Source organism: Podarcis erhardii, assembly GCF_964252035.2.
Source record: "Podarcis erhardii genome assembly, chromosome: 8".
Lineage (NCBI taxonomy): Eukaryota > Metazoa > Chordata > Lepidosauria > Squamata > Lacertidae > Podarcis > Podarcis erhardii.
In genome coordinates this window covers 18,279,677-19,304,475 of record NC_138499.1, presented here as the reverse complement: position 1 = coordinate 19,304,475, position 1,024,799 = coordinate 18,279,677, and the positions used below count along the sequence as shown (strand labels likewise).

The 1,024,799-nt window shown below is 41.6% G+C and overlaps 2 protein-coding genes and 2 long non-coding RNA genes across 8 annotated transcripts; 1 reads left to right on the top strand and 3 right to left on the bottom strand.

Annotated features, from left to right (window-relative positions):
* Window positions 1–65,200: 65,200 nt before the first annotated feature.
* CSMD3 (CUB and Sushi multiple domains 3) lies at window positions 65,201–639,704 on the bottom strand. Of its 5 annotated transcripts, XM_081873886.1 has the most exons (71): window positions 638,951–639,704; window positions 531,296–531,518; window positions 494,808–494,920; window positions 463,837–464,031; window positions 438,803–439,010; window positions 396,827–396,939; window positions 371,515–371,832; window positions 357,184–357,261; window positions 348,824–348,911; window positions 343,834–343,958; window positions 325,351–325,472; window positions 302,485–302,588; window positions 293,853–293,965; window positions 278,202–278,384; window positions 276,452–276,778; window positions 271,928–272,122; window positions 269,260–269,398; window positions 257,891–258,078; window positions 256,359–256,547; window positions 250,401–250,517; window positions 244,581–244,796; window positions 243,728–243,916; window positions 239,796–239,965; window positions 236,976–237,132; window positions 236,263–236,454; window positions 234,816–234,942; window positions 232,787–232,989; window positions 223,397–223,588; window positions 215,955–216,093; window positions 212,980–213,167; window positions 212,386–212,580; window positions 201,349–201,465; window positions 178,329–178,442; window positions 177,698–177,793; window positions 176,329–176,532; window positions 172,138–172,262; window positions 169,652–169,748; window positions 167,127–167,231; window positions 157,957–158,075; window positions 157,335–157,404; window positions 156,591–156,707; window positions 154,953–155,162; window positions 152,956–153,144; window positions 152,540–152,717; window positions 150,518–150,663; window positions 149,209–149,289; window positions 146,508–146,621; window positions 144,243–144,431; window positions 143,808–143,954; window positions 141,912–142,100; window positions 139,060–139,245; window positions 137,827–138,021; window positions 137,198–137,371; window positions 131,034–131,207; window positions 128,526–128,699; window positions 125,354–125,539; window positions 120,637–120,810; window positions 117,928–118,110; window positions 114,966–115,142; window positions 110,356–110,535; window positions 109,116–109,289; window positions 101,689–101,862; window positions 101,203–101,276; window positions 91,012–91,123; window positions 89,593–89,772; window positions 85,935–86,000; window positions 78,050–78,208; window positions 74,958–75,070; window positions 72,761–72,848; window positions 69,085–69,220; window positions 65,201–67,443 (listed from the first exon to the last, which is right to left on the bottom strand). In XM_081873886.1, the coding sequence occupies exons 1-71, from the start codon at window positions 639,144–639,146 to the stop codon at window positions 67,284–67,286; spliced, it is 11,148 nt and encodes a 3,715-aa protein (XP_081730012.1). In that variant the 5' UTR covers window positions 639,147–639,704; the 3' UTR covers window positions 65,201–67,283. The 5 variants fall into 5 exon arrangements, with proteins under 5 accessions (XP_081730012.1, XP_081730013.1, XP_081730014.1 ...); XM_081873887.1 differs by lacking the exon at window positions 357,184–357,261; XM_081873888.1 differs by lacking the exon at window positions 371,515–371,832.
* LOC309349169 lies at window positions 567,216–573,582 on the bottom strand. The gene is made up of 3 exons (XR_014159792.1): window positions 573,494–573,582; window positions 567,509–567,672; window positions 567,216–567,233 (listed from the first exon to the last, which is right to left on the bottom strand). It is a non-coding gene; the product is annotated as an uncharacterized lncRNA (long non-coding RNA).
* Window positions 639,705–716,541: 76,837 nt separating the features above from the next.
* On the bottom strand, window positions 716,542–934,233 carry LOC309349151. Its single transcript, XR_014159772.1, has 2 exons — window positions 933,975–934,233; window positions 716,542–717,082 (listed from the first exon to the last, which is right to left on the bottom strand). It is a non-coding gene; the product is annotated as an uncharacterized lncRNA (long non-coding RNA).
* Window positions 934,234–989,709: 55,476 nt separating this feature from the next.
* LOC309348508 (integrase/recombinase xerD homolog) lies at window positions 989,710–994,131 on the top strand. The gene is made up of 2 exons (XM_081873749.1): window positions 989,710–989,915; window positions 992,295–994,131. Exons 1-2 carry the CDS (start codon window positions 989,720–989,722, stop codon window positions 993,266–993,268), a joined length of 1,170 nt encoding a protein of 389 aa, XP_081729875.1. The 5' UTR covers window positions 989,710–989,719; the 3' UTR covers window positions 993,269–994,131.
* The last annotated feature ends 30,668 nt before the right edge of the window (window positions 994,132–1,024,799 follow it).

The window sequence follows — 1,024,799 nt, the reverse complement described above, 5'->3', positions numbered from 1 at the left end:
AGATAGCTGCCGAAGCCATTCAAACAATGTTGTCCCTGATGAACCTGAAAGACAAAAATAGAGAAAGAGGGAAGCTGTAAGATATCAACGTCAAAGGATTCCTAAAGCAGGCAGAAAAGTAACCCAAAGCACTTATCTACCAATGTGGTGGATGCCTTGGGAAATGGAACAGACTGACTAACTCTCTGACAGATTTGTGGACTGGGATAAGTCTTAAGCACCATTCAAGTGTCGTCTTCTTACTGTGGAGTGCCGCAACCCCAGAGTCGCTCATGACTGGACTTAACTGTCAGGGGTCTCTTTACCTTTACCTTAATCTTCTCCTTCCTGCATGCTGAGAATTCATGGAATCCTTCACCCCATTCCTATATGCAGATTGTCATGTAGATAGGTTTACAATCCCGTTTGTGTGAAAGCTGCAGCAAATTCCTGGTTTAGGGAATAGATTTTAAGGGTTTAGGGGATGGATTTTAGGCATCTGTCCCCCCAAAAGTCAATAGTTTCAGACTGAGGTTACATAAAAATGCCCAACCATGTGGGAGTTTTCTCATATACCGGTACATCAATCATGATAGGGAGAAATAAAAGATAATCTAGACCAGGCAAATTTCCTAAAATGGGATAATTCATAAATGTGCATATTGGGTGTTAACCTTCATGTTTACCGTGAAGGAGATTTCATGGTCTCCTTGGGCAGTTAGTCTTAACTATGCTTCAATACCCTAACTTAAGAAACTTAAGGTTTTAGTTACAGTCCAGTTTTTACCGTTTGGCGAAATCTGGAATTTATTGCAAACCAGTATAGGGAGCTGCTTATACAAATTAATGATTACCTCTACTTGCACTTACTAAAGTGCCCTTGCATTTGGGAAGATGCATATATGATGCAAATCAACGATTTGACCAGCAGCAGCTTAGAACAAAGAAACAGCAGTTTTAAAAGCAGATCACATAACAGAAGAATGGGAGCTGTGGGACTGAACTCTCCACCCCACCGCTAGCTTCAATTTGTCCTGCCAGGTGAAAAACAGGTTATCCACTGTTAATATTGATTTGCTTCAGTGGGCACATCGATAGTGATCAAACAGCCAGAACCACACCAAAAAGAAAGTCATAGAAAACTTCAACAACGGTGAAACAAATGGAAACATTCATTTTTGTTGGAGCCAGCCAGTCAAGTGGTTTAGCATAGCATAGAAAGAAGACACAATGAGGCAGCGAGTATTTTCATAATACTGGAGTGCAGCTCCTTTCAGCCTTTCTCCTCCGGCAACTTTTTATTTTCTCCTTTGTTCTCCCAGCCGCATGGCCGTTTTCCAAAGTCTCATGTTACCTCATCCGGTCAAGGCTTGACACTCCCCTCTCCGTATAAGGTAATCATTGCCCAGAGGAATGTCAGGGGGGCCCTGCAGTATTTACAAGCCTCTGCCTTGGCTGGATGACTCCCACATGCCCTCTTTCTTTATTTTATTATATCGAGTGCGATAAGTGACTCTTGTAAGGGCGGGAGCGGGCCGCGGACTGGACAACCATGCAGTACACATAGAAATTAAGGAAGGAATACATTGAATACATCAACACAAAATAATGCAAATAACTACTATAATGATCACTAAAATTAATAAATGTCGAAGCCAACTTCCATCCGGAAGCCAAGAATATAAGAATTCTGATTCCAAGCTGCATGGTAGGCTTCCTTTGCTAGTTTTTAGCCATGCACTTGTGTCACTCCTACAGCACTGAGATTGGTCACTGTATGTTCCTGTAAAAGAACAAGAGCTATTAAACATGAATTTCAATGTATATTGACAGTTTGGATATATGCCCCATGATTCTTTCCCCTCTCTAATTTGAAAACAAATGAGGGCAGGCTCATGGAGGGTCAATTGTACTGGAGGCCAAAAAGTTTGGTTAGGTGATATAACATTTGTAAATTGAAAAGATCCATTAATAGGCACACCATGAAGCATTATGCCTGAGTGGCTGGCAAAAGGGGGCATATGCATATCAAATGCATACACGGCCAGCATCTAGAAACATGCAATAAACTGGTTAACATAATCATATCTTGTACAAAAGTATTATCCCTCCATATCTTATGATAATTTTCCCCCTAAAAGTCTTATTCAATAAAGCTGTTCTTATAGTTCGAGAGTGGCTGAGCCGTGGATGCTGCCAGCCAGAGTAGGATTCTGACAACTGCGGCTTGCCAGCTGATAAGGTGAAATATGGTGGTTTCAACTGGACTGGGTCGTCTGCTCCTCTTCCTTGTATAACGTTGCAGGAAAGGATGGCAAGGCAAATGGTGAGGAAGGCAAACACTGCCAGATGTAGTTCGTGTGCAGCACCTCTAGGTGGCGCATGTGGAAAGGTTTTGATGCTTCATCCACAAAATGCTGACAAAGTAGGGGAGTTCCGCATGCTGTGAGACAGGACAACCCACTGATATCGCTGGGTGGGCTGCAAATTGTTATATACTGGAAATGTACTGGCAATGTAAAAGCAACTGTTCCTGTCTGCTGGAGCCAGTGGAATGAAAGTGGTTCAATGTGGCCGAAAGTCAATTGTTCAGAAATAAGCTGTTCAGAAACGAGATGGTGCCATTGCTGTGGATTTTCCCTTTGGTGGAGGCCACTGTTCTACCCACACTGAGGTATCGCTTATCTTGGTTTGCCATGCTGGAAACGTTGTATCGGTGGCTACAGGCTGGTTTTTATTTAACGCTGCCGCCAGCAGATGAGCCTTGTGGGTGGCTGTACCTACAGACTGACAAATGCGAAGCATAGCTGCTGTGTCTGTGGTAGGATTGTGTATTATCGGGCGCAACGCAACCTTACAATCCTCATTTGCATTTTCAAAGGCCAATTGTTTGATAATTATTTGTTTGGCTTCAGGATTTTCAATTTGTCTACTCACTGCTGTAATCAGCCTGTTCATAAAGGAAGAATATGATTCTCTAGGTTCTTGTCTGATTGAACCCCACCTAGACTGAATACTGGAGGGTTCCGGGATTTTTCTCATTGCTTGTTGAGCAGCAAGAGCAGTATCCCTCAATAAGATCTGCAGCAGTGTGGCTTGCACTGAAGCCTGAGCAAAGGGCCCACGCCCCATCATAGTATCCATCACATCTGCGAGGGTAAGATTAGGATTATTCCCTCTTGCTTGTTGCAGTAAAGCAGGAGCATAAGCACGACAGGCAATTTCCCATTCATGGGCAAACAATACACCAGCTGATGGGGGTAAAACTGTACGTGCCAAAAGCTTGATGTCATCTGGAACCAATAGCTGGGCTAATGTGGCTTCCAAAAGAGCTTGTGTAAATGGGGCTTGCAGTCCATTTGTCCTAACTGACAATTGAAGCTCTTTCAAGATTTTAAAGTCAAAAGGTTGGTGCTGGGCTTGAGTTCCTGCTGGAGCACCAGCAGGGGGCACGATAACAGGGAATGCCATGGTATCCTGTGATAAGGAACAGGCAAGTACTGCACGTTGAAAGGGGGTAGCTTGTTCTGCCGCTGAAAGAGTAGGGTCATTTCCAGCCAGACCACTGTATTTTTGCAGGATTGAGTCCTCTGGTGAGGCACTGTAATCTGGAGGTTTGGGGTCTGGGGCTGCTGGCAAAACAAGTGCTGGAACACATGGCATAACAGCATGCTGAATTAAGGAAGTTGAAGGTTGTTTTGGCAATGCAGCCATGGAGATATTTGTTGGTGATAAAGAGCCCATAGCATAACGAATTTTACACCAAGCATTTAAAATTCGAACACCAAAACTGGGATGTCCATGAAAATGTGCTCCAATCTTATCCCATTGTGTTAGTTCCCATGTGCCCTCTGCTGGAAACCAAGGACAATGCTCATCAATGGCCAAAATGAGCTGTATCAAATCACCCTCAGGAACTTCCAATTTTTTGGAGGAGAGGAGAAATTGTAAGTCTTTTAAAAATTTCTGTTGCGGAGATGACAGGGAATTGCCCATATTTCTAAAATCAATATAATAGGGATCGACTCACCAGGGATCCGTAGATGAAATCAGCGCTGTGTAACCCTTTCCGGGCGCGATGAGTCGATGATCGAGAAGCCTCTTACAGTTTCCTTTGAAGTTTGAAGTCAGCCTCCCACTGCTTCCTTTAGCCTTTGAAGTCCGTCTCAACTGCTTTCTTTAGTCAGCCTCTTTTCTTTTAAGTTTTCCTCTTCTTTTAATTGAGCCTCACACGGGGCACCACTTGTTGGAGCCAGCCAGTCAAGTGGTTTAGCATAGCATAGAAAGAAGACACAATGAGGCAGCGAGTATTTTCATAATACTGGAGTGCAGCTCCTTTCAGCCTTTCTCCTCCGGCAACTTTTTATTTTCTCCTTTGTTCTCCCAGCCGCATGGCCGTTTTCCAAAGTCTCATGTTACCTCATCCGGTCAAGGCTTGACACTCCCCTCTCCGTATAAGGTAATCATTGCCCAGAGGAATGTCAGGGGGGCCCTGCAGTATTTACAAGCCTCTGCCTTGGCTGGATGACTCCCACACATTTTGAAAAATGAGAACTTGATACAAAATAAATAGAAATTATTTCAGTACGTGAAACATTACGACGGGACTATTACAAGCACTAAAAGAGAGATATAAAAATCTGTTTGCATTGGCTGCGAAGTGAAATATAAGAAAGCAATATTTCTAACACACTCTCTCTCTCCAGTCCAGCAAACTTCACAACAAAAGCAGTAAGACTGATTCACCAAATTATAGAGCCATAGATGCCATATACCAAAACAATAGAGAGAGGGAATTTTTCGCTCTATAAGACACACTTTTTCCCTCCTAAAAAGTAAGGGGAAATGTGTGTGCGTCTTATGGAGCGAATGCAGGCTGCGCAGCTATCTCTGAAGCCAGGAGAGCAAGAGGGATCGGTGCGCACCTATCCCTCTCACTCTCCTGGCTTCAGTGAAAGCAACACACAGTGCTGAAGAGGCGCTGCGCAGAGAGGGAAAGCTGTGCAGTGCCCCTTCAGCGCTGCTTTGCTGGAGAGGCGCTGTGCAGAGAGGGAGAGATTTTTTTTTTTCTGTTCTCCTCCTCTGAAACTTTGGTGCGTCTTATGGTCTGGTGTGTGTCTTATAGAGCAAAAAATATGGTACTTATGTTTGAGAGAGTAGATGAGGTGCAGGATATATATTTATATTCCTAATATTGTGAATGACTGACTTTGGGGGATAATGAGTAAATAAACAGGGCAGACCGACTCTCCATCTCTCAAAGCCCCCAGACCAGCATACTTTCATACAGTCATCCCTCGGGATGAATACACTTCAGCTTAAATATTTTTGGGTTGAGCTCCGCGGCGACCTGAAAGTAACAGAGCACGTTACTTCCAGGTTTCATCACTCGTGCATGCACAGACGTTCAAAATGATGTCACATGCATGCGCGGAAGCAGCAAAACGCGACTAGCACACACGCAGATGCGCAGTCACATCTTACTTTCTCTTCAGGATGCGAACAGGACTCCGGAACGGATCCCCTTTGCATCCAGAGGTACCACTATACTGGTCTGGGGCTGTTGAGAGAGGGAAGGCTATCTATCTATCGCCAGTCCCAATTCACATCCTTCTTTAGTGTTTTTTCCCTGATGAAAATGTATCCTTGAACTCAATGAAGTCACCCTTCATTGACTGGTGGGAAGTAAGGAAGAGATGTGTGAATGTACAGCCAAACTAGCCTGCTATACAAATATAACATTTGGATTCATTGCTCCACCCACTGTTGCTTCTAGTCCTGCGCAATACTGCCATGTGGCCCCCAGAAAACTGAATAGAAGAGAATGTGGCCCTTAGGCTGAAAAGGAACTCCCACCCTGCTGTAATGTAATAAACATACAGGTGCCAAGCTCAAAACAATAAAACTATCCAACAGGAATATCTACTTTATAAAACACCCAAAATGTTTCACCTGGACCAGTACTAGATTAGTAGCTGTATATTAATTAAAGGTGATCTGCTTTTTTCACAACCAACTATGGGCACTCTAAGAGATGGATATGTATCACTGAGTTTAACAGAAAGGAACACACTAGGATAATCAACTAGCAGAAGAAGACATCACTCACCTCAACCTTAAAGGTCCCAGGTCAAATTTAAGACCTCCCATTCACCCATCTTTTGTAGTTTATAATTGGGATGCTTTTCTATGAACAGCTAGTTCCCAGTTTACTGTATTTTTTGCTCTATAAGACTCACTTTTTCCCTCCTAAAAAGTAAGGGGAAATGTGTGTGCGTCTTATGGAGCGAATACAGGCTGCACAGCTATCCCAGAAGCCAGAACAGCAAGAGGGATTGCTGTTTTCGCTGCGCAGCGATCCCTCTTGTTGTTCTGGCTTCTGAGATTCAGAATATTTTCCCCCTTGTTTTCCTCCTCCAAAAACTAGGTGCGTCTTGTGGTCTGGTGCGTCTTATAGAGCGAAAAATACGGTAATCAAACAGAAACATCGGTAAACTCTGAACTCTCAACAGAAAATGTGTAGAATCAAAAGGTTCCCCAATATATCAATGAATCAAAGCAATAGGACATTTCACTTCCAATTTAAAAAAAAGTCTGTGTTGTTTCAGCACAGGCATGAATCAGTCACAAAGATAAATTCTCCCCCTTTTCATCTTTTTAATTAGAACAGAGAGTGGCCAGGATTCTCTCATCTAGAGGTCCTTCCGGTGCTACTATCAAAGAGCTGTCAACCAGCAAAGACACCCATCTTTAAAGGAAGATGCGAGATTCATCACTGTGTTCATCTCAAATATATTTTATGGTAGGAACAATGATCCATGTATTCATGGATGTTTGGCCAGTATCTTTCCCGCTCCTCCAGACTTTGGCCAAGCCATAAAGGTCATTGGGTCTTCCTGAAACCAACCTTTGGTTCAGGCAAAAATGGGACCTGCTCTTTCTGTTATGCCCTGTAGAAAAATAACTCCCCAAAGGACATAAGTAATACTCAGAATCCCTCTCAACCATGATTTGAAACCTGGATCTCAGGCTGCTACCATAGTTAAGAGGGAACCTCATGGCTTACAGCTGATGCTGATGCAATGCAAAACAGGGCACAGTAAGTGGAGAAGTTCTAATGAGGTGGAGTGCATGACCCTATAGTCCTCCTGAAATCATGTAACTATGGTTATGATACCTAGATTGCACCATCCCTACAGGTTCTCTGTGCCTTATCCCAGGCTTTGCTAATCTGGTGCCTCCTAGACCACAACTCCCATTGCCCTGTGAGGAAGCAGTAGTGCCACCACTCTGTACTTGACGAAATTTCAGACAGGAGGGATTTAACAACAACAACAGTAATTTATTTATACCCCGCCCATCTGGGTGGGTTTCCCCAGCTACTCTGGGCGGCTTCCAACAAAACACTAAGATACAATAGCCTATTAAACATTAAAAGCTTTCCTAAACAGGGCTGCCTTCAGATGTCTTCTAAAAGTTTGGTAGTTATTTTTCTCTTCAGGGTGGGTGCCACTACCGAGAAGGCCCTCTGCCTGGTTCCCTGTAACTTGGCTTCTCGCAGTGAGGGAACAACCAGAAGGCCCTCGGCGCTGGACCTCAGTGTCCGGGCAGAATGATGGAGGTGAAGACGCTCCTTCAGGTATACTGGACCAAGGCCGTTTAGGGCTTTAAAGGTCAACACCAACACTTTGAATTGTGCTCGGAAACGTACTGGGAGCCAGTGTAGGTCTTTCAAGACCGGTGTTATATGGTCTCGGCGGCTGCTCCCAGTCACCTGTCTAGCTGCTGCAAATAGGTGGGTTTTTGTTTGTTTTTGTTTTTGCATTGTCCCCAAAAGCCAGGCCTTGATAATTATCTGTTTACTACTCATCCAAAATAGCTGACCATGTGGCTCAGAAGTCAACGAGCCCCATCATTAAACTGATTAATGGAGTAGCTCCAAGGCTCACTAGCTCACTTGTGCCATTGCACTGTATTATCAAATAAGCAATGCTCAAGTTTATACGAGCAGGCAAAACACCAACAGTAATATTCAAGTCTTTATGTCTTCCCAGAAGCACAAGGACACTTCAGCATCCAATTTGGACCATGCCAGCATGAGGAACTTCTGGAGGTGACTATTGCCAGTTGACAGTGCTAGATTTTGAGACAAGCAATATTTCTCACTGAGCCGTAGACATGAATCATCTCTGGAATCTAATCTATCCAGTTTTAATTTTGAAGAGAGAGAGAGTAAAATAAGAACAAGACAAAAGGATTTAATTAGACTTTAATAATAGGATTCTGTAACTAACACGTTAGCATTTGACTAAATGCTGTTTTTGTTTGTTGTTTTCCACGTGCATTTCCTAACCAAACTGAAAGAAAGTTAGTTTTCATACATAACGTAATGATTTTCTCAGAGAATGGACAGAAGGAAATAGTCAACTAAGGCAAGAACTAGGTGATTTTGAGGGCTGCCTGCCTGACAGAGATCATTAATGGAGAGGAAGGTATAATCCAATTCTGTGAAGGCTTCCTCAGAAGTAAACCTTTCTAAACACAGTACAGTGGACTATGTCTATTCACATGTACATATTTATGCATCTAATGATTTCCAGGAACAGTCAGCACAATGGGGTGGTTCCACCTTTGGAACACCAGCATTCCTGCTGGATAATATTATTATTATTGCGTGGACAGGCGGAGTCCCCAGATCCCAAGCGGTCCCCCCCATTATGTGGAATAACGACTCAAGACAACGTGCTATGGGATTAAATTGGCCACAACTTTATTTAATTTCAAATGTGGGTAGACCTTGGCTCAGGCATTGGGCGTTCTCCCTCCCCAGTCCCCAGCCGGGGACCTAGGGAGCATCAGGGTTATTCAGTGGGGGGGGGATGGGCCGGCTCTGGAGAACATATGTTCAAGCAGAGATAGCCGCCCCTGTTATGCCGCCACCGCAGGGGAGAGCAATGACGACCTTTCAGCGTACGGTCAAAGCCTCCCTTCAGAAACCTTTTTAACGGGGAACCCTGGTATCGCCGCCGCAAAGAGGAAGATGGAATAAAGGATTCCGCCCAAGACCTGATACCGCCAAAGTTGTGACGTTTTGCTACGGGAAAGGCAAAACCTGCCAATGCAGGGAAATTCCTTTCCGGCCCTTTAACAGCGACCTTAACATAGCAGCGCCCGCATACCTGTGAATAAAAGTTAACCTGCAAAACCTATGAAGAAAAGTTAACCTGCAAAATAAGACATTAACTGAGGGTGGGTAGGGTGGGAGAAGCTCTGGAGCCAAGTGAGGATTCCCAGGTAAGATCCTGCCTCTATTGTGTGGGCAGGTAAGCCCTCCCCTACCTGGCCTGGTCTCCTTGGCAACGCTTCCCCCAGGTGGGATTGGACAACTGACTGAGGTAGGCAGAGACCTCCAGGTATCCCACCTGAGGGAAGGCAAAGGCAAGCCTATGCTGATGGAGCCGCTCCAGATCTAGGGGCTGTGTGCGTCCACACAAAGGGTGCCCCCGTTTTAAGCGGGGAGCGGTTATTATTATTATTATTATTATTTTATTTATACCCCGCCCATCTGGCTGGGTTTCCCTAGCCACTCTGGGCGGCTCCCAACAGAACACTAAAAACAGAACAAAATTTCAAACATTAAAAACTTCCCTAAACAGGGCTGCCTTCAGATGTCTTCTAAAAGTCAGATAGTTGTTTATTTCCTTGACATCTGATGGGAGGGCATTCCACAGGGCGGGCGCCACTACCGAGAAGGCCCTCTGCCTGGTTCCCTTCTCACAATGAGGGAACACAAGGCGGGCACCACTAATGAAAAGGCCCTCTGCCAGGTTCCCTATAACATCACTTCTTGCAGGGAGGGAACCGCCAGAAGACCCTTAGAGCTGGACCTCAGTGTCTGGGCTGAACGCTGGGCGTGGAGATGCTCCTTCAGGTATACTGGGCCGAGGCATCAAGAGCTGAGCTGGGCCAGCATGCTGACCAAGCCAATCCAGACCTCCCACCAGTGCACTTGTGCGCCGGCAAATCCCTGACCCTGCTGCCACACTGCCCTGTCCCTACACCTTCTGGGTAAGTGCCCTTGTGAGGAGTTTGGCTTTGCAGTACTGCCTCCACCATGTCAGTCACTCCTGATTACTTGCTCATATTCTGCTGGTTTTTTTTCTTTCCAGAATAATTCCGCAAACTGGAAGTACTGCATGCTTACACTATCAGTACTAAGCAAGCCAGCCACTGTTGTAAGCAAAAATCAGGTGTGGGGCAACTCACAGGTTCCTCTTGCAATACAGTAAGGATTTGTGTTCTTATTGCTGCATAAGGCATTGCTGCATTTTTATTGTTCCATAAAGCAGTAAAAAACCAAACAAAACACAGGAGAATCACAGAATTGTAGAGTTGGAGAGGATCCAGAGGGACATCTAGTCCAACTCCAAATGAGAAAGTGGGCCGTTTCTACTGTCTCTATCCTTCCCATCTGGATGTGGTCTTGAAAGGGCAAGGAATGGTGCAGGTGCCTAGAGAATAAGTTGTGAGTAAGCACAATTTGTGACATTGCACATTATTGCTTCTCATGGAGCATGTCTGTTAAGGGATGAACCTTAGGTTCCAGTTTCCTGACATTCTGGAGCTTGAGCAAATATGAAATAGTCTTATCTCTGATCTTAAAACTAGCTGTGTGCTTTTTTTTAACCCACTCAATATCCCTATTATTTCTGATGAATTAAATTCATCATCCCTTCATAACATTTATTGGTTATGGATTTCATTCCTGGAAACTAGTTTCTTGCAAAAGCCTGCAAGCCTGCTAGCAAGACAATATTTTATCTCTCTAGCAAGCACTTTAAAAAAAAAGGAAAAAGTTATGACAAAATGCAATTCTTTACTAGGAAAAAGCAAGACAGGAACCGTAAATCTATTTCCGTCAGACCACAAAATTTTAAGCAGTAGGACGACTGACAAATGGGACAATCTGCATTTATTGTAGGAACAGGACTTGAAGTGCAGGATTGATGCTCACACCTAAGAGAAATGTTTGCCATGGATTAATGATAGTTCAGGTTTCCTCTTATGTTTAAGTTGCCTGCTGAAAAATATATGCCTCGGAAGACCTGCTTTAAATTTGGAATTTTGTCACCCACAATATGTGAGAAATGAGTGCGCTTTCCATTCTGAGCTCAAAGAAATGTTACTTTTTTGTTTTGTATCCCCTTGCAATTTCTTCCCTTTATATTTTTTTTGCCCAAGTCCTAGGCTATGCGTGGGGAACCTGTAGCACTGCAGATGTTGCTGGACTACAACTCCCATCATTCCTGACCAGAGGCCCCCCTCCTCATCCTGCTACACAGCAGCAATTCACCTGCCTGGAGGTCAGGTAAGTGTCTCTGAACCACTACACCATTTGCTATGTTTTGAAATTGTTTCCTCTAACCAGATGGATTACATTCGGGTTGCAACAAAGCTTACGGTTACATTTTTCATGCTTCATATTTTATCGTATTTAAAGCACTGAACACCCAAGTCCAAAGTGCAGTTTCCTCCGTGCAGTTTTAATATTCTCCCATTGTACAAAACCTCTGTGAAATTCATTTTGCTGGTGCTATGCAATTTTCCTTTACGGCAACTACAACTATAGTTCTTCTAAGATATCTAGAAACTATTCCACTCCTTTTGTAGCACCCTGCTTGTGGTTAACGCTTAGCTGGAATGAAATATTCAACGCAGCAATAGAGAAATTAAAATAGTAATTTATTTGTCAGACAAATAAATAAGAGGCTCAGTGGTATGTGGTTACCAAGCTCTGGCCTGGCCTCCTGCCATTCTGGCCAGCACTTATATTCCCTTAATCCAGCCCCCTTTGCTCCTCCTGTGGCTGCCTCTGTCCAATCAGCCTGGTTGAAATTCCTATTGGCTGTTTGCTAGAACCAATCACAAAAGATACACCCACAAAAGATACACCCATTTCCTTGCCCTTATAAGGGAGACAAAGAGCTATATATATGACATATAAGTAATAATATATCTTACATGGAATCTTAATTACCAGCTCACCTCTTGCCCTCCTTGCCCTATTGCCTTCTAAAACAAATGTTTAATCTTACATTTTTATGTTCAACAGATGTCAAGGATCTTGAGTTTCACATCAACATTGAAAGATTTCCTTCATTTAATGTTTCTAAACAAAATGCCTGACAACTATATATCAAGACTGCTTGGATGGCGTCTTCTGTCTGGCAGGGGGGGGGGGGGCTAGGCTGGTGGCTGACTTAATTTCAGGATAAATACAACTCTTACAACCATATGAAATAAGAATCTAGCATTCCTTAAATCCTTTGCATAATTACATTTAAGCCAATATATTTAAGCTAATATATTTCATACATTTATCATAGGTAACCTCTTAAAAGAATAAAGCTTTTCAAAGTAAAAAGGAAGAAACTCAGTAAAACACAGCTTTTAAACAGAAACCTCTTCAGTGTACACCTCCCCCTTTCACCCCCCTTTCCAGCCTCAAAATAAAATAGGAAGAAGCTTCTTCTTCTGCCAAGCCAGTTGCCTTTCCAACATTTAACACATTTTAACCTTTTTAACTCTCTCAGTTTAAGAAACAGCTTTAGAAGAGACTTTTCAAAAATGTTCTCTTTTTCTGTCAGCTAAATGTTTTTCCCCTTTTGCTCCTGGCCTTTGAACCTTAGAAAGAAGATCTGGCTCATTTTACTGGGAGGCACATTGGTATTATCTTACCCATTCTTAATAGTGTTTTTTCAGCCTTGGGGCAGCATATGTAATTCTCCCTTTTTATGACTTTGAGAATTGTTTTTCTACTATAAATCAATGGGGCCCTCTTGTCTTAGGAGAATGGCCAAGGTTTTCTCTGCCTGGCATGAAACATTTGAAAATCCTTTTTAAGCTCATTTTTAAATACAAGCCTTGATTGAAATATATAGAAGCTTTGATAAAAATGCAGGCTTATGGTTAGGTGCCTCACTTTCAGAATAATAATAATAATAAAGCCTCATAAGAATATGGACTTATAATCTTTATGGTAAATTCTGTGAATGTTTCTTGTGTCTTGCCCCATCAGTCCCAGCCAGCACAGCCAATAGTCAGGAATGACCAGAGTTGCATTCCAGTAATATTGGGAGGAAAATGGTAGACCCGGTCTTGCATTTAAGAAGAACACCCGCTGGCTTACTCCAGGGGTAACGAAAGTGATAGCCTCCAGAAGCTGTTGGACTCTTTCCTCTCACCAAGGAATGTTCTCTGACATTGCAACTCATTGAAAAGATATTCTACAAAAGAATAATCCATCTTAAAGCAAGTGGAATCCTAACTCCATGTGTAGAACCAAGGCAACATTTTAACCTGAAATTTTCCTACTCAGGAGAACCTATAAATATGTGAAATTCAGACAACCCTATCCCAGTCTGCTATTGCTGGGTCTTCACTATTCTTTTAGGGTTGCATGCACTGACACAGGTTCTATATTAGTGTGTGTGTGTGTGTGTGTGTGTGTGTGTGAATGAATGAAAATGAACAAAAACCAATGGCTTGTACCAGTACCTCACCATAATGTGACATCACAGTTGGTGTGATTCATCTCTGAGTTGCAATATCGTCCAACCTGTGGGGCCAAAATGCACATGCTCAGGAACCTTCAAATGGAAAGAAAACCGGAAACTTAAAATAGGAAGAGCAAGTTCCTTAAAGAGGAGACTACCACAGCTGCCTGCCAACATACAGCGCTGAGATAATCAAAGCTCCAACAAGACATTATATAACACACATTTTCAATGTTTTGTTAGAAGAAAACCATACTAAAACTCTGAAAATTGCAAGTAGGTGTGCTGGCTTCATCTTAAATTTTCTTGCACAGGGGAAAAGATCGGGGGGTGATATTGATAGCTGTATAGTGAAGGCACCCCTCTGTTCTCTCAAAACAAACTTTCCACTCCACATCTCCAGGGCCAATTCACTTTTCAGGGCTGTATATCAGCTGGAAGCTATTGTCAAGAGGCACCAGGTGCTTTAAAGAATATCTCTGTGAAATAGAGGATTAGAGGACTGTCATATAGAGTTTGATAAATTGGTACTTTGCCAATAAGTCAAGGCACCTTGAAAAAGGCTTGGAAAGGTGCTAAGCAAAAGCAGGAAAGGCAAAACATAGATAGCATAAGAGGTAGAGAAAAGTGTGAAAATTTGGTTCTACAACAAACTGGAAGGGAGAAAAAGCATTGGCCAGATTGGTGACTACAATGTTTTTACTGCAGATGACCACAAATGAAAGGACCATCTCCATCAGCCCTGACTTGGATCTACCATGGTCCATCCAGAAGCAGTAGGAGTGAGTGGTGGTTTCTGCCTCAATCAATGCTTGATTGGGGATGATGAAATGTTTCAGTATCAACATCTCTCTGTTTCTCACTTTTCCGATCTCAAGCTCAGTTCTTCACATTTCTGTATCAGTTTGCATTTATTTATTTAGGAGGGGAAATAAGTTTTCATGAAAATTCACCAGCATTTTAATGTGAATTTCTCCAATCACATTAAATGGCATCTTACCTAACAAACACATTTCTTGAGCAATTTTCCCCAATATAATGCATTTTGTTATGTTGCATTCATTAATGTATGCAATTCGATGAACACTTCCATTTGTTGTTGTTATGTATTACTTGACCAGAAAACTGCATTGCAAAATTCAGAGAAATGTGAATTTTGAAAGGTGGCAGCATTTTCATTCATGTAATGTTTTTGGGGCTGCAAATGAGGTCAGATCACCTTTAAATGCAAAATTAACAGAATCTCCATTGCCCTTCATTTCTAGTCTTGGCTACCTCCATCTGTCCTTTCCTTAGGAAAAGGCTGAGAGCTATAGATGGAGTATAAAAGGGAGGCAACTGGGCTACCAAGGTGGGTCTGCTCTTACCAGTCACAAGTCCCACAGCTGCTAGAACAACCCAAGCTATGGAAGTACAGTGGTACCTTGGTTCTCGATTGTAATCCGTTCTAGAAGTCTGTCCAACTTCTAAAACATTTGGAAACCAAGGTGCAGCTTCCAATTGGCACAGGCGCACCAGAAACAACAGCCGACAGCTGTTCAAAAAACATTTGAAAACATTTGAAAACAAGGACACTTACTTCCGGGTTTTCGGCATTCGGCAGCAGAATGTTCATGTACCAAGGTGTTCGAGAACCAAGGTTCCACTGTCGTGACCTCCTTCCCAGCAAAGGGAATAACAGCAGCAGGAATAGTTGTTGGGATAGAGCTATAAATGGCATTTTGTTCCCTCAGGTTCTGGAGATAAAGAAGGCCTATGTATCAATTTATTTAAACATAAATCAAATTATTCAGGAATATAAAATTTGCCTTGCTTCCTCCATTGTATGTACATAGAAGCACACACAAGCTCTCTGAGAAGGCAAGCACGTTTTCCTTCAGACCTTTCTTTCAAAATGTCTCCCTTGTAAATAATATTTTTGTCCTGTATCATTTGTCCTCTTCAGTGAAATAAATAAATAAAATTATGGCTTGTAGAAGCCAGCTGTAAATCTATGTGACAATGTTGTGGAGGGTTTTAATTCCTCTGACTGCATTTTATTAGTCATCTAATCTTCTTGCATCTGGTAAAAGTGCGACATAAACTCATATTTTATATGGGTAGAATAGCCATGCCTACGTTAATGACCGAATAAATTGTCACTCTGATGTGTCTGATGTGCAACTCGCTCGCAGCTCTTCAGATAGTACTGCAATCCACTGTAGAGAACACTGCACTGAGGACTACCTCAATTTCTGTGATGGGTGTGGTTTTTGGGGTTGCTACAAATATCACTGATTTTCCAATATTCAGTACCAAAGCCACTTCTATGGTGTTATGGATAACTGTTCTGAACAGGCAGCAAGTCTGAGAAAATTGTTTTATGGACCACAAGGAGTGGGGTAGTCTTGCAAACTATTACACAATTAAGTCAAATGACACATGCCATTTTGTCCTGCATTATGCTGCTTAGACTAGGTACACACTATACATTTAAAGCACACAGGACCCTTCAAAGAATCCCAAGAACTGTAGATTGCAATGGGTGCTAGGAATTGTAACCCTAGGGTAAACTACATGTCCCTGAATTCTTTGGAGGGAATGTGCTTGAGATGCATGGTGTGTACACAGCCATATAGACACATCTGTGCTTTTAAAAAGGAACTATGATATGCAACATAGAATTCCCCCATTTGAGGAGGATGCTGGGCCAATCAAGATTCCCACTTGCATGACATTGGCCTACATGCATAAAGCAAGGTGTATAGCACCGCACTACATGGCTGTAATACGAAGCCAACAGAAGTGCAGTCACGTGAATGACACACAATTATGCAGATCCGCATCGTGAAAACAGCATGTCTGCTTTTATAGAAAATGGCCTTGAGCATGAATGAAGAAAGAAATCTTCACAGGACAAATGCCACAAATCCTTGCCAATTTTCAAAATGAATTGACATAAATAAATAAAATAAATAAATAAAATAAAATTATGGCTTGTAGAAGCCAGCTGCAAATCTATGTGATATTTTCTAATTGCTTACCCACTCATGAAGGCTGGAGCATAGCTACTGCATCAGCAATGAAGCAGCTCAGAATGGGAGCTTATGTAAGTGATGGAGGCTCCACCTCTTTCTGGTCCTCAGCTGGGCTGGGAAGCTGCTTCCATGCTCTTCCCTCTCTTCCCATGTAGCCTCATAATTTGACATGTGCCTGCCTGTGTTGCAAGTGGGAAGAGCCCTGCTGGATCAGCCCAATAGACCATCTAGTTCATCATCCACTTCTCACAGTGACCTGACATATGCCTATGGGAAACTCACAAGGAGGATCTGAGTGGAACCTCACACTCTCCATGTGTGATTCTTGGCAACTGGTATTCAAAGGCATACTGCCTCTGACTGTGGAGTGGGAGTATGGCTTTCATGGAAGATGCACGGAGAAAGGAACTAGCTTTTCTTTGCCACCAGGACTGAAAAAGTGGCCTTTTAAACACCTGACAATCCACAGTGTGTGGCTGAAGAGTCCATGCTAAGCTTGGTGGGTCACTAGGTTGCTACACTCCTCTAGTCCATCCACTCTGAATCTTGCAATTGAAATGCTATAGTAAATATAACTGTTAACAGAGAAGGAAAAGGAAGTGAGAAGAACAGAAGGTCACCCCCAGGAATCAAATTATTCTAAATTTAACTTCGCTGGACCTAAAAAGGACATGTAGCCAAGAGCTGCAATCTCCCCTGTTCTTCTTCTGACTTCCTTCTCTGTCATCCAGAAACTTCTGGCCAACCCACTCACACAAAGGACTGGTGGGGTGCCTTTGCAATGACAGTCTTCTAGAAACAGAAGGAAAATAATTTGTCAGCTTAACTTTTTAAATTATTCCCCTGCGGAGCTGAAAGAGACTCTTGTGTCTATTGCAGAACAAGCTCCATACAAATTGATAGTGTACTATTCATTCAACCATTTGTTTACTTGCATCTGTTTGGCATCCCCACCATCTCCTAGTCTGGTGAACTAATTAATTCAGAGAGCTTTAATTCTCTCCAATTACACATTTCCGTTTCATGCAAAGAGAGACATTTATCATTATTAATTTTAATGAATGTCATTTATATGTCTTTTGATTGCAATGTAAACACTCATTATGCTTCCCCCAAAACCCTTTTATACTATTTTTGTGGGGGGGAAGAGTGACAATTTTTAAACAAGTACCCTATTCCCTTCCACAATCTCACTAGTGCAGAGACCCAGTCATAATTTTCAACATATTGGCTCAAAAATTGTTTTTGGTTGTTACCAGTATTCACTTGATATATTGTCCTTGAATTCTTTGCGCCAATTATTCCAGAATCAATTACAGTGTTTTTGAGGTATCCGATTGGTGCTTTACAGTTTGTAATGAAACAGAGCGGCATTGTGTTCTAAGGAGACAGATCCTACTAGCAAGTGATATTTTTCTTCATAGAAACCTTGTCATTTGGGAAATTTCCTAGGCCCCAAGACGTTATTAGATGTTCAGTGTTGTAAGTTGATGGATTCCCTTCCAAGTCTTTACGTGCATTTGCCAAATCTCTAAGTGCCGCGCTGCTGTCATCACACAAGCAAAAAGTGGGTTGGATGAAATAACCTTAAGTTTATTAAACCATGAAGGATAGAGACGCTAAGATTGAGCTGGCTTATCCTTGAAATCCCTTGGTCCCTGAAAAAGAAAGCATGCCTTGTAAACATCTAAGATAGCTGAAAATCTTGTAACTCTGCAGCATAGTCTTTCTCATAGTCTATAAGCAATTTCTCGTATGTGTTGTGTTGTGTTGCTGTTTCTGCAGCAATGAAAAGAAGGAATGATGGGATTCCCTCAAATTTGTTCCTTTTTGCGCCATAGGTTCTACTCTTCCCCATGTTCCACTATGACGTACAGTGGTACCTTGGGTTAAGTACTTAATTCGTTCCGGAGGTCCGTACTTAACCTGAAACTGTTCTTAACCTGAAGCACCACTTTAGCTAATGGGGCCTCCTGCTGTTGCTGCGCCGCCGGAGCCCGATTTCTGTTCTCATCCTGAAGCAAAGTTCTTAACCTGAAGCACTATTTCTGGGTTAGCGGAGTCTGTAACCTGAAGCGTATGTAACCTGAAGCGTATGTAACCCGAGGTACCACTATTTCCACTTTAAAACAGAATTTCTACAGTTAATTATAAAAGCAGTACAGGGAACATTTGCTGCTGATTTCACTTAGTTTTGTTCATTCCACAATCTTTTCCTTTAGTCTAGGTTTCTGATGCACACAAGTGCCTGTGACCATTGATGAAACATACCACAAAAAGAATACTGGTGACCCCACTGAGATTTATTTTCTCTCTGTGTGTGTGCTTCATTGTCCATCAACAGCATGGTTTGAAGGGGACGATGAAAATGAATTGCAGGAACTTGGATCTCTCTATGCTGTGGTAAACTACACATGTGTGGTGGTCTCTACAAAGTTCAGAAATGGGAAGCTAACAAATTGCTAGCAAATTGCTAACACATTTGGAGCTATTCTAGAAATCCAGAACTCCAAAAAAGCTGGAAAGAAAGATGTGTTTCATGCACAAATGAAGATTTGACACATTTTGTTGCATGGCAGAACTTGTATGCTAGTACAAGGCAAATCTTTTTTTAAAAAATGTAGTACAAGAGAAATCTTTTAAAATGTAGAATAAACATTGAGAACTGGGAAACACTGGCCTGCAAGTGCTCCTATTGGAGAACAGCCTTCCAAAGGTGTCATGGGCTTTGAAGACCCTCAAACTCAGTATGAAAGGGAGAAAAGAGGAAGGCACGTTTGGCAAACCCTCACCATGATCAACTTCCACCCGGAAACCTAATGTCCCCAATGTGGAAGGACATGTGGCTTCAGAATTAGTGCCCACAGTCACTTACAGACTCACTGTTAAAACCATGTTCATGGAAGACAATCTTACTCAGCTCTGAGTGATCGCCAAAGTAGAAGACTAACTGTGCATGCACCAGACATTTAAAAAATATTTTTAGTTGCAGTGTGCAAGATAAAGTACCATTCCAGATTCATTTTCCACTGGAGCTCACTGTGGACCTATTGGTTGTACAATGTCTCCTCCCCACTAAGAACTTAGAGGCCCTGCTCTGTCCCTCCCCTGCAGCCTGATAGAATGGCTGCTGATAGTTGAGGGAGGAGCCTGATGGACATTATCTTTCAGCAGAGCAGATGGAACAGCCTTGCAATTCCATCACTCTTCCTCTTCCATATTTGTTCAATAAAGTCACTGGAAAAATAAAAATCCCTCACACCTACTATTCATAGCTGAGAGTCAACATCCCATTTGTTCACTACGTCCTTAAGGTAAATGTACCTTAACATCTCTGGGCAGCCACTTCAGGCAAAGAAACTTTTGTATGTAAGAAATCTATCCTGGTTAGAGAGCAAGCAACAGATTTTGTTCCAAACATTTCCTTCAGGCAATATCTGAAAAATAAGATCCAGGGATTCATTTCTGGGAAATATGAAACAAAACAGAACGCCCTCCACAGCTCCCCCCCCCCAAAGACATCATTTTATTTAATTCTTACTTTTACCCCTTGTGGTTATGGCCATTGTTTGTATTTTTTAAATAAAAAAAATATTTCTATACTTCCAAACATTATTTTTAACATGTATGTACAGTAGCAAGGTGCTGAAGAATATATATAAAAAAGTACATCACTGAAAATTAAATCACATCAATAAAACAGATAAATACTCAACTTAGAATAATAGAATTTTAGACTTGGAAGTGACCCTGAGGGTGAATCACAGGTCAAGAATATCTGACAGATGGCCATCCAGCCTCTATTTAAAAACCTTCAATGATGGAGAGTCCAACACCTTCCAAGGTAGTCTATTTCACTGTCAAACAGCTCCTACTTGACTGGATCACCACTCAGGAAATGATCGGTATGCAAATGTGTTTTAAGCAGGTGCATAAATGCCAACACAGGAGGACGGCACTGAAGTGCATTCCAAGGGGCAGGTGCCACCACACTAAAAGCCCTGTTTTTGTGGGTACTAGACAAGCCTTGGACACACGCAGCACTACTAAGCCTTCATTCAGACAGCACTTCATTTCATTTTCATGATGCTTCCTTAACTGATCATCTCCATCTTTTATGTGATCTTTCACACAGCATCAAAGCCGCTGCTGGAAATCAAATGGAAGATTAGTGGCTATTTCAGCTGCTGAAGAAATCCATTTGCAACCACTCCAAAAAAATCATGGGAGTTGTAATTTCATGTGGGGGGGGGGGGAATGCAATGGTACCCTGACATGCCGTTCTTTACCACCATGCAAAATTTAGCACATCGTGGTGGTGTATCGATCAAAAAGCCTCTGTTCCATAATGCAAAAGGAATGCTATAAATCAGGACAGAAGTGCTGTCATTCTAACCACTAAAACTAACACAGTAACCGGCATGTCTGAATCCAGCGTTTCTCCCAAGATGACTGGACAAGGGGTATGGGAGGTAAGGTGGTCCCAAAGGTAATCTTGAATCAGATAAACGTGCTATTATCAGGACCTTACACTTAGCTTTGTATGTTGGCAGCCAGTACAGTTGTCCCAGCTGTGGTGTTGCATGTTGTTGAAATGACACCCCCTTCAACAACTTCTCAACAGCATTCAACACCATCTTTGGGCAAGCCTTAAGTTTTACCCTACGCAAAGTACATTGCACTAATCCATTCCAGAAGTTACCGAAGGCTGTGCTACTAAACTGGGAGAAATACTGTGAAAATTTGTAGGCTAAGGAGCACAAAATGGAGAGCTGTAAACCAAATAAATGTGTGTTTTCCCCGCCCCCACGCAGAACCCTATCTGGGCTCGGTTGGAGGAAAGTTACTAATATCCTCATCTATCCTCAGAAATATATAGAAGGTTACTCCCAGCAATAAAAGGGAGAAACCTGCTGTTCCTTTTAAGGGATAAAATAGGGTATGATTTCATCCGTGACTGCCATTCATCTCAAGGATAATGAATACTCGTGACATTAGAAGCATTTACTCAAATGTGCATTTGTTACAGGCACTTGAAAACAGTTTTTTTCAAGAAGGCCTTTAATAGGGGCAATTGCGACTCGATGGAAATGCTCTACTGTCTTACCCCACCACAGAAGCATCCTCATTTCACAGCTCTGATTGCACTGGCTTGGGAGGAAGCCACATGCCATTCAGTTGGACCTGCTCCTGTGCAAACAGTTTTGAGATGGAGGTGCCAGACATTCTGCTCGTCAGTCAACTAATGCTAACCCAGATGCCAATCTGGGAAGGAGATTTTCCCCCTCCAGCAGCATCTGGTGGCTTGGCAAGTGGCTAGGGCAGCTCATTTGGCTTTTCCCAAAGTGCCCCTAGCTCCTCTCCTTCACACACACACACACACACACACACACACACACACACACACACACCATTATACTGGTGGCTTATCTGATGCTCCTGCTTAAACCGTTTTTGAGCACTTTGTTCCGAAGAGTTTTATTTGTGGCAATCAATGTCCTAACCAAACAACTGTTGTTTCACTTTAAAAGCCTAAAGAACCATTCATTGTAGGAATTAGTCATAGAATCATAGAATCTTACAGGTGGAAGGGATCCAAGGGTCATCTAGCCCAACCCCCTACAATTCAGGATTTGGAGGACAGCATAGACTCCAGCTGGTCCACATTTTCTTTCTTTTAAAAAATCAGGCATAAAGCTAGTAAATTTTAAATCGGGGCCATGGCCAAAAGTCAAGGAGATCAACTCAATTGGACACGATCCACACTCCGCTATTGCTGCTGTACAGTGCATCAAACATTGCTTTTAACAGGAAGCACAGTCATGAAGCGAGCAGAGACCTATAATGTAAGCCCCTTCTTGCATTATTTGCATAGGGTGAGAGTGCAGAAAGAAGCAGTGGGGTTATGCTTTTGACACAACAGCAATAATGCCTCTGATGCTGAAAACCACAGGAGGGGAGAGTGCTCTTGTGCTCAGGTTCTGCTTGTGGGTTTCCTACAGGCAAGGAATCTGGTTGGCCACTGTGAGAACAGCAGGCCAGGCTAGATAGACTCTTCATATGTTATGTTCTTATGCTGCAGCCCAGGGCTGGCCCAAGGCTTTCTGCACCTGAAGCAGACCCAAAAATAGTACCCCTTCCCCATCAGCAAAGAAGACGTGAGAGAAGAGATGCATCAGGAACAAGCAGGGGGGAAAGACTGACATCTTTACTGCCCTGGTGGATCCCATGCGGGGATTGAACCTGCAGCCTTGGCACTATCAGCACCATGCAGGCCTGGGAATGTCTTCTGTCTGAAACCCTGGGGAACTTCTGCCAGTCAGTGTAGACAATATTGAGCTAGATGGAGCAATAGCCTGATTTGCAGAAGGCAACTTATTGTGCTCTCATGTCGCTAATGTTTGTGGCCTTTTCAGGGAAAAGCTGCTGAAATGTCAAGTTGTCGCTGTCCAGATTTTCCAGGGTATAATAGCGTTCTCCAGAGCTGTTGTGCAAAAGCCTCTTGGCTGCTGGCGTTCAATCAGGATGACCTCCCCTGAATCAAATTCTGACTCCCCATCCCTCCGAGTCAATAGATGGTTCTTGCTTTGCTGGAGGCACTGCACTAAAGAGAAGCCACAGTCTGATCAAGCTGATATCTCAGCTTTTTAGCTTCTTCCTCCAAAACATGCCTAGCTATTACAAGCTGAAACTATTAAAAAAACCACATGGCTTATAATGTGAACAGTTTGGTCACTCAGGACCTAGTAGGATTCTTTTGCCTACCCACTTATTGTCACATGCCACTTGCATAGCTGTCAACTTTTCCCGTTTCTCGCGAGGAATCCTATTCGGAATAAGGGAATTTCCCTTAAAAAAAGGAAAATGTTGACAGCTATGCACTTGCAGATAGGGTTTTTTGACTACTCCACACTGTGTAGCAGGTGAATTATGCAGCTAGTTGGCCCACTGTGCTTCAATAGGTGTATTTGGTTACTTTGGTGGTAATGTGCGGGAAGAGGAACAATTAAGTTTAGCTAGGTGCACTGGCGAAGGAAGGCGAGTGCAGGGGGTGTGATGCGCACCGGGTGTCAGGCGTGAGGGCGGGTGACATCCCTGCGCCACCCACCCCTGCTCGCTGCATGGGCGGTGCCCCCAGATGCTTGCTGCATGGGCAGTGGGCCGCTAGGGACGATGCTGCCACAGGCGGCTAGCGATGCCCCCTCCCCAGATACTTGTCGCGCAGGCAGCAGTCGGCTAGGGACGTTCCCTGTGTGGGTGGCTAGCTGCCTGCAGCCCATGCAGCAAGCATGAGGAGGCACTGCTAGCCACCCACACAGGGAACGTCCCTAGCCGACTGCTGCCTGCGCGACAAGTATCTGGGGAGGGGGCATCGCTCCCCTGTTGGCTGGCTAGTCCTGCCCCCACCCCGCTCCAGGTGTCGGGGCAGGTAGCTCCGCCCCTGGCTAGGTGAACCCCTTCAGCACCTTCTAAGCCAGTGATGGGCTAATGCTGAGACTTGCCACTAAGGGCATGGGACCTGGTGATACCCATAGAATCACAGGATTGTAGTCGTGGAAGGAAGCACAAGAGTAAGCTAGTTGAACCCTCTGCAATGCAAGAATCCCTGACATATGACCATCCAACCTCTGCTTAAAAACTTCCAATGAAGGAGAGTCCACCACATTCCAAGGCGGTCTGTTCCATGTCAAGCAGCTCCTACCATCAGAAAGTTCTTCCTAATGTTTAGTCAGAATCAATTTTCTTGTAATTTGAATCCATTGGTTGAAGTCCTACAGTCGGGAACAGCAGAAAACAACCTTGCTCCATCTTCCATGTTTGAAGATGGCTATCATATCATCTCAGTTTTCTCTTCTCTCAGTCTTCCCCAGAAAGTGTGATCTATGTAGCTTTGCCTTTAATGTGAACTGATTCTAATTTATTTCCCCATCCCAAACTCCACAACAGGGTGTCAATCTGGATTGCACCTCATCACATGATGGCAATGAAATCACTTACACTCAAGGGCTTTCAAAAGGCAAAATAACTTGTGCATACTTTAAAACTCAGAAGTCCTCCTACACAGGGTGGGTATTTCAATAGATGACAAGTATCTAGCAGTATTTTTCCATCATCCAAGTCCTTACAATTATCTGAAGACACTTTCCTTAACATAATAGACATCACTGAGATTGTCAATTGCACTGGGCAAACAAAATGTGAATCGATATGAGAGCCATTATTGTAGAGTAATGCTAATTTATTTTCCTCCTGCCCCTGTTTCTCTTCAAAACATTTTATTTGTTTCTGGGTACACATGCAGCACAGACATTATGTTTGCATACAATTATAGTCAAGATACTTGCTTTTCAATTTCTTGTAAATGCTTCACTAATGCATGTACATCTGATAATTAAATTTTCATTTAATGCAGAGATTTGCAGATATCGATCCAAGTGTGGATTAGGCAACACTTTTGACATTTGTTTCTAAAAGAGCAGATGAAGCAAATAAGTAGATTGCCAAATATGCAAACTGCCCTGGGATCTCCTTGATGAAGGGTGGTTTAGAAATTTTAGATAGCTAGATAAGTAGAGATGTTCATTCCTAATTACTACAGTTTTATTTGACTTCACACTCTTTATTTATAGAGCTCCAACTCTATGTACACTTACATAGTAGACGTCCCACAGAATTCAATGACATTTATTTGTAAGTAGACATTGACAGGTTTCCACTTATATGTATTGTTGCACGCACGCACACACACACACACACCCTGCAACAAACTATGATTCCAGGAGTTCCAGATGCTTATGCAGGGTTCATGTTTCCTTGATTAAATTCCAAGACTTACTGGATCCAGGAATTTAGAGAGGCCTAGCACCCCCAAAGCCATAACAGTATTTTCTAAGAGAATTGCATGCCAAAACTAAATAAACAAACAAAAAATCCAAATATGACTTGGATATAAATTTTGGTGGTGGTGACTGTAGCCATAACTGTAGTTATCACCCAGAGCTTGCCAACATGGTGCCCACAAGGACACATATGCTCAGAGGTGCACAAAAGTGCACTTCCTTCTGCCCATAAGGTTCTCTCTCCTCTGACTGAAATCAGACTAGAAAGAAGCAGTGTATTTCTTCGGGATCCATTGCTGTCTCTTGAGGCTCAAGAGGCCTCAGTGGTGCAGAGTGCATTGCACCAGCTTTGGCTGGTGGTCCAGCTAGGCCCCTATCTGGACAGTAATAGCCTAACTTCTATTGTCTATGCTCTGGAAACCTATAGGTGAGATTACTGTAATGTATTATATGTGCAACAGTCATTGAATACAGTTCAGAAACTCCAGCTGGTGCAGAATTCAGCAGCCAGGTTGCAGAAGATAGCATGAGTCCACCACACTAATCTTGGCCCAGCTGCAATGGCTACTAATTAGTTTCTGGGCCCAATTCAAAATGCTGGTTTTAACCTTTAAAGCCTTATGCTGCTTAGGACTCCAAGACCTCAGAGGCTGCCTCTCCCCATATGAACCAACCCAGACCCAGCAATCGCCATCTGAAACCATTCTTCACGTGCCCTCTCCACAGAAGATCTGAAGGATGACAGCAGAAGAACGGGCCTTTTCTGTGGTGGCCCCCCATTTGCAGAATGCTCTGGCTGGCCTGGTGGCATTGTTATGTATCTTTAGGCACCAGGCAAAAACATTCCTTTCTATTAGGCCTTCAGATCTTAATTATCTATAGCCTTTTCATGGGGATGGAATGTTTTAATTTAGCTTTTTAAAAATATAAAAGTTTATAGAATTCTTTTTAGTGCTGGTTATAATGTATGCATGTGTTCGTTTGCTTAAAATATTGTAAGTCACTTTGAGTTGCCATGGCAAAAAGCGACCCATGAAATTAACAAACAATAGCCAATAGAGTGGTGCCCATGATAAGTTTCTTTCATTTCCAAATGTGCCCATGGGCATAGAAAGTCAGGTGACCCCTGCTCCAACCCAAGCTGATATCCTGAGTTAACAACATACCATTGCAATGAGTTTAACTTTTCAAAAGAAAGTGTGTAATATTGAACTGGGCATTAAATGTAGCAAATAGAAGTCCTCACACCCATATTAAATTTGCATCATCTAACTTATTGCTAATGTAACCTTTGCAGCTCGTATTATGTCTTCTGATACAGTGACTTGCTGTTATAATACCCAACAGAACATAACTATTGGCAGGGACTGCTCTGTCCTTTTAAACCTCTGGAAGCCCCACTTGTTGCCCCAGGCACAGGAGGAGGAAGAAGACGCAACACACTCCCTTGCTGTGTGTTCTAATTGGCACCAACCGACAGCCACAAATCTGGGGCAGACTTCTGTTCTGCAACACCATCTGTAACTCTCTGGGCTTTGTCACTGAAAGCAAATGCAGCTGATCTGGTCTCATTAGTCAGAGATGCCTGGCACCAATTAACCCTAACAAATCCAGAAAGTGGACCCAAATTTATTGGATTGCTTAGTTAAATGCATCAAACTTTACCCACCGAAAACATCCTAGTTAATTTATTCAGGGGACAATCGAAAAGGTCCATCTTGGTTTCCAATCAGGCAAAATATCTGTTAAGTCTGTTATGTTGTGATGCTGCAGATGTTGCAGAAAGGCAAGGGCTTTAATCAATGAAAAGCCAGGACTATAATTTGTGCACAGAACAACTCATGAAGTGATGCTTGGGGGAACCTGCAAGCAGGATTTGAGCTCAATAGCACTCTCCCTTCCTGTAGTTTCCAGCATCTGATCTGCACCTTGCAGGTTAACATGCAGATGAATTCCTTCCCAGAATTCTCATCCCCGAATGAAGTTGTAAAAGAATCTGAGCGGGGTGCCTTTTACATTTTTCTTTATTTTTCTTCAGCTTTAAGTTGATGGTTATTAAATCCACAACAAATACACAAAATCACTTTAAAAGTTCACTAGACATTATAATACTGAGAGTTCAAAACAAATTCAATTCCTTGAAATTCAGACTGTTTTCAAGCCATACTATATATTTGGGAGAAGGTTTTCGGGAATACTCCAGGAACAGGATTCAGTTTGCTGCACAAGCATTTTTGCTTTGTCCTGGTCCTTTTGACATGAAAAAGTTCCAACAGACATTAAAGCAAATTCCCAAATTTTATGTCTCTATTCATTAATACTTTCTAAAACCTGTAAGAGCTCATTGAATCGTTGTTGCCTGTGGGGAATCAAAGTGAAAAAGACAATAATTTCCCTCTTCCATCTCTGTAATCCTAAACACAGCAGACTTGTTTTGTTTTCTGAAACTGTGTACACCAAGTGGTTATGTGTGCACCGATCCCTCTTCCTCTCTTGGCTTCAGCGATAGCTGTGCAGCCTGCATTCGCTCAATAAGACGCACACACATTTCCCCTTACTTTTTAGGAGGGGAAAAGTGCGTCTTATAGAGCAGAAAATACGGTAGTTAGTTAGTTAGTTAGTTAGTTAGTTAGTTAGTTGATTTATCTTGCCCAAGACAACCCAAAGTGACTTACATCCAAAAATCCACAAATACTACTAAAAGAAAGAGAGGAAGAGAGCAGGGCTGCAGATTGCCCTATGTGTGATGGGATTGGATAATAGCCATCCAGAAATGTAGGGGGAATTTGATTCAGTTTCACATTTATAGGCCAATCTACCTTATTAGCACCTTCTGAAACAATATGTGAACAGCCATCCTTTGGAAATGTGCACTTCTCTGAATTTTGTGATGCAATTATTCAGACAAGCAACATGTACAAAAGACATATACTAGGGCAAACTGTGTATGCTAGTGAAAATAGCCTACAAAATGCATTATATGGAAAAAACACACACATTTACAGTCAAAACTTGGTTCCCGAAAGGCTTAGTTGACGAACAAATCGGCTCTTGAATGCTGAAAACCTGGAAGTAACTGTTGTGGTTTTCAAACGTTTTTCAGAAGCCGAACATCCGACATGGCTTCTGCTTGAGTACAGGAAGCTCCTGTAGCCAATCAGAAGCTGCACTTTGATTTTCAAATGGTTATGGAAGTCAAACAGACTTACAGAATGGATTAAGTTCAAGAACCAAGGTTTCACTGCATATCAAGCAAAATTGCATACAAACATAGATATATTATGATAAATTTGCACTGAAAATGCTACTGAATTTTTATGAGGACTTTTTTAATAGCAAACTGATGTGGAGAGCTGAACTTAAAAGTGAAAAAATGTGAAACTAAGAAAAAGTGAAATTGGGAGATTCACCCATCCCTAAGTACATCATTCCAGCAAGCAAAGACCAATACTGATCTAGATAGACCAATGGTCTGGCTTTGTATTTGTTCCTATGAATTTATCTTCTAATTAAAAAAAAAAGGCAATGGAAATGTCCTCACATTCATTGGCTTTCCCCCAAAGGAATGAATGCAACATTCAAACAGATAGAAGATACTGATTATGATGCTAATCCTGCATAGACATCCATATGCATTTAAGATTAAGAGCATGAGTGGTTCTCTGTAAGTGGCTGCACCATCAATATCTAGGTAATTGAGGAGACCAGAGTGTGATGAGACAAAACAGGAAAGAGGGAATATGTGTGATATTGAATGAAATTACTTCCCGAGAGAGAAAAGGATTAAAAAGCAAGCATATTTCACTGCAAAACCAAGACCACAAAGATTATCATAAATACTGAATAAGTCCCCAAACAACTGAACAGGCCTTGTAAATCTTTCCAAGAAGGAAGCGCAGGCATGGATTTCTCTCTCTCTCTCGTCTTAAATCCCCCCTCCCTTTTATTAAAAGCAAACTGAGACAGAACTGGAACAATCCACTCTACGGTATGTAAATCTACAAGACACCAGACATCTGCCGTATAACTCATGCATCTGGAAAAGCTTTCTGACTACCACTAGTATTAATCCATCCTGCATTAGAAATGCAAAAAAAAAAAAAAAAAAAAAAGAAGGAAAAAAATCATTTTAACTATAAAGCCAACATGACTCATTACATTATAATGGAGCTTAGTGGAATGAATTCCTTGTACTTGCAAGTACGTCTCTCTTTTTCCTACCCTGCCTTTCCATGTTGCTGTGGCTAATTTGAATGCTAAGTCTTTTTCGCAAAATGCAAAGTATAATATCAAATAGCTTATTTTAAACTGTGGCAACTTGAAATGTTTTAAATAAACAGCAGTTTATTATTAGCTTTGCCTCCCTATCATCTCCTTTCAGCATGTATTAATGTGCAGATAAGGAAAATAATGTTTAGATATTTTTTTTTTAAAAAAAAGATTAATTGGAAGCAATTTGCACATTTGCATTGTAATCTCCCAGTTTACCAAAAGGTGACACAAGCAGTGTTGACATTAATTTAAATGTGTCTTCTTCTTTTCAAATCATCAGGAATGTTATTTTAAGACTGTGAGATCCCCCTTGTCAAAAGGGGGATATTAGTGAAATCCTCCAGATCAGGAGTAAAGAACTTGCAGCCCTCCAGGTGCTGTTAGACTCCAGCTCCCTGTCAGGATCATCCTACACACGAGTAGGACTGTGGTAGAGACACATGCCTGACTGGCATGTTCGCTCCCTCCTGGTCGATCGTTCAGGAGCTTCAAAAGCTTTCTTCAGCCCGAACATCACAGTGACTGATGCCAACAGACATCAGCACACTTCCCTAAGTGCAGAGTTTGCGCACCCCGCGTAACAGAACTCAGTAGCTCAGCATTTGGCTAATCTATGTTTATTTACATATAAAATACTCGAAGCATTCTGACTTAGCTCCTTCCTCTTTCTCATCAGACAGCAAAGACAAAGAACCAAGGGCAATAGTCCCACTTCATGGAACACAGCAATACAAAACATCCTGTTTCCATCACTTCCCACTCTGTGGAGTCAAAACATACACCATCATGTGATAGACAACAATCCCATGACTGCAATCCTGGAGCAGGAATCTTAACACTCCCATCAAGCCCATAGAGCATGGCCAATGGTGAGGGATGATGGGAGTTGTAGGAGAATAACATCTGGAAGGCCACAGTTTCCCAACCCTTGCTCTAGAGCAAGGTTTCCCATCTTGGGTCTCCAGATGCTTTTGTACTACAACTCCCATCATCCCTATTTAGCAGCACCAGTGGTCAGGGATGATGGGAATTGTAGTTCAAAAATAGCTGGAGACCCAAATTTGGGAAACCCTACTCTAGAGTTTTAGAGTTTAGATTCTGGAGTTTCAAGCCCATTCTGAGCTCCAGAAGATATCATGCTACTTGGATGATGACATTGTTACAGCCCTCCCCACTCCTTTCATGAGCTTCCCATGCAGTCACCTTATTTTTTTGGCTGAACATGCACCTAGGAGTGTCAACAAGAAGACTTGCAGCTACAGTCTTGATTGGACCCTTTTAAAGAAACCCAAAAATTTCTTAGATGTGTAGTTCCCAGGTCTTTTAGGTCCTCAGTAAGATCCTAGCATGATCCAGAAGCCCTGGGAAAATACATTCACTGGGATTCTCAATACTGTATCTAGGTCCTAGTTCCCCCATGGCCATAACTACCACAAGGTAGACTTCAATGGGAAAGGGAAATAGGTAGCCATGTTTGGGGTGGGGGTACTGGGGCCAGACTAATTAAAAGTCCTGTCTGAATGTGAGAGATGTTTTTGGTCAGCTCCTAATTAGCTCAAATGTTCTAAATGTATACAAAGAAATACTGGGGAAAGACCAAAATAACCCTAATTGTAAATAGACGAGGTTGAATTCTGAGACTCAATACATTACTTTTCTCATTAACATTTACAAAAGACCTTATACATAAAGAGCAGGTTGTAGTCATATAAATCGTAGCTGCTACTATGGGCTAAGCTACCTAAACTATGTAACACAAAGGCGTGTACAGTGGTACCTCAGGTTAAGTACTTAATTCGTTCCGGAGGTCCGTACTTAACCTGAAACTGTTCTTAACCTGAAGCACCACTTTAGCTAATGGGGACTCCTGCTGCTGCCACGCTGCTGGAGCACAATTTCTGTTCTTATCCTGAAGCAAAGTTCTTAAGCTGAAGCACTATTTCTGGGTTAGCGGAGTCTGTAACCTGAAGCGTATGTAACCTGAAGCGTATGTAACCCGAGGTACCACTGTATAGTAAAGAGTGGGAATATATGTGCATCAATGGCTAATAGCACAATCCTCGCCATGTTTACTCAGAAGTACATCCTACTGAGTTCAGTGGGGCTTATTACCAGCTAAGTAGGGTTAGAATTGCAGTCTAAGTTATCATCCTGTATAAGAACAATGGAAAAATGGGACAATTTTCTGACTAATTGAGCACCATTTACAGAATTTTGCACACTCAATTTAATCATGTCTAGCTCACATCTTTGCCCTCAGATGAACCAATAACAAAGGAAGAGTACTTTCGATTATATTTTTGTGTACATCTTAGATTTGTGTGATTACTTGTCAGCACCTCTGTTTCTGTTTTTATTTTTTATTTTAAGGAATTCCAAACTCATTCATAACTTCAAATAGCAGCATTCACCCACCGCCACCCACTTGTTGGTATGTCTGTCTTTTTTCCTCCGTTTACTCTCATTCCAAGTTATTGACCAAGCATCCTGTTTGTCCTGTAAACACAATAGAAGGGCAGCATTGTCAAGCGATGAAATCACATGTGCGTGCCGGTGAAAAAGTAAAAATCTAGAAAGAAAAGTGGGGGGTTTGGGGATGGTTTTGAGCTATTTCTAAGGGAAATCAGCAAAAAACGACACTGCTGACACGGGCTGTCACGTGTCTGGATTTTCCCAGACGTTTATCCAATTTCCGCCTGGACACGGCTTGCAGCTGCAGTGTTCCGTACATGTCCAGGAAATTCCAGACGTATGGCAACCCTATTACGATTCCCTTTTCTAATAATGCTCAAATAGGTTTGGGGACAGGTTTGGCATCAGGGCTTGTGGAAGGTCTCATTTTATTTTTAAGAGGGCACATGTGGTGGTTCCTTAGACATCAGGGCTATATCTGAAGTGGAATATACCATGTCAAGAAGGTTTGACTGTGCTCAAAACAAAACTTTACCTGTTCTTTTCAAGCAACTTCTGTTGCGTGTCGAGGTCCCCAAGCCACCCCCCGATAACTCACACATCACACATCAATTTTGGTTTGGGTTTTTGGCACTATTTTGGCCACAACTTTATTTAAATACATCCAAGTGAGTGGTTGCTTAGGCATTGGTTCCGACTATCTGTCCTTGCCCAGGGGACAGAACTGACTTCCGGATTTCAGCTTAAGCCAGTCAGGGAAACAAATTTTGGGGAGAAAATGAAGCTGGGCCTCAGTCCCTCACTTCTCACCCTCATGCTCCTGGTGGTTTGCACGGCCCAAGTCCGATGCCAGGGACAAGGACGAAAAGAATGGCAAGCCCCTGGATTCCTTTAACGGAATTCCCTTTCCGCACCACCATTGGAGGGGTAGGCACTTACCCTCCACCAACCAATTTGAACCAATGCCTAACCACCAACCTTACAAGTTGTGACGATTTGCTACGCAGTAGGCAAAACCAAATGGCACCAGCCAATCAGCCAAATGGACAAATTCCTACCATGCCCCTGCCTCAAAGCAGACAACCCCATGACAGGCATAGCAAGGTCAAGCGAACAACACCCCCCCCCAATACAGGGAGGGTGGGCAGGTGATCCAGTGCAAGCAGCCAAGAGAACGCTCAAAGTTGGGTGACCAGTATTTAAAACCTCTGACCCCTCCTTCAAAACTGGCAACAAGCAGTTCTCCCCAGTGACCCGATTAACCAATTCACTCCCTGGGTCCCTCTACAAATCCGCCCAGCAACAATGGGGTGGCTTGTATCCCCCACCGCAACACGCGCTCTCTGCTAGGGAGAACACGTTTTCTTTGAAAACTGGTGCCCATCCATCTACCCTGAAGGATGTTTTTTTGTTGGAGAAATCAGAAATCACATTCAATATTTCTTTGCATCTAATGTGTAGGTTTATCTAAATGCAAACTGAATCAGCTGGAGAGGAGATGACAATTACTGGGATCAGAACAGGTGTGGAGAGCAAAATTAGCCCTGTTCTCTCCTGCTGCAGTCAACTGAAATCCTTTTACTGAAGCTGATGTTTCCCTGAGAGGAGCAGAGAACAGCAAAGGTACCAATGAGAGTTTTCATTCCATTGTAAACCTGCCCTTCAGAAAAGTGGATTTTCCCAAGACTGCAGCAAAGAAGGTAAGGATCCAAATTTCCTCCTTATGACTGCTGCAATCTGATGTTACTTGCTTTTTTTAAAAAAAAAAAAAAAACAGCAGCAGCACCCCTGCATGTTATATTAAAAACATGCATTTAAAGATAAAGGATAGATTGGCCTTTAGTATTATGGTAGTCTTATGGTAGTCTTATGGTGCCCCAAAGTTAGGGTTGAAAGGCAGGTTCCAGTTTAAGCCTCTTTAATAGGTTTCTATAAGTATTGAGATCATCCAGGGGAGCACTGTTAGGTCTTCCCCATGTTACAGAGGCCCAGCAGGCCTCAACTAAAACTCAGGTATTTAGTGTTGTTCATCCCACGCTGTGGAACACTCTTCCAGCAGATATTTGGTCGGAGTCCTTGCTTTTGACTTTGAGGCATCTTTGGAAGACTTTTTTTTTTTTTAATATACTGACAGGCCTTTGCAGCTATCTTTTTCTTTGACTCAGTCACCTTAACAATTATTTTTTTCGTGTATAAAAGTGGTAGTTTATGTTTTAACTTGATATTTTATGGCTATGGGTCATTTATTTGTTTATACTTTTATAAACAAATAAATGACTCCTAGTTGCACCACTTTTTAAAAAAACAACAACACACCTGATGATTTCCCTTTTTTTCCATCACAACTAATTTGTTTATATTACAAAGAAGGCAGAAAATAAATCTGTGCCAAAGATTGGCATTGCTACGCTAGCTGTTTTGCAAATAACAGACTCTTGGTGTAATCCTATATGAATCTACTTAGAAACAAGTCCCATTAAGTTCAATGGGTCTTACTATCTGGTTAAATGCACGTAGGACTGCACTCTGCGAATATTCCATTTTTATTTTTATTTTTGGAACCCCAGATGATTATGAATTAACCCTTTCTACCATACTGTCTTTCCCAATTAAAAACACCCCTCCACACTCAAGCTACCATGTAGATGGAAAAATAGCTGTCCAGTGCAACTGTGATGCATATCCTCACATGTAGGATAATAATTGTTCGTAGTGACCTCTTACTTAAATGGCTGTAATTCATTGCTCTATGGAAAAATAACGTTCTTTGGTTTGGAACCCCATTGTAATGAAAGCAACAAATCTGCCCCTTCACCCCACACCCTGTCTTTACTGAGCCGGACCAGCTCCTGAAGTCATTTCAATTTAAATCATGTTCAACTTCTAGGGAAGGCTTCTTGTCCATCCATCATTATTTTACATTCATAGCCCACATACACAGTCAGGACAGAACATTCTGCTTCTTACTTTTTCTCTCTTTTTAAAGATAATTCATTAAAGACCTGGTTCCTCATTTTTTACTTTAGCAGAAGTTTAACAGGAACATTAGGTCTTGTGAGACTGGGCCCACGAAGGAATGAAGGTCACCTTGAGATATTCTTTAAGCAATAAGAAAATGAGAAGTTCTATTTGAAATTACATTAAGAATAACACGATATAATTTCCCTCCATTACTTTAGGCATTCTTTATAGGATACTTTAGATTATATCCCGCAACGAAATAACTCCTTCTAGTAAATTAAATGAAATTAGGTCATATGAATGCGAGTTATTCCTCAATTCCCCCCTGCAAAAATAATAATTCTGGCCTTCTCCATAAGAATTTCAGTGCTGGTATTCAGTGATTTATTAAGAAGAGAGCTTCTAGATACACAATGCCATATTACTTCAAGTATAATTTATGAGCTGTAGTCTTTTTGAAACCTTTCTTGAGTTCTACACTCTTTATATCGATAACTGGCGTAAGAGATTTGCCACCTTTTTTGTGTACAGTAGAGGCAACGCACTATTACCACAAATGAGATTATGAACACCTTTTCATATAAAACTATGAATTTATGTTAATTTTAATCAACTGGAATAATGCTGATATGCTTTCAAATTAAATTGCTGGACAATATCCAGTATTAAAGAAAGAACACTTTAAAAGAATTTCCATGGAAACCTACAAAGGAAATGAAAAGGTGGGGTGGGGAGGGAAAGAGAAAACAGCAAAATGGATGAGTATTAGCAGTAGAAAGATCCCAGACTGCGCTAGGAAAGTCGTACCAATAATGTATCTACTTTGTTCAGCATATGGTACAGCTTCACATATTAAGCCAAACAGAGATTAATAATGTCAGTGGGTGAATTTCTGCTCCTATTGAAGTTAATGAGATTGGTTTTAATGGAGTGTAACCCATAGGTGTACATTACTTTGAATAATTCTGCACATGCTCAGAGTTGAAGCAGGGAGCAGCCACCATTACGGGCTGTTAACCTACATTACCTCAGTGCAATTTGGATTATGCTTGGCTATCTCTTCTCTTTAAGGCCTCAAACACTCAAGAAATGGTTAGTAGTGAGCTTTCCCTTAAAAACTTAAAATGTGTTACGAACTTCCACCAAATCTGTTAAGTTTCGTTCCTGTATATGTTGTTTTATGTTATAAAGGGCCTGCAAATTTCATTTTCCTGAGTTATGGGTATGGGCTACCATTTTGAAAAGGCTGCTGTGGAGCTGAAGCAAATAAACAAATACATTTATCCCTCCCCTCTGTGGCCGACAGCAAGACTTGGCTTCAGGAAGAGCAACTTGTGTTGATAGTGATCCAGCAGAGAGTTTCTGTGGTGACAACCAAAGAGACAGAACTTCAGACCCTCCAAGTGTCCCTACTTTCCTGGGACTGCCCTGGGTTTACAGAAACCATCCCAGTTTCTGATTTGATCCTGGAATGTCCCACTTTTCCTTAGTATGTCCCTATTTTCACTGGAGAAATGTTGAGGGGTATGGAGTCATGTGACCCCCGAGTCAAAGGAGATAAGTAACTATGCAACCTTCAGAAGACATCTGAAGGCAGCCCTGTATAGGATTTTTTAAAAAAAATGTTTAGTTTTATTATATTTTTATATATGTTGGAAGCCACCCAGAGTGGCTGGAACAACCCAGTGAGATGGGTGGGGTATGAATAATAAATACTATTATTATGGAATAGGAAGTCCCTATTTTCATCAGATAAATTTTGGAGGGTATGGAACTTCAGGAAGAAGGTGCTTTGTTTCATTGCTTCATGTTATATATGTACATCGCTTGGGAAGAAAGAAAAGAGGGTATAGAGATGAGAGAGACCCGTACAGAAATGCCTAATCAGTTGACCTGAATTGTATTTGTGTATTACTATTTAGGGCAATGTCATATGTTCACTCAAGAGCATGTTTAGCTCCACCCTTCAGGAATCACCTTATTCATGCAGTTGCTTTTGACATTTTCTATTCCACTCCCTACACCAGCAGTGTATGTTGCACCCAAAGCCCACATCCCCTATGGGGCAATCTTTCTAGGGTCACATGCTCATAAGTGGGCATGGACAGAGGCAAAAATAGGTGGAGCAATGAATGCAAATTTTACCTTTGCACAGTTGGCTGGTTTATACACACCCCACTCTATCCTCTATCCAGGGACGGATGTGACCCAGGGAGAACCCTGAGGACCATCTAGACAGGAGATGTCGAGAAGACATCTGAAGGCAGCCCTGATTAGGGAAGTTTTTAATGTTTGACAGGCTATTGTATTTTAATATTTTGTTGGAAGCCACCCAGAGTGGCTGTGGAAACCCAGCCAGATGGGCGGGGTAGAAATAATTTATTGTTGTTGTTGTTGTTGTTGTTGTTGTTGTTGTTGCTGTTATTATTATTTATGAGAAGATATTATCTGTATTGACTATATTGCTGGAAGCAATTTCATGGATTCCTAGTATTGAATGCTAAACACTGTCAACACCAGAACAGCCTATTAGCTGCTTCTTGTTTGGCCAGAACTTATTATATATACCATTCAACATGTCCAACAATTAGTAAAGTATTTACTATAAGAGAGTTCTCAAATGTGTGCCAGGCGGGGGGGGGGGGGGAGACATAATGTATCACATAGGTTTGAAATTGAAGCCAGCAAAGTTCAAACAGGGTTCATGTTTTAATGGACATGCTAATTAACCACAGACACTGATTCACAAGAGATGAAGTAAACTACCCACCGCTTTGAGTCTTTAAATCAAGAACTGAATTCCTGTAAGTGACATGCTCTGGTTAGGAACTTCTTTTCTCTGTCTTTCTACTTTGAAATAAAATCAAATTACTTAAGTGCAATGCATATTTATAAATGGTGAAGAAATAAAAGGCAGCAGTTGCACATATTTCTGTGCCTCGTCTTTTAGAGTAATATATAAAGTAGGCTATTACATTTCCCAAAACATTTTTAAGATGTGCATGTTCATGCATCTTTGTTGTTCTTCAAGGTGCATGTACTCGGACCCAAGATGCATTGTGTTCAATGGGGCTTCCCCCTAGCTAAGAATGTATAGCCACATGTACCCTTCAGCCTAATTTAATGCAGATGTTTAATGCAGAAAAGTAAATATAATCTCTCTCATTCCCACCCTCCTTTTCCCTTAAGATCATCACCACACCACACCATTTCTCCTATGGGTTTTTGCCTACTTCCCATACAAGCTGATGGAGCAAAGGAGTGCCATTAATTTGCACTTAGGTGGGCAAGATGAGCATAAGAGAGATGGATGATAGACCTTAATGGAGGTCAGGCACTCTCCATACCTACCCTCCCAGGCCATTTTACCCTATTTTTTCACAACTATGAGACCATAAGCAGAGCCTGCAGGGTTAGCCCAATGGTCTATCCAGTCCAACATCCTGTTCTCATAGTGGTGAACCAGATTCCTGTCAGAAACCCACAAGAAGGACCCAAGCGCAAGAGCACTCTCCCTTCCTGCAGTTTTCAGCAACTGGTATATAGAAGTTCACAGAGGCTTATGGGGGAAGAGGAATCCATCTTTGGGGAACAGGCTTTTAGCCCTCTATTTATCTCTGCAGCATTTCCCCCACCCCACAGATCCAATAATCCATATAGGGGCATGCAGCAGAAACATGTAAGGTGAAATCAGGAGTGAGGGATTTTGACACACACACCCCAGTCCCAGTATCACCCTGAAATGTTTTTCTCATGATTTCCGTTAGTTCCATTGGGGGTGTGGAGCAGGCACCTGACATGAGACCTCAGGTCGGCTGAGAACAAGGACTTGAGTGATTGTCCCTTTGCCCCAAGAGCTTTGGGAAATTCCAAATTAATTTGAGGAGAGCGTTTGGAAGCTTTCCCATCTCTAGAAATAGGTGACGTGTTCCAGGAACGTTGAACAAGGTCTTGAGAGCCAGGGTGGTGTAGTGGTTAAGAGCGGTAGTCTCGTAATCTGGGGAACCGGGTTCGCGTCTCTGCTCCTCCACATGCAGCTGCTGGGTGACCTTGGGCTAGTCACACTTCTCTGAAGTTTCTCAGCCTCACTCACCTCACAGAGTGTTTGTTGTGGGGGAGGAAGGGAAAGGAGAATGTTAGCCGCTTTGAGACTCCTTCGGGTAGTGATAAAGTGGGATATGAAATCCAAACTCCTCTTCTTCTTCGTTTTGGTGCTTTCAAAGGACAGTTAACAGGGCAGTTCTATGCATGCTTCCTCAGAAGTAAGTTCCATTGAATTAACCACCTCCACCCCCAAAAAGGTCAGCATAAGTACTGCAGTCTAATTCTTCCTTGGTCAAAATATTGTTACAAGCCTCCTTAAGCTTGCACATATGCAGAGACAACTGGGGACTTCCAATAAAAAGCGTGCCCTTTGTTTCCAGAAGTCAGAGAGGAACAAGACCATACAAGAAGTATATTGCAATAAGCTTGGCCAATTCATCCCGTTTGGAGGCTTTTAGTTCAATTACATTAGGTTGGCTCATGTTGGATTCCACATAATTGATGTGCTTCTGCTCAATGACTTCCCAGTCCCAGGAGTTAATCACCCTGCAAATTAGAGCTGTTAACTAACAGCACAAATTAAAAACATTATTGCATTTCCAGTGTATAGATGAAGCCCTCTATCCGCGCTCACATATTATTGTTACATTTTCATTATTCTAGCCCCTCAACTTTCCTGCCTTCTGGGAAATTTTAAAGGATTCCCCCCGCAGTAGATTTGGAGAAGAAAGTGCTCCTTATTCCAAACTGCTAACGGGTATGAACATTTTCTCTCACTGGATATTCCAAAACTGAATCTGAGCCTTCGTAAAGAAAATCACCAGCCTGCTCCAAAATCTGGATGAAATGAATTTGTTTGTGAGAGAGTGTATCCCACCTTCTCGCTGAAGAGCTCAAAAGGGCAGCGAACTACAGAGTGAAACCCTACAAAATAAGAGTTTTAAAACATACCTTACAACAGTGGCAGTCAAAATTGTTTTCTTCTGGACCACATTCTCTTAGGAATAACCTGTCAGGCGCCATGACTGCCAAGGGTATGGATGAGGGAGAAATTTGATCCAGTTCACATTTTTAAAGATGAACCTACCTATAATTTGCACTTTTCAAAACACTACATGGACCGAAAGACAGCCATCTTTAGAAATTCATATACTCCAAATCTTGCAGTGCAGTTCTCCAGACAAGTAATGTGTACAAGTATGCATACGCCAGGGGAAAATGTGCATATAAAATGCATATATTTGTGAAACTTATGTGCAAATTGCATTATATAAGGAGGAATTGCAGACAAAATATGTGTTTGTTAGGATAAAGTTGCACTAAAGTGATGATGAACTATCATGAGTACTTTAAAAAAAGCCCTGTGTAAATGTGGAGAACTGAAGAACAGAACTTAAGATTTGGGGAAGGGGGAATGAGAAACTGAGACCACATTCAAACAATTAATTTAAAGCAGTATTATACCACGTCATGGCTGTTCTGGGCACTGTTGTTTGTTAAGTGTGCCTGGGAGTTAGTTGTTAGGAGACCCCTTCACACAGCCACAATTTCCAAAATTCCCTGGGAATTAATTGTTAAACCACTCTGGTATTTCTCCCCCCCCCCCCCCTGTTCATACCACTTACATGAAATTAGTCTGAAGGCTGCATGTACAGGTTCCTTACCTCTTCCTTACAGTACACTAAAACAATTACTTCACAGAACTCGCTTGAGGATATTCACAGTAGCTTTCCCTCACCACTGAGTAATTGCAACCTCCAGGCTTGCCACACACTTAAAATTCAGGAGCAGACTGCCTCTGAGCACATGTGCTGAGGGGATTTTTCACTATGCAGGAATGTGGAACCTTTGGACCTCATTGTTGGATTAAAACTCCCACCATTTCTGGCATCATGTTGGCATGGAAGGGGGTGGGAGTTGGAGTTCAACAATATCTGGAGGGTCACACGTTTCACATTCCTGTTATTAGGGGATAACCCCACTGTTATATACTGAAATTCTCACCCTGGGCAAGCAGGGGGATACTGTAGATAGTTTTCACTCAGGAATTGAAAGTGACGTTCAGTGATTGGATATTTACAGAAAGTTGTTACTGTTGCGTTGTAGTGGAGCTCTATATAAGCAGGCTGGCTGAACCCTTCAGTTCAGTTCTGTTCTGGCCTGTGAATAAACAAGAGCTGTTTGAAGAATTGCTGTGTTGTCTGATATTTTCACCCACAACTTAACACCCACAATTCTTTAACGGCACACAAAAACCCATTCTTCCTTTCCTCTCTACCGCAGTTCCCTTAACTTATTCCAACAGACAAAATTATGCCTTTTAATAGGCCAGCTGAAGGTCTTTTTTTATTCGTTTTGCAAAATCTGCCTCTTGAAGTTTATCAGTACATTTGGGTATTAGCATGTGTGTTGAGGATGAAAGGAAACCTTCCCTTAGAAGAAGAAAATAGGGGAGGGGAAACCCTACTTCCGGTTTTCAAACATTCATGGCAATGGACCTGGGAGAAGCATAGATCATAGTAAAACAACTAATTTGCATTTAACTCTTAGGCTTTTTAGGCTTTCCCCAAATGTAAAGCTAATTATTTCAAAATAAGTTGAGATGTTTCTTTATTTGACTTTAATCATTTCGACAGGGCCTCTTTTGGCTTGCTCTGTGGGTGGGAAGGTGGCTGAAATCGGCCATTGCTAATAACAGCACTTGTATTAGATACTCTTCTGGCTAGACTTGATATCCCAATTGCCAAAGATACATCTGTTTCCTTGCCATGATATTTATCCAGTAATCTGGTTTATTTATTCTGATGGTGCATATGTACAAATAAGCAATCTTGCCAGTGGGCTGCTGAGATGGGTACTAAAATACAGGGACAAATTGCCTGCGAAGTTCCACGATATTATTGAAAGGTGGAATTTGCGCTGCCCAAGGAGACTCGCCATCATTTCAAAGGAAGGACAGTCTTATTATTTTTATATTTGGAAGCATAAAGGGCAGGCTCTAACGTTTAGGTCATGTTGGCTGCTTGGAAAGGCACTTAGTAGAGTAATAGCCTCTAGGGCTTGCTCCTTCCAGCTGAGAACAGATGTGCATCTTTGAAATGGTTCTGTGACAAACTAGCAGTTCGTTTTACTGAATAATGTCATTACCCTGTGTTTTGACACACAGTGAAATATTGCTTCACCCAGTAAAACCATAACAAGAAATAGGATATAGCTATTAATGATAAATTAACATGTGCTATTAAGGTAAGACAGGAAATATGCAGGATAAATGATTTTGAAGAGATACAGAAGGTATTTGTAGAAGTTGTACTGTTAAAACAGAAAGGAGTCAAACCATTGCAAGAGGTGTTGAAATTTTAGGAGGTTGGGTAGTTACAACGGAATGGTCTCAGGGATGGGGTGCACATTTTTTTATATATTTATATTGCTTTGTTAAAATAAAATAAAAATAACAAGAAAGAGACCAATTTTCAAAGTAGCACAGTGTGGGGGGTGAGGCTAAATCCATTATTGATTTTAATATGGCATATGCCCAAGATGAACTGTGCATTTAACGTGGCTGCTAGTTTATAATCCAGTCCTGTGCAGATCTCAGACTGGAAGCTAGGCAACCTGTTAGCACTTCCTACTACATCTTGATTTTTATGACATACTTACTCACTTCAGAAGTTGCGGGTAGATTGGCCACTGATTGCCTTATCTTCCTCTCATGTTTATTTAAAAGTGTACAAGGTTTGGTGAGGGGAAAGGAGGAAACCTTCCTGTGAGGAGCTTTGAATGATTGCCAAATTTCATACAGGATTAGCAAAACTGGTGGAAGAGAAATGTCATTCTCCTGCTCAAACGAGCTGTTTATTCATGGACCTGACTATCATGAAGGCTCATGGAACACAAGAGATCACGTCTCTCTTGTCACCAACTTCTACTTGCGCCAGTCTCCTTCAACATCCCTGGAGAGGTTTGTAGAAGCCACTGCAGACTGCACAGTCCATTTTTGAGCTTTCAATCCATGTCGCTTTCCAAACCTTTCTCAGTCGTATCCAATAGAACAGTGTATCCGGAACTAATGCTGTGCAGAAAATTTCTCCTGTATTTCACCCCCTGAACATTCTCCATCCATTAATGTGAAAAGAAATTCAAAATTATTAAAGGGGAGAGAAATCTTCCATGAAGCGTCCGTGGGTAGCATGCTAGGTTTTGTTAGACTTACCTTACTTTTAAGATACACGAGGGGAGGGGATTGTCCGGGAGATTGTCCTGTAGAAAGAGAGACTGGGGAGGGATATTGTGGGAGAAAAAGGACATTGTGGGATGTGTGAATAGTTGTTGGATGGATGAAGAAAAGGAGGTCTGTATGGGAGAAAATAGAATTATACATTCTTCATAGAATTTAGGGGCAATAGAGGTGGAATTGGTGTTTAACAACTAGAAAAGGTTTCAACCTATTGAAAGATCTATCTCTGTATCCCACTTCCTAATTTTTAGTGTGTGAGAGGTATCTGTGAGAGGTATCCTTAACGTTTGCTAAGGATAGTAGGAAAGAATATATTGAATAAGTATTATCCTTCCTTCACTCACGCTTGTAAGTGATGTAGCAGAGCAGCTTCCCCTCAATATAGCTGGAAGCTAGTTTGCAGATTCATTTGAATCTCTTGTTGTTGTTTAGTCATTTAGTCGTGTTCGACTCTTCGCGATCCCATGGACCAGAGCACGCCAGGCACTCCTGTCTTCCACTGCCTCCCGCAGTTTGGTCAAACTCATGCTGGTATCTTTGAGAACACTATCCAACCATCTCGTCCTCTGTCGTCCCCTTCTCCTTGTGCCCTCCATCTTTCCCAACATCAGGGTCTTTTCCAGGGAGTCTTCTCTTCTCATGAGGTGGCCAAAGTATTGGAGTCTAAGCTTCACGATCTGTCCTTCCAGTGAGCCCTCAGGGCTGATTTCCTTAGGAATGGATAGGTTTGATCTTCTTGCAGTCCATGGGACTCTCAAGAGTCTCCTCCAGCACCATAGTTCAAAAGCGTCAATTCTTCAGCGAACAGCCTTCTTCATGGTCCAGCTCTCACTTCCATACATCACTACTGGGAAAACCATGGCTTTAACTATACGGACCTTTGTTGGCAAGGTGATGTCTCTGCTTTTTAAGATGCTGTCTAGGTTTGCCATCGCCTTTTTCCCAAGGAGCAGGCATCTTTTAATTTCGTGACTGCTGTCACCATCTCTTAGTTAAGTTTATTTCCTGGTGTCCCCCTTAATCCCTCTTAAAAAAATAAAGACACAAGTGTCTTTTTGAGTAAAGTAACAAAAAGTTTACTCACATTTCAGTTCATGATATGATCCTTGAAAGGCAAGCTTTACTTTGTAGCTACATAATAAACTGTGAGTTCATCTCATAGAGAGACTGAACTCATCTGCTGCTGGCTGAGAGCCACCAGACAGCAACATTACATTAAAAGAACAAAATGGCTACAGGAAGGACTGGATGCCCTTTGCCTGTGCCCATTCTAGAGAAATCAGGAATATTGCATTTGACTGTAGCAATGGATTACATCCCACAGTATCAAGGTTGCAATTTCTCACTGGTGAAGGGAATGCACTTTGAATAGCTTAACCATTATTTCTACTTAAGAATTTGGGCTTTGAATTTGCTGGCTGGTTTTAGGCAATGCACTGATTGCTGTGTTTCAGTATTCCTTGGCTGTAAAATGGAGCTAATAATATGCATTCAATAATGCTTACATGCATTATATATATATACACACACACACACACACACACACACACACACCGTATTTTTTGCACCATAACACTCACTTTTTTCCTCCTAGAAAGTAAGGGGAAATGTCTGTGCGTGTTATGGAGCGAATGCCTGCGGGTGGTGGTGGGGATCTGCTGCAGTCGTGAGCAGAGGATCCATGGTTCCCCTTCCTTCCCTCCTCTGTGGTTACAAAGCATGGATCCACATGGATCCTCAGGATTTTTGCATTGGGCTACTCCAAACTCACTGTCAGATCACATGTCTGTGGCCACAGCATGAACCACAAAAATCATATATCCACTATTTCGTTTAGAATATTTTTTTCTTGTTTTCCTCCTCTAAAAACTACGTGCGTGTTATGGTCTGGTGCGTGTTATAGAGTGAAAAATACGATATATATATATATATATATATATATATATATATATATATAGGAACATAGGGAATTCAGGCTGGGTTGTACAAGACTCGCCCCTGCCCAGTAAGCCACTCTTTTGAGCTTGCTGCCCACAGTCTTGTTGGCCCCTTGCTGGCTTCTCTATCTTGGCACGAGCACTGCTTTGACTGCTGCCTGTGTCAGCAATATTGCTGAGTCCAGGCATCCTCCCTTATCAGTTTTATAGCATAGGTCACATTGCTGTTAGTGGTGCCCTGTGTTCACCCTGAAAAGGATTATCCAAGTGACTGTGTGCAAAGGATATCAGTCCTGAGCAATCCAAGCAAACACATACCAAACATTCACAGGTGCTTCAGCATCCTCTGTCTGTAGCCACGACCTTCTCCTTTCTGTTCCCTTGCTTTCCCCAAGGGCACTCTCACTACCTGTGATTAGGAATGGACAAATTTTTCAGTTATGCCAGCTTGGTTAAGTTTGTTTTGCAAACTTGAGTTCGGTTTGCAACCTCTCCGCATCAGTTAGTGATGATGACAATGATTAAAAATCTTCCAAAAAAATGTATTTTGGTGAACCCATATCCCAATATAAATATTTTTGTATGCACATATTTGCAAGCAATTTCTCATAAGATAATGCCATTTTGTATGGTATTTTTTTTTACAAATATATGCATTTATAAGCTGACTTTCTCTCCCAATATACACATTTTTGTATTTGTGTTGTGTCTGGAGAACTACATGACAACAGGAGTGTGAATTTCAAAGGATAGATGCATTTTTGTTTGCTAACTGATTTGGGAAATGCAAATCAGTTAGGTTCACATTAAAGTGTAAAGTAAACTGAATTTCTCCCCTGCCTAAACCTACATCACCTCAAATATCTAGTTTCCTATGAATCTGTCACTGCTGAAAGGGGGGGGGGTGGAGGTAGATGTAATTCAAATGCTCTTTTTGAGAAGTTGATCAATTTTTATGTATGACTTAAGAAAAAAAAATGCCATAGTAGTCACGGCAAGTGGGCAAATCTTTCTTTTTGCTCACCATACTGTCTGCAAAATGTTGCACCCAGCAGAATTATTCTGGGTTGTGAACAATGTAGTAAATCAGATCTATCTCCAGGTGCCTGGAGGCTGATTCATGTTCTGTCCACTGTGACAAATTTGCTACCTAGTTTGCTGTCCAAATCATTCACATTCAGTTTAACCAACACTTTTATTACAGCACTGGCTCGAGTATGTGGGGCTCTGTCTTGTTTTGCTTGTATGGATCAGATTTGAATGGCCACTCACCAAGGCCAGGGTACATATTTGTGATGGGGGGCATCAAAGCAACCTATTAAGAAGCCGAATACTAGTTGTGGGGAACACTGGAAGATGGAACACTAGGATACTCCTGAAAAATAAGGGCTATCAAATTCCCAGTGCATTTCAACAGAAGCCTTCCACAATGACAGAAGCTTCTCCTTGTTCTTTCAGATAACCCTTTTAATAATAACTTTTGTTTTAGAATTGTTTCCAGTACATTGGAAGCTTACCCTGACAGATAAGCTTTTAACCAAGTTATGACATCTGGAGATTGCTATGGGAAAGTGTACCCAATTAATGTTGACGGATATTTTAAAGAACCGTGTAACACCTGATTGGAAGATGGTGGTGATGCAGTTACTTGTGGGACTACCTTCAAAAGGTCCACAGATGTAGCTATTTATCATGTGATTGATTGATCAATCAGGAAATTAGCATAGGTGTCCATGAACAGCTAAGCATTTTTTTAAAGCCAGTTGGATAGAAGGTTAAATTCAGCCAAAAGTTGAAAATGGCAAGCCAATTCTGGTAAGCACAACAAAATTGTTGCATTCCCACATCTGAGGATTTTACCAAAATGTTATTCCCCTTTGAGAGTTTTCCAATTTCTTTTTTCTTCTCTCATTAAAGTTGGTCAGGGAAAATTTTCAGTGCAGCTCTAGTTTCAACTGCATGCTTGAAAGGACAAATGTTGTAGTAAGGCTACCGGCGGAGTATTTTAGAGCAGGGAAATGGTGGGTAAGGAGACAATGCCAATATTAACAAGGCAGGGGCTTTCTATTATCATTCTAGAATTAGTGTGTAGGCACTGAGCTATTGATGGACCCTTTATGAAAAGAACACTTCCCACACACTTTATTTGTCTCCATCTTTTATTCAGAATTTGTGAATGATGAGGATTAATTCCATGCATATTCATAGAGCAATAATAAAGCCTTATTTTCATGATGAATTCGTTTACTGCTTAGGCATGAATTGTTAACAAACCCTGGGTCTATAAATAACCATAAGATGGTGGACCTTTTAAAGTGAATTAGATACTTTTAAATTTAGTGGAGTATAAATATCCCTAAATATCAACTTAATAATATTGATTTCTGCAAAATTGGTAAATCACCAAGCAGTTGCTTGCTTCCCTTTTCTACTCTCCATTTTGGCTGCAGTCCCAAAGTATTTTAGTTGGATTTCAATTCACTTAAGGGCCCTATCCCAGCTAAATTTAGGTCATGTGCAACTTAGTATACATTGGTTTCAGTAGGTTTTGCGAAGACTGATGAACAGGAGTAGAATCATGACATTTCTCCAAACAGCATTTTTACTGCTGGACATTCTATTAGATTTCAACAATGAAACTGCATCTGTATTCATCAGAAGAAAAGCTGTTTCCTCTTTTGCAGGGTTGGTGGACCTTTTTCAGCTCGGGGGACATATTTTCTTGTGGCCAATGTTCCAGGGAGCCAGACACCAGGAGGGCAGAGATCAGAGCTAGTGAGTAATGTGGCTTGGGGAGGGGGCATGGCCTCAGTAGAATCCCAAGGGCTGGCTAGAGAGTGCATTTAGCACTCAGGCCTAAAGTCCCTCCCCATTCTCTAACATAATAAGAAGGCCATTCCATGGCAGTTATGGTCATCATACATGCATGTTTGTTTGTTTTCCCCCAGTGACCCAAAAGTCAGGCTCAGACAGAATCCATCATAAATGTCTGAACATATGAGGCTGCCTCATAGGAATCTGCCTTCTAAGATGCTTGATGGACTATTGGTCCATCAAAGATGAACTATTAACCCTTTTAGCCAGGTGATGCATAGTCCATAACTTGCAAGTGTCCTGGAAAAAAAACCAGGACATCCAATTTTTCCCCCATGAGAGCACAGTGGCCGCTTGGGGAACTGCGATCTTGTGTGATTTTGCACGAGATCTCACTTTAAAAAAGCACTTTTGGGGGGCTACGGTTTCGTGCAGCACTCCAAAACATGTATTTTTGGGTGCCATGAGAGCACAGCCCCGAAAAAGAGCATCTTTTGGGCTCCGTGATCTCATGTGGGTCATGTGATTCGCACAGAAGCACACAAGTCCTGGTTTGGGGACTGATCACGTTGAAAGGTATGATATTCTGACTAGCAGGCAGCAGTTCAGCACTTGTGCAGAGATTTTTCTGAGTCCTGCTTCCTCATATTTTTAACTGGAGGAACCAGATCTATAACTTGGTGGCTTCTGCATGCAGAACATGGGTTCTGCCATTCAGATGTGGATCCTTCCTAGTAAGCAGATGATTATCGTTGTTGTTGATTTTATAGTTTTAACTGATCTTTACTTTTTCGTGTTGTAGCCTTGTGAACTGCTTTTACAAGTCTGTTGTATTTAAGTGATAGGTAGTGGATAGAATAGGGGCATCTGAACCCACCACCCCTTTGCAGCCCCTCATGAACCCAAAGATCTCTTCTTTGAGTGGGCTCTGCTTAGTGGAGGAACGCTTGGGAGCCATTGCATCACTGGCCTGAGTCATCTCTGTATTCTGCTCCAGCCATGACAACCAGAAACTTCCCAAGGGACCTGGGGTGCAACAGATTCCATAATCTTCTGGTAGGCGGCTATTCTGTGTAGAGGGAAATGGCCATTGTTAAGTCTTATGCTCAACAGGAAATGATCTGATAAAGGCCTCACAGACTCAGGCCACCATCTCTGTTTCCGTCAAGAAGCAAAGTCAAAGGTATGGGCATTTTGAATAGTTGAAGTATAAGACATGAGGGTCTTACTATAAGAACATATGAATGTTCCAGCCTTACTGGAGACATTCAAGGGTGTTGAGGTGACTGGAGACATTAGTGACAAAAACCAAGCAAAAATCCAGGAAGGCATAAAACAAGCTGCAGTGTTAAATAACAGATGTTGCACAAGCCATATAGTTAATGCATGCCAAATCATCCACCACACTTTATCAATGTAAAAAGTGGCTCATGGCATGAGCCAAAGTGAGTGATGTTGACAAGTGTTCTTTTAGATAAAATATGAGTGATTAAAAAAATATGCTCTTCGTTGTTAACTTGCTCAACAGTTCCGGGTGTATTCCAGGCAGAAGCAGATTGCACCAATACAGTGGACAAATGTACTATTAGTAACCCTGTCTATAGCTATTCATCATTTTTACCCATCTGCCCACCAGTTAGCCATCTGTCTCTCCAACTTCAGGGATTTTAACTACTGAAATAAGCCAATATATAGCTTCAGTGATTGGGAATACCTCAAGGAAGAAGATGCATTACATATGGAATGCTTAATTTTTCATAACAGCCCATCATTTTGAAGGATGCATAGGTCTACATTCTCCTCCACGCTCCCTCCAGCCTGTTTTAGCAATGTGAGTCTCATGCTGCAACATCTAATGGCAACTCTAAACAGGTAGCCAACTTACTCAGAGTCGACCCATTGAAATCAAAGGACATGACAAAGTTAAGCACATTTACATTAAGCCAAGTTGGTCTATTCTGAGTATGGCTTAGTTGAATACAATGCGGAATGTGCCAAACTTCTGTCCTTGTTAGATGACCTTGCCCTATTCAGGCAGGTAGGCAAAAAACAGGCATCTGAATTGAAACAAGCAAATAGCAGACTGAAGGCTATTAGTCTGTTGGTTCAAGAAGAGAACTTAATGGCATACCTTAGTAACAACCTGCAGCAGATCTGGGAGTTTTATTTTAGATGCAGAGCTCACTGTTTCATTGTAAAAGCAACAAAAAAACAAGCAAAAAACAAACAAAGCAAAAGCAAAACACCTCAAAGCAGTTTTTTTTTTAAAAAAAGCAATCAAATTATCACCAAGAAAAATTAACAGCAATTACAGTATTTAATACATTTTAAAAGTTAACAATGGACTAAACACAAACTAAGGTTCTCATCAATTTTCTAAACATGTGGGTGGGCTCATCTAAATGTCTATATAGGCTTGTGTGCAAATCTCCTCAAGTCAGTTGTTTAGAAGGTAGCTATCGTAATGGATGGCTATCAGAAAACACCCTTATCCTTTATTATTGCATTTTTTGCAACAAGAGTTCTGGCAAAATGGACTCTGGGCTAACTACCCATGGTCTAGAGAAACACATCTGAGATACTGTTTCCTTACTTACAGATACTCTTGGGTGTTGAGATGAGTAGTAGGGGTCCCTTTTGGCAGTTCTGTCTCGCTCTGAACCTCAGAAGATGGTGGCCCAGAAGAGGGCATTCTGTGGCAGCCCCTAAGTTGTGGAATTCCCACCCCACAAAATAAATACAGTTTTTGGTAAATGCTGAAGATCTTTCCTCCAACCTTTGACATCTAAGGCCTTTGACACTTTTTCTACACCTACCGTATTCTTGTGAGACCTTGTCCCTATTTTTAATACTAAATTTTAAATCATTGCAACCTGCTGGCAAAGGGTGGGTAATGATGACAATGATTTGGCACAGCACTCCATCTGCACTCATTTCTGCTTGCTGGATTGTGGCACCTCTGCGCACCGTCAAACAGACAGTTAGCTCTGCTGCACAGACCACTGCTGTTCAATAACACTTTGGGATTAAATAGATGAAGATAGCAAAAGAAGCCGAGCTCATGCTAATAATAGCTTTATCGCCACCATCATCAGGGCGCCAACTACATAAAAGCTGCCTTCATCCCAGACACTTTATTCTCACATTCCCCACAACAGACTAGTTATTTGGTGTGTTAAGTTTAATAAGCTAATAATGCCCATATGATAGACTTTAATTAATTAATTACTTAACTCTCGTTATTTTAGCCTTTTAACTTGTTTAGTTTTTAAATGGTAGCTTCTGTCTTAGGGGTGTTAGGAAGGACTTTAATTGGCGCTAAATGGATTGCTTCAGAAGGGTGGCATTTGTGTTGGAAGGAGATGTGCTTCAAGGCAGAGCTAACTTGGTTGTCTTTTGGAGTGCCGTTTGATTTTGGTTGCACTAGGGAAAATCCCCTTTTAAACCCGTGAAACTGGCTAGTGCATGTCCTAGGTATAAGTGCATTTGCCTCCAAGCTGTGGCAGATGGCTCTTGCACTGACATCAAATTGCTTGTAACGTAGAGAGCAGTGGTTTTCTCTTGGGTTATATGTATTGAGGAGCTGCTATAATAATAATAATAATAATAATAATAATAATAATAATAATAATAATAATTTATACCCTGCCCATCTGGCTGTGTTTCCCCAGCCACTCTGGGCAGCTTCCAAAAAATATTAAAATACAGTAGTCCATCAAACATTAAAAGCTTCCCTAAACAGTGCTGCCTTCAGATGTCTTTTAAAAGTCTGGTAGTTGTTGTTCTCTTTGACATCTGGTGGGAGGATGTTGCACAGGACGGGTGGATGTACAGTCGCTGATCTCTCAGTTGAGCCAATGAATGGGTCCTTGGCTACAGGTTGGTGTAATGGAGGCTGCCAGGTGACAATTAGTAGATGGAGAGGCATGATACGGCTGGCTTATGAGCAAAGCCAATGATGATCCTCTCCAACCATTTCCAACGTCACCCTGCCTGGGCATTAATATCCAAGAAGTCTACTGCAGTAACTTTTATGCACCAGGCAAAAACTTTGGACCTTAGAGACCAGGGATTGAATCCCTACTCTGCCATGAAGCTCACTGGGTGGCCTTGAGCCACTCACCATCTCTCGGCTTAACCTACCTTACAGAATTTTTGCTGTGATGAAATGGAGAGGAGTAGCACCATGGACAGCATCTTGAGCTTCTTGGAAGAAAAGGTGGTATGTAAATGTAACACACACATATACATGTATATGGCGGCTGGTCTTTATCTGTGCAAGCAGCTGTGGAAGCCTTTTTGTGCTGAACAGGCTGGCAGTTAGTCTCATTGCACCCATATTCATTGGGTGTGCAAAACGTGGTATTTAATAAAAATAGAATCATAGAATTGTAGAGTTGGAAGGGACCTTGAGAGTCATCTAGTCCAACCCTCCTCCAGGCATGCTATAAATCCCAGTGCAACATAAACAGCTTTTTGTAATAATAACAATAACAATAACAATAACAACAACAACAACAACAACAACAACAACAACAACAATAATAATATTTATTTATACCCCACCCTCCTTGGCCAGAGCCAGGTTCAGGGCGGCTAACAACAGTAAAATTACAGTAAAAACAAAATAGGGGAAAAAAAACAATTTAAAATACAGGTTAAAATGCAATTTAAAATGTAGCCTCATCAAAACCATAAAGGGAGGTAAACATAAGGGTCAGACTGAGTCCAAACCAAAGGCTCTGTCTTGCAGGCCCTGCAGAAAGATGTCAAGTCCCGCAGGGCCCTAGTCTCTTGTGACAGAGTGTTCCACCAAGTCAGGGCCAGTACTGAAAAGGCCCTGGCCCTAGTTGCGACCAATCTAACCACTGTGTGACCTGGGACCTCCAAATTGTTATCATTTGTGGACCTCAAGGTCCTCCGCGGGGCATAGCAGGAGAGGCAATCATGTAGGTAGCTTCTTTGTGGGACACACTTGGAGCTTGCCCTTCTAGAACAACCCACTTGTGTCCTTATTCTTTTAAGAGGGATTAAGGAGTATACATGCGCGCACACACACAATCACTCATCTGGCAAATCCTGCACTCAGAGAGAGAGAGAGAGAGAGAGAGAGAGAGAGAGAGAGAGAGAGCAATTCCTTCTTTCCCTCCTTTGGGTTCCCTCCCTTCTACCACAAGCCTTGGAGTTTTGTTTTTCCCCTTTCTAAACCTTCCCCCTCCAAAACTGTGAGTTCCCAGGAAGCCTTTGGTGGTTAAATGTTTAATTGCTACCTTTAGTGGTTAAATGTTTGTATTTCCCCAACAAATACCTGAACTCTATTGTTCCATTGAGAACCTACCACATGAGGTCTTTTACATACTTGAAGCAATATAAACATTATCCACACCTGGTTCTTTCACTAGTGATCTAAACCAGGCGTCCTTGCTATATTGTTTTATATGCCTGCTGAAACCCCTTTTTCTTTCATCAAGCTTACCCAGACTTATAATTTAGTTGTGTGTGTTTTTTTTCAAAAGCTTTGCTGCTTTTGTCTGTATCTTATTGATGACTATTTTATTTATTGCGTACATTGCTTAGAGATTTCTCTGATTAAGTGGTCTTTGGTTTCCCCCCTAAATATTTGTGGATGGGGTACAGGTTTTGGGCCAGCTCAACCTGACCGACAGCAGTCTGTTTTTCAGTACAGAGTCAGCGTTGCAGTGGGAAGCGGTACCTCAGTACTACATTCAAGCTAAATTCCTGCCATCATTCATGTTCTGCTAGGGGTGCAGTGAATAGGCATGTTTAGATATGTATGCCCTGAGTACCTATGGTGATACATTATTCTGTCATGCCATGGGCCAGATAACCTTTGGTAGTTCCAATGGGAGGACCTTGGAAGTGTGTTTAAGGGGAGCACCACTGAGCTCTCCAAAGGTGCTCAGAAAGGTACCACATTGGGATTTTGGTAGCACTGATCATACGCAACTACATTTTATTTTAATGATACTTGAATAGGAGAGGCAGATTGGACCTTCAGCTATTTAGAATCCTGTGTAAACTCATTTAGGCAGTTGCCAAAACAGTTGCATTATGAAACTGCAACTTAGGGGAAGGTAGATGCCTTTGAGAGATACTCTTCAACCACTACCATGCTGAAGAACAGCTTTCATTTCTGGAAACATATGCATTTGAAGTAGACAGTTCAGCATATTTCTGGTAATTTATTGGGGTGAGGGGGTGAATAAATGCCTCACAAGCTGTTGGTAGCTTGGCTGGTCAAATGATTTGACCCCCATGCAGAGTCAGAGCTAAACAATTTCAGAATGTAAAGGCACCATCAAGGGAATCTTTGCTTGCTCTGAAAATGCTATAAAGAAACTTATTACTGAAACTTAACTGCATGTTCTTCTCCAGGAAGGTTTACAAGGGATGAGATAATTAAAGTCTTTTATTGCAAAGGCTTTTGAACATTTGTGGAACAAGTAAAAATATTCAGCAGGGGCTCATAAAATAAGGCATTTAAGGCTCACATTGGAAGAAGTATATAATATTTCTCCCCTAGTGTTGTATCAATTATGTAAATCAAAGAGTACCACATTTCTAAGCATTTTCTCCTGTATAATAAAAGACTACTTGCTGCCACTGGAAAGTGGTTCCCTGGAGAAAGCTGAGATTTTATTGTGTTTTACATCATACATATATGAAAGTTAATTATGTCACATCGCACTGATCCAGTCCTACTGAGATCTCTGTGTCAATCTCTGCAAGGCAACTAAATCTCTTGCTTTAAGATTTTGCAAGTGTTAACAGTAAGCTCTTCCTTATTCTCTGCAGCTGATTCCAGTTATTCTACTTATCTTGTAATGATGTGAGCATCTAGTTTGGCATAATTTTGGCAGATGAAACAGCCAGAAATCCAGTAGGTGCTAAGGAGAGGGGAGAATTATGGTTCAGTTCACATTCAGAAACAGACCTGCCCAATTTGCAGTTCCAAAAACAATTCACAAACCCAAAACACATAGCTATCTTTCAGAATTAGTCATGGTCCAACTTTTGCAATGTTGTTGTCCAACACAAAAAGGTATGCATAGAAATGTGTTGATGAATTAGGAGAAAGAGTGCACGTGTACATTGCTGAAAATACATTGCAAAATGTTAACACAAGGCAAATTTTCGTATGAAAGCACACTTGCTAGGACAAATGCTTTCCTCCCACCATAGGAAGGAAATGGCAGGGGCTGCTTTCTGAGGTGTCCTGGGCTCTGTGCCCACCCGATGTGATTCAGAGTGTGCCCTTTCACCACTGCAGTGGCCTCTGATTCCCACTTCAACCGTTGGGTAGAGTTGATTTCATTCATCCCTTTTTTACTAAAATAGATCTTCACTCACCCCTTCTTTCCTGGTGAGGCACTATTTTGTGGTTCGCCTCGGGTACCAAATGTCTTGAGCCAGCCCTGGTGGGACCCCTGTCCCTACCTACTGGCAAACCACAGTGGGTTTATCTGGATTGAGCAGTGCTGTGATTGGAGCTGTTTTAATTTCCCACAATGCCACCTATGTACTCCAATCATTGTTGAAAATTAAAATAGGAGCACACAGACCTAGCCACCTAGTGGGAGAGATCCAGGGAGTTATCTGCACAGCAATGGCTGCTACTGGGATGCTGGGGCCCTGACAGCTGCCCAGGGATGCTACTTGCTGGTGGCGACTAGGCCAAGAAGCACCATCCTGCTGACTTCTATAGTAGCAGCTAACTGAAGAGTCTGTAGGTTAGGGGCTGCTTTTGGAGAGAACCATATAAGAAGATGCAACTGTTGTGAGCCATTCCATCTTCCAATCATTAGCTGCTGAGGAGATAAATCACCTGAAACACATTGACGTCGGGGGCCACTAGGGGGCGCATTGGAAGATGGCCGACAATACCATCTCTCCGACCCACACGAGGTAATTAAGAGGCTGTTATGGGAGTAGGCAGCCTCCCTTGTTGCCCCAAGGAAATGGGGAACACTGCCCTTGCCTGCTGTGCCCATAAATCACCCCCTAATTCGAAAGAAGGGGGTGAGGGCCCTAGGCAGAATGCCCCCATGTGGACCTCGGCTCTCCTGGACGCTGTCTCTGATCACTCACTAGTTGCAGCAATTTGGAATAATTAATTACAAAAGAAGCAAATGCACATATTTCAAGTGAAGAAGGGGAGTGAAGTCTGCTAATTTAAGTGACCTCTGCGAAAGAAGACGACGGGCTGGAGAAACAGGAATATTTTACGATGAAGATACACCAAAGGCGGGGTATGTTGACAACGGGGCTGAATGGGGGGGGACCTTTTTTACTTTCCTTCTATGTGATTTACAAGAACGCCTCCTCATTAGAATTGTCGGTTGAACTGACCCAAGCAGGGTGATTAAGGTCTGTGTGGAGATAAACTTTAACCAAAAGTATGCTTTATGGAGACCGAGAAGCAGTAAGAGCTTTTGGGAATGGCGCAGCAATTAATTTGGAGTCACCATCTTGCCAAAGGATTTATAGCCGGGAGGAAGAATGGACTTGTTTTCAGACTGCATTCCTAGTGAATCTCCTCAGAGGTTTTGAGAAAGGAGGCAGATTGGTGAAGATTAATGACGCTAAGACTCTTTTGATGTATGGAAGTGATGTTACATGGAAAACGTCTGGATATGGCTATTGGATAATAAAAAAAATATCCACGCAGGATTACAAACTGTTCTAACCAGCTTGCGGAGACTATCAGAGGTCACAAAGAGAAAGGAAAAATATATGAAAATAACAACAAGAGATGTGGAAAAATAATAAGAAAGGACTGGATAGTACTGTGAACATCATAAGGTTAGATTTGTGGACATTAAAACAGCAGTACGAAGCAAGAAGTTGATTGGATCCCTTCGGAACTTGAAATATGGGTACCCCCAACAAAAATTTAAAATTCGGCTGTGTAATTTGGAATTTATGTAATTTGGTTTGATTTGATGTGATTGGTCGGTTAATAAAAAATTATTCTTAAGAAACACATTGACGTCTTATTTATTTATTTAGTAAAATTATATCTTTCTTTCCCTTTGTCAGAGTTTAAACCCAAAGTGGCTTATGAAAGAATTAGAACCAAGTAGTCATTTAGCAATAAATACAGCCAATCCATTTGTATCCTGCATTTGTTGGATTTCTGATGGTTTCTGCTTTGTGATGCTTCCCAATTTGGTGTTTTCATTTACTTTATCTTTATCTTTATCTTTATCTTTATACTTTATCTTTATACTTTATCTTGACCACTTAACCAGGAACGTCTTCGGCCGTACATTGATGCACATCTTCAGACTGGTCACATACACAGTGGACACATGCAAACCATGTAGAATGCATGCATGCACCCACATCCATCAGGTAGATGCTTCTTTACCTGGCCTGTGGTTATAAATGCCACTTGGTCAGGCCTGGAATTTTACCTGGGCAAGAGTCAGGCTCTGGTCTTACTCACAATGATCCCTAGTTTTGCTCTGATATCTGTTGGTCTGATGGTTCTTCCTGATCTACCGCCTTTGGTGTTTACCTGCTTGCCCTTTAGATTCTTACTTTCCTGGCCTGCAGTTGATTCTGGCTGGGAATCAATGCTTCTGTGGAACTGTCCCAGTTCTCCTTCCACCTCCTGTCCCAGATTTGCTCTCTGTGCATTCAGCTACATACAGCCCAGGCCGCTGCAAACCCACCAGTCTATCTGCTTATAAGATACTGAGGTGTCTCCTGTGGTTGAAAACAGCTGGTTAATGGCATGAATCACTTCCCAGTTTATAGAGGCTTTTGGGAAATATGTTCTGCCCAGAAAGTGCCCTGTTAATGGGCAACCTCCAAATAACCCTCGAAATTATTCCAGTGTTCATTCCTGAGCTATTTGAAACACCCTTTAAAATGTGTAACCAGGACCAGGCAAATCAATGCAAACAAATGAGAGAACACAGAATCCTTTTTCAAGACCTCATGGAAGTATAAAATGGAGGCTTATAATATCAGTTTCCAGCAGAGATATATAACCCCAACTATGCAAAGATTTCACCAGCATTATCAAAATTTGTTGCATGATAGTGTCTCTTTCCTATTTTGTCACTGCTTAGCTTTTAGTTTTGCCCTTGCATTGCGTAGGGTTGGGGTAGGACAGGCATTCATCATTCACTATGGAAATGTATAGCTCACCTGCCAACCATATTATCAGAAGGGATTACTATAAAATACAGTACGTGTGCTCAGCAGCATTACCACAAAAAGAAGGTTTGTTTGTCTGTTTAGTTACTGACAGACAGGGCCATCTTACCCATAGGTGCTAGGGGTGCGGGGCACCCGGGTGCCAGGCCGAGAGTCCAGGGCCCAAGAGTTGAGTCCAGGGAAGAGCCCGCCCGTCAGTTGGAGCACCATGGTGGGCTCTTCTGCTGCAGGGGGCTCTTTGCCGTGAGTTCAGGGGAGACCAAGCCAGCAAGACTCTGAGGCAACCGGCTGGCTCCGCCCTCCTGCACGCCTGGGACTGGGCAACCTGGGGGGGGGGTTACCGGGCAGATCTTTGCACCCCAGTGCCGCATATGCTTAAGACAGCCCTGCTGACAGCATGTACATTTATGTTGCATAACCTAAAGTTCCTCATGGCAATGTACAATAAATAGGGAATCTAGTAGGGGACAGTGTAGTGGTTAAACATAGACAAGCTTGGGAGACCTGGGTTCAATCCCCCAGTTATTTATGAAGCTCACTGAGTGACCTTGCTTAAGTCACCTTTTCTCAGTCTAACCTACCTCACAGGGTTGTTGTAAGGACAAAATGGAGAGGAAAGAACCATGGTTCAGAGGTAGAGGATAAGGTTTCTACTTCTCCTTGGTCAGAGAGAGAGATTTTAAAAGAGGAGCAACGGCTTGGAAGGAAAGTAGTATAGCTAAGGGCTTCAGGGGTTAACAGTGAACTTCTCTTGACAAATACCCCCAACCCTGCCATTCTTTGGTACAAGCGCTGGTTGCAAGGGTCACTACAGAGCCACCTATGTTGCAAACCTGGGCCAAATATTTTAGCATTATTTTTTTGGCGAGTACATTTATAGTCTGCTTTTCAGAGCCAGATGGATGACCGAAGTGGCCTCCAGATAAAAATGCACAAGAAAATACAAGCCTGTTGTTGTTGTTTAAAACAAGCAATGTCAAACAGTAATTTGAGTTCCTGTCATTATCATCCTCCAGGCTGTAAATCAAGGCTCACAAATAATCACACTACTCTCACAGTCTTGGTCCTCAGGATGTGAGGACAACAGGTCTGTGATGAATGAAACCATTAAAGACTGAAGAAAGTTAAGAAAATGGCACTAAGTGGCCTTTAAAATATTTTCAGTTGCAGAGCTGGAATGTTCTAATAATTGGGATGTGTGGTTGCAATCCTCAGATCATTTCTCGAATGAAGTTTCAGCTCAGTTATTACTGAATGAAACTATTAAGATTGTTGATATTTACCAGTGAATAAAGGAAGCAGCAGCGTAAAAAGAGGACTGAATGGGTTAGGAGCAACATCTATTACTTCCATCAATGGTTTTAACATACTATTTAGCAGAAAAACCGGACCCACAGCCACACTCAACATTCCCTATGTGTGCTTGAGCTAGGGCAGGGCCAATTCAAAAATATTATTCTAGGGAGGAAATTCAAGGAGAGCCTCAAAAAGTCAGTTTGAAGAATGTTGACCAGCAAATGGTTTTTCTAGGGAATTTCAGCCCAGCTTTTAAACACACACACACACACACACACACACACACACACACACACACACACACACGCCAACACCAAAGTGTGCACAAAGGATTTTTTTTTTGGGGGGGGGGATCAATGATTATAGTAAAAGGCCTTTCAAGCAAGTAACATGTTACAGCACAACTTTCTCCTCAAGCAATTGATTCAAGTAGTACAGCATTTACTGGAGGTGCAGGATGTTGATTCTTATGAAATCTGCAAAAGGACAGTAGATCATAGAATCATAGAGTTGGAAGAGACCACAAGGGCCATCGAGTCCAACCCCCTGCCAAGCAGGAAACACCATCAGAGCACTCCTGACATATGGTTGTCAAGCCTCTGCTTAAAGACCTCCAAAGAAGGAGACTCAACCACACTGCTTGGCAGCAAATTCCACTGTCGAACAGCTCTTACTGTCAGGAAGTTCTTCCTAATGTTTAGGTGGAATCTTTTTTCTTGTAGTTTGGAACCATTGCCCCGTGTCCGCTTCTCTGGAGCAGCAGAAAACAACCTTTCTCCCTCCTCTATGTGACATCCTTTTATATATTTGAACATGGCTATCATATCACCCCTTAACCTCCTCTTCTCCAGGCTAAACATGCCCAGCTCCCTTAGCCGTTCCTCATGAGGCATCGTTTCCAGGCCTTTGACCATTTTGGTTGCCCTCCTCTGGACACATTCCAGTTTGTCAGTGTCCTTCTTGAACTGTGGTGCCCAGAACTGGACACAGTACTCCAGGTGAGGTCTGACCAGAGCAGAATACAGTGGCACTATTACTTCCCTTGATCTAGATGCTATACTCCTATTGATGCAGCCCAGAATTGCATTGGCTTTTTTAGCTGCCGCGTCACACTGTTGGCTCATGTCAAGTTTGTGGTCAACCAAGACTCCGAGATCCTTTTCACATGTACTGCTCTCAAACCAGGTGTCACCCATCTTGTATTTGTGCCTCTCATTTTTTTTTGCCCAAGTGCAATACTTTACATTTCTCCCTGTTAAAATTCATCTTGTTTGTTTTGGCCCAGTTCTCTAATCTGTCAAGGTCATTTTGAAGTGTGATCCTGTCCTCTGGGGTGTTAGCCACCCCTCCCAGTTTGGTGTCATCTGCAAATTTGATCAGGATGCCCTTGAGTCCATCATCCAAGTTGTTGATAAAGATGTTGAATAAGACCGGGCCCAAGATAGAACCCTGTGGCACCCCACTAGTCAGACTGACTGGGCGGTAATTATTTGGGTCCTCTCTTTTCCCCTTTTTGAAAATAGGGACAACATTTGCCCTCCTCCAGTCTGCCGGGACTTCGCCTGTTCTCCAGGAATTCTCAAAGATGACTGCCAGTGGTTCTGAGATCACATTTGCCAGTTCTTTTAATACTCTTGGATGCAGTTCATCTGGCCCTGGAGACTTGAATACATCTAAACTAGCCAAATATTCTTGTACTATCTCCTTAGTTATTCTGGGCTGTGTTTCCTCTGCTGAATCATTTGCTCCAAATTCTTCAGGTTGGGCATTGTTTTCTTTATCGGAGAAGACTGAGGCAAAGAAGGCATTGAGGAGTTCACCCCATTCTGTGTCCCCTGTTTGCATTTCACCATCTTCTCCTCTGAGTGACCCCACTGTTTCTTTGTTCTTCCTTTTGCTATGAACATACCCATAAAAGACTTTTTTATTGCTTTTAACTTCTCTAGCAAGCCTGAGTTCATTCTGTGCTTTAGCTTTTCTGACTTTGTGTCTACATGTGCTGGCTATTTGTTTGAATTCCTCTTTGGTGGTTTCCCCCCTTTTCCATTTTTTTGTACACATCCTTTTTAATCTTAACTCAGTTAAAAGTTCTTTAGATAGCCACCCTGGCTTCTTTAGGCACCTTCCATGTTTCCGTCTTATTGGTATTGCCTGAAGTTGTGCTTTTACTATCTCCCTCTTAACAAACTCCCAGCCATCATGAACTCCCTTTCCTTTTAGTATTACTGTCCATGGGATCTCACCCAGCACTTCCCTAAGTTTTATGAAGTCGGCTTTCTTAAAGTCAAGAAATTGAGTCCTAGTATGCTTGGCTGCTCCTTTCCGCTGTATAGTAAACTTCAGAAGAGCATGATCACTCGCACCTAATGATCCTTCCACTTCTACCCCACTAACCAGGTCATCAACATTGGTTAGGACCAGATCTAAAATGGCTGTTCCTCTTGTTGCTTCTCCCACTTTCTGGACAACAAAGTTGTCTGCAAGGCCAGTGAGGAATCTGTTTGACCTTATGCTCTTGGCTGAGTTTGACATCCAGCAAATATCCGGGTAATTGAAGTCCCCCATTACTACTATCTCCCTTCCTTTTTCCTGCATGTTCTTTTGAGCTGAGAAGAAAGAAGCAAACGTAGACAGAGGAGCAGGACGTCATGGGGGATGTGTTGCTTATTTTCTCCAAACTCCTTTCATTTCTTACGATTTTGTTGTGCTCCCTGCCACCCACTTCCAAACCTTTTTCATGAGACAACTGTGTGGCATAGGGGAGGGGAGGAGAATGGCTTGTAGAGCTCTTTTTTCCTGCACCTCCTCACATTCTGAGGCTCAAGACTGAGAGGCCCTATGCTATATCAAGTCTATATCATTACTAAAAACGAATTCAGCAAAACTTGGGTCCCTAAAATTTAGTTTATGTAAATCTGGTGTGGTTATTTCTTACCTACAGTGCAACCCACACTAGTTGGGTAACATTCCCCCCTGTGCCAACCATATCCACACACACACACACACACCCATGCTTGGACGTGTCAGCCACAGAATAGTGTTCTGTCCATTTCATTAACAAATCCACATTTAGCTTTTTGGACTGCAGCCTGGGAAAACAGTATAACAATTGTCAATAATCAATCTCGGCAGCAAAAAAAAGGTTAGAATGTTCATAGCAATTTATTGGGCTGTCTCGCTCAAATATTCTAGGAGAGAGAAAAATTGCCATTTTAAAGAAATACTGCTTAGCAGTTTTGATGGCTTCTTTCTCCCCTCCTCCCCTTGGGTGACCTTTACAATGTCTGCATTTTCTAGGCCTGATTTCTTCTTGGCTGTGCAATAAAAAAATACATTCTTTTTATGGACAACTATAGCTCATCCACAATGAACTTAATAGTACTTAAAATTCATCCTTCAGCTCCATAATCTTTTAGCGCTGAACACCGGGTGTTCTGACTCCCACAGATACATTCATTGCTAGAAACATTTGTGGGTTGCAGTTCTCTGCAAAAGGTATTGCCTCAATTATGGATCGATACACGCTAACGGTGGTGCAGTCTAAAACAATGAAATGTATAGTTCTAGGACCCATTTTTTGATGAAATGATATCAACTACTTCTACAATTATTCTTTTTGATAGTTAAAAGCAAAGCAACACCCCTCCCCCTTCAATCTGTGTTGAGTACTTACTGGCTAAAATATTACTACTTGCATCATAATCTGCGCAACCGCTGCCTGTTTTAAAGCATCACAACTATTCAAAACAAGTAGCTTTTGGGCGTCCAATTAAAACACAAGGGGCGGTATCCAACTAAGCATGGCTGAGTTAAGTCCACTGATTTCAGTGCGTTTACTTTGAATAAAACTTAGTAGAATCCCTCTCTCCTACCCTGTTACAGTTAAGCCAAGCTGCATAGTTGTTTATTAAACTTATTAGATGCTTGTCACCCAAAGAGTCTCCAAGCAACTTACACTGAAAAAATATAAATACATTATACCACTGCAACACAGTGGGGGACAGGTCTGTATCTGAAACACACTGAAAGATTTTGTTTCATGAGGTGACAGATGGCATTCAGCAGGTTATCACTTATGTAGGGCCTAGAATAGCTTAATAGCTAACATTAGAATCCTTTTGCTAACTGTGCATAGAAATGTATTAGTCGGGGCGGAGCTGAACACGCTCTTAAAACTGAGCCGCCACAGCCCATTAAAAAATACATTTAGGAGGCCAAAAGTGCCTAAGCTCCTAGCAGTCAATGTCTATGCCAGAAAGTTATGACACTGGACAGCTGCCACACAACTTAGCTCCATGAGGTTAGCATGGGAGCCATCTCCCTTGGCTCTTAGCCAATCCTTTGAAGTCATGTGCTGGCTTTCTAATCATCAGTCACAAAGAGGGAAAGTTTGGGGACATCATCTTAAGTCACTGTAAGGAGTGTCTCCATTGCCCAGGAGTGGATTTCCCAGCAACTCAAAAAAATGGGCCACAAGATTTCTAATTCTCTATTATGTGAGCTGTGTATTCTCATTTTAACAGATGAAGCCTGTTAAGGTGCATGTTTGACTTTTATTTTATTGCCAAGCTGAATTAAAAAAGAACCCCTTGGCAAGGCCAGGGCCATGGCACAGTGGGGAAACACTGCTTTAATTCCTGGCACTTCCAGGTAAGGTTGAGAGACTCTGACTGAACACTGGAGGGTTGTCAACAATACAAAGCAGGATGGACATGTTGGATTAGCCAGAGGCAAGATTGACCCTGAGGTTTTGTGAGTAAGGCTTTCAATTTGGTTCTGCTTTTCTGCTTTGAAAATAACCTATTCACTTTCTTGAATTAGGCATAGTGCTAGCTGAATGAGTGCTTGGGGTCGCCCCCCCCCCCGCCTCTGTTACTCCAGCAAAGCTGCAAAATTGTATGCACAAGCTTCCACTTTCAACTAAGAGTGGTTTGCTGTGTCCTCCTAACTAGGACAAAGTGGTTAGTTTAAATCAAAGGTGGATAACTGCATCATTCTAACTACTTTGAACTTACGTCTGTTATCTTTGCTTTCCTTCCATGCTTATGAACTGCACAGCTTGAGCCTTTGGGGGGGGGGAATGCAAAATTGTAAAATTTGCATGTGGAATTCCATTATTCTCCAAGCCTGCAAAGATTCCAAATCTTCTATTGTAAAGGATACTCAGTGTTACAAAAGCAATTATCCATTTTTATTTTGTTTACATTGCACTGAAAATTTACATCATACTTTTACAAATCCCCTTTTTTTCATAAAAATAGACTTCTTTACAAAAGTGTATGCATTAATATAAGAGGAGTAGCCAGTTGCAGAAGAAACAAGATTTTAAACAAGATCTCAAATGTATTAACCTTAACATTAATGAGTGAATCATCATTATTGCAATCATTTGAATAAACAAGAATAAATAACAAAGTGATGGTATAAAATATAAAAATGGCATTCTTTTAGTAGAAGACAGTTTCTGGACAAAACTGTATGAATTCTGAAAACAAAAAGGCTGTAAAATGGTTTATAAGAAATTCATCAAACACCATAGAAATTCAAGCAGCAATCCGGGGTACAATGATGGATTTGGGGCAGGAGGGGAGGGGAGATGGTTTGTTTGTTTTTGGTAGGCACTCTCTATAATGTTGATTTAAAAAAAAACAACACTTTGATTTTTCACAGAGTTATTCATGTCTGGGAAGAGACAATAGTACCAAATAATTAACACCAGCTAATGTACAGCATTGATGACTCCCAAATGGTTTCATGCTATAAAAGGAAGACAATGAACTATGACATGGGAATTACTCAGACTGTCATTTCATAATTCAGTTACAAAACTATAATCAAAACAAAAATCGCATTCCTTCTATGAGAGTGAAATAGGCCTGTGATGATTTAAACCCAACTTAGAAGGAAGTAGGATTTGAAGGAACTGATTATTTTGCTTCCTGTACCCTTATTTACATTGCACTGTTGCAACAGAACAAATCGTAACTGAATAGGATTTGTCTCTCAAACATGAATACTGATTTATATTCCAAAACAAACACAAACTTCCCAAATTAGAATGAGGCAGGTTTTGTTGGGACTTAAAACCAAAACCTGTTGAATTCAGTAGGAAACTTCTACCAGTGTGCTGCAAATTAATGGTCACAAGGAAATTGGAATCACACAAACGGAAATCTGAAGGGCCAATTTCAATACCAGTATTTTTGCTATGTGAATTGTTTTACATAATCTGTATTTAAAACATTTGTGCTGGCATAACCATTTGAAGACACAGAAATGCCTGGCACAGCTTTGGCAAAGCTTTTAGTATACACCCGCCCAAACACATTATTTATTGGCACAGCATACTACAATGAAACAAATAATGTACCGCAAAATAATCCCAATCAACAGAGTGGAGTGGAGCAGACATGTGGGTTCTGCTCTTGTAGGATATCCCTTTATTTTCAATGAGAGGACAGATCCATGCCCTCCTATGACAGATCATTGTGCCCTCCTATATTGGGAAGACCCAGAGAACAAGATTGCTCCTTTGGTGCATCAAAGCGATAAAGACATTAATGGATCAAAGTGCATCTTGTAGTCACTGCAGATTTACTGGCCTGTGTTTAGCATTTAACACAGAGTGGAAGCAGGACCTGTAACACTGCTGAAACTCACAATTTCAAAGGATCTGAATTTTAATGCTTAATATCCTTTATCATTTTGGTGTGCGGTGTTGTAGTCTGTTGTTCGTCTTGTGTGAAAATTTCAAAAAATGAGAAACTGGGATTGCTAGGGCAAAAAGCATGTTAATTGGATATTTTCACAAATTGTCCTCTGAAACGACGAGTACTGCAGCATTACGGATCCTAGATTGTTAAGTAGTACAGTGTGTCCCAACTGCTGTCGGATTGGTGGCTGCTGGGAAAGGAAATGCCAACCTGTGAAGAGGAAGAAAAATGCAGCAGCTCCTTGTAGCCCACTGTAGCAGGAGATGTTAGCATGAAGAACAATGAAGGCAAAAATGGAGCAAGGAATTTAAATTCATGAAACAAAAGAACCTGAGAACGTGACACTTAATTATCCCACCGTGGCACAGAAATAATAGGTTGCACTAGCAAGCTCAAGCCGATTAATGGCCATGACATAATCTTAGAAATTCAAAGGTACAGGGTGTGAGCCTTGTTCTTTAAAGGGAGGTACAATTGAGAGAATGGGACCCAATTCTAACTGTTGAGGGAATGATGTAGCTCATGACTCTTGCTCCTTCCTGTAAATATAACTCTTAATTTCTACCATATATCATTTGTTTTGTTCTTTTAAACCCAGTCCCTCTAGCATAGTTTATAAAGCACAGAAGTACTGATAGTGGATGCTCCTCCAATATATGCAAATATGTTTTATTTATTTTTTTATTTTTATTTTTTTTAGAATAATCTCCTTTTTTAAAAAAAGCAAATAAACTGTGAGTAAGCACTCCTAGAGTGCAGCACATTTTCTGTAAAACACTCCACGGTAACCATGAAGTCAATATAAGTTTTTTTTCCAGTTTATGAAAGAAAAAGGAAAAGGAAAAAAAAGAAATCCTCTCTTGTCTCTCTGTCTCGTCCTCAGGAGAAGGTGACCCCGGAAATCCTGAAAAGTGTGCTTTAATTTCATTTTTGTTTTTGTTTTACACCAGTGAACGATGTGTGCACTGTGGTGTTGTGTTTCAATTTTCACATCTCTGAAGTCAAGCCGTCGCAATGTTATACCATTGTGCAGACTGTGTTCAAGTTGGGATCAAATCGTACAGCCTTCCCCTCGACGGACTTTGCATTCGTGTCATACATGGGGTTTTCAAAAGCAGCTTGCCCATTGTTATTTTCATGTACAGAGCATCCTGTGTACTGTGTTTTAGGTGCAGTTCTGTTGAGGAAGGCAGACAATAAAGAAAACAAAATTATTTGTGTAATGAAATAATTTATAACTTTTTTCGAGGCAAGGTGTAAATTCAACAGAGGGCAACAGACTGGGTGTCTGAAAGAAGTGTACAATTGTCAGCATAACTTGATAATGAGTAAATTGTCAATGACAACTGTGGAGCAACTCTCCATAATAAAATGTAACGGGCATAGGACTTTTCTAAGCACTTACAAGCTGGTAAACTATGTGGGATGTAAGATAAATTATACAAGAAATATGAGTCACAATACTGTAAATGTCAAAAGCAAAATATAGGCAATATGTGAAGTACACAGCATCCCCTTTTTATTGCTCTGTCCTGAGTTGCCGAGAAATTTGAATAACCTTGTTCCTCTCTTCGAGAGAATAATTTACAACAACAATTTAAACAGAGCAAGTAAAGGTATAATGTAAGACAATAACCTTGCCTATCAAGCATCCCTGACAGTTCTTAAATGAGGTTAGTATATGCATGCACTAGACTGAATGTTTTTCAAGAGAGCTCTTAATTTATCTTGAATAGAATAATGGGGCCTACAGGCACTAAATAATTCAATTTAATGATAATAGTGAAGATGGGCCAAAGCCATTCAGGGCAAATATTGCTACTGCCTTTGATTTCCTCAAGGCCTCTTTTTTCTGGTTGGGTAGGAATACCAAGGTTTTGAAACTGGGTCTCATCACAAAGATTTGTGTCGTCAATACCATTAAAGGCCCTAGAACAGATAACTGAACAGTTGGTCTTTGAGCATTTAGAAAAGGATCCTGTGATAACTAAGAACCAGCATGGGTTTCTCAAGAACAAGGCATGCCAGATGAATCTCATTTCTTTTTTTAACAGTGTTACAAGCTTGGTGGGGAATGCTGTGGATGTAGTGTATCTTAGTAGACCACAAGCTTAAAATGAGTCAACAGTGATACATCAGCAAAAAAAATATCGAAAGCTATTCTAGGCTGTATTGTGTCACAATCAAGGAACGTAATAGAACCGCTCTATTCCACCTTGATCAGGCCAGTACTGTGTCCAATTCCAGGCACCAGAATTTAATGACACTGACAAGCTGGAATGTGTGCCATATGAGGAACAGTTGAGGGAGTTGGGTATGTTTAGCCTGAATAAGAGGAAACTGAGAGGAGATATGAGAGTCATCTTCAAATATCTAAAGGGCTGTCACATGGAAGATGGAGCAAGCTTGTTTTCTCCTGCTCTGGAAGGTAGGACTTGGACCAGTGGCTTCAAGTTACAAGAAAGGAGAGTCTGACTAAACATCAGGGAGTATTTACTGATGATAAGAGCTGTTAAACAGCTAAAGGGGGCAGCATTTTACTCTCCCCATTGGTATGTGTTAGAGAACAATAGACTGGGGGCAAGTCTTGAAATGGGAAGAAGATATAATGAACACCCAGCTTAGAACCATTAAACTAAAAGCATGTAGAGTGGAATTGCCCTATTAACACATCTCTTGTTCACCTTACCCTCTTACTCACCTTCCCTTCTTCCAGGTAAGCACTGATACCTACATAGTGGAATTTGCCTTAAACATCCAGCTCTAAACTTCATACAGCAAACACACACACAAAGAGAGAGTTTACATTCATACTCACCTTTGTTTATAAAGGTAAAACCCAAATCCTGCTAATATAAGGGCAAAGAAAGGCACAAGAATAGCAATAGCCACTGAACTGCTGTTTGTACCATGTGGTTGATTTGACGAATTTGAACCTTCAGACATGTTGAGTCCTGGAAGGAAACACAGAAGCACAATTATTTCTGTTACCCACTGTCATGCTTCTCATTCCAAAAATTCACTCTACCATGGAATAAAACAGTAAAAACAAGAGAAGCTGATGTTCGTGAGTTCTACAGCTATGGTCTGCTAATAACAACACCCCGAAGATCCCGGGCCCCAGGGAGGTCAGACTTGCCTCGACCAGAGCCCAGGGCCTTTTCAGTCGTGGCCCCGGCCTGGTGGAACACACTCTTACAAGAGACCAGGGCCCTGCGAGATTTGACATCTTTTTGCAGGGCCTGCCAGATGGAGCTGTTCCGCCAAGCCTTTGGCCAGGGTTCAGTCTGACTCATTTTCTCTTTGTATAAGAACAAGCATGAAGGAGGTTTCCCAGCCCACTCACAGGTCCTTATAATATCAGTGGAAACAGCTGTTCCTGGTGAGAATTAACCGCTTTCAATTTAACCTGAGGACTGCCATTTGTTTAGTTTATTTTTAATTATAAGTTATTCAAATTAATTTTGGGATGCTTGTTTTTATGTATATTGTGTTATTAATATGATGTTAGCCGCTCTGAGCCCAGCACTGGCAGGGGAGGGCAGGATACAAATAAATCATCATCATCATCATCATCATTACTACTATTATTATTTTTACAACAGCACATGAAATGTTGCTAGGCATAAACACCAGTTCCTGCTGTAAACACAGTGTTCCTCTTCCCAACAATGTGAAAGAAATACCTGTCCTTGTTATATAGGCTCCTTACAGTGACTGGCTCATGTGTTAACTCACTAGTGGAAGCAACCAGGAAGTTAAAAACAAATCTGAAATAAGGAAAGGAAGTGGGTAAGGAATGTCTCACTGTTTTTCCTCCTTCCTTTTTAAGGTTGGATAAGATACAAACAAGCTGGTGTAGAAATATCTTTAGGATAGAGAGCTGTCCAACCCAGTTCTTTAATATTTACAAGACTAAATAAATTGCCTCAGCTTATATTTGAGAAGTTATTCGTCCCCTTTATATTGACAATAAAAATGAGAAGTTGATTGTCCCTGGAAACTATAAGAACATATTTTCGCCTCCAGATAAAATTATAATAGTAGAAAGTGACCAAGCTACTTAAAAGAGATTACAGCAGCTAATTCCTCTTGTAAAACTGCACAGGTTGGTCTAAACGGAATTCTACTGCCCAAAAAGGGAAAACATTTAATGATATACCAGCTTCTGTCTAAGGGAAAAAACACCGCAGTACTCTAAAGATGGGCTGCAATAATTAACAGCTAAATATTTTCTCTTAGCTACCTAACATTTTTGTCTTTTTTTATATGATCGTGGATTCAATTATTAATATTTTGTTAGGGGCATGAAATTTGGAAGAAAAGATAGGCAAACAAAGCAACAGGCATAGAGCAAAAAGCAACATGTCTGAATTTCAAACTCCCCACCTCTCCAGTCTTCCTCAAAAGTGATACCAAGAAATCAGGATGTCTGCATGTTAAGCCACGATACTTTAAATTACAGTCATACCTCAGGTTAAATGTGCTTCAGGTTGAGCATTTACAGGTTACGCTCTGCGGCAACCTGGAAGTAACGGAGTGTGTTACTTCCGGGTTTTGTCACTTGCACATGCGCAGATGCTCAAAATGACATTACGCGCATGCGCGGAAGTGGCGAATCACAACCCGTGCATGCGCAGACGCGGGTTGCGTTCACTTCAGGATGTGAACGGGGCTCTGGAACGGATCCTGTTCTCATCCAGAGGTACCACTGTACACTAATTCAGAGGCTGTTTGTAGGAAATTGGCTAGTTGCAGTGTTACCTTCCCCTTTGCACCTCCAAAATTTAAAAAGAGCCATCAATCAATGCCAGGTTTCAAACGCAAACTTGGATTTCAGGTAAAAATGTTCTGTTAAGCAACTGTTGGAAACTGGATGCTGATCCAACCCAGCTAGATGTGACTTATATCCTGTGGTACCCTTTGATGAGAATACCATTTTTAAATATGAGAAATTTACTTATTTACAAATTTATATACTCTGTTGCAGCAAGAAGCCATTGATGTTCACATGGTTAAAACAGAACAAGCCACAGAAACACAACACCCTAAGGAAAATGAAATCAGGTCAACAAACTAAAGCAGTAAAACCACCAATGCAAACTCTAAAAACAACATCTATTTCATTAAATACAATGATGCTCTTCTGTAAATGACTGGGTTACACCTGAAGGCAGTGGTGGCCCAACTCGGCCCTCCAGATGTTTTGGGACTCCAGTTTCCATCATCCCTGACCACTGGTTCTGTTAGCTAGGGATGATGGGAGTTGTAATCTCAAAACATCTGGAGGGCCATGTTTGGTCACCACTGCCTTAAGGAAAGCCTTCCTAAACAAAATGTCTTCAGTGGGTGCATCATTACCCAAGGTGTCTGGCTGATTTTGGTTGGAAATTGATTCCAGAGAGCTGGAGGTGCAACACTAAAGGTCTAGTTTATTGTACAAGCTAGGCATACCTCTGGGGCATATGCTATTGTCAGAAGTGCCCCATCTGAGGATGTCAGGTAGGGAAGTCCCTTAGATATCCTAGTCCTAAATTAAAACAAAATAAAAAAAATTCCTTCCAGTAGCACCTTAAAGACCAACTAAGTTAGTTCTAGGTATGACCTTTCGTGTGCATGCACACTTCTTCAGATATCAGATATCTGAAGAAGTGTGCATGCACACGAAAAGCTCATACCTAGAACTAACTTAGTTGGTCTTTAAGGTGCTACTGGAAGGAATTTTTTTTATTTTGTTTTGACTATGGCAGACCAACACGGCTACCTATCTATAACTAGTCCTAAGTTGTTCAGGGCCCCCTCTCCCAACCAACTTAGTGCATAGAGACAATGTGGGATGAAGGGTGGGGAACAGTTTCTTTACTTTAGCTGCCCATAGCCTATGGTGAACCACTTATCTAGGATTTGGCTTTTGTTGGCATGCTATCTCTAACCAAAATTAGAATGATTTGTAAAGATGGTGCACCCAGGCCAGGACTAAAATCTGCACATTTACACACCAGAGGCTGGCAGCAGTTAAAATCAGCATAGTCCAAGCTTCCTGTGGCCATGTACTAAGGAGACTGTAGACATGCCCAGTATTAGCTATATTTAGAATGCTTCATTCACATAATTTAAAGTCATATTTCAGCACTCCAGCAGATGCAATAATTTTTTATCGAGAAACAACAGAACTAGAGCCATATTCAGACATTCGGAATCCCTGTGTAGTTGATGTGCAAAAGGGAGACCAGGATCTTGCCACCATTCCCCACCACCACCACCAGACTCCACATGTCGATAGGCTATGTGCGCATAGAATCTACAAACATGTAAATGCAGACATGCACATTCTCACCCTGAAATCAGGGAACATGGATTTTTATGGGGTTCTCAATCATGCAGCCTTATGCACACATAGCCAAATGATCCATGAAACCTGGGGTCCCGCTCCTCACTTCACACATGAATCCCAAATGATTGCCCAGGTTTTAATATTAATGCATACTGGTTACCTAGTCTTTGAAGTCCAAATTGCCCATAATCTTTACCCTGGATAAATCCTTGAAAAACATAGGTAGCACCATCAGGCTCGGCGGAAACCTAAAGGGATTTTTTAAAAAGAAGAGAAGTAAAGTGGATATACATACATTGGTTAAACATTAAGAAGGAGATTAGGTTTGGGCACTTAAACCATTCAGCTCCTTGGAAATAGATTTTCCAAGCAGGAGGTAGTTGAGCTAAGAGAATATGTGGGCCGTTATAAACCTTTGTGTCTGAATTGCCTTAAAATGTGTTGTTATTTTATTAAAATCTGAGATTACTATCAGTAAAAGAGACTAGGGGGAAAGTATTTATTTCAGTGTGTGGTTGCTATGTACATTTGTCACAAAGAACTACCACAAACAAGTTATAAATAAATTATCCAAAGCCCCCACAAAAAACTAGTCAATGTGTTATCTAAAATTGATTTTAGTACACACACACACAGAGGGACACACATGGTTATCTTTCAAAGCACCTAGTGCACAATTACTAAAAGGGATTTAAGTAGGTGTCAACAGGTGCTCGATGATGGAAAAGGACCTGGTGGTGCATAACTGCCATGGGCAATGACTTTTGCACCAGTTACAGCAGCAGACATAGGTTGGACTTCAGCATGCCACATTTATAAGCCATCATTGGCTTTTACATCCATTGCAATCCAGTAACTTCCATTGCAATCCACTGTGCACAGAGCAGTGCACAACAGCAGCTAAACAATCACTTTCAATGTACACTGTACACTGCTAGCATTGTAACTGCCTGCTTTTCAGTGACGGCTGCTCACTGATGTCTTCATGTGATCTGGTTTTTAGTCTCACCTACTCAGGCCATTCCTTAAAGCAGGGATGGAGAATGTGTGGCCCACCAGATATAGCTGAACTCTCCTAAGCCATGGCCATTGGCCATACTGGCTGCGTCTGATGGAGTCCAACAACATCTGGAGGGCCACATGTTCCCCATAATTGATAGGGAAGAACTGGTTCCATTTACCAAAGATTAAAGTTGGGGAATCAGTGCAGGTGCAAATGTATAGAGCCTCTCTGTCCCAGTGCCACTACTACAGTCCAAATTGTGCCCACCCCCCTTTGTAATATAAAAATATGTCAGAAGTTCCAGTCTGAGGGAGTCTGTTCCACTGTTGAACAGCTTTTACTGTCAGAAAGTTCTTCCCAATATTTAGTCGGAATCTCCCTTTTTTTGTGTTGTGTAACATGAATCCATTGTTTTGGGTCTACTAGAATAGGGGCAGGAAAACCATGATATCACACCTTTGCTTAGCTTAGCTACACTGCTGCTAAAAAAACCAAACTATGAATTTTCTTGTGCTAATGTATACCTAGAAATACCGCCATGTTGATTTCAGATTGAAAAAACTAGAAGATGCAGGTTTTTGCTTGCTGTCCATACTGAACCAGAGTGTTGCCATTGTAACAAATCTAGGTTTTGTCCTTATAGATAGAATATATTTCACCCATTGTAGAAGGAACAATTTGTGCTCCCAACAGCTGGAAAGTCACTGCCAGTTAGTGATGCCAATACTGAAGTAAATGGACCAATTATCTGACTTGATATAAGGCGGCTTCCTCAAGGGTCCCATGAAGCATCACTGCACGCCATACAACACTTCTGACATCTTCTGCCACCACAGACTGTGACGCTATTGCTGATTCTGGCCCATGGCGCACATGCAACACAATGCCTAATTCTGGGTTGTGCCTTATGCCCTTCCTGAAGTTAAGTTCCAGGCAACAGGATCGGTCTGTATTCCTACAAAACACTCCATTGGGCTGCTATGGATCAAGCAGCTTACTTTCAGCGTAAAAATGCAAAGCGAATGAATAGGAAAGCATCTCATGCTCTTACAATAAAGTGTTGATGCAGACGTGTTTTTCAAAGAAACGAACAAGTGCCTGCTCAAACTGTAAGTACTATTTAAGAATAATTCTACCTTTGAAACCAGTCAGTGGCATTTCCCCAGACCTTTCAGAATGCCACTACATTCTAGCACCAACGTTTGTTCTTGCCCTGTCAGCATCCGTCTGTATGATCCCATTTTTCAGCATTGCTAATTAAACTTTCATTTCTAAAATGTCTTTTTTCTGGTCTCATGCACAAGCCATCATTTTCTATTAAGAAAGTATTGGATTTTGCTGGAACTATACTCACAAAGCCATCCATAGCCCATTTTTCCTCCTTCAGTTTGTTCACAGAAGTATGGGATGGTGCTTTAATGAGATAGATATGGAGCATTAAACGGGCTTCTTGGCTTTTATACACCCCTGTAAAATATAAAAGTAGTTGATCTGTGCCACTTGTAAGTAATTTGAGCTAAGAAAAATACCTTCAAGTTTCCCACAGGAAGTCCTTACAATCACACAGGCAAGGTGTGAAGGTCAACGATTTACATTTTGCTCAGATAGTTAACAATGGACCAGAAGAAATATCTGTTAGAGTAATTACACATTCAGATTAGCAGTGTGGAATGTTGGCCATCTATCTATTCATCCCTGCCATGAGTCCTGAGGGATTGCTGGGCTCAGGAGAGGACAAGCAGGCCGAAATGCAGCGAGGAACAAGAAGATGGGGGAGGGGGCTGATATTAGGAAACTGAGGCTGTAGGTGTTCACTTCCCCCACTCAGGAGATGGCTCCTCTTTTTCTTGCCAGGGAAAGGAAGTCTGTTCACCAGTCAGCCAAACCTCAACAGTTTTCCGTATGCTACTTCCCTCCCCCAGCATCATGGCTGGCCGCGTCATCTGTGCTGGGGACAGCCCCAGCATATCTACTGCCAGGGTGTGTGTGGCCACAGGCCATTTCATCTCGGTGTAGTCGGCCAGCTCCTTCTTCCCTAAATGGCCTCAGTCCAGTATACCTGAAGGCGCATTTCCACCTCCATCGTTCTGCCCGGACACTGCGGTCCAGCGCCGAGGGCCTTCTGGCAGTTCCCTCACTGTGAGAAGCCAAGTTACAGGGAACCAGACAGAGGGCCTTCTCAGTAGTGGCACCCGCCCTGTGGAACGCCCTCCCACCAGATGTCAAAGAGAAAAATAACAACCAAACTTTTAGAAGACATCTGAAGGCAGCCCTGTTTAGGGAAGCTTTTAATGTTTAATAGGTTATTGTATTTTAGTGTTCTGTTGGAAGCCGCCCAGAGTGGCTGGGGAAACCCAGCCAAATGGGCGGGGTATAAATAAATTATTATTATTATTATTATTATTATTATTATTATTATTATTATTATTCCTTGCCTCTTTGTCGGATCCCCCTACCCACCCACCCTCTTCTCATGCTTTGCTCTGATACGACCTTGCTATGGCAGTTGTTGGTCACCATGTTGTTGGGATCAGGTGGGAATTGTTGTCCCTCGGCAAATTGGTACCGGTCATTGGGTTTTTGCCTATCTAGTAGCAATCATCACAACTTTTGTGAGGTTAGGCATTGGGTAAGCCTTCATTTGGTTGGAGGGGAGGTTGTTGTCTTCGCCTGCCCCTCCTCAATAAGGGTATCCTGTTAAAGGGATCCAGGGTGTGAATACTGTCCGAAGCCTGGGCATGGGCTAGGGCCATGTCACAGCCCCTCGGGGTGGTGCCATTATCTGATGTAAGTTATAGGGTACCCCCTATCTGTAGTTTACCCTTCCATGGACTCCCTGCAGGCAGGCAAGAGTCAAGAATGGCTTCACCCCAATACCTAAGCCAAGCCACTCCCATCTGTAACCAATAAAGTTGTGGCCTATTTGAACCCATAAACCAAAATACTCTGTATCAGTGTGATTTATTGTTCTCCTGGGAACAATACATCCCGGGTGCCATGGCATGCAACACAGCAATGGAATTTGGAGAGGGTACCAGCTCATTGCTGGTACTGGGGGAAGTGCACAGCCTGGTCACCAGAGGCACTCCTATCTCTGAGAGCAGACAGCTTCTCCCCAATGATTCTCCATCTATGATTATGGTCTGGGCAGAAACCAGGACAAACCTGCCCTGATTCCCCCTCTCCTCGTTGCTCTTTCCCTCTGCTCTATTATCCAAAGGCTAGCAAACGTTTGGGCAACGAGTGACAGAGAATACACTCTGGGCTGGATCCAGATTAAGTTAAGGTACATTTTATGTCCCACTGAAATCAATGTGAAAAGTTAGTCAGGCCTTAAGTCTACATTGTGTTCCGATGGTTTAAATTATTATCCGTGTCTAAGCCTGATCAGCCAAGAGGCAGCACACACCCAGCTATTGCCAGATGTCTCCTTTCGCTGCCAAAGAATTACTGGGCTCAGGAAAATATTAAAAGCTGAAGTTAAACTGACAGGTTTTAGCATGATGAATGAATTATCTTCTCTGATAAATTCCTTGGATTACTTTTCCTGGCAAATTATGATGGAGTGCCACTGCAGACTCGAGCAAGGATGGCTAGGAGTAAATGGACTCTTATAAGGAGCCAGCCACTGTTGCTCCCTACAAATTTACATTAATTTCAGCCCTATTCTGTCATTCTCCACATATAAGAGCAGGAGAGCAGGACAGCACCACTAGCACAAACCTTGCATCCTACATAGCACTGGATTGGCAGAGATGCCTGCGTAGTAAAAACCTATGTGCGAGCAGCTACCCACATATATTTATTGATTGACTGAAATGTTTATAGACTGTGCTTCATAAAAGTATATCTAGGTGGTATATACAACATACAAAAATCATGATAAAATTAAGAAAGCATCAATAAAAATATACTTTAAATAATTAATGTCAATACTAGCTAGTTTTTTTTTTTTTTTTAAAGCAAGCAATGCAGTTTTCAGAATACATCTGAATGAGGGCCGGGCAGTTCCTGCCGAAACGCTACTGGCATGGAGTTCCACAGGTCAGAGTTTGCCCCAATAATGGCTCAGTCCCTATTAACATCCAACGGACAGGGATGTGCCCCACAAGAGGATCTCTGTGATCAAGGTAGAGCCAAATCAGGCCATCCTAACTTCCATGTGACTGGAACATCTGTGTGTTCTATTATTGTTGCAAAAAAGCAAAATAGAATCTGAAGCAACTCATTGACTAATATAATTGTCTCTCTTCCTCTATATCACTCCATAAAGGACATTTTTTTTATTTATTTATTGCGATTTTGTTTTGAAAAATACTGGGTACGGTTCAGCCATACTCGATAGCACACTCCTGTATGCGCCTACTCAGAAGTAAGCTTCACTAAATTCGCAAGCGGGGACTGGATTGAGCAATATGAGGCCATCGGTTACTTCCATGACCTTACCTGAAAGTAGCAGCTCCATGTTGCTGTTGGTGAGTGTCGCGTTCACTCTCCCTGACGTTGCATTGAAATTTGTAACTGTCAAGGTCATGGGTTGCTTTTTGCCTTTGTAATTGTAGGAGCCTTTCCATATATAATTCTGGGCAAACACATCGTCAGGAACTGTAGCGGGGAAAACATCCAAAATGTTAATGAACATAGCCATATTTGGATTGCAATAGCTCAGGTTAAAATGAGAATAGATGCTCATTCTCTCCTCTTCAATTATTTTTTTGTTATTGGAAATTATATTTATGATCGTCACAGAATGTAGCCCATATATACATAATGCACAGCAATGGTGCTTGAGAAAGCATCTGTGAGCTAGCCTTAACTGCACCTGTCCTAATGGAAAAATAATAATGTTACGTGCATATTGAAATGATGCAGTCAAAAGACAAGATTTTAACCAACTTTTTATGCCTGCATGTAGACAAATTATATAGAGAGGATGAAATCCAGCGGGTGTCATTCTACTAACAGAATCTATTCATCAGAAATTGTTCTTCTCCCCAGCAGTGCCCCCACCCAAAATTTGCTCTAGGTAGTTTACAGACATATTCCATTTCTTAAACAGTGTGAAATCCCATTACCAAATGTAGCTGCAGAGACACCCCTGTCCTTGTAGGGTGCAAAAGTTGTGACATGTGCATGCTCAGGTCATATAGGGGACTTCACAGAAACCATAAAGAAGAAAAGAGCATTGTTTCTAAATTAATTATTCACAAATCACAGAATTATTAATATGTGGGAAGAAATTTAAGGAGAACTTTTAGAAGCCAAAATACGATTCTATGGGATTCCGTATGTCCAACATTCACAGAGAGATATTCTGAGTATTTATGCCTCACCTGAAAGGACATACTAAATACCACATTGATCACTAATCAGTAGCCACATTGACTGCTTAACTTATTTCCCTTTGCATGTATTACAAAAAACAACAAGAATGAGTATACGTGTGATGCTATACCTTTAAATAACATATATGTTTTTGGAAGATTGAGTGAGTATTAAACTCGTGGTAGAGTTGCTAAACATGTCAATTTCAGTTTCTCATTTTTCCAGTCTAACCAGTGATTCATTTTTTAAAGTCCTCATGAAAAACTTGTCACAATTTCAGTGCAGATTTTGTTGGGAATCTGTGGTAAGAAACCCATGCAGGGGAAGTTGCCCCCAGTTCCAGTCACCACACAGAGGCAGCTTAAGGTCCAAATAGTTTACTGTTGCAGAAGATAAAGGCTTCAGTAATACAGTTTTGGATGTTGATATATACTCACAGCTGTAAGCTATGCACATACAGATATACGAAGTATGAAGTATTTCTGTTGCCCCAGCAATTGAAGATGTAACACAGACTCCGACTCACTTCTCAAGACTCTAATGAGCTGACATGCTTCTCATTGGATCACCCTCCCACCCTCCCTTAGCTCATTGCTTGGTTCTTGACATTGCTATGGACCTGTCGTTGGTCACCTTGGTTGGCCAAGGGGCCTGGTAGGAATTTTTGTCCAACTGGCAAATTGGCACTGGCCACTTGGTTTTTCGCCTACCTCGTAGCAAATCATCACAACTTTTGGGTATTGGCGGTTAGGCATTGGAATATGGTTGTGTGTTGGAGGGCAGGGTGTGGCCATTGCCTACCCCTCCATTTTATAGGTGTTCTGGTAAAGGAATCTGGCAGTCGTGGATCCTGTCCGACGCCCTTGCTGGGGGCTAGGGCCATGGCATGACCCCTGGTGACATCAGGGGGAGCTTTCAGTTGTATTTGCATCAACAGGCTCCTCCCACTGGTGGTTAACCCTTGATAGACTCACCCCTCCCTGAGGGGGCGGAGTCACGCTCTGTTGTTTTATCCAATGCCTAAGCCAATACCTCTCACATGCTGTAATAATAAAGTTGTGGCCTTTTTTAGCCCATTAACCTAATATACCATGTCCATGTAACTTTCGTATCCTCAAGCGGGTGGCGGGTCCTCGAATCACAAATTTCTGTTGCCCCAGCAATTGAAGATGTAACACAGACTCTGACTCACTTCTCAAGACTCTAATGAGCTGACGTGCCTTAATCACTTATATAAATGGCACTGCGATGTTGCCATAGCAACGGTCTTGGCTGACTTTGCACCTGTTGGCTTATTCCAAGACCATGGGGTTATTTGTGCAAATGAAGAAAGCTGACCCCTTTCTCCATCTCCAGTTTGTCCCACACATTTCTCCTAAGTTTTACAAGCAATTTCCCCATATACGATGTTATTTTCACTAATATATGCATTGTTACACATATGTTCCTGTAATATACACATTCTTGTGCACCCTTTTGTGGGTTGGAGAACAGCACTGCAAAATTTGGAGAAGGGCCAGTTTTGAAGGGTTAGCTGTGTTTCAGTTCATGCATAGCTTAGGAAGTCTGAATAAGGTAGGTCTGCATTAAAATGTGGACTGAAGCAATCCCTAGTTCATGGAGCTTATTTCATAATCTCATATAGCATCCTGATCTCAGTGGTAGCTCATTACTTAGAATCATAGAGTTGGAAGGGACACTGAGGTCCAACTCCCTACAATGCAGAAATTGTCAGGAGTTCAGCCTACACTCGAGTAGGACCCTGGCAGAGACACATGCCCGACTGGCATGTTCTCTCCCTCCTGGTCAACCATTCGGGAGCTTCAAAAGCTTTCTTCAGCCCGAACATCATAGCGACCGATGCCAACCGACACTGGCACACTTAGGGATCCTCAGAGTTTGCCCAGCATGCATGTGACAGACTTCAGCAACTCAGCATTTTGGCTAATCTACTTTATTTACATATAAACACACAGAGAGCACTGCAACACGGCTCCCTCTCTCTCTCTAGCATCAGACAGCAAAGAGAAAAAAAGAACAAAGGACAATAGTCCCACTTCATGGAACACAGTAACACAAACATCCTGTCTTCATCACTTCCCACTCTGTGGAGTCAAAACATGCACCGTCATGTGATAGACAAAAATCCCATGACTGCAATCATAGATCAGGAATTCTAACAGAAATATGCAGGTCTCCCATACTGGGATCGAACCTGCAACCTTTGTCTTAACAGCAAATTGCTCTAACCAACTGAGCTTATGATCCTGTATTTTAAATCTTAAAAGCTAGTTTTATAAAATCAGGTGCAGCCCAACCTGTTCCTACTTTCCTTGAAGCAAGTCTTGCTGAATTCAGCTTTTACACAAGTTATGTTGCAGTCCTATACTTACTCACTTATTCACTTACTCACTTATTCATTTATACTTCACCTTCCTGCCAAGGCATACAATGTGGTTTACCATTTAAACACTACAACAAATACATTATGCAAAACAAAAACAGACAGAGTCTTCTCATGCCAACTGGGAGCGGATGGTATATGTGCTACCTGGCACAAGCTCAGGACACACAGGTTGTCAGCAGCCCCCAAGGAAAGTGGGGTTTTTGAATAGAAATCAGGCATAGCTCTGTCTCCCAGCTCCCTAGCCTACCAGCTTCCATCTTCACATCACTGAGCTCCCAACACTGCCTTTGTCTTTCTAACTACCAGCGAGTCCATTTTCTGTCTGGCACAGAGCCACTTCCTTTGTTATTTTAATGGCCCATACCTAGAGGACCATTACCTCACCAGGAAGCTAGCCTGGCCATTCCAAGAATTGAATCCTGTTACATCCAGGAATTAGAAGGGGCTCAGGCATACATATAGCCTAGCAGCACTACCACCACCACCCCAACTCATAACAATATGTATGCTTTCTGGCCTAGACTCTCTTGCTTCAGCCTACTTCAATGCAACTTATTCCAAGCATTCTAGGTGTCCATAGGTTTGCAACTTTGCTGTATTTAAAGTACGTGAATTATTTAGGACCACTTAGAACAGAGTTAAAACTTCATAATGGTTTTTAACTTACTCTTTGGGGTATACCACACACAAATGTTCCTTAAGTAAGGCTTTTTAAAGTGCATTCTAGTCATTTCTTAAAGCTTACCAAGGAATCCTTTTGGAATAAATGAATGTTGATTATTATAGATGGAGGTGCAGAATGTTGAGCTAAGCACTAATGCAAAGCAGAATCAATGGATTCACTCATTTCACTAAGGTAGGATTTTAAATTTCAACAGGAGAATATAATCTCACACCTGGATTTGAAGATGGGGAATCTCAGGACTGTGAAGCATTAAAAATCGTTGGGGGCACACCAATAACTATGCAGAATAAGAAAAATAAAAATCTAAAGAGATCCAGTAAAACAATGTTACATATTTTATGTTTGACTGCAGTGAGGGTACTTCACTTCATTTTTAAGTATGTATGTCCAAATTTAGTTGATTTGGGCTTTAAAAATCTGTAATGAAATCCAGAATGCCTCCCTCTGAGGAACAGCATTCTGTGGGAAGGGACCAGGGCTCTTTGGAATGGCAGAAAGGTATGGTAGATTAAAAATATATATGCCTAAGTAAATCATAAGTGGAAATAAAGAAGCATTTGTACAACACAACCAAACCACCATAGTACACCAGATGTTGCCAGAAAATGGCCTGCAAACTTAGCTGCCTCCTCTTCAGCGAACTCTGAGCTTTCCCTCCAGCTCACTCAAGTACAGTCATTTTCACAAGCACATACACATACACATACAAATGCCCCCTCAGCTGGAAAATTGTCACTTTCTTCAACATCTGGTGGCTCTTAAAGGCTATCAGGAATCCTGAATTCCTGTGTTGCAGCAGGTTGGATGATGATGGTAATGATGATGATTTCAGTTTACATACCACCCTTTATCCAAAGATCTCAGGGCAGTGTACAAAATTAGAAACACAATTTACTACTACTACTACTACTACTACTAATAAAACTATCACGGGGGGGGGGGGAGCTAGTCCCAAAAGAGGAGTACAGTTGTACCTCGGAAGTCGAATGGAATCCATTCCGGAAGTCCATTCCACTTCCGAAACATTCGGAAACTAAAGCGCAGCTTCTGATTTGCTGCAGGAAACTCCATTGGACATTCGGCTTCCAAAAATAGTTCGCAAACCAGAACACTCACTTCCGGGTTTGCGGCATTCAGGAGGCAAAACGTTTGAGAACTAAGCTGTTCAAAAACAAAGGTACGACTGTATTTTGACCTGGTGCCTAAAGACACATAATGAAAGCACCAGACGAGATTCTCTGGGGAGAGCATTCCACAAAGGGGGAGGAGCCATCGCAGACTAGATAACCCTTGAGAGTCCCTTCCAACACTACAATCCTATTATTCTGTGAATCAATTTCCTATCCATCAGTTTTTCAGCGATTCGTCTTTCTAAGATATATCCAGGAGGTGTTACAGGTTAACAGCACATTTTGTCCTCCCTACACCATCCCATTCCATTTACTCTATTTGCCATCCTCACACTTATGATTAATTTATAGTAGCAACACTAATGAAAGAACACTGTATCACAACTGGTGGCAATAAGCATTGCACTCCATATACGCAGGCAAGATAAATAAATGCACAGGTTTGTATGTGATGCCATACAACTGTTAGCAATGTCTAGCTCCCACCTGTCCCATCATTGTTTTGAGGGTCTGTCTTCCTTGATTTCTTCAATTGCTGTCTAATGCTTCTGATTGTCAATGCTTGGACCAAAAACACTAGCTAAATGACAGGTTATTGCATTATATGTTATATGTACATAATTCATCAAGCTGAGCAGTAGTGACCCTGCCAACTGCGCACTCAAAATGTATAATTAACCCTTCTCAATTTTGTAAAGACAATGTTAACTACTTTTAGTTTCCTCTGATTTCCGTAGCATGACTTGAGTTCATGCTTACATGGGATTTAAAGATGCTTGCTGTTGGCTAGGTCATATACACAAATGAAGATTTTGTGTGCATGCATGTGTGAGAGAGAATGAGATACAGATGCACTATTCATTGTGTAGACACATCTTATAATGTAATTGAGTCTAGGGTAACAATGAATGGTTACATATTTTGATGTAAAATTGATGGTCCAACCTCACTACCTCTGATAGTACCTGGGGGCATGTTGCAGGCACTGTCCCCTGCCCTGATCTGCTGCTCTTTGGGCACCAATTTCCCCTTATTAAGGCTTATTTGTCCTTCATTATGTGATTTGCATGAAAGGCATGTATTACCGGTACATGGATTCACCTTTATGGATCAGGCAATGTGAGAAGCAACCCTCAGACTCTGATCTCTGTAGCAGCAGTGGGGAAAGACAGCTCAACTTTCCTTGTGGCTTGGCTCAGCCCACTGCTAGGCTACTTATAGCCCTGTAATATACCACTCCTAAATGCTCAGTCACCCAAATGCAATCCTTGTCATAGCGTGTGCTGGGAATGCAACCAGGGATCATGCCAGAGGACAGTGCAGAGACACACGAGTGTGAGCACTGCCTCAGGCCTCATTCTTGCACCTCATGCAACAAGACATTCAAGGCTCCTAGAGCTCCCCATGTAAGGATGCCAATACCCTACAAATAACTCATTGTGTTCCTCAACCCCTATAGGTTAGGGGCCCTATAACATCTCCACCAACTATACCCTAGTCAATTAGCCTCCCACTACCTCTGGGTAGGTTTTGCCGTTGGATTCAGGATTCTCGTTTCAAGTAAACCCAGTTCTCAGGAGGCCTCTAATCAAAAGTCAGTATGTTTGTCCTGTGTTTTACTGCCTCTCTCATATCTGGGCCCCTGCCGCTGGTGGACTCACTGTTCCTGGGCCCATGGCTCCTGGGCACTTCTGGCATATGGGCCTAATTAGGCCTGTTGCATCTTCACATTTGGCCTGCAATACCATTTTGGCCAAACCCATGGCGACCTGCTCTTCATCTGGCATCATACATGACATCAGGTGTTGGGCAGGTAAGGACACAGCTGGGCTAGAAGGGGGTTTGCAGAAACTGCCATGCACTGATTTCTTCTTCTAATGTTCTGTTTTACTGAAAGCTTTGTAACAGTAGTTCAATAAAGCTTCAAAAATTGTCTTTATAATCCATATGCTATATATATTTTCCTTATGTTTTTTTTTTTTGTTTTTTTTTTTTACTATATCGAGAAAGCATACATCATGTCCTAGAAATTTGCAAAAATGCACATATGGAAAAACCCTGGAATAGATGAGTGGATTTTATTCCTTAACTTAATTGCCTTCAACACTACTAAAGTTTGCAAACATGTATTGCAGGATCACATTTGACAACAGTGGATAATGAGGCTGTTTTCCCAAAAGGAAGAAACAAGGAGACTTTTTATCTGAATTTAGGTTTAATGCAGTAATATTTGAATGGATTGAAGCGGGGGGGGGGGAGCGGGAGGAGACACTAAGCCTGATTCTTCCAAAATACCATCTTCCCTCTCCTTAATGTACAGACTGCGGCAGTGCGATATTGATACATACTATGGACAAATTCAGCTGCTGATTTATCAATGGAATAGTTTGAAAGTAGTACGAGTTCTGCTATCAACAGATCTTATGTATATCAGTTCTGAAGAGCACTGTTGTTTTGAGGCAGCTGAGAAATGACTTTGCAACCCATGCAGCACCACATCTTGGAAAAGATAGATGAATGGTAGCTGAACACATCCTATTAAACTGGGAGGCTGCCATTTATGTGAAGAGCAAAAACAGAATTATTCCGACACTGCATCATTCCTTTCTGACAAAATATCTCATGTTTTTGTCTCGTGCTTATTTGGCAATGAAATATCAACAGCAAGCTAACATCCTCGTAGGCTGCAATGCTAATATGTTGTGCAAATCTTTTCTGTTCTGTTTCTGAACTGCCTAGTCAGTAAGGATTTTTATAAATAAATAAATAAAGTAAGTTACTCACCATTTAATTTAGGACTTGGTGTCCCCAAAGCTGGCCTAGGGTCTTTCACCAATATTTTTGAACCAGCTGTTGATATAAGTAATAAAGAATAAGTTATTATTACATCTATGCTGGTTGTGATACATTAAATGTAGAAATAGACACAAATATATCAAAGATGAAATACCAATGTCATTAAATTGCAAATAAGCAAAGAGGCGAGACATTTCTCACGTATCTATTTTTTAAAAAAATAATATTTATTAAAGTTTTAAAGGTTACAAAAGGAAAAAAGAGGAAACACCAAATTAAGCAAACAAAAAACAAAAAAAACAAGACAATACACCACAATAAGTAAAAACAAACAAAGAAAAAACCAGAAAAATACAAACAATTAAAAAACGAATCAAACCTTCCCATAACTTATCTTTCATTTGCTTGTTTCCTTGACCTCCTCACACCTCCCTTTTTTGTATTCTAGTTCAGTTAGATATTTCAGCAAATCCTTTCCATCTTTGTTTTTATCCTAATAATTTATCTTAATATACTGTAATTTTACATTCTCTTCTTTCACCAATTAACAATCCATTTTTACTTAGTCCTTTATAACATTTCTGCTAAAACCACGTAACTTCATTCCAGCATCCTTCTAACATTCCTTAATTTTACAATATTTCTGTAAGTAAACTTTGAATTTCTTCCAATCTTCTTCCACCAACTCTTCTCCCTGGTCTCGGATTCTGCCAGTCATTTCCGCCAGTTCCATGTAGTCCATCACCTTCATCTGCCATTCTTCCCGGGTAGGTAGATCTTGTGTCTTCCAGTACTTTGCAATAAGTATTCTTGCTGCTGTTGTAGCATACATAAAGAAAGTTCTAACCTTCTTAGGCACCAGCTGGCCGACCATGCCCAGGAGAAAGGCCTCTGGTTTCTTCAGGAAGGTATATTTAAATACCTTTTTCATTTCATTATAAATCATTTCCCAGAAAGTCTTAATCCTTGGGCATGTCCACCAAAGATGAAAGAATGTACCTTCCGTCTCTTTACATTTCCAACATTTATTATCGGGCAAATGATAAATTTTTGCGAGCTTGACTGGTGTCATGTACCACCTGTATATCATTTTCATTATATTCTCTCTTAAGGCATTGCATGCTGTAAACTTCATACCTGTGGTCCATAACTGTTCCCAGTCAGCCATCATAATGTTATGTCCAACATCTTGTGCCCATTTAATCATAGCAGATTTCACTGTTTCATCCTGAGTGTTCCATTTCAACAGCAAGTTATACATTCTTGACAAGTTCTTGATTTTGGGATCTAACAGTTCTGTTTCCAATTTTGATTTTTCCACCTGGAAGCCAATTTTCTTGTCCAAATTGTAAGCCTCCATTATTTGGTAATAATGAAGCCAATCTCGCACTTTTTTTTTAGTTTTTCAAAACTCTGCAGTTTTAATCTATCTCCCTCTTGTTCCAAAATTTCCCAATATTTCGGCCATTTGGCCTCCATATTGAGCTTTTTCTGAGCCTTCGCTTCCATTGGTGACAGCCACCTTGGAGTTTTGTTTTCAAGCAAGTCCTTATATCTTATCCAGACATTAAACAGTGCTTTCCTGACAATATGGTTTTTAAACGCTTTATGTGCTTCATTTCTCACGTATCTATACTGGAAACCAACATAAATCCAAAAGACAAATCTGGTGGGAGCTCAGTTCAACTGACAACATCTTGCAACACAGATGCAGACTGTCTTGTTTTAGTACACCTTCTTCAGGTACATGCACACGAAAGCTTATACCAAAAACAAACTTAGTTGGTCTCTAAGGTGCTGCTGGACTATATATATATATATATATATATATATATATATATATATATATATATCGACTGCGTCAGACCAACACAGCTACTTACCTAAATAAGAATCAGATAAGCCAACAAATGAAAATCAAAGTATATTCTGTCTTTCTGTCTGTCTGAGGGGAGGGGAGTTGCCTAAGTCAATGGAACTTGTCACAAACCCATTGTCATCCCCATGCAGCTTGCAGGAAATCTTGTGGGGCTGCCAAGCATTTTAAAAGGTCCTAAGCACTAATCTATATTCTTAAAAGGGTTTGGAAAATGACACCAGTTTTATCTTCTCAAACCAAAGTCACACATTCCTTATAGGTCAGGGTTGCACAAAAATTACAAAGGATCTATGAAAGGAAGAGAAGTTTGGGTGATAAAGGCAGACCAACTTTGCAGCTGCCACATGTGTCCTTATTACTGTGATGTCTTCTGTAACTTGAATCGCTACGAGACAGATGAAAGCCACACAATTCTTTATTCCTTTAAAGTCACCAGTGCAGTCATTTTTGTGAAGACTATTTTCATCAGCAACAACAGAGGACAAGGGAACATCCTGCTTTTTCTCCTAATGACCTTCCCATTTGAAACAGGCTCCTTCAGGTTTTCTGCATGTATCAATAAGATCAAAAAGGCTCCACAAGTTTGTGTCAGAACACCCTTTTTGAAGCTGGCTGTCCTGTGGAATGACTTGCACTACTGAACGAAATGATACCAGGCTGGTCTTTTCATACTATTTGCACTCTAGTTAACTTATTTTATAAACATGAAACTTTATCCTTCCCCCCCCCCCCCAAGAAAATAATGAAACTCGGTGGAGAAGCAGCAGAGATGTAAAGGGAAAAGAGTATTTAAAGAAAGATGCCAACAGCTTATCTACCTACTCTTCATCTCTCTGTTCTTAAAGGATATGACACTTTTAGATGAACTTTTGTACACCTAGAAAATAATGCTGGACAAAATCTTGAACCCTCTGTTTGTGGGGGGGTGGGGATGGGGTTTGGGAGAGAATTTACAATAAGCCAGTGTTTTGTATAGAATGCTAAACCTGGAACCAAAAGTTTAAACTTCATCTCATCCACAATTATCACTAGGGTCAATTGCTTTTTCTGAACCTAACATTACACACTGCACCATACAATAATAAACTCTTAACAGGCAAATGTAATCATATAGACACATGCCTAAACCATGGTGGCCAGGTAACCAGGGGCGGAGGAAGGGGTGTGTGGTGGGTGCGGATTGCCCCGGGTGTCACCACTGAGGGGGGTGACAAAATGCTGGGCAGTACTCACCGCGGGGCATGCAGTGGGCCCAAGCCACATATCTCTCCTGGAAGAGATACAGTGACTTGGGCGCACGCAGGTTCCACGCTGCCCAAATGGTCTACCCGCTGCCTCCCGCCCCCCCAGCTGTAGGGTGGCTGAGTGGGAGGAAACAGGCAGACTTTGGGGGCCCCGCAGTGCCCCCCCACTCTCGCCCCGCCCTGCCGCCGCTGACCAGGGGTAGCCAGTGTGGTATCTTCTAGACGTTGCTGAACTACGATAGCTGGCTGATGAGAGCTGTAGTCAAATAACACTGGAGGCCATTAAACTGGCTACCTCAGTTAAAATGATTATCTAAACTGGTTCCATGTGTAATGTGACATAATCACTGTGTGCATCCTCTGACCCCTTTCTCACACCACAGGTTGGCTGGGATGAGAAGATACGTGGCATGGAATATCAAATTACAAGGACTATAAAGAGACAGAGAGTGAGGGCAGTCTTCTGTCTCCCATCCTATCGAGTTCTGCCCTGAATAACTAAACAGAAGATGCAAGAAATTACCTTCGCATACAGGCACTTTCCCTGTCCAAGTGCCATCAGATCTGCAGACTCTGTGTTCCGAACCTCCAGCGAGAAAGAACCCTGGTTGGCAGTTGTATATCAGGGTATAACCAAGTGAGGGAAGATCCATCCCTGCAACATTCGTGTGAGCTGGCGATTCTGGCTGTTTGCAGTTGTGAGCTAAAAAGGAAGTCATAACTCATCACATATGTGACAAAACACAAGACAAAATATAAATCATAGTTCCCCATGTATGGATCTCCCTCCCAGACAAAATTAGATGTCCCCCACACTGGCTATTTTTCGACAAAATGTCAAAACACACTCATTCCTCAAGGCTTGGGGGTGGGGGGTAAGAACTATGCTAAGCTGTTTACACTGCAGATATTAACTGATGCTTTAAAAAATAAAATAAAGATTATGGATTTTCTAAGTATTAAGATATATATTTTCTGCAGGGTTTTTTTTTTAATGTTTTAAGCTGCCCTGGGCTCCTTTTAGAGAGGAAGGTAAAAGAATAAATATGATAATATAAACTAACAGAAATAAACCATGGCATTGAAAGGCAGATATGATCAGTGCTTGAATTATACATGAAGAGGCAAGAGGACCCTTAACAAAAGCCACAAACTCCATCCTAAGACCCTCTAATGTAAACCAAATCGTGCCCACTCCTGTAGCTTTCTAAAAACAGAAGCGAAGGTAGTTGACACAAAAGGAAAAGGGGGCTTGAACCTTCCTGCCTCGTGCCCCCATATAATTAGCAAAGGCACACAGGTCTGGATGTGCTTCACCTTATTTTGAAATAGCCTGATTCATTATATTTAAATTGTTTACATCAGTGCTATATCATTAGGATATTGTGGAAAACAAACCTTGATGCAGATAATGAGCCAGCAAAAGTCACTAGCAAAACACCCACTGAGATCAAGGACCAGAAGTCTGTCCTTGTATTCTTTTTTAAATATGTTTATTACTTGTTTTTTTGCCACCCCGGGCTTCTTCTGGAGGCAGGGCAATATATAAAATGAATCAATCCATTTATTCCATGTACCACATTTAAACTAGAAATTACCAGGATGGCATCCAACATAACAATCCACTAACAGATAGGTAGCCGTGTTGGTCTGCCATGGTCAAAACAAAATAAAAAAATTCCTTCCAGTAGCACCTTAAAGACCAACTGAGTTAGTTCTAGGTATGAGCTTTCGTGTGCATGCACACTTCTTCAGATACACTGAAACAGAAGTCACCGGACCTTTCTATGAAAGGTCCACAATCCACTAAAACACACTGAATGTGAAACAATGTGAAACAATCACATTAAAACACTTTAGTGAAACAATCCACTAAACATTTAGTGAAACAATCCACTAAAACACACTGAATGCCACAAGAAGATATGTCTTATGGACTTACGTATGCATTCTGGCTGAATACCACTCCAGGTAAGATCAGGAAGACAGGTGCGTGTTGTAGAGCCTTGAATAAGGTAGCCTTTTCTGCAGTGAAACTGTACGACATTCCCCACCTATGAAAACATTATATTGATTTGGTCAAGACTAAATTAAATGGTGAATATGACACAAAATATCTCTACGACTTCCCCAGCTCTGATTTTAATAATACCTATTTCTTTTCAGATGTAACTGTGGGGGTTTTTTTTGCTACCTGCTGCACAAAGGGGTCAATGAACAATGGGGATATTGCAATAAGATGACAGACAAAGTCTATACAGTCAACAATTCTTGGCTATTAGCATCTGAAAAGCCAAGTTCATTCAATAATTATTGAAACCATTATTGCTATTTGTTGCAAGCATTTAAGTAGCACTATGAAAAACATTTTATTTCCTGGCCGCACCCAACAAACAATTCTTTGTTCCTTCTGCTGCCAGGGACAACAGTGGCTTCAAATGACCTGTTAATTAAAACTCATTCAACTGGGGATAGGTTTATCATATGGAAGCATTATTGCCCTTGAACGCAACAGGTACTAGAAAATTAAAAGCGATGAATAACCGTTATGAAAGCTTCAGATATTCAGGCTGCAAGGTGAGTGTTTCAGTGACAGCATGAATTAACAGTCTTCTGAAACGTCTCAAATGATACCTTTTCTCTAAACTGGTTCTAGAATAACCACACACGAGCGGCTAGGCATAATGCAGAAAAGGGAGTAAGGGAGTAAGGGAGTAAGGGTATGTTTGGGGCACAGGAGCTCATAAGCACACAAAATGGCAGCACAATGAATGCGAAGCTGCTGTTAACTTTCCAGTATTCATATTGCAATATTCACATTGCATTTGTTTCTTTTCAGAATAAACACACCACGTAGCCAATCAGACTTCAATTTGCTCAGTTAATTGCAAATAAGTTTACGGTCATTTCAAATACCAGTATTTCAACAATAGCCTAGAATAGGTTTCCCAGGGGAACTGAAGGAGGCAGTGGTGCACCCGCTCTTAAAGAAAACATCATTAGATCCCTTAGATCTATCCAATTACCGCCCAGTTTCGAATCTTCCATTCCTGGGTAAGGTGATTGAGAGAGCGGTTGCTGAACAGCTTGGTAGGTTTCTGGATGAAACATCGGCCCTGGATCCATTCCAGTCCGGCTATGGCGTGGGTCATGGGACTGAGACGGCTCTGGTCGCCCTAACAGATGATCTCCGCAGGCAGCTGGATCGAGGCGGGTCGGGGCTGCTGATTCTTCTAGACCTGTCAGCAGCCTTCGACATGGTCGATCACGAACTCCTGGACCACCGCCTTGCCGACGTTGGGATTCAGGGCACAGCCCTTCAATGGCTGCGCTCGTTTCTCTCTGGGCGGGGACAGAGGGTGGCGCTTGGGGGAGAATTGTCATCGCGCCACTCCTTGGTGTGTGGAGTGCCTCAGGGTGCGATTCTCTCCCCGATGCTTTTTAACATCTTTATGCGCCCCCTCGCCCAGCTAGTCCGGAGTTTTGGGCTGGGTTGCCATCAGTATGCCGATGACACCCAACTCTATCTGTTGATGGATGGCCATCCTGACTCGGCCCCAGACACACTGACCAGATGTCTGGAAGCTGTGGCTGGATGTTTACGTGGGAGCCGGTTGAAGTTAAATCCTTCGAAGACAGAGGTCCTCTGGCTGGGACAGGGCGATATGGGATTGAGGGGGCAACTCCCATCTCTTGCGGGGGTGCAATTAGTGCCAGCACCGTCTGTTAAGAGTTTGGGTGTAATCTTCGATACCTCCCTCTCTATGGAGGCACAGATTACAGCTATAACAAAGGCAGCATTTTTTCATCTCCGCCAAGCTAAGCAGTTGGCTCCTTATCTCTCTCGCCCTGACCTAGCCACTGTGATCCACGTGACGGTCACCTCCAGACTGGATTATTGTAACTCGCTCTACGTGGGGCTACCCTTGAGACTGACCCAGAAACTCCAGCGGGTGCAGAATGCCGCGGCGAGACTCCTTATGGGGTCTTCGCTGCGAGATCACATTCACCCGGTACTATACCAGCTGCACTGGCTCCCGGTGGAGTACAGGATCAGGTTTAAGGTGCTGGTTTTAACCTTTAAAGCCCTATACGGCCTAGGACCCTTGTACCTACGGGACCGCCTCTCCTGGTATGTCCCACAGAGGAACTTACGGTCTGCAAATAAAAACATCTTGAAGATCCCAGGCCACAGAGAGGTTAGGCTGGCCTCAACTAGAGCCAGGGCCTTTTCGGCTGCGGCTCCAATCTGGTGGAACGCTCTGTCACAAGAGACCAGGGCCCTGCGGGACTTGACATCTTTCCGCAGGGCCTGCAAAACAGAGCTGTTCCACCAGGCCTTTGGTCAGGGCGCAGCCTGACCCCCCTCCTCTGGCAATCTGCACAGAATTTTGCTTATTGGTTGCCATAAATTTGATTTTAATTAATTTTTATAATGAAATGTTTTTAGAATTGTTGGATTATTTTGATTGTTGTTAGCCGCCCTGAGCCCAGCTTCGGCTGGGGAGGGTGGGATATAAATAAAATTTATTATTATTATTATTATTATTATTATTATTATTATTATTATTATTATCTGTTTTCTCTCAGGGCAGTAAAATGACTTGTAAAAATAATTTTAAAAAGCAGTTCCAACCCTCTTTCTCTTTTAGGTATGCTAAAAGCTTTCCTTGCATGAGGGCCAGCTGAAGAATGCCCATAGTCTCTGTGCCTACTTGAATAAACACAATATTGTTTCCCCCTTTTTGATAAACCCATTTGACAGGAACCCAAAAGGAGTCCCACTAGGTACACCTCTCTTAACCCAGTTCCTATAAATATCAAGTGCTAATCCCCCATCTCCTTGGGATTCAGCCTATGTGCTGACACCTCCAGTGTCTCTTTTGACTGGATTGTTGCCCCACAACCATCTTTCAACGTGTTCCTGGCACACAACATAAAAGCATAATCCCCATCACTGCTTGGTTTTTTCAGGCTTTTGGGGAGTTCTGCTGAACTACATACACAGATGCCGCTCTTTGCATAAGCGCTGAACTTAAACCAGAAATTACATTCATGTAAGCATTCTTAAGGAAATCAGCCCTGAGTGCTCACTGGAAGGACAGATCTTGAAGCTGAGACTCCAATACTTTGGCCACCTCATGAGAAGAGAAGATTCCCTGGAAAAGACCCTGATGTTGGGAAAGATGGAGGGCACAAGGAGAAGGGGACGACAGAGGACGAGATGGTTGGACAGTGTTCTCAAGGCTACCAGCATGAGTTTGACCAAACTGCGGGAGGCAGTGGAAGACAGGAGTGACTGGCGTGCTCTGGTCCATGGGGTCACAAAGAGTCGGACATGACTAAACGACTAAACAACAACAACAAAGCCTTCTACCTTGTAAGATTTGTTAGACTTCATTGCTTGCTTTATTTTTAATGCAGTTTCTGATTCATTCTACTTCTGTAAGTTGACATAAAAGCCTGTTGTTGATCATTAACTATAGTTGCAACTGGTCTTTTCACATGAGCCTCAAGCTGCCTGCTCACTTAGAGGATGCTGGAAGGTCTGTTGCCCACTGCTTCAAGATCTGGACTCCAGATCTCCAGATTTTAAAAATAATTAATGTGGTGACAATTGTTGACTATTAAAGAGGTAAACAAATACCTATCAGCATGTTCTACCTTGAAAGAGAGGAAGCAAGTGAGCCCTTGTGACAGGACTCCTAGAACACTGAGCAAAACCCACTGCCATGACATCAGAATTCTTCATTTCCGAAGACCCCACACGCCCCCATTCTGCCAGAGAGTCATCCAGCAGAAGTTAATTGCCCGATTGCATGCCACCCAGTCACCCAATAAGACTCTAAGAGCTATACCAGATGGGGTGCTAATTGTCTTTACAATCATACAATGGGTTTTTTGGGGGTGTTGGGGGGTTAAATTAATAGAAGGGAATTGAATATTTTCCTTGCTCCTCATGAGCCTGAAAAAAAATGGCGCCCAGCTTCCAATAGCTCCAGGTGGAACATTCCCCTTGGTGACAATGGGCGTTTTCCTTCTGGGGCTATGAGCAGTTACAGAGTGAAGGATTTTCATCAGGACTGAGGCAGGTGAGGGGTAGATTAAAATTTCATGCCTTGCTTGCTCTTAATTTTTTTAGTTTTATGTTTTTTAAAATCTATCAAATCTGATTGCTAAAGGCAAGTTAAGCATCACATCTAGTTTTGCCCTAAAACTGATCCTAAAGCAAACCTATGTACATGTAACTGCCATTTAAAATATTCACAGAGGTTGCATTTACCTTTTGAAGAGTGGCAAACACAGGCAGTGAAGTTCATTTTGGTATTCTCAATGTCAGTTTCCTGATCTGATTTTCTCACATGTAATCAATATGTCTTGCACAAAATTGTTCTAACACAGTTCACTGTTGGCTAAATCTGAGACAAGTTTCTGTTTTATTAAAACTAGACATGAGAATTTGTTGGGGTTTTTTACTCATTGGTGAAACAAATGCTTTGTATACAAAAGGTCTCAGGTTCCAATCACTGCGTCTTCAATTAGGGCTGGGAAAACCTTAATGTTAAGGTGCCCATGTTCAATAATTTTATAGACCTGTAGCTCAGCAGTAGAGTACATGTTCTGCATGCTGAAGCTTTCAGCTTCAATTCCTGGTATCTCCAGTTAAAACAGGGTGATGAAAACCCACCTATTAACACACACACACACTTATCACATTTGTGTCTTTCCCCTTTCCCCACATTACTGAAGTTATAACTGATATAATACCACAAAACACACAATCTTGGACTGATGTTATGTATAAATGTCTCAATATTCCAGGTGTTTTATCAAAGCAAACATAGTCATTGGTTACACTTGGAAGGGGAAGATGCAAATACACTAAACAAACTGAAAGCTGCAGCAAACTGCATGCTTCACCTCTGGAATTCATTTTATATATACTTGTAAGTATATACATAGTGAGGGACGTGGGTGGCATTGTGGGTTAAACTTGCCGATCAGAAGGTTGGCGGTTCGAATCCCCGCAACGGGGTGAGCTCCCGCTGCTCGGTCCCTGCTCCTGCCAACCTAGCAGTTCGAAAGCACATCAAAGTGCAAGTAGATAAATAGGTACCGCTCTGGCGGGAAGGTAAACAGTGTTTCCATGTGCTGCTCTGGTTCGCCAGAAGCAGCTTAGTCATGCTGGCCACATGACCCGGAAGCTGTACACCGGCTCCCTCGGCCAGTAAAGCGAGATGAGCGCCGCAACCCCAGAGTCGGCCACGACTGGACCTAATGGTCAGGGGTCCCTTTACCTTTATGTATATACATAAGAAGGCTTTGCAGCACTGTTTACAGTCTGCTGCAGTTCATCTTCCACTAAAAACTGTGGTTTTCATTTCATTGGCTGTGGCAAAATAGCATAACTTACGTAATTTACAATATTTATTACGTATATTAAGTAAATTACATTGTCATTGTGTTATTCCACCTCATTTTGTTATTCCACCCCACAAGGGATCCCTTATGCTTCCCTGACTGCCCTTTGTAAGTTCAAACTGAATGTCTGAACTGAAGAGGGCTATTGTCAGACAGGAAATAGGAAGGAGAAGAATACAGGAAAAGTAGAAGCCACAGAACAAAACAAAACAAGTAAAAGAAATGGAGAAACCCTTTCATTTCTGTTTTGTATCTAACACTGCACTTTTCTGTTGCTAAACAAACTCATCTTCCTGTGCTATCACTTTCCTACATTTCATAAGCATTAAATTCACTGGAAAGAATGACTTTCTAAGTTGCTCCTTATCTCCATGCTGAGTTTCATACTGATATTCATAAAACTGACCCAAAAGCTAATAGAAGGCTACCACTAGCGTAATGGATCTATTTTTTCTTTCTAAATTCAGATTGTGCCTTGGATCCTTTCAGGTTTAATAAAAAGGAAGTTGCTGAATTTACACACACGTACAGACACGCACACAAAATAAACCGGGGGGGGGGGGGAGAGAGAATTGAGCTTAAAAGTATTGCATACGTGACAGATTTATCCAAATAAATCCAAGTTATTTCAGCTCAGTGCCGTGTTGTCCTGTAATGGCTTGTCGTCAGAGCGCTCTAAACAATTTCCTATGTTACCAGCAGTACCTCTACACAAATATTTCAAGCCCACAGTTCATTTCATGGAAGCAATTTGTTTTGGAAGCTTGCAGATGAAGTTGGTAAAATCTGACACCCAAAATATATTTTGCATTTGTACAATCTGTTCAGCTGTTCAGAAAATATCAACAGTACAAGGAAGTGCTGGGCAGGTTGGCACAGACACTAAATGCACAGAATTATTGTTCATGTTATGTTACAGGTTCATTTACATGCCTCAGATGAGATTCAAAGTAGGACTAAAGGGGCATACATCTGCATGCATATCAGCAATTTTATTAGTATCCACATTGGTGACAATGGACAGCTACAGAAACAAATATCAGATGCAAAAACTGTTCAGACATGTGGAGTCATCCTCACCCTCTCATCCCAGAGTTTTATTTTCCTTTTAAAAAATGTAGGCTGCAATTTCTAGCTGAAGACTGGTGTAGGACATCTTGGGGCTTGTACACCCTTTACACTGGATTTTGTTCTGTATAAAATCCCTTTGCAGTGGGAAAGTACATACAAACACACACAGAGAGATCTTTTCCCATTTGGGTGAAAAATTGCTTGGGGAAAAGTGTCGTCTAGTGGTGCCTTTACATACTTATGATCCTGTGGCTGTGTTTTATAAAAGAAAAGAAAAAAGGAGCAAGGAAAGAAACTAGGTGTTGTTACGAATGCTGGCCAGATATCACTGCCAAACCTATGTCAGCCAAGTTGTTTGCTAATGCCATAAAATGGCTGGTAGATTTCTTCCATGAGCTAATGGTAGAGAAACAGATGGAAAGGTTTCTTGAGGGTTTTCAATGGAAGAGACCACTGGAAGGCGACGCTCCCTCTCTCTGAGCTAAGGAGAGGAGGAGGATTTAAACTAAATGCCTGAATGGGGAAAACAACAGTCTGGGGAGGAGTACAGTGGGGGGAGACAGAAAGAGAGAAAAGAGGCAGCTGTGAGCTCTGAAAGCATCAGGGACAGTGTGTATCACTGCTTCCTGTACTTATGCTCTGTTTCAACCTTTCAAAAACTGGTATCCTCTAGATGTTGTTGGCCTTAAACTCCCATCAGTCCCAAACATCATGGCCAACAGCCAGCTCTAGCAACATCTGAAGGGTACCAGATTGGTGAAAGCTTTGTCTATTTATATATTTGCAAGTTAAACCAAATATTACAAAAAAATACCATGCCCCCAGTGAGCTCTTCTCGAAAACGAAGCCAAGCCCAGCAAGTGCACCTGTGAAATCATGGCAAAATCAGAACCATAGAGTATTAGAAATGAAATACATATATATATAGCATATGATTGGAAGTTTTGTAGGGTTTCACCCTAGGGACCTTATTCTGGAAATCGTCTAATACTAATCTTTGAAAGCAGAGAGGTGCTTGTTTATTTCAGATATGAGGTCAGTGTCATTTTTTTTGCAGAGGTCTGGAAGGCTTTGGAGCAGTTAAACTTGTGTATGAGTTTAACAAAAACATAGGGGTCAATGGTTTCCGGTGCTATTCATTACAACTGAGCAGGGATAAAAACATAATAAGAGCCCTGCTGGGTCTGGGCAATTGTTATAGATTTGTTCTATCGTTGTAGATTTGTGGGGGGGGGGACCCCTAAACCCTAGAAATTAATACATGTAGGATTTCGATTATTTGGGATGTGAAGTGAGGAATATCAGCTGCAGAATTATTCATGGGATAACCTTTGCAAAATGACCTGGCCAAGCTAGGGCCATTAAGAAACCATACAGGGCCATTGAGAGCTATCGGTAATGCAAGAGAACTGCCCCCCCCCCCTTGCCCTGAGGTGTGAACAGAGACTGGGGGGTTGGAAGGTTGCCAAGGTTGGAAGGGTTTGAGATGACAGGCAAAGTGAATCTTGAGCAAGGGTTGTTGGGAAGAAGAAGGGGAAAGACAGATTGGGATCCATCTTGGGCCGGATGGCTGAAGGCTGGCAGCACTGCTGTGGGGGACAAGCTCATCTTGAAATGATCATGCTGTAAGATCTGGATTCTCTCCATGCAGGCTGTAGGTGTAAATAGTTGAATAAACCATATTTCTTAAAGCTACAACATTTTCTGCCGTCTCTTGATTCTCCAAAGGAACATTGACCCTGGGGGAGTGCCTGCAACCCCATGGACTCTTGCTACCGTTTGGCATAGAGAGCACCCAACTTTTGTAACAGTATGTTTGCACAGTGGCAAACCAGATGCCTATGGGAAGCCCATGAGTAAGACCTGAGCGCAAGAGCACTCTCCCCTTTTGTGCTCTATAGAAGAAGAAGAGTTTGGATTTGATATCCCGCCTTTCACTCCCTTTAAGGAGTCTCAAAGCGGCTAACATTCTCATTTCCCTTCCTCCCCCACAACAAACACTCTGGGAGGTGAGTGGGGCCAAGAGACTTCAAAGAGGTGTGACTGGCCCAAGGTCACCCAGCAGATGCATGTGGAGGAGCGGAGACGCGAACCCGGTTCACCAGATTACAAGTCTGCCACTCTTAACCACTACACCACACTGGCTCCCTAGCAACTGGCATTCAGAAGCAGTGTGCCTTTGACCATGGAGGCAGAACATAGTATCTCACCCAGACCTGCTTCTTTAAAAATAGAAGCTCCTGATCCTTTGTGGCTGTGGAGAAAAGCTTGAAAATATATGGGTCATCCTTGCTCAATTCCCAAAGCTCTGAATCTCCTTTACTGCCTTGCAAAGCTCCTTTCTCTTCTCCCTTGGCTACTATATCTTTCCTACTGTATTTACTGAATATCTATCCCTACTATTCATCCCTTTCATTTCCTCCAGGCTCAGCACTACTGTCTTCTTCACTCTTTCAAGTTGCTTCCTACAAATTCTTCCAGAAGGCTTTTTTAAGTGGCAGATGCGCTTACAGTACAATTTCATGCATGTTTATTTGGAAAGTAAGTCATGAGTGTGTTCAGTGGGGCATAGTCCCTAGTAACTGTGCTTGGGATTGCAGCCTTAAACACTGAACTATCTTTAAAATTTGTGCCGAATATTTGCAAACACAGATGCTCACTGTGCTTTAGAAGCTCCCAAGGCATTACTGTCATTGCATCCAAGCCTTTATGAGCACTTTCTAATGCAGAATTTTATGCATTACAATATAGTACAAATCAATGCAAATTCTGCCAGAACCACGGGGCCTTGGATTTTTCTATACTTACTGATAACATGGCGACATGTTTGCATTATATCAGTTTAGCTCCAGAGCAATTAGAATCTCTCTTTATGAGATTTTATTTCTGTGAACAAATATGGAGGTCTTTTATGTTTAATGGGATTTTTTTTTTTTCATTTACACATCTAAAAAGAAAACTTCTACAGTATGTTTCCAAACAACATGAGACTGGCTACCGTATTTCTATTAAACAGGGGCAAAGTATTCTACTCTAAAAATCGGTCACAAACGTGTTATGAAAATATTTGTTTAAACTTAAAATTTGAAAAAGTATGGGTGACAGTAAAAGATCCTATAAACTGAAATTGCCATTCAGTCACATAGATTTGAGCATGATATATTGAAACACATAGCTCATCAGAAGTAATAACATACCAACATAATAAATCAAGGGGGGGGGGGCTCATATAAATTGTGATTTTCCACAGGGTTGGAGGATCCATAATCCCACTACTTCACTTTTGGGTTGTTAATAATGTCAATAAAATTTAGAGAGAAAATAAAATAAAAATTGAATGATATATAAAAATCACTAAAATGATAAAGCTCTGGGCTCAAAGATTTCCAGACTTTCACATAACTGATCAGTTTCAGACCACAGTAGAGCCATCCTTGCTCATTTTCCCAGACTCATTATGCTTATGTGGTGACAAAACAAAAATAAAGAAAATATTGTAGCATTTTAAGAAAGGGACGAGATTCAGCAAGGCACAACTAACAACTTCTCAGACATTGCTGACAAACGTTTGGTAAAGCAGGAGTGGTTCTCAACAGACCACAGTTGTTGAGTGAAATGTAAATTCAATGAGCACTCTTACCTGATAGCCAAATGTATTGTTTTGTGATCCATGACGGGGTACTCCAGGGTTATCACAGGCTGTACGGGTGGGTTCTAAGTCAATGAGAAAATTGTAAAAGTAAAGGACTTGTTAAATTCATAATGGTTTGCAACCAAATTCATGCAAACTATTTTCAAAACTGTCCACATTTAAACTGAGGTGCTCAAATACTATTATCAAACCTGATTAATGCAACTGAAATGGTAGTATACAGAGGCATATCCAAGCAAATATTTGGTACTCTACCCTTGGGAGCCAGTCTGCAGGAATCATAGAATCATAAAATCATAGAATCATAGAGTTGGAAGAGACCACAAAGGCCATCGAGTCCAACCCCCTGCCAAGCAACACCCTTTGCTACACAAGTAGATGTTGTGGATTGCGCCCGGTGAAAATAGGTCCATGAGTTAAAAGTGCAAAGAAAGGAGAAGAGCATGCAACAAATTTGGGCAGATCCCACTGTACCTATGCAACGAGGAGATGATCCACTCCATGTACCATCTGCTTGACATATCCGAGTACTAGAACCAACCAGCACAAATGGGAGATTACAGCTAAAAGAGACTTCTGACTGATAAATGAAACTCTTGCCTTCCCGTTTGCCTTGACCAGGTACTCCTGGGTCACCACAAAACTTTGCTGTGGAGAAGAAAAAAGAAATACATGGAAAATATGTTGATAGTTATTGCTTCCAAACCCATTAGATTAATTTGTTTGGAGATGTAGAATGGCAACACAAGGTTTCCTACTCTGTCTCCTTCGATGCTCCATTTATGTGATGTGGAATTTTAGAGAGCAGGATCATAGAACTGCAAAGTTGAAAATGACCCTAAGGGTTATTGAACCCAATCCCCTGTAATGAAGGAATGACAGCTATAGAATCACTGACAGCTATAAAATCCCCAACATCTGTTAAGACCCAGTTCTGCAAAATGTTAAGGTCATCTTCAATCCTCATTCTAATTTCTGAAGTATTAGCTACCCGTTCCAGCTTCCTGTCATATGCATACTTGATGAACATCCCCTAAATGCCTTTATCCAAGTCATAAATGTTGAACCCAGGTCATAACTTTGCAGCACTCCGCTTGTTACTGTTTCCTCAGGCTAATGAGGGACCATTGGTAAGCACAGTTAACTATCTACAAATCCCGGGGGTTTTTTCAGCTACAACTCACTGGATCTCATTTCTGGCACCTCTCAGTTGCACACCATTGTCCTTATAAAAGAACAAGGGAGGCGTTCATGGTGAGTTCCTGCACCGCTTTTTCTAGAAAAACAGCAAATCCACCTAACAATAACATATTTTAGCCCACTATTCATGTGCATGCATTTTATTATTTCGATCACAGACCAGTTCCAGCCCACATACAATATCAAGGAAGTCATAAAACATGACAGGGATACATTTGAATTTGCAATCAGGTATAACAGGGACAATGCAGATATAGCAACAGTTTAAAAATATATAAATTAAAACTTAGTCACTAACATATAACCTAAAATTATCATTTAAGGCCTTAATCATTATGATAGCACAGCTTGTTCCCTAAGTTTTATGGCAATCACACAGAATTTGGTTCCCCTTAACGTGATCTCAGGATCCTTGTCCTCTACCAGGGATTTTAGACATTGAAGTTCGGATACATTTGGAGATTTTTGCATAACAGGGGTAATAAATATAGAGCTTATATCCCTGCAGAAACAGCAGTGTAACAAGGCACAAGAGACAGTTTCTACCTCCATCAAACCACAGGGGCAGACTCGTTCCACATAAGGTTTACCCTCGAATCTGCCCTGCAATAAGGCAGATGGCAGCACGTTGAATCTAGCGAGGGTAAATGACCATCTGTATTTAGGTATTTGTGATTTTGACAAATAATTTCCTGGGGTAAATCCTCTCCCATCTATTCATGTGCATGTACACACGGAAAGCAAAGAGTTAGACTCATGTGCGCTTCATATCTGGATGTCAAGAGCTACTAAGTATGTGTAGTTATTATGCAGAGGGTTCAAAGTTGTTGTGCTTTTTATTTATTACTGCTCCTTTGTATTAATAAGAACCCAAACCTTCAAAAACAAATTTTGAAACATTCCTCACACAAATAAATAATCTAATTCATAACATTCTGGGAGTTGGGTTATTTTTTGTAGGAAGAATTTGTGGAGGAACATCATTCATCTTTCCTCTCTCTCCTTCAGCCTTTCCCCAGCTATATGCTATTGTTGGATGCTTAGTAACTCCCTGTCTGAATAGGTAACCATGGAAACTAGACACCATAGCAATTCACATCACTCTTATTTTTCCCTAGAATATGGAGGTATGCAAAAGAAACATTACCATTTGTAGCAGACCAAGTTCTGGGTTTTTTTCCTCTCTTTTCCCCAACAGAAGTTTGCACTTCACTAATTACCAAAGCAACCTGACCATGTGTGAAAGTGATAATTAATAACACTTCTATCTTATGCCGCAATTAACTGGGGAGGCAGTACGGAATGCAACCAAACCATGGTAGATATCCTCTCTGAGGCAGGGATATAGTTGAGCGACAGGAAATAATTCTTCAACCCAAAGGAAGCCAAGGATGCAAAAATAGGAGACTACTGAAAATACACTGGTTTGTTTCAGATTATTCCATGCAGAGTAGCCCCAGGGATGCAGCCACATGAATGACATAATGTCTAACATGGCATGCCCATGGATGCAGTCATTAAGTCACAGCAGCAATCTGCATGATGGGGAGGGCTGAAAAATATACCATCACATTCACATGAATCACCATAGGATGCCACTAGTATCTGTGGATTTGAAAGGTTAAGACATCACCTCTCTCCATAATGCTGGACACCCAGCTTGGCTATTGAGAACACAAATGCACCTTCACTTTTGACTTCTCACCCATAATACTATGCAGACAGACTTGGAAGAAAAGTTGAGGACTTTTATTTGTGTGCTTGAATGTACAGCTTTACCATAGCTGAAAGGCTGAGGATATGTAACAGTAGATTTATAGATAAATATAAATTGTTCCATTGGAATAAAACTGGGAACTAGAACAATAATTATAGCTGCTTGGTAGACCACATGCTTTACATGCAAAAGCTCCCAAATTCATCCCCCCCCCCCCATCTTGAGGTAGGACAGAGAAGACACCCATCTGAAACTCTGAAGCCTTGCTACCCGTCAGGGTAGTTCAATTCTGAACTAGACAGACCGATGGTCTGACTCAATACAGAACATAATCCGATAATAAGACAGTGAGCTGGGTAATTAGGAAGTGCTGAATTGTGTGACAAGTAGTCACAAGTTAGACAAGCTACTGTTTCCCACTTTGATTGATTCTTGAGCAATTGTGCCTGCTCCAAGCAAGCATCTCTGATATTGCTATATAATTAGGCAAATAAAAAGCAAGACATAGCCAGTGATTTTTTTTCTTAAAAAAGAATGTTTAGGGCTACTCTCATTTTCTTACTCATATTGAAATACTGTCCCTCAATGAGGCCAAACTTAGATTCATAAAATGTTTAGGGGTATGCGTACCCCTGCGTACCCCCAGAAAAAAGCACTGCATATAGAAGTAAGTTCTGAATAGATGCCTGCAAAATCTTTATTGAAGAGTAAAGTTACAAGCTAACCACTTGATACAACAATATAATGAACTGCATCCTTAGAGACTTCGTGTAACGCAAGATATCCTTCCCCAAAGATTCCTAAGTAAGTTTAAGAGTAATGTGATAAGAGGACCAGTCCCCTTGTGAATCAGTAACTAGTGAAAGAGAGGTTAGGAGTAAATTCACAGAGCTCCTATGAGAAGGCTTCCAGGCAATATTAGGACCACTTTCACATAAATGCATTGGCCTCATGTAGAGGTTTCCCCTGAACCTTCTAAGAAGGCAACTTGCATACTGGTTATTGTGGGAATATGTGCAAAAATTGATTAGGGATTCTAGCCTAAGATTGCAGTCTAAGAAGCACAGCAGTCCCATTTGCCCCTCTTCCTGCCCAACACACAGAGACAGAGGCTCTTATGTGTAAATAAGAAACAGATATTTATTCAAGCCAGTAACACTACAGAGGTGACCCTTTTGTGTGGGGGTTCCATTCCTGGCATAAGCCTGCCCCGTTCCACCCCTGTTCTCTTCTCCTCCAGGTCCCAAAGGTTCCGCAGGTTGGCGGTTGCACATCAATTGGACACAAACAAAATGGTCACTGTCTGTATTGCCTTGGCAGAAGACACAGAGTTTGGGAATCATAATTCAGGAGATCAGTATTCAGGCAAGACATTCAGAACTGGACAGAAGCGATAAAGATGTCTCAACACAAAGGCAGATTTAGTGGAACATGACCGATTTGGTCACACCAGGCATGGAGCCTTGGGGTTGCCACAACTATTATTTATAATTGAGAGAGAGATGCGGGGTGTGGGTGTCTGTTGCTGAATCTTGGCATCACATAGGGCACCCCATGTGAAGACCCCAAGATCTGCCACTGCTCAATAGTTTTTATGCTCTGCCTGTCAAACTTTGGAAGATGAGGAATGACACTCTTACTTGCTTGCTTTGTAAGAATGTTGGGGTTGTAACACCTCGGAGGTGTTTGAGTCTGTGGAGGCAGCACCTGGATCTAGGTGATAATACTTCACCCTCTTGTTCAGGCTCCTGTTCACTTGCTGCTGCCTCTAGAGCAGTGGTTCTCAACCTGTGGGTCCCCAGATGTTGTTGGACTACAAGTCCCATCATCCCTGACCACTGGTCATGCTGGATAGGAATGATGGGAGTTGTAGTCCAACAACTTCTGGGGACCCACAGGTTGAGAACCACTGCTCTAGAGTTTCCTTTCCACACCTTGGCTACCCCTAGCCCACCCCAGGCTCCACTGAGACTCTCTGCTCTGTTAGGAGATTGTGGGGGGGTGGGGTTTGGAGCCAGAATCTCTCCTCCACCTTTGGAACTGGCTGAAGTTGAGGCAGGAAGAGTCCCCACTCTGATTTCTCCAGCTCTGGTTCCCACCAATCAGCCTCCCCCCCATCTCTTCCTCCTCCTGCATCAAGGCCTGCCAGCACAAGCCCAGTCTTGACAGCAGTGTAGGGTTCATGATCTCACTTTTACCAGGAGACTACTTCTGGATTAAATAGCTTGGGATTCCAACATAACTTGCATGAATCATTGGGTGTAATGAATTCAGTAGGACTCCGCTTTTCAGGGAAGATGCATAGGATCCGTCAGTGCAGCACTCCAAATATGTACCAAATAGCCTCAAAGTCTTGGCTGAATCACATCAGGTTGCCCATATGGTCCTATTAGTACTTTCCCTGGCACAATACATAGAGAGCATTTGCAATGTTCCTTTGCTGGCACAATACATAGAGAGCTACATTTCTCAGGTAATCAAATCCACTGGAGTTATTTTGTTTGTTTTTTTTTAAAAAAAGGTTAGCGGTGTGTTGTTGTTTTTTTAAAAAAGAAGAAAAATCTATGCATGAAGCACAGTGTAAAGAGCCAGCATACATTTGTTATTGTAATGAAATCTGCAGCAGTGCAAAATCCATCAATGTCAGCAATTTTATGATAATAAAAATTTCTGTATAAAACAGGTAATTTAATATAATATTGGAACAAAAAGTCCAATTGTCAGAGACAAAGCCTGAAGTCTCTTCTGTACTCCTGGCAGGCCCAGTCCTTATTGATGTCAGCCAGAGTGTTGCCTGAGTAGAGTGCTGGTTCAAACTTGCTTCTGGTGGCACTTTTGTCATATTTGACAAGATTGCTTTACCAGTGCAAAATATGAGACAAAACACTGCCATTGATTCCTCTTCTGTGTCTATGTTCTCCTTGGAAACTGGAATACTCACTTGTTTACAGAAACAAGGACCGTAAGAGGTAAAGATGTTTTTGTCTCAAGCTAATGCACAAAAAACATCATTCTGAGTCAGCTCTGCCTTCCACCAGCCAGGGCCAGCTTCAGGTTATAGCCCTTGGCAAAGGTCCCAGCGGTGGACCACATATGATTCCATAGGTCACTCTGGCAAGCTTACAGTCACTGATGGAGACACCACTTAGACTTTATTCAATTACCCAACATAGAGCATTGTCCCAGAAATGATACAACATAAACGGTACCACTTAGTCACCTAGTGGAGTCCAATAAAAATATATACAGTGGTACCTTGGGTTAAGTACTTAATTCATCCCAGAGGTCGGTACTTAACTTGAAACTGTTCTTAACCTGAAGCACCACTTTAGCTAATGGGGCCCCCTGCTGCCGCCGCACTGCCAGAACACGATTTCTATTCTTATCCTGAAGCAAAGTTCTTAACCTGAAGCACTATTTCTGGGTTAGCATAGCCTGTAACCTGAAACGTCTGTAACCTGAAGCGTCTGTAACCCAAGGTACCACTGTATAAATAAAGACATGACCGAGGTAAAAGCAGTGAAATGGAAAAAAAGTAAAAAGAAAGGAAACCAGAGATCCCAAACAAACAACTTAAAAAACAGTCCTAAGTTTAGGAAGCCAGCAGAGTTGCCCCATCTCAAACTCTGAGCTGGCCTGGAGTTTGACATTGATTGGGACGTAGGTGGTACTGTGTTCCAAACCACCAAGCCTCTTGAGCTTGCAGATCATAAGGTTGAGGGTTCAAATCTGCCTGACAGGGTGAGCTCCCATTGCTCTGTCCCAGCTCCTGTCAGCCTAGCAGTTTGAAAGCATACCAGTGCAAGTAGATAAACAGGTACTGCTCCAGCGGGAAGGTAAATGGCATTTCCATGAGCTCTGGCACTCATCTCGGGATTCCGTGCACCAGAGCGGTTTAGTCATGCTGGCCACATGACCTGGAAAGGTGTCCATGCACAAATGCCAGCTCCCTTGGCCTGAAAGCAGAGATGAGTGCTGCACCCCATAGTCAAATTCAACTGGACTTAACCATCCAAGGATCCTTTACCTTTTACCTTTATCTGACATACCCCACACTTTGGGCTAGTACAAGTCCCACTGTGTTGCCAGATCACATGACTCAGCTGAAAGAGGGTTGAAATAGGTGGACATTTAGGTGGACTTTGTCCTGCTCTGTCCCCCAAATACCCCTTCTGGAATTTATGCCACTGTAAATTCTGTTGGTTCACATTCCAGTGGTTGAGTCAGCATAGCTCCAGCTCAGCACATGAGTCATCTATTCAAATTTCCTCATCTTGGAGGATACTGGGCTTTGAATGAGCTCAAAAACAGAAATGGGGGTAGAGGGGTGGGGACAATGGCAGAGCTTCATGCTCTGGCAATGAGGGGCAGAGAGCAGGCAGGGGCGAGGCTGGTGCATGTCCTGAGGCAGGGCATGCCGCATGCAGTGCAGGTGGGGGGCAGCAGTGATGGTACCCTACCAGCATCGTGCTGCCAGGGGTGGTGCACTGCCCCCGCACTCCTCTTCCTCCGCCAGTGGGTGGAGACAGTTTGCTGGAAGAGGTAAGCTTTAAACCACCAGTGAAACATGAATGAGAAAGGAGCTTATTGAAGCTCTCAGGGCAGTGAAGTCCACATATGTAATGCTTCCATGAGGGATGGGGGCTTTAGTATCAACCATTTCTCAGAAGGCAAGGGCATGAACAAAAGAGCTATGGACAGATTCATATGGCGGAAGAACACATTGTGGATCTGGGATGAGGGACCTCTGTTCCTCCAGATGTTTCTGAACTCCAATTCCTATCAGTTTCAGTCAGCACAGTCAAAGGCCAGAGGTCAAGGAGGTTGCAGTTCAACATCTGGAGGGCCGGAAGGTCCCCAACCCTTATCTATGCATTTACCTTCTGGCACATTATCAAAATGTGTTGGTTAAAAAAAAGAGAGAGAGATTTTTTAAATTGGCATAACTCTCACAATAAAATGTAATAATTAAAGAGCTACTTACGTAAGCACTGAGGTACTTCTCCACTCCATGTTCCGTTCCCAACACAGGTCAAAACAGCCGGAAAAGATAGTTCATAGCCAGGAGAGCAGACATAGCTAATACTAAATCCCCAGTCAAAATTTGTCCCTTCTTGCCTTCCATTAGAAATCTGGGGTGGAGTTGGACAGGTAACAGCTGTAAAAACATTTAGAGTCATTAGGAACAGCACCTGCAAATGTCCCCAGTGTCTTTAGTTAGTAGGAGAACCATATGTGCCAATTTAACATTTTTGGAGCACAGTATAATTTTTTTTGGTAGTATCACTACTGGAATAACCACATTTCCTTGCAAATTATTTCATGAAACACCTTGCTTACTCCTTCTCATAGCTTAATATATGTGATGCTGAGTGATGAATCTTGACAACAAAAGGTAATTTGGAAAGGTGTTAAAGAAACGAAATTACGGATCTGTCACACACACATACAAAACTCCACACATTTGAATTCACTGCATAACTCAGTGCTGCATTTCATAAATCTCTTCTTTGCTTTCTTTCTTTAAAAGGAAATGACCTTTCAAAATTATTAAGTGTTTTTAGCTACCATGTCAGTAGAGGCTTAGATCCTAAGGTAAGTTAAGGGAGTTCACAGAAGGAAAGTGTTCCAGGGCCCCATGCAGCATCCTAGATCATTGATAAGCCTCTTTGGAGGGTAAGGATGTCCTCCTGAACAATATTGGTGTGGAGGGAGAAGGAGAACTGATGCAAATTGGGTGGAATTTCACCTTCATTGGGGTGATTCTGCCCACCTTCAATGTGTCATCAAACTTTGCTCAGGAGGGTCCCTTAATCTTTTGGAGAGGCATTTTGAGTAGCTGATGTAATCAAGTGCTTTACCAATAAGGAACTAAAATTCTGAATGCATGTCCTTGTTGTATAGGAACTAGATGTGCCCAGGACATAGAAATGGGTCCAGAACCTGCTAGAAAGTGGTGCGTCCAGTGGCTTCTTCAGAAACACTTCAACCCTATTGGAAACTATAACTCCAGTCCTGATTCCAACTGTCTCAAAATCCATCTCATGCCTACTCACCAGCAATTGATATTTTGTTTTGTACTTTTGGTTGATGCCTGGGACTGCAGAAAGGAGGAGACTGTGCAGATCGCAGTACACAGCCGGTTTATTGAACAAGTATGCTGTACCAAAACGAACCATTAGAGAAAATTGCACAAGAAACATTCTGCAAATAAAAAATGATACCTTTACATGCTGGGAGCATTCCACTCCATGTGCCATTAGTGGTGCAAGTACGAATCTGGGAACTGTTGGATTCCATGGTGTACCCAGGCTGGCACATATAGGTAACGTTTTGTCCAACAACGTTATCATCACCGTATCTCAGTCCATTGGCTGGTATACCTGGATCCCCACAACTGATTACTGTGATAAAACAAGTTAAAGAACAGATAATATAGGGGCAAGGAATGCAGATGGAAATATTTCTTTTTGGAGGGTGGTGGAATGGTAAAATCATTCATTTATTAAGGGAACAATCGAAACCCAAAGTCTGCTGGGTGTTAGGATCTGATGGATCCTTGGTTCAGTTGGCTGGTTCCTGATGCATCTGGGCTATACTGACACAAGACCCACATTCCAGCTCAGATGGTGATATGCCAGTAAAACCTCCTCATCCTGCCAGAGATAGGACACAGCCAGTTGAGCAAAGAGCAGTTGAGCTTACGGTGATGTAAGTATCCCCAAAAAATCAGCATTCTAGGGGAGTAGTGGTGGAGGGACTGGGCAGGGAGACTTGTGCCAGATTCTAACCACATTCAGCTCACTCACACGACCTGGCAACCTGGTAGAATTTATGTTGGCAAACAGAATAGTGCAAATAAGCTCTATATTAAAGGCTTATTCTCCCTCTGCTAGGCTTAGGCTGCCTCAGCTAGCAAGAACTGTGCTACTGAACTGACTGTGCAGTAGGGACCACTGTATAGCACGCAACACTGCAATATTTTGTTGTAGGTCTCATTTACTTGGGAGTAGGAAGCAAATATTCAATAACAATTCAGTATAAATTTATTGTTCTAGCCAAAGGCCATGACAAACCTGCAGCAACAGTACCAATAAAACAATACAGATCCTACATCCATAATATGAGCCAGCATCCATGAGGTTGCTAGAGACACCAACAAACTCAAAACTAGCTTAGTTGAACCTCTCAATCACAAAAACAATTTATAGTGATTTTATCTAACTCCTTATTCCTGATTTCCCCCCCACACCTCAAGCCAGTATATAAAGAGCCACTCTATGTGTTATGAAGTTATTATTGCCCCTGAAAAGAAATGAAACCATTTCTGTAGAGGAGTACCTGCTTGCTGGTGTGACGAAAGGTTTCAGAAAGCAATCTCTTGGGACTCTATTATAAGGGGCAGGCTAACAGATAATGAGTGATGTCTTCCACCTGAGATTGACCACAAATGCAAAGTCTGCCTGCGTACATGACCTTGTTGTATCAGCCATCCAAGACTGCAGTGGGCATCACTTGCAAAAGCAGCTCAATGAAAGCATTTCCTAAGGAAGCTGGGGAGAGTTTGGTCAGAAAACTAGCTCTAAAATGCTCTGTTCTCAAGAGTGGATACCAAAGGGAAAATTGGGTGTTTCTAATTAGTTGCAGGTCCCTTTTGGATTCTATCCAGAAGAGCTAATCCCTTATTCAAGGTCAAAGCAGAGCTCAGTTCTGGAAAATAGTAATATTGACAAGCTGTTTTCCAGAGTTGTTTATCACCCAATTCCATAGACCACAGAGCAAGAAAACGCTCAATAGGAATACTAGCAATTTAAAAAAATATACTTTAACTGAGCACAGTCTGTGCTTGCCTTAATTGTTGGCCACCTGGATTCTGTACGAAGAAGAGCTGCTGATGGTAAAAAGATGGTAAAGCTTCTGAAAAAAATTATTCTGCAGAGTTTCCAAAATTTTAATGGAGTTCAAATCAGAACTCCAGATTTCAATGCCATAGAGTATTTAAGTAAGCAATTTACTATCAAATATCTTTAGGGCAGGTTCAGTCAGCTGCCCACCCTCACTATGAAAGAAGTATTATAAAGATATCAGGTGGTATCCAAATAATGGATCCCATCAATACAAGGATGTCTGCTCTGCAACAGAACTCTCTATGTGTGTCCCCTCCCCCATTTATTTATTTATTTCAACAATTTAAATACCACTCAACTGCAATCATCTCTATGTGGCACACAAGAAATACTGTACCAAAAAAGAGAGATTGAAAAAATAAGTTAAAACTATAAAATGAGATTCAATTGAAATGCTGCTGGAATAATAATAATAAAAGTACCGTATTTTTTGCTCCATAAGACACACTTTTTTCTTCCTAAAAAGTAAGGGGAAATGTCTGTGCGTCTTATGGAGTGAATGTGTGGTCAATCGCTGGCTCCCTTTCTGGCCCCGCCCCCTTGCCCAGGCTTCCATTGTTGAATGTTCTGCAGACAGAGGCTGTTTGTTTCCCCAGCGACATGTGACTGGCTGATTAGATTATCTGTCTGGAAACTGTAGAAATGACTCCCTTTCCTTTCCTAGAGAAGCTGCAGAACTGTGAGTTGAAAACCATAAAAACAGAATTTCTTCCCACTGCAAAGTAAGCTCAACAACTCTGAGCTGATCCTTAAAAAATGGGGCTTTTCCCCTTTGCAAAAGAAGCTGCACAACTGTGAGCTGACCCCTCCAAAAACGGGGCTTTTCCCCTTTTCTCCTCTAAAAACTAGGTGTGTCTTATGGTCAGGTGCATCTTATGTAAGGTCTATAAATCTGTCTGAGGGGTTCCCCCAACCCTCCAGAACAGATCTGGGGAGAGCAAGGCAGAAGCGGTTCTCTTGTTCAATTGTAAAGTCTTGCACTGAGACATATTAGTTGGATACTACCCACCATCTCCAGTGTTATCATATGTAAATGGAAGTGAACCCTGTGAGCACTGCTCCTGAAAATTATTATGGCTCAGAAGTGGGGCGCATACAACACTATAGAAGCTCTGTTACGCAGGACACATCATAACCAGGGGTGTAGCTAGCTGCTCTGGGACATGGAGGGGTGGGGCAGGGCAACCCCCCCCCCATGTCACCCCCCTCTAGGATGACATCCGGGGCAGTCCACCCCCACTGCCCCCTTCCTACACCCCTGATAACAACACACCTTGTAATTCATTCTTCAATGTTTCAAAAAGCTACAATAAATAAGAATTATAATCCAGTTAAATTTTAAGGTAGCCTATCTGGAAAGAAAGTTTTGGGTTGACATGAATTTGGTGGCTGGAGAGTAACTAGTAACTGTTATTTTTTTTTTTTCCCTAGCTGCAGTAAAGGACTAGTCAGGGCATATCCTATTTCTAGCTCACTTCATTTTCCAACTCTTGCTGCATATAGTTTTCTTTGCAGTGCTGTCCCTAGAGGCTTCTATTGGCTGAAGTTCAACTTCAGGATTCTGCTACAGACATCTGAGAATAGATTTCAAATATTTTCATTGCACCTAGAGCTTGAGAACAATATGTCAAAAATGCAGAAAAAGCAAATAGTCTTCCAAACATCGAATTTCCAGATTTCTTATTAAATAATATGTATAATGCATATTATTACTTTTAGTAGTAGTATTTTGGTATATTTCAATGTTAAGACATATTTTGGTTGATGTTGTTCTTCAATATTTTATTAATTTATATATTATTAATACTGTTTTCCTGTGGTTGATATGACCATGATGGTCAAAACAGCAACAACGAACTAAACATATTAAAGAATATGATTTTGCCAAGAGGTGTTCTGTGATTTTCATTAAAGTTGTAAAATTTACATAAGGAAAACAAATGACATATGGGGAGAAATACTGGGTTACATTAATTGTTAAAATAAATATTGAAGGCAGCCCTTTACAACACTTATCAGGCAAATTGAATGAGGTGGCAACTAAAATTTGTCAGCATGCTTTTGCATATTTTTCTTAGTGCACACATATTTGCATGTGATTTTGTATACACACATACTTTTTGGCACAGGCCAATTTATCTATTCATACACATACTTTACTATATACATTTTTGTACATGGTACTTGGCTGGAGAGCTGCATTGCAAAATTCAGAGAAGTGTGAATTTTGAAGGATACCTATGTTTGGCTCACATATTCTTTGAGAAAGCAGGCCTTTAAATGCACCTGAATCAAATTGCCCCCCCCCATCCCTACCTATGGCAACAAAGGTTTGCATGGAGGCTGCTTCAAAGGTCTGCACTCTTGAAAAGCCCAACCCTTGTAGAGAAGGAACACTTTACCTTCCAGGGATGCAGCAGTTATGGTCCAGGAGAGCCCCTTGAGAGATGCCGGGGGGGGGGGCTTTTGTCCCTCACAGTTGGCCATTTGCTTCAGCCTCGGCCAGCCCCTGGGGGCAATGGGATACCCCCAAATTTTAAATTCAAACTGGCCTGTGGTGGACAGAGTGTGGGGCGGTGCTTCCATGGCAGACCTGAGGAACCAAGGCTTCACTCTGGTCCACCACCGGGGTATTTAAGCTGGCTGCAGCAGCTGCCGGTAGCACAGTCGCGCAGCTGAATATTGGACAGAGAGGAACGGCAAATAGGAGCCAGAAGCAGAGAACCACGCAAGACTAGTAGAACCCAGCTGGAGTAGGACCCAGAAGTGGAGAGAAGCATGAATGGAACCAGCGGCAGCAGAGGAAACAGCACAATTTGAAAAGCCCATCTTTTGCAGAGAACCCTCTTGCCCAGTCTACCACCACCCTGTTGTAACTTAGTTCGTTATAAACTTGCAGCATCTTAAATAATAAAAAGGGTACTTACTTGTGCAATTTGGCAAGGAGCCAGACCACGTTCCATTCGCAGTGCACTGTCTTACGGAAGGTCCAGACAATATATAGCCTTCCATGCAGGAATAAATTACAGAACTAGAGAATGTTGTGCCATCTATTCGAAACACCTTCCCATTAGCTGTTGTCCCAGGATTACCACATTGGACAGCTAGAAATTCAAATGTGGGAAATGCAGGGATAAGGTGCAAGATGGCAGCAATAACAAACACTGAAGATCTACACCAGGCATCCCCAAACTTGGCCCTCCAGCTGTTTTGGGACTACAACTCCCATCATTCCTAGCTAACAGGACCAGTGGTCAAGGATGATGGGAACTGTAGTCCCAAAGCAGCTGGAGGGCCGAGTTTGGGAATGCCTGATCTACACATTGTTCCAAATAATCAAATCAATCAATGAGCAATTAGAATAAACTGAACATAATTCAGTGCACATCCCCTGGCAATTAATCATCCTAGTCTTGCCTAGATATGCTTTGTTACACTCTCAAACCTTCGTAGGTTTCACTTGAGGAGAAACTGCTACATCTGCATTGAAATTAGTTTTATTTGGAACCTGCTGGCAACATCCCAAAATCTCTTCTGCTGTGAGATTTCACATATCCAACCAGGACTCTGTGACCTCCTTAGCAATTCCACAAGTGTTTCACCAGAGGAAGAGCTACCCCTTCACAAAATGCTGACACTTAAGCTTCAGATGAAATGTTGGTGAGAAGTGAGTGTTGGAGCACCTGCTTTGCAGGCCAAAGGTCTCATGTTCGCCCTCTGGCTATCGTTGTCAAGTAGGAAACTTAATTCCTGAAGCCCCGGAGAGCTCCTATTAATAAATGTAGACAACACTGAACTATAGGGGTCAGTGATATGACATGGTATAAGGCAGATTCTTATATTTCTAAGGGAACCATGCTATAATTATGTATTTGTGTAGCATGTTGAGAAAACCAAATATTTGAATTTTTATTAGTTTTATCATTGTATCCAATTTTGCCATAGAATGTGTTCTCTGATATTTTGCAGCTCCTGAGAAAAATACTACTCTCAATGGTAATTACTCAACACTGTAGCCTCTGGGCACAACAAAAGGCTATGAAAGATTAGGATGCATTATACTAAAGGATACCTACTTTCCAGTGCTCCTCTCCTGTAAATAATTCTATTTAAATGTAATTAACCCACTCACATTATTCAGTTTTGATCAATGTTATTGGGAAAAGGAAGGTCTCTTTCTTTTCTCTTTGCTTTTGTTGATAGAATTATTATATCACAGCCGTCTTGAAAGTTCAACGCACAGCATAAAATTTGTGTCATGGAAAAGCAGGTCTCTTCTAATTTGTTTTCTTCATGGCATTTCAGTATTTTGAAATCATTTGACGTGATCTAAGGTTATTGTCTTTTGTTTCTGCTAATGTTAATCTACAGCCCAGATGTAAATCAATATTGTATAGACAGTTCATTGATATGATTATGTTACTGTTGCAGACTAAAACCGTTAACACTGACTCTGTTTTTCAACTCAATTTTGCAATCACATTCATGTATAGACAACCCTTTATTACTCTTGTCCTTAAGATTTCCATTGCTTTATGTGCCTATGCAGCATCCTAGAATGACAGAACAGTACTATCTTCTTGTGTTATTATTTCAGATGGCATAAAAAAACGCATGGTATGAATAAAGTTTTTCCCTCCTTCCCTTTCTCATAATATTAGGGTTGTCATAGACCCAGAATTTCCCAGACACAGCCAGTATTCAGCCCTTGTAAACAGCATCCGAGCGAAATTCGCTGAAATGTCCGGGAAAATCCAAATTGTGGCAGCTCATGTCGGTAGTGTAGATTTTGGCAAATTTCATATAAAATAGCTCAAGAACTCATTTTTTGAAGATTTTTGTTGCTTTGATTTTCACTTTTTGAAATATGGCAACCCTACATAACATTAGAACTCAGGGGTATATCCAATGAGCAAAATGTTGGAAGGCAAATGAAACTAAACTATGGAATTTGTTCCCTCAAGATGTAATGATGGCTATCAATTTGGGTGGCTTTAAAAGAGGTCTAGACAAATTCATGGAGAATAAGGCTATCAAGGACCACTAGAAACCACAGCTTTGCTCTACCTCCACTGCCAGAAGCAGTTGAGAATCAAAAGTGGATAAAGTGCTGCTGCACTCAGGTTAAGCTTACAGGCCTCCCATAAGCATCTGGCTGACCACTGTAATAATAAGATGCTGGGACTGCATGAGGCATTGGCTTGACCCAGCAAGTTCTTGTCATGTTCATGCAGTGCAATGTTCATATGATGCTGCTCAGATGTGCAAGTCCTGTCCTTCAGATTCTGACCCTTCTTGCATTGAAGTGGGTTACTTCAGACAAATTCAGAGCTTGTCACCTAAAACATAATCTTCCCAAAGCACCCTGAACCAAACTTATTACAAGAGGAAAGCTGGCAGGAGCTCACACGAATCTGGCTCAAGATATATCAGCCCAATGGGATCAGGGTGAAAGTGCTTAAGATGGCCCAAATAGGGCAAGGGTACAGTGAGGCAGGGATAATACCCTGAGTGATAATGCATGACTACTGATACTACAAATTTCTATACCACCCTTCATTCAAGGACCACAGGGAGGTTTACAATAGAAAAACGTAAAAAATACATAACATAGTTACAAAAATCATTACTACCCCCATCAATGATTTATAAGGTCATGACTTATTTAATTAATGAAAGGCTTGGAAGAAGTGGAATGTTTTTTATCTGGCACCTAAAGTTATGTAATGAAGACATCAGATGAGCATTCCACAAATTAATTCAAAGTATCTGGGCTTATTTAAAACAAAATGATCACTTAAGCTCTTTGACTTTCAAGCACTGTTGTGCTGAACACTTTTTTTTACTAATACTGGGTTGTATTATATTCCAATCATCAATGAGATTTACCTTTACATTCCGGCTGCTTTCCTGTCCAACTTCCATTCGCCATACATGTTCTTTCCACCGATCCATGAAGGGTGTATCCGAGCTCACAAGAGAATTGCACAACACTTTTAATTCTAAAGTTGCTTTGTTCTCTAGAACCGTGACCTGGGATTCCAGGATCCCCACAAGATCCCGCATTGTCACCTAGAATTTGCGGTACAAAGATTATTTCAGAGGGAATACACAAAAAATTGATGTATTACACTGCTGCTGCTGTTTTCAGAGCTGATATAGTAACTGAAACGGATGGGGAACAGTACATAAGTATCCAAGTGGCATAACAATAGAAGGCAATTTATAATCAATGCAAATAGCAAAATACAGTTCACTTACATCTTACATGGGAACTACGTTTCAGGAATGGTGTGTAAAGCCATAATCATGTATAGTCAAAACTATTACCAGAACTGTCCCCACATGAGCAATATTACCTTCCAAAGCCAGTGTGCTGAATGGGCCTTACCCCAACCCTAAGCAAGGCAAACAACTTAAAAGCTTTCTCTTTTTTTGCACCGGGAAAGAGGTTTTAAGCTCTCCGCTTTCTGTGCATTTAATTTGTGCTATTTCAATGGCTGGCCGCCAAGTGCATAAAGTTGAAATCATGCACGTTAAATGTACATCGGTTGAGAGTCATCTGTATACTGAAACAGTATGCAGAACCCGTACCCATTTAATGTGTTGTGATCTTATTCAGGGATTCTTGACAGCACATAATCGAGTTTGATAGAAATTTCAAGTGATTCATGGCCAATAATTTACAGGACAGTCACTGTTCATCAATTTGTAATACATTAACATGCATCACTCAAGTAAAGTATGCTATGCAATAGTCTTAAAAGAAAGAGTAAAGTGAAAGTTATCAAGATGCTTCAGTCAGGTGATCCATTAAAAATATAATACAGGAAAGTGGAGAAATGGCTTTCTAAGCTCCAGTGAGATTCTGAGCATGAAGATATTGCAAACACTCATAGAAACCAAGAGGAAGAAGAAATTGTCAGCAAATATTCACACATTTGCCAACATTTCCAATGGTGCAGCAAAGGGTGCACTTCAGAGCTGAAGTCCAGGCTCCACAGCCAAGGTAATCCCCAAATGACCATCAAGAGAGGCAGGTTGCTGGTCATCAAAGGAACAAATGGTTCATTGCTGATCTTTTCACCATGTCAAAGGCATCAACAGTCTCATGTCTGCACTAGGTCAGGGTGAGCTCTACATTGTTTACAACTACTACTATTACTGATCTTCCCAAACAACTGAGCAACTGCTCGGAATGTGAATAGGCGAAGGTGGGATTTTCTACCTATATAATAATACTGTCCACACTGAAGCTATGGCAGCAGGAAAACTGGCTCAGTTACAGACCCAAAGGAAGTCTCCACGTAGTGGTCAGAAGGGTTATTGCCTGCCGTACAATCTCTGAAGTAATAATCATTTTACATTGCAAAACGTCTTCCTGCTAGTAATTTTTAATGAACAGATCTATGTCTTTTTACAGCTATGCTGTAGATCAAAGCACATAAAGGGAATATTTTGAAAGGACAACATAGGACTCTTGCTTTTCAGGGACACATATCCTATTATTTTGTTCATAAAACAGAAACTTGAATTTAATGTGCGAAACACTCCCATCAAAATTTAATTATGAGTTTGAAATTCAGAAATTTTGATCATGCAGAACATCAATTAAATTTAATATTCCTTGAGTTTGGAAAATTAGTGGATCAAAATTAGAGGATCAAGGCAGCATTTTGGAAGTAATTTTTTTTTAAAAAATAAAATAAAATATGTTAACAGAAATTACTGTGTCTTGCTTTTGTGATGTGATTAGTAGGGAAATGGCATGTCCAAATGAGCACATATAAGTCTGTGAAAATATGCTGAGTTCTAGAGGCTACTTTACAAGGTTAGATTCTCAGGAAGACAGGATGAAAGCATTACTGCCTTTAGAGCTTCCTTTCCATTTCAGTCTCTGGTGGGATGGTTGCTTGAGTGCCTTTGATGTTTTCTGCACCAAGTCTTTCCTATCCTGGATCAGATTCCTCCATCAGATTCCTCCTCCTGACAGTGGGGGGGGGGGGCTGGGTTCTTTGACATTGCAGGGGCCCTCCTGACTACACTACATATGTGCCATGCTCTACACATTGAGACACACTGCCCCTCTCTGCAGACCATCACCGTTCTCTACAGCAGTCTTTGCCAACCCAGTGCCCCCCAGATAATTTGGACTATCACTCCCAGCCATTTCAGCCAGCATGGCCAATGTCATTGCCGACATTGCTCTATTAAGTATTAGTGGCAACCATCCCCTTATGTAAGTGGTTTAAACTTGTCACCATATTAGTCAAAAGCAAATCAAGACATTGATGCAAAAACACTTGATATGGAATTCAACACCATTCTCAGTAATAGAATATAATTATTCATCACCAACTGGTCAACTGCCTTATTTCACTGACCATTTATTATTAAAGATAATTAGAAACTTTCCATTTCTCCTCTCAGTACTCATTATACTCATATGGTGGAACTTAGCTTTGGCTGCAGCTATATCTTGTGACTGACATTTGGCTTTGATTTTCAATTTCCTGAAAGGCAAACAAGTTCCAGCCAAAACTAATACAAGCATAGAATTGGTTGCAAAAGCACATTCACATACTTCAAAAGTGGTACCTGAGCAATGAGGCATAGATCCACTCCAATGTCCATTCAATTGACATGTCCGAGATGACTGGCCTATTAGTGACCGTCTTCCTGTACAAGAGTACCGAACAGTAGATCCAAATGTGTATTTCTCTCCAGATAGGATCGCATTTGGAGGAATACCAGGATGCCCACAGTCAATCACTATGATGCATAAATATTGGAGATAAAAATTACGTTATAATCACCAACCTATGCAGTTCAATTTGCCTTCACCACCATTACTATGTCTTGCAAGTTTGGGGCCATCATACAGCAAGATCCACGTGGATGAGCAGCTCAGGATCTCTGGCTCAGCTACCTGATTCCGGGCCTACCCAGGCTCAGCAGGAATCAAGTCCCTAATGTGTTCAGCTGAGGATACAACAATGTAATAATTTGCACATCCCAGTTCAGCCAGTGCTCAGTCAGCTTTGCCAAACCTGCCGTTAGTCCCCCAAAATGGGCATTATGGAGGTATGGCAGTGGCAGGACCAGAGAGGAGCACTCAAAAATACTTCTCCTTGAAAAAAGAGAAGAAAGTTTGCAGAACATTTGTCAGCCACTATGGAACTTATATGCAGACTTCATCATGCGAAAGGCTGGACTGCAAGAATCCCAAGACGGAATTAAGATTGCCAGAAGAAATATCAGATATGCAGATGACACAACCTTGATGGCAGAAAGTGAGGAGGAATTAAAGAACCTTTTAATGAGGGTCAATGAGGACAGCACAAAATATGGTCTGAAGCTCAACATCAAAAAAACACACACTAAGATTATGGCCACTGGGCTCATCACCTCCTGGCAAATAGAAGGGGAAGAAATGGAGGCAGGGAGAGATTTTACTTTCTTGGGTTCCATGATCACCGCAGATGGTGACAGCAGTCACGAAATTAAAAGACGCCTGCTTCTTGGGGGAAAAGCAATGACAAACCTAGACAGCATCTTAAAAAGCAGAGACATCACCTTGCCATCAAAGGTTCGTATAGTTAAAGCTATGTTTTTTTCAGTAGTGATGTATGGAAGTGAGAACTGAACCATAAAGAAGGCTGATCGCTGAAGAATTGATGCTTTTGAATTATGGTGCTGGAGGAGACTCTTGAGAGTCCCATGGACTGCAAGAAGATCAAACCTATCCATTCTTAAGGAAATCAGCCCTGAGTCCTCACTGGAAGGACAGATCCTGAAGCTGAGGCTCCAATACTTTGGCCACCTCATGAGAAGAGAAGACTCCCTGGAAAAGACTCTGATGTTGGGGAAGATTGAGGACACAAGGAGAAGGGGACGAAAGAGGACGAGATGGTTGGACAGTGTTCTCAAAGCTATGAACATGAGTTTGACCAAACTGCGGGAGGCAGTGGAAGACAGGATTGTCTGGCGTGCTCTAGTCCATGGGGTCATGAAGAGTCAGTCATGACTAAATGACTAAACAACAACAAACAATGGAATAATTATGATCAGCCACCAAACAAGGGCCTCTGTTAAACTATCTTTTCAGAAATGTACCAAAGTCACTTCAGTTATTCTAGAAAACTTGGGTTTGCCACCAAGTATAGTTTCAACAGGGAGACACATCCAGTCCTGCCTAATATTTGATACATCCTTGCAAACACATGCCGGTCTCATTTGCATATTACATTTTTAGTTGTACATTTGAATAAAACAAAAATGGACAATAAGGTCAGAATTGGCTCTAGGACTTTTCAACATGTTTCCTTCAAAACAGAGTTCACTTTTCTAATTTAGAAAAGGAAACCCAAAGGAAATCAGAATTTTCCGTCCTAGATTCCACCAATGTGTGGTTTTGTTTGCAATTTCACATGCAATCTGCTATCAACCTCTGGATGCAACCATGCAGAAAATTTAAAACTGATTTAAAAGAACATAATATAAAGGCAAGAAAGCAGTTTCCTGCATGTCATGCTGATTGATTATTCCTTTTCTTGGCTCTTAAATGCACCTGAATCCAATTCTGCTGGAGACGGAATATTATATATTTTGCAAAAGTGAGCAGGAATGGAAGTAACCTAGCTGTGCGTGGAAGAAATACATTGTAAAACTGGGCAGCGCTGCTTTTTTCTTTTTCTTTAGCATTCAAGGGCCTTTGGCAAAGTGCTTATATATACATATTGTAAGTAATGAGTGAGCCCTACAAAACTAATGACAATGCTTAACTGTTTAGGCCAACAGGCACCTATTCAATGAGAACAAAAGAAATAAGAGTACAGATCCCTTACTCCATTGTGTAGAACATTATCCACACTGATAATGGATGCCTTGGAAAAGAAATTGCTTCCTCCATCCGCCCACCCACCCATAGTACTGAAAAGGAGCAAAAAAAGGTTGTCAAGATAAGCTAGGAGACACAATTTTAAAGCAATATTTAATTGAATTTGACTTCGTGTGTCAGGCTACAAGCTTTTCACAGATTATCAGTAATATACAAGAGAAATTTTGCTGCCAGAAAGTAAAAAGTGTGTGTGTGGGGGGGACTAACGAAAGAGAGGGGCCATTAATTGTAGACCACTAACACACTTAAGGAAAACGTGAAACTTTGCCCTGGGGCAAATACATTCTTTTGAATACATTATATATGAATATGTTATATTATAAGAATTTGAATGCTGAAGCTTGTAATTAAGTATCTAGTAAAAGCAAAAGTCACTGAGCTGTTTTGATGTCCCCACTAACTTCTAGATCTCTAGTCTCACTAAATCTGAAAAAATGTTCAAGGGCTCCTTAGCATTTATAGCATTTAAAGAAAAAAGTGAAAGAAGGTCTAGTGACTAATAAATTGAAATTATAATATTTTAAATAAATTGATGATGATGATACCCTTTTATTTCCATGGGGTTTTTGTTTGTTTGTTTTTGCTAATTACTTGAGGAGGACTCAATAGGTAGCAGTTATAAAAGCAGCAGGAACCATTGGGCTATTGGTCCCAAGGAATGAGATATCCCCCAAAATTAAAATGGCTTTTAATATAAAACATTTTGAGTTACAATAAAACCTACTAACAAAAAAGGGCTTTCACATCTCATTCCGGCTTGATATATCATAGACTGCTTCATTAGATTCATGATCTTTGCACCATGGCGCCGGATATGCTTAAGACGGGCCTGACTTCACCCCAAAGTTCTGAACAACTACTCTGAATTTAAATGGCTAAATTTAGACAGTAAACAGTATTGGAGACAATACTATACCCTGTGGTACAGCACAGTATAATGGCTATGAAGCCAAAACAGTTCCCCAGTGCTCCTCTCTGTTTATGACTCTGTAAGTAGGAGTGGGACCAATACTCATCTCACAGAGCTGGATCAGGAGAATACCATGACCAATGACATCAAAAGCCACTGAGAATAATAATGTATAATCATGTTATTAGTTCCTTGAGGGGAGGGATGGTTTGACCACAGTGGTTCAGACAATGGTAACTTCAAGCTTGGATTACCACAAAACTGCCTATATGGGGCTTGTACTTGATGTTGTTGTTGTTTAGTCGTTTAGTCGTGTCCGACTCTTCGCGACCCCATGGAGCAGAGCACGCCAGGCACTCCTGTCTTCCACTGCCTCCCGCAGTTTGGTCAAACTCATGCTGGTAGCTTCGAGAACACTCTGCAACCATCTCGTCCTCTGTCGTCCCCTTCTCCTTGTCTCCTCAATCTTTCCCAACATCAGTGTCTTTTCCAGGGAGTCTTCTCTTCTCATGAGGTGGCCAAAGTATTGGAGCCTCAGCTTCAGGATCTGTCCTTCCAGCGAGCACTCAGGGCTGATTTCCTTCAGAATGGATAGGTTTGATCTTCTTGCAGTCCATAGGACTCTCAAGAACCCATGGGACTCTCAATAATTCAAAAGTATCAATTCTTCGGCTATCAGCCTTCTTTATGGTCCAGCTCTCACTTCCATATATCACTACTGGGAAAACCATAACTATATGGACCTTTGTTGGCAAGGTGATGTCTCTGCTTTTTAAGATGCTGCAATTACTTTGGAATGTTGCATCATAATTGCTAATAGGAAATGCTTTTACAAGTGCCACATAATATTCATTTTGCTTTTGCAAGGAATTGATCCTACCCATCATTATGTAGGGTCCTTCACTGTGTTATTTTTGGCTAAAAACTCTTCTCCTCCCTCCAGTAAAGCCTACCCAATAATGCAATTTTAAAATGTAATATTGGTATGTATAATTGTTTTAAAACCCATTTCTATTTTTATATTGATAAATTTTATGTCAATATGTTTTAATGCCTAATTCTATTCATATTTTAATGGCTATTTTATATTGTTTTATATAAACCACTCGGAGGTTTTTGTAGACTAAGTGGTAAATCTTGTCAAATAAAATAGAGTAAATAAAATAGATTTGAGAAGCAAAGATTGTATTGGATTGTGTAAACAGAGAATGGAAAATATAATCATTTAAGGAATGGATAAGAAAACTATGCAGTAATGTGAAATAAACAAACAACAAATTTCAAGAACACAGACAATAATTAGACACCTTTTATTCAAAACCGATGACCTTTCATGTTCACAGTAAAAGGAAATTGGCTGTGGATATGCTCAGAAGTAATGTGTATATACAATGAATTTGCAAACAAAACAATAATAAGCAAACAAACTTCAGAAAGGTAACTAAGGCTGCAGTCTACTAATAATAATCTACTATGAATAATGATATTTATTCTAAGATACTTACTAATGCATTCTGGCAAAGGTTTATCCCAATGACCATTTGGCTGGCAGACTAAAACTGAAGATCCAAATAAAAAATATCCAGGGTTACAATCATAAAAGACAACTGTGCCATAGGTGAAATTCCCATGTTCAATTTTACTTTCTCGTATGGAATTTGCAGGGATTCCCGGATCAGAACAGTTGACCACTAAACAGAAAACAGTAAACATTTCATTTATTTACTTCGTAAAATGGATATACTGCTTGATTATAAACAAAGAAGACCCCCCCCCCCCAAAAAAAACCTAATTATGTGTGAATTTTACATTTTTTAAATGTGCAAGTTTCCCACAGGTCTTCAAGTGAAAAATACTATGCAGAGAATAAAATGAATAACAGTGTAAGCAGCAATTTGCACAAAGCTATTTTTTAAACCTGTAAAAAAAGAGGCATAGGCATAGGCAGAATGCTGCCCTCACTTTATGGTAGCTATTCTTTGTATAGTTTGCCAACTCTCAATCCATGGTTAAAAAAATAATAACCACATACAAAGAATCACTGCCAAGCATAAACCAGCCAGAGGGCCTTCTCGGTAGTGGCGCCCGCCCTGTGGAACGCCCTCCCATCAGATGTCAAGGAAATAAGCAGCTATCTTATCTTTAAAAGACATCTGAAGGCAGCTCTGTTTAGGGAAGTTTTTAATATTTAATGCAGTATTGTTTTTAGCACTCGATTGGGAGCTGCCGAGAGTGGCTGGGGAAACTCAGCCAGATAGGCGGGGTATAAATAAATTATTATTAGTATTATAAACATGAAAGATACTCTCTTCAATTCTAGATCCCTATAGGGCTTATGTCCCACAGCTACTTGGGAGCCCAGTTCTATATCAGAACCTGTTCTCACTTCCAGGACAGAGGTTTTCAACCTTTTTGAGTCCATGGCTCCCTTGACGAACTACATGCTTTCTGCAGCACCCAGTTATGTCACCCCTTGCCTGTAGAGCTAGCAGCCTCTCATGCTTTTTCAAACACCCTCCCTTGTGGAGTGTTCCCTCAGCATCCTCTCCTCTCCCCTCTACTTGGGAGTCCTCTGGGCAGCCACTGCTGCCACCCCTAGTCTCTGAGCTGCCACCCCCCACCCCAAAGAGAAGTGCCTCCTCACACTGCCCCACAGAGGCCTGGGACTTGTCTGTCCATTCCCAACAGCAAGGGCTGGCAGACAGGCTGGCTGGGCTCCCTCTCCTGCTTGCTTGCTTGCTTGCTTGCTTGCTTGCTCCATTTCTGCCTCAGCTCCTGTCAACCAGCCCCCCTGACCACCTCCAGAGGCACCATTCACCTGCGGAGCTTCTTGGGAGGCAGAGACGCGAGAGGGCATCAGAGGAGAGAGGGGAGAAAGGAGGGAGAGAGGCCAGTGTTGCCCACGGCACCCCTGACCATCATTCAAGGCACCCCAGGGTGCCATGACACACTGGTTGAAAACCACTGCTCTAGAAGTTATGCTTCCATCCACACACTCCCAACACCATAATTGTAACATTCATGTTGCCGCACAACCTCAACTCCTAATAAATAACCAATCAGCACAGGTGGTAGACCCAAATATCCACCTCATATCCAAGTGGTCCTGAAGATCATCACAAACTCGTGACGGGCTCATTAGATCATTACAAACTCGTGACAGGAAGGCGGAAAATGAGGCAGAATGGCTGGCGCAGCAGTAAGTTAAACTGCAAACCACGCCCCTCCAGGCTGCCCGATTGGGCGCTTACCTGTGTGCGTGGTGCGCCAGCCAGGTGAGTGGGGGCGTAACACCCCCTGCATGAGGCAGAAATCGCGTCCCGCCCACAACACCTCCCCTCTTGCAGTAGGAGAGGCTTTGCCGCACAACCTCAACTCCTAATAAATAACCAATCAGCACAGGTGGTACACCCAAATATCCACCTCATATCCAAGTGGTCCTGAAGATCATCACAAACTCAAGTTGTGGCAGGATTTTCCTCTCCACCTCAGGAAATTATGGTAAAATATGTGTGTTTTGTGGGATGTTGTTTGGCTCTAAAACACAGCACTTAATCAGTGAGCTACCTCCAGTGAACTATCTATCAGTTCTTCAGATTGTGGGGTAGGGATATGATATTATTTATAAACTGAAAAGGGGGAGAAATGAGCAAATGAAAATCAAGAAGAATAAATATGTGTGTCAGAAACAACTAGAATGCTATAAAAGAGAAATGGAGCAAAATGGTGGGTTACACTACAGCCTTGAGCATGATTTTCTTTGGAGGGGGGGTGTAGTTCTATGAGTAATTTTTCTCATTACGAATGCTGCTATGTTTTTTTCCTGTCCCTGTGACAGAAGCTTACTAGAGGGGATATATTAGTTTAACTTGATATGAAACAACTTGCAAGCTTGCAGTTAGTTGAAAAGTTTACCAGTTTCTACCAGGCAACAGCAAGTCTTGATTAATTTTAACATTAATCGATGTAAATGTCATAGTCTTCAAAGTGAGAACACGGTTTTTGTTTTTTTCCCTTGGGGGAAAAACAACTCGAAAGGATATGGATTTGATGCTCATTATCAACTAGGTTGTCCAAACCTACTTTTAAAATATCACAAAAAATTTCAAGGCTATCTAAGCATTCCAAAAACATGTGCAGTCAAATCAGCACACATCTTGTGCCTCTGACCACTTAGGGCAAAAATGTTTATAATATTATATGCTATTGTCCACTGCACCAAAATAAGTAATCATTGCTAGGTAAACCAAAACCAAAACCCTATCAGTTAGATGAGGTCAAACAAATAAAGCAAATAAAGTAAGATAAACTTTCTGAAGGGCTTGGCATTTCAGCTATAGCTCCCAGCAGACAAGGTGAAACACAATCACCCTTCTTTTTGAGATAAAGTAAAATGAATGAAAATACCATTTAAATGGCTTTACAGTCTGAGCCGCCTTAAAACTCAGCTACAGGGCCTGTCTGATGGACAAAAATAGGATGTTTTGGAAATTATGTTATATTTGAAGCTGAGAAAAGTATTTTAAACCCTAAAAGGCTTTTTTCTGCCCATCTCAAATCACACCCCCCCCCCTCAAATGGTGCATAATACAGACGCAGACTTGGACATCATCCTTGTGTGCAAAACAAGCAAACATCCCTTCCCATTTTTACAACATTTTTTTTTTTCAGCCTTACCTTTGCAGATGGGTGGTGGGTGACTCCATTGTCTGTTTGCCTGACATTGGGCTTTTGTTGGTCCTTGCATAACATAACCAGTGTTACAGGAGAATGTCACAACATCATTGAAGTTGAAACCATTCCCACTTGTTCTTCCATAAATTGGACTACCAGGATGACCACAGCTAACAGCTAACATCAGAAGCGAGTGAAAGAGAAAGCATGCCGTTATCACTTTTCATTGTAACGTATAATGAAGACTTGAAAACAATTACAGTATAGTAGAGTTCGACGGAACGTCAACGGGCGTCTAGTCCAAACCCCATCCAATTTGAAACCTTACTGGACCCTGCTCAGCTTTGCAAATGTGCTAGTTTTACTGCTGCACCACCAAGCAGATACAATTATTTTGAATAGTTTCTTGCCTCCTTACATTTGAAATCTTTGGGACAGTGCAAACGACCACTTTCTGTAAGAGAAGGTATCCCAAAAGAAACCAATCACATACCAGTTGAGGAAGGAGGTTCCAAAGTGTCCTGATCTACAAAAAGCTTTTGCTGGCTTTCAGTGCAATCGTGTAAGTGCCTACTCACTCAGCATTGCTGAGATCCATGGGATTTTTACCCCAGGAAAGAAGGTATAGGACTGTACCTTAAGTATCTGCTATCACTTCACAATGTAGTGCTTAATGGATCTGAACACAATGTTATTATGAAAAGAAAAGAAAAACTATAATGAAATTGCACCTGGTACTTAAATATAGGTAAAAAACATAAAATCAGAAACTGCTACAGGGATCAGAATTTTTATTTCTGTTTTCATTGACATACTGCAATATACTGCAGAGCTTCCAGATATTTATTATAAGGCAATGAGTGGTGGTTACTATCTCTCCTGTGACATACCCCATTATTTTAACCTTTATTCCAACCATTTCCTGAAAAACCTGCATGGCAGAAAACTCTACTTTGTTCAGTCAAGCAGTCCTTCTGTTGTTGTTGAAGGAAGCCATCTCTGGTGCTGCTGCACATGACCTAGGGCTATTTATTGTGAGTTCTATCCTGGATGTAGACACAGCAATATATTTGCGTCTCATTCTAGAATATCGATGAAATAATTTCTGCCTGACGGTGAAGGCAGAAGTGCTAAACCATACTTTAACATGACATCCTAACCTGGACAGAACATGGCATTTACACACACTTCAGTATCATTCCATGCTGAGGATTTGGAAAATAAAAAAAAAAAAATGTTTCACAGAATTTGTTCCCATTCACTCTTTTCATCAGTTATTCTCCCTCCACATCTTCTGCTGTCTTCCCATTGCCAACTATAGATTGCAAGCTGTTTTGGGCCAGAGTCCTCTCTGCTTTTGCTTATGAAACCCTGTAAAGCACCATGTACATTGATGGCACTGTAATAATAACTATAACTATCACCACCTGCAGAAGTGTAGATTATGTTCCTTAACTTTTGACCAATATAAAAGAAATAGTTCAGCCTATTCTAAGTCTCGGGGGTGGGGGGGATAACAGGATTAGTTATTTATTGAAGGAAATGTTTTCAAAAGAATGCAGTTTTCTAAAATAACTGAGATGGGGAAATGGCTGTTTTCATCCCCACTACAATTTAGTTTACAGATGAAGAAGGAGTTCAGCCGTGGATGGAAATTGCAGGGAATATATTTCAGATAAAAACCAGGAGGAACATTTTCATTGTTAAGAGCTGTGGAGCAGACTGCCTCTGGAGGTGGTAGGCTTTCCTTTGCCTGTTTAAACTGGTCAGCCATTTCCCAAAGATTATGTACTTGCATCCTGCATTGAGCATGGGTTTGGGCTAGACCAGGGATGGCTAACTGCCATGCCAGGGCCTGACCTGTACCCCAGTAAAAATTCTCTCTCTCTCCCTGCCCCCTTCTCTCTCTCTCTCTCTCTCTCTCTAACACACACACACACACACACACACACACACACACTGCACAAGATTGTCTATTTTGGCAGCAGCAGCAAAAAAAGAAAAAGAGAAATACATCACTGGAGTGGAGGGAGAAGTTTGATAGGGATGCAAACTGCTAGTTCCCTGATTATCAGACTGAAAACTGGACAATTGCTGTGATAACAACCATCCTCAGATCATCTGCATGGATCAGCTGAATGTGTGTGAATGTCCCTTTGAATGTGTGTATGTTAGAAAGTGTGTATCCTGGGAGGGTGTGCGGCCTGCAAGAGTGTGGGGTGGCCTCACCTACTTTTAGCCACAGCCACTACTCGCATGAAATCTCTGGAGGGTTGACCACGAGCAATGGTAGACCTTAGCCCCAAAATGATGAGATATCTCTGGACCAGATGCTATGTGACATTTCCCTTCCAATGATATAATTCATTTATTCTTTATTAGAAACAACTTTGTGTTTCAATAGTCTCACAGGCAGTATGAAAGCTGCTCATTTTAGCCCCATCAAATGGGGGGGGGGGAGAGAGATGCTAATTATGCAAGCACACTATAACCTCTGCCATGCTTACTTACGCACACAGGATGGAAGCTGACCAGACCAGTTGTGATCCTGCTGGCATATTCGCACAGAAGAGCCGATGAGTCGAAAGCCAGGACTGCACTGATATACAACAGTGTCTCTGTAGCCATAATTCTCTCCAATTACTTGGCCATTGACTATAAGGTCTGGAATACCACAGTGTCCAGCTACAAAAAGATACAATTATGGTGGTTTACAAACAGGAACAACGCTTTTATTTCTCGTCTGCCATTATTGTTTGTATTTCACAGTGGTACCTCAGCTTAAGTACTTAATTCGTTCCGGAGGTCCGTTCTTAACCTGAAACTGTTCTTAACCTGAAGCACCATTTTAGCTAATGAGGCCTCCCGCTGCTGCCGCGCCGCCAGAGCATGATTTCTGTTCTTATCCTGAAGCAAAGTTCTTAACCTGAAGCACTATTTCTGGGTTAGCGGAGTCTGTAACCTGAAGCGTGTGTAACCTGAAGCATATGTAACCCGAGGTACCCCTGTATTTATATTTCACCATTGCATTTCCTTCATGCAATACATATATAAAACATATAACACTTCTGCCCATAAAACTTACCACAACCCTATTGGTAGGTTAGCCCAGGAAGTAGTGAATGCCCAGTGTCTTTAATGACTGAAGGGAGATTTGAAGCATGGTCTTGAATAAAAATAGCCACAGCCAACATAGTGCAGTGGCTAGAGTGCTTGATTTAAATAAATAGCTTCGAATCCCTGCTCAGCCATGAATAAGCCTGGGTAACCTTATGCCAGTCGCTCTGTCTCAGCCTGAAATGCTTCATAATGTCATTGTTAGGGCTAAATGGTGTAATTCTCATGCAGGTTGCCCAATAAGACACCAGGGATTCATGGGATATAAAACTGCTTAATAATAATAATAAAAATATCTAAGCAGTGTACATAAAACTGTAAAATAATTGGGGAATCTCCTCCCATTTCCTTCTGCTGGCAGGCTAAGAACTTCTTATTTAGATCGCCATTTGAAAACTAAGATGCAGATAACGCTGACCAGTGGGCTGCTATCGAGGCGAACTGTATTTTCGTTCTGGTTTTAAGTGTGTATTTTAACTATTGTTTTCAATTAGTCAGTTTTATTGCTCTGCATTTCATAATGATGATTTTAAATGTTGTAAGCCATCTTAAATCCCAATTTGAGAGAAAGGTGGGCTGTAAATACATTAAATTAATAATAACTAAATTGTAAATGGTATCCAAGTAAATAGGTCTGCTAGTGCAAGGATTTCCACTTGTCCAATGGAACGTCCCCTTCCTCTCCCTCTCCCTGTGTATCCTCCCCAAAGCTGTTCCAAAGGGATGGGGAAGCCAGAACAGATTTAGGAGGGCATGGGTAGAGAAGATGGAGGGGAAAATCCTTCCTACAGGCAAAAGACTTTACGATAGCGGGTCTGTTTAGTTGGATACCATCTTATTTGTCAAGATATAATGGATATATTTATTTTGCTGAAATAATGTTTACAAAGTTCTAAATAGAAGTTCAAGACCACCTGGGGGAGAATTAAATTCCCACTCCGCCCCCTCAGAGCATAGTGCAGGTGTTAATTGATAAATCAACCACACAATGCCAAATGATGGTTGGCTTTATTTAAATGCATACCTTGTATAATAATCACCTGTCATTTTGTGAAGTGCATACATTCCGTACATTCTTATATGAAAAAGTGGGTTCCATAGAAATTTATTTCTGTGCAAATTTGGGAACATATCTACTTATGTGTTACCTGCTGTACAAAACCAAAGTTCGTTAATGCTATTTCAGAGAGTTCCCAATTATACAGACTCAATCCGCCCTGAAGCATCAACAAACACACACACACACACACACACACACACACACTTATAGACTGTATATATTTCAAAAATGACATTCTCCTCATAATTAAACAGATGTGCAGTGGCAGTCAACTAAATTTTACCCAGAGTAGACCCACTTAAATTAATGACTATGATTAAGTTAGGTCCATTCATTTCAATAGGTCCACTGAATAAAACTTAGTTGCATATCACACATAAAAATGAATGGTGATGGAGGTAAATATTCTCCATCTGAAGACAGTAATATATGAACTGTGGAAGTGTGAAGGGATGCATTGCTGAAAGGGAAGGGATATTGTGAAAGCTCTCATTTATAGTCATTTCCATCACCAAGGAAACCACTCTTTTTTTGTCTGCACATCTTGGGGAATGGCTGTCTCGTTATGCCATGAAAAAGGAGATGCACAAGGGCTTCAAACAATGGCAATAGTGCTATTATTACAAATAATTGGTGAATGTTTACTGCATAGCCATTCCAGCATGGCTTGTTTAATTCCCCTTCAGTTTCAATGAGTTGGAGTAGATTCCCCCCTCCCTTTCCCTTTTTTGCTTCTAAAATGTCTGTGATGAAAAGAATTTCAAGAGTGCCTATTTGACACTGTCAAGAATGAGAGAACACCTGCCACTGTAAAAACCTTTCTGCACGCTATACATTTTACGGCTCCTTTTCTTGTTAATGGTCTTATGGTGCTTCCATTTTAAACCATTTCAGTGCTCTGGGCCAGATGAAGGAGAGGGAGCAAAAACATTCGCTTTTCCAAAGTTCGAAACCAATCTATCTGGCCATTTGGGAAAAAGAAAAAAAGTTATTCAACTTATTCAACTACGATCCAATTTAAAATATAATCACTCTTGATCATTTCTTTGTAGGACAGTAACTTTTTCCATGCTCCCCCCCCTCCCAGCTCTTACATTATGTTTCTGACTAAGTCCCCCTTCCCAATATTTCAGAGAAAAGAACAAATTGCTTCATTCAGTATTATCAAAACAAAATAAATGAATTAACTTTTTCTTTTTCTTTTGGTTATTTTGTTACAAACATGCCACTTCTGATAACACACAACATTCTGGAATGGGACCAATATGCCACTATATTCCTTCTGTTTAATCCATAATCAAGATTCCTTTCTATTAACTGATTTTTGGGGTAATAAACATGTCAGGTTGCTTAACAGCACTTAAGGGACAGTCCTAAACAAAGATCCCTCAAGATAAGTGAGTTAGAATATGGTGGAAATCCAGCACAGCTTGCTGGATCCCAACTCAAGTCCCCAATTAAGTTCTTCCAAAGATGTCAGTCTAACTTGCTCATTCCAGGCTCAGCTGGATGAGCCAAGGGCAGCATAATTCCCCCAAAAGGGAAATAACTGACATGGGGGTTGGATGCTAACCGTGTTGGTGAAAGCTTTCATCTTTGGCTGTAGAATGTGCTGCATGGTAAATTTTATATCTCAATAAATTAAATCATGAGAACCACCTAGGCTAGTCTGTTGCAGAAAACCAATTCAGATGATATGCTCTGGGACACCAAAGCTAATAATAATAATAATAATAATAATAATAATAATGATGATGATGATGTATTATTTATACCCCGCCCATCTGGCTGGGTTTCCCCAGCCACTCTGGGTGGCTTCCAACAGAATATTAAAATACAATAATCTATTAAACATTAAAAGCTTCCCTAAACAGGGCTGCCTTCAGGTGTCTTCTAAAAATCTGGTGGTTGTTTTTCTCTTTGACTTCTGGTGGGAGGGCGTTCCACAGGGTGGGTGCCACTACCGAGAAGGTCCTCTGCCTGTTTCCCTGTAACTTGGCTTCTTGCACTGGACCTCAGTGTCCAGGCAGAATGATGGGGATGGAGACGCTCACTATGCTACACTAAATATGTTATCATTTCAGGTAAATGACTATATGCTGTTTTGCATAATTTTATTGTTATACGAACATGTCTTCATTCTGTTGTCATGGGTCCATGCTGAAATGGATCTGCAATAAACAATTCTCCTGACTGATATGTTATGGAGAAACAGAGCTAAGTATCATCATCATCATCATGCTCCCAAACACCCAATGACCATTCTCATTTGCTTTGCGTAGATATTAAATAGCACTGGAAACAAAATAGTGCCCTGTGGCACCCTACTGCACAACCATGGCTTGAGAAGCACTCTCTCAATGCAACTCGATGCACTCTGTCCTGTAGGTAGGACAAGGACTATTGTAGCACAGTGCCCCCCAATTCCCACTGCACAAAGCCGGTCCAGGAAAATACCATGGCCAATGGTATTGAAAGCTGCAGAGAGACTGAGAAGGAGTGCAAAGGTCATACTCCCCTTGTCTCACTGTCTGTAAAGCTCATTCACCAGGGTGACTCAAGGTGACTCGGTCCTATGGCCAGGCCTGGATTCAGATTGGAATGGGTCTAAATAATCCATGTCACAATAATGTTTGCAGTTGCCCCACCTCAACTCTCTCCACCAACTTCCCCAATTGATTCCAGTCCAAAGGGTCCATGGATGGTTCTTTAGGAGTAATCACTCTATCACTCTTTCAAGGCAGCAGGGACCACCTCTTTATGCAATGAAATGTTAACCACACTCTGGACCCAACCAATCAACTCCCCTCTGCTAGATTTTATAAGCCAGGAGGGCTGCATATTAGCCACAATTTCTTTAATTTACTTAACGCCTACTAACTGTTAATATTTCCATGTTTTATTTCTAATCTCTAGGTTTTCCATGGGAAAAGTACAAAAATGGTACATTAAACAATAAATTGGAAATGCCACCTCCCTTGGCAAGCTTCTGTATCTTTTAAATGTCAAATAATTTGATTTGAGAACTGTGAGAAGGCAACAATCCAAGCTTTTTTACAAGTTTGTATTCCTTTATTTTTATCCTTTCAGACTAATGATTCCCCAGGAAGCGGAAACATTCAGTTCTGCACAGGCATCAAACAACTGTGACCTTATAGTGAGCAAGCCGGTAATTGTTTATGGTAAAAGTTCTGGAGAATTGGATTCTGCTCATGTAGTGGTTTCTTGCAGTTCTTAGTTTCTAATTGGTTTCCTTTACCATTTCTTTTAAGGTCTAAGGGGAAATAAATATAACTAGTTGTCAAACAGTCAGAGCCTCGCTTATTTCCCTATGACAAAGAATTCCCTTGGCAAGACAAAGAGGAGTAGTTAAGCTGTCCTCCATGGAACATCTGTTAAAACAATAGCCCTTTAACAATGTTCAGAATGTGGGTGGACTGGACACAATCTCCATTCTCTACTGACCCACTCCTGCTATTTTTCACAAGCTGATTTTTTCTGGGTACACAGGCCCCATATACTGTTTGTAATTGCGTAGACTCCAGGTACTTGTTAACACCTGGAGACTAGCAGTAGGGATGCTTGAAAAAAACTCATGCCCTTCCCCAGTTCCAGTGTGAGCTGACCTGATTCCTCTTGGGTTAATGTGCAAAGCAGAAGGCAGTTAACGTCCAGCTTTTGCACTGCTCTGAATTTTGTGTTACATTTTGGGGAGTTAGGAACTGCCAGATTGGTTTTTAAAACGTATATTTTGAGACAAAATATCTTTAGAGATGTATGAAATGTATGAAAATGCATTCAAAATACATATTATTGTGTGTGTGTGTGTGTGTGTGTGTGTGTGTGTGTGTGTGTGTGTTTAAATACACATTCTGATGGAGTTCCCACTTTAAACATTTCAGGTTACTGTTGTAATGGGATGAAACATATTTATCAACAAACACATGCAAAAGTGATATGGATGGACCCTAGTTGGAGAGGTAGCAGTGTTCCTGTGTCAACACTTCAGATCTACACACATGTAGAAAGCTAATCTCTGCCAAATACTTTTAGCTCAAGTGGCTCTGCCATTTTGTTTTTGGAAGGCTAACCATGGAAAAAAATTGGAACCACAGAACCATTACTAAATTACTAGTATAAATAAAAATGAAAACATACAGGTTGGGGCGGAAGGCTGAGCAAAGGAAGAATGAACATTACCCCTGCAGGTTGAAATCCTAAAAGTAAAGTTATATTACCATGTGCCATTTCATTGCATTGCCTTGCACTCTGCCATTGTGATGATAAATGATAATGGAACTATAATGGCAACTTCAGAATGCTATCACTGCCTTAAACTCAATTGGAAAGGATATTTCAGTAAGGAAAGTTTCTCTTGAATGCAACAGAAATAAATTTGTTGACAGGAAATGGATGCTCAAGTCAGCACATATGGTCACATGACCACACAGTAGGGCTGTAAATTTACAATTGGCACAAAGGGAAACTAATTCCTTACCTAAGCATCTTGTTTCCGTTCCACTCCATAGTCCGGAAGAGAGACATTCCCTTACAGCTGAGCCCACCAACATGAATCCTAAGTCACAAGTGAAGATAGCTGTTGAGCCATAGGTGATCTGAGTTCCAATCTTATTCCCATTTGGAGGTATAGGAAGCTCGCCGCAGGAAATAACTTTAAAAGTTAAAAGAAGGAGAAATATGTTGCACACACAAAATCCACATGTAAACATTCAGTGCTCGTTTTTCAGTGAAGGTGATTAAAATGCTACATCTTAGGGTGAATGTAGAGTGATAGATGACTGCAAATAACAAACCCGAAACATTATATTATAAAAAATGTTCATACTATCAAAAAAATTGTTAAATTATACTAATGTCATAGAAAAAATTAATGACTTTTATGGCTGTTTTATAAATAGTTACCAAAAAACCCCCCTCACTTTAATCTCACTCCTTGCTTTCTGAAATGTATGAAGCTGCCCCTGAATGTGATTAGTATAAGTCAGCATGAATATGAGTTGTTTCAGATGCAGACCTATCTTCTGAGTAAGCCATCATGATGGACTTGTCTGCAGAAATATTGAGAATTTAATAGGTTTGGGCCGGACAATTTTGGCCGGTACTCACTTTGGCAGTACGGTCTCTCATTCCTCCAACTCCAAGTTCCATTGGGAAGACATTCAATGGATTCTGGTCCCAATCCATGATATCCTGGATCACAGCTGAAAACAACTTTTGTTTTGTACTCATAGTGAGAACCATTCACTATACGCCACCTTCCATGTTCCAAGGTGAAAGAATTGATGCTTGGGCATGTAACAACTAGAGAGAGGAGGGAGGAAAATTTGTCTTGAAGTCCAATTAGTAAATTTGTGAATATGAAGTTATATACATTTACAACATCATCATCATCATCATTATGCCCCATCCATCTGGCCAGGTTGCCCCAGCCAATTTAAACAGCTGCACAATAATCTACAGCTAATTTGGGGAGTCAAGCTATATTCATTTTATGAATATGAATACCCTGTATTTCATTTTTTTTCCTCCTTAGATCTGGAGGGTGAGTATTATTTTACTGCTCAAACAAATTATTTAATGGATAGTGTATCACAGTTTTAAAGCACTTCCAGATTACGGGCATTCTCCCCCAACCCCCTTAGTCATCTTTAACTTTCGCTGACACAATGAGAATTCCTGCTTTCATTCCCCCTCTAGAAAAACTACCCCTGCTCCAGAAATGGATCATGTTATGGTTTACAAAAGTCATTTCCCTTGATATTATCATTTGGTTGCATGGGGGAGAGGGGAAACTCAAACTCTCAGCTTAGTAACAAAACTTTACAATCACAATACTATCTTACTTTTATAGTGTGTTTATCCTGAGTAAGTGCTATGCAAGATTTAAAATAACAACAAAGCTCTGCAGATCAAGATATATTTGCAAATAACCAGTGATTCACTTACAGCTATTTAAAAAATTGAGGTCCATGAGTCAATTCTTTTAACTCAACACAACATATCCTTCCTCCCTTGTGTTACTCCATACATGCCTTTAGGGAGATGTCCAACACTTGGAGAATTTCACAGCTTTTGATGCTTTTTCATGAACCTATGCCTGCAACTATGATCTAAATAACCCCATAATGTTTACCAAACCTTTCTGTTGCTCTGCTATTTTCATTAACCAAGTAGTTTCTTTGCTTCTTCTAGTTTGCATTCTAATCCCAACGGCAGATGCACTGGTTGTGGAATTATTGGGCAGCTTTGGGCTAGCAACTGTTCACTTAAATGAAAGCTGATGACAACAAAAATAGCAAAAGAAATTCAGCTGGAAAAGTACATCTAGATTGCCCTTACCTACGCAACGAGGTGTTTTATTATGGTTGCTCCACGTGCCATCTGGCTGACATGCTGCTGTAGTAAGTTCCTTGGATGATAGCCTGTACCCATCATTGCAAAAATAAGTAACCCGTGTGCCTACCAAATAATCTGTAGTTAATATCCCACCATTCACTGGGGCTTTGGGAATGCCACAAGAGATAGCTGCAGGTTTGAAACAAACACACAGTTAGACACAATATCATCATACTGCCTTGTCTTAATCTGCTTATCATATCTTTGAAGTTCAGAAACATATATGTGTATGTATCTATCTATATAGAGAGAAAGGAAGGAAGGAAGGAAGGAAGGATTAGGAAAACATATAAAATATTATCAAGGAAGATTTATTTTAAACCCCTTCTTAGGCTGGAACACAGCAAGCAACAGCACTCTCACTTGCTCTTTGTAATCGCTCATTCATTCCAGATGGTCTCCACTGTTTCAGTATTCAACTGTACAATGTATAGAACTGCTGTATTCAGGTCTTGTTTGCTGGCTTCCTATTGGCAACCGGTTGGCCACTCTGAGAACAGAATGCTGGACTAGATGAGCCTTTGACCTGACCCAACAGGGCTTTTCTACTATTTTTTATGTTCTTACTCGACCTTTCACAGGTTAACCATCAAGAATAAGTCCCAATGAATACAGCAGACTTACTTCAAAGTAAATAGGATCAAACCAAATTAACTCATGCACATATCTTGACTGTTGCTGCAATGGCCCTGAACTGCCATTCCAGACTAACAGGTGTATCTTAACTGAACACTGTTGATGGGGCAGAGGCTTCTTGTGCACCTGAAAGCAGCAGGTGACCTTAGGGGGATAGAGGGCAGGGCACATGACACACATCTGTATCATCCAAAATAGATGATTGGCTAGGAGACCTCCAGTGGAACAGTCTGAGCAGCTGCCACTGCTGTCCCCATCCCAGAGGATCTGCTACCTAAAGCAGCCGCCTCACACTGCAAAACAGTAGGAGCAGCCCAGATCATAGTGATGGTCATTACCTTCACTATTATCCTCACCATCATTGAGATACAGTGTGGTGAACTGGTTAGACCAGGCACGTCCAAAGTCTGTTTTAGGGGCTTAATCCAGCCCGTCAGTCGGTTTAATCCAGCCCCCACAGGCAATTCCTCCCCATGGTTCTAAAAAAAGGTCAACAACTTTGGTCAGCCCGCATGCTGCATGTTCACTTCATAAAATCTGGCCTTCTTCTTTGAAAAAGTTTTGGACACCTCTAGGTTAGACTAAAACTCGTCAAACACTGTATTTCAGCCTAACCTACCTCACAGGGATATTTTGAGGATAAAATGGGAAGGGGAAGAACCATCAGGTTTTGGGGGGAAATATGGGATGTAAATGTAACAGCAGCAGCAGAAACAACAACAACTAAATCAAAGTAGCAGCAGTGGCTCTAATGGAGGCAGATATAGTATATCAAAGGCTCTTCTGTGCTTCGACCTTTTGCACACAGTTTACTTTTGCTTGTTCTAATAAAGCCACTGTACCTTTTCTTTCCTCCAATAACCACATCACCTCCTATTTCCTTCCCTGGCTATCCTAGCAAACTAATATTTGCCAGATATTGTTTCCCTCTAGATATTTTTTCCATAAATATGAACTGATGCAGTAGACTACATGGAACAATGCAAACTGAAGGCTGAGGTCGGTGCGTTTGGGACATTCTTCTGCCTCTATTTTATGGTTCTAAATTTTTCACAGGCCCATCAATTGAATGTAGACCAGATAAAAATGATTTGATAACGCTGAAAGGAAAATAAAGGGATTGTTCTGGTTTGGATAAAGATAACGCAATGAAGGAAATTCTCACTTGTAGAGGCTATTGTGACACAGGATTTGCCTAGGAGGAAAAAACTATTAATAAAAAAGGCAAACCACAGTAAAATATTTTTGGGCTAAATTGAGTATATATATTACAGCTTAAGCATGGTGTCGGTTCCATACATTTTGGCACCATTACAAGTGCTACTGCCTGCCTGAGAACCCACAAACCTGGGGGAATCCTACTTGGGAAACAGATATTCAGCTCCACTTTCTAGCTCTTGATTCCCTGAATTTAAGGGCACTTAAGGTAAAGGTAAAGGGACCCCTGACCATTAGATCCAGTCATGGCCGACTCTGGGGTTGCGGCGCTCATCTCGCTTTATTGGCCGAGGGAGCCGGCATACAGCTTCCGGGTCATGTGGCCAGCATGACTAAGGCGCTTCTGGCGAACCAGAGCAGCACACGGAAACACCATTTACCTTCCCGCCAGAGTGGTACCTATTTATCTACTTGCACTTTGACGTGCTTTCGAACTGCTAGGTTGGCAGAAGCAGGGACCAAGCCCCCATTGCGGGGATTTGAACTGCCAACCTTCTGATCGGCAAGACCTAGGCTCTGTGGTTTAACCCACAGCACCACCCGCGTCCCTTAAGGGCACTTATGGGGGGCTATTCCAAACATATCATTTAAGTGACAACCGCATATGTCCCAATGACTGAATTGGCACCCCGGTGCTGAAAATGTGCACACTTTACCCTAACGTGTGCAATTCAATGCAGACTGCCGGCTATGCATATTATATTGCTTTACTGTTGAATGTTTTGCTTCATGCCACTTGGTTAATTGCATTATGCCCTGGAGCTTGTCGTGAATAATGGCTCAAAGATTCCCTAGCTTAAATAAGTCAAATAAAAATGGAGTTTTTCTCCTTTTTTGCATTAACTGGAGTTAGCAACGCTACTCGTGCACTAGAGCATCCATGGATATTTGGAATGGAATCAAAGTGGGCAAATCCAATTCTGTAAGGAAAAGCTGATTACCTTGACATGCCGGGACAGGTGCATCCCATGCATGATATCCATTGGGAGATTTCCGGCACAAAGCGTTGCTTTTTCCGACGAGGCGGAATCCGCGGTCGCAAGCCCAGCGAACCACACTGTTCAGCTGCCCACCTGTCTGACTAACAATGAACCCATGAGGAGGTGACTCTGGGGTGCTGCAGTAAAGGGCTTTGAAAACAAAAGAAAGAAGCAATCAGTGGGTGGATTTCTTCCCCACATATCACCTTATTTAACTGCAGGCATTTTCCTGTGGGGATTGCAAACTTTGTAGCCTTGACCCCTTTAGCAGCAGTGTTGAAGACCCCAAGGAAAGGAGGGATAATAAGGCTGTATTCTGACAGTGACCACATCTCAGCCCACTTTGGGGTGGGGGCAATAGCAAGCAGGGACAAAAAGGGCTTCATAATACTTTGAAAATGGGGCAGCCTGGTTGTCACCTATATGCCCCAGTGGGAAAAGTAGTGAAGGTCTGGCCTTAGGCTAATGATAACTGTGGTTGTTTCACCTGTTTACACTTGGCTTTTGGCTTGAGAAAAAACTGCACAAACATTTGGGTAAGGAAGATGGATCTCTGGGTTGCATAGATAAGCAGAATTCACAATCAACATATCCAAACTCATAATCTCTTGTAAAATATCTGTATTGCATATTTTTTAATAGGGCATAAACGACTTCACCAGTTAGGACATACATTATGATTCTTTTTCCTATGTACAAACCTTGTTTATTAATCTTATTTCTTCCCATCTGATCACATTTGCATGTGTTAATTACAAATGTAATCTACTTAGATTGTGTCAACATCCAAGTTCAAATTTTTATCTGAAGTTTCTGCATAATGTAATTGATACTTGTTTTAACATGTATCTAGGGTAATTAATATGGGTAGGAAGATCATGAAGGATGGCATCTGCAGCATGAAAAGAATATGGATACACCAGGCATGAGGTGGAGGACAGGGAGAACTTTGACACATTGAACAGATGGAAATGACTATTACTTTATTTTTTCTTTTCAAGAGAACTTCTGGTTCAAGATGGGTCTTGCATAGTGTACACCCCCACCCACCCCCATGCACCCTCCCCACACTTCTGTTTGAAATACTGTTGTCTGCTTCTTTGATATCTTTTTTCAGAGGCAAATTGGGTTTGTATTCTTTAAAAAGATCATTGAGGATAGTCCAGTCTGTAACTTCTGTCTGCAAATTAACTCAATGAACACCTCTAAAATTAGCTCTCTAGCAATGAATATTTTGTGCTTTCTTTCTTTTCTCTAGCATGACGTAGGTGAGATACACACACACACACACACACACACACACACACACACATACAAACACTTTTATTATTGTTTTGTCTTGGGATCCAGAAGTTGTCCTGTCCAGGGAGTTTCCTGACTTTCCAGCTCACATGGTTAATTATCAAAAGGCAATTAATTGGCTAAAGGGCACTAAAGAAGCTGGAGAGAAGCTTTTTTGACCATAGGATTAGGTCAGGCTTCCTCAACCTCGGCCCTCCAGATGTTTAGAGACTACAAGTCCCATCATCCCTGACCACTGGCCCTGCTAGCTAGGGATCATGGGAGTTGTAGGCCAAAAACATCTGGAGGACCAAGATTGAGGAAGTCTGCAAATGGGATTTCTCCTTCCTCTTCTATCCATGTGCCAGCACAATGTGCTCCAGGGGGTTGGGAAACCCTGTGGAGCAGATTGGGGGGAATGTGATGTGGGACAGGATAGAGAAGGAAGGGAAAATTCCATTACAGCATGATGCTGGCTGGATCTTTCCAACGCTGACTATGACAGCTGAAAGTTGAGCTTGCTGGTGTATTTGAAAGGTAGAAAAGATAGAAAAGAGAAAGATTTGATTGACTTACCTATATATCGTATCCTGAAACCTTTTTTGTTTGTGCCATGGTCTGCAGACCACCGGAGAAAAACTTCATGGCCACTGCTAGTTATGTTTAGAGATGAGGAATAATCTCCACTTAGGGAGATTAGTAACGGACTGTGACTATTTGATCCTTGGTGATGTTGGAAGAGGTAGCAAGGCAGAGAGAAGAAAAGAAAGGAAACTAAAATTAGAGATATACTAAAAGAGATTCCTAAACAAGTAGTAAGTAAATTAATGCAATACATTGTAGCCATATCATTAATGGCATATATAGGGAATTTTTAATAACAGGGTGCAATCTAAAATGAAAAGCAACAATAACACTGAAACCGCATGCATGATAAAATACACAACTTAAAAGTTACTGGCTAAAAACAATGTATACTAAATCATCCGAGGTTGTATGTCCTATAGTTACCATCAAACACCTCAAGTATATCAAATTCCTTTTCTGTCTGGAAGAATTCAAAGTAAAGGCTGATATTATAACCCTTTTCCACTGTAATGGTCCATGCACACATCTGGAGGTTTGGATAGCTATCTGGGTAGCCAGGGCTCAGTATCACTCCGGTTGAATCCAGACGCAATTCATTTGCAGGACAAAGAACTGCAAAAGAGAGGAATTGCTATAAATGTTTAGATAGCTGGAAAACTGCATGACAGAAGTCTTATTTTTTCTACATTTTAAACGTGTGCACCAATAATTTCATTTCTATTAACATAGAACAGATAAAAATCAGTACAGGTTTTTAAATTTTAAGAATAATGCTTTATAGTTTTTGCATTTGTTCTCCTCTCCCTTTTGTTAAGTGACCCAAATGTTCCTTTTCTGGTAAAAACATTTATGAATTAAATAATGAAAGATGCCAAGCTTTTCCTTACAGTTGCCTCTCTGACAAAGGGGTATTGGATCCAGGGGGCTCTGTCCAACCCTTGCCTCATAATGCCTCAGTTTGGGGCCTAATAATGGTTCCTGCCAGCAGGAAGTGCAATTTAAGCAGCAATCAGTTTCCTCCCTCATTCCTAGTAGGTACTTTTCGGATCTCTGGTCCCTAGCATGGTGGGAGGGTACCTCCCCCCCTTCCTATCACCACCAGTGGGGAACTTGAAAGCAAACACTTTACACCAGCACTGGAGTAGAGTCTATGGTCCTTGAGAGACATTTGGGACCATTTAAGCTTAATTAACTCATTTGGTTTCTTTTCATTCTTGTTGTTCCTCCACTGGCTTTCTGCAATGTGAAGGAACTGTGTTCCTCTGATTCTGTATTAGAGAAAAATTACATTGCTTCTGTTCCAGGCTATCACTTTAATCATTTGTTTCTGCTTTCTACAGACGCCAATTAACTGAAATTTGTGTGTATGTGTTTGTGTGTGCAGGCAAATAACCATTGACCCAGGAGCAGAGTGTTTATGCTACAACATGACTTCCACTAATTTAAAATGCCATGGGAGTTTCATTGGCATTATAAGAGTTTGAGCAGCTGCAACTGCTTGATGGGTTATTTACCAAGGTAGCCAAAAGAATTGCCCATAGGAAGCCAATACAGAAGGCCTTTCTGAACAGACTTTTCCTTCTGAATGGTGTTTACTGGAGGGTTAGATGGATTCTGTTCAGGGTGAAAGGGGTCCTGTGGCAGTAGGTAATCAATTTATGTCCCTTATCTGATATTTTATTTATTTATTTATTTCAAAACATTTATAGGCTGCTGAATCAGAAGAATCTCTAAAGGGTCATGTTACCAATTGTACACATGTATAATATGACTGGAACAACATATGTTGCCAGTATATTCTGCTCCGAATGCACAGAGGTTATGAATCTTTCTTGCCACTACAGTTTAGTGCAGTGGCAGGAGGTCCATTTTTCTGTATTAACACTTACCTCCCACCAGTACGCACCCTAGACATGGTGGTTAAGATTTGGACCGACCTAACAAGTCTTATAGAGCAGACAAATGTGAAAAGCCCAGCTGCTCAAATCCTATTATGTGGGGACTTTAATGCCTGCATCGGGGATGGCTCAGAAAGAAGACTAACGCCACGAGGGATAGATCTGGATGACAGTTTCCCCTTTACTTGCACTTCCATGGACAAGAAAGTTAACCCTCAAGGACTGAAACTTCTAGAATAGGTAGATATTTAATTTGGCACATTTTACTAGAGAATCCTCTGCTATTCTATTTTATGCAACAATCTTAGTAGTTGTGACCATGGTTTATACTGTATGTGTGGTGCCTGATGATTTTTATGGTTATTGCTGTTTTTCCTTTTGTTATTTTTCTGAATGATGCCATGACCTATAGCTAGTGCAATAAAAGTCTATGATGATGATGATGATGAATGCACAGAGGATCGGGGTAGGTGAGTTGCAGAGAACCTCGATAAATGAGGATCGACGTAGCTAGGAAACTGAAGTAGAAATCAGAAAATTCCTGATTTCAGTTTCACCTCTGCCATGAAGTCACTTTGTCTTTGGGAAGCCAACTTCCTCTCAATCTCAGCTCCCCCTTCACTCATTTGCAACATGGCAACAGAAATACAGGATTGCCAAAAGAGTTGCAACCAGTGCCCTTTGAGCACTCTAATGTTCAATGTGTCTGTTAGAAGGAAATCTCTGAAACCTCTGAAAACATATCACAATATGCAAACACATCTAAACAAAAGATATCGAAGCAGAAAACCTTGGCAAGTAGGTGGTGCTCCATCCATCTGTAGCCTCTCTCCAAGTCTACATGTCAGAATCTCATTACCAACTAATGTAAAGCCTGGTAGACACTGGTACCTTATTATGTCCCCTATTTGATAAAAAAAAGGAGAAAGCTGTGGTTAAACAACAATTAATGGGGACTTTTGGCACTGATAGTCACACTGAGTAATGAAGTACCTTTCCCAACATATATAGTTTGCAAATGACCACTGGCGCAAATAGCTTTGATTAGACACAGGAAATGTTGTGGCAAATGAGCAGACACATTTATCATTTCTTGCCAGCTCTACTATTAGTATGACTCACACATTTGGATGCTTATTACTCTGCGAAGCAATGCAGCAGAATGGTGGAGTTTTAAAAGCTTTGCATTTTTTTTTTTTAGTAGTCATGACAGTAATTAAGAGGAAGCCATCAAGTACCCTTATTCCTGCTGTCCCTCCTCAGACATAATATACATTGTGGTTAGTACATGGCTTTTTGAAATTAAAACTGCAAAGGAAAAGATTCAAAAACAACTTTTGAAAAAAACGTAACTATTATTTTTAACACTCTAGAGTCAGCACCCAATGGGTTTCATAACATTGTATTATTCATACTTGTTTATTTGTTAAATGGATTTCTAACCTGACCATGACTTCACAAGGTGGTTTACAAAACAAAACTAAAAAGGTTCAAAACACATGAAACATCATAAGTACAAGCCAATAAATAGAACAGATTTCAGTGACAAGTGCCAATCAATTTTAAAAGGACCAGTCAATATCTCCGTGTGACACTTTAATTTACCTTCACCATCCCCAGAAAAGACACAATGCTGAATAGTCATATATGTAGGCTCAGCACTTGCAGTTGGATGGGTTTTTTTTTTTAAAAAAAATGTTTTTTACAGCAGGTGATCATCCAGCTGAACAAGCAAACAGGTCTTAAAGATAAAAGGGTCTTGTCCATTCAGCCAGGTAATTGGCTGCAGTAAAGCCTCTCCAATTGCATCTGGCTGCATGCACCTTTCTCACAGATCTGCACATCTTGCTGTCTAGGATTGCAGCCAAACCCTGCTGGCCAGATGATTAGTGCCACAGAGTACAGAAGGCTTTACACCATAGTCAACTGAAAAGTCTCAGTGGGACCGTACCATTTCCCAGATTGTGCTAAGAAGTGTCACTATCTTGGAAATAGGGATACATATTGACATAGATGTCAAGTGTCCCTTATTTGAAGGGACAGTCCCTTATTCCAGCGCCATGTCCCGCTGCTGTCCCTTATTGATGGATGTCCCTTAAATGTCCCTTAAATTTCAAAGGATGCAGCTCCTCTCCCTCCCTCCCTCCCTCCCTCCCTCCCTCCCTCCCTCCCTGCCGGCCAGGGAAGAGGGAGGCTCCAACTGTGTTGCTTGGCTGTGTTGCTCACCCAATAAGAAGTCTAAGAACGACTGAGGGGTGGAGCCTGCATGCCTTGTGTGTGGCTAGTTAATGAAAGCTGGGAGGGTTTTGAATGCTGGACGCCATTTTGTTGCACGTACTGCTGCAAACTTTGCAGTACAAAGCCAGGCCGGGGAGCCATCTTAAGTTGAGGTTTCATAGGCCTTGTGGTGCATGTGATTCAGATTCTATTCAGTTGAACCTCTGGTTACAAAGTTGGTTGGACAGTGTTCTCGAAGCTACCAGCATGAGTTTGACCAGACTGCAGGACGACAGGAAGACTGGAGTGCCTGGAACAGGTGAGGCTGCAGGTCCCTTATTTTGGCTGCTGGTCCCTTATTTTCAAGGCTGCTGGTCCCTTATTTTCAAATCTGTAAGTTGACAGCTATGCATATTGAATACATGTGGATTGGCCACAAAACCACCGGGATTTGGCTGTTGGAGAATTGCTAATAGTCTGGGAAAATCTGGACGTATGGCAACCCATGTCAGAAACGTAGATGTCGGTAAATTTCCTTAAAAATAGCTCACAACTTCCTTCTCTTTTTTTGAGATTTCCAACAACTTTGGCCAAAAACTTCATGCTTCTTTAAATTTTACAAAAAAAGTTCAACAACTCTCCTATGAAATATGGCAACTCTGGGAAATAAGAATTGCTTCTGCCATTTGCTGGAGTGAGTGTCCCTCTGTCACCTGGGTTCTCCACAGATGTAAGTGGGATTTCTGTTATTCCCTCTCTGTAGTACCTGGGGCTACCTTCCACTGTTCTGAAGGGCACCCAGCCATCTTGGGCAGTTCTGTGAAGACACATAAGGCTGCTAGCAGAGGGGAAGCAAGCGTCAACTATTTCTGTACCTACCTATGGGAACAGCTAGATCCAATGCCATGGAGATAATTCTTGTTTTCATATTTAGATAATACAACGACAACAGAATCCAGAAAATGGGCTTTCACTGATCATGATCTCCTTATATTTTAATTGTCACCTTCCACCAAACTGCTGCTAGAAATCATAAGCCTATGTAGTTGCACCTTCCAGTTGTCTGAACCTCTGATTATCTAGATATTTTACAAATTCTCAAGGGTCTTTAGTTCAGTTAAATTGTAGGCTGTTCTAGCATGCAAAGCCAGATGAAATTTTTACGTTTGCCCATACTGATACGGAGCTTAAACACCACAGTGCTTGTCTGTGCACATTCAGCAGTTTTCTTTATGGGAGGAAATATATGTTATTTATGCTTAGATTGACTTTACCTATTTCAAATTCATCATCCTCAGTCAGAATTTCAGCATTCGGTATAGCAGGTGGAGGCTGGCACACTCGAAGCTGATATGCTATGGAATGCAAAAGCACAATGATTAATTTGTTGCTCTGTTTCATAGGAGAACAACTTTTATAGCCTTCTCTTGAAAGTATCAACATCTAAAAGCAAACTACCCTGATTCAACAGGACTTGGGATGTTAAGAAAATGCCTTACATTCATTCCCAATGGGGATTGTCCAATTATCACATATGTTGGGGAACCTGGTGAAGGCATTACTACAAGTTTGTGGGCAAAGAAGAAGAAGAAAGAAAGAATACTGTACCAACTCCTTTGCTCACTTTGAATAACAATCTTATAAATGACTAAATGACTATGGCATAACCATACAGCTTCCTCTAATGTCCAACTGATCAGAAGAAAATTTGATATAACACTACCCTTTGTTGTAACGCTCAGCGAAAACAGCAGCCCCTAGAAACAGTTCCTAACTTGTGGTAGCATTACTTTTGGCATGTATTCAACCACTCTTTGAGGATACTCAAGAAACCTTATGGTGGACTTGCTTCTTTTCTGCCCTTCGGACATTTCTTTCATCCCACCAAATCTGAGAGAGTGTTTTGTTTTTCCAGCAGCATCCCTGTTGAGATAAGGCACCCCCTATCTGCGCTGTCTCAAAAAATTGAAGACTTGATGAAAAGGTCTCTGCCTTAGGTGTTCATTTTGTACTGTGGATCTCTAGTTGGTTTTTGTTTTTAAAATGGTTTTTTTAAAGCAATTTTAAGCTGTTTTTATTGTATGCTTGTAAATTGCCCAGAGTCATCTGTAAAGTGAGATATAAGAATAATAATCCAACAAATGAGGACTAGGGGAATTTCTTGTCCCTTTCTCTTGAGTAATTCATTGCGGCTTGGTCCCTGTGTTTGTGCCACTGTTATGAGATCTGTTGTTGCTTTTTTAGTTTAAGAGGATGAATGGGCTTTCAGTATGCAAGGACAGGCCTTCCAATGAAGGACTGTGAGTCAGTGAAATGAAAACATCACTGTCTAGGATGGTCAGTAGTTCACAGATAATATGTTGGAGTAGTTTCAGCACCGATGTAATCCTATTACCCATGTCCTGCTCTTCTCTTTACAAATCCTATGGCCATCCATATTCCTATGCAATGCAGGCTACCAGTATTTCAATTTCCCTACAACCAGCCATATTACTGCTCTACAATGTGCAGTCAATCTGAAAGTGAACAGCTAAACAAAACACCAATTGGGAGACAATCAGTATAAAGATATGCAACACCAACCATGGTAACTAAGCACAAAGAAGCCACTCGTTGTGAAGTCGCTGTGGAATTTTATCAGTATCTGATTCGAAGTGCTATAGACCGATTCCAATGCAGTGTTGCCACTAAACTGTCCAATCTGAGGAGAACTTTGGTCAGGACCATCCCTAAAAGAAACATAGGCAAAAAACAACACTATAAATTAAATTTATGCCTTTGCCACACACTCTAGTAAAGAATGCAAAACGTGCCGAAAAGAAGTGCAAATGAGGAAGAGTGGGAAAATAGGCAATTATGTAAGCTATAATGAGCAAAGTTCAGAGAGCACCAGGTCCCAATTTCAGTGGAACTTCTGTTGAATATGTTTGTGTGCATTCTGAAAAATGAACAGAAATGCACATACATTCACACCCTTTCAAGCCCCCAATTCCACCATCCCTATTTTGTTTTATGAACCTTGACACACTTGGAGGAATTGGGATAATATCAGTATGTGTCATCCTCACCTTCAAGTCTCTAAACTTGAAGATAGGAAGGAGACTCTGCTGTTCCAAGAGTGGTGCTTATAGTATTTTGGACTGTTCCGATCCTTTACTATGGTGTGAAACAACCATGGAATATGTGCACACCACACTTTTAGTGTCCATAAGATTTCTGTCAAGTGTATTTTACAGGTATTTAATGTTCTGAAAACAATGTTTATGGAGCAAACTATATCTCCCCCTAATGTGCAGGTGAAATTCATTGTGGCTGCAGCTGTTAGCATTTGGTCACATTCATGTGATATGTGGTCATATTCAGACAATGAAACACTGACATTTGAAAGAATGTAAAAATAACAGGCCATTTAAAATTATGTGGCCCCTAACATTCTTGCAGATTTTTAACCAACGCAATACAGGGCAAAATGTCTGCATCTCATCCTGCTGCTCTTTTTCTTTATTCTGAATTTTTGTTTTAAAATGAAACGTATAGAGGTGCTCTTCAACTGTTGGTTGTTTTTCAACCTATTTCTTGATTTGTACCAAGTGTCTAGTTATTTCACAGGATGCTATCAACACTGCTTGAAATTTGAATTGGATAAATAGCATAAATGTAAAACATGCTGGATGGATTCAAAAGAACATGACAGCCTTCTTGGATAGAAACTTCAGTCCATCTACTCCAGCATCCTGCTGTTCACAGTGGTTAACGAGATGTCCCTGGGAAGCAGGACTAGCAGGACATGATGGGAATAGCCCACTTTCCCAGTCCACATCTGTATTGGAGTTGTTGCTGTTGTTGTTGTTTTAAAAAATATAAATACATTTTTACTAATTTTTTGTGTTGCCTCCTTGGACTCCTTGGGGAGGAAAGGTGGGATATAAATTGAAAAAGGAATTTTATTATTTCGGTCACAGACCAGTTCCAGCCACTTCCAAGGAAGTCATAAAACATGATAGGGATACATTTGAATTTGCTATTAGGTATAACAGGGACAATACAGATATAGCAACAGATAAATACATAAATAAATGCATTATTTCTCCTGTAGCTAGTATTTTGAGATGTACTGAGGTTAGATTACCACAATGTGTGTTATATGAGGGCAGACGCTGAAGACAGTTTGGGAAATTCACCAACCCTGGCCTTACTGAACTGGCTGACAATTAGTTTTAGGGCCCAATTCAAAGTGCTACTTTTGACCTATAAAGCTTAAATGGCTCAGGACTGCAATGCCTCAATGACGGCCTCTCCCCATATGAACCGACGCAGACCCTGCAATCATTATCTGAGGTCTGTCTTCATGTGCCTCCTCCTCCATGAGAGGTTCAAAGCATGGCAACACGAGAGCAGACCTTTTCTGCAGCAGTTCCCAGTTTGTGGAATGTTCTCCTCAGGAAAGCTTTCCTTTTACCTTTGTTACATATCTTTAGGCACCAGGCAAAAACACTACCTTGCCTCACCAAAGCAAGGCAAATCAAGAGGATGCATCTTTTAAACATTTGTGGTCCTAGGCATGCCAGATTATAAAATAAATGAATAATGTTAATTTCTGCTTACCAGACAGTTATGAAATCATATATTGGCTCCGTTTGAAGGACTGTAAAATTTATATAAATTCCATTCCCTGGTGGTACTCTTACAAGCCAAAAACAGTCTTGGAAGTTTGGGTATTCATCAGGATAGCTAGGAGAGTATATTGTGCCATTCATTGCTGTAATATTTCCTCCACAAAGAGCTATGAAAACAAACAAAACCAAACAGATCACCAATAAAAGTGATTATGTGCACAAATTCCATCGTTTCTCAATTCTCCAGCAGCCTTAACTACCATGTGATGTTGCAGCCCACTAACCATCCCACTCTCTCAAGAAGACCATTTCTGATTCAGCTCAAATTTGTCAACAGACTTAATTGGAATACAGTTAATAAAGAGAAAGTTTCCATGAACTAGTACTTTTCTACTGAAAACATACCTTCACACCTTGGCAGAGGATGGTTCCAATTACGACTTATCCCATGAAGGCATGTAAGTGCTGAATGGCCAATTAGAGTGTACCCAGCAAAACACTCAAATGAAACAGTCTGCCCAACAGTGAAGTCAGTTCCGATGACAAAACCATTGCGAAAGGGCCGTGGGTCAGGACAGCTTTGCAACTGATATGCTGAAATGAAATAGTAAGGATATTTTCTATGCACCAGAACAGAAAGTCTTTGTACAGATATTTTTCTTTTTAAAAATGTTTAAAATAAAAGACCTTATAAACTCTTCCAATATGTTATGATGCTGGGTATACTCTGATGAGTCACAACAATGAACCCAGTTTCCCTAACATTTTTGCACACACACTTGAAATATGCATACTATCACTGGTTCTTGTTGTTTTATTTACTAAAATAAAAAGCCACAGAAATGAAAGGATTATATACCCCCCTTCCCAGGAAAGTGTTGGGAGACCCTGTTCTGCTCAAAGGGAACTAAAAGCAATGCTGTGCTTCTGCCAGTACAACAGTTGCCTGTGTGTGCAACTGAACTTTCCCTTTCTCTCCTTTTCCCTCCAGTCCTCAAAATCAGCTCCAGAAGGTTGGGAGGTTCTCTGGAGCAGATGGGCAGAAGAGGATTCGAGAGGAAATGGAGTTGTCATTCTGTGAGTATATCTCTGCTTTTGCATCACTGGACAAAACCCAATATGTCTAATCTGCTACCATGTGCAAAAATATCTAAAGAGTACAGATGGCAGGCTTGAATACACAGAATTATGCTTTCAGAATTATTAAATTTATTATTTATATACAGCTTATCCATTCATATTTTTAGGGTTGCCATATTTTGAAGAGCAAAAAAGAGGATACATTTGCTGATTTCAACTTTTAACTATGGATCTCTATGGAGATTCTCATCATGAAAAAGAGGATGTGTCCTGGAAAAAGAGGGCATATGGCAGCCCTATATGTCAGCAATGTCCAACCGGTCGACTACGACCAAGAAGTGGATCATCATTGTGTTCCAGGTCGATCACAGGAGTTAAAAAACTGATTGCCCTGTTTCTCATTAGTGACCCCGGCGCTATTTCCCATCTCCGCTGCTGGTGCTGCTTTGAAAGGTTGTATTCGCTGCATTGGCGGCTGAGTGTGTGAAGGAGAGAGGTCAGCTGAGTGTTGAGTTATCGATTTTATGCAATAGTTCTCCCAAAAAGCTCAAAAACTCTGCTTATTCCCCCCTTTAAAAAGCTCCATAATTTTGGCAATGACAATGGGTAGATCTTGTATTATACTGGGAGTAGATCGCAGTCGCTAGAGAATCGGAAGTGCCTGCTATAATGTGGTCTACATAAAAACAAACCACAGAAAATGAAACAAAACAATAAAATTATCCTAAAACCAAGCACTGCTGGAACTGTAACGTCTTACCATTTTGTCCACACTTTGCTTGTCCTGCGGTTTTCCATTTGCCCTGTGGCCACTTTCCCTAGGAAAATATGCTCTTTACTGGTGAATCGGAGCAAAATCTGATTGACGTTTGTTCTGATTCAGAGATAAAGAGTGGGCTTTCCATGGGGAAAGTGGCAGGACAAGCGGAATTGTGGATGAACCCTAAGGCATACACTGTGCATCGAGATGCCTGTCTACTCTCAGTTCCACAGGCTTGGCTCCACTATCTGAGTGTATGGCTTCTTTTCACCAACTGCTCTTGCACCCAGGATGTGGCTCTTATCAAGCCACAAAGGCTCATGGTGCTCCTACTTCCTTAGGAAGCTGGTGGACGTTACAAATACTTCCAGTCATGCTAAAGCAATAACCTACAGGTGGACTTGGGTTTTCTTCACTGGTCTCTCCTTCTCCCAACAAACCTTGGTCATTGCCTCGTGCCCTTCATACTGACCCCTTTGCCTTCTGTTTGGCTTTTTCTCATCCTCTGGATAAAACCCACATATTTTACAAGTTTCTAAAATAAGTACTTGAAATCACTCACCTTGATATACAATATGAAACCCTTGTTTGTTCTGAGAATAGTCACTGTGAAAATATAAGCTAGTTTCATGGGTTGTACTGAAGAGAGAAGCTGGTATTTGAGGGCCACTGAGTCTCCCAATGACAGTACTAATATCTGTTGATCCACTTCTTACTTCCAAATAATCATGGATCGTCTCCGTTGAAAAATTGGCAAATTGCAGATGAACGCCTGAAAAGCAATTTTTGATAAACAAGTATGATGATATATACCAACATTTGGGGTAATAATAATGCATAGAAATATATCCAACAATAGTCATGCTCAGAGTAGACCTACTGAAATAAATGTATTTAAATGTAAGTCTATTGATTTTAATGGGCGTTCTCTGAGCATGACTTAGCTATCACCTATAAAATCTGTAAAACAACAACAGCAATCATGAGGATGTCATATTACTGGAATGACATGCAATCTGATTCTGATCAGATTCATTAGGTAACCACATTTTACTTAAGTCACTCAGGGAGCAATCCTATAGCATACCTTCCCCCATCCTAGGGACCCAGCTGGCTGGGCTGAGCTTGGCGGATCTTAAGCTGGTGTAAGCCCAGCAAAAAATTGGAATTCCGAGGGTGTGGCAGGGGAGGGACTTAGGTTGGATCCTGTCTCACTACCTGGCAACCCAGCAAAAGTTCAGATAGCAAAAAGGGTGGTGTAACTCAAAAACTATTTTAACAGCTAACTTTATGCCAGCTTCTTTTGTATAGCATTGCTCCCTCAATCTCTAAACACATTCATCATCACATAAGTTATATAAACAGAATTTAAAACATTCATTCTGTATTGAAAACAACTTCTAGATCAAGTTTTATCATTAACCTTTCCCCCTTTCTTTTTAAAATTGATATTCAGATTTCAGTTAAATTGGAAAGTAACATTCCGTTTGCTTCTTGCTGTGCAATTTTGCCTCCATACAATACTTACCCTACTGCATTTCCAAGGAAAGGTTTTATTTTAGCTCTAAATGTGTATATAATTCATCCCATTTGCTCTGAGTCTCTGGGGTAGAATCAGTTGAACGAATGTATGAAATAAAGATAATTATTTTGGGACCTTTTGAGGGACTATTCCATGTGGCAAGAAAATAGATTTACAAAATATTTTTACATCAATTAATAATTTTGATACCTCATAAGACAAATTTACTGCAAATTATTGTAAGAACCAAACAGTTTCCATTCATTGGATACAGACCTCAGAAAGCTGTGAACTTATATCTCATTTAAAATGATTAAATGAATGCATTCCACTAGCATTAAAAGTACATTATGTATCTTCAACTGAGCTGGAAATCCACTGCATCCTAACATACTCATTTTGGCTGATCTTGCATAGAATTGCCCCTCAGTTAGGACCATTGATTTCAAAGGGTCTACTCTAAGTAAAACTTAGGTGACTACCACCCAGTGTAAACAATAGTGGGCAAGTTGGACTAGTGATCTGACTCAATATAAACATAGCTTCCTCTCTTCTTAAAATAACAAACCCCAAAAGCTTATATGTTAATATAGGAGAGATATAATCAGAAAGTTAAAGCACTTACAAGAACAAGAGTACAGCAATAATAACAAAAAGTCATGCTGGATTAATACATACCAAAACCAATGGGAAGTTTTATAGTCCATGTACAGTCCAGACTGCTAGGATAGTTCCCAGGAAATCCTGGGCTAAGGATGACTCCGCTGAAGTCTGACATAGAACCACCACACTGTGCTACAAAAGGAGAGAGAAATATAAAGATATAACGCAAAACAAGATTAAAATAACATTAAAAAGTTAAGCTTGCCTTCTCGATTTGCTAAATATGCGACTTTTAAAAAAAATATCAATATGTGAATATTATTTTATGTGACGATGAACATGGCCTCTAACAGAACTCAGGGGGTTGCCAAAGGGGCACCCCAAGCCTAACGACAAGCATTGAGGTGTCGACATGCTGCCAGGTACCCCAAGATTAACAGGTGTGTGTGTGAGAGAGAGAGAGAGAGAGAGAGAGAGGGGGGGGAGAAATCTAAAGAGGTGAAACCCTTCCCCACCCCCAGCAAATAAAAACAAAAGCCAGTGGGAGAATAGAGGATGTTCAGTGGCCATAGAATGGTAGGCATCTGTTGGGAGGGGAGAGAAATGAAAAATGAGGGGAGGTGGGATTGCTTGACTGAATTCATTTCCATCCCTCCCTCCCTCCCTCCATTCCAAAGGAGCCCTGGGTGTCTAAAAACATTGTAATAAAAATGGTACAATGAAAATATTGTTGCAGGTTCCACTTGTGCTTTATCTTAAATGTTTCATTGTCTGCTGTTCTTTCACCTTTGGAATTAAAGTGTTGCACAAAAGACATACCTAAGCAAATTGGAATGGGATAATTCCATCTTCTTACTGGTCCAGGCATGCAGGTTATATGCGAATGCCCCTGTAATGACAAGATAAACGTTTTCAAATTTAGCAGTCTACCAATGCAGTTCTGTACTGCCACGACTGATCATTACAATGTTCCAGTTACAGATAGGTAGCCGTGTTGGTCTGCCATAGTCAAAACAAAATAAAAAAAATTCCTTCCAGTAGCACCTTAAAGACAAACTAAGTTAGTTCTAGGTATGAGCTTTCGTGTGCATGCACACTTCTTCAGATACCTTCAGATACAGGTATCTGAAGAAGTGTGCATGCACACGAAAGCTCATTACAATGTTGTTTCCCAGCTCACTTCCTACAAAAGGAAGTATTAGGGAGAAAGCATATCAGGTCCTGGACATTGGAATTGACTAATCAGGTTCATGGGCTTGGACATCTGAATAATAAACCACAATTACCTCATCTTTATCAAGCTCCACTGGAAATGGCAATTATATGGTTCAAATCACAACGCTGAAGCTCATTACTACACATTTTATATTGCAGAAGCATTATGTGAATGCTTACTTACAAACAAATCAAATTATACATATGCATGCTAAATAAAATCTACCTGGAGAGAATATCCTTGATCACACTGGAAAGAAACCACATCGCCAACCATGTATCTGTCTCCAACTTTAATTCCACTGTTGGGGGTCTGAGGTTCAGGGCAAGAGTCCAAACCTATAGCTGTGAAAAGTTAAAAAACTTAACAATGACAAAATAAATTTCCTCCATTATAGAAACAGAATCCCCAGACATATACAGCACACAGTTGCTCAATTTGTCAAGCAAGTACACACTGAGATTTATGACAGAAGAATTGCAGCTATTAAGTGGTGCATTTCAGAACCTCAAAGAATGCTTTCCACATCATACTGCATGGCAGGGGGCTCCTGAATATTTCAGAGGGTTCTGGGAAGTGTTTTAGGATAGCCCTGCTGGATCAAAATAGCTCCAGGTACAAAATGATGGCCAATTGCCAACTATATTCAGGAACCAGACTGCATATGCATATAAGTCTCCAGCATTCACGGTCTGGTACAGTGCTTCCATATCCTCCCTCTGCATCCAAGTGAACAGCATCTCAAACACAGACACCAGAAGCTATAGTAGGATTATGTGGCCAGTTCTTGGAGCTACTCAGCTAGAGCCTCAGAGCGATTCACAGTTGTAACTGGGGGGAGAGGGAGTGGAGCAGCTCATCTCCTGGGAAGTTAAACAGCATAGCCTCGCAGCAACAGGAAAGAGTCAGACTGAAGTAAATTGAAATTGAAATACTTTATTGTCACTTGTACAACTTGTATACAGTGAGATTACACGAGCACCCCCCACTCAGCTCTCTTAGTCTTAATTCCCCTCGTTTACTGACGCACACCCACCAAACCCGAAAGTCAGTTGCCCTGTTGTTATCTTTTCGTTCAGCAGCCTAACAGCCCACAGATAGAAGCTGTTCTTTGCCCTGTTGCTGCAACTAATCATGCTTCTATATCTTCTGCCTGAGGGCAGGAGATCAAGAAAGTGCCGGCTAAATGTGAATATAGACTAAGGACATAAGAAGATCCTGGTTGGATCAGTCCAAAGGCCCATCTAGTCCCGTGTCTTGTTCTCACCAGACGCCTATGAGAATCCTGCAAACATGAGAGAAGTGCAGAACTACTTTCCCCATTTGTGTTTCCAGCAACTGGTAAAGAAAAGGAGACCAGGAAGAAAAGAGAGACATGAGTGATGGGAAGATTTAGTGGCAAGCAAGGAGACAAAACATAGTGGAGCAAACATAATAAACAAAAAAGGAGTATAGACTGTTGGGGACTTGGATTCGGATATAGGGAGGTATAGAAATTTAATAATAATAATAATAATAATAATGTTCCTCTAACTCAGGCAGGGGGCCTTCTTGGTAGTGGCACCCACCCTATGGAATGCCCTCCCATCATATGTCAAAGAAATAAACAACTACCTGACGTTTAGAAGACATCTGAAGGCAGCCCTGTTTAGTGTAGTTTTTGATGACTGAAGTTTCAATGTACAGCGGTACCTCGGGTTACATACGCTTCAGGTTACAGACTCCGCTAACCCAGAAATAGTACCTTGGGTTAAGAACTTTGCTTCAGGATGAGAACAGAAATCGTGCTCCGGCAGCGCAGCAGCTGTAGGAGGCCCCATTAGCTAAGTGGGGCTTCAGGTTAAGAACAGTTTCAGGTTAATAGTGGACCTCCGGAATGAATTAAGTAGTTAACCCGAGGTACCACTGTACTTTTAATCTTTTGCTGAAAGCTGCCCAGAGTGGCTGGGGAAACCCAGCCAGATGGACAGGGTAAAAATAAATTATTATTATTAATTGTTATTGTTATTCAATAAAGCCAGATGAAATGAGAACATAGTCCAGAAGATTAAATACTTTTTTACAGTTACAAATTTCAGGGGATGAGTGGTGTGTAGTATGTATGTCTTTTAGGAAAGCATATCCACCATGATTCATCTTCTCATTGAGGAACATTTGGTATTTTTCTTTAGGAACCTCTGATTTCTAATAATTGTCTAGGTATAAATGGCAAGCAAACCAATTTGGGGAGGGTGATTTGAAAGAACTGAAAAGGCATTCTGCAGCATTTCCACAGCAATCCCTGTGAGCAGAAAGGAGAGTATGAGTTCCTTTCAGGAGACAAGATTCCAAAAGTGCTTCAGCCACAAGTTTAATAATCATAAAGATCTCAAGTGTTTAAAAATTAAGCATGATGTTTAAATATTCAACGTGAAGGACTTGCTTCTGGTTGTTAGGCCAGCATTAAAATTGGCTTAAAACTGAATAGGCATCACTTACAAAAGGGTTCCCATGTTGCCCATGTCTGAAAAGCTTGCTTGTAAAGTAACATTCAGCCAAGTCAGATATGCCAATTAAAAATAAAATAAAAAGCCTTTTCAAATTACAGCTCACATAGTGAAAATTACTTGTAACTATTTGAACTTCTGCGGCTCTGGACTAGGGAAATTGCTTGGGGGTTCTTTGAAACTATTTATCTTAAAGCTGTTTTGGAGACTTAGCACAGCTGTTAATGGAACCTAAACAACTCAAAGTAACAATCTACTGTGTTCACTTAATAAAAACCTTGTTTAGATGTATATTCAGCTTAATCGGAGGACCATTTGTGGCCTTGCGCAGAATAACAGTATGATAAATTCTGGTGAAACCATGCTATTTATTGTGCAGCACTAATTACTTAACCATTTAAACTTGCTGCTTGTTGAAATCACATAGGAATTTATCCCATGGCTCAACAAAGTTACAATCCATAACCCATCTGCAGCCTCTATAAGGTTAATCACTATGCGCAGGCACATGGGATGTGCATGTTTAAATCATTATTTGGCAAACGGCCTAGCACATTTCATTAAATCTTAGCCGAACCGATCTCGCAGCACAAGTGTGAAGATATAATTAAATAAATGTATAACTGCAAATCCTTGGAGTGTGATGGCCTTGGAATTGGATTCAGTGGCTGAACCTGAGGAATCCCAGCCTGCACAGGAGTCCCCGCCTCCAGGACCAGCTGAGCCGGGGCTGGAGCATGAGCCTGAAGGGTCCTCACCTGTGCCGGATCCTCAGGAGCAGACACCAGCCGAGTCTGCTCTGGCCCCTGAGGTGATGGAGGACCCATTGCCTGCAGGTGCTCCACTCTCAGCCCCGTCAGGTGAAGAGGAGACTGCCTCTGGGTCCGGTAACCCTCCAGCCTCTCCTGAGCTGCAGAGGCTCAGGGCAGAGAGGCAGAGGGAACTAAGTTCCCGCAGGAGGAGTGCTCACCTCCAGGCCAGGAGAGGCGAGTCACCTGTGGACCGGGACTGCCCTATGCTTTGGGGCAGATAAAAGCCAGTCAGCCCCAGTCCCAGGTTGTGGGAGCAACATTGTTGGTAACCTGTTCCTGCCGGCACCCTGTCTTGTTCTTCTGCCAGAGTTTCCTGACCTCACCCGACTCCTTGCCTTGGACCCCGCTTCAGCCTTGATGGACAGCCTTCATACCACACCCTCGACCTCGGACTGGACTCGGACCACACCGCATGGTAACCCCCCGGAACCAGCACGGGAGTAGGCAGAAAATAAATGTAACATGCATACCCACCCCTGACTGCAGTCACAAGGGACACCTACAAGGGCTTGGCTCTACATGGCAATTTTGAATCCCCTCTCTTTCCAAAATTATTGGAAATAAGCACCACCATCTCACTGTTGGGATTCACAGAATGCTGTGTAAGATAATAAGTCTGCAGGCTTGAGTTTGCTAGTTGATGCAACAGGCTGATGCAATACTTTCTATGGAGGTGCTGGGTCAGAATGACTCAGCTGTAAAGTGCTGACAGTTGATTGGCTGCCATCAGTTTAAAAGGGAAACCTGTCCAGCAGTAAGGTGGTGGTGTAGAGGAGTGTTGTCAGAGAGAAAGGGTCTTCCTATTTGCCTTAAGGTGCAGCCAGGTGCTCTGTCTGACTGTATGAACTGCTTCTGTAGATATTTGTATATATACAGTGGTATCTCAGGTTAAATACGCTTCAGGTTACATATGCTTCAGGTTACAGACTCCTCTAACCCAGAAATAGTGCTTCAGGTTAAGAACTTTGCTTCAGGATGAGAACAGAAATCGCATGGCAGCAGTGGGAGGCCCCATTAGCTAAAGTGGTGCTTCAGGTTAAGAACAGTTTCAAAGAACGGACCTCCAGAACGAATTAAGTTCTTAACCCGAGGTACCACTGTATAGCTCACAATAAATAATACTGCACTGAAGAACCTGGAACTCTGAGCATTTCTGCTAATGTGCCGCGAAGAATTCATGACACTCACCCACCCTCATCCTCCTCTGGTGAAGTATGGATCTCTCATAAAGTGAGTGGCAAAGTTTGGGCTCTCAAATTTCAGTGGCAACTTGTGCAACACTAAAATTTGGAGCCCCCCCCCCCGCAATCTCTCTAGCTCCATTCTACAGCATGGTTGTGCCACCCCAAGCTGGTCATGCTACCCTAAAGCCACCTCTGATAAGGACATCCAGTAACTGTACTCATCTCTGAATATCGAACAAAAGTCTCTTATTCTAGCTAGGGTCATGGTGATGTTCCATGTGTACACTACCCCACCTAACAATACTATGAAATGCAGCATGTACAAAACTGTGACATGTCAGCTTCCATTTAAAAAATGATTTCCCACCATGGCACAGAAACAGGGTTATACAAACCTGTTTTCATTGGTTATGGATACACTTCTCCAGCCATTCCTTTGAAGCCCAACTTTGAAATGTGACTGTCTCAACTGAGGAGGAAGGATGGCTATGACTCTGCACCCAAGATAAAAGAAAAACTCAAGCACCTCAGATCATAGCTGTCAACTCTCCCCTTTTCTTGCGAGGAATCCTATTCGGAATAAGGGAATTTCCCTTTAAAAAAGGGAAATGTTGACAGCTATGCCTCAGATTTTAGCAGGTATTCTCTGCTTCCCTTTCAAATAACTTCGGCCTCCAGATACTACACAGCAACATTTTAATGCATTTCAAAAATAATAATAATCTATATATCAATTTAAAGATCTACATATCAGTTTTCCCATACTCGATGCAGTCTGCATCCAAATGTAATTAAACACAATTCCACCTTTTAAGGACAATAATTAAACATGGAATACAAACAAAAAATCCTAAGGCAGCCACCGGAGAAAGTCTGAACAGCCTACAAATTGCTTCAACAGCTGAAAGCCTTCAAAAATGCACAGATCTCACAACATCCCTAGAAGATCACAAGAGGATAAACAGTCTTTAACTGTTATTAGGGGGCTGTTTCCAAAGCCTTGGAGGAATTACGTAAAAGCTTTGCTTCTTCCAGTGCAAAGCAGGGCCTGATCAACTACAAGTGTGGCAAGGACTCATACAATCTCTAAGGTACATTGCTCCCACGTCATGAAGGTTTTAAAACCCAGATGGGCAAGCTGTGGTCCAGGGTATTCATGGTTAGTTTACATAGAACACTTTGCCTCTGGCTCTGGCTACCTCATATGTACCCCATAGATTAGGTCTGGGAATATGAGGCCAGAGAGAGAGAAAGAGAGAGAGAGAACAAGAAGCTTCTTCTTCCCTGGTTTAAGGATAAGCACCAGCACTCCAATTTGCTCCAATGCAAGACTTGACATCTTTCCGCAGGGCCTGCAAGACAGAGCCGTTCCACCAGGCCTTTGGCCAGGGCACAGCCTGACTCCCTCCCTCGGCAATCTTCACGGAGCTCTGGCCCAGTGGTTGCCAGTGGCTTGTTTTGAATTAATTTTATAATGAATGATTTTAGAGTGTTGTGTTGTGTTGTACTTTTGTACTGTTTTATTGTTGTTAGCTGCCCTGAGCCCAGCTTTGGCTGGGGAGGGCAGGATATAAATAAAATTTATTATTATTATTATTATTATTATTTGTTGTTGTTGTTGTTTAGTTGTTTAGTCGTTTAGTCGTGTCCGATTCTTCGTGACTCCATGGACCAGAGCACGCCAGGCACTGCTATCTTCCACTACCTCCCGCGGTTTGGTCAGACTCATGTTTGTAGCTTCGAGAAATTATTATTTTACTGGCAAGCAAATTGCAGGTGTGGATTGGAAGTGAACTTGCAGGCCGTGTGTGTGTGAAGTCTAAAGGCCCTCAAACTTCTATTGCTCCATACCAGGGTACTGATCTTGATTGGGCCCCACAGCTGCTATTTCTGAAAAATAAAAATAAAATCTGTGTACTCAAGCAACATGTTCCATGCCACATATACCAAAGTATATGTGCATTTTACCAGCTTCTCCACAAGAATATCTTGGGGGACTTTGTCAAAAGCCTTACTATATGTGTGTGTGTGTGTGTGTGTGTGTGTGTGTGTGTGTGTATGATTCATCTGGCACGAGTTGTTTTTGAGAAACCCATGCTGGGGTCTTATTTTCCACAGCAACGTTTTCTAAGTGCTCATAGACTGACTGTTTAATTTTCAATTCTCGGACTTTTCCTGGTTCACTAGTCTGTAGTTGCCTGGGTCTCTCTCCCCCTCCCCTTTTTTGAAGATGAGGAACCATTTTCCCATCTCCAGTCTGCAGGAACATCACTATTTCTCCAAGAATTCTCAAAGTCTATAGACAAAGATTACATAGTGCTGAGTTATGGCTACTTTTTTCACCTGCTCTCCTTTTCTGAAGTTAATTGTTCACAAATACCCTTTTAATTATAAATATAGCCTTTTAAAATGAGTAATCCCAAATGAAACTGGAGGAAAGCATAGTTAGGCTACATATTTCTTTAAGCAATTGCTTACTCTTCCATTTTTTTAGTCATCATCTCTATTTATATGGATTTTTTTGTCAGTTACTGATTGTTAAAGTGACAGATATTATCCAGTTTGTAGCGCACACACAGAATTCATGTACATTTTTGTCTGAATAGATAACCAGAAGAGCACATAGTAGATACAGGGATATTAATATAATTGAGCACCCAATAAATCTCAGAATACTATCCTGCTATTCCAATTCTCCACCTGTAACCAATTAATTAAAAAGGAAAAAAGCTGCGGGCAGCTGACGAAGAAATAAATGTGTCAACCTCCCCCCACCCCACATGTTTCAGAGAAAAATCTATGGATCAGGTCATCTTGGACAGCAACATTTATGACATACCACAATGTGAGAGAGTTCCTTAAAATCTTCCTTGAATTTGCTTGTATAAAATTGACTCCATGTATTATAAGAAGACTCTTGCAATACCATAACGTGGGAGATTGTGGTTGTCATGATCAGGCTTAGTGCATGATTACATATATGTATATATGTTTACATACTTCCAAAAAAACCCCAAAAAACCCAACTGGTTTATCATTCTTCATTGTCTAAAGGTTTTTTTTATTGCCATTTACCATGACCACAGAGCTGTGGACTACCTCTGAAATCACCTGACACTAGCTAAATGTCTCTCGATATTATCCATCCCAGTCCCTGTAAAGGAGACTATATGGCCCTTGGAATGTTGAGAGACTGGAACTTCTATCAGTCTTTAGCATTTACCATGCTGGCTAGGGCTGATGGGAGTCTGGACTCCAGCAGCAACTTGAAGGGCAGGTTTCCCATCTCTGTTCCACTCCTTTACTTCCTAATCAGATCTCATGCATCAGCTGACTTCCCATGTCTTTCCTAAGGAGGTAGCCTTATACTAGATCTATCTAGCTCTACAGTGATCAAGGTGTTAGGCAGAGATCCTTCATTCACATTACTGGACATCTGATCTTTGTTTAACTGGAGATGCTATGGATTGAATATGCAACGCAACTGCTCTAGTGCTGAGCTGTGGTCTTCCACCATATTGTGTTCTAAAACAACAGTTTGGGCTTTGTCCACAGTTGTGACATAGATGGAATCAGTCTGTGAAATGTGCAGAGGAGTGAAATTGTTTCCATTCTATTTACTATCAGTTGTTCAGCTGTCAATCATAGGTATGCAAATGAGTACTCTAGGCACCTACAAGATATATTCCAGGTGCAGTGACTGGAACAGTTACTGAGATCAATACATAATGGTGACAACTCCCTGAAATCTCAGCACTCTTTTCCTCTCCTCCTAGCTTTAAAACAACCAATTACTCCGATATCTTTGGAAACACGACAGCAAGGCAGTAAAATGCAAGGTGGAAGAAGAGGATTACATGACAGCAGATGAAACAAATACAAATACACATCTCTATTATAACTACTGCTATCGAACATCCAAAATTCAACACTTTCTGGTCACATTGCAAAATGGCTGAGGACTGAACAGGCAGTAAACAAAAATCAGTCAGATATACTGATAACAACACTTCAGTTTGTGGCTCTGGTCTTCCTGAATTTATTTACTTATTTTTTAAAAGATACAAAAACTTTTACATCGACGTCCAAAGAACCTGAAACATGTCATCTAACACTTTCTCCCATCTATATTTTCCCACAACCATCCTTCTAAAAGCTGAGAAAGGTGGTAAGTCCTAACAGGACTGAGGTCAAAATGGTACTTCTGAGAAACAATAGGGAAGTGTCAGCATGCTTGAGGTAACCCTGAGGTTTGCAGTAGAAGAAATACTCTGTTAAAACCTAAGACAGCAACCCCACAAAAACGTCCCAATGAAGTTCCAGCACAGTGGTGAACCTTGGTGTTCAAATTTCAGTGGTGTCCTGGGTGATGCCAAAATCTGGCACCTCTTCACCTTCCATTGGTGGTGGAACTGCTCTGGTGCCCCAGAAGCTACACCAAGTGCACCCTCTAGAGCCACCTTTGTTCAGCATGTTCAGTAGAGACAAAATGAAGACTGACATTTGGAAAAGAAAGAAATGGAAACTGTGGTGGGTGAGGGGGTGCCCTTTTGGTTCTCCCATTTTGATCACTAATGCAGTTCAGTAGTTGCAATCTGTTATAGGACAATTCCAAAGTAACCACAGATCTACCATATTTTATAGGGGAACAATCTTTAAATTGTTGACAGAATTCTATTTGCAAGAGGTCATTCCACTTTAAAGACTGAATAACATTATGTGTGGCAGCAAGAGGAGCACAGGGTAAGCCAGAAATAATGACAATAATAATTTTTTAAAGGCAAATTGACACCCAATCCTGTTATGCTAACTCTGCCAACTAGATCAAGGCCTGAATGCTTTGAAGGCAATCCTTTGTGTGTCCAAAACTATCCTGGCTTACACAAGCGTAACATATATCATATGTACATTACCTGTATACTCCAAATGGAATCCAGCAGCTGACACACTAATATCTGACTGAAAGTTTAGGTACAAGTTGTTGGATGTACTGTTGAGAAGTGGAGGTATTGTAGTTCCTGGGGGAAATGAAAATAGAAAAAATCATGTTAGTACAGTGAGTATTTACGCTCCTTGGATTTTGTCTTTAAATGTATGAAATCTTGCACACACACACACAAATCAAACATTCTCCAGTTTGTAGAATGACTCCATCTTACCACTATAAGATAACAGTAAAATCACAGAATTATAGAATTGTGCAATCTCAAACCCACAACCCTGATATTAAGAGTCTCACGCTCCACCGACTGAGTTATCTCAACATGATTGGTTTAACTCTATTGTATCTTCTGATATTTTGCTATAATTACAAAAAAAATATAGCGGCAAGAGTGTTTGGCAATGGTTCAGGGCAAGCATCCAATTTCAGCAGCTCCTTTGCAAAAGGCTGCCAGTGGACCACTGGTACATATGCCATGCCCAACAATGCGACTGCCCAGCATTTTTCCTTTGCCTTCCACTGCTCCAGTTACAGCAGCAGCAACAACAACAGCACCACTCAGCACCCTCTCCACCAGACCCTATCAAATCGATAGCCCTACAGGCCAGGGCTTTGCATTTTCGGTACAGTAAGATACTGGATAACCACTACTGTTTGAAGCTGAACTTGGCTTCCATTCAAAAGTGGCACTCACCCACCATAGCTAGTATGAGCATATGAGATCCCAAGCACAGAGAGCCATGAGTGTTGGCACAGTCAGGTAAGAAAGTGAGGGGGGGAAGGAGAAATTTAGAGCCATAAATTATGTCTCTTGCATGGCACTGAGACTCAGCTTCAAGTCCTATTTCTACTTCACACTCACTTTAATATCTGCCTGTACTAGAGCAGGAAATATAGGTTGTGGTTAGGCTTGAGCAAGAATGGAAAAAGGGAACAAGCAGAACAAAGGTCAGAGGTACTCTGCACATGCCCACATTCTAGGGAAACACACATATATGAAAAATGGGAAGTTAACATCTAGGGATATGAGTCACAGACAGCAGATGTGGAGGACATTTGGGTGTACATATGGTCAAAGGCCATCATGAATGAAAGAGAAAGGAGTGAAGAGACAAACAATGGTATAAGAAGGAATAGAGACATGTCAAGACACAGCTGTGAATTCTCTTTGACTGTTCCTCTGCCTCTGAGTTATGAGCTGGAGAGTATGGGATCCTGGGCCGACCGATCATCATTGCCACCTTTAATCACTACTACCCTGAGAATGTAAGAAGTGTTTTCTCTTCTTTATATGCTCGTGTGAAATTTTGTGCATGTATCCTTCAAATAAAACTCTTGGTGATGGACGACAACCTCATTTGTTCTGTTTGCATCATAAGCCTAGCAGCTGACCAAAAGCTGCACAGACCAGGTAAAAAGCGACAGGGAAGTTATGTAGGAACCTCTAGGTTAAAAGTCTGGTACCAAATTTAAAAGTTTCTAAAATTAAATTCTTAGAGGGGCCTTTTTAGCTCCTGGGACTCTCCACCAGTGCCCACACTAGCTGACCACTGATGATGGGACTAAGTTAGCAGGAGAAAAACAAATAAGACTGGGTATTAGTAAAGCAGAAAAAGGCTAGAGTATTGAAAATTCAGAAAGGCTACATGTTCCAGAGGACAGTAAATACTGTTGAGAATTTAAACAGTACGCTATTTATTACTTATAGTATATCAAAGGAGTGGCCGAACCATGACTGGAACACTTCAGTAATCCAAGCTGTTCAACCAGGCATCACATTCAAACAGGCGGCAATTCAAATCAAGCAAGAGATATGATCTTATGCCTTCCATCTACACAAGAGGACTAAGGAAGCCCTGAAGGGAAAATAGATGATGAAACAGCAGCTTGATCAACTGAACAAGCCAAAAAAAAAAAAAAAAAAGGTTCCTAGGGTTCTTGGGCTAGTTTGGAAGAGGAAAGGAATGAGAATAATGATATAGCTAGTAATGGGGCAAGGAAGAAGAGGATGCATTGGTGACTGTGGTTCACAGGCACGTGAATGGTTTTGTATGCAGAAGAATCTTAGATTTAGACATTTCAGTGGATCCTGGATATTGTGTTATTTGTATTCAACTTCCATCCAGGTTGCATAGTACAAAATCCATTAAGAGCCAATTGTTTTTTGAAGTCTAGTATTGGTAAACAGGATCTGCTCTAGATGACAAATATTGGAAATATAATTCACACCACCCTGCACTCACAATATATGTGATGTGTAGCAGCAAATGGCAATACAATATGTTTTAAGGCAGACATCAATATATCGTAGCACTGGGTAATGAAACCCCAGAAATCTGGCATGCAGCTTTGACTCTCTAACTCGTTCCAGAAGATGTATTATGTATTACGTGAACCCAATTCCATATCTTTATAGCTGGCATCTTCAGAAGTGGCACAGGTTGATTGTTTATCATAAAAGGGAGTACCAGAAATGTAGTCATTCTTTCCATTCACCTGAATAGCTTCCAAGCCTCGGAGCATTATTATCAGCACCATCATAAAAATCCAAAGAGTCCCAGTTATGCTCAGTTGCAAAACTTATAACCTGTACCTATGAAGAAGAAAAAGTTAATGGCAAAATTATGAGAGAATTCAAAATTCTACAATTTCCCCAGATTCACAACTATCATAAAAAGTATATTTTCAGCAGCTATACTTTTTGCAAGTAGTGAAGGCTTGCAATGAAAACTGGGTTCAACTAGGCATGCAAGGTGAGTACCTCGTATAGCATCTAATACTGTCCTCAGTTATCTCCATTTCTTCTGACATTGTAACATCCACCTGTTCTACAAAGTACTGGTATTTGTGCTTGCTGACAGAAGTTAGCAATGCTTACCTAATAATGGTGGACACCCAAAAAGTTTTGCCCTGCATGAAAGGAGAGCTAGATGTATGGTAACAATGAGATTTCCAACCACATGTTCACTGCCAATAAATAAAGTTAGGACACGTGTATGGGTGAAGTAGTGGGAAGAAGGGGTACTTCAGTCATCCCTTGTTCAGATATTTTTCCAAATCAACCATTTTCCATGGACACTTTCACCACTAGACTAGATGACATGTCTGGAACCACCAGGAAAAGAAGAGTGGGGGGAAAAGGCAATGAGGAAGGTTAAACCATCCTCCTTTTGGTCTCCAAATGCTCTCCTATTACCAATTTGCACATCAATGGCAAACATGATTTGGAATCGTCTCTTCCTTGCTGAATGTCTGCTTCTACCCGGAGTAATGAAATTGGGCCAAGTCTCAGTAGGTAATAAACATAAAATAATAGAAACAACTTCAAATAATGGTTACACACACCCCTGGACTCTATCAGCTTTTTCTGTATAATTTTTGCATACAATTAGCCGGGCTTTTAAAAACGAAACAAAATGCAACAATGCACAAGCAACCAGGACATATGTGGTCATTCAACTCTTGAGGTGGTTCAGCATGGGCAAACTGGGCCTACACTACCAAATTATGTGTAGAAATCCATTTTGAAAAGATTCCTCCTCCATTCTTACAACTAACAGACACCATAAAGGCCAATGAAGTTCTCTAAACTATGCTTATTCCTATATCCTGAGTTCTGGGATAAGGGGGAAAAAATAGTGTTTCCAGTTAATTGGGTATTTCTCATTGTTAACAAACTGGGGGGAAAAAATGTTAGCTTTCTGAAAATAGAGTGGGTGGGAGGGTTTGTCAGGTCTTCAGATAACTTAATTACATAGAGATTCTGCTGTGTGAAATATACTGCATAAAGGAGCTCAGGATGGTCATCCCCAGTTTTAAATATGAAACTGCCTTATAATGAATCATACTATTGGCTCATCTGATCTGGTACTATAATGGCAGCAGCTCTCTGGCCAGGGTACTTCACAGTCTTGATACCTGACACTTTTTTCTTTCTTTTCAGAGAAAGAAGAGATCAAAACTGGGAACTTCTTACACCCTTGTGCAAATTCATTGAAACAAACAATGTAGTTTATTGTACAAAACTCACATATACTTACATTAGTAATGGATATGACCTCCACTATTTTTAAGCAGAATTTGAACATGGTTTGGCATGGAGTCTACTAGTTTCAAACAGTCACTGTTGATTTTCGGATCCCTGTACACACTTGAATCAGTGCCTGAATGAGCTTCCCCAGTCTATAGCACGGAGGCAACTTTCACATATAGCCCACAAATTCTCAATGGGATTTGCCTCTGGGGAATTCCCCGGCCAATCAAGTACTTGTATTTGTCTTGAATTTCTTCACCACTTTCAATGTGTGACAGAGGGCTAGGTCCTGCTGCAATATCCCAGTACCGTCAGGATACCTCTTTTCCAGCTCTGGAATAATTATCTTTCATAGAACTTCAATATATTGTGGCGAGCGCATCATTCCTTCTATTGGCTGCAGGATTCTGGCAGCATAATGATCAACTGACTTTTCATGTTTGTTTTGAGTACAGGATTACGAGTAAGATAGAAAACATGCTTTGTTTCAATTAATTTGCACAAGGGTGTAGGGTCACCAGGTGAAAAAGAGGTCAGAACTCCTGCAGCCTTGACAGTATTTGCAGAAGAGGTAATTTTACCACTTGTAGCTAGTAAACGAATGGAAGAGTTCAAAAGTGCTCCTCTGACCTCACCTCCATGCTGCCAGTTGGAGCCTGGCAGGGTTTTGGATCATGCAGATAAAATGTCATTAGTTCCAGCACCTTAAATTACCTTTCATATATTATAGTTATAAAAACTGTTAAAATTGTTAAAATTTTAATCTTGATATACTAAAAGTAATATTTCTCAACAGGAATGTCTCTCACAGTAAATTGCTCCAGGAAAAAGGTTATATCTATTGTGACAGTTGTTAATTGCCTGGTTTGGTTTGAACTCTTCATGCCCTCAGTTCTTCCAGAGATGAGAGCCTATACTGATATCAGAAAAAAATTCTATGTGTTCTTACTTGAATTCCAGCTCCTTCAGGCACTGTGATCTTCCAAATACAATTCAGATTGTTGTCATAAGGCTCAGGATAGCCAGGAGACAAAATGGTCCCTTTGCGTTTAGTTAAAATTCCTCCACAGGGCACTGGAAACAAAGGCATAAAATGTGGGAAGAGGTTCCCCTGTATTTCATTCATCACAGCAGGGGATAGGTTGTAACAAAACCTTACAGAATTACAAACATGATCTGAACAGTTTTACAGTATGATCCTATAGTTCAAGATGGCCTCAGGAAACGAAAACACAGCATTACACCCACCCATCCTGGCTTGGATGATATTGTAAGACTCTTAAACTGTTCTAACACATCTGATATATACACATAATGGCTGAATCTGGCATTTGCACTCAACAGGTATCATCCACTTCTGCTAAATAATACATTCTGTAGTCATTCAGGTTCTATATGTGGACTCAATGAGAATAGGATTAAGGAATGGTAAAATGTACTGTCTATTGCAAGGCAAGGCTCTCTCCAGAGTTAGCAATGCAAGCTTAACCAGAACTACTCAGAAATTAGTCCTATTCAATGCAACAGGGCTTATTCATGGGGTTAGGGTTGCAGTGGACACTCTTGGAATGGGGGACATCCCCAAGGATCTGATATTGCTTGCTAAGGAGAAGTAAGTATGTTTGAAAGATCAGCTGTTCATTATAGTCACCCTGCTACTTAGAAGGTGTACTGAATCCCTGAGACAACTCTCTGCCTTGGGAGAGTGTAGTCTACAGCCCTATAAAAGTTCAGTCTAAAGGATGAAGGAGCAAAAACACCAAGGGGAGCAGACTTGAAGAAGGGCTTGTCTCTTCCCCAAGCTGCCTCCCCATTTGCAACACCTAGCTGAGAGTAGCTAATCATGATCTGAGAGGAAATGAATCAATCAGTCCATATTTTATTTATTTACATAATCTATATGCCACATCGTCATTATAAATTTATGTTCTGAGGTTGTCTAAGCAGACTCCTAAGGAAAAAAGAAGTACAACTTTTATTGATCCACTAAAAAGCTGGTAATTGTGAGAAATAAGAATGGATGAACAAATAATGTTGTTGCTGATATTATTTTCTTTGTAAATAAAACCCATGACCCAGAAATCCTAGTGAATCATTAGTGTACTTCTCCAAGTCAACAACAACAATATCAATAATAACAACAATAATAATCCGGCATAGGCAAACTCAGCCCTCCAGATGTTTTGGGACTACAATTCCCATCATCCCTGACCACAGGTCCTGCTAGCTAGGGATCATGGGAGTTGTAGGCTAAAAAACATCTGGAAGGCTGAGTTTACCTATGCCTGAATACTACTACTACTACTACTACTAATAATAATAATAATGTATGACCATCTGCCAGGGATTCTTTAGCTGTAATTCCTGCATGGGGGCGGGTTGGACTAGATCCTTAGAATTCTATGAAAGCATATTAATTTCCCTTACGAAACCTGGAACCATTGTTTCCCCATCTGAGAGCTCCAAGTCCTAGCATCCTTTAATAAACTGCGTATTTATTTGGGGAGGGAAGTTCATTGGATATGCTTTAAAAGCACAGTGTGGATCTGCCCTCATTTAATATAGTTTAATACACAGACTTACAACACAGCCCTAAGCATGTCTACTCAGAAGTAAAGTCTGCTGAGTTCAATGTGACTTAGGCCCAGTTTTGCTTGTATAGGTTCACAGCCTTAATATGATCTACAGCATGGAATACAGAATAGCACTCTGATTAGCTAGGGCATTTTATTTTAACAGATTAGGCCTGGGGAATTTTAGCCTTTCTTGTTCAGCTTTGAACCCATTTATGATGCAGGTTTCAGTCTGAGAATTCAATCTGAGATTAAAAGGCAGTAGGGCCTGGATCTAGTGTCAAAAAGGGCTTCTTAGAGATGTAATGAGCCCTCAGGGCTTAAATAAAATATAGCCTATTTTTTTCTGTCGCAAAGCAGCTCCATTTTTTTAAAAAAGGAGACTTTGCTGGAGTCCAATGTTACTTTTGTCAAAACAGTAAAGCCCACATTTGTGTTACTCACAAAATAAATAATGACAGTAATAACAGACATAAACAGAAAGAACTCATAAGGGCACCACACTGATATTTGATGCTAAACATGAATGATACTTGCGGTCAAGAAACTAGACATTCTAATATAACCACATTAGACTGTCATCTAAATACAGATATTCTGCTGGTATTATAATGGCTTGGAGAAATGATTGATGAGAAGTTTTATCAGTACCATTAGCAGCCCATGCATCACTCCGGTGGAACAACATTATCAAGTCCTTGAGCTCATTTCATTAGATACAAAAATGAGGACTTGAAGAATATGTAGAAGAAGGAAACTTATCTGAGTAATGAATGTAGGAGCTACATTTTGTAGTGCATATAACTGATAGAATCTGTCAGGGACTACATGAATAAACTAAAGGTCAGTGTCACTTAAACAGTTTAAATAATTACTGGTAAAAGCAGGAGCAGACAGAATGACTGATAGCTGATATCTGTAAGGAAACATTGAAGCAGTTGCTACAGAGCTACGGCAATTTAAAATGGTCATGGCTAGCATTTCAATTATTAACCTGATTTTCTTCAGAGCAGTTTTAAGCTCATGCATATTTATGACCTAGATGAGAAGAGTGATGTGCACTAATGAAGAGCAACTACCTTCCTTGGGTCAAATTAACTTTTGTAATTTATTTTATTTATTCAATTTATAAGCCACCCTATAACAATCGTTCTGTGGGCAGCATGCAAGTAAAATTGGCTCCAAGATTAAAATCGCATAGTCATTTTTAAAAATTCTGCAAAAAACACAAACAAGACAAATGTCCTTAAAACAAAGATGAAGATATTAAACAGCACAGCCTGAAAGAATTAAAGCAAGGGAAAGAAATGCAAAAACAAAACAAAACTAACACCATAGAGCTAAAAATAATATCAGGGCACTGCATAATAAAGCTGATGCAGATGTTTTGGGACTACAACTCCCATCAGACCCATCAAGCAGGTTGGCTGAGGCTGATGGGAGTTGTGGTCCAAACATTTGGAGCGACCAAGTTGGTAAAGAGTAGCCTAGAACATCTGGAAAAATGAAATGGTGTTTGATGCGGAAAAGACATGTAAGTATTTAAATGACCTGATGGGCCTCCTTGAGGATGGACTTCCACAACAGAGATGCTATTGCTGGAAAGTCTCTTTCTTTTGTAGCCACCCATTGTGCTTAATTTGATTAAGGCACCTGAAGAGTACCTCAGCCAATGATATCAACACATGGGTAGGTACGGATACTAAGGTCTTATGGGATGAGTTTAAATTTTAAAAATACTAAAACCAGCCTTTGAGATCATAAAAACCCTTATATAAGACCCTCCCTCCTCCCTATTGATTATCTGGTTATTATTTAAATAAATAAATAAATCAGCTAAGAAGAATTGTCATCATGAAGAAACAAAGCAAACTTTCAAATGTTGCATACTCATAAAAAAGTAGAGTTTAAACAGGTCAAAGCAGCTTAAGGCAGAATACAAGATACCGAGAAACTATGAGCAATGGTACAGGAATGTAGAACGAATATGCTCTCCTATTCTTAGAAGTGATGATGGAATGAACACAGTAGCAGAGTTCAGCAGTCAATATCTTAGGTATGGTGTCTCTGAAGCAGAGTTTTGAGTATGCTGGGAGCTGCAGGATGAAATGGAAGTCCTGCTGTGTGCAGAGAAGCCCACTTCCCTTGTGCATTGACACCATTAGATGTAACCCAGCAAAATCTTAGAAAATGTAAGTGCCATAGACAGGAATAATAGAGAAAAGGGTAAGCAAGTGTGTGGGTTGAACGCACTATTTAGAGGAATTGCAACGTTTCCCTGGAAATGTGTAAAAATGAGGTGAAATTTTCAGAATCCTGTGAGTTTAGTGATTCTGTGTAAATGGTATTTTCTAATGTAAGGGAGAAAAATATTAACATCTACAGAAAAGAAAGGGTGGGATTCCTGGTTCTCTTTAGTGATAACTTTGTATAATTCTGCATATAACAGAAGGCCAGTAAGGCATGGGTGCTGGCAACAGTACAGGAACAAATGTGTCAGTACTTGATACAATACTTCATTAGACAGTAACTAGACCTTTACAAAAATACAACTTTTAACTACTCACCAACACATGTAGGAAGGGAATCATTCCACTGTGCCAACGCATTGGGCACTGTGTCACATCTAATTGCTATTGATCCATAGAGTATGTAACCTGGATTACACTCAAAAAGAACCAATGAACCAACCGCAAACTCATTTCCAATTCTTTTCCCAAATCGTGGCTCCGGCACTGAACTGCACTGGGTTGCACTTGTTCTTGGAACCGCTAGAAACCCACAAGAAATGGAATGTACTGATTCATAGTGCAAAAATATTTTTTTAGCCTGCACAAACATTTAAAATACATTTAAAATTAGGGCTTTTTAAAAAATCACTTTGATGCAGTTCCTGATTGAGTGTATATATCTATTTTATCTTATAAAACAAGGCCTATACTTATAAACGTTAAGTAAAACAACAGTTCTGATTAGATAAAAGAGCTGTCCCTATGAGCCCTTTGAAAAATGACGCTGGGACTGTACTGTACATTAGTTGGATAAAGAACAAACAAACTGTGATGCATTATTGAACTAATATATGAAGTTCATATTGTTGTGATGGATAGATATTTAAATCTATTGGCTATGGTTTTATGAATATATGATCTGTTTGTCAGATCAGTATTCAAATTTTATAAAAGACTGAATTACAGTAGCAAATGTTGACGTGCAGTCATTTTAAGTGCCTGAGCCATAACATGGTAAATAAAGTAAATGAAGTGAAATGACTTAATAATTAATAGCAAAATTATTGATTTAGCTCAGGGTAATACACTGTCTAAATTCACAATGATACTGAAATATGTATTTGAGTGGCAGGCAAGGTTGAATATGAATAGATCAGATTATAAGCAAAATGGAAAAGGGGAATTTCCCAGTCTCACTTCAAGTTTGCAAACCCTTCATAGCTTTTCTACAGATTTTCTACAGATTTAAGTTTCATGAATGGTTATGTCTTCTTAAACATGCTATAACCACAGGGATTCAAAATACATAAGGAAATATGATATATCCAGTGCTTTTTTCCTTAAAAAAAATGTTTATGGGTACTCTCATTTTGACCCAAGAAAATCACCATTTTATAGTTCAAATCGGGAAAAATAAATACAGTAAATGGACAAAAGTACAAAGATTCACAAAATGTTTAGGGGTATGCGTACCACTGCGCACCCCCAGAAAAAAGCACTGGATATATCAACCAGATAGTATTTTCTGTATCAATATTTTATACTTCTTAATCTCTGTTGTGTTGGATATAGTTTCAAACTGACTGGAGTTGGGGGTTTAAAAATGTGTGTGTGTTTTAAAGAAAGGTCTTAGAAATGAAAGGAAATGTGAAAGACTAGCACAAAGGTTTAAGTGAAGCATATTTGAAGCACTCATGTTTCATACCTTGATAAACAAAGTGAAATCCTTTAGCTGTTATGGGTCCAACTGAAGTAAACCGGATGGTAATCTGGTTCCCTGAGCTCAAGGGAAGGGATTCTCCTATTCAAGACAACAAGCATTGTATCTCAGCAACACGTTGGTGGGTTTTTTTTGCCAATAATCCTAAAATACTGTTTGCATTACATCTGGCAAACTTGTTATTTTAAATCCTAATCTCAGTGTTAGGGTCCTTTTGGTCTAACTTAATATTATGTCAGGTTCATATTGATTGACTTAGACATAAAGTATCACAGTTGATTAGTTACATTTTACAAGTGGTGTTTCGGAGAGGGGATATTTTGCTAACACAGGCCACTCCTCTATTCATCTTTTTAGCAAAGATATCAGTGGCTTAAGCATGTATATCCAATATTTTTCTCACTTCTGAGGAATGATTACATGTGGCTTGAATCATACAGAAACACCTCCAGTCAACTGATCTCATTGTAATTTATTTGTAAAAGAAAATACTTTGGAATTTTAACCCACCCACATTAAGAAGAAAAATCAATATCAACCATCTATCCACCAGAATATCTGGCACAAATCTTTATCCAACAAACAAGGAATGCATGGTTGTTCTATGGTGATATACCTGAATGAGATCCTGAAAGAGAAGATAATAAAGACGACTGTTGAGTTGGGCCATCATATACCTCAACCACGTCATGGAGTGATGTCTGGAAAAATACAAACTGGCCAAAAACCACTAAAGGAAAGATAAAAAGAAAAGTAGGAAATTAAATTGAAAGAAAGTTATTGTTCATTTTTAATACCATGCATACAGCTAAGTGATACTCTGATAGCAGTTACCATTTTCATACAGTAACCTAAGTGTAATGAACCATTTTTTCTTCTGATCCAGCTGTCATGTTGGTTCTGTTGGGCAGCTTCTTATATTGATAGAAGTCTGTGGATCCTATGGGAGCAGGCCAGCCAATCTGTGGGGAATGAGTCTTTTGGAAAAGACCACAGAAGTGCATGCAGAGAGAAGGAGGATGTCATCAAAGTACCGCTACTACAACAACTCTAACCATGACCACCAGATTCCTTTGGAGACAAAGATTCATTTGGAGGGCCTGACCTTTGCTGTTCTGCCCAACAAGAGCCAAATGTAAACAAGAAATTAAAAAAAAGTAAAGAAGAAGTAGTCTTTCATAGAAACATCTACCACCTCATGCCCTTAGCAAGTTGGATACAAAAGCATTAATTTATAGCTGATTAGTCTATTGGAAGTTTAATTAACTTCAGCATGATTAATGTTTTCATCAAGACTGTGCATTTGGACCCTGAATCAATTTCCAAGCCCTCTTTTATCTTAGAGTCTCATGATGAGAATGCAAGGGGTCAAACAGGAGGCGGCAGGAGAAGAAAAGAAAAATGTGAACCACTTTGCTAGCTGTGCTAGCTCTGACTGGTTGGGAGAAACCCCAGAACAGATTTAGGGAGAATGCAGGGATGCCAAAATTTCCATCAGCAAAAGGAAACGTCTTGCCCAATTGCACTTGAACTTGCGAGTTCAAGACAAAACTGTAGCTTCCCAGCTAGTGACAGTCACCCTTGGACTCTGTACAGAGCAGCAAAAATCTAGATAGAATGCTTGTGCATACTCTTCAATTCTCACATGTTCATTGAAGCCCCAATATGAAAGCTGAAAAGGACTATTGATATTGGGTTTCTTTTTCTCTCCATTCTGTACATCTTCCCGCCCTGAACATCTGTTATTAGTTATTTACATGCCCAGAATATCATTGCCTCAGGGGAAGCAAGCATCAAAGACCAGCTTTACTCACAAAGTAAATAAATGGTTGCTATGATTTTTCTACACCTGTTATAATGAAAGGTTGATAAACGTTCACCTGATGCTAGGTCCTATCCTGCAACAAGTGTTAATGCTTCCAAGCTACAACAAACAGCCTGAATTTCAAAAGTCTTTTGAACTTCATGGAGCTTTTGGTGGTGGGAGAGAAGTGTCAGTTCATGATCTTAGGACTCTGAAAGACATAGTTCTAAACTGGAAGCCGGTGTGAGCAGTTCACCATTTGGATAGACTTATTGGGAATGTTCCTACACTGAGCAGGAATGCCATCTCCCATGACTGGAAAATCTAGTAGACACCAGAAATTCAGGGACGCTGATTTAATTTAAAAAGTCAAAAGTTCAGATTTTACAAATGAAGTGTGGGGGGGGGTGGGGGTGGGAAAATAGTTATAGAAAGAGTAATAGCAAGAATGTTATTGGTCTTAGGACTCTTTTCTGTACTCTGAAGACATGTCAGGAGTTTGTCAAAGAAACACACACACACAGAGAGAGAACAGCCTGAGGATGATTTTATAGCTTTGTCATAGCACGCCATTTCATTCCTGAACACTTAATTAAATGCTACATATAAGAAGAGAATTCTCTTGCATTATCCATGCAAAGTCTATCCCACATGTTAATATTAATATTCAAGTGTAGCATATTAATTTCCATGTAGGTTCTACAGCTCTATATACTGGACTGTATTGAAGACAACATTTTTTTTGTCTAGGGTGAAGACGAGAATCTTTAGAGCACAACATATTCCCTTTTTTCTTAAAGGGTATCTTAAAGCTTGTAAGATTAATTATAGTGAATGATAGCTTTGGTAGGTCTCTAGTTGTTCCTTTTTTTACTACAAAGGCCCTTCTTCTTTGGTCTCCTATGAACCAACATAATTGTAGTCATACACATGCTTCTCCTTTTTTCTCCTTCCCTTTCAACAATATCTTGAATAACGAGAGCGGCATTATATTTACATTGCATTGTTTGATTCTCTGTTGGAATTGTCGTGGTTTCCAAGACAATTTCCTTTCCATTATTTCTCTATTTCATTCTTATAAATATTCTATTTTGCTTGATTGCTCTCAGCCACTCAGCAGATATTTTCATCAGTTGCTGTTACAAAGCTGAATGTGGGGGGAAATCAAATTGATGAGAATCTCCCTTCAGTTTCTAAAGAGAGTTACCCTTATAATTTGATAACCCTTTCTAGCTGTCATAAGGCTCTCACAAAATGGTCTCACTGGCATCATGAGAATGTGGTTCGGCTGCTCTAGATTTCAAAATACATCAGATATAAAGAAGAAATGAATGGTGAAAATCTTCCCGGTCCACAGTAGAATGCAAATGAAGAAATCAGAAGAAGCATATCACCTGATGATGCCTTCGGTTGTGGGTACAATGTTTTCTAGGAAATATGTTACTATATTATCATCAAGGGGGATTCTGATAGAGAATAGGATGATAGGATCATATCAATGGTGCACAGTGAATTTTTTTGCAGGGGAACAGTTAGGGCCAGAGGCGCCAGCCTGCAAGGGTGATGGGGTGTGTGTGACATTGTGCAAGGAACATTGTGATGTCCTGAAATCACACATGTGAGCATCGCGCCTCCCACCCTAAGTCAGGCAGAAGCTTCCCGGGCTTTGGGAAGGAGGAACCAGACTTAGTACCATAATGCACTGTGAACATTTAGGGGACTAACCTAGTCCACTGACCACACGCCACTGGATAATATAGCCACAACCACAATATATATTTAGAGCACTTGGGTACCCCAGATAATCCCTAGTCCAGCCTCATGGAAAGGATAATCCTCCCCCTCCTTTTTTCTTGTGACAGGTAGACAACGATGACGACGATGACGACGACGACGACGACGATGATAATAATAATAATAATAATAATAATAATAATAATAATAATAAATACCCCACCCATCTGGCTGGGTTTCCGCAGCCACTCTGGGTGGCTTCCAGCAAAATATTAAAATACAATAACAATAAAAAGGTCTGCCTGTTCCCATGTATACTCAAATGGGTCCTGCTCCTTACTTAGACCACTGCCTTGCCCTCTCCCAAGTATGTAGGTGATTATTGTATCACATATTCTAACCTATCAAACACCAACACATGAAATAATTGGGGGACGGCACCATATATAAAACCATCTCTGCACTATAGATCCTCCAGCCTCCCCATTTTTATTCATTTTAGGAGAGACGATGAAAAATACTTGTTAAGACTTCTTAACGAAGTAACTTAAGATGATTTTTAATTATCAGAAAGGATTAAGTTGGATCTTATATAATTGCAGCATCAATTATTTGTCTCCACCACAAATAAGGACTTCTATCTCCACACTTTAGTATCACCCCCGGTTGCTCAGGTTAGTCCTTCCCAATATATATGAAGCCATGAGGAATATATATCGTCACTACTGCATAGCCTGTTGATTGGTTACACTTTGCATACCAAATTCACTTCAAGGCCTCAATCTTCACAGGCTTGTATTGAATTGACCTGATGGATATGTTTGTTCATGAACACCCACAGAAACACCATTACTCTAGGAGAGATCTGTTGTTTTTCCCCCTAAGGTGAGCTTTATAAACTAAAGCAAACAACTTTGAATTCAATCTTTAGCTCAGCCTACAACCAGCACAAATCAAATATTTAAAATGCCCATGAACAATTCAAATTCATAAATGCCAGTGTGTGTGGAATTTATCTCAGAGCTTATTTATTTCGTTATTTAAATATTTATAAACCCACACTTCTGTAGGAAATATAGCAAACAGTTGTACCACATAAATACATAATACAATAATAATAACGTCAGTAAAAACAATGAAATGTCATTCTAAAGTGTTGGTGTTTTTTAAAAAATAAAAATAAAAAGGATGAATTCCAAAGGCCTATCTGAACAGCCCAGTTTTTAAAAGGCATATAAAAGAAAGCAGGGAAGACTCCCAAGGGACTTCTATTGGCAAGGAGTTCCACAGGGTAAGGCTTGCCTCACTACATGCGCAGTCTCTGGTATAGGGACATAGGGGACCACAAAAAGTGACCCGTCAGAAGATCTCAGATGTCATTTACTGTGCTGCAATAAAAACAACTTTTGTAATAGCATATGTTAAAAGTGGCACACAATATCAAAAGATCTTTTTACAATGCTTAAAGAACACTATATGAAGTCAACAGATGCCACTCAGACTGATGCTAGTGCAGATGTTCTCTAGAAAGAAGCATTAGGAGTATATATATAATTATATTCCACTCTAGTTTATTCCCACTTTCCCCTCACAGTCTTTTTTTTAAAAAAACCCCACAAAAAACACAACATTACTCTTTTAGACACATATTATGTATTTGCAGGAATCTGTGGAAACCGTAGAATGTGTGTGTGTGTGGGGATTTATCCAAGATCACCCCAAAGATGTTTAATGTCTATTCATATCTTCACTGACAACAACAGCAAAGCGCGTGCTCCTTCATGGAGAGCACGTGTTGTGGTGGGGGCCGCCAGGACACTCCAAAGTTGTGGGGCGGGCTAATTGATCATTGGCCACTGATGAGATTGGGCTTCCCTTGTTGTTGGGAAGAAGTTAATGTTGCCATTTGTTGATTGACAGCCAGAAATGCTAAAACTCCTTGCACGATGCTAGGGCTTCCTCTTTTCACCCCGTGCATAGGATTGCCCGTCCCCCCCCCCCCTATATTTAGGGTTGTTCGCTTTGACCTTGCTATGCCTGTCATGGGGTCGGTCTGCTCTTGGAGCAGGGGCCCGGTAGGAATTTTGTCCATCTGGCTGATTGGCTGGGGCCATTTGGATTTTGCCTACTGAGTAGCAAATCGTCACAACTTGTAAGGTTGCAGTTAGGCATTGGTTTATGGTTTGGTTGGTTGAGGGACATGGATTGGCTGTGCCTGCCCCTCTAATGCTGCTGCTGCAAGGGATTCCGTTAAAGGAATTGGGAGCTAACTATTGCTTGTCCACTCTGTCAAGGGGGCTCGGGCCATAGCAATGAGCTCCTGGTTGCATTTGGGGTGGGTCAAGGGCAGGTTCCCTGCTCCGCCGCTACCCCCAAATGTATTCCCCTTTTCTGACTTTCGCAGGTGTGCGGAATGCCAGTCTGTCCCCCACGGTGGGGGCAGATAGTCGCAACTAATTCCTAAGCAACCACTCACATTTTTGTATTTTAATAAAGTTATGGCCAAAATTATGCCAAAAACCTTAAACAAAAAATTTGGTGTGATGTGTGAGTTATTGGGGTGGCCCTGGGGACCTTGACACGCAACAAGAGAGTCGGGGGAAATTATGACTGCCATGATATTATTCTCCAAAGCTAAAATACACATTGAAATGAGCTCAAGTTTATTCACTGGGCATCCTTCTTTCCCTAGCAGGTTGAAAAAACTCAAGAACACTATTTAGAGACAAGCACCTAACTATACTATATTTGCCTTTTGTTGCGTGCTGGCATCTGCATGCTCAGTATGACAGAAATCGACTTGGCTGAGTGGGCTTTGATGTCTTCAACAATTGGTGATTTAGAAGTAATTTAAGGCTCTCATACACACCCTTTACCTTGGAAAAAACACAAGATAATGCAAAGCTCTTAAGCTGTCATCATTGCATACCTGTCTGAAAACAACATAGATGGGGAGGTAAATATTTTCTGAAATATATTTTTCTTTCCTCTTGGCTGGAATCCCAAAAACCTCTTCTCAGCCTATGAATTCCACTCAAGTAAATATTTATTGATTGTTCCCCATCAAGTCCTCAATGGGCAAGAAAAAAAAGTGGATTTTAGTCAGTGTGGCTGCCATTCAGCATTTGGAAATGCTCCTTCGGCTTCTCTAATAGGTAAGAAGGTTCAGGCATGTAGCACTTGCCTGAACTTAGTTTACTTAGGAAGCATGTCACAGGAGGATTTTCGTGCTTTAAAATATTCCACTTTAATTACAAAAATACAGCTGAGTCCAGAAGGAAACATAGCCTAAACATGCAAAGCCAAAGTCTACTCCTTCCATATCTGATATGAGAGAGGAACAACCAGCACACAAAAAATAATGTCAGCTAACACATCCCAAACTCAGTTCTATGTCTCTGGGAATTCCAAACTGATACAATTTTCTGGTGGGATTCAAATTCATAATTAAAGCTGATTCGGAGTTCTTGCACTAGAAACCCACTTCCTTTAAAGGTGGAGTATTTTGCAATAGGGAATAGGGAATAGGGAATAGGGAATAGGGAATAGGGAATAGGGAAAGAACCCTATCTCTTTATCAGACTTGCCTGGTCTATAACAGAACAATCCTCTCCCCCAGTCACTGTATTGCTCCCTTCATAGTTGAGTTGGGAACTAGTTGGAGTCTTAGTCTTGTCTGGGTAGCAAGTCCTAGCTGATGTGTTGAGTTGCTGTTTTGATATTCATAAATCAATAAAAAACATTAAAGTTATCCTGACCCCCGCTGCTTTCTGGGATTAGGTCAGACCCGCTGCAAGGTTTCTTCAAACAGTGAGTACCTTTCCCAAACCAGTGGGATAACACTCACTTTGCTGCACTGCTCGCCTAGCCTCCCTGCAAGCAAATAAAAAATGAATGCTTATTTATTTATTTAAATGCGGTCTAATCTCCTTGCAAACAAAACAGGATAAATGCTCAATAAACAGATCATCTAGAAGCCTTCTGTATCCCTAACCACTATATTGTTCTTTTCACACTTAGATTACAATATCTTTAGTTGAGGGGAAGTAGCAAAGGACTGCTACTGGCTGCCCTATTAAGGAAGTTGCAGCTATTTACAAAAAAGGACCAGATAATCAGTGACTAAATATTTGCATTCCATTCTGGATAGAGCTGAGTGGTTCTGCAGCCCACCTTTCTATCAGAGATTAATCTTCCGAAGGCATACTCTAATCCACAAACAAGTCTCTGTCGATAAAGCCTCATAAACTTCATTTCATAAGCGTGAGCTTTTCCAAAACACTGTACGCACTTTTTGTGTTGAATTTAAATCTGGGCCTCCAAAACAAAACAAGGTGAATTTACATGGCAGTACATCCCATTGAGTGTAGTGGGGCTTACTCTGCATAAATATGCTTAGTCTTGCAGTATATAGCTGTGTGTACACAATACATTTCTTTATATCATTTCTTTCTTTCTTTTAAAAGAATATTATAATGCAGACTAGCTGCTCATGTCTGAAAATATCAGCCAGGGATTTGTAAATGCAAACTTCTCCACTAATGCTCAAGGCAAAATGAGCCTGCTCTGTGATCAAAAGTTCTTTATTTTTTCCTGCAAGAAGCAGAACAAGCATTAATGGAAAGAGGGTATTTTGTATTACAGTGGATGGAGTCAAGCTCAGTGGTGGAGTGTGTGATTTGATGCAGTCTCAGATCCTCAGGCAAAGGATTTTTCAGGGCTGGAACAGAGTTCCCATTTTTGAGAGCTGCTGCCAGACAGATAGAATATAGTGGGCCTTATCTTTAACATATTGGAGAACAGTGAAGTAGGGAGGACTATTTAATCAAATTTATCCATGTAGAGGAGCAGAATGTTTCCATCTGTTCATCAGATGTAGGGTTCACAATTAGCAGTAACACCTTTTCTATTTTTCCCTAAGGTGGCGGCAGTTATTTTTGCTGGTGCTGCAAGTAGCAACTGCATTGGCAACCTGCCCACCATTTTGTATCTTTCACTGGCAGTGGTGGCCACCACTAACCCAACAAAATGGCGGGTAATGTAAAAGTGGTGTATTTCCATGGCAGTGAGGGGGGGGGGGGAATGTAACTTTTCTCAGAGAAAAATGCATTCTGAGAAATTTCAGCTCAGCTCTGCTCTGCTCTGTTGATCTCATGCTGTGCTGTTAATCTGCTGTTTTAGGAGTGCTATATTTTCTGCCACCACCTTTGTATGTTTGTAAATAAACCCAGTATTACAAAATGCCATAAAACCACAGAAATCTCTCTTTCCAAAGAAACTTCATTCCAAAGGAAACCTGGAATTACTCACTATTTTTGGAAATAAGGAACTCAAAATAATATAACTGAGCCTAAGAGAAGGGTAATATTTGTTTGTAACTTCTATTGTCAAAATTTCTTGATTGTGATACAGCAGTTAAAATAGGTAAATGTTACAAGACCAGACTGCTAGAGGGTATCTAAAATATACTAAAACAGGGGTAGGCAACCTAAGGCCCGTGAGCCGGATGCGGTCCAATCGCCTTCTCAATCCGGCCCGCGGATGGTCCGGGAATCAGCCTGTTTTTACATGAATAGAATGTGTCCTTTTATTTAAAATGCAACTCTGGGTTATTTGTGGGGCATAGGAATTTGTTCATTATTTTTTTCAAAATATAGTCTGGGCCCCCACATGGTCTGAGGTACGGTGGACCGGCCCACAGCTGAAAAAGGTTGCTGACCCCTGTACTAAAATAAAAGAGCTTGAAAAGCAGGGTATTTCAGTGAAGAACATTTTGAATTTGGCACCAGGAGTCATAGGTTGAAATTCCCTTCAGGTATGAAAACCACTAGGTAACGTTGGATTGTTATCTTTCAAGTTTAATTCACTTCTCAGAGTTCATATCAGAATCAAATGCAGACAGCTACAGTGTAAATATGCAACCTTTGATCCTTGAAACGTGGTGTGTGTGTGTGTATTCAAAATTTGGAGCACAATCCTGTAGACTCAGAAAGATGTCCCAGGGGCTATAGTATTTTGAAGAACTCCCTCTTTGCAGTTAAAAAATTAGTTCCATACATACATGGGATCTTTATTACAGCCATAGAAATCTCCATTGCCGTCCCTCTTCTGCTATAGAGGGTTGTGGTGTTCATGGTATCTTTAGAAAGGGAGAATTGTATCTCATATAACATTTATAAATCCTGAAATAACTACCAAACCGTCTATCTATAAAGGAAACATCATAGCCACACTAACAGCATGGTGGCAGATGGTGATATTATCATATTGAAAAGATATGTACTCATAAGCCCACCATTTATTTTATATTTCTGTTCCAAGGGGGCAAGGGTGATTATACAAAGAATTCCACAGGTCCTTGAAGAACCTGCCATCTAATCATCAGCTATATAAAAGAGCTAGACATGTTTTAGAATTTAAAAAAGAAGAGAAAAGGATAAACCTGAAAGGCTCACGTACAAGCAAGGTGCAAGAATCTTTGTAGGCAACCTAAATTGCTTCTGTGCCTCTATGAAATAGGAATGCATTACCACAAGAAACCCCTTGCTCTCTCTTTTTTCCCACCCCAGGGGGCCAAAATGTCTAATCACCAGGAGTAGAAGAAGCCAAGTCTGTCCACATGTGCTCTGACCATTGTAATAATAGAAACATATGGTCATTGTTTTGTTCTAATGAGAGAACATCTGGTCCAACATCAGGGAGCTTTTCTGTGCCATTTCATGCACATACACAGACAGCAGATTAACAAACCCTTCCTGGCAGGTTAATTTGGGCTGCAAAGATGCGTTCAAAATACTAGACTGCCACTGACACGTTCTACAAGCTTTGATTTTGCTGTTACCAGGATATCAAAACTCGGGGAGGAAAAACAGATCTGTGACAGGATTTCCTCTGTAGTTCAGCTCTGACAAGTTTTGTTATTTTATGATATTGTTTTATTTGCTGTATAATATTTTGGTGGGTTGGGAATAAACTTTTTTGGGTTATATTTGGGGATTTTCCCCTGCGAGTGAGGCTGGCAAGCAAACAAGAGTTTCTTTGACTTCGTTGCCATGATTTCTTTGATCATTATCATAGTAAGAAAACTTCCTGCTGTAGCTTGGGCTGAACTTTTATTGTTCAGTTGTTGCACCAACAAGGATGGGGGACCAGTTAGGATGCTCAACCCCAAGATACTAATGGATTCCTGAATACTCTGAGAGATTTTCCAGTGGATAGACCTGATGGTCCTGCTAAGGCCCTCATCTTGCTGTAGAATGATGAGATGTAGGGGGCCACTGATACAAATCATCCTAAACTGTGGCTGGCTCCCATTTTGGGAAAGTCAGCTGCTTGCCCTGGAAGGAATTATACTCTTTCCACTTCATTTCTGGAAGCAGTCTCAGAAATTTATATTGGGTGGAAAGATGGAATACAAATTTAACAAAGAATACATCAACACAATGGGGTGAGCCTCTTTGTGCACCTGTAATAAACAAGTAGTGTTTATATGGTTTATATATCACCCAGTAGTGATGTATGGAAGTGAGACCTGGACCATAAAGAAGGCTGATCTCCGAAGAATTGATGCTTTTGAATTATGGTGTTGGAGAAGACTCTTGAGAGTCCCATGGACTGCAAGAAGATCAAACCTCTCCATTCTTAAGGAAATCAGCCCTGAGTGCTCACTGGAAGGACAAATCATGAAGCTGAGGCTCCAATACTTTGGCCACCTCATGAGAAGAGAAGACTCCCTGGAAAAGACCCTGATGTTGGGAAAGATTGAGGGCACAAGGAGAAGGGGATGACAGAGGACGAGATGGTTGGACAGTGTTCTTGAAGCTACCAGCATGAGTTTGACCAAACTGCAGGAGGCAGTGGAAGATAGGAGTGCCTGGCGTGCTCTGGTCCATGGGGTCACGAAGAGTCAGACACGACTAAACGATTAAACAACAACAACAATAAACAAGGCTGAATCACAAATTACTTGTATGTATATCTCTATGGGTCATAGATCTCTGCATTCATTAGGTGTTGACCCTTGATGAAAATCTTTCATTATTGCAAACAGAGTAGGTTACAATAAAGTAGTCCCGCTTGGACTACTGCAATGCACTCTACGTGGGGCTACCTTTGAAGGTGACTCGGAAACTACAACTAATCCAGAATGCGGCAGCTAGACTGGTGACTGGGGGCGGCCGCCGAGACCATATAACACCGGTCTTGAAAGACCTACATTGGCTCCCAGTACGTTTCTGAGCACAATTCAAAGTGTTGGTGCTGACCTTTAAAGCCCTAAACGGCCTCGGTCCAGTATACCTGAAGGAGCGTCTCCACCCCCATCATTCTGCCCGGACGCTGAGGTCCAGCGCCGAGGGCCTTCTGGCGGTTCCCTCATTGCGAGAAGTAAAGCTACAGGGAACCAGGCAGAGGGCCTTCTCGGTAGTGGCGCCTGCCCTGTGGAACGCCCTTCCAGCAGATGTCAAAGCGATAAACAACTACCTGACATTCAGAAGACATCTTAAGGCAGCCCTGTTCAGGGAAGTTTTTAATGTGTGATATTTTATTGTATTTTTGCTTTCTATGGAAGCCGCCCAGAGTGGCTGGGGAGACCCAGCCAGATGGGCGGGGTATAAATAATAAATTATTATTAATTATTATAAAGCAATGGATTTCAAACTAAAAGTTGTGGACTATTAACAAGGCAAAATACACACACACACACACACACACACACACACACACACACACGTTTGATAGATTTGGATCTATATTCCAAGCCTTTACTCTAAATTTTATTTATAAAAATTGAATAATCTCTTCCAAAAGTCACCTCATGCTAACTTCTTCCTAAGCATCTGCTCACTTGGCAAGCACGCAAAGCACTGAACTGGTGAATGAACTACCTCCCAGCTGTGAGCTATGATCTGCTGGCATAACAATTGCCAACTCTTTCTCCTATAAACCTGAGATTTGAAGGTGATGCAAAAAGGACTTTGTATTAAGCACTCAGTATCGAAAAGATGCAATGTTGACATTGAACTTAAAGTGGGGGCAGGAGAGAATATATCACTGAAGTGTCTAATACAGATCTAACAGAAACATGTAACACGATCAACTAATAACTAATATCTAGGAAAAAATGGTATTCAAAGCTTTCTTTCGTTTTATTGCTGGGACAGACACAGTAATTTCATTAGAATTTGCCAAACTACAAACCATAACATTCAGCACACAACAACAACTACATAACACAAGGCATTATGGGTTTAAAGAAAGGGCGTTGGAGTTCATAAGTGTCATCTATCATCTCAAACCAAGCTTAACTTGTTGTGATATTGTCTATCTCTTATCTTTGCGTGGACAGGCGGAGTCCCCAGATCCCGAGCGGTCCCCCCCATCATGTGGAATAACGACTCAAGACAACGTGCTGTGGGATTAAATTGTTAAAGAAATTGGAGTTCTTGTTGGAAGTACACTGAAAAGGATATACCAAGAGCTCTGGCCAAAAGTTTCAATGCAAGGAATAATTCCTACTCGAGAGTTGAAAAGAAAAACGTGTATATTCTGCTAAGAATAGCAGTTTTAAACTAATAGTAAATTTAAACACAACGTATAAGTGCGACAGTTTTAAAATAATAGTAAATTTAAATACAACGTTTAAGTGCAGAAATAATGTAGTTTCAAATATGCAGTAATATAGTATAAAGGTACATAAAATATCAGTACACAACAATTGTTTTATACAAGTCTCAATGGCAGTCAAAAAGAGTCCATATTATATAAAGTCAGAATAAAGAATCAAATAGGGCCAAAAAGAAGTATCCAGAGTATGAATTAGATGTACGACTCAGTAGTGGTGACCAGGACAGGGCCCTGTTTTAGAGTAAATGCCTTCTTCAGCTGGTAATATCAAATAATATGTCAATGGGATTAAATTGGCCACAACTTTATTAAATTTCAAATGTGGGTAGACCTTGGCTCAGGCATTGGGTGTTCTCCCTCCCCAGTCCCCAGCCGGGGACCTAGGGAGCATCAGGGTTATCCAGTGGGGGGGGGGACGGGCCGGCTCTGGAGAACATATGTTCAAGCAGAGATAGCCGCCCCCATTATGCCACCGCCGCAGGGGAGAGCAATGACGACCTTTCGGTGTACGGTCAAAGCCTCCCTTCAGAAACCCCTTTAACGGGGGACCCTGGTATCGCCGCCGCAAACAGGAAGATGGACTAAAGGATTCTGCCCAAGGCCTGATAATGCCAAAGTTGTGACGTTTTGCTACGGGAAAGGCAAAACCTGCCAATGCAGGGAAATTCCTTTCCGACCCTTTGACAGCGACCTTAACGTAGCAGCGCCCGCATACCTGTGAAGAAAAGTTAACCTGCAAAATAAGACATTAACTGAGGGTGGGTAGGGTGGGAGAAGCTCTGGAGCCAAGTGAGGATTCCCAGGTAAGATCCTCCCTCTATTGTGTGGGCAGTTAATCCCTCCCCTACCTGGCCTGGTCTCCTTGGCAACGCTTCCCCAGGTGGGATTGGACAACTGACTTAGGTAGGCGGAGACCTCCAGGTATCCCACCTGAGGGAAGGCAAAGCCAAGCGTGTGCTGATGGAGCCGCTCCAGATCCAGGGCCTGCGTGCGTCCACACAAAGGGCGCCCCCCGTTTTAAGTGGGGAGCGGTCATTCTTGCAGCCAGGGCAAAAGGTGCTGCTTTAGGTGTAACAAATCTGTTTAGATTATAAACAATATTGTCTAGGGCAAAGACAACCCCCATTAAACCCTAGGTATGGAACATTGTAGCCCCTGAGTTGTATCCAAATCCAACAAAATAATTGTGTGAGCAGAATGACTTATGCTCACATGACAGAACTCCCCGCCCCTCTGGCAATGTCCTCCAACCTGCTCCAACCCTCTGGAGCAGATTTGGGAAGAGTGTGGGGATGTGCTTGGGATGAACAGGGAGAGGAAGTTCTGTCTCATGATTAGAAGTCATTAAACTTACAGTGACAGATGGATTCAACCCTCTGACTCTGGCTGCAAAATTGATATCAAATCACAGCATTCCATTCTTCAAATTACTCCAGTTAACAGGCAAACTGCTGGAAGTCAACTTAATGATCTGGCACCCTGCAACACACACACACACACACACACACACACACACACATTCACAACCCCATTGTTCAAATCCACAAACATCTGTCATATTTGGTTTGTCACATTAGCCATAGTTATCACCCCTTTTGGACTTCTGTGGCCTAATTCTCAGTGAGCTAGTGAATCAGAATCTATCAATAATAATAACATTTTTTTTTTTTTTATACCCCGCCCTCCCCGGCCAGAGCCAGGCTCAGGGCGGCTAACGCCAGTAAAATTACAATAAAACATAATTGGGGGGGGGGGGACAATTTAAAATACAGGCTAAAATACAATTTTAAAAGCAGCCTCATTTTTAATAATAGCCCATAGATCAAAACCATAAGGGGAGGGAAACATAAGGGTCAGACTGAGTCCAAACCAAAGGCCAGGCGGAACAGCTCTGTCTTGCAGTCCCTGCGAAAAGATGTTGGATGGCAGTAGAAGGTTCTCACGGGGGGGGGGGGGGGGATGATTTCAAAGGGAAGAGTTGCAACCTAGCTAGTCTTCTAGGTAGAGAAAATCTTTATGTATGGAGTTGTATTCAATCACGCAAGTCCCCCACCTGCAGCCTGATGTAGTAAGCCTCTCTCTTGGATTTAACACATTTGTGTGAGCTAGCCCTATACTGCCTCCTGTTTCATTATCTGCACATTCTTACCTCTCGTATAACACAGCGTTTTTATTCTAGTTCTCAACAGCAGCTTGATAGAATTCAGTGAAACAAATAGAAATGTAAACAGCCATGGACCACCATTCTGAAAAGATTTTCAGGCACACTGCCAGAAAAAAGCATTCTGCAGTTAATGAGCTTCATAAGATAATAAAAAAGAGATATCACTTCTTTATTGTTCAAACTAGTAACTTCTGCTGCTACTTTTAAGACCTACAAATGAGTTGTATGCATTGTGCTATGCTGTGGCAGACTATATCTTATTTTAATTAGATGGTGAGGTCTTTGGTAAAGTATAAGAACTGTACTCCCAGCACCCTTTCTTACTGAGTTTTTATTTATTTCCTATTAATATTAAACACTTTAGTGGAGCTCAGATAAATATATCTGAACAGTGAGGAGAGAGTGGGAAAAGTGTAAAAAATGAATGTAAGGTAAAAAGACATTTAAAAAAGGACAACTATGGACGTCAGTGATCGGCAATGAATTTGAAATAGCTACTTTAAAAGACAACCCAAATCTTGTATTCAAGGTAGGGCTGAAATTAAGAATGTGTATAGTGCTCTCACTTGAGAGTGGGCAGAATGAAAGTGTGAAAGGCTTAAGAGTGTGTGTAGATTCCACCACCTGAATTTTGAAGTGGTACAGTCCCAGGTGAGTTGCAAGATACATTTTGTGTGTGTGTGAAAGTTTGCTTCATCCTTTATTTACAACAGTCTCCAGCTGGATTTATGTTGGGTTTTATAGAATAGCAATAAGAGAATGAAGCAAAACTGAATTCTAAAAAACTCTAAGGGTATTCATATACAGGAGTTTCCAGTGCGCCAGTCAACACACTTTATAGCAAAAATGTCCTTGGTTTTCTCAGATAGGCTCCTGGATAAAAGTATAATGTGGCAAAGAATTGTTGTTTATCAACATAACTTATCCCCTCCTGTGGATTGCTTCCTTTTACATGGCCCACAAGTCCAGCAAATCTGCAGTCTGTGGAGAAAAGGTATATTTGCTTATTAAAAAGCAAAGGTTACTGATTTTTGTGTTCAAAAAATGGGGAACAGCTATCACATCTTTACCCTAGGTATGTAAACTGATATATGTAAGGCAACTTGCTTCTGGTGTTCAGAACATGAATAAATCTACTATAATATGTTGTGCAGAACAGAGTCTTTTCTACAATGAAAGGAAGGGATGGTGGTAGCCAAACCATATGAACCAAAGCCTAGATCCACTCCCCAACACACCTCCTTTTTACCCTCTCCATCTCAGAGCACCAGTGGTGGATTGGCCCTCCGTGACTGGGCCTCTTTTTCCAAGGGTGGACCTCCCACTTGATTTATGGAGAAGTAGATCCACACAATCCCATGACTCGTCTCAGAACCCTAAGGTTGCAGCCTTAAAGTGTTGTAATAAATAATTTTGTAATAAATAAACACTGTTTAGAAGGTGCCAAACAAAAACAAATGAACAACCCTGACTAAAATATTCCTTTATATGATGCATGGGGTTTTTAATCACCTGGATGCTTCCGAAATAGTCACAGCCCTTGATGGAAGTGCAACTCAGAAAGCTGGGAGGGAAACACAAAATACAAAATTCTCATTCCCTTCTCTGATCATGAGATATTCATTCAATTGTTTGCAATTAATTCTGCTATGCATCTTCACTAACTGATATGCTGAGGAGGAGCCTCCGTGGAGTTTGAAGAATCTAACTGAATATGTGGGTGGAAAAAACACCAATTTGTTTTGTGATCTGTCAGATACTTGCTTGCTGGGGATACTGTGATCTAGATACTGTTGCTTTCTTAGTCTCGGCGATGACAGTTTTTTCTCTTAGACTCAGCAATTATCCTGATGTTGCTTTTTGTCTCAGAATCACTACTGATGACCAGATGCATAAAGCCTTGCATGAGCTAGGGGAGAAATATTAGTGCTGCAGGGCCAAATTATATGACCCAGCCTTTTTCAGCATTTGTGTGTGAAAGAGTGTGAGTGAATATTGGTAATCATTTCAGAAAAAGGCACATATTGTCTATTTTCAGGGGTCATGAAATTATCTTTAGGACACAAAGCAGCATAAGGTTTTCTTTTCTTAAAAAACACAAAAGTTTTTCTACCACTTAAAGCTGCAGCAGAACTGCCGTGATCAGTGCCATACCAAGGCCCCATAAATAAGGACTGGAACTTACATCACGGTGGAGATATATTTCAGCATGGCATCCCATTGAAAACAATGGGAGAAAACTGTGTGGGGTTTTTTTGGTTTTTGTTTTTTTTAAGTAGATAGGGTAGACTCTCCTAGATACAGGCAACCCCTACATGTGTCGGCAGAGTGTGTATGTGCCCCCCTGTCCCCGTTCTGTCCAGTTCCATCCCCGTTCTGCTGTCTTCCGGGTCCCAAATTCCCTGTGCATCAACAAATATGTGTCAATTGGACATGCCTAAAATGGCTGCCGCCTATATTCAAATGAGCTTTGGAAGGTTCACAGCTTCAGACCCCTGGCCCAACAATACGCTTGCTTTGTAAGGCTGCAATCCTTTATACACACTTAGACACACTTAGATAACTTAGGTTATCCCCAGTAAACTCAATGGGACTGTTGAATCGTCCCCTAAAGTAACAAAAGGTCCAAGCACATAACAAGAGAATAGGTTAAAAATATATATATCAAAAGACCTAAGGAAATAGGCAGGTGCAGAAAGGCAGTAAAGTAGTTTCCAGGTAAGTCTCCCTGGGGGAGAACATTTCAAAGGCAAGACACCTCAGAAGGTGTGGCTATGCAGAGAATGCTTTCCCCAAATCACTTCAATGACTAGGCAGGCTCATGTGAAAAACAAAACAAAACATTTCTTTCTTCTACATCCCAAGTATCAGATCTTCCAACTTCACAGCTTCAAACATCAGGCATGATCTCCATTCCATTCCATTTTCACCACTTTTAAAATAAGTTCCTGTCCTCATACTTGAGACTTGGCTATCTGAGATGCAATAGGCTGCCGGCTGTCCAGGTCTCAAATGTCCCCCTGATGCTCCTCACATCCCTGACGTTGCTTTATTTTAGCATATCCTCCTTTCCCCTGTGATCTTACTGAACTGAAGAGGCACCTGGATACACAGCCTACTGGTAAAGTTCACCCCCCCCCCCAATATCATTCTGTTAGCATCCAGTTCAGTTGAGAGAACTTGTCTCTCATAATTTAAGCCTCTGAGATAACACCTTCCTGCCACTACAAAATAAATCTTCGTGATTTTTGAAATGCAAAATGCATTTTAAAGCAAAAGTGACATTGCCGAAGTAACTGTGGAATGACATGGCTTTTAAACTGTCTGTAGATTCCACACTCAGTGAACACTCTAAAAGAGATAATGTGTGTTGACAACATTGTTTGGTTGCTTTTGCTCAGCTGGCAGAACAGATTTTGTGTTTGCTTTTTTTTTCTTTTTTTTTTTTTTGAGGAGGGGGGGACTTTGCAATAGTCAATCTTTTATGGACCATTCACCAACAAATTGTTAGTGGCCTGTCAGTTTTACTCCTTTTATACAATTTTTTAAAATGTTACTTTCAAAATTGCTTAAAAATGCATGAGAAAATAGTTCAAATGTGAAAAAATGAGAGTGGCTGCAGATTTCATTATTATTATTATTATTATTATTATTATTATTATTATTATTATTATTAAAACAGTGGTTCCTATGGGAAATCTAAAATATGTCATGATCACATCATGTGTGGCTCTAGGAATAGGTACTGAAGACAATATGACACATGTAGGTGGAGTAAGAGATTGTCATGTTGAAATCAATCAGAAGTGAACATTGTCAACAAAACCAAATGGTTTAATGTCTAAAAATCATGCAAGAATACAAAAATAATTAAAAAAATTAAATTTTAAAAAAAGAATACCAAAATGGCATGGAGACAGAAACTTAAGACTTTTAATGGTTCATGCTCACCCTCCCACTGTACCATGCAACTCAGCATCCTAAAACAAATCACTATATCTATCTAAAACACCGCATACGATATCACATTCAACCAATAGCACCCATTTAAGCATGCTGTCCGTGTAACAAAGTAGAACGGGGATACCGAGGATCAAGAATCCTTCGAATGCTAGTCATCTTCCAAAGCAGCTTGTCAATCTGGCTTTGTGGGTTAGTATTGTAATCTAAATGTTGTGAAAGTTCTGCAACGGTAACATTTTGATAGTAACCGCAATAGGAGGGTAACCGCAATAATGATGACTATTGAGTCTTGAGTGTGTGTATGTGTGAATGGGTCATGCGGTCTGTGAATGAATAAGCATTATGTGTGGATGGGATAGGAGGTATAAATTGTGCTTGAAGGTGTCTATATGTGAGCATCTATGAGCAGACTTTATGCGTGAATGATGACAGTAACAGAATGGAGTAGGGATGGGAAATGGGGGCAGACATGGTATTGAAGGGAAAGAGAACACATGGATTGTTAAGGGTTTTTCCTGATATATACTGAACAATAAATTGCCATGTTGTTGTTGTTGGTTGTGTGTGTGTGTGTGTGTGTGTGTGTGTGCGCGCGCGCGCAATATAGAAAAAGTTTCATGGCTTAAATCAGGAGTCAGCAAACTTTTTCAGCAGGGGGCCAGTCCACTGCCCCTCAGACCTTGTGGAGGGCCGGACTATATTTTGGAAAAAAATATATGAACAAATTCTTATGTCCCACAAATAACCCAGAGATGCATTTTAAATAAAAGCACACATTCTACTCATGTAAAAACACCAGGCAGGCCCCACAAATAATCCAGAGATGCATTTTAAATAAAAGCACACATTCTACTCATGTAAAAACATGCTGAGTCCTGTACTGTCCGTGGGCCAGATTTAGAAGGCGATTGGGCCGGATCTGGCCCCTGGGCCTTAGTTTGCCTACCTATGGCTTAAATGAAATTGCACAACATACAGATGTATCACAGCACATGCATATGCAGACACATTAAATTCCCCAAATCCTACCCACCTACTGCATGGGTTCACAAAATATTAAATATCCCACAAGGGCAGCTAGAAGGCAGCTCTGTCTTCACTTTATTGCTCTGGGATTCATACTTAAAGCAGCATTTCAGAATTCCAAGGTGAGTAGGGCAGATAGAAAGGGGGGGGAGCTAAACCTGTCACGTTGGCTCCCAGCCATGCTCCAGTGGCATAAAAGATATAAGTAAACGGTGTGTTAAGAGGGTAAATACAAACACCTGTCAGAAACAAATTTCTAAATAATGCCAGGTGCCCATCTCTGTCAGTTCAGGAGTGAGTGTGCAAGTAGATAGGATTGAGGCCAAAATCAGCTGGTAAGTGGAAGACACAGGATCATTATTAAGCTACACCCCACCTCACAAAGGAGTGAGCTGAATACAGAGCCATGAAATCTTCTGCTAATTTCCATGGGTTTCCCATTGCATGTTGTATTGCTAAACATCAATTACAACTAGTGAATCAGCAAAAAAGAGAGCGAGAGAGAGATTAAAATTAAGCAACAGCATAGTAATTTTAATCAGTGGAGGACCACAGTGTTAAACAATTAGTGATCATTGCGCCCTTCTGCAGGATCAGTGGGAAAGTGTCAAAGATGATGAGTCTTCCATGTTTACAGAAGATTCTGCCTATAGCATGCTGTGTGCTTTTGTGAATCATTTATCTTCTAGCTTAAACCCGTCATAGCATGAAATATTGAAGCTGTGATTCTGCATGACAGAATAATGAAACATTGAAAAAGGGCTACAGTGCTGTGATTTTTTCGCAGAGTCAGCCATGAAAAGTTGAATACCTGAATGTAAAATTGCTTTTATTCCTACTCCATGAAATGTTCATTAGCCTAATAGTTAAATTATGATTATCTGTTTATGTTTTGTTTTGCATTTAATTTGTATATCATTGTTGCTGGTTTTTGAGTTGCGCTTTTACAAAACTGTAATTTATAAATGATGTTAGCCACCCTGAGTGGTACTTTGTATATAAATGCTTTAATAAACACACAGGTTGCTATTGATTAGGGTTGTGTCTTTGAGATACCCAAATTTGTTTGTTTTTCAACAACAAGCACACTTCACAACTTGAAGTGCTAACTTTTCATTTTTGGAGGCCATGTTAAATAGCTTGTGACCCCACACAGCTTTAGAAATACACACTTACAGTAAAGGCCACACTGGCTTGGAAAATAGAAATATAATACTAATTTACTGCATGACGGAGTCACATTTGAGTCCTTCTAGGTAGAAGCTAACTCAAGATTGTGAAATAAGCCACAAACATGAAAGTGAAAGAGCTGTACCATTTCAAAATTTTACAGAATTATGGAGTTGGAAGAGATTTCAAGGATCACCTCCTCCAACACTCTGCAGTAAGTCAGTTTTTGATTGGAACAAAATTTTATAATGCCAGATACATATAACAGGTAGAACAAGAACACAGAGAGACACTTTGTTAAAGTCATTCCAAATCAGATCCATATTATGGGCCTGTGATCATATTCAGTTGCTCCTTTAAAAAACAAGAACACCCAAAGATTTTAATTGATTGTTCTGTATATAACACAGGCTAATTTTCTTCTTCCCTCCCCACCCATTTTCTTGTGTCTTTTAAATTGGACTTCTCAGTTTATATTAATCTCATGTGAGCCTGGGAGAGTGGGGCAAAATGCTTCAAATAAATAAATTGGATCATATTTTTGCCTTACCTCTTCAAATGTGCATAGATAATCTAATAGCTTCAGGCCAAAGGATAATATCTAAATGGGAATATTTTCTACTGGCTAGCAGCAGCAAGAGTCCAATTCATAGCAACTCAGCAATGAGTGAAGTGGATCAGAAACCTTCAACAATTTAAGACCATCTTTAACTAACTTGGATCTTGTTGCACTTTCCAGATAACACCCAGGATATAGTTTTAGTCAAACCATGTAAGGCTGCCTAACCATAGTGTCAACACTGGTTTTGATATTAAAACATCTCCCCGCCCTTCCCTCTTGTACAGTCTTAACACCTTTCAGTTGCTATCTTCTGAATTTTGTGTCAAATCCTACTGCTGAATTTGCCTAGTGGTCCTGATTTCACAAGAATGGCCTGTAATCTTAAGCTTAGTTTTGCCAAGATTAATAATGTGACTTCTGAGTAATCAAATTACATTGATTCAAATGAACCTTACTCCCAGGAAAGCGGCTATAGGATTGTAGATTAAATATCATACAGTATACTCATTTGCACATCTGCTTAGATACAAGCCCACTATGTTCAGTGGCGCTCATTTTATGGCATTTCTGTACAGCATTGCAGTTGTTATTTCTTATAGACATGTGGGCAATCTCGGTAGTCTATGAAACAGAATAAAAAAATGCCAGGAAAACTATTATGTGCCATCCATGATAAATAGGCTAAAAACATCTGTTCAAGGAAGCATTAATTCCTGACCTTTAATACATTAGCATGGTGGGGAGCTATAAATTATTGAAATAAATGTAAACATCTGTGCAGGAAATCATCAATTCCAAAAGTTGTCTTAGGTACGTTAGCAATATCCAGAAATATAAATTATTGCAAGAAATATAAATGTTCTCTCAGTCCGTGGCAAAACACGGCGATACATTTTACATCAATTCTGTGGCCAATGAAGCAGACAGCAGTCTAAAACACAGCCATTTCAACCTATTTACAAACCTACTGCATGCCTGGCTGTAAGCCATAAACATCCTTATCATAAAATTAGATGGATCTTCCTGTTCCTCAGCAGATGATTTCCTTCAATATATGGAAAATGTATTTCACACACTCAATGAACTGTTCACCTAGCTGATGTCTTCCATACATTCCAATGTGCATGACATACAAGCACTGCTACACTTCTTCACCATTAGGAAATATATGATGATATTCAAAATCTTATCAGTGGTTCCCAACTGGCGCCCCTCTTAATGCCCCCTTATGTCCCTGTTACGGCCCCATTATTCCCTCTTCTGGGTCCAAAAGGACCTGCACACCAGCAATCACATGTCATATGGATGCGCCTAAAGTTGTGCCACCTGCTTGCAATAATAAAGTTTAAGCAACCAATATAACATTTCTGAGTGAGACACACACCCATCAAAACATTTGTAATTAAAATAATTGGATAAACAGATCACAGCATCTTTTATGAAAGGCATCCCCATATTTTTTACAATATGCAGTTATTGATGCTAAACTGAGATTGCCGGCTATAATAATTACAATGTCCGTGTAAAGCTAGGAGAGCAATAATTGTAAAACTAACAAGTAAAACACAAATTAAAGACATATTACTCACCGAATTCCTTTGGGACAGCAATGGAGTAAATGCAGTTATGTCCTATGCTGTAGTTTTTAGGGTAGTTTGGGGATAAAACTGTGCCTTCAGAGCCTGTAGAACGACTTCCACAAGGTGCTAGGAAGTAACGATGCAATGTATTTTAACAATATGGTACTGAAAAAATAAAATAGGCAATGCATACCCCCCAACATTTCTCTGATGGAAATAGGGATGTCCCATTCCATAATGATAATTTTACTATTTATACCCCACATATCTTACTGAGTTGCCCCAGCCACTCCGGGCAACTTCCAGCGCGTGTGTGTGCGCGCACACACACACAACATTAAATACCTCCAAATCCTCCAACATTTCTCCAATGAAAATAAGGACATCCTAAGGACAAGTGGGACATTCTGGGATCAAATCAGAAACCTGGGTGGCTTTTCTAAATCAGGGATGTTCCTGGAAAATAGGGACACTTGGAGGGTCTGGCAATGTAAATGTACTTTAGTCTGCATGTGTACTGAGATTGTTTTAAAATGTTGTTGTTTTATATTTTGTATGTTTGTCATCCTGGACTCCTTTGGGAGGAAGAGCAGAATATAAATTTATTAAATACAAATGCTTAATTTTATTGCACTCCCCCCCCCCACCACTTGCTTTCCAAATGAATAAAACTTTATAATTGTTGCAATTCCACTGGTGCTGCTTTGTGGCTAAAACATGTTAATGGGAAAGAAAAATGGGGGGGGGGGGATGACTCCAGATGCTTGGCCTAATATTTATTCCAGACCTGACAAAATATTTTTTTTAAATAATATTTATTACTTTTAAACCTTACAAACAAGAAGAAAAGGAAAAGGAGAAAAAAGAAGAAAACAAAATACAATACAATACAATACAATACAATACAATACAATACAATACAATACAATACAATACATAAACAATACACCACACAACATTAACGCATTAAACTAAACAAAACAGAACAAAAACAATTTAAAAACATACATCATACCATTTCAATGCCTTATCTTTCATTCCCTTGTTTCATCGACTTCCTCTCACCTCCCTTTTTGTATTCCACTTCTATTAATTGTTTCAGCAAATCCTTTCCATCTTTCACTATTTTCTGTCATATAAATATCTTAACTTATTTTAACCTTATTTCCATTATAATACTTATTTATGCTTAACTCCTTATAACACTTCTACTAAGGCCATATAATTTCATTCCAACATTTTTCTAACACTCATTAATTTTACCCTATTTCTATAAATAAACTTTAAAACTTTTTTCCAATCTTCTTCCACCGTCTCTTCTCCCTGGTCTTGGATTCTGCCAGTCATTTCCGTCAATTCCATATAGTCCATCAACCTGGTGATCTTCTGTCCGAGGCTCTTAACTCTTTTCCAGGTCCCTTCTGCAAATCTTCTTCGTATTTATACATACACTTTACTTTGTCTTCTGCTGATCTTGTTCTTAATTTCCTTTCTTTGATGCTGAAGAGTAGGTCTCGGGGGAGCTCCAACCTAACAATGTTTTTATTCCTTCTTGACATGTCATCCACATCTCCGTGGTTAAAACTAAAATCCAAAAGATATTTCAGGACGTGTTTCAAAGTCCCTCCAAATCTGCAGGTCCCCACAACTCCAATTTCCTCCTGACCCAGGTCCAGATCCCAAAGGTCAGTAAATCCCTGCATTAGGTGATCTATCCAACTTTCCTTCTCCAGTCCAAGCAGGGTTCCAATCTGACTTTCTCTGAATTCAATCATAGAGGGCAACAACTTGTAATCATCAAATTGCCTCTGTAAGGCTGGGGCTCTCTCCCTCTCCACTTGTATTACTTTAGGTTCAACAACCACAACTTTCTCCCTCGCTTTCTCCACCGTTTGGCATGTCAAAGTAGATTCCTGTATCGGTTCCTGTATAGTTTCTGTGTAGATGTTCACTTTTTGTCCCAAATTAGTCACTTTTTGTCCCAAAATATCAATTTTAATATTCATCACATCCGTCTTCTTGTGGAGCTGTTCCAATGACTCACTTATCTTGCATAGTGCAATCACTAAGGCTTCTTCTGTCGACATTCTCAAGCAATCCAAGGTCAATCTCACGGTTTTCTCTTACAGCTGGAGATTCCACCAGCCCAAATCTTGTAACAATTTCAAAAGCTCCCTCTAGAGGGAAACAATTTCTGTTTGTATCAATCCTTTTAAGCACAGTTCAATCAGTAAAATTAGTTTCAATTTTCAGCTACTTTTACTCCTTTTTAAACGCAGAAGGAGACAATGAAAGCAATGTATTTCTCTTATTTGACTAACTGTCACAGTCAATGAACTTTCCCAAAAACGTCAGTCTTACTAGCAGTCCATTTCCAGGTTCAGAGCGGTGGTGATCCAACTTTCTTCACTCTCTCCTGCAGGCTTACGCGATCCAAAATTTCCCCCCTCTTCTCCTGCCTCCAAGGGGGGTTTAATGATTTTAGCCAATGGAAGTTTAATCCTTTACATAGGACTTTCCAAGACTTTAGCTTGCAAATTCTTTGCTTCAATCTATTTACAAAAGGGGAAGGCAGACTTCCTGTTTGAAACCTCCCCGTTTCGGTGCCAAATTAAGACGTTTAAAAATCCAATTTTCCGTTCTACTTACAGGTAGTTGTTTAGAATCAAATTGTCCACAGGAAAAAGTCAGCGCTCTCTGGCAACAGCAATGCGGCTTCACTCTGTGAAAGAAGCAGTCAATTCGAAGCACTGCGCCGCTCACCCCACATTGCTCCGGATCCCCGAAACCAGGTCTCTCCGTGAGTAGGGGAGGCGCAAAAGGTGCCAGCCGAATCCCACATTCACAGGCTTCTCCCGCCTGCGATTTTTAGTGGGTCTCCACCTTCGCCGTGGTGGCCAGACCCTGAATTCCACGGAGCAAGTTCCTCCCGATCAGAGGAATTCCGCCATTGCCGGAGGCGCTAACCCGGAAGTCCCAGACCTGACAAAATAAATCCTCCCAAGGGGCATGTTTTAGCAGCAATTTTTACTAATTAATTATCCTAGTGGCTATAATGTCCCATAAAAATCAGTGAGAATTGGTGGTAAAACATGTCCCAATGGAATAATTTGTTCCCTAGAATAAAAAGATCTAGTCCAGCATCTTGTTCTCATTGTTCTCATAGTGACCAACCAACTGCCCATGGGAAACGTACAAGCAGGGCATGAGTACAAGACCATTCCCTCCTCCTGTGGTTTCCACCAACTTACACTCAGGAGCAGACTGCTTTCAACTATGGGTAGTGTCAGGTGCTGGTGGTGGTTGCTCGTGAGTAACTAGGCAGGACTCTGACCTGTCTTTTACAGGTTTTACTGGTGTAAACTATTTACAGTGCATAGCCACAAAGTTCATGTCCGTCTTAGTCACTTGCAGATTCCGAGAGTGGCCTCTTCCCGTTTCTCCCCCAACGTAAGAACTTAGACACCCCAAATCTCCACCTCCCCTCCTTATGTTTCACCCTTCTGCACAAGCTGGGTGACAGAAACAGCATGTGTGCCTCCTGGCCAGCCGGGCTAGGTGAGGCACTTGGGCTCTCAGGAGCATCTTCGAGCCCTCCCTTCGCTTGGCTGCCCCCTTCCCTCTCTTCTCCACTGGAGGCATGGCTTCCCTCAGCTGCTCCTCATAAGCGTTGGATGCTCTCTGTATCCCCCTGCTTTCCTCCCCTGTTCTGATGGCAGTCCCCTGACAGGTAGAGTTACCCAGGGGCAGAAGAAGGGGGGTGCGAGCCGCCCTGGGTGTCACCACTGAGGGGGGTGACAAAATGCCAGGCAGTACTCACCCGACCCACTCGTCTCTCCTGGGAGTGACACAGTGGCTTGGGCGCCCGCAGCCTCCATGCTGCCCCAAATGGTCCGCCCACTGCCTTCCCCCCCCCAGCTGTAGGGTGGCTGAGTGGGAGGAAGCAGGCAGACTCCTCGGAGGCCCCACGGAGCATCCTGCCCCGGCTGGCCCAGCCCCGCAGACAGCTGGCCCCGCCCCTGGGTGCAGGGCACAGGCGACGCCCCAGCGCCTGATCGGTTTGCTCTGCCGCTGGATTCACCCACCATGAATTTGCTTAATCCTTGTTTAAAGTCATTCAATGTTTGTGGCTATCAGAGCCATAGTTTAAGTAAGCACTAAAGAAGTATTTATTTTATCTGTCCTGAATCTTCCACGAGTTCTAGTGCTTTGAGAGAGGAAGAATAATCTTTATGTCCTTCTATTATGAATCTTATGTCAACCACCTGGATTTTCCCCTCCTCTTTAATAGGAAAAAAGTGACTGGCCTTTTGGGCCAATCTTTTTACTGTGCAAACTTAAGCATATCAAAAAATACCGATACTGTGCTCTCTCTCTCTCTCTGTATATATAAATATTTATATACTGCTATAAAATCAGAAACCATTAACTAGCTATTATGGAAAGATGTATTCTTAATTGCCTTCTGTGTCCCCCAAGACACTTTCAGAAGTGCAGCTGGCTCTACACAAGACAGTTGCAGGGCTTAGCTTATCAAATGCCCTCTAATTAATTGTACAAGATGCCAGCGAATTTATGTGTATTAAATTTTATTCCACTATCTGTAATGCAAAATCCATTCAAAACTGTGATAATAATTATGTTTTTGCCAGAGCAAGAAAATTTGACAAAGACTAGCAGTTCTGAGAAACTAATCTATACAACAATTAGCATATCTGGTTGAAATAATCCCTAATGCTCGCGAGTCATGCACTAAAACAAAAACCACAAATTAAAATAAAACGCCCAGCCAACAGGGGTGGCTGTGGGGTGTGAGCAGAATATCTGGACTGCGGAATGTAAACAGTCCTGTGACTGCAAGCAGCTGCTCAGTGAGGAAACAGAAACTAACATCAGATACCTACAGGAAACTCAAAAAGCAGGGCATTATATCAGTTGCCCACATGATCCATGCAGCAACTGGTCTTGAGAGGGAGAGCCATCCAAATCCATTGCCCTAAACTGGGGCACAACCTAAAGAGATGCTGTGGGTGTTGTGTGGCTGCTCATTTCTCAGTTGCTCAGCAGCCCAGTTTTTAACACAAATACGTGAGAGACAAAAATGTTTACAAAATTAAAATATTAAAAAGTTCTGCTGGTATAGTCCTATCCTCTTTCAGCATAAGTGGCAGCTGAAATCATGGTAACTGTTGGATTCTCACGGGAAAGGGAGACGGGATGTGACGTTTACTGGTTTCCTGTTTCCTTTGTTCTTTCGTTTCTTTGTTCAGTTGCTCTCTGCTTCTCATAGAGAGAACATGTATATTTCTTTGCTCTCCGCATAGCTTAGTAATAAAGCATAGCAATGTAGCACCATACCTGCCTCATCCTTCTGTTGTGGAAGGATGTTGTTTAATGCTCTGGTGGGCTCAAAGGAAGATGAGCCATATCAGCTCGGACGACCAGAGCTGAAATTTCTAATATCTGATTGATCCCTGAGAACTGAATACTAGATGAGTTAGGCCTTGGGGCTGATATACCAGGCTCTTTTTGTGTTCGTATGGGTGGCCTGTGCTATCATTTCCAAATCTGATGATTTAGTAGAACCATTTTTGGATATTTTATTGCTATACAACATTGGAACACTCAAGCATATTATACATGTAGCAGTGCAATGTATGATCACTTAAAAATCACAACAGAAGTCAATGGATTCACAGTTCAATTTCTGGTGTGTACAAGACTAAATATTGTATCTAATGCTAGTCATACTCAGAGCAGCAGACAATTAAAATTAGAGGAAATAATTAAGGTCCATTCATTTCAATGGTTCTCCTCTGAGTATGGCTAATCTTAGATACAGCCCTAAGCTCTTGTGTACCCCTCCCCCTTAAAACTAAACAAACATTGAATGAAAAGTTCTGGTTTAGCATTTAGTACATTCAAAGCACTTTTCTTTGGCATGTAAAATGAGGAAGAAAGTGTGGAAAGAAATATCTTTTCACAAAAGCATTAATTCTCAAATGAGGTAAATCTTATATGCAAATTCTGTTCTATTTCTTCAGCAAAACCTATCAGCAGTGAAACTAAGTGTCAAATTACATATGGAATTTGCAATAATGTTGAGCATTATTAAAGATTTAATTACATTATCTAGAGACTCAATCTCATCTGTAAGTATCCATTTCAAGTAAAATTGAACTCAGAGGTATTTTAGCATAATGCTTATTTCACACAAGCTTATGCTATATCTAAGTATCACAGGAAAGTTCTGCCAATGTTAATGAGTCACAACATGTATAATATTACATTCTGTTATGATCTAAAGATGCAAATCAAATAATTGCAGCAGAATAACTTCACTGGTCACCTAATAGCACTATTCAGTCAGTCTCAAAATGCAATATATACGGTCATTTCTGTTAAAGAAGCAAAGATTAAAGGCACACTTCAAGAGATGAGAAGGGCTTGAGAACCAGACACACCTAGGCATACCGCTAAAATGTGGTTTTGTACTACATGAATAAGCCTAGCCTTCTCCAATTTCCACTTTTAGTCGATCCTTGTCATTTCAACCAAACGAGGAATTGTGATTTAACACTAACTAGGGATACTTTCAAAACAAGCTGACTTCAAACCCAAAATGGCCAATGTAGATTGGGCTGAAAAGCCTACTAATGATTTAGTATGGGCACACTTGTCAATTCAACCTGTCACATATCTAAGGGAAGAGGTAAGATTTACATTTTACACAAGACTATGAAAGTGTGGAAATAGTTGCTTGACTCACTGGCTCGTTCTACACCCCTACCGTATTGGGACACGGGTGGCGCTGTGGTCTAAACCACTAAGCCTCTTGGGCTTGCTTGATCGGAAGGTCGGCGGTTCTAATCCACATGACGTTAGTGAGCTCCCATTGCTCTGTCCTAGCTTCTGCCAACCTAGCAGTTCAAAAGCACACTAGTGCAAGTAGATAAACAGGCACTGCTGTGGAGAGGAAGGTAAACAGTGTTTCCGTGCGCTCTGGCACTTGTCACAGTGTCCCATTGCACCAGAAGCAGTTTAGCATGAGGTCCATTATTTCACAACCAACAAACCTATAGAGATGGGTTTTTAAAAAGAAGAAAATGCCCCCCCCCCTTCTATGGCGGTTGGAGGATGGATGGCAGCTAACAGACTGAGATTGAATCCTGACAAGACAGAAGTACTGTTTCTGGGGGACAGGAGGCGGGCAGGTGTGGAGGATTCCCTGGTCCTGAATGGGGTAACTGTGCCCCTGAAGGACCAGGTGCGCAGCCTGGGAGTCATTTTGGACTCACAGCTGTCCATGGAGGCACAGGTTAAATCCGTGTCCAGGGCAGCTGTGTACCAGCTCCATCCAGTACACAGGCTGAGACCCTATCTGCCTGCGGACTGCCTCACCAGAGTGGTGCATGCTCTGGTTATCTCCAGCTTGGACTACTGCAATGCGCTCTACGTGGGGCTACCTTTGAAGGTGACCCAGAAACTACAACTAATCCAGAACACAGCAGCCAGACTGGTGACTGGGAGCGGCCGCCGAGACCATATAACACCAGTCTTGAAAGACCTACATTGGCTCCCAGTGCGTTTTCGAGCACAATTCAAAGTGTTGGTGCTGACCTTTAAAGCCCTAAATGGCCTCGGTCCAGTATACCTGAAGGAGCATCTCCACCCCCATCGTTCTAGCCGGACACTGAGGTCCAGCACCGAGGGCCTTCTAGCGGTTCCCTCACTGCGAGAAGCCAAGTTACAGGGAACCAGGCAGAGGGGCTTCTCAGTAGTGGCGCCCTCCCTGTGGAACGCCCTCCCACCAGATGTCAAAGAGAACAACAACTACCAGACTTTTAGAAGACATCTGAAGGCAGCCCTGTTTAGGGAAGCTTTTAATGTTTGATGTATCACAGTATTTTAATATTCTTTTGGAAGCCGCCCAGATGGGCGGGGTATAAATAAATTATTATTATTATTATTATTATTATTATTATTATTATTATTATTATTATTATTATTATTATTCTATGGTGTCACCAATATGCGGAAGACACCCAACTCTATCTCTCCATTCCATCTGAATCGGGTATGGATGTGTAGGCCAGTGTCTGGAATCAGTAATGCGTTGGATGAGTGTCAACAAGCTGAGACTGAATCCTGAAAAGACAAAGGCAGTGTTTGTAGATGGTTCACATCTTCTGGCAATGAGTGGACAGCCCGTTCCACTAGCGGGCATTGTTTTTTCCATGAAGGAGCGAATGCTTAGCCTGAGGGTATTCCTTGCCCCAACATTGACACTTTAGGCTCTGGGAAGCAAACTGAAAAGATATACTCTTTATGAATTTATTGTGGAATATATTGTGCTCGTGTGCTGTATGCATTTGTAAGTATAATGAATTACGAATTACCCTTCTGTGAGCATTAGTCTAACATGGGTGATCCCCCCCATGCAAGTAACACATAGTAGTTTCCTGTTTTGTTTTTAAGGAGGAAATGTAAAAAGCTTTTGCTCTTGGTCTCAGATAGGATGGTAATTATGATTTGGATCCTTCTCAGCATGAAATGGGGTTTTCCACAATACTGAGCAATAAAGTGCTATCTTGTAAACAATAGATATTTGTTACATGAAAGGTAAACCTTAGGTAGTATTGTTAGAAGGAAATGCACTTGTTGAAGTTGACAAAAATCATTACTTATTATCCGTTGTCATATGAAAAGTTTAATCTGCACACTTTAATTATATTCTGCTTTTAACAGCTATCATCAAATGCCAAATGGCTTAGTGTATTATCCTGGTTAATCTTTGCATTCATTCATATGAGAGTGAGATTGTGGACTTGGTTCACATCCTGCAATTATTAGAGAGGCTTCAAGGACATTTGAAATAAGGATATTAGCCAAAGGCAAGTCACACTTAATACAGAGAGGCATTGGAGAAATGTATATAGCTTTCTTTCCCTCTTCCATTAGCTTAATTAAAAAAGAAGAAAGTAAAATTTTATTGAATCTTGTTAAAAACTTATGTTAGGATATGAAAATGAAGTAAAGACTCTCTGGGGTTATTGTATAGACATTAAATCACACAAAGTTACAATGTATAGGAATGGGGAACCTGTTCTCCAGATACTGCTGAACAACAACTGGGGTTGTTGCTAATCTGGCCCATAGTACACCTTTCCTCCAGGCCAAACCCTCCTGCCCATTACCTGACATCTATTCTGCCTTCATCAGATTGCATTTGGAACAGCAATGACCAAAGAAAAGAAAGAAAGACTATGTCCAGTTTGGGCACAACAGTTTAAGAAGGCTATTGACAAGCTAGAACGTATGCAGAGGAGGTTGATCAAGATGATAAAGGTTCTGGAAACCATGACTTATAAGGATTGGTTCAAGGAGTGAGAATGTTTAGCTTGGAGAAAAGAAGACTGAGAGGTGATACGATAACCATCTTCAAATAACTGAACAGCTGTCTCATGTGAAATAGAGCAGACTTGTTTTCCACTGTTCCAGAGTGTAGCAGTCAAACCAATGTAGACTATAAAGGTATTCTTTCCCTCTCCCTTTCCAGGCTTTCTCTCCAGATTATGTTTTGGGGGGAGGAGTCTAGAGTCTGTGTTTCCTGACACTGTGCAATCAGGACAGATTAGGGATTCTGTTTACTGCCCACCTCGCTGCCCAGCAGTCTCTCTGACCGAGAAGACAGCGACAGAGCTGGTCTTGGAGGCCGTGTTAAGGACTCCCAAACTCTTGGTTCTGGGGTACTTCAACATCCATGCTGAGGTGAATGTTTCTGGGGTGGCTCAGAACTTCATGGCTGCCAATGTTGACCATGGGGATGTCCCAACAAGTCACTGGCCCAATACATGTGGAAGGCCACACTCTGGACCTTGTTTTCTCAACTAGGCAGGAAAAGGGCGAACTGAATGTGGGGGGTATTGACATCGGTCCCTTATGGCCAGGTCATTTTCTGTTGAGATTTAGGCTTTCAGCATCTTTTCTCCTCTGCAGTGGTGGGATGACCTATGAAGCTTCCAGACGTCTCTGGGGGATTTTCTGGCTGTTATGACTGGAGCTCCTGTTGAACATCTGAACGGCTCAAGCTGTTGAGACCATCGCCCTTGAGTGCTTTCTCCCACATCATGGAGCCTGCTCTGTGCCCTCATAAACCCAGAATGTAGGGTGAGGAAACAAACTGGGAGATGGCTCAAACGTGATTGTAGGAAATATATAGTCATATGCAATCACTGTGTGCCTCCTCCACAAGAGGTCTGGAGGATGGCAATACGAGAACAGGCCTTTTCAGCAGAGGCTTCCCATTTCTGGAATGTTTTCCCATGGAGGTTCAGCGGGCACCTTGAGGCACCAGACAAAAATGTTCCTCTTCAACCAGGCCTTTGGCTGATTAATACCCTATACCCTTTTAAATGTGTTTTTGGGGGAGAGTGAGGGTTATTGTTTTGTTCTTGTTCTTGTTTTTATTATGCCTTTTGTGTTCTTATCTTGTGAACCACCCAGAGAATAAAGGATGGTATACAAATTTTAAAAATAAAATAAACTATAGCCAGTCCAACATGAGTATGTAAAATAAATAAATAAAATTCTCGGCCTGAAAACAGCAACATACAACTGTCCATAGCAAAGCTGCTAGTGGAATTTCTGCAAGCAAGGAAATCCACTTCGACCAACACAAAGTACAGGAGTGGTTGGTTGGGTGGGTAAGCATTGACAATGAAAGGTGAGAGCAGGCACAGGCCTCCTTTTAAATCTTGGGATCAGACCCCAAAAATGAAGTACTCTGAAGCGCCAACCCCAGTTGGATCACAGGGTAGAGAGGACACCCAACCTACCCCTGCAGCTGTGCGATGCGTACCAAATACCCACTGCCATAGGGGTGACACCCTCTGTTGCTCCCCAGTGTTATGCAGCCCCACAGATTGAGATTCACCAGTAAGTCGGGGGAACCATAAGTTATGCAAATAAATATAAACATTAAATACTTCTTCCTCCAAATCAGGAATTAGATTGATCCCCCGAACTCCATGCCCCCAAACTCACCATGACAGCTTGGTAAGGCTCTGTTCCATCCAGGTCTCCCATCATCTCCCATAATACAAGTGAGTGTAGAGTATCCTTGAAGAACATAACCAGCATCACAATAATATGTGACTGTTGACCCCAGTTTATAATCCATTCCAAGCCTTGTGCCATTCATTATATTCCCAGGATCGAAGCAGGACTCACGTAGTTTGGCTGTAGTAAGATGAAGTAGGCAGTTTTAGTTACAAGAATTTCTCTACCTACAAATACAAATCTGTCTTAATGTGTCTTTTCCCCATACAATTGCACCCATGTGAGTTTCTCTAAACTAAATAACGCTTAGATAGTGATTTTGCTTGATGATCTTTGATAGTTTCACACAGTGCATTGCCAATATTGTCTGACTATATCAGTAGTCCAGTGAAACAGAACTAGATGTAATCTTTTTTGCTAAAGTACAAATTATGACATCAATAGGATATGTCAGTGACTAAATGAACAAACTGATACAAATCTTTTGTGTGTGTGTGTGTGTGTGTAGGAATATAAAAAAGCAGCACAATCTTGAGTAGTAGAGTGTCCAAAATTTGCAATACAGTTACATTCACTTACCTTTATACTCCAAGTGGAAACCCGTAAAACTAACTGATCCATCACTCCGAAAAGCCAAGTGCATGGAGTTGGAACTACTTTCGATCCTCTCAGGTAATTTGCTATCTTGAAAACTTCCAATTAGTGGACTATTGCTGTCTGGCCCATCATAGATATAAAGAAAGTCATAGTTTGGTTCTATACTGAAGCTGAAAAAGACAGATAGAGAAATATGATAGATGGAACATGCCTTTTCCAGTAATATTATCCTAATACGTCCTGCTAACTGGTAAAACCAGTGCATATAAGGAAGTGTTGCAATACTTTGGGGGTCAAATTTACTTCTTTTGGTGGAGGCGCTCTTCCAAGTTGAATCGTACCTTCTTGTATGATAAAAAGGTAAAGGGACCCCTGACCATTAGGTTCAGTCATGACCGACTCTGGGGTTGTGGAGCTCATCTTGCTTTATTGGCCAAAGGAGCTGGCGTACAGCTTCCGGGTCACGTGACCAGCATGACTAAGCCACTTCTGGCGAACCGGAGCTGTGCACAGAAACGCCATTTACCTTCCCGCCAGAGCAGTACCTATTTATCTACTTGCACTTTGACATGCTTTCAAACTGCTAGGTTGGCAGGAGCAGGGGCCAAGCAACGGGAGCTCACCCCGTCGTGGGGATTCAAACCGCCAACCTTCTGATCGGCAAGTCCTAGGCTCTGTGGTTTAACTCACAGCGCCACCCGCGTCCCTCTCTTGTAATATTTTAGGTAGTACATACACATGTAAAACATTTTCTTACGGATTACTATAATTCCATGCATCTTTTAAACATTGTGTTTGCCTATCTCCCGATATCTGATTCGCTCTGAACTTTTTGTTTGCATTTACTTTCACAAATACTCTTGTCCATGTTATTATCCTTTATAGGTCAGAAATGCGGCACTGACAATAGATTTGCTTTGTTTAATCTGTGACATCATTTTAGGTACTGAATTGTGGTAGAGAATTTGAACAAACATTATTTAATAACCAGGAGAGCATCTCTCACCTGAGCCTTATTATTATGTAAATATATGGCTTATAAAATGGGTCGTTAATATGGGTATGACATTTTCCTTTAATCTCCTATAAAAGCTGTAATGCATACATCTCCTACTAAAGCTGGAAAACTATTAGCCTGGATCACGAGTGTTTTAGTTTTGTGTCTACATATTGACAATGTTATCCATTAGAAAACTTTAATGGACATAAGAGCAGAAGAAGAGGCCTACTGAATCAGAACAAAGTCCAGTATTGGAACATTTAGTCCAGTATTGTGTTTTCAGCGGCTATCAAAATGTCTATGAGAAGAAGAACACTAACACAATAACACTCTGAGATGAGCTTGATTGTGTCACCTGCTTATCCCCAGTTTTCACATTAGCATTTTCAGTGATAAAAGTGCTCCAACGAATTATTCTCGTTACTACATTTGGTGCATATTTCTTGGGTCATGGGCCAACATAAATTTATTACAAGAGCCTCACAAACACAAATGAATTTTAAAACAAGTACAATGCTAAGTACTAACAGACATAAGAAATTTTCAGTACTATCCATTAAATTACTTAAAAGAAATCTTGAAAAACATAATATCACAGAAGTGTTTAGTATTGATTTATAATTGGATTTGTTTTCACAAACTATCGCTTATATTGTTAGTGCCCAGTCAAAGGAGATGATTGCTGCTGCTTCATGTTGTTCTACAATATTTGCCAGCTAGCATGCAAGTACTCTAATTTCTTCTTATCTTTTTTCTTTAACTTTCTATTTCAGTTTATGAAAACACTTATAACAAACAATATCAATATATCTCAATATATCCCCATTCCATGCATATGCAATGTAAATGATACAGTCAAACATGAAACAGCTATGTACAATACTTTGGAGTTGATTATAGCAGTGAAGGTTTCTAATTTCTTAGAATTGAAGACAACACAGATCTACCCAGAAATGACCAAGTAGCTCGTTTGCATCTTGGCAATATAACCTGCATTGTACATCTTGCAATATAACCTCATAACCTCTTTCTACCACTTGAGCCTGTCAATCAACTGAAAGCTTCCTTGGCTGCTCTTCTCTTAGTGTCCCATCTTCAGATGCTGAGCCAGTGGGTACATGTGGGAGGGCCTTTTTTTGCTGGATTATGGATCGCTTCTCTAAAGATAGTTGCTTGGAGTTACCTTATTATCTTTTAGGCACGAGGCAAATTCGATCACATTAGCCTAAGCCTTTGGTGGCTAGTAAATGAACAGTTGCCCAGATAAAGACTTTTTAAATTGCCCAGTAGTACAAACATCTCATAAGCATTGGTTTTATGGGTTCACCTGGCTTTTATTGATTAGCATTTTTGGTTCCTCTGGCTTTTATTGTTTTTTAAAAAATTGAATTTTATTGTATTGCTTCATTTATTTATCCATATGTTGCTGTGGGAGCTGATGATGATGATGATGATTATAGGCTAAAGGGCAACCAACCAACCAACCAACCTAATAAATAAACTCACAGATGTAACTTTTGTAAGTTTTTAAAAAATAAAATAAAAATATACTCTTTTTAGAGTAATCAGGCTGTTTTTGAAAACACATGGCCTTTTTATGTCTTTGCTTTCTGCTTCCTTATAGTTATTTAGGATATCCCCACTGAGGGGATCACAGAAATTGGCAGAAATTAAACAAGTGAAGAAAGCAAGTACACAACATTGCCCTGCTATTCAACCTAGTGATTCTTCTCTTATATGAGCTGCAAGCAAGCATCCATATGTTTTAATATCACGAGCAATGCTGAATGTAGTTGAGTAAGTTCCTGATTGCTCTACTCTAACACCCCTCTTCAAGCTCATTATTCTGTAAGCCAGATGTACTGGGCTTTGAAAAACAATACACTTGCCACGTTTAGCAGTTAATATTACCAGGGATTAGTTCATTGTTTCAGATTTGAGTCAACCAGTCACTTACCTGATAAATGCTAAGGATATGACATAGTCATTATTAACAGTGATAGTCCAGTCACAGTCTCTGCTATGAGGATAAGGATGAGGGAAATTTGGTGAAAGAATAAAACCCGATGAGCCTGTCAGGTTGCCTCCACAAGGTGCTGTGAATGAATCAAAGAAAAATGATATCAAGTGAATCCCAACACGATTCCATCACATTTTAACCGAGTATGAACCACAGGCAATAATCAAATTGTGGGGTGAATATTACCTCCAAGTTGCACCAGTGAACCCATCATTATTCTAATATATCCTCCAGGAACAGATTTTATTTAATGTGATTTTCAAGTAGGTCTGGACAAGAAAGTATTCTGGTGACAGAAATGGCTGGGAAAGGCTCTTAAAAACACATGCACACGTCTGAGCTATGCTAATGTTGGTTGAACTTTTCTTTGTTGGAAGTATGACTATGCATAAGATGTGTGGTATCTCCTGTAAAAAGGATTTTAATGATGGCTGTTATCAGAACAAGCTGACATGAGAGCATCTAATAGAAAATGTGCATGCCATTATCTTAAAAATAAAACCAAACAACAAAGCAGAACAAAAAAATTCCTTCCAGTAGCACCTTAAAGACCAACTAAGTCAGTTCTTGGTATGAGCTTTCGTGTGCATGCACACTTCTTCATCTGAAGGTGCTACTGGAAGGAATTTTTTTGTTTTGACTATGGCAGACCAACACGGCTACCTATCTGTAAACAAAGCAGAACATCGGTGAGCACAGCTAGGGTGTCCTGTCCTATTTTATACAAATTCTGCTGCAACTCATGTCAAGCCAATCGGTATTATTTTTTTGACTCAGCAAGAAACTAGCATGAGTTCCAGTTTTATAATAATGATAAAGGTTCTGAAACTGTGACTCTACTGAAGAGGATCCTATCAGATATAATTTTATTTGTGGAAATATTTATTTTTATCATTTCTTTTGCTCATGTCACCTAATAAGAATAATTTTTAAAAATTGAAGTTAAAATGCACACAGAGATCTCATGAAATCCTATTCATACCTAAGAACTATTTCTTACAGTGTAATCAGTGCTTGAACACATGCATGCAACCTTACAGAAGAATCCACTTCCGTGGGCAGGAATTCCAGACCCTTAGGGTCACCACTGGAAAGCCCATAATGAGCCAACTTCTTAACTGAATGTTAGTGTCATCAAGTGGTTCATGTTTGCATTACTTCCCATGTTTACATGATTTCCTTTTCATGGGGAGACAATGGACCCACAGACATGGGTAGGGTAGCAGGTTTTGTCGCAGTTACTTCTTCTGGAACAAGTTGAATCTAATATTATATCAATGACCGTATATTTCATTTATAGTTTTTCTCAAAGGTATCTCTGGGAAACGGGTTGTGAGTGTTAAGTACCAGTACTAGATAGGAAGAGTATGGAACTTGAAATGACTGTTGCACCAATGGTGAAAAGCAGAAAAAGGCCTAACAATTTCCTTCAAAGTTATGTGCCAGTTTATGCAAAAACAAATGTCAAAAGAAGAGGTAAACCCTATCCCACAGTGTTCCTTGGAAGCCCACTCAACCAAAATGAACAGAACGGGGTGTTTATATGTGTAGGCACACGAAAGATCTATTACTGGTGATTTGTGATCACAGTATTATTGTATAAAACAAACACAACAAATCTTTCACACAAGAAATGGCATATGCATGACAAGCAAGCTGCAAGTAAATCAATATAATTATAGCTGTGTATAAGACAATTGTAAGATTGATGCAAACTCATCAGAAACAAATATGTTATATTGGAATTAGCATAGTACTTGTTCATTTTTATAGACACTTTGTATAGAATATGAAGTATGGATATTTAACTAAGAACAAAAAGTCCTAATCTAGTGACCTGTGTGTGTGTGTGTGTGTGTGTGTGTGTGTGTGTGCGCGCGCGCGCGCGCAGACAGGTTTTGAACACCCAGTTTCTTTTACTAAACAGCATCTCCCCTACACAATGTCAGAACTCAAGGCTATATCATATCTTGAACAAGTAACCTGAAGCTTATCAGCCAGGATTTAGGCAGTGTGCCACCGTCAAACTCTGGGTAAAGGGGGGAGGGGACTACAATGAGACTAGTACCAGCCCAAGAATGCTAGGTCAATGACAGTCAAATAAGCTTCTTCTTTTACAGGTATATCTTTCTCTTTTTAAAAAAAATGAAGTATATTAAAAAATAATCAGTTACTAATAAAACATGTTATTAGCTACACATTGAAACACTGAAACCAATACCTATTTTAAAATGTTAAGGATTATATATTTGTTATACAGTGGTACCTTGGGTTACATACGCTTCAGGTTACAGACGCTTCAGGTTACAGACTCTGCTAACCCAGAAATAGTACCTCAGGTTAAGAACTTTGCTTCAGGATGAGAACAGAAATCATGCTCCGGGGGTGCGACAGGAGCAGGAGCCCCCATTAGCTAAAATGGTGCTTCTGGTTAAGAACAGTTTCAGGTTAAGAACGGACCTCCGGAACGAATTAAGTACTTAACCCGAGGTACCACTGTAATAATCATTTAAAGTGAAAATGGGGTAACCAATAGACAAACAAGAAATGAAAACAAACAAGCAAAATCTATTAGCAAAAAATATATCATTATATATATATGAGAGATAATGAATATATGGATCACTTGGTGAATTACAATAAAGGGGTAAGGTCAGCTAATATTTGGTGACCTGTATAAAAGCTACCGGTTCAGGTTTCATCACTAGCCTTTATATGCTAGGATGCCAGAAGGTAGCAGGAAAGATTTGTGAGTTCCCCTGTAGATATTAACTAGGCCTGCTCATTGATGGTCCTAATGCTTACTGCTAATTATAGTTATTTCAATAATGTTGTGCCCTTTGTCCCCCAAATCGAATGTCCACCTCTTATTACAATTCTGCAAAAGTATATTAAATACAGGTTTATAAAATAGCCTTAGAGAAAATGCATATATGACATTAGTTGTGTGACATTAGTTGTAAACCTGAACAGTTCCACAAAGTAAGTTTAACTCTTTCTGTCCCTAATATGGTTCCAAGAAAACGTGCTGAAGCTGCTGTTTATATCTCAATGGGCACCAGTTAACATAATTAATGCCACATGCCTCACCGAAGACTCTTAAGTAAGTTTAGAAGTCACAGAACAAGAAGAGATGTTATACTGTGGATCAGCAATTGGTTAAGTAGCAAGAAGTAGGAATAAATGAATAGTTCTCCCAATGGAGGGATGTAGAAAGAGTATCAGTATTGGGAACTGTGCTTTTAAAGCTGTTCATAAACAATCTAGAGTTAGGAGTGAGCAATGAGGTAGCCAAGTTTGCTGACAATACTGTACTAAATTGTTCAGGGTCATCAGAACAAAAAGGGATTGTGAAGAGCTCCAAAAGACCTGTCCAGGCTGAGTTAACGGGCATCAAAATAGCAAATGCAATTCAATGGAAACAAGTGTGAATTGATACCTGCAGAAAGAAAACAACAATAATAATTCTAATTTCACATATAAGATCATGGGGTCTGAACTCGAGGTGACTGACCAGGAATGAGACATCGGGGTCATAGTAGAGAGCTTTATAAAGATGTGGAGCTAGTGTGTGGCAACCTTGGAGAAGGCAAATTCAATGCTAGGGATCATTATGAAATGAATTAAAAAATAAAACTAATGATACCATAGTTCCAGTATACAAAGTGTGTTCTCCCTCATGGAGAGCATGTGTTGCGGTGGGGGCTGACGAGGCAAAAGGTCAGCCCCCATTGTTGCTAGGCAAAAGGTTTGGCCATCTTTTAAGCAGGGGCGGGCTGTTACTGGGGAAAGTTATATGTTGCCATTTAGTGATTGACAGCCCTATTTGTTAAATACATTGCACGCAGCGACGAACTTCCTCTTTTCGCTGCGTGCTTCGGATCACCCGCCCTCCCTTCCCTAATGTTAGGCTGTTTGCTTGACCTTGCTATGCCTGTCATGGGGTCGTCTGCTTTGGGGCAGGGGCCCGGTAGGAATTTTGTCCATTTGGCTGATTGGCTGATGCCACTTGGTTTTTGCCTACTGCGTAGCAAATCGTCACAACTTGTAAGGTTGCGGTAAGGCATTGGTTTGGGAATTGGTTGGTGGAGGGGTATGGATTTGGCTGTGCCTGCCCCTCCAAAATGCTGCTGCTGCTGCAAGGGTTTTCCGTTAAAGGAACCCAGGGGCTCCCCATGCTTTTGTCTGAAACCCCCTGGCAAGGGGCTAGGGCCACGCAAGCCCCTGGGAGCATTCTGGGGAGAGGTGAGGCATGGTTCCCAGTCCCGTCTTTCTCCCCAGGTGACTTACCCTTGCTGACTTCGCGGAGGGTGCGAATGTCAGAGCTGTCCCCGTGCGGGGTCAGTTAGTGCTACCAATGCCTAAGCAACCACTCACATTGCTGTAATTTGAATAAAGTTGTGGCCAAAATTATGCCAAAAACCTTAAACAAAAATTAAGTGTCATTGTGTTTTTATTTGGGGGGTGTCTTGGGGACCTCGATGCTCAAATAGATGGTGCAACTATATTTGGAACATTGTATACAGTTCTGATCACGTCACCTGAAAATGGATATTGTAGAGTTGGGAAAAGTTCCAGAAAAGGGCAACCAAAATGACGATGGGATGGAGGTGCTCCCCTAAGAAACAAGTTTACAGTATTTGGGGCTTTTAAGTTTACAGAAGATGGAATTAAGAGGAGCCACGAGTGAAGTGTATAAAATGACTCATGGTATGTAGAAAGTGGATAGAGAATTTCTTTTACTCCATCTCTCATAGAACTCATGGCCATTCAAGGAAACTGAATGTTGGGAGAATCAGGAAGTACTTCTTCACACAGCACATAGCTAAATTATACAAATTGCTGCCACCAGAGGCAATTGCTCCCCAACCCCCAGTCTGGGTGGCTGTGTGTGTGGTGTCTTATTTGTGTAACTGAGAATGAGGAATCTTGTGCCTGTGTGAGAGTGGGATCAGTGTGATTGGTGGTGGTGGACACCCCCCCCCCAAAAAAGCTCAACAACTTTTTAGTTTGGGGAATATGGCAAGACTATTTGCACCTACATTGCGTGTGGGAGCCATGCAGCTGATCAATTTGAAAGTATAATATAATAAAGTGGCATGCCTATGCTTCAGCAGCCTTTGATTTTCACAGGTGCATATTTTAAGTTGTACTATTGTAGGTTGAACATGTACTGAATAATTACCACCCACAAAATTCAAAAAAATACTTTTATATATTCAAAGGCTGTTTGCTTTTTTTTTAAGGATTTGACCAATCCTAAAGCTTCAATATTACCAAATAAATGTTTGGGATGAAGTGGCTAAAATACTGCGCCAACACACTGTTTCATAAAAACATGAATCTAAACAGATGCTGCAAATCCATTGTTCAAACGGATTAAAATGAGATAGCCTGGTGGAAATACATAGAATGGAGTAAAAGCACTCATGCATTTTAATTTAAACTGGCAGAACATGATGTGAATTTCTGGGTGTCTTTGATTTAATTATTTTTGTTTAATGTCTTTTTTTACGTACTAAAACCCAAAGAAAAAAAAGCAGAGTTCCATTAAAGTCTTTGTTGTGTGTTGGTGTTGTTTTTAAACACATCTGGGGGTAATCATATTTTCCAGATCTTCACAGAAAACAAAGCTGTTAGATGTTTTCCCATCCCAGAACAATCTGATCTCCCATATTAAATATTTACAAAAATGTCTCAATGAATTTCTCTCACAGAAATTCTAATAAGGCAAAATGATCAATTTTCACTAAAAAACATTTTTTATAAAGATCTGTATTTCAGCAACTAACAAACCAGCTCCTTTTGCAAATGATTCTCTGTATAATTCCATCAGTATGAAAACAACAACAACAACAACAAAGCTCTACAAGAAAGAGACTTTGCAGAAATATTTTAGTGGGTGAAAAAAACTGGTACTAAGAATGAACATCTTTAAAATACATTTTTCTCTGTTAAAAAAAACATTACAAGCTTCCATTGTTTTTAAGATCCAAAAAGATATGGGCATGAAAGCACATGCACCAGAGCTCTCAGGATGTCCCTTCCCAACTAGAAGACTTCATGCCGTTCCTAAAGCTGTTTTTGTCATGACCCCAGAGTGCAGCAGCAACCAAGATTTGAAGCTGCAGTCTCTCTAGCTAAGGAGTCAGTCCATTTCCAGGCCTCTAAGTCTGCTGCTGGAGGTCAGGAGACTAAAGCTGATGAACATGAGCAGGTGAGAACCTAGATCAGGGGTCAGCAACCTTTTTTAGCTGTGGGCTGGTCCACCGTCCCTCAGACCATGTGGCGGGCTGGACTATATTTTGAAAAATATATATGAACGAATTCCTATGCACCACAAATAACCCAGAGATGCATTTTAAATAAAAGGACACATTCTACTCATGAAAAACACGCTGATTGCCGGACAGTCCGCGGGCCAGATTGAGAAGGCGGTTGGGCTGGATCTGGCCCCTGGGCCTTAAGTTGTCTACCCCTGACCTAGATCCTCGCAGGAACCTTCTGTTGAGATTGAGGAACCATATGCCACCTTCAGGCTGTTGCAAGCCTAACAACACAAGAAATATGCCAGGCAGGGTCTCTAGAGGAGTCTGGGAGAGGTAGACTAGGGGCAGAAGTTGAAAAAGGTTTAGTTTGCTCTCAACCTTCATGGAGTAAGTTGCCAGCTTGAAACTATATGTGGGCCTGAAACTCCTGACCTGCCTTATTTGTGGGATCTGGCAATAGACCAAACTTTGTGAACTGCCTGTTAAGACTGTGAAAACATTCTGCCATTCTGTCACAAAAATGGGGATAGTCTCTCTTCCCCTCCGCCTCCTCAAAAAAAGTGTCAAAAGGTGAAAAAAATGTGGTTTTTTTAGTCCTTCATGAAAAATTATACAGCATCCTTCCATTGTAGAAACATTGCAGATTACTCCAACTGGAGTAATTGCTCCTAACACACTTCCAGTCTAGCCACTCTTCATTGGAATCAATAGCTCATTCTGTGTCTCCCAAAAGACAAAGAGACTCCTTAACTCAGGAGACAAAGAAGAAATTCTGCTTCTGATCAAGACTAGCTACACTGAAAACACATTAGGTGTAATGACTATAATTGGGAGTGCTTTTATGACAAACCTACAATTTTCTTCAGCACCTATTGAGATTCTCCTCTTTGGTCTCTTTGTGGTGCTGTCCTCTTTCCTTTCCTCCTACAAGAAATCTATCCTCTTTAAAAGGTAAAACACCATCCTATTGAGGACTACTGAGCTGCCCTGGTATCTGTGTTTAATTCAACATTAACAATAAGCTATTGACTTTTGGCTTTGTGGCTGTGTAACTATAACATGTTTCCAAAGTCAGAAAAGCAGTTGCGTCTTCCCTTGGTTTCTGCATACCTATACAGACTGGTGGGTTGGGCTGCCAGAAGTACCGATTTTCTACCTGAATGCAGGTTATTCTTTCATCTCCTTGCAACTCATAGCCAGGGTCACACTGAAAAATGACGGTGTCTCCAGGTTCTCTCCCATCCCCATTTCGGGTTCCATTCATGGGGACTCCAGGATCACGGCATGCTGTGGCTACAGAACCTAGGAGGAAGGCAAAAATATCACTTTTTGATTCATAACAAGTTGCAATGTACAGATGTTTTAAGAAAAGACTATTTAATGGCTCATGCAAGCCAATGAGATGTTTAGGCCTCTTTTCTTCGGGGAAATATATTGTCCACTAAAATGATTATTATATGCAATTATTTTTTTTATTTGCCATCTGTTTTGATTACTGACTGTAATCACGTTTCATCAGACTTAATGTAGCATTTCAATGCATAGAATGAAATATGCCAGTAAAAGAGATCTGCTGAACTAGTTACACTAACTTGTGTGCTTTTATTTTTTTAAAAAAAGATAAAAATCAAAGAAGGAACTGAAATAATGCAAGTTAAATTGATGACATTTTACTTAACCAGGTGTACCAAAAATTGCCACATGATAGCCCATGATGGGTGAAGTGGTTTACCTCCCTGCCCCTTTCATATAGCTTGGAACAAACTCATAGATAATTCATCATTTCAACAATGCCTATTCTGAATTAATGTGTTTTATCCAACAAGTTGTCAGTTAGTGCAATGACTTCTGCTTGTGAAAAATAACTTTTTTCTCCTCTCCCCATGCCTTTCCCACTCTGCTAATATTTTCTGAGGGTTTCCCAAACCTTCTAGAGCACATTTAGGGAGGGCATAGAGTGTGTGCAGGGACAAGACAGAAGAGGAAGTTCCATTACCAATGTGAAAGTTCTTGTGCTAGTGGGATGAGTTTGTTGAAAATAACTCAATGGGATTAAGAGCCATGCATCCCAGCAGCAAAAGAGACTTAGCAGTATTCAGCAGTAACTTTAACATTTTACTCTGAGCCAAAGCTTATGATTAAAATATTCTGTAAGCATTCAAATACAAAGATTTCTGCTTCCCTTGGAAGAAAACTTGACAGATTAAATTGCATTATACATTTTCTTTTAATTGAATCAGCATGCTTGCACTTTTCACTTAGAACCTGTCAATACTGACCAAAAAAAGGATTTAGCCATCAGCCACTTGTTTACTTGTTTGTTTCCCAGGAAAAAGCCAGAGCTGGCAAAAGAAAAGGCAAAACAGTAACTCAAACTGAATATGAGATCACAAAAAAAGAACTCAAACAAAGAATTAACTAAATTAGACTTTGGGCAACATCACTTGATAGGCAGTTTGGAAAATATTGTTTTCATTGTATTCAGGAGACTAGAATCCTAAACATAGTTCTTCCAAATACTGGTATTCATGGTCAGGCAAATGCCTGGGTGTTTACCCAGGCATTTGCCTGACCATGAATACAGTGGTACCTCGGGTTAAGTACTTAATTTGTTCCAGAGGTCCGCTCTTAACCTGAAACTGTTCTTAACCTGAAGCACCACTTTAGCTAATGGGGTCTCCCACTGCCACCGCACCGCCAGAGCACGATTTCTGTTCTCATCCTGAAGCAAAGTTCTTAACCCGAGGTACTATTTCTGGGTTAGCAGAGTCTGTAACCTGAAGCGTATGTGACCTAAAGCGTATGTAACTCAAGGTACCACTGTACCAGTATTTGGTACATTTGCAGTTGTCTGTGGAAACATTCCATAGTCTGAACCTACCCTCCACAAAATGTGCCTATATTGTGGAAATATCTCCTATAGAGATAAGGCAGACTCCAAATTTGGGATTTTTCAGTTGACAGCTGAAAATGTACTTGTTTTCCTGGGCATTAATTCCCAGAGTTCCTGATTAATATGATTAGTATATTTCTTTTATGGAACTGATTGTATTGTGACATTCTGGTTTTATTTGTTTATGAACTATTTTGCTATTTCTTTGCAAAATAAAGGTGGCTTCTACATTATTTTAAATAAGAAAAGGTAACATAAGTTTGGTTTCTTCTGTGTCATTGAACAAATGAGACAAGAGCAAAATGGCCTATAATCAAGAATACTTTCCATAAACACTTTTACCAAAAATTCTTTTACCAAGACAAAAGCCTTCTTTGTGGACTAGCCAAATATTATAGAGATCATACTGGTGCTAACTGAGCACATGGTGTTTCCAGGAGGACATGAGACTAATGTTAAAAACTAACAGATTATTGACACTACTGTACACAAGACTTAGAACAATTGTCTTCCCTGTTCAGTTGCTCAAAGCTGGTTTTCTACTATATTTAACTACATTTCCCCTCCTTTCAAAATTACTGTTCTCCAACAAAATATTAGATCTTGCTTTAATCTTCCCCTTCTCCTCATGTTTCATAGTTTTGCATTGTATTGTTCTCATTCTCTCTCCTATCTAGCCTTCCTAAGTACCTATTTTGTGTCCAGTACCCTAAATTCATACTGGAATGTGGGTTGCATCCCATTGTTTCTATTAGTTTCTATTAGTTATCTAAAACACCTCTTTCATTTCTTTCCATGAAAATTGGTAGAGTATGCACAAATTTCAACAGATAAAGTCTCTTATAACCTTGCAATGAGACCTGCAATGCAGTCTTGAAAGAAAGCTGCAAAGCTCAGAAAACACAACCCTTTACAAATTTGCATATGTGTACCTGATATTGTATTGCATTATAAGTTGTTGAAATGCTTAACCTATCATTCAGCTAACTTATTTGATGTATACTAGGGTGTCTATAAATTGACACAGAACTTGTTATCCAAACATGGTTATCTCAAAGATTATATTTGCTGCTCCCTTGCACTGAAGATCCTCTGCTCTCTGAATTATGGAATGCTTTCCATGAACAAACATCTTCTATTTTGAAATCTTTAAGATAACATTTGAGTTTCCTGTTAATTGTGTTGCTTCTCAGAGCAACTTGCTCAATGGAAGCTGTCCTCGCTGTCTTCTGCTTTGTGCTTCTCTACAAGATTAGAAGATAGGAGTCCTATTGTGTCTGATCTCGAGATGAAGTTCAAAGTACAGTATATGTGTGATTTCTCTTCAAGAGGCCAGTCCTGGAATCCTAGTTCTCTGGTTGTATTGCACAGATTATAGTCAAAATGGAAACACTTCCCAATCAAAGAAGTTGCCAAAATTAAGACAAATGCAAGTAGTAAAGACCCACTTGTAAATTTTGGAATGTAACCAGACTTTTCTGGATATCAGGCTCAACAACTTTTTGTGCCCGGATTTTTACCTCTTGAAATACAGCAACCCTATAAATGGGTGATATCTCTTGGACTAATGTGTGGGTCAGAGGATGCTGGACTAGCTGGCCTTAAGGCCTGATCCATCATGATTCCATCTAGGTTCTTACTGGAGAAATAAGCTTTCAAGGGAAACTCGGTCCCTACAGAATCATCAGGATTCACCTTGGCTAAAACCACTATTCCTGCCTTCTTACATGATTACCTATGTGTTAACAAGACTAACAATTAAAACATCAAGATTAAAATGGTGCACATCCACCAGAATAGTTCAAGTATTGTGGCAAGTTTAAAAATACACAATTCCTTTAAATTTAAAAGCTAAGCAAACTTGTCCTTTTTCTTTCCTAGTCTGTATCTAGTTTGCACTTCTAGTTTTGATTTGTTTACTTTCAGTCAGAATAACTGCAAAAGGTATTCAAAATGCTTTTCCACAGTGGAATTAATAATTCCCTGCATTTTCTGGGGTTGCCTCACCTAATACATCTTAGAAGCACATTTGCTTTCCTTGTAGCTATTTCACATTCATGATTCATCATCATTCTGTGATGAATAAATCCCCAGGTCCCTCTCTTCTACCATCTTCAAAATGTCTGTTTCAAGCAGACCGGCGGTGTTAGCTTCATATTAGTCTCCAAATGCATTTTCCCCTATACTTTGTACTATCTAGTTTCATTCCTTTTCAATTATTGCATTCCGTGAAGTTATATAGTACGGCTGAATCTTTCTATCCTCTCTGTTTCACCAATGCCTCCCAACTTTGTACCATTAGCAATTTTCATGAATTCATTCCTTTATCCATTGCCAAGGTCATTAAATGGAAATATTAAATTAAATGTTTCCCAAGACTAATTTACAATCATTCCACTTGTAAATGTTCTGCAGTTTGCTTCAGCACCATTTCTTGTTCTCAGTGAATTTTTCATTTTATGATCCCCACCCCCACCCCATTTTAATATTTTCTAGCTACTGCGGTTAAAATCCTCAACATGCTTGAGAGCTTATACTTGTACTGGTCCCAGTACCAATCTGGAAGGAACAGCGGCAGGAATATGGGAGACCTGACTGGGTCAACACTGAATCCCTATTAAGCACCCATGCAGTTAGAATGGTTGAGAGAAGAAATCTAAATCAGTCCTCCATTTCTTCTTACTAGTTTAACTTCTTCCTGAGCTCTGAAAAGAAGCAGCTCCAATTGGGTGGGAAATACTTTTTAAAAGTGATTTCAGGGGCAAAAGGGAGGGGAAAGTAATCATTTCTCTTATATCTACCCAGACTGCAATTTAACCCTCCCTTCCCTTATATTCTGAATAGCCCAGATTGGACCATACTATATAAAATCTCCTTTAATCCTCAAGGAAACTTCATTTTTAGATAGGTAGGCCATAATATTTATCCGTCACTCTCCCCTTTCTCACACTCATACTCACAAACACAGATGCACACATCTGCCTCTCTAGTTCATGTAAAGCCACTTGCTTTCCAGTTAAGTATGATGATAGAAACCCAGTTCAGTATACCGTATTTTTTGTTTTATAAGACGCACCAGACCACAAGACGCACCTAGTTTTTGGAGGAGGAAAACAAGAAAAAAAATATTCTGAATCTCAGAAGCCAGAACAGCAAGAGGGATCCCCTTGGATAGCTGCGCAGCCTGCATTCACTCCATAAGACGCACACACATTTCCCCTTACTTTTTAGGAGGGAAAAAGTGAGTCTCATAGAGCAAAAAATACGGTATATCTATCCATCTCCCTAGTTCACTTTGCACTACTAGCTAATGATGTACATCAGATCTCGATAAATCCTGAGCCAAAATGGGAGTGCCTCAGAGGGATTTGGGGCTTGTCAGAGGTCAAGCAAGACCTGCAAGGAGCAGCACAAGTCAAACTGGGGAGGTGGAATCTGTATGCAAGCATCTGTTAAAAGCAAAAGTAATGAATCTAATAAAGCCAAGTGAGCAGAACCTCAGTCTTCAGAAGCAACATGTCACTGAACTCAAGCTGCTGCAAAAGTAACTTCGATACTTCCCTGCTCATGGGTTTTCTAGAGGTATTTGCTTGACCACTCTGCAAAAACTGACTAGAAGAACATTCTGTCTGATTACCTGGGGCTTTTCTTAAGTTCTAAAAGGCTCAATCAGAAACGTGGTAAGGAATATAAAGACCATGGAGACTCTTTACTTGCTAAATGAAGTTCAAGTATTGACACATTTGCACAAGGTGTCTTTATTTGCCCAATGTGACCTGGGGTTTTGGTTAACCTATCAGGGAAAGGGACCCTTTGTTTACCTAGAAAGCCTGAAACCACTAAACAATTGGTACCATGAATCTGGGATCTGCTTTCCTGGTGAAAAACTGCTGTACAGCTAGGATCTCATGTGTAGATATATATACCAGCAAAGGGAAACTAGGATACATGCAGTAACCCAAATCTTCAAAGAAATTTGACTGTCAACAATTCAAAGCCATTGAATCTTACCAATGACTACGGTGACATTCTGACTATCTTGCATGCCATTTAGATCAGATGTCAACTTTAAAAGAATTTAATGAAAGAGAGAAGATTAACGAAAGAGAAAGGATTAATGAGAAAGATAAAGAGAATCTCTCAGAAATTGAGTGTACGAGTATTTCCACCCTTTGATATTGTGATTCTGCATTTGGGTCAGATAAAAAGCATTTTTTTGTGGTTTAATAAAATATAGTTTCGTGTCATCAAAAAGAAGTGTGAGGATCTGGAATGATTTCAATTTGATGGTATGAAAAGGCCAACTAATATATCAGACTAATTTTATCTTCACAGTGGAAAAAAGAATCTCAGAGATGTGGTATATATTTTTATATTTCTTTAATAAGACCACTAGCAAATTTATCTGACTCCGAGAACAGCTAGTTCATACACTCAGCATTAGGATTTGACTTTTAAAGCCACCACTCAGAAAATTGTCAAGGGAACAAAGACATTGTCAGTGCTGACCTTATATAGACCAATTGTTACATTCATTTTGATGTGAAACACTCACTATAAAGCAAAAGGACATTGCTTGGATTCGTTTGAAAAACTGGCACTGCCTGAATGCTCCAGTACTGTAGTAGCACAAATGGAACTTTTTATAGTAGGCATGGGGAACCTTCTTTTCAGTCAATGGCCACTTCTTCAAAGTAGTCTGTTGAGGTCCACATTCCAGCAGTGAATGGGGCTGATGCCAAAGGTCCATATCTTTTCTTTATATATCTCTGCATTACCCTTCTCCCTTTTGATATTTCTGCCACCCCCTTGTCTCTCATTTTGCCCACCTGAAATTAAGACAAATTTGGCATGAAATTTGGACATGGGATACACATGTGATTCTTGGGCCATCAATATGGAGTAGTCTGTCCAGTTCCAGGTGCCACAATTTAAAAAGGATATTGGCAAGCTGGAACATGTGCAGAGGGCAACTAAAATGGGTGAGCCTTCTGAGGAACTGCTGAGGGAGTATGTTTAGCCTGAATAAGAGGTGATATAATAACCCTCTTCAAAAATCTAAAGAATTGTCACATGGAAGATGGAGCAAGCTTGGTCTCTTCTGCTCCAGAGGGAAAGACTTGAATAATGGCTTCAAGTTACAAGAAGTTATTGTTGTTTAGTCGTTTAGTCATGTCCAACTCTTCGTGACCCCATGGACCAGAGCACGCCAGGCACTCCTGTCTTCCACTGCCTCCCGCAATTTGGTCAGACTCATGTTGGTAGCTTCGAAAACACTGTCCAACCATCTCATCCTCTGTTGTCCCCTTCTCCTTGTGCCCTCAATCTTTTCCAACATCAGGGTCTTTTCCAGGGAGTCTTCTCTTCTCATGAGGTGGCCAAAGTATTGGAGCCTCAGCTTCAGGATCTGTCCTTCCAGTGAGCACTCAGGGCTGATTTCCTTAAGAATGGGTAGGTTTGATCTTCTTGCAGTCCATAGGACTCTCAAGAGTCTCCTCCAGCACCATAATTCAAAAGCATCAATTCTTCGGCGATCAGCCTTCTTTATGGTTACAAGAAAGGACACTTCAAATAAACACCAGAAAGGACTTTATGATGGTAAGAGCTGTTAGAAAGTGGAGTGGACTCCCTTTGAAGGTGATGGACTCTCCTTCATTGGATGTTTAAAGCAGAAGTAGGATGGCGACCTGTCATGGATGCTTTAGTTGAGATTCCTGTATTGCAAGGCGTTGGACTAGGTGATCTTCAGGGTTCTTTCCAATGCTACAATTGTATGATCCTGTGACTGCCTTCCTCTGTTTTATAGCAACATATATAAACAAAAACCAAAAACATTTCACAAACAACAAACATTTTGGAGAAAGGAACTGGTCACTATGAGTGACAAAGGTATTACAACCAGGGCACTGCATTTTATACAGTAATCACAGCAGCAAGTCAACCAACTAGGCTGAGGAACAATTGTTCATTTAAAAAAAGAAGAAGAAAGAAAGAAGGCAAAATTCTAGTTTGAGAACCACTGTCTACATTAGTCTCACTCCTGCCATATACATTTATGAGGGAAATTGTGTGGGGAAGGAACAATACAATATTGTCTGTCTGGCAGAAGGTCATTTGTTTTGCATCTGAGAACATGGATATACCTTTTATTTAAAGGGCATGTTTTGTTTCTCTCCTCATTTAGAATTAAAATACTGAACAGAGAGTGCTGACAATTGTTGTGTGTCCTTGCCCTAGAGGAACCCAAACCTATTGGGTGTCATCCCCCACCCCCCGACACACCAAGATCTTCTTGGGCTCTCAGTAGCCCTTTTCTTCATGAGAAGCAGACATTTGAAAATAAAGGACTGCATTTCATATTTAAGAGAGAAGGCAGCTTGCAATTTAAAAATTGGCATTCACAGCAAGAGCGTTGCAAATATACAGATATCTCCACATCAGTAAAAACTATTAGGAATCTGCTCAGCTACCAGTCACAGATTAAAGATAACAGCACTCAAGATCTGTGGCAGCTAAAGCAGCCAAGAAAACCCACTATAAAATTATGTTGAGCTTTTACTGTTGTAGCAGTAGAGATCTCTAATTTATTTAAAATCACAAATCGGATTCTATGACATATTATATTTCAGGAAGCAGTGTACTCCTTGTGACATTCCGTGTGCGCACAAAGGATTTTCAGAGCAATCCTTTCCCTTGGGGAAAAAACCAGCAAAGATTTTAAAAGCACTATTAAAACGCATGGAGAAATAATAAATTTGTCAACTAGTACTTAAAAGACAACAGAAAGAACACCAAGTAAGCTTTGCTGGAGAGCAAATTCCTCAAGCAGGTAGCACAACTGAAAAAGTCCTCTCTCAAGTAGTTACCTGTCTCACCTTTGGTCTGTGTTTCTTAAACTTGGGTTCCGAGCTGTTGTTGGACTACAACTCCCATCATCCCTGACTACTGGTCCTGCTAGCTAGGGATGATGTGAGTTGTAGTCCAACAGCAGCTGGGTACCCAAGTTTGAGAAAAACTGCCTTAGGTAGTAGGTGTACCTGCAATACGGCCTTCAATGCAGATCTCAATATATGGTAATGTTGCTGTGAAATAACCTTAAATCCCAGATAAAGCTTCAGTCACTTATTTAAATACATATTATATGACAATAATATTTATATACATATTAATGTCCAAGAGACTACGCAGCAGAACTTTTCAATCTAATCACAAAGCCTTATGTAGGACAAAACAAAAAATTGTACAGACATTGAACTCAAGGCCTTATAGAATTGAGACATGTCCAGGTATCACTTAACATTGTTAAGTAATAATCAAAAATCTACAAATATATAGAGATATAAATAAAAAGAGAGGACAAACAATGACATGGGAGAGCATTGTTCTTTAGCTGTCCACCTCATCTTCTATTTTTTAAAAAAATATAAATGATTATGCATTTGTTCATAAATATGATTGCATCTGTCACAGTCCAAAAAAATGAAAGACAACATCTACTAACCTGTGGATTACTCTATATCAGCTTCTACCATCGACTTCAAAATGGGAAGAAACAAAATCTAGTCAAATGAGAACCATTCTACAGTAATATGCATATATGAACTTACTTGAAAACTGAATGGCAAATCCAGATTTGCTGATATAGAAGTCTGTGTCAAACTGGATTGTAACTATGTTGAGAGTGCTGTGGATGCCTTCTGGAATCAGAGAGCCACTAATTTCTTTTAACAGCATATCGTTTTCAGGTGGACCATCCCAGACACGTAGAATATCATGTGATGCTTCGGTATCAAATGCTAGAAACTGGAGGCTGTTAACAACATCAGTGGTTTAACAATCCGCATAACTTATAATTGCAAGAAAATCGCTGCAACAAATGGTGCACTTCTCTACATACCTACTTAAAATTTCCCAATGAGCTGAATAGGGCTCGTTTCCAGGTGAGCAGCTATAGGACTGCAGCCAAAATTTATGTTCCCAAAAGTTAAAGCTTAGGCAGTGTAACCTTTGACTGCAAATAAACCATTGATGTCAAGGTCTAATTGCACTTAATTTATTTTTTTAACACATATATGCAATAATTCAAAGCAAATTAATGAACAAAGATGTTAACTGTCCAAAGCCTTGCAACACAATGATTACAGAGGCTGCATTTGTAATGCCTTGCCAAATGTGTTTTGACTCTGAAGAATCTTTCTCAGTGCCATCTATTTTGAGAGCATGCATGATAATACACTATGTATGTAAAACCATACAAACCATAAAATGTTGTAAAACCATACAATGTTATTCAGCTATTACTGCACAGTCTATTGACTACCGGCTGGATATTGTATTTGAATATAGTTTCATATATGGGACGCGGGTGGTGCTGTGGGTTAAACCACTGTGTCGCTTGGGCTTGCCGATCGAACGGTTGGCAGTTCGAATCCCCGCAACGGGGTGAGCTCCCATTCTTCAGTCCCAGCTCCTGACAACCTAGCAGTTTGAAAGTACATAGTGCAAGTAGATAAATAGGTACTGCCCTGGTGGGAAGGTAAATGGCGTTTCCGTGTGCTGCTCTGGTTTCGCCAGAAGCAGTTTAGTCATGCTAGCCACATGACCCGGAAAAACTGTCTGCAGAAGCGGACAAACACCGGCTCCCTTGGCCTGTAAAGTGAGATGAGCGCCACAACCCCAGAGTCGTTCGCAACTGGACTTAATTGTAAGGGGTCCCTTTACCTTTTATAGTTTCATATTATTGCGTACATGCATTAAATAAATATGTTAAGTGCATTTAGACCTTGACTTCAGTTCTTCATTTTTATCATGGCGGTTATTCCTGGACAATGTGATAAATTGTTGGGATCTGCATGAGACATTACTATGCAATGGAAGGACAGCAGTCCAGACACACCGTCACATCACATGTCAAATGAAAGTGAGCTCTGATCCCCTCCCAGCAATATCCCACAGCAGCATCTTTTCCCACGATTCCCAAGGAGAGTTGACACTGTTACTGGAGCAGAGAGACATTCTACTTTCAGGGTGTGAAGATCTACTTCCCACCAGCACAGAGCTCAATAAAACCTATCAGACACCCCAGTTAACTCTTCTGTACTTCTTTAACATCAGGTTTTTAGAAGGTGACTGCCTGCAAACAATATTTTTTTGGAACTGCTCTTTGGACTCGTTAATTATAATGTGAAGTGTGTTTTGTTTTGCTTTGTTTAAAAATAGATCTACAATTACAAAGGTGTGTTGTTGTTGTTTTAAAGATGTTCTCCTTTAGCTTCCAAACTATTCAACTGCTTTAGCTTGGAAGTGCCTTGGAGACCGAATTATTAACACATAGAAAAATTGATGCAGGCTGCTCTGCTTACATGGGATAGTGTGGAATCTAAGTTAAACTGACTAATGGATACTACTGAATTATCTTTGCCCAGGACAAAGGCCCACTTGTCCAATGTACATCTAGGTCATCTTTATATGTTTGCTTCTGTAAGTGCATATAGCTGCTCTCAGAACTCAGGCTGTTACTTAAATACTGAGCAAAATTGAAAGTTAAAAAAGAAAAGAAAAGAAAAGAAAAGAAAAAAGCCCTTTGAATGCCAATGAAACTTTGGTTCTCCACAAAATAAGATCACATTGAAGTACCTGACAATGTTTCCTGGATCAACTTCAATCATCCACATACACCGCAGATTATTGTCATAAGGAAAAGGATAGCCTGGAGATAAGATTCTTCCTGAGGATTCTCCTTTAAAACGACCTCCACACTCAGCTAGTAAAAACAAATTAGAAAATTATTTCTGATAAAGTTTCTATTAATGTTTATGTTCTACCTTTCGTTTATGACAAATTATTTCTTATCTCACGTTCATTTATTTCACAGTTCATGACCAATTATATTATGTTAGAGAGCTGGATACTAGTCAAAAATACTCTTGTCCTAATGTTATGAGATCAAATGCGAGGTCAAATTCCTAATGGCATGATTTTTATTATTTTAAAAAATGATTATTATAATTCAACCATTATCTGCATAGAATCGGATACTTTCTCTTTGGCATTAGAAGGAAGAGAAAGGTTGTCTATCAGCCAAAATGTCTGTATAAGTGATGAGTCAAACATTCATTCCCATTAGTGTGGAAACATTTCCATTGTGTGAAAACGGAGAAGGGATTTCTGCTGTTTTCTTTGAGGGGATACAAAATTTCAGTGAAATTTCTTGAGGTTTAAGGGTTGGTTTGCCATACTCATGAACAAGTTGGTAGAGGGGCATCTCCCCTCGCCCCCATTTCTAAACCTTTAAAAAGTTTGTCATTTCTGTCCATTTTACACTATCCGTATCATAAACTGTGACCTGTCTTCCTGTCGCCCAGATCACCAGGTAAATCATGCTCATTGTGTCATCTGTTTATCTTAGATTCCCTGTCAGAGGAAGAGTAAAAACAGAGTAGGAATTCTATCTTTTAGTTGGCAACTTTAATCTGTGGCACAATTTAGGGAGGCGGAAACTGCTACTGGGAATGAAACTGTCACCAAAGAGATGAAGGATCTTAGTGACAGGAGCAATTTCCATTCCATTCGGGGGTGGGAAGGTAATAGGTAAACTTTCCCTCCCACAGGATGCATTTCTAGAAACAAACTTCCCTATTCAAGCCGGTAATAAAAATAGCTACTGCCCAGAAGCTACCCTGACCAAACTGGCTGAGTATGGTATTGGCGAACTCCAGGACAACCATTCTGGAGAATTTAGCATCTACACCATAGTGATCTATCTTTGGACTTCATGGCTTCCATGACAATTATGGGGCTCTCTTTACTTATTATTGACAGGGCAAAGTATTCCTCAATTTGGTCTTTGCCCCAGGGCTTAGGTAGGATAATTTGGAAATAGGGGGAGGTTGACATAACTCCTTTGTTATGGTCAGAGCACTTCCTTGTTAGGCTTGGTTTCATGTCCGCAGTTGTCCCTGAAGGACAGTCCTCTCCAGATATGGAGCAATCCAGGATCAAATCTCTGCTCAACCACAAAGCTTGCTTGGTGACACTGGACCAGGATAAAGGCAAATGTTAAAGCTAAAGAGAAATCTAGTACCGATACAAGATGGCAAAGGATAGTCCCATGCCCTTCTTTCTCCAGTCATGCACTTAAGAAGGCTGCTTCCATGGAGTGTGTAGCCAGGATTGCATCCATAAATGATGGTGCTGCCGGCAAAGTGGCCTTGATCACTTATCTTGTACCCAAATTGTGGCACACCTGGATCTTCACAATGAGAAAGTTCAAAACCTGTGAAAGAAGAGAAAATGGTAGTGTCACCAAACTAGGAAGTTTGCTGGAACATGATTCATCATTCATTTTAGAGGCATGGGTGGGTGTGTATTTAAACCTAAATTATTTAATTTCTGTGCCATGAACATGCCAAAAAAAGAACATTCAAAGTTGAAGTGCAAATTGTTCTGCATTCAGTCTGATCTTTTTGTGGGGGCATTAGGCAATGTTGTGTCCTGAAAATATTGTCTCACACTTTCAGTGCATCTTCCCATCACTTTCCTTATTGTCCCCCTATGCCCCCCCAAAAAACCCTGAGTTACAGATAAAGTGGGTTTGCTGCACATGCGCTCCAAATCAACCATCATGGTGCAATTTGTATTGGACAGTATATGACTGAATCCCGCCCCAAAACAACATTGTAGAAGTGTCTGTTATCCATTCAAAATGAGCTTGCATGCCCCATTCTCAGGATGAGGAACAGAGTGGTCATAGCTTTTCCGTAGCCTATCCCTTGTTCTACTTTCTGAAATACTTACTGGTATAAACAAGCTGAAAACCTTCATCTGTTCCCTCAGAATCTGAATTAAACTCAAGCCAAAGGTGATTTGAAGTACTGCTCAGTGTCAATCCTCGCAGGGAAGCACCAGTGAATGCACCTAGCAAGTGTGCTGTATTATCCCTCCCATCATATATCTGTAAAACAAATTGGCCTTGCATAATTTAAATAGGCATAACGGAGAAACAGCAAAGTAAGTCCCATATTTTAATTAGGAAACAGATCGAGGCTGTTGCATTTCCTTATTACATGTTGGGCACAAGATATTTTCTAAACATTGTCTTCTTTTTAAGCTAAGTCAATTCAAAGAAAAAGAACAACCCAAAACCTGCACAGGAGTAGCCAGGAACAGGGTTTCCATTTCAGGACAGAGTTTGCTTGTTTGTTTAATTCCTGCACTTTCTTTGCCACTGCCAATATTTTAATGTTAGCATCCATACACAATAAGTGATAACTTGGTATACTCATTTCCACACCATGCAATCAATCAATCAATCAATCAATCAATCAATCAACCAACCAATCAATCAATGAGATCTCTTTCCAGTTGTGATATGAAAGCAGCCACTGAAGAATTTCACTAAATAAGGAGTTTTGCAGATTGATATTGAAAGCAAACAAAAATATCACAATGGAACAATCAGATTAACTGTGGTTGAAAGGTGGAAGGACAACGTAATCTATATATAAATTGGAAGCCAAAAACATTCATTCATTGATTCATTTAACTTCCTATCCTGAGCAGGTTTATTCCACCTGCAGATACCCTTGAAACGGCACTTTGATGATGAAAACATTTCAAGACGCAATCTGTATTTAATAGCATTCAGCCAGTTACAAATGCAGGCTTCAGATCAGAAGTTGTCATGTTCCATTTTGAGTTTATGGAGAATTAAAACTTCAGTTGGATTATCTATAGATGCTATATTTACTGTAATGCTTAGAATCTTTAAGGAATACTTATATTTGCACTTGACTAAAATCTACATTTCATTTCTGACACAAAGTAAAACACAAAGGATTAAAAGTTTATCTTGTACTTAAAAAATACAAAACAAACATTTGGTATCAGCTTATATCAACATAAAAGTATTTTTCTCCTTATGGTTTGAACTGAAAACATTAAAAATTAATATGGTATGCTTCATATTTATGTTATTTTATATCAAATGATTTCTTAAATATTGGAATAAGAAAAGAAAAGAAAACACACATCTTAGGCTGCATTCCTATACTCATTTACCTGGAAGTAAGACCCACTGAACTCAATGGGAATTACTTCTGAGCAGATATGCATAGGACTGAATTATTAGCCTTGTTTTCACCTTTCCATTGAACATATGAGCACATGAAGCTGCCTAACACCAAATGAGACCATTAGTCTTCTTGCCTGCAGATGACACCAAATTATTCAGGTTGGTGAAAAACCAACTAGACCATGAAGAAATTCAAAGGAATTTCTCTATACTGGCTGAATGGGCAATACAATGGAAAATGAGATTCAGTGTTAGTAAGTGATGCACAAGGTGGAGATCTAAACCACACACAAACTGAAGGAATATCAATTGGCTGAAACAAATGATGCCACCAAACTTGCTATGGTTACCTAGCATGTAACAGAAACTAATTCGTCTTTATGTGCTCAGCTGAATTACAAAATAAGTGCAACTGCCCCCCTTCCTATTCTTGGCATGCATCTCAGATGCAATCACCCTCCATCAATCCCATTTCCTTCCCACTCACTTATCTAATGGTGCCTGTGGAGTCATTTCCCCAGGTAACCTACGAAAGTCATCATGCTCACCAAGAAGACTGGTTTCCTTTGAACAGGTGGAAAACCCTGGAGCTTTTGCTCTTGTTCCCTGCTCATGGGCTTTCTGTAAGTATCTATTTGGCCATATTTGGACCAGAATGATGGACCAGATGGTCTTTCAGCCTGACCCAACAGGGTTCTTACAGTGATTACTTAAATAATAATAATAATAATAATAAATTTTATTTATATCCCGCCCTCCCCAGCCGAAGCCGGGCTCAGGGCGGCTAACAACAATCAACAATCAAACAATCAAATATTCACACATTCTAAAAATATTACATTATAAAAATCAATTAAAATCAAATTAATGGCAACTAATTAAGCAAGATTCTAAGCAGGTTGCCAGAGGAGGGAGTCAGGCTGCGCCCTGACCAAAGGCCTGGTGGAACAACTCTGTCTTGCAGGCCCTGCGGAAGGATGTCAGGTCCCGCAGGGCCCTAGTCTCTTGTGACAGAGCGTTCCACCAGATTGGAGCCGCAGCCGAGAAGGCCCTGGCTCTAGTTGAGGCCAGCCTAACCTCTCTGGGGCCTGGGACCTTGAGGATGTTATTATTTGCAGACCGTAGGTTTCTCTGTGGGGCATACCAGGAGAGGCGGTCCCGTAGGTACGAGGGTCCTAGGCCGTATAGGCCGTATGACAGTGAACCTGTGACCCTCCTAATGTTATGGAACTCTGACTCCTATCAGCCCCAGCCAGCCTCTGTTCAGTTATGCAGATGTGGATTACTATTACTTGCCTACAAATATAACATTGTTTTCAAGATCCATACTGGCAATTTAATAAATCAATAAACCAATAAACTAATTCCTGTAAACATAAGGTTATAGAAAAGTACGTAATGGTCCATGTAATGATAATGGTGGTGATGTGAAGTTAGGTATCCACTCTAGTTAAATGTTGGGTTGCCTTTAATACAGTGGGATAACCAGATGAATTATATATGTTTTGAGATAACAAATACATCAGCCCACAATCACAATGTACCTTAAGAACATCTGCTTGTGCTAAATGGAATGTTCTGGCTGATATGTTGATTCCTTTTCCTGCTTGCACTTGAATGCTGTAGATACATTCGTGGTTGTTCTCATAGTTGAGTGGGTAATTGGGGGACAGCAAAATTCCTTCATTATTTGTGGCAGAGGCTCCACATTCAGCTGCAAGTAAAACAGAATTCGAGGTATAGCTCAACAGAGAACATCAAACGTTTCACTTATGTGGGAAGTGTAAATACTATCAAATAGCGTATCATATACATTTGCCACTATCTAAAGTTCTGTGACAAAAATAAATGTTTGATTCTGATCTATGAGACACATTTTCCTTGTCTCTATATGTTTATGTACTAATTGTTATATCTGTACTTTTTTAAAAAAAATGATATTTATTAAAGTTTCCTGTTAATACAAAAACATAAACATACACAGAAAAAAGAAGATAATAAAAACACAAAAATACAAAAGCAAAAAAGAACAGTTAAAACAAATGTAATTTCCATTACTCATTTCCATTAACTTATTTCCCAGACCTCCTCTCACCTCCCCCTTTTGTATTCCCGTTCAGTGTTATATCTGTACATTATTAGTCGCACTAATTATTTAAACTTTCTGTTCTGAAATCTTTATCTCTGATTTTGTTGCTCCACTTGTATCACCTCTATTCATTTTTCCAGACATTTCTGAAAACAGGGCAATAAACCTGAAACAATGCCTTGGGAAATATTTATACAATATTTGGAAGAATAAATCATCTCCAGTGTTGATACAATAAAATGAAGCACAGTCGTGGGTGGAATAAATAACGATGGAAAACCAAGAGTTATTCAAAAGTGATCAATGTAATCAAAGGGAGCAAAAATAATTCTACCAAATAAAATAACAGAGGGAAACAAGTTCCATACAGAAACTGCATTAAGATTGAATGAAAGTTGTGAATACTTTATTAAAAACAAAGAAATCACATTGCAAGTGTAGTGTAACTAAGTGATATGCATGGTCTAACCCACAATTAAAGAAAAGAGAGAGAGAAAGAGAAAGAGAAAGAGAAAGAGAGAGGAAGGAAGGAAGGAAAATGGCAAGTTTTATCACCTTTAATAATGTTATTATGATAAGAGGCAATAAAAAGTTGGAAAGAAAAAAGTCATTTCATCTACATTCATCAGAACGCCCAGGGTGACAATAGTACATCATGTTGTGGCAGAAACACCTAATCTACTCCAATCCTGGAACCCTATCCTAATCATATTTACATGGAAGTCACTTTGATTAAATAATGTTTTGACGATCCTAGAACAAGCAACTGCCCCTTGTACATGAAAACACACCACCACTATTTAAACCTGGATCCCTCTCTCATTTTTTCATCATGTACATATATGCAGACAGTAGAGCTAGGTCATAAATCAGCACAATCTCTGATTAACTGGAGTGTGAAACATTGTACCCCTTCTTCCTTACACTCTGTGGGCTGGTGCACAAAAGGAACTAGCCAGAACTGTAGAGTTGGAAGGGAGCATGAGGATCATCTAGTCCAACCTCCTGCAATGCTGGAATCTTTTTGCCCAATGTGGGGCTCAAACCCATGACCCCGAGATCAAGTTTCATGCTGTACTGACAGCACTATCCCAGATCTTCGTACAGTGGTGCCCCACAAGACGAACGCCTCGCAAGACGGAAAACCCGCTAGACGAAAGGGTTTTCCGTTTTGGAGGCGCTTCGCAAAATGAATTTCCCTATGGGCTTGCTTCGCAAGATGAAAATGTCTTGCGAGTTCCTGCGGGGTTTTTTCCCTTTTCCCCCCCTTTTCCTAAGCCCTAAGCCGCTTATCAGCTGATCCGCTAAAAGCCGCTAAACCGCTAATAGCACTAATCCGCTAAGCTGTCAATGGGCTTGCTTCGCAAGACGAAAAAACCGCTATACGAAGAGCCTCACGGAACGGATTAATTTCGTCTTGCGAGGCACCACTGTAGTTGGTAAGAGCTACAAAGAAGCACCATTTGCAACACCTTTGTACATCACCTTCGTACATGACTACAACAATGTGCAATATTGCAGAGTGTTCTATATTTTATTTTATTTGAATAATCCCAAGATACATAAATTGCAATGACAACAGTGGCGTAGCGTGGGGGGCAGGGGGGGCCGGCCGCACCGGGCGCAACATCTGGGGGTTAGGGTTAGGGGGCGCAAATCCATGGGTTAGGAGGCGCAAATTACTTGCCTTGCCCCGGGTGCTGACAACCCACGCTACGCCACTGAATGACAACTGCAATGGCAAACTGCATTTCCATTTGTGCCATGCCTGGGTTCTTTGGTGGCTTCCACATTATCTCAAGACTCAACGTGCTTGTATGTGAGTGTAAAACTGCCAATAGATTCCTTGAAACAAAGGTCCCAGTACTGAAACTGAGCCCTACATTTCAAATATCTTTGATTAGTTCTCATAATGGAAGAAGGGTGAAAATCCAAAGCACCCTCCCCACTTACATATCCTGCAGTCCTTAAAGTGCCGGACACTCATAGCTTGAAAGTCAATGGCTCCAAAAGAGCAGAAGCTGTTTGAGGAATACTTGACATCTGCCTGGGTTTCTCAGTTGGCCTAGCCCTTGGGTTTATTGATTGCAGAAGAAATGCCCTTCCACTCTTTCCAAAAAAACTTAGTGAGTGAGATGGTTGTTATTAGGTAAGACAGAAAGGAAGAGGAACACCTGTCCACCAATCACAGTGGCGGAAAGTTGGACAGGCGAGGTGACAGGGTATGTCTGCAAAAGTATCTCTTTCTTTTGCAATTTCTGCATAATAAATTGTTGTTCAAAACCCCCAAACATTTCTACTGTAAGAGAGATTCAGCAGTGCAAGGAGAGATGGCAGTATTTTGAACATGCACTATTTTTCATGGGGAAAAACTCAAATGAACATGTTATTTGGTTGACAGATCAACTTGAAATTTCAAAAAACTATTGAGAATCCTGACCCTGTTCCATATCACACATAGAAGAAGCTAAATGATGCAGGAAGGCTGCAGGAACATATGGGCATCTTAATGCTAGATAAAACTGCAGTACAAGGGTGACATTTCTCACACCTATGAAATTTGTTAGTAGAGCACAATCTCTTTTATCAAGTGCAATTCTCTATTCTGGAGCTTTAAATACATTTTAAATTAAGGAAGGATAAAATGTATCTGTGGGGCTTAGTTAGGAAAATGTATGGCAAAATTAAGATTTTACAATGTATAATGTTTTAATTTGCTTCTAAATTCTAAACCACTCAAAGAAAAAATCTTTATACAACACAACAATCCATTTCCTAAGAACCTCATTCATTATTCCAAACAAAGGGATGCTATTTTGAGAGATTAAGACAATTCCCCCTCTTCTTTTGAGAGTTTTAATGGTATAATCCCAATAAAGAAAGAATAGGTATGTTGTACTTTCAGTGCCAGAACAAATGGAAAAAAAAATGTGGATAACTTAGATTTGGGATTCATGTTTGCTAAAATTTAAAAACGAAGGGTAGGATTCAGTATTGCACAATGGCAAATGTTGCATCTGCTGAAGCATTACACTTTGCCAGATGAAATAATCCCCACACACTGTTATGGAGCTTCTACCCCCAGGCAAATCTCAAGGGTTGTGAAAGGTCTTTGTGATGGAGCTCTCCCAAAATACATTATTTGTAATGTGGGAAAATGATCAAAAGCATATATCTCCCTACTCTGAACACTGACTGCAGGTTCAACATTTGCCTGCGAATAGAACCAGGAAACCTGACAAATTAAGGTGAAAAGACATGGGAGATGCAAAGGCTATATTGTTTCAGAACTAATTGGAGTGGTATCATGCTTATCCATGTGGTATAGTTGCAACTCCATGGACAATGACTACACATACAAGCAAATGAAAGCAGCTGACCACGTACCCACACACCTGGGCAGAGGTGCACTCCACACTCTTCGGCCTCCACCGAGGCAGATAATCTCTGAAGCCCCTTCCAAGCGGTATCCAGAAGAACAGGAGAATGTTAGAGTGTCTCCAACTCCAAAGTTAAATCCTATTCTGCTTCCAAACTGAGGAGTCCCAGGATCCTCACAAGGTTCAAGATTATATTCTACAGAGGCAAAAAAATCAAATTATTGCTTCAAAAAAAATTAAAGGCTTCTTCATCACCCACCCTGTGCATTATAACAAGCACACATTTGTACCTGAGCCTCAGGTACAATTTAGCCTTCAGATACATTTTCAGAATAAATGATCATATAAGTAAATAGGCAATTCAGCTACAATTTAAAAAACCATGCCCATAAACACTCATAGCGTCTGAGAGATGCGTGCTTACCATTTCTATAAGAGCTATAAATGTCTCTGAGTCTGACACATAAAATGAACCAAAATAACTGTGCAGCATAAAAGCACGGCCAATTTCCTCATGGGCTCATTTGGAATCCCACTTCTTGAAATTAGACTTCAAATCACTCTGATACAGTGTGATTTTCCCAATGAATAATGTGCTTTACAGTTTATTATCATTTTCTTCGGCGTCCACTACTGAAAATGCCACAGCAGATGAACTGAGATTGTTAATACAGAAGCGACAACAAAAACAATTGTAAGGTCTATTTTTAAGAAGTGTAAGAAAAGTTACTCGTCATAACAAATATTTGGACTGTTGCTTTCTCCCAACACCACCACCACCTCTGCCTCTTTGAGATCAAGCCCAGTGAAATAGCAAATGTTCCTCCACTTTATACAAATAGCTCATTTTGCTGCCTTACCAGAGAAAGTAATATTAAATCCTTCATATGATATTGAAAAGTCAGAAATAAAGCGCAACTGAGCCCTGAAATTTCCATAGAGACCAGCGTTGATTGCTGACGGAAGTTCTGAGCCAGTCAGGCGTGCCAGAGGCTGAGTGAAGCTGCGATTCTCCGTGATTAGTAAGTAGTCGTGATGATCTTCCAAATGAAAGGTGTGAAAGGTGAACTGCACTCCTATTAGAAAAATAAAATTAGACTCACATATCACATAGTTAACATGAAAGCAATTATATCACTGATTAAACTCATACATTTCATTACAAATAGACTCAGAAAACTAAACACAACTTACATTACCCTTGTTCTCATTCCCCCAGGTTTTTTTTGTGTGAGGTAGGGGAAAAGGAAGATTATTATATATATATATATATATATAGCATTTCTATGGGTTAATCTGTATTTTGTGACTGGGTAGGAGGACGAAGATTGCTTACACTGAAGCCATTGCTCATCATTTACAGAAGCGATGAATGAGTTTTGTTTGCCTTTTTAAAGGCAATCAAATGTAAATTCCCAAACTAAAATTGCTTTTTGTAACAGTGTCATTTGAATTTGGTGAAACATGCAAGTTGAGGACAAGTTTGTTCTGAGATGTACTAAAGCAGGCATAGGCAAACTTGGCCCTCCAGATGTTTTGGGACTGAATCCTTCTGACTGCATTATATTGTCAAGTGTGAGTTACGTAGTTACCGAGTTGTATCTCTTTATAATGTATTTATCACCATCACCATTATACTGTGGGGGTTATTATTTTTGTTTGTTACTATGTTCTGTATCTTTATGTTTTTATATTGTAAACTGCCCTGTGATTCTTGGATGAAGGGTGTTATAGAAATTTAAGAAATAATAATAATTATCAGTGCTTTTTTGGGGGGGATGCAGGGGTACGCATACCCCTAAACATTTTGTGAATCTAAGTTTGGCCTCATTGAGGGGCAGGATTTCAATATGAGTAGGAAAATGAGAGTACCCCTAAACATTTTTTTTAGAAAAAAAAGCACTGATGATGGTGATGATTTATATTTGATGACATTATGTTATTATTAATTGGTTTACTTGTAGTTTTGTTTGAATTTGTTGGCAGGATTAACAATTAAGATCCACCCTCTATTGTGTGGGCAGGTAATCCCTCCCCTTACCTGGCCTGGTTTCCCTGGCAACACTTCCCCCAGGTGGGATTGGACAACTCGCTGGGGTAGGCGGGGACCTCCAGGTATCCCACCTGGGGGAAGGCAAAGCCTATGCTGATGGGGCCACTCCAGATCCAGGGCTGCACGCGTCCACGCAAAAGGCGCCCCCCGTTTTAAGTGGGGAGCGGTCATTATTAATTGGTTTACTTGTAGTTTTGTTTGAATTTGTTGGCATGTCTTATAATTGTCTCCAAAATACTGTGATATTTATTTAATGCTTATCGTGAGCTGCCGTGGACATGGTCACCAAAGGGAAAGGACATGTACGGTAACTAAAAACTAAACTAAAGGTAGACTATTACATTTCTACTTTGCCTATTCAGTGCGATAATATTAAAAAGTGCCCCTGTGTCATTAGGACCTTCTGGGTTCTATCCTTTTCATACCTAAGTATTTTCTTGACTCTGGCAGCAAATTATATCAGGTTGCTATGCTTAGCAATTTAAATTTATCGTGATTTACCTCCACTAGTATACCACTACATTGACTGGAATAGATCTGCAGTGGTCAGAGACACTGAAATGAATGGCTTATCTCTGTAGAATCATAGAATCATAGAGTTGGAAGAGACCACAAGGGCCATCGAGTCCAACCCCCTGCCAAGCAGGAAACACCATCAGAGCACTCCTGACATATGGTTGTCAAGCCTCTGCTTAAAGACCTCCAAAGAAGGAGACTCCACCACACTCCTTGGCAGCAAATTCCACTGTCGAACAGTTCTTACTGTCAGGAAGTTCTTCCTAATGTTTAGGTGGAATCTTCTTTCTTGTAGTTTGGAACCATTGCTCCGTGTCCGCTTCTCTGGAGCAGCAGAAAACAACCTTTCTCCCTCCTCTATGTGACATCCTTTTATATATTTGAACATGGCTATCATATCACCCCTTAACCTCTTCTCCAGGCTAAACATGCCCAGCTCCCTTAGCCGTTCTTCATAAGGCATCGTTTCCAGGCCTTTGACCATTTTGGTTGCCCTCCTCTGGACACGTTCCAGTTTGTCAGTGTCCTTCTTGAACTGTGGTGCCCAGAACTGGACACAGTACTCCAGGTGAGGTCTGACCAGAGCAGAATACAGTGGCACTATTACTTCCCTTGATCTAGATGCAATACTCCTATTGATGCAGCCCAGAATTGCATTGGCTTTTTTAGCTGCCGCTTCACACTGTTGGCTCATGTCAAGTTTGTGGTCAACCAAGACTCCTAGATCCTTTTCACATGTACTGCTCTCAAGCCAGGTGTCACCCATCCTGTATTTGTGCCTCTCATTTTTTTTGGCCAAGTGCAATACTTTACATTTCTCCCTATTAAAATTCATCTTGTTTGTTTTGGCCCAGTTCTCCAATCTGTCAAGGTCGTTTTGAAGTGTGATCCTGTCCTCTGGGGTGTTAGCCACCCCTCCCAGTTTGGTGTCATCTGCAAATTTGATCAGGATGCCCTTGAGTCCATCATCCAAGTCGTTGATAAAGATGTTGAATAAGACCGGACCCAAGACAGAACCCTGTGGCACCCCACTAGTCACTCTTCTCCAGGATGAAGAGGAACCATTGATGAGCACCCTTTGGGTTCGGTCAGTCAGCCAGTTACAAATCCACTGAGTGGTAGCATAGTCAAGACCGCATTTTACCAGCTTCTTTACAAGAATATCATGGGGCACCTTGTCAAATGCCTTGCTGAAATCAAGGTAGGCTACATCCACTGCGTTCCCTTCATCTACCAGGCTTGTAATTCTGTCAAAAAACGAGATCAGGTTAGTCTGACATGACTTATTTTTCAGAAATCCATGCTGACTATTGGTGATCACTGTATTTCTTTCTAGGTGCTCACAGACTGTTTGCTTAATGATCTGCTCCAGAATCTTCCCTGGTATTGATGTCAGACTGACTGGGCGGTAATTATTTGGGTCCTCTCTTTTCCCCTTTTTGAAAATAGGGACAACATTTGCCCTCCTCCAGTCTGCCGGGACTTCGCCTGTTCTCCAGGAATTCTCGAAGATGACTGCCAGTGGTTCTGAGATCACATCTGCCAGTTCTTTTAATACTCTTGGATGCAGTTCATCTGGCCCTGGAGACTTGAATACATCTAAACTAGCCAAGTATTCTTGTACTATCTCCTTAGTTATTCTGGGCTGTGTTTTCTCTGCTGAATCATTTGCTCCAAATTCTTCAGGTCGGGCATTGTTTTCTTTATTGGAGAAGACTGAGGCAAAGAAGGCATTGAGGAGTTCAGCCCTTTCTGTGTCCCCTGTTTGCATTACACCATCTTCTCCTCTGAGTGACCCCACTGTTTCTTTGTTCTTCCTTTTGCTACGAACATACCCATAAAAGCCTTTTTTGTTGCTTTTAACCTCTCTAGCAAGCCTGAGTTCATTCTGTGCTTTAGCTTTTCTGACTTTGTGTCTACACGTGCTGGCTATTTGTTTGAATTCCTCTTTGGTGGTTTCCCCCCTTTTCCATTTTTTGTACACATCCTTTTTTAATCTTAACAGTTAAAAGTTCTTTAGATAGCCACCCTGGCTTCTTTAGGCACCTTCCATGTTTCCGTCTCATTGGTATTGCCTGAAGTTGTGCTTTTACTATCTCCCTCTTAACAAACTCCCAGCCATCATGAACTCCCTTTCCTTTTAATATCACTGTCCATGGGATCTCACCCAGCACTTCCCTAAGTTTTATAAAGTCGGCTTTCCTAAAGTCAAGAAATTGAGTCCTAGTATGCTTGGCTGCTCCTTTCCGCTGTATAGTAAACTTCAGAAGATCATGATCACTCGTGCCTAATGGTCCTTCCACTTCTACCCCACTAACAAGGTCATCAACATTGGTTAGGACCAGATCTAAAATGGCTGTTCCTCTTGTTGCTTCTCCCACTTTCTGGACAATGAAGTTGTCTGCAAGGCCAGTGAGGAATCTGTTTGACCTTATGCTCTTGGCTGAGTTTGACATCCAGCAAATATCCGGGTAATTGAAGTCCCCCATTACTACTATCTCCCTTCCTTTTGCATGCTTGGCCATCTGTTCCAGGAAGGCATCATCTATGTCCTCCGTTTGGCTTGGGGATCTATAGTAAACTCCCACAATGAGGTCCCTGTTATTCTTCTCTCCCTTAATTTTGACCCAAATGCTCTCACTTTGGCTTTGAGGTTCTAAATCTTGGATCTCTTCACAGGTATACACATCCCTGACATATAACGCCACTCCTCCTCCTTTCTTGTCTGGTCTGTTTCTCTGAAATAGACTGTAACCCTCCATTATTACATTCCAGTCGTGGGACTTATCCCACCAGGTTTCAGTGATGCCTATTATGTCATATTTAGTTTGCTGTACCAAGAGCTCAAGCTCATCTTGTTTATTACCCATGCTTTGCGCATTAGTGTACAGACATTGAAGTCCATTAATCATTCCCCCGTGTCTCTTATTTAAGGATTTTTTCCTCCCACCACTAGGTCTGCGTGCTGTTTGCTCCATTTGGTCTATGACATTTGGATGATCATCTTCATCAATTGATAGACTCCTACCTTCAGGAGCACTGTCTTCCTCCCCCACATTAGTCAGTTTAAAGCCCTCCTGATGAGGTTAAGGACTTTTAAAATCATTCTGTGGGGAAGGACTTTTTAAATCATTCTGTCAGCTGCCATGCAGAAAGTGATCTTCAACTTCCAGCTGTTCAGAAGAGTGTGTAAGGTCCCTACATTATCAGTCACAGTGTTATTTATCTTAGGAATGCAGTGATGGATGAAGCTCACTACAAGACCACAAGGCAAGTATGAACAGTGCATTTTGGTAACCTTTGATTGAATTCCCCATGTATATAAACAAAAAGTGATTCTAGTTAACAACCCCAAATCCTTGATCTCAAATGTCCTTTTTGTGTCAGAGCAATTCCAGAATAAAGGTTGGCAGTCCACCTGCATGCTAGTTATATGCCAGCCCATCATCAAAAACTTCAAAAATAGCCTCCCTACATTCACAGTGTGAAAATGGGGCAGCAAAAGCGAGGAGGCTCTTTTGACTCAGCAATACAGTATGTTGAGGATAAACTGGGAATTACAGATACATAAAATTATTACACGAAGCTATAGAATCTAAGGAGGCTGAGTTAATTTATAAGGTCTCTTTATCCAACCCATGGGACTTTCTACAGGTCAAGCCCCTCACCTGTCCTGCTCTTTGCCCAGTGTGCTTTTGAGTAGCTGGAATGTATTCTCAATGTTGTTTTCCTTGATGGTGGATATACAGGGCGGTCTTTCAAAAGAGGCCCCATGGAACATGTGTACTCTGTATCCACAGGGCCTCTTTTAAAGGACTCACCCTGTAGAAGGTGTGTAGAAACACTTTGGCTTTTATGCAGCTTACATGTAGCCTATGGTGCAAAAGTATAAGTTGCATCTATTGTTCCTCTTCATTTTGGCTCTGGATCTACCTGCTATGAGGCCCTCAGGCTGAAAAATGGTTTCCTGCCCCATTTTAAGTCAACTTTTGCACTTGGTGTCATTTGTAGTCATCATCCTGCTGAAGAACTTTATGAGAAAATAGAAACTCAAAACTAGAACGAAAATTATGAAAAATGTGTTGTGGTTATGAAAAATGTAATTCTATACCTTTTCCATGAGTAACATCCACAGTCCATGTGCAATTCAGTGAATTGGGATACAATTCAGGATAGCCTGGAGATAAAATAGTCCCACTTGGTCCTCTAACATCTCCGCCGCACAAAGCTGAAAAGGGTGGGGAGAGAAATGTAGTAGGCACATAAACGCAGGCAGTCATATTAAAACTAAGCATGTGAAATAGCAAGTTGAAATTCTATTATCTCTGTTTAAACAATAGCCTATATGTGGGAGTGCCAACAGTTCCCTTGGGTGACAAATCTCTAATTGTAGCCAATATTTACACAAAGTGCTCTGAAAGGAAACATGATTAATTAATTGTTGAGAAGCTTTGGTAATAAGTATTAAGAAAATGAATTGCTAATTATACTGGTTGATTTGAGAAAATTCCTAGTTGGGGCGGGGGGATGTTTCCATAATAAGAATGGAAATTATTTATATTTCAGAATCACACTGAATACTAAATATAAGTCTATGCAACTGAGGGGTATGCAACTGAGGAAGATATATTAAAGAGAGCTGGGAATAGCTTGAGAGAGGGAGTACTTCTGCATGCTGTGCACATGTGGTTCTTTTGTCCCATATCACTAATCAGTTTTTAAAGTCTCTGAAACAAATTAAAAAGTATAGGTGTGTATCAAAACACACAGACAATGACTTACTTACTTGGAAGTAAACAATATACAGTGGTACCTCAGGTTAAGTACTTAATTCATTCCGGAGGTCCTGAAACTGTTCTTAACTTGAAGCACTACTTTAGCTAATGGGGCCTCCTGCTGCTGCCGTGCCGCTGGAGCCCGATTTCTGTTCTCATCCTGAAGCAAAGTTCTTTACCTGAAGCACTCTTTCTGGGTTAGCGGAGTCTTTAACCTGAAGCGTATGTAACCTGAAGCGTATGTAACTTGAGGTATCACTGTATCTTTATTCAGTTTAATAGCAGTGCAGGCTTCTGCAGCAAGCACAAAGCCATGAAGTCAAGATCCCAAGGTACATTAGCTAGGGAACCAGAGAACTGTAGAACTGGAAAGTACCCTAGTTCAAAGACCTCAAAGGAAGGAGAGTCCACCACTTTCTGAGGCAGTCCGTTCTACTGTTGAACAACTCTTACCATAAGAAAGTTCTTCCTGATGTTTAGTTGGAATCTCTTTCTTGTAACTTGAAGCCATTGGTTTGATCATTACCTTCCGGAGCAGGAGGAAACAAGTTTGCTCCATCCTCCATGTGATATTTGAAGATGGCTATCATATCTCCCATCAGTCTCCTCTTCTCAAGGATAAACATACCCAACTCCCTCAACCGTTCTGCATAAGGTCCTTAATCTTCTGAGTTGCTTTCCTCTGGTACACCTTTTAGCTGCAGTTTGTATCGTATTTTAATATTTGTGGGCTGGATTATGAACACTGGCTAGGATTAGAGGTTGGATCTGCATAGGTTTTTTATTTTATTTCGTAAGACTATTTGAGAGGGTTTTACCCTTAAAGGCAGCTGATAAGTATTTAAAAAAACAAAAACAAATAAATAGTCATCCCCACACAAGCATAAGTTTTATGTAACTCATTTCCTAAACTCTCTAATTCTTTCCATGTCAACTTTTCCCCGCTCATCTACATCCCCCATCTCACATCACATCTCTCATCCCATTCTCATGGATTAAAGAATTTCTAATACATCACATCTAACACAAAGCCTATGCAAATGCCCACGCTCCTGCCTTGGAGAATGGACTTTTTGAAAAAAATATCTTCTATGACAGCATTTACTGAAAATATAATTCCCTTTTGCCTTAATTGGAATTTGCTTCTCTTTTCCAATTTTTGATATAGATCGCTAGCTGGCTCCTAAATCCTAGCTCCATTTATTATTTTCAAATAAAGCACAGTAACTGTATTGGTCTATTATACCTAAATAGCAGAGACATTAAAATAATTCCATATGTTCGGACCAACCAGTATTCCATAGTGCAAAGGCTTCTGCAATACTGTTTAGAGTGCTTGAACTTTAGAGGTATTACTGCATCTTGTTTTAGACCAGCAACACTAATAGCATATGGTCATAATCTAATGACTATGAACTTTTATATAAAGACTGAGAATTTCACCTTGTTTTACAGTGATTTATATATATATATATAAACTTGCTAAGTTATGCAAAATGCCATACCCATTTTTCAAGCACATTGCCAGAATACCATCTGGATGCTCAGTGCACTTATAACTCAGATCATGTGCATTTTCCTACTAGTGCTACATTGCTGCAGCAAAATATGTTGCAAAATACTAGTGGGGCCAAATAATTTGTGCTTGTGTAGCAAATCTAAGGATCAGATTTCAACAACTCCTGTTCCAAAAACTCAATGTCTAAAGTTACATTCTAACTGATTCCAAATATAAAATCTATCTTATCATATAAAAAGGATGGTAAGTGAAATGTGTGTTGGAAATACAGCAAGAAAAGGATACAAATGAACAGAAGCAGGACACAAACAATTGTCAGCTGCTGTCCATTGAACCATGTGCCATTGCACAACTATACAACTTGCAAATGGGTTTAAGAACTTTACTGACTTATATTCATAAATGGCATAATCATTAACCATTTAACTGCAACCTTCACTAGCCTGAAGCCTTACTCCTCTGATGAGAGCTGGCTGATCATTGTTCTTCTCTTCACCTTGTTAAATTATCAAATTCTGAATGATTAGCAACACAATGTGTTCGTGCTTATCACAAGCATTCCTTGGGTCAAATGCGCTCAAGCCAGCAATCCATGAGAAGTTTGTTGTGGTAAACCTCCATTGAGTAACTTGATGCCATGTGATGCTCATCAGTGCATCAACATTACTCTCACCCATTCAAATCTACACTATACCCTCCCATTGTGACCTACTTAGCTGGTAGACACCTGTTATTGCTGCTTCAAGTTGAGTGAAAACCAAATCCCTGGACCCCTGCCCACCTTCTACCACCTCTACCACCACCACTTGGGGAGAAATTATTTTCTAAAAGTCACTGAGTTTACAAAACCCAGACATTTCCTTCTAAGACTGTCCTTGACTTGGCAATCCTCCATGCCTTATAGGAAAAGCTATACCGGTACTTGTTCTTAGCCAAAAGGCCGAGAAACATTCTCACTTTATGAAAACTAGTGTCTAACTAGTGTCTAACTAAAGGAAACAATTGAGTGGAATGGATCCAACTCTTGAGTTCATACAAGGGACAGACCTCTCTCCAGTGGTCAATTCCAAACTAGCTCCAAAACATTACTCTGGAAGAACCAATAGGGTAAGGGAATTAAAATGAATTCAGCCATGAATCCATAAATGGGCTAAAATAAACATACCCAATCTTGCCTTTAGAGGATATTTATTCAGTGGACAATTGCCATTTAGAAGGGGGGGAAATAATCTCATTTACTTAATGAATTGCACACTAGTTCAGCATCTCAAGGAAGAAATTTGTCACAATATGTAATGTTATTGCACAGCAGATAAAACTGTTCACAGAGAGCTCCTTAATAGTGTTTATTTTTAGACTATAAGCATGTGGTGAATAAGAAAACATTGCTTCTATTCTTCGGTAGTGTATTCTATTCAGTAAAGAGATCCTGATACATATCCTAACTACAGTAGCATCGCCATGGACGATTGCAAGTGAGGTATGGAGAATGGTTTTCTGCAGCTAGAGTAGCAAAGCTTTGAACAGCTGGCTTGACAACTATGTTGCTGAGTTCAACGCTCCCACAACGGTGATCTCTCCAAGGCAGCCTTCTAACTTACGGAAGAGTGTCAGGGAAGCTACATGTTACTTCTCTGGGATTACATGTAACAGGGGAAACAAATGCTGTTTCAGTGTTGTGTAAGGAATTTCCAAATCTGGTTTCCATGTTAGGATAAAACTGAAACAGCACAGAATGAGAAACAGGACCTTTGAAAAGCAAAAAGAGTCAAGTCAGGGGTAGAGCCATGCACTCTCAGCAGGCTGAAACATAGGGGAGACATTTTAAACTGAACTCAGCTTTTTTTTAAAATGTTACAAAGTTTGTAACATTGAAATAGAAATGGGGGGAGGGGAGGAATACAAAAATGAAGTGAAACAAGATTGGAAAAATGAGAAGATTGGGACTGGAAAACGAAGCAGCAAATGAAGCAGAGGATTTTGCAGTGAAGCCAGGAACATTCACATTGTTAAAGTCACTTTCTGCTTGCAGACCAGCTTTTAGATCATTGCTGCAACCTAATAAATTATGGCCACAGCACAGCCGTGCTAAAGTCTGAGTATCATATGAGGTATGAATCATTAAGAAACAAATATTGAAGACCTGATACCTCAGGGTTCAGGTCCAGTTTTTTTATGGGCAGAATAATTAGCCTTGTAGGAGTGTTGGAGTGGATTTTACTACCTGCTAGCCTATGAAGATCATTAATTTTATTATTACAAGAGAGCTGTTATCAGGACAGAGAAGGTGTCCTGATATTTGCTTCTTCAAGAAGAGCTAGGTTTTCTCTTGCCAAGCATTTCAGCAAAAGAAAAAGTGGAACATTTCATACTTTTACAGCAATTTTTAAAAGTCTATACTGCACTGGACATTTCTTAGAGCAGGCATAGGCAAACTCAGCCCTCCAGATGTTTTGGGACTACAACTCATCCCTGACCACCAGTCCTGTTAGCTAGGGATGATGGGAGTTGTAGTCCCAAAACATCTGGAGGGCCGAGTTTGCCTATGCCTGTCTTAGAGCATGGGGATCAGGAATCTGTAACTGTACCTGACTAGAGTAGATGGGGACTCAACATCAAAATTAGATTACTGCAACACATTGTACATAGGGCTGCCTCTGAAGACAGTTCAGAAACCTCAGCTGGTGCAGAATTCGGTGGCCAGGTTGCTCACTGGGGCAAGATGTTTGAGCATATTACACCAATCCTGGCCCAATTCAAAGTGTTGGTTTGACCTATAAAGCCTTAAATGGCTCAGGATTGCAATAACTCAAAACAAAATTAAAACAAAAAACACTTCTCTCCTCATATAAACATCCCAGGTCCTAGTCTGACACTCTAACCACTGCACCATGCTGGCTCTCTACCTCTTCCCATATAAACAGACCTGGACTCTGCATTTATCACCTGAGGCCCTTCTTTTCCATGAGAGGGTTGGTACCTCAAAAGAGGCCTTTTATGCAGTGGCTCCCTGTTTTTGGACTGTTCTCCCCAGGGCAGTTTGGCTTTCCTTATACACTTTTAGGCACCAGGAGTAAATGTTCCACTTCAATGAGGTCTTGGGCTGATTAATATTCTACAGCCTTTCAAATGTGCAGGGAGAGGCAGGCTCCTTCAGCAAAATTATTGAGCAAGATAACATATTTTCCTCCAGATGTTGTTGGCCTACAATATTCATCATCCTTTAGTTTATTAACAAGTAAACCTGGACTCTTTAGTTCATAAACAAGCAGAAGAATCAGGTTTGCAAAAGTAGGACCAGCCTCTCTCCTTCCTTATCACAAAGCTAGCACTGATAAATCTGAAAGCCAGTGTGATGGACACGCCATAGATGATATTTTTGTTGGGATATTGCCAGGGAGACGGAGGCATCAGGCAGGCCCCTAATCATCTCCGGATGATCACCGGTCTCCCATAGAGCAGCATCAGTCAATTAGCGACACGAGCCTCAGAGACATTCCAAGACCCGTGCACACCCTGTTAGCAGAGTCTCCACAACGAAAGGATGAACAGGACAGCATATTTACAGCTTTACTCAATGTAGATCAGACCCAAGGAAAAACATGACTGCTTGCCTCTGTGTCCAGGAAAACAGCCGGAACAAAAGCTATATGCAAAACGGAAGTTCCCAGTGAGCTAGAAGTAAACAGGCATGTGACACACAACAGTCTGTTCCCTTTTTAAGGTGGAACGGAAATATCCTAACAATTTTGTGCTAATTTGAACTGATTCTTACCATCACAGGTAGGGAGTGGATGGCTCCACCAGTGGTTCTTTTCACACAGCAAAGGTTCTTCATGGCTGAGCCTATATCCTGGGTCACACCCAAATGATACCGTTGAGCCAATAGAAAAGTCGTGCCCATAACGACGACCATGAACAGGTATGCCAGGATCCAAGCAAGAATAGGTGTTTACGGTTACACCTGGAGTGGAAGGGAACAAATGTTCCAAATATTAAATGAAGAAAAAAAGGACTGAGAAATATAGTCTAACACGGTTGATTAATATATCCATGCATAATGAAACTGGGAGGATATTGGTAGTGGGAAGCAGTAAGGAAAAAAGGGAAAGCTTCTCTAACACTGGTCAATTGTTCCACATGTGAATGGTGTTTGTGGAAGTACTATGTAAATGAGGCTATGCGAAATGCGCGTGTGTTGTGAACAGTGTGAGTGAGAGCATAAATCTGTTTATGAGATTTATGTGATATATATCATATATCATATGCTCAGTGGTGGAGCAAATGGCAAATGAGTGAGAGCATAAATTCAGTGTATCTGAAGAAGTGTGCATGCACACGAAAGCTCATACCTAGAACTAACTCAGTTGGTCTTTAAGGTGCTACTGGAAGGAATTTTTTTATTTTGTTTTGACCATGGCAGACCAACACGGCTACCTATCTGTAGCATAAATCTGGATATGAAGGGATGGCTAAGAGGGAGGGAGGGAGGGAGGGAGGGAGGGAGGGAGGGAGGGAGGGAGGGAGGGAGAAAGAAAGAAAGAAAGAAAGAAAGAAAGAAAGAAAGAAAGAAAGAAAGAAAAGAGCACTATGCTGACATAAAAAACCAACTCATGGAAGCACACAAAAGCCACAGACTGCACAAGTGAAGTAATTCAGTTCTGGGAACTGCTTCCTATAAATCTTGTCAATTAATCTCACACCTGTTGAGAATAAATCCAAATTAAATCAACAACTGTTTTCCATAAAACCTGGGCACTCTGTTTTGATGGGAAGCCCATCAGCTACCTAAAGAATTGCCCAAACTTCTAATTATGTGGGGCTGCTCAATAACTTAACTAGAATATGACATCAGTGAACCAAATCCAATGTCACACTGGTTTCTCAAGTTCTGAGCAACCCATGTTAACTTTCCCTTATAGCACTATTCATTTAAAAGTCTTAGCAAATTTGGGCCATTTGCAGGTGTTACAAAAGCTATTCCAGAATAATTTGCAATAAAATGCTGGTGAATTTTCATGAATAGTTTTTTTTAGAAATTCAAACTGATGCAGAAATGAATTTAAGACTGGGGAAAAAATGAGAAACTAAGAGAAACCAAAACTGATTGATGTGTTCTTTTTCATTAGCACCGATAAATGGGTGCTATGTTAATCCATACAGCTGTTGACACACAACAGATATACACATAGAGAAAGAAGAAAAATGTATGAAATGTGTGTTCGTGCAAGCATGCACATACACAAAATAAACAAGTCTGATGCTACAAAATAACCTTAGATACTAAGGAAAGCAAAAGCTACTTACTTTCATAGTGGATTTTGAATCCATTGTTAGAACGACTGTTGTCTGTTGTAAACAGAAGGTAAATGAAATTGGTACTACTGAACAGAAATTGGGGGACCTGTGTACCATTGTAAGATCCTAGAAGTGGTGAGAGAAGATTTGGTCCATCGTGCACTTCCAGAACATCGTAATTGAGTTCTGTCTGGAATCTATGTTGGAGAAACACACATAAGATAGACGTAAAATATACCCAAAGATCATACAAATGAAACACTGTTAAAATTGATAGGCTACATATAATATTTAGATGAAGCATGCATTTTGTAATCAAATCCTTATTCAAATTAAACTCCCTAAGTGCAAAGAATGTGTGAACCTTGTCCTTTTATTTCCATTGAATTTTATGATGTTCCATCACACTGTATCAGTTATCCACAGTAACTCTGGAGGTGACTCAGATATCAAAGATACCAACCGTTTTGCACATATGCATCCCTAAATGCCCCGACAAAGGGACTTCTCAGTTTAACTTCTATACTGACAGGGCTCAGTTGTCAGTTTTACCGCTGCTCTTTACAACTATCACAGCAGAGAATGAATAATGCACAAAGCCTTGGGGAGAGGGGAACTAACAATATTCCTCCCCAATTTATGAAACACCCCATCAGATGCTTTAGTTCAGCTCCTTGTCACTTTCACTTCTACTGTGAATGGGCTTTTCTGAACTTTTTTTTAGAGGGGTGTGTGTAGGAAAGGAACATATCAGTTCTACCACTGCTCTCTGAGCAAAGGGCTTTCTACATTTCCGAAGTTGTTCAAGATGTTAAACCGGGAAAAGGTTTATTTATGATTAGTTATTTATTTACAGATTAAACAGATATATCATATGCTCAGTGGTGGAGCAAATGGCCCCTCTTTAAATTGTATCTGAATATACAGATTGCTAATTTGCTATTTCTTACAGGTGTGTCCTCAATATTTGTGTCATTGTCTCTATCCATGATATTGCAAGGACATTAACTATGCAAAATCATATTTTATTACACTGATCTCCCATAGCTCATATAAGGTTTTGCAACCTGTGGTTCCTCTGCTAAGCCTGGTCCCCTGAAGAGCTTTTCTTGTACAGTTGCCAAAGCAGAAGCAAGCAGCATACAAAAGTTAGCCCTAAATTTTTAAAATGTGCACCAAATACTTGCATTTTTCAATCCATCCTCATTTAAGTGACAATAAAAACTCAGCACATCTTTAATGCTGCAATCCTTGCACTACTTGCTCACTTCTACTTCCATTAATACCACCAGAATTGGCATAAAATGATTTATTTATTTTTGTTATGAAGATATAGAGAAGCATCTTGGTAAATACCCATGTTTGAACAGTCATTGTTTCAGTCAAAGCACAATATACAGTAACCTTATGACTTTTGTACTGGATCACTTACAAAATAAACCTGAAAGAAATATTAATTTAAGTTCCTGAAGGAAGGGGGAAAGCGGCAAGGCATATATTCAAAGATGTCACTTCCATTAGAAATAATTTCTTTTAAAAAAGTCGTTCTATTCTTGGAAGTCCTTCTTATTTCCATATGTTTTAGATATTGGAAAACATCTGATTCATTATCAAAACCACTGATCATAATAATGTAGCCCAAAGCTCACAATTCTAAAAATTATGTATTAATTAACACTATAAAGTCTTGATAAAACAATCCCTTCTGACCACTCATTCATTGTGTTCAAAAGCAAGATTGAGTTTTACTTGGTTTCAAAAGCAAAAGATTGAACACTGATCATAAATTTACAGGAAACTAGAGCAGCTTGCAAGTCCTAATGCAATTGTGTCTTGAACAACAAAATGGCGGGCTATTTTCAGAATGGAAAATGCTTTTTCCAGTTTAGAAACAAAACTTGGAACACAATAGGCTAACAAAAAGAAAAATGCACTTTGTGATAAAAGTGCAAACTTGTTATTCACCAAGTGATAATAATAATAATTTGTTATTTATACCCCGCCTATCTGGCTGGGTTTCCCCAGCCACTCTGGTTTCCCCAGTCTGGGTTTCCCCAGCCATCACTGGTTTCCCCAGTGATGCCCAAGTTAACAATGGGAAGCTTCTGTAATATCTCCAAATTCAAAATGGTGGCTTATTTTGTAACTCTACATGTTGTGGAGTAGGAAAAAAATGCACCATCTTGAATCCCTTAAGTCCAACTCACTCATCTTACTTTTTAAAAAAGACATGTAAGGAACACTAACCAGGCAGTAGTTAAAATGGCTTGTTTTTCTTAAACATGATTAAGCATTACTTCTAATGATTAAGAAGTGACTACAAGTTATTTTGTGAAACCATTCTTTAAAATAGATTTGCAAGGCACGGTTTGAATTTATTATAATTACATGATTATCTGCATTAGGAAAATGCAGTTTCTGAGGGTACAAAATCAATAATATATAAAATCATCATCAACAGCATCATCCAAACTGTCAATTTCCAGGTGGAAGGCAGGTTTCTCCTAGTGTCACCACATACAGAGCCTCTAGTGCAGAGCTTAACCATGGTTTCACTGTATAACTGGAAACATGGTGAAACTGTACACCCGCATTGGACCCACCTAGACATTGCTTTGAAATAACACTAAACCATAGCTTAGCATTATATGCATGGTCTTCCTTCCCAAGCTTTCCTCTTGGTCCTCTTGTGTGACCAGAGGGGATAAAAAACACCCATTTCCATTTGAAACCAGCCACAGCTTTTAGTGGTTTACAACACAGCCATAGTGTCAACCATATATGCATGTTATTAAAAACTGTGCGGCAATATTTTAAGATGATGCTACATCTTTAGAAATCACCTGATTCCATCCATTTCCCACCTTCTCCCCAAACAAAGCAACATTTTAATTATTATTTTCCACCAAAGGCCACTATCATTGCCATCAAATCAGCAAGGTTTATCTATCTGAAAGCAAGCTCAGGAGTCTTCCCTCCCCAGTCCCCTGGGGTGGGAAAGACATAGGAATACTTGTGTTTGCTCAGTAAAAGGCATACCACTGTATATTTCTTCTTTCTGGAAGGAATACAACACTGCTACAGAAGAATAACATACTTTTCATGTTTTACTAATATTACCACTCTGAATTACAACTCTGCATATAAAAATATATGTCGTTCACATTAAATTAGTGGTCTAGTCAATGCAGTTGCTTTAGATGGGGGCAGCCTCCTTAACATATGTCAGATACTTTTTTTTACAAAAACAGAATGCACTTCCATTATACAAAATAAGCACATATTGATGCAGAAAAATCCCATCTGTTTGCACAAAAATGCAATATAAGAAGTGATCCTGAGATCAAGGGTTTGCACAAGTTTCATGTTCTGTACTTCAAGGAACAGTTCACATTCGATGCAGATTCAATCCTACTGTATAACACACAGTGTCATGCTGTTCTGAACTTCTTAAGCAGAAACCATTTATCAAAGGAAATAACTACATGAACAATGGGTGCTTCCCAAGCATATATACTCTCTCATATGTCCTAGCTGGACTGACAATTTGTTCCTTAGTCTTCTGATGAATGATTATCTTTGAGCAATCTTTATCATATACATTGGCTCCCAGTACGTTTCCGGGCACAGTTCAAATTGTTGGTGCTGACCTTTAAAGCCCAAACAGCCTTGGTCCAGTATACCTGAACGAGCATCTCCACCCCCATCGTTCTGCCCGGACACTGAGGTCCAGCACCAGGGGCCTTCTGGTGGTTCCCTTGCTGCAAGAAGCCAAGTTACAGGGAACCAGGCAGAGGGCCTTCTCAGTAGTGGCACCTGCCCTGTGGAATGCCCTCCCACCAGATGTCAAAGAGAGCAACTACCAGATTTTTAGAAGACATCTCTAGGCAGCTCTATTTAGAGAAGCTTTTGATGTTTAATAGACTGTTGTGTTTTAATATTTCATTGGAAGCCACCCAGAGTGGCTGGAGAAAGCCAGCCAGATGGGTGGGGTATAAATAATAAATTGTTGTTGTTGTTGTTGTTGTTGTTGTTGTTGTTGTTGTTGTTGTTGTTATCTTCAGGGCATTATGCTAAGTAAATGCCAGTGTGTCATAACAAACAAGCAAAGAACATAAGAAAAGCTTGGCTAGGTGAGACCAAAAGCTGATCTAGTTCAGTCTCCATAAGGGCAATAACCTTCTTCCCTCTGTTATTCCCCCATCAACTGACATTTGGAGTCATGCTATGGTCATGGCTTTGCACAATCCACTTTCAGAGCTGTTTAAGCTGATGATCATCACAACTTCTTGTGCAAGCGAAACCCACAGTTAAACTAAGTGCCCTGCAAAGAAGACCTTCCCTTTCTCTGTCCTGAATCTCCCACAATTAGGTTCACCAGATGATGCATGCTCGAGTATTATGAGAGAGAGAAAAGCTTAATTCTATCACTTTCGCCACATCATGCATAATATTATGTCTTATTTACTGTTTCCACCCTAAACACCTTTGAAGCGCAGCAACAAAAAAAACCAGATGAAAGCAAGTGTGGTTGCATCACTGTAGTGGTCCCTGCTAAGTGTGTGTAGAGGATTGAAGTCTGTACCTGGTTTACAGACCACTGAGAGAGAATGACTTGTTTTTGCCAAGCTAACTGTGGTAAATTACTAAATGGTTCAGGATTAAAGAGTGAACCCTTTCCTGGAAACAAGCAAATCAATGAACAACATAGCTAAAATGATAGGATCAGATTCAACTAATTAGTCTCACTAATGGAAGTCTCCACAGGGACTACCACTAATACCTGTACAAGGACTTCCACTAATACAGTTGGGCTTTCTGCACTCTTCTCTCCCATAGTGCTGTTGACAGAAACCCAAAGTGGCTCTGGTGCAGTCAGGAGAAGCCCCAGAACAACAAAAGGATAGGGAGGGTCATTCCATCTGGCAAGCTGAAATGCTTGAGTTGATGGAATGATTGGTCCAGCACTACATTGAATTCCTCCCAGAATAATCAATCAAGGGATGGGTAAAGACAAGAAGTTTACTACAGACATTACCACACATGTCCATCTGGTAAGATTATGCTTACTACTTGGCAGGACTACATAAATAACCCATTCATAAAGTGGTTACAACCAAATCGTTAACACCTGGTAATTGTTTGAGTGCAATTTGTGAAATTTGTGTGGGAGCTAACTATTCACTAATTATAGAGAAATATAAGGCCCATTTTATTTTCTTCCCATGAGTAGGCAATATTCAGTTTCCAAGCAACAGGGAAATATCTGAAGGAAGTCAAGCTATAAGCATATTTGAAATATAAACTGGGAAATAACTTAAATTAACGATATGATGTGCAAGGTCTAAGCTCATTAGTGTGGTGCAGTACTTAGCAACGAGATGATTAACTGCTTGCATTTATGCTGTAACAATTAGTCTTCAACATCACATTAAGATAAAAAGTGCTAATTCTTTTTTCTCTCACTTGCTATTGTTTCCAATCAGACTCAAAGAGGGTTTGCAGCATTCAACAGATCTAGTCATTGCTATTGCTGGCATACCAGAGGGAATAAGCATGACCTGGACCTGCAGAGTTTACAAATCTCATTGAGGTTTTGCTCCATGAGCCCTCATTTTGAATGATAGATCGGAAAGAGAATCAGAAGTGTGATTCATGCCACCCGAAAGGAGGTTCTGAAAACTAATGAAAATGCAAATCAGCCCTTACTTAGCAAGCTTTCAGAGCTCAGCTAATCTGGATAATTCAGCCAATTACTTAACATCAGAGACAGTGATAGGCCTACAATAGTTTAGAGCCACTTAATACTAAACAGATTAACAAAACAGCTGCCTTAACTGAGTTTCTGGCAGGAGTGGCAGTGTTTGAGAATGGAAGTCTCTAAAGGAAATGATTGGTGTGGAAGATTATTGAGAACAGGCTTCCCCAACCTAGTACCCTCCAGATGTCTTGGGCTATGACTCCTATCATCCCTGGGCACTGAAAATGTTGGCTGGGGCTGATGGAGTTGTATTTTGAAACATCTAGAGAGAACCAGGTTAAGGAAGGCTGATCAAGAAGGACCTGTGCCTGAGTAGCTAACCTGTACTGTCAGCTCTGTCTCTTTCCTGTAGAAGGCAAAACAAAGTGATGAGTTAAGAGCAACCAGGAACAAAAAAACTACCATTTAAAACCCTACATGTTAGACACACTATGGGACTCTATTCAAATCATAAAACTGAAGTTAGATGATGGGACCATTCGTAGGTAGTACAGAAATATTGTTGTTCAGATGTATAGGTCAGATTATATTGGGAGGTCCGAACACTGATTCAATAAGGGTCTCTTCATATACAATACTGACAAACCACAATTTGTGTGGATTTATTCATTCTGAGAGTTCTCTGTTGGACATATTGTGCTCTCCTCAAGGTTAGGGACTAGAACTTTATACCTGCATATTATTATTATTTACAGCATTTAAAGAAAATTAAGTAAATAAATAAATAAATAAATATAGAAGTTCCCTCAGTTAATTCCTGGAGGCTCACAAAGTATAGGCACTATGCAAGAGAAAAATGGGTACTAAGGACAGAAAGCTAGATTAGAATATAAAAAGTTGATGCATATTTTATAAAACATGGATTGGATCAAGACTTTGTTGATCTTTGTTTCCATTGAAAGAAATGAGACACGGCAAGTCTCACTGATAAAAGTCTGTTAACTTAGTCTCAGTCTCAATGTCAAGGTTCCTTCATAAAAGTTGGTCATTGTTTCTTTTTTAGAAATGTATCTTATTTCTGTCACTCTTCCCTTTTGGAGGAGTTGAGGGATGAAATCTAACGGGAGGAAATATAATTTCTTTTTTAAGGAGGAGAAAGAAATATGGCAGACAGGATGAGAAAGAGACTTCTAAGAGAACTGAAAAAGAACACAGATGAGAAATCTTAAGATGACAAAAACACATGGCTAAAGAGTCACAGCCAGTCAATAGACAGTATGGAATCAGGTGGTTCAGTTGCCTGACTTGGTATAAGGCTGCTTCCTTTGTTCCTAATAGCAGATACAGATAAACACACCCCAGTCTAAAGACGTCATCTATATAATCAGCCTTAGCTTCCATTAAGTAGAGTTCTGAAGATGAGAACAACAACAAAATGGGGGGCCCTTTGACACTGCTTTGCAACATACTATATTGCACTGGCAACTGATATAGTCCTACTTACAGATTCCTCCTTTTAGTTGAAGGTGACCAGTGTAGCTGCAGGTGGATTTAGGAGCTAGCTGATGACAGCTGCCAGCTAGACATCGCAACCAAGCAGTCTTTCAATTACACTAAAATGATTCTTGGGATGTTGCTGCCAAATTGGTTCCAGGCTCAATTTAAAGTGTTGGTTTAAGCGTCTAACACCTAAAAAGGCTTGGGGCTTGGTTATCTCACGAACCAGATGCTCACATACCAGCCTGCCTGCCATTTAAGGAAAATCAGCAACTAAGGCTCTGATTGTGGTCCTGCCCTTAACTGTGGCACTAAGATTCATTGATGACACTGAGATTATGACATTCCTTCCCCTTGGAGGCCTTGTGGGTTCCTTCTATTTTTAGCTTTTCAGTCATCTATTTAATGCTCTTTAGCAGGCCCGTGCAAAGCCTGTCTGAGGCCTGACTTGGGAGTCTCGTTAGAATAAAGTTATAAACAAAAAATAAAAAAGCAGCCGGTCTCTAGCAGGGACCTCTGGCCAGCTTTGCCTTCTGAGATCCAGGGCAACTACACCTGTCTGCCACACTTCCTACACATGCCTGCTCTTAAATATCAGGGTAGTTTTCTTTTTTGAAGTTGCTTCTACCCCACATTTGCTGTCACGTTCTGTGCTTGGCTTTTAACCTTACACTGCATTCTCTAAATCAGATCTGTGGAAATCCAGACTAGCAAATGGAACCATCTTCACTTGGAAATACATCCTTGGGCCTTTTCTGTGCTTTGATGTCCACAGGATTGTGTAACCCTGCTGTTTTGTCGAGGGGGGTGGAGTTTCAATGAGGTACATTACTAAAGAATTAATAAAGAAGAAGAAGCTGGTGTATTATTCAGAGACATATTGTTCCTCTTCCAGCTTGAAATATATTATTTTTAAAAACCACTGTTTTCTTCTTATGAAGTAATTATGCAAGCATGTCTTAAAAGTTAGGCAGATCAATAATTTACAAGTTTCACAATCTTGATTCCTTAATGCAGCTCTATTTATTCATTTCATTGCCCTGATTCTCCACAGCTGTGATCTCATTCTCAGAAATGAATGCCTATTGCCAAAGGGGCCCATAGATTACCAGCATTTTAGAATTAACATAATTAAAACCAACACATTTAAAAATGCTCAAGGAACCCTGCTCAAGGAACAATCAGAGCAGAGAGGCCACAGATTCATCCGGTGTCCTGTTGACTTTCTTCTGTTCATCTCAGAAGAGGTGGGGTGAGTTTGGGCGGGTGCATTTCTGGGAGCAGAGGGGCATGGATTAGGCTCCACATGTGGCACTGGGCCAACTTTGGATCCAGCAGATCCATTGCCGCCACTGCTCCACCACCTCAATATCCCATTTGGGAGAGTTTACATTGGCTACTGAGTTTACATTGGCTGCTAAGAAATACCATCAGCATCACGACTGCCCGTATCTTCAGCGGGCACAGTAAAGGCCCTATTGGTGGTCATCAGACATAATTCATTCATAACAGTGCTCAGCTATTAGCTGAGCTTTTAGTGCTCAGCTAAAAGTTCTCAAAGGAAAAATTATGATTGTTTTATCACCCCCCCCCCCAAAAAAAAATGGCTAAGTGAGGATATCCAGAGCTTACGGGATTGACAGCTTGGGAAGTTACGTCCTGTCACTGTTTTGCTTTCTGTTTTGCTGCAGCAGGAGAAGCATCATGCCCTCGCTCTCTCCTGGCTGATTTGTTTTGCTGCTGTACAATAAACACTTCTTAGAATAGAGAAGCTACTGTACATGTGTTTTACTGCATGGCTGAGATTCTTCCACAAAGGCACACACTGCACAAGTTACTCCGCTGTAGCCAGGAGAAGCAGGTTGATGCAGGGAAGAGGGCTGGACGCCACAACAGTCCCACTGGTTGCAGCCTTAACGGACGCTCAATGGAACAGGCTACTACACAGAATGGTCCCCAAATATTCCCTGGCAATTTTTGTATGTGGCAGCCACCATCTCACTACCCTCCCTCCCTTCCACCCCCCACATGCACACACATGTCCCTTCCACCCCCCACATGCACACACAATGCCCTGTAACTTACTAACTGCTTGGACGAGTGAAGCCAACCACCTGTCTCCTGGATCCTTGCCCATCCTGGCTTATAAAAGCTAGCTGGGAAGGACTGGGCGATGGGCTTCGTGGGGTGGTGAATGCTTCCCTCCGTGAGGGAGCCTTCCCAGACCCGCTGAAAGAGGCGGTTATTAAACCGCTTCTTAAAAAACCATCTTTAGATGCGGCCACGATGGCCAACTATCGCCCAGTTTCAAATCTTCCATTCTTGGGCAAGGTGATTGAGCGAGCGGTGGCCGAACAACTCCAGGCACGCCTGGAAAAGGCGGACCATTTGGATCCCTTCCAGTCGGGATTCAGGCCTCATCATGGGACTGAAACTGCCTTGGTCGCACTGGTTGATGATCTCCGGCGGGCTAGGGACAAAGGTGAGAGCTGTTTCCTAGTTCTGCTGGATCTCTCAGCGGCGTTTGATACCATCGACCATGACATCCTTCTGGACCGTCTTGAGGGGCTGGGAGCTAGGGGCACTGTCATACAGTGGTTCCGCTCCTTCCTCCTGGGCCGTGTTCAGAGAGTGGTGGTGGGGGATGAGTGTTCAGACCCCTGGGCTCTCACTTGTGGGGTGCCTCAGGGTTCTGTCCTCTCCCCCATGCTTTTCAACATTTACATGCAGCCTCTGGGAGAGATCGTCAGGAGGTTTGGGCTGGGTGTTCATCAGTATGCGGATGATACCCAGCTCTACCTCTCTTTTAAATCAGAACCAGTGAAGGCCGTGAAGGTCCTGTGTGAGTGTCTGGAGGCGGTTGGAGGATGGATGGTGGCTAACAGATTGAGGTTGAATCCTGACAAGACAGAAGTGCTGTTTTGGGGGGAGAGGAGGCGGGCAGGTGTGGAGGATTCCCTGGTCCTGAATGGGGTAACTGTGCCCCTGAAGGACCAGGTGCGCAGCCTTGGAGTCATTTTGGACTCACAGCTGTCCATAGAGGCACAGGTAAAATCTGTGTCCAGGGCAGCTGTTTACGTAGGCAGAGACCCTATCTGCCTGCGGACTATCTTGCCAGAGTGGTGCATGCTCTGGTTATCTCCCGCTTGGACTACTGCAATGCACTCTACGTGGGGCTACCTTTGAAGGTGACTCGGAAACTACAACTAATCCAGAATGTGGCAGCTAGACTGGTGACTGGGGGCGGCCGCCGAGACCATATAACACCGGTCTTGAAAGACCTACATTGGCTCCCAGTACATTTCCAAGCACAATTCAAAGTGTTGGTGCTGAATTTTAAAGCCCTAAACGGCCTCGGTCCAGTATACCTGAAGGAGCGTCTCCACCCCCATCATTCTGCCCGGACGCTGAGGTCCAGCGCCGAGGGCCTTCTGACGGTTCCCTCATTGCGAGAAGTAAAGCTACAGGGAACCAGGCAAAGGGCCTTCTCGGTAGTGGCGCCTGCCCTGTGGAACGCCCTTCCAGCAGATGTCAAAGCGATAAACAACTTCCTGACATTCAGAAGACATCTTAAGGCAGCCCTGTTCAGGGAAGTTTTTAACGTGTGATATTTTATTGTATTTTTGCTTTCTATGGAAGCCGCCCAGAGTGGCTGGGGAGGCCCACCCAGATGGGCGGGGTATAAATAATAAATTATTATTATTATTATTATTATTATTATTATTATTATTATTACTACTACTATGCTGGGTCCAGAACATTGCTGAGGATGCAAAAGGTGGCTAGAATGACAACACAGCTGCAACTGATGCCTCAGTAAGCATGGCAATTGGTCAGTGGCTATGGGAGTTGTAACCTGAAATATCTATGCTGGGGAAGGCTGCTCTACCACTATGGTTCTGGGACATATAGTAGTGGTGGGAAAACTGAAATCGAAAGCTGGTGAAACCTGCTGATAACACCAGTAAGACTCTACAACCAACTGAAGCAATGGCATGAAACAGGCTTACATTCCAATACCCCTCAAAGATTCAAGAGACTCTCAATTAAACAAAAGCAAGGGCGGAAATAGTGAGTGCCAAATGAAGGTTAGTTTTCTATTTATATGACAGTGGAAACAAAAATCTCCAGTTTATCAGTAAAAAGTGGAAATATAAGGAGAAAAAGCTTTTGTCAAGACCTTTCAAATGTAATTTTGATAGAGTGTCCTGGTTCAGCTTCAATCACCCACTCACAATTCAAGGAGTCTTTATAATACCCAGGCCAGCCTGGAGAAAGGATAACTCCACTGGGAGAAGAAAAATGCCCACCACAGGGAGCTGAAAAGAAGAAAACAAAGACTTGTATTTGCTGTCAGGCTGAAATTGCCGCAGTTTTCACACAGTTTTCAGAAATAAAGGATACAACAAATGTGTTTGCACGTCAGTGTATAAAATAGCCCTGTAGCTGTAGGAATATTGGTGGTCCATATCTGGAGCTTTCACAAGACACAGACTAAAACACTGAAATAACATATTTATTTGTGCAGCATACAGCCTTAGAGACTACCCTGCGGACCAATAAGTCCTCTGTTCAAATTTCACCTCTTCTGTTAACCCACTAGATACACTGAGGACCACACTACATCTTAGATAATGTATAACGGTGATTAAAAGCGACTTCAGGAGGAGGCAAATGAGAGAAATGAAATGGGGGGGGGGGAGGGGAGGAAGAGAGACTTAACCTTTTCCTAACCTGCTTCATCCAGTGTATAGGTAAGCTATGAAACGCACTTCCACAGTGATGGACACCAACCTGGATGACTTTAAAATAGAATTGGACAAATTCATAGAGAAGCTATCAATGGTTACTAGTCAAGATGGATATGCTCTGCCATTGTGGTCAGAAGCACCAATGCTTCTGAATGTCAGTGGCTGGAAGCTGCGGGAAGGGAGAATATTTTTGTACTCAAATCCTGCTTGCTGATTTCCCACAGGCATCTGTTTGTGCTTTATTATGTATTTTGTGTTGGCATTTTGTAGTTTTGTGTTGTGAATTGCCCTGTGATCTTTGGATATGCATTTAATTCTTCTTCATCATCATCATCATCATCATCATCATCATCATCATCATCATTGGCTACTGTGAAAACCGGATGCTGGATTAGAGGGGTCATGGAGTTTGATCCAGCAGCCTTTTCTTGTTTGCATACCATTTATCTGCTCTGAAATAGCCCTCTGTCGTAGCTTTTCCATTATGGGATTCAAACTGCATGTTTGTGAAAGCAAACACATTTTAAATGCTGCAGAGATAGGAAGCCATTTGTAAGTAGTGGTTTTGAAAAGGGAAGAATTAGTTCATGGGAAGGTTAATTCTTTCTCCTACTTACTCCATCCATGTTTTCAGTCTCCCCCTCCTGAAGTGGCTTTCATATTCCAAAAGGAGCAATGAGCTATCATTATACATAAGTAGCGTGCAGTTTGGCCCTCAGATAAACCATTATCTTCCAGCCTCAATGCCTTTCTTCAATACAGAGATTGTGATAATGATCTGCTTTGACAGGTCATTATAAAGACTGCTGAGATAATGTATCTAAACTATCTATGAAATGTGTTTCATGGCCCTAGCTTGTGTTAATGCCCCTGAAGTGCCATCAGAGACGTAGCAGTTAAAGCATAGGTGAAATTTGTGCCACATACATGGTAAATTTGGTCCATTTATGAACAAGTACAGGTAAATACGTATCCTTGTAGAAAGAACTCTGTAACACAGAGCTGAAGTTAAATGGATTATTTCCGCTGACTGCATCAGAAATTCTCAATATTCTCAAGGACTGTAATGTCCAGAAATGTCATAAAATAATTGGAAATCGCTCTATGTAGGATGGACACTTGTGCGACACCAAAAGAGAAGGAATGCATTACCCTAAAGAGAGAGAGGATTAAAGCTACTACTAAGAACACAGTCTGATTAATGACATGTCTTCTTAATCCAGATGATGCCTCAAAAGAGCATATTGAGGAGGGGGCTAAGCATGATTAGCTATTGATAATACTTGCCTTCAAAACTATATAAAATAAAATAAGGGGTACAATTACTGGCATGTTCCAACTATTGGAATCAATATTTTTGATGTTTGTTTAACTAGCACCACCACCCTAAAAAGTAAAATATCATGGTGGTAAAATATCAAGATGACATAGATGTTAAAATATCAATATGATATCACCAATATTTTAGATTTTTTTTCTGACAAAGCAAATGTAATGTTTTTCCACACATTTCTTTAAAAACCCTATAATAACATTTACCTGTTATGATAGACAACTGAAAGTCAATTCACTTGGAAAAATTTCCAACCCACAAGGAATGCTATCATATGAAAATGTCCATCATGCATTAAGCTTCTTGTACAATGAATGCCTGTAAGCCACACATACTATGATAGTAGCACTGAGTGGACTTGAAAAATGTTGCTACAATTGACAACAAAGTATTACATGACAAAAAACTCTTAGCATAAACATTAAATATCTATATACCTGAAGGATGCCATCTAATGATGTAAATCATATTTTCAATAAATAGGAGCAAGGGAGAAGCAAGTACAATAGACATAATTGAGACAAACACACATAACGTATAGACCAGGCATTCCCAAATTCGGCCCTCCAGATGTTTTGGGACTACAATTCCCATCATCCCTGACCACTGGTCCTGTTAGCTAGGGCTGATGGGAGTTGTAGTCCCAAAACATCTGGAGGGCCAAGTCTGGGGATGCCTGATATAGACCATCAACTCAACATATACATAATTAATTATAAATATATGATAAAACTAAATGGACTTAATCAAGATATCCATCCTACCTCCGCACTTAGGGATAGGTCCACTCCACATAACTTTCCCGTCCAGCAATACACAAGTGATTGTTTCCGTTCCTTGAGTTTTAATAAAGCCTTCTTCACAAATGACAGAAATTGAACTTCCCAATTGAAAGTTGTCACCAAAGCGCCGTGCATTGATTGGTATACCAGGATCCGGACACTCATTGTGTCCAAAGGCTTTAAATAGAAACAGAGAGGAAAGGGGTAACATATAAACCTTTCAGATTTCCAGATACATTAGGAAGCCCTATTCAGCTCAGACTTTACATGTTCCACTGAACTTTCCCCCCCGCCCCCAGTTCCCAGATTAAGGAAAGTCCTTGTCAGTATCTCTTTAGAATGATGATCATATATGCCTTTTATAGGTGTTTCAAAGGAATTTACAAATACAACGTAAGGACAGCTCAAAATGGTTTTCAAAACAGTACAAAATAACAACTAAAGATCAGTTTAAAAACAATTCAAAATGATAACCTTTTCATCCAGATGGAAATTGTCTTAACAAAAATGTTTCCAATTGCTTCTGGAAACTACCAATAGTGGGCACCTGTCATATCAAAAGTATGGAGTAACTGGAACATATGGAATACATACGAAGTTTAGACAAACCCTAAGCATGGCAACTATAGAAAGGAAGTATTTTGCATTTCTATATCATCAAATAAAAATGATATAGATTAAGTTTAGAATGATCCTGAGCATATCTAAGTCTCCCTCCTCGTTCTTTCCAGTGAGAGGGAAAATACAATTTTAAAAAAAGAAATGGAACACAAAAATTGTGTCTCCACCTTAACTTCTGCCCTGTTAGTTTTTGGATATGGCAGTAAAACTGAAGGCAGTTCAGATAGAAACATATATGCAGTGTATATATCATTAACTTAGTATGACTCATTATTCCTATAATTGTTTACAAGTAGGTTAGCATTTTGTGACAGTACATTGTGGTTCGAAACACATCCTTTTGATTATTGAAAGAGAGTTCAGTAAATGTCTTCTATTAACATTTTTTTCCTGCTCCTCTGTGCTCAGATTCATATGATGGAGCACATAATAGAGAAAGTCACTCGCTGATAAAGTCAAGAGGCTTGCAGGCAGTAACAAGCTGTTGAAAAAATCTGTCTTTGCTAGAGTTCATCCTTTTTTAAACTAGTGACTATTCCTGTTTCCCCCGAAAAATGCACCATCTTCACCTCTCTTGAGAAGGAAAGAAAGAAAACAATGGTAGGCAGCTTAAGAAAGCTTTTGCAATTGTCTTCAGCCTTCGACAATTCAAAGTGTCTCTTAGAAAAGTCAGACCACTAGCAAGATAAGGATTTTAATAGGAAATTTGCCATAGACAGAAGAGGCACATGGGAGAGACTGCATTGTATACCATCGTCCACATACTCTGATTCTTCTGGCGCCAAGGCAAAGAAATTAATAAGGTAATGTAAAGTTATTGTTGCATTGGAGTCTAGTCCAAGGAGAAACAATGTGAGAAAAGTAACCATCACCACACAAAAATGGCCACAATGTAGACTATGCAAAATGTACAAATAAATACATATTAATATATCAACTGACTACTGAGTAAAAAGTATGGTTAGATTTGTTTTTTTTTTTTATGTGGGTGCATAGGAGACTAGATTTGGGAAACAAAGAATTCAGAAAGCAAAGGTCCATGAGCTGAGTTTTGTTCACTGAATGGAATATTTAGTATTTATTTATAAGAGTTATATACCACCTAATAACCAAGACTCTCTAGGCTGTTTACAGTTAAAAAAAAATACAAAAGAAGAAAAATACAAATATGAAGTCTGAAACAGAATAAACCTAGCAATCACTGAAAACTGAAATAAAAATAATTACAGGGGACATCATTAATGGATAGACTTTTTAAAAAGCAGTAAAGTATTTTAAAATGGAAAAGCCTAGAAAATTCTTAAAAAGAAAAAAGTCTTGACCCAGTACCAAAACACCCACAATGTCAGACTGTCAGTTTGCATTTCTTAGTACAGAATGTATTGATCTGATGTGTAGAGATCTTTCCTAGTCTACTTAATTCAAGAGGGTTCTGGAAGCTTCTCTGTGTGAAAGAAACAAGCAGAAGGTTCATGATGTTTGGGTTATTCCTTCAGAGAAGTCAAGCACAGCTGGTTTAAACTAGTTCTGTTATCTCTTTCAGTCAAGGTCATGTTGACTAAAATAGTAGGACCAGAAGGAGCCTGGCCTTCACACTTTCTCTTTCTATCTCTTTTCTGTCTGGTGTAGTGTTCTGTACATAGTATGCTTAGTTTAAGGTTTTGACTTCTTATAAGTTATTGTAAGTTTAAGTTAAATCTGCTGCAACTGGATTTCTTATGGACAGTGCCAATCCTGAATGTATTGGATTTGTGACCATTATGCTCATTTGCCTTCAGTAGCAGTAAAGCTCTCCTGGATAAAATACAATTGCATCTGGTCTATTTTGGGGGGATCCTGAAACGTGTTTACGTTGCTACTCTGCTAACTATACATTGGAATCTACACTGGATCAATATTGAATAGACCAGGGGTAGGCAACCTAAGGCCCGGGGGCCGGATGCGGCCCAATCGCCTTCTCAATTTGGCCCATGGGCGGTCCAGGAATCAGCGTTTTTTTACATGAGTAGAATGTATGCTTTTATTTAAAATGCTCTGGGCTATTTGTGGGGCATAGGAATTTGTTCATTTTTTTTTCAAAATATAGTCCTGCCCACCACATGGTCTGAGGGATGGTGGACCGGCCCACAGCTGAAAAAGGTTGCTGACCCCTGGAGTAGACTTTCCGTGACACAGACAAGCCTATCTGGGGTGGGGTGTGTGTGGGGATTGCAATAAAAAGGATGCCACCACTGAAAAGGCCCCCTCCCTAACAGCCACTTGCTGCACCACATTTGACAAAGTGAGTTCTCTGGTCTCTCATCATCCTACAGCTCCCTCCATATACACACACAGATCTGCTCTGGAGCATGGGGGCATGAGAAGTAGTGTAAACCGCTGATGAGAAAGGTCTAACGGGCCAAAAAAAAAGAAAAAAAAGTTGCCTTGCCCAACTCCATTTGTGTAGGCTCCATAGGATTCAAGCTTTTCTGTGAACAGGAGGACACTGCTGAAATCAAGCCAGTGTATTTAAAGAAATATAAATTATTCTGGGTCAGTGTATGTGTTCACTGTTGGTTCCCTGCAAATTCAGCACAGAAATAAAGGTCATTATATAATCATATCATGTGTCTTCAACCAGGAGCACTGTTGCTTAGGATAAACCAATGTCACACTGTTCCTCATTGTGATCCAGTCACAGTACCATTGGTACATATATACTCCATTAACTAACATATAGACTGATACACCTTGTATTCTGCACTTTCTCTCTCTTTCATGAAAGCTGTGAATATAAATACAACTGAGTATGCAATCCTGCATAATGCTTACTTATACAAAAGAGGAGTCACAACTAGACAAAACTGCAAAGGACCAGTCTGTTAATCTTCTTTAAAAAAACATTTCAAATTCCAGAAGATTTTGCTGTATTTTTCAGAAGTAAAAAGATTCAAAACATATATAGATGCAAACTTCAATGAAACTTGAGAACAAAGATGGCCTACTGAAAATTAATTTATAAAGTGCCCTGGGAAGAGAAGAACTGTGTCTTAATTTGAGTCTACATTTAGAATCAGATAAACCTGGCAAAACGTGGGAAGCAAAAAGGAGGAGAATTACTAGCGGCAAACAAGCAGTTTTAAATTACAAGCTGCTATGACATACGTCACAGCTAATTTAACTTTAATGCTCTTCAATTACACTTTGACAACTTATTAGTGACAGTACTTGCCACCAGTGTCACTTCTGCAAAGGAGTAAACCTATATTATAATTAATTGCTTAAGCTCACTTAAAAAAAACAAAAAAACCACCACTCAGCAGTCATATATTCTTTCAGAAAGGCCAATATAAGCAGACAGCTACCCTGTTTGCCATATTTACAAGGCACTGAAACCTTAAAATACCAGCTTCATCAGGGACAGATGAAATATCATAACCCTGGAGCGGAAATAACACCCCAAACACTAAGCACTTAATAATCTTGCAGCAACTCTGTTTTGTACAATAATCACATTACAGAGAAACAGAGAAGAGCAAATTAAAATAATCAGGAAATATTCATTATATGCTTCACCCATAAACTTCATAAACTTATTCCTCTACAGAAAGATCTGGTTCAAGAGTGATGTGAGGCAAGATCCTTGAGCAAACCTCTCCTTTCAAAGCACAAAAAAAGCAAAATATGCAATCAGTTACTGGGTCGGAACACTGACAGAGTAGAAGAACAGGTTAAAAAATATTGGTCCAAGTATTTCTTTCCCCATACTCATGGAACTGTTTTTTGCATCTGACTAGTAACATTTGTGAAAAAAAGCATCTAAATTCTTTTTTTTTAAAAAAAAACCCATGTACCATAGAAATGGTTTGCATCCAAATTTTTATTGTGAATTAAAATGCTACTCACTGTTATATGTGATGTTGAATCCTCGACCTGACATGGAGTGGTCAGCTTGAAATTCCAGGCGCAAAATATGACTATTGCTAGTGAGATGGGATGGCACTTCGGCCCCAGTAAATGTGCCCAGTATTGGAGAATCAGGAGAGTCACCATCTTTAATTGCAAGGAAATCAAACTGAGATTCCAAGTCAAAGTCATTAAAGGAAAGATGAATTCGGCTCCCCGGGTCTGAGATGATTGTCCATATGCAGTTCAAATTATTTCCATATCCCTCTGGGTAGTCAGGAGAAAGGACAGTTCCCATTGGCGCCGTGAAATTAGAGAGGCAAGGAACTGTCAAAAGCCAGGAAAGAAATTAGAAAAAGATATATCAGAAGCTAGTTTAAACAGGCGGTTCCAAATCTACATACCAATCTCATCCTTAAATTTCTGTTATCTGTTCATTTTCTCACTGGAAGAACAAATGACCTTGATCATGAAAACAATAAAAAGTCCAGAAGGTTATGCGCTCACCGAGCCACACAGTTATTCCAAAGCCATTGAAGCTATAAAGGACAGTTTTCCCATAGCAGATCGATGCTACAGAAGCCTTTGCACTGAATGAGACCCATTCACGACTTCTGCTCATGTCTTGCTTAGCAAGTAATTCTTTAAAATGCCAAGATAAACTTTACTTGGGAAGAGACGCAACAAGGCAATTTTTCCTTTTGATAATTCTGATGGATGCACATTTGGATAGCTGTTCTCCCAACCCACCCTGGTACACAAGCCACACTATTTCTCCCGCATTGGAATACATTTTCAGGCACAAACCCCTTTCCACAGAAGGATAACTGTAGCAAATTGATTATTTTATTTTCTACTATTTTTTCAATTTGTGAGAATATCTCCCAACAGCAGACCCAAGAGGGAAATGGAACAGTTATATTATACTGAAATCACAGTAGGTCTCATGAGTTATCCATGTCCAGCAGGCCTTAATCATTTGGTACTACTTATTTTCCCCTTTAGAGAACTGTTCAAATGAACAATTCCACACTGAGCACATTAACAGTCAAAAGCTCAATGTTGCCATGATAATTTGTAGCTTACAAATAAGTATAGGAAATGAAGTAGGACCAAAATAGTTTTCAGCTTTCCTTGTTGGCTCAGACAATATTTCATACATAATACTGCTATTTTACTAACCCTAATGTAATTTATAATCATAGTTGAGTGATAATCTTGTGTTTATGTGTATTTTCTTACAGACACACAAATACAAACTATACACTATACAATATATTACATAAATGGTGAATTTAGCTCTGCGTAATATTAATACTTGACAGCCAAAATATCTCTCTCTATGATTATGTATGTATTAAAATATATTCATGTATAATTCATGGTGTGGGGGAAGGATCTGTAAATAATTTAAATGCCCTTGATTGCAATTCAGCCACTACTATCTTCGTGAAATGTAACAGGCTTCTAAAAATTCCTATAAAATAGAGCATAAGAAAGATAAAATGCAAATATAAAGTATGCTTCTTTTGTGTGAAATTACAAGATGGCACCATGAAGGCACCCAACAGCAGCCACCATTCTGGATGAAGACAGGCAACATTTACTTTTATTGGAACAAAACTTTGCACTTAGAAAATAAATTCTAATAGCATTGGAAAAGTGTACAGTATATCATAATTAAAAAGGGTTTTAAAAAAATTAATATGTGCTGTCCTCAAATATTTGGAATAAATATGTTTATACTCACAAATGCAGATGGGTATGTTTGCTGACCACTGGTTATTTTCTTGACAAACAATAGATTTTTCTCCAATAAGTTCAAATCCAAACTGGCACTCAAACCTTAACACATCACGATTGGAAAATCCATCCCCTTCTCTAATGCCATATAATGGAGTTCCAGGATCCCCACAGCTTTCTTTTTCAATCTCTGTGGAAATAGCAGATAAACAATTTACTGCCTAAGAAGCAAATTAAATAGTCAATAGTCATTCCTCCAAGACTAAAAGGGTGGTGGGAAGACTGTGAGGAAAGAAACTGAAAACTGATATATAAACTAAGAATTGCTAATGAAAGTTCTCTCATTTCTAAATGGTACACCATCAAATATGTGAGAAATAAGTTTCAGTCTTTTATACAAAAAGTAAGGTTTAGGCACTCCCAATTCCCAGTATATTTTTGTATATACAATTTTCAAACAATTGTTCATATGGAAAGTGCTGTTACATTAATTGAAGCATATTAAATCTATACATAGATAGATATCGGTTTGATTTGGTCAGGGTCAATTTCAAAAATCTCAAATTTTCAGTTCAAACGAGGTGCTAACACTGACTTCAAAATACGGTGTCAGGTTTCTCAAGACAAACCACATCACTATAGACTGTATCTGTCATGGGCTGTCTTTTCCCCCAAGCACATTCAATGAGTGAGTATGACTAGGCTATTAATAGTGATCTAAGAAAATATAAATTACCCTTGGCCAAAATATTGTTTAAAATATATTGCACTGTGACTTATTTATTACCCAGTTACTATTATGCACCATTGCTATACAACAGCCTTTGTAAACCTGGTGTTGTCCAAATGTTTTTGGACTGCAACTTCCATCAACTCAGATGGAAATTATACTCCGAAATATTTGGGGAGCACAGCGTTGTCAAAGGATGGCATAGAATATATGTCCAATGCATGACACCCCAATGTTTACTTCCTTGCAACAAACCAATGACTTTTGTTTGAGTGAGACTTGTTGAAGGATATTTAGTCAGCTTCATGTCTGAACAAAGAATTTAATCCCCTCCACCAAAAACAAGGTCACTGAAACACTAAAACCAAGTCCACATGATCATGTAAAGTTTATCAGATGAAAAAATGGTTACCAGGTATTGCTGCAGAATAAAGTTCTGTCTGTAAGTATGCATTAATATGGCCTGATAATAACCCAAACGGTTGTGATCCAATTTATGTTTAGAACAACAAAAACTAAATATATTCAGGGACCAGGGAGATTTCAAATAGTCACATTTCAAGCAGACAATGGGTTAAGCACTTTATCTGCCCTACGAAATCTCCTGGCAATTCTCTACTCCTAATACTCTCCTCCCAAAGCTGTTTTATCTTTAAATAAATTAATAAATAAATAAACCAAACAGCATCAGGAGCCTTTTGCATGCATTTGCATTTTAAACTTGTAGTTTGTGAGCCCCCTAAGCGTCTAAACTTCAATTATCGTTTGAAGCAGAAACCTTTGAATCAAAACAGTTTGAGATCTCACATTTTTCTCTTTCACTCCTCGTGATCTTCTTAAATCAAAGAACATTAAGTATTAGGAAATCTCTTCACATTACGCCATAAAGAAAAAAAGTTGTCAACTTTTCTTTTTTTCCCTCCGATAGAACCAGCTCCCTTTGAAACATTGGGAAATTGCCCCGCAGTAGGTCAGAGAATGACTGATGTCTAATGTAACTCTCTTTCAAATTATTTATATGGAAAGCTGCCTTATACTGAGCTGGACCACTGGCCCCAGGGCCAGATGAAGGGGGGTGCGCTGGGGGCGGACAGCCCAGGTGTCTTTGCTGAGGGGGGTGACATTTGGCTCGCCACCCGCCCGCAACCCCCAAGCCTACCCCGAGCCATCAGGGGAAGGGGGGAGATGCGCCGCTTTGCCGGCGGCATTCCCCCCTTCCCACTTCCTTTTGACAGCTGGGGGAGGCTTGGGAGTCACGGGAGGGCAGCACACTGAATGTCTGCTATCAGTGGCTCGCTCCTCCCCCATGGGCGGCTTGCTCCACCTCCAACTGCAGGGTGCATGCACCGCTCCATGCACCCGAGCAGCTATCCCACACCTTGGAGGGCACCCTCTGTGCCCTGCCCCCCTCGGGAGCATGCCCCACTCCCTTTGGGAGCATGCCCGTCCTGGGCAGCATGGGCATATGCCCCGCCACTGATTGGCCCATCTAGTTCACTACTGTCTACACTGACTGACAGCAAGTATCCAGGTATTTCAGGCAGGAGGCTATCTGAACCCTACCTGATGCCCTACCACTGAGTCAAGGCTCCTCCTGGGTTTAAGTAGCAGCGAAGGACCACAACTTTATTTTATGGCTAAAGTAATATGAAAAACACACTTTTATGAAAAGAGATAAATAGAAAACATTTTTTTTTATTATTCCATGGCACTGTATAAAAGCAGGAGTAAAAACTAAACATTTGGCTTTTTTTGAAAAGTCATGAAAATGTAGATACTGATCTATAATCTGGTATGCAGATTACAGTACAATCCCAACTATGTCTACTCAGATATGTCCTACTGAAGTCCCTTTAAAAACCATCAAATTGACTGGTTTTAATAGTATTCTTCTGCCGGTTATAAAACACAATAAATAATACTGTAATTATTTGTAACACTGCCATTCTACTAAACCTGTTGTTTGACTTGGAGGCAACTTTCTCCTACATTGGTAAGAAGTATTTGCATAACTGGAATAACATGTGACAAAACTTAGTTGTATGGTATAGATAGTTTATCCTTGATTCTGATCCATTCCGAAATAGACAATATTGGGATTGATGGAAACAGTGGCACTAATAAATGTTCTCAGTAAAAACAGAACTCTGTAAAAGGCAAATAACAGGGCAAGTTATATCAAAATATTTCAAAATTTAGTGGCATGGGGAAAATGGATTTTTATTTTGCCCTTCAACTACTTGTATTAATCTCAGAGGTCATGCATAGTGTGTAGGTGACACACTTAAGCTTCAGGGAAACAGGATGGTCATTTGCTATACAAATGCGTTTTGACATAATATCACTAGATTCAATCCCTCAAGAAGCAACTTGTCCATCTAGTTCCTTCTGTCTAAAGAAAACAGGTCAGACTGTGAACATCATTTGGCACTGGTTACAACAGCAATAAAAAGCTTGCTGCAAATCAAAGGGGTGTGGAGAATATGGGGAACTTCCCATCACCAGAATTATAACTAAATACCTGTAAATTACAGTTATTATAAAATTATATTTTAAAAGAAACCTCTGTATGTGTTTCAATAGCTGTTGAAGACAACCAGCCATCTGTATCAATTAGTAGCCAAAACATGCACCATCATTTGCATAAGAAGACACATCCAGTCACTTTAATGAGTTGGCTGAGCACCATGACATAGGTTGGATGATGTATATCCATGGGTATGGAAGACTGCTTACATGGGTAAATATTTCTTGATAGACCAATAATAAAATGTGGTTTTCAAAATCCTCTATTTCCATATGTTCCACAGGATGAAGAGAGTGAGATTTACATAAAGGAGTGTGTACAATAACTGAAATAAAGATATGAATTGTAGATTCATCTCTGTCTGCAGCCCAGTGGGTTACTTATTATTAGTTATGGGCAATCAGCCTACACAATACAAAATTAGGTAACTATTGGTCCTAGTCTGTGCCCTAAGGACTATTGATTGGTCAGTTGTTGCTAATCACAAGGAAAGTTGGACAAATAAATGGTTGTTGGTTTTGGCAAGCCTAACAGGCTGTTTTCAATGTGAATTGCTAAAGCCTCTCTCTATGAAGAAAGGAATCCCCACCCCACAAGACTGAGTAGGACCTGGCAACACACATCATGAAGTGATTGCTGATTGATTGATTGATTGATTGATTGATTGTATGCATGTGCAAGCTTGCAGCTCGTTTGCCAGCAGAGGGTGAAGATGGACTCCAGAGAAACTGGGCAATCTGTTTGTCATGACTGATTGGGAAGGTGGGGGCAGAGAGATTGAGAGAGAGAAGGGTTTTTTGGTTCCAGACTTTCTTTGGGGAGTGGGTGCAGCCCCATCTGCCCAAACTAAGAAACAATGCCTACAATCCACCAAACTAACACATGGCCTTCTGTAACCCACTTATCATCTGTCTTCTTATGTGTTGTCACTGGACATACTGGAAACCAAATTTGTAATTAAGCAGAGAATGAAAGATATGGATTCCAGGAGTTATATGGATCAGCTAATGAACCATATATAGCATGAGCTTGATGTCACAATTTTGTTGGCTCACTTTCTCTAACAACCTATATGGCAGTTTTGCCAAAGTTCCCTTAACAACAGTTACTGTAAAACATTAAAATAGGCCAACGAAACTGATCTTATTTACTTATGTATAGTAATTTATCCTAGTTTTCTATCTTACCATATTAATGTGTGAGGCAGGAGGTCTGTATGATGTTTCTAGCTATGAAGCTGTACCAGTGTGCTGCCTTCTGTTTTCTGTTCCAATATAACTATTTGATAGATATTTCCTCATGATTCTCAATTGAGTCTATTTCTGTGAAAGATAGCATTATCACCTAGCCATTTCTCCACAAGAAAAGGAATGAAATCCACTTGTGACTGTATCATTTTGATGGAACATCCTCAAGAGATTCCACAGCTAAGGAAGACTGTTTACAACCCTAACATGGAGACAGCCGCTTGATCTCGCTATGGCTAAGGGCACCTGAGCATCAACCCTATTTAGTTTACAAAGAGAAAGGACTGTTTCTAAAAAGACTAAAGACAAACTGGCTTTACAGAAACCCAGAGGAACATATGGAAGAAAAGGAATAAAATAAAAGGACTTTATAGCTGGCAGAGCAAACAAGAAAGTAAACAAAATAGCCCTTGAAGGGAAAAAACTTGGGAGTTATTTAGACAGCTACCAGACACATCTTGCAAAGGGGGCAGCTTTTGTTACAAGAAATGTTTACTGTGGCGAGGGAAAAGTATTTAACACAGACAAGGGGAAAAAGTCAGGCTGTTTATCAGGAGTCATTTAACCAAGGCCCAAGAACCTAGTTTATTTGATTTATGTTCTAATACAAACAAAAACCAAATTACGATATCAAAGTTGGGCTGACCATGGTCTCCATTTTTCAAGACTGTTCATCTTTAGATGAAACAGGGGAAGTGGGTGGTGAATCTAAGGCAGGTGAACAAATTCTAATATTTTTGTGTGGCAGGGTACCTTCATATACAAAGGTAAAGGTAAAGGGCCCCCTGACCATTAGGTCCAGTCGTGACCGACTCTGGGGTTGCGGCGCTCATCTCGCTTTATTGGCTGAGGGAGCTGGCGTACAGCTTCCAGGTCATGTGGCCAGCATGACTAAGCCGCTTCTGGCGAACCAGAGCAGCGCACAGAAACACCATTTAGCTTCCCGCCGGAGTGGTACCTATTTATCTACTTGCACTCTGACATCCAACTGCTAGGTTGGCAGGAGCAGGGACCGAGCAACGGGAGCTCACCCCGTCACGGGGATTCGAACTGCCGACCTTCTGATCAGCAAGTCCTAGGCTCTGTGGTTTAACCCACAGCGCTACCCTTTCATATACAAAGTAGCCAGGGTTTATTTGCTTGATTGAAAGCCTTGCCACTGCTTCAAGTGGCAGCTTGACTGGCACTACTCTACCTACCAATGCTGCAAATTGAACACTTGATGGACATACTGACATGACCATAGTTGGCCTGTATTCCAGACACCAGAGCAAGGGAAGGTCCATGTGTACAACATAGGAACAAGGGTAGAATGGGACACTCAATGGTTTCCCCCTCCCATTCAACAAATGCATGTCCAACAATGTTTCTATCCATCAGCCTCTTTTAAATGGCAATTACTGTTTGACACCCAACAACAACTGTAATCACAATGTCAAGGAAACCACCTACTCTGAGTTTTAATCTACATAAAGGAACCAAAGACACTTATTGGAATTTATTTGCTGTATGCACTTCATGCCTGCAGTAAAGATTCTAAAGACTGAGTAGGCAGATAGTCTCGCTGGAATCAGTAAAAATACATAGGTTTATGCTGCAAATCATACCACACTGCCATGTTGAATTTATAGATTTCATACAGTGAGTGGAAGTTATACTAAAAGGTAAATAAATAAATTCCAGCATTGCTAGTTCACAGTTTTTCTCAAGTACTGCTAGAAATAGGGAAGAACTCTGTTCAGTTTCCGTACGAATCCACATAATTTGCACTTCCTGAACAGATATGTGAAACACAGATAATCTTCAAAATGTGCACTTCTCTGAATTTTGTGACAGTGTCATCCAATAAAAAAGTGTACCCCCAAAAGTACACATATTAGAGAAACGTAAATGGACATAGCAGTGAAAATAATATAGAATACACTTCCAAAAATGTGTTTATGAATGTGTCTTAAGATAAATGAACACAGAAATATGTATAAATACTGATGAAGACTTTTGCTATGGTTATGACTTATAAACCCTATATGGCTTAGACTATCTGAAGGACCACATTCTCACATAGGAACCTGTCTGAGCGCTCAGTTCTTCTGTGGCGGCCCTTCTTTTAAGTCCTCCCACCTTCACAATCACTCTGTGTAAAATTAATACTTCTCAATTTAGCTGTATTCATTTTTATCCTCTGTACAATCTAGAGAACTCAGATAAAGTTAATAATGCTGATGATTTTGGTTTGATAGTCTGTAGTGAGCATCCATATATTCAGAAATTCCAGTGATAAAGCAACTGTTCATATGAACCTACATTCCTTCAGGTATTCCGTAACAGTATGCATACAGTATTTCTGCTGCTGAAAATAACATTTTAAGATCTAAAGATCAGAGAATCAGAGTTTCTGCACATCACTTCATGCAGTTTAATGTACAGTAGTAGAAACCATGGATTCATTGAAAAACTTCACAGGGGAAAATATTAACTTTAAATTTCACCTCACATCTGTTCGTAGGAACCAGAAGTGAAGAAAAATGGACTCAAAAGTGAAAAGGACACTTAAAACATATCCTAAATTCTTGAGTGGATATAACGCCCTATAGGTGTGATTCCTAAGAAAGTTCCAGATGAATAAAATTTCCTCCACCATCTGCCTCTTTTGAAAACAGTCAATTAGTGACTTAATTGACTTGGCACCTTGTACAGTGTAGTACACATATGCTATGCCTTATCAAGCGATTCGCTTTTCACTAAGTTGTACAAAAGCTGCCTCACAGCTTTGTGACTATTTCATTTTACAAACATGTTGCAGTTTGAGAAAAGAAATGATGCCCAAGGGTTAAAGTCTTCTCTGTGCTGGATTATGAACACATTACTTCGGTAGGCAACAATGCACCATACTGGCATACCAAATGTTATTTATTACTTATTGCTCTCCTTATTGTGGCTTTGTTTTGAAAGCCTGGGGGAGGACTGCAAAGACATCAGGTTGCCTTTAAGGGGAATGTGAGAAAGTTACTTGTGATGCGAAAGAAACATAATCTGCCACCCCAATTTGTCATCTTGTTCACTTTAAAACTTTTCTTTACTCTCTCCTTTTATATTCACAGGGTTCCTCTTATTCAAAAACAAATCTTACATGGCCCTAACCTGGAGCTTGAGTTACACTTACATTTCATTTATATCAATAGGATTTCAGTTGTAATATAGTTCCATTTTTTAAAATTGAGTGAAACTCTTCCAGAGTACACCAATGCATTTGTCACCAGGCCAGACACAATTGATATGGTTGTATAATTATTATTATTATTATTATTATTATTATTTCTACCCCACCCATTTGGCCGGGTTTTCCCAGCCACTCCAGATGGCTTTAAATATGTAGGTTTATTAATTGAAATGAAATATATGTTGTAGCTCATACTTAAGCCTTGACTAATTTTCCATATTTTACTTGTTTCACTTTGACCTGGTATCAGGCTTCGGGAAATCGACTTCCTCCCCTGTGGCCGTAAATAAGCAGATCAAACGAAAGGAAATGCTTACCAGTTAGTTACTTTAATAAACACAGTGAGGGACAAAAGAAAGTGTCTACCTAGAATGGTGGTGCTCCCAATTAAGGCTCACACCCCCTCCGCCCCTATTAATCTATGTCACTCCTACGTTTTGTAATCTGAGTTTGTACCCTCTGCATTTCAGTTCTGAGACTTTCTGAGCTCTTCTCAACCTGGGGGAGGGCGGTTGAGGAATGCTGTCCAAAGTCTGAATCTGTTAACCCTCTCTCTCCCAGTGTTTCTTCTCCTAGCTGTTCCCTATCCAGTATTTCCCAGATTCTGCCCTCTGAACTATGGAAACCACTATTCCAAATCTATACTGTCCTCCTGCTCCTGGGAAGATTCAGGATCAAGATCAGGGGGAGGGGGTGGCTCTCACCATTCTTCCTCAGTGCAGCCCTCCTCAGCATGGTCCCTGACAACTGGTCCTAGAACAAGGGTGCACATACTAGGCACATTCAAGTTCACCCAATCCAACCCCTTCACATGAACAGTACCACTTAAAATGTTTCCCAGCATGAACAGGGATTATTTTCAGAATGAGGGTCACATTCTCTTCTGTGCAAACTTACAAAGGCCACATGCTACTGAGAAGGAGGTATACATACAAATGGATGGAATAATAAATAGAACTTTTGCCTTTCTATTGTAGGCTACTTTCTAGATATGCTCACACATGCCTTTCTGCCTTTAACCCAGGTTACCAGGAAGCATGATCAGATTTCAACAACACATTCTTGCCAAGCCAAGGCTCCCAAGGATACACTGAATAAAAACTACAGCATTAAAAAACAATCTGCCCACATAACTGCCCATGTGCAAGGGCTTCCTATCTTTTCTACAAAGTCAACATTTAATAGTTCTCTATATCTATAAAGCATTTCCCTGCTTATAGAAAAGAACAAAGACTTGGGATTCCTCTGAATATGCAACAGATCAGCTGTAAAGGAGGGGGTGCCTTTTAAAATATTTTGAGGGATCTGAAGCAATATTTCTCATACTCTCTTGACACCGTTTTCTTCCTCATGAAAATGTGGGTTTTATTAGTAGCTATCTGTAGTTAAATGTAGTTATTTGTATGCAAAACTCTTTACAACTGCTTTCAAACTCTGTAAAGCATCATTTGCAATTATGATAATGATGATAAAAAAATAATAGACTAACTACAAAAAAAACTTGAAACCCACTGCTAGAGAAATATTCTCCATTATGAAATGATTTATCTGTTTGAGATTCCTTATATTTATAAAATAGAAAGTAACATTTAATGTGTGTAATCTATAACAAAACATTGCAAAGCCATCAAATATATGCAGAGTACTATTCCACAACAAAATAACCCCTCATTGTTCCCAGCTAAGAAAAAAAATATATTCATACATCAGGGTTCTACATTTAATTGACAGCTTTCAGAATGTATTTTCCATCTAAATTATTTTATAATCAGGTTAATGACTCCAGTACTACTGTTGTGATGTCCTTTGTCAGCATTTTGGCTAATCTGTTTTATTTACATATAAACACACACAGAGCACTGCAACATGGTTTCCTCTCTCGTTAGCATCAGACAGCAAAGAAAGAACAAAGGACAATAGTCCCACTTCACGGAACACAATAACACAAACATCCGAATCCATCACTTCCCACTCTGTGGAGTCAAAACATATACTGTCATGTGATAGACAACAATCCCATTACTGCAATCATGGAGCAGGAATTCTAACAGGGGGCAGAACAGGGTGGAATGGGATAATAATAATAATAATAATAATAATAATAGAAATGGGATGGAAGGAGGGAGCTTATACGTGCGGCACCATCGTGTGCAATGACCCGGAATGCAACCCCCACTCAAGTAGAGGGTTGCCTGTATTTCAAAATGGAGACAGCAATGGGGGGAGGAAAAAGCTCTAACATTTCAACACTGTTTTTTCATCATGAATGTGATAATTAAAATACCAATGGGTGACACCCAACATTAGTAATACTCAGAGCAGACACAATGAAATTAGTTGACTTCAGTCTATTTATTTCAGCAAGTCTACTTTGAGGCTGAATTCAGACAGCATTTTATTCCTTCTTCATGACATTGCTTTACCTGCTCATGTTAAAAAAATAATAATATCATGTGATCTTTCACACAGTGTAAAATAGATTTCTAGAAATATAAGTTTGCTCATTTCCATGTTAATCATTTCAAGAAGGAAAAAAAATCAAATTGCAACACCATTAACATAGAAAATCACAGGAGCCTGGTGTGGACGAAATTTGTGATGGTATACCAGCAGACATTTCTTTCACATCGTGTAAAATTTAGTGTGACGTGGCAGCATATTGATTCCATAATACAACCAAGTAGTGGGAGCCAGCATGGTGTAGTGGTTAAGAGCGGTGGACTCGTAATCTGGAGAACAGGGTTCACTTCCCTGCTCCTCCACATGCAGCTGCTGGGTGACCTTGGGCTAGTCACACTTCTCTAAAGTTCTCTCAGCCTTACTCACCTCACAGAGTGTTTGTTGTGGGGGAGGAAGGGAAAAGAGATTGTTAGCCACTTTGAGCTAACAAAGGGGAGTGAAAGGCTGGATATCAAGTCCAAACTCTTCTTCTCTTCTAGTGCAGTGTTAAATAGCTTGGGGGACAAGATGGAACCCTGCACCAAACAATGTGTCTTCTATTTTCTGGAACAACCCTGGATGTAGGAGTAGACGTACAGTGACTCCAATCCTCAGTTGCTCTATGAGGATACCATGGTAAATGGTATTGAAAGTAGCTGAGAGGTCAAGGAGCAATAGCAGGGCCACACTCCCATCATTCTCCTGACATATCCCAGGGTGATCAAGGTGACCTGGCCTGAAGCTGGACTGAAATGGATCCAGATTATCCATTTCCTCCAAACATAACTGAAGCTGGGCTATCACAGTCTCAAGCACCCTGGCCAAATAAAGGATATTTGACACAAGGGGATAGTTGCTTAACACTTCTGGGTCCATGGAGAGGAAGAGAGGATACACCATGGCATCCTTCAAGGCAGATAGTACCCTGCCTTCTAATGAAGCATTCATCACCCCTTGACCCCCTGAGTCAGTCCTCTTGGGCTAGCTCCAAGAAGCCAAGATGGGCAAGGATCAAGAGGATAGACAGTTGGCCACGCTTCTCCAAATTCAGCTGAACATGGTCAGTGCAAATGTTTTAGCATAATATTTCTTAAATGAATTTAACACTATAATTGCTAATTATGTTGTTTGTTGTAAGGAACATGGCATATCATTTTGCAACAGGGCTATTACGGATCATTAGACCAATTATCGATACTAACGACACACTCTGAATTTTATACCCCTTGCCATACACAAGCCTGAATTCTATAAGAAATAATGAAATTCATTTTGAAGTACCTCAAATAAAGTAGCTCCAGAAATCACATATTTTGCAGGTTTCTGTGATGTTTTAATAGCCTGTTAAGCCTACTTGTATTTAAGTTCAGCTCCTTAATATCATTTTCATTACCATGTAATATCATTTCATCATGTTTATTTCTCCTTTCCCTTGATATGTAAGAAAGCTGTCATACCTCCATGAGTACCCATTAAATCTTCTGGCTATCAAAAAATAAGTGAGAATTCTGCAATGACTATGATTAGCAATTAAGTAATGTTAAATAGTTTGCAGGTGCTAACTTGCTTATTCATGTTTCTTACAATGCTATATTTAAGATTCAGAACTGTTCAGTGAGAAGACCCAGAGCATGTCACACTTTGTTTTATGGCAAGTTATTTATTTTCAAACTGAAAATATTGTACCTGCTACATTGCTTTCTAACTGCATTAAATAGCTGTAGGATGAATAAAGGAACAAGTTATTCCAATTCAACTTTCTAGAACATTAATTAAATAATAAAATTTGTGAATCGTTAAACATCACAAGGAATTCTTTGCAACTGCTGCTGAACTGAGTCTCTCGTCCCTACTAGGAAGATATCCCCAGATTAAATTTGATTGCATCGTCAGGCAATTGGATATTTTCAATATCTGCAGCATCTGTTAATCAGCAATTCCGAAACATTTTCTACCACTGGGTTTCTGTTTTACCATTTGTGCTGTGAAATGAACAGTGTTAGAATCCAGATTACTCCAACATCTGAAACCAAAACTGGGAATGAAAAATGTTTGTGAGATGTATGTGAAGCTAGTGCAGAGGGAATCACTGATCTTACCACCTGGTGTATTTATGTTGTATTAGATTTGAATGTTCAGTGAAAATAAATAGTACTGCTATAATCTTCAACAATATTACAGAAGGACCGATTTACCCATTGGCAGGAATGGTGGATTTGTTCCACTGGTGTGTATGCACTGCACCCAAGTACCTGATGTGCAACTCCTCCCCCTCCCATTAAGCAACACTAACCCATTTGCTCAGAACCTAGCATAGCAGCTCTGTCCCACCGAGGGACAGGATTGTTGACCAAAAAAAAATGCACCCAGAAGTTAACTAGGAAAAATTATCAAAGTTGAAATTTAACCAGGTTCAGTCTATTTTCATCACATCAATTGCAGTGTATCAATGCAGCTAATGCTCTTGCAGCACTAACAAGTCTCTTTTCCCCTTGGAATTCTTTAAATAGGTTTTGGTCCACTGCTCTGCATTGTTGTTGTTGTTGTTGTTGTTGTTTACTCCTAGCAGTTTGATATATTTGACACCAGTCCCTTGCATAGGGGTAAAATAGCACATACAAATGATTTTAAATCCTGAAAGAGGTGTAACAAAACACTGTATAGACTAATTAATATTCCATTAATTTATCATGAAGAGTTTTTGGATCATGAATCGTATCTATGTCTTTGCAGAGAGAAAATAGGAGCTGAGAATCACAAGGCCAGGGCCTGCCAAATTCTGGTCTTAGTAAAGCAGTGGGAGTGAAGGAGTGTTCAAGCACATCTCTAGCAATCCCTTCTTTACAACTACAAAGAGCTTTCTTCTCTTAAGGAATGATGGAGTGGAGTGTATTTAATATTGTCCCCCTGATTCACCAACTTGTTTTCAAGACTGGCTGCTCTGAGAGTTGTGTTCCTGACTTAAATTTTGTCACCGGTCATCCATATGGCTTTTACACTTTGAGAAAGGATAAATTTCTATACCCATAACCTTCTAGCAACTGAGAGAGAAATATAACCAGGTAGACTGTACAGGATCAATAATTCACATAGCCGTTTACAAGGAAATCCCTGAAGTCCCTTTCCACTGTTCTCTCAGTGCCTTCACAGAAATGCCATGGAGAAGCAATAGTCTTATTTCAAATAATGTTTATCACACTGTTCATGGATCATTCTTTAGGAGAAAACAGTATATGTCATGGCCTGGTATGGAACTTACTTATCTCACAGCACAAAAGAAATGCTCTCTGAATTTCTGCACATGTCCTTTACACACCATTCCTTTTCACTCCATTATTAAACCCACAACAAAAAAGAAAGAAAGAGAAAGAATGAGGGTTGTATTCCATGTTATTCATTCAATGAGCAAGCCTACTGGAATTGATAGACCTAACAAACATTGGTCCATTAATTTCAGTGGGTCTACAACAAGTGGAAATTAGCTGGCTACAACCTTGAAAATACAATTTTATTAGCTAGGCACTGGTAACTTGCACAAGCATAAGCTAATATACAAAGGCCAAGTGTGGACAACTTCTGACTTGTGGAAACTATTGGGAAGAACCTTCTAGTTCTCAACACTGGATCTGCAACATGCTGATCTGCACCTTTCATCACCTTCCCAGTCGTAACATGACAGCTCAATTCCTTAGCCAGTGGGCCATTATTGAATAGGGTACATCCCCTTCAAGGTGGCCATGTTGGGTTAGTGGTCATCACCCTTCAGGTGTCTCAAGACCTGCTCAGTCTTGATAAAAATAAAATAAAATATGCAATTAGCCCAAGCATGAAACAGACTGGGTGCCGAAGGTGTCTTAAACAGCTATTCAGAGACCATTCAAAAATATCCTAATCATGCCCACAGTTGTAAAATAGATGATCTCTTACTGTTACACAGAAATAAGTGGATAGGTCTAAAAGGATTATGAAGGTGTCACACCACAGTAAGTCAGATATTATTTGGCAAAATGAATCTGATGATGCTGTGAATATGCTTGTGTATTCATCAACTTACCTTAAGTTCTCTATATTTATGCTTTTGTTAGCTTCAGTGCTTTTTTGTTGTTAAAAAAGATATGTTTAGGGGTGCTCTCATTTTCCTACTCATATTGAAATACTGCTCCTCAATGAGGCCAAACTTAGATTCACAAAATGTTTAGGGGTATGCATCTCCCTGCATCCCCCCAGAAAAAAAGCACTGGTTAGCTTTATATTATATTTTTAACACAATCAATTGTAAGCTGAATGATTAAGTGACTGGATCAATGCTAGCTCTGCTTAAACTGCTAAAAGCTATTGACACTATTGCAAACAATCTTTGCCTTTGAGAATTCAAGTGGTTAGCTACCTTTCTTGGAAGGTACATTAAAATACATTAATTGGCATAGTTAGGGCAGGGTCTTCTAGAAAAGGCAATAAATAACATCTTGATAAAGCTGGAGAGTCTTGTAATTATTATGTCAACTTGCCTTTTGTTTAATTTTGGGCAGGGGGGACAGAGAAAGAAGGTCAAAGGGTTGAACAACTACAGGCAAAAAAACAATATGAACTCTGAACAGATTGGAGAACTGGGCCAAAACTAACCAAATGAATTTAAATAGGAATAACCAGCAACACAAATATAAGATGAGAGATGCCTGGTTTTACAAGTAGTACAAGTGAAAAGCATTAGTAGAAAACAAGCTTAACAAAAGTCAACAGTGTGATTCAGCAGCAAAAAAAAAGAGAGAATTAATGCTATTCTAGGCTGCATCAACGGAAGTATAGTGTCCAGATCAAGAGAAGGTAATAGTCCCAGTCTATTCTGCCTTGGTCAGACCACACTGTGGTCAGGTCTGGGCACCACAATTTGAGAGGGATATTGGTAAACTGTAATGTGTGCAGAGGAGGGTGACCAAGATGATCAAGGGGCTGGAAATCAAGTCTTCTGTGGAACAGTTGGGGTGGTTGGTATGTTGGGTCTGGAAAGGAGGAGACTGAGAAGAGATATGATAGCCATCTTCAAATATCAAAAGGGCTGTCACACTGAAGATGTAGCAATAATGTTTTTTCCTGATCCAGATGTTGGAACCCTAACCAAGGAGAGTATGATTACACATTAGGAAGGAGCATTATTATTATTACTTTAGCCATTTGAGATCACCAGAGTAAAACCTTTTCAGACAAGTTTTCAGTTTCTGACCCATTTCTACGCCTTTCAGACAGAATAGTCAAATTAGAGAAAGCCACTCCCAACAACTTTTAATAAGATGCCCTTGAAAATTATGTACACATAATAAAGTACAATTCCACACAAAAAACAAAGCAAAATGGGCCTTCCCAAATTTTCTTTCTTTAATATACTCTGGTTTCACCTCAGACTGTAGAAATCTTTTCTTTAGTTTTCCTTTTGGAGACTGAAAGCCAAGGATTACACTCGGGTCCTTTTAGGAACATCTTTGATAGCTTATAGTTACCTTTGTAGTTAACTTTGAAGCCAATTGAGCCCACACTTTCATCAGTTTGAAGATGAAGCCACATCTGATTGTTCATGCTGACAATTAAATCTGGTACGAAGCTTCCCGTTAACCTAATCATAAACAAAATAAAAATCCCATTAGCTGGAAATAAAGAGATATTAAAAAGGCAAGAAAGAGATCTTGATTACAGCACGCTAAGGGACTAGAACATCACAGCATTTCAAAAAGTCATCAGGAGAGATGCTACCAATTGAAAATCTTTCAGCTCTGTACAGCTAAGTAACAGCATGATAATAATTTTTATCTAATTCTTGCAATTGACATTTAGGGTTAAAAAGAAAGCTGTTCCGTTTGAAAGGTAAAAGCTAGTTTTAATGATAAAATTGTAATGTCTGGATTTTTCTCACATTGTTATAATATTACCCAAGAGATTCTCATAATGCTAGAACATATGGACACCCAATGAAGCTGAACGTGGCAAGATTCAGCACAGATAAAAGAAAGTACTTTTCCCAAGGCAGCAGTGATGGCCACCAACTTGGATGGCTTTAAAAAGGATTGGATAAATTCACGGAGGACAAGGCTATTGATGCTGCTAGCCACAATGGCTACGTTCTAGCCCCACAATCAGAGGGTTCTCAAACAAGTTGCTGGAAACTGCACTTGTGTCCTGCTTGCAGGCTTCCACAGACATCTGGTTGGCCACTGTGAGAATGGGATGCTGGATTAGATGAGGCATTGGCCTGTTCCACCAGGTTCTTATGTTCTTATGAGACTGAACACTGAAGGATGGTGACAACCTTATGAGGGCTATCATCTTGAAGGTGGACAACATACTCAAGGGTAGAAGGTGGAACTGCCCCAGAATGTGGAACTGCCACCATCATGCCAAGTGTGCTCCTCTGGGCTCTGTCCCTACCCATTCCTACTAACCATCTTTGCTTGTTCTCACAAAGCCCTTTGATTCAACTCCACTTCTGAAGGCAGCTCACCAAGTCAAACTCTCTTTCCCTCCTCACTGCAGCTCTCACTATCCATGAAAACACTCCACTGAACTCCTGGACAATGGGGGTTATGTTATGAGATTGGAGGGGGGAAATTCACATAATCAGGCATCAGGATCTTACAATTGCCAAACAGGATTGCACCAAAGGTTTCATCAATAGGGCAAGGTTTGCAGAGATATATGAAGGAAATGATTTTGTAAAGCCCTTTGAGGGTTTTTTGTTTTGTTTTGTTTTGTTTTTTTACAATCAAGCTGTGTATGAAATAAATAAGGATGCTGTTCCACCCACAAGAAAGAGGGTAGTCTAGCTGAACAGCACAAGACAAATGATATGCAATTTGTTGTTTTGCTTAAACCTCAGATTGAATCCACGATTTTGTTTCTTTAAGAAGTCCTATAGTTAAAGGGTTGTTCTGTCAAGATAATGAACACATAGTCAAGCAGCAAACATGATGCCACTGAATCATCTGACTCATACAGGAACAGAATTCCTAATAGAGAAATGTTTATTGAACAGCGAATTTTATCTATGATCTGAAATGGGTCTGTGATTCAAACTTCCAGCAAAAACAGATGGGAGGTTTCCAAATGCATTCCACAGGGCAGGGATGAGGAATCACAGCAGTACCTGCTTTGTTATGGAAATGTGGCTTTTTGACCAATATACCCTCATAATTTTCATTCATACCAGTGGATGTGATGTGACACAACAATTAACATCATTTGGACAACATCGCTGCTGCCGCACCCTTACCACACATGCATACTTCTGTCCCTCCCACAATTACTCCATGAAAACAGCAGTTAGGAAAACTGGGGAATAGAATAAGCTGCCATGTCAAGGCTCCACATTGTTCCTTTGTAGCTGTGACTATGCCTTGCCCGCTCCTGTGACATCAGGCGGCTGTGGCTGCCTAAAACATCCTCACAAGTCAAATGCTTGTTCTGCACTACTACCAGAGGGCCAGGCCAACCACTGAACTGTAATGAAAGACAATGCATTCCTAGTGTAGTTAATATCTTAATTCAGACTTCTTTGGTACAATATAAGAAGGAAGAGTTCTGATGTGCCTCTGGGTTTCTTCCTATCATTATCATCATCATCATCATCATTGTCGTTGTTGTAGTAGTTTTCATAATGAATTATACCCCACCTTTCTTCAAAGCACAGGTGACTTACAACAATAGTAATGGAATACAAAATAAGGTAGTGCCCTGATCTATGGAAGACAGGGGGCTTTGTGACTGTACTGTGGACTTCATATATGCTCTCAGTACTATGAGCACAACAGAATTAACACAGCTGAAGACTTCCAGAGCTGCAGATAATTATTTGTCTCGACACACTTCCCTGATCATCTTAGATTCTCTTTCATATATTTCACATATTCTGTTTTCAAAATCTTGATACATATTCCCAGGTGGAAACAGTAAAAGCTTCCTGCTCTTATATATTCATAGTAGATCGGTGATTTTTCGTTTAATTAGAGCATCTATTGTGAATTTGCTATTCTGACAGTGCAGGAAACATTTCACAGGTGCAGCATGTTGTGGAGAGATTAAAACAGTGCTTCTAGCACCAGAGCACATGTTTGGAACATGAGAAGCTGCTTCATAGGGAGTCAGAATATTGATCCATCTAGCTCAGTATTGACATTGGCTTTCCAGTGGTCTCTCTCGGTCCAACTTCCAGGCAGGACTGTCCCAAGACATTTTGGCATGTGAGGCAAACCACAAAATGGTGCCTCCTGTACCAGGGAAGGAATGAGTGAAGATCTACATCAGGAAAAAGGCTTGGAGGAGACCAGCCGTGCCTCCTGTTTGTCCGTGGCCACTGTAGAGGCAACATGGGGGGGGGGCTGCTGAGGAGGCATCTGATCCGGCTTCTAAGGAGTGCGCCACAGCTGTTGCAGCGGACAGTGGACACAGCTACACAACTGCAAATAAAACCCTTTAAATGTGTTGTAAAGTGCAATATACAACTGTGACACTAGATGGCGACAGTGAGCTATGCAAAATTCAACGTATTTTTCAAAAAATTTTTTTTATAAAAAAAGCATTTTTACAGCATTTTTAATATGTGTGTAGGTTCCATCAGTGTATTTGTTGGGGGCTGGATCTCCTGCCCCTGTCGATCCTGTCACACTGATTGCTTCATGGGTGAGCCAGCCCTGCTTCCAAATAGGATCCTTTTCAAGGAGGGTCCTGCTTGCGCTCGGGACCTTGGGGCCCCATGGCATCCGGAGGCAGGGCCTAGCCTGGCATTGCTGGGGCAGTCTCTCTATCACCCCAGTTCCAGCACCCAATCAGGTTGTTTCGCAAGTTGGGGTAGGAGGAGGGTTTATAAATGGCAGTGAGATGCGTCAGAACCACTCGCTTTGTGCTGCCGAACACCTACCCACCCGCCCTCTTTGGTTTCTGTGCTTTGGCCTTGCTTGGGACTTCGGTTGGTCGCCTGCTTTGCGGCAGGGGCCTGGTAGGAATTTTGTCCACTTGGCAGATTGGCACTGGCCATTTGGTTTTCGCCTACCTCCCAGCAATCATCACAACTTTGTAAGGTTTCTCGGTTAGGCATTGACTTAGTTGTGGTTGGGGGAGGTGTGGTCATCACCTGCCTCTCCTTAAAAAAGGGTCTTCCGTTAATGGAATCTGGGGGTTCTGGATCTCATCCGAAGTCCACCTGAGGGGCTAGGGGCATGCCAGGACCACAGGAACTGAGCTATAGCTGATTTGCATCGATGTGGCTCCCTCGTTTGGTTTACCCTTCCAGACCTCCTGCAGGGCGGGCAGGGGTCAGTTTTAGTTTGTCAATGCCTAAGCCAATACCGCTCAGATTGTGTAATCAATAAAGTTGTGGCCTAAATTTTGCCCATTAATTTCAAACTAAAATTTGATTTCTGTCTGAATTTATTTCTGGGGGGTTACCTATGGTCCTCGAAGCACAAGGACTGAACAGGGGTGGGATGTTCTTCATGCAAAGCAGATGTTCCACCACTGAGCTATACTTATTAGCACACATCCGCATGACCAAAATTACCGTGCTGATAGCACCTAATTGCAATGACCAATTATACATAATTATTATAGACAATCTTTCTTGGCACAGGAAGGGTCCTTAAGCTTGGTGCTATAGCACAGTCTGTTTCCCAGACTGAAAACAGCTTAGATGCTGCAAGACAGGCAGTAATCCCCCTGGGCGAGTGCTTTTCTGACTTCCTTATCATACGAAACATTTATGAAAAGGACACTTTGGGAGGCATAACATTTGCTGTATGATTCTTGGCAGCGAAGCAACTTCGGAAGCATTCGATAAGAAAGTTGTTCTTTCTTTAAAGCTGGTTGTTCCATGTGTTTCGTTAATTACTAAAGGCAAATGGATCACGAAAGCAGTAACAATTAATGGAGACAGAGGTTTTCTTAAATTATCATCACTTAGCTGGTTGCTTATCACTCTGGTATGAAGTGTCTTGTCTGTCTGAAGAGACATCAAGTGTGAGAATCTCCCTGGAAGAGGGGGGATCATGGCTGTTTCCTGGATGATGACATATTAGCTTGCTTTCATTGCCATTTGGCAGATAGCTGGTGTATCAAATTGTATTTTTTTAAAGAACCACTGGCCTAGTCAATGCACTTGCCTGAATCCAAACACATATTAGACGGATATATATATATAAATGAATAAATATTGCAAAGCAGATTGAAGAAGCCAATTTGAAGAAGAAATAATTCTTGAGACAATCACGCTCAGGCTGACAGCTGTGTAAATTGGAAAAGATTTTCAGCAAATTATTAGCACATCTTCGCCCACTACATCGTCTTTATTATAATGTAGTAGTAACTTTACTCTGAAGCTCCTGACAACTTGAAGTAATGTGATGATAAGAGAAAATAATGGAGTGTTCATTTGCATTTGTAACAAAACACTGTAATTTCATCAGTCTTATTTAATGTTTGTCTTGCATCAGATGGGTCACTACAAAACATTAGAATCTTAAAGTAGACCAAACATGTGAGGAACGATTCATATTCGGGGGTGAGGGCTGGAGGGGAAATCAGTAAATAGGACAAAACTGATTCTGAAATGATCAAGTTTACACTATGATTATATATATAAGCTTAACTTGATGCATTTTGGGATATGAAATCATAAAAGCAGTTCCATTTGTTTTTATTATCTGTATTTTAATAATTTGTTTGGATAATGATTTAGTTCTATTACATTTAAATTGCTTTAAAAATCTTTTCTTTATGTGTTTTTAGCTTTTTGTATTTTATTGATGTTTAGTATTTTTTATGTGCCTTTAGACCCAGGACTCAGCTATACAGCTGCAAATATAACGTTTTAAGATCATTTTAAGTGCACTATACAAATGTGACACCAGATGGCAATGGTGAGCTTATGGTCAATTCAATATATTTTCCAAAACGTATTTTAAAAAAGCATTTTCTCAGATTCTCTAGATTCCACCCCAGTCTGGGAAAAAGGTGGGGTGATGGACAATATAATTAATGAGGCAATTCCTTTCCCCATTCAGAATCTGAACCCTTGCAGTGTTTATAAAGAGAACTGAAGAAGAAAAAGGGAAACCTTATACGTATACAGAAAACAAAGCCAGCATGGAAACAGAGTCATTGCTACAAGCATAATGCTAGAATTATATATACATATTGCTATATTTGTAATATAAATACCAGCAGCATAATATTCGACTTCCATTGTCTTCTTTTAAGAATTTTGATAGAAAATTAGAGGAACACTTATGTAATAAAGTTATGCTTGTCTGTGACTAAAATAAAGTTTGATAGTAATAAAGGAAGGAAGAGGAACAGCTTTAGCCAAATATGCATAGTCATGGTTTCCCATTTTAAGCCTTATTGTAAAAGAGGATAAATGCACAATAGACAGAACAGACAGACTAAGCCTTTGCAATAGAAGACTGACCAACTCTCACAACTACTTCAAGAAGAGGTCATACAATACATTGCTGTATTGATAATTGATTTTAGTGATCTAGATAGGGGCTGGGGAAGCTCCCAGTTCAAGGACGGCATTCCTTCTTGAGCATCCTTCCAGGAGCTACGTGCCAGTGATGGGCGAGGTCAGAGATAGAAAGTGGGAAGGGCCAGAGACAAAACTACATGGAGCAACCGTTGTGACTCTCACATTTGTACAGTAAGCTACATTTCAGACATGCACACACACAAAACCCTCTCCATTCTCCATTCAGGCAAGCAAGAGATGTTCTCATAGTTCAAGAACACATTTCAGCTAGACGAAAGCAGTATCAGTGAGGATTGTGGCTTGAGAAGAGGAAGGAAAGTTCTTTAGGGGAAGTTCTGAGGGATACATACAGAGGTCTGGAGGGCCACATTTTAACCCTGATCTAGACTTTTTCCAGAATATTAGCTAATACGTGCCCCACATGCATTTATCCCTTATGAAATTGTAAAAGATTTCAACAATATCTAGTTCATAAGCATTTGCACAATTTCCAGTTGGCATACAATGGGTGTATGTGGAAAGGTTAAGGAGGCACACACAGACAAATTTTCATTTGCATTTAGAACGGAACAGGACAGAATAAATATGAGTTTCAGCTGCACAAGAAATTCCAGAAATAAATAAACAGACAGACAAAATTCTCAAAACTGTAAGGCATGACTACAGGAATCAGCCTTTGAATATAATTTTTGTGTACCACACCCCCACTTTAAAGATAATATAGTTTAGGGAATTTCTTTATTTGAAAGTTATAATATAACCTACACTCAACTACAACAGTCAAAAACAAGCCATGCACATTACCAAGCTCATAAGAAGATTTCTTCAAAAAGCCATGGCGTAAATAACACTTCTAACAACTCCTCAATCCAGCCCTAGAACTAAACATAGCAAACACTTGGCATGCTGTGATCAATAGCTCATTTTTAGCAAGTCAGAATCCTTAAAGAAGAAAAAAAAAGTTCTGCATTGTAGCTTATCTTCCCATATCCACTAACAGTATCAAATCCCAAATGCTTAAATACAGAAGAGAAAGTTCTATTGGAGTTAGTGGAATTTAGGATTGTGGTTCGAAACTCTAATTCCATTGCCAAGTGAATGATATGTTTCAATACCACCTGTCATTCATTAACAACTTTATCCTGAAATCTTCTTTGCCTAAAGCCCAAGATATTAAGTACTGATGTCACAGATCAGCTAAATGAAATTCATGAGAACCTAAGAAGAGCCTTGTTAGATCCGACCAAATGTGCATTTGGTCCAGCATCCTGTTCCCATGGTTACCAACCAGGTATCTGATGGAAACCCACAAGCAGCACATGAGCAGAACAGCAGTCTCCTCAGCCATGCTCTCCAGCAACTGGTAGCAAAAAAAGGCATATACTACTGTATAGATGTAGTAAATGACCATTATGAGTAACAGTTATGGATAGCCTTATCTTCCATGAACTTGCTTAGTTCACTTTTAAAGCCACCCAAGTTGGTCATCATCAGTATAACTCAGTAGCCATCACTACAATCTGTGACATCAAATGCCATTGTTTAAGATTATGCTATGTAAGTACCGTATTTTCCCATGTATAAGATGCCTCCTATTTTGTGGAGACTCAAATTTAAGAAAATGGGTGATGGCACAGGGTTGATGTGCCTTTTTGCGGAGGATTGCCCAGGGTTGTTGAGCTTTTTTATGGGGATTGCATTGCAAAATCCACTTCTCATCTGTTCCCTCACCAGCAGAAGCTGCCAATTGCCCACCAAATTGCCACAGCGTCAGCCAATCAACACCCACCATTGAGGCAACCAATAGCACGCCCAATAGCCGCTAACAGCCACGGCAGCAACCAATCAAACTATCCATGTATAAGACAACCCCCACTTTTTAGCATAATTTTTAAAGAAAAAAACCTAGTCTTATAAATGGAAAAGTATGGTACTTCATTTTGCACTTTCTGGATCTCCTGAATAATCTGTTTCACTTGATGACCCTTGGTTCTCATATTTGGAGAGAGGGAGAAAAACTTCTATCTACTTTCTCCACACCATACAGAAATTTATTCACCTCTTTCATGCTCCCAGCCCACATCCAAAATCACTTGACTTTTTAAATATATGTGAAGCAGCAAACAGCATGCCAGAGACCGGGGCAGAATCAGTAAAGAAGGGAGATAAAGTATGCATTTTTCTTTAAGTCATATTATTTTTTAAAAGTATTGTCTCCAATTGTACCATATCACAATCCCACAGGAGAAAAAGCCCACCTGATTTTATTTATTTAAAGAAAGCAAAACAAAGCAACTAATATTTTAGAATTTTCTCTTTTTCAAAAAAATGTGATCTGGAAAAGGCGGTGCAGAAAAACTAACATGTTCTCCAGACTTTACTCAACATGAAATCCATCACTTTATTAATGCCCCTGGTCTGTGCCATCTTTGCTCCTTTTCTTCTTGCAATGCCCTACAAAAGACGTACCTTAAAATCCATGTGAAATGGCAGGAAGGTAAGTAGAGTAACTAACACTGGCTTTACAGAAATTAATTTGATATATTGCAACAAGTGACTCCCTTGTATATAAAAGATGAGCAAAATATTAAACCATTGGGTTGTAAATTAAGGCGACTTACACTTGAAGGACAGTTCTGGGATCACCCACTTCTCCTCCATCACCAATTGTTAGTGTGTCATAGCCAATCTCCAGATCAAATTCTTCAAAATTAATCTGGATAACCTAGCGGGAAAAATAAAACATGTACTTAAAGCATCTACATTTATATTACTTTATCAGCATGGAATCCACATGTTTTTCAGACTCTCATATTTTATTTATATAAACAAGTCATTTGTCCAAGAAAGAAAATAATGAAAGTATATGGGGCAATCATTTACCCCTTTCTTGCAATACAATGGAACCCCTAAGGCCAGTTTTCCAATTTAAATGCAGAAGTTTTACCTTTTTAATAACCTGAAGTTAAACAAAAGTGTCAGAGTCAAGAATTTTATTACACATCAGTAGTGGAAACTATAACATTTTTTGTTTTTAAGCATACTTTGTTTGCAGAAGCTCATGCACGTACAAACATATCGAGAATTCATACAGATAGATGCAAAAGGGGGGGGGAGATGTTTATTCTCACTTAAAAAAAATGAAATGCAGATATAACAGCTGCAATTATAACCTGTCATTATTCACAGTAAATCAAACAACTGACAGTACTGAATTCAATAGGGTTTACTTCTATGACAAGAGCCTGAGCTTCACTTCGAAGTTGCATATACTAGAGGGATAGCATGAGGAAGCCTCAGAGGCATGAGAATGCCAACTTAGAAACACTAGGATAGTTTTCTGGTTTTGTTCAGAGACCAGTATTCCTATGAGAGAACCTGGAACACACTTCTAAATTAGAAAGCAAGCTGAGAGACAAACACAAAGTGGGCAGGTGAGTGAGAATCCTACGAGGAAGAGGAATGAAATCCAAAGGTTTGTAAGTCTCAAAGGACTCCTAAGTAATGTGTAGTTTTAAGTCCATTTTATTCTCTGCTTTAGTAATAATTGATTTTTTAATACTTGTTTTTTTATTGTTGCAAACAGCTTTTTTTTGGGGGGGGGGGTTGTCCAGAAAAGTGGTATATAAATATTTTAATATTTTTTGTGTGCAGGTGTGTTCGTCTGTTTTAATTAACAGTGTTCTTCTAGTTCTCTTTTCCAGATTTCCCCTCCCATTTGTCCTAATGGGATTGCCATACTCGAGATCTCTTTTCTAAGGGCATGCTGAGGGAATATGAAGAATTTGGATCCAGTGGACTCAAAGGCTCCTCCATCCACCTGCAAAACTCATCTGGTACCACAATCAGAGCATTCTCCAAGGGCAGAGTCCTCAGGACCATAAGATTGGTATAATATACATGTCTAGCATCATGCTGCTTCATTACCCAGGCCAAATAATTCACAACACTAAATAGTGGCACAAGGAACTCTGGCAGCATTCCTAAAATGATTTTTGAAGTTACAAAACATAATTTTTAATTACCCCCTTGCCTGAAAATCTAAAAGTAGTCAGTTGTTGAACTGAAAATGAAATGGTTTGCCAACTGTTCAAGCCGTTGGAGGGTATCAATGTTAACTTAGAGACAACTGACTGTTACCTGATAATTCCTGTAACAATTTTGATATAATGCACACAATCGATCTCTGTATGTATGCATGTACAGTATGTATGTATGTATGTATGTATTCATATTTATGGACTAGGGCTTTTGTCCTTGTCAAGTTATGTTACCTACGTTGGGGGAAAGGAACCCACAGATCATTGCTGTAAGACTTTCCACATTGCACATTAATGGAAATCCTAGAGAATAATAATAAAAAAAAAATATCTACAGCAGGGATGGGAACCTGTGGCTCTTTATTTGTGCAGATCACACTGGCCATGCTGGCTGAAGCTGATGGGAGTTGGAGTCCACCAAAATCTGGAATGTCACAGTTTCCTGAGATACATATTACTACCACTCAATCTTTTCCTCATTATCTTCTGGTCTGGTAATGTAGGGGCATAAAAAGCACCTACATTAGATTTGAGCTTGGACAAAGCCCCAAACTGATATTAAGGGCAGAAAGGTCATTGTTTCACTCCATACAGAACATTGATGCAAATTGTACGCTGAAATGCGATGTCTGAAATAACTGAAAGCTATAAGGCAACCAGCGCCATGGGTTGCAACATACCAAACTAGAGTTTTAAATCATCACAGGGCTTTACAATTGAACCCAAATAAATAATTTTCAATCAGTATTCAGAAAACCAGTAACTTTTCATATTAAGGTTTATTGCGTATCATACACAATCCCAGTTACTTTCTACTCTATACATGCTTTCACAAAAGTGAGGTTGAGATATTAAATCAGTCTCAGTAGCCGTTTATGTACTCTCTAAACAATAAAACTTATGTAAATAAGCATCACTTTAAACAAACAAAAATTAATTAATCACTCAGATTAATTGAAAACCAAGATAGAATCCAAATTGGGAAATCAACAAAACAAAATGCAAATATATCACCCAACAAACAGAAAATATGCTCCCCTTTAGTTAAATAAACAAATTTGCATATATAATTTCTATAAAACCAAAGGAATCAATTACTTTTTGTTTTATGAAAGCTGAAATTATTGTTGGATATATTGCTTTTATTATTCAGGCTTTCATGGAATATGGTAGTTTGAGACTCTAAAAACTTTGCATATATTAACATTTTTAATGTGTCTTCTATAAGCCCGAGCCATGAAATTAGAACATTGTTGTTAAACATTTTAAGGCTATTTCTATCTATGCAGAATACAGCACAAAGCTTTTAACTCATCTGAAATGTCACATTTAAAGTTCATTTATGGGAGCTGCACATATACCTCAACACCCCTCATTATTTCCAATGACTTACAGTGGGGCATGTGAATGGTCTCCATTGGAAAGCAGTGTGTTGAATGTGATGTGACACTATTTAGAAGCCCTTATTATTTAATGTGCAGCCATTAGATGAGCTTGCAATGGAGAACTGAGCCTTAGGATCAATTGTCATTCACTTTTTGTATAGTCCTTTGTATAGCCTAGTTTGAGAGAGAACAGGGATTCAAGAACGCAAAGAAGGAAAATGTGTCCTGCTTGTTGTTGTTTAGTCGTTTAGTCGTGTCCGACTCTTCGTGACCCCATGGACCAGAGCACGCCAGGCACTTCTGTCTTCCACTGCCTCCCGCAGTTTGGTCAAACTCATGCTGGTAGCTGCGAGAACACTATCCAACCATCTCGTCCTCTGTCATCCCCTTCTCCTTGTGCCCTCTCTCTTTCCCAACATCAGGGACTTTTCCAGGGAGTCTTCTCTTCTCATGAGGTGGCCAAAGTATTGGAGCCTCAGCTTCACGATCTGTCCTTCCAGTGAACACTCAGGGCTGATTTCCTTCAGAATGGATAGGTTTGATCTTCTTGCAGTCCATGGGACTCTCAAGAGTCTCCTCCAGCACCATAATTTAAAAGCATCAATTCTTCGGCGATCAGCCTTCTTTATGGTCCAGCTCTCACTTCCATACATCACTACTGGGAAAATCATGGCTTTAACTATACGGACCTATGTCCTGCTTAGGTTGCTGATGTTAATATACTTCAACTGATTTGGGATCAGGATGACTGATTACTCCAAGGTAAGGAGACACGGAATATATTTATGACATAATACATTTTAATGAAATCCTATCGTTAGATTGACAGGTTACACTTCCATTACAATTTATTAGAAAGCAAATCCCACGAAGAAAATGGTTGTGCTTTATTATAGCCAATTACTCACCACAAGTATTATTTTAAAAAATGTTCTATGCTGGTGGTATACTGAATCTATTTATTAGAGGATTAGGTGGCAATTTAGAATTTGTGATTGGAATGACTGATTTCCTTAAAACTAAAACGTTTTATGTAGACAAGAGCCTTCTTTAAATAGCTTACCTGAAGTCAAGAAATACAGCTGTGACACCAAGCATTTGCAGAACATGCATTAGTTATTCCATTAATGCTATACAGACACAACATGGTGGAAAGGACATCACGATAAATTGTAGTGCAATCCTATACATGTATACTCTGAAATAAAACAAGACAAGTGCCTCCCCTCTCTATATGGAATTATAAATTATTTTTTTCCTGCCCTGAAATTTGCCTTCCATGTATGCTCTTATTTCCCCACCTGTAACCTACCATTTCAGTCTCCTGCCCTTTATTTCCTGCATCACTTCCTGCGTAACTTCACTTCTCTTTCCTTGCCCAAGTTTATTTTCACATAACTTCCATTCTGGGCTTACTTCCCATATTACTTTTTTCCAACCTATGTTGAAATTGGTTGGAAAAAGGACACACACACACACACACACACACACACACACACACACAAACAGAGATAACTAGAGAGCAACTTAACTTGTTTTCTTATCATCTCAGGGCACTTCCATGTGTGATTCAGTCACATGCTGGCAAATTCAGCTTGTGCAATTATAGTTGATTGAGAGGAAATACACAAAAATCCCATTTTAAACATGATACACACATATTTCTCAGCATTCTAGTCACCACAGCATGTTAGCTCTTTAAACACCAGCACCAATTTATCTGCCTGCCTTGAGGTATCAGTATCCATGTTATGCTTGTTCTGTGGTATTCACTTCCAGGCATGTGAGTTTAGGTTTGTAGCTTCACAGAGTTACTTATGGGACGCGGGTGGCGCTGTGGTCTAAACCACTGAGCCTCTTGGGCTTCCCGATCAGAAGGTCGGTGGTTCGAATCCCCGCAACTGGGTGAGCTCCTGTTGTCTGTCTCAGCTTCTGCCAACCTAGCAGTTCGAAAGCGCAGCAGTGTAAGTAGATCAATGGGTACCGCTGTGGCAGGAAGGTAAACAGCATTTCCGTGGGCTCTGTTCCATTGTGCCATAAGCTGTTTACTCATGCTGGCCACATGACCCAGAAAGCTGTCTGTGGACAAATGCCAGCTCCCTTACCCTGAAAGCGAGATGAGCCCTTCAACCCCATAGTTGCCTTTGACTGGACTTAACCGTCCAGGGGTCCTTACTTATGGTTACCACAAAAAAATCTTAAAATCAAATTGTAAAATGGGTAACAGCTTCTGAGCAGCTAAAATTACCTGGTAACTATCAAAGCAAGAACTAGCATCAGGACCAGACATATCCAGACGTATTCTGATAGCTATTGAGGATTCATGGGTGGTTACATCTAACCTAAATCATGCTCAACAGGCTACTCATTGTCAACTCAGATTCTACCTTGTGTTGCAGGTGTATCCAAGGCACCAGCTACTGATTCCCGCCCCACCCCCCAAAGACCTTATGTGATGTTTCATTTGGAGTACGGTGGCAAATTTAAAGTGGCAGGAACATCACAGACACCTCACTGCAGATTACAATACTGCTGTCCATCACGGGCAAGCACAATGAAGGCATCATTGATGTTGAATGAGATGGCACTTTGATGGAGACCCCATCAAATGTGCATCCAGCTCTGATCAGAGAGGTATGGCTCAGGGTTACTTTATACAATCATGTATGTACATCAGCCGATAGCATATATGTAAAAAGAAAATCATTATGCCTGACATGATATATCTGTAATGGCTCTTTCACACCTGCAAGTCATAACATTATGTCGCAATCACCAAATGATGAATATCTATGTCTGAAGTTTCCCTCCCACTGCAAGGCAGCTGAGCCATCAGACTTTGAAGCTTTATTAGGCTTTTATGAATCTAAAATACAATCATAACTACAAGTATTTCAAACTGTGAAGATTAGGCACTTCCTAATACTCAACAGTACCATTTCTGATTGTGGCTAAATTTATTCATAACAAAAAAATGATTTTTTTTGAAGAAAGCTTTGCAATTTATAATGTTGTAATGATGTGTACATAGTTTTAATGTAACACTGGTGAAATTACAAATTAATTATCCCTTCTCACAACCGTTTGACCTTCACTCGCTGGGGTCATGGAGTTTTCCCAATATTTGGGAAAATAAGTAAAACATGGCATTTTTGCATTCATCTTTCCTTCAAAATAGGGAATGTGCAATTTATGCATGATTGTAACTAAGGCACTACCAAAACTAAAATCTGGTACACACTCAATCCAATACATCCTAATGACTACCAGTACATGCTGGTTACTAAATTATGTTTGAAAACAGGCATTTTTTTGTAATTAATGGCCAGAACATGAACATGAATTCCTAACAGAAACTGAGATCACTACACATAGCAAACCAAGATACTGGGTTTCTGGGGACAGTCACTGTTTCAGGAAAAATCTATAGGCACTTATTATTATTATTATTATTATTATTATTATTAGTATACTGCCCTTCATCCAAAGATCACAGGGAGGTTCACAACATAAAAATACAAAATGAGAAAACAAAATCTTAAAGAAAAATTAACAGCTGAGTATTATCTAAGGCCGATTTCCTCCAAGCAGTTGTAGTATACAGTGGTACCTTGGGTTAAGTACTTAATTCGTTCCAGAGGTCTGTACTTAACCTGAAACTGTTCTTAACCTGAAGCAGCACTTTAGCTAATGGGGCCTCCTGCTGCCGCTGTGCCGCCGAAGCACGATTTCTGTTCTTATCCTGAAGCAAAGTTCTTAACCTGAAGCACTATTTCTGGGTTAGCGGAGTGTGTAACCTGAAGCGTATGTAACCTGAAGCGTACGTAACCCGAGGTACCACTGTATATATAATGCTATTTACCAAACATGCTACCAATATTCCTGAGGATTTTAATGGTTATACTGTATTACCATTCAGAAGAAGAATCTGTTTCCACAACAACAACAACAGTAAGGTAGGGCAGCATGGAACGACTAACAATATAGTTACAAGGTATTTTGATACACTGTCTTTTTAGGCAAAGATTTACCACTCTGCTCCCATTACACTTATAGCTCACATTAGCATCCCCACCACTTTTTCCCCGTCACAATGCAGCACAAGTGCAGTAATATTAAAAAAATCATATTTTAAATGTCAGTGCTGTGTTCTGCTAGAGTTCTGAATCATGGCAGCAGTGGGACTTTTTTCTGAAGAGCTGCAAATAGAAGTGAGCTATAAGTGTAATGGAGAAAGTGACATATAATAGTAAGTTAAGCAAATTGTACTTTGCCAGTCCACTCGTGATTGGCGCAGCATTTCTGTGCACGGCCAAAATATCACCTCCAAAATTAGGGAGTAAGAGGAGAAACAATGGACCGTAAGGCATTGAAGGGACACTGTCTTGATTCCTCACAATACTTCACAGCAACAACAAAATAGTGTGATTCCCAGAGAAAACAGGTTTGTGTAGAAGCAACCCATGTTCTAATATTTGTAATTTCAGCTACACCAAGCAGCAGTAGGCATTTATGGAAGCAATCAGCAGAGTGGGCCTATGTCATCAGAAAGCAACCTTATCAGATTTATAAGAGAGTGAAACACTTTCATGATGATAATTCCATAAACGGAAGTGGTGATAATTTAATTCCTATGAATGTGCTGCTGCAGATGTAATCAGCTTCAGTAAAAATTACTTTTTTGTGTGTGTTTCTTTGGATGTGCTGCTGCAGATGTAATCAGCTTCAGTAAAAATTACTTTCGTGTGATTGAGCTGCATTTATTCAGTGTTTACAATAAATACAAAATTGGCTGGCATGTTAACAATTGCTGCAGACTATTTGCTGGAATGAGTCCTACCCTCTATTATTATTAACTATCTTGCAGATTTGGACAGTAGCAATGGATATGTTACTTCTAGTTAACAAGGGGTCAGTATCTCCACCCAGCAATGGAGCTTCCCCAGACTTACCACGGTTATGGTGTCAGTATCACTTCTGCTCTCTTCAGTTACTGTACAGAATTATACCCGTTTAAACACAATGATATTCATTATCTAATCCAACTGAAAAGGTGAGATTGAGAAGCTTGACTTGACAGAAACACATTCAAATCTCTTGGCAGATACCTTCACAATGAAGGGGCTTCCTTTGACCCCAGATTAATTCTAGCAACTGTGCATTCATTCACAGTGACCATTTTTTTTCTTTTTAAATAGTCTGATTTCCCACCCATCAGAAAGAATATCAGGGCTGAGTTTGTACTGATGCAATGTATCACCCAAGGCAAGACAAAGAAACAAGCCATCAAACCTTACTGTATGAACCCATTTTCAAAGCACCAAAACTTATAAAGAATTTTAAAACAACAATCCAGCAGCACTCTGGTCCAGCACTTTTGTAACAGAATATCATATTGTGGTTCGAGGACCCGACCCCCGCAATGTGAAAAGAAGACACAAGGACACATGATGTAAGGTTAATGGGCAAGGAAAGGCCACAACTTTATTGATTACAGCAGTGAAAAGGTATTGGCTTAGGCATTGGATCTCTAAAACAAGTGGGTTTATTCAACAGTAGGTGGAGCCTGTTGATGCTAATCCAACTATAGGCTCTCCCCTGATGTCACCGAGGGTCATGCCATGGCCTCCCGCCAAGCAGGCATCGGACAGAATACACGACCGCCAGATTCCTTTAACGGAATACCCAAAAATTGAAGGCATAGGCGATGGCCACACCTAGCACTTTGACACACCACAACACATTATTCCAATGCCTAACCTACCCACCAATACCACAAAAGTTGTGACGATTGCTACGAGGTAGGCGAAAAAACCAAAAGGCCTAATGCCAAATGGAAAAACTCCTACCAGGCCCCTTGGGCAACCAGGGCGACCAACGTAAGGTCCATAGCAAGGCCAATGACCTAAGCCCTAACTCAAAGGGAGTGGAGGGTGGGTGACTCGCGATGAGACAACGGTGAAGAATGAGGCCGGGGAGAGGCTGGCACTGCAGCAAAAGGCTGCTGAACATGCCCCTTCCGAGGCACCTGGTTGGATGCTTACCAGGGGAGGGGGGGCGTGGGCGCCAGCCAGGTGAGGTGGAGGCAGGGGGCTAACGCCCCCTGCTAGGGGCGGTGCTCAGACTCCCGCCCACAACCACTCCCCTCTCTTCCAGGGAGGAGAGTCTCTGCAGCAGAGATGAGATGCATGTTACTTTGTTGTTGTTTAGTCGTTTAGTCGTGTCCGACTCTTTGTGACCCCATGGACCAGAGCACGCCAGGCACTCCTGTCTTCCATTGCCTGCAGCAGTTTGGTCAAACTCATGCTGGTAGCTTCAAGAATACTATCCAACCATCTCGTCCTCTGTCGTCCCCTTCTCCTTGTGCCCTCCATCTTTCCAAACATCAGGGACTTTTCCAGGGAGTCTTCTCTTCTCATGAGGTGGCCAAAGTATTGGAGCCTCAGCTTCAGGACCTGTCCTTCCAGTGAGCACTCAGGGCTGATTTCCTTCAGAAGGGATAGGTTTGATCTTCTTGCAGTCCATGGGACTCTCGAGAGTCTCCTCCAACAGCACAATTCAAAAGCATCAATTCTTCGGCGATCAGCCTTCTTTGTAATCCAGCTCTCACTTCCATCCATTACTACTGGGAAAATCATAGCTTTTACTATATGGACCTTTGTTGGCAAGGTGATATCTCTGCTTTTTAAGATGCTGTCTAGGTTTGTCATGTTTAAAACACACATTTAACAAGTAAACCGTGTTTAGATGTTTATAGCCATAATCTACTACCCTGACTAGTCACATTGGTTTGGAGAAATGCATGAGGAAAGGAGTGGGGAGAAGCCAATGCTTCCCACCCCCACCCCCCAAGAAAAAATCCAGTCCCCTGAGCCTCCTATAAACTCCTTCCCCCATTTCTCAGATATCAGCCCTTCCGCCTGTGCCACAGACTATCCCACTTGGAAAAATCTTTTCAGACAGCTCAGAGAACTGCCTTGGGAAGACCAGGCAGAAAAAGCAACTTTCACCACCCATACTCCATCCTCAGCATTTCTCTGGATCCAACTTACTGACGCAACAACCTTTTGTGAGTAATGCCTTTACAGAAATGATGTTTGTAAAATATTAAAGAGATTGTAATATTTCTTGGATGTTCTCTGCAACCACTGTTTTGAAATAAAGAAAGGAACTGAGAAGCTTGTTTTCTAGAAATATTTACTATCTAATTGATCCCTAAATAATTTATCTAAATTAAAGAGCAGGAGGATTTGCCCAAGGCCAGATGCTGAAGCACTACTCCTCCAACAGAGCTGAGTTTCAGCTCCACTGCTGTGAAAATGACTATTTTTGTTACTGCAAAGCAGTGTGGGTTCTTTCCAATGACAATTCCAGAAAGATGTTCTGTCATGGCACTACAACTGTACTATGAAATATTTGGCACTGCAAGGGATTGGTTCCCCCCCCCCCGCCGAAATGACACTTTATGCTGTCTTTTGAAACTCTTACTTATGACATCTCTGACCACCTTCCTGAGTCTCATATCAAAAACAGGCACTCTGCTGTTATGAACAGAATGGTAACAGTTATTTAACTATATGTCACAGACAGCTAGACAGCATATGAGGACAGTCTTTGGCAGCTCACTGAAGTTGGGTACTCCAGATCACAGTTTTCAGTGCCATGTTTGACTTGCATTGAATCCTGCCATTGTAGGACTGCGAGACTTATGCACTTCACATAGTCAGAGTTGATGTGTTGCTTTAACACTTGAAGAAATGCAGGGATGAGAAGTAAAGCATAATGGAAAGCCAGAGCTTAAATACAAGCAAAAATGTTAAGAAGAAAATTAATGTGCAGAAGACTTAGAAATTACAGGGTGTCACCGCAAATATTTTCAGCACTAAGAGCTTAACAAGTAGTTTGGCCACTTTGTGCTTCTTAACAGTGATTTATTGCCTTTGTGTTAATACATGAGGCTTGTCTCTCTTTTTTTGTCATGATAGTAATTATTAATAAATTATAGAAAATATTTATCTTTACTCAGCAGGATATTTTTCCCTGCATAAATAATTCCTTTGGTGTATTCTCAATTTGGTATAAAATATTATCAACAGTCTAAATTATGCATACTGAAAAAGTCACTGAAGATCTCTTCTGCGCTCACAAAATAACACAGCTTCTGCTAGAAATATTACTGTGGATTTGAGGAATAAAGTGTGTATTGGGTCGTTTCCCCATTTTAAAATAATTTTAAAAATTGGTGAATTGTTTCTCTCTTGTCTGTCTCTCTTTGAGCCACTGCAAGCAATGGCTCATTATAAAACATGGTGGGAAATGATTGCACTTTCCTTCTCCTTCCACTTCTTCCATTTATCTTACCAGCATGTCCCTTCTGCTTATCTTCTTAGCACTAATCACGACTTATTGTTACAGATATATGTAACTGTGGAAACCATGGTTAACATCAACCAGGATACCACTAGAGAATCAGCTGGAATGTTTTGTACTGCTTCCTTTTTTTGCAAGACTTCTGCAAACCTGCAAAGGTGAATCTGTTGAGAACATAAATATCTTCCGAAGTTCTGATGGCATTGCAGACATATGTTGTGCAAGGAAGACTATGGAAAGCAACTGGAATATATGAACTGGAATCTCAGAAACTCAGTGTGGATGCATGTCTGTGCACACAGCCAAAAGCAACCACCTGCCACCCCTTCCAGATATATGCCAAGCAGAGAAACCAATGCTCACACTTTCAAATTGCACTCTTCCCTTCTGTGGCTGGGGACTCTGGATGCCTTGTGTTATGTCAGTTCCTAATCTACATATGCATCTGAATGATTTATTTTTATTCATCATATGTTAGGAATCATTCAAAGTCTGTTTAAAAAAGTTAGCAGATCTAAATGGAGAGGGAGGAAAAAAAGTACTGAAAGGATAGCAATGTAGACTGTAAGGAAGGAATTCCAAGGGACCTCTGCATTGTTACCATTTCAATTATAGACTGGCAAATTAAAGTTGATTTGGAGCTCCCCCACCCCCCCCACCCAAAAAAACCCCACGAACTTTCTGTGATAAGGCAAAACTAACAGGAAAATGCATTGGAAAGTGTGGAATAGTACTTGGTTTATTTGACATTACAAACCTCCCTGCAAACAAATCAGGCTGAATGCTCTGTAAATAGCTGACATCATCTAAACTCCTCACAAACTTTCTGCAAAAAAAATTAAAATAAAAATCAGGATAAACGTTCAATAAAATGGGCATCTGAAGTGACCCAAAATGCTTTCTTCAAATCAATAGCATAAAATACGGTATACTAGTTTGGGGACAAAAAGTGTGCTGAAGCATCTTGCAGATATACACAGCCATAAACACCTGCAGAAATGGTGCAAGAGTCATTATTCTTCCTAACCAAAGATAAATTTTCCACTTCCCAAACAAGAGGGCTAATGTAAAGGTTCTGCAAAGCAACAGGGAAAAGATGCTGCTCTCATTGTTATCTGGTGCCTTTCTGCTTTGTAATCAATAAGAGTTAGCATTTGACTTCCACCCACATGATTCTTCCCCCACAATTAGCTTTTATTTAACTTCTTTGCTTCCCAACACTGGAAAATGATATGAAAGTCACTACAGTCACCCCAACCATTCTTTAAGCATTTGCCAAGGGATCGATAATGCCTTACACTGTTACTACCTCAGAATATTTCTTGAGAAATTGCCTTAGAAGAAGGCATTTGAAACACACTGCAAACAGGGAAAAATGGAACATAAAAACATGGCTCACAAGAAAATTGGAAGCAGCTCTCATAGCCTTTCATTTCCTTTCTGCATAAGTACATTTGCATTTCTCTTAGTTCCAAACTAGATGTTTGCAGTATGCAGATACATATCTTGTTTTTGCCTTATTTCTTGCCTTAAATAATTACTAGTGTTGCACTGAAATCTACCCTATTCATCTGGAGCTTTCTTTCCCTATGATAGAAAGAGATATTCCCCATTCCTGGGGCACTTTAGAATTCTGGTGGGTGCAGGGATTTGACCTTACTTCATCAGTGTGAGGTCGCTGAGGGTGGTTTGTGCATTTTTCTCTTTCCTGTGAATAATTTTTCCAGCAATCTGCAGCCTCCTTGGCTGCTTGCATTTCCTGATCTGAAAAAGCCCCATGGCAGGAATCACTTTACAATGTATTTCCTTGAGTTTTAACTGAGAATTTGAGAGTGTTGCAAAGTGCAGACCACTTGGGACATTATTTGTATAATAAAAAGGGAATTTATAAACACCCTTCAGCCACCTCAAAAGCAAGCAGCAACACAGCACCCTATTATTATTTTAAAAGGCAAAAAATGTTCACTGAAGCCATGTATCAAGGAAAGAGAATTTAAAACTTAGGGCCAGACAACATGTGACATGCTTATGCATTGATGTCCTCACCTCAGCCTACTATATTTTATGTAAGGTTTGAGGTATCCCATCCAATTCAACACAGAACAGATTAAAAATGCAGTCTTCTTATATGGGCAAGTGACTATTCAAGGAAGGGGTGTGATAGCATTTGTGAGGAAGCACAAAACATGTGTAAATGCCTGTGTCTCAAACCCATACTTTCTGGAATATGAACTGCTTTTTAGACAAAGGACAATTTTTAAAAAATGCAGCTGGAAGAAGATGAGCAAGACTGATAAATCAAAATGACAAAAAAATACTACACAGATGTGACTAGTAAAAGCAGGAGGCTTGAAACATTGCCTTTATGCTTTTTGCCTGACACAGAAGGCCTTTTCATGTATTTTCTTCTCATCTGAAAGGAATGACCATGGCCCCACCCCCTTTGCCAAGTTCCCATCACAGTCCCATAGCCCTCTACTGTCAGGGACTAGACTGCGGAGGAATGGTGGGAGCTGCTGCCCCCTTCTCCTGAACCTTTCCAAGGGCAGGAGGACAGTATTGATTTAGAACAGTGGTTTGCAGAGGGACATAGTCCAGAGGGGAAAAGCTGGGAAACACTGAGTGAGGAACAGCTAGAAGAGGGAACACCAGGAGAGAGACAGCATTCCAGACCCCTCCTTCGCCCAGGACTAGACGGGCTTTGAGAGTGATAAAACAGAAAGTGCAACAGCAACAAGCTCAGATTACCTGAAATAGTAGTGATGTAGGTTAATGGGGACAGAGGGGGTGAACATTTACTGGGAGCAACACCGCTTTTTAGAGAGATATGCATTCCTCTCTCACTGTGATTATTAAAGAATTTATCTGGTAAGAACGTTCCTTTCGTTTGATCTGCTTATTTACTGCCACCGGGGGAGGGATCTGTTTCCCCAAAGCCTGACATCCACCCACTGGAAGGGTAAGTTCTCTGCTCCTGTAGGCTGGTTGCACAATTTAAAACCCTTGAAGATCAGGGCAGGGAGCCTACATGAACACACTACTGACTTTTACCTTCCAATGTGTGGAGGGCTATGGGGTGGGCAACAAAGATGCAACAGAAACAGCAAGGCTAGCATATGCCTGCACATTGTCCTGTTCATCATGGAAGAGGCATAAGATGTGAAGGGGGTTGTGCATCTCTGCTGAGAGGCTAACCAGAGAGGCAGAAAGAGCACACTGCAGTTTCTCCCACAGCACAGAGCAGTAGTGATTGTCAGGGCATCACTGGCAGTGCTGTTGATGCTGACCTGGCATCCCAATGCCACACACTGTTGCCAAAAGAGAGAGGGACAGGGCAACAGGGAGTCTGCCTGAACAGGGAGTCTGCCTCCGTGTCTACTTAAACAGTAACAGCACAAAGTTGGAAAGTCAAGTGAGCAACACAGCCCTGCCAGAACTGCCAACACCAGTAGCTACTGCTATTAAGGATACTATTGTTTATTATATCTATCTATCTATCTATCTATCTATCTATCTATCTATCTTTCTATCTATCTATCTATCTATCTATCTATCTTGCTCAGTCCCTGCTCCTGCCAACCTAGCAATTCGAAAGCATGAAGTGTAAGTAGAAAAATAGGTACTGCTCTGGTGGGAAGGTAAACGGCGTTTCCGTGCACTGCTCTGGTTCGCCAGAAGCGGCTTAGTCATGCTGGCCACATGACCCGGAAGCTGTACGCTGGCTCCTTCGGCCAGTAAAGCAAGATGAGCGCCGCAACCCCAGAGTATTCTGCGACTGGAACTAATGGTCAGGGGTCCCTTTACTTTTTTTATCTATCTATCATATTTGAAGCTTTCTTCCAAATAGCTCATGGCACCATACTGAGACTTATCCTGCTTTGTCTTCAAAACAACCCTGTGAGGTAGGCAAATCTGAGCTATTGGGACTGGCTCAAGAACACCAAGTAAGCTTCATGGCTGAGTAAGCTTCAATAGCTTACTTGGCCAGAGTGGTGGCAAGTGGACGGCTCATCTGGTGCTCCTACCTGTGTACTTGTCATTGCATTCCCCCACCTGTGCTATCCAGGTAAGCTGTAGAGACACTGGGTATTGAGAAGGAAGCTCTGTGGCTTTCACCCCACCTCCCACTATTGGCCACATCTAATATACTAATCCCTGTTCTACGCAGGCTTTCGAAAGCTCAAACAGGAAAGGCACCTGCTACAACATTCTGGGTACCCATTTCACAGTTTCTTCTATTGCATATGCAATCATGACTATTCCAGCCTTCTTGTTTTGAGAATTTAAAAAAATACAGCTTAGAAATCAGTAATTCAAGTTGTAGCAATCTGGAAAAGAGAATATTGGTGTTTTCTTAAAAAAGCAATTTTATCAGTAATAGTAACTTGTAGTACCATATAGTAACATATAGTAACATTGATATTTCATGAACAGGCTTTCTGTGTAATGGCCGTAATTCCTTATATATTTCGTTTACAGTCTTTGTAGACAATGAAAAGGACCATGAAAAGAAATCTATACTTTATCACTGATTAAAATAATTCAAAACACTGAAGGGCACCCACATTCTACCACTGGCTTCTATGATGAGTGGTTCATTTTGCATTTTGTGTGTGTGTGTGTGCTCTGCCCAAGTCTATTAAGTATCAACTTCATTATGTTAAGGTCAGACAAAAGTGTGCCACAGAAACCACTAGCTGAAGATCCTGAAATTGGAGCAGATGGGATTAGGCCTTCCTTCTCCTTTAACTAGAGCAGGTGTCAGCAAGGTGTGGATCTGTATGAAGGAGGATAAATGACATCTTGGTCTTAAAAACTGGGCTAAGAAGGGACAGAGAGGCCTGCCTCACACACTGTGTTGAATCTTGCGTATTTGACATTAGGGAGGTCGTAGAAACCTAGATCATTATCTGTTGAAGAGTTATTGCTATGTACTTTCCATCTTATGATCAGTCTGTACATATGTGTAAATAAAACCATATATCACAAAGACACCGTAAGTCTCCAGCGACCTTCATTCCTAGGAAACCAAATAGTTATAAATTGAAACCCCCGAGAAATCCCTCTACTTGGATACTGGATAGTGAATAACAATATGTTTTCTCCCAGTACCTTGGCAGAACATGCATTTCCCCACAGAGGATAGCACATCTCCTTCCAGTGCCTGAAACAGTAACAGAGGCAGTAATATAACTGGGGGGGGGGGGGGGACGACAAAACTTTCACTTGTGGTGCTTTGTTAGAACATCTCAAGCAGCCTCCTGGGTAATATGTAGCTTTTCAAAAGATTGTGCATTATATGTGTCGCTGAATTGATAAATGTTTATTAGAACACAAGGTCCCTTTGAAGGTAACTACAAGCCTCACATGAGTGAAAGGCAAAGGTATTATCAACATTTTGCAATTTGAAATGTTTATTACACTTGTCGAAATCCAAGATGAGTTACCAAAGAATTACCCTACTTCCATTGTAGCATTGCTGAAGTCATCAAAAATGTCGTGCCATCCTGATACACCAACTGAGATGCTCTGAGAAGCCCCAGATAAATAAAACATCTAAACTCGTTCTTGAGACTTAAAAAAAACAACCCAAAACCTGCTGCCTCTGTAGAATTCTGTACCAAAATTAATATAAAAAGTTCTGAGAGTGTGTGTTAGTATCCATTTTATTGCCTGCCTTTAAACGAGAACTCATAAAAAGTAGTAGCACAACTGGGCAGTTCTGTCCTATCGACAATAAATCACAGATTAATATGGCTGGTGCCACTGTTTCATTTTCCAGCTCCTTGTTTTCACTATATGAGGAACTAGCCAGCTTAAAGCCCCCAATCTAATTTGCAGAACTTTACATGACATATGTGTAAGTGGGAGAGGGATTTTTTTGGGGGGGGGGTGGGCAAGGGAAACAAGCTGCAAAGAGTGAAATATTCTCACCTGCCTCCAAATGTATTTTCTCCTTAATGACATTTTACTGGGTTCCAATAAAGTGGTTTTCTTATAGGCTGTAGTACTAACTTATTTGTTATTTTAATTATATTTATAATACATCTTTCTTCCAAGAAGCTGAAGGTTCTCCCCGCTGCCTCATTTTATCCTCACAACTGGATAAGACTTGGTGATTGGTCCAAAGGCACCAAGTAACCTGGGCTGGGGTGGATCAATCCCAAACCGGAATTAAGATTGCCGGAAGAAATATCAACAACCTCAGATATGCAGATGACACAACCTTGATGGCAGAAAGTGAGGAGGAATTAAAGAACCTTTTAATGAGGGTGAAAGAGGAGAGCGCAAAATATGGTCTGAAGCTCAACATCAAAAAAACTAAGATCATGGCCACTGATCCCATCACCTCCTGGCAAATAGAAGGGGAAGAAATGGAGGCAGTGAGAGATTTTACTTTTTTGGGCTCAATGATCACTGCAGATGGTGACAGCAGTCATGAAATTAAAAGACGCCTGCTTCTTTGGAAAAAAGCAATGACAGCATATTAAAAAGCAGAGACATCACCTTGCCAACAAAGGTCCGTATAGTGAAAGCTATGGTTTTCCCAGTAGTGATGTATGGAAGTGAGAGCTGGACCATAAAGAAGGCTGATCGCCGAAGAATTGATGCTTTTGAATTATGGTGCTGGAGGAGACTCTAGAGAGTCCCATGGACTGCAAGAAGATCAAACCTATCCATTCTTAAGGAAATCAGCCCTGAGTGCTCACTGGAAGGACAGATCGTGAAGCTGAGGCTCCAATACTTTGGCCACCTCATGAGAAGAGAAGACTCCCTGGAAAAGACCCTGATGTTGGGAAAGATGGAGGGCACAAGGAGAAGGGGACGACAGAGGACGAGATGGTTGGACAGTGTTCTCAAAGCTGTCAGCATGAGTTTGACCAAACTGCGGGAGGCAGTGGAAGATAGGAGTGCCTGGCGTGCTCTGGTCCATGGGATCACAAAGAGTCAGACACGACTAAACGACTAAACAACAACAACAAGAAGCTTGGTGGGAGTGTAGGATTTTGAACCTGAGTCTTCCTAGTCCTAGTCTGACACTTGATAGACATAGAGGGATAAGCGTGTGGATTTTTGCATGAGTGGCTTCCATGTTAGTTATTAGGCCTGAAGCCATGGGAAATAAAAGATGGCTGAGTGCTTGAAGTCTTCAGCAGAGTGGAAGAATACCAGAAGCCATTATGAGAGCAAGGCAGTATGAACCACACTTATCAGGATGTTGCCCAAGGCCACCCAAGCAAGCCAGGAAAATGGACTGAGATAAGGGCAACTGGTTAGCCCAAAATCTGCTGACGCACTGTCAGTCATGTTCACAGTCTCTGGTGATATACTGCCAGACACATTTTCCATATGTTTTCGGACTCACAATAACCTATAAAACCAACCCGGAGGAAACTTGAGAGTTGGAGAATACAGCAGACCCCACTGAAGCAGTGAAGTTCTCCCACTAGGCCTCTGGCTTCTACCCTCGCCATGTCTAGCCTGGCTAACTGGATCATGTGTGTGCGTGTGCATGTAAGCATGAGTTTTCATTAGGATGCTTTAACCATAGACTGCTATTATGGGGACAAAAACAGTTTTCCTACCTGAAATGATCAATGTCTTTCTTGACTCTCACCTTCTAAGATCCCTGAGACTACAACAGACCCCAAATTTAGCCAGAAGTCCTTTTGTGACACAACACTGTCAAAAGTAAAAGTTGTTGTGTTCTTAGGATCATTTTGGATGACTTGTTTCAAAATATAAAGACAATAAGAAGATATGTCAAACCTTATTTAACCTTAAGTGTGAAGAGGCTGAAAAGGAAATGGGTGAACTATTTTTTTTTATTTAATACAACTGTGCTCTGGGGGTCATAGCACACAGTTACCAGAACAATCAATGAAACAGATACGGATGTCTGCAGAAGCAATTCCAACAGTATTTATGGAATGAACACTACAGTCAATAGAATACAGTAGTTAGTTATACAGCAGAAACTAAAATAATCAGATGTGTTTGTTTTCCTAGTAGTTTCTTTAAAACTAGTCCATCTTACTCCTGTAAATAATCCCGATACACAGATTTATTTTATTTGAAAAATAATAATCAAAGCTCTTCAGGCAAGCTCACTATTGCTGTAAGCAATGCTTGCCATAGCTGAATGATTGAAGCACTACTCTTTAGCCAAAGGCTATCATAAATATATTAAAATAAAAATCCATACAGATTGGCAATTATGCCAAATAACTGAGTGCCCTAAAAAGGATTCCAGTGCCAGGATATACTGGAGATCACCCCCTGTGTAAACAACAAAATTAATTGAAACACAGCTGTGTTCATTTTTTAAGGATATTAGCAAACAGTATTATTTTACAAATTGATCTAAACACTATTATTATTGTTGTTGTTGTTGTTACTGTTGTTACTGTTGTTGTTATTATTATTATTAAAGTTGATTCCAGATTCTGGTTTTGTTAAATGCATCCTTAGTTTGGAGCCACAGGCTCTAATCCAGAAGTTCTCCCTTCTTTCTTTTGAAACCAGAGAAGCAAAATATTAACTTGTTATTAACTTCAGAGAAACAGGAGATACAGAATACAGAAAACTGAGCAACACAATACTGATCATTTTGAGTTGGTATCCTATACAAAGGAGCCTACTTCTGAGTAGACATTACAGAATGGCACTGTAACTTTCTTCAGAATTAGGCATATTTGGTTTATGGATTTATTTATTTAGCATATACCACCTGTCCCCATTTTATTTGGTCACTCATGAAAATCCTATAATATATTTTAATGAACTTTTGCAAGACAATAAGGTGTGGGTTGGTTGACCGGATATTGAATTTTCTTCATCCCATGATGGAAGAATTAACCTGCTCAAGGCAGAAATCCTATGCACACTTACTAAGGAAAAAGACAAGCATGGAACTGGGCACGGTAAAATGCTTCACCTCGAGAAAAATCAAGCCAATGCTTCTGATAATTTCATTGTATTTTTAACGCAATATTGGCAGCCTGTTTCCCAGGCAGCCTGCATTGGTGAATACGCTTTTCCCACTTAGAACAGGAAGCCAGCACCTAATAGGTGCTGATAAATTGACAAAGATTTGCCCACCAGTAAGTAGGGGAGCCCGGCATCTCTAAAATGGTAAAAGTAACTTATTATGTAAGAACCACACACAGAAGCAAACAGATTCATGTTTCCGCTGTAAATGTATTTTGCTTGTGATTTTTCGCAGTAGCACATTTTAATAGGATATCTGCCTGCCTCTCTCTCTCTCTCTCTCTCTCTCTCTCTCTCTCTGTCTCTCTTTCTCCTGTGTTGTACTGAGGCAAGGAAAGAAGGGCTACCCTTATGCTATTCATATAATCAGTTATCAGTAATCAATATATTCATATATGCTCACACATAATCAGGGCTTACAGTATTTTTATAATCCATTTTGAATCAAAGGGAATCTGTGCCTTAGCTAACTGCAAACTGCTTGAAACAGCAAATTAGAAGCCGACCTTTCCCCTAGAAACATCCGTGTACCCTGAACAAAGGGGAAGACATGAATCAGAGACACTGGTACAAAATCCCCTCAAATACAGGCTAAATTAATCCACAGAAACAGGAAGAGCTAAACCACAAAAACTCCAAAACTCCCTGTCCTGTCATAACTAGGGGAGAGGTTAGACAGAGCGTCACTGCAGGCAATGGAAAGCAGAAGGAGAACTCTGTGCTTGACCAGTGCTTAACCAGGAGCTGGAAGCATGGGAAGAAGCTCGCTAATTGGTTAATTTTCGCTGTCGATATCGTGGCTGTCTCATGGTTGTCTCGTGATCTATGATTTGCTGTGATTTGCTCAGGTATAAAGACCTCAGGATTTCTGTCATTCGGGGTCCCAGTTCTTTGGAAGAGATTCCAACTGGGTCCTTATTGCTTGGCAATAAACTTCACCTTCTTTTTCTCCATTGCTGCGTCTGCCTGATCCTTATTAACGCTAAGTGGGTACCTGCTATACCTTCACGTGCTACAGTACAGTATCTCCTCCCCACCTTCCCTGTATTGTAAATGCTCTTTTTGGCGGTTTGAATCCCCACGATGGGGTGAGCTCCCATTGTTCGGTCCCAGCTCCTGCCCACCTAGCAGTTCGAAAGCACGTCAAAGTGCAAGTAGATAAATAGGTGCTGCTCCAGTGGGAAGGTAAACGGCGCTTCCGTGTACTGCTCTGGCTTAGTCATGCTGGCCACATGACCCAGAAGCTGTCTGTGGACAAATGCCAGCTCCCTTGGCCTGAAAGTGAAATGAGCACCGCAACCCCAAAGTCATTCACGACTGGACCTAACGGTCAGGGGTACCTTTACCTTTACCTTACCTTTACCTTTTATGGCATAATCTATGCAAAAGGAAGAAAAGTGAAATTGTGCTTCCGTAAAATTACAAGACAATTAAAATAAGAATAATTTCAGACAGCCAAACCAGGGTACCCTCTTATGATCCACTCATGCCATAAATAAACTATTATTTAAACATGAGAGGCAGACTATTTGGAAAGAAGGAGGATGAATGAAGTTGAATTTAAAAATGCCTTTGTATCAACCTTATTTGTACATTCAAATCTATTTCTATCCCCAAGGCCAAATATGTCACCTCTGGAACATGCCAAGCAGAACTAGTTAGTGAGTGATGGAAGACTACCCCTGAAGCAAAATCCATGATATCTCCCTTTGTCCTTGGAGATTTACTACCATGGTGATCTATGGATGGAACAGAGGCACATATTTAAGACTGACCTTAATTTAAATATTGTTATACGCCACCCTGATCTCTATGAGCAGTGTGAGATTCCAGGAGTGCAGGCACACTTTACCAAAGGTATGTTGTTTCCCTTTGAACAATGAGGCACAGTGGAGATTGTGGTGACTTTATGATATACAGCTTATTTACACATATATACAACCTTGAGCTTAGATGGAGGGAGTTCAGAGCCTTCACATCCTAAGGAGCCTCTGCTCCTTCCATTGCTACAGTATCAGATTCAAAGAGACTGATTGTGCCCAATCCTCTCTGTTGCATAAAACCAACTGCATTCTCCTCTGCCCCTGCTCACTTGTCACTGCTGATGCAAATAATTTCCTGGGCTTACATCATACAAAATGGAAATCCTAAAAGCTTTTGTCTCTGATCGCTAACACACAGCTGGAGGGGAAACACAATTGGAGGGAGGGCGCTCCCCTCCACTTGCTGTCTAACACTGAATGTCCTGATGGCTCCTCTTTTGTTAGGTTATCGCTCATTTTTGTCCCCCTAATACTAGTTATCACCAGGCTTGGCTTGTTAACATAAGCTTAACCCATGGGTTCAGTGTTTTACTCCATTTAACTCTCCAAACCTTGATGAAGTTTAACTTTTATTGGACCCAGGAATTTAAGGTGTCTCACCCCCACAAACTCCTAATATCCTAGTGATCAACAACATTGTTTGCTACTTTGAGACCATGAGGAGTGCAAAGAGACATGATTTCTTGCTCCATTCCTCATCTCCAACAGCAACAAACTCCATCCTTTCACCCATCACAATAACTCTGCAACCCTGCAGAAATTCGTTTAACATACACGTGTATACTATGCATGTACGTAATATATAAATAATAGAAAGTTGGCTAATCCTTCTGATCACATCTTTTAGGTCTTTACATTATTATCAAATTTGAACTTACCTTATTTGGATTGATTGCTGTGATAACCCAAACACACTGAGCGTTACTGTCATACTGAAATGGAAAGTTGGGGGACGTGAAGGTGCCACCAGGACCCTGAAGATTAGATCCACAAGTCTTGACTGTAAAAGAAGAAATGAACATTATAGTTCCCAAATAACATCACATTATATTCTAATTGCAGCTAATAGTCACTCCCAGTGTCTCCAAGGAAGTCCTCCATATGCTATAGAGTGGTCTGGTGAATTCCAAAATGAAGGAAGAAGAGATTCAGATACCAGATTTGAAAACGCATCCCTTGACTTCATTTAGATGATGGACTGATCCCAGGTACCCCTTTAGAAGTCCCCAAGTCCCAATTCATGCCAAGGATGGAACTCTTTATATTTTTAAAGTTGCTGCTAGACCAGGTTAGCCAGCATGCTACCCTCCCAGATGTTGTTGAACTACAAATCTCATCATCCCTATCATCGGCTGGTTCCGATGGGAACTGGAGTCTAACACCTGAAGGGCACCATGTTGCCAACCTCTGTTCTGGACTAATACAAAAATGGAATGGAAAATGAAGGAAAGAATGACTGCTTCACAAACTAACAGCTGTGCAGCCTTTTCCTGCTCCCCACTCCCTTTCTTCTTGCAATTAAAAGGCAGGAAGTCATCTACCAGAGGAGAAGGAAGTCTAATGGGAACAATAGATCTTGCATGTTCTTTACTTCTCTGCTTTAATGATGCATGCAATAAACACCTTTGGCCTAATCAGTTTGTTTGAACAGTAATATTGTTGTGATTTAGACAAAAAATACTTCTGAACAGATTCTGAACCACATTTCCATTTCTTCATATACAAATGAAAGAGCAAATGTTTCTTTTTAAAGATCTGCCTTTCCCCCATATTTATGTCTGACAGCTGCTGCTATTTATAAAGGATTTTAAGATATTATATGACTTAAATTAATATATTCAGAAGGCATGTCCCACAGTCACTTTTGCCATTGCCATCTGTTAAACTATGTAAAAACTGCAGTTTTCTAATAAAGAAAAAAATTCATCTTATAAATCCGGAGATTAGATTCCAAAAATATAATAATGAAATTTGTGTTAGGGTAAACAGCTCAAGATTTACGTATAAGCCTCTGCATAAATTATTCTAATGCTGCTGCATTATTAAATGTAAAGTAAATGTGTGGTTCCATTTAAAAAAAATGTGAGGTGAGAACAGGGAACTCAAGATAGCAAAGTGTGTAGCAAGTCCCTACCCTTGCTTCTCTGCTTAGCTACTGAGGTGAAATGAGATTCAGACAAACATGAGAATAATGACTGATTAACAGTGATTGCTTTTAGGGAAGCAAAGAACCGTTCTACACTAAGCTTATCCTGTGCAATGAACATCAGTGACTGTATACCCAAACTGTGTAATTTCATGAAAGAAGTCCACTGTTTTTATTGCATTAATTCAAGAAACAAACAGAGAAGAGTGGAATTGTTGTCAAAGACTCATTTGCCTGCTTTGCACAGCACAGCAAGTCAAACTACAGCTTATCAGAACCACACAAATGTGCAACTTCCAGAGTGGAGCTTGCAGTCGCTTTGCTACTCCCCAGACCTTTTTGATCCTGCACCATGCTGAGCTAAGCCAAGCTTTGGCTCTGGCAGCATAACATCCAACCCCAGACTCTTAGTTAAGCTCTCTTCTCACTAACCACAAGCTACAGTCAGCAATATATGCATAAATTTCTAGCTAACTTTTGAAGTCCTTCTGATCTATTTTGCACCATAGGATTACCTTCTTTTTAACAATCTCCTTTCTGCAGGGTCAATAATTTATTGTGATGCACACAATATTTCCTTTTATCTTACACTCCCCACCCACCCCACTTAAAAAATAAATAGTGTTATCTCAGTGAGGAAACACACTTCTCATATTCAGATCCAGGTGTTTGGTGAGCTTTAAACTTAACAGATTATATATTAATGTATAATCAATGTATGGACCCTTTTCTGCTGCACAAAAATTATTTGTCAACATAAAAAGGGCCTTTGAGAACTCAGGCAAAAGGCTTTTGGGTAAGCTGATCAGGATAGCTGAGTCAAGAGTTTAAGCAGATAGTCAAACAAGCTGAGCTGGAGATCAAGCTAACGGTTAAAAAGCTCAACATCAATGGACATAATACAACAATGCTACTCAAAGCAGGGAAGCTCAGTTGATTGGTGGTTAGTAGGAGGATGGAGAAAGTGAAAGGAAAAACAATGTCGCCAGCACTTTGGGCTGGAAAGTAACATTTAAGAAGTACTCATTGTGTCTTGCTGCCCAATAATACCATGTCTACAGTAGGATCACATCTTACAAGGATGTTACATCCCAGGGTAATAGCATGTGAAGGCAAAATCGTGTATAGTCAGAACAACCCTTTAAAAACCATAAAAACCTTAGCACAACACTTACCAGTGAATGGCAACTGTGTTGCTTAGTCTTCCTCTTCTGAGATGGATGTTGTTCCAGGGGGACAAGTGTGGGTGACTGACAGCCTGCTTCAAATGAAGTGCTTGGCTGTGGTTCAGCTTCAGAGGTTGATTGTGTTGGCTGGTGATATTTTTTTGTGAGAAGCACGGTAACTGCTGCTGTTGTCTCTTAGGCTAATCAAACATTTCTTGGTACAGTCTCACAGTGTCTGTAATCCTTCGTGCAATTTTGAGGCTTCATTCCATGGAGGGATCAAACTCAGCAATCAAATCACCGACATGCTTTATCGCTTGGAAGAGTTGAGCAAATTTATGCAGCTTCCAACTTGCTGTCGCCATCACCTCTTTGTCAGTTTTATCTTCTGCCAGTGGCAGACTTTGGGCTTTAAAATTTCAGCAGCACCCTGTACGATGCCTAAATTTGGTGTCCCCCACCTCTCACTTTCCGTTGTTTGTCACTGTTCCAGCACTCCCTGTATCACCCTCTTGGCTCAGAGCCCAGGGCAGAAACGCCCCCTAAATCCTCCTCTGCTTCTGTACAAAATAATACTAGTTCTTCCAGCTTTGGTCTATATTGTTCACTTTGTTTTCAGTGCTTGGAAAACCCTTAAAATCTCTCACACATTCCTTCCAAATGTTTTGCCAGCATGCATCACTGTTTCAGGCACAAATACCTCCATTGCCTGCTTGAGGTAAGTGATGCAACTGGCAATGTTGAAGGACTTCCAGCATTCCATGAGATTAAGATTGGAATCAGCATCCATAGCATTTAGTATCCATGAGAAAGTGAGCTTCCTGTAAATCACCTTGCAGCAGTGAATCACACCATGGTCCAGAGGTTGGATGAGGGAGGTCATATAGTGGGGAGAAGACTTCAACACTGTTATGTGCAAATAGGAGAGCCTCAAGGTGGCCAGGAGCATTGTCCACAATGAGAAGCAGTCCTTGTCGGGGACCATGCTGAGGAGGGCTGCACAGATGAGGAATGGTGGGAGCCTTCCCCCTCCCCCTGCTCCTGATCAGGATCCTTAAGCTTCCCAGGAGCAGTGGGACAGTATAGATTTAGAGCAGTGGTTTGCGGAGGGACATAGTTCAGAAGACAAAAGTTGGGAAGAACTGGGTGGTGAACAGATAGGAGGAGAAGAACCGGGAGAGGGAGAGAGAGTTAACAGACTCCGGTTCGCTGGAAAGTATCCAGCCAATCAGTCCAAGGTAAATGAGATTAGATAAGGTAGCTACACAGAAGGCACAGTCGTTGTCAGATCAGGTTGCAAGACGAGGAAGTGACTCGGGTGACTTGGGGGGAAGTGGGTGTTAACCTTAATTGGGAGCACCTTTACTCTGAGAATGGACTCTTTGTTCTTTCACTGTGGTCATTAAAATCTCTTTAAATGGTAAGAGACTATTTTTGCTCCCTCCCTTTATCCATGGGCCAAAGGGAAGGAAGCCACTTCCCCGAAGCCTGACAGTCCTCATGTTGAAGTCCTCGTGTTTCTCTTCAATGTAGCACTTCACCTCTGGAACAAAGCACTTGTGGAACTAATCCGGAAATGTTGCTGTAGTCACCCAAGCCTTTTCATTGGACTGCCAGAAAACAGGAATGAGATTCTTGTTCTTGCCTTTTAAGGTGTGGGCGTTTTCAAACATATACAGCAAGCCTGGCCACAGAACAACATAGTCTCATGGTGTTTAGCTGCTTTGAAGCCAGCGGCTTGTTTTTCAGTTTTTGAGCTGTAAATACGGTCTGGCATTTTCTTCCAGAAGAGCCTCATATTGTCAGCATTAAAAACTTGCCATGGACGATATCCCTTGTCATCTAACAACTTCTTTAACTGCTCCACATAGGCTTTTGACGCCACTTAGTCTGCAGCTGTAGATTGCTCAGTTACAGTATGTGCACATTTTTGAGCCTGAAGCAGTTCCAGGACTGGCTTTGAATTGCTTCACAGACTGCCCACCCTTGATGGAAGGTTTAGATTGTGCATAGAGTGTGAGAGCCTTTTGTCACAACGTGACACCCTCAATAGACACATGTTTGCAGTTCACATCTTCCAGCCATAAGTTTAATGCCTTCTCAGTCTTGACCAAAGCCTGGCTACACACCTGGTTCATCACATTCACAGTTTCTGGAGCACTTGCTGCCTTAGCCACATAGATTTCTTTCTCTTGAATCTTCATGACAACTGCTGTACATCTTTGTGTGTCACACTGCATACAAGACATGCCATCCCTCAAGTAGTCCTGCAAAGCCACTTTTTCTTCCAGTGTTGGAACCCATCTTTGCTTCTTAGGTTGTCCACCAGTTGAACAAGCTGCCTTGCATTTTAGGGCCATGCTTTGCAATCTCCATGTGTACTTCTATTGCTCTCCCTAGGCTGCTCCTTTGAGAACTTTTTTAGGCCACTCACACAATCTTTGTGCTCCTTCATTTGCTCTTGCGAGGGCACCTGCAAACTATGCTGGTGCCTCTGATCACTCTCGTAAGGTGAAGGAAATGGTGCATGTGATTATTGACTTTTCCCGCTTTCCTGCCCCTGGACAGTTTTCCCCACACTCTCGGCCTGCCTTTCACAATTTTTTTTAAATTTTTTTTTTGGACAAGCACATAAAACTATAATTATGTAAGTAAAATCTGTGTAAGTTGTGATCCTATTCTCAGAAGCAGGCCTTTTCAGAGGCAGTGCCAAAACTTTGGAATGCTTTTCTCACTGAGGCATCGCTCCCCTCGGCATTGTACCATTTTAGGAGGAACAAAAAGACGTACCTCTTCCACAAGACTTTGGGAAGTGAAGACGTATAATTTGTTGATTCTGAAGTAAAGACCATTAAGTCTATTAAGTGTATGGTTCCCCTTATCTTTGTTCTTTTAAATTATGCTGTTTATTTTGTGTGTGTGTTTTTATTGGTTTTAGAAATATGTATCGGTTTGTTTTAATATATTGCATGTGACCATATAGAAGTGTCTGGAAAAATAAATAAACAAGTCCTACTGAATTCGATGGGATTTACACCAAAGTCATTGGGCACAGAATCACATAAGCTGTAATGGGAATACAAAAAGCCCCAAGCCATATAGGACAAGGTCATGTTGTAGCTTCTTCCCAAACCAGCATTGACCCAGGGAACTAAGGAAGACACAGGGCTGGAGAGGGACTGCAGTTTGGGTTCTTCCCCTGCGTAGCCTGTTGCTAAAAAGCTACCTAAAATGGCTCCTTTTTCACAACAGTAACAAGAGAAGGGTCCACTGGAGAACGTGATGGGATATGGATCCGTTCCTGATCCATTCAGGACTATATAGATGAAACTCTGTGGAGGTCACTGATAAGCAACAAATCCGGAATCATTACCAAATCAATGTACACAAACATTTCACAACTGTTTTTTGTTTTTCTGCGCTAATCTCAATCAAACATGTAGCAGCAGTAACCATTCTTTAGCAACAGTTGCTTTACAGCAAATGTAAAGCATGGAGGATTTGAGGTGTGAAAAAGCAATATCCCATTGTCCTCCCAGCTCTCTGCAGTTTCATCAATTATCCATTTAGCAGTATCATTACAAAGAGGAATACATTTTCTCAGGTTTTACCCCATTAGCCTGCAACATTGCATGTTATTTAAACTATTACAATGTCGACCACTTTCCAAAGTTCTTTTGACTGCAGTCTAACATGGCTCCCTGACTTAGAACTTTCAGAGTGTAACAATCTGAAAGCTTCAAGGGCACCAGCCTCATCCATGTTTTAATTCTTGAGGACAGTCATTTTTGTTGGATGAGTTTAAATAAAATTCTCTTCCTATGCTTGAAGAGTTCAATTTCACTGCCAGTAGCATCATTATGTTTAGCTTGCTAATGGCACTGCAGTTTTGTTGGTTTTGCATTAATATTTTTTTTTCAAGTACATCACAGGCTCTGTGCTTTCAATATTCTTTTTTCATCATTGCTCTGGACTGAAATGAACTCTAATGATAAATAATGGGCAAACTCTGGCTCTTTGTTGCAAAAACTTTGAGCATTCTATCCTTCCGCTTTATGCTTGGGAAACATTAACACTACTTTACCCTATATTATTTATTTTAAGATGCATTTTACATAGAGCTCCTTTCCTCCAAAAGTGTTGGGGCAAATGTTCTTCTGCATTTCTAACCCTGCATACCAAAGCCTTATTCACTGTTTCGTTTCCATGGTTGATTACAATTGGTTATACCACCTACTCTCATAATATTTTCTCATTAATTAGATTCAACAGAATACAGCTATTTTAAAATCAAAGGTTTGCTACAATAATATTTCCCAACATCTGTAACATAATTCTGAAAACTATGGGGGTTTTTTATGTGCTCCCAGAAGCAAAATAAAGTTCTTTCAGAAAGATAATTCTGTGCATTTTAGAATCTATGTTTAATCTAACTCTCCTCCCCATAACCGAATTATCCCAAATTTTAACAGCCAGTTTTAGACATCTGGCACCTTAGGATCTTTCTAGAGATCCTAGAAAGGATATAATTTTTGCATCTACCAGTAAGGAATTAACCATAAGAACTAAGAAGAGCTCTGCATCCAGTATCCTGTTCTCTCAACTGCCAACCACATGCTCAAGGCAAACCCACAAGTAGGGCATGAACTCAGCAGTAATCTCGCCACTTGCGATTTCCAGCACCTGTTATTTAAAGGCACGTTGCCTCCGACAGTGGAGGGAAAACATAGCAATTGTGGCTACTAACAATGAATAGCCTTATCCACCTTGAATTCGTCCAATGCCCTTTTAAACCTATCCAAGTCGAGGGCCATTGATTTACTATGCCCTATGTAAAGGTAACTCACAATTTGTGCACATTTAACTTGTGCACATTCAGCTTCATGCGCTTGGTAAAAGAATTTTTAAAACTTAAGAAGGGAGCAGAAAGGGGGCAGGTGTCCAGGAAAAAAAGACTTGGGCAATCCAACCCACCATTGAGCCCAATGTGTTTTGATTATCCAGATTTTGGGCTCTAGGTGCTATCCCCAAAATGTAATCCCGGTGTAAGTTGAGAGTCGTCTGTACTTACTTTTGCTTCTCCTGAATCTTTCAACTAATCCTGGCTCAGACACTTCTACCATTGGTACAAAAACACCTGTACATGGTGTCTGATTGTAAATGACTTTCAAACGTGTGTTTTACTCTATAATGCTTTGGCCTCTTTGAAATGCTATTCTGTGCCCTTGCAATTTTAATATCTAGTTCTGTATTCCAATTCGGGTTCAAAGGGAGTCTCATCGTTTTGTGTTGGCTGAGTTTCTCCCGAAACATTCGCCTGTCTGTCTGATGTTATAGAGCCATATACATTGCTGTAACTGGAATTCATTATTTATGATTAAAGCTACTTTGTATTTTATTATTTAAGTCTTGATGTTACTGTACACCACTAAAAACATCAGTTTAAAGTGCTCATACATAATATTTTGCTATGCTAACAGGCTGTTCTCATGCATGTTTACTTGTAAGTATGTTTCTTTAAAGAGGATGTGTTCTTGAGGAAGTTTACATAGAAATTCAGCCTAGACATAACTATTATAGGTGAAAGTTTTGCTTATACAATCGTACCTTGGAAGTCGAACGAAATCCATTCTGGAAGTCCGTTAGACTTCCAAAATGTTCGAAAACCATCATACATTTTCTAGCAGCAGCTTCTGATTAGCTGCTTGGGATTATTTCTCAGCAGACATCCATAGGACTGCACAAGTAGTTTGTATATCTGAAAAGCAGTGTTAAGTTAAATTTCATTTAAAAAATAATAATCAGAGATCGAACTGTTTTACTGCATTGTATGAAATTACTGAAGAACTGGAAGGAACAGAAGCCAAGAAGTCCTTAAATGTGTCCTTTATGCTCAGTGCAGTTCTCCGAAGAATCAATATTTTTGAACTGATAAAGAAAACTGCATATATGACCTAGTTCTCTTTGACCCTCTGATTGCCCTTCAGTGTAGTCTCTTTTCAAAACCCAGCCAGCAATATCGAATGAGTTGTTAAACAACTTTGCTTATTATCCCTTTGATTATCTGAAGTGCTAATGAGAATTACTATATTGAAGAGAGTGCAAGCTCTAACCCACAACCTATTTCAGTCAATGGAAAAGCACACATTAGTTATAATGGCTCAGACTGTATCCAGACCCAAAATCAGAGTTCAGTTCCTTTCCTGCTGCTGCTACCAGCAGCCTCCTTGTCCCAGAGGAATGGCACCCCACACCTTTTTGTTCCAGTATGTTTTAAATTAGTGCTTGCTTGCTATTTCAGCCCTGTAAGACTTTCATAAGAAACCTGTACCATCTACCCTTTTGCACATTATTGTCCCTGTGCTCACAGTCTTTGTTCTCTTCTCTCCTGCTCCTTGGGAAAGGAAATAAGAACTTATTCCACGACACAGGGTGCTGAATTACTGTGTTGTATGGGCAAATTCATTGCCTTCCAGATCCTGAACTTACAGCTGTCATGCTGCGTCACATAACTGCTTTAAATATAACTAGGGCCCTCTCCAGTAAAGGTAAAGGGACCCCTGACCATTAGGTCCAGTTGTGACTGACTCTGGGGTTGCGGTGCTCATCTCACTTTATTGGCCGAGGGAGCCGGCATACAGCTTCCGGGTCATGTGGCCAGCATGACTAAGCTGCTTCTGGAAACGCCATTTACCTTCCCGCTAGAGCGGTATCTATTTCTCTACTTGCACTTTGACGTGCTTTCAAATTGCTAGGTTGGCAGGAGCAGGGACCGAGCAACGGGAGCTCACCCTGTCGCGGGGATTCGAACCGCCGACCTTCTGATTGGCAAGTCCCAAGCTCTGTGGTTTAACCCACAGCACCACCCACATCCCTCTCCAGATGGCCCTCTCCAGAGTGGTGTTTTATTATGGGTGTGGATTTCTAGAGGTAGGCTGAAGAACCCATTTCAACTGGTCCCATGGTACTGGAGTACTGTCTGCCCTGTTCCAGTTCTGTGCAGATATTTTAGAATGAATTCATGCATATTCAAAATAAACAAACCAACCCCAACAACAACAACACCTGCATATAATTTCTTGGCTGAAAAGAACAACAAGCTGATCTTGATGGCTGCCTTTCTGTCTTCTCTTGCTTGTTTTACAAACGTAACTGCAGCTGTTCACAAGTTGTTAGCTAGCCCATAGGGCTTCTCCCGGTATATCTATGGAAAACGCAGAAGCAAACATCCCTGGGAGCAACACAGTTTGATGGAGTGCCATCACTCTCAGGGGGAATTGTACTGGAAGAAGTATCTCTGCACCCACAATTCCTGTCTACTAGCTAGCCATTTGCAGGCAGCAGTACACTGTTGTTGTTTTTAAAGAAGCAAGCAAAAAAGGCCAGAGCGGCAGCCTACAGACCATATCCTATAAGATCGGCAAGGTAATTAGGAGATCAGGCAAGGTGCAGATTCTCAAGCAGACACATAATCCAATCTGCACAGTGCAAATGGATGTCTCTGCATTGGAATTCACTTTTGCCATATTTCTCTCCCATCCCTGGTTAAGTTGCTTGTGGTAAGAATCCTTCCTTTGACCAGGAACCCTGATTATGCAGGATACTGGATCACTAGGGGAGTTTTAACTGCATTTGACTGAACATGGTTAGAATCTGCCTTCACACAAGTCAGAAGTGGATCAAGCAGGCATGGGGGAGTCTGCTCTTCATTTTACACCCACATGCATTACTTTGATCCCTTTTTGAGTACTTAAGTATTTCATCAAAATAAATGCATTACAGATATGCAATCTCACTATTATATTATTATCTGCTCTTATTCTACATACACATTTTCTAGCTGTTTATGATGAATGCTCTCATGTCATTACATAGGAATCCAGGAGGGTAACATTTCTCCAATGTAAATAGGGACATCCCATTCCATAATGATATTTTTACTATGTATACCCCACACATCTTACTGAGTTGCCCCAGCCAATCTGGGCAGCTTCCAACATAAAAAAAACCCATAATAAAATATTAAACAACAACAACAACAAAACTTCCCTACACAGGATTGCCTTCAGGATTGGACAACTCCATACCTTCCAACATTTCTCCAATGAAAATAGGGACGTGCCAACCTAGCAGTTTGAAAGCACATCAAAGTGCAAGTAGATAAATAGGTACCACTCTGGTGGGAAGGTAAACGGCGTTTCCGTGCGCTGCTCTGGTTCACCAGAAGCGGCTTAGTCATGATGGCCACATGACCCAGAAGCTGTACGCCGGCTTCCTCAGCCAATAAAGCGAGATGAGCACCGCAACCCCAGAGTCAGCCACGAATGGACCTAACGGTCAGGGGTCCCTTTACCTTTACCTAAAGAAAAGTGGGACATTCCAAGATCAGGGAATGTCAGGGATGTCCCTGGAAATCAGGGACGTCCCTGGAAAATAGGGAAACTTGGAAGGTCTGGGGTAAATATTTAACAGAATTGCAAACAGTAACTCACTACCTCCACAGAATGTCATGTTTCTTGCAGGGGCACGGAAGAAAAAATGAATATCATAAAAAAGTGGTTTATGCTGGGGAGTTACTCAAGCTGTGTGGCAGTAACAGAAAATCTGAGGCTTATCTTATAGATCACAAACTACAACCTTCCAGCGGCACATAGCAAGCAATAGTAAATCAGGAGTTCCTACAGCTTTCTTTGCTAAATTGAAAGCAAACACTTAGATGGAATCCTCTCTATTTTTAATGAAAATCTTCTTTAGAATATTATCTGCTGTCATTGCTCAAAGAATGCTTTAATATCATTTAAAAGTAATTTATGAGCAATGCATTATATAGCAATAAGATTTTATTAGAACTATTTTTACTGAACAATAAAGTCAGCTTTAAATGAATTTGATCATGTCAGGAACACAGCATGTTTGTAATAAACCTGCATGCTGTTAACAAAGTAAATTATTTTTAAGCAAGATGAATCCTGATATAAAATGCAATATTTTAATAGAAAAACTGGAGTGTGTGCTTCAGTGAATAATATGTACATAAACAGATTGGAATTTCTTAGGTGTCTGGTTGGTCTTCATTTTTTAAAAAAATAATAATAATCTAATAGTTCTTTTATATATACTTCCAACCAAAAAAACAAATTAAAATATAATGTCCCTTGTTTCTTTGTTATAATTTATGTATAGATCTAGCCCAGTCATGTCCAACTCCCAAGACACTGCAATCTACTCCATATATATATATATATATATATGCTTTCGTAGATTTTCACGGGTACAGGAATGCAGGTTTTGGTGTCCTCGGGTGTCTTCCCGTGTAAAAGTTGGGGTGTCTAGGCGACGTTTCGACGAGGTCTCACTCGTCGACTAACAATTAATCCACACCTAATGACCCACCTAAGTGGTACTCAGGATATCACTCAAGAAATCACTCAAGATATCTCTCAAGTAATTAAGGAACAAAAGAAGAAAAGGCACACTAGCCTGGGAACTTCCTCTCTGCCCAGAACATTGGAGGCTATACACCACACCCCCTCTACAGTATTTATAGGAACTCAAACACTGAGATCCTGCTCTGTTCCAGTAACAAGAAGCCGAAAGCACCAGCCTGAAGATGACGAGTGAGACCTCGTCGAAACGTCGCCTAGACACCCCAACTTTTACACGGGAAGACACCCGAGGACACCAAAACCTGCATATATATATATATATATATATATAGGCAGTGATCTACCCATTGGATTGACCAAAGTTGTTGAGATTTTTTTTGGGGGGGGGAGCCATGGTTGTTCAGCTTTTTGGAGGAAGCCAAAGTTGTTGAGCTTGTTTTGGGGTTGTTGAGCTTTTTTGGGGGGGGCTATCGATCAGGATCATGTGATCTACCAGGCTCAACCAGAGATACCCCCCAATTGACCAGTAGATCACGATCAACCAGTTGGACATGCCTGATCTAGCTGCATGAATAAAGCATTGTATGGATGCTATAATAAAAAAGACAAGATATAGAAAAGAGAGGAAACAGAAATACAAATTAGAAAGCCCAATTCTTATAAGAATGGTAGTCACACTGTCCTGAAGATGTAACTTCCCCAAATGTATGTTTCTTTCAAGTCCGTTTTATTCAAAAATGAGTACAGTCCTGCACACACTTAAACTGCTAAAAGTTTCAATCACTTTCTATACACTTGCCTAGGAAGAAGCCCTGCAATGGGAAGCCTGCTCATGCCCTTCCTTGCACAACCGCTAGTCATATTGCCAACTATCTGGTAACTGCCCTCCCTCTCTTAAAAAGCCTACAGCCCCCAGATAGGGGTCAGAGTTCTGAGGTTCTCAAGAAAACTAAGTGTTTACTCAGGGACTGCAAGACACACACAGCTTATTTGACTCTCCCCAGGGAGAAAGCACTTCCACTCAGTTTAAACAGCCAAGCTGACTTCCAGGGACAAGGCATTCCACAGCTCTCTGGAATGGTGAGTGAGATGTGTCCTGCATCAAGGGAAGGGAACTGCTTTCAAATGAGAGCCTTGGAGCCAGTCCAGGGTGTGGCAATTTCCACACACATACCCAGATAAATTGGGCCCGGGAAAAACAACAACAGCTCTGTTCATACCTAGGGGGAAGAAGCTTTCCTTCAGACTGACCACTTCTCCCTCTGTTGGCTGCTAGGAGCACCCATCAGAAAGAGGCTCATGCACTGGAGCTTGGTCCTACAAGACTATGACTTCTGCATTAAGGGCCAGGACAATGTGGTTGAGGATGCTGTGTCTAGATAGCATTTTGAGTAAGCCACTTGAAGTAGACTGGCTGCTCCTTTCCTATGAGTCTCATTGAACACATACCCTCCAACATTTCTCTGATGAAAATAGGGGCATCCCATTCCATAATGATCATTTTACTATTTATATCCCACACATCTTATTGGGTTGCCCCAGCCATTTTGGGAAGCTTCCAACCAATGCCAGATTTACATATAAGCTAAACTAGCTTTGGCTTAGGGCCCCACTCTCTTGCGGCCCCAACAAAAAATTAAAGGGAAAAAACCTGGTTGTACATTTCCAAAATATAAGATAAAAAATGAATAAAATAAAATCTACATACAGCAACAGTGTTTTGTGTTGTGTAGGCTCCTATTTGTTATGTCCAAATGGACATAGATACCTATTAGGTCCATAAATCACCATATAGCATATATTCAACACAAAAAAAACAGCGACAATTTGTTGTTGACAAAGGACAGCTGGACATATAAAGGGCCCCCTTACCTTCAGTGGCTTAGGGCCTCATCAAACCTAAATCCGGCCCTGGTTCCAACATACAAAAAAAACATTTTATATCCTGATTTTATTTTGTGAACCTCCCTGAGACCCCCGGGTATAGGGTGGTAAACAACAACAACAACAAACTTCCCTATACAGAATTGCCTTCAGACAGCTCGGGGGCCAGATATTTTCACAGTGCCCCCCGGGGGCATGGCATACAGCCCATGTGAGCTTGTCATACATCCTGGGGGCGTGGAGAACATCCTGGGGGCATGGTATGACACCCGCGAGGGTGTGGCGCGCCGTCCACAGGAGCATGGCACACATTCTGGGGGCATGGTGCGCCGCCCGTGGGGGCATGGCACCCAGCGCATGGGGGTGGCGTGTGTCCGGGGGGCCCACCATGATGGCACCTCCCGGAATAGTGGTGCCAGGGGTGGTCTGCTCCCTCCACATTCCCATTCCTCCACCAGTGTATCTCCATACCCTCCAACATTTCTCCAATGAAAATAGGGACATCATAAGGAAAAGTGGGACATTCCAGGATCAAAACAGAACCCGGCATGCCTTCTTTAAATCAGGGATGTCCCTGGAAAACAGGGACACTTGGAGGGTCTGTGAACACAATGAGACTTACTTCTGAGTGACCACCCTTCTGCACTATGTTCAGAAAGTAGCAACAATCAAGAAAAGAATACAAGAGAAAAGAGAAATGAATGTTGTAATTGAGAGAGAAAGAAAGGACACAGTTCAATAGGAATAGGGTTCTTTTCAAAAGGGCAAGTCAGATAAAATTGGGAAAGGATTAGTAAAATAAACTGTAATACGATAAAATATAAAACTGGGGCCAAAGTATTCTGATGAGAAGGAACATAGAGATTAGAGGAAGAAGGAACTAAAGAAAGAAAAGATTAAATAAAAGATGTTAGAAGGTTGAATTCAATACAAGAAGAGATTTTTGGGGGGTTGGTAGCTGGTATAAAACATTTACCATATATTAATGTTTCCTCATGTTCAGACTGTATCTTTGAACAAATGTTCAGTACTGAAAATAACTCCAAAAACTACCAGGCCACAAATAATCAGTTGGCTTGCCTGCTGCTCACACAGCAGTGTGAACCAAAACACACACATACACATACCCCTTAACAAATCCTTTAATCTCACACTCCTGAAAGTAACAGTATTAATACAGCTGCTTGGCGCTTAGAGGATTAAGAAAGAAGGAAAAATCCAAGCTGGAGAAAACCATATTTAACATTTCCCTGAACTGACTTCAAAGAAGCGTTTCTCCAATAAGACAAAAGTCTAATTCAGATGCTGCTGCAAAGGTCTCTCCCCCCAACCCACCCACCCAAACATGGGCTGCAGAGATAGGGGGACAGAGTCAATTTTATTGTACATAGCCAAAGGCCTTTATAATAGACAACAGAGACTAAAAGGAAACTTTCATATAAAATCATACAATGTAACCTGTAGCAGTTTACAACATAAAAAGAAATTTACAACATTAACCTTGGAATCTTCGTTCTACAAAGACCCTGCATAGTTGTGGGGAGGTCTCAAGGTAACGGGGCCTTGAGTGATTGGTCTTAATTTGGGGGGGGGGGGCAAATAGAGTAATGGGCAGCAATGATGGATGCTCTGACTTGGTTGGCATTCTAATCAGAAATCCAATTTCTAAGGTCACATGAGCTAAGGGCTAAGTAGTTCTCCATTTGAAGATTATAAGCCCATAGCTTATCTTGGCACTTTTGTGCCCAGCCCCCTTGTCCCTGATTGCTCTAACCAACAGAGCTTAATTAGAGTATGATCCTCGAAGCCATTTAGCCTGTGCCAATATCTCAAATAAAAAGGTAAAGGGACCCCTGACCATTAGGTCCAGTCGTGACCGACTCTGGGGTTGCAGCGCTCATCTCGCTTTATTGGCCGAGGGAGCCGGCGTACAGCTTCCGGGTCATGTGGCCAGCATGACTAAGCCGTTCCTGGAGAACCAGAGCAGTGCACGGAAACACTGTTTACCTTCCTGCCGGAGCGGTACCTATTTAGCTACTTGCACTTTGACGTGCTTTCGAACTGCTAGGTGGGCAGGAGCAGGGACCGAGCAACGGGAGCTCACCCTGTTGTGGAGATTCGAACCGCTGACCTTCTGATTGGCAAGTCCTAGGCTCTGTGGTTTAACCCACAGCGCCACAGATTAGATCAATTCTGGTTGCTAGCAAGGGGAGGCCCAACTCAGCTCTGAGGCAGGCTGCCAGTCCACAGGAAGCCCCCAAATCTGCCTCATAAATCTGCAGCCCATATGACTAACCATGAGATTCTGGCCTATGCATGTAGGAGTTTCCACATACAAAATTTTATGTGTGTTCCACACGCAGCCCAACCCTATGAGTGTTAATTCTTAAGCAGCCCCCACAGTGTTTGGCTAGGCTTGCTCTCCTTTACCTGAACAACCTGCTTCAAAATAAACATGCATAGGATAGGAACTGAAATAATAAACTGCATCCCCAAAAGCATTTTTTCTGTCCGTTTGATCTCCATAGGGATATACAAAGAGTGAACAGATAACCAACTTGCCACTGCCCTGCCCCATCATAGTTCTGTCCAGGTAAGCTATAGTGATGCTGGAGTCAGGAGGATGCCACCACAGCTCTGCCCCCCACCCACACTGGTTCCTACTGCATAGCAGGCAACTGATTTAATAGCTGGCATGTAGGAGTCCTTAAGTAGTGCCTCTGCTTCTCCCTTTAACATCTGTGCTATTCTTCAGACAGTATATCCACTGCTTGGAAACACTTATCTGTGAGCAACTGCTGTGCACAATTGAGTTCACTAAAACTGCAGCTCAACTATGTGTTTGAGGAGATCGGATTTTGTAAAAAGACTCATTAACAGGACAGCAGTTAAAATGGAGAAAGAGAATCTTAGAATGATAGAATTGTAGAGTTGGATGCGACCCCAAAGGTCATCCGGTCCAACCCCTTGAAATGCAGGAATCTCAACTAGATCATGCATGAGAGATGGACATTCAACCTCTGTTTTAAAACTTACAGTGAAGGAGGGTTTACCACCTCTCGTGAAAGTCTGTTCCACTATAGAACAGCTCTTACGGTCATAAAAGTTCTTCCTGATGTTTAGTGGGAATCTGCTTTGAAGCCACTGGTTTGGTTCCTAACCTCTGAAGCAGGAGAAAACAAGTTCGCTCCATCCTCCATGGGACCGGCCTTTAGAAATCTGAAGATGGCTATCATATCTCCTCCCAGATTCCTCTTTTCTAGGCTAAACAGACCCAATTCTCTCAACCGTTCCTAATAAGGATAGGTTTCAAGATCTTTTATCATCTTGTATGTTTATTTAAAAAAAAAAAAACAACTCTTGCCAACATTGCTTAGAACAATAATGAGCCAGACTGGATCTACATCTAGGCTGAATCTACATTGATCTTTTAAACGTTATTAGAATGATCTATCTTTCTATCTATCACTCTATAACATTTAATATGCAGTTTCCCTATTGCGGGTGACACCCTCTGGTGTCACATTATAATAACACGTTCTTAACGTTATAATCCACGAGTGTAGATCCACCCTTACAGTGTATTGAAATGGTTATGGCTTTCAAAGAACTGCCAATGCTTGGCTAAAGTACAGTGGTACCTCTGGTTACGAACTTAATTCGCTCCAGAGGTCTGTTCTTAACCTGAAATCGTTCTTAACCTGAGGTACCACTTTAGCTAATGGGGCCTCCTACTGCCACCACACCGCTGGCATGCAATTTCTGTTCTCATCCTGAGGTAAAGTTCTTAACCCGAAGTACTAGTTCCAGGTTAGCAGAGTCTGTAACCTGGAGTGTTTGTAACCCGAGGTGTTTGTAACCCGAGGGATGAAGCTACGAAAGCATGCCGAAAACTGGCTCTGAGAATGGTGTGGGAAGAAAGGTTCACATTATTAGAAATAAATAGCAAGATTAAACAACAGAATTCCATGTTACCAAAGAATTTATTATCCTCTTTAATTGTAAGAATGTTTAATGCAAAAAGTGAAGGATATACAACTAAATTGACAAAGAATAGTGTCTAGTCCAACCTCTTTCAACACTGGCATGTCCTTAGCAATGAATGGTCAGTGGACAAATGAAGCTCCTCAGTTCAGGGGAACTGGGAAGAAGAAAGGGAGAAACATTGACTCCTGGTAAGGCAATTAGTTTCATTCTTTGTGGCACTAAACCAATCAGCACTTCCAAATGAGTTCCCGGGTCTACAAAATGCTTTCAATCAGCACTTCCACAACTTGAGACTTAGTAAACCAAACTGAACATATAAGCCAAATACTGTGGCCAGGCTGGAGCTTCACAGCACTTATCATTTTACTGTCCTGATCTACAGAGCCTCAGAGCCTCAGTAATAATAATGTGTGGCATGGCTCTAGCTAGAAAGGGAAAGTAGTTCAAGGCTTGCCTTTGGCATGTTAGGATTTGGGGACAGTGCTTTCTCTCTTTCTTTAATCTAGAGGGGAAGCAGCAAAAGGGATGACCTAAAGAAGCATATAAAGGCCTTACATTCTTTTAAAGTAATGTTTCTTGTAAAGTAAACCTGTTAGCACATTGTGGCGTGACAGTTAGAAGGAAATGCAGTGAACCAAATCTGTTAACAAGTAAACGTAAAGCAATTAGAAGGAAACAACAGAAATCACTAGTTTGCATTTCAACAATTTTTTGAGGTGATTGTTATTAGAAGTTCTTTTTTTTTTTTTTTAAGGAAACTGGCTAGTAGTACAAATTAATCATATTTTTTACCTTTGCATACTGGTCTGTGATCACTCCATGCAGCAAAAACCTCTGCTATTCTTTGACAAGTGATGCTTTTTGCCCCTTGTAGTACATAATCTTCATCGCAAGAAAACTGCACTGTCGCATCCAGGCTAAAATTGAGCGTGTCAATAAAAAGGGGGACACACAATTAATATTCACTATCATTTGCTAAGTTATACACATAATTCTGCCTTATTTCCATTGATTTTCTATTCCATGTTCTCAGATACTTTCAAAATTCCGCAGTGTTTGTCAAATATCCTCGCTTTAGGAACTGCAAGCCTAAATTGGATTTGCATTTGGATGTACATCCCCATTCTTAAATCCCTAATTAGCCAGCAGCAGGCCTCCCAGACTTTCCTGCAGCTGCACTCCAAAGCTGTGTACCTGCTCCTTCAGAGTAAGTGCAACGCTATCCAGAGCAGGAAATTGACTAATTTATTGGGCATAAGAATCACCCACCCATAGGACTCTACAGCTTTCAAGTTTGCTTTTTTTACTTTAACTTTTTATGAATCTCATGAATATCTGGGCACATCTCACAGTCCTATATCATGCATGGCTACTCACAAGTAAATTCTAATTTATTCTGTCGGTATTATTTCCAATTAAGGGTAGTTGGGATGAAGTTTTTGGTTTCATGCAAGGGTCAACTGCACTTGATTTTTACTGCACAGTTCTAAAAGGTAAAGGACCCCTGGATGGTTAAGTCCAGTCAAAGGCAATAATGGGGTTGTGGTGCTCATCTTTCAGGCCAAGGGAGCCGGCGTTTGTCCACAGACAGCTTTCCAGGTCATTTGGCCTGCATGATTAACTGCTTCTGGTGCAACGGGACACTGTGATGGAAACCAGAGTGCACAGAAACACCATTTACCTTCCCGCCACAGCAGTGCCTATTTATCTACTTGCACTGGCGTGCTTTCAAACTGCTAGATTGGCAGGAGCTGGGACAGAGCAACAGAAGCCCCATCTGCAGATTCAAACCTCCAACCTTCCGATGAGCAAGCCCAAGAGGCTCAGTGGTTTAGACCACAGCGCCACCCGCGTCCCTTGCACAGTTCTACCCTCAGGTGGGATCCAGGGGATGCTTTACCAGTTATGGCCAAACTTGGCCCTCCAGCTGTTTTGGGCTACAGTTCCCATCATCCCTGACCACTCATCCTGTTAGCTAGGGATCATGGGAGTTTGGCCATGCCTGCAATACCTCACTGCTTGGATTCTGATCCATATCAGGGTCCTAGTGCCTGCAATTTCCAATGTAAAAGGAAGTCCCATGGAAATGAATGGGACCTTTTTTTGCACTTCAAGTTGAAGGTGCAGGGGATAGGGATATCAATTAAATTTTCCCCTCCCTTCTTCTGGGTGATTAAATCTTGATTTAAGTAGATTTGATTTCAGTAGATGAAGTGCAGGCTGTTTAAATCACTGGTCTACCCAGCAGCTATGCATAAGACTGGTTGCACTGAGATTTGAAGTGATACTCAAGGTCAGCAGTACACCTACTGAAATATACCTGCTTGCCTTACTGTTTCACAGGCAAGTCTAAAATCATTATGGAAATGCAGTTAAACACATGAAGCCTTTCCACTCCAGTATGTATATATAATATTTACATGTATATGATAACTAGCTGCAGAGACTTGGGGCAACTAACTGTGGAATAGAAATGCAAATAAAATGAAAGAAGCTCCAGTGAGTAATGAAATCCTTATGTTTCTGCAAAAACTTCCTATATATATGAAATAGCATACACATATGTATATATTCAAAATCTAAAGCACTGTAGGGTAGTTTTAACCTATAAATAAATTATTATGTTTATGTTACCAATATATGTGTTTGTATTTTTCAATTATTTAAAAGTCCTTCAGAAACATCTTCTTATGTTTACTATATTCACAGATTTATTTATTTATTAGTATGTTTCCTCTGGGTGATTTCCAGATTTCAAGAACTCGGTGTTTATGAACACTTCATTTTGAGGACCTTAAAATTGTAGCTTAAACTTCAAAATAAAACAGTCGTACAAATTTGGAAGTGAGCATCATAAAAGTGAATTTGGCTTTTAATTAAAAGGGTCAAAAGGTTGCTAGAAACATGAAAGATGAAGTAATGTTAATCTGTTTTAGTATTTTAACTTTTTCATGTTTTAAAGTATGGCTGTAATTTTTTTATTCATTTTAACTTTTTGTAAACTGCTATGAGGTTGGGTTTTTTTACAATTTATTTCATAAATTTTAGGAAAGAAATAAAATACATCAATCAGAGAACTGCCATTCGGCTGCTAAACTGTTGCGGAGAGGGGTGTGCTGTGGGTTCAGATAATTCTCGAATTCTAAGCAAAGTTGGTCACTTGCTGTTTCGTAGGTGTGCACATTTAAAAAATGAAACACTTCACCTAGTGTGTCTACAAAAATTGAAATGTTTCTTCCAAAGTTTGTCATGTAAGGAAAATGTCAAAATAAGAAGAATTGAGAAGCAGACTTCTTTTGTGACTGATAGGCCTAGCTTCATATCAGAGGGAAAGTTTTTACCGGGGATTTCCCGTCCCTGGAGAAGGCATGTTGAAGTAATGCAACACCTGGTTACTGTTTGTTCTGCATTCTTTGCTAGTTTGGCTAGTGATGGTCGCTTGGAAAATGATGAACATTCAGGTCCTTCTGCCTCTGTGTCACATAACCACACATGCACACCTGTAGAAATCAGCTTTGCACGTAGTTTCTATAACTTTTAGCGTCAATTGGTCAGAATATAAAACTGAAACTGTTTGAAATTATTTTATTTTCTTATTATTAATCGTATTTCCCTAGTTCCTGCACCCACTCTTCTCAAATGTTGCAGGTCGCTTTGCTAGGGTCACCTCTACAAATGATGACACTCCATAATAAAGCTGTTTTCCCCAGCTATGGGAACCTGACATTTAGAATCTTGTTTTATAAAGCAATTTAATTCTTTGTGCTAGCTGATGATCTTATTTCCTAATACTAGTTGACCAGTAATCAAATTATTGCTATTAAAAAAATAAAACAAAATTCACAGCGCAATCCTATGCATGTCTATTAAGAAACCAGCTCCAGTGAGGTTAAAAGTGCTTACTTCCAGGTTAAGTGCATGCTTGCAGCCTTACAGTGCAATCATGCATGTTGAGCCAGATGTAAGTCATACAGTGACTTCCAAAGCAACCACTCTATTCCAAACTTAAAAATGGAAAGCATAATGCTGGTGGTCAACAAAAAGGGTTTAAAGGCTGTCTCAAGGCAAATCTTAAAAAAATGTAGTATAAACACTGACAACTGGGAAACACTGGCCTGCGAGTACTCCAGCCTTTACCAAAGGTGTCATGGGCTTTGAAGACACTCAAACTCAGGACGCAAGGAAGAATCGTGCTAAGAGGAAGGCACGCTTGGCAAATCCACACCATGAACAACTCCTGCCCGGAAACCAATGTCCCCACTGTGGAAGGACGTGTGGATCCAGAATTGGCCTCCACAGTCACTTACAGACTCATTGTTAAAACCCTGTTTATGGAAGACAATCTTACTCGGCTACAAGTGATCGCCAAAGAAGAAGAAGAAGACTCCCAAGTACACAAAACTGTATTAAACCTGATCATGGGTCAGAAATTGGGCCATTTAACTTTGGACCTTGGTAACAGAGCTATTCTAATGGGGTCACACAAAGGTTATGTTGCTGTTTTTCAAGAGCAGAAGCTGGTGCTCAGGCAACTGTGCACCATCTACTCCTATCTCTTCAGACTTCCAAACTGTGCTAAACAGAACAAAGGCAATTTAGTCTGGGTCATCAAACTGCTTGGTGCCAAAAGCTAGAGCAGATGCTACACTCATATGGCTTCCATGTGAATTACTTTGTATTAGGTTGTCATCTGCCAAGCTGGATTGTCCACAGACACACAAAAACGCACTTAGGAAAGCCTATATCCAGCATGCCTTGTATCTGTGTCCAATATTATAATGGTATCTTGGCATATCATTTAACTATGGCTTCAAAATATCTTTAATTGATATGACCAATCTAATTGAGAGCTTCAACACGGCTTAGATTTCAGCAACTGCCCCCTAAAGTCTTAGATAGGACTAGGAGACATCAAAACATTACATATGATGATTGGTTACTGTAAATACTGAGATGAAATAGGAAATCACACACCCTCATTTTGGTTTCCCTTGCCAGTGACTTAAAGCATAGGTGGTAAATTCATGTTCCAAAGGCTGCATCCCCCCAGTAATTTATAGTGTCCCCTGAAATCCCTCCCCAACAATTTTTTCTATTATTAGTAGAAGAAGAAGAGTTTGGATTTGATATCCCGCTTTATCACTACCCGAAGGAGTCTCAAAGCGGCTAACAATCTCCTTTCCCTTCCTCCCCCACAACAAACATTCTGTGAGGTGAGTGGGGCGGAGAGACTTCAAAGAAGTGTGACTGGCCCAAGGTCACCCAGCAGCTGCATGTGGAGGAGCGGGGAAGCGAACCTGGTTCACCAGATTATGAGTCGACCGCTCTTAACCACTACACCATGCTAGTATTAGTAGTATTAGTATTATTTCATTACTGAATTGCTTCCCATGAGGCACCCTAAAGCAATTTACAACTGTACCTGCCATGTTATCAAGCTAATAATTGTACTCTAATGGGAGATTTAAATTGTCTAGCCTTGAATACAGGAACGTCCACCTTTTAATACTGGAGTCCATCTTTTAATGATGGGTGACATTTAAAATAGGAAAGGTATTAAAATATGTTCCCAGCTACTTAAACATCTAAATGAAATTCAATACCAATAAAAAGTATATAGATTAGAACTGTTTAATTAATTCTATAAGAGTCTGTGGCTATGCATGTTGGGTATCAGTGATAGACAGATACATAGATTTATAGTTGTGTGTCTATATATCATTAATTTAGGCCAAAAAGCGGTAGTTGTCTTCCCCCCCACCCCCTGAACTGCAAATGTTACCTAAAATCTGAGCCTATTCGTTTTCCGTTCTCAGGTTCTCCAGGATCTGGACACAAATTGGATGCCTGTTTAATACCGCCTTCATTTACTGCAGAAGAAAAACAAAACAATGTGAGCTGGAGATACATATTTTCAACATCTAGAAAATACCATAAAATATAAAACAGATAATAGACTGTTCCGTGGAACATGAATAAGGACACATTCCTATACCACTTACCTTTAAGTAAGCCCCATTGAACTCTATGGTGCTTACATGTGAATAGACATGGGTAGGATTGGAAGATATATATATAAAATTACAGGCCATCATTATAAACAGTACCAAACAAATGTATGCACAACCCCATTGTAAGCAAATTATAGGTAATTATATATTGAAAGTTTAAAGTCATGTGGCCTTTGAAATACCAAATTGAATCACAAACATAATTTCTGTCTGTGGTCTGGAAAGTAAATGTTTCCAGAACTTAAGACTCAGTGAGAAAACTGATTTAAAGTACTCCTAAACCATTATGATATACCATGCAAATCAAGGATAATGATGTTTAAGGATCACAAACAGACCAGATGAAAAAAATAATAAGCCTGATAATCAACTTCTTACTCATAGATTCGTTTACTGTTAATAACACATTAGAAAGTGATGCATTCTGTTTTATGTTCATCAGTTGCAGTGCACAACAGCTTCATTTATGCAGTTGTGTTGCTCACAGTGGTGGTGTAGCAATGCAGTCCTGTAACCTCCCCAGCTCTTCAGCTCTGAGCATGCAGCTTACCTGCTGCTAGTGCCACATGGCAGGAAGGACGCTTCAGCAGGGAACAGGCTCAGTGAATTGTAAAAATGCACAACCCATTTATTTGATTACTACAAGTTAAGTACTCAACATTGCTAGCCAATGTTTTCTAGAAGAAATGCATGCAAGTATTTGGTGTACCGACTTACATAGGAGCAAATTCCATTGAATTCAGTGAAATCTACTTCTGAGTAGGCATGTACAGTGGTACCTCGGGTTAAGTACTTAATTCGTTCCGGAGGTCCGTACTTAACCTGAAACTGTTCTTAACCTGAAGCACCACTTTAGCTAATGGGGCCTCCTGCTGCCGCTGCACCGCCAGAGCATGATTTCTGTTTTCATCCTGAAGCAAAGTTCTTAACCTGAAGCACTACTTCTGGGTTAGCGCAGTCTGTAACCTGAAGCTTATGTAACCTGAAGCGTATGTAACCTGAGGTACCACTGTATAGAATTGTTTCATGAACCACTAGATTATACATTGTGGGAAACTAAGGGAGAAGGGATGGGGAGTTGGGAATGTCTGAACATAACCCTTGTTCTCTTTCCAGTATAAAACATGTTTTATTGTGAACTTAACCCGCCATTGTGATAATTACAATCCCATGCAGCAATTCCTTTGGTTCATTTCCCCTTCATCTTCTAAGCTGGTATACAGCCTATCTTGCATGCCTAAGATAAAATAAGTATCTCCATTGCATAAGGAGCAAGCAGGGTTTGTCTCCTGAGCCCTAATGCCTTTGTCACTTGAGGAATGTGGGAACTTGGATGAGAAGGAAGTTGTTTCTTATCCGGCCTCACCTTTCAATAAAAGCACACTTTCATCAGTCTCATGTAGTTTAGCTGTTACTGTATTGGATAATACCACTTTGAACTGCAGTACTTATCCACACTGCTCAAAAGCTCCACCGTGCAAAATATTTCTCTTTCCTGAACATGCAAAGCTCAAATGTGAACAGTGAAGGAGATGGTTGAGTTAGGTTTTGGATCTGCAGGGAGGTTTCCTAACAAACATTTATACATCTGATTTCCCACCATCAGTTTGAAGAGACATTTTACAGAAGCCCTATACATTCAGCCCTTATGTACGTGTTTCCTTGCCTATGATCTGACTTCATTCTTCCTTAGGAGGCATGGGCCATTCCAAGGCTATGATATATGTGCTGAGGGGGGTGTCCATTTAGTTGTCATTTACAGTGCACTGAACACATTTATTCAGAAGTAAGCACTAGAATGTCCTATGGAACTTACTCCCAGCTAAACATCCATAGCATTGCAGGTTTACAAATAAATAAACACTTTCTGTCAGTAGCTGATCCTTCACAGAGAGTGTAATGTGGTCATTCTTGTTTTCTCAGCCACTTTTTTATATATACTATTGACGTATCCATTCTCTAATATGGCTGGGCACGACTCACATTAAGTTTTTATGTCTCCATGTTTGACATCTATCTGTAGTTGAAGTGGAGGTGAAATTAAAGTTAGATTCCTTCAGATTGCATCAGTAATAGAGGTTATTTTCAAGTGACAAAAACTGAATTACTGTATCTCAACATTTGATTTCTTTTTAAAAAATAAAAAATAAATAGTTGGGGCAAATGTAGTTGATAAATGTTCAGTACTCCTATGTATCTCGAGATGGAAGAGTATGTATGAAACATTCTTAACTTGTCCATTCGTATATTGGTGATATATCCAAATCAAAAGTAGGATGAAATATATGACGAGGATAGAAAACAATAATACATAATTTATGTTGCTATTTATACTAGCATAAGCATTATATAATATATTTATTATATAACCATGGTATGAACTAGCACATTTAAATCACACTAATTTCAATCGGAGTGAATTTAGCACATGTTTAATTTCTTACTGAAATCAGTGTGACATAAATGAACAGATTGGATGTTCATTCTCTTAGTCTTCCCTCGCTTAAAGATTTCTTGTACTTCTACAAACTTCAGAGTTCAAGGAGAATCTTGACTGACTCATATATGCTACAGGTTAACACCACTAAGAGCTAATTGATGTATTGCAGAAGATTTGCTAGTGGGAAGACAGAAACACAGGAAGCTGACCTATACTGAGTCAAACCATTGGCTCAACCAGCTCAGTATTGACTACACTGACTGCCAGCGCCTCCACCCTTCCAGTCAAGGGACCTTTTTCATGCAAGCCATATGCTCTACCACTCATTCCAAACATCTGTTCCAAAGTTGAATGGCATGGAAAATGTTGTTGCTGCTGGATGTTGTGCTGCCTCTTGGAGTACATACTCTCCAAAGGCAGGTTACAGCAATTCTATAACTTATATTAAGGCTACAATCCTAACTCAGAATCCATACTGTTGGAGGTGGTTAGGATCCAGCAGATATCCCTGTCTGCTGTCCACCACCAGTGAGCAGCTTCCACTGCCTTGGCCACAGAAAGTGCAGCTTGGTCATTATACTGCTGATGGAAGGCCAAAAAATGAGACAGGGGTGGAAGTGGGGTGTTCAAGATCCTCTGGATTCTGAGGTAGTCCAGTTCCTGGAAAGGGGGCAAATCTTAAGGTTTGCTAGCCTAATGTGTCCAGTTCTGGCCACCACAATTTAAGGAGATGATCAGGGGTCTGGAAACCAAGCCATGTGAGCAACAGCTGAGTGAGTTGAGTTCCAGGCTTAGCCTAGAAAAGAGGAGACTGAGATATGGTAGTCATCTTCAGATATCTCAAGGGCTGTCACATGGAAGATGGAGCAAACTAGTTTTATCTTGCTCCAGAGGCTAGGACCCAAACCAATGATTTCAAGCTACAAGAAAGGAGATTCAGACTAAACATCAGGAAAAACTTTCTTATAGCAAGAGCTCTAAGACAGTGGAATGGATTCCCTCAGAAGGTGGTGGATTTTCCTTCCCTGAAGGTTTTTAAGCAGAGATTGGCTGGCCATATGCCATGGATGCTTTAGCTGAGAGTCCTGCAGGGGGTTAGACTAGATGACCCTTGGGATTCCTTCCAGCTCTACCATTCTAGGATTATATGGTGCACCTAAAATTTGGATCTAAATAGCTGCCCCATCTTTTCCACAAGCAGCAGAATTCTACAATTAAGATTATTGTATCCAATTTGAATATTAAAAATAATAGTAAAAACAACTAACATTAAAGAAGTAACAGGAGAACTAATTCTTTAAAACAAGCAAACCATAAAACCACTCAAATGCAGACAGGAAAAATGTATTTAGGGATTTTCGACAAGAAAACAGAGAGAGGACCATAGGAACTTCTTGGACAGGTCATCCCAGATATGAGGCCACCACCTAGAAGGCTCTGTCCCTGGTACTCACCAACCTAACTGCTTTCATGAGTATTCCAATTCCTGAGGGCTCTGGCCTTCCAACAGTATTAAACTTCAAGAAGAATTATTGAGAAGGTAAAATAGCCAATCACCCAGACCTTTGAAAGAAAACTAGTGTCTAATTAGTTGAGCTTCTCAAGTGTATGACTCCCATGTTTTCTGTCAGACATATTTTTAATGTTGTTTTTATTTATTTTGAAATTGAATTTTTTTTTTTTACATTTCATTTTATTCTTTTTTTGTGATCTGGCCAGAGAACATATACTTTTGGTCACATGTTCAGCCATAGAAATATAAAGTGATATTGAAGTGAGTCATACTCACGAGTTAGTCATGCCCATTGATTTCAGTGGGCCTATGCTGTGTATGATCTGGTTACGTACAATTCATAGTAAATAAATAAAATCACTAAGTGGCACGGGGCTTGAAGGTATCTGGATGGGATAAGAAATTGCTGTCCCATTGCTGTTCTGTTCTTCTTGGACAGAAAGTAAAAACAAAATGACAATGTAAAAATATGATCCTGAGACAGGCAGGAAAACAGCTCTTCTTTCCCATGGGTTGAAAGACTGCCTACAAATGTGAGGCAAAGATTCGGCACAGTGCTAGTGTTTGCTAGTAAAGAACATGTCAAGGCAAACACAGAATGGTTAATTGGGGTAGAGATTCCAACACCTTTCTGTACTTTAGCTTAATGCTAGGGACAGGAGATAGGGGGAGCCCTTAGTTAAAGAAACAGCAACAGCATGTAGATAAAGCAAAGATAATATCTCTGGGCTTTATTTTTCTTCCCTTTCACATTTTAGCTAGCTATTCTGGATTATGCTTCAGTGTGGATAGGATACACAGTCCCTGAAATACAGATTCTTGATGACCTCGTCAAATTCCAAGGCTTTCAGTAGCCCCTATATGTGGATGTCACTATGCTATGCCCTTTTCCTCATGGATCTCTCTCTTTCTGACCAGCCCAACATCCATATTATTTGCTTATATTATTGCCACATAAGGGTGCTCTACAAATTAACAAACATATATCGCACAAGTGTTTATTACAACCAGTATAGCACAAGTTCTGAATAATGGGCTGCCCATAGGTTTGCAGACAACAATAATTACATCCGTTTGGAATCCTAGTATTCTGAATGACCCTTACAAAATGGTATGGCTGACTGGACAAAATGTTGAATTAGAGCTAAAATTAACGTTTCATTGGTCTTTGCAATTGTAAGTACATAGACGTTTCAAACTAATCCCCCCCCTTTTTTAAAAAAAGCATGGTTAATGCCCATTTATCTTATGTGGCGCTGAATAGCTAACTAATCACTGTTTACAAAGTATTAAATGGTACAGCATTTTACTAAAATAAATTTTCTGCATGAAGGTTTATATATGTTTCTAATTTGCTGGTAAAATTAGAACTGCCTGCCTATAGTTATTTCTGGCTTAAAATGCAAGCAGAATGGGCCATCTCACTGTTACATTCTAACCAGTACCTAGCAATCTATTGGCACCAAGTAAACGCTTAGCATTAAAGGCAGAAGGAGGTACCTAATCACAGTAGCAGTAACAGTAGTTATGAATGACCTTATCCAGTTCAGCACATCAAGGATGGATGTTAGTAGCAATGGCATCAGGTGAAAGTGTTAAATGTTGCATTAACATGACTTTAGTTTTAGTAGCAAAATAAACATTACGCAAGTTGATCAAGCCCATTCTCAGTTCATTTGCTGTTTCCTCGTGAAAAAGAAATGATTTGTTTATATTATCCTATTTCATGTTTCAAAATTGTTTCAGCCAACTCTTTTGGTTATGCAGAACCTTGAAAGTCAGTATCTATTTGTACCTTCCTGCATCCATGTACCAAAAGGAAGGACATAGTAGCAAAGAGTGAAACTACCATTCTGCAATTTGTACATCTTTCTTCTTTTGCTCCCCCAGTTTATTGTGTTCCCCCAAATAGAGAACCAGCCTGCCCAATGGTCGTTTAGACAACTGTATTTTATAGATTAAATAACCAGTACTACAAATTGATTTGAAAAGAACCTATGGCTCCACTGGAGTGCAAGGTCTGAAATTAATATTGGGAAAATTGGGAAAGGCGACATTACAAAAAGTTCCAACCAGTCAGGGCAGAAAATAATGAACTATGTGGAGCATTGATCTGATTCATTCTAAATAATTCCAGGTGTTCATAGTAAAAAAAATAGGCCTACTTTATTTTTCCTTTATAACAAAAAGTTGAATGGGCTTGGCTATGTAGAATACCTGATGCAGAAATTCCCCTGAATGTTCTCCCCCTACTAAGTACGTGGAACCGATTCCAACATAGTTTTGCATATGACCAACACAAACAAAATCTGCCCAAGGTGCACACAAAATTCAACAAACGCTAATTTATCGATGAAGAACACTTGACCTTAGTCAAAAGCCTGAGAAGTGAAGAAGAAACTCAGTGTACACATTTTATGCATATAGATCATACTTAAATGTTTCAAAAGTGGTTCTACTCTGAAAAGTGACTTAAAATGGCATACAGTTGATATTATGCTTTCCCCAAGTAATCCCTGCTGGCTTTAGGTGCTAAAATTAAATATATTGATAAATATTTCCTTTCACCTTCAGAATTTTGAGCACATTTGACACAGAATGTTTACCTGCTAATGTTATGTCTACTTTTACTCTTGGTAAGGGTAGAAGTAGAGCCATGGTTTATCCCTAATTTGCAGGTATCTGTGCTTACAGAAACTCATTGTTTAAGGCCAGCAGACTGGCTAAGTCACTTCATCATAATCAAACCTGAATCTTCGCATGGCACTTCCTTAATAGGGACTGATCAGTCATGTGGCTCAGAGAATGGTCTGGAAATATTTGAATGCAATTCTGTCACTGAAGCTAAACAGATCTAGCCCTGTAAAACACGCGGTGACTAAAAATGGCAGATTGTGATCACACCATTTGCCACCAGCAATGAATCATATTCACCAGGTTGCTTGTGGATCCCCTACTATCATCGCTGTTGATTGTCGCAGATTAGGAAAGACCTGGAAGCAACCTGAAGACAGATTGTCTGTGGGCCTGGTGAAACATTGCAATAAATTCCCGCACTACATTTTTGTACATTGGTAGAAATCAATTTTTAAAAATCCAAGAATAAATAGTTCAGCTTGAAACGAGGGTTCAAGAGGCCTCCTTTGCTAGCTCAATGCTGGTTACTGAATACCAGTTGTTGTTGTTGTTGTTTCTTCTTCAGGCACACGAGATGCTGGACTTAGGGCATCTTGCAACCATTTTGATTTGCCTCCAGTCACCATCACTTAGTCTAATCTCTTGCTATATGGCATAAGCGCAAAGGCAAATCAGAGTGAGGAAGGCTAGTGGGAAAGAAATACTTCCTTGTTTGCAGCCCATCCCCATTGCTGAAATTTCTTCTAACTCTGCAGCCTACAGATAGAATGATGAAGTTGAGGTGGGGGGTCACAATTTGGGTCAACTTTTTAATGTGTAGTTCATCGTGTTTTGTTGAAAGTATAAAGGACTCTGGCACTATGAGTAGGGGGGGAATCAGTTTAGGAAGGTATAAAGTTTATTTTATAATATTTTACCATTTTCTTCTTCAGGCTAGAAAATAAGCAGCTGTTTCTGACTAGTTGTCATACCCAGTTCATTCTCTAATCCAGAACCCCCACAATCCTCCCCCCATGGAACATAAATGGTTATTATATCTAGTTTAGTATAGCTTTTGTGCATTAATCTGCATTAATATTATATTAGTAAAAAATTTCATTATCCCTTTTTAATCAACTCTAAAAGGCCATTGTCCTAAGCACTCATTAGGGAATCAGTCGCTACAAATTTAGTTGAGGTTACTACTGATAATACATGTTTATCTGAGAAGACATGTTTAGGGATTGCATGGATGAGTGCACATATTAATTTAACTTCAAGTAAAAGCCTACTGCTAGAAAAAGGGGGGACATTTGTAGAACTTCAAAATTTAAATTTGGAATATTCACAAAGAAAATTCACTGCAGTGATGCCATATTTGCATAAAGTCACTTCAGAGTACAATTACACTTTCACGTTCACCATGCAGACTATAGAATACATATTTAATACAGTTAAGTGCTTAGATATATGTGAACAATATTGAAAACACACACAAACAACACAGACAGCACAAACTTCACTCTTGCACTAGAAAAAGTAACAAAAAGGAGTACACTCACAGATAGAAAACTTGTTGCTGTTGTCTTTCCCTGGAAACAATTTAAATCCTCTAGATTTAAAATCTATGGCCTTTTTCACTAGTTAAGAAAACAAACAAAAACACATATCAGATAATACAGTCTAACAAGAGTTCATTTCAATTGACAGTTCTTTTTATCATGGAGGTGCAAATTAAGCATAATTGCCTTCAACAATATTGTGTACCCATAGAGAAAGAGAAAGAACAGAGTTCATTTTTTTTTTTTTTACACAAAAGGCAGTATTTATATTATATAAAAGTATACAGGAACAAACAAATAGGCATAACAATTTTTTTTTTCCTGTAGTGAGTGTATGATGCCTCTTATGCAAAATTCTAAAACAAATTTAAATATTCCAGTTTCCATGTTCCACAACTGTTTTTGTGTAACTTTATTATAGCATTATGGAACCTGGAAAGCCAAGAATTTAATAGAGGTTCACAATAGTGTTTCCAAATCCCTGTCTCATTTAATGAGTATTTATTTCCCTTATTAAGTATCTGCTGCGATATTTTCTACGCTTTTAAAACGCAAAATTGGAACACCTCCCATCCTGGAGCAGTTTTGTATGGGATCAAAATACATTCAGGAGGACATACAAGAAAGCCATGATCATTCTCCAAAATATTTTCTGACAGTGGTGTGAGTAAAGCAATGACAATATTGAATGAATCAATATGAGGTTAGTTAATCTACCTCTCTCTCTCTCCTCCCCGCCCTCCACCAATCTGTCTATTTCTGCACATTTAAGTTTAAGATCTGTAAAGCAACTTTGTGGCCAGAAAAAGAAAACTGCATCATCAGCAATATGGTCACAAAGTTAGATCATGTAAGGATGGAAAGATAACCTATTTCCAACCTATCTGTATGGCAATCAGTTTCAGTATATTAAACACTGAAAAGCCTATCACAGTAGACCAAAAAACCAAGGAGACTGTATCTGATTTTTTACATTGTAACTTGTAACAGAATGAACTATCTGAATGGTCCCTGTATGTTACCAGATTTCAGATTAGCACATCCTTGCAAATTTGCCCCCAGGAACGATGATACAGTAAGATGTGGTCTAAGATATGTCAGAACAAGTGATGTTTCATTAGGTGGTGAAGTCAACCTCAGCTGATATCAGCTCAGATGGGATGGTCTTTCTGTTCACCTATTGGCGTGTAAGACTGCAGTCCTAACTGCAGTTTCTTCCTTAATATGCTTGCACTGTATATTAACTAGGTGTAACTGTCTTTTCTATTAAAATTGCAGGGCTCCTATACTATACTAGGTCTAGTTACTCTGCCTAAGAAACCACTGGCTGCTATTTTGTGAGGAAAGCTTCAAACAGGCATGACATTTAGTGATGACACAACATAGCAGCCGGCAGATAGTCTTGCGTACATATGGGGATCTTGAGTTTTAGGTCACTGTGTGGAAATATTGGCATAAAATCACCCTATGGTTATCTTTCTAGAAGAGTTTTCTCTAAGTATAGGACATGTCCCACTATTTTGTAAATGCTGGGAGAGAGAGAGAGAGAGAGAGAGAGAGAGAGAGAGAGAGAGAGAGAGAGAGAAACTACAACGCACTTCAAATTATTTTTCAAACAGCCCAATCCTACTGAGTTTAATGGGGCATGCTTCCACATACGAATACACTGGATTCCCAAAACACCAGAAATAGCCATGGCGCTGTCATAAAGGCAGCCTATGTTTAATGCTAACTCACAGTCTATCATTCATTAGAACAGACTTCCCAGGTGCCATTTGTCATCTGATAAGCATCATTATGACATCAGTAACTAATAACATTAAAAATGTGACTCTCCACTGCTTCTAATTGCATTTTATTTACCTGTTTAGAAATATAGCTAGTTTTAGTTTCTAAACTCTCCTCAAAACATTCCTGCTTTTACTATATTTTTTGCATATATTTATTTTATCAATTTTTCTTTTTCTTTTTTTAAGTATATCATTGTGCAGCTGCTATGAAATAGCAGTGATGTAAAGAATATGAAATAAAGAGATGAAATGATCACAGGAAGGGAAGAAAAGGATAAAAATGACAGAAGAAAAATAGTAGAGATGATTGCTTATTAATATAAATGGACATAAACCTGCCAAGTTGATTTCGATTGGCGAGTTAAGTATGTGCCCAAAATGAAATTCTATGTACATTTACTTTGGAGCAAATCCCAATGAGCACAGGGAAATTTACTTCCAACCAATTAGATATGTAGGATTCCGCAGCACACTTGAAATCAATGTGGTTCAATAAATGCTTGACATTGGTTGGATCATGCCCCAAGTTTAGATTACACAATAATATGTAAATAGTTGGAATTCAACAATGCAAACAAAAAGAGAATTACATATTGAACATAGCTGTATGAAACCACTGTATGATTAAAATAGTAGAGTAAGGGTTGGTTTTGAAGTAAATGGGAGAAAGAAAAAGAATAGATTGTAGCAGGAAGCCCAGAGAATGCATAAAACCCCAAGCATAGTTCAATGAGTATTATTTTCCAGTCTCTTGAGGTGGGGGGGGGGGAAACCTTTTTCTATGTTTCAGTTGTGTTTAATATATAATAATAACTAATTGAAGAAAGACCTCACATTTTAAGAAACAGAACCATTTGAGTAATTTCACAGTTTAAGGTGATCATGTTAATTAGTTTTCAAAGGCAAAACACTTCAAAAGCTCCCTGTCCTATGAAAATGGACAGTTCATAACTGTTATAAAAGAAAGCCAAATAATAAAATTTCACTCCCCACCCTGCAATTCCAGAGTATAATGATGCTAATTATGTGGCTTTATGTAGAGATAGCATGGGCAGAATAATGAAGTATGGAAGTGGATGAAGGCTTTGATTGAAAATATTAAGTGACATTAATGGTTTTGTATAGTAGTCCATAAAAAAAAGGCTTGGGGTTTGCTGGATTTAACACGTGCGCGCACACACACACACACACACACACTCTGACAGGAGCAGGTGTTTGGAGCGGGTCAGCAATAAATCACACAGAGTAAGTGATGTTAACTCTTTATTAGATGAAACAAAGTCCACTCAGAAGTTCCAGGTCTAATGAGCACAGCAGCTTTACCCAGGAGATTTTGCCCCTGTGAGGAAGTTGTGGAGTCTGAAGGTCTGCCTTCCCACAGCTGCCTAAGTCTCCACCTCCCCCCAGGTCTTTCCTAAGCAATCTAATTTGCCTGTCTTTGCTGCTCTCTCTTCATACCTCTTCTGGTTCTGGGGAACTTGTCACGACAGGAGTGGGAGACTCCCTGGCTTCTTCACCAGCCTTACTCCTTTCTGCTTCTTGGACTCCCTCATCTCCTGCTTCCACTGCTGCTGCTGATTTTGGATTCTGCTCTGCCACAGACTCTCCCTGCTCACTAGGCCCTGTTACTTATTCAGCTTCTGACGCCTCCTCCCAGGCTTCTCCCTCTTCTGCCTCTGATTGTCATTCCACCACCAATCCCCAGGCTCTGAGTTCTCCAGCTTGTTCCTTCCACCATTCCTCTGTGTCCAGCCAATCCACCACACACACACACATTTTATGTAGACTAAATTACAAAGGAAGCTGTGCTACACTGTCTCAAACCATTAGCTTATCTAACCTCATAGAATCCACAAGGACTGGCAGCTGCTCTTCAGGGTTTCAGACAGTAGCTCATTTCCAGGCCTAACTGGAGATGCCTGGGATTGAAACTGGGGACACTGGTATGCTAAGCATGTGCTCTACCACAGACAGTACCGGAATCATTCCCACTAGTACTGTGGAACCTTGGTTCCCAAACTTAATCCATTCCAGAAGTCTGTTCCAAAACCAAGGTGCTCTTTCCCATAGAAAGTCACGCAAAATGGATTAATCCATTCCAGACTTTTAAAAACAACCCCTAAAGCAGCAATTTAACATGAATTTTACTATCTAACAAGACCATTGATCCATAAAATGAAAGCAACAAACAATGTATTGCAGTCACACAATCAGTCAATCAGTAGCTGAACTGGGTTCTACACAGTCACAAATAAAGAGCTGCAAAAACGCAAGATAAATAGCAAAAACAGACAGACCTCAGTGTGACACTCAAAATGGAAGTGTGGCACTCAAATCGGAAGCGAAACACTCAAAATAGAGCACATTCAGCTTCCTTTTTTTTTCTTTTTTGCAAACTGGAACACTTACTTCTGGGTTTGCAGTGTTTGGGTTCCAAGTTGTTTGAGTGCCAAGGCGTTTGAGAACCAAGGTACCACTGTATGTGTGTGCAATATAAGAAGGAAAAGAAGATATGATTTGCTGCGCATCATACAGTATATGTTCTGCACTTTTTCCAACCAAAATTGCTTCATTACATGGCAATATGTTTAACATAACTTTTTGCTTGAGCTCTATTGGCTGCTTGAATAAATATATTTTCCGTCTGGCTTACAATGTGCACACGATATGATCTATCTCCCAATGTAAATGGACACTAGATGGTCATGTTCTAGAACAGATTAGTATTTTTCAAAACACCTAGGGCTGACATTCTATCGTACAATGTCATGGACCACTCATAGATCTGCTGCCTTTCAGGTAGCACAAGTAAGTCTGTCTGCCATTCTCTGTTACATCTTCACCAAAGGGGGGCAGTGCGTTCCACCTGCCATTAAAGTATTTAATGCCAAGACAGTTGCCCAATTCCTGTATGCCTCTGCTATCTGGAGTGGAGGACTAACATCTGAGCTAGGCTAATTTTTTCAGGGCCTTTCTCCAAATCCCCAGATGTTCCACATTCAGTCATACTGTTAGAAACTAGGAAATGCCCTCTACTGACAAGGACTTAAGGTCAGTGTTTTTTAAACTGAGCACAGGATTACGCCTACACTCGTCTCAGGATGAGTACTTCAGCTGCTGTCCAAGCTTAATGCCCCAAAAGCTGCTTCAATTGGTTTTTCCTGAGCCCTTCTCCCACATATGGGTTATGACACTGCTCTTAAATCAGTAAAACAAAGACTGTGTGATATTGCCTTCTGCGATCTGCAGGCCTGCTTATACCTGTTCACCAAGTGCCATGAGTATAGAGTATGTCAGGTTATTTTACACAGCTGAATATTTAAGCAATTTGGCAGTTGCCAATTATTGTAGACTTTTTACTAAGGCTAGACATAATGTGTTTCCCTCTGAAATGCTCCAAGGTAGATTTGCTGGGGTCCTTTATTTCACAAGATTATGTCCTTGTACCAAACAGGAAGTATAAGGCACAAAGCACATTCTCCTGTCCTGTAGACTATATAAGCAGGGCCAACAACATTTGAATAATTCACTGTTGACAAATCTTCCAGGTAAATCTGCCCAATTCTATGCCAAGCTCCTACTAGATGATAAGATTCCCTGTGTGACTGCGAGTTGCCAAGTTTGTCTGAGGTGGTCAGGATAAGAGATAAATCTGTATTAGATACAAGTCAGAAACAAACATGGTCTTATGATATGTTCTAGCAGTCTGTGAGCTTTTAATGGATTTCACATGCACTGAATTTTGTCTTGCGAGTCTTTGGACTGCAATAAAGAACTTATTGATTTAGGCAGGTTTTAACTCCGCCACTGAAATCAATGGGATTTTATTTGTGGCCAAGCATGCACTGTGACACAATGGGTCTGGCTGTTAACCAGAAGGTTGTCCACGCAGAGATGGCTGTGGGCAAGATTTCTTATGTGGCAGGTTCCCTTCCAACTCTACAGTTCTATGAGTCTATGATTCTATGAAAGCATATATAACACAAACAGAAACACATAAAGCTACTTCAGAAAATATAGTGCAAGAGGTACAGAGGGATGGAAATGAAAACTACAGAATTTGGCTGCAAGCTTATTTTTGCCCTGATCATGTTCTGCTGCACTATGAAAAAAATATTTGCTCATGTTCATTAATAGTTTATTAATCTTTTTTTAAATAACAAACAAGAAATCTAACAATATTGCAGTGCTACCTTGGGTTAAGTACTTAATTTGTTCTGGTGGTCCATTCTTAACCTGAAACTGTTCTTAACCTGAAGCGCCACTTTAGCTAACGGGGCCTCCTGCTGCTGCCGCGCCGCCGGAGCACGATTTCTGTTCTCATCCTGAAGCAAAGTTCTTAACCCGAGGTAATATTTCTGGGTTAGCGGAGTCTGTAACCTGAAGCGTATGTAACCTGAAGTGTATGTAACCCGAAGTACCACTGTATATCATTACTAACCCGATTCCTTTCCACCCCACCAAATGTAACCCCCATACTCAAAGAAACAAAAACTGAAATGGATTTTTAAAACAACAACAACAAAGGAAACTGAAAGTATGTCCGACTATAGGAACGGATAATTTAAGTAGAGCTATGCTGACTTAGACAATACAAAGTTAGATCTTTAAGACAATACTGTTTCCCCGCTGTGCATGGTCTGTTATACCAAAAGTTTAACAAGGTTGTGGACTCTCCTTCATTGGAGGTTTTTAAGTAGAGGTTGGGTGGCCATCTGTCATGGATGCTTTAGCTGAGACTCCTGCATTGCAGGGGGTTGGACTAGATGACCGTTGGGTCCCTTCCAAAATGTGATTCTACAATTCTAATATCAAGGATCATATCCAATGTTGCACAAGCAGACTTGTTCTTGTGCAATGGAATTCCACCTTCTCTCCCCCCCCCCAACCAGCTCCCCATATTGTACCAAAATCTGCTTTGAAGGGATGGAACTCCTAGGAAGCACCTTATTCCTTGGATATTAGATTGTTTTCTTCTTCTGTTGTACTAAGGTCCTGAACTGCCATCATTGTGTGGGGAATTACTGGATCTTATCTCTGATGCTTGTAAAACAGATGATTATAACATGCTTGGAAAATGATTATAACATTTTCATTAACAACAACAAGGTATCCTTGAATATCACACTAGAAGCAACACTCCAATAACTGATTGCTCTTGTTTGGCAAATAAATAGTTTGGCCAGTCAAAGCAGAGATGCACATCAAAGAAATGAGCAAACCCCTTTGTATCAACTGTCTACCTTGAAGCAACCCCTTTCTCATATGCAAATAGCCCATTGAACCTCTGTTGCCAGTTCCATCTGTAAATATTACAATAAGCTTCATACTGGGTTATTCATTTATTTTGTTTTAAAATATTTATACTTTACGTTTTGAGGGGGGAAATGTTTAAAATATTCATTTAAATAGATTTCTAAATGCAGGATTTTGTGCTGATTTTTTTAAAAAATCCAAGGCAGACTTAACATAATGAGAGAATGGATTTTCTGAAATCTCCATGTCAAGTTTACCTGAACAGATTTTTTTTCCTAATTCCCATCTCTCTCCTTGGTATCAACAATACTTGCATTTGACTTATTTTAATTTTGGTTAATTTAACTTCTTTATTTTTTAGATTTCATAGAGATTTTATTTGCACTTAAGATGTATAAAAATGGTTATAAATTGTTATATAAACAAGAAAACTAGGATTTATACCAGTTCCACTAAAATGATGGACAATTCTCACATATTTTATCCATTATTATACACATTACTATATGCATAATATTATGCAAATATACAGGATATGTAAAGTAATGAGCACATAATGATATACATAGAACAACTGTTTAAAAATAGTTATCTGTTAATACTGCAGATATATAGCACCTGCTGAGGCTTGACTCTAATGTGTGTTATACGTATAATATATGTATTATACGTATAATATATGTGTTTAATTTTGCATACAGTTAGGCTTTTCCCCCCAAAAAACAAAATGAAAACACCCCGACAATGGCTTCAATGTAAGTGGCCACTTGATGCAAGAGGCATTTTGAGACAGGCAAAGCTGGATTAGGTCAGAGCCACAAAAATCCATATGCACAACTTATTAAAATAGATCTCCCCCCCCCGTGTGTGTGTGTGTGTGTGTGTAAGTAAGTAAGTAAGTAAGTAAGTAAGTAACACAAAATATCAAGCCATGCACCCCACATGATAACATCCCTGAAATTATCATATTGTTACAATCCGTAATTTATTTTCACGGGGCAGTCTATTACAATGCTCGACCATGTATTGATCCAATTATATCTCTACCATTACTTTTTTTAAAAAAAAAATAATAGCAAATAAATAAATAAATAAACATTCTAAATATAATGCACAAAATATTCAGTAACATGGCTCAGATGAAAACTAATCCAAATCTGTTTAATACAGCTAGAATCATGCTACAAATTATTTTTTTTCTCCCTATACTGATTTGGCTAATACTCAGCTCTTCTTATGAATCAAGCATATTTAAATTTGATATAGAACTTTGTAATATACGTTTCCTCTTTCTTTTCTTCTTTATTCCCTTCCTTTCCTTATATTTTCTTATTATCTTTTAGATTAGTGAAATTTTTATTGAATCTTATGCAGAAAATGTTCGATAAAAACTGGTTATTAAAAATGCACCTCTTTACTCAGGATATTTGTTTTAAATTCAAATTAAGATTGCTATTTTTGAGGTCTTTTTGGATTGTAGACCTTCCCTCCACCAGGACCAAGTGGTGAAGGGCAGTCTATAAGTAAAACAACAACAACACACAGTAAACAGATGGAGAAAACATGATGGTCCCCATGCCCCCCCCCCACGTAATTACTTTTGTAGAAATCTGAATGTCAAAATAGTTGTGTGGGCAAATGAGGCTAAGGAAAGTTAGGACTGAGAAGAAGCAAAATGGTTCAAGAACAGTAGCAGCCAAGGAAATAAAAGGCACCAAAAATGAACATATTTCAGCAAGTAGATCTCCTGTATCATTTTTATTTATTTTTCAAAGTGATATATTTGGAAAAACTTTATAATGCCCACCTATAAATCCTGGTACAGCATCCAACTTTTTGAAAACAAAATAGCTGATGCTTCTTTCTCTGCTGGCTAGGGTAAGTAGCATTTAAGGAGCATTTCATTCTCTGCCTTGTACAGTAAGTAGTATTCATTCCTTTCTTGATTCCATACAGAAAGAAAATGATCAATGACTAGCAATAAAACAGACCAAAAAGAGGGAAGAAAGAGAACTCTTGCTTAGCTTGTCATCTTTCTTTAAGAAATGGAAGGGCATCACATTTGTCATGCCGCACCAGTTCATCAGTCCATTTAATCCTATTTTGTCTCTGCGCAAGGTTATACACATGTAATTATCAAGAATTCTGCACACAAGAATTCTCTTCCTAATCCTATCAGCGTGTGGTTGATTTCTTGCTCAGAGCATGAATGTTTTCTCTGTGTTTGTTTCTATAATTTTATCTATTTCTAGAGGGAGAGAAAAAGAACTACAGTTGAATACAGCTGCAGTTTCATATTTAAGACTTACAAAACACCAGAGGCATTGTGGGCGGGGGGAATAATAATAATAAATAAATAAATTAATAATAATAATAATAATAATAATATTTATTTATACCCCACCCTCTCTTGCCAGAGCCTGGCTCAGGGCTGCTAACACCATTAAAATTACAGTAAAAACATTAAAAAATAAAATAAAATAAAATACAGGTTAAAAGGGAAGCTTTTAATGTTTGATGTATTACAGTATTTTAAATTTTTTTTGGAAGCCTCCCAGAGTGGCTGGGGAGGCCCAGCCAGATGGGCGGGGTATAAATAAATTATTATTATTATTATTATTATTATTATTATTATTATTATTATTATTATTATTATTAAATGCAATTTAAAATTTAAAATGCAGCCTCATTTTAAAAGTAACCCATAGATCAAAACCATAAGGGGAGGGAAACATAAGGGTCAGACTGAGTCCAAACCAAAGGCCAGGCAGAACAGCTCCATCTTGCAGGCCCTGCGGAAAGATGTCAAATCCCGCAGGGCCCTAGTCTCTTGTGACAGAGCGTTCCACCAAGTTGGAGCCAGTACTGAAAAGGCCCTGGTCCTAGTTGAGACCAATCTAACCACCTTGCGACCTGGGACCTCCAAAATGTTGTCATTTGTGGACCTTAAGGTCCTCCACGGGGCATACCAGAGTAGGGAGACCATTGCCCTGGGCACAGTTTTTTTTTGGGGGGGGAGGGTACACATCCCTCACAACACCCTGCCCTGTGAGCTGTTGCATCCTTCTTGTGGTGCTCTGTAGCTGGAGGACACACCAGATCTCGGCACCCAGCAAGCCCAGCACTGCTTTGAGCCCTGCCCTGTTGTGTCCTTCTCACACCACCCTCCAGCTGGAATGCACCGTAAAATGGATGCAACAATTCGCGGTGCCCTGTGAGCCCAGCACCATTTTTGCAAGTCTCACAAAGTGATGCTAGGCTCACAGGGTGCTGTGAGTGTGTGCTGGGATTTCTGACTACGCGCTATTTGATGCAGCTTCCGACAAAATAATTAAGAAGTTGGCCGAAGGCCAAGAAGACTGAGCAGAGGGAGTTATTCTGCCTAGAGATATGGAGCCTTGGATACAACTCTGCTATTGGTCGAGGTCCTCACTTAGGCATGACGACTCATGACCTTCTTTGCTGGATAATTGGTTGGTCAGTGTGATGTTCTGAGAGTCGTTTGGAGTTTGTTCAGTGAGAGAGTTAAGATCCGTGTCTGTATCCTGTATAGAGTAACTTGTAGAGACTTCTGTAAATAATAAACACCTATAAGTAACCAAGTTACTAGTGGCAGCGTCTTGTTCCTGCTTCATCCTTCCTGTCTGCAACTGATTGATTCTGGAAGTCTGCGTATGCTCTACTATATTCAACTGGGTTTGGCTAAGATCCTGCAACAGGTTATAGTTGCGAAACTTCAATAGTGTGCCCCTCAAAGCAGTCAGCTGACTGTGGTCCCCACTGCACGGATGGCCAGTTGGTGGAGTGTGATCCCGCATTGCTCCAGTGGCTTGGGGTCATTCAGACAGTGCGCTGCATCCAGCCGCCCAAGCACTAGCGGGGAACGCTCCATCACTGCTTAACACATGCATGTTATCCCTAGAAATCCCTTTACTTCTTAATGACACGTGTGTAAAATGCTGTGGCAATGCTCTATGTAGTTCTAACCAACAGTCACTAGTTTCTGATCGCTTGTTTATGCACCAGGTGCCAATATGATAAAGTGATGGACCAAGGAAACTCAAGCTTGAATCCCTGTTTTGCCAATCACTCTCCTGCGAGCTAACCTGCTTCACAGGATTGGTGTGAGGCTAAAAATGGAATAATTTCAATCTATACCATCTTTCAGAATGGAAAGGATGCAAACGAAACAATCTGATCTAAATGCCCACAGTATTTGTATGTGAGTTTGCCTCACAGCCTGTATCAGCACAACCAACATACAACACAAATGTGTTCTGAGGCTACATTATAATTTTATATGATAAAAACATTAAATAAATAATTTGGGTTGTACCCAGGGGTGTCCATGCGTAAGCAGAATGCACAGCAGGACTCACCCTTCATCTCCTCCCCATCTTTAGCATCTTAATAATCATATAAATAATTACCCTACTTTCTTCAGGGTCCAACTATGCTGCATTTGTAAGTCTACAGATTATGGCCCAGAGCAGGGAGAGCCAATTTGGTGTCCTTCGGATGTCATTGGATTATAACTCCCATCATTCCTGACCACTGAAAATGCTGGCTGAGGCTGATGCGAGACAGAGTCCAACAACATTTGGAGGGCACCTCAAAATTCCCAATACTGAAGAGAATGGGGAAAATACAATCCTGCAGAGCTATATTAACGTTGTACACTGCCCTGGGATATTTTTATAAAGGACCAGGGCTTTTTTCCCCCCCAGCCAGAACTCACCATTACACATTATAAGAGAACAAGGGAGGCATTCATGGTGAGTTCCGGCACCTCCTTTTCTAGAAAAATAGCATTGTAAAGGGCAGTGTATAAATTGAATAAATAATAATAATGATACAAAATAGCCCTTCAGAAGTTTGTGAATTGTCATTGAGTGTTTTGTTCTGTTTTTCATTTGGCTGCATGTATTATTATTTTTTAAAATGGCACCCAACATTGGACTGAAAAATGTGTGTGCGTGTTACATTTAAACTTGAATGCGGTATAATGAAACAAAATCTTTGATATTGTTTGGAAGGTGCCTACATTGCCAGGAAAGACAACTGTGAAAGTCCTCTGTGCGGGGATCAACAGTCAGGACCCACCATATGCTTACACAGAGAGAACGTTCCAGCTATCATTGACATGCATCCACTGGGATGGAAACCCCTCTGGCAAAAATCTGTTAAGGAATTAAGCTAACAGAGAAGTTAAGGGAGGGGGGGGGGACAGAACATTAAAGGTGGAATTTAGCAGAACCAGTGTAACAGAATTATTAACTCATCAGCCAAAAAAAAAACCAGACGCAAAAATGTGTCTGCATATTGTACTATAAGAGAATGAACATAGAGTTGTGGGCATGACACAATCAATGTCTCCCACTCAAAGTCCAGCAGCCAGGTCCCTAAATACATGTATGCTAACATTTTCAGATTATAAATCTGCATACTTTTCTTTTATAAAACAACACCATGCTAAATACTTTAAATCAGTAAAATCAGCACACAAGATGCAGCAGCTAAAACAAGAATCTTGAAAAGAAAAGAGAGCAAGAATGTAGAGATTCCACAGAAGATAAAGGAAAAGTTGCAAATATATGGTATCACCAAAGCCAAATGTCTAGACAGAGGTGACAGGAAGCCATAAACTTCTTAAAATTAAAGGCACAGAAATGGCAGTAGTTAATGGTCAGAAAAAAGGCACATTGCACAAGCATTTTTCCTTGGTATGATTTGCTATTGAAGAACTCTATCCTCTAGAACTGTTCTCTATCTGGTCCTTGAATACTACACTATTTACCATATTTGGGATTATTACATATATACATACATACATACATACATACATACATACCCATCCCACTTTGATAGAGTTGGATCCAGAGTTAAGCATGAGTAATGGGGTTGAAGGAAGCTGATTTGCCTGCTACTAAGTCCCATGGCAGACCTCCAGACTCCAAACTGTTATTCAAGAGGGCTGAGGCCCATTTGTGGTTTGTGCAACTGGAAGAATGGAGTTCCCCCAAGAATCAGGCAAAGGCAACTTCTACAAGTTGGAATTCTACTAGTGGAAAGTGCATCTGCATGATTTGGGGCCATCCCCTTTCCCTATATGCCGTCTGGTCCACAGCCCACCCCATCCAGCAGGGTGCCCTGAACCCAGTGAGCATTTTTGGTTGGCTAGGAGGGGCTGTTGTAGGGAAAAGAGAGTGGCAAAGTCAACTTCCATTACCCATGTTTAACTTGGGATCCAACCCATTCAAATATGCATTATTCTACTGGGGAAAGGGACTTCTCAGTAGTAGTGCCATGACTATAGTATGTATTTCCCAGGAAAGCGTGTTGGGTTCAATTTCAGCGCCTGCCAAATGGTTTTTGTTTTAAATTTCTCAGGACTTTTAATTTGACCTGTTTATATCTCTGCTAATGACTTCATGCTGCTTGTAAACTGTTCTTTTAGAATGTTCCTCAATTGTTGCATTTTTACTTTCTTTATTTTGAAAAACAAGGTAAAAATACGTACAAAAGATTTCAAATTATGGGACCATTCCCATAAAACCTATTTTTAGATCAGGCTGTACCATTTCCTTTAGTTAAAAATTAAATATTTTACCTTTGTTATTTTATATATTAAGTAATGCATATTTAACTTAAATGGTGCTGCACTTCCATAGTATTTTTAATATTGTGATTCTTGAAATAATCTTAAGAATAAGGAAGCATTTTCTGAAGATGTTCAGTTCTGAGGCTGTATTAATTAATGGTCTGTTCTTTGCTTTCTTCATTAAGGAGCATAACGGGGCAAGTTAAAACTGACAAACTGAACATCACTATGTTATTGCCATTTATATTTCAGTATCTCTCTTACTCTGCCAAATTTACAAAAGTGTTATATAATTTGAAATCGACCCTATTTGCTTGAACAGAGTCAGTTCCCCCAATATGGCTGTCATATGGCATCCACTTTGTGGCAGTGGCTTATCTGTACAATAAGCTAATTTTCTGTGGCCTTGATGTGGAAGCTGTCTTCCTCCAATATGAGCATCTCTCCTACTTTTTAGAAGGACACCTGGATTTCTAGAGACAGATCCAGAGTCCCAGTAGCATTTAGTACTCTACTTCCTAGACCCCAAATGCTGATCTCATCACTTCCAATTTTTATCTCATAACCTACCCTTTCCTACCCTTTCATTTAGGGAATCGGGGGACAGGAGTGGGGGAGAATTAGTGTAGGCAACACATCTATGGCTGTAAACTAAATGGGCACAAGAAAAATAACATCCAATACCTCTATGTGTAACAACTGCAAGCTCTTTAGGTCTTTCTATCTGCTCAGCATTTCTTGGTCGTCTTCTTGTACTTTGGGTAATTGCTGGTTGAAGGGAGAGCGACTCCTTGGAAGTGGTGAGTTCCAGATCGGATTTTCTGAGATTCACAGCTTGGACTCGCTGCTCTTCGGAAACTCTAGGGCTGGTGACAGTAGTAACACTGGATACAGTAACATCATCAGATGTGCTAGCAACCGTAATATCACCAGCAGTTGCCGCAATATCCTCCTCTAACTCACCAGTGCAGGCAGTTTGGGTCAAAGTGGAAGAAGAAGAACCTGTGGGACACACAGTAGCACTGGATGCTAACTTTTTTCTTTGGAATTGTGTATTCTTTTCTTTTCTTTCTTTTTTTTTGCTCAGTTTAATCAGATAAAACGTCCCTCTGTTTGCCACATTAAAGACACTGGCAAGAGGCAACTCAATTGCTGTTTATTTAAAATAAGATCTGCTGTACTCAAGAGAACATATTTGCACATCGGTAAGCAGAGTGTACCTACAACCATAGCACTCACAAAGCACAGTTTAATGGAAAAGGTGACCAGAAAAGAACACAATGCAGCATTTATTAGTGGTACCAGGAGGTCGGCAACAGGTTGGCCTTTTATCACTCACTGTCAAATTCATCTGAAAACAGTATTATACATATATATATATTTAAGTACACATGGATAAACCAACATAACACATAAAAGCCAGTGGGGTCTAAAAAATAATGAACAACAGTACTCATATTTTAACTGAACTGGTATCTGCTACTTTAAAAATAATTAATTGAATGCAAACTTATCTGTCCCCCTTTTAGAATTGCATACCTAAAGCTTTTTTGTACTTAAAACGATGCATATAAAACTATGGGTATAATCCTTCGCTGTGAGCCAAGGCATGAAAGGATCCACATAGGGCTCAACCAACTCATATTAATTCCTTCCACTCTTCTCAGCATATATACAAAGGGCGCTTGCCTAGGGAGTGCCTAAGGGCAGTGGGGCAAATGAGAGGGCTGGACTAAAGCAAGCAGGCAATGTCAAGAGCTTGCAGCCATGCTATGACCGAGGGGTAAACAGCTCTGGAAATGCTACAGGAGTCACTTCATGAGGATTATGCACCATGCATCCCCATCTTCTGACAAAACTCTTTAAGCTGCTCAGCAGAAAATAGAAATGAGGACTGATCTGTAGTCTAAAGACAAAAGAGTCCTCTTATGTAAGTAGATCTGGTATACAAAGTGTATAGTCTGCATGTGATACATAATCTTCACCTCACCCTCAAATTATTTTTCAGAGCATATAATAACTTATTTTTTTGGGGGGGAAGCATTGAGCTAGTGAAGCATGCTGGAGCTTTTCCTCCTTACTGGGGTCAGTTTGGAGGAATCTGTCACATCAATGCTCTATTCTAGTTTTGCAGTTCAAGGTGTTGATTTTGCTGAATTGGATTCTTAAGAGTCATTCATTGTATGCATTTGTAAAAATAATAATAATAAAGAAATCACCAAAAAGCTTGAACGGAAAGCAACATTTGGTTCAACAATTGAATGTTTAGAAAATTAGCTCTAGAAACCTTTTGGAGAACATGATATTCCGTATGTGTTTAAAACAAAATTAGATGTTCCGCAGAGACTTCAGACTGTCAAATTTTGCCTCTGTTGGCTGTATTGCCATCACCAGTCACAACAAACAGGAGTTCCAAAAATTGCTGAGTGAGCCAAGTATAGGGAAGAAATGTGAGATGCGGAAATACAGTACTCTGCAAATCTATGTTCTCCCATTTGAGTCTATCCCATACTTTTTATATATCCAGATGTGAATCCTGTGCCAAGGAAGACATAATTTCTGTGGACTTGATGGCAACTCATAATGTCAGACATTTCCCCATCTCCCACTAAAATGTCTTGTCTACTTTGAAAAATTGGAGGCTTGGTTAATATCATTCCACTTATTTAAGTTGTTGTTGTACGCTTCTTATGCTTCCAGTAACCTGATATATATTTATAAATTGCATAATTTATACACAATTTTGCACAAGTCTTTTGGACACTCTTCCCTGTCCGGGAACTATAGCAGAGGTACACCATGTGGTGTCCTCAAAATGTTGTTGGGACTTCCAACTTCATTAGCCTCAGCCTGCATGGCCAGTGATCAGAGATGATAGGAGTTGTAGTCCAACAACATTTGAAGGGTTGCCATGTTGGCTACCTAGGCTGTATGGAGATTAGAGGTCCAGCTCATTTACTCCCATATTCCAAAACATATCTGAAGTACTGCCTCACATCAATCCAGAGTTTTTACCATCCCATTTTCACTGTGCTCATTGCCCATCCCTCCTGCAGCCATCAGATAGCTGTTGACTTATCTTGTCTTTACACAGGGAATTCTACCAGTAACTCTAAGATTTATTCAGTGAGCATGTCATGTGTCATCTCTCCCTGCGTCTCCAGCTATGCAGGACTTCTCATGCCATTGGTTAGGGAACTGCAGTTAGTGCAGGAGATTATATTAATCCTCTGCTCAGAGATCTACATTAGCTGCTGATTTGTACCAGGTCAAATTCAAAGTGTTACTATTGGTATATAAAACTCTTAATAGCTTGGGGCTATTCTCTCTACTTAAAGAATCACTTTAACCCACATATGCCGACTTGACTGTTTTACACATGCTACAAAATGTTTGCCCCACACTCGCACTGAATCAATTCTTTTTGGCAGCACTGATTCTCTGGAACTCCCTACTCATTGATATTAAGCTGGAACCTTCCCTGTTTTGTTTTTGGCAGCTTCTAAATACTTTTTTAAAAATAGGCAAGCCTTCTCAGACATGCAGTTTTAATGTGCAATTTAATTTGTTTCTCTGTGTGTGTGTGTGTGATTTTAACAGATGCTGGATTGACTTATATTTAGATACTTTGTTTTAGGTGAACTTGCTTTTAATGTTTAATGTTCTCAATATTTTTATTGGAACATTTCATATTTTGGGTAAACCACTCATGGATGATTAAACAATATATATATATATATATATATATGCAGGTTTTGGTGTCCTCGGGTGTCTTCCCGTGTAAAAGTTGGGGTGTCTAGGCGACGTTTCGACGAGGTCTCACTCGTCATCTTCAGGCTGGTGCTTTCGGCTTCTTGTTACTGGAACAGAGCAGGATCTCAGTGTTTGAGTTCCTATAAATACTGTAGAGGGGGTGTGGTGTATAGCCTCCAATGTTCTGGGCAGAGAGGAAGTTCCCAGGCTAGTGTGCCTTTTCTTCTTTTGTTCCTTAATTACTTGAGAGATATCTTGAGTGATTTCTTGAGTGATATCCTGAGTACCACTTAGGTGGGTCATTAGGTGTGGATTAGTTGTTAAAGTCTTTGTGTCTTGACCTCTTGAACTTTGTGAAGAGTTTTCCTGAGAAGATGGCTGTACTGTACTTAGTTGTGCTCTGGCTTGGCTTCGTGTATAGGGGCGAGCTGTGGTTTTGTGGCTTGTGTCAGCCAGATCTGTGTAGGGATTGCAGGGGGGTGCAGCATCCGGAGGTGCCACCATGGATTGGCTACTGGATGGTGTCTGTAATTCATCTGTGGAGAGGGTCTGGGTTTGGGTCTGGTGTGGTTGATTGGTGTTGGCGTTCTGTGTGCCTCTGGATCTGGTGTCAGTTTTTGTGGGGAGGGCTAATTTCCAGATGTCTGGCAAGCGGGATGTGTCGTCACGCTTGTTCATGTTGTGAGGGTGTTTCTCTATCTCGATGGCTTCCATGATTATTCTCTTGTGGTGATGTTCCGTGTTAAAGAGCAATTTGGAATCTGCAAAATTAATTTCGTGTCCTGTTTCTTTCATGTGTTGGAAAAGAGAGGAAGTTTTTTCTTCTTTTTTGACGGCATTCTTGTGTTCTGCGATACGTGCATTTATTCGTCTGTTTGTTTGTCCAATGTACGTGGCTGGGCAGACTTTGCAGGGTATTTCATAGATCCCTTGGTTTTCCAACTGGATTTTATCCTTGGGGTTTCTGAGGATATTGGCTATTTTTTGGTTGGTGCAAAAGGCTGTTTTGATATTGTGTTTACGACACATCCCGCTTGCCAGACATCTGGAAATTAGCCCTCCCCACAAAAACTGACACCAGATCCAGAGGCACACAGAACGCCAACACCAATCAACCACACCAGACCCAAACCCAGACCCTCTCCACAGATGAATTACAGACACCATCCAGTAGCCAATCCATGGTGGCACCTCCGGATGCTGCACCCCCCTGCAATCCCTACACAGATCTGGCTGACACAAGCCACAAAACCACAGCTCGCCCCTATACACGAAGCCAAGCCAGAGCACAACTAAGTACAGTACAGCCATCTTCTCAGGAAAACTCTTCACAAAGTTCAAGAGGTCAAGACACAAAGACTTTAACAACTAATCCACACCTAATGACCCACCTAAGTGGTACTCAGGATATCACTCAAGAAATCACTCAAGATATCTCTCAAGTAATTAAGGAACAAAAGAAGAAAAGGCACACTAGCCTGGGAACTTCCTCTCTGCCCAGAACATTGGAGGCTATACACCACACCCCCTCTACAGTATTTATAGGAACTCAAACACTGAGATCCTGCTCTGTTCCAGTAACAAGAAGCCGAAAGCACCAGCCTGAAGATGACGAGTGAGACCTCGTCGAAACGTCGCCTAGACACCCCAACTTTTACACGGGAAGACACCCGAGGACACCAAAACCTGCATTCCTGTACCCGTGAAAATCTACGAAAGCATATATATATATATATATATATATATATATATATATATATATGTGCTGTTGAATAAGTAGAACAAACAAACTGCAAGTCCCAGAGTTTAATGCTAAGACTCTTTCTGTTTTATGAATGTTGTTTGTTCCAGTGTTGTCTAGCATTTCTTCTAATTGGCTCCAGAAAATCTGGTCATCCATATTGATACATAGAAATAATTTTCTATAAATATTTTCTATAAATATAAATATTCTCAGGCATGTACTACAATTTAACTTTTCTTCATAATGGCAACAGGCTTGTTTGTAATACAAGTCAACACCTACACACAGCTAACTAGAGCTCCTGCTTCAGACAAAGTCAGTCCTTTTCAATTTCATTGACCTGCACAGGACAATGACAATAAAGATATTGTATCGTATCGTATCTCTACAATGCTTGGTCCTAATCTGCTATCCTCATATGCTGCTGAATGTGTAGCTTTCTCCTAAAGTCTAAGAAAACACTGAAAATAGAATCAAGACAAAGTGCTTTACGAAGAGTGCAACTAAATTAATATTATATAAACTTGAAAACAAAGAAGGGAAACTGCAGAATGCACTGTTTGGGAACTTCAGAAATGTCCATTTTATTTCCAAGTTATATAATTTGCTATGTTGTTGTTGTTTAGTTGTTTAGTTGTGTTATCTTTACAGGCAAATGTTGGACTCAAGATCTGCTTTGGTCCCACCAAAGAAATCGTCTAATACCTGCTGGTGAAAGGTGAAACTGGTGAGCGGTATGTAAAACTTCTCATTTGAAAGTCTCAACTTTGCAGCAACCATGCTTGATTAACATGTTTGCCAAAACACAAACGTAAGCCTCTTCAGCTTCTAACCTACAAAGCTGAGCATAGTCCATCAACCATGAATGGTGTCATACCAGTAACTAGATGAGCATTCCACAACCTGGCATCCTCCAAGGTTTTTGGACTACTGTACAATTTTCATAATCCTCAGCTAGCACAACCATACTGACTGAGGCTGGCAAGTGGCAGTGTCATAGCCATTGAGGTCAATCCAAAGTGTGATTAATGTTTATTATTGCTTATTGCTTATTGAAAGGTACCAGGTTGGGGAAGGCTGGATTAGATAAACTTATTGTACTATCTTCTTGTGCAAGTTGTATTAAATTGTTTTTTAGTACTGTGGTTTAATGCTGCAACTCACCCCAAGGCCTTAGTGTGAATGATGGGCATTAAACAAATAATTCGCCAGGAACAGCAAAAATGGGTAGCTTATCTAGCACTTGGCAGGTGATAACAGGAAGATCTTTGGCAGTTCTAGTCTAAAACATCTAAAGGGTACCAGGTTAAGGAAGGATGGACTAGATAATCTTCCTTCATATCCTGTCTTCTGGGAACTTCAAAAACAGGCAGATTTTCCAGCAGCTTGCAGCCCATATTAGGAACATCAGAAGCTGTTTTCTACTAGGTCAGACATTCCCCCCCCCCAGCTCTGTATTAGCTGCAGTTTTCCAGAGTCTTGACAGAGAGAGTATCTGTATTATTCAATGTCTGATTCTTTTAACTGGAGATGCTGGGGATTGGACCAAGAACCTTCTGGATGTATATCATGTGCCCTTCATAGTTGATGGTCTGCACTCAATTTGGTTAATCTTATTTTGTGTAGGACAGAGCTAATCATGAAGTTTGGTGCATGTTAGATTGAATTAAGTGATCCTAAATTAATGACTGTATATGATTGAAATGGGGGGACAGAAAAGAAACACAGGGTGACTGAAAAAGAAGATCATTTTGGGTTACAAAAATGGGTTGAAACCCTCCATAATAGAACATCCACTGTATGGTAAGGAACTCAAGAAGGCTCTAACATCTGGTTTATTCACCAAGGAACAATTGGCCAGAAGCCTGAATATTCTTCTGTCTTGTTCTGAACAATGTCAAAGTGCAGTATAATTAATTACACAACATGGATAATGACTAAGGTCACTATAGATAGACTTGGAATGTTGATAATGAACTGTGGGGACCTTGGCTTTACCACTGCTCCCAACTGCAGCACTTCTAAACTTCACAACGGCATTTTGCCCTGACCTTGTCAAACAGAACCCAGTACAAGCACTGAACAGCACCACCTTCATGGCAAATCCCCTTATTATAAATTAAGCCATTCTATTGGCAGTGTTTGCAAAAAATACACAGAATGCACACAGAACTTACTAATCTTTTACCCCAAAGAGCAGGGCAAATTAATTATGAATGTGTATGATTTAGAAGAATTGCAGTAGACATATTTCATAATGTGATAGGTCTTTTCATAGTATGACCAGCATGTTTCCCAAAGGGATGCTTATTGCTATGAAATGGTTTTCAAGCAATAAGCCCCTATAGGAAAAGTCATGTTGCACTACTGAATCTAACTTTATTGATATAAAACAGTGGCAAATAATGGCAATTGTGGAAACACAGTGCTGTCCCAAAATTTACTAAGTGAAATGCAAATTATAGTCAAGATATCACATGATACTGAATATAGACATAGATTATATGTGAACATATGAACACTATTCTGAGCTAGACAATTAGTCAATTTAGCTTAATGTTCTCTAAACTGACTGACAGTGGTTCTCCAATGTTTATTTCCACACCCGACCTGGAGATGCTGGGGTTTGCATGCAAAAATTGTGTTCTGCTATGGAGCTATGGCACACCCTAATTTGCTGACTAGGATTGGCAGGCTTTTTTTACAGGTAAAACAAACTGAAATTGCAGTAGGAAGGCCTGGAAGCGAAGTTGTTTTTCCACAGAAGCCGAACCTGTGTTTCTGCTCTTCAGAAACATCACAATCTTCAAGTGAAATTCTAAGCCGATAGTGTGTTTACATGCACAGCTGAGGATCTATTTTGCATGAAATGTGAAATGAAATGAATGTTCTTGTACCATCAACAGGAAGGCAACAGACAAAAAACAAAAAAAATGACCAGAAGAATTATTTCCTGGAGGGAAAAAACCTAACAATGGAACATTTGCTGGAATACCAAATGACCCTGCTATTCATTTTTACATTGCTAAAGTGCAATCAATGCTATCATAGCATGGGGGAGAAAGCCCTTATTTGCAAAATCCTATCCCCAAACACACAGAGCGTGGCATATTGAATATTGTTACGCAGAACTGAGAACTAACTTCCAATACAAAAAAGTATTGATGGTTTAGGACAGGTGAGAGGAATCAAGGCATACAGTACAAAGCAGTTTTCTTCCCATTTTCAAGTGTATTCTATATAACAGATTTTCCACTTTGTACCATAGGCCTCCATAGGAATGCTGAGATACCAAGCCCATCCTATTTTCAAAACCTTGCCCCTTCCTCTGAACCAATAGTATGGCTCCCTAAATAACTGATAGAAAACCAACTATTGATTGCAAAGTCCCTGAAACATCATATTTTCCCTAGTGTCTTTGATTATCAGCTTTATCACGTGAAGAAGGATTACCAACATTTGCGCAAGCATCTTACTATGCACCGAAGTTTGGACATTCAATTCTGTAAAATTCTGTCCAGGTACTTTCGTATTTATATTTTGTTGGATGGGGAATGTATTTCATGTAAGCTGTGCATAGAAGTTAAGTGAGCATAAATTACAAAGAATTTTTATAGTTGAATGTATCCAATTATTGTTATTTAGAAAAATGCAGAAACCAGTAGGGATATCAGATAACTCAGACACAAAATGGAGCAGAAATTGTCATTTGCTTATGCATCCAGTGCCCATAATGGAAATCAAACCAGCAAATACGATTGGCATTTACTGCTGCTGTCAGTCCACAATATGTAATCAGTCCATGATATGTAACTGATGATGTGTTTTCCTCACCCCATTTCATTGTGTTTCATTTGCATTGAAATGAATGGCCTTCACATTGACATGAGCGGTGTGGGATAACATAATAATGTTGCCAATTAATAGCACAATTAATTAAAAATTCCCTCACGGCAGACAACAAGATGAATAACATAATTGTTGTCAGAAGCCAAAGTTTAATGGAACGGAAACAGCACTGCATGCAACCAACATGGGTCAAAATGGAATCCGATGCCTTCTTGCCACCCTAGAAACTGGTATATTTTAGTTAATTGTCATCCCCACTAACTTTGAGACTTCCAATGGCATGTCAAAATGTTTGTTCTCCTTCTTGAGGTATCTTCTTCCTCCTTGTGTCACTGCTGATTATTCCTTCCTTCTTCACTCTAGTGGCGTTGAAAGTTTTCATGAGATTCATGTATTCCTTTGCTAAAACGGTTGTTCCACAGTATGCGCTGAACAATTCTACCCACCCCCTTTTTCCATTTTGCTTGATTGATCCTCTAAGGTGTTATTTCTTCAAAGAAGTTTGGAAGGGAAGTGTCTTCCTATTGCTCAGACAACCAGGCCAGTGTTCTCTGACTACTGCACTTGCCAATCTGCCAGTTTATTTGGCTATCAGCAAACCCTAACCCTCCCCCCCCAAAAAAAAATCTACCCTAACCTCCATTTTGGTTCAGAACTACCTGACTCCTCACTGCATGAACAAAATTAAGTCTTCTCTTGGTTCTTGCTATATGGGGGTGGGCAGGGAATCATCTTCATTTCCCTTTCCTTGCTCTCTTTGTACTCTCATTCATGAGTGCAGTTTCCACTATCACCTGTTCAGCAACTGATCTCTCATGTCTCTCTCCCTGTCCTCCCACACGTTTAGCATTCTTGCTTCTATATCCTGTAAATTCTTGATTATATTCAACACGTTTACATACGGCAAAATAACTTAAATTTGTTTTTAATAGAATTCCTGGGTGGAATCAACACACATATAAAAAAAACGATGTGAAAATGCTTTTTTAAAAAACGTTTTGAAAAACACATTGAATTTTGCATAGCTCACTGTCACCATCCAGTGTCACAGTTGTATATTTCACTTTACAATACATTTAAAACATTTTATTTGCAGCTGTGTAGCTGAATCCCTGTGTAGCAATGTGTAGCTGAGCTGTATAGCAATGATCCATTGGTCCCTGTGCAACATGTCCTCCCTGCTCTGCATTTACTACGAAAGCAATAACTAATGCTTGACATGCTGCCTGCTCACCCTGAGGCATCTCTGATTCAGTTAACTTGGCTAACCTACTACAAGGGGGACTTGAAAGTGAAAAATGTTGACCATTTGGAATCCTCAGATCTGTCCAATAAAATTCTCAAGTGCCTATTGTATAGTTTTTGTTCTGTTTGTTATCTATCATCACCCTGTATTAAAAGAGGTATATTTTAATCCTGCAACCTTTCCATATCCACAGAAAGGAAGATGGCAGGATATGCCTCGCCCCACCCTCTGGCTCTAGGAGTCCTCATAAGGGAGCTGTTCCTGGAGGAAGAACTGTGAGGGGAGAGACTCCATCAGGCAAGGCCTCTTTCCACCTGCCTTGCTCTACCCTCTGCTTCTCAATGTGTATTGTATTGTTTTATGTACTATGGCTTGCCGTTGTCTTATTGATTATAGTTTAGATATTATTGTAACTGTTGAGTGGATTTCTGTTTAACTTTTATATGTTGATATTATTAGTTTATACTATTCTAATGATTGTTGAATGTTACTTTTTTGATGGAGGTTGCCTATTTTAAAGTTATGTTTTATTACCACATTTTTGTATTGCATTAGATTGTTATAAGATGTACATTTTTTTGTTTCTTCAGCTTGTAAACCGCCTTGAGTATTGTAAGAAAGAAAGGCGGTGTACAAATTAAAAATGATGATGATGATGATCTAAGGACATGCTCTACAAGGACCTGGCTTCCGGCACCAGGCCTGTTGGCAGACTAAATCTGTGTTACAAAGATGTCTGAAAACGTGGCATGAAGGCTGGGCTACATTAATCCAGCCATATGTGAATTCCTGCAGATGATCACAGTGCCTGGAGACAGACAGTCAGGTCATGTATCCAGAGCAGGGACCAGAAGAGGAATGACTGCTGGGAAGAGTGAAGAGAGAAGAAACATCATGGTGCATTTGCAGCAGCACAATGGGACATCTTAATTTGCCCCAGTTGCAACAAAACATATCTCCCATGGTCTCTACAGCCACAGCAGGAACAGTAACTCTCCAATGGGTTGACTTTACCTCTGAAGGCATACCCTTCCATTGTCTCCCAGGACAAATGGATGCCAACATCCAGATGTCCCGAAGGACTTGGCATGCCAGCGAAATTCTAGCATCCCTGCCCCCTTTCACCAGCAGCATTTCCTGTGCAATATGATAAAACTTCCCCATGCATCTTTAATCCATAGAGAACTACTGTTTGATCAACATATGCTGAAAGTCCTTGTGGATACACAAAAGTAGACACATGACTTTAAGGATTGGGGAAATAATACTGCTATCATTATGGGCTGCTTTTTATTTATTCTTGTTTTTAATAATATTTATTGATTTGTTAGATACTCTCCTGCGGAGTTTATTTTCTCTTTAGTTTATGAATACATGTTAAACGTTGGAATGTTCAGTGCATCAAATTGTTTATTGTGAATATTGGTGTGTATAAAAAGGATGGTTGTAAAATATAAGTGAAAAACCAATAAAGTTGTTAGTAAAATAACAATGATGATTTCCCCCTGATCTGCACTTCCCCTGCTTGCCCATACACACTTGCATCCTTAACAAATGTGTATGGGCAGAACAAATATTATGTGCATTCAAACACGTATTGCACATACAACCCTGCCATTAGATTGGAGTGCCCATATTTACAGATAGCACTTGGGAACCACTGAAGTTTTATGCATGTGGTTCATACAGTGAAGTTTTGATTTTAAAATAGAGATTGCTTCTGTAAACGTATCCAAGAAATCCCTTTCTTAACAGAGGCAACTGCGTATACATTTATCTTCAGAGGATTGTAGTAAGTGGAAAGATAAATGCATAACTTTTTAAGGGTAACAGGCAAATGTTTATGCCTAGAGTGCCACTGGTAGATTGAGTGTGTATGTGTGGCTGTGCACATGCATGCATGCAAAATTAGTGCACTCCATAGGTATGTAAAATTATGAGAAGATTTAACTAAACTGAGCAGTTTCTAAAGAGGATGGTAAATAATCTGGCATTGTAAACTGGAACACTGCAGAATCCCAAAGAAGTTGAAGTGGAAAACCCAGAATCTTCTAAGAACAAAAAATAGCATCTCCAAAGAATAAATTATAAATTTTTACTGTAGTTTCTTCCCATGCCTTCTCAGCTAACTTTCTTCCTCCACCTCAAGTCATTTGCTAACTAAAACACACAACATTTGCCAGAAAGTTCAGCAGCAAGTAATAACATGCAAATAGTTGAAATATAAGGAAACAGCTGGAACTCCCTATCAGATATAAATTATTTTTGCTTATTTTTATTTTGGAAGCTGGATTGTTTATAGAAAGTAACAAGCAGAGAGCTGATAGCCAAGATATCCTGCTCCTGGTGGCTTATTGCTGACATATGTTATTTCCTAGTCCAAAAAAAACCTGCAGGAAGAGACATTGTTCTGCCCTCACAGGGTTCATTTAATTAGTGATAGAAAATCAGTGTATTAGGATTAGGTAGAAGGAATATTAATGTCGCCCCTTTAAGAAAAGGTAGCGCCTTTTCCCTTTCCAGATCTCAAGACAGGCTGGGATATGGAGGCACAGTAATATTTTAGTTTCTATTGGCTCTGCCCAGAGCAGGGAAAACCTTCCTCTCCTTTGCAACCTAGTTCAGTTTAGAGTTCTTGCAAGTTGGAAGAACAACTTACTTGTTCTTACAAAAACTCCATAGAGAACTTTATTATAAAGAGCTTCCTAACCACATTTATTCAGAGCCAAAAGGACAGTCTACTGGAATGTGAGTCCATGTGCCTTGTGAACTTCAATAAAATACATGTTTAAGATCTTTTGTGGAGTTTTGTTGAATACTATCCAGATTGAGAGAGAAGTCTCAGGACGGAAGAGGCATCGATCTGTTAGAAATGACGCACACTCAAAAAAGAAAAAGGAAGATAAACTAAAACGCACAAAGAGGTAATCAAGCCTTTGAAGTTCATCAAAACCCGTTATGAGACTGGAAGTTAATTAGCAAACAAAACCCAAAATGTGGAAGAAGGGCAAAAGGGGTGTTAGTAGGCAAAAGGAAAAGGCCTTAATTTAAAGCAGCTAACTCAGTTGGTCTTTAAGGTGCTACTGGAAGGAATTTTTTTTATTTTGTTTTGACCATGGCAGACCAACACGGCTACCTATCTGTAATAGGAGCAAGCTGTTTGTAATAATTATTCAATAGGGGAAAGATGCAGTTATTTCTGTGTCTATTCAGGAGTGCATCATAGTGTTCAGTGGCACTATACCTGAAAGTAAATCCCAGCGGTATTTAGCAAGGCAAGCATAGTTGAGCTGGAGAAGGGATGAGGGCTCATGGATACTTTGGGGGAGACATGGGGGTTCACAGCAAATTAGAGGCGGGGATTCATGAAAGCTGCAATTGGTTAAAGGCTACAGGCTTTGAAAGGGCCTAGAATTGGGATTGGAAATGAAAATAACTGAGCTATTTTCTGACATTTTAGATTAGAAACACTTTGGTTAACTGAAGCCTGGGAAAGTGATTCACTCATCTCTAAGGGCAAGCAGTTGTGAGCTTGGCCATTTATTTATTTCACAAAATTTATATACCATTTGATTATAATAAAACCTCAAAGCAATTTACAAAAAGAGTAATAGAATATAATTATCAGTGGAAAAAGTTAACTTTTTAAAACATAAAATAATAAACTAAAAACCAGATTAAAACACATGCCCGAACAGTCATATCACAGTCTTTTATTTTGATGTATTGCACAGATTCTGTGTGTGTGTGTGTGTGTGTGTGTGTGTGTGTGTGTTTGAGTTCCTAGGAAGAAAAGCAGGATGGAAATAAAAAAATACAAAACAAATTAAGAAATATTCAAATTAAGATATAACAGCAAAGCACTCCTATCTGACAACATGAAAGAAGTCAAATAATGTTTTTACTCTGTAGTTTCCAGGGCAATTATTTTTAACAACCTCCATTACATTTCATTTTCCTTTTAATGTTTGGGGATAACAGTGAAATTGACTGTAAATTCAGTTTGGCACTTAACTATACACCCTTTGAACATCGCTATACACATTAGAATGTAGTATGGGGATATGATTGATTTTCATAACAATTTCTCAGATACTGGCTGTTATTGTGAACACAGTAAAAGAAATAGATTATGGTATAATGCTGTAGAGCAATTTCGTGCCACATCTAATGTGCAAGTCCCATTTCTTAGTAATGTTCAACGAGATAAATTTGCACAACTATTTCAAGTTGACTTCCTGGAATTGAAATACAGCTTGGTTCAGTTTTCTTTTCCTTCTGCTTTGATTAAAAATCAAGCAGAACAGATATAAGTAAAAGATTAATGTGACTGAATAGTTGATTTAAAAAGTCAAGCAGTACAAAGAGTGAAAAAAGCAAATTTCCAAATTTCCATTAATCCTTCTTTACTAATTGAATATGTGTTGTGTATCTAGAGAAATCGTGTCCTCCCTAAAAGAGGGCACATGTTGAGGTGAGACCTGGAGACTGACCTCCTGTGTTGTGGGTGGGTGAGATTGGATAGCCACAACACCCGATTGTTAGGTCCCTCATTTTTTGGTTCAATCTGGCCAATGGGAGGCATTCCAAATGGATCGAGGGACCTATTTATACCCATACACGTGACCCAGAGCTTCCTTTTCCAGCTCATGCATTCAGAACAAGCTAACAGCGTGCACTTTGTGCAGTCAAAAGACTTACCTTCGACGAATCGTCTTGGTGATTTCTTTCCGTTTTTTATTCCCCCTTTTCATTATTGCCTTTGATTGTTCCTTTTTGAGTTGTCCTCTACTCCTTCCCTTCCCTTTCCCTTCCCTTTCCATTTCTTCTAGTGTGGCTTTGCCCCTCTGGGGCTCCAGCCCCCCCGGGCACTCCTGTTGTGGAGCTTGCTGCTGCCTGTTTATTGCCATCTCACATTGCAGCGGCTGGTGTTCCAGCTCCAGCAGCAGCCTTGTGCTTAATACACAACTTTGGGCAATTGTAATTGTCGCTCTATTAGTGCTTGTTAGGTCCTTTATTGGTTTCATTGCAGTGAGAGTACCCTCTCCTTGCCTTGATTGTGCCCCTTTTGTTTTAGCTTTGTCGGGTATTTGTTAAGGGTGGGGGGAAAACCCTGTTTCATTCCGGCCGCCATTTTAGGTCACAGGGATAGGTTAGTTCCTGACTAGTTTTTGGCAGGAGCACCATTTTGCCTTGGCAGGAGCGCCATCTTGTTGAGGTGGGAGCGCCATTTCAAGGCCTAGGTCCTTTTGTGTGATTGTAATTAGTACTCCTATGCAAGAAGAAAGGATCGTGATGCCTATTAAAAGTAACCCCAGTCCTGCTTTCTCTTCTAAGAGGGTCATTAGAGGTCCCTCTCAGTCACTGCTTTCTGTGCCACCTCCTGTGGTTCATCAGCTTACGCAGGAGCAGAAAGGAGCCTCTCCTCAAGCAGCCTGGGATGTTACATGATGGCTTATTGATCCTAGCTCGCACTCCCATTAAGTTTCCTGCCTTGAGGGCGTGGCTGCACATCTACCCCGATTGGGAAGCTGCTTCATATTTGTGGCTGGGATTTTCAGAGGGCTTTCGTATTCCAGTGGTGTTCCTGCCCAAGGCCACAAAAGTTGAAAATCAAAAATCAGTGAGATAGATGCCTGATATAGCCAGGAAAAGGATCAGGAAGGAATTAGCATTGGGAAGGATGGCTGGGCCATTTGAGTGTCTTCCTTACCCGGATTTGCACCTTTCCCCTCTGGGTGTGGTGTCTAAAAAGGCCCCTGGGGAATTTCGCTTAATTCACAATTTATCTTACCCACAGCGTTCATCAGTAAATGATGCTATCCCTCCTGGGTTGTGTTCTGTCAAGGACGCCAGCTTTGACCAAGTGGCTGCTCTATATCTTGTGCAGCTTTTGAAGCCTTCAGTATATTTTTGGACTGGGCCTTATGTATCAAGACAGCTTTAAGGGGCGTCACCCATTACCTCGATTTTACTAAGTTCTGCAGCCAATTCAGACAAATGCTTGCTATTACTGCATGCATTTAACAACCTAATTAGGGAGTTGGATGTTCCCTTGGCGGCTGATAAAACTGAAGGTTGTCTTATCTTAGAATCCAGTTGGATACTGTGGCACAAACTTCCTCTTTGCCTGAAGGAAAACTGGTGGCCCTGTGTGACATCATTATGGGATTTTTGCCAAGGAAAAGGTTACCTTGAGGCAGATTCAGTCCCTCTTGGGCCATTTCAATTTTGCATGCAGTGTGGTTGCCCCTGGTCACCCTTTTTACGCACCTTAACAAGACTCTCTGCAGGCCTGTGGTCACCCCATCATCGGGTGTGCACCCAGTAAGGTCAGAGAAGACCTCAAGATGTGTCTTGAATTCCTGAGGGAGTTCAATGGTGTGTCCTTGTGGCAGGATACTTTGAATCTGCAATTTGATTTCCAGATCCATTCAGAAGCTGCTGGATCCTTGGGTTTTGGGCTTTATTTCCGTGGCCGTTGGTGCGCTCAGCGGTGGCCTGAGCACTGGCAGGGTACAGCCATTACCCGTGATTTAACGTTTATTGAGTTTTTCCCCATTGTTGTAGCAGTGCACAACTGGACCATGGAGTTGAAGGACTGGAGGGTCTGTTTCTGGTCCAATAATCAGGCCGTGGTGAGCGTTTTGGCAAGGCAGTCATCAAGCTCCAGCAGAGTCTCTGCCCTATTGCACATGTTTGTGCTGCGGTGCCTCAGGTTTAATATTGTGTTTTCTGCCCGTTTTATTGCTGGCGCTAATAATGATATTGCTGATGCCCCATCCCGTTTTCAGATGGAGCGCTTCAGATCCCTGGCTCCGGATGCCCAGAAGCTTTGGGAATATTCCCCAGTTCAGCATTGGAACCTTGGCAGCAGCTAGTCCTTCAGGGAGTAGTAGCTTCTGTTTCTCCTTCCACATTGAGGTCTTATAAGAAGGCATGGATGGACTTTTTAGCTTTCAGAGCACAGCATTGGACAATCGACAGTACAGTGTCGCCACCCACAAATCAGGTGTTGCAATATTTGGCTCACCTGCAGTATATGGGTCGTGCTGTGAAGTCCATCAGAATTCAGTCTTCTGCCATTTCATTTTTCTGTAAATCCCTTTATTCTAGAGTTCCTTGTGCAAAGTTGGTAGTGCGCAAGGCTCTTGTGGGTTTGGCCAGGTTGCAGCCACCAAAGTCGCCAGATAGGAGGCCGGTCACATTTGACATTTTTACTCTTGGTGCACAGCAAGTTAAGACTTGTCTGCTGGTCTACTTATGAGGTGAGACTCTTTGCAACAGGTTTTCAATAGCATTTTTTGGTGCACTGCGTGTGGGCGAAACAGTGCTGGAGTCAGCACAGGGAAGGGCTCCCAGGGGCTTGCATTTGCAGGACGTTCAGCTTTCTGATGCTGAGCTGGGGCTCACTATTTGAAATTCCATAATGGGCCAGTTGGGCCTTGATGCAGCTGCCTGCCACTGGTAAGCCCGGTCCTTGTCCAGAGAAAGATGCCAAGAGATATTTGTCACTTCACCTGCCTGGAGATGGTCCCTTCCTGGTTCACGAAGATAGGTCCTGCTAAAGAGGCATCATTTGCTGCAGTAATGCGTAAGGTGCTTGCAGCGTGTGGCCTGCTGGCCAGTGAGTTTGCACCTCATTCTTTCTGCATTGGGCAGCTACTACCACTGTGCACTAGGGCCTGTCCGTTGACAGGATTAAGGATCTGGGCTGCTTGAAATCTGATGCATACAGGGGTTATGTTCAGATGCGGTGCTGAGATGAAGTTATTAATGTTGTTTTGTTCATTCCTAGGTCTGCCTGCCCTGCACGTCTGGATAGGCACAGCATTGTCCACTGGGCCAGCAGGAGGGCAGCGGAATCTGGATTTGGACGCAGGCTTGGACTTCCCAACCATGTGCGCATCTCCTGGGTGTCCAGACGAGGAATGCCTTGGGAGGAGCTTCTCCCAAGCGGTACGCAGGTTAAGAATGGACCTCCAGAATGAATTAAGTTCTTAATCCGAGGTACCACTGTATATATATTTACAGTGGTACCTCTGGTTACAAACTTAATTCATTCTGGAGGTCCGTTCTTAACCTGGAACCGTTCTTAACCTGAAGTACCACTTTAGCTAATGGGGCCTCCTGCTGCCACACAATTTCTGTTCTCATCCTGAGGTAAAGTTCTTAACCCGAGGTACTACTTCTGGGTTAGCAGAATCTGTAACCCAAAGTGTTTGTAACCTGAGGTGTTTGTAACCCGAGGTACCACTGTAGTAAATGTGCAATTTAAAAAAGAGGAAGGGGGCATAAAGAAAACCACAACAGAAAAGGTGAAGTGAAACAAGTGAGTTCAGACTTTATAACAACATTATATTGGGGAAAAACCCCTATTGTGTTAGTGCCAAACGGAGTGCTTGTTTTCCCACCTAGCCCATTTAGACTCCAAAGCCTTTGCACCTGCCCCTCACCTGACCCCACCCAAGCCCGACTAATCAAGCCGACTAATAAGTAGCGGTCGGCAAACATTTCTACTGATGCATTTTATTTTCCATAAATACTTATAATAACGAGTTGCTGGGGTTCATGAGCAGTAGAGAGCTAATGTGTTCCTGTTCTGCTTATGTTCCATAGACATTTGGTCAACACTGCGATCCAGAAGCTAGGCCAGATAGGCTCTGTTCCAGCAGCTCTGTTCTTATGTTCTTAATCATGCATAAGTATTATTTGAGTGTGTTTTGAGATGCATGTGTTTACATACAACAAAAATTGTTTGAAATGTCATGCCCTTTCAAATGCTGTACCTTAATTACACTAACATTAGCTAGGCGGCAGATTTTCACTTTGGTAGGGTTGAACGTGTTCCAGTCTTGTACTGATTTCTTCCAGAAAACAGAAAGCTGTCATTTATATAGACAATGGTTTTCTGTAGCTAAATATGTCCCATTGAAAAGCTAAATTACATTACTGATCCAGTATTATTCAAAATAACTTTCGGTCATCATTGCCTGGTAAAAGGTAAAGGTAAAGGTACCCCTGCCCGTACGGGCCAGTCGTGTCCGACTCTAGGGTTGTGCGCCCATCTCACTTAAGAGGCCGGGGGCCAGCGCTGTCCGGAGACACTTCCGGGTCACATGGCCAGCGTGATGAAGCTGCTCTGGCGAGCCAGCACCAGCACAGCACACGGAAACGCCGTTTACCTTCCCGCTATAAAGCGGTACCTATTTATCTACTTGCACTTAGGGGTGCTTTCGAACTGCTAGGTGAGCAGGAGCTGGGACCGAAAGACGGGAGCTCACCCCGCCGTGGGGTTTCAAACCACTGACCATACGATCGGCAAGTCCTAGGCGCTGAGGTTTTACCCACAGCGCCACCCGCGTCCCCTCATTGCCTGGTAGTTTTGTCATTAATTTGATTGTCCATTCAAACTTTTCCACAGTTAGCTCAAAATATTATTTTCACTTTTAATCTGTTTGTATTAACCCACTTAATTTACGAGTTTCAACCTGACAAATAGCCATTCCACTCTGTTTCGTGGAAGTTTCTGAACAAGCACTACAATCTTATAATGCCTCCCAGTAGGGTTTACAAAGTGAAGTAACCCATTATTAAACTGGGTTACGCTTTTGAAGTCCTATATACATCTCCTCAGAAAATCTTTCAGTATGCATTTAGTACTGTCGATATTAAGTTGATATGTTGCTGATATTACATTTCAAAACATTTTTTTTTAATTCCTATGATGTAAGCCTTCCACCCTTTTGAATGATTTCTCTTTTCAAAGTATTCAGATTCTGAAGGTTAAGAACATAAGAAGAGCCTGCTGGATTAAGCCAATGGTCCTTCTAGTCCAGCATTCTGTTCTTGCAATGGGCAATCAGGTGTCTATGGAAAGCCAACAAGGACCTAAGCAACACAGCACTCTCCCATTTTTTTTTTTATTCCCAGCAACTAGTAGTATTCAGAGGTTTGTTGCCTCTGACAGTAGAGGCAGAACAAAGGTGTTTTGGGCAGTAGCTTCTGCTCGCTTTCTCCTCCAAGAATTTGTCTAATCCCCCTTTAAAACTGTCCAAATTGGTGGCCACCACTACATCTTGTGAGAGAGAATTGCATAGCTTAACTATGCCATTAGGCCATTGTTTTACTTGTGCTGAATGTTTCGAGATCCAGCTTCACTGGAAGTTCCTGGGTTCTGGTGTTATGGGAGAAACTATCCACTTTCTGAGAGCCAGTGTGGTGTAGTGGTTAAAAGCAGTGGACTCGTAATCTGGTGAACCGGGTTTGATTCCCCGCTCCTCCACATGCAGCTGCTGGGTGACCTTGGGCTAGTCACTTGGGTGACACTTTTCTCAGACCTTGGACTAGTCTCTCAGCCTCACTCACCTCACAGAGTGTTTGTTGTGGGGGAGGAAGGCTGCTTTAAGACTCCTTAGGGTAGTGCTAAAGTGGGATATCAAATCCAAACTCCTCCTTCTCCTCCTCTTCTTCTTTCTCCACAACAATGCATAATTGTATGCTCCTCTTTCATGTCTACTCTTATTTACCTTTCCTCTAAACTAAGAAGCCCCAGATGTTGTAACTTTTCCTCATAGGGGCGGTTCCTTCATCCCCAAATCATTTGGGTTGCCTTTTTGTTAACGTCTTCCAGATCTACAGTTTCCTTTTTGAGGTGAGGCAACAATTACTGTACAAAGCATTCCAAGGGTGGTTGCACCATAGATTTCTATAATGGCATTACTATATTGACACTTTTATTTTCAATTCTTTTCTTAGTGATCCATAGCACAGAATTATCCCTTTTAACGGCTGTCACACACTAGGTTTACACTTCTGGTCAGTGCATTACTTGACACTTGTTTACATCAAATTGTATTTCCCATTTTACTGCCCATTCACTCAGTTTGGAGAGATGCTTTTGGAGCTTTTCACAGTCCCTTTTTTTAACCACCCTAAACAAGTTGGTATCATCAGCAAACTTGGCTACCACACTGCTCACCCACTGTCCCTTGTTAATTTATGTACAAGTGAAAAAGTACAGGTCCCAATGCTAATTCATGGGGGCTCCACTGTCTACATCCCTCCATTGTGAGGAACAATTACTCATGCACAAGGGTACTGCTTCTCTTTTCCCATGACTGCTATGTTTACTTAGGAGTCTTTGGTGAGGTACTTTGTCAAAAGTTTTTTCAAAGCCAAGTACACAATGTCAGTTGGATCACCTTTATCTATGTGCTTGGTGACACTCTCAAAGAACTCTTAACAGGTCAGTGAGACAGGGAAGTCATACCGCTTTTGCTTCAGCAAGACTTGTTCTTCCATATGCTTGGCAATTCTATATTTTACAATACTTCCCACCAGTTTTCCCAGAAGAGATGTTAATCTGTCATCATACAAAGATTCATCTGCCTCCCTAGCCAGTCTCCTGCTATTATTTTATTTATTTATTGGTCACTATGCATTTAGCAACGTGCTCTTTTTTATCATCCTTTGTTGACTGCTTGCATCTGTTTTTATTTTCCAGAGTATGTGTTCCTTTTGCTCTAATTTGGACAACACTTCCATTTCCTAAAGGAAGACTTTTTGCCTCTGATAGCTTCTAACAGCATTGTGTGAATGTTTTGCTTAGAAAAGAATACTCTGGTTGCATACACACCATACATTCAGGGCACTCTCCCCCTTCCAAGAATCTTGGGAACTTTAGTTTACCCTTCAAAGAGCTACAATTCCCAGTACCCTTAACAAATTAGTTTCCAGGATTCTGGGAGGGATGTGTATGCTTTGAATCTATGGTTTGCATGCATCCTCTTTTACCAGAAAGTTGCAACAAGCAAGGTGATGTTATTTTCCTTACAGAAGTGGCATTTCACAAGCGTCTGTATATACTATGCAGAAATATTAGCTCTAAATGCTGCCAAGCAAAACTGGCCAAAGACAATCACACACTTCAAATGCCGGCATGCCTGTTTTCTGGAAGCATACCCTTGTCCCCCGGGGGAGATGGTTTAAGGAAGTGAATGAGGCTAAAGGATCAAGGACACAGATGGGGGAAAGATATGGCATGGCAGGTGAATGCAATCTGCATGTATGCCCTAGAATTCAGGAAGAACTTCAGCCAGCTCTTTTCCAGACTTGGAGAGGCGTTCAAAGGGGAGGTCATAGGTTTGTGGGATAAGAATGAGTCATGACAGGCATGGCCAAAGGCTTGGACTGACATATCCCTACCATTCCTATTTATATAATGTTCTGAGAGTGAATCAGCTGCTAATAATTAATTTTATCAATAACCTACCTTTTAAAACAATTAATTGTAAATATATTTGTATATTACCAAAACCCCAATACATGCATTTTAGCGGTCTTGTATGAATTATGAAATAGCTCAGCTTATTATGAACCCAAACTACTTCCTGTTATTGAATAGGCAGATCCCTTTTAGTTCAGTGTAACGATAAAATGAAAGAAGTCCCTACATCAAATAAACAAGTACATTTTACCTTTAAACCCTAAAGATAAAAATTAGCCTACTAATCAATCAAGTAAAGTCAATCTACCAATTAATCTAACAATTGAAATAATTATTTCTTGTAGCTCTGTTTGTAGGCTACAGTCCAGTGAGAGTTGAAAGTACTTAAGCTCATTGAAATCAGTGGGCATAAACTCAAATAAGTCTGCAGCTGATTATGTCCATAATGTACTGTATTTCCTTTGAGGTTGAGGAATTGAATTTCTCAAGAGACTCATCACTGAAAGAATCCCTCAATTGTCTTGTAGTTTGATATATTATGAGCCTTATGGGCACCACTGCTCACACTGTCCATAGCATTCATGTAAAATAATGTAATGGGCTATTGGTCTGATTCTGTAGTCCACTCACTTCTTATTAGGCCTATCATGGAAGCCACATTTCGGACAGATAAAATACTTTCATAAGAACAGCTCTGCTCTGGAAAAAGGAAAGGGAACATCTACAGCACTCATTCCTCCCCCTAAACTCTTATCACCTAACAGGTTTCAGAAAACGCATCAGTAACTTTTTTTCACCATAATACGTGAACTTATCTGTAGCAGTCTAATATATGCTCTTAAATAAACTTGAATTTGTAAATATTTTGTGAAATTTGCTTCATGTGGGTTGACAAATTAAGGAAAACATTCAAAAGAAGCATAGAGTTTGTACAGGTAACATTTTCCAAAGCAGTAGCCATGCTACTCTCTGGCAACAAATACAGAGAGTCTTGTGGCACCTTACAGATTTAGTCTTGTGACTAACAAATTTATTATAGCATAGCTTTTGTGGAATACAATCCACTTCATCAAATAAATGAACTGTTATCCTGAGTTGTAGACATAGATAAAGAGGATATTAATCTACATATTGGGGAATGCTAAATAGTGAGGTCAAAGGGAATGGAAATGCAGAAAAATACAGGTTGTGATAATTACATTTCAAACATTATTAATGATATTTTTTATGAATATTAGGATATAAATATTCTTATAAATTAATAAATAGTGGCCATTCACAAAAAATGTTTATGTATGTAACACAGAAATCCTGGCATTGGTAAATGAATTAATGCATTTAATGCAATTTAATGTAATGGATAAAAATCCACCTTGTTGATTCAACACATATGTAATAGCATTGAACCATTTAATGAATTGTAATTCAGTAGTTTCAAACTACATTCTCCCTTTGAAGTTTCTCTGTTTCAGTATGATTATCTTAGTCAGATACAGAATGTCCTGGGAATTTGCAATATTCTTCCACACATGTTTCAATCCTGCCATTTCTGATGTCAAATATTTGTTTATTTTTTGCATAGAAATTAGCCTGTTTGTACTGTGCAGAATACAAAAGGGCACTGTAGGTGGATGATGGCATAAGCAGGTAAATGAACAAAAGGCAAGATATATGGACAAAGGCAAAGAACCCTGTGGAAGACCCAAATGCCAACCTGGTGACAACACTATTACAGGATCTAATAACGTCATACACCATATCAGGGGTTCAGAAAACAGAAAATTGAAAGATGGAATACATCCCTGCATAACACTTCAAGCATATGATTATCATGGCATGAAAGTTTATGCTATAATAAATTTATTCAACTTTCAAGTGTGACAAGACTCTTCCTTTGTTCTCCCAGTAAAAAACTGAAGCTTATACATATTTTGATTGATACATGTTTTCCACTCTATTTTAGCTTTATTCATCACTAATGAATACGACACCCTTTCTAGTCAGTCAAGTGCTATGATTTACAGTGGGCTTGATTCCCAAGTTCATTCCACAGCTTAGAGGAAATCAATGTGCACGACTATAGAAATATACCGGTAGTAAACTAAAAAACAAACTCATACATGTCTTCATCCCAACTTGAAAATACTATCAAGGGACGTACTTGCTTGCCTAAAAAGGCTTATAATTACTTCTCTGGATTTGTATCATTCTAAAATTACTGTATTTACTGTATTTTATACAAACAGAATAGATCCCTTTTTAAATTGCTTTTGAAGAATGGGCGGGAGTAGAGTTAATATCCATAGACAGTCTAGTATGCAACATGCTAATGATTATTCTGCAACACAGTTGTCCACATATGTGGTATCCATGAAGAGCAGGTGCTGTTTCTATCATCAAGTCCTACTGATATGAAAACATGCCTCAAAAAAAGGTCCTTGAACTAGATATTATGGGAACATGGTGTGCAAAGATAAACAAAATTTATTTTGTGTCAGGAAGCGTTAACAGTTCCCTGGATATTATCCATTAAAGACAAAAATGTATTTACAAAAATGAGGGGTTTTGAAAAAAGCATCATATTGCTAGAGCATATATTAATATTTTCCCTGGCTTTTTATTTATTTATTAAGCAAACCTATTCTAGCAATGCAGCCTCAAATTAATATGCCTCAGATTCTCAGGTTTTATTTTATTTCTCTCTCAACAGCTGTCTATTCATTTACAAAAGTAGATAAGAAGCCTAACTAGTAACATAAGAAGAAAGTACTGCATGCAATGAAATGAACCCTACTTGACAAAGATTCTCTTTAGTAATGCCACCATCATGTGCTGGTTTTGCAAACATACACTTGCTCTCAAGTTTCTGATAATCAGTGAGGCACTTCAGCAATATTCAGAAGCACTTCAGCAAGTTACTCTTTTTAAAATCCAAATTCTTCATAAATGTTCGAAATCTGTGTAACAAGAATATGTTTTAATCTACACTGTAATTTGACAACTATTTTGTGGCTTTTGTAGCAGGAGAATGGATGTTTATTCATGCTTGAACTGTTCAACTGTAGTGGAATCAGAATGCTCTCTTTTTATTTCTTTTTAGTGAAAAGTACTGTTATACCTGTAAAACCGCTTTCTTAATCTGAAAAGAAAAAAACATGATTTCCATTAAATATACCTTGATAGGGAGCACTAAATCCACGATATCGGTGGTTGCTGTCTGTTACAAAATGGAGTCTTAACCAGTTTTTGTTGCTGATAATTGGGGGTGGTATATTCATTCCAGATAACCTGAGAGAGAAAATAAAAATAAGACAAAAACATTTGATGGGTCAGAAACCTCAGTCATTCACCAAGACCATCACACCTTTCTAAAGGTTTTCTACTCCCTACTTGTGAACATTTAAAACATGCATATTTGTTAATTGCATTCATTTAGTGTTAGATAGATAAACAGATAATTTATTACGGTCAGAGGCCAGCTTATAAAACACACTTGGGGGTACAATCCCAGAAGGAAAACAAACATGTAAAACAATGTACAACAATAAATTTAAAATTTATAAATGTGATAAGTGTATAGACACGTAAAACTTTAAGATAAGCTGCCACAGTGCGATGACCCAGAGTCACCCATGGAACTGTGTTTGGGGATTTTCTTAACAAACTAGTTTGGGTCAGGGGATGGTCTGCGCCTACAGATCTGTATATAGAATCTGGCGACCATCCGGGTCATCGTATAATCTTTGCCCAACAGGAAAAGGTCAAATTTTTGCTTTTCCGGGAGGTCAGCGGGCCTCACCAGCAAGGGGTCAATCATCTCACTATGTGCCTCTTCATAAAAGGGACATCTAAATCATTTAGTGTTATTTATAAATCCACTTTTCATAATGCAGATCACAGGGAAAGCTACAACTAATACATATACATTTTAACACCAACTACAATAGACATTTAAAATAATTCATAGGGCTGCTTAGAAACTCTTACAGTGAGTGACTAAGTCAAATAAATAAATGAATAAATCATATGCAAGAATAATAACACAGACACACAACAGCAGCTTAACCTCCTACAAATGTCTGGATAAAATTATGTGCTTTTAATTGGTGCCAGCATTTGAGTAAGTTCAGGGCTACACACATCTCTGAGTGTAGGACATTGAAGAGACAAGGTGTCACAATATGCACTTTTGGCAATGCAGTCACAAGAATGGGCCTCCCCCACTGATCTTACTCATGGGCAGATTGGTAGAGAAAAAGCTGTCCCTTCAGACATCTTGGCCCCAAACTGTTAAGGCCTTTCTATTGTTATAAAGCTGAATTTGAGCCTACTTGAAACTTGGGGTTGTCTAACGCTTGATCCAAATTGGCAGTCACATTGCCCATAATGAAAATGCACAACATATCAGGACAAACTTTGCATAGCATATTAAAAACATATCCAAAATATTGTTATGCAACTGCTAGAGACAAGGATCATGAAGAACATACAGAGGAAAGGAGTCGCTGTTGTCTATGGATACCAAGTGGAAAAAATTTTATTACACATCTCTGAAGTAAATTTTCGCTTTTCCTAAATTACCCGTGAGTCAAATTAATTTGGATAGCATTTATTTATTTATTTATTTAAGCTTAGATGCTTAGAAAGTCCTAATTTCATCCATTTTCTTTTCCACAAGTCTAGCTTCAGTTCTGCAGAAAGCAGAGATGCTGCAAAGTGGTAGATGTCACCTTACTTAAAATGAATAAAGAGCAACGTCCCAATATTGTGATTGTATTGTTTCATCAGTAGCCTGGAACAGTTGCCATTAAATTCTGTTCATTCAGCTGTGAAACCTGACATATGTGGGTGGTTCTGATTTATGAAGGACTAACTTTTGCCTTTAAAGAGAAGCTACACCCTGAACAAGGTTAAGGCTCATAAGCATCTACCATCCTGCCTTTTAGTTGTGGAAACAGCACCTCTTGGTGGTCAATTTATTAGTTCCAAGAAGCAGATGAGAAAACATATTATTTTAAAGGGAATGGAACGTGGGGAATCATCTAAACCTATGTCAGAGGCAGAAAGTCATGGTGGAAGAGCAAAACGGTAATGGATTTGAACATGACCTCTCATCCTAATTGCTAAATATTGTTTATTCATGTTCCTGTTGTAATGATACTGCATAGACTCTTGAATAAAATAAAAATTGTGCAGCATTTCCCACTATTCAATTACTAAATGCATAAGGCCAAGAAAATACTTAATTGAAACTTAAGACCTTTATGCCCAGAAAGATGCATTAGACTACAATCCTATATACATTTACTTGGGAATAAGCCCCATTGAACTTATAGCACCAAATGTTTATTTAGCAAAAGGCCTCCATTTGTACAAAAGCAAAACACAGAGAACATGATCAAAACAAAACAGAACATCTCACCTCCCATATTGCTGCGGTACCAATAACAAGTAACACGTTGTCAAAGAAGTGAAATGCTACAATTTATTATTTTACTCGATACTGTAAACGAAGGTTAGTGAGCCTCTGTTCTCTGACTCCCCTTCCCCTGACTTTCAGGAGTGCTGGCAGTCAACTGCATTGCATTCATCCCACTCCTCTTTATTAGACAGAACTGCAGCTAGGAATGCAGCTAAGGATCTGGTTTGCGTGTTGAGTCCCACCAGGCCACCCTCACCAAGAAATACACACATCACACATTAATTTTGTTTAAGGTTTTTTGCATCAATTTTGGCCACAACTTTATTTAAATACATAATTGTGAGTGGTTGCTTAGGCATTGGTTATGACTATCTGTCCATGCCCAGGGACAGAGCTGACTTCCGGATTCCAGCGGAAGCCAGCGTGGGAAACAAGTATTGGGTGAGAAAGTGAGGCTGGGCCCCAAACCATCACTTCTCACCCTCATGTTCCGGTGGGGCTTGCATGGCCCAGGTCCGATTCTAGGGACAAGGACGAAAGAATGGCAAGCCCCTGGATTCCTTTAATGGAATTCCCTTTTTCCGCATCACCATTGGAGGGGTAGGCACTTACCCCTCCTCCAACCAAATTTTAACCAATGCCTAACCGCCAACCTTACAAGTTGTGACGATTTGCTACGCAGTAGGCAAAACCAAATGGCACCAGCCAATCAGCCAAATGGGAAAGTTCCTACCAGGCCCCTGCACGAAGGCAGGCGACCCCATGACAGGCATAGCAAGGTCAAGCAAACGAAAACCCCCCCTTAAAAGGGAGGGTGGGCGGGTGATCCGGTGTGAAAGCCAAGAGGACGCCCAGTAATGGCGACCTGTATTTAAAGGCTCTAACCCCACCCCCAAATTGGCTACATACAGAACTCCCCAGTAACCCAATTAACCACTTAGAGACCTGGGTTATCCAAACTGCACAGTCATACCAGGGTGGCCTGCATTCCCCAACCGCAACACATGCTCTCATTTAGGGAGAACACGTTTTGTCAACAGAAAGACCAGTATGTTTTCTCTGCCCCAAACCCCTTTGCCCAGCAACCACGTTGCTAAGAATTTCTGTCTTGTGCAACTGCACAGGCTACACTGCAGCAGTATTCCTCCACCTGATTGTCAATACAGATACCAGTGCTCCTCCAAGAGTATCTTTCTGAACCATCCTACCCTAACTATAGAAGAAAAGCTATTTGTTCTATATAGCCTCTCCTCCTCCCAGGAGGGGAGGAGTTGTGATCGGGAGATGATTCCCGCGTCATGCAGGGGGCGCTCTGCCCCTGCTTCAACTCCAGGGCTGGCGCCACGCCCCTCCCCAGTTGGGCACCCAATAGGGAAGCTCGACGAGGGTGTGGCTTGCTGCTCAAACGCAGCCGCGCCAGCGATCCCCACCATTGTACACACATTTTCTTCGAGTCACCCACCCTCCACTCCCTTTAGATTAGCTGTTCCTGAGACTTTGCTATGGACCTCTGGTTGGTCGCCCTGTTTAACCAGGGGGCCTGGTAGGAGTTTTTTCCAATTGGCTAAATTGGCCCGGCCTCTTGGTTTTTTTCGCCTATCTCGTAGCAACCGTCACAACTTTCGTGGTATTTGGCAGTTAGGCATTGGAATGTGTTGTTGGTGTTTCGGGTGGCAAGGTGTGGCCATCGCCTTCCCTGACAATTTTGGGTATTCCACTAAAGGAATCTGGCGGTCGTGGATCCTGTCCAATGCCCATGTGGCGGGGGGCCATGGCACGACCCTCGGTGACATCAGGAAGAGAGCCTATAGTTGGATTAGCATCAACAGGCTTCCCCTACTGGTGGTTAACCCCTCCTCAGACTCACCCCTCTACGAGTGGGTGGAGTCTAATGTTCCGTCGTCCAATGCCTAAGCCAATACCTTCTCACACACTGTAACCAATAAAGTTGTGGCCTTTACCTTACCCATTCACCTTACATTCTGTGACCACAAGTCTTTATTCCCCAAGCGGGGATCGGATCCTCGAATCACAAATAACACTTTTTGTTATATATGGTGAGAGGGAGCTCCTAACATCCAAGTAGAAGGCAGGTGTTCTTTGAACACCAATCTCTTCCAACAATTCATGGAAATGCAAGTCCTTAATAAGTTGCCTCACCAAATCCAACATCACACTGAACTCAGTGAGGCTTACTTCCCAGCAGATGAGGTTTGCTTGAAATTCAATGACAGTCTTCAGCTCAAAAGGACAGATACAGAAAAGATTTAAGCCACAAATTCTCATGCTGAAGTTTGAGGTACCTATTCTCCATCAAAAGATGCAGTGTAAAGATTAAATTACAAATGCATTTTACAGAAAACATCTTTAGCACTTAAATGATGGCTTCCTGCTAATACAAATGGAGAAAAAGGAGCAGCTTCATTTCTTTACACTGCTAATATCTAGTTAAGTCTGCCAATCAAGGCAGTTATTCATTATCACTTTTTAGACATGACAGCTTTGGGCTAAGGTGAAGATTGTTCTAATTAAGCACATGCTGATATCTGCAATTTTTTAATTAAAATCATTGTGAGTGTGTGTGTGTTTTAAATCTGACTATGATTTCTGTGGGATTATTTTACTGTAAGTAGTTCTGCAAACTGACAGGATTTGCAATGGCTACTGGTGTGAAATCTTTGCTTATTCTAATCGTATAGCTACCCTTTCTTCCCATGTCAATTTCTCTTCCACACAAATTATAAAGCTGTTCGCTATTATCATAATGCAGAGGCAGTCCGTTCTTAGCTGCATGACAAGTGCTCTTTGAAGCATGGCAATGGTTTACATTCTGGATTCTTAAATAAAATAATACTAAAGGTTATTTATAAATCATATACAACACCAAGGCAAATTCCACGTTATGAGTGAACATGTTTGCCTTACAATGCCAATGCTGGGGGTAAAGAGATTTGGTGAGGAGAATCAATGGATGGGAGTGACTGCAGGGGCATACCTAGGAATTGACCAGATTGGCTGCTGCATGGCATGCAGGCCCAGGGATACACAAAAACCATGCCTCTCCACTCTCGCTTGGAGTGGCTAAGAGCCAGCCAGCCACCCACAGTGGGTGTATACAAGCCAGAGGGAGTGAGCTGTGCATTTTGACTAGATAAACTGGTAAACTATTCAGAGAGAGACATATCTAAGGAAGATGAGTGCACTGATCTGCAAAATCCAGGAAGCACAACGCATACAGTGCAGTTCATTGAGCTGGTCTCTCTTGTCTTCTTCCAGTTTGCATATTTGTTACTAGGTTATTGCATTATCGAGGGATGATTATCTGTGATCAGTGCCAGATTTATGTATAAGCTAAACAAGCTATAGCTTAGGGCCCCACTCTCTTGGGGCCCCCCAAAAAAATTAAAGGGAAAAAAGTGGATGTACATTTCCAAAATATAAGATAAAAAACAAATAAAATAAAACCTACATACAGCAACAGTTTTTTGTGTTGTGTAGGCTCCTATGATGTAAGTAATGGGCCCCGCCTGCTAGCCTGCTCCCCATATATTACCATATAGCATATATTCAACACAAAAAAACAGCAACAATTTGTTGTTGACAAAGGACAGCTGGACATGTAAAGGGCCCCATTACCTTCAGTAGCTTAGGGCCTCATCAAACCTAAATCTGGCCCTGTCTGTGATATAGCACCAAAAGCTGATGTAGCACCAAAGACAAAACCTTCATATTGTTTTATATCAGTGTAGCTCAGAAATAAATGCAGATGACCCTCAGGGTCCCATCCAACTTTATGATTCTATGATTTCAGCACACATGCTATGCTGCATGGCTTTAATATTGTTGTCATTTGCGGTTCTGCAGAATGGAGGCTCAAATATTTGGGAATTAGCCCTACAGTGGGCTCGAACCCACAACTTTGAGTCTCATGCTCTTACCAACTGAAATGTATCCAACAGTATTGCAGTACAGTGGTGCCTCGCAAGACGAAATTAATTCATTCCGCAAGTCTCTTCGTCTTGCGAGTTTTTCGTCTTGCGATGCACGGTTTTCCATAGGAATGCATTGAAAATCAATTAATGCGTTCCTATGGAAACCGCCTTCCCCCGACCTCTTCTGGCGGGCGGCATTTTAAAATCGCCCGGGACAGCGGAGGACTTCTCCGCTGTCCGGGCGATTTAAAAGCCCCTGGGAAGGCAAGCAGGGGGGACAAAGACTTTTGCCCCCCGCCTGCCTTCAGAAGAGGTCCAGGACAGGCTTTGCGGACCTCTCCGCAAGCAGCGGGAGCGCTCCTTGCGGAGAGTTGCCAGCGTGCCCAGGCTTCGCGGCCCCGCCGCCCGGCTTCGGGACATCGTTCCGATGCCAGGCGGCGGGGGGAGGCTTTCTCGCCCCGCCGCCTGGCATCGGGATGATGCCCCGAAGCCAGGCGGCGGGGGGAGGCTTTCCCGCCCCGAAGCCGGGCGGCGGGGGGAGGCTTTCCCGCCCCGAAGCCGGGCGGCGGGGGGAGGCTTTCCCACCCCGAAGCCGGGCGGCGGGGGGAGGCTTTCCCGCCCCGAAGCCGGGCGGCGGGGGGAGGCTTTCCCGCCCCGAAGCCGGGCGGCGGGGGGAGGCTTTCCCGCCCCGCCGCTCGGCTTCGGGACATCGTTCCGATGCCGGGCGGCGGGGGGAGGCGTTCCCGCCTCGCCGCCCGGCATCGGGGCATCCTTCCGAAGCCCGGCGGCGGGAGGAGGTGTCCCCGCCCCGCCGCCAGGCTTCGGAGGAGGTCCGAGGACAGCGGGGAAGACGAGCTGCGCTTCCCCACTGTCCCGGAGATTTCCCTATGGGCTGTCGTCTTGCGAAGCAAGCCCATAGGGAAATTCGTCTTGCGAAGCGCCTCCAAAATGGAAAACCCTTTCGTCTAGCGGGTTTTCCGTCTTGCGAGGCGTTCGTCTTGCGGGGCACCACTGTATTGGAGAATGAAGAGTTTATAACTGAAGGGAGATGTGATCTGCCTTTCAGAAGCAACCTAGGAAGAAGAATTCCTTGTTGCTTATGTTATTGATGATATGCCTAACTGTAGTTAGACCGTGCTCTAGGCCTCCATTGTGTTTTGTGTTAAAAGAATCAGATAAGTTCAATTAGTAAGTAGCAATGTCAGTTCTTACTTGAAGCCTGAGGACACCTCTGACTCTCTACTACAGAGAGGTGATACATGATAATGTTGCCTACAGTGCTCTGCTGGTAAATGTTACAGATAGGTAGCCGTGTTGGTCTGCCATAGTCAAAACAAAACAAATTCCTTCCAGTAGCACCTTAAAGACCAACTAAGTCAGTTCTTGGTATGAGCTTTCGTGTGCATGCACACTTCTTCAGATACACTGAGTGTATCTGAAGAAGTGTGCATGCACACGAAAGCTCATACCAAGAACTGACTTAGTTGGTCTTTAAGGTGCTACTGGAAGGAATTTGTTTTGTTTTGACTGCTGGTAAATGACCAAACCATTTGTGGCTTCCCAGCCAAGAAGTAAGTAAAGTTGCAAGCTATATTTTATATGACTTATTTCCAGCAGGCATTGTAAGGTTGAATTCCATTTTACGATCTTTTTTGTCTGTTTTATTGTTCATTTGCTGTGGCTTGTTTTTATGTACACTGCTTAGAGATGTGAATAATTAAGATGTCTATAAATGTCTTAAATAAGTAAGTATGTAAGTCATTCATATGGCAGAGTAAGGATGTATTTTGTGTAATGTCAGGGAGAGAATCCAGTTCTCATCATAGCGTTATGGTCTGCAAGACAAGATGTGAATTGTCTGCATGATATTAAACAAATGCATTCAGAAAAACATTTTTTAGTCCTCTGTGACTACCTTACCTACCAATATTTCTTTATTTAAAATAGCAACAACATTCTGTATCTGATCAAAACCCTAAAATGTATTTTATATAATTGACTTTATGTCTATTCTTTGTATATCGTACTGTTGTTTTGTTGTTATGGCCAATGGCTGTCGCAAATAAAGATTCATTAAATTCTGTATCTGATGGTTAACTGCCTTTATTTTTTAAAAGAAGTTTTTGGAGTCCTGTGTACATTATAGCAAAGGCCCCCAATCCTATCATGTACATAAAAACACTGATAATCCCAGACAAATGTTGTGAAAGCACCAACATACACTGGCAACTGTAAACAGCTATTTCAATATTGTTATGGGCTGTGAGTGGTGAGCCTTGGGGATTCTCTCAACTAATAGTAATATATCTAATAGTAAAATATCCAGGATGTATGTATGTATGTTTGTTTGTTTGTGGTGCTGTGGTCTAAACCACTGAGCTTTGGGCTTGCTGATCAGAAGGTCAGGGGTTTGAATCCCTGGAATGGGGTGAGGTCCAGTTGCTCGGTCCCAGCTCCTGCCAACCTAGCAGTTCGAAAGCACGCAGTGCAAGTAGATAAATAGGTACTGCTCTGGCGAGAAGGTAAATGGCATTTCCATGCGCTGCTCTGGTTCGCCAGAAGTGGCTTAGTCATGTTGGCCACATGACCCGGAAGCTGTACGCCAGCTCCCTTAGCCATTAAAGCAAGATGAGCACCACAACCCCAGAGTTGTCCGTGACTGGACCTAACGGTCAGGTATCCCTTTACCTTTTTAAACTGCTTAAGATTTCAAAAATTGCTAGCAGGGTCTGGAAAGATATATTCTCTCAGAGCAGTGTTAACTGCTGGTTATCAACTCAACTGTTATATTTATAACAAGGCAAGGAAAGTAAGGGTATGACTCATTCTATTGTCTTCTGCTTGGCCAGGATAAGGGGTCAAACTAGCCTGCATTTTGGGGACAGTCATACAACTGGAGCAGAAAGAGAGACTGAGAAGTTTGTCTTGTTCTAAGTGCAGAATCCAAAGTTGTGGCTCTATTACCCTTCAGATTTAGGGTGGCGCAGGCGGTTTCCCTGCACGGGTTGCCAAGATGACAGGGCACACAATTATAATAATAATAATTGGTGGTGGTGGTGGTGATGTAGCCTATATTTATACTGGTGCCTACTCAATATTGGGGGGGGCATCAAATTTTCTCTTTGCTCAGGCTGCCATATTGCCAAAGTCCACATCTATCCCATGGCAAGAAATTTAAGAAAGTAGCAGAATCTGCTGGAGTCTTAGCACCATGAACCCATTCATCCACCTGCATTTATAGCCTTTTATCACATAAAATGGCACAAGTCTCCAGCGATCCTCATTCCAAGGGAGCCCAAGCAATATGATGGTCAATATTCACCGGTAGATTGCAGTGCAATCCTATACATGTCTACTGAGTCCGGCTTCGGCTGGGGAGGGCGGGATATATATAAAATTTATTATTATTATTATTATTATTACTACTACTACTCAGAAGTCAGTCCTATTGAGTTCAGTGGGGCTTACTCCCAAGTAAGAGTGTTGATGATTATAGCCCTAACATCATTATTGCCAGCAACAATTTCAAGGCAGTGCATTCACATCTACTGCCAAACTTCCATCCCCTGCCATTTCATACAGCCTATGCCTGCATGTGCAGTCTGTACATTTTTATTATGGGAATCTACAGCACAGCCGACTGGACAGACGGATATAGAGTGAAGAAAATGCTTCAGACACTGGGTAAGTTTAAAACCTGGTCAAGTATGCAGTGTGCAGAACAGCGTTCAAAACATATTTGTATTCTGTGCTGCGCAGCCAGTTACCTACTGAAATAAATTATGTATGGTTGGTGATCTGATTTATCAGCCTGCCAGTGTAGTTCAGAAGCAATATACCAGAAACAAAAAAAACTGCCACTGTTTTAAATAGGAAAACAGCATTAAAGAATAAACTTCCTCTTCTAATAACTGTAGAACACCACACACAAATGCTGGAGTCAGTCCGTCTTGGGCACACATATAAAAAAGGCCTGCGTGCCGTCTCTGCTCAGTTATTATTCCGAGCACATTCTCTCCTCTACTTGCTGAAGCTCAGGCTTCACTTTCATGTCATAAGCATGTGTCTAATAGAGATCAATCTTAGGATGAGTTAATCTCTCTAGAGAAAGTTTTATTTAAATTAAATCAGCATTGAATAGCTTAGATTAAATCCAAAGCATCTGATCTGCAAATTAATCTATTTAAATGCACTCTGGGGATCAAAAATAGGCTGGGTGCTTTGTTTGTGTTTCACTCGTATCTGTCTCTGCTGTAATCTTGGAGTGAACATATATCTGCTTTTAGTTAACTAAATTATCCAATCCACTCAAAAGTTTCATTTGTTGCGGTGAAGTTCAGAGAGCTTTTTATTCAATTATACAACCATCGGAAGGAGAGAAGAAATGATATGTCTCTCCCCCAGTAGGTTATTTGCTGACCTTATATGCCTTAATTCTAAAGAAAATATATTTTAGCACATCTGTAGTCTAGAATTGCAGTGGAAAAAACAGCTGTGGCACAGGGCCCATTTTTGGAGTTCTCTTTCAAATCATATAGTTCTTCCCTTGATCACACTACTTTGTTTTTGTGGTTAGTGCCTGGGCATATGACTGAGGTCAGGTCACAATGCACCCAGATCTCAGTATGCTTCACAATGGCCCTGTTCAGACATAGCATATTGATGCTTATTAAGCCAAGATAGGAATAAGCATTGTGCTCACACATCCCTATGCCACCCCTTCCATCCTCCCTTCTCCAGTATCGCAACAGAAGACTTCCTGGCTGAATTGATAATAATTTCTCATTCTATCCAGTGCAGGAAATTCCGGTTCCACAGATCTGAGTGAACCAGAATCTGAAGTCACAGGATTCGTAACTGCTATGGACATGAGAAGGAACTGTGATTGAACCCAGGATTTCTTGAATTGTGGCATGGAAAGGATGGTGCGAGGATGGTGAATCTCTCAGCCTAATAAACCAAGACATGTTATCCCAGGCTGCGTGTTGTTCTTCCTATGTGACAGGTACATGACAAGCTCTCTCATTCATAACCATGCAAATTTAGACAAGGCTGACAAAATAAAGCCAACCAGGTTGTTGTTGTTTTTTAAAGGCCTGAAATAGGTTGTATGGAAACATTGGTTTTCATTTGTGCTACTTTCAAGAAACTCTGCACTGAGTTGTAGAAGGTTATGAGGCATGGCATAAAGATGCAGTTCATGCAGAGCATGATTCTCTGTGAGATCAGAGAGCACCTGGATCCCATAACTGTGCATTGTAGGGAAGATCAGTAGCGGTGGGGAAGCTTGTTTGATCTCCTCATGATGCAGAGGACCAGTTGAAAAGCTTCCAATGTACCCTAAAGGTAAAGGGAACCCTGACCATTAGGTCCAGTCTCAGTTGACTCTGGGGTTGTGGCGCTCATCTTGCTTTATTGGCCGAGGGAGCTGGCGTACAGCTTCTGGGTCATGTGGCCAGCATGACTTAGCCACTTCTGGAGAACCAGAGCAGCGCACAGAAATGCCATTTACCTTCCTGCCAGAGTGGTACCTATTTATCTACTTGTATTTTGACGTGCTTTCGAACTGCTTGGTGGGCAGGAGCAGGAACCGAGCAATGGGAGCTCACCCCCTTGTGGGGATTCGAACTGCCAACCTTCTGATCGGCAAGTCCTAGGCTCTGTGGTTTAACCCACAGCGCCACCTGCGTTCCCCCAATGTACCCTAACATTCCACAAAGCACAATTTGAAACCTACACCATTCAAACAAGAGAGAAGAACACAAAAGATTTGGGTACAGTAATGTATTAGAACAAGCTGCTATCTTAAATATAATATAATGTAATGTAATGTGTAATATAATATAATTTGTTATTTATACCCCACCCATCTGGCTGGCTTTCCCCAACCACTCTGGGCGGTTCCCCCCAAAAAATATTAAATAGAATAAAACTTCAGACATTAAAAACTTCCCTAAACAGGGCTGCCTTCAGGTGTCTTCTAAAAATAAGATAGTTGTTTATTTCCTTGACATCTGGTGGGAGGGCCTTCCACAGGACGGGCGCCACTACCGAGAAGGCCCTCTGCCTGGCTCCCTGCAACCTCACTTCTCGCAGTGAGGGAACCGCCAGAACGCCCTCGGCGCTGAACCTCAGTGTCCATCTTACTGTAATGTTAATAGTGAAATGGAAAAGAATTTTGTGTGGAAGGCGTTGGATCAACTCACTTTCTTGGCAAGTTTGCCACAGGAAGAGCCCAAACATCTTCTCGTATTTATTAAGTTTTCAAAGTTTCTCTGTTTTAACAACATGATGTGGTTCTCTTAGGTTAGAATTATAAGAGAGAAATGTAGATTTTAAAACTTCGTAGTCATTAAAAAGTTTCCCACTCTAATCTGAGCCTCAGATATGTGGCAGGGTTGGAATAAAAAAGGAAAGACAAATAAATAATGCAGCTTTTCCAGTGCTGTGTGACAAAGATTTGTGGTTTTGGGTGCTTTTAACAAGGAGGAGAAACAATATAAAATAATAGAAAGGAGCCCTTAAAAAAAACACCACACACATTCCTATCAAGGTTACACAAGCAATGCGCATGGTGTAAAAGAAAAAGGTAAAGTTTCAATTATAAGAAACAAACTTATCTATAGGTAATTGAGGATCTCTCTGTATTTTGTAAATACTGTATGCACATTATGCTTATGCTCTTGGAGTCAGATAGGTCAGGGCAGTGCCAAAATTTAATTCATGCAGACTACACTCACTCTGAGCTAGTTTGAATGACCTTGCTAAGCTGTAAATGTAGCAAAACAGCTTCTACCTGCTCACAGAACATGCCTATAACACATCCAGGAAAACTAGCAACCCATGGGTACACATTATCTTTGCATAAGGCCTATAAACATATCATCTAATACATCACATGATCAAACCATTAACGGTCGTATTTTTCCGTCTATAAGACGTCCCCATGTATAAGACGCCCTATTTTGGGGGACTCAGATTTAAGAAAATGGAGGGAGCTGTATCCATGTATAAGATGCCCCCTAATTTTTGACATTCTTTTTAAGGGAAAAACCTTGTCTTATACATGGCAAAATGCAGTATATGTGGGATATCAATTGTGTGGTTCAAGACCACACATTGTTTCCTGAAAAAACAGCTGGTTCCTGGGGGGGCTTTCTGGCTGGCTTAGCTCTTTGAAGTCTGGGGCAAGTGTACCTGGCTGCTCCCCTCTCTATACGGGTCTGGAAGAAACAGATGAGATATGTATGTTCAATGTGTTATAGGTAGGGCTGCCTCTGAAGACAGTTCAGAAACTTCAACTGGTACAGAATTTGGTGACCATGGACTCAGCTAGATTGGTACAGCAAAAGCATTTTATATGTGATATAACGCTGTGACACCAGATGGTGCTGTGGAGTTCCATTTTTGCCAATACGATTTCTCATTATAAAGGTTACAATGCATTTTTTCTTAAGTGCTTCTTTGATGTGTCAAATCCAGCCCATGTTGCTCACTGCAGCAGGATGCTTTGAGCATATTACACCAATCCTAGCACAACTGCACTGGCTGCCAATTAGTTTCTGGGCCAAATTCAGAGTGCTGGCTTTGACCTTTAAAATGCCTTAAATAGCTTAGGACTGCAATACCTCAAGGACCGTCTCTCCCCATAAGAACTGACCCAGATCCTGCAATCACCATCTGAGGCCATTCTTTGTGTGCCTCCTCCACTGCCATTATGTGTTCTTGTAGTTATTCTGCTGTTTCGATATTTTAGTACAGGCATAGGCAAACTCGGCCCTCCAGATGTTTTGGGACTACAATTCCCATCATCCCTGACCACTCGTCTTGTTAGCTAGGGATCATGGGAGTTGTAGTCCCAAAATATCTGGAGGGCCGAGTTTGCCTATGCCTGTTTTAGTACCAAACTATCTGCATTACAGTTCATCGATTGCACCAACCTCTCTCCCTTGCAATGAGTTGCATCCAAATTTAGTCACACTCAAAGTAGACTCATTGAAATGAATGCACATGCCTAAGGGGCCAATCCTATGTCAAGTTCTGCTGGGGTGAGGAACTCAGGATGCAGTGGATCTCAAGCTGAGCAGGGAGGTTCATGGCTCAGCAGGGCTCAGTTAGCCAAAGATATGCTGGCATAATTTACTTAACCTGGCTGAGCCAAAGGGGCTTAGCAAAGGTCGGTGTAAGGTCCCCCAAAGGCACTGTGAGGAGGCTGGGACTGGGCAGGGAGTACTTAAGCTGGGTCCTAACTATGTTCAGCTCAGTCACATAGTGGCAAAAAGTTTAGCATAAGTCAACCTCTATTTTCAAGGCTTGTTTTCCCTCTGACAGGTTGGGGGCAGCTCAGCTGGAAGTAGCCTTGCTGTGGAATGTGGAGTGGATCTGGTGTAACTTTACACCAGCTTGGTTTACAACAGCTTCTTGTGTATAGGATTGTTGCGTATGAAGACCCCCAAGACCTCCCAAAGGTTGACACCAATATTAGTTTAAGGTTATTGGCATAATTTTGGCCACAAGTTTATTGATTACAGGATGTGAGTGGTTTGCTTAGGCATTGGTTCGACTAGCTGCACCTACACCTCTGGCAGAGCAGCACTGACAACCGGCAGAAGTCAATAAGGGTAAACATACTGGGGGAGCATTGGTCCTACCACAGACACAGCCTCACTCCAAAATGCTCCCAGGTGCTCTGGCGTGGCCTTAAACCCTGGAAGGGGATTGAACAAAAGCATAGCGAGCACCTGGATTCCTTTAACTGAATTCCCTTTCATGCACTGAAAGGGCAGGTGTGACAACCTCCCCTCACCACACCTTGAACCAATGCCTAACCACCAAACCTTACAAAGTTGTGACAATGTGCTACGTGGCAGGCGAAACCCAAGTGGCACCAGCCAATGAGCCAAATGGGAAAATTCCTACCGGGCCCCTGTCCCAAAAACAGACGACCCACGGCGGCATGGAAAGGTCATGGCAAAACCCTAAATATAGGGAGGGTGGGAGGGTGATCCGGTGCACAAGGCGCTAAGAGGAAGCTCAACGCAACGTGCAGCAGTATAAATAGGTCCCCTGACACAAATTCTCTTAACCCCATTGGCCAGAATTGCCCCAGCAACTGAGGGACCCAATTGGGTTGTTGTGGCTATCCAAACACTCCCACCCACACAAATGGTGAGGTCAGTCTTGGTGATCTCACCGCAATGCGTGCCCTCCATGATGAGGACACAATTTATTTAACCCAGGGGCATTAATTTCATTTGGGTCTACCTTAATTTAATTGGATGCAACTCTACATGTTGGTTACTGTAGCCTCACAGCTTCTACGGCGGTTACATTCTGAGGGGTTGTGCATAACTCACAAATCACAAATAAACAGGACAACCCCAGAACCACCTGCACACATCAAACAGGCCTTGCTGCTTCTCACACAAGGTGGAGAGCTTTTAAACTCTCTGCCTAGCTTACTAGGTTCTGGGAGGCTCCCACAAGAAGTTGGGTGGCCCTGCAAGACCTTGTGAAGGCCTCTAGAGCCCAAGCGAGACCTTCCCAGGGTCCAGTAAGCAAGGCAGGGAGCTTAAAAGCTCCACGCCAGGAAAATCTGGCACATAAGGAGCTTTTAAGCTCTCCACCTTGCATGAGTTTAATTCGTGTGATGTAAACTGGCCAGTTGCCAAGTGTGTAGAGCTGTGATTGTACAAGCACACAACCTGCTAGTCTGCTGTATTATATTTACAGTATTTATAGCAGTTTTCTGGGTGAATCCCAAAGATAAAATGATAAAATACAATATTTAACATATCATTAACACAACTGGAGCATTAAAAATCCCCAGAAGAGAGAGTCCTAAAACCAAAATACCAAAATACCTAACAACAAAAAGAACAAAAAGAAGGCACCAGATGAACTTTTCTAGGGAGGCTGTTCCAAAGCAGAATTCTATCACTAGAAAGCTCTGACTCCAATAGTCACACACATCGTTTCATCAAACATACCCCTCAGAAATGAACTTCCTCTTATATATATTTTTCAGGGGAAGGGCAAAAGAGGGAACATGTTCATACAGACCACAGTGGTAGTTTTGCATTCATAAGATTCCAACTCCAGTCTCTGGTCTGCAGCATCCTAATGTTCTCTCACCTGCTCACCCAGGGAGTATGTAATATTTACATACTACAAAAATGCAAGATGGACAAAGATTTTGCTGATAAAGATGTTTGCTGAGAAAGATAAGGAAACTAAACTGAAAACTGTAGCTTTTTCTAGCAGGATTTTCACATGCTAATCAGGGTTTCTGCAAGTATCAGAAACAGCACCAAAGAACACAAACTAGAGATCAATGGTAAGTGAAATCTAAACTCCCCACCTCTGGGACTCTGGAGTATCATACCTATCGCCACACCTACTAATGGCTGCAGAAGTTGGGGGGGGGAGTTTTGGCCTGATTCCATTGAATGGCAGCTGTGGGACCAGATCAGGATACAGTGAATAAATCACCAGCAGGTGGTTCCTGCCCAGCTAAACACTCAGAGGGTTGAAGTGGGAAGCTGTTGCCCACAAAGTGAAATTCCACTTCACCAATGGCAGACAGCAGGAGAGCAACTCTGCCGACAGAGCTAAGTGAAGGGAGAGACCACTGCTCAGCACAAACACAGCATAAGGGGAATTTAGATTGCCCTGTAAAATGTGTCTTTGTATATTTGTATTTTATGACTCTCATATTTGTGTTATATAGAAAAGCATATTTTGATAGGAAATATATCTGGCAATTGCAGTGCAAAGCCTGGTACAGACACATTCTATATACAATTTCAGTTCCACTGATGTCACATCAAAATTATTCACCCCTGTGTATAATTAGAAAAATTCTTATAAGGATACAGAATTTCCTATGGCATGTAATCTATTCTCTCTATTCCTATTTAAATACAGCAGACCAAATCAAAAGAGTATCATTCTCCAAAGAAGAGGAAGGAAGGAAGGAAGGAAGGAAGGAAGGAAGGAAGGAAGAAGGAAGGAAGGAAGGAGAGAGAAATGGGTTTTTTTTATTATGCCTGAAAATGTTGTTTGTTCTCCCTTCATTTTGTTTGGGGCTTAATCCACAATGTTATTTAAAATGACTATCTGAATATTCAGATACAAGAATGCTTTCAAAATTACCACCGGAAAAAGGTAATGACTGAAGAAGGTCGCATTAAAACTGGGATAAATTACTACTATTGTGTGCAAGTTTGCTTTCCTCGGCAGTATAGCTCTTTAACAAACACAAATTCAAGTACCCTGGAGCATGAATAGATCTTTGGCTTTGGCCTTGTATTGTTCTGTAATCTATATTTTTTGTTTTATAAAGGTTGTTACGCAGCTAGAGTCTTTAACAACTGAAATATTGTAAGTCCAATAAATAATGTATTAAACATTTTGTTTTTGTTTTAGTTGACTCAGCAGGTTGGTTTTCCAGGTAAATCATATGCAAAAGCGTTGAATTAGAAGGACAGGTGTTCTTTATTTTTAGTTTCTGCAGGGCAATGTACTGTTAGAGCACAGGGACATAGCTTGTCATCAAATAATGTATCACCATCTATTCAATGTCTTTTTGAATAAATATGATTGCACATGTAAAGATGCAACTCATCCCATTTCCATGGGCTTCAGAAATTATTTATGCCTTGCTTCAAATGAAATAAATTGTAGCTTTCAAGAAGTACAACTGGTGTAGCTCTGTGTTTCAGAGATGGTAAATACTGTGAAAATCTATAACAACATTTTCACATCAATGAAAGTTCTGTGTATATTTTTATTTATTTATTCTAAAATGGTTTGGCTATCTCTGTTATCCCCTCCGCAGTTTCTGCACATTTCCACATCATTTTGCTTTTTTTTTTTTTTTTTAAGTCCTCATTAAAAATTGTCAGCATTTTACTGAACATTTCTCCTAATATATACATTTCTATATACATTTGGTAAGCAACTGTCCGTAATGGATTTTTGTGTTATATTCGCCAATACATTCACCCTTGATATGGCATATATTTCCATACAATTTTTGTTGCATCACAAAATACGAAGAAATAGAAATTTCAAAGGATAGTTGTTTTCTTGTTGCCCAGCAGGGCTGTCTTTCTTAGAAAGAAACTCCAGGCACTTCAGATAAACTTAAACAGGAACAGCAGAGCAAAGCAAGCCATGCTGACTCCTAAGCCTTTAGGCTGACAATGGCTTCCTCCTTCTACTCACATCTATAGGAAGTTTTTCTAACAAATTCTTCCTCTAGCCCTATGAACTATCTATATACAGGTCTTGCTTTCTGAACGCTCCCTGTGTGAAAATTCATTTTTTACTTCCTTGTTTTCTTTTGCTGGTTGGCTGAGGAACTGTAGTGATCTGTACTTTAGCAAGGTTTCCCTGGGGTTTCTTTTTGCTTGGTGGGTGGGTCAAAATTCTGTAGAACGCATTGAAATTTGCCTATGGGACTCAATGGAAATCGCCAGCTTGTTATTTGTATGCTCGCCTAACAAACCATTTCCAGGGAACAGAAAGTATGTATACATAGTTACATTTTTGTTTGCATATTGTTCCGGAAACTGTGAATTAGGTACGTTTTGAACCAAATTTTCCCTCTATCCCTCAAAGGGAGATATCAGGATCCGGTCTGTGACATGTGGGCTAGCCCTTTTCTGCCCTGCAACATGTATCAATATGTGTGAAACCAGGTATGAAGGTTAGAACAGCAGTCAGTGAGAGAAACTTAAGTGACACAGATGGAAGCCAGGTTAAGGGAACATCTACCAGAAAGTGACTCAACACAAAATGGAGAGGGAGAGAGCGAGAGCAGAAGGGAGTTGAAAGAATGCTTGTTTAAATCAAGTTAGTTGTTTTCATAGAATTGTAGAGTTGGAAGGAACCATGAGGAACTAGTCCAACTGCTCCTACTTGATTCTTAATGATAATTAACATCACTTGAAACACCACAGTAATCAGAGCCAGACCAATACATTTCAGCACCTGAAGTGGACCCCAAAATGTCCTCTCTCTGCACCAGGGAAGAAGGGGGTCAGGGTAGATATACATCAGGAACAAGGTGGGGATATGGGGAGAAAGAAAGATCAACATTTGGATCCGTTGCCCCAGGTGGAGCCTGACTTGGTCACCCCACCTCTCCTCATAGGCAGGCCACCGCTTACAGTAGTAATTAAAATCTCAAGTCACTCAAAACTACTACTAGCCTAAACTCTCATTGGTGCCATGCCTAGCCAATTCATAAGATTTATGCTGCCAGATGCTGCAAAGGCCAATGTTACACACTCCTATCCGCTTCTGTGCCCGAAGGTGGCCTTGAGATGTGAGTTCACATTTTCTAGAAAGGAATGTGCAGGCTAAATCTGAGCCTTAGTTCATAAGGTTCCAAGTTCAATTCCTGAAGTTTCTGTGGGCAGTTACATATAGGTTTATCAAATATTATTGCAATATTGTAATTATGTAGGTTCTAAACAGACTCCATCTTACGGAGGGCATAGAGCTTAAATCTAAATATCTTTCTCCATACATTCATGTAGTAGATGTTCATGTGTGTATCCAGACAATGGAAACAAAAAGAACTGAAAGTGCACTGCTTATTCCCCATCAATCATTCCATGCCCCCAAAGCCATCCATAAAACATTAGCTTTTCTTGACCAAATTACATCCTTTTCAGTTATTCGTTTGACATATTGACAGTAAAATGAATCAGAACAAGCACTAGGCTTTCATGTTTAAAGTTATGCTACAATAAGAGTGTGTTTTTCAGTCGAAACCTAGCACATTCCTTTCAATTAACCAAATTTATGATGCATTAGATTTCTGGGAGAAATCTAAATGATGGGAGAGGGGCCAGGAAAAAAAAACAGAGCAAAATAGGCTTTGTGCTTAGTGCATCCTTTGTTGCCAGCAGCTTCCATTTTCCTTTCTATATTCAAATCCCACATTATGCTCAATAATTTACATAACAAGGAGAAACAAACAGGTTGCTTGCCAGCCACAGGTATGCACAGGTCCTGTCCTCTGAGATAATGTACACGATGTGCTTTGAACATGTTCAATGCACCATATAAATGAGAAGAAGTATAACAACATCAACAACAACCCGACCAGCATATGTTCACTGCAGGAAAGAGCCAACTAATCCCAGCTTCTCCCAATGCATGCCAAATCAGCATGCCATTGCATGACACTCTGCCTGTACCAAAAGCTGCGGGCAGTAACACAACAGCTGTTGGCAGTTGACACAGATTGGCTTATTCCTACAGCTGCTGTGTATTCAAGTGCTTATGAGGATAGTCCTAATTCTCAGGACAAATATTGTAACATGGGAAGGTTTATATATGCACCAACTTGTGGAAGAACTCACAGCTAACTCATGAACTATAATAGGTAACCATGGAAGTCTCACTTCAAATGGCAGACTCCAAGGGAATAAACACAACTTTTTCTGGCAAGGAGGGCATGCAGAAGAACCATGTCTTCATGGCATAGGCTTTACGGTGAAGACCTCTTTTCTGTCTGCGATAGAACCACTGATTGAGAGCTCAGAATGCTTGCTTTTCCCCACCTCTCAATCACCTCTAGGCCAGGGTGATGTATTAATACATTGCCCAGGACTGGTATGAGGGCCAGACCACAATGGCGGCTTCACCTGTTGATATATCACAAGTGAAACCACTTAGGGAGAAACAAACTGCAGCCGGACACTGGTGGCAGAGGGACTCGGGAGCAGTGGCAGTTTTAGTAACAATATACCGCCAGGTGAAACTGCCACCAGGCTGAGGGAGGAACAAGCTACATTGGCCAGGGCTGATGTAACTTGTTCCTTCCCCAGCTGCCTGCGCAGACAGATGGCTCATTTAAACTTCTCTGTTGAGGGGCACGCGGCTGGCTGCCCCTCAGAGGAGAAGTCCAACGGAGCCCCTGCCTCCAGATCTTTTATTATTATTATTATTATTTTATTATTTTTTTATTTTTTTATTATTATTTTGGTGCTATTATTTATTATTTATTTATAATTATTTTTATTATTTTTATTTTTTATTATTTATTTATTATTATTTATTTTATAATTATTTATAATTATTTATTATTATTTTGGTGCTAGCTTCTTTAAGGGCCTCTTTGACTGAAAAGCAGGGTTGAAAGTATCTCAAATAAAACCTTTCCCTGGTGAGGGTTTTGTCAAAATAAGATGATGGAAGGATTGGAGCGTAGCAAGGGTGTGCTAGTTGACTTAGTGACCAGTCCTTCAAAGTTGCCAAAGCTATTAGGTAGCCTATTGTGTATTAAGTTCAAGGCCATATACAATACCTTGCAAGATGACACTGCCAATTTAAGTTGATCCAGACCTCACACACTTAGCATAATGCATATAATCATCCTGCAAGCTTTGTGCAAACTAATCACGAGGAATTTACCAGAAGGAGCATCCTCACCCTTGTCGTTCAGCCTGGACATTGAGATTCGGCTCTGAGGGCCTTCTGGTGGTTCTCTCATTGAGAGAAGTGAGGTTACAGGGAACCAGGAAGAGGGCCTCCTTGACAGTGGCACCCACCCTGTGGAACGCCCTCCCATCATCTATCTGACTTTTAGAATACATTTGAAGGCAGCCCTGTACAGGGAGGTTTTTAATGTTTAAGGTTTTTGTGCTTTAATACTTTGTTAGAAGCCACCCAGTGTGGCAAGGGCAATGCAGTCAGATGGGTGGGAAACAACAACAGCAACAACAGCAACAACAACTCAATACACACAGGCATTCTGGAAGTGACCTTTGTTAGCGAAGGTCCTCTGGACAATGTTGGACTAGTAATAGTTGGATCCTATTGATGTCTGCTTCTCTTCCTCTTTCTGCAACTGCTAAACACCTGACAGCTGGCAAGTTACAACTGACTTCCAGGATCAAAGGTCTTACAGGCTTGCTCTGCTAAAGTATTTAAATTGGGGAAGGAATAAGTTAACATCTGTAAAAATTTGTGTCTAATTGCAATTTTGGCTTATTAGTGAGCTTCATAATTTGATGATTAATTTAATCTAAAATGTGGAACAAAGGATGGCTCTTTCTAGGTAGGAAGGGTATAGGAAAAAGAAAATAGCACTACCATTTCCAGGATACCATTGCTGTTTTCTAAAGTTAACATTTTGGTGAGCATAAGCAACCAGACAGTCAGGAGGAAGCTGCCTCCAGCTTTTTATGACCCAGTTTATGAAGAAATTGAAGTCAGAGCTACAGAAATAACTCAAGCAAGAGATACTTTTTAAAACCCACTGGTTGATGCTATTTTATTTTATTTATTTTTATTTTTATTTATTTACTTGCTGAGCTGTTAGCTTGGAAGTTGAATTCAGCATTCATACTCATTGCTACACCTTTTTTCTTTGTACTTGCTAACTTGTTTGTAGTAGAAATTAACCTAGCAGCCTCATTCCAGTTTGTACTTTCTAAAAAAATAAGTGGGGACTTCAGAAGCTTAAGGGAATTTTGTTTCTACATCCCATCCAATGTAAAATCTGAAGCAGTGATTCACTGTAGTAAGAACTGTGTGCTCTAAAAGGCACCTGGAATTTCTACACTCCCAGATATTGCACTTAGAAGTTACAACTGCTCTCCATCTCTCCAGAAGATGCCTCCACAATCTGTATTTTGCAAATGGTGCACCTTCAAAAATGAAACGACATAGTGTAGATGTTTCACCCCAAATGCTCTATATACTTAAGTAGATTAAACTGTATGTCACTGGGGCTTCTCCAAAAGGTATACCTGTGACTTGAAGGGTCAAAACATCCATCTCTCCACAGTGACATCACCTGTTTCCCCAGAGATTCTGTGTCAAAATCACTGAGCCATTTGGGTTTGCCGATTGGAAGGGTAGCAGTTCGAATCCATGCGATGGGGGGAGCTTCTGTTGCTCTGTCCCAGCTTCTGCCAACTCAGCAGTTCAAAAGCATACCAGCGCAAGTATATAAATAGGTACTGCTGTGACGGGAAGGTAAGCAGTGTTTCCGTGCGCTCTGGCACTTGTCACAGCGTCCCATCGTGCCAGAAGCGATTTAGTCCTGCTGGCCACATGACCCAGAAAGCTGTCTGCAGACAAACACTGGCTCTCTCGGCCTGAAGCGAGATGAGTGCCGCAACCTCATAGTCGCCTTTGACTGGACTTAACCATCCAGGGGTCCTTTACCTTTTTACCTTTACTTGTGTCAAAACTTTTTAAATTTAAATTTTATTTATTTAATCTGTATGCTGCCTAAACCCCAGTTGAAATGGATCTAGAAAATCAGTTTTGTCTAAGAGTGCTTGGACCTGGCCTGCAACCACACATACAAGGACCTTGCTCAAGAAGGGGAGATTGGATACTAGCCAGTAGTTTCTTAGATTTTCAAATTCAGGCAGAGTTTCTTGAGGAGTGGTTTTATGACTGCCTCCTTCAAGCAGGAAGGGACTACCCACGCTCACAGGGAAGCATTAATCACCTCTCTGGCCCAGGCTGTCATCCCCTTCCTGCTAGTTGTTGTTTTCATTTTAGCCAAGAGAGGCAGGGTCCAGAGCTCAAGTGGTCACTCTGGCCGATCCACCTTCCCCACATCCTTGAGCCTTACTGACTAAAACCTATGCAACACAACAGGGATAGGCAGTGCTCTGGATGCCCTTTGAGATTCATCTGCTGTAACAGCAGAGTCAAGTTCCTCGTGGATGAAAGCAATTTTATCCTCAAAATGCTTTGCAAACAAGTCACAGCCAGCTATTGTCTGTTCTGCCACATCCAAGTACACAGATGGTCGCAGCTAGGGGAGATCAATTCCACCCTGCTCACACACACCCAGGTCTCAGTGATGGCAGATTGGCCTCCTTATCCATAATCAGATCGTGTATGAGGGAGGTCTTACGCAGAATCAACTTGGCATTCAGCAACAGCAGTCGCAGACACAAGGGCTGGCTGATAGGACAACCACAATTCCCCAGGTTGGAGGTGGGGCTGGCACAAAGCACAGTTACTAAATGCCTGGGTCATGAGCATGCTACATAGGCTTCCTGCACTATACCTCCTCCTACCCTGAACAGCTCCAATTGTGTCCATCCCAAGCTCCCCTCTTGCCGGACACACCCTACATCCGTTAATTTAATAGACAATGAAACCCACAGATTTAAAAGCACACAAAAGCAGTTTAAAACAATTTCAAACATTTTAAATAGGGCAATAAAAACAGCAACAGAAACTCCCAACAAAAACTCTTAAGCAATATCCCACCCCAGGAATCTGTTCGGTCACCTCAATGTGCCTGGCACCAGGTCTCACAGGAGGGTGATCTCTGGCCACCTCAGCTTCTGTAGCTGGAGCCACCCAAGGCTCTGCCCTCCCAGGCCAGGTAGAAAAGGCTTCCAAGGCAGGGAGCAGGTCTTCCAGGAATTCAAAGTTCCAAATCTCAGGGACATGCATGTATCCATGCAAGTAAACAGACTGATCGCTCCCCACATCACGAAATTAAAAGATGCCTTTTTCTTGGGAGAAAAGCAATGACAAACCTAGACAGCATCTTAAAAAGCAGAGACATCACCTTACCAACAAAGGTCTGTATAGTTAAAGCTATGGTTTTCCCAGTAGCGACGTATGGAAGTGAGAACTGGACCATAAAGAAGGCTGATCACCAAAGAATTGATGCTTATGAATTATGGTGCTGGAGGAGACTCTTGAGAGTCCCATGGACTGCAAGAAGATCAAACCTATCCATTCTGAAGGAAATCAACCCTGAGTGCTCACTGGAAGGACAGATCCTGAAGCTGAGGCTCCAGTACTTTGGTTACCTCATGAGAAGAGAAGACTCCCTAGAAAAGACCCTGATGCTGGGAAAGATTGAGGGCACAAGGGGACAAAGAGAATGAGATGGTTGGACAGTGTTCTTGAAGCTACCAGCATGAGTTTGACCAAAGTGCAGGAGGCAGTGGAAGACAGGAGTGCCTGGCATGCTCTGGTCCATGGGGTCACGAAGAGTTGGACACGACTAAATGACTAAACAACAACAACAACAATGTGAGAATGAAAATTTGTGCTTGTGTACTTCCATCCATGTTTGTGTGAAATATAACCTAAAATGTATATGTCAATTCCTACAATTCCTCATGAATTCCTTTTTGCAGTGCAAATAATTATGGAGTTGCATAATAAAGATTTAGCGAATGTGTGGGTTTATTTCTTATATGCTTTTTTCATTAGAGAATCCATTTTGTGTTGGCCTCGGAACTGCTCCCTTTATGGGACAGATGTTGCATTTGTCCTAGGCATGGATCCAGAAGAGGAAATGTAGGATCTCTGCCCACAAACTATCTGCAGAGAATGAAATGACTAAGCTAACAGCAAAAGAATATGTAGACAAGAATTTAATTAGATATTACAGGCGTAATACAAATAGCAGTGAAATGAAATCACATAAAAAATCTCAGCATAAAACATTGCAGCATTTGATAAACAGGGGGGAAATGCTTCCCATTTGCATGCAGGCAAAACATTGCCCATTAAACATTCCTCAAGTAGCAGTAGGGCAATGTAAAGATCTTACATACTCTGTAACCATCATCATACCAACTAGGTAAATTTAATCCAAGCCAAAGAAGTGTTTCAGCTCAATCCCTGACCTATCCTGGTAGGGCTGAGGAATACTGGAACCCTGAAGCCCTGGAGAACTGCTGTCAGACAGCGTACAATACTGAACTAAACAGACCAATGACCTGACTCAACACTAAGCGGCTTCCTATGTAACAGCAGTGTCAGCAAGATGGAAGGGAGTGAGCAGCAGAGCCTAGGGGAGTCTCTTCTCCCAACATTCCCCAATGCAATGTTCCAAGTCCCTAGACAGGTTTCGCCCTCATCCTCTCACCCTATTCTAGTACATTATTGTCCTTGTCCCTAATGCAACAACCTAACTAGAAAGCACAAGCTGACCTGCATTCTGAAGATAGTTGTCTATAATTTTTAACATCAGATGATTAAATATTATTCTAAGTCTGTTCAGCACACACTAGACATGTGCAAACATTATTATTTTTTACCAATGGAAATTTTATTCTTAGACATGCATCTCTTTGTAGTTTATTCATTTGGTTTCCTTTGAAAATGAAAGAGCTGCCCTTGAAAACAAGGAAACAGTTCAGGGATATTACCATGAGATGTTGATGGTTAGCCAATAAATCAGATTGCAATGTAGTGATCCATGTTGCTGGATTTTAACCTCTCCATGCATTGGAACAGAGTGTCTCTAAGCCTATCATGTAGAGTTTAATTCTCCAAAAAAGGAAATAAAATCCCTACTCCTTGTTAGTAGATGTGCTATTGAAAATTAAACCAAATGCTTAAAAAAACACACACCTGAGACATTATTAACTAGGCAGAAAAATACCTGCAGCTCATATTATCTATCTATCTATCTATCTATCTATCTATCTATCTATTCAAAATTTGAAATAGCTCCAACAGCAAGCAGTGATTAGAAATAAATAATGTGATTGCTAGTATCATCCATTATAGTGCTATATGTTGTATCCACCTGGACTTAGGAGATGGCAGGTCAGATATATGACCAGTAAATGTAGCTGGCTAGTCAACTTACTCTAAATCCAAATACCTTATCTGTGAAATGGCAGTGGTGTTGAGACAATGAAATATTACTGATTTGAAGTCTGGATTCCATAAAACTGTTTCTCCAACTTCTCCTAATAGCTGCATTTTTAAATTTCCAGATTAAGTTTTCTGTGACAAGCTTCACTCTTGCACACCAAAAGGTTTACCACGTGAGAGTAAAAAATACTTGCCTCAGAGCATCCCACCCCATGTTTCTGAATGATGGCACTAGTCTGAATATGCATCCTGATGTGAATGAGAGAAGCCCAGAGCAAATTTGCAAAGAACAGACTCAGCTGAGGCTGGAATAATTCTGCTGTAGGTTTGCAGTCTAAGTGCTTGAACGATTCAGTTATCCCTAGGATAGGATCATTGGAAGGAGGCAAGCAGGACTATAACCAGCCTCTCTTGTTAATTTATGCTGCCACATTTCTAGACAAAGTTTCAAAGAAATGAACAGGAATCAGGGATTCCTTTTCCCTCAATAACAAACAAAAATCTCTGTAACCAGATTGCTGACCATATGTGTTTGTTTCTGTTTAGTATTTATGAACTCTTTGTGCTTGAAACGATTCTGTTGAATGATAGTCCGTTTTAAATAATAATGCTTTTGACTACTAATCATGAATATCAGGAAATTTAGGTTTTTGCAATTAGAGTGAATTAAAGTGCTCTGTCACCCCAGCACAACAAATTCCCTTCAAATAATTTTTTATTTTTTATTTTTGTATTTAGGAAAGCGGCTTGGAAATGCATTGGAAAGTGTGGAATGAATAATTATTAACAGTAAGATGCACAAATACCCCACCAAACAAATCTGAATGAATTTTTACTGTCATATAACCTCCCTGCAAAATAAGTAAGAAAACCTGGTGCTGAATGAAGACCATATATAATCTAACCATGGCATAACCTTTAAGCAAGTAAATCAGGACAAATGCTCAATAAACAGGGCATCTGAAGGAGCCCTAAATCCTTTAAGCTTCCTGACCTTGGATTTGTATATGAAAAGCTGAATTCCTTCCCCCCACCCATTATATTTAAACTTTGTACTGTAGCTGTTGTGATCATTCCTTGTCATGCTTCTGTAGGGGTTGACGTTTGTTTTTATTCTCATGCCTGCATCAGAACTATAATTCTATCATCTTATTAAGAAAGTTGCCCTTAATTATAATTATCTCTCTGTAGGGAAAAAAAAATGCAACAGCTGCATCTATTCTGGGAACGGCTCCCCAGACAATGTAATTAAGTTAGATTGGTCGGGAGCTGTCTGTCTAGTTTTGCAAGACGCTAAACATTACTAGTATCTTAATTTCATATGTTTATAATGGGATTGGATCAACTACTGTTGGGTGCACCAGCAAGTAAGCAATCAAAGCTGCAGCTGCCCTAAGCCACACTTTGGAACTTAGTGGAATATGCCAAGGACAACACAAAAAACCACAAAATATATGCCAGCTGGAACTGTGACCAAGCAATATTTGCATTTGGGCAGAGAGAGAAACGCTCTGTGATTCCTTCAAAGTGCACTTCCAGTGGAAATCTGGCACACATATAGCCCAATAAATGCAGATTTCAAGTGAGAGGTGGTATTTTGGCCCAGTGTGGCACCGGGCAATGCAGGAGGTGGATGCTGTCACCTGGCCGACGAATGAAGAGGCTCCTCCATCTGCTGTGTGGGATGATGGGGAAAGCCTGCAAAATTTAAGTTCAATCTACCTTATAAAGGGCACGATTGGGGCATATATACTGGCTGGATGTTGACTATTATAATAATAATAATAATAATAATAATAAATTTTATTTATATCCCGCCCTCCCCAGCCGAAGCCGGGCTCAGGGCGGCTAACAACAATCAACAATCAAACAATCAAATATTCACACATTCTAAAAATATTACATTATAAAAATCAATTAAAATCAAATTAATGGCAACTAATTAAGCAAGATTCTAAGCAGGTTGCCAGAGGAGGGAGTCAGGCTGCGCCCTGACCAAAGGCCTGGTGGAACAACTCTGTCTTGCAGGCCCTGCGGAAGGATGTCAGGTCCCGCAGGGCCCTAGTCTCTTGTGACAGAGCGTTCCACCAGATTGGAGCCGCAGCCGAGAAGGCCCTGGCTCTAGTTGAGGCCAGCCTAACGTCTCTGAGGCCTGGGACCTTGAGGATGTTATTATTTGCAGACCGTAGGTTTCTCTGTGGGGCATACCAGGAGAGGCGGTCCCGTAGGTACGAGGGTCCTAGGCCGTATAGGGCTTTAAAGGTTAAAACCAGCACCTTAAACCTGATCCTGTACTCCACCGGGAGCCAGTGTAGCTGGTATAGTACCGGTTGAATGTGATCTCGCAGCGAAGACCCCATAAGGAGTCTCGCCGCGGCATTCTGCACCCGCTGGAGTTTCTGGGTCAGTCTTAAGGGCAGCCCCACGTAGAGCGAGTTACAATAATCCAATCTGGAGGTGACCGTCGCATGGATCACAGTGGCTAGGTCAGGGCGAGAGAGATAAGGGGCCAACTGCTTAGCTTGGCGGAGATGAAAAAATGCCGCCTTTGTTATAGCTGTAATCTGCGCCTCCATAGAGAGGGAGGTATCGAAGATTACACCCAAACTCTTAACGGACGGTGCTGGCACTAGTTGCACCCCCGCAAGAGATGGGAGTTGCCCCCTCAATCCCATATCATCCCGCCCCAGCCAGAGGACCTCTGTCTTCGAAGGATTTAACTTCAACCGGCTCCCACGTAACCATCCAGCCACAGCTTCCAGACATCTCGCCAGTGTATTGGGGGCCGAGTCAGGATGGCCATCCATCAACAGATAGAGTTGGGTGTCATCGGCATACTGATGGCAACCCAGCCCAAAACTCCGGACAAGCTGGGCGAGGGGGCGCATAAAGATGTTAAAAAGCATCGGGGAGAGAATCGCACCCTGAGGCACTCCACACACCAAGGAGTGGCGCGATGACAATTCCCCCCCGAGCGCCACCCTCTGTCCCCGACCAGAGAGAAACGAGCGCAGCCATTGAAGGACTGTGCCCTGGATCCCCACGTCGGCAAGGCGGTGGTCCAGGAGTTCGTGATCGACCATGTCGAAGGCTGCTGACAGATCTAGAAGAATCAGCAGCCCCGACCCGCCTCGATCCAACTGCCTACGGAGATCATCTGTTAGGGCGACCAGAGCCGTCTCGGTCCCATGACCAGCACGGAAGCCGGACTGGAATGGATCCAGAGCAGATGTTTCATCCAGAAACCTACCAAGCTGTTCAGCAACCGCTCTCTCAATCACCTTACCCAGGAATGGAAGATTCGAAACCGGGCGGTAATTGGATAGATCTAAGGGATCTAATGATGTTTTCTTTAAGAGCGGACGCACCACTGCCTCCTTCAGTTCCCCTGGGAATATCCCGGTGCCAAGGGACAAATTGATGATATCCCCCAGGGGGGCCCGCACCTCGTCTGGACACGCTCTAATCAGCCATGACGGGCACGGGTCAAGAGGACAGGTGGTGGGCTTTCCAGCTTGGAGGAGTCTGTCCACATCGGCTGGAGATATCCGGTCAAAATGGTCCAATACTGAACCCGAGGACAGTCGAGGGGCCTCCAGTTCCTTTATTGTATCCAAATTGGCAGGGAGGTCATGGCGGAGCAACAGGACCTTCTCCGCAAAAAAGCTCGCAAATGCCTCACAGCTGTGTGTCAGATTGTTATTTAAATTTGGCTGTCCTTCAAGGGACGTTAAAGACCGAATTATACTAAATAATTGCGCCGGGCGAGAGCTAGCGGATGCAATGGAGGCCGAGAAGTAAGACTTCTTAGCGGCCTTCACAGCCATCTCATAGGTTTTCATAAAAACCCTATAAGATGTTCTTGAGGCTCCGTCACGGGCACCCCGCCATACTCGCTCTAGCCGTCTGAGGTCCCGCTTCATTTTCCGAAGCTCCTCGGTAAACCAGGGAGCCCGGTTTCTGCGGGGTCGCAGAGGGCGCTTAGGTGCGATCTCATCGATGGCTGCCAGGAGCTGGGTATTCCAGCCCTCAACAAGCTCAGTCAATGAGTCGCCAGGGAGAGCAAGGTCCCGCAAGGCTTGACGGAATCTAGCAGGGTCCATCAGCCTCTGCGGGCGAGCCCAAATCGGCTCGCCACCTAAGCGGGGTGGGGGTGGAAAGTCAATCCTGGCTTTCAGAGCATAGTGATCAGACCATGGCACCTTCATCGAAGGAGACATGATCACATCTATACCGGCACCAAAGATCAAATCCAGCGTGTGGCCTGCTTGATGTGTGGGGCCCGAAACAAACTGGGAGAGCCCTAGTGTCGCCATGGAAGACACCAGGTCCAGAGCCTGTGAGGAGGGAGCGGCATCAGCATGGAAGTTGAAGTCTCCCAATACCAATAGGTTAGGGAACTCCAAGGCCCAGCCGGCCACCGCCTCCAGCAGGCCTGACAGGGTGGCTGCTGGTGCGCTAGGTGGCCGGTACACCAGCCAGACAGCCAAGCTCTCCTCGGAGCCCCACACTAGGCCAACACATTCAATGCCGGGGATCGATGGCGATGGTAGAGCCCTGAAAGAACAATCTTCCCGGATTAATAATGCCACCCCTCCCCCCCGGCCCACAGTCCGTGACTGGTGGAGGACAGAGAAACCCGGGGGCGCCATCTCTCGTAAGGTAACAGTTACCCCTTCGCGCACCCAGGTCTCCGTCACACAAGCCAGGTCGACCCCCTGCGAGGTAAAGAAATCTCGCAGAGTGGCGGTTTTGTTGCCTATAGACCTGGCATTGCACAACACCAGTGAAGGAGGTGAGTAGTCCTTGCTCACCCTACCCTCGTCTCTCGGGATGGGGCGCAGATTGGAAGGGGTACGAGCATATCCGTATCTCGATCCCCTTCGCTTATAACATCTGCCCCCACCGCCATACCTCCCTCGCCCCTCCACGGTAGCAATCCCAAGCCTCATAGTAACCTCCATTTACAAAATAGAAAAACTATTGCTATTGCTAATTATTATAAGATTGTTGATATTGATTACTGTAATCAATAAAGTTGCAATCATTCAATCCCCATGCCATCTGTCTTGACATTATTTCTCCATTGCACACCTCATCCCCAAATGGCTAGGGCTCTGAGGGCATGGTCTCGCAACTGCTGCCAGTGTGGTGTAGTGGTTAAGAGCGGTGGACTCATAATCTGGTGAACCGGGTTCGCTTCCCCGCTCCTCCACATGCAGCTGCTGGGTGACCTTGGGCCAGTCACACTTCTTTGAAGACTCTCAGCCTCACTCGTCTCACAGAGTGTTTGTTGTGGGGGAGGAAGGGAAAGGAGATTGTTAGCAGCTTTGAGACTCCTTCAGGTAGTGATAAAGCAGGATATCAAATCCAAACTCCTCTTCTTCTGCCCCCAATGGCTAAGTTAGTTTCGACTGAAAACTGAAAATTATAATAAATTTCTACAAGATATGGAACTGGGGCCAACAGGAGACTTCTTCCTAATGCTAACAGCAATTTCAGAGGAAGATTTTATTATTGTTATTGTTATTGTTATTGTTATTGTTATTGTTATTGTTATTGTTATTTAGGCCAAAGAGTAAAAAGTTAAAGTCCCCCCCCCTTTGTGTCTGCTATGTGGAAAAACCAGGAATTGAACTTGAAGTCTTGTGCATGCAAAGCAGAAGCTCTACCAGTGAACTTAGCTCCTTCCATCTACCCCAGCTTATAAGCCAAGCACAAATGACATACAAGAACAGCATAGCATCTTCATGTTCAATTAATTGAACACACTTTCTAATAGTGAGCGCAAGCTGGAGAGTGCCAGTAGGATTGCAGTCAAAATAGGGCCACTGAAAAAAACCAAAAGTGACATTATCAGCATGCTCAAAGGAAATCTTGTGCATGGGGGCTGCCTAAGGGTGTGTGAGGAACCGAGACAGGACCTTAAGGGTTCTAGGCAGGGCCTAGCAGAATCTTGAGGTTTTTTTTTTTTAAAAAAAATATTTATTAAAATTTTCCAGAATAAAAAGGAAAGATAGAAAGGAAAGACAAATATAGTTTACACTTAGTTTCAATGACATCTTTCCTGGACTTCCCCCCCCTCCCCCTGTTGTATTCCATTTCCCTTGAATTGATTCCACAAATTCTTACCCCAAGTTTTAAAGCCTTATTTGTAGTTTTAAATAACCCATTTATTCCAAATTAATTTATCTTATTTATCTTAATTAACCATTTCTCCTTATATTTTATATAGTTCCCTAAGATCGACCCCATTTCCCTTCCACGAATTCCCCTATTTTCAAACAACAGACAAGAAAAAAAGAAAAGAAAGAAAAAAAATGTAATTTTACAGCCTTTGGGTTCCAAATCCCCCCCCCCCATTCCCTGGTTCCGATCCCCAAAGTTCATCCATTGTCTACTGCTGGCCTGGTGCATCCACGTCTATATCTCAGCTCCACTTTGCCGTCTTTTGGTAGCTTTTAATTTCAGAAAGTCCAATCTCGGAGAGACTCTCAGAAAAGATCATTCTTCTTCCATCCAGACCTCTATGTTTAAGAGTCTAACTCAAATTCTGTTTCTTGATCCTTTTAAAGTCTGGATGTTCCAAATGCTCCAACTTCAAGTTTAGTCCAGCTCTTATTCCTCAGGTTGCTTTTTCCTGTTCTGCTGCAGAAACCTTCTAATTCATAAACTTCTTGTTCTCCACAGAGGCTTTTGTTATTCAGGAACATAACTTACGTCAAGTCCCTTCCTTTCTTCAATAGATAAATCCATTGTCTCCTTTAGTATAGAAACCTCTGTAGACAAAATAATGCTTCGTTTTTGCAGCTTTCCCAAGAGATAACGAATCCTGTTCAAATTCATAGTATTTTTCCACTTGCTGCTACTGTTGCAATGTCCCAGCCTCCCTCTAGAGGGAATATGGTAACTTAATTTCTTTCAAGATCAAACCCAAAAGTCAAACAACTTGTTGCCTTTATTTCCAGTAATTTATGTCCAAATTGTAACAAATCTAATCAGCAAAGCCATCGTAACAAAGTTCTCTTTTATTTTCCTGCTTTGACAGCTACTTTGACAGCTGTCAAAGTTTCTGTGTCTCTTCGCCAGTCTCTCATAGCGGATCGTTGCCGGTTCCCGGGGGGGTTGCACTTTAGTTCCCACAAACCAATATTCTCCTCCAGCACAATTATTGTAATTTCCCTTCATGAAGTTAATTTTTTTTTCAAATAATCTCTCGATCTTAGTTGTCAAATCCTTGCGTTAAGCCATCTACAACCGGGGGGGGGGGACTTCCTTTTTGCACCCCCCCGCTCGCTCCAAATTCGTAGATCAAATTTCCCTTTTAAAGTCCAATAAATTTACTCACGGGTTGTTCTTTTTAGACCAAATCCGAAATTTCCAAAGAAGAAGTCGTTGCTCTCCGCCGAATGGCATGCGGCTTCGCTAGGCAGGGGAAGCAGTGGACTCATAGCACCACACCCCCCCCCCCGTCACCCGCTCCGCAGCCTTTAAAAAGGCTCCTTCGCGGGTCGGGGGGCGCAAACGGTGCCCGCCGAGTCACCAAGTCCATGGGCATCTCCGCCCATGGTTTTTGAGGGTCCCCGCGTCGCCGGCACGGCAGGACCCGACCCCTACCCAGCAGACTCCCTCCGGAGCTCGGAGGGAGTCCGCCATTTGGCGATGGCGCCGACCCGGAAGTGCAGAATCTTGAGTTTAATGGCTTTTCAGGCCGGCTAATTGACAAAAACGTTTCAGCTGGTCAGGTCAGTAAAATAATGGTGGGCTAATCCTACTTTGGGACGCGGGTGGTGCTGTGGGTAAAACCTCAGTGCCTAGGACTTGCCGATCATATGGTCGGCGGTTCGAATCCCCGCAGCGGGGTGAGCTCCCGTCTTTCGGTCCCAGCTCCTGCCCACCTAGCAGTTCGAAAGCACCCCTAAGTGCAAGTAGATAAATAGGTACCGCTGTATAGCGGGAAGGTAAACGGCGTTTCCGTGTGCTGCGCTGGTGCTGGCCACGTGACCCGGAAGTGTCTCCGGACAGCGCTGGCTCCCGGCCTCTTAAGTGAGATGAGCGCACAACCCTAGAGTCGGACACGACTGGCCCATACGGGCAGGGGTACCTTTACCTTTTTAATCCTACTTTAAGGCATTTTCACATGCAGTTTGTTATGCTGGTGAGCTCATTTATTTATTTTATATTGGCTCAAAAGACAAGCATGGTGATACAATTGTAAGAGTGGTTTCTCATGATGATGTTGAAAACACTTCATGAAACCCATGAAGTGGGTTCAATTATGCTGTGCAAAAATCGTATTGTTCATTTTCAACAACTTGTCACGTGACCAGCTCCCCATGATAATATTCTGAACGTAATTCAAAAAAAAAAAGAAAAAGAAAAAGAAAAAGAAAAAAAAAAAAGAAAAGAAGAAAAAGGTTTGCCAGGAGAATAGTCACGAATGCTGACAATGAATGTGCAAATATTTAAGCATGGCTGGCATTATGCTGGATTTAGTATTGTCTTTGATCTCTATTATTCAAGAAATTTCTTCCTTAGTTGACTATATATATATATTCAACTAACACCATTCTTTTAAGTCAGAATATGCAATATGTAAATGAAGTTTAAGACAGAAGCTCAAAGCTATTATTGTCTGGACAAAACTCCATAACCTTATTATTTGTTTTTTAATTGGACCAGTCTCCTAAAGTGAAATAACATGTGAGAATATTGGCTTTAGCCTTTGATATAGAGTATCCTGTGCATATATAATCACCATAGCTATTAGGAGATGAACCTCCATACTATTATAAAGGGATAAAAAATATTAACATGGTGAATCTAATTAACAAATCTCTGCTAATTAAGTTTTGTCGATCTATTTTTCCCTGGCATATGGAGAGGTGCTTTGGCATAACCAAGCACATCAGTCTAATTCCACAATATGAGTGACAAGCTTGGAAAAGAATGTTTCTTCAATCTGCTCTTTGAAATTAGCAATTATTAAATTAGCATTTTAATTCTTTACTTTTATATTATAGTTTGCACTTTGGTAACAGAAGCATTTCCATCTTTGTATGTTTATTCTGTTCAGTTATTTAAACATAAATCTTCTTCCATCTGAGGGTGGGGAGGGGGGAAATGAGCAAAACAAAGAGTAGGTTTTTATTTCCAAATGTGAGATTAACTATACAGAATTGTTGTAGGAAAGGCAAATGAAGATTTAGTAATCTGACTGATTAATATTGTTTTTATGTTATTTGTGTTATCCCATTAATGGCAGGAATGGATTCGAGTATTAAAAGAATTAAACTACTGATAGGTATAAGCAATTTAGCAGCATGAACAACCACTGATAAATCTGAATCTTTTCATTGCTGCTAATTAACTCACTTAAGTGGTAGCAGAAATTATTATTGATGTACACACTCATTAAAACTGAAACAGTTTAAAATACCTTGAGCTGTACAATGGCTGTAACATCTATGATCTATATCTACATTGGAACGATTCCAGTGAATTTACTCGCTCTTACAGTGTGGGTCTTCAGGTTACTTATTAGAGAAAAAATGTCAAGCCAATTCACAAGGGGAGGTTCACTGCTAAATGACTGAAAATTCAAGTGATGTCTTGCAATGAGTGGCACAGTTATAGATCAAGCACTGCAGATAGAGTGTTGATATCACCTCAAAATATAACACTTTCCAGTAGGAAAAATTCACCTGAAAGTCATTGAGAGGTGTGATAGGTAAGAACAAAAAAAGTGGAACTGTTAGTTTATTGGCCCAGCCCACACACTGACGATGGCTCTCCAAGGACTCAGTCAACAGCCTTTCCCAGCCTTTCTAGTTCAGAATCTTTTGAAACTAGAGATGCAATAGGTTTAACCTGGGACCAAATGTATGTCAGGAGTTCAGCCTACACTCATGTAGGACCCTGGCAGAGACACATGCCCGACTGGCATGTTCTCTCCCTTCTGGTCTATCGTCCAAGAGCTTCAAAAGCTTTCTTCTGCCCGAACATCACAGCGACCAATGCCAACCAACACCGGCACACTTAGGGATCCGCAGAGTTTGACCTCAGCAACTCAGCATTTTGGCTAATCTACTTTATTTACATATAAACACACACGGAGCACTGCAACATGGCTCCCTCTCTCTCTAGCATCAGACAGCAAAGAGAAAAAAGAACAAAGGATAATAGTCCCACTTCATGGAACACAGTAACACAAACATCCTGTCTCTGTCACTTCCCACTCTGTGAAGTCAAAACACATACCGTCATGTGAAAGACAAAAATTCCATGACTGCAATCATGATGCAGGAATTCTAACATCGTATGGGCTATACCACTGAACTACAGGTCTGCCCCTTTCTGGCATAAATTCTGTGTTGTAATTTGAAAAGTTCAGGAAATGTGTTTTGATGCAGAGCTGTGTGCAGATGGCCTCTCAACATTCTGCATCACATTTCTGGAAAGAGAAGGAGGGACTATTACACTAAATTTCACCTGAGGGCAAAAAAAACCCTCCTCTACAACAGTTTCTTGGGAGTGGGGCTAAATATTAGCAGAGGCTGTAGCAAGACTTCTTCCACACACACACACACACACACACACACACACACATTATGTTTTGCCGCTATTGGAAGTTAACAGCAGAAACCCTGTGCCACCATCTTCCACACTGCATATGAACAAGAGAAGAGTCTCTTGGATCAGACGAATGGCCCATCTAGTCACAGCAGCCAACCTGACACCTGTGAAAAGCCTGCAAGCAGGATATGAATGCAATATCACTCTCTGCACTTGTGATTTCCAACAACAGTTATTCAGAGGCTCACAGCTTCTCTCAGTGGAGATAGAACACAGCCATCATGGCAAGGATTCAACCATGCTTTATTCAGAGCTGACCCACTGAAATTAATGAACATAACTAAGTTAGGTCCGTTATTTTCTGTACATCTACTCTTAACATAGTTGAATAATGCCCAGGCTGGATCTAGACACACCAATGAAGCGTTTCAGTTAACTGCATTGTAAACTCATACAAGGAAATCCAGTAGGGAAAGACAGGACTCTACAGCACCATCTGGTGTCACAGTGTTGTATCGCACATACAACACATATAAAATGCTTTTTCTTAACCAATCTAGCTGAGTCCCCAGTGTCATTTCAGGGCACTGGGCAGAGGGTGACTGCCACAAAAGAATGTTGGATCATTTTTGAAGAAAATTCTACAAAGTGGCCTTTTTATGTATGGGGAAAAGAAATAAAAAAAAAATCAGAAAAAGTTATATTTTAAAGTGGCTGTGCTGTAAGTAACTGTCTTAGCACCAATGACAATAGCAACTCTAACTAGTGAGCATAACACATAGTGTAGCCAAGGACATTTTTTCCTACTAAAACTAACATGAATTTTCATTATTCCTGGAGGTTTTTGTAGCAGAGATATGGAACTATTTTTATATTACTATTGTCATTAGGAATAACTAAATGTGCTGGATTGGCTACTTATGACATGTTTTTAAAAAATGCACTCAGCCATTGAGACAATGGACTCACTTTTTAACCCATGTTTCCCTCTGAATTATTTTTCAACTGTATTATTTATTAAAATCCCACTCTGTATGTAGCACCCTAAAAAACTAGTGGTACATTGAAACCCCTCTGCAACTCCTGGAGGCAATCCAGCAGAAGATTGATAAACACAGCACAGGTGAGTAATCAATCATAATTGATATTCCCTGTTTGAGAAGTGAAACCAATGTTTACCACAGCTGGGTAATATATGTGGCACAGAGTGTAAGATATAATTATTTCATCTTAAAAATAAATCCCTTAAAAAAACAACACAGAAGTCTTGCATAGCCTTTGTCAACCATCTCACATGGAGCAAGTTAGAGAAGACGTTCAACACAGATCTGAGACAATCTAATTGTGCTTTTAGAGTTAATGACATAATTAAGATCTGTCCTAAGTACTTAGCACTGCAAGGGAAAGAAAAGGAATCCAACCTTGAACTATACAATAGCCAAGTACAAATTGTACATTTTCAGTGTAGGAGCATCTGCCATGTTGAGTGGCCTCCTTTTAGAAATACGGTACATTGCCCTCTGCTTTGTGTTTTTGGCATATGCTAAAGACTTTCCTGTTCACCCAAGCATTCCCCGGATTGCTGACATTGTTTAGTGCACTTGCTTTCTCACTGTGGAGATTAGACAGTGTGCAGTACGACTGCATTTTATTGTATTGCTTTCTGTTTTTATTATTCATCGTACGGTATTATCATTTGCATACTGTTTCGGTAATCTAAACTGATCAGCAATACATACATGTTTCTAAATATAGGCAAATATCTTTCTGAACTTGTAGGTGTCTAATTTTATCTCCTGTCTTTAAAATGTGCCTCGGATGCAAACAGTAAAGGCTCCGATAGCAGCATTTTAAGAAACTGCTCACATGAATTTTGGGAATTACAAAACAATTCTCATTCTGAGAAACCCTCAGACCATGAACACACAAAGTAAGCTGTACACCAAGGATGGGAAAACTCAAGGGTCCCATTTTTTTCCTGGACATCCTTTTTTGGGGCCACATCATGCTGTGGTGGGCAAGACCAGAATCAACAGATGTGACTCTTTTTACAGCAATTACATTCTAGCCATAAAAAGGATATGCACACACCTCCACCATCCTCTGTCCTTGCTAACAAGAGGCTCCATCATAAATCAGTGACACATTCTAGCCAGGCAAAAGCACTTAGAGTGTGGAGCAGGGACAGTAAGATTTGTGTGGGCTGGGAGACACATATCCTGAGGAAAATACCATGGTACCCCCCAACTACATAGGCCGGGGGGGGTCACCTTTAGCCTGAAGGCCTGAGGTTCCCCATCCCTTCTTTAAAATGTGACTGGCTATTTGGGTGGTTGAGGAAGATACCAGATTCTGCCCCACCATTCCCCTTTGGTGTCCAAAAAGCTAGTCTTAGCATCTTTTATTTTAAGTGATTCTTGTTTGCTCCATTGGATCAGCATAAGAGAGTACTGAGAAAGTCAATCTCATTAGCAGTTGTCTGATAATTAAGTTTTAGAAATCTGTTGAGGTGTTGCTTTGTTTTTGTTTTGTTATTTTGCCAAGCATATGGAGGTGTTTTGCATCCTGTAATACATTAGATTGATGGTAATAAAAACAGTTCACCCCAAACACCACAACTCAGGATTGCTGAACACACACGTACAGAAAATGTGCACTGAGTTGTATTTGAGTAACTGACCATTTTTAGGGTCAAATAAGATGTGATAGAGGAGGTATGTGATCAAATCAACACAAGTATTTTTCTTTAGTTAAAAGCACCCCAGAAAACTTTAGCTTGGATCAAGACCATGTTGCAGTTCTGCATGATGAGAGGTGGGCTGAAATTTGGCAGATACCTGTTTCAGATCTGTTTCAGGAGTCACGATTCGACCCACCAAACCACTCGGGAAATGAAGGGGCTTACAATTGCAGTATGTGTGTGCCTTTACTGGCAACTTCTGTAATACAGCAGCAGCAGAGTTGGCTGCTGGCAGCTTTATTTGTTGTTATGAGATTTCTTACTCACCCTTCACCATAAGGTTCCAGAGTAGGTTGCAACAATGTAAAAATACAATATTGAGATCACTAAAAAAAACCTAGAGTCGGACATGACTGGCCCATATGGGCAGGGGTACCTTTACCTTTTAAAAATACCATATTTTCCCATGTATAAGACTATATTTTTCCCTAATTTTTCAAAGGCTAAAATTAGGGGTCGTCTTATACACAGAATGTTTAAAATTTCATTTCTTAATTTTGGACTCAAAAAATAGGGGTCATCTTATACATGGGGGTGTCTTATGGACAGAAAAATACGGTAAGTTGCAATGTGAAAAATGGGATGTCTCTATCCTAAAGTGTCCCTATCAGGTAGGAATAACGGCAGCCAGAGTTCTTGTGTTGCAACTGCAACACCAAAGCAAATGTTGCTGTTTTTTTTTTGTTTTTTTGTTTTTTTTTTTTTTTTGCTTTGTTAATGCAAGAAAGAAGAAGAAAGAGGGCAAGGTAAGAATCTTCCCTGCAACAAATAATTTCACACACCCTTAATTATTTTTGCCCCTCTGCTTTAACTTCGTTTGGGTGATTTGAGCAAAATGCTCCATATGCACACAAATAGGACAAGCTGCTGAAGGAAAACAAAAGGATACCAGCCTAGACAGGGCTGGCTCACCCATAAGGCAACATGATGTTACCACCTCAAATGGTAGGATGCACAGGGGAAGCCAATATGATCTCCAAGGAATGCATCACCTGCTGTAGCTGCCATGGAAATCAAACACTGTGCTCTGCCTCTCTGACTTTCTAGCTTGATATTTTACTTCTAGATAACACCACAGCCAAATTCAATTCTAAAACTCTGGCTTTTGTCCTTCTTGAGACCCACCCATTTGCCGTCTTGCACAGAGCCCCCTTAATCCTCAATTCTCTTAATGGCACATCACCAAGGCAACTCCTGGACTCAGGGTTCAGGAAGCTAGCCTGGCTTGATTAGCTTTTAACAATAGCTGGATCCAGAGATTATAGAAGTCTGACACCCACAAACTCATAACACAATGTTGAAGGAGCGTCTCCACCCCCATCATTCTACCCAGACACTGAGGTCCAGCACTGAGGGCCTTCTGGCGGTTCCCTCACTGCGAGAAGCCAAGTTACAGGGAACCAGGCAGAGGGCCTTCTAGGTAGTGGCACCCGCCCTGTGTAATGGCCTCCCACCAGATGTCAAAGAGAACAACAACTACCAGACTTTTAGAAGACATCTGAAGGCAGCCCTGTTTAGGGAAGCATTTAATGTTTGATAGATTACTGTATTTTAGTATTTTGTTGGAAGCCGCCCAGAGTGGCTGGGGAAGCCCAGCCAGATGGGCAGTATAAATAATAAATTATTATTATTATTATTAGGAATATTTAGCTAATTTGAATAAGCGTAACCAAATTTCTCCGAGTGGCATTGATCACACAGTTCCAATTTACACAACAAATCGGCATTCAAGGCAATAGTTCTGCACAAATGAAACACCATTAGGGGTTTCAAGGGAAGTTAGAGGCATTTCAGTAAGATCTGTAGCATTTTCTTAGAGGCAATTTTGCAGAAGTTAATATACAACAATGAATCGCTCACCATATTGTTGGTGGCTCAGAACCTTCTATTTCCAGGTAATCGTATTTCTCTTCCATCTGAAAATCTGTAAAAATGAGTGAAATGGTGTCCCCAGGCTCGGCCACAATGGTCCACGTGCACTCTGCATTATTGTGGTATTCATTAGGGAAATTTGGGCTAGAAACGATGCCACTGGATCCTCTCATTGTCCCTCCACATGCATCCTCCGCTGTTGAAAAGAACAAAAAGGAGGCACAAGTTAGAAGACAGTAATTCATAGCAGGTGTTTCATGTTAAACTAAATGCATGGGTAAGATAGATATCAATCATTTTGCAGAATTTGGCAGTATAGGAGTGTTGGGGCAGAGTATCAACTTGCCAGCGCAAAGGATTTCAGAGTTTTGTTGGTATTTTTTTTGTGAATAGGGCAGTAACTTGCTGCAACCTACCCAAATTGCCATCAATTTCATTCTGAAAACAGCCACTCAGCAACTGACCAAGGGTATCAAGTTCAGCTCTTGATTTTCTCCATTACTAAGACTGACAAAACATTCCCTCACCCTTTTAGGCTCTCAGGTGGTTTGGCTTTTGTCAGGCATTTGGCTTATTGGGAACCCAAGTTGCAATGGCCTGCTCTTGTAATTTTTATTACAATAGAAATTAGGTCAGCCTTCATTTGCCGGCTCCCATCCTCACCTGAGAAATATTATACTCTGATCTACTAGCGTTCTGATGAATAGTTTACGGTTATTATCTTGAATGTCATGTCCCTTGCACTCCTGTACTCATGCTTTTTACTACGGAGCCATTTTAATAAAGGAGACGTTTTTTCAACACGGCACATATTTCAAAGGATGGCTCTATAAAGTGCTTCTTTCTGAGAAACATGTTCTGCATTATAATGCATTCAAGGATGAGACTCCAGACTACACTCAGCTCTTTATTGTATGATCCTTGGGGTCCCAGTTCTGAAAAGTAAATCTAGGAAAAGATTTAAAATATGAAAATAATTGCATTGCTGTTGTTGGGCCCGGGTGATTTATATCCACAGTGTGAGATGCTGGGAGCGCAAGCCTCTCTAAATGTCATGTTTTCTGCACATCGGAACTCCAAATCCCAAGCCACGTGTGCCTTGATGGGGAGAGGAGGAGTTGCATAAGGAAATTTCTGAATGAGGATTTAGACAAATTCATGGAGGTGAAGGCTATCAATGGCTATGCTCTGCCACCACAGTTGGAGGCAGGAATGCTTCTGAATACCAGTTGCTGGAAACCACCAGACGGGAGAGTGTTCCTCTGCTCAATTCCTGCTTGCTGGTTTCCCACAGACTTCTGGCTGGCCACTGCGAGGAAAAAATGGTGGACTAGATGAGCCATTGGCCTGATCCAACAAGCTCTTCTGATATTCTCATGTTGTTATGATATCTGAGCACTCTTATTTATCCATTACATTTCTAGTCTCACCACTCCCAAAGGCCCGTGGTAAATTTTGAAGTGCAGGAGATCATCATAATACCCCCATAGTCATGCCAGGTAGGGGAATCCATAGCCTCACATAGCAGCAGCAGTACATAGTCTAATACCCGATTTATTAGGACCAAGATATCAGGAATCCTGGCTTGGGGTTTTGTAATAGTAACTTGAGAGATAATGACTACACTAAGGTAATCTAATTTAAATCCAGGTCTCTTCATCTAGTTCAAAACAATGGCTCTAAGAACAGCAAACACAGTAAACTAAACTATTAATGCCAGTTTTAAAATTGGAAAAAAAATACGTGAGCAAAGAACATTGTAAAATCTAGTATTTGATGTGGTTCATGCTGTATTAGTTCATCTCATAAGAGACTTTGCACATGACACAAATGCAAAAAGAAAGAGGACAGCAAAATTTCAGCAGCACACTGCTTGTCTTCTTAATCCCATAATGGTTAGGCATTACTGTTAAAGAAGCCCTCGCTTTTATCTTAAGATAAAGTGTCTCTTATGACAAAATACTTTCAAGATTCCAGTCTCCTTTCACTTCTGTGTGAGCGTAATTAGTCAGAGAATTTAAAATTCCGCCTTCCAGAATGTGATTTCCGATTATCACTTTCTCCCAGAAGCTACAAATATGACTTGACCTATTCAGGATAGACTTTCAGCCAAATTACAGTGATTGCTTGGTCAGCTCTTTATTTTTCCTCTTCTGCCAAAAATGTATCTGCCAAAGTCCCACTTTATAGAATCATAGAATTGTAGAGTTGGAAGAGACCCTGAGGAACATCTACTCCATCCCCCGGCAACGCAGGAATCTCAACTAAAGCATCCATGACAGATGGCCATCCAACCTCTGCTTGAAAACCTCCAAAGAAGGTTCACTGCCTTCTGAGGCCATCTGTTCCACTGTTGAACAACTCTTACCACCTTACCATCTCCTGATGTTTAGTCAGAATCACCTTTATTATAACTAGAAACAATTGGTTCAGGTCCTACTCTGTGGAGGAGAAGAAAACAAGCTTGGTCCATCATCCATGTGACAGCCCTTTAGATATTTGAAGATGGCTATCATATATCCACTCAGTCTCCTCTTTCCTGTACTAAACATACTCAACTCCCTCAACTGTTCCTCATAAGGCTTGGTTTCCAGACCCTTGATCGTCATAGTTGCTCTCCTCTGCACACATCCCAGCTTGTCAATAGTCTTAATTTGTGTAACTGAGTCCCTCCTGCAAGCCCCTCTACCCTCTTGCCTGTCCTGTCCATTGATGAAAGTCTACTTACTTCTTCAGGTTTCCCAACACGCAGAAGAATGTAAATATATGTGTTCCCTCTTTAAGACAGAGCAGTGCAAATTACCCCTTAGTTTACTTTAGTCTGATGGTGAACAGTTTAATTTATGATTTCTAATTTGCAATCAGCACACTAAACTTTGGCCTGGTTAATTTAAAAGGTGAACACAAGAGCACCACCTTTAAATTATTGTATATAAAAATCACATTTGCTTTCTTTAAAATATAGATTGATTAAGTCATGTATGCCCTCTGCTTAACCGTTGTAATGATTTATCACTACAAATTGGTTTTGGTGAGTAATGATAAACTATAATTTATTGCACCGGTTGTAAAGGGCACATAAAGCAATTTGGGTCGGGTAAAACATTTCTCAAAAATGAAAACAGTCCCCCCCCCAAAAAAATCACAAATTCCTACCCTTTGTGAGTTAACTTACCCTTCACATTCCCTTCATGCCGGCTACTAACAATAACTCTGTACAAAGCTCTCTGCATACAAAATGGTGGTATTCTTTACCATACTGACAGTATGGAAATGAGTGCAATACATCAGGTTTTGGAATGGGAAGAGACCCCATTACCTGAATGAAAGAATGAGGGCAACTGAAGATTGGATGGCTAGGACACTAATCAGAAACACAAGGATGGGGGAATGGGTGTCCCACCAACTAGTCTAGGGAATGGAATATATTCATACTATGTCCAGAAACTGCTGGTAGAAACATCTTGTTTTCATTTTGCCTTTGTGCTGACCTTAACAGCCCAGTGGTGTACAGCCCAGTGAACATAGATTCGCTATAAGCAGCACAACAGCACCCATTTAGTACTTACTATCAGGGTTGTTTATGAATGATAAGAATGTGGATTTACCCACCCTTTCTGCATATGACTAAGTGAGAAGTTACTGATCCATATTAACAATTCTAAGCAAAAAGAAGAGAAGAAGAAGAGTTTGGATTTGATATCCACTTTATCACTACCCGAAGGAGTCTCAAAGCAGCTAACATTCTCCTTTCCCTTCCTCCCCCACAACAAACTCTCTGTGAGGTGAGTGGGGCTGAGAGACTCCAAAGACGTGTGACTAGCCCAAGGTCACCCAGCAGCTGCATGTGGAGGAGTGGAGATGCGAACCCGGTTCCCCAGATTACGAGACTCTTAACCACTACACCACACTGGCTCTCAAAGTGGGAAGTGGTGGTTCTTCTGGATAAAAGTAGCAGTTATTTCAGGCTAACCAAGGCAAAGTATGGTCCTCTGCACATTACATAGAGGACTGTCATATTTTCTTCAGCAATCAGGTGAAGAAGAACCTAAGACCACATTCCAAATAATACCCTTGTTCACAGTTCCTGTCAACTAATCGGCAAGCATCAGACCCCAGTAGATAATTACTTTCCATCCTCCAATGTGTTCTCCCAGTGCCAGGTACTTAACTGTTGACTTGAGAAGTTAGCACATGCAGTATGACAACCTGGTAGTCTCCCTTTAGTGACAGAGACTGCAGCAGTGAAGTAATCTAACCATGGTGGGGTTAGATTATGATGATTCCCAGGTTGCCATTCCCTGCTTTGTCCAGTGGTTAAGAAGGCAATAGGAAATCTGTGCCCTGGGCCCTGAATGGAGCTGTTTGGCATTTCTCAGCCAGATCCTCTATTTCATCAATCTGGTAGCTTCACAGAAAGGCTTTATCGATCCTATTTCTCACAACATGCCAGCTGCTTATGTGGATCTTCTCTTCCCAGCACCCCTGAATGAACGCACCCTTAGCTCTTCATACATCTCATTATGGCAAAATCCACAGATCCAAACCCAGACTAAATGAAGGTGAACATCACACTTGCAGAAGAAAGGCCGGCATTTTCACTCTTGCTTTTGGAGTTTGTTTCCTTGTGTTCCTTTTCTCCCCCCAGGTGAAGTCATTTCATATTGATAAATGCAAAGCCTCAAAACTGCAATGCAGCAGGTTTACATGCCTATTTTAGTACCTTGAAAAAATGGATTAAAAATGGATCCTCTGGTTGCTGTGAAAAGGCTTTAATTACACCTATCATGATTGATCGTCTTTTCCGTTTTCAAAATGCCACACACAAACAGGGTAATCATCTGTTTACAAAAAAAATAATAATTCTGAAAAATGCATTTTGTTAAATAGTGCAAGTAATACCTGAACATTTTAAGATATGGGCCTTATGCTATCCGTGAGAGAGAGGGTGGGATGGGAGTAGGGGAAGGTGATGAAGAGAGAAGGAAGGAAGAAGGGCAAATGTTCAGGTACACTAAGAATTGCATTTATGTAACTGTTTTGTGCAACAAAGGTTGATTGCATAACTTGGATATATAAATCCAGAAAAATAAAATGTATGACCAACCAATTAGGCTTCACCTATATGCTGCTGACCTGGTCACTCAGTGCCTTGGACACTGTTATCTGGCTCTCACTGATAAACGTTCTTTTCCCTTCCCACTTGCTTGTCCAGCACCCATATACTATCAACTCACTGGCTATTGTTTAAAGTTACTTTTCAATTGGAAATCTGTACTCAAGGCAACTTGGAACAATATTTAAAAACACATTAGCACAATTCAACACATGGTGCTTTGAACTGATCTAAGACTTATAAAGGGATACCCTTTTAAGTTTGTTGAAGCTCAAGCAATGAAGAGTCTTGAAGTAATTTGAAGTGAGAAAGGGGGTGAAAGAAAGAGGGGGAGAGAAGGGTTAGCAGAGAGCAGGGCAGAGGAAATAAAAGTTGGTGGCAAAGAGAAAGGGGGTGCCCCCAACAATCAGCCTCACCTCATGTGGCCCCTAACATATAAAGCCTGACAAAATGTGGCCCTCAGCAGATTTCCCACCTTGGCTAAGAGAATGAGGAAAATATGGATGAGATGATACCCCTCAAGATATATAGGAATATAGGTAAAGGTAAAGGGACCCCTGGCCATTAGGTCCAGTCGCGAATGACTCTGGGGTTGCGGTGCTCATCTCGCTTTACTGGCCGAGGGAGCCGGTGTACAGCTTCCGGGTCATGTGGCCAGCATGGCTATGCCGCTTCTGCCAAACCAGAGCAGCGCACAAAAACACCGTTTACCTTCCTGCCAGAGCAGTACCTATTTATCTACTTGCACTGCATGCTTTCGAACTGCTAGGTTGGTAGGAGCAGGAACCGAGCAACGGGAGCTCACCCGGTCGCAGTGATTCTAACCACTGACCTTCTGATCAGCAAGCCCTAGGCTGTGTGGTTTAACCCACAGCACCACCCGTGTCCCAATACAGTATATAGGAATATAACCAGCAGCAATAGAGAAATGATGCAGGACATTTCCCCAAAGAAACTGTAGTTAAAAACAATGCCCAGGTGAATAAAGCCATTTTTGCAGCATGGCTAAAATGGAGATACAGAAGCCTATCAGGGTCCTTTGAATAATCTATTCCAGGTCCATTACATGGAAAATGTGTAATGGTATTAAATGGGAAAGTAGCTCCCCCCCCCCTAAATGATTAGCTGTAGTAAAACCTATCAACACATTTCACAGTGTAGCAGTGCTTATATCCTGGCTTGCAGTATAGCTGCCCAGGCTGCAGCACTGCCTTATAGGAAAGGCACATGGTAACCAATGGCTACTGGCTTTAACTGAAAGCAGTCTAGGATAAGTAACCCAAGTTCAAGAAGTTTGCTATAATTTTTGTTATCAGATCATCCATACTTTGTAGTCAACATCAGACTTTGGCTTTCAGTGTTACAGATTTATAGAATTTCAGCAGAAGAGTTGTTTCAGTGCCTGAGAACTTGCAATATCAATACTGACCTAGAATCATCTATCATATGCACAGGGGTGATCTGTGGTTCTGTAAATTTCCAGCACATGAAAATAAGCAGAAGGCATGCAAAAAGACATCCAAAAGAAATCATATTATTTTGGTTGTCAACCGAGGTCACGTTGCATGAAATGGCAATTTCTGTGGGATGCAGTACTGATTGCACAATGGAGAAACAGAACAAGGAGGCTGGCTGCCACCTGGACTATTGTTACCACAACTAGGGAATAAAAGCTTTAGGAACATAATGCTGAGTCTTTAAATCTCATAGAAGAATAGAGCATGGAGAAGTGTTCTTGGCGTAATGACACAGAACGATTAAGAATGAAGAAATTCACGAGCTAGCAAGCTAGAAAGATTAACTGACAGTCAAATTAAGCGTCTTGCATCTGGAATGGCAAGCGGCTTCACAGGAAGTTGTTACATTAGAGACTTAAGGGTTTTAATAAGAAAACTCATTGCCCAATTGAGGTTGGGACTTAGCCTAGTGATCTGCTGAGGACTGTGCAATCTCAGAACCCTTTTCAGCACTGAAGGAAATTCAAACAGATCCTGTAATTGGCAGGCAGTGAAAATCCTTTGGAATAACCAGACCTTGTATGAATATAACTCATTGAAGTTCCCCACTCAGTTGTGGACCAAACTCCTTTTACAGATGAATCAGAGAAAGATATTGTTATATTCTATAGACTTATCTGCAACTCCAGTAATACAATTTTTGTCTTCAGGAATGAAATTCATGTATATTTTCTGCATTGCTTTATCGAAAACATCAGTGGGGAACCATAAACTCAGTGGTAGAGAAAAAGCTTTGCATGCAAAAATTCCAAGGTTCACTTTACAGCATCTCCAGCTAAGGCAAGAGTGGAGAACCTACAGACATCCTGATGTTGCTGGACTACAAATTCAGTCATCCCTGACCAATTGGCTGATCTGAGCTGGAGTCCAAGAATACCTGGAGGTCCACAGTAGTGATGGGTGAATCTATCAATTTCAGTTTCTCTCAATTCCTAATTTTTCCAAATCTTAAACCTGGTTTTCCGCATTTACACATCAGTTTTCATTTTTTTTTTAAGTCATCATGGAAATTCATTAGCATTTTAGTGCAAACGTATCTCAGTACACACATTTTTGTATGCATCTTTTCCCAATATACACATTTTTGCAAATATAATGCATTTTTGGTAGATTATTTTCAATAATATGTGGATTAATATTTGCATGTTGCCGAAGTATATGCATTCTTGTACCTGGCTGGAGAATTGCATTGCAAAAGTCAGATTATTATTATTTTTTACAAGAGTCAGCTAAGTACAAATTTTGAAGGATTTGTGTGCTGTTTTGCTAAGTGCAAATTCACTAAGTTTGCTTTCAAATGGAAACTGAATTGGATTCCCCCCCCCCATACCTAGTTTACAGATTCTTCACACCTGGGCTAAGAGATCAGGTATCAGGTGATGAAACAGCTGGCTGCAGCAAGTAAGAACAGATAGTAATGGGATAGGTATTTCAATAGCCTAAATTAGTATGGGATAGGTATTTCAATAGCCTAAATTGGTATATGTTGCCTCCATAACCTTTTCTCCCTTACCTGATGTCAGTGGGTTGCATGCATGATCCTGTTTTTTGTTAATATTTTGTCAGTAAGGTTAAAACATCTTCTGGGGTGGGTGGGAATGCTGAATGTGCCAAACCTGGAATTTCTGTACCTGTTATAATCTTGGTTTAAATGTCAAAAATTGGAAATTTGATATAGTAACCAACTTGAAACATTGGGAATACTGAATCAATGTGCATTGTATAGCTCATTTTGTATCTTTAAAAAGTGATTTTAAAATAAATGTCACAATCAGAGAAGCTCTAAAGTAGTATCTTTTGAAATGGCAGGATAATATTTGCCTGTTTTCTTACCTACTGGAGGCAGCTGTGACTTTAATCAGTTCATTTGTCTTCATCTGTTGTGTTAGTTTTTCATTCTGTGAGCTGAAATGTTAACTCTGCAACGTAAAATCTTTGTAGGCAGCAGAGACAACTATTTTAATGTAGACACAAGCAGTTTATCACCAGCATTCCATTATTCAATGTGTTGTTGTGTAGCATATATTTATGTCTCCACAGGAATCTCTTCCTTTCCAAGAAATCAACTTTATACAATAATCTAGTCTCATCACTCCTTTAGTACTTACATTTTCAATGCATTTGGATGAATGGGTGTGCCTTTTCCCCATATTTTAAAAGGGCATCTTCACTGCAGATGGCATGTAAACACCATTGCAAATACAATCATAAAACGAACTATCATATTGCAGGTTCATTGGAATTGAACAGATAATTTGTATGCTTTTTTTTTAACTGACCATACAATGTAAGCCTACCTTTTCTCTGGGCTTTCGTTTACCTAATACCTAAAGAAGTTATTAAATCCACAGTGTTATCAGGACGAAATTATTCTTTAAATTATCACTGATATTGCTTTATAGCTGGGATGTTCTGGGTATTTCATAACCCTGTTTGGAACACTTAGTAGTTGTAACCAGCCTAGAAAAATGACTGGAGCATGGAACAAAAATACTTGTAATACGAAAAGATACATAATCAAACTGTTTTAGGGACCCATTGGTCATCTGCATTTTGCTGGTGGGTAGTGGTAGCTTCGAGAACACTATCCAACCATCTTGTCCTCTGTCGTCCCCTTCTCCTTGTGCACTCCATCTTTCCCAACATCAGGGTCTTTTCCAGGGAGTCTTCTCTTCGCATGAGGTGGCCAAAGTATTGGAGTCTCAGCTTCAGGATCTGTCCTTCCAGTGAGCACTCAGGGCTGATTTCCTTCAGAATGGATAGGTTTGATCTTCTTGCAGTCCATGGGACTCTCAAGAGTCTCCTCCAGCACCATAATTCAAAAGCATCAATTCTTCGGCAATCAGCCTTCTTTATAGTCCAGCTCTCACTTCCATACATCACTAATGGGAAAAATATCCTGACCACCCACCAGCAACCAGCATGAGTTTGACCAAACTGCGGGAGGCAGTGGAAGACAAGGAGTGCCTGGCGTGCTCTGATCCATGGGGTCACAAAGAGTCGGACACGACTAAACGACTAAAATAACAACAAAGAAGTCAGGATATTACTACTCCTCACATGCAGGTGTGTATTACAACGTGTGCTAAAATTGTCCCCTTTATCTACTCATACTATTTCCCTTGCCTTCTTTCTGTACCAGACCAAGACTTTGCTGCCTGCAATGGAGACCAAATGGTGCTCCCACTACACACACTGGGCTTAGCACTTCAGAACACAGCTGATGTTTCCATGTTCAGCAGCTAACCAGACTTGCAGTTGAGTTGTATGCCAACACTTATGCCAGGTGTGATATCCTCCACCAACCTTGAAGGCAGCAGGGTAGCTGAGGAAGTGCAGGGTTGGCTGTATGGCAAACACCTGTCACCCTCCAGCAACTTGCCTCTGCTGTGCAACCCCCGTCACTGTTGCTTGAGGCAGCTGCCTCATTCTGCCTAATGGTTGGGCTCTTCCAATCAATTTTTGCTTTGAACGGTTAATTGAATTCAGAAGAGTTTGCACATCACATCTCTGAATGAGTCCCTGTTCTGGGCTTGTTCCCTCATTAAGAAAATGTCAACAAAAATATTCAAGGAGGAGGTGTTTCATGAGCTTCACATTCTTTCTGAGGATAAAAGGTTTGGTGTCTACCCAGCAGGGGCTTTATTTTAAGAAACAATTCTACAGCAGATGGTCGATTGGCTCAACTCATGAAGGAACATTACAAGGACAAAATGTACACTACCTCAAGAAGTAACTTAATGTCCAAGCTCTTTGATGTGGATACAAATTACACTTGGAGAAGCCAATCCAATTCTGGGACACTGTGAATTGATACAGATTGCTACCTGGAGCTGTGTTTTCTCCCTCCCTCTGATCACATCTGTTGAAATAAATTATCATTCTACAACTGATTTTCAGGCTCAATACCTCAAAACACTTCAGATTGCTCAGGAATAATTCCTGTAAGGTTGGAAGGGCCTCATCCCAAGGAATCAAGCAGCAGGCACTAGGGTCCTTATTCTGCGCTATGGCAGGGCAGCAGCCAGGCAGAGGGAAATAACCTCTGCTGTTCTGCAGAAGCACCCAGATAATTGCCTGGGGAAATGTACTGTATCTTATTAGCACAGCTGGGATGACTACAATCTCTGGAGAGCCATTATGACACACTTACATAATTGCTATGTCAGACTTACAACTATAGAGCAACCTTTGGCAATCTGGTGCCCTCCAGATGTTGCTGGCTAGAGCGGATGTGAGTTTTAGTCCAAAACATCTGGCAGGGCACCTGGCTGGTGAAAGCTACTCTAGAGAATCATGTATGGTATTTTGCTTCTGGACTGCTACCTTCTGGAACCATTTTGCCTTGCCTCCTAGTTTTTAGATTACCTAATCTAAAACCCTGTCTTGTGGAACACACTGCCCATTGAAGCTAGACAGGCACTGATATTGTACATGTTTTGTCAGGTGCTAAAATTATCCTATTTCTACAGATCTTCAGAGAAAGATGAGTGAACCTATAGGCAGTATAACTTTTCTTTTGGAAATTTTGTTTTCATTTGTTTTATTTTTTGTATTTTTGTTGTTGTACACTGCTATGATATAGTCTCTAAGTCCCCCAGTCCCCCAATAAATAAATTAGAAATATATTTCTTCTGTCTCTGGCACTTTGGACTTAACAGCTGCTAACTTTGGATTTGAACTCTTGCCTGCTGGGGAGTGTCAGCTTTGAACGTAGGAGACCAAGGTTGTAGATTCCACCCAGTCATGAAACTCACTGCATGACCCTGGGCCAGCCACAGTCTCTCAGATCAACCTACCTCACAGGCTTGTTTTGATGATAAAATGGAGGGAAATACTATGCACACTACCTTGAGCTCCTTGGAGGAATGCTGGGGTATAAATGGAATAATTCATACAATTCAATATAATAAGCAGTGTGTAAGCAGTCAGAAAATTCTATAACATTATGTATAAATAAATAACCGGCTGCATCCAAATAACTCTTGCTCCTTTTTATAATATTTATTACTTTTAAAAGAAGAGAAAGCAGAAGCAAAGAAAAAAAAAAACACAAAAGAAGAAAGAACAGAAAAATATATATATACAATAGAGTACAACATAAAAACAGTACAAAACACAACCTAATCACCATAAACTAAACTAAAAAAAACCCCACTCCCTAACCCTAACCCTAAATAAAACAAATCAAAAACAATTAAAAAAAATTACATCCCTCCTTTTCGAAACTCTTTCTTTCATTCCCTTGTTTCCTCGACCTCCTCTCACCTCCTTTTTTGTTTTCCACTTCTACTAGTTGTTTCAGCAAATCCTTTCCATCTTTCTCTATTCTCTATCATATTATACATAACGTATTTTTTAAACCTTATTTTAACGTTAAAACTAAAATACTTAACTCCTTATAACATTTCTGCTAAATCCATAAAATATCAATCCACCAATTTTCTATCACTCACTAATTTTGCAATATTTCTATATATAAACTTTACATTTTTCAATCTTCTTCCATCAACTCCTCTCCCTGGTTTCGGATTCTGCCAATCCTTTCCATCAATTCCTTATAGTCCATCAACTTGGAGATCTTATGTCCGAGGCTCTTAACTCTTTTCCAGGTCCCTTCTGCCGATCTTGTTCATATTCTTTAATGCTAGAGAGCAAATCTCGAGAAAACTCCATCATAACAATATTTTTATTCCTTCTGGACAGTTCAGCCAGATTTCCATAGTTAAGGCTAGGGTCTATAAAGTGTTTCAGGTTGTATTTCCAGATTCTTCCAAATCCAAAGGCCCCCAAAACTTCAGTCTCCTTCAAATCCAAGTCCACGTCCCAAAAGTCAATTAATCCCTGGATAGAGGGATCATTCTGACTTTCCTTCTTCAGTCCAAACTGGGAACCAATCCTCGAAATCTGACTTTTTCTATATTCAATCATAGAAGGCCTCAATTTATAGTCCTCAATTTGCTTCTCCAAATAACTCTTGCTCAGAGCAGACCCACTGGAATTAATTTATGGGTGTGTCTACTCTGAGTAGAGAGTGGGCCTTAGCTGCTACAACCAAAACAATTCAATAATCTGTACTTAGCTGTTAGAAGGTGAGATTTATCTACCTACATGCAGGTATTGATTAGGATTGGCAGTCTGGTTTGAGGTGTAGCTGTGCAAGACGGAAAGCCAGCTCACGCAGGGGTCAATGTGGCTCAAAAGTGAATGGAAAAGAAATAGATCAGATACCTTTCAAAGAGGAGGGTTGGCAGGTTGTATTTACCTTGACAGTGATGCTTATTCTGTGGACAAGAGGTGTAGGAGCAGATGAGGAGTTGATACAGCTGGAAAATGAAATGGCACTAACTTGACAAATGCCAGTCTAAAGGGCAAGCATTGCTTGAGGATCAGCTCATCTTGCTCAGCAGCTCCAGAAGAGTGTGGGCCAACTGGAATATTAGTTCTTTCTCTAGAGACAAAATTGGAGATGGCAGCTAGCCTGCATGTTGGCTTCCTTTTGTCGAATTATGGGAAATGCTTTGCTTGTTAAAACAGGATTGTCTCAATGGCCAGGGCACTCCCCTTGATGTACAGCCAACCAACAAAATCACAGAATACTGTTTTTTATTGCTATGGACATAATTAGAGAAAGAAATCTCTCTGATAGCTCGATGTCACATAAGAACACTGGGTTTTTGTCTATGTTCACCACTTTTGGCTGTAAAAGAAACAGTGACCTGGTGAGGCAGGGAAAGGGCTACTGGGAAACAGTATGTTTAACCATTTGGGAAGGGGAAAACAAGGAAATGGTTGTGTCTGCACCATACATATGCTGCTTTCACAACCATGGCATCCCACAAAGAATCCTGGGATCTGTAGGCTTTTGGGGGTGCTGAGGATTGATAGGAGACCCCCTCATAGAGTTACAGTTCACAGCACCCTTAACAAGCTGTAGTTCCCAGAATTCTCTGATTGTTGAAGTGCTGTAAGAGTGCTTTAAATGCATGATGTGGGTGTGACAAGCTATATTTGACTTTTAAGGCAAGTTCCAATCACACTGAAGTGCAGAAGTACCCAGAAGGATATAAGAAGAGTCTCAAGAGATCAGATAAATGCACATTCCCTTTTTGGTGAACCAGATGCCTCTAGGAAGCACAGAAGCAGTGCTGTGTCTGTTCCTTCTCAGCAGGTGGCATTTTGCTATTAGAGTTTTTCCTATTGAAATTTGACACAATAGTCCTTCTACCTGTCATCTATTTCTCATCAGGTTTCTGAAGCCCAGTAACCAACCAGCTTGGGACTACAAGGATGCACGGAAAAGCAAATTTCAAACTCTCTGTAGAGAGCTGCCCAAACCTGTGCCTCTAAAGCAGTGTTAAGATGCATTCAGTTTATTAGCTGGACCACCAGTTAACCAGGCCGGAAAATAATTTTAACTCCCAACCTCAATTGGCTCTGAGTTGGGAGGTTCCCCACCCACCCTTTTCCCTCAATGAGTGTATCACTCTGTTAAGCGAGCTTAATATTTTGTCACAATACTGTGTGGAAATGGCATTGAGCAGTAGGGGAGTGAAATATACTCGGAGTCAAGAGTGGATTTCATGCTCTTTATTCAGCTCATAGTGGTGAGGAGGAATGAAAGTTCCCCCAAAATATCTGCTTTATATACACTATTTACACAATGGGCCCCATGTGATTGGCTAATTCCGGGATTCTCCTGTAGGACAATCAGGTTGTGGATTCAATTCCACCTGGAGCTGGATTGGGTGGCTCCTGCGGACCAATCATATTGCTGCATTGTTCTAGGACCAATCAGACTGCTGCATTTTGGATCCTATTCAACTCAGTACATAACAGGGAGGCTTAAGTTTTCTGAGGGAGGATAAGGTCAAGGCACAACCCTAACCGGATGGGGCCTAGCCTTGCCTAAACACCTCTCATGGTTGCACAGGGTGGTCGTGGATGTTTGATCTGCACCACTCATTGGTCTGACACAGATCAGTTCCCCAAGCACCTTGGGTGTTTTCCAACCTTCAGGCAGAATTCCATTTCAACAGCAAGCACTGAGTGGAATGATGATCTCTTCCTTGCCCGACTGCTATGCTAACCCTGCTTACCTGCACTATAATAAAAGTTGTGGTTTGTTTTCACCCAAGATCATTGTTTAAATGTGTATTATTCCTGCTGTGCCCACAACCTGCCACACAGATTTTAACCTGCTGCCAATAATATGTTCATGAGGGCACCAAACGGATCTTGTTAGGGAAAAAATTCTACATATGGAGTGTCACAGCTAAAAAGGCTTGCCACCCTCCATAGTTTCCTCAGAGTGGGCACCTTGAGGGTCCAGATCCATTGGGAGATGTCTTTATTTGAAGCTGATATGGTAGCATAAACATATGGTAGCCTAGAATGCTATTATCAACCTCAAGCCTTTACAATACAGTGTCCTGCAAGCCTTTCTATTATTATTATTATTATTATTATTATTAAATTTTGACAGTGGCCTGCAAGCCTTTCTATTTTTTTTTATTATTTTTTTAATTAAATTTTGACATAAATATATTTCACAAACGTACAAAAGACAAAATGAAAAAGAAAAAAACAGAAAAAGAGAAGAAAAAAAAAGAAAAGAAAAAGAGAAAAAAAGAGAAAAACACAAAATACATACAACTTTAAATAACATTGATCGACTTCCCTTTATCTCGATTTCGGAAAATATTGCCTTGTTTATCTATCTGCTGTGTCTATTCCTTAATAAAACTTTTTACGTAGTAAGCGTTATCTCATGCCTACTGTGATTTCTGTAAGTACATATGTGTTTCTGATCAACATTTTGATTTTCCCCTTGTCTCTATTTCCATATATATCCTAAATTTATTCCATTCATTGTTAAATTTTGCACTTCTTTGATTTCTTATTTTCTGTGTCAATTTAGCCAACTCCAAATAATCGGATAGTTTAAGTTGCCACTCCTTTAGTGTTGGGATTTTTGGTGTTTTCCAGTACTGTGCTATGAGGGTTCTGGCGGCCACCGTTGCATATTGAAAAAAGGTTCTATCTTCTTCTTTGATATCCTTACCAATTATCCCCAGCAAGAAGGCTTCGGGTTTTTTAACAAACGTATATTTAAGAATTTTTTTTAATTCATTATAGATGGATTCCCAAAATTTTTTGAGAATCTCGCACGTCCACCACGTATGGATGAAATCGCCCTCCTTGCTCTTACATTTCCAACACAGTTTATCGCCCGTTCTATACATTTTATGTAGTTTTACTGGCGTTATGTACCACCTGTACATCATCTTATACATGTTTTCCTTTAGTGTCGTACATGCTGAGAAATTCATATCTTTACACCACAATGCCTTCCATTTGTCAAACTCTATGTTGTACCCTAGGTCTACCGCCCACTTCACCATCACTTCCTTTACTTCCTCGTCCTTGGTGTCCCACTCAAGCAACTGGTTGTACATTTTTGATAATAATTTTGTTTTACTTTCTATTATTTCAATCTGAAATCTAGATTTCTTGTCATTTATTCCGATCTTATTATCTTCCCTCCACATTGAATTAATTTGATGGTATTGAATCCAGCCAGTCAGCTTGCTTTTTATTTCTTCATAAGGTCTAATCCTCCACCCGGATTCTGTTTTGGTTAGTAAATCTTCATATGTCCATCTTTCCCCCTCGATGTTTGATTTTTTAATTGTTAAAATGTCTATTGGTGATAACCACCAGGGCGTTTTCTGCTCCAACAATTTTTTATTCCTTTCCCACACTTCCAGCAGTGACCCTCTGAGAATGTGATTAGAAAAACCTTTATGAACCCTTCCTTTATCTCGCCATAAATAGGCATGCCAACCGAGTCTTAGATTAAACCCCTCTAGATCTAACAAATTTTTGTTTTTGATGACAATCCAGTCTTTTACCCAACAAAGACATGCTGCTTCGTAATATAACCTCAAATTTGGAACCGCAAGACCACCCCTATCTCTTTGGTCTGTCAGCAATTTAAATCTAATTCTTGGTCTCTTTCCCTGCCAAATGAATTTAGAAAGTAAGCAATACAGTGGCCTGCAAGCCTTTCTAACTGACAAGCTACATACTCCAAATAAATAAGCTAACTAGATGCTCCAAGAAAGTATATGCTTAGTTCTGGGGCTTTAAATACTAAAGTGGGTTAAAATGACAACTAGGGCAGAGTTAATCATAAACTAAAAATATGACAACTAGGGCAGAGTTAATCTTAAACTAAAAATATTTTAAAGTAGATTATTCTTTGCAGCAAAGACAAGAAAATAACTAGTCTGGAAGATTGCTACTTCCAAAATACAACAGGCAAACACATAAGAAACCCTAACTGAGCAGCTTCTGCAAATTCCAAAGCCTTTAAAGTCAATAAATAGTTAAAATGACAGAACTATGCTAAAATTCAACCTTGCCAAAATAATTTGTGCCCCCTTGGCCTTCTTAAGCTTAAAGGAGCCTGTAATCCACTGGAATTCTTTAAACAACAGCTGAGAAAAAGTCAAAATTAAGATATGGAGGAAGGAACACCCATGGTTATCAGGGCTTATAGGATTAATGGGAAAGGTTCTATCGCTAATGGGGGAGGAGGAAAAGAGGAAACTGTAAAGCTCACTAACTCCCTCGCCAAAGAACAAAGTGTAACATCGGGTCAGAAAATTAGAAGCATCTGTATAAAAGGAACATTTTAAAAACGACATATAGTTTTCCAAGTTGCAGACAATTATCGCACATTCAGAAGTCAATTCTACATACAGTAAATTGGTTCCCAAATAGAACAAATGTATAAAGTACATGCTCCTTAACTGCCCTGATTAAATGGGGACATCCCATTTTGGGGGCTGTGCTCTCGAGAGCACAGTATCCCAAAACATGTATTTTTGGTGCCATGGCAGGTGTCCTTTTGGCTATGATCTTGCATGGGTCATGTGACTCACACAGGAGCACATCCCAGAAAATGCAAATCCTGGTTTTCTGTGGTGACATATTGTAAGGTATGAAGTCGCTCTTTGCTCCAAAGACTTTTGATGTGGTGTGCAATTTAAAATATTTCTTATCAAGGAAGTCAAATCTAAACATCATTTTTAAAAAAAAAAAAAAAAAGAGGTTTCCACTCATGTAAAACATGACAAATTTAATGAGAAACAGAAACAGTTTATTTAAGAGTAGCAAAACTTTCCTGAAGGGTTTTGTACATGTTGAACCCATTCTTTTCTTTATTAATAATAAAAAATTACAATTTCTAACTACAGAAGTATTCTGTCTTGAGAGACAATGGAGCGCACCTCTGGGGGTGAAGCTAAACCGATGCGTTAGCAGCACCTAAGTGACCTTTCAAGGTGTGCAAGCCTGGGCAGTGTGGATGGAGGTCCTGGGCTGCCCAGATGACAAGACCTTTCTCTCTGCCTCACTGATGTAGAGCAAAGGAAAGCAGAACAATATGTTTGGCACCAGCTTGGCTGCAGGAGTTGCCAGAAGGAGGTGTACAAGACTACAAAAGACTAAAACAATAAACAAGAACTGGTGGTTATTAACCAGAGATGGACAATCTCAGACCCAGGGGCCAAATGCAGCCCTCCTGGTCTCTCCATGAGAGAGACCATTTGGTCCATCCTTACTTATGATGGCATCAATATTCATTTTTGTGCTGTACTGTACCAGTATACATGGGAAATGGCCTATAGAAGACTATAAATGGGCTATAAAAGAACTGTAGGAACCCAAAGATGTGGTAAACAACAGAGAATTCCTAATGCTCTGCTTTCATTTTGCAAGCATAGTTCCAGGTGATTTGGAACTCTAGAATCCAGAGACTAATTCATGGAAAGAGAGTTTTGGCCAAAGCTTTGAAGTATAAGATCTTTGGAAGAGTATGAGTTTAAGGTCCAACTTGACTTCAGTTTCAATTGGTTAATGGAAGGGAAGTGTCACATTGCTCCAAATTAACAGCTCAGTGTTGGGATTCAAAGTGGCATTTCTCTGCATTCTTTATGATAAACTAGCTGGCCCAAACCAGACAACATTTTGAAATTAAAGCTTTTGCTCTGCTTTCCCCATATTTGAAAAGTTTCTGGAAGAAGAAAAAGAACAAGAGAGTGCATTTTGTGTTTGTCAATATGCTACCATTGTAGAACGAATTTAAATTTCATTTTATTACAGCTATAAAATGTCTGCCACATAAAGAGCAAGCGAATAAAGTGTGTGTAGTGCCACAAAATATAAAACAATCCCTAGATACTAAATAACATACTGCTATGAAATGCAAGTCATAAAACAGAAATCATTTCTCACCTTGCACTGATAGAAGCAGAGAAACAAAGTGGGTAGCATTTTTTGAGAGTACTAGCAACCAATAAGGGAAAGGACTTTAAACTATTTGCATATCAACCAGATTCTCAAGCTGCTCAATGGATTATATGTGCACCATTTGGGAAACACCCAAGAAGTCCTTGCCAAAGTGTTTCGGGTCTTAAAACAGTTTCAATATTGTTCTAACCATTCCTCCCAGTTTTTCTGTTTTCTCAACCTTAGGTTTGCCACATTTATTCACCAGTTCGTGATTTTTTAAAATAAAAAGTCCACTCCTTTTTTTAAAAAAAAGGTGTGCATTTTCCATAATATAAACAATTTGTATGCAATACTGCATACTATTCACCTTTTTTTTGCAAGCAATTTCCCCTAAACTGCTTGCCTTTTTATATGTTATAGACATTTATTCCAACTCTTACAATACTAGCACCTGGGGCCGTCCAATGAAGCCAAATCTTGGAAAGTTCAAGGCAGACATTTTTATTATTATTCACATGGTGCATAATTAAACTATGGAATTTGCTACCACAAGATACAGTAATGGCTTTAATAATAATAATAATAATAATTTATTATTTATACCCCGCCCATCTGGCTTCAGAAGAGGATCAATCAAATTCATGGAGGAGAAGGCTATCAATGTCTACTTGTCATGATGGCTGTGTATTATGTCTAGAATCAGAAACAGTATGCTTCTGAATACCAGCTGACTGCAAGGGTGCTTCTGACTTTCTGTCCTACGTGTGGGCTTATCTGAGGAATCTGGTTGGCATCTGCAAGAATGTAACACTGGGCTTGATAGCATAGCTGTCAACCGTCCCTTATTTGGTGGGAAAGTCCCTTATCCCAGCACTGTGTCCCGCTGCTGTCCCTTATTGATGATGTCCCTTAAATTTCCCGGGTTTCAAAGGAAGCAGCTCCTCTCCCTCCCTCCCTGCCAGCCAGGGAGGAGGGAGGCTCCAACTGTGTTGCTTGGCTGCATTGCTCACCCAATAAGGAGTCTAAGAATGACTGGGGGGTGGAGCTTGCATGCCTTGTGCCAATCAAATCGGACTCGCCTTTGCTCAGCGCTTCCCAGCGGAGAGGTGATGGTGGTTTTCCTTGCTGCATCCCCTTTGCCGGGTTGCTGCGCTGTGGGAACCACCACTTGAGGCTTTGTTTGGCTGCTGGCTGGGCTTTCTGCCTTTGGCTTGAAGGGGCTCAGAAGTTGAACATACCTTGGAAAATCCCTTAGTTTAGCTGCTGATCCCTTATTTCTGAGGCTGCTGGTCCCTTATTTTCAAATCTGTAAGTTGACAGCTATACTTGATAGGCCTTTGGACTGATCTAACAGGGCTCTTCTTTCAGTATTATGAACACAATTTAGTTGAAGCTAAGCACCTTAAAAATCCCAATGAAAGACCTAAACACTGAGACAAATAGCTGGATCATGCCCACTGTCTTTTAGTGAAAGAAGCAGGGCCAAACTGCTTTTTGACAATGAATCAAAATTAAAATGCATCTTCAAAATGAAGGTAATACTATATTATTTGATGAGCTAGCTGCTGCTTTTGTCTATAAATAGAGCAACCTTTTAAAAAATAAAAGTCAGAATATTATCCCTGATTATCAAACCATCTAATTAATATAACCTTTGCAGAGTGACAATATTATATATAACTATGACCTTATTTATTAGCCTTCCGTGAATCATTTCCACCACTCTGCAGCACGTTGCAGCCTGCAATTTCTACACTATCTCAAAAGTAAAAGGTGATATGATGAAGCTGCTGTCATGTTTCACTGTTAAAAATGCCCCAATCAAAATTAATATGTCAGGAGAGAAAAATGTATTTAAAAACTGGTCATGGGCAATGCACAATGTAATTGACCACTTCACAACACAATAAATCTAAATCGTTCTACCTTCAATTAAACCTCTCTCCTTTTTTTGCATTTCTAATAAACCCAATAAAATTACATTATTTTAATGAACACTGGCAGTTCTAGTAGATCTGGTAAGAAGTGGAAGTTTTTAAAGTTATTACCGTTCTTGCATGACAAGAATATTGAGAGTTAATGAATTTGTTTGCTACTATTGGTTGTTTGGATATTGAACTGAAAGCAAGCAGCAACAGGACAGAATAAATTCCAACTCCTTATTCATCATTCACATTTGTATCCCACCCTTTCTCCAAGGGCAGGATCTCAGGGAAGGATCAGGCTATCCTGATTTTATCTTGCAAGAACTCTCTGTGTAGTAGGTTAGGCTCGCCCCACACTGCCCCAAAGTCACTCTGATGGCAGCAGTGGGTGTTGACAGTGCTGGGTGGGTTTAGCCCAAGAGATCTCTTCACCCCCTCTCCACATACATTGATCAGCAGCAGTAGTCTATGGGCAGTGGAAATCTGATATTTTGATCCCCTGTGCAGATTCAGCCTCAAGAGCCCATTGTAACATTGCCGGTTATACAGTACTGTTCACCCGGCTTCCCAATGACTGCTTACTGAGAGTGAGCAGTGATTATTTATTGGAGTCAGGAAGTTTACAGGATGGGATAGTCTATTCTTTTAGTACTGTGGCTGGTTCTGTTGAGGTTATTTCAGTGTTAGATTTTGTTGGTTGAATGCTGCTTCTTTTATAACTTACCTTATATATTTTATTGGAAGGTTTCAACCCTTAAGGACAGCCTATGAATGTTTTTAATAAATAAGGCAAAGCCAAAGGATAATGAGCATGTTGCATTTCACAGCCAACATGCATATGGATACCCACCAGACCAAAGTACTTTTTTTAAAAGAAGCAGTACACCATTTTCAGTAGGTAATCTCTAAACCTATTAATCAGGGGTAGAGAACATGTGGTCTGCTAGATGTTGCTGAAGTGCCACTCTCATCATACTTGATCATTGACCATGTTGGCTTGGTCTGATGGGAGCTGGTGGCCAACAACCTCTGGAAGTTCACATGTTCCCCCACCTACCCACTCTAAACATGTATTTAGCAACAGTTCACATATTAATACAACAACATAATATCTTACATTCAGGTAGATAGCCGTGTTGGTCTGACGCAGTCAAAATAAATAAATAAAAATTGTCCAGTAGCATCTTAGAGACCAACTAAGTTTGTTCTGCGTATAAGCTTTCCTGTGTATCTGAAGAAGTGTGCATGCACACAAAAGCTTATACACAGAACAAACTTAGTTGGTCTTTAAGGTGCTACTGGACAATTATACGTACTATCTTACAGTTTATTTTACAGAATAAGTCATGCAAAGTGCTTGGAGCATTGAGTTCACTCCGACAACATGGTAAATTTATGTAATGTATGGAGCCGAGAATGATATCTTCTTCATCCTCCTTCACAAACCATAAGCAAGGGGTGGACAGTGTTTACCAGAAGGAGAGATTGCCAATCACCTGCAATTATTTAATCAACTTTTCCTTGAACTCAGAACTACCAACACTTGGCTCAAGTAGACACACAGGTTTGTAGATTATGAAAAAGCAAAGATGTTCCTTCCTTAATTAAAAGTTCATTCATAGGGAGTTTTAGGACATTGACAAATGAAACTCCCTATGGATGATAATTTAATCAAGGAGGATCTTCACCAGAAACTGGAGGAAAGTAATAAGGAGCTCATTACAGAGTAATCACCCTCAATAACCTCCAGCAAAGCCACACATTGTATAAATAAAGCAGTGTGCTATTAAGTGGCAAGAGGCCTGATAAAATTGATTCTGTTTAAGGGTATATGCAGATGTAGCTTGCCTAGTGAGCCTATTGCAAGGGTGCGTTCCTTGTTTCTGTCATGTGAGTATCTCATTTTTGATAGGTGGTATATATGCAGATAGATGTTAAGTGTCATAAAAGGATAAACTGGTTCTGTGAGTAAGTTTTCTCAAATTTCCAAGGGCAACCACTTTTTCACAAGTATGTAAAATAAATGTGCTCAGCCACAGATAAGCCTTTTGCAGCTGTTCCAGTAGAAACAGTTTTAGTCAGAGCACTGTAGGTCTAGAACAAATAGTATTACAGTGGTACCTCAGGTTACATACGCTTCAGGTTACATACGCTTCAGGTTACAGACTCTGCTAACCCAGAAATAGTACCACGGGTTAAGAACTTTGCTTCAGGATGAGAACAGAAATCATGCTCCAGCGGCGCGACGGCAGCAGGAGGCCCCATTAGCTAAAGTGGTGCTTCAGGTTAAGAACAGTTTCAGGTTAAGAACAGACCTCCGGAATGAATTAAGTACTTAACCCGAGGTACCACTGTAGTTCTATTTTGTGACTGGGAGCGGTCACCGGGATTATATAACACCAGTCCTAAAGGATCCACACTGGCTCCCAGGTTTGAGAATTGGGGGACGCGAGTGGCACTGTGGTCTAAACCACTGAGCGTAGGGCTTCCTGACCAGAAGGTCGGCGGTTCAAATCCCCACGACGGGGTGAGCTCCCGTTGCTTGGTCCCAGCTCCTGCCAACCTAGCAGTTAAAAAGCATGTCAAAGTGCTTCCAGTGGGAAGGTAAACAGCATTTCCGTGCGCTCCTCTGGTTTCGCCAGCAGTGGCTTAGTCATGCTGGCCACTCTATCTGAAAAAACTGTCCGCGGACAAATGTCGGCTCTCTTGGCCAGCAAAGCGAGATGAGCACCGCAACCCCAGAGTTATTTGCAACATAACTTAACTGTCACGGGTCCTTTACCTTTTTATCCATAAATATCTTGTACTAATACTGAGTATTTCTCAAATGACTTCCACACAATTTTGCTTTGTTTCTAGGCTCTTACTCATCAATATCTATCCGCTGTTTCTGCTAGATCTTTACCATACCACCTCCCAGTGTTGCAGCTATTTGCATCCTGAAACTGAATTTCTTGTTCCCATCCAGCAAATGAAGCACAATTCAACACAGGAGTGGCTAACTTTTTCAGTATGAAGGCTGCATTCACCCTTGGTGAGCCCTCCAGTGTCTGCATGCCAGTCTGTGTAAATCAGCTGAGGAAGAGGATTCTTGCTGCTTCTCCTTGATCGATCAATCAAATGACTGGGGACTGGCGAGTGGGAATTTGCATCCCTATCAGGATGCTGAACTGAGCAGAATTTTTATAATATACACTTGGAGGCAGGGGTGGATCAGCTCCCAGGACAGAGATTACCCACCCCTGCTGTAGGACATACATGGTTAACCCCCTTACTAATTTAGGCCTATCAGTATAGAGCTTCACTCATTAAACAGTCATTAAAAGCTGGAATCTGATGAGTATTGGATTCAGATCTAAAACCCATGTGGCTGGGCTTGAGCTTATTTAAGTCTTATTGGAAGTCAGGTGTGCAGCCCTAATTTCAAATATATTAGCTTAAAAGAGGTAGGAGGTCATATGATTGAAACACATATGCAAATCACTTCAGCAGTCACTTTTTATTGTTATCTTTTGCATACATAGCTGGTAAAAACCCAGGAACAGATAGTGAAAGTGAGCTTGGTTGCAAATGAAGCTTTTAAATATTTTTATGTGCGTTTTTGTTCAGAGTGTAAGAGACTTTATGGCTTTGTTTTATAATAGCTATTTACTTTGATGGGTTTTAACCACCACAAATGATTTTTATTGGCCTAACTGTTGGCAAAAACTGGCGCATTGTTATGTTTTATGCATCTCTTAAGTAATATTCTTTAAATGCATTGGCCTGTGAGGGACCTATTTTAATATGATGATTGACTGATTTTGTCAAATCAAACATGGCAGTGAATGTTTCCCTTTTTTTAGTTAGAATAAATAAATGCTGGCATTATAGTTCAGAGGAGTGTACGAAAATACTGGAATCTGATCAGAAATACTAACAAACACAATTTTTCATTCGCGGCAAATTTTCCCCAGTTGTGTTCTAGAAGCAGCTATTTCTGCTCGTGAGATGGTAACCAAAAGTAAGTACATTGTATGAAAAAAATAAGGGATACAATCCAACCAAGGTCAATCACTTTCTTGTTATTAGTGGTTCCAGTGGAGTTAATCATGTCTCCTTCCACTGAAGTCAGTGGTACTTTGAAATGCTTCCCTTTGAATAGAAATTGTTGTTTAATCTTACCTCTGCAGATAGGAACTGGAAAATCCCAGGATGCTGTGTTGACTGAGTTAGCTATACAGGTGAGCTGGGGGTGTCCATCCAAGATGTATCCTGTCACACAGCTGTAGCGGATTTTGTCACCAACATCAAACCTTGTACCATACAAGACACCTTTAGGTGGGACTCCAGGATTTCCACAAGAACTGCTCTGTAATTCTGTAAAAGAAGAAATGGATCATCATTACTACAAGAGAACATAAGTGAAATAACATATATTTGAAACACCATTGAAAAAGCCTGCAAACACCTGTCACTTTTTGTGATGTTTCCGGGTCACTTTCAAGTTCGGCACAATGCATATATGCGCGGTCGCAGACATGTTGGACATGCCTAAAATGGTCGCTGCCTGGACTACGTGACAAACTGTTCTTAGGGGGAAAGGTCTCTGATATGAGGCATAATGTCACAGTATAGACAGTGGTAAAAAAAAAAAAAAAATGGGTAAAGCCAACTCAATAAACCAAAACAAGTAATTTAAACAATTCCTTTATAGCTTTCATAAAAGAGTTCAGGGCAACAATCAAGTAGAGTCAATTTCTACTAGCTAAAGAAATTATGATGCATTTTAGGGAGTAATATTGCAGCTCTACAGAAGCCCCACAGGAGATAAATCAGGACCTTGAGTACTGAAGATAGATAAAAGAAGTGGACTGAGAATAATTAACCTTTTGAACTATTTTCCCTTTTTTTCCCTGCAGCCAGAAAAATAAGGGTCAGAGATACAAGTAATTAGCAAGTAATGAAAACTGAGACACCAACACTTTGTTTTTTAGTCTGCAGTGACCAACAAGCCAATTACACCAAGAAGAAAAAGCAACCACACAAGTTTAACGATAAACCACATAACACCAGTGGCTGCTTTTTGTCCAATGATGGCCATACATTTAAACAGCAAGATTTTAACACCTTTTAATCCTTTTGTTTTTTTGTACTTGGCTGGGAACTCACAAAGTGTATAAATTATAATCTGAGGTATTACACTGAAGGAAAACCTATTTCCATATCAACCTGCCCAAAAGCTAAGGTCATCCGAAAATGTCCTTCTCCAAATGCTTCAGCAAGGCTGATGTCACCAATGGATAGAGTTATGGAATTATCTCCCAAAAGAATCAAAGCTGTTATCATTTAGATGTCAGGCTATAACCTTGCTATTCACTCAGCCATGCACCTGATTTTTCCACCTGCTGCTTTTATTTATGGCCTGTTTTAGTATATTGTATTTAAAATTTAGTTTTCATTCTTCTGTTGTTGAAAACAACCTTGGAAGCAATCATGATAAAGTGCAGTATAAAAAAACCACCCTTGTAACTTTCAAAACACAATTGTAAATAAGAAAGGTCCCACTCCTATGCCCACCCGCTGCGTCGCTGAGTTCAATAGTACTTTATTCTGAATAGATACATATAGAATTGTGCTGTAAAGGTGCAATCCTGTACCCACTGGGCTGGGAATGCACCCTGGTTCAATGAGGATTACATCTTGGACATAGAGAATTTAATCAGTTTAGTAATGATATTGACTAGGAGTATAAAGGTGAAAATTCATTGTTGTGCTATGACAAACGCTCCTGCAGCTTGCTAGATGGAATGGTTTTCCCTCTGCTCCTCCCGACTGTTCTTGGGGTTCTCCCACCCACCAAGTCATATTTTGGGGGCACCATGGGGCATGGAGGAAGGAGAGCAGGAAGCCCCACTGCCCAAGGGCTTGCACTAGGAGTATAAAGGAGTATTAGTGTAAATGACTCATTAGATGAATCCTGTCATTTATAACTAGTTCTGCCTGCTAGAAGGGGATTTTGGAGGTGCATTTCTAAAACACAAGCAGGCCATGGAGCAAAGTTCTTCTCCTTAAAGTAAAAGAAAAAGGGGGGGGACTCACTCAGGGCAAGTGAAAACCCTCAAAGCACATCTAAAGTAGCTGCATTGATCTCAGCCACCATCAGCTGACAGCATTCTCCTTTCTTTCTCTCCCGACTGTGCTCTCCAAAATAATATGTGAGCACGTTAGAGGTTCTGCCACATCTGATTGCTTATTGCCAATGGATTGCTGGCTCTAATGGAAAAAAATGTGATGAAGTTGGTGGAATCATTTGGCCTAGCTCCACAGAAGTCAATGTAATAGACCAGATTCCATTATCTGAATTCTTGGCTCACAATATTTAATTTTCATTCATTCTCTGGTTCTTCCCTGTTTTATTACGGCTCTGTCAACATAATTGCCAATATATTTAAAAGAATTTACTCGTTAATTCAGAGAATATCAGATTGCATAATCATTCACTCCTGCTAGTAGGTAGCTCAGTATTCATTCCCCCCCATATACTCTGGACTCCACCTTTCGGTAAGAAATGCCAGTAACAATTTTATTTAACCTATAAAAGCAGGGAAAACTTCCTTTCCTGTAAGTACTACAGATATATAAATAAGGGGAAACAACTTCTATGGTTGAAGCCATTTCCTTCTTCTGGTCTATTGGGCATACAATGTTTCATTAGCGGGCATATCAGCTAAAAGTGGGTCATTCACTGGTTTTCTAAAAATTTCTTTTATCCTTAAGTAGCAGATATTTTATATATTTTGCTTGCTAGTGAGGCTCACCAATGCAGACTTCCAAGTGCATGGAATGTGAAAATTGTTTTAATTGCAAGAATATGTTATGTGGATTCCTTAGAGAAAAACCTATGGGTTTGGCATTATTTTGTCATTTCAGAGGTTTACTGGCCTCATATTCAAATAAATTAAAATGAGAGATTAGTAACTTCCCCCAAGTTCTCCTTGTTTTGACACCAGTTTTTGTTTTTAAACCTGGAAGACCTTGGATCATTCCAGAGAACTAGGTAGGAGCTTAGAAAAATCCCTGCCCTAATCCCTGCTACCCCCCACCCCTAAGATAAGTGGCATCCTTTTGCTTCCCTTCCAAGCCAGACAGTGGCAGGTTCAGATGCTCAGGTGTGCAGAGATCTTCAAAAGGAGACATTCTTCCTTCTCCCCATGATAAGCAGTACATTAGGAGGTACACCACAAAGGCTGTTGTGAAATGAGTTCTTTTGAGGGCTGCTGGAATTGCAACGGAGACAGAGAGAGAACCATGCCCCAGCAGCCACGGGGGTTTCATCCCCAATAAGCAGCATGTCAGGAAGTATACTGTGGTAATGTATCAAAAGCATTGGCTAAACAGAGCAATCAGCAAGATGCCAACCCTAACTCCTGATTTGGGTGGTAAACACACATCTGCAAGTGGGCCTACTGCAGTACCCTGCCTAGAGTATATGTGGAATAATTTTCGCTCATCACTATTTTTCACTAATGGTGGGGGGGGGGAGAGGAAAAACACAAATGGGGGAAAGAGAGGAGCACAAAGGTCTGCAGTGCGATGCTAATTGCCATATTATGCACTGGAGATTGGAAAGCAAGATATCAAAACTAGAATATTGTTGGAAAGACAGGCCAACTTCCATTTCATTCCCCCATTATAGTAATACTCAAATGCAGTTGATTAATGTACCAAGTAAACCAACTGAAGTTTTTACCCCTAATTCTGGAAGAGCAAAGGAAAAGAATTCCAAGCGCAGGGTCAGATTTGCTTGATTTCTGTCCAAGCAGGACCAGCAGAAGCAAGAGAAGTTGGTGCGATGTAATAAAGAACCTCTTAATGAGAGTGAAAGAGGAGAGCACAAAATATGGCCTGAAGCTCACTATTGAAAAAAACTAAGATCATAACCACTGGTCCCATCACCTCCTGGCAAATAGAAGGAGAAGAAATGGAGGCAGTGAGAGATTTTACTTTCTTGGGCTCCATGATCACTGCAGATGGTGACAGCGGTCATGAAATTAAAAGACGTCTGCTTCTTGGAAGAGAAGTGATGACAAATCTAGACAGCATCTTAAAAAGCAGAGACATCACCTTGCCAACAAAGGTCTGTATAGTTAAAGCTATGGTTTTCCCAGTAGTGATATATGGAAGTGACAGCTGGACCATAAAGAAGGCTGATCGCCAAAGAATTGATACTTTTGAATTATGGTGCTGGAGGAGACTCTTGAGAGTCCCATGGACTGCAAGAAGATCAAACCTCTCCATTCTGAAGGAAATCAGACCTGAGTGCTCACTGGAAGGACAGATGCTGAAGCTGAGGCTCCAATACTTTGGCCACCTCATGAGAAGAGAAGACTCCCTGGAAAAGACCCTGATGTTGGGAAAGATGGAGGGCACAAGGAGAAGGGGACGACAGAGGACAAGATGGTTGGACAGTGTTCTCTAAGCTGCGAGCATGAGTTTGACCAAGCTGCGAAAGGCAGTGGAAGACAGGAGTTGTCCATGAAGAGTCGGACACGACTAAATGACAACAACAATAATATTCCATAACTTTTGAAAAGCCGAAAGTAATATAATGCCAAATCTTGTCATTGTGGGTGGTACCACACCATTGAAGAGCTGCTGTGCATCACAACATAGACATAGCAAGCCTAATTCCATGATGTGCAATGAGCAGCGGCAACTATATAGAGCAGACATACTCAAAATCACATGCCACAAACACAAAAGCTTTCTCTGAATTGTGAAACTCTCTATTTGTTCTTAAAAATATTAATTCCCACAACTAATTAGAATGGAGAAAAGGAGACTAGCTTGTAGTCTTTTTTTCACCAATTACTTTTCACCTGAGAGACAATACTGAGCCCCAAGCACAAATAATTAGACTCAATCCATTAATTAAATGTGTTTGTACAGAGACTCTGAACGTACTGTAAATTCTAATTGCATCTAGCAGATGTAGTAATTTATCTCCCCAAACCTCATCAATCCATCCCCTTACTTCATTAGACACTATACACAGTTAAAGTATGACTAGTTCTGAAAGCATAATTTTTATCCCTTCCAGCCCATAAATTAAGTTTTAATAAGTGTTGATAGTGAACATTCCAAGAAATGTTTAGGAAAGTCAGCTGCCTATCTGTATTTCTTGTAAGAGTTTTATTTTTATCCTTTTTTTATTTGATTTATATCCTGCCTTTCCTCCTGAAAGACCCCAGCACAACAGACAGAGCAGTGATAAAACTTTTTTTTATGTTAAATGCAATTTGGAGTTGGATTCCAAAGAGCTATTTTGGACATGTCTTTAAAGTCTTTCACTTATGTTGGTGAAGGTTCTTTTTAAAATAAATAAAATAAAATAAGCAGCTGACCCCCATACCACTCACTATCACACTTTCTGCTTATGACATTCTCTTCTTCTTCAGAAGTAATTTTCCCTGACAAGAAAGAAAAGCTGCTGTTCAAGACACATGTGCCAACATAATTCTCCAGGGCATGTGAATTTCATATTGTGGTCCTCCAAATCCCCCCCCCCCAAATAAAAGTGCTCTAAAGGGTAGGAGGACTCTCCAGAACAGAATCAAAGATGGCATAAGAAGTTGCAGTATGAAGGGGGAAATGCTGCAAGCCCCTTCCACTCCTTTTATTGGCAGAGGTCTTCATTTGATCAAATACTCTTCTGTGGATGGAAGGGTAGAAATAGATGCAACCTACAGAGTCCAATTGAACCTCAAGTGTTTTGAAGAGCATAGACTCTCATTGAAGTGTAGGTGGGTTCCCATGAAGCAAGATGCAGTGATAACAGCAAGAACTTTTATTGAACAGAACTGGACAACAAGAGCAAAGCGACTGCTTATATACATTTATGAAGGCATGGGCCACTCCCACTCTCAACATGATTGGCTGTCTAAACTCCCAAGCTGTTCAGAGTTTAAGGGCTGTTGGCAGTGGTCGAAATCCTGAAATGCTCTGTGATTGGATATCATGTATTGAGGCAGAACACGGGGGCTCATAATCCTTAGTTCAGAGTCAAGCTCAGGAAAACACGGACCACTGAATACAAAACACCCATGATTCTCCCTTTCAACTTTAGTAAGAGCCTCTGATTTACAGCTGTAATTTTACAAAACCTTTGGTCAAATGAAAACATTCCCTAAGAGGCAATTTATGAAGTGAACCCAATGCCACTCCTTAGTGGATCCATAAATAACCTTCCTTCAACGGACATGGAAATATAGTTTTGCTATAATGAAAAAATTCTCAGTCTAATGAGTAAATGCATTCTATAACTTCTTTTTTGCAACAAAACAGTAGATAAAAATCTAGAGTCCCTTGGTACATTAGATAAGATTTGAACCATTGACTAATTAATCCATACTTCTAGCATCTGCCCAAAAAGCTCTCTAAATGTTTCAACTTATAAAATAATTTGGTACATAACTTATCTGAAACAAATTAAACCTAGCAGCTACTACAGGAAAAAGAACTACATGAACTGAACAGATTCAAAATTACTTAACCTGAAACCAGAGCACTTACTGACTTATGTATCAAATGTATTGTACTTTCTCACCAGGCACATGTAACAAATGTATTGGAGTGGTCTCATTAGAGCCAACAATGTCCATCCATCTTTGGAGGTTAATGATGTGGCATGAGAAACCTATAGTTTGGACCATAATGACCAACTCTGCGCATGGAAAACTGTGGTGAAAGGGGCTCTGGGGTTCTGCATTGAGTTCTACCTCCAAAGTCATGGGTCTCCTCCTGACCCCGTTGTTACCATACTGGGGCATAACTTGTTATGTTAATTATTATCATAATCATTATATTAGAAATGTGATTTTTTTTTGTAATCAGCCTAGAGGTTTTCTTCTTCATTAAATTTGCATTTTACCCTTTATCTATAGAGCTCGGGGCTGTTCACAGCTTTAAAACACAAAATGCATTAAAAAAACAAGAAAAACAAACCAGCAACCCCACCCCTAACCAAACAGTACATCAATTTTGTTAAATAACTAATTAAGAAACCAGCTTCTGAAGTGGGAGTCTGCTCTATGCATGATAGCTCTCTGTGCAACTTCATTTCTTAATTATGCATGCATTTATACCCTACTTTTTCTCCAAGGAGCTCAAGGTGGCAGACATGGTTCTTTCTCTTTTCCATTTTGTCCTCACAACAACCCTGTGAGGTGGGTTAGGCTGGGAGTTCGTGAGTGAAGGACACCCAGTGAGCTTCATGGTTGAGTGGCGAGCTAAACTCTGGTCTTCAACATGTTAGTTAACTGTGTGAGGAGCCTCCACATCTACAGCAAACTTCCTGCTTCCAATGTTGTAGTAAAGTAGAAATTTCAATAAGCTGTTCTTTGGTCAAGTAAAGAGCAAGGTCTTCTGGGAAGCCAGCAAGCCACAAGAATTATGGGAAAGAGGTCCTGTTGCTTTAACCTTGCAGACCAACAGGTTCCTCGGGTGTGAAAGGCTTATCTCAGGAAGGAACCTCTCCAGTTGATTTGAGAGCTTGACACCTGGGGTTTAAGTTATTCACACCCAACCAGCGGTGTTATCTATCTTTTAATTGCCTGGGAATGTGTATCTGCATAAGATCCATGGAAGGGAGGAAACTCTTTGATCCAAGTTCTGAGAACTTAATGAACTCAGCTGTCACAAGTTAAAATTATTAGCCCATAAGCTGGTCATTGGTGAATTTGAATGTAATCAAGAATTGTGATTGGGTCAGGGTTCTGGTTCCACGTGAGATTTGTGAATAAACATCCTAAGAATGGCTGAGAAAAGCGTGCTCTGCAACCTGCAAATCCGCCCGGCTGTTAGTATACCACCTTGCTAGCAGTCCTTCTGAGTGACTCTTTGTGATGGAGATTCCTGCTGACTTTGTAATGTGGATCTTCTGAAGGACTTTGAATTATCTTATCTCTATCTTTGTGTTTAGCAGTGAGTATCTTGGTTAGTTATACTAAGCAATGTCTTTATTTTTCTTGCATGTAATCCACAAAAGATGTGCCTGCTTTTTAAGCATGTTAACTTTGTTTTTTTAAAATAAATTTTAAAAAAGAAACTTTCTTTTGTCCTATGTGCCTATCTGAGGGAAAGGCTAAGTCCAACGCCTGACTAATTGGTTACACTATACCTGACAAATTTCTGCCTGCAAGTTTGTGGAAGCAACTTGTAGAGTGGGGCAACCGGTAACAAAGGAGCATAGTCTTTTCCCTTGGACTGTGTCTCCAGGTACCCCGAGAAGAGGGAGTGGTGGCAGCATTACCAGCTCTGTTGCATTTTGTTTTGTAAAAAAGTAAAAGGCTGCCGGCCTCCGTTCCAGAAACCTGACCCAGCCGGAGGGCAAAAGCAGGTGAGGGAGGGGCGAGTGGCTGGGACCTTTACTACAAATGTCATGCTCCAAAATGATGGTGCGGAACAAACATTATGTGGCAATTGTAAGAAAGATAATTCTGTGGATCAAACCAATCAAATGGGCACACATCTGCTCGACTAATCTGCATGTGGAAAGTGAACATATTGGGGAAAGGTTGCTATCCTTCCGTTTGTGAAAACAAAACCAAAAAGATTTTCCCCATTGTAGTATTAAAATTCTCCATCTCCACATGTCATATATACAACCTGAATAGATTGGGGGAATTAGCATATTCATTGTTTATTTTGGGCTGAAACAAAATATCTCCCCTAAACATTTCATATGGAAGTCAAAAATGTACAAGCTGCACTATCTCCCAGCATTCAGTAATAAAACTCCGAGGGCAAATTGCTGATATAAAATTTCTGCCATGCTTCTGCATTTCTTATTCCGTTCTCGTTCTGCATGGAGACTCTTGTTAATGTCAATGGGAGTTTTGAGCTAAAATCTAGTGTAAAAATATGCTCCAGAGAGTTCCCCTTAACGGAGATGGGCAAACGTTCTTAGAACATTTAATTAGCAAAAATTCCCCTATTTGTAAATATTAATTAAAGCCATTCAAATTAACTACCTCTCACAATTATACTTTTAGATGGAAACTATGAACAGAGGAAAGATTTTCTCTGGCTAGAATCAATGATACAAGGAGTACCAATTAACTGGGGGTTCACAATTCTGGCTTTCATTATGAACAGATATCCCTTTTGTCATGGGACTGCTTGAGCATGAGCAAAACAGTGTGGAACTATTGCAGAGTTGGTGCAGGAAATGGTACCATTTGAGGTGAGGCGCAGCCAGCGATCACCTTCCTTAACTTTGAAATGTTTTACTACTGCTAATGTGGCAGCGGCAAATCTTCACTCCCATGCTGCCTTGCTGTCAGGAGTGACATCCTTCCTCAAAGCAAGACATTCTGGATGATGTTGCTTGGGATAGTGCCTCCTCTTTTAGGATGGCTAAAAAAAATGTAATTTAATTTGAGCTACTTTAGGATCTTAAAGAAGGCTGATCTCGGAAGAACTGACGCTTTTGAATTATGGGCACAAGGAGAAGGGGACGACAGAGGACGAGATGGTTGGACAGTGTTTTCGAAGCTACCAGCATGAGTTTGACCAAACTGCAAGAGGCAGTGGAAGACAGGAGTGCCTGGCATGCTCTGGTCCATGGGGTCACGAAGAGACAGACACGACTAAATGACTAAACAACAACAAAAACACTTTAGGATCTTGGATCTTGGGGCAGACCTGTCTTCTTACCAATAAGATACGTTTCTTGAAGAAGGATGGCGGTAGATACCATACTCAACAGTGGGTAATGAACTTTGGTCCCTTTATAGGAATTGATGTTGATGCTCTAATTTTATCCTGTCTGTTCTTGCTTGTAAAGTGGAATTGAAAATCAGGCCGCATCTCTTTTAAATTTTCCTTAATTAGACTCTGAGTTTTTGCAGAGTTGTAGAGCTCCAAAAGCTTCAGAAAAGGGCAAGAAGAAAGCTCAGAGGTGATGAAGCATTTTCCCCTATGAGGAAAGGCATCTATGTAGGGTGGGGTGGGAAATTTATGGAAGTTTATAAATATACTAATAGTTGGGATATTCCTTCCCTTTTCATAATACCAGAGCTCATGGTCATCCACTGTAGTGGTCTTCAAACTTACATCCCCAGATGTTGTTGGACTACAACTCCCATCAACCCCAGCTAGCCAGTGAGCTCAGTTGGTTAGAGTGTGGTGCTGGTAATGCCAAGGTTGCAGGTTTGGTACTCCTATGGGACAGCTGCATATTCCTGCAATACAGGGGGTTAGATTAGATTATTTTCAGGGTCCATTCCAACTCTCTGATTCTATGAGGTTGAAGAGTATGGATCTAATGAGATTGGCAGGTGATCAAGGGCAGCCAAATGGGCATACTTCTTCACAGTGTTTAATTAAGGTATGGATTTTACTGTCACAAGATATCGCACACGCCACTAGTTCAGATAGCAGGTTAGATTAATTCATGGAGAATGGGAACTATCAATGACTGCTGGTCATGATGGTTGAATGCAGCTTCCTGGGATGCCTCAGTGGGTGTGGAAGGCTGCTGCGTTCATTTTTCTGTGAACCACCCTGAGATTCAATATAAATTAAATAAAATAATAAATAAAATAAACAGATGAACCTTTGGTCTGATCGAGCAGTATCATTCTTAAATTCTTATCTTTTTCTCTGAATCATCCACAAAAGATATACTATGAAATATCTAGTATCTCAGTTGTGTCTGTTAAGTGGTATTATTTTCTACTTATGTTGAAGGATAGCTCAGCTGGTTACAGTGTGGGGCTGATAAGACCAAGGGTGCAGGTTCAATCCCCATATGAGACATCTACATATTCCTGCATTGCAGAGGGTTGGAACTTGAGTACTTAGGGTCTCTTCCCATTCTACAATTCTATTATTCCACCCCCCCTCTCTCTCTGTGTGTGTGTGTGTGTGTGTGTGTGAGAGAGAGAGAGAGAGAGAGAGAGAGAGAGAGAGAACGAGAGAGATGAACAGGACCATAGCTCAGTGGTAGAGAATCTGAGGGACCCAGGTTCAATCTCCAAAATCTCCATGCAGGTCTAGGAGAGACTTTTGTTTGAAACCATGCAGAACCACTGCCAGCCAGTGTAGACAATATTGAGTGAGGTAGACCCATTGAGTGAGGTGTGGTATAAGGCAGCTTCCTATCTCCCCTGAAATTTAACTGCAATGTTTAGTTCCTACAGCGCTTTCAGTCCAAAATCTTTCAATAAAAACTTACAATAACAAACGAAAACAATGTGTTCTGGGTACGGGCCTCGGAATGTGAAAGGGCGAAGAAAGTGGTCTGAAGCAGAGAGAGAAAATCTATAGCACTTACTAAAACTGTGCAAGACAGTGTTTTGTTCCCTCTCCCTCTTGTCATTAATCACTGCTTCTATATTCAGCACCATTACTGCATTTAAATGGTCGTAGTTGCTTCACGGGGGCTCTCTACTGTTCAGTTAAGAAACTACATTTCATATTTTGCCAGGAATCCTAGGCTTTCCCTCTTTTGTGGTTTTAAAATTTCTCAGATGAAAATGGAGACATGTGCATAGTGACCCAGTCCTCATGCTTATCTAGGATGGTGTCTTGATTCTGGAATATCCTGCTCCCCCCCCCCCCGCCAAAAAAAAAGGCATGGTTGATTGGTGACATTAGAATATTTTCTGTGCCATGTTGAAACATGAAAAGCAAAAGAAAAATTGCCCAGGCATTGTAAATGGTTACGATTACTCTCCATTAATTATAGTGCTACCTCTTGGTTTGCTAACTCATTATAAATGCTGTTGCTTTATTGTTCTGTTGTATTTGTGTCCGGTACAAATAGTTTTAATCGTGCCCATTGTACACTGCCCTGAAATTCATTTCAATGAAGGGCAGTTGAGAAAGATTTATAAGTACATTTGTTTAAAGGCCCAAAGGGGCAGGGGATGGTGATTATAAAAGAAGAACAGGTAGGAGAATTCAGTCTCCTTCACATTTTTATGAAAAGCTACCTAATCCACATTTCTGAAAACAACAGGCAGGAGAAAATACAAATATCCTCAGAAATGTGCACTTCTCTTAATTTTGTGGGGCAGGTTTCCTACCCCCATGCAAACAAAAAAGTGGATGTTAGAGGAAATGTGGATAAAAATATGTGCAAATTTTCATGCTGACTTCTTTTTTTCACTGGGACAAACTGAATTTATGATTAAGAAAGTGAGAAGATGAGAGAAACCAAAACTGAAAGATTTCTCCATTCCTTTTAACATGTATCCACACACACACACACACACACACACACACCCCCATAGGGAAGAGTGCCTGGTAAACATGGATATATCCCCTTCCCTTGAAATTGTCAGTTTGATTAACTGAGGTGAGTGCCCTGGGATATTGGATTTGTGTCTCTGTGTGTTTTTGTGTCAGAGAGGAAGGAGTATTCTTTTAAAGTAGGTTCAGCCCATCAAAATACACCAGCAGGATTTCACCGCTGACACTTTATTTTGGAGGCAAGGAGACAAAAATAACTGTTGTACTTTCCTTCTGTGATTGCAACATGTGTGGCATCTTTATTTATAGAACTAAAATAATGCCTTATGCTCTGTGCTGAGATGCCAGCTTTGGATTAAATAAGTCTAATCTTCGCCCACGCCAAGTGTTCAGACTCTTCCTAAAGAACTGGAATGCTTAATGCCTGATTTCTATGTTATATCTTTACAGAGGTAGGTCTGCCTCACGAATGAGGCTGTGCCACATTTGGGATTTGTTTATAAAATTTTGCATTGCTTTTCTGTTGAAAATATTCCAAGTGTCGCATAAATTCTGAAAACAAAACAAAATGAAACAAAATGAAATGAGAAGGATGACTTAAGGATGCAAAGACTTTAGTTGTTTTTGAAGGATTTAAAATGTTTACTGAAATCATAAAGAGGGAGGCATGGGAGGAATCACCCAAAAATGACGGTAACTATTAAAACAAAACAAATGCAAATAGACGAAATGCAAAATGGACTCTGCTTTCAGTGACAGAAATTAATAGAATTCCAAAAGTGAAGAACAATTATACAAGAATGTATTATGATAGGATGTTCCTCTTAAAAATATTCACCCATTGTAGTCATTTAATATTATCTGTTAAAACTATGTCTGCTGTGGATTTTAATGACTAACAATTCTACAGTTTTAATAATACAGCCCTCTACATCTCTCTTCTGTGTGGTGAAATTTAAGTAATTTGCTCTTATCCCCCCACCCCAACTGCTCATACATCAACTGCTGAGACAGGCCAAGGGTAGTCAAGGAATGCAGATAGATAATAAGAAAGCAGATTGACAGAAAGGGACTAAGCAAACATTTATGGAGGCGATTACCTACCTGTGATATTTAATTTGTTGCAGCGGGCAAAAAGAGGGGCTTTCCACACTGGATCTATGCATTAAATTTACTATTGAAAGGTGATAACTGATTATTAAAAGAATAAGCATAATTGTCTAACTATTCAGTTACAACTTAAAGCTCATTTAAAAAAATAAAAATAAAATAAAATACACAAGCGCATTTAGGTGACATAGAGGGCAATCCCATGGCAAGATCTGGGATGAGCAACTCATGATGCAATAGATCTCCAGCTCAGCCGGGTGATTTCCAGCTCAGCCGGGATCAGCCAGGGTTCAGTCCCCAACCCTGGCTCAACTGAAGATATGCCGGTGTAATTTTCTCATCTCAGTTCATCTGAGGTTCAGCTGGCTGAAGCTGGCCCAAATGCAAAATGGGGGCATTCCATGGGTATGGCAGGACATTTCCAGAGAAGTGGGGACTTAGGCTGGATCCTAAACCCATTCAGCTCTGTCATGTGAAATGGCAACCTTGTGCAGAACACTATTTAAAAGCCCTGTTTTCCCTCTGCCAAGTTTAGACAGCTGCTCCACTGCCAAATGGGGTTCGGATCCTGTTGCTTTACACTAGCATAGGTTTGCTCCAATAATTCCTGTGTAGCACAATCCTATGCATGTCCATAGGAAATAGATATACTGTATATATTCTTCTTGTACTGCTAGCAGTCATGGAATAGTATACATATTTGACATAAAAGATCCCTATACAGTGGTACCTCGGGTTAAGTACTTAATTTGTTCCGGAGGTCCGTACTTAACCTGAAACTGTTCTTAACCTGAAGCACCACTTTAGCTAATGGGGTCTCCTGCTGCTGCGGCGCCGCCGGAGCCCGATTTCTGCACTTATCCTGAAGCAAAGTTTTTAACCTGAAGCACTATTTCTGGATTAGTGGAGTGTGTAACCTGAAGCGTATGTAACCTGAAGCGTATGCAACCCGAGGTACCACTGTAAAATGTATATTTTACTGGAGAACACATTGAAAATAATTGAGAAGTATATCTTTTACATAAGAAGTGCAGACCAAGTTCAAACAACAGGACAGAATTGCAACATGGCCGAATGGAATGAACCTATGATCGAATGTCAGCAAGAACAAAATGGGATAGAATTAGCTGCTCACCCCATTTTAATTCCCCTTGTATATTGTGAGCTGAATTAAGACTTGGGGGAATAGCCAAATTTCAAACTCATGTTTAGATTTCTACTTTCATTGCTATCTGTAATCGCAACATAAGGAGAATTACAGCAAGGGCTCAGGCCTATTCATGCTTACTTTACATCAAACCCTAAAGAATATGATTGGTCTTGTGAATAAATTTAGATAGGACTGGGCTGTATAAGTGTGTTTGTGTGTGTGTATATATAGAGAGAGGGGGGGGGAGCGGAAATATTAGTACAGTAATTGTAGTCACTATGGATCTCTCTTGTTCTTTGTCAAAACATTGATTTATGAAGTGATCTAACAGAGTAAGAACATTTGCTTTCAATTTCCAACAAATATTTCCTTCCGCGGAAGACGAACTAGAGACATTTTAGAATAATGACATTAGATGGCAAAGAAATGTCAAAGAAATGAAATCTTCTGTAGTGTTAATGGAAAGAGTGAAGAAAGTATTCTTCTAAAATATCAATAACCATGTTTATAGCTACATAACAAATGTGAACAGTGATGATAGTGTAATAAATCCTTTCAAGGCCAGCTATTCTTCAACTGCAGTATTAAATACAAAGAACTGAATTGACTGAACAAGTGATAAATTTATTCAATCTCAAAAGGAGAAAAATGCAACTATGGAAACATTTCAAAAGATAAAAAAAGATTAAAAAAATCCTCACCATCCGATGGGAAGAATATTGAGATTGCCTTTAAAATGGGCTGCATTAGATACAGGAATCAAATTTTGACAAAATCATTTGAATTATTAGTCTTATCTAAACAGACTGAGCAGGATTGTTGTGGTTATATATGCTTTCAGTCTGGTTCAGTAAGTCCAATCCCAGCTACAGCAAGATAGGTACTTTCAGTATTGAGCAACCACCCTGACTGGGCTCATCCTCACCACTGCCACTCATGTTTGTGACCTATCCCTGCAAGCTCAGTCCTTACCATCACTCAGAGGAATATAGGGCAAAGCAAGAAGAGACTCTTGCTATTTCATGCTGGAAAGAATAGCTATAAGTCTAGGGGAATCCCGGGTAGAGCATTGGGTCCCCTTGTTGGTGTGTGCAGACCCCTCACACCACTCCTGAATGAGACAGTTCCAAGGAAGTACATTGAATTGGGAAATGGTCTTCAGGATTTGAATCAGGAGCCTAGCCTGCTGAGTTACCATGGAATGTGCATGTACTCATTACATGCCAGTACTTCCAGCTACCAAACCAAACTGACTTTAACCATTATCACATACAGTACAAACATGGTATCCAGCTCATGCTTATATCAATGGTGACCATCTCTAAGGAAGCTTACAGGTGCCAGGAAAGATGTGACTATCTTGCTGTTTCGCTTCAGGTATGTGTCTTTACTGAACCAAAAAGTGTGTCAACTAACCCACCCTGGCACTTGCCATTTAAAAAAAGACGGGGGGGAGGGCTATTGGGCTATAATTTTCCTAATCGATCCTGGAATATTCATGAAGCTAGTATAGCTGTCTCCTGTACCCATGCAAACATTATTTCCCTGTTTGCATGTTATCAGTTTGTCCCCTGTCACTGCACAAGTCTCTGGATGCTCTCAGTCTGTCTTAAATTTTCTTAGGATCTTAAACTAATGCACTGCCACAATATTCTGTGGACATATTTGCTGTGATGCATTGAACTGGCATCTGGTTTTTGTTTTGGCTGAGTGCTTGAACATCATCTTGGGGGCAGAGTCAGCATGGGAGTGAGTCTCAAAAGCTTTAATGACCCTAAACACATATCTAACATAAATCCAATTATCCAGTCGTCCAACACACATCCAATTATCCAATGCACTTTTAGAAGACATAAATACATAACAGGGTTTTCTCTGCCTTCTCCCATCATCCTGATTATAACCAATAATCTTTTATGTGCTAGATGCTAACAGATCCTAGATGTTAACAGATGCCATTGTTTACTGAAATGTTTCTCAATGGATATAGTCATCTATTATACTGCTTTGGATGCAAATACTGAACGGCAAATATCTTCAATGTGCAAAAAAAATAAAATCTCACAGTTGGAAAATAACGTTTGAGGATTTTCAAGCACATATATATATATATATATATATATACACACACGAACTGGTTTTTGTAAATTCTATTTGTTTGCTCTAAGTAAAGATCCCTGTAATGAATGCAAACATCAGACTTAACAAAATCTTTGCATTCTGGGTTTTCATAGCCTAAAGAGATGAAATCCAGTCCTCATTAGCGTTTAACAAATGCAGGGCACACTTAACTGAATTGACATAGAATTAGTGCTAAGAAATTGTAAAGACTAGTCATGGCAAATAACCTGTTCAGAAACTTCTTTTTTTTTTTTTTAATGGATTGAGACAATCCATTTGTGACCATGGTGAAATGAAAACCTATCTCTGTGTTGATAGATATTGTTTGCATGTGTTTAAACACCTGTCGTGAATGTGGGCTAGAACATGATCATTTCATTTACCGCTTAAAACCAATTAATGTGAATTCAACATTTGACTAGCCTAACAAGAAGAGAACAATGTCTGGCAGAAGATCTTTCCACACATATTGGCAGACACTGGGATTTATATCAATATGCTTTCATGCTGCTGCAATAGTGGGACTTAATTTTACCAACACAGTGATTTTTCTTAAAAGCACCGAGGTAGCAAATCTCAGTACCACCCACTTTTTCCTTTTTATTTCATTATTTCCAATCATTTTGATATAATTCTCCCCCTTCTTTGTTGAACATCATTTAAATGACATCCTTGAGTAGAATGATAACCTACATGTTACAGTTTTCTGCAGAAAACTGTACTCACAGAAAGTATAACTCTCATTTACATTGTACTAAAAAGGGGGGGAAGAGAAAACCTCCACAACAGAGAAAGGCTAATACTAACACATTAAAAAAAATGTGGATGGAGAACCAAATTTCCCACCCAGGATCAGGGATGCCTCCAGATTTGTAAGAGCCCTTAACATATTGCTCTGGTAATTTCTTCCTACATTATTGCATTGCCTCCCTTAGTGAGTTTACCTAGAATTTATGCTGGCATTCCTCTCACTGGTGGTGACAAGCCATCATCATTTTAGTTTCGCACAGTATGAGGCCTCAGATGATGATCATATTATTATATCAGTTTAGTTTGTTTATATGGATTGTGTTTAATGGAAGCATGCCTGAGAGAAAACATTTAAGAGACACTCTGAATCATAAAGGAAAACAATAAATTACGTCTATACTTGTTGTGGCACAGATCTTAAACTCTAGTATAAAATGTAATTTATGTCATCCCTGACGTTACATAAATTGATATATTGGTTTCAGGAAGCAATTTAAACACCACCAAAATATTTCAGTTACCTGCCAGGTGAAGCAATGTATTGCTGAGCAATTTCACTCTTTTCCTAAATTGAGGCAACACTACTAGCTATATTCAATTCAATACCCTACTCCTAAGTTTAATTCTAGCAGAATTTAGATAAGGAGCAGGTGTTTGGACTGATATGGTCAATATTTACCCCTCTCCTCAAATCACAAATATTTCTACTGCTGTAAATAGGAACTTTGCATTTGAAATCAGGGCAGACTATGGCCTAGGCTACGGATGATTTGGGATTTTTGGAATGGCACCCAAACTACTGATATGTATTACAAAATAGAGATTTTGTAATACTAACTGGTTATCATTTTGGGAACATGATGACATGGCTTCTTATGCATGAAGCATGTTATATTATATCTGGGGACAGCAACAGAATCCGTGGCTTAGGGTTGACGACTCCTATGTTCACTGTAATTTGTGTCCAAACAAATGCAAAGCATGATTTCTAAGGGAAATTCTTGACAGTCCAAAGGCAACATTCCATCATGGGCAACCTACTGGTGGGCACATGGAGGGTGGGACCAGAGCAGAAATATGGACTCTTATCTTGGTATAATAGGCTGTATTCCCGCTATGCAAGTTTCTCTCTGTCTCTCGGCAGGCAAGAGACATTCTAACACATTTCAACTAAGAAAAAACTGTTTGAGGAGGTTTAGTGACGGTCATGAACTGGGGAGAGCAAGAGGCCAGACAAAGTGGGACGGGAGCTGTAATTGGTCCCCCAGACTTGGGGTTCCACCCACAGAAGGAAGGCAGAAAAATGCCCCAGACAAACTGTGCTGGATTTAAAGAGGTGGGTGGTGTGAGGAGGATGCTAGACCTTGTACTCTGCATTTCTGGCTACTTAATACATGTATCACAGATTCAGTATTAATATATTAGCTCCTGAACAACTGTCTCATGTATTTATCTAGGATGTAATACAAGTGCAACCTATGAGCCAAAGAGAGAGGCCTAATTATCACAAACGAAACAGATTCTGATCCCAGTTCTTCTGTGAGGTACATATAATGGAATGCTTGTCCATGGGAAGTAAAAATAATAATAGAAGCTAGGGATGAGAATTCTAGACTTGGCTTCTGCTTGACCTGACACCTTTTGCTTCTCTGCCTCCATGGAACAGTCAAAACAGAGGTTTACCACTTCATCTGCTGCTTGCGAGGCACATAGACAAATCTTCACATAGTTAGCAGCCACACAGTAGTGTGGTGGTTTTTATAAGGCCTTGCACACCATCTTTCTGTGTCTTTCCTCTCTCCTGCAAGTGAGGGGAGCACCCTGTTGCAACAGTTCAATAAAGGCAAAGCCTACAGGCTGCTGATTTGCTCCAATTTACTCTGGTTGGTGTCTTTACTTTTTGTCCAAGGGAGCCCTCGGATTTTTCCGGTAACAAGTTTTTGTCAAAGTAAATTCAGGTTGGCATAAGCTGAGGGGCCTAAGGATCAGGTCCCTCTCAGAGTCCAGTTGATGAAATGCCTCATTTTAAAGTCTGTTGTTGGTAGGAAAACCTGTTGACAGCTTCCCACTAGCTGGGCATAGCTTGGGACCTTCCCCACCAGCAATGCTGCTCTCCATCGGCAGAGACTAGCAAACAGATATATATGCAGCATTGTAACATCATCCAGCCATTGATATGGCAGGGAGTGGATTTAGGATTGCATGGTTACCATTTCCCTTGCAAACTTTGTCTTTGGATGAAATAATTCCCATGAAGGAACATCGCCATATTAGTAGAAACAACTTAAAACTGCAGTCATCATCAGAAATATGTGCTTTTGTTCCAGAAAAGACGAAGTCTTTACAAGTGTTCTAGTCTGAATTCATCCCCCAACACACAGGAAAAATATCAGAAAGCCTTGACTATGAAAAGGCTACAGAATGTACTTTTTTGGTAAACAACCATAAAATGATACATTGAGTGATTTTATAAGCATCTACCTGAAAGAGAGATGTGGATTTTTTGATAACATTGTAGGTATTTTCCTGCTTCCAGAAAAATGTAGTAAATATTTTCTCCTTTAAAAGTGGGCCTGTTTTCACACATCTATTTCTGTAGCATCCGTACTGTAATTGCTTAAGTATAACTTTCACTAAATCATAAAAGGTGGAAAATATATCCTAAGTGTCCTTATATCTCATTATATTGTCAACAAATATTATCTTCCTATATACATAAAAACGTAAGGCTGTCATTGTGCAGCCCCCACTGGAGGATCTGTAATGCCTCATCACAATCTGGGATTTGCAAAAAGTCAGGGTGGGGGAGGAAAGCAAACAGGAAAGAAGATTTTCACACAAACACTTGCATATGTGTAAAGAGTTTTTGCCTGTGGTCAGTGTGATGTGTGAACCACTCTCTAGTGATATGTTAGACAAAGGTAATCGAGGAAAAGAAAGAGCACTGTAATTCTCATGTGAACAGTGTAGGAATTTGGGTTTTACTCAAACTCAAAAGGGACGCGGGTGGCGCTGTGAGTTAAACCACAGAACCTAGGACTTGCCGATCAGAAGGTCGGCGGTTCAAATCCCTGCAATGGGGTGAGCTCCCGTTGCTCGGTCCCTGCTCCTGCCAACCTAGCAGTTCGAAAGCACATCAAAGTGCAAGTAGATAAATAGGTACTGCTCTTGCAGGAAGGTAAACGGCATTTCCGTGCGCTGCTCTGGTTTTCCAGAAGCGGCTTAGTCATGCTGGCCACATAACCTGGAAGCTGTACGCCGGCTCCCTCGGCCAATAAAGCGAGATGAGCGCCGCAACCCCAGAGTCGGTCACGACTGGACCTAATGGTCAGGGGTCCCTTTACCTTTACCTTTACCTTTACAGGGGCCTATTCAAAAGTTGACAATCCCCAGTCCATACATTCGCACCTTTAAATATTCTTGTGATAGTGTGAACAGTAACTTTTTAGAAGATCATTTATTTTAGACTGTTTGTATTCAGTGACCAGAGTTTTATCCAAGGCTGTGTGCATGACGTTCAGCTTTCACAATGGGACTCCTCTTTCTTCTCCTCCCCCTCTTTACCCCCTGCCCTCAATTGGCTCCAAAAGGTTCCCTAACATTCTGGAGCAGATTTTGAGGGTACGTGGGTAGGGCACTGCTAGGGAGGGAAGAGGATGGGCAAGTACAAGTGTGCAAGCAGAACAACAATGTTTGTCACCACCCACTATTTGCCATGGTCTAAGATATGGTTTTCTCACTCACCATGTGCTAAAGAGGAACAAAGGAAAACTGGTCTGGCTGGGAAGATAAGAACGTAAGAAGAGCCCTGCTGGACCAGGTCAAAGGCTTATTTTTGGGCAATATTCTGTGCCTACAGTAGCAAACCAGATGCCTATAGGAGGCTCACAAGCAAGACCAGAGTGTGACAGCAGTCTCCCCAGAATAGTGACTCTCAGCAAATGAGATACAGAGGCATGCTACCTCCATTAGTGGAGATTGAACAGAGCCAACAAAGCAAGTTGCCACTGGTAGCTTTTTCCTCCATGAATTTGTCTAACCCTCCTTCAAACCCATCCAACAGCTTACTGAGAATTCTGGTCTGTTGAAATCAAAGAAAGATGAGTGCTAACAGTTTGTAGGCAGGATACAAGAGATGTGTGATCTTGGGCAGATGACACTGATGACTGTTCTTTGGAATCATTCATGCCACAGATGATATTTTGGATGTTGTTTGCCTCAACTAGAGCCAGGGCCTTCTCGGCTGCGGCTCCAATCTGGTGGAACGCTCTGTCACAAGAGACTAGGGCCCTGCGGGACCTGACATCCTTCCGCAGGGCCTGCAAGACAGAGTTGTTCCACCAGGCCTTTGGTCAGGGCGCAGCCTGACTCCCTCCTCTGGCAACCTGCTTAGAATCTTGCTTAATTAGTTGCCATTAATTTGATTTTAATTGATTTTTATAATGTAATATTTTTAGAATGTGTGAATATCTGATTGTTTGATTGTTGATTGTTGTTAGCCGCCCTGAGCCCGGCTTCGGCTGGGGAGGGCGGGATATAAATAAAATTTATTATTATTATTATTATTACAACCTCCCATGGATGTTGGCCATATTGGAGGGCTAGAGACTAGCCACCCCTGCTTCACTTTGTCAGTCATATTCAATTTATTCTACGTTGGTTGTTTGCCAGTGATCCTTTTGCTACTTCATTAATGTGGCTCAATCCAATTTTATCTACACCAGAAGGAACTCCTCAAAACCAAGGAGAGGGTTGTGTGTGTGTGGCATGGTTAAAAATGACCACACAGTAGGGTTGCTGCTTTAATGAATCAATTAACCATGTAGTTTGCATTCCCAGTACCAGCAGGATATAATATCTATTAGGCCAAGTGTTCCAAAACAGAAAATAAAAACTTTAAGAGAGAAAAGAACTCTGACATGATATATAAACTTATTTTCCCCATTTTCCTCACCTCTGATTCCCTGTGTAATGTTACAAACTGACTAGATCTATCATGTTGTCACTTATGAGCTAATGGCTTGGGAAAATATTATGCCTCAAGCCATGAAATAAACTCTTTGATTTGCTTCAGAATTCTGTCTAATGGCCTTGGCCTCTCAGGGTCATGCGTTATTTGCACATTTGGTTTTGGCAATGCAGGATATAACACTCTGAACTTAGTGTCACTGGCTAATGAGAAGATAGCTAACAGATTCACCATCAATCATGTAAAAGAAGTAATATCTGATACTAAAGATTATGGATGGGTACCCAAACTTGTCTGTCTAATTAGCTAAAGCACAATTTAATTTGGAAGGCAATACACCTTATTTTGTCTTCTTCTGAGGTTCCCAATGTTTAGAAGGTAAATAGCCTCCAATATCTTCCACATGCAATTTTCCTCAGAAGTGTCAGAGGTAGGTGTCTGGAAGTAGAGTAGCCCCCTTAAGATCCACCGCACTGTCCCATTGAGCACAAAGGCATGAAAGAACATTCTAAGCTCATTCTGCTGAACATGCTTTGAAGCCCCCCACCCCTTGATTGGAAGTGTCTTATTAAGTTTGCTGACTTCAAAATTATGTGCGAATTCAGCTAACTATGCTTAGAACTCCACCTCAGTGGTCAAAAGTCAGGAGCCAGTGCACAGGCATAAGTGCGCAAGGGCTTCTGTGCAAGTCTCAGTTTCCTTTCCCAGTTCAAGCTCTCATGTTAGGTATCATTCATCAAGAAACAAGAATAGGGTCAGATAACTTTAAGGACATTTTCTAAGAGTTATGGGTGTGGTTTTCCAGGCTAATTAGGCACAGCTGGTGATGTGTATAAAGAGAGAAGAAGTTGCAGTTTGCCTGCAGAAAGAAAACACCCACATGCTTTGTGTTTGTAGTGCCGTAATAAAACGCTTGTTTGAGTATTTTACACCAGTCTCGTGGTTCTGTCGTCTGCCACCAGGGAAAATTCGCCTCCAATATTTCACAACATGATTGAATAGTGGTTGTTGGCATCCATCTGTTTTGAGAGTGTGCCTCTGTAGAAGCGTGCCAAACTGCAGGGAAATCTCAGCGCCTGCTGTGGCTGAAGAGACCAGTAACTCATAACTCCTGCGTTGTTTTTGCTGTACTTTTTTTGAAGCACTGAAGTGACCTCTCCAACGTCCAAGCCAGGGCAGTGTGTGTGGAGGTCATGGACTGCCCAGATGACAATACCTCCCTCTTGGCCTTGCTGATGTGCTCCAAAGGAAAGCAGAGCAATACGTTTGGCACCAGCTTGGCTGCATGAGTTATTGGATGGAGGCACAAGGTGCCATCCAACCGTCTTAGGGACTCCAGATTTGAGTAGGGTTTACTCCTTAGCTTTTTCTCTTCCTAAAGATGTCTCACAAGGCAGTGGGTAGTATAGTGTACTTAGTTAAACAGGTCAGAGACTGAGCAGCTACTGTATGGGTAAAGTGAAAGTTAGGTTGAGCATTCCCAGAGATTTATTGTGGGACCAGAGATATAAATTATTCTTGAACCTGCCTAGCTCAACTATATACCCAAATTTAATAGACCTGGGGCACAGGATTGTAGGTGCTGTCAGTGAGGCAGTATCAATGAACCTCTATTATTCCACATGGCTCCCCCAATATTCAGGATTCTGGTAGCTACTACTGCTACAATTCCATCTTGCTGTCACCAGCTTATCTAGAATTGACTGCTAGTATCCCACTCGAGTTTAACACTTGCACCAATTACTTATTTGTATGACCCTGTTTCCCTGCTGTTACCACCACATATTTGAATTGCCAGTTAATAGTAAACCTCTATTCACCCACCAGCAGCTCTGACAAAGTGTGGTACAATATACAGTAGTTTCTGTACTTTTTGCCTCGTATCTCAGGTTCTATGGAAGCTAGAAATGTTTTTAAAACAAAACAAGGGGTGAGGAAATCTGGAGATTATGCTTTGTCTCTCCCCCTTGTGGATGCCCATGTACTCATCCTGGGAAAGGGAGAGCATTCACCTGTTAGCTGTAGTTCCCTTTTCCCAAGGATGGGGAAACTGTGGTCTTTCAGATGTTGCTGGACTACAACTTCCATCAGCCCCACCCATCATAATGGTCAGGGATTATGGGAATTGTAGTCCAACCAGATGCTGGAGGGCCACAAGTTCTTCATTTCTGCTTAATGCAGTTACAGATCACTTATAGATTGAAATATGTTGGCTTGTCTCTTTATACCCACAATTGGGAACAAATCACAATTAAAGACTTGTGCATGGCGATGTTAGAAATCTTGAAAAGCAACATCTGCTGCTAAGTCTTATGTCTTTGATATTACAATATTAGTCACGGCTGCATGTGGGATAGCAACACAGTCTGGATTTGCCATAGACACATTATTCAAAACGCACAGTGAGTATAAAACATTAAACAATGATGTTTAATATTCAGCACATTCGTATCATGGTCTCTTGAGTAAGCACTAATGAAATTGGCAACACCATGAGAAGTATCAGAAAAGAACACTCTATACTGAGCAACTGCAGGGAGAAAAAGAAAATACACCAAAGACCAAAGATTGGCTCAGTGCCAAGACTAAACAGAATTTACATGTACAGCAAAACATAGGGCATTTTGCCTACAGCGTTTGTTCTCAGTCTCCATTTGTCCCAGAACATGGCCCACTTTGCACATAAAGCTAAGTCAATCCTTAGCTAAGCATGAACACATAAGAATGTGGGGACAGTAAAAATTACAGCAGCTTTGCTCCTGGACATCCTTTTGAAACATTACTCAGCACTAAGCCATGGTTTAGTGTTATGTGCAAACCTGGGCCATAACAGAGTACAAGATGAAGGCTGCTCTGGATTGTATAGTCAGCAGATATGCCAGAACACCTGTCTTAGAATGAGATGTGACCTTTGCAATCTTGAAGCACCTATCTTAAAATGGGATGTGAGCTTTGTCAACCTTGAAATTCTTCACTTCCCCTTCTCTTAAATCAGGGGCAGAAGTTGAAATAGTAGTGAAGTCACACAAGGAAAAGAGAAGGGACAGGGTCCCACCACTTCATCATGCTGGATACCTGATAAATCCATTTCTTTCAGCTGATCTTGGGAGATAGAATGAAAGAAGAGGCCATTTTCCCCCAAAACTCTTGAATTGGCTCAGGAAATTCTCCCAAGTCTAAAATTATGGATCAGTCCAAGGAAAGCTGTGGAGAGCTCCCCATCTTTATTACTCTGTGTGTTTTCAAATATTCTGACCCACCATTCCTTCACAGATCAGATCAGGCTTATTTCTTCGGTTCTAGTCATGAGACCATTACATAACAAGGTTTAGCAATATAAAAGTAAGACAAGGTAGCAGAATGGAAGTTAACTAGGACACAAATAAATTGCAGCATGAACAAATGTAGATGCTGGGTTTTCCAAGAACATTGCATTCCTTAACTGATAGATTAAGGTCATACATTGCCCTGTTTGCTCCCTTTGAAAACTATTTTATATGAGAATTTTTGTTTCCATGTTTTATTTCTAAAAAGTAAAGCTACTTTCATAACGGGGGCAGGGGAGAGAAAACATTGGGAAATAAGATCAATAGTAGTTGGACAACTTCAGCCACTACGTGCACAGTGAGGATCTCAGATAAGCAGCTTAGCTGAATTAATTTTTTGGCTGCAGTGTGTCATATGAGGTATGTGGGATTTTTGTGGCCAGATGCCAAAATTACAGATGAATAGTGTTTCCTTCAAGACATGCCAATCAGGTAGAGAACCATGAATGGGAACTTTGCCTACAGCTGCTTCATAACAGCACCATTGATGCTTTCAGCCCCCATTAGTAATCTTAGCCCTCTGAAGTTGATCCTTTTTCATCTAGTTTCATCTCATTTGCTGTTCCCATTCTCCTTATGTTGCCAAAGCTAAATAATTATTTCCCTGAAGAAGCACTGAGGAATTATTTTGATTACATGACTGGTCTGTTAGCAATCTGCTAAAGCACAGACCTGGTACCAAACCTGGTATTGATTTTCTGAGGCACAACAACAGCAACAAAAAGTTCCCCATTGGGTGCAGAAAATTGGCTTTGGCATTGCAGATTTAGTTTCTTTTGAGTGACAGGGTGGACTTGATTTTCAGTTTCTTTCTCTCTCTGTGTGTAGATAGATAGATAGATAGGTAGGTACAGGGTCAGATTTAGGTTTGATGAGGCCCTAAGCTACTGAAGGTAATGGGTCCCTTTATATTTCCAGCTGTCCTTTGTCAACAACAAATTGTTTCTGCTTTTTGTGTTGAATATATGCTATATGGTAATTTATGGACCTAATAGGTATCTAAAGCCATTTGCACATGCAGAATGTAGACACCCTATATATAGAAATGAACAAACCAGTGATATTTTAGGGAGCAGGCTAGCAGGCGGGGTCCATTACTTACATCATAGGAGCCTACAAAACACAAAACACTGTTGCTCTTTGTAGGTTTTATTTTATTTGTTTTTTATCTTATATTTTGGAAATGTACATCTAGTTTCTTTTTTCCTTTAAATTTTTTTGGGGCCCCCAACAGAGTGGGGCCCCAAGCTATAGCTTGTTTATCTTATACGCAAATCCGGCACTGGATGGATAGATAGATAGATAGATAGATAGATAGATAGATGATAGATAGATAGATAGATAGATAGATAGATAGATAGATAGATAGATAGATATAGATAGATGATAGATGATAGATAGATAGATAGATAGATAGATAGATAGATAGATATAGATAGATAGATAGATAGATAGATAGATAGATGATAGATAGATAGATATAGCTGATACATGCAAGCATACATTTACAATATGCAGATTGCAAAAGGAATGCTAAAAAATGGCAACAAGTTTAGGCAAAGTCCCAAAGCCAATCAGTACAAACTACTCCACAGTGGAGCACACCTTTTCTGAGGAGACAAAGGATCTAAATTACTGTTTCCTATCCTCCATTCCATCCTCTAATTCAGAAAACAATTCCTATGCCATAAGAACATAGGAAGCTGTCTCAATCCGTTGGTCCATCTGAGGAACCCTTTAATTATTGAGCAACCCTTAAATTATTATTATTTTTTTTTAATTTTTGCCTGGGCATAAGGTCATCAGGTGCAATGAAATGGTAAAATTATTGTGTCTAACCACCATGGACAAGCTACATGTTCCGTTCTCTTCTTAATTGAAGAGTTGTCTTATACTATTGCTTTATTGCCATTTTAATGTTCTCTTATATCTCCCTCTGCGAATGCCAGTTGGCCATTGAAGAGTGGACTTAAAACACTATAAATGTTATTCATAAATAAATTCTGAACATGTGTATGGTGTGATCCCACTCTCTCATCTGGGCATGAATTGGAAATGATCCCACTCTTTCATCTATACACATCCATTGTAATTTGTGAAGCAGATTCGTTCTTGAATATTTACTAGGAACTACCTGCATTAGGTTACCACAATATATGAGTGCTCATTTTGTCCCACAAGGACTTTACTCAAAAAAATTAATTCACATTGCTACATTGCTCATGCATACATAGTCAAGCACAACTGGCTACTGTTCTAAGACTTGCCTTTTCTATTCTTGTTAGAATTCTGAACATTAATAGGCAGTCAAAACATAGTTCAGTGACTCTATTTGTTTGGATATTTAGTACCAACTTACAAATATCTAGCTGGGAAATGTATCCTGGTACATTTTAATTATATGAATAATGTTTGATCAACATGCTTCAGTAGTTCATTACAGCAGCTTCAGATCCTTCATAACATTACAGAATCAATGGCATTGCAGATTTCGGAGAGCATTATGGGAAACTTTTCCTGGTATTTTCTTAAGAAATTTCCAACAGATCTTAGACACCCTCTGCCTTCATTCTCCCCACCAAAAGCATATGGATATATGAAGCTGCATTAGATTAAGAACAGCCACTGGTCTACTTAGCAAAGGATTGGTTCTTCCTCACTAGATGACCAACAACTGAACCTGGCCACATCTGCATGCGAAGCTTGCTCTCTACCCCACACTGACGACCTCTTACTTCAAATTGTTGTAGCACTTTTATGACAAGAAGCTCTGGTTAAAACCTGAAGGAATGGGATATGTGAACCCCTGCCCCCCTTGAGAAAATTTGCTAGTCTTGTTGAACCTCATCTATTCATTTGTGCACACACTGTTTGATACAGAGACATTCGAAATGATCACTGCATTCTCTACAGCCTCATAAGCAGCTATGAACTTCCGTCAATGACCTAGAATTCTGACAGGCAGAGAAAGCATCACAAATCCTGCCGGCTCCATTTCAGGGCCTTCTAAGATCAATGAAATAACAAAAAGCCATTTACTACATATCCACTATATCTAAAAAGCACTATAAATAACAAATCAATGAGGTTTCTTCCCATCATTTTTTATTCCTTCTATGGCAATTTTGTGTTATATCTATAAAAAGTGATATAGAGAATATGAGAATTCACATTTTATATGAAAATTGGCTTCATAGATAAGACCAAGGGTCGATCTAGTACAGGCATAGGGGCCCCTTTAATGCCTGAGGGCCACATTACCTTCTGGGTAATCTTCCAGAGGCCATCTATCCATACCCTTGTACAGCCAGCAATTTCTCTCTCTCTCTCCCCGCCCCCCCCCCCCCAGCTTCATCCAGGCAAGGCAGAATTGAAGGATATATTCCAGCCAGGAAGATAAACAACTCATAGTGGTGGTGAGGGGGGTAGGAAGAGAATATTTGGCTGGGGATGGTGTGTTATGTATGGAAATCCCTGAAGGTCATATTTGGAGAGACACAATTGCCTCCTGGGCCAGAAGTTCCCTACCCTGAGGTTTAGCACAACCCTCTGTTCAGGGTGTCCAGCCAAATACATCTAAGAGGGCACGTAGTTGTTGCCCTGTTGTTTCCTCCCCAGTGTCCTGAGGTATTTTGCCTTTGCATAGTAGGTTCCTCCCTACTGTGTAGCTATTGGTAGACCTATATTCCATAAATTTTGAGTCTTATAGCCATATAAGCTAGCAACCTTCACTGTGGCACTGAACCCTAGCAAGGTGATGAAGTGACCCTTCAATTAGAACTACCCCTGCAAATTGCTCCTAATTAGAACTGCCAATGACATTTCACCTGAAGAGGAAATTCAAAGTGACATTGATGGTGGGATTTCAAGGGAGTTTTAAATGATGGGCGAAATTCTAAGGGGGAGTCCCTCACATCCCTGCTGCAGAACAATTACAGCAAACAAACAGATGGTGTCACTGGAATACCACAGTGTCCTTTGATGAGGTATATAAGTAAATGCGGTTTCTGAAAACAATGTCACATTAAAGCTGTGCTTTATGCCTTATCTCTTGCTTGAAGGAACAAGACCCAAAAACCTACAGCAGGACTGCTCTTTAACTCATTTCCTCTGCTTCTTGACAATGTTGAACAGTTGTTTACAAGTTAAATGGAAATCTATTCAGTACTTGCTACCTGTTTAATTACAATGAAAGAGACTCGCTAAGAACAAAGGAATATCATGCTATCCAAATAGAATGGCAATCACAGAGATTCCTGCTGTGTGTTATAAGCTGCTATTTTGCTCTCCTCCTGAGCAGTAATATCTCTCTTGAACACACATGTGCTGACTAAGCTGCATTGCATATCACTAGACTACTAGAAGTGGAAAAGATGGATCAAAGTGAAATTAATTTCACTCTATTACAGAACTAATCTAATTTGAAAGAGGCCTGTAAAGAACAGTGGATTATGTCTGACTAAATTCTCTTCTAGGGATAGGGTGGACAAGCTGCTATGTCTCATAGATGGATATGTGCAGTAATCACATGTTAGCTTAAAAGAATAAAATGATTTAAGCATGAGAGGCACTTGGCTTTCCAAAGAGCTCCTTTGTTTGTTTGTTTATTACATATATTATCCTGACTCTCTTCCAGTTTGGAATTCAAGCAGCATGTTGGACAGTTTCCCACCCCAGCAATGGCCAGATCTTGACCTTTGCTTCAGGAAGGGCATATACCCCAAGAGTCAATGGTTCTTCAGCAAACTAAATTAGGCCAATTAATGTCAATGGTCTGAGTATAACTTAAAGGTAAAGGTAAATGGACCCCTGACCGTTAGGTCCAGTCGTGGATGACTCTGGGGTTGCGGTGCTCATCTTGCTTTACTGGCCGAGGGATCCGGCATACAGCTTCCGGGTCATGTGGCCAGCATGACTAAGCCGCTTCTGGCGAGCCAGAGCAGCGCACGGAAACGCTGTTTACCTTCCTGCTGGAGCTGTACCTATTTATCTACTTGTACTTTGACGTGCTTTCGAACTGCTAGGTTGGCAGGAGAAGGGACCGAGCAATGGGAGCTCACCCCATCACAGGGAATCAAACCACCAACCTTCTGATCAGCAAGCCCTAGGCTTTGTAGTTTAGACCACAGTGCCACTTGCGTCGCTGAGTATAACTAAGTTAAATACTATCCCCTGTTTCATCAAAGTGTGTGTGTAGGCTTTCAAATTCTCTTCCCTGATTGTGAGCTTGTTAGCTGCATGGGGTGCAGTTATCCATATGACTGAGAAAGAAAATGTTGTCTTAAATTTGCCCTTACTGTCATTTGCCCTCATTTGCCCAAACAATTGCCCTTGCTTGTCTTCTGTTGAATCCGAGAGACAAAGCGCTGCACTAAAATTGCTAGTTGCTACATTACTCCCCCCCCCCTTTTTTTTTTACTGAAGGGTATCTGATGCAGTTCTAGCATGTGTATTGATTGTATTATCTTACCTTCATAATATACTTTAAATCCATGGGCACTCACTGCAAAGTCACTGGTCAATCGTAGCGAAAATACAGATTTTGTACTGGTAATAGGTGGAGGGAGGTGAAATCCCGTTAACCTAGGGGGAAAAAAACATTTATTAATTTTGCCACAAATAAATAAATAAACCAGATTATTTCATACTTCCTTATCTTGAGCTGTGTATAAAATATTACATTATACAGCTTAGATTTTAAAGAAGGATGTCCTGCTGGGAAGCCATGTAAACCTATGAATGTTTCCTTTGGAAAAGTCAGGTGAGACCTACTAACCAAGATAAATACAATTAAGCAGGAAGAAAATGTAGTTCTTTGTAAATATTTTAAGGAAAGCCTAGAAATTCATACTGGTTGTACAAATACCTCTTCTCTTGTTAGCTGTCCACATGGATGGTTTATGCATGGAGGGTAAGTGGTACCTAGGTGATACCTAAACATGAAAAATACTCTTTTATTTTAAAAGTTTGAAAGCCACGGGATATGTGAAGCAACCATATGCCTGTTTGTAAAGCACTGGGAGTTTTGAAACAGTTTGGGTGACTCATTCCCAGCCCAAACTGCAGAAGCAGCTAGGAGAGAATAGATGTATGTGTGGGGGAGAGAGAGAGAGAAACATTCCCAAACTCTAACCTGTTCATCTTTTTCTCAGTTATGTTTAATGGTGATTCTGCAGTTATCTCGGTTGGGCTTGCAGAGTCTGTTCTGCTGTGTTTGTTTTTTTCTGCATGATAATGATGATGACAATTTGTGTTTTAATGATTGTTATCATTTAGCCTGTTAGCTATCTTGGATGTTTTAAATGTAGAACAATGGGGCATGAATATTTAAAAATGAATGCATGGCTAAATAAATTGTCTGCTAAGCTTCCTCTGGATCACCAAGCCTACTTTTTTGGGGGTTCCTGAATAAAGAGAGGCTCATACAGTTGGAAATAATAATAATAATAATAATAATAATAATAATAATAATAATAATAATAATAATAATAATTCTTTATTTATACCCCACCATCCCCGGCCAGAGCCAGGCTCAGGGCGGCTAACACCAGTAAAATCACAATAAAAACATAATATGGGAGGGGGGGGGGACTATTTAAAATACGGGTTAAAATACAATTTAAAATACAGCCTCATTTTAATAGTAACCCATAGTTCATAAGGGGAGGGAAACATAAGGGTCAGACTGAGTCCAAACCAAAGGCCAGGCGGAACAGCTCTGTCTTGCAGGCCTTGTGGAAAGATGTCAAGTCCCACAGGGCCCTAGTCTCTTGTGACAGAGTGTTCTACCAAGTCGGGGCCAGTACTGAAAAGGCCCTGGCCCTAGTTGAGACATACTGGGGTACATCAGAATTAACAATGAAAGGGGTAAAGCCTTGCCTTCACTATGCCACCTCTCCTACCAGGAGGCATGTGCTATAATGCCCAAATGACCGTGATGACAGGAGCTGATAATAGAATCATAGAATTGTAGAGTCGGAAGTGGATCAACTAGTCCAACCCCCTGCACTGCAGGAATCTCAGCTAAAGCATCCATGACATATGACCATCCAACATCTGCTTAAAAACCTCCAAGGAAGGAGAACCCACCACCGCCACAGGGAGATTGTTGCACTGTCAAACACCTCTTACTGTCAGAAAGTTTTCCCTGATGTTTAGTTGGAATCTCCTTTCTAAACAACATATTGGGAGCAACATCTGCATTGCCACAATTTCCCAAATATAAAATATGAATATAAACTATGCATGCTAAGCTAGAAATATTCCATTCTTTCCTTACACACACACACACACACACACACACACACACACATATATATATCTGTTTTGACTTTCATTGTTAAATCACAGAAGTTACTTGGAAGTATTAAAAAGGAACTACAACAATACACAATTGTGGCATTTTAATCTTGAATATACCTAGAAGATTTATGTATAATCCTCTACCCCTCTCCAATACCTTGCTGCCCTGCCTAATAAAATCTGAAGGGGAAGAAAGGGAAGAGAGAGCACAAAGAAAGCTATTTTGCACTCTCACAGTTATATGAGCAAGTGACTTGTACCATAAAATTGTTCCAAATGATTTATTTAACGAGTTAAATACAATAAAAGTCAGGCATTTCCATCTGCTTCGTGCTTTAACCAATACCCCTGTGCTATTTTAATTTTAGCCTTGACTGAAGAAATGGCTCATATGGAGAGAGGGTTATTCTCTGAACTGGCTGCTGTTGCATCCTGCATGTAATGTAATGCCAGGAAAAAACAAAGGTCCCTGTAATAAGCAGCAAAACAACATTAACATGACAAGATTCATTGTATCCTAAAGCTAGAAATGTGAAAAAGCAACACCCTATCTTGAACATTTCTCCTTCAGGCCCAGAATATCATTGGAATTTTTTTTAATTCAAAGCCATTCTACAATTTGTCTAGGTGACAGTTCATATATTATATAAAAGCGTGGTGGGGATTGTGGATGATTTGTGGTTGTCTTCATTACCAACCTCTTCAGACAGCCACAATGAGATGCGAGTTCCCAAAACACAATCTATAGTTCACAAATCAAACATGTGGACTAATCTGGATTATCATCTCTTGGTTTAGTAAGTCAAACTATGAATGAGCCTTATGGGGGTGTATGCAAACCATTTGTGGTGACGTCAGACAAACTAAGATCTCTTCAGTTACCTATAGTTTCCTAAGATATGCTTGTCTGCCTGTAGCAAGTAGACGACTCTTGCAAGTGCTACACCACACAGTGCAGAAGTCGCATGGGAAGAAGAAGCTCAGGTTGCCAATGCTTCTTTTCTGGCTTTTCTGGCCAAATTTACAACAGCCATGATGCTAATCCTCTTCCAATGTTAATACTTGTGCAGCACGGACAATGGCTGGTGTTGATTCCAAATGTAGTCCAAAACTTCTGGAGGGCACCACATTGGGGAAGGCTGATGGTAGATTTCTGGACAGCACATCAGACTGGAGCAGGGATGCGGAACCTCTGGTCATTGTACCATATATAATGGCAAGTGTAGGGCAGGTAAATGTTGGGATCTCTGCTCGGCCAAGCTGATAAAGCTCATTTTCCTCTGGCCGAGTCCTTCAGAATCGTCTCCCGACGTGATTAACGGCTTGAGTCTTTGATGAGGCCTCAGGCACATTCCCATCCAGCAGAGAATCAAAGCAGCACACGGAAGTGATGAGATTTATGGCTACATGGCTAAAGAGTTTTATTTCTAACTACGCAGACAGCAAAGAAAAATACATCGTCTCTCTATGAAAGCAGAGAACAACTGAACAAACAAAGGAACAGGAAACCAGTAACGTCACATCCATCTCCCGTGAGACTTCCAAAAGTATGGAATGTGTCTGGAATGTAAACAGAGTCTTGTGACTCTAAGCAGCTGCACAGTGGCAAACAGAAACTAACAGTAGATACATAGCAGCCAATGAATCCACAACTGAGAGCCCTCCAACTGTGCATTAGCATGGAAGAGTTGAAGCCTGCCAAAATATACTTTATCGTTAACCTATAAGCACTTAGGGGTGTTGCTAAGTGAAAAGTGAGGCTCAAATTCATCAGTGTTATTATCGACGCTCATATGCAGTGATTCCTCCATGTTTTTACAAATTTCCATTTATTTTTTTTAATGCACTGGCGTGGAGAAAATTTTCCCGCATTATTGCTGCATAGTTTAAAATGGACTTTTCTCCATAAGAATGAAGTCTCATAATCATTGGTTCATCTACATATTAAGTAAATGAGTCAAGTGACACAATTCTGGATTGTACTTTCAGGGTACAGGTATGTGTAGTGGGGTTTTTCAAATACATCCTTGTGTGTTAAAAAACAGGCACACCTGCAGAAAGGGACTTAGTGTTTCCCTCTCCTTAATTTGCTAGTTTGTTCTGTGCAGGGAGATATTACATGGGGGTGGGGGGGCATTTGGAAACATGACCTCCTTGTCTGTTGTTTGAAGTGGTACACTCTAGAATTCTCAATCTACCACCTTGTTCTGAATAAGAGCAAAACCAATTTCAACCAAGAAATTCAATTTCATTCAGATTTGAAGCCTATAATACTGGGAGTTGTCAACTGCCATACTTAGAGGAAAATATGTGCCCACAGAGTCTCTAACCACAGCCGTTTTGACAGCTCCACAGACATTCTCTCTGCCTATCACCACCTGATGGGCAATTGGAACATTCACTAAGAGTCAGCATGAAAAACTGAATTGGCATGGTGAAAAAAGAGAAATTTCAGCAAGCATAAGCCGTCAGTGATTGTGTGTGTCTTCCATCATATCCCATGATTTCTCCTTTGACAAAAATCTCATCTCTGTCCTGGAAGACTTCCAGTTTTGCACCTGTTGAGATTTAAAAAGCCAAGCACCAAGAGATAACATAACTGGCACTCCATATGGTCCTCTGATACCATATTGCAAGCCCCTTGCAAACTGCTTTAAAAAAAGAGAGAGAAAAGAAATCCTCATCTATAACAAAAATATATAAGATGGCCTATTTTTTCATGATATATTTCTGTTCCTTTTTTAAATAAACAACAGTATGACAGGGTGCCCGTAGTCTTTCTGTCTCACCTGCACAGAGCTACTCGTGAAAGTCTGGTGGCACTGGTAGCAAAAGATGCCAGAAGTAATTGCCATGGCAACAAAGGAACCATGTGACACATGCAGCATATCATGGGAGAACTATCTTACATAATGGTTAGCAGATGCTTTGGTAGCCTGCCATAAGCCTTCCTCCTTTGCAGTTGGATTCTTCTGTTCCTCTGCCCTTTCATAAAGATGGTAAACAATAATGTGATCATAAGAACTCAGGGGCTTGCCTCATTGGATCACACAAGAGTTCCATCTAGTCCAGCCTTATGCTCCCACCAGTGACTACTGAGATGCCGCTGCAAGATCACAAACAGGGCATGAAGGCCATCCACTGTTGTTTTTCACCATATGATGCTCAGATGTTTCATTTACAAAGCATGGCTAACAGCCAATGATAAACGTAGCCTTCATAAATTTGTCTCTTCTTTTTTTATTTTATTTTAAAAATAATGGATATTATCACATCATGAGATTCTAAAAAATTACAGAATGAAATCATTCCAGATCATTTGTGTTTTGTTTCGGGACTGCAAAATGGTTGCTCCTTGTTTAAGAGGCTGTTCTGGCCAGGAGAGTAAAAACTACTACTACTACTCCTCCTCCTCCTCCTCCTCCTCCTCCTCCTCCTCCTCCTCCTCCTTCTTCAAATTTGTATACCATGCTTCATCCAACAATCACAGGGCGGTTCACAACATAAAAAAATACAACATGAGAACACAAAATACATAACAAAACAGCTGTTGAGTGGGTGGATATGGTTTGGGGAAAATGGCAAAGCAGTAAGATTTGCAACTGAGCAAAGATTTGAGGCTAAGTATCCTTGGTCAAAGTCTGGCACCAGCCAATATACCTTGCTGGCTCTCAAATATTCCTTGATTGCAGACTCACATTTGTTTTGCTCCTCCTGGAGTACAGCTGGGCTTTACTGATGAATGAATGCTTCCTATATGTTTATAATCACTTTCAAATGTTCTCATCATTCACAAAGTAACATTTAGTAAGCAGCACTTCTAAAAATACTGTTTCACAATCTCCAGAAAAACCTTAGCAGCAATTGGTTTTTCTGGGCATAGCCAATTATAAATGACTAGGCATGAGTCAGGTATTTTTATGTATCTACAATCACTGAAATCAAATAATGAGCTGGCTGAAATTGCTCTTCTACATTTATGCGATTCACTTTTGTCCAGAAAACATATTTTTCATCATGAGGAACTTTCAACTCTTAATTAAAGCACTGACCCATTTCCTCTAAGGAAGATGGTTATACATTGCATGTTTAAGGTCTTGTTTTTGTTTTTACAAAAAAATCAGCAGAATTTGGTGAAACTTTAGGAATTGCTGCGGTTCTGATAAATTTGGCTAGTGTCATCAAAACGCTTCTGGCTTTCTCTCAAAAAGCATCACCTGAGAAGAAATCCCCCAAGTCAGTTTGAACATCACCGACAGCCTAATTTCTGTGGCAACTCTACTTGCAATATTCCATCCACTTACTGCCAGAAATTTCAGCAAAGTGATTAAACTTAGACGTTGCAGAATTTCATCCTTAGGCTATGATCATAATATGCTTTTCAACCAAGAAACTGTATCGACGTCAGTAGACTTAGGTGCTAAATGCATCCTTCCATAACGTAGGAACTTTAAGTCAATATCCACTGAGACACCTTGAGTTCAATAGGACCCTCCAGTATAGATTATTTTTAAGCTCTAGGAGATGATTCACTGAAAATCAATTGCATGCAACATTATGTGGTCACTTTAACGAAATTAGAGCAGACCAAAGAAGTTGCTAGGACTAGTGGGGAAGGGAGGGAATTGTTTTTCTTGGACTGGTATAATTTTATGTAAAATATGCTATGTTCCCTCCCTTCCCTTATCCCCCCCCCCCTTCTGCTTAATTGGCAGGTCACCTTGGCCTGTAGGCTTCACATTTTCATCAATATTTATTTTCAAAGCTGCACTGAAGTTATAAGGATAAACATTTAATTGCATGTCAAATGAGCATTCTGCTTCCAAACTGGACTCTAAACTCATTAGCCCTTAAGGAAAGATGCACTTTCAATTGCAAGATCAAATTAGAGCAATAGCTTCAAAACTCCTAAGCCAAAATGACGGGAAACAGTCCTGATTTGTCACAGCAAAAGTGCTCCCAGAGAAATTGTTGACATTAGAGTGGAATGATGTACATAAGCTGACAGCCCCTAATGCAGCTGGTAATTGTGGACTCTGAAGTAAAGTACTGTATTTGTAAAATAGAAGCTTGATTACATAGGGTGAAGCCAGATCATTTTAAAGCAGCTTGCTAAACATATAACACTATTCATCTGCTGTAAGAAAAGGAACTTTCACTACTAGTAAAGCATCACATGTTGAACGTCAAATCACAATTTATTATTTTGGTCCTTTGAAACTGAGCACAGTGGGGTAGAGATGGGTTTTGCATTACAAAATATAGCCCTCCTTAACCATTCAAAATTCAGGTACGGTATATTGAATGTGTGAAGGTGGGGGAGGGGAAAGCATTATTACACCCACTGCCTGTACTCTCAACACCCATGCAATGATCTAACCTTCTGCACAGAACACAAGTGCATACAAGCTGTGTGCAAGCTGTATGAACAATCAGAGACCGGACTGCCCATAGACAGCAAATGCATCTACAAGTTGTTGTTTTTATAATGTTCTTCATTGTTTTTGCAGGTTCTTTCTGTGCAGCTCCAGAGAAGCACTTTGCTGAACTCTTCCTTGCTGCCCTGTTAGTTTCAATATCAATTTTCTGCTGAAGGGGTGAACAATACATCCAGGCTTCTCCTTAGCCTCTCCCATAGCCTGTTGCCAGTCCACCACCGGTCTCAGCTTCAACCTTCTCTCAAAGGTTAGTATCCTCAGACCCTTAACAGAAGTAGCTCAACTGGTGTATTGTATTCCAGCCAGATTACCCTTCAATCAGTTAGATTTGTGGCATATAATTCTCTCACCTCATCAGACCACTTCTCCTTTGCAATGAGTGATCAAGAATTGATGATGATGATGCTGTTCATCATAAGATCTCTGGGCAGTTCACAGATTTCTACCCAGCTAGCCCATCAGAAGTGAATTTTTTACAATCCTTTAACACGGTATAAAAGGAACCCAGCTTCTGAATCCAGTTTTTTGCAACTAAGTAACTGACACCTGACAGCTACCAACAGATGCTTAGTATTTCAAACTTAGCATTTCACATAACACCATATGCACAGTGAACTCTTAGATGCTCTATAGAAAACAAAACCTTCCACCGTGAGCACATTTTTAAATATGTGAAAGATTAAGATATTATTATTAATATTATTTGAATTTATATACCGCCCTATACCCAGAGGTCTCAGGGTGGTTCACATAAAATGATCACAGTATACAAAATAAAAATAAAAGCAAAAACTCAATAATACCTCACAAAAGAGCCATATTTTATAAGCAAATGTATAAATCTCCCTTGCCCATGCACTGCAATCATGCTAACAATCAGGCCTCTATGCACCTGTAATGAATATATGAAAATAAAGAGACATGCATTGTTTGACCTTTAGACTGTTTGGGGGACACAATATAGGAAAGGACAGAATAGAGTAGGACACAAACTGGGGGAAACGTATGTGTTATTGACTCTACTGGGGTTTAGACTGACCACCAAAATTATCTTCATTTGGGTACACAATGGCCTTTGTCTATGGATGAGGAATTCAATAAGGTCAGCATCTTGATTTCAGTAACTGAGGCGCCATCACATTTGACTGTGAGCAAGAAAATGAAGCTGGAATAGACTGCACAGATGAAATGGGTGGGGTTTTGCAAATGCGAATAGAGTTTCTTTTCAGTGGTTTCTGTAAAATTTGGTGGAAGTATATTCAACTAGGTGCATGGCTGAAGTAGGCAACATCAGCCTATTGCTCCAGAGACAGTCTCTGGTGCTAATTTCCAGCCTAAATGTGATATTGAGCATGCCTTTAAATTTTCCCCACATGTGTATAGTTGCTATTATGTGGGCAGGATGGTCTTGGGATCGTATTGAAAACAACATTTCCCTCCACTTACAAAAGCTTTTCTATTAATAGAAACAAGATAAGAAGAGTGGTCACAACACAGGCAATTTATCAACTTACTGTATTTTAAGCTTTCATCTGCCACACAAATAACTTTAATTTGCTTCTCTGGTGTTCTTAAAAGAGACATATGCTAAGTCTGAACTGCTGAAAGCAAAATAGATAAATACTTGGAAAGAAAATGTTTGCATTTAAAGAGTTTTGCATAGGTTTTTCAGCTGTGGCAGTACTGTTGAGTTTCAAGCACTTAAGAAAACTGGACTTTGCTTTGGTGGTTCAAGGTAGGTTTTTTCGTGTTGTTTTTGTTTAGAATGAGTAACCAGTGAGGCATGAGCTCTGTTAAGTATAATTGTTTATTTGACGCTAAAATGGGGAATGCCTAAAGGTGTATTACAAAAGGCTTTAACATGGGGAAATTCCACTGAAGTATACGAAGTGAATTCCTTGATGGGTTGATAATTAACAACTGTTGTTTTCTGCTAGCTAACATGTGAGTGTTTAACCTTAGATCAGGTGACAAAGGTATTTGGTTGCAAATTTCCATTTTGAAATGTTCTCAAGCTCTGTGGAAGCATGGATGTGTAAATGGCTCTCCAGGAAAACAACTCCAGGCAAAATGGAAGATGTAAGGAGTGAGACCTTTGCTTGGAATTATCTTTTATTTCTAAGATGCTGAGCCAATGCTGGACAGCACAATAACTTATGTATGAACTTATTTGGATGTATCTTTGATGTTTTTTGTTTTGCTTAAAAGAAAGTTCTACAAGTAAAGTTTTGAATAATATCTAATGGGCCTTGACAATGTTTTATTTTCAAAAGGAGTTAGTTTTTATGCGCCCAGTCGCTTCAAGCTGTGCCATATAAATATCTGCAATAAGCACTCCCCTCTACCAACCAAACAATTCTGGGGGATGACACAACTCTCAAATAATTTTTCAGTCATTCAAGTGAAACTTGAAAAGCCCAAATGAGTGAAGTGTATAGTCTTTCTTCCCTGCCTTATCTTACCCCCATGCAGGAGAACTTCCAAGAGGATATTGTTGCCAGGAATCATGAAGTTTGTAGTTTGAAAACTGCAGCCCTGACAAGAAGGGCTCTGCAGCAGTAGTAATAGTAGTAAAATCCAATTTCAAGTTAGGCCTCACTCCAATCTGATGTAGCCAAACTTTTTGATAGCATGTACAGTCAGTATATCACTTGTCCCCGATAGCGCAATCTTAGATGGGCTGACTCTGGCCCTAACTGTGAAAACAGCGGCGGCCAATCCATCAAGCTGCAACAGAGGGAAAAAAGGGAATCAGGGCCAGTCCATTGGTTCTGCTTAAACATTAGCTATGGTTCATTTCCCTTATCTGTTATTTACCAGTAGCTATTCCATCAGGTTTGTGAACTGATTCCCTATCAGTTAGTCATTATTAGAACTTCGTAAGAACTGGCTGAGTTTGCTTCTGCCTGTCCAGCTTCTCCTCCCTCCCTCTCCCCCTTTCCTTTTCTACCATGTCCTTTAAATTATAAACCTGAATGCAGGGACACTAAGTGTTTTCAGCTGAATATCAGGTTTAAAAGGCTTTAAATAAATGAACGCATGTCTAGATGTAGAGCTGGAAAAGGTTCAGAAAAGGTCAACCAAAATTATTGATGGGATGGAGCAACTTAACTAAGAAGAAAGGTTAAAACATTTGGGGCTTTTTAGTTTAGATAAAATGTGAGTTAACAGGAGACATCATAGAAGTATATAAAATTATGCAAAGCCTAGAGAAAGTAGAGAAAAGCTTTCAACCTCTGTCATAACACTAGAATGTGTGGTCAACAAATGAAGCTGAATGTTGGAAGATTCAGGACAGACAGAAGAAAATACTGTATTTTTCCGTCTATATGACTATATTTCCCCCCCAAGTTTAGAATTGGAGGTCGTCTTACACACACAATGTTGCAATTATTTCTTTCTTAATTTTGGGCTCAAAAATTAGGGGTCATCTTATACATGGGGTCGTCTTATATGCTGGAAAATACGTTACTTCTTCATAGCGTGCATAGCTGAACTATGGAATCCGCTGCCACAAGAAGTAGTGATGTTCAACTTGGGTGGCTTCAGAAGAGGACTTAAACAATTTCATGGAGAATAATACTACCAATGTGTATGTTCTATCTCCACTGTGAGAGGCACTATATCTCTGAATGCTAGTTGTTGGGAATCACAAGTAGGGAGAGTGTTGTTGAGCACAGGTTCTGCTTCAAGGCTTCCCATAGGCTGGCCACTGTAAGAAAAGGATGCTGTTGGCATAATCCAGCAGGCTCTGATTATTTTCTTAGTCCAATGTGTGTATAGAATTGCAGACCAGATATAACTTTTTTTTGCAAATGTATAGTGACGTTATAGGTTTCAGAAGTTTAAATACAAATTAGATTAAACCAGAGCTTTTATTTAATCATTTTCTATTGAATACAATTTCTATTTCCCAAAGTTTAAATGTCTTTAGCACAGAGGGAACTGCTTCTCTTTATGACAGGAACAGCTGGGGCTCACTGCAAGCCTTGTTATTAGCTAATATTCCCTGCTATTCTATTCTAGATTTAAGTTGATTTTGGCCTTCTGATCTCTGTCAAATCTTTGTTCCACAATAGCTTCAATCCCTGGCACATACAAGACAATGGCATTTGCTTTTTCTTATGACTGAGGTATCAGGCAGGAGATATGATTGCTTAATAAAGTAAGCATTTTAAAAAGGTCAAGGACTGTATCTTGACATCCTCTGCCAAGGAAAAATTATACATTTGTGTGCGGTTCACGCTCATTGACAGTGAAAAGCCCAGCTTCTATTTTCAGTCAGTCCATTCTTGCTTATGCCTCCATTTCAGCTCATCTGCTGAAAAACAAACATTTCCACCCTGTCACTCTGGAACACCAGTAACTCCATACCAGAAATGGACAGTTCTGTGAGTGTCACTTGTCTCAGTAACTGAGAATTAATCAGTTGGGTGCTTTGCCTCTTCTTCTTCCTCTTTTTGCAGCTGCAGCCAGAGAAATTCAGTTCTCTTAGGTTCTCATTTTCCCTACCTTAAATTCAGTTCTCCACATTTCTGCAAGCCGTTGTTGTTGTTGTTGTTGTTGTTGTTGTTGTTGTTGTTGTTGTTGTTGTTGTTGTTGTTGTTATCCCATTACATTTTTGTCAGCATTTTAGTGTGACTTTCTCCCAATAACCCCATTTTGTATGTAATTTTGACTAATGTGCTTGTTTGCGAAAAACCATTTTCCGCAATACAATGTTGTGTTATCTTCACTAACACAATACTTTCTCCTAATATATTCATTTGTAACAAACATTGTTTAGTTCTCCAGAAACACAAAATCTACATCACAAAATCTACATAAGTGTGAATTTCAAAGGGCATCTATATTTTGGAATGATTATGGCTTGGGAAACCCAGTCAGGAGGGCAGGGTATAAGTGATAAAATGATTATTATAAATTCTTCTTCTTCTTCATTGAAGTACATATTAAGTAGTTTCTCATTAAAACAAAAGTGAATTTCTCCCCATCCCTACTTGGTACCTTCCAATATCTCACAAATTAAAGTGGAAACAATCTTCTGTTTGAGGTTTTTATATGCTGTTTGTCATAATAGCTATTATTTTGGGTGGGGGAAAGTGTTACTGAAAACACAGCCTACATACATGCTGCCATAACTTACCTCTACAGTAGAAGACAAACCCCCACACACATAAAAATCTTGCTTGTAGATTTCATTATTTTTGATTGCAATAGTTTTACAGGGGATTATGAGCTTTTCACTTACTTTTTGTCCAGCTCCAATTAAACTTTGGGGAGATTTTACTTCTCCCTTATCAGAGCTGAGCTGTTCCTTGTGATTTTTACCAGAGATAGCATTTTCTGTCTTTGACCTATGGACAGCTTTTAATAGATTTGATTTTTAATAGGTCACTTTCCTTCTCTGCTTCTTTATTCTTTAATTATCTTTAATTATCTTTATTCTTTAATTATTCTTGAATGAAGTTCGGACTTCACTATTTCATTTTTAAACGCACACCTGCTTTTCCTTTTCTTCTTCTTTTTACATGAACAAGTTTTCTATTGGAATTCTCCTGAATACTCTGTCTTGGATTTTAGACGGATCTCAACTAACCCACATCTAATATCATAGAAGCCTGTTTCCTGGAATTTAACTTTGGCGGCTCCTGTCATCTTAGATGTAGGTAATTTTAACATTGCTGGAACAGATCTGCATGGATACTCAGCCAACTGTGCCAGACTAATACAATACCATTGAAATAAACTGCATTTGAAAGGCATACAAGTGTATTTTAATTACATTTATTTGAATGAGATTTAGGTGTTTCTCTCTTTGTCTGAGTGTGCTCTTTAGGATTAACAATCAGGATATGATTTATGAACCAGTTTTGTTTTTTTGTATTTTGTGTGTGTTAAATTACCATCTTTCTCCTGTCAAGATATGAAGTCATTGAATCAATTAATGCATTATTTAAAAATAATGATCATAGGTCAAAGCAGAGCATTCTATAATTGAGTAGTAGCTTTGAACTAAACAAGTAATTACTTGTCAGCCCCTGGTACAATCATTTATATTCCTGATCAAACATAGGTTAAGAAAAAACAGCCTCTGCCTCATTATGATACTCAATTTTCATTATATAATGCTACATCTGTCAACTATGAATTTAATTGATTTACAGTGCTTTTGATTTTCTCCTTTTCTTCCTTTTAGCAAAAAACAAGTGTGCTATATATGGGTTAATAGAAGTTGAAAGGGGAATGTGCATACATTCTAGTGGATGTTCACAGAAAGTCATGGGGAATATGCACAACAAAAATAGGAGAAAGAGGGAATTTTGTGCAGTGCCCGATCAATACATAAGGTGGAAGTACAGTGGTACCTCAGGTTAAGTACTTAATTTGTTCTGGAGGTCTGTTCTTAACCTGAAACTGTTCTTAACCTGAAGCACCACTTTAGCTAATGGGGCCTCCCACTGCCGCCGTGCCGCCAGAACACGATTTCTGTTCTCATCCTGAAGCAAAGTTCTTAACCCGAGGTACTATTTCTGTAACCTGAAGCGTATGTAACCCGAGGTACCACTGTAACATTAAAATTGCAATGGCCATGAATTCTCATAAAGTACCAAGTTCCTCTCTCTCATCTGTAACACAACTTCTTGGCGGAAAGCAAGTGTTGTGTCACCGAACTATGGCACAACTTGCCTCATATTCTGACATTATTACACTATGCATTTCCTTATTTCCACTTGGCACCATTTGCATCTGGCAGTTGGAAATCTATAGCTGAATGATACCAGAACATGGGGTAAATTGTACTGTATGCTAAGGAGAGCAAGGCATATAATGAATGCAAGTTAACATAAACTGGAAACAACGAACGCAAGCATAACAATGGAGTAAGTCAAGAATCAGTAAGTGAAGTCATTGAATTACATCAAGTAATAAACTTATCTGGTAACGTCATGGCATGATCCACCAGGATAAGCAGCTGAGGATGGAGTGGACCTCTGGCTCAATTGGCTGATTCCCGCCTCTGCTGGCATTAAGTCTCCAGCTCTGGCTCAGCTGAAGATACACCAGCGTAACTTGCTAATCTTAGCTGAGCCAAAAATGGCTGAGCCGAGGCCGGTCCCCAGACATTTTTGCCAGACAAAAATGCTCCTCTTCAATCAGGCCTTTGGCTTATTAATATCTTATACCACTTTTTAAAGTGTTTGTGGGAGGCACTGTGGGGAGGGTGTTTTGGTTTGTTTGTTTGTTTGTTTGTGGTTTTTTTGTTCTTGCTTTTATCTTGCATTTTCTGCTTTTACATTGTATTTGTATGTTGGGAACTTCCCTAAGATCTGCAGATGAAGGGTGGTATACTAACTAACTAACTAACTAACTAACTAACTAACTAACTAACGTGGTACCTTGGGTTAAGAACTTAATTCGTTCTGGAGGTCCGTTCTTAACCTGAAACTGTTCTTAACCTGAAGCACCACTTTAGCTAATGGGGTCTCCCGCTGCCGCCGCGCGACTTCTGTTCTCATCCTGAAGCAAAGTTCTTAACCCGAGGTACTATTTCTGGGTTAGCGGAGTCTGTAACCTGAAGCGTCTGTAACCCGAAGTACCACTGTAACTAACTACTGAAGAATCTTGTACCACCAGAAAGATTTCATGTAGAAATCCAGTTCGACGCTTCTCTTTGATATAGCTTGGCAACTATTCATGTTGGATCTTCCTTGCAGAAATCGTGAAATCAAACAAGCTGAAAAGAATTGATAGGAATAAATTACAAATTGCAGTTTGAATTGGATTGAGATAAGTGGAATCATTTCCAGATAAAAAGGGAACAGTGATACCTAGAAGAGTGCCTGTAAATAGTACAAAATGAACTACTGGAGCCACGACCAGGCAGGGAGATGCAAGCTGTCTGTCAGGGAGGTCTAGTTCTGAGAGGACCAGATTGCCTCTGCCAGTGTGTCTAGATCATGTTCCCCTCCCCACTGCCTCTTCACTCTCCCATAGGTATCTGATTGGCAAGCCTAAGAACCAGATGCAGGACTAGATGGGCCATTGGCCTGATCCAGCAGGCTGTTCTTATATTCTTCCAGAAAGCATCCCCACTGCCAGGAGGTTTGAATTGCAGCTCTGCCGCACTGGGCAAGCCACTTACGTTTGTAGCATATATACATGCAAGACCATTATGATTTGCATTATTGCAGCAACCCTATTTAAACTCATTTTGCATAATTAGAAGTCCTTATTGCACAAGTTCCCTCTACGCATACACAAATGAGTAGAGGATGGAGAGAGGCCAGATCTCCTGGCAGCTGCCTTTTGAGAGAAAAAATGCCCATTCAATTAAATACAGATTTAAATGTGTATTTTGAGAGAAAAAACATGCATTTAAATAAAAATTTTAGAGGATGAAAAATCTCACATCAATGCAGAAATGGAACACAAACAGAGTTATAACTAAATAAAAAACATGAAAGTGACACAGACCAGGATTTGCCTATCCCTATATAATAGTATAGGCAATAGTATAGTATAGTGCCTAGGACTTGCTGATCGTAAGGTCGGCGGTTCGAATCCCCGTGGTGGGGTGAGCTCCCATTGTTCGGTCCCAGCTCCTGCCCACCTAGCAGTTCGAAAGCACCCCTAAGTGCAAGTAGATAAATAGGTACTGCTTTATAGCGGGAAGGTAACCAGCGTTTCCGTGTGCCGCACTGGTGCTGGCTCACCAGTTGCAGCTTCGTCACACTGGCCACGTGACCCGGAAGAGTCTTCGGACAGCGCTGGCTCCCGGCCTCTTGAGCGAGATGAGCTCGAAACCCTAGAGTTGGTCACGACTGGCCCGTACAGGCAGGGGTACCTTTACCTTTACCTATATAATAGCATATAATAGGGACGCGGTTGGTGTTGTGGTCTAAACCACTGAGCCTCTTGGGCTTGCTGATCAGAAGGTTGGCAGTTTGAATCCCTGCTCCCGTTGCTCTGTCCCAGCTCTTGCCAACCTGGCCATTCAAAAACACGTCCCAAAGTGCAAGTAGATAAGGTAAACGGTGTTTCTGTGCGCTGCTCTGGTTTTGGTGTTCCGTTGTGCCAGAAACGGCTTAGTCATGCTGGCCACATGACCTGGAAAAACTGTTTAGGGGAGTTTTTGATGTTTTATCGTGTTTTTACTATTCTGTTGGGAGCCGCACAGAGTGGCTGGGGAAACCTGGCCAGGTGGGCGGGGTATAAATAATAAAATTATTATTATTATGTATAGAAAAAGGATCAGGCCCAGCACCCTGCTTTCAAGGCTCTTTCATCATTAAGCCCTTCATGCAGTGTAATTCAGAACAATGTGAGTCTAACCATGTCAACGCTGCGCCTATAGGGACCGTATGGAAGGGAAAGGTGGCACGATCTTGCTGCCATCATGTGCAATTGCCAGAGGCCATTAGAGCAATATGAATCTCTGCCAAGCACTCTGTGAATTTATGAAGTGCATCCAGAGGCAAGCCGCCAATGGCATCATTCCTGCTGATCCAACTCTAAAGAAATTGGGGGAAAGAGTGTGATAGGACTGGGCAATTGGAGATATCACCAGATACAAAGGGTGGGTTAAAAAAAAAAAAAGACTCAAAGAACCTACAGCTTTTAGTGACATTTGGAAAGAAGGATGTGAAGAATTTTCTTTCTTCTAAAAGGAGAGCCGTGCTGCCTTGCAATTGCATAGAGCTGTAGTGGCCCTGCTGAGAAATATATGGACCGTGTTCCGCTCATTTTATTTTCTCATGTTGAAAACAGCTGATGAGTTCTCCAGCTGAGGCAGAACTTCTACAATTAGATTTCCTTCTGTTCGTTTGTTACGTTTCTATCCCACTCTTCCTTCAAGGAGCCAAGGTGGCAGACACAGGGATATCCCATTTTTAAGCAGCAGTAGCAAAAACAGCAACCATGTGAGACAGAGTATTCTGGGAGATAATGAATGGTCTTTGAAGAAGGGTGGGATACTCAGGGGGGAAGGTGGAAAGACTCTTGGAACTCTCCTCTGGCTATGCCCCTCTCCCAGTACCACACGCCTTCCTGTCCCACATCTAACCATGTGCTTCCCTAAAGGGTAAAGGTAAAGGGACCCCTGACCATTGGTCCAGTCGTGGCCGACTCTGGGGTTGCGGCGCTCATCTCTCTTTATTGGCCGAGGGAGCCGGTGTACAGCTTCTGGGTCATGTGGTCAGCATGACTAAGCCACTTCTGGCGAACCCAAGCAGTGCACAGAAACGCCATTTACCTTCCCACCGGAGTGGTACCTATTTATCTACTTGCACTTTGACATGCTTTCAAACTGCTAGGTTGGCAGGAGCAGGGACCGAGCAACGGGAGCTCACCCCATCACGGGGATTCAAACCGCTGACCTTCTGATTGGCAAGCCCTAGGCTCTGTTGCTTAACCCACAGCGCCACTCGCATCCCATGTGCTTCCCTGTTCCCCACTAAAATTTCTCATGGAACAGTGATAATGCCTCTTGCTGGGCCTGCATGAAGGGTGTGAGGGTATGTAGAAACTAGACTAATGTACAAAGGTAAAAATTGCATTTGTTGCTCTCCTAATTTTTGCCTTTGATCTCACCCGCCGCTGTCAGTTCCCCCCTGGATGGTTTGCATAGGTGGTAATGTGACCCTGGAACAGCAAAATGCTCCCCACTCATGTCCTGTCTCTAGAATATCCAGTGACGTTTTAAAGCCAAGCCTTAAATCAAACAGAATCAAACAGAGAGTCAATTTAAATCAAGAATTACCAACAAGCAACCCTCTAAAGCTCTAAATGGCCTGGGACCAAGACATCTCTGTGCTGCCTACTTTAATATGTGTGGCATGTGGTCTGATGAATATCCTTCTTCTTCTCAATTTCCTCAAGGGCCTAAAAGAGACAGGGTCTTTTAAACTAAAACAGCCTTATTGAATGTCCTCCCTGGGCCCCAATGACCCTCATATCGGAAAAACCTGGCTTCTTAAGAGAATCTTCAGAAATCATGTGGCATGAATTTGTTTCCAATGTTTATAGCATCATAGAATTGTAGAGCTGGAAAGGGACTACAAGGGCCATCTAGTCCAATCACCTGCAATTCAGGACTCTTTTGTCCAATGTGGGGCTCGGACCCATGGCCCTGAGGTTCAGAGTCTTGTGCTGTATTGTTGATTGTATAGTTTTCTGTGGGGTTTGCTGTGATGTGGTCCAAGCTATTTAGAGCTTTAAAGGGAAGAATCAGTACTTTGAATGAGCTGTGCTACTACATAATTCTTAGCCCCTTTCCCCCTTTAGATAGACATGTGTATTACTTCAGTTGTGAAGCGCAAAATTAACTCTTCTCTTCTGTCTACCACCACAACTCTTTGCTTCAAAACTCCTTCTACATTCCTGATGTGTTAGAGAGAGAAAACAACCTATCAAGCCAGCTAACAAAAAAACAACAACTCTGCAGACTCTGATTTAATTTTTCTCTCTCTGAAAATGTGCAGTACAGACAACTCCCATTTTGTGTGCGTTCGAGGCCCGAAGGACTGCTGATGCACACACCATTTTCAGCCCCAGAAGGTGGGGGGCAGTTTTTATACATGCCCCACCAACATGTTTGGTACCTTGGAATGCAACCCCTGCACAAATGGGGGAGTTGCCTGTAGCTGAATTTAAAAACTCACACAAATCATAGCACCATCATGACTGCAGGAATAGAATGGCAACTACTTCTGCTGCTCTGATATGAAACTTGGAAATAGAAAAGGGATAATTTAATAATAAAATAAGCCTTTGTAACCAAGTCTGAATTGAACCTGGAAACTGACAACCAAGGTAGGTGGGCCAGTACCAAGTAAATGCTCAATCCAACCAGAAGCATTTTGAATCAAGTGAAGTTTCCAGACACTGTTCCTAGACAGCTCATGCCTCTTATTAAAGCATGAATCCTTTTGGCCTATCCAGAAAAAAACCTTATAGATACTAGCAGTACCTGGGCGTTCAGATAATGCAGTGAGCAACTCTCTGTGTGTGAGTTTCAGACTAATACAATACTTTAATTGATTTGCTTCTTGTGCACACTTGTAAGTCTGGAAATCACTGAGCTAGAGCTATTTCATCAGGTGTATAAAGCAGTCTGGGAAGTTGGCAGGTATGTATAAATGAACACAATGGGGGACAAGGGAGAGACTCCAACAGTGGTGCTAAAGGCAAAGGAAATGCAGGCAGTACAACATATGATTGCTTCACTGTTAGATGAAGTGCAGATGGATGTGCAAACCATTGTTCCGGATCAATGTGGAAGCATTAGATAATTTCCTAATTTTAAACGATATTTTGGTCTTCTCAATATGCATATCAAAATACCTCACAAATGCCAAATGTATGGAACAAAGCCACTTGTCAGGTGCTGTTGCGGCTGCTCGAGAGTAAGCAGGCAGGACTCCGACCTGTGTTTAACAGGCTTTATTTTGGTGCAAACTATTTACAGTGAAGAGCCCCAAGGCTCATGGCTGGCTCAATCGCTAACAGAATCCGGGAGTGGCCTTTTTTTGTACCTCCCCCAACATAAAAGTTTCATTAACTCCAACCTTTTTCACCCCTCCTTGCACCTCAGACTACTGTGCATGATGGGCAATGGCAAGGGCGTGCTTCCCCCCTTTCCGGCTTGCTCAGGAGCGGCGTTAAGGCTCTCACTAGCATCCTCTGGTCCTTGCACCTCTTCCCCACTGGAGGTGGGGCTTTCCTCCTCTCCGGAAGAGGAACTGCTTCGCAAGATTTTTGGAGGCTCCCTGTAACAACTGCCCTTCTATTTCTCGCCTCTGAGCCGATGGAAGTTCCCTGACACCACTCATTCCCAAATTCCGCACAACCAGATAAAAGCAGGGCGGTTAGTAGTAGCGAATTGCAACCATCTAAGAAAACCAGAGAAATTCCCTGCTTTCATTTAATCAAAAATTGTGGTTTCAGACACCATTCTGGTTGACTTAAAGACAGTGACATGATTCATTGATAAATGCAGAGCGTCTGGTTGTTTCATCATATGTTAACAGGCCATCTGAATCCACCTAGGGATGCAGGGGCACAGAAAGAGAGTGGATGTTCTGGGTCTCCCAACCCCCTGAAATTGTATCTGGAAGTGGCCCATGGGCAGATACTTCAGTTCTGTCTCTTGTATTAGAACAAAGCCTGCCATACAGGGCTGATGTTAGGAAATGGTTGGTAGCCACTTGGCCTTGCTCAGTGCTGCACAAGAAATAAACAAATGAACAGGGTTGAGGTAGGTGTCAGAATTGTCCATGGATGCCAACCCCAAATAAAGACATTGAGAAGCACATTCATGATGCTAACGATTTCACCAAAATGATCAAGGGGATTGAGCAACTCTCCTATGAGGAAAGGTTTCAGCATTTGGTGTGTGTTTTTTTAGTTTAGAGATAAGGCAAATAATAACATAATGCATGGCACAGAGAAAGTGGATAGAGACTACTTTTTGTCCCTCTCTCGTGACACTGGAACTTGTGGACATGAAGCTTAAAGTTGGAAATTTCAGGATAGATAAAAGAAAGCACTTCTTCACACAGTGCATCTGTCCATCTCAAGAGACAATGGAGTGTGCCTCCGGGGGTGAAGTCAAATTGCTGGAGAATCACAGTGCCTGCTGTGGCTAGAGAGAGAAGTAACTCATAACTCCCGCCTCTCTGGAGCACAAGCAGAGTACTGAGCATGGAGGTCCTGGGCCACCCAAATGACCAAACCCACCACCTAGGCCTCACTGATGTGGTCCAAAGGAAAGCAGTGCAATACATTTGGTGCCAGCTTGGCTGTTGGAGTTGCCAGAAGGAAGCATACAAGGCGCCATCCAAACGTGTTAGGGACTCCACTCCTGATTTGTATAGGTTTTACTCCTTAGCCTTTTCTTCTCCTGAAGATGCCACACAAGGCAGTGGAGGTTTAGAATCAGAGTTTTCCTTGTCCTAGATGGACTACCTTCCCATGTTAACAAGCACCATCTGTCCTTTTGCCCATGCAGTAACTGTCTTCTTGACTGTTGGACCCACTATTGGTCCCGCCCACTAAATCTGCCAGAGCCTGTCTTCACATGCAGAGGAAGTCCCTAATTCACTGAGGGTTTGAGACCCATCAGCTACCCCCACCTGGTTTAGCTGGCCAGTCAAAGCCGTTTCCCTGGGAGTGGCCACTGTTGCATGCTGGCAGCCTCTAGGAGTGACAGGTGAGAGCTGAGTGCAGGGTGGGGACCAAAGGTGAACAAACTACCCTAGAAGGAGCACAATGTGCCCCTTACCAGAGGTATTACCCTTTATATGGAGTTTATGGAATTTCAAGGCGTAAAGTCCTTTAAACTCAATGCAGTTTGCTTCTGAGCAAGCATGCATAGGATTGGACTGACACATGTGTTGTGCATTTCTCTTTTAAATACAACAAAATACAGCCACCGTTATGTTTTTAACGTGGCATTGAAGACACAAAGATAATAGATTGTACAAGTAAAAGTGAACAAAGAGACAGCTTTTGGAACTCTAATAACCATCAGACACTAATGAAGCATTAGAATGCTGTTGTGATTACACGCTTACAAGCCATTTGCCGCCCTAAGTTCATAACATTGTACATGCTTCTAATGCTGGAGTGCCATGAGCTGCCTTTTCATTATATATTATTGTCTCATATTTATGATGTGACATTTTTGCTAAATACGGCTAAGGAAAAATCCATCATGAAAAGGTCTGTTAGATTATAGGCTCCAAGAAGCTGCCCTTTTAGCACAGACATAAATTTGCTTCAGCTAATAACATGGCCTGTTTGGAATGTAATCAGCACACTTACAGGTAAGAAACTTCCAGGGGAGGCCATTATAGCCTTTAAAGCTAGAACAAGTCACCTTGAATTGGGGGCGGGGGAGAAATATATACTTACATTTAACCTTAACTACGAAGTTTAGCTCAACCCCCACTATTTTGCAATGTGAGTTCAGGACTGTTCCTTCTGCAAGGTCTTCCGGAAGTGACACAAATGAAAGAACACATCAGGAGAAAGAGAATTTAATTTTCATTATGGAAGATAATAATACCCATAACGACACAAAAGGTACAGTCCATGATTTGCACTGTGAGGCTGTGCATCACCCCTCATTATTCAAAAGGTCAGTTCACAGGAGATTCCCTCCCAGCCATTATTTGACAAGCAAGCAGTACTTGCATAGAAATGGCAAATGATTTTATTGGTAATTTTAATGTACATTTAATAATAATAATAATAATAATAATAATAATAATAATAATTTATTATTTATACCCCGCCCATCTGGCTGGGTTTCTCCAGCCACTCTGGGCAGCTTCCAACAAAACACTAAAATACAATAACCTATTAAACATTAAAAGCTTCCCTAAACAGGGCTGCCTTCAGATGTCATCTAAAGGTCTGGTAGTTCTTCGTCTCTTTGACATCTGGTGGGAGGGCGTTCCACAGGGCGGGTGCCACTACTGAGAAGGCCCTCTATCTGGTTCCCTGTAACCTCATTTCTCATAGAAAGGGAACTGCCAGAAGGCCCTTGGCACTGGACCTCAGTGTCTGGGCAGAACGATGGAGGTGGAGACGTTCCTTCAGGTATATTGGACCGAGGCCGTTTAGGGCTTTAAAGGTCAGCACCAACACTGAATTGTGCTCAGAAACGTTTATGTAAACTACTTAGAGGTTTTGATGATTAAGAGACATATTCGAGTGGTATATAAATTCATGTTAAATAAATAAGCTAATGAGATCAAGGGGCTGGAAGCAGCTTCCCTCTGATGAAAGGTCATAGCATTTGTAGCTTTTTAATTTAGGGGGGAAACAGAATTGAGGTATGTAAGGTATATAAGATTTTAAATGGTCGTGGAGTGGGTAGGAAGAACTTTTTCTCCCTCTCTCATAATGTTAGAGCTTGGAGCCATCAAATGAACCTGTATGTTAGAAAATTACATACAGACAAAAGAAAGTGCTTCATCACGTAGTTAAACTATGGAACTTGCTATGACAGTATGTAGTAATGGTTGTTGGATAGCTTTAAAAGGGTTTAGATAAATTCACGAGGGAGAAAGTTATCAATTACTACTTATAATTCTTTGGTGATCATTCATAGCCAAGTAAGATTGTCTTCCCTAAACATGGTTTTAAAAGTGACTGTGGAGGCCAATTCTGGACCCACACATCCTTCTACAGTGCGGACATAGGTTTCTGGATGAAAGTTGATCATGGTGAGGGTTTGCCAAGCGTGCCTTCCTCTTAGCATGTTTCTCACTTTCGACCTGAGTTCAAGCGTCTTCAAAACTCATGACATCTTTAGTAAAGGCTGTTCTCCAATTGGAGCGCTCGCAGGCCAGTGTTTCCCAGTTGTCGGTGTTTATGCTACATTTTTTAAGATGTGTCTTGAGAAAGCCTTTGAACCTCTTTTGTTGACCACCAGCATTACACTTACCATTTTAAAGTTCACTTCCGGAGGCGGCGCGAAGGGCAATGGCTGCCCTTTCCTAACGGGAAGGGAAGCTCCGCTCGAGAAAGGGTCGTCCGCTACGGCGCAGCGGAGACCCGAAACGGAAACCCGCAGGCAGCAGAAGCCTGCGGTCCCGGGACCCGGCGGGCGCCAGCAGCGGCCACCGAAACGTTGAAGGAACCCCGTAAGGGGCTCCGGATCGCGGAGGAGGCTGCGGCGCTGAGGGTCGTTCCGCAATCGGCGGAGTGAAGCCGCGTAGCTGTTGCCAGTGAGCGCTGACCTTTCTTCCTGAAATTTATGCTCTGAAAACAACAACTCGTGAGTAAACAACTGACTGTATGCAATTTGGGACTCTAAAATATTAAATTTGGCTGAAAGCGGAGTGACGAAAAACAGGAAGTCCGTCTTCCGCTCCCATTGAACTTGAACGCAAAGAGCTGGAGGAGTGGAGGCAAAGAGAGATCTTTTAAATTACTTGATCTGAGCACCCATTGAACTTTATTCAAAGTGGAACAATAATTTTATGTGTTGGACTTTTATATTTTAATTTATACGGGGATATCTTTCTCCCTTTGGAGCTACATTTTAACTAAAAACCCCAGGCGCTGGAGCTGCCTGAGAAACTGAGCTGTCAGCTTGCAGTTTGCAGTTTGGATACTTTGAATTTGAACTTTGAAACAATCTGAGAGAATTTGAACTTGCTACTTTAAGGCATTTGTTACCAGCTTGCACCATCAGAAACACTGTTGCTGTATTAAACCTCAACTCTGCTGAAAAATCTCTTTATTGAAGGTTCTTGGACTTAGAAATCTGACTTTATTTTAACTGAAATTGATTTCTTTCCTGAAATATTTTAAACTCCCCCTAGAGGATTTGGGACCTATAACAGTGACTTTTATTTTACTTTCCCTTTCCCGGCCCTCTGCTGACTGTTACCATCTGGGCTGTGGCTTTCTCATGGGAACAACTCAGCTTGACCTTGACTTTTAGATAACTTTGGAATGAGTGGTACAAGAAGGAGAGGAAGAACTAAACAAACAACTTTGACAACTTTAACCGCAGCCTCACAGGCACGTAGATCATCTGTGCCTACTTTGCCTTCTGAGGTGGAAGCTGTCTCTCTGCCTGTTTCTCTGCCTCGGGCAGGGGAGGGAGAAACTGAGGAATTACAACTGGAAGATATGGCCTCAGGGGCAAGCACTGCTATTTTAGAGAAAATTTTTGAAAAATTGGAATCTTTGGACAAGAAAGTAGAATCTTTGGACAAGAAAGCCGATGAGCAAACATATAAAATTGAGCAGAACACAGAATGTTTAAATAAATTATCTGGACAAGTTGCACAGAATACTCAAGCAATTGCAGAATTGAAGGAGGCTGCAGGGGAAAATCGGAAATTGGCTGAAGATACCAGCCAAAAACTTGAAAATTTAGAACAAGAGGTAAGACCACTCTGCAAACAAGTAGGTGAACATCAGACCTATTTGTCCATGCTTGAACTGCGGAACAGGGAGAGCAATTTAAGGATAAGAGCAATACCAGAAGTGGAAGAAGGCAACCTAGCTGAGTTTTTGACTAAAGAATTTTCCAAATTTTGGAGTTTAGAGGAAAAGGATTTTAAAATTGTTTCGGCTTTTAGGCTCGGAAGACTTTTAAAGAAAGAGAAGCCCAGAGACTGTTTGATAATACTGAGGTCAAAGGAGGAAAGGGATAAGATTTTGGGCCTACACTACGGAAAGTCACTGGACATTTTGGACAAAAGAATTGAGATTTACAAGGATATTCCTAAACAACTGCTAGATCTTAGATCTAACTATTTGGAGTTGACAAGACTACTAAGGAAGAATTCAATCATCTTTAGGTGGGAATTTCCTCAAGGACTATCTTTTACTTTTAGAGGGAAGAAGATCAAAATCAGAACATCAGAAGATAGAGATAAATTTCTGAACATATACGGAGAGGACCTTCACAAAGGAATTGACCAACTTCCAGGGCCTGAAACACCAGAGGTACCTGCACCCTTGGACCCTGAAGATCTTCTGAATAAGATACCACCCCCTGAAAAATAACCAGATTTATTCAGGATGTCTCTGCAACTTTTGAGCTGGAACATTAATGGCTGCAACATCCCGGAAAAAAGGAGGAAAATTTTTCATATATTAAAAAAAGAACAATTGGATATTATCTGCTTACAAGAAACACATGTGGCTAGGCTCCATAGAAAGGTGTTAATAAACAAAAGACTTGGTCAAGAATTCATATCTTCGGACAGAGTAAAGAAGCGAGGAGTGGTGATATATGCAAAAGAGAGCCTGTCACCTAAATTCTTATTCAAAGACGAACATGGAAGAATATTAGGAATTGAGATACAATATCAAGGAGAAAAGATTTTGATATTAGGAATTTATGCACCAAATGACGGGAAATCGGAATTTTACAAGAAGTTGCATGAGATTATGCTGGACTATCTGGACTACAACAACATCATTATGATGGGAGATATGAATGGGGTCGTATCGACAAACATGGATAAGTCACAAAATCAAAATGTTACAAAAGACGGCAGACTGCCAAAGACCTTTTTTGAAATGGCAGACAATATGGACTGGATTGACATTTGGAGAACTAAGAACCCCCTGGGAAGAGAGGGAACATTCTTCTCTGAAGCCCAACTGACTTGGACAAGAATCGACCAAATATGGATATCTAGAGGTCTGGCACCCAAGGTCAGAAAAGTGGAAATCTGCCCAAAGACCTGCTCCGACCATAATGCGCTGAAGATGGATATGACATTTTTGCCAACCGGTTCCTTTAGATGGAAGATGAATGATAGCTTGTTTAGAGATCAGGAGATTGTCAAGAAGGCCCAAAAAACCTTGAAGGATTATTTTGAAATAAATATGAACACTACGGTGGAAAAAAGAACTATCTGGGACGCAAGCAAAGCTGTCATGAGGGGGTTCTTGATACAACAGAACACTGTAAAGAAAAGAACACAAAATGAAAGGAAGGATAAGATTTTGCAGAAAATCAAAGAATTGGAGAAGAAATTAAGATCAAATCCGAAGTCACAGCCGATTCTGAGAGAAATTAAACTGTATCAAGCTCAATATTCCAAATTGATAAACCAAGAAATAGAATGGAAGATTAAATTAATGAAACAAAAAACTTTTGAATCGGCAAACAAATGTGGGAAACTGCTAGCCTGGCAGTTGAAGAAGAGACAGAAACTAAATACAGTTACAAACCTAGAAATTGAAGGAAGAAATATCCAGAACCCCATGGAAATTAGAAAGTGCTTCCAGAGATACTTTAAAAAATTATACACTCAAGGGCCGCAAGATGAGGTTGAGATTAAACAATTTTTGGAAAGAAATGGTCTAACAAAGTTGTCACAAAAAAACAGATTAATCCTGAACAACAAAATAACACAGCAAGAGATTGAACAAGCTATCCAGAACATGCAATTGGGCAAATCTCCAGGGCCAGACGGTCTGACCTCCGAGTATTATAAGACACTAAAAGACTATCTGATCCAACCATTGATGGAGGTCTGTAATGAAATTATGGAAGGGAAGAAGGCGCCGGAATCGTGGAAGGAAGCTTTTATCACATTGATACCAAAATCTGAAGCTGAAAAGACACAACTTAAAAACTACCGTCCCATCTCCCTTCTGAATGTGGATTACAAAATATTTGCAGATATTTTGGCAAGTAGATTTAAAAGAGTTCTTAATGAAGTAATTCATAAAGACCAGGCAGGCTTTCTCCCAGGCAGACATATGTTTGCAAATACTAGGAACATTATTGACGTTTTGGAACTTTTGCAAACAGATATAAATACAAAAGCAGTGTTAATTTTCATAGACGCGGAGAAGGCCTTTGACAATATTTCTTGGAAATTTATGAAGGGAAATTTGAATGAAATGGGAGTGGGACGGGGGTTTGAGAATGGGATTGACGCAATATATTCAGAACAAAAGGCTAAACTAATAGTTAACAATGTGGTCACAGAAGAGTTCAAAATTGAAAAAGGAACACGACAAGGCTGCCCGATTTCCCCTTTGTTATTTATTTCGGTTCTGGAGGTGCTCTTGAACTTGATCAGAGGGGACCGGTTGGTGGAAGGGATTCAGGTCGGAGCGAAACAATACAAATTGAAAGCTTTTGCAGATGACCTAGTTTTGACTCTGCAGGAGCCAGAATCTAGTACGAAAAGAGTATTACAACTGATACAGGATTTTGGTCGGGTGGCAGGATTTAAATTAAATAAACAGAAAACTAAAGTGTTGGGAAAAAATTTGACAGATACAGAGTCGGAAAGGTTTCAGAGAGAAACAGAACTAACTATGGTTAAAAAAGTAAAATACCTAGGGGTAAACATAACAGCAAAAAACCTGAGTCTATTTAAGGATAATTATGAAAAATGTTGGTCTGAAATTAAGAGAGACTTGGACAGTTGGACAAAATTGAAGCTTTCTTTGTTAGGCCGAATTGCTGCTATCAAGATGAATGTATTGCCAAAAATGTTGTTTTTGTTTCAAACATTACAGATCGTGGACAAAACGGAGTGCTTCCGGAAGTGGCAGAAAGATATATCCAGATTTGTCTGGCAGGGCAAAAAGCCCAGAATTAAGTTTAAGATATTAACAGATGCGAAAGAAAGAGGGGGCTTTGCCCTGCCAGACTTAAAGTTGTATTATGAAGCCGCAGCTTTTTGCTGGCTAAAAGACTGGCTACTTCTCGAAGACACTGACGTGTTGGACTTGGAAGGTTTCAACAATGCTTTTGGTTGGCATGCATACCTATGGTATGACAAAGTTAAGATCAATAAGGCCTTTAAGAACCATATTGTCAGGAAAGCAGTGTTTAATGTCTGGACAAAATACAAAGACTTACTGGAAAATAAAACTCCAAGGTGGCTCTCACCTCTGGAGGCTAAGGCCCTAAAAAGACCCAATATGGAGGCTAAATGGCCAAAATATTGGGAAATATTAGAAAAAGATGGAGACAATTGGAAATTGCAGAGTTTAGAGAAAATGAAGGATAAGGTGCGAGACTGGTTACATTATGCTCAGATTAAAGAAGTTTTTAAAAATGATAAAAAGTTAGGGTTCCAGGTGGAGAAATCGAAGTTAGAAACTGAATTGTTAGAACCAAAGACTAAGGTATTATCTAGAATGTATAACTTGCTGTTAAAATGGAATACACAAGACGAAATGGTCAAATCGGTTATGATAAAATGGGCACAGGACATTGGGCATAACATTATGTTTGAGGACTGGGAAAGGTTGTGGACCACTGGGCTGAACTTCACCGCATGTAATGCTCTGAAGGAAAATGTAATGAAAATGATATATAGATGGTACATGACCCCAGTTAAACTTGCCAAAATATACCATTCGTCTGATAATAAATGTTGGAAATGTAAAGAAAACGAAGGAACATTCTTTCACCTCTGGTGGACATGCCCTAAGGTGAAGGTCTTCTGGGAAATGATATATAATGAGCTGAAAAAGGTATTTAAGTATACCTTCACTAAGAAACCAGAGGCCTTCCTTCTGGGTATTGTCGGCCAGAAGGTGTTAAAGAAGGACCGAACATTCTTTATGTATGCAACAACGGCAGCAAGGATACTCATCGCAAAAAACTGGAAAACTCAAGATCTACCCACACTGGAAGAGTGGCAGATGCAACTGATGGACTATATGCAACTGGCCGAGATGACAGGCAGAATCCGTAACCTGGGAGAAGAGAAGATGGAGGAAGACTGGGAGAAATTCAAGAAGTATCTACAAAAACATTGTAATTTGGTTGAATGCTAAGAAGGATGCTAGATTATAAAAAACTGGCCACCACTAAATTAGATTTGAAATTTGATGATAAGTGAGACTAAAGAAAATATAAAATTTTTTGGAAGAAATGCTAGATTATATTTGAATGAGTGGACATGAGATTGTAAACAAGTTGATAATTTGTTTGGAAAAAACTTTTAACGATGTAAATGGGAGCGGGAGACGTGAGGAAGTCCAAAGAAGTGATGAAATTATGTCTGTGATAGAAGTAAGACTGTTTATTATTTGTGCATTTATATTTAAAAACTTTAATAAATATTTATAAAAAAAAAAAATAAAGTTCGAAATAGAGTAGTTGCTTTGGAAGATGATAATCAGACATCCGCACAACATGACTAGTCCAACAAAGCTGATGTTGAAGAATCATTGCTTTGACACTGGTGATCTTTGCTTCTTCCAGTACACTGGCATTAGTTCGCCTGTCTTCCCAAGTGATTTGTAAAAAAATTCGGAGACACTGCTGACGGAATCTTTCAAGGAGTTAGAGGTGGTCTTTATATGTGGTCCATGTTTCATAAGCATACAGCAAGGTTGGTAGTACAATAGCTTTGTAAACAAGCGTTTTGGTTTCCCTGCAAATGTCCTGGTCCTCAAACACTCTGCACTTCAATTGGGAGGAAGCCGTCCTTGCAGAGCTCAGGCAATGATGGATTTCAGCATCAATGTCTGCCCTTGTGGAAAGATAACTGCCCAGGTAGCTGAAGTGACCAACATTTGTTGCACTGCAGATGCATTGTTTTGTGCTTGTTGGTGCAGCACTTTGGTTTTTTTGGATGTTGAGCAATAGGCCAAGTTTTTCGTAAGCTTCTGAGAAGATATTTAGGGTGGTTTGGAGGTCATCCTCTGAGTGTGCACACACTACGTTGTCATCAGTGTACTGAAGCTCCATGACGGAAGTTACAGTAATCTTACTCTCTGCTTTCAGCTTGCTTAGATTAAATTGCTTTCCATCTGTTCAATATATGATTTCTACTCCAGAGGAGAGTTTCCCTTTCATAAAGTGTACCAATGACTACTAGTCATGATGGCTGTGCCCTGCCTCTACTATTGTATGTGATACACCTCTGAATGCTAGCTACTGGGGAGGACATCTGTGGAAAATGTTGATGGGCTCATGTCCTACTCGCTGGCTTTTCTTAAGCATCTTGTTGGTCACTGTGAACAGGATCCTGGACCTGATCCAAAAGATTTCTTCTTAAATTGTTATTATTTATTTGATTTATTATCTGCTGTTCACCGGGGATGGTCACAGTAATTAAAAAAATACAATATCAAAAATAGTTTAAAACCACATTACAGACCTCCGAAGACTGCTTTGGAGCAACTAAGAATTGACTTGATGGGAGAACCACCATGTGTGTGGGTGATTAATTCTGGTTGCTTGCTGAAGAAAAAGACTTCAATACAGTGCCCTGTTCTTATGACAAGTAAAGGCCAGCTTGCAGCAGGCTGCAAACCATGCTGTGCTCACTCTATTCCTTATTGTAAGGTTTGGGAGGGGAATTCACCTGTGCAAGCACTTTTCCTCAAATGCTTGTAACATCCTTAACATATAGATTGCCCTTGACAGAAAGCAAGTAATACAGATACAATGAGAAGAATAGAACTTCAGAACAAGAGTGATATCACTATGAAAATTAATGATGTGGAAATCAAGGCACAGACAAAATGTAGAGCAATGATAAAAAGAAGAAATAAATTGCAACTTTCCATGCAAAAGAAGATAAAAGGAAACACACATAACATTAATAGAAATAAGAACTATAATTTATGCTGTTTACAAGGTAGCTGATAAAAGTTATCCCTGTCAGCTGAACTTGTTTTAAAATGGACCATTGTTTCTTTAGAAAATATTTAACATGTGTGAATAATTAACTTTCCCAACTATTGTGGTTTCTTTGTCATTTGAGGACAAACACAATTTCCCCTTAAAACATATTTTCTCTCCTCATGAATATTTGAGTTCCCTGCCTGACCTAAAAATAATGAATAGAAAATTGTAGACTATTAAGGCCATAAATCTGTCTCACACGATCTGCTAAAGCATTGAAGCTTTAGGACAGGAGATGCTGTCCAATGTCAAAGTAGACTTCACGATTTGGCACTTTGCTCTATATCTTGATTTTCAAAACAACCAAGTTTTTGCTATCTAGAATTTTGCTCTACAGGTCAGTGAAAACTAACTGATCCCACCTTCTAAAAGGCAATAAATAAAGCATGAATCAGATCCTTTATATATATATATAATATTTAGGTATATGTCTGTCACCTTTCAGGTGAATCCTGTTGGTCTATAACTTCCATCATCCCTAACCATTGTCATGTTACTTGAGCTTGATGGGAAGTCCAACAAAATTTGGAGGGTCATAGGTTTATCACCCCTGTTTTGAAGCACAGTCCTTCTAAGGTGTGTTCCATAAAGCATAAAAATGAAATATACCTACTCATTAAGAAAGCACTCATCCCACCCCCACCGCCGAATAAAACACCATCCACAGACAATTTGATCGAATAAAACTAAATAACAATAGCATTGCTAAGCACAGCAATATCAACTACAGCAGGCAAGTAATACACCATTAAAAACAGGCTAAAACAAATCCCAGCACCATTTTCACAGCAACAGCTACATAATTTATGATAAAGCAAGTTGAAAATGAATGGGTCTTCAAAACCCACTTATAAACCTGGAACAAACTGTGCTGCAGGCCTGAATTAAGAACTCTGCCTAGACTGGAGGGGGCGGCGGAGACCCTGCTAATAAACCATATAAGTTTCCAAACCTGTTGGGTGGGAGGAGGGCCTGGAAATAATAGTCAAGGTTCAAGAGACATAACTACCAGCTTTTAATTGCGGCAAAGCTTGGCATGCATTAACATCAGTTTGCTAATGTCTATGCTTAGCAACACACCATTTGTTGCTTGTTTTTTGCATTGAAGCATGCTGTGAAATTCTCCTCTTCATATTCAATGTTCTGTACCAGGGCTGGGAGACCTCGGGTCAAACAAAGGGGGCAAAACACAGCTCTCCAGACTTCTCCATTTGTCCCCCCAATAGCCTCCACCTGCTCTTCTTGAGTACATTTTCATGGCTTGAGGGGAAACGTCTCTGACTTTTGCATAGCTGGAAGAGTCACATCCATTGCTTTGTCCACTTTCGCATCTGACCCCAGCCACCAGTGGCATATAGGACCTGAGCATTTTCCCATGAGAAAATGTGGACCACTGGCTGAAAATGGTCTCCCCACCCTGCAGGGGTGAGGAGCATCAAGCAGAAAAAAGAGACCTGGCTGTATAAAACTCACCTCAATCTAATTACATTTGTTAACTTAACAACTGTAGTTTTCCTACAGACTGAAAAATAACAGTACAGCTCACATAAATATTATCAAACATACAGAACAAAGAGGATGAATTTGAATCTCAGTGCCTGACTTTTAGGTGCCGAACACATTTCCAGGACATTGTTTTACTCAGTGTGATAGAACTACTAGAGATCAGTGTGGAGCTCACAGGAAGTGTCAAAGGTTTTCTTGAGCTCCCCTCTCCTCGCTCCCCCCCACAAAAAAAATCCCCAGGAGCCAGCACTTCATTAACTCACCAAAGAAACTAAATAGAAATCAATATTTTTTGACTGTAGATTGAAGTGTTTTAGGTATTCTACCTCTGAATAAAATTGTGTAAATGGGTCATAAAGTATGGAGAGTCCAAGCAGTTTAATACTCTATAACACACAACCAACTTCAAATAATAATAATAATAATAATAATAATAATAATAATAATAATAATAGATTTATTTATACCCTGCCCATCTGGCTGGGTTTCCCCAGCCACTCTGGGCGGCTCCCAATCGAATATTAAAAACACAATAACATTAAACATTAAATATTTGAGTGATGCTGCTGGAAATTTCAACACATTTTTAACATATGCAAGTGCTGTACTCATCTCAGCTTCATTATGGGAACCGAGTATGGATTTAGGGAGGTTCAGCTCTTGTGGCTTTAACTGAGCAATTAATCAGTTAAAGGTTTGTTGTTTTTTGCATCACCCTACCATCATATTGCGAAGGCGGTTTGATAAAGGAATAAGGGAATAGAAATATAGGTGCAATTCAATAAACTAAATCTGGCATTATAAAAACAGGTTAAATTGGTCAGCAGGATTTAAATTGCTGAGCCATCCTCATCATTGTCCATTTGCCTTTTCCCGTTTTCTTCCTGCCATGCATATAGAGTGCTGGTCAATTAACTTTGATAATTCTACTTAACTGACATTATCTGATCTCCGAGAGCCACCTGCCACATTGCACCTGTATAAAGAGACTATGGGTGACATTTGGAGTCTCATTATTTCTTGTATTCCTCTTTGCTAACTCTGAATCCCCACAGTAAATCTTAGCTTTCTTCCGTGCCTCCTGGTTCTATCTAAGTGGTGGCCAAAGCTGCAGCACTGCATGAGGCTGTTTGAAGAAAATCAATGATCCTGTGCTCTGTAGTTCAAAGTTGTATCAAAAATGCTGAGCCCTTAATTTATGCCTAATCATTTCGGAACTGCTTTTGCTCAGCTGGTCAACTGAGACAGAGATGGAGCAGTGCAGAGCAAACTAAGTTTTTGGACAGAGCCCCCAAGGACCCTGAAAAACACAGGAGGTCTGTATTTATAAAGCAAACAGCACAAAGATCAACAAGCCCTCCAAAGAATAGGGAGACAACAGCTACTTCTCTGACCCTTGTTTTTCAAAGCATTCTTTCCAAGAGAGTACTGGTAATCAAGATGCTTCAGCTTTCAGCCACTGGAGGTGGCACATTATTTTTTTAATAAAAAAATAAAACTGAATTTTATTAAAGGTATTGCAAAAAATAATAATCTATTAACAATAAAAAGATAAACAACTTCTCCATAGTCATACATTATTGCAATACAACATGACAGTGGATTTTACTTTGGCAACCAAGTTGGCAGGAAAGTGTCCCTCCAGAAAGATAGTGGCATAATAAATTAATGGGTACTGAGTTTGAACAAATTTATCTGTCAGAGCCACTCCTCTGGCTTCCTTGAATACTCGGGTAAGAGTCTAATCAAGCGCCAATTGCCAGACTCTTTTCATACCAAGTTTTAACAGGAAGATTGTCCATTCCCCTCCAATACCATGCCACTAAAGTTTGGCAGTTAGTTATTAACTGTTAACAGAACCTAGGTACTGATGTCTACGAACAAAAAAACAGAAAGGAATGCAAAGAGTAGGATCAGGCATAATCATTTATCTAATAAGTTACCTAAGTATAGAGGAAGTTGCAGACCCCAAAGTCTTTGGCTGATAGGACCTCACATCATAAATGAAACAGTGCTCCACATGTCCCACATCTCCTCCAACCCCGAATGGGGAAGTAGGGGTTTGTGCAGCTAAGCTTGATGAGGTAACCAACAAATGAATCCAAAACCATACACCAGACCATTGAGTCTCTTCATTTTTCTTTTTAAAAAGTGTCAAGTTACACACAGGACATGTTAGTCACTTGTCCCAAGCTTCAGTGGGCAGGTTAGCATGACCACCCTAGTTTTCCCTCCCATACACCCAGTGATGGATGCATGTGTCAATTTCAGTTTTTCTCCATTTCTCAATTTCACAACCTTAACTTCAGTTCACCCCTTTGCAATATTTTAAAAGTCTGCAGTAAAATTAGTGTGCATTTATGTCCAAATATCTCCCAATATATGTATCTTTGTTACATTTTCTTTATCTAGTATAATAATTTCTACAAGCAATCTCCCCCACCCCCAAATAGCATGGATTTTGTATTTTCACTAATGCGCACTTTTTGTGTGTATGCACTCTTTGGTTGGGGAACTTTGTCTCAATGTATAGAATAGTGTGACTTTCAAAGAAGAGTTGTGTTTCAGTTGTTTGGGAAGTGCAAATTTGAGAAGTTTTCTTTAAAATGAAACTATATGGATTTCTCCCCCATGCCTACATACACTCCACATGGTTTTCAGTTCTGATTCTGTTGGCCAGTCAGACATTTAGGCTGATTATATCTGGCAGTAACTATATGATAGGCTAACAAACCATCTTCAGGTCAAGAGAGAGAAGAACATGGCAGGGTCATGTGAAAGAGAGACAAAATGTTGAAGATTAGTTATCTCTTGCTTTCTGATGGAATGAGCTGATCAGCAGAGGAACAAACCTTCTAAGGAGGGGCTGGATTCCCCACCTATCAGGGATGCAGTGAATTTTCTGCATTGGCCTCAGGCAGAATATATTGCTTTGAGACCCCTTCAAACTCTTTGCATATATGTACACAATCTAAGATTCATCACTCAAATGTAAAGATATGGGCAATTGGAGAATAAAGAATGTCCCTGGGGAAAAGGACAATTAGTGCATATGCAATATTGTCTATTGGGAATACTGTCAATGCTTCAGGCAGAAGTGTTTACCAGCCTTTCTGTATGAGATAATTAAAATGAAAACTAGTGGTGCTCACAAATTGATCCTGCAACCTTCTGCAAACCTTATGCTCATGTGCCACTGAGTTACCATGTGCTTCAGCAAGATCTACAATGTAACCCAAATAACAACTGCTTTCAGAAAAAAACACAATACAATGAGTTATAAGCTTTCCCATTACCTAAACTTATGGTTTGTACAAAAGCTAATGCATTTGTGTCAAGGGAATTGTCAACTGTCATCTGAAAATGAATGGGCAATGTTTTCTTTTGGTGAACCTCTTTCCGTAATTTGACTTTAGCATCTGCTATTGAAAAGAGGATGAGCAATATAGCTGAAAAAAATGTAACAACTTCAGTTCCAATATTGCCAGGAAATACATTTTGAGAAAATGTATTCATTTGTAGCAAACCATATTTTGATAGGATGTCAACAATATTTACCTTGTCCTGAAGTTTGTAGGATGTGGATGCCCATCATATAATGATAAATAATCGTATTCTTCTTCTAGAGCAAAAGACTGAAATACTATCTGTATTCTGTTTCTTTCTTCTGCAATTATTACCCACGTACAATTTGCGCCATTTGGATATCCATATGGGAAGCCGGGGCTTTCTATAGTACCATTAAGTCCTTTTAATGTTCCACCACATGTATAAATAAATCCTGCAAAAAAATGAATAAGAAAAAAAAAGAGTAAATTCATTATCACCACACATACCTTATTGAATGAAACAAATTCTTCCTCACCTTAATAGATCAGTTAAATATTCTGCTCCAACTCTGCCAGATATTTATCTAACTATAGTAAAACACATCTTTGGCATGTCAGTCCCCTATGGGTCTTGAAATCAAGTAGACTTTTCTGTGATAGCTCCTCGATTATGGAATTTACATTATGTCCAAGTTGATGAATTTAGGATCAAGATGTCATATTATTAGCTTGCCATTTGCTTGTGAAATTCATATTCCAAGTCATAGAACTGTAGACTTGGAAGGGACAAACAAGAGTCATCTTGTCCAAACCCTAATTTTGCGCAATGTGGTGCTCAAACCCATGACTTGGAAATTAAGAGTCTCAAGCTCTTATCAAATGAGCTATCCCTTGGTCTTCTCCATTCACATCTAGCAAGATGAATGTGCTGCTCCCTTTCTTTTACTAACATTATGAAAACTGTTACAGATAGGTAGCCGTGTTGGTCTGCCATAGTCAAAACAAAATAAAAAAAATCCTTCCAGTAGCACCTTAAAGACCAACTAAGTCAGTTCTTGGTATGAGCTTTCGTGTGCATGCACACTGAAGAAGTGTATCTGAAGAAGTGTGCATGCACACGAAAGCTCATACCAAGAACTAACTTAGTTGGTCTTTAAGGTGCTACTGGAAGGAATTTTTTTATTTTGTTTTGATTATGAAAACTATTTCCTTTAACCTTTATTTGTATGTGGAGTTCTGCTGGAGGTATTATATCTTAAGTCCATTCCAAAAACACAGGTTAGGGCTCTGGCCTAGTTGCTAAGTAGAGTTTTCCAGTTAGAAAGTGGAACACATTACACTAGTGACACTGGATGCTAATAGGTTTCTCAAAATGCTTCTATTAAGCCATAAAACCCCAAGAGTTTGAGACCTGATTGCCAAAGAGATTGCCCTTTTCCTCACACAGTGCTGCAGTCAAAATAAGTAATCATTAGCCCTTAACACAAGGAAACAATTGCACTCTTTTTCATGGAGAGTTCACAACTCAGTTCCTGCTTCCTTGTCCCACTGCCAGTGGAATGTACGAGCCTTCTCTCTGTGATACATCCATCATCTCCCTTAAAAATATTAAAATATGGTGGAATAGCAAACTTGTTAGCATATTGCGTGGATTAAGACAGAGCTTCAAATCACCTCACATTCTCTTGAGCACAATATTTTCAACAGCGGTTCACACATTCAACTGTGAGACAGAAAGCGCAAAAATATGTATCATAGAAAATTTTACTAACAGGTAATTCCACCTATGAATCAGAGGGAACCTTTGATGCTGAAAAATCCAAATTATCAGTATGCTGAAAGTGCACCTCTTTATGTTGGTCTTGACAACCGAAATGTGTGTTTTTTGGGATCCACTCTATTCCTGAGGGTATGATTTGTTTTAATTGTTTTAAATATTGAATATTTAAATTTTTGTAGCCTGATGGTGAATGCTGGGTGATTGAATTAATAAGAATTATACCCTAAGGCCTCCTGGGAACACAGCTGTAGGTTTCATTTCATTTTGTTTATTTATTTCATAAAATTTGTACACTGTTTATGTTCCATTGTTCATTTGATTTTAACCCTCAGAGCTGTTAACTTCCCAGTTTTGTTGGATTCCAGCACCTATCAGCCACAGCCAGCATGACCAAAGGACAGGAATTTATTTATTTTATTTTATTACATAAAACGTATACACTGCTTGATTGTAAAAAGCAACAACAACCAACTCTTAAAGTGGTTTTCAAAAAGATAAAACCATAAATTTGGGGGGAAATTTAAAATATATTAAAACATACACGAGGTTAAAATACTAAGAAGTTTAAATTTTCTAAGCATTTGAATAGGCTTTACAAAACCATGTTTTTAGCAGGCACGGAAAATAATTCAGAGAAGGTGTCTGCTTGATAGGCAAGGAGTTCCAAAGTACAGTATAGGGGAGGCCTTATTAAATGACAAAGTTCTTACAAATGAAGAATGGATATTATAAGGCACTTGTAATAGTGCCAGTTCCACTGATCAAGGAAATAATGGGAGATGGAGTCAATGAACTTCTGAAGCGCAACAGGTTCCCTGTTCCTACAATGTACCAATGGTCTAAGGCCAATAGGCTTGGTTCCTGCAAACTAGTTCAGAACAACCATTTCATAACCTTCTCAGTTTGGCCTGCACACTGTTATCTATTACCAAAATTCCATACCCAAAACATTTCTTATTTCCCCTCTTTGGTGCCTTCAGCAACTCATGATCTATTTTTAAATCCCATCTGAAAAATTATCTGTTGTTATTTATTATTTAACTCTGACTGCATTAGTTAACTTTGTAAAAGCCTTTGGGATACATTTAGTTCCGATATCACTTCTTCAGAATGAAACTTGAATTACTTATGAAGAGTTATGTTGAATTATTTACATGGGCTGTGCCTCGGGATCTTGGATGGAATTCTCTGTTTTTCAGAGACAAGTGGACTCCATGTTTTTGTCAGGAAGCTGAAGGACTCCACTCTGAGTGACCTTTCTCACAAGTGTTTGTTTCATATTTTCCGCTGGGGAATACAAGATGTGGGTCTACAAAACCACTCAGTTTAAAGCTAGTTAAAGTTTCTGAACACCCCCCCCCCAACACTACCCATTTTGAACATTACTGTCTTCAAAATCGAGGACATAAGACAAATAATTGTAGGGATATCTCTGTTCTGAGGTAAATCTTACAACCCCTGCACACCAGCCAAAGAACCCTGAAGACAAATATATAGTACTATTGTTTCTTCAGGGGAAAAAATTATCAGAAAATACTTGGAGCATAGAACACCAAAAGCAAGAAAACATGATAGTCTTTTTATCAGCAAAGCTGGAGGTTCATTTTATATGTTGTACTGCTCTTTGCCTTACAAGGGAAATCCTTTTTCCTGTCAGGACTAGAGACAGATCAAAGTAGGGCTGAGAGAAAATGGCCTCCCCAAATTCTCCGCCTTATTTGAAGGTGCTAAAAGAGGGAGATGGGTTCAGAATATTCTCAGGGAGAACAGAAGTAGAATTCTCCAACAGTCTGAAAAAGAAAATTTATCACGGCCATTGCTTCTTTAAGCAATATTAAAGTAATGTTAAACAATAATAAACTTGGGATGCAAAGGAGTGTATGATATTTGTTACCCTATTTATGAATGAAATGCGGAGGGGCATTTCACTTTATATTTAACAGAGGGTTGGAGCAGAAATTCTCAAATAATTTGTTACAAATTAATGTCTTTCCTTGAGAAAACAGAGACAGACTGTCCAGCAAATGTGTAAGGGAGAGAGAATTGCTCCCCACTGCAATTTTGTGTCTGACCCTGATTTTATGTATTAAGTTTCATTTATTTATTTAGCATAATTCATATAACCCTTAACAGAAAAATATGAATGTGCTTTACACGATAATACATAGTAGTCATTCAAATAGGCTAAAAACAGACTCCAGAAACTAGACACCCTAAAATTGTCAAAATATAGATAAAATCAACAGTTTTAAAAACAAATAAACACAATAAAATTACAGTACATGTCTGGAAAGGCTTGCTTTCAACAGCTGTCAAAAATAGTACCTAATATCAATAAGCAGAGAGTTCCAGAGAATAAGTGATACCACTAAAAGATTAAGTTCTTAGTAATAGCAGAATGGACATTATGTGACACTTCTAAGAGTACCAATTCCACTGATAAAATTAGTCAAGTGGTCATATATGGGGTGAGGTGATCCCAAACTGACTAGTTTATTGAGCAATTGGGAGATCGTACCACATTAGGGAAGAATTCTAGTCTAAACCACTTCTTTCTTTTCTAATGGAAGGAAGTTCCAACTTTTGGTTTTAATCCAGTTCATGAGAAAGCAAAAATAAAAATAAAATACGTAGAGCAAAAATATATTTTCAAAAAACACTGCCGAAGCAACCAGAACAGAGCAAGCAAGCTGAACAATGATATGCGAATGCATTTGATTTACATAATCCATTCTAAAAGCAGATTTAGCGTTTTCTATTTTTAAAATAATGCAGGGTGTTTTAGCACCGATTTCTAGGCTTTCCTTGCTTTATAAGTCTCAGATTCCTATGCATTGCCAATGAGAGAGAAATCATCCTGAGCACACATACTGGGAGTTCCATTTCAGGTTTCAGTGTCTCTGTCGGTGGCAGTTTGTATGTGGCTGGGGAGGGGCAGAGAGAAGAGTACAGGGCTGGGCCAACATATCTTACTTCCTGGAATAGAGTAGCAAATTGCACCCCACCCCTCCAAGGCGTGGAGTTTAGTACCAGCAAAGTTAGGTTGCCACCTGAAGCAGAAAATTCCACAAGCACCTCTCCCCAGACAGTAAAAAATAGCAACACTATTCCTGCCCTTTTCATAGCACCCCAAATCAGTGGCAATTTGGCTAACGTCTACCCAGATAGTGATTTCACTAGTGGGACAGGGGAATTTACAGCAAGGATCAAAAGCTTGTTCTTAAATATGTTTCCTGTTTCAGAAATAACAGTGCTTTCTTCTTTTGCTATTATAAAAATCTCATTGCAACCTGAAACATACCAAAAATATGTGGGCTGAAATATAAGGGTCATTGCCACCTCTTCCGCCTATCCAAAATTTTGCTTGTGACACATAGTCTTGGTATAAATATATTTTGTTCCCTGGAAGCCTCAATAAAAGTTCAAAACCCAACGCACAAGAAAGTATCATTTGGATGTGCTCTGTGATAATGAATGGAATTACAGGGCTTTCATCACCATATACTGTTCATCCAGAAAGGGTTTATGTAAACTTATGCAAGCTTGGAAACAGAATCATGCACACGTTTTTGTCAAAGCACATCAAGCCATAAATAAAGTATGAATACGTTCCTTAAAGATACCAGCATTTTAAGTTTGCATTTGCACTTTTGGCTGCTTATAATGATCTGCAAACATGACTCTGCCCTTGAGCAGTTAAGAGGATTTTCCCCGCTAAGCACAAATATTGATATTCCATGAACCCACTAATAAATAAAGCTACATCATAGAGAAGCTGATTACATGGCTGCAATTTGTTAATCACGGCTGGAAAAGTTGAGAGGTAGAGAAACAGCATGCAGAGTTCCAGCTTCAATTCCTAGCAATTTCCATTTAAAAGCATCAGATAGCAGATGATGCTTCTAATCCTAGACTAGATGGATGAATAGTCTAACCTGGAATAAGGTAGCATGTAAAAATCACATGATATACTGGTCCCTTTACATCATTGCTGCCGGCACACATTTTCACACAGCACTAAGCAGAAAGAAGACTCAACACACCATAGTGGAGGAAATATAACAGAGTGGAGGATGTGCAAATAAGCCAAATCAGTAAGTGCAGGCAGGGAGATGCAAATCCATGTGCATGAGGGAACTATTCTTATTTTGTGTAATATTTTGTTTCAGTTTCTCTGTTGTTGCTTCAGTTTTTTGTACACCGCTTAGAGAATTTTTTTACTGAATAATAATAATAATTTATCATTTATACCCCTCCCATCTGGCTGGGTTTCCCCAGCCACTCTGGGCGGCTCCCAACCGAATGATAAAACACAATATACCACAATACATACTGTATTAAGTGGTATAGAAATTAAATAATCAATATGGCCACCACCTTATCGACTCTATACAGCCAAGGACTGGGAAACGATTCTCCCTCCTTGCTGAGTGAGCCTTGTGTATGTGAACCAAGGTGCACATTCCAGCCCCTAAGGGCAACCCCAGGTACCTATAAGCTTCAGGCTGTGAGGCTCAAGAGCGTCCCCATACCCAATAATGACTCAGGATGGCAGTGACATTAAGTTTTCCCTTCCCTGTCCACACAGAATTCTGAACAGACAAAAATCAACGCCCTACGCAGTGTGAAGTAGGTGAAAAGGAGAATCAGTCAGAGGCTACCTAAAAAATCCTACTCAGCCCTATAAAAGCTGACTAGCTGTAGAGTTTTGTGATGACACATCCTAATGTTAAGGTGGGAAGATGTCCACAGATAAATAAAGCATCAGGGCTCTTTTTCAGGCAAAACTCAGTTCTGGCACCTCTCACGTGGGTGCCATTGCCATTGTAAGAGAACAAGGAAGGCTTTCATGGTGAGTTCTGGCACCTCTTTTTCTGAAGAAATAGCACCATAAAGCATTATTTTGATTTGCTCTGAAGATGCTACAAAAAGTTTAGCTGAAACCTAAGCAACTTGCATATAATTTATATGTTGATGTAAGCAGTAACTGTTAATAAACACTTTCATATGTACCTGTTGTTATGTAGGACCTGAGAAGGAAGTGCAATGCTGGATTTTATTCTTAAAGAAGTAAGTGACAATCTTGGCAATTCATTCACTTGTTATTATGTAACTTTTGCATAATACTTTGGCATGTAAATCTTTAATGAGATTTACAGAGAAGTTCAGTTACTAAAGCAACCACCAAATGCATCAAATCTGGTTCTTCGGAATCTGAAAGTAGTAATGTTCAGCTGCTAGGTGATAGGATTATGTAGAGCGGTAAATTTTGGTAGTAAATGGATGTATTTTAAAAGACAGAGGTTGTCCTTTAGAAAAAGGGGGGTGTATTTAATCCCCTCCATAGTGACATGGAGTTACATGATTTTGAAAAAGGCACTGAGATTAAACTAGGAGCAAAAGCAAAAGTAAGTTCCAGTAAATAGTAAAGTATAAGTTAGCTAAGATCAAACAAATAGTGTGGGTGGTTTCATGGAAGTTTCAGCAAGATTAGAAAGACCTTAAGTATCTTGGTACTCAACAGTTCAGGGAAACACTGTAAAGATACCACTTCAGATGTCATGCAGCAGTCATCATAACTGTGTAAAAAAGGAAGAGGTAGAATCTCAGTATGATTAACTCCTCTGTACCTTGCAGTTCATTTCATTGCACTCAGTTACCAAACTACCAACACTCCTAAAAAGAAGCACAGTTACCTGTAGGTCTAAGCAGGTCGGAGATCTAACGGGGGGCCATCAGTGATGTGTTTCTGCCAGAAATGAAAAGCATTCTCATTTGCTCAAGCATTTCTGCACTGGGTCACTTATTTTCTATAATTTCTATTATGTGCTTTTGTATTTTGTCTGTTTTGCTGCAGCTTTAGGAAATTGGTAAATTACCGTATTTTTTGCACCATAACACTCACTTTTTTCCTCCTAGAAAGTAAGGGGAAATGTCTGTGCGTGTTATGGAGCGAATGCCTGTGGGTGGCGGGGAGGGGGGGATCTGCTGCAGTCGTGAGCAGAGGATCAATGGTTCCCCTTCCTTCCCTCCTCCATGGTTACAAAGCATGGATCCTCATGGATCCTCAGGATTTTTGCATTGGGCTACTCCAAACTCACTGTCAGATCACATGTCTGTGGCCACAGCATGAACCACAAAAATCATATATCCACTATTTTGTTTAGAATATTTTTTTTCTTGTTTTCCTCCTCTAAAAACTATGTGCGTGTTATAGAGCGAAAAATACGGTACGCTGTTCATCACTTTGCCATGCTAAGTGAAAAGCAATATATAAATCCTTGAAACAAATAAGCAGTCAGAAAAAAAGTCTTGACAATGACCGCTCCCCGCCTAAAACGGGGGGCGCCCTTTGTGTGGATGCGCGCAGCCCTAGATCTGGAGCGGCCCCATCCAGCACAGGCTTGGCTTTGCCTTCCCTCAGGTGGGATACCTGGAGGTCTCCGCCTACCTCAGTCAGTTGTCCAATCCCACCTGGGGGAAGTGTTGCCAAGGAGACCAGGCCAGGTAGGGGAGGGATTACCTGCCCACACAATAGAGGGAGGATTTTACCTGGGAATTCTCACTTGGCTCCAGAGCTTCTCCCACCCTCAGTTAATGTCTTATTTTGCAGGTTAACTTTTCTTCACAGGTTTTGCAGGTTAACTTTTCTTCACAGGTATGCGGGCGCTGCTACGTTAAGGTCGCTGTTAAAGGGCCAGAAAGGAATTTCCCTGCATTGGCAGGTTTCGCCTTTCCCATAGCAAAACGTCACAACTTTGGCGGTATCAGGCCTTGGGCGGAATCCTTCCTCTTTGCGGCGGCGATACCAGGGTTCCCCATTAAAGGGGTTTCTGAAGGGAGGCTTTGACCGTACGCCGAAAGGTCGTCATTGCTCTCCCCTGCGGCAGCGGCGTAACGGGGGCGGCTATCTCTGCTTGAACATATGTTCTCCAGAGCCGGCCCATCCCCCCCACACACACTGGATAACCCTGATGCTCCCTAGGTCCCCGGCTGGGGACTAGGGAGGGAGAAAGCCCAATGCCTGAGCCAAGGTCTACCCACATTTGAAATTTAATAAAGTTGTGGCAAATTTAATCCCATAGCACGTTGTCTTGAGTCGTTATTCCAGATGACAGGGGGGACCGCGTGGGATCTGGGGACTCCGCCTGTCCACGCAATGAAAAGCAGCCATCTCAATCTCATATCCGGGGCTGGAAGGGCAGGAAGGAGAAATAAGCACCAGTCCAAATCAATGAAGGCTATTATGAGTTTAAAAAACAAATCCAACTTCAGGCTCCAGTCCTATTGGGTTTAGGGTCACCAGATGCAGAAGATGACAGCATGTACACACCTACAATAGTTTTGTAGAAGAGGGCATTTCAGCAAGTACCACACTTGCTCAATCCTCTTCTTCTACAAAACTATTAAAGATTCAGAAACCCAGTCCTCTTCTGCATCTGGCAACTTTAATTATGCTGCAATCTGATGCACACTAACTGGGAGTCTGTCCCACTGAACTCACTAGGATTTTCTTCAGAATAGACTTCTATAGGATTACACAACACATTGTTGTTGTGGTTTATAAATTAGATTATACACTCTGCTGTGCACTGCCTTGATATCCAAACAGAATGAAGGGGGGCATAGAAATACTTTAAATAAATGAATAAATGAAACTGTGCTGTTAGCTGATTAAGTGTATGAGTTTTACTCAATTCATGAATCGATTAAACTTGCAAATGGGTAAGATAATTGTTCAGAAGGTGAAAAAAAGCACCCACTCTTTGTCTGAAGAGGTTCCTCATATATGATGCCATTAGTGCAATCTTAGAAAAGGCAATCCCTCATGTGAGATGGAAAAGAAGGCCTTTTTTAATATGCTGCCCACTGCCTACATTTTTAAGTACTTCTGTTAATAACAGTGTTTTTGAAAATGTGCTGCCTGATTAATTGGGAGCATCTAGCTTGCCAGATGTTATCTCTTGATCATTTAATCATCTAGCAGGTTAGAGGACACTACCATCCATAGATTCACAGCTACATGGAAAACCATACTCTAGTACTCATATGAACATAAGAACCATAGGTAGTTGTCTTGCAGTGAGTTGGGTCATTGGTCCATCTAGCTCAGGATTGTGAAAATTGACTGGCAGCAGCTCTCTAGGGTTTCAGACAGCATTCTCTCCCAGAACTACCGGGGGATGCCGGGGATTGAATTTTGGACCTTCTACCTGCAAAGCAGCTGCTCAACCACTGACTTGTGGTCATTGCCCAATGGTTCCTTACAAAAACTGGAAGATGGCTTTAAGTGGGTGTTGTGGATTACACTCCAATGTGTGTTATTATTCCAGGAGATGCAAATTAGGTAATTTCACTTAAAAGTGCCAACGGAACAGAAATCTCTTCCGCCCTTACTTCCAAGTCAATATGGACATCATCATTCATGCAATAGTTACTTATATTAAAAGTCACATATGACAACAATGACATTTCCTGCTAGTTCAAAACTGCTTTTGAGAAAGCCTCTCCTCTTCCCTAAGGGGAGGGGTTGTGAGTGGGATGCACTTTCCCGCCCTTCGCAGGGGGCACAGTTATGCCCCCTGCGTCACAGGAGGTCCCAGTCCCGCGTCATGCACCAGCCACTTGTTTTTTCACCTACTTCGTAGCAAATCATCACAACTTTGTAAAGTTTGTGGTTAGGCATTGGAAAATGCATTGGAAAATGTGTTGTGTGTTGGAGGGAGGGTTGTGGCCATCACCTACCTCTCCCCTTGAAGGCACCACCGATGCCTAGGTGGTGTCTAGGGCCATGGCATGACCCTCTGGTGACTCTAAGGGAAAGCTTCCAGTTGGTTTGCATCAACAAGCTCCCCCTACAGGTTGTTAACTCTTGGGTGACTCCCTGCAGGGCAGGCAGGAATCAAGTATAGTCGGTTCAGATCCAGTACCTAAGCCAATACCACTCACATTCTGTAACCAATAAAGTTGTGGCCATTTTTAGCCCATTAACCTTAATTTCTGGTGTCCACATGTCTTATTTCATCTTGGGGCAGGGCCCCGACTCACAACTCCACATTCCACACACTATCCCTTTCCCAGGTCATTCCAACGGAACTCATACCATTAAGAATCTGTGTCCCAAAACTCATCTTCCTAAACATCACAACTGAAAATAGAATTATTATTTTTTTAAAAAAAGACAATAGGGAATACAACAAACGATGCAATAATTACAGGTAACCATCACAAGTAGCTGTAAGAAGCTGCTTTACACTGAATCAGGCATTTTGCCCACTAATTACTGTATGTACTGATCAGCAGAAATATTTCCTAGCTTGATGATAACTGGAGTTCTTCAACTGGAGACGCTAAGAATGGAATTTGAGACCTTATACATCGAAGCATGGCTACTTGCCATGGGCCCTGCTAAATGTTCCACAAGGAAGCACGATTCCAGAAATATCAGAATTAAAGGAGTACAAACTAGTTGGTGAAATATATCAGACTTCAAACAAGTTAAATGTGCAAGAAATAGTAAGCAGATATAGCCCTTGTAACATCTCTCAAGAAAATAATTTCACTTAATTCAACATCTTTGGAAATGTCAGACTCCTAGGATTGACAAGGCAGCTCATACCATGGCACCTTGTCATTCAGTTATGTATCCCAAAGGCAGTAAGCACCTTTAGAGTTGAGTTAAAGGACAAGGACGCATTGTACTGAATCACTTTCTGAGTTCCACATATCTTTGATCCTTAAGGGATCCTTAAGGGATCAAAGACTCTGCAGTCTATTGAGCACATTGGTTATTTTAGCCCTGGCAGCATATACTAAAACTATCACATCCCCAGACCACAGACACTGAATATGGAACGGTAGCTGATCTTCTTTAGCATTACAATTGGGCTTGGTAAGTAGAACTATCTAGGCCCCTCTGACTGGGAAATATCCCCCCCTCAAAAAAACCAGATTGGTATATGGTTGGGGGGTTTTCTGCCTTTCCCTCAGTGAAATTATGGTCTTCCTTTGTTAGGCAAACGAAAGTTGTTTGCATGAGGGTGGAAATGGCATTGGGCAGGATAAACATTGTATGGGGGGTTCCCAAAAGGGGCCTGAAGGGAAGATTGACCACAGCACTCCCAAACTTGTCTTGGGGTGTCTGCCTGATGGGAGCCTGCACTCACTCTGGTCACCCAGTGAGTCCTTGCTTGCTTGGCTTGCACCACAGCAAGGTTCAACACTGGCTGACTCCCATTGAACGGGTTTGGGGTGCTCCAAACCCAGCAGACCCATTCCATCAACATGGGGCTTGTGGAATGATGAACTGATCCTGGACCCAATGTCATGCCAACCCTTGCCCTGCCTGCTGCTTTCAATAAAGATTTGGCCTGATTTTGTCCCATGACCATTGTACGTTCTGCTTATTTTGCTGCTCTCATGGGTTATATAATGCGCCTGTTTGGGCAAACAAAGAGACATGTTTCCCTGAAATACATTCTCAGTAGTACCCTTATGACACCTACATTTGATTCATTAGCAGCAGATTTGCAGTTGACTTTTCCTACGCTTCCAGTAAAATTGTTTCATTGTCTACTCTTAACTATTTTGTGCCTTAACATTTACAGTACAATTGCTGCTGCAACATAAATCCTATCCTCTCTTGTTTGCCTACTTTTTATATAACACTTTCAGTTATTTAAAGCCAATTATTGTTTTTCTCCCCCTTTTTAAGCAAGTTATTTCAGATACCCCTTCTTAACATTGTTGCTGTGACTTAACATCCATGTTCTTGAAGTGTGGCGCGTAAAACTGGGCATCGTGTTCTGTGCTAGAGCATCACACTTTGCCTAGAGTAAGAGAGAAACTCTTGCTTGTTCTCCAATGCTCATCCCATTCATCTGTCAGATACGGCAGCCTACAATCACATGTCATGAGATATATAAAGACTATTCACACTTCCACCCTTGTACAGATGAATACATGAATAGGGCTGCATTAGAGGCAGCCAAACCATATCTACTTTACTTATTAGCTAAAGAAGAATATGTGTGATCGCACACTGAGACTAACTTTTAATGAGCTTTTTGTTACAAAAAGGCACTAGCTTTTGTCAGTGACAAGCTGCTTCTTCAGATGCTGAGTTGCAACTGGGTAGAGCAAGGTAGAAAAGTCATAATTATTTCTCTCACCATTCTTCCCAGGTGGCGCAGCATGGCACTCCTGATTCCTTCTTTCATCTTCACAACAAGTGTATGAAATGGGTTGGAGTAAGAAATTATTCCAAGATTACACAGTGAGTTTTATAACTGAGTAGAGATTTGAACCTAGCTCTTCTCAGTTCGAGTCCAGCATTTTACCTATGGCACCATGCTGGCCCTTCCAATTACCCTCTTCTTCTCCATAATGTGTAGTAATTAAACATGTCACAATTCTCTGTATTTCACAGCCTGTGCTCACAGCCCATGCTCATCAGGTGTAAGGTTGGTATATTCTTGGCATGATGACTTAGCATCATGCATTTCGTTACCTTTATGTTTCGATGGAGGAGACGAAGAAGAACTAGTCATGCATAGGACTAGTGGGTAATACCTAATTCCACTGGAAAATGAGCACAAGTGGTAATTCACAATGCCCCATTCTAAAATATTTTTGAGGCCGCACCATAAATTACAGCAGACCATCCATGAAACTGCTCCTCTGAAGTGGGCTACAGCTTTGTGCTAAACTGACTCACACATAAGCATTTCTTTTTAAGTGGATTTTGGACTGTGCTGTTTGATTGCTAATAGTAGGAGACTCTATTTCCCTTTTTAAAATTTATTATCTGCATAATTAAGAATATATGGTGTTGTTATTGGTGCTGTAAACTGAAAATGAAATCCACACCAAGGATGAATAAATTACCCTGTAGGGAAATAATAGAAAATTCAAATGAAAACAATTTTTTTTTTTAATTATGCTATTCTGTCTCTCACTTAATTACCTAGTGGTAATTTAAGGGACCTGACTTAAGTTATTAATGTAGTGTTCTAAACTGAAGCCAGTGCTCAGTGAGCCCAAGAAGTTTCAAGAAAACAACACTTTCATCACTGGTGTTTAGGATGTGTTGACTTTGTTGAATTACTGCAGTAAAGTGTGAATGATTTATGGAAGAAGGAGAAAAACATCATTGCGTGCTTTAAAACAAAAGTGTGATGCTGTAATTGGGTGTTAAAGAAACAACACATTACTTAAGATTGCAAAGGCAATTTGTCCTATAATATGAAGTGTGGTATAATAAAGGGGAGGCTTTATTAATATTACGGATGAATGACTTAGAATAGCTGCTGGAGCAGCTAATAAGTAGCTGGTGACGTTAATTTAGGCTACAATTCTATGCACGCTTGTGTGGGAGCAACCCCCATAAAACTCAGTTGGGCTTACTTCTGAACAGACATTAGGGTGGGGCCACCATCGGCATGCCCATTCACCCTACACTCACATTCTTTTGAGCACTTTTGTTGTTATTGTTTAGTCGTTTAGTCATGTCCGACTCTTCATGACCCCATGGACCAGAGCACGCCAGGCACTCCTGTCTTCCACTACCTCCCACAACATGGTCAAACTCATGCTGGTAGCTTCGAAAACACTGTCCAACCATCTCATCCTCTGTCGTCCCCTTCTCCTTGTGCCCTCAATCTTTCCCAACATCAGGGTCTTTTCCAGGGAGTCTTCTCTTCTCATGAGGTGGCCAAAGTATTGGAGCCTCAGCTTCAGGATCTATCCTTCCAGAGAGCACTCAGGGCTGATTTCCTTCAGAATGGATAGGTTTGATCTTCTTGCAGTCCATGGGACTCTCAAGAGTCTCCTCCAGCACCATAATTCAAAAGCATCAATTCTTCGGTGATCAGCCTTCTTTATGGTCCAGCTCTCACTTCCATACATCACTACTGGGAAAAACATAGCTTTAACTATACGGACCTTTGTTGGCAAGGTGATGTCTCTGCTTTTTAAGATGCTGTCAGGGAACTGCCATCGGAGGCAGAGGGAGAGGGAGGGCTCCAGAGGGATTCCGGAGAGCATACCGGGAGGGAGAGAAGCAGCCCATCTTCTGGGGAAGGAAATCAGCGTAACACTAGTGGAGAAGGGGGGCAGATGGGGGAATCGGCGAGGTGGCTCCATGACTCTTCGCCGGAGACCAGCAGGGAGAGCACGGGTCCTCCGCTGCCCACACCCTCCCTGCGCAGAAGGCTTCCATGCAGGGAGAGTAGGCGGAGACTAGGCGTCAAAGAGCTTCTTTGCTGGAAGAAGTTCAAGAAACGCCCACTGATGGATTCTGCCAGCGATTGAGACAGCAACGGGTGAGTGGTTGTCCGGACAGAAAGGGTTCACCCAGGTAACTCAGCCAAGCGTGGCGCCGATTTACGCACGAGCAACCCCTAGAACCATTACAGATGCTGTCTAGGTTTGTCATCACTTTTCTCCCAAGAAGCAGGCATATTTTAATTTAATTTTTAATTTGAGCACTATCATGGAGCTATATATGTACCAATAGGCCACTGACCAACATATTGATAAGGCTGCATGCGCCTGCTGAAATACTCCACACTGCCCCAATTGCACAGTGCCCTCTGTCCTTAGGCCTTGTGCACTGTTCCAAACTTTCAAGTTAGAATGTTCATAAACATTCCATGAGAACTCAGTAACTAAACCAATTACTAGGAAGGCCTCAATTCAGTCAACTGAAACCACTGTTCTCACAGCCAAATGCCACAAACATATGAGAGTCTTCACTCTAGGTTTATCTCAGTTTTCTGGTTGCTGTTTAGGTGATTTGGTCGTAATGGGCAAAAACAGTATATTTCTGCAAATTTACATCTTCTGTGCTTCATATGTAATATCTTGCAGTTCCTTTATGACCAAAAGTAAAGAGATTCTTGAAAGGTGGAACTAAGGTCACAAATAAACAGCACTTTGTATGTTTGGATTCACCTCTCTGACAGGTTTTCTTACAATAATCTCAGCGAACAGAACTGTGAAAGACTTCTTCCTGAGACCCTGGAGAATTTATGCCAGTCAGAGAGACATCACTAGAACAGAGGATGCATTTGGCTGATTCAGAACAAGGCAGCATTTCATATCCTTATGCTTTATTTATCTAGACCATGGGTTGTCAACCTGGTCCCTTTCAGGATTCTAGGTGGGTGGTAGGGGGTTCTACAGCACAAGCTCAATCCTCCTTCCATCGAGTACTGGTGGGCGGTAAAGAAATTTTACCATCAAGAAAGATGCATTAGTGGGCAATAGGTATAAAAAGGTTGACTACCCCTGATCTAGACAGATCCTTGCATCATAAAAGGACTTCTTTTAAACTTTGGAGAGGCAAGGTTCATTAGAAGCTCTTCGGACACACATTACCTCTTCCAGCATTTTCTATCATGACTACTACAGTCTAATGAGATTTGATATCTCATTAATTTCTTGACAACCACAGCAAGTATAAGTGTACTAAGAGAGTATACAAACACAAGGGGACATAAGAGTGTATTGTGGACCCAGGAGCAGTGAGACCATGGGCACTGAGGTTGACGATGCACAAAATAGTAATGACAGGACAAGAGACTTGGGTTAAAATTAGCCACAACTTTATTGATTACAGATATCAGGAGGTATTGGCTCTAGGCCTTGTATTTGTATCTTGAATCAACCAACCTGGTCTGCTGGTTGATTGTTACATTAGGGTCAATCTCAGATTATGGACCGCCCTATGATATGCATCAAATCAGGGTGGTCGTTTAGGACACCATTGGGGGGGGTCTGTGGCCTGTCTAGTCCCATCTGGATGTTTGGACAGAGCCCCCCTTCTGGACCCCTTTACCAGAGTACCCCACTCTTTGGATTGTGTAAGGGGAGGGGGAGGGCTCTCACCCACCCTCTCTGACTAGTTTACGAAGCCAGTCCCAAAGTATTATCTGCCAGAAAGTTGATACAGTTGCAATGAGGGAAACAAAAACCCCGGACAGGCCCAATATGTTGGCTGGATTTGTACTTCCAGTGCATTCTTTATCTGTGGAAGATTGCATCACAGGGAAAGAGCTCCTTTAGTACAATATATTAATTTTATTGAAACAAAATATTTTTTAAAAATTCCTTTCAGTAGCACCTTAGAGACCAACTAAGTTTGTTATTGGTATGAGCTTTCACTTTTAGATTTCATTGTCAGAAACCTTCATTACGAAAACCACTCACAGGAAGTGAAAAATACTGTCTAATGCCAATTTTCTATCATATGAGAAACATTATTTTCTGAAAACAGAAATCAAGGTACTAAGCATAATACAAGGTTCAGTATAAAAGCTCCAGTCTCTGTGGAATATGTGGCAGCATAGCCAGAACTGTTGAAATATTTAAGAAAAAACATTAGCTTATAAACTGCAACTGTTTTCTTTAGAGTGTATATATAATCTCAGCAGGTATCAGTAGAAAAGGTCACAGGTGTTGATCGCTTCCGAAAGCTACTGAAGTCACTGAGTTCCGAAGCTATGCAATGCCTTGTATGTCAATATCATTTGTACCACACCACAGAGATTATCACAATTTAAAAACAAAAACAAAACAAGTTTGGTTGTTAGCTCTCCCTCCTGCCTTCAAGCCACCTGTCATGCTCCACAGAGTGCCCTCAGGGGCTAAGGTCTCAACAAGCCAAAGTCAAGCATAGAGTGTCAGCCTAGGTTCAAAACATGAGCAAAGTCAAGAAAAAGTCCAAAGTGAATATACCAGGGAGTTCAGCGAGATGGGGAAACAAGGAACCAGAAACCTGTGTTGATTCCAGCCATGGGAAGGCTCAAAGGGAACTTTATATATTGAGACCTCCATACCCTAATTCCAAAAGTCTGCTGGAGTAAGAAAGTCTTCACCTGCTGCTGAAAGGACAACAAAGAGGATGTTAGTCCCCTTCCCACATATTTTTTCTGAAAAATGACAATCTGCAATGAAGTGCAGATTTAAATTTTTAAAAATTCCCCTAAAAATATACGTATCTCAAAAGACACATTTAAAGTGCATTTTGATAAATTTATTGTGTCAAGAGTGATGTTGGAATATCCAGGATGTGCAAATGCTGGTGGATCCATACATTAACATGGGAGGTGAAGATCAGTCAGGACTCAGCTACATTCATAAAGATAAAGCGCTTTCTATGTGTTATAACAATGTGACACCAGAAGGCGCTGTGGAGTCTCGTCTTTCACCAACGGGATTTCCCTGTATGAAGTTTACAACATGTTTAACTGAATTGCTTCTTTGATGTGTCTCGATCCAGCCCCAGTTTGCTTCGGAGTTCAGTTCACGAAGATTGATTTTCTGAAGCACCCCTGTGTCAAAGCAAGCACAGTAGTAGGCTGCTGATGGTTTGTCCTATACGGTGACTGTCATTTACAGTCACTGCTTGATTTACTGTCTATTAAAGTTACCAACCTCTTCTCAGATTTTCAGTAACTGCTACAGTTGATGAAGACGAAGACATTGAAATACTCTGGAATGTTCCATCTGGCTACCTGCAAAAATGCCTAAGGATTACTAGAAAGGGGGACACTTAACTATGACTGGCATTCCTACCAGTCCCAGGATGTCAGAAAAATTAAAGTGAAACTACAGGTAAATATGATCATACCCCTCTGAATCTTAAACACCACTGAGCAACTTAGCATAGAAAGCAGCATCAGTTAATGTACTAAAGAATCAGCGAGCAAGATTAATGTTTCTGACACATGACAAATTAGCAAATCCTTGGACGACATATGGAGAAACAGAAATGAACATCCAATCAGCAATGGCGTAGGCCCAATTTCCTTCCTCTTCTGTTTGTTCACTGTACAGGTCTGTCGATAACTTGTGTTAACACAGGAAGACAAATAAGGAACTAGAGGAGGGCAAGTTGGACTGCAACAAACTGTTGCAGTGTGTGATGATCCTGTTTAGTATCATAGTCACACCATCTTTCAGGATACGCCTTCCATTCTCCTCTTCCAGTTTTCTGTTTTTTGTAGTCACTGAGCATGCTAAGTCCTTATTGGACTTCTATTTTTGCCTGAGGGGAGGAGATGGAAAAAACTGTTTTCCCCACCCCGAAAAACATATTTTGGGTATTTCTGCAAACCTTGGGTTTCCTTTAAGTGTGTTAAATAAACCCCTCTTGTTTCACATAGGTCTGGTTTGGGCTACAATCCAGCTACAGTAACCCACTGAGTTTGAAATTACAGTGGTACCTCTGGTTGCGAACGGGATCTATTCTGGAGGCCCATTCGCAACATGAAAAGAGCGCAACCCACAGCGGCGTGTCTGTACACGCGCGGGTTGCAATTTGGCGCTTCTGCGCACGCACGTGACATCATTTTGCGTGTCTGCGCATGCGCAAGAGGCAAAACCCGGAAGTAACCCTTTCTGGTACTTCCGGGTCACTGCAGGACGTAACCTGAAAGAACGTAACATGAAGTATGACTGTAGTGTGATTTATATTTCCATAGCTTGTTGATACAACATTAGACAGTCATCACAGTAATATGAAGCATCCGGATGTATTTTTGAAGTTACAACCAAGGAAAATCACCTTGTGAAACTGCAACACCACTTTCCTGTTTTAAACCAACTAGCTTGTTCTGCCATGTGAACAGCTGCTGTTAAAAAACTTCCAAAACACCACCAGCTGTGTGCATTTCTCCTCCACCCACGCTACAGCTGTCTACAGCTAGAGTAAACACCAGTTCTAGTTCACACATCTGCAGAATCAGTGGTCACAAAGAACCCAATGCAAATTGCATCCATACTAATCTAAAAAGCATGCCAAATTGGAAATTTTGAGCAAATGTTCTTATCTAAGAATCTGCAAGTCAAGCTAAATCGTACATTGCTAATAACATACGAACAGTGCCAGATTTACGTATAAGCTAAACAAGCTATAGCTTAAGTCCCCACTCTCTTTTAAAGGGAAAAAAACCCCACTGAATGTACATTTCCAAAATATAAGATAAAAAACAAATAAAATAAAACCTACATACAGCAACAGTGTTTTGTGTTGTGTAAGCCCCTATGATGTAAGTAATGGGCCCTGCCTGCTATTTAAGGGCCCCATTACCTTCAGTAGCTTAGGGCCTCATCAACCTAAATTTGGCCCTGCCTATGAACAAGGAGTATATCTGGGATGGGGAACCTTTGGCTCCCCAGATGTTGCTGGCCTACAGATCCCATCATCGTTCACTATTAACCATGCTGGCTGGGGCTGATGGGAGCTGTAGCCATAGGTTGGCCATAGGTTCTGCCATCATTATATTGCTGTTTTGATTTACATCACTCTCCCTCAAGTCTGGATAGTAACACAGCATTTTTAGAGAATCCTAACCTAACAGAAAAGCAGTTATACCTAGTTCTTCAAAATCAGACAAAGATTCACCCTAAAATAGACAGTACTAGTGAATCATTTGTCAAAAAAGAGAATACTTCCCATTTTGTCCTGCTTGTGAGGTAGGTAAGGCTGAGAGACTGTGACTGGTCCAAGGTCAGCCAGTGAACTTCATCACTGAGCAGAGATCCTGTTCTCCCAGTTCCTAGGCCCAATCATCCTATTTATTATTGTAGCTGAGATGGTGAGGCAGTTTCTCCCATCAGTGTTATCTTATGAGTTCATGGGAAAGTGTAAGATTCAAATGGGGGGCTTTGTGCTTCACAGCTATAGTCACTCTGCTTCTCCACCACATATTTTTTTTCATCAAAAGCAAAACATCACAATGACATTTCCCACTTTTTAAAATGACATGCTGTGCTTAGGTGGGAGTTTGGCAGATAAAAGAAAAGAGGAGGTTAAAAAACCAAATGCACATGGATGGAATGTGCCATGACAATGTAGGTGAAGAAGTTTAGCTAATGAATTATGATGCTAAATATTGCTAGCCCAGGACATTCTGCCCCACACTAACCCAGGTGTGTTGTACCCAAGGCAGGTCAAGTTATTTGGCACCTGAGACTAAAAACCCCACAATCACCTCTCCCCACCCAGTTGCAAAAATAGAATAAGAGGTGAAATAGCTAGCTATTTGCTGCCCTTTCATGATATCCAAATCTGCTCCATAATGCAGCTGCCTGACTCTGACTACTGGTGGTGGATGAATTCTCCCTCTATAAGGAAACAAGGGTTGCTGGCAATACAATATAAAACTTGGAGAATAGTGGGCAGCATTTTTTAAAATACAACAAACACATACACACACATCAGTTAGCCATTCCTTTTTCTTGAGTCATGCTACCAACTTAACATTCCTTTCACATATAGGAGCCAACTTCTAAGGGCCAAGGTCCCTTCCCCCCCCCCCATAAAATATTTGAGGTGGCCTGCTCCTCTCCCAGTTAATGGGCACTGCCATTCATATGGTGTGTTGTACACGACGTCTTGTCATCAATTTCTGCGGGGTGGGGCTTACCTGCCTCCCCCCATATTTCATTCACATTGGCACCCCTGCTTTCAAATGACATTATGCCATGGCTTTAAGAAGCTCTGAGGACACTACAGAAGTGGTTTCCTTTTTTAAAAAATACCAGCCCCAGCCTACTCGTCACAAAATTATACACAGGAATTGCATTGCTTTGCACTGACCTTTTATTTATTCTTAATCATTTCCATTTCATTGTAGCCTAAAGATACTCCAGGCTCTGCATTTCTGAGAGTTATTGCATTTTGCCGCGTGGCTAGAGACAGTTTGCCTTTAGAAGTTGGGAGCTAAATCTGCCGACAGGCCCCTAATGAATCTTGGGTGCCTAACAATCCTGAAGACATGAGCTGCTTGTCATGTAATTCCTGCAACCTCCCCGTAATATTTACTTGCTTTAAACATGTTGAAATGCATCGAAATGGAAAAGAGCCGAGTGTACCCCTCGCTCTTCAAAGTGACAGGAAACTCCTCAGATTCTGAAAGACAGTACAGCAGCCTTTCCCAACTTGCTGCCCTGCAGATGTTTCAAGCTGCAACTTCCAACAGTCATAGCCAAAATATTAATTCATATCTGTAGAATAAGCTTCATCCCAACTCCCCACAAACATTTATCCTCCATCCAGACAAGCAAGGGGCATTATCACAGTTCAATGACACATTCCAGCCACCCAGAAGTTCTTAAGGAGTGTGCAAAACAGGGGTGGTGAGGGCCATGGCCTAGGCAGAAGTTTTGGAAGTTTTGGAAGGAGGCCTTGATTTGACAGAATCCTGACAATCAGATAGAACAAAGGCTGCATTTGGTCCCTGGGGCCTGATGTTTCCAACACTTACTGTAGCTACTAGTTCAGAAAGCTTTGAATATAATGGGGATATAATGGTTTAGTAAGTCTTGAGAAGGTTAATGTTGCAGAGCAATGCGATTCGAATCCAAACCTGTTCGGCTTCTCTTGAAATTCCTCAGACGTTTCAGCTGAGGAAAGTTTTCCCAATCCATGCTAAGTTTACATGCTGACACCAATAATTTTCAATGAATGTGTGAAACCATCAGGAGGAATTCTACTCTAAAGGCTGATAAAAAAGCTGAATTCTGGTTGGTTACATTTGCATGGACACTCTTCCTGTATTTTGAATATTGGCATAATTTTTACTCCCTTCACTCAGCACCATGGGCTTGCGAGGATTTTGCCTGCAGCATAAGAGTACAAAGTCCATGATGCCCTGTGAAATAAATGAATCTGCTGTTTATGCAGAAATTGTTTGCCCAAAGTTCCAAGAGGTGCAACACAGATTGCATAAAGCCTACCTGACATTCAGTGTTGCACTGGAAAACCACACATTTCACCCCAAATCTATTCTTAATCCACGTTTGGCATCAGTCGCCTTTACAAGTTCATTTCCAAGTGTCAAAATCACAAAATACATCACCTTGACTTCATCAGAAATGGGCATGAGAATCGGTAGCCTTTCTATTTGCCACCAAGATGCTATTCGAATTTCAACCCCAACCCACACCCTTGTGGTTCTGCTGCTTGCATAGCATAACATACTGAGTTAGAGGTAATGATAGAGAAGAAGCCCAGCTGCATGCAAAGAGATTTATTGTGTCTGTAAATTTCCAGCGCTGTCTAAAAGTAAATAGGAGCTAGCCAGATGGCAACAATGAATCTGATGCAAGCAAAAAAAAAACCAGCCATTAATTGGTTATGATGAATATATGTACAGTATGTATGTTCGCAAATGAAGCTTATATTCTGCAAACACCATTCTGTGTTTACACTGTAAGCTGCTCTGGAAATCCTTGGACTAATTTAAGTGCATCATTACAATTTATTTATTTTTAAATAAATAAATATTCCTGGCTGTAATAAGCGTACGCCTGTTCCTGGCTGCTACAATGATTCCCCCCCCCCAAAAAAAAAGATTATGTAGGTGTGTGAAGGGGAAACATAACTCCCAGAGCCCAACGGGTCATTCTCTTCCCTTTGCTGTGTTGTTTGCACTGTTTTACAGGACCATCCTTTGCTATGAACTTAATGTCACGTCTTGAGGTTTTATCATGGTGTTTCTTTAACTATTAGATGAAACAAAATGTTGCCCTTTCACGACTTTTGCAGTAAATGTTGCATCTGTGGCAAGTCTCTTAGCTCACCCTGTCCAGATGTGAGAAAATGAAACAAGGTGCCTCTATCTGCTTCTTCTGAAACTTGGCTTGACCAGGAATGCTTCTTCCTTTGAATACTGAATATATCCACCACTGGATGGCAGTATAAAGCCAGTTCTGAGCCTAGGAAGAGCAGCTAGTGCTGTTAAAAACACCAGGATCATCTTGCATCTACATTATTACTCAGTATTGACTTCTCAGACAATTTTAAATGTGACACTGAACCTCATTTAAATGTTTAATTTAAAACATGGCAGTGGAATTACTCTTCTTGAAGCAGTTGTATTGCTTGGCCATGGTTAGTTTGTGAAAATGAGTGAATGTATTTATTTGTTTTTAATAGCTAATCAATGCCAGGGGGAAATAAAGATACAATAGAACTGGATTAAAAACAATTTTGGTGCACAACCAAAGTTAAATTGAAATACTATAGTTTAGCAGAGTAAGGTTGCCTCATATGAATATGGGTGTAGAATGGAGAAAATATGTGCTTAACTTATGCATGCAATTAACGTTATAGAAATTAATGCGTGAATATGTTAGAAGAGATAGTATCCAATTTAGACTGCAAACCATACTCTTTCTGTGAGAGTAAATGCCACCAAACTCAGTAGAACAGATTTCCAAGTCAACAAGCATTGTTGCCACTAAAGGTTCATCTGAATACAGTGGTACCTTGGGTTAAGTACTTAATTCATTCCGGAGGTCCATTCTTAACCTGAAACTGTTCTTAACCTGAAGCACCACTTTAGCTAATGGGGCCTCCTACTGCCGCCGTGCCACCAGAGCACGATTTCTGTTCTCATCCTGAAGCAAAGTTCTTAACCCGAGGTACTATTTCTGGGTTAGTGGAGTCTGTAACCTGAATTGTATGTAACCTGAAGCATATGTAACCCGAGGTACCACTGTAAAAAGGTGACTGCATTTCTTCTGCAGAAAGGTTTTAGAGGAATTCTAGAGAAGCAACATCAGTCCTTTTTTAAATGAGATTTTATTAAAGCTTTTTCATAATTCAATAATATAAAGAAAGCTAACCTAAACAAAAACAGAGAAAGAAAAAGAAAAGAAAAGGCAGAGTCCTCTCTCAAAGGTACCTTTGTCTGTCACAGAAAGTGGTGGACCTTCCCAGCAATCACCTGGGAGCTTTCCTCCCCCACCCCCACCCCCAGTATCTCACCCTGGGAGGTCTTCCCTTCCTTAGAAACAATACAGTGGTACCTCTGGTTACAAAATTAACCTGAAACCATTCTTAACCTGAGGTACCACTAGCTAATGGGGCCTCCCGCTGCTGCCACACAATTTCTGTTCTCATCCTGAGGTAAAGCTCTTAACCCGAGGTACTACTTCTGGGTTAGCAGAGTCTGTAGCCTGAAGTGTTTGTAACCTGAGGTACCACTGTAATGGTTTTTACAAAAGTAGCAACAAAGTTAATGGGGGATTCTGCTCACCCTTAGGTAATTGCAACATGTAAACTTAGCATGGATTGGGAAAGCTTTCCTAAGCTGAAACGTCTGAGGAATTTCAAGAGAAGCCGAACAGGTTTGGATTCGAATTGCTGCTCAATCAGCTGAATTGCAAGATTATACTACCTTAAATATTCTCTAATAATATGTTCAATAATCTATATCAAATCGAGAAATGCTTTAAATAGATACATGTTGGTTTTGTGTGTGTCATTTAAATGGAAACTAAGCAAGAGTATTTCCCAGGGGATTGTGACCTTGGTGAGAATGGTTCGGCTAGCCTTTTAAGATCTGTTGCCCGTAATCTCCCAGTGGTGGTTTGCAACAGTACAAACACTGTACAAATATATATCAGCAAGCCAGTTTACAAAATCTGTTTATGTGATAGCAAACGTGTCTAATCCCCTCCTGGTTTACCTAACATTGTAAGGTTAACAGCAGCAGAGATGAGCAAATGATCTGTGATAAGCTGTTCCCATGAGGACAGCTTTATGCATTTAGAGCAATCAAACGAGGGCTGACGTTATCATGCGAAAAAGTGAAAATGGAGGAAACCACATACAGAAGGCCTTTTCCAGTAGTCGTCCATAACTATCTCCTACTATTTGCCACCCAGACCAATCAAAACCCTGCCACGATGTTTAGACCTTAACACACAGGGCTTTCGCTGCTCTTCCCCCAGCACAAATAAGGAGTTTGTTTTCCCCCTTCAGAAAAACAAATCTGCCAACTCTGTGTGTAGGTCTGCACACGGCCATGTAAATATCAGGGCTTCCGTCACATATCTTGGCATATCCAAAACTCATCCCACACTCTGAGACCATGTGGTGATGGGTGGGTAATAATTCCTTGAATAAACAGCTAAATAAATAAGATTAGTTTTGCCAGTGTTTCCCATCCGTCTGCCTTCCACTGCTGTCACATGACTCATCGAGGTCTCATGCAGGCCTGGTTTGCTTTCAGACTATGACCACATTCTTGAGGTTCCACGTGAAGCAGCATGAGACCTGGTGAACTACCTTCATGGGTGGAGGTAACCATGGATCATGATACCCTAGCCAATCTGTTCGCTTGTTTCCTGTGTATATTTCTCTCTCTCTCTCTCTCTCTCTCTCTCTCTCTCTCTCTCTCTCTGGCATATTGCTGCCCCAGGCTCTTGAACAGAGCTGAGCAATATAAGCTGGAGATCTGTCAAATGACATCAGGGAAAGCCTTGTTAGAGAGGATAAATCATTTGCCTAAGTAACCAATCTGTTCCCATTTCCAGCAATTTCCAGATTTTAAGCGTTCAAATCAAAAGCTGTTCCAAACACCAGACATGGATCTCCAATTGTGTTATTATCCAGGTTAAAACAAACAGGTGACATACTGGATGAGAGAGGTCTATTATCCCACTTCAACAGGGGACCAATAGAGTGTCAGTCTACTCTGAACACAGAGAGGTGGACATCTGATGAGAAAATTCTTATGCTCTGCATGTAACTGAACTGCAACTTGCTTGGGAATGAGGCACATATTCCATGTTAGTAACTTACTAAAACTTCTTTTGCCTCTAGTTTTTCCCCTCCAGTTCAGAGGAGGGAGCTGCTTTCATCAGCATTACTGGAGTATCTCTCTTGCCTTCTGCACTGCCTCCAGGCATTCACACCAAATAAGAAAGTATTCGAGTGCACTTTATTATATAATTTATGATTTATTCCACTTGATTCTGGTAAATGTTTTGCTTCCCTCAACAATTTTTTACCACTGCTCCAACATGCTTTTCAGCAAGGGTGAATTCAGCCTCTGGGCTAGGTTTCCTTATCTTTTTTCTCCACACTAACCCCTCCAAAACTTTTCCAGATGTTCACATGTCTCTAAAGACACCTCTATTTGAAATAGGGTCATTTGTATTATTATATGCACATTCAGAGTGCTCAGGTTTGAGCCCTAAGCAAGCACACTTGTTCATCCAAACACACACACAGTGACATCACCTGCTATGCCTATCCTATAAAGTAGAAGATGGGAGAAGAATAGATCTGGTACCATTCCCTATATTTCTAATTTTCAGGCTGTGACTGCTGTTGTTTACGCAGTGGGTGAGTGGATACACCTTGGCTCCTTTGGCAATTAGGCATAGAAGAGGAATTTGATTACCGTATTTTTTGCTCTATAGGACGCACCCCCCCAAAAAAAAAAAAAATTAAGGGGAAATGTGTGTGCATCTTTTGGAGCGAACGTAGGATCCTTGGCTTCAGCTATAGTAACACTCCGGAGGCTTCGCATTGCTTTCGCTGAAGCCTGGAGAGCGAGAGGGGTTAGTTCGCACCGACCCCTCTCACTCTCCAGGCTTTAGGGATACCCGCTGCGCTCTGGAGGCTTTGGGTTCCTTTTGCGGAAGCCGGGAGAGCAAGATTCTCCTGGCTTCAGCAGAGAGGGATAGCTGCACAGCACCCCTTCAGCGAAGCAGGAGGAGAAATGGAAGGGGCTCCGTTTCACCTGCTGCTTCACTGAAGGGGCGCTGAGCAGAGGGGGGGGGGAATTTTTTCCCCTTGTTCTCTCCCTCTAAAACAAGGTGCATCCTATGGTCGGGTGCATCCTATAGAGCGATGCGTCCTATAGAGCGAAAAATATCGTAACTGAGCTTCCTAAGTTGGTCTCACTTTATCCACTCTGCCCAGACCAATGTGTTCATCAGATGTGGATCCACTTGGGAATCTGAAGACCTGCTGGATTCCATCACAACATTCTCATGGGAGTACTTAAAAGAATTATGCCACTAAACAGAATCCTCTGCCAGCTCCTGCGGTTCCTCTGCACAGTGTAACACACTTGTGAACAGCATACCCCATTGTGCATCTGGATATATGAAGAACTTCTCCGACATGAGGCTGGAACAAAGCACTTGCTCTTTTAAATTCATGCAATTCTTTTCTTTTCTTTCTTTTTGCAAGCAAACCCTGTGTTGTTTCTCTCTCTGCTGGTTTGCTATTGATTTTGGCATGAAATCTTTTGCATGTAGCACTGCAATTGTGTATCACACCACCTTCGCATCTTCAGAATAATTTTATTCAAGACTCAGTCGGGGGCAACCCTTCAGATTTCACAGGAAAGATGCAAAGGTATTTCAGTGGGCTGATTCTCAGCTAGATGTAAATGTTTGCTTTTGCATGCATTAAATAATAAGTTGCAAAATAAATGCATTTTAAAAGCATGTGTTGCAGTTATTTTGCATACATTTCAGTATCTATGGTAATGTAATCAATAAGGAGAGGAAATAAGCTCTCGTTTATTTACTTGGGAGGGGGAAAATAGGCTGCTTTTTCAGGCAATGCCCATCCAACTGTTCTTACAGACTTAAACCAGGAGGAGGTGGAGGAGGAGGAGGAGGAAATAACACAAAAAATATAAACTTAAATACAAGAATGAAATGCATCAGCACCCAGCAGAATACATAACAACAGCAACCTAAGGCAATTTCTGGGGCCCAGGTCTTAACAGGGCCTATGGGTGCTAACGTTTGGCCCATGTTCTCCTAACTGTGGAAGAGTTAAACATTGCTGACACTTGGCCTCTCTGATCTATCTGTTTATCTGGGAGCAGTATCTGGGTCATGCAACATTTTAAATTTCCCACAACACCTTGGAATAACGCTATACTAGGACATTGTAGGTAACTAAAATAGTGAACAGTTCACAGATGCCTGCCACAGATCACAGTGCCAGTGTTGGTGCCTATGCCTACTTTTGATAAGGGTCAGGACCGCAATACCTCAGGGACTGCCTCTCCATATGAATTGACTTGGATCTTGCAATCATAATCTGAGGTTTTCTCCCCAAGAGGTCCTGAGGGTGGCGCCACAAGAATGGGACTTTTTTACAGTGGTTCCCTATTTGTGGAATGCTCTCCCAAGGGAGGCTTGCCTGGCACCTTCATTATATACCTTCAGGTTCTAGGCAACAAGGCTGTGCACTTCCTTCTGACACCTGTTCATCTACCCCCCAACAGCTGGCCAATGCCCCCAGCAACCAGTGAAGCTACCCTCTCCCCCTGGGCTGTCTTTCTCCGGGGGTGCAAGGGGTGCGGGGCAACCAGGGGCCAAATTCGGGGAGGGGCATGTGCCCGCCGCTGAAGCTGCCTAAACTCTTAACTATCTACCTGTTATGAAATAATAAATAATTTTGTTACGCTAGTAGGACTGCAAGAAGTTTTGTAAGGAGGATTATGTGAAATATTGCAGAGACGAATATGAAGAGAGTTATTAGTTAAGGACAATTAAAAGTAACAGGGAAATTAAGAAATATAAATTAAGTGATAAAGATTGAAAAATCTTCAGATGCAGTTGATGGAAGTCCAAAACATTGTAGAAGATAAGAAAATATGTTATATGATTGTTGGGAGTGATATACAATCTATCTATCTATCTATCATCTATCTATCTCTATCTATCATCATCTATGAAATAATAAATAATTTTGATCAAGCTAGAAAAACAATATATATATATATATATATATATATATACACACACACACACACACACACACACACACACACACACACACACATACACACACACACACACACACACACACACACACACACACCTAGGTATTACCAAAAATATATACCTACTGTTTCACTAAAGGACTTTCGACTCTGTGCACTCATTTACCACAACAGCAGCAGCGCTTGTCATTCACAACGGTGGTGCTTGTCATACGAGTCAATGATGGCGCTTGTCATTCTCAATGGCGCTGTCCAAGCAAAATTAACTCTTACAAAATATTATGTATTGTATTGTACTGAGCTGCTAGGTGGCAGCGGGGTGAGCCTCACCTTTGACACGACTGATCTCGCGCCGCCTGCCTGCAAGCCATGCGAAATTAGTCGTGTCAAAGGTGCCACTGACCCCGAGTGAAACATTGCAAATTGTGTTCTAATTTCATCACTAACAGTTCAAATTCATTTAGAGAAATCATTTTTAAAATGTGTGGTGTCTGACATAAACATAATAAAAGTTAATTTGGGGGCTAAACTAAATCTGAAGGCGCTGGGCGGATCTTTGCACCTCGGTGGGACATATGCTAAAGACGGCCCTGCTCTCCCCAAGGGGAGGAAGGGAGATATGGGATTCTTGCTTCTCCATCCAAAACTGCTGGATCTAGAGAACTTCCTTCCTCCAGCCTCAGCTCCAGCATCACAGCCACCTCAATTTCTTCATCCCCCTCAGTTACCTTAGCCTACCAATCCAAGCCTGAGCCCAATGGCGAATCAGGACATAGAGGTTTCCCCCCCCCCAGCCCTTCCTGGAAGGCCAGGGATCAAACCTAGGGCCTTCTGCATCACACAGAGCAGATATCTGCCCCTGCATTGCAGCCTTTCCCCACTCAGTGCCTCAGTTTGGGCTAGGAAGTAAATAGGCAGCCAATACGCCGGCTCCCTCGGCCAATAAAGCGAGATGAGCGCCACAACCCCAGAGTTGGCCACGACTGGACCTAATGGTCAGGGGTCCCTTTACCCTTTACCTTTACCTTATAATCCTTCTGGAATCAGTGCAATGTAATTCTGTCCAACTGTATGAAAACTGCATGCTAGTACTATTTTTATTAATATAAAATACGCTACTATTATTTTTATTAATACAGGAGTAATAAGTATGTGTGACAGCTGCATTATGTCATTATGCTAATCAATAATGTCATTATGTTCACTGATAAGATTAGCATGAACTGAATTTGCAGGAATACGTTTAGCCACAATATTACTTATGATGCACAGGGGGTTTTTTGCCAGTCTTTTGTGCAACAAAATACGCAACTGTCAGGGCTGCCTCTAGGTCCCAGCTCACAGAGGACCAACGCCAGGCTGATATTATGTACAAAAGTCTTTATTGAAGTATAGTTTCCATTTTAAAGCCAGAGCGTGCAACCCTACGTCTAGAGTCTAGATCGGCGAAGTCCTATCTGAATCACTTCCCCTTCCGCACCAGTTTAAGATCCTAGCCCTGCTCCACCTTCTGCGCTGCTCTCTCCTCCTCTGGGTCCTCCTGCCCTCTGGAGCATTGCCCTTCCTGGACTCTTCCGACGCTGAGTCACTTAGCTCCTCCCCTTGCCTCCGGCGTGCTTTAGGACCCGGTTCCCAATCCTCACTCTCTGCTGTCCCGCGCTCCTGTACATTTGAACCTGCTTCTCGCGCCAACCCAGTGACCTTTCTCCTAACCGTTACACTGCTTCTATCACTGCTTCCCTCTTCCGTGACACTGGCCGGATCTGACCTCCCCTCCGTTGTATGACTCTCCGAGGAAGGCGTGGTCAGCTCTGCCTCGTCTTCTCTCCCTGGTGGGGGAAGTACTGGTCACGATGCCTGGGACCCTTCCCCCCCCACTCTGCTCTGGTGGGGAAGCTGGTCCTGATCTCCAACTACTACTCTGGGAGTCCCAGCTCCACCCCTGCTCCTGGGGCGTTCCCCTTGGGACCCCCCTACCCCTGGCCACTGGCGCTCCCTTCTGTGAATCTTCCGATTCGCTGGAGAGGCTTATGGAATCCCTCGGACCACTGTCTCCTCCTACACTGCCCTCTGATTCCTCGCCCTCGCTCTCCATTTCCCATCTTCCCTGTGCCTCTGCTCCTGAGCCCCTGACAGCAGTGATCACTAGCAAGCGTCTCAAAAGCATGTCCTGAACTCTTTATACAGATTTGCTCGCACAGTGAAATGTTACACAATTAAGTAGAATACTCCCATAAATTTTGAAGCAGACAGTGTGCATAACTATCTCTTAGCAATTGGAAAGCTCCATCTGGTGGATTTCAGGTACACAGCAAAAGCACAGTTCTTGCTTAATATCTGCCCTAGCAGCCAAACCTCAAAATCCACTCATTATGCAACTGTACGACTAATGCCAGTAGATTTTTTAAAAGGCAAAAACTTAATAGGCTATTTTTCTTGAACTGGAGTCACAACAAAGTGTCAGCTTTTATCCTTAGTACCCTACACAACAATATGGGTGGCATAACAAATTGAATATATTTAGCAACGTGCTGAATTGTTGCAAGGCTTTAGCAAGCTATTGTTGCTGTATACAAACTCATCCTAGACCACATAAGGTCAGTACAGTACACAATAGCAATTCAAAAGCAGTGCTTCCATGCCGGTACTGCTTGCCTAGACCTGCCTTCAAGCTGAAAATCAAGAGCAATGAAGCTGCTTTTAGAAATATGATAAAATGGTTCAAACTCAAAAGGGCTGGGTCCTCCCTATCTGAGCCAAAGTTGTGTAATGGTTGCCTTTTCTGTGGGGTAAGGTGGTTGGGTGCTGCATACTGGCAATGGGCCAAAGCTGCCAATATCTGTAGAAACCAAATTTATAAATTGTATCATGGCCTGAGGTCATCAAAGCACTGTACACGGTAAAAATAAAAGAAAATATCAATTCAAAAAAACAATCAAAACAATTTCTATAAGCTTTAAAAACAATACAAACATAGGTGTTCAAGTTCCTATCTAGGGCAATGCTATGTTAAAGTCACTTAGAATCATAGAATTGTAGAGGTGGAAGGGACCCCAAGAGTCATCTATTTCAACCCCCTGCAATGCAGGAATCTCAACTGAAGCATCCATGGCAGATGGTCATCCAACCTCTGCTTAAAAGCCTTCTTACTGATATTTAGTCGGAGTCTCCTTTCTTGTAACTTGGACCCATTGGTTTGGGTCCTACCCTCCGGAGCAGGAGAAAACAAGCTTGCTCCATCCTCCATGTGACAGCCCTTGAGATATTTGGAGATGGCTATCACACCTCCTCTCAGTCTTCTCTTTTCACCTGCCTCCACTTTCTGCCGTTGCTGAAACCTTGCTTACCAGAGGGGCACAGCTGAGGCTTCTGGGTTCCAGCGAGATATTGCAAGAGCAGCACAAGATTGCATCAAGGTCTCCAGAGCCCTCATGTGACTTTTCTGATACCCCTGGTAAGAGAAGCACTTTGTCTCACTTATTGGGGTGGGGTCTTCAGAAGTTTGTATGAGGCATGCCTCTGTGTAATCTTGAGGGGATCTTGTGAGATTTTGTGGAGAATAAATATAATTTTGAGATTTTGTGGAGATTTTGTGGAGAATAAATATAATAAATAAAATATATTTAGCCATGGATATATAAGAATATACATATTTTTAAAAAAAAACAAGAAGAGAGACCTAGTTTTCTATCATTTAGCTAAAAGCACAGGTTCCTTGAGACACGTCTTATAGTCTCAGTGTATTTATTCTGAATGAAACTTCAGCCAAATCACAATATTTTCTCTGCTAACCCTACTTGAAAGAAAAAAATCTTAGATGTCAGATGTGAGGAAAGAAAGGTCACATTAATTAGACATAAGAGGTATATCTCTGTTTTGCCGAAGGTCTGTTGTTGATGCATTTTGTAAACCCAAATGTTTATTGTCTCCTGAGCGGTTTTGAGATTCCAACTAAAGTCTCTAATAATTGCTTATTACTAAAGCAGCTATGTAAATTCATATGGAACAATATAAACTTGCACCAGTTCACTCTAAGCCAGCAAGGATAAAAAGCTGAATAATGAAATTCACTGTAAACAAGAAGAGCCTGCTGGATCAGACCAAAGGCACGCCCAGTTCAGCATCATGTTTTCATAGTGGCCAACTAGAAGCCTGTGGGAAATCAGCAGGCCAAGTTCATATAGTGTAATACAGAAACGGGTGGCGCTGGGGTCTAAACCACTGAGCCTCTTGGGCTTGCCGATTTGAAGGTCGGCAGTTTGAATCCCCATGACAGAGTGAACTTCTGTTGCTCTGTCCCAGCTCCTGCCAACCTAGCAGTTCGAAAGCATGCCAGTGCAAGTAGATAAATAGGTACCACTGTGGTGGGAAGGTAAACAGCATTTCTGTGCGCTCTGGCTTCTGTCACGGTGTCCCGTTGCACCAGAAGCGGTTTAGTCATGCTGGCCACATGACCCAGAAAGCTGTCTGTGGACAAACGCCAGCTCCCTCGGCCTGAAAGCAAGATGAGTGCTGCAACCCCATAGTCACCTTTGACTGGACTTAACCGTCCAGGGGTCCTTTACCTTTTTTAGTGTAGGCTGAAGCAGAGGGAGGGAGTTATTCTAGACTACTAATATGGCAGGGGGTGTTGAAAGGGCAAAGTTCTGTTTACTATGCACCTCCTAAGATTAGAAGCTTGCTCTCCCTCTTCCATTAAACTAAAACTTGAGGTCATTCAAATAAGATAATAAGGATAGAGAAGGGGACACATTTCTTCATACAAGACTGTTGCATCCTTCAAAATTTGTTTCTCTACTGCTACATTTTTTAAAAATGCAGTTGTTGCTGTTGTGTAAAAATTGCAACTCTAAAGTGTTTGAGGTAAAGGGCAGCACCCTCCGTGCCCCAAGAAGCCTGCTGTTTATATGGGGAAATAATCTGTTGGTACGTATCTGGTTGTACACACTAGCCTTGGCAGATGAAAGGTCAGCATTTAGTCTGCAGTAATTATCATCCCATCATTACAGAATAATCATGCATAATTATTCCTGGCATCTGAAGTGCTGCGGAGGTCATGTGGCAATTAGTTGGACTCCGCTAAGTGTGTTTGAGAAAGTAGTCATGGCACAAGAGGAGTTTGAAGAACAGTGTTGTGCCAAAAAACTGTCCCTCAGTTTCTCGGGGGGCTTTCCTTCCTTTGTGAAAGAGGCCTCCATTTTTCTGCCTCGTGCTCAGGGCACCTGAGAATTCGTTAGGTATTTTAGGGAATGTGGGGTTCCGAGCTCACCTTATCATTGCAAGGTGGCAGCAAGGATTCTTTTAGCAAAGTATTGGAAGACACAAGAACTACCCACACTGGAAGAATGGCAGACGAAGGTGATTGACTACATGGGATTGGCGGAGATGACTGGCAGAATCCGTGACCAAGAAAAAGAGACGGTAGAAGAAGATTGGAAGAAATTTAAAGTATATCTTAAGAACTGTTGCAATATTGATGAGTGCTGAAATGTCATGGGAAAGGAAAATACAGAAATACAGCTGTAATTGATTGATTGGTTAATCATGAGAAGAAATTTAAAAAAGAAAATAAGTGATTAGTTAATTGGTCTGAAGGGTTGTTGAATAAATTTTAAAACAGGGATGCAGAGAAGGGGAGGTAAGGGGAAGTCTGAGAAGTAAGGTTTATGGAAAAAAGGTTATGAAATTATACATGTTTATATGTTTTTGTTTGTGTATGTGTTTATGTTGTGTTGTTTTTGATTTGTTTTGAGAAACTAATAATTTTTTTTTTAAAAAAAAATCATTGCAAGGTGGAAGAGACAGGGGCATGTTTTTTTCCTTCCACCCCTGTATACATTTCTCCAGCACTCCAGAGCCTCCTTGACTGCCCACACTTCTGGAACTAAAAAAGCTCTATGGGTGGAGTTGCCTCAATATGTCTCTCCTGAGCTTTAGTTGATTCATGTGTACCTGAGAAGGTGCATATGAAGGACAATCACATACACCCCTCAGCCACTTCAGAGTGAAGAGAACAAAAACCACTACCACAACAGCCCTGCACCTAGAGGTGTAAGAAGGCATTGTTTTGATTCTATGGTTCTATGGTTTTGCATTCTGCTCTGTATTCATTACTGTTTCCGTTCCACTGCAGTTTGTCTTACACCCAAAACTGTCTTATACATCCTACTGCTGGCTGTGGATAAAACACATAACTTAATTAATTTGCATAATTATGTAAATTACACTGTTATTATATTCTTCCACCCTATTCCTGTCAATGCAAAAGAAATACAATGCAGACTAGAGGAGGGATGCAATTGATTATGTATCATTTGCGTACTGAAAGCAGCAACGGCAGGGAACAACAATCGTATTCAGTGGATCGATTTCTGTTTCGGACATGGGCCGAATAAGTGATTTTTGCTCTCATTTCCAATTTAGTCAGAATTCTCTGACATCCCTACTTGCACCCCACACATAAGAAGCAACCTGGTTTCTCTCCCTCCCTTGATAATTTTCAAATGACGTATTGTTGTTTTCTCTTATTAATTGATAGAGACCGGTAAAAGGAAAGTCAGAGGAATTGTCAGCCTAGATAAGATTTTTTTTTTTATTTTTTAAGAAAGCAGGAGAAAAGAAAACAATGAAACAACAAGGTGGCAAAGGATAATAGGAATTGAGATTGAATAGTCAGCACAGCAAGACAGGACTGGTGGTAAGATGCCATTTAATCAAGCCTCAGCAATTTGCAGCAGACTCCTGACAGCTGTCCATTTGCTCCTCTGCAGGCCAGAATGGGCTGTGGAACAGAGCGCCATAACAAATTTTGTCGCTTGCCTTTGTTCGTCCTAAATAGATACAGGCACTTAACAGTGTTCCAACAATTGAGATGATACTAAATCCATCCCTTAAGTACCATGCATTGGGCCCACTTCATAAATTTTCTATTTACACCTGCAGTAGGCCTCTTCCTTCTTGACAGACATTTTCACCGGGAAGAGGAGGGGAAACATCACACGGACGCACACAATTATATTCAGCCAAAAAAATAAATAAATAGCCAACAGCTTTCTAAATTCACAGCATTACCTGGGGATATCTGGGGGTAGAGTAAGGGCCTGACCTGAGGGTCTTCATCCAAGATTACAGCTCTCACTGAATGTAAAGAAGGGGTTTTCTTCATTTCCTTAAGGGTGCCTTGGAGACTCTTTGCCTTAAGGCAGCTCTGAGTGTCTGGAACTATTTTTGCAGCTGTCTACTCACATGGTCCCTCTGCCTCATTTGCACCTGTGATTTTGAAGACCGAATGCAGCTTTGCCAGTGTTCCAGATGTTTTGGGCTACAGCTCCCATCAGCCCCAGCCAGCACACATGGAGGGCACCAGGTTGGCAAAGAAAAGTAACCTAATGTTTGTGCACTATCTTTAAGCAACTGTCATTGCTGACAGGCAGCTTCTTTGCACCTGGTCGCAGTTCTGCTCCTAGGTGCGCTTTGTGAGGGGAGCCACAGCGGGCTCCCTCCACGCTCAGTACCCCACCTCCCTTGGGGGCACACCTTGTGTGCCCACCCCAGGCTGCATTTACACACCTTTCTCCACTACATCCCGGTTTCTGACTTGATCCTGAAGTGTCCCGCTTTTCCTTAGGACAGAGCTTTCCAAACTGTGTGTTGCGACACGTTAGTGTGTTGGCTGCAGTGTGTAGGCGTGCTGCATAAATGCTCCCCACACTCCTCCAGGGGCTGGATAGGGGCTAGTTTAACCTCCAGTTTGCTAGTAAAACTGAATTAAAGGTAAAGGGACCCTGACCATTAGGTCCAGTTGTGACCGACTCTGGGGTTGCGGCGCTCATCTCTCTTTATTGGCCGAGGGAGCTATCATATAGCTTCTGGGTCATGTGGCCAGCATGACTAAGCCACTTCTGGCGAACCAAAACAGCGCACGGAAACGCCGTTTACCTTCCCGACGGAGTGGTACCTATTTATCTACTTGCACTTTGACGTGCTTTTGAACTGCTGGAGGAGCAGGAGCAGGGGCTGAGCAACGGAAGCTCATCCCATCGCGGGGATTCAAACCACCGACCTTCTGATCAGAAAGTTCTAGGCTCTGTGGTTTAACCCACAGCAACACCCACGTCCCATAAAACTGAATTAATGTGTCACAAAATGATGCATGTTTAAAAAGTGCGTCGCCAACATGGAAAGCTCTGCCTTAGGACGTCCCTATTTTCACTGGAGAAATGTTGGAGGGTATGAAACTTTAATGACTTCCCTCATGATTTCCCTATGGCAGGGACCAGGGCCAGACCTACTATGAGGTAGAGTGAGACAGCTGCCCCAGCAGCAAATGCTGAGGGCCAGGAGTGGAAAGAGATGTGTCTGCCACATGCCCTGCCCTCGGAGGCATTGACAGTCTCGGAGTAAGTTTTAACTTCCAACCTGCTCAGTTTTTGTGCATGGGATTGGAGGGAGACACCAACTTGTCCTTTGCCTTAGGTGGCAAAAGCTCCTAAGAACATAAGAAGAGCATGCTAGACCAGGTCAATGTTTCTCTGTCCTGTTCTCACAGCAGCCAATCAGATGCCCATGGGAAGTTTGGAAGCAGGATCTGAGTGCAACAGCTTTCTCTCCTCCTAGAGCAGGCATAGGTGAACTCGGCCCTCCAGATGTTTTGGGACTACAACTCCCATCATCCCTGACCACTGGTTCTGTTAACTAGGGATGGTGGAAGTTGTAGTCTCAAAACATCTGGAGGGCCGAGTTTGCCTGTCCTGGAGTTTCTAGAAAGCATCTGCTGCCTCCAGTGCTAGAGGTAGAAAACAAGCCGTCATGGTTAGCAGCCACATCATTTGTAACCACTAATGGCTTTATCCACAATGAATTTGTCTAATTGTATTTTAAAGCCATCACTATATCTTGTGGGAGCAAATTCTGTAGTTTAAACCATGTGCCATAGCCGTACAAATGGAAGTGCTGAAGATAATACAGCGCTGAGATACTTTAGTGCTACAATGAGAAAGTAGGCTGTGAGTTTAGTTTTTTTAAAAAATAAATAAGTACATGCAAATGCCTCCACAGCTATAACTATCTCTAATAGCACTCTGGGGTGTGGTGATGTTGGTGCTTCTGACAAGAGTTAGCAGCCATTAAAAATGCAATAAGGTTAAAACATAATCAAGGATATAAACATAAATGTTTATCTAATATTGCAATTGTTTGGAAAGTTTCAACAATATATTTGAAGCCCAACCACCATAATAACAACAGCTAGCATAAAAAAGCGAGTTCATAAATGGTCAAATCTGGATGCGTAAACATGTCACTGCTTAACTCAAAATGATTGATCTCTTTTGTGAGTGTTGCCTTTGAATACTTGCAAAACCTTGAGGGCTTCCGTGAGAACTTACAATATTAAAGTACTCTTCCACTCTGCTTTGCACTATGAGAATTTATTGACAGTTTTAATGTGTGTTTGATGTATGCAAACCATTTAGAGGTACTGACAATTAGGTACCTCTTAATTTTTGAAATAAATGAGCATTGGTTTGTATTCAGTACAAATAAATACTGCTTTTGACATGGGAACTCAACCTACAATCTACTAACTCTAAAGGACCCTTCAACAGTTAAGTCCAGTCAAAGGGCTGCAGCGCTCATCTCGCTTTCAGGCTGAGGGAGCCAGCATTTGTCTACAGACAGCTTTCCGGGTCATGTAGCCAGCATGACTAAACCGCTTCTGGTGCAACAGGACACTGTGACAGAAACCAGAGCATATGGAAACGCTGTTTACCTTCCCACCACAGTGGTACCTACTTATCTACTTGCACTGGCGTGCTTTCGAACTGCTAGGTAGGCAAGAGCTGGGACAGAACCATGGGAGCTCACTCTGTTGTGGGGATTTGCACCACCAGCCTTCTGATCGGTAAGCCCAAGAGGCTCAGCTGTAGTCCAAACACTTATACACTGTCCCTTGAGTGCTGCTTCGACTGAGATGGAACTAGAACTAATGAGTTGCAAGAAAGCAGGTTTGGGCTTAGGAGAACGTCCTGAATCATAATAACTTTTTGCCTGTGGAAAAGAGTTCCTTGGGAATTAAGTGTAGTGTAGTGGTTAGAGCACGGTGTAGTTATTAGGGTGAGGGCAGAACAGGTGCGGAATGTTGGTGGTCAGATGGATGTTGGTGGGCAGTGCCCTATTTTCCCTAACAGATCGGCCTCCCTGTGTACTGGAATACATGATTGACTGATATATATGCTGTTCTGCCTGTTGTCTTTGTCCATGGAGTTTGACCTGTTTTGTCCTCACCCTAATAACTACACCATGCTCTAACCACTACACTACACTTAATTCCAAAGGAACTCTTTTCCACATTGCCGAAAAATTGATGCTTTTGAATTACGGTGCTAGAGGAGACTCTTGAGAGTCCCATGGACTGCAAGAAGATCAAGCCTCTCCATTCTTAAGGAAATCAGCCCTGAGTGTTCACTGGAAGGATAGATCCTGAAGCTGAGGCTCCAATACTTTGGCCACCTCATGAGAAGAGAAGACTCCCTGGAAAAGACCCTGATGTTGGGAAAGATTGAGGGCACAAGGAGAAGGGGACGACAGAGGATGAGATGGTTGGACAGTGTTCTCGAAGCTACCAGCATGAGTTTGACCAAACTGTGAGAGGCAGTGGAAGACAGGAGTGCCTGGCGTGCTCTGGTCCATGCGGTCACGAAGTGTCAGACATGACTAAACAACAACAACATGTTGTTCTGCAAACTCAAAATAAATTTAGAGGAGGAAATGAAGAAATTAAAAGTGCACGACAGGTCTGTGCCCCAAGGGGTTTACAGTCCTAAATTTGACTGTAACAAAAGAGAATTGGGAGGAGGAGAGACTGAGGCAAATGTCAACACATAAAGAATATGTATTTATGTCAGTTACATGGAGCTAGGTTTACCTGTAGTGAGTTATAGTTTATATAATGAGTGAGAGAGACTTCATTGCCCAGACAAGGCACAAAGATACAAAATTCAGCTTCAAACAAATGTCATGTCCTCTAGTGCTCAAGGGAGAGAGGCATTTTTAAGTGTTTCTTTGATTGGGGAAAAATGCACATTCACCTGTTCCAGCTTTAGTGAAACCTTAAGGCCCAGCAGGATTCTTCCATTCTGCTCAAAAATCAGTTTGGCAAATGAAAGTTTTAAATGCCTGAAGCAGCTTGTGCTGCAAGTGTGGAATTGTTATTTTCCCCCTTTTATCCCAGGAGGATTTGGAGGTGTCAGCAAAGGAAACTGGGCTCCTGTTTTATTGGCAAAGTAATGAAAGACTCAGGCCTAAGCACATTCAGGACATGATCCAGTTAAAAGCAAGCACTTTTCCGTTCCACTGGGACTGGAGCTCAGGCCTAACTTCTTCACTGAAATCAACATCAGTAAAAACAGCAAGATCCACATGCTGTCATTCCACTGAGGATCTTAAGGAGATCTGAAGGTGTTCATCCCCACCACAACCCTGTGAGGTTGGTTAGACTGACCTGGATGATGTCTGAATAGTAAATTCATGCCTTAAGACTCTGGTCTCCTGACACCCTAACCTCTACACTGATTTTTGAAAGGGTTTGACAGGATTGTTTCTGTAGCTGCAAGGCTCTCAGGGGTCAGCAAACTTTTTCAGCCAGGGGTCAGTCCACTGTCCCTCAGACCTTGTGGCGGGGCAGGACTATATTTTGGAAAATAAAAATAAAAATGAACAAATTCCTATGCCCCACAAATAATCCAGAGATGTGTTTTAAATAAAAGCACACATTCTACTCATGTAAAAACACGCTGATTCCCAGACCATCCGTGAGCCGGATTCAGAAGGCGATTGGGCTGGATCCAGTGACCGGGCCTTAGTTTGCCTACCCATGCTCTACTCTTATGCACAGAAAAGTTCAACTGAACTCATTACGTCTGAGTAAAGATGCAAAAGTTTTGGATGGATGTTTAAAATGTAAGTCCTAGGGTGGATTTGGTCCGTGATTAACCCAGAGAATTGAGAGAATTGGTATGGATCAAGGAATGGATCTGCCATAAATATGACGTTAGGGTGTATGTGCTAACTCCTGCCTAGGTACTAGATTGTGTCAGTAGACTCACAGTAGGGGCCCCCTCTGCCATTAGATCTGTTCAGAATTGTTCTGCCAGATTCTCAATATTCCTGTCTTTACAGAGTCAACAAAAGAGGTTATGTCCCGAAACAAAAGAGGTTATGTCCCCAGCAGGCTTGAAAGAACAGCATGTTTATTCAACTCTCAGAACTCCCATGTTTTCCTTTATTTAATTTAAATGACATTTTCAAAAGAACGAAGACTGAGAAACCAAATCTGGATATATAACACTGTTTCTGCAACCCGATCTTCCTTCCAGAATGAAGTATAACACCTTACAATGTTTTATTAGTAGTAAAGAAACAGTTCCTGACTGCTTTACAGATACTGCATCACTCTGAGTGCCCATTTTAGCTATGTATTTTATAATAGGTTAGCAAATTAACCTGACACTCAGGTTAAATTTATTCTCTTCTGTCCCATATATCTTGCCAAAGCCATTTAGGTTGTGTGGCAAGATACAGTATTTGAATAACTATTCTGCTGGATATTAATTTTTAAAATTCAACAGAGGAGGGCTGGGTTGTTGTTTTTTTCCTGGAAGAGAGAGATTTGTTTAAATGGATTTGTGAATCACCTCCTGCACAATTGTCTCAAGGCAATGTACAATTAAAAACAACTGAAAGTTTTTTTAAAAAAACACACACACCAGCAGTTACAAAAAATAAAATATAAATAAAAATATAAAATAGACACTCATGGCCGAGACCCATTTATCCAGTTGGTGATTTTGGAAAAATAATGGAATCGACATAGGAAGTTGATTTGTCCATCTAGCTAGCCAGTATTCCCTACAGATCTGCCCTACCATTAGACAGAGTGAAGCAATCACCTCAGGTGGCAGGTACAGATGGTAGCAATGGCAGCCCCCTAGCTCTTCCTCATGAGCAGCCTGGTCATTCTCCACCACTGGAAATCAAAGCTATATGTTCCCCAGTCATGCTCCCCATAAACTTGCCTGCAGCCCTCAGTTACCTGGAAGATGCTATCCTTCGTCAGTACTGAAGTACGATTCAGCAGGCTGCCCAGTCAGCCTTTGTACATGGAATGGAGGGGGCACCAACTTCTGGGGCAGCAAAATGTTTTGGCTAGATTGTGACATTACTGAAGGCATTTGTGGCTAACTTTGACAGCAATGCTGAAATTAGTCACATGGGTGGCCTGGCCAATCAGGGATCCTATTATGAATTATCTGATGTAGTATCTGATTCCAGATATTGGTAATAACAACTCCCATCACTCCTGACTACTGACTGATGGGAGTTAGAGTTCAATAACATCTGGATGGCACCATGTTGGATACCTTTGGCCTAACCAATTAGATTTGGCTATCTGATTATCCATGGAGAACAAGTGAAGCAAATTGGAAGTAAGAATAAGCAAGAGCCATGAAATAGGAGAACAGGGCTACCCCAAAAAAACATGATTTTTTTTGACTGCTGTAAATATTCATGAAAAACTAAGCTGTTATCACCTCAGATCCATTTAAGATCTATATGCTCACGAAATATAGAACTGCACAACGCCCTTTGCTACCAAGCAGTTCCTTGATGATGATTTCAATGCATGTATTCTGAGAAAGCTAGTTTTCTAGACAGCTTATTCCAAGAGTGTAGATGCAATTACTTGCGCAATTGCACATGCTTATAGATAGCGTTCTCCAAAGTGCAATCTTCCAAGCGCTTAATGAAGTTGTAATAAAAGTCTGTGCTCCCTTCCCCATGCTTAGCTGAACATTCAGCAAGGCGTCCAACAACACATACCAAAAAACCACAGATTTTTAAAGAACTTGTCACAATTAAGTGCTCATCAATGCCTGCTATCACCACTTATCCCCCTATGATTTGCAGTACATAAACAAGGACTTTAAGAGCTCATTGTAACAATGGAAAATTGGTGCGCTGACAAAGAAAATCTGTGCCAGTAGAATTTGTTCAGGCCCAAGCACTATTGCAAGAAGAAGAAGAAGAAGAAGAAGAAGAAGAAGAAGAAGAAGAAGACGACGACCTGTCTGTTTCTAAATTCATCACATATATAAAGGTTTATCAAAACCTTTGCCACAGATGCTGACAAACCTAAGGTTTACTTTGCATGAAATAAGTTGATCTAAGTCAAGTTGAAATATGTCCAACTGGTTTGTATTTAAGATTACATCTTAAAATTGTTTAGCTGGACAGATTAATATAAAACTATTAATATGGCTCTGAACATCTTGATTTACAGATCCTCCAGCATTTCACAGTTATAAATAAGGATATTTTATAATACCCATATATGCATGCCAAGGAACACTGATTGAGTGCCCTGAGGAGGAGGAGGAGGAGGAGGAGGAGGAGTTTGGACTTGATATCCCACCTTGCACTCCCCTTAAGGAGTCTCAAAGTGGCTAACAATCTCCTTTCCCTTCCTCCCCCACAACAAACACTCTGTGAGGTGAGTGAGGCTGAGAGACTTCAGAGAAGTGTGACTAGCCCAAGGTCACCCAGCAGCTGCATGTGGAGGAGCGGGGAAGCAAACCAGGTTCACCAGATTACAAGTCCACTGCTCTTAAGCAGTACATCATGCTGGCTCTCCTTACTCCTCATTGCCCATTACTGAAAGCTCCACTCAAGCCTGTACAGTGGTACCTTGGGTTACAGACACTTCAGGTTACAGACACTTCAGGTTACAGACTCTGCTAACCCAGAAATAGTACCTCGGGTTAAGAACTTTGCTTCAGGATGAGAACAGAAATTGTGCGGCGGCGGCGGCAGCAGGGGGCCCCATTAGCAAAAGTGGTACCTCAGGTTAAGAACAGTTTCAGGTTAAGAACGGACCTCCAGAATGAATTAAGTTCTTAACCCGAGGTACCACTGTACATTGTTGCATCCGTTCATACATTCGGCAATAGCCTGTTCGTAATAGCTATGAAATGGTTTGCTTTTTTGGCTCAATATCCACTACACTAGGAAAACAGACTGCCCTACAGCCCATCAACAATCCAAGCCTTACTAGCTTGTGCACAACACTGTATTCTGCTTTTCATGTACATTTACATGTATGGCCATTAGAATCAAGATGCATTTCCATCAACCCCCTACCTCAACTCAGGGATTTAGCTTGTACAGGCCTAGGAGAGAGGAATGAACTCCAAACAATAGCAAACATGGCAACTAGCAAAACAAAATTTAAACCAAGGCACCCCACGAAGACAGTGATTTATCAGAAGCAGAAAACAGGGATTGTCTCTGAGAACAGAGGCCAGTTGGAGGCTATGAGTTCACACAATTGTGTTTCAGACCCTGCTTGCACTACAAATGAACCATTTTTATTGTCTTCCCTTTCATGGAACTACAGTTTCCATAATCTAGCTCCAAGGGCCTTCTGACGGTTACCTCACTACGGTTACAGGGGACCAGGCAGGGGGCCTTCTCGGTAGTCACACCCACCCTGTGGAACATCCCCCCATCAGATGTCAAGGAGATAACTAACTATACAACTTTTAGAAGACACCTGAAGGCAGCCCTGTATCTGGAAGTTTTTGATGCTTTATGTTTGATTAAGCTTTTGTATTTGTTGGAAGCCACGCAGAGTGGCTGTGTCTACCCAGCCAGATGGGCGGGGTAAAAATAATAAAATTATTTTTAAAAATTATTATTATTACAAGACATAAACAAATGGGAGAAATTCCTAACGAGATTAGACAGAAGGAAATGAGAGAGGTATTGAATTCTTTTAATAGTTGTGTAGGAGAGGTAATTTCAGCAGGTTCATCTTGTTATGCAGCTGTGAGGAATGTTGCGGCTACCAAAATTCTCTTTTGCATGGACAGGCGGAGTCCCCCAAACCCCGGGCGGCCCCCGTGTGGAATAACAACTCAGGACAACGTGCTATGGGATTAAAATTGGCCACAACTTTATTATGTTTCAGATGTGGGTAGACCTTGGCTCAGGCATTGGGCTTTTATCCCTCACAGTCCCCTGCCGGGGATCTGGGGTTATCCAGAGTGTGTGGGGGGATGGGCTGGATCTGGAGAACATATGTTCAAGCAGAGACAGCCTGCCTCCGTTATGCTGCTGTCGCAGGGGAGAGCAATGACAACCTCTAGGCGTATGGTCAAAGCCTCCCCTCAAAACAACCCCTTGAACAGGGAACCCTGGTATTGCCACCGCAAAGAGTAGGGGGCCGTGGGTCACCGCTACATGCACACCCCATTTAGGGAAGAAAGACTAAAGGATTCTGCCCAAGGCCTGAAACCGCCAAAGTTGTGATGTTTTGCTACAGGAAAGGCAAACCTTTCTGGCCCTTCAGCAGTGCCCGCGTACCTGTGGACAAAAGGTTAACCTGTAAAGGAAGTCTTAACTGAGGGTGGGTAGGGTGGGACAAGCTCTGGAGCCAACTGAGGATTCCCAGGTAAGATCCTCCCCCTATTGTGTGGGCAGGGTGGTCTCTCCCCCTACCTGGCCTGATCACCTTGGCAACGCCTCCCCAGGTGGGATTGGGCAACTGGCTGAGGTAGGCGGAGACCTCCAGATATCCCACCTGGGGAAGGCGAAGCCAAGCCCGTGCTAATGGTGCCGCATAGGGTCCAGGGGGCTGCTCGCGATCACGCAATGGGCGCCCCCATTTAATGTGGGGAGCAGTCATTCTGTTGCTAGAAGGCTTGAGTAGAGAGCTAATTCCATGAATCTCATGGGATTTATATCCAATTCAGTATGGTTTCTATTATACAGTATTTCCACTGGAGTGCAAAGCTGGGTATGCACACATGGGCGAAAGCACCAGCTGGACTTACTTCAAAGTAAACATGCATAGGCTCAGGCTGATATTGATGCCTTGAGTCAGGAGCTCTGCTGAAAACAGCCTTCTGCTCCAGCTACTTCTCATAAAGCTCTTCTCAAGGAGCCGGTAAGCCAAAGCTTAAAAGAATGGTACTTTCAAATAAGGCATAATTACTGTACTTATATATGCAAATACCTCAAAGTTAAGGCAGACATGCAATTAGGTATTTTTCTATGTTAAATATGCAGGTGTGGTGCTTAAAAATATCGGCGCAATTCATGCCTTCCATCTTTGTTCAAAAACATCTTCGTTTATTTTCCTGCTGTCATTGTTCCAGCTTCATCTGAGTTGTTTTGAACTGATTTTACAAATAGACAGAGATATTTTTCTTCAATTTTAAGCCAACCCAAAGCCACTCAATATTGGTGCTCAAAACACATTTATATTTAAATCCTAGGTTCTGGGTTGCTTCCCACAGGGAACCACAAGTAAGGAAAGTGCTGTTCTACTCTGGTCCTGCACAGATATCTGGTTGGTCAATGTGAGAACATGATGCAGAGCTAGATGTGCCTTTGATGTGTTCTAGAAGGACACTTTTTATGTTCTTATGAGACATGCCTTTAAAAAGATATAAATGCCTTTGTTCTACGTTGTCCAGCAATATATTCCTATGGATCAGCTATGTCACTTCAAGGAATGAGATTTTCAAATTTATTGTAGAATGTTCTTTCATTTGAAAAATAAATAATTTATGCAATTTTATAATAATAGTTATTATTATTATTATTAATAATAATAATGACAACAACAACACAATTATTAGCTTTGCTTAATTTAGATTACAGAGGGTAGCCATCTTTGTCTGTTGAAGCAAATATATTTTGTGCCGTAAGTCATAGACTTTCATGTCACACATGCAATAGCACAGGCAAGTCCAACTTCCGAGGGACTGCAATCTACTCCCAGTATAAAAATACTGGCCATGATCTACCCATGGAGGGGTGAGGGACAGCTGTCGATCCCGATCACTCAGTTGGGCATCTCTGCAATAGTATATAGGCAAATGAGAGAACAATTTATATCAAAAACTGAGAGCACAGCAAATCAAGAGCTGGGAATGTTATTATTATGCAGAAAACAAATCGAGTCAAAAGAGCAAAAGATTAATTCAGGTCAGGGGTCTTGACTGGGAGTCTCCGGGTCTTGATCAGAAAGAAAGTAAAAATAAACTGGGAAAGTAAGTTAAACAGTAGAAGACAACAACATTGTCGGCAAGGCAAAAACATAAGTGGTCACGATGTGTTGATAGAAGGGTGAAGGGAGGAACCCTATTTTTGTCTCCATAAGGAAGCTGTAGTGATTCTGCCGCCAGCAATGCCCAAGTGCATTGTTGGTGAGTGAATGGATGCCTTTGTATGGCTGTAGGTTTGCTGATGTCATCAGGACTGACCGCCAGCTGTGCCCTTAAACCAGGCTTTCTCAACCTCAGCCCTCCAGATGTTTTTGGCCTACAACTCCTATGATCCCTAGCTAGCAGGACCAGTGGTCAGGGATGATGGGAATTGTAGTCTCAAAACATCTGGAGGGCTGAGGTTGAGGACGCCTGCCTTAAACCTTCCCAAATCTGGCATCCTCCAGATGTTTTGGACCGCAACTCCCATCAGCTCTGGTCAGGAAAACCTCTGTAGGGCAGTAAATTGGAGAAGTGCTCACTATCGTGGTGGGTAGGAGAGCTGAGGGCGGGGGAGGGAATCATGTCTGGCAAACAATGGGCACCTTTAGTTTCAGATACTACATGGCTAGACAAGTCTAAAATGCCCAGGACACGAATTTTCACGGCCCCCTAGTGGCTATGGTGGCTCATTTGCCAGAGGTAATGTATTTAGCAATAACTCTGGAACTGACCAAAGCAATAACTCAGTCTATTCTGACCAAACTAAGCCTTCTAGAGCAAGATATACATTATATATATTTTTTAAAAAATAATTTTTATTCAATTTTTAAAACACATAATTAAAAGACAAACACATCACAAAACACAAACAAACATAAACAAATCAAACATAAATAAATTCATAATCTTCTTTTCTTGTAACTTCTTTCAATCGACTTCCCCATACCTCCCTTTCGCTGCATCCTTATTTTAAAAAGAATTTTTTTTTTTTAGCAACCCTTTAGTCAATTTATCCATTTAGTTCCCTTCATTAAATTCCCATAAATTTGTTGGTTACAGCTGTAATTCTCTGCTTCTTACCCCTTGACATCTTAAGACTCATCAATTTTACAACAGTTTTTAAGATGTATTTTAAATTTCTTCCAGTCTTCTTCCACTGCCTCTTTCCCCTGGTCACGAATTCTGCCGGTCATCTCTGCCAATCCCATGAAGTCAATCACCTTTGTCTGCCATTCTTCCAGAGTAGGTAGTTCTTGCATCTTCCAATACTTTGCCAGAAGAATTCTTGCTGCAGTAGTAGCATACATAAAGAAAATCCTATCCTTCTTTGGCACCAATTGGCCAACCATGCCCAGGAGAAAAGCCTCTGCTTTCTTAGTAAATGTCCATTTAAGGACTTTCTTAATTTCATTATAGATCATTTCCCAGAATGCTTTCACCCTCGGGCAGGTCCACCATAGGTGATAAAAGGTACCTTCATTCTCATTACATTTCCAACATTTATTACTGGGCAAATGATAAATTTTTGCAAGCTTGACTGGGGTCATGTACCACCTGTAGATCATTTTCATTATATTTTCTTTTAAGGCATTACATGCCGTGAACTTAACACCAGTGGTCCATAACTGTTCCCAGTCAGCAAACATAATGTCATGACCGATATCCTGTGCCCATTTAATCATAGCTGATTTCACCGTTTCCTCCTGTGTATTCCATTTAAGCAGCAAATTATACATTCTTGACAGGTTCTTAGTATTGGGTTCTAACAGTTCCGTTTCTAACTTTGACCTCTCCTTCTGAAATCCTATTTTCCTGTCCTCTTTAAATGTCTCATTTATCTGGTGGTAATGCAGCCAATCTCGAACTTTGGACTTTAGTTTTTCATAACTCTGAAGCTTAACCCTTTCACCTTCATATTCTAAGATTTCACAATATTTTGGCCATTTAGAATCCATATTAAGTTTTTTCACCCCCTTGGCTTCCATTGGTGACAACCACCTGGGAGTTTTAGTTTCCAATAGATCTTTGTATCTGCTCCAAACATTATATAATGCTTTTCTAACAATATGGTTTTTAAAACCTTTGTACACCATTGCCTTGTTATACCATAAGTATGCATGCCAACCAAAACAATTATCATATCCTTCCAAATCTAAGATGTCTGTGTTCTCAAGAAGTAGCCAGTCTTTCAGCCAGCAGAAAGCTGCTGCTTCGTAGTATAATCTTAAGTCCGGCAGGGCAAACCCCCCTCTATCTTTTGCATCAGTTAAAATCTTAAACTTAATTCTGGGCTTTTTGCCCTGCCAGACAAATTTTGATATGTCTTTCTGCCACCTCTTGAAACAATCCATCTTGTCCAGAATTTGTAAGTTCTGAAACAAAAATAGCATTCTAGGCAATACATTCATCTTAATAGTAGCAATTCGACCTAACAAGGACAGTTTCAACCTTGACCATGTTTCTAGATCTTTCTTTACTTCTGACCAACATTTTTCATAATTGTCTTTAAATAAATTCACATTCTTAGATGTTAAGTTTACCCCCAGGTATTTCACTTTTTTCGTTATTTCCAAACCTGTTTCACTCTGAAACCTCTCTCTTTCTTCCATTGTTAAATTTTTCTCCAAAACCTTTGTTTTCTGTTTATTCAATTTAAATCCTGCTACTTGACCAAATATTTCAATTAATTCTAACACTCTTTTAGTACTAGTGTCTGGCTGTTGCAAAGTCATAGAGCAAGATATACATTATATGGGGTCTTCGCTGCGAGATCACATTCATCCAGTACTATACCAGCTGCACTGGCTCCCGGTGGAGTACAGGATCAGGTTTAAGGTGCTGGTTTTAACCTTTAAAGCCCTATACGGCCTAGGACCCTTGTACCTACGGGACCGCCTCTCCTGGTATGCCCCACAGAGAAACCTACGGTCTGCAAATAATAACATCCTCAAGGTCCCAGGCCTCAGAGAGGTTAGGCTGGCCTCAACTAGAGCCAGGGCCTTCTCGGCTGCGGCTCCAATCTGGTGGAACGCTCTGTCACAAGAGACTAGGGCCCTGCGGGACCTGACATCCTTCCGCAGGGCCTGCAAGACAGAGTTGTTCCACCAGGCCTTTGGTCAGGGCGCAGCCTGACTCCCTCCTCTGGCAACCTGCATAGAATCTTGCTTAATTAGTTGCCATTAATTTGATTTTAATTGATTTTTATAATGAAATATTTTTAGAATGTGTGAATATCTGATTGTTTGATTGTTGATTGTTGTTAGCCGCCCTGAGCCCGGCTTCGGCTGGGGAGGGCGGGATATAAATAAAATTTATTATTATTATTATTATTATTATTATTATTATTATATCTATATCCATATATCTACATCTATCAATCTATATATCTACACACACACACACACACACACACACACAGAGCCTCTCATCCATGCCTTTGAAGTATATGGATGGGGAATGGTCGATTTTTGCTTTCCAGTTTGTAACTTTTAAGCAATTCTAGTGGCCGCCCACATGGCTTGGAATCCATCTGGCAGCCTTTCCTTCTGTGGAAGGCAGTACAAATTGTTTCAAGAACCACTTACACATTCTCTGTTTGGACTATGTTGAAAACATTCCGAGAAAAGCTTTTTTCTGAATTGATTTTGCTGACAACTGATTATAGCACCTGTGAACATTCCAAGGGGCAAAGAAAAAATTATGACAAATGCTTCTGTTCACATTAATAGTACTGTAGAAAGTGAGGGCTGGGGAAGAGAGTAGGCAGTTGCTACTCTCTGAATGTTTATCATTGGCATCACACACTACTAACTCCCTTTTGTGCTCAAATCTGGAAGAAACGTCTGGCTCCTCAGATCAAAAAAGAGAAAAGATTAACAGAGCTACGGTGGAATTTTACAGAAAGTAAAATATTGACAGCTGAAATTCCTATTCTAGAAAATCTGAGAATTCTTCCTGAAAATATATTTAAAAAGAAAAAAAGAAAAAAAGAGGAAGCATCTATTCTTTCTTTTTTCTACAATAAAGGTCTCAAAAATATATAAGTGCTATGCCAATCTATAAGTCATATGTGATGGTTTTATAAGGCAGAAACATTATAGGGGTTTCCAAAACCAGTTTTCTGTCAACCCTCATCACCAAAATTTGAAGATCACTTTTTGCACACTAAATATAGAACTAAAAGGCTCCGTTTTAAAACTGGGCATGTACATTCTGAGACTTGGGTCAAGATTTTAGAGTAAGTTTGCAGTGAAACCACAGTTTTCTGCTTCAAATGTCTTCGTTGAACTCCCAACCATACGACAGAGAAGGGAACAGGAATGAGAAGCATTCAAGCTTGTCACTTTTTGTTGTACTGGGTATGATTTGTTGGAATATTGTATCTCAGCCAAAACAAATAATTTATCATTACTAGCCCTCTTCAAAACAAAACAAATTCCTTCCAGTAGCACCTTAAAGACCAACTAAGTCCAACTAAGGACACTGTTGGCATTTTATGGCATACACAAGGTATCATCGTCTAACCTTGTGTATGCCATAAAATGCCAACAGTGTCCTTCAGCTCTCTATATTGGACAAACAGGCCAGACCTTACGCCAAAGAATAAACGGACATAAATCGGACATCAGGAATCACAAGACAGAGAAACCAGTAGGAGAACATTTCAATCTCCCAGGACATTCTATACAAGATCTCAAAGTAGCTGTTTTACTACAAAGGAATTTCAGAAATAGACTGGAAAGAGAAGCTGCTGAATTACAACTTATCACCAAACTCAAAACCATGGAGAAACCTGGTCTGAACAAAGACCTTGGATTCTTATCTCATTATACATGACAAAGCCATTTTTCACCTTTTCACCCCTTGCTTTTTCCTGTAAGACCTATTGCAGTCGTTAAGAGTCGTCAACAGGCTCATCACAGCTATCTGCCAATCACCCATTCCCACCACCCTTCTGAGTAATACCCCTCCCCACCTTCTCACTATATAGAAGGGTCTGGAAACTTCTGTTTCAGTGTATCTGAAGAAGTGTGCATGCACACGAAAGCTCATACCAAGAACTGACTTAGTTGGTCTTTAAGGTGCTACTGGAAGGAATTTGTTTTGTTTTGACTATGGCAGACCAACACGGCTACCTATCTGTAACTAGCCCTCTTCAGTTATTGCTCCTCTCACAATTACTATGAAGCAAGGGTGGGGGGAGTGTGAAAATTCTAATGAATCCACCACTCCATTGCCCATTTTGTTGCCTTTTGTGTACAGTGGTACCTCAGGTCAAGTACTTAATTCGTTCCAGAGGTCTGTTCTTAACCTGAAACTGTTCTTAACCTGAAGCACCACTTTAGCTAATGGAGCCTCCTGCTGCCACCGCCGTCGCATGATTTCTGTTCTCATCCTGAAGCAAAGTTCTTAACCCGAGGTACTATTTCTAGGTTAGCAGAGCCTGTAACCTGAAGCATATGTAACCCGAGGTACCACTGTATTAGGAAGGGAATTCTTCAATGGGGAGCCTACTGTACTCTTCTAGACTCCCTATACAATGATAATAATAATAGTAATATTTTTATTATACCACACCCATCTGACCGGGTTCCCTCAGCCACTCTGGGTGGCTTCCAACAAAAATACAGCATTAAACAGTAAAAGGTTCCTGATACAAGACTGCCTTCAGAAGTCTACAAAAAATCATATAGTTGCTTAACTCTTTGACATCTGCTGGGAGGGCATTCCTCAGGGTGGGTGCAACTACCAAAAAGGCCTACTGCCTGGTTCCCTGTATTTTTACATCTCACAGTGAGGGAACCACCAGAAGGCGTTTGGAGGCTGGACCTCAGTGTCTGGGCTGAATGATGTGGTTAGAGATGCCCCTTCAGGTACACAGGGCTGACATTGCGATCTCTCAGCCCTGCTCTCTTGTTTATTGTGCAAGTCTTGAATGCCTCAAGAGGGCTTTTGTTGTTTAGTCGTTTAGTCATGTCCGACTTCGTGACCCCATGAACCAGAGCACGCCAGGCACTCCTGTCTTCCACTGCCTCCCGCAGCTTGGTCAAACTTATGTTCTCAGCTTCGAGAACACTGTCCAACCATCTCGTCCTCTGTCATCCCCTTTTCCTTGTGCCCACCATCTTTCCCAACATCAGGGTCTTTTCCAGGGAGTCTTCTCTTCTCATGAGGTGGCCAAAGTATTGGAGCCTCAGCTTCACGATCTGTCCTTCCAGCAAGCACTCAGGGACTCAGCATTGAGGGCTGATTTCCTTCAGAATGGATAGATTTGATCTTCTTGCAGTCCATGGGACTCTCAAGAGTCTCCTCCAGTGCCATAATTCAAAAGCATCAATTCTTCGCCTATCAGCCTTCTTTATGGTCCAGCTCTCACTTCCATACATCACTACTGGGAAAATCATAGTTATGGTGTGGAACCGATCAAGAGAAGATTGAGGTGGACTTTACAATGTCTGGCAATACAAGCAAGAATGTGTCGGGGGGGGGGGTTGTGTAACATATTTATCCTGTCCATTTTCTGTGGAACCCAGAGTGAAAAGCATGGTTGTTCTATACACTTTCATTTACAACCATCCTGTGAGGTAGGTTGTGTTAAGTATAATTGTTTAATTGTACATTGAAATGGAAAATAACTCTGTATATGTTTGTATGTATACTTCTGAAAGTATCATATGGAAAGTTCCATTGAGCTTTTATTTAGCCTAGCAATTTAATGATTAGTTGAAAATGCATATCTGGTAGCTCTCACGAGGTGTTTTAACTTAGATCCCATGATCTATTCCATCACAGGTCTTCATTTTGAGTGCGTTAGTAGTCTTTATTTTCTGAAATACCAGAGAAGAGGGGACATCTACTTGATCTCTCTCTAGGAGAACACAGCCTCAGGCTAATGGTGTCTGTGTTTAGAATGGCAGAGCTTTGTCTTTAGCCCTGGATAGAATAAATTCACATTTCTATGATATTGTACTGCAACCAGCACAATGATAGTAGGCAACTATCTGAATGTAACTGAATTTTTTTTATATTTGTTTGGAAGCAAGTTCTGTTAGTAAAGCTTTAAAACCATATTTTTAGACTGGACATATTCATCCTATTGCTTCCAAAAGTGCAATATTAATAACCACAATAGGTTGCACTGAGAGATAGCTGCTGGCCCAAGGCTACCCAGGAAGCTCTGTGGCTTTGAAACAAACTCTTCCAGCTCAAAGCCCACCACACCATACTGACTCTTTCTTGTTCTCTGAGATTAACAAAAACTTTACTTGAGTTTCTCCATGATTAATTCTTCAAGTACCTGAGGTTGCAGTGTGATTTCTTCACTAAAAGAAAACAATGGCAGGTGTGGGGTTTTTGTCTGTACATTTTCTACAACAGGAGTGATCACCTGGGGTTTGTCTTCCTAGCTGGCTATGATGTTTTGGGCCATAAACTGTGATTACATGACGGAGCGAGCTGTATTGATTCTGTCCTGTTTACAATTTTATTCTACTCAAGAAAATGGCAAAGTACCATAGCAACCGAGACCCTTCCTTTCAACGGCCACCAAACAGAACATCTGTTTCTCTTAATGTTTTCTAACCAGTACCAAGAGCTCTGCAACCAAAAGCAGATGGATAAACACGGGTGAAATCTACACACACATTAAAAAACTTCTGAAAATGCCTTTTTTAAAAGTGTTTTTTTTAAAAAATACATTGAATTTTCCATAAGGGTCACCATTGCCATCTAGTGTCACATTTTATATTGCACTAAATACACACTCAATACATTTTATTTGCAGCTGTATAGCTGAGTCCAAAATCTGTCAAACTGAAAGAAACAAGCACTGCTTCTGTTTTGCTTTGTTTGGCAACTTTCAGTGGCATAAACCTATCTATTTTAAAGGATTCTATTCATGCTGACACACAAAGCTGGCCTAAAACAAAATTGGAGGCAAATTTGGAAGCTGCTGCATTCAAAAAAGAAAATAGCCCAACCTCTGAGAAATTTCGTGCAATGATAAAAGAGTTTTGATAAGATGCACAGAAGTCTTCAGCTAAAACATCCATTGATTACCACAGTATCATGCAGCAAATTGCCAAGAAATTTAGAAGCAATGTTCTAGAATTTCAATGAGCTTACTGATATTTTTCCATGGACTTTTGCACATATTTTTTATGTAAATCACTTTTCTATGTTGCTTCAAAAAATGTGGCCTTTTTTAGCCGTGAGACTTTTGGAGAAGTTATAGGACATCCCTGGACACCAGTGACCAGAACTTGTCGCACAGAAGCTCTTGACAAAGCACCTATCTTTCCCAAGATTTGGAAAACCATTAGGCAAAGTCTCTGTGGTATAACACACCAAAGGTGGTGGTGGGGAATGTTTTCAAAAATCTCCATGTTACTGTCTCATAGTGTAACTTGTAAAAGGCTTGTATCAAAACTTGTATCATACATTATCATTTAACATATGTAGACGTTTGTGCTTCTCTCATGGCTGCCCTGAGACATTTTGTTGCCTGAAATGAAAGGCAAGATGGCGCCCCCTCCAATCCACATACAGAAGCTAACCAGACTGGCAGCTGACTGCCACCCAGTATCTGTTGCCTGAAGGAGCTGACTCACTGTGTCTAATGGTAGGGCTGGCCTAGTAAAATCTCTCTTTATCTCATCATGGTCTGCACCATGCGTTTTTTACCTAGTAGATTCTCTATGCTCGTAGTCTTCTGACCTCCTCAGCCCCTGGAGTCAACCGTTTGTAAATTCAGCAAGAGAACTGAATGTCATACTGCATTTAATTTAAGGACCAGATTGTGGCGGTGAAGCCTATTGAAACCAATCTGGAGGAGTGCCTGAGTTCAATAATGTCACTTTCTTTTCTACTCATACAGGAACCTCCAAGCAACATTATTCTTTACCACCATCTCCAATGGATAGGCACTGGCCTTTGGTCTAAAATATGTCAAGTTGTGCCATGTATGAAAACAAGATGCAATTGCTGCAGCCACTGAACCAGCAATACAATCCACTGTACTAAATGATGCCATCTCAGGACTATATTACAGAATTCTAAAAGGCTGCATCACTTGCTATAGATCATTATAAGCTGCCAGAACTCTTTGGAAGGGTTCAGATGACATGGGGCGATAGAAGATCAGATCTTAATTTAGGACTGCATTTTTTTCATTCTGTCCATCTAATAGTCAACTTATGTGCACACACAATTCTCCTAATTCAGATAATTTCCCCCCAAAATCGAGTTTGGTCTACCTTCTGTACTGCTAGTCAGAACATTTTGTTGCTGTTGCAATAATACGGTAAAGGTAAAGGGACCCCTGACCATTAGGTCCAGTCGTGTTCGACTCTGGGCTTGCGGCGCTCATCTCGCTTTATTGGCCGAGGGAGCCAGTGTACAGCTTCCAGGTTATGTGGCCAGCATGACTAAGCCGCTTCTGGCGAACCAGAGCAGCACACGGAAATGTCGTTTACCTTCCCGCTGGAGTGGTACCTATTTATCTACTTGCACTTTGATGTGCTTTCGAACTGCTAGGTTGGCCGGAGCAGGGACTGAGCAACGGGAGCTCACCCCGTAGCAGGGTTTCAAACCGCCGACCTTCTGATCAGCAAGTACTAGGCTCTGTGGTTTAACCCACAGCGCCACCCGCGTTGCAATAATAGATTCATTTTAAGATATGCTCAGTCTATGGTTTACCTGCAAACTGTGAGTGGGCAAATTCAAAGTCCCTGCCCTCCTTTATCTTTACACTGGACTTGGACCAGACAGCTCTTCCAACAGAGGACTAATAAAGGATTGTCATCTCTCAAGCAGATCAAACAACCTCCCTATTTCTTGAGCTTTTTCAGACAAATTAAGGTGCAGGTTTTAATCTATAAAACACCACCCCGGGCTCCTTCAGAAGGAAGGGTGGGATATTATTATTATTATTATTATTACTACTACTACTCATATAGTCCAATAAACTGACAGGACTACTACTTCCCCATTACAGTAGTTCAATTAAGGTATTTGTTCTATCACGTGATATTAATCATATAAGTTGCATTCAAATGGCATTTTACTGCATCTTCACTTCATTCCCTCACCTGATCATTTTCTGTGATCTTTCTGCGACCACATTTTCTGCGATCTTCCACACAACATAAAAGCCACCTCTGCAAATCTAGTGAAATATAGCAGAAATTTAGCACTCATTTCTGTGCTATTTGTTTTCAGGAAGAAAAAAAAATCCATTTGCGACCATTGCAAAATCACTGGAGTTTTGCACTGGAGAAATTTGGAGTGGTACCGGTATATGGGTCTTTCCCACCATTTAAAATTTAGTGTGTAATTGCAGTATACTGATCCAAAAGCTACAGTTTCATAACACAACAAGGCACTGCAGTGTAAAAGGCGAGTAAGAAATTGGTACAGAAGCTTGTAATGAGTAAAATTAATGCAATAAACTTCATGTCTGAACACAGGCATAGAGATAGAAGCATGGTTTAAAATGCACAGGAACCCTAAATGAATATAACAGGTTCTCTGCTACAGATGGTTGCTCTCCAACTCACAGAGGACAATTGGAAACATGACAAAGCGGGTGGAGCAAATATGCTTGTTCCCATTTCCTCTTAACACTTACGCTTAAACAAATGCTTAAATAAAACTGATTTCTAATACAAGTCAAGAGCACCATCTCCATCTGTGAGTCATGGTCAAGTGGCCAAAGCATTCAGGTTAATTGTAGGTATTCTTTGATATGCTTTGTGTACAACATTGATTCCTTCTGCCACATTCCTCTTCAACCAGGCCTTTGGCAGATTAACATCTGATACCCTTTTAAATGTGTTGTGGGAGAGAGGAGTCTTGGTTTGTTTTTGTTCTTATTTTTATTATGTATTTTGTGATTTTTATATTGTAAACTGTCCTGAGATCTATGGATGAAGGGCGGTATACAAATTTAATAAGAAACATTAATAGCAGCAATTCAAATGTGAGTATGGCTTTGTGAATTGTCCTTTGAGTGTACAACTGGGACTGTGTAGGGTTGAGCTTGAGCTCCTCCTGGGAATAGTCTGCTCATGTCTGGAAAGTCCTGTCACTACATTAAGAACCATTTACTCTAAACAGAAAGTGGCACTGAATGTAATTACTTGCCCTGGAAGTAATGATTGTTGGCTGTGTCAACTCTTCGCATTGCTATCAAGGGAGAAGAGTTTCAATTATGTCAGTACTGCAAACATTCTAATTTCAATCATGCACTGAAGACAATCTTTTGGGGTATGCCCAATCAGAATCATGTGATTTCTTGAAAAAAATAAATATTTTCACACACTACCATAATAAGTCCCTTAATGGGGCTTATATGTCAAATACATAATGGAATGTAAGATCCCTTGTATGTGTCAAGGTGAGTGAGCTAGGATAGCTGCTACCTCTCCACACCTAAGGTTAAGGGAAGTTTCAAGCAAGTGTGACATGCTCTTGCTGAAAGCCAGAAATAGCAAAGGCAAAAGAGGTTAACCTGAGAACAAAAATGTCTGTCCATATAGACAGGTAACAGAAAATTAGGCATGCCCTAAAAGGGCTCATCCAATGCAAGCAACAGGGACCATTGGCCCCTTGATAGTATGGCATGTTACTCTTGAAAGACATTTCTCAAATGTTTTCAGCAATGAATATCTTCCCAACTATGGAGGCAGAGCTTATCTGCTGTGGCTAGTAGCCATCAATAGACAAAGCCATGGAGAAGAGGGCTACTTCTCTTTTAAAGCCATCTGGATTGGTGGAACATCACTTCATCCTATGGGAGAAAGTTCCATAGTTTATCTGTTTTCATTTATCTGTCCTAAATCTTCCAACATTCAGCACAACTGGATCACTACAAGTTACAGTGGTACCTCGGGTTAAGAACTTAATTCATTCTGGAGGTCTGTTCTTAACCTGAACCTGTTCTTAAGCTGAGTTACCACTTCAGTTAATGGGGCCTCCCACTGCTGCTGCACAATTTCTGTTCTCATCCTGAAGCAAAGTTCTTAACCCAAGGTACTATTTCTGGGTTAGTGGTGTCTGTAACCTGAAGCGTCTGTAACCTGAAGCGCCTGTAACCCAAGGTACCACTGTAAGTACATTTTGAACATGACATTTTAATCTCAAAATTCTATGGCTGTGATTCTATAAATTCTTACCATTGATTACAATAGGATAGGGTGGCCCACTCACAAGGCAAGGTGGGACAACCATCTCTTGCAGCTGGATCCACAGGGGCAGAGCCCAAGGCAGAGCTTTTGAGACCTATTTCTGCTTAGTTTCCTGCTTGGCAGGGGGTTGGACTCGATGGCCCTTGTGGTCTCTTCCAACTCTATGATTCTATGATTCTATGAAATGATGGCACTCCAAAAAGTGTTGCCATTTTTTAATTGCTTTGATTATAAGTGGGTTCATATATGAACTCCCATAAACTGTTAACTATCAATTCAAAATACCACTGCACAACAACATCTAATACTGTCAAAGGCCCTGTTTTAATGTGTTGAGACTTTGACATTTTTGTTGTTGTTTAATGACTTCCAAATGCCAATTTGGAAATATTTGTTTATTTAAAGGGGAGGGGCCATTAATAAGTACTATAGATAGCTAATAAATAAATATTCAATTACATGTCAGTTTTCAAATAGCATTGGATGTTAAATATAGATATAAAATGTTCACAGACTATTCAGCATCCACATTTGCAGAGGAAAGTGGGTTTGGGGAACAAATTACTTTCAGCTATAGAAGACATGCTTTATACATAAGGAAATTGCATGATGAATCTTGGATAGTTTTGAAAAGAAAAATGGAGATGGGTGGGGAATGTGCTTCTTCGAGTATAAAAACTTGCTATACCCATAGAAGCATGAAACTCATGAATCACTTTCCATCACTTAATTATATATAATGAATAGTGCAATATTGAATGTTGCTCACCTGATTTTCTTCTTGGCAGACTGCTATGGTTTCCAATTAGAATGGCTAATTGGTAAGCGTGTGATTTACTTTTTCACTTTTCCTTCAATTAGATTATATATTCCTAAACCACTCCCAATGCAAACTCAGTGCAATAATTAATAGCCGCAATCTCTGCAGTCTTTCTAAAGATGAGACTAGAATGATTGCATTCCAGGAGACGGTCAAACCAATGTATCTGCTGTTGCAACTACTGTAATGAAATACTAAATCAATACGCCTTACAAGAATAGTTGGAGAAGGTTATTTGGGCCGTGCCAAATGATTTATTAACATCATTTGCATTATGGTAATGTTCAAAGGCCCCAGACAATGCTAGATAAATATACAAGTAATAATGATCCTTGGCCAAAGAGTGAGCAGTTCTAAACATATTTACTCTAGAGTACAATTCCATTTTAAATCAAAAGGATGTATTCTCAAGTGCATTCAATGAGAAGCTGGCTGAGAAGGGGGGAATATTATGGGATGAGCTTTTCTTCTCTGGCCCCATGAAAGGATAAAGCACTGTACTTTTAAAGTAATTAATATAAAGGGAAGTTAGGTTTAGAATGGAAATAGTGGGTAAAATCCTATCTTTGTGCATTCATCAGAAGATGAATAGAGCATTTGCACATTTTGTTGTATGTAGCTATGCTCTCTATGCATGATTTGAAACCCTACAAAAGGTAGGGTCCCCAATCTCATCTCTAGCTGTATGTACACATTGCTGCCCTTTCTAACCTAAGCAAGCATAAAGACACACATTGTTAATGCACCTAGATAAAAGACTGCAAAAACAAACACATCTTAATGTGGTAATATTTTTGTATCTTGATGCTCTCTTTTTTTGGACTGTTACAGATATTTCTGCATGCATATAAAGCCCCAAACAAAAAAGAATTTTGAGACAATCATACATAAAAGTATATCAAGATGAATAAACTAATAAGTGTGCAGCATAAATTAGTAATGTGTGTTAGAGAGCAGGGAATGGGTGAAGTGGAGGAACTAAATGTGGCAGCAAACTGCCCATTCTTTGCATGCAAATGTACAAGCGGCTTCTGCTTGGGTTCATATATGCACAAATGCATCATGCGGACAGAAGTGAATTACTAAGCTGTGATGGCTGATGAAAAACAGTACTGCCTTCTTTCTTAACAAAAGGAAAAATCTGCATACAGTAGGGAAACTCTAATAAAATCTTGCTGCTAGCTCAAATGGTTGCTGAGATGAGTTTGATAATGAGATCTCCCGATCAATTTGTATATACCTCACTATGAATGCTGCAAATTTGCATTGCTGAAATACACTGGTTCACCATCCTTTCCTAATTAGGAGCATAAATAGCTCCTTGACTTGTTTAAAGAGTGCCTAAGCAGAATCCATGCTGAAGCTAAACAACGGCTGGTGTTATTCAAAGAGGGGGGGGAATATATAGGGCAGGATTCACCTAATCAGCCCTGCCGGAGGAAACCCCATGCAAAGACTTCCACTGAGAAATCACCTCTCTTCCCCATGCATGCCTACATGCTCCCCAAATTGGCTTGGGGGGCAGAGAACCCCCAGAATAGGGCACAGGGGAAGGAGAGTGGTGATCATTCGACCAGGCATGCTGCAGAGTGAGTGTGACGTTGAATTCCACCCACAGAACCTCATTATTTGGTGCATCTGTGAGCCAATCCCATTTTGTACAATCTACAGGACCGTGCAAGAAGAAGGAAGAGAAAAGAAAATAGGTTACAGGAGTCTTGGGTGGGGTGGAGGGAATACGTCAGTAAAAAGAAAAGGCATCAGTTACCAGTACAAAGCTAAATCATAAAATGTGGAATGGGAACTTAAGTCTTCCAGGATGGGCAGAAAGGACAATGCTGGCCGGACTCCACAAATGGGATTATCTCTAATGAGATTACTAATGCGTTTGTTCTAATCTTTTGTACTGTGTTTTTTGACCCATGCGGATTTGGAAAGCAATGCAGTTTGGAAAGGCTGTCCTTCAACGTATTTCGTTCGCAGCTCCTTATGTGGCAGTTTGGGAGCATCTGCTTTCTACCTTATCAGTGAAAGCATGAAGAGATCTCAATCTGGCATCTTGTTCACAAGGTTAAATTTCACTTCAGCTAAATTTGGTGTGCATCGATACAGAGCTAAATAAACTATCCCTATAAATGGAAGCACTGACAGCAGTATTAGATATCACTGGCACCTACAATGCATGACGTTCAGTCTTTCCATTTGTTTGTTTGTGGCATTAGGAGCCAGCCCTTCTGCCAAGGAGCTCAGGGAAGTGATTGAGCCTCCAAATCAGAATTTGCCAGTGTGGGGCCCATGGGGTGTCAGGATGTCCACAGTATTTCCTAAGGTACCCATAAAAGGACTCAGCATATATCCTAGTGTGTGTGTCACACACACACACACACACACACACACATGAATAAGGGAGTGTTCACCCTTGTAGCTCATTTCCTGTTTGCGCTGGCTCAGTCTCTCCTTCACTGAACATATCTCCTTAAAGAGGCCTACATTTCACTAGATGCCAGGATTGGACAGCAGTCCAAGATGGCTCCTTTCTGTTCCGAATAAAGGAGCTTCTCTCTGTGAGTGAGTGCAACAGTGGCTAATGCATATGTCTTTTCCCCATTGTGGGGTGGCTGATTAAGAGAAGGGATGCCCACACCATTTTGCGGACCTCTTTTTATGCTCTTTGATCTGCAACAGCCATTTTGTGTTAGGTCGTACTCCCACTGTGGCCATTTTGTTGTGCCATGTCGCTATAGCAGGCATCCCCAAACTCGGCCCTCCAGATGTTTTGGGACTACAGTTCCCATCATCCCTGACCACTGGTCCTGTTAGCTAGGGATGATGGGAACTGTAGTCCCAAAACATCTGGAGGGCTAAGTTTGGGGATGCCTGCTCTATAGCAACTATTTCTTGACGGATGGCCATGGGGAATTCTCACAAATTCCAAGTGAGCCCACTGAGCCCCCAGAAAGAGTGTTGACCCCTGCTCTAAATAAACTGAGACCAAGTAAAAATGCCCCCTACTTAATCTCAGTAATTTGTTCATAGGATTTAATTTAGTAATTTGTTCATAGGATGTGGACTTAAGGGGGTATTATGGAAACTTTGGAGAAGCATAAACAAGCTGTTGGCAGCTGCCCTTTTCCCCCACCCTGAAAGCTCCAGAGTGAGGAAAGGAAGCATCTCTTTCACCCTGATTACTCTATGATGATACCAAGTGGCATTGCCAGGCAGTCAAATAATTGTGTTTCCTATCCTATCATCCCTTGGGAGGATAGTGCTTACTAGCAACCAAGAACATGACTGCTGTCCCCACCAGGATCACAAAAAAGAGGTAGCAGGGATTGGGGGAAAAGTTTAATGAAAAGCTAGTGACACCACTTTTCATTAAAAAAAGAAAAAAGTTATTATTCAAAGTTCCAAAATATAGCTTATAACAAATACATAAGGCAACTGAGAGCAGAGCAGTAGCTACAGGGGGCTAGCTAGGGTTTTTTAACACAGGTCAAGACTCCAGAGGGACACAATTGAGGCTCCCAGCCTCTGTGTGTGTGTGTGTGTGTGTGTGTGTGTGTGAGAGAGAGAGAGAGAGAGAGAGAGAGAGAGAGAGAGAGAGAGAGAGAGAGAACAAGAGAAGATGAAGAGTTTGGATTTGATATCCCGCTTTATCACTACCTGAAGGAGTCTCAAAGCGACTAATGTTCTCCTTTCCCTTCCTCCCCCACAACAAACACTCTGTGAGGTGAGTGAGGCTGAGAGACTTCAAAGAAGTGTGACTGGCCCAAGGTTACCCAGCAGCTGCATGTGGAGGAGCGGGGAAGTGAACCCGGTTCACCAGATTACGAGTCTACCACTCTTAACCACTACACCACACTGTGTGTGTGTGTGTGTGTGTGTGTGTGTGTGTGTACGCAAATGCGTGTGTGGGAAGGGGGTTGCCAAACTGGGTCTTTGACCTGGGTGAAATAATGCCTAGCTTCACCCTTTACTGAGAGGCTGCCTCTCCCAACCCCCTGGCCACATCCATTGCTCAGAGAAGCAGCAGCTACAATGAGCTTGCTCCCTGTTTCCATGTGCTATAAAGAATGCTCTGTGACAATGGCCAGTTGGGACACTTTAGCCCATGCACATTCTAACCTAGTGCATACATTATTGTGCATATTACTTGGCTAGAGAACTGCACTGCAAAATTCAGAGAAGTACAAATTTCAAAAGCTAGTTGTGTTTCGGTTTGCAGGAAGAAGCAATGTTTAGGAAAGTCCTCTGTTTCTCCCTCACTTGCTACGCTAGCTAACGGGGAGAGAAGAGGGATGGAATGGGTTCATCTAGAAAAATTATTTTTGTATTTCCACTTTCTCACTAGCTGTGGCAATTATGGCATGGTTTCACAACAGGACACAAAAGAAAACTTATGCAAATGATAACTGAATATTTCCCAGTGAGAATTGTTTATGCACCCAAGGAAAAAGAGGTCTTCTTTGACTCAGTTGCCATGGATATCAAATTTCCTGATGCTCCACATTGCAAATTTATGGAATTAAAACTTGGTGGGGGGTTTTCCTCCTTTTTTAGAAAAAAGTTAGGGTCACTCTTTCAGCTCTGGGTCTGTATTAAAAGATTAAAGATCCTCATCTTCCTGAAGCCCTGGAGGGAGAAATCTCTAAAGAGGAAGGCAGCAAAATACTTTTAGGTTTCCTTTTATCTATTTCCAGACAAGTTAATTGTGATGACCCAGATAGTCACTGAGTATTATCCTCTTTTGTTATTTCATGGAGTAGCATTTAATGACAATTGCAAGGGGGGCAAACTGGAGCAGGGGGGTTAGTATTTGACAGCTCACAGGGGAACTGAGCCTTCAGTATTCCTTCAGAATCCTGTGAACATTAATGTGTGGAACAGAGGATAAAGGGAGAAATTCACACCTGCTATTGGCCCCTTGATCTAGTGCATCCATTTCAGTTAAATGTTGTTGTTTAGTGGTTTAGTCGTGTCTGACTCTTCGTGACCCCATGGACCAGAGCACGCCAGGCACTCCTATCTTCCACTGCCTCCTGCAGTTTAGTCAAACTCATGCTGGTAGCTTCGAGAACACTGTCCAACCATCTCGTCTTCTGTCGTCCCCTTCTCCTTGTGCCCTCAATCTTTTCCAACATCAGCGTCTTTTCCAGGGAGTCTTCTCTTCTCATGAGGTGGCCAAAGTATTGGAGACTCAGCTTCACAATCTGTCCTTCCAGTGAGCACTCAGGGCTGATTTCCTTAAGAACGTATAGATTTGATCTTCTTGCTGTCCATGGGACTCTCAAGAGTCTCCTCCAGCACCATAATTCAAAAGCATCAATTCTTCGGTGATCAGCCTTCTTTATGGTCCAGCTCTCACTTCCATACATCACTACTGGGTTAAATACCACTGCCCATATAGTGTGACCTTCTCACCCTCAGGTCCCTTGCCAATTCTTTACCAATAGTTTATAGACTGATTCAAAAACTAAATAAGATTTTATTTTTAGCTCTAGTCTATAATGCAGCAAAATGAGATTATAAAGACTAGCTATGTGCATTGGCTCTGTGTGAGAGCAAAATAATAAGGTGAGCTAGAGTCATCTGGGGATCTCCCTACCTTCCCAAGTAAAAGTGCGATGTCTCTACCTTCCTGAGTCAGATGCCACCTCCACCTGCCAAATTTTTGGGTTGCCTTGTGCTTTTCTGTGCCATAGACAGCTCTATATTTTACTCTAGGTTTCTTAAGGGCTATTATTAACTAAAACATAAATCAAAAAGCAGTGGAGCTGACCAAAATGCTGCTGAAGAACTCTGGATGTTATCCAGAAGTATCTGAAGAAGTGTGCATGTACACAGAAGCTCATACCAATAACAAACTTAGTTGGTCTCTAAGGTGTTACTGGAAGGAATTTTTATTATTATTATTCTGGATGTTATTGTCATTGTTTTTCATAGAATCATAGAGTTGGAAGGGACCCTAAGGGTAATCTAATTCAACTTCCCCTGCAATGCAGAAATCACAACTCAAGAATCATTGACAGATTGCTATCCCACCTGTTTAAAAACGTTCAATGAAGGTGAGTCCAACATCTTCCAAGGTAGTCCATTCTACTGATGAACAGTTCTTACTGCCAGTAAGTTCTTCCTAATGTTTAGTCAGAATCTCCTTTTGCGTAATTTGAATCCATTGGGCTGCGTCCTGCTCTCTGAAACAGTACGAAACAAGCTTCCTCCGTCTTCCATGTGGCAGCCCTTTAGATATTTTGTAAAAGCAGAAGTTCTTTAAAAAAAATTTAAAGGTTCAATTCTGTTTTTTAAAAGTCCCATGTTGTTCTGCTTTAACAAAAAGGGGGGGGGAATGCTACACCCCATAGCTCACCCCAATGTGTGCAGCAGTATTCACATAAAGCTTCTTCAAATGCTGATTTGTATGTTTTGGTGGTGGTGGTAGGTATGGCAGCTGTGAACATCAGTGACCAGATTGGTCACACTGTGAGTGGTGCTTCAGAGGCACCACAACTATGATGTTGAATGGAAAGTGAGAGGTAGGGTGTGCTAGATTCTGGCATCACACAGGGTGTGAAACCCTGAGATCTGCTACTGGTAGGAGTTTGAAGTCATCCTATTTCACTTTGGTCACTTCTACCCTTTACATTTTCTCCTGCCAACCTAGCAGTCCGAAAGCACGTCAAAGTGCAAGTAGAAGGTAAATGGCATTTCCATGCGCTGCTCTGGTTCGGCAGAAGCTGCTTAGTCATGCTGGCCACATGACCCGGAAGCTGTACGGCGTCTCCCTCGGCCAATAAAGCGAGATGAGCACCACAACCCCAGAGTCGGTCACGACTGGACCTAATGGTCAGGGGTCCCTTTAACTTTACCCTCTACATTTAAAGCACCCATATACCACTGTAAGCACTCATCACTTCCCCCAAAGAATCCTGGGAACTGTGGCTTGTTAAGGGTGCTGAGAGGTGCCAGGAAACCCTTAAGAAACAGCTCCCATTATTGTTTGGGCGAAGCCATGGCTGTTGAAAGTGGTGTAAGAGTGCTTTCAGGGAAGGGTGCAAATTTGATCCTTGAAAGAGAGGTGAGTTTGTCACCAGGGATGACAACTGCCCATTCAAAGTGAGAAAGTGGGCATGCATGATGTTTAGGTATTTATTTATCTTATAAATCGTAGTAATAATGTCTAAATAGATATTCTCCAATTTGGTTTGTTTTCTACAACATGATTTAGTGTTGCAGGGCAATCATGGTGTTTGGCAAATAATATAAGGATAATATCATGGTGTTTGGCAAATAATATAAGGATAATATCATGGTGTTTGGCAAATAATATAAGGGAAAAAGGGGGGGGTAGGGTTCCCTTTCAGCCAGCGGCTGAAATCTAAATCCTGACAGTAGAGCAAAAAAACAAACAAACAGGAGAGGGGAAGACAGAAAGGCAGAGGTCAAAACTGATGGATGACAGCAAAATAGACTTTACATAGCAAAGTCAATCCAAAGGGATTTTACCTGACATTGGCATTTGCTCAATATTTCTCCCTAGTAAGACCCTTTAGGACGACAACCATAGACTGGAGATTTCAAGAACACGGTAAATTCACAGGGAATGAGGAAGGAGCTGAAGACTGACACAGGTTGATTGCACTATCAATTTAAAGAATCAAATGTGTATGGTGTGTGTGTGTGTGGCAACCTTTGGACAGCTCAGTTGGTAGAGCATGAGACTCAATTTCAGGGTTGGGGGTTCCAAACCCACATTGGTCAAAAAGGCTTTTGCATTGCAGGGAACCTCATGGTCCATTTCAACTCTATGATTTATATATATATATATATATGTGTGTGTGTGTGTGGGTGGGTGTGGGTGTGTGGGTGTGGGTGTTTGGGTGTGGGTGTGGGTGTGTGTTACAAAGCTGTACATACATAAATCATAAAGCATGACAAGACTAACAAAAAAAAGGGTCACCAGTGGGGTAAAATACTAAATATATTATTTTACAGTACATAATAATGAGGTGCTTACCAGTAAGATGAATTATTCAATAAATCAACTTGAAAAACACAGAGTAATAAGAGTGAGCTAATGAGTGGTGCCTGCTTAGCTGTGCCATATTGCAATATATGTTGTAGGCGTTTCTTGCCCATGTGTTGTTTCATTTGTATATTTTAAATACATATATACAGAACCAAACTTTTATTGACGGAGTGTTTGCTTGTCACCCAATAACCTGGGTTCTGTGGACAGTGTGTAGTTGAATTAAATACAATTGAAACATTGACTCTGAAAAATATAAACACAAAATACACACTTAAAAACAATCAATCAAACAATACAGAAGCCAAAAACAGAACAGAAATATATTAACCATGGAGAATGAATATGAACTAAAAGGGCAAAACCATAACCTGACTACCAAATATTCTCCAAACACTGCTCTTCCCCTGGCTTGAGTTGCCAATCTTTACTGAATTGTGGCAAAGGCTTGTATGAGGCTTCTACTTGTGTGCCCTTGAATGCAAATCAATCAATCAATCAATCCTCTGCCTGACTGCAGATACTGTTAATCAGAATCTTCAATTGTGTGAAGGTTTCAACTCAATTTGCGTATAAACCCTCCTTCACACATCATAGGCATTTAGGGACCAGCCTGGCAGGGATTACTCACACAAGGATGCTGAGATTGGGGCTGGCATTTGTGCCTCTGTCTCCATCTACACTTTGAACAGTGACCAGAGGAGGAACAACCAGCTGCATCAAAACAAATATCTCCTGTATCAGTCTCTACAGCAGGAGCTCGAACCTTCCAACACTTTGACTTCACCACCGAAGGAAGATTCTTCCATTGTCTCCTGAGACAGATGGATGCCAACAACAACAACAGTGAAATGGAAAATAACTCTGTATTGTGTCTGCATGTATACTGTGAAACATGGCATGGAAATTTCCATTGAAGCTGAGGAAGAGCCTAATGTTAATCATTAAGTGGGGTTGTATCTTTGTAGCTCACTCACAATATGAGCAGCTCAGAATCACATGAAAAGGATTGTATTGCAAGTCTATGCATATGCTAATCTGTGGGCATCCACCTTGGGCGTGCAAGACTTTGTTCTCAAGCTACTGAAGAGAATGGACATGCTAATCTCCTTTCTTCTGAAAACAACCTCAGGCTAATGGAGGCTGGAAAGAAGAAGAGACCGAGCTTTGATTTTTAGCTCAAGATGCAATATATGTTGTAATTTAAGATATTTAATCAATGCTGCAATCAGTATAAGAAGTTATGCATCTAACTGAATGTAACGTTATTTGTTTCAAGTTGTTTTAGGGTCAGGTTCTGTAAGTGAAGCTTTTGAACCATATTTTTGGACTGGGTGATTTTTATTTCAAAGAAGAGATAAGTTTTCATTCATCCAACTGCTTCCATATGTGCAATATTAATAACTTCAATAAGAAGGCCTTGCTTTTCCCCCTCCCATTAATGCCACCAGCTTTCAAAGTCCCCATATTCTTCCAAGGCAGGAGCACAGAATCTGCCATAGCAGAATATATTTTTTTGGACTCCAATTCTCATCAGCTCCAGCCAGCATGGCAATTGTCAGGAATGATCAGAGTGGTAACCCAACAGCATCTAATGGATCACAAGTTCTTCATCGCTCAAGAGCCTCTCATGGAATCTCTCTTTGAAATAGGTCCCTCAAAGTTCTAACAGATGTTTCATTCGCCTGAATGTTATTTCAAATTTAGCAGTGTTAGTTCCATTTTTTACTCTCTTTCTTATCCTTCAAAAAAAAAAAAAAGCTATTTAATTTCACACCTTATTTCTCTTCCTTCCAAGTGCAAAACATATAACCCCAGGAAAACATAATGAACTAAATTATAGGTGCTGGTTTGTCAGCTGAAGTATTGCTCAAAGCTCTGCTTTGGATGATGCCAAAATTGAAGTTCTTTTTGCTCCCTAGAGACAATGCACTATGTCAAACCTCTCCTTTCCCCCTTCCATACAAGACTCAACTTATTTATTCTTTAGCTTTTGCGAATTTCAAGCTGCTCTACCATCTTTTCACTTTGGCAGGGATGCCTTAATCACTTGCATTTAGGCCAATCCCACATTACATGATTCTTTTGAATTCATCAGAAGCATTCTGTAAATCCGTCCACCTATTTTGCAGAGGACCCAAATAAATGGTCGGGGTGGAACAGTTCCAATGCACATTCTGGTTCATTTGAAATTATAAAGCAGTAAAAAGGAGAGGGATAGGCAAAGCAGAAGAGCAAGAAAGCTGCTCATCACAAAATGATCAAAGAATAATCAAAATGTCAAGATGAATGTCTAATGTTGTATCATTAATCACAGAAGCAAAGTTCTATAATAGTGCAATCTTTTCCATCTCATGGGAGGGCTGCTCCCCACCTTAAAATTTAGCCAACCTAAATGGCAACCTAGGACAGCACTTTGTGGAAGGCATTGCTTCTGCTACCATAGTGAATGGGACTTACAATTTTTGACTTGCCCTATTGTCTTTGGCTCTCCTTCAACTGACACCCAGTAGCAGCCATTTTCTCAGACTGCAGAGCACAGGGAAGCAATGTTGGAAGTGCAACAGCAGGGATCATTCAGTTTGTAACTTAAGGGTTAATTCTGTCAACAGTAAGTCAGGAAACCAGGTGTGGTGATGGAGGAGGAGGCATTGCTTAGGAACTAACCAGAGTGGCATGATCTCTAGTGAGGTAGCATATGCTCTGATTGGCTGTGCAGTTCTGAGGGAGTTTTATCTCTGTACTTGTTTGGTTCAATATTTCCCTGCTACACAGTGCTTTTATTTTATTTTTTAGGGAATACCTTTTTTGTTGTTAAAAAGTGTGGCACTTATAGTAACAACTTCAACACTGGCACCTATTTTTTCTAGAAAAAAAAGCCCTGCCAGGTCCTAAAGGAAGGAAGGAAGAAAAAACCTCTGTTCCTTCCTCCTCAAATTATATGTTGTTTTTGTTCCATTTCCTCATCAAAGTCTTAACAGGGTTTCTTTTCCCTCTGGACTTCCAACTCTACAGTTCTATGATTCTATGACATTTCCTCCTGGCAAATATTAAACTAGTATCACATAAAGCAAACCAAGAAGTAAAGGTGAGCAATGAATGCTTGGGAGGCCTTGCAACTTTACCTACCTATTCCAGACACAAACCGTTTTTATGTGGTTCATAAAAATCAGCTGAAGAAAGCAGCTGGCTTTGATTATATACTTGGGGTCTTGCTACCCATGATGCTCAGGGCATCAGTGCCAACACAAGGTGGCTTTTTAAAATACAGTGTTTATTTAGTAGTGAGCATTCCTTTGATTCTTGTCAGGACCACAGCACATTGGGAGGAGAGGTCTTGCCCTTTCCTCACCAGCTGTGATCTCCGTAAGAATAGCCCCTCCCCCCACTGGCATGCAATTAGCTATAGAAAAATGGGAGCTTTTTTTTACTATTGCTAATTGCATAGGGTGCCCACATGTCATACTTCACAGGGGAGAGTCATCTATTTGAAGGCATACGGTACTCTCTATGAAAGGTTAGCCAGGCCATGGCCAGTTTGAAGATAAAAGAACCATAAGAACGGAGAGAAGACCTTGAAGTTGTCCATCATCATTAACAGCCGGACAGCAAACTGAGTAAGCAAACGGGACACATGGCCACAGCCTTACCCACAATTGTATTCCTTTTTATATTATAGTAATTATTTCTAAATTTGATTCTATACATATGCAAATTAGTGTCTTCTTTTGCCCTCTTGATTTGGTTCTGCATTTCCTCTTTTTTGATGGCAACCAGTGGCGTAGCGTGGGTTGTCAGCACCTGGGGCAAGGCAAGGCAAGTAATTTGCGCCCCCTAACCCGTGGATTTGAGCCCCCTAACCCGTGGATTTGCACCCCCTAACCCTAACCCCCAGATGTTGCGCCCGGTGTGGCCAGCCCCCCTGCACCCCCCATGCTTCGCCACTGATGGCAACCCACTAGTTGCAGCATGAGAGTCAAGGCAATTTTTATGGTGTCGCAGCTAGGGAAAGAAGGATGAAACCTTTCCTTCCTATGGCATGTTGTTGGGCAGGGGGGCAGCAGGCTTAAAACTGAATGAGCAAGAAACTGAAGTGACAGGCAGAGATGCATAAATATTAAGGGAAATAGGTAAAGGTAAATGACTCCTAGACAGTTAAGTCCAGTTAAAAGTGAGTATGGGGTGTGGAAGTGAGAGCTGGACCATAAAGAAGGTTGATCGCTGAAGAATTGATGCTTTTGAATTATGGTGCTGGAGGAGACTCTTGAGAGTCCCATGGACTGCAAGAAGATCAAACCTATCCATTCTGAAGGAAATCAGCCCTGAGTGCTCACTGGAAGGACAGATTGTGAAGCTGAGGCTCCAATACTTTGGCCACCTCATGAGAAGAGAGACTCCCTGGAAAAGACCCTGATGTTGGGAAAGATTGAGGGCACAAGAAGAAGGGGACGACAGAGGACGAGATGGTTGGACAGTGTTCTCGAAGCTACCAGCATGAGTTTGACCAAACTGTGAGAGGCAGTGGAAGTGCCTGGCGTGCTCTGGTCCATGCGGTCACGAAGAGTCGGACATGACTAAACAACAACAACATGTTGTTCTGCAAACTCAAAATAAATTTAGAGGAGGAAATGAAGAAATTAAAAGTGCACGTCAGGTCTGTGCCCCAAGGGGTTTACAGTCCTAAATTTGACTGTAACAACAGAGAAGTGGGAGGAGGAGAGACTGAGGCAAATGTCAACACATAAAGAAAATGTATTTATGTCAGTTACATGGAGCTAGGTTTACCTGGAGCTAGGTTTACCTGTAAACCATGGGGTCACGAAGAGTCGGACATGACTAAACGACTAAACAACAACACATGGGGTGTGGCACTCATCTTGCTTCAGCCCAACGTAGCCAGTGTTTGTTCACAGACAGCTTTCTGGGTCATGTGGCCAGCATGACTAAACCACTTCTGGTGCAAGGAAGACTGATGCGTGCCAGAGCACATGGGAATGCTGTTTACCTTCCCGCCACAGTAGTACCTATTTGTCTCCTTGCACTTTCGAACTGCTAGGTTGGCAGAAGGTGGGACAGAGCAACAGCAGCTCAGCCCGTCACACAGATTTGAACTGCCCACCTTCTGATCAGCAAGCCCAAGAGGCTTTAGTGGTTTAGACCACAGCACCACCCACGTTCCTGCACATGTTCACATGTAGTTAAGCCCCCAGTTTCTGCTTCCATGTATTATATTTTTCAGTGTTAGAAGCATTGAACTGTAGACTTGAAAGGGACCCAAAATGCCATCTATCCACACACACACACCCAATGAAGGAATCACAGCTACAGAATCCCTGGTAGATAGTCATCCATCCCTTGGTCCCAGAACTGTCACCAAATCAACTTTGGAGGGTTGGGCAGGGGAGTCCCATACTGCAAGTGGAAGATGTTATGCTCAGCGAAGGTCCTGCTTAGTGCTACTTTAAATACAACCCATTATTTTCAGGTTTTTTTGCTTTGTGTAGCAAACTTCTTTCTTTCTAAGGGTGTGTTTTTAAGTCACTTTGAGTCATTTTTGTGAGCAAGTAAAGGTAAAGGTTAAGGGACCCCTGACCATTAGGTCCAGTCGTGACCGACTCTGTGGTCGCGGCGCTCATCTCGCTTTATTGGCCGAGGGAGCCGGCGTACAGCTTCCGGGTCATGTGGCCAGCATGACTAAGCCGTTTCTGGCGGACCAGAGCAGTCCACGGAAACACTGTTTTTACCTTCCCGCCAGAGCGGTACCTATTTATCTACTTGCACTTTGACATGCTTTCGAACTGCTAGGTGGGCAGGAGCAGGGACCGGGCAACGGGCGCTCACCCTGTTGCGGGGATTCAAACCGCCGACCTTCTGATTGGCAAGTCCTAGACTCTGTGGTTTAATCCACAGCAGTAACTAATAAATCTAAGTAATAGTGGTGGTGGTGGTGGTGGTGGTGGTGGTGATAATTTTGTGCAATCAGCTAAAAAAGGGCATTGCAACCCACACTACTTCCACTTGTGTTCCACATCCTGGTGGCAGCATGCTACCTTGCAGGGTTGGTGTTCAGCTCTGATCATGTGACTACTGCCCCCAGGGTTTGGGGGCAAATTACTTGTCAAAATGGCTTCTCAGAGTTTTGCAAGCGTAAAACCAATTATAGCCACAATAACTAAATCAAAAAATTAAGAACAAAAATTGCATCAAAATATTTAAACATTGACGATTAAAATGCAGAATAAAGGGAAAACGCATTAAAACAGCAGAACAACTAAGGCAGCAATTGAAATTATTAGATCAGATGTCCAGGTCCGGGGGTCAGGGGAATGCTTGTCCAAACAGGTGCATCTTCAAGAGCTGGTGGAATGCCAATACCAGTGGGACCTCTTGTATGTTATCATTCCCAAATACTTGTATTAACAGTGAAAAGGCCTGTCACTCTGTTAACACAAGCTGTTAATCATCAGACCACAAACCAGGTTCCATATATTTGATCTGGGAAGGGGAAGAGAAAGAAGATGGTATTTTCAGGTAACCTGGCTTGGAGTTATTCAGAGCTTTATATGCAAGCACTCCTTGATATCACTCACAGGGCTCCAAAATGCAATGCAGAGAAAAACTCCAGGCTCTTCTTGGAAGCCAGAGCAAAGTGATCCCTGGCTTCAGGTGCCACTGAGCCAAATTTATGACCTACAGACAGGTCTCTTGGTGGGAGTCAGACAATCCCTGAGGCCCAATCTTACTGCAAAGCACCAGGACTGGCTGTGTTCCTTCAAGTCTGGACTACTGTCACCAGGGCGTCCGTCTACACTTCTACGCTGCCAGGCAATAATCATTGCGTGGGAACTGTTACAACTTACAAACTGTTGCCTTGGTGCAGTGGCGTTTAGAATTGCATCTCAAAATATCCCAGGTGAAGGATGCTTTTAACATTCCAGTTTTTCAAGACAGGCATAGCCTGCCGCCTTTTAGAGGAATGTATCAGCCTGGTACTTGCTCACCCCAGTGACCTGATGGGTTTTTTTGTTGCTGTTGTTTTGTTCCTTGTTGGGGGTGCTTGTAGACCCACAATATAATGTGCCAAGGCAGTCCATTTTGTTACACAAGAGCAATGAACAACTTATGATTGCTGTGCCTTTATTTCCTTATCCCAGAGTGGCTTTCACATCTACTCAGTCTGATTGGAAAGTCTGGGAGGTGCTGAGATTCCATTGGTATGGATGCCAAGGGCACTTTTAATAAATAAATTGCCGTTCAGACAGGAAGGGGACACAAGAGGGATGAAAGAGCCAGAGCTATCGTGCTTGAAGAAGCACTGACTTTTACAGAACAAGCCGGTTCTGAATACAGATGAATGGCCCATGATAATTAAAACACTCCCTGGAATACAAGTCAGCCCCTTGAAAAGTTACACTGTTTCTTTCTGGGAATTAAATGGTTTATTAAAGAATCTGAAAATAACTGCCAGAGATCCTGAGTTATTTGTGCGGAGCTACAAATGATTAAACACAATCATTAGAGGAAGAATATTCAGTATCAGATTGAAGAGGAGAAAACTATTGTACAAAGGTGACATTTGAGATGAGAGCTCATTTCTGCAGTTTTTAACCTTGCTGGAGCTTCACTCCCCCCCCCCCCAAAAATGCCATGCCTTCAATTGTCCTTGCAATCAAGTTTCGTTCATTGAAAATTAGGTTTGCAAATGTAAGTTGTGTATTTTGTCTTCTTCCTCAGAGTGTAAAATTGCCCTTTAAAGCTCACTTAGCAAAAGAACATGAACTACAGAAGTGAAGAAGAAGAAGAAGAAGAAGAAGAAGAAGAAGAAGAAGAAGAAGAAGAAGAAGAAGAGTTTGTATTTGATATCCCGCCTTTCACTCCTTTTAAGGAGTCTCAAAGCGGCTAACATTCTCCTTTCCCTTCCTCCTCCACAACAAACACTCTGTGAGGTGAGTGAGGCTGAGAGACTTCAGAGAAGTGTGACTAGTCCAAGGTCACCCAGCAGCTGCATGTGGAGGAGCGGAGACGCGAACCCAGTTCCCCAGATTACGAGACTACTGCTCTTAACCACTACACCACGCTGAACACTAGGGCTAGAATAATATATATATATATATATATATATATATATATATATATATATATATATATATATATATGCATTGAAGTTCTAAGCATGCTTACCTGCAAGCTAGGAGGCCTAATAGCTCCACAAACTGATGGCCACATAGTAAACCTGTTTGTAAATAGTACAACAGAGTGCAGATGGACAATTTTATTTTATTTTTTAAACTCTATACATATTAATCATATGTTGTTGTGCACCACCCCAATCTCCCAAGCAGTGAGAGATTCTAGGGAGTTCCAGGCTTACTTAACCAGGGTTCGTGTTTCCTCTTGGAAAATGAGGCACAGCAGAGACTGTGGTGTCTTTATGATATATGGTTTATTTACACATATATACAACCTGACCCTACGATGGTGGGGGGTGGGGAGGTTTCACAGAATTAGGGTTTTGCTTCTCCTGTAGGCACAGCCTAGGATCCAAACAGACATCAAACAACATGCTGTCTGCTGCTTCGCGTCTCCTGGTCACATAACTCCTTTGTAGTTCGCAAGTTCACATCACAACAACTCTAATACAGTGATACCTCGGGTTAAGTACTTAATTCGTTCCGGAGGTCTGTTCTTAACCTGAAACTGTTCTTAACCTGAAGCACCACTTTAGCTAATGGGGCCTCCTGCTGCTGCTGCCACGCCGCCAGAGCAAGATTTCTGTTCTCATCCTGAAGCAAAGTTCTTAACCCGAAGCACTATTTCTGGGTTAGCGGAGTCTGTAACCTGAAGCGTATGTAACCTGAGGTACCACTGTATTTTGAAACTCTGGCTTTATCTGTTAAGGGAGGGAGAGATCCATCTATTTGTCTCTTGATCCTTTGTTCTTCTTAATGGCTCATCCCCTAGGCTAGCACCTTCACACAGCAAACTTAGCCTGGCTTAATTAGCTGTTGTCGCGGATTCCAGGGTATTATTCATGTCCAGTACACAACTTAATACACATCCTGCTCAGCCCAGCCTTCTGTCTGCACCTCAGAACTGTTGTGTCACACAGGGGTGGGCTTCAGTAGCGGCAGCCTCTCCCCCCCCCCCACGAGATGCCATGAAGAGGCAGCAAGATGCTCTCTTGCAGCCACCACTACTCTTCAGTGGCAGGGCTGGAGGGAAAAATAGGGACTTTCCAGGATCGAATCAGAAGCCAGCGTAGCTTTTGTAATTCTGGGAGTGTCTTTGGAAAATAGGATACTTGGAGGGTATGTGATAATACAAGATTTGAAAAGGCCTAAACGATCACTGAAAGCAACAGAATAATTTTTGTAAAAGCATTCATGGAGGTGGCAAATCAGGAAATCTCTTATCTCTTCCTCCGCCCTTCCAAATATAATTCTTCCAACATCCCTTAGGCCATTCTTTACATTTGGAGAAAATGATACACCTGCATTTTGCCTCTCCAGTAAACAGCCCAGTAATTTTGAACGTGCAAACGAGATTACATTGCACAGACACAAGGAAGCAAGCAAAGCAACGTAAGACTAATTGAGGTGGGTATAGCCACACTACACATGGTATGTTGAGGGGGAAGTGAGGGGGAAACACGTCAGACTTTATGCAACACCCAAATAAACACTTTCCGCAGGGCAGCACTTTTTATTGATGCAAAGTGTTTTTAAACATATGCTAAATATTGAGTCACAGTGCTCAACGGTAACACCTCGCTGGATCCGACTTCACACAAATTCCTAGCTGGCTTAGTTAATTTAAACATGTATCCCTTAAAGCACATAATATTTAGCGCAGTTGCCTTCACCATTTTCGGAACTACCCCTTCAAGCTGTCTAGCTGTTTCCTTTATTACAGGGGGTTTGGATTACATCCATACATGTTCAAAGAACATGTGGAGGGCAGTGGCAGAGGAACCCTCTCTGGCACCCAGGGTAGGACGCAGAGGGGCGGGGTGAACTGCCCAGTGGCGAACACATGACGTCCGTGCCGACTGCGCATGTGCAACATCCCATATGGAGTGCACTCACGTTCGGCGTCCATACGGGCTGCCGCTTGCATGGCAACTGTATGGGCTGCCGCGCAAACGGCATCCTGTACAGACTGCACATGTGCGGCATCCCATACAGTGTGCACATACAGAAGCCCGTATGGACAGCACGCGATTGGCGCCCATACTGACTGTGCATGCCCTCGGTCACTCTGCAGCTGGGGGGAGGCAGGGCCATCTTGTCACCCCCCAGAGTGACATCCGGCATGACCCATCCTCTCCGCCCCCACTTCGTACGACCCTGGTGGAGGGTTTGTGTGCCCACATGGTATAGTCCTCTCTTCTGCAATTCTGTGTATTGAGAAAGGTATGCCTGATTAAGTTCTGCCTGCGTTGCATCATGAACACACACACACACACACACACACACACACACACACACACACAGAAAGCAGGCAGTTCTAACACAGAAGTTTATAGGCAAAGCTTATGACCATATTTGTCTCTTTATACATAAGAAATAAAAGAGCAAAAGGAGTAAATAATTGGTGTCTGTGTCCTTATGATAGCTAATAAACATATTTTTAACCCCATGTTTTGCATTTCAGTAAATTCTGATAATTAAATTGAGGAGTTGGGGGGTTTTGGGGATAAAAAATACATTTCACTTCTGCAAGATGTGGAAAGGATTCCAATTTCACACGCTGCATCCATTTAATTGCTAGAATAACTAGCAATTTTATTAGTGTGGATAAAGGACTAATTAAAGACAAAGCATCAGTGTAAGGCATGGAACTATATGAAAACATAAGACAGTTGTAACTGAAGCATCATTACAGGTAGCCCATTGGTTTCTCTCTCCCTCCCCATCCCTGCTTTTTGTGAAATTTCATCTCAATGGAAACAGTGTTACATTTCAGGCAGGATGGCCATTCAACGTATCTGCTATTCAAACATAGGCACTTGCCAAATGAACAGCTTAGCCCCAGGAATAAATCCTGCCCAATATCTCCAGTGCCTGCCAGAAAGACCTAATTAAACAAACCACAAAAAGTTGCTATGGGGAAGGCCGGGACACCCCACACCCCCCAAACAAATTGATGAAGCCAATTGTGAAATGTGTGTACAATTCCTTCCCAGCCCCATCAAATCCATGGCTATGTTCTGTCATAGAAAAATGGAAATCTGACTTATAATTAGTCAGACCATTGAACCATCAAATCAGCGTTGGCTACATGAACTAAAACTGTGTCTCCAATGTTTCAGAAAGGGCCCATTCCCAGTCAGGGATCAGCCCTACCTGGAGATGCCAGGGACTGAACCTGAGACATCCTGCATGCAAAGCAGATGGTCTACCAAAGGCGGCTCTAAGCGTGGAGCCTCTAGGGCACTGCAGCAGCCATCACCGCTATTAAATCCAATGGAAAGCAAGAGGTGGGTTGGGCATTGGAATTTGGTTTTGCACAGGGTGCAACTGAAATTTGAGGCACCAAGGTCCACCATTGGGTATACTACTGAGCTATGGGCCTTGAGAGGGACACTGATGACATAAGGGAATGTGGGAGGGTAATAGGTGATGTTAATGCTGAGACCCAGGCCAGGACCCTAATTTATAGCCCAGGAATGGACCAGAGGGGAGTGGTTCTCCCTCCAATCCTCTAAAACACTGAGTCCCCGAGCAATCTGGCCCAGCCAATTGGCTCTTGGAGCTTGGGTCTAGCCTGCAGCATGACTGGATAATGGCCAAGCCAGACTATTGTCTGCCCCTGGCTGATATAATCTTTTCCTCCCACCACACTTCCAAGCACCAGGTGCAACTATGAGTTCCCTGGTAATCAGAGAACCAAAGCTCCTTCAGACCAGACACCTTGTCTCCAGTAGCTCCAGGAAACCTAGCCTGATCCAAGGTGATCCAGGGCTGTCTCCACCTAAATCAGCTGAAGCCCAAGTTCCCTGCCTTCAAAATTGGTGCAATTCATTTTAGGATTGGGCCGAATCTGTTGCACAACCCTAGTATATAACACACCAAGGTTGCTTTTGCTTGTGACAAACAAGATGGTTAAGAACATAAGAAGGGAATCTATGATTTATAATTTGTCCAGTTGATTTCAGTGGGACCTGTGTCCATTTAACTTAGTCTGGATCCAACCCAACCTGCCTATGCTCCTTTTCAATCACAATTGTTCTTGAAGTGCCTAGAAAAAAACCTCAATGGGAGATGAATTTTCTCATTATGTTTCTAGCTATGATATCCTCTAATAAAACTTTTCCCAGCCAGGTGCTCTCCAGAGGTTTTGGACTGGATGGAGCTGATGGGAATTGTACTTTGAAGGATCTGGAAGGCACAAAGTTCATAATGGCATGACTGCGGGAATAACAAAAGTACTGTTTGAGGCACAACCTCAAGTTCATCCTTCTCAATTGCTTCACCTCAGAAAATCACATATAGATCATTCATTCATTCATTTAGGGGCTTCATGCGCAGTGATTCAAGTAGAAAAAACAAATGTGGGGAAGAGAACAATGCATCAAGCTGAGTACTAGTGAATTGTGCATTTTAATCTATTGAGTTTTATTATGTTTCCATGTTCAAAAGAATTAGCAGTAAGGAAATGTATTGATGTTAGTGCCATGGGGAAACAAAACACGCCAATTTTGATGCAAGGGTTGCAAACATGTCTTTTTTTGAGAAAATGCAACTCCAGCTGTTTTAATTTCCAGCAGCATGATGCAATAAGGGAAGTTTTCTTTGCACTAGTATGGATGATCAAGAAGGCTCTTGTGGGAACACAAAGTTTTTCTGTACACAACGTTTCCCAAAACAGAACCCTTAATCCCTCATCACACAAAGGGTTTTCACTGGCAAGAACACAGTTAGGGAAAACAGAGTAGTTTCTGGTTTTATTATTATTTCTAAACACATAGAGGTTTCATGCACAGCCAATGAATTACTTATGAAACAAAGGGTTTTACAAACTGGAGAAAATAGAGGACCTGCCAGAAAGCTTGCTTTGGTGTTTTGTTCAAAAACATGCCACAGTCAGCTTGCTGAGTAATAACCATAGATAGCATTACAATGTTATGTAAACATTAGTCAGCCACAGGAGAAACTCTGAATTAAAATCTATGATTAGTATTTTTCCCCCCGGTAGCCAAAAATAAAAATAAATGCTTTAAGGATTCCTTTAAAAAAGGAAAATAAACACCATCACACAAGACCTTTAAATATATACACAAACATCTGTACATTGCTACCTCGGTTTACGAACTTAATCCGTTCCGGAAATCCATTCTTAAACCAAAGCATTTTTAAACCATGGTGTACTTTCACATAGAAAGTACAGTGGTACCTCAGGTTACATACGCTTCAGGTTACATACGCTTCAGGTTACATATGCTTCAGGTTACATATGTTTCAGGTTACAGACTCCGCTAACCCAGAAATAGTGCTTCAGGTTAAGAACTTTGCTCCAGGATGAGAACAGAAATCGTGCTCCGGAGGCGCAGCAGCAGCAGGAGGCCCCATTAGCTAATGTGGTGCTTCAGGTTAAGAACAGTTTCAAGTTAAGAACGGACCTCCGGAACGAATTAAGTACTTAACCCGAGGTACCACTGTAATGAGAAAATAGATTAATCCGTTCAAGACAATGAAAAACAACCCCTAAAACAGCAATTTAACATGAATTTTACTATCTAACAAGACTATTGATCCATAAAATAGAGGCAATAATCAATGTACTGTACTATAAAATAAATAAGACAGTATTGTAGATGATAAAAATTAAAATTATTATTATTTTCTTACGTGCACTGATGATAGTCATTGTTTGGATGGTGGGCTTTTATCCATTTCTGCAGTCACACAATCAGCCAGTAGCTGAACTGGGTTCCACACAGTCACAAAAATAAATCACAAAAACGAAGTCACAAGCCACAGTCAGAAGTCATTCCCATAAAACGAAGAACAAGTGACAGTCAAAAAAATAAAAAAGCCACACAAACAAAAACACAAATAATAGCAAAAACAAAAGCTCCAAATATCACCTCTGTGTTGTGTGGGCACTCAGGACTCAACAGCCAACAGACTCAACAGGAAGCCTCTGATTAGCAGCAGAGGACTCAATTTACAAACAGAACACAGTCAACAAGAAGCAGAACATGTTCTTATTCCAAGGCAAAGTTCACAAACCAAAAAACCTACTTCCGGGTTTGCAGCATTCTTGTTCCAAGTTGTTCATAAACTAAGCTGTTCTTAAACCAAGGTACCACTGTATTTATTTATGTTTGCACAGAATCTTAATATGAATAGTGGGGATGATCAAATGTTGGCCGAATGATCATCAACTTGGAGCTCTTCAAAAGGCAAATTCATGGAGGACGAAACTGTCAGTGGCCATTAGTGATTATGGTTATATACTACTACCACAGTTAGAGGCAGAGGTTCTGAATACCAGTTGGTAAGGATCAAGAGTGGGAGATTACTATTACATTCATAGCCTGCTTATGGGCTTCTCATAGACAACAGATTGGCTTTGTTGAGAACAGGATGTTACCCTTTTATATCATGAAAACATGATATAAAAGGGTGTCCACACCCCCTTATGTTAAAGCATCTAGATTGTATTTTCTTCGGTTCAAAATCATTCTACACACACACACACAAACACACACACACTCTTACTTAATAGTAAGTCACAATGAATTCAGCTGGGCATTCTTATGACTTAGCAAACATTCGTAAGTTTGTGTGCTTGGTCCCACCAAGGTCAAATTACATCACAAAGCATACAAAGCATACACATATTAGAAGCCTCCAGGCATGCAAAGTAGTCATCTCATTTGGCACAAGGGTGTCACCAGGCTGCACTAGACCCCAGCCTAGCAACCCCAGTCTAGCAACCATCCTCCTCTCCATCCTTGATGCCTTGACTCATGTACTACAGGGGCTGCACTGAGAAACTTGTGCAGAACTCACTGTAATAGATTCGACTCCATTCTGAAAACACTTCCAGTCTCATACGATATAGGATGAAGCTTCTGCAATCTATCCCTAGGTTTATTTATTTGGCTATATCTGCCACACAGGCGTGGGGGGGGGGATGAGAAAAGGCTCCAGGATGTGTATGGGTCTGAGAAGCCAAAACCAGGTAGAATATTCAGTTTTCATCATTATACCTGTTCCTGCTTAGTCTGCATCTGGCTTACTTAGCAAGCAACAGATGTACAGAGGTGTTGCAGCACCGATGATTGACCTGATCCAGATGCTTTTGCTATAAATCCTCTTTTGTCTTCTGTGAATTCCCCCAGCCAGATGTGTGAGCTTCTCATGAATGAATTTTCCATTCAACGTAAGTGACCCTTAAGTTACAGCTGCCACAGGTAGTTGTCTAATCTGACAGTATGCTTGAACTAGTTCTGCCTTTGTCACATTAAGTTTTAGCAACCACTTCCCCAAAGTCCTCTATGTAACTGCCATTCGGTAGTAATATTTCTATTTCAAACACAAAGTATATAATCAACAAGAGGATACATGTTTGCATGAAATTTGAATGTGATAATTTATATGTTGATACACATTTATATATTCTTTTATTTAATGAAATGTATCCTCAGCTGGATTGTAGTAAAACCTCTTAGGTTTACAATAAATAATTACAATAAGTTAAAAAGAAATATAACACATTCACCGTAGTGGAGAAGCCTATAACCCGATGCTCTGTGTGCCTCTACAATGTGGTCTCTAGGTGCTAAGTGCTGATGGGACACTTCAACGCCCCTGTTCTCCCTTCTTAAACTAGACATGAAAAGGATACCTTCAAATAGATGACTGTCCATGGCAAGGTAAGATACCACCCTTCAATGGATTGGGCCCACTGTTTGTTTTTCTGTTTTGTTTTTTTTAAGAATTAGAGGATTCAGAGGAACCTTTTTGGTTATCAAGTTTCAAGCAGAGGGAAGCCCCATCCCTGACAAGTTATTCTTCACCCTTCCCTTTCCAGAAAACGATATATATTTCAGCAGCAATTAGATACAAATAAGGAAGGGATGATCCTCCGACTTTCAGTAAGCCATAAAAGCTCACTAAGAGGTTAATCATTTGATTCCATTTATGATTCACTTCCCATAAAGTATCTCAAAGTGATTTCACACTAAAAACATCAGCAGTAAAAACAATTATCTTAATAGATATGATATGATAGATATGATATATGTGATATATGACAGGCTTCCTCAACCTCGGCCCTCCAGATGTTTTTGGCCTACAACTCCCATGATCCCTAGCTAGCAGGACCAGTGGTCAGGGATGATGGGAATTGTAGTCTCAAAACATCTGGAGGGCCAAGATTGAGGAAACCTGATATATGATATAGATACAGACTGGGATAAAACTCTGGACACTCGATGCAGCACTCCCAGACATGCCAGGGATTGAATGTGGGGTCTTTTGCATGCAAGGCACAGATTCTCCACCATTGAGCTACAGTCATTCCCTGATATCAAAGGCAACAACACGACTATGTGGAAAAACCTCCTGCTTCTGCCAAAGAATGCTCACCAGTCTGCAGAGCAGAAGACTGCACATTCTCACCCTGCCTGCAAAATTTCATGTTCTGCCTGCATTGGAGGGTGTATTTGATGTAATACTGCTAGATAGGAGACTTAGGCTAGGCAGACAAGGCTTCTGTTCATGGGGGAGGGGGAATAGGGAGTCTCTCTCTCTCTTTCTCTCTCTCTCTCTCTCAACTCAACTTGAATATATCCAAAAGAATGTCCCTGAACCTATGGATCTTGCCTCACACTGATATGCTGTCTGCACCCTCCCAAAACCTGAATTTGTGGGGCAGACATGCATTTGTCATTTATGTACTGATTTACTACATTTATATCTCGATCTACCTTAAAAAGGAGTCCAGGGTGGAAAACATCAAGCGATAAAAACAATAAAACCATCTAAAAGCAGACAATTCCAGTATAGATGCAGAAGCAAACAGAACAATCAGATTGTGAAAGGCACTGGAGCACAGAAACCTGCCAGCCCCAAAGCCCCACATTTGCAAAAGTCTTAAGCCACCTATGCCTATCTAAAGAGAAGGAAAAGCACAGAACATTAGTTTCCACAAGTGGAAATGGCTGCCAGTGCTTCCCCCCTTCCTTCCCTCTCTTTTTCTCTCTCTTCATCTTTTGTTCTCATCAATAATGCAGTGCTCTGTCGATGGCACTGATTGTGTCCTAACTAGATTGCCTGTGTTTGAACTAGATTGCAAGGCCCTCTGGGCAGTGGCAATGCTGTTTTATGTTTGTCATGGCAAGACTACACTTAGATACTGAAAAAGAAGCATTCCCTGAAAAAAATGAAACTAAGTATATGCTCTGACTGTCCCTGCATACTATTTGCAGTCCCTCTTTTCTTCAGCTTGTCCATGATAAATCAGTGTCCCACTTTCGCCTTCTGGAGATTGCATTAAAAATAAATAAAACTACAGGTAATGCAACACACTAGAATTCTCCCTGTGGAGAAGACCCACTATGCCATTCTTAGAATGATAGGACTGCTCTCTAATAATTCTACATGCAAGTACTAAAACACAATAATAAAACAAATTCAAATGCTGAAGAGAAAATGCAAGATGGCTACCCCAAATTGGACATCTTAATCCCAATCCTTTTTGGATAGGGGAAGCTCTTATTATAAGATGTGCTGCCCAATGGGTCACAGTTAACTTTATTAACCGGAGTCTCAGGAGGAACTGTATGCCAAAAAAAAAAAAGGAATTTGGATTTTTTTTCTGTCTTGGATAGCAAGTCAACTCTCAAGAAAAAATGAATGGCAGCACCTATTACATTAAACAAAATATCACCTGCTAATACAGCAGTGAATACAGTAGGTTGAGTGGACAACAGACCTTCATACTTGTTTCAGAAATCACCACAAAAAATAATTTGAGCCTTTTGTGACAAAATGATTCAATTTAGTACTGCACATCCCATGGGAATAAAATAAAATCTTGGGGCGCTAGAATAAACAAAAAACTCTTGGATATTGAGACTTACACCTGGAACACTTTTCTTCAAATTCTTTAAAGAACACATGCTACCTTCTATCTTCAGCTTTCTTACAACTGTCACCTCACTTTACAGTGCCTGGTCTGAAGCACAACTGACAGAGGCAGAAGCTGAAATGTCTCCCCAAAGAACGTTAAGCCTCTGTCAGTCACTTATTTTCATATACATTTTTCTGATTGACTGCTACCTGCTAGCATCCTGAGCCTACTCAAAGGCAGTTGTGTGGTTGTCTTCCAGATCATCCCTTCACATACTAAATCCCACAGTTATAGTAGACACCAGGATAATTTTTGACTCACTTGGTTTTGTACACAAACAACGGGGCTACCCCTACCATTAGGAAGAGTGAGGAAATTAACTCAATCAGCAAATGCTGGGGGGGGGGCAGCAGCCCCCTAGTTATTCCTCTTGAAGGCTCCCCTGATGAAGTATTTTGCTGGAGATCAAAGGTATATGTGCTGTGGGCCTGCTATACACCCAATAGCTACCTGCCCTCAGGTATACTGAATGATGTGCTCTCATTGCCAGTGTTGACACAAGAGTCAACTGCTAGTCTAGGCAATTTCTACACACAGAATGAGGGAGGATCTCCACCTTTTTCTTTGCTTTAGACAATGTAAGACATTGGGCTGGCCCTCACAGATACAGCAGGGGAAAGGATTTACACTGAGGGCACTGCATGGGAGTATACAAGACTAACCCTTTCCCCCAGTACTGCCGGGGCACTGCTCTGAGACCAACTAATATTTGGTTTGCTTTGGTGGGACAACTAACCATCATCCAGAATTCACATGGAAAAATCTTGTTGTGATTACTTTATCCAACAAAATATAATGGGTGGACCAGGCCTCTTAATAACATCACAGTGAAAGGATTAGCCCTGCCCAAGTCCCATTGCTGAGCAAGCAGGAGCTAGGAGTCTTCGGGGAACACTTGCCTGAGAGAAGAATCTACATATGAAGTCAGACAGTCCAGAGGTCTGGAAATCCAGTTGATCACAGAGCCAAGGGTCAAGTCTAGAAATCATAGAATCCAAAGGCAGACAAGGAAGCGGCAAGGTAGGACCAGGAACCACAGGTGTTGTCTGACTGCTGCTGAGAGCTCTGTTCAAGAAGCCAGGGGCTAGCTGGTTCTCATCAGTGCCTTCTGCTCTGTGACCTTGAAGGTTCATCAGGTGCAGGTGGAGCCACTTTGCCTTCTCCCCCTTCAGCAGGCAAAGCTGACTCCTGGCCCATGACAATTAACAGCTTGGATTTAAATTATTTCCTGACAATAACTGAAGGAACAAGCCACCTTTATGGGTTTGAAACTCAGTGTATGGGTTTCTATTTGCTCCACCTGATGCAAATGGTATAGTTTCCGCTCTGTTCCTGATGTTGAGGTGAGTATGGATCCACATTTAGTCAAAATAGCTAATTATTCATGCACAAGAAGTGAGTATTGGCAGGCCTGGTGGAACTCAAAGGTTTGAAGAACTGGTTCTCCACCCCACCCCCCTTTTTTAAAGACCCAAACTCCTAATAGGTTAAAACCCAAATCAGTTCAATAAACATGGAAAGTTTATTGTGGGGGTATAATTGAAAACTATGGGAGGGGGAGTGGAATGGAATATCACAGAAAAGGCATGGCTGGCTGGAGCCATGAATGAAAACTACACTGCAACATTTTGCTGAAGGGTTGCACTATGGGTTAAACCACAGAGTCTAGGGCTTGTCAGTCAGAAGGTTGGCGGTTCAAATCCCCATGATGGGGTGAGTTCCCGTTGCTCAGTCCCTGCTCCTGGCAACCTAGCAGTTCGAAAGCACAAAGTGCAAGTAGATAAATAGGTACCGCTCTGGTGGGAAGGTAAACGGTGTTTCCGTGCGCTGCTCTGGTTCGCCAGAAGCAGCTTAGTCATGCTGGCCACATGACCTGGAAGCTGTACGCCGGCTCCCTCGGCCAATAAAGCGAGATGAGCGCCACAACCCCAGAGTCGTCCTAATTTTAAGCTTGCATGATAGTTCCTGAATCATGGTCTTGAAATGCACTTTGATCACCTACCTACTAATCAATCATGGGCTTGGCCAGGTGAGTAAAAGTGTAATATTTGAAGTCTCTACCTGCACCCATTTGAATTAAGTGTCAATGCTTGCACTGAAACCAATCAGAACAGGATATAGTCCCAGATTTATAAACATCAAGACATGCATGATTTGGTTTTTGTGCTCTGTTAAACAGAAGTTATCTGGGTCTAGACAGCAGCACTTTGCACAGCCTAAAACAAGGAAATAAGGCCCCAGTGGTCCATTGTCTGAAAACACAGCAGACAATTGTGTAAGAGATACTATTTCCTTACAACTCTGGCACCTAGCTAGCACAAAACAGGTCTTCAAAACACAACTCCTAAATATGCTTGAGTGAGCTGCACTGGTTCCTTGAGTAAATTGGAGTTCCATCAAAGAGCCCCATAAATGTCATGCACAATACCTAAGGTGCAATGAAGTGACTTACTTCCTCCCATGCATCTTCCTCCTGGTCTTCAGAGTGGCTGGACTCACTGCTTAGTGACTGGCAATTACAATGTAAGGAGTCTCCTCTGAACAAATCTAAAGGTTGAGTCATATACCCAACTGTTCATGTGTAAATTGCTTTTGATTGATTCTGACTGTACTGGGTGGCATTAAGATGTTCTCATGGACCACTTTTGCCATGGCTATCATCATCTTGCTGGAATAAAGTCCACTGCACGTAATTCCTGCTAAGAATTAAAATCTGAACATTCACATAGCTAGGAGAATCCATTTGCCTTCTTTTCAGGCTATATGTATATGTATATGTATATGTATATGTATATGTATAGTATGCAGTGCTGGATTTACATATAAGCTAAGCAAGCTATAACTTAGGGCCCCACTCTCTTGGGGGGCCCCAAAAAAAATTAAAGGAAAAAAACTGGAAGTACATTTCCAAAATATAAGATAAAAAACAAATAAAATGGCTTTAGATACCTATTAGGTCCATAAATCACCATATAGCATATATTCAACACAATAAACAGTGACAACTTGTTGTTGACAAAGGACAGCTGGACATATAAAGGACCTTCAGTAGCTTAGGGCCTCATTAAACCTAAATCCGGCCCTGAGTGTATGCATCTGTGCATGTATAACCAGGGAAGTGGTGTTCAGACAACAGCTTGCTGATGCTCTATCCTGGAACCAAATAGAACGTTTCCACTCTTTGGTGCCCATGGCCAGAGCTCAGATGGATGTTCTGCCACTGTCACTCTGTGACCTTGGTGAGATGAAGTAGAAAAAACCATAAGCAGGTCATTGGCACCTAGCACACACCAGAGATATGCAAGATCAGGTAGGGAGTTATTGAGATTTTTTTACTTCATGGTGTGATGCTTAGTCTCTGAGCTAAGAGACCCTGGGGTGGGACTGCAGCCACCTTTGTGGCAAACCTGCACAATCTGCCTGGAGCTATGAGGACCCAAGGAGTGGTGATGCAGTAAGGCCTACCTACTCAATTTTATGGGGTTGCCTGGCAGTGCTGGATTTAGGGCAGTGTGGTGGTTGGTGCTTGTTGAGATTGATAGGGCACAAGGCAGGGCAACTCTGAGACGAAGGAGGAGGAATCTGACAGCCAGTGCCAGAGAGGACCTTGCCATTATGCCACTGTGCGAGGTCATTTGATGCCCCCCCCCAGCCATCACATGAGGCTTTCGCAGGGTCCTAGAGCCCTCCTACCACCTTCCCAAAGCGCGTTAAACCCTTGCCTAGCTTTGAGAAGGAGGCAAGAGGTCTCAAAGACCCTCTCAGAGCTCTAACACCTTCTACCCCAAGTCGGGCAAGCACTTGCCAAACTTTGAGAAGGCACCTTCCTTGACTGCACGCCTGGCACAACCACACTGCTCTCACTACCCTAAATCTGCCTCTGCCAGTGCCACCCCAAAGACTGGATGTTGGTGATAAAGCAAGCGGGTAGGTGCTGCGCCCATTTGCTCTCATAGATCAGCCTCCTATGGGTAGCATAGACTGCTCCTGCTCTGAATGTTGAATCAAGCAGATCCAGTTAGCTTGTTCTACCACCAGCTGTCTATGGGGAAGATTTTGATTACATTGGCTTGCTGCTTAGAATATTGTTACTTGCATATTCCACCTTGTTAGGATTTGTATCCTGAAAGGCAGGATCTAAACAATTGTGATTGATAAATAAATAAGCTTCAGGAAGGAGTTTGTATAAAGCAGTAACGCAGTAAGGAAAACTCCACCCCACATCACATGCAAGTGTGTTGTACAATATGGCGCAGAACATGTGGCAAAATGGTGCACTATAGCTCCTGTGCATGGATGAGTCTCCAACTAGAGTACAGAAACTTGACTATAGCAGAGGGGGGAAATGGCATGTTACATGAAACATTTCTACCAAGTAACATAAGAAAACAGCGATAAGGGGATAGGGACGACATGTTCAACTTTTAATAAGGCCGCAATAAACATGATCACTAAATATATGAAGCCTAACGATGACAATCTAAGTGGTGTGCCAGCAAATGAGATGTCTCTAATATCCCTGCATTTTGCAATGCGTCCTCTTAATTGGCCACGCGACAGTGACCGTAGGGAGACGCAGAGGGAGATGCTTGAACATTCAGAAAAGGGATGCTCTATCATTTGAGGTTCAACATTTGACTTACAGCAAGATCGTTATCATATTTCTGGGCAGGGGGGTGGAGGAAAGGAGGAAGGCTTCTGAGCAGAGGCTTTCGTTCAGAGGGTCTTTGACTCTGCGTGAAAGCTTTGTACTCTGTACTGTTGCAGCAAACATTCCCTGTGGATCTAACATGTTCTGCATTCATCAGAGGCCTTGCTTCCAGTTGCCTTCTATAAATTGGAAAGCCTCCTCACAGAGGTGAGGCCCATGTGATTTGTATAACTGCAAATGCAGTCAAAAGAAACACTCCATTTCATCTACCCATATTTGATGTGGTTTTTAAAGTGCTGGACTGCAACAAAAGGCTGTTTGGTCTATCTCTTTGTGGCAATTCAGGAATTATGGGGTTTTTTCCCTTTCAAAATACCCCTGAAGAGTAGGTGCTTTCCTTACCTCAGTTACATTTTCAAGATGGGCGAGGGGTGGTTGGAAGTGCAACACCAGGAATATTTCATCTTATAACTTGAGGGATAATTCTGTTAACAGTAAGTCATTGAACCAAGGGCACCAAGGTGGAGGCATTGCTTAGCAACCAAGCAGAATGGCACGAACTTCACTGAGGTAACCCATGTCATGATCGGCTGTGTAGTTTTGAGAGAGTTTACCTCTCGTTAGTTCAACATCTTCCTGCAATGCACACAGCCTGTTCCGTTTCCTCAGTAAAGTGTCACCAGAGTTCAATTTTCCTCTGGACTCTGTGTTACTTAAGTGATTTTGCTAACAAGGGGTCCCTTCTGTTGAGCACTTTAAAAAAATAAATTAGAGCCATGTCACTCCTTCATTTTCCATGACAGCCATCTCTTTTTTGAGAGCCTAACAGCTCTCTGTAGCTGTCAAGATGGTAGCATTTCCAAATAAGCACAGCTATGAGGCTCGTTTTATGGTGTGGGAAGTGGGCACACCTGGCAGGGCCAGGAAAGTGATGTACAATGAAAAAATAGCACCTTAGTTTTCTTACCTACCCAAGAATAGAATCAGCCCTAAAAGCATATATCTCAGGTGTCAAAAACCAGAATAAAGACTCTATACAATGAAGATGGGGAAAGGATTCCACAACTTTGGGAGATAATGTCCTCTCCTGGGCCACCACCCCCTGAACTTCTGAGGGCATTGGAAGTACCATGAATATATGTATGTAAGGAGGAGGCGGCCTTTCAGATATTTGAGGCCTAATTCTTTGGAACTTTAAATACCCTGAATTGGTCCCAGAAATGAACTGGCAACCAGTGCATTTGGTATGAGAGGTTTAAATTTGCCTTGTGTATCTCTATTCTACTCTTTTCCTGGTCTAGATGCTAGTTACACAGCCTTGGCACTCAACATTTTAAGCTCTGGTTCTTAGTGCAGGTTCTGAGCTGTGATATGGGGAAAACCCAATATCAGAATGCCCCATATTATTTGTCACCTGATTGCAGGGCAAATAGCTCGTGCTAATTCAAGCAAGTGAATCAAGCCACATTCTATCATCTCTTCCAGTTACCAGATAACCTCAACCAGGAGATGAAAAGAATCTTTCCCAACCCAACTCAAATGCTGCCATCTGCTAGAACCTGAAAACAGCACAAAAGCTACTTAAGAAGGCAAGCAACACCCCTCTGAAGATTACTACTGGAAGTAATGAATGTTCTTCAGCATATGCAGCTTATGGAATTTAGATAGGAAGAAATGCAATTTCCCAAGCTGGACTTTAGCCAGGAGAATGAGCCAGATAACAATAGCCATATGAGAAGTGCCAGTGAATCTCTCGTATCCGGACATGGTCAGCTACATCTCATCTGAAGCTTGACAACTGCAGCAGTGAGATACTCCACTTGAGGCAAGGTATTCTGTGGCTGGGGAAATGGGTTGGCTGTATGGCTGAATTTTGAAAGGAAATGATACTTCTCCACTCATGATTTCATGATCAGAAAACAATGTTTGCTAAATAAAGGGTGTGTGTGTGTGTGTGTGTGTGTGTGTGTGTGTGTGTATTGTGGTCATCCTTCTACTTTTTAAAAAAGGGATAAATATTTGTCACACCTACTTGGGAACTTGTATGAACATGGGTAGCATCAGGCTGCCCAGCAACTGTTCATTTTATTTATTCCATCATTTTCTATACTACCTTTCAAAAAAAAAAAAATCTTCCCAACATCTGTGTACAGGATATGGTTGAAAGCAGAAAATACTTCAGTGGTGTAGAAAATGAAGGGCTATTATATTGCACTGAAATCCAGGTATGACCTAGAACCTGGGAATGGATACAGTCCTTAACTACTTCTTCTGAAAACACAATGTGAGGTCATCTGGAGAAGCAGAGTGAAGTGCCATTTCTAAACTGATGGTAGCCACCTTTATTTTTTCCCTTTTCATCAAACTAAAGTAAGATGATAATGTTGACCAAAAGAAATAACAAAGACTATCCATGAATATAATAGTAATCTCCCACTCTTGATTCCCAGCAACTAGTATACAGAACCATACTGCCTTTAACTGTCGAAGTAGTATATAACGATAGTATAGAAAAACAGGTGCCGGAACTCACCATGAACTCCTCCTTTGTTCTCTTATAATGGCACCTGAGAGGTACCAGAACTGAGCTCCAGCTGAAAAAAAGCCCAAACACTTGTAACAGGGAACCTAGGGAATCATTACAGGGCTATTTCAAGACACGTCCAAAGAGGTTTGGTACTAGTGGAGACCAATATAGCTTGAATTGTGACTACTAAGTAAAAATGATTTCCCTCTTTTAAAAAAATATCCTACTCTCCAAGCAATTCCACTGACTCCACTCTATTAAATTCCACCGACTGGAAAGAAAACAACTTAGTTATCTTCATTCATCAGGAGAGGTGATGTTCCCATAAAAGCAAGCTGTCCCATAGCTAATACTATGAAATATGCGGATATGTTTCAGGACTATGCATTTCATTGTTGCTAACTGTCCACTTTGAACAAGACCTTTAGACCATTGCACTGCTATGATACATCGATATATAATGTTCCCACCATAAATTTTGCCCATACTAAGGATTTATATGTTGCACTTCAACATAAAAGATGAGATAGACAGAGAATCATTCAGCAGAATCACAATACAGGTAATTACGGTCTGTCAGCATTTCTATTATGAATTCCATTTAGCATTGGGGGCTTAGTATTTCCATCATTTCAGAAAATGTCAGACGGAAAGCTGGCACACAGATTACCAGCCTGGATGCAAATTTGTTTACACAAAATATTTAAATCTGTTCAGCTGCTTCTGATTTAGAGATGAGCCAGAAACCTTAAACTTCTAGGATCTCCCCCTCCCCCCGCCACCGCCGTTCCCCGCCATTGCCATGGGATTCTGCCAAATTCTCCATCAAGGTACAACTATCTGTAAGTGCTTAATAATAAAAACTGATCTCATTCCTTTTTATATTCCTCCTCCCACCACCATTACTGTCATAAATGCATCACGATGCAATTAGTCTGAATTTGTGTTAACAAAATAATGTGTAGCAATTACAGAGAGCTCATACTTTGTCGTTGAAATGGGGAGAAAAAGAATTTTTGAATAGCAGGGATGGCCTAAGACATTTTAGCCCCATCTGCACTATACATTTAAAGTATCTTCATACCATTTCAAAGAGTCACTGGGAATTGTAGAATCCTGGGAACTGTAGAATCCAAAGAATCCTGGGAATTGTAGTTGGTTAAGGGTACTGAGAGTTGTTCGGAGACCTCTGTTCCACTCAAAGAGCTACAATTCTCAAAGTGGGTTAACAATCAATCCCTTTCTCCAGAGAACTCTGGGAATTGTAGGTCCGTGAGGGGAATAGGCACCTCCTAACAACTGTTAGCAACCTTAATCATCAACAGTTCCCATGATTCTTTGGGGGATGTTGTGACTGTTAAAAGTGGTATGATGATGCTTGGAACCATATAGTGGAAATAGGGCTATTGGTGAACAGATGACAGTAGGGACTTACTTCAACACTGGTTGATGCAACAACATCCTGAGGGCAGCAGACTATGTGTGGCAGATTGAGCTCAGTGCTCCTTACGACCCACAAACATCTGCTGCCTTCCTCACTCTGTCTACTGGTAGGGCCAGCTCTGAGTTGGCTTAACCATTGCAGAATGCCTTTCAGCAGTTGTAGAGTAAAAGAAACCTGACATTGCCATGCAACTCCCATGTTCATATTGAGACCAGGCAAGGATTGAGCACCATAAATAACCCTGCTGCCCTAACTGAAGGGTTGTGTTGGGAGATGAAAGCTGAATGGCAATGGATCTTCATCATACAGGTGATGGGAAGTCCATAACACTTTCTAATAAGCTCCTGTAGCAAAACATGTTCCAATGGAACTTCTGCTTGTAAAATGGAACTTCCCCTTCCTCGCCTCTCCCCATGTATCCTCTGCACCCTTTCCCAAAGTTTCTCCAAAGGGTTGCAGATACTCCCAGAACAGATGATGGTGCAGTGGGAAGAGAGTTCCATTGCACAAGCAGAAGTCATTGCACAAACAGGGCAACTTATCGGAAACAAACCGTGTTATATTATGATTGGCTGCACTTCTTTTGGATTTAGCTTGTGGAGTCAAAGGGAGACATAAATGCTACAAAACACACAAACATCAGTGTCCATTGTGCAGGCCATAGAGGAAAATGTTTCATCTTTGCTGTCACCCAGACCCTTTGCCCTGGCGAAGTTGTCTAGTTGCCAACCATGTTAATAAGTCATGTACACGGCTGTGTGAGATCTCAGCTCTACTACAGTCAATGGGAAAAGTTCAACTTACACCAGTCGCCATTCCTTTTCCACTGTGCTCTCTAAAGAAGAAACAGGTGCATTGGGCAGGTGAACCAATATCTTGCTCACTGATCTGATGGATCAGAAGAAAGGCCCATCTAGTTCAACACCCTGTCCTCAAAGTAGCACCCCCACTTTCTTAAGGCGATCAATAATGCTGATTCTCTTCAGCAATATTTTATTCTCACAACAACCCTGTGAGGTAGGGTTGAACAGACTGGCTTAAAGGCTCCATGTGGGTTTTAAAGCAACATGGGGATTTTATTCCCATGGGTCTCCACAGCCTTAGTTTAACACTCTAACCACAACATCACTATAATGCATAGGACCTGTGAACAGAGCAAATGTGGGGAAATTAAAATCCATGCAATATACCATATATTTCTGTATATAACACGCCCCCGTGTATAAGGCGGCCCCTATTTGGGGGGACCCCAAATTAAGGAAATGGGGGGAGGTTGCCCAAAGTTGATAAGCTTTTTTTTGTTTTGTTTTTTAAATTATATTTATTAAAGGTTTTTTGATTACAATACAAATAAATAAACACAATAATACATATCATAACATATTTTCCCCGCTCCAGCGTTCCAAATTATAAAACTTAAATCAGCAATTTATCACCTTGTTTCCATCCTTATTATCTAATTTTCCAATGTTGTATCTCAAATTTTAGATAAGCATTTTTTTGGGTGGGGTTGCTGCCAATCGCTCACCTGCCTGATCGCTGCCACCAATCACACACCTCGCCGAAGCCACCAATCGTCAGCCACTAGCCACTGCCAATCGCCTGTCCAATTGCTGCAACAGCCAATTGCCAGCAGGCCTTGCCACAGTCACCAATCACCCGCCCAATTGCCGCAGCAGCAGCCAACCGCCAGCAGGCCTTGCCACAGCCACCATTCACCCGCCCAATCACTGCTGACAATCTCCTGCTCGCAGCTGCCACCAATTGCCTGTCCTCCCCTGCACTATCTGTGTATAAGATGACCCCCATTTTTTTTTACATTTTTAAATAATAATAGAAATGTCTTATACACAGAAAAATATGGCTCCTCGGGGCATTTGGGAGTAGTCTCTTCTGGCCCCCTGCAGTGTGTTGATGTAGTATCAGAGATTGTATCTCAGTGGCAGAGCACATACATCCAGAAAGTTCCAGGTTCAGCCCTGGCATCTCCAGGTAAGGGCTGAGAAAATCTCTTGCCTGCAACTCCAAAGAGCCACTGCCAGTACTCTGTATACAATACTGAATGGGGTGCACTAAGGAATTGACTATGTAGAAGGCAGTTACCTTTGCTCTAGGAGATCATTAATAATGGGAAAGATTCCTTGCTAGCTTGCCTTCTCCTACTGATCTCCTGCCATTTCTCTAACCACAGGGAAATAATGTTGGTTATGAAGGGCACATACACAGCTCATATGAGTCAAGGGACCCCCAAGGCCCAGTGATGTTCCCAAGTACTGAAACTGAGCATTTGAACATTTTTAACTCTCAAGGCTGAATGGGGATTTGCATCTAAAACTTTCCCTATCCGAGGTAAAGACTTCACATGGACTCAAAGACTATTATGGGGTGGTTGTATTGCACAATGTGACTATTTTGTTCACCCTGGGCTTTGACAAGAATAGGCCCAAACAGGCTTCTGCCTTTCCTCTCCATTCATTTTTTAAGGCTTTTTCCTTGATATTGTTACAAGATTTCCCTTTCCAGGCTCTTTCAGCTCATATGAAAAAGAAATGAATTCCATTAATGTAATTAAACTTGGAAAACAGTTTCAATACAAGCCTTAAAGGAGCTTCACAGTACAGCAGCTTCATTACTTACTACAGGACATTTTATTGCAGAACCATTTTTAAAATCAAAAACATTTTTTTTTAAAAAAAGGAAACAGGTGGAAACCTGGCAGTAATACTGCTCATGTCCTGCCAAGAATTTTTAAAGAAGTGCAGGCTCTCTGTGGCCCTATAGACATTAAATGAAGTTTTCATTATTTTATTTCCATTGCATTAAATTTAATAAGCTTCTCTCCACATGCTTAGGTGCATGATATAGGAATGCATAATAGTTTCTAATTGCCAGCTATATGCTTTCTTTACAATCCGTAGATCACCAAAGTCAACAGCATAGCTCCACTCAAGTTTAATGGCTCTTGACTGCACCTACTGCTGTTCTGTTACCTCCATCCTTTTTAAATGGGGCTTGTATGTGCCTCTTGGGATTGCCTGATGGTTGCAGAGCAGCAGTGCTTACTTAGTGAACTTATTTGCTTCCCTGAAACCAGAATCACAAATGTTATGCTCAGCAATGCAGAAGTCCTAGCACACTTTTTGAGGGAAGGCTACTTTGGTGAAATGGATGTCAAGCATTACTTGAGTTGGTTTTCATTTCAAAAGACTAGATAATTTTTTCAAGGCAAACACTGCCTGATGTCCAGGCTCAAGCAGTAACAAAAGATCTGCTGTCCATGGTGCTTAAACAATTCGCCCATTAAGATCTATAGGGTGGTGATATCTGTATTCATTTAATTTGAAGCCTTTGTTTCATGGACTCAGCAGTTAAAAGTAATTCTGGTCCCTATTAATTATTGTAAAATACATATTGATGCCATATCTTGCCACTGTGACATCTTCACCACATACTTGGCAATTTGATTTCTGAGTTGTGTGGCCTCCTGTATTATTATTTCCCTGTTCACATAACCATGGGTTGAAATTAGTGCCATTACAACTGTAACAAGTCTCCAGCCTTGCTAGGAAACAGTATGGAAGTATCAGTCATTTCAGGCAGCAGACTTGGGCCCGGTCTTATTCAACATCTTTATCAACGACTTGGATGATGGACTCAAGGGCATCCTGATCAAATTTGCAGATGACACCAAACTGGGAGGGGTGGCTAAGACCCCAGAGGACAGGATCACACTTCAAAACGACCTTGACAGATGAGAGAACTGGGCCAAAACAAACAAGATGAATTTTAACAGGGAGAAATGTAAAGTATTGCACTTGGGCAAAAAAAATGAGAGGCACAAATTCAAGATGGGTGACACCTGGCTTGAGAGCAGTACATGTGAAAAGGATCTAGGAGTCTTGGTTGACCACAAACTTGACATGAGCCAACAGTGTGACGCGGCAGCTAAAAAAGCCAATGCAATTCTGGGCTGCATCAATAGGAGTATAGCATCTAGATCAAGGGAAGTAATAATGCCACTGTATTCTGCTCTGGTCAGACCTCACCTGGAGTACTGTGTCCAGTTCTGGGCACCACAGTTCAAGAAGGACACTGACAAACTGGAACGTGTCCAGAGGAGGGCAACCAAAATGGTCAAAGGCCTGGAAACGATGCCTTATGAGGAACAGCTAAGGGAGCTGGGCATGTTTAGCTTGGAGAAGAGGAGGTTAAGGGGTGATATGATAGCCATGTTCAAATATATAAAAGGATGTCACATAGAGGAGGGAGAAAGGTTGTTTTCTGCTGCTCCAGAGAAGCGGACACGGAGCAATGGTTCCAAACTACAAGAAAGAAGATTCCACCTAAACATTAGGAACAACGTCCTGACAGTAAGAGCTGTTCGACAGTGGAATTTGCTGCCAAGGAGTGTGGTGGAGTCTCCTTCTTTGGAGGTCTTTAAGCAGAGGCTTGACAACCATATGTCAGGAGTGCTCTGATGGTGTTTCCTGCTTGGCAGGGGGTTGGACTCGATGGCCCTTGTGGTCTCTTCCAACTCTATGATTCTATGATTCTATGACTGAGGCAGTCATTCCCGGCTTATCTCAAAATAGCAGCTAGCCATTGAAAGATAGGATGTATTCAGTATTTTCCTGTGTATCTCTCTGTGTGCCATTTAAAAGGAAATGTTAAAATCAGCACCAGATGTAATGCACAAATACCATTAACTGATGAATCAGAAAATGGTCAAGGAACATGATGCTGCAATAATGTACAATGGGGATTCTTTTGGCAAGGAAAGTTCAGTCTTGTCTCATCTGATTACAAGAAGTTTTATTAGATGCTCCTTGTTCTCAATGGGGAAAAACTGAATGTCCCTGGCATAGTAACTTTGAAAATAAACTCCTAGTAGGGTGCATGACTCTAAAGGAGTCTCAGTGGCTCCAATCAAAAGGAACCTAAGAGACTAAAATAATTTGACGACTCAATTGTTTCTAAAAAGAGGACAACTTTTAAGAGGACATGGATAGAACTCAAAAGACTTCTGATTTTTTTTTTATTAAAAATATCCCAACAATCACAAAAAACCAACCCCAAAAAGAGATTTTAAGCACCAAGTGAGTTACAGTGACCATATAGTAAAATTGCCTCTATCCTACACACAAGCAATGACTCATAAATGTAATCACTGGCAATTCCATGTGAAATTTCAGACCTGTTAGCATTATGCTGCATTGTGATGACACCTTGTGACGACATCTCCTCCCTGGTTAAAAAGCCACTGGGGGAAGTGTCATCCTCTGCCTAACCCTCACAGTCCTGATTCATCCATTCTCTTTCGTATACTGAACAGGATTAAAATATAAGATACTTCTTCATAGTTCAGCTGGAATTATTCCTAACCAATCATATGCTCTAGTGGTTTTTCATAACATGTGCATAGGCACATAGTCATAGTCAATGCATCTACTGTATGCGCGCAATGTGGTATACATTTTTTTATTGAAAATACTTATGCATGGCAAAAAGTATAGGATAATTGCAACAAAACACACACACAAATAAACAACAGCAAATGTAACATGCATCAACATTTCGTGAGTATAAATGTCAAGTAACAATATCCAATTAATTCATATCCAAAGCTGATATCATTAGGCCCTAGCAACCCCCCTATATTTTATACCACAACCCAAAATGTCAGACAATCCCCTCCACCAAAGCTCCCTTATGGAAGCTCTCAGGGTTGTGGAGTCAGGCAAGGCAAGTAGAAACAGCCAACCTCTGATAGCAAATACATAGGACCCTGCCAATGACCTGTTTATTGAGCTTTCATACTGGGTTGCTTGCAGAAAGCTTTCATGGAGATTGGATTATATCCAGTCTTTATTGAGCTTTCATTCTGATTTATTTATTATACGACAATGAGTGTTTGTCCTGATTTGCTTGTGGGGTTTTCCCATTAGTCTTTCATTCATTCCACACTTTACAATGCATTTCCCTGTCATTTTCCAAATGCAAGAAGACTGTGCTTTGCTTTGCTTTTCTTTCTTTTTAATAAAAAGTAGATTTATTGCACTACAGTGGTACCTCGGGTTAAGAACTTAATTCATTCTGGAGGTCTGTTCTTAACCTAAAACTGTTCTTAACCTGAAGCACTACTTTAGCTAATGGGGCCTCCTGCTGCCGCTGTGCCACTGCTGCATGATTTCTGTTCTCATCCTGAAGCAAAGTTCTTAACCCGAGGTAATATTTCTGGGTTAGCGGAGTCTGTACCTAAAGCGTATGTAACCTGAAGAGTATGTAACCCGAGGTACCACTGTACAGTAACAGAGTGCTTCAATCCACTTTAAATGTGAATAACCAAAAGTTCTACTATGCAACTGAATCACTCTTACAGAATCCTGGAAGCAGCTCCCATATGAAGGCTCTCAGTGCTGTAAGGCAGGTGAAAATAACCATACACTGATAGCAAAGACAGAGTCTCCCACATCATGAATAGGAATTCAGTAATACTGAGCTCCCAGACATTATTTGGGGAGCATCCATGCCCCTCTTGGAGTACAGACAGACAGGAAAGGTTGCCTAGCTAAATCACTGCCTGCATAAGCCTTCTCCTGAAAGATTTTATTTTATTTGTTGAAGGACAAGAATATCTATTTTGCAAGCTTGTTTGCCCCTTCTCTATATTGTGATTCACTTGCAATGTTCTCCCCCCTTTTCTTACCATTTCTGACATATCTAATATTCTTTTTAATCCTCTTGCACCCACACTGATTGACATTTTTGGGTAACAGCCCTTCTCACTGTCATGCCATTGAAGCAGGGCTGAAGCGATGCAGTCTTGAAGGCAACGAAGAGAGATATAAAATATGCATACAGAACTGTCTATATCATTGTGTAGTTATGTCTGCCTTTCCATAGAAAAATTCTTCTAGTCTTCTCCTGTGGAGTGTGTTGAGGCTTTAGAACTTAGGCCAACCAATAAAGGCCAACCGCAAACACAGACTTCATCACCACTGTTAAATGTTATTGATTCCTACTTGTTAAAATCATGATCTAAAAACCATTGAATGGTGCTCCAAGCCATTATCACGAAGTTGATGGATTTGATGGCACCCCCAAATGCCACATCATTTGAAGGAAATACAATTAACAAGGATTTGGGATCTTCAGCCGCCAAACATCACCATTATTGCAAATTGGGAAAACTAAAGGCTTGGAATGATAATTGTGGAGACATGAGAGTCCAGCTGAAATAAAGATTCGTAAATAGCAAATCCCACACACTAGTATTCTCAAAACCGAACTGGGACAGATCTTTACTACAAAGCAAATTGGTTTTGCATCAGTTTAACTGTCAGAGTATTTCCAAAGGAATCTTGGAAATTTCTTTTAGAATCATAGAATTGTAGAGTTGGAAGGGACCATGAGGATCATCTAGTCCAACCCCCTGCAAAGATGGAATCTTTTGCCCAACGTGAGGCTCAAATCCATGACCCTGATATTAAGAGCTGCATGTTCCACTGACAGAGCTATCTCAGCTGCTTAGAGATCCTTAGCCTTGGTCACACAGAACTGCAGCTGCTAATAGTCCCTGAAAAAGGATACAGAACTATTAAACCAGATTTAGCCTGCAGTGCAGAGATCTGCCACTTTCTTCAGCTCAGCTGTATTATGCAGTGACCATGTTAAAAGACATTTCTTTCAGTTCAGTCAGAAGATGTTTCTATTTTGACGAATATACATATGGGCAAGGTGGGGGACACCCAAACATTACTCGACTGGAACCTCTGTCATATGTGACCATTGGCCATTCTAACATAAGGACATAAGATGAGCCTGCTAGATCAGGCCAATGGTCCATCTAGTCCAGCCTCCTGATATCACAGTAGCCAACCAGATGACTGCAGGAATCCCACTAGTAGGACCCAAGCACAAGAGCACTCCCCTCTCCTGTAGTTTTAAGCAAATGGAATTCAGTAAGATACTGCCTTCAACCATGGAGGCAGAGCATAGCCGACAATATAGCCTTATCCTCTATGTATGCATGTCTAACCCTCTTTTAAAGTTATGCTAGCTGGAGTTGATGGAAACAAGTCTAACAGATTTTGGAAGGCCGTAGGTTTCCCATCTGTAATATAGGATTTATAGTGCCAGGCAGAAGAGATCACTTTTGCATTGAATCCAAGATGCAACCCTATACTCAGCCAGAATATTGGTCCATCTAACTCTGCACTTTCTGGAGACCAGTAGCTCACAAACTTCTCAAGTGGACCTCCCCCTAGTATCTGATATCCTATTAGCTGGAGATGCTAAAGATTGAACTAGATTTTTCCGCATGTAAATCATGTGTTCTAAAATGAAACTATGGTTCCAATGGGGCCATTGAGGGCTCATTGGGACCATAGAAGTGACCAACAAGGTTGAAAGGAAGCAGAAGGTTATGGGGGGGGGACCACATGATGAAGCACAGGCCTTTGGAGTCCTCTTTGCTTCACCTCCTTCAGTTTTAAATGTCCAGTCTCCCTTTCCATTGTCCTATATTATCAGGGAACACAAAAGATAGGTGAAGACCCTCTTTACATAATAAGTACATAAATCAAACTTATGAAAGGTCATCTTTTTCTGACTTCAGGGACTGTACGTCAAAGGCTAGACAAAGAACTCAATCACAGCTTCAATGGGTTGGGATGGCATGCCTAAAGAACCATGTTTAATAGTCATATCCATGCACGGTCCAGCAAAACAGTATAAGGTACTTGTGGGGGCACCCTTTAGGGTACCATCTGCTTCCTGCTGAAGCCAACAACAGTATGCACAGTGAATTTTAAGCCAGTGTCTGGATGGGACTCAGAAAGCACATGGTGGGATGGGATCAAAAAGTCACATGTCACAGCTACACCAGAGTTAGACCCATTTATTTAATTTAACAGAGCCTTTCTACAGCCACACAGCTTTGCCCTACCTTTCATTCATCAAAGCCTGGCACCATTATCTGAGAGCCTTTCTACAGCCACACAGCTTTGCCCTACCTTTCATTCATCAAAGCCTGGCACCATTATCTGAGAGCCTTTCTACAGCCACACAGCTTTGCCCTACCTTTCATTCATCAAAGCCTGGCACCATTATCTGACTGCCTCTTGACCATTATTATTTTGTGAAGAATTGCACTCTGCTTCATATATTAATGGTATAATGAATTGAAATCATACTGCAATCCTATGCTTCCTTACTAGGTAGTCAACCCCACTGAACTGAAACTAAAGCTGGACCTCAGGGCTGAAGCCCAAAGCTCTACAGCTGAGGTAGCTCCACACTGCTCCACACAGAAAGCAGAAGGTGATGGGGGAAAAGGCAAACAGGCCCAGCATCAGTGCCTGGGCTGGCATGGACATTCCAGGGCCCAATGAGACTCATTCTGGTCACCACCACATCCCTTCCTTTTTATTTCAAAACACATTTTAAAGTCAGGAGATGGCTGGCTGTGCACATATGTGACTACAGAGACTCACGGTATCATTCTGACTTTAAAATATACTTGATTCTTTTCTGTCACAATAAATGAGCTTATAACAAGGTAAATGCATTTCTGCTTAGCATCCAGGGCAGCAGAAGCAACCTACATTTCATTCTTGTAGATGGATAGATGATAGACAGATAGATGATAGATAGATAGATAGATAGATAGATGATAGATAGATAGATAGATAGATAGATAGACAGACAGATAGATAGATAGATATAGATAGATATCAGGTTTGGCTAACTGCTTCAAGTTTCTTTGTTGCTCAGGTATACAGAAGCATGCAATGGTAGGGTGGAAAAATAAAATAAATTTTGTGTGCTTCACAAACTGATGTAATACACAAGGACATCTAAAGCCTCGCTCCAGCATGCTGCCTGTCCGGGTCTAAAATCACCTAGCTGCATCACTGTTCACACTGCTCCTGCTGCTGCTACTACTGCTAGTAGTGCTAGTAGTAGCAGATATATGTGCCTCCCTGTAGCCTAAACCTATTGCTGCTTGTCCTTTTCACTGGATGTGCTAACCAATTGTTCCCCTTGTTTCTTTGCTCTCTGCTTAATTACACCAAAATATTCCCACCATCACCACCTGTCAATTAAAAGTAGCAATTCCTTCAAACTTTCGTTCTGTACTTCATTTTCAAGACTATTTTCAAAAACCTTCTCACCCCATCTCCTTTGAGATGGTGTAATCCCACAAAGGACTCCACCTAGGCTGCACATGGGCTCATAAATACGCACTCTTGCACCTCACATGATTTCTCATTACTCAGTGATGGAGAACTTCCCATGTAGGAAGTGAAATGAGTCCATTGAAAAGCTTGATGTTTGACACCATGTGATGTGTTCGTTCCTGTCTGTGGTATGGGAATTGTGATGTCTTATTCACACATTGCCAGTCATCCCTTGAGGCGGCAGTCATCAAGTGATGACTGTGCATATGCAAACCTGCCCTGTGTTTGCCACTGAACAGGTGCAGTGTCCAGTGGTATTTCCCCCCCCTCACCTTCTCCCAAAGGTGTCACTTTGGTTCAACAAGTGCCTGAAAATTGCTCACCAACCATCGCTCCCTGGCATTGGTGTGCATATATATCTTAGCAGTACAGACCAGAAAAACCACCTGTGCTATTAATTTCTGTAGGATGCTGCCTCCATGCGACCCATAGTTACAAGGCAGGTCTTCCTCTGTGTCATCCATTTAAGCAGAATATCCATCCTCTGAAGTGTGTGCGTTTCCTCCCAGCCCCCAGAGATCACTCACGGGTTGTGTATCTCTGTTGTGTATTATTCAAGCAAGCGAGTCACGCACAGGGAAATGGGAGGGCAAAGGAGATAGGAGAATGTTTATTAATTAGGGTTTCCCCCCCTCTAAACAGCCCAACACACCTACATTCACACATCAACACATCAACCCACCCACCCCTTCTAAATAAATGGTCCTTCGATCTCCCTACTGAACCATTTCTCCGAAGAAGAAGAAATTGAGCAAAGGATGGTAGAAGAGCAGATTGCGTCAATGGCCACAAACCCGGACAAGCTTTCTGTAATTAGAAGGTGCATTAAAATTCCAGGCATGTTCCCTCCCCAGCCTGGGCTGGAGCGGGGAGGGAGGGGGATGAGGTAAATCCCTTACCCCCCAGCATCAGCAGCCCTAGGCAACCCTGAATGATCCTGGTCCTTCCTCCCCTTCACCCCTCCCTCCATGCAAATGGGGACTGAACCAGCTGCGAATCAAGACAATCAAGTGTTTCATAAAAAAGACCCAGCTCAATTTCGAGGGTGGGGAGAGGAGAGGAGAGGAGAGGAGAAGAGGGGGGAAAGCAAGCTCCTTTTCAACCGAAAAGAACAAGCCAAACTGTCCAGTGGGAATGGAAGACTCCAAACTGAAGATTCCTCAAACTCCCAAGGAGCCTCATGTCTCTCTCTCTCTCTCTCTCTCTCTCTCTCTCTCTCTCTCTCTCTGAGTGGGGGAGATGCATGCATTCATTGCAAGAAGGATTTCCAAAGAAGAGATACACTATCTGCCTCTAGCCATGCAATGGTTGTATCAGGATCCCCCAATTTGAAAGCATGCCTCTCTCCAAAGTACCGATTCATCCATCCTAGTCTAATTTATGGGATGCCATTCTCCCTTCTCACGCCTAGCCCTTCTTCTACATCTCCCAAAAGCTTACCCCAAGAACCTTCTGCACCCCACCTCCATTCATTAAATCAAAATGAGGAGGGGGAAAGGCTAAATCTTTGCACTCCATGACAGATCTTGCCCACAAAGATGGTTTATGGTTTTGTTTTTTAAATAATAATAATGAAGCTGAGTCCTTCAAAACGCCAAGCTATAGTCATGGTTGGCTAAAGTCCTTCTGTCTTCCTTATCTCTCTCTCTCTCTCAACTTTCCTTATGAAATGGGTCTTTATCGGCATTAAGGAAAAGAATCTCATTCAAGGCAAATGGGTACACATTTGTCTGTGTGCTTCTCAGCCAAAATCTGTTTGTTTGTCTAGAAGGAAACCACATTTTTAAAAAAGAAGAAGGGAAAAAAGCAAGAACATCAAGTAATCTCCTTCACTCTGTATATTTGTCGCCCCCCCTTCCTAAAAAAATAGTCTCAAGGCAAAGGGGAAAAAAGAGGGGGAGAGGAATCCTTCAGCGGTAATTCTGTCGGAATATCCACTCGTTTAAGAGGCTGTAGGACCCAACTCACGTCTCTGATTGAGCATACTGCAAGAATATTTATTGGGCACCAGTTTCAGTCACTGCATTGAACGCCAGCCTTGGCAAGCAAATTGCATTTCCTATCGCAGATGAGGGAGCCTGGTATATATATATATATATTTAAAAAACACCCCAACCCCCCTCCTCCCTCCCCTCCTCCCTCACCTCGCTTTCTCCAGAGATCATTTATTTTGCAAAGCAGCAACATCAACCCCCAGCAAGAAAGCCACATTCATAAGACTAACCATCAGTGTAATCATGGGGAAACCTTGAGAAAGGACAAAGCTATAACCACACACACATAACACACACACACCCCTCCTTCTTGGCAAAAACACAGTTCTCTCTCCTCAAACCCCCCACCGACGATTTTTTATATATTTCAATACCTCCTCTCTTCCCTGGGCGATCGATGGTGGTGATTGGCAAAAAGGGGGCTCCTTTCCTCCCCCCTTTTTTTAGCCCCGCGCCCCTTACCTTTCACACAGGAGAGCATCCAGAAAAAGACGAGGTTCCCCAAGGTAAATCCACTTTTAATCCCCATGATCTTGCCCCAGATGCACAAGTCCGGGCGGCTGCATCTCCTACATCCCCTTCGCCCCAGATCTGCGGCGGCGGCGGCTTGGCTCGGCCAGGTGGCCCCTTTGCAGCAGCAGCAGCAGACCCTTTGCATGTTCTTCTTCGGCGAGGAGCGGAGCGAGCTTCCTCCCCGGATCCGGAGCTGCCTGCCCGCTCGCCTTCGTCGCGCCCCCCTCCCTCCTTCTCTCCTTCCTCTCCTTCCTCTTCCTCCTCCTCCCCTGCCTCGGTCCAAGGCGCAGTGGCGGAGTTTGCGCGGAGCTGTGTGAGTGTGTGTGTGTGTGTTGATGGTGCGCGGTCACAGCTCCGAGTGAACAGTGTTTCTGGGATACCACAGCAACCTTGACGAGGAGGACTCAACCATCTCTCCGACGGGGGCAGCGAGGCTCTCGGCGCAGGCGAGCTCGAGGGAAGGGGGCCTCCGCTCCTCGCCTGCCACCAGTTCAGCTATGCTAGGCAGCCCGGGGCTGCCTGGAGCGCCTGGCCAACACTAGCCGCCCCCTCCTGCCGATAAAAAATAAAATAGCAATACAATATATATTATAAAAATCTCAGGAGCTGCGGCGCGCTTCGAAATCGACCAGGCGCGCCTCGAAATTGACCAGACGCGCGGGCTTTAGCCTCCAAACTCTCCACAGCCGCTCGGTGGCTATTGAGGCTCCGTTTCGTCTTTCTCTCTCTCTCCCCGCTCTTTCAGATGATTTTTTTTTTAAAGGGAGAATGCTTGTTGATGTTTTTTGTTGTTTTGGCTTAGGAAAAAAAGCTGGTCGTCAGAAAGAATCATCTGGTTGTTGCTTTTCTATATGTATATAAACCAAACCAAACCAAACCAAACCAAACCACAATAGTCCCGAGGAAACAAACAAACAGGAGCTAATTCAGCTGCTTCTCCATCTCTCTTTCTCTTTCTCTCTTTTTCGACAGCGAAGAGCCAGCAGGCGCCGGGGCTTTGCAGAAGGATGCCAGCCTCGCAAAGCGTTGGAGCCTGGTGGAAGCGCACGACGCGCAACTGCGCGAACGGCACGCGCGCATTCACACGCGCGCGCACACGTGCACACGAGCGGAAGAGCGAGCTCCTGTAGGCACCTTTCCTTTCGCCCCACCCCCATTCACAAGCCCATATGTTGGTTGCTCTTGGAGTTTGCAGGTTCCTCCGGGAGACGTCGGGCATGGGGTTTTAAGAAACTAAGCGCAAAGAAGCCTCGCGGCGCGCAAACGGGCGCGCGGGACGAAGCGGCTCAGCGTGAATTACGCAGCGCGCAAACACACAAATAAAGCCTCGCGCCCTTTCCCCACAAGGCTGCTTTTGCTTTCGGCTCCCTTATCTCCCCACACGCCCGCATTTGCCCCTTTATTTCCACGCCCCCTTTCTCCACCTTCCAGAAAACTAGGTCCCATGATCCCAGGAGCGGTAGTCTTAATTTTGCAAGTGGCCAACAAAATATGTAAATAGAGGGAAAGGAGAGAGAAGAGAGAGATTGTGGAAAGGATGGCGGGGCGGGCGGGGGGGGGGGGGGCTCGCAAAATGCAAAGTATCAGTCTAGTTCGGCTCGCAGGGGTTAAGGATAGGCAGAGAAAGAGCACTTCTGCCATCTACCGGCTAACGAAGAACCACCGGCTTCTTTCTAGCATTTGTATTGCCGGGGATGCCGCTCTGGGCGGGTGCGGGTGGCGGGGGGTGGGGGTGGGGGGACGTGTGTTCACGCTACAGAGGAAGCAACATTTTATTTTATTGTTTATTTTTTGCTGCGGTTATTTAACCATGATCAAGGTCTCTTTTGCATGCAAGCTGTCTCTCAGAGAGCACAATGAGTGAAAAGTGATTGCGGGAAGCCGATGTGTCCCGTGGTGGAAAATAAAAATAAAAATACACGTTCATGTATGCGTCCTCCTTGATTTGCGCGACGAGCAATGAAATGGATCGTGAACAAGATAAAAGGAGACTGTGTGTACCTGAAAGAGAGCACAATGCTGTCTTCATGGTTTGCTGACTGTTGTGCTTATTCGGCAGTCACTGATGTGCTCGGGCACAGAATGTAGGTCTACTTTGGTGTGAGAGATTTTGTATAGTGTGTGAGAGGGAAACGTTCAGTGACAAAATGACAGCTGGTGCCCACTGGACCTGTTGGGGTTGCTGGGAGATCTGGAGTGCCAACTTAAATAAAACGGGGAAGCCCCGCCCACATAATCACATGACACGACACACACACCATTTGAATGGTAATGCCCATCAACTTTGGGGGTCCCAGACCTCTCAAATATTTCCATGGGGGAAGCTGAAGGTAATGTAAGGTAAAGGTAAAGGAATCCCGGACAGTTAAGTCCAGTCAAAGGCGACTATGGAGTTGTGGCACTCATCTTGCTTTCAGGATGAGGAAGCCAGTGTTTGTTCACAAACCGCTTTTCAGGTCATGTGGGCAGCATGACTAAATTGCTTCCGTGGCAATGGAACACTGTGACAGAAACCAGAGAGCATGGCCATGCTATTTACCTTCCCACCACAGTGGTACCTACTTATCTACTTGCACCAGCGTACTTTCAAACTGCTAGGTTGGCAGGAGCTGGGACAGAGCAACAGGAGCTCACCCCATCGCAGGGATTCGAACCGCCAACCTTCTGATCGGCAAGCCCAAGAGGGAGAGGTCATGGCGGCCTGGTCAAATTTTGGTTTTATCCTCATCTTCCTCCCTTGCAAAGAAACAGTACTGTGTGCAGTTTTACAAATAGTTAACAGCATCTATTGGGAGAACCAGTGTGGTACACTAGTTAGGGCCTGGGAGACCAGAGTTCAAATCCCCATACAGCCATGAAGCTCACTGGGTGAGGTGGGGCCGGTCACTGTCTCTCAGCCTCACCTACCTCACATGGTTGTTGTGGGTCTTAAATAAAGAGGGAGAGAACCATGTACACCACCTAGAGCTCCTTGAATGAAAAGTGGAATAGAAGTGCCATTGTTGTTGGTAACCATCTGCTTGAGAAACAATGGAGTGCACCTCCAGGGGTGAAGTCAAACCACTGCATGAGCAGCAGCAAAGTGACCTTTTCTGGGTGCAGAACTATACAACATCATTTTTGTTTGGTCCATGTCCTTCTAAACTCTTGATTAATCCTCTGCATCTGGGCTGATGAGATGATTCTGGCCTTTTATTATATGTTATCAGGGCTTATAGAAGATTTTACACACACACACACACACACACACACACACACACACACAGTATATACATTATACATGGACAACTTTTGTAGCAGTAGCATTTTGGAGCTGACTGATTTATGTAGTTTATTTGGTGTCAGAAAGCTACTGTATTTATTTAGTTGGTCAAAACTTGTATTTTTATTCTTTTTATTGTGTGGCCTTGTGAAAGAAGGGTGCACACAAATTTATCAAGAGTTTGTCATTTGATTGCAAGACATTAATAAAATAAACTAAATGTTTATTCTTTCATTCTATTTGTCTGTCTGTGTAGCCTTGAGTATATGCATCATGTGACATTTGAACATTTTTCACATTCTTGCTTTTCTCCAGCAATCTTTGCTTATGAGATTTTGGGTGCAAATTCTGGCACGAAGCATCTTTCTACAACACTTGGCAGATGCATTTGTTGTCATTTTGCTTTTGGCATGACCAAAAAGCCTATTGATCCCCTGGGTACAGGTCAAGGATACAAATGACTTGGCAAGGGCCATTAAGTCAATCACCATGATTAAATACTCTCCAGAGTTTTAAATAAAGGTTGAGATGGCAAATGGACAGCTACTTAAAAACCCAACTTGTCAGGGTCTTGATTACTATGGATAGCAATACTGTAGAAAATGAAGAGGTGTGATGATGGGCTGTCTTGATGATTGTGCTGTTTTAAGCCCTAGACTTAACACGTCTCCCCATCAGGCCAGGAGTGGGTTGGGCCAGCTCATCTGCTCATGAGGTGACTCATGAGGCATACATTCTCATCTCTTTTCTGGTAGAGATAAAGAAGGACTGGGAATGGTGTTTCAAGGCAAAAAGGTCCAACATGATAAGTTATGATTCTGATCATTTAAGCGTCTGCTTCTATGTGCAGGAACCAAGCTCGATTTCAGAATACAGGCAAGTGATAGTGCTATCTCTCAAAACCAGCAGGAAGCTCTGACAGGGGGCCAAATGTATGTGTTCATTGTACAGAATATGTCATAGTGTGTACATGATGCAATTTCGATTCACCAAACTCCGCTGAACCCAGGAGATACTATGTTATCTGCTAGGATTATACTGCAGCTATTCTGGAGCCAGATGTTGCTAAGACTTTTCTTCAAAGTCTTATTTGTATGACATTTTAGAAGCTCTTGTGACAAAAGTTCTCAGGTCCTAAACATTATATTCAAAGATGGAATGGCCTCAGAAGCTAGACAATATTTTGAGATATAGCATTGTGTTAGTCCGCAAAAACTTGGGTGTTGTTCCCTGTGCCTATTCCAGCTTCCTTTCCATTTGTTTGCCACCTCCCCCATTCTAGCTAGTCCTCAGATTGTCTTGGAAAGTTGCTTCAGTTGTCAAAGAGCTTGCCTTTGTGATTCAAGGACCCGCCCCCCGCTTGAGGATAAGAAAGACACATGGACATGGTATATAAGGTTAATGGGCTAAAAAAGGCCGCAACTTTATTGATTACAGCATGTGAGAGGTATTGGCTTAGGCACTGGATAAACCACAGCAAGTGACTCCACCCCCTCAGGGAGGGGTGAGTCTATCAAGGGTTAACCACCAGTGGGAGGAGCCTGTTGATGCAAATACAACTGAAAGCTCCCCCTGATATCACCGGGGGTCATGCCATGGCCCTACCCACTAGCAAGGGCATCGGACAGGATGCATGACTGCCCGGATTCCTTTACCGGAATACCCATAAAGTGGAGGGGTAGGCGATGGCCACAACCTGCCCTCCAATACACAAACATATTCCAATGCCTCACCGCCAATACCAAAAAGTTGTGGCGATTTGCTACGAGGTAGGTGAAAAACCAAGTGGCCAGTGCCAATTTGCCAGTTGGATAAAAATTCCTACCAGGCCCCTTGACCAACTAAGGTCCATAGCAATGTCAAGAACCAAGCAATGAACTAGAGAGAGGGTGGGTGGGTGATCCGACGAAAGGCAGCAGCACAATGGATGGGAAGCGCTGACGCGGCCGTGTTTGAGTGGTGAAACCCCACCCCCAAGCTTCCACCTGGTTGGTTGGCTACCTGGGGGCATGGCACGGCAGCCAGGATGGCTAGGCAGGGGCCAAAACACCCCCTGCCAATGCGGGAAATGGCTCTCACAACTCCTCCCCTCTGCAAGGAACAGAAAAGACTCTTTATGTATGTGACGATAGCAGCACGGATGCTACTAGCCAAGAGATGGAAAGAAGAAAGAGTCCCTACCAGAGAGGAATGGCAAACTAAGCTGTTAGACTATTATGAAATGGCAAATCTGAGTGGAAAACTTCTTGACCAAGAAGACAAGAAATTCAAGAAAGAATGGGAAAAGTTTATAATTTATTTAGGAGACCACCGTAAGCAAGTGAAAAAATTCACAGGATTTTAATCTCACTTGTAATGTAACAAGTCCTATGGACAATATGGATAGACATAAAATATAGATTACAAAAGAATACGCAGTTTAAAATGTTGACAACAGGACCCCTGGAGGGGATGAGAGGAAGTCCCGAGATTCAGAGTAATCTCTCTATTTGTATTTCGTATGCTTATTAATTTATATTTGTAAAATCAAATAAAAATGGTTTGTGAAAAAGAAGAGCTTGCCTTTCTATCACAAAAGCTTTAGAGCAAAGATCCTGGAAGTCCCTTCTCCTCCAGCAAGAAAATTCATACACATTCCTCATATTGCATCAAGCCATGTCAAAGGCCTGATTGCACCAAGAAATGTTAATAATGTCCAGCAGACTCTTTGATGTGGGGAAGAGTGGTGGAAAAAAAGTGCATGGATATTCAGGAAAGACAGGGGTGGGGAAAATCTCTCTCTCTCTCTCTCTCTCTCTCTCTCTTTTAATAATATTTATTAAAATTTTGAAAGTTACAGAAAGAAAAAAGAAAAAAAGTTAAACATAACAAAACCATACAATACAGTATAGAAACAAAAATATTACATATGCATAACAAAAATAAAACAAAAACAATAAAACAAAAACAATTTTAAAGAACCACATAACCTATACTTTCAATTATTAACTTTCTTTTACTTGTTTCAGCGACTTCCTCACACCTCCCTTTTTTGTATTCCACTTCAATTAATTGTTTCAGCAAATCCTTTCCATCTTCCTCAAACTTCTGTTCTATCATTTAACTTAACCAATTCTAACATTATTTTTTCCTTTAATCCAATGTACAATCTATTGTACTTAATTCTTTATAACATTTCTGCTAAGGCCATGTAACTTCATTCCAGCATCCTTCTAACATTCATTAATTTTACAATGTTTCTGTAAGTAGTTTTTAAATTTCTTCCAATCTTCCTCCACCGACTCTTCTCCCTGGTCTCAGATTCTGCCAGTCATTTCCGCCAGTTCCATGTAGTCCATCACCTTCATCTGCCATTCTTCCCGGGTGGGTAGATCTTGTGTCTTCTCTCTCTCTTTCTCTCTCTCTCTCTGTCTCTCTCACACACACCACACACTGTTGCCCTAGGGATCGTGGGTGGGTGGGGGTCAATTTCTCCCTAGGAGAAAGTTATCTTATCATTGACTTACATATTTTAACAAAACCAAAGGGACACTTCCAAATCTGATCTGAATCTGAGATTTTCACAATGTTTTGCCAGGTTTGATCTGTATCCACCAATGTCTAATGGTTTTCTAAACTCCATGTCAGCATCTATGGAACTAACACAGAAACACCTTAATGGGAACAGAACGTTTTTAGATAATGCCACTGGAACACTCAACAAAATGTTGCAGCATGATGTTTTCCTGTTCAGGTTTTGTCTTGTGAGCCTGATGGCAGGACTTTTCTCTTTCATTCTCTTTTAACTGATGTGTGCCTCATTGGGGAGACAATAGTATGACAAGTAGAGTAAAAGTACAGTAACTAAATAAAATAAATAAGCATACTTACATGCAAGTTATTTCATATCATGAAATAAAATAAAATAAATAAGCATACTTACATGCAAGTTATTTCATATCAAATGATTAGTGTGGCCTCTTCCGAGTAAATATGTTTATGATTGAGGTGTAAATTTGCTCTGTGGTGCTTGCTAGCAAATTGGAAGATGGTTGGTTAGAAGATTTTGTTGTTTGGAAGAGTGTGTGTGTGTGTGTTTGACTGTTGGATCACAATCTACTTCTGCTTGTCCACCAGAGAACTGCTGAATCCATTTATTCTTGGCAACCAACACCTGACCTTTCTGATTGATTCACTATTAATACTTTCCATTATCATAATTACCCATGTCTTTGTCACCTTCCTATTGGAATATTATGATGAACGCTATGCCACACCATCTGTGGAAAGTTACTTGCAGATATTCAAAAAACTATTAAAGATGCACTTGGTACTCTGAAGCTTGGTTATCCAAATAGAGATTCAGTGTCTGCCCTGGGTTTAGATCACAGTAGATGCATTTTCTCAGCGTCTGAAACCTAGTGGAAAACAGGGACAGGGGTTAAACTTGAACAAGGGCAAATAAAACTTATTTGGGAGTTGATGCAGGGGTTACCAGGAAGGGCAGAACATAGAACAGTATTCCCCAACCTGGTGCCCTCCAATAAAACTTTGTTACTATTGTCCATTCCAGCTGGGGATGATGGGAGTTGTATTCTAGAACGTGGCAGGTAGACGGGTGACTAGGAGCGGCCACCGGGACCATATACTAACACCGGTCCTGAAAGACCTACATTGGCACCCAGTACATTTCCGAGCACAATTCAAAGTGTTGGTGCTGACCTTTAAAGCCCTAAATGGCCTTGGCCCTGTATACCTGAAGGAGCATCTCCACCCCCAACATTCAGCCTAGACACTGAGGCCTAGCACTGGGGGCCTTCTGGCAGTTCCCTCCCTTCAAAAAATGAAGTTACAGGAACCAGGCAGAGGGCCTTCTCAGTAGTGGCACCCACCCTATTGAACACCTTCCCATCAGATGTCAAGGAGATAAGTAACTATACAACTTATAGAAGACATCTGAAGGCAGCCCTGTATAGGGAAGTTTTTAATGTTTCATCACGATTTTGCATCTGCTGGAAGCCGCCCAGAGAGGCTGGGGCAATTTAGTCAGATGGGTTTGGGAGGACTTTTCCTGCTGAAGGTTCTAACAGGCTCCTGGCAGGACCAGCCAAACAGATCTTCAATGGATGGGCATCCCTGCCTCAGAAGATGTTTAGCTCTCACCAGCTGCAGCAAATAGCAGTGTGCAATTTAGGTCAGTGGCCTGACACAGTGTAAGCAGCTTCATGTGTTTGTATTGGGGAAAGCAAAGAGCTAGAAAAGGCAGCATTTTAGACATCCATACTCAAGGGAACAAAAGAAACCTTGAGTGTGTTTGGTTGCTTGGTTGTTTCAGGCCTGGTACACAGCTATTTCACTGTGCTGAGCACCTGCATTTCAATGGTGTTTTACTGCACCGGTACAACAGCAAATTACAACAACCCAAGGGCTCTTTCATCTGCTCAGTCTTAGGCACTTCTCTTGTGCCTTGAGAAAATGAAGTAAGGAAATAAATAGTTGGTTGCTCTATAGGGGTACAAAATACCCATGAGAAATCAAACTTTTTTTTTAAAGTCATTTGGTATCTCTGTAAAGACCTTTCACACACTTTCAGAAGATAAGGTGTGTACCTCAAATGTCAACTGTGGATATGGCAAACAGCAGTTCCCTGGAAGCACACCTGTCAACAATGCACACTTGACAAATGCAAGTTTGCTGTTGGGCAATGAACAACTTCTGTTTCCAGTTAATGACATTAGGAGCTTCTCTCAGAGGGCCAGAAAGGCAGGGTAGGGACATTGGCTTTTTGCCAGTGTCTCAAAATCCCACTGTGCATTGATATCCCAAAATTTGTTGTTTGTTGTTTAGTCGTGTCCAACTCTTCATGACCCCATGAACCAGAGCACGCCAGGCACTCCTGTCCTCCACCACCTCCCACAGCTTGGTCAAACTCATGCTGGTAGCCTCGATAACACCATCCAACCATCTTGTCCTCTGTCGTCCCCTTCTCCTTGTGCCCTCCATCTTTCCCAACATCAGGGTCTTTTCCAGGGAGTCTTCTCTTCTCATGAGGTGGCCAGAGTATTGGAGCCTCAGCTTCACGATCTGTCCTTCCAGTGAGTACTCAGGGCAGATTTCCTTCAGAATGGATAGGTTTGATCTTCTTGCAGTCCATGGGACTCTCAAGAGTCTCCTCCAGCACCATAATTCAAAAGCATCAATTCTTCGGCGATCAGCCTTCTTTATGGTCCAGCTCTCACTTCCATACATCACTACTGGGAAAACCATAGCTTTAACTATACGGACCTTTTTTGGCAAGGTGATGTCTCTGCTTTTATAGGCTTTTGAAAATAAAAAGAATCATTTTTTATTTGCAGGTACATGTTCTAGTTTACCTGTTGTAGAAGTTTAGCTGTTAAATTACAGGTCTGTTGTGAAACCTTGAAGCCAACCCATCAGGCTAGGACTAGCTATTGTGCATTTCCTTCTACCACCTTTGTTTAAGTTCTCTTAGCAATATATATTCAGATTGGCAATCTCTCAAGGGAAGGGATGCAAATCTTGAGCTTAGGGGTCTTAAGCACATACTCCCTTCTTCATCCTGCTTGCATCCATCTTGGATAGTTTTGCCCAACTAGAATGTGACCTTGAACTCTGGTAGTGATTCTTGCTTCTTTGGATATATGACAGAGAGGAGTGTGGGTGGGTGGGTGTCGAAGCTAGCCTTGATATAAATTCACATTTCTTGGTCTGTCCACTTCTGCCTTTGGCCCTCCTTTCCAGTGGCATGTGGCCCCTGAAAAATTGCCCAGAAGGGAATGTCGCCACAGGTTGAAAAAGATTCACTGGCTCCAGGGGAGTTCACACAATCCCCTCAACATGTTGAAAGAACAGGTAGAGAAGGTCGCACCACACATCACACTCCTCCAGGACCAAGGTACCTCTGTATGATGTGAATAAACAAACTTTGCTAATATGCACTTTTAATAGAGTGGCACAGGGAGAAAAAAACCCCATGCCATATGAGATGCTTCTTTCATCAGCTGAAGTTCCAGCTTGCCATTTGCCTCCTGAGGACTGATACCCAGTCCTTTTGCAGATTGCTGGGGTCAGAGATGGAAGCAAGCTGGTGTTGCCATCTGCTTTCATTCTCCTCAATGCTTCTCCCAATTTTGGTCTGGGTCTTTCATAATTCATTAATGGAGGGTGAAGGAGGCGTAGGGACTCTTGCTGTTATCCAACAGTATGCCTTAATAGCTTTCTTTTCTTGGAACTCAGCAGTACATTGTTTCCCTGAGAGTGCTTTGAATGATGGGCAAATTAGAGACATAATGAATCATTTTCTAAGTACGTGTTTTTATATATTTTTTATATTTTGCTTCACACGTATCATGTAAGCATTTGAGAAAACAAGGGTTGCAAAAGGATGTGGTAGAAATTGAGTTACCACATACTTATAATTTTTTTTAGACAGTATCTTGAATTGTTTAAATATTCATGTTTATTTGGCTTAGAAATGGGAGTCCCAAGGAATGAATGGAACTCCCATCAGTTATGTGCTTTGAGATTTGAGCCCTGTTGACATGTTACCCATGTGTAGGGCGTAAACATGTAAAATGTGGGGGATTGGGGTTGCCACACCACTAAATGGGCCTAATTGCAGGCGGAGATGAAACAGCATACAGGAGGGAGGTTCTAAAAGTATCTACATGGTGCTTAGAGAATAACTTGCACCTAAATATTAGTAAGACAAAGGAGATGGTGTTGGACTTCTGGAGGAAGAGAGGGGAACTTGCCCCGTTGTATATCAGTGGGTGCTTTGTGCAGAGAGTTTCCTCCTTTAAATTCCTGGGAGTTTACCTTAGTGAGGACCTCACTTGGAAAATCAGCATAACTCAGGTAGTCAGAAAGGCCCAACAGAGACTCAATTTCCTCAGGGTGTTGTGAAAAAATAATGTTAAACAACAACTGATGAACTCCTTTTACCAGTCCACAATGCTGGCCGGACAGCCACGGACAGAAAGTCTCTACAGAGGGTGGTGAATACAGTACATGATATCATGGGCTGTCCCTTGAGTCAGCTAGATGACATCGCAAGGGATTATTGCCTTAGGAGAGCGAGAAAAATTCTCAGGGATGACTCACACCCTGGCCATAACCTCTTTAATCTTCTACCCTTGGGCAGAAGATATAGAAGTATAATCAGCCGCACCAACAGGCTAAAAAATAGCTTCTATCTGTGGGCTGTTAGGCTGTTGAATGAAAAATAACATAGCAAAATTGACTTGCGAGGTGGTGTGTGGTTTGATAAGAGATTGAGTGTTTGGGGGAGGACGCTCGTTTAATTTCATTGTACACAGGTTGTACAATGACAATAAAGGTATTATTATTATTATTATTATTATTGGCACATCTTCTTTCAACAACTGCATTTTGTGCATGGTTGCCAGTTAAAAAATGAGACAGGAGTTTCCTGTTGCTGTTCTCTTCCTTTGAAAGACAGGCAAAGTTCTTAACTAGCTTCCCAGCTAGTTTGTCCTCTAAGCCTTCCATGACAAACACCAACTCCTAGAGAAATTGCATGCAACGTGAGGATGCTCTCAGCCCCAAAGTCTGCACTGAAAGACCCTCACCTCAACTTCAAGGAGGAAAGAGAAAGTGATTTGTAGAGGCTAACTTTAAGCTATACAAACATCACAGCTAACCAGTTAAAATACCAAATAGCAACCAGGGTGATGGGTTCAAATCATCATATGTCCTTGGGGAAACTTCTATATATCACTTCACATAACCAGCCTTGCAGAGCTGTTGTGATAGATAAATCAAGTTGAGGAAGATCTATGTATATTCCCTACTGCCTTGTAATACAGTATATACTATATTTGGTCAATAAGACCAAATATAGTCTTATTCTTTCTATCAATATTTTCCCTTTTTCTGGATGTTTTCCTTCCGTCACATTTCCCTCTATCTATACACACACACACACATGCACAAAATGTAAAAAGCCCTCTTTTTAACAACAGTCAGATGTACTTCTGGTTTGAGCCTGGTTTCTGTCACTATAGATTTTTGTAACCATTATAAGAATGAAATGAAAACAGGCTACAATCTTGAGTCCCATTGTTGAATGGTGAGATATCCAGATCTCTGTTTCTCTGCCTTTTTAAAGAAGATGATCCCACTCAAGAGAAAATAGTCTCTGTTGTGACATCCAAGTGGCCTCTGGCAAAAACGATGTCAGAGAAACAATAAAGTGGCATGAAAACTTATTTTCTCCCCTAAATGATGAATCAGTTTATATTCAAATGGAATTAATCACGAAAATACGGGAAATGAAAGCAGCTACAAGGATGCTTGCAGCCCAGAACTGCAGAGTGCCAGTTCAAATACATCTGACAATCCACTTCAATTGTGCTGGTATAACCCTAGGAGTCTCAGCTGGTTTTATGCATTATCTCCAGTGTAGGAAAGTAGCTACCCTATATCTCACTGCAGTTACACTGATTTTCAGTGTCCTACAATAGTAATGATGGGACATGGAGAAGGAGACAGTCTTTAATGTATGCAACTGGAAAGTTTAGCAAGTTTTTGTATGGGATGAAAGCAAACTTCCACCATGACATAGAGAAAAGTCATGCTTCAAGGCATGAATTTAATACAAGGGCGTTTCCAAAGGAGAATGTTATTATATTTGAAGGCAAGGGTGCCTTGCATCTATGGGTGTATAAAGTTGCTAGCCACCATCTGACATAAGAGTGATAGATTGAGTGGGCTGCCGGTCAAATATAATGATCCCTGAGCATTTTGATGAATGAAATCTGAGTCACATAGCCAGAGCAGATGCTGTTTTGTAATTTAAATGAGTAAATGAAAGCTACTTAAAAACAAGTCACCGTATGATTACAATGGGATTGAGCTGGGGGACGCAAAATATCTAATTTATAAAGCAGCTAGTGTTTAAACATCTAGGGCTCTGTCATCACACAAGTGTAAGTGTTTTAACACAGTTACAGATAGGTAGCCGTGTTGGTCTGCCATAGTCAAAACAAAACAAATTCCTTCCAAAACAAAACAAATTCCTTCCAGTAGCACCTTAAAGACCAACTAAGTCAGTTCTTGGTATGAGCTTTCGTGTGCATGCACACTTCTTCAGATACACTGAAACAGAAGTTTCCAGACCCTTCTATATAGTGAGAAGGTGGGGAGGGGTATTACTCAGAAGGGTGGTGGGAATGGGTGATTGGCAGATAGCTGTGATGAGCCTGTTGACGACTCTTAACGACTGCAATAGGTCTTACAGGAAAAAGCAAGGGGTGAAAAGGTGAAAAATGGCTTTGTCATGTATAATGAGATAAGAATCCAAGGTCTTTGTTCAGACCAGGTTTTTCCATGGAAAACTTCAGATATCTGAAGAAGTGTGCATGCACACGAAAGCTCATACCAAGAACTGACTTAGTTGGTCTTTAAGGTGCTACTGGAAGGAATTTGTTTTGTTTTGTTTTAACACAGTTATTCCAGGTATTGCAAGGACTTCTACGTATTCCAACAAGGATGTTAAATAGGTCTGGCTGGGACTATTTGTTCATATATGTGATAGAGACAAAATATTGTTTTGCTTGCCTGGCTTCTTGAATTGATGAGGAGCAACAACGGTTGATAGGGCAGGTCGGCAGTGCTAATCTGACCTCTCATCTTTGGCAATGCTGACACCAGGAGCGAGAAGGGCAAAGTGGTGCTGAGGACAGCTCCACTGAAGGGAGGTCATGTAAGCACCACCCTCCTGCTGACTGCAATTGATAAGAAGTTCCACGTTTGCAAGAGAGGGTCACTGAAGATATACTGGTGTTTTGCAATATTTCTATTTACAAATATGCAGGTTGACACTAGGCAGAACACCTTAAACACTCAGGGCTGCCAATTCGGCTGCTCTCACACCTTTTGGGAGATTGTTACTGGGGGCTTACTGCTGTTTTGCATATTGTTGCATTTATAAACATACGGATTACGAACAAGTGCTCAAATTGCTGTGGTACTCAAATTCTGTCTTTTCATTGTCCCATGCTTCTTTCTAACTTCTTCAGCTGGAATTTGAGAAAATCAAAGTGGGGAATCTTAACCTCCCTAGGGAAAATTTGTCTTTTGGACTTAACCATTGTTCCTGCTCCAGAGGGATTAATGAATCTGCCAGTTGTTATTTTCTCTTGATTTCTTGTTTCCCCACTCTTAAATTTAGTTCTACACATTTCTCCATCAGTTTGTGATTTGCTTTAAAGGGGAGGGGGGAGAGAGAAGACTCCACAAAAACCAACAGCATTTTAGGATGCATTTCCCCCGATACACACATTTTTGCAAGCAATCTCCCTAATTATAGTGCTTTTTTTGTTATTTTCATTCATGTATGTGTTTTATGCACACTTTCTTGTAATTTATACCTATTGTGTATTGTAATTGTATTGTGTATTGTAAGTGTATTGTAATTTATACACTTTTGTGGGTGGGTCGGGGGAAGAACTGCATTGCAAAACTCACAGAGATGCAAATTTGGAAGGAGAGCTTTTTTCGTGTATTGTTTCAAATCAGGTAGGCTTGTATTAAGATGCAAATGAAATAAAATCCCTCCCATCCCTATGGCCTTATTGGTCACATTCACATAATACATTTAAAGCACTATGATAACCGCTTCAAACTCTCATGACTTCCCCATGAGAATTCTGGGAACTGTAGTTTGTAAAGACTGCTGTGAGTTGTTAGGACACTCCTATCCCCCCACCCAGATCTACAATTCTTAGAATTTCCTGGGAAGAGGGATTTAAAAAATAAATAAATTGACAAGCCTCTCCTGGAGAATTTCACATCGTGCCATGGAGAATATTTGGCAATAATGGCCTCCCCAGTTTCACAGTCTGTGAATTTTGGGTGCAACTGTGGATCCAGTTTTAATATTATTTTAATGAAATGTTGAAAGAATCAATTGGCTTTGCTCATATTTCTTCTTGTCCTCTTCTTCTTGCCCACTGCTGTCTTCACCCATCCAGTCTGAACTATCGACAAGGTTCCATTCAACAGCAGGTGAGCCAAATTTTCAGAAACACCCTGAGAAAATAATCTGGAGAATTTTACCTCCACTCCCAATGAATATGTGTCAAAATGCTGCCCACAAACAGCATGAGGAGGGCATTTTTGCTCAGCCATAGATGATACAGTGACCCCTATGGAGACACTGAATAAAAGCTGGGCTATGCACTTTTGAAATCATTGTCTTCCACTTTAATACAATTGTTTCTCCTTCTCCTCTTCTTTGATTGTGTTCCGTTCTGTCTTTCAGCAATCTCCGTCCCAATAACTAGATGCAGCCATGTAGCTGAAAGAAAGGAATATGAACTGTATTTATAAATTGCATGTAAGCCAACAAAAGCCCATTTTTTTCAAGAGAAATTGAAAATAAACTGGCACAAAGACAGAATTTGGCCTAGAATGGGAAGATATATTTAACTTCCAGTAGCAGTAGATCCATAAGGTAAGTCTATTAGTTTCTCATTTCCTCCGATGTCTTTATACTTGTAGATGGGTTGACTTCATCATGAAGTAGTGGAAACAAATTGGTACAATCTTCATTGCGCAGTGTGCATGCTGTTGACCACCTGTTCCCCACTCCCAAGGCAAGTTCCCAAGATTAAACTTAATGCTGGAGCATCATACACAGTCACACCTTTTCATATCATTCACCATCATATACACAATATCCAAATCAGCAGGAAAAGAAAAAGGCTGAGACTTTTCATTATTGGAAATAAATGCAAGTTTTATTAGGTACCGTATTTTGCGCCCCATAGGACGCACCGGCCCATAGGACGCACCTAGTTTTTTTGCGGAAAATAAAGAATTTTTTTTTATTATTTCCCCCCCAGGTGCGGGGCTGGAAGAACCAGGTCAGGGAACAGCGGGAAGGCGCGCTCCGCCTCCCCGCTGTCCCCCGAGCTTGTGGGGCTGGCGATGGGGAGAAGTGTGCTGAGCCCGGGACTGCAGGCAGCTCTGCGCAGCCCTCGGGAGCCGGGCGGGACTTCGCGCCCCGCTCCCGATGGCCGTGCAGAGTTGCGCTGAGCCCGGGACTGCAGGCAGCTCTGCGCAACCCTCGGAGCCGGTCTCCTGAGGGTTGCGCAGAGCTTCCTGAAGCCTGGAGAGCGAGAGGGTTCGGTGCGCACCGACCCCTCTTGCTCTCCAGGCTTCAGCGAAAGCCTGCATTCGCCCCATAGGACGCACACACATTTCCCCTTCATTTTTGGAGGGGAAAATGTGCGTCCTATAGGGTGAAAAATACGGTAGATGTTATCTGATGCACCAGATTCAGATGAGCTAACTGGTTCCCATTTATTAGGAATTTGGATAAATGGTAGTGTTAGGAAAACATTATTTAAGAAACCGATAAAAGTTCCTGGAAGCTTTAAAGAGGGTTCCAGAATTTTCTTTAGTATGTAAGAGTGGCACCCTAGGCACGATTGGTGTCAGCTGGAGGTGCAAATAAAGGGAGAAAGTTGCAGGCTAAAATTTTCACACAAAGAAAACACACACACACAGAGAGAGAGAGAGAGAGAGAGAGAGAGAGAGAGAGAGAGAGAGAGTGTGTTTATACCATGCTGGAGAGATATAGAAAGAATGTGAATAGTTTGTATATATATGGGGAACTGAAATGCTTGTGCAAACAGTCAAGGAATTTGACTATGACTACTGTTCTTGTCCTCTGCCTCCAGGGAAAACTCTGCTATAAATGGTAAGATGAGGTTTTACTGAGGTGCCACCACACAAGCAGGAAAGCGCAGCAGAAGTGTGTGGGTGGTAACTTCTAATAGGTAGCTCTTTGGAAAAAGGACTTGCTGATGTCCAAATATTAATGCTCAGCATTTGACCTACTTTAGGTCTAACACTTTCTGAGTACAAATGATCTCAACAACCCTGTGAGGTAGGCCAGTGTGGTTATCTCCATATCACAGATGGTAGGATTAAGACTGAGCCCACATGGTGAGTTGTGTTTTCACATCCCACCGGGACAGCTCATGCTCTAGCAGTACAGTCGTATGCACATTTATTCTTAAGCATTTATTCTCAAGTATGCTCAATTAGGCCTATGCACTAGTATGTGTGTTTCATAAACAGGCAGCTGCCTTATACTGAGTCAGGCCCTTTGCTCATCAAGCCCAGTATTTTCTACGCTGGCAGGCAGAAGTTATCCAGGGTTTCAGGCAGGGGATATTCCAAGCCCTGCCTGGAGATGTTGAAGAATGAATCTGGAACCTTTTTCAATGCAAAGCAGATTCTTGGCTACTGAACTGTAGCCGTAGGCTGCATCCCTATTCACATTAACATGGGGTGTGGCTGAAATCCTGTAAGTAGTCACCTGGGAGTAAACCTTAATGAGAGTTCATTGAACAGGCATTCATAGGATTATAAGCCCCATTTTGGTCTAGGGTTGCCAGGTTGCAATGTGAAAATTATCTCTGTACCTTTAAGTTCACCACGGAACGGAGATCTGTTTCAGAAACCCTGCTGGTGTCCTCACCTGTGAAAAAAAATCTGCTTGGCTGGCAGGAGAGACATGGCCTTTTCTGTGGTGGCTCCTAGCCACTGATCTCTTTGATTAGTGGTGTGCATGGCTTCTGTGTGGTGGATTTTTTAATGGGACTTAAAAATCCATTTTTATAAGTCTCTCTTTTCTTCCAGAGCTATATTACAAAAATACAGCTATACTTAGTTGTTTTTAATCAGTCTTTTTCTGACTTTAAGCAAAATGAAGATGGTTAATGCTGCTGTCTTTGTTAATTTTGATCATCTGATCATTATTGATTTGATGATCCTGGAGCATTGTACTTATGTGATTTTATGATATCATGAGCTGCATTGGATGGGCTGCAGCCAAAAAGCGTCAGAATTTATATATAAAAATGAATAAATGAAAATAAAAGGTGAAGCAACTCCTGTGCATGGTTGGTGTGGAGTTAAAGAACTGCAGGAAGATCTAGTTAGGTGGCAGTTTAACATTTGCAAGTCACCATGTCAAAGCTGTGTGTATCACAAACAACAGATGCCTGTCCAGTAAGAGTTCTGTTTATACACAGAGACTTGGCTTCCAGGACTGTCATTACAGGAATGTCAAATGCATCTGACATTTCTAAATCAAGAAATGAGAGAGAAAAAGAAACAAATCTCAAATGATTATGTAAAAACAAACAAAAACAAACTTCCTTTCAATGCCCCAAATCATGTATTCAAAATAGAAAAAAAGTAATTCTTTACACTGTAAAGCACAATGTCTGTCGCTTTTTGTTTAGTTCTGGCACCTTCCCCTCGAAGACTCGCTCTCTAACGCTATCTTTGTTATTTTCAAATGTCTTAGATTGTGTTCGACTGGATTAAAAAGAAAGCCCACATTTTCCCCACCTATGATTTGCAGATTCCTCTCAGTTGAATTTCACATTGGAAACTGCAATGCTTTCCCTAATTCCTCATCTATCTCTTCACTTCCCAAACATACTGAGGCTAGGGCTGTGGAAAAGTTGCAGCTCACTGGAGAAGTTATTGTGATTATTGCTGCCTCTCTACATGACTATAACACCTCAATTTGATACATGAGTGGTAAACTCAAAAAAAGACCTCTCAGGAAATGCAACGGGACAACAAATGCTCTTTAAAATAAGGATCCAAAACTCTGTTCACAGTTAAGCTGCTTAAATCCAGTGCACTTCAGTGGTATTTACACAGCTTAGCTATGTGCAAGTATGAAGCCCAAGTTGCTTAAGGCCTTATGAGACCAGCACTGTGGATTGTGTCCAAAAAGATTTGGATCTGCCATGAAGGATGTGCAAAGGTGTATTTTATTTGATTCCAGATCAGTCTATTTGCAGTATAGTAAGTACAAACCCCCTATAGAAATCAAGACTGCCCTTCTAAGGATGCTAGAGGGTTTATAAAGCATAAAATTCATATCACAGGTGGTATATCACATAATTCTCTCTCACTGAAGAAATACGGGATTCCGAAAAGATTGACATTCTTAGGTGTTAGTTTCCTAAATGAACATGGTTATGATAAGGAATGGTTGTGTAGGGGAGGGGTTCTGGTAATTTTCCACAATCTTTCCAGGAAAAGAATGAAAGACGGAAATGTTAGGCCTCTTTACCATGAGGAAGCAAGAAAGAGAAGGGAAGATAATGTAGATGAATTCATAATAGGGAGAAAGTGTCTAGGCTAGATTACAGTAAAGGTAAAGGTAAAGGGACCCCTGACCATTTGGTCCAGTCGTGACCGATTCTGGGGCTGCGGCGCTCATTTCGCTTTATTGGCCGAGGGAGCCAGCGTACAGCTTACAGGTCATGTGGCCAGCATGACTAAGCCACTTCTGGTGAACCAGAGCAGCGCACGGAAACGCCATTTATCTTCCCGCTGGAGCAGTACCTATTTATCTACTTGCACTTTGATGTGCTTTCGAACTGCTAGGTTGGCAGGAGCAGGGACCGAGCAACGGGAGCTCACTCCATTTCGGGGATTCGAACCCCTGACCTTCTGACTGGCAAGTCCTAGGCTCAGTGGTTTAACCCACAGCGCCACCCGTGTCCCTTTGATTACAGTAGGTTGACAGAAAAGCTGAAAGCAGAATATGGGGGCTGGGGGCAGAGAAAAGAACACCAGGAGGTAGTAGGCAAAAGTCATGAAGCACCTAGTGATGTGCAGAGACCCCTCAGCGCAAGTTGTAGCACTTTTTAACAACTCAGCTGGAAGAGTTGTGGAATGCAGCAGCGATACAATATGTAATAATGCCAATTGTGTCAAGAATGAAGAAGTGGTTTTTAAAGGTGTTGATAGAAGTAATCTCATCTTTCACTCCCTAATCAAGTACAACTGCAGGATATATCTGTTGAAACTGAATCGAGGCAGCTACTTTTTCAAAACACTGTTTATTTCTAGTGGGTTGGGATTAACTGAGGACCTTGGATTGGCTACTTTTAGTGCATTTTAGATAAGACTGATGCAATAAAGGCTTGCCTTCCATTTCACGCAATAAGCACCGGATTCATAATAATAAAAAAGAGGGAGCAAATTAACACACTGGCTGTAAACGAGCTTCCCCCCTTTTTAAAAACCGATATGTGTTCTTTATGCTGCTATAGTTGCTCTATTGCAAATTGATAATGTATAATTTTCTCTCTTCTATTCTGGGCACTCGATAGATTCATGGACTGTGCTGTATTATATGAAGTTAATTACTAGGCAAAGTAGCATTTGCATTTTTCAGAACTACCTTGGCAAGGAGTGCCAGGAGAGTTCTATAAAAATAAACATAAATATCATTGTAGAAAAGAGTTTGCAAAGTGTTGTCAAGCTGCTCTGCCATCAAGCATAACAAATAAACCTTGGAAGTTGGTTGCTTTCATCTCACTAAATTCTGAAGCGTTCAAAACGAAATGTGGTGTTTAAAAAAGGCCTCTAAAGTTGTGCTTCTCAATATGTTTGAACTTTGGAACTTGCTTGTAAGCTCACTTTACCACCATAGATTCCACCCCCTCCAACGGCACAGCAGCTATGGTTCCATGACAAGCTTCAGCTTGGTCAGCAAGTCACATGTTAACAACTTATTGCACTAGTTCACATCCTCATTTGCATCAAAAGCTGCATCCAGGTTCAGTAGGGCTCACATGAGCATTGGAATGTGTTTGCACATCTAGGTCACATCCGCACCATATATTTAAAGCTCATGGGTTTCCTGGGAACTGTCATTTGTTAAGGGTGCTGGGAATTGTATCTTTGTGAGGGAGGAACTGCAATTCTTTAAAGTTTTTGGATGAAGCCATGTGCTTTAAATTTATGGCGTGGGTGTGACCCTAAAAAGGTAAAGGTAAAGGGACCCCCTAACCATTAGGTCCAGTCGTGGCCAACTCTGGGGTTGCGGTGCTCATCTCGCTTTATTGGCCGAGGGAGCCGGCGTACAGCTTCCGGGTCATGTGGCCAGCATGACTAAGCCGCTTCTGGTGAACCAGAGCAGCACACGGAAACGCTGTTTACCTTCCCGCCGGAATTTATCTATTTATCTACTTGCACTTTGACGTGCTTTCAAACTGCTAGGTTGGTAGGAGCTGGGACCGAGCAACGGGAGCTCACCCTGTTGCGGGGATTCGAACGGCCGACCTCCTGATCAGCAAGTCCTAGACTCTGTGGTTTAAGCCACAGAGCCATCCGCGTCCCTGCACTGCACTGCACCCGTGACCCTAGACACTGCTAATTCTTTGGGTCTGGCTACATACTGATCAGACACAGTAAATATATTGGGTGGTATTCAACAAAATAGTTGTACAAGGATTACTATTAGTGCAATGGGACTTCCCCCCCTTTCATCACCTGCACACCCCCACGCGATTCCCAAATCTACTACAAAGGGTTGAGGAACTCCCAGAATATATTGAGTTCAGGGGGAAGAGGGGGGGGGAGAGGAAATTGCATAGAAAAGAAAAATCATTAGTGCTATGTTGAATACATCCCATTGCTTCTTGGCTGTGCACTTTCAGATCCTTCAGCCTATGGAGGCAGCTATCTGGTGATTGACAAACAGTAGTAAATGTGCAACAGCCATTCTATGGCTTTGACCATCTTCTTACCAGGTCACTTCTTGGCCACGGAACATATAAATAGGATGAATATTACGTAGACTTGGAGTTGCCAACTTGGTGGCCTCTTGTTGCCATCCATCTGTCCCAGGAGACAGTGGAGGAGTATGCCTTTGGAGGTGAAGCCAAAGCATTAAAGAGTTAAAGCACCTGCTGTGACTGTAGATGCCAAGACAGGAGAGACATGTTTTGTTGCAGCTGGGGCAGATGGAGGCGGCTGGTTGTGCTACTGCAGATGCACCATGGCATTTCTTCTCTCTGTGCTTGTCCTAGCGGTCATTCCTCCTCTAGTCACTGCTGCAGATACATGACCTGTCTATTTCCAGGCCTGGTTGTCTGCAAAGGGTTCCCATATGGCCTGGTTGATGTTGTCAGACTTCATGTCACATTTGCAGATATCTTTGTAACTTTGGTCTGCCAATGGGCCTAGTAGCTGAAGCCCCCATAAAACACATCCCTGGGGATCCTGCCATCTTCCATTTTCTGGACATGACCAAGACACTGTAGACTTCACTGAGACAGGAGTGTGAACATGCTGGGAATGTGGACTTGGGAGAGCACATATTTTTTGAAGCTCTGTCCCATATGGTACCCAAAATCCTCATCTGAAAGACATTGAAGCATTGCTCCTGGTGGCTGCCTGACTCACTTTGCTAAAGGAGCATGCTCAACACACAAGCCTGGTAGACCTTCATTGGTATTGGTCTTTGGCATCACATTCTCCCATACCCTTTTGGAGAGGCAAACCATTGCCATTGCTGCCTCGTCAATACGCTTGTCCAGTTAAACGTTGATAGAAAACTTGCTGGTTATGGTGGAGATAGATAGGGCAGCCATATTTTGAAGAACAAAAAAAGAAGACACATCTGCCAACTTCTACTTTCAACTATGGATTGCTATGGCGACTCTTTGAAAAAAAGAGGCTGTGTCCTGAAAAAAGAGGACATATGGCAACCCTAGAATGTCATCTACCACTTCAAGTATGTGGTCACCAATGCTGATTATGGAGTGCTGGTGACATCCTGACGCAGGATGTTGTTCTTCATCAGGCTGATGGTAAGGCCAAGCTCCCTGCAGGCTTGGGCAAAACGGTTAATGAATCTCTGTAGAACATCCTTGGAGAGTGCAGTCAAGGCAGAGCCATCTGCAAACAACATCTCTCAGATAAGGACCGCTAGATGTTGTTGTACTCCTACTCCTTTCAGCCCTGACCAGCAAAGGCTGATGAAAGACTGAGTCCAATCACATCTGGGAGGTACCATGTTGGCTATCACTGATGTCCAAGATTCTAGGTGATGGCTCTCTCACCACTAGGCCAGGCTGATTCAGAAGGAAAATACATACTTTGCAGTTGGATAATATAAATATCAGAAATTTCCCAGAAATTAAGACAGGTGTTCGGAAGTCTTCAAAAATATATTTATTGCAAAAAAAATCTGCATATCACCAACATTTTTAAATAGATATATATTATGCCGATTAAAAGCATCAAGTCAACAATAAATTTATTATAAAACAAGTAAAAAAAAGCATCACAAATCAGTGGATCAGATTAATATATCAACATGGTTTGATCATCACCCCTCAGGGAAAGCCCAACTGCATGAAGCAGAAGAACAGGTAAATCCACAAGGAACTAGTTTAATCAGCAGGCAGATTAGCCATGCCTTAGTTTTGCATTGCAGAAACATCCAAAGGTTCCATATGGATAATGAATTCATGTATGAATAATTCATAAAAGTATTATCTGTGCATGAGGTGCTACTAACCAAAACAAAAACAAAAAACCACCAACAGAACATTTTCTTCATCCGCATGAATTATGAAACAGTCTATATGGATAACTAAAGATAGGCCTGTTCAGACCTTCTTCACCTAGAATCATAGAATCATAGAATCATAGAGTTGGAAGAGACCACAAGGGCCATCGAGTCCAACCCCCTGCCAAGCAGGAAACAACCTCATGGAATGAGAAGGAGAGAGCCTCCTTTGACCTCTACATCACATCCCCGCCACCATCTCATGTCTGCAAAATGACGGGTTCCCCACAAAACACTAGGGAAGACTAAATGATTCCTTTTTATCCACCACAAAACTGCAATGGCTTCTCTCTGGACCAGAGTTAGAAAGACCACCATTACCCAGGCAAAATCCCAGGCTAAACACGAAGCCTTTTATAGCCTTCCTGTTTAGGAGGGCCCAATAGCCAGCCTGGTAGGAGATGGGGTCAGTTCTGAGCCTAAGAATATTAGCCTAAATACTAATGCTCTTATGGAGTTTCCAGCCAGAGCCCTTTGTGGAATTGTCTGGATTACTTTGAGGCCTTGCCTCAAAACCACACTTCTGAGGTGATTGCTCAAAACAGAACAGATGGTACCTGCCAGATTTATCTGTAAAGTAAAAATTCATCCAGACTAATTGAATTTAGGTCCCACTGAAGTCAGATTAGCTACGACTTACCCACAGTCCTGTTGATTTCCATTGGAATCAAATTCAGCTAATTTAGGGAATGCGCATACGAGTGGCTTGAAACACAGCAAGGTCATTCTCCCCACCCCCACCCCCCTTTACAAGAAGCACTTGCACATTGCTGTACACACCAGAGATGTGCACTGCCTGTTTGGCTTCCACACGCCTTCTGTTCATGAAACCGTATTCTGCTCATGTGCAGTCATATGCGTCATAGCTGTCTGAAATGCACACACCACAGCTTAACTGCAGGGTGAATATGGCTTCCATCTTCAAAGTGGATGCAAGCTGGTTTGAGGGCAAATGCACCAAGCAGTATTTGCTCAAGAAACTAGGATAGATATGGATTGCGGTGAACATCACACATAAACAGCTTCATGCATCAGCAATGGGACTGCACTGGGTCCAGAGTAAATGGAAATCCTATGTACAAGAAACTGGTGTAAAGCAAGCCAGTGTACATTAAATTGGCGAAGTTACACCAGGTCCAAACTCCGTTGGCAGTGGAGATACTACCGCTGTTGTACCTAAGTTTGGCAGAGGGGAGAACAATCCTTTAAAATAGTGTTCTATGTTGGGTTGCCAGGTTGCACGACTGAGCTGAAAAGATTTAGAACACATTCTAAGGGCTCCCTCTCGTGTTTCACCCCTACCATGGTTGGCATCTGTCTGTCTCAGGAGACAATGGAGGAATGCACCTTTGGGGGTAAGGTCAAGCTGTGGCTGTAGAAACTGATACGGGAGAGACAAGTTACGTTGCAGCTGGGGCACATGAAGGCATCCAGTTGTGCTGTAGAGCTTCTTCTAAGACTCATCAACCCACTCCTATCACACCCCTAGAATACCCCATTTGAAGCTCTACAGCACAACTGGATGCCTTCCTGTGTTGCAGCTGCAACATAACATGTCTCTCCCATATCAGTCTCTACAGGCACAGCTTGACCTTACCCCGAAAGGCCTCAGCTCAGCCAGCTTTGGGTCATTCAGCAAGAGCAAGTTGGGGTTTCTTTGGCTGCTCACACCAGCTTGCCAGGGAACTGCCATCAGAACAGGGAAGGGAGGTAAAGGGGCCGTTGGGATATAGGGATCCTCCGAAAGTCTTGCGGAGCAGTTCCTCTTCCTGCGGTGGGGAAAGCCACACCTCCAGTGGGGAAGAAGGAAAGGGGTCAGGGGATGCTGCTGTGAGCCCCAGCACCGCTCCTGGTCAAGCCGGCCAGGAGGGAAACACGCCTCTTCCGTTGCCCACCTTGTGCAGAGGAGTAAAGCACAAAGAAGGAAGAAAAAGGCTGGGGGTGATGAAGTTCTTAGGTTGGGGACAAAACTGTAAAAAGCCACTCCCGGATTCTGCTAGAGATTGAGGCAGACATGAACTTTGGGGTTCTGCATTGTAAATAGTTTTTGCACCAAATAAAACCTGTAAAAGACAGGTCGGAGTCCTGCCTGGTCACTTGCGAGCAACCACCCCTGCCATCTGACACAGCTGAACAGGGATCCAACTGGCAAAACTAGAAATCCCCAACATCATAAGATGCTCATCCCCATGGATTTCCCTCCACCCCCAGATCTGGATCATGTTCACGTTTTTAGGTTAATATGTCAACACTTTAGGGGGGAATTGCGTATGATCAGATCGCCTTTTAAAACTTTCAAACAGGCTCAGAGGGCGCCAAATCAGATTGGGGAGGAAATGTTTAAGCCAGCCCCCTTTTTCTGCCTATAAATTGAGGCTGCTATTGTTCCTTGCAGAGGAAAAATACTCTGTAGGGCTTGATCAGGAAAGCAGTTTGTGTGAGAAAGAATTAAGCACCACTCTACCAGCACTGCTCCTTTGATCCAATCTGGAGTTCTCTGCATCTTTGTCAAAGTAAATAAATAAATGAAATTGGGAAATTCTGCTGTGGATTTCCCATGCCATGTTTTGTGTTTCCTGAAGACATAATGTGAGGAAGAGCCCTTGAGGGTTTTACTTGTTTTTGTCTCCTTGTCCATCCATTAAACCCAAGTGTTAGGCAGCTGCTGGAGTGAAGGATCCTCCGCTGACAATTTAATTGAGGATGGGAAAAAAGCACAATATTTTAGTGGTGTATGAAGAGCTCTCCATTGACAACATTATTACTGCTTAGAAAGAAAAGGACTTATACTTTGTTTTACTGAGTATGAATTCAAGGCTAAGCCTTGCAAGAACAATTTGTGATGCCTCATACAGTAAATTTATGGATGCAAATAGAGGAAATGAACTGTTAAGAAATCAAGGATTGTTTTCCTCCAGCTTGGTAACAATGTATGAAGGGTTCAGGGTTGTTGTTTTTTTAATAAAAGGCAAAACATGCAGATTATAGCAGACATCCATTTATTGTCTAAGTGGAACATCCCATGGTGAGCTTTGAAGAATCAGTACAAAAGATTGTTGGGGACTCTTTGTTCTAATATCAATAAGTGGTGTTAACATGTAGTGATTTAGAAATTACACTGGAATTAAATTATGGCTTGATTCTTCATCCAAAATTACTGAGTGCTGAGTGAAATATAAATGTTCATAGATGTTTGTAAAGCGGCACTTACAGTTCAGGATTATAGCATGAAGATTCTGTGCCAAAAATGCATGGTAGATTTAGAACAAAGCATGTTCATTATCACAAGAGAGGAGAGGGCCAAGAGACTGTTTCAGCCTGCAGGTAATGGCTTTTCCCACCTGTCTTGCCTCCACCCTGTAGCCCTGGGAACCTTCATAAGGGAGCTGTTTCCAGAGAAAGAACTATGAACAGACATAGACTCTGTTAGCCATCAGAGTTTGGTAGGTTTCACCTGTGCTATCCTACCCCAGTCCCCCAGACTGATGTGTGTATGAATTTAACAGTACTTAGTTGGCTGCTGTTTTGTTAATGTTTATTTTGTTTCATAGATTAAAAATGCTGTATTGATTTGTTAGTCATATAATATGACTTTTGCTTTATATGTGATATTTAGCTCACTTTTTGGGTTGTTGCTTTGTTTAACAGTGCTTTATAGACTGTAATTGTTTCACTGATGATTTGTTAATTTTCCCATATGTTTTATGCTGTATTTGTGATGTTCTACGACATTCTGTCATGTTACTATTATTTATTGTTTGTAAGCCGTTTTGGGATTCATTTGAGTGAAAAGCGGCATAGAAATATAATCAGTCATCAATCAATCATCAATATTTTTATTTGCACTCATTTTGATGGATAGCCGGTTATAGCCAGTAAAGGTATAGCAAAGTCCCCATCTACAGTTCTTGTCTGCTGTGTCACAATCATATCTGGGGTTGAGAACCAGCTGAATCCAGCTGCTGTTGCACAACAGTCACAAACGCTGCTGCACGATTGATGGGAATAATCAACATCAGCCTCCACTGAGGCCTGCACCACTCTATACTCTTGACAGGAAACTCTTGAACTGCCTTCACCCTCGGCGGCAGCCTTACTGATTGCTGCAGAGTTACTGGACCATCCTTTTTTCTTGGTTGCCCATATTGGTATAAAGAATGGTAGGTTTCACCAGCATGGAATGGAAATTGGATGGATCATGCCTTAAATAAATAAATAAATAAATGAAACCCAGCAGAAATATGAGGATACAGTATTTTAAAAAGTCAGCTCAAATTATTTACAGCACAACTGTCTAACCCTGTAGGTTTCAAGAACCTACTGAACTGAACTGAACATCACTCATTCAGTTCCACAAATGCCATTTCCTTCATTAGGATTCTATACACTACAGGCAACAACTTTGTAGATCTCCAGCAAAGACCTGTGCCTTGAAGTATTTCTTCTCTCCCAGTGCCCCAAAACATGGTGACGGCCATAGCAGCGCTTAGATGGAGATGGGGCTGCCAGTGGCTATTTAGCCAGATAGGCTATATGGAATCTTCCATGTCAAACGTACATTTGTTTCACTCACTGATATCTTTTTGACATCCGGTAAAGGCATATCTGTTTTAGCTGGCCTTTGAAGACCGAAAAGATGATTGGCCAGTCTTTGTCCACTGTGACTTCTACAGCTGGTGCCATTTTGACTTCTACAACTGGCACATCTGTGATCTCCAGATTTTATTGTTGAATTGATTTTGCATTTTACTGTATTTTTTGTATGCTGTCTTAAGTGCTTTGGTCGAAGGGTGGTTTAGAAATCATCATCATCATCATAATCCAGTATTACCACATTTTCCAATGCAGCATGCCATGGACACTGATTGCCGTTTGCTAAGAAGAAAAAATGGGAGAGGGAGATTGCTTTCATGCAATTTGTGGGTTTCCAAGAAGCATTTGTTTGACAACTTTGGAAATTGCCGTCAGATTTCTAGCGGGCTCATTTTGTATTCTTATACAGATAGGTAGAGCAGGTGGTGCCCAGAACTGGACACAGTACTCCACGTATGGTCTGACCAAGGCAGAATAGACTGATACTATGACTTACTTTCTTGGGCTCCATGATCACTGCAGATGGTGACAGCAGTCACAAAATTAAAAGACGCCTGCTTCTTGGGAGAAAAGCAATGACAAACCTAGACAGCATCTTAAAAAGCAGAGACATCACCTTGCCAACAAAGGTCCGTATAGGTAAAGCCATGGTTTTCCCAGTAGTGATGTATGGAAGTGAGAGCTGGACCATAAAGAAGACTGATCGCCGAAGAATTGATGCTTTAGAATTATGGTGCTGGAGGAGACTCTTGAGAGTCCCATGGACTGCAAGAAGATCCAACCTCTCCATTCTGAAGGAAATCAGCCCTGAGTGCTCACTGGAAGGACAGATCCCGAAGCTGAGGCTCCAATACTTTGGCTACCTCATGAGAAGAGAAGACTCCCTGGAAAAGACCCTGATGTTGGGAAAGATGGCGGGCACAAGGAGAAGGGGACGAGATGGTTAGACAGTGTTCTCGAAGCTACCAGCATGAGTTTGACCAAACTGCGGGAGGCAGTGGAAGACAGGAGTGCCTGGAGTGCTCTGGTCCATGGGGTCACGAAGAGTCGGACACGACTAAATGACTAAAGAACAACAACATGACTTCCTTCGGTCAGCATACTTTACTTTTGTTGATGCAGCCTAGAATAGCATTAGGGGTTTTGTGCTACTGCATCACACTGTTGACTCATTGTAAGTTTGTGGTCTACTAAGACCCCTAGATCCCTTTCACATGTACTGCAGACAAGCCAAATGTCCCTCGTCTTATATTTGTGCCATTTTTTTTCTTATTGAAAGAAAATGCATAGTTTAGCAGAATTACAGCTATCTTCTGAAGTCTACAATTGTCACCAAATGTCAGCTAAAACAACACTTTGTAAATGTACAGGTTCTTGCATGAAGGAAAAAACTAAGGAATTCTGGGAAAGCTACAAATGCACTTCAGATGCTTTGAATGCAGGGTATTTTGTTGCTGGGCAACATATAAATGTTGCAAATAAATAATTAGAAATAATAAATAACTTTTTGCTTCAGCATATTTTTTATATTTATATATATATTTATTCTTTGCTGTAGTTGACATTTGTTGGCAACGGCGGCCTTCACTTTACAGCTATGTCTTGATGTCTGAATGCTAGTGTTAAAAGTCAAAGCAACTATAATTGTTCCTGGCTTTGTAGGTTACAATGACTGCACTCTTCTGCTCTCTTTAGTCAGAGTAGTCCCCTTTGTTTCCATGGGACTAAAAGGTGCAAAATATGATTTGAAGAGCTACTTTGCTTACCGTCTTGTTGGCTACTTAAAAAAACCAAATTAAACACAAACAAGCGTGCTGAAACAAGCATGCCTTTGTTAACCTCGCACTGTGATGGTATCTGTAACTTCCCTGATCAAATAACATGATAATAAGGCTGAAGAAACTTCCATATACCCTTTCTATTCCAATGCAATTGGGCACCCTTTTAAAATTATTATTATTACAATGATATTATTATTATTAGTAGCAGTAGTAGTAGTAGTAGTAGTATTAGTATTATTATCATCATTGCAAGGAAGACATATGGTATGTTTGTTTATATACCTTAACTGTGCATTTCTTGGCTTCTCTTGTATTTCTTCCTAACAACATGAATACTTTAAGGCTAGATAATAGCACGCCAGTTGTTGCATTGGGGTCTGATGCCACCTATGTCATGATTTTAGGAATGTCACCAGAGTGTTGGCGTCAATCTGAGCAGAGGACATCTTTCTACCTTTGATGGAGTTGTCCAAAAGTGGCTACATTTTGACGTTGAGTGCAGCAGAACATTTCTGGCGTTTAGAGGTAGCTTGTCATCTTTAAGCCTCAATTTTGGTTCATGTTTTGCTTTGGGAACTGCAAATTATGGATGTTAGCAGGGCTTTCTTTTCATCTGGAACTCACTGAAGTGCGGGGAAAATGGGACATTCCTGGATCAAATCAGAAGCTGGGATGACTTCTGTAATTCCAAGAAAATTGGGATACTTGAATGGTATGTGTTTACCTTGGATTTAATTTTCACATGCTGCTATACAATCATCTTCAATTTTTCTAATTCCATACAGACCCTAGTTTTGATGCAGCAGAGTGTTTCCAAGCTTTATTATAAAATCAATAAGAAAATTAAGAAAATAAACACTCTACATGCTTACATGTTCTCTCCATTTCAGGATATAGTGTTGCTCATAGAAAGTCTCCTTAAGTTACAAAATGAAACAGTTCCATTATCTCCATGTGTAATAAACAACAACAACAACAACAACCAAGGTTGGTACTTTACTTGGGGGCAAGTAGATCAGAAGAAAAGTACCATGAAAGAATTGACCTTTGGGAATTCAAAACCCCACAAAGGAATAGCACTGACTTCCAGCGCTTAAAAACCATAACACAGAGAGAAATGTACAGAGATCCTTTAGCTAGAATGATTGAAAGAAGTGACAGGAGGCAAGCAATGGCTCCTGTGACCTGGAAGAGTCCCTCTACCACTTGAAACCAGATGATTATGGAAACAGAGGTTTCCATGCATGATCTCTTCCATGATTCAATAGCCAGAGCCCCTTTCCTCCATGTACATCAGGCATGGGCAAATACGGCCCTCCAGATATTTTGGGACTACAACTCCCATCATCCCTAGCTAACAGGACCAGTGGTCAGGGATGATGGGAACTGTGGTCCCAAAACATCTGGAGGGCCGAGTTTGCCCATGCCTGGTGTACATGATGGAATGTGTATTGAAGACCATGTCAATCAGGCTGTTATACACATGGACATCTGACCGGAGCATTCTGTTCATATAGTCATTGTGGTGCTACAAAGGCAGGAATTTAATTAACATCTTCAAAAAGGGGCCCCCTGTGAGATCCCTATGCAAGTTCAAAGGTGAAACTTACCTAACTGCATCACTGCATAGATTGGATACAATTGCTAGGTGATGTTCTTTAAATGTTCTTTAAAAAGAGATTACTTTTGGTCCTCAAATTCACAATGGGGAAAAATTGTATTATGGGTGTGACGTGGAGGGGCAATAATGAAGAAGGTCATCACACCCGGCAGATTTGTGAATCAGTCTATAATGAAGACTTGTGACTGAGTCAGGTTCACTGAGAAGACATATCATCTGATCTCTTCTCAAAGTGCTTATTTCTTTGGTGCTTTTTTCATGATGTGTTGTAATCTTAGAAGGCTGGTGAAGCTCACACTTCCTTGTGTAGGTGTGAGCTATGGTAGATCCGTATCCATCCCTATAATTTGTATGATGAAGTGGGATGATTCCTCCTATATTTCATAAAAGGGGAGAAATATGAACACACCAAAGCATTGATTTTTTTACCCTACCATTAACTTGTGACAAATCTCCAGTTTCTTCTTTTGGTAAAATAAATGTACAGAATTTCCGAGATTATTCAAGAGTAGTCTGAATTGTCAATTGTCACCCTTCCCCCATCAACAAATTCAAATTTATATTTGCAATCCAGACTAATGGATGGAATGATTTATTTATATTACAATGCAGAAATAGGCAATAAATTTGCTAGTATTTAAGGTGCAACGTTATGTTTTTGTTTTCATAGTATTGACATTCCCAAACACCAGGATAAATTGTGTCTGAAACAAAAACAATAATTTTGTTTTATGGCATAATCCAAACAAATTAAGCAGTTTTAATGACATTGAAACAAGTCAGCTCACCAACAATACTATAAGAACTTGCAGAAGAGAGATAAGCGGTGACAAAGAAATTAGCAAAAATCAGCCAGCTGCCTAAAAGAAAAGGTGTCCTAAAATAAATCTGTCTTGACCAGTTGGACCTGTTTGTCCAACTGTGCCATGGCCCTAGAGTCAGATTCTCTATCTTCAGGGGATGAGGCTGAGAATTCTGAATAAAAAACAGAATGCTATGCAGGGTCAGCTGCAAGAGTGCCCACCAAATGACCTGTGGGCCAAAGATGTAGAAATTGTTAGGAGCCCGTCCTACACTCGAGTAAGACCCTGGCAGAGACACATGCCCGACTGGCATGTTCCCTCCCTCCTAGTCGATCGTTCAGGAGCTTCATAAGCTTTCTTCAGCCCGAATATCACAGCGACTGATGCCAACTGACATTGGGGCACTTAGAGATCTGCAGAGTTTGCGCACCTTGCGTGACAGACCTCAGCAACTAAGCATTTTGGCTAATCTACTTTATTTACATATAAATACACATGGAGCACTGCAACATGGCTCTCTCTCTCTCTAGCATCAGACAGCAAAGAGAGAGAACAAAGGACAATAGTCCCACTTCACGGAACACAGTAACACAAACATCCTGTCTCCGTCACTTCCCACTCTGTGGGATCAAAACATATACCATCATGAAATGACATCCTCCAAGGACACCATTGCAAAGAGACCAGAGCAGCGGCTAGTGAGGGCAAGTGCATGGTGCATGCCCCCAAGGGGGGGGGGGGAGGCATGGACAGAGCCCCCTGTGGCTCACCTTGCAAAACAGCACAGAGGGCGCACTCGCGTTCCACAGTCCAAGAGAGTGGGCAGCAGTGTTGACCCAGGTTGACCCAAGGATGGAGGTGAGGCAGCCAGGCACCTTATGCACCCATAGCCTCTGTTCCCCCTGGGCCAGGGTTGACCCGGAGATGGAGCTACCATGGCCAACAGCCTCTATCTGCTGTGGCAGAGCTGCATGCAGTGCAGCCCAGACGAGAAGAGATGTGGCAGCTCTCTGCCGCCAACCCCCCACTCCGCCCCTCGGTCAGACGTGACCCAGGAGCGGAGCTGCGGTTGGGCATGAGGAAGCTGCCTCTGCAGCTCCTTTGCATGCCGGAGCCAGGCTCCAATGGGAGGCTGTTGTGGGGGTGCCTGGTCATGCCCCCTCCAGAAAATGCACCTGGGTGATGGCACCCCCAGACCTCCCCATGCTATGCCTCTGGACCAGAGTGTACCACCTACCACTGCTTTACAGTAGAAGGGTGCCGGTCCCCTTTAAATGTGGTCCAGTGAGGGCAGGGTTAGCTACTGGAATGCACCTAATGCTACTCTATAGGGCTTAGTCTGAGTTTGAGCACTTGCATCGTGCATGTCTATTGGGGAGTTCAATTTAGCTTAAGGGAATGTGGTTGTAGGATTGTGGCCTCTTTGTAAGCTCAAGTCCTTTTAGTGGATGGGAGCACCACTCCTTCTTATACTAAGATATTTTGCCCTGTGCATCCATCTTTTAAAACAGCAGAAAAAGATTTTATGACCCCTAATAATCATTATATTTGAATTAAAATATACTTTATATTGGGGCTCAGCAAACTTTTTCAGCAGGGGGCCGAACCACTGTCCTTCAGACCTTGTGGGGTGTCGGACTATAAACCATCCCGCCACAACTCTCCCCTCCCTTCTCCACAGCACTGGACGAGCCCCGGTAGCTGCTTACCTGTGTCTTGCGAGCGGTAGGGGCTGGCGGTGGCAGTGGCGGAGGGACAATGAGCGCTCCGGAGAGGGACTGTTTAAAATGGCAGCTGCTCAAGCGCTGCTGCTGCTGGCACCAACAAAGCCCAACCCCCTTCCTCCTCTAGGCAGGGCAGGGAGAAGCCAGGAGGAGGGAGGGAGGAGGCACCGATGCTGACGCCAGGTGAGGGAGAGGGAGGGAGAGGGAAAGAATGTGTATGCTGGCAATCAATATGGCGATTCCCGGACCATCTGCAGGCCAGATCCAGAAGGCTATTGGGCCTGATCCGGCCTGTGGACCTTAGTTTGCAGACCCATGCTTTATATGTATTGTGTTTTTAATGTTCAGTGTGACAGCATTGCCATTTTAGTGTGACTTAATTGTGTTTATGAAGCCTATACTTAAGTTCCTAACAAGCAGGAGTGAGCAATCCAACATTCTGTGTGTGTGTGTGTGTGTGTGTGTGTGAGAGAGAGAGAGAGAGAGAGAGACTTTTGCAAAGGAAAACAAACAGGATTCCTAAAAAGGAAAATGTAGAAACTTCCTCTAATGCAGAGTCGCCTCAAGATTTCAGTTACAGCAAAAACGTAGAGCAAACTTGAAAATTCCTCCTCTAGTGAAGCAACTAAGAGATTATGAATGAAACCAAAATTATTTTGACTAGCAAAATTTCTCCCGGTACCGGTAGGGATTATTATACACCTTACTATATACATTCTTGGCTGCAGTTGAAATGCAGCCTGTAAAAGCTACACAAAAGAGATGCTGTATTGTATTCAGTGAAGTCTTACTCTGAGTAGACCCACTGAAATTTTTGGAACAGGCGGGATATGTGCAGCTCACGTGTCCATAAAAAGTGGCTTCCCTGGAGCAACTTGAGGCACAAGCTGGTACATATGGCAGTGCTAATTTATAAGTTGGGGGGGGGGGTGACACCACACACCAAAGTGCATGGAAAGGAAGCATCATATGCAGCCCTAATTAGTCAGGGGGGGATTAGTTCACTCTGAGGGGGGGAAACACTGTATGTTTCAGTACTTCAATGAAGACAAATTGTAAGTGTGGAGGCTTAAGTGTAGCCTTTGAAATTACACATAATTACTGTTAAGGTGTACACAGGTTTGATTAGGACAGAATAATGGGTGACCCATTTATGCTTAATGAGCATCCAAAGCAAACAGAAGAACATTATCCAAATTAACTCCTTTTCTTGATTCTGCCCTATGTGTCACACACTGGCTTCTATGCCAGCGTAAGCAGCTGTCTGCATGGGTTTTTTAAATGAAGTGTGCTATTCTAAGAGAACTAAACCACTGGCAGTTTTGTGGCTAACTGGTGTAGAAGAATACAAGTGCTCCTTCTTTTTTTTGCAAATCCCATTGTACTGACTAAGGTCTCTGTGTTGTTGTTTTCTATGTATAGACATTGCCGTGTGACTCAGCAGGTTTATGCCAGGCATTGGTCCATCTAGAGCAGTGTTTCCCAACCTTGTGCCTCCAGCTGTTTTTGGACTACAATTCCCATCATCCCTTGCCACTGGTCTTGCTAGTCAGGGATGATGGGAGTTGTAGTTCAAAAACAGCTGGAGGCACAAGGTTGGGAAACACTGATCTAGAGCACTATAGTCTTCCCTAGGGGAAGCCAATCTGGTCCAGATGTTACTTGCTGCCTTGAACTGATGAGAGTTGTAGTCCAATGTCTGGAGGACACCACATTGGGTACTCTTGGCCTATATGGACTGGCAGTCACTCTCCAGGGCTTCAGAGGCGCTAGGGACTGGACCCTCTGCAAACCACTGCATACCACTGAGCTATGACCTTTCCCCATATATGCCACATTCAAACCAGGAAAGCTCCTCTGGGGTAAACAAATTCCAGATTGCAACTTCACTTCATGTTCAGGTCCTTTCTGAAGCCCCACCTGTACTGCACACTTAAAGCAGTATCATACTACTGTAAACAGTCATTGTTTAAAGTGCTAATTTAGAAGAATTCCCCCAAGAATTCTGGGGAGCTGAGAGACCCCTATTTCCATCACAGAGCTTCAATTCCCAGAGTTCTGTGGGAAGAGGAGTTGATTGTATGTTTCCGAGCACAATTCAAAGTTTTGGTGCTGACCTTTAAAGCCCTAAATGGCCTCGGCCCACGATACCTGAAGGAATGTCTCCACCCCTATCGTGCATCTCAGACACTGAGGTCAGCGCCAAGGGCCTTCTGGTGGTTCCCTCACTGTGAGAAACGAAGTTACAGGGAACCAGGCAGAAGGCCTTCTCGGTAGTGGTGACCACTCTGTGGAATGCCCTCCCATCAGATGTCAAGGAAATAAACAACTATCTGATGTTTAGAAGACATCTGAAGGCAGCCCTGTTTAGGGAAGTTTTTAATGACTGATGTTTTAATGTATTTTTAATCTTTTGTTGGAAGCTGCCCAGAGTGGCTGGGGAAACCCAGACAGATGGGTAGAGCAAAATAATAAGTTGTTCTTGCTGTTGTTGTTGTTGTTGCTGCTGCTGTTGCTGTTAAACCACACTGTGAACTGTAGCTCAGTAAGGGGAACAGGGGTCTCCTAACAACTCTGAGCACATGGAACAAACTACAGTTCCCTGAATTTCTTGCGGGAAACCACAATTGTTTAAAGGGGTAAGATACTGCTTCAGTATCTACTACAGTAAGATACTGTATATTGTAGATGAGGCCTTGGGTTGTGCCTTCCTTGACTTCCACAATGCCCCAGAATCTGTTTATAATCACAAACCTTACTTTCTTACCCACAAACAGTTGATGGCTATCTTTTTTTTTTTAATGCCTCCCTTCTTCTTGCCTGCTGAACTTGTTATGTTTCCCCGAGACAATGGTTGGGCAAGTTGTATGCCATTTAGCAGCTGTCTCACTTTGCAGTCTGTTCTTTCACATCCTCTTTCCAATGGCCCTTCAGTGGTAAATGAACCTGAGTGATCCTTGGTTCGTATCTCATATTGATTTTCATGATGAGTTGGCAAATTCCACCAAGTGCAGAACGTTTAAATCATCGACACTCTATACTATATTTTTGTTGTTGATGATGCATTCTTCTTTTGTTTTATAGGTGAGAGGATGGCTGCTCTGTAATTTAAGAACTCTTTCCTTCTCTTCAATTCACTTAACTCCAGCCTACAGCATGCCTTTCGATTCATCCACATTCCCCTCAGTGCTGTTTTGTAATTTGAGCTTACTTGTTCCAAGAAGACACTTTGCGCTTTAATTTTTCACAAGAATGAATTTCTCAGCCTGCTTGCCAAATCCCTCTAGTTCTGAAATGTCCAACTTGTACAATCTGTGAGGAACTCTCATCTTGGTTTCTCCATCCTCCTTGCTCTTTGTGGCACTATGGCCAAAACTAAGGCTAGGCCAAAATCATTCCCCCACCAGTTTCCCTAAAAATATTGGCCCCCTATAGGCTGATTTTATGCTGCTTTCTTGAAATGGGAGGTTTATATTTACATAACTGGTCCACAGCAGAGACAGAAAGAGTCTCGCATCCCTTTCTTCAAGTCATACTCATAGCCTGCAACCATCTTATTTTGACTGGAACATTCTGGATTGATCCCAGAATGTCCTATTTTTTGGTCCTGTGCTCTCACACGAGCTAAAAGGCATTGCCAAAGCAACAAAGACTTTTCTCTCTCTGTCTCTGGTCAACATGGAGGTGAGGAATGGAGGAATGTGGGAAACAGACAGGGCTGGAGCTGAGTTGGGGTCTTGGCAGGTGTGATCTTTGGATGAAGAGCAGTATACAAATTTAATAGATCATCATCATCATCAAGTATGCGCTTCCAATTGAAAAATGAAGGCTATCCTTGGGACCAATATGATGATGGGGCAGGTACCCACTACATTTTCTGCATAGCAAAGATGCTTTCTCTTTGGGCAAAGAGGCCTCAGGTTAAGCTTTGATCTCAACTGATTTTGTTGACTAGACCAGGGGTCAGCAAAGTTTTGGGGGCTTGGGCCAGTTCACGGTCCCGCAGACGCTGCGGTGGGCCAAAGTGCGTGCACATGCATGCACAAATGCTATTTCCGGAGCTCCTTCTGTGTGGAGGAGGCGTGCACAGGTTCCCATTGGCTGCAGGAGCTTTCTGCAGCCAATGGAAAGCCGGCCAGCATCATGGAAGGTGGTCTCCACTCTGCTCCTTGCCGGTTTAGTGCGGCACATGGGAGCCAACTGAGCGGGTGGCAGGGGTCCCTGAGTGGGCGACAGAGGTCCATGGGCCTGTTAAATGACCCCCCCCATGGGCTGCTTGTGGCCAATGGGCCTTACGTTGCCGACCCCTGGACTAGACCCTACCGACTTTAGCTTTTCTAGTTAGCATTCAATATAACCAGACATGCAGGAAATCAGGAAACTGGTACAGGGAAATAGGAAGTATGACCGCACATAATTTTCTGTATTATCAAACAGTAAAAGTCTTTGTTCCACAACGTGGCATGGTTTTATCTTTTTAATAATAAAATGATAACATAAAGTAATACAATGGAACTGTAAAAGCTTCCCTGCCTGGGTTCAAGGATTTGATTTTGCATTAAATGCCTCTTCCACTGAATCAGCAATTGCCAACTTGTTGCGAGAGCCTTCAAACATGGATTTTTATTCTCATTCTTTATGTCGCTTTTATAGGCCTTCCAATCCTTTAGTTTTTTTTCTCCATACACCACTGCATTTCCCCTCCTTAAAACAGGTCTCATGTTATTTTCTCTGCTCAGCTTGGGGAAAGAAGCAGATTCTTATGTTTATTAGGAATATACTGTTTCCATTTTGGGTGTCTTGCTTCAAATTTCCCTTATGATTGCTGATGAAAACTTGTTTTCAGTGAAGATGCCAAGTGCCTTCCTTATGAAGTATCCTATGGTGTCCTTTGCTAGTCTGACATCTTACACTGTTGACCTCTTCCCATTAATATAACTTAACCATCTTGAGTAGTTTTTCGTAGCCATTCTTTTCTGTAGCCATTCTTTGTTTTCTTATGAACAGGCTCCAGCTAAAAGCAGATCACTTTGCGTGGTTAATAAACCAAACAAACTTCTGCTGCCTTATTGATGAGTTGGACTTATAGGTGTAAATCAAGCAAATTGTTACAATAAAAATAATAGTAGTATGGGAAGTACAAATAATAGAAGTACAGAAGGCACAGTATAACTGGAAGAGACTCAATTGTAGATTGGTAGAGTACTTAAGACCATTAGGAAATGAGTTTGACTTGGTGGCAAATCAGTGGCTTTAAATGGTATTCAAACTATTAAAGAGTATCCTGTAGTGGCTGACCGGGACCAAGGGGGTCATCGATATGGCTGGAGATCTTCCATTTTGCTTCTGTCTGACCCCTCTTAGAATTGCTTTGATCCCCATTATGTGTTTAATTCTGAGCTGCAGAAGCAACACGAAACTTTTGCCCATATTTGTCAGTTATGCTGCCTTTGAGGGGAAAGTTCTGGCATTGGGACTGTCTGGGAAAGCAACAAAGCTGGCAGGGTTGTCACTAAAACTGCCCTTTGTCTGCAAATGGAAGGTATGGTTGCCAAAATGGCCTAGCCTGCTCTGCTCTTGCACCTTTCAAAGCTGCTTGATATGCAGGAATCAGCAGTCAAATTGTCTCATGGCGCATTATCACCTGCTAATTGCTGCAGGTCAAATGGCTGCAAAGGATCCCCATTCAAAAACTGGCAACCCCAATCTGAAGTTAATCTGCTACATCTCCAGATAACAAATGTACGTATATTTCATTCAACCCCATTGGCAATGTCCCATTGACTCCATGGCAACTGGAACCTACTGCTTCATCCAGCCTTCTGTCTTGCATTGGAGCTGCAAACTGAAAGTTCTGCAGAAAAAATCATTTGCACTTCAAATTCCCATTTTAATTAGTCTAATGTCACAATGCTCACATGATTCGGCCAGTGTTCATCTCTTTTGTGTGATTGCTTCCTTGCAGTGTCTACGTTTGGGGTTGTACTGCAAAAGACTGTACTGGCCAAGCACATTTACAACAAAGAGAAACCAGGGACTTGGTTGCTAGGAGACACTTGGGAAGCCGTCTGAATAGGTATGTGATTTTTTTCCATCAAGATGATCAGGACATAAGCAGTGCATTTCCATATCACAGAGATAAAACATGCTGTCACCAGAGGCTAGATTTGAATTAACATTAAAAAAGAGTTTCAATAATTTGCACAACCCCATTTTTATGTTATAACATGGGCAATGAATGTACATTAGGTGGGCAGGAGGGTAAGGCAACACAGCAGCAATTTCTGTCTCATGACCTACATGATTTTTTGTAAATTGTGAAGAGACTGTTGCATGCACTGCTGTATCCAAGGTGGGCTCTGTCTGTGCTTCCAGAAAGACTGCTTTTCTAGGGTTTCCAAACATATGGAAATACTTCTCTGCATGTATGTACAGTCAATTCCCACCCCCACCCCCCAGATCCTGAAGGTGCAGAGCACCGTACAGTCATACCTCAGAAGTTGAACGGAATCCATTCCGGAAGTCCATTCAACTTCCAAAACGTTCAGAAACAAAGGAGCGCCTTCCGATTGGCTGCAGGAAGCTCCTGCAGCCAATCAGAACCTGCACAACCTGCGTCAGGTTCCAAAGAATGTTTGTAAACCAGAACAATCACTTCTGGGTTTGTGGCATTTGGGAACCAAAACCTTCACTCACAATGCGTTCAATTTCCGAGGTATGACTGTGGACACATTCTGGTCAGAATGTTTCCACCGGTCTTGTGAAAGGTTCAACACAGCACAGAAAATCAGAATTGAAATATCACTCCTTCTAACAGTAAATTTGTGTGATGAGTGCCAACAGAAGTGGAGACAAAGGGGGAATACAGAAAAACAAGACAGAAGTATAGGTCAAGTACTTTTTTCTGATGAAAGTATAAGTCCGGTATTTTTTCTGTGCTGAAGGATCAGGTATGTACCTTGCAGGATACTAAAGCAAGCATCATTTTTGCTTCAGGACCAGAAGGTCCATTTAGAATTTTTGAAACTACAGTGGTACCTCAGTTTACAAACTTAATCCGTTCCAGAAGTCCATTCTTAAACTGAAACTGTTCTTAAACTGAGGTGTGCTTTCCCTAATAAGGCCTCCCACCACCGGTGCCCTTCCACTGTTTGGAGTCCGTTCTTTGACCAAGGTAAAGTTCGCAAACTGGGATACTACTTCTGGTTTTGCGGAGTTCGTAAATCGAATCGTTCGTAAACAGGACTGTTCTTAAACCGAAGTACCACTGTACCTGGAAGCTTCTCCTAATAGGTTTCAAGCAGGAGTCTTTTCCAGTCCTACCTGGAGACATCAGAATTTGAATCTGGGTCATCTTTCAAGCAATGCATGTGCTGTACAACTGAGCCATCATCCTTCCTCATGGTGCTGCCATGTGTCTTCTTTTTCCAAAACACGTCCTCTTTTTCAGGGGTAAAATTTGAGACAAATTGCATTTATTTGTTTTGAATGGCCATCACAGCATCCTCTTTTTTGCTTTTCAAAAGATGGCAACCCTATTATAATAGAAAACCCTGCTGGAATCCAAAAATATCTTTTGTAATTAGAAAAGAATAGTAGCATTTACTGATTAGTAAGCACCGCTAAACGTATCCTGACTTGTTTCCAAAACTTCTATAGGAGTAGGACATGTGATAAGAACCATAACCTCAAGTTATCTAGACATGAATAGTTTTAGTGAGACAAAGAAAAAGCTACTGTATGAAATTTACTGCTTACCCAGAGTCAACATGCTGAGGCACCGATTGTGGCTACTGAGATCATCAAAGATCATCATGACCTGGTACACCATATGATTCTACAATGTGGGACGGGGAATATTGGAGGTGATACAGGGCTGGAAGTGGAAGGAGAGGAAGGGGAATGTTGTTCTCACGAACATCCTGGAAGTAAATGCCTTACGGTGCAGTCCAACCCATGTCTACTCAAATGTAAGTCTCATTGAAGTCAATGTGTGTTACTTCCTGGTAAATTGCTGCGGGACTATTGTTGTTGTTGTTGTTTAGTCGTTTAGTCGTGACCGACTCTTCGTGACCCCATGGACCAGAGCACGCCAGGCACTTCTGTCTTCCACTGCCTCCTGCAGTTTGGTCAAACTCATGCTGGTAGCTTCGAGAACACTGTCCAACCATCTTGTCCTCTGTCATCCCCTTCTCCTTGTGCCCTCCATCTTTCCCAACATCAGGGTCTTTTCCAGGGAGGCTTCTCTTCTTATGAGGTGGCCAAAGTATTGGAGCCTCAGCTTCAGGATCTGTCCTTCCAGTGAGCACTCAGGGCTGATTTCCTTAAGAATGGATAGGTTTGATCTTCTTGCAGTCCATGGGACTCTCAAGAGTCTCCTCCAGCACCATAATTCAAAAGCATTAATTCTTCGGTGATCAGCCTTCTTTATGGTCCAGCTCTCACTTCCATACATCACTACTGGGAAAACCATAGCTTTAACTATACGGACCTTTATAGCCTTATTTAACTTATCATATACTGGAAAATAAACCAAAACTGGGGTCGGAGCGAAAGCTTTTGCAGATGACCTAGTTTTGACCCTGCAGGAGCCAGAATCTAGTACGAAAAGAGTATTACAATTGATTCAGGACTTTGGTCGGGTGGCGGGATTTAAATTAAACAAACAGAAAACCAAGGTGTTGGGGAAAAATTTGACAGATACAGAGTCAGAACGGTTTCAGAGAGAAACAGAACTAACTATGGTTAAAAAGGTAAAGTACCTAGGGGTAAACATAACAGCAAAAAATCTGAGTCTATTCAAGGATAACTATGAAAAATGTTGGTCTGAAATTAAGAGAGACTTGGATAGTTGGACAAAATTGAAGCTTTCTTTGTTAGGCCAAATTGCTGCTATTAAGATGAATGTATTGCCAAAAATGTTATTTTTGTTTCAAACACTACAGATTGTGGACAAAACGGAGTGCTTCCGGAAGTGGCAGAAAGATATATCTAAATTTGTCTGGCAGGGCAAAAAGCCCAGAATTAAGTTTAAGATATTAACAGATGCGAAAGAAAGAGGGGGCTTTGCCCTGCCAGACTTAAAGTTGTACTATGAAGCCGCAGCTTTCTGCTGGCTAAAAGACTGGCTACTTCTCGAAGACACTGACGTACTGGACCTGGAAGGTTTTAACAATGCTTTTGGTTGGCATGCATACTTATGGTATGACAAAGTTAAGATCAATAAGGCCTTTAAGAACCATATTGTCAGGAAAGCAGTGTTTAATGTCTGGACAAAATATAAAGACTTATTGGAAAATAAAACTCCAAGGTGGCTTTCACCTCTGGAGGCTAAGGCCTGAAAAAGACCCAATATGGAGGCCAAATGGCCAAAATATTGGGAAATATTAGAAAAAGATGGAGACAATTGGAAATTGCAGAGTTTGGAGAAAATGAAGGATAAGGTGCGAGACTGGTTACATTATGCTCAGATTAAAGAAGTCTTTAAAAATGACAAAAAGTTAGGGTTCCAGGTGGAGAAATCGAAGTTAGAAACAGAATTGTTAGAACCAAAGACTAAGGTACTATCTAGAATGTATAACTTGCTGTTAAAATGGAATACACAAGACGAAATGGTTAAATCGGCTATGATAAAATGGGCACAGGATATTGGGCATAACATTATGTTTGAGGACTGGGAAAGGTTGTGGACCACTGGGCTGAACTTCACCGCATGTAATGCTCTGAAGGAAAATGTAATGAAAATGATATATAGATGGTACATGACCCCAGTTAAACTTGCCAAAATATACCATTCGTCTGATAATAAATGTTGGAAATGTAAAGAAAATGAAGGAACATTCTTTCACCTCTGGTGGACATGCCCTAAGGTGAAGGTCTTCTGGGAAATGATATATAATGAGCTGAAAAAGGTATTTAAGTATACCTTCACTAAGAAACCAGAGGCCTTCCTTCTGGGTATTGTCAGCCAGAAGGTGTTAAAGAAGGACCGAACATTCTTTATGTATGCAACAACGGCAGCAAGGATACTCATCGCAAAAAACTGGAAAACTCAAGATCTACCCACACTGGAAGAGTGGCAGATGCAGCTGATGGACTATATGCAACTGGCCGAGATGACTGGCAGAATCCGTGATCTGGGAGAAGAGAAGATGGAGGAAGACTGGGAGAAATTCAAGATGTATCTACAAAAACATTGTAATTTGGTTGAATGTTAAGAAGGATGCTAGATTATAAAAAATTGGCCACCACTAAATTAGATTTAAATTTGATGATAAGTGAGATTAAAGAAAATATAAATTTTTTTGGAAAAAGTGTTAGATTATATTTGAATGAGTGGACATGAGATTGTAAACAAGTTGATAATTTGTTTGGAAAAAAACTTTTAACGATGTAAATGGGAGCGGGAGATGCGAGGGAGTCCAAAGAAGTGATGAAATTATGCTTGTGACAGAAATATGATTGTTTATTATTTGTGCAGTTATATTTAAAAATTCTAATAAATATTTATAAAAAAAAATAAAAATAAACCAAAACTGGGAGGAAGAAGGGAGAATAGTTCTATGAAACAAGAGGAAAAGCTAACAACTATTTAGAAAATAAACAGGTGGTGAAGGTAAACTAACCTGAGCTGATAGTTTCAAGCATCTGCACACAGGATTGACTCTTTAAATTCTTACAGTGCTTGCAGAACCAGAAAATGGAAAGGAGAAGGGACTTCCGGGTTAGCGCCTCCGGCAATGGCGGAGCTCCTCCGATCAGGAGGAACCCGCTCCGTGAGAAATAGGGTCTGACCGCCATGGCGAAGGCGGAGACCCCCAGAAATCACAGGCGGAAGAAGCCCTACTCGTGGGGAGACCCGGCAACGGGAATCCGGAGCGACGTAGGGTGAGCGGCGTGGTGCTTTGAATCGACCGCTTCTTTCACGGAGTGAAGCCGCATTGCTGCTGTTGGAGAGCACTGACTTATTTCCTGTGGACAATTGGATTTTAAACAACAACCCGTGAGTAGAACAGAAAATTGGACCTTTAAATAAGTTAATTTGGCACCGAACGGGGAAGGCTCAAACAGGAAGTCCACCTTCCCTTTCTGTAAATAGACTGAAGCAAAGTAGTTGCTAACTAAGGTCTTGGAAAGTCTTATGTAAAGGACCAAAACTCCACTGATTGAAATTATTTAATCCCCCCTGGAAGTGGGGGGAGAATCTGTAGGAGAAGGTGAAAATTTAAAATTGAAGCACCACGTCTCTGAACCTGGGAGCGGTTTGCAAAAAGCCCATTGACGGTGAACAGGATAAATTTGACAGCTAGTCTAAAAGAAGGACATTGTTTCCATTGTCCGCTTCTGTGCTTAAAAAGAAGAAAAAGTAACTAAAAATTGTTACTAAATTTACTTTTGGAATTGTGCTGGAAAGGATTGATACAAATGAAGTCTGGGTTCCTCTAGAGCAGTGTTTCCCAACCTTGTGCCTCCAGCTGTTTTTGAACTACAACTCCCATCATCCCTGACTAGCAAGACCAGTGGCAAGGGATGATGGGAACTGTAGTCCAAAAACAGCTGGAGGCACAAGGTTGGGAAACACTGCTCTAGAGGGAGCCTTGGGACATTGTTACAAGAGTGCAGCTGCTAAGATAAAGACTGTGGGAAACCAGCTTTGACCTTGAACATCTCAAGAATGTCGGCTAAGGAAGAAGTAGTCTCTGTACTGAATAGGACATTCTATTTGTTGGGAAAGTTGCATAAACAGATAGATGTCATGGCTACCAATATTGATATCTTGGGAACAAAAGTGGGCAGCAGTACAGAAGTTGACAAAAATCCGGCACAGGAATCTATTTTAATTGAACAAATTGATGAATTGGAGAAGGAGAAAGTCACTCTTGCTGAATATAATGCAATACAAGGGGGAGCCTTAACCTTACAGAGGCAAATGGAGGATTATAAATTGAAGCCCTATATGACTGTAACTAGGAAAAGCCAGATGGTAAAGATGGGAGCCTGGCCTGGTTTGGAAAAGGAAAGTGGGAGAGATTCCCTTATGCAGGGATCAATCGACTTTTGGGATATGGATTTGGGCCAGGAGGATATCAAATCCAATCTCTTCTTCTTCTTCTTCTTCTTCTTCTTCTTCTTCTTCTTCTTCTTCTTCTTCTTCTTTGCACTCTCCTTGAGAGCTTTTGACTGGCTTGATTGTATCCAGTTGAGAGCCAGTGATTGAGAGCCAGTGTGGTGTAGTGGTTAAGAGCGGTGGACTCGTAATCTGGTGAATCGGGTTCGCGTCCCTGCTCCTCCACATGCAGCTGCTGTGTGACCTTGGGCTAGTCACACTTCTCTGAAGTCTCTCAGCCCTACTCACCTCACAGAGTGTGTGTTGTGGGGGAGGAAGGGGGAAGGAGACTCCTTCGGGTAGTGTTAAAGCGGGATATCAAATTCAAACTCTTCTTCTTCTTCTCTTCCTTGAACTGTGACAGTTCCATTTTCTTGTCTGAATGGAGGGTGGACACCTATATGGGAAGACTGTGTGTAAATGGAACCTCTAATTTCTTCCTTGCTGGAATGTTCCATACAAAGGTAAAGTACAGTGCTGGGTTACCCAAAAGCAGACTAAGGACATAGTCAGAGCACCAGAGAGGGGGACAGGATGTGTTCTTGCTTTTTAAAAAGAATTTGACATTTGTTTTGTAAGCATTGCATCACGGAGCAATCATAATTTTTTAGACTTCATTATACTCCACTACACACTCTCCCCCCATTTTTTCAGTTCTCATTTTATTAGTTATCCCCACCTGAACTACCCTACTAATGTAGATTGAAATATGAGGAAATAAGGCCCTGTTGGCTATTGCAATGAATCTTTGTTTCTTTGTTTTTGACTTTTTGATTTATGGTTTAGAATTGTTTTTCTTTTGAATTACATTTGAGGGCACCATAATATTTTTGGTGCTTAGGGCATCTGAAGATCTTAATCCAGACCTGCTAAAGAGACACATCTGCTAGTCCACCAACTTTTGCTTCTGGTCCTGCCACCACTGATAGGTGGCTCCTGGAAGAATGTCCCTAAGGGAATGTGACTCATAGGCTGAAAAGGACCAGTGGTTCCATGGAAGAGAGAGATTTTGATTCAGGAGAGATTTGATGCAAGAGAACATAAGAATGGAAGAACGTAAGAAGAGCCTGCTGGATCAGGCCAGAAACACATCTAGGCCAACATTATTATTACAGATAGGTAGCCGTGTTGGTCTGCCATAGTCAAAACAAAACAAAACAAATTCCTTCCAGTAGCACCTTAAAGACCAACTAAGTCAGTTCTTGGTATGAGCTTTTCGTGTGCATGCACATGAAGAAGTGTGCATGCACACGAAAGCTCATACCAAGAACTGACTTAGTTGGTCTTTAAGGTGCTACTGGAAGGAATTTGTTTTGTTTTAACATTATTATTGTTATTGTTATTGTTGTTGTTGTTGTTGTTAATTGCACAACAGCAGAAAGAGAGCTCATGGTGAAAGCTGGCACTGTTTGTGCTCTGTCGTCTATAACTACATTTAATGGTGTTAAATATGTTATTTGCTTTTGATTTATTGTGCATCTTGCTGTTTTTGCTTGTTTTTTTAATTAAAAAAATCCATTGTTTTAATTTGTGCTGGAACGAACACAATGAAGGGCAGGATATGAATGCCATAAATAAATAAAATAAATACTCTTGGAAGTAAATTTGGAGGGGGGGTCATGGAAGTATAGTCAATCATTTCTCTGATGTGAACTCTGTTACAGCTTGGAGTATGACTTGAGTCTTCACATACACACTCCAAATGCAAACCATATTAGAGGGTGCCTGGACCATGTGTCTTAACCCTTTCTCCTTACACACACACACTCCACAGAGTGAGTGAGAGTGAGAGTTCAATGCAAGCACACCTGTGGAACATAACCCTGCTTTTTCTTTTTTGGCACTGATTTAGATCATTCATCAATATTGGTCAGTATTGACTTGTAGTGGCTCCCCATGGTTTCAGACAATAGTTCTTCTTGTCCTACCTTTTAGATGCCATGGATTGAATTTAGGGCATTCTGTGTGCAAACCAGGTGCTCTGCTACTGAGAAGAAGAAGAAGAAGAAGAAGAAGAAGAAGAAGAAGAAGAAGAGGAGGAGTTTGGATTTGATATCCCACCTTTCACTTCCCTTAAGGAGTCTCAAAGCGGCTAACAATCTCCTTTCCCTTCCTCCCTTACAACAAACACTCTGTGAGGTGAGTGGGGCTGAGAGACTTCAAAGAAGTGTGACTGGCCCAAGGTCACCCAGCAGCTGCATGTGGAGGAGCGGTCCCTTCCCTATTTCACTCTGCTGAAGAAAGTCCCAGGGGATTATTCTGATCGTTGATGTCAATAGTATTGTGGCAGATCTGAGCATTCAAAAATATTCAAGCCAACCTATATTTCATCAGTCTGATTATTTATTTATTTTTGCTTCAGATATTACTCTTCTGCTCTGAAGAATGGTAGCACAATGATGCATCACCACCGGTTTCTGACCTTAAGAGTTGTAACATTCCCCTTAAATTATGGCACAACTGCTTAGCGATCTGCTACAGCACAGCAGAGGCTTTGCTGTTCCTGATATACTTTGGCACTCATTCAGTGATCTGGCATACATTTTTAAAGTAACATTGCCAATTTTGAAGCATCCAACATCTGATGTGCGAGAAATCCGACAGTATCACATTCAGTAAACAAGCAGGCTTCTTTTTTCCCCTTTTTCTTTTTGCTTTGCGGCTGCAGCTTATCAAATATTGAAAAATCAAAAGATTATAGAACTGAAGAGTATATTGACTATAGGTCCGGTGACTTCTGTTTCAGTGTATCTGAAGAAGTGTGCATGCACACGAAAGCTCATACCTAGAACTAACTCAGTTGGTCTTTAAGGTGCTACTGGAAGGATTTTTTTTATTTTGTATTCATCTCTGAATGCTTAAATCAATGAATTTAAGTTTATGGGTTGAATTCAAATTAAGCCATGTAGACCAAGCTGAAATAATATTTTTTAAAATGGTTTAGGGAAGTACATGCAGGCCATAAACATTTGATTTGGGCAAATGTTGAAGTCAATGGGAAAAATGCTAATGGAAATTCTGGAGGTTTTTAAAGTATTTTTTAAACAAAAAATAGTTTTGGGCATCATGGGGATTTGCAACACGCTTCAGAGGAAGAGTTGGAGGTGTGTAATATAACCAAAGTGAATACATTTCAGACAGTGATAAAAAAAATGCACCAGTTATAGATGGCAGGCTAACATATGCAAGCAACATGGAGATTAAGGATGATGATGATGATTATGGTGATGATTAAGATCAAGCCCTCAACAGAGGAGGAAGAGGATAAATTGCCAGAACTGAACCTGGAACAAGAAACTTAGGGACACAGGAAGGTGCCTTTTTGGTCCTCCCAGCTCAATATTGTCTGCACTGACTGCCAGCAGCTCTCCAGGATTTCAGCCATGGTTTTCTCCCAGTCCTACCTGGAGATGCTGAGGACTAAACCTGGGACCTTCTGCGTGCAAAGCAGATGCTCTACCACTGAGCTAAAGCTGTTTGCCAACCTGGCACTGGAAGATGTTTCAGAAGAGAAGTCTGAATCAATTCATCGATCACCTGTGGCTGTTTTTTTCTCCTAGACATCCCTGCTGAAGGGAAAAAGCACAAGCCATAGTTCATCAAAGGTGCTGCAGTGCTTGGCTGGAAGCTAAAGTTACACTCGTTTAACTTTCTAGCAATTCCATGGGTGAGTATGACTCTAGTGTTCATCAGACCCACTTGGGAATAGTAGTAGTAGTAGTAGTAGTAGTAGTAATAATAATAATAATAATAATAATAATAATAATAATAATACAGTGGTACCTCAGGTTACATACGCTTCAGGTTACAGACGCTTCAGGTTACAGACTCCACTAACCCAGAAATATTACCTCGGATTAAGAACTTCGCTTCCGGATGAGAACAGAAATCGTACTCTGGCGGCACGGCAGCAGTGGGAGGCCCCATTAGCTAAAGTGGTGCTTCGGGTTAAGAACAGTTTCAGGTTAAGAACGGACCTCCGGAACAAATTAAGTACTTAACCCGAGGTACCACTGTAATAAATTTTATTTATACCCCGCCCTCCCTGGCCAGAGCCAGGCTCAGGGAAGCTAACACTAGTAAAATAGAATAGAAGGATGCATCTGGGCTTTGAATACTACTTTTCTCCCTAAGAACTATCCAAATTAAAGAAGGAACCATTGCATGCAAGAAGTCCCATGTTCAACTCCTGGCATCTCCAGTTAAAAAAAATTAAGGAAATACCTCTCTACCTGAGACCATGGAGGTGATACTGGGTTATATGGATACAGAGTGTGACCTGGTAAAAAGCAGCTCCCTGTTGCTATTTCAGCAATGCTTAATCTGAATGTCTCACTGAAAGCACGTATTCCTTAGAGCTTCCCTAGCTTGGCTAGAGCAGGAAAACATAAATACCATATTTTTTGCTCTATAAGATACACTTTTTCCCTCCTAAAAAGTAATGGGAAATGTGTGTGCGTCTTATGGAGCGAATGCAGGCTGCGCAGCTATCCCATAAGCCAGAACAGCAAGAGGGATCACTGCTTTCACTGAGCAGCGATCCTTCTGGCTCTTTTGGCTTCTGGGATAGCAACGCAAAGCCTCTTCAGGGCAGCAGGAAGAACGCTCCCTCTGCCCTGAAGAGGCTTTGCGCGGCTGTTCGATCCCTCTTGCTGTTCTGGCTTCTGGGATTCAGAATATTTTTTTTCTTATTTTCCTCCTCCAAAAACTATGTGCGTCTTATGGTCTGGTGCGTCTCATAGAGCGGAAAATACGGTACATGTGGCTTTAGCTGCTACCACTGTGTCCTATATCCTGTACCAACATCATCCTGCTCATTGTCAGTTGAGCCTTTATCATTTGCTTTTGGCTCAGGGTGTCCTGCTGTGCTATATAGAATAAGCTTGGGAACCTTTAAATTGTCTGATTTATTTTGTCAGCAAAGCAAATATTTGAAAATGTAACGGTATAACCATCTTAGTAGTTGGTTCCCCCTTCTTTTCTTTTCTTTTCTTTTCTTTTCTTTTCTGCTTTCAGAGCTGTCTAGGCCCTTGAAATAAACTTCCCCAAATAATCATTTCTGACTCTTTCTGAGATTGCTGGGAGAGGTCTAGTTTCATATTCTCTCAGTAGCCCTTTGGATTTAATACTAGATCAGGGATGGGGCACCTGTGGTCCTTGAGATGTTGCTGTCCAACACCCATCAGCCCCTGCAAGCATGGCCAGTGATGAGGCATGTTGGGAATTGTAGTTTAGCAACATTTGGGGAGCCATGGGTTCCCCACCCCTGTATGCAGATGAAGGTGTAGCTAAAATTCCATTGCACATGGAGATTAGATTAAACTTCGTAAGAAGCAAATCATTCTTCATGGTAGCCACAGACAGTGCTTTCCAGTGAGAAGCTCATACTGTTGCCTTCTTCAATGGATGTTTCTTGTTTCTCTACGTGTTTAGTAACTCATGCATTTCTTCTTATTTTATAGTTGCCATTTGCACTGCTAGTTTTACTTGCTTTTAAATGGACTGTGAGGCATCTCAAAGCAATTAAAAATCGTAACAGATATAAAGCAATTGCATGTATCAAAAACAGCTAAAACTATTGCACTTATAAAACAATTAAAAATAATCACATAAAAGCAATTAAAAATAAGGACAGTTACATATATAAAATCAGTTTCAAATCCAATAGCAACACCAGCTGGGATATTCTCCACTTAGAATATATAGTTACACCCAGTAGAATCTCGCACAGAAAAGCAGTATAAAATAGTTTGGAAATATTCAGTATGAACAGACTCCAGAGGAAATTAGACAGGAGGCATATAGAGACGCCTGAGATTCCTATAGTTGCTGTTGACTGCATTCTTTCCTCTTTTTCACTGATTTTTTTGAGTTTTATGAGCGCTCTACTGTGGATTTAATTATATTGATTTTTGCCTTCATTCAAACAGAAAGCAAAGGTATAAATATATATACTGTTGTCAGTTTGGGCAGCGGGTTTAGGCTGTTTGATGCCTGAGTCCCCTCTAAGCCCCTGGATCCAGCAATTGAGAATTCAATTCCATTGTTGAATTAGCCAGGCAAGGGTTATATTTGCCAAATAAGTAGCACATTAAGTATGGTCTTTAGTATAACAGAGGAGGTTGCTCTGTGGCAGAAGACTAATGGGTGTGGCCCCTCCCTCACCTGACTAGTAGTGAGAAAGACATTTGCCAGAGTAGTGTGTGAGAGAGAGATAGACACAGTAAGCAGGCAGAAGCCAGAGAATCAGAGCCATGATGGATTTCTGCTGGAATCCAAAGCTGTGACTATGGCAGAAACAAGACTTTCTGGTGTGATGGCCTGGGACTTGGGCTTGGACTTGGCACCAGAGGTGTCTCAGTCCACACTGGATCCTTTGCCTCAGGCGGCAGCTGAATCAAGTCTGGGGCCTGATTCTAAAAAGCCCCAGTCTGCACAGGTTCCCCTTCAACAAGCACCAGCTGGGTTGAGTCAGGGGCCTGAGCCTGCCTTGGCTCCAGATGTGGGGATTACCTCATTGCCTTCAGCTGGACAATCACTTATAGCTGCTGCACTATGGGTTGGATCACGAGAGGCTGAGGCGGCCTCTGGGTCTAGTAACCCACCGACATCTCCCGAGCTGCAGAGACTAAGGTCTGAGAGAAGGAGAGACCTGAGTACCCGACGGAGGAGTGCTTGCCTTTGGTCAAGACAGGGAGGTGAATCACCAGGGGCTCAGAACCGGCCATTACCCTGACAAAGATAAAAGGCTGTCAGACCCCACCCCAGGTTGCGGGAGCAAGGTTGCTATTTGCCAGAACCTGCCTGAGATCTGGTGCCTGACCTTGCCTGGTTTTCTGCCTCGTGTTCTGCCTTGGCCCTGCCAGACTGACTCCTTGTGGAACCCTTGGATTCAGGACTGGACCGGGACTGCATTACCTGGGTTACCCCTGGGCCCAGCACATATGGAGTGTTAATACTGTGAACCCCTCCATCATAGACTCAGGTAGTTGATGGCATCCATCTGTCTTGGGAGACAATGGAAGAGTGTACCTTTGGGGATGAAGTCAAGCCTGGGAAAGAGGAGACTGAGAGGAGATATGATAGTCATCTTCAAATATCTCAAGGGCTGTCACATGGAAGAGGAAACGAGCTTGTTGTCTCCTGCTCTGGAGAGTAGGAAGCTGGTAGACACTTCTTCATTGGAAGTTTTTAAGAAGAGGTCAGATGGCCATCTGTCATGGATGCTTTAGTTGAGATTCCTGCATTGCAGTTGACTGGGCTAGATGACCCTTGGGGTCCCTTCTCATTCTACAATTCTATGATTCTAAGGCATTTCATAAGCAGGGCACCACCGTAGAGAAGACCCTTTCTAATGTCTCCACCTACCTTAGCTCACTGAGCAGGATAAGCAAATATATATATGTAGTGCTCACTTATATTTCATGACCCTCATCTATTTATCATAGGTGGTGAAAACACATGCATTAATTTTCTTGTATTTCCATGGACAGATACATGTTCCAGAGCCCACTAAATTTGACACCATTGAATCAGTGGAATATAGATTAGTTCTTGCATACTCTGCATTTTGCCATTATTTCCCTTCTTCCAGTTTGGAATCAGTCCTCAAACTGCTCATACCAGAGCGAATACACTCAAGGACTGAAGCCTTTATCTTGTTATGTGCAATATAGGTTTTGTCTGGCTGCATTTGCACATAATTTTGTAGCAACAAGCAGCGTGGCCTACTTGAGAAATTGCCTAAATGCAGCACATTTTGTGTCTCCGCTCTGGACTGGCTCCCCCACTCGCCACCCTATTTCATACATCACTTGCAAGTTACTTGCTGTAGTGATTCCACAGAAATAAGCTTATATAACCTGAATGAAAAATATGGTGAAACAAAATAAGAAAATGACAAAGGAAGGAAAGAAGCTATATTGATTGGAGAAATGTATAATTCCAGGGCTTAAATGATCAAAAGAAGGATAAGGAACACAAGAAAACTGTCTGGCCTTGTGATCACAACAGAAATCTTGGCAGAACACACTCAGGCTTATGTCTGTACCCACAAGAACAATACCCCCCCCCCCAATGAAAGTTAATAGTCATAAGCTTATAGCATGAACCAGCAGGATCCTTGAGAGTTTCCTGTTGTTTTCCCCACTTAAAAGACCGGATAGTTAATTTTGTCTATCTCCTTAATTGTAATCAATTACATGTGAATGATGCACCGTGGATATTTATTTATTATGCTGGCATTTTCTTCAAATGCTACAAAATGAAATTCTGAGAGGATCTGAATGCGAACACTCAGATGCATTAGACATGCATTTTAATCAGCAAATAATACAATAAAAGCTCTACCTTGCTTTAAAAATGCATTTTAATCCTTTCCTCAATTAGAGATTTATTTATTATGTAGAAAACTTTATTGTCACAATTGCAGAAACCCATTAGCTCCATGATTTATGGTAACACAAATGCAAATAAGATTTTCAAATTTATAAAGACTGCATCATAACTAAATAAATCCTTGAATCTGTCCATAGCTCAGCAGTTGTGAATGTCATAAGTTCTTCTACTGTTTCTAAAATAGCTAGAGAAATAAGCTTGGGGGGGAGGAGCAGGTTTTTGCCACCATGTTGACATAAACCTGACCCTGGATGAGCTTGTGCTTCTCTGAAAGAATTAGGTTTGCAGTTTTGCTTATGCTCCTAGATCCCATAGTAATGGGTGATACGCAGTGGCCAAGAGTGCTTTTTACCAGGTTATGCTGGCTTACCAACTGGGACTCTGTGTAGACTGGTCTGGGTTACACTGCTTTTGAAGATGGTTTTGGAATCTTCAGTTGGTCAAAATATAGCTGTGTGAATGTGAATGTGAGTGGAGGCAGGAGGTCCAATTGCATTTCAACAATTCTGCATCAACTCCAAGCTCAGTTCTAGGTTAACCCCCAAAGCTCTATATCAGACGTAGGCAAACTTGGCCCTCCAGATGTTTTGGGACTACATTTCCCATCATCCCTAGCTAAAAGGACCAGTGGTCATGGATGATGGGAGTTGTAGTCCCAAAACATCTGGAGGGCCGAGTTTGCCTATGTCTACTCTATATGGTTTGAAACCAGCTTATCTAAAAGGCTACATTTACCCATATGATTCTGCCCATTTATTCCTACCAACTATAGAGGCCCCACCCCTTCATGGATCACTGCCTTGCCATGGTGAAGGGGCTTGAATAACTCAGAGAAGCTATGAGCTATGCCGTGCAGGGCCACCCAAGATGGACAGGTCATAGTGGAGAATTTTAACCAAACGTGATCCACCTGGAGCAGGAACCAGCAAGCCACTCCAGTATCCCTGCCAATAAAACTCCATGGACAAAGACAACAGGCATATAAAAGTTATGACGCTGGAAGGCGCAGGTCGGAAGGCGTCCAACATGCTTACTGAGGAAGAGCGGAGGACAAGTACAAGTAGATTCAGAGCTGATGAAGCGGCTGGGTCAAAGCCGAAAGGACGCTCAGTTGAAGAGACATCACCTTGCCAACAAAGGTTCGTATAGTTAAAGCTATGGTTTTCCCAGTAGTGATGTATGGAAGTGAGAGCTGGACCATAAAGAAGGCTGATCGCCAAAGAATTGATACTTTTGAATTATGGTGCTGGAGGAGACTCTTGAGAGTCCCATGAACTGCAAGAAGATCAAACCTATCCATTCTTAAGAAAATCAGTCCTGAGTGCTCAATGGAAGGACAGATCCTGAAGCTGAGGCTCCAAAACTTTGGCCACCTCATGAGAAGAGAAGACTCCCTGGAAAAGACCCTGATTTTGGGAAAGATGGAGGGCACAAGGAGAAGGGGACGACAGAGGGCGAGATGGTTTGGTAGTGTTCTCGAAGCTACCAGCATGAGTTTGACCAAACTGCAGGAGGCAGTGGAAGACAGGAGTGCCTGACGTGCTCTGGTCCATGGGGTCACGAAGAGTCGGACACAACTAAACAACTAGACAACAACAATAGAGGCCCCAAGTGTCCATACGTTTCTCTGGTGAGTACAGGGCATGCTTGCTGGTGGATCCATGACTGTAAAACTGAAGCCAAAGCTGAATAGTGGTGGAGCCAGAGACAAATGTGTTCTAGATTGACTAATCTGGACTAAAGACCATGCTATTTCATTTTTAACCAATGCTCAGATTAGAATTCCATAGGAATAAATGCCCATGGGAATCCTGAGTGCAACAGCACTTTCCACTTCTGCAATTTCCAGCAACTGCTCTTCAGAGGCCTACTGCCTTCACCAGTAGAAGTGGAACATACTGTAGCTGTCAGGATTAGTAGCTGTGGATAGCCTTGTCCTCCAGGAATTTGTCTAATCTTCTTTTGAAACTGCCTCTTGTAGGAATGAGGTCCATAGTTTAACTCAGTGCTTTGTAGTTTACTATACCATATGATCTTTGCCCATCATAGCTTACTACTGCTACCTGGGGTAGGGGGTTGCATGGATAGGTACCATTTTTACAATGAGCAATGGCATCCACAGCCTGAACACTGGAAATGAAGGAGATGAGGAATGAATTAATGAAAATGTGACCTGTTCTTTACAAAATGCTACATGGAAGAGGATGGATTGATGTCACCTCTTAGATAAATGAGTGAGATATACTTCCTAAGCAGTGTGCTTAGGATTGAGGTCGCAATCCCTTTTCATATTTTCCAAGCTACTTTAAATTGGCTTTGACACCTTTAGCTTAACTCTAATCAGGTATTTTGTGTTCATGGCCGCAACTAAATTTGCATAAGCTGAATTTACAAAATGACAATTTGCAAATGTAGAAATAGATTAAACTGCAAAGTAATAAATAGCAGACTGGCCAAACCACTGTGAATGCACAGAAGCACAAATACTTCATGATTCAAAGAATTTAAATAATTAAATACCCCGATGGTGTGTAATATATACTGTTAGCAATGTGACAAATGATCTTCTCTACTATATATGTACAAAATATTGAATTATTGGGTGCCTTCAGGCAGGGCCCATCACTCATGGCCATCCAGTTTCTGCAGAAGAAAAGTCCATTTGGGATGGGACATGAGAATGTACTGGACACCAAAGTCTTCATTAAATTTGGCTACAGGCTGGATCCAGTCTGCAGAATAGAGGTTCTCCACTCCAATGGTAAGCCATCATTTAAGTTCCACCACAGGGGAAATTCTGCCACATGGCCGCCTTATACTCTCAGCAGAAAGCAAGCTTGCTTGGCAAATCTCTTTTGATTATTTAAACTCTTGCTTGGCAAATCTCTTTTGATCATTTAAACTCTGAGTTTGCCAAAATGAGAAGTCATTCAAGTAGATTACCTGTTTAGTTATTAGATGATTCACTAATTATTGTAATAAAGGATATCTTTGCACTAATACATCCTGCTCTTAATTTTATAACAGTAAATAATGTTTATAGATGCTATGATTATTTGCAAATTCCCAAATTTTTAAAACATTCCTTTTGTAGTCAATAAAGAGGGCTACGTGTATTAATAACTATGACTGCCAATTCACCAGATAGACAAACAATAAGTAATTTGATGTCGGCATAGGGTGACTTTGTTATCAACCTTACAAAAGATTTCTGCACCAGATGAGAGTCTGCAGTTCTCCACAGCAAGTGATAGATTAAAAGATATATTCCTTCTTTAAAAAAGAAACAAGCTGCTCAACCTCTGAGACCAATATAACAACAGCTGCCTTTTGCAATAACACAGTATACTGTTCATAGTAGAGCAGCATGCTGCATTACTGCAAAGCATGCTTGTTGCTATATTGCTCTCAGAGGGCAAAGGGCTTTTTTAAAAAAAAGTAATACACTCACGAATGAATGGAGATCTACACACCCATCAATCTGTTCTCAGCATTCTGTCACACTCTTGCATGGGAGGGGCCACTTCCAGACAGGCATATATTCTGGGATCAGTGCTCCTGGTGCCTGCAATTTTTAAAATGCAGCATCCACAAAATGTCACGGTCATCAAAATACTAGCCTGTATCCCCTACCCCACCCCACCGCCACTAAAAAAATAATAATCCAGATTGATCCTATGTGAGAAAATAAGTTTTAAAAACAAGCATCCAACCTGTTACCAATTTGTTTGCGACTAGACCCTGGGAGTCCCTTCCAGTTCTATGATTCTATGTTCCTTTGGGTTGATCTGAATAGATTCATTTACTACACAGTTGTGCAGGCTTCATTTTCTTGATTGCCATGGAATTCCTGAAGAGGCCAAACCTGCTCCACTTCCCATGTGTTTTATCTGAGATTCTTGCATGGCAGGGGGTTGGACTAGATGACTACAATTCTAAGATTCTTTGATTTTATGAACAGGAGCAGGGAGCAGATTTAGCCTTCACTGCAGAGTTTTCATTTCCTTTTACTTCCTGCCATGTTTGTGGGCATTTGGAACTCACTGAAATAAGGACTCTAGCTCTATTCAGACATGCTATGTGTGCAAAAGGACTGACATGAGCAGAACAAACAGGGATGAGATCTCTCTCTCTCTCTCTCTCTCTCTCTCTCTCTCTCTCTCTCACACACACACACACACCACACACACCACTATGCCCATCACTTTCCACAAACTGGAAGGTGAGGTCTGAAGCAGGGAGTCCTCTCTACTCACTGATGCTCACTGAGCTCTTTAGAAGCTTGCAAAGCTGTGATTATAAATCGCAGAGGGGATGTTCGTCAGTAGAGAAAGCTCCTCACTTTGGAGAATGATGGGCAAAGGGACCACGGGGACAAGCTTAGTACTCTCAGGCCCATTTGCACCATTCATGTAGTAGCCTTTACATGCAAGAAGTACATCCAAATAATGTCCATGTTGCATGCACTTATGAAGAGAGAAAGTGCAGAAATCTCACCTTCAAAGGGTGGGTGGGTGGGTGTGCACACACACACGCACAAAAGACGAGCTTGTTTTCTGTGAACCCCCCTGTGCTAATTCGACATGACTAAGAGTTAAGAAAGCAAACAGAAAATCTTATTCTTCTTTGGCGATCACTCATAGCCGAGTAAGATTGTCTTCCATAAACACGGTTTTAACAGTGAGTCCATAAGTGACTGCAGAGGCCATTTCTGGATCCACACGTCTTTCCACAGTGGGGACATAGATTTCTGGGTGGGAGTTGATCAGGGTAAGGGTTTGCCAAGCTTGCCCTCCTCTTAGCATGTTTCTCCCTTTTGTCCTGAGTTCGAGCATCTTCAATGACACCTCCATGACACCTTTGATAAAGGCTGTTCTCCAACTGGAGCGTTTGCAGGCCAGTGTTTCCCAGTTGTCAATGTTTATACTACATTTTTTTTTACATTTGCCTTGAAAGTGTCTTTAAACCTCTTTTGTTGACCACCAGCATTACACTTTCCATTTTTAAGTTTGGAATAGAGTAGTTGATTTGGAAGACGATAATAAGACATCTGCACAACATGACTAGTCCAACGAAATTGATGTTGAAGAATCATTGCTTTGACACTGGTGATCTTTGCTTCTTCAAGTACACTGGCATTACTTCCCCTGTCTTCCTAAGACATCATTGATGGAATCTTTCAAGGAGTTGGGAATGGCATTTATAAGTTTATATGTTTCACAAGCATACAGCAAGGTTGGTAGTACAATAGCTTCGTAAACAAGCATTTTGGTTTCTCTGCAAATGTCCTGGTTCTCAAACACTGCACTTCATTTGGGAGAAAGCTGCACTCTCAGAGCTCAGGCGATTTTGGATTTCGGCATCCATGTTGGCCCTTGTGGAAAGATAAGTGCCCAGGTAAACGTAAAAGGTGAAGGACCCCTGGACAGTTAAGTCCCGTCAAAGACGACTATGGGGTTGCAGCACTCATCTTGCTTTCAGGCTGAGGGAGCAGGCGTTTGCCCACAGACAGCTTTCTGAGTCATGTGGCCAGCATTACTAAACCGCTTCTGGTGCAACAGAACCCTGTGATGGAAACCAGAGTTCACGGAAGTGCCGTTTACCTTCCCGCCACAGCAGTACCTATTTATCTACTTGCACTGGCATGCTTTCAAACTGCTAGGTAGGTAGGAGCTGGGACAGAGCAACAGGAGCTCACTCCATTGTTTGGATTCAAACCACCAACCTTCTGATCGGCAAGCCCAAGAGGCTCAAGTCAGAGAATGGAAGAAATAATTCAGGAGAAACAGGAGAAATAATTCAGAGTTAAGACACAGACAGATTCATAAGTTGGAGGAGCTCCACCACCCATGTTTCAGAACTCCAGCTGGTTACAGCTAGAAGTTGAGCATTTAGTTTTGACGGGACTATGCTGTGAAATAACCTCCCAGCAGACATTCAGCAAGTCTCCTCACTGCTAGCTTTCTGGTTTTCTTGAACATTTTGGCGGTTGGGTGGGAAAGCTCACACTGTTGGTTGCAGGTGACAGCAGGCTGGCTGAACCAGCTGAAGTGAGAGGAGAGATGGATCTGCTCAGTCGAAACATCTTAGATAGGAACCGGTTCTGGGTTATTGTTGTTTTAAAAGGAAGCCATTAGAGTCTTTGTGTGATGTAGTATCTGTTTCTCACCCTCAAACCTATGATCTTTCTGTGACTTTTCAAATTCTTTTGGCAGCAGTGGAATCCAAATACAATATATACCATCATTTCTGAAAGAAAGAGTCCTTTTTCTAACTGACAGCTTCTTTGCCAGATATATCTTGTACTCCTCAAGAGGACACTGATTAAATTTTCCAGCTGAACTACAGCTTGGCTGTTTAGAGTGTTCATTTCCTTTCTCTCTTCCCTCCCTTTGTACAGGGAAAAAAACCTTTCCATGGAACTGCTGGGCATCTGCATTCCCCAGTATTCCATAGAGAAGGTACCTTACTGGAACTGAAAGGTGTTGGAAGTCTGTGTTAAGATTTTCTGCCAATTTTTACTTGAAGCAAAATGTGATGCAAGATGCATGGTGTCCTTTATTATATGCACAAATGATTACATAAACATACATTAAACAAGCCTACAAGCCTACTCTAGCTTTTGCAGTGTATAAGAAAATACAGTCTAGATTGACAGCTGCCCAGTAAGATGTTGCGCTCAAGCCTCAACCATTCAGAAACCTGTAATGACCGTTGAGTCTGCTGATATGAATTAGTCATGAAGCTGGGGATTCGGAATGACAGTCAAAGATAATCAAATAACAATTTAGGTCAAATTCCCATGGCTGGTAAAAACCAAAAGTCAATATTTGCATCTGCTGAGAAAAATATAGAACAGTAGGAGACCAGATGGCTGGTCTGATTCAGCAAAGTTGTTCCTAATAAGGCTGTGCCCAGAAAGTGGATTCCACGTGTGAAGGAGTACCCCACGCCCAAAGGCTTTCACCCACACCCCTCCCAGAAAGATGTAGCTGGCCTGGGATGTCCACCTAGGCATTTCCACGGCTTTTCCTTCTTCCCACCTGACCTCTCCTTCTTCCAGTGTATCACATTTGGAATTCTGGGCCTGGGTCATAATTCTTACATGTTTCATTCTTTTCAAAATGCAAATGCACTGTGTTTCAAAGGTTGAGCGTATTATACCATTTAGGAATTAGAAGATTTTGCATTTAACATTTTGTGAATTAAACTCTTGATTGCTAATGGGTGGAAGTGTACAATGTTCTATTCTCTCTCCCCCCCCCAACCTCCGTTCTTCTAAGTAATGTTAGCGCAGTTACAATTTCCCAAATGTTATAATTGTGACTGAGTGAATAAAATGTCAGTTGGGATAATGAAATAAATGTAGCAGGATGGTCTGTAATAATAATTGCTAAGCCAGTGGTTGCATTAGCATATTTATGCTTGCCTGCATCTGTGCCTTTAATAGAGTTTGCAGTGTGCCGAAGAAAGGCAGCCTGTGGGCAATGGGCCCAGTAGACCTCCCAGATAGTGTGCCTGAAGGACCATAGCCAGTGGCTGATCACAGAAAGGATTGATGAACTGTGACAGAGGGTCACGTGTGACTTGTCAAAGTAGAGAGATAAGAAAGAATGTTTTAGAACATCTGCTATTTCAAGTGATACCTTGATTGTGGCGCTTTATTGACCCCCATGTTGAAATGAGTTCCAACGTGAGCTTGGGACGCCGTATGCTTCTCATTTGTTTTTTTAAATTTTGATTGAAAATTCCTTCCAGCCTCCAAGAACCTTATGACCACTTCCCCTTTTACCTCCACAATAAACCTATCTATTTTAGTGCCATCCCTACTATAGCTGCAGATAACTGTGAGTTGCTACACAACTCTGGATCAGATGACTGGTGACTGAAAGACCTGCATTGGCTCCCAGTATGTTTCCGAGCACAATTCAAAGTTTTGGTGCTGACCTTTAAAACCCTAAATGGCCTCGGCCCAGTATACCTGAAGGAGCGCTTCTCCACCCCCATCGTTCAGCCCGGACACTAAGGTCCAGCTCCAAGGCACTTCTAGCGGTTCCCTCCCTGCGAGAAGTGAGGTTACAGGGAACCAGGCAGAGAGCCTTTGCGGTAGTGGTGCTCACCCTGTGGAACGCCCTCCCATCAGATGTCAAGGAAATAAACAACTGTCTGACTTTTAGACGACATCTGAATTCAAGCCTGCTTAGGTTGATGATTGATGTTTTATTGTGGTTTGAATATTCTGTTGCAGCCCAGAGTGGCTGGGGAAGCCCAACCAGATGAGTGGGGAATGAATGAATGAATGAATGAATGAATGAATGATAACAACAACTAATAAACACCCCCTGCAAAGGCTGAAGACAGGCAAAGCTGTTGCTAGCGTTGGAAGTGCAACCACAGTGATCAATCATTTTGTAGCTTGTGTGAGAGGCAAGGGAAGGTTTGGTTGCCAATATTGATTTTAATATTGTTTTCTGTGGTTGTCCCTTTGTTATTGTTGTATTGCATTTTTGCTGTTGCAAACTGCTTTGGATTTCTGAGAAAGTGGTGTACAGTGGTACCTTGGGTTAAGAACTTAATTTGTTCCAGAGGTCTGTTCTTAACCTGAAACGGTTCTTAACCTGAAGCAGCACTTTAGCTAACGGGGCCTCCTGCTGCCACTGCACCACTGGCGCGTGATTTCCATTCTTATCCTGGGGCAAAGTTCTTAACCTGGAGCAACCACTTCCTGGTTAGCAGAGTTTGTAACCTGAAGCATCTGTAACCTGAAGCATCTGTAACCCAAGGTGTTGTTGTTTAGTCGTGTCTGACTGTTCGTGACCCCATGGACCAGAGCACGCCAGGCACTTCTGTTTTCCACTTCCTCCCACAGTTTAGTCAAACTCATGCTGGTAGCTTCGAGAACACTGTCCAACCATCTCGCCCTCTGTTGTCCCCTTCTCCTTGTGCCCTCAATCTTTCCCAACATCAGGGTCTTTTCCAGGGAGTCTTCTCTTCTCATGAGGTGGCCAAAGTATTGGAGTCTCAGCTTCAGGATCTGTCCTTCCAGTGAGCACTCAGGGCTGATTTCCTTAAGAATGGTACCCAAGGTACCACTGTATATAAATATTTTCAAAAGGATAGAAATAAGCTAAATTAATATCCAGGGTACTAATGCTTTTGTTGGGCTGGGAAACATCTGTGAATGCAGAAATAAGCTAAAAGAATTTTAATATAATAGCAGGAAACTCACATGGCATGGTACTTCTATTAAATTCTATCTGCTTAGAAAAGCTAGGGCAATCTTCTTCCAACTAGGTGTCCTGCAGATGTCCTGATCTTCAATCCCATCATTCCTGGTTACTTACCTTGCTGTTTGGAGCTGATGAGAATTCTAGTTCAGCAACATGTGGAAGGTAATGGTTTGGGGAAGATTAGCTACGGAGACAGGAAAATAAATGATGATGATCAATTTGATATATCTGTGCTGGGAAACCATCCAACATGTTGTTTTAAAGTTTATTCACATAAGGAGCTTTCCCCCCTAAATATCAGCAACCAAGATATGCTGTACTAAGTGCTGTCAAAAAGCAGCAACCATCTTTTCCTAGTCACACGGAATAACCACCACAAACACCTGCACTGCCAATTTCTTGTAAGTCACCCAATTGCACAACTACAGACTGCTTTAGGATAAAATGTCTGAACTCTCCAGTAGCAATCTCCTGAGCTCTATTAACTCTGCATAACTAGCAGATGTCTTAAACAATTGGTTTTAAAAAAGGTTGGAAAACATTCAAGAACGTTTGTCTCCCTATAGAAATCCAATGCATTATCCTGACCATAATATTGTACCGCAGCAGTATAAATATTCATATTACCAATTACAATGCCTGTTCATATCCCTAATTATCTGTATGCAACTACTGATATAAGCCGTCTATTAAATTCAGTTTTTACTTACAGAGGTTCATTCTTAAGGTGCATCTTCCCAGAAGAAATTTCCATAGGTGGAAAACGTTTATAACAATTACATTGGGAAAAGATGCAATTTATCTCCCTAACAGGCAAATAACATGTTGCATTGTTTAAAAATATTTATTCTCTAGTTAACTAAATATATGCATTTTGAGATTCCCCTGGACTCCCAATATACTGATGATGTTGCTTGTGCACATTTGGATATTGTAATAATTGACAGTATGACTGACAACCAAGACCCTTAAGGTGGCTCTCTCCTGTACACATGGCCAGGAAATACTGCTTTTGTTACCTACGCCATTGGCCTTGAAGTCCTGTGTCACTCTTGTCACTTATACTGAGCTGTGAACACCCATAATATCTGCATGCAGCACATGTTAGAGCTGAGCCAAAACTTCTCAGGCATTTTTCTGAGAAAGTTTCTGAGATATTTCTTTTTTATGGAAGGAAGCCACAGTTTCCTAAGAAAAAGTGAAATGATGTACATTATATTTCTGAGTATTGTAAAACGTACATACTTTACTTACCCTTCACTGTACAATTTATGTTGGCTGGGGTTGTAGTTTGTTCTGTTGAAAATAATTATTATTCATTCTTTATATATATATATAAAATCATCCTGCACCAGTTTGAACTTCTGCTTTGTTTTTACAGTGGACACTTGGGTTGTGAACGTGATCCGTGTGGAATGCACATTCGCAACCCGCAGTGTCCGCAACCCGCAGCGGTGCATCTGCGCACGCGCGGGTTGCAATTTGGCGCTTCTGTGCATGTGTGACCACCAAAACCTGGAAGTAACCCGTTCCAGTACTTCTGGATTTTGGCAGTCCACCACCTGAAAAAACGCAACCTGAAGCATCTGTAACCCGAGGTATGATTGTATATTTGTGATGCAGTGTATCTATTTTTGAATAGTCCAGGGGTAACCAATATGGTGCTTGCAATGTTCAGGAGTCCAGTACATATTTTATCTGTTTTCCAGTTCACCATGGCCTAGAGTAGTTCCAGTCCAGGTCTTACGCAAATCTCTAGATACCAAGCAGCTGAGAACATAGATTTCCAGTAGACTTTTTCTCATGCTTAATGTGTGTTTGAGTTTAAGTAAAGTGTTTTCCCCTCCAGAGCTGGCTGGGGCTGATGGAAGTTGTATCCCATCTGGAGGGCACCAGGTTGAAGAAGGCTGAATATCTGGCTCCTACTCCTGATAAACTTTGAGAAAATTTAGACTGGAACTGCTTGTGAAAACTGTTCTTCTAAACAACAAGATAAACCAGAGAGAGAGGGAGAGGGAGAAAGAGAGAACCAACCCCAAAGGAATAATCTGGAGTGGTGTTTCATTATATATGCTTCACTCCTGTGTACAGGCAATGAAATGACCGTGCTTTTTGTTCCATCAGTAAATGAGAGCCAGTTTGTCTGAACCTGACATTCAAATTCAATTACTTTGAAACTGCAAGATGGAGATTGTGATTCCAAGCTTACGTGAGCTTTAGAAGGTTCATCACCATATTGCTTTGGATGCCATGATTTTTGTTCGCTAAAAGGTTTAAGAGAGAGGGCTTCCAGGTGCAGGGTTTGTTTTGCTTGTAGACTTCATAATACGCTTGGATGCTGTGCTGCTTTTTATTTGTGTGCTGCCAAAAAGTGGCCTAGCAGGCAAAGCGTTCAGAAATAACCACATATATTTATCCTTTGCAAACAAACAAACAAAAACCACCACACAAAGAAACTCCAGAATTTAGAACCGGCAGGTTGTGCTGCACTGGCAAAAGGGGAAACTACAAAAACTCCACTCCTAACACTTCTCTTAGCTGAATGTTCATGCACCTCCACAACACTTGTTGCTTATTTCTAAGTAATGCTTTAAATGAGAATACTAAGTGCCTCTTCTCTGCCATGCTTAGGCTTCAGGGAACATGCAAAACAACAGAACAGCCAGCTAGGGGTCAGCAAATTTGACAATTTCAGTTTCCTGTTCCATCCTAGATGCAGCCGTTCTGGTGACAGAACCCCATCTTATGTGTCTTATTCTGGTGATACACCCCTACTGTGTGTGTTATCAAGGTGGTTTAGGCTTAAGATGAAACACCTTAAAACCCAAGAAACAAACAAATACAATATATAGGAAAAATAAAAAAGAATTTGACAAAGCAGGTAGGAAGAGCCACTGCCAAGATGGAACTAGCGTGTGAATTCTATGACACTGGCATCCAAGAAAATAGTATTAGATTTGTGTCCATAATGCTTTACAAGAAACACAATTGTTTCAATTTAAATGTTATATACATTTCCCCTTTTAAGATTGGGTTTCAGTGGTTCAGGTTTCTGAATATGATAAATGAGGATTTTAAATGAGGTCTGTAGGGAAATCTTGCCGAAGGTTTGAAACTGGTATAGTACCTGGAGGGACTGCAACAAAGCATTGCAGTGCATCTTCACCTCCTAATGAGAAAGCTCCTATTCAAGGTGTCAACAACCAGCAAAGTCTTTCTCCAGGATGCTGGAAGGCTCAACTTTACTCCCTCTTCCAGTTTTCCAGTTTTTCTTTTACAACTAACACTCAGTGTCCCACTCCTTGTGGAGAGCAGTGAACACACAAAGTTTTGATTGCTTGTTTGATTGATTGAAAAACTTTTAATCCCTGCCACCACACACCAGTTTATACATCTCTGCACAGAGTACAAGGATGGTGAATGAAGAGATGTGTTTGTGTCTTTCTGTCTTTCTGTCTATCTGTCTATCTATCTATCTATCTATCTATCTATCTATCTATCTATCAATCATCTATCTATCTATCTATCTATCTATCTATCTATCATCTATCTATCTATCTATATCTATCTATCCAGTGCTTTTTTCTAAAAAAAATGTTTAGGGGTACTCTCATTTTGACTCAAGAAAATCACCATTTTATAGTTCAAATCGGGGGAAATAAATACAGTAAATGGGCAAAAGTACAACAATTCACAAAATGTTTAGCGGTATGTGTCCCCCTGCATCCCCCCAGAAAAAACACTCTATCTATCTATCTATCTATCTATCTATCTATCTATCTATCTGTCATCTATCTATCTATCATCTATCTATCTATCTCTATGAATATCTATCTATCATCTTCTATCTAAACCTCTGTCTTTTGTGTGGTTGGAATGTATTGAGCTGTACAATATGCCACACATATATTGCTCCAGCCATTTTTTCCTCTGGCCACACCCACCTTTGGCATGCAGCCTCCACAAGGTTAGCCACCACAAAATGCATCTCTCAGGTGGGAAAAGTGCCCATCCCATGCATTTATGGTGACATATGTTATGCTGCAGTTTCAATCTATTTGATCAAGTTAGCATTTCATTTAAATTGATTTAAGTCCCAGAACACATTATGGTAAAGGGCCTACAGCAGAATAATGGAGAGGTCAAGATGGCCATATTGTCTCCGAGTTGTGATTGTACTGAGTAAAAAACTGGTTTGGCAGGGACATGTTATGAGAGAGAGAGAGAGAGAGAGAGAGAGAGAGAGAGAGAGAGAGAGATGGATAGACGGATAGACAGATCGATATTTTGGAAGCATGGCATTTAAATCCCTGATTAAACCTTATTCCGTAAGTGCTAGCAGAGCTCACAGTTAAATTATCACTAGCCAACTGGATGTGTTTAGCACCGACATTTATTACATTTTGCCTTCAGGGATCTGTCCCATCTTCTGTACATGTATATACAGTACGTCACATTAAAGAATATTGGAGTTGTGTACAGAAAACTCCAAATAAGTATTAAATATTGGATGTAAGACAGCTGCTGTTGTTACTGGCTTCATTTATTACATGCCCTTCACCCTGAAGTGCTAGGGTGAGTTATAATGATTTAAAAGCCAATATTAAAAGCAGCGTGAAACATACAATCTCAAGAATAAAATAAAAACAGCAGTAACAGTTAAGCAGTGGACGTTATTATAATTACTTATTTCCTCACCACCTGCCCAAAGCCGCATTCACATAAGTAAATTTCTGTACTGCACTGTACTTTTCTACGACAGTGGTTCAACTAGTGTGTCCTGGAAACAGGTCTTCAAGGCATTTAACAGAAGCATTACACCTAGGTATCTGTTAACTACCATCTATGATTTGTGTGTGGATATGTTTGAAACTACAGTTAGTGGCCAGGGACTGGAAATTCTGTTGTTTGTTGACCATAGCTGTCAAGTGTCCCTTATTTGGCAGGACAGTCCCTTATCCCAGCGCCATGTCCCGCTGCTGTCCCTTATTGATGAGGCTTCATTTGGCTGCTGGCTGGGCTTTCTGCCTTTGGCTCAGAGGGGCTCAGAATTTGAACATACCTGTGCCCGGAAAATCCCTTATTTTGGCTGCTGATCCCTTATTTTCAAGGCTGCTGGTCCCTTATTTTCAAATCTGTAAGTTGACAGCTATGCTGTTGACGTGTGCAAATTTCTGCAGCTGGATCGCTGATATCCTGTTTCCTAGTCAAAAAGCAGTACTAGTGGAATATTCACAGCAAAGTAATCATTGGTTCACAAGGCTGGTCCTAGACATCACATAAACAAATTCACCAACTTACTTCATTACAATGGTTAACTGTCGTCTTTGTACATAAGAAGAGCAATTGCCAGTTAATTAATTTCTTTTATGTATAAGCCATTAATCAAGGGTTTTTAAAGAATGCTTCAAAGAAGTAGCCGTTGCTTTTCCTAGAAAGAGCTATGCCAGCATCTCAGGCTAGCTCTTTCTCCCTTCTGTGTTGATTCAAGTTTATGGCACAATATCCTCTGAAATCTAGGAACAAAGCAGAATGTTGGGATAAGCCTCTTGAAGTTTGATTAGTATGTAGAGATAATAATATGCCTAATATGCAACCATGTCTTCAATATTTTTTATTTTAATGGAACAACGTTTACAAAGGATCCGTTGAGACCCAAAACTTCACAGGGGACAAGATTAGGGTGTGTGTGAGAGAATCTTCAAAGTAATTTAATCAAAGAGTGAATGTAGATGTAAACGATGAATTGGTTTTATTAGGAGAGCTAAAGGTGAACGAAAACGGTCAATAGCACCAGAAAAAAATTCTATTAATTTTATGAAGAATACAAGTAGTCTTTAACTAAACAGAAGAGCTCACTGGGGACTCAGCTACATTAGAGGGGGGAAAGTGTTTTAAATCCGTTATAACACTGTGACACCAGATGGCGCTGTAGAGTCCAATCCTTCGGCAATGTGATTTCCCATTATGAGCTTTACAACACATTTTCCTGAAACCTTTTTTTAAAAAATGTGTCTAGATCCAGCCTAACCTTTCATGTAGAAGTGGCCTTCCTGCAGTGAGAGAACAATCCTATGTTGTGTTTCCATTTAGGCATAAGAATGTGTAATATAAAAGTATGCAAATGTTAAATCATCTGCATCTCACAAAAAGGAGGGTTTTACAAATTTATTTATTTCTTTATTAGATTTGTATATAGCCTTCATCTGTAGATCACAGGGTGGTTCACAACATAAAAATACAAAATAAAGATATAAAATACATGATAAAAACAAGAACGAAACAACAAAAAAACAAACCCACCCTGCAGAGTGGCATCTTTATTTAAAAATAACAGCAAAATCCTGTAGACTTGTTCTTACTTTCCTCTTTACCTTCTACGTATGACGCACAGTTACATTTTTAAGAGCAACACACCCCTCAGCAGAGACCATCACTCATACTATGCAAACAGATGTCAGGTTCAGTCTTTGGCATTGGCAAGAAGGTATGAGCCAGCGTGGTGTAGTGGTTAAGAGTAGTGGACTCGTAATCTGGTGAACTGGGTTCACTTCCCCGCTCCTCCACCTGCAGCTGCTGGGTGACCTTGGGCTAGTCTCTGAAGACGTCTCTGAAGTCTCTGAGCCTCACTTACCTCACAGAGTGTTTGTTGTGGGGGAGGAAGGGAAAGGAGATTGTTAGCTACTTTGAGACTCCTTCGGGTAGTGATAAAGTGGGATATCAAATCCAAAATCCCCCTCCTCCTCCTCCTCCTCCTCCTCCTCCTCCTCCTCCTCCTCCTCTTCTTCTTCTTCTTCTTCTTCTTCTTCTTCTTCTTCTTCTTCTTCAAGACCCCTTTCTGAAAGGCAGCTGCTGCTTAGTATGGTGTGTACTGTAGACAATACTGACCTAGATGTTTAACTCAGTATATCAGGGATGGCTAAAGTGGCCCTCTGAGTGTTTCTTGACCACGATTTCTATCAGCCCTGACCATTGGCTATGTGCTTAGGGGCTGATGAGATTAGGAAGTAGGGAGGTGGGGTTGGTTCAGTCAGCATTTAAATGTAAATCAATCAGATCCTCACTGCCCAAAACTTTGAAATTTCCCGTTCTTTGAAATGTCACTTATCTGAACTTTGCAAAGCAGTTTTCCATCCGACCAGTGTTCATGCAACTTGCGTATGTGAGAGAAGAATGTGCACAAAAAGAAGTACATTAGTGAAAATAGAGTGGGTGGCTATAGCTACATAAAATTTACAGGATCAGAAGCAGCGTATCACAAATGTCAGTTACTGGGTCAGAAGAACAGGGCTGTTTTTTTCATGCCTTTTCCTTGGCTTCCAAGAAGCATCTGGCTGGTAACTGTAGGTAGGAAACCTGACTCCAGGCTGCATATTAGGAGAAAATTGGCTTTTATGCAAAACCTGTTTTGCAAAAAGGTGATGGAAATAACATTCATGCTTGTAGTCTTAAGCTTTTTATCTCTGTGGGTTGTTGTTGGTTGTTTTTTTTTTTTTGTAAATGCTTTCTGAAATCAGTTTTAAAATTGTTGTGTACAGAGTTGTTTACTTCCTATAGAAAAGGCATTTTATGTGTTAGAATTTTCTAATAAAAAAATAGCTCTTCAGGTTCTACAAAACAGAAGGAGTGCTATGTATGAACTCACAAAGTTTTAAAACAGCTCTCTGCCCAGAGATAAGTAACCAAATAGCTATGAAAAGCAATTGGGCACATTATAATAATTCTGCAAATATGCATGTGAAAAGAAACCACCATTTCCAATGTCCCTTTTGGCCACTGAATGTAGATGATTTGAAAGATGGAATGATGAATCACTGCAGAGTGCATGCGAATGGCTGATTGAATGAAGAGTGATTAGCTGCACTGTCACATGGTGATAATCATGTGATAGAAAGTTAAAGTGCATTGAACAACTTGGATATTTTTTGGAATTCAGAGACTAAGAACATAAGAAGAGCCTTGGTGGACCAGGCCAATGGCACATCTAGTGTAGCTTCCTGTTCTCACAGTGTTCCATTGAATGCCCATGGAAAGCCCACAAACAGAACCTGAGCACAACAGCACTCTGCCCACCAGCAACTCCCAGGAACTAACCTTTAAAGCCCTATACGGCCTAGGACCCTTGTACCTACGGGACCGCCTCTCCTGGAATGTCCCATGGAGGACCTTATGGTCTTCAAACAAAAACATCTTGGCGATCCCGGGCCACCGGGAGGTTAGGCAGGCCTCAACCAGAGCCAGGGCTTTTTCGGCTGTGGCCCCGATCTGGTGGAACACTCTGTCACAAGAGTCTAGGGCCCTGCGGGACCCGACATCTTTCCGCAGGGCCTGCAAGACAGAGCTGTTCCACCAGGCCTTTGGCCAAGGCACAGTCTGACCCTCCCTCCTTTGGTAATTCTCACAGAACTCTAGCCCAATGGTTGCCATTAATTTAATTTTGAATTGATTTTAGAATGAATTGGTTTTAGAATGCTGTGTTACTTTTATTGTTGTTAGCCGCTCTGAGCCCTGGTTTCGGCTGGGGAGGGTGGGATATAAATAAATTATTATTATTACTATTGTTGTTGTTGTTGTTGTTGTTGTTACTACAACTACTACAAAGGCACAATGCCTCTGACAGTGGAGATAAAACAGCCATTGTGGCTAGTATCCACGGATAGTCTTATGCTCCAAAATTCGTTTAAACTTTAAATCCAAGTTGGTGGCAGAGAGAGAGGACAGGGCAGAGGACCTGGGCATTCTGCTTCTCCAGCACTCCTTTCCTTCATCATAGCACTGCAAACAGGATCTGAAGACCTGTCACACAGAAGAGGGGAAAGGCTTGCTGTCTCCTGTATTAGAGGACACAGAACAGGAGAGCTTAAGTTACAGGAGGGTAGATTTTAGTTGAAACTTTGGAGAAACTTCTTAATAAAGAGCAGTTCAGCAATTGCTCCAATTATCTAGGGGGTGGTAGGCTCTCCCTCACTAGTGGACTTCAAGCATAGGCTGGTGGAGATAGAAAAAAGTATAGGCTGGGTTGTTATCCATTGGAATGCTCTAACTCTGGCTATCTTGCATCAAGCAGAGGGGTGGACAAGATCATAGAATCATAGAATCATAGAGTTGGAAGAGACCACAAGGGCCATCGAGTCCAACCCCCTGCCAAGCAGGAAACACCATCAGAGCACTCCTGACATATGGTTGTCAAGCCTCTGCTTAAAGACCTCCAAAGAAGGAGACTCCACCACACTCCTTGGCAGCAAATTCCACTGTCAAACAGCTCTTACTGTCAGGAAGTTCTTCCTAATACTTAGGTGGAATCTTCTTTCTTGTAGTTTGGAACCATTGCTCCGTGATAACCTACAATACCTCCATGTTGAAAGGAAAATGAGTCTCACAACAAATTGAAAATAATTCTACTGATAAGAAGGGAATCAGGCAGCATGGTAATAATAAACTCATATCATCGGCAATATTAAAATGAAGACATATCAACACAAATTCTAACTTAAAAATGTCCACTGGAATAAAATGGTCTTAAGACACACATTTAAATTGAGATTAATTTTCCTTAGAGCGTTACTCCATAATTTAAAGTTGCAGCAAAAAAAACCCCTGAGCAGTATTCAATGTATTCATTCCATCAGCATAAGAACTGTTGACTGCACAATGGGACTCTCACTCCCTCTCCTCTTGTAATGGCCTGGGAATCTGATTCAGAGGCTGAACCGGAGGAATCTCAGCCTGCACAGGAGTCCCCGCCTCCAGGGCCGGCTGAGCTGGGGCAGGGCCTTGATTCTGAAGCGCCTGCACCTGTGCCGGATCCTCAGGAGCAGACACCAGATGAATCCACTCTGGCTCCGGAGGTGATTGAGGGCCCATTGCCTGCAGGTGCTCCTCTTCCAGCTCTGTCAGGAGAAGGTGAGGCTGCCTCTGGGTCCAGTAACCCTCCAGCCTCTCCTGAGCTGCAGAGGCTCAGGGCAGAGAGGCGGAGGGAACTAAGTTCTCTCAGGAGGAGTGCTCGCCTTAAGGCCAGGAGAGGCGAGTCACCTGTGGGCCGGGACCGCCTAGGCCCCAGAGGAGATAAAGGCCAGTCAGCCCAGTCCCAGGTTGCGGGAGCAACATCGTTGGAAACCTGTTTCTGCCAGCACCCAGACCTGTTTTTCCGAAGTTCCCGCCCATGCCCGGCTTCTTGCTTTGGACCCCGCTTTGCCCTTGGTGGACAGTCTCCAGACCCTCGACCCAGGACCGGACTCTGACCACGTCTCATGGTAACCCCCCCCCCGGGGTCCAGCACACCTCTCCCACTAGATTGATCTGGGTGTTTCCCCAATCCTCTGGATTATATTTGAGGAGGACATTGGACATGAATGGGGTAAGGAGAAGGAAGGGCAGTTCAGTTGCACAAATGGAAATCCTTGCGCTAACTGAACATGTGCTTTGGGTACCCCATCCCCCTTCGATGCTCATCCCAAGCACACTTCTGTTGGCCAAGGAATCATGAGGAGGGTCCAGATGGGTCCAATATCGCCAATCCACTTTTTGCTAGGACTTTTTTCAGCCATGAGATGCCACCACTCAGGAATAGTAACTGCCAACAAGAATGTCAAAAGAAAAATCAGACCCGCATGTGTTGCAATGCAGCTCCATTTCTTCAAGAGACAGTCAAAGGTGATTTTCTCCCAGCTGCTTATCCAATATCTCTGAAATGCTCCAAGCGCTTCCTTAATACTTGTCAGTCCATCCAGTCTTCCTAGCCCTGCCAAGCTCAGTGGTATTTAGTTCAGCTATTTAAATGTTAATGGGCGCAAAACACAAGGAATGCAGACAATGGTTTCTTTCCTTTAGAGCAATGCCGGGGGGGGGGGGGGGGGGAATGATAAAGGCGATCTCATCTTGGGCAATCTCATATCTTGCAAAACTACAGGCCTATTATCTTTAATTAATTTATTTCAGCAGCACTGCCAATGCTTTTATGGTTGCAGTTATCTCTGCATTCTCATTATAGGCCCTCCATTTTGATGTTTGATATTTTTGGTCAATCTGCATTGCTCGAGGCAAACAAACAAGCAAACAAAAACTTAATATGCAAAACCGCTTTAATGTTCAAGATGCCTGCACAGATGTAACTTTGGGGATTTGTTTTGTTAAATTGCATCCATCAGTTTGAGTTGCAATACATGGGCCTTGGCACATTCTACTGAGCAGTCTTCATATTTTTTTTCAAGGATGTTTGAGTGTCCTGCCTGAACTAAAAAGCAGGGGGGGGGGGCAGAGCTATACCAGGAAATGGGGGCCTTTTATGTGTTCATTTCCCTTTGTATTAAAGGAGCCCTCCCTGCTACCCCGCTTTAAACACCCATACACCACCACCTGATAGCAGGATATCAAAGGAAATTGTGCATCCACTGGCATTTCCAGGGCAAAGATGCTTCCCAGGATTCATAGGCTGTGACTGTTATGGCCTTGGGTGGAATCCTTTTCTTCCCTATATTGGGGGGGGGGGGCATGAAGTGGTGACTCACCCCCCTGCGGCGGCGATTCCAGGGTCCCCCTCCTAAAGGGGTTATATATAGGTGTCACTGGCCATACGCTGAAAGGTCATCAGTGAACTACCCTGCATGTGGGGATATGGGCTTAGCTGCCTACTACACTTACGTCTCACAGAGCACCCCCATATCCCATTTACTCTGATGAGCCCCCGTTTCCCCCGGTTGGGGGGGGGGCTGGGAGGGGTACACGCCCAGGGCCTAAGCCAAGGTCTTCCTACATTTGGAAGTTTAATAAAGTTGTGGCCTAATTTTAATTCCATATTCAAAACAAAATAAAAAAATTCCTTCCAGTAGCACCTTAAAGACCAACTAAGTTAGTTCTAAGTATGAGCTTTCGTGTGCATGCACACTTCTTCAGATACACAGTGTGTATCTGAAGAAGTGTGCATGCACACGAAAGCTCATACCTAGAACTAACTTAGTTGGTCTTTAAGGTGCTACTGGAAGGAATTTTTTTATTTTGTTTTGACTATGGCAGACCAAAACGGCTACCTATCTGTAACTTTAATTCCATATAACATTGTCAGAATCTTTATTCCTTCCTTATGACCCCTGGGGGCTGAGGCTGTCACCGCCTGGCCACGCAACATACTCCAGAACTATAGCAGTCAAGTATTTCAGTACAGTAGCTGAACAGAACAGCGTAGACAGAAACCTATGCACACAAGGCATGAGGAACAGCAGCCCAGCATGAGAAAAAAAAAGTTGGGGCCTTTGCTCTAGCCATGCCTCCTTACTTGCCACATTCAGACTTAAGGCAGCTTCTTATGTTGCTGAGTTAGAGTTAGATGATTTTCTCACAAACTTTTAACAAATTTACCATTAAAAAAAACAACAGAGATAGGAGGGAAAGAGCTGCATCCTGGGAAATGAAGCAGTTGAATGCAAATCTGAACAGACTAATTGCGATTTGAAGAGCTTATCAGCTGTTTACATGATTTTATACATTTTGCTATGCTTAACGGAAATTATTCCAGCTATTTTTATATTAGCAGAAAGTAAATTAAGAAGAAAATCCATGTGTGATGACCTCCTCTAAGGCAAAATTATAAATTCACAAACAGAAACAATAAAAATCTCATGAATTCTTTATGGCGTATGCTTCCAGCTTGATGTGTTTATTTTTTATTTGCAAGAGCGTTCCGTACCGCTAACATTTGAAAAGAATATCATGGCCATGGATTGCATAATAGCAACATCAACATTCCTAAAACAGAGAGCTACAATTCACAGGGAAGTCTGGGAATTGTAGCTCTGTGAGGGGAAAGGGGGGGGGTCTTTCTAAGAACACTCAGCACCCTTAACAAACTACAGCTCACATAATTCTGTGGGGAGGGGGACCCATCACTAAACAGTAGCATCATAGTTCTTTCAATGTATGGTATGAATGTGGTCCAAGAAAGGCTAGAGCTCTTCCTGCAGAAAGTAGGTACTGGCTGATGCACTGTGCCTACCAACCACTCATCAACTCTGTCCTCAATCTGCCAACGGCACTAGAAATTTCCTCTTTTCTTGCCTACGTCCACCATGCTCACACAGCTTATACCCACCATGAGAGATGCAGAGTGGACTTGTGTGTTCAACATGCAGGTGCCTATTGTGCAAAGACCCTTCCACCTACCTGTACAGTGGTACCTCGGGTTAAGAATTTAATTCGTTCTGGAGGTCCGTTCTTAACCTGAAACTGTTCTTAACCTGAGGTACCCCTTTAGCTAATGGGGCCTCCCAACGCCATGCAATTTCTGTTCTCATTCTGGGGCAAAGTTCTTAACCCAAGGTACTATTTCTGGGTTAGTGGAGTCTGTAACCTGAAGCGTCTATAACCTGAAGTGTCTGTAACCCGAGGTACCACTGTACATGCCACAGAGCTTCAGGAAAACCACCAAGCATACAACTCTAATAAGAGAGTTTGTGTACTGGTCCAGTAAACGCTTCCGCTGCGCAACCAGCAACAGTTCTCTTTGCAGAGCATTAATTAAGTCCAGTGCAGAGATTCTTGTTGCAGTACAAGCTTCAGAGTCTCAGCAGCAAAGAAGTAACGACACAGGGAAGCCTGTCTTTCCAAAGACAGGTTTATTGCAGAAAGATAACAGAAACACCTCCGGAGCTTTCAGACATTTTTGCTTCACGCCCCACAGGCAGAGAAAACAAACACTCTTTATATATTGAGCAACTTAACAACTTAACGAGCTTGACTACTTAAAGTCACATGACATTGCTAACTTGCCAGCGTCTTAGGTTTCACACCCTAACACCCCCTCTCGCTGGCAATACAAAAACAAAATTACTTCAGACCCATTTCTTCACAAAAGTTTTCATGCCGCTGAAACCCAAGCGGTTTTGTAAAACCATCAGCTTGATTTTCATGACTGGGACAGTAATTTAATTTAACAATTCCCGCTTTTACCGTTTGACAAACATTTTGAAAGCGGATATCCAAATGTTTTGTACGACCTTTAAACTGCCCATTTTGTGCTAACTTAAGACACGGTTGATTATCACCCCATACAGTGATTGGAGTGATGGCCTTTTCATACATCTCTTGTGCCAAGCATTTGTAAAATTCCAGATCTCTACATAACTCAGATAAGGCACAGAACTCAGCTTCTGTTGACGACAAAGCAATCAGGTTCTGTTTCTTGGATCTCCACCCAATCAGAGAGTTACCAAATTTTATTACACAGCCAGACACTGATTTTCTATCCTTTAAATTTGCCCAATCACTATCTGCCCAACAAGTAATCTGTGCTTGTCCTTCAGAAGATAATTCAAGGCAAAAATCTTTGGTGTATTGTAAATATCTTAACACTCTTTGAATTCCTTTCCATGCATTTACACTAGGTTTTGAAGCTTCTCTGCTGAGTAAGTTAACAGCATAAGCAATGTCTGGTCTACTCCATTGCAAAAGATGAAGTAAGCTTCCCAGTGCTGACTGAAAGATTTCAGCACGCTTGAATTCAGCACTATCCTTGAACTCATTGTCTTTTACAAAACCCATTTCCATTGGTGTTCTAACACCTGCACACTCCGTCATGCCAAACTTTTTCAACATTTGCAATATCTTGCCTTTTTGATTCAGTAGAAAACTGCCATTTTTGGTCCTATCTATCTGAACACCAAGATAGACCTTTACATCACCAAGATTCTTAACTTTGAAGTGTTTATTTAATTCTTTGGCTAGTTTTTTTACTTGTTCTTGTGTCTTTGAAGTATAAATCAGGTCATCTACATAAACAAGCAAAGATTCTTGAGCATCTCCTGAACCTCTGAAATATAAGCAATTGTCAGCCTTGCTCCTGCTAAAACCAATGCCTACCAAAACGTCATTCAAACACTCATTCCAATTATGAGCAGATTGCTTGAGTCCGTAAATAGATTTATGTAGTTTCCATACCTGATTTGATTTACCAACTTTCAATCCTGGCGGTAGCTCCATATAGAGCTCTTCAGCCAAGTCTGAATGAAGATAAGCTGTAGAGACATCAAATTGATTCACTTTGAACCCTTTCTGAGCAGCAACTGCTAATAGTGCCCGAAGGGTTTCACTCCTTGAAGTGGGTGCATAGACTTCGGAATAATGTAACCCCTTTCTTTGCGTAAAACCTCGAGCTACAAGCCTTGCTTTGTACTCTGGTTTCCCCATCGCTGTTGTCTTTATCCTGTACACCCACCTACAACTTACTGCCTTGGTACCTTCTGGCAGTTTGGTGATGGAAAACACACCCAGTTCTTTCATAGAATTCAACTCCTTTTGCATGGCCTCACGCCACCTACTGGCCTCCTCCTGGGGTAATTGCTCAACCTCCTCAAAACTTTCAGGTTCGCAATTTGCCAAACCAGCCCAAACACTAATAGCTTGGTACCTTTCAGGAGGTATACCTTTGTTGGCACGCTTGGAACGCCTTAACAGTTCCTGTGATGTTCCTTCAGTTTCCCCCTCTGACCCAGAATCACTAGTCGTCACCTGTTTGTCACTAGTAGTTGAAGAACTTTCTGATTCTGACTTTACACGTCTCTCTTGCTGTACGGGTGAACTGTCACTAGTAGTTGAAGAACTTTCTGATTCTGACTTTACACGTCTCTCTTGCTGTACAGGTGAACTTTTAGAGCTAGAAGATTCTGACTTTACAGACTTGGGTGAACTAGACGATTTCTCACCCTCGTCCTCAGACTCAAATTCCTCAGCCTGTTCTGGAACTAATACCTGCCCTGGGGCCTGAGTTTCATTGTTACTGTTCACCACATCAAATAGTATGTCAGGATTTCCATGAATTTTGTTCCAACCATCCTGTTCACAAAATTCTGCACTTCTGCTGATTGTGATTTTTGTTTGATTGCCTTCTACATTCACAAATCTCCAACCTTTTGTGTTTGCTTGATAACCACAGAAAAACATTTCTTTAGATCTAGGATCGCCTTTCCTACGTTGTGCCCTAGGCACCAGCACATAAGCATGACATCCAAAAACTCTTAGATGATCAATTTTTGGTTTTTTCCCAAATAGCATGAAGTAAGGAGTGTTGCCTACTGTGCTATTGTACACTCTGTTAAAAGTATAATTCGCATACAGTGCAGCCTCAGCCCAAAACCGCTGTGGAAGTCCAGAATCAAACAGCAAAGCAGCAATGGCTTCCTGTAATGTTCGAAATTTTCTTTCGGCAACTGCATTCTCCTGTGGTGAATAGGGATTGGTAAGTCTATGAACTATACCTTTCCTTTTTAACCACGTCTCCAGCGTTTGGTTCACATATTCCCCACCACGATCTGATTGTATTTTACGCACCCTGGTGTCAAATTTACATTCGACTTCTTCAATCCAATCCATCAGGATGGAAGCTGCTTGTGATTTTTCTTTCAGAAAGAAAACCCAACTAGCCCTTGAAAAATCATCCACCAAAATTTGCATAAATCTCACACCTCCAAGCGATTTGACTGGCATAGGGCCACACACGTCTGTGTGCACAAGTTCAAAGGGTTTCTTGCTTACTCTATCAGATCTAGGATAGTTACATGTCTTAACCTTAGCATGTTTACAAGCACAACAATCCAGAAAATTTGGACAGGGTTTAATGTTACACTCCTCAGCTAAATCTGGCATCTTGCTTACATACTTAAAGCATATATGAGCTAACCTTCTGTGTAGTAGATGTACACAACCTGTATGAGGAGCCTTATTTACACACTTAGCTTGCGCTTCACCTGTTGAACATCTACCTGCTGCTAACTGCTCTTCATCCAAAACAAAAAGCCCATCCTCACAGGGAATTTTAACTAGCTCCTGCCCCTGTTTCAAAATGGTGCACACATCATTTTCAAACTCAACCTTAAAACCACTTTTTACCAGGCATGACACACTCAAAAGTCCATTCTTCATTCCTGGAAGAACGAAAACAGGAAGGTTAGTTTGCAAACAATTAACATAAATTGTGCCTTTAAGGTTCATTTCTCGTTTACTATTGTCTGCTATAGTCACAGTTTTTGCAACTGGCAATGTCTTGCAGTTCATCAAGCTGCCACTAGATGTCGCTGGAACTAAACTGTGACTAGCTCCACTGTCAATAATCCACTTCAAGGTTTGTTGGCTCCTTTTAGGACTCTGTTGTGCTGCCATTGCAGATAGTCCCTTATCAGCACCTGCTCCCCCTCTGGATCGTTGATTCTTGTAGTTCTCACTTCGTCTTCCCCTGTAGCTCCGGAAACTGACCTTGGACTGTTGAAATTCCTGTTGCTTTTCTGGACACTTTGCTATCAAATGAAACCGGCTGCCACATCGAAAACATGACTTGCTGGCCATAGCAGACACTTGTGAGGCTTCCTTACAGCTCTGCCTGCCATGCTCTATGGTGGCTCTATGGTGAATTCGCCTAAGAGCTTCCCAAATTTCAAATGCAGACCTTAAATTTTCCACATGAGGTAATTGGGAATCGTCTATCGATACCATCAACATGCATCTAGCTTTAGTGTCCATTTTATCATGTTCCCTGTTCTGAGCATGTGCAGCAGCCTGTTGCTCTGCTGTGGCATCTGCTGCAACAGCCACAAACGGCTTTCGCCTCTGGACATAATCAGCCCACACTTCTTTGGCTTCCAACCAGACTTGAGCCCTCTTAGACCACTGCACGTAATTAGCAGAGTTCAACTTTGTAAAGGGAACCTGGAAATTTTCCACTGCCATTCTTGGGGTCGGCTGCTACTCCCTCTGTGTGCCCTTGCTTCTCTTTCCCCTTGGGATTTGTCTTACTCACTTTTCAGACGCCTCTCAGTTCCTTCTCTGAAGCCTTTAAGAGCTGGATTTACGACCAAGCTGGTCTTCTCTCATCCGAAAGCTGCTTTCACTTTCTCTGCACACAATACAGCTGTAGAAACGTAGAAGGAGCCATAACCTAAGAGAGTTTGTGTACTGGTCCAGTAAACGCTTCCGCTGCGCAACCAGCAACAGTTCTCTTTGCAGAGCATTAATTAAGTCCAGTGCAGAGATTCTTGTTGCAGTACAAGCTTCAGAGTCTCAGCAGCAAAGAAGTAACGACACAGGGAAGCCTGTCTTTCCAAAGACAGGTTTATTGCAGAAAGATAACAGAAACACCTCCGGAGCTTTCAGACATTTTTGCTTCACGCCCCACAGGCAGAGAAAACAAACACTCTTTATATATTGAGCAACTTAACAACTTAACGAGCTTGACTACTTAAAGTCACATGACATTGCTAACTTGCCAGCGTCTTAGGTTTCACACCCTAACATCTAATAGGAGCAAACTTCTCATAGCCCTCCTTGTCAATAGCAAGGGTGGGGAGGGCAGATGAGATATAGATGAATGTATTGTTACACACCAATCTCCAAGCAGCGAGAGATTCCAGGGAGTTCCTGGCATGCTACCGAGGCTTCATGTTTCCTTTGGGAAACTGAGGCACAGCAGAGACTGTGGCACCTGTACAGTATATGATTTATTTACCCATAGGGGGGAAAGTGGGGCAGATTGATACAGAAAAAAATCAATCTCATATTTTATGTAACAAAAATGAGTCAAATAATAAAAAAATTGCTTGATGCATGGCATAACTAATCAATATTATATCAGCAATCAAAAGAACCATTAAAGTTAGAAGATAGTGAGAATATAATGACTTCAGTAAAAAAATGGGTTTTGTATCATTCTGCCCCACCTACGGGGCACTTTGATAAATTGGATGGGGCACTTTATATTTAGAAATGACTTTGGCCACCTAGTAAACAGTTTTTTTTTCTTTTCAAATTTAATGAGTTTAGAGATTTCATGCAAACTTGCATATTGGGGCACTACTGTACACTAGCGGGGCACTTTTATATGTATCAATGTGCCCTGTGTCTTAGTGTATCAAAGTGCCCCAATGGACATTTTCAAAAAAACTAACAATTATTAATACAACCACTGAACTTATTTAAAAATCACGTGTAATCCTGATTACTGAGTTGAATAACTTACCTTTGGTATTTTTAAATCTTAACTAAACAACGTAAAACTGTGTTGGAACAGTTTTACATTTCATGTAATTTTTTTAGTTGGCCGTGCTAACCTACTCTCGTCAAACCCTAACGGCTAACTGGCGGGCGGCGCGGTTGCAACTGTTGAACTCACACATGTATAGACACATTTTAGTGATGTTGCAACATGAATAATATTTCTTGATATTGAAATATTGTTGGTGTATCAATGTGCCCTGGGCATCAATGTGCCCCACTTTCCCCTATATACAACCAGAGTCTACAGCATTAACACTCCAAGAGGTTCTGGCTTCTCCCATAGCCACAGCAGCCTTGGACTTAAGCAGACCACAACCAGTCCTCTCAAACATCTGTCCGGTCCACTGCTTACTAACTCCGTTGCTTAACTCCTAACTGCAATCCTAAAACTCTGGCATTGTCTTTTAAACTAACTCAGTTGAAGGAGCTCACTGATTTGCAAATGAGATTTGCCCTTGATCTCGTCCTAATCGCTCATTACCCCAAGGCGATTGGCTCGTGCAGAAGGCTACTCCCAGCTTAATTAGCTATAGACACATGTTAATTCCAGAGGGTTAGAAGTGTCTAGTATACAGCTCAAATACACACATGGGTCTAGCACAGCTTTAACACTCTAAGCCTTGGTAAATTCTAAGACTAGCTTGATCTGGGATTTAGGGTGTCTTGCACCCACCAACTCATAACAGTACAATCCTAACTTTCAGCTAATTTATATTTGCTTGCATGAGTTCTCGTGATCATATTTATATTTGTCTGGCTATTGACCTATGTTTATAGCATGCCTTGGCCACAGAACATTCAAAGATCTACAAAGTAAGTTGCAGGTAGAGGCGACAAGACAAGCTGATCTACCCAGCTTCAGCTGAAGTGGTAACCTACATTGGCCAATCAGTTGTTTGTGGCTGATTGTTTGTTCCTTTATATCTGGGACACAAGACCTGTTTATCCTGGCTCAGTGACTCAGGAGAGATCCATACATGCAGATCTGAAAACAGAACATTTGCATTTACATTTCTACATGTCATTTATCAAGTATCCAAACTTGTTAAAGATTACCAGGTTGTGTCTTTCATATTTTTTTTTTTCCTTTTAAATTTAATATAAGAAGTGTCATTCTGACAGCAAATTATAGCCCTTGTAGTTTCCACTAGTACATAATGAACAGATTTCAAATCTGATGTACTTGACAGAATAGCTTTGCACAGTATGTCCTTGTTTGCTGTAACTTGTTATAATTGTTTACATCTTTTGTGAGCGACGTTCAGCTGGAGATAATCACTAATATTGCATATTGCTTTTTAACTGTCAGATATTAACATGTTAATCTTTACAGTCTCCAGAGGTTTGGGGAATGGTTTAAACAAAGAAATGAAATTGGCACTATTAATAATCTAAAGCACAAACATTTGAAAGAGAGTAAAAAAAGATATGTACAATATGTCTGTTAAAGCATGATTGAAAAATGTTTCCATGAAATGCTCATCCTGTATACTTTTGGGATTTCTTGCCGTTCATTTTAGTTAGCTAATTTTTTTTTTAAAAAAATCCTTATACTTCAGATCCTATAAACTTTTGGTCAATGTGATGTTATATATGTTCAAAACTTAAAGCTTACTTGTAGCAACCAGCCCCAGCTCTTTTGTGTTCCAGGAAACCTAGACTGCCGCAGTCCTGGAGTTTGTTGACAACACTGCCCGAGATAGCAAGAACATCAGAATCATCTTTCACCATTTGCAACTTGCCATCCGCAATGATGAGGAACTGAGCAAGCATTTGGTCAGTTACTATTGCTACAGGAAGCATCCTCCCTAACATGCAGGTCCATTTTTTAAATGGAAGCGGGACAGGAAATGTACTTGAAATTTGGCAACTCGGAGTAATAAAATAAGATGTTGTTTAGTCGTTTAGTCGTGTCCGACTCTTCGTGACCCCATGGACCAGAGCACGCCAGGCACTTCTGTCTTCCACTGCCTCCTGCAGTTTAGACAAACTCATGCTGGTAGCTTCGAGAACACTATCCAACCATCTCGTCATCTGTCATCCCCTTCTCCTTGTGCTCTCCATTTTTCCCAACATCAGGGTCTTTTCCAGGGAGTCTTCGCTTCTCACGAGGTGGCCAAAGTATTGGAGCCTCAGCTTCACGATCTGTCCTTCCTATGAGCACTCAGGGCTCATTTCCTTAAGAATAGATAGGTTTGATCTTCTTGCAGTCCATGGGACTCTCAAGAGTCTCCTCCAGCACCATAATTCTAAAGCCTCAATTCTTCGGCGATCAGCCTTCTTTATGGTCCAGCTCTCACTTCCATACATCACTACTGGGAAAACCATAGCTTTAACCATACGGACCTTTGTTGGCAAGGTGATGTCTCTGCTTTTTAAGATGCTGTCTAGGTTTGTCATTGCTTTTCTCCTAAAAAGCAGGCGTCTTTTAATTTCGTGTCCGCTGTCACCATCTGCTGTGATCATGGAGCCCAAGAAAGTAAAATCTCTCACTGCCTCCATTTCTTCCCCTTCTATTTGCCAGGAGGTGATGGGACCAGTGGCCATGATCTTCGTTTTTTTGATGTTGAGCTTCAAACCATATTTTGCGCTCTCCTCTTTCACCCTCATTAAAAGGTTCTTTAATTCCTCCTCACTTTCTGCCATCAAAGTTGTGTCATCTGCATATCTGAGGTTGTTGATATTTCTTCTGGCAATCTTAATTCTGGCTAGGGATTCATCCAGCCTAGCCTTTCGCATGATGAATTCTGCATATAAGTTAAATAAGCAGGGAGTCAATATACAGCCTTGTCGTACTCCTTTCCCAATTTTGAACCAATCAGTTGTTCCATACCCAGTTCTAACTGTAGCTTCTTGTCCCACATACAGATTTCTCACAAGACAGATGAGGTGATCAGGCACTCCCATTTCTTTAAGAACTTGCCATAATTTGCTGTGGTCGACACAGTCAAAGGCTTTTGCGTAGTTAGTGAAGCAGAAGTAGATGTCTTTCTGGAACTCTCTAGCTTTCTCCATAATCCAGCACATGTTTGCAATTTGGTCTCTGGTTCCTCTGCCTCTTCTAAATCCAGTTTGCACTTCTGGGAGTTCTTGCTCCACATACTGCTTGAGCCTACCTTGTAGAATTTTAAGCATAACCTTGCTAGTGTGTGAAATGAGTGTAATTGTTCGGTAGTTGGAGTATTCTTTGGCACTGCCCTTCTTTGGGATTGGGATGTAGACTGATCTTCTCCAATCCTCTGGCCACTGCTGAGTTTTCCAAACTTTCTGGCATATTGAGTGTAGCACCTTAACAGCATCATCTTTTAAAATTTTAAATAGTTCAGCTGGAATACCATCACTTCCACTGGCCTTGTTATTTGCAGTGCTTTCTAAGGCCCATTTGACTTCACTCTCCAGGATGTCTGGCTCAAGGTCAGCAACCACACTACCTAGGGTGTACGAGCCATCCATATCTTTCTGGTATAATTCCTCTGTGTATTCTTGCCACCTCTTCTTGATGTCTTCTGCTTCTGTTAGGTCCTTACCACTTTTGTCCTTTATTAAGGTAATCTATGTACGAAATGTTCCATTCATATCTCCAGTTTTCTTGAACAGATCTCTGGTTCTTCCCATTCTTTTGTTTTCCTCTATTTCTTTGCATTGCTCGTTTAAGAAGAGCTTCTTGTCTCTCCTTGCTATTTTTTGGAAAACTACATTCAATTTCCTGTATCTTTCACTATCTCCCTCGCATTTTGCTTGCCTTCTCTCCCCCGCTATTTGTAAGACCTCATTGGACAGCCACTTTGCTTTCTTGCATTTCCTTTTCATTGGGATGGTTTTTGTTGCTGCCTCCTGTATAATGTTGCGAGCCTGCATCCATAGTTCTTCAGGCACTCTGTCCAGCAAATCTAAATCCTTAAACCTGTTCCTCACTTCCACGGTGTATTCATAAGGGATTTGATTTAGATTGTATCTTACCAGCCCAGTGGCTGCCATATTTCAATAGGGGCATCTGCAATGAAAGGGGAAAATGTGATAACAGAGGTGGGGTCTAGGGTTGCCATATTTCAAAAAGGGAAAACTCTGACACAAAAGTTGTTGAGCTTTTTAATTGAAATTGTTTTAGTTTGTTTGTTTGTTTCAGCTTTTGCAGTTTCTGAGCTATTTTTAAGGAAATTCACCAAAATCTACACTTCTGACATGGGTTGCCATACATCCGGATTTTCCAGGACATTTCAGCAATTTCTGCCCAGACAGTGTTAACGAAGGCAGAATCCCGGCAATGTCTGGGAAATTCCTGGCGTATAGCAACCCTAAAATAAGAGACCTGCTGGATTAGGCCAAAGGCTCATGTATTCCAACATCCTGTTCTCATAGTGGCCAAGCAGATGCCTGTAAGAAACCCACAAGCAGGACCTGAGTGCAAAAGTACTCTCCTCACCTGTGATTTCCAGCAACTGTTGCAGGGAAGTATCAGGGAAGAAGAAGTGGTTGACTGGCTGGAACCCTGAATAGGAGCACTCCTGCCAAGAGGGTGAGGATGTTGTTGTTGTTTAGTCGTGTCCGACTCTTTGTGACCCCATGGACCAGAGCATGCCAGGCACTTCTGTCTTCCACTGCCTCCCGCAGCTTGGTCAAACTCATGCTGGTAGCTTCGAGAACACTATCCAACCATCTCGTCCTCTGTCATCCCCTTCTCCTTGTGCCCTCCATCTTTCCCAACATCAGGATCTTTTTCAGGGAGTCTTCTCTTCTCATGAGGTGGCCAAAGTATTGGAGCCTCAGCTTCAGGATCTGTCCTTCCAGTGAGCACTCAGGGCTGATTTCCTTTTAAGAATGGATACGTTTGATCTTCTTGCAGTCCATGGGACTCTCAAGAGCCTCCTCCAGCACCGTAATTCAAAAGCATCAATTCTTCGGCGATCAGCCTTCTTTATGGTCCAGCTCTCACTTCCATACATCACTACTGGGAAAACTATGGCTTTAACTATACGGACCTTTGTTGGCCAGGTGATGTCTCTACTTTTTAAGGGTGAGGATACACATGGTCATTTGCCTATCAGTTTGGCAATCAAAATGAGGTCACTGAAAAAGAGCACAGTGGCTTCTAAATATCTGGGGTACTTCTTATATAAACACAGTAGAAGTACGTAAGCCTGTATAACTTAAGAGAAAAATAAAACTTCAATAAGCTTAAATAAAACCTGAAAAGCTCACAGACAATGATCTGAGAGCTCCCAGGATATTTGGAATAGGGAAATTGCCCCCTGAAGCCTTTAAAAGTGTATTAAAAGGGGAGGGAGGGTTAGATTTGGGAAATATTCAACATGAAGTTGATCTTCCCAGTCAATATGGGAATGTTTCTGGAGGAAGAAAAAGCGAAAAGACACATCCTGCATTCTCCCCTCCTTTACCCACACAATTTAGCTGTAGGATGCTCACAGGGGTGCCAACTTGAATAAAATATTGTGGGGGCCCAGGTAAGCTCCACCCCACATAATCGATCACATGGTGTACTGCAGACCCACCATTTGAATGGGAATGTCCATCTACTTTGTAGGGGCCCAGCCCCTCAAATATTTTATTGTGGGGGCCAGAGCCCCCACAGCCACTAGGAGTTTGCTCCTATGGATGCTCAGGTTTGGAGCAGCACCCAGCCATGTAGTGATATTTCTGGAAGAATAGAATATAAATTTAAATAACTTGCACTTCTACAGGCAGCAGAGCAGGTTCAGCCCCCAGGATGGTTCAGAAATGTCGTCCCTTCCCCAATGAGGTTTGAACAGGACTACAAAACCAGGGTGTCTGGACTCTGGACAGGATTACTTTTTAGCAGAAGTGGAGACACACTGCAGCTTTTGGTCGCAGTTCCCACAGGTTACAGTTAAGTACTGGAAGTATAACAGATACCGAGGGCTGTAACCCATACAAATATGTTTGAAATGGTTTGCCAGGTCTTTTGTCCTGAGAGGTCATAAAAAAGAAGGGGGGGGAACACTCCAGTGATTATAAAGAGCCTTCACTTTAAGGATTTTGTTATTGGGCTCCCAGTATGTACAAAGTCTATACCTACAAGAACAGCACATTAAGATATCATTTATCAGCATGACACTGGCTATCTACCCATTTTATCTCTCTTAGAAAATAACTCGCTCCTCTTGCCCAAAGGCCTCTCCAGCCTCTTAGAAGCATGAAAGATAGTTATTGATGCCTCTTGTATTAGCCGGATCTAATAATGCCCTGTTTGAAAGCCATTCCTTTTATTTGCACTGTGCTTCAGAGATTTTTCAGCTGGGTTGATAAGGTATCAGGGCATCTTATCGGAGGAATCATGTTTCTGACAAAACATTCATGTTCCGAGGATTATTAATTATACATGCATGTTGAGGAATCAAAATGTCATTTCCCTCGTTCCTTTCTTTGGGGTTAATTTAAGTACCAGGCCTTTCGCAACAATTAGAGGCTGTAAATTTTAAGGATTGAAGGCTCACTCAGGAATGAGTACACCTGGGTGTTTTGTAGCATGAAAAGGAGCTTGTTTTTCCTCTTCCCAGTGGCGTAGCGTGGGGGGTGCAGGGGGGGCCGGCCGCACCGGGCGCAACATCTGGGGGTTAGGGTTAGGGGGTGCAAATCCACGGGTTAGGGGGCGCAAATCCACGGGTTAGGGGGCGCAAATTACTTGCCTTGCCCCGGGTGCTGACAACCCACGCTACGCCACTGCCTCTTCCCCTGCCAGACTCACTCATTCCTTGTCCCTCCCTCCCATTTACATAAAACGAGACTGCTCTCTCAGACCAATGGCCTATCTGGTCTGGCATCCTGCTCTCACAGCAGCCAATTTGATACCTGTGGGAAAACTGCAAGTGGGATCAAAGCACAAGAGCACACTCCCCGCCTGTGGTTTCCAGAGAGTCATATACAGAAGCATTGCTGCCTCACTTCTTCAACTCGCTGGTAGTTAGAAAGACAGAAGGCCAAAGCTGCAAGTTGAGTTAGGTGAGCTAGAAGCTAGAAGAAGCAGACTCAAGCCTGTGAAGGTGAGCCATGCCTGATTTCTTCCTGAATCCAAGACTGTGTGACAAACAAGACCCTATTAGTTGTAGTAGTAGTACCTTAGTGGATAGAAGTTGCTTGCTGGGAGGTAAAAGAGGTGAGGCCACAGGGAGGCCACTGTGGTGCAAACATACCAACAGAGCCAATCTGGCTCTCCTGCTGGTGCATTTGCACCACAGCAACCTCCTCACCGCCTTGTCGTGTCGCTCCTTCCTCCTGGCAAGTATCATTAACCTGCCTGCTGGGAAGCTAGCTTAGTGGCTCTGTCCCACCCAAAACACAGCTCCAATGGCAGACCTACATTTTGGGGGCCCTGAAGCTTGAACTGTCATGGGGGCCCAGCAACAAGGTCTGGGTAGCCACTGTTATCTTCTTCAACGGGGTTGATCCGTGACAGATCACCACACCTTTACAACATCTGCACTACTGACTGTCAAACTTTGGGATTGTTCAACTATATCCAACAAAAAATTAATCAGGTTGTGTCATGACACTAAAACTGGGTCTACTAGACCCAACGTTTTTAAGCAATGTGGACTAAAGTTGATTCAGGGGCCCCACTGGAATTAGGGCCCCTGAAGCTTAATCTTCTTTAGTTTCATAGGATATCTGCCCCTGGGTAGCTCCACCCCACCAAATGAGCCACTGTTCAGGTAGTTTAGGTTTGTGGGATGTCCACGTAAGGGCATCTTAGCAGCAGTTTTTGAAGCCACCCACTCCAGGGACAAAATCTTTGCTTAGGGAAGCCTGCAATAAATTTGCTGCCTTATTGCCTCTGGTTACATACGATACACAGGTGTGCTTGGGATGCTTCAGAATAGGACAAGAGGCGTGAGTCATGAATGCCAACATCTCAGAAGGGTTTTCAGAATTAAGGTAATGTTGCAGACATAATTTGTAATAGCTTTCAGCAAATTGCACTAATTTAGCCAGTCTGAATATTAATGTAATATTAATATTTGCTGACAGAATTAATTTACTCATCATAATCATATTGCTTAAATCTCTTTCTAGTGCTGTTTTTTGTGTGTGTTTTTTTTGCTCCCCCAACTTTTGATTCCTATAATCAGGATGATGTGTTACTCCTTGTGAAGTAAGAGGAAGGACCACAAGCACATGCTTGTCATGTAGAAAGACTCAGTTTTCCCATCATCACCAGTTAAAAGGATAAGGCTGAGCTGCAGTTACAAGGCATTGCTATTATATATACATGCATATACCTACAAACAGATGTCTGTTAGGACAATTTGATTATTTTATAAAGTTGCATTTGTTGTAGCATATACGCCACTACAGTTAAAAGTGTGTGAGAGAGAAATCTCTTAAATGAATAAATCAATCAAGAAATTATGCCAATTTCACGGGGCATTGAGTTGGTCTAGGAATTGTACAGCCTAAAATTATACTAATTTAGAACATTCAATGACCATTACTGGGTTGTCATCAGCATCTTCAGTCACAACAGCAAGAGCACCATGGTGCAGCATTGATTTCATTAAAATCTCCTTTTTCACGGCAGAAATCTTCTCTAATCATTGTTATTGCTCAGCTCTATAAATCTAAAGCTGCCCCCTGCAGTTCAACAAAACATTATCCACTTGTATCATATGTTCAGCTAGTTGCTGGTTAACATCTCTTGCCATTTCTTTGATTCTTTACCTTCCGTCATCATTAGGAGGAACTGCTTTCAGCTCTTTTCCTCTCCCCCCCCTCTCTTTGTACACGATTCCCCAAACAATTCTACTCACATGTCCATAGCCATAGGCAAAAACAATCCTTTGCAGATAGATGAGGCTTTTTAGCAATCTGTAACAGGTTGTGGAATGAGGCTTAGAAAGCTTTGAGTGCTTATTCCTTGACAATAAACTCATATGACAAAAAGAAAAAAAAATTCTATCTTCATTTAACAAGCCTCCTTTTTTCCGTTAAATAAAATAAGATTTAACATTCAGGGCCTTTGTTCATTCAATGCAACCCATTAGCAAAATTGCTCTCTTTGCTATAGCTTTAGTGCAGTACAGGAAAACTGTACAAGACAGGAATTTAGCAGTCGACTAAACTGTCACAGTGAGCTTTCACTTGCCTTACACAGTGTTCTGGCTGCCAATCTAGTCAGTGAGTGACACTGTATCTTGCTACCTTTGTTTTTGAGACAGGAAAGGCAAAGTTACAGTGTGATTCTTACATCCAGATATGTTATCTGGGAGAGATTAGGATGAGGGTTATTTTACCTCATCCCACCTGAGCCAGCCTTAAACTAGTATGAACAACTCGGTTTGCATTCACACCAAACATTTAAGGCATCATGACACAAACAGCTTCCACCAAAGAATACGGGGAACTGTGGTTTGTTAAGGGTTCAGAGAGTTGTTAAGACACCCCTATTTCCCTCAGAGAGCTACAGTTGCCAGTGTTCCCTGAAAAGACGGTATACAGTGGTCCCTCGGGTTACAGACGTTTCAGGTTACAGACTCCGCTAACTCAGAAATATTGCCTCGGGTTAAGAACTTTGGTTCAGGATGAGAACAGAAATCACATGGCAGTGCCGCAGCAGCAGCGGGAGATCCCATTAGCTAAAGTGGTACCTCAGGTTAAGAACAGTTTTGGGTTAAGAACAGACCTCCAGAACGAATTAAGTTCTTAACCCGAGGTACCACTGTATCCTAAATCTCCTCCATCCGCTGATGCCACCCACAACATATATCTTACACCACAAAAAATGCAGGTGTAACTGAATTCATTCCACACAAATTAAAGGGCAGAAAATGAAGGCTTGAGGGGCCGAACCTAACCCCAGTCGCTCAATGGTGGAGCCATATGGAATGGAAGATGGATGGGACCCGGGGAAGCCTGGAGCTGGCAGGGATAAATGGTTCTGTGAAACTAGGGTATGATTTGTCAGCCCAGCACCAAGATGATCCCAAATTCTTACTTCTAAGTTGTTGTGATTGTGATTATGGTTATGATGATGATTACTGAACATGAAGACTGCAAACCAATTACTTCTTTACTAACTAAGGTAAAGGTAAAGGTACCCCTGCCCGTACGGGCCAGTCTTGACAGACTCTAGGGTTGTGCGCTCATCTCACTCTAGAGGCCGGGAGCCAGCGCTGTCTGCAGACACTTCCGGGTCACGTGGCCAGCATGACAAGCTGCATCTGGCGAGCCAGCGCAGCACACGGAACGCCGTTTACCTTCCCGCTAGTAACCGGTCCCTATTTATCTACTTGCACCCAGAGGTGCTTTCAAACTGCTAGGTTGGCATGCGCTGGGACCGAGCGACGGGAGCACACCCCGCCGCAGGGATTCGAACCGCCGACCTTTTGATCGGCAAATCCTAGGCGCTGAGGTTTTACCCACAGCGCCACCCGCGTCCCTTCTTTACTAACTGACCCCCCCTCCAAAAAATGTTTACTACATGTTATTGGGAATCTATACCACTACTGTCTTTAAAATGTTGATTTAAACAGGTATGAACTCTAGTATTATTAACCCCCCACTAATGTATTATAGGAGAAGAAACAAGATCAGATACATTTGTGGAAAAACGGGTGTTATTCACAATGCATTGGAATAGGAAAACCAGAGTTAATGTACCCCCCCCCCGTGTTATATTCACTCATATATGACACACCGCTTATGTTTAACCAAATTATAGATCGTGTTATATTACTGTATGCATTTTAAAATAAATAAATAAGCTGTCCTTGTTTTCTCCTGATGACTCTTGCTTTCCTCCAAACTGCACCCAATGGAATGCTATTGTCTCCAGCAGGAGGTCACTCACAAGCTTAATTATGATGCAAGGAAGTGTTTTGCGTGGGTGAAGGCATGACTGGGGTAAGGACAGTTGAGTCTTTCTTTTTTTCTCACCCTCCCCCACAGCAATTGGGCTTGGTCCTTGGTGGACCTTGGAGGCTACACTAGATGCCTTTTTTCCAAGCCTTATTGGAAGAGTGGGATGAGGAGGGGATTCTGCCCCTGAGGAGGTGGTCCCATGAGCTGCATCTATTCTGCAAGCTGGAAATTTCCCATCCCTGATCAAAAAGTGAAGTTTTGGTGCCAGGCTGCAACCTATTCATCAGTTGAGGAAGATGGTCAATCAGGTGAGGATGTTGAATTGATGGACAGCTAGGTCATCACAAAGAAAGAGAGAGAGAGAGAAATCACACTGGTGTTGGAGCATTATTTAAAATTAAACTGTGAGGAACTCAAGTTTGAAAAACTTCTCTCCCCAAAGTATTTATGTCCTTAATTCCATCTGACTCGGCATTTTTTAAAAAAATAAAAATCCAATAACTTTCATACAGGTACGGAACCTTCCTGTCTCTACTTCAGTTGCTTTCTTCCACTCAATTTTCTCTTTTCTGTGATCTCCCAGTAACCTCCTCCCACTCTCTCCTCCAAGTCTATTATTACATCCCCCACTGCCACCAGAACAGCATTTTTCAGCCCAAACAGCTGAATCTCTTTCTCTTGCCCGCCTCCAGAAAATTTAAATTTCATGCACGGTGCCCATAAAGTAAGGGTATACTCAGTACCCTGTACCGAGATGAACTCTGAGATTCTTTTATGATCACTGGAAACAAGAAGCCTGACTTTTGAAATGGAAGCATGAGTATATCAGGGGGGAATTATCCTGTGGCTCTTTTTTTCACAAGAAAGCGAAGTTCTTCACCAGAAAAGTATTTCCCCCACCCTTCCACACAATGATTTCAGGCAGAAGAACAGAGCAGATGAGTAAGGTCTGACTCACAACTATTGCTGAAGGTGGGCATCTATGTTTGTTCAGGATAGGGAGGACCTTGGCCCCAGGCCTGTCTGGCCCTGGAACTTCTCCTCAAGCCACACTTCGCACTGCCCCTACTTTTCACCCCAACTATTTTGGCCAGGTTGGAATGTGTCATTGAACTCTGATAATGTCTCTTGCTTGCCTGGATGGAGGCTAGTGAGGAGTGTGGATAAGTATGTCAAAGCTAGTCTATTGTACAAATGAAAAATTTTCTTTTTGTGCTCTGTCCACTGATGCTGCCTACCACCAGCATGTTGCCCTCAGAAGGTTGCACAGAATGGACTGATAAAGGTTGCTCACCCCTAGTTTAAAAATGGATCACTGATAACATAGGGGAGGTTTGTTTTAAAAAGGAGAATAACATTCTCTATATTGCTGTAATTTGCATTTAGTATAGAGTCCTATTGGATGATGTCATTTTCTTGTTGCTAATATCTGATTCTAAGCTAACCCGGTCAAAAAAATCAAGGACGTAGTTCAAGTTTTGGTTCTGTACCAGGCTATTTGGGTTAAGTGTTAATTTGCTAAAGAATAGTGAAGGGGTTAAGGACCACAGAGCTCTAAATTTCTCAAGTAGACTCAGTGATGTCACATCCTCTTTTTCCTGAGAGGGAAAAAGTAAGACTTGTTTCCTGTTTTGTCTCTGTTCTTCAATCTGCAAGCAAGGAGGCAGATACGCCTTTACATAGCTCCCTGCCTCAGGCATGTGTTTGTTAGGCTGTCCTTGCTGTATTCTTCAACTAAGAACATTTTCCTGCATTTTATTGATGCTGCTAAGGACAATGCATGACTGTAAGTAAAGTATATTTTAAACTTACTTTGCAGTCTGTGGTCTGTTTCATTGCATGGGGAGAGAAAAGTGGAGCCAGCTGCCTCAAGAAAGGGAGGGCAGGCCTTTGGAGGAATGGAGGTTAAAACTAACAGACTACGCAGAGTTAGACAAATTAACAGGGAAAATTAGATACCAAAAAGACCAGAAATTCATTGAGGACTGGGGGAAATTTACAGAGTATTTGAAAAACATATGTGAGGATAGCACAACGCTAGCGTGTTTCAAAGAAGCTTTGTGAAAATAGAAGGAGTATTGCCAAAAGGCAAGCAAGGATAGAAATATAACATTTAATGGCAATATTTAATGAAGGAATGTGAGGAGAGGATTTGAACTACGAAAGATTGTCAGAGAAGTTGAGGGAGGTCCAAACAAGGCGAAATATGTGATGTATAAATGGATTGGTTTATTGTTTTTTATGGAAAAATTTCAATAAAAATTTATTAAAAAAAAAAAAAGAAGAAAGGGAGGGCAGGAGATGGCACATGACATGATTCCTTAGTAAGTCTAGGTCTACAGTCTAACTAGCTAACATTTTAAACAATTAATGGGACAAATGCATTTGCTTTTTGAAAGAGGAGGGGTTGCTAAATGGCATGTGCAACAGAGGTAAAACATTAAAATGGAATCTCAGTGTTAAATGATGCACACTTCTCCAACAGGATGCTACTCTTTGTATAATGACTAGTACATGGACATTTTAGAGGTAGGAAACTAGGAAACTGCCATGTACTGAGCAAGAGCATAGGTCCATCAAGTTCAATATTACCTACACTGGCTGGCAGCAGCTCTCCTGGAGTTTCGCTCAGCTGTACCTGGAGATGCCAGGGAATATAGGGTTTGAACCTGGGACCTTCTGCATGGAAAGCAGATACTCTACCAGTAAGCTACACCTTCCTAGTGGCATTGAATTCAGTTAGAGGAAAGGGGATTCCTGGTGAATTCAATCTTTGCAAATTTCGGAATGAATTGACCAGGACTTAGTCATTCACTGTCTTTCACACTTCCTGAATATTCCAATGTTGTTCTTGACTTTCAAAAATAAATCAAAATAGGCACTTTGAAAGGAAATGCATTTAGAATGCATATTTTCTGAGAGAAGTTAATTAAACACATACACATTTAAATATAAATGTAAATACAAAAAATATATATAAATTAACATGAAGCTCACAGACCAATGCAGAAATATTTTGGACTAGATTTATGTATGAATGTGTGTGAAGGTGGCATAGACTGGAAATAGACTGATTCATCCATCTTGATTTAAGACTTAAAATAAATGTTATCACCAGTGTTTTTCAAGCTAAATGCCCTTTGCTGTTGATTCTCAATGCTTCTGCTACACACACAAGTTGACTTGACGTCTTGCAAACAAATGTGGCAGAAACAGCAATAAGCTGCAGGAACAGTTAATTGTCGAGAGTTAACTCTAGGGAACCTTTCTAAGCTTGTTCTTATTTCCTAATCTGCCAAGAGTTGGCTTTGATATGAAAAACATGGGATTTTCTTGAGAAAGTTATCCTGTCTTCATTTTTCGCTTTATTATAAAGGGATTGTACTCAGGTATGTCAACAGTGATACCGCTTAAAGGCAAACACACACATACACATACAACATATGCCACAAACCCCAAACCCCACATCAAAGCTCTTATGAATCCAGAAATCATAACTGAGGATTAATGAGTCCTTGGTGTTCCAATTATGTAAATATTCTGCCTGCATTACACTGGGCCCTAGAGGTGTGCAAATAAACCCTGGGAGATTTGACAACTCCTGTTGATGTATACTTTACTCCTTAAACTGCTGTTCCTACAGATATTTCACATATCCTCTGTGCATCCACCTTTTATATTGCTTTCGGTGAAAGACTACAGAGGATAGCAAATATTTAAAGAAAACTGGAACTCTCCATGAAGGTAAACAACACACCAGCCCAATAGATTTTTCTGCATGTGGTGGAGCAACAAATGTCATCTCCCCACCGACCAAAAAAGCAAAGGGGCACCCAAAGCCAATGAACTTATATTTGGCATATATAATAGTAATTTCTACATTTTTTTATTGTTATTATTTATCTGTCGCCCTTCTGACTGGGTTGCCCCAGCCTCTCTGAGTGGCTCCCAACAAAATATTAAGAACACAGTAAAACATCAGCCGTTAAAAACTTTCCCGAACAGGGCCGCCTTGAGATGCCTTCTAAAAGTCAAATAGTTGTTTATCTGTTTGACATCTTATTCTGTCCCAAATGATTTTTATTTACTAACCAAGACAGAGTCTGCCTTATTAGGTGATTAACAGCTCAATCTAAACTAAACAGGACGAGTTAGTTTGGAATAGGCAGATCTCAGGCTGTTTTTTTTTTTTTTTGTATAATATTTTATTGAGTTTTACACAAAAAAGCACAAAAAAGCAAACATTACAAAAGAAAAAAAAAGAAAAAAGATCATAGACAAAAAAAGAAGGAAAAAAGAGAATTTTAGCATAAAAAAACCTCACTTTCCAATTATAACCTTCAAAACCTTATTTTCCTTACTTCCACCCGCCTCCCGATCTTGTATTCTATGTAGTAATTAGTTCAGCAAGATCATTCTTATTCATTTTCATTCTTAGTCCCTCCCTTTGTACTCTTATTTAACTTAATCACTAGAACCCCTTCTTTTCCTTTTCAGTGTCCTCAACATTCAAAAATTTTACAGTGTTTTTGTAGGTAAACTTTAAACTTCTTCCAGTTCTCTTCCACCTGCTCTTCTCCTTGATCTCGAATTCTGCCGGTCATTTCAGCCAGTTCCATATAGTCTATTACTTGCATCTGCCATTCTTCCAAGGTGGGTAGATCTTGCGGCTTCCAATGCTTTGCAATGAGTACTCTTGCTGCTGCTGTTGCATACATAAAAAAGGTTCTGTCCTTCTTTGACACCAATTGGCCAACCATACCCAGGAGAAAGGCCTCTGGTTTCTTCAAGAAGGTATACTTAAATACCTTTTTCAGTTCATTATATACCATTTCCCAGAAAGCCTTAATCCTTGGGCACGTCCACCAAAGGTGAAAGAATGTCCCTTCAGTTTCTTTGCATTTCCAACATTTATTATTGGGCAAATGGTAGATTTTTGCAAGTTTGACTGGGGTCATGTACCACCTATATATCATTTTCATAATATTCTCTCTTAAAGCATTACATGCCGTGAATTTCATACCGGTGGTTCACAACTGTTCCCAGTCAACAAACATGATGTTATGACCAACATCTTGTGCCCATTTTATCATAGCAGATTTTACCGTTTCATCCTCAGTGTTCCACTTCAACAGCAGATTATACATTCTCGACAATATCTTAGCATTGGGTTCTAACAATTCTGTTTCCAACTTTGATTTTTCCACCTGGAAACCGATTTTCCTGTCCAAATAGTAGGCCTCTCTTACTTGAAAATAATGTAACCAGTCTCGCACCTTATCCTTAAGTTTCTCATAACTCTGCAATTTCACTTTGTCTCCCTCCTGCTCCAAAATTTCCCAATATTTTGGCCAGTTAGATTCCATGTTAAGCTTTTTCAGGGCCTTTGCTTCCATAGGTGAAAGCCACCTAGGTTGGCAGGAACAGGGATCGAGCAACGGGAGCTCACCCCACCACGGGGATTCGAACCGCCGACCTTTTGATCGGCAAATCCTAGACTCTGTGGTTTAACTCACAGCGCCACCCGTGTCCCTATCCTTTACTTAGGGTTATTTAAATGAACCCAACTCTGATAATATTTGACCACTGCCCACTGGAATCCAATAACATCTGGGGAGTCACAGGTTCCCTAACATAAAATCTGACACACAGATGTTCTGTTCAATATAATCTGTTGTAATCCACTTTGGTGAATAAATTCGATGCAATGTAATGAAGCATTATTGCTTTAAGGATTTCATTTTGTTAAACAATAACATTGCAGTTGTTTCTTTAAGGATAATTAAATGTGAATTAATTTTCTTGTTTGTGTAAACTAATTAACAAGATTTTTGATTAGCTGATTAATCAACAAAGTCAAGTTTGGGGAGATAGTAATTGTTGCAATAACTCATATAAGAATTATAGGTCACTTTTCTACATTCTGAAATGAATGAAGGCATTTTAGAAATGATGGAATTTTAATTAACTAGGCAGTGGAAGATGTGGAACAGTTTCCAGTAAGTTTGAGAGGGAGCACGAGGTGCTTATGAGGATTTTGTAAATGAAATGGGCACATTTATTTTTAGTTTTGCAAAATCACAACTCTGAATTTTGATACTAAGATTGCTCAAAATGATTGCACCTAGCTGAGGACATCATGGTTTCCCCTCCCCAGGAAACACACACACCCAGGGATGCTGTAAAGCACAAACCACTAGAGAAATAATATTTAGAATGAAAAAATGACGCTTGTATCTCTTGATCATCTCAGAAGTAAGGTAAGTGCCACAAACATGCCCACCAATGTGAATTCCTGCTATTTTTTTCTGTCCCCTCTGATTATTTTCTTTCCTAATTAATGTCATAATGTATTTCCTAATTAATTAATGGAGAATGGTAAAAAATGTGGTACAAATGTTCATTATAGCACTAATCACAAACTGATGTCTCCCTCATACAGGTGTTCATCATAAAAAGGTATATTTATTTTGCTTCAGAACACTTTTTACTCATATTCAAATGTTTGTGCATTTAAAAAATCATCTAAAACTCATATGATATATTATGCTATCTTTAACTGTGGGACAGCTCTAAAACAGAACATAAGTTAAAGTAGATTCCATAATATAAATATTTCAAATATCATCCAAGTGTAGTGGTAGGTAACTGAATGCCTGGAGGTCAAATCGGGCTCGAGAGGTTTCCCAAGTGTCTGGTAGCATATCCTCTTATCTCAAGGATTCCTCTTTCTCCCATTTTTTCTTCTGAGATGAGTTCCAAGTAAAATGCAGTTTCTGTAACTCCTGAACTCAGTGAGTAGACATAGAGCATGAGACTCTTAATCTCAGGGTCGTGGGTTTGAGCCCAATGTTGGGCGAAAGATTCCTGCATTGCAGGGGGTTGGACAAAATGGTTCTTGTGGTTCCTTCCAACTCTACAGTTCTTTGATTCTATAACTAACTCTGTTCCACACAAACAGCAGAAGAGGTTCTGGCAGGATGCTTCCCTTGCTGTGGAGCTTAGACCACATTGCAAGCAAATGGACATGGACAGCACAGGCACATAAAGAGGAAACTGTCACAGCAATTAGGAAACATGGAGGGACATTGTCTGTGTCTTGGTTCCTGTGGAAGCCAGCGGGCAAGGCAAACTCTGCTGTACCTTTAGAATTGGATTCATTTAATAGGGTAAAAGCCTACTGGGAAATGCTGTAGAACAAGTTAAAGAAAATATATAGGAATGTTGTTGTTGTTTAGTTGTTTAGTCATGTCCGACTCTTCGTGACCCCATGGACCAGAGCACGCCAGGCACTCCTCTCTTCCACTGCCTCCTGCAATTTGGTCAGACTCATGTTTGTAGCTTCGAGAACACTGTCCAACCATCTCGTCCTCTGTCATCCCCTTCTCCTTGTGCCCTCCATCTTTCCCAACATCAGGGTCTTTTCCAAGGAGTCTTCTCTTCTCATGAGGTGGCCAAAGTATTGGAGCCTCAGCTTCACGATCTGTCCTTCCAGTGAGCACTCAGGGCTGATTTCCTTCAGAATGGAGAGGTTGGATCTTCTTGCAGTCCACGGGGCTCTCAAGAGTCTCCTCCAGCACCATAATTCAAAAGCATCAATTCTTCTGTGATCAGCCTTCTTTATGGTCCAGTTCTCGCTTCCATACATCACTACTGGGAAAACCATAGCTTTAACTATACGAACCTTTGTTGGCAAGGTGATGTCTCTGCTATTTAAGATGCTGTCTAGGTTTGTCATCGCTTTTCTTGGCAGGGTTACTTGAGTGGCTTGCCGGTTCCTGCTCCAGGTGCATCACATTTAGTCAAAACTCTCCACTATGACCTGTCTGTCTTGGGTGACCCTGCACGACATAGCTCATAGCTTCTCTGAGTTATTCAAGCCCCTTCGCCATGACAAGGCAGTGTTCCATGAAGGAGGTATAAGAATACGTTTGTTAAATACCGGAAGCATTTTTATTAGGTATAGTAGAAGAGGAAATACCAAAAGGCAACCAAAAACTGTTTATGTATGCAACAACTGCAGCAAGAATTCTTCTAACCCAAAAATGGAAGCAACAATAAATACCAATGAAAGAAGAGTGGCAGATGAAGATGATAGGCTTTGAGGAACTGGCGAAGCTGACTGGGAAAATCTGAAACAAATGTGATCAAGCGTTCCCAAAAGACTGGACTGAATTTATACAATATTTGAAGGAGCATTTTAAACAACTAACAACATTAGCAGGGTTGTAAGAATACTTGTAATGACAATTGTTTTTATATTTATTTAAAAGTCAGGATTTTTGATTTAGTGAAATGTAAATTGGAAAATATACAAATGCTATGATATACAATATTAATGTTGAAAACTAAGAGGCGGGAGGGAGGGAAGTCGACAAGCTCACAAGAGCAAAAGTATAAGGTGGATAATAAGGATGTGTCATAATTGTTATAAAATGGAAACACAATAATTTTTTTTTAAAAAATAAATAAAAATAGAATTGGATCTATTTGAAAGATGTCTTCTTGTTAAAAATTAGTAGCCCAGAATTCTAGAGTAATCAGCTGAATTCTAACCACCGTTTTCCAGTTACAAGGGAATAAGGTGGAGGATGCAGCCATCAGGTTCTAATGCCAATAACATAGTTTTGGCTCTGAAAATAGCTTGCTGCTGTCTTAGCAATTGCTCATTTCTCCTTATCATAACTTTGACGGTCATTGGTTTATAATATTACACCAGCCAGTGAGATGTTGCAGTGTTGGTGTAGAATTGAAGAGACTTGGCTTCAGTTCTACATTCAACTATGAAGCTTACTCAGGGACTATGGCCTAGGGATGGGGAAGACATTTGGTTCAGTTCACCTTTTAATTGGGAAAATGGGAAATTACCCAATTCATGCTTTCCAAAGCAAAACACACACTGGAACATAGCTATCTCTTGAAAATTACATTTCTCTGAATTTTGCAGTGTAGTACTCCAACCAAATAATGCATTTAAAAAAGTATTCTTGCATTAGGAGAGAGTGTGCATTTAAAATGCATATAGCAGCAAAAGTAACTTATAGCAATTGCAAGAAATTTCTGGCAAAGAATTATGCCTGCAAGACAAGATGGATTGGGAAAGTGGGCAAAATTGCATGCCGAAATATGTATATTACCAGTTACACACTAAAATGCTAGAAGAATTCTCTCAAGGGCTTTGAAAAAAAACACAACCCAAAATAATCAACTGATGCTGAAATGTGGTGAACAGAATTTGAGACTGGAAAAATGAGAATCTGAGAGTAACTGAAACTGAAAGATTTGTCCATCCATACTTTGAGCCATATTCTCCCTCCCTTCCTTCCTCCCCACATATCACAGGAACTTTGTACTGAATAAATGGGTATGGGGAGAGCCCATTCTGAATGGGAGCTGCATTGTGCACGGTCAAGGATCATGGGACAGCATTGCTCATCTGGTTCCCCAATGCTTTGAGTTACCAAGCGGTGAGGAGCAAGACAGCAGGGAGTTGGGTGCATTGTGGGCACAGGTGCAGAACCAATTCAATGCTCCCGCTGTTGGGAAAAAAACTATTTAAATACACTTTCCCAAAGAAACCAGAAGCATTTTTGCTAGGGATAAAGCGTGTTCTCCCTAACAGAGAGCACGTGTTGCGGTTGGGGAACAGGCCGCCCTGCCATGACTAGGCAAAATTGATCAGCAACCCTGGCCTTAAGGGTTAATTGGGTTGCTGGGGAATATTGATTGTTACCAATTTGGAGGAGGAGTCAGAAGCTATAAATAGAAGGGCCAGACATGGGGACGTCCTCTTGGCCGTTTTGCATCGGATCACCTGCCCTCCCTCCCTTTAATAGGGGGGTTCTTATTTAAGTTGATCGCTTGACCTTGCTATGCCTGTCATGGGGTCGTTCGCCTTGGAGCGGGGGCCTGGTAGGAATTTTGCCATTTGGCTGATTGGCTGGTGCCATTTGGTTTTTGCCTACTGCGTAGCAAATCGTCACAACTTGTAAGGTTGGCGGTTAGGCATTGGTTAATTGGTGCTTGGAGGGGTAAGTGCCTACCCCTCCAAATGATGCAGTAAGGGAATTCCGTTAAAGGAATCCAGGGGCTTGCCATTCTTTTCGTCCTTGTCCGTGGAGCCGGACTTGGGCCGTGCAAGCCCCACTGGAACATGAGGGTGAGAAGTGAGGGTCTGTTTCCCGGCCTCACTTCTCATCCAATACTTGTTTCCCACGCTGGCTTCCGGTGGAGTCCGGAAGGGCCAGCTCTGTCCTTGAGGGCCAGGACAGATAGTCATAACCAATGCCTAAGCAACCTCTCACTATTTTTTGTATTTTGAATAAAGTTGTGGCCAAAATTATGCCAAAAACCTTAAACAAAAATTGATGTGTGAAGTGTGTAATTTGGGGGGCGGCACTCTGGAACTCAACACGCAACAGGCGATGAATTAAAAGAGGAAGATTACAAACTATTCATGTACGCAATGACCGCCGCTAGAATCTTAGTGGCTCAGAAATGGAAATCCCAAGAAATTCCAATTTTAATGGAGTGGCAGACAAAAATGTTTGAATACATAGAATTGGCAAAATTGACTTATAAGATTTGGAACCAAAAAGAAGCAAAGTTCGAAAAGGTTTGGAGTAAATTTGTTGAATATATACGGAGTAATTGTAAGAATTTAAAAACTGTAGCAGGATTAATGTAAATCTTGTGATGTGGAGGGAGTGTAAATAAGAAACTGTAAGAAAAGACTTGAGACATGAAAACCGTTGAAGGGATGGAAGGAAGTCTGGGCACAATAAGGCGCAGGGTAAATAAGAAGACATACAAATTTTTGAATGTAAGAGTATTTGTTTTATTTGTTGTTGTTACAAAAAAGCAATAAAAAGTATTGGGGGGGGGAATGCTCCCACTGTTGTGGCTGCACCACGCTGAGCTCCTCACTGCCTTGTTCCTCTTCCAGTCCCTCTTGGTATTTGGCAGTGATTGGGAAGCCAGCAACAGCATTGGGAAGCCAGGAAAGCAATGCCCTCTGCTCCATGCTGCCCCACCAGTTGATACGGGCTGTTCACCAAACAGACCAAAGGCATTCCATTAAGCATCTCAGTAATGCTTAGGAAATGGTTCTGAAGAATTTAAATTTTGAACTGTTTCTAGAAAAAAGATAGAGCAAAAGAAACACACCCTACCTGCTAAGCTTGTTTCAAAGCATTTACATCAGACCCACATTTTGAAAACTGATTTGGACATATTTAATGTCATCTCTCGATTTCATTTACTTTTCCTGCACAGGCTGCTCATGCACTTTGACAATGGAAATAAATGCATTCTTCTGAGTTCGATTAATGTATTACATTACATCTTGCTCTTAAATGTAGGAAGTCGGGAACGTAATTGCGTAATAATGACATATACATGTAAATGGAGAATGGGAAGGCAGTATGTGAAATATACTGTTTCAGTTGTTTAAATGTTAGTTGATCACTAGCATGTTTTAGACTAGGCACTTTGGGGAGGAAGTATGCCATAGTCTCTGCCTAAGTTGTCCTTTCGTGCAGTTCTCCACAATGTCAGGCAAGCATGCACAAGAGTCAGTGTCCATGCACATTCACTATTCAGCTCACAGTGCATTGCTCCAGCCAAGTAATGGGTACAAAAGTGCAGGGGCGTCTTACCCATAGAGGCTAGTGATGCGGGGCACCAGGGTGCCAAGTTCTGGAGGGAGCCAGGGAAGAGGCGGAGGCTGGAAGCAGCACCTCCCATCATCAGCTCTCTGCCCTTGCCCGCCTCCGCCATGCCGTGCCAAAGCAGCGCCACTCCCGGAGCCTCTGTCTGCCGTGGCAACTGCGACATGAAGTGTCCAGCTGAGCTGGGAGGCGCCATGTCCAGCCTCCATGTCTTCCCCACTGGAGCAACCACCCTCCAACCACTGCCCACCTCCTCCAGCGCTGCCCTTCCTTTAAAACTCTGGGAAATGGGGGGGCGCCGGCGCCTGATATGCTTAAGACGGCCCTGCAACTTTTAAAGATGAATGGGAACCCTTTACAAAGTATTTGAAGACACAACAAAGCGAACTGGACTCCTTGGGTGGCTTTCACAAACTTTTCTATTGATGATAAACAGCTAAAAAGTTTGAGGATCTATATAACTGTGTAACATGCAGAAAACAGCATTCTTAGAGAAATCAAAGACTGGAACTGAGGGAAGCCGGGGTGGTGGTGGTGGGTGGGTTTTGTGTGGGAGGGTGGGGGAAGGGAGGGAGGAAAAATGGGGAAAAAATAAGGATGATATGTTTCTGGATAATATGTTTTGTTTTAATTTTGAATAAAAAAGTTTTTTTCAAAAAAAGATGGCCCTGCAAAAGTGCATGTACTGATGTAAAGTGTGCATAAAAATGTATTTATTGGTGAAAATAACATACCAAAAGGCGTTAGATGAGGGAAAACACAATGCAAAAATGTATAGCTGGTGAGGTTACATACAAAAGCATGAATATTAGGAGAAATTCACACTAAAATACTGATGAATAATCATGAGGTCTGGCCAAAAATGGCAGTGTCGGAGGATGTAATGAGGTTTGGCTTTTGATTTTCATAAGCCCCTTGTTTTCCCTTCATAACATGAGCACTGGAATGAGCAAGGAATCAAACAAGAGTCTACTGTGTATGTAGCCACAGCTCATGAAAACCTGTTACATAATGTGGGAGCTAGTTCAGCTTTCTGGGGTGGAATTGAGGTTTCTAAATCTCCTGCAACACGCATGGAAGCTTATGCTTTGGATAAGGGCCCAAAATAGAGACATGCATAGTTACTCATTCCGGATTCTGCCCACAGATATTTTCAGCTGTTGTCTCAGAACTTCCTACAATATTTACAGAATCAGTAGGCTAAATCTTATGCTGAAGTTCCGATTCCCTCAGGATATAACATCTTGAAAACAGAAGTACATCTTTTCCTCTCCCATATGTGTGTTTTTAAGTTTGTGTGTGTGTGCTTGTAAACTTGTAAACAAAGGCAAACTGCATGAGTCATCAAACCTAATTTGCAGGAGTTTCCCTCCCCACTTGAGTAATTCATTTTCTTTTTCTTTATGGAACCCTTAATGCAGATGGTGAAATGCTGCCACGTCACCCATAAACAATTAAAGGTTGACTCAAAGTATGTTTCATTTTCTTTTCTTCCTTTTTTAAGGAAACCTTTCTTCAACCGTCTGCCACACACATGTGTTTTGTGTCCATGTTTGACAATTTGTGTGAATCAGTGAATGCTGCATTTGCATTTGCAAAAGGATGCAGGTGTTAGACAAAAGTATCGCCCAACCTTTGGCTAACAGATTATATAGATTTACTATAACGGCAGCCGTATTTCATGGCTGAGCTAAGCCCTGTTCACTCACCCCCCCCCACTCTGCATGATGGGTGAATGTGGGGTGGGTGGGTAAGGGATCCTGCACTTGGTGACCCCACTCCCCCCAAAAAACATTGCAGAACCCACACCTCCTGCGGCTCCCATCTCCATAACAGCCAGCTTCTCCCTCTCTGTTCAGCAAACAACCAAGGGGGCATCTTGCTGCTATTGTGAGACGTCCCCTATGTAATCAAAAGCATCTTGATTACACAGAGGGGACCATATGAGTAAAGTCATGCATTTCCAGCTCCCTTCAAACCTTTGCTGAATGCACAGGGATCAGAGGGCTAAGCCAGCCAGATGCATTATGTCAAGGTTGGGCTAGGAGGTACGGTTTTATCCCCTACCTGCACTGGCTCTCATTGAAGAATGCTAATGATTAGGGACAGAGTGATGTTGAATTCTGCTGTAGCAGTCAACTTTTTAATTGGTCAGCCTGGGCTGATTTCAGTTTTTTGGATGACCAATAGAATCACCAGCCAAGCTATAATGTCCACTAATGGCCTGATCCTATGAATAGCGCCATCAACTTGTCCAGGGTTGTGCATAGGTCACAGAGTGTGCTACTCCACCACTGCATCACTGCAGACTGACTCAGTCCTTGAACTGGTGAGTTGACCGCTTCAGGTGACAGAGTCCACAAGGGCAGCAAAGCCTGATGTAGATTTTTATTCAGGGACAGCCCACCCACGAGGAAAGGTGGGGCAATACCCTCAGGCAGCAGGATCCACCAGGGCAGCAGATCCAAATGTCAATCTATCTCTCCCCCCCCCCCTTGTTCCTGATGTTGATCTTCCCTCAACCCTTCTTCCCTGGCAGAAAGTGGCGTAGAAAGGTCAGGTGGTACCCGGTGTGGAATTTTTTTTGTCACTCCTCCCCCACATTGAAATTATTAAAAGAAGGGAAAATAGGATACTTACAGTTGCAAATGTGATTTTCTGGTTTCTTTACATTGTGAGCATAAGCACATAAAACTTTCTTTCCTGATGGGAATTTCTTATTTTAAAAACACATATTTTTGCCATTTTGTCACACACACCCTTCATTGATGACACTCGGGGCAGACCACACCCACCACGCCCCTTTCCTATGCCACTGCTGGCAGGGAGGAGGGCACCATTTTGGGGTCTGCCTCAAGTACCAAAATGTTTTCGGCTGGCCCTGACTGGTGTATACCTGACTGCTATACAGCTAACACCCAGAATGGGTGGGTGGCTGAAGAGAGCAAGAGACAAATGAGAAAATTTTTGTAAGTGTGTTATCAAAAGAGCATGTGTTGGAGAAAATAGCACGTAGCTGTCTTTTTAGTTAGTAAATTATGGATGGACAGAGCAGACTAGCTCTGTTAAAATTATTTTCACTTTTTCCATTCAATGTTCAAATTCATGCCATTTCCTCTATCTGCAGATTTTTTTCCTTTTTTTAAGATACTGTTTTCCAAGATAGCAAAGAACGCACTAAAATTTATCACATATATGAATAAAAAGACATTTTTGAATATCTTGTGTGTATTGTTGACCTTGCAAATATTCTGAGTGCATTTTTAAGATGTTCCTTTCCTCAACTATTTTATACATTCTTGTGCATTTTTTTGTTTTAAGTGAGAGCCACATCACAAAATTCAGAAAATTGTGTTTCCCTGACTGATTCTTGCACTAGGTTCTGCATGTTAGTTTGGGTGTATGTGGAGGAATTTGATTCACTTACAAATGCAAATGAATGCAAAGTCTTCAGGCACCCCTAGCATTAATATGTCAGCATATGATTAAAAGCATTGCAGGTCTTCTCTCTCTTTTTCATAATACTTAGTAACATAGGAGGCTACCTTATACCATTTTTCCATCTAGTTCCATATTGCATTCACCAACTGCTCACAAGGGTTTCAGACAAGGGGCATTCACAGCCCTACTTGGAGTTGCCAAGCACTGAATCATTGACTTTCAACATAAAAAGCAGGTGCTCTACCACTTAGTTATGAACCAATACTTACAATTGGTTTCTTGGCATCTGGTTGTCTTGAAGCCCTCTGGGTATCTTTCTCCCCATTTTTCAGCCTAGCATCCATTAAACTGAAAAGTTTGAGCAAACTTAGGAAGGCATCTGAACTTCTTCTTTAAAAAAACCATAAATATAAAACCTGAACTGAATCCAGTCTTTTAAACTGAAACTTTTGCTAGCTGGGAACCAGTAGTTTTGCCATCCCTGAAAGGTATGTTTTGATTTCAGACTCCAGTAAGGACAGAAGGTCATTCCAGTTAGTGACAGACCCTTCCAGCAGAAGCGAGGACATTTCCAGAGAGTTTGGTGAATAAATAGTTTGGCAGGAGTTAAAGTTCCAAAGATTTGTACATTGTCTTCAACAGAGATGACCTGAAGCAAAAAAGAAAATAAAATAACAGGCAGCTTCACGGGAACTATAAACCCAATCAGGGTAGTATAATGAGTGGCCAAGATGCCTTTATCAATAATTTTTAATTGAAAGAAAAGAGCCTTCCAGTTTCATGGTATAAAATGTGATTGCTTGTGCCAGCATATCACACAGCCCCTTCTTTAGAGCTGGAAAAATGGAGAAAAGGAATTAAAAACATGATGGACCTTGAATAACACCTCGGCTGTAATGCTCTATAATTGCTTTCCATCCTTTCTATCAGTGGTGGGGTTTTAAAATATTGATCAAAGACAATGACTTAACACCTTATGCTTTGGCTGTGTTAAAAGAATTCTCATCCTCTTTAATAAATGTAGCATGAGCCAGCATAAGGATTATTATTTTTCCTTTGCTCCCCCTGCATCCAATCATACGATTTCTCAAACTAGAGAGACAGGATTAAAAGAATCTGACAGGGAATGGCATAGAATGCCAGTGTGAGAAGATGTATCGTGGACAGTTGTCTCAAATGGATTTAACTATCTGTGAATGTTTTACATTACCGAACTATGGAGCACCCAAGCATTACCTACTTACACCTACCCATTTCCAGGCAGAGGGAAAGAAGAGCTTTGCTTCAAGGAGCATTTAGAAATTATGTACACATCTGCCATTGATATCCCATGGATCATTTGTTTCTGATCTAAAGGAGAGAGTGAATGTGACATAATGGTTAGATGGCATATTACGGAGTGGGGAAACCCAAGTTCAGGTATCTGCACTGCTATAGAGATTCACTGGTGAGATTCTAGGACCCTGCTGCAGAAATAGGAATGGATCTTCAAGCCCCTGCAACTCTGAACCAATGCATTCCTGCCCCATCCCAGCTTTGTTGGCCGTATTCCTCCAAGAACAGTACACATCTGAAGACAGCAATGCATAAACATGTCTGTGTTTTCTCATCAACAGTAGCCAAAAAACTAACCTGCACTTCAATCACGAAAACTCTACAAGAGGACAAGCTGAAAACCAACATCTGCTAAGGGATAGCTGAATTTGCCGAGAAGGCAAGCTTCTTGCCTTTTGTTCCAGCAATAGTGTTCCCTTGAGAAGTATGGTCCTATAACTGTAGAAGCTCTTTATACTAACCATTATATGCTATTTATATCAGGCTGAATGTCTACCTTATTATAAAAACACACACACACACCTATGATGATGATATCAGAGATGGCTTTACATTTCTGGAAATAAGTCTAGGGCATTCTGAATAGCAAAGATCAGTTTGTTTGTTTTGTTTTTCTCTTACTCTTATGTAGACAAGGAAGAGAGTCACTTGATTCGTGCTTTCCTTTTAACCCAACAACATATACGGGCTTGTTGACAGAGTTGTAAGTGAAGAAAGGGTTCACTGAAGCAGAAGTTTGCAAATCATTGTGCATGAAAAAGTAATATAGACATCAGTACTCAACAATGAGGTATGTCAGTGAGTCATTGCTAAAATCAGCATGTTTTATTACTTTCTCTCAAGAAAAAATATGAATCTTAGTTAAAATAATGTTTTCTATACTTTATGTCTTTTCAGAGAGAGAAAAAAATCTGTCATATACTTCATTTGTCCACTGTTAGCTACTATTTTCAGTGTAAAATGACTGCCTACTAAAGTTTTCCACTGTAAATTAAAGCTAAATGTGACATTTTAAAATCTTGTTCTGTAATACAAACTCAGTAATAGACTTGCAGAACTGGAGAAGCAACCAAAGTCCAGTAGGGATTTTCAAGCAAGGCTGAGTCAGGATGTACTAAATATTTTACAGTTTCAGGTTTGGGGAAAACTAGATATTACAGTGGAACAGAATTGTATTAATATTTTTTTAAAAGGTGTTGAGGGTGTGGTGTGAATATTTAGTTAGTGCCAATATTTAATTAGTTTCAATCCATATCCAATTAGGAATCATGTAATGAAATGTAGGGTGTGATGATGTCACTAAAGAAAATCATGACCAGTGTCAGTTGACTACCAACCAATAATAGTGAGAGTAGTTTAAACTAATATGTTAACATTTTCTCAGGGAATTCGGAAAGCAGTAACACCTCACAAAAATGTGAGGTTTTGTTTTTGTTTGAGATTATGTTTTATTTTTGGCACTGCTGAAAGGGTTTGCTGAAAATGATGAACAGTTTTGGCTCAGGTCTAAAAATGAATGTATATTTGTAAGAGCCAGTATTCAATGTACTTGGCAGTGTTTTAGACTTAGATCTGGGTTGACACCCCACCTATGGGATTCAATGGATATTATAGAATTGTCAGAGTGGAAAGAGGCAGAATGAGTGAATCAATACGTTCTGTTGCACTCCAACAACATTTGGGGATTCCTTTTAAAATCATCATTTGTACACGAAGTCTACAATATTGAAAACTAAGAGGCTTCTCTTTCCATAGCTAACAACAGCAATACTGTGAGTGCATTGTTTACAAGACTGTGATCACAGAGAAAATAGGAAAGGAATGCTAAATTTAAAAATTTAAGACTGTTAGGGCTAAGTTAAACAAAGTATTATAAAACCAGCCAAGCGAGTCTCAGATTACGTTTGGACATAGTGCTGTGAGGATGAGATCCCTACTCATTTTCCTCATCTAAATGTGGCATCCCAAGTAGCTATTTGCCTCATTATAAATATACACACGTTTTCCCTAGTGGGCAGGGTGGGGTGGGAGGCAAAGATTTATATCAAGAAAATGGAGAAAGGCTTACCCAACCCACCTCACTACTGCTATGGTCTAGATCAGTGCTATTTTTATAGAAAAGGAGGTGCCTGAATCTCATGGCAATGGTGCCCACCTGAGAGGTGTCAGCACTGAGTTCTGGCAAGTTTTGACTAAAGAAAAGCCCTGGTCTGGATGCAATTTGGCTACTCCATGACTAGTTTTTAAAGAAATTTAAAGACATTGAAAGTGGATCACAAAACTCTTGTCTCTTCCCCTGTTTCACCCTTATTATGCAGCTGATATGACGTGAAAATACAGGGGAAGATTAAAGCAGAAAGGTGAGTGAAAGTTGAGACACCAATACTAACTGGTTTCTAAAGGTATTTCTATAGGTATTTGCTAAGTAAGAATCAATAATAAGGCAACTATCACCATCCACTATCTAATCATCCCCCGGGCAATTGTATTTTCTCCTTTTATTTATACTGTCTGCAAAATAGGTGAAGTAGTCCGATTACAAAACTAAAGTTGACCATTATGGCTCAGCTGATAACAGGGGTAAAGGCCAGGTTGCCACGGGGAAGAATGGAAAGTTGGAAAAGCTCCTCTGAATTTAATTCAACCTGATCTCTTCAGCCATTGCATAAATAAAACCCTTTGAACACTGATTAATCAAATCTGAAAGCTAATGCAAACTTTAATTTCATGAGAGAGAGAGCACCACAGGGCTACGTAGGTGGAGCTGTGGTTGCACTCTTGTTGTTGTTGTTGCCGCGGCGGCTTTCTCCAGCGCGCACAAGATTTTAATTAATTTTAGGAACTCGATGCGACTGCCTTAAATTCAAACAGTTGCCATATTGTAATGGATTGTGAACTTTCCTCTCTCCTGTATGATGGAGCAAGGCTTTTAGTATGCAGTTACAGTCAATGAAGACATAGTTTTAGCATTTTGAGCTCCTAACAGGCCTTGCTTTTTATTCAGTAGCTCACCAGTAGAATATTAATATCATGCTTGGTAATGCAGAAACACATGGTGAATTTCTTTTGTCTGTAAATGTCTGTTTAACAAGTCTTTAATATTCAGGCAGAGAACCAGGATTCAATAGCTAAAGTAACACTCAAGAGTCGGAATGAGTTATTAGCAAGGTGCAATGGTGTTAGATACCTTTTAAAAAAAAATCTGTAAGCTGCCACAATGTGATTTCCTATTATATATAATCAGTGTGATATTTCAGCCTGACATTCATGCATTTATGAATCTTTACAGGGACTCTATTAAAGACAATGCATGCAGGCTTTTATTTTATTTTATTTTGGTGCAACCACAATTCCCCCCCCTTTTTTTCCTGTACTTTGGAAAATCTCAAAGGGGGAAAAAAGCAAATTTCATGAGAAGCAATTTAATGGTTTGGGTGGAATCATAGTGGGGTTGGGTTCAACATTGGTTATATATATATTCATATTAATAAGTGCCTGAAGTTAACTCACCAGCGTGGTATGCTTTGTATGTAATGTTGTACTATCTTTGAACATAATGCGCATGAGCCTGGGGTTCATGTGCTCCCCTATCTTCCTGTGACACAACTGTGAGGAGGAAATTGGAAGCTTTTGCTTCCTTTTCCAACTACTGTATTTTTCCGTGTATAACACGTCCCCATGTATAAGACGACCCCTATTTTTGTGGATTCCAAATTGAGGAAATGGGGGGAGATTGCCCAGAGTTGTTGAGCTTTTCTTGGTGAGAAATGCTGACAATCACTCACCCGCCTGACCAAAGCTGCCAATCTCAGGCATTGAAGAAGCCACCAATCCCCCCCCCCCCCCCCCGGCTCGCCGCCAGCAGCTGCCAATCACCAGCAGACCTTGCCGCAGCCACCAATCACCCGCCCAAATGCTGCTGACAATCTCCTGCTCATGGCAGTCACCAATCGCCCGTCCCACCTCTGCACTATCTGTGTTTAAGGTGACCCCCAATTTTTATCATTTTTTAATAATAAAAAACCTTGTCTCGTACACGGAAAAATACAGTAACAGCAGTTCCTTGTTATGCCAAAACCTAAAGAAACCAAGGTTAATTACAGACAGAATGAGAGATGAAGAAATCTGTTGGTTTCATGTTCTCTCAACTTCCCATTTTGTTACAGATAGGTAGCCGTGTTGGTCTGCCATAGTCAAAACAAAACAAATTCCTTCAGTACTACCAGGTACTGTAGTTTGTTAAGTGTGCAATATTTTAAAGAACGTTGTCTCTCCCAAATTCTCCAAATATCTTCTGCCTGCACCCTGCCACCCAGCAACCCAACATCATGGGAAATTAATGGCCCTGCAAAAGTATGAGATAGGGGTGCATAGGGGTGGGGAAAGAATTGGGTTTGGTTCACATTTTCATGCCTTCCTACCTCATTCAGACTTCCTTGAAAAAATATGCTAATTTGAAACACAGCTATCCTTCATTATTTGCAGTTCCCTGAACTTAGCAAAGTGGTTTCCCAACCAATGGCTTTTCACCTTTTCACCCCTTGCTTTTTCCTGTAAGACCTATTGCAGTCGTTAAGAGTCGTCAACAGGCTCATCACAGCTATCTGCCAATCACCCATTCCCACCACCCTTCTGAGTAATACCCCTCCCCACCTTCTCACTATATAGAAGGGTCTGGAAACTTCTGTTTCAGTGTATCTGAAGAAGTGTGCATGCACACGAAAGCTCATACCAAGAACTGACTTAGTTGGTCTTTAAGGTGCTACTGGAAGGAATTTGTTTTTCCATTTTGTGTTCAACTTGCCACATTTCCTGATCAGTTTGTGATTTATTTATTTATTTATTTATTTATTTATTTATTTAAAAAGAAGTTCTTTTGAAAAGTCATCAGCACTTTAATGTGTATTACACTGACTATACCCATTTTTGCATGCAATTTTTGGTTGGGAAACCACTTTGCTAAGTTCAGGGAACTGCAAATAATGAAGGATAGCTGTGTTTCAAATTAGCATATTTTTTCAAGGAAGTCTGAATGAGGTAGGAAGGCATGAAAATGTGAACCAAACCCAATTCTTTCCCCACCCCTATGCACCCCTATCTCATACTTTTGCAGGGCCATTAATTTCCCATGATGTTGGGTTGCTGGGTGGCAGGGTGCAGGCAGAAGATATTTGGAGAATTTGGGAGAGACAACGTTCTTTAAAATATTGCACACTTAACAAACTACAGTACCTGGTGCCAATAAACATAAGTGCTTTAAATGTATGGTGGGTATGCAATGTCTCTCACCCAGCATTTCTCTACACCAGAGGCATGGAGGGGATTCTAACAGCATCTCCAACACTCCTGCTCCACAGTGATTCACACAATCAATTCTGTGTCCAGGGCAGCTGTCTACCAGCTCCATCTGATATGCAGGCGAGACCCTACCTGCCCATGGACTGTCTTGCCAGAGTGGTGCATGCTCTGGTTATCTCCCGCTTGGACTATTGCAATGCGCTCTACCTTTGAAGGTGACCCAGAAACTACAATTAATCCAAAATGTGGCAGCTAGACTGGTGGGAAGTGGCCGCCGGGACCATATAACACCGGTCTTGAAAGACCTACATTGGCTCCCAGTACATTTCTGTAATGGTTCTAGGGGTTCCTTGTGCGTAAGCCGGTGCAAACACCTGGGTGTATTGCCTGAGTGAACCTTTTCTGTCCGGACAGCCACTCACCCGTGGCTGTCTCAATCACTGGCAGAATCCGTCAGTGGGTGTTTCTTAAATTTCTTCCAGCAAAGAAGCTCTTTGACGCCTAGTCTCCTCCTACTCTCTCTGCGTGAAAGCCTTCTGCGCAAGGAGGGCGTAGGCAGCGGAAGACCTCTACTCTCCCCGCTGGTCCCCGGCAAGGAGTCATGGGACCGCCTCGCCCCTTCCCCATCTGCCCCCCTTCTCCACTGGTGCTACGCTGATTCTCTTCCCCAGAAGATGGGCTGCCTCTCCCAATCCCGGGATGCTCTCTGGAATCCCTCTGGATTTTGCTCTCTCCCTCCAGCACTGATGGCAGTTCCCTGACATCCACCTCCTCCTCAGGATCCCCACCCCACCCCTGGTGCGATTTTCCGGTACAACCTCCTCTCTCTCCTCGGTCGACGATGCAGGGAATCCCCTGAAGGAACTGTCATCATCTTCTGAGGATTCAAAACCAGCCTCCCATTCGCTCGGACTTCTCCCCGCTGGTTGAACCTCCCAGTCTGTTCCTTCTCCCTCGGACACCTCCCCTTCCTCCTCTTCAGAGGCAGGGAAACCCACAAAGTCCCCTTCGTCATCTGTGGGTCCAAATTCTTCCTCCCAGAATCTAGCTAATGGTTTGGGCTTCTCCGGGAACAAACCATGGAATTCTTCTACCAGATACCCGTCAGTGATTGATTCCGCCGGGATCCAAGTGTTAAGCTGCTGTATTACCTCAAACGGCCCCAGCCGCCTAGGCTGCAACTCCTTGCACCCTCCCTTTAGGGGTAACCCTTGGGACGACAACCACACCCTGTCCCCCACCCGTATGGCCTCCCCCCGACGGTGCCTGTCCGCCTGCCTCTTGTAGACTTCCTTGGCCCGCTCCAAGTTCAGCCTGAGTTGCTGGTGTAAGGCCTCCATTTCCTCCACAAATTGTTCAGCCGCAGGTACACTCCATCTTTCCTCCCCCCGCCCCGGGAAGGCCCTGGGGTGACACCCGTAATTGGCCATGAAAGGGCTCATTCCCGTGGACACGTGTTCAGCGTTATTGTACGCAAATTCAGCCAAAGCTAATTTCTCTACCCAATCGTTCTGCCTCTCGCTGACATAGCAGCGTAGGTACTGCTGGAGTATGCCGTTCGCTCTCTCGGCTTGTCCGTTGGTTTCTGGATGCCTCGCCGTCGAGAAGCTCACCTCGACCTGTAGCAAGCTCATGAATCTCCACCAGAACTGGGAAGTAAATTGTTTCCTGTGATCTGAAATTACCCTCAAGGGAGCCCCATGCAGTCTAAAAATGTGATCCACAAACAGCCTGGCTGTCTCCTCTGCCATTGCTGCATGTGAGCAAGCTATGAAATGGCACATTTTAGTCAGTAGATCGACCACTACCATGACCGCTGTCTTTCCCCTCGACTTGGGCAGATCTGTCATAAAATCAATGGACACCACCTCCCAGGGCCTTTCCAGTGTGGGTAAGGGTTCCAATAGCCCCGCGGGGGCAGTCCTTTCCCCCTTTGCCCTCTGGCATCGGTCGCACCCTCGTACATATTCCCTTACGTCTTCCCTCACCTTTGGCCACCAGAACTGCCTGGTGACAAGTAGCATGATCTTGTGCCCAGCTGTTGGGTTGTCATGGAGTTGTCTAAGTACCTTCCCCTTCAAAGTCTCCCCTGGTATATACAGCGCCCCCTTATAGTACAGTAGTCCTTCCTTTTCCTCAAACCCTCCATTGGCTTCCTTCCCATCCCTGAGTTCCCTGATCTTGGCCTGAGCAAACTCATCGTCTCTGGTGAGCCCTGCAAGTTCTCGTTTCCCAACCAATGCTCCCCCACACACACACACACCGGTCCTCGGGGAACACGTGTCTGGTCTCTGGTGGCCCCTCTCCTTCCATGTACACCGGTTTCCGGGAGAGAGCATATGCCCTTACGTTTTCCTCTCCTGGCACGTATCGGATCTCGAAGAAAAACTTGGCCAACTCCTGAGACCACCTGATCTGTCTCTGGTTGAGCACTCGCACAGTCCGCCAGTAGTCCAAGTTCTTGTGGTCAGTTCGGACCTGTATCTTGTGCCGCGCCCCTATCAATAGATGTCTCCACTGCCGAAATGCCATATAGATCGCAAGCAGTTCTCAGTCATACACTGTGTAGTTTTGCTCCGACTTGCTCAGCTTCCTAGATAAAAAGGCACATGGCATCCAGTTCTGCTTGGCCCCGGGCTGCAAAAGGACGGCGCCGATTGCGCGGTCGAACGTGTCCATCTCCAGTCTCATGGGCTTCTCCGGATCCACGTGCAGGAGCTGCTCTTCCGAGGCGAACGCCTTCTTCAGTTTTTCAAAGGATTGCTGCGCATCCTTTGTCCACGCGAACTTCTTTTTGCTATTAAGACAATTCGTTATGGGCGCTGTCAAGTGAGCGAAGTTCTTTATGAACTTCCTGTAGAAGTTGCTGAAGCCTAGGAACCTCTGCACATCCTTTCTGTTTTGGGGGGCTTTCCATTCCAGCACTGCCTTCACTTTGCCCGGATCCATGGCTAGTCCTTTGTCTGACAACCTTTACCCCAGGAATTCGACTTCCCTGGCATGGAATTGGCATTTTTCCAGCTTGACCCACAACTGATGCTTCTTCAATCTCTGTAGCACCTCCCTCACGTCTCTGATGTGTTGCTTTTCGTTGTCCAAATAGATTAAGACGTCATCCAGAAAGGCTATGCTATTCTTGTACAGCAGGGGCCTCAACACATGGTGCATGAAGGCTTGAAAGCAGGCGGACCCCGATTGTAATCCAAATGGTATAACTAAGTACTCAAAAGCCCCCAGGGGGGTGAACATGGTCATTTTCCATTTGTCCCCCTCCCTTATCCTAATCAGATTGTATGCTCCCCTGAGGTCCAGCTTGGTAAAAATCTTCCCCTGCCTCACACGTGTCAAAATATTGTCAATCCTGGGCATTGGGAAAGTCACGGGTTCTGACACCAGGTTTACGGCCCTGTAATCCATGACTAATCTGGGCTGATTAGTCTCTTTTTTGTCCACAAAGAACACTGGACTGCCTCCCACCGCCTTTGATTCCCTTATGAAACCTCTCTTCAGGTTCTTGTCAATAAACTGCCGCAACTCCTGCATCTCCCGGTCGGACATGGCATACAGCTTACCCACAGGTAACTGAGCCCCTGGAAGCAGGTTGATTTGGCAGTCAAATGGCCTGTGGGGGGGCAGTCTGTCTGTCTCCCTCTCGCTGAAGACCTCCTTCAAATCAGCATATTGTGTTGGCACCTCCCTCTTTTGCTCCAGGGCCAGCCCAGCCACCCTGGCCACAGTCCTTCTTGGTTCCTTCCCTCCCAGACAGTGTTCTAAGCAGTAAGCTGACCCAAAGGTGACCGACCGCTGATGCCATGACACCACTGGGTCATGTATTGCCAGCTAGCTCATTCCCAGTATTATCGGGGGGTCCTGCCAGCATGGCCACGTGAAAGGCAATGGTCTCCATATATCTGGAGACCCTCATTCGCATTGGCGGTGTCTGGTGTGTCACTTCCCCTCCCAGGAGTTCCCTGCCATCGATGGTGGTCACCTGCAAGGGAAAATCTAGTGGCAACAGGTGGAGCTGGTGCTCCTCCGTGTCACACTTTACTCAATCTCACTGGAGAACATCGCATCCATCGCGAGGTAGAATTTCTTAAGATCTTTCAAAGCGTCATTCCCTGATGCCATCAAGGGCCTGATCCATTCGCGTGCCCCATCCTGCAGCTGTCCAATAATGTAAGCCACCCTCTCCCCGTCATCCGCAAAGTCTTTTTTCTGCAATTCCAAAGCATATTGAATTTCCGTCCGGAAGGCATTGTAGTCTTGGGGCATTCCACCAAACTTGTGTACCAGCCCCGGGACCTTCCTCCCTATCGGGGTGGCTCTAACCTGTGCATCCTGAGTCCGTCTTTCCTCCAGCCGTGCAGACAGGGTAGCGACATGCGCCTCCAGGTCTCGGTTCCTCTCGATCAGACCTCGCACCATGGCTTCTTGCTCTGTCTCTCTGGCCGGCCCCGTTTGGCTCATCGTGCTGCCTCTCCGGGGCTGCGCACAAGCAACGTCAGGGACTGATGGATTGCTGTAATGGTTCTAGGGGTTGCTCATGCGTAAGCCGGTGCAAACACCTGGGTGTATTGCCTGAGTGAACCTTTTCTGTCCGGACAGCCACTCACCCGTGGCTGTCTCAATTGCTGGCAGAATCCGTCAGTGGGTGTTTCTTAAATTTCTTCCAGCAAAGAAGCTCTTTGACGCCTAGTCTCCTCCTACTCTCTCTGCGTGAAAGCCTTCTGCGCAAGGAGGGCGTAGGCAGCGGAAGACCTCTACTCTCCCCGCTGGTCCCCGGCAAGGAGTCATGGGACTGCCTCGCCGCTTCCCCCATTTGCCCCCCCTTCTCCACTGGTGCTACGCTGATTCTCTTCCCCAGAAGGTGGGCTGCCTCTCCCAATCCCGGGATGCTCTCTGGAATCCCTCTGGATTTTGCTCTCTCCCTCCGGCACTGATGGCAGTTCCCTGACAATTTCCAAGCACATTTCAAAGTGTTGGTGCTGACCTTTAAAGGCCTAAATGGCTTCAGCCCAGTATACCTGAAGGAGCATCTCCACCCCCATTGTTCAGCCCAGACACTGAGGTCCAGCTCCAAGGACCTTCTGGCAGTTCCCTCACTGCGAAGAAGTAAGGTTGCAGGGAACGGAACCATCATCATCATCATTTTTAATTTGTATACCGTCTTTCTTTCTTACAATACTCAAGGCAGTTTAAAAGTTGAAGAAACAAAAAATGTACATCTTATAACAATCTAATGCAATACAAAAATGTGATAATAAAACATAACTTTAAAATAGGCAACCTACATCAAAAAAGTAACATTCAACAATCATTAGAATAGTATTAAATAATAATAACATATAAAAGTTAAACAGAAATCCACTCAACAGTTACAATAAATAAACTATAATCAATAAAACAATGGCAAGCCACAGTACATAAAATAATACAACACAAATTGAGAAGCAGAGACAAGAGGGTGGGGCAAGGCAGTTGGAAGGAGGCCTTGCCTGATGGAGTCTCTCCCCTCACAGTTCTTCCTCCAACACTGTTTTATTCTGTTCTGTAGCAGGGCCTTCTCAGTAGTGGTGCCCGCCCTGTGGAACACCCTCCCATCAGATGTCAAAGAAATAAACAACTATCTGACTTTTAGTAGACATCTGAAGGCAACCCTGTTTAGGGAAGTTTTTAATGTTTGATGTTTTATCGTGTTTTTAATATTCTGTTGGGAGCTGCCCAGAGTGACTGGGAAAAGCCATCCAGATGGGCAGGGTATAAGTAATAAATAATAATAATAATAATAATAATAATAATAATAATAATAATAATAATTATTATTATTATTATTATTATTATTATTATTATTATTATTGATACCTGTACTGCCACTGCTTGCTTTACCCCAATATACTCTGCTTAGAGGCTGCCACCCCTACTGGGGATACTCGCCTACCCTGATCACCCTCCAACCCTCTCTTGCCGTATAGGTCTTAGCCTTTTTGTGAGTTTTTCCCACCCAATGCTTGTCCCTCCCTTCTGCCTGATGCCCCACCCCTTGATAGGCCCTGATCACTCGGGGTCATCCAACCCAATCTACAGCAATCCCTCCAAATAAACCAAGTTTGGCATAGGCTATGGACCTTGGCCGAATCCAGCACACAACCCTACTAATTTCTGGCCAATGACTTATTAATGAATCAAGGAAAGACATTCCCCGCCTTTCTATGTTGATGCTACGGAACTGAAAGTTTCTCTTTTTTAATGTTTGTGAATATATTCACAAAGTGAAGGGGTAATGAAATATTCCTTTGCTTCGGGTTTTTTTTTGGGGGGGGGAACTGTTTCCATATGTGTGCATTTATTTTTACCTAGTTCTCCCTCCTTTTATATATTGCAACATCTGCCGCTTTTATTTTTAAACTTCTGATAAATGTAAATTTGTGATGGATGAGTTTCATCTGTTCTTTCATTGTCGAATGATGCCTGGGTAATGTGAACGTTATCTAGAAGGCAGAGCTATAACTTACAAATGGATCAATGCCCTTTAGAGCATAAGATTAAATGCAAAAGAGTGACAAATAAGTTATTGAACACAAGACTTCAGAACAATATTCTGGCAAAAGAAGATACCCAACATGATTAGTAATACAAATCATTAAAACTAGAAATAAAATGTGTGAATATATCAACACATATATGAGATTGTTTCCAAACTAGGCATATGAGCTCTAAATAATTTAGAAAAAAAGAAAGGCAAACCTACTGCTGCCCTATAATCAGAAGATGCCCACCTGATACTGGTTAAAAGTCCAGTAACTTAAGATGGTAAAAAGGATGCTATCTTAAAGGCTGGTTTTCTACCGGCCAGTTTAGACTTGCTCAGCCTGAAGGGACATCAGGAGAGAAAGTGGTTATGTTAATTAAGAAATTGATTTTTTGGGGTGGTGGAGGGCGGGAACACCGAGACAAGCAGATCCAACTAGTCCTTTAAGCACTGGCGGCATATTCACTGACTTTGGAGAAGTTTGATTTTGCTCTAAAAGAGGATCTTAAAACTCATTTGGCCTTCTTTGTCAAACATTACATTGAAGAAAGAAGGCGCACAAGAGGGATTTGAAGGAGACACAGTCTGCCCTGGGAAGATAACAAAAGTAGATGTGTGTGGCAACTAAAATAAAAATAAAAATCAATAAGACATGCCCCTCTCAAGTTTCTATTTCTAAGAGAGGCAATATTTGTGCAAGATGTCCAGGTGAGGTGTCAGTCAATGATGCTGTCACTGAACAGACAACAACTATCCTAGACATAGTGAAAATTAGCTGTTCTGAAAAGAATTGCCCATTTCATTTGACTGTCTAGACCTATTGAATAGGCATGACATACCAGGCAGTGCAGAAATAAGTAGCAAAGAGATATTGATTGTGTCAGATGTAAACACTGTGGATTTTTTAAAAATAATAATACTGAGAATTGAATATTTATGTATATAAGGCCTGCCTATTCTGCTTTCCTTTACCATAATGGCTCAACTTTTGTTGTTGTTTAGTCGTTTATTCGTGTCTGACTCTTCGTGACGCCATGGACCAAAGCACGCCAGGCACGTCTGTCTTCCACTGCCTCCCGCAGTTTGGTCAAACTCATGCTGGTAGCTTTGAAAACACTATCCAACCATCTCGTCCTCTGTCATCCCCTTCTCCTTGTGCCCTCCATCTTTCCCAACATCAGGGTCTTTTCCAGGGAGTCTTCTCTTCTCATGAGGTGGCCAAAATATTGGAGCCTCAGCTTCAGGATCTGTCCTTCCAGTGAGCACTTAGGGCTGATTTCCTTCAGAATGGAGAGGTTGGATCTTCTTGCAGTCCATGGGACTCTCAAGAGTTGGCTCAGCTTGGAGATACGTTATAAGAGCCACTCACCACCAGCTCAAAATTCTTCCTATTAGTTTTATACAAGCAAGAAGACTGGCTGACCCCAGAGAGTGCCAGCTGGTTTTAATCCCTTGAGCTTAAAAATGACCTGTTAGAATGTAACTTAGAAACTGATGGAATTCAGATAGCGTGAATAAGCTCATCTGAAATGGGTTCCAAGTTTACCAGGGTGTCACAAAGAAATAGTCACATAAATTGTCTGAGATTATGGCATCGAGCATCAGTCACTAGGTCCATGGGAACATGTCAATCAGGACAATCAGGATTCTCCCTGCCCACTACAAAAAAATAGAATTAACAACTTCATCATTCTTCAGAATCAACTTTATCATTGTGAGTTCTCTTTGCATGCCCGACGCTTGTTCCAGCTGTAAAATTGCAAGCATTCAGATGATTAATTCTAGGCATGTAACATTTTAAAAATGTCTTTCTGGTATACAGCTACATGCCTTAAGAGAGGAAGGACCACTCTTTGGAAGAGAGTGAGCCTGGCCTGCTGGCACACCTGATAACTCCAGTTAAAGCTTGGTATCTCCAATAGGACTTTGGTAACAGAGCTAAGGAAATTTCTGCCTGAACTCTTGCTGAGCTGCTTTCAGTCAAAGTAGGCAACTCTAAACTCAATGGGCCAATGGCCTTACTCATATTATTATCCCATCTTTCCATCTTTCTCCTTGACAGGACATGGCCAAAGGTGGTATATTATTATTATTATTATTATTATTATTATTATTATTATTATTATTATTACTACTACTACTACTACTACTACTATTACTATTTATTCTCAGTGAATATTAAAGCAGTTTGTGGCCATCTAAAAGGCAATTAAAATGCATTATGAATAAATGAATAGATGAATGAATGAGACACAGATAAATAATATGCAACACAGCATGTTTCATGAACATGGTGAGGCATGGTGAGAGTTATGGTCCTGCAATTTCTAGAGGACACTACGATGGCTATCCCTGCATTATAGAACTGAAGGTAAGTGTCATTTGCCATCAGTGCAGATTGGGCTTGCAGCATTCATGGATGCAGGGTGTAAACCTTTTGTCCTCCTCCACAGTATCAGCAAAACTCAGCATCCCTTTTTTTAAAAAAAAATAATGATAATGACTGCACTTTGTCTCATGGGAGAAGCTTTAAGTGCCTTGCAATGCAGTTGTGTCTGTTTTCTAGCTGAAAAGCAAGGGATGTGTTGGTAAATTTTCTGCAGTAACCCTTCTCCCACTCAGAAAAAGACTATGAACATATGTTCAGTTTATGCAGGAGGAAGTGGCGTCCAGCTGGCATCTTTAATCAGCATAAAAGGGAGGAATTGGGATTGTTGGCTAGAATTCCATTTTGAATCCCTTATCCAATGTGCTTTTATAATAACAAGGGGGTGAGGAAACAGCAGCCTACCTATACTGAAAGAGTGGCATTCTGTTGCATAATAAAGGGGAATATTGAAACGCAGCACACATGAAATGATATAAAGCCTGCCCTCAGGGCAAAATTGAATTTGGGAAAAATAATGTCTCTGGGCACAATCCATCACAGGAAGAGCTCATCATATACCTCCCCACCAATTCCTTTTCCAGCTAGCATACAAATATGCATGTATGGGTGCATATTACTGCAATATGTTTGGCACTGCTTACATCCTAGGATTTATTTAAAATGCTTTCTTCATACTTCCATCATCAAAAAGATATAAAGACAGTGTGCCGCTCATGTAAAAGAAGAAGGGTAATACAGGACAACAAACCAAGATCATTAAACTGTAAATAAAGTTAAATGACACTGAGCAAAGTGCATTTTAAAAAAAAAATGCAATTAAGAAGTCCAGCTGCAGGATGTACAATTAAATCTTCAATCGAAATCCAGGGGAAAACAGATGAATTTTTAATACATTCCAGAATACTTGAATATGTAGCCTGGTACATATCTTTCAGAGGGTAATTCCATAGGTAAGCGTCACTATTAGTGATGTATGGAAGTGAGAGCTGGAACATAAAGAAGGCTGATCGCCAAAGAATTGATGCTTTTGAATTATGGTGCTGGAGGAGACTCTTGAGAGTCCCATGGACTGCAAGAAGATCAAACCTCTCCATTCTTAAGGAAATCAGCCCTGAGTGCTCACTGGAAGGACAGATCATGAAGCTGAGGCTCCAATACTTTGGCCACCTCATGAGAAGAGAAGACTCCCTGGAAAAGACCCTGATGTTGGGAAAGATGGAGGGCACAAGGAGAAGGGGATGACAGAGGACGAGATGGTTGGATAGTGTTCTCGAAGCTACCAGCATGAGTTTGAGCAAACTGCGGGAGGCAGTGGAAGACAAAAGTGCCTGGCGTGCTCTGGTCCATAGGGTCACGAAGAGTCGGACAGGACTAAATGACTAAACAACAACAACAAGCATCACTATTAAAAAGGCCTGATCTCTATTGATCAATACCTTTCCTCCAAGGAGTACCCCCCCTCTTCATATCCCCACAACAAACATATGAGGTAGATTAGGGGACTGACCCAGTGAGCTCTATGGCTCAGTGTGGAGTCAAACCTTAGTCTCCCAGGCCCTAGTTTGACACACTGACCTCTACAGTACACCACACTCCTCACAATTGATCTTAAAGGAGGGCACATGATTAGGTTGAAGACTGTATGTATCCGATCTACAAAATCCCTCCCTCCCTCTCCTCTCCAGAGTCCCAGTCTGCAAGTTGTTCTTACCAAAGCATGCCAGAAAAGAAATCCTCAGTGAGTGCTGTGGAATTCTTTCTTCAGAGGTGTTGCAGTTCCCAGTACATTTGTGTGCGAAGAGGTGTTGTGTGGATCTTGCCCAACATTTATTAACAGACATTTATTAACATTTATTAGCATTCTCAGCCTGGCAGGAGGCCACCTTTCACAGTTCATGATTACAGAGTTGGATTGCTCATTCCATAGAAGCAGTCTTGAAAACTCTTGTTTTATAAAAACAAAACAAAAACAAAAAAACCTTGCAATTTTTGATCATTGCTTTCCAGAAGTTGAATTTTGAACAGTTTTAAGAACTTTTCACAGTAAGAGGCTCTTGCCAAAGGAATTTGAGTTTTTATATCCTATTTTAAAAGGTAAAGGGACCCCTGACCATTAGGTCCAGTCGTGGCCGACTCTGGGGTTGTGGCGCTCATCTCACTTTATTGGCCGAGGGAGCCGGCATACAGCTTCCGGGTCATGTGGCCAGCATGACTAAGCCGCTTCTGGCGAACCAGAGCAGCACACGGAAACACCGTTTACCTTCCCTCCGGAGTGGTACCTATTTATCTACTTGCACTTTGATGTGCTTTTGAACTGCTAGGTTGGCAGGAGCAGGGACCGAGCAACGGGAGCTCACCCCGTCGCGGGGATTTGAACCGCTGTCCTTCTGATTGGCAACTCCTAGGCTCTGTGGTTTAACCCACAGGGTCACCCACGTGTTTGATTTAAATGTCTAGCCCTTCCCATTCTTTCTGGTAACTACTGTCACTGCCCTCCCCTGCCCCCCACTTTTCCTTCCTCATCCCTTTTTTCAGATGAGGTTCAATCTACTTCCTTTGTGGAGAAAAACCAGCACTTTATTCAGGGCCCTCCCAGCCAGAGAGCAGAGTCCTGTCACCATTTTCTTTTTCTTTCTTTTTTTCAAAATTTTCAAATTAATTTTCAAAAATTCAAAACAAACAAACATGCAGACAAACAAACATACATACATCCTGTTTAAATCTTGGTAACATTATTAAGTGACTTCCTCAAATCCCCTTTGGTTGAATTTCATTATATATCATTTTAACATTTTCTGACATTTTCTTACCATTTTCTGACTTAGATGATGTGCCTTCTGCACTATCTGTCTCTTCACAACCTCACTGAAGTCAAAGTATACAAAACAATATGCATGCCTTTTAACAGGAAACCAGCTCCTCTGAGATGGTAGAACCTACCGTACTCCAATCTTGGTCAGTCAAGATAAGGCATCATTTGGCTTTAGCACACTGAAGAGACAGCTTTTCTTGGAGCTGCCATAAAGGTAAAGGGTAAAGGGACCCCTGACAGTTAGGTCCAGTCATGGACGACTCTGGGGTTGCGGCACTCATCTCGCTTTACTGGCCGAGGGAGCTGGCATACAGCTTCTGGGTCATGTGGCCAGCATGACTAAGCCACTTTAGCTCTCAGAAGAGACAACTTCTCTTGGAGCTGCCATAGGAGGGCCCTTTAGAACTGTCCAAGGTGCTGAAAACTCTCTGCAGCCTGCTTCTCCAACGAGCTTCAAATGCCCATCGGAATATAGGGGGACCATATTGTATGTGTAGTTCCATGACCCCCCTGACTTTCTTTTTATCAGGTAAACCAGCTGTGGGTGGTTTCAGAGTGAGCAGAGGGTGGATGAGTGGTGGCTGTTTTACCCTTGTATTTCTAACCATTTCCCACCCCCCACCCCTGCTCAGAATCATGCCCCTCATTTTTCCCATAGGAGATAAAACATAGAATAAAGAGACCAAGGTGCAATGCTATGGCAATATCTGCCTGTGTGAGCAGCTTGAGATGAAATGGTTTTCCAGGTCAGCTAATGCTAAGTCCCCAACAGCGTAACTTGCTTATACCATCTCAGGCAGCTGAGCAGAACCCCAGAAAAGGGCATTCCAGTGGTGCATCAGAACCAGAGATGTCACCAAAGAGGGGTGTTCTAGGATGTGGTGGTACCAGAGCTGCGGGACTTAGGCTGGATCCTGAGCCTGTTCAGTGCAGCCACATGATTTGGCAATTCAGTACAGAACACTGTTTTAAAGGCTGGTTTTCCCTCTTCCAAGCTGTCGGACTGGACTGAAGAGGAGGAGGAGTGGTAGAGATCACCCTCCCCCCATTCTCCTGTAGCTTCAATAGAAGAGGAATGCAGTCTCGAATTTCAGCAGGGCTTTGAGGAAGATAGCAGCTCAGACAAGCAAACAGCAGTTATGAGGTGTTGGGGGAAGGAGGAGGGGAGGCAGAGCAGCTAGCTGACATGTCACCAGACAGCATAACTGACCCCCCTTCTCCCAAAATGTGACGTTTGTTAAGGGTGCAAGAACAAAGGGCACAGCGACAGTTGACCACAGGCAGATGCTGTAGAAGCAGGTGGTGTTGTTAGAAGGGAAGCGGGGAGGAGCTCAGTGCGAGCAATACTATCATTGAGGAATGACTGGATTTCTTCGTATTTCACTGTTACGACTGAATAAATCGTAACTAAGAACTTCCTTGTTTCCTCCCTGCTTTGTGGTGCCATTGGGGGAGGGGGGGATTCCTCAAGCCTGATTCAAGCTTAGCTAGAGTAGCAGCCTCTCTGCTGAACAGGGTATGGACAACTTTTATGAAGACTTGGGGATTTTCTAGTACAGGGATCTCCAACAGTTTGATCGTGATCTACTGGTAGATCCCCACAATGTTTTGGTAGATCATGGTTAATCTCTGGCTCCCTTTCCTCTACGTCGGTAAATCTGACTCCTGCCCCACCCCCTCATCCCACCCTCCATTGTTGTTTGAACTCAGGAAGGGAAGATGGAGCTCCCTCTGTGTGGCTGTTTTCATCCATAGCAATGTTTTTATGAGTGACTTAACCCCTAGTTCCCTTACCTCTCTCCCCCCCCCATGGAACTCCCCTCCCCCAAGAAGCCTGCACCTTAACCCCCCATAAACTCCTCCTCCCAAAAAAAGCTCAAGAACTTTGAACTGAAGCCCTAAAAAACCAGGGGTAGATCACTGCCAGATTTTAATTTTGAAAGTAGATCACAGTCTCTTGGGAGCTGGCCACCCCTGTTCTAGTAGGATGTTTAGTTGGTTTGGGAAGCTTCATTGTAGATGAGCTTACATGCTCAAAAATGCTACAAAATTCACTGGCTCATCTAATTTGAAATTTGATTAGTTTATTCAAAAAAATGCTGCTTCCACATTTCTCTGGCCTTTTATAAGATTTGTCACTAATGAAACAAATCTGGAAATATCAACATAGCAATTATTCACACACCATATATATATATATATATATATATATATATATATATGCATGCACATACTGCCAATTTCTAACTCACTAAGATACAGCAACCAAAATCTAACATGAAATATGTATTGTATGTGTTTACACACACACACACACACATACACACACACAATCTCCACTAAAAAAACCTTTATGAGTTTTCAGATGGATTTGTCTGAAATGAGGTCATGGCCTCAATTTGAATCCTACTAAAAATAAATTTCTTATTTTTTTAATTGTTAAGTAAGTGCGTGAACATGAAAATATGTTGATACACCAAATAGTCTGTTCTTATATATTTCATTTAGAGAGCAATTTAACTAGCTCCTCTCCAAATTCAGGCAATGTAGTGTTTTATTTACTTATTTAAGACAGTTACTCACCCTTTAGCAAACGTTCCCAGAGAGGCTTACAAAAACCAGTAGTATGGTGGTCCCTAACCTCAGTTTACAACCTCAAAATACGTGGCCCATGAAGAAAAAGGACTCAAAGAGGGAGGACAAAATCAAGCTCTAGCACTTCTTAAAGTTGTGAATCTTTTAACATAGTTATGTAGTTCTGTTTATGCAGATTCTAACTGTCAAGAAGAACAGTAACTGCCCAGAAACACTCCTCCTCTGATCAAGAGTCGGCATTATTTGGGCCAAGCAAGCAGGATGCTCCTGCTACACTAATATGCTATGTATATGCAAGAGTATGCAGCATTTTCACAGATGTGTAAAGTAGGCTAAATAAGGACTGTGCACTTACAAGTCTCTTGGGATATTGGCTGAGCTTCTGTGATACCATGAAATGCTGACCAACTTAATCAACAGTGTGACTACACCATGCTGTTACCAGGAGGTATGATGAAGATTCTCCTGGCAATCCCACCACATCCAGTAATGAAAATTAAGGGCCTCCCACTGACATAGCTATTATGCAGCATGTAGGCATTTCAGGACTGTGTCTTTGAGTGTGAATTGCAGTAATAGCTTTGAACACAGACAGGCTGAGAGGTAAAGAAAGGAAAACTACTGTATGCTATAATGAGTTCACATGTTCATATCTCGGTAGCCTAAAGACATGTTTGAGATTTGCCTTATTTTTCACCAAGAGGCATATCTCAACCCTACAGCACCCTGCCTTGCTCAAGCAGTTCCAGTCAACAGGACATTGCCATGATGTAATAAATGATACACAAGAAAAGCTGTTCTTTGATGCAGGGGCGTTCCAAGGAGGGACGAGGGGTGGTCCGCTCTGGGTACCATTCCAAAGGGAGGTGACAAAATGCCAACCCCTGATCGATGGCATCCCCGAGGCGTGCGCCACTCGCCGTGCACCCCCCGGGACATGCAGCACACCCCCGGGACACACGCCATGCCCCCAGGATGTGCACCATGCCCCCTGCGTGTGGTACACAATGCCCCCTGGGATGTGTGCCATGCCCCCTGGGACGAGGGCCGCTCTGGGTACCAGAACAGGTTGCTTCACCTCTGCTTTGATGTGCATTCTAAAAAAGAGGAGAAGGCGGGGGGGGGAGGAAGGAAAGAAGGACAAATACAGTGTTGAAACACTTTCAGTGGAGCAGTGGTTTTGTATTTGGGGTACCTTGACATGTGTCCTGAAGACTGTGGCTATGTCCTCGGATCTCTGCAGAGGATTCCTTTTCTTCTGCTTCTGGCACAATTTAGTAGTTCTATCTTCAAGGTCTCTATGGCTTTGCCTGTCCTGTATTTCCTCTTAAAGTTCTTCATGTGACTTTTGCTCTTGAAAGTACAGCACCATGAGCTGCCCCAAAGCCTTCAGCTCTCTTAAATTATCCTAGCCATCTTTTGTCACCATCTGTTCAAACTGAAATATCCTGCCCAAACACCCACATCAGCGATCACCCACCATTTAGGGCCAGTGGACACATATGGAGAAAATGTTAGGCACCAGTCACAATATGGCTGCCGTTTGTTTGTATCAGAACACAAAATGGCTGCCACATTTAAAAGTGCAGAAGAAGAGACGGCTCCACAAAATGGCTTTGGTATGTCCCCCCGATCAATGGGGGAAATGAACCAACAATGGTCTTTGCCACGCCTACAGAACTCTATGCACCCCACCTCTGTTCAGAATAAAATGTGGGAATGTGTGAAGAGCCATGTGCAATATGTGAGAGAATAAGTCAATGGAAACAGAAACTGAGCAGGAAAAGCAAACAAATCTCACATGCATTGCCTTTTGTGGGGAAATATTTATGGAAAATTTTCAGGGGTGCCATAGAATATACAGGCAGGCACACTGTCTCAGTGAAATCATGTAGGAGCTGTGAAAAGGTGAATTCCATGTTAGGAGTCCCTAGGAAAGGATTAAAAATTAAAGCTCTGCACATATGAATAAGTCAACCACACGTAGAATACTGTGTCTGATTCTAGCTTAAACATCGCAAAGAGGATATGACAGAGCTGGACAAAGTGCAGGAAATAGCAGCTAATGAAACAACTCCACTATGAGGAAAAAATATAATATATGGACTTATTAGTTTAGAGAGAGAAAAACTAAAAGTCAGTACATGATCATTTTTACAAGATTATGCTTGGTATGGAGAAAGTGGATAGCGAAAAGCTTTTTTCTTTTTTCTTTCCTTTTTAAATAACATATGTAATCTGGGCCTCTCAGTTTTTAAATCTGTGCTTTAACTTTGTGGATCGGGGGGGGGCAGTAGGCTTTGTTTTCAATGTGTTTTTGTAGCCTTTGATTTTCAGGGTTTATATCCTATTTTGCATTTATATTGTTTTCTTACTTTATATTGTAAGCTCCCACCCTGGGAACTCCCTGGGAATGTTATGGGGCAGCATACAAATAATCTCCCTTGTCAAAGTAACTCAGCAGTCAGGGTGTGACCACAGGAAAGGCCTTTTCCCTCAGTGGCCAGATGCCTCAGTTCCAAAGGGAAGGGCACCCAGAAAATGATTCTGTTGAAGATCTCAGATGCTGGATAGGCTCAAGATGTGCTAGGGATCATGACTTTAAAATGGGATTATTCATATTCAAAGAGGACATATTTATCCATGGCTGATAGCTGTGTAGACAAACAGAACCTCCACATTCACAGGTAGTTCATCCGTTGGTGGGACCAGCCAGGGGAAAGCTGTTGCCCTCATACCCTATGTGTTAGGTTCTCTAGGGCATTTGGTTGGTCACTGTGGGAAAGAAGATACTGAACTGGTCTTATTTAGCAGAGCTCACCTGTTGTCCTTAAGAAAATAAAGATAGCCCAACCAGGTCTGGCTAAGAGCCCATTGAGTCCAGCATCTGGTTCTCACAGTGGCCAACTAGATGCCTGTGGGAAACTTGTAATCTGGAGGTTGTGAAGTCAATAGGTTGTAGCCAGACGTGCGCCTCCATGAATGGAAGTGCTGCTTCCATCTGTGGAGCAAATCAGGATCCAGGAAAGGTTGATGATATCACAAATTCCTCCTTCACTTAATTCCCCTTTCTCCTCCAGTCACCAGCACTACCTGCCTCTCCATCCCTAGGGTCCCCCAGCCATCTGAGATAGCTTCTCAGATGGTGGCACAGTGGTTTGCAGATGAAAGGGAGAAATTGCAAAAATTATGCCCCCTTTCTGCAGCTTCAGCAGAATCCAAATTCTGGATCTAACCAAGTAACTGTAGCAACAATGGGGAATAGTGTCAACAGTGGCCACACATCAGTGGGTGGGTTGCAATCTTCCTTTGCTGTTAATACACCTACTGATTACAAGAAAAATGATTTCTTTGTTTTCTGCACTTGACATTTGAAACAGATGCTTCACATAAGGTTAGGCCTGTCATATCAAACATCTTCACTTTCAACATCTCATTGTTCCCCCATTTGACAGCTGTTACTTGAAAGAATGCATTTGTACACATCCCACCCACCATTTCTGGGGGTTTTCACCCCCCATCTCTTCTGATAGATTTTGCTCCAAAGAAATATGAACAAGGTAACTCTCAAAATTAATGGCACCAGTGCTGAAAACAACAAGCTCTGGACTCAGTAAGTTGTGTGGAACAGGATGGTAGGAGTCCCACTTCACACACTTGTCAAAATGACTCAGATATTTCTGTACATCAAAAAATGCTGCAAGATTCTTCTCCACCTGAAAGAATAATACAGGCAAAAAGAGGAGAGTTGAATCTAAAGGTGAAATTTGCCCCATTTTAACCCCTGTTAGCATCATTATAGAATCATAGATTTTTAGAGTTGAAAGTGTTTTAGAGGTTTTCTAGTCCAACTCTCTACAGCTCAGCATGTGCTTAAACACCTCCAGTGAAGAAAAGCCCACCATGTCCCAAGGCAGTCTGTGTCACTGTCAAAAAGCATTTCCCATTAGGAAATTTCTCCTAACATTAATGCATCATCTGCTTCCTTAATTCAAGGAGTTTCCAACAGTTAAATCTAGTTATGAACAGAGAACAAGTTGGGATGAGGAAGAAATCCATGCGTACCTATTTCACACTTCCTGAAGCAATATGTGAATCAAAAGCCCATATGGCTAAAGCAATCATGAGGTAAAGTGAGGGTTTTAATATTTATTTTTTAGTTTCTCCCTTCCCAACAGCATCCTAACTGGGTAGAAGCAGACCCACAAGATTGGCTTCATTTACAGAGCCACTATCTTCACCCTCGCTCTCAAGCAATGTGGGTTTTCACAATGGAGAAGGGATTGAGACTAAGCAGAGAACCCTGAGCATGAACCTGTCGTCCTCTGACATGATGTCCCAAGGATAATCTGAAGTTGGTTGAAGTGAGGGTTTGAGCTGGAGCAAAGTGGTGGAAGCATGTGGACTAATCGCACTCATGAAACCGGTCCATGATACAGTTATTTGCTGCATGTAAGCTGCTTTTGAATTATGGTGCTGGAGGAGACTCTTGAGAGTCCCATGGACTGCAAGAAGACCAAACCTATCCATTCTTAAGGAAATCAGCCCTGAGTGCTCACTGGAAGGACAGATCCTGAAGCTGAGACTCCAATACTTTGGCCACATCATGAGAAGAGAAGACTCCCTGGAAAAGACCCTGATGTTGGGAAAAAATGGAGGGCACAAGGAGAAGGGGATGACAGAGGACGAGATGGTTGGACAGTGTTCTTGAAGCTACCAGCATGGAAGACAGGAGTGCCTGGCGTGTTCTGGTCCTTGGGATCACAAAGAGTCGGACATGACTAAATGACTAAACAACAACAAAAACAAAAGCTGATTTAGGTTAAACCTGCACTTGCATGATTACATTTCCACGACTTACTTCAGTAGGTGTTCATAGATGTTCACTCCTTGCTACATTCCTCCCCCTTGATAAAGTCTTTACCATAGGGTACTCAACCAGTTTATAGATTGGGCTGATGTAATCCTTTCTCTTTGCCTTGTTCCTATGTTCCCTCCTGTCCCACCTGCTGAGTCTTATGTAAGTGGGAAATAATAAATCTCAAAGTGATTTTGTAGATGTTCGGCTTAGTCATTACGGGGCATTACTTGTTCTGAGTGCATTTATGTGCTTTTATCCACTTTTGCTTACTTTTCTCTCAAGAAGAGGAGCGAACGGTCCCTTTCAAAATCCACCGAGCTTGCAAGAGCCCCCTCAACCCATTCTTTTGCAGCTTGTTTCTGAGCACAGGCTTCTCTATTGGACTGTGGGGGAGGGGACTCATGAATTGATGGGGAAGGAGGTGGTGTTCTCAGCAATGTACAGTGGTACCTCGGGTTACAGACGCTTCAGGTTACAGACTTAGCTAACCCAGAAATAGTACCTCGGGTTAAGAACTTTGCTTCAGGATGAGAACAGAAATCGCATGGTGGCAGCACGGCAGCAGCAGGAGGCCCCCATTAGCTAAAATGGTACCTCAGCTTAAGAACAGTTTCAGGTTAAGAATGGCCCTCCAGAACAAATTAAGTTCTTAACCCAAGGTACTACTGTACTGTGGCTGGTAGCCCCACTTTATGGTGAGGCAGCAAGGAGAAGAATTCACATGGTATAATATGAAGGTTTAGGAATTCTCCTTAGAGAGAATACCTGATTTTGTAAATGAGAATACAGTGGTACCTCAGGTTATAAACTTAATTTGTTCCGGAGGTCCATTCTTAGCCTGAGGTACCACTTTAGCTAAGGGGGCCTCCCGCTGCCACCATGCAATTTCTGTTCTCATCCTGAGGTAAAGTTCTTAATCCGAGGTACTACTTCCGGGTTAGCGGAGTCTGTAACCCGAAGTCTTTGCAACCCGAAGCATTTGTAACCTGAGGCACCACTGTACCTGATTTTGTAAATGAAGGCAGGTGAACCAGAATCCTACTCATGTGAGTAATTCTGTTCAATAGTTTTCAACTTTTTACAGACTAAGAGAAGGTGAGTAGCTGGAAAGGAAAGCTTTGCAGAGACACTGGAAGGTGAAGAAGTAATGCTATCTCTTTATACTTCTTATTTTTTAAAGGCATAGTGTCTGATTTAAGTTCTAACATGGAATTTTATTTTTAGAAAAAGTTGAAAATGCAGGCATCAAAAAGAAAGAGGAAAAGGAAATGCTGATTACAGTCCTCTGTTTTTCATGGATAAGCTTGCAGGGCAATTAAAGGAAAACACTGTAAGGAGAAGTTTGCCAATAGTTTGGGTGTGCCAGTTATGCATCCAAATAATACTCTGAAATACACACACATTAGATCAGAAAAGCTTCTGCATAATAAATCAAGACCATAGTGCCATAATATAATTTGTAAACCCTTGTTTGTTAAGCTAGCTGAGCAAGTCTGTACATAATCTATAACTGGGCTGAAATTTTCATCCTAGTATCCTAAAAAGGGAATTTTCTTTTGCTTTCTGAAGGAGGGCAGAAATATCCTGGGGGGTAAAATCTTGAGGGGTTGCTTCATACCTTACAATGTGACCAGACATTTTTATTTTATTTTAGAATAAATGTTTTTATTTCAATTTTTATAATAAAATTGAATAACAATACGAGAATGCAACACAGAGCACCCATGCAATTCATACCAATATCCATTACATATTTTATTGGTCCAATCATGCAAAAGAATAAGACTAAAGTGCTGCTTATGATATAAATAAGTTAGATATAGGTTCATAAAATCATGACTATGGGGCTGGATTGAACTAAGTAGGTGTGCTAGCAGGAGGCAGCTACCGCAATGGTACTGTCCCCCTTCTCCTGCCATCATGTGCCCCCCCTCCAAATTGGCTCTGGGGGCAGAGATGAGAGGTTCATTGTTCCACTGAGCAAGCTGAAATGCTGAACACTGATGGAATGATTGGAAGAACTCAATGTTGAATTCCACCTATGGTATGCAATTTACCCCTGGGAGACGCCTCCATAATGTTCTGTGTGTCTAGGGTGGACCCCATTGTATTAAATAAAGCTAAACCACTGATCATGGTCTCTAGTATTTATTTCTATTTCTTGTCTCACAGCATGGCTCTCTCCCTAATGGCCCACCAGCTGCATTTCCTGGGATGCATTGTGAGTGATGAAACATAACACAAGTCGTGTTGCATTGCTCCCAAGGCTTGCTAGGAAGTAGGGTCAGCAAGAGGCTGTGTGGAGAGCCTTGTGCTGTTTCCTGTCAACAGCACTTCCCAGAATGCCTCAGGAGCAATGTAGTGTGGTGTGACATGCCCTCACTCTTGAAGGATTTCAAGATATGCAGCCAGCAGAAAGCTGTGCAGAAAAAAAACACACCTTTGCATTGCTTTGAGAGACACGGGGTCGTTTCAGCTTTTAAAAAGTCAAGAAAAAGTGAAGACTACTGGGATCCTCACAGAAAAGACAGGGAAATTTCCACACACTCACGCCTGCCAGTATTCTTTATTTCACCCCCACCCACCCACCCACCCAATGAATACTTAAAAAAAAAAAACCTGGGCAAAATTTTCAGCTCACTTCAAACATAACCACAGTCTTCCTATTTGCATCAAGCCACATGGCTGTTTATAAGGATGCTTGGAAATTTTTCATTTATATGCTACACACAATTTCACTGCTAAAGGTCTTTATGCATGAATCTGGGGTTATTAGGTTCAAACTGATGAAGTTGCATAGCTTTAAGATTTACCTGCCGTTTATGCTGCTCCTCTTTAATTACAGACCATCACGGAAAATTTACGTATGATTAAAAAATCCATTTCCCCAGGAGAGAATGAATGCTCAGGAACTCTAATCCAAAGCTTTGGCAATTATATCTTAAATGGAATTAACATCTGTTCATGATTTTGTGCTGATTTTTTTCCATACTAAAAAAAAGGGGGGGGTCCCTCTGAATCCATCCTTTCCTGTGTAGGTTTATTAGGTACAGACTCAGCACTTTTAATGTACATGATCTCCTGGCCTCATCTCTGGACTGTTGGACATTGTAACAACAATGTGATTGTATTCTTCCATATGTGGTTTGCCGTCTCCCATGCCAACACATAACTTGGCCATGATATTCTAACAATTTGGTGCCAAAGTACTTTTTCCCCAAGCATCTGCACAAAACCAGCCACGTAGTCTTCAAATCCCATGGTGCATTGTGATGTACAAACACATATTTGTGTCCCTCAACTGCAGTGGAAAGCTGTTTTCAATTCCAGATTCAAAGTCTAACTAGAGATGAATAGACCTATCAATTTCATTTTCCTAATAGATACATTTTTGTATGTAGTTTTTGACTAATATACACATTCTTGCAAGTACATTGTTGATGCTATTTTCACCAGCATGTACATTGCCTTGCGCACTTTCTCCTAATATATGCACTTTTGAAGAAATGTTTTGGTCGGAGAACTATATCACAACTTTCAGAAAAGGGCAAATGTTGAAGAATAATTGAATTTCAGTTGGTATAGTGGTTTGAAAAGTGTGCATTAGGTCGTATCTCATAAAAAGGCAAAGAAAATTGATTTTTCTCCCCCACCCATAAGCAAAACATGGAGGATTTCTATGGAAAACCCATCTACCTATTTTATCTAGACTGGTTCTACTACGCCCAGAGTCAAATTCACTCATCATGGCAGATCTTGGGTTTAGATTAGTCTTAGTCTCTTCAATTTAAAACCCACATTAAAGACTTAATGCTGCATATGCAGATACTTTTGTGCACTGTTATTTTGTTTGCAAAAAATGCAAAAGTTGGGTAATGAATATCATATATACTGTGAGAATGTATAATGTTGATACATGGGAACATACATTATAAGTTGAGCTGGCAGTGCTCAGTCAGTGTGTTGTTGCAAAAAAATCGCTAAGTGATCTGCCAAGCCCCCCAGCAATTTTCAAGTGGTCTGTGGAATAACAGTTTGACAACTACTATGCTAGAGAACTAATGACTCTTGCTTTTTTTAAAAAAAGCATATCCATTCTATTTCATAATTATTGAGTTAACCTTTGACAGAAATATTCACGCTAATAGTTGACATCCCCTCCCCATACTCCTAATACTAGGACAGTTGGGAAATGGATGACTATTCCATACATTCACACATATATGTCATAGTTGCAAATGCATATATTCATAGCCATGTTGTTGTTTAGTCATTTAGTCGTGCCCGACTCTTCATGACCCCATGGATCGGAGCACACCAGGCACTCCTATCTTCCACTGCCTCCCGCAGACCAATAAGTTGGTCAAACTTATTGTGGTATCTTGGAGAACACTGTCCAACCATCTTGTCCTCTGTCGTCCCCTTCTCCTTGTGCCCTCCATCTTTCCAAACATCAGGGACTTTTCCAGGGAGTCTTCTCTTCTCATGAGGTGGCCAAAGTATTGGAGCCTCAGCCTTAGGATCTGTCCTTCCAGTGAGCACTCAGGGCCGATTTCCTTAAGAATGGATAGGTTTGATCTTCTTGCAGTCCATGGGACTCTCAAGAGTCTCCTCCAGCACCATAATTCAAAAGCATCAATTCTTCAGCGATCAGCCTTCTTTATGGTCCAGCTCTCACTTCCATACATCACTACTGGGAAAACCATAGCTTTTACTATATGGACCTTTGTTGGCAAGGTGATGTCTCTGCTTTTCAAGATGCTGTCTAGGTTTGTCAGTGCTTTTCTCCCAAGAAGCAGGAGTCTTTTAATTTCGTGATTGCTGTCACCATCTGCAGTGATCATGGAGCCCAAGAAAGTAAAATCTCTCATTGCCTCCATTTCTTCCCCTTCTATTTGCCAGGAGGTGATGGGCCCAGTGAGCATGATCTCCGGTTTTTTTTTTTATGTTGAGTTTCAGACCATATTTTGCGCTCTCCTCTTTCACCCCCATTAAAAGGTTATTTAATTCCTCCTCATTTTCTGCTATCAAGGTTGTGTCATCTGCATATCTGAGGTTGTTGATATTTCTTCCGGCAATCTTAACTCTGTCTTGGGATTCATCCAACCCAGCCTTTCGCATGATGAATTCTGCATATAAGTTAAATAAGCAGGGAGACAATATACAGCCTTGTTGTACTCCTTTCCCAATTTGAACCAATCAGTTGTTCCAATTCACAGCCATACATTTTTTCAATTTATACAACGGTTCCGTGTTATTTAACCAAGTTCTAGATTCCCAAGAACCAACACTTAATAAGCAGCAGCATACAGGTTTTGAGTTTTTGTGAATTTGAAAGTCAAGGGTTAAAATATGAATGTGTGAAGAAAGGCAATTGCAAGCCAACAAAAAAGAAATATATGCAAACTCCTTCTTTGATAAGTGTCACCTCACAATCAGGAAGTTCAGTATTCCATCAGGCAAATCCGCCAACAATGTTAGGCTGAAATCTGCTCTGTGAGTGACTAATGCTCAAGTTCATTTTTTTTCCTTATTCAAAGCCATCCTGTGCATGTATAAAATATGACAGCTGACAGTTTTGTATATGCATAAACCAATGAACCAATGGAGTAAAGAGATTGATGTTTGAGGAATAATTATTTGTAGCTTCATATAAAAAAGAATGCATTCTAAACCTCTTCATCATCATATTTCCCCCCCTTTGTTCTACCTTTAAATTTCACAATTTGCGACTCTAACAATGAACTTGGGGAACTGGAAAGTATGTAGCAAAGGCACTTAAAGAGCACACTGTGTGCCAGCTCCTGCTGAGCTGAGCTCTGCAGGAGTTGATTTTAATGCAGACCTAGCAGACTGGCCACTGAGACTGCCCACAGAGGAGGGCAGCCGGCTCTTTAAATACCATGGGCAAGCCAAGACCAGCAAGTTCAAGATAATAGGACAGACTCTGCAGATACTCAGAAGGAAGTGTCTTGCCCTTTGCTAATGTTCCAGATGGGGAAGGGCCCTGCTAAGCATTCGAGATGGGGTCGTGAGGTTCACCTGCTCGGCTCACTCTGCTGTTTTTGCCAGTGCAAATGCCACATGCTGTGACCAAAGGGATGGAACACTCTGCATTCGCACAGAAGTTACCACAATTCCATTTTTTTAAATGTTTCCCTAACTGTTAATTTCTGCATTCTGCTTTGATTTTCACACGGTGTAGAAATGGCTTTCAGAAGTATTGCAGAATATAGCACAAGTTAAGCATTCATTTCTGCGATACTTGCTTCCAGGGAAACACAAACACACAAAACAACAACAACATGGAAATGAGCACTAAAGCTGCACTATATTTCACCATATTCCTATAAGTGGCTTTTATGTTATGTGAAAGCTCAAATATATAGTGGTACCTCTACAGACGCTTCAAGTTATGCTTTTTTGGGTTGTGCACTGCACTGAACCCGGAAGTACCAGAACGGGTTACTTCCAGGTTTCGGCGCTCGCGCATGCACAAAAGCACTAAATCATGCTTTGTGCATGCGTAAAAGCACCGAATCACGACCTGCACATGCGTAGACGCGGTGCTGCAGGTTGCAAACACTGCAGGTTGTGAATGTCCCTCCCACACAGATCACATTCACAAGCCGAGGTTCCACTGTAGTGCAGAAATTAATAGTTAGGGAAACATCAGGAAAACAGAACAAACTGTCATGTGAATGCAGTCTCCATTTGCAACCTAGGCACAGTTCATTCGGGTTGACAAACAACTCTGAAATTATTGATTCATTCGTTTTGCAGAGAGATAGAACTGTATTCAAGGGGCTCCATGCTGCAAGCATGAACACCTAGGGATGTCTGGTGGGGACCTGGAGGGTGGTCTTTTCAGTTGTGGTTCCCACCATGTTAAAATTGCTTCCTGTTGAGATTAGGCAGGTGAGGGTGTTTTCTCTGTTAAGTAGAAACAAGTGTTCTGTTAAGTAGAAACAAGTGTTCAACCAGCTTTCTTCGACGACTTGTGCCAGTTTTTATTCCCTTTGGTTACAATGATGTTGCTGTTTTTCTTGAACCTTGTGTTTCAGGAAGTGCCACAGCTCAGTGGCAGAAGACCCCAGCTTCAATTCCCAGCATCTCCAGGTAGGGCTAGGAATGCCCCCTGTCTGAATGCTGGGCCAGATGGGCTATTGGCCTGATCCGACAGGGCTCTACTGATGTCCTCAAACTGTTTAGGTGATGGATTCACAGCAAGTCGAGCCAAAGACAGTCGGTGTCTCAGCATAGCCTGTGGAGTAGACCTGCTCCCCATTTCTCCCCATTTCTACTACAACCAGATGACTCTTTGGGTCCCTTCCAACTCCACAATTCTATGATTCTATGATAAGGGGAAGCCAAAGACCAATGTAAAGCACCATACTATGTAACTAAAGTGTGGGCCAAGGATGGGATATGGGGCTGCATTGTTTAACTGTGCATCCTTGTTTCTGTTGAAATAAAGTTGAACCATTCGCCAACTCATTTTATGCAATTGGACTTGGATAAACTCTTTAAGATGCCTTTGTGGGAAACATACATCAGACACACATTCTTAAGGTGACACTTTCCCCCCTTGGCAGATGTAAGCTCTGGCTGGTCTTCAGAGCTGTTGACCAGGACTGTGAGGATTTGGGTCTGCTAATTAAGCCCTATGGTTAATTAAGCTTAACCACAATAACATGATAAAAAGATGCTGCTGGATTCAGCTCACTCCGACAACGATTGTTTTGTGAAACTCTTCAAACCATGATTAACTTAATTAGATTAATTTGCTCAGGCTTGGAGAAGTCTACCCATCCACTTATTACCAAAGATGAATAATTTTTTCTGACAGGCAAATGTAATCATCTTGTAAAGGGGAGGAGAGAATCGTTTTGTTTGGTAGATGGGCAAATTTTTCATGGTGGCCTGGTATGATCTGCAGAAAAAATAACTATAGAATATGAAACAGGTCTGGAGTTGGGTTTAGCAAGAGATTGATCAACTGACCACAGACATCTCATCTACTTATTTGGGGATAAGCCTTGATAAACTGAAGTAGCACATAATTCTCCCCTTTTGCATAGCAACCTCATAATAACCCTGTTGGTTTAGATAGGCAGAGATAGAGGTGGAATCTACACACATATAGAAAAAACGCTGTGAAAATGCTTTTCTTAAAAACCTTTTGAAAAATACATTGAATTTGGCATAGCTCATTCTCGCCATCTAGAGTCACATTTGTATATTTCACTTTATGACACATTTAATACGTTTTATTTGCAGCTGTATAGCTGAGTCCAGGGTTCCTGACACAAAGTCATCCAGTGAGCTTCTTGCCCAAGTTGGTATATGAATCCTGTTCTCCTCAATCCCAGTCTGACACTCTAAACCAGTACACTGCACTGGCTGTGTTAGATGTAACTTAATAGGGCTCAGTGGAGTGGTGAAGTGGGGTGGTTGCCTGGGAGTTGTTCCAGCCTACTATTTATCTGCGCCCTCCTCTCCCCTTCCCAATCTGCTGTGGAGTTCATCCAACCTTCCAAAGCATATTTGGGGTGTGGGTGTTAATGCCTACACTCCAATTCTTGGGGTTCCTTTATTCATCTCAGCAGAGTTACATAGAATGTCTTCCTGGGTCTTCACAGCAGCAGCAGCAGTCTAGTCCTCTCTTGATGAATTCCCATGACAGGAATAACCACCTCACCCATCCAGCTCTTCTCTTAAAGTCTTTATTATTTACAAGTTGCATAACCTTACTGGTCTACATATAAAATAAGAAACAGAACTGTATACGTATCTCTGCTCCCTTCAGCCATCTGGCTGGAGACAGGCTCATAGACTTTCACATATTATGGCAGACCCACTGACCCACTCTCCTCCAGACATGCCCTGATAAATACACCTGTTGCTTGGGGAGAATTCTCATTGCTAAGCAGATGTTTTAACTGTGCCCTGAGGATGTGATTCAAGACCGTGCTTCAAGTTTGGCAATGCACCAACTGTGGACACAGGGCGGGGTGCTAGGAGAAGTTCCATTGCACAAGTGGAAGTTGTTCTATTTGTCCCATGTTTGTCTGAGAGGTTTTTCATTTGCCCCTCTGTTTTCCATGGCAAAACCCGCTGTTTACTACAGTGGTACCTCGGGTTACATACGCTTCAGGTTACATACGCTTCAGGTTACACACTCCGCTAACCCAGAAATAGTGCTTCAGGTTAAGAACTTTGCTTCAGGATAAGAACAGAAATCAGGCTCCAGCGGCACGGCGGCAGCCAGAGGCCCCATTAGCTAAAGTGGTGCTTCAGGTTAAGAACAGTTTCAGGTTAAGAATGGACCTCCAGAACGAATTAAATACTTAACCCTAGGTACCACTGTATTGACCTGGGAAAAAATGTCAATCTGAATAAAACTCAGTTAATGGTTGTTATGAATCAGTGGTAAACAGCAGGTTTTCCTGGGGGGTAAACCTCTCCGACCCATGTCTAGAAAGCAAAGGGCAAATGGGAGCATGGATGAGACCCATGTTAGACTCTTAAAGAGAACACAACTCCTGACCAAAAATAGGAAGATGACCTGCTGCAGCTCTTCATGTTTTGTATGTCCAGACCAGTAGTTCGTGTTGTCTGCATAGAAATGTGAGATGCTTATATTTCAGGATTCTTAGACTCCTGCGTCCGTCCCCCCCCCCGGTTCACTGTTTCTTTCTTTCAATTTTTCTTTTAAACAATGACTGCACAGAATCGTATTACTAGGTGACACTTGAGAAATAACTGTCTTGGGATTTTCTCTGTGGTGGCGGCTGGTTGTGTTGACCTTCCTGATAAAAGAAAGTTGGCAGCACAGTGTTTCGGGGTCTTACCCTCAATTTTCAACTCGGTTTTGCTTCTGCTTCTTCAAAGGCCTTTTATAAATGCCTGCTGAAAACATTCTGCTAACCAAGCTGATGCTAGTGATAAACAGTAACTCTAATGTGTTGGGCCAATTCTCCCGAGGACAGTTCAACATATTTCCAGCAAATAAAGGAACACCAAGTAACAATCAAACGAGTGGTTCCTTATTTAGCACGCCCCATTCAGTCCCGATTTGAAACACTGGTTCAATAATCATGTTCCCTTGACCCATTCCTGCAGACTTTGCAGTCACAAATTTACAAGGCCTTCATGAGGGATTAAGCATTTGCAGTCTACACATAGCAGACAGGGACTGGGGTAGATTCATCGCTTTGCGTCAGATCATTCGCTGTGAGGCATTCTAACTTGCCAGTAAATAAATTTGTCTTGTGAATTTTACAGTCAAGAGGTGAGTCCCCACAGAAATGTTTTCTTTCAATTAGTGTAACTGGGCACTGCTGGTATCATTCAAAGGAATACAGAGACAACAAGACTTTGACGAAGAACCAAAGAGGGAGCTTTTTTGGTCCTCTGGAGTTCAGAACAATCGTTTGAAAGCACCAGCCAACAACAATGTTATGATGTCCCTTTGCTTGTGATCTTGGACAGCTTATGGGCTTTTTCTGTGTTGCTATTACTTTTCATCATTTCCCTTTCTTTCTAGAAAATAGCTGGGATGCCTGGTGAGTGTTCCAGCCTACTATTTATCTGACAGATTAAATGCCCAATTTACTGTTAATATAGCCATTAGCCCAGCACTGCATTTATGACTGGGTGATTCGGAAGCTTCACATTTTACATGTGTCTATCAGAGTTGCAATAATGAAACCCTTTTTATTAAAAAAAAACAGGGTGTTTGTGCTGTTCTTCGAATGGAAATTTACATATGCACAGAAGAGTGCTCTGGATTTTTTAAATTAAAAAACGATAAAATGGAGGGATTGCTCATAGCCTCTCTCTGCATAGCCACAGAAAACAGAAAATTTGATGGTCCAGAATGACAACAGCTAGTAATACATCCATAGTCTGCAACCTAGATTATCATGGATCAAATATTATTGAATGTAGCATCCTGGTGCTGCATGTTATTCTTCTTTGGCAATCACTTGTAGCCGAATAAGATTGTCTTCCATGAAAACACTCCTAACAGTGAGTCTGTGACTGTGGAGGCCAATTCTGGATCCACACATCCTTCCACATTGGGGACATAGGTTTCTGGGCAGGAGATGATCATGGTGAGGGTTTGCCAAATGTGCCTTCCTCTTAGCTCATTTCTCCCTTGCGTCCTGAGTTCGAGTGTCTTCAAAGCCCATGACACCTTTGGTAAAGGCTGTTCTCCAATTGGAGCGCTCGCAGGCCAGTGTTTCCCAGTTGTCGGTGTTTATACTCCATTTTTTAAGATTTGCCTTGAAAGAGCCATTAAACCTCTTTTGTTGACCACCAGCATTACGCTTTCCATTTTTAAGTTTGGAATAGAGCAGTTGCATTGGAAGACGATAATCAGGCATCCAAACAACATGACCAGTCCAATGAAGTTGATGTTGAAGAATCATTGCTTTGACACTGGTGATCTTTGCTTCTTCCAGTACACTGACATTAGCTCATCTGTCTTCCCAAGTGATATGCAACTTTTTTTTTGAGACTGTTGGAATCTTTCGAGGACATGGCATTTATAAGTGGTCCATGTTTTGCAGGCGTACAGTAGTGTTGGTAGTACAATGGCTTTGGTTTTGCTGCACGCTATAACACCCATCTGACCATCAGCCAAAAGCTGAAGAAGAATGGTGTGCAGTACACTCACATGTATAAAGTAGTGACATATATATATATAAATTATATATAAAAAATTGTTTCTCAGAAACAATTAGAAATATAGAAACAGTTTAAAACAAGAACAGCCCATACAGAAAATCGGTTCGAATACAATACAATTCAATACAGATAGAAACTGGGATAAACTCCATTTAGAAGGTTTGTTGAAAGGACAATAGTGAAATACCTTCTCTGATATATAATGTAAGGAAGCTCTAGAGGGATAGTGTAGCTGCACTAAAGGTCCAGTTGCTGCATCATGTGGAATGCCCTCTCCTGCAGAATGCAGTGATTGGTTGAGTATGTAACAGATGAGACAATCTTTTAGGTATCCTGATTCCAAGATGTACAAAGTTTTGTGCACCAATGCCAGCAAACTGAACCTAGCCTGGCAGCTGATTAGCTACCCAAGGTGCATTTCTGTTTGTACACATTTCTGGTTGTCACATGTTCTTTGGCCTTTGTGGGTGGTTTATTTTTTAAAATAAAAACCAATAAGAGGCATGAGGAGCAGGAAATTCAGGGGAAGGATGATTACATTTTGCCCATGCCATGGTTCTGATTGGAACTGGAATATGCAAACACACATCTTTTGCCTCTCTGTATCATTTTAAGGAGATCACCACCACACCTGATTCTAATGCAAATGGGAAATGTCATCTGCATATTGATGTCACCATCTTCCAGACGCCCATATGACTTCACCCAAAGGTTCCATGTAGCTTTTGATTCCTTTTGAATGCATAGCACATGTTCCTCCTTTGTTGATTCCCTTTGATTTGGGAGCTAATTATTTTTTATATCTCTGTTAAACTCTTCCATGATCCATATTACAAAAAACTTAATCAAGGGACTCTGTAATGTATTGAGCTTTTCGTATAAAAGGGTGCTTAATCAATGATAATTAGAAAGCTTCTGGACAGTAAGAAGATTGGCAATTTTTTTGCAAGAAAAAGGACCATTCCTGTGAAATGTCAGCCTTTTGTTATCCCCCAGAAATTAAAACTAAGTCAAATAAACCACATATTATTTAAATACTGGAGAATGGCATGGTTTATTAGGTTTACCTTCCATTAACAAGATAAAAGAGGATGTTGCCTCCTAGCCTGATGAACTGTATACCATAATTAATTCAGGAAAGTATCAGAAAATACCCCAGCAATAAAAAAAATCTAAATTAAAAACGTTTATGTTTTTTCATAAACACTTCAAAGCCAGAAACATAAATGACATAGGCTGGAATCCTGGAAAGCATGCAAATTAGGGTGGTTTTTTTGGAATTTTCCTTTGAATCTTGATTAACTGATAGAAATTCAAGAGAGGGCTTTTGCATTGCTTCCCATTTCAGTGCTGTTAGAGTTCTAATTCACAAGCTCTGAAAAATGTAGCTTTTTCAGAAGCTTATGAGCTGAAGACTTATCTGAATTACCACCTCCGGAATAGTGATAATAATGAAGTTTCTCTTCATCATTGAACATGCAATCTGGCAGAGATGACCCCCCTAAGTCAGGAAATGTAAACTTTAATATAGGTATCAGATGCCCTCATTTCAGTTCTTTTGCAGCCAGTTGTGCCTCTAGTACCAAGTTCCTTTTCTTACGGCGGTAATGATTTTGTAATGCAACCAGGAGACAAACCACCGTCAAACATGGGATGCTGCAAAACAAGAAGAACCCTATTTCTGTCCATTTGCCCTTTCAGTGAAACTATCACGCATGGTGCCCTCCAGATGCTGTGGACTAGGGAGTCCCATCTTCTCTGACAAGGGATAGGGGAGTAATTCAATTCAATTTGCATTTAAAAGTCAGCCTACTGAATGCACCCTTTACACAGCAGTAAACAAACTGAAACACAGTGATCCTTCAAGATTTGCACCCTCCAAATTTTGCAGTGGAGTTTTCCAGCCAACTAATGCATGCAAATAAAATGCATACACAATGGTAAAGTGGAAATGAAAAAGGTATATATTAGTGAAAACAACTTACAAATCTGCAGTATATTAGGGGAAATTGTATGAGAGTGTATTAGGCAAAGTTCCTTCAAAAATGTGATATTAGGAGAAATTCTCACTAAAATGCCAATGAGTTTTTGTGAGCAAGCAATTCTAAAACACAGTGAAGTGGAAAAATGGGGAAATGAACTTAAGAGTGGGAAAATGAAAATGAGAGAGAGACCCAAACTGACAGATTTGCCTAACCCTATCCCTAGCCAAAGGCCATGCTGTGAGTGTTGATGAATGTCGTATTTCTCAAGATCTGCAAGATATCCTGTTGCCTTTCCTTCTGTAGGATAGTATGTGGAATTCTCCCTTTCCCAGCTAGTAAAAGGTAAAGGGACCCCTGACCGTTAGGTCCAGTCACGGACGACTCTGGGGTTGTGGTGCTCATCCCACTTTACTGGCCAAGGGAACCGGAGTACAGCTTCTGGGTCATGTGGCCAGCATGACTAAGCCACTTCTGGCGAACCAGAGCAGTTTCCAGAATGGCGGATACTTGCCTTTTGATGGGATCGTCATTCACATTGTACATTTTTTCTCCAAGCTGTCTGGCCTACGATCAAGAAACATAGGTAAAGGCCAGAATGGTTGGCCTCTTGGAGTAATGGGGTTTCTTTTGGCAAGTGGAGCAAATCAGCAGCTCAGCATGTCTTCCCAAATGAAGTGATGGGTTGTGTTTCGACTGCTATGGCAATAAAAGCCGATCCATATTAGGCTTCAGGCCAATCACATTTCGTATGCACCGTGAGTCCATGCAGTAATGTCACAGTGGTGATGAAGTGAACAAGTGCAATTAAGACATATGTCACTTTCAGCAACCCACTATCCATTCCTTGGTTCACATAAATGGTCTCAGGGAACATCTTTGACTGACTGTGTTGGATATGTATGGATATGCTTGTCTGTTACACTTGTAGAACAAAGATGACTTGTCGTCATCATTATCATTCAGATGTATTGCCTCAATTACGACTATGTATGTGTTTGTGTAGCAGCCAACCACTGTCTTACCTCATCCCTGTCCTTGATCCAGAAATGGGAATGACATGCATACAGTGTAAGTCAAACTATTTACAACAGAGCTGGTTACCACTGAGAGTTGTTGCTTTTCGAAGTATATAAAACCAACTAAGCAATTTACAAACATAAAATCAGAATCAAGCTTTGCTTGAAGTCACACGTGTGGCCAGGTAGATTTGTTTAACCTGTGATCACGTGTACACAATGCTACCTGCAGCAAATGTGATTACCATATTTTTCGCCCTATAGGACACACCGTCCCATAAGGCGCACCTAGTTTTTTTGGGGGGAAATAAAGGGGAAAAAATTATTCCCCCCCCCAGGCACGGGGCTGGGGCGGGGGAGGCCCGAGCTTCCCCTGACCCCAGTCCCCAAACAGGCAGATCTCTGCAAGACGTGGGAGCCCAGGGCTGGCTCCCGCTGCTTGCGGAGAGGTCCGCGAAGCCTGGACGTGCTGAGCTCAGCGTGCGCAGGCTTCGGCATGCAGGAAACTCTCCGCAAGCAGCGGGAGCGCTCCCGCTGCTTGCGGAGAGGTCCGCGAAGCCTGGAGAGCGAGAGGGGTCGGTGCGCACCGACCCCTCTCGCTCTCCAGGCTTCAGCGAAAGCCTGCATCCACCCCATAGGACGCACACACATTTCCCCTTCATTTTTTGAGGGGGAAAAGTGCGTCCTATAGGGCGAAAAATACGGTACCTTGTTCAGCATACATACAGTCCAAGGTCAGGTGTTGGGCACCTGAGCCCCACGGGATGTGATTGAACTACGACTCCCTTCACCTCTGACTATAGGCCATGCTGTCTGGGGCTGATGGGTGTTTGAGTTCAAATGACCTAGGGAGACAATATAGTAGTCTAAGTGAACTCTTACACCCAGACTTATTTAATATTTCATCATTCAATATAGAAATGAAATGTGCAGGCAGCTGTGAACAGACAGTCTTTGGCCAAGTCTCTGGTTTCTTAGCATTTGTATTTAAACCATACTACCTTCTCATTACAACACTGTGCAGGTATAATCCTGGTCTAATGCTTCTGATCCCAGCCAGAAGAAACGGCACTCCAGAGGGTCATTTCTTGTTTCACCTGTTGAGCTTTCCTTTTTCTAACCTTCTATATCTCTAAACCTGATAAAGAGAAGCAGTCTGGAGCCCTCTCACCTAATAAGGAAGTCTTTGCACAGAAGCTTGAAATGGAAATCAAAGAGCTCCTTGCTCTATACCTCCCTGATCAATACAATCCTAACTTACAATGGTAATCCCTCCAAGCTATTTGAAACAGTGCTGCATACAGTGGCTGTATGATTCCTGCATTAGAGGAGCAGCTGGCTTCATAACTCCCTATTAAAAGGCCAGGGGCAATGCATAAGAGTGGAAAGCAGTGATGTAGCTGTGCAGAAAATACTAAGATTGAGGTGACTGTGTAGTAAGCAGGAAATCAACATACCTGTAAGTAGGGATGGAGGCATCAGTCTATTTCCAGCCCATATCAATTTTGCATGAGTTGTTTCACCCTGTTCACAATTTCTGAAGGCAGATTCTTTTCTCATAAGTTGGTGTGGAATGGTTAAACAACAACCACCTTCTGGATATGTTTTTGGCACAGCAGTAAATCAACAAGACCTTCACTGTTGGAGGCAGCATGTCCCTGAATGCCAGTTTCTGGAAACGACAGGAGGGGAGAGTGTTTTTGTGCTCAGCTCCTGTTTGTGTGCTTCAAACAAACATCTGGTTAGCCACTGTGAGAAGAGGATGCAGGACAAAATGGGCCTTTGGCCTGATCCAGCGGGGCTCTTATTATGTACTCATGTCCTTATTAAAATGCTTTGGCTGCATCCTGATCAGTGCATACATGGGTTCATGATTCAATCATAAGTACCGTATTGGCCCAAATATAAGCCGCACTCCCCCCCCCCCCAATTCCGACTGTTAAAAGTTAAAGTGCGGCTTATATTTATGACCTTACGGTATGCAGCCAGGAGCGTAGGGACAGGAGCACAGCCAATTTTAAATGTGTGTCTTATATGCGGGTGCTGCTTATATCTGGGCATATACGGTAATAACAGAAAGACTGGAATTATTATGAAGTTCCGCCTTTACTAGCACTGCAATGTACATACGTAAAATATTTCTTATATGATATTAAGGACGCTGTGTGTTATGTACTGAGTTGACTAGGATCCAAAATGCAGCAGTCTGATTGGTCCTAGAACAATAGGATTCAGAACGCAGCAGTCTGGTCCTAGAACAATGCAGCAGTATGATTGGTCCGCAGGAGCCACCCAATCCAGCTCCAGGTGGAAGTGAATCCACAATCTGATTGGCCTACAGGAGAATCTTGGAATTAGCCAATCACATGTGGCCCATGGTGTAAATAATGTATATAAAGCAGATATTTTGGGGAAACTTTCACCCCTCACTACTATGAGCTGAATAAAGAGCATGAAATCCACACTCGACTCCGAGTATATTTCACTGTGGCAATCCAACAAGTTCTGTGTGGAATATTGTTGTTCTGCTGATATGAACAAGTATCAAAGGTTATCCTTTTGACTGCTTCTTTCCAGTTTAACTTTTGGGTGGGTGGTAATTGAAAAGTAGGTGCTGCATATATAAGCTCTTTCTGCACAGCTGGGTGTGTAACACCTTCCACAAACTTTGTCTGATAGATCAACGCTGTTCAAAGCAGAAGTGAACTGACCAAACTCTCCACCTCTTTAGGTACTTGGAGTAGTGCCCAAGTCAATTTTACCTCTAAGTAGCTTCTCCAAAGCTATAACCATTGAGCAACCAGTGGAAAAAGGGGAAACAAACAAAAATTCAAATTGGGGGTAGGGGGATAAAAACTCTCTCACACATACAAATGTAATGCTGTCATCATGCAGCCCTTATTGGAGGATTTATAGTGCCATATCACAGCCCTGGATTTGCATGAACTCAGATTGGAAGAGGGGAGCAAAAGAGAAGGCAGGTTTTTAAATGGTGGTATTAAGCAACAGCTGAAGTTTGAATGAAGCAGGGACGGAGGGACACAGAGGAGTTGTGAAAATGTGGGGCTTGAAGATCTTGGCAAGCGATGTGAGCAAGGGCAGCAGCCCCTAGTTTGCATTTGCACATTTTCCAAAAAGTTCAAGGATATCCATAAAAAGCTCCATATAAATAAAGGGACAGATCCCACACATCCCTAGGAAAACTATATCGTAGCTAAGAAGTACAGCAAATGTAGAGGTTACCGTTTGGTAGGGAGAAATGTTTATATTCTTGGTTGCTGGATATCAGCCATCTCTGTGCTATTAAGTCAATGCTCTGCTTTCTCCCTCCTGCTATCAGAGTAGCATCAGCCTGATCAGTGAACCCGTGGGCGTGGATTATATGAGTCGCATTCTCAATGTTCTTACCTTGTTCATCCTTCTTGCCCCCATTCTCTCTTGCTCACAAAAGGGATTTTGGTACTGCTTCAGATTATTTATAGGGAGTCTCAATTTCTTAGAACTAACTTATACCTTTCTATCTTTCCAACTCAAGGGCTTCCATAGGTCAAAGTCTCTCCAGAGAATTTGATTCCCCTCCTTGTGGTGGCGGCAGTATAGTAAGCACTTCTCTTTCTTTCTTTCTTTCTTTCTCTCTCTAATGGCTTTAGGGAAGGAACTAATGATCGAAGTGAATTCTGAAAACAAAGCCCTTTTGCTATGCAAATCTGGCTTTACAACATCCCACCTTGGTACACTTGCAATGATTTTTTGGTCATAGTTTTGCTGCAGACTAGAAAGGCTCCTTCAATATTTTTAAGTTGGTGTTTAAGCATATAGATTCTTTAATCTCTATTGCTGGGCAAACACACATCAGTGTAAGTCTTTATATGAGGATTGCAGGGAGTATGAAATGTGTTATGATCTCACAGTGTGGGCCTGCATAATTTGTGATTTAGTAATCCTTACGAAACCTATCACTTATGTATGATGCCTTGCCAGGAGCTTAAAAGCATATCACCCCGTTTTTTACAGGCCAGGCAAGAGACCAAACATAACCTAGATGAGGTCCCTGATAGACCATGATATTTGGGGGCTGTGAAATGTTTGACTTGGAAGGACACAAATTGTGCAGGATTATTGTACATCACTGTTCATACAGGGAAGAAGCAATTGGAGATCATGGACTTTCCACTTAGCATGCATGAGAAAGACATGAGCTGCATCCAAAGGATGCCATATTTCAGAAGGTGAAAATCCGGACACAAAGTCTAACCCACTGCAATGCAGGAATATGCAATTGTCTAATATGGGGATTGAACCTGCAACCTTGGTGTTATAAGTATGCAAGTATGCAAACTAGGCCAAAACATTTGAAGCTGGTGCAAAGCCAGGTTGGTGAGGGAAGTAGCCTTGGGAGGGTGTGTGGCCTGGTTAGATTTCTGAGTGGCATTTGGTGTCTGGACCCAGCGGTGGAGGAAGCCACCTTGAGTGCCTGGGGTGGCGCATCCAGGGGCGGCATGAGCCCCCCATAGGGGTGGGGCGCACTGCAGGGCCTCCGGAGTCTGCCTGCCTCCTCCCACTCAGCCGCCCTACATCTGGGGGAGAGGCAGTGGGTGGACCATTTGAGCAACGTGGAGCCACTGCGTCTCTCCTAGGCCCCGCGGTGAGTGCCGCTCGGCATTTTCTCATCCCCCTCAGTGGTGACACCTGGGGCAGTCCACACCTACCACACACCCCTTCTTCTGTCCCTGCCTGAACCTGAGCTTCCTACCCTTAGCTGAGGGCCTGGGTTAGCTGCTTAAAATGTAGCAATGCAGTAGACTGTACATACAAATTTACACTGTGTTAAATTATGGTTTCCTCGGAGGAGCTTTAGAAATTTTAGTTGTTATACACATTCACTTACCCAAATCCCCTTAGTAATTTGGAGGCCATAATTTACAATTTATTTGGATATCATGTCATGAGACCTGTCTATAAACAATCTGTCTATCCATCCACTTTTGAATGAAGGGCAATATATAAATTTCAAAAATAAAACAAATAATTGCTTTCAAAGCATATCTTTTTAATCTTTATTTCAGCTCTCAAATTTACCCTCAAGAGGGTTACTTAAACAACCTGTTGCTTTTAAGTTTGCATTCTCTTTTTGAACCTGATATCATTATCAATAACCTACTAGAGTTTTACATGACAAAAAGTGCCTTGTAGGAGGAGGAGGAGGAGGAGGAGGAGGAGGAGGAGGAGGAGGAGTTGTTGTTGTTGTTGTTGTTGTTGTTTGGACTTGATATCCTGCCTTTCACTCCCTTTAATGAGTCCCTTCCTCCCCCACAACAAACACTCTGTGAGGTGAGTGAGGCTGAGAGACTTCAGAGAAGTATGACTGGCCCAAGGTCACCCAGCAGCTGCATGTGGAGGAGCGGGGAAGCGAACTCAGTTCACCAGATTACGAGTCCAACTCTCTTAACCACTACACCACGCTGGCTCTCTTGTAAATAATAAACCTCCATATATTATTTATTGAAAACCAAAGAGCAAAACTGAGATTGAAAGGTAACAGATCACTCACCACATTGAAGTTTGAGCTGGGATCTTAACCTAGGTTTCTCACATCCATGCCCAATTGTCAACTTGACTGAGTAGCCTACCACTGACATGAATGTAAATCCTCTTCTGCAGCATCATTCCTTTTATCTGGCAGACGGCATTCTCCCCTCCTCTATTAAGTGACTACCATTTTGTAGTGCACCTTTGCTTCTGTGGAATAAGGGTGCAATCTGAAACTTCCAGAGAACAGGCAATAACTCACTCACTAACAAGTAATTGTGTACTACATTTATTGACTCATGAAAAAAGCACAGGTGGAGTATGAAAGGAAAGTGCTGGTCTTGAAACAGTAAAGCAGTCAATACATCTAATCACTAGCAGACTGAGCTAGATTATAAAATGGATCATATTTTCTCTATTGGGAAGGGCCATTTTGAAAGGAGTCCTGCAGCCAGCCTTCAATAGTGAATTAAGAAAAACAACAGCAGACTTATCCACTAAACAGTTCCTCCGCTATGGCAACTCCCTCTCTCAATCAGCTGCAGCCAGCAGGGCCAACGGTGCTGGGTGACAGGAGTTGTAGTCCTACAACATCTGGAGGGCACCACATTGGTGACCCCTGTTCTAGATGCTTTAAGTGGCAAAGCATACCAGAGATTTCATCACGGACCAACAGAGGAATCCTGTGCTAATGGGTGGCGCAATTCATGGCAGAGCAATGACCACATCCAGTGCCCTGTCAAGTCATTGCATCCAGGGGGCTTTAGTTCCACCCTTTTAGCATAATAATTATTATTATTTTATTATCTATACTCTGTCCCATTTGGCTATGTTGCCTAAGCCTGATCTCCCACCCATTGATTTCATAGGAGAGAATGTACTACTCCAGCTCTGGTTAGCTCAGGGACCATTTGGGAGACATGGAATGGTACCTCAGGTTAAGAACGGTTTCAGGTTACGAACGGACCTTCAGAACAAATTATGGTAAGTTCGTAACCAGAGGTACCATTGTAGTTGTTTATTTCCTTGGCATCTGATGGGAGGGTGTTCCACAGGGCGGGTGCCACTACCGAGAAGGCCCTCTGCCTGGTTCCCTGGGGCTCAGGTAGTGCCTTCTAACCAGCTGTGGCTGGTACATCCACTACAGCTGTTCTTGGACAAGAGATAACCTGACCCCACTGACTAGCCAGAACATAAATATTGTATTTAAAATCTTGCTCTAGCTACCCATATGTTACTGGACAAAGTTCAAAATTCTTAATTAATTTATAAAGCCCTTAGCAAGTTGGATCCAGGATTGCTTAAGGACCACTTCGTTCCTCATATCCCAATATGATCACTGAAATCTACAGGGGATTTTCTGTTAGTTGTCCCCATGGCTCAGTTGCATCACTTGCATCTGCCGTATTATTGTGGGCCTGATTCTGCGGCCGGCTGGGATCAGGCAGTCAGGCAGTGCTTGATGGAAACCTTTTTGTTTCAGCAAGCATTTTAATGAAGTTTTCTGTTTTATGATTAATTTTAATTAGTTTTATCCATTGTATGCTTTTTTAAATTATCTATGCCCACTGCTTAGAAACTCTGGTGATTACACTGTATAACAATAGATGAAATAAATAAACAAATCTCTTCCACCCCCCCCCCCACAATATTTATTGTCTAGCTTCAATTATATTTCCAGTTGGTTTGGGTCAGACAACAGTTGCTGGAGAGAGGCGGAAAAGCTGCTTTTGCTGAGCAGCCAGACAGTTTCTTTTTTTCAACAAACAGCAGTGGCTTGCCCAACTTGCTAGCAGCCAACTGTGTCAGCAGGGAGCCATTACTGCAATAAGGTGTCCAAGAGAGAACTGATCATTCCTTTGTTCTGAACCTCAGTTTCACATTTTGTTTTTTAAAAAACTGATCTTCCATTGCAAACTGCAGTCTTGGAATTGGGGAAACTTGGTGTTATCTTTCTTTGCTAAAGTAACCACCCACAGTGTGTATAAACGTCATGTGGAGGGTTATAAAATTCCCTTTATTGGGACCAACCATTACACACATAACAACACAGTTGAAATAAAGGTATAAATTCACTGTCTACGAGACCTGGCACCAGCAGCTGGCATCCTGAGGCAGCTGCAGGAGGCCCACATTTCCGGGAGGACCCACCAACATTGATCCTTGCCCCAAGCCCCCCAGGCCAGGCAGCTGGGACTCCATTTTGATGTCCTACTATATCCCAGAGAGCTACAGTGGTACCTCGGGTTAAGAACTTAATTCGTTCTGGAGGCCCTTTCTTAACCTGAAACTGTTCTTAACCTGAGGTAGCACTTTAGCTAATGGGGCCTCCCACTGCCGCCATGCCACTGCCACATGATTTCTGTTCTCATCCTGAAGCAAAGTTCTTAATCCGAGGTACTATTTCTGGGTTAGCAGAGTCTGTAACCTGAAGCGTCTGTAACCTGAAACGTCTGTAACCCAAGGTACCACTGTACACTGTGTTCTCCAGGGTATTGTTGGGAATTGAAGTGACAGTTATCAGCCACCCTTGGAGTGCCACGGCCAAATAAGCTTGAGGGGAACCTCAACACAAGAGGGAGCCCCACTGGAAGGACTGAAGCTGGTCCTGCTATTAGCAGTGCAGATCACAGCCCTTTTCTCAAAGTCATAAAACCACAGAATTGCAGAGTTGGAAGGCACCCTGAGGGTCATCTAGTCCAACCAACTGCAATGCAGGAATCTCAACTAAAGCATCCATGGCATATGACCATCCAACCTTGGAGTAAAAACCACCGGTGATTGAGAGTTCCTCACCTCTCAAGGGAGTCCATTCCACTGTTGAGCAGCTCTTACTGTCAAAATTTTCTTCCTGGTGTTTTGTTGAAATCCCCTTTCTTGTTACCTGAATCCATCTGTTTGGGTCTTACCCTCTGACCTCTGTCCATGTACTAAATGCCCTTATCCTGGATACTGATAATGATATTGGGTTACTGTTAAGAGCTCACCATGGACTGAGGCGGGATCAGCCCTTCTATGAGGCAACTGCCTCAGTCAGCAAATTCTGAGGGGCGGAAAGTGGATTTTCTTCTGATAGATGAATTATGGAATGATGATTATTTATATATTTGCAATATATATGTAACTTTGTAATATATATGTGACTTTGGATATAATTGTAAGCCACTTTTTTGGAGAAGATGTTTCAAAAAGCAGGCTATAAAATTCAAATCTATTAAACAAAATAAATATAAATAAATATAACTTGAAGACAAAATGAAAGAAAATATACAATGGTTGAGTAGATAGTTCATTTTCTGCAGTTCCATTTGAAAGTCATGTTTAGGGCCAAACTAGACATTGCTTTTATGTTTTGCGATATATAAGTATATATTGCAAAGGCATCAAAGGGTTGACAATCAACAGCATCACCGAAACCATGAAGTGAGAATTAACCTTTTCCTGTCTCTCCTGCTGCAATGTGGAGGGAAATATACACTTAGCATAGTAATCTAGCCTCGGGGGGGGGGGTGAATTATCAGGATCACAGAAGTGACAGTGGTGGGTGACTATCCTTTTCTTCATCTTCTCCAAAGGTGTTTGTATTGGGAGGAAAACCAACATTGGCTTCAATGGGGAATTTTCACCCAGCACAAGCAGTGACTTCAAAGGAGTGATATTTCTCAGGACCATAGTATGGGAGGAAAGTGTGCTGCAAGTCTAATAATTACCAGCTTCCACTGTAGATGCTATTTTTTATTTTTTAAAAATGTGCACATTATATGCAGATGCATGTCTCGTTTGGACCTTAGATAAAAAACATAGAAGAATGTCCCAGAGAACCTCGAAGTGACTGTAATGAGAACATCGAACAGGCAGTCAGAATCGGAAGCTAAGATCTCCCCACTGGCATGCAGAGGTTATAAAGACAGATTGCCTCCGATTTTAAAGGTCATTCTGTTTGTTTGAGGGGAATAAAATATTATTTTTCATTGGTGGATCATCACTTAGCCCTTTAAATGATGTCAGGCTTACAAACTCAGTTTACACTCGCACAATAAAGAGGTCAGAGCCGCTATAAATAACACTCTTTGACCTTTTTGGGTGGTTTTGAACCAGGGGCCACAAATAATAGAATAAATGGAATAACATCAATCCTTTCTTTTGTCAACAGGAAACAACAACAACAACACAAAAAATAGCAAAGTTATATTACAGTAGACAATGTAGTTTTGATGGTGTTTAGGATGGAGATGTGAAGATGATGGCCGGCCCTTGAAGCCTCTGTCTTCCCTAGGATTGACAATGAATTTCACCTAAGTTGTGGGGCATTTGGAGCTTCTTGCTTGCATATTTTGAGACAAGCAAAACAAGTTTGTGAAGTGTGTGTGAGTGTTCTCTTATGCATACACAGCGACAGCCCAATATATTTTGCTGCTTAAGGTAACAGAGCAGATAGCGTCCTCACTTCCTCAAAAAGAAACTGACCAGAATGAAAGCTGAATCATACTTCAGCACTGCTGATGGGACAGCAACCTTCATCTAATCTGAAGACTGCATGCAAACTTATGGGGCAAAGGGCAGGCTACAGAATTCTATCTTCCAACACCAGCAGTAGGATGGCAAGGAATGATTCAGTCTTACTTCTCTAGGGAGGGAGCTCCAAAGTCTGAGAGCAGCCACCAAGAAGGCCCTCTCCTGTGTCCCCACTAAGTGCGCCTATGAGGGTGGTGGGACCAAGAGAAGGACTTCCCCCAAAGATCTCAAAACCCAGGCAGGTCCACATCAAGGTCTTTCAGAGAGTTTGTGCCCAAGTCGTGTAGTGATCTTACTGTAAGTAACCTTGCATATAGGGGCAGGCAGTCTTCCAAGCTTTCCCAGCAAGCCTGGTGACCCTTTTCTCCTGTGCTAGGATTCTACCATTTTTGCTACATAAAGATCGCTACTTGGAGTGTAAGATCACTATTAGTACATTTAATAATCATAAACCTATGAAATTTCAAAGATGAAAGATGAAGCTAGGGTAGAGACAAGCTCCAGCCCCATGGCAGATCCTTCACTGCTACCCCTCTTCACTCTGGCTCTCATTTATTATGAGCTTCTCATATTTATTGAGTTGATGATCCCCATTCCCACCCCCCAGGATCACCTCATTACTATGCCAGTTAAAAAAGCTGTCATGGTCTTGGTCAGGAAGAAGGAATTTGGCTTGACAGATATAGCTTGTGTTATGCTTTTTATGTATATGTGATTAAAGTCACTTTAGCATAGATAATTTGGGAATGAGACGTGACAGGCTCCTACTAAGATCTCAATATGTTCATGCGTTTCTGGCAGAGAAGTCCATTGGATTTCATAGACTGTAAAAAATGACAATCATTTAGCTTCTTGTACACGAAGAGGATCTGTGTGACTGGTGAACAGAAGTGGATTGCACCACTCATGTGAAAATGATTGCTATAAAAATCAGCCACCAGTGCTTGCCCAGTAAGTGCTTCATAATAAAATGTGAAAGCATGCTGTAGGGACTTACACTGTCATGGGGACTTGCATTATCGAAGGGCCTCTGCACACATTGTCTCCAATCCAGAAAAGGTTTCAGTTCTATTAAAATTGGTGACATAAATTAGTCACAACTGACTTGATCCTCCTACACAGTACTGTACAGGCTCTAGGTACCATCCCCACAGTTGAACTCCTGTTATTATAAACATATATTAATTTAACATTTTACATTAAATATGAGTCATTGCCAAACACAACTCGTGATAAAAACAGCTATGATTTAACTAGGGTCCCTTTGACCCCAATATCAGTAATGCGTCTTCTTTCTTTCATTTTACTTGTTGATTTTAAAAACTGTAATGGAAAGGGCACCCCATTCGCACCAGTCTTGTGATGTTAGCACAAGATGTAGGGCACTTGCTGGGTTTTAAAAATATATATACAGGCACTTTCGCTTTTCAGCTGTCTAGGCCTGAGTGCAAAAGAAAAATGGCATTTACCAACAAACTGGAAAGGTGGGACAAAAGGGGTGAATGAGCCTAACTTCTCCTGAAGTTTCTCATAAGATGGTAGTGGGAATCTGAGATGCTTTGGACATGATGAGTGCAGATATATTCTCTTAAAGAGAAAGAAAGAGGCCTTCTATTACAACAGGTTAGGTAACAAGTTAGGATTCAGACCATGATGTTTTAACTACCACCTGAGCTGTTAGATCAGTGGAAGTCCACCACTACACTGTGGTAGTAGCTTGTTTATATTCTTACGGAGAACCTGTGAACTTTCATATGTTGTTGGACTGCAGCTCCCATCAGCCCCATCCAGCACTGCCGATGGTCAGGGAGGTGGAATCCAGAGGCATCTTGAAGGCCACAGATTCACCTGCAAGTAAGAGTCACTACATTACATGTTACCATTTGGAGACCCAGTGAGAGTTAGATGAAGGGCAAAGTCATCACTGGAAAGGAAATGAGAACCAAAGAAGTATGACATGGTGAAATATGATCATACGGTTGCTGCCATTTGTGTACTTCTCCAATTACAAACTGGGAATCAAGTTACAGATAGGTAGCCGTGTTGGTCTGCCATAGTCAAAACAAAACAAATTCCTTCCAGTAGCACCTTAAAGACCAACTAAGTCAGTTCTTGGTATGAGCTTTCGTGTGCATGCACACTTCTTCAGATACACTGTGTATCTGAAGAAGTGTGCATGCACACGAAAGCTCATACCAAGAACTGACTTAGTTGGTCTTTAAGGTGCTACTGGAAGGAATTTGTTTTGTTTTGGGAATCAAGTGTAAGGCTATAATACAACTTGAGGGTGGCACTGCTGTTGCTGCTGTTAAATTTATAATCTGCCCTTCACCAGCATGTCCTAGGGTGGGTTACAACAATTTACAATTCAGAATTAAAAAAAAAAAAAAAAAAGCTACATTCACAGTAAAGAAGCTAGATGCACCTCTATGGGGACAGAATTCCACAATGTAAGAGATTCCCTCTCCCAGGTCACCTCCCTAACTTCTGAGGGTGGTGGAACTACCGTGATGATATCAGTACCCATGCTGGTCTGTAGAGAAGATGGTGGCCTTTCAGATATTTGGGGTCTAAGTTGTTTAGGGCTTTGAACCCTAATGTGAGTGCCTTGAATTGAGCAAAGAAATGAACTGGTAGACAATGTAGCTGTTTTAGATTTATGGATTCTAAAGGCAAACCCATGTAATAATCTGGCTGTTGTGTTTTGAACTAGTTGAAGTTTCTGAGTCCTCTTCAACAGCAGCCCCATGCAGGATGCATTGCAATAATCAAAATTATACAGCAGTTCTCAACCTGTGGGTCCCCAGATGTTGTTGGACTACAACTCCCATCATCCCTGAGCTCTGGCCTTGCTAGCTAGGGGTGATGGGAGAGTTGTAGTTCAACAACATCTGGGGACCCACAGGTTGAGAAAGCCTGGATTAGAAGAATGATGATGGAGGAAAGTTTCATTGCAGACTTCCCTAAGACTACTCTCCAATCTTCAAGGGAACCCAAACAAACAAAAGTCAGGACATCTTGATAATGGGTCTCTCATATGCACATCACATCTAGCTTGACCTTGACCTTGGGATGCTGCTGCTGCTGAGGAAGAAACCTCCAAGTCCACATCAGGCTCCAGGCTGTATTCTGGTCCATCATGCTATAGTTTTTATCTCCATTTTGCACAGCTTACTGTAAGTGTGATAACAAGCCTAGACATTTCTAATTTATTAGATCAGATGATCCAGCAGCCTTTGTGCCTTCTTAATGTAAATAAAAGAAAGAAAGAGGGTGGGATTCAGATCACTCCAAGTTCAAATGCCATTCCCCATTAAAATTTCCATTTATATAGATAACTGATGCATCAATTGTACAATTGTTGCCATTCATGTCATTCTCCAGCTATGAACTTGGAATCAATCACAACTGGGAATCAATCAATCACATAACACTTCAATACCCAATTACAAGTAAATCCTCACTTTGGCACTGGTGTGGGGAAGAATGAATCATATTTAAGCACTACAGAGTCATGCATCACTCTTGTTCCCAAGCTGTTTGACATAAACCTGACAAGGAGGGCTTAAGGAGGTGTTGTATTCCTCTTTGGAAAACAAGATAAGCTGACAGAAAGTAGAACATGGTGTGACCTTCTACTATTCATTTGTTCTGCCGATATCTGTTGTCACATAGTCTGCAATGGATGAGATTTTGTACTTAACCCTTCAGCTGAATCACTTGAGACATAAGCAGGTCCTATCCCAGCCAAAGGCAGGGCTTTCTTGGTGGTTGCCCCTGATTTATAGAGCAGCATCTCACAGAATGTGTGGCAAAGCACATCCCTGGTGGTCCCAAAAGGTAGTTGTAAAATCCGTATTGATTTATATATTAGTTTAGGAAATGAATATCTCACCATACATAATTTTTCACCCAAGAATGGGTTACAGAAATATATGGAAACAATAAATATTGTTATGAGTGCCAGGTGGGGTGTAATCTGTATGCCGAGATCTTTCTAATTCCAGGTTAGCTTCCTGGTGAGAAATTGAGACATTAAGGAAACAAAGGGAGTGGCTCTGTGCTAGATGGAACGCTGTGGGCTCCTCTCCCTCAACCAGCTGGTAGTTAGAAAGACACTGGGGAGAGCTGGAAGTTGCATTAGAAGCTGGAAGCAACAGGCTGGGAAGCCAGAGAGTCAAAGTGATGGTTGATTTCTGTTTGAATCAAAGGCTGGGGCTCAGGGGAAAGCAAGGCCTTCTTGGGGTGCTAATGCTGTAAAATGCTCCATCGTAGTCTCAAGTTGTATATGTTAGGATATTTCCGTTCCACCTTAAAAGGGAGCAGGCTTTGTGAGTCACAGAGTCTGCGTATTTCCTGTTCACAGGATGTTTCTGTTTTGATAGAGCTGTTGTCTCTCTCTCTCTGCCTGAGCAGACCGAAGCAGGCAGTCATGTTTTTTCTTTGTTCTGACCAACGCTGAATAAACTTCTAAATGATACTCTCCTGAGTGCAACTTTCGCTGTGCATTATCTGCTGATAGAGCGTGCATCAGTTCATCAGAAAGCTATTTTCTGGAGCTCGTGTCGCTAATTGCTGGTACTGCGTTTCTACGGGAGGTCGATGGACGTCTGGAGATGGCTTGGGAGCCATGATGGACTTTGTCTCCCTGGCAGTATCCCAACAGTATATATGGGTAAATAAACCATATATTATAATGACACCACAGTCTCCACTACACCTCATTCCAAACCCTGGGTAATCACTTGGAACCACAGGAATCTTGCACTGCTTGGAGATTGGGGAGGCGTGCAACAATATAAACTAAACTACTTCTTATGTCAGATCTTGACATAGGATTATTGTGAGAGACCTTGGGCCAAGCGTTAACTCTTAGCCCAGCCTACTTCACAGGGCTGTTTGAAGGATAAACTAAGGCGATACCATGTATGGCACCCTGATCTTCTTAGAGGAAAGCAAAGATCTTGAATAATAATGGCTCATGTTTATCACAAGAGTCAAAGTAGAAACTTCCCTTTGTTAATCCTATACTGTAAATGACTCCCTTGGCATGTCCATCTTGCTAAAAACCAGCAAGTGCAAAGGCTGCTTCAGTACACAATGCATTGTCCCCCAACTAAATTCTAAATTCTATCATTGTATGCAACTCAATGTCTTTATGTTTAGAAAACCATGTTGAATTATTTATTTTAAAATGTCATTTTAAAAGTAAAATAAAAAATTAACCTCTCTTACATATTATCTTACATGGTTAATGCCTTTCATAGCCTTTAACAATTATCCTCTTGCGAGAGATGGTTGAAGATATCATAAAGTCTCTGTTGATTTAATATGTTTTCTTAATGACTTAACAGTGCATAACTCAAAAGAGTATTAACAACTCCTAATGCACATTCATACAAGACTCTTCCTGTACTGCCTTGGAAATCTGCACAAACATGAATTATGTACCAGCCTGTCAAAAAACTAATAAATATTGCCCATCATTTTTATATTTCCCTTCATCTCGATTTCATCAGACTAATCCTGTCATTCATTTTGTCAGAAATCTAGTTAAGATTGCCCTGCATTGTGCTAAAATACTTTCAAATGAACCTTTGCTCATTTTGGCTCATACATAGATGAATGAAATCTATCATACACATCGTAACTGTCCAGGTGTTGCAGCAGCTGCATTTGTCACCTAGGACTCATTCTCTAGGAAAGAAGCCAAACTTTGCAAAACAGAAATAGACGCCAGTGTATAATTACAAAATACTTTTTTGGGATCAACCTCTGATGTGTTCAGTCAATGCCATTTCTGCACAAATTCTTTTTGGTGTCAGCAAAATCTCCATAAATTCTATTTGCACTTTTTTGGGGGGCGGGGTCCAGTTTTGCTTGCTACAAGGATACTGTGAACCATTGGGAAGGAATTCAGAGATTCAGTTGTAACTTGTTTACGTGTAACTGAGATTAGGGCTTTAACCACTCTCTGTCGGGACTCAGACTTGCAACACTCTCACATACTATGGATGGCAGGTAAGGATTCAGTCTGTGAACCACCATGCGGCTCTGGCTATAAGGAGAAACTACAGAGAGATATCAGACACATCCACCAAAGAAATCTCCTCACTCTGGTAGACTATAATAGTATCTGGGTAGGGATTCACCCTGAAAAGGCTCAAAACTTTGTATGAGATCCAATATGACATTACAAAGCATTAGAGGACATTAGAGAAACACCATCTATTCCTGCTTCTGCCTTCTCCTGACCCAGGATAACTTCTTTAGATTTGAGGAAGATGTAGCTTGCACTGCAAGGAGCAGACAAAGCTTAAGGAAAGCTGGAAGAAGGGTTGTGCTTAAGCTCAGTTCTGTTCACAAGCATTCAAGGAGAAATGCTTGGCTTTGCAAATATCAATTCTCAAACATTCAAGACAACCCACTTTCAAGGCCAGACTGGCTCACTGATTTAGATAGCTAGGGTACATATACACTGTGATATACCAAAACGTAATTTGGTCACCAAAGATAAAGCAATGAGAGAGAGAGAGAGAGAGAGAGAGAGAGCATGGTGGGTGTGGCCTCTAAGAGCTGAGTTGGTAGAAAAGAGGTTAATTGCCAGCAGGAGCAATGGAAGGGACGCAGAGTCCTTGTTTCTCATTTGCAGAGGAACAGTAGAGGAAAAGATTGATGTGGCATGTTTGTTAGAGGTGGAATGAGAATAGGTGGAAGCAGGGCAGCAGAAATCATGGTGAATGTCTGCAGAAGCTACTATTGTCTCAGATCAATCCCAGGGCCACAGGTGGCACAAGAAAAAATGACAGCAGCTGCCCATAAAGCCGGGGGGACTTATAGCAGCACAAAGAGCTGAAAACCTGGAGAAGTTCAAATCTGGTCTATTTTGACCCACATCATTGCATCACTCCTAGGCGTTTAAAGGTTTGCCATATGTTACCTTTTGGAATGAGGATTGAGTAGGATGCAGGCTTGGATCCAGATCTGCAGTTTGTTGGGATATTACACCAACACCTCACCCACTCAGATGTCTGCTAATGCTAGACATGGTTCCAGACTATAAAGGTGTTTTCCGGTCAGCTCTGACTGATCATTCCATAAATGCAGCAATCTGAAACACTTCTATTATAGGAGAGCCCTCTTCAGGCATTTAGTTCATGTGTAAAAGCAGCATGCAAGTAGGGAGAGTGGAGAAAACCATGCCAATCTGAACCCCATCACCATCCATATTGAACACCATCCATGAACAAGAAGGCTGTTTTTTGTTGTTGTTGTTTAGTTGTTTAGTCGTGTCCAACTCTTCGTGACCCGATGGATCAGAGCACACCAGGCACTCCTGTCTTCCACTGCCTCCCGCAGCTTGGTCACTCATGTTAGTAGCTTCGAGAACACTATCCAACCATCTCGTCCTCTGTCGTCCCCTTCTCATGGTCTTTTCCAGGGAGTCTTCTCTTCTCATGAGGGGGCCAAAGTATTGGAGTCTGAGCTTCAGGATCTGTCCTTCCTGGGAGCACTCAGGGCTGATTTCCTTCAGAATGGATAGGTTTGATCTTCTTGCAGTCCATGGGACTCTCAAGAGTCTCCTCTAGCACCATAATTCAAAAGCATCAATTCTTCAGCGATCAGCCTTCTTTATGGTCCAGCTCTCAGTTCCATACATCACTACTTGGAAAACCATAACTTTAACTATACGGACCTTTGTTGGCAAGGTGATGTCTCTACTTTTTAAGATGCTGTCTAGGTTTGTCATTGCTTTTCTCCCATGAAGCAGGCATCTTTTAATTTCGTGGCTGCTTACAGGGTTCTAAATTGTGCAGGGAATTTCCACGACCAGATCCTCTGCTTCAGAAATCTGACCTCCAATAAACTGAGGCAGTTAGGGAGAGTAATGGAGGCATGAAGCTTAGTGCACTCCCACTTCAAGTTGGTTTTACATGTAAATGGAATGCTGAAATGACGTCTTAGGGGGAAGCTGAGACTGTCATTGTTTTGACCATTCCCAGTCTCCTGTATGCTCTCACAGATCCTTATACTCCACCCAAGGTGATTTATTTTTCTGTTGACTTCAAGCTTTGTTCCATTTTGCAAACTGCTGGGTGTGGGCCCCAGAAGAGGCTGCATCCTGGGCTAAATATCTGGCCTACCTTGACTTGGATTGTGTGAACATCTGATTTTCTGCTTTCAATAGGAAACCCCAATCTTTGCTAACGCACATAAGCATGCTGAACAAGTAGCAAGTTTGAGAATATTTTTGGAAGCTCTACCAAATCTGGATGAAAAGGATGCTGAAGCTGGTGTACAGTTCACACAGTTCTGAATGATAACCTGCATTTGATCCATAAAAAAACTTGATGTGCATTCTACTGCCTAGCGATTTGCTTGCACTCAGAATAGGGAATATAAACCCCAATCCAATTCAGAGTCTGATCCAGTGCTTTGGAGTGGCACTAGTCTGACCCAGTACAATTTGGGGATGACCTGAACTGGATCTGGACCCTGAATTGATTTGGGGCCTTGCACTGTTCTTAATTAAGGTTTAAAAAGCTATCGACAGGTATGCTGATCCCAGAGGTATAGACATTTTGACTAATATCCATCCATAACATCATCCATTAATTTGCCTAATTCCCTTTTAAAGCCATCTGATTTGTTAGCCAGCACTGCATTTTGTAGTAATAAATTCCCTGGTGGCAGCTAGACTGGTAATGTGGCTGCTAGACTGGTGACTGGGAGCAGCCGCTGAGACCATATAACACTGGTCCTTAAAGACCTACATTGGCTCCCAGTACATTTCAGAGCACAATTCAAAGTGTTGGTGCTGACCTTTAAAGTCCTAAATGGGCTCCAACCCCATCGTTCAGCCTGGACACAGGTCCAGCTCCGAGGGCCTTCAGGTGGTTTCCTCACTGCAAGAAATGAAGTTTCAAGGAACCAGGCAGAGGGCCTTCTTGGTAGTGGTGCCCACCCTGTCGATTGCCCTCCCATCAGATGCTAAGGTGATGAGTAATTATATAACATTTAGGAAACATCAGAAGGCAGCCCTGTGTAGGGAAGCTTTTTAAGGTTTCATGTTTTACTGTGGTTTTATATATGCTGGAAGCTGCCCAGAGTGGCTGGGGCAACCCAGCCAGATGGATGGGTTTCCTGGATGCACATCCCCAATTGAAATATGCACAGAAATAAAAGTGCAAGTCTCAAACAACCCTACCTATTGCCTTTGCTTCCAGCCTTACCTATGGACATAATATATTTTTGCAGTTAGCATCTTAAATTCTCTGATAACCAGGAACTATATACAGTGGTACCTCGGGTTAAGAACTTAATTCGTTCTGGAGGTCCGTTCGTAACCTGAAGCTGTTCTTAACCTGAGGTACCACTTTAGCTAATGGAGCCTCCTGCTGCTGCCGTGCCACCAGAGCACGATTTCTGTTCTCACCCTGAAGCAATATAACCTGAGGTACTATTTCTGGGTTAGCGGAGTCTGTAACCTGAAGCGTCTGTAACCTGAAGCATCTGCAACCCGAAGTACCACGGTACTGATACCATTTCCCCACAAATATTATATCAGAAAGCCAGAGGATAAAAATAAATAAATCAGGGATTTTCTTTGCAAAACATATAGAACACCACAGAACAGAGTGGTGGTTTATATTATTCTTATTAAATTAGCATGTCACGCATGTTGCTTCTCATATGGCTTTAGTGATCAAATAAATCCTGTTGTGCCCAAATGCTCAAAGTATTACACTGGAGAAAAGCATGTAAAGTCAGTCAAGCAAATAATCTTGCATCTTTAATTAGATGTTTTGATTTTTCAACCCCCAAGGCCTTTGAGAAGTTACAGAATTTCGTGGTTTGGAGCTTCAATAGGAAAAGCACTTGGAATGAAGCAAAACTATCATATATTCCTCAGCCACAGTTCTGTGAACCTTTAAATATTTAATACAGATTGGTATTAAATCTTTAAAGAAATTTAATATGTAGGAAGCTGTCTCATATCGAGTGTGATCGTTGGTCCATAAAGTTCAGTGTTGTCTCTGTTGACTGACAACAACTGTCCAGGATTCAAAATCGAATTAGAGATGAGCTTGCAGTATCTCCAAATCTAGGAGAGTTATGGTACAGCTATTAACCAAATGAAAACAACAAAGCCAGCAGACCTGATGGGATACCTGCCAAAGTCTTCAAAGTGGGTGGAATTGAACTTACACAATTTCACAAGCTCATCTAGAAAAATCTGAGAGGAGATTCCAGCAGACTTTAGGGATGCCAAAATGATCACTCTCTTTTTAAAAAGTGATAGAACGGATTGCGGAAACTATCAAGGCATCTCTTTATTAGCTGCAGTTGGCAAAATTCTTGCCAGGATCTTAGCAAATCATCTCCTAACAATATCTGAAGCTACCCTTCCTGAATCTAGGGGAACAGTGGACATGATTTTCACCGCTCGACAGCTTGAAGAAAAATGCGGAGAGCAAAACCAACCTCTGTATATGGTGTTTATTGACCTGACTAAGGCCTTCAGCACTGTAAATCACAATGCCCTGTGGACTGTCCTCCCGAAAACTGGCTGCCCAGATAAATTTACGAACATCTTTCGGCTCCTCCATGATAATATGACAGCAACAATCACAGATAGCAATGGCTCTCAACGTGAACCATTCACACTGGGATCAGGTGTTAAACAGGGTTGTGTTATTGCCCCAACTCTATTTATTATTTTCATTGCCATGATCCTAGACATTGTTGAAGAGAAACTTCCCACCTGAGTAGAAATCATATATCGAACAGATGGAAAGCTCTTTAATCCGAGTAGGCTGAAAGCAAAGAGTAAGGTTACCATAACTTCCTTCATAGAGCTTCTGTATGCTGATGACAACGTAGTGTTTGCACACTCAGAGAATGACCTCCAAACCATTGCCAAAGAAGAAGAGAGATGGATTAACAGTCTTACTCAGTATAAAATGGCTTCCTGTGTTCCTATGCCAGAAACCAAACCTGGGAACATTTGCATGCAAAAACATGTAATCTCCACCTGAACTATAGAGCTTTACTACAGAGGGATAGCTCTGTTAGTCTCTTATAATCAAACCATAATAAAAGAGAGGCATTTCTTAAAGATTAACAGATGTATGGTGACATGAACTTTCATAAGCCTGATTCAACTTTGTAGGGTGTCATATGGTGTGGTGGTTAGAGTGTTAGACTAGGATCTGAGATACCAGTTCAAATCCCCACTCATCCATGAAGCTCACTGGGCTAGTCACTGCCTCTCAGTCTAATCTGTGTCACAGGGTTGTTGTGGGGATTGAATGAGGAGCAAGAGAATCATGTACACCACCTTGTTTTTATTAGAAATTTCAGCTCCGGTCGTCCGAGCTGATATGGCTCATCTTCCTTTGAGCCCAGCAGAGCATTAAAACAACAAAGTCCACAACGGAAGGATGAGATAGTATGGGCTACTCGCCATGCTTTATTACTAAGCTATGCAGAGAGCAAAGAGAAATACATCCTTCTCTCTATGAGAGCAGAGAGCAACCTGGACAAAGAAATGAAAGAACAAAGGAAACAGGAAACCAGTAACGTCACATCCCGTCTCCCTTTCCCATGAGAATCCAACAGTATCTGGACTCTGTGGAATGTAAACAGTCCTGTGTCTGCAAGCAGCTGCTCAGTGAGGAAACAGAAACTAACAGTTTTGAGCTACAATTCCCATCATCCCCAACCAATCTGGTCAATGGTGAAGGATGTTGGGAGTTGTACCCCAAGACATCTGGAGGGTAACAGATTGGAGAAGGCAGATCTAGAGGATCCTGCTTGGGAAAAATATCCTAGGATTTTTGCAGAAAGGGAAAATTTTGATGAGGCAAAGCGAAATTCTCAGGAAGGTTGCAAATCCATACAGAGGGGAGACGATTGGTTTATAAAAAGGTGGAACTAATTTGGATACAAGGAGTGAAACAATGGTCCTTCATTGTTTTACATTTATTCAGTGAATGTAACAGATGAGGAAACTGTACTGCAAGTTTTGCTGTAATGTTTAGTGATTGCCATGCTTTGTCGGGTATGAGTCACAGTAATTAATTCAGACAATAAACTTAACCTTGATCTGCTTCAAAAATGTCTGAAGGCAGTTCATGAGATCTTCTTATAGCTTAGTTATTCAGATTTATCCACTGCAATTTCCCAAGGACTTTTAAATTTGTATTTTCATATGGTACTCTCTGGATGGAGCACAAAGAGTTCAAGGTAAACAGTAATTGAGTTTCAAGCACATTTAGAAAAGCTGTGGTGATGCAATACAGTCAGCAACACAACTTATATGGAGATATCAAGAATCAATTGCATGGCTAACTGGACATTAATTAAAATTAATAGTGGCATAGTGCACTACAGCAATGGAATCCAAAATTTCTAGGCCCCATATGAAAGGAAGCAAACAAAGTGACTTCAAGTCAGATGTTGTTGGAGCTAGGGCTCATGGGAATAGCATTCCAACATCTGAGGACATCGTGTTGGCTATCCCTGCTCTGTACATTTAAAGCCAATTGCTATAAAAAAATCCAGCATGGTCAGATCTGACTGCAAAAGAGGAAACTTCCCAGAAATAGGGCTGCCATGTTTTGAAAAGCAAAGAAGAGGACATGTTTGCTGACTTCTACTTTAAACTATGGATCACTATGATGACTCTACCCATGAAAAAGAGGACATGTCCTGGGAAAAGAGGACATATGGCAACCTAAAAAGTTAAACGGTCAAAGCATTCCAAAAGGCTTAGTAATTGTTTGAAAACTTAATATTGGCTTAACTGGAATGTATACTGCAGATCATAGAATCACAGAATTGTAGAGTTGGATGGGACCACGAGGATAATCTAACCCACCCTCCTGCAATGCAGAAAACTTTTGCCCAACATTGGGCTCAAACTCACGACCCTGCAGTTAGGAGTCTCATGCTGTACTGACTGAGCTCAGAAAAGTGCCATCAGGACCAAGAAGATTATAGTGAGGTAAATGAGCAAAATCAAATAAGCTATTAGAAGCAAGAAGGCTTCCCTCAAAAAAGGGAAGTCTTGTCCAAATAAGGAGAACAAAGAGGAACCAACTTTGGCAAAAAGAAGTGCAAGCAGACAGAAAGGGATGTTTTAAAAGCATTTGAAGAGAACATATGCTTTAAAAAACAACAACAACCAGAAAGAGCAACAACAACAAAATCCTTAAATACATTAGTAGCAGGAGACGATCAAGGGAGGTGGTTGGACCCTTGGATGACAAAGCAGTCAAAGGTGTTAAAAGAGGATAATGAAATTGCAGAGAAGCTGAAGAAATTATTTGCCCCTGTCTTCACAGTGGAAGAAACAGAGCAGATCCCTGTGCCTGAAGTAACTTTTGCAGGAAGGGAGTTGGAGGAACTGAGGCAAATGGCAGTGTTGAAAGACAAAGTCCTAGCTCTGACAGACAAAATAAAAAGTGGCAAATTGCCAAGTGTATGTGGCATCCACCCAAGAGTTCTCAAAGAACTCAGATGTTGAAATGTTGATTTTCTAACAAAAATATGTAACCTGTTCCTCAGATCTGGCTCTGTACCTAAGGACTGGAAAGTAGCCAATGCAACACCATTTTTATTTTTATTTTAAGGATCCAGGTGGAATCCTGGAAATTACACACCACTTACCTTAACCAGGACGCGGGTGGCACTGTGGGTAAAACCTCAGCGCCTAGGATTTGCTGATCGCATGGTCGGCAGTTCGAATCCCCGCGGCGGGGTGCGCTCCCGTCGTTCGGTCCCAGCGCCTGCCAACCTAGCAGTTCGAAAGCACCCCGGGTGCAAGTAGATAAATAGGGACCGCTTACCAGCGGGAAGGTAAATGGCGTTCCGTGTGCTGCACTGGCTCGCCAGATGCAGCTTGTCACGCTGGCCACGTGACCCGGAAGTGTCTGCGGACAGCACTGGCTCCCGGCCTCTAGAGTGAGATGAGCGCACAACCCTAGAGTCTGTCAGCACTGGCCCGTACGGGCAGGGGTACCTTTACCTTTACCTTAATGTCTGTCTGGGAAAACTAGCAGAAAGTTTGTCAGAATAACCAGACATATAGAAAAACAAAGCTTTCTGAAGCAGAACCAGCATGACTTCTGCAAGGCTAAGTCCTGTGTCACCAACCTATTGGAGTTCTTTGATAGTGTCAACAAGTATAGATAGAGGTGATCCAGTTGACATTTTGTACTTGGACTTTCAAAGAGCTTTCAATATAGAACCTCATCAAAGGGTAAGCAAACAAGTCATGGAATAAGGGGCAAGGACCTCTTGTGGATCAGGAACTGATTACGTAACTGGATTCAGGGGGTAAGAATAAATGGACAGAGCTACATTTTCTAGAGTTCCCTGGGAATAGGAACTGATTGTTAAACCAGTCTGTGAACTGCAGCTATCTGAAAGGAATAGGGGTTTCCTAACAACTCGCAGCACCCTTAACAAACTACACTTCCCATGATTCTTTGGAGGAAATCATGGCTTTTTAAAGTGGCATGATACTGCTTTAAATGTACAGTGGTACCTCGGGTTAAGTACTTAATTCGTTCCGGAGGTCCGTTCTTAACCTGAAACTGTTCTTAACCTGAAGCACCACTTTAGCTTATGGGGCCTCCTGCTGCCGCCGCGCTGCCAGAGCACAATTTCTGTTCTCATCCCGAAGCAAAGTTCTTAAGCCGAGGTACTATTTTTGGGTTAGTGGAGTCTGTAACCTGAAGCGTATGTAACCTGAAGCGTATGTAATCCGAGGTACCACTGTATAGTGCAGATGGATCTAGGAGTCTTGGTTGACCACAAACTTGACATGAGCCAACAGTGTGACGCGGCAGCTAAAAAAGCCAATGCAATTCTGGGCTGCATCAATAGGAGTATGGCTTCTAGATCAAGGGAAGTAATAGTGCCACTGTATTCTGCTCTGGTCAGACCTCACCTGGAGTACTGTGTCCAGTTCTGGGCACCACAGTTCAAAAGGACACTGACAAACTGGAACGTGTCCAGAGGAGGGCAACCAAAATGGTCAAAGGCCTGGAAACGATGCCTTATGAGGAACGGCTAAGGGAGCTGGACATGTTTAGCCTGGAGAAGAGGAAGTTAAGGGGTGATATGATAGCCATGTTCAAATATATAAAAGGATGTCACATAGAGGAGGGAGAAAGGTTGTTTTCTGCTGCTTCAGAGAAGCGGACACGGAGCAATGGCTCCAAACTACAAGAAAGAAGATTCCACCTAAACATTAGGAAGAACTTCCTGACAGTAAGAGCTGTTCGACAGTGGAATTTGCTGCCAAGGAGTGTGGTGGAGTCTCCTTCTTTGGAGGTCTTTAAGCAGAGGCTTGACAACCATATGTCAGGAGTGCTCTGATGGTGTTTCCTGCTTGGCAGGGGGTTGGACTCGATGGCCCTTGTGGTCTCTTCCAACTCTATGATTCTATGGAAACTCAAGTTAGAACTCCAGCAACATAATTGCCAACCAGTGTTATGTACTGAAGTTCTCACCCTGGGCCAGCAGGGGGATACTATAGATAGTTCAGGTCCACATATGCAAATAAGGGATCGAAAGTGACATTCAGTGATTGGATAGTTACAGAAAGTTGTTACAGTTACATTGTACTGGAGCTCTATATAAGCAGGCTGGCTGAACCCTTCAGTTCAGTTCTGTTCTGACCTGTGAATAAACAAGAGCTGTTTGGAGAATCGCTGTGTCTGATATGTTCACCCACAACTTAACACAGAGAGCTATTGTTTAGTCAAAAGAGATGGATGCATTCACAAACACAATATATATCTTTTACAATCTCTTTCTACCCCTCCTTCCATCTTAACATCTGTTACCCCTTCTTTTTCTTTCTTCCTTTCCTCTCTTCACTTACCAAAATTTTGAATTGTTTTTTTCCCACATCTTCCATCCATCTTAGTGAGAACTGAGAGCTGTTGAGAATTGTGTACATGACTGTGGATGCGTAGGCCTCTGTATGAGGACAAAAGACCTTCAGCATTCTTATACACATTCTCATACAATATATGAAAAGTCATTCTGACTCCTCAGTCACTAGAGCACTGCACTCCTTTTTATACTAATTGTTTTTGGGAAGGGCTGCACATTTGTAAGTTCTGACATAACTGGTGAGTCTCAAGAAAAAAGCATGAGACAATGCAGAGAAATAAAGAGGGTTTTTTTTTCTATTTCTTCCTCTGTCTAGATGAAATGTGTGCTTCTTCCTGTCTAGCAAACACTGCATGAAAGTGGAGTGCAAAAGGGCTGAAGACCTTTCCAAGAGAAGTACAAAAAGTCAGGAGAATCATGCATTACTCATGAATTTATTTGGATAATTTATATGTGCTGCTTATATTGAATGTTGAACTCTAATGAGTTTGTTTATTTTTGTTTTTAGTTTTCAACAAACTTTTATTGCAATCTCTTTCAAAAGAATTAAAAATTCAGAAAATCTGTAAAGTTGCACAGCTCAAATGTGTGACTTGCACAAAGGCAAAACTAAATATACAAATCAGAAACCAAACACATGGAACTAAAATAAAGCACAAAATTATGAAACAAAGGTTTATATTCAGCTATGACTTACTCAGAACAGGCGCACTGAAATTAATGGACCTAAGTTTGTCAAGGTCATTAATTTCAATGGGTCTTCTCTGAGGAAAAAGATCAGTGAATACAATCCCAAATAAAATATCAGTTATACTAACAACAATAGCAGGTGTGAGGATTTAAGCAAGAATAATCTTAGAGATAAAAGATAAGTAGGCGTTTCAGGGAAGCACCTAAGCTGTTTACAACATAGATCAATGCATATTAAATAAAAGATGAATTCCAAAAATACAAAAAGAAATCCATGTTCATTTCAAACACAAGTAACAATTAAATGGCATCAAAATAAACATCATACATAATTATCTGCTACAAAAATATAAATGAAATTCCACGCTATAAAACATAGCAAGCAGCTAAGCAAAATACCTTCTTAACACCAGGAAACAAAATTTTACAAATGGAAATACAGTCGTACCTTGCTTCTTGAACAGAATGCATTCTGGGAGTCCATTTGACTCCCAGAACCATACAAAAACCAAGGTGCAGCTTCTGATTGGTTGCAGGAGCGTCCTGCAGCCAATTGGAAGCCGCTGAAGCCACGCCGGACATTTGACTTCTGAAAACAGTTCAGAAACTGGAACACTCACTTCTGGGATTCGATTGTTCGGGAGCCAAGGCATTTGAGATCCAAAGTACAATCAAATTTATTAAAAACATGATCAACAACTCACTCATCCCAACCACCATGTACCCAATAAATCATACAATTTAACAAACAAACAATCTACATTTCAAATTCCCTATACATAGAAAAGCAAAGCAAAACTTGATTTAACTGCAGCTAAAAATGCATTTCATTCTCAGCTCTGTTCCTTCCAGATCAGGGAAATGTTTTGGACTGTGGCTTTTGGGCACATCTTAAATTTCTATCTTAAACATACATATTTGTTCAAACACATGACTGATGTCATATGCACTCTGATCCTTAATCTCTGGGCTGGGTATCAAATTCACAGTTATTTAACACCCAATAGCTAGTTCTAGATTTAGAGATTTGTTTGGACTTAGATTTTAGACTTGGATTTCGTAGTTATTATTAATGCTGGGCTGTAGTTACTACTTGGTTGTATTTTATTAGATTTAATTTCTGTTTTTTGTTCTATCATTTAAATATATATCTCCTATATATATTGGTATAGTTGTGATTAAAATGGTTTTATCCATTTGTGGCCTGCTAAAACTGCCTGCACATTTTGTAACTAAGTACCCAGTTCCAGCTATAATATTTGAAATGGTTTTTAAGATTTGAAATTGTTTCCCATGGTACGATTAACTCAACTGCAATGATAACAATTTTACCCTAGCAGCTTACCAAAAAAAAAAAAAAAATACCAAACATAATGGAAAAGATGATCATCACAGTTCTGTATCTCATTCATCCTTCTTGCAGGTGTTACATTGTTTAATCTTGAACATGAAATTTGCCTGGCAAAATGATGTATTGGTTGACGTACAAAGCTATTTGGATACAGTAGAGAATTTCAATGTGATTGTCAGAATCAAAATAATACTGATGCAATTACCTAAGTAATATAAACTTTTCCCCCTTTCTTATTTGGTGGTACTTGTGGAAGTTGGGACTTCCATTTCTCCAGGGGACCAAATGGCATTCTGAATTATTAGTCAATTTGTACTTTATTGCTAAGAATTCAAAGATGCGCAGCTCAGGCTAAATTAAAAATAATAGGGAAGCAGTGAAACTAGAAAGAGGGAATCAATTTTCTACATTAGATACTGAGATGTTTTACAAATTAAATCACTTTCTATAAGTGAAAGGACTCTGGAATAATCAGTTTTAAAAGATTTTCACTCTCTTGCTGCCGACTGCTTTATGTCTTGCAGCACTGACATTGAAAATGGTACAAACAAATGGCCGTTAAGAAGACATCAGAATTTGATTCTCATATGTTTGATAGAGTGGCAAGAGTACTGCAAGGATGCACTGCATGAATTCATTCTCCTTTAGTGGAGGAAAGAGATCCTGTGTGAGTTGTCACAGCCTCTCCACTGGCAGGAAGTAAAGACTTTCAGAAGGGTACATCTGATGGGCAGGCATCCCTCTCCAGTTCAGCTTCTTTCGGCTCTATAGATTTCTCCTTTCCCTCTTCCCAGCATCCATTTTCTTTGGCCTTTTTGGAGCCTATAGCCCTTGCCCAGGAGGAGACCTGATTGGGTATCTCTGTGGACACATCAGGGATCTCAGAGAAGCACCCATGGTCCAAGCAGGGCTGGGAAGCATTATGGTGGTTGGGCACACAGGAGGAGGAGGAGGGTTAACCCCTCTCCTTCCCCCTCTGTGTCCTCCTCTTCATCACCCAGCAGCTCCTCATCCCCTCACTGTGGCAGAAGGCACAGATGCCAGCCAAGAGGAGCAGGGTGCTGATCAGGGGAGAAAGGGGCTCTGGCAGAAGGGCCTCTAGGGAAACTGAGACCTGATGATAGATGCTGTAGATAGGTTCTATTGGGGGAAATAGCTTAAAATTACATTTTAGGCAAAATTGCACCCAAAATGTATATATTATGTGGCATATGTAAAATGATAAATGCAAACTGATGTGGAAATGTGGAGGAGTGCACTTAAGATTGGGAAAATGAGGAACTGACAAAAAGCAAAATTGACAGTTATGTCTATCTCTTAACTACAGGCCTCTGCTGGCAATGAGTATAGATGCCAGTTTTCAAAAAATATTCCCCCCCTCCCTGTTGCAAACTGCCCTGGAATCTTTGGATGAAGGGCAGTATACTAATTTAATAAAATACAGTGGTGATGGTGATGATGACATCTCCAAAATTGTGTTGTTCCATGACACATGACATAGGTTGTATGTGTGTGTGTTTGTGTGTGTAGTCTAGAACAGCTCCATCCCTTAGAAGAAAAATGGTTTAAATCCATATCCTGCAAGGAACTAAGATACAAATTCTGCTTCTTGTTGAATAATTATGCAGGGGAACAATTTGGCAAGAACATTAATTGCTTTCCAAGGATATCATGAAGGAGGGGATGGACAGATGAACACTTAAACACTGTCAAACAACAGCTGCAACTTGTTTAACAGTAGCTTTGAAGAAATGATCACAATCCACTTGAAAAATTGAGCTTTAAAGTATATTTCCATATTTTCCTGTCTCCGTTTTTCTTCCTTATCTTTCATTCCCATCCAATGGACAATCTAATGTTCTTGCTTTATAAGATAAGAGTGGAGATAAAGGCAATACATAAAAATGTCAAATGACAACACAAAGTGTGAGTAAGCAACTGTGGTAACAGAGGGTAGTTTAAAAGACAACCTCAAAGATGAGCTTCCTGACATTTAATCTAAAGCAGGGGTGGTCAGTTGGTGGCCCACAGACTCCATCTATCCATCAAAATACCGTATTTTTCTGTGTATAAGACTATATTTCCCCACAATTTTTTAATTTTGAAATTGGGGGTTGTCTTATACACGGAATGTTGCAATTAAAAACATAAATAAACACATGCCGCCATCCATATTCTTCCCCCCCCCCCGCCTCCCCTCACTATTGGCCTCATGACAGACCCTGGTCTGGTACTCACCCCCCCAGCAGCCCCCACTCCAGACATTGTCCCTTCCACCCAGTTCCCTCAGCCACCCCCTGGCTACCCAGACCCCCCATTCCCCAAGCTCACTCACTCAGGCAGCTCTGGCAGTCGCAGCTCCTCAGCATTCGCATCTGCTGGCACTCATGGAGTAAATACGGTACATACTGAGACAAAAGTGCAACACACAGGTGGGAGAGCTAGCGCAGCAGCTACAGTGGAGTTACAATGAGCTGACAGGAGCAGCTGCCATTACACAGCTTGCCTCACTGTTTGATGTTTAAATATACAGTACTAAATATACTGGTGTTTTGAATATTTAATAAAATATGAAAGTTGTTCTGTTTGGTGTTTAGAATATTTATTTCTTAATTTTGGGCTCAAAAAAATAAGGGTCGTCTTATACATGGGGGGGGGGGAATATGGTAATTTATTCCAGCCTGTGATGATTCTATCAAATAAGGCTTGACAATGAGGAGTCAAGAGGGTTCAGAAGCTTGAAAGGTGCCTCCAAACCTCCAGCTTGCCTCTTTTGTTTCCATCTGTTCCCTTGGGCAGTTAGTGGCCACTCCTTTCTCCCAAGAAGTCCTCTCAGTGATGCCACATACATATTGTTGTTCTGATGGGACTCAGAAAGATGGCAAACAACCAAGAGCACCAACACCACATCAGCACTTCCAGCCAGTTTTTACCTACTTGAAATAAAGTTTGCAAGTGGTCTTGCTTTAAGGGGGAAAATAAACGTTTAAGAGATGGACATGATCTATGTAATCTCACAGCTATCCTTAAGAGTTCATGTATTCCAGGGAGGAGGAACCTGTGACCTGCCAGATAACACTGTAGACTCCAACTTCTTTCAGGGATGATAGGAGTTTCAGTCCTTTTGGAGGGCCACAGGTTCCCTACTTCCGATGTTCAGAGTGATTTAACAAACAATCCATTTCCATGGGGAACTCTGAGAATTGTAATTCCATGAGGGCAATAGGGTTCTCCTAACCACTCTCAGCACCCTTAAGAGACTACAGCTCCAATGAGTCTTCTGGGGAAACCACAACCGTTTTAAGTGGCACAATAGTGCTTTACATGTACTGTGACTGTGCCATCTGTTCCCTTGTCACTGTGATGTGAACAGCCAGAGGAATATTTAGGACAGTGCAATCAGTTCTCCCGCACAGGGTGCTGAGCTGAGGGGTGCCTTGCCTCCTCCTTCCCAAAGCCTAGTAAGTGCTTGCTTCAAGGAGGTGTGAGGGCTCTTGACAGAGTCGTAGAGTCCTCCCTCTTCCTTCCCAAAGGCTTGTTAGCACAATGGTAAATAGCTAAATGGTAAATAGGGATGCGGGTGGCGCTGTGGTCTAAACTAGGGCTTGCTGATCAGAAGGTCAGCAGTTCGAATCCCCACAACAGGATGAGCTCCCATTGTTTGGTCCCAGCTCCTGCCCACCTAGCAGTTCAAAAGCACATCAAAGTGCAAGTAGATAAATAAGTACCGCTCCGGCAGGAAGGTAAACGGCATTTCCGTGCGCTGCTCTGGTTCCTCAGAAGCAGCTTAGTCCTGCTGGCCACATGACCCCGAAGCTGTCTGCGGACAAACGTCAGCTCCCTCGGCCTATAGAGCGAGATGAGCATGCAACCCCAGAGTCATCCGTGACTGGACCTAACGGTCAGGGGTACCTTTACCTTTAAAGCAGATATTATGCACCCTGAAGTTGCTCAGTTCAGCCCTTGGAATCTTCCCATTAAACAATCTTAACTAGCAGAGCTGGCATGAGTTCTTGGAGTGCTACTGCCCATCAGAGTGGGTAGCAGTTGACTGGATGGACCAGTGGTCGGATCCAGTGCATTCTAGTTTTCCTCCTTTCTCTGTTCATTTTCATTCTGACTTCGGAAGAGTGCGCAACTCAAAGCTCTCCAAGGTATTGGCCTGATATCGCCCAAACCATTTTGTGTATCAAATTATCACACGTCAGTAGCCTCATTGAAGTTTAAATTGCTCTCACTCTCTCTTTAATTCCCGTCATGCAGGGGATCAATTTTTCAAAGCTGGTCGGCTAACATTAGGTACAAAGAAATAATCCATGGCTTGCATTTGTGCACCTGTTCTGAGAATTTAAAAATGATCAACTATCTAAGCAGATAATGAACGGTGGGAGATTAGGATTCAATCTGACACACACCACCTGCAGAGGCGCTTGGTCCATTTAAAATCAATAAGGCTTATTTCTTTTTCAGAATGATTGGTTCCTTTTGAGTTGGCATAGTCAAGTTTCCAGACTAAATTGCTTCTGCTCCAGAGGACACTACATTTGCCACACAAACTGAACAGGCTGTGAGCAAGAGCGCACCTTGCATCTCGCATGATGGCCTCAGATCGCTATTCATTCGTTAAACTGCCCCAAGCATGAATGGATGGCTGAATTTGCTTTTAGAACTCTGATGCACGAAGCACCTCTTCTTGTAAGGCTGTTAAATGATACGGATTATTAACAAGGATAAGAAAGCAATAAAGACAAAGGAGTATGCTCCACTTCTCTGTTGCACTAGTCATTTGGGGAGCTACGTAAGGTGATATTGAACTCATAGGCTTGTTTCTGCCATCAAGGGCAAGCTTGGCTACATACAGGAAGATGTGATTCTATCAGGTAGCATAATCGCCAGCGGTGCACCAAACCTGAGTGGTTCCTCGTGTAACTGGCTGCAGAAAGTCATGCATGTAGGTAAACAAAGAGTCCCCTTCCCTTTTGTCACCTGTCACCGTTTCATAGACCGTGTGTAGATTTCCTACATGAAGGCTCATATGTCAAGATATTGACTCCCATGTACGGAGTTAGAGTTGCTGGAAATTTCACTAATCAGCAGTGCCATTGGGAAGAAGAAGGAGAGAGCTAGATTTATTCCTCCTGCTCCCACTACTCGCTTAGAACTGGTAATACAATTGTTTGCTGGTTTGTTTGTTTGTTTGTTTAGTGAAGCTAGGCATCCACAGCACCAACAACTGAATTTGGAGAAAAATCACAGATGGATCAAAACGGCTCGTGTTTCCTTTCGGAAATGAGGCACAGCGGAGACTGTTGCATCTGTATGATATACATCATAAAGATACGAGGTTTCATTACATCAGTGTTTCCCAAACTTGGGTCTCCAGCTGTTTTCGGACTACAATTCCCACCATCCCTGATCACTAGTCTTGCCAGTGAGGGATCATGGGAGTTGTGGTCCAAAACAAGCTAAAGACACTGCTTTACACATTTATACAACGTGAACCTTCAATGGAGGGGTTCATAGCATCAACACCCCCAAAGGGCCCCATTTCTCCCATAGCCACAGCCTTGGATTCAAGCAGAAGTTAGCCATTGTGCTCTCTCTCACTCTACCTTTCAGGCTGCAGCTTTTTCCTTTCAAATAAGTCACAGCAAACTGCACTCCAACCCCAGCTTTATCCTTCTAAGAGCTGCAGGAGGGGCCCCAGCCATTTGTTGTTTGATGAAGAGGCCTCTTTTATTTTGCTCTCCTTTCCTTTGTTCTATTAATTGTCCACCTTCTAGGAAGGTAGGCTGACTTATTTAGCTTTTAATACTTGTTGGATCCAGGTTGGATCCAGTTGTCTTACACCAAGCTTAACACCCCAGTCCTTGGGGATCCAGTTGCTGAATCCAGGAATTTAGAGGGCTCTGGTACCCCCAAACTCATAACACCCCACTGACATAACAGTATTGTCAGCTGATGGGGGCCTGGAAGCCCATAAAATCACCAACTTATCCCAACAAGCTCCTCAAATTCCATGGCAGTCTGGTTTGATTGATCCTGATACAAAAGTCTAAGTATTGCCGAAAATGCCATTTCAAAGTTCAAAGGAGTAGAAAATTGCTGTTCAATAATTCAGTGGTGAAATGAAAATAATGTAAAGAAGATTAGGCATGCCTCTTTTTTTTATTGGGGACTATTCATAGCAGTGCTCTCATTTCCTAGCCTAGTTTTAGTTTTTTTTTCCCAAGCAATGTTTTTAATCAAATACTTTCAATGGAGGCATTGTTCCCGTTTTCTTCTTTCTGTGCCTGGATAGTAAGGGGGAGCAGGAGGGGACCCTTCCTTTCAAAAAAAGAAACCTATCTTTATTTAATGTTTCTATATTTACATAGTGTTATTTAACAAAATTGAGCCTCTGCATCACTCTTTTCCTTTTGTTTCCATCACAATGGCACCTGCAAATGGTTTGGCAATGGCAGAAACCTGAACCAATAATTGTAACTGTAGCCGAGAGAAGAAATATACGCCTTTGGGTGTTCTGCCAGCTGTGTGAAAGCTGCTTATTCTTGAGCGGCTCCTTCAATGCCAGGAGCATGGCATTCTCACTCTTAGGTGGCAGCAAATTTGCCACACCCTGTTTACCCCAAGGGATGACTCATTTGGTTTCTCCCTGGGGAGAAATCTTGGAGTGGCATGAGAGGGTAAATGGACAATCTAGATGGGGCAGAGGGGAAGCTAGGATAAATAATCCTGCATCTCCCCAATCTTTACGTCTTTTCCATTGTGGTGCCCTCTCTACCTCCCTGTTTCAGGAGTTGCGAAGGAGATTATTCCTCCTTAATTAGGGAACTTTCCTGCTCAGACTATGTTTTATTTGGTTTAATTGGATCTAGTTTAGTTAAAGCTAGAACCTAGCTTTAGTTTAGTTAGAACCTTTAGTTTAGTTAGAACCTTTTAATGAGGGTGAAAGAGGAGAGCACAAAATATGGCCTGAAACTCAACATCAAAAAAACGAAGATCATGGCCACTGGTCCCATCACCTGCAGGCAAATCGAAGGGGAAGAAATGGAGGCAGAGAGAGATTTTACTTTTTTGGGCTCCATGATCACTGCAGATGGTGACAGCAGTCACGAAATTAAAAGACGCTTGCTCCTTGGGAGAAAGGCGATGGCAAACCTAGACAGCATCTTAAAAAGCAGAGACATTACCTTGCCGACAAAGGTCCGTATAGTTAAAGCCATGGTTTTCCCAGTAGTGATGTATGGAAGTGAGAGCTGGACCATCAAGAAAGCTGATCGCCGAAGAATTGATGCTTTTGAATTATGTGCTGGAGGAGACTCTTGAGAGTCCCATGGACTGCAAGAAGATCAAACGTATCCATTCTTAAGGAAATCAGCCCTGAGTGCTCACTGGAAGGACAGATTGTGAAGCTGAGGCTCTAATACTTTGGCCACCTCATGAGAAGAAAAGACTCCCTGGAAAAGACCCTGATGTTGGGAAAGATGGAGGGCACAAGGAGAAGGGGATGACAGAGGACAAGATGGTTGGACAGTGTTCTCGAAGCTACAAACATGAGCCTGACCAAACTGCGGGAGGCAGTGGAAGACAGGAGTGCCTGGCGTGCTCTGGTCCATGGGGTCACGAAGAGTCGGACATGACTAAATGACTAAACAATAACAACAACACCAAAGTTTAGTTAATCGGTTTCTGCAGATCCTCTAGTTTCCCTTAATGCTCTCTGCAGATCCTCTAGTTTCCCTTAATGCTATATTTAATAAATATAACCATTCCCCATGTTAAAGCAGTATCATGAGTCTTCTTGAGAGCCAGTGTGGTGTGGTGGTTAAGAGCGGTAGACTCGTAATCTGGTGAACCGGGTTCGGGTCTCCACTCCTCCACATGCAGCTGCTGGGTGACCTTGGGCTAGTCACACTTCTTTGAAGTCTCTCAGCTCCACTCACCTCACAGAGTGCTTGTTGTGGGGGAGGAAGGGAAAGAAGAATGTTAGCCGCTTTGAGACTCCTTTGCGTAGTGATAAAGTGGCATATCAAATCCAAACTCTTCTTCTTCTTTAGTAATGGCAATGTTGAAATAAGTGGGGGACATGGATAAAGGACCAATGGCATAGTTGTTGAGTGCCTATGGGGACTTTTTTTTTTACTATGGTTATTTCCCTCCCCATATGCTGTAGTCTTATCTAGATGGGGACACCTGTACTAGCTTCTGAATAAGAAAAAACAACAACCCATACACATAGCATAACGTGTATACAATAACAGCCCATAGAATTCACTCCCACAAGGGGCAGTGATGGCCACTGTCTTGGATGGCTTTAAAAGAGAATTAGACAAATTCATGGAGAAGAAGGCTATCCATAGTTGATAACCTTGATGATTATGTTCTTCCTCCACTTTTGGAGGCAGTATGTCTGGCGAGCAAGAATGGACCTCTTCTACTGAGGTCTTACTTGTGGGCTTCCCAGGGGCATCTGGTTCACCACTTTGAGAACAGGATACTAGACTAGATGGGCCATTGGCCTGATCCAGCAGGCTCTTCTTATGGAGTTTGGCCCTAATACACAGAACAGATATCATGGCAACAGGACAATGATTCCACAGAAAAAGAGCCATGTATTTGCTTCCTTGACATAGGGACATTGGAAGCTTCCTTATACTGAGCCACACCCATTGGTCTGTCTAGCAAAGCACTGGCAGCAACACTCTAGGTTTTCAAGGAAGGAGCCTCTTCTAGACCTACCTGGAGATGCCATGAATTGACTCCAGTTCTGAGCTACAACCCTTCCCTGGAATGTGTGACTGTGTCATCCAATCATTCTCAAGCTAGTCTGGGGAAATGTTCACTGCACACTTAGGCCTGAACCTTCAGCACATCTCTAATGGGAATTAATACTGGATGCATGTGGGCAAAGATGAGGAAGAGAATGACAATTCTCTAGCTGCAGTTTCCCAGAGAAGAGACCTATAGGGTCCCTGTGATGTGCCCTCTTCAGAAAAAGTAATTGGACAGCTAAATGGGAGATTTAAAGTTTTGGGTAAGATGATACTTTCCTGTGGCAGAATTTGGTCTTTCAAGCCTGGTGTGGTGCTGTGGGTTAAACCACAGAGCCTAGGACTTACTGATCAGAAGGTCGGTGGTTTGAATCCCCGCGATGGGGTGAGCTCCCGTTGCTCGGTCCCTGCTCCTGCCAACCTAGCAGTTCGAAAGCACATCAAAGTGCAAGTAGATAAATAGGTACCGCTCTGGCAGGAAGGTAAACAGCGTTTCTGTGTGCTGCTCTGGTTCGCCAGAAGCAGCTTAGTCATGCTGGCCAATAAAGCGAGATGAGCGCCGCAACCCCAGAGTCAGCCACGATTGGACCTAATGGTCAGGGGTTCCTTTACCTTTACCTATTAAGTACTGTGAAAAGGAGCAGAAGTATATTAAGTATCCATACAACAATTACTACATAGGTGCTGAGGTTTAGCAGCCAGTGCTGAGCTGCAGTTTCAGCCCTGCCACCTGACAGTGTGTCTTTCACACAATCTACCACTCTAAGCTTTGCATGGTGATTGCAGAGATATGAAAAGGGAATCCTTTTCAGGACAAACTGCCCACACATAGGGACTCCATGGGAGCAGGATACCTACTGATATGCACCTTTACTGTTTGTGCTCACTGTATTGACATTGATGGCAGCTGTGGATCAGTCTGTTGACATGAGTAAACCTCAGTTTTTTCATCTGCAAAATGGGGTCTCACAAACCCAGACTGAAATACTGATTACATTAAAACCAGAATTAAGTGAATATTGCAAGGATATTCTTAGTTGTGGATGCAAAATTCAAGGCAGCTTTATGCCATATTGACCTTGCTTCATGTTTGTTTTCTGAATGAGATTCTGATCTCTAGCTCTTCACAGTTCTGAGCATTATGTAAGTAATTATGCTCCCCCATATCGTGTTACGGCTGTAATCCTAAACTCATATTACTAGGGAATAAATATGCCGCTCAGCACATTGGATTTACTTCTGAGTAAACAGGTGTATGCCGCTCCTTTATAGAAGATAATTCTGGCACCACATTAGCTGCTGAATTCAAGTTTTCTCTCAGCAGAAATGAATGTGTGGTTTTAATGTGTGCTTACTATATTGATTTGCCATGTTCCTCTCCTTCTATGTCTGTGTTTAAGAATCTGGCAGAGCTGTGCTTTTGTATTTCATTCATTCTTGTTAAAAAAAAAATCTGTGAGAGTGAAAGCTAATACAAATAAAGCAATTGAATGTTTGCTCAGCTCTGTCCTTGGTAACCATTTCTTGCTCTTGTTTGTCTTTGTGGGAAATCCATTGATAGCTTGACATAACATCCCATTGAGAGAAAGCAACAACCCAAGGATATGTTAACTGCAAAAAAAAAGCACAAAGCAAACCTGTATCAACCAACATGCCAGAAAGAACAGAATTGGAGCTTCATGCTCTAATCTTGGATGCCGCAGAGCGCCTTGCTTATTTCACATGGTTTTGATCTCTCTGTAGTTGATTCATTTCATCTCTCCCCTCCCCTGCACACAGTATCCTTGTCACTGAAGGTTGCAAACTGTCAGACTCCCCCCCGCCTTTATTCCGCAGCTCTGCAAATTGTGTTGCAAGGGAAGTGAGACTGAACCTCCACTAAGAGAACTGGTTTACATTAAGCTCTGAGGGGGAAATGTAAGTGTCCATCACAGAACAAGTGATGGGGAAGGGGGGGGGTCAGAGCCAAATTCTGTGGTTGGATAGCAGAATCTGGACAATTCCCTGCTGTTGTTGTGACATTGGGTTGCTTCAAAATAAGTTCTACTGTGAGGAGACCCAATGAAATTAATGAAGCTAAGTTAAACATGTTCATTAATTTTATTTTTTTAAAAAATAAATTTTTATTAACCGGCCAATCACATCGAATCAAACCACATCACATAGATTCCAAATTACAGTGCCGAATTTTTAAATTTTGTTGGGGGGTCCCATACTTCCAGATCCGAGGAGGGATTCTGATCTAATCATTACTTCTGCATTAATGTCCAAATCAGTCCAAATAAGTCCAAATAGATGTTCAAACAGTCCAAACACATATTCATAGTTCTTTCCAGTCTTATCTTGCTGTTTCCACATCATTTCTTAATCAAATATTTTCTCTTTGTCCTTTATGGTCTCTCCTGGTGGTCTCCTTAAGCCGATATACACCGGTAATGCTCCTGCGTAGATTTCCCGTCGTGAACCTCCATCCGGATGGTTCCCATAAATCATCACCTTCGGAGATAAGATCACTTTTTCCCTTGTAAATTCATAGCTCTGTCGTACTTAAAGCCTCTTTGATGAGTCTCTCCCACGATATTCACTGTCCTCCCAGGCTTATTCCTCCGACAGAGCTTCCTAAGATGGCGATGGCGACATTTTTGAATGCGTCAGAACAAAGCTCTTATACATTCCACAGTCTTCTAAAAACATACTTTGATTCGAAAGTTTATCTCCACACAGCCTTAGATTCACAGCTTAAGTCCTTAAAACCTCATTTCTGGCTTTTGACCCTTGAAGGGAGGGGATTCTTGGGGTTAATCACATAAGTAAAATAAAACGTTTTTCCCCCTCCCCCATCAGTCTTTGCCATACCGTATCTTGACGTATCTTCTCATAAATTAAATCTTGTTTTTCCAGAGACCTCTTTGTTGCAGTATTCACTCCTCCTCATTTCCTGAAGTATGTGCGTTCCTTCATGCCAAATCGTTTCTTTTGAAGTTCTCGCAGCTAGTGGCGCAGGTCAGAGATGGCGTCCAGGAGTGCCGACCCACGGGATGGTTTTGTGCCTAATGCCCCCATCCCCCTCAAAAATTCAGGGGTGGTATCGGGCACAGCAGGCATACGGCCCCACTCACCATCTTGAGTGGGTAAACATGTTCATTAATTTCAAGGGATCTACTTGGAGTAGGACTAGCACTGAACACAAAAAATTGGTAGGAATTAACTGATTAGTCCCACCAGTGGAAGCCCACAGAAGGACTTCCGCTAGTGCAATGCGGCTTATCAATTTTGCTATCTCCTTTGATATCTATTGCTTTTTTTTTGTTCTGCAGCTTTTTTTTTGAAAGACACTTTGTTGTATAAAAAGCCTGTCTTTCCTACAGCTCTGACATCTGCCCCGCATCATAGAATTCTAGGTTTGGAAGGGACCCCAAGGGTCATCTAGTCAAGCCCCCTGCAATGCAGGAATCTCAGCGAAAGCATCCATGACAGATGGCCATCTAATCTCTGCTTAAAACCTCAAGTGAAAGAGAGCCCCTCAAATGAGGGAGTCCATTCCACTGTCAAACTGCTCTTACCATCAGAAAGTTCTTCCAGACGCTTCCTCGGAATCTCCTTTCTTGTAACTTGAAGCCATTGGTTTGGGTCCTACCCAGCTCCTTCCATTGGACAAAACTCTGTGCTACCCAAGTTGTCATTTTTCCCCAGGATGGTGAGGAGCCATCAGTGAGCACACTTCGTCAGTCAGTCAGCTACAAATCCATCCTAACAGTTACCTCATCCAGCCCACATTTTACCAGCTTCTCCACAAGAATATCATGGCGAACTTTGTCAATTTTTTTGGGATTTTTGCCTATGTGCTATCTAATGCAGGTTCCCACAGAAGCAATTAAGGAGTTGGCCGAAGGCAAAAGAAGACTGAGCAGAGGGAGTTATTCTGCCTAGAGATATGGGACCTTGGATACAACTCTGCTATTGGTTGAGGTCTCACATAAGCATGATGACTCATGATCTTCCTGGTTGGTTGGTTGGTTGGTTGGTCAGTGTATGGTCTGAGAGTTCATTGGAGTTTGTTCAGAGAGAGTTAAGATCCATGTCAGTATCCTGTATATAGTAACTTGTGAGTCTGCGGTAAATAATAAACCTATAAGTAACCAAGTTACTAGTAGCAGCGTCTTGTTCCTGCTTCATCCTGCCTGCAGCTGATTGTTTCTGGACAGTCTGTGTATGCTCTGTTATATACAACAGGTTCTGGCTAAAAAACCTTACTGAATTGAAATACATGACATCCATAGCATTTCCCTTATCCACCAAGCTTGTAACTCAGAGGGGGAGAGAAAGAGAGAGAGATTGAAATCCATCTGGTATGACCTGTTTTTGAGTAATCACAGCATCCTTTTCTAAGTGCTCACAGACTGACTGTTAAATTATCAGTTCTAGGACAATTCCTGGTATTGAAATCAAGCTGACCAGTCAGTAGTTACACGAATCTTCTTTTTTCATCTTTTAAAAGATGGGGGGGGGCCTTTTGGTCTCCTCCAGTCTACAGGGACCTCACCCGTCGTCCAAGAATTCTCAAAGATTGTCGACGGAGGCTCTGAGATCACATCTGCAAGCTCCTTTAGTACCCTTTGGTGCAGCTCATCAGGTCCTGTAGATTCGAATTCATTTAAAGTGGCTCAATTAAAGTGTTCCCTTACCACCTGTTTTCCTGTATTGGGCTGCAGCTCCCTCCTTGCATCATTAATTTTTTTTATGACCAGGCTGGCCACTGCTTTCCTTTTGGGAGAAGACAGATGCAAAGTAGGTGCTGAGCAGTTCTGCTTTCTCTCTATCACCCAAGAGCATTTCTCTGTCTTCTCCATCCAGAAGGCTTCTTATTTGCTTGTTCTTACTCTTCCTTCAAACATAGCCAAATAAATATTTTTAAAAAATATTTTTAACCTGTCTTGCAAGCCCGGACACATTCTGAGCTTTGGCTTGTCTGACCTCCTCCTTGCAACTGTTAGCTACTTGTATAAACTCTTCCTTTGTGATTCCCCCTTTCTTCTATTTGTTGCACATGCCCTTCTTAAACCTCAGCTCATCTGTCATCTCCTTTAAAGAAACAGTTTCCTTAAAGAAACATACGGTAGGTTTCTCTAGATGCCTCCCTCTTTACTCTCTCTGACTGCTCACACCCCTCCCCATCCTCCAGCTCTTGCCTCATGGGATGCATGAAACCCTATAAATCGCTACCCCTTTCCTGTGGATCTGTGTCTGGCCCTGCTACCTCTTCTACCCACTCCTTGTGGTGTATTGGTTAAGAGCGGTGGACTCGTAATCTGGGGAACCGGGTTCGCTTCCCCGCTCCTCCACATGCAGCTGCTGGGTGACCTTGGGCTAGTCACACTTCTCTGAAGTCTCTCAGTCTCACTCACCTCACAGAGTGTTTGTTGTGGGGGAGGAAGGGAAAGGAGAATGTTAGCCGCTTTGAGACTCCTTAGGGTAGTGATAAAGCGGGATATCAAATCCAAAACTCTTCTTCTTCTTCTTGGAGCCCTGCCAGTCCCTAACAATAGGTTCCACATCCATGCTCTAACAGTAAGGATTTTTAAATAAATTAATGAATGAATGAATGAATGGGATTCAGAACAGAATGGGAAATCAGTGTAAGGACTTGATATGGTCCCCAACAAGACGATCCCTTGGTGGAGTCCCGTATAAAGCATTGGCACACATCTGCAAAACATGTGCATGCTATAAGACATATCAGCAGAATCAGCAAAAGCAAAGTTGTGTAGGAATGGTGGCATCATTTTATGATTTACAGCAAAGGGAAAAAAAGAAAAATGGCATGCTGTGTTAGCGGCTTCTCACACATCCTCTCTATGTGGAGAGAGCACAAAGAGTGGAAGTTTGTCAGCCGGACTTCCGCTTACACACACATGGTGACAAGAAATGGAATCATCCGTGGGAATGTAAGAAAGTAAAAAACTTCTGGAAGATGATATATAATGAGATGAAAAAGATATTGAAATATACATTTATTAAAAAACCAGAAGCATTTTTACTTGGCATTGTAGGGGATGATATTAATAGACAAGATTGTAAATTGTTTTTATATGCAACAATGGCAGCAAGAATATTCTTGGCACAAAAATGGAAACAAGAAGAATTACTGATGAAAGAAGAGTGGCAAATGAAATTAATGGACTATACAGAATTAGACAAATTGACAGGAAGGATTCGAAACCTGCGGGACCAGTTCTTAGAGGACTGGAGTAAATATTTGAATTATCTGAAAAGCAATTGTAATAAACAGATTACGCTAGTAGGACTGCAAGAAGTTTTGTAAGGAGGATTATGTGAAATATTGCAAGGAAGACTATGAAGAGGATATCGGTTAAGGATAACTAAAAGTAATAGAGAAATTAAGAAATGCAGATTAAGTGATAAAGAATGGAAAATCTTCAGAGGTAGTTGACGGAAGTCTAAAATATTGTATAAGACAAAAATGTATGTTAAATGACTGTTGGAAATGATATGTTAAAAAATTAATAAAAATGTATTTAAAAAAGAAACAAAGAAATGGAATCATCCAATCAGGCGGCCCTCTGCAATAGTGGCAGTGAAAACACTGACAGTCCCATGGTCTGAGTGATGTGAGGGGAATGAATAGTTTTGACAGCAGTGAGAGAGGTTACGTGATATCCACCTTATGAATTCCAATGAATTGAGCCTTTTATTTTATTTTCAGTGTGTGTATTGACTACTGAGTAAAAATCTTTTTAATATAGCAGGGGGTTTTACATACTTACATATAACGGCTTTTTTTTTTTTTTTTTTTTTTAGCCAGAAGCAAAAGCCATAACCAGCAGAAAGCAGATTGTTAAGTCCCAAGTCATTATTCACAAAACAAATGAATCCAATAAAAAACAATAATAAAGTACAGGGATAGTGAAGGAGCTATAATAAGTCTAATAATAACCGCAATCAAACAACAATGGTTTGGGGTAGTGACAAATGAATATGGGTACTATACATGAGTTTTAAAGTGGAACTAAAATCCAATAAAATCCTCTGGTTTATGCTTACCTAAACCAGCAATCGTTTGATGCCTCTCTGTTTCTCCATTACATCCTCAAGATTACCTAACCATTGTGTCTCAGAAGAGAGACTGCCTGCTAGCAAGAGCAGCCCTTTGCTACAGTTAACAAACACATAGCAAGATATTTTACACCTACAAACACATGGGAACATTTTAAAAAGTTATTAAATAAAAGTACTTGTTGGGTCCTCTGGGATAGGCTAATCCACCAGCTCATTAATTCTGTTCAAAACTAGACACAAGAAGTCTCTTCTCTCTCTCTCTCTCTCTCTCTCTCTCTCTCTCTCTCTCTCTGTCTCCAGCTCTGCCATAAATGAAACAAATTGTTTTCTGACGGCACACTTTTCATCAATGTAAGTCTGCAAGGTTTTAGATCACAATAGCTAATGATTTTGTCTGCATTTTTATTTTTATTTAAAAAAGTAGTAGTGAACATAAATGAGTTCTCCAACTTCATCAGTTTGTTCACAAGCTGCAAACTTGGGGGGAGGAGCATTTAGCAGTTTTTAGGGTGTTTTCCATCATTGTCATATATGTTCCTTATTTCTGCAGAGTGCCATTTTGTATCCAATGCTTCCATTCCAGAAGCCTTTCTCAACCCATCATCCCTGAGCTAAAAATCCCATCATCCCTGAGCTCTGGCCTTGCTAGCTAGGGGTGATGGGAGTTGTAGTCCAACAACATCTGGGGACCCACAAGTTGAGAAAGGCTGTGCTAGAGTAAGAGGAGGAATTCTATTTTCCATTCCGATTTGGCAAAATACAATTATTATTATTATTATTATTATTATTATTATTATTATTATTATTACTATTATTATTATTTGTATACCACCATTCACCCGAAGATCAGAGAACAGGTCACAATGGTAATTGTCAGGAACCATGTTCCTCTCTCCCTGATCAGGATTCTGAGTCTTCCCAGGAGCAGGAGGATAGTATAGATTTGGAACAGTGGTTTGCAGAGGGACATAGTTCAGAAGGCAGAAGCTGGGAACTACTGGATGGAGAACAGCTAGGAGAAGAACCACTGGGAGAGAGAGGGTTAACAGATTCACAGTCTCTGGACAGCATTCCTCTGCTCAGCCCAAGGTCGAGAAGATCTCAGAAAGTGTCAGAACAGAAAACGCAGAGGGTATAAACTCAGATTACAAGATGTAGGAGTGACGTAGATTAAAAGGGATGGAAAGGGGTGTGATTGGGAGCACTGTCATTTCTAGGAGATGTATTCTTTGTTCTCTCGCTGTGATTATTAAAGTTTCTAACTGGTAAGAAGACTCATTTTCCTTTGTTCTGCTTATCTACTGCCACAGAGGAGGAAGCCGATTCCCTGAAGCCTGACAGCAATGTTATAAAGCCAAATCATGGTGAAGGAACCTAGCAATAGTGGGAAGCATGTTTTCTACTTCTCCGGAGATCATACAAACAGCAAATTGTGAGAAAGGTGAAGGGTGCCAATCATATTAAAACTTTCATCTCTCTAAACTAACACATTTGAGGCTGATAGTTATTCTCCAAATAACTTCAGACTCATTGACATTAAAATATTCACAGTGAAATCCTATGCACTCCCCACTGAAAGCCTCATTGCATTCAGTTGGCTTTACTCCCAGTTAAATGAGTTCAGGATTGCAGCCTTCATAAACCAAATTCATTTCCACATTTCAGGTATGATGTGTCTTTCCCTGTATCAGTTTCCCATGTCCTTAAATAAGCTATTTTGTGATCTCCTAATCAGAATTAAGAGTTTACTTATGACTGAGATCAATCCTCTTGAAGAAACAGCATTGTCACAAAAGGGAGAATCAAATGAAATTAACCCTCTATTTTAACCCATTGCCTGAAAAAAAAAAAGCCATTCGAATTGCAGGTATTGAAACGATTTATTTAAAGCATTTGCATACTCTTGCCATCCAAGTTATGAAATGGGAAGGTTTCCTCAAAAAATTCATTGGACAAGTAGCTGCCAAAACATGCTGAAGTAAATTGTTTTCAGAATCTAGAATAGGCACTGAGGCCCTTGTGTGATACACTCCCGATGACCCATTAGAATCAGGTTAATTCAGATGGAGCAGTTCAGATAGAGGTCTCAATTTCTCTATTTTATGTTAATAAGAATAGCAAATATTGTACCAGCATGAAAGAGAAGAGGATATTGCACAAGAAAGAAAATGTGCAATTAATTCTACTCAAAATGCTGCTGGAGAAATAAAACAGACTTTGCATTCAAATATGTATTGTGAGTGATAAGACAGATACACTCTGTGGTTTGAATTATGAATAGGAAATAATTTTGTTGACATGCTAATTTCAGATATTTTCATAGCTGGAATTAAAAGTGGCTTTAGTAACACAAGGGCATCTATCAGATACTTTAACTCTGAGTTGGAGATTGACTTGCCTAAGGCTTTCAGAATGTAAGCAGGAATTGAACGGGGGCTTTCTTATTTTTTGGTCGACCTCCTTAGCCACTAGGCTAATCCAGTTCTCTATAAATGTGGACATAAAAATGTTTTGGAACCTGTACCCTTGTCCAAAAGAAGCATTGTAATATATCAAAATCTAGTTGGGTAAGCATGGAAACCAATTTACAAGGATTCATGAAAGTCACTTAGGAGACTAGAAGCCTCATACCTTAGATTGTTCAGGAATTCTTGGTAACCAAGGAATCGGTGCGGTCTTTAAATTAATGGTTAAAATCATGGCAGTTTTGAAAGTTTCACTCCACCATCTTGATTCAAAATTGTCACCAACTGCACTCAAACATAGATGAAACCATCATGTAAAATTTTGGTTGTGCATGTGCACACACACAAACACAAATGCACTTTTGCTCAAAACAATAATATGTGTATTTGAAGGATATTTTCTTTCAAAATATGAATTTTAAATTCACATACATTATACAAGCCAGGTACCACATCCCAATATTTGGAGAAGTGTGAAAGTCTATCTATTAACCTTCTCAATAGTTTGGGCACTGCAGATGAAGTCAATCTCTATTTTTGAAAATTCACAAAAATCAAATTCCTCAAACATCCCTGTTCATTATAGTGGTGCTATACTGTGAAACAAGAATGCTTTTTCTTATATTTCATGGCTTTGATTTTGTTTCAAGCACATTCAGAGACTTTGATCCAACTTCATAATAAACCTCTGTGATATTTGAAGTGCCTTTCCATCCTTTCATTCATCTAAAATTCATATTTCTTTTGCCCCCAACATAGGCCTAGATCATAGTTTTCCTTCTGTGAATACAACACAGCGCAAAGTTCATAGAAAAGGACTTTAACTCATTCCTCTTTACTCTTCAGCTCTCTGTGTCCTCCTGCTATCAGTTCCATGAGATTGATAGCAGGACCATTGTGAATTGTTTGGGATATAATGCAGAACATGCTGCTCCTTCACCTAAATGGAACAGCAACATTATCCAAGCCATAGCGTTTAGGTGAAAATGGGAACCACATTTGACAGAAGTTTGCCACCTGACAATTTTTCTCCCCAATTTTTGACCCCTATGGCAAAACTAATAGATCCAGCTCTGTGGAATGATCAGACTGCATGTCCCCAGATATGCTGTTCAGCTGTTCATCTGCTGAGTTTTGTGCATTTGGTGGGAATGTCTGAAGAAATATTCTGACCCTATTTGGCTGAATGTGCTTTGAAGACTTTCTGCAAATGAGAACAGATTCCAGCTTCAGACCTGCCCACTCAACATGAGAAAACTGGGATAGAGCCAGTACACATGGGGGCAGGGCCAGCTCAAGAACCCCCACATGCACTACACACTTTGTGTCCTCAACTGTTCTTTTGAACACATGATTAAAGGTTCTATACTCTCTTGGTTTCTTGCCTTCCACGATAAGGGAAATTGCTCTGGGAGAGTGATCAAAGAGGATCACCATGGCATGGTCCAGTTGGAGACACAAGTTGAAGAGTGGGGGATAGAGTGTCTGACAGGCAGCAAGGGCACGCTGGAAGGAGAGTGCAAGAGGTGGGAGAATTTGGGGGGGGCACACATGCATACACAGAGGACTTACATTGAGTGGGCATCAGAGGTTGGGAATAGAATTGACTTTGAGTGTCACATGGTGGGCTTAGGAGCTAGGAGACCACGTAAGGAAAGAGACAACAGGATTGATGGTGGAGAAGGAAGTAAGAGAATTATGGAAGGAGATGGAAACACAGGTAAGGTGGATGTCAGAGACTGGGCAGAGAAGGAATGGTAGAGACCACCTCCCCATCCTGACCCTTCCAGAGAGGAGGAAGACAGTATAGATTTACAACAGGGGTTTGAGGGAGGTCACAGCTCAGAGGCAGATGAGGGGAAAAGTTGGGAAATCATGGGAGAGCCAGAGCAACACCTGGCTGACACGTTGTCTTTAGAAAGCATTCCAGACCCACCATCTCCCAGAACCTGGGAAGCCTGAAAAGTAGGGGAGCAAAGAGCTTGAAGACAGGGGGCACTTAGCGGCACCCGTAGAGGAGGTGGTGATGATTTCAAATGAGGAAGTGGGAGAGGTGGGGGAGGTGGAGATTCACTCGGCATAACACCATTACCCAAGACGCTGGGTTCTATAACCTCTCTCTGTAAAGTTTGAAATAAAAAAAGGACTGTAATAAACATTTCTTTGTCTTTATACTTTCCTGGGCAACCAGCCTGGAGCCACTGACAGCATCTTGACAATGGGAGCGAGGAACAATTGGGGAAGAGGCGGATTAAGGAAGAGGTGGATACAAGGAAGATTCTGTTAAGGACAACAGGGTTGAGATTGGGGAAATTGGGGGGGGGGAGGTGAAAGGACAAGAGATGGATGTAGTGGAGACAAACAGTAGGAACTCCTTTAAGAGGCATGGACAAGAAATCTAGGGGTGAACCATAACTTACAAATGTTGAAAAGGCCATGTAGGTGCTCTGAAGATGTGATGGTTCTTTTGTCTTTGGTATATGTAAGGGGCTGGAGGTCCACCAGATGAACCTGAGAAAGGAGGAACATACTAGGATTCAGAGGACATTCAGAGGAGAGCATAACACCTTTCAGTTTCCACATTACATTCATACTAAAGCTAATGTGAGTAAAGCGAATTCTGTTCTACATTCATTTCTGAAATCAATGGACACCCCTATAGATATCTAAGCAATCGAGATATGCAACAGGTCTACAGAATTTCATGTTGAATATTACGGTTAAAGTGTTCCAATTCAAAATGCAAGCTAATAGTTCACATTCAAAATGTGAACAGTAAACTTGTTTTATTGTGTGATGATAGATAAATGGCACGGGGCAGAGCAGATGCAACACAGAAATAGTGTTGGAATAGATTGCAGCAGAGAAACAGGCAAGGTGAAATCAGGTTGATTCATGAAAGTGTATGCTAAAGTGGTGAGCCTTGAGAGATTTGAAAGAGGACAAGAGAGAAGAAAATATATCAAGTTATAGAGTTGCATGGATAAAAGCATGGAGGTCAAAACAAATGGAAGAAAAGGTGGGTAAGCATGTGAGATGGGAACATAAAGAAATTGCTCAAAAAGAAAGCCTGTTTTAACAATGGACAAGAAAGATGTGTTTACAGTAAATATTTTGAGACACTTAAGTACGGGGGTATAGGAATGGATGAGGAATTTGATTTAGTTTGCCTCTAAAGGTGAAATTGCCTAATTCACACTTTCTGAAACTGTATGCAAATTAAACACAGCCATTCTTTGAAATTCCCACTTCTCTGAGTTTTGCAATGCAGCTCCTCAGCCAGGAAATGTACACAAACATGCATATACTACGGTTGCAAATGTTAGTGAAAATAATATACACAAATGCATGGTGCTAGGGAAAATTGTTTTGCAAAAATATTAAGAGAAATTGTCATTAAGTGTGGATAAATTTTCATGAGGGCGTTTTAATGAAATAATAATAATAATGCCAAACCCATGAGGAAATGTGGAAAATGAAACTTAAGAATGGAAAAATGAGAAGCAAAGATAAACTCCATTGACATATTCGACACAGCAAAACAAAATGCCATGCAGGTGGATGTTAAAATAGTCGACAGAAGAGGTAACTAGCAGCATCAAATTAAGTTTCATAACTACTGGGGAGAAAGGAAAGAGCAGATCTTGAAATGTGGGACATCCAACAGGATTTGACATTTGCTAGCCACTTGTTGTTGTTGTTGTTGTTTTTGTTGTTGTTTAGTCATTTAGTCGTGTCTGTCTCTTCGTGACCCCATGGACCAGAGCACGCCAGGCACTTCTGTCTTCCACTGCCTCCCGCAGTTTGGTCAAACTCATGCTAGTAGCTTCGAGAACACTATCCAACCATCTCATCCTCTGTCGTCCCCTTCTCCTTGTGCCCTCCATCTTTCCCATCTTGTGTCTTTTCCAGGGAGTCTTCTCTTCTCATGAGGTGGCCAAAGTATTGGAGCCTCAGCTTCACGATCTATCCTTCCAGTGAACACTCAGGGCTGATTTCCTTAAGAATGGATAGGTTTGATCTTTTTGCAGTCCATGGGACTCTCAAAAGTCTCCTCCAGCACCATAATTCAAAAGCATCAATTCTTTGGCGATCAGCCTTCTTTATGGTCCAGCTCTCACTTCCATACATCACTGCTGGGAAAACCAATGCTGTCTAGGTTTGTCATTGCTTTTCTCCCAAGAAGCAGGCATCTTTTAATTTCGTGGCTGCTGTCACCATCTGCAGTGATCATGGAGCCCAAGAAAGTAAAATCTCTCACTGCCTCCATTTCTTCCCCTTCTATTTGCCAGGAGGTGATGGGACCAGTGGCCAGCCACTTGGAGATATATAAAGAGGTAGACAGAGATATCTGATTGAATATTTCATTTTAACAATCCATATATGCTTCATCTGTTCAGCAAATGTGTGTGAACATCCATTCTCAATAATATTGTATACATACCACCCCAACCTCTGGGAGTGAGATTCATCAAGAAGCTAGCCTGGCTTATATTTGAACACTTGCTGGATCCAGGGGTTAGACGGGTCTCTGCATGCAGCCTACTCCTACGCACCCCCAAACTCAGCAATATTCCCTCTAAACATGCTCATATTGGAGATCTGTCAAAAAGGCAAGCCTGAGCATTTTTCAGAAGTGCTGCAGACAGTTCTGTTTGAGGTAAAGGCTGAAGTTAATAAGACAATAGATGCTTTTTTGTCAACTTTTTTTATATAATGCTCTGTTGTTTTTTTAGCTAGACTGGTGACTGGGGGCGGCTGCCAAGACCACATAACACCGGTCTTGAAAAACCTACATTGGCTCCCAGTACGTTTCCAAGCACAATTCAAAGTGTTGGTGTTGACCTTTAAAGCCCTAAACAGCCTCAGCCCAGTATACCTGAAGGAGTGTCTCCTCCCCCATCGTTCTGCCCGGACGCTGAGGTCCAGCGCCGAGGGCCTTCTGGCAGTTCCCTCACTGCAAGAAGCAAAGCTACAGGGAACCAGGCAGAGGGCCTTCTCGGTAGTGCTGCCTGCCCTGTGGAACGCCCTCCCATCAGATGTCAAAGAGATAAACAACTACCTGACATTCAGAAGACATCTTAAGGCAGCCCTGTTCAGGGAAGTTTTTAATGTGTGACATCTTAGTGTATTTTTGGTCTTTGTGGAAGCCACCCAGAGTGGCTGGGGAAACCCAGCCAGATGGGCAGGGTACAAAAAATAAATTATTGTTATTCTTATTATAGTTGAATTGTATTGGTTTTCAATACAGTGTTAATGCAGGAATGCTGCTATATGAAGACTCCACCCCTGTTGTTACATTTCCCCCCTTCATTGCAGATGCCCCTCTTGTTTCTTTGGAGGAAAACTTAATTGCCTGGTGAAATTGCTGCCTTCCATTTCTACATTTCAGAAAGTATTTTTTTTAAAAAGCAAAAAACCATGAAGCTGCAATTAAAGAATAAAACAGCCCTTAAAAGTGATGTGTGTCTCTCTCTGTGTGTGTGCCATTTTAGTAAGTTAACAAACTGTTTTATTGCCAAGCCTTCAATTATAAGCATGACTACTCAGAAGTCAGTGCTACTGAATTCAATGGGGCTCACTCCCAGGTCTAGAAAAAGGGAGCAGGTGGTGCTGTGGTCTAAACCACTGAGCCTCTTGGGCTTGCTGGGCTTGAATTGGCGGTTCAATTCCATGTAATGGAGTAAGCTCCCATTGCTCTGTCCCAGCTTCTGCCAACCTAGCAGTTCGGAAGCATGCCAGTGCAAATAGATAAATAGGTACCGCTGAGGCAGGAAGGTAAATGGCATTTCCATGTGCTCTGGCACTTGTCACGATCCTCCATGCACCACTAGCAGTTTACTCATGCTGGCCACATGACCCGAAAAACTGTCTGTGGACAAACACCAGCTCCCTTGACCTGAAGCGAGATGAACATCATACCCTATAGTTGCCTTTGACTGGATTTAACCATCCAGGGGTCCTTTACCTTTTACCTAGAACTCAGGGTTAGCACACCTTTCTATGGTATAAGAAGCACTGTACTAGGATGCTGCATTCTACGGCTCTTAAATATTTCATTGGTTATTTCCCATTAAAGGTAGTTTGTACAAAATCACTACCATCCTAGTAACCTGTAATGGAGGTGTTAAGATGCTTGGTCAAATAGCTTTGCACAACTCCCATGCATTATTTACCAAGGGCATCGTTCAGTCATGTCTTTGCTGACACCTTTAATTAGTTGCAATGAAAATGGTCCTGACAGGGCTTAGATTGCATACTTAGCAGAATGTCCTCTTGCATTGCTAGGTCACATGAACTTTGCATGACTTTTTGGGGGGAAAGGCATATGAGGGGTACTGAACCCCCACCTATCAAAAGCCTATGCAGTTAAGAAAGTGACCAGCAAGCTCCATTAGAATTATTACTGCTGGCAGCCGAGTAGGGGCTGAGCCCCCTGAGAATGAAGATAAAAAGTTAGAATTAAGCTGACAAAACTTCATTGTGCCTTTCTTCAGTTCATAAATGTAGCTGCTTAAGAGCACATTCATTCTCATTTGGAAAATTCATTATGCCACGGTAAGCAATAAGAATTTAACTCAAGGCCGATTCGCAAGTCTAAAATTTAGCCTCAGGAAAGGGAATGTCTATTATATTTGAAACTGATAGGACATGGCTGGTGTTAACAAGAATTAGGAAATAGGCTAGACTTCAATTTTCAGCACATTTCTGCTCAGAACTATGGTAAGTCCTGCTAAATTCGATGGGGATTACTACCAGGTAGGTGGGGTTACAATTGCAGCCTTAGTCCATAAAATAGAATGCTAGGCAATGATCATATGCAAAAGAAGTTGACATAAAGGAAGCTGGAACAAGTTAAGCTGGCATAAAGTTAAACCAGATCTGAACCCCTTTTGGCAGAGGAGTTACTGCTGCTACTCTGCCTCAGCCTGGCAGAGAGGAAACAAACCTTTAAAATAGTGTTCTGCACTGCTTACCAGGTCAGGTGACTGAGCTGAATGGGCTTGAGATCCAGCCTAAGTCCTGCCTTTCTGATCCTGCCCTGCCACACCCCAGAACACCAATTTCTGGGGACTTGCAATAGTCTCAAGCTCAACCAGATAAACACTGTCTGAACCAGAATAAGCAAGTTACAATGACATATATTTGGTTCAACCAGGGTCCAGGTCTTAATGCTGAGCAACCAGCCAGCTCAGCCAGAGATCTACTGCAGCCTAAACGGCCCATCCCAGTTCATCTTGCCATAGGAATGCGCTGTTAGTGCATTCAAATAGTTTTCTTTGAAGATTTGGCTATGGTGCAGGAGGAAAGGGATTTGCACAGTCTTAGTTCATTTAATCTTGTCCACTAAGGATCACATCATGAATGTACTCAGGTCACAAAACAGAGTGAGAGCCAAAAGCATTGCACTTACTCTGAATTAACTTTGTGCCATCTGCAGGTAACCAGACATGATTGGCTGCATGTTGACATTGTGGCTGTATTTCAGAGAAAGGGCAGAAAGTACTGGGCTCTCAACTGGCTTTGTGGGATCTGAGGGTTAATGATTCCTGTCCTCATGCAGACTTTGCCATCTCCTCAAATTTCCAAAGCAGGGCAACACTTTTTGCAAAATGTGAAAGTGTTTGTGACAAATGTCTCCGGTTTCAGTTCAGGGCAATAAAAGGCTGGAATGGGGAGAGGTATGCAATGTTTACTTTCTTCCAAAGCCCTCTTATTCTTACCACCAACTTAAAGTTTTTTTGTTTTTACAATCCTGGGGGAGTTTTCAGTTATGGTTATATTGGAAAAGTCATTGCAATATAATAGAACAAAAAAAGGAACCTTGATATGATTCACTGTATCCCATAAAGCTCATCCAGTATTTTTCAGGCTTTATACTAGAGATGTGTAGAGAAAAACGTATTTTGTTTAGAGCCTATTTTGCCACTTCGCAGAGTGGCTTATCTTGTTCAGAGCATCAGGCTGCCTTTTTATTTTTATAAAAGTATTTATATACAGCCCTCTCATAAAATATCAGGATTGTGCACAACAGTGTATACAATAAAATATGAAAATAATTAAAAACAGAGCAAAGTCATCATTGAAGTCACTTTTATTGTAATTTACACAGGTCAGACCCATGTACTGGGGAGGGTGTCCCATAAGGCACCTTGTCTAGGGTCCCCTTAAACATGGCAGCACTTTGGGTCCAGAGATGCAGCCACCTTGCTCGTAAGGCTGTGCATTGCAAGGGAGAACAGTAAAAGTGGATGAGTTGTCTTTTGCGGCAATTTGATTGTCATTACTGATATGCTCATAGGAACCCCTGGTGTCCTCAGAACATGGCTTGAAAGTAACAGACCTAATGGACTTGATACTGATGGGGAAGAGCTGCTGCTTAGTGGCAAAGTGTTTGTTTTGCAAACAGAGTGTCCCAGGTGCAATCCTGAACATCTCCAGGTATGCCAGGGAGAGGTTCCTTCCTGCCTGAAATCCTGCAGAGCCATTGCCAGTATTTGTAGTGGATGAAGAGTCTGATTCAGTCTACCTATGTCCCTATAATGTATATATCCAAACAAAAATATCATCTTGGCATTCACCTTAGTATTTTCAGCTGATGCTTCACAGGTCAAATTAGGACACTTCAACCCAGGGGTTGTTTTTCAGAAAGTCAAACACCTTCTTTCTAACAATGAGATATGCAGAATCAATCATAGAATTAAATAATGTAGGATTCCAGGTGAATATAAGATGACCATGTGGGAAAGTGATTATTAGTTTCAATTAAATGTGGCAGAAGTCTCAGAATGCAGAAAAATATCAGAAAGCTGTTGAGGGGTAAAACTGAATAAGCTTGGACAATCAAGGGATGAATTAAGTCACTGCCTTTCTCTGTAATTCTGTTCATTATCTTTCTGATTGAGACAGACAGACTTTCAACACTTGCAAATATTATTAGAAGAATTCCACATAAACAAAATATTTGTGAAGTTTCACATCCTCATTAAGCACCCATTTCAATGGTCTACTGTTTTTCCAAACATTCCTGTCATTAACATGTCCAAACATCCACTTATTCTTTTAGTTGCTGCCTTCTTAAAAGGGTGTAGCTCTGTAATCAACCATTCAGAGAAGGTGGACAAGATAAAATCCTACTAGAACTGGAGGCTATTTCTTCTCATATTCTAAGATAAGCATATGCATAAACATGCAGTCAACAAAAATGAAGGTGATCTCTCATTTTATTAGACCCAGGAATGGGTTTATTATGGATTAATCCAAATGACTGATTATATTATGTACTTTTTGACAGATAGGAGGAGAGAGGAAGGACAGAAGCTAACTGCCTTCATCCAGGAAATCCAAAACGTTTTAAAGACTGGGTCACAGGAGGATGTACTTACTAAAATGGGTGTTTTAATCTATCCCCAGTTTACATTAGCAACCATTACTCTTGCATATCTTGGCAAATGTTCCCTTGACTAGACATGAGCTGCATTCTGTTGCAAACATATGGGGCAGGTCCATTCTCCTATGTTCCTGCCAGTTCAGTGCTGATTAATCATTCTTTGTCATATACAATGCCAACAGGTTGGTGTCACAGGTGATTTCCCTGCGCCATCCTGAATTCACCAGTGCCATATCTGAAGCTAGTTTCCGAAATCAGCAGAGCATGCACAGATGTCATAATAACCCAATGTCTTGTGTTGAGAAGCAAATGTTTTTACAGAGCACCATAGCTCAGTGGTAGAACATATGTTTTGTATGGATACATACATACTTTTATTTGTAGGCCACTTTCCATAGTTAAAACCAGACTCAATAATGGCTTACAGAATAAAAATACATAATTACAAACATGACAAAAGTAGTCATAAAGAATAAATATAACATCAAAAAGAAATGCAATCAAATTGAATCAATTTCATCATAATTCATAATAGTATCTGAAATAAAGATACAAATATTAAAATCAATAACAGCAACAACCACCTTCCTCCCAAAAAACCGCCTAAACAATATGCCAGCTCAAGAGTCTATGTTCTCTAGCATTAAAGGATGAAAGATGGGGAAGGATCAGAAGATGGTGGGAAAATACCTCTGATTGATGACTGGAGAGCTCATACTGGATAGACTAACAGTCTGACTCAGTTTCAGGCAGCTTTGCATGTTCTTTTGTCATTTATGAGTAAGGTGGATGTATCATGGTTTGGACCATGCCATGGTTCCAACATGTTTCAATGAAGACCAGGGAAATTTCCTATATCGTATGGGTGGTAAATGAGGTTGAAAACTAAAGAGGCAGAATATGAGAACAGATCAATCTGAGATGGCAGTGAAATAAGTATGACGTGCTAACCATGCTTGTCAGACTTATGATCAAACAGTGCTTTAGTTTATTGTGTAAAGTCTTAAATAAGTGCTAAATGGATTATAGATCAGGCTTCATCTGTACTTGTCTAAAAATACATAAATGTGAGGAATATTAAGGGGGAGGGTGTTTAAAGGGTTTTCAAAACAAAACAAATTCCTTCCAGTAGCACCTTAAAGACCAACTAAGTCAGTTCTTGGTATGAGCTTTCGTGTGCATGCACACTTCTTCAGATACACTGAAACAGAAGTTTCCAGACCCTTCTATATAGTGAGAAGGCGGGGAGGGGTATTACTCAGAAGGGTGGTGGGAATGGGTGATTGGCAGATAGCTGTGATGAGCCTGTTGACGACTCTTAACGACTGCAATAGGTCTTACAGGAAAAAGCAAGGGGTGAAAAGGTGAAAAATGGCTTTGTCATGTATAATGAGATAAGAATCCAAGGTCTTTGTTCAGACCAGGTTTTTCCATGGTTTTGAGTTTGGTGATAAGTTGTAATTCAGCAGTTTCTCTTTCCAGTCTATTTCTGAAATTCCTTTGTAGTAAAACAGCTACTTTGAGATCTTGTATAGAATGTCCTGGGAGATTGAAATGTTCTCCTACTGGTTTCTCTGTCTTGTGATTCCTGATGTCCGATTTATGTCCGTTTATTCTTTGGCGTAAGGTCTGGCCTGTTTGTCCAATATAGAGAGCTGAAGGACACTGTTGGCATTTTATGGCATACACAATGTTAGACGATGAGCAATTAAATAGTCCCGAGATGGTATGTGTGATGTTGTTGGGGCCAGTAAAGTGTGATGTTGTTGGGGCCAGTAAAGGGTTTTCAGTTAGAAATCATGGCTGAGTTGGAATACATGACCCCCAAGGTCTTTTCCAACTCTATGATTCTAAAGTAAACTAAATAATATTTAAGAATATTGCCTTCATCTGAACATTAGCCGCAGAATAAAGCAGATTGCCTAGGTGAAGTAACTCCTTCACTGAATGAGAGGCTGAATAAGCTCCTGTCACAACTGGTTTAGGTATGGAGAGTCCTGTCCTGAACTGGCACTTGAATTATATTTGGACTTCTCAAACACAGTCACTGTGGGCATCCTTAAGAAAATGTTTTAACTCCTTGAACTTTTCAACCGAGACATCACACGAACAGCTCATCCGTCAGTATTCACTCTTGTCAACAATTCAGAAACAAGTAGGTTAGAAGAAAGGAAGGGTAGTTTCATTTGGTGATTCCTTTCCTGTGCACCCAGCCATTGAGCAATGAGACAGTTGTGTAAAGCAAAGGGAATGGTCCATCTCAGGTTTGCTGCCTGAGAAGGTTTCACATTGCCTTTACTGTCATGTCCATCCTGCTCACTGGTTGTGCTGACCTGACCACTGCCTCACCCCTCCCTGCTATCTTCTGGTAAGCAGCAATGATGCAATCGACCAGAGGTCAGGTGAATGCCACCCCACACCGCTCCCAATTCTGTTGCTGCCTCTTTACAAACATAGGAATCATAGAACTTATGATGGGGAGAATGGCCATACCTCAGTAGCAGAGCCCAGATTCAATCTCCTGGCTCTCCAGGGAAGTTTGGGGGGGGGAACCCACCACCACCACATGAAACCCTGGAGAGTGTAGATAATATCTTGGAATCCTAGAACTGTAGAGTTGAAAGTGACCTGAGGATCATCTAGTCCAACCCCCTGCAATGTAGGACAATGCAGCTGTCCCATACGGGGATCAAACTTGCAACATTGGCATTATCAGTACCATCTTCTAATCAACTGAGCTTTCCAGGTGGACCAATGGTCTGACTCTGTGTAAGGTGACTTCATATATTCCTGTATTCTATAACATTTGCAAAACTATGAGCTGCTCATAGTGAAATATTTCTTTGTAATGCTTGACCCCCTGTAATATACACACATAATAATAATAATTTGTGTCTTTGGTGTGTATGTGTGTTTAAAAATTTAAACTATTTAAAAAGTTCCAAAACTAGATTGTGATAGTAGGTGGCATTATTTTTAGTCTCATCTCTTCAGCTTTCTGTTTTATTTGCAGTCTTGTGGCAGCTGTCATTTAAGCTGACAGACCAGGGACTAAACCTCTGCAGGTGAGTTAAATAGCCAGACTGTGGATCTGACGGGAAGGGAATTATTCAGTGTTTAAAGAAATTCCTTGATTTGAAAGTGCTGCCACATTTTATAGGACATGCTGGCTGCAAAGTAGTTAATGGGCTTCCTTTGTTTTAGGTCACTCTAGTTCCACAGAACAGACATCATACCTACATATTCCCTTGTTTCAGAAACATTTTTATCTGATAGACCTTGTTACTGTAGGCTTTCTAAATCAACTATAATTCAATAAGACAGCCCATTGCAGTCCCTATTTTCCAGGGACGTCCCTGATTTAGAGAAGCCATCCCAGTTTCTGATTTCATCCCAGAATGTCCCACTTTTCCTTAAAGGTAAAGGTAAAGGGACCCCTGACCATTAGGTCCAGTCATGGCTGACTCTGGGGTTGTGGCACTCATCTCGCTTTATTGGCCGACGGAGCTGGCGTACAGCTTCCAGATCATGTGTCCAGCATGACTAAGCAGTTTCTGGCAAACCAGAGCAGCGTATGGAAACGCCGTTTACCTTCCTGCCGGAGAGGTACCTATTTATCTACTTGCACTTTTGACGTGCTTTTGAACTGCTAGGTTGGCAGGAGCAGGGACTGAGCAACGGGAGCTTACCCCGTTGCGGGGATTCGAACTGCTGACCTTCTGATCGGCATGTCCTAGGCTCTGTGGTTTAACCCACAGCACCACCCACATCCCTCACTTTTCCTTAGGATGTCCCTATTTTCATTGGAGAAATGCTGGAGGGTATGCCATTGGGCAAAAACATAGAAAGGCAATGCTAAAATCCTGGGTGGATGTGGGGTAGAAAATTAATCAGGAGTTAAAAGTCTGTGAAAATTACAAGGCTAGCACCTAAATGGCATTGGTGTTGGTGCCAGGTGAGCTTCTCTAAGAAGGAAATTTCTCATTCCCACCATCAATACTGAGGAGCTGAGGTAGAATTTCAGCTCACAATGAGCTCCATTGCCTTTTAGTTCCCAATGAGGTTTCTAAAGGTTACAACAGGGAGGGAAACAAGATGCATTGTTGCCATTTTTGGGTGGCATCCCCATGGCCCATATAGCATGTAGTTCTGACCTTCATAGTCACATTTGTTCCTAACTTTGTTAACATCCCATTTTGCTTTATCGAGGTGGGATAAAATCATATAATAAATGAGGAATCCCTAATCTAGGAGGGAATGCCAGGCTCTATCTGTCCTCAGGCCCTTGGCAAGGTTTGGCAATCTGACATTTAAAAATTAAACAAGGAGGACAGAAAGTTCTTCTCCTGGACCTTTATAATCTCAAGCTGGCAAGCCCTCAAAGTCCTAATGAGAAAATGGTATTTAAATGTCATAAAGTAGCTTTCTCCAGTTGCAATTATTTACTTTACTTTCAAAAGATTTTGTTCTGGTGTGGAATCTCTTGACAGATCCAAGTTTAATTTTTACTAAATTCTGCACCGGTATTAAAACCCCATCACAATGTTTGTGTGTGTGTGTGTTTTAAATGAATGTTTCAGATCGAAACATTTACTGAAATGGAAAGGACCAGTAGAAGAAGATGACATCCCACCCTGAGAAATATTTTGAACTTGTTAACTGATCAGAAGCCTCTTTTGACATTAGGTGGCACAGAAATAAGTAAATAATAAAGAAATTGGAATGAAGGAGCATTGATGATGAATATTGTTCTTGAGTCGGGTGAAAAGAAAACAAAAGAAAAGAAAAGAAAAGACAACCACCAACTTGAAGCCACAAAGAGGGCAATATGGGAATTAAGAATTTCTTCTACCCTGAAAATGTATGGCAGCTTTGTCCCACTCCCTTTTTGCCCTCCCCACCCCCACAGGTGCTGATCCTGCTTTGCTTAGACTTTGTCTTCACCTCAGACTCTAGGACTACTGAAATCTCCCTTGCTTGGGATATCTATATGCAATGCTAGGCATCCCTGTTTTCATGAAACTCATTTATATGATATGATTTCTGTGAGGAGAATCAGAACTTACAGGGTTAAACAGTTCTGTGTGACGTCTCACATTCTGAGGCGTGGTTATGTTCACATACAGGAATCTTTCTTTGTGTGTGAGTTACTTTCGTTTTTGGCTGAGAGACGAAAGAATGTCCGCTCTCTCGCCCGGCTGATTTATGATGTTTTTCTACTCATTAGAGACTGTTAGAGATTAGCAAGAAGCCTGTGCACAGTCTGATTTATTATCCACACACGGGGCAACACTTTCTGCCGCTGCAGATCTCTGCTAAGAGCTGTGAAGAGAGCTCAAGTTTTTCTATCGGCACAGGCGTCCATCGGCACAGGGGAAGTGTGCCGGGCGCCATCTTATCTCAGCAATTTCAAGAGTGGAGTTCAGAAATGATTCACCTTAACCTACATCTCAATGTGCAAAAACAATCAACTCCCTGCCGCCGCCACCCCTCTACAGTTTTGGATCATGGGCAGTTTTGGATCATGTCCTGGGACCCTTATGGATCTTTGGATAGTTTTATATATATACATATTTGGTGCCCTGTTACCAGTAATGAACATCAGCCAAGAGCCCTGCTGAATCAGGCCAGAAACATATAAAGTCCAGCATTCCATTCTCACAGTGGCCAACCAGATGCAGGACATGAATGTGACAGCATTTTTTCCACTCATGCTCCCCAGCATCTGATAGTTGATACTAGTTCTGATACCACAGGTAGTACACAGCAATCATAATCAGCAGCCAGTGACTGATAGAATTCCTGCTCTGTGATTGCAGTCATGGGATTTTTGTCTCTCACATGACAATGTGTGTTTTGCCTCCACAAAGTGGGAAGTGATGAAGACAGGATGCTTGTGTTACTGTGTTCCATGAAGTGGGAGTATTGTCCTTTGTTTTTTCTCCCTTTGCTGTCTGATGCTAGAGAGAGAGGGAGCCATGTTGCAGTGCTCCGTGTGTGCCTATATGTAAATAAAGTAGATTAGCCAAAATGCTGAGTTGCTGAGGTCTGTTACGCATGCTGCGCAAACTCTGTAGATCCCTAAGTGTGCTGATGTCTGTTGGCATCTGTCGCTGTGATGCTCGGGCTGAAGAAAGCTTTTGAAGCTCCCAAGCGATCGACCAGGAGGGAGAGAACATGCCAGTCGGGCATGTGTCTCTGCCAGGGTCCTACTCAAGTGTAGGACAAGCTCCTGACAGTGACAGCTTATCCTGCATGAATTTGTCTAATCCCCCTTTAAAGCCACCCAACTTGGTGGCCATCACTTCATCTGGTGGTAGTGAATTTTGTCCTTTAACCATTAAAGTACAGTGAATGGTTCTACTGGTTTTGTAATGCATGTGCTCAGGATAAATTGTGAGTGGAACAGGTATTGACAGGGTGTCCGGACATTTAGTGGTGACATTTAGTTGCTGGGCATCTTTTATAATTGTCTTGGAACAGGCTTCCTCAACCTCAGCCCTCCAGATGTTTTGAGACTACAATTCCCATCATTCCTGACCACTGGTCCTGCTAACTAGGAATCATGGGAGTTGTAGGCCAAAAACATTTGGAGGGCCGAGGTTGAAGAATGCAACCATGCATGAACCAATGGTACCAAATAGTATGGGAAACAGCAATATTAGAAAAACTAACCAATAAACTGAAACTGACACGGGGACAAATGGAAGAAGATGCCTTCACCCCTGTATGGCTCCCTTTTATCACATACACAGCCCAGCAAGACAACGACAAGAATCCACCAATAGCATACAAATCAGTATGGCTAACCTGATTCAAAAACACACACACCCCCCACTCACACATGAAAACAAAGTTCACCACAGCCAATCACAAACAAACAACCACACCCTAGGCCATCCCCAACCTCTCTCACCACCAAAGGAACACAAGCGAATAGTAAAGAGAACCTGCACAAGCAGCGCTGACACAAAACCCCACACATACATTAAGTAAAATAGAAACATTGTCACCCGACTCCACCCCCACCCACCATGCCCACCTCCACCTCTTTCCCCCTTTTCTTCCTAATGTAACACTAATGTTCCAACAAATGAAACTGATCTGTAGAAAATGTAACTTGAAAAAAAAAAGAGACATTGTACATACTTTTGTAAACCAAGAAATCTTTAAAAAACCTTTTGAAAAAGAAGAATGCAACCATATAGTCCCTTAAATATGACCCTTAAGCAATGAAGTATGTTTTGTTTTTTAAACTCATGCCCAGTGGAGCTGTACAACATTGCTACCATGCTTAAACCAAGAAACCATGTCTGTATTTGCAGGACGAGCATATTAAGAATCTGTGGCAAAATGCCAGGTATGCAGAACTCTTCTTGGATAAGATTGATGCACACAGCCCCCCCCCCCCAGCATCTTGTTTAGGCTAAGTTTACCCATGAGTCTCCAATTTCAAGTGATAATGAGTAAGTGAAACCATTGCTGTGGATGACCACAGGAACAATTGTATATTTCTTCATCAGATCTCATATGCAACAATTTTCAGCTGTGGAACATGGCACCTGGGAAGGTATATGCATGTGTGAATCAGCCTTTACACCCAATATTGTGCTCCAGCTGGATTGCCCATAGGGTTCCATCACTATATCAGTTTTGGACTCTTTCACATTGGGGTTGATAGCGCTGTCTGCTTTGCACTGGGACACTTCCAAAGCGAGCCTGTCACATATCTTTGCAGAGTAGTGCCATTCTCAACTTTCTCCCAAACAAAAGAAAGAGGAATATGATTGTGGTTTACCAACTGACTATATAGGTTATTCTGTGTAGATAAAGAGATTTAATGGCTAAGAAATGCCATTAAGATTAAAGGGGAAGAAATTGAGAAAACCTTCAGAGTATTTCCCTATATTATCCACTGTCAGAATTAATTGAAATTCTGAAACATGAAACAGAGTATGGTTTTTTTTAATGTCATTTATTAAGTTTCAGATCTGAATGTTAAGTAAGAGGCATGAATAGCAATGACTATTTGTTTCCGAGCAAGTTTATTTATTTTCAGTGATGGCTGAAATTGAATATGAACCCGATGGCTTCTGCACAAGGTGGTCTCAGGACATCTCACAGCCAAGCGGAAAGAGATCAAATTAAGTCAGCTGGCTGGCTGCTCCTGGCCATCTTGAACAGATTTGGCTTGAGCACAGGCATGTTGGAATAAGTAAAATTAATAATGATAATTTGCACTGCATAATTGTTTGCATAATTTCTGTTGCCTTGTAGGTGAAAGAGTTGCTCCCAAATACTAATGCAATAAACTCAACTGTGACCTGCTGAGAAGAAGCCATAGAATCATAAATTCCCATTTGTTCCAAAAACAGAAATATGAGGAAAATTGTGCTCGGCATTTGGGGCAGGAAGCTCTCTACAAAACAGAATGAATACTGTGACTGCTCCCACCTTTGCTCCTTGTCACACTCTATGGGCTCCTCCAGAGAGGAGAATTTATCCTCGTTTGCTTGGACTTATGTGACGGTTAAAGTAAATCCGGTCTTTATTGAGAATTCATTCTGATTTATTTGCATGGTGGTTACAGGAGCATTAATCCTGCATCCATCTGATTTTACTGCACAGTGTTTATACATCTCCCCATTAGTCATTCATGCACACACATATGAATGCATTCTCCCCATCATTTCCTAACTTCAAAAAGTAAATTTCTTTTTTAAAAAATGATTTTTTTAAAAAATGCGAGAATTACTAAGAATTTGGTTCAGTTTAACTGTGTGAACTAAAAATTCTGATATTCGCTTGAATGCCTTCCGCAAAATATTGACAGTATTTTGCAGTATCTCTGTGTCCTTTTGTCCCCCCGCCCTTCCAACCTTGTCTTCATTTGTCTCTGTGTGTCACATACCACTGAAATGAAATACTTTAGCTTTCCATTAACAAGCCAGGCCCCCCCAAAGAGATATTCTCTGGGACCCGGTGGCACTGGCACATCTTGTGGCATTCTGCGGGAGATACTTGCATAAAGTTAGAAATGTATGCTATAAATCACAAAGAGGATGACCAATATAGCAGATTGGCTGAAGCTGCTACCGCCATTAGGAAGCCTAGTGTCTCTCATACTTTCAGTCATGTTCAACTTATTTTGGCATAAACAGCCAGGGGGAAGTTGGAAGGGGTCCTATGCTCTGCAATCACTAGATCAGGTCAGTGACCCTTCTGTAGCATAGCTGGCCAGAAGCCAGCATGGTGTAGTGGTTAAGAGTGGTGGACTTGCAATCTGGTGAACTGGGTTCGCATCTCCGCTCCTCCACATGCAGCTGCTGGGTGACCTTGGGCTAGTCACACTTCTCTGAAGTCTCTCAGCCTCACTCACCTCACAGAGTGTTTGTTGTGGGGGAGGAAGGGAAAGGAGATTGTTAGCCACCTTGAGACTCCTTAAGGGAAGTGAAAGGCGAAATATCAAGTCCAAACTCCTCTACCTCCTCCTCCTCCTCTTCTCCTTCTCTTCTTTCTCCTTCTCCTTTTAATTCTACCTCTGCCCAGCAATACTGCTGCTGTGGTGCTAAAGACAGCTACTGAACCAAGACCAAAGTGTATCCCTTTTGATGCCTGTCCTCAATGTAAATTTCTTATTTAGATTCTGTCACTGTTCAATGTAGCCATTCATAGCCTCATGCCAATGAAACAAATCTCAGGAATGGGGCTATCCACAGGGCTAAACTTCAGCCACTTAGATTCAGCAGGGTGATGGTCTTGTGTGCCTTCAGCCCTTAGGCCCCCTGAAAAAAACTCTGAGAGCTCTCTGGAATACAAATTGGAAACAACTGTTCTAAATAGTGCTGTGCCAATCTCCATGCTGTTATTTCAAGACACTTTTCATCCTGTTCAGCAAAAGAAGCAATCGTGTTTCTGCCACTTTCATGAGAGATGGGAAGCAGCTTTGTGAAACCCCTGCACCTCAGATGCTTCTCTGAAGTTTTTCTTATTCCATGGGCCGTTTATTCTCATTTTTCTTCCCACATGAAATGTCAAACCACAAAGGGGACAAAAATATCAGTGCTTTCCAACGCATGACACTCTTTCTAAGTCCAGATACAATTCCTCCCAGATATTGTGTACGTGTGTGCTTATATCCGTACATAATAGTCCGGAGTGATGCCTCCCTGAAGTCATATTGCTGATGTGCTGGAAACTCAAGGAACCAAAATGTTTTAGACAACGATCCATCATTTCAGCTGTGGCACTCTCTGACACTGCTGTGGGCATTCATCAAAGCAGCTGCCACACTGTACGAATCCTTCTGCAGTGAATATGTTTTGAACGTTGACCAATAAATTTAACTGAGCTGACTCCTTCCATAAAACTCACCCAATCTGGCATGTTTCAGGTGGCCTGCTGGCTTCCTAGCTCCCTTTCTGATTGCAGGAGGATTTTGAAGTTGTAAGTGTGAATTGGACGATATTTCAATAATATGAAGCTATGTACATTTCACTGTGTGACTATGCATGCATGCTAGCTAGGGAGGCAGGGATTGCACTGTTTTATTTTGTAATGTATGGAAATAACAAGAGGGTCCATATTACAAGTTGACTGCTCCTCCTGAATTCATCAGCAACTCTTTCAATAAAGGTGTTTTCTGGACTGTTGATTCCACCCTTAAACACTCCTGCAGCAGAAGAAGCTACACTTTGGTCTTCTTGGAAAAGATGATTAAACAAATCCTTGGAGGACAGGTCAGGCAATTGTTGGCTATTTGCAGTATGGTAGCGCTGCAGAGAGCTTGCTGGGGAGACCATGCATTAAAAAGAAAGGGACTCAAAAATAACTTAAACAAGGTTTTAATTACAAAAAACAAAAACTCCTTATACACTAAATACATTAACAACAAACCAGACCCAACCACCAACCCATCCCCCAGGGTAATGGGAGAGCTAGGTGCTGCTCCTTATATACTACATGCAAATGCTGACACACCTTAATCAATGCAACTCAGCAGCACCTGCTATGTTTCACAGCTGTAAAGCTGGGTCTCGTTATCTTGCTCTGGCCCTTGCTCTGGCCCCTTAAAGACATACACATTAGGTGGAACAATGATGAACCTTTACATTTAAAGAAACCATTCAACATTTCCCCTGCGGTTCATCATTGTGGAACAAAAACATAAAGCATACTTTGTACATGTTTTTCATGTGTAACCTTTGGAAGTGCTTTTGTAAAAATGTCCGCAATTTGATTATCACCTGGGACATATTCAAATACAATCATTTCGTCAGCAATTAGTTTCTTTACAAACTGCAAACAAATACGCAGTTTTTATATCTAGGTGATAAACAGAATGTCCACGTTGTGATGCATCTTTTAACAAAAGCTTAACTGTTTCATATTTTACACTTGGTGAATAACACAAATCATAATCTTCGCCTGGAATTTGTTGAAAACCCTTAGCAACTAATCTTGCTTTGTACCTTACAACTTCATTTTTGTCATTCATTTTAACTCTATAAACCCATTTTGAATCAATAAGTCTCATATCTGGGGTTTGTGGTACAAGAGACCAAGTGTTATGCTCTTTTAAAGAAGCTATCTCAGAGTCCATAGCTTTATACCAATTTGCAGCTTGGTGCTTAGGTAAATTCTGAACGTCACTGTAGCTTTTTGGCTCAAAAACCACCTTATTGGCATACACAGTATTAAAATGTTCATCTGCAAATCGTTGTGGCTTCTGCCTCTTTCTATCTGAACGTCTTAGTCCAGAAGGAGAGTCAGACTCCTCAGACTTAATGGGACTAAGTGAACTACTAGTTTCAGGTTGTAAATCATCACTGTCAGATTGAAGAGTTGTCTGTGGGCTAAGCTCACGGTCAGAAAAATCAAGAGAATCTAACCTCCCCTCGGGTGCCTGTGACTTTAAATCATCAAACAAATTATCAGATTCAACAGGCTTTTTGTCTTTTCCCATTAATTCAGAAGCACCATTTCCTGCTGCTGCTGCTGCTGCTGCTGCTTCTTCTTCCTCAGTATTATCTATACCATCAGTATCTTGGAAAACAGCAACTCCATTCCAATTTACAGTTTGTATCATGCTTCTGGTAATATGAAATTTGCCAGTTGCTGGTATGTAAATTCTGTACGCCCCCTGCTGGTAGCCCATTAATTTACCCTGGACACTACGCTCACCCAATTTCTGCTTAGCGGGATAATGCATAATTACATCTGAACCCCAAATGCGTAGGTATTTCAGATTAGGGCATTTTTTAAACAGCTTCTCATAGGGGGTGACATCTAAACCAGAATGATAACTGCGATTTCTAACATAACAAAACGCATTAAGTGCTTCAGCCCAAAAGTCTTTGGGCAGATTAGCATCGTGCAGATACGTTTTAGCCCCTGCCTGCAGGTCACGCTGCACAACTTCAACAAGCCCATTTTGCCAGGGACTTCGGGGGCAAGATAACTCATGAGTAGTCCCCTGCGCTTCCAGGAATTTCTCAAAATCCTCAGAAACAAATTCTCCACCCCGGTCAGAAAACAGGTTCTTAATTGGTTTGTTAAAGTGCGTTTTTACCCAGTTGCAAAAAACTTTGTACTTCTCAAATGCTTGTGACTTTTCAGCTATTGCATAAGTCCAACAGTATCTACTATACTGGTCTATCAGGGTAAGCCAGTACTTAGAACCTCCTAATGATGGTGGGAGTGGCCCAACTAAATCACAATATACACGCTCAAATGGCTCAGTTACTTTCCTATCTGAGCACCTACCCTTGCGTGCAACCTTAATCTTATTCTTGCAACAGGATAAACATTGCATAAAGAATTTACATGGTTTTAAGTTGAGGCCATTAACAATATTCTTTGTCTTAATTACATCAGCAAAATTCAGGTGTCCCAGAATTCTGTGCGCCTCATGGAGACACCCGGAATGAGGCCTTGCATTCCTCAACCCCTGGCTTGACTGTGCTGCTCTGCAATTTATAGGCGATTTGGAGTAGGTGCGAAAATACAGTCTATATAAACCATCAGATTCCCGGGCATACAATAGACGTTTGTCCCCATCGAAAAACTCACACATTGACTTTAAGAAACGCACAGTTATGCCTTGATGAGCAAAACACCTTACTGACAATAAATTGTCCACTGACGGGCAGTAAACGCAGTTCGCTATTGTTATGTTTAAAGAGTCAAGTTTAACAGTACCCCTGCCAAGTGACTGCAAGACTTGTGAATTGGCTAAATGTACATTACCAATTTCCTCTTCGAAAGAAATAAACAAGCTTCGATCATTGCAGACGTGCTGAGATGCTCCCGAGTCGATAATAAAAGACTTCCACTTGGCATCTTTAATTCTTTTACGATCTGTTGTCCGAGCATGAAAAGCTTGCGGCTCGTTTCTGTCTTTACGGTACGATGTCGACTGCTGGGCTGACAACCGTGACTGACGAACAGAAACAGGCTTAGGAGTACTTTGCTTTCTTTTGGCTCTGCAGTCCTTTGCAAAATGTCCTTGCTTATTGCAGAACCAACAACGCTTTGCAGCTTTAAATGCAGTCGCATCACCACAAGTTTGCATATGGCGTTCCTCATTACTTCTGGAAATAGGAGTGCTTATGGCACAAGCCTCCCTTCTATCCAACTCGCCCATTAATCTTGCCGTTACCCCTTCCACAGTTAATTGTGCTGGTGGGACGGCAGATATCTGGCTAGCTACACCATCAAAGTCCTCGTTAAGGGAACAAAGAATGATAAAAACATACTGAATATCAGGTATGTCCATGTCCCTTCGAATTAATTCGCCGCATATTGCCTCCAGACGTCTCAAGTGTGCTGCCAAATCACCACCAGGCTGCAACTTGGTCTGGTACAGCTGCTTGAAAAACGTCAATGCAGACGCTGACTCTTTTCTAACATGCACTGCTGCAAGACTGTCCCACATTTCTTTGGCAGTTTTCTTATTCCTTATATAGACTACTTGCTGGTCGCTGACTGCCAAATTAATTATCGCCCTGGCTTTTGCATCTCCTTTGGACCAAGCATTAGTTACAGGGTCAGGAGGGTCTTCAGTTACATAGGTCCATACTTCCCTAGAGGTCAAAAGCGCCTCCACCCGAAAAGACCATAAACTATAGTTCTCATCTGTTAGCTGTGGGAAGACCAGAGCCTTCTCAGCTTCAGGAACCCAGTCAACCATTCTGGAAATCTTCCAGACCCACAAAAACTACACTAACAGGAGAAGGAGTTTTCAAACCTTTCTCAGAGTCCAAAAATATGCAGTCATCCACTCAGCAGCTGGGCCCATAACCAAAGATGTTGGCTATTTGCAGTATGGTAGCGCTGCAGAGAGCTTGCTGGGGAGACCATGCATTAAAAAGAAAGGGACTCAAAAATAACTTAAACAAGGTTTTAATTACAAAAAACAAAAACTCCTTATACACTAAATACATTAACAACAAACCAGACCCAACCACCAACCCAACCCCCAGGGTAATGGGAGAGCTAGGTGCTGCTCCTTATATACTACATGCAAATGCTGACACACCTTAATCAATGCAACTCAGCAGCACCTGCTATGTTTCACAGCTGTAAAGCTGGGTCTCGTTATCTTGCTCTGGCCCTTGCTCTGGCCCCTTAAAGACATACACATTAGGTGGAACAATGATGAACCTTTACATTTAAAGAAACCATTCAACAGCAATGACAACTAGGCATGCTGACTAAACAGAAAGTCCCAGTCTGGAGGCAGTATATCTCTAAATCCCAAATACATATAGAAAATGAAGGCCAACACTTGCATTCTCAGCTTGTGAATTCCCACAAGCATTGAGTGAATGGAAGCATAATAATAGATGGATGCTTGTGAGTGTAGGAAGGGTTGTAACTCAGTGTAACTCTCCTTTGCATGCCACCTGCCCCAGCTTCAAGCTGTAGCATCTCAAAGTAGGCTTGGGAACGGCCTCCTGTCTTGAAATCCTGGACAGCTCCTGCCAGTCAGTGCAGACATCACTGAGTTGGTTGGTACATTAGTTTGACCCAGTATAAAGCAGTTTCCTATGTTTCAAAGTAATTATTATAGCCCTATCTCCTTGGCCCTTCCCCACTAACCACTAGCAAACAAATACTCAAACAATGCTAGCCTGCCTGGCCTGGTTCCAGTTGGCTCTGAGGTGAGGCCCCAGGAACAGGGTCTGCCATCTTTACTTTGTGAGGAAGACCCAAGGCATTGCGTCAGAATGTACAGTTTCCTAGTAGCTCACAGCCCTAACTGGACATTTATTGCTTGACTTCATCCATGCCTGAGGAGGGAAGAACAGAGATAACTACGTCAGCCCCATAGCTCAGCCGCCATCATTCTCCAAGAGTGACCTGCACATTGATGGCTGAACAACAAGAACAAAAATATCATCATCAACAACAACAACCTGTGAAAGAGGTTTCTGTCACTGGCAGTGGCATGACAGTAAATTTTGATGTTCAGGAGCTCATCATGACAGTTCCCATACCCACAACTGCAAGAAGAGTTCATAATGGAGTTTGCTTTGTTTATATGAACCTGTCAATGTTAATTTTTCTCACTTCCTTTCCTTTCCAATATTAAGTTCAGTTCTCCACAGTTCCACATCAGTTTGGACCCCCCCCCCCAAAAAAAACCCACAAGTCATCATGAAAATGCAGCAGCATTGTCTTGTGAATTTCTCCAGATACACACATTTTTTCATGCACTTCTTCCTTCTTAATGAAGGAATGGGTTTCCCATTCTAAAATCTGACTGTGCAGTCAGTCTGAAATTGGCCCCCAAATCCCATTTTCCCTTCTCCAAAGGTGCATTAGCTTGCATGCAGAGATTCCATGCAGTATATATATCCTCCAGGCACCCTCTCCCCCCTTCCCTAGGAATCCAGCCACGTAAGCTTATACACGTAAGTTGACATCACAGATGTTCCTGCTCCTGTACTCTTAACCATAAAAGGGTGTTCTTGTTCCTGTATTCTTGACCATAAAAGGGTGTTCCTGTTCCTGTATTCCTTATCTTGGGGTAAGAAGGTCAGCAACTCTAAGAGTACTCCTGGCGCCGTTCCCGTGGGGCTGACAAGGTCTGTGCGTCACTGTGGTCAGGATGTAAAATAAGACCCAGATGTGTCATCCCTGCTCCACTTTGGAACTGGCAAGGCCATTCATTAGGCGTCACAGACTGACAAAGGAGAGAGCTTTGTTTATACATCTGTGTTCTTGTTATACATTTGCTCAAGAGCTCAAGTTAATGGTTTTTAGCTAATGCACCCTTGGAGAAGGTAAAATGGGATTTTGGGGCCCGTTTCAGACTGACTGCACAGTCAGATTTTAGAATGGGAAACCCATTCCTTCATTCAGATGAGACCGTCATTTGAAGCATGACTCCCTTTATTCTTCCTATCCTTTCCCATAGTCCTTCACCCAGGTTTTAGAACTGTTAATGGACCCCTCTACCTTTCTCTAATAGGTCAAGGCTGGATGCACAAAGGTGTCAACCTTTCTCTGCCTTCGCCACCAAAGCACTGACTGCCCTCGTATGTTTCTATTGTGATCTTGCAGCATAATTGGGCTAAAATGAAAAGCGGCAGCTATTAGGCTTGCATATAAATGGCAGCTCCTGCGCTTCTGGCACAGCCGCCTTTCGTCATAATTCTATATATCAACTATTTTTATACGAAGAAAGAAAAACTACCCACATTTAGTTCAAGACAGGATTTTGCCCTTTTTCTAACATATGTTTCTTGTTCTTTTGGTCTGTTGCCAGAGATTGTACCAGCGCTAATTGCCCTGTGCCATTATCTGTTCTCTTCCCAATATTATATGTCACCTCTTCCCAATATTATAGGTCTCCTATTAAGCTCCTTCACTTTTAAGGAATGAAAACCCAGTTTCTTTAGCAGCTCAGAGGATCTCTGATTTCCTAATGCATTTGGGTTGCCCTTTCTGGCAGGATTTTCTGTTTCTATTCAGTAGTGTAAAATTATCATCAGAGCTTTACAGATTATGCCAAAGACAGTGAGAATTTATATACCAATCTATCTACCTATCTATCTGCTACTTATGATCCCTACATTTCACTCACTATTGATGTTGGCTTTATTGTTTCTTAACATTCAAAATGTGAAACAAAGCTCAAAATCTCATTTATACTTGTTGCATTTTAAATGTAGGTTTGCGTATCATGCTAGTCCTAACCAGAGTAGACCCACCGCATGTAATAGACACAAGGTCTATTAATTTCAGTGGGTTTACTCCAAGTAAAACTTGGTTGGATGCAACTCTTTCCTCTGCGCCAGAAACTAGTGTAAAGTAAATCCAGTATAAATAAACCAGCAGAATGTTAAAGCAGCTCCAAACCCCATTCAGCTGCTGAGTTGCTTTTGCTTCTGCCTGAGCCTGGCAGAGGAAAGCAAGCCTTTAAAACATGGGTAGGCAAACTAAGGCCCAGGGCCAGATCCATCCCAGTTGCCTTCTGGATCCAACCCATGGACAGTCTGGAAATCCCTGCGTGGATCGGCGTGGATCTGATCATTGCCAGTGTGCATATTCGGTGACGCCTCCTCCCTCCTTCCTCCTGACTTCTCCTTGCCCTGCCTAGAGCCAAGAGGAAGGGGGCTGTGCTTTGTTGGCGCCAGCAGCAGCAGCGCTAGCACTTGAGCGGCCGCCATTGTAAGCAGGCTCAATTCGGGCTTTGTTGCTGCCAGCTCCTCTCTGGAACCCTTTCATGCGCCACTCATTGTCCTACTGCAGCCAGCCCCTGCCGCTCGCTAGACACAGGTAAGCAGCCGCCAGTGCTCGTCCAGTGCTGTGGAGAAGGGAGGGGAGAGTCGGGGGTGGCTTACCTGAGGAGAATGTGTCCTTTTATTTAAAATGCATCTCTGGGTTATTTGTGGGGCCTGCCTGCTGCTCTTGCACAGAATGCTGTGTCCTTTTACAGCGGTACCTCTGGTTAAGAACTTAATTTGTTCCAGAGGTCCGTTCTTAACCTGAAACTGTTCTTAACCTGAGGGACCACTTTAGCTAATGGGGCCTCCCACTGCCGCGGCATGATTTCTGTTCTCATCCTGAGGTAAAGTTCTTAACCCGAGGTACTATTTGCGGGTTAGCGGAGTCTGTAACCTGAAGCATTTGTAACCCGAAGCGTTTGTAATCTGAGGTACCACTGCATCTCTGGGTTATTTGTGGGAATTTGTTCATTATTATTATTTTCAAAATATAGTCCAGAACCCCCCACAAGGTCTGAGGGACAGTGGACCGGCCCCCTGCTGAAAAAGTTTGCCGACCCCTGCTTTAAAATAATGTGCTATGCCAAATTGCCAGGTCACATGACTGAGCTGAATGGGCTTAGGATCCAACCAAAGCCCCCTGTCTCCGGTTCTGCCCCAGCCACACCCTCAGCATGCCTCCTTTTGGGGACTTACAAAGGCCAAGTTGAACAAGTTACACCAACATATCAGTGGGACGTTTCATATGGAGTGCTCCTTTACAGGGGTCCAGCCAGCCATGCCATCTCCCAGAATACTCCATTCTACTCCATTCCCTCTTGTTTTCCATCCATCCCCCACCATCCCCCCCCCCCGAATCAACATATTCCATGTTGCTGAACATCCATTTTGGAAATGGCTTTGTGACCCTTTGTAAAGGGTTATAGGTTACAAAACAATCACTGAAAGGGGGAGATATATTTTTATATAAATGCAAAACAGTCCTCACTTTGTGGGTTGCATTCAGTGCTGTTAAAGGCATAGAAGCAGCGTCACCAAAAATAAAATGAAATCATGCTGCTGCTACTACTAGATGGTCTGTTGATTCCTTGTAGCTTTAGCACTCTGGGATTGAATATTTTCCCTGAAATTGAAGAGTGTTAGCAGCCCTGCTGCTCTCCCTCAATGGGAGAGTTCCTTCCCAATAATTAGAAGCTGTCTGAACATTAATGATATCATTCCCCATAGAAATTCTGAGATCTGCTCTGGTTTTCTGAGAGTGAGGCAATGAAGGGTCATTCCTGATATGGCATTTTGTGCTCTTGAGCTTGGCCCTGAACTGCATAAATATGAAAATATTTCATCTTTCATGCAACTTTCATGCATAGGTAATGTCTTGAACAGAGTTTGTTGGATAGATGCCATTCACTGGCACGTTCCTGGAGCTTCTCTAGCTGTTCAAAATGGTATACTGAGATTTCTACGAAGGCATTTTGACAAGCTGCTAATCCCGGCTTAGTTGGGAGAAAGTCCCATTGTACTCAACAGGGTTTACAACTGAAAAGACATGTACAGAAATTCCCAGTATGGTTGTGAATTCTGCCCATACTTACCTGGCAATAATAATAAGGTTTACTTCTGAAAGAACATGGATTGGGTTTTGCTGTTAAAAAAAAAAACATATTTAAGCTTTATCTTTCACAAGAGAATCTGAGGCCCTCCAGATATTGCTGGACTTCAAATTCCACCAAGCACAACCAACATAACTAATAGTTAAGAATTATGGGAATTATAGTGCAGCATCATTGGGAAGACCGTGAGTTCCCCATCCCTGATTTATCATATTTATGTTCCATCCTTTCAATCAAGAATCGCACGGCAGTATGCATGGAGCTTTTCCATTTTATTGTCACAATCATCTCAACTGGGTGAGACTGAGAGAGAAAAATGGTGAGTCTAAGGTCATCCAGCAAGTTTCTACACTTAGAAGCGATATGCCTCTGATTATTAGCTGCAATGCAAAGAGAGAGCTGTTGCACTCAAATTCTGCTTGCATGCTTCCCCAAAACATTTGATTGGCCACTGTGAGGACAGGAAGCTGGAGTAGAAGAATTCTGGAACCTGGTCCAGAAGGCTCTTCTTATGTTCTCTGCTGGTTCGAACTCCTTACTACACAGGCTCACATGGAATATATCACCGACTCTTACACATGTCAATCTGGATCTATTGTTATAAGGATGCTATAAGATGAGAGCTATACTGTACATTATATTTAATATAGGGTTTATAATCCGCTGTAGAACAATCCCAGAACATAAAAAAGAGAAATCAAACAGAACACCACCCTTCATGTGTGGAGTTTATCCAAAGCTCCTGGTGGGCAGCGAAGGAAGCAACCCTTTTGCTCCCAAATTCTGTCCTGCAGTTGAAGGTTTTAGTGTTCCTCACATATTAAAATGGATCCATTTTTCTCTTTCCCTGGAAAAGGGGTAGTGAAACAAGACAAGGCAAAGATTGCATTACCATTGTGTCAAGATTTTAATTGCACTTTGCAGTAACAATAGTCTTCAGGAGCCCCAGAGCCAGTGGTACCAAACCTAATTTGCAATGTGTCAGTATTTGCGATGCTAATGCAAAGATTTCAGCTAAGGGTCTTTCCGTTTGCCTCCAGTGGTCCCTAATGTACTCTACACTGTTTCTAAGCCACATAGCACAAAGGCTTATGCACACTTAAAATGGTGTTCCTCCGCCTATGAATTTGCTGCCCTCCTCCCATTAGTATATCAACTATGTAGAAAGAAACCTTTCTTTATCTCTCTTTCTCTCTGCTCCCCCACCCTTCTCAGTCGTTAAGGAAACAGGAAGAACTTAAAAGTGGTTGCTCTCCAAGCAAATGTGTAAGTTTGGCATATTAATAAAGTGCTTTATTATCTTAAAATAGCAAACACGAGGAAGGGCTTAAAAACCTAAAGCTTTAAGCCATTACCGGAGGGAAAACACATTTATATTAAAATCCTATGCAATTAGGTAATTGGGCTTTTTAATATAAAAAAATCTGTTTACTCAAATTATTGATTCAGTTCTGCAGGTTATTCTACCTTTTCATTCTCCTGTTTCTATAATACTGCCCTGGGGCTGAAACGATATCCCATGTGCATTAATGCTAGCCTCCCTCCGCCTTAAATCTGCCTATGGGACTTTTATGGAATACAAAATATCCATGGTATATATCCTGCCAAATCCTGTCTCAGATGTGTCTTTGGGATACACCTATTCAGGTCAGAGGTAATAAGGTGATCTCATATTGCACTTCCGTTCTGTTTTGTTTGAATGAAGCTTCTCAAGCTTCAGAGCTCAGATATATTTGAAACTGCCCATGAATCTGAGCACAAAGCTTATAGCTGGAATTGAAAAGAAGCACAGAAACAATGCCTATTTAAACAACAACACTAAACTAATGCCCTCTATGCACATTAAAAAAAAAAATAGTGGTAGCTGTGACAGCAGTAGTATAATGTCCAGATTAAGGGAAGTATTTCTCTATTCTGCCTTAATCAAACCACACTTGGACTTATGGACACTACAATTTAAGAAGGATGTTGACAAGCTGAAAAGTGTACAGAGGAAAGCAACCAAGATGATCAAAGGTCTGGAAACCAAGCTTTACGAGGAATGGCTGAGGGAGCTGGGTGTGTTTAGCCGGCTGAATAAGAGGAAACTGAGAGGAGATATGATAGCCATCTTCAAATATCTCAAGGGTTGTCATATGGAGGATAGAACAAGCTTGTTTTCTCCTGCTGTGGAGGGTAGGGCCCAAACCAATGGCTTCACGTTTCAAGAAAGGAGATTCCAACTAAACATGAGGAAGAACTTTCTGAAGGTTAGAACTGTTCAGCTGTGGAACAGATTCCCATGAGTGGAAGTGAACTATCCTTCATGGCAGGCTTTTAAGCAAAGAGGTCAGATGGTCATCTGTCATGGTTGAAAATCCTGCATTGGACTAGATGACCCCCGAGATCCCTCCCAACTCTACAATTCTACAATTAACTAGCAAAATGAAGACAAAGAAGACTGTGCAGAGTCACTGGCATTGATTACTTTACCCTCAATGAATTTGTCTAATCCCCTTTTAAAGTCATGCAAGTTGGTGACTGTCACTACCGCACATGGTAGCAAATGCCATACTTAAACTAGGTTCTGTGTGCAGGGGTGATACATCCTGTTTTGCCACCAAAGGTGAAATGGGAAGATGCCAACCTGCCTCACCACACCGCCCCTTACCTGAAGCCTCCCTTACCTGGCTTATGTGGTGGTTCCCACTAAACAGCAACAATGGCTGTGGGTTCTGGTGAGATCTCACAGAAGCAGTGGGGCAGGTGAGGCATTTGATGCAACCTCTTGTGATTCCACTGCCTGAGGCAGTTGCCTCAGCCTGCCTCATAGGCAGGCCATCTGTGTGAAAAAAATGTGTCCTTTTCTCTCCTAGTTCCTTGGAGGTAGAAATATGATTCAGTTTGTATTCAAATGAGAACCTACATAATTCACATTTCTTGAAACAATATGTGAGCTTAAAGAGAGCCAACCTTCTAAATTCACACTTCTCTGAGTTTTGCAGTGCAGTTCTCCAGACATATAATGTATACAAAAATGCATATACTAGGATAAACTGTGCATAAGGATGTATATGTTAGTGAAAATAACATACATAAATATATTATGTTGGCAAAAAAATAGCTTTGCAAATATGTGTGTATTAGGCAAAACCGCATACCAGAATCTGTATATTAGGAAATATTTGCTGGTGTATTTTCATGAGGACTAAAAAAATCCTCCCATTGAGGTGGAAATATGGAGAACTGAATTTAAGATTGGAAAAATGAGAAACTGCTAGAAGAAACTGAAGTTGACAGATGTGCTCATTCCTTCTCGTGGGACACCATTTCTTACATCATCCATTGCTGTGGTGGAAAACAAGACCAAAAAATGCAAAGCACAAAGAACCACAATAGGATGGCAACGTGTTATGATTAATAAAGTGACACAAGTCTAATGGAAACAGAATGGAAGAAACTGCTACAGTTTTGCCAATAGATATCTCATCAGGACTAATGAAGTTAATGGTGATCATAATTTAAAGCCTCATTATTATTATTATTATTCCATTCAACACTGAGTTTGAAATCGATACTTGAATATGACAATGAGCCATTACAGCCTGAGGAAAAAGAAAACTTCCTAAGGATTTTAGAGTTTAGCCAATTTGTCTTGAGTGCTCAAAACACTGTTGAATAATGCCAATAGATTATTAATCCAATTATCACTTAGAGACTGACTTTATTGTCATACATGCTGCAGACTTTTTAATGCCTTACATCAGAGCTTTCCAAACTGTGTGTTGTGGCACATTAGTGTGTCACCTGCAGTGTGTAGGTGTGTTGCGTGAAGGCTCCCCATGCTCCTCCCGGCATTGGAAAGGGGTTAGTTTAACCTCCACTTTGCTAGTAAAACTGAATTACTGTGTCGCGAAATGATGCATGTCTAAAAAGTATGTCACCAACATGAAAAGTTTGGAAAACTCTTCCCAACAATGATTGGGAGGTGCATCTCTTAGAGTTCCACCACAGCTGTAGGATCTTATTTGCTATTAGCTACCTTGAAAGCAGCACAAAGCAAATTAGATGATAGATGAGATGATGATAGATAGATGATAGATAGATTAGAAAGATGATAGATAGATAGATAGATAGATAGATAGATAGATGATAGATAGATAGATAGATAGATAGATAGATAGATAGATAGATGATAGATAGATAGATAGATAGATAGATAGATGATAGATAGATAGATAGATAGATGATAGATAGATAGATAGATGATAGATAGATAGATAGATAGATAGATAGATAGATAGATAGATAGATGATAGATAGATAGATAGATAGATGATAGAATCATAGAATCATAGAATCATAGAGTTGGAAGAGACCACAAGGGCCATCGAGTCCAACCCCCTGCCAAGCAGGAAACTCCATCAGAGTACTCCTGACATATGGTCGTCAAGCCTCTGCTTAAAGACCTCCAAAGAAGGAGACTCCACCACACTCCTTGGCAGCAAATTCCACTGTCGAACAGCTCTCACTGTCAGGAAGTTCCTCCTAATGTTTAGGTGGAATCTTTTTTCTTGTAGATAGATAGATAGATGATAGATAGATAGATAGATAGATAGATAGATAGATAGATAGATTATAGATGCAGATGATATAGATAGATATATAGTCAATAAAATGATGCAACCAGCTGCTGGAAGCCTGGTGTTTGTACCCTTCAAACAATGTCCAGTTGCTATACAGGTGAAGAAAAGAACACTCTGGTTTCAGTCACTGGCCAGAGGAACTGCGGCTGCTGAAGTTTCTATCCAGCAAAACACTTGCATTTGGTAATAGTCAGTGCTATTTTTCTAGAAAAAGAGGGTGCTGGAACTCATCATGAACATTCTCTAAATGTCAATGATGTAGAGATTCAGAACTTACAGGGTTAAGATGTTCTGAGTGACGCCTCACATTCTGACGTCAGTTTTGGAAGGAGGGAGGAGTTCTACTCACTGTTCTCTTTGTCTCTGAAAGAGAAGGGCGGCCATGAATGCTAGCAGCCCAGGAGAATCTGAGGAATGCTGAGCTGTAAATATTCTGCTGTAATAAAAGGCTAATAAATGGACACACAAGTGCCTGATGTGTTTGCCTGGATCTAAGCAACAAGCAACAGTTTTTTCCGCTGTGTTTTTACTCTGCAAGGCGTGACGGAGATACGCAAATCGGCGCAGCCTGAGGGAAGCGTGTCGGACCACTGTAAGCTGCATCTAATTGGGGTCGTAAAGCAATTAGTCACGCTTAATTATTCAAGAGGTTATGGGACTAATTACCGCTATAAAAGCTGTTGCTTTGAAGTCAGCTGGAGGTCGCTACCGAAAGCGGAGGTCTGCGTTCTGAGGCAGAGCAGCTGGCTGAAAGACGCTGATTTCTGCCTGATGCTGAGAGGCAGAGGAGCTGAGAGCTGAGAACTGAGAGCAGCTGAGAAGACGGGTGCTGGAAAAGCTGTTACGTGAGTAAGCTTGGGGCCCCGGGAAGAAAATGGCAGACAGCCACGAGTCATGGTCGGTTCCGTTTGAAAAGCTCACTTTAAAAAGTTGGGCAACCTGGTCCAGAAGAGTGAGCGGTTGGTTTTTGGCTACTGGGCTTTGGAATGCAAGCCAGAAAGAGCCACTACCCCTCAGTCCAGGAGCGGATGGGACAGACGTTGCAGGCTTTGAGGCTGCGTTGCCTGAAGATAGCCAGCAGAGAATGCCAAGAGAGCTTGGCATGCTGAAACGATGCGTACACGCATCGCTGAAACCTCACTTGGAGGGCGTAAAGTCAGCAAGGGCTGCCTGGGAGGTGCTGAGAAGTTTGTGTGAAACTTCAGCAGGAGGCCAGAGCCCTGAGGAAGTCAAGAAAAGCCAAGAGATGGCTGAGGCCCTTGTCCCTGAAGTGAAGATTGGGGGGGGCTGAGAATTCCAAAGGCAAGTGTGAAAAGTTTTCCACTGTGAGTGCTGGAGTGGAGTGCAGTTTCAGACAGGGCAGGGCTGGCACAGAGAGCTCTTCTGGAAGAAGGGGGGCCAGGCCGGCTGAAAGGAGCCCTGGGCAGTGTTTTTCCACTGGAGTTCGTCGTTGTTTTATTTGTAATTCAACTGAACATCTGCGTCGCTTTTGCCCCCACCGGAGCAGAGAGACGAGGCAGGATGTTGTCAAGGTCGCTTCTCATGGGAACCAGCCAGGTTTCCATGGCAACCAGCCCGGCAAGGGAGCCAGGCGTGGGAATGCCCAAGGCGGACGCGCTAAAGACAATGAAGACGCTTATCAGCTGACAGCCAGTATGGCAATGTTTGAAGACAGCTCTGAGAGAGACAATGAACTCTGCTTTGTCATCGACTCAGCAGCGAACCGCAACTTGATTCCAGAGACCCCTGCTGTCGAGATGTGGAATTGCAAGGCAATTCCAGCTGGAAAAACTGTTCAGTTTGCAAATGGGGCAAAGAAAAATGTAACTAATGTTGCCAATATCTATCTTTCTGTTTTGCAGGAGCAGCTGGAGGTTTACACTGTACCTGAAATGCGTCACTGTATTTTATCTGTACCTTATTTGTTGCAGAAGGGGTTTAAGATTTACTTTGAACGTGATGTGTGCACAATCTACAAAGGAGGGAAGCAGCTAGTCAAAGTTAAAAAGGGGCAGAATGATCTCTTCGTTCTTAAAACGCCTCTGGAGGGTGAGGGGAAGGTTAAGAGGGCACAAGCTATGCGTGCTACAGTTCCCACTCATGTTTCATGTGCATGTGTTTGGCACAGGAAGACAGCTCATAGTTCTCTTGAAGAAATCCAGGTGTTATCAGAGTACACCAAAGGCTGTAAAATTAGGGAATGTGGAAGGACCCTACGTTGTAAGGCTTGCGAAAAGGCAAAGGTAAAAGGGTGCAGTTACCCCAGGGTGGGGAGGGTAACCACAAAACCTTTTGAACTTGTGCACATAGATCTGTTGGGTCCCATGGAGGAACCAAGTCTGGGAGGAGCCAGATATCTGCTAACGCTGCAGGATGACCATACCCAGAACTCCTGGACTCACGCTTTGAAATCCAAGGGAGATGCAGCACAGCTGATTAAAAGTTGGGTTGAGGAGGTGGAACTAAGGTTCTCCACCAAGGTGCAAGCAGTCACTAGTGACAGGGGTGCAAAGTTTACTGGGTCTGCTTTGCAGAAGTTCTTTCACCAGAAGGGGATACGTCACAAGGTGACTTCTCCTCAACAGAGGGGGGTGGCAGAGCTCAGGAGTGAGGCTCTGGTTAAGGCTGCACAGGTGATGCTGTCAGATTCTGGATTACCTCCAAGTTTTTGGATGGAGGCAATTAAGTATGTGAGTTTTACCTGGAATCGGTCCTACAATTCAATGGTAGGGGACACACCTTTTTTCATGTTGCACGGCAGGAAACCCCAGATTCACTTTCTGCGTTCTTTTGGGGCAGTCGCATCTGTGCTGGTGCCTAAGGCTTTGCAAGGGCCAGGTGGACCCAAGTTCCAGAAAATGACCTCTGTGGGTATGAGCCGGTTTCTAAAGCATGGAGGTTTGCGTACCCAGCAGGTGATCAGAGCAAGCTGCTGATCAGTAAACGTGCTGAATTCTATGAGCAGGATGAAAGGCCAAAGACTCCTGCAAGGCATGATGTTCTCTCAGAATGTCTTTCTGATTCAGAGCAGGAAGGTTCTGATGAGGAGGAAGGAGAACCAGGGGCTGAGTCTGCTGATAACGACCAGGTCACTGACCAAATTCAGGGACAGGATGGGGCATCTCCACAAGTTGTTAAAAGAGAGCCCAAGAGTGAGCCTAGTTCTCCTGTTAGCGTAATGCAGAGAATTCGAAGACGCTTTAAGTCAGAGGGGGAATCCCGTGATACAGAGGACACACCTGCTGATCGCAGTGAGTCAGAGGAAATACCTGAGTTTGTGCCCAGGCGGTCCAGTCGCACAACGAAAGGTATTCCACCTGAGAGGTATCAGGCCACAGGGGTGTGGGTTGGTTTCGCACAATGCGAATCTGAGAGTTGTGAGGATGTTCCACAGGTGCCTGACAGAAACGCCAGGAAAAGGCGCAAGGCATTGGGGAAGGGTTTGATCTCACAGAGGTCTGCAAAGGTACATCCACAGGTCTCGTCAGAATGCAAGGCGAGAGGGGGTGTAGAGATTAAGAACTTACAGGGTTAAGATGTTCTGAGTGACGCCTCACATTCTGACGTCAGTTTTGGAAGGAGGGAGGAGTTCTACTCACTGTTCTCTTTGTCTCTGAAAGAGAAGGGCGGCCATGAATGCTAGCAGCCCAGGAGAATCTGAGGAATGCTGAGCTGTAAATATTCTGCTGTAATAAAAGGCTAATAAATGGACACACAAGTGCCTGATGTGTTTGCCTGGATCTAAGCAACAAGCAACAGTTTTTTCCGCTGTGTTTTTACTCTGCAAGGCGTGACGGAGATACGCAAATCGGCGCAGCCTGAGGGAAGCGTGTCGGACCACTGTAAGCTGCATCTAATTGGGGTCGTAAAGCAATTAGTCACGCTTAATTATTCAAGAAATGATGCCCACCAGAGAGGTGCTGGAACCCACCTGAGAGGTGCCTGGGAGTTCCCCCTGAAAGAAAAGCCCTGGTAATAATACAGAATCTGACTGAAATTGACATTTTTACCTGGTGCACCATCCAAAATAGGAGTTGGAGTCCGACAACATCATGGAGAGGTTCATCAGAACTTGCTGCAGTACTATTGAGTGGCATCTGGCAAGAAGGCTGTGATGAGCAAGAACCAGGATGGCAGGGCTTCACTGAAGTCTTCCTTATATTTTTGTTGCTTTGTGAACTATTGCTCTGGTTTACAGTTAAGCTACATTTATATTGCTTAGAAAATTGTCTGGAGCCTTGGCAAGAAAGGTTTAAGAGAGCAAGAGTGACTTAATCATCATTGGTCAAGTGCGCCATCCACACAAGAATTTTGTAGGAGCTAGTTTTCATTCAGCATTCATCTCCACTTCTTCTGGAAAAGGTCCTTATCATTTCCCCATGTTCCTTGATGACCACAACTTTGCTTTGGAATCACCATGCAACTGTTCTCTTTCAGCAGTTAAATCTCCTGCTATAATGTTGCATCCTTGCAAATAATGGTGCTGTCAGAGCAAGCCATTGGGACAGATGTCCAAGAACAAGCTGGAGGACCAGCAAATGCATCAGGCCTGCTTGTTAGAAGTGTTTGATAGAAGTGAAATAGCCCACATTTCCATCACTGGTTCAGGTGATAGGGATGGGAGAATGGTCTCGACATCCCTATGTGAAGGGTATTCTGTTGAAGGAATACAGGGACCCAACTTGGTTTGGTCAACCCCCGTAAGGGGCTTGTGCCCGTGCCTGAGTCCAGGGGAGCATCTGGGGAGTGAACAGAGTCTGTTCCCAGGCTTTTCACCTGCCTCAGGTGTTCACCCTTGGCTGACCTATGATAGAGCTCTGGGTCAGCGCTACCTGCAAGGGTGTAGGGAGCTAGTTGAACCAGAGCCTATGCAACCACTCACTTTTCTGTAATCAATAAAGTTGTGGCCTAAATTCTGCCAAAAACCAAAACTAAAATTTGAGTCAAATGTGTCTTTATTTAAGGGGGAGGTCTCTGGGTCTGAACACGCAAAACCATTTGAGGTTTAAACCTTTCCCAATTTTAATTTTATTTGGTTTGATCTGATCATGAAAATTAGCTCCTTACAAGTCTATAGATTAAGAAAATATAGTGGCGTTGTCTATGGCAAATTTCTGTATGTCAAGGTTATCAGAGATAAGTTAGCTTTCCAGAAGAGAAATGAAGATGTTTGGAATATTAGCACCAAGATATATCTCGTTGATCTGTGACATATTTAGGATAAAAGACCTCTGCAGCCTTGTAAGGGCATCCAGACTGTTCATATCAGTCTTCCTCTGACAGCACATCAGAGTATTGTTAATGACCCTTCCAGAAGGGAGACTGAATTAATATACCCAGGAGGCAAGTACACACACACACTCTCTCTCTCTCTCTAGCACACACACACACACACACACACACACACACAGAGAGAGAGAGAGAGAGAGAGAGAGAGAGAGAGAGAGAAAAGAGCCAGTGGAGACCCTTTTGGAAAAAATGTGACATCTAAAGAAGAGCATGTCATATATGCATTTAAATATATTGTCACCAAAAATCATGGTATCTATATCCCATTTTAAAGCATTTGAACAAGGAAAAGGTCTGCAATTTTAGTAACATATTAGAGTCATGCACAATAACCAATATTCCTGATGTTCATAAAGATGTATGAAGGCGTTTGGGTGCGCCTGGGTAATAATAGCAAACAAAGAGTGGGGAGCAATTTGGTCCACTTTTTACAGCAGATTAAACTGTTCAGATGCTTGTGGATCAAAATGAACCTCCCAGATTATGTACTTTTCTGGGTGTTGCAATGCCGGTTTTGGTGTGCAACCCCCCCCCCCACCAATATTATCTTTTACATAAAAGATACATGGAGCACGTATATTTCACAGATGACTGCCTTAAAATGATTGGAGAGTAAACATGTAGCATTATAAAAGCATGTATTTTATGCAAGAAGTATGTCTAAAAGACATAATAAACGTGTACATGTAGAAAAGTGGACTTTTGATGCAAGCTTTCAAAAATCCACATGAAACAGAAAAAAGGGAATGATGATTGTGTGACAGTAAGACAAAATCAGGACAGAATTAGCAGTTCAGCCTATCTCTAAGTACAATATAGATACATACCTATGTGCATGGAATACAGCTTTCCTATGTAGATTTCCTTCACTGTTGGGAAAGTTGCAGAGTGAAAGAACAAAAGAAAGAACACCACCTTGGCCACATCACAAGAAGGAGTTAAACTCAAAACCCCACACCCTGAAAAATTCTGAAGAAATTTTCATTTGGCCCTGAGAATGAGGCAGATAAATGGAAGCTTCTTTCATGCGGAAAGAAAACTTCTGGGGGGGGGGGAACCCTGGAAGGCAGATTTTGGCACAGAACTAGAAAGAACACACCTGAATGTGACTTATAGGTTGAACAGATTTATTGTTGTTGTTTAGTCATTTAGTCGTGTCCGACTCTTCGTGACCCCATGGACCAGAGCACGCCAGGCACTCCTGTCTTCCACTGCCTCCTGCAGTTTGGTCAAACTCATGCTGGTAGCTTCGAGAACACTGTCCAACCACCTCGTCCTCTGTCGTTCCCTTCTCCTTGTGTCCTCAATCTTTCCCAACATCAGGGTCTTTTCCAGGAAGTCTTCTCTTCTCATGAGGTGGTCAAAGTATTGGAGCCTCAGCTTCAGGATCTGTCCTTCCAGTGAGCACTCGGGGCTGATTTCCTTAAGAATGGATAGGTTTGTTCTTCTTGCAGTCCATGGGACTCTCAAGAGTCTCCTCCAGCACCATAATTCTAAAGCATCGATTCTTCGGCGATCCGCCTTCTTTATGGTCCAGCTCTCACTTCCATACTGGGAAAATCATAGCTTTAAGTATACGGCGATGGGACCAGTGGCCATGATCTTAGCTTTTTTGATGTTGAGCTTCAGACCATATTTTGCGCTCTCTTCTTTCACCCTCATTAAAAGGTTCTTTAATTCCTCCTCACTTTCTGCCATCAAGGTTGTGTCATCTGCATATCTGAGGTTGTTGATATTTCTTCTGGCAATCTTAATTCCAGTTTGGGATTCATCCAGCTCATCCTTTCGCATGATGAATTCTGCATATAAGTTAAATAAGCAGGGAGACAATATACAGCCTTGTCGTACTCCTTTCCCAATTTTGAACCAATCAGTTGTTCCATATCCAGTTCTAACTGTAGCTTCTTGTCCCACATAGAGATTTCTCAGGAGACAGATGAGGTGATCAGGCACTCCCATTTCTTTAAGAACTTGCCATAGTTTGCTGCGATCGACACAGTCAAAGGCTTTTGCATAGTTAATGAAGCAGAAGTAGATGTCTTTCTGGAACTCTCTAGCTTTCTCCATAATCCAGCACATGTTTGCAATTTGGTGTCTGGTTCCTCTGCCTCTTCTAAATCCAGCTTGCACTTCTGGGAGTTCTCGGTCCACATACTGCTTAAGCCTGCCTTGTAGAATTTTAAGCATAACCTTGCTAGCATGTGAAATGAGTGCAATTGTGCGGTAGTTGGAGCATTCTTTGGCACTGCCCTTCTTTGGGATTGGGATGTAGACTGATCTTCTCCGATCTTGGGACTGTGATTTTGGCAAACCTTTACAGGTTCTCATTTGGTCATAGTAATTGAATCACAAACCACTTTATGTGCACTGCTAGACAGTGGCAGCTATACTGGCCAATGGCCCAAGTTTCAAACCCTTTACATTTTACATGCATGAACATAACCATGCTAAAAAGCAATGGGCAGCTTTTACTTTTTGTTTCTGCATCCTTTTTGTCTACATTAAGAAAAGAAGAATAAACCCAGACAGTGGTGGAGCTTCATGCTCTGGTACCGGGGAGCAGAGAGCAGGCGAGGGAGGGGCTGGCACTCATCCTGGGGGCATGGTGCATGTCCTGGGGGTGTGTCATGCTGCCTGTGGTGATGGGACACCCAGTGCGGGCGGGGGGGGCAGCCACAATGGCACCCCACTGGGATCGCGCTGCCAGGGGCGGTGCACTCCCCCCGCACTCCTCTTCCTCCGCCAGTGAACCCAGAGGAAATTATTACCTTTGCAAGCTTTCTTTTTTTTCGGGGGGGGGGGTTATCCCTTTTTCTGACAGGCTGTTTCTGATTCCCACCATTAATAGATGGAGGTGAGGAAACAAGCTGGCGAGGAAAGGGAAATTACGTTACTTTCAGAATGTGATTTGTGTTTCTCTATTCTTTTATTCTGCAAACGTGAGCTCATGCAAAACCTCGCTTCCTGGGATGGTTGTGATTTATGCAAACAGCTTCGCTGACCATTGATGGTACTGATAATGAACTTGCCAACCTTAAAAATGCAAAGCCTAGCAGGCTGCCTACTCAGCAATACGTCCTCCTTCCCAGCATCACATCGCTTGCCCTTGTTCCGCCACTTGAGTACCATGTCAGGTTCAAAAAGTTGACTCTTGTTCTCAAATATCTCCCTGGGATCGGCCCAATACACCTGAAAGGCCACCCTTGCCTTTGAGATCACGACCTTGCATGACAACTAATTTCCTTGGGAAGAATGAAACTGTCAATCTCCAGAGTGAGAGTTTAGGAGAAGAGATACAACTCCCCGCCCCCCACCCCTCTGCTCTGGAAAATGGCCAACGGCTATGAAATCACCTCCCAGAAGAGATGAAAGCGGTAATCAGCATGGCAGCTTGGGGGTCAAACCTCTGAAGTCCTTTTTTATCGACTTAAGCATCCTACAATTATCCAACATTCTCTCTCCTGCCATATGGTGAGAATTCTTGGCAGAGACTTCATAGATACAGATGGGAGGGGCAAGGCCAAGATTAGGAGACCTGGTTTTAAAATAAAACAAAAGTGAATGCTGTGAGTCAAGGAAATAAACAAAATATATGTGCTAGAGATTTAACTCTTTCCCCTAAATGCATAGCAGGAGAGAAAGCAGAAGCAGATTTTACTAGGTATATTGGAAGTCAATAAGACCCAGCAATCTGACAAGAAGTTTATGAAAGAGAGTAAGAGGTGGCTGGGAGGTAGATGCCTGGTGTAAATAGGAATTAGATGACACGCCCCCCCCCCTCAATATCCCAAATTCACTCTGGAGATAACTGGAGTGGCCTAGGTTATTTTGCCAAATATCATCCAGACATTCAGTAAAGTAATTTGATCTCCAAATTGGTTTGAGCACCCACTGCTCAGTGTGATTCCTTGCCACCACCCCATTTTCCCAATTTAGGCTGAAGTCGTAACCCCACTTACCTGGGAGTAAGCCCCACGGAATTCAATAGGGCTTATTTCTGAGTGGACAGTGGTAGCATTGCAGCCTTAATGAAGTGGGAGGTCAGCTTGGAAGTTCCGCCCTCTAGCAGTAAGGGGCTCTCTTGTGAACATGGCACATCCTAAGAAGCTGGGAAACATGGAAAATGGTGATTACCTCTCAAGTCCTAAGTGTCTTGGGACCAAGTTTAATTGAAGGACCACCTGGACCTGTATGAACCTGCCTGGGCATGGAGGCCCTGCCGCTAAGGTCCACCACAGGCACAAGAGACAAGGCTGTTCGATGCAGCCATATCCTTTCATGGGGGGTGCATCTGGTTCCCTTGCTATTTTTAGAGGGCCCTTAAAGAAGAGGAAGAAGAAGAATTTGGATTTGATATCCTGCTTTATCACTACCTGAAGGAGTCTCAAAGAGGATAAAATTCTCCTTTCCCTTCCTCCCCCACAACAAACACTCTGTGAGGTGAGTGAGGCTGAGAGACTTCAAAGAAATGTGACTGGCCCAAGGTCACCCAGCAGCTGCATGTGGAGGAGCAGAGACGCGAACGCGGTTCCCCAGATTACGAGTCCACCGCTCTTAACCACTACACCACACTGGCTCTTAAAGGCCTCAATAAAGGATTGGCATGTCCTGTTTGACCGCTCAAGGTGAAATAGGTGCCACCCCAGGGGTGTACGAAGGGCGGGGTACCGCCCCAGGTGCCACCCTAGAGGGGTGACAAGATGGCCCACTGCCTCCCCCCCCCCAGCTGTAGAGTGGCTGAGGCCATGCCCATGGCATCCATACGGGCTGCCGCGTGCTGTCCTTATGGGCTGCCCCTCGAGCGCTGTCCATACGGGCACCGCCCGGGCGCTGCTAGGCAGTTCGCCCCAGCCCTTGTCGCCCTGCACCACGTGCCAGAGAGGCTCCCTTCACCCTGGTGCAGCTGTGACATCCCACCAGATCTCTGATGGTGGCTGCTCCACCCCACCTTTTATGTGGGGCAGTTCCTGCCTCAATATTTTCATCTATTTGAACTGAATTAGTGCTGCTGGTATGCATTTTACAACCTGCCTTTTTTTAAAAAAAACTTGTCATTGATACTTCTAGTTTTGATTGATTTATATAGGTTATACTTTGTATAGCTTTGTACTGAAATGCAGTCTTCATGAAATAGGGTGTCCGTGTAGTGTTAGAATGTAATATCCACTACTTCAGCGAATATTACATTATACTTGTATTTTTTATGGGTAAACTGAAAAGGTATAAAATATTTCACATAAACACATCCTATGTTTGTGAATATAGGGTAGCAGCCAGCTTCAGTTTTCTTCTGAAATGTTCATAGTTGGCAAGGGAGAATTTGTTTACAGGACAGATATGTTCATTCTGAAAACAAGAATCAAGGTTGTAAGGACTGACATAGACCAGCGCAATGGTTTACCAGGGTTCTGCAGAGCTACGTAAGCAGAAAGATAAAACCAGACCACAAAAGGGAAACGTATGTGGTGAAAAGGGTGGCAGCAGCTAGTTTTCCGATCTTCTGGTAAAAACAAGTCTTGGATCTTTTGCAATTGGAAGGCTCCACTAATGGAACAGGTAGACCACCCTCCAGCCTGTTGCCCAGGGAGTTCTTCTTCAAAGCCTTGTATTCAACTATCACAACTAGAAGCACACATTATATCAGCTGTTCTTATATGCTTACCTTCTGCTTTTCTCTGTCTCTCCTATTTATAACCCCCCTTTTTATCTTCTGGCAGATACTTCCATCCCCTATGCTTGCAGAAACTGGCTGATGACCCCATTGTACCCCAGTGTTATTTCCTTGTGATACCTGCATAAAAATGTCTTTGAAAGCGTCTCGGTGAAAAAGGAAGTGTCCTTAAAATGTGGAACAAAGCCATGCTCTTTAATCGACTTTTCTATTACAACTCGCATATCTCCCCATCATTCTCGTGACCTTTCTCTCACATACACAGGGCTTCCTCCTGGAGCTCCTTCCAGATTCTGCCAACTCTGCATGGCCTTTCTAAGTTTAGTTCAAATTGTAAATTGTCAGCTTCGGATCCAGACATGACTTGCATATTTTGTCTCTCTCTCTCTCTATGGTTTTGTTAACTGTAAGAATAAGGAGTGAGACCTTGTCAGTATATAACACCTGCGCTCAGGGATCTGTACTGGTTACAGATTTTCTACTAGGTCCAGTTCATGGTCTACAAAGCCCTTAAGAACTTGGGACCACGAGATAGCCTTACCCCATATATTCCCTCTTGACTGTTTTGATCCACAGAACAGGTGCCACATAATGCTCATTCCATGTCTTTAAGAAAGCAATATTTTACTGTTGCAGCACCTAAACTTTGGAACTTTCTGCCTCTTGATATCAGGCAGAGGCCTTCCCTGTACACTTTTTGACATTTGCCAAAAACATTTTTGTTTAAAAAAACCTACCTGGATATCTAGAATGCTGGTGTGTCTTTAGTTTATTGCTGGCTTTAATTTTTTGACTGTTTTAATTGCTTTCATTAATAATTTTGGTATATAAATTGTATATAATTTTAATGAAATGAATGGATGGATGGATGAATAGGTAAAAATGAGACTTATGTGCGTCCCAATCTCTTCCAGCATTTTTGCTTGGAACAATGGTCACTGGGGACTGGGGGCATTTCTCTAAGGTTTATTCACACACACAAAATACAGGCTGAGATGAGAGATCCTGCCACTCACCTTAGGCTTTTAAGTGAATCCCTAATGCTATAACATTGGATTATTAGAAGGAGCAAATCAGATCTCTGTGTCCTTCAGACCCAGTTTTAAAACTGGTTGCTTTTTTTATTCTCTTTCACATAGAGAGGTATTGATCCTGTCCAATCAAGGGATGGGAAAATAAATTCTCCCTTCTGCTCACTTTCCGTAAGTATCTTCAGCTGTTTAATTTCTGTGGCAAGGCCTTGCTTACATGACAGAGCAGACACTCAACACACCTGGCTAAAGCTATTTCCTCAACAAAGGGCTCATCCAGACTTCCACCTAGAAAGCACAGGTCTGAGTGGTTTTCCGCTTGACCGACACATACTAGGCATGGGACTGAGTGGTTCCCCTCCTTGTTCTAGGGTAAACCTGCTCTTTAGCTTTGTTGTTGTTGTTTAGTCATTTAGTCGTGTCCGACTCTTTGTGACCTCATGGACCAGAGCACGCAAAGAACTCCTGTCTTCCACTGCCTCCCACAGTTTGATCAAACTCATGCTGGTAGCTTCGAGAACACTATCTAACCATCTCGTCCTCTGTTGTCCCCTTCTCCTTGTGCCCTCAATCTTTCCCAACATCAGGGTCTTTTCCAGGGAGTCTTCTCTTCTCATGAGGTGGCCAAAGTATTGGAGCCTCAGCTTCATGATCTGTCCTTCCAGTGAGCACTCAGGGCTGATTTCCTTAAGAATGGATAGGTTTGTTCTTCTTGCAGTCCATGGGACTCTCAAGAGTCTCCTCCAGCACCATAATTCTAAAGCATCAATTCTTCGGTGATCAGCCTTCTTTATGGTCCAGCTCTCACTTCCATACACCACTACTGGGAAAACCATAGCTTTAACTATACAGACCTTTGTTGGCAAGGTGATGTCTCTGCTTTTTCAGATACTGTCTTGGTTTGTCATTGCTTTTCTCCCAAGATGCAGGCGTCTTTTAATCGGGGCAAATGTCAATCTGGAGGAAACACAATTGATATTTGCTCCAATTGAACACAAAAGATTGGGTTTCCCAGGGGCAAATAGAGTGTGAATGAGTCCAAGGTAAAGAAATGGTTTGACCCTTTTAGCTATCCCCTTTTTTCTGCAGAATCCAATCTTTCAGCTACAAAACCACACCATTTTATGCAGCCATAAAATGAGCCATTTATTCAAAACCAATTACAAGTTCTTGTTCTTCTTCTGAAAATTATCATAATACTCATAATTTATATGTACTGAATCTGCGGCACTTTTAAATTTTGTTGGTAAGTTTGGGGAAAGTTGCATTTTCTAAATAGCCCTCTGCTGCAGGCTTGTCACGAAGCTCATTCAGAAATCTCTCCGGGGGTTGTTTATGAATCTTGAGTTCATGCCCTAGGTGCCCCTCTTAGTGCTTTTTATTATCCCTCTCACAAAATATTGTAAGGAATTATAGTCCCAGAGGAAAGGGCTGCCAGGGAATGCTCATGCCATGGATGATTCAGTGGAACACTTAAATATGCTGACATAAATTTGTTTTCCTTAATAAAATGAATGAAAATTGTGCCTCCACTGTCATAAAGCATAGCCTGCCAGTTCCTACAGGATTTATTGTATTCAAAATGAACGCTTGCGCTTTCTCATCCTACACTGATTTGATCTGGGAGCGTCGTGAGATTATTTAATGGCAGGTATGGACGTTGCCACAATGATCAATGTTTTTGTGTAGGAAGGGGGGAAATTTTGTTTGGACCAGATTTTCATCTTCTTCAAATTTTGCACTTCCCTGTATTTCACAACACAGTTCTTGGCTCAAACTCTCCCCCCAATATATTTTTAAAACATATCTTTACAGTTATAATATTTTGAGAAATGTGTACTTTCAGACAAAGCACTTACTTTTTAAATGCAATTTTGATGTTTGTTTGTTTAAATGACACAGGGACAGTATAGAATGAACACAAGTGAAACAATCAGGAAATAGACTAGTTTCCCATAATCAGGAAATAGACTAAATCACCACTTTTTTGGCTCCAGGAAAAACCCATATTATGTTGTGGCCAGAATGATAAGAACTGGGGAAGCATGGAGTCAAATCTTTCTTTGGCCATCAGCCTCACTGGGTGGCCTTGGGAAAGTCATTATTCTTCCATCCAACCTACTCCACTGGGCTATTCTGGGGATAAAATGTGATGATCTTGAACTCCTTGAAGAAAGGATAGCATACCTGTGAAAGATAAATAGGATGAAGTGCTGTGATACAACACACATGGGAAATATTCACAGGGTCTAACATGGCACCTCATCTGTGAGTGCCCAGATTATTGTTCCGGTCCAGAAGTACCACTTTCAATGGTGCTGTTTGTGGTGGAGTGGATTTCATAGCTTCAAAGGTCTGGCAAATATTTGACAGCATGCAGCAGAGCAAATACTCAGCATAAGCTATTTCACTGTTGTTGCAAGCTCTGGGTGTATGACTGTTAGTTCCTCTTAGCGACTGTCCTTCATAGTCTTGGAGAAGATATTTTCCACTTTCCGGCTAACACAAAGGCAGTGTGATGTACCAGAAAAGATAACATGTTGGGAGGTGTGCGAGTCTGAAAGCTCAGTTTAACAGCTACAGGAGAGGACAGAACATTTTATAATTCATTGGTGCTGTCTCAGAATGCAAATCTAGAGGATATGTAATACTTGCATTTAAAATAAAGGTTAACATCTACACTGACCCTTCCATATACCCATTTACGGCTGCTTTAATAGCTGCGGATGCTGCTCCAGCAGTTTCAGCTTAGAAGGTGTCTCTGTCTCCTTCTTACCTCCCCTTCATCTCTGACACCTGTTACAGTAGCAACCAAGTCACCAGGAGCTCTGGGTTTGCATGTGGTTTCAGAAAGTGTGAATTAGTTTAAACACAAACCAAGCTGAATTTCTCCCCCATCCCTTGTCAAAGACTGGTTACTTTTTCATGTCCAAAACTTCCTGTGTCAGTATAAGGAAGAACAATTCTAGCCTAGTTGTTTTTCTCATTGTCTAGTTTTATATGTACAGAGAGTTTCTCTTTCTCTATGTGGCAGCATTTAAATAAAGATAACTACACATTGATTCCTGTTGAGATCAAATAAGTGGAGAGGTGTGACTTGTACTATTTTTAAACAACAACAACAACAACAACAACAACAACAACAACAACAACAACAACATAGATTAGCTCTTAGATGTGAAATTAATTGACTGTTCTTGACCAGGGTTGGCCTGTCCATGAGGCAAACTGAGGCAGCTGCCTCAGGTGGTGGAATCCAAGGAGCCCCCCTGCCACCACTAGAGAAGGGAGAAGAAGGAGCTGACAGGATCTTGTGGGACTCTGGAAAGTGCAGCTGCATGACTCTGGTGAGGCTTCAGCAGGGGCAGCAAACAATGTGTGGGGTTTGTGGTGTGTGGCCCACAGTGCATGTGCAGGCCAGCGACTTCCTGTTTCAGCTCAGGCGGCAAAATGGTCTCTCTATCAACTTTGTGCAGATAAAATTGAGGTGTCCAAGTGGGATAGGCAACCAAATGTTTTTGACAGCCCCGCCCCCAGAAGAGTGCACCAGAGTTCTGCCCCTTTTCCAGAGCAATATAAGCCTTTCACGACTCAGACATGTCAATTCACTTCTCGCATAGTATTCTGGGATCTCTCCCTCTTTCCAGTTGATATTTTATATTCTGTTCATTGTCTTTCATTCTCATTGGACTGGGATGTGGATTTCTTTTCTGGAAAGCAGGGGGAAACTCCTCTTGGCGGGTGGTATCCTATCCAACTAAACAGTTCCTCTAGCAGAAACACTTTAGGCTGTGCTTCGCAACTTCTCCTCCCTCTCTTCCCCCTTCACACCGCCTAAATCTGTTGTGGTTTTCCTCCAACCCTCCAAAACAGATTTAGGGGGGGGGGTGAAGGGGAGATGGGAGGGAAGTAGCGTTCAATTGTGCAATCTGAAGTGCTTGTCATATCAGAACTGTTCAACTGGACATCACCCAGTGTGATTTGATTTGATATTGATTGATTGATTGATTGATTGATTGATTGATTGTGCTTCTTCAAGCCTTGGGGTTACCCTGAGAATGCTGATGCATCCTTCTTTTTCCTCAGTGTCGTTGTTTTGGAGGTGCATGAAAGGGCTTTTTTAGTGATGGCTCCTTGCATGTGGAACTCTCTCTGCAGAGTTGTGTCTGTTAGGATTCCTGCTCCATGATTTCAGTCATGGGATTTTTGTCTTTCTCATGATGGTATATGTTTTGACTCCACAGAGTAGGAAGTGACGAAGACAGGATGTTTGTGTTACTGTGTTCCGTGAAGTGGGACTATTGTCCTTTGTTCTTTTTCTCTTTGATGTCTGATGGTAGAGAGAGAGGGAGCCATGTTGCAGTGCTCTCTGTGTGTTTATATGTAAATAAAGTAGATTAGCCAAAATGCTGAGTTGCTGAGGTCTGTCACGAAAAGCTGCAAAGACTCTGCGGATCCCTAAGTGTGCCAATGTCTGTTGGCATCAGTTGCTGTAATGTTCGGGCAGAAGAAAGCTTTTGAAGCTCCTGAATGAACGACCAGGAGGGAGGGAACATGCCAGTCAGGCATGTGTCTCTGCCAGGGTCCTACTCGAGTGTAGGTTGAACTCCTGACAGTGTCTGGCCTCCTCTCCTTATAGTTTCAGGCAGTTGGTCAAGCCACATGTCTTTCAAGGGCATTTGGAGGAGAGACCTGATTGCTGCTGTCATTCAGTAGATATAGATATAGATAGATATAGATATAGATATAGATATAGATATAGATATAGATATAGATATAGATATAGATATAGATATAGATATAGATATAGATATAGATATAGATATAGATATAGATATAGATATAGATATAGATATAGATAGATATAGATATAGATATAGATATAGATATAGATATAGATATATAGATATTATGTATCTTTACTTGTTTTTATTGTCAACCTCCCTGTAGCCTGTGCTTATAAATAAAGAAACTGAATTCATAATTAGAGGAAGATATATACACTTATCCAATTCAGCCCATAACTTGATCCACCTAGGAGGCTTAATGTTAAAAAACAACAACCAAGAACTAGAACATATAATTCCAGTCAAAAGATTCTGAAAGCATTTTTCATTGAAATACTAGAATAGAGACACAATATTGTGTGTTTAATTGAAAATGCCAGTGACTCATGATAGTAGCATATTTTGTTTCAGAGGAGTCAGGGGAAAAGTTACAGTGCTTGAATTGTTATGTAGCGTAGGTGTATAGACTTATGACATTTCCAGACACTTAAGTCAGTTTGGAGGTGTGTGTACGGCAGTCTAAGATGCAGTAAAATCATATGCTGCGACAAAAGAGTTTAATGTGAAATATACAGTCTGAGACTATGCAGAAGTAAGTCCAACAGGAGTTGAATGGTTACCATGGTGTGATGGTGATGAAAATGCAAAAGGTGAATCTAATTTATTTACATCATTGAGAAGAAGAAGAAGAAGAAGAAGAAAAGAAGACGAAGAAATGAAAAAAAACAAAAAAGCAAAAACAAGGAAACAGATTCATTCAGATTAATTAAAGATCAACTCATCCTATCCATCCTGATTCTTCCTACAACATAATACATTCATTCTCCTCTCCATGCCTCCTGTCCTTAATTGTGCTTTAATATATCATATCAACAGCTCCCAACTTCTCACAGTTACCTTACAATTTATGAATAAGATTAAAGTGTTAAGCAGCTCCAAAGGGCCAGGAGATTTTTTATTTTTATTTTTTGTAATGAAAACCTCCACTCTAATAAGGGCATAAGAAGAACCCTGCTGGATCAGGCCAAAGACCTTTCTAGCCCAGTATCCTGTTCTCCACAGTGGCCAACCAAATGCCGTCAGGAAGCCCACTAGCAAGAAATGAGGGCAATAGACTTTTCCCACTGTTGTTCCCTAATAACTTGTAGTTCAAAAGCAAACCACCTCTAAAGCTGAAGGTTCCCAGCTTCATGCACCCTGACCTGAGATTCGTGGGGAAATTGTGAAGAAAGCTAACAAGTAGATTCTTTACAAAGTGTCTCATGTAGCTTGAATTTAGCTCATATGCAGAGCCGAAACCAGGGATGCTCCTAAAAATGTCTCCTACCATACACAGTCTTGCAAGCCACCTTCCCTAACAGAATGCACTTTCTATGTTATTTCCACTTAACACGTGCATTTTATTCACACTTTCTCAAAGTGTACATATTGTTGTACATATTTTGTTGTTGTTGGAGAACCACATCGTGATATTTGGAGAATATCTTCTAGCTAGCAGGGGAAAGATATATCTTAAATACACAGGGGAAATGCACAGAAGAGGGAAATCCTGTTTTATTTTTACCTTGCTCTTTTGCAAGTTTGCAAGTGAATTTCTAACATGAAAAGTTTGGGCTCTATGCCTATCTGCTGGTATACTTCCCCAAATTCTGTCACTTTGCTACATTTCATTAGTGTTTGTTTGTTTGTTTGTTTGTTTGTTTGTTTGTTTGTAGTGTCTTTCACATCATGTGAAAAGCTCAAAAACAATCATGAAATTAACAGGGAAGCATTGGGGGAATGGAATAAGCTGCTGTGTGAATGCATCCATGGTGTCAGATTCTTGAAAAGATTAAGCAAGGCAGAGAAAGCATCTTCTGAAACTGGTCCAGCAAGAGCATCTAAGGCCTGTGTCCTAGTTTGAGCTCAGCATGCCATTGCAAGTGTGAAGATGCCATTGATTTCCTGTTGCTAGTTTATTCCACTAGAAGTCAAGGGTCCTGGTATATCATTCTTTCTTAGCAAAGAGAGGTGAGCCAGTCTCCTGCTGTGAGGTCTTCTTTTCCCATTCGGCAGGAATGGGTTCCTCCCAGAGTGTTGATTTCACTTGCCACATGCTGCCTCCCAATCTTCCATTCCCCACAGCGGTGTGAAGGAAGATGTTCCTGACTGCAACCTGTCATTTTCATTTTAGTTAAGCAATAGAGAGGTGCAGGTCTGTGGGTTTTTTGATATGCAGCTCGCTGCTTTCAGTGCAAACAGATTTCCGAAAACAGCATGTTGTCTTCTGTGCAGCTGAAAGACTCGTGTGGTGTTACTGATCCATTTGGGGACTTGTAAACACTGCTTTTTCATGGAGGGAGCCAAGTACCTCAGAAATATAGCTCATTGCATGAACTGCTGGGTACAGCATTTTTTTGCGAGGCAGATTTCAAGGCAGCAGTTTCCCCAATTGTCTGCTGGGGCACAATCTTGTGCCATAAGGGAGGCTGAAATATGATAAATGAAGCCAGAATGTTGTATCTACCCTTCCATGTCTGTCAGATGGGGGATGTCATATACAGTGTTGATTCTTCTATCTCTGTTAATATATATACACTGATGTCATCCTAGGGGGTGTTCATTGGCTCAGTGATTCACCTTATATCAATATCTATGGGGGTTTTTTTGGGGGGGGGGGATCTGATCAGTTTCTGAGTAGCTCTGTGTGCTGTCTGCTTCAATCTGTGATCCATGTTCCAAGCAATGTTGTAAAATGAAATAACAAAGCTCTGTATTCCCCATACTATAGAATGGTAATCTAAAAATGGCTAAAACTTTTTTTTTCTTTTTGGCAGAAGCTGATGAAATTTGCAGGCACTGGATGCCCTCTAAAGCTTGGGGGCTTTTGTGGAGGAAGATAAAGGAAGTCACTTCCCTCCCTAATTGATAGTAGGTCAAATCTCATCTTGCAGCTTTGCACTTCCTTGTTCATGCCCAGAGCAGGATGACTGCCTTAATTGTAAGCCGAGGTGGTGAACCTGTGGTCCTCTAGATGTTAGAATCCCTAACCATTGACTATGATGACTTGAACTCATGAGAGCTAGAGTCTACCAATACCTGGAGAGACATACATTCCTCATCACTGTTGAAAGCATAGGGTGCCTTTCTGTACATATAGAGTCTTCTCCAGCTTACAGAATAGAATGTCCTTACATGTAGTAGGTAGTTCCTTATGATCATTTCAGAATTATATGGAGCTTCTGTCTGCATCCACTATATTGATTGGCAATGTAGCTTGCTAGTGTATCATTATCCTGCTGTTTAACATGACTGAGTTTTTTTCCTCTCTCTTCCCTTTATCACTTTTCCTCTTTCTGGGTCTTCATATCACATAAAAGGCCAGCATGACTCAACTCCCATTTGCTTTCATATTATTTTCTGTATATATTTGTTAAATTTATATATCAGCCTTCATCCAAAGATCACAGGGTGGTTTACAACATAAAACCACAAAATGATGTTGGCATCTATGAGTGCTTTCGTGCTTGTGCCCTGCTTACGGGCTTCCCATAAGCACGTGGTTGGCCCTTGTGAGAATTCAGATGGTGAGCTAGATGGGCCATTGGCTTGATCCAGCAAGCTCTTCATATGTTCAAATGTATGTCCAATTAATTTAAGTAAGTCTTACTCCCAGAAAAGTGGACCTCAAATTTCATTTTTATTTGCTGCTTAAAATGTATCCTGCCTTTCTTTAAAGAATCATGCCTAGCAACTCATAACACAACAACAATGTAGAAAAACACATCTACAACCACCATCCCTTCAAAAGCATAAACAGCAATAGCAAAACATTCACCACAGCACAAAAATGTTACTAACCCCCATCACAGCTCGTAGATCCAGATGGATCCAGTCTGTAGATGGGGGATCCATATAAAGATGGGATCGGGGAGGGGCTGCTTCCCTAGGGAGAGCACCCTAGGGAGAGCAGTGGTGGCACTGCTAAAAAGGCTTTGCCCCTAGTACTCAACATACCAAATCTCTGTCCATGTAAGAACATGGAATAAGATTTCTGTGGCAGCTGGTGATTGGAATGAATGAGGAGAAATGTGTATGAGAAGATTTTACATGAGGCACCCAAGTCTTCATCTACTTTGAGTTTTTAAGCTAAGAACTAACATCTTGAACTAAGCCTGTAAATAAACAGGAAGCCGAGGGAGATAATAAAGGTACAGTCCTGTCAAACAAATGTATTTGGGACTAGTTTAAGGTTCTTGGCACTTTCAAGTGCTAGCCTGCATACAGCATGTTGCTGTATTCTAGTCTGGAGGTTATTAAGGAATGAACGGTAGCCAGATCATTCTTCTCAAGGAATCAATGGAGTTGGAGTACTAGTTCAGGGAAGGGTCATAACTCAGCGGTGGAGCATCTGCCTTGCATGCAAAATGTCCCATGTTTAATCTTCAGGTAGGGCTGAGAAAAAACTCCTATATGAACCCCTGGACAGCTTCTGCTAGCAAATGTTGACAATACTGAACTAGTCTGACTAGGCATGAGACAACTTCCTATGTAGCTGAAGCCTGCCATCCCACTTGGGCCAACGAAAGTTAGCCAGCTGTGATGTACAAGGAGAAGGATACTGCTCCGTGGATGCAGAGATGGGAGGCTAACTCCTCCATCATTTACCTCCTGAGACTGGATGTATTTTCACTTCAGTTCTTCTCTTAATCTCTGTGTGGGAGGTACAACCGTTGAAACCAGCAGCAGTCCTGTGTGGGAAGAAGAGAGGGCTACAAGACTAAAGGTTCAAGTATTGAGAGCAAAGCTTTTATCTGTAAGGTGGGAAGAAAACCTAAAATGCTTTGTGGTTGAGTCTCAAGTTCTCTCCCTCCCTCTCTCTCCACCTTCCCTTCCTTTTTCTCTTGTTTAAACTATCACTTCCTGGACATATAGTGTACAAAAGTAAATTTTTTGGGAAGGTGGAATCTGAAAAAGCTATGACAGGAGAAATATTTGCCCTTCCACTTAATCAGCTTACTAAAAACAAACAAACTCAACAATGAACTATGATTTGAGCTAGATATTAGTATCACCATGTTACCTTTCTGGAAATCATAATCATTGTCACCCCTGCCATCAGGATTACATACTTTGATTTTCCATTGCTGGAGCAAAGAAGAGAAAGGTCTACAGTCCTGCATGGTAAAACTGTGGAACCTAGTGATAAATAGTGCTGTGTTGAAATAGATAGATAGATTCTTTATTGTCATTACACAAGTGCAACATTGCACAAGTGCAACGAAATTGGATGCCATCCCTTAAAAACAACAAAAGCAAAACAACAACAACAACCAAACAAACCACATTCCAGCCACACCCACACCCACACCCCTCAAACTCCCAGGTCACACTATCGAGTTACAGCATTTAAGAAGGCCACAGCTCTTGGGTAGAAACTATTTTTCAGTCTGTTTGTCCTTGACTTGATGTTTCTGTATCTCCTGCCATAAGGCAGTAGTACAAACAGACTGTATCCCGGGTGAGATACATCCTGCAGGATATTGTTTGCTTTCCTAAGACAACGGGAACCGTACAGTTCTTCCAAAGATGGGAGGGGATGACCAATAATCCTTTGGGCTGTGGTTATGACCTTCTGGAGCACCTTCCTCTTCCTAGCTGTACAACTGGAGAACCAGGCACAAATACAGTATGTAAGAACGCTCTCTATGAAACCTCGGTAGAAGGACACCAGCAGTCTCTCACTCAGATTGTTCTTCTTTAAAAGTCTGAGGAAATAAATTCTCTGCTGGGCCTTCTTCACCAGAGCAGTGGTATTTGCGCTCCAAGTCATGCCCTGATCGATAGTCACTCCCAAAAACCTGAATTCCGCCACCCTCTCCACCCGTTCCCCGTTGATATACAAGGGCTGAATGTCCGCCTTTTTTTTCCTGTAATCCACCACCAATTCCTTGGTCTTAGCCGTATTAAGAGCCAGATTGTTCTCTCCACACCAAGCACAAAGCCGCTCCACCTCGTCCCGATAGGCGGACTCATCCCCTCCTGAAATGAGCCCCACCACCGTAGTGTCATCAGCAAACTTGATGATTTTGTTGCTGGAATAAATGGCTGTACAATCATACGTATAGAGAGTATAGAGCAGGGGACTCAACACACAACCCTGTGGTGAGCCGGTGTTAAGGCTAAGGGCTGTGGACATATGTGACCCTACTCTAACCCTCTGAGAACGTTCTGACAAAACGTCCAAAACCCAGAGACAGGTGGAGTTGGAGAATCCAATCGCCTCTAGCTTGGACACCAGTCTACGGGGAAGGATAGTGTTAAAAGCAGAGCTAAAATCCACAAACAGCAGCCTCACATAACTCCCCGGCTGCTCCAGATGGGACAGAGCAGCATGGAGAGTGGTAGTGATAGCGTCTTCCGTGGATCTATTTGCCCTGTATGCAAACTGGTAGTTGTCAAAAGTTGATGGAAGACAGGAAATAATGTGACGGCGCACCAGTTTCTCAAAACACTTCATGATGATTGGAGTCAGTGCAACTGGTCTGTAGTCGTTCAGACTACTGATTGTGGATTTTTTAGGCAGAGGAACAATAGTTGACGACTTCAGGCAGGGTGGGACAATAGACTGGTGTAAGGACTTGTTGAAGATCTTAGTAAAGACCCTCGCCAGCTGATCCGCACAGCCCTTCAACACCTTTCCCGTGATGCCATCAGGTCCAGCAGCCTTCCTCGGATTCACCATCCTCAATACCTGTCTCACCTCATGCTCCTCTACAGTGAACGAGGGACCCCTATGGGGTGGTGGCTGTAATACCGGCGTCTCAGGTGGCTCCTTCTCGAAGCGAGCAAAGAAGAAGTTAAGCTCCTCTGCCAGCAAAGGGTCACCGTCGACAGCACCAAGGTTAGGTTTGTAGTTAGTAATATGCTGAATCCCCTGCCACATCTGTCTTGTGTTGTTACTCCTTAAGTTATCCTCAATCCTCTGCCTATAGACCAGCTTTGCCCGTCGAATACCCCTCTTCAAGTTTGCTCTTGCCACACTGTAAAGCTGCACCTCGCCCGACCTAAAAGCCCTGTTCCTTTCCCGCAACAGGCACTGGACCTCTCTATTCATCCAGGGTTTCTGATTGGGGTAAAACCGGATGGATTTATTTACTGTGACAGTGTCTGTGCAGTGATTGATATAGCACAGAACTGCCGCCGTGTGCTCCTCCAGGTCTGAGCGATCGAAAATGTCCCAATTGGTTCTCTCAAAACAGTCCTGCAGCTGATGGATAGCACCTTCAGGCCAGATTTTAACAGTCCTTGATATTGTGGGAGCCCGTTTCCTGAGTGGGATATATGCTGGTACCAGGAACAGAGACATATGGTCGGACTGGCCCAAATGTGGCAGCTGTAAAGCCCTATAGCCGTGATTTACATTCGAATAAACTTTATCCAGTATCTTGTCCCCTCTTGTGGGACATTTCACATGCTGATAGAGCGTTGGGAGCACTGTTTTAAGTTCAACATGATTGAAGTCTCCCGCAATGATGTGCACAGCTTCAGGATGCTTGTCTTGCTGGCTGCTGATAAGGCTCTGCAGGCATCCCAGAGCCAAGTTGGCATTGGCATCTGGTGGCACGTACACACCAGTTAGCATAACAGCTGTAAACTCCCTAGGGAGATAGGCTGGTCTACATTTAACAGCCACATATTACAAATCCGGTGAACAGTAACTGCCCACGGTCTTAGAATTATTGGACCAGCATTTGTTCACATATACACACAGCCCCCCTCCTTTGGTTTTTCCGAAGTCCATGCCTCGGTCATGACGATGTACCACACAGCCTTCCAACTGAATAACCGTGTCTGGTATGGACGGTTGAAGCCATGTCTCAATGACAAATAAAACGCAGCAATCTTTTACAAGACTGTTCTTTGCTGCCAGCAGCCTCAATTCATCCATCTTGTTGGCAAGAGATCTCACATTAGCAAGAAATATGCTAGGGAGTGGTGGTTTAGATGGACTCCTCTTCAATCTTACCAGGACGCCGGCCCGACAACCCTGCCTTTGCCTCCTGTCTCTACGCCGCCTTCGCCTCCTCCCTGGCGGCATAGTAATCCATGGAGAGCCCGGTGGCCTAGCTACTCCCACAGGAGCGTTATCTGGGCGAAAATAGTCAGCTCTCACAGCTTGTTCACACTGTAACCCGACCTTCAGAAGTTCCTGCCTACTATAAATCTTTCTTGCCCAGCCAAACATACTCAGAACAAGTAAAAATAAAAAACAAAAGGAGAGCACTAAGCCGCAGCGTCTCTACGCGCCGCCATCTTATCTATCCCTCAAAAGTTTTCTTTCTTGGCAAAAGAGGCATTCATTTTTCAGCCTCCATCTCAAGTCACTTAAGAATTTCTTTAGAATGTAGGTGGGTTTTTGAGTTTGAGGATTTGTGTTTTACCTTGTTGTGAAGTAGCCAAAAGTGGTGTTTGTGTTTTCCTTTTGAGTAAACTTATCTCTAGGACTCTGCAGCCTCTGCAGTTGCCTGCATTTCCTCAATGGAGGAGTTAGCTCATGATGTATTTCCCTGAGCTTTAATTGAAGTGTGAGCACCTGGGAAGGCTGCAGAGTACAGACGACCGTTGAGATTATTTGCCAAATGGGGGAAAAAACCAAAACATACACCCACAAGTAGAGATGGAACAATCTCTCCATTTCAGTTCTCCCCGTTTCTCGTTGTTTCCAGTTTGGTTTTCCACATTTCTACAGCAATCTGAGAATTCTCTTTAAAAAAATTCTCATGGAAATTTTTTTGGAAGGTGGAATCTGAAAAAGCTATGACAGGAGAAATATTTGCCCTTCCACTTAATCAGCTTACTAAAAACAAACAAACTCAACAATGAACTATGATTTGAGCTAGATATTAGTATCACCATGTTACCTTTCTGGAAATCATAATCATTGTCACCCCTGCCATCAGGATTACATACTTTGATTTTCCATTGCTGGAGCAAAGAAGAGAAAGGTCTACAGTCCTGCATGGTAAAACTGTGTATCTGAAGAAGTGTGCATGCACACGAAAGCTCATACCAAGAACTGACTTAGTTGGTCTTTAAGGTGCTACTGGAAGGAATTTGTTTTGTTTTTTCTCATGGAAATTGTTCAACATTTTAATGTGAAATTCTCTTTAAAAAAAAACTTTTTTGCAGGCAGTTTTCACTAACGTTCACATTTCTGAAAACAACTTCTTCTAACACAATGGATTTTGTGTGTTATATTCAATAACACATTCATATTTATACATGAAGTTCTGTCAACATTAGTTGACTGGAAAACTGCATCAGAAAATTTGTGTAAGTGTGAATTCCAAAGGATAGCTGTGTTTTGCTTCTCTTATTGTTTCTGAAAGTGTGCATTTGATAAATTGAAATGAAAATGTAAGTTAAATGCAAACTAAATTGAATTTCTCCCCAGTCACAAGCTTTGGCCACCTCAAACATAACACACCCATGGTAATTTCCCTGAAAAATTATTTTATTTTCAATTTTTTTGGATGCAATAGGTTTTATCATTGGCTGTTGGGTATGTTGGGGGGGGGGTATTGCATGATACTTTTTTTTAGCACAGCAGTAATGATCAATCATTGTGAGTCCAATGGCCAATCCATTCTAGCATCTTGTTCTCACAATGACAGACCAAATGCCTATAGGAAACCTGAAAATGGGACTACATTCTGACTTTCCAGCCAAACAGTGGATTGACTCTATTTAGAATGTCTTAACTGGGGGTTTGCATGCACAGCCCCAATTATGTGATTGGGCTAGGTCATTGTGGTGAGCTAGAGTCCTAAGCCAGCTATATATATGCATTATCAATTTATCCACTGTTTGGTTGGGAAGTGTACATGTGAGCTTAGACTGGAGTCAGACCCTGGGGTCATAATGAAGACACAAGCATGCACATATTTTGGAAAGGAAGCAGAAGATATTGCCCAATGAAAACCCTCTGTGCATGAGCACTGTTGCTACAGTAGACTGCATTGGTCCCTTTATTTTTAATTCAGTTTATTTTGCTTTGACATTCCGTATTTAATCTAAGCATCCCCCCCCCATTCTTTCCAAGAGCTGAAAAAATTAAGAGAAAATATAGGGACAAAAATATACAGTCTGCTTAGAATAACCATTTTCATTAGCATCTTTTGATTTTCTTCTTTTCCCCTAATTGGATTTGTTTCCTTACAAATGGAGCAATTGATTGGTTCCAAATGCAGTATCTAAAATCTGCTTTGAAGAACCAGACTGCCCAAAAAAAAAAATTATGCAGAAAACATGAAGACGTTTTTTTCCTCCCCCCCGCCCAGTTTGCTGACACATTTTGTTTGCCAGCATTTCTCCTGCTCAGCTTTGCCCAAGTAACTGAGCTCTTGCGCTAGCCTTGCAAAGTTATTTCCTCAACTTTACACAGAGTGCCATCTAATGGCTTTCTTGTCTCAAACAAAATGAATCTCTGTGCAATATGAAAATAGGAAAATGAGACTGTAATGTATGTTGAAAGTCTACAGCGGAGCCTATATACATCCTGAGGAAAACAAATTGGGGAAACTAAGGCAAATTGTAATATGCACTGGTTTTATTGTGGCAGCAATATAATACTACTTAGTGGAAGGTCAATGGGAAACAGCAAGGAAAATGTATACCGATGCTTTTCTGATAATAGTATAGGCCACCTTTCTCTCGGTGCATTTGTGTGTGGGGAGAGAGAGAGAGAGAGAGATAAAAAGAGAGAGTATGCATAGAACAGCGTGTGTTTATGTGTATATATATTTAACCCAAACCAGATTTCCCCCCTCCATTTGCAGCTGTGGTTTGAAGCAGGCAAGTGGACTTTGAAGCAAGGGCATTGCATGTGTTAGCCAGTCATAGAATAATAGAATTGTAGAGTTGGAAGAGACCCTGCTGGTCATCTAGTCCAACCCCCTGCAATGCAGGAATCTCACCTAAAGCATCCATGACAGATGGCCATCCAACTTCTGTTTAGAAACCCCCAAGGAAGGAGAGTCCACCACATCTTGTTGGAGTCTGTACCACTGCTGAACAGCTCTTACCATCAGAAAGTTTTTCAAAATGTTTAGTCAGGATCTCCTTTTTTGCAACTTGAAGCCAATGATTCCAGTCCTACCCTCCAGAGCAGGAGAAAACAAGCATGCTCCCTCCTCCATGTGACAGCCCTTAAGATATTTGAAGATAGCTACCATATCTCCTCTCAGTCTCCTCTTTTCCAGGTTAAGCATACCCAGCTCATTCAAGCGCTCCTCATAAGGCTTGGTTTCCAGATCCTTGATCAACTTGGTTGCCCTCCTCTGCACACGTTCCAGCATGTCAACACCTTTCTTAAATTGTGGTGCCCAGAACTGGACACAGTATTCCCAGTATGGACTGACTAAGGCAGAATAGAGTGGTACTATTACTTTACTTGATCTGGACACTATAATTCTGTTGATGCAGCCTAGATTAGCATTAGCTTTTTTTGCTGCTGCATCACACTCCAGGCTCATGTTAAGCTTGTGGTCCACTAAGGCCCTTCATCCAAGTCATTTATAAAGATGTTGAACAACAACAGGCCTAGGACAGAACCCTGAAGCACCCCACTTGTCACTTTTTTTCCAGGATGACTAGGAACCATTAATGATCATTGGCACTTGCAAAATCCTTTATCACTACCCTAAGGAGTCTCAAAGCGGCTAACATTCTCCTTTCCCTTCCTCCCCCACAACAAACACTCTGTGAGGTGAGTGGGGCTGAGAGACTTCAAAGAAGTGTGACTAGCCCAAGGTCACCCAGCAGCTGCATGTGGAGGAGCGGAGATGTGAACCCAGTTTACCAGATTACGAATCCACCGCTCTTAACCACCACACCACACTGGCTCTCAGGTGCCTGCAACCCCTGCTTTGCTGCATCTGTCCCTGACCCATAACTTAGGCCAACTGTAAGGCAAGTGAGTGTGCTTGGGCCATAAGGTGAGATGTGTGAGGTTTGTTGGCTGGAAGTTCCTCAGGGCTCAGGCTAGCTGAAACCAGTTTTGAAGTGTGTGTGTTTGTGTCCATGACAATCAAATGCCTCATTCTAAGTTGCACAAATGAAAGCACATGTAGGTTCAATGGGAACCAAAAGTCAGAATGGTCAAATATTTGTCTCATTCATATGGACAGAAAATAGTTAGTTGCTTCCAAGACTGAGGAGATTGTGGGAAAGAGTCCATCAATTTACATTTAATTTCAGCACACGGATGGAGAATGCAAGACAGGTACCAACCGAATCAGACTTTAAGGGGAAAAAATAACAAAGTATAGTTTATAATTCACTGCACATTTCTTCTCAGGTAATAGTTGAAAAAAGTTGCTTTTTTATTGTGTGATATTCTCTCTCTCTCATAAATGCATTGCTGAAATCAAAGGAGAGTCACAGAATTAAAAATCCCTTTAATTCAAATGCTCCAAAATGACCAAAGCAATCCAAAGATTTGGAGCATCTCAGTTTGTAAAGGTCTTTTTTTTTTTAGTTGTCAGGAAATAAAGTAGCAGTCCCATTAAAAGTGTGTGCTTAGAGACAGACCCTCCAACACTCAGAAGCTGATTTATATTCCTGCCCTAAAGAGACTTTGTTTGACTTATGCAGCTACTCTAAAGCGTAGGCCTCTAAAATGTCCACATTTATTATTGATTGTGCTTAAGGACTAGGAGGAGGAGGAGGAGGGGAAGAATGGTAAAGTGTAATCTCTGAAAAACAGATGTAAAATGAATCCTGGTTGGTAGCATCAGATCTGGAAGTTTGCCAGATCCTGAATTCTGTGTTCTTGCTGAAGCATCCCTTGGCTAAAACAGAGGCCGTATCTATAGGAGGAACCAGAAAAGTTTTCCAAAGGTGACACTTTCCAAGTTCCAGAGAACTTTGTATACCTTCCTAGAGGCAATGTCACTTCTCCCCTGCCCATGGACACTGTTGCTGACTTAGATTTGAGAGCAGAATTCAATGCGCAGACAGTGAGCGTGGGAACAAAGGGCACATCAGCCCTGCAACTCAGCAGCGGGTACTATTGGCAAAACCTATTGGTGTTTCGCAACTTTCTGACTAGTTGCAGGACCTTAGCCATACCTAGCAGAGTAAACGCAGAATCCACGGAAGCAATTGGCAACTTGGCTGCAAACAGGATAGACAAAGCAGGAACCAGGAACTTGTAGTAAGGTGTTTATTATATACAGTGGACTATTTACAGGAACAGAACACGGATCTTTGACTAACTCTCTCTCTCACCACTCTCAACTCCTACACTGACACACTGAACTCTGAAATACTGAACACTAACACATTCCAGTTAGTAGGCCATTAATTATCACTCCCTGTGAGAGAGCTTGACCAATCATGGAGCTGTCTCCATGTCTCTGTTATCACCAGGCAGACTTACTCCTTCACATGACCTTTTGGCTGTCTGCCAAACCTTAATTGACTCTGTGTGAGTAGCTGCACATACAGAGTTTCCCAACAGGTACAGTCCCTATTTGCACACAAACTACTCACCTAGACTTTGCATGTGTCTCCACCTATACAGTTTGTCTGCAAGTAGGGACTGGGATGGAACCCTTAATCCCAGGCTGCAATATGTGGCAATGTACGCAATATATATTCAAAGCGCATTTGAAAAACATTTTCCCCCTGAAAAAATTTTTTAGGCACTGTAGTTTGTGCAGGGCTGCTGGGAATTTTGAGAGGTAAACTACAGTGCCCAGAATTCTTTGAGCAGAAAATGTGCTACAAGTGTGCTTTAAAAGTACAGTATAGCGTGTGTTATGTATGCAGGCACTGTAGGCTATAGCCAGACTGTATGCATGCAATGCAGGCCTAGGAGCTTCATCTGCATAACAAAAGACAGAGAGGATTTCTAAAACCCTCCAATGACATTGTTAGTAGCTGGCAGGCAGCCAATCCCTGCTGAGACAGGGCCAGTGTTGTGATTCGCTAATTGCAGCATTAAGGCGACCTATCACAGGTAGTGTGTGTGTTTTGCCTGGGCCGGCTTAAGGTATATATACTGGACCAAGTGCTCCTGTTTGTCATTCTTGTTCTTCTTGTTGCTGATGTTCCAATAAATTCTTTTTGAGCTGAATCTCGGTCTTGGGTTATGCCTGAGCCCACCTACACTTCAGTACTGCACTGGAATTTTAAAAGAAATTGTTTTTATATGTGGTAAATAATTTTTAAAAAAGATATCTTCATTAGTTTTTATTACATTTTTTCATCACTGGCGCATTGGACTCCCTGGGCTCATCTGGGAAGAAATGTGGGCTATGAATGTAATAATTTTCATGCCCATATGCTTATTGCACACAAATGGAATAACAGGTCACTGCCCACAGAGATCTGTTATTCCGTTTGTGACTGGCAAAAACTTGGAGGGTAGAAGTACAAACTTTCAGGGTTAATAAAACTAAGAGACTGTAAACAAGAGACAGAGCACAAGAGAGATGTAAAGATAAATGGAATCCTTTAATTGAATTCATGAAGAATAGATACAATATAAATATTGATGAGCGGTGCAGCGGTTTTTTCAATGTGGTAAATTAATAATATTTTATAATTATGGGATTATGATGTTTATAGCATATATAATTTAAAAGCCATGTTCCCCTACACTCCTTCATTATCTACATATTAATCATCTGTAGGGTTCTGTTGCCTAAGTCAGCATCTTTCAAACTCTCTTCATCGCCTTTCCTGTCAAGGACTCCCTATGCATCTGCCACCAAACAGCTGTGCACTGAAGGTGGTTCGGTCCCATGTTCTATCGTGCACAGCTTATGAAGATCATTGAAGGGGCTTGTTGGGTCTCATCATTCTCCCCTGTGAACTGGGGGCACCCTGAAACATGCGCGCTAGTCTTCTGCAGCAGTGGGCTGCAGTGAATGTTCAACAGAAGGCAAAAGCTGTGTTTCAGAAAAGTACCTACCATTACTCATATCCTCAATGCATTTTGTACATTTGCAATAAACCTTGGGTCTCCACAGCAGAGTCTAAGGAAGGAGTAGGCAACTGTAGAAGAAGAAGAGGAGTTTGGATTTGATATCCCGCTTTATCACTACCCAAAGGAGTCTCAAAGCGGCTAACATTCTCCTTTCCCTTCCTCCCCAACACTCTGTGAGGTGAGTGAGGCTGAGAGACTTCAGAGAAGTGTGACTTGCCCAGCAGCTGCATGTGGAGGAGTGGGGAATCGAACCCGGTTCACCAGATTACGAGTCCACTGCTCTTAACCACTACACTATAGCAGGCACAACATCTGGAAAACACCAGGTTGAGAAAGGCTGAACTATACAATCATCTTCATAGGGGTCACTCTGAGGCATACATCTCTACATATGTCCTGTCATTTGAAGAGGGCAAGCTATAAACCTAGTCCTGACCCAAATGAAGCATGCATTCCAGGGGATTCAAAGGGCGTGTAAGCCCCTTTGAAATCAGCTTTCCAGTAAACATGCATAAGGTTGCACTGCATGGCACATTGATAAAAGTGTCATCAAGCATGGTCAGGAAGGAGTTTGCACCTCCCATAGCTATCATTTCTGCCTTCTTAGGTTTTAACATTTGATAGGAAAGTGTTCCTCACTATGGCTTGGCTCAGTCCATTAAATATTTACTATTTGTATTATTTGCTGTATTATTAAGTGCTTAATTTGTAAGAGATGCTTCCATTCTATCATGCCATCTCTAGGGATGCTTCCCAGATCTTTAATGAACTGGACCAAAAGCAGAACAGAACAAAAACAAAAACACAAAAAGACCTTATTCATAATTGTTTTTGGATTCATCTGGCTTCTACGTCTGCTAGGGAGATATGCTGCTGACAGTCTTAATTTTCGACTCATTATCAGTTTTACACAGCCCAGCATGTCGAAAAGCTAGTGAGCATTTTGTAAATATGCAGCTCTCTTCTTAAGGAGGAGTCATAATTATAAATTCTTACAATGTAAAGGGTTCTGTAATCACTCCATCCCTGGTGTAACATTAATGGAGGATGTTTAATAAATCAGGTTTATGGTTCATTATAAAGCCACAATAATGTTGCACTGTTATATTTTTCAGCTGCATCTGCCTAGCGCAGTGGGCTGTTTTACGTCTCACTGTATCCTGCTGTAAAAGCATAAATAAAAATTAGATAACAATGGAGCTCATAGAAAATGCATCCTCAACCCATTTTGCATCAGCCAGCTCGATCGTGATCCTTCAGAGCATGGCATTGTCCTCTGCTGTCTCCAAAGAAAGACTAATAACTCTCTGATAAACTATTTAGAATTATGGCTGGCGCAAAGCAGCAGTTTCAAGTGGCGGAAACATGACTCAGCTCGAGATCTTCAGAGGGGGAATGTAAAAACAAACATTTTATTTCAGATAGAACCTTTGCGGATGGTTCTCAGTATATGGAGCTGACTGGTCCTCAAATGGATTTAAACCAATGGGTGGACGTTGTAGGGAAGCAGATTTTGGATAACCATTAAGAGACACCGCCTAACAGTAAGCGCTTCTTAACAGAGGAACAGACTGTGTTGAGAGGTGATGGGTAATTCTGCACTGGAGGCATTTAAGCAAAAGCTGGACAGTTATGTGCAAGAGATGCTATAGCTGCCTCTTGAATTGTGGATTCTGAATGAAGGAGGAGACTGGACCAGAAGACTCTCACACCCCCAAAGTCCCATCAGACTCTATAATTTTATGACTTCTGTAGTCAAGAAAAGGCTCCAGGGGAAGGTGGGCAGTTATATTTTTACTAAGTTCATCATTACTCAATTTATGATCCAAAGATTTCATTACAGAGAGTTTGTTTTTCATCCCAGAGTGGATGACTTGAGGAATGGTCATAGCTTGGTGGTGGAGAACATGGTCAAATCACCAACATTGTCAATTAAAACTGCAACCAGTCAGAGCACACTGCTAGGCTAAGGCAACTTACAGCATGTGTCTAATTACCTGAAAATGAGTAGGCAACATTGAATTATACCCCCTGCAGTTGAAATGCATTTTGCTCTCCTTTCACTGTGAATTCAACACACACACACCACAACAAAGAAATATTGTAGGCAATGTCAATCATTTTGAAAGTGATTTGCCAAGTTTAAAAAACAAACAAACAATTCATTCAAATAGATGACTGAAGTTGAAAAATCTCTTTTAAGTGTTCTATTTGAAAAGTTAAAATGGCTCCTTCACTCTGCCCCTGCAGCAAGCTGTCGCTTATCTTTTAAATATACTTATTTTAAACTTTTTTTCTTTTGTATTTAATAGAAGGAATCATGTTTTTCTGGTACTTAGCGGCTAACTAGACTTTCCTATTTTAAAATATTAAACTTGGCATACTGACTTCAGTGCTGAGGCTCTCATTCAAAGGAGACTTTGCCCTTCTAAGAAACTCAAAAGAAATATAGCAAATGATATTTATTGTATATTGAAGGACAGTCACTAGAGGGAGCACTTCCTTTGCAAAGTAGAATCATAGAATAGAATCATAGTATCATAGAGTTGGAAGAGACCACAAGGGCCATCGAGTCAAGTAGCTTCCCTGGAGCCTAGAAGGGACAGAAGAACTGATTCACATGTTACAATTTTCACTCACTTTCAGCTCCTGCAAGTCAACTATTGACATGGGTGTTGTTGGTGTGAACACAGCACCATCTATGTGCATGACACTTTACTAAGTATAAGGGGCAGATCCCTGCCTGGAGGGATTTAGAATCTACCAGACACAGACCTGCCATGCATTAGGGCAGTGTTTCCCAAACTTGGGCCTCCAGCTGTTTTTGGACTACAATTCCCATCATCTCTGACCACTGGTCCTGCTAGCTATGGATCATGGGAGTTGTAGTCCAAAACAACTAGAGACCCAAGTTTTGGAAACACTGCAATAGGGTACAGTATTCTGCTAATGGAGGCATCGTAAAGACTACAATTATTGTTCGATTGGTGCGACAGAACTTTTTAAAGTTTGGAACCTGGTGGGACAGGAACATTTGAGCTCTGCTTCAGGTGAAGTCACTTATGCCTCCCCCCAAAAAAAGAGGACAAAAGAAGATAAAATTTGCATGTGCTCATTTATATGTTCAGGTGCAAATTTATAAATAATTACAGTAATTGAAACAGAAATACTTTTCACTATAATGTGGAAGATTTTGAAAAGGACATCTGTATTTCGGCTCAGTTTGCTGTCTAAAAAGGCCCCTGCTCTCCCTTCTTAGAGTTCTTTATCTTTAAACTGGACAGCTCTTCAAGTAGGGCTGATGTGAGGAAACTTTTGGCTTCCATATGTCTGTGGAACTACAACTCCCATTATCCCCGGCCATTGGCCATGCTTATGGGACTGATGCAAGTTGTAGTTCATCAATATCTGGACAACCAAAGATTTCCCACACGTGAAGTAGAGATTCTTCTGTTTTCTGTAAAACAAGAGACATGACTACCGTGTTACATGCTGCAAAAAATTCTGGGCCGGCACTGCAGTCTATAATCAAGTGTGGGTAGTGAAAACAAATGGGAAAGGAAAACACAAAGGAGGGGATGGGCTAAGAATATTAACTGATGATATCAAGAGTCTCTGGCCCTCCAGATGCTGTTCTTGCACCTTAACTCATATCAGCCCCAGCCAACATGGCCTATGGTTAGGGATTATGGGAGTTGTTGCTGGCATCCGTCTCTCTTGGGAGACAACGAAGGAGTGTACCTTTGGAGATGAAGTCAAACTGCTGGAAGGTTGCAATGCCTGCTGTGGCTGTAGAGACCGATACAGGAGAGACATGTTTTGTTGCAGCTGGGGCAGATGAAGCTGTCCAGTTGTGCTGCTGCAGATGCACCACAACGTTTTGTCTCTCTGTTCTCCTGCCAGCTGTCATTCCTGCTCTAGTCACTGCTGTGGATGCACATCATTACTGTCTCCAGGCACTGCAAGAGATTCCACAAAACAGGGTTGCTGTTGCCATGTCGTGTTTGCTGACATCTCCGTAATGCAGAGTTGGTATACCAAGAAAAAGCATTTGGAATATGAAGGAACAACACCAAATATCCTTTGCCTCATCCGCCTGCTCCTGGTGCTTTCCCCACACACGTTGCTTATGGTTGGCTCTTTGTATTCCTATTTACCACAGATGATGCAGCATTCCACTGAAAAGTGAGAGTACCACCACAGATCACCCACCTTTTTAGGGAAAGCACCTCACTCAGCCTGTAGATATTTAGCAAATTTTTTTTGCTGGGGAAAATGGCAATCCGGACATATCGGGAAGACTGTAGTCGGTAGCAGTGTGCGGGCGGAAATTGTCAAAAACGTACAGGAAAATTGCTCAAAAATGTTTTTCTTTGTGATTTTGCCCAGAAAGCTCAACAACTTTGAGCAAAACTAATAAAAGCTCAACAACAGCCCTGTTTAGGGAAGTTTTTAATGTTTTGTCCCCTTTTTATTATTATCTATTGGGAGCCGCCCAGAGTGGCTGGGGAAACCCAGCCAGATGGATGGGGTATAAATAATAAATTGTTGTTGTTGTTGTTGCTGCTGCTGTTGTCGTTGTTGTTAACTTTTCTGTCTGGATTCTGTTTGAAATATGGCAACCCTACATACTGCTAGGGAAAATCTTGCTGGGAGTCCTGGCCTTTGCTGAGCTCCAAATACAAGGAGCTCTTTCCAGTCCAGTTCACATCAGTTTCTACTTTTGGTAACAGATAAATAACCATTATGTTCAAGAAATATCACACGTGGTTCACATGGGTTAAAGCTTTTAGCATTGCACTAATAATGATGATGATGATAAATTACCTGCCCTTTATTTTCATTGGCTACAAATTCGGTATAAACTGTTAAATGAGGACACTTTACCATCAATAGGCTCATCAGCAGGAGAATGATTACACACTCTCAGCCTATCTGAATCCATCCTTTGCCCCTTGTAAAATATCAAAGGGATCAAGAGATTAGCACTGCTCTGGCTGTGGAACAATGTAAGGACATACAGGGCCTCCCCTTTGCTACAGGGGAAGGGCAGCGCTCAAGGGTCATGGGTCAAGTGACCCACTCTGTGCGAGAGAAAGCTTCAGACAATGCATCAAACAAGATAAGGAACAGTACATGCAGAAGGCACAAAAGAGCTGGATAAAGATAACTTGGAATAACACAATAAAATCCTTCAGATTTTTTAAAAAATGGAATCCTCCTGCAAAGAAACTCAACTTCTGTTGATGCATAGAATTGGCCTCTTTGGGTATCGGTGCTGTACTCATAATTTTGTCCAGTGGTTTTGGGAGTGTTTGCTGTGGGTTAAAAAGAAACCACCATACAAAACTGCAGAAAGGGAAGGGGGGAAATCTGGTGAAATCTCACTGGTGGGGAGGAGGGTTTGGAACCTAGCTGAACAAAGTGGCAAGGTGGGATCATGTGTTCTTGCTTTCATTTTGAAAAATAAAATTCCAAATACCGTACATATCTGGCAGGCTCCCCAGCTGCCCACATTTCCTATAATGGATTGGGGCATTAAAAGGATGTTACAGGATGATGTCCTTCTATGGACTTTCTGGGAGGTGCATGAAGCTGTGGAGGCTGCATTCAGAGTGCCCGAGTGGTATGCAGTTTTCTGTAAAATAGTTTTTTAAAATATATATATATATATTCACAGTGCTTCAGGTACACAAAATGCAGCCTCACCAACTGTCTGTGGGTCCTCCTATGGAGAATACCAGGGACATTCTTGAAGGCAGTGGAAATATCTTTTTCTTTTTTAAAAGTTAAAAGGACTCTAGCTTTACACCACTCCAAGCACAGCTTCTCCAGCTGTCCACACATGGTCTACAGACCATGTAAACTTGTCATAATATAATGTCCTCTACTGAGCATTTCTAGGAGGCCTGGGATGCCAGGTAGGCTGCTGAGCTCATCACAAGGAATTTAATTGTTGAAGTAAAAAGGAAGAACATGCACACCCTTCAGTCACCTTTATTAAAGCAGCACCCAAATCTCTTTCCCTGCAAGATTTCACTTGAATCCTTCATCATCATACAGAAAAACAACTGCCTCATTTTGAGATGTGGGTTAATGAAATTGCAGGGTGATATTTGGAACAGCGCTAGTTGGTATTATTCAATTATCTCCCCCTTTCCCCATTCGGTGGAATATATCCTCAACTCCTCCCTCCATCCCCTCTGCCTTTCTTGGGCCATGTATATATGATGCAGTTGGCAAAGCCTGCTTTCACGTGGTGGGATGGCGTAGAGATTGGCCCATACAAATAAAAAAGAAATCAACAGAGGCAAAAGGAGCAAGGAGGTGGCAGAAGAAAACCCAACATAAGCTAAGCCAGTGTAAAGTTACACCAGATCCAAACCCCATTCTGCAGCAGGGATGCTGCCCTGGTAAGCCTGGCAGAGGGGAAACAAGCCTTTAAAATAGTATTTTAAAGTTGTCAGGTCATGTGATTAAGCTGAATAGGTTTCGGATCCATCCCATATCCCCTCTTCTCTGGTCCCACCCACATCTCTGTTGAGCCAGGGTTGTGGACACCAGCTGAGCGAGAGAGCCACTGCATCCTAAACTGCTCATCCAGGTGGATGTTGACATCAGATTGCCCAGCTGGAATAGTTTCTAGACATCCTGAGCAGCAGGAGTTTCTAGAACAACAGAAGGACTTTCTGGCCCCTTCATCAGCTGCTGAAATTAGTTCATTCCAGGAGGGTTATATCCAAATCAACATAGTGAAAAATCTCACACATCCTTGGTTAACAGTGGCTAGCTCCATGCAGGATAAATCAGAAAAGGTGTCAATAGCTGTCATTTGCCTGACCAATTCAAATCAATAAATAAAGTATCAAGGTGGCTTCTGTGGTGAAAGTCATGTTAAGATATTGCCTTCTGATTTCTACATGTTTATGGGTCTCACTGGGATCCTTCTGGAAACCAGCAAATTCCATAAAAGCTAACCTGAAGTGTAGGAGAAAATGTGCAGTGGTGTGTCGTAATTCTTCTGAAAGCTGAATGTCAGCCAAAGCCTTTGTCTTAAAGGTGGTCAGCTATAACTGGATGGTTCGGAAACAGCATCAGAGGTGGTGATGGAAGGAGGGAATTGCACTCAAGAAGAAAGGAGAAGAGAGACAAAGGTTTATCATTATGGATTTGTTTTGTTATTAGCTGAGAGCTCTCATCCTTGCTGGTTTGAGAACATGAGGCACAATTGTCGCACTGCAAAGGATAAACACACTCAAACTCAATTGATCTCATTTTGATGCATTTTGCTTTTATGTTTGTTGTATATTGCCCTGTATTCTTCTGGAGCAAAGACGATTCATAAATACCCTAAGTTAAAATAACTGAATAAGTTTTTAGATGGAGAATTTAGCACCTTCCAGTACCATAAGCACCTATGGACAGCATCTAAATTTTAATGGTACTTTAGTAACAAAACACTTTATTCTTCTTCAGTTAAAATTATGCCTGTGTTCTTGCACTTTAATTGTAAATTGTCACTGCACCTGCAACAAACAAAACACGGAAAGTGCAATTTCAAAGGATGGCTTTGTTTTCATGTTGTTGTTTTTTTTCAAAATGTGTGAATGTGATAGATTTGCCTTTAAACGTAAATTGAATCTAAGTTAACCCCCATCTGTAGTAAAAGATGCTGGGAAACCTCAGCAAAGCTGGAAGAGGCTCAACAGGCTTCTCTTCCAGCAGGAAACGACACTTTGGCAGTTCCCCCCCTCAACATGGGTCATGGTCCGAGACTACAAGCCCCATGATGCCAGGTTGGAAATGATGCTCTGAGTATCATTTCCAACTGGGGACATGGGGTCTTTTCCAGGTTGGAAAAGATGCCAAGACTATCACATCCAAGGAGAGGATAGATCTAATGGGCCTTTTTCATATTTACTGGAACTCTTTACAAGCTGATTTTCCCTGTTCTTTGCCTAAGGAGGAGGATGGCAGTGAGAGTTGGCTAGCCACAGTGTTCTTTCATTGCTATAGCTAACAGTTTCCAGCTGTTTGACACTGATGCTCAAAGAGTGTAATTGTTTTTCCGATTCCCCCCTTTCATGGTGCATGTACAACACAGAGGAGGAAGAAACTCAGCATTCAACCTTCCTTGCCTATTCAGGTTGTGGTGGTTAGATGGGGTGCCTGCTTGGCTCTTCCTCATAAAGTCTGTAACTGGTTAACCTTAAAATGCGTGGAGAGGGACTATACATGATCATTGGGGGAAGGCAGTGCCCCCTGTAGAAGATTCATAGCTGTGCTCCTAATTTTGAATGCTCTGGAATGCTGCCTTACTGACCTAACTAGTTTCAAGTAGGTAGCCGCATTGGTCTGATGCAGATGGAATAAATTTTTAAAAAATTTAAAAAATTGCCCAGTAGCACCTTAGAGACCAACTAAGTTGGTTCTGGGTATAAGCTTTCATGTGCATGCTCACGAAAGCTTATATTCAGAACCAACTTAGTTGGTCTCTAAGGTGCTACTGGGCAATTTTTTATTATTTATTTGACCTAACTAGTGTTTGAGCCAGCAGCCAGCAGCTACCCTAATGGCAGAGGGGCCAATCAAGTTGAAATACAAACCAAGCTCTTGAAAAAGGTCCACCTTTCCACACAGGGAGAGGAGGCAGCAGAAGATATTGTCACAGGCCTGTAGCAGATGGCATGTCGTTGGTGGTGGTGCTCCCCTGCCTTCTGGTTGGTTGCACTGCCTCTGTTTACAGGGAGGGGAAGGTTGATGCAGTGCAAATGCACCAACAGCAGTACCACATGGGCTCTGCTGTTGCATTTGCACCATGCCAACCTCACTGCTACCCAACCCCTTCCCATCTACCTCCCTCGAAGCAGCATCAACAGGACCAACCAGAAGTCAGGTGAGCAGCAGCATCTCACCATGCTGGTCACTGATCCCTTAGACCCTATTGAACTAGATGGTAAAGTTTATCAGTAGGCACCCTCAGCAGACAGCAGCCCACTGTCTGCTGTCTTATGGCTGGGTCTGGTTTTCTTTTCTTTGTGATTGCTTCCTGCTATTGTTTTACTGGCTGCTTATAAGAAACATTGAGTTCCTTGTACTTGTTACTTTCTATTAAATTAAAAGCAAGAGGGGGTCTTCTGCAGAGCAACTCACTGCCCCCACCTGGTTTTTGCAATGTGGAATTAGCTCTTAGGACCAGGGCACACGTACTCTAAGGCACACTTACCAACACATACCCAGCTTCTACCCTGCTTGGCATGAGACCAGCAAGGCTTGGATATGGGAGTTAATCCACCACTGACCCTCCCCTCCCCATCAATGTAGGATTTCCCTGTATGAAATTATTTCCAAATACCCATTAGCTTCACATCAAGCCAAATATTCCACTCTATTCTACAGAAGCATGATTTCCATGGAATCGGTGAATTTCCTTCTGCTGGGGCATCGAAATGGAAAAAAAGTTAGGCTTTAAATTGTGACACTGTAAAAGTTCACTGTAAACTGATTATATTTTATATGGAACAGCTTGACAAATTCCACCAAGTTGCAAATTCAGGCAACCATTTGCACTGTATTAACATTCATTACCATTAAAAAATATCATTACTCCTGTCCCTGCCTTATGCTAATTCTCAAATGCACTGTGTCACATTATAGGTAAACCCTTAAGTGTTTATTACAGCATGATTAATTGTACAACAGAAGACACTGCAGAGGCCAAGAGAAAATAGCCACTGCTGCAAAATAATGTCCCCTAAGGGTTTCTCCTACTGTTTTTCTTTCAACACCCCCCTTCCTTTGTAGAACTGAACAATTCCAGCACAATTACATTGGGGGAGGCAATATAGTTTTCCAGGTAGTTCTGGCCCTTTGATATATCAGGATGATGTTTCTCCTCGGATCAGTGTAATAAGAAAAATAAATAAATATTGATCCATCTGTGAATTACTCAACAAGGTTTTCTCCTCTGAAGTCTAGCTGTTTAATAGGACTGAGCTAAAATGGCCTCCCTAATGGCTCTTTGTGAGTTTTTCCTCACACGCAAACGAAGAGGAGAAACAACTGCAGCTTGGGCTGGGGGAGGCTCTAAAAGAAGAGAGGAATCAGACAAGGAACTGCCTTCTCCAAGGGGAGCCAGCACCATACTTGCCAGTTCACGGATGGGGAGACCATGGTCCTCCAGAGCTTGTTGGACTCCAACTCCCATCAGTCCTACCAGCCAGGTCAATAGTCAAGGACAATGGGATCAACAGTCAAGCAACATCCAAAGGGCTAAAGTTTCCCCACTGCTACTGCAGATGTTGTTGGACTGCAACTCCCATCATTCCTATTCTTTGGCCATTTTAATAAGGGTTGATGAGATTTGTAGACTAACAATATCTGAAGACCACCACACTGACTATCCCTGCCTTACTCTTATATGACGGCTCAGCAATCCTGCCCCAAGAATGCAACTGCTCCACTTTGAAAATACAACTTCCTCAGAGCTAGATGAGTTACAGTTGGAAACTCTCTGAATATCACAAGGGAAGCATGGTCCCACTCTGTATCTCATACTCTTTTTGCTGCTGTTGCACATGAAGAAACAACACTCTAGTATCCCTCCCTCCCTCCTTCCAGCCTTATGACCCAAAAGAATTCACCAGAGCCACACTCTGGAGAAGGCCACTGCAACCCCTTCAGGGTGGGATTCCAAAATGTCAGTCCAAATTCAAAGTCTCAGACTCCCTTTCCACAGCACACCCCTGTAAGTGGGACAAACTTTACATTCTCTGTCATAATGGGAATTTGCTGAAGTTAACAATTGCTACTGCATTATCCATGGAAATACTGAGATCCATAAAACCAAATATTGAGACCTACAAAACCAAATTCTAGTGAAGGGAACAATGTCGCTAGAGTTTTTATATTCTTTTTGCTAAATAAATATTCATATGCTTCTTATTTTTATGTGAAGTCTTAGCATCATCCCACAAAGTTTCACTTCTTGTTGACTGGTGCACCAAGTATGATTTTTTTTTTCATGCCCTCTGTATCCAAAATAGTTCCTCTATTGCTATTGTGATTGCTGTGTGAAACATCATTACATGAGTGTCATGGAAACTTACTGAAGGTTTTTGTAACATGATTACTGATCAGCCACACAAATGACCCACACCCACACTATATTGTAAGTTGTTAAAAACATAATTTTGAGACTTTTTTTTAGTGGTGAACTAAAATAAAACTCAACTATAACAATGTTGTAAATAAGTCATTGCATACCTCACTAAATGCCAGGAATGTGCATAAGCTCTATGTGGAGACTGAAAAATGAGGTCATGGTTTTGGGGGGCTTCAACCCCTCCCATGTTGAAGCATGCTATTAGTGCCCCCAACAGATCCATGTTACCACAAAGCCTGCTGTTGCTCTAGTTCCCCCCTTAACTTTTCTAATAATAGCTCAAAGTTTTCATATATATGTCTATGTTTCTCTTGGTCCATGGGCTTAGCAGGAAAAGACGCTGTCACAAATGCTGCCTGTGGAGCTCTGAAGAGCTCTGGGGTGTTGTTTTTCAAAGCATAGATGTTTTTTAACATTTGGTTCTTTTAAAAACTCAATGTTGCTCTGCTTTAACCTAAAACAACTTCAGGGCTCTTCAGGTAGCATTCTAAACAGTCTCATGTGATGAGACCTATATCAGAGGCCTGAAGGACTACACAAACAGCCACAGGACACACACACACACACACACAAACCTACACTACTTTGCAACCTCTTAATTATTTAAAGAAGAGCATGGATAATGGAGGAAAGTTCCTCTACAAAAGCTCCTGGACCTATTTGCATGCAATTCAACAGACTTAGTCCATTCTGAAGGAGCTCATGTGCCTACAAATTCCACCCACTTCAGCCAAAAGCATCTTTAGATACCCCATTATTGTGAACAAAGAGCACAGAACTAGCACAAATACAAGATGAATCATTAGGTTCGTGTGCATGCCAAGTAAATGCATCCCTCCTACATGTACATATGAAGCCTAATACAGATTCAGGTCAATATTGTCTATGCCCATAAGGGATGGTGTAGATGCAGTTTGCACTGTAGACCCTATATTAAGCAGAGTTGATATATTCGCAACGGTTCCTCCCAACTACTTCCTATTTGTTCTAAACTTTGCAGTGGGCTGACTGTCTTACATTGTGTTTTATATGCACTAAAAACTTATTTTAGTGACAAATATCCTCCCAATCTAAAAAGTGCACATAGGATTATCATACCTATAGTCCTGATTTAATTTGATATGTAGGATTGTAGCATTAAGACATTCAGTAATTAACAGTGTACAATATACTTTTAAGTGTGTATTAGATTGCAACTTCATCCATTGCACGTTTTCAGAAAATCCTGATCTCCATGTATGCCAGGATGAGAAAAATAAGCTCTTGCGTGGATTGACTTCTTATTCAATTCAATGGAAGGGGGAACCTTTTTGAATGAGAAAACCCTTTTTTTTATCAGAGAACCATCTTTGTTCACATTCATGCCCACACAACCTAAAGGTTTCACAGGCTGAGGGTGACCGAAATCTCCCCTTTCCCTCAAAGTGGCAGCAAAACACACACACACACACACACACACACACACATACCCTTTCATAAGCACAGCATTGCCAGTAAATTTAAATACTGCAAGATTTTCACCCTGAAGCTCTCTATCTACTGGGTTGTTTGTAAACTTTCATCTTTATACCTTGTCTTAATACTTTTTATGATCAGACGACTAGAGTTTAGCCACGCTATCTCTCCTGTCTGATGCAGCTACTGTCATAAGAATACAGAGTCCAATTTTAATGCCTCATATAACCTGCGAATGATAGTTATAAATTGTGTTCCTATGACCTTTTTAATATTCTGACAGTTGACTTGACAGCCTTCCTCAATCTTCCTGCTTCAGAACATCAGTCACTTGCAAGGAAGGGTTGGGAAATGCAGTGGCTAAAGGCCATCTAAGCAAAAATATTTAAAAAGTTAAGGAGCCGGTTGGTTCTTCCTGATCAGTGGCCATTTCTCCTGAAGGACCACTTGGAAAATGGAATCGGAGTTGAATGATATTAAATCCCATTCCACAAAGTGATTGGCTCCCTCTTGCTGTTCTTTCAGTTGCTCTTCCTATCAGATCCTTCCTTTCCCTCTAGGATTGTTAATGTGGGCTTCAGTGGGCTCCTTTGTCAGGGGGCACATTGGTAACAAAGGTTTCCAACTGCTTTCATTGGGTTTAGCCCTGAGAAGATAGCACTGATAGCCAGTGAGCCTGGCAGAGTAGAAGGAGGGAGACCAACAGTAGGTGGAACCAGACCCAGCGACAGACAGCGTCAACTTTTCCTAGTTTTTCCCCACCTGTCTCCCTGCTGAGTCCTAGAAAGGGAGACTATGGTGGAGAAAGCTGACAACCAGGGCCACCCACCTGGACTGGTTGTAAGTAAGAAGGCAGCCAAGTAGGGGCTGCCTGAGGGCAGAGGTTGATAGCATAATAGCAGGCACAGTAAGCTGCAGCCCAGCTGTGCAAAAGCCAGGATTTCTGCACCCTTATCTATTACTCCACCATCTATCCATGCAAACAAAAAAAATGTTATCATAGTTACCTGGACACATTCCAGCCAGACAGAAGCTCTGGCCAGGACACAGAGTAGGAATGATGAGGAGCCTGGCCTGCAGTCCCAGGGGCCAGATAAAGAAGCTTGGAGGGTTCACATTTGGCCCCAAACCCAGAGATTCCCCATACCTAAAAAGATATTTGCAACAAATTCCCTCCCTGCTTGGGAGGATTTTTGACATTAGCACAAACAGTTTTATGTATTGCTAGGGATATCTTCTCAGGAAAATACTCCACCAGCTAAGAAGAATTGGGATAACGTTCTTGTAGCTAAGACCACACTAGGAGGCAGATGATTCTCCGTCAATGATCACCTTTGAATAACTATACCGTTTTGCATACGATTAGCAGGAATGTGTCCCAAACTTTTCACATATCTCTCTGCTGCTTCTGACTTTTAAAGTGATCACAGAAAGCGCAGACCTGTATGTTGCATGTATGTATGTATGTATGTATGGGTGTGTGTGTGTGTGTGTGTGTGTGTGTGTGTGAGAGAGAGAGAGAGAGGGAGAGAGAGAGAGAGAGAGAGAGAGACTAACTTAGAGACTTTCAGGCCATATTGGAGTTCTGAAAGGGGAAGAAGCAGGAAGCAACACCAATCCTGCTGAGACTGGTCTGGAATCTTAATCAAGTGCCTAACCTAATCTGCTTTCTACTTCCAATCTACTTGTCTGATGCTCTGTCATAGCAGCAGTGCGGATCTTTATTCAATGGAGAGGATGTTTTCCTTGCTGTAATTATGGCTGTTTTATCTCTCAAGTCAAGAGCTTGACTATAAATAACAATTATACCATGGAAGGGGGAAGTAAGAGAAAACCCATTCAGAATAATCGCAAGTGAAGAGAAATGGCTCCGGCAGAAGTCAAGGTTGATGTAGAATACTGGATGTCTTGAAATTCCATGTTTCAGAGTCTAATAAGCAAGCTCTCAATAAGCAGTCAAAGACCACAACTTTCATTAACAACACAGAGCCAATTTGCCCTTCCCAGTGATCCACTGCTATAAAACTGCTTTTGATTCTTTTCCTTTGTGGTTCAGACAACGAGGCAGCATTTACGCAGGAGAAACACGATAGCACTGAGGGAATATATGGCAAAACTCTTAATTACAATCATGGTCATATTACAAGTGGGATAAGGAAGTTTGGTTTTTAGAACATTGTTGCAATCAACAGAAAGAGCTTCCTATGCAAGAAAAGGAGATTAATAATAAGTAATTTAAAAACAAAGTACAACTGTGGGTGTTAGGACAAGTCATTGGAGCTGCAATAATGAGTTTGAAACCTATGAGAAGAAGAGGCAATTGCAAGAGAAAACTTTATAAGCTTAAGTAGGGCTGGAAAGGGGTTAGGACTAGCTGGGCTGCACAATCTTTTTTCTGTTGAAGGCCACAGTTAATCTGTCAAGAGCCAGCAGTGGACAGCACCAAAACCAAAAGTGCATGGGACTATCCTTACTCATGCATCCTTTTATCTCTTTCTGACACCATCCCCTCTCCCTCCCTTCCTCCCTGACACCTGCTTCTCTCTTAACCCCCTTACTCCACACCTAGCAGGCTGCTCGGCAAGGAGCAAATTGTTATTGCCAGCTCTGCACTGGTCATTTGTAGGGGGCTTTTGAAATTAGACCAAGAGCCTAGAAAATAAGATTGAGAACAGCATGCAGCTTCAGTGCCACAAGCTGCAAACTCCAGGAATAGAAGACGGGTTTCTGGACAATACTTGTTAGATATAAAGAAAGAAAGCCTTTGGGCGGTTGAGGAGGGAGGGAGAGAGAAACTACAGACTGAAAGAGGAGGGCAGAATCAATGGCTCACTAGGTGCTTACTAAAGTAGAAGGCAGAGAAGATCAGAAGGTACTGTTTCTTGGCTGAAACTGGCAAAGGAAGAGAGAAGCTACAGAGTGGTAAGGCATGAAGTCATGGAAAGCATAGTGCCTGAGAAGAAGGCTTCATGTTTAGCCCAAGATTGACCACTGCATGAGTAGTAAGGTAAAGGTAAAGGGACCCCTGACCATTAGGTCCAGTCATGGCCAACACTGGAGTTGCGGTGCTCATCTCGCTTTATTGGCTGAGGGAGCCGGTGTACAGCTTCCGGGTTATGTGGCCAGCATGACTAAGCCGCTTCTGACTAAGCCAGAGCAGCGCACGGAAACACCATTTACCTTCCTGCCAGAGCAGTACCTATTTATCTACTTGCACTTTGACGTGCTTTCGAACTGCTAGGTTGGCAGGAGCAGGGACCGAGCAACGGGAGCTCACCCCATCGCGGGGATTTGAACGGCCAACTTCTGATCGGCAAGCCCTAGGCTCTGTGGATTAACCCACAGCGCCACCTGTGTCCCTTGCATGAGCAGTAGGGTTAGCATAACTGTGGCTTGAGCTGTTTGTTAAAAAAAATGAATGACTCCAGTGATACATACACAATGAAGTACTGCCTTTTTTCAAGGAAAAAGCACACCATAATAAAGAAGCTATTGATATAATGATGCCTCTGGCCAGTCCAGAAATCTCAACAACTAAAAAAAGAACTAAACCTCTTCAGAAGTCTGCAGGCATCATTCTAGACAGTGTCATTATATAAATACACAGACAAGTCCTGTAAGACATATCAGAGGGCACTAGAAAACAAACCTGATTTGAAGCAGCAAAGTTTTTTTAAAAAAATAATAATGTAAAAGCAAGGACACACTTACTACTTCTTAATTATTTGAAGGTAAGAAAGAGCAATAAACAAACCTCTACTCACCCAATCCATATGGTATTATGGAGGAAAGTGGATCCTTTTTACTTCTCCCACCAAAATTCTCCCCAAACAAATTGTCTGCAATTTGGCAGGCTTAATCCACTCTGGAGGGGCTCGTGCCCCTATAAATTTCATCCACATTGGCCAAAAGAAGAAGAAAAAAGTAACAGCCATTTTTAAATTCTCAATTATAATGGAGAGGTACAGACAGACCTTTGCTGGCAGGAGAGAAAACATATGAACCAGCTCTACCAGCAAAGGATATAATAAAGACTAAGTTCCTATTCTTTTATTCTTCAATGCTAGGAGGGAAATATTTATTTACTCATTGTGACGTGCTCTGAGATCTTTCAGAGAATTCTTCCCTCTGACATTAATCTGGCACTCCTTCAGCAGTTAAACCAAACTAAATGGATGTATACATGAAATGTAGCAGCCTTTATGTAACAAAAGATCAGAACAGATTTACGGTGCATACAAACATTTCCTGTCGTTTACCCCCGGGGCGCCCAAACTCTTTGCAACACTAGCAAATCTGCAAATTATAACACTGACCTCACTTGGGACCATTAACAAAGAAGGGATAACTTCCTTGCTGATGCCTGCCATGTTTGGTTTGATTAGAGGCGCCCAGCTAAGTACAACTCCTTCTGTTCGATGGAATTCACAAAGTAGCCTCAGTCCAAAATTATGCACAAAACTGTGCACTTCTTGCCCTGGGCTGAAAAACCCAGTGCAGGAGCCAGTGATATTCACAGGTTGTTCCAAGTCAGACTTTCAGCAATAGCCAATAATCTCTGCTATTCCTTTTCTTCTAGCAGTTCTCTTTTGTGGCAGTCTGAAGGTTGGTGGTGTTGCCCCCCCCCCCCCGCTCTCCTGACCCTTTCGGTTTGTTTGAAATTGAGGATAACTAACTCTAATCTGCAGAAATGGAAAAGGCTCATTTTCCTTACACTGTAATCAGAAACAAAAATGACCCATACCTCCATCTCCTTCCAAATATGAGAGATGATGAATCCTGGGGAGATAACTGTCAAAATAGGATAGACTTTTGTATTGAGTTTCCTTGAGGTTACATATCGTTTCACTGTACTTTGTGAACAATGAGATAACTCCTTTATAGTGATTCTGAGTGTGGGGCCATTGCAGTAAGAGTACTTCACCCCAGAGGTCTATTCATTTTGGGAGTCATTTCATATAGACAAGATTTTTTTCCTCTTTCACCTGTGAACAACAACAGTGAATTACACTCGGTTTTGGAAAGGTGCAGTTAAAAAGATGATGACATAAGATCACATGGAACCATTGTTTCTGACATTAAAATAATAACATCTCATATTCATTAAAGGATGATCATGTGAATACTATCCTAGAATAATCTGAAGTTCTGTCACAGAGTCGTTTGAACCAAAAATCTTTCTCGTCCAATGCTTAGGTAAAATGATGATCATTCAGTCCCTTGAGGATCGGGAGGACAGGGCTCTGACTGAATTGTAAATAAGATCAAGAACATTCAGTTTGGCAAATACATTATTGGAGATTTCATTGACTATTGGCATCCTTCAGCAAATGTTTAATGAGTAAATAAAAGTGATTAGGGCTAAGCTTAATGAAATGGTGAATAAAGTGGACCAGCGAAGGATAAAATGGAAAGTTGAATTAAAATTTTAAAAATCTTATAGAACAAAAGAAAGACAAAAGAATGCAGTGAAAAGGGAAGTCTGGATGAGCCCATCCCCATCTCTCCTGTATATAAACTTCTTAGAGAGTTTTCTTGTATATAGCTGCACAGCTTGATTCTGGTGCTGATCATTGTCTCTTTCTGCAGATATGTGTCCCATCCTGGTGTGACTTTGCTTGCAATTTTGATTTTTGTTTATTTGTGGTTGTTTTTAAAATATTATTTGAAAATTAAATTTTAGTAGGCATCTTGGTTTTTTGTATAGAAAAACAGGGATAATTATTTCAGTAAGTGGATAAATATCTCTAATAAGGTAGAAGGTAAAGGTAAAGGACCCCTGGATGGTAAAGTCCAGTCAAAAGCGACTATGAGGTGTGGTGCTCATCCCACTTTCAGGCAAAGGGAGCTAGCATTTGGCCTCAAACAGCTTTCCAGGTCATGTGGCCAGCAGGACCAAACCACTTCTGGCACAGTGGGGTAGCGTGACGAGTGCACAGCAACGCTGTTTACCTTCCCGCCACAGCAGTACCTATTTATCTACTTGCACTGGTGTGCTTTCGAACTGCTAGGTTGGCACCCTATCACATGAACTCAAACCACCAACCTTCCAATCAGCAAGCCCAAGAGGCTCAATGGTTTAAACCACAGCACCACCCGCGCTCTCTAATAGTTATATTCTATCACCGTTACAGTTAAAGGATTTCCTTTTCCTCTAAACATCCAGCCGTTACTGAGACATTGACAACTGCTGGTACTTTACCAAGGAGAGCATATGCCATTTTTACTGCAGTGCAGCTGAACCATCAGAAATTGAGCTTTCCATGACAGTTGACTGACAGGGACCAGTGCCTGAGTTTTGCAACTGATGTGCAATGGAGCAGCTTTGAGTTGCTTGTGAGGGGAGAGAAGGAAATTAAAACTTCAGCTTGATAGTCAACAAGAATCAGAACTTCCAAAACACTGGCAGCGAGTAGAGAAAGTTTCACATAAAATTAGAGGAGAAGGAAAGATCTTTTAAAGGACATAGCACTCAGGCAAGTGGAGGTAGGGAAGCTTCGGCTCATCACCAAACAGGATGTGAAGGTGGAAATTAATGGTACAAAAACAGAAGCCGGAGATTACATGGCATCAGGTTAATTTGAAAAGCTACAGGGTGGAAAATGATGCACTTGTGATTCTGCCAGCCTGGTTATGCCAACACCCACTCACCTTGTTTTCCAGATATAGCAATTGTGTAAGGAGTTGGAGATCTGGTGAGGAGCAATCATTTTTTGAAGAGTCCATTCCACCCCACCTTTGCTTATAATGAAGGAACTAGCCTTCACTGCTCCTGCCTATGAGGTTTCACTTAATTAAGGGCTTAATGGTGTTTGCAGCAATGCCTGTGAAGTTCTCATTGACTTTTTGAAGTTCTAAATTATCTGGCCGTGTTTGCAAACTGGAATTAATGCATTAGAAATACAAATCATCTATTGCTCCTTTTAAAAAATTGTTAACTTTGCACAGAGTACTGTGCATATGCAGTTTAATGCAGGTTTTCATTCCTTCAGTCCATTTGTGTCACCCCCAATGTATATTATCATCTACTTGCCACCTAAAAAGTCTCTAATCCTGGCCTCTTCTTTGTCACAGACTTTCCGAGCTCACTAAGCCCTGTTACCTCTTCCGCTTCTGACACCTCCTCTTCCCAGACTTCTTCCTCTGACCACTCAGGAGCCAGTGTGGTGTAGTGATTAAGAGGGGTAGACTCGTAATCTGGTCAACTGGGTTCGTGTCTCCGCTCCTCCACATGCAGCTGCTGGGTGACCTTCGGCCAGTCACACTTCTTTGAAGTCTCTCAGCCTCACTCACCTCACAGAGTGTTTGTTGTGGGGGAGGAAGGGAAAGGATAATGTTAGCTGCTTTGAGACTCCTTCAGGTAGTGATAAAGCAGGATATCAAATCGAAACTCTTCTTCTTCTTCTTCTTCTTCTTCTTCTTCTTCTTCTTCTTCTTCTTCTTCTTCATCGTTGTCCCATCACCACCTCCTGGGCAGTTCCCCAGCTGTTTCTTCCCACCATTCCTCTGAGTTCAACCAGTCCATGACAGCAAGGTACCAATGGCATCTTGAGGGAAGAAGAACCCTGTTCTCCCTATGCATGCAAATGGAATTGTGTGTGTGTGTGTGTGTGTGTGTGTGTGTGTGTGTGATCACCTGAAGAGCATTTGTGAATAATGCTACCAGTAGCTTTGCTCTCCCTTCATCTTCGCTATCTCATCCTTGCCATCCCTATCCTGGCTCCAGCTGTCATCTTGTCTTAGTCTCCATGACTGCAAATTAACTGGTGTTGTCAGTGATTGCTTTTAAGCTTTTACTGCACCAAATTTATAAATTATTCCGTCACTAATGCCCAGCCCGGCCATTCCTTTATTGTAATTGAAGACAATGATGACTTTTCCTGTCAAATCTAATAGTTATGGGGATACCAGCAGCCAGGTTCTGAGGGTCTATCAACAATTTAAAAAGAGCTCATACTATTCTTCCACTCACACAAAAGACTCATAAAATGATCTATTCTCATTATAAACCCTCCAGAAATTCTTCCCATCATTCACATTTATATTCCACAAACATCCATTTGAAACTGAGAGGATTTTAAAAATATTTCTAGCCATTGTCTTCCTCCCCAAAAATATTTTTTTAAGGAAAAGTAATATGGATTTCAATATGCTTGTGTTGTTGTTGTTGTTGTTGTTGTTGTTGTTGTTGTTGTTGCTGTTATATCTCCAGTATACAATCTCATAGAATCATAGAGCTGCTTAGCTTCACAAATGTGCTAACATGCAGTAAGGCTCATATTGTAGGTTGTTTTTCATATGTATGGCGATATTTTGCTGGGAGCCATCTATTGCCACACCCCTTCCTGCCATATTTGCTTCCTGGTATCTCTCCCTCTCAGTAACTGGTAGGGATGTTCAGTGTTTGGAAGGCAGGTTAGCTATGCCTCCCCGCCGTCACCACCCCACCAACTGCTACAGCTAATGCCTTCACATGTAACAATGCTCTGAATGTGATCCCTCAAATGTTGCTAGACTCCAACATTTTTGCCACCTCTTTACCTTCTTGCTTGAGGTCTGCACCAGTTGTCCTAGCTCTTGCCAAGATCTGACAATCAAGCTTGAATATGAAGCTGCAGTTCCAGATCATACAAGGGAGGAGCACCACAATTCAAAAGGAGCGGGGTGGGTTGACTTTCTAGGTCCCACCTCCTGGTGCTTGTATTGGAAAAATGCTACAGAGATACATTTGCCATGTGCTTCTGCATACAGCATGGACACTGAATTGCCCATGATGGGATAGAGGAGAATTTGGGAAATAAAATAAAAGAATCAACAGGTATTCAGGTACTTCATCTCCTCTTTCTTTCTTTCTTTCTTTCTTTCTTTCTTTCTCTCTCTCTCTCTCTCTCTTTCTTTCTCTCTTTCTTGCTTTTTCCCCCTGCATTGATTTAAGGTCATGATTAATCTGCAGAGTTTAATCAGCTCTGGCCTGGATTTATTGTGAAATTGCACAGTTCAGATGTGTGCAAACGGTTAACAAGACAGATGTAGAATGAACAACATAAAAGAACTCTTCCTGTGTTATGAGCAGAATCAATTTCAATAGCAATCACATTATTGCAACCCGCTCAGAATAAAGGTCACTGCAGTTCTTTGGCTAGATGACAATATAGCTGTTGTAATGCTGGGCCATAGGCAGCTTAAAGAGCTGGGGAAGTGGGGAAACACGAGGTCTGTTTTCCAGGAAAGGGCCCTGAGAGAAAGTAGGAAGGAGAACAAGACCAGTGATAGTCAGGTACGCAAGGCTATTGATGACTGTTGCCAAGCCAAAGCCTGACCCTGAAGCTTTATAGGCTTACCAGCACAGGGAAATAAATGCATTGCCTGCATGGAAGCAATCAGCCTACTGGAACCTTCCCTGATCTTGTGCCCTCCATGTTTTGAAGTACAAAGCCCAACAGCCTCAGAATAGCCAATGTCAGGGATGATGGGAGTTGTAGTCCAACAACATACTGTATGGAGGGCATCAGGTTGCGGAGTCTTCAGAAATATCACAGTCTTTGGAAGATATCCAAACATTGTTATAAATAAATGTTTATTTATTGGATCCATTATTTGTTCCTGGAACCATTGGATCCATTGCAACCGAGTCAGCCCTAGACTGGTGCCTTGATACAGTGGTGGACTGCATGAGGGGTATTAAACTGAACTGGAAAGACAGAGGCCTTGTGGGTGGTAGATTTCCATGTTTGGTTTGAGAGATAGGTCAATTGCTTGTTCTGCATGAGGTTTCACTCTCTCTGAAAGAATAGGTTTGCAACTTGAGGGTATTGCTTGATCCATTTTTTGTAACTAGAAGCCCAAGTGACCTTTGCAATTAGGATTGCTTTCTATCGGCTTCAACTGGTATGCCAACCATGACAGACCCTCCAAGCATCCCTATTTTCCAGGGATATCCCTGATTTAGAGAAGCCATCCCGGTTTCTGATTTGATCCCGCAATGTCCCACTTTGCCTTAGGGTGTCCCTATTTTCATGGTGAAATGTTGGAGGGTATGGAGTTATCCAACCCCCAAGCCGTCTGGAGGCAATCCAATATAGGAAAGTTTAATGTTTTATTATGTTTGTATATATGTTGGAAGCTGCCCAGGGTGGTTGGGACAACTCAGTAAGATGTGTGGGGTATAAACAGTACAATGATCATTATGGAATGGGACGTCCCTATTTTCATCGGAGGAATGTTGGAGTATATGCCATGACCACATTTGTCCATGTTCTGACAACTCCATTCCTGATTATTGTAACACACTTGATGTGGGGCTGCCTTTGTTTCTGTCCCAGAAGCTGCAGCTAGTGGAGAAGGTAGCAGCCAGACTGCTTATGCAAACGGGTTACTGGCGGCATGCTATTCTGAGAGAGTTTCTGTTCTTTTAATGGACAAATTAAAAGGCATTGACCCAGACAGAACTGAAAGGACTTTCCAGGACAAAAGATGACAGCCATCTAGCCTATTATATTGAAGGTTATTAAAACTGCTATATAAAATTAATAGATGATACAGACTGGTGGTGTCTCTCTATAGGCCATGCAAATCTTCCCAACAAACTGCACTTGTCAGCTCCACCCCTGGCTTTATTAGAACCTAACTCCACAGTTTCTTCTTTCCAAATCTTTCAGTTTCCACCATTGTTTTAGAGAGTATTCACTCTTCCTTCCTTCCACCTCCATTCTACCCTACACTTTTTGCATTCTTCTGCTTGATTGTGTTATTTTCCGCGGAATTGCTTTGCCACTTGGGGCTGCAAGAGAAAGAAAAATATCTCTCCCAACGTGATGTTTCAGAAACAATTAAGGCTGGATTTTCTGTATTGATGTTTGAAATGTTAGCACAGCAAGCAGACACAAGACGGGTTGCCTAGAGGGCTGGGCTCCTGGTAAAGTATTGTTCTTACTTGCAACTCACAACGTCTTGTGCTTAAAAAAGAAAGACAAAAAATGAAGAACTCTAAAGCAACGCTAACTTTTGAGAAAACGAAGTTTCTCGTCAAATATTTGTTCAACAAAAACCCAAGTGTAAGTCCCCCTCCTCACAGGGTTAGACTCCTCTAGTCCAGCATTCTGTTCTCACAGTGGGCAACCAGATGCCTATGGGAAGCCTGCAAGTGAAATTCTTTACAATATTTTTGCTATGCTTTTATATATCAAAATTATCTGTTCAGGGTTTCTGGAAGGGCTGGCAGTAAAGGACATACGCAGAGGTGAAGAACATGAAACTCTCAAAAACCAAGTGATATCAGTACTCTGTCTTAATGATATGTACAGATAATCCTCGTTTTGCGTGGGGGTTGAAATGTTATCAATAAGTATCACCGTTCGTGAAGCCTTTAATGTGTCATGGGATATTTTCATTGTTGTTTTCTGCTGTAGTGCAACACTGCTACCCTTCAGGATAATAAAATGAAAATAATAATAATAATAAGGCTTACATCCAAAAAGGGGAGAATGGGACTGTAGCCATAAATGCTTCAATAAATATATAAATCATAGCTGTGATTCTTGCAATGTAGGGGATTGGACTTCAAAATCTACAATTCTATAAGCAGGAACAGTAGAGTTGACATGTCATCTCTTACAGGATATCACTTTTGGATACTATGTTGATTGCTTTTTCATTTATACCCTTTAATTTTTGCCAGAAAGGAAGCCAAAGCATCACTACAAGAATGTTGCACATATTTGCCTTACCTTAAAAATTGGGGCGGGGGGTTATGGAAAGAAGAAGAATAAGCTTCCTATTGAGCTTGGAATTCAGCTGGCTTCCATGTATGGAGGTAGTGGTTCAGGCCTTTGCTAAACTATTCCCTAGAAAGTATTTAGGCTGCAATCCTGTATATGCTTTTACCTTGGAGTAAGTCCCATTGAACTTCAGTGGCCTTCCTTCTTAGTAGGTATGCAGGACTCTGTGCTACTAGCAGCAAATGGGGGGCTGGTCCAGGGTCATCATACACCCCACAATGCCACTGTGGTGTAGTGGTTCAGAGCGGTGGACTCGCAATCTAGTGAACCGGGTTTGATTCCCTGCTCCTCCACATGCAGCTGCTGGGTAACCTTGGGCTAGTCACACTTCTCTGAAGTCACTCAGCCCCACTCACCTCACAGAGTGTTTGTTGTGGGGAAAGAAGGGAAAGGAGATTGTTAGCCACTTTGAGATTCCTTAGGGTAGTGATAAAGCAGGATATCAAATCCAAACTCTTCTTCTTCTTCCTCAAGGCAGCCCCAGGCAGCCAGGCTAGCTCTGCCTCATGCTCCCAAGGCTGCATCCTCAACTGGGGGACTGGGAGAGCCTTGATTGGTTTGCATTAGGGTGGAACATTTTTTGTCAGAACTTTGAAGTCCACCCCCCCCTTTATTTATTGTTTCTAGAGTGGGGGTCAATGCTGTTCCTCCTTGGGAAATTGGAGGAAAACCCTGACATAGCCATGCTTCTGGATGGCACTCAGCATCTCTGTCTGCCACCAAAACCTCCCAGGCTGCTGCAAAGAGCTGTGACAGGGCCTCACCAGCTCCCAGCTAGGCAAATGTTTGTTTTTTGTGGGAGTGCATGTCAGCATGCAGAGGGCCAGGAGGCCAGCTGGCTAGCCCCAAGCTGGGCCGTCTCCTTCCAGTCTTCCCGCTTCGAAGACCATCGGCATCTGCTCCGACATAAATCAGGGACCCGGGCTTCAAAGCCAGGGCACACGATCAGCAGAGTGAACTGCACACACAGAATAGGCGTGTGGCTTGTGGAAGCATACTACAAGTACAGATTTATTAATCATAAATCAGGACAAAGAAACATGTCGTCTATCTCTCTTGTCTTCTCAGAGAGAACAGGAAAAGGAAAAGCTATACACAACGGAAGTTCCCAGCAAGCTGTGCTGGAATGTAAACAGACCTGTGACACGCAACAATTCCACACGTCTGCTCCTTAAGGTGGAATGGAAATGTCAACACCAAAGAGCTGACAGGGCCTCACCAGCTCCCAGCCAGGAAAATGTTTGTTTTTGTGGGAGTGAGACATGGTGGGATGGGGCGACGCCATTTTCTGGTTTGCTTCAGGCAGCAAAATGTATTGGGACAATTCTGGCAGAAGAAGAAACAGTAGCTACAAAACAGTAGGGTGCCCCTTGAGAAAAAGGGAGAATGCTGATGAAACCTAGTACTCTCAATTTTCTCGTTGTCTCTTTATCTTTCTGTCAGCATTAGGACTTCTATATTACTGAGAATGTTTCATAGAACAGAATTTTGGAGATTTTCTTCCCTAGGGCTTCCTTCCTTTCTGTTTTAATTTCTTTATTTCATACTTGTTGCTTCTATATAACTTAAAAGTTTTTCGAGATCAACCTACAGTAAGAATAAAAAGAAATAATATTTAAACCCCCCTTATTTCAGTGAGGTTTAAATTAAGGTTACCAGATTTTTTTCAATGAATCTGGGGACACTTTTCAACTTCAGTTGAAGGGGATGGATTTTGTCAGGGGACTGATTTGTAAATCCGGGGACTGTCCCCGGGAAACGGGGATGTCTGGTAACCTTAGTTTAAATGTGGTTGATTTTTTATTCCTAGTGTATTTGATTCTGATTATTTGGATTCTTATTGTAAAACCCACCAATTAAAATATAGAAAGAACAGCAGGAAGAAGAAATGAAACCTCTCCTTTCAGAGACACTAGACCCTCTATTATCATATACCAGGGACAAATTATAGGAGATGTGCTACTTCAAGGTTTCATAGGTAGCTGAGACTACCGGGCTCCCCAAAGCAGCAGACAGGAGTAGACAAATCTCAGTTTGATCCCCCAAGCCTGCTTGGTGTCCCTGGACTTGTTTGACAACTTTACATATTGTCTTCAAAAATCAAATAACTTTCTGAGGTCTTCAAAAAGCAGGTTAGTCTGTGAACCACAGGTCAGAAAATAGTTTCACTGGTTGGCCACACTGAGGACAGGCTTTTGTGTGAAGGTCCAGGGCCCTGGAGTGCTAAATGACCCCTTGACCACAGCCCCAAACACAATCCACCTGCCATGAAATGTGTCCTGCCACACACTTGGCGACCACTTGATTTTTCCATCATAGATAGATGGAGGAAGAAGGAAATTGCTTGTTGGGCTCCATTCAACTTGGGGAGCCACCAGCTGCACAGATCCAATCAAGAAGTACTATTACACTCGTTTTTTCTATTTTCACTCAGTCATAAATTGGCAAGAGCAGTCCAGTACTGACACATTTCTACTTCACAGAACAACTAGTAAGTAATGCTGAGGGACTTGGAAACCTCAAGCATTTGTCTGCATTATGTAGTATTAATTGAGCCATGAATTCCCAAATGGACAATCAACTTGGCTCTTGGATTCTACAGAGCAGAGGTCATGATAACCTGCCTTAACCATTTCCTCTTTTGTTAGCCTTCTGTGGTTTTCCACAGTTCCAATGTCTAATAAATTGAGATTCAACAAGATGATTGGTGGTTCTGCTTGAGACAGGTATTCCCAGATGCAATCTATACAAGATTAATTTAATCTTGAACAGAACTGGTACGATCTTCATGTGCTTTACAGGCAGCAATGTACTTTTTTATGGTGCCTTGCTCAAAGTGGTCCAGGGCATAGTATGAAGACACAATGTACATCCACCCTTTGGGAGCCATGCAGATTTGTGTCCAGAAAGGTCACATGCTGTGCTGTACAGAGAACTGCCCTCTGTTTGAAAGGCTTTTAGAGGGCAGTCCTCTATCTAAAGGACAGTCCAGTCCAAATGCAATTTAAAGAACTCTGGGTTGTTGTTTTTAAAAGGAAAGCAAAACAAATCTTGAGAGGGGGTCGCAAGGCACATGTGACTCCGGTAATGGTTGCTGAATACTGAATACTGATACTGGGTTTTGTTTTTTTGCCTATGTGAAAAAAGAATGTAAATCCTGACAGGAGTGGGTGTGCTTAGCTTTAATAATATGTATGGATGCTTTCAGGACATCTAAGAGGTCTGAAAACATGTCTGAATGAGTTCTTAATCCTGGTATGCCTCAGAAAACCACTCACTGGACATCGCAAATGGGAAGAGTGCTGTCCTATGCAGGTCTTGGCCTTCCATGGCATCTAGATGGCCACTCTGTGAAGAGAATGCTGGACTAGATGGGCCTTTAGCCCATGGCTGGCCTACCCATGAGGTAGGGTGAGGCAACTGCCTCAGACAGCAGGATCCACAGGGGCAGCAGATTCAGCTTCAAAAAATGCATTGCCTGCTGCTGTTGTTGCACTGGCAGCGACAGCTGTGACATCATCATCATCATCATTTATTATTATTTATACCCTGCCCATCTGGCTGGGTTTCCCCAGCCACTCTGGGCAGTTTCCAACCGAATATTAAAAACACAATACAGCATCAAACATTAAAAACTTCCCTAAACAGGGCTGCCTTCCGATGTCTTTTAAAAGTAAGATAGTCACTTATTGACTTGACATCTGCTGGGAGGGCGTTCCACAGGGCAAGCACCACTACCAAGAAGGCCTGGTTCCCTGTAACCTCACTTCTCGCAGCGAGGGAAGAGGGAACCTCCAGAAGGCCCTCAGCGCTGGACCTCAGTGTCTGGGATGAATGATAGGGGTGGAGACGCTCCTTCAGGTATATAGGACCAAGGCCTGTGACTGGGGCTGGATCTGCCACCTCCTTGACCGTCACCCCCCATGCCTCCTCTACCAAAGCCTTTTGGTGAACAGGAGGTGCTACTGGTCTGCTCCCACGCTTGTTCCTGGTGTAGACCTTAACTCACCCTTTCTTCCCTGGCATGGAGGCTCCATTCTGTGGTTCATCTCACATGTCAAAATGCCTTTGGCTTGATCCACCAGGGCTCTCCTTGTGTCCTTATCCTGGATTAGTCTCCTCTTTCCTGCTTTCTTATTTACCTCTACGTTTATTGTACTCTTATGGTTTGTTTATTTAGAACTATGTTTGTGCTATATAGAGCTTTCTTCCACTTCCATTTAATATGGGAGGGGGGGGAGAGATAAGCTTTCTGCTCTCCCCCTCCCCCTTTTAATAAAATATGTCTTTGTGCATGTCAACTCACATTTACATCTGACTGCTGAAATGAAATTCTTTGGTTAGGAAGGAGAACAAAGGCGCATCAGCCAAGTCATGAGCATGAGGTGCAGCCATTATCCTCGGCTTTAGATAATTCTTCCACCATGAAAGGAAGCACAATGTCGGCCTCCACAATAGTAGAGAAGCAAGGATGGAGGTGAAAAGTTCAGTCAGCAAGTTACTACATTATCTTTTGTGGAAGCTACAGCAGTGAAAATACTCCGCTTTGGGTCTTTCTATTTATAGTTTCTCATTTAATTTATAAATGTTAGCATAAGGCAAGTATGATTTATGACTACATGTTTCTCATCTCTTTCCTGCTTCTACTGTAGATATTTCAGCCGTTTTGACTTCAGCCTGTCACTCTTCCCATCTAGCAGTACTTGCTCATCATGAAACCTGAGGCTGGTCTTTTCTTTCTCTCTCTCCCCTGACCCAATACAGTGGTACTTCGGGTTAAGAACTGAATTCGTTATGGAGGTCCATTCTTAACCTGAAACTGTTCTTAATCTGAGGTACCACTTTAGCTAATGGGGCCTCCCGCTACCTCCATGCGATTTCTGTTCTCAACCTGAAGCAAAGTTCTTAATCTGAGGTACTATTTCTGGGTTAGCAAAGTCTGTAACCTGAAGCGTCTGTAACCTGAGCAAGCACTGTATACAATGGGATACGCCTCTTGTCAAAGTTGTAGGCTCTAATGAAATAAATTCAAAGTCAAGGCAACCTATATATTTGCCAAGAATATCAGAATTTTGAAATCTGTGCAGATTATTGTTACAGTATCATAGAATTGTTAAGTTGGAAGAGACCCCAAGGACCATCTAGTCGAAACCCCTGCATTGCAGGAATCTCAGCTAAAGCATCCACGACAGATGGCCATGCACCTGTGAGTTTGCGGGTGTTAAAATCTAACTCAGCCTTCCGATCCCTGGATGCAGCAAGTCTTAAGATGGAAGACAGGCTTGCTTCCAGTGTTGAGGTGATCACCTGAGTGATGGGTTATTACAGTAACAAAGGAAAGGTGATGGGCCATTATGAGAGCAAAGTAAAAGGGGCTCTGTACCAGATGGTAAATTGGTGGGGCCCCTCCTTCAGCTCTTAGATAGTTAGAAGGACTAAGCCTGAGTTAGAGAGCACAGTTTGCTGTGATGTGACCTAGAGGGGAAAAGCTGCGGACTGAAAAAGCAGGAAAAGAGCCATGACTGAACTGAATTCAAGGTTGTGGCTGTGGGAGAAACAGGATCTTTTTGGGGTGTTAATGCCATGAACCTCTCTAGAGTGACTGGGGCAACTCAGTCCGATGGGTGGGTACAAATTGTTGTTGTTGATTGTTATTGTTGTTATTGGTTCAGGTTGTATATGTGTGTAAATAAACCATATATCATAAAGACACCACAGTCTTGCCTGTGACTTATTCTCAAAAGAAATCACAAATCCTGGATAAGAGCCTGGAATCCCTGGAATCTCACACCACTTGGAGATCAGGCTAACTTGCAACATTAGGTTGATTTGCATAATTTCTCCTCTGTTACATCATTTTATTCTTTGTACTCTCAGTACAGAGAACAGCAATGAGATATTTGAGCACCCTTCCCTGCTCCCGGTCAGTGGAAATCTTAGTGGAAATTTCTCCTCTGGCTTTGATTTAACACAGAGCATCACTTTCAAGCATATCTTCCGAACCACCAGGAAAACGTGTGTGAGAGAGAAAGAGAAAGGTGAATTGTCTACACCCAGTACCACATACTGGTATTGCATGCAGCTGCAGCAAATTGAAACAATTATAACAGATAATAATTTGGTAACTTCACACAGGAGTTGGTAAGAAGGACTTAGCCTTTTCGCGCTGTATCAAGCTAATGATCCTCTGCCTCCCTTTGCACTTGCTCTTGCATTGGTTCCTGGGTGATGGCATCCTGGCTTTCCCTGCACTACAGCTTGTCAAGCTCCAATGGGACATCCGTCATGTAAAACAGCACATAGCAGCTAGGAGCTGTGGCAGCAATCACCAAGAGCCTTAGTCCCTGCAGTCCTATGTCAGCTTGTAAGATGAGGCAACTGCCAGGGTAGCATCTGCTGTGTTTGGCCATTGCCAATACATCTGTGTCAAGGAAACTGATCAACAATGTTCAACAATCCCATATTTCTAATTCCATTTTTTTTTCTCCATTTTTCCCCTCACTGGCCCATTTGTTGGGATGCATATGATTCCATTTGCCTGTTGTGCTTGAAGAAGCAGCTCACTTGGTGGGGCTAAGCCACAACGCTAACTTCCTAGCAGCAGTGTTGCTACTATGTACCTAAAGGGTGAGGACAATGCACTGGAGGTGTCAGGGTTGTGTGGGTGCACTGGTGGGAGAAGTGGGTTGGTTCCATTGGAGCGCCTTCACCACCCCAACCTCCCCACCACCTCACCCTCTCAGTAAGCAGCTGGCAAGCTAACAATGTGGATCCACTCAATGAGCTACTGGTTAGGTGAGAAGGGTTGACGCTGTGCTGGGCCTGGGAGTAACCCATGAAATGTGGTCCAGGACCGGTCCAGAATCTGAAGGTTCCGCTGGGAGTCAGTCCAACAGGGCCAAGGCAGGAAACCAGGCAATGACAGGGACAGGATCTAGCATACAGCAATGTTGCTCCTGCAACCTGGGGCGGGGTCCGACAGCCTTTTATCTTTGTCGGGGTAGCAGCCAGTCCTGATCCTTCAGCAACTCACCTGCCTGTTCCGCCTGAAGGCGAGCACTCCTCCTGCAAGTACTCAGGTCTCTCCTTCTCTCAGACCTTAGTCTCTGCAGCTCGGGAGACGTCGGTGGATTACTAGACCCAGTGGACGCCTCAGCCTCACCTGACCCAACTGGTAGTGGAGCAGCTATAAGTGATGGCCCAGCTGAAGGGAATGGGGTAATCCCCACATCTGGAGCCAGGGCAGGCTCAGGCCCCTGACTCGACCCAGAAGGTTCTTGTTGCAGGGGAACCTGTGCAGACTGGTACTCTTCAGGATCAGGCACCAGACTTGGTTCAGATGATGCCTGAGGCAAAGGATCCAGTGCAGACTGAGTCTCCTCTGGTTCCAAATCCAAGCCCAAGTCCCAGGCCATCACAGATAGAATCATAGAATCATAGAGTTGGAAGAGACCACAAGGGCCATCGAGTGCAACCCCCTGCCAAGCAGGAAACACCATCAGAGCACTCCTGACATATGGTTGTCAAGCCTCTGCTTAAAGACCTCCAAAGAAGGAGACTCCACCACACTCCTTGGCAGCAAATTCCACTGTCGAACAGCTCTTACTGTCAGGAAGTTCTTCCTAATGTTTAGGTGGAAGATGCAATCTGTGGTTACACATGTGATTGCACAATCTATGTGCAGTCCTTAGCATGTGGGATCACATATTAGAAAAGTAACTCCGATGTACCCATGACTGCTTCTGGAAGGCATTTCACTGAATTCAGTTCTTGCTGAACTCTCTAAATGAATTCATTGGCTCAAGTCAGGATGCAAACCTTGATGTAATGTGCACCTCAAATTCTTTGATTTTAATCTGCGGGAGAAATTTTCCCTTTCAAGTACAGAGGCTCATGCCAAATTCTCCATCAGTCAGATTTTATTCAGCAATTCATCAAAGAGTCTGCAATAGCTTTCCCTTCAGACACACACTATGTAGAAAAAATATATGTCATCCGAGGTGTTCATCCTTTACCCAGCCACCTACCGCCAACCCATTGCCTCCCCCTCTCCAACCCAGCCACAGTTATTGGAAATGCAACACACTAACTCAACCCATTTTTACTTTACGAATCAAAACCCTCCCTGTACCTTATATGGAACTGTTCTTCGCTTTAATATTCAACTGTTATGTTACTCCTAAATTGGTTCTTATCAGTTTTGTGGTCAGGTTGTATGCTTGCATAAATGACTCGGGCCTCACTGATAATGCGTTTAACAAAACAAAACAAAACAAAACAAAACAAAACAAAACAAAACAAATTCTCTCAAATCTAAACTGGATAATAACTTGTTTCCTTCTTCTTTCTCATTCACCCACTTTCTTCCAAGCTCTCCTTGACCAGCCAGCTTTCTTGTTCTGCTATTGTGTTTCTGGCTGTAACTCTGGAACAGAGCAACACTGAGGCCGCTGGCCCCAAATATCCTCCAACTTTCTTTTCCCCAGTATGGAATTCCCCACTGGAATGCGATTAACCACCCCATGCCAGTTGATACTTTCAGCTGTGAGCCACCAAGTGTGGAATAATTAAGAGATGAAAAAAAACGGGAAAATAATATGCATTTGCTCATTCCTATCAACCAGCTCCAGTGGATGTTGAAACAATTCTATCTTCACACACCTGCCTGCTAAGCATCAAACATTTTTGATACTGTCGAAATGACTCGACAACAGTTATCTCTGCACTGCTATTAAAGCATTAGTCATTTTTATCTTCTATATGTTAATAGCTTTAATGGAGAAAAATGTCCTCCCCCAGCCTTCAGATCTCATCTCATGGTCTTTTTACTGCACATCAACCCTCCTACACATCCCCAATGAGGCACATTTTTGTTCATAAATGATTTTCTTTCAACCCTCTAATTGCAGGGAAAGTTCAAATTAGATCCTGAAACATTAAGAATTCATCCACTGACCTGCATCTAATATCTCAGGGAGCACTGCAGTAAACAAGTGTAAATGAAGAGGAGTAACTGGTACTGAGTATTAATTGCCCTGTATAGAAAATAACCTTTGCTCTGAAGCACAGAGGAAAGTTGTGGCTGTATTCATATACTCTAGAAAGGGAGAACGGTACCGGTTTATTTACAATAGAAATTCATTCAAAGGTTGTGGTCATTGCAATCCCAAATCTTATAGTAACATCTCGTATACTTTTTATGAATCTATTGCATGATATGTCATACTGTTCTCTCACTTGCATCAAAGAGTTTTATATGTGTTGATAATAAGTGCAGTATTATATTTTAACCATTTAACAACATGCATACTCATGATACAGCATTTTGTTCAGAAAATGATCTCTGGTAATCTCTTCGAAGTCAATTTCATGCACTCCAGAGCAAAGTATGCATGTGTAAGAATGAATGTGTTTATTCAGCAATAAGTACGGAATTCATACCTTTATAAAAAGATGTTTGTGATACCTTATTATGTGCATTTGTTTTGGAAGGGAAGGCATGTCCTATTTTGGATACTGCACCAGGCATGTCAAACACCTTAATGCAGCCTTGGGAAAGCTTATGGATCCTTTCAAAATGTAGAAATGAAGGGTTGACACAGCTATAAGTGTAATCTACTTCTGAAGACAATTGCAAGGAGTTTTGTTTAATATTGCAAGCAAACATGCAGCAAAATTCTGACTTTTTATGAGATAATAATTCACTTGGGAGCCAGTGTGGTGTAGTGGTTAAGAGCGGTAGTCTCCTAATCTGGGGAACCGGGTTCGCGTCTCCGCTCCTCCACATGCAGCTGCTGGGTGACCTTGGGCCAGTCACACTTCTCTGAAGTCTCTCAGCCCCACTCACCTCACAGAGTGTTTGTTGTGGGGGAGGAAGGGAAAGGAGAATGTTAGCCGCTTTGAGACTCCTGAAGGGGAGTGAAAGGCGGGATATCAAATCCAAACTCTTCTTCTTCTTCTTCTTCTTGTTACTTATTTAAAGAAGCCACCCTGTTTTTTGAACTAGTACTGTAAATAAATTAAAGGTTGGATTCAGCTAACTTTAACCCAGGGTAGAACCACTGAAATTAATAGATCTAAGTTTGTCATGATCAATTAATTTCAATGGGTCTACTCTGAGTAAACATTAGTTGAATATGACCCTAAGTCACTGTATACCTGTAGAACCTGTTATCTTCCAAGGAAATTGTTACCTCCCAGATGTTGTTGGACTCCTACCCCCATCATCCCTGACCATTGGTCATGCTGGCTGGAGCTAATGGGAGCTGAAATCAAACAATATCTGGGAGGCCACATTTTCTCCACCCCCTGCAGCAGAAGGCAACAGAAGCTGATCCTGTGCCTACACCAGCAGTGATAAAGGGCTTCTTATATTTCATTATATACAGAGAAGGTTGTAATGTGACAGCTTATGCTGAATTACAGGGTGTTACGTCACCTTGCAGATGTTTGTGCAAAGATATATTTCGAAAGCTATAATCAAGCAATATGGATAATAAAATATCTGGGCAAGACAAGAGATTCATGCTGGAGTTTGGGGAACAGTCTGTTTCATGTGGGAAAGAGACCTTTGCTTTACAACTTGCATGAATACTCGCGCATATCCCAGGTTTTAGCTGTGCAGGTGTTTGGTGTTTGCTTGAATGCCATGGGAGCACATACTCCAAACTAAAAAAGAAGGAACAAAAGATGACAGCCCCATGTACCCATGCTAACAGCTATCTTTATTTCTATACTGTGTTCTTGAAAGGTTAGCAGTGGCCCCATATGTATACAGAGGCTGTCATATTTTTCTCTCCCAAAGAAAGAACTGCATGTTCTCCCTGTAAAGTCCCTTCCTGGGACCATTTTAAAGCAGTTAAAAAAAAAAATTAAACAGAAGGGAGGGGGGATGAGTTGCTTGAAGCAGCTGCAAAATGTTAAAGAAAGACGCAGTCCTCAGACCAGATCATAAGTACAGTACAGTCTCATATATGGATTAGTTTATTGGTAATACAACCAAAATCTTCTGGTCTACTTTCCAATCCTCACGTGAGTCTAAGTGGGGCAGAATGGGTTGGTCTGTTTGGTTGAATGTTAAGAAGGATGCTAGATTATAAAAAATTGGCCACCACTAAATTAGATTTAAATTTGATGATAAGTGAGATTAAAGAAAATATAAAATTTTTGGGAAAAAGTGTTAGATTATATTTGAATGAGTGGACATGAGATTGTAAACAAGTTGATAATTTGTTTGGAAAAAACTTTTAACGATGTAAATGGGAGTGGGAGATGCGAGGGAGTCCAAAGAAGTGATGAAATTATGCTTGTGACAGAAATAAGATTGTTTATTATTTGTGCAGTTATATTTAAAAATTCTAATAAATATTTATTAAAAAAAAAAAAAGAATGGGTTGGTCTGCTCCCTAATCAACATTGAAATGGTGTGTGTGTGTGTGTGTTGTATGTATTTCTCTAGATCACTGGCTTATATGCCTCAAACAGAAAGAAAGATGGCTTCCTAAAACTACCTATATGGACAGTCAACTCTCCCCCCCCCCCCCACCAATACATTGTCCTTGTAAGTTAACCTTGCACCCCATAGGTTCCTGGAGGAGAGCAACCATTTTTTTCTCCCTGTGTACAATTCCCTAGGAAGGGACGACACATTATCATGTATAGTCAGCAGCCCAGTAGCCTCTCTCTCAGGAGGTTATACCTGCCTACCAAACAAGTCATCACTGAACCTGTCCATTAGAGTCCAGCTTCCCTTAAACCAGTCGGGATGAAACGGCAAGAATTCCAAACAGGCAAAGGTCCTTCCATCGAGGCAGCTTCCACTTATCATGCAGGACTCGATGTCCGGGTGACGCGCTTCTGCAGTACATTGTCAGAGCATCGCCAGAGATGCAGAGGCCATCCTGATGTCTGTTGAAGGGACACAGGTTGCAATTCGGAGTATGACCTTATCTCCCAGAGGAGCAAAGCAGCTTAGTCCAATCAGCTAGAGAGGGCCAGACAGCAATAAATCTCTGTCCTTTCTTCACTCGCTTCTACACCTTTGCCGGTTTGCCTCAATTCCACAGCAAAGGTGAGCTGGAAACTAAGTACTTTGGAAGCAAGGTGTGTGTGCATGTGATGAGGGAGGGGGAGAAGAGCTAGAGAGAGAGAGAGAGAGAGAGAGAGAGAGAGAGAGAGAGAGAGAGAGAGTAGGAGGCAGGCAGGCAGGCAGACAGGGAGAAAATATGCACCCCCCTTCTTTTTCCAACACATTCAGTTACACATTTAATTTTACCTATATGGAAATAATTACTATATAAGAAAACCTGTGCCTACCGTAACGTATAAAGTATCTTGTGAATGTTTTCCAGTTCCTGCGTCTCAAGAATATGATAGCTTAGTTCATGCATCTGATTAAGAGCCATTCTAGATTATAACTTTCCCATTTCTCAGTCAATCATTCGTAATGAAAAATCTACTTTCCTAGCATAGAGATATCAACAAACAAAAATATGAGATATGGCTCATCATGCAATTAGTTTCCCTACTCCCATTCAGCTATGAGAAAAGAAAGACATGTCAGTTCACATTGTTGTTTGAAATCAGCATTTCCTTCTCTGTTTCTCCCCATCTCTGCTTTACTCAAACTTCTGCTGTTGTTTTAAACCACTACTTTCCCTTTCTCGGTGTCCCTCCCAACTGCTGTTGTACAACTTGCCTTCACCTTTGTTCCCCTAGCCCGCTCTCACGTCATGCAAATCCAGGATTGTGATGAAGCACAACAAATCCTCCACTGGGGGCAGAATGATGACATTCTTCCATTTGTTCTTATAGAGAGAGAAATAACTAAAGCTCTTAGAACCACAGGCTGTTAACAGTGTATATATGCTAGAGACAGATCACTGGTCACAGATATTGCATTTACTCCTGCTGACATGCACCACCACCAGCAATAATTTAGGAAACCCCAGAGGTCGCACACAGAGAGCATGCAAGTGGTTAGCTAAAAAAAACCTATTAATCGAACAGAAGTAATTTTTTGCTGATTAATGGCTTCTTCCCCTCCCCAGGTTTTCTTTCAATAACCATTCATGTACTAAATTAAATACACAAGGATATACAAACTGGGTGATAAATTTAGCATTTGATTATGGGAAAATGCATGGTAAGATATGTGTGCAGGTGTATAGTTGCAGAAGAGAAATTGATCTGTAATATTCCAGGTTTCTCTGCTCATCCTTCAGACTCCCCAAGACACATCTTTCACTTGTCTGTTTGGAAGTTGCTCTTAAACTGAGATACTGGGTGGTGTTGAACTAAATATTTGCACTAGCACAAGGATTATTGCTAGTGTAATGGGACTTTTGCCTCTCTCCTCCCACCCCCCCACCCCCCGCCCATGTGCACTTTGCTCTAGCCCCAGATCTGCTCAGGAGGGTTGGGGAAATACCCAGAACAGATTTAGCAGATGCTCTCACAAGTGGGTTGCAGGGTTTTTGTTGTGAATATCTTACCTACAAGGTGTCGGTGAGTATTTGTCTCTTGCATTCTGCAAATCTTCTCACCCTTAGTCTGCATTCTGCAGCCTCCCCAGCTTCCCACACCTCAGTTAAAGCTGAGGAAAAGACATCATGGTGCAACTCCTCCTACAGAGCTTTTGCAGATCAGGAAAAGCTGTTGGCAGCCATGCCTTTCTCTTACAATTCCCTCTGAGAGTAACGGAATGTCATTGAGTCACATCACACTCAGAGAGACTTGCTCTCGTAATTCAAAATGTGTAGCAGCAAGAGGCTCTGTGCTGGCTGGATGATAGTAAAAAGGTAAAGGTACCCCTGACCGTTAGGTCCCGTCGCGGACGACTCTGGGGTTACGCACTCATCCCACTCTATAGGCTGAGGGAGCCGGTGTTTGTCCGCAGACAGCTTCCAGGCCATGTGGCCAGCATGACTAAGCCACTTCTGGCGAACGAGAGCAGTGCACGGAAACGCCGTTTACCTTCCGGCTGGAGCGGTACCTATTTATCTACAGTGGTACCTCGGGTTAAGTACTTAATTTGTTCCGGAAGTCCGTTCTTAACCTGAAACTGTTCTTAACCTGAAGCACCACTTTAGCTAATGGGGCCTCCCACTGCTGCCGCGCTGCCGGAGCATGATTTCTTTTCTCATCCTGAAGCAAAGTTCTTAACCCGAGGTACTATTTCTGGGTTAGCAGAGTCTGTAACCTGAAGCTTATGTAACCTGAAGCGTATGTAACCCAAGGTACTACTGCACTTGCACTTTGACATGCTTTTGAACTGCTAAGTGGGCAGGAGCTGGGACTGAACAACAGGAGCTATAGTGGAGCTTTTTAAATAGGAAAGCAATTAGATGTACAGAGGCAGTGCTGCAGCCATTGAATCCCCCAGCAGAGAGATCTGTAGGAGTCAATCTGAGTCATTATCTACCTGGATCAATTCAGGGGAGTCTGTTTTTGAATCAAGAGTTCTGTGGACTCTCACCACCGCCACTGAGCTAACCCTGATCTTTAGACATTTTCAAAACATCTAAAACAGGTAAAAAAAATACCCTGTTTTGATAAAATGAAATAAGTTGCTGCCCCTCAAAGTAACAGGTATGATGCTATTCCTGGAGTGTATCTTACTATTATTTCATTACCATGAAAGAAAAATTTTGATGATATGCATTTCTTCCTGAATGTTTCTGAAGTCAAATTTGGTCAACACTTCTAGAAGCATATTCCACGATGAGCTCCCTATAAGCATTTTGTCCTCCTACCTGCAGACACTAAAGGATGAGCCAATATGCTGTGATAGACACACACAGTTTTCTAGCTGTCAGCTAGCCCAAACGTCAGTCAAAGTGATACACAACCCGCCTCCTGCAAACTATAAAGCACTTTTCAAAAATAAAAAAAAATTATGAACAATATGTTTTAGATTTCTGGCTCACTAATGTTTGGGGGAAATATGCTTACAATGGTGCAGTATGAAATATAGCAGTTTCAGATGCCGCATAACCTTAGTTAACCCTACATGCTTTTCTGTCAAGCAGGGCTATAAATCAGAGGGAAACACTCCATGCATTGCTTGGATTTTCTTAGCATGGTCTGGATCTCACTGATACCCTTATTACAGTCTTCAAATGCTGTCCCTCCCACCTCAATTTCCTTTTTCCCTCCCCTTGTTCCTCTGGAACATGTCCAAAGGAGAGCAGCAGAAGTGGTGAAGGGCCTAGAGACTTGCACTGGGATCCTAACCGTGTCTGCTCTGAAGTAAATCCTATTGAATTTAAGTCAATGGCATTAGGATTGCAGCCTTACGAGTAAAGATCGGTGTGATAGGTGTGCTTAACCTGGAGAAGCACTGATTAGGAGGTGATTTGGTAGCCATCTTCGAATATTTGAAGGGCTGTCACATACATGATGGAGCGAAGCCATTTTCTGCTGATCCAGAGGACAGAATCTGTACCAAATGTAGACTAAACTTTAGGAAGAGCTTCCATGTTAACTTTTAGTAACTAGGCAGAAATTCAACATAAGCAGGTGCAGAAACTTTACCTGTAGAATTTCTCCCTTCCTCACCATGCCCTAATTTAGCATGTGTAATATGCGAAACTAAAACAAGTCTTTATTGCTTACTGGACAGGGAAGCTAAAGTATGTCCTTTAACTTGCACAACTCCTTTCATCATCAAACACTGCCCATGCTGGCTGAGTAGAAGTCCATTAACATCTGAAGGATCACAGATTCTCCAGTCCAAAAATAGAGGGGAAGAATATTAGAACAATGTAAAAGCTTAATCTTTTATATTCTATCATCTGTTTATTTAGCTACACTTCCTTACATTCAAAAGTATAAATGTAATCATAAACATAAACATAAAAGAAAGATGTTGAGTTATGTACATTATAATGCAATGATCTATATCTGTCTAACCTTATAACATTATAAATGTTAAACACTCTATATTTTAAGAGCACCAACTGTGGTTACATTTTATATGTCTCATAATAACCACAGCAATTTTTGCAATTCAGTACAGCTTAGTCATCCTTTTCAGGGTTTCTTTTGATAGTGCTGGAGGATTCTCCTTTTTTAACAAACAATAAAACAGGAGTGTATAGTTTCAGAAGATGCACACACACACACACACACACACACACACACACACACACACAAACACACACTGCTTTTAAAGTAAGGGGGTGAAACTTGCAGTCAAACAAGCCCATGCATTGTGGATTAAGCTTGCACCATTTCAAGCAGATTCACCCAGAGGTTTCCTTGCAGGAAACATTTAAAATTTATTTTTAAAAGAAGTTTCCAACTTCTTCTTTTTTGAAACATTGCAGACTTGGTTGCCCCTTCTGAGGGGATAAAGTTTGCTAAATGATGGAGCTACTCTCAAGGAATAGCAGACTTTACCATTTGCGGGTAAGAATAAGGAAATCACACTTTCCTAGCTTTTGGGAAAGCTCACTCTCGGGGTGTCCTGGTTTTTCCTTTTTGAAATATGACAACCCTATGAGAAAATGACCCATGTAAAGAGCAAATGTCTTTCTTTATTTCAGCATTCCTCCCCCAAATCAATGTGACTGGAATGGGAAAATAACTCACAGTGAATAAAAGCTAGATTTTTTTTATCATTTTATCAAAATGAAACCCCACATTTCCACCACCTCCCCTCTTGACCTCTGGGTGTTTCTCAAGTCAGCATGGTTTCATTTCTCAGGAAAGAAGATGGGGGTGGTGGGGGTGGTGACTGCACAGCCCTAATATAACATGGATTTTTTTTAAAAAAATCAATAGAAAGAAACATTAAAATTGGGAGGCACAATCAGGGAAAACAGAAGACGACAGTCAATGTAGTGGCTATAAGGCACTGACAGTGAAAATATCAGGCGCAAAGATACATCTATGCACACTTGCTTCCACACCTATGAAGTCGGTGGGCAAATTAGGGAGCTTCTCAATAATATGTGAAGCTCCCCATCCTTACCTCCAACCTTCCAGAGTAGATTTTGGGAGTGCACAGAGGAGAGGAAATAAAGTCCCCAATGCACAAGTGGAAGCCTGTTCCACTGGTGTGCAGACAAATGGATGTCACCCACTGAAGCTTAAAGGTAAAGGGACCCCTGACCATTAGGTCCAGTTGTTACCGACTCTGGGGTTGCGGCGCTCATCTCCCTTTATTGGCCGAGGGAGCCAGCGTACAGCTTGCAGCTCATGTGGCCAGCATGACTAAGCTGCTTCAGGTGAACCAGAGCAGCGCACGAAAACGCTGTTTACCTTCCCACCAGAGCGGTACCTATTTATCTACTTGCACTGGCGTGCTTTCAAACTGCTAGGTTGGCAGGAGCAGGGACTGAGCAATGGGAGCTCACCCCATCGCGGGGATTCAAACCACCGACCTTCTGATCGGCAAGTCCTAGGCTTTGTGGTTTAACCCACAGCGCCACCCGCGTCCCTTCACTGAAGCTTACTTGGGAGTAAATATGCATGCTGATAGCATATCTGAGCATCTTGCAGTTTCAGATAGACAGTGAAAAGCTTTTGTCATGGAAATATTATTAATATATACAGTGGTACCTCAGGATGCGAATGGGATCCGTTCCGGAGCAAGGTTCGCATCCTGAATAGAACGTAAGATACGACTGCTCATCTGCGCATGCGCGGGTCACATTTTGCCACTTCTGCGCATGCGTGTGACGTCATTTTGACCATCTGCACATGCACAAGTGGTGAAACCCAGAAGTAATGCGCAACCCGAAAATACTTATCCTGAAGCATATTTATCCTGTGGTATGACTGTATATAGAACCTGTAGGTCAGTGAAGCATATCTGAGGTTGCAAATGACTAGGCAGTTGTCCTCTTGATAACATCTCTTGCACATCATATAACCATGGATAATATCCATGCTTCCAAAAAGGACTTCTGGCATGCATATCTGGTCCACAGGCCTATTAGATTAGTCATAGTGATCAGTACTTAATGTGTTGAACCCGTGAGCTGGCCAGAGAAGGCAGCTGGATTAATCACAGGTGGAACATCGTTACTGTCCCCACTAAATGACACGCTGACATCATCACCCCTTTCATTAATGAAGGAGCAGCTCTTTACAGTGGACCTATTGTTCTATAACTTACAACAGTGCAAACCAAGAGTGACACCCCTATGCCACAGTGTTAAGTGGGTGACTGGAAGAGAAGAATCAGCTCCACAAAGAACAAAATTAGATTCTCAGAGGCTACCAGGGCAAGTTCGTAGCTGGAATTTAGAGGCAAATAGATATTCTATTTATAAAAGTGAATTTCTTCAGCTGTGGTGTTGAGGGCATGAGGTGAAAGTGGAACAGACACCCGTTCAGTCATTGCAAATATATCTTACAAGCCAAGCTACCACCCTCAGCCTGACCCAGAGAACTGAAAGCACAAAGAAGGTCTGGAAATCGTTGCTTAGAGGTCCATGGGAAAACAAACACAAAATCAAATACTGAGGGAAAGAGAATAATATGTCACCCCTGCAAGAGTCAAGAACAAGGAGAATAAAATTTCTTCTGCTGTAAAGTGACAGGCCCTAAATCTAGCTGGGGAAGGAAAACCTCAAATCAGAAATCAATATAGACTTCTTCACACATTGCACTGAACACAGATACAAGTTGTTTCTGCACATGCACGAGTCTTCAGGGGAAGGAGTGTACAGTTGTTTACCTGCACAGCTCAGCTATTGCGTACACAGTTTATATACTAATTGAATGTAATGTATGAAGAACCTGTATGCTTTTAGTTCCATTTTATGGTTTTCATTCCTGAGAACAGCATGCTTCTCTCACTACCTTGAAGTGACTCAGGTGCCAAAAGCCAGGGTGAAGAGATGTGTTTTCAGCATTTGCCAAAAGCTGTATAATGAGTCATAGAATCGTAGAGTTGGAAGGGACCCTAAGGATCATCTAGTCCAACTCCCTTGCAAAACATCCATGACAAAGCCATCCAACCTCTGCTTAAAAACCTCCAAGGAAACAGAGTCTACAACCTCAAAGGAATCCATTTCATTAATAAACAGCTCTTACTCTCAGAAAGTTCTTCCCGATGTTGAGTCGGAATCTCCTTTCTTGTAACTTGAATCCTAATGGATTGTACAGATCCTACACTACAGATCAGGAGAAAACAAGCTTGCTCGATCTTCCATGCATCAGCCCTTTAGATATTTGAAGATGGGCATCATATATCTTCTCCATCTCCTCTTGATCATCTTGGTTGCCCTCCTCTGCACACATTCCAGTTTGACAATATCCTTCTTCAATTGTGGTGCCAAATGCATCTTTGTGGGGAGTTCCACAATGCAGGGGCTGCCACATGTGGGGTTCCTGGGCAACTTGAGCAAAAATCCTAATTAAATACACACGTACACACCAAATTAATACAGAGCTGGATATGGGGTGAGTTGCCCCTGGACAGCACAGGGTGGGTCTGTTCAATCTGGGGGAATCAGATGGAGGAGATCCTTCTGAATGCAAAGAAGATGATCTATCACTGAGTTATGGCCCATAGTGCCAATATACACTCAGACCATGCAGTTGGAAGTCTTCAAAAAGGTAGGGAATAGATGATGCATACTGAGTTTATACACACTGCAGGCATGTGTGGCCTCAAATCTGTGGTGATTTGGAGATAGTGGAGTGACAGGTCTAGCAAGCATGATCCCAACCATCATTGGTAGACACAGACTGGATTCCAGCACAGAACTTCTGTTTTGACTCAAACCTGCTTATATCTGCAGATAATGCCAAGTTAGATGCTATTCGGCACTGGGCTTGGATGCCGACCTTCAAAGGGCAGTGATTCATTATGTATCCTAATCTGCACTGGCTAGCATTCAAGGAACTGCTAGTCTGACCAACACCTGTCTATTGACTTGATTGATGTTCCCATCCTGAAATTGCCATGTACAGTAATGTACAATTAGAAGTGCTACTATCAAAATAAATATATATAGCATCCTGATTTTAGTGGCAAACTACATGGAAACATGTAGGAAAGGATTGAAAAGCAGGCCCAGAATGCTTCAGCTTCCAGTGGAGAAGTGGTGGAATGGGACCAGTTAGCTCCTACCTTTGGGCGGGGGCTTGAAATATATTTCTACTCCACCCAACCCAACCAGAAAGGCAAACTCAAAGTAACTTTGAGTTTTGCACAGGTTCAAAGCAGCAGTTGCATGCATCCTATAATGACTATATGTATAGGGCTTTGATCTATATAAAATAATGGAAAGTGTATCTGAAGAAGTGTGCATGCACACGAAAGCTCATACCTAGAACTAACTTAGTTGGTCTTTAAGGTGCTACTGGAAGGAATTTTTTTATTTTGTTTTGACTATGGCAGACCAACATGGCTACCTATCTGTAATAAAATAATGGGTTAAGGAAAGCAAGATTTCCACACTTGGAAATGTCAACCTTGATAGAACTCATTGCTTGATCCTCATTTTGGTCCCCTGGAAACAATTCTATGTCCTTGAGTTTCACTGTTTAACTATCTTTGCTAATAATGTCACAAACTCAGGTGAGAGAGTATCAACCAGTCAGAACACTAAACAGTTCGGTTCTGCTTATCTTCCAGCACTCTGTTTTATCCATGGGACCCTTTATTTTGAGAGGAGCTTGTGAGGTTTTATATCTCCCTCAGTCAGGCAGAATATTGTATCTAGATTTGACCTACCCATATAAAACTCTATGAACATTGCTATTTATATTTGGTTACGGTATAGGAAATCATGTGCATATAAACTGATTATTTACTTCTTATATATATAAGAAGCGGGTGGCGCTGTGGGTAAAAGCCTCAGTGCCTAGGACTTGCCGATCGAAAGGTCAGCGGTTCGAATCCCCGCAGCGGGGTGCGCTCCCGTTCCTCGGTCCCAGCGCCTGCCAACCTAGCAGTTCGAAAGCACCCCCGGTGCAAGTAGATAAATAGGGACCACTTACTGGCGGGAAGGTAAACGGCGTTTCCGTGTGCTGCGCTGGCTCGCCAGATGCAGCTTTGTCACGCTGGGCACATGACCTGGAAGTGTCTCCGGACAGTGCTGGCCCCCGGCCTCTTAAGTGAGATGGACGCACAACCCTAGAGTCGGATACGACTGGCCCGTACAGGCAGGGGTACCTTTACCTTTACCTTTTTATATATACTGGTAAATATGCAAGCTGGGAAGCCAAAGTGATATTATTTCTTTGCCAAGGTTTTGTGTGTTTTTTTTTTTTAAAAAAAAATCTGATAGGCTAATAAAGATTCAATATCACGTGTTAAATCCCTCAGGAATGGATCTTCAGACACCTCATCTGCACTTCATTACCAAATCAATCATACCCTGTCAGGAAATGAAAGAATGCCTGACATAAAGTTTAAAATTTCTAGAGAAACATATGCTTCTTGTGAGGTTTTCATTACTAAAATAAAAACAGGAAATAAATGAGAAGGGTGGTGTGAATTTGCCCCAGGATACCATTGACCATGATCCTATTCTTCCCCATAAGAGGACCAGGACAAATTGCTTCAGGGCATAGAAATTGGAAAGTTAAAGAGGAAGAAACAATGCCAGATAACTAGTTTTCTTAGGAATGCCTCAGCGATCAAACCACACGGGGTGAAACTAGGCTTTATTTCACCTGGGTCAAAGAACAGAGTGGCACACACACCCCATGCACATTTGCACACACACACACACACACACACAGAGAGAGAGAGAGAGAGAGAGAGAGAGAGAGAGAGAGAGTGTGTGTGTGTCTGGGACCCTCAATAGCGCACCTCTGGAGGCTTCACCTGGGGCAAAAAACAAAACAAAACCAGCTAGCCCCCCTGTAATTTGGCACTGAGACCTGTATCATTGAATAGAACAACCTTGCTGGATCTGCCCATTTCTGAGAAAAGGCAAATAAGAGGCAACATGATAGAAATGTATAAATTGTGAAGGGCTTTGGCAGACAACATGGAAGACCCTAGTTGTAGAAAATACTGGGCAAGGTTGGTGAATCATCTGACTCAGTTCCTATATCCTAAAAAAAAACCCCAACCCTGTAAAATATTAAAATAGCCCCAAGCGACTTGCCCCCAATCACCCAATTCATTCAATGGATGAGGAAAGACTTGCACCTGATTTAAGTCTCATATCTCAAAGCATCTACTTACTACATCACATAGGCTTTTAAGCCTAGATAGCTCAGTTGGTTAGAGCAGGGTCCTGATAATGTCAAGGTTGCAAGTTCGATTCCCGTATGGGACAGCCGCATATCCCTGCATTGGACTAGAAGATGCTAAAGGTCCCTTCCAACTCTACAATTGATTCTATGATTCTATGAAATAGGAGACTGCCTCAGCCTTTATACACCCAGTAGATTGCTGCAGTCTGTGGAAGAGTTTCTCCTGTAAGTTTCAAAGAGCTCAGAAGCCCGCTCCACAGTGACTTGGAGTAGGACTTTAGTGTGGATGTCCCTGTTCTGTGCAGAGGTTGGACAGCCACCTGTCACAGAAGCTATAGCTGAGATTCCTGCATTGCAGGGGGTTGGACTAGATGACCCTCAGGGTCCCTTCCAACTCAACAATCCTATGATTCTATAAACAGCATTCCTGTTGAGATGCTACAGGTACCCATTACATCTGCACTTTCTGGAAGCAACTGAAGACATTTTTTGTTCCAACAGGCTTTCCCAGCTGAATAAATGTTTTTGTCTTTGTGATGTTACCTGTTTTTAATGATCTTTCATTATCTGTGTCAATTGCCCTGAGATGGTGGTTTAGAAGGCAATTAATAAATATATGTAAAATAATAATAATAATAATAATAATACCTGCATTGGTTGGAAACCGCCCTTTCACAATGAATGAAAAGATTGTGACCAATGCCTGAGGTTTTCTTTTTCCCTGGTGATTTTCTTCTTTAAATAAACCTTGTATTTTAAGAAATGCCAGAATCATACTGAACATCTTCATAATTATGAGCTGTTCCCAAATCATGCGCCCCCCCACTACTGTGATTATATGATTTATATCATAAACTAGATTTATTTTTATCTGTCCACTTTCCAATGTGGTTTGTTTCTGACAGGAAGAATAGAAAAATTACACAAAGCAGATGACAACAAACGAAAATAAAATTGTCTTGCGTCTTAGGGGAAGTAGGCAGGAAGCATCTTTTGTTTCCCAGGGCAATTGGAAATGTATAGATGTCTTTCCCAAGGCTAGTTAACTTGTAAATGAACTTTGTCATTTATTTATGCATTTGGTTTTGATATGCATCTCACCAGCTGTAATGTAAGATGTTCCTGCTGATCAAAAACAGCACAGTTGCTGTTACGGTGCTTCCCAGCTGTAAAGTGCTTTTCAACAGATAAGATAACAAAGTATGAGCCTAGTCTGCGAAATTCATATTTTGCCACTTTGCTTGTTCGAGTGTCAGAGCAGTTTAGATATTTCCCATTTGCTTGCCCTTCAGTATATATTAAATTTAGCAGATCTTTTAACCAAGAAGTAAAACGTTGGAAGGGGGGGGGCATTACAAACCAATGGCAAAGAGTTTATTCAGCATGCAAGCACATTTAAAAAGAAGGAAAAAACACCACCCCACACCTCTGCAAAAGTCTTATAAAATACTATTACGAGGCTATCAAATTTAATCAGCCTGTTGGTTTTGAGCCAAAATATCTGCATGCCCTACATCTTATACTTGTCATAGTAATACGAAACAGGCTCTGGCTGTTTCCATTTTAGAAATCTTATTTTTATCACATAAATAAGTAAAGCTAAAGGGCTGCCTGAAGCCAGTATTTCCCCTCCATGTCTTAACACTCAATCAACATCCTTCCCAATACAACCCCAGTCTCTCTCTCTCTCTCTCTCTCTCTCTCTCTCCTTCTTTCATAGCTTATATGTCATTAGGAGCACATTAAACATCTACATTAGGAGGAACATTGGTCTTATTATATTGGTCATATTTTCTGAAAAGTGTGCGGAAGGGGAAGAGTACTTTAAAGAATCATTAAGTACCAGGAACAAAAAGTACATTTATCTTCCTTTGCCTTGCAGTTCCTCAGCAGCGGGGATGTCATTAACTTTATAACATTTTACTTTTTGTATTAATTTGTATTTATATTAAATTTGTATTTATATTAAAAACAAACAAACCCAAAACTTAAAGACATTCATGTCCTCCAGAAAGCTTTGGTTATAGCAGTTCCAAAATAAACCATAAAATAGTATATCTATACAATTTCATTCATTCATTCTTGCGTCCCACTTTTTCTCCAAAGAGCTCAAGATGGCGGACACAATTGTCCCCCTCTGTGAGGTGGGTTAAGCTGAGAGACAGTGGCTGGCTCAAAGTGACCCAGGGGCCTTCATGGCTGAGTGAGGATTTGAACCCTGAAGGAAATGTGCTGAAAAAGGTTCGCCCCCTCTAGGCTACATGAAAAGGAAGCTGTCTTACACCAAGTCAAACTATTGATCTGTCCAGCTTAGTACTATCTACATGATTGGTCTTCAGCTGGTGGATCAGACCCTCTACTGGTTTGTGGCCTGGTATAAGGTGAATCACAACATCAGCACTATCACCATACCAATAGGTGGTAAAAAGTTAAATGGATCCTAATATGCAAGTTTGGATTAAACATGGGTCTAAGTCTGAAAAGGTTGAAGCGTGCTGGTCTACACTGACTGGAAGATCCTCCCCATGGCTGCAAACACAGGAATTTCCAAGCCTACCTGAAGATGCCAGCAACTGAACCTGGGGCATTTCCCCCTATTGAGCATGGAAAAAACAACAACACACACCTTAATTCTAGTGTAAACCTGGCACACGGCCATATGCAGTTTGATAAGGGAGGAAAGATGTTCAGCAGTGGTTTTCCTTAAGAACATAACAAGAGTACACTGGATCAGGCTAATGGTCCACCTAGTCTAGTATCCTTTTCTCTCTCTTTTTTTAATTCATTTTTATTATATTTTCCACTTTAACAATCCAATCAAATCACATTAAATATTCCAAATTATACATATCAAATAATCCAAATATTCTGCCAAATTATACATTTTTAATAGGACTTCCCGTGCTTCAAGTTCGGAGAGTTCTGATCATCTCATACGTCTACTTCTTTTTCATAGTCACTTCCGATGGTTCCTCTAATTCTTTCTGTTGTTAACCTTCCTTCTTTCACAGCCTCTGAGTTGTTCCCACGAGCGAGTTAAAACAAGCAATGATGTGTTTCTGTGTGGAGTTTATGCCTATGATTCCCCTCTATAAGTTCGCAGCATCTTCTCTCATGCTGGTGTTTCCGTCAAATCAATCCAAAGGTCTTTTCGCTGCTGGCAGCCGCCATCTTCACTCAGTTCTGATAAAATCAGGTCTAAGCATCTGCTCTAGTATCCTTTTCTCGCAGTGGCAAGTCAGGTGCCTTTGGGAGACCAGCAAGCAGGGCACGAGCACAGGAGCACCGTCCCTCCCTCCTGTGGCTTCTAGTCACTAGTATTAAGAAGCATTACTGCCTCCAGCCATGGAGGCAGAGCCTAGCCATCAATACTAGTAGCTTGGTTTGATGACTTTCTGGCAGGAGCAATGTCACTGTTTCCACACACACACCCCTGCTCTCCAACTCAATTTGCTGCATCAATTCAACCAAACTGAGGTCAGGTGAGGAGGGCAGCCCCAGAATGCCATCCACTGCTGATTCATCTGAATGGATGTCTAGATGCGAGGTCTGGTTCAAGTCTTGATATCTACGTTTTACAAACATGGCTGTATCCCAGGTTTCTACTTCTGAATGTTTGAAGGGGACTGTGAAACAAAGGGGCTTTAAAATTACTGGATCATTTGTGAAAAAGGCCACCTAGGAATCAGTTTTGTCACTAGACCCTGATTCTGTCCTGGCAGTGTGTGGGGGGAGAGAGAATAAAGAGAAGATTAAAGATAAAGGTAAAGGACCCCTGACAGTTAAGTCCAGTCGCGGATGACTCTGGGGTTGTGGTGCTCATCTCGCTTTACAGGCCGAGGGAGCTGGCGTTTGTCCGCAGATAGGTTTTCCGGATCATGTGGCCAGCATGACTAAGCCGCTTCTGGTGAAACCAGAGCAGCACACGAAAATGCCATTTACCTTCCTGCTGGAGAGGTACCTATTTATCTACTTGCACTTTTTGGCATGCTTTCGAACTGCTAGGTTGTCAGGAGCTGCGACCGAGCAACGGAAGCTCACCCTGTCACAGGGATTCGAACCACCGACTAGTAAAAATGATGGAACTAGAAAAGGACACTTAAAAATAACATGTTTAATTTAATTGTCCTGCAGTAAGAGAAGGTTACCGCAAGACAATTAAATTAAACAGGTTATTTTTAATCGTCCTTTTCTAGTTCCATCATTTTTACTAGTGGATCAAATTTTTAAAACGAAAAATGATTACATTAAGTTAAAGTTCTTGTAGAATAAACAGTGATGCTCTTTCATAATGCAATAAGAGGTAGACAAGGTTGAATATATGCCAAAAGCATTTCAAACCCAATTGCTAAATTATGAGAGTAACCATTACTTAAGTCTTTATAATTGCTACTTTCTGGGAATAATCATTACTTAGGTATATCTAATTAGATGTTACAATGTTTTGAAGAGTCCGTTAAGGAAATGGCCATGGCCATGTGTTAAATTTTCTCCTTATCAAATCTTCATAACTTGATTAGTAAGATTCAATTTCTCCCATGCTCACGGATTTCAATACAAATACTGCCAGTGAATTCAACGTGCTGACATAATAAAACCTGAACTACAATTTTCAACTAGTGGGCATATGAATAATGGCACATGGTGTAAGTAAGATATGTCATCTTGGATTGGGGGTGGACACTCTTCTTTGTAATCACCAGCACTCAAACACCATTACATTCATCACTTTTTGCCATTACCAATCGGAACATATTTATTTTAGCAATCTTGGGCTCTCCATTAGATATTAAGATAGAGAGTCAGTTGTGACCCCTAACCTGCTATTAAGAAATGCTTAAAACTCCCTAGAGAAGAAGGAAAACTACAAAGCCTCTGCAAGTGGGTTCCCACTGTTGGAAGGTGTCCCTACTTAGGTTATTCACTTGCAGGATCAGTACCTAGATTATGAGTACTGAGATCAGTGGGATTTGAATGACCCTTGCAATGCACTTTGAAAATCAAAATAAAATGCTAATGAAAAAGCCCTCAAGTGCTTCAGTAGCTGTGTACATAAGGCATAAAAAACATGTTGAGAATATATAGAGCATTTACCAAGAAACCAAATGAAAAGCTATGACCAAGGGAGAAAAAAAAAGTATTTGATTTTTAAACTGTAAATGTTAATACACACACACACACACCAACAATTAAGCCATTTTACAATAACCGCTGAGCATTTTTTTAAAAAAAAAACCTAAATGAAAAAATACAGTAACGCAAGATATAAAAATAGACATCCAATTCAATTATTTGGTTGATTACAATTTTTATACAACCCTTCAGTTCTATTCCCACAGCAATTTATAAAAAACAATGAAGTGACTGAGATAATAGCATTTTTAAAAAAACACTCTAAAAGGCACACAGTTATAAAAACAGGACCAAAGAGTTGGCAGGCTTAAAATTGTCCAAATGGACTGGGCAGGGACTTTTGCAAGAAAAGGACAATAAAGTAGATGCTAAGTGAAGCTCTCTCAGGAGAGTGTTGTACAACTACTAAGAAGTCCTTTTTTTCTCTCTGGTTTTCCATCTTCTCTCTGGTTTCACCTTCAGGAGGGCCTCCATTGAAGTTTGTAGCATATTAGTAGGTGCAGTTAAACTGTGGAAATTGTTCCTATAAGATGGAGTGATGGTTGGCAGTTTGGATAGCTTCATGGGAGGTGAGACAAATTCATGGAAGATAAGGTTATCAGTGACTGCTAGCCATTTTGGCTATGTCTTCCTTCCACTGTCAAGAGGCAGTAGGCCTCTATGTACCAGTTACTGGGAATCAGCAGCCAGTAGTCATATGCTGGCAATATTATCTCCAGAGTCAGAGCCATTATTCTTACTGGGGAAGATGAGCAGGATCATTGCACTTAGGTCCTGCTTGTGGGCTTCCCAGGAACATCTGTGTGAGCAGAACAGTGAACCAAATGGTCCTTGGGTTGGATCCAGCAGATCACGCTAACTATAATGAGTCCTTCCAAGGCTTTCTCCAAAACTAACCACTTAACCAGATATGGATGCATTGATAATATAACAGTGAAACAAGAACCCCACCAAAGTGTTCCAAAGTACTGTGTGCCTTTTGTATTTCGAATGCGCAACAGTCTCATCAGTGTTTGCGGCACATGCAACCGACATCACAACTGGGAAGGGGAGGAAACACTCGCAAAACTAATTATAGGATCAAATTAGTGTCACTGCTGCTGTAGCATTTTAACCAAGTCTCTTATGCCAATGAATAAAAGACCCAGCAAAAATTTGATTCATGGCTGCCATGAGCTCTTAGCACATGGAGCAGGAAAGAAGCAGGAAAAAGCCAGTGCACAAAAGTGCTTATAACTTTCAAAGCTTCCAAAAATCTTTACAGAGCTTTTTCTAAAGGATTGCCTTTTTAAACAAAAACCAAAAAAATCCATCTCTTTCACATTTTTAGCTGAATAGGCTATGGACTTGGACAGTGTTTTTGAAGAATTTGCTCTTATTGATGCATCAGTGAAAACTTCTTAGGGGATTTTTATAGACATCTCCATCTGCTTGTTTGTTTCTCTCTCCCCTCATTCCTTGATGATTTATTTGTTTGTTGCTATTCTGGCAAGTTATGCATACCAAGTGTGAAGAGATATCTAACCAGAATCTTTTTTTGTGGGAGTTCAAATGAACATAGATTATTTACAGCTGTGGTGTGGATTTGCAATAGGAAAGATCAAGGAATGTGACGTTTGCATCAACTGATGTACTAGGAACGGCATTCAATATTCTGCATCATAAGCTGGCATCTCCAATGAGAGAGACCTCTGTTTTCTTACCTAGGAGCAAATCTTCAAGGAATTTTGGCTTTGTAAATACCATATGTTTAAGGCACAAGACACATACACAGAGGTACAATTTCCAGCAACCTCCAGAATAGGAGAAAACAAGCTTGTTCCATCTTCCATGTGGCAGCCCTTTGGATATTTCATAGAATCATAGAGTTGGAAGGGACCCAAGAGTCATCTAGTCCAACCCATTCTTGGTCTCCTCTTTTCCAGACTAAACATATGTACCCAACTCCCTCAACCATTTCTCATAAGGCTTAGTTTACAGAACCTTGATCAAGTTGGTTACTCTCCTTTGCACACATTCCAACTTGTTAATATCCTTCTTACATAATGGTGCCCAGAACTGCACACAGTATTCCAGGTGTGGTCTGATCAAAGCAGAGTAGAGTGGTACTATTACTTCCCTTGATCAGGATGCTACGCTTCTGTGGATGCAGTCTCATTCACACTTTGCAATGGCAATTGCTTATACTTATCTAGAGGGATGCGGGTGGTGCTGTGGGATAAACCACAGAGCCTAGGACTTACCGATCAGAAGGTTGCTCTGGTTCACCAGAAGCGGCTTAGTCATGCTGGCCACATGACCCGGAAGCTGTACGTCGGCTCCCTTGGCCAATAAAGCGAGATGAGCGCCCCAACCCCAGAGTCGGTCACGACTGCACCTAATGGTCAGGGGTCCCTTTACCTTTACCATACTTATCTAGAAGGAAGAAAATTGCTTGGGCAATTTGATGTTTGAGACTTCCAATATGAGCAGATCTGACTCCCCACTTCCAAGAGTAAATATAGTCATCTCCTTGGAATTAAATGATAGACAGAAGTAGCACTAAGCAAAATGTTCCATCACTGCAAGAATTTATCATTGTGCAATGGAATGTTCTCCTCCTCTCCTTGCCCTGCACATCCCCTAAATTTGTTCTGGGTTTTTCCTCAAAAACTCTGGGACACATATGCCGATAAGGTGGGGGCATGCAGCAGTAGAAGCAGAAGATCCCATTGTGCTAAGTGTGAGTCCTTGCACCAGTGTAAAAAATTTACTTGGCTACTGCCCATTCTTTACATAAAATGCAATTGTTTGCAGTCATTATTTGCCTCATTTTAATAAGGATATCCCAAGAACAGGTTTTGAAGGGAGTAGTAATAAATTTGTGCTCTAATCATTTATGCAATTCCTAAGAGAACTTAAAAGTGTTGCATGTACCTTATCTCAGTAATCCTTACAAAAACACTATAGTTCAGTTATTTATTATTAGCAATGTGCAATATATATTTGTTTAAAGAAACGTTTTCCATTTGTTTTTGTTATTAAATACTTCCTTTTGTATTTCATTCATCGAAATGAATTCAAAAAGCCAGGGCCTGATGAGATGCACCCAAGGGAACTAAACGAGCTTGAAGAGTCTGTGTCTATAATCTTTGAGAATTTTTGGAGAACGGGTTGGAGGCAGGCAAATGTTGTCCCCATCTTTAAGGGGAGGGTGAGAAGACCCAGGTAACTACCTGTACCACAAATTAAGAAGGTTATTGACAAGCTAGGGACACGAGTGGCGCTGTGGGTAAAAGCCTCAGCGCCTAGGGCTTGCTGATCGAAAGGTCGGCGGTTTGAATCCCCGCGGCGGGGTGCGCTCCCGTTGCTCGGTCCCAGCACCTGCCAACATAGCAGTTCGAAAGCACCCCTGGGTGCAAGTAGATAAATAGGGACCGCTTACTGGTGGGGAGGTAAACGGTGTTTCCGTGTGCTGCGCTGGCTCGCCAGATGCAGCTTTGTCACGCTGGCCACGTGACCCGGAAGTGTCTCCGGACAGTGCTGGCCCCCAGCCTCTAGAGTGAGATGGGCGCACAACCCTAGAGTCTGTCAAGACTGGCCCGTACGGGCAGGGGTACCTTTACCTTTACCTTTTTACTGACAAGCTAGAATGTGTGTCACGGTGGGCGACCAAGGAGGGTGAGCAAGGTTCTGGAAACCAAGCCTTATGAGGAAAGGTTGGGGGAGTTGCATATGTTTAGCCTGTAAAAGAGGAGAGTGAGGGGAAATATGATAGATATCTTCAAATATCTAATGGGCTGTCACATGGAAGATGGAGCAAGCTTATTTTCTCCTGCTCCGGAGGGTAGGACCTGACTCAATGGCTTCAAGTTACAAGAAAGGACAATGTGACGAAACACACAGAAAAACTTTCTGACAGTGAAAGCTGTTCAGCAGTGGAATGGACTACCTTGGGAAGTGGTGGCCACCCGTCATGGATGCTTCAGTTGAGATTCCTGAATTACAAGGATGACGCTCAGCACACCTTCCAACTCTACGATTCTGTGATTCTATGATACTATGATTCAGACATTTGTTTACTGGGCTAAGTCACCACATGGTGGGGTGGAGAGGAAAAGTAAGGGTGAGTACACTAACTCTGCTCCTTATTGCTACCCCTATCACCCTCCAGAAGCTGGAGAGTGACTATCTGCAGTGGGGTGTCCAGGGGCAGAGGAAGGGGGGCAGTGGGGGCAGCCCGCCCTGAGTGTCATCACTGAGGGGGGCGACATTCAGCGTGTTGTGCGCCCACAACTCCCAAGCCTACCCCAAGCCATCAGGGGAAGGAACGGAGCTGCACCGCCTTGCCGGTGGCCTTCCCCCCCTTCCCCCTTTGTTTTGACAACTCGGGGGAGGCTTGGGAGTCGTGGGCAGGTGGCATGCCATTGCGCCCTGCTCCAGGGCTTCTTCCTGGGGGCGGGGAGCCTCCCCTGAGCTGTCAAAAGGAAGCAGAAGAAGAGTTTGGATTTAATATCCCGCTTTATCCCTAAGGAGTCTCAAAGTGGCTAACAATCTCCTTTTCCTTCCTCCCCCACAACAAACACTCTGTGAGGTGAGTGGGGCTGAGAGACTTCAGAGAAGTGTGACTAGCTCAAGGTCACCCAGCAGCTGCATGTGGAGGAGCGGGGAATTGAACCCGGTTCCCCAGATTATGAGTCCGCTGCTCTTAACCACTACACCACACTGGAAGAGGGAAGGGAGGAAAGTTGCTGGCAAGTGGTGCGGCTCTCTCTCCCCTCGCCCACGAAGCAGCCTGCCATGAGCGGCTCACTCCACCCCCCCATGGGCAGCTCACTCTGCCCCCATGGGCGTCTTGCCCCCTGAGACGCTAGCCCTGCCCCTATGGCCCCACCCCCAGGTGCACAGCATGTGTGCCGCTCCAGGTGCCAGAGCAGCTAGCTCCGCCTCTGGGTATGTCTGCACTATTCATATAGGTTTCCTGTGAGCCTATGTTTTCCAGAGTTCTACATTGTGCCAGTAGCCTCCAAAAGACTGTCTCTTGCAGAGGGTCACCCTCTAACTCATTGGTTGTGGGTGGAGGGTCACAAGAAGGAACTAAGAACCCACTGCAAATATGGTGACTAAGAAAATCCATATGATTGGAGCCTCAAAGAAAAGATTACAAATTTTGAGCTACTTGGTATATTAGTATATTAACACACCCGATCGCTCATTTTCTGCTGTTCAAAATTCTGTGTTGTTATTTTATTAGTATTGAACGAACGGAAGGTGTGGGTGTTGTTGCCCTGGTTACCACTGAGTTTATTCCACTTTGTTACAGAAAAGGTCTTGATCTTAAATATTTATTGTTTTTCTCATAAAATCCATGGACTTTTATATTAGGTAGTCATGAGTTGATTGACATATTCTTCTTTATGAACATGCTTTTTATAATATATATTTTTTCAAAAAAAACCCACCTTCCTTTTATCCCTATTTCCTTGCTTTTTCCAAGCCTACCTGGGTACATTTATTCAACCTTGTTTGTTCCTTTGTGCCTATGAGTAATATAGTAATTTGCAAAGAAAACTTTTTTCATCAAGAAGAATATGGAACAAAAGCAACGAAATATTTAGGTTAAAATGAAACAGGCGAGAAATGGAGTGTCATTTTTTTCTCATAATTTAAGCCAAGGAATACATTTCCCCAATGTGTGGTTGCCTTAAACAAAAAAGAAAAGTATCCGAAAAAGCATTTACAAAGTGACAAAGATAGATGTAAAGAGTTTTCGATTCATGAAGCGTTTTTTCTTGCCAATTTGACTCATTTTTAGAGGCCTAAGTGTTCCTTTTATCTCCTGTTAATTATTAATCAAAAGCCATCTCTAGCTATAGGAGATGTCACCAATGGGAAATTTATTTTATGCTCTTTATTGCATCTCTGGGTCTTTTATCTTCTTACATATTTATTTTAAAATGAGTTGATTCAGCTATATACTTTAGGCCTATGATCAATTTTGTGAGAGGCTTGCAGCTAACTGCAAAATTTAGCAATTCATATAAATACAATCCCTATGCCTGGACCAAACTACCCTACTTTCTTTCATTTTGCCTTGGGGTTGGCCCAAGCCTTAACAAATCTCATTGTTGGAATTGTTTTGCAAGTTGTAAAGGGTGCAGTCTCAGCAGAGCTCCATAGCATTGGCTGGAAAAAAACCATGCATTCAAAAGCAAGCCTCCAAGTATACTAGCGTTAGTTCAACAGCTTCAAGCCAAAAGAGTTACACAAACCCTATACTAAAGGTGCAGGCTGAGGAGAGCCCACTGAACCAATTGACTTAGAGTACTATGGGGCACTGCGAATGATTGGGTGGGAGTTCCCAAAGGTTAGATAAACCACACTATAGGTCCAATTCTGACATCATGTGAAAGAGATCTACTGATAGGATGTTGCGTGCTGAGGTCCCCAAGACACCCCTACCCAATAACTCACACATCACACATTAATTTTGTTTAAGGTTTTTGGCATAATTTTGGCCACAACTTTATTATCATACAAATTGTGAGTGGTTGCTTAGGCATTGGTTATGACTAGCTGTCCCCCCCGCCTTGGGGGACAGCACTGACTCCCTAGTCAGTGCGGAGGAACAAGATCAGGGTCAACTGGAGCTGTGACACAGACCCTCAGCTAATCCCCGCATGTTCCTTGGAACTTACGCGGCCCGCACCCTGCCCTCAGGGTTTGGACGAAGGGGATGGTAAGCTCCAGAATTCCTTTAACGGAATACCCGTGCAGCAGCAGCATTGGAGGGGCAGGCACAGCCAATCTATACCCCTCCACCAACCAATTTTAACCAATGCCTAACCGCCAACCTTACAAGTTGTGACGATTTGCTACGCAGTAGGCAAAACCCAATTGGCACACACTAATCAGCCAAAAGGAAAAATTCCTACCAGGCCCCCGCACCAATGCGGACGACCCCATGACAGGCATAGCAAGGTCAGAGCAAAGCCCAATCAAGGCAGGGCGGGCGGGAGATCCGGTGTCCACAGCGAAAGAGAAAGTACAAGCTGTGGACCTTGCTTAAATAGCCACTGATCCCACCCCTAAATTGGCAACATCAATTTTACCCCAGTAACACCAACGCCAATCTGAATCCAAGCCCTTGGTCCTAAGCTGCCTAGCTACCATGAGGTGTCTTGTTTGGCCCCATCCGCAACACGTGCTCTCCTTTAATGAGAACACGCTTTATCAGGAGAATGCACTCTCCTGCAGAACACAGTTGTTAGTTGGCGCTAAGGCAGTATTTTAGGTACCAAACTTGAGGGACATTCTTGTTTAGACAAACCTACCCAGATGTTAGGGGACGCAGGTGGCACTGTGGGTTAAACCACAGAGCCTAGGACTTGCTGATCAGAAGGTCGGCGGTTTGAATCCCCATGACAGGGTGAGCTCCCGTTGCTCGGTCCCTGCTCCTGCCAACCTAGCAGTTCGAAAGCACATCAAAGTGCAAGTAGATAAATAGGTACCGCTCCAGCGGGACGGTAAACGGTGTTTCTGTGTGCTGCTCTGGTTCACCAGAAGCGGCTTAGTCATGCTGGCCACATGACCCGGATGCTGTCTGCAGACAAACGCCGGCTCCCTCGGCCAATAAAGTGAGATTAGCGCCACAACCCCAGAGTCAGTCGCGACTGGACCTAATGGTCAGGGGTCCCTTTACCCTTTACCTTTACCCAGATGTTTAGAAAGTTGAAGAAATGTTAATTTGTTTTAGTATTATAACTTTTATAAGTTTTTAAGCATGGTTGTATCCCCCCCCGGAGGCCGGGCAGGGAACAGGAACGCTGGAAGGTCAGGAACAGGAGGCCGAGCAGGGAACAGGAACACTGGAAGGTCTGAAGCCAACAACGACGTTGCTCCCGCAACCTGGGACCGGGCTGACTGACCTTTATCTTCTTCTAAGGCCAGGGGCAGTCCCGGCCCCCAGGAGCCCCGCCTCCTCTGGCCTTAAGGCAAGCACTCCTCCTGGGAGCAACCAGTTCCCTTCGCCTCTCTGCCCTAAGCCTCTGTAGTTCAGGAGAGGCCGAAGGGTTACTGGGCCCTGGAGGAGGCTCACCTGTAGCCACTGAGTCCTCAAGCACCTCTGGGGCCAGAAGGGTTTCACCTGGTGCCTGCTCCTGAGGATCTGACACAGGTGCAGGCTCCTCAGAATCTAGGCCTTGCCCCAGTTCAGCCGGCCCTGGAGGCGGGGACTCCTGTGCAGGCTGGGATTCCTCTGGTTCAGCCTCTGAATCGGAATCCCAGGCCATCACATTCAGGCTCATGCCCCAGCCCTGGCTCAGCTGGTTCTGGAGGCAGGGAATCCTGTGCAGGCTGGGAATCCTCAGGTTCAGCCTCTGAATCCCATTCACAGGCCATCACATTATGATTACAAGATCTTGGTCAGTTCATATGGGGAGAGTCAGTCCTTGAGATGTTGTATTGTGGACCTGAGCCATTTAAGGCTCCATGGGAAGGGCCGCCTTTAGCAGATGCGGTGCCAGGGTGCAAATATCTGTCCAGCGCCCCCAAATTACAATAGATAGTGTTGGGGTGGCCGTAGGTGCGCACTGCCAGCCCTCCGGGGGTGCAACTCTCCCCCATGCCTCTGCAGGAGAGTGATCCCCGCAGAGGCTTGGGAGTGAAGTTGCGCCCCTCCCAAGCCTCCTTGGGAGGAGAGCGATTCTTGCAGAGGCTTGGGAGGGAAGCTGTGTGTCTGCCAGCCATATGGTTGGCGGGGCACAGCTTCCATCCTAAGCCTCTGCCAAGATTGCTCTCCTCCCAAGGAGGCTTGGGAGGGAAGCTGCATGCCCACCAGCCTTATGGTTGGTGGGGCACAGCTGGCAGGTGTGCAGGGAAAGGGGAGGCCGCCAGCAAAGCCACACAGCTCCCCCACTTGCTGGGATGGCCCTGAGAGGCTGGCACCCTGGTGCGACACACCACTAAGCCCTATGGGAAAGACGGCTCTGTCCATAGGTCAAAACCTGTACTTTGAATTGGGCCCAGAAACTAATTGGCAGCCAAGGCAACCAGGCCAGGATTGTCATTATATGATCAAACCATTTTACCCTGGTGATCAACCTGGCCACTTTACTCTGCACCAGCTGAAGTTTCTGAACCATCTTCAGAGACAGCCCTATGTATAACACATCACAGTAATCTAACCTAGAGGTTACCAGAAGGTATCCTTGTCTATATAGGGGTGCAGCTGTGTCCTAGTCTGTACATCTGAGAGCTTTTGCTGAAGCGTGACTATTAAGTATTCTAAATTAATAAATATGGAGAAGAGGGTCCTTCAGGTCAAAATCAACTCTCTGCATTGATCTGGGAAACACACTGGGAGCCAATGATGCTCTTCTATCACAGGAATTAAAGCACATAAAAGTAGCATTTGCATTTGCAATGAAGGAAAGTATTAGCAGCAGAGCATGAAAGCCTTGTTCCTGGCAATGATGCTAGGTTCTCCCATCCTTCTCGTATGTGCTCCAGTGATCTTCACCTGTATTCTGTTCTATAACCTTGTTCAAGCACTGGTGATTTTAGCTTCGAAATTATTCCCAAGGCTCTGATTTTCCTACAGCTCTATATTTTTCATTGCAAGACTGGATAGATTCCATCCCCCAGCCCTCTTTCTCTCTCTCTTTCTCTGGCCCCAAGTCTTCCAGCATTTCTCAGATGTCTCCACAAGCTCCAGTATCCTAATTAAAACTATATATTGATGTGCTACTTAGTTTGGTTTAGTAGTCCATCAATAATGTACGGATGGTGTTGCATTTCCAAGAGCTTTTTTTCTATTACTTCGCATACAGTAACAACATTATGCTTGATTTAAAATTGCATCATGCTTAGGCAATCTTGATTCTATGGTTACTGGCGCAGTCTCTGTGAAGTCAGGATAATTTCAAGTCTGACTAACTTCACCAGGTTATATGGCCACTGAATCATGTTCTTATGTAACTGAAGTGTCTTAGGGTGTGACTTTATTGCAGCTACTCAGACTGCTGGCTGTATAATGCAGCATCAAACTGAAAATGCAGGAAGCATAGACAGGAAAATTAGAGAGTGAGTAGACCAAACAGTTCGACTCCAGAAATTATTTGGCACAGAAATTTTTCAACCACAAAACTGCTTGCTTTCTAGGGCTCGTGCCAGGATCTGCTTCAGATTCTGATACTCCCAATTCCAGAAAACTACCCATTTCCTGAGTGCTGGGCAATTCCAAGAAGCTTCAAGGATGCATTGGGCTTTACTGCACATGTGCAAAAGCAGATATAATGGTTTCATTACAGCGGCCTAAGCTTTAGCACATGCATAGTGTGTTGATAGCATTCACCATGCCACATCAGCACAGGAAATGCATGCATGTTGTGTTGGTGTGATGTGAACAATGGGTTAAATTACACAGTGCTTGGTTCATGTCTTGAGTTAGCACATCTCCCACATCTGGATGTTCAGAGATAAGAGAGCAGGTGCACTGAGTTACCATGACAACTGAGCAAGATAATGGGTATGTCTTGCTGAATCATTCACCTTCCCATTGGTTCAGGAATGTAAAGCTAGGTATAATAATCTCTAGGGCATTGTCTATTATGGTCTTGCCCTGTTGCATGTTCTAATGCTGTCCTGTTTGCTTTGGTCTAGCTTAGAATCTGTGAAAGTCAGGAGAAGAGGCTATGGGTTTTACACAACAGCATTAGCTAGCATGATGTTCGTGCGTATCTTTCCTTCAAAGAGCAGAAGAGCTGTATATAGTGGTACCTCTGGTTACTAACTTAATCCGTTTTGGAGGTCTGTTCTTAAGCTGAAACCGTTCTCATCCTGAGGCGCGCTTTCACTAATGGGGCCTCCTGCTGCACGTGCGCCTCCAGTGTGCAATTTCCGTTCGCATCCTGGGGCAACCGTTCGCAACCAGGAGCAGCTACATCTGGGTTAGCGGAGCTTGTAATCTGAAGCGTTCATAACCAGAAGCATATGTAACCAGAGGTACCACTGTATAGTAAATAGGGGCCTCAGAGGTCACATCTGAAGCCTTGTGATACCTCTGACATGACTTCCGGTTTCTACCAGAAGTTGTGTTGAAGGCTTCACAGGCAGTCACGTCGGAGCTACGTGGTATAGGTGCTGAGCACCCACAAAAACCTATAGTTGGTGCCAGTGGCAACTGGTTTACAGAGGGAAGCAGAACATAGCTACTATGACTAATAGACACTGATAGCCTTTTGCTCCATGGATTTGTCAGATCTCCTGGTGGTCATCACTATGTCTTGTGGGTGCAAATGCCATAGTTTAATTATGCACTGTGTGAACAAGCACTTCAGAGTCAGTGTGGTGTAATGGTTAAGAGCGGTAGTCTCGTAATCTGGGGAACCGAGTTCGTGCCTCCACTCCTCCACATGCAGCTGCTGGGTGACCTTGGGCCAGTCACACTTCTCTGAAGTCTCTCAGCCCCACTCACCTCACAGAGTGTTTGTTGTGGGGGAGGAAGGGAAAGGAGAATGCTTTGAGACTCCTTCGGGTAGTGATAAAGTGGGATATCAAATCCAAACTCTTCTTTTTCTTCTTCCTTTTATGTCTCCTGAATGTAGCTCTCAATAGCAAAAATATTTTCCACCCCCTGATTATAGCAAGTGAAACACAACACATTCCAGCAATAAGGATGGGAACAGATAGCGATTTGTTAAAGCCTTGCCGTTACTCTTCTTTGACAGAGAGACGTACCCAATTTTAATGTTGGCTCAGACTAGTTTTCCATGAACACAAAGTACCAGACCAGGGTAGGGTGGCAGGAACGGAGAAAGACGAAGGATCATTTTGTCTGAACAACTAAATGACTACCATGAAAGGGCTGGATTTTGTGGCTCCAAGTAATTAATAAAGATGTTGTTCTCTTGGATCGCTGATGTGTCCAGTAAGACCCAAATAAATCATTACTGTCTTGACACATGAAAACTAATGCTGGCCATGAAAACTAATGCTGGCATCCAAATTCCACTTAAAACTGTTTCCCCTTCTCTACGTTTCCCTAAGCTCAGTGTGAGATGCTTTCATGGTGTGCTTTTTCAGTCCCTGTAAATTTGAGTGAAATTATTAGCATGTGTTTTAAAAAGTGCTGCTGCTGATGCTTTCTGAGAGTATTTAATGTTTCCTTTAAAAGAATGCCTAATGGAGTTTTCAGAGAAGCATATTGTTTGCATATTGTTTTGGGAAAGTTATCAACGTCTTGGGAGATGTTTCCTTTCCTCTTTTTTTAAACAGAAAAGGGGATAAAATCAAATTGCTGAATTAGCTTTAACTTCAAAGTTCTATCATTAAATTCATTGGCAATACCTATCAGCAGTGCTTTTTTTCTTAAAAAAAATGTTTAGGGGGTAATCCCATTTTTCTACTCGTATTGAAATACTGCCCCTCAATGAGGACAAACTTAGATTCACAAAATGTTTAGGGGTATGTGTACCCCAGAAAAAGCACTGCCTATCAGGTCAGATAACTGTGCAGGTTCCCAAGAATAAGGATGCAACATATATTGAACTGGATTCAACAAAGGTCGCAAATATAGATATTTAGTGAACTAAACTACAGCCAGTCTGGGTAACATACCCTGGTCAAAGACAGGAACTGCTTAACCTCACCTCCAAACAGGCTAAGAAATCAGTTATTTTAATTGCTTAACTGCTAGAACCAACAGCCTCTTCCCTGTGAAGCTGCTGTCTATGGGTGGATGAATAAAGGTCCTGTTGTGGTACATTGTTATATGTATGGACCTAAGAACATAAGAAGAGCCTACTGGATCAGGCCAATGGCTCATGTCATCCAGCATTCTGTTCTCATAAGGGGCTAGGCAGACTCCGGCCCTCCAGATGTTTGGGACTACAGTTCCCCTCATCCCTGACCACTGGTCCTGTTAGCTAGGGATGATGGGAATTGTAGTCCCAAACTACTGGAGGGCTGGACTTTGCCTATGCCTGGGCTAGCCAGATGCCTATGGGAAACATGAAAACAGGATATGAACACAATTGGGCACTCTTCTGCTGTGGTTTCCAGTAACTGACATTCAGAAACATACTGCCTCCTAATGTGTGGGGAGAACATATACATCAATAATGCAGATGACGTCCGGAGAGAAAATAAATCCTGATAGTATCTCACTGAACAAATAGACCAAAGCAATATATAATTGTTATGAGAAGAAAGAAACAGAAGGAGAGAGGGTTTGTCCTTCAGGGCTGGCCGTGTACATAGCATGGAGACATGCAATCAATTGCGCAAAGGAAAACTCATTCAGAACTACAGTGGTACCTCGGGTTAAGAACTTAATTCGTTCTGGAGGTCCATTCTTAACCTGAAACTGTTCTTAACCTGAGGTACCACTTTAGCTAATGGGGCCTCCTGCTGCTGCCATGCCACCGCCGCACAATTTCTGTTCTCATCCTGAAGCAAAGTTCTTAACCCAAGGTACTATTTCTGGGTTAGCGGAGTCTGTAACCTGAAGTGTCTGTAACCCGAGGCGTCTGTAACCCGAGGTACCACTGGACAGAGCCAGAGCACATCCTGCCTTACTAGAGATCACACCACTCTGCCTGTTTGCTAAGCAACAACTCCACCGCCTTCTTGATTGGCTGACTTACTGAAAACAGAATTAACCCCTAAGTTAAAAACTGAATGATCCCCGCTGTTGCACTTCTAACAGCACAATAGTTTGCTTTATATTACTCTATTTCCCCCAGATATTTGGAGTGCCTTATTGAAGTGCATTATGAGCTTGGGCTGATTTTCAGTCGTCAAGTTCTAAGGCAGTCCCAAGTGGTTTATTATTATATTGTTTAAGGTATGCAAAGCAATTGTATTAGTTCCAGTGCTAATTTGGTGTCTGATCCACAGTATCATGTTCTTCCCTAAACCCTTGGGAAGGGTAAGCTAAATATCTAAATTAATAAATAACTACATATGTGTAAGCAACTATAAAGCATTCATTTACATATTAGAGCCAAATTAGGCCTTCTGTGTGTGATATGGTCCTGTGCCAGTTGAACAACTGTGCAACCAAATTTTTTAATAATCAAATTTTCCCTTCCTACAAAGGACTCCCTGAAGCATATTTATTCTCTCTGCTCCTATTTGCAATGAATAATGCCAAGCAACCTATTTCTTCCTGAGCAAAATCTTGCCCAGCAAGAACATTTTTATGATGATAACTCTTAAGCCAGCACAATGTTGTGCTAATTGCTCTGACATCACAACAGCTCCTTGGCAGCCATTATGTTCTCAATAATGCATGTATCACATGCAATTAACAAACAGGATGTTAATGTAATCCTGCTATTGCCGGCCTCTGAGCCTTTAGAAAGCTTGTGCAGGTGTTTTTGTGTAATTGCTAATTGGTTTAAGTATGCACACATTTAGGTGGCAATCCTATGCACTGTTCCCTGGGAGTAAGCCCCATTGAACTGAATGAGACTTCTTCTTGAATATTTAAGCACACAGAGGGAGCCTTCATGGATTCAGCCAAGAACCCGCCCCAGTCCAACATTCTGTTCTCACAATGACCAACCAGCTGCCATGGAAAGCCAACAGGAAGGGCATGAGCACAACGGTATTTTCATGCTTGTGATCCTCAGCAAGTAGCATTCAAAAGCATATTGCCTGTGATACTAGAAGTAAAATAGGTACCAATGATGATGGCTATCTTATCTCCAGTATCAGAGGCAGCAGTAGCAGACCTTGGGGTCTCAAATTTCAGCTGTGCTCTGTTCAACGCGAAAATTCAGCTCCGTCTTCCACAGGCATGGGCAAACTCGGCCCTCCAGATGTTTTGAGACCACAGTTCCCATCATCCCTGACCACTGGTCCTGTTAGCTAGGGATGATGAGAGTTGTAGTCCTAAAACATCTGGAGGGCCAAGTTTGCCTATGCCTGGTCTACCACCTCTCGCTTTCCATCCTACATTTATGTTGCAGCCAGTGCTGGATTACCAAATAGGCAGACCTGGCATTGGTCTATAGCCCTCAAACCTTTTAGGGGCTCCACGACAATGGATCAAAATAATACTGATTTGATCTTGGAAAAAAATTACACTCAAGTTTTCTTAGTTCAATGTTATCCCACTAGTGTCATGTTGCAGAGGAACCAAACCCTATGGCAGGTTGCCACGAACAGATAAGACAAGGAAAAGTCCTTACCATCTGCTTTTTATTCAATATTTACATAGAGAGGCTTGGGAATGCAGCCTCTTAGAATAATGGTGTTGTCCCAAGTAAAACTCCACCTCCCACTTCTCCTTCTCTCTCACTCCTTCTCTCCCACTTCTTCATTCCTCAACAGCACCACCAGCCCTACGATTGCCGCTTAGGGCCATCTATCTTTGAGCGCATTGCTCTCCTATTTTTAAGGCTTGCCGGGTTCTGGGAGATGGTGGGTCTGGAATGGTTTCTAGTGATAACGTGTCGTCCAGCTGCTCCAGCTCTGCCTCCTCCTCCTCTCCCATTATTTCCCAACTTTTCTCCTCATCTTCCTCTGAGCTATGACCTCCCTCAAACCCCTGTTGTAATTCTGAACTGTCTTCTTCTTCTCAGGAAGGGTCAGGCTGGGGAGGCGGTCTCCACCATTCCTCCTCTGCCCAGTCCCGGACAACTAGAGTGGGGGAGTCTGAGATTTTGACTGCCTAGGGGCCTCCACAGGGTTTTATCTTTCACTGATTGCAGCACTCCCTACAGTGGCACCCCTGAGGCTCCACACCCAGTGCAAGCAAACCAGTAGCGGTCCCCTAAATCCGACTCTGAAGATAGCATGTACACACCCATGAAATGACAAGGTGCCACGATCTTAAAGGCATTCCAGTCACTCTGTGGAGCAATCTTCCTGCAGAGACTGGAGTAGCTATTGATGGATGAATTCTCCAGCGCATACATTCACACCATCTCTGATTCACCCGCCCCCCACAATCAAAGAAAACCAGGCTATGTCAAGAGCCAAAATGACTACATTTACTCTAGTCCTACTGTAACTTTGATTCTTTCTCATTCACAAATAGTAATAATAATAAAATCAACACAACTATTCCAGCAAAGTGAAGAAAAGAAGCCAAAATAATTCAGCAAGGTTAATTCCTTTCTACAGCCTCGTATCAGCTTCATAAAAGAAATGCATTCAGTTTTATTAGGTTTTTGCAACACAGCCCACACATAAATTTTAAAATTCACAGGGCATAAAGCTGACCAGCTATAATCTATAACGGAGCTGTCTGTAAAATCTCCTGCTCTTCCAGAGACAGGAGCTTACCTATTATTGTAAGTTTCCTAATGCAATAATGATGACACGTGGTACAGCAAGCATCCAACGGCTATTGATTCCCTGAAGACACGCTGTGCAGCCAGAATAGCTTGTCCAGTTAAGTACAGGTGAGGCTTTACTTTCCTGAAAGCAGCTCAACCATGGTTTCCTTTAAGCCAAAATTGTGCCCTCAAACAATGGTGGTAAGAATGTCGGATTTTCCCATCCAGTAGGCATCTGAATTATAGCTGCCTTCAGGGTGATATAAAGATAAAGAGCACAATCCAGCCAAAATTAAGCACTCAAACACCCCATCAGTTTCATTGGGACAATTTACCATGTGCTTAACTCTCTCCCAGTGAAACGACTTGGTCCAAAAAAAGTGCTTTAGTTTAGCACGATCATGATTTTATTTATTTATTTATTTATTTTAAATGAATGTAAAGTGAAATGTTCAAATTACCTCAGGAACAAACCTTGATATGCTGCCTAAGGATGCCATCACTAGCCAGTGTTCTCAAAGACAGTTTTCAGGTCATTAAGACAAAGATGGATAATCTATTAAATAGATGGATGCTGGAAGCATACGGTTTATAGTCAATGCAGTCACCATCACTGCTAACATTCAGGAATTGCTTTGCCAATTCATACTGATCCTGATAGAAGCCTTTACACTTTTTAACTCCCACCCTTTTTTAAAAAAAAATGTGCACTCTGCATAGCAATGTAGATAAATCTGTCCATTGCTGTGGACAGCAATGTCAGTTCTGGTTTATCTATCTTTGTCAGTATTCCACTCTTAAGTTTGCCACATTTCTACAATACAAGAGTGGGTGGTTTTCTTCCTTTTTTAAGGACTCACAAAACATTGCCAGAATTCAGTGTGCATTTCTCCTAATATATAATTTTTTGTGTGCAATTTTGCCTATTACACACAGTTTTGCAAGCAATGTTCCCTAATACAATTATTAAATGTTATTTTCACTAATATGCATATTTTATGCACATTTCCTCCTAATGCACACATTTTGGGCACTGCAAGTTTCAGAGAAGTGCAAATTTCAAAGATGACTCTATTTAAGTTCACTAATACTTCAGGAACTGAGAATTAGATTTGTTTGTATTTCCAGTTGTCTATAGTAATGTTACATTACTGTCAGGTGGATATGGAAGCATATATATATATATATATATATATATATATATATATATATATATGCAGGTTTTGGTGTCCTCGGGTGTCTTCCCGTGTAAAAGTTGGGGTGTCTAGGCGACGTTTCGACGAGGTCTCACTCGTCATCTTCAGGCTGGTGCTTTCGGCTTCTTGTTACTGGAACAGAGCAGGATCTCAGTGTTTGAGTTCCTATAAATACTGTAGAGGGGGTGTGGTGTATAGCCTCCAATGTTCTGGGCAGAGAGGAAGTTCCCAGGCTAGTGTGCCTTTTCTTCTTTTGTTCCTTAATTACTTGAGAGATATCTTGAGTGATATACATATATGCATGCACAGGATTTCGCCCTGCGACCTCTGGGTATAGAGCAGTATATAAATTCTATTATTATTATTATTATTATTATTATTAATAATAATAATAATAATAATAATTTATTATAATAAAAATAATAATAAACAATAACATTTTTCAGAGAAGAATAGGTGGGTGTCTGATGATTCTCAATTCCTGTTACCTGGTTTCACATAAAGTGAAATGTTTTGTGAACTCTTGGAAGAATTCTTAGGGAAACTAAAAAAATAAGACTATCCAAATTGATCAGGGGTTGGGAGAAGATTACGTTAAATGCATTTTTAAGGATATGTGAAATAAGAGCTGAACTCTCTCAGCATCTGAATCATAGCATAGTTGGATGTGGGCTGACCTTATATGAGTGAAGAAACATCTCCTAAGAACCAGTATAGGCTCCTAATGGAGAAAGGGGGTTCTACAACCTCCTTCACTGCTTCTCATGATGAGAGCTTAATGGTCCTCCATGGCTCCAGCTCTCCAGAGGATCCCTCAGCTCCAGATCAGATTTTCAGGGGGGTGAGAGTGGAAGGAGAAATCTGGAGTATCAACATATCTTCCCCTCCCTTCAACGGAGATGTCTCATTAGCAGAGTTCCACTCTTGGGAAGCCTGCATGCAACTCAATGGTGTGTTTTTTCAGCCACAAGAAAAATATCTATTTTCTAACTACAGCAAAAACTCAAATTTAAGGCAAAATAACGATGTTCCCAAACCAAATAAAACCACAGAGTATACTAAGGGAACAAAGAGTCCTTAATTCTTCTGCTTTCTCTTTTTATATCTCTTCGTGTTTGCTGCATGATTTATTTGCAGGACATTTTCATCCTCATTTTGTGGCCATTTCAATCTGTTCCACTTTTAAAGCTAATGGTTTTCTAACCGGTAGTATATTAGAGGTTTTCCTTGTTTATCCTCCAGCTATTTCTAACTTTTGTGTTATCTGTCTTTTCTTTTCTTTTCTTTTCTTTTCTTTTCTTTTCTTTTCTTTTCTTTTCTTTTCTTTTCTTTTCTTTTCTTTTCTTTCCCTTCTTACCACTTCTTTCAAACTAAACTAAATGCTACTTGTCGGTTCTTTTAGATTCTTTCTTAATTGTTCAGTTTTGAGTTAGTCTGTAAAATGTGATGTTTGAAGATATAGCAATAATATGTAGCTTTGATATAATATTTCAAAGCACTTCTAATGTATTACCTCAGTATTCTATATAACATGCCTTCAAGGTACGTGAACAGGAGGAATGCTGTACATGCCTGCAATAAATCCTACTTAACTCAATGGGACTTACTACTGAGCAATCATGAATTCACTCTTAAATTAACAATAACAAATATGTTTCTCTCATAGAATCATAGAATTGTAGCATTGGAAGGGACCCTGAGGTTCATCTAATTCTAATCCAACCCCTTGCAATGCAGGAATGTCAAGTAAAGCATCCATTGCAGATGGGTATCCAACCATTGCTTACAAACTTTAGTCATACTTTAAAACCTTTTACAGTCAAGAACTGTGTTGAACTATAACTAAGACTGCAACCCATACCTTGCAGTAAGCCCACTGAATTCTAACTAGGCATGGTTAGGATCAGTGCAGCCCTGAAAGTACAGTGTTCATATCAGGATTGACAAAGGTTGTATTTCCCAAGCATCCCAGCACTGTAAATAATTTCATTTTTTACCTGCCGATCTTAGAATGCGCCAAAGATGTGTGTTCTCAAAACACAATGTCATAAGCAACCACGATAAAGTTGAAACGTTTCGCTGAACTATATATGCAAAGTGATGGCTGGTTACAAAAACCAACTGGGAGTGCTCATACCATTACTCTAAAACACATTCATTTTAGCTGTTTAAGACTGGGGGCTAATGCTTCAAAAGTAATTCACTACAAGAATTTCAAAGCCATATCCAAGGCCAGCTGCTTGTAGTTCTAGCTGATAGCTTGTGTCAGGCAGCAAGGTCAGTCTGACACTATGCTTTGTCACTGTGACATAGCTTGTCTGCCACATGAAATGTGTACAATGCACGAGGGCTTTGGAGACTTAAAATAGTTTCTGCATGGTTCATGCTCTCCACTGGAGTAACAAGAATGGTATAAGATGCTTTCTGGCATTTCTCTCTTTTCTCATTAAAATTGAGGTATCCGAAAATGGCTAAGCATTCCAGTGTTACCTACCTAACCCTGGTGAACCCAACGTATTTGGATGTGCACTTATGAACCATTCACCAATATGGAGAACCATATTTAACACAGATAATAATACTACAATCATGTTTTGGAAGTAAATAGCAAGATAACTGTCACAAATTCCCCATACCTGTTTAATATGATAAATACAACACAAACACACACACACGTCACAAATCTGTAACAATGAAAAGTGGATTCATATGCAATTTAATTCTACATTTAATTGGAAAAATAAAATGGGAAGGATTGCACAATGTTGACTAAGTTGCCAGGTGTTATATCACACTGACTGTAAGTTCAGGACATGTTCAGCTTTTGTAGGCAATTTGCATGAATGGGACATACAATGTGAAGGCGCTTCTATGTATGTTTCCTACAACACTAAAAAATATTTGCAGGGATTCAATTTGTGGGTTGTGGTCTTTGTAAATTGGATGGGAACCTAACGTAACAAGAACAACTTCTAGTATGTTACTTTAATATCCTTCCCCAAAATGTTTTGATTAGAGCATCCTGGTAAAGTCATTTTATAACTGAAACATAAAGTAAACTCCTCTACCCTCGCCCCAGGCTGGTATTTTCCTTTAATTGAGGGGTTTTCTGTGAGAGCTTCAAAATTATATCAAGTTCAGGCTTTCACAGACCTTTCTTCCATCTTCCAAACCACCTTCCAAAGTGGGTCTAAAGTTTTAGGCACATACTGCATTTAACTTCAGCTGCAATCCTAACATGAAAGTGGGATGCTCTGGTGCAGTATGTGGGCTTCACTGAAAGCAGAAGTACACCTGTTGGTTTAGGATGCAAGTAGAGGGAACCTACCTGAGACTTTGTCTAATGAGGAAATCCATTCAGGTGGAAATCTGAACTACCTAACATTATTATGAGCTTCACCTTGGACTGTTATTTAGTTATTTCTGTGCTTACATTCTGAAATGTAAGTGAAGAAGTTGTACACCAGACTATTAACTACAAAGTTAATAGTCAATAAAAAGCAACTTTTAGGTCAAATGTAGTTCTTGGCAGATCTCCTGCTACATATGAGAAGTCAGGGCATTTCCACATGGCATCAATCACATGCGTCATTCTTTGAGTTCCTTCAGTCTATGGCTCTCTCTTTTTCAGTCATCCTGAGTGCAACACAATCACAATTTTAACCTGCATAGGAAAACTCTGGCTGTACAGGTATCAGACTAAATCTTGCATAATCCCTGGCGGGTGGTCATGCTATCTGGGGCTAATGGAGTCCAACAATTTATGACAAAATAAAAAAAATTCCTTCCAGTAGCACCTTAAAGACCAACTAAGTTAGTTCTTGGTATGAGCTTTCGTGTGCATGCACACTTCTTCAGAAGTGTGCATGCACAAGAAAGCTCATACCAAGAACTAACTTAGTTGGTCTTTAAGGTGCTACTGGAAGGAATTTTTTTATTTTGTTTTGACTATGGCAGACCAACACGGCTACCTATCTGTAACAACAATTTATGGACAGCAGAAAGTTTCCTAACCTTGAGGTAAGCAGTAGGGCCTCAGAGAATGTCATGATAAAATACTGCTCCCATTGATTCTCTTATAGCACTGGGCCCCCATTTTCCTCCTGTGGTATCTTAAACCACTGGTAACGGATGTGGTGTTTTCCAGATGATGCTGAACATTATTCCGAATAACTCCCTAACAGCTCCCATCATTCCTAACAATTGGCTCTGCTGACTGGCATTTAGACCAACAACAACTATACATTGGCTATACCTGTCTTAAACCAACCTGGGGTTGTTTTTCTGCCCCAATCCCACTTTCAGTGAATAATAGTTTTTCTTCAGAATTTATTTTGAGGGAACTGACTACAAAATTATACAAAGTACTCCCTTTGCAAAGCTTATTGCTGAATTGTAATTGGCAAACATGCCATCTTGGTTCCGTTCATGAGCTGCTGACTAATATTCAATACGCACTTAATGAATGTCCTTGTTTTTAGGACATTGGGGGAAAACAATAAAACAAGACAAAGTGAAAAATCCTCTTGTAGTAGTTATATAAATTACCCGCTTCACATGTTTCCCTTTGATATTAGTTTAAATCACCAGTGTATTCACCAGCATTCCTTCATCTGAAGTTAATATAAAGTCACTGCCTTCACTGGATATTCCTGAAATAAAATAGAGGATTAGATTTTTCTTTAATATAGTTTATTAATTTACAATATATAACAATTACAAAAAGAGAGGGAGGGGGATACAAAAAGTCCCAACTTACATACACCCCCCTGCGGGACAGATCAGTCTAATTAAGCTTGTCAAAATCCCATCTGTGGTTTCGGTGGCTGCCATTCTTCAGGGTTATCAGTAAAGTATTTTTCAAAAGGATGCCATATTTCAACAAAATCGTCTACATCATTTGTATTATTCAATGCATGTAATCTCTTTGTTATTTTTTCTGTTACAGCAACAGACCATACATTCTGTTTCCAACAAGAGATACACAGATGTGCCAGTCATTTCTAATTCTGTGTCCCGAGAAGGCATGCTGCTACTAAAAGAAAAGCAATTAATTTTTTTATAACAAAGATCAGAGTGCCCATCTTTTAAAAATAGTCAACAATCCCAAAGTTGGGGTACAGAGGCCTAGAAATTATAACACAATTTTCACCCTTCAGTTCTGCTCATCTCATCTTCCATCTACAGTCTCCTACCAAGTTCAATGCCTTCAACAAGATTAGGCAGGTGAACACACCACTATCTTGATTATAAAAAAGCAGATTTCAATAGTCCTTCAGAAGATGGTGAAGCTGAATTCATTCTTAGGTAATTCTTAGGGAACTGAGTTTATTCATAGAATACTAGAACTGTAGATAGAACTGGAAGAAATCTTGAGGGTCATCTAGTAAAACTCCCTGCACTGCAGGAATCTCAACTAAAGCATTCATGACAGATGGCCATCCAAACTCTGCTTAAAAACCTCCAAGGAAGAAGAGCTCACAATCTCCTGAGGGAGTCCATTCCACTGTCAAATAGCTCTTACTATCAGAAAATTCTTTCTGATGTTTGGTCAGAATCTCCCTTCTTGTAGCCTGATGCGATTTGTTTGGGTCCCACCCTCTGGAGCAGGAGAAAACAAACTTGTTCCATCTTTCATGTGATAGCCCTTTAGATATTTGAAGCTACCTATCTCCTCTCAATCTCCTCTTTCCAAGGCTAAACTGTTCCTCATAAGGCTTGGCTATCAGATCCTTGATTACAGTAATTGTCCTACTTTGCTCACGCTCCACATTGTCAATATCCTACTTAAATTGTGGTGCCCAGAACTGGACACAATACCCAGTAGTAGAGAGTGATACTATTACTTCCCTTGACTGGGACACTATATTTTTGATGATGTAGCCTAGGAGAGCATCACACTGTTGACTCATATTAAGCTTGTGGTCTACTAAGACCTCTGGATTTCACACGTACTACTGGCGATCCAGGTGTCTTCCATCTTATATTTGTGCAACTGGTTCTTCCTACCTAAGTGTAGAACTGCTAAGTAATACAGCCAATGTATTATTTAGCCCTATGAAATGGACATCTTGATATATCAAACCACACAATTGTGCACAGCTGCAGAATTACTAATATTGGCATACTTTCTAGGATAGTTACAAAGATGTTAAGATAGGTAGATAGAAAATGCTACGTACATTATTGTTCATCACTGCTGTCACCTTGCTGGGAAAAGGGTTTATCAGCAAATTGAAAAAATAAGGTAGAGATACTATGCATTCCTTCCAGACTCTGATTAAAATCTCTTCCCTTTAAAATGTTGTAATACTGCCAAGAGGCAGGCCATGTGGTTGTATATTCTATTGAGACAATACAATGTAATACAACCAAAGCACGGCTTCCAATTATAAGCGGCGGAAGCCCCATCAGTCATTCGGGTTCCAAAGAACGTTCGCAAACCAGAACACTCACTTCTGGTTTGCGGAGTTCGGGATCCAAAACGTCCAAGTACCAAAGCGTTCAGGATCCAAAGAACAACTGTATAGGATTAGGAAAGGAACGATCCTAGGGCTCTTTTTGCAGTAGTCGGGTAGCACTAAGACAAAAGCTGACTGCTTTATTTGTCAAAGCTATTCCCAAAGTCATTTGAAACTGAAGGAAAGCTTTGTGGATCAGCATTTTGACAAAGTTGGCTTTTTGACATTATGGAGACATTCTGCTTAATCTGTGATCACTGATTGGTTAAGCCTAACATGTCTGTTTCCTTGAGGAAAATGACCCAATTTATAGTGATAAAACCTCAGTGGAAAAACAATGAGTTGGATCCTGACATGCTGGAAACAGAACTTCAATAAAGGGACTTTTCCATTGATGAGGACAGGGGGGATTCTTCCCAGTTCTTCCTTCCAACTTCAACCCTCTGTACCTCCCCAGCATTTACTCTGAAGGGCTGAGGACCCTACAGAAATGTGTTGCAGGTGGCACTGGAGGTTGTAGATGGAACTGGTGAAAAACCATTTCTTTCAGTGGGACTCTCTTTGGGACCTTCATGAGAATGCAAGAAAGCAGAAAGCAATGAGCAGTTAGTGAACATGTATTTATTTAGGGAATATCCTCCCTCAGAGAGGAAGCAGTAATCCCTGCTCCCTGCAAAAAGCTAAAACAGGTAAACATTCTGCACACCCTTTCTCAGAGTGTTGTGTAAATATGCAGTCCTATACTTTAGACCGGGAGCTTAAACTAAACTCACAGACAACTCCCCCCCCCCCTTCCAGTAAGGCTGACAATGTAAACCTATATTGTACTTTATAATAGAAATTTTGCTGACAGACAATGTCTTCAGGCTTCTTTTTCTTTCTTTCTTTTTTAAATGCTGTAAGGTAGAACCGTTCTGGGATCCAATCCAAAAGGCATTAAGAGAAGCTTTGAAGCTCGGAGAGAGAGAGATGAATTCCATTTTGACTCTGATTCAGACAGTCTCCATAACAAAGGAAAGAAATTAAACATTTCCTCGGAGTGTTTTCATCCGGCTTAACCCCATTACAAAGTCAACAGCTTGGATGTATTGCTATTCATCCATGCTCTTGATGTAATAATGATGCTACCCTATGCAAAAAATAGTTCTGGTGGGCTTTTGAGAGGGAGGGGGTTGTCGCCTCTCTTCTTTGATGGACAAATGCCCATCCACCATCTTAAACTTCAAGATGTAAAGAAACTTTACAATTTCTTGCAGGGTGCCAGGTTGCAGCTTCAGATCTGAAAGTGAGGCCTGTCTGTGAGTACCACTCATTTCTCTAATCTCTCAGATAAGATTAATCACTGCTGAGGACAGAAGTTGAATCTCACATTAGTGAGGTAAAAGCATGAGGTGAATTCTGCCATCCTTCCTTCCCTGTGTCACCTCTGAAAAAGACACTTTTGTTTCAGTCTCTTGGGGTTTTCAAAAAGAAAACCTCTCTGGACACTAAAATTTTTGTTAGAAATGTTCGACTCCCAATACAGTTGGGACAACAACAACTCTGTTGGTATTCTACATATTTTTGTTCCATGTGCTTTTGTTGTACAGAAATAAAAATATAAGTGGCTAAAATTTAAAAACATTGTTTATGACTGTACAGGTAAGAACGTCCTCAAAGGACTACATCGTATTTCTACTTTTGTGTCAATTCTGAAGGGAAAGTTGCACCAGGTTGGACTTTTACCTCAAACTGTCTGGGTTAGAGTTAATAGCTATTCCCTCTCCCCACAGAACTGTAGTTAAATCAAACTGGCTAGGTAGTCTCAGAAAATTTTGTGTATACCCACCCAAAATTGGGATGGGGTGTGAATTCACTCAGTTCACATTTTAATCAGAACCTACCTAATTAACATTCCTCAAACCAGTCTGTGAAACAGACCTGTACTTCAAATTTCACACTTGTTCATGAAAAATTCACACTTCCCAAAACAACACCAGAACCGAAATGCAGCTATTGCTAAAAATTCTCACTTCTCCAATTTTTGGGGTGCAGGTATCCAACCAAAAAAATGTGTACAAATATATTTTAAAATGCATTTTTTTTCTTTTGCTTATTTCTTCATCATTATAAATGCAATTCCCAGTCCTACCTGTAAATGATCTGGAACCTTTTGTAAACAAATCATGTGCCCTATGACTGACCTACAGCCTTCCCAGTCTTGTATCAGCTACACCTGTTGACAACTCTAAGCTAGCTATCTCCAGATTAAGGATCAGCCTTCAGTGAAGTTCTCACCTTTTGTTATGAAAGTGCAGTCCAGCACTGGGAAGTTAAGTGAACTGTTAAATTGTCTACATGATTACTATATTGTGGGGTTGAGGAGGAGGACCATGTAAGCTTCATGAGGGTGAATGAACAGGTGATAAATTACAAAGAAATGGGGAATGTTATTAAAACTTGTGGAGAATGAAAGCCTGTACATTTCAAAGCAGCTCAATGAGAGAACTTACTCCCCATAGTGTGAAAGCAAAGTCTGTTCTTAAGAATGTTGAATGTAGCATTGCTGACGTCTTGTCTAGCATGAATCTTGGAGCGCATGCAAGAACAAAAATCATTGCTTTAGGCTTTTGTTAGCTACTTCTTTCACTTTTATTTATTGGCACATGGTACTTTGTATTTTAAACCTCCATTTGATATAGTCTGAAGAGGCTGCATCCCACAAAACTGCATGTAGAGATCCAGTGTGTTGCCGTGGTTAAAATGTCAGATTAACACCAGAAAAGACTAAGACTAACCCAACCTTTAAGCAGAAGGAGGTGGCAGATGCGGAGGGGCAGCAATGAGGTGTTGCATGACAAAGGTCTCTCCTACACTCCATTAAGCTAGTCCGCTGTTCTCAGGTGCAGTAGAGGATGCTGCCCCATCATAGATGTTGGAGTAAGATTCAGCTGCCAGACCATTCAGCTTCTGTACATGGAAGATGGCAATTGGAGTTGCCATCTTCTCCTTCACCTCTGGCAGCAAAATGTTTTGGACCAACCCTAGAAAGGACCTCTGCCGCAGACTGGAGAGTAGCTGGAGAAGACAATACTAGACAAACAGATATAGAGTCTGTCCGGGCAGATTTCTGCCTTCTTATATTATATGAGTATACACTTGAGTTCCTTTACTTTTGTAGGAGCTATGCCTCAGAGTAGAGATTAATGAAAATTTCAACCTATATATTAAACATTTTGCTAAATTTGGTGTACTAGACACTCCTCAGGCTTGGAACAATTGAAGTGTATCCACTTGCCATTATGTTATACATGCTCCATAGAAGCATATGTATAAATGATATGTCTCAATGAGTCTTAATATACCCATGTTTTTCACTGCAACTGAATTCCTGGAGTAGAACAGTCTACAGAAAAGTTGCATTCATGCACAGCTTGCGACCTTTTAAGCCATGGGTCGGTGGCCTATTAAAGGTTTAATAAGCCTCTTATTTTTTTTGTTGCCTACTTTGACCCTGCAAAAAAAAAGCACTCATCAGGCCACAATACACTTATGTGAGTTGAGTACAGTTGCATTCAACAGAGTTCAGTTTTCAGGGATTGACATATTGGAAATCCTACAATATAAATATTGAGACTTCATGGGTTGCTATATTTGTGGGATGTTTTGCAAAATACAGAACGGGAAAAATTAGAAATGATTAATCACACACGGTGCATAGAAAGAGGACATGATCCAGCCATGCTGAACACTTACTGAAGAAATGTTATGCAATTTACCTGGGATAAACTCCCACTGAACAGAATGGGACTCACTTAGTAGAATTGCATAGTGATGCATTGGAAATATCTCTGTTAAAAAATCAATGTAACTTAAAAGTGCCTAAATTTGGGTGCACAGCACCCAGAAGCTCCGTACATGTAAAATTCTGTGTACATTACAATGTGTGCCATTTAATTGATAAATAAACTATTGTGCTTTAAATGCAATGCTTTAAAAGGTTGGGAACTTTTATGAGGAGCAACCATCTCTGATGAAAGCAATGTTTAAATAAATGCAGTGCATTATAAATTTAGAATAGGGGTGCTTTTTAAGTCCCGGAATGAGAGGGGGAAGAAAGGATGGGAGTGTTGTTTTACTATTCGGGTGACTAAGAGAAAACAAATGTGAAATTAAGAGCCTTTTGATTCCTTAGGCATTACCAGCAATATCTTTCCCTGTTATTAAATACCGACAAGCACACAGCAAGAGGCTGTTTTGGCAGCAGGAGATTCCCAATGGTTACTCTTCACCCAATTAGAACCATTCACAAAAATCTATATGCATGAGTGAAGCTATAAAAATCATAAAACAGCAGGGGCCAGAGGAAACATAAACTTTATTTGCCTTTTACTACTCTACAATGGAGGTATAAACTAACATGTGAGCAGGTTTTTTATTAGGTTTGTTATCATTTATGGCATATATTTATGGTATGTGTGAGTATACACGGACACACATCACTTTGTTCTGCAGGGGAGGGCCTCCGTTAGATAACCAACACATCAGGAGTCCACTCACTATAATGTAGGAATTGAGGCACCTACCCTTTATATCCCCCTCATAAGATCATTAGGCCAATGGCCCATCTAGTCCAGCGAGCAGAACAGGTGCACAAGAGCATTCTTCCCTCCCGTACTTTCCTGGAACTGTTATCCAGAAGCATTGCTGCATCCAGCTATGGCGGTAGAGCATAGTCATTGTGGCTAGCAGACATTAACAGCCCTCTCTTCCATGAATTTGTCCAATCCTCTTTTAAATCCAAGCTAGATATATCCTACAAAGGTCCGTCTAGTTAAAGCTATGGTTTTCCCAATGGTAATGTATGGAAGTGAGAGCTGGACCATAAAGAAGGCTGATCGCCGAAGAATTGAAGCTTTTGAATTATGGTGCTGGAGGAGACTCTTGAAAGTCCCGTGGACAGCAAGAAGATCAAACCTATCCATTCTGAAGGAAATCAGCCCCGAGTGCTCACTGGAAGGACAGATCGTGAAGCTGAGGCTCCAATACTTTGGCCACCTCATGAGAAGAGAAGATTCCCTGGAAAAGACCCTGATGCTGGGAAAGATGGAGGGCACAAGGAGAAGGGGACGACAGAGAGCGAGATGGTTGGACAGTATTCTCGAAGCTACCAACATGAGTTTGACCAAACTGTGGGAGGCAGTGGAAGACAGGAGTGCCTGGTGTGCTCTGGTCCATGGGGTCATGAAGAGTCGGACACGAGTAAACGACTAAACAACAACAATATACCCCCACTAAAAAACAAAGCAACTCCTCCACTCCGAAACAAATACAGTGGTACCTTGGTTTACAACCATAATCTGTTCCGGAGGTCTGTTTGTAAACCAAAACAAGTTGTAACCCAAGGCGCGCTTTTGCCAATGGGGCCTCCCCCCAAAAATTGTTTGTAATCCATCCAAAAATGGGTTGTAATCTAAAAAAATGTTTGCAAACTGGGACACGCACTTCTGGGTTTCACGTGTTTGTAATCCAAAACATTTGCAAACCAGACTGTTTGCAAACCAAGGTACCACTGTACAAAGCCTGCTTTGCTTCCTGTTAACACTCTGTATCAGTGGCGGTTTCCTCCTATGAAACTCACAGTCTTCAGCGGGCTGGCAAAATTCTTGAAAATTTCACAAGTGGGAGACTTAATTTTGTAAAACTGAGCAACAGAGACTCCTGTTGTCGTATTCATTCTCCACCCATTTTTGCCACTGCATGAACACGGCAGGAAGCAGCATCACAATGTAGCATCCTTCCAATTGCAGCAGCCCCACCTCCAAACAATGCACCTGGAAAGATACTGCGCTGTGATGTTGTACCTTCCTCAGTTGCATTATGGTGCAACGTGGTCCTGGGGGAACCTTATGGAATGCTGCCACCATTTTCACACAATGGCAAAAAAAAAAAATCTGTTTAAAATATAGAAGAAAAGAGTATGAAAAGGGCAGACCTCTTCTGCTGATGTTTACCAAAAAAAAAAGGAAAAAAAAGATGAGATCAATGAGATCAAACATTTGCCCTCTGCTGATGGAAGGCATGTTTAAGTAAATTTTCAGCAATTGCTCCTTTCCCCATACAGTTCCCTGCCCTCAATACCTTCTCAAAATCTGCTTTGGAGGCTTAATAGGGCTGCCTTCCAGAGAAAATGGGGGACTTGGGTGTACCTTCCTCTCCCGTCCCATTGATAAATAACTTTAATCAGCAGAGGTGAAGTGTCAAATATCACCCTACATTCCCCATCCTCAAAATTTTTAAGAATGTCGCTAGCCACCCCAGCTTCCCAGCCAGAGAATGTGGAGAGTCACTTTCACCTGTGCACTATTTAAGGATGCTAGCCACGTACTTTCACTTCAGCTGATATTCTTTGGATGGGGCTGCACTGCATGTTTTTCATATTCATTTGATTTTTCCCTTGAATACCGTAATTTTTTACTGTCCAGTTGTTGTTGTTGTTGCTGCTGCTGCTGTTTTCATTCCGATAGGTGTCATTGTTTCTGCTAGCTCTTGCTTCCTGTGTTTGCTTCAATCCAATCAGAGAGCACATGTTGAAAAGATGACCTCATAACATCACATAAACAGCCAGGTTGGGCTGCACAATGAGTGAAGATGATCCAAACATTTCTGCAAGGAGTGCCGAAAGATCACTGAAAAGGTGATGATATTTTTGTCAGCCTTGCCAAAAATGTTCAAAAAGAACTTAGCCCTAGTTCCACACATGTGCAAACATATTATAGGACTGTGATGCCAAATGATATAGACTTCGTTATTTCTTTCTTTATAATTACACCATCTCACCAATTCTTAATTACATATTCTAATAACAATTTGATATGTTCCTGGCCTGTTAATACAGAGTATTTTGTTAAAATGTTCCACTAAATCTACCTTGCTTTGCTAAGATTCTTAGGCAGCCACAATTTCATCTTTCGGTCTTTTAAATGTGTTGATGATCATATGGTATCAATACCCACATCTCTGGGCGGGCTCACACACCCGTCATGTTGACTGTGCCATCAACTGATAGTTTACTTCTGCTAATGATTCACAGATTAGTCACCACATATAGAGCCTGATTTGAGGCCAAGTGCTACACTTTTTCTGAGAACCAAATGTTAGATAATGAAGTGAGGAGTGATCGGAATACGTCCATGTGTGTAGAAGAACCAGCCCTAAATTAATGTGTTGCATTGCAGTAAGAAAAATGGCTGGCAGTGTGCCAGAGAAAATGGCAGGAGCAGCTGACAGGATGTTAGCCATTATTTATTTTGCACATGAGCAATTCAGTTGTACAAAGGTTCACTTGAAAGTAAACACTACTGAATTCAGTGGGACCTAAGAAAGTCTGGATGGGATTGGAGCTGATTGGCATGATTTCTGCCCAAATGCACAGCTTTTGAGGGAGGCACTGATGTCCCAAAATGGTTGAAAATGGCCCTGAGCTAAGCGATAGCTGCGCTGGGTCACAAACCACTGCTTCCTTAGAGTTCCAGGTAAGCGGCCACTAATCAGACAAATTCAATTATGTGGGTGACTGCATGAAATCTCTTATGTTTGCATCAATTGCTGTTTCTCAAAACCTCTCAGCTGGCCAGGAGTGAAGAGGGTGGTCCCTAGGCGTGCCTGGCCTTAAGTATGCCAAGGCCACGCCTCCCCCAGCCCGCCGATTGGCGGACGGGTGGAAGGCACGCCCAGGGATTCCCCCAACTCTCGCGGGGGCAGCAGGCCAGCCCCCGCGCTTGGGGGGAGGGGCAAGACCGCAACCCCCTCTCTTCCCCCATGGGGTCAGAAATTGCTTTATCTTAGATCACAACCACAAAGATATATTTGTAATCAGTGGGAGATATTTCCATTGGAATTCAGGGGGATGTCGGCATCCTAATCAGACTATGGGCAACTGGACATAAGTCCTCAGTGTTAATATAGTTTTCCCCTTCACAAATTGTATCGGAAACCCTATGAGCATGCAGAAATTATTATCCTTAAAACAGCACACCCCAACCTGGTGCCCTCCAGCTATTTTGGACTATGTGTCGAGCTCCAGCTCCCATAGCCAAAACATGTCTTAACAGCAGAATTGTGTTTCTCCTGCTGGAATTCTGGAACTCTGGAGAAGGAGATCAGACCAGAAAAAATATTGGAGAACTGCTGTGAGCTAAAATAGAAAGCAGGACTAAAGCAGGCCAATACAGGAAAGCTCCTTATGAACCTTGTTTTGCTATCTATCCAAACTATTGGGGAACACAAGCAAACAAGATTGGTATCTGGGAGTCATACTTTTGTTTCATTTTTAAATATTTCAGAAGGTGGCATAGTAGAGAGTTGTAAAGACTTTGTTTCATCTTTATGAAAAACATTTCCTGTTGGATTCCCCCCACCCCACCCCCATTCCCATCATCTGCAATGTCACCTTTTCTTCTCATTGCAAACAGTATTTTAGTCATCCTTGAAGAAGACAGCGACTGCACCTCCTATCCGGTCCCTTTGGGTGATGATATGACCACTCAAATGTTGTCAAATTATGCTATTAAAAGGTTTTGTGTGAAATGTTAGAATGGGGTGTTACACCATGTTCTTCCTTTGGTATCTGTATCACATTCATTATTTCCCTATGGGTGTGTGTGTGTGTGTGTGTGTGTGTGTGTGTGTGTGTTTTCCTGGACATGTTCTGGGGATGCTGCCAAAATGTAAGAGTAACAAATGTTGGTGTTGCATGCTTTTTTTTCCTGCACTTGCGTGACAAGCAAGATTTTCTTTCCAACTTAAAAGGCTATTTCACACTTTGCATGGTGGGTGATAATATTTGTTTGACAATGCACTGGAATTCAGATTTACTCAAATGGCCACAGAGTTGACAATCGCAAGTCCTTGATTCATAGCAAGTACTTGATTAGCACATGATTCTGTGACCTGACACTTCAGCTGAGCTTGGATGAGGCCAGGAAAATAGATGAAGCTAAGGAATCTGCACCTCTAACTAAATGGTAGGTGGCATTCCATGATTATTATTTCTTCTTTTTAACCAACAACAGCTCAGGCAGGATGTGAATCTCAGTACAGTACAAGAAAAGAGTCCCCTTCCCCAAGGGGAGTTTTCACCGATTTTGTGACCCTTCCAGATAGCTGTGGCTATTGGCCAGAATAGAAATAAAAGTATGTGTAGGTGGAAAGGAAGTAAAGATCGAAAGTCTTCATATCACCCTTGTATCTTTCATCCATGGATGAAAACAGAGCTTAGTGAGATCAGTTTTGAGCTGAAAAACTGTTAAGCCTATAAATTAATTAAGCATCAGGTTTCGCACCAGGGAACAGTGTTGATGACAAAATAGCACAGTGTGAGAGCAGGGCCCATGTCGGTGATAGAGCAAACACTTCACATGAAGAAGGGACCCAGGTTCAGCTGTGAAACTAAGCAGGAATTCCCTGGGGAAAATACTGATGTACTGCCATCAGCAAGCATGAAGCCAACATTATGTACTGTGGCAAAACTTGCATAAAACAAATGAACTTTTCCCCAAATGCCAATGGTGGTATCTCATAAGTGCAACAGAACTAAGCAGGATTCACCTGTCACTAATTGGAATGTGTGACAAAACATCAGCTATAGTCACTCATAATTGGTAAGCTACTAAATATGTGCCAATTCTAGGGGGCCAACTTGTCTTTGCCCCCCTCAATCTTTGTTGGAAAAGGGCATGGCCTGGGGCAGGTTGCAACCATTTTAAAATATCATATTAAAAACCCTCCCAACAGATTAGAATAATAAAAAAGATGGGCCTCAAATATTACAGCCAAAGATAAAAGAGGTGTCTCAGCATCTGACTGAAACTATGTAATGAAGGGGGAATGGCAAGAAAATTACAGCGCAATGGTTTTCCGGGTTAGCGGGATTGCAAACAGATTTTTTTTTTCCTGGGTGCCATTAAAATGGAAACCACTGCTGCTTCCACTAGATTCTGCTAGAGGCGGTTTTTACATCATGTGAAAGATCACATAAAACATGGAAGTTATTAGTTAAGGAAATGTTGGGAAGTGTGCATAAAAGGCTTTTCATATCCAGCCACCTCTAAATTTCAAAATCATGTACACACAAAGACACATTTCCATTCTCTACTATTATATCTATTCTCTCTTGTACCACTAGTTATCTGTTGCTTGCCACATTGCAGAAAATGAGGCCAATGAGACTACAGTTTGCCTGGATTCATCCAGGGCCTTCATCAGTGTGATGTTTTTAGAAGAATTCCAATTCTGAGCTTCAGCCTTCTAGCCAATTGGAGTGCCTCTGAGCTGGATGAATAGTGCTTCTACCTGGGTTTGACAGTCTGCTCATATCGATGCTAGGGTTTGTGCTGGAATATATTTTACATGTTTGCTTTCTGCCTGATATTGATGTATTAGCTGGGTGCAGAAAGAAAAGATAATAAAACCACAACCTTCTTATCTAAACGTTCCTTGTTAAATGAGGTCTGCAACTGCAGAAAGCGTGTCAAGATATTTTAGATGAATTTGTTATTTTGATATGATTTATTTGCATGATGAAGTGGAAATTCCATTGTTAGAAATCACAGCATGGTTTCTTCAACCTGCTCTTAATGGAATGTACAAAAGCAGAAACATTTCCTCTCTTTGCATACATGTGTGCACACTGCATACACAGTCAAGTATCCGCTTTGAGAGATGCTTGCTTTGTTTGGTTAAAAGCATACTGGAAATCTCTTATTGTCAATGTGTCTCTAGAGAACGGTCAATACGTACAGCACTTTATGAAGTAGCAGAGGGATATGGATAGCTTGGCCACTGCAACCCATGCATTAGTAACCTCCAGATTGGACTACTGTATTGCGCTCTATGTGGGGCTCTAATTAATGTTGGCCCGGAGGATGGAGCAGGTGCAAAATGCAGCAGCTAGTGCTACTAAGTGGGACATCTGGCCAGGCACACCTAACACCTGTGCTAAAATCACTGCACAAGCTGCCAGTTTGCTACTGAGCCAGGTTTAAGGTTTTGCTATTAACAGTTAAAGTTCAAAAAACCTGGATCTGAACCCCTTCCTCCATATAGACCTGAGAAATCATTATGTCCTTTGGAGGATGGTCTGCTGGGTATGTCATAACATGCAGAGCCTCACCTTGCATTCTCTGTTGTGGTGCCTACTTGCAAGAACAAATTTCCCCCTGAAATAACAATTCTGGACACCAAGGCTGATGTGTTTCTATCATTAATTAAGAAATTACTTTTTGCCCTGGCATTGTTCAATCATTGATGACAGATTTCAATATTGCTGTTTTATTGTATTTATTTTTTAAAAAATTACATGGGTATGCTTTGATCCACTGTAAAGCATGCTGGGGTTTTTAAAATGAAAAGTGGTTTGGACGTGGGGGGGGGGTTATTTTGAAAAAAAAAATGTAATATTCACTACGTAAAAGAAAACATACACTAATAAGATGGGTCCCTGCCCTGAGGAAATGCATTTACACTTAGGAAGGATTTGGTTAGCCTTGTTGGCAGAGAAAAGGTTTGGACTGTGCCCCAAACCGGCAATGCCACTTTCTCTCCATGGTCTACTCAAAATCCATGTGAAAACTGGGAAAGACAAGGAAGAATGGTCTTGCTTTGCAAGCATCTTCTGCCTTCTTTTGTGGAAGGGGAAGTTGTCTCCTTTTTTAATTACCAGGCTCACAACAAGTTGCTCTCCTCAGGAGCAGAGGAAGGGGGGTGAGGTGGGTGCAGGCCGCCCCGGGTGTCACCACTGAGGTGACAAAACGCCGGGCGGCACTCAACACGGGGCCTGCAGTGCACCCAAGCCACACGTTTCTCCATGGTTTGGGCTCTGCGCTGCCCAAGCATTCTGTCTGCTGCCTCCACCCCCTCCAGCTGTAGGGTGGCTGAGTGGGAGGAGGCAGGCAGACTCTGGAGGCCCCTTGGTGCACCCCGCCCCTATGGGTGGCTCGCCCCCCCCCCCCCGAGCGCACCAGCCCAGGCGCCTGAGCAGCTTCCTCCACTGCTGGCTCTCCTCCACCATCATTGTAAGCTTTCAAAGCTTATTTTGGTTGAGCAGGTTAAAAAAGGCATCAAAAGGAAAGGAGAAACCAGGAGCAGTTTTGGAATGTCAGGTTTTATAAAGCGTGTTCTCATTAAAGAGAGAGCACGTGTTGCGGATGGGGCCGGACAAAACATCCTCAGTTGCCAGCCAGGCTGTTGCAAGGGACTTGGATCAGATTGGTGGCTGTTGTTGCTGGGGTAAATTTGATGTTGCCAATTTAGGGGTGGGATCAGAGGTTATTTATTCCAGGTCCACAGCTTGTTCCTTTCTCTTTCGCTGTGGACACCGGATCAGCACCGGAGTGAAATCAGCGAGAGTTTGGGTCGTATTATCCTCTCCTGTTTTCCCCTTCTTCTTTTTTTCTCTTCTCCTTTTACTTCCTTATTTTATTAATATCGCTCTTATTTTATTTAGCCTCCTGTTTGTCCCCTGCCTTCCTTTATTGGTTCTCTTAGCTTTTCTTGGGAGGGGGGGTGCCCTAGGCCCTGGGTGGCTGACGGCCCGGTTCGCGGCTGAGCCAAGGACCCGGGCCAGGGAAACAACCCCTGCCTGCCTCGGGGTCTGTTGGGCAGCCGGATTGGTAGGCCGCGCTGTGCCGGCCTGCCTTCTGGGCGCCGGGGGAGGCCCTGATCCTTGCGCCTGGTGTGCGCGCGGGGCGATTGTTTCCGGCGGCTTGCGCTGAGCCGGGAATTGCGGGCCCGCGGCCAGGAGGCCTGCGGGCGCCGGGATCGCGCCGCGGCTGTTCTAGCCCGGCTGGGGCCTTCTCACCCCCCCCCACTCTTCGGAGCTGCGAGCGTGGGGATCGGCTGGGAGGCCTTTTCTCTCCCCTCGGCTTCCCTGCCTTCCCTTGGCCTGTGCGCCTCGAAGGGGCCTGCGGGCACCGGGGAACGCCCCGCGGCCCGGCTGGGGTCCGGCCTGCCTTCAAAGCGCCAGGGGAGGCCCCGATCCTTGCGCGTGGTGCGCGCGGGGTGGTTATTCCGGCAGCCCACGCTAAGCCGGGAATTGCTGGCCTTGAGGCCTGCGGGCGCCAGGATCGTGCCGAGGCTGATCTAGCCCGGCTGGGGCCTTCTCATTTCCCCCCCTCCCCTCTTTTCTCCCGGGCCTTTGGTGGTGCTGGGGGAAGCTGTCTGGGCACTGAGACTTACCTCGCTTGGGGGGTGGACTCCGCAGGCGGTTCTCGGCGATTTAGGGCCCCGTTAGCCGGTGGCAGGCTTCCGTGGGGGCCCAGGTTAGGGAGGTAATTGTAGGCCCTCCATTTTGCGGTAATTCGGCGGGAGCGCCATTTTGCCTCCTTTCCTGGCCAGGCGGCAACATCTGGTGGCCAGGCCTTGTAATTGCAAGGTTCCCCAGAATTGAGTGGCGGCCTCTGGTGGCTGCACCGTGTTAGGGCAAGGTTGATTTGACCCGAGGGGCGGCCTCTAGTGGTTGCTGTGATATTGCAGGTTACTGAATCTGCTCAAATCGCCTCCTGGTGGTGGGGGTTTTTGTCCAATTTGTCTTAAGGTTGCCAAGCCACTGAATTAGTGGCAGTTGGGGCGTCACTTACCTGCTTGTCACTTAATTAATTTCTTGATTTAATTCTGTTAGTAATTTAATTTTGATTATTAATTTTATTGATTTTGTAACTTTGATTTTACACTTTAATTTTAATTTTAATTTTAATTTCACAACAGTAGTAGGGATGGCTCCTAAGAAGGCAACAGGAAGGCCTGGTCCCGTCCGCTCAGCGAAGCGGCCTATAAAGGGCCCTTCCCAGGCCTTGCGTTCTCCTGAGCCCAGCCAGTCGCTGCAGCGCCTTCAGTCCATGGTCTCTGGTTTGGCGAGTGACCCGGTCGCTCTGGCACGGGTCGAGGCAGAGATGGAAAGTGTGATGCAGCGTTGCTCAACCCCGTCGACCTCCTCTGCGCGACCAGCACCTTCACGGGTTGCTTCCTTGCCAGCGTCTTCATCTAGTGAAGAAGAGAGAGAACCATTATCAGCTGGGGTTTTCTTACCTGATACGCAACCGACCCAGTCCCCGGTCTTACCCATGCCGCAGGTTGCTGCGCCAAGGGGTCGGAGTCTTGCCAGGGGTGGGGCCAGTAGAAGGGCATCAACTTGGGCCCAAGCTGGGCAGGGTTCATCTGCGCAGCCTTCGGGAGCTGGCAGTTCAATGCTGGGTCTTTCACAGGCTGTCTCCTTTCAGTCAGTTCCAGGCTCTGTGCAACAAGACGATGTATCTGAGTCGTCGGTTGAGGACAGCCTTCCTCCTCCGCCAAGGGCCTCTTCGGGTGGGCACCGTCGTCGCAAGAAAAGCTCCAGGAGGCGCTCCAAGCGGAGACGGAAGGACATTTCGTCCTCTTCTACAGGTACTTCTTCCCAGAGTTCCAGCAGTGATGAGGAAGCTTCCATGAAGCTTTACTGGGGCTTTGGTGAGACCTCAGGGCTACCTAAGTGGGTTTGGGAGCGTAGGGCGAATTCCCACAGGGCAAAGTATGGGGCGGTGCAAGACTGTCAGGAAGGGGTCTTGGTGCCCGACGTTAAGGTCTCCACCAATTCGGCCAGGGACCTTATTCCAGGTGCCCATTTGTCTGCCAAATTGCAGTCTAGGATTCTGAATGGTCGTTATGTTGATATTTTTAGCCTAGCCCCTCCGCTTGATGGTCAAGAGCCTTTAGACAAGGGCTATGCCACATCTAAAAAGCGGGCAATTATAGCCAAAGCGGATAGGACGTTCGAACGTTGGTTGGATAGTTTTCAAGTTTTCGCTGGCGTAGTTTCAGCAGCCTATCCTAGGAGGTCTTTGCACTTATGGGTTTACCTGTCCATAGTCCGCTCGGCCTTCATGATGGCCGGAGAGACTGCTGCGTTGGCCTATGACCAAAATTTTAGGCGTAGAGCAGCCAAGATCCCCAATGCCCGCTGGGATCGCAAAGACTTGGATGTTTGGACCACTTATGTTGCCCCACGCATTGACAAGAAGGCCCCTGATTTGCAGAAGTTTAAGGCCCTCCCTCAAAGGGCGGGTCGCCGGTTGTTTTGTTGGGATTTCAACAAGGGTGTTTGCCAACGGCAACCCTGTAGGTACTCACACCTGTGTGAGAAGTGCACAGGGAGCCACTCGGCATCAGTGTGTACAGGGGTGTGGCGACCCTTTCGCAAGGGAGGGGGCTCTCAGCAGCCCCCAAAAGCCGCTTCCCAGGTGCCAGCCACTGGAGCTGGAAAATAGTACTCTGTTCTCCTTAGCCTACACCCCGGTGAGGCTTCAGCCATTATTGTCCTTGTTGGAATCATACCCCGACAAGGAATCGGCGTCCTATTTGCGTGATGGTTTTTCTTTGGGCTTCAGGATTCCGGTGGCATCGACCCCTATGGCTGGGAATCCTGTTAACCAGAAATCTGTTAAGGATATGCCGGAGGTGGCGCGAAAAAAAATCAAAAAGAAACTGGCTTTACATCGTATGGCCGGTCCTTTTTCTGTTCCCCCCTTTCCCAATTTGCATGTGTCACCCTTGGGTATAGTTCCTAAGAAAGCCCTGGGGGAATTCCGCCTCATTCATAATCTCTCTCATCCTAGAGGCATGTCAGTAAATGACGTGATTCCCCCGGAGCTTTGTTCGGTGAAATATGCTTCTCTTGATCACGCGATCAAGATGATACGGACGTTTGGGCCTGGTGCCCTATTGGCCAAATGCGACATTGAGTCGGCATTTCGGCTGCTTCCAATCCACCCCGATGATTTCTGGTTGCTTGGTTTTCAGTTTGAAGGAGGTTTTTACTTTGATAAGGCCATGCCCATGGGCTGTTCTGTGGCCTGTGCTGCTTTTGAGTGTTTTAGTTCATTTTTGGAGTGGGCATTGCGTAATAGAACTGGTTTGGGCGGAGTCATGCATTATCTGGATGATTTTTTATTGGCCTCAGCGAGCAATACAGGGGACTGCGTTGTATTGTTGCGGGCCTTTGCTTCTTTAACGGAGGAGCTGGGCGTTCCGTTGGCAGCAGGGAAGACTGAGGGTCCCTCTACGGAACTAACTTATTTGGGTATCTGGCTGGATACCGTGGCCCAAACCTCCAGCTTGCCGGCCGATAAGATAACCACTTTAAAAAGGGTCATCGAAGAATTGCTTCCCTTGAAGAAGGTCACCTTGCGACAGCTGCAGTCGTTGTTAGGCCATTTGAATTTTGCTTGCAGGGTGGTCGCCCCTGGCCAACCATTCTGCTCCCGTTTAGCCAGACTTACTGCGGGTTTGCAGGCCCCGCAGCATAGGGTGCGCCTTTCTAGCCAGGTGCGTGATGACCTTCGTATCTGGTTGGAATTCCTGGGGGAATTCAATGGGGTGTCGCTGTGGCAGGGCACCTTGAACCTCCATAATGACTTCCAGGTGCACTCTGATGCAGCGGGGTCCCTTGGGTTTGGTCTGTTCTGGGACGGGAGGTGGTGTGCTGAACAATGGCCTCCTGCTTGGCGTGGGGAGGCTATCACTCGGGACCTAACTTTTCTTGAGTTCTTTCCCATTGTAGTGGCCGTGCACTTGTGGGTTGAGCATTTCAAGGACCATCGTGTTTGTTTTTGGTCCGATAACCAGGCAGTGGTGAATGTACTAGCCAAGCAGTCTTCACGATCTCCTAGGGTATCAGCCTTGCTACGGGCTTTTGTTTTGCATTGTTTGCGTTTTAATATTGTATTTTCTGCTCGTTTTGTTCCGGGCATTTCTAACGAGATTGCTGATGCTCTGTCCCGTTTTCAGATAGAGCGATTCAGGTCCCTGGCGCCACTGGCTCGAGACCGTCCGGGAATTTTCCCGGATCATCTCTGGAACCTTGGCAGCACTTAGTTTTACAGGGAGCAGCTGCATCTGTTGCCCCCTCTATGTTGAGGTCTTATAAAAAGGCCTGGGCAGATTTTTTGGTATTTAATGGGCAGACGGTCGTTGGGGAGGTTACCGCCCCCCATTCTACCTCTCAGGTGCTCAAGTATTTGGCACATCTATTCCAGATGTGCCGGGTGGCCAGGACGCTGCGACTTCATTCGGCAGCAATTTCCTTTTTTAGCAGGGCATTTTTTAACAAGAATCCGTGTGGGAAGTTCGTGGTGCGCAGAGCTTTGGAGGGATGGGGGCGACTCACTCCTTCTAGGCCTATTCCCAGACGGCCCATCACATTTGAGTTGCTGGCACAGATGCACATTAAACTGCGTAGCATCTGTTGGTCGAGTTTCGAGGCTCGTCTATTTTCCGCAGCCTTCTCATTAGCTTTCTTTGGGGCCATGAGAGTAGGAGAGGTGGTCCTTGAACCTAAGCGGGATGGAGGTTCCAGGGGCTTGTTGTTGCAGGACGTGAGTTTGTCTCCGTCTGACCTGCAGGTTAATATCAGAAACTCGAAGACGGATCAGCTAGGTAGGGGAGCCGTTATCAGGCTCCCGGCAACTGGGGAAGGGGGCCCTTGTCCAGTAAGGGATCTTAGGAAGTATCTGGCCTTGCGTCCTGCGGGTGAAGGGCCCCTGTTTATTCACGAAAATGGGCACCCATTGGTGCGGCATCAATTCACTAAGGTGTTGCGTAAAGTCATTGTAGCATGTGGCCTTGAGGCTTCGGAGTTCGCTCCTCACTCCTTCCGGATTGGTGCTGCTACGACAGCTGCCCACTGGGGTTTATCTGTGAAGAGGATAAAAGACTTGGGTCGGTGGAGGTCGGATGCATTCAAAGCTTATGTGAGGAAATAATGTGGTTGTGTACTTACATTTCTGTTTTAACCCTAGGTCCGGACACTATTCATATTTGGATAGTGGGTCACAGTATTGTGCATTGGGCCGCTGACAGAGCTCGTCAGTCTGGATTGGGAGATGGCCTGGGCCTCCCACAGCACGTGCAGGTGTCCTGGATCTCCAGAAGGGGGATGCGTTGGAGGGAATTCTTACCACTCATGCATAGGTGTGTCCTCCTAGTTGGCCCTCCTTTGGCGATTGTGGTACAGCTGGGGGAAAATGATCTGGTTTCCACTCCCTGCTATGTGCTGCGTATGGCTATGTTACAGGACCTAAGGGATCTGGCGGCTATGGTGCCTAATGCTAAATTAATTTGGTCACAGTTGCTTCAACGCCGCATTTGGCGGGGTAGTCCCAGCCCAGCGACCGCTGAACGAGCTAGGAAGCGGATTAATTCCGCGGTGGGCAAGTTGGTGGTGGGCTTGGGCGGATTGGTGATTCCTCACCCTCTTATTTCCTTCAAGGCTGCGGTCCTATACAGGGCTGATGGGGTTCATCTTTCCACGATTGGGAATGATGTTTGGTTGGATGCAGTGGTGTCCAGGTTGAGGGTGTGGTTTGGTTGGTGAGTGGTTGGCGGCGAGCGTAAGGGCTCGGGTGGCGGTTAGGCATTGGTTAAATTGGTTGGTGGAGGGGTATGGATTGGCTGTGCCTACCCCTCCAATGCTGCTGCTGCATGGGAATTCCGTTAAAGGAATTCTGGGGCTTACCATCCCCTTGTCCAAACCCCTGGAATCGGGTGCGGGCTGCGTAAGACCCCAAGGAGCATGCGGGGAGGAACTGAAGGGTCTGTAGCGCAGCCCCAGTTGCCCTGATCTTGTTCCTCCACACTGACTCTCGCTGGAATCCGGGAGTCAGTGCTATCCCCCAAGGCGGATAGCTAGTCATAACCAATGCCTAAGCAACCACTCACAAAATTGTATGATAAAGTTGTGGCCAAAATTATGCCAAAAACCTTAAACAAAAAATGATGTGTGGTGTGTGAGTTATTGGGGTAGGGGTGTTTTGGAGGACCTCAGCACGCAAAGGTTAAATTTCTTCAAAATTGCTTTTTTTCCTGCCGAATATGAAACTGTGGGTATCTATTGATTAAGCCTGGTTTCCCCCCCCCCTTATCTTACATGTGGTTTATGCCTCTGTGGTTAGTGTTTCTTCCTTCGTTATGGGAAGGGGGGGGTGTGACTCATTAGATTGTGGCTGACAGATGCACCGTAAAGGAACACACCACCAAGACAGCAGATGCTGGTCAAGCCCAGCTTACAAATAAAGGAAACAAAATAAAAATGAGTTAATGAATTAAGCGATGAACTCTGAGGCTTCTGAACGCCTCTGAGGTCTGTACTGTGCCCTCCAAACTGAAGAAATGGGGCCCAGGAGTGCAGTATAAGGCAAGCACTGTGGCAAATTTAAGAAAGGAAGGAACCGAGATCAGCAGAGTAATAAAATAAAAGGGTTGCCAGCCTTCATTACTAACTAGCATTAGTAGCAACTCTTCAGTGGCTCGTATCGCAAAGCTTATGCTATAGCTGTGATAAACATAACAAATCAAAGAACAAAGAAATCTTAAAGGTGCAAGAGAGAGAGAGAGAGAGAGAGAGAGAGAGAGAGAGAGAGAGAAGAGCTCAAGTGGAATGGAACAACCCACCGGATACTTGACTATGGAAGGCAATTACCATATGTTATGTTTAATGTTTTACTTACCACAGTAGAAGGGTGTAGTCCTGTTGCAGGATAGCCTGTTCTGGAGATGGTTGCACCTCCTCTTTGAAGGGCTGGATTCTTAGACTGGTGGGTTGGGGGGGGGGGTTGCTCATTAATCCATCTTTGTCACAGATGCTCAGGCATCCAGTGCTGCAAGTCTGCTTGCACAATGGACTTCAATGAGTGCAACCAGTGCTGTATTTACGTATAAGCTAAACAAGCTATAGCTTAGGGCCCCACTCTCTTGGGGGCCCCCAAAAAAATTAAAGGGGAAAAAACTGGATGTATAAGATAAAAAAACAATTAAAATAAAACCTACATACAGCAACAGTGTTTTGTGTTGTGTAGGCTCCTATGATGTAAGTAATGGGCCCCACCTGCTAACCTGCTCCCTAAAATATCACTGGTTTGCTCATTTCTATATATAGGGTGCCTGCATTCTGCATGTGCAAATGGCTTTAGATACCTATTAGGTCCATAAATTACCATATAGCATATATTCAACACAAAAAACAGAGACAATTTGTTATTGACAAAGGACAGTTGGTCATATAAAGGGCCCCATTACCTTCAGTAGCTTAGAACCTCATCAAACCTAAATCCAGCCCTGAGTGCAACTGAATTTATTCTCCCCTCCAGCCACTTATGCACCTTCAAAATCAGCTCTGGGAGATTGTGGGATCCTCCAGAACACATTTGGGTGTGTGGCTCAGGGAGAGCAGAGGAAACATGTTCCATTGTTCCAGTTGAACAATGCACTTGGAGCATTGACTACACCCCAAAGTGGGCCCTGTGGTGCAGAGCACCTTCTACTCATGTACACTGGAATAACAGTCAGGATTATAACTCAACAGAGAGAGGCCGACTTTGGTGACTCATGCTATTGTAAGTGACCATTTGGGTTACTGCAATGTGCTGTACTTTGCCTTTCAGAGTTGTCCAGAAACTTCAATTGGTGGAAAATATGGCTGGTAGAGTCCTAACAAACTTTGTCGTCTTCACTGGCTCCCGGTCTGTTTTCAGGTTTTGGTATTTAGAGCTCTTCATGGTTTGAGACCTCAGTGTCTGAAGGATCACCTCTCCCCACATGTATCTACCTGAATCCTAATATTATCATCTGAGGGTCTTCTTCAAGTGCCCTGACTAGTTAAGTATGCCTGGTGGCTAAAAGGGGAAATGTTTTTTCACTAGTGGTTCCTTGGCTGTGGAATGCACTCCCCAAAGAAGTCCACCTGGCTACTACTGAAATATATTTCTGCCAACAGTGAAATCTGTTTTAGTATTATTTTTCTGGGCCTTTTTTATCACATTATGATTCATACGGTTTAACTCTGTGGATCATTCAGTTTAAAAATGAGTTGCTGTTGCAAATCCTCTTTCTAGTGATTAAAATGTCACCAATTTCATGCCAGTACTGTCTATTTTGACTAACAACAGTTCACCAAGCTCTTAGACAATGGGAATCTTTAACAGAAGATGCAGTAAGGGCTCATCCACACTTCTGCTAGTCCCATGCTTAGAAAGCATGGATCCTATTGGTTTTCCACTTGACCTGCTCTTTAGTGTTAAATTGGAGCAATCATCAATTCAGAGAAAACCCAAATTGCTGTTTGCTCCAGTTGTGCACTAAGGAGTGGCTTTCCCCAGGGTGAAACAGCGGGACAATAGGAAGTGTGGATAAGCCCTAAGGCAGTGTTGTGCAGTGGTCAGGCTAGGAAAATTCAAATCTCTTCTCAGCAATGAAGTTCACTGGGTAGCCTTGAGTCCATCCCTATTCCTCAGCTTTTTTGTTTTAAGAATAAAGTTGCTTGCGAACCATATCTGCCTCCTAAAGCTTACTGGATGAAAGGCAGGATAAAAATGAAATAAATGGTTGAATCCAGAACCTTCTATATGCAAAGCATCTGCTTTACCAATGAGTTATCACCCTTCGCTGTATATCATTCATGCTTCTGTATCAAGCCTAGAAATGTGCTCAGATCAGGAAAAAAATAATCTTTCCCACACTCAGAGATAATCTTAGGCAAGAAGTGATATGATTGGATTGCTTTACAGAATACATTTAGTTCCAGCTATATTAAATCAAATGATTAAATCTGCATTGTATTCATATAATGGAATACTTATTTTTAAAAGAGCAGAGATCTTTATCTGAAATGCTTATTATGTCATGATTTGGATTATGTCATTATTTGGATGGAGATAGTAACGGAAAGTTTATGCTTTAGAGACCCAAGCTTTGCTTCTCTTAAATGCACCCAGTAGGCATATATTTCCATTAAATAGATAAGTGTGAATGGAAAGTTGTCATAGTGGACATAGGAGGGACAAATATGTCCATTTCAGTTTATTTCAGTTTATATTGCTCTCCATTCCAGTCTGTATTCATCTCATACAGTGCTATTTCTGTTCTGCCGAAGCTTGTCTTCTTCCGCAAAACCTAAGTTGCGTGTCGAGGTCCCCAGGTCCACCCCAATAACTCACACATCACACAGAAATTTTTGTTTAAGATTTTTGGCATAATTTTGGCCACAACTTTATTAAAATACAAATTTGTGAGTGGTTGCGTAGGCATTGGTTGCGACTAGCTGCCCCCACCATGGGGGACAGTTTGACATTCCGCACGATGCGAAAGTCAGAATGGGGGAATACACTTGGGGTTACGCGGAGCAGGGAACCTGCCCTCACCCCAAATGCAACCAGGAGCTCATTGCTATGGCCCAAGCCCCCTTGACAGAGTGGACAAGCAATAGTTAGCTCCCAATTCCTTTAACGGAATCCCTTGCAGCAGCAGCATTAGAGGGGCAGGCACAGCCAATCCATGCCCCTCAACCAACCAAACGATAAACCAATGCCTAACCGCGAACCTTACAAGTTGTGACGATTTGCTACGCAGTAGGCAAAAACCAAATGGCCCCAGCCAATCAGCCAGATGGACAAAATTCCTACCAGGCCCCCGCTCCAAAGCAGACGACCCCATGACAGGCATAGCAAGGTCAAAGCAAACAACCCTATTCTAGGGAGGGAGGGACGGGCAATCCAATGCACTGGCGAAAAGAGAAAGCCCTAGCCTCGTGCAAGGAGTTTTACTATTTCTGGCTGTCAATCAATAAATGGCAACATTAACTTCTTCCCAACAACAAGGGAAGCCCCAATCGCATCAGTGGCCAACGATCAATTAGCCCGCCCCCAACTTTGGAGTGTCCTGGCAGCCCCCACCGCAACACGTGCTCTCCATGAAGGAGAACACGCTTTACTGTCTTGCTGTCCTTTGTGGCAGACTTTTGTAACTTTTGCAATTTGCATAATTCATTACATAAATCACGTTGTTCTTACATTATCCCCCTCATTCATGTTAATGCAAAGGAAATGCAACGCAAATTGCAGGGGGGTTATAATCTATACAGGGAGGCATATTCTGAAGGCAACAGCAACAGGAAATAGCATCATATCCACTAGACTGAGTTCCCTTCCAGACACGGGGTGAAAAAGCAGACATCAGTAATTTCTGCCCTCCCTTCCCCACAGGTGGGTGGGATTTGTGGCACTGAGTGGGGCTCACCTGGGCAGGTGCCACCCCCTGCTTGGGCCAGCCTTTGACCCACCCTTGGCCAGGGAGGACAATGGACGACAGGCCGGGGGTGGAGCTAAGGCCAAAGAAAAGAGGCCGTTGTCCAAGCCTCTTTTGGTGTTCTTCCTTCCAGGATCACCCACCCACCCTCCCTTAAATTAATAATTTCTTGCCTCCATAATTTCATCCTAGGTCAGCCGTCTTCAAGTTAATGATACTTTTCTTTACAGGCTAATATTTTGCATTCCAGGTCAGTGGGCGCTGCTTCGGTTGTAAGATGGTTGCTCTATTCAGAACCAGGAAGGAATTTTCCCTGCATTGGCAGGTTTCGCCTTTCCCATAGCATTTCGGCACAACTTTGGCGGTTTTAGGCCTTGGCAAGGTATCTTTTAGTCTAACATCAGTTTGGGGGGGTGCATTCATGCTCCCTCTCCATGCAGTGGCACTTGCAGGGCCTGTTAAAGGGCAAAAACCGGGAGTCCCTAGCCCTAGAGCGGCGGCATGTAGGTCAAACTCCCAGGACGAGGTCAGTGGAAGGGCATGCTGTGTAAGTCTGCACTTTGCAGTCCCCTCTCACTGGACCTCATCTCCCTTCATATCCTCAGCCAGGCAGGCTGAGATGGTTACCTGCCAAGGCCTGTGCCAAGTTTCCCACTTCTGAAGCTCAATAAAGTTTTGGCCAACTTGAACGCATACTCTGGTCTCTTGTCTCATCATTTGGGGTAAAGGGGTAGGCACCACAAAAAGGGTTTAGCACATGTGCCCGCAATTTCTCTTCCTGCTATCATAAATTCTCTGATATCCCTAGTGGTGACTCTTGGATTTTAAGTGACTGTTAGTGATTGATATTTTTTTATATCCTGTGACAAAACAGTTTATTGTGGAAGTTTAACTGATGCTTTCGGACAACTTAGAAACTGATTCAGCTTATTATTCTTTGATAAACTGCCTGAAACAGCAGAGGGTATTTGTTCCTTTCTGGAACAACAATGCTGTGCTAAAACATTTATGTCATTTTTTTGTACTCATTAGCCTTGGAAAAGATAGGTTGACATACTGTATCTCCCATGATAATATCATTTGTAGCTCTCTGCTAACATAGAAATGTAACCAGTTCTTATCTCAAGAAATAGTGACATTCATAGATTCCTTGGCTTACTTTGAAAAACTACTAGAATGTCAACTAATTCAGCTAATGGGGTCTCAGAGATCTAGAAAGATAGGGTTAATGCCCCGGTAATGTAATCTATATGAAAATTTGAATACTCTAAGGGAAAACTATTTAACCTTTCAAGATCATGTTGAGATATCCAGCTGCTGAAACACATTTCATAGTAGAAAAATGTAGTCCAACATTTCTCCATTGTGTCAAGAGACATATTTGAAATCAGCTTGTAGAAATCTCAGCGAGGTGCTAATAAGTGACTGAAATTATTTTCACAAAGTGTTGAGTCCTTGAGACATTCTGGGCTGCTGAAAACTACAGCCTAGCCATTTTTGTAACTTTTAAACCAAGTCCCTCCTTCTAAAATTTCCTGTTTGGATGTGTTGTTTGAAAGGTGATGTTTTATGTCCAGGGCTAAAGGAGACCAGCTGACCAGACCAGCCTTTCTGGGTGAAACTCTCAAAAGAAGTCTGGGACTTCACCATTGCACCAGGTGAGAAATCGCCTTCCCAACTACATTATGTCAACTGGAATTGGGCTGCGTCTCCGCAGCCATTTCTGGTTAATTGTTTTTGCATTACTATGGATTTGCATTGAACTATATTCTTAAAAAAACAACAACACACAGTTGTTGGTTTTCTAGTTATTGATGTGTTATTGTGTTTTATGATGTGATTCCACTGATTGAAATCTTTTTCTATTGTTTTGCTTTGTTATTCCCGTGATATGCTTTGAGCTCATCGTTGATATTGGAAAAGAAGCATACAAATATTAAATCAAAATCAAATGAAGAGAGAGTACTGTGCTCTAATTGGCACAGCGTGCAAAGTTATTTAGCTGAACCAAGAGTTTACCTAGAAACAAAAAGGATGCAAGATAGTTTATGCCTAATTATCCAGGATAGGTTACATAGGGATCACTGATCCCAAAATAGGGATGGTGTGAGTTCATCTGAACCTGATTTGGAATCAAAACCAGCAGGGCCTGAGTCCAATTGGGATGGGAGTCTTTCCACCCCTACTCCAAGTTCCTCTCCCAAGCACTTGGCATTCAAACACTCAGAAGAGGAAGCCTGAATCCTCTTGCCTAGCAGATGGGGGCAAATGATTTTTTCCATCTCCTTCTGCCCAGTAGAAAAAAACAGTTGAGGAAGTTAAGTCCTGTGTATGCATCATGGTGTATTGAAGTTACCAGTTTGAGACACGAGCGTAGTCAAGGGGGGGGACATTTATTGAAAAGCAAACTGAGGTTCAACCCCCCCCCCCGATGATTTCAGGGGGGGACCCCAACAACAATGGCAGATCCCCTAAAAGAAGCTCAATCACTTTGGGAATGGCACTTGCTGATGCTTAGCTTTCATTTTCCGTACCCAGTTTCTCCACTTGGTGGGTACCTCACTAGTGGATAAATTTTATGACAAGCCTGTCAATAGAACAGCTCTTTTCATTTAGATACTCCATAAAACTAAAGCCATTCACACCAGCCATTGCATGTTTTCCAGTGCAAAACGGGGCCCATTTTTCTGATTCCGGCAACATCCCATTTTTACCCCCAGCCCATCTTGATATCACCACTGAAAGGGACTGGTTTCACTACTTCAGCACAGTCGTTCAAGCAAAAGTAAACAGAAATGACTTAGCAGCGTCCATTGATCAGAAGCAACCTAAAATGGAAGTGCAGATCATATCCACTCTTCGAAGGAGACATCTGTGTTGCCATTTCCAATGACGCTTGTCCATCAAAGCATGCAGGTGGAGGTACTTCTCTGTGCTGAGTTTCCATTAAGTATTTGAAAATTGCTGTGCCCGGCTGGAGGTGTCCTTTGGAAAAGCAGTTGAAACAGCAAACTTCAATTGTGTAAGACTTTGCTATGATGCCTGTGGGACTTGCTTGGGCTGAATAATGAATCTCAAGTTCCTTCCTGAGTTTCATCTACATGACAATGACAAAGAGAAATCAGGACAGGATGTTTCTTTGTGACACCCTGCTAGTCACATTGAATTATCCAGATTGGCAGCCCTCAATGAGCACTGAGCTCTTAAAGGTGCCATAAAGCACTCTGATCACCTTAACTACCCCTGGAACTCTTCCATATTAGTGGAGGGAGAAAGTGCAATTTCTCCCTTTCAATATGTCAAGCACTTCCTTGAAGTCATCTAAAGTCACAGAGAAACCATCATTGGTGCTTCTGAGAGCCTGCATAATTAAGAGAAGACGCAGAGCCACTGATGCTCTTAAGGAAACCTGAATAATCTGTTGCAACGATTAAACTAATAATAATGTATTGCCTTATGCTTTCATAAGGCAAAACTGTAGACAAACAACGCCTGCAGGTGTGAGGCCGATAATGCATTAACAGATGGGTGATTAATTAAGCACAAATTAGGAGAGTAAATGTAAGTGGAGGATGCTCTGACCCTTTTGAATTATAAAGCAGCTGACACAACTTCTCTGCAATTGTCCCAGGTATTTAGTGCTTTAATAATTATTACAATATGATCGCTGTGCTGTTAATGGACATATTTCCATCACTGGGGGTCTTTTGATATGCACAGTTTTATGCAGTGAACTCATATAGACTGAAAACAAGCCATATAATGAGATCTCGGCACACACACCTTTAGGGTATTGCTTTGCATTGCAGACAGTTACATGCAAGGTACAAAGGTTTATTATTGGTGTTTGGTCTTCTATCTGAGGGGTTAATTTATTTACAAGATATGCTCAGGACCATTTCCCACATGTTCATTTTCAAGTGAGTGCCTGAGATATTTGAAGTGTATACTGTATCTAAAAGATACAGGATGCAATGTATGCTTGATAAGATGTGGTGCAGGTACACTTGGTTGGCTATGGTTGGGTTCTGTCTCCTGCTGCATGTACATTTTTTGGCAAATTTGGCAAAGGTGTATTATGCAGGAACACTTGTTGGGCAGCTCATATTAACTGTGGCTCCTCATTCAGTGGTTCACTGCCCTTGAATATGGTTAGCAAACAGACAGATAGAGAGAGAGAGAGAGAATTGGCACCATTTTCACAGCAGGAAAAATAGTAAATACCGTATTTTTTGCTCTATAAGATTCACTTTTTCCCTCCTAAAAAGTAAGGGGAAATGTGTGTGTGTGTCTTATGGAGTGAATGCAGGCTGCGCAGCTATCCCAGAAGCCAGAACAGCAAGAGGGATTGCTGCTTTCACTGCGCAGCGATCCCTCTTGCTGTTCTGGCTTCTGAGATTCAGAATATTTTTTTTTTCTTGTTTTCCTCCTCCAAAAACTAGGTGCATCTTGTGGTCTGGTGCATCTTATAGAGCAAAAAATACAGTAGTTTTCAGAAAACAGGGTATAGAGTTTTGGCCCAGTCTTCATGTGTCATTCATTTTCAGCAATTAAGTCTCTCGTTGAACTTGATTCTTTCTTATCTGTCTTTTGCTAAAATCCCATTTCTTTCCGTTTCACTTGCTCTCTCTTTTTCATCTCTCAAATGTGATGCCTCAGCGGCAACAGATCAACTACCAGTGTTGTGAAATACTGTCATTAAACATAAATACTAATGCTGAGTCTGGTGCTCCCCCAGAAGCAATTCCTTCTGACAACCATTTTTAAGGGGAGAAGGGTGTGAAAGTTTACAAATGGACTGGACCGTTTTTGAAGCATCTGAGCTGAAATTCCCTGTCTACCCAAGCTATACTTGCTTTTCTTTGCACACCAGTGCTGTGCGTTAAGAGAGGGAGCATTGGCCATGTTACCTTGGTAACAGGCTGATGTTTCTCTCTTTCTTTCTTTCCTCCCTCCATTCAGAGTGAGGCCAATGTGTTGGCTTTGTCTTTAGTGAGACCTTCAGTTATCCCAATTTGATTCATAAATATGATGCCAGATTGGCAAGGATCACATAGTATAAGAGGATAAAAATGGAATCTTGATTAGCAGTGAGGGAGAACACACTGTCTTCTCCTCAGTTCATATTTAAACTGAACTTACAATTGGTGGGCTTCTTCAAATAGAGGACTGTCCTATGACAGCCCTTCATATGTCATCTGCAAAATAGGATGCATGGTCTCTTTTGGAGAGTCACAGTGATTTCCTTCACCTAACTACCAGGTCCCAGATTTCACTTGCAGAAATAGTATGTCAACAAGGATAGCTGCATGGACTGGGGAGATTACATGCTCTTGAAATCTGACCCTAAATAAATTTTATATCATAAGGGCCCTGCTACATACATATGCTACCACTCAGGCATTGCTGCTTAAGAAATTACTCTTGATAAATAAAGGCTCATACGTATAAGCTCCCCAAAGTGCTTTGAAACAGAGAGGGATCAAGTTCAATGTTTCCCATAAGGGCCTGGATAATAGCTTTAAATTTGCAAGCTTTCCATATAGTAAGCATGAATTGAATAGAATTACAGCAAAGCAATTATAACAAATGCCATTAGCTGTGCTATATTTCATATAGCTGATCAGAGTTATTTATTTAGTGAGCACATTTTTTAATTTATTTTTGCAAGCCAAGCCGAAGCAGCTACATTTGTGTGCTATATTGTTCGATGCTATTGAGCTTAGTTAAGAGGGCAACGGTCAATATATCGCACAAAAGTTTTGGCTTCACAAGTGCCGGTGGCTACTAGCTCAGATGGCGTTTTTTAAAAAGATTAGACAAATTCATGAGAGAAGATAATGGAGAGCCATTAAGACCCAGTATACCTCCAAAGAGGAACAGCTATCCAAATACCAGATGCTGGGGACAAATAGCAAGAGAAAGCTATAAGTTTACAGGAGAGCTTCTAATCCTTCATTAGAATTCTCAGAGACATCTAGAGGCAGCGGTGTAAGCTAGCCACTCGGGTGCCCAGGGCGGCACGTGCACCCTGCAACCAGGTCACCCAGCCGCCCATGGGTGTGGGGCGAGCCAAGGCAGGGTGTGCTGCAAGAAGCCTCTCCGCAGCCTCCTCTTCAGCTGTAGGGTGGCTGAAACAGTGGGCAAATGCAAACCCCGCGCTGCTTGAAAAAGCAGCATGGAGCTTGCAGGCAGTCTGCCCACCACCTCCCTCTCAGGAGAGAGCGTGCCTCAGGCACGCTGCAGGCCCCACAGTGTGATTTTCAGTGCCCCTGCCTCACCTACCTACACCTCTGGATTAGGCAGATTCATGGAGGAGAGGGCTGTCGAAGGCTACTAACCATAAAGGCTGTGCTCTGCCTGCACAGTGTGGTGAGAGAGCCAGTGTGGTGTAGTGGTTAAGAGCGGTGGACTCGTAATCTGGTGAACCGGGTTTGCTTCCCCGCTCCTCCATATGCAGCTGCTGGGTGACCTTGGGCTAGTCACACTTCTCTCAGTCAATCCATTCCCTGGTCCACCCCACTCACCTCACAGAGTGTTTGTTGTGGGGGAGGAAGGGAAAGTAGATTGTTAGCCACTTTGAGACTCCTTAGGGTAGTGATAAAGCAGGATATCAAATCCAAACTCCTCCTCCTCCATCACCACCTCCTCCAAGTTGAAGGCAGCAATGCTTCTGGTTTCTGGAAATCACTCGAGGGGAGAGTGCTCCTGCACTGGTGTAGGAAGGGGCGTGTGGTGGGTGCAGGAGTTATTTTTTTCAAAAACACATATTTTTGCCATTTTGTCACCCCCCTCAGTGATGACACCCGAGGCGGACCACACCCACCGTACCCCCCTTCCTACGCCACTGTCTGGAGGGAAGGCATTAGAAGCAGAATACCACATGACCTGGGCCTGATACAGCAAAACAGGTATTACTTTCCTATGAGCGGATGTGGACTGTTCTTGTGAGGCATCTTCACATAAGAATATAAGAAGAGCTTGCTGGATCAGGTCAGTGGCTCTTCTAGTCCATCTTCCTGTTATTACAGTGGCCTATTCATCTAATCTTCTTTTGAAGGCATCCAAGTTGGTGACCATCAGTCGCACCTGTGGCAGCAAGCTTGCTTCAAAATTAGTGTGTCTAGAATTGCAGCCCTAAGGAGAACAGCAGCCCCCATCTTCATAGCATTTCTCAGGATTATATGCCCTTCTTTATACAGTGGTGCCTCGCAAGACGAAAAGAATCCGTTCCGCGAGTCTCTTCGTCTTGCGGTTTTTTTGTCTTGCGAAGCAAGCCCATTAGCGGCTTAGCGGATTAGCACTATTAGCGGCTTAGGGGCTTAGCGGATCATCTGATAAGCGGCTTAGCGGATCAGCTGTTAAGCGGCTTAGCGGATCAGCTGTTAAGCGGCTTAGCGGCTTAGCAGATCAGCTGATAAGTGGCTTAGCGGCTTAGCGGATCAGCTGATAAGCAGCTTAGCGGCTTAGAAAAAGGGGGGGAGGGAAAAAAACCCGCAGGAACTTGCAAGACATTTTCCTCTTGCGAAGCAAGCCCATAGGAAATTTGTTTTGCGAAGCACCTCCAAAACGGAAAACCCTTTCGTCTAGCGGGTTTTCCGTCTTGCGAGGCATTCGTCTTGCGGTGCACCACTGTAATTATTTTCTCTGAGAAAACCTTCAAGCAGGATTTGAGTGCAAGAGCACTCGCTCCCCTTATGGTTTCCAGAAGTATTACTGTCTTCAGTTGTAAAGGCACAGCATCGGCATCATGGCACATAACCATCAATAGCCTCCGCCTCCATAAATGTGTCTAATCCTCTTTTTGGGGTGCCATTCTGCAATAAAACTTAAGGGAAACAAATATGAGAATCACAGTACAGTGACCAACCAGAAGCAGACCCACTGGCCTTTGCCAACCAGTGCCAAACACATTGCCAATAAGAATACTAAGGGAAAAAACTAGCCTAGAATAACTAGCAGATTGAGAGAAATGGCAACAGCAACAACATATTTCTAATCATAAGCACAATAATATTGAAAGCCATCGAGAACTTCAGGAGAGTGAATAGGGTAGGACTCCCCCATCCATTCACCAAAGTCATTCACCAAAGTGGCCAAGACTTCTTCAATCCCATAGGCAAGCCTGAAGCCAGTGTAAAATGGATTTAAATAATCAGCACAATCTAAGACTAAGGGTCATTTATGCAATTTTCTGTGTTGGGTGGAAGGAGATTACTGTTGTGAAGAAGTCTTACCCCTGGTCACATGGTGCTGTTTCTTACAAGTGGCAGCTGGTGGCTACTGTTTGGTTTCATTCATTATGTCCATCCAAATAATGGTATGCCATCGGGTACCATCATTCTCAAATGCATCCCAAAGGAAAGAACATCTGTCGGTCCCCCTAGAACACCCCTGTGAAACATGTCATGGGAAGCCTTTTGACTCCAAGGGCCAGATCTTTATATGGCTGTACCCCACAGACCAACATTGACAGGTAGGTGTAGAACCCACCTGTCAATCATGTGGTATCATTTTAATGTGACCAACCTGTCAAAATCCATTGCACATCTTCCCACACTGCTCTGATAATGGAGGTGGAGAGGAGACACACAGTGAGGTTCCTAAAGCTAGCAGATCAAGGTGAGGGTTAGAAAGGCAATAAATAGTTAAGAAGGATGCTTGATCATAAATAACTGGCCACCACTAAATTAGACTGGAATTTGATGATAAGTCAGATTAAGGAAAACATAAACCTTTTGGAGAATTGTTAGATTATATTTAAATGATTGGATATAAGATTGCAAACAAGTTGATAATTTGCTTGAAAAAATTTTCAACGATGTAAGTGGGAGCAGAAAACGTGAGGAAGTCCAAAGAAGTTATGAAATTATGTTACGATATAACCAATGCTGTTTATTATTTGTGCATTTCTTTTATAAAAAAACCTTAATAAATATTTTTATATATAAAAAAGAAAGGCAATAAATAAAATGGCAGCTACTAGCAAGAGCATAACACCGCCAAAAGGAAATTTGCCGCCACCACAGCCACTGCAGAACAGTACCAGCAGGAGAAAGACAAAAGGGCTAAGTGAATTTTTATCCCCCATTTCACTCCCACAGGACATCTGAAATTTATCCAAACCTTTGCAAGTCCTTCTCTATCCCTTACTCTTTTGCCATCAGTCACAATGTGACTGCACAGAAGGAAATCATCTCGAGCTTCACAAAATGTGGTTATGTTACTTTATTTTGGGATGCAAACCTTGATATGTACAAGTGTATGTGAAATAAAACAGGGCAAAATAAAGGGACCATATGGAAGAGTTGTGTTGGGTGTTACTTGCTTTGGCATTTTGTTCGTTTGGTGAATATTTTCAGGGTGGCACTGAGTAGCATAATGTCAGCTCTCATAGGCAAGGAAGAGACATGCTGATGAAATTACTGAGTGAGAAAACAGAAGTGTTTAACCTTGTAGTTATAGGGGCAAGCAAGAGCTGATTTGGTGCTTTCAACATTTATTGATGTTCTTTGCAGCTCACACTTAAATATGAATTAACTTTGTCACTTGCTTTGTGTTACTCCATAAGCTTTGTTCGGGTTCCTGATTAATTCTGCCTTGGTTAATAATATTTGACGGAAAGGATTTGGGGTGGAAAACAAGACCTTCCCATCTTTACTCTTCCCATTTTTGTATTTTTTTTCCAGGTTGATGCACTCCAGTTATTGGTCCAGTTCTGCTTTCCAAATTTGATCCACAATCAGACTAGACTACTGTAATGTGGTCTATGTGGGGCTGCCAATAAAGATCGTCCAGAAATGGTTCGAAATGCATCCGACTGGTGTTCAGTGGTCACCTTCAATAACTCCTGTATTATACCAGCTACAGTACATTTACAGATCCAATTTAAAGTTCTGGCTCTAACCTTTAAGCCCCTAAACTGTTTAGGCCTGAGATATCTGATGCAACACCTGCAACTATGCCGTCCTGCCCACATAACTGAGATCTAACAGAGGCAGTGGCATAGGAAGGGGGGCGGGGGCGGGTCGCCCCTGGTTCCTTCATGGAGGGGGGGTGTCAAAAAGGAACAATTACTGCCCTACTAGGGCGGTTCATTAAAAACTTTTTTTAAAAAAATGCCTGCTCCAAAGGTCTTATTTTACTACACTAGGGATTATATAGGTATATCTGAAATTTCATGCATATCAGTTAATATCTTGACCCTCCTCCACGAAAATAACTGTTTACTTGGCCGTTTTCATATGTCGTGAAGACTGAAATTTCAATTCTGTGGAGCCAAAACACAATCCATCCTGTAGATTTAAGTATCTGTCCACAGTCGCCTCCTTGTTATCAGAGGCCAATAATCAATATTCCTTTGTAGGGAAATATGAAATAATGTAAAACTATTGTTGCAGGCAAAATAATAATAATAATAATCAATGGTGGGGGGGCAAGAGTACCACCTGACATTCCTACACCTCTGAACGGAGGCATTCTTGGTGTGCCCACCTCATAGATTGTGAGATAGGTGACCACAAGACAGAGGGTCTATTATGGAATGGTTCCATACCTGTGCAGTTCCCTCCCAGTAGAGCTGTGGTGAGTGGTGACACTTTCACCTTTTTTGAAGGCCTTAAAACTCATTTGTTTCAAGTGGGCTTTCCTAACTATTTTTTAAGTGGACAGAGACCAGAAATGTACTATGTTAATGGAGTTCCTAAGTTGTTTTTGACTCTGTAGATCTGTTATATACTTGAATATATATATATATATATATATATATATATATATATACACACACACACTCTTTGTTTGAAAGCCGCTTGGAACAGGTTTTGAATTAAACAAAACAATTAAGGAAAAAATGGTATAATAAGAGGAAATACTGTATATGCAATCCATCTTTTAATTTACCTGTTCTCAGGAAATTGTTGTCTCTATATTGTGATGTGGAAAGATATTGGGGACCCTTAAAAAATGTTAGTGTCTTTCACGCATCCATGTATGCATCAGGATACAAAATGTGAGTGTGCAGCTTCTTTTCCATAACTGTCTTTAGAAAATATCGCTGAAAATATCTGAGTGGCAATTGATCTACAACTAGTGCAAGAGCCATTTCAATGAGGTTAAAACAAACAAACAAACAAACAAACAAACAAATGTGTGAAGTTATTGCAGGGCAGGCTACTTTGCAATGAATGAACAGCAGTCCAAGAACCTTCAGTGATGGGTAAAAGTGGGAGAGTACTGTAGGTGCTCAGGCAGACATTTTTTTGTTGCCGCTGAGAATAGAATTATTACAAATACACAATGATGCCCTCATTTTCATTTGTGAAATATTGGAGGGAATGCAAATGCAAGTGACAAAATATTTCAACGCACACATACTTCTGTATATTTATGTTGGAATTAAACACATGCAATAATGCAAATAAAAATCTGAAAATCAAGGGCACAATCCTGATAAATATTCTTAAAATTAAGCAGAGTTAAGTAGGAGTTTAAATATCTCCCACTGAACTCACAGAGACTTCAAAGTACTTATGTTTGCCTGGATCATGCCCTGAGGCTGCAGTCCTATACATATGTACATGGAAGTAAGATCCATGGAACTCAATAGGTCTTACTTCTGAGTAGACATGCCTAGGGTTGCATTGGATCTCATGTCCAAAGCAGTCAATACTTGAAAACTGGAGTCGCTTTGTAACCTCTTGAGGAACTGATATTTGCCAGCTAAAATGTTATTCAAGCCTTACAAAGCATATTTTACTATTTAGAGAAGAGGTAGATTTTGCTCACAAGGCGCAAATATTTGGGGATATTAATCAGAAGGTGATATGTGTGCTTGTTCACTGTTCAGGAAAAAAAAATCATTAAGCATTCTTGAGAATAACGATTTAGTCTATGCATTTTACTTTCAAGAGCTGACACCCAAAATAATGAGATTGTTGGAAGAATTTTCTAAGAGATCGTCCACAAAAGGAAGGCTCAGGAATTACGTTTCAGCAATTTTGTTAGTATTTGCTTTCCATTATTCAGCAGAATGCTTAAGGCTGTCTCAAAAACACAAACCATAAATATATATAATGTTGCACGCTAATTTCTATCACTTTAAGCCTCACCATCCAGAGAAAAAGTTATAAGGTTGATAAATAAATATACAAAAATGATGTTCTAGTGTGAAAAACATGGAACTGCGATGATCAAATGGCGAGTATAGCTTAAAATATTAACATTTCCCTATGTTTCTTGTGACTCCAGAACAAGGATATTTGGAGGCAGAGTTATCTGCCAACAGTGGTCCTGAGAATGAGATCAATCCATTCCCTGGTCCACCCCATGTAGAGCCAAATTCACAACAGCTTGCATCTTTGCCCCTGAACCCTGGGGAGATACCTCTCCTTCCAGACCCTGATGATTGCTCTAGAGACTCCACAGAGAATCAGAGTCCTGACGAGATATCCTCAAAGCTTAAAAACTCTGGCCTAAAATAATCCAGTGGCTGCTAAGGGAAGCAGTCCTTTAAATGGCCAGATGCAGGATTCAATGAATACCTAGACCAGGTTATCAAGCTCTGTCAGTTGCTCTAGAGCCAGTGTGGTGTAGTAGTTAAGAGTGGTAGTCTCGTAATCTGGTGAACCAGGTTCGATTCCCCGCTCCTCCACATGCAGCTGACCTTGGGCTAGTCACACTTCTTTGAAGTCTCTCAGCCTCACTCAGCTCACAGAGTGTTTGTTGTGGGGGAGGAAGGGAAAGGAGAATGTTAGCCGCTTTGAGACTCCTTAGGGTAGTGATAAAGTGAGATATCAAATCCAAACACTTCTTCTTCTTCTAGAACAGTGCTGAGACAACATATGGGTTCTGCCTCAGCTACAGGATCACTAACCATGGTCCAGAAAGCAACACCTAGGTCTCTTTCAAAGGTGCTGATCCTACTTTGCCTCACCTTCTTGTCTGCCTGGAACACTGCTGCAGCTGTTGATCTCCTTACTTGGGCATCGCCATGAATCAGGACACCACAATGCTGAGGAGGATTGGTAATGGTGGGCAAGTTGTATTTCAGGGGCATTGAGTTTTCTCACTGAGGATCCCCAGATTGTGAAGGATTTCAATCTTTCCTGGAACACTGAAATCTGTTTGACAGATGGTGGGAATGCGGGCCAGTGATTAGTTTACATTTGGGGGCTAAAACTGTGGTCAATAAATCATGACTTATAAGCATCAGACTGATAGAAGTAGTGACAGCCACCAATTAAAAAAAGGTAAAGGGACCCCTGACCATTAGGTCCAGTTGTGGCCGACTCTCAGGTTGCGGCGCTCATCTCGTTTTACTGGCCGAGGGAGCCGGTGTACAGCTTCCGGGTCATGTGGCCAGCATGACTAAGCCACTTCTGGTGAACCAGAGCAGCGCACGGAAACGCCATTTACCTTCCCGCCAGAGCGGAACCTATTTACCTACTTTCACTTTGACGTGCTTTCGAACTGCTAGGTTGGCAGGAGCAGGGACCGAGCAACGGGAGCTCACCCCGTCGCGGGGATTCGAACCGCCAACCTTCTGATCGGCAAGTCCTAGGCTCTGTGGTTTAACCCACAGCGCCACCTGCGTCCCTCTTGGATGGCTTTAAAAGAGGGTTTCAACAAACTCATGGAGGATAAAGCTATTAATGGCTGTGAGGCACTATGGCTATGTTCTGTCTCTACTGCCAGAGACAGTATTGCCTCTGAATGCCGATAGCTTGGAATCACACTTGGGGAGAGTGCTGCTGAGTTCAAGTCCTGCTTTCAGGCTTCTCATAGGCATCTGGTTGGCCACTGTGAGAACAGAATTTTGGCTTAAATGGGCCACTGGACTGATCCAGAAGAGTTCATCTTATGGTTTGACAGCTCTCCCTTGTTATTGTTACTGTAGAGCTCTGTTGATTCCAGCAGAATTTCAAGGGAAGTTAGAAGAATTCCTGTTGGAATTGCAACATTTTCCAGAGCGTTACTATCCACACGCATATTTTCGCACCATTTCAGAAACAATGTAGCATAGTAATTTGTGCAATCAGAAGTAGACTTTTTTTAAAAAAATGAATGTTGAGGTGACCACTTTTATGTTGGAATAACTGGACACGAGAAGGAGTTAAATTTCTTCATGGGTGTAAATCACCCTATGGATGAGCTAATCACAGTATCAGGTCAGCCAAGCCAGTTGCTATGGCAACAGCCAAGTGCCCCAACTATATCTATTATTAATGTATGTCAGCTCACTTAGTCTGAGTTGGTGTTACTTGTCCAGTGTTACATCTTGAACTGCTGGACTTGTTTAGAGCAACAGAGATATTTTGTACTTGTGTGTATCCATATACATCTGTATCTGCAAACGTCTACAAGCTGTACATAGTTATGTCCAGAACGGTTTTATTGAGCCTTGTCTTCTGCAACAGTAAACTATCTGAACCTTTCTCTGACTAGTACTGGGGGTAACTTCCACTTTGTGCGTATTTCACCTGAGGTTCCCAACAGTCTACTACCCTATCTATTTTGCTTGTCAAATTGAATAAGATTTGCTGCATGTCTGACACGTTTATAATTCTAGTGGCAACCCTAATCCCAGACACTGGGTGATGATGTCGGCTTCTTCCTTTTCAAATGATAACTTTTAAGCTAAGCCAATTCTTGGACATCTGTATCATTTCTGTAGGCTGTAATGGATTTCCTGCATAATTTCCTGGCCCACAAACTAAAAACCAGAGGTTAGGACCAAGACTGCACACATTACATCATGTATATAAATAAAAGACTTTCAAGATCATAGTTCTCCTCACTGCAGAATTCAGAAAAAAATGTTTTAAAGCCTTACAAACTTTTGCCAACCTAATCAGTCTTCAAATGCAGCCGGTTACCCCAGGGTCTGTATAATCATTTTTCCCCTCCAATAATTTCCCATACACAGCTGTGCTGAAACATCCTACAACCTCTGCAGTTTTGTTACATTTGTCACTTGACGAGTTCTGCAATAAAATATGACTCTGGTAAATCAAATTTACCTCGGTCTAATTATTGTTATGGCTCTGCTGTATATTTAGAACAAATGAGGACTGTGCAGTATTGACAGATATATAATTTTTCTCTCCCCCCCTTCTTCAAAATTAATCAGAAAACAGCCATGCTTCCTCAGCAGCTGCATGACAAATCAAGAAATGCATTATCGGATGTTCACCCCCATTAAAGAGCTTCTCAAAATTCATAGCTCTTGTTTCACAGTCAGTGTAAGAAAGATCATCTACCTTTATCAACTGGTTACATTAATCTAAATTAGCTCCATTATCCTCCTTATCGTTGTCAGATTTTGCCACTTCCCTGCTGAGGGGAAAGCGTTGAAACTTTCTCCCTTCAGACTCCTTTTCTCTCTAGGGTATCTCTTGTCACAGCGGCTGGCTTTTTATCATTTAATCTCCCCACCTGTGTATGTTATATGCTCATCTAGAAGTTCTGCAGTCCTTCCAGCAAGCATCTTCTTGCCCTCATTGGTTTGCCTTGATATTTCACTTGGTGCTTATTAGCTGTGTATCCAAATGTCTCCTATTTGTCTCTCTGAGGGAGAAACAGCACTTATGCTTTCCCCCTCCCTACCATTTTGCAATGTGCTTAACTCAGAAATAATCTTGATTGGTAGAAATTTACGGCGAAAATGTGCTTACAAATGCTTGACTTTATTATTGGACAAATCCAGAAGCTGTATTAGGGTTGTGGGGTGTAATCCTCTGGATCAGAGGATTTCCTGTTTACCTAGAGTGACCATGCATGGGATATGTTGATCCAGCCAGTTGAACTTCCTGTTACACCTGGCTGGAGCATCCTTCCTTTCGCATGTGACTAGTAGGTGGGTGTGACCTTTCCAGATCTGGTAAAAGGCCAAGTCACGTAACCACCTCCCTTCTTTTTCATCCTGCCTGCTCCCTGCTTCACCTGGACTGCACTAGATTATCTCCCATATGGGGTAAACCTGTTTGTACATATTTATAACTAAAACCTGCCTCCAGGGATCACACTGTGCCCTGCCTGATCGTGAGTAAAACTACTTTTTGTTACTTATGAATAAGACTGTTGTGTCTTTATTCTTTTAGTAGGGATCAAAGGGGTCTTACCAGGAATAATAGAACATATCTCAATCTGGGCAAACCAGATTGAATTGCTTATTATCTTAAGAGACTCACACGAGTCTGCAACCAGCTTTCTGCTGTGTAAAAGGGAGAATGCACTCTGCTGTATAAAGAAACTTGCTAGCGTGAATTAGAAAGGATAATATGAATCAATATATCCTCTCCTGTTACCCACAAGGGTCAGAAGTCAAGGCCTTTGAGATCATATTCCTGAGATAGGTATATGGTGGGGTGGCACTATTCTGACCCCCCACCCACCCAACAAGTAGGGCACTGCTACTTGCTGAGAGGAGAATGGGAGGGACAAAGTGATAGGGAGGTCAGAATGTGCCAGCTGAGCCAATCCAGTGCTCCTGACCTCCCCGCCATCTTCTCCCTCCCAGTAAGCAGCAGTGACTCTGCTGCCTGGAGGTCTGGCAGGGTAGCCCAGGGTTTTGTTGGGACCCAGACCTTGTCAGAAGTTCAACCTACACTCTAGTAGGACCCTGGCAGAGACACATGCCTGACTGGCATGTTCCCTCCCTCCTGGTCAATCGTTCAGGAACTTTATAAACTTTCTTTAGCCCGAACATCACAGCGACCGATGCCAACCGACACCGGCACACTTAGGGATCCGCAGAGTTTGTGCAGCATGCACATGACAGACCTCAGCAACTCAGCATTTTGGCTAATCTACTTTATTTACATATAAACACACACAGAGTACTGCAACATGGCTCCCTCTCTCTCTCTAGCATCAGACAGCAAAGAGAAAAAGAACAAAGGACAATAGTCCCGCTTCACGGAACACAGTAACGCAAACATCCTGTCTCCGTCACTTCCCACTCTGTGGAGTCAAATCATATACCGTCATGTGATAGACAACAATCCCATGACTGCAATCATAGATAGGGAATTCTAACACACCTAACTCTGATAATGTTCTTGCCTTTCCACTTCAAGCCAGGTTGGTAGCAGATGCCACGCTTGTCTTAAGGTCTTTCTGTGTTGGTGTGTATTTGAGTCAGTGTATTTTTGTTCATCTGTTCCCAGGGTTCATCCTTTATCACACAGAAGAGTTACTTTTGGAGAGAGATCTAAATGAAAGTGTGTCCCGTTATCGCTGCTGAAATACAGTTAAGTGCAAGTGAATTTTTCACTCTCATGGCAAAAAAGAAGTCGTTATATGAAATGGACAAAATGATACTTCTCATGCTGGTGTTCCCTTCACTGAATTCCTGATACAGTTCTTGTGATCACTATGGGATGCTGTATTTCTCTGCAAATTTCTAGCATTGACGTTTATAGAGAACACTTGCTATTTCTCCATACAAGTTACATTTTGTACCTTCAAAAGAAAAAACGCACATACTGGGCTCCCCCCTCCCCCAAAAAGCTCCTACTGTAAAGCTAAATTCAGGTGCTTCTAGCTTATTGTACTTGCACTCTCAAATAAATACACTGCTTTCTTCTTGTTCCTATGGAATGTTTTCATCTCCGCTAACATCAGAAATAGAACTTTTCCTCCTTCTTATTAAAACCCAGGATTGTTCAATGAAGTTGAAGGGTTGGGGATTCAAGACATTATAAAGGAAGTATTTTTTCTGTATGCTAGCTGCTAGGAATTGCAGGGTGGGTGTGGCCCTACTGCAATCAGGTCTTGTTTGAGGACTGCCCATGGGCAGCTGGTTAGCCACTGTGAGAACAGGATCCTGGATTAGACAGGCCTTTGGCTTGATCCAACACTCTCTGCTTATGTAAGAGAGGCTTATTGAGAATTAGGCTATCAATACCAGGGACCTCCAGTATCAGGAGCAGTGTGGCTTTGGTTGCCAGTTGTTGGGGATCATAAATAGGAAAGTACTGTTATGAGCTTGTAGGTGCCAAACCACTACAACCTCTGGATCCAGCTAGAGTTAGAATTTAAGTAAGACTTGGGGGGGTTAAAGGTGGGCACTTTTAATAGGTGTATTAAGTTGTGTGCTAGACATTTCTAATCCCCTGGAATCAACAAGTATTAAAAGATGATTAAGGTAGGCTAAGTTTCCTGTGTTGAGCTGATAGCCTTGATGATGGGCCATTAAGAGAACAAAGCATCAAAGAGACTCAGTGAGAGACGTCAAATGCTTGAGGCCTCTGTCCCTCAACAGATTAAGCCAGAGTTTACAGCAGAGAGGTTAGAGGTAGCTGTGATGTGAACTAGAGTTAGGAGTTATGTGACGGAGAAGAAAAGAAGTAGGCAGAGCACAATGACTGGTGCCTGTTTGAGTCGAAGGCTGCCGGATTTGAAACTTTACTATGAATCAGCAGCTTTCTGCTGGTTAAAAGACTGGCTGCTGCTTGAGAACACCGACATTCTGGATTTGGAAGGCTTTAACAATTTTTTTGGTTGGCATGCATATTTGTGGTACGACAAGGTTAAGGCTCATAAAGGTTTTAAAAACCATATTGTCAGGAAAGCATTATATAATGTCTGGATTAAATATAAAGATTTGCTGGAGAACAAAACTCCAAGGTGGCTGTCGCCAATGGAGGCAAAAGCTTTGAAAAAACTTAATATGGAGTCCAAATGGCCAAAATATTGTGAAATTTTAGAACAGGAGGGAAACAAGTGGAAATTGCAGAGTTTTGAGAATTTAAAAGATAAAGTGCGTGACTGGCTTCATTACTATCAAATATTGGAGGTTTATAAGTTGGATAGGAAAATTGGTTTCCAGGTGGAAAAATCAAAACTGGAAACAGAGTTGTTAGAATCCAAAACTAAGAATTTGTCAAAAATGTATAACTTGCTGCTGAAATGGAACACGCAGGATGAAACAGTTAAATCAGCTATGATTAAGTGGGCACAAGACATTGGTCATAACATTATGTTTGCTGACTGGGAAAGGTTGTGGACCACCGATATGAAATTCATGGCATGTAATGCCTTGAGAGAGAATATTATGAAAATGATCTATAGGTGGTACATGACCCCAGTCAAGCTTGCAAAAATTTACCACTTATCAGACAATAAATGTTGGAAATGTAAAGAAAATGAAGGTACATTCTTTCACCTCTGGTGGACATGCCCAAGGATCAAGGCTTTCTGGGAAATGATATATAATGAAATGAAAAAGGTATTTAAATATACCTTCTTGAAGAAACCAGAGGCCTTCCTCCTAGGTATGGTCAGCCATGTGGTGTTAAAGAAGGACAGAACTTTTTTTATGTATGCCACAACAGCAGCAAGGATTCTAATCGCAAAATATTGGAAGACACCAGATCTACCCACTCTGGAAGAATGGCAGATGAAGATGATTGACTACATGGGACTGGTGGAGATGACTGGCAGAATCTGAAACCAGGAGAAAGAGACAGTGGAAGAAGATTGGAAGTAATTTAAAGACTACTTAAGCAAACATTATAATATTAATGAAGGCTAGAATTGACATGAGTTTTTAAAGTCTGTGGTTTTTCAGGGACGTTGATTAAGGAAAAAGAACAGAATTATTAAAAATAATGGGAAATAAGGGAATGGAATTGCTGATTAGATAAATGGAATTAGAATACAGAAGGGGGAGGTGTGAGGAGGTCGAGGAAATTAGGTTTAAGAAATAAGATTTGAAATTATACATGTTTTTAATATTGTGTCTGTGTATGTTTGTATTGTTGTTTGTGTTTATATGTCTTAATTTGGAAAATTCAATAAATATCATTAAAAAAAAAAGAATCGAAGGCTGCATCTATGGGAGAAGCAAGACCCTCTTGGAGTGATTATGCTGTGAATCCTTCCATCAGGTTGTGTGTGTGTGTGTGTGTGTGTGTGTGTGTGTGTGTGTAAATACACCATATATCATAAAGACACCACAGTCTCCACTGAGCCTCATTTCCAAAAGGAAACATGGATGCTGGGAAAGTGCGCTTGGAACCCCTGGAATCTCGTACTGCTTGGAGATTGGGGTGACATGCAACAGTACTATTGACTTTTGGGGTGTGTGTTTTTTTAAATCTTCATATGCAGGGGGACCCTAAACATTTTGTGAATCTAAGTTTGGCCTCATTGAGGAGCAGTATTTCAATATGAGTAGGAAAATGAGAGCACCCCTAAACATTTTTTTAGGGGGGGAAGCACTGTTCATATGATCATCTTAATCCGAGGCAGCTGTGGGAACAGCTGCTTCCCAGGTACGAAAAAATGTTATTCCACTTTTGTTTTTGTTTTTAACTTCATTTCTCTTATCATTCCCATCATTTGAGGCTTTATCTACTTCTTGCTGAATTTCCCCTTTGATTCAATTTCCCCACTCACTTTAATCAAGTTTTCCCCGGGTTTACAATGCTTGCAGATTTTTATATATTTATTTTCCAAAAAGTTAGCCAACTAACCAGGCAGAATTTCCTCAACCCTCTCAGCTCTCATTAAAACAGTCTTCTATCAAATTGTCTCTCTTGTTCAAATGGAGGAAAGGTAGACTGAAAATTGAAATAAAAGGAAAAGGTGGAGATAAATTGTGTTTTCCCCCAGGTTTAGGCACATGTTTTATGAAGGTGCAGACCAATTATGAGATTTGAAACATTTAATTTGGGTGCAGCTGTTTAGAACCTATAATCAGAGGCACCCCACTAAGGCACGCAGTTTCTAAGAATCCAAGTGCTTCTCATATTCCACCAGGTATGAATACAGAATTTGCAATGGTGAATTTGGATTGTGCCCAGAATATTATAACAGAAGGCCAGCTTTCTGCGCTCATTGTCTTCATTGATGACCTTTTCCAGCACTGTAATATGGAAGAGATAGGATGCATATAACTCATGCAAAGCTGACTGCAGCTTACCAGTCACGTATTGTGCCTTTCCAGAAGCTTAAGAGCATCTTTGCTTTTGCATTCGCAAGTAGGCCTCATAAAGGCAGAAGTTTTATCAAGCCCCAGGAGAACACTATATGCAGCTTGCGAATTGCATTCAGATTGGCAGGCCACAAGTTGTTTAGGACTGATCTAGATGTTTCCAAAGAGCATTGGTCACATCCTAGGCTTGGTTCCAATAGAGTTTTCAACCCTGTTCAACTTCTGGTTGTGGAGTTGTTATACAGTGGTACCTCGGGTTAAGAACTTAATTCGTTCTGGAGGTCCGTTCTTAACCTGAAACTGTTCTTAACCTGATAATGGGGATAATGTTCTTAACCTTTAGATAATGGGGCCTTCCGCTCCTGCTGAGCCACCGCCGCCCGATTTCTGTTCTCATCCTGAAGCAAAGTTCTTAACCCAAGGTACTATTTCTGGGTTAGCAGAGTCTGTAACCTGAAGTGTAACCTGAAGCATCTGTAACCTGAGGTACCACTGTACTAGTGACATAGATAAAGCTACAGTGACCATGGCAATGTATCACACCGTGCTTGCATTGGAGCAAGTACATCCGTGGTCTGATTCTGTGGAGTGACTTAAATACTATTTTAAAGCAAGAAAAATGCTCAACAGCCACTTCTATTTTTGATGGTCAATGAGCAAAAAGACTTATAGTTGCTTATGGAAGTTTGTGGCACTTCAGAAACCAAGTGAGAAAACTAAAATGTATCATGAGGAGAAGTCCACACAGAGGATGAATAAACAAGGGGGGGGGGGGACTTCAACACAAAACAGTTCCTGAAGAATAGAATGCAGACTAGAAACTGAAAGCATAGTGCCTGAGAGTTGTCTCTATCAGAACCCTGTATGGCAAGCCAGAAGGGCCAACAAACTATGAACAACTTTGAGAGAATTATGCACAACAGCATGTAAGCCCACCACCTTTGCAGGGCTTCAAGTTTCATAGCTGGAAGTAGTTTCTGAATTTGTAGCAGGGTTGTCTCATCCGGCAGAATTGTGTGAATTTGGAGGTGCAGGCCAGGGGACCCTGTGACCCACCATATGTTTTTGGACTATAACTCCCATCAACCAGCATATTAGCTATGCTGGCTGAGAGGGATGGAATCCAGCCGCATCTGAATGGCCACAGGTTAGCCGCCATTTGTGTAGAATAATATTAAAATCTCTGCTGAGTCTTTAAAAGCCAAAAATTACTGAGATATGCTAACCCTGACACAGCTGACATGACAAGAATGAAAAGTATTTGAAACTACTGCAGTGGCTCAAGGTACTGCCTGCTCTGGGTGGTAGTCAGCTGGGATTTACTCAGAGTTGTTGTTGTTGTTGTTTAGTCATCTTAGTCGTGTTTGACTCTCCGTGACCCCATGAACCAGAGCATGCCTTAGAAACTCTCACTTTCTTCTCAAAGCTTCTCCTTTTTTATGTCCATGGAGTTTTCTTGGCAAAATACTGGAGTGGTTTGCCAGTTCCTCCTCCAGGTGGATCACATTTAGTCTAAACTCTCGGCTATGACCTGTCCATCTTGGGTAGCCCTGCACAGCATATCTCATAGCATCTTGGAGTTATTCAAGCTCCTTCGCCACAACAAGGCAGTGATCCATGAAGGGGTTACTCAGAGTAGACATACTGAAATTAATGGGCATGGCTATGTTAGGTCCATTAATTTCAATGGGTCTACTCTTGAGTAAAACTTGTTGACTACCAGTTTCTGATTGGCAGTTGTTCTCTGGGGTCTCAACAGAAGGTTTCTTCTACATTATTACCCAATATTCTTTTAATGAGAATTGCAAAATATGGTCTTTCTGCATGCATGACAGTTCATGAATTTAGAATAGCCTTCCCCTCATTAGAATATCTCTCACATAGAAGACACTGATATGATTTATGCCTGATCTTCATTTTGAAAACAATGCCAGATAGGGCTCAGTGTGTGACATCAGGTTTATCAAGCTGATAGCTTTTCACATGGATAGAGCAACATACAAAGAGAAAATCCTGCTCTAAATCTCAGTTCTTAATTTAGAGAACATGTCAGGATTTTTTTTTAATAAAAAAAATTAAAAAATTGGCACTCTGAATATTTTGCGCTGCCAGCTTCCATCAGCCTCTTGTGTGCAGCTGTCAGTGCCAGACAGAGTCAGCAGAAGAGTTGGTTAAATCTTTCTTTGCCAGCTGTGCAAAGTTTTATATTGAGCAGTTATGAGACTTGGCGTGAGTTTTCAACTTTACTCTCTGGCTTGCCAACCCCTGCAGATGGCTGGGCCCAAGATGATAGCGCAAAGGTGCAACATGAAATGCATGGGCTTCTGAGGATCCTATGAAATATCAATAGATGCAGGGCCCTTCTATTTTGGTGTTGACTTTTACTTTATGGAAAACTGAATGACAACTAGAGAGTGGCAAAAGAAGAAATCCAAGAAATATCATTAGTTTTACCGAGACAGCAGACACCACTTTCCACTCCTGCTTATATAAGGGCCACGGTCCCTGACAAGACAGAAGTACTATTTTTGGGGAACAGGGGGCAGGTGGGTGTGAGGGACTCCCTGATCCTGAATGGGGTAACTGTGCCTCTGAAGGGCCAGGGAATCATTTCGGACTCTCAGCTGTCCCATGGAGGCGCAGGCCAATTCTGTGTCCAGGGCAGCTGTTTATCAGCTCCATCTGGTACGCAGGCTGAGACCCTACCTGCCCGCAGACTGTTTTGCCAGAGTGGTGCATGCTCTAGTTATCTCCCGCTCGGACTACTGCAACACACTCTACGTGGGGCTACCTTTGAAGGTGATCCGGAAACTACAACTAATCCAGAATACGGCAGCTAGACTGGTAACTGGGAATGGCCGCCTGGACCACATAACACCAGTTCTGAGAGATCTGCATTGGCTCCCAGTACGTTTCCGAGCACAATTCAAAGTGTTGGTGCTGACCTTTAAAGCCCTAAATGGCCTCAGTCCTGTATACCTGAAGGAGCGTCTCCACCGCCATTGCTCTTCCCAGACACTGAGGTCCAGCGCCGTGGGCCTTCTGGCGGTTCCCTCATTGCGAGAAGTGAGGTTACAGGAAACCAGGCAGAGGGCCTTCTTGGTAGTAGCACACACCCTGTGGAACTCCCTCCCATCAGACATCAAGGAAATAAACAACTCTCTGACTTTTAGAAGACATCTGAAAGCAGCTCTGTTTAGGGAAGTTTTTAATGTTTAATGCTGTATTGTTTTTAACACTCAATTGGGAGCCGCCCAGAGTGGCTGGGGAAACTCAGCCAGATGGATGGGGTATAAATAATAATAAATTATGATGATGATGATTCTTGAGATCTAGTGCTGAAAAGTGAGTTGCAAGACTGTGGGATGCTTGTCTGTGTGATGATGCAGTTGTGTGAATACTTTGCACTGCTCCCAGATTCCTGGTTTTCAGTGGATGCCAACCAGCATTTGGAGTCTTTTGATATGCAGCCTCACACAAACTAATGCTGGGAATCTGTCCTCTGTAACTGATTTCATGTGCTGTTGCAATGCACGACTGCCTACTTTCAGAAGAAAAGAGTTAAAGTTTGAGAGTTTGGGTGGTCTATTTCATTAGAATTTCAGCCAGAGGTGGTTGATGCCAATCATTTCCCAACAGATGATGAATGTTGTTGCTCTGTGTATTTTTATTGAATTCACTGGATTGTCTAGGCAATTGAATACTGCACTGCTGTAGCAGAGACTTGTGGGGTTTTATATGAAATTGTGATGAAGGCTAGTGATTACTTGTAATGAGTGGACATCTTCTAGAGGGTTATTTCTGGGTTTTCAGTGTGTGTGGTGAATTGAGAGAATGGACAGATGAAGCTGCTTTATACTGAGAGCAATGGCTGCTATTCTGTATGCAGAAGCATTGCCCTTTCTGGTTTGCAGTTTGCTGTTGTTGCTTCATCTGCTGCAGTGGATGTTTTGAAAAATCAAGCAAGGTGCTCATTCCTGTGTCAGCCTGTCATTTGCTTAATGCATTTGAGCTTCTCTTTGCTAACTTAAGTACCTCTCACTTCAGGGAAAATACAAAGCATACAAAATGCTTTGATCTGCATTCCAAACATTTTGTTCGTTAAGCACCATTTTCACATAGAATCTCTAGTGTGTTTTTGCCGTCTTTGTTTGAATGTTTCCAGGTAGCCTCACAAATCTGAGATCTTTAATTTAAAAGAAAGCAATGATAGCATCTTGGCACTGGGCCATCTTAGACAAGGCTTTAAGACTGCAAACCCAACCCCACAATCCTGAGAGTAAACCTCATTGAAGTCAACAGATCTTAAATCTGACTAGACATGGTTAGGATTGCCCTGAAAAATTGTATGTATCTTTCAAATGGAAGCTAATGATTATTATTTTTAATCTGTGCAAACTATCCAAAACCAAGCATATTCAAAAGACAATAACATGCTGGATGGACAAAATATGCTATAGTTTGTTATTTATGATATTGTAAATTGTTGTTGTTTAGTGCTTTAGTCATGTCCGACTCTTCATGACCCCATGGACCAGAGCACACCAGGCACTCCTGTCTTTGATATTGTAAATACTGTGTTTTATTATTGTTCTGTTTGTGAGCTGCAAAGGTAACAATGAAATAACTCAGGTTCACCCTATACCTCTGGATTCAACCCTGAGTCTAGATACCCAGGTTTCAGCAGTGGCCAGGGGTACATTTGCACATTTAAAACTAGTGCTCCAGCTACGCCCATTCCTGGAGATGTCCGATCTAACCATCATGGTTCATTCCTTTGTTATTCCTGTTTGGATTACTGTAATGTGCTCTGCATGGGGCTGCCTTTGGAAAGTGTTCAGAAACTCAAATGAGTCCAAGATGCTGTGGCCAGATTGGTGGCTGCACCTGGTTACATGGAGAACAGAAACTCAATGTTGCACCAGCACCTCTGGCTATGGATCTGTTCCTGAGCACAATTCAAAGTTATGGTTATGACCTACAAAGCCCAATACAACTTGGGACCGACCATGCTCTCTGAAGGACTGCATCTCCCTATAGGAGCCTACATCTCCCTATAGGAGGCACATTTGCTGAGGACATGAGAAATGGCCTTCTTTGCAGCTGCTTGTTTTCACTTACTTGGACAGCTTTAAATGAGGATTAGACAAATTCATGAATGATGAGGCTATCAGTGGCTACTAAATCTGATGGCTATGTTTTACCCACACTGCTGGAGGGAGGATGTCTCTGAATGCCAGTTGCTGGAAATCTAAGTTGTGGAGAGTTGTGCTGAGATC

Excerpts from the sequence above, each read along its gene's own strand:
- LOC309348508 (XM_081873749.1), top strand. The coding sequence starts at position 989,720 with ATGCTGGGTCTTTCACAGGCTGTCTCCTTTCAGTCAGTTCCAGGCTCT. Across the intron at positions 989,916-992,294 it reads CATTTCGTCCTCTTCTACAG|ATAGAGCGATTCAGGTCCCT; the intron begins GTACTTCTTCCC and ends TCCCGTTTTCAG.
- CSMD3 (XM_081873886.1), bottom strand. The coding sequence starts at position 639,146 with ATGCAAAGGGTCTGCTGCTGCTGCTGCAAAGGGGCCACCTGGCCGAGC. Across the intron at positions 396,940-438,802 it reads TCTGAGCCACCAACAATATG|GTTATCTGGAATGAATATAC; the intron begins GTGAGCGATTCA and ends TTTCTCTCTCAG. Across the intron at positions 158,076-167,126 it reads ATTCCATTTGGAGTATACAG|CTATAGGTTTGGACTCTTGC; the intron begins GTAATGTACATA and ends AACTTTTCACAG.